Genomic DNA, 812505 nt, shown 5'->3' with positions numbered 1-812505 from the left:
GATCATTCTGGTATTCGCCTTACGTGCGTTACGTGAAAAACGGTAAACTGAAATTGAGTAGTCGACGATGTGAATTCCTTATCTCTTCTCTAAAATACCTGCTTCTGCATACATATTCTGCAAAACAACTGTGAAGTGCATTGGAGAGGCTACTAGTTATTTGGGCTTCTTTCCATTTCATTTACTTATGAAGCGCAGAAATATTGACTGTTTAAATGCCTGTATGCGCGCTGTATTCCAAATAATCGAGTCTTCACAATCCCTACCGGAGTGCCTGCCAGTCCAGTTTCTTCACCATCTCTGCGACATTGTCTCACAGGTTAAACAGATCCCTGGCCGTTCGCGCTACCTTCTCTGTGTACATTCAATATCTCCTTTGGTATGGGTCCCACACACTTGAGTAATATTCTAGGAAGGGTCGCACGAGTGTTTTGTAAGCAATATCCTTTGTAGACTGATTGCATTTTCCTAATATTCTACCACTGAATCGAAGTCGGCCACCTGCTTTACCAACGATTGAGTCTATGTGATCGTCCCTTTCATATCCATACAAATTGTTACGCTCAGGTATTTGTATAAGTTGACAGATTCAGTTCGGACTTATCGATGTAGTAGTCATAGGCTACAACCTTTTTTTCTATTTATGAAGTGCACAGTTTTACATTTCTGAATATTTAAAACAAGTTGCACCACTCTGAAATCTTCTAGTGATTCGACAGAATATCTTTGTAGCCTCTTTTTTCAGATGGTACTTTATTATAGATAACCGCATCATCTGCGAGAAGTTTGAGGCTACTGTTAATATTGTCACAAAGTCGTTATTACACAACATGGACAGCAAGGGTCCCAAAACAGTTCCTTGGGGTGCCCAAAGTTATTTCTGAATCTGTCGATGACACTCTATGCAAGATAACATGCTGCATCATTCCCACCAAAAAGTTCCTGCTCCATTCACAAATTTCGCTTGATTCAGTGTACGGTAGTATAAGCATAGATGTGGCACTGAGTCAAATGCTTTTCGTAAATCAAGAAATCCGACTTCTCTCACCATGTCATGGCGAAAAGTGCGTGTTGGGTTCCACATAATCGATGTTTTCGTAATCCATGCTAACCAGCGTGGGGGAGGTCAGTCTGTTCGAGATAAATCATGTTTGAGCTCAGAATATTTTCTAAGTGTCTACAACAAATGAACTTCAAGAATATTGGACGGTAGTTTTGTACATTACCTTTACTACCTGTGCTACCCTTCTCGTAGACGCGTGTGACCTGTGCTTTCTTCCAGCCTTTGGGATGGGATTTCTGTTTGAAAGATCTGCGGTAGATTATGCTTGAAAGAGGGGCTAGCTCAGCCAAAAATTCTGGAGCTTTGTTCAATTTTAGCGATTTCAGTTGTTTCTCAACATCACTGGCACTAATATGTAAGAGTATATCACACATCTTTGCATTTGTGCAAGAGTGAAATTAGTGCAATACCGTTGGATTTTTATTTGTAAAGGAGCATTTTGAGCCGGAATTACGCGTGTCTGCTTTTGGATTGCTACTCTTAGCTACAGTTCCTGCTCGTCCATTGTTCTGTATACTAACTTTGGTACTACTAACACTCTTTGTATACGATCAGAAATTCTTTGGGTTTTGTGAGAGACCAGTCCATAAGAAACCAAGTTTTTATAATGTGTGTACTCTACGCTCTAGCAATTGTAATATACATACTTAAACGTATAGGCTAGCAACTTTGAATATGAATCAGTATTTAGCACAGAAGCCATCAAGCAGGCTGCAACTTAACAGTAAAGAACAGAATGAGAAAATTACCTTTTATTTTATATGTCCGGAAACAAAGTTTCTACAATAATAATATCAGTTAGTTTAGCAGCCTCAGTACAAGAGAGCAGTTATCATTAATGTTATTATAGTATACGTTTTGGTGTCTGTTTTACTGCAATTCTCAATAACTTCGCTGAAATCTATTTATTTTGAAATCTTTTTCATTTGATAAAATGGGCAGATTGGCTAGTCATTCTTGATTCATTGTAGAGGGAAGATATTTTTTGTAAGATCAGAAAAACTTCTCTCGCGTGACGCAGCCAAGACAAATAATTAAAACGTATTGGACTATTAGTGATGCACAGGATAATGGTTCACTCAAGTTCCATTATAAACTGAAGGATATCTTGGGCTGTTCATCTAGCAGTAATGTCCATACTGGTGAAATGAAATGAAATGTCTTGTGACGAGGGCCTCCCGTCGGGTAGACCGCTCGCCTGGTGCAAGTCTTTCGATTTGACGCCACTTCGGCGACTTGCGCGTCGATGGGGATGACATGATGATGATTACAACACAACACCCAGTCCCTGAGCGGAGAAATTCTCCGACCCAGCCAAGAATCGAACCCGGGTCCTTAGGATTGACAGTCTGTCGTGCTGACCACTTTTTTTTTTTTTAATCTCGTTTTGTTCGCTTTTGTTCGTTGCATCTGCTCGGGGCGGACGTCGTAATACATCCGTTGAAGTTCGTTGTTGATCGATTAACTCAGTTTTTTTTTATTACAGATGGCAGCTAACCCTCTCACCGAACACGCTGAGTTACCGTGCCGGCAATTCCTGCTCCTTGTCAAACTTATCGTAAATTTCTACCAGATTCTTTAGTGCCACAGCCAGAGTGTTATCGGACGCTTCAAATACAAATTTTCTTTCAACAGCGTGGAAAATATTGGTCATTTCCGTCATGGCCGTTTACCATTGTAACATTTCCAGTACTAGATTGAAACAATGATCGACGAATTACTTCTTGAATCGACAATCGAGTGTCATGAGTGATTCACCCGGCATTGTTTTATTTCTCCTCCTTCTTCCTCGTCGGTCAGTATTGTTATTGCATTTGTAGTGCCAAAAGTAACAGCATTGTCTATAATAAGTGCAGTTTGTTCTGTCACTAAAACTCATTCAGGGTTTTTAATTTGGCGAGTCCTATATCCAAAGCCATTTTTGGAAACTGTAGATATTATTGGACTAAATTTACATCATCCAGTACTGTGTGTCAAAAGCCGACTTACGTCAAAAAGGTAAAGTCGTACATTGTTGGAAGCAGCAAGCTTGCTGCAGATGTAGTATCAAGGCTTTTCCGGGATTGATATTACCTATCTTCCGAAGTGCTCACTCCAGCGAGTGTCAGACAATAGTTTCAATTTTTTTAAAATAAATTCCTGTCTATAGCAGAAGACGAGAAGAACGACTACGACTACTCTACAGTTTCGATACATGTAATGCTAGAGGGAACACATGAGAATGCATGGACTACACATATATTTAAGGAATGATTAGCACAGGACTGAACAGAGCTTTTGGATTGATTTTTCGAATGTTTCGTTGTACTCCTCGATGTACACCCGACGGTGACGCGGCTTTGTCAAGACCTTGAGCCTTACACAACGCAACATCCAGCCCATCTTTTTCCAGCTGCCGTTGAATATCTTTTCACATACGCCTTGCAGTGTTTTCAGACATAAGGTTTCTCGAATTTCCATTGTTGTCATGTGGACGTATCTATTTGATACATTTTTTCAGTTCCGGTTTCGTTGCGAGTGCTGTCAAAAATAATTCCGCAATATTTCGCCTTGTTTGTACGCCGCAGCGGCCACTCTCTTCATTTGGTCATCTAACAAGTTACGAGTTCTCACGTAATTTTACGACAATAAAGTTCAAATTGTCTGCTCTCGTTGCTAATCTTTAATAGATACGTCGTTCCTTTTACGAAAGAAATCACCACGTAATATTCTTTTGTTCGGATCTATCACATTCAAAAAAAAAAAAGACCCAACATGAAGAAATTATCCGAATGAGATGGAAATCGGTAGATATGATGTACATGAACAGACAAACAAATGATTAGAATTTCAGAAAAATTGGATCATTTATTTAACAGAAAGAGCTTCACAATTTGAGCAGATCAGTAATGTACGTTGGTCCACCTCTGGCCCTTACGCAAGCAGTTACTCAGCTTGGCACTGATAGACAGTTGTTGAGTGATATCGTGCCAAATTCTGTCCAATTGGCGCGTTCGATTGTCAAAATCCCGAGCTAGTTGGAGGGCCCTGCCCATATTGCACAGTACGCTTCCAATTGGAGAGAGATCCAGCGACAACGCCAGCCAAGGTATGGTTTGGCACGATTTAAGCCCAGGATGGCATGCCATGAAGGGCAACAAAGGGAGGCATAGAGTATCGTCGACGTACCACTGTGCTGTAAGGATTTCGAGGATGACAATTAAAGCGGTTCTGCTATGAAATGAAACGGCACGCTAGACCATCACTCTTTAATTGGTGGGCCGTATGGCGGCCGATAGTCAGGTAAGTAAGTGGCCCACCATCTACGTCGACATTTATACTCCGCAAGCCACCCAACGGTGTGTGGCGGAGGGCACTTGGCGTGCCACTCTCATTACCTCCCTTTCCTGTTCCGGTCGCGTATGGTCCGCGGGAAGAACGACTGCCGGAAAGCCTCCGTGCGCGCTCGAATCTCTCTAATTTTACATTCGTGATCCCCTCGGGAGGTATAAGTAGGGGGAAGCAATATATTCGATACCTCATCCAGAAACGCACCCTCTCGAAACCTGGACAGCAAGCTACACCGCGATGCAGAGCGCCTCTCTTGTAGAGTCTGCCACTTGAGTTTGCTAAAAATCTCCGTAACGCTATCACGCTTACCAAATAACTCTGTGACGAAACGCGCCGCTCTTCTTTGGATCTTCTCTATCTCCTCCGTGCGTCTCTGTGGAGGTGCGGTCTCGAGACACATCCTTGGCCTAGAATCTCATTGACTGGAGTAGATTTGTCTTCAGTGAAGAACCCCTCTTCGAACTGAGCCCTGACGGCCAGCGAAGACGCAGTAGAGGTAAATGTTTTAAATTCTTTATTAAGATGTAACAAAACTGCCTCTTTTCTGCTTCGCTGAGCGTATAAAGAGGTCAGGTCTATTTATTTACTGCTATTAGTTCTACTGCCACGATAAGTGGGCCTCCGAACAATGTGTTCTAGACAGTTATCAAAGAGATCGTTTAGTAATGTTACGCAGAACGTCTTGTGACGCCCTACACTTAACAACATTGTAAGTTTCTCAGTCGATTATTGGATGATTAAAATCTCCTCCAATGATGACAGCATGACTCAGGAACTTAAGCATTATTGAACTTAGGTTTTCCCTAAGGTTTTTGGTGTCTTCTGAAGGTTAATCTTGTGTCGATTGAAGGACCCGATGATAAAGTTGATGCCCGAGTCTTGCTCAGGCAATAACGCATACTGCTTCAATTTCTACGTTGGTGGATTTGAGTTTCTTACCTGTTGCGACAAACACACAATCTCTTTTACTGTTAGCCTGCCCTTTAGATATACACTTGGATATTCCCCAAAAATTTCACTGCGGTCAATTTCGGGTTTTAATGAGCTTTCTATACTTAATAATATTATGCGAGCTCCACTGTGTTCCAGGAACACTTCAAACTCTGGCACTTTGTTGCGAATGTTTCGGCATTTAAACACTAGGATTTTAACGCTCTCTTCTGTAGGCGACATTTCTTTAGATTTAACACCGATATTTTCGGGTCCTCTACAGCAGCCTATATGTAGACTGGATGGAGAGTCACCTAATCTAAAAAACTTTTGTGTACATTGCACAATAACGGATGCATTAGGAATGATACTAACTAGTTATTACATAACAAACTCAATAATAACAATTTGCATTGTTAATAAAATTAATAATTGTCAATAATAATAATAATAAATAATGGAGGCATAAAGAATGATATTGATTAGTTTAGCACTTTTGTAGCATTGTTTTATATTAGAAGAAGTGGAAAGGATAATGAAAGAGGAGAATATTAAAATGAAAATGTCAATGGCTTTTGAGAAAGAAGAGAATTTCGATAGAGAACTGTGTATACAAGGGAAGGGAAAAGTGGAGGGGAAGGGAGGGTTGATGAGAGTGAGCTGCAGACATGTATATGGAAGAGATACTTGTTGTGACAGAAGGTGGGCCATTTGCTGTCTTTTGAAGTTTTGAAAGGACTTTAATTTCGCTAATATTTCGGGGAAGATTGTTCCAAAGTCGAGTTTCTGTTAGAGAAAATGACTTAGAGAACACGGAAGCGATGTGTAGTAGTAGAGCAATCTTTTTTTCTGAAAACAGAATTCCCCTGTAACGAAATGTTTCTTGTAAGGTGCTAGTGTCGTTACGCGTTTGTAAATCAGACGACTCAAGAGCAGGTCAGACAATATGACGTTTAATTGCCGAGAGGTCAAGAGTTTTTGGTATCGGAAAGCTGTCGAATTTAGATTAAAACATGTACCATTTCTCTACACTGCGCTGTAATCACAGAATAATCGAAAAAAGAAGATAACTTTAATACAAACAGTTATGAAACTGGCGGAGCAGTAAATATGTTTGGCAACATTTAGTGGGAATCTCATTTATTCAGTTGTACTGTAGTTTTTCTGTTGTTCCACTTTTTCTGTTTACGTGAAAGTCAGAGCGGTTGCTGTTCCCATTAAATAATAACGATAAAGTCAGTATAAAACTAGTGTTAATCGACCATAAAGGGAATTAATATAAACTTCGTCGTATTGAGAGATGCTAGATTTTTAAAGACGTACTGTACGATGATTGTACTTTACCGGTACATATGCAAATAAAATGAGAAACGAAGACTTTAATATCACTCTAAACGTTACAGCTTTGTGTACTTCATATTTGCTTTGCTGTTGTAAGGCGATTTCACGTATGTCAGTCGTCCGAAACAGTACGCACGGCACCCTGAAGTTCTAAACGTGGGAAGTATGCTTGCATTGTATAAATTAACTAAAAAATATAAATACGGCACTCCTAATCACGAGGAATAGTACTGAAATCTGTGGCCGAAGAACTAAATTAAAATTAACAGACAATAACGTAGGTCTAACACATATTTAACTACTACCAAATCAAATAAATAACGAATTACGAAGAAATATAAGCAAATGTGCGCACTGCAACTGTGTTTATTTTTCCATGTCCACCTGCAAAGACGACCGAAAAGCAGATTCCGTCGACTGCAGCTGAACTTTGCAGCTGTTTGTCCTTCAACGCTTCGTCAATGACTAACAGATGGCTCTTTAGCAGATGTTCAAGTAGTCTTACAGTTCTCCGTAAGATGTCAGGACGAGTATCAGCGCTGCCAACAGCAGCCGTTCCGGCAGCGGCCAGAGCATTGGTGCACGGTTTTACACGTGTAACACACGCTTTATATAGAGTATGAGATGTATTTAAGATATGACACGTGTTCTGCACGTTGTTTACAATGTTATATGTCAAACTTTTCTTTGTCGTCAAGTTGCAAGTATTCAACATTTTGTAGAACTGTTGGCAATGATGAATCCGAGAAACAAGTTTCGATGATGGCGGCGGGGTGGCTTTGACATTTCGGAATGAGGCGGACTATGTATAAAATACCGCGTTTTAAGTTATTTTTTCGGTGTTTGTCGTGTGCGCCTAAGTGTAGTGTGACGTTGCTTGTCTTAAGCACTTTATTAATTTCAGGGTAAGAGGTTTTTTTTTGTAATCGATAGTGTCATATGTAGCGGCGAAAATATAATTTCAAAAGGAGCTGTTTTGCGTGTGTATGCGTCAAGAATTCAGCATGAGTTCAGTTGTCTTTTGCAAGGTGCAGTTATTTTTTGTTTCTAGTACTTGCTTGACAGTGGAATAAGAAATGTTGCATTTCAGTCGATTCAGTTAGTTCCCTCATGAGAATTTCAGTGTTTCTAAATACAGGATCTGCGAGAATGATCGTCGCTTGATAAAGTGGAAAGGTCAGTTTCCTGTAAACAATATTCTCACTTTCTTTAATACTAGTAACGACAACATTGAAACTGAAAATATGTAGGCCTATAATCATTGTTATAATTATGATTTGCATTGACGTTCCTCATGCGTCAATTGACTCCCGTTAACAAACAGTATGAAAAATGTTGGGAGACCGCAGTAGAATGTAGATGGACCGTGTGCTCCATCAACTGTTCTTGCGCCTCCAGCAAATATTGCTGAATGCCATTACACACATGTCAGTATTCCAAAGTTCCCTTAGAGGTTAGTAAACAGCACGAGAGAGACATGTTTACGTGACATTTTATCCAGCATTTTTTTTGTTCCAAGAAGTGTAAAAAGAGCCTGCAGTCATCCATTTGCTGTATTAGCGTCACATAATTTCCACTCTCTGAAACATGCAAAAAATTTGAGGGGTGTTATGATCCGGTTCGGTATATGAGTGTAGTCACCGGATTTGGTATCATATGTCATACTGTCGTTCATGCTGCATTCATCCACTTTGAGCGAAAGATCAGGTGCAGTTTCAGTGCGGCAAACACTAAAATATTACGTAAGACATCGTATCGTTCGTTTTCGTATTTCGTGTCCATCTGTGCAACTGTATGAGAAAAAACTTATTTCGCAGGATGGCGAGTCCTAACGTCCCGCCATGAGTGAGCTTCAGGCCACGGTGGAGTTCTCAGTAGAGCTCTACAAGTTCTACAATGTGGATCTTTTCCAGAGAGGGTGAGTAACATTTGATTTTGCTTTTATCCGTCATCAATATGTGCCGGCCTATTATGCCAAATTTCAGCAGGGCACACATTTCCCAGGTATACTTTTATTACCAACTAAATTTTAATTTCCTTAACGGGTAACATAGCTGTCAGGATTTTTAATCTTCGATGTTATTTGAATATTGCTTGTAAATGAGGATCTAAACTCTGGGAACAGACTGCAGCGAATGCGACGCCCTTGGCAAATGATACGCAGTGGCTCACCCGCGGTAAATTGCGGCATAAGAAGAAAGTGAAACGTTATTATCTTTCTTTTAACTGCTAAAAGATCCTTTATCATTTGAACTGAGAATTAGTTTTGGGATCAGTAAGTTCGACGTTCTATCGGAGGTGTACATGGTACACTGTTGGGTTAGTTAACGTCACTGAACGCAAAAGATATAATTTTCAGTCGAGTCCTGTCTTTCATGTTTTGTATCGTTCAGTAGGTGACAGTACAACTTGTGTAATGGATATCCTTTGTGATGCATACAGACATTCAGATCAACGAAACAAAAAAATTCTAGAAAGGAAACAAACCTTAGATATTGGGAAATTAGGTCTCACGATTTGTCACAAAATACGATCTCTGGTCGTGCTAGTTGACAGCAATTTGCTTCCACGCACTATTGTGCAGCTGTGCGCCAAGATTGCGTCCATGGCGTTTTTAAGTGTCTAGCTTTAGGTCTTCCACTTCCATTACTTAATATAATCATACTTTAAACAGACTATACTGTTGAGCTACAGGGTTCAACTCAAACTGTTTGAAGAAATAAGCGATTGCGAGTAAAAATTTGTCGCTGTTGTAAAAAAGAGCAGTTCGTTTGTATTCTGTTTTCATCAGTTCGATTGAATCATCCGTTTATTAGGATCTCGTAGTTTCCAAGGGCATTTTGAATAGTGTAACTTCATTAACTTAACAGCTGTCTTTGGACTAGAAGAAGCTATCGTTTATAACAGACGTAAGTCGTTTGATAAGGGGCTAAAACGTACAGTGAAAACGATAAACTTGTCCAATGTCTGGGCACATAGTCAAGGGTACCAGTCCGAGAGGAATTGTGAAAAATGCGTAAGAGTGTTTTTGTATTATAACCCCTAGTGTCATTTTTCATCAAGTAGAAAACAGTTTTTTTTTTTTTTTTTAAATAGGTCGAAACGGGTCGACAGAAGCGTCCGATCACACGCGTCTGCTTTGACCCGTGACGTAAGGGTGCTGTCGTGTGTGACGTCATGATGGCGCGGAGTTTGGTTTGAGTGTGGCTGTCTCCAGTTCTGTTTTATTTTATTTACTTTTCTGATCTGTTCGTTCTATCTCGTGAGATTTTTTTAAATTTAGAAACACTTATTACTTATTTTAATTATCTGTTTCCTCCAATTTCTGTTTTAGTTTATTAAATTTATCTTTCTGATCTGTTCGTTCTATCCCGTGAGATTTTTTTTTTAAAGACAAAAAACACTAATCAGCTACTGAAGCATCTTTATCTTCTATGGGTTGCAGGGGTTACGACCCCTGGGGAGGTGGGTGGGTATTCATGCATGGCTGTCTTCATTTACACGTTGTAGCTACGCAAGGCGTCTAAATTTGTTTATATTTCGTTTGCCCCCCCACCCAAAACACCCCATTTCCCGCGCTTGTCCCGTTAGTGTCATCAGGCTTCTTGTGGAAAGTGTGTGTGTTTGTTTTTGTTTCCGCCATATTTGTGACGTCATGGGTCAAAGCAGACGGGCGGGATCGGACGCTTCCGTATTTCCGTATTATGGCTCCACTTATTAGTATTTCAGTTTGGTCTGACGAATAGAGCAGCAGTTGCGTTGCCATGAAGTAATGGTTGGCATCTTTTCAGTAGATGGAAGCAACTTGTTCACACATTAATTTCAGTTTTTTTAAATGTAGCCGAAAGCTGGTGTTAAATGTGTCCGTTTAATTCCCAATACGTTTCTCTTCGGCGTGACCGAGCCAGAGATTAACATAAATAGTAGAGTGCTTCAATTTTACGAGACAGTAGACTTAATTGCCAGAGCTTTTACCTCCGAATGTATCTAAGTGGGCATAAGGATCTGTACTTTACGAACCACTGAGAAATGCATGGCAGGCGATACTTTCCAGTGTATCAAGTACTAGGATTCGTTCTGTTCAGTTCTGATGTCTGCTTAAATGCCTCTGTGCGCGACTATGATTAGTTTAATCTTCGCGATCCTTACAGGAGTGATTCGTATTGCTAAATTCCGCACTTGGTGCTGGTTCTTTGAATTTTGTGTGTAAGCTTTCACAGGACATTCGGTATCTGTGTTCAAGTGTCTGGCAGTTACCGTTTCTCAGCATTTCCGTGACTCTTCCATTGGTTAAACACACTCTGCAATCGTTGCCGAATTTTATTTTGAAAGAATGACATTCGAACGATCTTCACGTACTATTTTGTCCTCGTTGTACTATTATTCTCCCACTACTCGATGATCTGGTAGGGTAACTAACTGCTCCACGGTGAGGTAAAAGAGGTACACACACACACACACACACACACACACACACACACACACACACACACACACATATATATATATATATATATATATATATATATATATATATATATATAAAATCACTGACACTTGATACTACACTGTTAAGTTCAAAAGGCGATGTTGGGACGAGGACTTAGTATAGATATGTGTGGCGAAGTCCCAAACAGTACCGAATAAATCCCCCAAAAAAGGGATCCAATGGAGAATGTCTCTGACAAGGAAACTATTCAAATACGTAAATTTCTTTTTATTTGTAGCGCAGAAGACATAACGTGCAATGTTACTATGAATTTGTGAATTATTTTACATCCAGAAGTGTTAGTTTTAAAAATCCGCGTGACTGTGTTAGTGTCGTACAAGGAGCAGGCCCACAGGAAATTCTTTCTTTCATTCATTCTTAAAATAAATCGTAATACTCAGAAGCGTGCTATTGAACAGAATTGTACCCTTGTCTTTCATTTCTTCTGTTCTTACATTGAATCCTCAGACTGTGCACAAGCATAATATGAATTGTGGGCAGTGGGCAATCAGAAACTAGTTGATATAACTGGGACAAAAGTAAATAGCTCAGGAAACATGTTGTTGTCGAACGAGGCTTTCAACTCTAAAATTAAAATTCATGTATATTAATGGCTCGCATCGAATTATATATAAGCAGTAGTAACCAGAAAACGAACGGAATTGATATATTGGGACAGTAATATTAAATTATTTTATAGCTTGCCATTTTTAGTGAATTGTTGAATTTCTTCATATTAGTGCATTAACTTCCGTATGTTATCAATAAAAATAACAAGCGTGGTCTGAGCCGCTGCTTTGGGTTCGATTCTCGGTGACCACCTTAGATTCTTCTGCGAGGACCAAATTGGGTAGACTCTACCTCATGGTCAGCTGCTTGACAATAAGCCGTGAAATTGACCCGAAAGTTGCAGAAGTGGCGTGAATTTGGAAGGCTTGCACGGATCTGTGTGTGACCGACCCACCTCCCCCCTCACGTTGCGTAACAAATACATGTTCGATTTCTGTTTATGCGTCACATTGTTCGGTATGCAATCTGTTATCTACCGTTTACCCATACAATAAAACTACAGTGGTCCATACGTATTAAGTGAAAACTTCTATAATAAATAATTTGCAATGTATTGTTGTTTTTTAGCATCTGTAGACAGTCATACACGTAGAGGATATCCGCAGCAGATAGGCTTCTAGCGCCGTCATCTTTTTGAGGCTGATGTACTTTCCCGGATTAATGTAAGCTCTACGCTTATTTCTGTACACGATTATCTTTCGTCCTGTTAGACAATTTGTGGTAGTGTCGATTCATCTCTTCCTTGTCCGTCGTGTTGTCTCTTGCCATTGAGTTGTTTCTCAGACTACACAGTTCTTTCTCGGTCCTTTCTTTTGAGATTACCAAATCATCTCACTATAGTTTCAGCACACATCTCATTAAGGGTTTCTTTTACTTGAAGACAGTGTATGCCGTTGTTTACCTTTTACTTAGCTGCTCCTGATTTTTAAAATCGCATTTCGTAAGCGAAAATTAGTGTTTAACGTCCCGTCGACGATGGTATGATTAAAGATGCGTATCCTTAAAGAACTTCATCCCTACTGCTTGTAGAGTGCTGATATTGTTGGTTTCGGTGCGGCTTTTTAGAATGTATTAGGGCTAGTAACTGATAGAAAGAAGCTCTTCTTGAATATGAATCTGTGCGCTATAGAATTTCCTTGTTCCAAAGAACCTTTCTCATCAGGTGATAAAACTGTGCTCCATTGTGTACCTTACTAGAGATTTCTGCAGAAGGGCGATTTTCTGTTGTGCATCTAGTACAGATGTTCCGTTGACCAACAGGCAAAACTTTCGCTTTAGACTTGCTTTTGATGCAAAATTGCGTGAAAATGCTATTCCAGTGTTTTAATTCTTAATAAATGAAAAGCACATGTTTGCTTTTGTTCTACAGTATTACTTTTAGTGTGTTAACCGGCTTTCGGCTTACAAGGCCATCTTCAGACATTGACTTTCCATGTACGAAAGTCTCGTTTTCGGCTGTTATTAAAACATCTGCAAAGGAAAGAGCCTTGCGTTTCATATCTTGCGTAGAACACTAGTTCTCTTGCGATCGGGTGGGAGTTATGGTCTGTCTCAAAACGGGTGCTGTGAATTATGATGAAAGTCGAAATCTACGCTTTTAGTGACCATGCCACAAGCATTGGTTGGTAGCAGAAATTGTCTCCGTTCCCATAACCGAATCTGGAGAGCCGGCTGGGAACTATTGTGGATAACACTCCTTTTTTTATCTTTGTAGTGTGCCAGTCTTACAGTAAAGCGATGAACGTGGACCGGGAGAGGTCTCTCCGGTGTTAAGTTTGGTTGGTAGGTTGATTTGGGGAAGGGGACCAAACACGAGGTCATCGGTCCCATCGGATTAGGGAAGGATGGGGAAGGAAATCTGCTGTGCCCTGCGAAAGGAACCATCCCGGCATTTGCCTGGAGGCGATTTAGGGAAATCACGAAAAACCTGAATCAGGATGGCCGGACGCGGGTTTGAACCGTTGTCCTCCCGAATACGAGGCCATTGTGCTAACCACTGCTCCACCTCACTCTGTGTATTACGTTTGGGTAGCCATTCGATTTACGGATTAATGTTTCGTATTTGTAAGTCTGTCTTCACTGGCTCAGAATTTTCTCGTATAAGTTTTCACTAAATCATGGTAGGCGATTACCGGGATGGTTTTTTCAAGTAACGGCGGATCTCTTCGCCTTTTTTTTTTAGTTTGAGCTAATGGTACGTCTGCAATGGCCTTGCTGTCAACAGGGCGGTGCATTCCAAACGTTCCACTCGTTCTGCTCCTCAAAAATGAAAATACCTCTTTAGAAGAATCTGAACAGTTCAAAGCAACTTGGAATGTGGCTGTCTCGACTGGCAATCGAATCTGCGACTTCACTCTGTTGTTCTTGCTATTATTTCAGTAGTTGTTTCTGACGTGTGTCAATCACCACGGCTGAGTGTTCGCTTTGTCATTCATAAAACATTGTCTTTTTCGTAGTCTGATTTCCGTTCTGTTGGAGGGGTGGAGGGGCGAGGGGGGGGGGGGGATGACCATATCATCCAGGTACTTGCGTTAACTATAGGATAGTTAACATGGAAGTGGAACTTGGTCTACCCAGGAGATCGCCTCTGTAACCTTGGGCGAAAGGTTGGTTTCATTAGCGATACATATTTACAGTATGACACGGTACTGTATCCAGAAAACTTACATGTAAAGTCTCTGGCCGCTGAAGCCTACACAGCTACAGTTTTGGGATTGTGCCTAAAAGCACAAATCAGCTGATCGGGATTCCAGGCAACAGTTAATCCAGCGCTAGGACTCAATTTGGAAGAAAAATAAAGGAGATCAAATTTCAACGTGCAGCCGAGAGTTTCGATCCTGTATGGATTCTCCATCCTATACCAATTTTGTGCTATAGAGCAAATTTCGGGTTGTCTGTTCTCCAAGGTTGGTGTACTTCCTTACTGAATCATTCATTACTGTTTGACTTCAGATATTTTTTATGGAAGGGAGCAGAATAAATAAAACTTCTGTCTTCTCCTCTAGAAATAAGGACAATTAAAATGAGGAACTGAGTTAGAGATAAGCTGCTATGATGGAGAGGGGCTGGGGGAGGAGGAATGGAGGAATAGTTCGGCGCATCACGGTACTGGATTGCCACCAAACCTTGTTCTACCCGTGTCTGACAGTCGAGGTCATGAGAGACAAGACTCCAGATATCAGAATATTTGACTGCAGGACGATTTTGGGCTCCCGACACATGGTACACATATTCACGCTCGTGGAAGCACTTAGGTTTTCAGGTGACATCGTGTTTGTATTGTGAGTAGCTCGATTCGAGGAAATCCACCGCCGCGATAGTCAGCTATCGTTGGCAGTGACAGAAGTAGCCTTTGACTGGTAGTGAATTGAATCGTAAATGCGAATAATTGCGTCACAGTGCAATCAGTCGTTGGCAAGTGGTGGACACCTGCAGCCCACAGTGAGGTGGGATACTCACCATATGACCAGAATAACTACCTCACTATTGGATAGGGAAGCCAAATGTGTACCTCTGCCTGCCGTAAGTCACAGGGCACAGATGTTAGCGTGATTGTGGGTACTACGGTATTCGACAATCGACGCATGGAAAGAGGTCACCAAGAGTGGTGTCGTGATGCTATGCGGGACATAACGATGGCCAGGTACAAGTACCAAACGAGACGATGCATCCAGTTTATCAACAGGAACCGTTCAGCGAGCGTTTCGCTGTGTCCTCGAATGAAAAAAAAATGGAATAATCGTGTGGCATCATTGACCGGGAGAACCCATCTGGAGTCTTTCTCCCGTGTGGCGCACGGACACCACGTTGGCGAGATGCGCATCTTTGTGGCGAAGGTGGGATGAAATGATGACACCAGCATCTAGTTCCTTAGCGAAGAAAATCGCCGATCTGGCCTGGAATTGAACCCGGGACCGCGCGATCTAGAGGCAACGACACTAACCACGAGCTACGGACCCCTGTGTGGATTGGCCGCGGAGGGGGGCGGGGGGGGGGGGGGGGGGGGGGGCTCGCTAGGATACTGTACATTCCACAAGCCAAGGTAGAGTGAATAGCGGCAGGTACATCGTACCAGTAATGTGGATTTTGTCACCTATTGCAATCGCATACTGGGCGACAGAAAAAGGACTGTATTTCTCTGTACGTGCCCTGACCATGGCTGCTATGCAAGTTTGTAAGGTGTTACAGATGTAGTTACCCTTTGAATAGTCGGCCCCGGTGGCCGTGCGGTTCTAGGCACTTCAGTCCGGAACCGCGTGACTGCTACGGTCGCAGGTTCGAATCGTGCCTCGTGCATGGATGTGTGTGCTGTCCTTAGGTTAGTTAGGTTTAAGTAGTTCTAACTTCTAGGGGACTGATGACCTCAGATGTTGAGTCCCATAGTGCTGAGAACCATTTTTTGGACTGTTTGATTATCGATATCTGTACCTTACACGTAGCTGCCTGGCGCAACAACGCTGACGCCCGGTGGACCCCCAGTGGTCGACAAGCTCGGTTTGGCGCTACCGTTAACGGGGGTCTCGGCTGGATGTAAGGCGTGGTTGGGCGACACGTCGCCGTGCCGCCAAAAGTTCGATAAATCCGTTAAATGTTGCAGTGTTCGCAGGACGGTACTGAAAACTTATCAATGTTAAAAGCGAGTCGTTATCAGAGATCGGTAGAAGCAGCGTCCATAAGAGTAAACGTCAGCACGTGTGCATGGAAACGTTATCAAAGTTTACCGTTAACTTGCGCCAGAGACAATAAACCTTTCAGCTCTATGAAGCCAGTGGCTTCTTTCGAATCCTTTTCATATGTATTAGAACTAACTGAGCGTGAAGATTTTTAATGGCAAGTGTGGTGATTTTGATAGGGCATGAATCGGTAGGCACACGGTCCCATTTTTCACCTACATCTACATGGACGCTCTGCAAATGACACTTAAGTGCCTGGCAGAGGCTTCATCGAACCACCTTCACAATAATTCTCTGATATTCCTATCTCGAAAAAAGAAGAAAAAAAGTAAATAAATAAAACGAACACTATATATTTCTGTGCGAGCTCTGATTTCCCTTATTTTATTATGATGATGATTTGACCCAATGTAGGTCGTCGTCAACAAAATATTTTCGCATTCCGCGAAGAAAGTCGGTGATCGAAATTTCGTGAGAAAATTCCGCCGCAACGAGAAATGCCTTTGCTTTAATGGTGTCCACCGCAAGGCCTGAATCATGTCAGCGACAATCTCTCCCCTATTTTGCGATAATACAAAACGTGCTGCTCTTTTCTTTTTTTAACTTTCTCGATGTACTCTGTTACTCCTACCTGGTAAGGATATCCCAGACCGCGCAGCAGTACTCAAAAAGAGGACGAACTAGAGTGGTGTACGCAATCTCTTTAGTAGATCTGTTACATTTTCTAAGTGTTGTGTCAGTAAAACGCAATCTTTGGTTTGCCTTCCCCACAACATTTTCTACATGTTCTATCCAAGTTGAGTTGTTCGTAATTGTAATTCCTAGGCAATAAGTTGAATTTACTGCCATTAGATTTGACTGATTTATCGTGTAACCAAAGTTAAACGGATTCCTTTTATCACTCCTTTGGATGACATCACTCTTTCCATTATGTAAGGCCAACTGCCAATTTCTGCATCATACAGATACGTTTCCAAATTGTTTTGCAATTTGTTTTGATCTTCTGATGAATTTACTAGACAGTGAACGATAGCATCATCTGCAAACAACATAAGGCTGTTGCTCAGATTGTCTCCTAAATCGTTTATATAGATAAGGAACACTCCCTTGCGGAACGCCAGAAAATCACTTCTGTTTTACCCGACGTCTTGCCGTCAATTACCACGGACTGTGACCTCTCTGACAGGGGAGGTGCGTGTTCATTGGGAGTAAGATGCCCAATCGCCGTTGTTTTGTCAATACAACTGGTTTTAGAGAAAGACAAACAAACTTAGCAGCAACATTTTCTAAGTAAGGGAGTAAGCATCCTCCTTATGCGTTGGTGGCAATATTCTTCGAATATAGGATTTTCTACATTTACCCAACAGAGTTGCCCGAGAGCTACGTCGTGTTCCTTCCAGGTGAAGCATCCCCAACTCTCTTGTGGTTCCCTTTTTAGGTACTCCACGTCGACGTCTGCTCGTAGATACGTATCGTTGGTAGGTTTTCCGGCTTTACTCCCCGACGTGACAGCGACGACTCTCCGATGAGGTGCGGGCCTTGTTTTTTGCTATTACTGCGAGTCTTGTAAATATCGCTTTTATTTAGTAATTTGCCCGGCTAAAACTCTCCCCTTTTATGATTAAGACAGCCTGCGCCACCTTTCGGAGGGTGTGGGGACGTCAAAGAGTCACAAAAGTTGATATTAAGCAGTCCGTAAAACACTTAAACGTTCACTTCAGTTAGCGTATCAGTTAATGCCTACGCTTTCCGCTAGATGGTGCTGACTTACTGCTGAATAGCTTTGGTTCCGTAAAACGTTCACTGATTAGTACTAGGTAAATAAAATAAGTACAACACTCTTGTATTTCACTTTCACTCTATATTCAAGGATTAAGATGGTGATGGATGATGGTCTATTTAAAAGGTTCCTAGCCAGGATGAATCTATAGTCCGCAAATGCCGATATGCACGCGCTCTACGTCCAGATTCGCAACTAACGGCACACGACACTTTCAAAACCCACACGTTAATATCTGAATACCGGTACCTCTGAATTCACTCGTATCATCAGATAATTTGAGTTTCTGTCGTCTATATGTCCGTAAAGTTCCAATCTAGCACTAAAGTCCTAAAATCCTCTTAATATTCCGTTGCTACTAACAGTCAGAAATCGTACACTACATCACTTTTAATCTCCGTGATATTCTAACAGTTTATCGTGGATCTTAACACGATAAAGTCCAATCTAGTTATTGTCTCGCTGACTGACACGGGTTTCCCGCCCTTTAACGAAACAATCAAGGAAAAAAGGCGGCACTAATGACGATCAGGCCTTTTTATAGGTTTTTCATCACAAGAGTTTAACGTCACTGCCTTCTCCATGACGGAGCTTCCGTGGCTTTGCTGTGCTTACACGTTAAACTACTTGCTGATATACTATAATTTTAATCTTCAATTACCGAACTCTGATTCTACACTATTTTACTTTTAAACATTCCATTCTTAATTTTAGATTATTCTTCCTATAGCTTTTATCACTGTAAACTGAACCGAGGTGTTACACACGCTTCTTGTTGTTGTTGTTGTTGTTGTTGTTGTTGTTGTGGTGGTGGTGGTGGTGGTGGTGGTCTTCAGACCTGAGACTGGTTTGATGCAGCTCTCCATACTACTCTATCCTGTGCAAGCTCCTTCATCTCCCAATACCTACTGCAGCCTACATCCTTCTGAATCTGTTTAGTGTATTCATCTCTTGGTCTCCTTCTACGATTTTTACCCTACACGCTGCCCTCCAATACTAAATTGGCGATCCCTTGTTGCCTCAGAACATGTCCTACCAACCGATCCCTTCTTCTGGTCAAGTTGTGCCACTTACTCCTCTTCTCCCCAATCCTATTCAATACTTCCTCATTAGTTATGTGATCTTCCCATCTAATCTTCAGCATTCTTCTGTAGCACCACATTTCGAAAGCTTCTATTCTCTTCTTGTCCAAACCATTTATCGTCCACGTTTCACTTCCATACATGGCTACACTCCATAAAAATACTTTCAGAAACGAATTCCTGACACTTAAATCTATACTCGATGTTAACAAATTTCTCTTCTTCAGAAACGCTTTCCTTGCCATTGCCAGTCTACATTTTATATCCTCTCTACTCCGACCATCATCAGTTATTTTGCTCCCCAAATAGCAAAACTCATTTAGTACTTTAAGTGCCTCAATACCTAACCTAATTTCCTCAGCATCGCCCAACTTAATTCGACTACATTCCATTATCCTCGTTTGCTTTTGTTGATGTTCATCCTATATCCTCCTTTCAAGACACTGTCCGTTCCATTCAATTTCTCTTCGAGGTCCTTTGCTGTCTCTGACAGAATTACGATGTCATCGGCAAACGTCAAAGTTTTTTTTCTCCATCGATTTTAATACCTACTCCAAATATTTCTTTTGTTTCCTTTACTGCTTGCTCAATATACAGATTGAATAACATCGGGGATAGGCTACAACCCTCTCTCAGTCCCTTCCCAACCACTACTTCCCTTTCATGCTCCTCGACTCTTATAACTGCCATCTGGTTTCTGTACAAATCGTTATTAGCTTTTCGCTCCCTTTATTTTACCCCTGCCACCTTCAGAATTTGAAAGAGAGTATTCCAGTCAATACTGTCAAAAGCTTTCTCTAAGTCTACAAATGCTAGAAACGTAGGTTTGCCTTTCCTTAATCTAGCTTCTAAGATAAGTCGTATGGTCAGTATTGCCTCACGTGTTCCGATATTTCTACGAATCCAAACTGATCTTCCCCCGAGGTCGGCTTCTACTACACACGCTTACCCATTTAAAACTTAGCAGTCTTCTGTACGGGCTATACCGAGCCAGTTCGATCCCAGCAGCGCATCTGTGGGACAGTTCGATGTCTGTAGGACGGACTCGGAGCAGTGAGAGGTTGCGGGCCCTGGAAGCCCTCTCGGCTCCGCTGTGCTCCTCGGACAGTGCGGCAGCCGCCGGCCGCCCCCTCTATATTTAGCCGTAGCGCGCCGCGTCGCTTTCGGCCCCGCCCCGCACCTCGACACTCGGTTTGTTTTCGGGCAGGCTGGGCGCGCCCGGCTGTTTGCCAGCGCGGCGCGCCGCGGCGCGGATGTGCCGGGATATCGACCTCTGGGCCGCGCCGCGCCGCCTCTGCAGCCGACGCTCGGCGCCGGCCGCCCGGCTGCGTCTTGCACGGCGGATGCCCGCGCCAGTGGCGGGAAAGGGGCGGGACGTAACAGTGCGAGACTCCCGATTCACCTTGAACTGTGTCCTCAGGCCGGCTGCAATTAGAACTACACAGGAGCGCCGCTACATTCACATCTACACTACTGGCCATTACAATTGCTACACCACGAAGATGACGCACTACAGACGCGAAATTTAGCCGACAGGAAGAAGATGCTGTGATACGTAAATGGCTAGCTTTTAAGAGCATTCACACACAGTTGGCGCCCGTGGCGACACATACAACGTACTGACATGAAAGTTTCAAACCGATTTCTCATACACAAACAGCAGTTGACCGGCGTTGCCTGGTGAAACGTTGTTGTGATGCCTCGTGTAAGGAGGAGAAATGCATCACGTTTCCGACTTTGATAAACGTCGGATTGTAGCCTATCGAGATTGCGTCGTTCGGGATCCAATGACTGTTAGCAGAATATGGAATCGGTCGGTTCAGGAGGGTAACAGGGAACGCCGTGCTGGATCCCATCGGCCTCGTATCACTAGCAGTCGAGATGACAGGCATCTTATCCGCATGGCTGTAACGTATCGTGCAGCCACGTCTCGATCCCTGAGTCAACAGATGGGGACGTTTGCAAGACAACAACCATCTGCACGAACAGTTCGACGACGTTTGCAGCAGCACGGACTATCAGCTCGGAGACCGTGGCTGCGGTTACTCTTGACGCTGCATCACAGCGCCTGCGATGGTGTACTCGACGACGAACCTGGGTGCACGAATGGCAAAACGCCATTTTTTCGGATGAATCCAGGTTCTGTTTACAGCCTCATGATGGTCGCATCCGTGTTTGGCGACATCGCGGTGAACGCACATTGGAAGCGTGCATTCGTCATCGCCATACTGGCGTATCACCCGGCATGATGGTATGGGGTGCCATTGGTTACACATCTCGGTCACCTCTTGTTCGCATTGACGGCACTTTGAACAGTGGACGTTACATTTCAGATGTGTTACGACCCGTGGCTCTACCCTTCATTCGATCCCTGCGAAACCCTACATTTCAGCAGGATAATGCACGACCGCATGTTGCAGGTCCTGTACGGGCCTTTCTGGATACAGAAAATGTTCGACTGCTGCTCTGGCCGGCACATTCTCCAGATCTCTCACAAATTGGAAACGTCTGGTCAATGGTGTCCGAGCAACTGGCTCGCCACAATATGCCAGTCACTATCTTGATGAACTGTCGTATCGTGTTGAAGCTGCATGGGCAGGTGTACCTTTACACGCCATCCAAGCTCTGTTTGACTCAATGCCCAGGTTTATCAAAGCCGTTATTACGGGCAGAGGTGGTTGTTCTGGGTTCTGATTTCTCAGGATCTATCCACCCAAATTGAGTGCAAATTTAATCACATGTCAGTTGTACAACGATATATTTGTTCAATGAATACCCGTTCATCATCTGCATTTCTTCTTGGTGTAGCAGTTTTAATGGCCAGTAGTGTACGCTCCGCATGCCAGCTTACTTTGTGTGGCACACTTAGCTCTACATCTACATACACCGAAGCGGCAAAAAGTCATGGGATAGCGCTGCGCATGCACACAGATGACGTTAGTATCTTGTACACTATGTATGAAAGGGCAGTGCGTTGCCGCGGCGCTCATTTCTACACACGTGATTCGTGTGAAAACATTTCCGACGTCATTGTGGTCGCACTACGGAAATTAACAAACTTTGAATGCGGAATGGTAGTCGGAGCTAGAAGGAAAGGACATTCCATTTCAGGAACCATTAGGGAATTAAGTATTCCGGGATCCACAGTGTCAAGATTAAGCCGAGAATACCAAATGTCAAGTTACCTCTCTCCACGGACAACGCAGTGGGCGATCGTCTTAACAACGGAGAGCAGCGGCGTTCGCGAATCCTGACAGACACTGCGCCAAATAACCGCAGAAATCAATGTCGGACGTACGACGTACGTATCCGTTTGGATAGTGCGGCGTAATTTGGCGTTACTGGGCTATGGCAGCAGACGAGCGACCCGAGTGCCTTTGCTAGCAGCACGACGTCTCCTGCAGCGCCTCTGCTGGGCCCGCCATCATATCTGTGTTGGACCGTAGGCGACTGGAAAACCGTGGCCTCGTCAAATCAGTCCAGATTGCGGTAGGGTTAGACTGGCACGGATCCCAGATGGCCATGGACCAAAGTTGTTAACAAGGCACTGTGCAAGCCGGTGGTGGCTCATTAATGGTGTGGGCTGTGTCATCCTCTGGAAAAGGTTACTTTCGGCTACCTGGAGACCATTTGCAGCCATTCATAAACTTCACGTTCCCGAACAATGAGGAAATATTTCTTTCTGAATCACAGGGCGCCGTATCACCGGCCACAGTTGTTCGCGGTTGGTTTGAAGACAATCTGGACAATTCGAACGAATGAGTTGGCCATCCTGACCGTCCCACATGAATGTCAGTCAACATTTATGGGACATACTCAAGAGGTCAGTTTTTGCACAAAATTCTGCACCGGCAACAGTGCCGCAATTGTGGACGACTATAGAGGCAACATAGCTCGTCATTTCTGCAGGGGACTTCCAATGACTTGTTGAGTCGATTCCACGTTGAGTTGCTGCACTACGGCGAGCCAAAGGAGGTCCGACGCGATATTAGGAGGTATACCACGACTCTTGTCACCTCAGTGTACATACTCCGGTGCATGGCGGAGGGTAACTTCTACCAGTAGGAGTCATTCCCTTTCCTGTTACGCTCGCAAATGGAGAGAGGGTAAACGGCTGTCTGATTTCTCCCATCTCGTCTTCGCAGTCCTTACTAGAAATGTAAGATGGTGGTGGATCGCCCTCCAGTCTGTGGCAAATGCCGGTTATAATAAACTTTCTCAGTAGTGCTTCTCTGAAAGGACGTCTTCTTTCTTCCGGGTATTCCCATTTGAGTTCACGTAGCATTTTCATTATACTCGCACGTTTATCGAAGTTACCGGTAACGAATACAGCAGCAGCACGTGTCTGAAATGCTTGAATGTCTTCCTTTTATCCGATCCGTTGGGGATGCTAAACACTCGTGGAGCACTCAAGAATGGGTCGGACAAGTATTCTGTGGCCTTTATAGATGAGTCACACTCTCCTAAAATTCTCCCAATTAAACACAGTCAACCATTCGCCGTCCGTCCAGCTGACCTTAAGTGGTCGTTCCATTCCATATCGCCTTGCAACGTTATGCCTACATATTTAATCTTCGTGACGTACCAATGTCTTTCCTCTGTTTCATTGGCGAATGGTGCATGTGGGGAACTATTGTCCATAAACCTTCGTATAAGCTCTAGTTTCTCTGATTTTTCTCGTTGTGGACATTTCGTGAGACGCATGGGAGAATTTAATGTGTTGCCCCATTCTTCCCAAAAGTACGGACTGGGAATTTCAGAAGTAAATGTAAATGTAGCGTGACTAGGGCCCCCTGTCAGGTAGACCTTTCGCCGGGTGTAAGTATTTCGATTTGACGCCAGGCTTCGGCGATTTGCGCGTCGCTGGGGATGAAATGACGATGACGATGATGATGATTAGTAGAACACAACACCCAGTCACTGAGCGAAGAAAATCTCCGACCCAGGCGGGAATCGAACCCGGGCCCTTAGGATTGACATTCGTCGCGCTGAGCACTCGGATACCGGGGGCGGACATTTCAGTAGTAATCTTCTACGTATCATGATATACAATGCCCCACTTGTAGCGACTGCCGCAATAATTTTTTCACCATCTCGGTAACGCTCTCGCACCGACCAAACGATCCCGTGGTGAAATGCGCTGTTGTTCGTTGACTCCTCTCATTCTTACTCACTCATTCTCACTGTCTCTCGCTATCTCTCTTCTGTTGAACCAACCTGCCAAAGGCTCCCACACACTGATGGTAATCCAACCTGCTCAAAGCTCCCTCACACTCATGCACAATATTCCAAATCGGTCGACCAAGTGTTTTGCACGTCACTTCTTTCGTGGATGAATTTCACTTTCTTAAGATTCTTGCAACGAATTTCATCCGAGTGTCTGCTTCTCGCAAAATTTTTATATGGTCATTCTACTTTAGATCGTTCCAGATATTTACTCCTAGGCATTACTGTTTCCCGTAATTTGTTACCGCCGGCCGCTGTGGCCGAGCGGTTCTAGGCGCTTCAGTCCGGAGCCGCGCTGCTGCTGCTGCGGTCGCAAGTTCGAATCCTGCCTCGGGCATGGATGTGTGTGATGTCCTTTGGTTAGTTAGGTGTAAGTAGTTCTAAGTCTAGGGGACTGATGCCCTCAGATGTTAAGTCCCATAGTGCTCAGAGCCATTTTAACAATTTGATTTGTTACCGATAGTATAGTCGAACAGTAGTGGCTCTCTTCGCCTATTCCATTCATTTTCGTTCAGTTTAAACTGCCACTCTCTGGGTCAGGTCTTCGTACGTTTCACTAATGTCTTCTCGCGTTACAACCTCCAATAGGCAACAGCTATCCACTGTATTGTGGAGAATATCTACCTTGGGGTACTCCTGAAGTTACCACACAAACATACACAGGGTAAACCACCTAAAACTTGCACCGCGAATGTTGAGGAAATGGAATTTGTTAGTCAATAGAACAGATTGAAATAATACTTCGAAAGTGTATTTTTGTGCAAACATAAACTTTTTACATGGAACGATTATTATTGACATCAACAAACTGAAAGTATGGTAAATTAGAGTGTTAGTAGTGTTTGTTTCGGGATTCTAGTACGAGTCATTTACGACCTATCGTTTTTGGAAAGCTCCCATACCGACACTTGGATAACACCTGTGGCAGTACACACTACAGAATAACACCAATCCTTACGCTAGTTATGTGGATTCTGACCAGTGACGAGACAGCTGACCGTCACAGGTTGTGTTCAGAATGAACACTGGCGGCGGCAACACACGCTTCAAGTCTGGTATCGGACGACTGCTGCACACGTGCGAGCAGTTCATGGGGGAATAACTGAGCAGACAGCAGTAATAGATCAATGCATATCATCGGGTGTAGTTGGTATGTCCTTGTAGAGTGCGTCTTTCAGCTTTACCTACAGAAAAAAAAGTGTACAGGCCTCAAATCCGGGGAGCGGGTTGGCCAAGCTGCAGGTCCTCCTGTGTCCAGTCCAACAATTTGGAAAAAGTTCGTGATGGACATGTTGTAGTACTTCATGCACTATGGGCTGGGCAGCTATCATGTTGGTATCACAGGTTCCTCCTAATCTGCAGGGGACCGTCTTCCAGCATCCGTGGAAGATGGTGTATTAGGAGGCTGCAATACTTGCGCGGGTTCAGTGATCCGTCTATGAAAAACGGGTCTGTGAGCAGACGGTTCACATTCCACCCCACACGTTTATACTCCATGGGCGCTGACATTCTAGCTGACGAAGCCAACTCTGATTAGCGTCAGACCGAGCAGCTCTTAATGGAGAGAGATGTGATATGGATGGAACCTAGGTCGATGGAGATGCGTAAGACACTTGCCTGACTTAGCCCACTTCCTCGTGCGTTTGCGCAGGAGCTAAAGTGCGGATTAACTGAATTAGCAGCAAGAACATTAATTTTCCCCTTTTCTGTCATCACTTGTTTCCTTTTGTTACGTTGTGTATGCATTACACTACCACTTTAACGGAACTGTTTGAAGAGCTTGATAAATACACTGCTGGCCATTAAAATTGCTACACGAAGAAGAAATGCAGATGATAAACGGGTATTCATTGGAAAAATATATTATACTAGAACTGACATGTGATTACATTTTGCCGGCCGGTGTGGCCGTGCGGTTCTAGGCGCGTCAGTCTGGAACCGCGTGACCGCTACGGTCGCACGTTCGAATCCTGCCTCGGGCATGGATGTGTGTGATGTCCTTAGGTTAGTTAGGTTTAAGGAGTTCTAAGTTCTAGGGGACTGATGACCACAGATGTTGAGTCCCATAGTGCTCAGAGCCATTTGAACCATTTTGATTACATTTTCACGCAACTTGGGTGCATAGATCCTGAGAAATCAGTACCCAGAACAACCACCTCTGGCCGTAATAACGGCCTTGATACGCCTGGGCATTGAGTCCAACAGAGCTTGGATGGCGTGTACAGGTACAGCTGCCCATGCAGCTTCAACACGATACCACAGTTCATCGAGAGTAGTGATTGGCGTATTGTGTCGAGCAAGTTGCTCGGCCACCATTGACCAGACGTTTTCAATTAGTGAGAGATCTGGAGAATGTGCTGGCCAGGGCAGTAGTCGAACATTTTCTGTATCCAGAAAGGCCCGTACAGGACCTGCAACATGCGGTCGTGCATTATCCTGCTGAAATGTAGGGTTTCGCAGGTATCGAATGAAGAGCAGAGCCACAGGTCGTAACACATCTGAAATGTAACGTCCACTGTTCAAAGTGCCGTCAATGCGAACAAGAGGTGACCGAGACGTGTAACCAATGGCACCCCATACCATCACGCCGGGTGAACGCCAGTATGGCGATGACGAATACACGCTTCCAATGTGCGTTCACCGCGATGTCGCCAAACACGGATGAGACCATCATGATGCTGTAAAGAGAACCTGGATTCATCCGAAAAAATGACGTTTTGCCATTCGTGCACCAGGTTCGTCATTGAGTACACCATCGCAGGCGCTCCTGTCTGTGATGCAGCGTCAAGGGTAACCACAGCCATGGTCTCCGAGCTGATAGTCCATGCTGCTGCAAACGTCGTCGAACTATTTGTGCAGGTGGTTGTTGTCTTGGAAATGTCCCCATCTGTTGACTTACGGATGGAGACGTGGCTGCACGATCCGTTACAGCCAAGCGGATAAGATGCCTGTCATCTCGACTGCTAGTGATACGAAGCCGTTGGAATCCAGCACGGCGCTCCGTATTACCCTCCTGAACCCACCGATTCTATATTCTGCTAACAGTCATTGGATCTCGACCAACTCGAGCAGCAATGTCGCGATACGATAAACTGCAATCGCGACAGGCTACAATCCGACCTTTTTCAAAGTCGGAAACGTGACGGTACGCATTTCTCCTCATTACACGAGGCATCACAACAACGTTTCACTAGGCAACGCCGGTCAACTGCCGTTTGTGTATGAGTAATCGGTTAGAAACTTTCGTCATCTCAGCACGTTGTAGGTGTCCCCACCGTCGGCAACCTTGTGTGAATGCTCTGAAAAGCTAATCATTTGCATATTACAGCATCTTCTTCCTGTCGGTTAAATTTCGCGTCTGTAGCACGTCATCGTCGTGGTGCAGCAATTTTAATGGCCATTAGTGTAACTGCAGCGATAACTGACGTCTATTGGGATATGTTGCCGCATACACCGTAGAAGAACGAACTGCATGCTTCCTACACTCTCGATAGACCATGAACATGTCGGCTTTTTCTGCATTGGTAAATCTCATCGCCCACTTACGACCTACTGCTTAGACTGCTACACACTAAGTCGCAGTGCACCCGAGGAATACACGACCCCGTTGTAAGCAAACATAATATCGATCCTAGCACTGCGCACTTTGAACGACACAAACAAGTGTTGTCGTGGAAACTCAAGACTTGGTAGCACTGTCGTTCTATACGCCGTCTCCTGTATGGATAAGCTGCTCTTCCCCAAAATTCTCCCAATAAAACGAAGTAGAGGATTCGCCTTCCCTACTGCCAACCTGACTTTACGCCTAATCGCAGTGACTGTGTAAAGTTGCACCCTACTAATGCTATATTCGAACGTTGCAGGACTGTTTTCCTATTGATCCGCGTTAACTTTCATTTTTGTACATTTAGAGCAAGCTGCCTTTCATCACACCAACTAGAAAATTTGTTTGAGCCATCTTGTATATTCCTACAGTCTCTCAACGACCAAACCTTCCCATACACCACAGCGTAATCAGCTAACATCCGTAAACCGCTCCTCACCATGTCCGTCTGCTCGCTTATGTGTGCAGAGAATAAAAGCGCTCCTATTAGCACTTCCCTGGGGCACTCCTGATGATACCCATGTCTCTGATGAACACTCGCCGTCGAGGCCCACGTACTGGACTCAATTTCTTAAAAAGCCTCAGACCCACTCACGTATCTGGGAGTGTAATCCGTGTGCTCGGATCTTCAATAATCTGGAGTCGAGCACCTTATCAACTGATTCAACGAAAATCCGCGACCAAAGAGTTTAATGGACAGTGGACTTTACTAGCATGTGCTGACTTGAGAATCTGTGTTGACCGGGAAGCATGTCCGGATAGCCGAGGCGGTTCAGGCGACCACTCGCGTAAAGCGGGTAATAGCGGTTCGAGTCCCGGTCTGGCACAAATTTTCACTTATCATTGCTAAATTTATTTCAGTACTCAGTTGTGGTCCATGTCTGTTTGTTAGAAACGACGTATACGTGCTAATCGGTTGTACGAAATCAGCGCAGTGAAATGGATCGATGTTGACACGTGACGGAAATCAGCTGTCGTGCTTGAACTTATCCATGACCACATCGTGGTGGAAGTTCCCCCTACTTGTTGGTGTATCGGCCGGCCGAAGTGGCCGAGCGGTTCTAGGCGCTTCAGTTTGGAACCGTGCGACCGCTACGGTCGCAGGTCCGAATCCTGCCTCGGGCATGGATGTGTGTGATGTCCTTAGGTCAGTTAGGATTAAGTAGATCTAAGTACTATGGGACTGATGACCTGTTGTCCCATAGTGCTCAGAGCCATTTGAACCATTTTGTTGGTGTATCAGCGCGGATTGTGAAAGTTGTTGACAAGGAATAGTGCGCAGCTCGCAACCGTGTAACACGGCATAGGAACAGTTGTTGTAAAAGATTCTAACCAACGAAGACCGAGCACTAGTGTATGCCCTTGTCAGTAACATTCGGTTTTCAAACCAGACAGGAATTGCTGCTATTATTGAACACAGGTGCATCTCAACTATTTTCCCAGCGGATGTTGTGTAAGGAACTGCATGTAATGGACGCTTGGAGTCGGGTACCTAGCAAAGGGCCATTGCTCACAGTGCAGCATAAAGCTGCACGTCTTCAGTGGGACAAACAACACAGAAACGGGACGGTAGCTGACTGAAGGCGTGTAGTGTGATCACACGAGTCGCGAATTTCTTTTTATCTAGTGATGGGAGGCATAAAGTACACCGACGGCCCAATGATGATGAGTCCAACTCAGTGTGTAGGGTATGGTTCAGGGTGGAGGTGGTTGTGATGTTTTGTGGATGTTTGTATTGGTACGATTTGGTCCCACATACGTCCAGGCCATTATGGTGATGAACCAGCGCATTTCAACAATCTTAGTGACGTGTCACCCTTCCTTCTCATGAGTTTACTGTGGATGCTCTCGTCTTCCAAGATGAAAACAGCTGTGTTCATGGGTCAACGGCCTCGCAGTTTGGTATCTCTTTGGGATCTAATCTTCAGAGTGGCTCAACAGGATATTTCAGGCGATTCATTTTCTTATGTCCAAAATAACTATTCTTATTTCAGTTTCGATAACATGTTCGTTATCAACAGATTCTCTGTCTTTCAGTTTTTCTATTAATTTCGAGTATTCTACGCGTCTCTTGTCGCGATCGTGATAATCATTGTGATTAATGCGAGTACTTGCCTGTCGAGCATGGAGCCCCTTGCTATTGCAGTAACTGTTCCCTTTCTGTGCCGCAACTTTTCTATCGTAGTGTATCTTTTCTAGGGCAGATTCCTTGCTGACAACCTAGCACGCTCGTAGGAACTCCATTGTGGCTTCTCCCACTTTGTTCCTATATTGCACACCACAAATTTCGATTAACTTATGTCTGTCCCCACACCTGGATTTGACCTACACTTCTTCAGGTTTTTTTTACAGAAGTTTGGGGCATGCGGATAAGGTCGTCCGGGGTGGTCGTCAGGTACCCGTACAGTGCCCTGACCCCCCAGGGATCGCACTACTGATGCCTAAGCTGTCACATCCTCACGCATACGGACCATTCCGCCAGGTGGCCTTTATTCTGGCTGACTGACGGCCATAGGGGAGAGCGTTCATTGTGATCAGGTGGCATCGTGGCTGATATTTTTGTCATAGAAACGACCAACGTTATCAGCCGACAGCCGCGAGGCCCCAACAGTCTTTTTCAGGCAGATCGCAGTTCAGTACAAATCCTCATGACCCCAGAAACTTCACTTACTCGGTCACCCCATGGGAGGAAAGCAAAACCAAGCGGTTGGGGGACAACTAATCCCTGGTTTGCATTTGGGCAGATGGAGGGCCCTTTCTCTATGCTACGCCAGCGTTCTTTGTGGATAAAATTCAAAACGTCTTCGGCGAGCTCTCTTCCCTTAGTAAACTATGATGTCGTTCCATCTGAAGACGGCAAATCCCATCAACTCCTAGGCGTTATTCTCTTGCAACCAATTTGGTGATGTACCTGTAGTCATAACACCCCGTAAAAACTCAAACATGAAGCTAAGATTAATTTTATATCGGGACCTAACGCCGCAGACGGATGAACTACACAAACGTTTGAGGAAGCGAGGGACCCACTTGGTACGTCCCTTAGTTGAGGGCCGGCAGACAAAATGATTGACACGTAGCAATCATCCTCGCTTTTGAAGGGGCTTCGCTTCCAGAGAAGTTGAAAATCATCGTTTACCACTGCGATGTGAAGTCGTATTCCCCACCTCCGATGAGGTGTTTTAAATGAGAACACTTTGGGTGTGCGATTTTCCGATGTACTTACGCCCTCATTCGTAGAGACTGTGGCCGACTGGTTCATAAAAATTTACAATGTGGGCTACCACCTGTCTGTCTGTTGCGGGAACGACCATCATCCCCGATCCCCGAAGTGAACAACCGTAACTAAGGAACACATCAAAATACTGGAACTGAACAACTCCAGACGCCGCTCTATTTTGAAGCTGGTTTACATCGTGTCTCCACAATATCGACTTTTGCCAATATTGTGGCCAGTTCGTCGGCAGTACCTTGCATATTTACTCCCTCGATGTCGACCTCCGACCATGGGGACGATAGGACCTACCGTCACGTCGTTGCTACAGAACCATCGCCAGGTAACTCGGTTCTCTGCTCCTGGCCGGAGAAGCAACGTTCTCCTACGTGAAGCGCTGTCAGTGCTCCATTTCGGGAACACACTCCCCAAAAACCTGCAAACCAACATCTCGGCACCTTCCAGTGGCTGAAGGAGGCACCGACTGAATGTCGCACGGCTGACGGCTCCCATTCGGCTTCTTTGCCCGGGGTATGGGTGCTTATGTTGTCCTCATAATTTCATCGTCATTTGTGACTGTAGTTAGACTGGACTGTGTAAAAATTGGGACTTTGTACGGGCGCTGATGACCGCGCAGTTGAGCACCCCACAAACCAGACATCATCATCATCATCATCCTCTTCCGCTCCTACATCCACAGCGAATTGGCCCTCAGAGTCTCGACCGCCAAAAGCAGCGAAAATGAAACCTCTGTAGAGAACACACAGGCGAGTCCGGATCTCCTGCTACCCCCCCCCCCCCCCCGGCCAACCCCCCTCCTCGCCCCGCAGTCTGGCTCCGAACCGATGTTCTTTCATATTGTTCTACCCTGCCGCCCCTTCCCCCACTACCAGGTGACAGTCGTGATCCTGTCGTCTTGGCCCATTGAAGTCCAACCAAGACACGCTTAGCGCGACAATTCATTGAAACTGCAGTGGATATTACTGTCTCCTGCAACAACGAATCCCTTCCTGTTCTGACATCTGTGTTGCTCCCACTGGTGTCGTGAACAGCCAACCTGAGCCTGGTTTTTAGCCGTTTCCCACGCTTGCTTGGGCGAATGCTGGTCTGGTCCCCAAACCCGCCTCAGAAAATAATGTACCCAAACAGCTGAAACACGGTAACTTCACACGATTCTCAGACAGATAGAGTTCGAGACTTCCGTTCCATAGGTTAAGTGGCGACTACGCCCACTGGAAAGCTATCGGTCCATAAAATTAAAATAAAAGAAATTTGCAAAAATCATGAAAAACAGCCGACCCTGTACGATGGGATAAACGTTGGGAAAGAGAGAACGTCAGTGGAAAGATGTAATTCGATGTATTTATTAAACCAGAACCGTTTATAGCCTACAATAACGCCACAACAATGTAAATTCAACGTGTTGCATGTGAATGTATTTTAATAATGTCTCAGACAGCTGGCGATACTGCTTGATAAACAGAGCTGAAACGCTCGTGACGAAGTATAAGTTGCATTAATTCAGTTTCTCACAAACTCGACGTCAAAATTGGTAATATAGTTTACGTAACTCTTCGATTCATAGAAGCGTTTTAGATTCATTTGCTTAGGCCCTCTTTATGATACTGGTCGCAGGTCTACTAGACTTCGCAGTAAGAGGACGATGCGAACAGTATTGCCTTAAAAATATAGCAATATAGAAATAATGGAAATAATGTGTGTAAAACTTACATCTAAAAATTAAAAATAGGGTAGGATTAACAGGTGATAACAGTAAATATTTGACATAATCATGTGGAAGGAGTCAGTGCCAGCTACTCCCAAATTTTAAAAACGAGTAACTTTATGTTAACCCAAGTTTTAGAAACACCATTTGACGATCCACGGTCCTCATTTCTCATCGTATCTAAGGAGGATTCAGCAACATAGGGGCGTATATTCGTGATTTCAGAGGAACTGGCACCTCTTACGATGTTGTTTGCGAGTTGTATGAACTGCCAGCCCATCCGGTCGTAGACTGACACAGCACTGTTGATACTCTTAGCTTACCGACATTTCGAAACAAGCTTCCATCATCATGCAGACACGTTGGTCGGCGGACGAGATGCTCCTAAAACTGTGAAATCGGTTTGGCCATTGCAGCCTCATTTCCTGTGGCACATTGATTTTCGTGCGGTCTCAGCAGCAGCGAACGCAAATAGGATTACGGTTTTAACGTATTTCGCGTGTTCTCTGCAGGGAGGGGGATTGCAGAGCACAGTTGGCGAATCGTGACAGTACAATGATTAAATGGCCGCATCAACGTTTCGATTTCTGTAGTTACTAAAGAAAAAAGTTTCTCGTTATGTCTCTACAAATACATGTACATTCCGCAAGCCGTCTTACAATGTGTAGCAGAGGATATTTCGTGAACCATTGTCATCCCCCGTCCCCCTTTCCTGTTCCATTCGCGAATAGTACCTGGGATGAATAACTGTCGTTGAACCTTCGTATGAGACCATAGTTCATCAATTCTAGTCGTGGTCATTCCGTGAAACGTATTTAGGAGGAAGTACTATGTTGCGTGAATCTTCTTGGTCAGTACATTCTCGGATTACAACAGAGAACTTCTCCGTGATACCAAAAACCTCTCTTTCAGTGTGTGCTCGGAGATGGGTGAGTCTTTCAGTGATGCTCAGGTGCTTGTTAGACGAAGATGCGACGAAACCTGCTGCTCTTCTTTGTCTTTTCTTTTAACCAATATAGGACAGCGCGTTTAGCAAATCCGTCACGTTTGTCCATTATTATTTTTGCAACTGGAAAAGGATTTCATAGAATTTTCTCAAAGTAACTATGTTTGTACGTTACCTGTCCCACATCGTGAGATACAATACAAAGGCACGATACTACGTGCCACATCTCTCTCTAGTGTACTTGTTTTTATTTATTTTATTTTGTCGTCGGGTGACCTCGTCCAGCTATCTAACGAATGTACAGGAAATTAATACCATACACCATGGATTTAGAAATTTCATATTATTTCATGCAAAAAATGGTACTGCAGTCAGATTCCAATATTAAAGTAAAAGATTTATATTCCAGAAACATTTATTGTATAGTTACATTCACTTTGGGAAAGAAGGTATATAATGTAACTTCCTGGCAGATTAAAACTGTGTGCCGGACCGAGACTCGAACTCGGGACCTTTGCCTTTCGCGGGCAACTGCTCTACGGTAAGGTATATAATGTTCTGTAGGATGTATCGCACTGAAAGAACCGAGCGAGGTGGCGCAGTTGTCAGCACACTGGATTCTCATTCGGGAGGACGACGGTTCATTCCCGCGTCCGCCCATCCTTATTTAGGATTTTCCGTGATTTCCCTAAGTCGCTTCAGGGAAATGCCGGGACGGTTCCTTCGAAAGGGCACGGCCGACTTCCTTCCCACCTTTCCCTTATCCGATGACCGTTGACCTCACTATTTGTTCCCCACCCCTCAAATCAATCAATCAATCAATCAACCAACCAACCGTCCTGAAAGTCATAAACTGAGCGTTGAAAGAACTTGAACTGGAAGCAGCAACATTCTGGTGAACATGGATCCGCAACAGAACGGTATACATATTGGCCTTCAAGACCACCTGATCATTCCTATATCTGTTGATGCCGACAGTTTAAAGATGAGTAGTTGAGATATTTCAGATGGCTAATGACTTTCCTGGTGTTTTTACACCCAAATAGAGTGTGGGTTTTGTCTTCGCCGTCACCGCACTCACGGAAAGGGCCTGGTATTTTTGTTAAAGAGAGGACGAGTTGTCCGAATCTACGATAATGAAGCATCAAATAGGGCATAATGACCAATAATTCCCACCCGCAATGGCTCTCACGGTATCATAACAACGATCTGTGTCTTTAGTACTGAAGGTTTCGTAGTGCTTCCTCTTGCTGCTTGCGAGTTGTTTCATTCGTAATTCCAATATTTCCTGATGAGGTTCTTCATTTTGTGACTGAGTGTTTTGTAGCTGATAGAGACACAGTGGTGTGTGTGTGTGTGTGTGTGTGTGTGTGTGTGTGTGTATTTTTGTAAATAGATTTCTTCGCTGTTCCATCTACCACTAACGGCAATCTCTGTAGTTTCGGTTCAGTTCCGTTTTCTCGTATTCTTTGGCAGCACTCGTATTTCATTACCTTCGGCCATTAACCGCCATCATTGTCTTCAGGCAGTTCTTGGACAGGTAAACCTTCTCCAGTGGTTACCCTTGGAGAGACTTTTCCTGGAGCAGTGCACTGAACACTCTTTCAGAATGCGCGTTACGAATCCAGGAGTTTAGCGTGTTTCACACTTTTCGCTCTTTGGATGTAGCTTTTAGTTGAGTTACTAGGCAAGTATCTCAGCACTTGGTTACATTGCTACCTAAATAGATGCTTAGACAAAGTGGCCTACTTAATGTCTCTTATTGATAAAGTTTCACCAGATTGCATTAAACGGTCTACCGTCCCGCCTTTCTCCCTTAATTTCTTCTTCGCACTTGCGATGAAGCGTAAATACTCAAAATTCAGAACCTTTTCTAATGCTTTTCAATCCCAGAACCTTTTCCTAATGTCCTTAAATCCCTTTTATTTGCCAGTTATCGTGAACTACTGATACTAACCTCCATTTTTTTCCCTTAAACTCTTACTTCTAAACATCGATGCTGTATTTCAGTTTCCGTTCAGTAGAAGCTACTACCTCCAGTTCATCTGCAGATGCCAAATAGACATCCGGTCGCCAGCGCCTCTGATTCTCTGCACCTACGCTGATGACCGAAAACATTGTCACCTCCTGGTTAACCGAGTGTTCATCCATCTTTGGAATGCAAATGAATGCTGCGATTCTGTGTGTAATAGATACAAGAAGTCCTTGGTAGGTTTCCAGAGGCATGTGGCACTCGTGTCAAGCAGTTCCTGTAAATTATGGGTCTGTATTTGTGGTGCCTGTTCTTTCGGGCATGTCTGAAAGGACAGACACCATTTTGATCGATCAGCCACTGTGAATTAAGACACGAAGGAATTACAGACACTGACTGTAAGTGGGTGTGTGGTCGCGGACCTGGAACCCGACAGCGCCCTAGATGTGTTCCATCGCGTTCGGGTCACGCGAATTTGGTGGCCACGACATCAGTGTGAATTCACTGTCCTGCTCCCCAAGCCACTGAAGCACCATTACGGCTTTGTGGCACTGACTGTTACCTGCTGGAAGGTATCGTCGCCGTCGGGGAAGACATAAAGTATGAACGGTTGCAGATTGTCCTCGGCTGTCATGGAGCCTACGGTTACTACCAGAGGTTCCGTAGTAACACAGGCGAACGTCCCGCCACAGCATAGTACTGCCTTCACCGGGCTGTGTACTTGGCGCGGTGCATGTCTCGCGAAGCTGTTCACCTGGATAACGGGGAATCAGAATACGCCAGCGGTCTTGTCTTAACAAGAAACGTGACTTTTCCGACCAGGCAGGCCGCGGTGGCCGTGCGGTTCTAGGCGCTGCAGTCCGGAACCACGGGACTGCTACGGTCGCAGGTTCGAATCCTGCCTCGGGCATGGATGTGTGTGATGTCCTTAGGTTAGTTAAGTTTAAGTAGTTCTAAGTTCTAGGGGAATGATGACCACACCAGTTAAGTCCCATAGTGCTCAGAGCCATTTTTCGACCAGGCGACACGTTTCCACTGAGTCAGGGCCCAGTTTCTCGTGCCACGACGTCGCTGAATCACCACGGGAACACGTAGGGGTCAACTGCTGCGAAGCCTCACGTTTAACATTGTGCCACTGAACAGTGTGCTCCGAAACACTTGAGCCTGCACCAGCACTGTAGTCTGCCGTCAGAGCTTCCACAGTCGCCACGTACTGTGGACGTCCAACACCCTGTTGCACCATCTGCAGGCGACTGCAGCACGCAAACTGCCGGCCGCCTTCCTTGTTTTTGGACGTCTGGCCGTTAAGAATCTATCAAATGGTTCAAATGGCTCTGAGCACTATGGGACTTAACATCTGTGGTCATCAGTCCCCTAGAACTTAGAACTACTTAAACCTATCTAACCTAAGGACAGCACACACACACCCATGCCCAAGGCAGGATTCGAACCTGCGACCGTAGCGGTCATGCAGTTCCAGACTGAAGCACCTAGAACCGCACGGCCACAACGGCCGGCTAAGAATCTATCCTTTCCAGAATGAGATTTTCACTCTGCAGCGGAGTGTGCGCTGATATGAAACTTCCTGGCAGATTAAAACTGTGTGCCCGACCGAGACTCGAATTCGGGACAAAGGTCCCGAGTTCGAGTCTCGGTCGGGCACACAGTTTTAATCTGCCAGGAAGTTTCAATCTATCTTTTGTCAAAGTCGCTTAGGTCAGGTGGATTTCCCCGTTTGCGGCCCTTGTCGTCGCTACAATAATTCCCTATTTCTCCCTTTCCTCGGCTTGGTGGGTGGTGGTGGTTAGTGTTTAACGTCCCGTCGACAACGAGGTCATTAGAGACGGAGCCCTAGCTCGGGTTAGGGAAGGATTGGGAAGGAAATCGGCCGTGCCCTTTCAAAGGAACCATCCCGGCATTTGCCTGCAACGATTTAGGGAAATCACGGAAAACCTAAATCAGGATGGTTGGAGACGGGATTGAACCGTCGTCCTCCCGAATGCGAATCCAGTGTGCTAACCACTGCGCCACCTCGCTCGGTCTCCTCGGCTTGTACACTTTAAGCCGTCCTCACGCGGGACGAGGCAGCTGACATTGACGTGGACGCGGATGGGATATCCGACCCCAGCAGTGGCAGCACCGTCGCCATACGGAACGAGCTGGTTAGCGTGATTAGCGCTCTCCAACGGCCGTTATCTGCCTTATTGCGAATACATAGAAAGAAGGATCCTTTACTGTATGATTATATGATAGCGGAACAAACACTGGTAGCAGTTACTTCTGTAAAATAACTGGGAGTATGCGTACGGAACGATTTGAAGTGGACTGATCACATAAAATTAATTGTTGGTAAGGCGGGTGCCAGGTTGAGATTCACTGGGAGAGTCCTTAGAAAATGTAGTCCATGAACAAAGGAGGTGGCTTACAAAACACTCGTTCGACCTACACTTGAGTATTGCTCATCAGTGTGGGATCCGTATCAGGTCGGGTTGACAGAGGAGATAGAGAAGATCCAAAGAAGAGCGGCGCGTTTCGTCACAGGGTTATTTGGTAAGCGTGATAGCGTTACGGAGATGTTTAGCAAACTCAAGTGGCAGACTCTGCAACAGAGGCGCTCTGCATCGCGGTGTAGCTTGCTGTCCAGGTTTGGAGAGGGTGCGTTTCTGGATGAGGTATCGAATATATTGCTTCCCCCTACTTATAACCCCCGAGGAGATCACGAATGTAAAATTAGAGAGATTCGAGCGCACACGGAGGCTTTACGGCAGTCGTTCTTCCCGCAAACCATACGCGACTGGAACAGGAAAGGGAGGTTATGACAGTGGCACGTAAAGTGCCCTCCGCCACACACCGTTGGGTGGCTTGCGGAAGAGAAAGTCGCGAAGAAGATTCTGAACTCGCCGATGGTTTGAACAGCGAAGTTCTTTGCAGAGCAGCAATGCAGAATGGTGTACTATGATCTGAGATACATACTAGTAGAAATGATTCGTTAACTTAATTGAATTTTCATCCTGTTTCCGGTTTTAGATTGAATATAGTTGAGGTATAGTGTGTCATGTTAGTTTGCGCATGCATAACATTCATATTCACGGCATTCCATTCAGTACCGACACTGAAATAATGTACTTCACCACACAGATTTCAAGATCAAGTTTCAGTCGTCATTTTACTCGAATGGAAGAGGAGATTTATTTCCGAAGTTGCTCACTGTGTATTTAATGGCAATACACAAACATGAGCGAGTCCATAAGCCCAGAGATAGGTACGTATACTTTATAGGAAGTTTCATAATAGCAGAAACTCCCAGTGTGTAACTTGTTTACTTTCTGGCAGACTGGCAGTCCGGTTAAGATTTCTGGGTTTTTCGGATAATACTGTATTAAACTGAATAAGAAAATCAAAGGTTTAAAAAGAATTTGGGAGGACGTCAATACGAACCAACTGCGTCTCTTTTCGCAACGTATAACCCACGACATTACCAATTGTGCTGCACCTTCCACGTAATTAACTTCACCTCCTTATCTGGTATACAATGTGTAAAGACGGTATGGACATATGTCATTATTCGATATTTAACATGCAAACTGTAACAAAAAGACGTTGATATATCATCATTGTGCCGTAGCATCGAACCTGTATCTTCGCAGTCCACAAATTGAAGCATGAGCTACAGGAAGCCGTTACCTGCCGATATGGAGTTTCCTCTTACTTTATTATAACAAATCGCAGCTAAAATGACGCGTTTTCGAGAGATCCTCGATTTGCTGCGTGTTTCGTACCACGTACTTTGTGAGAGAGAAACCCCACCCAATATGACGTTTAACGCCGTACAATATGGCGGCTCTTATGTTCTGTTCCTAACGTAAAACGATGTCGCATCTCACTGACCATGTTCCTCTGAACAAAGCAAAAATCTGACATGTCAGATTCTTTATTTTACGCTCTGCAGTGTAGTGGAAAGTGGAATCCCACACTGCGACGTCACCAACTCCTCGCTCCGTGAGACGACGGCTTTACCACCAGGCGGCAGTGCAGTACAGTGGGCCGTGGTCGTAATGTTTTACGTTATCAGTGAATATTAACTTTGTAGGACACCGGTTCCTCTTCGTACTAACCGGAAATCCAGACCAATTCGTCAGTACTCTGTCTAAGAATTCTTCTACTTCAAAAGGTCCCAAGCGTAAAGCATCGAAGGCATTGGAAATGAGGTGGTCATGTGTAACAGTTCTTTAGTTTTGTGCAACAAAACTTATTTCTTGAGATTACCGGTTGCAACTGAACATATAGGCAACATCGCGCTTCCGCGAAACGGTCCCAAACATAAGCCGTTCTACGGAAGGAGTCAAACCATTCTCACTGACAGGTGTTTTTCTGTGTCCATTCTTATGAAGATGAGGAATGTTCCATTTAATGCCCTTTCTGGCCCAAAGTCAAACTCTTTGTTCTGTTTTCAGTGATAACGCTATCGCTGAGCTTTTATATCATAACAGAAGGAGAAACAAAATTAATGGACGCTCAACTCTCCACGTAGGGATTAGTGACGGGTGTACAGGCGAATAGCACAAAATATCACTGAATTTTTTCAGTCGTATTTATTAATCATTCGTGAGCGAAAAATCAGATTTTCGCAGTAATGTTGATGTGAAGCGATTTCGAATATGTGAGTTTCTACCAAACTTAACAAATTTATTGTTACGTAATTTCAAATTCATCTAAGAGACCACATAATGAAAGTGACAACATTCATCGTATTCGTACTATAAACAGTGCAGTCGATCAGAAATGAACGCCAAAATTTTAAACATTGTACCTACCTGTTACTTGCAGTTTTAAACTGCCTATCGTAAACCGCAGGTTACTTTAGCACAGTGGTGGTCAACCTGGCCTTAGCGCCCACTAGTGGATGTTTCGGCTTTCATGGTGGGCATTAGGTGGTAGAGGTTTTGAAAACGTTTCCATTAGGTTTTGCTAAAGTTTCGACGTAAAAATTTGGCAAGTAATTGCTTGAGCTTTCTGTAATTTTAGATTTATAAATTTTATGTAGGAAGTTACTTCCCTACTGTGTAAATCAACACTATTATAGAGCCAGTGGATGGTTAGAAAATTTTACTACTGAGATACAAAAGTGGACGGTAGGTAAGAAAGGTTGGCTATCTCTGCTTTAGCACAACGTATTTTACTCGCCTTAAAAGAAGTCATGTTCTTACGGAGTCAGACATAAGACCTACGTGCCTGAATTAGTTCTGCGTTATCTTTTAGTGTCGTGGGAATAAGTATCACCGACATTTGAAATACACGAAAAGGAAATTAGTGGCGTTAATGATTTTTCTCAGAAGCAACAACTAAAGACTTCCGTCTCTGCTAATGTTACGTCGTTCTTAAAGTAGCGTTTTGCCACTCCGGTATACATCTGCAGCTCGTACCTATGTTATACAGTTTCTATAAATATTACTTTTTATTACATACATTCATTGTTTATGCTGAAAAATTTCTTGTTTAAATTTAAAGAAAACCATTATTGAATACACACAGATTTTTTTTCTTTATTGTTAATTTCACACCTGATACAGGTAGGCCAGCAGCGGCATACTACGCCGCTCTTCGGCCACAGGTAAAACTAATGGTACAAAAGAAAGTTATTCCAGAATTTTGTTCTCACAAAATTTGAATGGGTTACGAGAAAAAGTCCCTCACCGTGGATGTATCATTACTTATAGAATCTTTATAAGTGTTCCATCAAACCGTTATATTTGCGTCATTAATAAAGTACCAAAGAAGCCTAAATGAAAAATTAAAATATTACGTGAAAATATCAAGCAGGCCAGCGAAGTGTTCCGGTAAGATCGCCCGCGACGTGACCGCCAGCGCCATCTCGTAGGGAGAACGCTCACGCATGCGCCTTGTCTGCTGCGTATGTTCTTTGGAGCGCTAGCGTGCGGCGCTGTGCCGCGAGGCAGTCGCAAAGCGTCGTTCTTTCGCACAGAGAGATTAACTCATCCAAGAAAAACTTGTTTGATGCGCGGCATTGAATTTTACTTTGGCAGCTTTGCATACGTGAATACATATTTATGAAATAACGAGTTTATAACGGGGGTTATTTTACTTGCTACTTGAAACATGTTTCATGCTACCCACTGCAGTATATATACAGTTTCTGTAGAGTGACGTAAGAGCCGCGTGAAGCGTTGCAATGATGATTCCATCTTTCGGGTCTGAGACCTGATGAAACCCATCCCAACACCTTCTGAGCAACGCAAATAGTTATTATAGTTGAAAAACAATGGGTTCCACGTTGGTGCTACGTTCTGACAGTGAAACCATCTGATGCGTTAATTATTGGCTATTTCGTGCTGAATTGCATACGGTCAATCTGTAATCAGCCATTTTAGATCTTAAGTCTTCTAAGCGTGACCCAAATCTTCCGCATATTTACTTAGCGTGGGTCCGTTGCATCTGGTATGTCTAGCATTTTTTGGATATTTTCATGCACGAATATTATGTTTTAAGGTTTATCAGTAAAAAACAAGTCAGCTGAATTATTTTTAATATTTTATGAAGTTAAAAAGAGTGTGTTTTTAATCCTGAATAATGTTGTTTGAATAAATTGTTATGTAAACTGAAATATAAGCTACCAGTATTATTTATCACAAACTGTTCACAAATTGGTGAATATGGTATTGACAAAGAACAAATCATTAAACAAAAAAGCATCACATTAATTTTTAGTTATTGCTATGGTCCTGGCACACTTACTTTGTGGACATGCAGCACACTGTCTTTATTTTTCTGTTCTTTGAAGCAGGACATATTGAACACTTTTTCTTCTGAAGAGTTAGTGGTGTTACTATTGCTATTTTTGTTTTATGTTTGAGGAATAGTAGTCAACTTCTATATATCCAGGTAAAAAGGCTTCTGTAGAAGATATTCTGATCTTAAAAGGCTAGAGCAACTCCATTGAAAGTTCCTTGATGTCAAGTCTCCTCTGTGCAAAAGCCCTTCGTGTTATGTGGGATGTGTTGTGTTATGTAAGTAAAATAAGGTAGTTAGACTGCATATGTCCCTTACGTTGCATCAGGGACCCATGGCGTCAACGTTTAGTTTGTCTTTTCCATACATAATTGCGCACTAGCTGATTCATAACAGCCAAACCACCCTTCGTTTGGTTATAAAAATTCGCTCTCAGGCTTTCGTTTCCAATGTTGTTCATCTGTAGCATTATCATGATGTACGGTAGGAGGATTATGTACACACTTTTGCCTCTGCTGGAAAAACTGATGACTGTCATTTCTTTCATAAATGCAAATAGACTTACCTACTACTATTTGGCTTAATCTCTTTTGGAATTTCTTTTTATTCATCCTCATTGTTTCCCAAACAGTTACGTTTTTACTCAGGAGATGTTCTATCAGTGGTACACTTCTACTACAAAAAGCGCCGCACATAAAAACGTTATTTTTCGGTGCTCATGCTTCGGCCTTTATTGGTGATAAAAAGGTAGTATCAAGTGTTTCGGACAGCCCTTGGGCTAGCTACCTTTTGTACACCCAACAGAGAGATTGTCTTAGTATCACTACCGTACAGTACATGATCAAAGCATGAGTATTGCGCAGTTTCTCCTGCTTAGCTAAATGATAACAGGTGGACTGGTTCTTTTTGCATTTGTTGTGGTCTACGGTGCGCTTGGTGGGACTTATGAAGGCACCATAAGTTCATGGGCGGTTCCTCGTAAAAGCCCACAAAAGGCCCCTTTTTTTTTTTTTTCGCAGTCACTAGCAGACGAATACTCAGCCGAGGATTCCAAGGCAGCTGTGCACAGCAAATGGCTGAAATTTTTACGATATATTTCTAAGATTCCGACCTGGAACAACCTTGAAAATTTTCTTGATATCTTTTCCGTTCCGAGATACAGAAGTTCAAAGTTACCCTAATTATACATGTAAAATCGCATGTAAAATTCGGTGAGCGGTTATAAAGTGACGTAACATGGAAAAATTTGCTGTTAAGTGTCTCCGTTATCTGGCAACCCAATGTTGTAGTGCTGAAGCACAGGTTTTGCGTTGTTTAAGTTTCACGTAAGTAAACTATCTAAATTTTACTGACCAATACAATTCTTTCCCTGTGAGTTACATGCCCTGCTGTAGCAGCGAAAAGATGAGAACCATCGGAAAAGTGTTCCTGTCGGAGTAAAAAAAATGCGAATATGTTCCTATTTATGTGAAGGACACTGACTCGAAAGTGATGTATGAGCTGCCTCATTCTACCTTACTCACGACATTTAAAATTTTTCCCAAAAATTTTGGCATGCGAACATATTCGCGCTGTTTCCATGCTGAGGGAGTAGCAGTGGCAAAGAGAAGGAAAAGTAATAAATACTGGAAGACAGCAGACAGTGATTCGAGCTAACTAAAGTGTGAAAGAGACAGTACCGGGGGAGGGGGGGAAATAAAGTGGAAGTGGGTGACAGCCAGTGATAATGTGAGAGCATATGACATATGACAACGAGGAAAAGAGAGATAGTGACAGTGAGAAGACATAGCTGCAGTGGGAAGGAAGGAATGAGATGTTAGCGGTAAGAGAGAGAAAGAGCGAAACGTGACAATGAAAGGGGACTTCGGTAGTGGGACAGAACGAAGGAGACTGACGCTGTGACACAGGAGACGATGACGAGGAGACACAAAGTGAGCAATGACAACGATTTGCGCTCAATAATTGAGCGAGAAAGTGCAACTGGAGCGGATGGGTGGGTGAGTTACACGGAGGGCAGCAAGTGGAGTCTGAGGTAAATTGCATGTTAAAAAAAAGAAAAGGAAAGCGCGAATATGCTCGCGAGCCGGTTGGGAAAATTTTTAAACGTGCTGAGGAAGGTAGCTGGTATCACACTTTTGTCAGTCTTTTAAATAAATTGTGTGTAGGTGTTTTAGTTTGCACTGGGGGGGGAGGGGGGAGGGGGGGAGCTTTCTCTCCATTGCGTACTATACCATTTGGAACAATACTTACACATGTACAAACTCTAGGGATTGATCGAAGAGAGGATATGGAATAAAAAAGATCTGAATTTATGTCCGGAAGTCCATGGTTTCCATGCCAGAGATTATTTATTCAATGGTATTTTGTTGCAGAGAATGTGGTGTCATACGCACTGTACTATCTACATCAATGCTCCTCCGCAAGCCACCTGACGGTGTGTGGCGGAGGGTACCTTGAGTACCTCTATCGGTTCTCCCTTCTATTCCAGTCTCGTATTGTTCGTGGAAAGAAAGATTGTCTGTATGCCTCTGTGTGGGCTCTAATCCCTCTGATTTTATCCTCATGGTCTCTTCGCGAGATATACGTAGGAGGGAGCAATATACTGCTTGACTCTTTGAAGCCGGCCGCGGTGGTCTCGCGGTTCTAGGCGCTCAGTCCGGAATCGCGCGACTGCTACGGTCGCAGGTTCGAATCCTGCCTCGGACATGGATGTGTGTGATGTCCTTAGGTTAGTTATGTTTAAGTAGTTCTAAGTTCTAGGGGACTGATGACCATAGATGTTAAGTCCCATAGTGCTCAGAGCCATTTCAACCATTTGACTCTTTGAAGGTATGTCTTCGAAACTTCAACAAAAGCCCGCACCGAGCTACTGAGCGTCTCTCTTGCAGAGTCTTCAACTGGAGTTTATCTGTCATCTTCGTAACGCTTTCGCGATTACTAAACGATCCTGTAACGAAGCCCGCTGCTCCCCGTTGGATCTTCTCTATCTCTTCTATCAACCCTATCTGGTAAGGGTTCCACACTGCTGAGCAGTATTCAAGCAGTGGGCGAACAAGCGTACTGTAACCTACATCCTTTGTTTTCGGATTGCATTTCCTTAGGATTCTTCCAATGAATCTCAGTCTGGCATGTGCTTTACCGACGATCAACTTTATATGATCATTCCATTTTAAATCACTCCAAATGCCTACTGCCAGATAATTTATGGAATTAACTGCTTCCAGTTGCTGACCTGCTATATTGTAGCTAAATGATAAAGGATCTTTCTTTCTATGTATTCGCAGCACATTACACTTGTCTACATTGACATTCAATTGCCATTCCCTGCACCATGCGTCAATTCGCTGCAGATCCTCCTGCATTTCAGTACAATTTTCCATTTTTACGACCTCTCGATATACCACAGCATCATCCGCAAAAAGCTTCAGTGAACTTCCGATGTCATCCACAAGGTCATTTATGTATATTGTGAGTAGCAACTGTCCTACGACACTCCCCTGCGGCACACTTGAAATCACTCTTACTTCGGAAGTCTTCTCTCCATTGAGAATGACATGCTGCGCTCTGTTATATAGGAACTCTTCAATCCAGTCACAAAATTGGTCTGATAGTCCATATGCTCTTACTTTGTTCATTAAACGATTGTGGGGAACTGTTTCAAACGCCTTGCGGAAGTCAAGAAACACGGCATCTACCTGGGAACCCGTGTCTATGGCCCTCTGAGTCTCGTGGACGAATAGCGCGAGCTGGGTTTCACACGATCGTCTTTTTTGGAAACCCATGCTGATTCCTACAGAGTAGATTTCTGGTCTCCAGAAAAGTCATTTTACTCGAACATAATACGTGTTCCAAAATTCTGCAACTGATCGACGTTAGAGACATAGGTCTATAGTTCCGCACATCTGTTCGACGTCCCTTCTTGAAAACGGGGATGACCTGTGCCCTTTTCCAATCCTTTGGTACGCTACGCTCTGCTAGAGACCTACGGTACACCGCTGCAAGAAGGGGGCAAGTTCGTTCGCATACTCCGTGTAAAATCGAACTGCTATCCCATCAGGTCCAGCGGCATTTCCTCTTTTGAGGGATTTTAATTGTTTGTCTATCCCTCTGTCGCCTATTTCGATATCTACCATTTTGTCATCTGTGCGACAATCTAGAGAAGGAACTACAGTGCAGTCTTCCTCTGTGAAACACTTTGGAAAAAGACATTTAGTATTTCGGTCTTAGTCTGTCATTCTCTGTTTCAGTACCATTTTGGTCACAGACTGTCTGGGCATTTTGTTTTGATCTACCTACCGCTTTGACATAGGACCAAAATTTCTTAGGATATTCTGCCAAGTCAGAACATAGAACTTTACTTTCGAATGCATTGAACGCCTCTCGCATAGCCCTCCTCACACTACATTTCGCTTCGCGTAATTTTTGTTTGTCTGCAAGGCTTTGGCTATGTTTATGTTTGCTGTGAAGTTCCCTTTGCTTCCGCAGCAGTTTTCTAACTCGGTTGTTGTACCACGGTGGCTCTTTTCCATCTGTTACGATCTTGCTTGGCACATACTCATCTAATGCATATTGTACGATGGTTTTGAACTTTGTCCACTGATCCTTAATAATATCTGTACTTGAGACAAAACTTTCGTGTTGAGCCGTCAAGTACTCAGAAATCTGCTTTTTGTCACTTTTGCTAAACAGAAAAATCTTCCTACTTTTTTTAAATATTTCTATGCGGCCACTGTTACAGTACGCATGGTTTCCTCCTAGAGGCTGGTACTGTTCTTCATACGCCTGCCCTAGCGCCCTCTCCTGCCATAGTAATTGGTAGTGTTGTCAGATTCACTTCTCTTGCTGACTCACCTTGTAGTGGATGTGATACAGCGTTGTACGCAATGGTTCCGTTTTCGATTCGAGATCTTGCCGACATGGCGTTTACTTACGGAAGGCAAATGGCAAAGGGCGGCGGACAGCAAGGTTGTACCAGGAGACCTAGCCCCGCCGACAACCACCACAGCATTCACTGTTTGCTGCAGTGTTTCACTGTTTGTCTGTACAGTGACGTTTCAGGAAGCAGGAAATCATGAACAATGTATTGGAAATGTTCGGACATCAGACGTGGAGGAAAATGTGATGAACACTGCGGAAGGCGACCAGGCAGTTGGCCCACCAGTACAGGGTAAGCAAGACGACCGTGTTGACCATTCTCCATGGCAACTGTTACTACCCTTATCACTTATATCGTGTGCAGGGTTTGCTAGCGACAGACCTTCCACATCGGGAACAGTTTTGTCGCTGGTTTCTTCACCAGGCAACCACGATTCCGGGATCTGTGTTATTCACCCTATTCACAGATGAGGCCACCTGTACGCAGAGTGGTACCTTCAGCTTTCGTAACAGTCATCTGTGGGATAGTGTGCAGAACCCCCATGGTATGGTGACAGCGAATCATCAGCATCGGTGCAGCCGGAATATGTGGGCACTGATAATTCGCGATCTTTATTTTGGGATCAGCCACGTCGCCTAACAGGGCGGAACTATCGGCTTTTCTTGCGGGTGACGTTGCCTGTCTTGTTCGAAGTAGTGCCGTTGACGATTTAAAGAGTTTCGTGGCTGCTACATGATGATGCTACAGCTCATTTCGCCGTTTACGTCCGGACGCATCTCACGCGTTTTTTTTTTTTTTTTTTTTTTCCTGGTCAAGTATCGTGCATGCAGAGCCCATTCTAGATGTAGAGACACTGGAGCAGCGTATTCATGCTGCCTTCGACTCTGTTCGGATGCAGCCTGGCCGATGTGAAAGTATGAGACATGGCTTCTACGGCGCGTACACGCATTCGTTAAGGCACGTGGAAACCATTTTCAACACATACTGTAACTGTAGCTGCACGGTACAGCTCGTATTATACCGCAGTCTCTGTAACAATGTGTGATTCGATAAATGGTCTCTTGCATGGAAACCATGTATTTTCGGACAAAAGTTCATTAGGCCTTTCTTTTCCGTATCCTCTCTTCGATCAATCCCTAGAGTTTGTACATGGTGGAAAAAATTACGCTGTATCTGTTTTACTGCTTATTGTCCAGAGGCACTATTACCAACATCGCAACAACAACCACTACCTCTACCACCACACCGACCGAGGTGGCGCAGTGGCTAGCACACTGGACTCGCATTCGGGAGGACGACGGTTCAATCCCGCGTCCGGCCATCCTCATTTAGGTTTTCCGTGATTTCCCCAAATCGCTTTAGGCAAATGCCGGGATGGCTCCTGTGAATGGTCATGGCCGATTTCCTTCCCCTTTCTTTTTCTTTCTTTTGCTTGCGCCGTTTTTCCCGCGGATACGCAGGGTCGGCGTGGTTAATCGGATGTGGCAATGTCAGTTGAAGGGGTGGCCGGATGCCCTTCCTGCCGCCTCCCCGTACCCCCCAGGAAGGAATGGGTGTACCCCAACTGTGTGCGACTAGTGGAATCCATGGAATAGTGAGAAAGTGTTCAGATGTCTGCGAGTCGCGTAACTGAGGCGGGACGTGGGGACCAGCCCGGTATTCACCTAGGGGGATGTGGAAAACCGCCTAAAAACCACATCCAAGCTGGCCGGCACACCGGCCCTCGTCGTTACTCCGCCGGGCGGATTCGATCCGGGGCCGGCGCGCCTACCCGAGTCCAGGAAGCAGCGCGTTCGCGCGCTTTTTTCTTTTTTTCTTTTTAATCTCATTTTGTTCGTTTTCGTTCGTTGTATTTGCTCGGTGCGGACGACGCGAGACACCCGTCTATGTTCGTTGTTGCTCGATTAACTCAGTTTTTTTTTTTTTTTTATTACAGAGGGCAGCTAACCTTCTGACCGAACACGCTGACCTACCTTGCCGGCTCGCGCTCGGCTAACCTGGCGGGTCGGCCGATTTCCTTCCCCATCCTTCCCTTCTCCGTCTCTAATGACCTCGTTGTGGATAGGACGTTAAACACTAATCTCCTCCACCACTACTTCTACCACTAATACTACTACTAGTAGTACTACTATTTTATTTTTCTCCCAAACAGCTGCATGCTGCTGCCTGAGGAACAACTTCATGGTTTTCACCCGAAGCAGTACTCACATCTGAAAAGAAATCGTCGTCTCAGCTACAGTTCAGTAACAACTGACTGAAAAGTATACTCTCTTGTTTCGTGCTCCTTTTTTATGTAGATTCCGATTTTCTATGCGGACAGTATCGTGTCATATTTCTCACTGAGAAGGTTATCACATTTGTAGAGAAGCTGAGGCGATCCACATAATAGCGATAGTTCTCATTCATGATCCCTGAACATGAAATTAAACAACTAGTTATCTGTACTTTCACCAATTATTGTCTTTTAGATAATACGTATTCATTTTGTGTAGACCTTCATAGTTACACCAATTTTAAACTCGAACTCTGATGAACTGATTATTCGAAGTATCCAGTTTCTCTCGCACTTGTACGTAAGATTTCTTAGCTTAACCCGACGATAGCTGTAGGAGGAAAGTCTTACCCTGTCTCGAGGAATCTTATAAAGTTGCGCCGTTTTTCGTTGCCGGCTTGCAGGGAGTTGCCTGTTACAGAGTTTCGCAGCGCGCGCAAGAAAGTTGTCCCTGAAAAGAGACGGCGGCGGCGTAGTTAGACGAGGGCAGGTCCCGCGCGGCGCGCAGCCTCTGCCGCCCTCCAATTAGTCGCGGGCTGTCGTGAAAGCGCGGCGCGCCACTCGCTTCCGCCCCGGAGACCGTTCCTCGCCCGATTCCCTAAACACCGCCACACCGGCACGCAGCTCCGCGGAACACACAGTGCCGCCGGCGGTTGAAGCCCGGCCGTGCAGAACCAAGAGCAAGAGTCACTTTTAGTTGCAGCGCTGATACACTGTCTGATCAAAAATATCCCGACATGTCTACGTGATGCCGAACTGGCCACCAGAGCTCACGGGAGAAGTACCTGTCAGTATAAAAGGAGGCTGGGAGTATTGTGTTGCCGCGCGGTTTGAGGCGCCATGTCACGGATTGCGCGGCTACTGCCGCCGGAGGTTCGAGTCCTCCCTCGAGCAAAGGTAGATGTGTTGTTATTAGCATAACTTACACTACTGGCCATTACAATTGCTACACCACCAAGGTGACGTGCCACAGACGCGAAATTTAACCGACAGGAAGAAGATGCTGTGATATGCAAATGATTAGCCTTTCAGAGCATTCACACAACGTAGGCGCCGGTGGCGACACCTACAACGTGCTCACATGAGGAAACCTTCAAACCGATTTCTCACTCACAAAAAAACAGCAGTTGACCGGCGTTGCCTGGTGAAACGTTGTTGTGATGCCTCGTGTACGGAGGAGAAATGCGTACCATCACGTTTCCGACTTCGGTAGAAGTCGGATTGTAGTCTATCACCAAAGTGTGCCGGCAAGGATCAATCTGTTGCCCCATCTTTTGGGATATCGCCTTTGAACCCCTCCTACATCAACTGGATAGGGATAACCGTGCGAACACGGCGATAGCATCCGCCGGTGACCTTCTGTTGGTGGTCTCTGCGGACTCAAGAGCGCAACTCGAACGCCGGTCAACACAGCTACTCTCAAGCATCGGTCAGTGGTGCCAGCGTTATAAACTTCAGATGGCTCTACACAAAAGTTTATACAGGGTGTAAATTTTAAGTTGACAAATCAGAATAACTGGAAAAATAAGCTTTACACGAAAAAAATGTGTAGAATCTGAAGTTAAGTATTTTCGAGGGGGACATCTGCTGGTGCTACAATTAGCCCGCTACGCCAGCCTCCTGGGGGTGGGGCGGGAGGCAACTTTAAAATTTCAAATGGGAACCCCCCGTTTTTTATTCCAGAATCAGATTCTACGTACACTTTGTCTTAAACATTTCTTTTGATTCTTGGTAGTTCAAGACAATCCATGTTCTCATTTTTGCTTGCGAAATCGTTATGGATAAATAAAAGATACTTATTTACTTCGTAAATTTTGATTCGCTAAAACTAAAAAATAATCAACAATAAAACGAAACCAATCGTTCCTTTTCAGGACCACGAAATCTTAGAGGGGAATACGTTGATCTTTAGTTAGCAAGTGGGTTAGTCTCTTCCTCAGTCTTTTACTTTGTTTACTCTGAGTTAAAGAGTTTACTCGTTAGTAAGTAGGATGTTTGGTTAGTTAGTTAGCTAGTCAGATGATTCGTTTGTTAATTAAAAGTTCTGTGGCCTCATGACCACGAAACAAACAAAACTTATCCGAATCTGCGGAAAAATTAATATTTGGGTCAACATCTGTAAAACTCAAATTCCTCTCTCTCAAACCCCATCCTATGGGGTGAGAGGGAGAGTTTGTTTCAGCGAATCAAAATTTACGAAGTAAATAAGTATTTTTTATTTATCCGTAACCATTTTCCAAGCAAAATTGAGAACATGGATTTTCTTGAATTACAGTGCCAACTACCAAGAATCAAAACAAATGTTTAAGACAAAATGTACGTAGTTTTGTACGTAGAATCTGATTCTGCAATAAAAAATAGGGATTCTCATTTGAAATTTTAAACTTGCCTCCCGCCCCACACCCAGGGGGCTGGAGTGGTGGGCTAATTTTACCACCAGCAGATGTTCCCCACGAAAGTAATCAACTTTGGATTCTACACATTTCTTCGTGTGAAGCGTATTTTTAGAGTTATTCTGGTTTGTCAACTTAAAATTTACGCCCTGTATACTACTCAAAGAAACACTACAAAATAATCCAACCCTAAAACTACACGACATTAGCACATGCAGACAACGGAAAACACGATATCTTGGTGTGCAACTGGACAAACGACTGTCCTTTGACGAACACACCAGAACAACGATTGACAGGGCGCCCACGATCATGCACAAGTTGGCCAGACTCAACACAACACACTTCAGGGTACCATTACACACACTGAGAACTTACCACTGTGCGCTCTTCGAGTCTGTCGTCTGTTTTGCAGCCACTGCATGGGCCCACCGAGTACGTCTGGTGACGAATCGGAACATCGTGCGGCGAGGGCAGAGAAGTGCTCTGGTAGGGCTGCCAGGAGCAGTCGATACCACGTCAATGGAATCCCTCTGCGTTGTGCTTGGAACCTTCCCTATCGACATAATCATTCGATTTCGGGCCGCAATGTACTGGCTGAGGAAGGGGAGACAGGAGAAGGTAATCGAATTACCGGACAGGACATTACCGAGAAGCGACAACTCGTTAAATGGCAGGTGGATACCTGGCAAAGGGAATGGGAGTTGAGCGGTAAGGGTCGCAGGGTATATCAGTTCCTCCCGGGCATCAGGGAACGTCTGAGACTGAGCCATATCGATCGCAGTCGTGGAATTGTTCACTTTCTGACAGGTCACGGCCCTTACCCTGCTCACTCACACCGCGTAGGCCGCAGCCAGAGTGTTGCTCGCACATGTGGGGAACATGGATGCGCAGAACACATACTTTTTCACTGTCGCCGATACAGAGCAACACACCAGACATAAACGCAGTAAAGTGACATGATACAGGCAATAAGAGACAAAGACGACTGGGAGATAGTAAATAAAATTGCAGACACGGCCGTATAACAGAACACTGCAACACACACGAAGCACGTAAGACAGCAGTTCCACTTTGTACACCAGTACAGACAGCAGCGCCGAAATACACACTCACGCAAAGAGCGAACACTTTCACCAACACGTACCACAGACAACCTTACAAAACATCTTAAATAATTAAACTGTATCAGAATAAACGCAATCAACCCTGTAAACCTGTTCTAGCTTAAATATAAACAGCAGGCATATCTATCCCGCCGTCATTATACCGCTGTTGGGATGTAACATTCGTAACTGAACACTTAGTGTATAAGCAACATAAGAGGTAAAATTCGAGACACACAATATAGGAACTCAAGGTTAATTCATAACCGCACCAAATAACATACGTTACACACACACCACTGTGCTTTCCACAATGACATAATAGTTATAGTGTTTTTGTAAATAGTGTTTAGAAATACTAATTCGTAAATTAAAACTGTAGCGAGCCAGGACTGCAAGGATCGAAGTAGATCTGAGCCTTTCAGACAGGCTGGCTCAGGTAGAGTAACATATCTCTCTCTCTCTCTCTCTCTCTCTATCACTATCCAAGTCTTTCCTATCATCATAGCTTCTTAAAATTTCTTGTGTTTTTTCTTTCAATTTCTGATGTATTTTTAATTTATTATTACTTCCAATGTAATTGCTGAAAACAATAATTGCTGTTTGTAATATGGAATATGTTTTGTAATCTACCTGAAAAGCTGTAAAATGAACGACCTGTTATAAAATGTAAGGCAACAGGTCTCTAAATGAGCAATAAATCGAATCAAATCAATCCCCATGTGCTACTTCTCATGCGACAATACCGTGGTACCATTTTTCAACGGGTCAGTGTTCGTCCACAGGTGGCACTTGGGTCTGTGAACTGTCTGCGTGATGTTGAGGTACTCTCGTGTCCATCAAGACCCCCAAATCTCCCCGTGACAGAACAGGATGTCAAGTCAAACACCTTCTAGCCGTCTAATTTCCAACCTTGTTTTGTTTGGCTAGCAGTTTCGGCGATTTACTGCGCCATCTTCAGGCCCCTGACCGACGTGTAGTAAGATTTCACCTCGGTTTTTGGTCAAAATAGGGGCCAGCATTGGAACACTGGTATCTGTAGATACGAGACATGTCTGGGACCAGCTCGGACGTAAACTCCGTCCTAGTCCCAGAATCCACGATATCGAGGACCATTTACGACAGTTGTGGCCCACGTTGCCTCAGGAGAGGGTAGAACGGCTTTATCACTCTGGCTCTGAGCACTATGGTACTTAACATCTACGGTCATCAGTCCCCTAGAACTTAGAACTACTTAAACCTAACTAACCTAAGGACATCACACAACACCCAGTCATCACGAGGCAGGGAAAATCCCTGACCCCGCTGGGAATCGAACCCGGGCGTGGGAAGCGAGAACGCTACCGCACGACCACGAGCTGCGAACGGCTTTATCACTCTTCTCAATCGAATCAGACTAGACCACATGGTCTGCAGCGTCATACTGATAAGTGACGAGAGAGAGAGAGAGAGAGAGAGAGAGAGAGAGAGAGAGAGAGAGAGAGAGAGAGAAGTCACGGCGCGTGGCACTGCAGGTCTTAACGAGTGCCAGCACCCGTCTCTGGTGAGGAGCGAGTAACTACGAGGTGCATTCAAGTTCTAAGGCCTCCGATTTTTTTCTCCGGACTGGAAAGAGATAGAAACATGCTTATTGTTTTAAAATGAGGCCGTGTTCATTGTCAATACGTCCCAGAGATGGCAGCACCGTACGGCAGATGGAATTTTACTGCCAGCGGCGAGAATGAGAACTGTTTTAAATACTTAAAATGGCGACGTTTTCCTTACTTGAACAGCGTGCAATCATTCGTTTTCTGAATTTGCGTGGTGTGAAACCAATTGAAATTCATCGACAGTTGAAGGAGACATGTGGTGATGGAGTTATGGATGTGTCGAAAGTGTGTTCGTGTGTGCGACAGTTTAATGAAGGCAGAACATCGTGTGACAACAAACCGAAACAACCTCGGGCTCGCACAAGCCGGTCTGACGACACGATCGAGAAAGTGGAGAGAATTGTTTTGGGGGATCGCCGAATGACTGTTGAACAGATCGCCTCCAGAGTTGGCATTTCTGTGGGTTATATGCACACAATCCTGCATGACGACCTGAAAATGCGAAAAGTGTTATCCAGGTGGGTGCCACGAATGCTGACGGACGACCACACGGCTGCCCGTGTGGCACGTTGCCAAGCAATGTTGACGCACAACGACAGCACGAATGGGATTTCTTTTCATCGGTTGTGACAATGGATGAGATGTGGATGCCATTTTTCAATCCAGAAACAAAGCGCCAGTCAGCTCAATGGAAGCGCACAGATTCACCGCCACCAAAAAAATTTCGGGTAACCGCCAGTGCTGAAAAAATGATGGTGTCCATGTTCTGGGACAGCGAGGGCGTAATCCTTACCCATTGCGTTCAAATGGGCACTACGGTAACAGGTGCATCCTACGAAAATTTTTTGAAGAACAAATTCCTTCCTGCACTGCAACAAAAACGTCCGGGAAGGGCTGCGTGTGTGCTGTTTCACCAAGACAACGCACCCGCACATCGAGCTAAGGTTACGCAACAGTTTCTTTGTGATAACAACTTTGAAGTGATTCCTCATGCTCCCTACTCACCTGACCTGGCTCCTAGTGACTTTTGGCTTTTTCCAACAATGAAAGACACTCTCCGTGGCCGCACATTCACCAGCAGTGCTGCTATTGCCTCAGCGATTTTCCAATGGTCAAAATAGACTCCTAAAGAAGCCTTTGCCTCTGCCATGGAATCATGGCGTCAGCGTTGTGAAAAATGTGTACGTCTGCAGGGCGATTACGTCGAGAAGTAACGCCAGTTTCATCGATTTCGGGTGAGTAGTTAATTAGAAAAAAAATCGGAGGCCTTAGAACTTGAATGCACCTCGTATTTCAGAGGAGTTAAGTAATTTTTGTCTGCGTGTCTAAATTCGTGCATATTCTCGATAGCACATGACAAAATTATGACCTTTAGTGGGTACCTTGTCAGTTAAATATTGATTTCCCGTGGGCCCTGCAAGGAGCCGAGTATTCCCGAAGTGTGTCGGGCAAGCCGACTAGTGTGGCGTCACAAGTTCGTCGCAGGGACCGTATATCTCGTTGGCCCGGATAAGTGAGCTCATACTGCCGAGTCCATTATAAAGTTCGCTGGATTTTGTAATCACTGACGAATATCACACACCCTACAAGCCGCAAAGTTTCATGTCGTTTTCACTTACTCTTCTGGGTGCTTCCCTGTTTCTCTGTCAGTGTATATTGTTTCGTTTGCATATTACAACTCGTTTATCCTGGCACCTTGTAAAATCTAATCCTCTGCACAGAGCAGGGGAACGGCCTTGCCGCAGTGGATACACCGGTTTCCCGTGAGATCACCGAAGTTAAGCGCTGTCGGGCGTGGTCGGCACTTGGATGGGTGACCATCCGGGCCGCCATGCGCTGTTGCCATTTTTCGGGGTGCACTCAGCCTCGTGATGCCAATTGAGGAGCTACTCGACCGAATAGTAGCGGCTTCGGTCAAGAATACCATCATAACGACCGGGAGAGCGGTGTGCTGACCCCACGCCCCTCCTATCCGCATCCTCCACTGAGGATGACACGGCCGTCGGATAGTCCCGATAAGCCACTTGTGGCCTGTAGACGGAGTATGCACAGAGCAGTTTTTCTGTTGTCTTACTAACTGCAACTTTCAGTTCGGTGCTACAAAAACTGCGAATTGTGTATTTGCATATTGTTCATAATATTGCAGAAATTGCCGCCTGTCCACTGGAATATTTTTTTGTATGCGCTTTGCTGCTTCTTCGTTTAGATTAAATTGTTGAATTCCTCCCACCTCAGAACTGCCTCTCTCCTGGCGTCTTCTTGCTGGACTTTAACATTTTGCTTGCACGTTCGGTAATCTTTTCCATCAATACTGTCGCTTTTTCCTCCTCGTCCTCCTCCTCCTCCACATTGTCAGTAAACTTAATATCGTAAACCGCAAACGGTGTCAATTTCCCGCAAAAGCGTTTTCAGGGATCACACTCGGTGCTTGAACTACGAGATAACCTCGCGCACTGCTGTGGCTTGGAACGTGGCTCTAAAGTCACGTGACAAATTTAGTTCCCGCTACTGCCTGTCCTTAGTTCGTTTTGTGGAGTAATAACAGTTATTGTGATGGAGATTGATTTTGTGCACGGTTACCTGTCTATCCATTGTTACAATGTGATAGTCGACGTCAAACTGTCAGTCAGTCATAATGCCACGGCAGTATCCAAGTAATAACGGTACGAAAAAAACAGTTCTGTGGCTGCGAAACTTCGTTGATTCTGTCCTCACGATCTGGCCACAATTAATTTCTTTGACATCGCGCGTCTTGTCAATTGTATTCGACTCTCACACCGACGGTCAGTACGTGCTGTGACGACATTCTAGCCACGCGATATGCTGAACTATTCAATTCACTGTGGTTACCAGAGCGCTCTGCTTCCAACACAGCTATCACTAATAGAACTGTTTACGTATCTGCCAGATGTAGAAGTATGAAACTGGAGTTTCCCCGTAGACTGTGCTAGCCGCCAGTTTGGGGCCCCTGAGACCGCGTCCGCAGCGCCATCTGCATCCTGTAACGGCTGACGACGAATGTCAACACACAGTAATCAAAGTTCCATACATCGGTATCTGCTTCAAACCCGTAAACACGTAGAGTTCTGTGCCTGCGCACTACGACTTGCGGACAGCATTGGTTTTCTGTTATCATCTGGAGAAAACTGCTGCAGAATTGCATCGAACGCTTGTCGAAGCTTTCGGCGAACACGCTCTTGGGAAAACACTGTTTCGAGTGGTCAAAAAAATTTCAAAAGTGTTGATTTTGACGCGAGAAACGACGAGCGTGGAAAACATCGAAAAAGTTCGAAGACAACGAATTGCAGGCCTTATTGGATGAAGATGGTACTCACTCAATAGGAACTCACGTAACAATTGAATGTGACACAGGAAGCCGTTTATCTTCGGCTGAAAGCTATGGGAAAGGTGCAGAAAGGGGGAAAATGGGTTCCGCATGAACTGAAAAAAAGATAGCAAGCAAATAGAAAGACCAGTTGTGAAATGCTCAAAAATGGCTCTGAGCACTATGGGACTTAACTTCGGAGGTCATCAGTCCCCTAGAACTTAGAACTACTTAAACCTAACTAACCTAAGGACATCACACACGTCCATGCCCGAGGCAGGATTCGAACCTGCGACTGTAGTGGTCACGCAGACCCAGACTGTAGCGCCTAGAACCGCTAGGCCACCCCGGCCGGCGCAACAGTCATATTGCTTCATGATAATGCCCCATCACACACAGAAAAAGGCGTCAGGGAAATGATTGAGGCGTTCACTTAGGAAATACACTACTGGCCATTAAAATTGCTACACCACAAAGATGACGTGCTACAGACGCGAAATTTAATCGACAGGAAGAAGATGCTGTGACATGCGAATGATTAGCTTTTCAGAGTATTCACACAAGCTTGGCGCCGGTGTCGACACCTACAACGTGCTGACATGAGTTAACTTTCCAACCGATTTCTCATACACAAACAGCAGTTGACCGGCGTTGCCTGGTGAAACGTTGTTGTGATGGCTCTTGTAAGGAGGAGAAATGCGTACCATCACGTTTCCGACTTCGGTAAAAGTCGGATTGTAGCCTATCGCGATTGCGGTTTATCGTATCGCGCTATTGCTGCTCGCTTTGGTCGAGGTCCAATGACTGTTAGCAGAACATGGAATCGGTGGGTTCAGGAAGGTTATACGGAACGCCGTGCTGGATCCTAACGGCCTCATATCACTAGCAGTCGAGATGACAGGTATCTTATCCGCATGGCTGTAACGGATCGTGCAGCCACGTCTCGATCTCTGAGTCAAGAGACGGGGACGTTTGAAAGACAACAACCATATGCACGAACAGTTCGACGACGTTTGCAGCAGCATGGACGATCAGCTCGGAGACCATGGCTGCGGTTACCCTTGACGCTGCATCGCAGACAGGAGCGCCTGCGATGGTGTACTCAACGACGAACCTGGGTGCACGAATGGCAAAACGTCATTTTTTCGGATGAATCCAGGTTCTGTTTACAGCATCATGATGGTCGCATCCGTGTTTGGCGACATCGCGGTGAACGCACATTGGAAGCGTGTATTCGTCATCGCCATACTGGCGTATCACCCGGCGTGATGGTATGGGGTGCCATTGGTTACACCTCTCGGTCACCTCTTGTTCGCACTGACGGCACTCTTTACAGTGGGCGTTACATTTCAGATGTGTTACGACCCGTGGCTCTACCCTTCATTCGATCCCTGCGAAACCCTACATTTCAGTAGGATAATGCACGACCGCATGTTGGAGGTCCTGTACGGGCCTTTCTGGACACAGAAAATGTTCGACTGCTGCCCTGGCCAGCACATTCTCCCGATCTCTCACCAACTGAAAACGTCTGGTCAATGGTGGCCGAGCAACTGGCTCGTCACAATACGCCAGTCACTACTCTTGATGAACTGTGGTTTCGTGTTGAAGCTGCATGGGCAGCTGTACCTGTACACGCCATCCAAGCTCTGTTTAACTCAATGCCCAGGCGTATCAAGGCCGGTATTACGGCCAGAGGTGGTTGTCCTGGGTACTTCTTTCTCAGGATGTATGCACCCAAATTGCGTGAAAATGTAATCACATGTCAGTTCTAGTATAATATATTTGTCCTATGAATACCCGTTTATCATCTGCATTTCTTCTTGGTGTAGCAACTTTAATGGCCAGTAGTGTACTAGAATATGCGGCTTATTCTCCAGACTTGGCTCCGTCCGATTATCATCTGCTTGCATCACTGGGACATGCTGTCGCTGAACAACGCCTCAGTTTGTATGAAAATGTGCGAAAATGGCTCGCTGATGGGTTAGCTTCAGAAGAAGAACTGTTTTCTTTGGCGTGGCATTCATAGCCTGTCGAAGAGGTGGGAGAAATATATAAACAGCAGTGGAGACTATTTTGAATAAAATATTGTTTATTAGTTTCAAACAACAGACGTGTAATTATTGCAACCAAATTCCGGTTTCATACGTGTACACCTGGTATATGTTGACCAAAAACTCATCTGTAGAAATGAAGAGGGTTCCGAAAACAACGACCCTGCTGAAACCCGGCTCGCTCTGTTTGTGGGCGAGATACAGGAGATAGTAAATACTGACGCCCAAATTGATGCCGTGTTCCTTGACTTCCAGAAAGCGTTTGATCCATTTCCGCGGTGCCGCCTAGTGAACAACAATACGAGCGTACGAAATATCGGACAGACTGTGTTTCTGTATCGAACAGTTTGTAGCAAACAGAAAGCGACGTGTCATTCTCCCACGTCTGGAGAGTGACGCAGGTCCATTACTGTGGAAAATATGTATAAATTACCTGATGCATGAGACAACAAATGTAATGTATTGCGCCTAGATAGCCACAACCACCCACTATTGTATTATTACACAATAGCTGCTAACAAACAGTGAAAGAGGTCGCGTCCTTATGTAGGAAGTGATCTAAAGAGGAACGACAACATAAAACTAACAACAGGTGAGGCATATGCAAGAGATTCCTTGGAAGCATCCTTCGGAAACATAATCAGCTCATAAGATCGTAGCTTACAAAACACTCGTTCGACCAGTACTTAAGTATTGCTCGTCAGAGTGGGATCCGTACCAGATAGGACTGACAGAGGAAATAGAAAAGATCCAAAGAAGAGCGGCGCGTTTCGTTACCGTTTCATTTAGCAAGCTTTCAGAGAAGATCCAAAGAAGAGCGGCGCGTTTCGTTACCGTTTCATTAAGCAAGCATGAAAGCGTCACAGATGCTAACTACAGTGGCAGAGATGCGTTCTGCATCGTGGTGTGGTTTATTGCTAAAGTACCAAGAGCATAATTGGTTACTCCTGCGTGTATCTTGCAGAATATAGATATATATGTTGCAAAGCTTTCTCTCTATTGCTGAGAAAAGAGCTGGTGCAGCTTAAACGCACAGGGAGTAACACTGCTTAGCAAGGCGAACCATATGCCTAGCAGCAGCCGGTCGCATGACTAATTAGACAGGCACGCTCCAATTATACTAGCGCGCGTTACTACGACAGTCGAAGCTTGCTATTCAGGAAATTAAATTTGTTGGTGATAAGGAGAAAGCAGGGATAGTACAGACGGAAAGACGATGGAGCTTACAAGCAAAATGTAAAAACTGAGCAAGTCGTGGTGTGCAGATTACAGCAAGAGGGACGCGGTGTTGAGATGAAAGGAACAGAAGTAAGTATTTATCTCGAAGGAGAAGCACGGAAGTGAAAACCATACACATGCCTTAGCGATGTGGATAAATGAATTATTTGGCAGCAATTTGTGCGATATTGTGAACAATACAAGGAAACATCAACCTTGCAGAACTTCATAGCTTACGTCGTACTGGACTTCAAAGAAAGCAAAACGAACTCAGGGTTACTGTTGGAGATAGCGATCGGAGAATGGACTGAATGGTGATGTGGTTTAAAATGCCCGACATCTTACCTAAACTCGTCGATCCTACTTACCTTTCTTTCAGAATATGTCGCCTAGATTAATTCACTTATCTCTTAAAATGTTTGCATCCTGCGAAATAACACGACAATATAGTGTGTGAGATCGCAGGCTCTAGCATGCTGAGATTTATGGAGTCAATCCCACAGCAAAATGTTTTCTTCTCTCTTTTTTTGTCTTCTTTCTATATTTCCGTGGCTGGTTTCGGCGGAGGTTCGAGTCCTCCCTCGGGCATGTGTGTGTGTGTGTGTGTGTGTGTGTGTGTGTGTGTGTGTGTGTGTGTGTGTGTGTCCTTAGGATAATTTAGGTTAAATAGTGTGTAAGCTTAGGGACTGATGACCTTAGCAGTAAGTCCCATAAGATTCCACACACATTTGAAACATTTTTTTTCTCTATTTTCACTTTGGACGGCAGTTGATAATCGCCTTCATACAAACATACATCCCAAAGAGATAAAATAAGTTGATTAATCAATACGTAGCGGCGCATACAACGTTTTGTTATGTTACAATTTACTGTTATTCTTAGAGTGATAGTCACACACAAAGATCAGTAAGAAATATTTCTCCCACCGTGAACATTATATCAAGGGTATTTTGTCACTGCGGCATTTAATTTTCAGTAAACTTAAGGGAAAACTAACATCATGAGCAGTCTACGGTATTGGTTTCTCTTATTACTTTGCAGACATAAACCACCTGCTACTTTAAATTCGGCGGTATTCGTCCTTACTTTCGGTCGTATACACCCGCCGCTAAACTGTGACACCAACAAAAATAGATTGTTGTTCGACTAGTGTCGAATCTATGACGTGTAGCGCTTCTGTTTGACACTGTGAACACTCCACTATCTTACCATTGTTGATACTGTTGCTGTTGTAGTGGTTAGTAGGCAAACTGACATCGCCCGGTTATCTGGCCTGACGCTCCTGCACGAAGGTCGACCAGCGTGAACGATTGTGCTCCGCCACTTCAGGTACATCACCGTTCAGTAAGGAAAAAAAATGTTCTCTCTGCGCTGTCTATTGTTGTCTTGAACGATCGAGATGACATAATGTAAAGAACGCAAACTGCATTACATTTTCACGAAAATATCAGACTTAAGAATTGAAATGGACAGTAGCTTGTTTAGAGGTATCGTGGATTCATACATACTGTTCCGCGAACAAAGTGATATCGTCTGAATAATATTGATGTAGACACGTACTATGTTGCCGTGCTACACTTGCGAGAGTAGCGGTGTCTACGCCATTATCTTCCCCTCACGTTTCTCGAGCGTAAAACCGACGGTGTACCACACTGGCCAGGTAACCAGTTCGAAATGCCGGCAAGTAAAATACAAACTCTCGTTTGTTAACACGCTTTGTTTTAGTCCGCCTCAGTTCCGTTGATGCGCTGGCCAGTTTCGAGCAGCCACCGCCAGAGCTAACAGCGGTGTTGTTTGTACTGTGCAATCACGTTTGCAACACCCAAGTAACGCTTGAACAACCGTTAGAACGCGAAGGTTTACATTTACGAGGTGCGACAATAAAGTAATGAGACTGATTTTCTTTGCAAGATGTGGCAACCCTGAAGGCCTGTGTAGGCACAGTACCTTTGACCTTGGTATATAAGCTGATTCTAGTCCAAGCGGCACATCGATGCAGCTGCTCAGTCGCGAGTTGTACTCTAATACGTTAACACGTGTTTGTGTCTCTCGTCACGGAAATTGAACAGCATAATATTGCGCAACTGTGTGCCATTTCTTTTTGCGTTAAATTGGGTGAAAACGCGACAACAACTTACGGTAAGCTTCAGAAGGTTATTGGAGAGGTGGTTAGGTTAAGAGCTAAAGTTTTTCGTTGGCATATAATGTTTAGTGAAGGCAGAACGAATGTTGAAGATCGCAGTGGACGACCATCAACCTCACGAACGGATGTCACCTTGGCCAGGGTGCGTCAACTCGTACGATCTGATCGAAGATTATCCGTGAAAATGATTGCAGAAGAACTGAACATCAATCTAGTAACGGTTCGTCTAATAATAATTGAAGATCTTGGCAAGAGAGAGATTTGTGCAAAAATGGTCCCCAGAAATCTCGCACCACAACAGCGAGAAACACGGAAAAATGTGGCAGCCGATCTGTTTGAGCAAACGGAAACCAGTCCAGAATTATTGAGCCGTGTTATCACTGGTGATGAGAGTTGGTTTTTTCAGTACGATCCAGAGACAAAACGCCAAAGTCCGCAATGGTGCTCAAAGGGATCACCCAGACCGAAAAAAGCTCGCATGTCAAAGTCAAAAGTGAAATGCATGCTTGTGTGCTTCTTTGATTCCAAGGGAATTGTTCATAAAGAGTGGGTGCCTCCCGGACAAACAGTTAACCAATTGGACTGCAAAGAAATTTTAGAAAGACGTCGTAAAAAGAGTTCTTCGTGTCCATGCCAACAATGCTGGTAATTGGATTCTGCATCACGATAATGCGACATCCCATACTGTTCTGTCAGTACAGCAATTTCAGTACTACCACAGCCACCTTATTCACCAGATATCGCTCCGTGCGACTTTTTTCTATTTCCAAGACTCAAAACGGCGGTCAAGGGACACCATTTTCAAACAACACAAGATGTCCAAAAAGCTGTGACGAGGGTCTTGGAGGATATTACGGAAGATGAGTTCCAGAAGTGTTACCATCAATGGCAGAAGCGCTGGAAAAAGTGTGTACAGTCAGAAGGAAACTACTTTGAACAAGACAACGCTGAACTTGACACGAAGAGCTGCTAGCATGAGTTTCTTAGAAGTAAATACCTTAGGGGTTGCGAAGCAACTCAAATCGCTTGATACGGGCAAGTCTTCAGGTCCAGATTGTATACCGATTAGGTTCCTATCAGATTACGCTGATACAATAGCTCCCTACTTAGCACTCATATACAATCGCTCGCTCACCGATAGATCTGTACCTACAGATTGGAAAATTGCGCAGGTCGCACCAATGTTTAAGAAGGGTAGTAGGAGTAATCCATCGAACTACAGACCTATATCATTGACGTCGGTTTGCAGTAGGGTTTTGGAGCATATATTGTATTCAAATATTATGAATCACCTCGAAGGGAACGATCTGTTGATACGTAATCAGCATGGTTTCAGAAAACATCGTTCTTGTGCAACGCAGCTAGCTCTTTATTCGCACGAAGTAATGGCCGCTATCGACAGGGGATCTCAAGTTGATTCCGTATTTCTAGATTTCCGGAAAGCTTTTGACACCGTTCCTCACAAGCGACTTCTAATCAAGCTGCGGGCCTATGGGGTATCGTCTCAGTTGTGCGACTGGATTCGTGATTTCCTGTCAGGAAGGTCGCAGTTCGTAGTAATAGACGGCAAATCATCGAGTAAAACTGAAGTGATATCAGGTGTTTCCCAGGGAAGCGTCCTGGGATCTCTGCTGTTCCTGATCTATATAAATGACCTGGGTGACAATCTGAGCAGTTCTCTTAGGTTGTTCGCAGATGATGCTGTAATTTACCGTCTAGTAAGGTCATCCGAAGACCAGTATCGGTTGCAAACCGATTTAGAAAAGATTGCTGTATGGTGTGGCAGGTGGCAGTTGACGCTCAATAACGAAAAGTGTGAGGTGATGTACACGAGTTCCAAAAGAAATCCGTTGGAATTCGATTACTCGATAAATAGTACAATTCTTAGGGCTGTCAATTCAACTAAGTACCTGGGTGTCAAAATTACGAACAACTTCGGTTGGAAAGACCACAAAGATAATATTGTGGGGGAAGGCGAGCCAAATGTTGCGTTTCATTGGCAGGACACTTAGAAGATGCAGCAAATCCACTAAAGAGACAGCTTACACTACACTCGTTCGTCCTCTGTTAGAATATTGCTGCGCGGTGTGGGATCCTTACCAGGTGGAATTGACGGAGGACATCGAAAGGGTGCAAAAAAGGGCAGCTCGTTTTATAGAGTCACGTAATAGGGGAGAAAGTGTGGCAGATATGATACGCGAGTTGGGATGGAAGTCATTAAAGCAAAGACGTTTTTCGTCGTGGCGAGATCTATTTACGAAATTTAAGTCACCAACTTTCTCTTACGAATGCGAAAATATTTTGTTGAGCCCAACCTACATAGGTAGGAATGATCATCAAAATAAAATAAGAGAAATCAGAGCTCGAACAGAAAGATTTAGGTGTTCGTTTTTCCCGCGCGCTGTTCGGGAGTGGAATGGTAGAGAGATAGTATGATTGTGGTTCGATGAACCGTCTACCAAGCACTTAAATGTGAATTGCAGAGTAATCATGTAGATGTAGAACGGTAAGCAACATTTTTTTTACATAAGTCTCATTACTTTATTGTCGCACCTCGTACATCATTAATGAAATGTAGAATTAAATGCGTCAAAGTTGCTGGGGGGACGATTAAACCTGGGATTAGTCGCTGTACACGACGTGACGAGCTGTGACGCTATTTACATCCCGCCGGGAAGTTCATTCTCGTTGACGGCGGCCGCGCATACACGTTATTGACTGGCTGTCGGCCTCTGCGTCGCTAATGGATCTGGTGTCGGGGAGGCGCCTAAACCACAGTGACCGCACCAGGACCGGAAGCCGGGCCATCCCGTCATCAGCGGCCGCGCCTCGCCTTTCGCTGGGAAACTGACGGGCGGCTGTGGCGCGTCAAGGCTTGTATCACCGAGGGACACGCAGTGGTCGAATCCTGTGGCGTGACATCCTACTCTTTTGACGAAAGTGATCCCCGAGTACAGCGCACGGATACAGCATCGATTTTCGTCATCTATGTACCCTGCATGGTTATAACGAGAACATTAGCCGCAGAGTACTGCCTCATTAACCGAGATCGCTATCGTAAGATGCTACGGTATCCGGTTCGAACCCTGGGATAAGAAAAGACTCGTAACCGGTATTCAGCCAACAAAAGGAATAGCTGTGACGAATCGTCCCAACATGCCAGAAACACATACACAGCAAAGCAGTGTTAAGTGTACAACGTAGCGTACTTCATGCAGTATTAACCACTTTTCTTCTAAATCTGTTCACGTGTGGGGGCGAACAAGAAATGACGGTGCGTCGTTGGCCGCCGTCTAATGTATCATTTCTTTTTCGTGGCCCTCATGCGTCACAAGACGACGGCAGAATTCTTGCGCTTTCTGCCTCAGTGTCAATACTAGGAATAAGAATAATATACATAGAGATTTAAAATCACTTACTCTTGTCCAGAAAGGAGTCCAGTATTCAGCAACGCATATTTTCAATAAGTTACCAGCAACCATCAAGAGTTTAGTTTCAGACAAGGCACAATTTAAATATATTTAAAAGAATTTTTGGTGGCCAACTCCGTCTATTCCATCCATAGGTTTCTCAACAAGTGCAGTAGACCATTTTAATGAAAATTTATTATAATTTAATTTTTGACAATACTTAGTTGTAACAGCCACGTACCTACCTACTGTGTGAATGATGGATGTATGGAAAGTTAAATCTTCTACATAATCTGACTGTTCTTAACGGAGGATCACTGAAATGAATAATTTACTTTAATTTTTGACAATACTTGGTTGTAATAGCCAACAAACTAGCAAATGTCTGAATGATGGATTTAATGAAATCAGATGTAAGTATTAAACCTGTTAATATTAAAAGTTTAAATTTAATTCATGTACATAATTTTACTGTTTGACTGATGTTCATTAAAATTAATGAAACTCAAGTTTTTCTAAACACATTTTTGTAATGTGTTTATCTGACATCTTCCACACCCAGGAGGATTCCCTCTTTTATAGGTCTATGGAATGAATAATTAATCTAATCTAATCTCAAATACATGTTATATCAATTTATACAAAAGGTGTTGTGCCTCAGGTTTTCTTGGCATAGTTGATTAATGGTGGTCTTCCGGGTAGTCAGCTGAATTGTTGTTCCCTTTTTTATGTCCAATAGCTGATTTATCCAATAGGGTCACATTTCTCACAAGTTTCCCGCTCTTCCATTTCCGATTTTGTTCAGATTTAGCCTGGGTACAGATATACCATAAAGATGAACTCGTGCAAAATTTGAGCTCGTAATACCCAATATTGTCCTATATTTGAGAAGTTCTTCGACAAGGGTGTAATGAAAGAAAGCAAACCCCAAAGTTATAAACCTTTCTTAGTACAGACGAATAGCAACTAGGAACCTCTTGTTTTCAGATCCTATACAACTTTTGACCGTGAATCAGAAAAACACGGTGTGGCACCGTGTAAAACACTGTGTGAGCGACTATAATGCATCAAAGTACCCCAAAAAACGTGCAGAGAAAAACATTCAAATTTTTTGGCCTTCTTTGTAGGAAGAAATCTCTCGAAGGAAAAACGTAAAAGAACTTCAATTTGACATACATATTTTACATACCTGGGGCACTATATCTTCCTGACTAAGCTCTTATTGTGAATCATACTCAACCAGAAACATGCAGCCAAATATAAAACTGCAGAAACTGAGCCAAGTTCAGGTGCAAATATTGCAAAAGGGTCACTTCAGAAGTTCTTCTTTCCAGCAACACTGAAAAGAGCGCATTTTTTCTGCGTTAGAAAGATCTTGTTATGTCTTAGAGTCGATTCAGTAAAGGGATGGATAGTAAGGTTAAACTTCAACAAAAATAATGCGCAATATGCTACCATCACAAGATGGTACAGCTTTTTAAATGCACAGTGGCACAATGGCAGTGAGTGGAATGATTTAATACGAACTCTTACTACATCATCACTATTACAGTCACTCATTTTGCGAAATTTCTGTCCAAAATATTGTTGAGATACGTTAAACATGATGCATTCATCCGCGACTAAAATCAGTGATGATGCACGTTGAATTCAGGATAGCAGAAGAGAAAGCCCCGCTATTGCATGCATCTACCCATGTTCCACGCAAGCTTGGTGTGACGTCACAAGCGGCTAAATGGGAGTCGAGAGCGAGACTACCACGGCGCGTAGCTTATAATTTTAAAGAACTGTTACAAAGAAGTAACCAAGCTGGCGCACCATCTGTAAGCAGCACAGAGACTAGCTTTTGGTTAAAAGAAAAGCAAAAAACTACTGTGAAATACATAGTGTATTAGGATTCAGCTATTACGAGTGGACTTAAAACGAATATTTATGACTTAACGACGGATACATTTAATAGAGGATGCGATGCATGCATTGTATTCTTGGAGAATATACCCCTGGTCGTCAAATGATACGACGTGAAACGGTAAGCTTGTCGACATCCGTAGTTACGCGCCCAAGATGCAGACTACCTGCCACACGGTCTCCCTTCTTTTCCACACCGTCGGGAATGACGTTGCCGTCGACGGGACGTTGAATCTGTATCTTCTTTCTTTCTTTCTTTCTTTCTTTCTTGATCATTGTCGTGTCTAGTGCCAACTGCAATAATTAAATAATAAATAAATTTAAGATAAAAGACTCACACATAGTGAAGGAAAGGGCCCCAAGAACGCGAATGTTGTTGTGGGGCGGCGGGTGGATATTTATGTTGTTATATAAAATGTTTTGTGTTTCCCGGCCGATGCACCATATGTGGGGCGGCGGGTGGAATTATTGTTATTTAAATGTTCCTCTTATTTATTTAATGCTGTTGTTACCCGTACTCAACACTGGCTCTCTAACTACAATATTGGCAACCAGAAAGTGATTAGCAAAACGTGAAGCCTGTAATTAGAATTCCTAGTGCCCACTTCATCTGAGAAATACACTTATAGCTACAGCTTATAGCTCTGAGGAATTAGGAGATTGTCTGGGGTTCATAATCAAAAACGATTCTGTCTAAAATGTTCACTATATTCTGAAAGTCACAGACCAAAACAGAATCCACACTGCGCTGATGCAACTATAACTGTCCAAATTAAATGTTTAACTGAATGCTCGCCATAATTTGATGATAATGTTCATCAAACGCCACGCTAAATAATGGTAGAATGTTTGTCCCGCGGCGGCACGTGAAAATACGATGTACACAAACTGAAGATAGATCGTTTAAGTCATCCCAGAATTAACACTTCACTCGAAAACGATTTCATGGTTACGCGTATCCCGAGTAACTTACTACGGCATTCGAGGCTGTTTATAGCAATGATACCGATGCGACGCGACTCCCGACACAGATGGTGCGCTAATCAGCGTCTGGAGAGAACTGGAGCCTTTTTTCTCTCGCGCAGCGTTCTTATATATAAAGCCGCGGTGCGGACGGCTAAGGGAATGTCTGATCAAAATTGCTCTCCCGACTAGCCGCTGGGCTAGTAATGCACCACTTCAAGTTATTGAATAAATCATCGCTTCCTTTGGTGATGGCCGATGAAGCTCTCAATTTAAATGTGCAATCAGCACACAGGTAAGTAATCACAATAAAAGTCTGACGTGGCTAAGTCAAATATTTTGGGCGAGAGAATTAATTTAATTACACTACACGCAGTAGACGAGCTCTGAACTTGCCCTTTGGAGATACGCTATCGCTATAGTTTTATAGTCATTCAGTTGAAACTTCTCACATATTTGATTATAGCGGATCTCCCTTCTACTTAAATTTAAACATCCTAGCCTTATTTATTCGCCTACTTAATCTATCTTGCTTCCTTAATTTCTAAGACGAAAACCAGAAAATCATGAATTTCAACAAAAATTTTAATTTGTGAGATCCAGAATACTGTTTCTACTAAATTGTTATGAAAAGGGAACCTAAATATAAATTTTTAAGTTTCTAGCCCTTTTCTGTTGCGCCAATGATTTTTACAGAAAAACGTCCAAATTTCGAAAATGGTTAAAGGTATTGAACTGACATTCAACACATTGATTTAGTATTACTCCTGACATGCTAGAAACGTTTCAGGTTATTTACTTGATTTTTAAAGTATTGCGCAACATTTATGACGTCTGTCGGATTTTTGTACGTGTGCTGTTCATTCACACCGAATTGCTTCCATAGTCTTTTTGTCACTGTCATGCATGGTTTGTTGTTGCAGTGGTCGTCAGTCCGAAGTTTGGTGTGATGCTGCCCTCCATACTATTATATCCTGTGCAAGGCTCTTCATCTCCAAATAACTACTGCAACTTAAATCTTTCTTATATGCTTTCTGTATTCATTTCTAGGTCTCCCGCTACGATTTTTATACTCCACATTTCCCGCCAACACTAAACTCGTGATCCCTTTGATATCTCAGAATGTGTCCTATCACCCGAACTCTTCTTTTAGTTTGGTTGTGCCACAAATTTCTTTTCTCCCCAATTCTACTGAGTACCTCCTCATTAGTTACGTGATCTACCCATCTAATTTTCAGCATTCTTCTGCAGCACTGCATTTCAAAAGCTTCCAAACATTTTTAATCTTAACTGTTTATCGTTTTATATTTCATTTCCATACATGGCTACGTTTCATACAGATACTTTTAGAAAAGACTTCCTAACAAATCTACATTCGATGTTAGCAGATTTCTCTTCTTCAGAAACACACCATTACGAGTCTACATTTTCTATCCTCTCTACTTCGGCCATCATCGGGTATTTTACTGCCCAAATAGTAGAACTGCTCTATTGCTGTAGTGTCATGTTCCCTACATTAATTCCTTCAGCATCGCCTGATTTAATATCACTACATTCATTTTCCTTTTTTTTATGTTCATCTTTACCCACCTTTCAAATTTCTGACCATTTCGTTCAACCGCTTTTCCAAGTCCTTCGCTGTCTCTGAGGAATTACAATGTCGTCGGCAAATCTCAAAGCTTTTATTTCTTCTCCCTGAACTTTAGCTCCGTTTCCAAATATCTCCTTGGCTGCCTTTGTTGCTTGCTCAACGTACAGATTGAATAACATCAGAGATAAGCTACAACCCTGTCCCACACTCTTCCCAACCACTGCTTCCCTTTCGTGCCCCTCGACTCTTATAACTGTCATCCGGTTTCTGGACAAGTTATAAATAACCTTTCACTCCTTGTAACTCATCCCTGCTACCTCCAAGATTTTGAAGAGTATCTCCCACTCAACATTGTCAGAAGCTTTCTCTAAGTCTAATGCTACAAACGTAGGTTAGCCTTTCCTTAACTTATCTTCTAAGATAAGTCGTAAGGTCAGTATTGCCTCACGTGTTTCTACATTTCTGCGGGATCCAAACTGATCTTCCCCAGGTTCGGCTTCTACCAGTTTCACCATTCTCCTGTAAAAAAAAAAATCGTGTTAGTGTTCTGCAACCATGACATATAAAGTTAATGGCTCGATAATTTTCACATCTGTAACGCAGATTTCTTTCGAATTAGAATTATTACATGCATGCTTATTTAAATGAATATTTCACACTCCAAAGTACAAAAGTAGCAGAAATAGAGGAAAAACTAATCATACACTATGTGATCAAAAGTATCTGGACGCCCCCGAAAACATATGTTTATCATATTAGGTACATTGTGCTGCAACCTACTGCCAGATAGTCCATATCAGCGACCTTAGTAGTCATTAGACATCGTGAGAGAGCAGAATGGGGCACTCCGTGGAACTCAGACTTCGAACGTGGTCAGGTGATTGGGTGTCACTTGTCATACGTCTGTACGCGAGATTTCCGCTCTGCTTAACATCCCTAGGTCCACTGTTTCCGATGTGATAGTGAAGTGGAAACGCGAAGGGACACGTACAGTACAAAAGCGTACAGGTCGACCTCATCTGTTGACTGACAGAGACCGCCGACGGTTGAAGAGGGTCGTAATGTGTAATAGGCAGACATCTATCCAGACCATCACACAGGTATTCCAATCTGCATCAGGATCCACTGCAAGTACTGTGACAGTTAGGCGGGAGGTGAGGAAACTTGGATTACATGGTCGAGCGACTGCTCATAAGCCACACATCACGCCAGTAAATGCCAAACGACGACTCGCTTGGTATAAGGAGCGTAAACATTGGACGATTGAACAGTGGAAAATGTTGTGTGGAGTGACGAACCACGGTACACAATATGGAGATCCGATGGCAGGGTGTGGGTATGACGAATGCCCGGTGAACGTCATCTGCCAACAGTAAATTTCGAAGGCGGTGGTGTTATGGTGTGGTCGTGTTTTTCATGGAGGGGGCTTGCACCCCTTGTTGTTTTGCGTGGCACTATCACAGCACAGGCCTAAACTGATGTTTTAAGCACCTTCTTCCTTCCCACTGTTGAAGAGCAATTCGGGGATGCCGATTGCATCTTTCAACACGATCGAGCACCTGTTCATAATGCACGGCCTGTGGCGGAGGGGTTACACGACAATAACATCCCTGTAATGGACTGACCTGCACAGAGTCTTCACCTGAATCCTATAGAACACCTTTGGGATGTTTTGGAGCCCCGACTTCGTGCCAGGCCTCACCGACCGACATCGATACCTCTCCTCAGTACAGCACTCCGTGCAGAATGGGCTGCCATTCCCCAAGAAACCTTCCATCACCTGACTGAACGTATGCTTACGAGAGTGGAAGCTGTCATCATGGCTAAGAATGGGCCGACACCATATTGATTTCCAGCATTACCGATGGAGGGCGCCACCAACTTGTAAGCTATTTTCAGCCAGGTGTCCGGATACTTTTGATCGCATAATGTAGTTAAAAATAATTGCTGCAGCGCAGTGCAGTTTTCACACACAGGTACGTGACGCATGAGAAATTTAGCAGTGTGAGAATATTGAGTTTGCTTTTTTTCTCGGCGTAAATGATTTGTGTAGGCTACGTGTGCACGTTGCCTTACTCTAACCAGACTGCTTGTGACACTTACACAAGACCTCCGCTACGTTGATAAATTATAAATTACCAGTAGTACTAATGTGTATCTTTCTGAGTGCGCTGATACCTTATTTCTCAAGGGATAGAAGAGCTTGTATTGAAGTTGATTCAAAAGCTAATTAAAAATATACGAAACTCTTACAGAGTGGTATTTCATAAGCCTGCTGACTTAGCGAGTATTCATTGTAGAAAGCAGGTGGCGGGACCCCTTTACAAGGACTAATTGGATCGCCAGCGTTTAATGAGATGAGAGATTATGAACACTTGTGCTGGTAGAATAAAGAATTTTACAAGCTTTTGAAATTTTTTAATTAATCGTCGTCCTATCGAAGATCGTTGCTGCGAAAGAGATACTTGAATCTACTGCCGTCTCAGCGCCATCGAGAAAATCCTCTTTATGTAGCTACGTGAGAGAAGTGTCCTTGATTTTTTTTTTTTTTTTTTTGGGCTTAATGTTGCTAATTGTACGCTAGGAGGTTTCAGGGCAGTGTTTCCTCACTTAGACAACAAGACTACGTCCTAGAGTTTACAAAGTATGCCGATCACTTTGTATGGGTATTGTTGAAAGTAAGAGGTTTTTCAGTAGGTCTAACGGCTGATCGTTTCATATGGTAATATACGAGGGCAGTTCAATAAGTAATGCAACAAATTTTTTTTCTCGGCCAATTTTGGTTGAAAAGACGGGAAATTTCTTGTGGAATATTTTCAAACATTCCCGCTTCGTCTCGTATAGTTTCATTGACTTCCGACAGGTGGCAGCGCTGTACGGAGCTGTTAAAATGGCGTCTGTAACGGAAGTGCGTTGCAAACAACGGGCAGTGATCGAGTTTCTTTTGGCGGAAAACCAGGGCATCTCAGATATTCATAGGCGCTTGCAGAATGTCTACGGTGATCTGGCAGTGGACAAAAGCACGGTGAGTCGTTGGGCAAAGCGTGTGTCATCATCGCCGCAAGGTCAAGCAAGACTGTCTGATCTCCCGCGTGCGGGCCGGCCGTGCACAGCTGTGACTCCTGCAATGGCGGAGCGTGCGAACACACTCGTTCGAGATGATCGACGGATCACCATCAAACATCTCAGTGCTCAACTTGACATCTCTGTTGGTAGTGCTGTCACAATTGTTCACCAGTTGGGATATTCAAAGGTTTGTTCCCGCTGGGTCCCTCGTTGTCTAACCGAACACCATAAAGAGCAAAGGAGAACCATCTGTGCGGAATTGCTTGCTCGTCATGTGGCTGAGGGTGACAATTTCTTGTCAAAGATTGTTACAGGCGATGAAACATGGGTTCATCACTTCGAACCTGAAACAAAACGGCAATCAATGGAGTGGCGCCACACCCACTCCCCTACCAAGAATAAGTTTGAAGCCATACCCTCAGCCGGTAAAGTCATGGTTACAGTCTTCTGGGATGCTGAAGGGGTTATTCTGTTCGATGTCCTTCCCCACGGTCAAACGATCAACTCTGAAGTGTATTGTGCTACTCTTCAGAAATTGAAGAAACGACTTCAGCATGTTCGTAGGCACAAAAATCTGAACGAACTTCTCCTTCTTCATGACAATGCAAGACCTCACAGAAGTCTTCGCACCCGAGAGGAGCTCACAAAACTTCAGTGGACTGTTCTTCCTCATGCACCCTACAGCCCCGATCTCGTACCGTCGGATTTCCATATGTTTGGCCCAATGAAGGACGCAATCCGTGGGAGGCACTACGCGGATGATGAAGAAGTTATTGATGCAGTACGACGTTGGCTCCGACATCGACCAGTGGAATGGTACCGTGCAGGCATACAGGCCCTCATTTCAAGGTGGCGTAAGGCCGTAGCATTGAATGGAGATTACGTTGAAAAATAGTGTTGTGTAGCTAAAAGATTGGGGAATAACCTGGTGTATTTCAATGCTGAATAAAACAACCCATGTTTCAGAAAAAAATGTGTTGCATTACTTACTGAACTGCCCTCGTATTTCACGTTTTAGGTAATTTCTACGGTCGTTGTTCAGAGTTCATGATAATACTAAATACAAAATCGTGGCTGTTTTCAGCAACCCACAGGGGCATCCACTTCACCAAAGATCCAATAATACGTTCAGTAAAAATCGAATGCTCCTCGCCTCAAATTTGGTGGTGTTCTACGTGTTTTTCTATTAAACTCTCATGTTCCTTCTTTTACGACTTTTGCTAGTGTGTATGTGCAGCTGCATAATCATCTCGGAACCGCACCAGTGTGCTGAAGGAAGGAAGGAAGGAAAGGAGCAAGGAAGGAATATTTTGGTTTAACGTGCGTCGACGAGCAGGTCCTTGCAGATGAAACAAGTTCGTAATGGGAAAGGAAATCGTCCGTGCCCTTTCAAAGGAACCATTCCGGCATTCGCCATAGGCGATTAGGAAAATCCCGGGAACCTGAATCTTACTGTTGGGGCTCTGACTCACCATCACCCCTAGTACAGACGACACTTCCTCTCACCATGTGTGTCATGTGCTAGTCTTGATCCAACTGGCAGTTAGACAAGGGATGTGCCTCAGAAAACTTCCTGTAAATTCTGCTTCACAGCCGTGAGATACTTGCCATTATGAAAGTCACAGCTGCCCGATTAATGACACCACAAACACTGTGAAGCTGTCTTTAGGACACAGAGTGAAGACCATTCGTTCTAAAAGCAAAGCTCTACTTTAGTGGAGCTTCACACCAATGAAATTTTCTGGCCGTGATTCACTTTGTTTTTAAAAAGTACAGGCTCTTGGTGAATGGTGTCTTGGCATAAAAACCGTTACAGGCTGCAGGTTGCAATTTTAAGATACTTTATTTACGAATTGGTGTCTGTTTTCTGATCACCTCTTACAATTACACTATTACTCCGCAATTCACAATTAAATGCGTGGAACCACCTTCAAGCTATTTCTCTATCATTCCTCTCTCTAGCGGCGCGGGGGCGAAGCGAGCACTTAAATCGTTCTGCACGAGCTCTGATTTGTTTTATCATGATCTTCATTCCACCCTATGTAGATAGGTGCCAACAGAATATTTTCGCAATCGCAGGAGGAAGTTGGTGACTGAAATTCCACGAGAAGATCCTGCCGCAACTAAAAAAAGCCTTGGTTTTAATGATTGCCACGTGGAACTTTCTGCCCTATTTCGCGATAGTACTTAACGAGATGGCCTTCTTTGAATTTTTTTGATGTACTCCTTCAGTCCCATGTAATGCGGACCTCACACCGCACCGCAGCATACTACGAGGTGCATTCAAGTTCTAAGACCTCCTTTTTCTCCGGACTGGAAAGAGATAGAAACATGTGCATTGTTTTAAAATGAGGCCGCGTTCATTGTCAATACGTCCCAGATATGGCAGCACCGTACGGCAGATGGAATTTTACCGCCAGTGGCGAGAATGAGAACTGTTTTAAATACTTAAAATGGCGACGTTTTCCTTACTTGAACTGCGTGCAATCATTCGTTTTCTGAATTTGCGTGGTGTGAAACCAATTGAAATTCATCGACAGTTGAAGGAGACATGTGGTGACGGAGTTATGGATGTGTCGAAAGTGTGTTCGTGGGTGCGACAGTTTAATGAAGGCAGAACATCGTGTGACAACAAACCGAAACAACCTCGAGCTCGCACAAGCCGGTCTGACGACACGATCGAGAAAGTAGACAAAATTGTTTTGGGGGATCGCCGAATCACTGTTGAACAGATCGCCTCCAGAGCTGGCATTTCTGTGGGTTCTGTGCACACAATCCTGCATGACGACCTGAAAATGCGAAAAGTGTCATCCAGGTGGGTGCCACGAATGCTGACGGATGACCACAAGGCTGCCCGTGTTGCATGTTGCCAAGCAATGTTGACGAGCAACGACAGCACGAATGGGACTTTCTTTTCGTCGGTTGTGGCAATGGATGAGACGTGGATGCCATTTTTCAATCCAGAAACAAAGCACCAGTCAGCTCAATGGAAGCACACAGATTCACCGCCACCAAAAAAATTTCGGGTAACCACCAGTGCTGAAAAAATGATTGTGTCCATGTTCTGGGATAGCGAGGGCGTAATCCTTACCCATTGCGTTCCAAAGGGCACTACGGTAACAGGTGCATCCTATGAAAATGTTTTGAAGAACAAATTCCTTCCTGCACTGCAACAAAAACGTCCGGGAAGGGCTGCGCGTGTGCTGTTTCACCAAGACAACGCACCCGCACATCGAGCTAACGTTACGCAACAGTTTCTTCGTGATAACAACTTTGAAGTGATTCCTCATGCTCCCTACTCACCTGACCTGGCTCCTAGTGACTTTTGGCTTTTTCCAACAATGAAAGACACTCTCCGTGGCCGCACATTCACCAGCCGTGCTGCTATTGCCTCAGCGATTTTCCAGTGGTCAAAACAGACTCCTAAAGAAGCCTTCGCCGCTGCCATGTAATCATGGCGTCAGCGTTGTGAAAAATGTGTACGTCTGCAGGGCGATTACGTCGAGAAGTAACGCCAGTTTCATCGATTTCGGGTGAGTAGGTAGTTAGAAAAAAATCTGAGGCCTTAGAACTTGAATGCACCTCGTAGAGTGGACGGGAAGACAAGTGGCGCCGTGGTTAAGTGGTTACGGGGTTGGACTGCCTTGCAGGCGAGCTGTGTTCGAAACTTCCGTCATGCTACTTTTTTTTCCACAACTACTCTATTAGCAGTCGAAAGAAAGTGGCTTTCGAAAGGGAACCACAAACGTTTGATGATAAGGCTGCAAGTCAACCGAATCCTCCGCCGGAAAACACATCTCCGTCTGGTGTGTCATGCGCGGCATTAGTAACAGTACGTGCGTCATATGATAGGAATCTCCTATCGGCGCACCTTCTTTGCAGGACTGGTGAGTGAATGAGATATCCCTCTTTGCCCGATATAGATGTTCGTATGAATGAGGATGTGATCACTCCCAATGAAATGATGAAAGCCTAACAGTTTGTCATACAAGCTGCAACAAATGAAGGCAGTATTTTCAGAATCACACAGTTTCTCTGTGCCTTGTGAAAACATATGTTTTTAACGTTTTTTGAAGTTGCGCTCTGTTTTGGAAGTCTTGACTCTCGAATTCCTTTGTTGTAACATAGTTCACACCCGTTTATTTGTTGTTTTTCATTCCTGTGAGACGTCTGTGGTATCTCGCCTGCTCTCATTCATCGCATGTAGTTGTGACTGTAATGTATTCTTACCACACGACTCATGCACTATAACCAATTTATGGTATCGCAACTTCCAAGACTTCTGAAAGAGAACAAACATTTCAGTGACCGGACGGACGGTTCATAATGTTGCGAAAAGAAATGCCACGAGGGTGTTTTCAACCAGGAAGTCATAGACAATAATCCCACGACGTCGTTGCTCTTTACGAATCCTCTTTATTGCGCTTCTTGTTCTTCGACCACTCACTGTTTTTGCTTTATTTCACAGTTCAGTACACCTTCTTCCTGTTTTCATGCTTGATCTGTGTTCAGTTTGTGAGGGGCTAGCTATCCACTGGGCCATCACACCACTTAATATGAGGGGAATGCCATGGGGAGTGTCCCTGCTTAGAGTCCTTTGCTACTTTTCACACAATACAAACATCTTGTCTAAATCAATCTGCAATTGGTTTTGAACTTCTGACGACTTTACTAGATGGTAAATGACGGCATCATCTGCAAACAATCGAAGAGGCCTGCTCGGATTGTCTCCTAAATCGTTTATGTAGATCAAGAACAACTGTAACACTTCCATGAGGAATGACAAATATTACGAGGTGCATTCAAGTTCTAAGGCCTCAGATTTTTTTTTTTCTAATTAACTACTCACCCGAAATCGATGAAACTGGCCTTACTTCTCGACGTAATCGCCCTGCAGACGTACACATTTTTCACAACGCTGACACCATGATTCCATGGCAGCGGCGAAGGCTTCTTTACGAGTCTGTTTTGACCACTGGAAAATCGCTGAGGCAATAGCAGCACGGCTGGTGAATGTGCGGCCACAGAGAGTGTCTTTCATTGTTGGAAAAAGCCAAAAGCCACTAGGAACCAGGTCAGGTAAGTAGGGAGCATGAAGAATCACTTCAAAGTTGTTATCACGAAGAAACTGTTGCGTAACGTTAGCTCGATGTGCGGGTGCGTTGTCTTGGTGAAACAGCACACGCGCAGCCCTTCCTGGACGTTTTTGTAGCAGTGCAGGAAGGAATTTGTTCTTCAAAACATTTTCGTAGGATGCACCTGTTACCGTAGTGCCCTTTGGAACGCAATGGGTAAGAATTACGCCCTCGCTGTCCCAGAACATGGACACCGTCATTTTTCCAGCACTGGCGGTTACCCGAAATTATTTTGGTGGCAGTGAATCTGTGTGCTTCCATTCAGCTGACTGGCGCTTTGTTTCTGGATTGAAAAATGGCATCCACGTCTCATCCATTATCACAACCGACGAAAAGAAAGTCCCATTCGTGCTGTCGTTGCGCGTCAACATTGTTCGGCAACATGCCACACGGGCAGCCGTGTGGTCGTCCGTCAGCATTCGTGGCACCCACCTGGATGACACTTTTCGCATTTTCAGGTCGTCATGCAGGATTCTGTGCACAGAACCCACAGAAATGCCAACTCTGGAGGCGATCTGTTCAACTGTCATTCGGCAATCCCCCAAAACAATTCTCTCCACTTTATCGATCATGTCGCCAGACCGGCTTGTGCGAGCCCGAGGTTGTTTGGGTTTGTTGTCACACGATGTTCTGCCTTCATTAAACTGTCGCACCCACGAACGCACTTTCGACACATCCATAACTCCGTCACCACATGTCTCCTTCAACTGTCGATGAATTTCAATTGGTTTCACACCACGCAAATTCAGAAAACGAATGATTGTACGCAGTTCAAGTAAGGAAAACGTCGCCATTTTAAGTATTTAAAACAGTTCTCATTCTCGCCGCTGGCGGTAAAATTCCATCTGCCGTACGGTGCTGCCATCTCTGGGACGTATTGACAATGAACGCGGCCTCATTTTAAAACAATGCACATGTTTCTATCTCTTTCCAGTCCTGAGAAAAAAAAATCGGAGGCCTTAGAAGTTGAGTGCACCTCGTAATTCTGTTGCACTCGATCACTTTGTCAGTTACTACGAACTGTGACCTTCCTGACATGAGATAACGAATCCAATCAGACAGCTTAGGCGATACCTCATAAGCACGCAATTTGATAAGAAGTCGCTTATAGGGAGTAGTGTGGAAAGCCTTCTGGAAATCTATGCTATCGTAAGGGGATGTTAAACTGATTCCATATTCACTCATTATTGCCTGAGAATAAAGAGCTACTTGTCTCACAAAAACGATTTTTCCTGAATGCGTTATGGTTCAAATGGCTCTGAGCACTATGGGACTTAACTTCTGAGGTCATCAGTCCCCTCGAACTTAGAACTACTTAAACCTAACTAACCTAAGGACATCACACATATCCATGCCCGAGGCACAATTCTAACCTGCGAGCGTAGCGGTCGCGCGGTTCCAGACTGTAGCGCCTAGAACAGCTCGGCCACTCCGGCCGGCAATCCGTTATGACTATTTGTCAATAAATCGCTTTCTTGGAAGTAACTTGTAATGTTCAAACATAGTATATGTTCCAAAACCCTACTGCAAAACGACGTTAGCGATCTGAGTCTGTAGTTTAGCGAATTGCTCATATTTCCTTTCTTCTGTTTTGGCGTGACCAGTGCCACATTCCAGCCATTAGGTATGGATCTTTCGAATAGCGAGCGGTTTATATGATTGCTAAGTCTCGAGCTATTGTTATCAGCATAGTCTGAGAGGAACCTGACTGATATACAACCTGGACAAGTGGCCTTGCCTTTATTACGCTGCTTCGCTACTCCGAGGATATCTACTTCTCAGTTACTCATATTGGCACTTTTTCTACGTTTTAATTCAGGGACATTTACTTCGTCTTCTTTGGTGAAGGAGTTTCGGAAAACAGCGTTTGGTAACTGTGCTTTAGTGACACTGTCACTAGTGACATCACAATTGTTAAAGCGCAGCTAAGGTATTGATTGCGTCTTGCCGCTGGTGTACCTTACCTATGACCAGAATCTCTTTGGGTTTTCTAGCAGGTTTCGAGGCAGTGTTTCGTTGTGGAAACTATTAAAAGCATTTCGCTATGAAGTTCGCGCTGAATTTCCAGCTTGTGTAAAACATCGCCAATCTAGCAGACAAACACTGAAAAACAGTACCCATTTGCACACTTTTTGGGAGTTGTTCCTCCAAACAAATACTGCGGGCTGAAGTGATCGTTAGGAGTGGACCTTGGCGTTTTTTCCTGCATACCCAGCTCATTGTTTGTCTGCCATGGCCAGGGCCTTTTCAGTCTTTCGCTACGTGTGCATCATAACGTGCTACGTGAGCAAAACCAGACAGGAAATTTGTGAAACGCTAATATAAAGGCTGCATAATTGCTTGAGACTTACACCATTTGACAGTTCTTAAATCTCCGAAAAAGCTACATGTAAACTGATACTTTGAGGATAGTTTAGTTTGAATAAGTTGGTGGGTCAGCGAAGCTAGTCCAAAAAATAAAATATTATAACTAACACAGCCGTCAGTAATAATATTTGCAAGAAGCATTGTTCATCAAGTCAATGCACAGTGGAGACGCAAAGAAACTGGTACACCTCCCTAACACCGCGTAGGGCCCCCGCGAGTACTTACAAGGGAACCTCCCCATCGCACCCCCCCTCAGATTTAGTTATAAGTTGGCACAGTGGATAGGCCTTGAAAGACTGAACACAAATCAATCAAGAAAACAGGAAGAAGTTGTGTGGAACTATGAAAAAATAAGCAAAATATGCAAGCTGAGTAGTTCATGCGAAGATAGGCAACATCAAGGATAATCTCAGCTCAGCAGCGCCGTGGTCCCGTGGTTAGCGTGAGCAGCTGCGGAACGAGAGGTCCTTGGTTCAAGTCTCCCCTCCAGCGAAAAGTTGTTATTTATTTTGGCAAAGTTATGATCTGTCCATTCGTTCATTGACGTCTCTGTTCACTGTAATAAGTTTAGTGTCTGTGTTTTGCGACCGCACCGCAAAACCGTGCGATTAGTAGACGAAAGGACGTGCCTCTCCAATGGAAACCGAAAACATTTGCTCGCAAGGTCATAGGTCAACCGATTCCTCCATAGGAAAACACGTCTGATATATTCTATACGACGGCATGTGCGTCACATGACAGGAATATGTTGTCGACCGACCTAACTTGTACACTTTGCGAATGGGTAAACAGATTCTTCTACGTTGCCCGATTTAGGTTTTCTTGTGGATGTGATAATTACTCGCAAAAAAGTGATGAAAACATAAGAGTTTGTCACATAAACTGCAACAAATGAGTCCAACAGTTTCGCAGTCGCTCACTTTTCCCTGTGCTCTGTCAAAACATATGTTTCAAATTTTTCCGTGTGTAGACCGTCAAATCCTGCCTATGTCCAGGCAAATCTGAACATGTCCTGGAATTTTGGACAGCGAAGTTGATTATGTGTGAGTGCCTGAACGTTGCTAATTGTCTGGAAATAAAAAATTAAACTTTTCGCTCGAAGGGAGACGTGAACCTAGGACCTCTCGTTCTGCAGCTGCTCACGCTAACCACGGGACCACGGCGCTCCTGAGTTAAATTTATCGTTGATGTTACATATCTTGCACATAGACTACTCGGTTTGTATATTTTGCTTATTTTTTCATAGTTCCACACAACTTCTTCCTGTTTTCTCGATTGATCTGTGTTCAGTTTTTCAAGGCCTATCCACTGTGCCAACTTACAACTAAATCTGAGGGGGGTGCGATGGGGAGGTTCCCTTGTCAATAGCCTCGGTACAAATCTTCTTTTGTCGCCAATGAATTCTTTCATTCGCCGAATGCGGCACAGACCGGGATTTCTCCTTTCTGAGCATATTCTACGTCCGGCCGCGAGACCAATCACAGAAGTGGTGTCTGCTCTTACGGACGTGACCGAAAGAACAGTCGCCACTCATAAAGACATATACAATGAAGAGCTAAAGAAACTGGCACACCTGCCTAATATCGTGTAGGGCCCCCGCGAGTACGCAGAAGCGACGCAACGCGACGTGGCATGGACTCGACTAGTGTCTGAAGTAGTGCTGGAGAGAACTGGCACCGTGAATCCTGCGCGGCTGTCCATGAATCTATAAGAGTACAAGGGGTGGAGATCTCTTCTGAACAGCACGCTGCAAGGCATGCCAGATACGCTCACTAATGTTCATGTTTGGGGAGTTTGGTGACCAGCGGAAGTCTTTAAACTCAGAAGAGTGTTCCTGGAGCCACTCTGTAGCAATGCTGGACCAGTGTCGTATTGTCCTGCTGGAATGGCTCAAGTACGTCAAAATGCACAATGGACGTGAATGGATGCAGGTGATCAGACAGGATGCTTACGTACGTGTCATACCATTACAGAGCCTCCACCAGCTTGAATGGTCCCTGCTGGCATGCAGGGACCATGGATTCATGAGGTTGTCTCCATACCCCTACACGTCCATCTGCTCGATACAATTTGAAACGAGACTCGTCCGACCAGGCAACATGTTTCCAGTCATCAACAGCCCAGTGTCGGTGTTGACGGACCCAGGCGAGGCGTAAAGCTCTGTGTCGTGCAGTCATCAAGTGGGCCTTCGGCTCCGAAAGCCCGTATCGATGATGTTCCGTTGAATGGTTCGCACGCTGACACTTGTTGATGGCCCAGCACCGAAATGGAAAATTGTACTGAAATGCAGAAGGATCTGCAGCGAATTGACGCATGGTGCAGGGAATGGCAATTGAATCTCAATGTAGACAGGTGTAATGTGCTGCGAATACACAGAAAGATAGATCCCTTATCATTTAGCTACAAAATAGCAGGTCAGCAACTGGAAGCAGTTAATTCCATAAATTATCTGGGAGTACGCATTAGGACTGATTTAAAATGGAATGATCATACACGGTTGATCGTCGGTAAAGCAGATGCCAGACTCAGGTTCATTGGAAGAATCCTAAGGAAATGCAATCCGAAACCAAAGGATGTAGGTTAGAGTACATTTGTTCGCCCACTGCTTGAATACTGCTCAGCAGTGTGGGATCCGTACCAGATAGTGTTGATAGAAGAGATAGAGAAGATCCAACGGAGAGCAGCGCGCTTCGTTACAGGATCATCTAGTAATCGCGAAAGCGCTACGGAGATGATAGATAAACTCCAGTGGAAGACTGCAGGAGAGACGCTCAGTAGCTCGGCACGGGCTTTTGTTGAAGTTTCGAGAACATACCTTCACCGAAGAGTCAAGCAGTATATTGCTCCCTCGTACGTATATCTCGCGAAGGGACCATGAGGATAAAATCAGAGAGATTAGAGGCCACACAGAGGCATACCGACAATCCTTCTTTCCACAAACAATACGAGACTGGAATAGAAGGGAGAACCGATAGAGGTACTCTGGGTACCCTCCGCCACACACCGTCAAGTGGCTTGCGGAGTATGGATGTAGATGTAGATGAAATCTGCAGCTATTTGCGGAAGGGTTGTACTTCTGTCGCGTTCAGCGATTATCTTCAGTCGTCATTGGTCCCGTTCTTGCAGGATCTTTTTCCGGTCGGAGATTTGATTCCTGATATTCACGGTACGCTCGTGAAATGGTCGTACGGGAAAATCCTCACTTCATCGCTACTTCGGAGATGCTGTGTCCCATCGGTCGTGCGCTGTCTGTTACACCACGTTCGAACTCGCTTAAACGTTGATAACCTGCCATTGTAACACCAGTAACCGATCTAACAACTGCTCCAGACACTTCTTGTCTTATGTAGACATTGCCAACTGTAGCGCCGAATTCAGCGTGTCTGCATATCTCTGTATTTGAAAACGCATGCCTGTACCACTTTCTTTGGCGCTTCATTGTATAAGAGGCAGTCAAATGAAACTGAGAGAGATAAAAAAAAGGAAGTAAACTACTCATTATTTCAAAAGTAATAGCCGTTAATTGTTAATACAACTATCCGACCGTGAGACAAGACGGTCAATGTGTTCATGGAAAAAATGTTTGGTGTTGCCGCCTTGAACAAAGACATTCGTGGCTGTCAGTTTGCGTCGGACGAAGAGTGCGCGCCTGTGTACAATCATGGTTTCGTAAGCAACTGAAGGCACTGACCGTCTTGACGCATAGTTGGACGTAAGTGTTAACAGTTATGGATATTACCTTTCAATGAATAAACAGTTTACTTATTTTTTTCCATCTGACTCGTTTTCATTCGTTTCCCCTTATAGTTAATTTTATGAGTAGATCAGGCGATAAAATTTCATCGTTTGACGCACTGCTGAGGTTCAACTTTGCATTATGAACGAATTGTATTCCTCCTTTATCCTGAAGCCTGCTGCACCGTGTTTGTAGTGTTATTGGGACATAACTGTTTGTACATCACGTTTATTCACCGCAAGAGCATCACGGAGAAGCTCGACCAACTCGAGACCGGCGCTAGAAATGCGTTGTCCCACTGATCATATTGCAAGGATGCACCACCCATAAAAACTCTAGCAACTTGTAACTTCCTCCTGCATATATGTCACAAAATGCTCAAAACGATAAAATTCGATTATTTACAGCAGCTCGCTAACAGCCATAATTCTCGGCTCGCTTCAAGACATTGGAAACTACATCCCGGGAGCGGGGGTTAGAACTGGGGTTCAAACTCAAATCCAAAAAGATGGTCACCATCTTAGGATTTCTGTGCTTTGCTTAAGTCGGAATGATTGCTGTGAAAAGACACTGCGATTTGCTTTGTATATCTTTATACCATCAGAGTTTATGCTCGGTTACCTAGTGATATCGTCGCCGACGAAATGTTAAGCACATTGTTTCTCACAAGGGAACCTCCCCATCGCACCCCCCTCAGATTTAGTTATAAGTTGGCACAGTGGATAGGCCTTGAAAAACTGAACACAGATCAATCGAGAAAACAGGAAGAAGTTGTGTGGAACTATGAAAAAAATAAGCAAAATATACAAACTGAGTAGTCCATGCTCAAGATATGTAACATTAAGGATAGTACTACTTCAGTAGTGCCGTGGTCCTGTGGTTAGCGTGAGCAGCTGTGGAACCAGAGGGCCTTAGTTCGAATCTCCCTCCGAGTGAAAATTTTAATTTTTTATTTTCAGACAATTATCAAAGTTCAGGCGCACACACACACACACACACACACACACACACACACACACACACACACACACACACACACAAAATCAACTTCGTTCTCCAAAATTCCAGGACATGTTCAGATTTGCTTGGACAAATGCAGGATTTGACGGTCTACACACGGAAAAATTTGAAAACGTTAAAAACATATGTTTTGACAGAGCACAGGGAAAACTGTGCGAATGTCAAATCCCGCATTTGTCCAAGCAAATCTGAACATGTCCTGGAGTTTTGCAGAACGAACTTGATTGTGTGTGTGTGTGTGTGTGTGTGTGTGTGTGTGTGTGTGTGCGCGCCTGAACTTTGATAATTGTCTGAAAATAAAAAATTAAAATTTTCACTCGGAGGGAGATTCGAACTAAGGCCCTCTGATTCCACAGCTGCTCACGCTAACCACAGGACCACGGCACTACTGAAGTAGTACTATCCTTAATGTTACATATCTTGAGCATGGACTACTCAGTTTGTATATTTTGCTTATTTTTTTCATAGTTCCACACAACTTCTTCCTGTTTTCTCGATTGATCTGTGTTCAGTTTTTCAAGGCCTATCCACTGTGCCAACTTATAACTAAATCTGAGGGGGGTGCAATGGGGAGGTTCCCTTGTCAGGTGTGTGTGTGTGTGTGTGTGTGTGTGTGTGTGTGTGTGTTTTATGAGGGGAGGACGATGGGAGATAAACAGCACAAGGTTCCCTGTGCAGTGTATCTGTTAATGTATAGCACCAAAGTTTCATCATCAGATTCTAAGTACGCTGTAGGCTATAACTTCGGCATAAAGGGGCAGCTTCATCTCTGCAAGCTACAGGCATACTCCGCTCCCATCCCAGCGGCACTGTGATTTGCACTTCATTATTCCGGGGACAGCAGGATTGTTGGAGTCTGATGAAGGAAGATTTAGCAAGTACGAGAAACTGGTCTTTTTATGCAAATGCACAGGAACTGTGTTCCGTTGCGAGATGTGTGATCACTGGCAATGCGCATGTGACGCAAAACTTATGACCAGACAGCCAATTGCGTCGAATATCGTAGAAGTAACGGAAGCACAGTCTGTTCCCAACGTCAAAGACTAATGAGACAAAGGCCTTCACAGCAGCAATCAGAAACCAGTGTATACAACGCACAGAGTAGAAATACTCTTAACTGGTTTAGCTAGGTAGCTATATTTAACGATTATTCTAAGGGGTAAAAGTTCTCAAACACAACAGTGCTGTATGCATATTTGAAAAGAAATTTATTGAAAGATATAGTCCCGCAGACAATGGCGAGGATAACATTTCTTGCTTTCGTGCACAGTCGCATTTTAGCGTTAGTGCAGTTGATAACCACATGATAATTGCCGGTCGTCAGTCGACGTGCAGTGCCAGAACAACTCCTCCGCCCATGAATCTCTTTCAGCTATACACACTTTCCTTGGCACGCCTCATCGATATTGTTCCATGTTCCATGGCGTACATGCACTGACATGCCAAAGCTTTATGACCACGGCTCACTGCAAGATTGAACGGCGCCTGGTGACACATGGGGAATGATTCTAGCGACGATGTTGTTGTTGTCTTCAGTGCTGAGACTGGTTTGATGCAGCTCTCCATGCTACTCTATCCTGTGCAAGCTTTTTCATCTCCCAGTACCTACTGCAACCTACATCCTTCTGAATCTGCTTAGTGTATTCATCTCTTGGTCTCCCTCTACGACTTTTACCCTCCACGCTGCCCTCCAATACTAAATTGGTGATCCCTTGATGCCTCAGAACATGTCCTACCAATCGGTCCCTTCTTCTTGTCAAGTTGTGCCACAAACTCCTCTTCTCCCCAATCCTATTCAGTACCTCCTCATTAGTTATGTGATCTACCCATCTAATCTTCAGCATTCTTCTGTAGCACCACATTTCGAAAGCTTCTATTCTCTTCTTGTCCAAACTATATATCGTCCATGTTTCACTTCCATACATGGCTACACGCCATACAAATACTTTCAGAAACCACTTCCTGACACTTAAATCTATACTCGATGTTAACAAATTCCTCTTCTTCAGAAACGCTTACCTTGCCATTTCCAGTCTCCATTTTATATCCTCTCTACTTCAACCATCATCACTTAATCTTGCTCCCAAAATAACAAAACTCATCTACTAAAGTGTCTCATTTCCTAATCTAATGCCCGCAGCATCGCCTGATTTAATTCGACTACATTCCATTATTCTCGTTTTGCTTTTGTTGATATTCATCGTATATCCTCCTTTCAAGACACTGTCCATTCCGTTCAACTGCTCTTCCAAGTCCTTTGCTGTCTCTGACAGAATTACAATGTCATCGGCGAACCTCAAAGTTTTTAATTATTCTCCATGGATTTTAATTCATACTCCAAATTTTTCTTTTGTTTCCTTTACTGCTTGCTCAATATACAGATTGAATAACATCAACGATAGGCTACAATCCTGTCTCACTCCCTTGCCAACCACTGCTTCCCTTTGATGTCGCCGGCCGAAGTGGCCGTGCGGTTCTAGGTGCTACAGTCTGAAGCCGAGCGACCGCTACGGTCGCAGGTTCCAATCCTGCCCCGGGCATGGATGTGTGTGATGTCCTTGGGTTAGTTAGGTTTAATTAGTTCTAAGTTCTAGGCGACTGATGACTTCAGAAGTTAAGTCGCATAGTGCTCAGAGCCATTTGAACCAACCTTTCATGTCCCTCGACTCATATAACTGCCATCTGGTTTCTGTACAAATTGTAAATAGCCTTTCGCTCCCTGTATTTCACTCTTGTCACCTTCAGAATTTGAGAGAGAGTATTCCAGTCAACGTTGTCAAAAGCTTTCTCTAAATCTACAAATGCTAGAAAGGTAGGTTTGCCTTTCCTTAATCTATCTTCTGAGATAAGTCGTAGGGTCATTATTGCCTCGCGTGTTCCAACATTTGTACGGGATCCAAACTGATCTTCCCCGAGATCGACTTCTACCAGTTTTTTCCAGTCGTGTGCAGTACGGGTCGAAAATGAGGAAGTCGGCTGACATAAGCGACTCTGACAAAGGGCAGACTGCTATGGCCCGTCGCCGGGGAACGAGCATCTTCAAAACGGACAGACTGGTCGGTTGTTGGCGTGCCGCTGTCACCTGTAGGAAGTGGTTTAAGGGCGGTGAAACCAAGAGTCGGCGATAGTGTGTTTCTGTTGGTCCACGTCCCATCGTAGGTCGCCGGGGCAGGAGCTTTTTCCTGCGCTGTAAAGCAGGATGGTCGGCGATCTGACGGCAGGACGCAGTGCTGGCGCAGTTTCGGAGTACTCCGTTCAGCACCCACTGCTGCATTGGGCTGCGCAGCACACGAATCCTACGTGTTCCTGTGTTCTTCCAACGACATCGTCAATTGCGATGCTACGATCGAAGGCATTATAGAGATTTCACCGTGAAAAGGAAATGTGTCGGCTGCTCGCCTGACTCAGGTTACTTGGAACACCAGACAGACGGTCTTGACCGGACAGCTGTCAGCCAGGCGAAAGCCTGCCCGGAACATGCGCCGCGCTACCGACGCACGCCCATGGAGACAGCATTATGCTGCTACGGGAGACACTCACCTGGTCTTTCATGGGGTCTGTGGTGGTAATCGAAGGCTCCATGACTGTTTATTTATTTATTTATTTATTGTTCCGTGGGACCACATTAAGGAGAAGTCTCCATGGTCATGGAACGAGTCAATACATGAAATTATAACACGATATTAGATATAATGAAATATAAAAAAAAAAACATTCAGGTGCAAGTCGTAAGTTTAAATAAAGAAAATCAACAATGTAACACTGGATTTTGCTTAATTTTTTCGCTCTTCCAGGAGCTCCTCGACAGAATAGAAGGAGTGAGCCATGAGGAAACTCTTCAGTTTAGACTTAAAAGATTTTGGGCTACTGCTAAGATTTTTGAGTTCTTGTGGTAGCTTATTGAAAATGGATGCAGCAGAATATTGCAACTCCTTTCTGCACAAGAGTCAAGGAAGTGCATTCCACATGCAGATTTGATTTCTGCCTAGTATTAACCGAGTGAAAGCTGCTAACTCTTGGGAATAAGCTAATATTGCAAACAGCAAACGACATTAAAGAAAATATATACTGTGAGGGCAATGTGAGAATTCCCAGACTATTGAATAGTGGTCGACAAGAGGTTCTCGAACTTACACCACACATAGCTCGAACAGCCCGTTTTTGAGCCAAAAATACCCTTTTTGAATCAGAAGAATTACCCCAAAAAATAATGCCATATGACATAGGCGTGTGAAAATATGCGAAGTAGACATCAAAGCGGACTACATGCATTTCTCCGTGTCTCTTCTCTTCCCCGACGGTGACGGTCTCTTCCGGAAGCATAACTGGCCAGAACTATGCTTCAGCAGTTTGAGGAGCATGATAATACATTTTTTGCTGAGGCAGGGATAGGAAGAAGAAGAAATAGAATACGGAATGACATTAGAAACGGACATCAGCACAGGGCAGGGGAAAGTGGAGTGCGTCAGGTCGATACCTGACTACCAAAGAGAGGCTCCGTGCTTGAAACAAGTATTTTTTTATACTGAAATACATCAGAGACCTGAAAGTGTAATAACTGAAAAGAAATATGGCTGTGAAGATCTAGGGAAAAAATTTTACGAAAAATTACAAAACGGTTTTTGCCATCGATGGGATTTCGTTAAATACTAACGACGTTTTTCATATTTCAGCTAGTGTTTCAAGGATAGCTAATTTCAGTTTCGTGTCTGAAGTGTCCATGTAGAGTTGTTAGCAAAGGCTGACCATTCCAAATAATATGATGCTTAAACTGGGTAGATTTTGTTATCTTTCTTGCAAATGATTCGAATCTGAAATTCTCGACGAAGATAGTACAAAGTTAGAGCGAAAGCCGTGTTGAAACGACACAGCAGCTCTCGTTCGGCACAACGAAACAATTACTTAATTGCATTTAACAACGTTACTAACAGTTGGAAATGCCATTGGTTAAGGTCTATATTAGGTGCTTACCAGAGGTTCGCAGTTTAAGTGTGCACAGTTCCGAAAATTACAAAAGAGATGCAGCAACGAAATTTTCCATGTGTGATACTGAAATAAAACGACAACTGTCACTATACTACAAAATGCCCGTTTTTCATGTTCAGGTTGTCTGATTTTGTCACCTTTGCCCAGTTCTGCATGATTTCTACATGTACACCTTGGGCCACTATTTTCCGGAGATTTTGAGCTCAACCCACTATCAAAATGGTTCAGATAACTGAGCACTATAGGACTTAACATCTGAAGTCATCAGTCCCCTAGAACTTAGAACTACTTAAACCTAACTAACCTAAGGACATCACACACATCCATGCCCGAGGCAGGATTCCAACCAGCGACCGTAGTGCTCGCGCGGTTCCAGATTGTAGTGCCTAGAACCGCTCAGCCACCCCGGCCGGCTCAACCCACCATCAGCCCGCCTTTGTCGCTCAGAACCGAGTGGAGGCGGCTCAGGTGATACCTTTCTGCTCTCAGAATTCGATCTTCCGCCCCAGAACGGGATGATGTTCACATCCAGATGTTGCAGCGCCTTTCTCTTGCGGGCCAGAACTTTCTCCTTCGTACGCGCAGTCACATTTGGGCAGACGGGACGTTCCCCAGATGTTGGCGTGAAGCCATTGTCATACCCCTACCTAAGCCCAGGAAGGACAAACACCTTCCTTCTAGCTGCGACCCTATTTCTCTCACCATCTGTGTTTGCAAGATGGTGGAAAGTATGGTTCATGGCCGGCTGGTATCGTGGTTCGAGTCTCGCAATCTACTAACCACTGCACAATGTGGATTTCGTGGGCGCCGTTCTGCAGTTGAACATCTCGTCACTTTGTCAACCCATGTCATGGACGGTTTTTTGCGGAAATACCAGGCCGTGGCCGTGTTTCTTGACTTGGAGAAAGACTAAGACACTTGCTAGAGGCCTGGTATGCTGGGCCTTCCGAGTCCGCCTACCCCATTCCGTCCAGGAATTTTTAAAAGATAGGGTTTTTAAGGTACGTGTTGGTTCGACCTTATCCAAGAGATTAGGATGCTTCCAGGCTCCATCCTGTCATTCTATTCACTGAAGCCACTGACCTTTTTGTTCACTGTCACCTGCCAGGCATCTCCGGCTCCCTTTTCGTCGACGGCTTTGCCATCTATTGCAGTTCTGCACGGACTTTTCTCCTTGAGCGGCGTCTTCAGCGATGTCTCGACTCTCTTTTCTCATGAAGGATCGACACTGGCTTCCGCTTTTCCACTGACAAACCCGTTTGTATTAATTTCTGGCGGAGCAATGGGTTTCTTGCACCGTCTTTACGTCTTCGGCATGTTGCTCTTCCGTGCGCTGAAACTCCGAAATCCTTGGGGCTCATGCTTGACAGGAAAGTTTCTTGGTCCTCCCACGTGTCTTGGCCGGCCGGAGTGGCCGTGCGGTTCTAGGCGCTACAGTCTGGAGCCGAGCGACCGCTACGGTCGCAGGTTCGAATCCTGCCTCGGGCATGGATGTGTGTGATGTCCTTAGGTTAGTTACGTTTAAGCAGTCCTAAGCTCTAGGCGACTGATGACCTCAGAAGTGAAGTCGCGTAGTGCTCAGAGCCATTTTCGAACCACGTGTCTTGCCTGGTTGCACATTGTACCTGGTCCCTCATTGTCCTGCGTGTCCTAAGCAGTACTTCCTGGAGAGCGGATCAGACCACCCTCCTCCGTTTATACTGATCCCTTGTCCGTTCGAAACTAGACTATGGGTATTTCATTTATTCTTCTGCACGTCTGCCAATGTTAGACCCTCTTAACATAGAATGAGATTTTCACTCTGCAGCGGAGTGTACGCTGATATGAAATAGCGCACACTCCGCTGCAGAGTGAAAATCTCATTCTGGAAACATCACTCAGGCTGTGGCTAAGACATGTCTCCGCTATATCCTTTCTTTCAGGTGTGCTAGTTCTGCAAGGTTCGCAGGAGAGCTTCTGTAAAGTTTGGAAGGTAGGAGGCGAGGTACTGGCAGAAGTAAAGCTGTGAGTACCGGGCGTGAGTCGTGCTTGGGTAGCTCAGTTGGTAGAGCACTTGCCCGCGAAAGGCAAAGGTCCCGAGTTCGAGTCTCGGTCCGGCACACAGTTTTAATCTTTCCTCTTAACAAAGTCCACTGTCGTGCCTTTTGCACTAGCCCATTTGGGAGTCTCCATGCAGAAGCTGCTGAACTACTCCTGTCATACCAGCGTGATGTCCTTCTCAGCAGATACGCGTGTTGTTTGTATTCCATGCCTGGCCACCATTCTATGCCCCCTTCTTCAGTGACACTCTTGACCACCGGTGTGGGGCATGCCCTTCTTTTCCGTTACGTCCTGGAGTTTGCTTTCGGGTACCGCTCCCACGGTTTAACATCACGCTACCTGTCATGTTCCTGATGGGTGTGAACCCTTCATCTGCCTTGGCTTTGCCCGGCGGCCCGTATTCATCGTGGACTTCATTCGCTTCCTAAGAACACTACTCTAGATCCGATCTATCGCTCTAAGTTTCTCGAGCTTCGTACTCAACTTAGCGATAGCACCTTCGTGTACACTGATGGCTTTCTGACCGACCGTTATGTCGGGTATGCCTTCGTCATTGGCAACGACCATTTTCGGTATCGGCTTTCAGAACACTGCTCGATTTTTACAGCAGAGCTCTTCGCCTTCTATCAGGCCGTCTAGTAAATCTGACGGCACACGCCTTTTAATTGTGTCAGAGTCTGCGGTTCTCTCGGTGCCCTTCAGAGCGTGTGTGTGCTTTACTCAGCCCACCCCTTAGTGCAGTGGGTGCAAGGAAGCTTCCACTGCCTCGCTGTTGAAGTAGCCACCTTGATGTTCGTTCAGCTTCCTGGTCACGTTGGTCTGACGGGAAATGACGCTGCTGCCAAGGCTGCAGTCCTCCTGCCTCAGCCTGTTTGCTCTTCCATTCCTGGCGATAATCTCCGTGTTGCCGTCAGTCACCAGATGGTGCCACTTTGGTGTCACCACTGGTCTTCTCTTCATAGGAACAAGGTCCGGTCAATTAAACCTCCCGCAAAGACTTAGCCAACCTCCTCTCGGCCCTCTCGTTGCGATGCGATCAGTTTATCTTGGTTGCGTATTGGGCACTGTCATTTTAGCCATCGCCATTTGTAACGTGGTGATGCCCCAACACTTCGTGCTCATTGCCATCAGCCTTCGAGGTTCGCCATTTCCTTAGCCACTGCCCATTTTCTAACCGCTTACAGAAGAATGCTGAAGATTAGGTGGGTAGATCACGTAACTAATGAGGAAGTATTGAATAGGATTGGGGAGAAGAGGAGTTTGTGGCACAACTTGACCGGAAGAAGGGATCGGTTGGTAGGACATGTTCTGAGGCATCAAGGGATCACCAATTTAGTATTGGAGGGCAGCGTGGAGGGTAAAAATCGTAGGGGGAGACCAAGAGATGAATACACTAAGCAGATTCAGAAGGATGTAGGCTGCAGTACGTATTGGGAGATGAAGAAGCTTGCACAGGATAGAGTAGCATGGAGAGCTGCATCAAACCAGTCTCAGGACTGAAGACAGCAACAACAACACGTTCCAGTGTATGTTTGCCGTCTGAGTTATCGACTATTTTAGCGATCAATGCACGGGCTGTCGATCGCGTTTTACTTTTTATCCGTTTAGCAATATTGTGAACGACATTTAATCTTCGGCTAGGGACCTCCGCTGTCTCTACAGAGTATTTTGCGAACCTTTCTCCACGGGTAAGTCCTTGATTTTAGGTCACTCGTCTTCCGTCGATTGGGCTTAACGTATAATCGCATTTAACTTCTTTTACTTAACCGTGTTCTATCAAGGGAACCTCCCCATCGCAACCCCCTCAGATTTAGTTATAAGTTGGCACAGTGGATAGGCCTTGAAAAACGGAACACAGATCAATCGAGAAAACAGGAAGTAGTTGTGTGGAACTATGAAAAAATAAGCAAAATATACAAACTGAGTAGTCCATGGGCAAGATAGGCAACATCAAGGATAATGTGAGCTCAGGAGCGCCGTGGTTCCGTGCTTAGCGTGAGCAGCTGCGAAACGAGAGGTCCTTGATTCAAGTCCTCCATCGAGCGAAAAGTTTACTTTTTTATCTTCGCAAACTTATGATCTGTCCGTTCGTTCATTGAGGTCTCTGTTCACTGTAATAAGTTTAGTGTCTGTGTTTTGCGACCGCACCGCAAAACCGTGCGATTAGTAGACGAAAGGACGTGCCTCTCCAATGGGAGGGACCGATGACCGTTGCAGTCTGGTCCCTTTAATCCCACAAACCATCTCCAATGGGAACCAAAAACATTTGACCGCAAGGTCATAGGTCAACGATTCCTCCACAGAGAAACACTTCTGATATATTCTATACGACACTGGTGACGGCATGCGCGTCACATGACAGGAATATGTTGTCGAATGGCGAATGGGTAAAGAGAGTCTTCTACCTTGCCCGATTTAGGTTTTCGGGTGGATGTGATAATCACTCCCAAAAAGTGATGAAAACATAACGTACGGACAGATAATAATTGTCTGAAAATAAAAAATTAAACTTTTCACTCGAGGGAAGACTTGAACCAAGGACCTCTCGTTCCGCAGCCTCTCACGCTAACCACGGATCCACGGCGCTCCTTAGCTTACACTTTCCTTGACGTTGCATTTCTTATGCATAGACTACTCAGTTTGTATATTTTGCTTATTTTTTTCATAGTTCCACACAACTTCTTCATGTTTTCTCGATTGATCTGTGTTTAGTTTTTCAAGGCCTATCCACTGTGCCAACTTATAACTAAATCTGAGGGGGGGGGGGTGCGATGGGGAGGTTCCCTTGTAAGATTGACATGACCGCTTATGACTTCATCTGTTGCTGCGCCCTAAAACAAAACAAAAAACTCCACACACTAAAGGTTCTCAATAAAAAGGGAACAGCAGGATTAGCAGGAATTCCAAAACCACTCATGAGTGATGGAAATACCCGTAAGAGGGAAACGTGGTGCCGAAGCCATAAAACTTGGACTATTAAGCAGTGGAAGAATGTCATTTGGTCGAATAAGTGTTCCTTCACACTGTTTCCAGCTTCTGACCGAGTTTACACACCAAGAGTGAAACATGGTGGGGGTTCGGGGATGATTTGGGCAGGTATTGTGGTACTCCGTGGGCTCCATGGTTACTCTAATAACCCTACCACATCATTTAAGACTGATTATGTCTTTCAGCGTTCAGTCTGGAGTCCCCCTTATAAAATTCCTCCCTGATCCCCTATTCAGTGCTAACATTGGCGCCTCTTCTGATGTTAAGCCTATTACTTCAAAATCATTCTTAACCGAATCCAGATATCTTCCCCTACCACAACAAAGTTCAAAATTTAATGATGATTGTGGTGTTGCTCACGCTGCTAAATACTGCATTTTCGGGCAACAACAAAGTTATGTGGCAGGCGTCATTAGAGCACAGTTAATAAAGTCACTTGATGTAATAATGAATAAACTAGGCACTCATCTTTTCGCGTTTCCCACGCCGGTCTCGTTGTAAAATCATGGCTCAATCGTCGAAAATCTAGCTGGTTATGATTACAAGCTCGGATGCAAAGAAGCCTAGGTTTTATTCTGCTATATTCAAAAGTTTTATAGATGTGTTTCACAAATTATTCTTGAAAATTAAACCTTTGAAAATTAGCACAATGGTGATGTAAAAAATAATCAGCACTCCGAATTTAAGTTACACTTCCTTTTTATTGCTTTTGTTGCAATATCGCGTAACACCCAAAACATCACTTCACAATACAAAACATACTTGAAAACATCTTCGTCACTGTTAAAGTTCACATTTTATAAGCTGACTACAATATGCGTCTTTCCAACATGACGTCCAAGACTTGACTTTCTCAAGGTCCGACTCTCTAACTAACTAACTAATAATCGCTTACGCGCCCAAAAATCAGAGTTACAAGTACGTCAAAGATCATAGTGACAAAAGAAAGAATACACGTAAGAATAATATCATTGCAATACAAACATATCGATGTATCAAAGTACCTGTACATTAATGAAATCAAATCTGAACGTTGTCTCAGAAATGTGTGACCTACTTTACAGAAACACAGTAGAATATTGCTGGTATCGAGAGGTTCAGGTGAGGTTCTGTAATGGTTACGTAATTCAAGTACCGTTACATCTGCAAGGTTGCATTATGGTCAAGGATAATGTGACCATTTTGGCTGATAAGGCCCATCCCATGGTACAGTATTTGTTCCCCAATGATTATAGCATCGTGTCCCAAGACAAGACCCCTCGCATCGTCCAGGACTGGTTTGGTGAGCACGAAGACGACTTGTCGCACCCCCCCCCCTCCCTCCCCCCTCGCCACCACTGTCATCAGATATCAATATTATTGAGCCTTTGTAGTCAACTTTGGAGAGAAAGGTCCGTGATTGCTATCCACCTGTATCATCATTACATGTAGTGACCGCTATTTTGCAAGAAGAATCGTGTGAGATTCCCGTGAAAACCACACAGGATCTGTATTTACCCATTCTGATATGACTGGAAGCTGTTTTGAGAGGTTAGGTTAGTGTTTTAACGTCCCGTCGACAACGAGGTCATTAGAGACGGAGCGCAATCTCGGGTTAGGGAAGGATTGGGAAGGAAATCGGCCGTGCCCTTTCAAAGCAACCATCCCGGCATTTGCCTGAAGCGATTTAGGGAAATCACGGAAAACCTAAATCAGGATGGCTGGAGACGGGATTGAACCGTCGTCCTCCCGAATGCGAGTCCAGTGTGCTACCACTGCGTGTTTTGAGAGGTAACGGGTTTCCTACACCATGTGTTTTTGGTGTTCACATATTTTTGACCTACCCCTGTACGTAGGAGGAAGCGCTGTTTGGCTCTTCTAGGAACGCGCACTCTGAGATTTTAATTATAAGCCAAACCGCGATGCAAAACGCCACTATTCTAGCGTTTGGCACTGCCGTTGGGTGAGAACATCCGTAAGGCTGATAGGTATGCTTGAATAGCTCATCTGCTGAGATCATTGCCTGTGAAAATCGTAGGTCCGATTTCGAGTCCGGGTGCTGCACACAGTTGCAATCTGTCTCATAGTTTTGTTAAGCACCCTTCTTGTCAAAAGATCGAAAATTCTAGCACTTACCTCGAAAAACTTAATACAGTCTTAGCTTCTACAGAGTCAAGGGCTTGCTAGCCACAGTATCGTTGATATTTAACCACTTCGGACCTCTGCTGCATCGATATTTATGGGAACCAATGGGTGCACATTCTGCTGTGTGTTAACATTATTCGTCATGTTGTTGTTGTTGTGGTCTTCAGTCCTGAGACTGGTTTGATGCAGCTCTCCATGCTACTCTATCCTGTGCAAGCTTCTTCATCTCCCAGTACCTACCGCAACCTACATCCTTCTGAATCTGCTTAGTGTATTCATCTCTCGGTCTCCCTCGACGATTTTTACCCTCCACGCTGCCCTCCAATACTAAATTGGTGATCCCTTGATGCCTCAGAACATGTCCTACCAACCGATCCCTTCTTCTGGTCAAGTTGCGCCACAAACTTCTCCTCTCCCCAATCCTATTCAATACTTCCTCATTAGTTATGTGATCTACCCATCTAATCTTCAGCATTCTTCTGTAGCACCACATTTCGAAAGCTTCTATTCTCTTCTTGTCCAAACTATTTATCGTCCATGTTTCACTTCCATACATGGCTACACTCCATACGAATACTTTCAGAAATGACTTCCTGACACTTAAATCAATACTGGATGTTAACAAATTTCTCTTCTTCAGAAACTCTTTCCTTGCCATTACCAGCCTACATTTTATATCCTCTCTACTTCGACCATCGTCAGTTATTTTGCTCCCCAAATAGCAAAACTCTTTTACTACTTTAAGTGCCTCATTTCCTAATCTAATTCCCTCAGCGTCACCCGACTTAATTAGACTACATTCCATTATCCTTGTTTTGCTTTTGTTGATGTTCATCTTATATCCTCCTTTCAAGACACTGTCCATTCCATTCAACTGCTCTTCCAAGTCCTTTGCTGTCTCTGACAGAATTACAATGTCATCGGCGAACCTCAAAGTTTTTACTTCTTCTCCATGGATTTTAATACCTACTCCGAATTTTTCTTTTGTTTCCTTTACTGCTTGCTCAATATACAGATTGAACACCATCGGGGAGAGGCTACAACACTGTGTTACTCCCTTCCCAACCACTGCTTCCCTTTCATGTCCCTCGACTCTTATAACTGCCATCTGGTTTCTGTACAAATTGTAAATAGCCTTTCGCTCCCTGTATTTTACCCCTGCCACCTTTAGAATTTGAGAGAGAGTATTCCAGTCAACATTGTCAAAAGCTTTCTCTAAGTCTACAAATGCTAGAAACGTAGGTTTGCCTTTCCTTAATCTTTCTTCTAAGATAAGTCGTAAGGTCAGTATTGCCTCACGTGTTCCAACATTTCTACGGAATCCAAACTGATCTTCCCCAAGGTCGGCTTCTATCAGTTTTTCCATTCGTCTGTAAAGAATTCGTGTTAGTATTTTACAGCTGTGACTTATTAAACTGATAGTTCGGTAATTTTCACATCTGTCAACACCTGCTTTCTTTGGGATTGGAATTACTATATTCTTCTTGAAGTCTGAGAGTATTTCGCCTGTTTCATACATCTTGCTCACCAGATGGTAGAGTTTTGTCAGGACTGGCTCTCCCAAGGCCGTCAGTAGTTCCAATGGAATGTTGTCTACTCCGGGGGCCTTGTTTCGACTCAGGTCTTTCAGTGCTCTGTGAAACTCTTCACGCAGTATCATATCTCCCATTTCATCTTCATCTACATCCTCTTCCATTTCCATAATATTGTCCTCAAGTACATCCCCCTTGCATAGACCCTCTATATACTCCTCCACCTTTGTGCTTTCCCTTCTTTGCTTGGAACTGGGTTTCCATCTGAGCTCTTGATATTCATACAAGTGGTTCTCTTCTCTCCAAAGGTCTCTTTAATTTTCCTGTAAGCAGTATCTATCTTACCCCTAGTGAGACAAGCCTCTACATCCTTACATTTGTCCTCTAGCTATCCCTGCTTAGCCATTTTGCACTTCCTGTCGATCTCATTTTTGAGACGTTTGTATTCCTTTTTGCCTGCTTCATTTACTGCATTTTTGTATTTTCTCCTTTCATCATTAATTTCAATATTTCTTCTGTTACCCAAGGATTTCTACTAGTCCTCGTCTTTTTACCTACTTGATGCTCTGCTGCCTTCACTACTTCGTCCCTCAAAGCTACCCATTCTTCTTCTACTGCATTTCTTTCCCCCATTCCTGTCAATTGTTCCCTTATGCTCTCGCTGAAACTCTGTTATTCGTCATATCTTACGTGAATTATTTTACGCGTCCCAAAACCGTGCTTGTGTTGTGAAAAAGACTCGTTAAAGTTAGAGAAGAAACTCGAAAGATGTGAAGGGAAACACAAACACACAAAGTTGTGCAGTAACACAGCCAGAGGGGGAACGCGAACAAACTGCTCCCGACAGCGAGCTTTCTGTGGCGGCACCGTAGACTACTACCGGCGCCTGCTGAATATTTGAACGGTGGCCGGCGTTCCTGTGTGCCGCAAGGCTGCCTCTCACCTCTGAAACATGTTCCCGGGCGCGGTCGGGCCGCTACTCATCAGGGGTGTTTCCTCGCCGCGCCCCGCCGGAAAGCTCTTCGCGCGCACCGCAGCTGTTCTCGGCTGTCGCGTTATAAGGAGCACGTTATTTTGGAATGCACCTGCAGCTCGGCTGAAGGGCATTCAGAATGGTAGAGTGGCAGTTGCTTCTACGTACAGATGTACATGACGGTATCCCTGCGATAGCATGCGTTCATCTACATCTACATGACTACTCTGCAATCCACATTCAAATGCTTGGCAGACGGTTCATCGAACCACAATCATACTATCTCTCTACCATTCCACTCCCGAACAGCGAGCTCTGATTTCTCTTATTTTATTTTGGTGATCATTCCTACCTATGTAGGTTGGGCTTAACAAAATATTTTCGCATTCGGAAGAGAAAGTTGGTGACTGAAATTTCGTAACTAGATCTCGCCGCGACGAAAAACGTCTTTGCTTTAATGACTTCCATCCCAACTCGCGTATCATATCTGCCACACTCTCTCCCCTATTACGAGCTGCCCTTTTTTGCACCCTTTCGATGTCCTCCGTCAATTCCACCTGGTAAGGATCCCACACCACGCAGCAATATTCTAACAGAGGACGAACGAGTGTAGTGTAAGCTGTCTCTTTAGTGGGCTTGTACCATCTTCTAAGTGTCCTGCCAATAAAACGCAACCTTTGGCTCGCCTTCCCCACAATATTATTTATGTGGTCTTTCCAACTGAAGTTGTTCGTAATTTTAACACCCAGGTACTTAGTTGAATTGACAGCCCTAAGAATTGTACTATTTATCGAGTAATCGAATTCCAACGGTTTCTTTTGGAACTCGTGTGGATCACCTCACACTTTTCGTTATTTAGCGTCAACTGCCACCTGCCACACCATACAGCACCGAGCGAGGTGGCGCAGTGGTTAGCACACTGGATTCGCATTCGGGAGGACGACGGTTCAATCCCGTCTCCAGCCATCCTGATTTAGGTTTTCCGTGATTTCCCTAAAATTGTTTCAGGCAAATGCCGGGATGGTTCCTTTGAAACGGCACGGCCGATTTCCTTCCCCATCCTTCCCTAACCCGAGCTTGCGCTCCGTCTCTAATGACCTCGTTGTCGACGGGACGTTAAACAACACTAACCAACACCATACAGCAATCTTTTCTAAATCGGTTTGCAACCCCGATACTGGTCCTAAATTACAGCATCATCTGCGAACAACCTAAGAGAACTGCTCAGATTGTCACCGAGGTCATTTATATAGATCAGGAACAGCAGAGATCCCAGGACGCTTCCCTGGGGAACACCTGATATCACTTTAGTTTTACTCGATGATTTGCCGTCTATTACTACGAACTGCGATCTTCCTGACAGGAAAGCACGAATCCAGTCGCACAACTGAGACGATACCCCATAGGCCCGCAGCTTGATTAGAAGTCGCTTGTGAGGAACGGTGTCAAAAGCTTTCCGGAAATCTAGAAATACGGAATCAACTTGAGATCCCCTGTCGATAGCGGCCATTACTTCGTGCGAATAAAGAGCTAGCTGCGTTGCACAAGAACGATGTTTCCTGAAACCATGCTGATTACGTATCCATAGATCGTTCCCTTCGAGGTGATTCATAATGTTGGAATACAGTATATGCTCCAAAACCCTACTGCAAACCGACGTCAATGATATAGGTCTGTAGTTCGATGGATTACTACTACTAGCCTTCTTAAACACTGGTGCGACCTGCGCAATTTTCCAATTTGTAGGTACAGATCTATCGGTGAGCGAGCGGTTGTACATGAGTGCTAAGTAGGGAGCTATTGTATCATCGTAATCTGAAAGGAACCTAATCGGTATACAATCTGGACCTGAAGACTTGCCCGTATCAAGCGATTTGAGTTGCTTCGCAACCCCTAAGGTATCTACTTCTAAGAAACTCATGCTAGCAGCTGTTCGTGTTTCAAATTCTGGAATATTCCATTCGTCTTCCCTGGTGGAGGAATTTCGGAAAACTGCGTTCAATAACTCTGCTTTAGCGGCACAATCTTCGGTAACAGTACCATCGGCACTGCGCAGCGAAGGTATTGACTGCGTCTTGCCGCGTTCCTAACACTTACCGAAACTCCGCGCATAAAAACAGGGTTTTTCCGGAGCTCATACCGCGGGTTCAGTTGGTCACAAAAAGGTAGAGTGAAGTGTTTTGGATACCCCTTGGACTAGGAACCATTTGTATACCCAACAGAAGGATCGTCGACGCGTCACTGTCCTACACTACAGTATGAATGGAATTCATGAGACTTACGGAGCAAACATTAGTTCATGGGCGTTTCCTCGGAAAACTCAAAGAAAAAACTTTTAATATATGTTCGCCGTCACCAACGGACCAAAACCCAGACGAGTATTCTGAGAGCCGGCCGCGGTGGTCTAGCGGGTCTAAGCGCTGCAGTCCGGAACCGCGTGACCGCTACGGTCGCAGGTTCGAATCCTGCCTCGGGCATGGATGTGTGTGATGTCCTTAGGTTAGTTAGGTTTAAGTAGTTCTAAGTTCTAGGGGACTGATGACCTCAGAAGTTAAGTCCCATAGTGCTCAGAGCCATTTGAGCCCAACACCGTGTTACTAGAGGAGGCCGAAATGCACGCGTTTTAGCTCACGCAGCCTGGCGTGAGGTCTGTAACATGAAAAGGAAATTAGAATTTAGAAAAACGGACATAGCTGGTGGAATACTTAACTTTAATCTATTAATGATGAACGTCGGTCTTGACGGTACATGATTCACAATATCAATAGTAACCGATAATGACGCCTTGCTAGGTCGTAGCAAATGACGTAGCTGAAGGCTCTGCTAAACTATCGTCTCGGCAAATGAGAGCTTATTTTGTCAGTGAACCATCGCTAGCAAAGTCGGTTGTACAACTGGGGCGAGTGCTAGGAAGTCTCTCTAGACCTACCGTGTGGCGGCGCTCGGTCTACAATCACTGATAGTGGCGACACGCGGGTCCGACGTATACTAACGGACCGCGGCCGATTTAAAGGCTACCACCTAGCAAGTGTGGTGTCTGGCGGTGACACCATAGCTAATGGCTGAAATTTTTACGGTATATTCGTAAGATCCCGATCTCGAACACCACTGAAAATTTACTTGATATCTCTATCCGTTTCCAAGACACAGCACATCAAATTTACCCTACTTCTACATGTAAAATCCGGTATGAGGCGAAATGTGAATAATAAAAAATCTAATAATAAATTGCTCAAATTGTAACAGTTTTTTCTCCAGCCATTTATCTAGAAGAACCATAGCCTAGTTTCCAAATAAAATCTATCCATTGTTGAGAAACACCCCAAAAACTTGTTTTTGGGGTTCCAAATCACAGCCGCGGATTTCGTGACGGCTACGCACAGCGAATCGCTGTAAATTTTTTCCGGTGTGTTCCTAAGAGCCCGATCTCGAACAACATTGTAAATTTTCTTTATATCTTTGTGTTCGAGATACAGAGGTTCAGTGTTATCCTACTTGTACACGTGAAATACGCGCCTAAAACCCTGTGTGAGGCGTAAACGTACGCTACAAAGTGACTTACCACCGAGAAATGCAATGTAAAGTACCTGCCTTATGATCATGGAACCCAGTGTTGTAGTATTGAAGAACATGCAAATTTTTCTGCGCATGAAATCCTGTCGGAGGTCTAAAATTAGTTTTGCCTTATTTCAATTTCACATAAGTGTCTAAATTTTACTGATAAATAGATTTCATATGGGTTACTGTGTATAGCGTGCTGCAGCAAGGAAGGAAGGAAGGAAGGGAAACAGCGGAAAAGTGCTCCTATCAGAGTACAAAAAATGCGAATATGTTCCTCATTATGTAAAAGATTGACTGAAGTGGGGGTATCAGTTGTCTCAATCTACCTTCCTATATAACTTTAAAATTTTTTCCGAAAAATTCTCGCGTGCGAATTTATTCGCGAATTTTTATGCTGCGAGAGAAGACAATGGCAGTGCCAAGAGACAGAAAAGTAATCAATACTGAGAGACAGTAGACACTGGTTGTGTTACAGAAAGAGCGAAGAAAGCAATGTCAGTGAGAAAGGAAGAGAGGGACATAATGCCAGTGGAACATTGTAGACATTGAGAGAACAGTGCTAGGAAAAGAGTTGAGGATAAGTGGCAGGGGAGAGCTATAATGAGAACGAGAAAGTGGAAATGGGCGAGAGCCACTGATAACGAGAGACGGAGTACGTGGCAATGACAACGAGGAAAAGAGATAGTGACAGTGAGAAGACATACCAGCAGTGGGAAGGAGTGAATGAGGTAGGGGAAGTAAGGGAGGAGAAGAGGGGAAACAGTGACAGTGAGAGCAGGCTGTAATAGCGGGACAGAACGAAGGGGACTGTGGCTGTGACACAGGAGACAATGACGGAGACAGACAGAGAAAAAATGGTTCAAATGGCTCTGAGCACTAGGGGACTCAACTGCTGAGGTCATCAGGCCCCTAGAACTTAGAACTACTTAAACCTAACTAACCGAAGGACAGCACACACATCCATGCCCGAGGCAGGATTCGAACCTGCGACCGTAGTGGTCGCGCGGTTCCAGGCTGCAGCGCCTAGACACAGAGAGATAAAGGCAATGAATTAGGATGAATGAGTGCGTGAGAAAAATCGACTTGGAGTGCATCAGTACGAGCGACTTCCGGCAGTGGGCCAGCGGATGTGGGTCACAGTCAGGGCAGCTTCTGGGAGTTTGAGGAGAGTTGCAGGTTAAAAAAAAAGTAGAGTATGTTCACATGACCAAATTCTTGGGAAAAATTTTAAAGGTGCTGAGGAAGGTAGAATGAGGCAGCTGGTAACCTACTTTTCAGAAAGTCTTTCAAATAATTCGCAGTTTCCGCTGGTTGATACGCGTTGCTATTCTGTCCGTTATTAGTAGGCAGTACACAGAGTGCGTCATCTGCATCACGCGGTAGGTGTCACAGCACTGCTTTAGTATGTAGAATTCGTTGAATTTCTATTGAAGCTATTTGAACTTATTTGGGATGGTATACATAATTGGCAGACCACATCTGGATTCTTTATTTCAGAGGCATTTCCATATTTTAAGTATATGTAGCTCACTGGACAAAATTTTAGTCACCCTCTTAAATCCCCGAAGGGGGCTCGCCACTCTTTGGCGGGTTCTTGCTTGGCTACCACGGGGCCCCAGCCTTTGCAGCATCCCTTGCTGCATGTCTATGCTCTTGCTATTCTTTTTTCCCCTCCCTTGGGGAACATGTCTGGAGTGTAACTGGGACTGTTCCGCATTGTTTCCCTTCTCTCGTTCTTCCGCTTCGGCGTTTGAGGTTCCTCTTTTTCTTCTTCCTCGCTGTGCGCTCCTGACTCACGGCCCACGCGTCTGATATCCAACTGGGTAACGCGTAATTACCAGCCCCGGGTCGACAGGTAGGGTTCGCACGTACCTCCTGGTACAGGCCAGGCCCAGGGAGGGCTGATTGCCTGAGCTGTAACCTTCCCAAATTGCCGATTGGTCCCTCTCTCAGGTATTTGGGAGGTGTGAACAGTCGCCTTAGGCGGGTGCGCCCCTTGTGAAGGGGTTCCCCAGTTGGAAGGAGCGCGCCATCAGAGACACTGGCAAATCATGGGGGATTTCCTCGAGATGAGTCAATCATCATCCCACTCACCGTCTACAAAACGTAGACGTAATGAGGGTAATGATTCAAAGACCCTTCCCTCTGCACCACGGTTCCTTGTGGTCTCACCTACTGAAGACGGTCAGTCCTTCGCAACAGTAAATCCGTTTATTATTCAGAAAGATGTTGATGCAGTTGCCAGCCCTGTGAAATCCTGCTCTCGTTTACGGAATGGCACTTTGCTGACTCTCAAGCTGATTGCCACCTTGCTTCTCCATGGCTATCCTGTTCATGTCGAAGCCCATAGAACTCTGAATTCTTCCCGTGGTGTTATTCATACTAGGCTGCTCGACGGTCTGACGGAGACTGGAATCCAATCTTACCTCTCTAATCTGGGCGGCATTGCAGTCCATCGGGTGATGAAAAAGGTAGATTCCTCCTAAGTCACTTTTTAGAGAGTGGTGCTTCCGTCCAAGATCAAAGCAGGCTATGAAATTATCACAGTCCGACCGTACTCTCCGAACCCGATGCGCTGCTACCAGTGTCATCGTTTCAGCCACTCTAGAACATCTTGTCGACTCCCAGCCAAATGTGTCACCTGTGGTAGGGATTGTCTGCCTGCTTCTCCCTGCTGTATCAACTGCAATGGCGGCCATGCCACTGCCTCTCTGGATTGTCCCGTGTATCTTCATTAGCAGGCTTTCCAGGAGATCCGAGTAAAGGAAAAGGTGCCTCACCCAGTCGCTCGCAAATTATTAGCTAGTCGCAAACCCTGCACTCTTCCATCTGGCACTTACAGCTCTGTTCTTATTACCTCTCGCTCCATGACGGACATGCCCACGCAGACATATAACTTAAATTCAGCTTTGAGCTAGTGAAATTGCCCATTGTCAAGGTAGCATCGCCATCCCCTCGTCCAGCTGTGCAACAAGCCATCAAACTCTCACCTCAAGGGTTCAAGCCACCAGCTACACAACCGGTCGCCCAGAAAGGACAGGAGTACTCCCATGAAGACCTCATACGTCCCTCCAGCCAGCCAACACCTGAATCTTCCTCTGCTAACTGGAAAGGTTCGAAGAAGTCCAACAAAGGCAGGCGGTCTTCTCCTTCACCGACTCGAAGATCCTCTTTGACGATTTTGCCACGTGATACCTTAGCCCGGCTGGCCTCCATGTCGCCGGTGCGCATCACCAACTGTTTCTCTGTGGTGGACTACACAGACCAACGGCAAAGGCAAGCCGATGCGTCTGCGGACCTCATGGAGCAGGATCCTCCTGCTTTGTAGCAGCGAATGTTCTTAGGCTGTCACTCCACAGCCGCCAAGGTGGCATCACTTCATTTCTTCCTCATCATGACGTTTCTCCAATGGAACGTTGGCGGCCTTCAGTCCCACAAAGAGGATTTACAGCTGCTTTTAGTATGGCAGCGTCGCCTTTCACTCTGCCTTCGGGAAACAAAATTGCGTCCTCATGACCGCTTTGAGTTGCCACATTTCCTCCTGGTACGTTTTGACCATCCTCCAGAGTTTGGCATTCCATCTCATGGGGGGTCACGCTGCTCATGCGGAATGATGTCCATACCCAACCCATCTCTCTGACTAACAATCTTCAAGCTGTTGCAGTTCGCCTTTTGCTTCATCAGCAGACTTTTTGCTCAGTACCATTTATGTCTCCTCGTCATTCGATGTCATCAAGGCATACTTCCTTCAGCTTATCTGGCAGCCAGCTCCCCTATTTCTGCTACTCGGTGACTTTAATGCGCATTATCCCCTGTGGTGGTCTCCCAGAACCTGTCAGAGAGGTGCCCTCTTGGCTGATACCCTTAATCAACTCAACCTCTTCTGCCTCAACACTGGAGCACCCACATTCTTTTCCGACTCCTCGCACACCTCTTCCCATTTGGACCTATCCTTTTGTACTGCCCAGCTTGCCCATCTGGAGTGATATGTTCTTTCTGGCATCTACTCGGGCACCCATTTCCCATATGCTATTCATTTGCTGACTTCTTCCCCACCGGCATGCACACCCAAATGGCAGCTGACTGGCGGCTTTACTCCTCCCTAGAGGTCTTCGAAGAACAAGATTTCCCCAGTTGTGATGACCACGTGGAATATATCTCAAACAATATCCTCACTGCCGCAGAACGTTCCACTTCTCGCACTTCCTCTTTACCACGCCGTGTCCCAGTCCCTTCGTGGACCGAAGCCTGCCGCGACGCAATTCGACCGCGGAGATGTCCTCTCCATGTTTTTAACCGTCATCCTACGATGGCAAACTGGATTCATTGTAAACAGATGCGTGCAAAGTGTCGTCGCTTTTTTTTCAGTATAGCAAAAAAGCTAGCCGGAGTTCATTCAATAGTTCTTTCAACAGTTACACCCCTCCCTCTGTCGTGTGGGCCAACCACCGATGGCTCTCTGGGACGAAGATTCATTCCCCAATTTCCGGCCTGACAGTAGCAGATGGTATCATCGTGAACCCTATTGCTGTCTCCAACATCCTGGGCCGCCATTTTGCGGAAATTTCGAGCTTTTTCCACTATCGCTCTGCCTTCCTCCATCGGAAACGAGAAGAGGCGGCTCGGGTGTTACCCTCTCGTCTCAGAATCATGAGTGCTATAATGCCACCTTTGCTTTGAGGGAGCTAGAGCATGCTGTCAGTTCATCCCGATCTCCCGCTCCAGGGGCAGACACTGTCCACATTAAGGTGTTGTCCGCTCGAAACTCTACTGTGGGTGCTTTGTTTATGCGTCTGCACACCCATCCCTCTTACGCTGTCTCAACACTATCCACCATCATGGTTTCTGTTTGGCCACGGGTGCCTTTTACACTAGCCCAGTTGGGAGTCTGTATGCTGAAGCTGCTGAACTGCCGCTGTCCTACCGCCGTGACTTTCTCCTCAGCAGGTATGCATGCCGTTTGTCTGCCATGCGTGGCCACCCCTCCTGTACCTCCTTGTTTGAGGATTCCTTTGATCGTCAGTATGGGGCTCGTCCCTCTTCTGTTACCTCCTGGGCACTTGCTACGGTGGCTTAACTTTACACTACCTGCAACTTTACCAGTGGGTGTGAACCCTTCACCACCTTGGCTTCGTGAAGCGGCCCATGTTAACCTTGCCTTCATTCGCTTCCTAAGGACACTACTCCAGCCTCGGTCTATCGCCTTCAGTTTGACGACCTTCGCAAGGAACTTCGCGATAGTACCTTCGTATACACTGATGGCTCTCGGACTGACCGTGGGGTCAGGTGTGCCTTCGTCATTGGTACACGTGTCCTTCGATATCGGCTTCCGGCACACTGCCCAGTATTTACAGCCGAGCTCTTCGCCCTGTATCAGGCCACGGAGTACATCCGGCGACACAGCCTTTGCAATTGTGTCCTCTGCTCAGACTCGCTCAGCGCCCTTCAAAACTGTGTGCACTGTACACAGCCCAATTCTTAGTGCAGCGGTTCCAGGAAAACTGTCACTTGCTCACTCTTCGTGGAGCCAGTGTCGTGTTTTTGTGGGTCCCTGGTCATGTCGGTCTACCAGGAAACGAGGCTGCTGACGCTGCTGCTAAGGCTGCAGTCCTCTTACCTCAGCTCGCGAGAACCTACATTCCCTCCGATGATCTCTGCGTTGCCGTCTGTCAGTAGCTGGTGTCCCTTTGGCATCGACAATGGTCCTCCCTTCAGGGGAATGAGCTTCGGCTTATTAAGCCTCTCCCGGCTTCTTGGACGACCTTCTCTCGGCTCTCCCGCCGGGAGGAGATTATTTTAACTCAGTTGCGCAATGGGCACTGCCTTTTTAGCCATCGTCAGTTGCTAAATGGCGTTACCTCACCACTTTGTACACATTGCGCCCAAGTTTTAACTGTCTGCCACTTCCTGATGGAATGCCCTATTTTTAACCACTTACGTTCCCGCTTGGGTTTGCCGTCTATCGGCCGTTTTAGCAAATGACGCGCGAGTTGTCGACCGCGTTTTACTTCTTACCCGCCAAAGCAATATGGTGAAGGCCATTTAATTTTTGCTTTTGGACCTCCGTTTCTGTATGGTGTCTTTTTTTTTTTTTAGCGCTTTTCCACGTGTCTGTTTTTAGCTGTCTTCTAATATGCCAATTGGGACTGATGTAGTCTTTTGACCCCCCTCTGTGTTCGTGTTCTACAGTTTTGACTTGGGTGCGTATAACCCCAGTTGTTTCTTGCTCCCTAAAGCAAAACAAAACCAATGTCAGGCTATATAATGCGCGGTCAGACACTTTGCATCGAAAAGGCTGCAGGAGCGTCTGCAATTACCTGCAGTCTGCGGCCGAGAATTGTCATGGAGAAGGAAAGGCACGACAACTACATAACGTTACGTGGGCTGCACGAAATCAGGCGATGCCTCTCATCAGACACCTCACACTTGGCGAGAGAGTCTCATCTACATCTACATATACATCATACTCCGCAAGCCACCTAATGGTGCGTGGCGGAGGGTACTTTCGGCACTACTATCTCATCCGTCCAACCCTGTTCCACTCGCGAATAGTGCGTGGGAAGAATGATTGTCGATCAGTTTCTGTATTGGCTCTAATTTCTCGAATTTTCTACTCGTGGTCAGTACGCGAGATGAGTGTGGGAGGAAGTAATATCTTTTTTGGCTCCTCCTGAAAAGTGCTGTCCCGAAATTTCAGTAGTAAATCTCTCCGTGATGCACAACGCCTCTCTTGTAACGTCTGCCAGTGGAGTTCATCATTACGCTCTCTCGCCAGCTAAACGATCCCGTGACGAAACGCGCCGCTCTTTGTTGGATCTTCTCTATCAGTCCTACCTGATAGGGATCCCAGATAGGTGAACACTACTAAAGAATCGGGCGAACGAGCGTCTTATAAGCCACTTTTTTCGTGGACGAGTTACATTTCCTTAAGATTCTTCCGATGAATCAGTCTGGTGTCTGATTTTCCCACTATCTTTTTTATATGGTCACTCCACTTAAGGTCGCTCTAGATAGTTACGCCTAGATATTTCATGGCACACGCTGTCTGCAGCTGTTTGTCATCAACAGTGTAGCTGTACAGCGCTTCAGTCCGGAACCGCGCTGCTGCTACGGCCGCAGGTTCGAATTCTGCCTCGGGCATGGATGTGTGTGATGTCCTTAGGTTAGTTAGGTTTAAGTAGTTCTAAGTCTAGGAGACTGATGACCTCAGATGTTAAGTACCATAGTGCTCAGAGCCATTTGCATTTTTGTAGCTGTACAGTAGTAGATTTCTTTCCCTATGTATGCGCAAGTTCATGCATTAGTTGGAGGCTAACACAAGAGCAAGTAAGAGTACAAAGAAAATGGGAGTGCAGACAAAAGGAGAATGTCATGTGCTAGATGGACGAAATATTTTCCAACGTTTTCCGCCGGTGACGTAGACTTCCATACGCTCTACATACCTGTATCCTCCGTCGAAGGTTGGTAGGAACACTGCAGTACTTAACTAACGTTTGTCAACTAAGCTTCGTCATATTGTCAATGGTATGAGCTCGCCTTCCTCGAACCGAACCAGTTATAGGGAAACATTGCATTAACCACGTCGAAGATAGCATGTCATTTTTTACGTAAAGAAATGATGGCAAAAGGTGAAACATGCGGTAAGTGATACATAGAATTCCGGGAGGAACGGAGGATTGATCTCCAGCCAGACCTTCGGCCTTATAGCCTGCCACTTACTCACTCAGTCACCATCTACCCTGTGTTACAGAAAATAATAAAATACCATTCAGATAAAAGACATGGCTTTCGCTCAGCTGTCGAGGGGAGCTTGTAAGCTGAATTATTGTGCAGAGAGTTCCATGGTGTCGACGATCGCCAGTATCGGGCGCCTATCTTATCCGGTGAGATAGCTTCACCACTGGCAGCGTGTTACCGAGCTATTCCGCGTTGACCACAGCACGGAAGTCCCAAAATTATCCCTGTCCGTTCGGTTTACTGTTTCAGGTTCAGTAAACACTTCTAAATCGGTTCGATAAGATGCATATTTCTATAGAGCGTACAGCAACGCACGCCACTTGCTCCAGTAAATCTAAATATACATAATGTTGAAAAAGTACTGACGGAAATTCAAAAGTTTGTTCTCAAGAGACGAGTGCGATGCGTGTTTGTAATTGTGTTCGTACTGCCTGGGTTTCAGCGTAAACTCGTACACGGAATCATTGAATGTACAGGGTGGCCCTAAAGTCCGTTAAAATTTGAAAATTCAGTGCTTTATAGAATAAGGCAGGTAGAGAGGTGAAAAGTGAGAGAGAGGCTTGAAATGATACTGGATTTTATTGAAACCTAAAAGTGCACAAAGTTACCAATAGATGGCGCTTCATATGATACCAAAGCAATAATAGCACAAGAGTTTATTGTTAACAAAGACCTTGTTTTTATAATAAATGCGCAGCATGTCGGCTGTCATTCACGAACAATATCTTTAGTCAAATGGTTCAAATGGCTCTGAGCACTATGGGACTTAACATCTGACGTCATCAGTCCCCTAGAACTTAGAACTACTTAACCCTAACTAACCTAAGGACATCATACACATCCATGCCCGAGGCAGGATTCGAACCTGCGACCGCAGCAGGCGCGCGGTTCCAGACTGAAGCGCCTAGAACCGTTCGGCCACACCGGCCGGCTGTCTGTCTGTAGTCGAAGAACAGCACTGCACGGCACACCAGTTGATATGGTGAGAAATTGTCGTCGAATGTTGTCTTTCAGCATCCCTAATGAAGTCACACGATGACGGCAGTCTTGCGAGTTCGGGTAAACCGACAATCAATAGTCACACGGATTGAGGTCTGGAGACATGACGGATGTGGAGGCTCAGCACGCGATCCTCACCAAAACGATGAACGCAAGACATCTTTCACACATGTGGCCATATGTGGTGGAGCGCCATCCTGCAGATGTTTATCCGCCACACTGGGATTGATTTGACTCCCTCTTTGACTGCAGCTCATTTTCTGCTCGTGTTCCTGCTCGGCGCCAATCGTTGGCCAGCATTTGTTACGCTTGGCCAGTTTTTGCACTCGTTTTTGGTGTCAATAAAATCTCACGTCATTTCAGGCACGTGGGTCAATTTTACCTCTGTACCTACATTATTCCGTGAATTAGTGCATTTTAAAATGTTAACCGACTTTCGGGTCACCCTGTATTTTGGCGGAGTACCAGAGCATCGCAGATATGAATAGGCGCTTGCAGAATGTCTAACGGAGACCTGGCAGTAAAACAGAAGTACGGTGAGTCGTTGGGCACGGCGTCTGTCATCATCGCAATAAGGTCTCGCAAACCTACCCGATATCCCGCGTGGCAGCCTGCTGCACACAGCTGAGTCCTGCAGTGTTGGAACGTGCGGATACTCTCGTTCGAGGTGATCGACGAATCACAAACGTACTCCACGCTGCACAACTGGACGTCTCTGTCGATAGCGCTGACAGTTCGGGCACTCGAAGGTGTTTCCTACCTGTGTGATCCTCGCCGCCTGAGAAGGAGCACCTGTGTCGAGTTGTTATTCGCTCATTACGAGGCTGATCGTGACAATTTTTGTCGATCGTCACCACATGCGATGAGACATGGGTCCATTATTTCGAAACGCAAACAAATCGGCAATCCATGGAGTTGCGTCATACCACCTCACCCCTGAAGAAAAATTTAAAAGCCGCGCTCTCAGCCGGTGAAGTCATGACGACGGTTCTCCGGGAGTCCGACAGGATTGTTCTGATTGATGCCCTCCCTCGTGGTACAGAGATCAACTGTGAAGCCTGTTGTGCCACCCTCGGGAAACTGAAACAACGACTTTAGCGTGTTCGTCGCCACAGAAACGCAAACGCACGTCTTCTTTTCCAGGGCAACGTAAGGTCTCTCAAAAGTCTGAGCACTTAAGAGGAGCTCATAAATCTTCATTGGACTGTTCGTCCTCATCCATCCCACAGACCGGATATCGCACCTACCGATATGGTAATGAGCGAATAACAACTCCACACAGGTGCGCCTTCTTAGGCGGCGAGGAACACAAGGGAGGACACGCCTTCGAGTGCCCGAACGGTCAGCACTATCAACAGAGACGTCCAGTTGTGCAGCGTGGAGTTTGTTTGTGATTAATTGATATCCGTTGGCAATATGTTTGGCAAATTGAGGGATGCACTCCGTGGATGATGGGGAGGTTGTTGGTGCACCAAGTCCTTGCCTCCGACGTCTGACAATAGAATGGTACCATGTTTCGCGTTACTTGGATGATGATGATAATGATTGATTGTGGGGCGCTCAACTGCACTGTCATCAGCGCCCGTACAGTCACAATTTTCACACACTCAAATTTTTACACAGTCCGATCTAGCCACTGTCACGATGATGATGAGGAGGAGGAGGAGGAGGAGAACACAAACACCCAGTACCCGGGCAGAGAAAATCCCCCAACCCGGCCGAGAATCGAACCCGGGACCCCGTGATCCAGAGGCAGCAACGCTAGCCACTAGACCAAGAGCTGCGGACAATTCGCGTTACTTGTAGAACAAAACGGAAGTGTATCAAGACTTAACAATTTACTGAAATATTACTTTTATATTACATTCTACAAGTCTGTATCTTGAGTTGTGATTACAAACCTGTCGGCCTTTTAGGATAGATTTATGCTGTTTCACAGTATGTATGAAGTTCTAGTTGACACGAAAGGATTGTCATTCAACTGAGAATCGTAATGAATTACAGTTCATGAACTAAATCTGATTTATTGACGAGCCATTGTCCTCGTTTTTCAGTTACATGCTTCCTGAGAGTGCCCGTCCCTTCAGGCTGAAAGCAGGTGCTCATTAGTTTGGTTTCCTCTATTACACAGTGCGTCGTCAATCCACCAGTATCTGTACGCCACATTTTAATGCAATGCGTTTTATACCAAACCAAGAAGGCGACAACCAACCTGTCAACTGACTTGCCCTCAATTTTAGGAGATGATAAATGTAATCTAGTCCGTGCTTTAAGATTCAGCGTGGTGTCCAGCCCTCTAAATACACTGATGCTCATAAATTAAGGATAACTGGAAAATGTGGTGCCACACAACATGACACTACACAAAACTGGCGCTAATAGCATAGGCAAATAGGGAACACGCACAACACAGATATGTAAGTCCACGGTATTGGTGATAAGTTGAGAAAACCGTCCCGAAACACATGTGCTATGAAACGCCACTGTTTCCTGCGCATGTACCCCGACATCAATATGGGATATGATCATGCACACGTACACACGCCCCACAACGGGTTTGTTGCATACTCTAGATCAGGTGGTCGAGCAGCTGCTGGGGTATAGCCTCCCATTCTTGCACCAGTGCCTGTCGGAGCTCCTGAAGTGTCCTGGGGGTTTGAAGACGTGCAGCGATACGTCGACCGAGAGCATCTCAGACGTGCTCGATGGGGTTTAGGTGTAGAGAACAGGCAGGCCACTCCATTCACCTGTTTCAAGGTACTCCTCCATGATGGCAGCTCGGTGGGGCCGTGCGTTATAATCCATCAGGAGGAAGGTGGGACCCACTGCACCCCTGAAAAGGCGGACATACTGGTGCAAAATGACTTCCCGATCCACCTGACCTGTTACAGTTCCTCTGTCAAAGACATGCAGGGGTGTACGTGCACCAATCATAATCCCACCCTACACCATCAAACCACGATCTGTGTACAGGTCCCTTTCAAGGACATTAAGGGGTTGGTATCTGGTTCCTGGTTCACGCCGAATGAAAACCCGGCGACAATCACTGTTCAGACTATACCTGGAGTCGTCCGTGCACATAACATGGGACCACTGTTCCAATGACCATGTCCTGTGTTCTTGACACCAGGCTTTACGGTCTCTCCTGTGACCAGGGGTCAGTGGAATCCACCTTGCAGGTCTCCGGGCGAACAAACCATGCCTGTTCAGTCGTCTGTAGACTGTGTGTCTGGAGACAACTGTTCCAGTGGCTGCGGTAAGGTCCCGAGCAAGGCTACCTGCAGTACTCCGTGGCCGTCTGCGGGCACTGATGGTGAGGTATCGGTCTTCTTGTGGTGTTGTGCACTGTGGACGTCCCGTACTGTAGCGCGTGGACACGTTTCCTGTCTACTGGAGTCGTTGCCATAATCTTGAGTTCACACTTTGTGGCACACGGAGGGCCCGTGCTACGACCTGCTGTGTTTGACCAGCCTCCAGTCGCGCTAGTATTCTACCCCTCCTAACGTCATCAATATGTGTTCTTTGAGCCACATTCAACACACAGTCACCATTAGCACGTCTGGAAACGTCTGCACACTTACTCGCTGCACCGTACTCTGACATGCACCAACACACCTCTGCGTATGTGGACTGCTGCTAGCGCCACTGTGCGACAACTGCAGGTCAAATGCACCGCATGGTCATACCCCGAAGTGATGTAAGCACGCGAACCGTCCACCAGAGCTTTGTGTCACCACGTGTCAGCATTGTCTCTAATTTACGAGCATGAGTGTAGTATCTTAGGTAGAAGATTTTAATGTGTTTAGGGGGTTATTACTTCATCTACTATTTCTCGATTGATCACCTAGGCACAGTTCCCTGTTAAAGTGTTTTAGAAGTTGCGAAGTTATTACGTAAATTGAAGGTGGCGGCGGGAGGAAGAAAAGGAGAGGGAAGGAGGATCTAATGATACCAGCTGCGTCGGCACCATATGCAGAATCAGCGGTGACGTCTCCGGAAGAACGGACACCACGGATTCATATAACTGATTCACCTCGACGGGCAATCAATCCACAAGACTTAGTGCTTATTTACGTTCGACCTGTAGCAGGAATCAGAAATTAGCGAGCGTGGAAGACATGTCCTGGTCCGGCACATATTTTCACTCGTCGCCGCTGATTCCGCATAAAGTCCCGATGTGGCTGATATCATTAGTCCCCTTCCCTTCCCTTTCTTTCCCTTCCTTCCGCCTGCACCTTCAGTTTAAACATGTACCAGGGTGAGTCAAATGAAAACCTTAAATTTGTAATTACAAATCGAAATTTCGCGCCGTTATCCTGTAAGTTGGTAAGCGTGCTACAAACAGCGTGCAGAATGGCCTGTAGGTGGCAGCATAGTCCAGATGCACACATACCGTCGCAGTATCAGTATAAAGATGGCCGCCCCACTTGCGACTTGCACCAGGGAAGAACAGCGTTCTGTTATTCGGTTTTTGCGTAGTGACAGTGTGAAACCTATTGAAATTCAATTCAACAAATGAAGCTTCAGTACTGTGATGCATGTTTGTCACAGCAGCAAGTCTACGAATGGAGTAGGAAGTTCGCAAATGGTGTGACACTTCAGTGGAAGATGCTCCTCGTCCAGGTCACGCACAACGAGTTGTGACTCCACAGAACATTGCAGCAGCTGAAGCCATAGTGAAGGAAAACCGCCGAGTGACACTGAATGACACTGCAGCATGTTAACAGATTAGTCATGGGTCAGCACACCACATTGTGCATGATGTGCTCCAGTTTCAAAAAGTGTCTGCAAGATGGGTGCCACGGCAGCTCACTCCTGAAATGAGAGAACGACGTGTTGATGCTTGTGAAGAACTTCTTCGGCGCTTTGAACGAGAAGGTGATGGCTTCCTTGTAACAATCGTTACTGGGGACGAAACCTGGGTTCACTTCCACCAACCGGAAACGAAGACAGCGAGCAAGGAATGGCGCCATTCCTCATCACCAAAACCAAAGAAGTTTCGAACAGAACCATCAGCAGGGAAGGTTATGCTTTTGGGACGAAAAAGGCGTCATTTTAGAGCATTACATGCCTAGGACCACTGTCACCAGTGCATCATACACAGATCTCCTAAAAAATCATCTGCGACCTGCAATCAAATCAAAGCGACGTGGATTGCTGTCAGCAGGTGTCCTTTTGCAACATGACAGTGCAAACCCCACACTACCCGTACAACAGTTGCAACAATCACAGACCTGCATTTTGAGTGTCTTCCTCATCCACCATACTCACCAGGCCTAGCCTCAAGTGATTTCGACATGTTTGGACCACTCAAAGACGTAATGGGAGGAAAGAAGTTCCGTTCCGATGAAGAGGTACGCCAGGCGTGGTTGCGCGGACTACCAAAAGATTTTTTTTTTCTGAAGGAATTTATGCACTTTGTAAGCGCTGGAGGACTTGCATTGAGCGTGGGGTACACCTTTGTACCACTTCTGCACAATAAATAATATTTAAAAAAATATTTAAGGTTTTCATTTGACTCACCCTCGCATAACAGCTGCGGATCCCGCATGGTGTCCTTTCATATCGTAGGAAAATGGTGGTCGTCGTCGTTACCATAAACCCGTGACAGATGCCTCAACACTTCTAAGGATGCTGCGGCAAGTTCTTTCAACGAAATAGCTTTGATTACGGATTATTTTTAATGTTTTAAACAAAACATATGCCCAGATCCTTCGATGTTAAGGGTTTTTTGTTCGTGCCAAGTTTCTGCAACGCTAGTTTGGATTTACCCAGCTCGGTGGATGTTTTCTCATTCGACCTGACATTAATTACGGCTGCAGCTTGACGTTACGAATGAAGCTGTATGTGTGTGTGTGTGTGTGTGTGTGTGTGTGTGTTTCATTTGCTTTGCGGCTGAGGGTGCCTTTTCCGTGGCGTGATGAGAGCTGAACAAACAGCACGGACAAACACCACGAGGGGGAGGAGCGAAGCAGGCGCCGACCTTGCGTCTGCAGCGGAAGAAGCGCGCCGGCGAGCCGGCCGGCCCGGGGGCGCGGTACGAATCAATCGCCTCCTCCGGCTCCCGGCTGCCTGCGACCTGCGCGTTGCCTAGCAACGCCAGCCGCGCTCAGCCAAGTAGCGCCGGTGAGCAGCCGGCTGCGGGCCTCTCCGTCACCGACTGGTGGAAGCGAGGAGGCTATTGACAAGGGAACCTCCCCATCGCAACCCCCTCAGATTTAGTTATAAGTTGGCACAGTGGATAGGCCTTGAAAAACTGAATACACATCAATCGAGAAAACAGAAGTTGTATGGAACTATGAAAAAAATAAGCAAAATATACAAACTGAGTAGTCCATGCGCAAGATAGGCAACATCAAGGATAGTGTGAGCTCAGGACCGTCGTGGTCCCGTGAGCAGCTGCGGAACGAGGTGTCCTTGGTTCAAGTCTTCCCTCGAGTGAAAAGTTTAATTTTTTATATAATCAACTTTGCTCTCCAAAATTCCAGGGCATGTTCAGATTTGCTTGGACAAATGCAGGATTTGACGGTCTACACAGGGAAAAATTTGAAAACGTTAAAAACATTTGTTTTGACAGAGCACAGGGAAAACTGTGCGACTGTGAAACTGTTGCATTCATTTGTTGCAGTTTATGCGACAAACTCTTATGTTTTCATCACTTTTTTTTGGAGTGATTATCACATCCACAAGAAAACCTAAATAGGGCAAGGTAGAAGAATCTTTTTACCCATTCGCCAAGTGTACAAGTTAGGTCGGTCGACATATTCCTGTCATGTGACGCACATGCCGTCACCAGTGTCGTATAGAATATATCAGACGTGTTTTCCTGTGGAGGAATCGGTTGACCTATGGCCTTGGGATCAAATGTTTTCGGTTCCCATTGGAGAGGCACGTCCTTTCGTCTACTAATCGCACGGTTTTGCGGTGCGGTCGCAAATCACAGACACTACATTTATTACATTGAACAGAGACGTCAATAAACGAAAGGACAGATCATAACTTTGCGAAAATAAAGAAAGTAAACTTTTCACTCGAGGGAATACTTGAACCAAGGACCTCTCGTTCCGCAGCTGCTCACGCTATGCACGGGACCACGTCGCTCCTATGCTCACATTATCCTTGATGTTGCCTATCTTGCGCATGGGCTACTCAGTTTATATATTTTGCTTATTTTTTCATAGTTCCACACAACTTCCTCCTGTTTTCTCGATTGATCTGTTTTCAGTTTTTCAAGGCCTATCCACTGTGCCAACTTATAACTAAATCTGAGGGGGTTGCGATGGGGAGGTTCCCTTGCCAATAGCCTCGGTACAAATCTTCATTTGTCGCCAATGAATTGTTTCATTCGCCGAATGCGGCACAGACCGGGATTTCTCCTTTCTGAACATATTCTACGTCCGGCCGCGAGACCAATCACAGAAGCGGTGTCTGCTCTCACGGACGTGACCGAAAGAACAGTCGCCACTCATAAAGACATATACAATGAAGAGCTAAAGAAACTGGCACACCTGCCTAATATCGTGTAGGGCCCCCGCGAGTACGCAGAAGCGACGCAACGCGACGTGGCATGGACTCGACTAGTGTCTGAAGTAGTGCTGGAGAGAACTGGCACCGTGAATCCTGCGCGGCTGTCCATGAATCTATAAGGCATACCAGATACACTAGTGGCCATTAAAATTGCTACACCAAGAAGAAATGCAGATGATAAACGGGTATTCATTGGACAAATATATTGTACTAGAACTGACATGTGATTACATTTTCACGCAATTTGTGTGCATAGATCCTGAGAAATCAGTTTCCCGGGTTCGATTCCCGGCGGGGTCAGGGATTTTCTCTGCCTCGTGATGGCTGGGTGTTGTGTGCTGTCCTTAGGTTAGTTAGGTTTAAGTAGTTCTAAGTTATAGGGGACTGATGACCATAGATGTTAAGTCCCATAGTGCTCAGAGCCATTTTGAGAAATCAGTACACAGAACAACCACCTCTGGCCGTAATAACGGCCTTGATACGCCTGGCCATTGAGTCAAACAGAGCTTGGATGGCGGGTACAGGTACAGCTGTCCATGCAGCTTCAACACGATACCACAGTTCATCAAGAGTAGTGACTGGCGTATCGTGACGAGCCAGTTGCTCGGCCGCCATTGACCAGACGTTTACAATTGGTGAGAGATCTGGAGAATGTGCTGGCCAGGGCAGCAGTCGAACATTTTCTGTATCCAGAAAGGCCCGTACAGGACCTGCGACATGCGGTCGTGCATTATCCTGCTGAAATGTAGGGTTTCGCAGGGATCGAATGAAGGGTACATCCACGGGTCGTGACACATCTGAAATGTAACGTCCTCTGTTCAAAGTGCCGTCAACGCGAACAAGAGGTGACCGAGACGTGTAACCAATGGCACCCCATACCATCACGCCAGGTGATACGCCAGTATGGCGATGACGAATACACGCTTCCAATGTGCGTTCACCGCGATGTCGCCAAACACGGATGCGACCATCACGAAGCTGTAAACAGAACCTGGATTCATCCGAAAAAATGACGTTTTGTCATTCGTGCATCCAGGTTCGTCGTCGTGTACACCATCACAGGCGCTCCTGTCTGTGATGCAACGTCGAGGGTAACTGGTCTCCGAGTTGATAATCCATGCTGTTGCAAACGTCGTCGAACTGTTCGTGCAGATGGTCGTTGTCTTGCAAAGGTCCCTATCTGTTAACTCAGGGATCGAGACGTCACAGCCATGCGGATAAGATGCCTGTCATCTCGACTGCTAGTGATACGAGGCCGTTGAGATCCAGCACCGTGTTCCGTATTACCCTCCTGAACCCACCGATTCCATTTTCTGCTAACAATCATAGGATCTCGACCAACGCGAGCAGCAAAGTCGCGATACGATAAACCGCAATAGCGATAGGTTACAATCAGACCTTTATCAAAGTCGGAAACGTGATTGTACGCATTTCTCCTCCTTACACGAGGCATCACAACAACGTTTCAGCGGGCAACGCCGGTCAACTGCTGTTTGTGTATGAGAAATCGGTTGGAAACTATTCTCATGTCAGCACGTTGTAGGTGTCTCCACCGGCGCCAACCGTGTGTGAAATCTCTGAAAAGCTAATCATTCGCATATCACAGGCTCTTCTTCCTGTCGGTTAAATTTTAGCGTATGTAGCACGTAATCTTCGTGGTGTAGCAATTTTAATGGCCAGTAGTGTATGTTCATCAGTGTTCATATGTGGGGAGTTTGGTGGCCAGCGGAAGTGCTTAAACTCAGAAGAGTGCTCCTGGAGCCATTCTGTAGCAATTCTCGACCTGTGGTGTGTCGGAGAGTGTTGCTGGAATTCCCCAAATCCGTCGGAATGCGCAATAGACATGAATGGATGCAGGTGATGAGACAGGATGCTTACGTACGTGTCATCTGTCAGAGTCGTATCTAGACGTATCAGGTGTCCCATATCACTCCAACTGCACACGGCCCACACCATTACAGAGCCTCCACCAGCTTGAACAGTCCCCTGCTGGCATGCAGGGTCTATGGATTCACGAGGTTGTCCCCATACCCGTGCACGTCCATGCGCTCGATACAAATTGAAACGACACGCGTCCAAAAAGGCAATATGTTTCCAGTCATCAACGGTCCAGTGTCGGTGTTGACGGGTCCAGACGAGGGTCACGCTTTGTCTCGTGCAGTCGTAAGGGAGGGTACACGAGTGGGCTTTCGGCTTCGAAAGCCCATTACGATGATATTTCATTGAATGGCTCGCACGCTGACATTTGTCGATGGCCCAGCATTGAAATCTGCAGCAATTTGCGAAACGGTTGCACTTCTGTCACGATGAACGACTATCTTCAGTTGTCGTTAGTCGCGTTGTCGGAGAATTTTTTTCCGGCCGCAGCGATGTCGGAGATCTGATGTTTTACCGGATTCCTAATATTCGCGGTACACTCGTGAAATGGTCGTACGGGAAAATCCCCACTTCGTCGCTACCTCGGAGATGCTGTGTCCCATCGCTCGTGCGTCGACTACAACACCACGTTCAAACTCGCTTAAATGTACATAACGTGCCATTGTAGCAGCAGTATCCGATCTAACAGCTGCGCCACACACTTGTTGTCTTATATAGGCGTTGCTGACCGCAGCGTCGTATTCTGCCTGCTTAAATATATCTCTTTTTGAATACGCATGGCTATACCAGTTTCTTTGCCGCTTCAGTGTATATGTGCCGTGATGGCTAACGTGATCATTCAGTGCAGAGCACTCTTCGTCAGACGTCGTGTGGGAATTGGCATGGTGCGACGAGCAAAAAAGAGGAAACTGGGCTAAGGGCTAGGGGACGCTGCTTTCGTAGTGTGCGGCAAATGGGAATTTGCATATTTGCATTAAGGTGGAGATGGAGGGGGGGAGGGGAAGGGGGGGGGGGGACGCGTGCTTGGTTAGTCAAAAATGGTTCAAATGGCTCTGAGCACTATGGGACTTAACATCTGTGGTCATCAGTCCCCTAGAACTTAGAGCTACTTAAACCTAACTAACCTAAGGACATCACACACATCCATGCCCGAGGCAGGATTCGAACCTGCGACCGTAGCAGTCGCGCGGTTCCGGACTGACTTGGGTAGTCCTTGCAGTTGTTTCAAACCACTGTTCCAAGGTCGTTAACGCATCTGCATAGTAAGCTGCAGACGTGGGTTCGAATTCCGGCCTTGGCACAAATTTTCATTTGCCGCCAGTGAATTCTCTCATTACCCGAATGTGGCAGAGATCAGAATTTCTCGTTTCTGAACATACTGCGCACAGTTCCTGAGTTTGTAAACGCAAACTGGTTTATTTTCCTTTCTTCTTTCTCGTTTTCCGTGCCTCATTTCCCGTGTCTCTTGGCTGTCGACCCTCTTGTTACGCCAATCCCGACGTATTTGCGTCATTCCAGTGTGCAGTCCAGATTCATGTCAAATACTGGTCGTGTGATGTTGCAAGGTTCAAGGCGCATGACATGGCGATACCAGCAAAGGCGATTTTTTTCCACTATGTTTGCTACCTTAACCAAGCCTCGGATGTGGTGGTTTTTTGCTCTGCCGTTTACGGAGGTAAGTCAAAAATTATCCACTCTGTAACTATGCGTTTCATTGCATTACAAATAGGACACGTACGTTAACATCATTTTTCGATATAGTTGCCGCGCGGAGTGGCCGCGCGGTTTGATGCGCCATGTCACGGATTGCGCGGTCCCTCCCGCCTGAGGTTCCAGTACTCCGTCGGGCAGGGGTTTGTGTGTTGTTCTTAGCGTAAGTTAGTTTAAGTAGTGTGTAAGTCTAGGGAGCGATGACCTCAGCAGTTTGGTCCCTTAGGAACTCACACACCTTTGAATTCTTTTTTCGATATAGTTCCCTTGCTTTCCGTGCACTTTGTCCACCGCTGCACAAGCTTCCCGATGCCCTCAGAAAAGGCTTTCGTCTGAACAGCGAGCCACGCACGCACCCGCGTGCCTTCACTTCTTCCTCGGAGGTGACTCGACGGTCCCTTAATGCGTCTTTGAGTGGACCAAATAAATAGCAGTCGTAAGGGGGCAAGATCAGGACTATGAGGACCAGCCAGTACATCAGACTTTCCAGCAGTGTGGACAGTGGTATGTGGACAGTAGCTCTCGGCGTTTGCTTCCAATGGTAGGCTTTAGCCTGTCAGTAAACATCTCACCGTAACATCTACTGTTCATCGTCGTGACACTTTGTTGATAATGTACCAGTACTGAGTCTTGTGCCTCCCAGAAAACAGTAAGCATCAGTTTTCCTGCGGGTGGTCGGGTTGTGATCCTTTTCCTGCTACACGATTGTGGGCGTCTGCATTCCACACTCCGCCGTTTACTCACCGGCTCGTAATGGTGGATCCATGTTACATCACCAGCGCTGATTGGAAGAAGTCGTCACATTCGTTACCGTAGCGATGCGTTTTCTGAATTTTGCAATCCATTCGTAGATACTCCGTTGCTGCGAGACACTATTCCCCTACTGTACCCGAAAATCTTAGATGGATTGCAATCCCTGGTATATCTTCCGACCACAACAACTGGATCACCCTTTGTTGCTCTTTGGTGCAAACATCTAATGGAGCAACCTTGGTCTATCTGCAGCAAGGGAAAGGCAAATGGAGGAATTAGGATCAAACTTTTATAGACGACCATGGCAGTATAACAATAAAATAAACGAAGACAGAGGTCAGTATGAACAGTGTAAGAAGAGTTACGTCAACATTGCTGATAGTTTTTTACTTACCCTCGTACAGTCACTGCCTGAGACCACCGTAGCATCCTTGTTTTGACCTCATCTGGTTTGCGCATGACCCAACATCCTGAACTGTACGTTAGAGCTAGTCTTATTGCTCATTCGTACATATTTCCTTCTACTTCGAGACGCATTTTCACGTCGCAGATGACTTCTAGTAGTGATCTCTATTTTCTTCAGCCGCCTACTTTCTACAGGTGTCTTTATCCTTGGAAGCTGTTGATGTTCCAACGGATCCGAAGTAGTTGGTGATACGATGGCATTGTCCAGATACAGTTGCGGTTTAGAACTTACCGCCTTTCTTGAGAGGTTACAATACATATACCATTTTCGTCCTACTTACCCTAAGTCTCCCGCGTTCTGGTTTATCTTCCGTTATGCGTTTTAAGTGTTTCAGTGATTTGACTAGTGACTTGTAATGCAGTGTAACAGACGCCGACGGAATTAGATTAGGAAACGAGACACTAAAAGTTTTAGATGAGATTTGCTGTATTAGTCAGCAAAATAAGAGACGCTGTAGTAGCAACAAAAGCGTTTCTGCAAGAAGCAAATTTGGTAACATCGAGCATAAATTTAGATGTTAGAAAGTGTTTTCTAAAGCTGTTTGGCTGGAGTGTAGCCTTCTATGGAAGCGAAACGCGGACGACAAACACTTCAGACCAGAGGGAAATGAGAGTTTTTTGAAATGTGGTGCTACAAAAAAAATGGCTCTAAGCACTATGGGACTTAACATCTATGGTCATCAGTCTCCTAGAACCTAGAACTACTTAAACCTAACTAACCTAAGGACATCACACAACACCCAGTCATCAAGAGGCAGAGAAAATCCCTGTCCCCGCCGGGAATCGAACCCGGGAACCCGGGCGCGGGATGTGGTGCTACAGAACAGTTCTAATGATCAGATGTATGGATCGGGTAACTCATGAGGACGCACTGAAACGAATTAGGGGAGAAAAGAAATGTCGCGGCATGGGTGTCGGCATGGCTGCACATCCATGTTGGAACCTTCCAGAACCTCAGTGATTCTCTTCCTGGACGATCGCGGTGGAAAGGTGGTTGTTCAGGTTTATGAAAGGTGCTCACGTTGATGTGACACGTCCGTGTACAATTTGATGTATTTACTTAAGTTGTGGTCTTCCTCCAGTTCTTCTCCCATTCACGTACACCTCTACTAGTGTTTTTACGAGCCCATCCTCTTGTAGTATATGACCTATTTGAGGTCTGCCATTCTGTTAAGGATTTCTACATGGTCTTGTCAATCCAACTGATTTTCGGGATCCGCCTGTAACAGCACACCTCGGACGTATGCAGTCTTTGCCTTTCCTCACTCCACAGTATCCACATCTTACAACTACACGAGTAACGCTCGTTGTTTCAAATGTTCTCCCATCTGCCAGAGAGCAAGATGCTTAAAAAATAAGCAGATTCATTTTCTTCTGAAAATGCTCTTAATTCTGCCAACTGCCTTGCCGCAGTGGTGGTAACACCGGTTCCCGTCAGTTCACCGAAGTTAAGCGCTGTCGGGCTGGGCTAGCACTTGGATGGGTGACTGTCCGGTCTGTCGAGCGCTGTTGGCAAGCGGGTTGCACTCAGCCATTGTGAGGCCAATCGAGGAGCTACTTGATTCAGAAAGTAGCGGCTCCGGTCGCGAAAACTGATAGCGGCCGGGAGAGTGGTGTGCTGGCCACATTCTCCTTTATATGTGCGCCCAGTGACGCCTTTGGGATGAGGATGATACGGCGGTCAGTCGGTAACGTTGGGCCTTCCAAGTCCTGTTTGAATGGTGTTTGTATCATTATTTTAATTCTTGCTCATTGTCTTCTGGACGCCCAATTTTATAGGACGTAATAAAATAAATGGAAATAAAAATATGACAGTTTTGGAAACAATACGCAGGGAAAATATAAAAAGAACGAAAAATTTATTCTGTTAGAAAGTCACAAATAGACCCCGATACTGAAGGAAATGGAACTCTCGTACGTAAAACAGCATCAAACGTCTGGTTATTGTATACAGTGTTAAATATTTGTCGTAAAGTGTGTAAGCGAGGAAAAGTTTAGAATAGGTTCGAAATTATTTTTAAAGTTGGTTGGAAGTCTCTCTCTCTCTCTCTCTCTCTCTCTCTCTCTCTCTCTCTCTCTCTCTCTCTCTCTCTCTCTCTCTGATTTAACCAATATGGGAAGGGTCCCAGAAAGACAAACAATGCTGAACTGGTTCTTCTTCATGTAGCAACGTTCTTTTTCCATGCTGCAGCAAAATTATCTCATCCTGTCCGGCCCCGTTAGCTGAGTGGTCAGCGTGACGGAATGTCGATCCTAAGGTCCCGGGTTCGATTCCCGGCTGGGTCGGAGATTTTCTCCGCTCAGGGACTGGGTGTTGTGTTGTCCTAGTTACCATCATTTCATCTCCATCGACGCGCAGGTCGCCGAAGTGGCGTCAACTCGAAAGACCTGCACCAGGCGAACGGTCTACCCGAAGGCAGGCCCTAGCCACACGACATTTCATTTCATATCTCATCCTGTGCCGTTTTCTACGAAGTCGAGAAAATTGAGCATCGAACGTATTTGCCAGATTAACGCCATGACATATACAGGGAAGGCACTCTGCAAGCTACAGTGCTTGCAAGATGAATTTGTTAGGTAATGATTCAGTGCACGGAAGATAGGTTTTGCAAAACTTGACTAACATTTATGTCTTTCTCTTAAAGCTTGTTTTCTGAGTAACCCAAAGTTAAGCCGAAAGAGAATCATTCCATTTACGTAAATGCTGGAAGTGGTTGTAGGAGTATAACAGGACAATGAATAATTTCTTATGTTCCCAGGTCTGTATTACTGTACATTTGTTGAACAGTAATTTACGATAAAAGAAAATTGCAGATTTTAATCTGTGTAACTTGCATTTGATCCACTCAGCAGTAGAGCCGAGTGGTACTTAAAACACCGAGGAGGTAATTTGGTGCCCGAAATTCGGATAATACAGAAGTTATATATAAACCAGAAAATTGGAAAGTTCTCTATATGTGGCGTGCAGTTTCCCCCGTGTGTAATTTGATGGCGAGCTCTGTCCACCCATTTCTCCGCCGCACATCAGGAATTTCCTGGAAGTCGGTAATTACCTTTCCAGAGTTATTTCGCCGAGTTGTTGGATCTGCCCACGCACCTGTTAGCAGCTGGCGAGGTGGATAAGTTTTCATCACGTTGCTCGTTGCTGCACCACGTCAGCTCCCATGATATTTTACACACATTTCTACGCCGTGTGCACTTCACTAACAGCTCAGAACACGTGCTTGCATATCTCATTAAGAAGTGTTATTACTTGCTCATAACTTAACGATGAATGACAGTTTGCCAGTATCTGGATCTTTCGATTGACTTTCGCAAAGGTTTCAATATTCAACAGATAAAGCTTTCAATATTCGGTAGACAGACCACTCGGTCTGCGTGCGTCATACAATTTACTCGGCAGTTACACGAGATTGCTATGAATAACAGAATGGTGAATTTCTTGATTTACAGACGGGTCGTTTGCAGATATATGAAACATCTACATCTACAGCTGTGTGTCAGTGGTGTGTGGTGGAGGGTACTTTCTGGTACTCTATCACCTATCTCCCTATTTTATTGGCAAAAGGCACGTGGGAAGAATGGCTGTCGGTCTAGCTCGGTATTAGTTGTAATTTATCGGATATTCTCGTTGTTGTCATTACGCGAGACATAAAAGGGAGTAAGTAATATGTTGTCAGACACTTTCCAGAACGTACTGTGTCGGAATTTCAGTAACAAACCTCGCCGTGATGCACAAGGCGTCTGTTGCAGCGTTCGGTACCGGAGTTCTCTGTGACGCTCTCGCGCCGACTAAACGATCCTGCGACGAAACGGTCCGTTCTTTCTAGGATCTCCTCTGCTTCTGTTAATTCAAGCCGGTGAGAGTCCCAGACTGAAGAGCAATACCTAAGAATCGATTTACAAGTGTTTTGTGAGCCACTTGTTTCGTAGACGAATTAAAACTGCTTCTGACTTTTTCCCATGAATCTCAGCCTGCCATTTGCTTTCCCCCCCAACTTGGTTTATGTCGTCATTTCAGTTCAGGTCATTCTGGATTGTTACTCCTAGTGTTTTGTGGCAGTTGCTGTTTATCACCAAATTTGTAATCGAACAATAATGGATCTCGTCGCCTATTTATACGCAGTATGTCACATTTGTTTACGTTCAGGGTTACCTACCAGTCCCTGCACTAATCTTACATGCACTGCAGATCTTCTGGATTTTGTCAGTCTTCCTAAAGACAACAACATCGTCTGTGAATAGCGTCATGGATCTATCGACTTTTTTTTTAATGAAACACTAATTTTGAATTGAAAAGTAAAAAATTTCATTCAAATGCTCTCTATGCATTTTGATCACCTTTCTGGCAACTTGTGGACACCACGCGAATAGAAATGTTCGTCTTTTGAAGCAAAACAATCAGACACCCAATTTTCGACTTCCTCGAAGGAATCAAAGTGTTGCTCAGCCAATGCGTGTCCCATTGATGAAAACAAATGGTAGTCGGAAGGGGCCAAGTCTGGTAAATACGGCGGGTGGGGTAGCAGCTCCCAGCCAAGTGTTTTGATTGTATCCTGAACCAGTTTTGCTTTGTGTGCAGGTGCATTGTCGTGTAAAAAAATTACTTTGCCATGTCTTCTGGCCCATTCAGGTCTTTTTTCGATCAATGCATAGTTAAAATTGATCATTTGTTGTTTGTAGCGATTTGTATTCACAGTTTCACCGTGTTTTAGGAGCTCATGATACACTACACGTTTCTGATCCCACTGAACACAGAGCATTGTCTTCTTGCCGAATCGATCTGGTTTTGCAGTCGATGTTGATGGTTGTCGCAGATTAACCCATGAGTTTTCCCGTTTAGGATTCTTAAAATCTATTTTTCATCGCCAGTAACAATTAGATGCAAAATTGATTTTCTTTCATGTCTTTAAAGCAAAATTTGACAACCGGTTTATCGGTTTTCCATCTGTCTTTCATTCAATTCATGTGGCACCCATTTTCCACGCTTTTGGATCTTTCCCTTACCTTTCAAACGGTCAGAAATTGTTTGTTGTGCAACATTTAGCATTGCTGCCATTTGCTTCTGACTCAAAGTATCATCTTCATCCAATATTGCTTCCAATTCGGCGTCTTCGAACTTTTTTGGTGGTCTTCCACGTTCTTCATTTCTTACATCAAAATCATTATTTCTGAACCGTTGAAACCATCTTTTGCATGTTGCTTCTGATAGAGCAAGATCACCATATGCCTCGACAAGCATTCGATGCGACTCTGCAGCACTTTTTTTCAAATGAAAACAAAAAATTAATGCTTTCCGCAAATCATCACTTTCTGCTACAGAATTCGACATTATTAACACGATGAAAACATATGATGATGTTTGTTCCATGACTTGATGTACACTAAATATCTTTGACTGATGTCATACCAACCAAACAAAAAAAATTAAGGCTCGTTTACAACAAATGTTCCCTATCGACACATTTGTATCTTAACGCTCATTTCCTACCGGTACACCTGGTATAGCACTCTCTTGGGGTACTCCTGTAATTACACCAGTCGTCTCGTGCAGAGCAACACGTTGAGTTCTATGTACTAGAATATAATTGCACCAGTGGTGTATTCTGATTTTTCATTTGGAAAATAATGCGTTTCGAAGACCTGTTCGGAATATTTGTCGTGTATTATATCCATTAAAAATGATAAGGTATAGTGCTTGTGCCCAAAAAGCTTTTTTAAGAAGTCGTTTGTGGCTGCGCATTGAACGTCGAAGGGTAAACGGCCCCGAAAAGCCAGGAAGGTACATGGAATGTACAATATGGTACTGTGTACACATCTCGGTTCCGGATATAATTTTCTAACTTTGTTGTAATACTCTTTCGTTTCCCTGTAAATGTGACATCCGTGGGCGCGTTCTTATCCGACGTGTTGATCTACAGTCACATCGAAAGTGCACTGCAAAAGTTTCTCAACATTGTTTCCGCATAATTGATGTATCTGTGGCACTATAGAAATGGCCAAGCTAAGCAGTGGACGTCATGATAGAGGATCTAGGTTAAAAAGAAAGCATACTGAACACAGAAGTGTTTTAGTCAGATAGGTCCTACGTAGGAGAAGCATAACGGATGACCTCAGTGCCTTGGATTTCTGGATTTGACTGTAGAGGAATGATTGTTCGCTACCAGCGTCGACACCGCGGCGGTACGGCGCCCCGCCCTGGCGTGGGTGGAATTCCGTCGAGGCGTCGAGACTGTTAGGCTTTCGTCCTTAATTGTATAACAGCGCAGCAACCGCAAATGTACCGCTTGTGTGTAGAGCAAATGTATCTAGTGTAGTGACAGCACGCGGAACAATGGGGAAAATGCTAAACACACCGGGTCAAGAAAAATAAAACTTCCTTATGCAGAGTGGGTGCCAGCAAAAGCTTAACATGCGTCAAGTGGACAGTGTCAGTGAAAACAGTGAGACACGAACAAGAGGCCTGACAGCTTTATAACCTGCTTCCCCCTCCCTCAGGAAGTGTGATTGACGTGTGGGAGATGTTGTAGACTGCACCATAGGGATGCGCTTCGACCGCTGTAGCTTCGTCGTTCGCTGCGCCGGGTGCTCTATCAGAGACTCACAAACTTGATGTAGACGAAAATCATCAGATGCTTTTAATCCACTTACTTTCTTGTGAGAGGTTTAGCGACCATCATGCATGATACCCAACCGCTGACATAACCCTACCTTGCACGATCTGTCGCAGATAGCAAGAAACCGCTACTGCCCTTACTACCCAAACCTGACACTGTCGCATAGGTTTGTTTTTTTTTCCCCTTGGCACTTTTTCTCCCCTCTACCCTTAAAACCGCTCTTCTTTCAAGCTTGACTCTGTCTAGCTTTTATGGCCACTTCTACCACCCAGATGCGCCCGTATTAATGGCTAACCCTACCCAGACGTACGTATAACATCGCAGTTCCTCGCTCGTAATCAGGAATAACTTAAGGGATTGCAAGCTGCACAAGCAATTGAATATCTTCTCCCATGGAGAGTTTATGTACATTCGTATGAACTGTTTCCCAAAAGACAGTGCCCCATTTATGAATTGTTTAATCTTTACCTTAAGAAAATCGCTGATTAACCAGAAGATCGTCAAAACAACACTACAGAATAAATTAATTTATTAGTTATATTCCTTATTACTCCCCCCCCCCCCCCCCTTCGTAAATAATCTAAAAGAATTCGTTTTCTTGCCACGAGGTGGAGTTATGATCTCAGGACGGGTCGTGAGTCGTGCTAGGGTAGCTCAGTTGGTAGAGCACTTGCCCGCGAAAGGCAAAGGTCCCGAGTTCGAGTCTCGGTCCGGCACACAGTTTTAATGTGCCAAGAAGCTTCAGCTTCTGTGAAGTTAGGAAGGTAGGAGACGAGGTACTGGCGGAAGTGAAGCTGTGAGGACGGGTCTTGAGTCCTACTTGGGCAGTTCAGTTGGTAGAGCACTTGCCCGCGAAAGGCAAAGGTCCCGAGTTCGAGTCTCGGTCCGGCACACAGTTTTAATGTGCCAAGAAGCTTCAGCTTCTGTGAAGTTTGGAAGGTAGGAGACGAGGTACTGGCGGAAGTGAAGCTGTGAGGACGGGTCTTGAGTCCTACTTGGGCAGTTCAGTTGGTAGAGCACTTGCCCGCGAAAGGCAAAGATCCCGAGTTCGAGTCTCGGTCCGGCACACAGTTTTAATGTGCCAAGAAGCTTCAGCTTCTGTGAAGTTTGGAAGGTAGGAGACGAGGTACTGGCGGAAGTGAAGCTGTGAGGACGGGTCTTGAGTCCTACTTGGGCAGTTCAGTTGGTAGAGCACTTGCCCGCGAAAGGCAAAGGTCCCGAGTTCGAGTCTCGGTCCGGCACACAGTTTTAATGTGCCAAGAAGCTTCAGCTTCTGTGAAGTTTGGAAGGTAGGAGACGAGGTACTGGCGGAAGTGAAGCTGTGAGGACGGGTCTTGAGTCCTACTTGGGCAGTTCAGTTGGTAGAGCACTTGCCCGCGAAAGGCAAAGGTCCCGAGTTCGAGTCTCGGTCCGGCACACAGTTTTAATGTGCCAAGAAGCTTCAGCTTCTGTGAAGTTTGGAAGGTAGGAGACGAGGTACTGGCGGAAGTGAAGCTGTGAGGACGGGTCTTGAGTCCTACTTGGGCAGTTCAGTTGGTAGAGCACTTGCCCGCGAAAGGCAAAGGTCCCGAGTTCGAGTCTCGGTCCGGCACACAGTTTTAATGTGCCAAGAAGCTTCAGCTTCTGTGAAGTTTGGAAGGTAGGAGACGAGGTACTGGCGGAAGTGAAGCTGTGAGGACGGGTCTTGAGTCCTACTTGGGCAGTTCAATTGGTAGAGCACTTGCCCGCGAAAGGCAAAGGTCCCGAGTTCGAGTCTCGGTCCGGCACACAGTTTTAATCTGTTACGAAGTTTCTTATAAGCGCACACACCGCTCCAGAGTGAAAATTTCATTCTGGAATCAATATTCCATTTTGAAGGTCACGCACGTAAGTGGTGTAAATGTGGTACCTGGTGTCTCCCTTGCACGAAAGAGTTCACCTCATTCCAACCATAGCTCTGATAATTCTAATAGACGCACCACGCTTTTAACAGACACTCTCGTGGACCAGCGCCCTGAGGAAACGGTATGTGCAGCCTTAGGTGTAAAGGTTTATCTGATCTACTCGTATGCGTGGTGGTGGTGATGACGATGACGAAGAACCAAACCGTCGGGTAACGTGAACCCCGTTCTCGGACGTCATCCTTGCCACGTGTTCCCAAAATATAAACTATGGTCCGACAGAGGACACATGATTTATCAGTCTGAGTCGTGCATGGTCGTGGTCTGTCTGTCTGGCAGCAGCTTCTGCACTTTTTAAGCAAACAGTCTGAGCCGCTCCAGAGGACATAACAAGACGACACCAGCCTGCCGCTTGGAATAACGTCGGCTGGGCAAGGGAACGTTTAGCAGAACACCTCTACCTGTTGATTAGAAGCACGTACAGGGGATAGGCAAAATAATGTGAACACCTGTACTCACTTGGGAGTGGTTATCAATAAGGGGTTGGACCCCCATTTGCCCGTAACACAGCTGCGATTCTTCTTGGAATACTGGCGTATAATGATTCTATGGTCCCCAGTGGAATGTTACGCCACTCTTCGATCAGAACCTCTTCTAACTCCTGTAGTGGCGAGGGAGGCGGAAATCTGCTCCGGAGTCTGCGCTCCAATACTGCCCACAAGGATTAGACAATGTTCCAAGTCCGCTGGCCAGGGAAGACGCTGCAGTTCAGTTGCATGTTCCCCACACCACGATTGTACTGTTCTGGCTGTGTGAATGGGTGGCCGGCCGCGGTGGTTTCGCGGTTCTAGGCGCGCAGTCCGGAACCGTGCGACTGCTACGGTCGCAGGTTCGAATCCTGCCTCGGGCATGGATGTGTGTGATGTCCTTAGGTTAGTTAGGTTTAAGTAGTTCTAAGTTCTAGGGGACTGATGACCACAGCTGCTACGTCCCATAGTGCTCAGAGCCATTTGAACCATTTTTTTTTTTTTTTTTTTTTTTTTTTGTGAATGGGTGCATTATCGTCCAGAAATATGGCATCATTGTTGGGAACAACATTTGAATCATGCGTGCACCTGATCACCTAAAATGCTGACATAATCTATGGCGGTAACACGGCATTTGAGAGTAAGGATGGAACCAGCGGATTACCATGATGTGGCTGCCCACATCATCACACTTCCACCTCCATGCCTAACCGTCGGAATCAAGCAATTAGGACTGTAGGCTTCTTTTGGCGCTCTCCAGACGTAAACCCGGCCCGATGATGGAAATAACGAAAACGTTGACTCGCCGGACCATGTGACGTGTTTTTGCACTGATCAGCCGTCCAGAATTTATGCTCCTGACACCATGTTTTACGCTTCTTTGCGTTGCTTGTCGTCACTAATGATTTCGGTATAGCAGCTCGTCATTGAATATTCGCTTTATGGAATTCTCGGCGGACAATGTCATTAGATACGGGGTGTCGAAGATGGCTGTCGAGCTCCGCAGTCACTTTAGCTGCCGTAGTCACGTTTTTTTTTGCTACAGTTCGTGTTAGCGTGCGAAGACCTTTCACTTTGTTTTGATTTGCGCCCACTATCACATTTACACGGTGATGTCTTTCCATGTTTTGTGTAGGCTGTCATGAGTGACGGAACAGTTGTTCTTAAAACACTCAGTAAGTTGGCTGTCTTTGTTACTGCTCTATTCCTCTTTGGAGCTGTGTTAGGTCTTTCATTGCACGTCGACCTCGCCCTCTGAATGCAAGTACGACGTGACGTGTGCACTACTCGTAAACAACCTGCACTGATGCCTAGTTCGTACTGAACACGCACAGCGCAGCGTGACATGTGCCTTACCTACATCCTGTTGAACGCATTCCTGACGCCGTCGAACCGCATTTGTGCTTCCCAGACCGAGGTCTGTGATTTGCGGAGGGCGGTCGCGGATCATGGTGGCTCCCCAGCTGCCTCGGTGTCTCCTGAATTCGATGCAACGACTGGCCGACGCAGTCAGGACAAAACCGCATGCTACGTGCTACTAGGTAGGTGTCTAGTTGAACTGATCATCACTGTACATCGTATCAGCTCGAGACAAAGAGAGGTCTGTTTATGTAGCTTCGTGGTCAAGAGACGTTATATTCTGACAAAAAATGCTATTACCAATTTGTAGATTTCCTGTTTTAGTAAGATTCCAACGACATCCTGGTCGCTACGTACAGAATTGGACAAGAGTGTAGGAAATAAATTGGGCTAACATTTTGCAAGGCTATTTTTTTCTGTTTGTATCAATTAGCGACCACAATATTTTACACCAGGTAATTAATCAGGGTCTGCCAACGGCCTTGCCGCAGTGGTAACACCGGTTCCCGTCAGATCACCGAAGTTAAGCGCTGTCGGGCTGGGCTAGCACTTGGATGGGTGATAATCCGGTCTGCCGGGCGCTGTTGGCAACAGGGGTGCACTCTGCCCTTGTGAGGCAAACTGAGGAGCTACTTGACTGAGAAGTAGCGGCTCCGGCCTCGCAAACTGACAAAGGGCCGGGAGAGCGGTGTGCTGACCACATGCCCCTCCATATCCGCATCCAGTGAGACCTATAGGCTGAGGTTGAGATGGCGGTCGGTCGGTACCTTCGGCCCTTCATGGCCTGTGCGGTAGGCCTTTAGTTTTAGTTTAGTTTTTAATTAATTTCGGTCTACAATAACCATCAATACCTGAGAACAAACAACTTGTGAATCACATGGAGCCAAAATATGGTAGAGTCAGAAATTAATAAACCCAAAGGCGTCGTCGTTTTGTGTGAAATTGCTTGGTCTGAATAGTTTGTATGTGGTACTTAATTTTTACATTACTACCAGACTGCACCATGTTTACATATTTTGGCTCAAAGTCATCGAAAAAAAGTCTGTATTCAGGTCTTCAGGATAGTGATCAGAGGCCGAAATTAATTACCTGGTGTAAAATACCGTGGTCCGCAATTGGTATAAGTATAAACCAACCTTTCTTGGATCACCGCGAGTGTTGCTACTCGCCACTCCTGTTGTAAGTAACACTCCAGCCTTCACGTGATCTCGTCGAGAAAAGCAGCTAAACGTCCCGAATGGTATTTGAATTTATCACGCACTTCAGAACGGAAAATTGAAGGTCGTCAGAAGTTTACAGGAAACCCGTGTACGCGAATATACTTGCACAAAATCGTTGAAGAGAAGAGTAATCAAAATCATTGGTTGACTGGACAAAAGGAAATGCGAGACACAGTACGTAATCACAAACAACTGACTTGTTAAAGGGTTTTGAGGAACCACGATGTACACGTAGTACTGAAGTCAACAAAAACGGTCCATAAACAAACACGAATTCCGCTAGAGAAGCGTTAACACACAGTTACAGGAAAGCAAGAGCTCTTTTCCTTTAGAGAGTACAAACGATTTAGCAGTAACAGGCCGACACCGTTCTACCAGGGAAAGCAAAGACGGCGCAGGTCTACCCATCACTAAGCAAGTTAATTTAGCGACGTCGCACAAATCAAAATAGAAGAGATCGACCTGGCGATGTTTGGCAGCGTTTGGATGGCGCCACGATGTAATAGTCTCTTAGCGATTTCTTTAACTAGTTTAGCTGTTACACGTAAGATTCTGTGCGTGTGTCTCTGTTAACTGATTAAATGCCATTATGAAACTTGGTGGCAGATTAAAACTGTGTGCAGGACCGAGTCCAGGACTCGGCACTAATGCGTTTCGCGAACTCTTGCTTGGGTAGCTCAGCTGGCAGGGCACTTGTCCGAGAAAGGCGAACGTCCGCAGTCTCAAGAGGCTCGGTCCGGCACGCAGTTTCAATCTACCAGGTCGTTTCATATCACCGCACACTCCGCTGCAGAGAGAATATTTATTGCCTACCTGCAATTATGTATCTGCGTAGCGATTCTTATCAATTTATCAATGCGTCTTTAGTGGCCTGAAGTAGTAGCGTATTTTCACTGAGATGCAGCACGTTCAGCTTATTATTCGACAAAACGTGTCGTAGACTCAGCTGCATCGTGAACTAACCTCGTCTCGTGAGTAAGTAAGTACAGCCACTTTCCACTTCAAACTGGTGCTAGTTTTTAGCTCGCAGTGCATGTAAAATTATGGCTTGTTGTTAACGTCCTTAAATTTGATGACGTGCAGGAGAAAGGAGTGACAGTGGCATAGGAAGAGGGGAGGGAATATGCAAGCAAATGTTGATGTCAAGGAAGACTGTGATAGGCAGTTGGTAGACGATAAGAGGAGTGGGATTAAAGTAACTACCCCAAAGACGAAGAAGCAACGTGCACGCAATAAATATCTCATTCGCACAGTGGACAAATGTATTGTTAAGAATCAATCTCGGCGACATTAGGAACAACAGAAGGGTATACAGTCTGTGAAAACTCCAGTTTTCGTCGCACAGAACTGCTCTTCGAGGATAGCAACGAAACTCTGACGTTTGATTTTAAAAGGTCACAGAATTAACAAGTCATTACATGTGCGAACGAGATGAGGACAATTTCAAAAAGGACAGACGTAATAATCCAGTTTGTACGAAAAAATGGAGCATCATAGCCAAAGCGGCTAGTGATTTATTCAGAGGATATGCAGATTCATATTGTAAATGATTCACTAGGAATAAATATTATCACACTTGTAAAGTGCGAATATTTAACAGAGTGTGCTCGTCGGTTCTTAATTACGGTGCTGCGGGTACACGTAAAGTGTGTGACAGCGCTTCGCTTTGTCGGACAGCACGCAAGTACTGCACTGCTTCGCTTCCCTGTTGCTGTGGCCTGAACGGGACGGTGTTGCCACCGTAGAGTAGTCCTCAGTTGCTTTGCCGAATGGTAAATAAACTGCATTCAGCAATATAAAACACTTACCGCAGCTCACGAACCGCATAAGCGCTTCACCATGTAACTGTATTACATTGTCTGCAGTGTTGTCGTTTATAGACTGTATTGATGTTCTTGTTATAGACTGTAATGTGTGATATCTAAGATTTTGAGTAGTTATTTAGTGTTAGAGGCGGAACAGCTCAGCTCAATACCGTTTCTTCCAAATCCACCAGAAACAAACGCGAAATAATTTTATTTAAAAAAAAGCGGATAAGTGTCACTAGAAGCCTTCCTAAGAGACAATTTCCATTCCTTCCGAACTGACTATGCAAATGCAGACGAGATGTGGCTCAAATTCAAAGATATAGTAGCAACAGCAATTGAGAGATTCATACCTCATAAATTGGTAAGAGATGGAACTGATCCCCCATGGTACACAAAACAGGTTCGAACGCTGTTGCAGAGGCAACGGAAAAAGCGTGCGAAGTTCAGAAGAACGCGAAATACCGAAGATTGGCTAAAATTTACAGACGCGCGAAATTTGGCACGGACTTCAATGCGAGATGCCTTTAATAGGTTCCACAACGAAACATTGTCTCCAAAATTTGGTAGAAAATCCGAAGACATTCTGGTCGTATGTAAAGAACACAAGCGGCAAGACGCAGTCAATACCTTCGCTGCGCAGTGCCGATGGTACTGTTACCGAAGACTGTGCCGCTAAAGCAGAGTTATTGAACGCAGTTTTCCGAAATTCCTTCGCCAGGGAAGACGAATGGAATATTCCAGAATTTGAAACTCGAACAGCTGCAAGCATGAGTTTCTTAGAAGTAGATACCTTAGGGGTTGCGAAGCAACTCAATCGCTTGATACGAGCAAGTCTTCAGGTCCAGATTGTATACCGATTAGGTTCCTTTCAGATTACGCTGATACAATAGCTCCCTACTTAGCAATCACATACAACCGCTCGCTGACCGATAGATCTGTACATACAGATTGGAAAATGGCGCAGGTCGCACCAGTGTTTAAGAAGGGTAGTAGGAGTAATCCATAGAACTACAGACTTATATCATTGACGTCGGTTTGCAGTAGGGTTTTGGAGCATATACTGTATTCCAACATTATGAATCACCTCGAATGGAACGATCTATGGATACGTAATCAGCATGGTTTCAGGAAACATCGTTCTTGTGCAACGCAGCTAGCTCTTTATTCGCACGAAGTAATGGCCGCTATCGACAGGGGATCTCAAGTTGATTCCGTATTTCTAGATTTCCGGAAAGCTTTTGACACAGTTCCTCACAAGCGACTTCTAATCAAGCTGCGGGCCTATGGGGCATCGTCTCAGTTGTGCGACTGGATTCGTCATTTCCTGTCAGGAAGGTCGCAGTTCGTAGTAATAGACGGCAAATCATCGAGTAAAACTGAAGTGATATCAGGTGTTCCCCAGGGAAGCGTCCTGGGACCTCTGCTGTTCCTGATCTATATAAATGACCGGGGTGACAATCTGAGCAGTTCTCTTTGATTGTTCGCAGATGATGCTGTAATTTACCGTCTAGAAAGGTCATCCGAAGACCAGTATCAGTTGCAAAGCGGTTTAGAAAAGATTGCTGTATGGTGTGGCAGGTGGCAGTTGACGCTAAATAACGAAAAGTGTGAAGTGATCCAAACGAGTTCCAAAAGAAATATTTTGTTGAGCGCAACCTACATAGTAGGAATGATCACCAAAATAAAATAAGAGAAATCAGAGCTCGAACAGAAAGATTTAGGAGTTCGTTTTTCTCGCGCGCTGTTCGGGAGTGGAATGGTAGAGAGATAGTATGATTGTGGTTCGATGAACCCTCTGCCAAGCACTTAAATGTGAATTGCAGAGTAGTCATGTAGATGTAGATGTAGACAGAAGCTTCAACAACGGAAAATCACGAACACATTGTAGTGCAAGACCAATATACGCTGTTCAAGTAATGTAACATATATTAAGCTAGAAAGTGTCAGGTCAGCTGTTTATAGTTTCTACGGCTGATGATGTAAGTTAAAAAGTTCTGCATACGATCGGAAATGAACCATTAAACATTTTTCAGTAAACTGAGGCGAAACGCGTATTGCAGAACGTGAATTGCGTAATTTAGTTGCACAGAGACGTAACGTCAGAATCAGTAATATGATATTGCGAGCAGCAGAGATTCGAGAGGCCAACTAAACAACTCAGCTATTGTTGCTGTAGCCTTTGGAAATACCGTACTGTTCTAAGAATTTGAGGAGCTGTATGTATACACATGTAACCTCCCCCTCACTTATCGACCTTATTAACAGTGAAAAATTAAACCGCGTGTACCTAATGGAAATTTGGGAAAAGCAATCGTCACCGAAGGCAATCTGTCGGTAAAGAGGAAGGAAAGGGTTACATCTAAATGAAAGGAAAAATGCAGATGAAACTGGTGGAAATTAATTTTCAAAAGGGGTACAGTTAATAAAGAAAGTAAATGTACGGTCGTTACGTTAACAGTTAACTGGCGTTAATTAGATATTTGAGGTTTGGGGAAAATTACGGTCGCCAGCCCTATGGACCAACTACTATAATAACTCAAAGTGAAAGATTAATGCACATATAATTAGCACTAAAAGCGTGGCAACTGAAAGTTGACACGTGTTGTGTGAAAACTGAATGTTTGTCAGAAGTAATAAATTTCGTTACACTCTGACTTAATTTAGCAGAAGAATTAATAAAACCAGAAAATTGAAAGTTAATTTAGTGACTGAAATTAATAGTGAGCTTTGTTTCTGAAGCACTACGAAATTCAGTATAATAAGGTTAGTCTTGGACTACCTCAACAATCATTTCAAAAGCTACTTGAATCTACGCAATTTAGAAATAAGAAATTTAACTTTGAACCTGAATTGAAAGATTCTGAACAATTAACAATAGTAAAATTTAGTACCTACCAAGCTGAACTGCAGTCACAGGTAAGCTAAAATACGGTAACAAAACTCGCACTCTTAATTTGTGCTTGTGTAATCTAAATATTGTAGCCAGCTATGAATACCTTAACTGAACTTTGAAGTGAAAGCAGTGAAATGGAATGATATTACTTTAATGCTGGCGTATGAATTTCAACGACACTCTGGTTCATTCCAGAAAAGGAAGGGATCCTGCTAGGTAATGCGATTGGGACAATGAGCAACAAAGGTTCATGCTAAGTTGCTGTAATTTAGTGATGCAACAGTTTGAAAAGCTGAGGTCTGCCATACAGTTCTGAAACTTTACGTGCTTCCAGTCTTCCTTGTTGATTGATTGAAGGTTTGAAGCCGTCGATCGAGGAGGTGGCGACAGTCACTCATTGTCGGCCGTCGCTGTTGCAGAAGCTGGATATTGGCGAAACGGGTGTCGGTGTGCGCCAGCTAATGCTTCCGGTCCGCGACACCGTGTCAGAAACTATCATAGCAAGTCGAGCGCAATTACATGCTGCCCAATCCCGAAAGCGCAGCAACTCACGGGAGCGTCACACAACACACCTGCTCCACTGCACCACCCCAGCCAGACTGCCCCCGCCCGCGCTACACGCGGTAGAGTTCACTACCAAAGATCCTAAACACTTTGGTTCTCCATAGACCTATCGATGTAGTCGTTCGATAGCATAGTTTTCCCTAGGTAAGACCCAGTGTAAAAATACAAATAGTATTTACAAAACAAACCAATTATACACCGACATGCAGAAGGTGACATATACACAGATTTACCAAAGTCTTTATTTGCAAGTTCTGCTATATGATCGGTACGGTAAGCAATTATGTCTCTGTCTACAAAACCTTCAAGGCCAGGCAAGTTAGGAACTCCAGTACCACCTCGTACAATAGCTACTGTAAGCCAACCATTACCATGTGTAAAAGAATCGTTAATGTCAATGCTAAAATTAAGTCTGCATCCACAGAACACACATGGTGCATCGACAAGTGCAGTGGCGGCAGTATTCTTCACAGTATTCTTCTTCTTGTCTGCAGCTGATATTGTGAATTCGATGTTCTCAATTGTTTTGTAAATTGTCTGCTTAGAACGACGACCCCGCCTGGCAACGCTGACCTTGGCTTACGCAACGTGGCGGCGCGCCAGCAGCGGACGGGAGCACTCCAGTACGGCTAGTGCTCCCGTCCGGGATAACGCGCTGCTGGCAGTGTGAAAATATTCCAAGTCCAAGCCACCGCATGATACATAAGCGAGCGATCGCCGCGCAGCGGCTCATTCGCGCTGCTGCTGCCGCACACGCAACTGCATTGAACGCCGCCACGATGCCTTACAGAAGACTACGTCGTCGTTCTAAGCAGACAATTTACAAAACAATTGAGAACATCGAATTCACAACATCAGCTGCAGACAAGAAGAAGAATACTGCCGCCACTGCACTTGTCGATGCACCATGTGTGTTCTGTGGATGCAGACTTAATTTTAGCATTGACATTAACGATTCTTTTACACATGGTAATGGTTGGCTTACAGTAGCTATTGTACGAGGTGGTACTGGAGTTCCTAACGTGCCTGGCCTTGAAAGTTTTGTAGACAGATGTCCTGATTTTGTTACCTAAAGACTTGACATTTCTGTGTCTTTGTATATTTTAATTGTTTTACTATATATATATATATATATATATATATATATATATAATTATGTGCGATTGGACCCATACGGATCACGCAAAGCTTTTCCGATTCAATTTTTTAATTCTCCAAACTTCTCTCATTCTTTCCCCATGAATTCTCTTTCTTTCCTCTGTCCATTTTGTCCCCTGTCTCTTGCAAACTTCATTCTCGGGTTGTACTTTCCAACTATTGATTTTTTGCCTGTATACATTTCTGTTTATAACTTCTGAAGAATTTATTTGTGCATTTGCTAGATCTGTTTTGGTTTCTTGTATCCAGGGTATGGTTTTCAATTTTTCAATGTATATTAAAATTTTGTGGGAGAGTCTGGGTGTTGGGAGTCTGTGGATATGACCGTAAAATTTTAGTCTTCTTTTCCGGATGTCTGCGGCGAGGTTAGATAATTTTTCTGCAGTTTTCCGAGACTGTAACCTGTATCGATCTTCCGTTCTTTTTGGGCCAAGAATCTATCTGATAATTTTGCGTTCCTCTTTCAGGATGCCTTCCAGGTCGCCTTTTCTATGGAGTGTGAGTGTTTCGCTGGCATATAGTGCTTCGGGCTTGATTACTGTATTGTAGTGTCGTATTTTTGAGTGAATGGAGAGAGACTTTTTATTGTAGATGTTGTGGGTTTTCCAGTATGCACTTTTCAGGTTTTGCAGTCAAACTTTTTGTGCAGTTTTCTCTCCCCCTGTGGGTTCTAGGACCTCGCCTAAGTATTTAAAGAATGGAACTCTCTCAATTTGTCCATATTTTGTAGTCAGTTTTTGAGTTTCAAATTTTGAATATATATAGTAAAACAATTAAAATATACAAAGAGACAGAAATGTCATGTCTTTAGGTAACAAAATCAGGAAAAAAATTTATCGTACTATAGATGGAAATAGGAGGATATGCATTTCCGGCGTTACACACAGAATACTTTGCCCGAGTTCACGGCCTGCGACACAGAACCCATACGTCACGTTCTGAAGCGTAAATTTGCGTGTCTCTAGATGTCGCACCCTGCCTTCTGCCTTCTCGCCTGGCGCCCCTACGCTGTAGGCTTGCTTTTGAGGGGGGAGGGAGGGGGGAGTCTACAGGGGCGGTCGTGACTCTTGAGTGCTCACGCACGCTGCGGTTCTGTTTGCATGTGCGAGGCGAGGCGCCACTCTCGGCTGCTCGTGCACGTGACTTCCGTGCTCATTGCGGTCCTCAGCTGCGCGTCCCAGCTGAAGGGGGAGAGCCCCCTCTCGGCCCAGCACGGTGCTCCAGAGTGTGAGCACGTGGCGCAGCGGTTGGTTTGCTACCTCCGTGGTCTGCCTGCTGCCGTTTATAGTGACGTATATAAAAACTGTTGTGTGCCGATACCCAGAGACGAGGAAGGATTTTGAAAATTAATTGAACCGATTGAATAGTCTCTTGGAAAGAGGTTGTAAGAACAATATCAGCAATAGTCAGTCAGGAGTAACGGATGTGTTCCTTCGAAGCTTTTCGAGTGGATCGAATATTCCATCATTTTTCGGGAGTGTATCAGGGATACTATTAAATCCTGTTCCGATATTTCGGCTGAAATCTTGTAGTCACTCTGTAAGGTGCCTCTTGCGTGAGGAAGAAATTTTTACCAGTTTCAATAAATTATTGTCTCTTATTGATGTATTCACGATAGTTAGGAAGTGCTGTAGTCCGTAGCCGGCCACGAGTCTGAGAGCATTTCCCACGCTGGCTGGCTGGCTGGCTGGCTAGGTGACGAAGCGACCACATGTCGCGTGTAGTGCGGTGGAGCTCGGCGCTGGACCGTAGCAACAAGCGTCAGCCTGGGAAATATACGTCACGGGAAGTACCGCCATCTTGGCGCCAAAGTCACCGATTCTGTTTATTTATATTTAATAATAGAAGTCATTTATGACAACATGGATACTAGGAGGAGCCTCTGGATGTTTAAAACTGTTTATCGTAATTTTGCCTCGTTAAAATTCACACCCGTTCATTAACAAATGCATATCTTAGTATGTACGAACTTGATCGGAAATCCACGGACTGTGATGAAACTAGTAAGAGATACGGACTGCGCGGCAAAGTCGGCAATCGGCGTTAAGAGCTCTTCCTGTCTTGTTCGATGGTAGCCACGCTCTCGGTTATGAGTAGTTTGTGACACGAGTGTTTCATTATTGATCTAATAGGAATAAAAGTGATAGTACGGCATTCTGAATGTTAATTTCGAGTAAATAGATACCCCAAAGTTGATCGAGAGCATTTTCAGATAATTAGCTTCCCCCGACAGACATCCAATGCGACAATGAAGAATCTGCACGGGACGACATTTACGAGAGCTGCGCCGCGCACAGGTAGGAGGAAATCGGACGACACGACCCACCGAGGCGGATCAAGGAAGGTCCGAGTTATACACTCGCAAATTCCGGGTGGAAATGCTGACCAGTTGTACTGTACGTCACATATACCATCCTCTACGGACTCGCGGCTAAGCTGAGTAATAACAGTATCAGTTTAGAAGCGAGGGGAACTTGCAACTCTTTAAGATAAGTCCGCTGCAAGATTTTGAAAGCACTTTACACTGTGGAGCAAACGCGCAAGTGTTATATCTGTCTTATATCTATAGTGTTAAATGTGGTTACCGTTCCCAACACCTTGGATACACGTTACAAGCAAAATCAACTGCTACCAAACCCAGCAAAAACTCGGACATAGGCATTTCATCTTCTAAACAGGCCAACCAAAAGGAGTAAACTGGAGCGTAATAGAACTATCCTATCTGTCTGGGAGTTCCCTTCGACAGAACCCTGTCTCTCAAATCACACTGTCATGACATCAGACAATAAGTCAGTCCCCACACGTAACAAACGCAAGCCAGCACGACATGGGGCGCGCACACCACTTGAAAGCTGCACACGGCCACTCTCTTGTTAAGCTGTCCGGCGACAGGTTACGCGAACCTCGGTCTGGTTTCAAACGAGATGAGCAGGAATCTGCCTTGCCGCACCATGACAACCTGCCTACGTGCCACTCCCGAGACACATACTACAGTGTGTTCATATGAAATCATCCCGATTACACTACTGGCCATTAAAATTGATACACCAAGAAGAAATGCAGATGATAAACGGGTATTCATTGGACAAATATATTACACTGCAACGCATGTGATTACATTTTCACGCAATTTGGGTGCAGAGATCCTGAGAAATCAGTATCCAGAACAACCACCTCTGGCCGTAATAACGGCTTTGATACGCTTGGGCATTGAGTCAAACAGAGCTTGGATGGCGTGTACAGGTACAGCTGCCCATGCAGCTTCAACACGAAACCACAGTTCATCAAGAGTAGCGACTGGCGTATCGTGACGAGCCAGTTGGTCGGCCGCCATTGACCAGAAGTTTTCAGTTGGTGAGAGATCTCGAGAATGTGCTGGCCAGGGCAGCAGTCGAACATTTTCTGTATCCAGAAAGGCCCGTACAGGACCTGCGACATGTGGTCGTGCATTATCCTGGTGAAATGTAGGGTTTCGCAGGGATCGAATGAAGGGTAGACCCACGGGTCGTAACACATGTGAAATGTAACGTCCACTGTTCAAAGTGCCGTCAATGCGAACAAGAGGTGACATAGACGTGTAACTAATGGCACCCCATACCATCACACCGGGTGTTACGCCAGTATGGCGATGACGAATACACGATTCCAATGTGCGTTCACCGCGATGTCTCCAAACACTGATGCGACCATCATGATGCTGTAAACAGAACCGGGATTCATCCGAAAAAATTACGTTTTGCCATTGTGCACCCGGATTCCTCGTCGAGTACGCCATCGCAGGCGCTCCTGTGTGTGATGCAGCGTCAAGGGTAACCGCAGCCATGGTCTCAGAGCTGATAGTCCGTGCTGCTGCAAACGTCGTCAAACTGCAAGACAACAACCATCTGCACGAACAAACGTCCCCATCTGTTTACTCAGGGATCGAGACGTGGCTGCACGATCCGTTACAGCCATACGGATAAGATGCCTGTCATCTCGACTGCTAGTGGTACGAGGCCGTTGGGATCCAGCACGGCGTTCCGTATTACCCCCCTGAACCCACCGATTCCATATTCTGCTTAGAGTCATTGGATCTCGAACAACTCGAGCAGCATTGTCGCCATACGATAAACCGCAATCGCAATAGGCTACAATCCGACCTTTATCAAAGTCGGAAACGTGATGGAACGCATTTCTCCTCCTTACGCGAGGCATCACAACAACGTTTCAACAGGCAACGCCGGTCAACTGATGTTTGTGTATGAGAAATCGGTTGGAAACTTTCCTCATGTGAGCACGTTTTAGGTGTCGCCACCGGCGCCAACCTTGTGTGAATGCTGTGAAAAGCTAATCATTTGCATATCACAGCATCTTCTTCCTGTCGGTTAAATTTCGCGTCTGTTGCACGTCATCTTCGTTGTGCAGCAATTTTAATGGCCAGTAGTGTAAAAAAGAAAAAAACGGCGAAGCATATATATACTTGGGGTTTGCAGCATCATCTAAAGCAACGGAAAAGTCTTGATTATTTCTGGTAATTATGAAAAATCCACCCATCTCAAGAGTGTCCAATGCGTGGTATGGTATGCGGAAATGAAATCACCCATTGCTGTCCAAAGGAATGCGACGTGAATTTTAGAGGGAGCCACCAGACGTTAAGACGTTTACGGCTCGATATGACGAATTCCTTGTCACTGGAAGTGTGTAACAGAGAGTTACGTTCTGCCAGAAAATGAACATCTGATGAAATGATAGAGGACATAGAAGACCTTCTTAGAAAAAAAGAAAATGCCATCAAAACCAGTTCGCCGAATATCACGGCAGCTAAACTTCTGCGCTCAACAGTTCACAATGTGCTGCACAAACGATTTACCTTCTACGTTTACAAATTTCATATTGTACAAGCATTACAGCGAAAAGACTTGCAGCCTCTTCACCAACACGATGTTGAGATGTTGAATCAGATCGGGCAAAACACTGACTGGCAAATGTCCTTTTATCTGGCAAAACAGCGTTAATCGCCATAACATTCGCATCTGAGGTTCGGAAAATCCTCACAGTTTTCAGGGACATGCCAGACAGCGAAAAGGAGATGGTGTGGTGTGCGCTGACGAAAGATATCGTATTTGTACCATTTTTCTTCATCGAGCGAACATTAATAGGAACCGCGTATCTGGACAAGCCTGGGCAATTTGCTGACCCTCAGCTTCTTCCCCTTCACCCACATTTGATCTCCCAGCAGAATGGTTGACCAACGCACTGGAGTTGAAATGGTCGTGATTTAGTGCACCGAATATGTCTACAGCGGTGGATAGGACATGATAGACGGAATCAGATGGGGAGTAGCGAATCGCAGGCACAATTTAACACCAAAAGAGGCATTCCGTCCAGCTGATCGCAATCTGCGTTATTGTGGCGAAATCCAAACTGCAGCACACATCCCACAATTCGTCGTACGTCCGATTTATCCAACTAGTGAGCTAATAGCGGGAAAACAAACGAATGCAACGTAGTCTGACATTGGGTTGATAATTTCGAGCTTATTTTATTAAGAACACGTTTTAGACCGTTTGTTAACTGTATGATTCATACCTTACTTTTCTATCTACAGGGTTCAACCGAAGTCCACCGGAAAAGTAGCGCAGGTTGCGCAGGATAATTTTCTGAGTAATTTGATACAAGCGACTCATGGTCTGAGGCGACTGGTCAGATTCCATCCGCTCCCCTGCAACACAAAACCCCATGTTCACTACGAGGTGGGAGTCCACCAGTCCTTTCGGTTTTTCCTTGAGATACCTGCAAGTTTGGCTTTTGTATTCTTTACTTTTGACCTGCCGCATGTGTTTAGGGCTATTTATATTTCAACTGTGTTCTGCGTAGGTCAGGCCTCCTAGTTCCAGGGTTCCGATGAATCTTACCACCTGATACCCTGATTAGTCTGTTACGATTGCCTCTCTCCTATAGAATTTAAGAGCAGTCTGTTGGTATCGTATGAGGAGAGGTGGAACTCCGGTAATTTCAGCGAGTTATGCTGATTGGAATCCCGTGGTCATTACAGAGTAATAATGTAATTTTGATCCTTTCTATTTGTTCCCATAGCTATTTTTGTTTCTGTGAAAATATCGTCAAACAGTGAAGTACTTGAACAGCTTCCTAAATGGTGTCGGTGGAATTCTTAACTGGAACAGCCCGATATATCCGAAGAGTGGTCGCAGTAGATTTGTAACGAAGGAAACGTGCACAAAAAGGGCGATATGTACCTGATTATTTAAAAGACCGACAAAAGTGGGGTAACAACTGCCTCATTCTGCCTTCCTCAGCACTTTTAAAAATTTTCCCAACCGGCAAGCGAACATATTCGCGCTCTTTTTAACACGCGTCTCACCTCAGACTCCCACAACATGCCCTCCGTGTAACTCACCCACTCACCCACCATATTGTGCGGAAGACGAAACAAAGACTGCACTTTGTTGGCAGAACACTTAGAAGATGTGACAAACCCACTAAAGAGACAGCCTACATTACACTTGTCCATTCTTTGCTGGAATATTGCTGCACGGTGTGGGATCCCTACCAGGTAGGATTGATGGAGGGCATCGAAAAGGTGCAAAGAAGGGCAGCCCGTTTCCTGTTATCGCGCAATAGGGGTGAGAGTGTCACTGATAAGATACGCGAGTTGGGGTGGTAGTCACTGAAACAAAGGCGGTTTTCTTTGTGGCGAGACCTATTTATGAAATTTCAATCACCAACTTTCTCTTCAAAATGCGAAAATATTTTGTTGACACCAGCCTACATAGAGAGAAATGATCATCATAATAAAATAAGAGAAATCAGAGCTTGAACGGAAAGATTTAGGTGTTCCTTTTTTCCACGCGCCATTCAAGAGTGGAATGGTAGAGAAGTAGTATGAAAATGGTTTGATGAACCCTCTGCCAGGCACTTAAGTGTGAATTGCAGAGTAACCATGTAGATGTAGATCTATGGTTGTACGTCGCTCATACCCATCCATTCCAGTTTCCCTTTCTCACTCACTCATTCAGCCCAACTCATTCTCATTATATCTTTCTGCTTCTCCGTCATTGACTCTTGTCAAAGCCACAGTCCCCTACGTTCTGTCCGGCCGGTGTGGCCGTGCGTTTCTAGGCGCTTCAGTCTGGAACCGCGTGACCGCTACGGTCGCAGGTTCGAATCCTGCCTCGGGCATGGGTATCTGTGATGACCTTAGGTTAGTTAGGTTTAAGTAGTTCTAAGTTCTAGGGGACTGATGACCTCCGAAGTTAAGTCCCATAGTGCTCAGAGCCATTTGAACCATTTGAGCCTACGTTCTGCCCTGCTATTTCTACAGTCTCCTCTCATTGTCACGTTTCGCTCTCGCTCTCTCTTACTGCGAATCTCTCATTCATCCCTTCCTACTGTTGCTGCCTCTTCTGTCACTCTCTGTCTTTCTCGCTGTCATTATCATACACTCGGTCTCTCGTGCCACTAGCTCTCTCGCATTTCCACTTTCTCTTCCACTGGCCCTATCTCCTTCACTCGTTTCCTAGCACTGTTCTGTCACTGTCAACTATGTTCCACTGTCAATGTGACCCTCTCTTTCTCTCACACTGCCATTGTCTCATTGTCGCTCATTTTATAACACAACCAGCGTCTAATATATTCCAGTATTTATTACTTTTCCTCTCTCTTCGCCACAGTCACTGTATTATTCTCTCACCATAACAAAGCGCTATTATGGTCGCATGACAAAATTTTTGGGAAAAATTGTAAAGATACTGGGAACGCAGATCGAGACAAGTGTTACCCAACTTTTCAGTCAGCCTTTTAAATAAACAGAAACATATTCGCATTTTTTTCTCATAGAGAGCACTTTTCAGCTGGTTTCCGCCTTTTCCCTGTTGCAGCTGATCATTTAACTCGTACTAAAAAAATTTTTGTTCCGTATAGTTTTGATAGTTCAGAAAATGAAATAATGTAAAACTGATTTTACACCTAAGACCTAATTTTACGTAATTTTTGCGTATACTTCAATGCTACAACGTGGGGTCTCCATGTGATAATGAAAGATACTTCACAGCATATTTCTCCGTGCTATGTCACTTTATAAACTACGTTTTCGCATGACAACAGATTTTTTACGTACGCGCGTAAAATCCGTTACGTATACAAATAGGGTAACTTTCAACGTCTGTATGTTAGAAACGGGTAAAGATATCAAGAAAATTTTCAAGGTTGTTAGAGCCCGGGACTTCGGAACAAATCGTAAGAATTTCAGTCATTTGCTGTGCATAGGCGTCTTGGAATCCGGAACTCGGTTTTGGTACCCAAGAACTATGTTACTGGGGGGGGGGGGGGTTCTCGATAACGGCTGGGTTTTGGTCAGCTGGTGACGGCGAAAGTATAATAAAAAAATGTTTTAGTGGAATTTTCCGAGGAACCGCACATGAAAAAATGGTGCCTCTGAGTCAGATGAAACCCACTGCAAACCACATCAAATGCAAAAAGAAGCAACCAACTGGTCCATTTGGTTAGGCAGGAGGAAGTGTGTTGTATTCATGCTTGATCGTGTACTATAGGATAGTAACACTAAGACGATCCTCCTGTTGGGTATGCAGATTGTAAGGGTGATGCATAAAGTAGTTCTGAAAGCGGTACTGATATTCAAGATAATAAAAGCGGGTTGAAAGCTCTGAGTTATCTGGGGAAGTTAACCTTGCATTACTGAGCAACTGTTTCACCTGGTATCCAGTCTAGTGTACCAAATTGCCAACCAGTCTAACATTAATTATAATCTTTTAATAGTCATCTTACGGCAACCCGGTGATGTATACATAAAAAAATAATTTAAATAAAAAGAAATAAATCATTTTATATTTGGACATTTATTTTAACATTGATCATTGTTCTGTTAAAATTTCAGTATATTAAACTTGAGTCATAACTAAGCTGGTGCGTTATTTAGGACTGTGAAAATGTGAGTTTGCAATCTGACGGAACACATCAAATAGGGAGCCAAGATTGGGAGACTACATACAACACTGCATTCATAAAATAACACACGAAGAACGTTGAAACATATGCAAGAGGAAATTAACCACAACCAACCGATTCAATTTTCACCCAAAGAAGTTACGTTCGTAGCGCAATCCTGTCCGTCATGTAATTATCACACACTGGTGTACAAAATACATACTAACTCTCTGTGAAATCTTCTCGAAAAGAATAGTTGAGGGCTACTTTGATGATTACACCACATGCTTCACGTGGTCAACTTGGTTTACACAGAGAGTGTAACTCCACAATAATTTTGATAATTAAAATAAATTAGATCGAAAAGCAATTTACGAAGGAAAAACCTCGAACTGGTTACTATCGTCTTATTATTAACCTGATGGGTCAAACAATTGTATAAGCACGTGGTACTGGTCTCACAAGTACACCCCACGTGGGTTGAACATAAAGAAAAGTTGGTATATTGAAAAATATTGTCAAGACGAGACGTTATAATCTCATGCACATTCGCATTTAAGATTGATGATCTTACAGTTACGGATCATCCACATGTGGTTCGACTTTACTCACAAAATAGCGACAAAGTAACTACTGGAAGATATTCTGAACTTACACTCGAAATACACTGCGTTGCAATTTAAGATAACATTAGATATTTTAGAGCTAAACCCGAAATAAAGGTGATTAAATTTTCAGTTAGGCTGAACTTAAGAAATCCATTGTCCTACGGACTTAGCAGACACGCACTTAGCCGGAGATCTAACCACTTCAGACGCTCGCCGTGGACAGACTGCCGTGGTCCCTTCCTGAGGGTGGCTCACAAATGCAAACGGAAGTGGCCAGAGGGGCAGCTTCCTATACCAACATGGCATGGGACGGACAGGACCATACTAAGAACAGAAACCTCTCTGCTTTTAGAAAGCGTAGCTACTTGTTCCGACGTTGGTCCTACTGTTCTCTAGCAGACAGGCTTGTCTGCTACCCTCAAGCATGCAACTAGAAATACATTTGCTCATTCATCCTCTCACACAGAAGGGAAGGGGGATGACAGTATCTTATCATATACATTATATAAAAGAAAGCGGATGTAGGTTCCGTATGAGGCTGTGTGACATGAATTACTTTTAAACTGTGTTTTAAAGTGTAGTAGTGTGACAGATCGTTCTTGTTTATGTGTAAACGTAACACATTCCACTACTCAGTCTCCTCCCAGATAGTCAGAAACGCCACAGTAAATTTAGAAGTGGAATGTATGCCGTAAATGACAACAGATTTAAGAAATTAACATGAAAGGAATCCAACAGAGACCTTTCAAGATGGTCCCTAGCCCAATGGCTATGCAAAACACTTGACCGTGCCTTTTTATCACCAACAGAACCCACTGTGCGAGCGGAGGAAAATCTCGTTCTCATGCGCGGCGTTTTTAAATACATTAGGTATATTCGCAAAAACAAGAGTCTATGGTTCAAATCCCGATAGGGCACACACTTCCAGTCTATCGAAAATGTTCAACCCGGCGATTGCTGCACTAGTGTCTGTGCCTCGCTGTACGGCGCTGTGCATTGTGAGCTCTCAGAAACGGCGGGGTTGTGTGGCAGCCGCGCATATTGCCGCGCGGCGTATCGAACACGTGGATGATGTAGGAGCGGCTGTGGTGGCTGTCCCCCGGGGCGGCGAGCCTCATCTGCCGTGTCCCCCGCCCCCCCCCCCCCCCCCAGGCCACCGTCAACCTTCCAGCGTCCGCAGGGAGCGCCGGCCGCGCCCCATTCATAGCGAGTTCTTTCACACGATGAAATTGCTTCGCGGCTCCGCCATGGGCGCTGAGGGCCCGCGATAAAAAAAAAAAAAGGGAAACACTACGCCTCCCGCGGCCACAAGCTTCGCCAGCGTATCCCATCTCCAGGAATAGCTTCTTATTCGCGTCCTCTTTTGCCGCCAAGTTCTGCTTACCTTCTAGCTACTGCCCCACTTCATGGGGATAGAATCTGTAACTACGTTTATTGTCAATTTGACCCTTCGTCAAGTAAGAGGTGATGAGCCGAAACTTTTCATCCCGAATAAATTTTCATCTACATCCATACTCCTGACGGTGTGTGGCGGAGGGTACCCTGAGTACCTCTATCGGTTCTCCCTTCTATTCCACTCTCGTATTGTTCGTGGAAAGAAGGATTGACGGTATGCCTCTGTGTGGGCTCTAATCTCTCTGATTTTATCCTCATGGTCTCTTCGCGAGATATACGTAGCAGGGAGCAATATACTGCTTGACTCTTCGGTGAAGGTATGTTCTCGAAACTTCAACAAAAGCCCGTACCGAGCTACTGAGCGTCTCTCCTGCAGAGTCTTCCACTGGAGTTTATCTATCATCTCCGTAACGCTTTCGCGATTACTAAATGATACTGTAACGAAGCGCTCTGCTCTCCGTTGGATCTTCTCTCTCTCTCCTATCAACCCTATCTGGTACGGATCCCACACTGCTGAGCAGTATTCAAAGCAGTGGGCGAACAAGTGTACTGTAACCTACTTGCTTTGTTTTCGGACTGCATTTCCTTAGGATTCTTCCAATGAACCTCAGTCTGGCATCTGCTTTACCGATAATCAACTTTATATGATCATTCCATTTTAAATCAGTCATAATGCGTACTCCCAGATAATTTATGGACTTAACTGCTTCCAGTTGCTGACCTGCTATTTTATAGCTAAATGATAAGGGATCTAGGTTTCTATGTATGCGCACCACATTACACTTTTCTACATTGAGATTGAATTGCCATTCCCTGCACCATGCGTCAATTCGCTACAGATCCTCCTGCATTTCAGTACAATTTTCCATTGTTAGTACCTCTCGATACACCACAGCATCGTCTACAAAAAGCCTCAGTGAACTTACGATGTCATTTCTTAAAGACAGCGAAGGACTTCGAAGAGCAGTTGAACAGAATGGACAATGTGTTGAAAGGAGGATATAAGATGAACATCAACAAAAGCAAAACGAGGATAATGGGATGTAGTCGAATTAAGCCGGTTATGCTGATGGAATTAGATTAGGAAATGAGACACTTAAAGCAGTAAAGGAGTTTTGCTATTTAGGGAGCAAAATAACTGATGATGGACGAAGTAGAGAGGATATAAAATGTAGACTGGCAATGGCAAGGAAAGCGTTTCTTAAGAAGAGAAATTTGTTAACATCAAGTCTAGACTTAAGTGTGAGGAAGTCGTTTCTGAAAGTATTTGTATGGAGTGTAGCCATGTATGGAAATGAAACGTGGACGATAAACAGTTTGGACAAGAAGAGAATAGAAGCTTTCGAAATGTGGTGTTACAGAAGAATGCTGAAGATTAGATGAGTAGATCACATAACTAATGATGAAGTATTGAATAGGATTGGGGAGAAGAGGAGTTTGTGGCACAACTTGAGTAGAAGAAGGGATTGTTTGGTAGGACATGTTCTGAGGCATCAAGGGATCACCAATTTAGTACTGGAGGGCAGCGTGGAGTGTAAAAATCGTAGAGGGAGACAAAGAGATGAATACACTAAGCAGATTCAGAAGGATGTAGGCTGCAGTAGGTACTGGGAGATGAAGAAGCTTGCACAGGATAGAGTAGCAAGGAGAGCTGCATCAAACCAGTCTGAGGACTGAAGACCATAACAACAACATTACAAATATTTTTTCAGCTAGTTGAATAGTGATTGCACGGTATGAAAGTGTTTTTCCAATGGCATTAATCAACGAGAAACAGACATCACCTTCGTTGTTTTTTTTATAATGGAAGACTCGTATTATTCAGTGGTAGGAAAATGAAAGAACCATCTGTAGAAAAGAGAAGCAGGTGTATGATTATCAAGAGTTCAGGTGGCAAGCCAGTAATAAGCAAATACGTGAAGAACGTAAGATAGTTGGATTGTATTCGCTGAGGTGACGAAAGTCTTGGGAGTAATCGCGAAAGCGTTACGGAGATGATAGATAAACTCCAGTGGAAGACTCTGCAGGAGAGACGCTCAGTAGCTCGGTACGGGCTTTTGTCAAAGTTTCGAGAACATACCTTCACCGAAGAGTCAAGCAGTATATTTCTCCCTCCTACGTATGTCTCGCGAAGAGACCATGAGGATAAAATCAGAGAGATCAGAGGCCACACAGAGGCATAGCGACAATCCTTCTTTGCACAAACAATACGAGACTGGAATAGAAGGGAGAACCGATAGAGGTACTCAAGGTACCCTCCGCCACACACCGTCAGGTGGCTAGCGGAGTATGGATGTAGATAATTCACTGACGCGCTCTTTCTTGTTGTGGAGAAGACCTACCACGAACGTTTGTTCAGGAATAACGTAGAAATTCACACACATGACGATAGTTTTAAGGAGAAAGAAGAAAGCCTCAGGGTAAATGTATCCTAGATTACTGTGCCGCAGCGAACGAACGCCGCAGGTTACAAGGGGAGAACCACACCGGCAATGAGAGAGAAAAAGTACTCTGGCGTTGGCGCGACAGATACATACTGTGTCGGTGCACAAGTTCGTGGCGTTTTTCCGTAAGTTCAGTAATTTCCGTAAGTTCAGTAAATACAACAGAGGCTTTAATTATCAGTAATATGTCGTCCTCCACTATTTACAACAGTCTACCAACGCTGGAATAACTTCTCGATTCCGCGAGTGAAGAAATCAGTTTGTTTTGAGGCAAAGAACTTGTCGAGCCATGTTCGGTGCGCATTTTCATCCGGAGAGGGAGTTCCTTGGAAGATGTTCGACAGTGAGCGGAAAAAGCTGAAATCCGATGGTGCAACATCAGGTGAATAAGGTGGGTGCGGAATGACTTCCCAAGAAAATTCCCGTACAGTGCTTTTCGTCAGTGTAGCAGAATACGAGCGAGCGTTATTGTGGAGTTGCGTCACATGACGCAGTCTTCCCGGTTGTTTTTCTTGGACTGCATCTGCAAGGCGTCTCACTTGTTGACAGTAAATGTCAGCAGTGACGGTTACAACTCGAGGAACTATCTCGCTGCCCCACTAGATGCATAACATTGTCGTTTGTGGATGCGCGCAGGTCTTTGTACTCAAAGTTCCTGCTTTGTTTGGGCACAACCTTTCCTTTCCTTTCTTTACGTTATCATCAAGGCACCAATTCTTGTCACCAGTAACGGTACAAGACAGGAATGATCGGTGTTGTTCATGAGCCAATTGATGACGAGGAAACGGAGGTGCACATAGTCACCCACAGATTTTTTTTTTTAACCTTCACTATTGCATGCAAATGTTATGCGATTACGGAATGATCACAGTTCATCAAATTTGCCGTTTCTAGAGTACACTGGTGTGGATAGTTGTGGATTAACACGTTTAAACAATCTTCATCAAACTCTTCATCGAGTAAAACAGAAGCGATTTCTGGCGTTCCCCAAGGTAGTGTCATAGGCCCTTTGCTGTTCCTTATCTCTCTAAACGATTTGGGAGCCAATCTGAGCAGCCGTCTTCGGTTGTTTGCAGGTGACGCTGTCGTTTATCGACAAATAAAGTCATCAGAAGATCAAAACAAACTGAAAAACGATTTAGAAGAAATATCGCAATGAATGAGATTTTCACTCTGCAATGGAGTGTGCGCTTATATGAAACTTCCTGCGAGATTAAAACTGTGTGCCGGACCGAGACTCGAACTCGGCACCTGTGCATTTCGCGGGCAAGTGTTCTACCAACAGAACTACCCAAGCACGACTCCCGCCCCATCATCACAACTTTACTCCTGCCAGTACCTCGTCTCCTACTTTCCACTTGCCCGCGAAAGGCAAAGGTCCCGAGTTCGAGTCTCGGTCCGGCACACAGTTTTAATCTGCCAGGAAATTTCAATATCGCAATGGTACGAAAAGTGGCAGTTGACCTTAAATAACGAAGAGTGTGAGGTCATCCACATGAGTGCTAAAAGAATTCGTTAAACTCCGGTTACACGATAAATCAGTCTAATCTAAAAGCCGTAAATTCAACTAAATACCTAGGTATTACAATTACGAACAACTTAAATTGGAAGGAACACAAAGAAAATGTTGTGGGGAAGGCTAACCGAAGACTGCGTTTTATTGGAAGGACACTTAGAAAATCTAACAGACCTACTAAGGAGACTGCCTACACTACGCTTGTCCGTCCACTTTTAGAATACTGTTGCGCGGTGAGGGATCCTTACCAGATAGGACTGACAGTACATCGTAAAAGTTCAAAGAAAGGCAGCACGTTTTGTATTATCGCGAAATATGGGAGAGAGTGTCACAGAAATGATACAGGATTCGGGATGGAAATGGTTAAAAGAAAGGCGTTTTTCGTTGCGACGGAATCTTTTCACGAAATTCCAGTCACCAACTTTCTCCTCCGAATGCGAAAATATTTTGTTGACACCGACTTACATAGGGAGGAACGATCACCGAGATAAAATAAGGGAAATCAGAACTCTTACGGAAAGATATAGGTGTTCGTTCTTTCCGCGCTCTATACGAGATTGGAATAGTAGAGAATTGTGAAGGTGGTTCGATGAACCGTCTGCCAGGCACTTTAAATGTGATTTGCAGAGTATCCATGTAGGTGAAGATCTTCCTGAACGTGAAAAGTCACTAATGTCAAAGTTGCCGTGCTCTGTCCAGTAGCATTATCCTGATGCACGGCGCAAATGTTTCTGGATGCTTCCGCTGCTGTCATCAAGCTACTGAACTCATACACAAGAATATGTCGGAAATGTTCCAATTTCTCCATTTTCTAGCGTCCACAGCCCCACTCTCTAACGCCAAACGAGAAAATGATTTGTAAACTCAAACAGCAACAATGAACTACAAAAGAAAAATGACAATGGACAATTGAACCACAGCAACCTGTATACCAATATGCAAAACAAAAACGTTACAAACCATTGCACCAACCTAATTTCGTGCCACGAGCTAGAGTCCAATGCGCCGCAAGTGTTGGAATGTGAATCTCTGACAATGCCAGCCACTCGTGCTGCAGAAACGTCGCAGCAATGCACCAGCCAGTAGTCACGAAAGCTGCAACAATTTTGTGAATCTTACCTTGTTTGTTCTTTAGAACGAGACCGTTCGTAGCCACAATTACCAACTCCTTCCCTTGCGTAACGTATTCGTTTATAAGCCTCATACCATTATCACAGATAATTTCCATAACTAATAATGTTGTTGAATACCCTTCACGAGGTTTTTCTCTGAAGATTTACTATTTTTCTCCCTCAAAAGTTCTGGTCTTAGGTTAAATCAGTAAGTGGCTCGAAACAGCATATCCAGACACTCCGGGATGATGATGGCATTGAAACAGAGGATGACACGCGTAAAGCTGAAATACTAAACACCTTTTTCCAAAGCTGTTTCACAGAGGAAGACCGCACTGCAGTTCCTTCTCTAAATCCTCGCACAAACGAAAAAATGGCTGACATAGAAATAAGTGTACAAGGAATAGAAAAGCAACTGGAATCACTCAATAGAGGAAAGTCCACTGGACCTGACGGGATACCAATTCGATTCCACACAGAGTACGCGAAAGAACTTGCCCCCCTTCTAACAGCCGTGTACCGCAAGTCTCTAGAGGAACGGAGGGTTCCAAATGATTGGAAAAGAGCACAGGTAGTCCCAGTCTTCAAGAAGTCGTCGAGCAGATGCGCAAAACTATAGACCTATATCTCTGACGTCGATCTGTTGTAGAATTTTAGAACATGTTTTTTGCTCGAGTATCATGTCGTTTTTGGAAACCCAGAATCTACTATGTAGGAATCAACATGGATTCCGGAAACAGCGATCGTGTGAGACCCAACTCGCTTTATTTGTTCATGAGACCCAGAAAATATTAGATACAGGCTCCCAGGTAGATGCTATTTTTCTTGACTTCCGGAAGGCGTTCGATACAGTTCCGCACTGTCGCCTGATAAACAAAGTAAGAGCCTACGGAATATCAGACCAGCTGTGTGGCTGGATTGAAGAGTTTTTAGCAAAACAGAACACAGCATGTTGTTATCAATGGAGAGACGTCTACAGACGTTAAAGTAACCTCTGGCGTGCCACAGGGGAGTGTTATGGGACCATTGCTTATCACAATATATATAAATGACCTAGTAGATAGTGTCGGAAGTTCCATGCGGCTTTTCGCGGATGATGCTGTAGTGTACAGAGAAGTTGCAGCATCAGAAAATTGTAGCGAAATGCAGGAAGATCTGCAGCGGATAGGCACTTGGTGCAGGGAGTGGCAACTGTCCCTTAACATAGACAAATGTAATGTATTGCGAATACATAGAAAGAAGGATCCTTTATTGTATGATTATATGATAGCGGAACAAACACTGGTAGCAGTTACTTCTGTAAAATATCTGGGAGTATGCGTGCGGAACGATTTGAAGTGGAATGATCATATAAAATTAATTGTTGGTAAGGCGGGTACCAGGTTGAGATTCATTGGGAGAGTGCTTAGAAAATGTAGTCCATCAACAAAGGAGGTGGCTTACAAAACACTCGTTCGACCTATACTTGAGTATTGCTCATCAGTGTGGGATCCGTACCAGATCGGCTTGACGGAGGAGATAGAGAAGATCCAAAGAAGAGCGGCGCGTTTCGTGACAGGGTTATTTGGTAAGCGTGATAGCGTTACGGAGATGTTTAATAAACTCAAGTGGCAGACTCTGCAAGAGAGGCGCTCTGCATCGCGGTGTAGCTTGCTCGCCAGGTTTCGAGAGGGTGCGTTTCTGGATGAGGTATCGAATATATTGCTTCCCCCTACTTATACCTCCCGAGGAGATCACGAATGTAAAATTAGAGAGATTAGAGCGCGCACGGAGGCTTTCAGACAGTCGTTCTTTCCGCGAACCATACGCGACTGGAACAGGAAAGGGAGGTAATGACAGTGGCACGTAAAGTGCCCTCCGCCACACACCGTTGGGTGGCTTGCGGAGTATAAATGTAGATGTAGAAAAGGAATTTTGTTCTCGGTTATCTTGTTTTGGATATCTACCTAGCAGATCAAAGCAAAAAATCAAAAACAGCGTATCGACATAAAAATGAAAATAACCGCAGCACTGCAAGTTTCTTTGTAACTTCTTACGTGTAACCACCTTATTTGTAAGTTAAGTTGCGACATCTACCAAATGGCCAAAAGCACTATGGTACTTAACATCTGAGGTCATGAGTCCCCTAGACTTCGGCCCAAGTAAACCTAAGTAACCTAAGGACATCACACACATCCATGCCCGAGGCAAGATTCGAACGTGCGACCGTAGCAGCCGCGTGGGTTCCAGACTGAAGCTCCTAGAACCGCTCTGTCACAGCGGCCGGAAGATCAATATGTTTCAGCCGAGAACAAGACGACAGGTGATTGTTCTTCCGGATATATTTTAGCTGTCACATTTTCGCACGACCTTTCAGGTCCCTTTCTGTCGTGTTGGAGTAGAAGAGACCGGTATACAGCTTGCGGTTACTCCGCTCTTGAATTGCCGAAACAAATCACGTCGCTGCGTTCCTGTAGTTTACTCTCCCCCGGTGATGGTAGCGTGCAGCCTGATAAGGCAGGCAGAGAGTGTACGGGGCAGATAGGTTCCCGACTGCCAGGCCCCCGCTCCGTAATGCCAAGTACGCCAGAACGGGGAGGCGTGTCACAACACCGGGCATGCTGCGCGGCATTTGTGAAACACCGGCTGCGTCCACATCGCGTGTCGTCGTGATACACCTCGTGACGAAAGCGGAGCAGAACAGTTAGCAGCCGTTAAAGCAAGATCAAATATGCCCGTTCGGTCAGCACGTCGATATCCTCGGTGGATTTGCCTGTGATAGAAAGACGATTAATTAGGAAGTGGGTCGCTCTGGTGGCTTTTCCGCAAAAAGAAATTAAAAAAAAATCTTGTAATCATATTTTTAACAAACACCTTCTAACCTCCCCACAGAAAAATTTCTTAACCTACCAACAGTTTATTATTCCGTAACCTCACAATAATAACGTCCCTAACCATCATCATCATTTAAGACTGATTATGCCTTTCAGCGTTCAGTCTGGAGCATAGCCCCCTTATAAAATTCCTCCATGATCACCTATTCAGTGCTAACATTGGTGCCTCTTTTGATGTTAAGCCTATTACTTCAAAATCATTCTTAACCGAATCCAGGTACCTTCTCCTTGGTCTGCCGCGACTCCTCCTACCCTCTACTGCTGAACCCACGAGTTCTTGGGTAACCTTGCTTCTCCCATGCGTGTAACATGACCCCACCATCTAAGCCTGTTCGCCCTGGCTGCTACATCTATAGAGTTCATTCCCAGTTTTTCTTTGATTTCCTCATTGTGGACACCCTCCTACCATTGTTCCCATCTACTAGTACCTGCAATTATCATAGCTACTTTCATATCCGTAACCTCAACCTTGTTGATAAGGTAACCTGAACCCACCCAGCTTTCGCTCCCATACAACAAAGTTGGTCGAAAGATTGAACGGTGCACAGATAACTTAGTCTTGGTACTGACTTCTTTCTTGCAGAAGAGAGTAGATCGTAGCTGAGCGCTCACTGCATTAGCTTTGCTACACCTCGCTTCCAGTTCTTTCACTATGTTGCCGTCCTGTGAGAATATGCATCCTAAGTACTTGAAACCGTCCACCTGTTCTAACTTTGTTCCTCCTATTTGGCACTCAATCCGTTTATATCTCTTTCCCACTGACATTACTTTCGTTTTGGAGATGCTAATCTTCATACCAAAGTCCTTACATTTCTGATCTAGCCCTGAAATATTACTTTGCAAACTTTCAATCGAATCTGCCATCACAACTAAGTCATCCACATATGCAAGACTGCTTATTTTATGTTCACCTATCTTAATCTCACCCAGCCAGTCTATTGTTTTCAACATATGATCCATAAATAATATGAACAACAGTGGAGACAGGTTGCAGCCTTGTCTTACCCCTGAAACTACTCTGAACGATGGACTCAATTTGCCGTCAACTCTAACTGCTGCCTGACTATCTATGTAAAGACCTTTAATTGCTTGCAAAAGTTTGCCTCCTATTCCATAAACACGTAGAACAGACAATAACTTCCTCCTAGGAACCCGGTCATATGCCCTTTCTAGATCTATAAAACATAGATACAATTCCCTGTTCCACTCGTAACAATTCTCCATTATTTGCCGTAAGCTAAAGATCTGGTCCTGACAACCTCTAAGAGGCCTAAACCCACACTGATTTTCATCCAATTTGTCCTCAACTAATACTCGCACTTTCCTTTCAACAATACCTGAGAAGATTTTCTGGAATCTATTGACCATTTTCTCTACTTCCTCAAATGTGATCCTATTCCCATCATCATTCCTGTCCCATTGTACATCGAAATCTGAAACATTACTGATTGTATTTTCACCTACATTGAGCAACTCTTCAAAATATTCCCTCCATCTGCCCAAGGCATCAACAGGATTCACCAGCAGTTTTCCTGACCTGTCCAAAATACTTGTCATTTCCTTCTTACCTTCCTTTCGAAGACTGCTAATTACACTCCAGAATGGTTTTCCAGTCTCCAACCTGTTTCCAAAGTCTTCCCACGATTTCTTGTTGGATGCTGTAATTATCTGTTTGGCTTTGTTTCTTTCTTCAACATAACTTTCTCTGTCTACCTGAGTTCTAGTATGTAGCCATTTTTGATATGCGTTCTTTTTCCTTTTACAGGCTGCCTTGACTGTGTCATTCCACCAAGCTGTTTCCTTCATCCTATCTTTACACACTACTGTTCCAAGACATTCTTTAGCCACTTCTAGTACTGTGTCCCTGTACCTTGTCCATTCCTTTTCCAATGATTGTAGTTGACTACATTCTACTAACGGTACCTTTCTGAGATGACTGTTATGTACTTGTGTCTGATTTAATTATCCTGAAGTTTCTCCACTCTTATCCTCCTACACGTCGACCTGACCTCCTACACTTTCGGCCTCACAATACCAATTTCACTGCAGATTAAATAGGGATCAGTGTCATCAAAGAATCCCCTGAATACACGTGTGTCCCTCACAGCCTTCCTGAATTCCTGATCTGTTATTATATAGTCAATGACAGATCGGGTTCCCCTGCCTTCTCAAGTATACCGGTGAATGTTCTTATGTTTAAAAAAGGAGTTTGTGATTACTAAGCCCATACTGGCACAGAAATCCAAGAGTTGTTTCCCGTTCCTGTTGGCCTCCATATCCTCTCCAAATTTACCCATAACCTTTTCATACCCTTCTGTTCGATTTCCAATCCTGGCATTAAAATCACCCATGAGCAGAACACTGTCCTTGTCCTTTACTCTAACAACTACATCACTGAGTGCGTCATAAAAACTATCCATCTTATCTTGATCTGTCCCTTCACAATGCGAATATACTGACACAATCGTAATTTTCTTGCTAGACACTGTCAAATCTATCCACATCAGTCGTTCGTTTACATATCTTATTGCAACTACGCTGAGTTCCATTTCTTTCCTGATGAAAGGCCCTATACCCCATTGTGCTATTCCTGCTTTGACTCCTGACAGGTAAACCTTGTATTCTCCCACTTCCTCTTCTTTCTCACCCCTTACCCGAATGTCACTAACAGCTAAAACGTCCAGCCCCATCTTACTTGCAGCCTCTGCCAGCTCTCCCTTCTTCCCAGAGTAGCCCCCATTGATATTAATAGCTCCCCACCTCGTTACCATTCGTTTGCCGAGTCGTATCTTAGGAGTCCCTGGTTTGTCAGTTAGAGGTGGGACTCCGTCACCTCCAAAGGTCCGAGGCATTTTGCTCTGATTGTTGCCAGCATCATATTTAAGGTACCAGGGAAGCAGGTTGCTACCCTTACTTGCCCCGAGTCCCATTGAGTTTTACTCCTAACGGTTGAGGGACTAACCGGTGGATATGGTAGTCTTTGCCGTCTGAGCACAAAGGTGACCACGACTCAGAATATGTCCGAGATGCCCAGCCTTATTCCAAAGTAACTGGTATCCCGACTGTCGGGACCACTTACCTGGCCACTCATACGTTGCCCGTGGTTCATGAACTAGGACATGACTACAGGAACCCACACCATGAACCACACGTGACTAACCTCTCAATAAAATTGTGGCTCACTTATATCCTTTCAATACTTGACTGTGAATTTAAACTGGTAAATTTTGGACGTCAGCAGTGCTGCGTCATGGCCCTGAAGGATCATTCTGAATAAATTGAAAATTCTTACCTCAGTAAGGTCGCCGGATAACGCGTATATATCTGCTCCTATAGGAAATTTTTCTGGCACAGCCCAGTGCAATGCTGGCCGATAGATTTGTTATGTATAAAAAGAAACAACTGATTTTTCTTTACAATAATCGGGATGACCATGGATTGGAGAAATTAGTAAATTCTTTAAATTGAGATGAATGATTGTCAAAAGTTAATTTTTATAAGAAAGATTATTATTAAGAGATTTTGTAAAAACATTTACATGGGCCTCGAAATTACAAGACTACATATGCGCCAGGTTGCTTTTACCTTATACTACATCGCTCAGGCACCGCCATCGCTCCCCACGACCGGCCCAGCCAACTCGATACACCAGGCTCTAGCTACTACTTACTCCTACTGACACTGTTCTTACTGCAGTCAACACTATTGAGCAATCCATCGAAATTACATCTGCTCGAGTGCGCTAGCAATAAATTCCTTAGTCATGGACCTCTTACAACCTGAGACTGAGTATGGAGAATACTGAAGGTAATGGTATTAGCCTGGTGCATAAGTCCGTAGCGTTTTGTTTTCCATGTTAGTAAACCGTGTGCTATGGGTTCATTTGTCTATTGTCATCTTTTATTCGTAGTCCACTGTTGCTATTTGAGTTCACATATTGTCATTCGGAGATGAATGGAGCTATGGACGCTAGAAAACGGAGTGCCAACTGGAGGAAAAGGAACATTTGTGACATATTCTTCTGTTCGAATTCAGTAGAGGGGTGTCAGCTGCAGAGGCGGCCACAAACATTTGCGTCCTGTATGGGGGATAATGCTACAGGACAGAGAACCAGAAGGAAATTCTTTTCTCGCATTAAGGTCTCTAGAAGAGCGTAGCGTTCCAAACGATTGGAAAAGGGCACAGGTCATCCCCGTTTTCAAGAAGGGACGTCGAACAGATTTGCAGAAGTATAGACCTGTATCTCTAACGTCGATCAGTTGTAGAATTTTGGAACACGTATTATGTTCGAGTATAATGACTTTTCTGGAGACTAGAAATCTACTCTGTAGGAATCAGCATGGGTTTCGGAAAAGACGATCGTGTGAAACCCAGCTCGCGCTATTCGTCCACGGGCCATAGACACGGGTTCACAGGTAGATGCCGCGTTTCTTGACTTCCGCAAGGCGTTAGATACAGTTCCCCACCGTCGTTTAGTGAACAAAGTAAGAGCATATGGACTCTCAGACCAATTGTGTGATTGGATTGAAGAGTTCCAAGATAACAGAACGCAGCATGTCACTCTCAATGGAGAGAAGTCTTCCGATGTAAGAGTGATTTCAGGTGTGCCGCAGGGGAGTGTCATAGGACCGTTGCTATTCACAATACACATAAATGACCTTGTGGATGACATCGGAAGTTCACTGAGGCTTTTTGCGGATGATGCTGTGGTATATCGAGGGCGTTGTAACAATGGAAAATTTATTGAAATGCAGGAGGATCTGCAGCGAATTGACGCATGGTGCAGGGAATGGCAATTGAATCTCAATGTAGACAAGTGTAATGTGCTGCGAATACATAGAAAGAAAGATCCCTTATCATTTAGCTACAATGTAGCAGGTCAGCAACTGGAAGCAATTAATTCCATAAATTATCTGGGAGTACGCATTAGGAGTGATTTAAAATGGAATGATCATATAAAGTTGATTGTCGGTAAAGCAGATGCCAGACAGATTCATTGGAAGAATCCTAAGGAAATGCAATCCGAAAACAAAGGAAGTAGGTTACAGTACACTTGTTCGCCCACTGGTTGGATACTGCTCAGCAGTGTGGGATCCGTACCAGATAGGGTTGATAGAAGAGATAGAGGAGATCCAACGGAGAGCAGTGCGCTTCGTTACAGGATCATTTAGTCATCGCGAAAGCGTTACGGAGATGATGGATAAACTCCAGTGGAAGACTCTGCAGGAGAGACGCTCAGTAGCTCGGTACGGGCTTTTGTTGAAGTTTCGAGAACATACCTTCACCGAAGAGTCAAGCAGTATATTGCTCCCTCCTGCGTATATCTCGCGAAGAGAGCATGAGCATACAATCAGAGAGATTAGAGCCCACACAGAAGCATACCGACAATCCTTCTTTCCACGAACAATACGAAACTGGAATAGAAGGGAGAATCGATAGAGGTACTCAAGGTACCCTCCGCCACACACCGTCAGGTGGTTTACGGAGTATGGATGTAGATGTAGAAGGGGGGGACGTTGATGAAAATTGCACACTACTTCAAAAATGCACAAAATCCACAGTTTTGGAGAAATGGCAATGAAATTTTGTACCACGCTTTAGATGAAAGTAACACATTCACATATAAAATCCTTTGATTATATGTTTTCAGCTTTTTTTGGAATGAAATTTGAAGTTTCATTTTCAAAAAATAATGTATGTTCCTTTTTCTCAGAAAGTATTCAAAAGATTTCTACAAAAATTTCTGTATTTCATCTCTTTATTTGTTGTAAGCTTCTCTCATGAGGTTTTTGGGACAGGTCAAATAAAAGAATTTTCATAATTTTTTAATTATAATTCCACAAGTACAATTTTAAATTCATGCAGAATTCCAAGCACTTTGCCCAATATGTCAACAAGCAATCAGAATTCCAAAATACGCTCTTGAGACAACGTTTACAGAAATATGTCTGTAAAATTCCATAATTGTAGCATTCATAGAATCTGAGGAAAAAGTACACATAAACTTGAAAAAACAAACTTTTCAGGAAACGCAATTTAAAGTTCAACCTAACTTTTTTCCTTATGTCAGTTCTTCAGAAGGCACCACATTTGTACTCTGGGTCGTCTTTCCCTTCAACGTTTCTCTTCTGGTTTCTTGTTGTCTGTCTTCTTTCCTTTACCAGGTCTTCAACTGATTTTTCAGCTGCAGAGACGCGCTGTAAAGCTATTTTTCTCAGGATATCGTGAGTAAAAGTTCCTATCTTGAAGCCCATTCTTTCTAATACCTTCATCTTCCCGACGTTCCCATCATTAAATACAGCAACTGCATCGTAAGTTGCAATTCAGAGAGCTGTAGCAGATGCAAATGTGTTTGTAGGCCATCGTTTCCATATGAGTGAATTTAGAGACTCATTTGGACTTTTGGGTTTTGCCATGAAGACACTTCTTGAGAAGTGCAGGATCAGCCAAAGATGATCTATAAAACCAGAGAGAATATATCACGGCCTTCTAGGTGTAGCCCGCACACGTTTGGTTGAAAGTAATTCATAGAATCGTTCACTGAGCTGAGCTGAGCTGGTATTGAAGTGCTGCTTCAAAACGCGGGCGTGGCAGGGAGGCCGCACACTTTTAATTAATTTTCAGGCACTTGGGATGCGATTTCAAAATTGAAACTTTAGGAACTTATTGTCCATGAGTTGTACTAACAAATAAAAAAATAAATAAATCGAAAGTTGACATTTTTGGTCAATTTCATCAACGTCCCCCCCCTGAAGGAGGATAGTTTTGACATTGCTGACCCTCCACGTTCAGAATGACCTTCGGACTTTGATGAAGGTCGTTTAAACGATTGCTCTACAATGATCCACGTGTGTGTACTCGAGAACTTTGATCATTCGACGATCGTGCGACATTTGCATGCAGTGGGGAAGATTAGAAACCGGTTGTGGGGGTACCGCATGCTCTAAGCCAAAATCAATAAAATCAGCGAGTGGCTATAACGTGCATCTCGGCTTGCTCGTCATCAACTGGCTCGTGAACGACACCGACCGTTCCTGCCCTGTATCGTTACTGGTGACGAGAAATTGTCTGTATTATGCTAACTTAAGTAAAAGGAAGAAGTTGGGCCCAAACAAAGCAGCAACTCCTCGTACAAAGACTTGCGCACGTCCACCAAAGATAATGTTATGCATCCGGTGGACCAGCGATGGTATGGTGTACTGTGAATTGCTTTCCCGAAGCATAACCATCACTGCTCACATTTACTGTCGACAGCTGAGACGTCTTGCAGACGCAATCCAAGGACAGCGGCCAGAAGACGGCGTGAAGTGTGTTTCAACTTACAAACGCCCGCCCGTATTCTGCTAGACTGACGAAAAACACTGAACAGGAGTTGCGTAGGGTAGTCAGTCATTCCGCGCCCGCTTTATTCACCTCGTCTTGCTCCCTCGGATTTTAACCTTTTCCGCTCTCTATCGAACAACTGTCCAACAACTTTCTTTTCGGATCAAAATCCGCTTCGAACATGCGTCGATGAGTACTTCTCCTCAAAACCACACGATTTTTACAGTCGCGGAATCGCAGATACCCCAGCGTTGGCAGACTGTTGTGACGCCAAAGTATATGTTACGAGCATCTGCTGTGTTTATTAAACTTATGGAAAAACGCTACAAACTTATGCACCAACCCAATATTACCGGACAAAGCAAGCTGTAGACCCGACCCTAGCGGGAATAAACTTGGTCACGTGAGAAGGTACAGCCAGCTCCAATTCCCAGGCCTACGAGAAAGAGAGGCCGCCGCGCGTATGTCACGAAGGTAGACCTGCGCTCGCTCGCTCAACTCAGCAGACAAACTACGTCTCTGCACCTGTTAACTCGTAACTAGGCGTGTACGCACGTACGAACGAGAATTGCATCTTCTACTGGAATCCGCTATTATTTAGCCTTACTGTTAGTAATCCTACAATGATCGGAAGTCCATAGGCGTACTTATAATTTGTTACGTCTGTACTGGACTACACTAGAAGTAAAATCATGACAAAATGACTATCACTTGCATAAGGCATCACTTCTTTTATGAAATGAAATGACGACTGTTAAGCCGAAGAGACTAAACGCTATGAATTAAAAGCCGTTATACCATTTGTATCGAGTACTGATGTTCAATTTTGTTGTAGTAACATATCGATCCCAGCCGCGGTATGGTACATTTATTAACCGGGCACGGACCTTATCCCACGCACTTAAACCGCGTGAGTCTGAGGCAGACACCTACATGCACATGCGGGGAAGAAGGTTCCCCAGAACACACTGTCTTTTTCTGCGGGCAATGCGCGAACAATAGACATACAGTACAGTTAGACTACACAGATACAGAAATAGATGTATATATATACACAGCAATAAGAGACGAAGAACAATGGGCACAATTAAACCTACTGACAAACAGTATTTCAAAAGCAACATATAAAGAGTACATGCGGACACGACATTACAGCCATGCCTATGTGCAGCGTAACAACAATCTCCAGAGGGCGGACAGCCATACCCACAGTGACAGCGAAAATAGTGACAATGGGGAGGAACAGGAGGAGGAAGCGGAGATGTGACACTAAATAAGCATAAGGTGCTGGCGATCTAGCCAAGAAATCACCAAACACTGTACATGGATGGGCACCTACAGTAGTTAATACTTAGGATTAGTAATAAATAGGATAAGCAACATTATTTCTCTTCTACGAAGTGTGTGTGTGTGTGTGTGTGTGTGTGTGTGTGTGTGTGTGTGTGTGTGTGTGTGCGCTCAACGGCTCGAAGAAACCATTCCGAGGTATTCACCGTCAGTCACATTTGGTGATGGTACTAACAGATCTCTCCTCTATCCTATCTTCTTTTTATATTAAAAAATTTTTTATTTATAATTCAACCTTAAATTATTGATATTTTGAAAAGTATCAGTCTTTGTAAATGTTGTAGATAAAACAAGAGAAAAGAAAACTGTAAAAAGATGAAAAACGAAAATTGTAAGATGTACGACCTGTTTTAAACACCAGATAACAGGTCTATAATTTGGCAATAAATAAATAACGCTTGTCGTTAACGTCAATACATTTTAATCTGCACCGTACAGTGTGTGGTGGAGGCTATTTTGTCTACCTCAGTCGTATCTCCGTTTTTCTCTTCCAGTTGCGAATGGTTTTCGGGAAGAAAGGTTGCTGGTAAGCCTCCGGCGTGAGCTCGAATCTCTCTAATTTTATCTCCGTGGTCTTTTCAGGAGATTTACGTAGGAGGAAGTAATATACTGGCTGACTCTTCTAGGAAGGCGCGCTCTCGGAACTTGAGTTTCACAGAGATGCAGAACGCCTCTTTTTTCAGCGTCTCCGCCAGGAATCGACCGAGCACCTCCGTGACGCTTTCGCGCCTATCAAACGAACCTCTCACCAAATGCGCCGCTTTCTTCGGATCTTCTCTATTTCCTTCATCGATCCTGTCTCATCTGAATCGGAAGCTGACGAGCAATATTAAATTAGTGGTAGAACGAGGGTTTTATGGGTGAACTACGCTTCCTAAGGACTCCGCCAATGAATCTGAGTCTGACGCGTACCATACCTGCGATTTGTTTCAAGTGGATATTCCACTTTAAATCTCCACGTACGCATACTCCTAGATTTTTATGGACTGGACTTCTCGCAGTGATGGTTCTGCAGCGCGTCTCTTTGTCTATGTGTAGGAAATCGTTGCATTTGTTTGTAATGAGGATTAGTTATCAGTCTCTGCATCAAGCGTCGGTCCTCTGCAGATCTTCCTGAATGGCGCTACAGTTTTTCTAGCGTTGCGAGTTCTCTGTATGCGTCATCATCCTGGATAAACCTCATGGGGCTTGCGATATTTATTGACGAGGAGGACAAAGCAGTAAAACAGTGATGACGGAAAAGTTGATGGAGCACGCAGGCACAATACTAAAGCTGAATAAGTCGATGGGATGCAAATTATGGAACGATGTAAACGAGGCAGAGCGGAGTGGGGGTCAAGTGTGCATCTGCAAAGAGCACAGGGTAAAATCTCAATGACGATCCGGATAAATGTTCTAATAAGTAGCAATGTCTAAGATATTCGGAAAAATACAAAGAAACACCAACTTTGCGAGAACTTCACAGCTTTTGTTTCGCAGAACAAGGGTAGCATGGAAACTGTGTCAAAAGTTCATCTGTACTGGGATTTGGTTTAAAAAGGTTTGAGAATAAACGAGTCGCCATCAGAGAATGAGATGACGTAATTTCATGACAGGCATGCTACGTTAGATTTTGTAGAACATTGGAGCAACAGTACTAAAGCGCTAGTGCTTCATTCAGACGAAACGTGAAATCACCCTCATTATACTGAGAATGAATGTCGCCACAGTGACAGTGTGTGAGAATGACATTTTCACTCTGCAGCGGAGTGTGCTCTGATATGAAACTTCCTGGCAGATTAAAACTGCGTGCCGGACCGAGACTCGAACTCGGGACCTGTGCCTTTCGCGGGCAAGTGCTCTACCCAAGCACGACTCACGCCCCGTCCTCACAGCTTCACTTCTGCCAATACCTCGCCTCCTACGTTCCAAAGTGTACAGAAGCTCTCCTGCGAAACAAGCAGGACTAGCACTCCTGAAAGAAAGGATACTGCGGAGACATGGCTTAGCCACAGCCTGGGGGATGTTTCCAGAATGAGATTTTCACTCTGCAGCGGAGTGTGCGCAGATATGAAACTTCCTGGCAGATTCAAACTGTGTGCCGGACCGAGACTCCAACTCGGGACCTTTGACTTTCGCGGGCAGGTGCTCTACCAACTGAGCTACCCAAGCACGACTCACGCCCCGTCCTCACAGCTTTACTTCTGCCAATACCTCGTCTACTACCTTCCAAACTTTACAGAAGCTCTCCTGCGAACCTTGCAGAAGTAGCACACGGTTTTAATCTGCCAGGAAGTTTCATATCTGCGCACACTCCGCTGCAGAGTTAAAATCTCATTCTGGAAACATCCCCCAGGCTGTGGCTAAGCCATGTCTCCGCAGTATCCTTTCTTTCAGGAGTGCTAGTCCTGCTTGTTTCGCAGGAGAGCTTCTGTTAAGTTTGGAAGGTAGGAGGCGAGGTAGTGACAGAAGTAAAGCTGTGAGGACGGGGCGTGAGTCGTGCTTGGGTGGCTCAGATGGCAGAGCGCTTGCCCGCGAAAGGCAAAGGTCCCGTCTTCGAGTCTCGGGCCGGCACGCAGTTTTAATCTGCCAGGAAGTTTCAGTATGTGAGAAGTTTAGAAACAGAAGTTTTGGTCAGTAGCTGTTGTTGTATGCAGAGCAATGGCGTTCAGCGCTATAGCGCGTAACAGCGCCCGACTTGTGGGTGTTCTGGAGTGAACATCATTACCAATTGATTCCCTGTTGTTCGGAGTAAACAAGAAGGCGCTGCCGCCCTGCACAGGTCTTCAGATCAGTTTGCCGGCTAATAACAAAAGACTCGCCGTAACATCGGCCGTGCTGTGAACACTGCAACCGTGCGCTTCCGTCGTGTACCCAGCAGGACTCAATGAGCCGAGTGTCGCAATGGTTACCACGTCGGACACACAGTCCGGAGGAGCCGAGGTCAGATTAAGCTTTTCGTGGTTTTTCTGAGGAAATTAAGATGAGTGTCTGAATGGTTATCTCGAGAAATAAACAGTTCCTCAGTCCAGCTCTGCAGTTCGTCGCGTCACGTCGGAAGGCGGCCCTAGTTTTCGGCTATTCTACGCATCCCCACTCCATTAACCACCTGTAGCCAATGAGATTTTTTCCCTTCCCTGGCGGCTAACCGAGCGAGGTGGCGCAGTGGTTAGCACACTGGGCTCGTATTCGGGAGGGCGACGATTCAATCCCGCGTGCGGCCATCCTGATTTAGGTTTTCCGCGATTTCTCTAAATCGCTCCAGGCAAATGCCGGGATTGTTCCTTTGAAAGGGCACGGCCGACTTCCTTCCCCGTCCATCCGTAATCCGATGAGACCGATGACATCGCTGTCTGGTCTCGACTCACAAACAACCCAAACCGCTGGCGGCCAGTTGTGAGTCGCTGTTAGACGGCGGCAGTACACTGAGGTGATCATCACTGGCTGGCTGCTGTTATCATCTCGATCTTCCTCCTGCCCGGCGTAGTGCAGCAACGCGATGTTGGCAAGAAGTCGCGAATAAAGGTCGGGACACACATGTCCGGACCGTGTCCGTGCAGACACACGTCCGAGTATCGGCCGTCACCCGGACAACGAAATACATCATTAGAACAAATGTAGCGGGGCCCCACTTGACCGGGCCGTGCACGGGGAACGTCAACGGGCCGGGGCCGGGCCGGACGGGATTCGCCGTGTTTAATTTTTCACGTGACGGACACGGCCTGACGGTAGAATTGTCTTGTGAGTCGTGCAACTGCGCAAGACTGTTCTGTGTACAAAACATGGATGTGGAACGACAAATAGAAGAAGTTCGTAAGCTTCCTGTTCTTTACGATCAGGGAAGTGAAAACTACAGGAATATCGAGTACAAAGACAGAGTTTGGAAGACAATTGCAACAGATCTACAAGCCACAGATAAGATAGAAACTATACAAGTTTTAATACCCGAAAGATATTTATTTACTTTTTATTTTACAAACAGATGTTTGGTTTATGTCCTCGTTGTATCGCCAAGGCGACATGTTCTTGCCATTCCATAGTCCCTTGTGTAGAATTCAGGAATTTTTTGAGTTCTCGTACAGCAAATGCAGCATCTGTTGATTTTCCACGAATTCGCGGTAGGTTTCGAAGATTTGATGAACTTCCGGATCCCTCAGCAGTTTCCTTTTGATCCATTCTCTGTTTGGGCACCCAATAACCTTCCATTTTTCGAATAAAGTTGTACAGTACACACGCAGCAGTCACAATCATTGTAAGGTTATTAGGATCTCCCTGAAGGATTCTTCTACATATTCGAAATTTCTGCTGCAATATATCGAATGCATTTTCGGATAGTCTTCTTGCCCGACTCAAAAAGCTAAAAAACAGAGAGAAATTCAAAACACAGTTGATGCTTTTTTGGCTGGTATAGCACCAGCCCTAAAGTCGTTGCATCCACTACTTTTTCATCAAGCTAAAAATAGGATTTTTTCAATTGTACAAGACTTTGAACCGAAGCAACTCATGAATGATGTATCAGTCCATCAATTCACTCCATCATCCTCTAATTCCTCAGTAAAATCTGTTTCAATATCATATCCTTCACCTGTGGAAAACGAGTCAACAGAACCTACACAGCAAGTTCTGGATCTGCAAAGGGATTCCCACAATTCGTATATAAAGTTCCCCTGCATGCTCATCAGCTTCAGAAACTAATTCACTGAATAGTCCTTATTTCCTTTTCTTAGGGTAGTAGAAATTTAACTGTATTATTTACTAACTTTTGTATTTATCTTTCAATTACTGAAGTAATAAAATAAGAATGCTGTACTTAAAACTTCTTATTTATTTGTGTTCTGTGTACTTTTCTTTAACCTACCTTAAAACACAGCCAGTCGTTCTTTGGGTGAAACTGATACTCTCCAGAACGTGTCATTTTTTCTCAGCCTTGGTTCTAGTTTCTTTAAAAGTTCACAGAAGGTGTACGGCGTCATCCTAAAATATTCATAAAACTTAGTCTCATCATCTACGAGGTGAGAAAATACTGTTCGAAACTCTCCCTGTACTGGTCTTGTTTTCCAGGCACTGTGAATCCATAATTTTCTTCTTCTTGTTGGCCTTCGTTCTTTTTCGTCTTCGTCTAAAGCAAGTGCTGTCCTAATTCACTATTATGAAAATTAGTGAACATGTTTTACCGCTTTCACAAACAGAAACATAGATCACCGCGTCCGAGTCACTACGAGGAACAACAAAGACACGGACGTGCCCCGGTCATGTGTGGCCCCTGCAGGAACGGACCGGAGCACGGCCGTCACTCGTCCGACGCTCGGCCCTGACACGGCCCGGACGTGTGTGTCCCCACCTTAAGTCCCCTGCAGAAATACGGAGCCATGTTGCCCCTGTGACCGTCCATAATTGCGAAAGTGGGGCCGGTGCAGGATTTTGTGGCACGAACTCCCCTCTCGATTACGTCCCATAAACGTTAAGGTGGGATTCACGTCGGGCGATACAGTGGGCCAGATCACACGCTCGAACTGTCAAGAATGTTCCCCAAACCAAACGCGAACAATTGCGGTCTGCTGACACGGTGCGTTCTCATCCATAAAAATTCCATCCTTGTCTGGCCGCACTACGTCCGGGAAAGGCTGCAAATGGCCTCCAAATAGCCGAATATAACCAGAGGACCCAGCCCGTTCCATGCAAACACAGCCCATACCATTACGTAGTGGTCACTAACTCGCACAGTGACCCGTTGACCACTGGGGTCCATGCCGCTCGAACCCCACTATCAGCTCTTACCAACTGAAATCTTCACTCATCTGATGCTCCGTGGTTTTCCAGTCATCCAGGATCCAACCGATAGGGTCACGAGTCCAGGATAGGCACTGCAGGCGACGTCGCGCTGCTAGCAAAGGCTCTCGCCTCAGTGGTGTTCTGCCATAGCCCATTAACGCCCAATTACGCCGCACTGACCTGAAGTGTACCATTGTCGTACGTCCCACGCTGATTTCTGCGGGTATTTCAAGCAGTGTTGCTTGTCTGTTAGCACTGACAACTCTACGCAAAGTTCCGCTCTTTCGCTCATTAAATGAAGACCGTCGGCCTCTGCGTTGTCCGCGGAGAGAGATCTCTGCGTTGTCCGCGGGGAGAGATAATGGCGGAAATGTGTATTCGAAATTGGAAATTTGTGGTAAGGTCTTATGGTACCAAACTGCTGAGATCATCGGTCCCTAAGCGTACACACTACTAAATCTAAATTAAACTAACTTACGCTAAGGACAACACACACGCCCATGCCCGAGGGAGGGCTCGAACCTCCGACAGGGGGAGCCGCACGGACCGTAACATGGCGGCTCAGAATACGCGGCAAATGTGTAATCTCGTCACTCTCTTTACACTGTTGTTGTTGTTGTTGTCTTCAGTCCTGAGACTGGTTTGATGCAGCTCTCCATGTTACTCTATACTGTGCAAGCTTCTTCATTTCCCAGTACCTACTGCAACCTACATCCTTCTGAATCTTCTTAGTGTATTCATCTCTTGGTCACCCTCTACGATTTTTACCCTTCACGCTGCCCTCCAGTACTAAATTGGCTATCCCTTGATGCCTCAGAACATGTCCTACCAACCGATCCCTTCTTCTAGTCAAATTGTGCCACAAACTTCTCTTCTCCCCAATCCTATTCAACACCTCACTAGTTATCTGATCCACCCATCTAATCTTTAGCATTCTTCTGTAGCACCACATTTCGAAAGCTTCTATTCTCTTCTTGTCTAAACTATTTGTAGTCCATGTTTCACTTCCATACATGTCCACACTCCATACAAATACTTTCAGAAATGACTTCCTGACACTTAAATCTATACTCGATGTTAACAAATTTCTCTTCTTCAGAAACGCTTTCCGTGCCATTGCCATTCTACATTTTATATCCTCTCTACTGCGACCATCATTAGTTATTTTGCTCCCCAAATAGCAAAACTCCTTTACTACTTTAAGTGTCTACTTTCCTAATCAAATTCTCTCAGCATCGCCCGACTTAATTCGACTACATTCCTTTATCCTCGTTTTGCGTTTGTTGATGTTCATCTTACATTCTCCTTTCAAGACACTGTCCATTCCATTCAACTGCTCTTCCAAGTTCTTTGCTGTCTCTGACAGAATTACAATGTCATCGGCGAACCTCAAAGTTTTTATTTCTTCTCGATGGATTTTAATACCTACTCCGAATTTTTCTTTTGTTTCCTTTACTGCTTGTTCAATATACAGATTGAACAACATCGGGGAGAGGCTACAACCCTGTCTTACTCCCTTCCCAACCACTGCTTCCCTTTCACGTCCCTTGACTCTTATAACTGTCACACTGGTGGTATCGGTAACAAAACCATTCAGCGAATTATAAACAAAGCATCGAAGCTGTAGGTACGTTGGAAATAACCAGATTGGAAGAAACGTGTACCACACTGAAGCCTCTCATTATTCGTAATGAAAAAGTTGACGTTCAAGACTTATTTGTAACACGTGACTTCCAGTTCACGTTACGTCATTGGGCAGTTGTGCGTTATTACCTCTAATACAATCTGAAACGCATTGGAATGACAAATTTTATAACCACTGCCGATGAGCCTGACGGAAGAGAGCCGCATACTTCAAAAAAATCGTGTTTAACATCTTCACGAAGCTGTTACGCATTCCTTTATCGGGCTTAGCGGGAAGCGTTAGTGGTGTAACTGTGTAGGAGCTGACGCAGCGACGCCATGCAGAGTACGATTTCTCTCAGTGAGTCGCAGTAGTGTTGGGATTGTGAAATGGAAACGCGGAAGACCGACGACAGATAATTCGGGACTGGGCAGACCTCATACTGACGTAGAGGGACCGTCGAGCTTTTGCGGAGGGTCGTTGTAGAGAGAAAAAAAGGTTGTATGAAATCTGCGGAAGGGAACAACCGTGAGTTCCAAACCGCTACAGCAGTTTAGCTAGCTAGCACAGTAATTGTGCGGATAGAGTTAAAGAGAATGGATGTGCTGGTGAAAGATGTGAAGAAGGAAGCGCCGTGGAATATGATGTTTGCGGATGATGTGGTTCTTGGTGAGCAGGGGATCAACAGACTTGAGGAAAAGCTGGAGGATTGGAGGAAGGCACTACAAGAAAGAGGGATGAAAATTAGCAGTACAAAGTCAGAATATTTAGCACTGAAGGATGTGCAGATGAGGTCTTGCAACATCCAGGATGATGAGCTGAAATCGGTTTGCAAATTTAAATACCTGGCGTCGTACATATAGAGGGACGGAGGACTGGAAAGCGAGATACAACACCGAATAAATTGCGGTTGCATCAACTGGAGGAAAATGAGTGGAGTGTTGGGTGACAAGAAGGTGAGCATTGGGTTGAAAGGTAGAGTGTACAAGTCAGTGGTGAGGCCTACTATGATATACAGGGCAGAGACATGGCCAGTCACAGTAGCCCAGGAAAGGAAGATGGAAGTGGCGGAAATGAGGATGCTGAGGTGGATTTGTGGGGTAACAAGGAAGGACAGGATTAGAAGTGAATTTGTTGGAGGAGCTGTGAAAATGGGACCCACGGGGAAAAAGATACAAGAGAGCAGACTAAGGTGGTACGGACACTTACAGAGAAAAGGGGAAGAGTATGTCGGAAACAGAGTTGAAGATATATAGATTGAAGGAGAGGAAGACCGAAGATGAGGTGGGAGGATAAGATATCGGGGGACCTAAGGGAGAAAGGATAGAAGAAGGAAGAGGCAATGGATAGAGTACTACGGAGGAGAAGGATCCAGAAGAGCAACGCCGACCCTACGTGACGTGGGACAAGGAGACGATAAAGAAAGAAGAAAGAAAGTTAAAAAGAATGGGGTGTAGTGATGGAGCGGCGCCTCATAATCCATGTATTTCTGTAGTCAGTACGAGGTGACGCTTCAGGTGTTGTACAGAGTCGGGACGGAAGGTGACAGGAACAGGGAGGTGCGAACGCACTGTGCAGATCACGCAAATATCTAAAAAAAAGGGCGCTGCTGCGCTGAGTGTGAGGTGAGAAAGCCCACGTCGGCAGCAGGGGCGCCTTCCAGCACGATACTGCTACATCCCTCACAGGCCGCTTCACTGGACGAGATGAACAAAACTGGCTCTGAGCACTATGGGACTTAACATCTATGGTCATCAGTCCCCTAGAACTTAGAACTACTTAAACCTAACTAACCTAAGGACATCACACAACACCCAGCCATCACGAGGCAGAGAAATCCCTGACCCCGCCGGGAATCGAACCCGGGAACTCGGGCGTGGGAAGCGAGAACGCTACCGCACGACCACGAGCTGCGGACTCGAGAAGAGCACGCCACTGGACAATGGACGACTAGAACTGAGTGATTTGGTTTGATTAATCGCGCCATATTCCCTGGCAATCCGATAAGGGTGAACGCCTGGAGAACGTTTCCCTCCACCATGTATCGTGACAACTGTGAGGTACGGAGAAACTGTTTTACGATACTGGGGTGGTTTTTCGTGGTTAGGGTGTGGTCACCTCATCGCGCTTTAGAAAACGCTAGCTCTGCAGTCTGGTCCAAAAGTCCTGTCATCCCCACGCTCATTTTTTGGTAATGATTCGTATGATGGCTCTGTCTCTATAACCTATTTGAATTCGCGCTTACGGCAGCGCGAACGGTGAGCAGTGAAAGGCAACGCTTGGGGCGCGGTCAGGCCCCCGCCCCACCGGTCGTACACGTGTGCCGGCGGAGAGTGAGTGGGGTGGGGGGGGGGGGGGGCGGGAGGCGCGGCAGCCGCGAGGGACCGCAGCCGCCCCTCCCAGAAATATTGGCCGTATCCGCGGTCGTCGTTTTTTCGCTGTCGTCTGCTCTCCGGCGGTACTCGTCGATATAAGCGCCCTGGCGCGACCCCTGCGGCAAACAAATGGCAGGCGCGGTCCGCGGACGGCCCTTAATTCCCGAGGAAGTGCAACATTAAAGCGGCCAGGCCGGGGCGGCGCGCTGTGGCGTGGCGAGGCGAGGTGTCGGCCGCCCGGCCACAGCGGCCGCGCGATCGATGGGGAACGCGGCGGGGGCGCTGGCGGGGTGTTTGTCGGGATTACGGCCCGCCGCCGCCGCCGCCGCATTAATGAAGACGTCCGCCCGGCACAGCCGCGGGCGCGCAATTCCCGCCCGACCCCCCCCCCCCCCCCCATAACCCCTCCCCCTCACGTCCCCACCCTTCACTGTTGCGCAGACGAGCCCCCGCGACACGCATCCGCGAACCACAATAATTCGCCACCGTTCGTCTGCCATTAAGGCCTCTCCCACGCTGCGCCGTCAGGTGCGCACTGTTTGCTACTTTGGTCGTCGTAGGTGTAACCCTAGTTACTTCACTCTACTTTTTCGTGTCCGGAAACTACAATTTGTTTGCCCAATATTGGGCAATGTCCAATGCTTCTTCTTGAGCCAGCCATAGATCGTCGAGGGTGCATCCGTGCGGGCAGGTTGGGCATTGTAGGAGATGTTCCATGTCCTGTCGAGTGCCGCAGTCGCATTTGTCGTCATTTTCGTCCAACAAACCCCATTTGATCAGGTTAGATTTCACAGGAGCCACCCCAGTTCTGATGCGGTTAAGCATTCTCCAGGTTTTCCAGTCACCAGAAACGCCGCTTGGTGGGTCCTCTCTTAGTGGATAGTAGATGGGGGGGCTCATCTAAGGCGCAACTTAGGAAACGGCGTCTGGATTTGAGTCTGCTGGGGCCACACTCTAGGCCAAATATTGAGTGACGAGCATCAAAGGTTTGTTTTAGCTTCTCGGTATGTTCATGGGCTTTCCTACGTGAGTCAGGGTTTGTGAAACCTGCGGCCCTGTAAAGATTTTCTATGGGGGTAGGTTTCATGCAGCCTGTCACTATCCTGCATGTTTCATTCAAGCTAATATCTACCTTTTTTGCGTGGGCGGATCTGCACCATATTCTGCAGTTGAGAAGCACAAAGCTTGGGCTGAAGTTCTGACCACGGTAGGTTTGGCACCCCATTTGCTGTTGGATAGCTTTCTTATTAGGGAATTTCGTGCTTCTACATTTTTGCGTGTTTTTTCGCAATGATATTTGTATGTCAATGTTCTGTCCAGCACGACGCCAAGGTAGGTGGGAGTATCTGTGTGTTCTAGTAATGTCCCTTCCCAGGTAACATTGAGCCTGTACTTTGCCTGCCTCGAGTTCTGATGGAATGCACTCACTTGAGTTTTGGAGGGGTTGGGTTTTAGAGAATTCTTTTTGTAGTAGGTTGACATTATAGAAAGGGCGGTTTCTAGTTTCTCCTCGATGGCTTCAAACCTGTTGCCTTGAACTGTTATTGCCAAGTCGTCTGCATATACAAAAGTTTTGGTTTTGTCTAGAGTTGGTCATTTGTATATATGTTGAATAGGACTGGCGCCAACACGCTGCCTTGGACGAGCCCATTTTCTGATTCCGCTATCGACTCTTTCCCCTCAAGCATTACGAAGAACTGTCTATTTTGGAGCAGGGATTCGATTATCTTGACTAGGTGGTACTCTTTCAGGGTCTCGTAGATTTTTATGCAGTAGTGTCCGGTGATGTACTGTATCATAGGCGGAACTTAGGTCGACTAGTGCCAGCCCGGTGATTAGTTTATTCTCAAACCCATCCTCGATATCTTCCGTCAATGCTAGAATTTGGCTGGTACAGGACTTTCCAGGTCTAAAACCTGCTTGGTGTGGAATTAGTTTCGAGTCAACGATCTTCTCTATTCTGTTGAGGATCAATCTTTCATAGAGCTTAAACAGATGGCAGAGAAGGTTTATGGGTCGATAGCTCTTCGGAGACTCTGGGTCCTTCCTGGGTTTAAGGAGAGCCACCACTTTTGACTTCCTCCACAGTTTCGGGATTTGAAAGGTTTCACGGCACACGTTAAAAAGTCCAAGTATCCAGTCCCTGGTGCCAAGGGCGAAGTTTTTAATCTGTTCCACGCAAATATGAACAAACCCAGCGGCTTTCCCATTCTAACCCTGGTGTACACAAAGGCGCGCGCTCTGTGAGTGGTCGTCGCCGCAGTACACAAACACCAGGTACTGTAACGGCATTAGAAATAAGAGCATGGCTGGATCAGTCTGGTAAATTTTCGTCAAAGAATGGGACACTAAGGTTTTTAACATGGCTGCCAATCAGCGACTGTTGTATCATACAAAATTTTGAAAAACACAGCCCTCAGTCGCGAACACAATTAATTTGTAACCTAGGTTTCGGTGTCACAAGGGACACCTTCTTCGGACAAAATTAAAACTAAATGTTACAGCAAAACGTACCAAAAAATACGAAAGCTGCGGTCATAGCTGACAGCGTCAGATAGTCAGAATCAAAATAAAATGCAACAGAGGTGCGAGCCACGAGGGGCTGCCATGTGTCGTCTGCTGCAGTCAACAAAAAACTGAAACATCATGTGACTTGTGCGCCACGGCAACTTCAAGACAATACCGCCATCTGTTGGCTAATTGGTAAAACAAGCTATTTTGTAAACATCTCTCATAACTGCAAAGAAGGAAATAAACAAGCACCTGAACGGTGTACATGAAGTAATTACAACAGCAGGATACTGCATGATATAAAATACAACTAATGAATGACTGGCTGTAGTACAAAAATTCCAGAATAAATGCATAGAGAAGACATATACGAAATAATCCATTAAATGACATTACTGCTTCCTATAATAGATAGATTATAAGAACCAAAAAAGTTTTTTTTTAATTTACGTATATGAGCCGTATAAATAGAAAGAAAAGGTATCTCTGACTCTGCAGGAAGTAGTTGGTACACCAGAGTGTTAGATCTCGTCAAGCAGCGGCTTTATACTATTGAAATAACTTCTTCCGCGCAACTGCACCTGCTCGTTGAGAAAAAGTCCGTCATTCGAAAGTAAATGCTTGAAAATTTCCAGCTCCTCCAAAATATCAAGTTTACGCCCTTTTTCTCAATATGCAAAATGTCCAACTTCTCAACCCCTTTAGGAGAGTGCCCTGTGATCAACAGATGATCTGCAAAAGAAGCATTAGGGGCACACGAACCGTTTTTCCTCAGAAAATGTTCTTTACAGCGAATTGAAAAGGCACGTCCTCTTTGACCAATATAATAGGCACCGCAAGTCTCACATGAAATCTTGTAGATACCAGAATTCTGCAGAGGGCTAGTAGTTGACTTTAAATTATGGATGACATTTGTTCTCAAGCTGTCTTTTGTAGAAAAGGCAGTATTACATTTGTATTTAGTCCGAAGCAACCCGTGAATCTGGTATGACACTGGACCTAAAAATGGAATTGAGAAGAATTTTTTTCTCCGATTCTACTAGGACGCTGATGAAAGAACAAAGTGTAGTACCCTTCTTGCCAATCTTCTTTCTGAGGATATCACCCACCAACCGAGCTTCGTAACCATTATTGACCGCCACAGTTTCAATAAGGTTAATCTCATTATTCAAGTTTTCTTTCGAGAGGGGAATGGAAAGTGCTGTGTGAATAGCCGAGAAAAAAAAAGCATTTTTGTGAGAGGCTGGATGCGTAGAAGAAGCTGGAACGATTTGATCAGTTTGAGTCTCTTTACGAAAAATGTTGAAGGAAATTCTGTTTTCAATTAATGACAATGTAAGATCGAGGAAATTTAATTGACATTTTTCATTTTCTAGTTCACAAGTCAACTTAATATTATCATGAAGATCATTAAACAGATTGAAAATATGGTTGATCCCATCAGGAAGACCTTTGTAGACTACTAATATATCGCCAACGTATCTACAGTAGGACAAAATGCCCAGATCTGTAACTGAAAACAACGTGAAGAATTTCAACTCTAACGAACTGATAAAAATATCGGCAAGAATTCCGACTAGCGGGTTCCCCATGGCTGGGCTGTCATTTTGTTGGAACAGTTGCCCATTTAACTGAAAGTAATTGTACTTGACTAAAACAGTGATCAAATTCATGAAATCTGTAATTTCTTCATCACAGATATCTTTCTTAAACCTACGCAGATTTTCCTCCACAATCTTAGGGGTTTCTTGCACGGGAACATTGGTGTAAAGGATTTTTATGTCTAACGAAAACAATCTAGTAACCTGGTCACAGTCTATATCCTCTACTTTGCGAACTACAGCAGCACTATTTAAGACAGAATAGTAATGAGTGAAGATAAAAGGCTTCTTCAGCTGATCATGTAAAAATCTAGCAAGTTCATGATAAGCACGGTTCTGACTGTTCGAAATCGGGCGAATGGGATGGCCAAGCTTATGTATCTTAAATTGCGCTCTTAATTTGGGAGGTGTGACATTTTCATTTGACGGGTTGGGTAGCCGCACTAACAATAACAAGTGGATGAACTTCACGCGGGATTATGGACCATCGTTGAAGACCATTTTCTTTTCGATTAATGAATTTAAACACTGTCGGACAAGCACCAAAGAAGAAGCGCGCTCTGGCCGACCAACTGACGTTACCACAAAGAATACCACTAGCAAAATCCCTGATATGCTAATGCAAGAACACGGATTGAAATTTCGTGAGATTTCTGAGACCGTAGCCATCTCTACTGAGCGACGTACAATATCCTGTTTACAGAAACATTTTCTCTCGCTTTTTAATCAGATTTATCGAACCATCCTCATACGCCCTCTGGTTCGTCTTCAGGCCAAAGACTTCGCTGATGCAGCTTTCCACGCTCACTTCTTCATCTGTTCATAACTGTTACAACTTACATCCATTTGAACATTCTTTATGTAGTCAATTCTCGCTCTGCGTCTACAGTTTTAATACCCTACATTACACATTGACGAATGCTCAATGACAGTTGTCCCATACATTCCTTCTGTTCCCAATTCCATTCAGAACGTCCTTATTAGTTATTCGATCTAATCACATAATCTTCTCAACATTCTTCAGTATACCACATTTCAATAGCTTCTATTCTCTTCTTGTTTGAACTGCTTATCCTCCACTTTTTCATTTCGGTACAAGGCTATACTGCTAGACAAATATGTTCAGAAAAGTCTCACTAACACTTGAATTTTTATTGTAATTAAAAAAAATTGGCTTGTCTCAGTAACGCCTCCGTTGCTACTATCAATGTGCGTTTTGTATCCTCAATTCTTCTCCCATCATCAGTTATTTTACTACCCAAACTAACAAAACTAATCTACCACCTTTAGTGTCTCACGCCCGATCTCATTCCCTGAGCTGCTTCTGCTTTAAATGGACTACATTCCATACGCTTTTTTAAATTTTGTTGATTTTAGTCCTACAACTTACGTCTAATTTTACGGTAATGAGAAGCACAATATTATCCGTGTTCTACAGTAGTAGACTATCCATCCCGTTCACTGTTCTTCCAAGTCTGTGATAGGATTAGAGTGTCGTCGGCAAACCGTAAAGCTTTTATTTCTCCTCCGTTAACTTTAATTACAAATTCTCCTTGGTTTCCTTTACAGCTTGCTCAATGTATAGATAAAACCCAGTCTCACTCCCTAAAGTGTCGTCAGGTTCGTGTGCAAGATGTAGATAAGCTTTCACTGCCTTTATTTTAAGCCTGCTACCTTCAGAATATCGAAGAGTGTAACCTAGTCAATTCTGTCGGAAGCTGTCTCAAAATCTGCAAATGCTATAAACCTGGGTATGCATTTCTTCTAAGTCCTACTTATGTTCAGGTATTTTATGTTTTATCTAACGCATATTATTGCAGGATTTAACGTATTATTGTTTTCGCTAATCACCATGATAGATATTGCACCGTTGTAGTTCTTGTTTCTCTGCCCGACAGTTGACAGGGCGTGGTTCAAATCACTCGAGAGGGAGTGTCCAAGGCGTAATAGCAAGCACGGAGGAATACACTAGCGCAATGTTAGCTTCCGTCTGAATGTGTCTAAAGTGTTCTCTGCCTGCCTCCAGCAGCACTGTACCGGCTGAGCTGTGTGTGTTTATAACGGACAGACTGAAAACGGACAGCCGTATTTGTATTTTGGTGTGTGGCGAAGAGCGAGGAGCGTGCTCGCTCGCTGCCGGAGGACTAGGCAGCACCGTAACTCTGGCACGGTCGGTCCACCGCGAAAGGAAACAAATTCCTCGACCAAAGGTTGCGTAGTGATCGCTTTCAACGGAAGAAGGGAAGATAAAGAGAGCACGCTATCACGGAGACAGCACCAAGCAGCATAGCAGAGAACCACAATCACATCCGCTGCACGACTCCATACGTGCCAGATAACATCCGGCCTGACGACTGGTGTGGAAGTCTGACAGAACGGAGGAGCCACCTTCTCGGTGTCGTTACGTTAAGGTACTTCTGTGCCAGTATCAGTGGGTTCTTAATTTTGCTACGTATCTGAAATTTTGTTACATTAGAACAATAACAGCGATGATTCAACATTTGACCTTAGCATTTTGTATTTCTTTTTTTTATTTTTGTCTCTTACGGTAACTGGAGGATGTAGAGGCTTATCTCACTAGGGGTAAGATAGATATTGCCTACAGGAAAATTAAAGAGACCTTTGGAGAAAAGAGAACCATTTGCATGAATATCAAGAGCTCAGATGGAAACCCAGTTCTAAGCAAAGAAGGGAAAGCAGAAAGGCGGAAGGGGTATATAGAGTGTCTATACAAGGGCGATGTACTTGAGGGCAATATGAGAGATGAAGATAACATAGAAGAAGATTAAATGGGACATATGATACTGTGTGAAGAATTTGACAGAGCACTGAAAGATCTGAGTCGAAACAAGGCTCCGGGAGTAGAAAACATTCCATTAGATCTACTAACGGCCTTGGGAGAGCCAGTCCTGACAAAACTCTACCATCTGTTGAGCAAGATGTATGAGACAGGCGAAATACCGTCGGACTTCCAGAAGAATATAATACACTCCTGGAAATGGAAAAAAGAACACATTGACACCGGTGTGTCAGACCCACCATACTTGCTCCGGACACTGCGAGAGGGCTGTACAAGCAATGATCACACGCACGGCACAGCGGACACACCAGGAACCGCGGTGTTGGCCGTCGAATGGCGCTAGCTGCGCAGCATTTGTGCACCGCCGCCGTCAGTGTCAGCCAGTTTGCCGTGGCATACGGAGCTCCATCGCAGTCTTTAACACTGGTAGCATGCCGCGACAGCGTGGACGTGAACCGTATGTGCAGTTGACGGACTTTGAGCGAGGGCGTATAGTGGGCATGCGGGAGGCCGGGTGGACGTACCGCCGAATTGCTCAACACGTGGGGCGTGAGGTCTCCACAGTACATCGATGTTGTCGCCAGTGGTCGGCGGAAGGTGCACGTGCCTGTCGACCTGGGACCGGACCGCAGCGACGCACGGATGCACGCCAAGACCGTAGGATCCTACGCAGTGCCGTAGGGGACCGCACCGCCACTTCCCAGCAAATTAGGGACGCTGTTGCTCCTGGGGTATCGGCGAGGACCATTCGCAACCGTCTCCATGAAGCTGGGCTACGGTCCCGCACACCGTTAGGCCGTCTTCCGCTCACGCCCCAACATCGTGCAGCCCGCCTCCAGTGGTGTCGCGACAGGCGTGAATGGAGGGACGAATGGAGACGTGTCGTCTTCAGCGATGAGAGTCGCTTCTGCCTTGGTGCCAATGATGGTCGTATGCGTGTTTGGCGCCGTGCAGGTGAGCGCCACAATCAGGACTGCATACGACCGAGGCACACAGGGCCAACACCCGGCATCATGGTGTGGGGAGCGATCTCCTACACTGGCCGTACACCACTGGTGATCGTCGAGGGGACACTGAATAGTGCACGGTACATCCAAACCGTCATCGAACCCATCGTTCTACCATTCCTAGACCGGCAAGGGAACTTGCTGTTCCAACAGGACAATGCACGTCCGCATGTATCCCGTGCCACCCAACGTGCTCTAGAAGGTGTAAGTCAACTACCCTGGCCAGCAAGATCTCCGGATCTGTCCCCCATTGAGCATGTTTGGGACTGGATGAAGCGTCGTCTCACGCGGTCTGCACGTCCAGCACGAACGCTGGTCCAACTGAGGCGCCAGGTGGAAATGGCATGGCAAGCAGTTCCACAGGACTACATCCAGCATCTCTACGATCGTCTCCATGGGAGAATAGCAGCCTGCATTGCTGCGAAAGGGGGATATACACTGTACTAGTGCCGACATTGTGCATGCTCTGTTGCCTGTGTCTATGTGCCTGTGGGTCTGTCAGTGTGATCATGTGATGTATCTGACCCCAGGAATGTGTCAATAAAGTTTCCCCTTCCTAGGACAATGAATTCACGGTGTACTTATTTCAATTTCCAGGAGTGTAATTCCAATCCCAAAGAAAGCAGGTGTTGACAGATGTGAAAATTACCGAAATATGGGTTTAATAAGCCACGGCTGCAAAATACTAACGCGAATTCTTTACAGACGAATGGAAAAACTGGTAGAAACCGACCTCGGGGAAGATCAGTTTGGATTCCGTAGAAATGTTGGAACACGTGAGGCAATACTGACCCTACGACTTACCTTAGAAAATAGATTAAGGAAAGGCAAACCTACGTTTCTAGCGTTAGTAGACTTAGAGAAAGCTTGTGATAATGTTGACTGGAATACTCTGTTCCAAATTCTGAAGATGGCAGGGCTACTTACAATTTGTACAGAAACCAGATGAGTCGACGGGAATGAAAGGGAAGCAGTGGTTGGGAAGGGAGTGAGACAGCGTTGTAGCCTCTCCCCGATGTTATTCAGTCTGTATATTGAGCAAGCAGTAAAGGAAACAAAAGAAAAATTCGTGGTAGGTATTAAAATCGATGGAGAAGAAATAAAAAATTTGAGGTTCGCCGATGACATTGTAATTCTGTGAGAGACAGCAAAGGACTTGGAAGAGCAGTTCAACGGAATGGACAGTGTCTTGAAACGAGGATATAAGATGAACATCAACAAAAACAAAACGAGGGTAATGGAATGTAGTCGAATTAAGTCGGGTGATGCTGAGGGAATTAGATTAGGAAATGAGACACTTAAAGTAGTAAAGGAGTTTTGCTATTTGGGGAGCAAAATAACTGATGATGGTCGAAGTAGAGAGGATATAAAATGTAAACTGGCAATGGCAAGGAAAGCGTTTCTGAAGAAGAGAAATTTGTTAACATCGAGTATAGATTTAAGTGTTAGGAAGTCGTTTCTGAAAATATTTGTATGGAGTGTAGCCATGTATGAAAGTGAAACGTGGACGATAAATAGTTTGGACAAGAAGAGAATAGAAGCTTTCGAAATGTGGTGCTACAGAAAAATGCAGAAGATTAGATGGGTAGATCACATAACTAAAGAGGAGGTATTGAATAGAATTACGGGGAAGTTTGTGGCCACAACTTGACTAGAAGAAGGGATCGGTTGGTAGGACATGTTCTGAGGCATCAAGGGATCACCAATTTAGTATTGGAGGGAAAGTGGATGGTAAAAATCGTAGAGGGAGACCAAGAAATGATTACGCTATTCAGATACAGAAGGATATAGGTTGCAGTAGGTACTGGGAGATGAAGCAGCTTGCACAGGATAGAGTAGCATGGAGAGCTGCATCAAAGCAGTCTCTGGATTGAAGACCACAACAACAACATTAGGGTTCGCCTCAATATCCTGTAGAATCGCCTCCTCCAGATCTGGTGCACGCACAGTACGCTGGCTCCCTGCACATTCGTCTGTCTGAAAGGACCCATGGTCAGACAATAGCCAAAAAGGGCTTAAAGTGTTGGGTGACGCGGTGTCTGCGCCGGTATAGCCGTGCTGCCTCTCGACAGTTTCAACTTGCTTCGCTGTAGACAAACACGATCTCAGCTTCTTCCTGACATGAATAGCGGACCCTTCTGATGCCTACAGTACCACGTGTCAATCACACAGCCTGCAACACACGGCACGTGGTCAGCAGAACTTTCATTCGTCAGCGCCATCCACCGTGGCAACAATGCATTACCGTACATTCGTTCTTAAGACCTTTTTTCCACCATTTCTAGCAAGGTATTCGTCCATGCAGTTTGTTTTACTAATGTTCACACTGCATAGTAGACGGTCCTTACTATAGTGCAGCATATGGAGCTACTCGTTACGGTCTTGTAGTGCATTCGAAAAGTACAACAGATAGAGGATGGCGCAAAATGGGTGTTACAAAGCTTTTGTATATTACAACATAATCTGGGGTTACAGGTTATTGTTTTCATGAAACTTCCTGGCAGATTAAAACTGTGTGCCCCACCGAAACTCGAACTCGAGACCTTGGTAGAGCACTTGCCCGCGAAAGGCAAGGGTCCCGAGTTCGAGTCTCGGTCGGGCACACAGTTTTAATCTGCCAGGAAGTTTCATATCAGCGCACACTCGGCTGCAGAGTGAAAATCTCATTATTGTTTTCGTATTTATGCTATATGAGAAAACGTGCTATTAAGTACACAAGGTTTTCAATGTGCTTTTCTTTTGCAGCATTAAGCTGAATTCCGTGATGAACATTATTTCAGACTGCATGTATCCTGGATACTGCAGTACCAACATCATGAAGTTTCGCAGATGCATCTTCGAAGACTCTGTCCTTCAGATGACCCTATAAGAAGCAATCACACGGGTTCAGATCGGGTCTGCAAGGGAGCCATTCTATACCATCTTCAGTGAATGCTAAGGTGTCTAGGGGAACGATTTGATCTCTGGACGTATCCTGAAACAAATCGAAGACGTCCGCGATACGATGTGCAGGTCCTCCATCGTGCTTGAACCGGTAGTTTCGGAGCATTTGACTGCGTCGTGCAGCCGGTGCAAATTCATGTCGCGGTGCCTGTCTCTATTTCTCCGCTGTGACAGACCCGCCAGCAAAAATGGGCACAATAATGCGTTGATAGCGCAGCAAACTGTGACTTTTTGTTGATGAGGTGCACCAGCAGCCTCAACGTGTGGATTCTCAGTAGTCCAATGGCGCCAGTTCAGCATGTTCACCTACTCATGGAGATACGCGCGTGCTTCATCACTAAATCACATCTGATCCGTAACCCTCTGTTCTATTTTAAAAGGCCTCAGTCATCTCATTTCGACGAGAATATCGTCGCTCCTGATGCCTGACGTCGACATGTTGGTACCGTTGAATATTGTGAGGCAAAAGATTATCTTTCATCATTCTCTGTGGAGACAGTCGTGACATCCCGAGTTGCTGCGGTGCGTGCCTTGTTGTGACACTGAGTTCCTCACAGAATAGAGTTCACACTCATTCCGCGTTCTCCAGGGTTACGACTGGGACTGGTCGTGTTGACTGGTTCTTGCTGGAACCATGTAGGGATCTTGTCTTTTCAAAACAATTCATCAACCTGTTAAAAAAAAAAAAAAAGAAAAGAATTATACAAAATCACTGCCAGAGGATGCTTAAATTTTGTAATCACTTTTTGACTTCAGTTCTTTACTGCAATCTCAACGAGAAGTGGTCATTCCTGATGGTGTTGTTCTTGGACTAGATGTACTGTTGAATGTGCGTCTCAGCACGATGATACGTCCAGAATTTGCGTAAAATATCTTAAAGGTCAGCAAACGCTGTCCTAGTCTTAGTGCTTCCATACTAAAATGTAGAGACATCGGTGAGTTGTCGAATTTTCAGAACTACAATACAGCTTCATCTCGAGGAGAATCATTTACGGCAATCATTTAAACCGCAGTGGACAGATAGTTCCTAATACTTGTTTTGCTCCACTCTGTATCACAGCTAGAGTAATCCTTACTAAATTGATGGTTAGCACTATCTCACGCAGATCCCATCAGTTAATGGTGTATTTGGATTGCATAACATATTTCATTTTACTGCTTGTTGGTTGTGAATATATAGGCCCTAGAGCCTCCTCATCTGGTGATAGTATAATAGTTTGCATTCTATATGTCTCATTCCGTTATGCCCGGCGGGGATGTCTTCATGTATACCGACTGATCAAAAAGTCAGTATAAATTTGAAAACTGAAAAATCACGGAATAATGTAGATAGAGAGGTACAAATTGACACACATGATTGGAATGACATGGGGTTTTATTAGAACCCCCCCACAAAACTTCAAAAAATGTCCGACAGATGGCGCTTCATCTGATCAGAATAGCAATAATTAGCATAACAAAGTAAGACAAAGCAAAGATTATGTTCTTTACAGGAAATGCTCAATATGTCCACCATCATTCCTCAACAATAGCTGTAGTCGAGGAATAATGTTGTGAACAGCACTGTAAAGAATGTCCGGAGTTATGGTGAGGCATTGGCGTGGGATGTTGTCTTTCAGCATCCCTAGAGATGTCGGTCGATCACGATACACTTGCGACTTCAGGTAATCCCAAAGCCAATAATCGCACCGACTGAGGTCTGGGGACCAGGGAGGCCAAGCATGACGAAAGTGGCGGCTGGGCACACGATCATCACCAAACGACGCGCGCAAGAGATCTTTCACGCGTGTAGCAATATGGGGGTGGAGCGCCATCCTGCATAAACATCGTGCGTTCCAGCAGATGTTTATCAGCCAGGCTGGGAATGATCCGATTCTGTAAGATATCGGCGTACCTCTCACCCGTCACGGTAGTAGTTACAAAACCAGAATCACGCGTTTTCTCGAATGAAAAGGCCCGATAACGGTAGATGTGGTAAATCCAACCCATAACGTGACTTTCTCGTCGTGCAGTGGAGTTTCCACGACAGTTCTAGTATTTTCGGTAGCCCAAATTCTGCAGTTGTGGGCGTTGACAGACCCTCGGAGCATGAAATGAGCTTCGTCGGTCCACAACACTTTACTCAACCAATCATCTTCCGCCATCTTTTGAAACGTCCACACCGCAAATGCCCTCCGCTTCACTAAATCGCCAGGTAACAGTTCATGATGCCGATGGATTTTGTACGGATAGCTTCGGAGGGTACGCCTCAGTGCCAACCAAACAGTAGTGTATGGAATGCCGGTGCGACGTGCGACTGCACGAGTGCTGACTTCCCCGTGCATAGACGAACCCGCTACAGTCTCCATTTCTTCCTGAACTGTATCAGCAGCATTATGCCTTGTGATCGGTCGGTCACTACGGGGTCTATCGTCTAAACAACCCGTAGCTTCGAACTTCGAAATCATTCTCGCCACAGCTGCATTTGTCAACGGACCTTTACCCGTTCGAATCCCCTTCCTGTGGCGATGGGATCGTAACGCTGAACTAGAACATTCGCCATTCTGATAATACAGCTTCACTAAAAGCGCCTTTTCAGGTAACGTCAACATGCTGCGACTGCTGGCGCATCTGATTATCTCTCTCATTACAGCTCCTTTTATACACGATTGTCATGCGCAGTCACTGACGTTTTGCGGTCCAGCGCCATCTGTCGAAAATTTTGTGAACGTTTTTTCTTTTTTTTTTTCTAATAAAACCCCATGTCATTCCAAGCATGTGTGTCAATTTTTACCTCTCTATCTACATTATTCCGTGGTTTATTAAGTTTTCAAATTTATAGTGACTTTTGGATCACCCTGTACTTTTACCCTTTCAGAATACTACATGCAACGGTAGCTAACACGTTTCTTTACAATAGCCGCAAAGAACATGGAAGACAGCGAGGCCATACATCGTAAGGGGGTGTTAGTTATGGAGGTCTGTATTTGAGATTTCTTTATGGAGCTACAGAATATCACAAATCGTATGTTTTAATAGATACGAATCAGAATAATGGAATGCACGGCTTTGTATGTTATTTGTAAATCTGTGAGCTGTGATAGAAGGTAAAGAGCGCATGCCATATATAACAAGCAACATTTAGTAAAAAAAATCATTTTAATTTGGCCTTCCAGTCTAAATCAAACACTTTTAAAACTTGGTACATGGGTGGTTTTTACTGCCGTGCGCAGGGCAGCAGCTAGATTCAGACCTCGGTTCAAAACTACAAAACCAGAGGCGCAGCAGACGTTCATACTGATTCGTAGCTGTAAATGCTGCTTGCGTTCTGGGCGTGAAGTGTGTCAGCTACCCTACACGGTCTGTACGTTACGTAAGACCGCCGTGCCCCAGTTTCCATAGCGATGTGTGCTTACCGCGTTACTTGTTGCGTGCAGAGGTCGACGACACAGCGTGTCGAGCGTTCATTGGACCCTGCCTCCCTCCCTCCCTCCCCCCCCCCCCCCCCCCCCCCACTCGTAGATCGCCTCTCTGCCGCCGAATTAACGTCGTCGTCTCACAGAATCCCTTGTTCTGTTACCCTGCGGTTTCTTTACCTCATTCTGCATTGTAAATTGCACATACACTGCCCGCCAGCTTTACGAGTGCAACAATAAAACTGACCCTGAAATCGCACACTAAACTTCAGTCTCATCTTACAGCATTAGCTGTTCGCCGTTCTGATAAGGATAAGTGTTAACTCAGAGTCCGTGAGTTCACATACAAAGAGAAGCTGAAGTAGGCACGAGGTGAAAAGTGAAAAGCGAGATTCGAGTATTCTGCTGCCACTTTATTTAGAAACAGTAGCTGCAACAAAGTAGCCACAGAGCTGTAGCCAGGTGGGGCGCCGAGTCCATGAACACTCAGTGTTGTGGAAAAAAAGGTGAAGGGCAAAAGAAAAAGGGGATGAAACTGGATGAAACTACTCTCGTTATGTCGAGTGAGCCAACGCAACGAAAGTGAAAAGAGTACTTTTTACGTTTGTTGTTTTGCCGGCTACGACATTCAATTGGTAGGCACTGAAATAGTAAAAAGAAATCGTTATTGTTGCAAAAAAGCGACGTTTTGAATTACGTAATACCAAATAGAATTGTTGAAATGTATATTTTTTACCTCATTGTAAACTGGACTCGCATTCGGGAGGACGACGGTTCAATCCCGTCTCCGGCCATCCTGATTTAGGTTTTCCGTGATTTCCCTAAATCGTTTCAGGCGAATGCCGAGATGGTGCCTTTGAAAGGGCACGGCCGATTTCCTTCCCCATCCTTCCCTAACCCGAGCTTGCGCTCCGTCTCTAATGACCTCGTTGTCGACGGGACGTTAAACACTAACCACCACCACCACCACCACCACCTCATTGTAAAGTCGTGTTGCTCTCAATAAACGGGCTAAGCAAGGAAATAACATATGGGAAGGATATCGAGCGGGATGGAGGTGGGGGTGGGGGATGTCAAATACTGTCTGCAACACGTAAATTTCAAAAGGCAAAGTTGGAAGTTTTTTTGTGAAGTTGAAGTTGTTTTGAGACGATAAAATGCAAACTCTCACTTGCACATATAACGAGCGTTGCGATTTCGTCGGACTGTGTTGCAGGTTGTCTTTCGCTTGAGCCCAGATCGCAGAAAATGTGGTGTTCGACTTGACCAATATTTTCTGGCGTGCAGACATAGTTTGGACAATTTTCTGACGATATCTTTACTGTGTAGATGACACTGTCATGGAATATCATAAGCACTTTCCGGGTCAGTTTTACCTTGGTCATCAGTAGCGCAGCGCGTGAAAGTAGCGGTGACAGCTGCCTCACGAGAGTCATTTTTGTAACATTTACTGTGGAGCCACCATTATTGATACAGATGTAGAGGAACGACTAGAATCACAATGAAATACTGCTTTTTTTCTTTGCGAAATAGCGGATGGCAACCTACTATTGACTAACGAGTGCGAAGCGGCGGCCGCATTGTGAGAGTACATGTCTGCGACACATTAGCATTAAAAAGCCCGAAAATCGCTGCAGAGGCTGTGCAGCTGTGGTGGCAAACCCTTTTGTCGGTGTGTAGCCATTTCCGGCTGTTCAGACTCGTCGTACATTCATTTGTGTTAGTATTTGTTACAAAGCGCTGATGGGTGTGAGAGGGGATTCATCGGACAAGTAACAAAAAATGGCTCTGAGCACTATGGGACTTAACAGCTATGGTCATCAGTCCCCTAGAACCTAGAACTACTTAAACCTAACTAACCTAAGGACATCACACAACACCTAGTCATCACGAGGAAGAGAAAATCCCTGACCCCGCCGGGAATCGAACCCGGGAACCCGGGCGCGAGAAGCGAGAACGCTACCGCACGACCACGAGCTGCGGACGACAAGTAACATTTGTCCTATATGTGTGCTCCACAAAGAAGCACTTGTCCCATTTTATGCAACAAAATTAGGGCCCTCTTTCGCGCTTTACTTAACATGTTGGGGAAATATACAGTTGGATAAATTTGTTACCCGCGAAGGTTGCAGTGTGCGAAATAGCTGGGAGTGTTCCGTGATTAACCTATCCATAATGAGCGCCTATCCATTTCATTCTTCTTCTTCTTCTTCTTCTTCTCCTCCTCCTGCATCTCTCTCCTTGTATTCTTTCTGATCAACTTTTATTCCATTTTGTGAGAAACGTAACAACATGCTTCTAAACTCGCATTACAAATCTCTATGTCGTCTGTAAAGCGCCGGCTAGATAATAATTCGAACAGCAATCCATGTTCGAGGCCAAAAAGTTTACGTGTAAGCACATAAAAGAAGTATTCCATACTCCCGAGAGAGAGAGAGAGAGAGAGAGAGAGAGAGAGAGAGAGAGAGAGAGAGAGAGACACTCAGCGTTTTACTACGGCTGTGGTAATTATTACATTTACAGCGAGTCAATGAAAGTAGTAACAATTTCCAATGCCAGCCACCATTCGTTACTCCTATCTGATGCGAGTCCCACAAGCTTTATCAATATTCGAGGATGTCTCGCAAGAGCGAGTTCTACATAATATCCTTAGTAGACTGACTCCATTTTCCTTTTACCTTACAAATGAAGCGAAGTCGGCGAACTGCTTTACCTACGACTGACCTCATGTGACCAATCCATTTCATATCCCCCCAAATTGTTACATCTAGGTGTTCGCGTGAGTTGACTGATTCCAGTTCTCACTCGTTGATCATACAAATACTTAGCAGGTTTTTTCACCAGTACATCAATACAGCTGCTGAGGAAATGGAAAAAAAAATACTTCAGCGTGTTCTTCGCAGCAAAAATGCAAACAAACTTCTTGTCCATCACAACGCAAGGCCCCACACTAGTGTGCCCACCCGAGGGGTGCTCACAGAACTTCACTGGAGTGTTCTTCCTCACCCACCCTACATCCCGGATCTCGCATCTCCCGACATCGATCTGTTTGGCCCAATGAAGTACGCACTTCACGGGAAGCAGTACGTGAATGATGAGTTCATTGATGCAGCAAAACGTTGCCTCTGACGTCGACCAGTAAAGTGGTAGCATGCGGGCAACAAGGCCCTTCCAAAACGTGGCATAAGGCTGTCGCATTGAAATGAGATTATATTGAAAAAATACGGTTTTGTAGCTAGCCAAAAGAGAGGGGAATACTATGGTATATTCGAATCCTGAAAAAAAAAAAACCAATCTGTCTAGAAAAAAGATGTGGTTCCATTACGTAATGAACGCCCCCTCCCCCCCCCCCCCGCCCCCCCCCCTCCCCCCCACCGCAGTGTCACTTCAAGCAACAGTAGCCAACTTGTAGGGTCGTTATGAAAGCCACTCTCGCTAAGTAGCTACATACTGTACAGACTGAGATTCTGCGTCAGGAAGGAAGCATAGTGTCATCACAAGCGAGTTCTGGTCGCTATAGTTTTTATAGTTGGTGCTCTGAAACAAGCACTCTCCCCATCGACCAAGTCAGATAAAAAGGTGAAGGAAAAATTAATATTTGTCCTGAAGGCTCAAAGAAGTTTGATAGTGTGGAAATCGTCCTCTGACATACACAGGGTGTTACAAAAACATACGGCCAAACTTTCAGGAAACATTCCTCACACACAAATAAAGCAAAGATGTTACGTGGACATGTGTCCGGAAACGCTTAATTTCCATGTTAGAGCTCATTTTAGTTTCGTCAGCATGTACTGTACTTCCTCGATTCGCCGCCAGTTGGCCCAATTGAAGGAAGGTAATGTTGACTTCGCTGCTTGTGTTGACATGCGACTCATTGCTCTACAGTACTAGTATCAAGCACATCAGTACGTAGCATCAACAGGTTACCGTTCATCACGAACGTAGTTTTGCAGTCAGTGCAATGTTTACAAATGCGGAGTTGCCAGATGCCCATTTTATGTATGGATTAGCACTGGGCAATAGCCGTGGCGCGGTACGTTTGTATCGAGACAGATTTCCAGAACGAAGGTGTCCCGACAGGAAGACGTACGAAGCAATTGATCGGCGTCTTAGGGAGCACGGAACATTCCAGCCTATGACTCGCGGCTGGGGAAGCCCTACAACGACGAGGACAGCTGCAATGGACGAGGCAATTCTTCGTGCAGTTGACGATAACCCTAATGTCAGCATCAGAGAAGTTGCTGCAGTACAAGGTAACGTTGACCACGTCACTGTATGGAGAGTGCTACGGGAGAACCAGTTGTTTCCGTACCATGTACAGCGTGTGCAGGCACTATCAGCAGCTGATTGGCCTCCACGGGTACACTTCTGCGAATGGTTCATCCAACAATGTGTCAATCCTCATTTCAGTGCAAATGTTCTCTTTACGGATGAGGCTTCATTCCAACGTGATCAAATTGTAAATTTTCACAATCAACATGTGTGGGCCGACGAGAATCCGCACGCAACTGTGCAATCACGTCATCAACACAGATCTTCTGTGAACGTTTGGGCAGGCATTGTTTGTGATGTCTCGATTGGGCCCCGTGTTCTTCCACCTACGCTCAATGGAGCACGTTATCATGATTTCATACGGGATACTCTACCTGTGCTGCTAGAACATGTGCCTTTACAAGTACGACACAACATGTGGTTCATGCACGGTGGAGCTCCTGCACATTTCAGTCGAAGTGTTCGTACGCTTCTCGACAACAGATTCGGTGACCGATGGATTGGTAGAGGCGGACCAATTCCATGGCCTCCACGCTCTCCTGACCTCAACCCTCTTGACTTTCATTTATGGGGGCATTTGAAAGCTCTCGTCTACGCAACCCCGATACCAAATGTAGAGACTCTTCGTGCTCGTATTGTAGACGGCTGTGATGCAATACGCCATTCTGCAGGGCTGCATCAGCGCATCAGGGATTCCATGCGACGGAGGGTGGGTGCATGTATCCTCGCTAACGGAGGACATTTTGAATATTTCCTGTAACAAAGTGTTTGAAGTCACGCTGGTACGTTCTGTTGCTGTGTGTTTCCATTCCATGATTAATGTGATTTGAAGAGAAGTAATAAAATGAGCTCTAACATGGAAAGTAAGCGTCGGACACATGTCCACATAACATATTTTCTTTCTCTGTGTGTGAGGAATGTTTCCTGAAAGTTTGGCCGTACCTTTTTGTAACACCCTGTATTGTGCAAAGTGTAAGGAGTTCCACGGCTTTACACATTTGAACAGTCTCTGTGAATTGTATTTTTATACAAATAAGGGTCTTCAAGTTTCACTTTGACGAGGCACAGATGTGAGAGTCCTCCGCAGGGAAATCGACAGGCAGACGAGCGGGCCGCCCGTTACCTGCGCCCATTTAATTTTGTTTTCAGAGACAGCTTCCGTCGGTCGGTCAACAGCTGCTACAGGTCGGTGCCCGGTACTCTGCGTGTGCGACGGAAATGTTAGTGCCATTGTACCACACCCAACAGCTATATCGATTACGAATTTGTTGGGAGGTGGAGGAATGAATTTACGCCGGAACTTAACCTCAGGTAGCGTCTGCTCTTGAAGCAGAGCTATGAGCTGAGAAAACTTACTAGAAGCAACCATTTAGTATAGCAACAAAATTTCTGACATGGAAATTCGATTTTTATATACGAGTACGTTGGAATAGCCATGCAAAGAGCTAACGCGGGACTATATATTTGAGAAATATCTATAGGAATGAGGCAGTAAACTTTCATCATTTTAGAAGAAACGCCACTCGAGAGATCTACTACCGTCTTGGGCACTAAATAGTAATGCACGTGCCTTGGTCGACAACATAATTTATTCTTTATCTCATCATGCGTTTCGGGAGAATATCATCATCAGACCTGCGGTGTGAAACACACTATATATATTTATGTATTTTCTATTTTCAGAACGCCATCCATTAAAACCTAGTATAAGTCAACTGTAATAAAATTTAAAGTTTAAATATATTTTGCTCAGTAATTATCAACACGGATGGCCTTATCATTAGCTACTTGGAAACCTATCGGTGAACACATTGTGCTGAGATTTGGGCACGTCAGTTCTTCCGGTTGCGCATTTCCCTCAGTCACTTAGTGGTTCCCCATCGAAGTAGCACCATCGGGCAAGCCTATACTTGCAGTGTTAGAGCCTAGTTCTCAGCCTGTTTGGATGTCAACGATTTGTCACTTCCAACAGCAAGTTCTTCCTTCAGCTCCAGTATAGGATTCTGTGATGCCTCCTTCCATGACGGCGACGTCGATTGGCTCTGGTCTCCAAAGGAAGCTCCTTCTTGAGCGAAGCCGCCTGGGCTGTGGTTGGTGCCCCTGTAGAGGGTGATGGCTACCTGTCATTTGTTTCTTCCTGTCAACCTCGGCAGCTGCTTGGGGAGCTACATCTGCATACATACTCCCCAATCCACCATACGGTGCGTGGCGGAGGGCACCTCGTACCACAACTAGCAACTACTCTCCCTGTTCCACTCCCAAACAGAACGAGGGAAAAATGACTGCCTATATGCCTCTGTACGAGCCCTAATCTCTCTTATCTGTGTGGTCTTTCCGCGAAATATAAGTTGGCGGCAAAAAATTGTACTACAGTCAGCCTCAAATGCTGATTCTCGAAATTTCCTCAGTAGCGATTCACGAAAAGAACGCCTCCTTTCCTCCAGAGACTCCCACCCGAGTTCCTGAAGCATTTCCGTAACACTCGCGTGATGATAAAACCTACCAGTAACAAATCTAGCAGCCCGCCTCTGAATTGCTTCTATGTCCTCCCTCAATCCGACCTGATAGGGATCCCAAACGCTCGAGCAGTACTCAAGAATAGGTCGTATTAGTGTTTTATAAGCGGTCTCCTTTGCAGATGAACCACATCTTCCCAAAATTGTACCAATGAACCGAAGACGACTATCCACCTTCCCCACAACTGCCATTACCCCACAACTGCCATTACATGCGTGTCCCACTTCATATCGCTCTGCACTGTTACGCCCAAATATTTAATCGACCTGACTGTGTCAAGCGCTACACTACTAATGGAGTATTCAAACATTACAGGATTCTTTTTCCTAATCATCTGCATTAATTTACATTTATCTATATTTAGAGTTAGCTGCCATTCTTTACACCAATCACAAATCCTGTTCAAGTCATCTTGTATCCTCCTACAGTCATTCAACGACCGCACCTCCCCGTACACCACAGCATCATCAGCAAACAGCCGCACATTGCTATCCACCCTATCCAAAAGATCATTTATGTAGATAGCAAACAACAGCAGACCTACCACACTTCCCTGGGGCACTCCAGATGATACCCTCACCTCCGATGAACACTCACCATCGAGGACAACGTATTGGGTTCTGTTACTTAAGAAGTCTTTGAGTCATTCACGTACTTGGGAATCAATCCCATATGCTCGTACCTTAGTTAGAAGTCTGGAGTGCAGCTGCCCCTATGAGGGAGTAGATCGCTGTCGGCGTGGGGGTCAAACATCGTGAAATGTCGCGGGAAGACTTTTTTACGGCCAGGAGAAACACACACTACAAGACAGAGTAGTAAAAGGAATACATTGCGACAACGCAGTGAAGCTGAAGATACATGGTATTGACTTTAACACGCGCGTTTCTCAGCTTCACAGCATCGTTGCAGTTTATGCCTAATGTCTTGTCTTATATTGTATGTTTCACTACCGGATTTGATGACGAGGTTCCCCCGAAATGATTATTGTTGTTGTGGTCTTCAGTCCTGAGACTGGTTTGAAGCAGTTCTCCATGCTACTCTATCCTGTGCAAGCTTCTTCATCTCCCAGTACCTACTGCAACCTACATCATTCTGAATCTGCTTAGTGTATTCATCTCTTGGTCTCCCTCTGCGATTTTTACCCTCCACGCTGCCCTACAATACTAAAGTGGTGATCCCTTGATGCCTCAGAACATGTCCTACCACCGATCCCTTCTTCTAGTTAAGTTGTGCCACAAACTCCTCTTCTCCCCAATCCTATTCAATACCTCCTCATTAGTTATGTGATCTACCCATCTAATCTTCAGCATTCTTCTGTAACACCACATTTCGAAAGCTTCTATTCTCTTCTTGTCTAAACTATTTATCGTCCATGTTTCACTTCCATACATGGCTACACTCCATACAAATACTTTCAGAAACGACTTCCTCACACTTAAATCTAGACTTGATGTTAACAAATTTCTCTTCTTCAGAAACGCTTTCCTTGCCATTGCCAGTCTACATTTAATATCTTCTCTACTTCGACCATCATCAGTTATTTTGCTCCCGAAATAGCAAAACTCCTTTACTACTTTCAGTGTCTCATTTCCTAATCTAATTCCTTCAGCATCTCCCGACTTAATTCGACTACATTCCATTATCTTCGTTTTGCTTTTATTGATGTTCATCTTATATCCTCCTTTCAAGACACTGTCCATTCCGTTCAACTGCTCTTCCAAGTCCTTTGCTGTCTCTGACAGAATTACAATGTCATCGGCGAACCTTAAAGTTTTTATTTCTTCTCCATGGATTTTAATTCCTACTCCGAATTTTTCTTTTGTTTCCTTCACTGCTTGCTCAATATACAGATTGAATAAGATCGGGAAGAGACTACAACCCTGTCTCATTCCCTTCCCAACCACTGCTTCCAGCCGGCCGGTGTGGCCGTGCGGTTAAAGGCGCTTCAGTCTGGAACCGCGTGACCGCTACGGTCGCAGGTTCGAATCCTGCCTCGGGCATGGATGTGTGTGATGTCCTTAGGTTAGTTAGGTTTAATTAGTTCTAAGTTCTAGGCGACTGATGACCTCAGAAGTTAAGTCGCATAGTGCTCAGAGCCACTGCTTCCCTTTCATACCCCTCGACTTTTATAACTGCCATCTGGTTTCTGTACAAATTGTAAATAGCCTTTCGCTCCCTGTACTTTGCCCTTGCCACCTTCAGAATTTGAAAGAGAGTATTCCAATCAACATTGTCAAAAGCCTTCTCTGAGTCTACAAATGCTAGAAACGTAGTTTCCTTAATCTTTCTTCTAAGATAAGTCGTAGGGTCAGTATTGCCTCACGTGTTCCAGCATTTCTAGGGAATCCAAACCGATCTTCCCCGAGGTCAGCTTCTACCAGTTTTTCCATTCGTCTGTAAAGAATTCGCGTTAGTATTTTTGAGCTGTGACTTATTAAACTGATAGTTCGGTAATGATACGATCAACAAAAAAATAATGGCGACCAAGGCAAGTGTGCATTACCGTTTCGGAGCAGTAGAACAAAGATGGTGGATTAAGACGTGTGAGGATGGAACGTATCAAAAGCGACTTAATTCTTCATAACGACGATGAGCATGATGATTTAGCGAAATGTTAACTGATAAGCGTTGCGAAGAGTGTTACACTCGCGTCGTGGCTTACCCGTCAAGCCGTTTACAAGGTCCAGTGTAGTGAACGGAAACTTAGCACTTTAGTCACCGCCGGGGGAACCGTGGGGCAGACTGCAAATGTGCCGGAAGCGCCAACCAGTGGTTCCATCGATCCGGAGGAGACGCGGAGGAGCGGAGATACAGAGAGAGAGCGCGGGGGATGACGCGCTCGGAAGCGGCCGGCTGATGGGCGGCGGGGCGGCGCCGGGCGTCTTGCGTGAATGGGGCGGCGGCCGTGGCCGGCCATCGACCGAGACGCAACGGCGACTGCGGCGGCTGCGGCAGATGTAGAGCGAAATACACGCCGCCCGCGCCTCACCGCCTCACCGCCTCGACCAGCCGGCGCCGGGCGTTCGGGCTGACTCCTAACGTTTCGGGCGGATGCTGTATTTATTGTGATTACGTAGGCTTTCCCGGCGTAATGAGTCTTGAAAGTCTCTTCGGGTTTGCTGCCGTATCCTAAAATCAACTCGACTCGATGTTTCGGCGATCCAGCTGTTCGCCATCTTCAGGAAAATGCTGCTTCTACTGAGCGTGACTCGTCAGCAGAAGTGTAGTAAAGAGTTGCAAACGTGGAATATTGTCGAACTTTCGTTGCCTATGCCGAGAGCCAGAGGCAGTAGGTTAGCCAAGAGGTAAGAGGATTGCACATGTATGGAATGTGTCGTCACGCAGGGTCAATGGCCTGGTTACACACAACAGGCGAGAGAGAACTGCTTAGCACGCGGGTTTGTGTTAGACGGAGACTTTCGTAGAGTGTTAAGACAGCGGTATATCGTCAGCTGTATTGCATTTCGTATCGCATTTCACAACTTCGCGTAAGTCTGCCGTAACAACACGTAACTCTGTCGCAAGAACACCGAAGGGGCGAGTACGACAGATGAATCAGCAGTATAAGTGGAACGAATGCGTTCATTACAAACGAGCATGACGTCAGGACGTCGCTCGTGCTTCCTTTAAATACGCCAGCTTTGATAGCAACAAGGCACTCGCAGTCAGACTTGCAGTCAGATGTGTACTGGGTCGCTGCATAGCGCTCAGCTAAGTGATTTTACATGTTAATCTTTATTGAGGAGATGTTGCATCCAGCAGCAGACGTGAGGGGACAGTACCAGCTCTGGTCCTCTCTGCTGCCGCTGTCAATCATCGACCCAGGATTAGCAGACATCGCGGCAGACTCGCTCGCCGCCAATGCTGACCACATCAGTGAGCCGTCGTCGAGATCGTGCGGGGGCCTAGGCCCTGTCCATCCGCCGTCACAACCGGGTGAGCCGACGACGCCGGGGGGACTGCAGCCCGTTCCGCCCCACCACCGCGGACGAGCCACCAGGAGGAGCAGGGAAGGAGACAGGGTCGGATAGAGTACACTCCGCGCTACGAGAACGCCTCTCGTGGCGACAGCGCCGGGACTCCAACCCGGAGCCTCCTACGCGCAGCGACTTGCAGTCCGCAGCCGAGCCGGCAGGGCGTTCCACCGCTACATCACAGCACGCGGCGCTGCGCTAGCAAGACTGGTGCGGCCCGGATCTGGTGTCATCGCTCCGAGACAGCGAGGACTCGGAGAAGGTCGTTGATATCACCAACCCACATTGTACTCGGCAGGAATAAAGGTGTCATGAATTAATAATGTTTCTTTGGCGTTTCTGACGCGTCCACAGTCATTTCTTAGCATCCTGACAACTGGAGAGGTCACCGCTCGGCCAACCAGTCCACCGTAGGCGACCGGGACCACCGGGGCTCCTACAGAAGCAGCATTTTCCTGAAGATGGCGAACAGTTGGATCGCCGAAATATCGAGTCAAGTTGATTTTAGGATCTGGTAGCAAACCCGAAGAGACTTTCAATACTGTTTTTATTGTTACCATTAAAATCAAGAGCTCACACACGTCAAGAGTCAGTACACACTCTCGGAAACATTACTTGAAATGCAACACTTCATCTCGTTTTCCATCCCGAGCGAGACGGTTACGAAAACGAGGAAAAGTAGATAGCCACTTGCACAAAATGGAAAAAGTCAAGGGAGCATTCGGTTTTCCCTAGCTGCTACACATTCTTGCCTGTGATGTGGCTCGCCCTTCACAAAAAAGTGGTTTGGAGCTTTTTTTTTTTTAAGTCTGCACCATTCCCGAGAAAGAGCTGTGCAGTGATCAGGAAAGAACACTTGGTGGCGGCTGACAGGCAGCAGTTTAACTCCCGAATGAATTCCAGACTTGCTGTGTAACGAGACACAGGGGAAGTAAAGACATTAATTACCACTGGGCGTCGGTTTATATCAATGGAGCAAGTTGAAAATCTGTGCCAGACCGGGATTCGAACCCGGGTCTGCTGCCTATTGTAGGCAGATCCGCTGGCCCCTACGCCGTCCGGACGTATTTGTCACCCACCATAGCACGCCTCCCCTCAGAGCCAAATTCTCAACTTCCACCACACACTACTGATGTAAAGGCCTTGCTCATTAGCCTCAATAGGGTGATAGCGGATAGGCACTTGGTGCACGGAATGGCAACTGACCCTTAAAATAATGTAATGTATTGCGAATACATTGAAAGAAGGATGCTTTATTGTATGATTATATGATAGCGGAACAAACACTGGTAGCAGTTACTTCTGTAAAATATCTGGGAGTATGCGTGCGGAACGATTTGAAGTGGAATGATCATATAAAATTAATTGTTGGTAAGGCGGGTACCAGGTTGAGATTCATTGGGAGAGTCCTTAGAAAATGCAATCCATCAACAAAGGAGGTGGCTTACAAAACACTGGTTCGACCTATACTTGAGTATTGCTCATCAGTGTGGGATCCGTACCAGGTCGGGTTGACGGAGGAGGTAGAGAAGATCCAAAGAAGAGCGGCGCGTTTCGTCACAGGGTTATTTGGTAACCGTGATAGCGTTACGGAGATGTTTAGCAAACTCAAGTGGCAGACTCTGCAAGAGAGGCGCTCTGCATCGCGGTGTAGCTTCCTCGCCAGGTTTCGAGAGTGTGCGTTTCTGGATGAGGTATGGAATATATTGCTTCCCCCTACTTATACCTCCCGAGGAGATCACGAATGTAAAATTAGAGAGATTAGAGCGCGCACGGAGGCTTTCAGACAGTCGTTCTTCCCGCGAACCATACGCGACTGGAACAGGAAAGGGAGGTAATGACAGTGGCACTTAAAGTGCCCTCCGGCACACACCGTTGGGTGGCTTGCGGAGTATAAATGTAGATGCAGATGTACTCGCGGCATCTCGGCAGTAATCAAAGCGGTGGCGACCACTGGTCCTTTCTGTGCAGGTGCACTCAAGCTCCAACTCTTTCGGGATTCGTGGAGATGCCGCGTGGATACTGAGGGTAATGAGTAGTGTTCCTGCGTCTGTGGTGTGAGGTACAAGTTGAGAATTTGCATCTGACGGTAGTGCGTGCGGTTGTGGTGACCACTGTGTCGGGATGGCGTAGTGGCCAGCGCATCTGCCTAGTGAGCCGGCACGGTAACTCAGCGTGTTCGATCGTAGGATCAGGCCCCCTGTGAAAAAAAAAAAAAACTTAGGTAATGGATCAACAGCGAACAGAAACAGGTCTTGCGACGTCCGCCACGAGCAGATGCAACGAACGAAAACGAACAAAATGAGAGTATAAAAAAACGTAAGCAGGAGACCCGGGTTCGAATCCCGGTCTGGCACAACTTTTGAATTTGTCCCATTGATATAAATCAATGTCTACTGGCAGATAATATCTTTAATCCCTTCGTGTCTTCATTCATTGTGGCTACAGGAACAAAATGGTGCCTGTTCTTTCAGACAGACGTACATGCTACGTAAGATTCAGTTCCGCAAACCTTGCAGACCAGTCCTCCATTTGCAAGAAAAAGCAGCTCGGTGCAGAGGCATTCACGGGGGTTCAAATGGCTCTGAGCACTATGGGATTTAACATCTGAGGTCATCAGTCCCCTAGAATTTAGAACTACACTACTGGCCATTAAAATTGCTGAACCACGAAAGATGACGTGCTACAGACGAGTAATTTAACCGACAGGAAGAAGATGATGTAATATGCCAATGATTAGCTTTTCAGAGCATTCACACAAGGTTGGCGCCGGTGACGACACCTACAACGTGCTCACATGAGGAAAGTTTCCAACCGATTTCTCATACACAAACAGCAGTTGACCGGCGTTGCCTGCTGAAACGTTGTTGTGATGCCTCGTGTAAGGAGGAGAAATGCGTATCATCACATTTCCGACTTTGATAAAGGGCGGATTGTAGCCTATCGCGATTGCGGTTTATCGTATCGCGACATCGCTGCTCGCGTTGGTCGAGATCCAATGACTGTTAGCAGAATATGGAATCGGTGGGTTCAGGAGGGTAATACGGAACGCTGTGCCGAATCCCAACGGCCTCGTATCATTAGCAGTCTAGATGACAGGCATCTTATCCGCATGGTTGTAACGGATCGTGCAGCCACGTCTCGATCCCTGAGTCAACACAAGGGGACGTTTGCAAGACAACAACCATCTGCACGAACAGTTCGACGACGTTTGTAGCAGCATAGACTATCAGCTCGGAGACCACGGCTGCGGTTACCCTTGACACTGCATCAGACAGAAGCGCCTGCGATGGTGTACTCAACTTGGGTGCACGAATGGCAAAACGTCATTTTTTCGGATGAATCCAGGTTCTGTTTACAGCATCATGATGGTCGCATCAGTGTTTGGCGACATCACGGTGAACGCACATTGGAATTGTGTATTCGTCATCGCCATAGTAGCATGATGGTATGGGATGCCATTGGTTACACGTCTCGGTCACCTCTTGTTCGCATTGACGGCACTTTGAACAGTGGACGTCACATTTCAGATGTGTTACGATCCATGGCTCTACCCTTCATTCGATCCCTGCGAAACCCTACAATTCAGCAGGAAAATGCACGACCGCATGTTTCAAGTCCTGTACGGGCGTTTCTGGATACAAAAAAACGTTCGACTGCTGCCCTGGCCAACACATTCTCCAGATCTCTCACCAATTGAAAACGTTTGGTCAATGGTGGCCGAGCAACTGGGTCGTCACAATACGCCAGTCACTACTCTTGATGAACTGTGGTTTCATGTTGAAGCTGCATGGGCAGCTGTAGCTGTACACGCCATCCAAGCTCTGTTTGACTCAATCCCCAGGCGTATCAAGGCCGTTATTACGGCCAGAGGTGGTCGTTCTGGGTACTGATTTCTCAGGATCTATTCACTCAAATTGCGTGAAAATATAATCACATGTCAGTTCTAGTATAATATATTTGTCCAATGAATACCCGTTTATCATCTGCATTTATTCTTGGTGTAGTAATTTTAATGGCCAGTAGTGTACTTAAACGTAACTAACGTAAGGACACCACACACATCCATGCCCGTGGTAGGATTCGAACCTGCGACTGTAGCGCGGTTCCGAACTGAAGCGCCTAGAACCGCTCGGCCACAGCGGCCGGCCATTCGCTGGGGGTCTTGAGCGGTAGCGCCTCAGAAAATATCCGTATGTCATTGCAGTACCTGTGTTCTGTATTTCTGGGCGACAGCTGCGTTCGATGACCAACTGAGCTGTGAAGTTTCGTATTCTCATCCGTCAGCAATGACCCTCTCCACCCTCCGTTTAGGATGCCAGCTAGACGCAGACTAGTCTCCTTACACGATGTTCCTATGATTGTACCACTACACCACCACTCTCTCTTCAGACATGACATTGATTCAGCGAAATTAATGTGGCTACGTTCCCGAAGTGCGTGACGCTCCATGCATACGTGTTCCAGTCTGGATGGCACAGACTGCACAGTGAAGTGAAGTGAAGTGATCCGGCCCTACAGTCCCTTGAACGTGTCCCTCACTACCGGACGTCTAGAATACAGCTGAAACAGTTTTTGGGAAGCTGCACCTACTGAGGCAGTTGTAGCCGCCGCAGATTATTATGTTACAGACATCACTGAATTCCGTTGTGTATAAATTTCTAGACTTATTTTTTTCTGGAGGTACCGGTCGATTATGTACTGACGTAACTCTGTGAACAGTAAAAGCCCGTAAGTGTCAGTTTGACAGTTTAAGGCTCCCGACATAGTATCGGGATGTACTGCTTAGCAAAACAGGGTCGAAATGACGTCTTTGTGGAATGACGTAGTTAAATGCACCACTCTATCAGTTTTTAGAGTGGTTTGCAGCTCTCCATCTGAATCTGTTACAAGCATAACTTTATTAGTGGATTGTTTTATAGATTCTTCAAAAAAATTCAAATGGCTCTGAGCACTATGGGACTTAACATCTATGGTCATCAGTCCCCTAGAACTTAGAACTACTTAAACCTATGAAACTTCCTGGCAGATTAAAACTGTGTGCCCAACCGAGACTCGAACTCGGGACCTTTGCCTTTCGCGGGCAAGTGCTCTAACAACTGAGCTACCGAAGCACGACTCACGCCCGGTACTCACAGCTTTACTTCTGCCAGTACCTCGTCTCCTACCTTCCATATCAGCGCACACTCCGCTGCAGAGTGAAAATCTCATTCTGGAAACATCCCCCAGGCTGTGGCTAAGCCATGTCTCCGCAATATACTTTCTTTCAGGAGTGCTAGTTCTGCAAGGTTCGCAGGAGAGCTTCTGTTAAGTTTGGAAAGTAGGAGACGAGGTACTGGCAGAAGTAAAGCTGTGAGTACCGGGCGTGAGTCGTGCTTCGGTAGCTCAGTTGGTAGAGCACTTGCCCGCGAAAGGCAAAGGTCCCGAGTTCGAGTCTCGATTGGGCACACAGTTTTAATCTGCCAGGAAGTTTCATATCAGCGCACACTCCGCTGCAGAGTGAAAATCTCATTCTGGATACTTAAACCTAACTAACCTAAGGACATCACACACATCCATGCCCGAGGCAGGATTCGAACCTGCGACCGTAGCGGTCGCGCGGCTACGGACTGAGCGCCTAGAACCGCTAGACCACCGCGGCCGGCTATAGATTCTTCCTCCGCTTTTTACCTTGCAGTGTATCTTCTAGTGTATGTACAAGGAACTGGTTTTGGGCCATTATGTGGCTTACCTAATTCGATTGCTTATTGAATGTTCTTTCTTCACCAGTTTTTTGTAAGACTTCCTGCTTGGTCGTTCTATCGGTGTACTTTATTTTTGACAATCGTTTCCAGTGCCAGACCTTAAAGGTTTAAAGAGATTTGATTTGATATTAACCTAACGTACAGTTTTCACATCTATAAACCGCTATGGTCAATGTATAACTTAACTATTTTTCCATTACTTCAGTATTTATGTACTTTTAGCAAAGTAGTTTTTTTATTCCTGAAGTTCACTTGTGCCCCTTTGATACTTCTTCATTGCTTATTCCGTGAGTACCGGGCGTGAGTCGTGCTGCGGTAGCTCAGATGGTAGAGCACTTGCCCGCGAAAGGCAAAGGTCCCGAGTTCGAGTCTCGGTCCGGCACACAGTTTTAATCTGCCAGGAAGTTTCATATCAGCGCACACTCCGCTGCGGAGTGAAAATCTCATTCTGGAAACATGAATATTTGTTTGACCTTATTTATTTACTTTATTTTCTCTAATTTTAATGTTAGCATTTTCTGTTTCCTGTTAGTAGGGCCTATGGAAGTATTTGTCATTTTCTGTTAAATTTCAATTTGTATTCATCTCATAGCATTGCAGAGGAACCTTTGTAGATTGAGCTTCTTTTGTCTGTAGATATCACAGCTATGCCATCTAAAGACGTAAACGTTTTATTCTTTGTCCATTTAACACTTCCACCGTTTTCTTTGCACGTGCTGTGAAAATGTTCTGCAGAGGTGGGGACAGATTTATTTAGCGCCTATAAGAATTCTGCCGCGCGGGATTAGCCGAGCGGTCTGAGGCGCTGCAGTCATGGACTGTGCGGCTGATCCCGGCGGAGGTTAGTCCTCCCTCGGGCATGTGTGTGTGTGTGTGTGTGTGTGTGTGTGTGTGTGTGTGTGTGTTTGTCCTTAGGATAATTTATGTTAAGTAGAGTGTAAGCTTAGCGACTGATGACCTTAGGAGTTAAGTCCCATAAGATTTCAGACACATTTGAACATTTATAAGAATTATAGCTTCTTTTTCTCCATTATTTACCTTTAATATCGCTATTTTATCTTTGAAAATTAATCATTAAGGGATTATCAGTTACAACGGAACTGCAATGTAATATAGAAGGCCTACCTTTGAATCACACACCTATCGAAGCAGAATGTACTACCTTTTTAAACAATATAGCACAATTTGGGCTTCAGGGTGGGGTTGAATTTTTTACTGCTGTTCAGTGATCACTCCCTCCTGTTTCCACTCTCGATTTTCCTTTTTCCCTCATTAAGCTCAAAATTTGGACAACACTGAGTGGCTGTTTCCACTGCTAAAGACCGTGTCACTCTCTCCTGTTGGAAGCAGCGGTATTTTCACTCTCCTGCTCGACGGAAACTGCTCTTTTAAAATATGCTTGACGCCTGCGACACGGGAGATTTACTCAGCTGCGATAACCCGTCGGGTCCTGATTTGTTTGCAGAGTCGGGCTTATCGTTGGGTCCTCACGTCCTGCCCCGTTGGAGCTCGTCGCCCGCGCTCATAAAACACGGTCCACAAATTGCGCGGCCCGCGCTCGCGCACGTTGGGCTGTTGTCAGGGCGGCCTGTTGTCGGGGCCCTTGCGCAAACTCATTGTCGCGTCACGCGCTGTGTCGGCCTGCCGCGGAAACGGGAAGCGGCGTGAATTGGCGAACAGGCCTGGCCGAGCGCCGTCCTAGTGAAACCAGCTGTTGTTCGAGCAAGCAACACCTCTGTGTTACGAGCCTGTAGCTGTTTGTTCTCACCTCCCAGTGCTCCAAGTGGTACTCAGACACAAAAGAAACGAAAATACCCTTTTTCGTATATTTTACTGGCTTTGCTTTCTTACAGCATCCGAAACTTTGGATTGTTTAGTCACATATCACATATTCAAGTCACGTTCATCATTCCATTAGCAAAACCAGGCGTCGAGTTTGCCTCGATTTACTTGAACAACACTGGCTATTGCCGTTCTTCTGTTTTCCGTCCTTCCTTAGTTGCTTCAGTTCTTGGAGGTACGTTCCGTCTTTGCAACTAATTGAAGGCATACGCGTTTCGTTTCTTCTATTCGTGAACTATCTTCAGTGGCCTGTAACACATGTTTCCTTTTACACATACAATAAACGTATTATGTGGTAAATACAATATGCTGCTATGTTACATTTTGTCGTGTTTTTCTCTTGTTTTTTTTTTTTACGTTAGAATCAACTTTTGTAGCACTAATTTGGTAATGTAATGTGATGTAACGTTCGATGTTGCTTAAAATTTCCGGCGCTGTTAAGTCATGTGTGTCGCCCTGGAGATCTATTCGTTAGTTTCCACACACCAGCTGGCCGATTTCTGGCGTGGCGTTCTTTCACCCACATTTGTCACATCGCATGTATCACCAAAACAATAACAAACCGAAATGTAACCGGGATAAATAATTAATGAATCTCTCTCTCTCTCTCTCTCTCTCTCTCTCTCTCTCTCTCTCTCTCTCTCTCTCTCCCCCCCCCCACCCCACCCTACACACGCATATATAAAAATCCCACACTCTAGAAAGAATGACACACACACACACACACACACACACACACACACACACACACACACACACACACACACACACATAGAACAAATGAAAAATATCAAACCACACACACAACACAAACAAAAGACTGCAGATAAACACATCAGTCGGCAACACTACACACCGAAAATACACATACGTTGATCACAAAATGGAAATTGCAAGTGATACGTGCGATGTGACAAACGTGTGTGAAATAACTCCCGAAATCGGCCAGCTGGAGCAGGACCACACGCATGAGTTAACAGCGCTGGAAATCGTAAGTAACACCGAACAATAATTTCACATTACGAAATTTTTGCTACGAAGTTGATTCTAACCTAAAAAAACAAGAGCAATACACGACAAATGTGACAACATATTGTATCTACCACATAATACGTTTATAAAAATGGCTCTGAGCACTATGGGACTCAACATCTTAGGTCATAAGTCCCCTCGAGCATGGGTGTGTGTGATGTCCTTAGGTTAGTTAAGTTTAAGTAGTTCTACCTAACTAACATAAGGACATCACACACACCCATGCCCGAGGCAGAATTCGAACCTGCGACCGTAGCAGTCCCGCGGTTCCAGACCGCAGCGCCAGAACCGCTAGACCACCGCGGCCGGCAATACGTTTATAGTATGTATAAAAAGAAACGTGTATTACAGGCCACTGAAGATGTTTCACAAATAAAAGAAGCGAAACGCGTATGGCAATAAACAAACTGCTTACAATTAGTTGCATAGACTGAACATACCTCCACGAGCCGGCCGAAGTGGCCGTGCGGTTAAAGGCGCTGCAGTCTGGAACCGCAAGACCGCTACGGTCGCAGGTTCGAATCCTGCCTCGGGCATGTATGTTTGTGATGTCCTTAGGTTAGTTAGGTTTAACTAGTTCTAAGTTCTAGGGGACTTATGACCTCAGCAGTTGAGTCCCATAGTGCTCAGAGCCATTTGAACCATTTTTAATCTCTTATGTATCTGCTGTGAAAGAGCTTGGCACTGCCAGAATTCTGCTTGCACCGTCGCAACATAATTCTACAATAATTTGAAAATCTCGCTGTCCTCTGTTGCCAGTATAGTTTTCACGCTGACTGGTCCGCTATATTCCACGCCCCTCAATTGCAAGAGCAAGGCCTCCGCCGTTTGTTTTCGTCGTTGACACCCGAGTATCACATGGTTAATATTTTCTTCCTCTCTACATTCGCGATAGGGAAATCCGTTTTTCCGAGTCGGTACACATGTTTTACGCAGCGTCCGTGATTGAATTTCAAGCGTGTCACGTTAAACAGGCGTCGGATGGTTTGCTTAGAATCCCCCTGTGTTGCTGGGAGGCAGGGGTGCAACTTACTGTAGGACCGACCCTTTGAGGCGCTGGAGGTTCTCAGTTCATTGTCACACTGGTTCCCTAGAGATACGTTCAAAGTCGCCTGTACCGTGTCATACTCATCGCTGCCAGTAATGATCACGTCCTTTACTAGCTGCTTCGTCAATGCCACTGACCTTGTGTGCTATTGTAGAATGTCCCACTGCTTTATTATTGTACGAGGTGCATTCAAGTTCTAAGGCCTCCGATTTCTTTTCTGATTAACGACTCACCCGAAACCGATGAAACTGGCGTTACTTCTCGACGTAATCGCCCTGCAGACGTACACACTTCTCACAACGCTGACGCCATGATTCCATGGCAGCGGCGAAGGCTTCTTTAGGAGTCTGTTTTGACCACTGGAAAATCGCTGAGGCAATAGCAGCACGGCTGGTGAATGTGCGGCCACGGAGAGTGTCTCTCATTGTTGGAAGAAGCCAAAAGTCACTAGGAGCCAGGTCAGGTGAGTAGGGAGCATGTGAGGAATCACTTCAAAGTTGTTATCACGAAGAAACTGTTGCGTAACGTTAGCTCGAAGTGCGGGTGCGTTGTCTTGGTGAAACAGCACACGCGCAGCCCTTCCCGGACGTTTTTGTTGCAGTGCAGGAAGGAATTTGTTCTTCAAAACATTTTCGTAGGATGCACCTGTTACCGTAGTGCCCTTTGGAACGCAATGGGTAAGGATTACGCCCTCGCTGTCACAGAACATGGACACCATCATTTTTTCAGCACTGGCGGTTACCCGAAATTTTTTTGGTGGCGGTGAATCTGTGTGCTTCCATTGAGCTGACTGGCGCTTTGTTTCTGGATTGAAAAACGGCACTGGCAGCCGTGTGGTCGTCCGTCAGCATTCGTGGCACCCACCTGGAAGACACTTTTCGCATTTTCAGGTCGTCATGCAGGATTGTGTGCACAGAACCCACAGAAATGCCAACTCTGGAGGCGATCTGTTCAACAGTCATTCGGCGATCCCCCAAAACAATTCTCTCCACTTTCTCGATCCTGTCGCCAGACCGGCTTGTGCGGGCCCGAGGTTGTTTGGGTTTGTTGTCACACAATGTTCTGCCTTCATTAAACTGTCGCACCCACGAACGCACTTTCGACACATCTATAACTCCATCACCACATGTCTCCTTCAACTGTCGATGAATTTCAATTGGTTTCACACCACGCAAATTCAGAAAACGAATGATTGCACGATGTTCAAGTAAGGAAAACGTCGCCATTTTAAGTATTTAAAACAGTTCTCATTCTCGCCACTGGCGGTAAAATTCCATCTGCCGTACGGTGCTGCCATCTCTGGGACGTATTAACAATGAACGCGGCCTCATTTTAAAACAATGCGCATGTTTCCATCTCTTTCCAGTCGTGAGAAAAAAAATCGGAGGCCTTAGAACTTGAATGCACCTCGTATATCGAAGACCTGCCGGTTATTTCGGCGTTCCGTAAGGTCTGCTGTACCAGTGCTTGATGTAACTTCATTACAGAGTATCGATTGTGGGTGGACCTAGCAATAGCAACATCTACAACTAAAATCCTCAAGCCATCTAGGGACGTGTGGCGGAGGGTGTTTTGTGCAAGACTCACTTCTCGGCTTTCCTATTAGATTTTTGAATATTTTGCGGGAAGAGCGATTGCCGGTAAGCCTCCCAGTGGCCTCCAGTCTCTCCAGTTTTATCTTCCTGGTCTTTCCGCGAGATACGTACGAGGAAGCAATAAATTTGTTGACTCTTCTACGAACGTACCCTCACCAGAGTTTAACAATAAACCACACCATGATGTAGAACGCCTCTTTTGCAGCTTGTGCGATTGGGGTTGATAGAGCATCTCAGATACGCTATAGCACTTACTAAATGAACCTGTAACGAAATGTGCTGCTGTTCTTTGGAGCTTCTCTATTTTGTCTATCAATCTTATATGGTAACAATCCCAGACTGAAGAGTAGCATTAGAGTATTAGTCGAACCTGTACTTCGTAAGCTACTTTCTTCGTAGATGGACTGCATTTGCTGAGGATTCATCCAGTGAATCTGTCTGCCATCTGTGATTAATTTTGTGTGCTCGTTCCACTTCGAATCGCTCAGTACACATACTCCTAGATATTTTGTGGAATTAAATAGTTCTGCGATCGTCTAGTCGTACAATAAAACGTCTCTCTCTGTTTTTTGATCATATGTTACATTTGTTTATATTGAGGATCAATTGCGACGCTCTGTACCAAGAGTGATTCGTGATTTTCTGTCAGAGGGGTCACAGTTCGTAGTAACTGACGGAAAGTTATCGCATAAAACAGAAGTGACTTCTGGCGTTCCCCAAGGTAGTGTTATAGGCGCTTTGCTGTTCCTTATCTATATAAACGATTTGGGACACCTTGTGAGCAGCCGTCTTCGATTATCGCCAGAAGATCAAAACAAATTGTAAAACGATTTAGAAAACATATCTGTATGATGTGAAAATTGGCAATTGACCCTAAATAACGAAAAATGTGAGGCCATCCACATGAGTGCTAAAAGAATTCGTTAAACTTCGGCTACACGATAAATCAGTCTAATCTAAAAGCCGTAAATTCAACTAAATACCTAGGTATTACAATTACGAACAATTTAAACTGGAAGGAACACACAGAACTTGTTGTGGGTAGAGCGAACCAAGGACTGCGTGTTATTGGCATGACACTTTCAAAATGTAACAGATCTACTAAGGAGACTGCCTAACTACGATTGTCTGTCCTCTATCAGGATACTGCTGAGCGGTGTGGGATCCTTACCAGATAGGACTGACGGAGTAGATCGAAAAAGTTCAGAGAAGGGCAGCACGTTTTGTATTATCGCAAAATAAGGGATAGAGTGTCACAGAAATGATACAGGATTTGGGATGGACATCATTAAAAGAAAGGCGTTTTTCGTTCCGACGGGAATCTTTTCACGAAATTCCAATCACCAACTCTCTCGTCCGAATGCGAAAATATTTTGTTGACACCGAACTACGTAGGGAGGAACGATCACCAAGATAAAAGAAGGGAAATCAGAGCTCGTACGGAAAGATATAGGTGTTCATTCTTTCGGCGCGCTATACGAGATTGGAATAGTAGAGAATTGTGAAGGTGTTTCGATGAACCCTCTGCCAGGCACTTAAACGTATTGTGTAACGTTGTTTTGCAGGGACGTGTTGCAGTAGATTTATGGCTCTCCATACGCACTGAGACAGTTATAATCTTTCCCGTGTAAACATATCGCGAAATTATTTCCTCCCTTTTCTGGAACATTTTGTGATTCGCTATTCGGTCGCGTAAAAATGTCTGTGAAGTAGACAAGTGAGTTGCAAGAGACATGAGTTTGTTAGCTTTTCCCATCGTCTCAAAATTTGGTAGATTTTCTTTTTCGATGTCGCGCGGTTTGCTGCTTCGCAAGGGGCTCTCACCGCAGGATTTCCAACATTTAACTTTCGTGCTGCCGCATACACATGGATAGATGAGTTTCGGCATTAACATCTTTTTGCAGGTTACTTTTTAACCGGGGGTAACATCGCTTTTAGCAGCTAGTAATTTGTAAAAGAAACGAACGTGTAATGGGTTAATGCTCCACTGAAACGACACGGGAAGTTGATGGCGTGCCGCTAGAAGGACCAGGTTCGGCCACTTAGCCCATTTTTTTTAGTAGTAGTAGTAGTAGTAGTAGTAAAAATAAAAATAAAAATTCTTTCTAGAACGAGAAGAAACCAGCAAAATACACAAAGCAATCACTCATATAAATACATCGGCTATACCACTGCAATTTCATAACCACTTCTACAACCCTTTAGATCACATAACATCAACAAATACGAAGAAAGTAAACTGAAAAAAGAAAACACTACATGGCAAGCTCCCGTATCATCTAACACAGCCACACATCGATCATGACGCATCCAACACATGTCTAAGAAAAGGCAATATATACAGTGAGACGGAAGGATTCATGATTGCAATACAGGATCAAACAATAAACACCAGATATTACAGCAAGCATATTATTAAAGATCCCAATACCACAACAGATAAATGCAGACTTTGCAAACAACAAATAGAAACAGTAGATCACATCACAAGCGGGTGTACAATACTAGCAAATACAGAGTACCCCAGAAGACATGACAATGTAGCAAAAATAATACATCGACAGCTTGCCTTACAACATAAACTTATAAAACAACTTGTTCCCACATACAAGTATGCACCACAAAATGTACTGGAGAACGATGAATACAAATTATACTGGAACAGAACCATTATAACAGATAAAACAACAACACCACATAACAAACCTGACGTCATACTCACCAATAAAAAGAAGAAATTAACACAACTAATCGAAATATCCATACCCAATACAACAAATATACAAAAGAAAACAGGAGAAAAAATTGAAAAATACATCCAACTGGCTGAGGAAGTCAAGGACATGTGGCATCAGGATAAAGTTGACATTATACCAATTATACTATCAACTACAGGAGTCATACCACACAATATCCACCAGTACATCAACGCAATACAGCTACATCCAAACGTATATATACAACTACAGAAATCCGTAATTATTGATACATGTTCAATTACCCGAAAGTTCCTAAATGCAATATAACATATACCGTGCAGTTAAAAGGAAGTCACGCTTGATCAAGGTCCGCGTCACTTTCCATTTTTGACCAGACATAACGTCTGAGAAAAAGAAAGAATAATAATAATAATAATAACTACGCACCATGCTGCACACGACTTACCATTATTTTCAGTATGACTTCGCTATTGCTACGGCGGATGGTATTGTTACGTAGCTGAGGTTGGCGACGAGCGTTAACATTCCGTAACAGCCCGAAGTCGCCGAATTTCACCGATCAGAAGAGGGCAGCCTTAAATTGTGCAATTCGTAAGCGGGCACATTGTGGTTGCTCGTCCAAGTGCAACGGCTGTTTCTGATTTGTCAACGAGCACAGTGTCGAAGGCTACAACGACGCACACAACGTCAAAGCAGCTTCTGCCAGGACACGCACTTGTCGGACATCGCTAATCACTGGGAGAGATTGGGGAACGTTGGACGGGATTGGAGATAATTTCGTCACGTATTTCAGATGTACTGCCTGATTCTCACTGATCCGTGACTGTATCTGTTTCCACACAGGCAGTTACAGTCTTCAATCAGCTGTAAACGACTGCGTGCTGTCAGTCATGCTGTGTACTGAATACTAAGCAGCTCACTCCTAACACGAGCGGCTGAGGTCATGCCACTCGACTTTCTGTAGCAGCCCACAGCACCAGTTGTTTGCCGGGACACTGTTAAAAGCTGGAAAACGTGGCGGCGATAGCAGATGCGCTGTCCTCTTGCTTCGTGGCTAAAGTCGTCCACCTGGATCCTGGCCAGAAATACCACGATAAAAATACAGTTCTATCGAAAATCTGGTTTGTAACTCTCCTGGTTAACACGAGAAAGAAACCGAATCTACCACTTGCGGGCTGCTACTCACCTGCAGTTAAAAATGGAGCAGTGCAACTTTCTTTCGTAATTCACTTGTTATCCACCAGATAACACGTGGCAAGGACTTTCCTAACGCATGCAGTACAATGCAGGTTCCGGAAGTCAATACAGTGATTCGTGCCAATATTTGCCATACCCTGTTATATTCAATCCCCGAATGCAGGGAGGAACTAATTGCTGTCATCATTCCTCCGTCCGCGCCAGAATGTCTTATTTTGTCGTCAAGATGCGTACACAGTGGATATTAAAGTCGCGCACTGCACCTTCCCACAACTCTTTCAACAAATTTGTCATCCATTGATTATGTTCGTTCAATTACATATTGCCTCATATTACTACCCGAAATAATGAAACTACAGTACAGAGACAGAACAGCACTAAGGATACTGTCATCTGATAATGTAGTTTCCTTTTTCGTGCTCGAGCACATAAATTCCATTTATAAACTTAACTGTAATCTGTCAATATTTGTTTAGGTGTAGATGCGACAGCATTTCCTACAATCTGAGAGCGACGTGTGTACTACGGTATCTTCGGCTGTTAAAACTTCGTTATCTTGGAATGTCAACTCACTTCCACATATCATTCGTTGACAAATAAAACTGCCAAAGGAGACACGCCAAGCGCTTTGTGGATTGTATTAGCACTGTTTACCGTTAGTGAAGGGTTTTTTGAAAATCCCACCGCCCTCAGCGATGCGGGCTTTTCTAATACTGGTAGAGATACTGTTTGCACGACGCAGTGTTAAGCCTTGGGTAGCCGCGACGCCAGGGAGTCCAGCAAACACGTCACGTGGGCACAAAGCACACACGACAAGTACTGTGTTAACAAGCGACAGCCTTAGTTCTCCGAGTATATAAGAGTATCTAGGGAATGTTAGAAGGATGAACAGTGGCTGATTTTTGGCTCTTATCCCGGCGTTGGCATTTAGTTGGTTAGGCAATGGTTGGAAATGACGATTATTTTCCTCATGGCAGCGACAACAGCACCTGTTACGAAATTGTTTCGAATGAAAAACAGCCCACAGTTGCACTACATTATGTTTATTTTAAACCTTGACCATGGTTTCTGCTGTAATAATATAGCCTTCTTCAGAAGTCACACTAATAGATGAAAAATGTCTTATCCCAGCGGCTGCGTCAAGACCAATAAAATAACCTCAACAGACATAAGCCTGTTTCGAAAACAAGTAAAATTACATATGGCACCGTATGTCCTCCGCCACTACCTCCGTTATACTGGGCGCACGGTTGTCAAATGTGACTTCTGAAGAATGCTACTCTGCCGGCCATTAAAATTGATACATCAAGAAGAAATGCAGATGATAAACGGTATTCATTGGACAAATATATTATACTAGAACTGACATGTGATTACATTTTCACGCAATTTGGGTGCACAGATCCTGAGAAATCAGTACCCAGAACAACCACCTCTGGCCGTAATAGCGGCCTTGATACACCTGGGTATTGAGTCAGAGCGAGCTTGGATAGCGTGTACAGGTACAGCTGCCCATGCAGCTTCAACACGATACCACATTTCATAAAGAGTAGTGACTGGCGTATTGTGACGAGCCAGTTGCTCGGCCACCATTGACCAGACGTTTTCAATTGGTGAGAGATCTGGAGAATGTGCTGACCAGGGCAGCAGTCGAACATTTTCTGTATCCAGAAAGGCCCGTACAGGACCTGCAACATGCGGTCGTGCATTATCCTGCTGAAATGTAGGGTTTCGCAGGGATCGAATGAAGGGTACATCCACGGGTCGTAACACGTCTGAAATGTAACGTCCACTGTTCAGAGTGCCGTCAATGCGAACAAGAGGTGACCGAGACGTGTAACCAATGGCACCGCATACCATCACGCCGGGTGATACGCCAATATGGCAATGACGAATACACGCTTCCAATGTGCGTTCACCCCGATGTCGCCAAACACGGATGCGACCATCATGATGCTGTAAACAGAACCTGGATTCATCCGAAAAAATTACATTTTGCCATTCGTGCACCCAGGTTCGTCGTTGAGTACACCATCACAGGCGCTCTTGTCTGTGGTACAGCGTCAAGGGTAACTGCAGCCATGGTCTCAGAGCTGATAGTTCCTGCTACTGCAAACGTCGTCGAACCGTTCGTCCAGATGGTGGTTGTCTTGCAAACGTCCCCATCTGTTGACTCAGGGATCGAGACGTGGCTGCACGATCCGCTACAGCCATGCGGATAAGATGCCTGTCACCTCGACTGCTAGTGATACGAGGCCGTTGGGATCCAGCACGGCGTTCCGTATTACCCTCCTGAACCCACCGATTCCATATTCTGCTAACAGTCATTGGATCTCGACCAACGCGAGAAGCAATGTCGCGATACGATGAACCGCAATCGGGATAGGATACAATCCGACCTTCATCATAGTCGGAAACGTGATGGTACACATTTCTCCTCCTCAGACGAGGCATCACAACAACGTTTCACCAGGCAACGCCGGTCAACTGATGTTTGTGTATGAGAAATCGGTTGGAAACTTTCCTCATGTGAGCACGTTGTAGGTGTCGCCACCGGCGCCAACCTTGTGTGAATGCTCTGAAAAGCTAATTATTTGCATATCACAGCATCTTCTTCCTGTCTGTTAAATTTCGCATCTGTATCACGTCATCGTCGTGGTGTAGCAATTTTAATGGCCAGTAGTGTGTGTTATTATAGCAGAAACCATGGTCAAGGTTTAAAATAAATGTAATTTAGTGCAACTGTGGGCTGTGTTTCATTCGAGAAGATAATAGTTACTCGTACGTGTGACTCGACGGCCTGGTACAGGTCGTTCAGCTGGATGTCATTTCGTCTATCGGACGTGCAATCCCAACCAGTTGTCATTCCTGGCGAATCTTTACAATGAGGTGTCAGGGCTATGACAAAGACAGACTGAAAAATTTGTGTGGTGCGAGTGGCATGTGATACCACGTTCTTTCCGTTTTCAAGGGCGCGCTTTACCATTTTTTTCGTCTTTTCTTTCTACACTTTGAGGAACAAAAAACGACGCATTACAAAGGAATTATCCAAATGGGACGGAAATGGGTGATGTGATGTACACGTAAAGACAAACATAAGATTACAATTTCAGAATACATGGATGATTTATTGAAGAGAAAGAGCTTCACAAATTGAGCATGTCAGTAACACCTTGGTCTCCCTCTGGCTCTTACGCAAGCAGATATACTGCATCGATTGACAGCGATTTTGGATGTTCTCCTGAGGGATATCGTGCCAAATTTTGTCCAATAGGCGCGTTACGTCATCAAAATCCCGAACTTGCTGGAGGACACTGCCCTTCATGCTCCAAACGTTCTCAGTTGGGGAGAGTCCGGGCATCTTGCCGGGCAAGGTGGGGCTTGGCAAGCACGAAGATAAGCGCTAGAACTATTGTGTGTGGGTGAGCATCATCTTGCTGAAATGTAGAAGCTGAGGATTGCTTCGCATGAAGGGCAATAAAATGGGGCGTAGAACATTGTCCACATGCCGCTGTGCTGTAAGGGTGCCGCGAGCCAAAAGAGTACTCCTGCGAAGGAGATGGCACCCCAGACCACCGCTCCTGGTTGCCGGGCCGTTTGGCGGTCAACAGTCAGGTTGGTACCCCATCGCTGTCTGGGGTTGTAACATCCCCCTCACTTATCGACCTTAATGACAGGGAAAAATTAAACCGCGTGTACCTAATGGAAATTTGGGAAAAGCAATCGTCACCGGAGTCAATCTGTCGGTAAAGAGGGAGGAAAGGGTTACATCTAAATGAAAGGAAAAATGCAAATGAAACTGGTGGAAATTAATTTAGAAAAGGGGTAAAGTTAATGAAGAAAGTAAATGTGCGGCCGTTACGTTAACAATTAACTAGCGGTAATTAGATATTTGAGATTTGGGGGAAATTACGGTCGCCAGTCCTAAGGACAACTACTATAGTAACTGAAAAAGAGAGGTAATTACACATATAATTAGCACTAGAAGCGTGGCAACTGAAGGTTGACACGTGTAGTGTGAAAACTGAAAGTTTGTCAGAAGTAATAAATTTCGCTACACTCTGACTTAATTTAGCAAAAGAATTAATAAAACTGGAAAATCGAAAGTTAATTTAGTGACTGAAGTTAATAGTGAGCTTTCTTTCTGAAGCACATCGACATTCAGTAAAATAAGGTTAGCCTTGGACTACCTTAACAATCATTTCAAAAACTACTTGAATCTACGCAATTTAGAAATAAGAGAATTAACTTTGAACTTGAATTAAATGATTCTGAACAATTAACAATAGTAAAATTTAGTACGTACCAAGCTGAGCTGCAGTCACAGGTAACTAAAATACGGTAACAAAACTCGCACTCTTAATTTGTGCTTGTGCAATCTAAATATTGTAGCCAGCTATGAATACTTTAACTGAACTTTGAAATTAAAGCAGTGAAATCGAATGATGCTGGCGTCTGAATTTCAACGACACTCGGGTTCATTCCGGAAAAGGAAGGGACCCTGCTTGATAATGCGATTGGGACAATGAGCAACAAAGGTTCATGCTACGTTGCTGTAATTTAGTTATGAAAATGGAACAGTTTGAAAAGCTGAGGTCTGCCACACAGTTCTAAAACCTTACGTGCTTCCAGTCTTCCTTGTTGGTTGATTGAAGGTTTAAAGCCGTCGATCGAGGAGGTGGCGACAGTCACTCATTGTCAGCCGTTGCTGTTGCAGAAGCTGGATGTTGGCGCGCCTCCTTCTCGACACGGTCACCAGGCGAAACGGGCTCTTGATGTGCGCCAGCTAATGCTTCCCGTCCGCGCCACCGTGTCAGAAACTATCACAGCAAGTCGAGCGCAATTACATGCTGCCAAACCCCGAAAGCGCGGCAACTCGCGGGAGCGTCACACAACACACCTGCTCCACTGCACCACCCCAGCCAGACTCCCTCTGCTCTGTCCGCGCTCCACGCGGCCGAGTTCACACTACCAAAGATCCTACACACTTTGGTTCTCCACACGACCTATCGATGTAATGGTTCGATAGCATAGTTTCCCTAGGTAAGACCCAGTGTAAAAATACAAATAGTATTTACAAAACAAACCAATTATACATCGACATAAATGCATATATATACAAATAGTAAAACAATTACAATATACAAAGACACAGAAACGTCATATATTCAGGTAACAAAATAAGGAAAAAAAATTATAGTACAGTAGATGGAAATACGAGGATATGCATTTCCGGCGTTACAGGGTGTCTCCAGACAAGTCCTTGTTGGTCATCGTTGTTCAGCTCGAATCGGGAGTCATCGCTGAAGACAGTTCTACTGCAGCCAGTGAGACTGCATTCAGAAGACGTGTCGGGAGTCGCCCGGACGCTGGTGAGACACCAACGTACGACCTGACAGCCAGGAGTGCTGGTCTGGGCTGCCATTTCATTTCGTAGAAGGACCTTTGGTTGTCATTCGCGCACACTTACAGCACAGCGGGATGTCGGCGATATTCTTTGCCCCGTGTTGTTGCCATGAAGGACGAGAGTTTCTACCGCTTTTATTCGTGCTTGCCGAACCATACATTAGCCAGCGAGGTCGCCGGATCTCTCAAAAATGGTTCAAGTGGCTCTGAGCACTATGGGACTTAACTACTGAGGTCATCAGTCCCCTAGAACTTAGAAGTACTTAAACCTAACTAACCTAAGGACATCACACACATCCATGCCCGAGGCAGGATTCGAACCTGCGACCGTAGCGGTCACGCGGTTGCAAACTGACGCGCTTAGAACCGCACGGCCACACCGGCCGGCCCGGATCTCTCACCAAATGGGAACGCATTATGGGTAGGACCCTCCAACCAGCTCGGGATTTTGGCGATCTGACTCGCCAATTGGACAGAATTTGGGACGATATCTCTCAGGAGGACATCCAACAACTGTCAATCAATGGCAAGCCCTATAAGTGCTTGCATAAGGGGCAGAGGTGGACCAACGCGTTACTGACTTGCTCAATTTGTTTATCTGTCGTCGCATTCGGATAATTCCTTTGTATTGCGTCTTTTTTTACTTAGAGTATATATTTTTTCATAGTTTCTCTTCTGCGGTTATGTGCGGATGTCACATGACATCTCTCAAATACCATCGATGAAAACTTTTTAAAAACTTTTTTTTTATATTATTGTGGGTGGCCAGATATCTGACCGACCACGCTGAGCTACGCGCCGGCTCCTCTAGACCACCAGGCCCGACTATGGCTGGGCATTGCGGTTTGGGGCTGAGGCAGAGAGCACAATGTGGACAGCGCTTAGTGTGTTCTGTACTGCTCTGCACAGAACGCATCGCACACGCGCCTGCTCACTTGCGCTCCACTTACAGCCCTCTACAATCTACCGGGTGATCAAAAAGTCAGTATAAATATGAAAACTTCATAAACCACAGAATAATGTAGATAGAGAGGTAAAAATTTACACACATGATTGGAATGACAGGGAGTTTTATTAGAACCAAAACAAAACAAAGTTTACAAAATGTCCGACAGATGCACGTCATTTGGTGATGATCGTGTGCTGAGCCGCCACTTTCGTCATACTTGGCCTCCCAGGTCCCCAGACCTCAGTCCGTGCGATTATTGGCTTTGGGGTTACTGAAAGACAACATCCGACGCCAATGCCTCACCATGACTCCGGACATGCTATACAGTGCTGTTCAGAACATTATTCGTCGACTACAGCTATTGTTGAGGAATGGTGGTGGACATATTGAGCATTTCCTGTAAAGTACATCATCTTTGGTTTGTCTTACTTTCTTATGCTAATTATTGCTATTCTGATCAGATGAAGCGCCATCTGTCGGACATTTTCGAACTTTTGTACGAGTATTTTTTTGGTTCTAATAAAACCCCATGTCCTTCCAACCATGTGTATCAATTTGTACCTCTCTATCTACATTATTCAGTGATTTATTCAGTTTTCAAATTTATACTGACTTTTTGATCACCCGGTAGAAGACGGGGAAAAAAACCGGCGCGGCAGTTGGATCTACAGTTTGTATCTCGTCACCGAAAGCCTCGTTATGTTGAACCTCGAATAAGGTTGTAGTCGTTTTTCTGGACCTAGATTTCATTTGGAACTCTAATACCGTGCTGTTGTGTAAGACTTCACCTATGAAAACGGCCACAACTCTTTCTTTTGAGCTCGTGAAACGTCTACCTATCCAAAAAAAAAAAAAAAAAAAATGGCTCTGAGCACTATGGGACTTCACATCTATGGTCATCAGTCCCCTAGAACTTAGAACTACGTAAACCTAAGTAACCTAAGGACATCACACAACACCCAGCCATCACGAGGCAGAGAAAATCCCTCACCCCGCTGGGAATCGAACCCGGGAACCCGGGCGTGGGAAGCGAGAACGCTACGGCACGACCACGAGCTGTGGACTCTGCCTATCCTGCCGCCTGCAGAAGGCAGTTGCGTGGTAGGTGAAATTCAGTCGTGCAGTCGGCGGATGTTTGCCTCAGTTTCAATGTACACGCCGCTTGAATTTCTCGTCGCATAATGTAAATCGCGGCTGATTTTAGTAATGAGAAATGAATGAACAGTGTAGCACTGGTGCTTTCCGTTAGGAAATAACTTCATTGGTAGAATATTTACTCGTAGACGAAAGATTGTCAACTAGGGATGAAGAGAGTGAGGCTGCGCTGTTTTAAACAGACTGGCTGGCCTTCTATTCTGGGGGATGCAGGCTCTAATTCCCGTCCAGGCACACTTATTCGGGTTTACTGTGGTTTCCATGAATTACTTTAGCCAGAAGGCACGATAGTGTCTAATATCAGGCTGCGCTTCACTTCCTGTCCGATCCTTGTCCAACTAGACCTGTAAATATGTTAAGCGTGTGTACAAGAATTATGTTTCTGTCTTTGTTCGTGAACTTTAATACCATGATATGTCCAATATCCCTGCAAAACTTATCCATAGTACTACCACCAACGATGATGATGATGATGATGATGATGATGATGATGATGATGATGATGATATGAACATCAACTGATGCCGAAAATGTAGCAAACGTTCCTGAGCCCACATATTATCGTCATCACGTAGCAGGTCGGAGCACAGCCGTATCAACACCACCCACACTTTTTGTTTCCGGAAAATCGTACATTAAAGCAGAGGCTATTTACATGTGACGGAAATGCCCTTATCTGCTGCTTTGCGCCTCACAACCAATCCAAGGGACGTGTAGGCAGCTGGTAAATTAGTCCAAGTGATATAGGACGCTGTACCTCTCGTACAACGACAGCAAAAAGGAGGTAATCTGCTGTGCATTAGGACAGATGTAGGTCGAGGGAAACGAAATACCTAACAGAGTGGCGAAAGCGCCGTGCCAGGAAAACACTTCTGTGCACTGCATCAGCACACTCCAGGCTGTTGTCACAGGTAACGTGGGTTATAATGGCTCAGAGGAAGTAGCTGTGAATGACAATCAAGGAGCTGCGGACAGTGTAGCCGACATTCTGACAGCGGCAAACCGCCCCTCAGCTTGCCGCGAGTTCCTTCTCACACTCGTCTACGTATATATACGAACAACAATGCCCTTTGACATACGCCCACTGCCTCCACGTACAGGCAGGCACTGCAAGGCAGTGCTTGCGGGGTACCTCTCTCAAACACCTATGTTTTTACTTCCTGTCGTTTATTTAAGTAAAAGGAAAGAAAGTACAGAGTTTATCAGTAAAAAGTAATAACAAAAGTAACATTTTATGTTATTATTGGTTAGATAGCTATGAATTAATAAATTAAAATGGATGTTAATGGATTTAATCTCTGCTAGTAAACATGACTTGCGCGAAAGCACTGAATAATTGGTAAGTACCGGTTGAGAACACTACATGAATGTTTCTTGCTTTGCAGAAGGCAACACTATTAAAACGATGAAAATTTGGCACAGAAAAATTTTACTCACTTTTCTAATTGAGCTCAACTCTGCCTTCGAGCATCGTCAGTACATCAGACCGGCGATTATGACTGGGTGTTGTGTGATGTCCTTAGGTTAGTTAGGTTTAAGTAGTTCTAACAAGGGAACCTCCCCATCGCACCCCCCTCAGATTTAGTTATAAGTTGGCACAGTGGATAGGCCTTGAAAAACTGAACACAGATCAATTGAGAAAACAGGAAGAAGTTGTGTGGAGCTATGAAAAGAAATAAGCAAAATATACAAACTGAGTAGTCCATGCGCAAGATAGGCAACATGAAGGATAATATGATCCCAAGACTGCCGTAGTCTCGTGGTTAGCGCGAGCAGCTGTGAAACGAGAGGTCCTTGGTTCAAGTCTTCCCTCGAGTGAAAAGTTTAATTTTTTATTTTCAGACAATTATTATCTGTCCGTCCGTCCGTCCGATGCGAGGTAACAGCGCCGTAGTATTGGGCAAGGTAGAAGAATCTTTTTAACAGTTCACCAGGTGTACAAGTTGGGTGGGTCGACAAAATATGCCTGTCATGTGACGCACATGCCGTCACCAGTGTCGTATAGAATATAGCAGACGTGTTTTCCTGTGCAGGAATCGGTTGACCTATGACCTTGCGATCAAATGTTTTCGGTTCCCATTGGATAGGCACGTCCTTTCGTCTACTAATCGCACTGTTTTGCGGTGCGGTCGCAAAACACAGACACTAAACTTATTACAGTGAACAGAGACGTCAATGAACGAACGGACAGATCATAACTTTGCAAAAATAAAGAAAGTAAACTTTTTCATTCGAGCGAAGACTTGAAAGAAGGACCTCTCGTTCCGCAGCTGCTCACGCTAACCACCAGACCACGGCACTTCTGGGGTCACAGTGTCCTTACTGTTGCCTGTCTTACACATGGACTACTCAGTTTGTATATTTTGCTTATTTTTTCATAGTTCCACACAACTTCTTCCTGTTTTCTCGATTGATCTGTGTTCAGTTTTTCAAGGCCTATCCACTGTGCCAACTTATAACTAAATCTGAGGGGGGTGCGATGGGGAGGTTCCCTTGTAAGTTCTAGGGGACTGATGACCTCAGATGTTAAGTCCCATAGCGCTCAGAGCCATTTGATTTGAGACCGGCGATTGCGTCGGTAAACGGCATTGATTGGAGGCCAACGACCGATCTGAATATTACGCGGTTCTCGTTATACCATTGCCCGGAATTTGAGGGGGAAGGATTGGTAAAAATGATCTCGGGGACGTATGAATTACAATCTGATGCATTAAATGCCGCGTAGACACAAACCGTGTCCGCCCCGATAGCTGAGTGGTCAGCGTGACGTATTACCGTCCTACGCGTCCGGCTTCGATTCCCGGCTGGGTTTCATCATCATTTCATCCCAGGCTGTCCAATGTGGCGTCGGATGTAGTAAGACCTGCACCAAGGCGGCCGGACCTGCCCCGTAAGGGGCCTCCCGGCCAATGACGCCAAACGCTCATTTCCATTTCCAACACTAACAGTGTTCGGCCGTGCCCACCAAACAATGCACCAGCAAATTCTCTTCGATACAGCCTGAAAATGGACTAAAAAATTGCATAATAAAATGCAAGGAAAGGAATCTTCAAATGAAACATGGCTGCCCAACATCAAATTAACATAATTATTCAATAAAAGCCTACAAGCGACACAGAGGTTAGCTGATTGATATATATATATATATATATATATATATATATATATACGAGGGTTATTCCAAAAGTAAGGTCCGGTTATAAAAAAAAAATCAAAACTAAAATGTTTTTTCAAAACAATTGTTTTATTTACATTCCTTACATCTTTATCTATTTTTCTACATAACTTCCATACTTATTTAAACATTTGTCACATCGTTCAACAAGCTTTTGAATGCCCATGTTATAGAAATCGGCCGCCTGTGACGATAACCAGTCCTTAACTGCTTCTTTCACTTCATCATCTGTGTCGAAGCGCTTGCCGCCGAGAAACTCCTTTAAGTAACGGAACAGGTGGAAATCACTTGGCGCCAGGTCCGGACTGTAAGGAGGATGGTCCATCTGTTCCCATCCAAATTTCTTGATCAGAGCTTGCGTTTCATTTGCAGTGTGGGGTCTGGCATTGTCATGCAACAACAAGATTCCAGACGACAAAAGACCACGTCGCTTATTCTGGATTGCACGTCGAAGTTTAGTCAGGGTAGCGCAGTAGGCGGCTTTATTAATCGTTGTTCCTCTCTCCATAAAGTCGACTAACAATACTCCACGTCTATCCCAGAACACAGTCGCCATAACCTTACGTGTTGAGATTGTCTGCTTTGCCTTGACCTTGACTGGCGATGACGTGTGACGCCATTGCATTGACTGACGTTTAGACTCTGGAGTGATGTGAGAAACCCATGTCTCATCCCCTGTGACAACATTGTCTAAAAGACTGTCACCTTCCTTATGATATCGCTCCAAGAAATCAAGAGCAAAAGCCATTCTTTTCATTCGTTGGGGCTCAGTAAGCAGCCTGGGAACCCAACGGGCACACAATTTGTGAAACTTCAAATGTTCAGACACAATTCTGTACAAAGTTGTTCTACTCACATTCGGAAAATGCAAATGCATGTCTACGTCTGTAATAGTGAATCGGCGATCTTCACGAATTTTTTTGTCAACCGCATTGACCAAATCGTCTGAAATCACTGATGGTCGGCCACACCGTGGTTCATCGTGCACATTATCCCGTCCTTCATTAAAAGCTCGCACCCACTTGCGCACTTTACTGTCGCTCATTATGTTAGGACCGTACACTTCAGTAATCTGCCGATGGATTTCCGCCGCTGAATTGTTTCTTGCAGACAAAAACCGTATCACTGCCCTTACTTCACAATCGGCGGGCTGATCAATTGTCTTAAACATTGTAAAGTGACACTGTGAACTACACTCAGCAACAGTAACAAAGCGAATGGCGGCGTTTGACGCGCAAGGCTTGCCGGGAGTCGGCGCGCATGCGTGTTTTGTCATTGGCGCCAAATTTCAATAGTTACGGCGAATCGGACCTTACTTTTGGAATAACCCTCGTATATATATATATATGTGTGTGTGTAAGTTCCGCTTTCTTATATCGCTAGACGAACGAACGTATTTACTACTTTTTGTTTCTCAAAGTTGCCTTTAGACATTTTAACTGATACTTTCTTTAGAAAATAATTCATGAATAATTAAAAATTACATCATCTCATCAGTACATCTGTTCTTTCAGTTAACATACAAATATATTTATATATTTGAAATTATTTAGAACATTTTATTCATTTATAAAGAAACATTTCAAAAGGTTCAAGAGTAGGTTTAAAATTCAAGGTGAAAGGATATCCATGTTAAAGATTAGCTGATGACATTGCTGTCCTCAGTGAAAGTGGATTACAGGACCTGTTGAAAGGAGTGAACAGTTTATGACGTACAGAACACGACGTGGGAGTAAATCGAAGAAAGACGAAAGTAATGTGAAGTATCAGAAATGAGAACAGCGACAAACTTAAAATCAGATTTGGGTATCGCGAAGTTAAGGAATTCTTCTATAGGCAGCAAAACAACACGTGACGGGCGGAGGGAGGAGGACATTAAAAGCGGCCTAGCGCTGGCAAGGCGGCCAGTTCCTGCCCAAGAGAGGTTTGCTGGTATCAAACTTGGGTCTTAATTTGAGACGTACATTCTCAAAAATTTCTGTTTACAGCACAACATTGTATGGCAGGGAGACATGAACTGTGGAAAAACCGGAAAAGAGAATAGAAGCATTGTAGATGTTTTGTACAGAAGAGTGCTGAAATTGGGTGGATAGATAAGGTAAGGAATGAGGAAGTTTTTCGGAGAGACGACGAGGAAAGGAATATATGAAAAACGCTGACAAGAAGGAAGTACAGGATGATCGGACATCTGTCAAGACATCAGAGAATAATTTCCATGGTACTAGAGGGAGGTGTAGAGGGTAAAAACTGTAGAAGACAGAGAATGGGATATGTTGTTGTTGTTGTTGTTGTTGTTGTTGTTGTTGTGGTTGTGGTCTTCAGTCCTGAGACTGGTTTGATGCAGCTCTCCATGCTACTCTATCCTGTGCAAGCTTCTTCATCTCCCAGTACCTACTGCAGCCTACATCCTTCTGAATCTGCCTACTGTATTCATCTCTTGGTCCCCCTTTACGATTTTTACCCTCCACGCTGCTCTCCAATACAATTGGTGATCCCTCCTCAGAATATGTCCTACCAACCGATTCCTTCTTCTAGTCAAGCTGTGTCACAAATTCCTGTTCTCCCCAATTCTATTCAATACCTCCTCATTAGTTTCTGATCTACCCATCTAATCTTCAGCATTCTACTGTAGCACTGCATTTCGAAATCTTCTATTCTCTTCTTGTCCAAACTATTTATTGTCCATGTTTCACTTCCATACATGGCGACACTCCATACAAATACTTTCAGAAACGACTTCCTGACACTTAAATCTATACTCGATGTCAACAAATTTCTCTTCTTCAGAAACGCTTACCTTGCCAGTGCCAGTCTACATTTTATATCCACTCTACTTCGACCATCATCACTTATTTTGCTCCCCAAATAGCAAAACTCCTTTACTACTTTAAGTGTCTCATCTCCTAATCTAATTCCCTCAGCATCACCCGACTTAATTCGACTGGGATATATTCGAATGGGATACATCCAGCAAATAATTGAGAACGTAGTCTACAATTGGTACTCTGGGCTGAAAAGGTTGGCACAGGAGAGGAACTCATTTTGGGCTGCATCAAACCAGTAAGAACACTAATGACTTGAACAAAATCGTTTGTATGCAGATAAGTAGGATGCCATTGGACTACAAAAAACCATACTCCCAATTTTAGGCGGTAAAGAGAGTACTGTAACTCTGATGTTAAAGTATTATATAGCATCAGACCTTCTGCTCGATTGGCTGGAAATTTTTGTGTACTGCACGCTGGATGTTTCAGCCTATTAATTGTGCGGACAGTCAACCACAAACACTCCCGACGTGTGTGTGTGTGTGTGTGTGTGTGTGTGTGTGTGTGTGTGTCAGAACTTCTCTCTGTTTACAACTGCTTCAAACCATTGCGACTGATTTTTCATTTCGTATGCAACATTTTAATGGTCTGTTTCATTGGTATCAGATCTGCTTCACCCATTTTAATAATTCTCTAGCTTCCGTTCCATTATTTGAAGAAAAATAGGCCTGTGACCTCACCGTTTACCGCACAAAATCACGCCCAGCCATCAGTTCGTCAAAGTGGACTGGGAGGTCCGCATTAGTAGATGTACGCCTTGACTTACGATGACGTACGCAGCTGGTCAGTTTCAGTCGATACTGGTACAGTTCGATACGGGGCCACAGCAGGCCACTGACCCCTTGGCACTGGGAAGTTGGGCGCCAGCCGGATCAAATGCGGGCTCGCCGCCAGCGCCTGCCTATTGGCCGCTGTGGATCTGGTTTCTGGGCGGTTTTCCAACAGCCTCCAGGGACATTTTAGAGGTCTTTTGTTTTCTCTTCACCATCACGATTTTTGAACACTAGTTATTCGGAAACCTCTCAGATAACCAAGCTGGTTTCACGTGTCAATTTTGTAACATTACAAGACAGGTGGGCATAATTATTCATCGTCTTACCTGTAAAGCATATTTTTCATAATTAAAATATTTTTTTGGTATAGAAGTGTACATACTGAAACACACTTACGATGTACTGGGTGTCCCGTTATTTATTTATTTCTCGTTCAGCTACAGGCAAAGCGTGATACACTTACAAACATCAACATAAAAATTTAAATTAACATTAACAATGATTTACAACAAAATTTTCAGGGTTTCCAGCCACAAAAGTGCTTGGTCACTTATCACGTGTATGTCCATCAGATTTCCTCCCTTAAGTCCGTGTACGTCGCACTCAACTATATGCTGCATGGTTTGACTCTCTCTGCACTCACAATTGGGGTCCTGGGAGAAACCCCACTTTTTCAACAAATATCCGCACCGACCAACACCTGTCCGCAGACGATTTAGAGTTACCCACACTCTACGTTGGAGTTGGAAGCCTGGAACTCGTTGAGATGGGTCCTCAATAAGGAAACTGTTATTCACTTTGCTTTCCTGCCATTGCTGTTTCCACAGGTTATCGATATCAATCTGTTGTTTGAGTTCTTTCCAGAAGGGATTTCTTGACATCAATCTGTCAGGGGGAGGAGGTAGGGCCCTGAACTTTTCTTTGTACCTCTGGATTGCTCTTTCACGTCTAATCGAGGGTGGTTCGATATTGGCAAGGACGGGCAGCCAAGGTTTCGGGGTGGGTCTTACTGTTCCTGTTATGAGCCTCATTGTCTCGTTAAGTTGCACATCAATATATCTGACATGCCTACTGCGGGCCCAGACGGGTGCGCAATATTCCGCTACACTATACAGAAGTGCCAGTGCTGATGTGCGTAGAGTTTCAGTGGAACATCCCCAGGTTGTTCCTGCCAGTTTCATTATGATGTTGTTTCTTGTTTTCATTTTTTGGGCGACTTCGTACAGGTGGCTCTTATATGTGAGAGTGCGATCTAGCTTAACACCCAGATATTTTGGCGTTCTATCGTTTTTCAACAATTTACCTTTTATTTGCACTTTTATTTGCACTGTCCCGTTACTACATACTGAAGTGACGTAAGCAGGTTCTTGGGACAAAGAGATAATATGGGATCTAAAGTGAATTCAGAAGTTCTGAAGCCACAAGCAAGTACCCGTATCACGTGGGTGACAGTTCTGAATGCTTGTCGAATTTATTATTACGTTTGTGTCGCGATGACTGAACACTTGTCGAATTTATTATTACGTTTGTGTCGCGATGACTGAACACTTGATTGGAGTATGAGGTCCGCTGCGTGCGGGTGCAGGCACATGTGGAGAGTCACATACCCTCGCTCCGTGGCTTGCTGTGGGAATCATTAGGAATTTAGTTCACGGAACTTGCACGTATTATGAGTAGACAGGAACTTCAGCCATCACGTTGCCTTCCCGTGCCGGGCAAATACGGGTGATGATAATTTTTTTTTAAAGCAAAATCTTTACTCGTAATCTTTTATTACACATAATAACCCACTACCTTACGCAATTAGTGAGTCCCGTAATTATTACGGCCCGCCCGGTTGGCCGTGCGGTGTAACGCACGGCTTTACGGGCGGGAAGGAGCGCCTGGCCCCCAGCACGAATCCGCCCGGCGGATTTGTTTCGAGGTCCGGTGAACCGGCCAGTCTGTGGATGCTTTTTAGGCGGTTTTCCATCTGCCTCGGCGAATGCGGGCTGCTTCCTCTTATTCCGCCTCAGTTACACTATGTCGGCGATTGCTGCGCAAACAAGTTCTCCACGTACGCGTACACCACCATTACTCTACCACGCAAACATATGGGTTACACTCGTCTGGTTTGAGACATTCCCTCAGGGGGTCCACTGGTAACCGAACCGCACAATAACCCTGGGTTCGGTGTGGGGCGGCGGAGGGGTCAAGTGGACTGCGGTAGTCGTCGTGGGGTTGTGGACCACTGCGGCTGCGGCGGGGACGGAGCCTCTCCGTCGTTTCTAGGTCCCCGGTTGACATACAATATAATACAATATAATTATTACAATAGGCAAGCTACTTTACTATTGATATTTGTCTACTTACTCTAGTAGTGTACTTAAAAACTGCCTCTACCCTACCTGCAGCATGACAGGTGTGCCAGTCGGGTATAAACCAAAGCCAAAGATGTCTTGACTATTTCGGTGCAGGTTCCTATTCTTTATTGTCTTATGTGTAAGTCCTACTTACTAGAAAAACCTAATCTACGTCAATTCCGCTGCATTGTCTGATACTGTGGTGTACTCCACTCCCCCTAGTCCCGGACGTGGCGGATTTCAACTGTAACGACACTCGGACTTTCCACGCTCAGGCGGTATGGGTGTGGGGTACTGGGATACGTTTTATTATTTGTCGATATTCACGATTGTCCTGATACCTCGTTAGCCAGGTTCTTTAGTACTCGAAATGTATCCTCATGCCTTAGCAGGGTAAAGGTGTGCTGGTTCGGTAGTTGCTGTCTCAGCGCAACTCCTTCATCATTGTATAGGGGGCACTCGTAAACCACATAGTCTGGAGTACCCTCCGGTGCACCACAGGTGCACAAAGGCGTAGCCCTTGTCCACATCCGACACAGGTATGTCGAGTAGGGCCATGACCAATGAGAAAATGGAACAGTCCCCTTGTCGGCTTAAAGTATCCCAAAGCAAACCGTTCTTTGACGTGTGGTAGGAGTTTTTCGGCCGGTGTCATCGGCTTCCCATGCTCTTCACCCCTTCTCTTGATTGCACCATCGCCAGCCTGAATACCCAGAATATCCAGAATATCCCCGGTTTTCCCGATCCCTCCCTTCTTCGCCCAGAACCATGCTGCCTGTTCCCTAACTTTATAACGTCAAAGGGGCAGAGCCCCATTATTACCGACAAGGCCCCGCCCGGAGATGTCCTGTGGGCCCCAACTGACCTTAATAACATTTCTCTGTACCCTTCTCACCGTCGTGGCAGGCACCACCTTCGTGAGCCTGTGCGTCCAAACTCCCGAGCCGTTACCCACTATTGATGTTAGTATACTGTTGTGGTTCAAATGGCTCTAAGCACTATGGGACTTAACATCTAGATCATCAGTCCCCCAGACTTAGAACTACTTATACCTAACCTAACCTAAGGACATCACACACATCCGTGCCCGACGCAGGATTCGAACCTGCGACCGTAGCAGCAGCGCGGTTCCGGACTGAAGCGCCTAGAGCCGCTTGGCCACAGCGGCCGGCTTATACTGTTGTGATATTACTTTATTAGTTCGGGGGAAAGTTGGAATGTTTTGTCTCCAATGCATATGAGTTATTAAGCACTTGTAGGGCTCTTTGGGTTACGGTTTCAATGTGCTTTGCGAAGTTCCAACTTTCGTCAATGATAACTCCCAGGTAACGCGCCCCTCGTCGCCGGAGAACTGGTGAGCCCTCGATTCTAACTGTTGAGTTCCTAATTAGTTGTCCTTTCAACAGGAGATAGGTTGACTTATTTGGTGATATTTTCATTTAATTGTTTCGGTGCCATTGTTGTAATATATCCGTAGCCCTCCCAATCTTTATGTCTTCGTGGCTACGGCCGCCCACCAACAGGAGGAGGTGATCCGCGTAGGCTATCACCTCTAGCACATCTTCACTCTGTTGCATGCTGTTCAATAGTCGATCGATGTGGATGTCCCAAAACAAGGGGCCCAACACAGAACCCTGGGGGATCCCTTTGTTATCGATTTTCTAACTCTCCCGCAAGGGGATGATAGCCAGACCTACCCCGACGGTCTCAATAATGATGATAATTTACCCTGCCAAACAGAATCGATCAGTTTCGAGTGTCACCACACTTCATACGTGCTCGACTACTATGTTAGTAAACCTTCACTGTATGCGATGGATGACCTTGTGGACGACGTTCGTTTGGAAGTCGCAAACACGAAAATTTGTCGCGAAATGCAGAAAGACCTGTGGACGCTCGACGCTCGATGCAGTTACTAGCTGTTCACCATCACCGTATTGAATTGTTACGAACTGCGAATAAATCTGCTCAAAGACCAGCTTTTGTTAAACGACTGACGGTCAGTCATTGGTAACAATCAGAACTTTAAACGAAGAGAGTGCCTCAGAAGCGATCTAAAATGAACGAATTACGTAAAACCAGTTACGCGACATTTATACCATCTGACCAAAATCACCCGCATAGCCCTATGCAATGCGGAATTGACTAGTAGATGTCATAACTGGCGCACCTGCCGTTATAAAAGGAGGTGAGGAGTACTTTGTTGTCAGCGGAGAAGCGTTGACACCAGAACGGGGCGGTCAGAAGAGTTTATTGATTTCCGAGGCGAACCGGTCATCGACGACAAACGTTACCTCAGTAACAAATTCATCATATAATATGAATTATAAATCTTTAAAGATGTCCTGGGCCTCCGTTGGTGATGTGATTGTGAAGTCGAAACGTGAAGGGACAGCCGGAACTAAACCGTGTGCTGACGATCAGGGACCGTCGAGTATTGCTGAGGTGGTCGTAAAAAAAAAAATTGAGTGGAGTCAGCAGAAGGAATCACTCGTGAGCACCAAAGTGCGACCAGCAGTCCAGATAGTATAACGACTGCCCGTAGGAAGTTAAGGAGGATGGAGTGCAACGGTCGGTCGGCTGCTCATAAGCAGCACATTTCTGAAGTCAGTGCAAAGCGCCGCTTGAGGTGACTTAAAGAGTGCCGCCACTGGAAAATGGTTCACTGGGGATGAATCACACGGAGTGATGAATGACGCCGTATCCTGCGGCAATGCGATGTAAGGGTGTGAGTTTGGCGAATGCCTGGAGAACGTTACCTGCCATCATGTGTGGTGTCAGCACTGAACTAAAGTGCGCGTCATTTACGACGGCGGCCGAGTTTAGGTTCGTTCTGCGCATCTGACGTCACAAAACACTGTCAGCCAATGAAAAGAGAACGACGTTGCCAGAGCTCGACTGCAGTGCAGAGCACGGACGAGTGTCTTCAGTTTTCGAAACATTCAGTCAAAAATAAAGTAATTGAACAAAAGCAATGTCTTGATAGCAGCCTTTCTTTTAAAGAAAGTTTGGAAAAAGCATTCTTTATACCAATTGCTTCATATTCTATTAATTAATTAAACCAAACAAGCAATAAGCCTCCTAATTCAGGCAATAGCAAGGAAAGGTGTTTGTATGATTCTCACTAACCGATTTTTCGCAATAAAGAACAGCAGTAATTGTTATTTCCTATTGCACTTCGACGAAACGTGGTAATTCATAGTCATACCAACATTGTTTCTCGGTATTTTGCTTCATATTTTAAAGTCCTCCGAGAGATGCATTGAATGATGAGCTGCATTAGCGTAATGGTTAAAGTGTATGGCTACCAAGTGGAAGGTTCTAAGTTCAAACCTTGTTCAGTGTTTAATATTTTCCTTATTTAAAAACAATGTCGAAGTGACTTGCCTCATGAATTTTATTCGTTTGAATGTAATTTTTTGAAATTTCTAGTGGCAACTAAAATCGACCATATGGAAAGTATACGCTATGGACTTTTACCTCTGCAAACTCTTCAAAATTTCGTGCAATGGTTTACTACATCTGATGCTACACAATAACTGCGTTGAACATCGAAACAAAATTAAGTCATTTATGCGGGGAAGGTATCAGTCAAGAACATGTGTAAAAAATCAAATTTGAGGGCCAAATAGTTTTTATGAAATCGAATGATGAAGTGTGTCAAAACAGTCGAAACACCATGTGTCTGCACAGGCGAACAATGCAATGATGACAAAATCGCGCACATCGCGGAATGCGGGGAGCACGTCTCTGTAGCAGCGAAAGGGTTAATGCGGCCGTGGTGGCTTTACTTCATAAACTGCGCACTCTGCCCTAAACCTAAGTTTGCGAACTATACTATGCCGCTGCTTCTCTTGGCGCGTACAACTGGCAACGCAGCAATCTCCCGCGTCTGGGCGGGCATGCGCGAACCGCCAAGATAAAAGAATTGAACTATAGGGAGGAGGTTTGGTGTTACTGTATGGCGATGTCTTTCGTGCTCAGTATGTGGTCGCCGCGTTGCCCTTCAGAAAACACTAAATGCGGAAGCATCTCAACACATTTTACAGCATTGCATAGTGCAAACAGCAAAGAAACAGTCTCCAGACGATGATTGTTTGAATCGTTACGACAGTGAGCCCTGACGTAAAGCAGCATCGATGAGGCAATGGTTTGTAGACAGTTAAGTTCCTGAAATGAAGTGGCCTGCCCCGAGCCCCGGCCTGAACCTAATGGCACACCTTTGGGATGAGTTGCAACCTCGACTCTACTCCAGATCGCAGCTTCCAACATCAGTACCTACCCAGGTTTCGGCTCTCGAGGAAGAATCGGCTACCACTCCGCCACAGACATTGAGACACCTCATTGAATGTGTCCCCAGCAGAGTTCAGACCTTCATAAAGGCGAAGGGTGCACACTGCCGATATTAATGTCAACAAACAGTCATCGGACAACTTCGATCAAACAGTGTAGATGGCAAACTGGGTTCTTGAAAGAATTCTAAAGAAATGTACACTCTAAGAAGAAAAAAAAAAGGCATGCTATGGGTGAATTATGCGAATGGGACGGAAATCAGAGATGTGACGTACATGTACAGGCGGAAAAATGACCACAATTTCAGAAAAAATGGGTGTTTATGCAAGAGAAAGACCTTCACAAATCGAGCAAGGCAATAACGCGGTGGTACACCTCTGGCCCTTATGCAAGCAGTTATTCGGCTTGCCACTGACTGATAGTTGGATGTCGTCCTGAGGCATACCGTTACAAATTCTGTCCAATGGCGAGTTGTTGTTGTTGTTGTTGTTGTTGTTGTGGTCTTCAGCCCAGAGACTGGTTTGATGCAGCTCTCCACCCTACTCTATCCTGTGCAAGCTTTATCATCTCCCAGTACTTACTGCAACCTACATCCTTCTGAATCTGCTTAGTGTATCCATCTCTTGATCTCCCTCTACGATTTTTACCCTCCACGCTGCCCTCCAATACTAAATTGGTGATCCCTTGATGCCTCAGAACATGTCCTACCAACTGATCCCTTCTTCTAGTCAAGTTGTGCCACAAACTCCTCTTCTCCCCAATCCTATTCAGTACCTCCTCGTTAGTTATGTGATCTACCCATCCAATCTGCGGCATTCTTCTGTAGCACCACATTTCAAAAGCTTCTATTCTCTTCCTGTCCAAACTATTTATCGTCCATGTTTCACTTCCATACATGGCTACACTCCATACGAATACTTCCAGAAACGACTTCCTGACACTTAAATCTATACTCGATGTTAACAAATTTCTCTTCTTCAGAAACGCTTTCCTTGCCATTGCCAGTCTACATTTTATATCCTCTCTACTTCGACCATCATCAGTTACTTTGCTCCACAAATAGCAAAACTCTTTTACTACTTTAAGCGTCTCATTTCCTAATCTAATTCCCTCAGCATCACCCGACTTAATTCGACTACATTCCATTATCCTCGTTTTGTTTTTGTTGATGTTAGTCTTATACCCTCCTTTCAAGACACTATCCATTCCGTTCAACTGCTCTTCCAAGTCCTTTGTTGCCTCTGACAGAATTACAAAGTCATCGGCGAACCTCAAAGTTTTTATTTCTTAATTATAGATTTTAATTCCTACTCAGAATTTTTATTTTGTTTCCTTTACTGCTTGCTCAATATACAGATTGAATAACATCGGGGAGAGGCTACAACCCTGTCTCACTCCCTTCCCATCCACTGCTTTCCTTTCATGTCCCTCGACTATTATAACTACAATTTGTACAGAAACCAGATGGCAAATAGCCTTTCGCTCCCTGTATTTTACCCATGCCCATGATGCGTTCTCAGTTGGTGAGAGATCTGGCGACCTTGCTAGCCATTGTAGGGTTCGGCAAGCGCGAAGACAAGCGGTAGAAATTCTCGTTGAGCGTGGGTGGGCATAATCTTGCTGAAATGTAAGCCGAGAATGGCTTACCATGAATGGCAACAAAATGAAGCGTAGAATATTGTCGACGTACTGCTGTGCCGTAAGTGTCATGAAATGATGCGGCACCCCCCCAGACCACGACTCCTGGTTGTCAGGCCGTACAGCAGGCGACCGTCACTTTCGTATCCAACCGTTGTCCAGGGCGACCCCCAACGTGTCTTCTGCCTGCAGTCTCACTGACTGGGGTAGTAGAATTGTCTTCAGTGTTGAGTCCCGCTGGGAACTGGGCAACTATGACCAGCAAACACGTGTCTCGAGACGCCTCCGACAGTGATGGGACGCCAACCTGACTGTCAGCCGCCAAACGGTCCGACAAGCAGGAGTGGTGGTCCGGGGTGCCGTATCATTTCATCACAGGACCCCGTTGGTTGTCATCTGCGGCACCCTTACAGCACAGCTCAACGTCGACAATATTACACACCCTGTTTCGTTGCCCTTACTGGAGAGCCATTCTGGGCTTACATTTGACTAAAGTAACACCCGCCCTCGCACACGGCAATAGTTTCTACTGCTTGTCTACATACAGCAGAACCTCAGATACCTGAGCCAACGTTAAAGGAAGTAACAGATGCAATCACCAAATTGAAAAACCATAAAGCACCAGGATCAGATTGCATAACTGCAGAATTAGTTAAAAATTGGGGACAGAAATTGGTGCAAGTAGTTCACAAAGTGATAACTAAAGTATGGAACTCAGAGATGATACCTCAAGAGTGGCAGGAGTCGATTCTGATCCCAATTTTTAAGGAGGACGACAAAATGGATTGCAGTAATTATAGAGGGATATCGCTATTACCAGTATGTTCCAAAATTTTCTCGAATATTCTGCTAAGCAGGCTTACACCATATGCAGATGAAATTGTGGGGGATTACCAAGCCGGCTTTCGGAGGAACAGATCAACTATAGACCAAATATTCACCCTGAGTCAAATTTTGGAAAAGAAATGGGAATACAATAAACCAGTTCATAATCTTTTCATAGATTTTACAAAAGCATATGATTCAGTATTGCAATCAAAATTGTACAGAATTCTTTTGGAACTTGGAATACCAAAGAAGTATGTTAGACTTATACACTCCTGGAAATGGAAAAAAGAACACATTGACACCGGTGTGTCAGACCCACCATACTTGCTCCGGACACTGCGAGAGGGCTGTACAAGCAATGATCACACGCACGGCACAGCGGACACACCAGGAACCGCGGTGTTGGCCGTCGAATGGCGCTAGCTGCGCACCATTTGTGCACCGCCGCCGTCAGTGTCAGCCAGTTTGCCGTGGCATACGGAGCTCCATCGCAGTCTTTAACACTGGTAGCATGCCGCGACAGCGTGGACGTGAACCGTATGTGCAGTTGACGGACTTTGAGCGAGGGCGTATAGTGGGCATGCGGGAGGCCGGGTGGACGTACCGCCGAATTGCTCAACACGTGGGGCGTGAGGTCTCCACAGTACATCGATGTTGTCGCCAGTGGTCGGCGGAAGGTGCACGTGCCCGTCGACCTGGGACCGGACCGCAGCGACGCACGGATGCACGCCAAGACCGTAGGATCCTACGCAGTGCCGTAGGGGACCGCACCGCCACTTCCCAGCAAATTAGGGACACTGTTGCTCCTGGGGTATCGGCGAGGACCTTTCGCAACCGTCTCCATGAAGCTGGGCTACGGTCCCGCACACCGTTAGGCCGTCTTCCTCTCACGCCCCAACATCGTGCAGCCCGCCTCCAGTGGTGTCGCGACAGGCGTGAATGGAGGGACGAATGGAGACGTGTCGTCTTCAGCGATGAGAGTCGCTTCTGCCTTGGTGCCAATGATGGTCGTATGCGTGTTTGGCGCCGTACATGTGAGCGCCACAATCAGGACTGCATACGACCGAGGCACACAGGGCCAACACCTGTCATCATGGTGTGGGGAGCGATCTCCTACACTGGCCGTACACCACTGGTGATCGTCGAGGGGACACTGAATAGTGCACGGTACATCCAAACCGTCATCAAACCCATCGTTCTACCATTCCTAGACCGGCAAGGGAACTTGCTGTTCCAACAGGACAATGCACGTCCGCATGTATCCCGTGCCACCCAACGTGCTCTAGAAGGTGTAAGTCAACTACCCTGGCCAGCAAGATCTCCGGATTTGTCCCCCATTGAGCATGTTTGGGACTGGATGAAGCGTCGTCTCACGCGGTCTGCACGTCCAGCACGAACGCTGGTCCAACTGAGGCGCCAGGTGGAAATGGCATGGCAAGCCGTTCCACAGGACTACATCCAGCATCTCTACGATCGTCTCCATGGGAGAATAGCAGCCTGCATTGCTGCGAAAGGTGGATATACACTGTACTAGTGCCGGCATTGTGCATGCTCTGTTGCCTGTGTCTATGTGCCTGTGGTTCTGTCAGTGTGATCATGTGATGTATCTGACCCCAGGAATGTGTCAATAAAGTTTCCCCTTCCTGGGACAATGAATTCACGGTGTTCTTATTTCAATTTCCAGGAGTGTAGAAGCGAGTTTGAAAAACACAAAAGGTAGAGTACGCCTGGGGAAATTGGAGTCAGAAGAATTTCTAATAAAGAACGGACTTACGCAGGGAGATGCCCTGACTCCGCTACTTTTTAATTTAGTCCTAGAATATATTGTACGAACTGCAGCAGATAATTCAGAGGGTGTTGAGTTAAATGGAAATATTAAGATATTAGGGTATGCAGTTGATCTAAACATCATTAGCGAATGCGTTAATCAAGGCTAGTGAAGATGTAGGTCTAAGGATAAGTGAAGAAAATGGTTCAAATGGCTCTGAGCACTATGGGACTCAACTGCTGAGGTCATTAGTCCCCTAGAACTTAGAACTAGTTAAACCTAACTAACCTAAGGACATCACAAACATCCATGCCCGAGGCAGGATTCGAACCTGCGACCGTAGCGGTCTTGCGGTTCCAGACTGCAGCGCCTTTAACCGCACGGCCACTTCGGCCGGCGATAAGTGAAGACAAAACTAAATACCTGGTTACTACTAGAATGCCAACAGCAGTAGATCAAGAAATGTTAAGAGTTGGAGACATGCAGTTTGAAAAAGTGAACACATTTAAGTATCTAGGCGTGGACATTACTTCGAGAAATGAGATTGAATCCGAACTGAAGAAGAGATTACGGGCGGGAAATGCGTGCTACTTCTCACTGAATAGATTACTTTCATCACGGATATTGTCTAGGAATTTAAAGATTAGTATATACAAAACTATTATTCCACCAGTTATGCTGTACGAGTGTGAGACTTGATCTCTCACTGTACAAAATGAAAAGCCGTCTCGAGTATTTGAAAACAAAATTTTGAGGAAAATTTTCGGAGCAAAAAGGGATGACATTAGCGGAGAGTGGCGAAAACTGCATAACGAAGAGGTTCCCGAACTCTATTCAAGCCCTGACATAATCAGTATTATTAAATCACGTAGGCAGCGATGGCGGGTCACGTAGCTCGAATGGATGAGGGCAGGGCAGCGCGCAGAGTACTGGTAGGGCACCTAGAGGGAAAACGTCCTGTGGGGAGACCGAGGCGTAGATGGGAGGACAATGTGAAGGCTGATTTGAGGAGCCTAGGTATTGAAGGTGAATGGAAGTAAATAGCCCAAGACAGGGACAGATGGCGAAAATATGTTGCTGCGGTAATGGACTCTCGAGTCCGGTATGGCCAGTGAGCGAGTGTGAGGTCGCGAATATACAACAAGAATAGCAAGGGACTTAACACATTTCCTTGAGCACACCTGGAGGTACTTCTACTTTGTGTATGATTGTCCATCCAAGACAACATCCAGAGAGCCGACTATCAAGAAATTCTCAGTGCAGTCACCAATTTCGTCTGATATTCTATTTCATTTTTGGTGCACTTGCTTGAGTAGGCTTTGACGTGATACTGAGTCAGATTCTTGGAGGAAACAAAGAATTACAGACCAACATTACTGAAGTCCGTCTGTCCCGTAGCCCAGAGCTCATTATGAGCAGGAACATTGTGATTGTCCTGGAGAAACAGAAAACAGAAGCTTACCTCCACACTCAATTCTTATGATAATGAGGGAATGATGGGAGCAAGTCAGACATCATTTTCACATGAAAACACCGTGCGGAGTCGAAAAGGAAGATTACGATTTTACATCATGACGGAAAAAGCGCATCAGAGCTACTAGGGTGGAGGAATAAACGATTTAATTAAACCAGGGTCCGATTGAGGTGGTGCAGTGATGAGACACAGCACTCGTACAAAGGGCGTCCAAAACGTTTTGCACAGTCGTCTCTAATTTCTTTAATTTTTTGCGTGAGGAGAGTGAAATTTTTTGTGAACATACTTGGAACATTTAGCTATACATTGAGCCTACTCAAGGTAGACTCCACCAGCGGCCCAACTTTCTTTCCATGATGTAAATACACGTTGGTAAAATTCTGGGGATTGACTTTTACACCATCGTTTGACTCCGGAAATAAGGTCTTTCTCACTATCAAATGTCGCCTTCAGACGACCAAAGAGGTAAAAATCATAAGGAGACAAGTCCAGACTCTAGGGAGGTTGAGGAACAATTTTCCAACCCATTTCCCTGATTTTCTCCTGCGTCATAAGGGCTGTATGGGGGTGTGGCATTGTCATGGTGTAGTCTGACTAGCTGACCCTGAAGCTGTGGTCTGTGGGTCTTGATGGCACGTCGCAGCTTTTCCAATGACAAACAGTAACGGTCCCGGTTAATTGTGAAGCCAGATTCCAAAGAGTCAATGAAAATGACACCACATTGATCCCAGAAGAAGGAGGCCATCACCTTTGGGCCTGCTGTTCGTGAAAGTCTTGGTTTCTTCTTCCTAGGGGAACCCGGATGACGCCACTCCATGCATTGGGTTTTGCTCTCAGGTTCGGACAAAAACAACCATATTTCATCCTGGGGTAACACTGTTTCCACTCTTCAGTAAAGGTCTTCATGAGACCCCCCGCACACATTTTTCCTCATTTCTCTTGTCAGTAATCTAGGCACCCAACGTGCACATATTTTTCTGTACCTTAGTGACTGTGATACCACACTACCCAATGACAAACGAGTCATTTCAGCAAGCTGTCGTATCGTCACACATCTGTCATCTTGGATGATTTGATCAATGGTCTCCTTATTCACATCACTCACTGCCGTCGATGATCTAACGGATTTTGGATTGTCCAGTAGCAAGAAATCACCTTCTTTACACCTCTGCAACCATCGTTAAACTGTTGCATTCATTTGATGCAGTTTATGTGACAAACTCTTACGTTTTCATCACTTTTTTTGGGAGTGATTATCACATCCACAAGAAAACCTAAATCGGGCAAGGTAGAAGAATCTTTTTACCCATTCGCCAAGTGTACAAGTTGGTTGGGTCGACAACATATTCCTGTCATGTGACGCACATGCCGTCACCAGTGTCGTATAGAATATATCAGGCGTGTTTACCTGTGGAGGAATCGGTTGACCTATGACCTTGCGATCGAATGTTTTCGGTTCCCATTGGAGAGGCACGTCCTTTCGTCTACTAATCGCACGGTTTTGCGGTGCGGTCGCAAAACACAGACACTAAACTTATTACAGTGAACAGAGACGTCAGTGAACGAACGGACAGATCATAAGTTTGCGAAAATAAAGAAAGTAAACTTTTTACTGGAGGGAAGATTTGAACCAAGGACCTCTCGTTCCGCAGCTGCTCACGCTAACCACGGGACCACGGCGCTCCGTGCTGACAGTGTCCTTAATGTTGCCTGTCTTCACATGGACTATTGAGTTTGTATATTTTGCTTCTTTTTTTCATAGTTCCACACAACTTCTCCCTGTTTTCTCGATTGATCTGTGTTCAGTTTTTGAGGGCCTATCCACTGTGCCAACTTATAACTAAATCTGAGGGGGGTGCGATGGGGAGGTTCCCTTGTGAGGCCGCTGATATGGTGTACCTGATAGTAGGTGGCAACACAATGGACCTAATATGAAAAACGTATGTTTTGGGGGGATGTCCGGATACTTTTGATCACGTAGTTGTAGCCGTGCTTGTTATGTGCCTCGGCAACGGCGCTCAGCATTACGTCTGCAATATTTTACCGGGCAGGGCAATAACAGAGTTGCAGGGGAAGCTCCTTGTTTTTGAGAGAAAAGTGCTTCGGAAGATCTTCGGTCGAGTTCTGGATGCAGATACAGGGGAATGGAGGATCAGAGATAACCGAGAGCTTAAGAAACTATACCAGCAGCTCAACATAGCAGGAACTGTCGAAGCCAAACGAGTGCAGTGGGCCCGGATGGAGGATCACAGATGGCCTCGGAAGCTCCTGGATTTCACACCTACAGGAAAGAGACCGCCAGGGAGACCCCGGAAGCGTTGGAGGGATGGCCTCCATGAAGATTTAAACCAAGTGTCAATAGATGTGACTGGATGGCGGATAGCAGCAATGGACAGAATACAGTTGAGGAGGAAACTTGTAGATGCGTGCAGTCCACTGGGACTCTTCACGTAGTAGTAGTAGTAGTAGTAGTTGTACAGTAGAGCGTCGATTATCCGAACGTCGGGCAACCGAACGACCGCTTAACCGAACTGTGTACTCGCTCGCCTCACTCCCAAACCAAGTTTCCCACAGTAGCCGCCGCACGGGGCCACCGCTGGCGGAACATTGCTTCTAACGGGGCCTTCACAAGGCGCTGCTGACCGGCCGAGCCGCCAGTCGCTGTGTTTCAACAGTCTGCACACTTCCGTCGGCTCGGCACTGGCAGTAGGAGTAGCGGCAGTATCAAAGCTGTTCACAGCAGCAGCTGCTCCAGCTTAGAGTTGAGGCGTGCCGCTCCGGGCAGTTTGAAGGATTGCGCGCCCCCAAGAAGAGCTTCTCATGGTGCAAACAGTCACCTTCTGTTCTGTTACGACCACTTGTGTGCTGCTGCGTGAAGAAGTGAACTAGACGATACAAAATGCTTAAACGTAAACGTGTTGTCCTTTCTATGAGGGACAAGTACGAGATTATTACTATATATTCCTACTGAAGTTGCCTTTGTATGTTACTTTGTAATACTAAAAGATATGCCCGTTTTTATGAATAAATTTACTGTACAGTACTTCTTTTTGGCAAATAAACATGTACAGTTCGATTATCCGAACAAACCAATTTTCCGAACACCCATGTCCCCCTTTTACTTCGGATAATCGACGCTCTACTGTAGTAGTAGTAGTGGTGGTGGTGGTGGTGGTGGTGGTGGTGGTGGTGGTCGTGGTGGTCGTGGTAGTAGTAGTAGTATTAGGGGAAGACGAGATGCGTTGTCTCTCTGTCAACATTTGTTGTTAACGATGGTCGTTGCACCGGCGAGTGAACCCCGGCGGCCCGCGGTGGAGGCTGGAATTGCCCGCCTCGCTGCCAGCGGCTGGCTCGGCCCACTCCTCGCCTCGCCTGCCACTAGATCGCTCATTTGCGGCGCGGCCGCCTGGAGGATCTCTCGGGCTCGAGTGACAGCAAGCAGTTAGCCCGCCATTGTCTTCCGCCGGGCGCGGCCCGAGCCCCCTCGCCAGCGAGCACACACTGTTGCTGGCCGCAGATCCCATCACGCGGAGATGCCGCGCAGATACCGGCCAGAGGGGCGACCCCGTCAACCACGTGTTGTCGAGTGTGCTTCTTCCCCTCACGTCTCCTGTCCCACCGGTGGAGGAGACCTCGTTTCGCGCCCGTGTTCCAGTAATTGGCGTCCAACAGTTCTGCTAATAATAACTCAGCGCATCAAATCGCGATGTTATTTTCAAGCTTTTAGCGATTACCTTTGTCCGAAAAAGTAGGCTGCAGTGGTGCCCCGAATGAGTAGGAATCGTTATGCAGTGAGCACTCACATGCGCAGAACGAAGGAATTGTCACGTGACTTTTGCGGTGTAGGATTTTCCCGTAACTGCCTTGCAAATTGTGAATGTCATCAAATCGCTTGTGCTGACAGATACCTATCAATAGTATCGTCTGTTTTGTACGTGCGATTCATAGAAATCTTAAAAATTTGCATTCTAAACTACTGGCCATTAAAATTGCTGCACCAAGCAGAAATACAGATGATAAACGGCTATTCATTGGAGAAATATATTATACTAGCACTGACATGTGATTACATTTTCACGCAAATTGGGTGCATAGACCCTGAGAACTCAGTACCCAGAACAACCACCTCTGGCCGTAATAGCCGGCCGGAGTGGCCGAGCGGTTCTAGCCGCTCTAGCCGCTTCAGTCTGGGACCGCGCGACTGCTACGGCCGCAGGTTCGAATCCTACCTCGGGCATGGGTGTGTGTGATGTCCTTAGGTTAGTTAGGTTTAAGTAGTTGTAAGTTCTAGGGGGACTCATGAGCTCAGAAGTTAAGTCCCATAGTGCTCAGAGCCTTTTGAACCATTATTTGGCCGTAATAACGGCCTTGATGCGGCTGGGCATTGAGTCAAACAGAGCTCGGATGGCGTGTACAGGTACAGCTGCCCATGCAGCTTCAACACGATACCACAGTTTATCAAGAGTGGTGACTGGCATATTGTGACGAACCAGTTGCTCGGCCACCATTGACCAGACGTTTTCAATTGGTGAAAGATCTGGATAATGTGCTGGCCAGGGCAGGAAGCGAACGTTTTCTGTATCCAGAAAGGCCCGTACAGGACCTGCAACATGCGGTCGTGCATTATCCTGCTGAAATGTAGGGTTTCGCAGGGATCGGATGAAGCGAAGAGCCATGGGTCGTAACACATGCGAAATGTAACGTCCACTGTTCAAAGTGCCGTCAATGCGAACAAGAGGTGACCGAGACGTGTAACCAATGGCACACCATACCATCACGCCGGATGATACGCCAGAATAGCGATGACGAATACACGCTTCCAATGTGCGTTCACCGCGATATCGCCAAACACAGATGCGACCATCGTGATGCTGTAAACAGAACCTGGATTCATCCGAAAAAATGGCGTTCGTCCACCCAGGTTCGTCGTTGAGTACACCATCGCAGGCGCCCCTGTGTGTGATGCAGCGTCAAGGGCAAAAAATGATCCAAATGGCTCTGAGCACTATGGGACTTAACATCTGAGGTCAGCAGTCCCCTAGAACTTAGAACCATTTAAACCTTACTAACCTAAGGACATCACACACATCCATCCCCGAGGCAGGATTCGAACCTGCGACCGTAGCAGTCGCGCTGTTCCGGACTGAAACACCTAGAACCGCTCGGCCACCGCGGCCGGCCGTCAAGGGCAACCGCAGCCATGGTCTCTAAGCTGATAGGCCATGCTGCTGCAAATGTCGTCCAACTGTTGGTGCAGATGCTGGTTGTCTTGCAAACATCCCCATCTGTTGACTCGGGGATTGAGACGTGGCTGCATGATCCCTTACAGCCATGCGGATAAGATGCCTGTCATCTCGACTGCTAGTGATAAGAGGCCGTTGGGATCCAGCACGGCGTTCGGTATTACCCTCCTGAAACCACCGATTCCATATTCTGTCATTGGATCTCGACCAACATGAGCAGCAATGTCGCGGTACGATAAACCGCAATCGCGATAGGCTACAATCCGACCTTTATCAAAGTCGGAAACGTGATGGTACGCATTTCTCCTCCTTACACGAGACATCACAACAACGTTTCACCAGGCAACGCCGGTCAACTGCTGTTTGTGTATGAGAAATCGGTTGGAAGCGTTCCTCATGTCAGCACGTTGTAGGTGTCGCCACCGGCGCCAACCTTGTGTGAATGCTCTGAAAAGCTAATCATTTGCATATCACAGCATCTTCTTCCTGTCGGTTAAATTTCGCGTATGCAGCACGTCATCTTCGTGCTGTAGGAATTTTAATGGCCAGTAGTGTGTTACCTAGATGCTCAGTCCCAGGCTCTGTTTCCGTTTCGTTCCACTTTCTGTAGCCGCATCACATCAACAAAGTGGTTGACAGCTAGCTGTTCACAGCGTAACAACCAGTTCGAGCAAGACCTTTGTTATTCCCCCTGTGTATTCAGTGTCATTATGTATCTCTGTAATCTCACCTTCTGGTTACCAGAGTCACCTGTTGACAATTGCAGCTGGTAATGTGTTTGTGGATTTTTGTTTTCGTTATATGCTTTGCTTCTCTATACGAGGGGCGTTTCAAAAGTCCGTGCAAAGTTCGAGTGATGGCACCATCGGCGCGTATCGAGGTAATGTTTAGTTAATAGCATCTTTGGAGAGAACGCACACCAAATTTCAGCCATATTGGTCTATTTCTTTGTGTTTGGCATTCGTGTGATCCAAGGAAGCCGAGTTATTGTCAAAAAATGGACGAAGAATTATTTCGTGTGGTGATTAAACATTAATTTATGAAACGCAAAACGCCTCAGGAGACTAAAGAGAAGCTTGATAAACATTACGGTGACTCTGCACCTTCTATTAGAACAGTCGGAGTGGCCATATGGGCACAAGTGATGCTGTACGGTCTGGACAGCCTGTGGAGGTTACTACTCCAGAAATCATTGATAAAATCTATGATATGGTGACGGATGACACAAGAGTTAATGCTAGTGAGATTGCTAGTGCTGTGGGCATCTCGAATGAACGGGTACATAATGTTTTGCATAAACATTTGGACATGAGAAAGGTATCCGCAAGATGGGTTCCGCGATTGCTCAAGGATGGTTTGCAGCTGTTCAGCAAGAATCCGCAGGACTTTAAGTGTCGTTTCGTCACTGTGGATGAAACATGGATACATTACTGTACTCCTGAGACCAAACAACAATCTAATCAATGGGTTACCAAGGGAGAATCTGCACCAAAAAAAAGGCTAAGTCCATTCCTTTGGCCGGAAAGGTTATCCGACTGTCTTTTGGGATTCGCAAGGGATAATCCTCATCGACTATCTGGAAAAGGGTAAAACTATTCAGGTGCATATTATTCATCGTTGTTGGACCGTTTGAAAACCGAGCTGCAAGAAAAACGCCGGCAATTGGACCGCAAGAAAGTCCTTTTCCATCACGTCAATGCACCAGCACACGCCTCAGCAGTAGCGGTCGCAAAATTAATGGAAATAGGATTCCAACTCGTTTCACATCCCCCCCCCCCCCTATTCTCCAGACTTGGCTCTCTCGAACTACTATTTGTTCCCCAATTTGAAGAAATGGTCGGCAGGACGAAGATTTTATTCAAACGAGGAGGTGATTGCAGCAATTAGTAGCTATTTTGCAGACTTGGACAATTCCTATTATTCGGAAAGGCTCAACAAATTAGAACAGCGTTGGACGAAGTGTATAAGTCTACAAGGAGACTATGTCGAAAAATAAAAAAAGGTTCACCCCAAACACGTAAGTAGTTTTTATTTATATACGGACTTTCCAAACGCCCCTCGTACTGTTTTTCTTACTTTACGCTGCATGTCCAACCAACAGAGCAAGGAAACACAAAAGTGATGAGAATATAACAATCCTGCAAAGCAAACGCCACTACGTACATTAAAGGGAAACCCACGGGATGAAACAGTTGCTGTCACCTCCTTGTTACGCAGAACTGATAACATCGGCCTCCTCAGTGCCTGCCACTCACTCCGCTGTTCTGAAGCAGATGTTATTTACACCGTCCTCTTGATGGCCGAATCACTTACGTGAAGCTTGATCCAGAATCCTCGTTTGTCTTAAGGTGACGTTACGCATGTTCATGGTATTGTTCACGGGATGGTCTCTTCGAAAAGGCTATGACAGATTTCGTGTATCGTGCTTGTTCAGTATGAGTTTACCCTCAGACTTGGACGACGTTGTAGCAGACGTGACGTTAGCCCATCCGCAGTTGTTGCTTCAGTTAAATCTAAGTATTAGTCCATATTGAATGACGCTTTGTGACTACCTGGAGTCAGTGGTAGAACTTCCTCCCTAAAATGTACTGGAGTGAATAGTTAAATCCGATATCCTTTCGTCTCGCTGCGAACGAGTATTACAAACTGGGAACACCTGTAATACTGTTAGCGTTATTTTCCTTAGAAATTAATTTTTTATTCTCAAGGTTAAGGTGACGTGTCTGTAGCTCTAGTTCTAGAATAGGTTAGAAGGTGAAGTTGGTGGCGAGTTTACGAAACCAACGGAAGTGAGGAGTTCAGGAGAAGAGCCTCGGCTGATTAGTAAACAGTTTGAATTGTACCTTCCGTTCTATGTGCGCTGCAGATTTGTCTCCTGTGTTTTGGCCCATACCCTGCCCACTTCTATTACCTTTTTAGCTTGTACGATACGAGTAACGCCTTGATGACGCATATCGGTGCAATTCTGGTATTTGTTCTCTTCTTTCAAATATCCACGCAGCTTAACTTGTTGCCAAGTGTTTTCCCTTATGTAACACACCGATTAAAAATCATTTTTAGCGCATCGTGCGATGAATAGCTATTCCAAATATCGCGTACAGTTTCATAGATATCCATATAATTATACGTCTTTACTTTCAAATTGTTTCAGAGTTGAGTGGTACAACAAATAGGGAGATAGGCAAGTGTTCGGTGTAGCGCTCCAAAAGGTTTCATGTAACAGGCCCCACGCAACTTGTACTAAACTGATGCAGTATATTTCAGATATCTAAGATTGGGTGTATCATCACCAGTGCACATTTTTTCTTTTTTCCTAGGTGTTGAACAACTGTTTTAATGCTACAGCATTCTCAGCCGTATATTTGACAGTTAATTGCTTTTTCTGGTGGAAGCTTTAAATTATATCCTAGTTTGACTAAAAAAGCTATCATATTTTTATTTAAAATTACGTCGCGAAAGAGTTTGATTACATCTAGTTGGAGGAACCGGTGTGTTGAAACTTAAGCGAGTTACAGTTCTTTGTAGTACTGACTTTTAAATACAACTATTAGATTGTAACGTGTGTGCCGCGCGGGATTGGCCGAGCGGTCTTGGGCCCTGCAGTCATGGACTGTGTGGCTGGTCCCGGCGGAGGTTCGAGTCCTCCCTCGGGCATGGGCATGGGTATGTGTGTTTGTCCTTACGATAATTTAAGTTAAGTAGTGTGTAAACTTAGGGACTGATGACCTTAGCAGTTAAGTCCCATAAGATTTCACACACGTTTGAACATTTGTAACGTGTGCCTATTAAATTTAGTGTTCTGTCTGTTTACATAAACACACTCCCCAAGTGTATCCTCTCCAGTATCTGCTCTCTTTTTTTTTGTCTACGATTATTCTGTCAAGAATCGTTAGCTATAAGTATTGCACCTATGTGGAAATTGTGAAATACATTGCCTGACAAAAAAAAAAAAAAAAAAAAAAAAAAACGTATCACCTGTAAGGGGAGGAGAAAACGAAAAGAAGCTTGACGAGTTTGAGAGAATATGCGATGTTATTTCAGTGATTACAAAACTGAATCAAATATACAAAAAAGAACCTGCCAGTATGAGCACATTAATCAATATGTCGTTGCACCCCCTTTGGCCCGGATGCATGCACTAATTCTGTCGGTAAAGGTGCCATAAAGCCTATCCTTGCTATCATGGGTACTGGCAGTGGGATGGGGTAACGTCCGAGCTGGTCCCAGACAAGTTCTGTCGGGGAAAGAACTGGGGATCACGCAGACGAAGGGAGTACCTCGACAATACGCAGACAGTTCATAGAGGAAGGTGCCATGCGTGGGCGAGGATTGTCCTGTTACGGAATGGCATCACAGTACTGTCGCATGAGATGTAACCCATGAGGACGCACGAGCCCATGACGTACCGTTGTGCCCTCAGAGTTTCCTCAATCACTACTAGCGGTGATCTGAAGTCATTCCCAGTGGGTCCCAACACCGTGCCGCTGGAAATATCAGCGCTGTTCCTCTCCAAAACTTATATATGGAGGACGGGACATCGCTCCAAGTCACCGACAGTGGTCACCTGGGGTAGTCCAGAAAAGCGATCCATCGCTGAACACAGTGCGACGCCGTACCACTTCAAATGCAACCGCTTCTGGTGTGGTGTTAACGGCAGCCTACACACGGGACGGTAATTCCCTGGTCCGGGAGCTGCTAGTCTCCTACACATGGCACAGAATGTTGCATCTACATCTACATCTACATTTATACTCCGCAAGCCACCCAACGGTGTGGGGCGGAGGGCACTTCACGTGCCACTGTCATTACCTCCCTTTCCTGTTCCAGTCGCGTATGGTTCGCGGGAAGAACGACTGTCTGAAAGCCTCCGTGCGTGCTCTAATCTCTCTAATTTTACATTCGTGATCTCCTCGGGAGGTATAAGTAGGGGGAAGCAATATATTCGATACCTCATCCAGAAACGCACACTCTCGAAACCTGGCGAGCAAGCTACACCGCGATGCAGAGCGCCTCTCATGCAGAGTCTGCCACTTGAGTTTGTTAAACATCTCCGTAACGCTATCACGCTTACCAAATAACCCTGTGACGAAACGCGCCGCTCTTCTTTGGATCTTCTCTATCTCCTCCGTCAACCCGATCTGGTACGGATCCCACACTGATGAGCAATACTCAAGTATAGGTCGAACGAGTGTTTTGTAAGCCACCTCCTTTGTTGATGGACTACATTTTCTAAGCACTCTCCCAATGAATCTCAACCTGGTACCCGCCTTACCAACAATTAATTTTATATGATCATTCCAATTCAAATCGTACCGCACGCATACTCCCAGATATTTTACAGAAGTAACTGCTACCAGTGTTTGTTCCGCTATCATATAATCATACAATAAAGGATCCTTCTTTCTATGTATTCGCAATATATTACATTTGTCTATGTTAAGGGTCAGTTGCCACTCCTTGCACCAAGTGCCTATCCGCTGCAGATCTTCCTGCATTTCGCTACAATTTTCTAATGCTGCAGCTTCTCTGTATACTACAGCATCATCCGCGAAAAGCCGCATGGAACTTCCGACACTATCTACTAGGTCATTTATATATATTGTGAAAAGCAATGGTCCCATAACACTCCCCTGTGGCACGCCAGAGGTTACTTTAACGTCTGTAGACGTCTCTCCGTTGATAACAACATCCTGTGTTCTGTTTGCTAAAAACTCTTCAATCCAGCCACACAGCTGGTCTGATATTCCGTAGGCTCTTACTTTGTTTATCAGGCGACAGTGCGGAACTGTATCGAACGCCTTCCGGAAGTCAAGAAAAATAGCATCTACCTGCGAGCCTGTATCTAATATTTTCTGGGTCTCATGAACAAATAAAGCGAGTTGGGTCTCACACGATCTCTGTTTAAGGAATCCATGTTGATTCCTACAGAGTAGATTCTGGGTTTCCAAAAACGACATGATACTCGAGCATAAAACATGTTCTAAAATTCTACAACATGGAGTCCATGACTTGTGCTCGGATAGCATGCGCAGGTGTGAAGAGGCTACGGTGTGATTGGTGCACAGCGCGGCCATCCTCCCTTGCGGCGGTCGTGCGTGGTCAACTGGGACCTCGATGACAAAGTGTCGGCCCTTATGTTATCACGCAGTGCAACATCGCGTCGCTGTAACACGCCCCACCGAGCTGCGATTCGACCATCTGGCCAACTGGAGACTCACATCAAGCCAATTACAAACGCTGTCAGGTGCTGATTACACTGTCTCGCACGAGAAGGCCTCTCTGTGTCCTTCACAGTGACAACTCATCTACATCTACATCCATACTCCGCAAGCCACCTGACGGTGTGTGGCGGAGAGTACCTTGAGTACCTCTATCGGTTCTCCCTTCTATTCCAGTCTCGTATTGTTCGTGGAAAGGAGGATTGTCGGTATGCCTCCGTGTGGGCTCTAATCTCTCTGATTTTATCCTCGCGGTCTCTTCGCGAGATATACGTAGGAGGTAGCAACATACTGCTTGATTCCTCGGTGATGGTATGTTCTCGAAACTTCAACAAAATCCCGTACCGAGCTACCGAGCTACTGAGCGTCTCTCCTGCAGTCTTCCACTGGAGTTTATCTATCATCTCCGTAACGCTTTCGCGATTACCAAATGATCCTGTAACGAAGCGCGCTGCTCTCCGTTGGATCTTCTGTATCTCTATTGTCAACCCTATCTGGTACGGATCCCACACTGCTGAGCAGTATTCAAGCAGTGGGCGAACAAGCGTACTGTAACCTACTTCTTTTGTTTTCGGATTGCATTTCCTTAGGATTCTTCCAATGAATCTCAGTCTGGCATCTGCTTTACCGATGATTAATTTTATATGGTCATTCCATTTTAAATCACTCCTAATGCCTACTCCCAGATAATTTATGGAATTAACTGCTTCCAGTTGCTGACCTGCTATTTTGTAGTCAAATGATAAGGGAACTATCTTTCTATGTATTCGCAGCACATTACACTTGTCTACGTTGAGATTCAATTGTCATTCCCTGCACCGTGCGTCAATTGGTTGCAGATCCTCCTGCATTTCCGTACAATTTTCCATTGTTACAACCTCTCGATATACTACAGCATCATCGGCAGAAAACCTAAGTGAACTTCTGATGTCATGCACAAGGTCATTTATGTATATTGTGAATAGCAACGGTCCTACTACACTCCCCTGTAGCACACCTGAAATCACTCTTACTTCCGAAGACTTCTCACCATTGAGAATGACATGCTGCGTTCTGTTATCTAGGAACTCTTCAATCCAATCACACAATTGGTCTGATAGTCCATATGCTCTTACTTTGTTCATTAAACGACTGTGGGGAACTGTATCGAACGCCTTGCGAAAGTCAAGAAGCACGGCATCTACCTGTGAACCCGTGTCTATGGCCCTCTGAGTCTCGTGGACGAATAGTGCGAGCTGGGTTTCGCACGACCGTCTTTTTCTAAACCCATGCTGATTCCTACAGAGTAGATTTCTAGTCGCCAGAAAAGTCATTATACTCGAACATAATACGTGTTCCAAAATTCTACAATTGATCGACGTTAGAGATATAGGTCTATAGTTCTGCACATCTGTTCGACGTCCCTTCTTGAAAACGGGGACTCCGTGTCCGACTCTGTCCACTCCTCTTATATGCCCTTCCAGATGTGATATCAACAGTAAACAGCAGCAGCATTAATGCACTCTGGTGGCCATTTTACATGTTTATAGAGAACTGGAACTTATTACTTACATACCCACCAGTGGTGTGTGTGTGTGTGTGTGTGTGTGTGTGCGTATACCTATGCCTGTATGCGAAGTTGTTGACATCTTATCACGTCTTCAGGGTGATACAATTTCTTTGTCTGGCAGTGTAATTTAAAACCATTGTTGAAACTAGTTACCTAGTGCTTTCTCCATAAAAAATGATTTTATATTTGTACTAAGCTGTTGGCAGTGTCTTTCGATAAACCCAAACCAAATAAAAAGAAACACTACGTATATCATTAGACATAGAGGTCTTGGTATATTATATGGAATTGTACGAGGGTCGTTCAATAAGTAATGCCCACATTTTTTCCTCAGAACATATTTATTGTTAAGCTACAATTTGGTGTCAATATACATCAACATGTCCATGTCCTATTGTTCTACGTAGTCTCTTCTACGGCCCAACGCAAACGTTGCGGAAGAGCGTGTATTCCCTGCCGGTAAAAGCTCTTGTCCTGTAGGCGTAGCCATGTTTACACTGCATGACTGACACTATCTTCATCTTCAGAGTGTGTTTCCCGCAGAGAATCTTTCAGCAGCCTAAAGAGATGGAAGTGCGAGGGTGCCAGTTCTGGACTGTAGGGTGCACGAGGCAATCGTGTCCAACCCAGTTTGGCGATGTGTCTCGATCACTACAGATGCAATGCTGACAGACAACCGTAGAGCCAATAGTCGAGTTGTGATGCGTCGGTCGGCACGAATAATGGCATCCGTACGATTCAGTTTGTCTGGAGCAGTGGCTTTGACAGGACGTATCGAGCGTGGCTGATCATGTAGCTATGTTTCTGCATTTTCTAAGGCTGTAACTACAGGACTATTACAAATGATTGAAGCGATTTCATAAATTCACTGTCGCTCCATTCATTGACATATGGTCACGACACACTACAGATACGTAGAAAAACTCAAAGTTTTGTTCGGCTGAAGCCGCACTTCAGTCAGGTTTCTGCCGCCAGAGCGCTCGAGAGCGCAGTGAGACAAAATGGCGACAGGAACCGAGAAAGCGTATGTCGTGCTTGAAATGCACTCACATCAGTCAGTCATAACAGTGCAACGACACTTCAGGACGAAGTTCAACAAAGATCCACCAACTGCTAACTCCATTCGGCGATGGTATGCGCAGTTTAAAGCTTCTGGATGCCTCTGTAAGGGGAAATCAACGGGTCGGCCTGCAGTGAGCGAAGAAACGGTTGAACGCGTGCGGGCAAGTTTCACGCGTAGCCCGCGGAAGTCGACGAATAAAGCAAGCGGGGAGCTAAACTTACCACAGGATGGTGTTCCACCGCACTTCCATCATGATGTTCGGCATTTCTCAAACAGGAGATTGGAAAACCGATGGATCGGTCGTGGTGGAGATCATGATCAGCAATTCATGTCATGGCCTCCACGCTCTCCCGACTTAACCCCATGCGATTTCTTTCTGTGGGGTTATGTGAAAGATTCAGTGTTTAAACCTCCTCTACCAAGAAACGTGCCAGAACTTCGAGCTCGCATCAACGATGCTTTCGAACTCATTGATGGGGACGTGCTGCGCCGAGTGTGGGAGGAACTTGATTATCGCCTTGATGTCTGCCGAATCACTAAAGGGGCACATATCGAACATTTGTGAATGCCTAAAAAAACTTTGAGTTTTTGTATGTGTGTGCAAAGCATTGTGAAAATATCTCAAATAATAAAGTTATTGTAGAGCTGTGAAATCGCTTCAATCATTTGTAATAACCCTGTATCTTTAGCCATCGCCCAACTGTACTCCTGTCAACAGCAGCATCCCTATACACTGCAGACAAACGTTTATGGATATTGAAACTCTTTTTTTTTTCACACAAGAATTCAATAACAGCACGCTGCTTGTAACGTGAGTCTTATGTAGACGGCATTGTGACGCTGTACTACGGCTGTGCCATCTGCCGGAACGGTTCGAAACTTCATCGACGTACAGAACCAGGCCCCCACAACCGCTCGAGTGGTCGACTGTGAAGAGCGGACAAACTGAATAGCTGGGCGGCGGCCATTAGAGTGGTAAACTGACGCGCGGAGTTCGAATGGTTATACATCGCTTTTGGTTATAAAATGCCTTCCCTTGAGTTAGGTCACAAACATAATGCCTCATTTAAATACGTTACTACAATATACTTCTTAATTTATGAACAAACAGCAACTAGTCACTGTTTAAGAATTTATCTTACGTACTACATGGAATCTGCCGTAGCTAAAAGTTATGTACTGGACCCCTAGCAGTTTTCGTAGTTCATTTACGATAGATGTACGCAAAATGCATCAAAATACTCTAAGATTTGCCCACTATATTAATAGATATTTTCTGATTCTGCCTTGCTTTAGATTTTATGACGAGAAGTGCGTTATTTATGGCATAGTGCTTTGGCAACTCACGACCAAATTATCAAGTTTCAACCTAATCTAGACCATGAAAACACTACCGATCAGCCAACTTTCTTCAAAATGATCAGAACATATAAAATGGTATTCTGCCGGTCGGAAATCTAGCCTTCTGACAGCGTGTAACCATTTTTGTAACAGCTGTGGTTTTGAGAAAGGAAACCTGCAAATAGATGCACAGACATTATGCTAATACCGTGTTACAAAATCATTTATTAAGTGCACTGACATACAAAACAACTTAAAATATTCACATATCGGTGAAATGTAATACTCGTTCCTTTCTCGAATTTACTTGTACAATTAATCGCTCCACAACTCTTCACCATTGTACTTCTTTTGATTGGAACGTACAGACAGTAGAATTACGAGTAACAAATACTGTATGTACGCCCCAACAAATATACAACGTTGAATCAGGGTCTTCATAAACAACAGTACTACACAACACATCAGATTACAACCACTAAATGGCGTCCAGCCGAAGGTTCAAATTATCCCGCGACTGCAGCGCCATCAGTGAGTCTAGTTATTTTTTTACAAGGTCTTTGTACAGAACAGACATCAAATGTGAAGCACCAACAAGGACGTTTGTGTATGTATATTAATGGCTTTTTTTAAAAAAGAATGTGGGGCATTACTTATTGAGCAACCGACGTAAATATTTATTTACTGTTACGTGATGTACATTGTTAGCGACAATTTCAACAAATGTAAATGAATTGATGTCTTCTTTACTAGTTGCTAAGGCATTCTGTATTGAATGCAGTGCCATACAAGAGTAATCATCGTCTACTGGACGCAGAATAGAAGAAGTTACCTTCAAACATCCGACCGAGTTTGGTGAGGGGTGTTCTTAGAACGGAGGGTGAATACAACGCTGAAAGACTGACTTGGGTCACAGAGCAGTTTCGTAAAGTGGATGCTCGTCGTTTTGCAGTGTGAGTGGACTGCTGGAAATCGTGCGAGCAGTCCCGTTCCAGGAAAGCAAGAGCGCGCCTTCCGGTGGCGGTTGCGCTGCTGCGGACTCGGCACCAGTGTTTGGAGCTCAGATTAGACGCACAAATGGGCGGCACTCAGAACGCAGAACGCGGTACCTGCGGAATGCGGCCCTACTGGCGAGCTGTCTGGAAGCACGCTTCTGGCTTCGGGCACAAGCGCTGTAATCACCAGAACTGCCCCAGGAAGCCTCGCACTTGTAACCTTCCCGGAAGCTCTCTGCCGAGCGTTCGCTTGATAGCGTATTCGACACTCGTACCTAACTCTCTGAAAAGCTCTTCAAGAGGCGTAGCAGAGGATACTTGTAGTATACTGGGTAGGGTATATCGAAACAGGGTGGGACTGATAACTACAGATCGAATATTTGACGTACGTAATGCTCAGTTTCCGAGTAAAGAGACTGCGATCTGAAACAAGTGTTCTTTGCTCTTATCCTTTTAGCACTTGTGTGAGATGTTGTGAACGAATCGGAAAATGCAACAAAGAACCCTCCTTCTGTTCAAATACAGGCTCAGTTCACCCACATAGAGTTCCGAATGCACCTGGCACACTGTCATCGGTATTTCTACAACTGACAAGAGGAGGCCGCCAATTGTGAAATTCAGATTCGATTCATACTGCGCATAATAATAGCTCATGGCCAGAGGTGTAATGTGGCAAAGCACCAAGATGCACTTCTCAGCCGTTGTCGAGAGAATCGACAGTTAAAAGAAACCGTTGCGGTGAAATACTCTCTACGATTAATAACTTTCCACAGCGTCGTGGCGCAGCGGTAAGCGCTCGGGTTTGTAATCCGAAGGTCGCCGGATCGAATTTCGCACTGTGCAACTTTTTTTTTTAGTATTTGTTTCTTGTAATTCAAATGTGTATGTATATATAATCAGTTGCAACAATTATGCATATAATAAGTTGTTGAAAGTCGTTTGTCGTGGAAAAACTGGCGACTTCGAACATCATTATGTTTTCCGCAAACAAAGTTGTATTTCACAAATGTTATTAATTGTCTTCATAATGTTAACCACGTATAGTTAACGGAAGACGTAGAAACGATATTCCGAAACGAATACGTATAGCGTAAGTCAAACGTTAGAATTAGAATAGAGGCCCCACTAACACAAATTCGCTATGGCAGGTATGAAATATAAACTCCGTTACTCGCTCGTTACACTTGAATGACAGATGTTGAATGGGCCGAAACGAGCCGCCGCATAACAGCGTAGTTGCGTGCTAACTTCGAGAGAAGGTAGATGCGGTCCCTAGCGCAACTTATAACATCGTCGAAAATCAGTGCGGGCGTGAGAGCTTTGGTGCACCATGTTAAACAAACGGAAAAATGGAGGCGGTACAATTGGAGAGCGATCCGCCTTCACCAACATGCATAAGCAATTCATTAATATTTATATATATTTGAATTACAAAAAACTAATAATAAAAAAAAATTGCATGGCGCGAGATTCGATCCGCCGACCTTCAGATTACGAACTCGAGCGCTTACCGCTGCGCCACGACGCTGCAGAAAACAATCAATCGTAGAGAGTATTTCACCGCAACGGTTTCTTTTAACTGTCGATTTTCTCGAGAACGGCTGAGAAGTGCATCTTGGTGCTTTGCCACATTACACCTCTTGCCATGAGCTTTTATTATGCGAAGTATGAATCGAATCTGAATTTCACAATTGGCGGCCTCCCCTAGTGAGACAAGAAGAGATGCTTCTCCGTATACAGGTTTTGCGTGAACTGTGCAAGTGATACACACACGGAACCGCTCCGTTGTTTTATGATATGTGGGCGGAGGCCAAAGATAGGCCCATCTCTACACATCCAGTAGTTGGGTGACGTGCATTAAAGTGAAATGTACAGGACCACTAGCGTCCGTGGAGGACATCGCTCAGTGAACTGTTAGGGCTTCGTCATCCACACAACAAGGCAGTGTGGTAAACAAAACGAAATCGTCCTTGATCCATGCATGCCTTCAAGCATTTCCGAATACATGTTGATATTTCTTTTAGTTTCAGTCTCTGCAAAAATCTACAGTCGCTTAGTATTGTCCACTATCTTAGATGTACACGGTTTATTACGTTCGTTTTTTAAAAAAATTCTTCCTGAAAACAATTCCTGGAATTTGATTTCCACACAATCTGCGCATCTTTCTGCGAGCTTCTGCCAGTTCAGCTTCTTAACGTTCCATCGACAAACCCTCGAGTACAGCTGGTCCAAGGTCCCGCTTAACAGCCGCTAGGACGCTGCCTCCGGTTGTCCGTCTGAGGCCACGAGGAAATGGATGAGACGGTCACTTGGCGTAAATCAGCGGGCGGACGTCGTCACTGTTCACTACCAGTAGAGCCCGGACTTTTATGTAATTACTTACTCCTTTCCTTCGCTCCTAAGCCCGATTAAGGGCTCTGACATTCTACACCCCGACATAATAATAAGGAATATATATTTAGTCTTTTCTCAAGACATTTGACTGGAGTGAAATGAGGACGAAGCAGTCCAGGCAAGAAGAGAATACAAGCTTATGAAATGTGGTCCTACAGAAGAATCGTGAAGATTGAATGAATAGACCGAGTAACTAATGAGAGGTACTGAACTGGAGAAGAAAAGGAACTTCTGGCACACTACAGAAGGTATCCGCTGATAGGACAAATTTTGAGGCATCAGGGAATCTTACAGGAGAGAAGTGGGGGGCGGGGGCGGCGGGGGGGGGGGGGGAGGGGAGGGGTAAGAGAAGCACCAAGGCTCGGATACTAGTAAGGGGGTTTTATCAATGTAGGTTTCAGTAGTTATGCAGAGGATAGACTAGCTTGGAGAGTTGAATCAAACGAGTCATCGGACTAAAGACCACAACAACACAAGGCCAGCGACGCTGTTACACACAGTATTAGCGTGGGGTGACAAACTTTTTGGTAGGGTGTGCTTATTTCATAATTCAGTAAAATAATGAGCGTTATTAAACTACTGGCCATTAAAATTGCTACACCACGAAGATGACGTGCTACAGACGCGAAATTTAACCGACAGGAAGAAGATGCTGTGATAAGCAAATAAGCTTTTCAGAGCATTCACACTAGGTTGGCGCCGGGGGCGACACCTACAACGTGCTGACATGAGGAAAGTTTCCAACCGATTTCACATACACAAACATTAGTTGACCGGCGTTGCCTGGTCAAACGTTTTTGTGATGCCTCGTGTAAGGAGGAGAAATGCGTACCATCACGTTTCCGACTTTGATGAAGGTCGGATTGTTGCCTATCGCGATTGCGGTTTATCGTATCGCGACATTGCTCCTCGAGTTGGTCGATATCCAATGACTGTCAGCAGAATATGGTATCGGTGGGTTCAGGAGGGTAATACGGAACGCCGTGCTGGATCCCAACTGCTTCGTATCACTAGCAGTCGAGATGACAGGCATCTTATCCGCATGGCTGTAACGGATCGTGCAGCCACGTCTCGATCCCGGAGTCAACAGATGGGGACGTTTGCAAGACAACAACCATCTCCACGAACAGTTCGACGACAGCAGCAGCATGGAGTATCAGCTCGGAGACCATGGCTGCGGTTACCCTTGACGCTGCATCACAGACAGGAGCGCCTGCGATGGTGTACTCGCTGACGAACCTGGATGCACGAATGGCAAAACGTCGTTTTTTCTGATGAATCCAGGTTCTGTATACAGCATCGTGATGGTCGCATCCGTGTTTGGCGACATCGCGGTGAACGCACATTGGAAGCGTGTATTCGTCATCGCCATACTGGCGTAACACCCGGCGTGATGGTATGGGGTGCCACTGGTTACACGTCTCGGTCACCTCCTGTTCGCATTGACGGCACTTTGAACAGTGGACGTTACATTTCAGATGTGTTACGACCCGTGGCTCTACCCTTCATTCGATCCCTGCGAAAGCCTACATTTCAGCAGGATAATGCACGACCGCATGTTGGAGGTCCTGTACGGGCCTTTCTGGATACAGAAAATGTTCGACTGTTGCCCTGGCCATCACATTCTCGAGATCTCTCACCCACTGAAAACGTCTGATCAACGGAGGCCGAGCAACTGGCTCGTCACAATACGCCAGTCACTAGTCTTGATGAACTGTGGTATCGTGTTGAAGGTGCATGGGCAGCTGTACCTGTACACGCCATCCAAGCTCTGTTTGACTTAACGTCGATGCGTATCAAGGCCGTTATTACGGCCAAAGGTGGTTGTTCTGGGTACTGATTTCTCAGCATCTATGCACCCAAATTGCGTGAAAATGTAATCACATGTCAGTTCTAGTATAATATATTTGTCCAATGAATACCCGTTTATTATCTGCATTTCTTCTTGGTGTAGCAATTTTAATGGCCAGTAGTGTAATTACTTATTTCTTTCCTTCGCTACCAAGCACGAGTAAGGGATGAAACATTCCACGCTCCGACATAATAATAACGAATATAAATTTAGTCTTTTCTGAAGACATTTGTCTGGAGTGAAATGTGGACGAAGCAGTCCAGACAAGACGAGAATACAAGCTTATGAAATGTGGTCTTACAGAAGAATCGTGAAGATTGAATGAATAGACCGAGTAACTAATGAGAGGTACTGAACTGAACTGAACTGAGAAGAAAAGGAACTTATGGCACACTAAAGAAGGTATCCGCTGATAGGACACGTCTTGAGGCATCAGGGAATCTTACAGGAGAGAAGTGGGGGGCGGCGGGGTGGGGGTTATGGGGGGGGGGGGTGGGGGGAGGAGGAGCCCCAAGGCTCGGATACCAGTAACGAGGTTTCATGAAAGTAAGTTTCAGTAGTTATGCACTGGGTAGACTAGCTTGGAGAGTTGAATCAAACGAGTCATCGGACTGAGGACCACAACAACACACGGCCAGCGACGCTGTTACACACAGTATTAGCGCGGTGTGACAAAGCTCTTGGTAGGGTGTGCTTATTTCAATATTTCAGTAAAATAATGGGCGTTATTAATTCCTTAGTTGTCTGTTCATTGGAAGTTTAGATTTTCAACCTGTACAGATAATGCTGGTATTGAAAGAGGTTTGCTTGTTTCCCTCGAAGCTCATTCATTCGTTTGGGCGAACACAGCTGGGGACGCGAGTGGAGCGGTAACCTGTGGCGTATCTCTCTCTCTCTCTCTCTCTCTCTCTCTGCGGGCGAGCTGTCCTAGTCGGTCGGCTGTAGCTGACAGCTGCCACTGGCGTGTCGGCTCGTACGTGCAGTCGTGCCCACGGAGAGGACCTGAGCGTGCCGCGCACGTGTTGCACTCGCCAACACGCAGTGCGGTCAGCGGACGACCCCACATATATTGTGGGCAGTGGAAACGCGGCTAACGAAAATGCGCATGGGCGTCTCGAAGCTCGGATCCCAAATCAATGAATTTTCTTCACATACTGTACAGTCACTGCCAGCACAGTAAAGCTGTAGTAGTTTTTGTTGTTGTTGTTGTTGCTGTCTTCAGTCCTGAGACTGGTTTGATGCAGCTCTCCATGCTACTCTACCCTGTGCAAGCTGCTTCATCTCCCAGTACCTACTGCAGCCTACATCCTTCTGAATCTGCTTAGTGTATTCATCTCTTGGTCTCCCTCTACGATTTTTACCCTCCACGCTGCCCTCCAATACTAAATTGGTGATCCCTTGATGCCTCAGAACATGTCCTACCAACCGATCCCTTCTTCTAGTCAAGTTGTGCCACAAACTCCTCTTCTACCCAATTCTATTCAATACATCCTCATTAGTTACGTGATCTACCCATCTAATCTTCAGCATTCTTCTGTAGCACCACAGTTCGAAAGCTTCTATTCTCTTCTTGTCTAAATTATTTATCGTCCACGTTTCACTTCCATACATGGCTACGCTCCATACAAATACTTTCAGAAACTACTTCCTAACACTTAAATCTATACTCGATGTTAACAAATTTCTTTTCTTCAGAAACGCTTTCCTTGCCATTGCCAGTCTACATTTTATATCCTCTCTACTTCGACCGTTATCAGCTACTTTTCTCCCCAAATAGCAAAACTCATTTATTACGTTAAGCGTCGCATTTTCTAATCTTATTTCCACAGCATCACCCGATTTAATTCGACTGCATTTCATTATCCTCGTTTTGCTTTTCTTGATGTTCATCTTATATCCTCCTTTCGAGACACTGTCCATTCCGTTCAGCTGCTCTTTCAAGTCCTTTGCTGTTTGTGACAGAATTACAATGTCATCGGCGAACCTCAAAGTTTTTATTTCTTCTCCCTGGATTTTAATACCTATTCCGATTTTTTCTTTTGTTTCCTTTAGTGCTTGCTCAATATACAGATCGAATAACATCGGGGATAGGCTACAACCCTGTCTCACTCCCTTCCCAACCACTGCTTCCTTTTCATGGCCCTCAACTCTTAATATCTCCCATCTGGCATCTGTACAAATCGTAAATAGCCTTTCGCTCCCTTTATTTTACCCCTCCCACCTTCAGAATTTGAAAGAGTATTCTGAAGGTGGCAGGGGTAAAATAAAGGGAGCGAAAGGCTATTTACAATTTGTACACAAACCAGATGGCAGTCTTAAGAGTGGAGGGGCATCAAAGGGAAGCAGTGGGCCGGCCGCTGTGGCCATGCGGTTCTAGGCGCTTCAGTCTGGAACCGCGCGACCGCTACGGCCGCAGGTTCGAATCGTGCCTCGGGCATAGATGTGTGTGATGTCCTTAGGTTAGTTAGGTTTAGGTAGTTCTAAGTTCTAGGGGACTGATGACCTCAGATGTTAAGTCCCATAGTGTTCAGAGCCATTTGAACCATTTCACCATCCAATCCGCATGTTCAACTGCCTCAAAAAACCATAACTTACAAACAGGTTCTATGAATTCATTGTTAATTTGTACTATTTTCTTTTCAGTATTCGATTTTCAGCCAAGTATCTAATGTCCTCTTCAATACAAGGATGTTTTGCAGATAAACGTGTAAACACAATTATTGCAAGCCGTCTGCTCTTGAAAAGCAATAATACCCCCATTTAATAAAAGTGTGTTTCTCTTACGCAAGTGTAAATACAATATTTGACACTAGAAGTACGTACATGAGTACACATTCATAAACGTCAAAGCAATTATATTGGGCGGTACGTCCTCTGCTTGACAACTGCCACGGTGTAGGTTCATTGGTATAACGTACACGTCACATGTGCCTGTTGTCAAATCAGTAGACTTTTTCATTTGGTCATCACACTATCTGAAAATTTCCGCAAGCATTTTTGTGTTTTCATATGTGTTTATTAGTCCAAAGACAGCGGATTCATGATCATTTAGTTTCTTCAAGAGTAAAAGTTTGACCTCGCAAGTGAATGCAAGCTGTAATGAAACTGTTAGAGAGATTAAAACTGTTTTCCGCAACGTGATTTGAACCCTGATCCTTATCTGCTCCGAATATTTTTATTTTATCACGACGTAGCATATCGTTTCTTGGTCGCCGTATTCGCTTTTGTAGTTGCATCGGCCAGTTTGTTTGCAAGGAGAAGGCTCTTTTTTTTTTTTTTTTTCGCCCTGAAGATGATGGGCCAGTTTTTCCCTAACTATACGGCGCTGCAGTCATGGACTGTGCGGCTGCTCCCGGCGGAGGTTCGAGTCCTCCCTCGGGCATGGGTGTGTGTGTTTGTCCTTAGGATAATTCAGGTTAAGTAGTGTGTAAGCTTAGGGACTGATGACCTTAGCAGTTAAGTCCCATAAGATTTCACACACATTTGAACATTTTTCCCTAACTAGGCTGATTTTAAGGGCGATTAATTTCCCCATGATTAGATTTACTTTCATCCCAATTGATCCATAGTGAGGAGGTCCTCCAGGATGTAGAACATGTCAGAAAAACAACAATACATGACAAATATTAACAACTCAAACAAATAAACTGATGTACCATTCCACAGGTCCCAAGTGGAATGATCGTCATTTTTTAATGAACACGATATGAAAGAGTCATTTTACAAATACTAATGCACTAAATTAAATTTAAACAAAGCTTTTTATTTATTTATTAGGTAATAAACGTGTGATACAACTACTATAATACTTATTTACGATGAACACATTACTGCACTGAAATTGACGACAGGTGTTTCCCAAAATCCGCGGCCTACTTACAAAGATACTGCCTGGAAGCAACATCTTACAGAAACTCTCTTATCTGAAGCAGGAAATGGGTATGAAAGTGCCTGTGTTCTGTTCCTGTCCGGATTGACTGGAAGGCCTAAAAGTTAAATAATTTCGTGCAGCGGTTTGGAGCTCGCGAAATGAAGAAATCGGACGGCAGTACTCGTGGTATTAGGTGGAAGGTTGTGGGGCTTCTGGGCCAGACTTTGCGTTTTGATGTGGTTATCGTTCCATAAGTTCGGAGTCAGTGATTCTTCGTGATTAAAGAGGTTACTTTTCCGGTACGGAAACCTTACATACGCTGGTGTGGATAAAAACGCAACGTCATTGCGGACAACGTCATTTTATTGACAAATTAGGTATGCGATAACAAATTCAGACCAAGTAAAACAAACACGTCACGGGAAAAGGCACCCAAACAGTGGCATCAGTACACAGTGTGTACCCCCCCCCCCCTCTCTGGTGGCAACGCAGGCGTGTGTCCTCGCATACGAACGATCACAAAGGTGACGAATGCCACAGATTGTCCCACGCACCTTCCCCCTTTTGTTGCATTTCGGCAATGGTTCTTGCACACCCTACGAAAAGGGTGACATCCCACTTCACCGTGTCCCACACATGTTCAATTCATGACAGATCTGATGACCTTACAAGACAGGACAGTTGTGTAGAACAAGAACACGTTACTTCGCCCTGCAGACAATGTCGACGCGCATTGTCCTGCTGAAAAAGCACAACAAAAAATTACACCGCCTTCCTGTGGTAGAAATGACAGTAGCACGGGGATAACAGCCTGTGCAGTGCAGCGACACCTCACCTTGCACGGACACCAGACGTGACGGCGGGTTGTAACTGGTAGCAATGGTGATGTTACTGACGACAGTTACAATATAACAGAGTTAGTAAACACCGTTTCCGAAATTCCTTCGCAAAAGGTGAAGAAGTAAATATTCCAGAATTCCAATCAAGAACAACTGCCAAGACGAATAACATAGTAGATATCCTCGGTGTAGCGAAGCAGCTTAAATCACTTAATAAAGGCAAGGTCTCCGGTCCACTTTGTATACTAGTCAGGTTCCTTTCAGAGTGTACCGATACAATAGCTCCGTACTCAGCAATAATGTACAACCGCTCGCTCGTTGGAAGATCCGTACCTAAGGACTGGAAAGTCGCACAAGTCACGCCAATGGCCAAGAAAGGAAATATGAGTCATCTGCTGAACTGCAGACCCAGATCATTCAAGTCGATTTGCAGTAGGATTTTGGAACACGTACTGTGTTCGAACATTATGAACTACCTCGGAAAAACAGCCAACACGGATTCAGAAAATATCGTTGTTGAGAAACACAAATAGCTCTTTATTCTCACGAATTATGAATGCTATTGACAGGGAATGTCAAACTGATTCCAAATTTTTAGATTGTCAGAACGTTTTCCACGCCGTTCCTCACAAATGACTTCTAATCAAACTGCGTGCCTATGGAGTATCGCCTCAGTTATGCTACTGGATTCGTGATTTCCTGTCAGAAAGGTCACAATTCGTAGTAATAGGCGGAAAGTCATCGAGTAAAACAGAAGTAATATCCGGCGTCCCCCAAGGAAGTGTTATAGGCCCTCTATTGTTCCTGATCTATATTAACGACATAGGAGACAGTTTGAGTAGCCGTCTTAGATTGTTTGCAGATGATGCTGTCATTTACCGGCTTGTAAAGTCATTAGATGATCAAAACCAATGTAAAATGATTTTGACAAGACATCTGTATCGTGCCAAAAGTGGCAGTTGACTCTAAACAATGACAAATGTAAAGTCATCCACGTGAGTATTAAAAGCAACCCGCCAAATTTAGATTACACAAATCTGAAGGCTATAAATTGCACAAAATACTTAGGGATTACAATTACGAATTACGTAAACTGGAGGATCACATAATGGAAATCAAACCAAACACTGCGATTTACTGGCAGAACACTTACAAAAGGCATAGGGTCTACTAGAGAGATTGCCTACACTACGCTTGTCCGTCTTCTTCTGAAGTACTGCTGTGCGGCGTGGGATGCGTATCAGAAAAGACTGACGGAGGGCATCGAAAAAGTTCAAAGATGGGCAACTCGTTTTATATTATCGCGGAATAGAAGAGAGAGTGCCACGAATATAATACGCGAACTGGGATGGCAATAATTAAAACAAAGGAATTTTCCGTTTCGAAATTTCGATCACCAACATTCTCCTCAGATTGAAAAAATACTTCGCTGGTGCCCACCTACATGGTGGGATGCTGAAAGATGATGATCACACAGAAAGACTTAAGTGTTCGTTCTTCCCGCGCTGCGATGGGACCTGTGTGATGTGTTGTGAGTGAAAGCATTCGAGCAGGCAGCTCACTATATGCCATATAGTGCAGTCCCAGTCCATCACTCACAGACAGACAGCAGTTAATTCCAAACTATAGACCTATATCTCTAACGTCGATCAGTTGTAGAATTTTGGAACACGTATTATGTTAGAGTATAATGACTTTTCTGGGGACTAGAAATCTAGTCTGTAGGAATCAGCATGGGTTTCGAAAAAGACGATCCTGTGAAACCCAGCTCGCGCTATTCGTCCACGAGACTCAGAGGGCCATAGACACGGGTTCCCCGGTAGATGCCGTGTTTCTTGACTTCCGCAAGGCGTTCGATACAGTTCCCCACAGTCGTTTAATGAACAAAGTAAGGGCATATGGACTATCAGACCAATTGTGTGATTGGATTGAACAGTTCCTATATAACAGAACGCAGCATGTCATTCTCAAGCCTTCCGAAGTAAGAGTGATTTCAGGTGTGCCGCAGGGGAGTGTCGTAGGACCGTTGCTATTCACAATATACATAAATGACTTGGTGGATGAGATCGGAAGTTACTGAGGCTTTTTGCAGATGATGCTGTGGTGTATAGAGAGGTTGTTACAATGGAAAATTGTACTGAAATGCAGGAGGATCTGCAGCGAATTGACGCATGGTGCAGGGAATGGCAATTGAATCTCAATGTAGACAAGTGTAATGTGCTGCGAATACATAGAAAGATAGATCCCTTATCATTTAGCTACAAAATAGCAGGTCAGCAACTGGAAGCAGTTAATTCCATAAATTATCTGGGAGTACGCATTAGGAGTGATTTAAAATGGAATGATCATATAAAGTTGATCGTCGGTAAAGCGGATGCCAGACTGAGATTAATTGGAAGAATCCTAAGGAAATGCAATCCGAAAACAAAGGAAGTAGGTTACAGTACGCTTGTTCGCCCACTGCTTGAATACTGCTCAGCAGTGTGGGATCCGTACCAGATAGGGTTGATAGAAGAGATAGAGAAGATCCAATGGAGAGCAGCGCACTTCGTTACAGGATCATTTAGTAATCGCGAAAGCGTTATGGAGATGATGGATAAACTCCAGTGGAAGACTGCAGGAGAGACGCTCAGTAGCTGGGTATGGGCTTTTGTTGAAGTTTCGAGAACATACCTTCACCGAAGAGTCAAGCAGTATATTGCTCCCTCCTACGTATATCTCGCGAAGAGACCTTGAGGATAAAACCAGAGAGATTAGAGCCCGCACAGAGGCATACCGACAATCCTTCTTTCCACGAACAACACGAGACTGGAATAGAAGGGAGAACCGATAGAGGTACTCAGGGTACCCTCCGCCACACACGGTCAGGTGGCTCTCGGAGTATGGATGTAGATAGATCGCTGAGGACAGTGGAGCCCCATCCTACTCTCCAGTCGTATCATTCACGACACCAGAGTAGACGTGCTCGGTGGTGCCAGAAGTAGCCTGTCCAGAGACACGTGTGCTCTTAATCCTGCTGCCAGCAGGCTGTTCCCAATAGTCGCTGACGACACAGCAGGTGCGACATGTGTCCGCAATACTTCCCTGGACGATGTCCCCGGTCTGCCACCGCCACTCGCATAATGCGTCGATCGTGACGTACGTCTGTAGTACGCGGACGTCCAGAACCTGATTTACAGGTGTCTCAATGTTCCACAAACCGCTGTCGAGAGCAGTGACACACCGCCGATACATGGGGCCCAAAGTGTACAACTATCCGTCAATGCGTTCATCCACTTTCCTGAAAGCCCGCAGTGCCACTCCATTCAAATGGTTGAAGCTGTTCAGTAGGAGTACGTATTTATCGGTGGGATATGGTTGTGCTCTATAATGAATGTCGCAAACATTGTTGACTTCTAAACTGACTACACTTTGCGGTGGCGCGGTTCTTTCCGTCCCTTTACGACGAACCTGCACCTACCTGTGAACATTGTCTCAGCAGATCATCGGTAGGGAAGCCGAGTGAAACCTACTATACTCCGACGTGATCCACGCTGCAATTAAAGTCACTAGTATACGTTTCGGGAGAAAGTTTTCACACGAAATAAAAGGTTGGAAATTTTGTCCTCAATATATTCTGAAGCTTAGGTGAACAAGTTATCACTGCCAAGCCCGTGCTGGCCTTAACACTGTCACTCACAATCCCTTTCACTCACGTTAGCAAGTTTGTGGTGTTGCATTTCCCGAAAACGTAATAGCTACAAAAATACGGATTGTTTTTGACTGAGAATGCTCTGCAAATATTAAGTCTGTCGGTACCTAATGCAGTCACAGTTTTTAGCCACCGACGTGCTCAATACGCCACGCGGAATTTGTCTTTTCTCGTCACAAAATTCACTTAAAAATTCCCAAATTTCTACACACCCATCGGAATAATTATGCCGTCACTTTACAACACTTTTGATGTATGAAACACTGCTAGATCCAGCAACTTATCATTTCCATCGGACTACTACGACACACGTTCGAACTGTTTCATGGCTAGGCCCCGACTCCTCTATAGAATATTCTAAGTCTTATCTACCAGCAGGGAAAGGCGCGCGAAGAATATTGCTTTACCATTGGTCAGTTTACTCAACAGACAATAGCAAAACAACATTCTCCCACGTCAGTTCGCGCTTTTCATCAATAACCAATCGCAAAATAGTAAACCGACCGACTGCACTTTTTACCGACGTAATTGTCTAATATGCTGAAGTTTTGTTTATGCATAAAGTTATTTATTACTGTTATTTATACCTGAATTAACTGTCCCTTTACCATTAACTTACTTTACAAATCTATTCTACAAAAAGACCCTTTGTCCACATCCATACTTCAAAATGTTCCCACACTAAATCCCACAACATAACTCGTTAAACAATTATCTTCATATTAACCTTAAATCACACTCACGCATCATTCATACTGCTAAAACACATTTATAACATTTTATATACACAAAAAGACATAACAACGCTTCATAACATTCTATTACTTCAGTGCACTCTAGTGGGCACAATCGAAACTAAATCAGTCCCCCTATCCAATACTGTCCTCTGTCGGCTGATACATAAACTACGTGTGCGTCCAGTCTCGCGTCACAATCTGTCACTATCCAGCTCTGAGACACATAAAAAAAAATGGTTCAAATGGCTCTGAGCACTATGGGACTCAACTGCTGTGGTCATCAGTCCCCTAGAACTTAGAACTACTTAAACCTAACTAACCTAAGAACATCACACACATCCATGCCCGAGGCAGGATTCGAACCTGCGATCGTAGCAGTCGCACGGTTCCGGACTGCGCGCCTAGAACCGCGAGACCACCGTGAGACACATCTCCCATTTTACCGCCTCCAAGGCAGAATCGGTATAAGGCGCTACGCCTCAACTTTACTATCTGCAGAGGCAACACAAATGGAGCAACGGCAGGCTTCATTAGTGCCGTCTGATCGCCGACTACCGTGACAAATTAATGACTGGCACTGCATACAACTCCTCAGTGAGCACATATTATACCCTAGTGGCACTGAACACTTTTTTCCGGCAGTGCAGTATTCAAAAGTGCGATCCCGTGTGCGGCGTCCAATTCTGTTTAGGTTCTTTCCGGTGGATGTTGCGGATTAGTGAGCGCGGACTTATTCAGTGAAAAGGGAAATGTCGTAACAGAGTGTGGAGCCATCAGCTAGCTGGAGGCGGTGTTGCATGAAAGTAGCGGGCTTGTCTAGGCTTAATTGACGCCAGTAACATACATTTGTTTCCCTGCAAGTTTGACGGCGATGTTTTTGAGTGACTTTGAGCTGTATTTCTGTTCTATTGTTGCGTTGATTATCGGAGAGAGTTGCCAGTGGGAGTGGTGTACCGACCTGGTAAGGGGTCGGATCTCGGAACTTTTCCTGAAATTAGGTATATGTTACAAGCCTTTTAATTATTGACTTTGGAGCTGAGAGACGTTTAGCCGTGTCTCGCAGCTCAAAGCAAGAATGGCGACACTTATATAGACTGATTTGACAGTGTAGCAAAAGTGAGAATTAATTCGGGTCCGCCGATAAACGTTTCCGATTAAATTCGCGGACCAGTAAGTCGTATAATATGTCTCGCGCGCCATACCATGCTAGGAGCCGCGATTTCGAGGCTCTGACAAAAGGGGCGATTCAGTGTGTTTTCCAAACTCATTTGCGCTCGCATTTCAGCTAAACTCTGTAGTTTCTGAATGTAGAGGTAATGTCAGTGCTCTCTTATAGTTTGCTGTTAAAGGCGCGTGAGTAATTACTGGTTTATTTCTCTAAGAAAATAGTGATATTTCTGATCATATCAAGCAATCAAAGTGTAATATTTTTTGTGGATTTCGTTTGTCATAGTTTTTGACACAAAATGATAATCTCTCGTAAATCAAGCTATTCGACAACTGAGATAAACATCTTCAGCACACATTATTCTTAATTTTTTTCCTTTACGAGTGGGTTCTCACTTTAAACGTTTTTGTAATTGCTAATTCAGGTAGTTTATACACCAGTCGCCTGTTTGAGTAACCGGTCGTGGAATTTTTCCGACAAGGCATACATAAACATTGTGTATGAACAAACTAGTACCTGTCAAACTAGAATGCTGGTGGGAAAAACGTATTAAACATTTTGTCTCCCCCTCTCAGCGTGGGGAACATTTATATGGGGATGACAACATAGAAATAAAACAATGATAAGCTGCCTGCCCCAACAGATAATTGTCATACGAACTATACAAACAACAAGGGTCACTCCAAAAGAAATGCACACTATTTTTTTTTTAATCCATATTTTATTCTACATCTTTGAAAGTTTTACAGTGTGTAGATACATCCTTTAGGAACAATATTTTCATTTCTTCACATAATTTCCATCCCTCTCAAGTGCCTTACGCCATCTTGGAACCAGCGCCTGTATACCCGCACGGTAAAATTCTGGACCAACCTGTTGGAGCCACTGTTTGGCAGCGTGCACAAGGGAGTCATCATTTTCAAACTTTGTTCCACGAAGAGCGTCTTTCAGTTTCCCAAAGAGATGATAGTAACATGGAGCCAGCTCAGGACTGTAAGGCGGATGTTTCAGTGTTGTCCATCCAAGTTTTGTGATCGCTTCCATGGTATTTTGACTGACATGTGCCCGAGCATTGTCGTGTAACATCAAAACATCCTGCTTTTGCCGATGTGGTCGAACACGACTCAGACGAGTTTGAAGTTTCTTCAGTGTCGTCACATATGCATCAGGATTTATGGTGGTTCCACTTGGCATGATGTCCACAAGACACTGTAGCCATAACGTTTCCAGCAGAAGGTGTGGTTTTGAAATTTTTTTTCTTGGGTGAATTTGCATGATGCCACTCCATTGATTGCGTCTTCGTCTCTGGTTTAAAATAATGGAGCCATGTTTCATCACCTGTCACAATTCTTCCGAGAAATTCATCTCTACCATTCTCGTACTGTTCCAAAAGTTCGCTGCATACCGTTTTTCTTGTTTCTATGTGAGCCACTGTCAACATCCTGGGAGCCCACCTGGCACAAACCTTTTTTAACGCCAACACTTTCAGTGATCTGCAAACACCTCCTTCCCCTACCCAACGTAACGTGACAATTCGTTCACTGTGATGCGTCTGTCAGCAGTCACCAATTCGCTAACTCTCTGCACATTGTCTGGAGTGTGTGCAGTACGAGGCCTGCCGCTGCGAGGACAATCCTCAATATTGCCGTGCCAGCTTTCGTCACGTAACCCACTTGCTCACAGACTAACTGTACTGCGGTCGACAGCAGCATCTGCATACACCTTTTTCAACCTCTTTTGGATGTTTCCCACTGCCTCGTTTTCGCAGCACGGGAATTCTGTGACAGCACGTTGCTTCTGACGAACGTCAAGTGTAGCAGCCATCTTGAAGACATGCTGTGACGGCGCCACTCACGGGAACAGGTGGAACTAAGTTTGAAAACAAGCGGGAAGAATGTATCTACACACTGTAAAACTTTCACACATGCAGAATGAAAACTGTATTTCAACAAAAATGGTGTCCATTTCTTTTGGAGTGACCCTCGTAATAGGTAACAATAGTAGGCAAAACAAAACCCACTGGCGATGTCACAGAGATCTTGAAACGTGTTCGGCAAACAAAATAGAAAGAGTTGGTGTTTATCAAACACAGCATGACCCCAGCGCTCTATGAGCACGTCTTTATAAATCATTGCAAACCAAACCATTATTAAAACAAGTTATAACGCTTTAGTGGTGCGCTGAGGGACTCGCTCCGCCCTTTTCTAACGGTGGCCAGTCAGTGATTGACACTTTGCCATCTGGGTCCACATTATAGTGAGTGGTTAAACAGCCAGTGTTCCGAAGTCGACGTCCATAACGCTTTCCTGTGCGGTGCCGCTCGACTAGGAGGTAAACCAGTTCGAGTCCCGGTGATGAAAAATTTTTACTGCCTGTATTTGGCCGGCAAAGGGAGCAGAGTTGGCGGCGTTGAGTTACTGATGGCCACTCTTCGCGCAAATGCCCTGGATTGAATTCCAAACCTCTCCGCAGCGTCTCGTGAAGGGAGGGCACCTGACACTGTTGATGCGATCCGTCCGTCGGATGGGGACGTTAAACTGGGCGGTCCCCGTGGTGCTATTCCAGACTAGTGGGCTATCTGCCAGCACCGCGTTTCACCCTCTCGCTTCCCCTCATCCGTAATAAGGAAAACCCAACACTACCCGGTGCAAGCACTCGTCACTCATCCACTCGACACAGATAGACACTCGACACTTCATGAGAGAGCGGATGAAAGCAATGGCCAAACCACCTGGAACAGCGAGGCAATCTTTCTACATCTGCTCCCCTTTGCTCATTCTCTGATGATGGGACTACTTTGACTTGACTAACAAGGGGAGGCCGCCAATTGTGAATTTCAGATTCGATTCATACTGCGCATAATAAAAACTCATGGCCAGAGGTGTGATGTGGCAAAGCACCAAGATGCACTTCTCAGCCTTTGTCGAGAAAATCGACAGTTAAAATAAACCGTTGCGGTGAAATGCCCTCTACGGTTAATAGTTTTATACAGCGTCGTGGCGCAGCGGTAAGCGCTCGGGTTTGTAATCAGAAGGTCGCCGGATCGAATCTCGCGCCATGCAACATTTTTTTTTTATTATTAGGTTTTTGTAATTCAAATATATAACTATTAATGAATTGCTTATGCATTTTGGTGAAGGCGGATCGCTCTCCAATTGTACCGCCTCCACTTTTCCGTTTGTTTAACAGGGTGTACCAAAGCTCTCACGTCCGCACTGATTTTCGACGATGTTATAAGTTGCGCTAGGGACCGCATCTACCTTCTTTCGAAGTTAGCAGGCAACTACGCTTTTATGCGGCGGCTGTCCTTCAAGTGTAACGAGCGAGTAACGGAGTTTATATTTCATACCTGCCACAGCAAATTAGTGTTCGTGGGGTCTCTATTCCAATTCGAACGTTTAACTTACGCTATACGTATTCGTTTCGGAATATCGTTTCTACGTCTTCCGTTAACTATACGTGGTTAACATTATGAAGACTATTAATAACATTTGTGAAATACAACTTTATTTGCGGGAAACATAATGATATTCGAAGTCGCCAGTTTTTCCACGACAAACGACCTTCAACAACTTATTATATGCATAATTGTTGCAACTGATTGCCGGGAATATATATATATATATATATATATATATATATATATATATATATATATATATGTGTGTGTGTGTGTGTGTGTGTGTGTGTGTGTGTGTATTGACACAATTGAATAACAAAAAACAAATACTAAAAAAAAAAAATTTGCATAGCGCGAGATTCGATCCGGCGACCTTCGGATTACGAACCTGAGCGCTTACCGCTGCGCCACGACGCTGTAGAAAACTATTAATCGTAGAGAGTGTTTCACCGCAACGGTTTCTTTTAACTGTCGATTTTCTCGACAACGGCTGAGAAGTGCATCTTGGTGGTTTGCCACATTACACCTCTGGCCATGGGCTTTTATCATGCGCAGTATGAATCGAATCTGAATTTCACAATTGGCGGCCTCCACTTGTAAGTTTCGTATAGCATTAGTTGTTAATTCTTAGTTGTCAGATGCAATTTTGATTCTGAGTGGCGCAGCGGTAAGGCGTTGGACTCGCATCGGGTAGGACAACGATTCAAATCCCTTCCGGCTATCCTGATATTGTGTAATAAACCGGGAATAGTCGACCTAAATTTAAATAGTATAAATGACTTTGTAATCGAGTGATGACGTAATGTCGGTCTGTTACACTGAATGACCTTAACTGTGTTAGCTAACAATGAGTAACTCCACGTGTGGGTTCAGAGCCAAAAGGATGAAATTTATTGTGCAACTCAAAAGCAATAGAGCTCTGCTCATATGCTCGCTCCGTACATTTATTCAAACATGCGAAAAGCAGGTTCAGGAAAATTGAATAAACGTCATTCTCTGGCATGACACGTAGTTGCCTCAGTTTTGTTGAATAGTAAGTGTGCATGCACCCAGGCATGCGTTCAGTTACTTGAAATACAGTGACGCACCCAACCCGTGCAAATAGCGTAACACTGTGAACGAACCAGCTCCCATCTCGTCTGCACCAGCGCTGTGAAATTCCAATACCACACGGGCTGCGGCTCTCGGCCACTCAGAACAAAGCAAACTCGTGATAGATTCGCGCGCACGCCATGTTATGACGGGTTGCAGATTTGCTTTCACAAAGTTATTTATTTAGTAAATCAAAGTCTGTGAAATATCGCAAACGCATTGAATGAATGGGAGCAGGTGTGACTATTGTTTTCCGAAATAGTAGAAAAGTTGCAGGGAGGGATGTGGAGCAAACGGTAATTTATGTTGTAGCAGTTGCAGTGACAACGTTGCCGTAGATCGACAAATTAAAACAAAACGTTGTTTCAGCGGTAATGTTTCAAAGAGAAAAAAGGATCTACTTTATTTTTGCGACTGATAGTCTGATGTTATGTGACAGTCTGTTTCAAAAGTCTTGGTTGGTTCCATCAACTCTTTGCTGGATTCCAATGTTAGTGTGACCACGATGAAGCGCGAATCTGGTATTTCAAGATTCTCCGTTTGTGTTTCCTGAGCCGTTATAGAAGATGTTTCACAACTAATACAGGATTCTAGGAACTGTAGAGGAGGAGACTTAGCAGATAAAGCTCTGATAAGGTACACCTATGTCCGGAAATATAATGCTTGGATGTAAAATAAGTCTGAAGATCGTTATCACTCTAAAATCTCCAACTTCACGGTACACACACAGCGGAGACAATGAGCTCTGAAATTTATGCTGTACTGGAGCCCATGGCATGGGTAATGTTTTGAGTACTGGACGTCGGGTTCTCTTCATAGCATAGAGGGCGGTGCGTCTGTGTCTACCCTCCTAATTGCGAACGTACCAAGTCCTCGCAGCCGTTGCTGTAGTAGGGCGAAAACGGTACGTGCTGTCATAATTACGACTGGGACTGATGACGCCATCTCTTCTCAGTTTTTGTGCGTACTGCGAAGCGGGAGATTTGAAAGTGATCCGATCGTAAAACTTATTTTAGTTCCAAACGGTACGTTTCCGGACATGGATTTCTTATCTGAACGTTACCTGCCAAACTGCTTCTACAATCCGGAGAAGCCGGTGTCTGAAATTATAAAACACCGTGTCTGTTTCTTGTACTGTCGTGAGATCGATGTAGCGAGCCTGCAGTTACGTAGTGAGCACAATTTGAAATACGCGGCACTGACGACGTATTTACGGAGTAAATCCCTCTATACCAGTGGTTCCCAACATTTCTTAGGCCATTGCCCCTATATATATATATATATATATATATATATATATATATATATATATATATATATATATATATATATATATATATATACACACATGGTGAGTCACCTAACATTACCGCTGGATATATTTCGTAAACCACATCAAATACTAACTAATCGATTCCACAGACCGAACATGAGGAGAGGGGCTAGTGTAATTGGTTAATACAAACGATTAAAAAAAATGCACGGAAGTATGTTTTTTAACACAAACCTACGTTTTTTTTTAAATGGAACCCCGTTAGTTTTGTTAGCACATCTGAACATATAAACAAATACGCAATCAGTGCCGTTTGTTGCATTGTAAAATGTTAATTACATCCGGAGATATTGTAGCCTAAAGTTGACGCTTGAGTACCACTCCTCCGCTGTTCGATCGTGTGTATCGGAGAGCACCGAATTACGTAGGGATCCAAAGGCAACGGTGATGGACCTTAGGTACAGAAGAGACTGGAACAGCACATTACGTCCACATGCTAACACCTTTTTATTGGTCTTTTTCACTGACGCGCATGTACATTACCATGAGGGGTGAGGTACACGTACACACGTGGTTTCCGTTTTCAATTACGGAATGGAATAGAGTGTGTCCCGACATGTCAGGCCAATAGATGTTCAATGTGGTGGCCATCATTTGCTGCACACAGTTGCAATCTCTGGCGTAATGAATGTCGTACACGTCACAGTACATCTGGTGTAATGTCGCCGCCGGCTTCCACAATACGTTGTTTCATATCCTCTCGGGTTGTAGGCACATCACGGTACACATTCTCCTTTAAGGTATCCCACAGAAAGAAGTCCAGAGGTGTAAGATCAGGGAACGGGCTGGCCAATTTATGCGTCCTCCACGCCCTATGAAACGCCCGTCGAACATCCTGTCAAGGGTCAGCCTAGTGTTAATTGCGGAATGTGCAGGTGCACCATCATGCTGATACCACATGCGTCGACGCGTTTCCAGTGGGACATTTTCGAACAACGTTGGCAGATCATTCTGTAGAAACGCGATGTATGTTGCAGCTGTTTGGGTCCCTGCAATGAAGTGAGGAGCAATGAAGTGGTCGCCAATGATTCCGCACCATACATTTACAGTCCACGGGCGCTGTCGCTCTACCTGTCTGAGCCAGCGAGGATTGTCCACGGACCAGTAATGCATGTTCCGCAGATTCACTGCCCCGTGGTTTGTGAAACCCGCTTTATCGGTAAACAGGTAGAACTGCAACGCATTCTCTGTTAATGGCCATTGACAGAATTGCACTCGATGATTAAAGTCATCACCATGTAATTGCTGATGTAGCGACACATGAAACGGGTCCCTGCAGATGCTGCTCGCCGACCGTGGCCGTGTTTGTTACAACACGCAACTCAACGTCGGAGGTTTCAAGCGTCAACTTTCCGGATGTGATTAACATTTTACAATGCAACAAACGGCACTGATTACGTATTTGTTTATATGTTCAGATGTGCTAACAAAACTAACGTGGTACCTGGGCGTTCAGCAGCACGTTGAACTTGGCACGCTCAACGTTAACGTTCGACAGGGAGGAAAGGGTTACATCTAAATGAAAGGAAAAATGCAAATTGAAACTGGTGGAATTTAATTTTGAAAAGGGGTAAAGTTAACAATGAACTAGCGGTAATTAGATATTTGAGATTTGGGGGAAATTAAGGTCGCCATTCCTGTGGACAATTACTATAGTAACTGAAAAAGAAAAGTTATTACACATGTAATTAGCACTAGAAGCGTGGCAACTGAAGGTTGACACGTGTAGTGTGAAAACTGAAAGTTTGTCAGAAGTAATAAATTTCGCTACACTCTGACTTAATTTAGCAAAAGAATTAATAAAATCGGAAAATTGAAAGTTAATTTAGTGACTGAAATTAATAGTGAGCTTTGTTTCTGAAGCACTACGAAATTCAGTAAAATAACGTTAGTCTTGGGCTACCTCAACAATCATCTCAAAAGCTACGTGAATCTACGCAATTTAGAAATAAGAGATTTAACTATGAACTTAAAATAAATGATCCTGAACAATTAACAATAGTACAATTTAGCACGTACCAAGCTGAGCTGCAGTCACAGGTAAGCTAAAATACGCTAACAAAACTCGCACTCTTAATTTGTGCTTGTGTAATCTAAATATTGTAGCCAGCTTTAAATACTTTAACTGAACTCTGAAATTAAAGCAGTGAAATGGAATGATATTACTTTAATGCTGGCGTTTGAATTTAAACGACACTCGGGTTAATTCCGGAAAAGGAAGGGACCCTGCTTGGTAATGCAATTAGGACAATGAGCAACAAAGGTTCATGCTACGTTGCTGTAATTTAGTGAGAAAAATTTAACAGTTTGAAAAGCTGAGGTCTGCCATACAGTTCTAAAACGTTACGTGCTTCCAGTCTTCCTTGTTGGTTGATTGAAGGTTTGAAGCCGTCGATCGAGGAGGTGGCGACAGTCACTCATTGTCGGCCGTCGCTGTTGCAGAAGCTGGATGTTGGCGCGCCTTCTTCTCGACACGGTCTCCAGCCGAAACGGGCTCTTGATGTGTGCCAGCTAACGCTTCCCGTGCCAGAAACCATCATAGCAAGTCGAGCGCAATTACATGCTGCCAAACCCCGAAAGCGCGGCAACTCGCGGGAGCGTCACACACCACACCTGCTCCACTGCACTACTCCAGCCAGACTCTCCCTCTGCCCGCGCCCCACGCGGCCGAGTTCACACTACCAAAGATCCTAAACACTTTGGTTCTCCACACGACCTATCGATGTAATCGTTCGAAAGCAGAGTTTTCCCTAGGCAAGACCCAGCGTAAAAATACAAATAGTATTTACAAAACAAACCAATTATACATCGACATAAATGCATGTATATACAAATAGTAAAACAATTACAATATACAAAGACACAGAAACGTCATATCTTCAGGTAACAAAATAGGGAAAAAAAATTGTAGTACAATAGATGGAAACAGGAGGATATGCATTTCCGGCGTTACAATCTGACCACGCCTCAGTTTTCCAGTCGTATGCCGTGCTGTTAGCAAAGGCTCACGCGTCGGTCGACTGCTGCCATGGGCCAGTGACGCCAAATTTCGCCGCACTGCCCTAACTGATACGTTGTCGTACGTCCCACATTGATTTCTGCTGTTACTTCACGCAGTGTTGCTTGTCTGCTGGCACTGGCAACTCTACGCGTATACCGCTGCTCTCGGTCGTTAAGTGAAGGCCTTCGGCCACTGCGTCGTCCTTGGTGAGAGGTAATGCCTGAAATGAAATGTGGTAGTTTCGGAACACTCTTGACGTCGTGGATGTCGGAATACTGAATTCCCTAACGGTTTCCGTAATAGAATGCCCCATGCGTACAGTTCAAACTACCATTCCGTGTTCAAAGTCTGTCAATTGCCGTCGTGCACCCATCATCATGTTGGAAGCATTTCCACATAAACCACCAGAGTACAAATGACAGCTCCGTCAATGCTCTGGTCTTTTACACCTTGTGTACGCGATACTGTCATATGTGTGCATATCACTATCCCATGATTTTTGTCATCTCTGTGTATATTCCACTGTACAATATCCTACTCCGTGACGTCAGCGAAACAGTTCCAGTTCGGTGATTGATACGACAAAGGTAAAGGCTTATTCACGTCACAGGCCAATCTACCTCTAAATGAATACTTTGTAAACCACTGTGATACGCGTGCCAGAGGGTACCGCCTATTTTGTACCCGTTATTAGGGAGTTTTCCGTTCCATTCACGTGTGGAGAAATGACTGTTTAAATGCCTCTGTGCAAACTTCAATTAATCAAATCTTGCGCTCACGACCCCCATGGGAGCGAAATGTGCGGGGCTGTCATCATTTAAAGGCGGTTCTTGAAACTTTCTAAGTAGGCTTTCTCGGGATACTTTACATCTATCGTCAAGAGTCTGCCAGATCAGTTCTTTCCACAACTCTTCGACCCTCTCCTGAGGGCCACACCAACCTATGACCATTCCTGTTGCCCTTCTCCCTTCTCTGTAAGCGGTTAATATTCCCTTTTCGTTTTTATTTGCTACAGGCACATCTCCCCCCCCCCCCCCCCCCAGATTTTGAAGACTGATAGCATTTCCCCAGTATTCTAGCAGTAAAACTAAGCCTGTTACCTTCTTTGCCGGCTACTGAATGTATGCGATTGTTCCATCTCTACAAAGTGTCTCACCCGTAAAGAAAGGACGAAAAGGAAGAAAGATAGCGGTTGCAGAAGTATCCACCGCAGCACACGTATGGTGCTTGGCACACTACAGATGCAGATGTACATATTATAACCAGAGATGGAAGAAGCTATTAGTGACAGAAAAAAATATTCTAGGCCCGACTGAGGGTGAATAACATGTTCAAAGATCTGAATGAAGCTTGTGTGGAATATGAGATGCAAACAAAGACAGCAAAAACAGAGAGTATGGTCATCAGTACAAGACGCAGACTGTGCAGTATTAAAATAGGACAATGTACCATTAGCCAAGTAAGTGCATTTAAATATCTTGGAAGTACAATAACTGAAGACTTGAGATGTCATCAGGAGGTGAAAACTCGAATTGCCATAGCGAAGGAGGCATTCAACAGAAAGAGGAGACTCTTATGTGGCAAATTAGGTAAAGGACTAAGGAAAAGGCTTGGCAAATGTTTTGTCTGGAGTGTGGCACTATATGGGGCAGAAACATGGACGCTGAGACGAGAGGATGGAAAAAAAGGTTAGAAGCATTTGAGATGTGGATGTGGAGGAGAATGGAGAGAATAAGCTGGATGTAAAGAATGAGTAATGAAAGAGTATAGGAAAGGGTTGTTGAGAGAATATGTCTGCTGAAGGTTGTAAGAGAAAGGAAAAAGAACTGGTTGGGACATTCATTGAGAAGGGAGTGCTTGCTAGTAGATGCTTTGGAAGGATTGGTTTGTGGCAGAAGACTGAGAGGGAGAACGAGATACAAGATGATAGATGACATAAAGGGAAGAGGAAATTATGCAGACCTGAAGAGGAGGGCAGAAGACCGGACAGCCTGGAGAACTACCACGTGAAAACCTGCCTTTCGGCAGAACACATGATGATGATGATGATGATGATGATGATGATGAGGGTTGAAAGCCATACCTTGGGATTTTGCAGTCTGACGCTTATCTTCTACTGCACAGACAGTGAGACTAGCACTAACTAATATGGTAATGTAGCCCACAGCTGAGATGGAGACACATCGAACACTGCCCGTTCTTCGCCAACCCGCACCTCTCTGCTGCAACACAAGTCGGAAGCATAGATTTCTCGACAGCCTGTAGGACTGTCCTCCTAGCTGAAGATAGTGATCTTCGTTCCCGTTTCGCTATCCCCCGCCCCCCCCCCCCCTCCTACGATTGTTACAGTGCAGCAGGGTTATAATTACCGTCGAAAACGCGGATGGAATGTAAAACTCTCATATGGAAATTCGCGCAGTCCCCGAACCCGAACCCGTACCGGCTGCAGGCAGTTTCATTTGCCCCCATAAACGGAGCCGTCCTCTCGAGGGGCGTAATATTGGTTGCGCAGTGGAGTGCCGCTATAAACCTGCAAAGACCCCCCCCCCCCCTCCCTCATCCCTTTAACCGGGCCACGCTCGGTTGTACGGCGGCCCGGGCTCACCCCTGACATTTGCGCGCTCGCACGTGCCCCGTTTTTCCGTCGAATTACTCGGCTGCAGCAGACGGAGAGCGAAAGGAAGCGCGGGCTGCAGGCTGCAGGCTGCCTACCCCAGGCCCGGGCGCGGAATGAGTGCAACCCCTTGTTGGGGGGGGGGGGGGGGGGGGGGAGGCGTGCGCGCGAATGCTGCACAAGGCACGCTTTATGAATACTGGCGCGCACTGCACCATTCAAGGCCTGCGCTCCGCTTTCAGGAAAGATCCCCGTGTTTTGTTCTGTCTGCGGAATCGCTGTCTCCTGACACCCACTCACTCTCACTCGCGTATTTTCACATGATGGAGGCTATAACGATACGTGATACGCCCACTCACAAGGGAACCTCCCCATCGCACCCCCCTCAGATTTAGTTATAAGTTGGCACAGTGGATAGGCCTTGAAATAACTGACCACAGATCAATCGAGAAAACAGGAAGAAGTTGTGTGGAATTATGAAAAAAATAAGCAAAATATACAAACTGAGTAGTCCATGTGCAACATAGGCAACATAAAGGATAGTGTGAGCTCAGGAGCGTCGTGGTCCCGTGAGCAGCTGCAGAACGAGAGGTCCTTGGTTCAAGTCTTCCCTCGAGAGAAAAGTTTAATTTTTTATACAGTCAACTCAGCTCTCCAAAATTCCAGGACATGTTCAGATTTGCTTAGACATATGCAGGATATGACGGTCTACACACGGAAAAATTTGAAAACGTCAAACACATTTGTTTCGACAGAGCACAGGGACAACTGTGCGACTGTGAAACTGTTGCATTTATTTGTTGCAGTTTATGTGACAACTCTCATGTTTTCCTCACTTTTTTGGGAGTGATTATCACATCCACAAGAAAACCTAAATCGGGCAAGGTAGAAGAATCTTTTTACCCATTCGCCAAGTGTACAAGTTAGGTCGGTCGACATATTCCTGTCATGTGACGCACATGCCGTCACCAATGTCTTATAGAATATATCAGACGTGTTTTCCTGTGGAGGAATCGGTTGACCTATGACCTTGCGATCAAATGTTTTCGGTTCCCATTAGAGAGGCACGTCCTTTCGTCTACTAATCGCACGGTTTTGCGGTGCGGTCGCAAAACACAGACACTAAACTTATTACAGTGAACAGAGACGTCAATGAATGAACGGACAGATCATAACTTTGCGAAAATAAAGTAAAATTTCACTCGAGGGAAGACTTGAACCAAGGACCTCTCGTTCCGCAGCTGCTCACGCTAATCACGGAACCACGGCACTCCTGAGCTCACACTATCCTTGATGTTGCCTATCTCGCGAATGGACTACTCAGTTTGTATATTTTGCTTATTTTTTTTCATAATTCCACACAACTTCTTCCTGTTTTCTCGATTGATCTGTGTTCTGCTTTTCAAGGCCTATCCACTGTGCCAACTTATAACTAAATCTGAGGGGGGTGCGATGGGAAGGTTCCCTTGTCAGAAACGAAGCACGTTCAGTTCAGCTAAGTAATACGATACAACTACGTACTATTGCCTAATTCTCTCGTACATAGAATCTTGATTGCACCACAAGTGTACACGAATTTAACTTTTACATTTGGTACGGGATTTCGTGTTCGTATGTACATTGGAGGTGGGGTGGAGAGAATGGAAAGGAAAGGGAAAGAGCTAATGATAACAGCTGCATCGGGAATCATGTGTGCCGGACCGGGACTCGAACCCGGGATCTCGTGCTTACTAGGCAGTTGCGCTAACCTGGACGCAGTGTTTGTAGCGGATGCGCGAACTGCCTCTGCGCGCTCCGCGGCTGACTCGCACTACAACCCAGCGCCACCTATCCGCATTTTCCCCCACCATGTCCCCCACGCTCGCTAATTTTAGATTCCTGCCGGAGGCCGAAGGTAAATGTGCATCTGCACTGAGGGTTATGGATTCATAGCCCATCGAGGAAAGTCGGTTATATGAATACGTGGCGGCTGTTCTTTCAGACATGTGCGGATTCATATTTACGTTCGACTTCTATACAGTGGGAGTCTAATATTAGCGAGCAGGGTTGGACATGGACGCGACTGCGGATGGGTGGTGCTAGGTTGGAGTTTCGGTCACCCAGGGGTGTGCCGAGGTAGTGCACGCATTTGCGACGAACACTGTGGCCGGTTTGCGCTGTGGGCAACGCTACTGCCTAGTAAGCAGGAGATCCTGGGTTCGAACCCCAGTCCAGCTCACATTTTCACTCGTCACTCCTAATTCCCCTGAAAGTACGGCCGGAACGGTAACTCAGCGTGTTCGGTCAGAGGGTTAGCTGCCCTCTCTAATCGATCCACAACGAACTTAAACGGAAGTCTTACGACGTCCGCCCCGAGCAGATTCAACGAACAAAAGCAAATAAAATGAGATTTAAAAAAAAGTCCCAATGCAGCTGGTATCATAATTCGTTCTTTCTCCTTTCTCCCCACTCCATTTGTAATGTACGTAATATGTACTACAGCTGTGTGGTGTCAGTTCTTTCGCACGTGTCCGTAGGGACCCACTGTCACACTTCCTTTGACCATCGCATCGTCTATTGTTGCATGTTAATGAAAGTATATCTCCAAATCTCAATATCTCCTGAATTAACTTTAAGTGAAAACAATTACCTCACAAAGTTTATAGCTGACACTGTATCTCTGCGACAATAATAATACGAAATTATATAAATGCATTGTGTCTGTTCTTTCACACATGTCTACATTAATTGATGTAGAATTCTCCTGTAAGTAGGTAAAATCCATGAAGTGATGTGTTACCGCCAAAGGGTGCTCAAAAATGTTCAAATGTGTGCGAAATCTTATGCGACTTAACTGCTAAGGTCATCAGTCCCTAAGCTTACACACTACTAAACCTAAATTATCCTAAGGACACACACACACACACACACACACACACACACACACATGCCGGAGGGAGGACTCGAACCTCCGCCGGGACCAGCCGCACCAAAGGGTGCGTCTATAGCCGGACATAGGCATGGGACTGGAGCGGGAAGTCACAGTGATAGGACTACTTCCATGGTGAGTGCCCATCTAAAGCGTACTGGGCAGGTTCAAATGGCTCTGAGCACTAAGGGACTTATCTGTTGACGGCATCAGTCCCCTAGAACTTAGAGCTACTTAAACCTAACTAACCTAAGGACATCACACACATCCATGCCCGAGGCAGGATTCGAACCTGCGACCGTAGTAGTCGCGCGGTTCTAGACTGTAGCGCCTAGAACCGCTCGGCCACCTTGGCCGGCTACTGGGCAGCAATACTATAAGAACTGTCGAGAACTATGTTAATGTGATGACAGTGTCGGTCGAGCAAAATAACTTGCAGCCTGGTGCATGTATTTGACCGAACCTTGAACAATTATAGTTTATATATTACAAGACTATGTTAGTGAATGGACCGTGTCATCATCAAGATTATAAATGTTGTGGGACTGAACTTCCCATAAATAGCGATGTTGCGTGTCCGTGTGTTTTTTAATTAACCTGTCTACAACCTCATATTTCAATGCACTCCCACTATTGATAATTATAGATTCATAGTTCACAGAAATAACCGGACGAAGCAGCTTGAGTTGGTAAGGAACGCACACAACAAAACTGTTTCAACTCCGGCGCAGACCTTTGCCTTGTAGCAAAATACTACTACAAGCGAAAATAAGTCACACACGTCTGTTACTCAATGGATACAGTGTGCCAACAGTAATGGAAACGATGGAGAAATTTTCGTGGGTAATTTGAGTTCAGAGAGAAGAAATTAATTTAAGGATTGCTGACGACATTATAATTTTGTAATAGACTGCAAAGGACTTGGTGGATCAGCTGAACGGAATCGACGTCTTCAAACGAGCTTATAACACTGATATAAACAAGAGTAAAACTGGGGTGATTAAATCCAGTCGAATTAAATCAGGCGACACCGAAGGAATTAATTAGAAATGAGACACAAAGCAGAAGATAAGTTTTGCAGTTTGGGTAGGAAAAGAACAGACGATGGCCGAAGTAGAGAGATGTAAAAGGCATAAGAAACAAAAGACAAAAACACTATACGCAAAAATCAAAATTGTCGATTACTTCTCACTGTGATTACTCCAATTTCTTGAAACTACAAAAAATATGTTTCTGAATGTTGTACTTGATCGGTACTTACTTTTTGGTATGGCCCATTGCTCCAATCCTTTTGGAATCAAGTAAATTAAAAATTGAAAACCTTTATTCCGTTGTCACCGTGACATAAATGCATATCTGAGGAAGTTACTGCTTTTGTCTGTGTTACGCAACAATGAAGATGTACGCTACAGACATGTTTTACACACCCAGAACAATAGGTATGCAGTTTAAACAACATCAGGAAGAAATTCCGTTTCACTGTATCCAAATTATGGGTACGATAAAAAAAGTGGTAAAATTTCTCACGTTGTATGCCAGTAAACCGCACGCTGTCATGCGTCAGTTTGAAACGGTGAAGTACTTTACATAACTAAAAGCAGTCCAGAAATTGTGGAGAATAAGCTTACAAACCAAAGAGCAACCAAATAATAAAAAGACAACGATAATACTGTTTATGTTAAAAGTGAAGAACCACAATTATTTGCCTTTAGCTTCTGAATTTCATTTTCGTTTCTTAACCAAAAAACTTTGTGAGATGTGTTTGGCGAGGAAACAAGCATAACATTCAATTGCGAAAGACGAATAACATAGATTCTTATCCAGATGATAAACAGCATTGAAATAGCAACTGAGGAAAAATAACTTAAACATATGAACAACACAGCAAAGATTATCTGTAGACGGACATTTTAACCTTAAAAATTTCTCTTATTCTCGTTTCTAATACAGCTTCTTCAAAAACAAAGTTTATATACAGCAGCATCGTCCGAAATTTTTCTAAATGACTAGTAAATCCGAAATTTGGGCTTCGGGAACGTAAAATTAGAAAGTGCTTCTCACGTCCTAGCTTACAAGGTGTAAGATATGTGACTTTCTTTCGGCCTGGCTACCTAGTGCAATAAGCCAACGCCTGCCATATCTAACATTTGCTTTCAATACACGTAACAATAAACATAACAAGAAAGCATTAGTTTATGCAGTTCCAACACTACGTTGGTATAAAGTACCAAGAATTCAATTTATTTATTATTTAAGTTTCGTGAGTTGCACATAATTTTTGATGGTTGCTAGTTCCGAACGCGTGATTTCATTCCAACACACTCCTGCAAAACGTAGACGCAGCGCATGACTACATAGGAAACAACTAAACGCGCCTGTAGAGTTCTCCTAAGTGCATTTGTCATATTGACATGGTGTGTAAACAAGTTTTCGGAATAAACCACTGGAATTGAGTTACGGTCAACCCACATTTATTATGCCGACCTGATGTTTGAACAAGTCTTTTGAGTGTATCATTGGAACTACGCTTCGTCAGACATTTGAAATGTAGGCAATGGTTTGAGAATGAACGCAAGCGTTCGAAAATAGTCACCATCATAAATTGTATAAACTGTGATGGAAATCTAAATAATAATTAAGAAGAAAACATTACGTACGATCTCTTACGAAGTGATAGGCAGTGACATCAGCATATCAATTACTGAATAAACTGTTGATAGGTGAATATTTTGTGTCAATCCTATAAAAGTTTTAGGTTTTAACAGTTGACAGTACAGAACTGATAGATCCCAATGTGGCGTAAAGTAAGAAGGCCTACTTCCGAACGAAACACATTGACCTTAGAACCGTTTGGTAAAGGTGCCAAGGTGAAAAATACAGCAAACGTCGTTCAGGCAAACACCAGTCCTGTTTGTAACTGCTGTTGTGCTTATTTCTGTAGTTCTGCCTGCAATGCAGGAAATCGACCGATATCGAGGAGTGCAATAATTTTAGCCGTGACGTGCAATAAACATAGCTCGAGCTTATCTTGTAGCCGTGACACACACACACATAGAGAGAGAGAGAGAGAGAGAGAGAGAGAGAGAGAGACGCGGGGCGGGGGGGGGGGGGGGGTCGGGGGAACTGGGAGGGGAGGGGAGTTGTTCAATATCAGCGATATGTCTCCAATGTCAATGACTACAGCAATGTGGCCCTATTGGTTTTTTTTCCTGTATTTACGTATTTTGTAACAGTTGTATCTCTCCCTTTGACATTAAAGGCGATCGATACACTTACGACTGTTACTTATTCTGCTGTACGGCTTGTATTGAAATTTTGCGTACTAGCTCCGTATTACAGTGTCGGAGATCTTAGACAAATCTAATATTAAAGATAGGGCCACGCTCCAGTTTTATAAAGGATATCAGAAAGTATCCCAGTTCACAATCAAAAATCTTACGAAACGCCTTTTATAAAAGTCAGGTTACCCTCCATTCAGAGGCTGTTGCACGCAGCGACTGGCTCTGAGCACTATGAGACTTAACAACTGAGGTCATCAGTCCCCTAGAACTTAGGACTACTTAAACCTAACTAACCTAAGGACATCACACACATCCATGCCCGAGGCAGGATTCGAACCTGTGACCGCAGCAGTCGCGCGGTTCCGGACTGAAGCGCCTAGAACCGCTTGGCCAGTCAGTGTCTTCGTGAGGTCCTGGATACTGTACGTATTGTTTAGTAAGAAGGATGTTAGGTAACAAGAAAAAATAGTGTTTTGCATAAAAGGTGGAACCTATATCCAATAATTTGAGCTGCCCTAAACTTCCCTCGTTTACATGCTTAAAGTCAAATATTTAGCACGTTAACTAATATGTAATCAAACGTTTGGAGCGGTTTTATACAAGTTCGATTCTTCAGAGGCCTTTGGAGAGAAGAGAACCACTTTTATGAATATCAAGAGCTCAGATGGCAACCCAGTTCTAAGCAAAGAAGGGAAGGCAGAAAGGTGGAAGGAGTATATAGAGGGTTTATACAAGGGCGATGTACTTGAGGACAATATTATGGAAATGGAAGAGGATGTAGATGAAGATGAAATGGGAGATAAGATACTGCGTGAAGAGTTTGACAGAGCACTGAAAGACCTGAGTCGAAACAAGGCCCCGGGAGTAGACAACATTCCATTAGAACTACTGATGGCCTTGGGAGAGCCAGTCATGACAAAACTCTACCATCTGGTGAGCAAGATGTATGAGACAGGCGAAATACCCTCAGACGTCAAGAAGAATATAATAATTCCAATCCCAAAGAAAGCAGGTGTTGACAGATGTTAAAATTACCGAACAATCAGTTTAATAAGTCACAGCTGCAAAATACTAACGCGAATTCTTTACAGACGAATGGAAAAACTGGTAGAAGCGGACCTCGGGGAGGATTAGTTTGGATTCCGTAGAAATGTTGGAACACGTGAGGCAATACTAACCTTACGACTTATCTTAGAAGAAAGATTAAGAAAAGGCAAACCTACGTTTCTAGCATTTGTAGACTTAGAGAAAGCTTTTGACAATGTTGACTGGAATACTCTCTTTCAAATTCTAAAGGTGGCAGGGGTAAAATACAGGGAGCGAAAGGCTATTTACAATTTGTACAGAAACCAGATGGCAGTTATAAGAGTCGAGGGGCATGAAAGGGAAGCAGTGGTTGGGAAAGGAGTGAGACAGGGTTGTAGCCTCTCCCCGATGTTATTCAATCTGTATATTGAGCAAGCAGTAAAGGAAACAAAAGAAAAATTCGGAGCAGGTATTAAAATTCATGGAGAAGAAGTAAAAACTTTGAGGTTCGCCGATGACATTGTAATTCTGTGAGAGACAGCAAAGGACTTGGAAGAGCAGTTGAACGGAATGGACAGTGTGTAACCTCCCCCTCACTTACCGACCTTAATGACAGTGAAAAATGAAACCGCGTGTACCTAATGGGAGTTTTGGAAAAGCAATCGTCACCGAAGTTAACCTGTCGGTAAAGAGGGAGGAAAGGGTTACATCTAAATGAAAGGAAAAATGCAAATGAAACTGGTGGAAATTAATTTTGAAAAGGGGTAAAGTTAATAAAGAAAGTAAATGTGCGGCCGTTACGTTAACAATTAACTAGCGGTAATTAGATATTTGAGATTTGGAGGAAATCACGGTCGCCAGTCCTAAGGACAATTACTATAGTAACTGAAAAAGAAAGGTTATTACACATATAATTAACACTAGAAGCGTGGCAACTGAAGGTTGACATGTGTAGTGTGAAAACTGAAAGTTTGTCAGAAGTAATAAATTTCGCTACACCCTGACTTAATTTAGCAAAAGAATTAATAACCGGAAAATCGAAAGTTAATTTAGTGACTGAAGTTAATAGTGAGCTTTCTTTCTGAAGCACATCGAAATTCAGTAAAATACGGTTAGTCTTGGACTACCTCAACAATCATTTCAAAAACTACTTGAATCTACGCAATTTAGAAATAAGAGATTTAACTTTGAACTTGAATTAAATGATCCTGAACAATTAACAATAGTAAAATTTAGTACGTACCAAGCTGAGCTGCAGTCACAGGTAAGCTAAAATACGATAACAAAACTCGCACTCTTAATTTGTGCTTGTGTAATCTGAATATTGAAGCCAGCTATGAATACCTTTGAGATTAAAGCAGTGAAATGGTTACTTTAATGCTGGCGTCTGAATTTCAACGATACTCGGGTTCATTCCGGAAAAGGAAGGGACCTTGCTTGGTAATGCAATTGGGACAATGAGCAACAAAGGTTCATGCTAAGTTGCTGTAATTTTGCGAGGCAAATGGAACAAGATTAAAAGCTGAGGTCTGCCATACAGTTCTAAAACTTTACGTGCTTTTAGTCTTCCTTGTTGGTTGATTGAAGGTTTGAAGCCGTCGATCGAGGAGGTGGCGACAGTCACTCATTGTCGGCCGTCGCTGTTGCAGAAGCTGGATGTTGGCGCGCCTTCTTCTCGACACGGTCACCAGGCGAAACGGGCTCTTGATGTGCGCCAGCTAATGCTTCCCGTCCGCGACACCATGTCAGAAACTATCATCGCGAGTCGAGCGCAATTACATGCTGCCAAACCCCGAAAGCGCGGCAACTCGCGGGAGCGTCACACAACACACCTGCTCCACTCGCTACTCCAGCCAGACTCTCACTGCTCAGCCCGCGCTCCACGCGGCAGAGTTAACACTACCAAAGATCCTACACACTTTGATTCTTCACACGACCCATCGATGTAATCGTTCGATAGCAGTTTTCCCTAGGCAAGACCCAGCGTAAAAATACAAATAATATTTACGAAACAAACCAATTATACATCGACATGAGTGCATAAATATATATATACAAACAGTAAAACAATTACAATATATAAAGAGACAGAAATGTCATATCTTGAGGTAACAAAACAAGGAAAAAAATAATAGTACAATAGATGGAAATAGGAGGATATGCATTTCCGGCGTTACACGTGCCCCACATTGTCTGAGGATGTTCGTGTAACGTAAACAGACTCAGAAAATGTCCCAAAAAAGAAACAGCGGAAATGCATATGCTCAAAACATCAACAAAATTTAGCATTCGTCTAATTAAGCATAAATAAATTTTTTTAGACCATAATAATTGAGTGGAGACACTCCTAATCTTATTCCACTCTGTCATCTTGAACAAAATAAAACAGGTTGACAACATATTAAAATTCATAGAAAACATAGAAAATGGTTTAGCTATTCTAAAATTGTCAAAATTCCCAACAGTATCAAGAAATGGAATACTATTTACAAAATTAATCAGAGTACATGGTCATAAAAACAGGTAGATCAAAATACGCAAATTAATAATTAATTACATAGAATACACATTTTTACATAACCCTTTCATAATTAATATTCTCGTCATGGGAGTCCATTAAACGCTAAACAAGAAAATAACACACATCAGATCGAAAAAAAACATAAATATTGACAGTAGAATTCTTTCAGCTGTCCAGGAAGAAAAACAATTCCGCCTTCCGTACTCGCAAGTACAAAGAATGCCGACAGCGGCCCAAGAGCCAACAGCGGCACAAGAGCCGACAGCGGCTCGCCTCGCCAGTATTGTTGCGCCCGCGTGTGCGGCACGCTTGATCTCACTCGCCCTTGTGACGGCGTTTCCAGAACGTCCGTTCCACTGAATTCTTTCGGAAAAACTCACTCCCGAGTAATCTCAAGGAGTCCATAAACACTATCACAGTGGATAACTCAACACTGTCCATCATCACACATGTACTAGCCTGAAACTTAAAGCAACGTCTAAGTACATCGGCAATGACTAGTAAATCACATATTTATGGAATCTTACAGCTAGTTACAAAATCATATTTACATTGCTTAATCTACTGTGACTCAGCTGAAAACTTAAACTAGCAGCTTGGATTTTTAAATTGATTAATATTCAGTAACTCTTAAATCATTTAATCAACATAAATTACTTATTAATTACAACTTCTTTAATGACCTCTAGGTCAGGCAAAAGCATCGCCACATGGCACATCCTTAAATCTTACACTCTATATCTACATACTGTGCAAATTACCCTATCTGTGGTACTAATCAATCCTTGGTTGGTACAATTTCAAGTCTACAATATTCCGTAAGCATTTGTGTGAGGTATACCAATGACTTTATATGGTCCATTATAAACAAACTTAAATTTAGAGATTTCATGGTCTATCTCGCTCGATTTCTCATGAGCTTTTACAAGTACAAAGTCTCCGATTGCAAACTTAGCAAAACGCGCTTTAGCGTCATGACGACGTATGCGAGCATCAGCTTTTAGCTTCGTTACTTCTCGCAAACGATCTTTTTTCACACCAATACTAATGTCAATCCGTGGAGGGAATGTGATTATCACTTCCACTAAACTTTTACTTCTGTCATCCAACAGGATTTCCTCTGGAGAAAATCCCGTAGATTCATGTCTCAAGGTGTTCATAATTCTCTTAAATTCTGCTTCATATTTGCCCCATGCCCTATGGTTGTGATGGCAGTAGATACGGGAAAGTCGGCCTCGTCTTTGTTCGTGTGTTACGTTTGACACACCTTCTACGATACTTTCCAATTCACTTTCTACATTATTGTCAATGCCGAGATTCTTCACATTACAGTAGTTCAGATTCATACCTACGTCAATACCATCCGGCCAGTTAACAATGTGTATAGGCTGGTATTGCCTATGCACACCGTCTCCTGCCTCGTCAAAACTAACTACTATTGTTTTATCTTGGGACGTACATGTCAACGTTTTGCTTTCGCAGTTAATCACTGCACGGTACCTTAATAGCCAATCTAACCCGATAATTACTTCCGTAGTTAAGTCTGGCACGACGACAAACTCTTGTTCAAATCGTGCCCCACATATCTCGAAGTTGACAAAAATCTGTTTTGTGACCGGTTTACTGGCCTTCCCAGTAGCACCGATAATTTTCACTCCTGTTACTGGCATAACTACGATGCCAGGTCTGTCTTTCAGTAACTCAAATATTTTCCCAGATACAGCACTCAATTCTGCACCGGTGTCAATCAACACGTTTAGTTGTAGGTCGTGCATATTAACAGACACTACTATCTGTCTACACTTGTCCTCGACTGTTTCTTTATTTTCCCACAGTAAATCCTCGTCTATATCCAGGTCATTCCAGAAAAAACCATCCGGCTTTGATCCTAAATCCGGTTTATCTGGCGGCTTTTTCAGTCTCTGTTCACATACAGTTTTAATTTCAACACGTTTGTCCTGAGGCTTAGTCTCTAGCTTCGCCTCCAATACCGAAACCTTTTCCCGTAACTCGTCAACTAGTGAGTGTTGCTTTGCTATCAATTCACTAATTGTCACCTTCGTTGATTCCACTTTGGTCAGATTGATCTCATCTGCCAATCTACCTGGAGGAATGTGCCCAGTAGCATCTGAAATTACTTCCTCTGGATCTGCGCAACCCACACTGCTATCGTCTGACTGTATAATGTCAGCTCTAACCTCATACACGCTGTAATCTATGTGCTTTTCTACCAATCGTGTCCGGCTATCACTAAAATTTTCGTAATCTTTCTCCTTAATACTCTCGCAATGTTTAAACTGGAGGTTTGCGTCGGATGGGTCGGCTACTTCTACCACTATAACTTTCGGTAAAGTCTGCCGGTTAGGGCCAGAACTTTCCGTTACTACTTCAACATCTAACTCCTGCGGGACGAAACACGACGAATCTTGCTCGTGCTCCCCATTAACACCAACTATTTCTGGTAAAGTCTGCCGGTTAGGGCCAGAACTTTCCATCACTTCACAAATACTATCTTCCTGTGGGACGAGACGCGGCAAATCCTGCCCGCGCTCCCTATAAACACTCCTCCCGTACAGGCCCCTATAATCTCTTAGTTCGTCGTATAAGCGACCGAACTGCCTTAACCAGACCTCATCCCTCTCTGCATCCCCTCGCTCGATGACGGACGTTTTATCCGACATCTGATCTTCTCTCAACAATTGCGAATCATTCTTAAACTCAATCTCCAGTTCCGCTGTGGGTATTACAGCTGCCACTTTATAATCGATTTCCGGAACACTACTTAAATTGTTCTCACTGACAGTGAATGTATTTTCTGCTGCCATGTATACAGCTGATTTACTACTTGTGGGCGCACTCCTTTCTCCTAACACTGGCACACTCTCCCGCCGTTGATTATTCCATACGGAATTTTCATGACGACGACACCTGGGTTTTCTCCTGTTATTGGGCCGCCAAAATTTCTCCACGCCCGGTCGGCCCCTCACCGGCTCGGCTAATGGTTTCCCTGTCTCGTCCCAGCAGATACGCTCCCCGGATACTGCTGAGGCGGCTGGTCACACCCTCTGGCGTTATTACTATTCTGCGCAGCCCGTATCACGCTAGTATGATATTGGTTTCCGTCATTCCGGTTATTATTTGCATTGTACCGATTGTTATTACGGTCCGAACCATTATTGTCATTGCTGCGGTATGCATTATTCCCATGGTTATCGTTGTTATGGTTGGGGTGGTACCCGTTGTTGTTACCACGGCCTCTACCACTGTCGCGATTATTGCGCCAATTGTCCTCGTCCTCAACTCTTTCCAGGAAATCATTGATTGTCCTGTAATTGCTTCCTACGTAGCGTTTTGTATCATCTGGAAGCTTCTTGTAGAGTTCCCAGACTATTTCGGATTCCGTGCGGCGATCACGCAAATATTCCAACTTGCGGATCCAGCCCTCACAAAACTCCCTCATCGAACCGCGCGAATTCGCATCGAAAGGCCTCGATACGACAAATTCGCGCCAGACACTTTGCTGTTTTTGCTCTGACCAGTATTCAGCCAGAAACAAATTTTTAAACTCGTCAAAAGTCAGGTTCGTAATGTCGAGGTTTAAGCCCCAACGCTTGGCATCACCAGCCAGCACATCAATAACCGCATTAATTTTTCTCTCATTAGTCCATGATCTGGGTAAAATTCTTTCACAATTTTTAATGAAATCCGTCGCGTGTATACCGCCTTTTTTCAAGGGGTCGAACCGCTCCTCTTTCGTCAACAATTCCGAACTATGTGCACAGATTGGCACATAGCTCTGTTTTTCGTCAAGTTTCTTTTCTAATTCCGACACTCTCGTAATTACTTGGCAAGTGGTTGTCGCGAGCGTTTCCACTTCCCTCTTTTTCTCTTCGCAGGTATTAGCCTGCTCCCTCACTTTAGTGTCTACTTCGGACACTAAAGCCTTTAAAGTTTCCACCTTCTGTTGATCCTCTTTTTTCACTAATTGAATTTGTTCCGTCACCTTATTCTCGATGATCGGAGCAACTGCTTCTCCTACACTTTTCTCGATTCTGCTAATTTCGGAATCAAAACGAGTATTTATGCTCGCAATTTCCGCCTGAACGCCTATCATTTCCTGTTTAAGATTACCGATTTCGGTATTAATTACAACAATATCTTCTTTGATTTTATCAACTTATGTATTAACAACTCCAACATTGTTGTTAACAACATTAATAGCTTTGTTCTGATTGTCTAGCTTTCGTTCAATCTTTTCAGACTGAGCTTCTTGCTTGGCAGACAGAGCTATAATTTCTGCCGATTGACTCTTGATTTCATTAATCAAAACATTCAATAAATCAGTTAAATTCCCGGAGACTACCGGTTTTACTTCCGTAGCTGGTTCCTCTATACATGTTCCCCCGTATTCATCATCAAGGGGTACAGATTTGATTTTCGCTTCCTATTCCGAAACATTTTCTAAAGTTTGGAATTCCATTTCTGCCCTTTGTTGCGTTTCGGCGGTCGCGTCTTTCATGCTAGCCGCCTGCCCCTGAACAATGGGTACCGCGGTGCGCGTTTCCCACTGTTCGACCGATTGTTCCGTATCCAAGTCTACCAAATTTTGCTAATTGTTGCCTTCACTCATTTTAATAATTTTCAATACAAATGCCAAACCTCAAATATAATTAGGATTACTCCCACTACTTATTCTCGCTGACGTAACGGCCTGTACGTAACCAGTACTTTGTTACGAGATTTGCACAATGCAAAATTCGTGTCCAGAACAACCTCAAATCCGAAGATTGTCCTGTCACGGTCGCCACGTGTAACCTCCCCCTCACTTACCGACCTTAATGACAGTAAAAAATGAAACCGCGTGTACCTAATGGGAGTTTTGGAAAAGCAATCGTCACCGAAGGTAACCTGTCGGTAAAGAGGGAGGAAAGGGTTACATCTAAATGAAAGGAAAAATGCAAATGAAACTGGTGGAAATTAATTTTGAAAAGGGGTAAAGTTAATAAAGAAAGTAAATGTGCGGCCGTTACGTTAACAATTAACTAGCGGTAATTAGATATTTGAGATTTGGAGGAAATCACGGTCGCCAGTCCTAAGGACAATTACTATAGTAACTGAAAAAGAAAGGTTATTACACATATAATTAACACTAGAAGCGTGGCAACTGAAGGTTGACACGTGTAGTGTGAAAACTGAAAGTTTGTCAGAAGTAATAAATTTCGCTACACTCTGACTTAATTTAGCAAAAGAATTAATAAAACCGGAAAATCGAAAGTTAATTTAGCGACTGAAGTTAATAGTGAGCTTTCTTTCTGAAGCACATCGAAATCCAGTAAAATACGGTTAGTCTTAGACTACCTCAACAATCATTTCAAAAGCAACTTGACTCTACGCAATTTAGAAACAAGAGATTTACCTTTGAACTTGAATTAAATGATTCTAAACTATTAACAATAGTAAAATTTAGTACGTACCAAGCTGAGCTGCAGTCACAGGTAAGCTAAAATATGCTAACAAAACTCGCACTCTAAATTTGTGCTTGTGTAATCTGAATATTGAAGCCAGCTATGAATACCTTTGAGATTAAAGCAGTGAAATGATGTTACTTTAATGCTGGCGTCTGAATTTCAACGATACTCGGGTTCATTCCGGCAAAGGAAGGGACCTTGCTTGGTAATGCAATTGGGACAATGAGCAACAAAGGTTCATGCTAAGTTGCTGTAATTTTGCGAGGCAAATGGAACAAGATTAAAAGCTGAGGTCTGCCATACAGTTCTAAAACTTTACGTGCTTTTAGTCTTCCTTGTTGGTTGATTGAAGGTTTGAAGCCGTCGATCGAGGAGGTGGCGACAGTCACTCATTGTCGGCCGTCGCTGTTGCAGAAGCTGGATGTTGGCGCGCCTTCTTCTCGACACGGTCACCAGGCGAAACGGGCTCTTGATGTGCGCCAGCTAATACTTCCCGTCCGCGACACCATGTCAGAAACTATCATCGCGAGTCGAGCGCAATTACATGCTGCCAAACCCCGAAAGCGCGGCAACTCGCGGGAGCGTCACACAACACACCTGCTCCACTCGCTACTCCAGCCAGACTCTCACTGCTCAGCCCGCGCTCCACGCGGCAGAGTTAACACTACCAAAGATCCTACACACTTTGATTCTTCACACGACCCATCGATGTAATCGTTCGATAGCAGTTTTCCCTAGGCAAGACCCAGCGTAAAAATACAAATAATATTTACGAAACAAACCAATTATACATCGACATGAGTGCATAAATATATATATACAAACAGTAAAACAATTACAATATATAAAGAGACAGAAATGTCATATCTTGAGGTAACAAAACAAGGAAAAAAATAATAGTACAATAGATGGAAATAGGAGGATATGCATTTCCGGCGTTACAAGTGTCTTGAAAGGAGGATATAAGATGAACATCAACAAAAGCAAAATTAGGATAATGGAATGCAGTCAAATTAAATCGGGTGATGCTAAGGGGATTAGATTAGGAAATGAGACACGTAAAGTAGTAAAGGAGTTTTGCTATTTAGGGAGTAAAATAACTGATGATGGTCGAAGTAGAGAGGATATAAAATGTAGACTGGCAATGGCAAGGAAATCGTTTCTGAAGAAGAGAAATTTCTTAACATCGAGTATAGATTTAAGTGTCAGGAAGTCGTTTCTGAAAGTATTTGTATTGAGTGTAGTCATGTATGGAAGTGAAACGTGGACGATAACTAGTTTGGACAAGAAGAGAATAGAAGCTTTCGAAATGTGGTGCTACAGAAGAATGCTGAAGATAAGGTGGGTAGATCACGTAACTAATGAGGAGGTATTGAATAGGATTGGGGAGAAGAGAAGTTTATGGCACAACTTGACTAGAAGAAGGGATCGGTTGGTAGGACATGTTTTGAGGCATCAAGGGATCACAAATTCAGCATTGGAGGGCAGCGTGGAGGGTAAAAATCGTAGAGGGAGACCAAGAGATGAATACACTAAGCAGATTCAGAAGGATGTAGGTTGCAGTAGGTACTGGGAGATGAAGAAGCTTGCACAGGATAGAGTAGGATGGAGAGCTGCATCAAACCAGTCTCGGGACTGAAGACCACAACAACAACAACAACAACATATTTTGCGACTGTGGTTTCCTGCGATTCGTCGCCAATAGGATAGTTGGACATTAATGAGACTTTGCGCCCAATTCGACGTGCTACGTTTCATTTGTTTACGTTGACGGTCTGTTGCCAGTACTTCCATGTAGCGTCGACATGCTGCGGGTCTCACTGCATTTCGTTACAGTTTTGTGGCGTGGGACCTTTCCTAGGTTCAACAGCCTCACAGAGCACCGGTAAGACGCCGGACTCGCATTTGGGAGGATGGCGGTTCAGATCTCCGCCTGGCCGTCCATCTACATTGATACTCTGCAAATCACATTAAAGTGCCTGGCTGAGGGTTCATCGAACCACCTTCACAATTCTCTGTCATTCCACACTCATGCTTTCCGTGATTACCTACACAGTTTAAGGTAAATGCTAGGACTGTTCCCTCGGAAGGGCGCTGTACTTTTCCTTGCCCTCTCCGAGTTTCTGCTCCCTCTCTAATAACCTCGTCTTCGACAGGATTTAATCATCTTTCTTTCCTCTACAAATTTTCCGACGCTATCCTCCAGATAATTTGTGTGTGTCGCAAGGCCATAAGTCACGAAATTACTTGTAAAATATAGCTGTTTCCGCCCATTAAGAACGTGGTGGTGTTTTCTGTCATGTGGGGAGGTCTTAGTCCTGTCCCAAAGCTGGTCCTCAACCAGAAAGCCCATTCTTTGTACTCTGGGTGACCTCGCGGCGCGACGAACTGCGTTCCGGAAGTCAAGAGATACGGCACCAACCTGGTCGCCCTTTCCTACCGCCTTCTGGATCTCTTGGACGAACCGAGCGCGCTGAGTTTCAAAGTCCTCTGTTTGTAGAATTCTTGTTGACTCCTGTAAGAGGAAACGTTTGTTCTCGTAAAGTTACATAATACGCGAGCGTGAATAGTGTTTCATAAGTACAGAACTATGGTTGTCGGCTTTGAAGGCCTGTAACTACGTCCGATGTCGCATCTGCCACACCTTCTATTCCGATCTACACTGAAGCACCAAAGAAACTGGTATAGGCACACATATTCAAATAAAGACGTATGTAAACAGGCAGAACGCGGCGCTCCGGTCAGCAACGCGTATATAGGACAATAAGTGTCTGGGGCAGTTGCTAGATCGGTTACTGCTGCTACAGTGGCAGGTTATCAAGATCTAAGTGAGTTTGAACGTGGTGTTGCAGTCGGCGCACGAGCGATGGAACGCAGCATCTCCGAGGTAGCGATGAAGTGGGAGTTTTCTCGTACGACCATTTCACGAGTGTACGGTGAATGTCAGAAGTCCGGTAAAACATCAAATCTCCGACATCGCTGCGGCCGGGAAAAAATCCTGCAAGAACGTGACCGACGACGACTGAAGAGAATCGTTCAGCGTGACAGAAGTGCAACACTTCCACAACCATCAACGTCAGCGTGCGAATCATTCAACGAAACATCATCGATTTGGGCTTTCGTGTACCATTGTTGGCTGCACGACACAAAGCTTTACGCTTCGCGTGGCCCCGTCAACACCGACACTGAACTGTTCATGACTGGAAACATGTTGTCTGGTCGGACGAGTCTCGTTTCAAATTGTATTGACCGGATGGACGTGTACAGGCGCAGAGACATCCCCATGGAACGCATGTACCCTGTACGTCAGCAGGGGACTGTTCAAGGTGGTGGATGCTCTGTAATGGTGTAGGGTGTGTGCAGTTGGAGTGATACGGAAACCCTGATACGTCTAGATAAGAATCTGACTTGCGACACGTGTGTAAGCATCCTGTCTGATCACCTGCCATCCATTCATGTCCATTGTGCATTCAGACAAACTTGGGCAATTCCAGCAGGAAAATGCGACACCCCACACATCCAGAATTGTTACAGAGCGGCTCCAGGAACTCTCTTCTGAGTTTAAACACTTCCGCTGGCCACCAGATTCCCCAGACATGAATATTATTGTGTATATCTGGGATGCATTGCAACGTGCTGTTCAGGAGGGATCTCCACCCCCTCGTACTCTTACGGATTTATGGACAGCCCTGCAGGATTCGTGGTGTCAGTTCTCCCCAGCACTTCTTCAGACCTTAATTGTGTCCGTACCACGTCGTGTTCGACCAATTTTGCGCGCTCGCAAGGGCCCTATACGACATGAGGCAGGTGTACCAGTTTCTTTGGCTCTTCAGTGTACATTACCTACCGGCAACATTCTTGGACATGCGCAACAAGAGATGGGAGTAAAACGTTAAGATTTATTTGAAGAGGTCTTTGCAGGATGTTCTTCCCTTAGAAGAGGCATCTGTATTCTAAAAATAACGCCCCTGGAAGTTGAATGTAAAAAAAAAACAAAAAACAAAAAAAAAACTGTAACTCATTAGTGAACGCAGAATAAACTTTTTTTTTTCATTTTTATTACCTATAGCAGTAATCGTGAGGCTGCAAACGTAGCTTAACGTCATTAATTCTAGGCAGTGCGTTTTTCATTTAAGGTCGCGATCTACCGGTAGTCCCTAAAACTTAACACTTTCTACATCGTGTATTTCATTGTTTGACAAAATTCTTGTTATAACTTGTGGAATTCTGTATGACATGCTCAATTGTATGTGTACTGAGTCCTGTCAAAATTCCATGATGATCGATTTGCATTGAATCATGTTGATAGTTTCGAATATTTCATTAACTGCCTTTTCAGTAAGGGAATTAGTTATGGTTTTTTTTTTATTTCGATACTTGTATCAGCTGCAAAAAGAGAGAAAAACAACATCCTCTGAAAGTGCAGATGGATCATTTGTATCACCAACAATAGAGAACCCAAAACAAAACCTTACGGTACACCATGCCTGATTTGCTTCAAATTCTGTTGTTACGTGATTGGCACGGAACTGATACACTTTGCTTTCTGTCATTTAGACGGAAGAGAAAACAAATTTTCTGCAACGAGGTATCTTGGTTGACACAATCAACTCTTAACCAGGACATACAGTATTTCCAGTGGTAGTAATTACTGATTTATTGATTCTAGCATACCTCAGCCAAGATAAATACTATCTGACCAGTTGACAGTTCTTTTTGGATTAACGCTGATCTATATTTCCGAATTCTATGTTTGCGTGCGAAGATGACAAGAGCCGAAACACAGAACTTGAAGAAATTTTACGAAAATCAAAATAATAAGCATTAAGAGATCTATAAGGATTTGCTCGTAATATAAGCTCCAGAGAAATGCCTCCCAAACTGACAATTAACTTGTTATTCGACAATGGGTGTGCTACGTGCAAGACTGAGGAGAATTCACGATTTTCTTATTAAATTATCGCCATCACTTAAAACATAAGTTTGTGGAGGTGGTGCTGCATAACACACGAGTATAAGGTTGAGCTACTCGCGTAGGGGTGGCTGGGATCTGCCGAGTTTGCAAAGTTTTGCAGGGCTTCCACCGCATTTTGGAGGCTGCCGTGCATGAATCATGAGGTGGTGCCTTTATCTCCCACACCGCTGAATAATTAGCGCGCTAAGAGAGTTGCTGTTGAAGGTGCTTAGACTTTTTCAAAACATTTCTCTATTACTGCCTTAAATTTTTTAATGTTTGCTTGGTGTGTCACTACTGCACTTTGAAACCAAACTTTGTTTTTCAAGTCATCATCTCCCTTTCATTCGGCAACCTACGGACTCCCAGTTGGTTGTCTTCAAAGAGAAGCTAAAAACACGGTCCATCACATCTGTGCGCTCTGGTTACATACGTGATTCAGCTTGCGTAATCGCGTAATTTGATAGATTTTTCCTCTCTTCACAAAACCAGGAATCAAATGAAGTAAATCACCACGAACAAAAGTAGAAAAATTACTATCTTACCTACTAGTACACAAATAGTACACGCGATGAATCGCCGTTCAAGATGCCGCTGCTGGCTGGAGCCACGTGCTCTCGGTGTCGCCTCTTCTTCCGCGAATTACTTTTTTATCACGCCTAACTACTGCTAAAACTCAGTGCACACAACTGTTGCAAAATTCATAGCTCAGACCCCTACGCAAACTGCCTAAACTGCTACAGATTTTGGACCTAGATCACAGAATATGAAGATGGTACCTGTTCTTTCGGACATGCCCGAATGAACAGTTATCATCGGTGACCATTCAGCTCTCTTAGAATGAAATGATAATTAAATCAAGACCGTAAGCTGTCGACAGGCGTTGATATACATCGACGGGGACATGTTGAAAATGTGTGCCCCGATCGGGACTCGAACCCGGGATTTCCTGCTTACATGGTAGACGCTCTATCCATCCTTTTTTTCCCACAAAAACAGTAGCAAAAATGGCGACAATGAAATGACATAAATAAGGTGACAGATAATTGCAGTCACAAATTACAGCATTCAGAGAATGAGTCTTTAGCAGTAGCACAATTTAGCACCTTCACTGTCACCTTCAACTGGTGGGAGTTCAGCACGCACATTTTCTTCTTCTGCAGCCTGAGATTCCTCATCATCATTTCCCAGACCCAAATTAATCATCCAGTAAATCCTTGATGTGTGTTTCTCCCAGGGTAAATTACGTGGACAGAAGTGCAGTCCCGAACAGCGACATCGCAAAGCCCTTCACTGCCTTGTTACTTTTGTCAGTTACAGCCTTCTAAACGCATCCTTAAGGGCGTTCAAGATCTTCCTTTATACCAGACACCAGATGTCTGTCGCCATATTCTTGTATCTGCTGTACTACTGATTTATTTTTCATGTGTGACTTGCAGGTGAGGTTAGGGTCGGGAACGTGACCCAACCCATTCCCTCTCTGCTAGGAATCCAGTTCCTAACATATACCCATTCTGTTGAAGAAATGGTTCAAATGGCTCTGAGCACTATGGGACTCAACTGCTGAGGTCATTAGTCCCCTAGAACTTAGAACTAGTTAAACCTAACTAACCTAAGGACATCACAAACATCCATGCCCGAGGCAGGATTCGAACCTGCGACCGTAGCGGTCTTGCGGTTCCAGACTGCAGCGCCTTTAACCGCACGGCCACTTCGGCCGGCATTCTGTTGAAGACAATTCGGACATGTTACCATATTTCTTATTGTGATTCTGATATTTAAGTATTTTCTCGAATTCATTTTCCTTACACATCTTGTATTCGATATGTTCATCGCTTCCAATATTGTTAAAAACATAACTTGTACAGGGTTATTACAAATGATTGAAGCGATTTCACAGCTCTACAATAACTTTATTATTTGAGATAGTTTCACAATGCTTTGCAAACACATACGAAACCTCAAAGTTTTTTTAGACATTCACAAATGTTCGATATGTGCCCCTTTAGTGATTAGGCAGACATAAAGCCGTTAATCAAGTTCCTCCCACACTCGGCGCAGCATGTCCCCATCAACGAGTTCGAAAACATCGTTGATGCGAGCTCACAGTTCTGGCACGTTTCTTGGTAGAGGAGGTTTAAACACTGGATCTTTCACATAACCCCACAGAGAGAAATCACATGGGGTTAAGTCGGGAGAGCGTGGAGGCCATGACATGAATTGCTGATCATGATCTCCACCACGACCGATCCATCGGTTTTCCAATCTCCTGTTTAAGAAATGCCGAACATCATGATGGAAGTGCGGTGGAACACCATCCTGTTGAAAGATGAAGTCGGCGCTGTCGGTCTCCAGTTGTGGCATGAGCCAATTTTCCAGCATGTCCAGATACACGTGTCCTGTAACGTTTTTTTCGCAGAAGAAAAAGGGGCCGTAAACTTTAAACCTTGAGAGTGCACAAAACACGTTAACTTTTGGTGAATTGCGAATTTGCTGCACGAATGCGTGAGGATTCTCTACCGCCCAGATTCGCACATTGTGTCTGTTCACTTCACCATTAAGAAAAAATGTTGCTTCATCACTGAAAACAAGTTTCGCACTGAACGCAGCCTCTTCCATGAGCTGTTGCAACCGCGCCGAAAATTCAAAGCGTTTGACGTTGTCATCGGGTGTGAGGGCTTGTAGCAATTGTAAACGGTAAGGCTTCTGCTTTAGCCTTTTCCGTAAGATTTTCCAAACCGTCGGCTGTGGTACGTTTAGCTCCCTGCTTGCTTTATTCGTCGACTTCCGCGGGCTACACGTGAAACTTGCCCGCACGCGTTCAACCGTTTCTTCGTTCACTGCAGGCCGACCCGTTGATTTCCCCTTACAGAGGCATCCAGAAGCTTTAAACTGGGCATACCATCGCCGAATGGAGTTAGAAGTTGGTGGATCTTTGTTGAACTTCGTCCTGAAGTGTCGTTGCGCTGTTATGACTGACTGATGTGAGTGCGTTTCTAGCACGACATTCGCTTTCTCGGCTCCTGTCGCCATTTTGTCTCACTGCTCTCTCGAGCGCTCTGACGGCAGAAACCTGAAGTGCGGCTTCAGCCGAACAAAACTTTGAGTTTTTCTACGTATCTGTAGTGTGTCGTGACCATATGTCAATGAATGGAGCTACAGTGAATTTATGAAATCGCTTCAATCATTTGTAATAGCCTTGTATATTTGCCCATTAACCAAATCACTGCGTTATATTTTGCCTGAGGGTAGTGACTTTCCTCTGGTCTGAAGAAAATGTTAGTCGGTACATTGTTTGCTGAAGTTCTTGTTATTTGAGCAATTTTCTCCGTGGTCCACCTCCGGTTGATAATCCGGTCTCCACATGTGTAACGACGAGGCACACAATCAACGAGGTTGCATTTGCTGCAGAGGTTAGTGCCACTTAAACCGATGGCAGAGAGACGCTCATTCGTGCTGATGATGTTATTGACTACCTTGTACCACGCTGTTCTCACGTCAGACGAAAGAACATCACTACTGATGTTTTTCCAGACCACATTCCATGCTATTCCGGCATATTTAGTTTCTATGTTATTCTTCCTTTCATGTTTCCGTCTTTCAGCTAAAATCGCCTTTGCTGTAACGTTTTTGGAGTTTAAAAGGTTTTTGCCGAGATAACTTAGTTCAAGATAATACTCCCTAATGTGTTTTAGCTTAAAACTTATTTTTTTGTATATTTATCGGCGGCTCTACACTTTCTGGCCTGACAATATCGTATATTTTGCTGTAATGCACCCTGGACCATTACACAATATGCTCCATGTTCGTTTGACATACAGTGCCATCGCTTTAGACTTTGAGCCACCGAGGGCACAGAGGATAGTGCGCCTGCAGGCATTATCCCTGGCACGCTCCCCGTGAGACCCACATTCCCAACTTAATGTCCACACACTACATTCGTAGTGCCCCTGCCCATTACGCTCATTACTCGCGGCAGACAATCTTACCGAGTCCCGTAAGAGTCCGGACAATGAGTGTGCATCTAGCACAGAAGGAGGAAGTCAATGGCAATGTAAGCATGATATCGCGGCATCGAGTCCCGGTCGGGGCACACGTTTTCAACTGTCCCCGTTGATGTATATCAACGCCTGTCGACAGCTTAGGATCATTGGATCACAGAATGTCGTTAACTGTCAGAATTACAATTGTAATTTCACAACTATTAAAGAAACCTAATCTTCAGTCCCTAACCGATCTCACATTTAACTTTTGCTTCTGCCTATCGAAGTTCGGATAATACTTTTGGAAACACTTTCCAGGATTCAAATCCAATTCTAAACTTTCCAGAGTTCAAATTCCGGAACTAGCACTTTCTAAAATCCAATCCTGTTCCAACATTTTGCAAGATTCTTATCCCTCAACTAACACTTTCCAGGTTCCTATTCCAGCTGAGCCCCCAATTGCGAGCTAACATTGCAAAGATGTTCGGGCTCACATGCGGTTCGTCTTCGTCTAAATGCTTTGGCTCAAACTCGTCTAGGGGTTGAACCGCACATGTCGCATTACACGCCCTAAATTAGGCACTTGTGACCCTTTGGTAAAACTGTCTGGCTGAAGTCAAGTTTGCGAAGTACAAAGTTAATATAACATATAACAACAGTAATAATAATATCGGGAACTAAATTAACGACCCATAAATAATGAAGGGCACACAGTTGCGATGTGGTTAGAATAATGTTTATTCAAAAAGCAAACTAAAAGCGAAAGTGGTCATATTTAGAATTACTTTTACAGTCGAGCACATATCCATTTGACACAGTTCGATCATTCACAACCTCATCGCGAATAAAAAGTCCACTATTCCACCTCGTTAACTACGCGATAAGTTAGAGGTCACACCCGGCGCTCAGAGACCAAGTCCCGCGATATATCACAAGGCGAAATTTTCAAAGTCGTTTCACTTCCTAGCTACCTAAAGACCGACCGTCCGCTTTCGCATCTCCACCAACACTGTCCCTCTGCCCGTCCCCGGCCGCGTTTCCCGCGCGCCGAACATCCTCGCTCAACTGACTAAGGCAGTTCCCTTTTCTGAAATCGTCCATCTGATTGGCTACAGCTTATTCTACGTTATTTTACATTTTAACGTAATTAAATAATCAAAGCTTGACCACGTTAAATTCTTTTTCACAAAACCAATACAATTTCCTTCTTAACTTTGAATGTCATAGCCAGTAACCCTGCACCAATGTGCTTTCTGATAAGTGGTTCAAATGGCTCTGCGCACTATGCGACTTAACTTCTGAGGTCATCAGTCGCCTAGAACTTAGAAATAATTAGACCTAACTAACCTAAGGACATCACACACATCCATGCCCGAGGCAGGATTCGAACCTGCGACCGCAGCGGTCGCTCGGTTCCAGACTGTAGCGCCTAGAACCGCAAGGCCACTCCGGCCGGCTTCAGATAGATAAATAAGTAAATAAATAAATAAATGAAGAACAAAAGTAAGTTCTATGCACTAAACTTTAGAACAATTATTCGATTACCTAATGATTCAATAAGGTGTCATGATGGTCTAATGCTTAACTGAAAATACTGATAATTTAAATTTACTATATCTTTTAAACATACAGAGTTGATATTTACAACATTTGTCATTTTAATGATGCGCTTCTATATGAAATGTCGATCGTTTACATGGAATAAGGCTTTAAGATTTTAGCATTCAGGTCTTTGTTGCAAAACGTGTTAATTTCACTTTAACAGTAAATCCTAAACTATTATAGATATGATAAATATTCTAGTTTTATTGGGATCACCATGAAAATTTGTGAAGGATGATAGATTAAAATTACTATAGCTTCATTCGCTTAATTACTATAGAATTAAAAAGCTTTCATAAATGTTTCTCTTCATGGCCGAACTTACGTCCGCCATATTTAACACTGCTACGTCTCCCTGTCCAGAAGCAGCTTCTACGGGGTTTCTCCGTGATGTAGGTTCTCGTCTGTCTCACTCGTACACCGCAACGCTTAGGCCTCGTTCAGCACAATAGACGCCTGTGAGTTTCCCCATCTCGTGGCGAATCTGCGCTCTTTGTGGCACATGGTCCTGGACGACAAGGTTGGTTTCACAATTCCTGACGGGTGACTCTTTCGGCCATATACTTAAGTGAGTGCACAATGCTCGTTAACTCTCATACTTCAGACATTAGTCGAGTATGTGCCACGTCGTGTTGCGGCAGTTATGCGTGCTCGCGGGGGCGTTACCCGATATTAGACATGTGTACCAGTCTCTTTAGCTCTTCAGTGTACATATGTAAGATTCTAGGGCCCATTAGTCGGTTATCGTACAGCGTGAAGAGGGCTGCCTGAAGGCTCAGTTGCCAGCCTCCTCCTGCTTTTAATATACGCTGTAGAGATGGACAACATTATTTCACCGGGCATTTAAAACTCTCCAGCATGTCGATGATTTATGCCTTTTTTTACAAAACATTAAGATCTGTAATCTCTTTGCCTAGCTTCCGAAAGGGCCGTCTACGCATAATCCGCTGGTTGGATGTAAACAGCCTTAACAGTTTCAACTGCGAAAACCTCTGCAGTTTAGTTCTTCCTTTGAAGGATGCAATCGGCCAGCGTGGTCATTTTATTAAGATGTCTCTCTTTCCTGCTGGTGACTAAAGCGAAGTTTTGGTGATAGTATGTGACAGGTGCTTAAGATGGGCCGATCACGTATTTCATGTAATCAAGAAAACAAGCAAATTTGGCACCAAACTGCTGCGGTCATCGGCCCCTAGGCTTACACACTACTTAATCTAACTGACGCTAAGAACGAAACACACACACACACACACACACACACACACACACACACGCGCGCGCGCGCGAGGGAACTGTGGTTAGGCGCCCAAGACTGCACAGGTACCCCTCGCGGCTTGAAAACAATTGAAAACAAGAAATAGCATTAACGCAATGAAATTTGTACCTGGAATTCAGTGGGTGCAGATCCTAGCGTTTTCTTGATCATGTACAAAGGCCTCGTCCGATTATTCAGCGATTATGGGTGCTTCTTATACGAGGTGCGGCTAGAAAAAAACCGGACTGATGCTGGAAAAAACATTTATTTACAATTATTTACAATTTCATGTTATCTCCTTCAATGTACTCTCCTCCTCGGTCTCTACACCGCTCCATACGAATTTTCCACTGTTCATAGCAATGCTGCAGATCATTTTCGGTAAGTCCATACATTACTTCCGTCGCTTTTTCTTTTACTGCTTCAGCAGTCTCAAATCTAGTTCCTTTCAAAGCTGACTTGACTTTAGGGAAAAGAAAAAAGTCACAGGGGGGCCAAATCAGGTGAGTAGGGTGGATTTTATCAACAAATCGTTCCGTTTTCTCCGTACTCGCTCACGTAGGGTAGCTAGGACGCTAATGTAGTAATGCTGATTCACTGTTTGTCCCTCTGGTACCCAATCAATGTGCACAATCCCTTTGATGTCAAAAAAAAAAACAATCATCATTGCCTTGAATTTCGATTTTGACATTCGAGCTTTTTTTTGTCGTGGAGAACCAGGAGTTTTCCAATGCATCGATTTTGTAAGAAGGTGGGATCACTTTCAATGTTTTCCAGGATGTCAGAACAAATCATTCTTCGGCGTTCCTTCTGTTCAACTGTGAGACACTTTGGAACCATTTTTGAACACACTTTGTTCATGTTGAAACTTTCATGAAGAATCTGCCTAACACTTTCCTTGTCAACTCCTGTTAACTCAGACACTGCTCTGATTGTTAAACGGCGATCTTGTCGAACAAGTTTACCGATTTTTTCAATGTTTGCGTTAGTTTTTGCTGACAATGGTCTGCCAGTGCGAGTGTCATCACTGGTGTCTTCGCGGCCATCTTTAAATCGTTTAAACCACTCAAACACTTGTGTTCGCGATAAACAATCATCGCCGTACACTTGTTGTAACATTACAAACGTTTCACTTGCAGATTTTCCTAGTTTGAAACAAAATTTGATGTTAACACGCTGTTCTTTCTGTACACTCAACATTTTGCGACGCACAGACAAAACGTCAACTACTTAAAACAGACGCCACGGGCAGACTGAGTGCAGGAGGCAGATGAAACTCGAGCAGTAGGCGGAGCGGGAGTCACGTGACAGGCCACGCGACTTTCAGCCTTATTGCATTCGTTTTATTGTTTCACCAGTACTAGTCCGGTTTTTTTCTAGCCACACCTCGTATCACAGTCCTGCTGAACGGAAGGAAGGAAGGAAGGAAGATTGGGTTTAATGTCCCGTCGACATCTAGGTCAGTAGAGACGGAGCACAAGCTCGGATTGTGTCAAGGGTGAGGAAGCAAATGGGTCGTGCCCTTTCGAAGGAACCATCCCAGCATTTACCTTGAGCGATGTAGACAAATCTCGCAGGAGTTGTGGACCGCCTGCAAAGAAAGGTAAGTATAGAAAGTATGAGAAAGCTTTTGCTACTTTGCTGGTATATTGCTATCACGAATATGTAAATGATTACTCACTGTGTTCATCAGAAATAGCTGTCCTCTTGTGCCGTTACTGTGCCTCTTCAGCCGTTACTGCGTACAACAATTATACAGGAAGCCATTAGCACAAAATCATCACCCACACATCTTTCACCATTTAATACAGAGAGGTGCTAGAAGGCAGTCATCATCATGATCATCATCAGTTTTCTGTTTTGTTAGCAGGTCCTTTGCCTCTCCATTTTCTGCGATCCATTGCTTCCTTCTTAAGGCTGCTGTATGTTGTACCGTCCATCATGTCTTCCTTCCTCGCTTCCTTTTCCCTTCTACATAACCTTCTAAAACTGTTTTTATCAGTCCGTCATTCTTTCTTAATATAAGCCCAATCCCATTTCTTTTTCTTCTTTTTATTACATCTAGTAACTGTCTTTTCTCTCCCACTCTTCTAAGTACCTCTTCATTTTTTACTCTGTCCATCCAACTTATTCTTTCCATCCTCCGCCACGTCCACATCTCAAAAGCCTCCAGCCTTTCTCTGTCTTTCTTCTTTAAAGTCGATGTTTCAGCGCCTTACAGAAGAACACTGCATACAAAACATTTTATGATTCTTTTCCTCAGTTCTCTGTCCAGACTGCTGCAGAAAATTCTCCTTTTCTTATAAAATGCCTCTTTTGCCATTGCTATCCTTGTTTTAATTTCTGTGGTGCACTTCCAGTCGGTGTCTATCCTGCTTCCAAGATACTTAAAATTTTGCACCTGTTCTAATATTTCTCCATTCAGCATAACTTTTATTTCTTTATTTCCTTCTAGTGTCAGTACTTTTGTTTTCTTTGTGTTAATTTTCATTCCATAATTTTTCTCCGTTAGCGTCAATGCTGTCCACTAAATCCTGTATTTCTTTTTCCCCTGTGGCTAGAAGGACCATGTCATCAGCAAACCCTCAAAACACCCTAGTCTTCTTCCTCCAATTTCTACTCCTTTGTCGTCTAATGAGCATTGGTCAGTCATATTTTCTAAGAGGAAGTTGAAAAGGGTAGGTGGTAGACAGAAGGCAGTGCGCTACATGAACTACGAGAAATTGTCCGTTCGCAGTTTGGTATCCAGAGCTGAATTTCGTACAGCGTGCACCACATTCTGACGCCCAAGGAAATCTTATCAGCGAAGGGCTGAAGCAGACAGCTGTACGGCGAGGAAGTCGATGGAAGATATTCTCGTCGGCCACCTGAGGAGATCAAAGCCCCACCCCGCTGCGCGCTACAAACGCCTGGCTGATCGCTTTCAAAGCTTTGTACTGCGGATGTATTAGCAGCGCCTCTGTCCGTTCGTTGACGACGTGCGAGAACGGGGTGACGGCGCAGCATGAAATTATGCCGCCAAATACAGGCTCCTTTGACACACGGGCGCGCCACAATTATAACACGTGTAACAATCTTCGGGATACTTCACAGGTGGTCGCGAGGGGGTTGGTTATACTACACTACTGGCCATTAAAATTGCTACTTCAAGAAGAAATGCACATGATACACGGGTATTCATTGGACAAATACATTATACTAGAACTGACATGTGATTACATTTTCACGCAATTTGGGTGCACAGATCCTGAGAAATCAGTACCTAGAACAACCACCTTTGGCCGTAATAACAGCCTTGATACGCCTGGGCATTGAGTCAGAGAGAGCTTGGATGGCGTGTACAGGTACAGCTGCCCATGCAGCTTCAACACTATACCACAGTTCATCAAGAGTGGTGACGAGCCAGTTGCTCGGCCACCATTGACCACACTTTCTCAATTGCTGGGAGATCTGGAGAATGTGCTGGCCAGGGCAGCAGTTGAGCATTTTCTGTATCCAGAAAGGCCCCTGCAACATGCGGTCGTGCATTATCTGCTGAAAAGTAGGGTTTCGCAGGGATCGAATGAAGGGTAGAGCCACGGGTCGTAACACATCTGAAATGCAACGTCCAATGTTCAAAGTGCAGACAATGCCAACAAGAGGTGACCGAGACGTCTAACCAATGGCACCCCATACCATCACGCCGGGTGATACGCCAGTATGGCGATGCCGAATACACGCTTCCAATGTGCGTTCACCGCGATGTCGAAAAACACGGATGCGACCATCATGATGTTGTAAACAGAACCTGGATTCATCTGAAAAAATGACGTTTTGCCATTCGTGCAGCCAGGTTCGTCGTTGAGTACACCATCGCAGGCGCTCCTGTCTGTGATGGAGCGTCAAGGGTAACCGCAGTCATGGTCTCTGAGCTGATAGTCCGTGCTGCTGCAAACGTCGCCGAACTGTTCGTGCAGATGGTTGTTGTCTTGCAGCCGGCCGAAGTGGCCGTGCGGTTAAAGGCGCTGCAGTCTGGAACCGCAAGACCGCTACGGTCGCAGGTTCGAATCCTGCCTCGGGCATGGATGTTTGTGATGTCCTTAGGTTAGTTAGGTTTAACTAGTTCTAAGTTCTAGGGGACTAATGACCTCAGCAGTTGAGTCCCATAGTGCTCAGAGCCATTTGAACCATTTTTTTTGTTGTCTTGCAAACGTCTCCATCTGTTGACTCAGGGATCGAGACGTGGCTGCACGATCCGTTACAGCCGTGCGGATAAGATGCCTGTCATCTCGACTGCTAGTTATACGAGGCCGTTGGGATCCAGCACGGCGTTCCCTATTACCCTCCTGAACCCACGGATTCCATATTCTGCTAACAGTCATTGGATCTCGATCAACGCGAGGAGCTATGTCGCGATACGATAAACCGCAATCGCGATAGGCTACAATCCGACCTTTATCAAAGTCGGAAACGTGATGGTACACATTTCTCCTCCTTACACGGGGCATCACAGCAACGGTTCACAAGGCAACGCCGGTCAACTGCTGTTTGTGTATGAGAAATCGGTTGGAAACTTTCCTCATGTCAGCACGTTGTAGGTGTCGCCACCGGCGCCAACCTTGTGTGAATGCTCTGAAAAGCCAATCATTTGCATATCACAGCATCTTCTTCCTTTCGGTTAAATTTCGCGTCTTTAGCAGGTCGTCTCCGTGGTGTAGCAATTTTAATGGCCAGTAGTGCAACTAATTAAGCTGATGATGTATCATTGGGGTACAAAGTTGAGCCATAAAAGTTTCCATAGGGATACGTGGAGAAGAAAGGAACATAGCCAAATTTCAGAAGCTGTTTCAGTGTACTGAAAATGTGTGATGGTGTCGATCAACTAACAGTCAGTTGAATTTAGCCCTTAAACATATATTCAACGGCTTTTTGTGTGGAAGATAAATATACTGTGCTGAAAATCACATTACCGGCTATGTACGAACAAATCGTTCTCCTGTAAACATTTTACAGCCTTCGGAACGTAGCGTGTACAGTATTTCACAGGCATGACGTAGTACTATTCACATTCACACATCGGAACTTAACAGATACGCCTATCTTCCACCATGGCTGTTAAGTCTATAACCACGTTTAGCTCCCCTCTAGACCGCTGGGAATAATCACTTATATTACCGACCCCGGACAGAGACTTCAGAGACTGGATCCCACCGGCCTCGTATCACTAGCAGTCGAGATGACAGGCATCTTATCAGCATGGCTGTAACGGATCGTGCAGCCACGTCTCGATCCCTGAGTGAACAGATGGGGACGTTTGCAAGACAACAACCATCTGCACGAACAGTTCGACGACGTTTACAGCAGCACGGATTATCAGCTCAGAGACCGTGGCTGCGGTTACCCTTGACGCTGCATCACAGACAGGAGCGCCTGCGATGGTGTACTCAACGACGAACCTCGGTGCACGAATGGCAAAATGTCAACTTTTCGGATGAATCCAGGTTCTGTTTACAGCATGATGGTCGCATCCGTGTTTGGCGACATCGCGGTGAACGCACACTGGAAGCGTGTATTCGTCATCGCCATACTGGCGTATCAGCCGGCGTGATGGTATGGGGTGCTATTGGTTACACGTCTATGTCACCTCTTGTTCGCATTGACGGCATTTTGAACAGTGGACGTTATGTCAGATGTGTTACGACCCGTGGCTCTACCCTTCATTCGATCCCTGCGAAACCCTACATTTCAGCAGATAATGCACGACCGCATGTTGCAGGTCCTGTACGGGCCTTTCTGGATACAGAAAATGCTCGACTGCTGCCCTGGCCAGCACATTCTCCAGATCTCTCACCAACTGAAAACATCTGGTCAATGGCGGCCGAGCAACTGGCTCGTCACAATACGCCAGTCACTACTCTTGATGAACTGCGGTATCGTGTTGAAGCTGCATGGGCAGCTGTACCTGTACACGCCATCAAAGCTCTGACTCAATGCCAAGGCGTATCAAGGCCGTTATTACGGCCAGAGTTGGTTGTTCGAGGTACTGATTTCTCAGGATGTATGCACCCAAATTGCGTGAAAATGTAATCACATGTCAGTTCTAGTATAATATATTTGACCAATGAATACCCGTTTATCATCTGCATTTCTTCTTGGTGTAGCAATTTTTAATGGCCAGTAGTGTATTATTTCGAAACCATCCTGAAAAGGTTCGTGTCCAGCTTGACTATAGACTGGTGCTGAAACCGGAGCCGCACCAAGGGGTTGGCATAATTTCCTGTGGTCAGAGTGACAGTTAGGAAAATCTAAGGTCTCGTATAGTGACTGCTAAAACTGCAATATTTCTCATCGCCGTCAGCAGTGTTAAATGTGCAGTTTAGCGGAGTCACAGGCAGCTAGTGCGAGAAATCTGAGTGTGGTTTTTGCAATGAATAAAAGGGCCGTACCCATATTCCATGAGGGGGCTGTGGCATGGAGTATGCGATCGCCGATAGCTGGTAGCTTCTCATTGTTCAAAAAAATGGCTCTGAGCACTATGGGACTTAACGTCTATGGTCATCAGTCCCCTAGAACTTAGAACTACTTAAACCTAGCTAACCTAAGGACATCACACAACACCCAGACATCACGAGGCAGAGAAACTTCGCATTGTCCTCGACAAAAAAGTTTATGGGGAGAGTGTCTAAGCGTGCTTGCCGCTAGTTTTTTATGTGTGAAACCAACTTAGCTACCTACACCCCAGTCCTTATTTATGGAATTTTGACTGAAACGTATTAAAATCGATTTATTTCCAATTAGTCGAATTTCTCCGGGCGCAAAGCGATCGGATTTAACCCGGACAGGTGCATAAAAACCCCCTCAGTACGCCCTCAGAACTAGGATAAATCCGGGGAAACGCGGAAATATCATAGCCTTAGCTGGGAGCGACAATTGGAGTCGCTTGATGCCTAGGGTATTTACTTATAAGCGGAGACACCCGATAACGTTGTGTCATTCTTAAATTATTGCTGTTGGCTGGACTCGGCTATCGTCTATCGACGCTGCTGTTGTCGTTCCGACATCTGATTTTTGTTTAGTGCCAATGTTTTAGCTTTCAGTTCAGTTTTTCATCCATGTTTATAAACGGTGCGTTTACTTCTTAATAGGGAACTTTGTGTCAGGATCAAAACGCCGAAACGCTCAGTGACGTGGAATGGATAAAAGCGTATCACTGAATAAAAAGGGATCCTCAAGCTAAATTCAGTGCGGCATACATTATCTGCAAGGATGATGAAATTCTCAAACTACATTAGTTAAATAAATTCAAAGAAAATCGCCTGATATTTGTGCGGAAAAAATACTTCCGACAAGTGCTGAAATTGTATCTTATGTGGTTTCTGTTGACATCGCCTCAACGTTTAGCGAAAGAGAATTATCGGTGATGGGTACAAACCAGCAGGACGTGCGAGAAAGCACTTACATAAATGTAAATAAAAAGTATGTGTAATTTATTGAAACATATAAATTTATAATGTAGACTAGTTATTAACCTTTTAAAACCAACCAAAAGACCATATTTAATGGCAGAATTACGAAAAATACGTATTCACGTAAATAAATACATTTTAAAACATTCTTTTTATTCACTTCTGCTTCACCCCGCATCATCCACTGTGTGGCTTATGTTCTCATATCTAGGCCTGCCCCTGCAGTTATTTCCCTATACTATCCGTTTATCTGTGCTTCTCAGTGAAGACTCATGTCGTAATGCATCAATGAGCCAAAACATAATGACTATCTGCTTAGAAAGCAGGCGTTAACAGATGTGAAAATTACCGAACTATCAGTTTAATAAGTCACACCTGCAAAATACTAACACGAATTCATTACAGACGAATGGAAAAACTGGTAGAAGTCGACCTCGGGAAAGATCAGTTTGGATTCCGTAGAAATGTTGGAACACGTGAGGCAAAACTGACCCTATGACTTATCTTAGAAAATAGATTAAGGAAAGGCAAACATTCGTTTCTAGCATTTGTAGACTTAGAGAAAGCTTTTGACTATGTTGACTGGAATACTCTCTTTCAAATTCTGAAGGTTGCAGGGGTAAAATACAGGGAGCGAAAGGCTATTTACAATTTGTACAGAAACGAGATGGCAGTTATAAGAGTCGAGGGGCATGAAAGGGAAGCAGTAGTTGGGAAGGGAGTGAGACAGGGTGGTAGCCTCTCCCCGATGTTATTCAATCTGTATATTGAGCAAGCACTAAAGGAAACAAAAGAAAAATTCGAGGTTCGCCGAGGACATTGTAATTCTGTCAGAGACAGCAAAGGACCTGGAAGAGCAGCTGAACGGAATAGACAGTGTCTTGAAAGGAGAATATAAGATGAACATCAGCAAAAGTAAAACGAGGATAATGGAATGTAGTCGAATTAAGTCGGGTGATGCTGAGGGAATGAGATTAGGAAATGAGACACTTGAAGTAGTAAAGGAGTTTTGCTATTTGGGGAGCAAAATAACTGCTGATGGTCGAAGTAGAGAGGACATAAAATGTAGACTGGCAATGGCAAGGAAAGCGTTTGTGAAGAAGAGAAATTTGTTAACATTGAGTATACATTGAAGTGTCAGGAAATCGTTTCTGAAAGTATTTGTATTGAGTGTAGCCATGTATGGAAGTGAAACATGGACGATAAATGGTTTGGAGAAAAAGAGAATAGAAGCTTTCGAAATGTGGTGCTACAGAAGAATGCTGAAGATTAGATGGGTAGATCACATAACTAATGAGGAGGTATTGAACAGAATTGGGGAGGAGTTGGTAGCACAACTTGACTAGAAGAAGGGATCGGTTGGTAGGACATGTTATGAGGCATCAAGGGATCACCAATTTAGTATTGGAGGGCAGCGTGGAGGGTAAAAATCGTAAAGGGAGACCAAGAGATGAATACACTAAGCAGATTCAGAAGGATGTAGGTTGCAGTAGGTACTGGGAGATGAAGAAGCTTGCACAGGATAGAGTAGCATGGAGAGCTGCATCAAACCAGTCTCAGGACTGAAGACCACAATAACAACAACATCTGCTTAATAGCTTTGGAACACAAAGTAGCAGCGATTCTTTGAGGCATGGTTTCAGCCTGTCCTTGGCAATTCTACGGAGGTAGGTGGCACAAGATGTCCGTACACAGGTCACGAACTTCTCGTAAATTAGTGGCTCTGGGGTTTGTGGGAGCGGAGCTGGCGCTCGAAAGTGTCCCAGTTGTGTTCCGTCGGCTTCAGATCCGTCGAATTTGGTGCAAAGACATCAACTTGAATTCACGCTTTTCCAACAACTCAAGCATCATTCTAGTCTCCTGACACGGACATTTATCGTGTTGGAAGATGCCATCACCGTCGAGGAAGACATCAAGCATGAAGGGATGCAGGTGGTCCGCAACGAAGTTCAAGTAGGCCTCAGCTATCATTGTGCCTTTAAGTACTGCTATTGGTCCATGGAAGTCGAGGTGAGTGTCCCTCATAGCATAATACTGCCCTCATTGGTCTACGTCTGTGGCGCCTCGCAGGTCTGGATCCAGCTGTTGGCGTGGATGGCAGCGTGTCTGGACACGACCTTCGACCTGGCCTAACAGATAACGTGGTTCATCCCACTCGGCCATTGATCCACGGTCTAGTCTCAGTGATCCCTTGCCTACTGCAGCTAATATTGGCGATGTTGTTGGATCAACATGGGGACAGTTAGGGGTGGTATGCTGCAGAGCAGCAGGAATGTGCACTGAAGCATGTGCTTGAAAACACTTTTACCTGCATCAGCATTACACCGTAGCGCAGTGGTTCCCAACAGGAGCTATGCCAGAGGGGTCCGCAAGATGCTATTAGAATAAAAAATGTTTAATATATTTCGTGTGGTAACAGATTTTTTTTATTTTGGCAGCTTCCTGCATGAGCAGAGATTCAGCGAACGCTAACTTCTGCGTCTAGCGTCTTCCTAGAGCCAACTGACACTAGCACACTCTAGCGCTAAACTAGGATTGGATAGAAGCAAATGAAATGAAATGTCGTGTGGCTAGGGCCTCCCGTCGGGTAGACCGTTCGCCTGGTGCAGGTCTTTCGATTTGACGCCACTTCGGCGACCTGCGCGTCGATGAGGATGAAATGATAATGATTAGGACAACACAACACCCAGTCCCTGAGCGGAAAAAAATCTCCGACCCAGCCGGGGATCTTTTTTTTTTTTTTTTTTTGTAACCATATATATTTACTTAAATATTTTAACAACGATACATTTAAAAACAGACATTTTATTCTATTAATCTATTATCCTAGTGTTGGTTAATATTATTGTCATTTTGTATGTTTTCGTTTTTCTCTTATTGTTTGTTCCTTAAACCCTTTTACATGGCCATTTGCCGTCTTTTTTTTTTTTTTTTGAGGGGGGTAGACATTGCAGGACAGGCATAACAGTTTATATTTGGCATCGTTGCATTGATTTGAGTTTATGTTTCTGTATGTGATGCACTTGTGATGACACAGGCACATTGTGTATCCTGGTTTGATCTCTTCCTCTAGTTACACTGTTTAGTGGGACAGTATGAAGGAACGTCCCCGTGATAGGTGGAGCAGAAGTGGAAGAAACTTCTTCTTCTTCTTCTTCTCTTTTTTTTTTTTTTTTTTTTTTTTTTTTACATATACTACAGAATATACCTAATTGATCGAACCCGGGCCCTTAGGATTGACAGTCTGTCACGCTGACCACTCAGCTACCGGGGGGCGGACCAGTTCCGCTGTATGCCGTTAGACTGATAAGGCAATGAAAAAGATCCATTTGCAACCACATGTCGTGCGCAAGCATTTTCTTCCATGTGTTTCATGAAAAACAAATATAGGAATCGGTTCGACATGCGGTCGGATTTCAGAGTGAAAGTTTCAAGTTCGGAACCTAATATTTAAGAAATAATGGACTCAAAGGTCAGACTGAACTCACCTCGTTAAGAACTGAAAATTAAAACTAACTGTATACTAAAACTTCCTGGCAGATTTAAAACTGTGTGCCGGACCGACACTCGAACTTCTGTAAAGTTTGGAAGGTAGGAGACGAGGTACTGGCAGAAGTAAAGCTGTGAGGACGGGGCGTGAGTCGTGCGTGGGTAGCTCAGTTGGTAGAGCACTTGCCCGCGAAAGGCAAAGGTCCCGAGTTCGTGTCTCGGTCCGCCACACAGTTTTAATCTGCCAGGAAGTTTCATATCAGCGTACACTCCGCTGCAGAGTGAAAATCTCATTCTGGTAACTGTATACTGGTGGAGTACTCTGTTGTAACTGTATTTTTTGAAATAAATAATACCTTGTATGAAATTAGTGTTCTCTTATTTTTCACACATGTCTACTTAAAGTAATTTGAAGTGTAGTACACTTGAAAGACCAATACACTGTTTTAATTTTTTCTTGTCATTTTCAGTTCATACTCAATTTTCATTTTTTATAGGAGCTTGTCATACTAAACACTCAGATTTGAAAACAAAGGTTTTGAGCAATAATCAAAAATTTAACAGTAACAGTGATGGCTAAATTGAAAAAGTTTTAAGCTCAATATTTTTTCAATAATGAATATTTCAATGTTTTTTCTAAGTACCAAAAATAGAAAACGTATAAAAAGACTATTAATTTGGCTTTTTTAGCTAGCTACTTGATACTGTGATATGACAAAAAAAAAAATGGCTCTGAGCACTATGGGACTCAACTTCTGAGGTCATTAGTCCCCTAGAACTTAGAACTAGTTAAACCTAACTAACCTAAGGACATCACAAACATCCATGCCCGAGGCAGGACACGAACCTGCGACCGTAGCGGTCTTGCGGTTCCAGACTGCAGCGCCTTTAACCGCACGGCCACTTCGGCCGGCTTGTGATATGACAAGGTACCAATCATGCTCGATGAGGTGGTCCTCGAGAAAATTTTGTTGGGAACCCCTGCTGTAGCGTATCGATCGTGTTTGGTCGAAAAATACGCCAGAGCGGAAGTCAGTTGCAGTAGAGCCAACCGCAGGGCGGGTGAGAGAGTTGTGCGTTGCAGAGCAAAACGCTGCCGACTTGCGCTGCGAACCAGAGCCATCTGGGGGCAGTATAGCAACAGCCGATGCTGCAATACGCTTGCAGAAGGACGAAAGCCTTTCCTCTCTTACCGCCACGGGAGTATGTGCCTTAAGCCCTAAACGAACATAGCATGGAGCATATAAGTACACATCCAGTCGTGTACTAAATAATTCTCGTCCCAGTATCACAGCCTACACCATGAGCCTGTAATACATGGGACGACATCCCGGAAAGGGTAAGGGGGGGGGGGGGGGGGCGCTGTTCATCCACGAGACAGGGCAGCCTGCCCTGAGTCACGACGGAGCTGCCTGCGCGCTAGAGGAAGTTCACGTCCATCGTCAGCCGCGCTGTTACCACGGTCACAGCCGGGGACGTTGCTGAGAGTGGCATTCGAGTGACGCCATGCTCGGCCCCACTCTGTGCACTGGCAACAGTACTGGACATTGTTTTGCATGAGACGCAACTGGACGCCCCCACTACAGCTGAGACCTGGAATAAAGAAATGAATTGAACAGATCTACCCTTGTCCTGACGTCTCATTTCACTCTTCACGGTTGACATCTAATGGTCATTTAACAGTACACTCCCACACAAGCGACCTCTGATGATGGACCAGAGGCGGGAAAGCCTCACAGAGCCACCATATTGTGACGAGGCATGGACGTCGAACACCTGGTCGACTATTCGTGGTTTCACTGTCATTGGACAATTTTCCACAGACGCTCATAACAGTACCAGGCGAACAGCCTACCAGTTTCGCGTTTCCGAGATGCTTGTTCCCACATGCTGATCCCTAACAATCTGCCCTTTTTCAAAGACCCGTAAGTCAACCGATTTCGCCATTTCCGGTCCGTATCATCGCTGGAATGATTTCGCATTCTTATTCGCTCCGCTCATCCACTACGTCACATGCCTGCAGCACACACCTAGCGTCGCCTGGTTACGTTCTACACTTACGTTCTGCGATGTGTAGCTATAAAATACAGGGTGATTCAAAGAGAATACCACAACTTTAAAAATGTGTATTTAATGAAAGAAACATAATATAACCTTCTGTTATACATCATTACAAAGAGTATTTAAAAAAGTTTTTTTTCACTCAAAAACAAGTTCAGAGATGTTCAATATGGCCCCCTCCAGAGACACGAGCAATATCAACCCGATACTCCAACTCGTTCCACACTCTCTGTAGCATATCAGGCGTAACAGTTTGGATAGCTGCTGTTATTTCTCGTTTCAAATCATCAATGGTGGCTGGGAGAGGGGGCCGAAACACCATATCCTTAACATACCCCCATAAGAAAAAATCGCAGGGGGTAAGATCAGGGCTTCTTGGAGGCCAGTGATGAAGTGCTCTGTCACGGGCTGCCTGGCGGCCGATCCATCGCCTCTGGTAGTTGACATTCAGGTAGTTACGGACAGATAAGTGCCAATCTGGTGGCGCTCAATCCTGCTGAAATATGAATTGTTGTGCTTCTTGTTCGAGCTGAGGGAACAGCCAATTCTCTAACATCTCCAGATACTGTAGTCCAGTTACAGTAGCACCTTCGAAGAAAAAGCGACCAAAAACTTTATTGGCTGAAATGGCACAGAAAACGTTCACCTTAGGCGAGTCACGTTCATACTGAGTTGTTTCCCGCGGATTGTCAGTGCCCCATATACAGACATTGTGACGGTTGACTTTCCCGTTAGTGTGGAAAGTTGCTTCAGCACTAAACACAACCTTTGAAACGAAAGATTAATCTGTTTCCATTTGAGCAAGGATAAAATCACAGAAATCGATTCTTTTAATCTTATCAGCTGCAGACAGTGCTTGAACCAATTTCAGACGATAAGGTTTCATAACTAACCTTTTTCGTAGGACTCTTCATACAGTTGATTGTGGAATTTGCAGCTCTCTGCTAGCTCTGCGAGTCGATTTTCCTGGGCTGCGAACAAATGCTTGCTGGATGCGTGCTACATTTTCATCACTCGTTCTCGGCCGTCCAGAACTTTTCCCTTTGCACAAACACCCATTCTCTGTAAACTGTTTATACCAACGTTTAATACACCACCTATCAGGACGTTTAACACCATACTTCGTTCGAAATGCACGCTGAACAACTGTCGTCGATTCACTTCTGCCGTACTCAATAACACAAAAAGCTTTCTGTTGAGCGGTCGCCATCTTAGCATCAACTGACGCTGACGCCTAGTCAACAGCGCCTCAAGCGAACAAATGTACAACTAAATGAAACTTTATAGCTCCCTTAATTCGCCGACAGATAGTGCTTAGCTCTGCCTTTTGTCGTTGCAGAGTTTTAAATTCCTAAAGTTGTGGTATTCTTTTTGAATCACCCTGTATAAATTTCTGACTGTACATAGGAAGCCCTTTTGTCCTTTGGTGACAATGAGCGATCCTGTCGTACACCTTTCCGGATTTGGACCTGTTGGATCATGACCAGATTAAAAAGGCATTGGGCTGGTCTTATAGCGAGAGGAGACCGCAAGAGATGGAGCAGGAAGATGGTTCGTTGGAGACCATAGGACAGAAAAGAAGTATTGGAAGATCAGAGTAGAAATGGCTCGATGATTTCAGGGAAACTGCTGCAAAACACGATGGCACGCGACGACACAGAGCGGGGTGAAGTGGAAGAAGGCCTTCATCCAGCTATAGATAGATGACGACTCGAGAAGACGTATTCCAACAGTGCTGGCGTGTTGGTGACCACGGAAAGGGCTCGCCGCTGTGCAGATAGGAGTCGCCGTCGGCGTCAGGGCTGGCCCGCGGGCAGCTCCGGAGCGCCCTATAGGGCAGGCCGAGGTCGATACGCGGGCAGAGCAGAGCAGAGCGGGGCCGTGCCCAGCAGGGGGAAGGGCGAAGGGCGTGGGAGCCCAGCCGCTGGGCGCGAGAGACGAGTCCCATCTGGACGCCACCACAGCACTGCGAAGAAGAAGCGCACGCACTGGATACTGTGGAAGCGTGCTGGGCCCATAACCCAGAGGTCCGTGCATCGAAACCACGCCCTGCTACCATCGGCTGGGTGCGCTGGCGGTCCCTGCGCAGTGTCGGAGCGCGTGTGCAGCTGTCCGATCGCTACGAGCTTCGTGGCTCACCGACCCAGGACTTCAGAGTTGAGTGGTGCGTTAAGTACCCAAGCCACGTCCGTTCGTGTTGTGTCTTCCGTTTCGGTCATTCGCTGTTGGGGAGCTGTTCCTGTCAGCAACACCGCGTCTTCAGGTCCGATTAGGTTCCTTTCAGATTACGCTGATACAATAGCTCCCTACTTAGCAATCATATACAACCGCTCGCTCACCGATAGATCTGTACCTACAGATTGGAAAATTGCGCAGGTCGCACCAGTGTTGGTGAATGGTAGTAGGAGTAATCCATCGAACTACAGACCTATATCATTGACGTCGGTTTGCAGTAGGGTTTTGAAGCATGTACTGTATTCAAACATTATGAATCACCTCGAAGGGAACGATCTATTGATACGTAATCAGCATGGTTTCAGAAAACATCGTTCTTGTGCAACGCAGCTAGCTCTTTATTCGCACGAAGTAATGGCCGCTATCGACAGGGGATCTCAAGTTGATTCCGTATTTCTAGATTTCCGGAAAGCTTGTGACACCGTTCCTCACAAGCGACTTCTAATCAAGCTGCGGGCCTATGGGGTATCGTCTCAGTTGTGCGACTGGATTCGTGATTTCCTGTCGGGAAGGTCGCAGTTTTTAGTAATAGACGGCAAATCATCGAGTAAAACTGAAGTGATATCAGGTGTTCCCCAGGGAAACGTCCTCGGACCTCTGCTGTTCCTGATCTATATAAATGACCTGGGTGACAATCTGAGCAGTTCTCTTAGGTTGTTCGCAGATGATGCTGTAATTTACCGTCTAGTAAGGTCATCCGAAGACCAGTGTCAGTTGCAGAGCGATTTAGAAAAGGTTGATGTATGGTGTGGCAGGTGGCAGTTGACGCTAAATAACGAAAAGTGTGAGGTGATCCACACGAGTTCCAAAAGAAAACCGTTGGAGTTCGATTACTCGATAAATAGTACAATTCTTAGGGCTGTCAATTCAACTACGTACCTGGGTGTTAAAATTACGAACAACTTCGGTTGGAAAGACCACATAGATAATATTGTGGGGAAGGCGAGCCAAAGGTTGCGTTTCATTGGCAGGACACTTAGAAGATGCAACAAGTCCACTAAAGAGACAGCTTACACTACACTCGTTCGTCCTCTATTAGAATATTGCTGCGCGGTGTGGGATCCTTACCAGGTGGGATTGACGGAGGACATCGAAAGGGTGCAAAAAAGGGCAGCTCGTAATAGGGGAGAGAGTGTGGCAGATATGATACGCGAGTTGGGATGGAAGTCATTAAAGCAAAGACGTTTTTCGTCGCGGCGAGATCTTTTTACGAAATTTCAGTCACCAACTTTCTCTTCCGAATGCGAAAATATTTTGTTGAGCCCAACCTACATAGGTAGGAATGATCATCAAAATAAAATAAGATAAATCAGAACTCGAACAGAAAGGTTTAGATGTTCGTTTTTCCCGCGCGCTGTTCGGGAGTGGAATGGTAGAGAGATAGTATGATTGTGGTTCGATGAACCCTCTGCCAAGCACTTAAATGTGAATTGCACAGTAATCATGTTGATGTGGATGTAGTGGTGAAATGTAGCCTCCGTGAGATGGAGTTAACTATATTGGTTCACTACAATTCAAGTCCACCAGCGGAATTTTCTGCCTTGTGGCCGTTAGTGTTCCGGTTGCCTGCCCTGGCCACTAACGTAATTTCAAGCAGTGTCCTTTACTCACCTATTGTCGCTGTCCAACATGGTGTGTAGTTTTGACAGCTTAATACATATTTCATTATGGATAATTACGTCCGTAAGAGTTAGGTCTTTGAGTTTTTATGTACCGATTGGTGGCGAGCAAGTCGAAGTCGTTTGGTCGGTCGGTCTGTGACTGTCTCGTGGTTGACCGACGGATCAAGTGCAGTTGGGCCCACTACCTGTCTCACCAAAGTGAACGCCAATGTCTCGAGGGCAGCCCCCCCCCCCCCCTAAATTGGTGATCCCTTGATGCCTCAGAACGTGTCCTACCAGCCGATCCCTTCTTCTTGTCAGGTTGTGCCACAAATTCCTCTTCTCAATTCTGTTCAGTCCCTCCTCGTTAGTTACGTGATCTACCCATCTAATCTTCAGCATTTTCTGTAGCACCACATTTCGAAATCTTTTATTCTCTTCTGCCTACACTGTTTCGTCCATGTTTCACTTCCATACAAATACTTTCAGAGAAAACTTCCTGACAGTTAAACCCGTATTCGATGTTAACAAATTTTCCTTCTTGGAACGCTTTCCTTGCCATTGCCAGCCTACATTTTATATCCTCTCTGCTTCGACCATCAGCATTTATTTTGCTCCCCGTATAGCAAAGTTCATCTACTACTTTGTGTGTCATTTCGTAATCTAATTCCCTCAGCATCACCCGATTTAATTCGACTACATTCCATTATCCTCAGTTTGCTTTTGTTGATATTCACCTTATATCCTCCCTTGAAGACACTGTCCATCCGTTCAACTGCTCTTCCAGGTCCTTTGCTGTCTCTGACAGAATTGCAGTACCGCTGACAAACGCCAGCGTTTTTATTTCTCCTCCATGGATTTTAATTCCTAGTCCAAATTTTTTCTTTAGTTTCCTTTGCTGCTTGCTCTGTGTAAGGATTGAATAACATCGGGGATAGGCTACAACCCTGTCTCACTCCCTTCCCAACCACTGCTTCCCTTTCATATCCCTCGACTCTTATAACTGCCGTCTGGTTTCTGTACAAATTGTAAATAGACTTTCGCCCCCTGTACTTTATTCCTACCATCTTCAGAATTTGAAAGAGAGTATTCCAGTCAACATTATCAAAAGCTTTCTCTAAGTCTACACATGCTAGAAACATAGGTTTGCCTTTCCTTAACCTAAAGTAAGTTGTAGGGTCAATATTGCCTCGCGTGTTCCTACATTTCTACGGAATGCAAATTGATCTTCCCCGGGGTCGGCTTCTACCTGTTTTTCCATTCTTCTCTAAAGAATTCATGTTAGTAGTTTGCAACCGTGACTTATTAAACTGATAGTTCGGTAATTTTCAAACCTGTCGACACCTGCTTTCTTTGGGATTGGAATTATTACATTCTTCTAGCAGTCTGAAGGTATTTCGCCTGTCTCGTACATATTGCTCACCAGATGAAAGAGTTTTGCCATAGCTGGCTCTCCCAAGGCTGTCAATTCTAATGGAATGTTGTCTACTCCGCGGGCCGTGTTTCGACTTGGGTCTTTCAGTGTTCTGTCAAATTCTTCACGCAGTATCGTATCTCCCATTTCATCTTCAATCTTCATCTTCATCCACGTCCTCGTCCATTTCCATAATATTGCCCACAAGTACATCGCCCTTGTATAGACACTCTATATGATACATTTTTAGAGAAGGGAAATGAGAAGCTAAGCGAGGTATCTGAGTAATATCAAGACACACGCACACACTGAACGACTATTTACACACGCAATGGAGCAGCGGCCAGACAACACAATTACTATGTTAGTTGAAGTAACGGTCGGGTATCCACAATAAGCGCGGGCGCTTGCGATGTGAACAGAACAAGTGATTAACAGCTGGTGGAGTTCAGCACACTCACCACTTTAAGCATCGAAGGACATTCTGTAAAACAGAATTGCAGATCCAGACTAACCGGACAGAAATACCGCTCCTCTTCCAGGAGTGTCAGGAGCAGAATTTGTGCACTATCGATTGGTAGTCTTTTCCCATTCCGTCCACATTAGTAGGGCCAAGCCCACATTCATCCAGCAGGTTCTGAATCCAAATAGCAATACCGTAGCTCGCGCTGAACACGCCGTGTTCCGTTAAGGCACGTTTACATCTGTGCGCCTTGCGCTTGCCAAACACGGAAGGAGAGGCATGCGTGTAGGTGCGTGCCCTTCCCACAACACGTGCACACGAGTGACTGCATTCGCACCTGCGTTCACACTGGGCGCCTCTACGTGTGTGGTGCAAGCACAGCCGTACAGGTGTAAACGCGCCTTTACGAGGCCTACCCCCGACACATCGCGCGCCGAGCAAACCTTGCTGCCTCCACTTCCTGCTAAACCCCGACATCCACCGGCTCCCACACGACCTTTTGCTGGCGTCATCATCGTATGCGAAGAATGTAGGAACTAGACACGTGTGTAACACTCCCGGGAGGAAAGGTGGTAGCTATGCAGTACTAATAAAAGTACTCGAGACTGTAGAACGCTCAGAGACAAAGGAACGGGGCTGGATATTTAACGACCGTGTGCCTAAAACCACATACTGGTCCTTCCCGCGGTGGTTGATCTGCTGCTCTCTGCACTGCCTGCTATGATGTGGTCTGTAGTAACTGTTGTCTAGCAGGGAGAGGAGCCACTCACACCAACAATAGAAAGTTGATCTGGTAGAATTCAATGTATTCTGTTAAACCCTCGCACAGGGTAGCGCTGTACGGCACACTCTGTCGTCAGGCCACGAGTGGCCTACCGGGACCATCCGACCGCCGTGTCATCCTCAGTGGAGGATGCAGATAAGAGGGGCGTGGGGTCAGCACACCGCCCTCCCGGTCGTTATGATGGTATTCTTGACCGGAGCCGCTACTAATCGGTCGAGTAGCTCCTCAATTGGCATCACGAGGCTGAGTGCACCCCGAAAAATGGCAACAGCGCACGGCGGCCTGGATGGTCACCCATCCAAGTGCCGACCACACCCGACAGCGCTTAACTTCTGTGATCTCACGGGAACCGGTGCTGTACGGTACACAGTTAACATTATTCCACAATGGACGTGGTCAGTATTTTTACTCCAAGTACGTGTCCGTTGTGATGTATAAGCTTGCTGTCTAAATGAAAGCATCCGATGCAAAAACACGGTGCATAGACACAAAATTATCACTGTTTAACGGATGTTTTTATCAGTCGACGATTGGCACATTTTGCGTGACGGAGTCGCGACTCGCATGCTCCATAAAAATTCGGGTCCGATATACCAACGAGAAAGGACCTGCGCTCGTGATTTCAGCCAGTCAAAACGATGTGTGTTTCTTTCACTTACAACATGCAATTAGGATCATAACAGTCCACATTATATTTCCGTAACCGTCGGGACGCGGTTGATTGTTATTCTCCCGACACGACACACGAAACGGAGAAACATCACCTTTCAGACAAACATTGATACTGCGTCGTGAACACTGAAATTAAACGCAAAACTTGTGTGGCAAACATTTTCTATTACTTCACCATAACTTGTAAGATATGCGCTCCAGCCACGGCATCAACACAACACTGCGCCCCCGCTCCACGAAAGCTACGCCACGACTCTGCCGCTCGGCAGAGAGGCGACTATCGATAGTCAACGATACAGTTCTATGCTCACAGGCGCACAGATGTAAACGTGCCTTTACGAGGCCTGCGCCAGACACATCACGCGCCAAGCAGACCTTGCTGCTTCCACTTCCTGCCGCGCGAGATTAGCCGAGCGGTCCAAGGCGCTGCAGTCGTGGACAGTGCGGCTGCTCCCGGCGGAGGTTCGAGTCCTCCCTCGGGCATGGGTGTGTGTGTGTGTGTGTGTGTCCTTAGGATAATTTAGGTTACGTAGTGTGTAAGCTCAGGGACTGATGACCTTAGCAGTTAAGTCCCATAGGATTTCACACACATTTTCTTCCAGGTCGTACTGAACCCCGGCCTCCACCCCTGGCTGCCGCATTGCCTTTCGGTGGCGCCACCATCGTATGCAAAGAATCAAGGAACCAGGCACGTGCCAGGTCAGGAATAAATCGGCATCGGGCCCATAATCGAGTCTGAAAGTTACACCGTTCACCAGCGTAACACTCAGAAACAAAATTTGTGACCCAGGCTCAACAGCTACATCACTCAAATGGCGGAGTGATGTCTGCTCTTCATTCCACGCGTTACGTGCGTCCTTTGTCTGGCGGCAAACTCGAGAAACACACCGGCGCTAGCTAACCTCCGTTCCCCTGTACGAGGTCTGTTCAAAAAGTTCCAGGACTTCGTCAACAAAATTTTTCTACGCTTACCTTTTACTTATTGCGCGTCGTCTCCTTCGAAATACTCTCCTCCACAATTGATAAAATACTTCCAACGCCCGCATCTCGTGGTCGTGCGGTAGCGTTCTCGCTTCCCACGCCCGGGTTCCCGGGTTCGATTCCCGGCGGGGTCAGGGATTTTCTCTGCCTCGTGATGGCTGGGTGTTGTGTGCTGTCCTTAGGTTAGTTAGGTTTAAGTAGTTCTAAGTTCTAGGGGACTTATGACCACAGCAGTTGAGTCCCATAGTGCTCAGAGCCAACTTCCAACGCCGTTTCCATTTCCGGAAGCACTCTTGGTACGCCTTTTGCTGAATCGCGCGAAGCGCCGTCTGCGAATTTTCTTTTATCTTGTCCGTAGTTGCAAATCTTCATCCTTTCGACGTGGTTTTAACTTTAGAAATTAATAAAAAAAGAAAGCTCGCACGGGCCAGGCCTGGACAGTTCAGAGGGTGGAGCAGCATAGTTTTTGTGCAATAGTGACGCACAAAGAGCGATGAATGTGCGGGTGCGTTATCGTGATGCAAGAGCTGTAAATTGTCTCGCCACATTTCAGGCCGTTTTCTCCTCGGGTCCCGATAGTACCATCGACTAACATTTTGTCCCTGTGGCACGAATTCATGAAGAACTAAACATTCCGAGTCAAAGAAAATTCGGAAGGCTTTTGACACTGTACCACACAAGCGGCTCGTAGTGAAATTGCGTGCTTATGGAATGTCGTCTCAGTGATTTGACTGGATTTGTGGTTTCCTGTCAGAGGGGTCAGAGTTCGTGACGGAAAGTCATCGAGTAAAACAGAAGTTATTTCTGGTGTTCCCCACGGTAGTGTTATAGGCCCTTTGCTGTTCCTTATCTACATAAACAATCTGAGCAGCCGTGTTTGGTTGTTTACAGATGACGCTGTCGTTTATCGACTAATAAAGTCACCAGAAGATCAAAACGAACTGCAAAACGATTTTGAAAAGATATTTGAATGGTGCGAAAAGTGGCAGTTGACCCTAAATAACGAAAAGTGTGAGGTGATCCACATAAGTGCTAAAAGGAAGTCGTTAAACTTCGGTTACACGATAAATCAGTCTACTCTAAAAGCCGTAAAATCAACTAAATACCTAGGAATTACAATTACGAACAACTTAAATTGGAAGGAACATGTAGAAAATGTGGGGAAGGCTAACCAAAGACTGCGTTTTATTGGTAGGACACTTAGAAAATGTAATAGACCTACTAAGCAGACTGCCTACACTACGCTTGTCCATCCTCTTTTAGAATACTTGTATGGGGGCTTAATTAAAAAGAAAAGACTAATAGTAATGAATAAATGCAATAATTTTACTAGCTGTGTGACCGGTTACTAAGTCTCGTAACCGGTTGTCCCTAACTATTATTAGCACGCAATCTGACTGCATAAAATAAAAATAAAGAATGACAAGGAATTTCCATTAACACAATTGATTAATTAAGTCCCCTGCAACTATAAAAATCTACGAAACAACAAAGTGCAAGTGTAACAGTTCTGTGTGTGGTAGTGCGACTCAACATACATGTATCTGGCTCGGTTCTTTCTCAATACGACAAAGTATTTTAAACACCATTTACAATGAACTAATTGAAAAACCAGAAATACTATAATTGCACATAGAAACCAAAATTACAAGTATAATAAATCAACACGAGCTAGATGCTTTGTTGACTGTACCTGTGAGCAAGAGGTATTGTTCTTAAAGAAAACTGTAATACCTCTTTACCTCATTATGTATTGACGAAAATATTCCATTACACCAGCATTACAAATCAAAAGCCCATCTCCTTTCTCAAATATATTCTGACAATTGCATCTTCTTCCATCTATACATTACACCAACCGAACCGTACAACATTTCAGTCAACGCTCAGATCGTCTACTCTCTCGCGCAACAGAACGACGACTGCTCTCGACATCCTGTGAACTGCTACTGCCCCGTGGAGGGGGCGGAATAATAATCTTTGGCGCAATCTCTGTCGCTGTGACTTAGTGTAGCCAGCTTTCATACTGCTGCGCGATGTGGGATCCTTAGCAGATAGCACTGACGGGGTACATGGAAAAAGTTCAAAGAAGGGCAGCATGTTTTGTATCATCGCGAAATATGGGAGAAAGTGTCACAGAAATGATACTGGTTTTGGGCTGGACATCATTAAAAGAAAGGCTTTTTTTCATTGCGACTGAATCTTCTCACGAAATTCCAACCACCAACTTTCTCCTCCGAATGCGAAAATATTTTGTCGACACCGACCTACATAGGGAGAATACGATCACCACGATAAAATCAAAGCTCGTACGGAAAGATATAGGTTCAAAAAATCAAATGTGTGTGAAATCTTATGAGACTTAACTGATAAGGTCATCAGTCCCTAAGGTTACACACTACTCAAGCTAAATTATCCTAAGGATAAATACACACACCCATACCCGAGGGAGGACACGAACCTCCGCCGGGATCAGCCGCACAGTCCATGACTGCGGCTAATCCCGCACGGCAAAGATATAGGTGTTCGTTCTTTCCGCGCGCTGTACGAGATTGGAATAATGGAGAATTGCGAAGGTGGTTCGATGAACCCTCTGCCAGGCACTTAAATGTGATTTGCATAGTATCCATGTAGATGCAGATGTAGAAGTAGTTTTGGCTCGCACGGTCAGACGCAACCTGATAGATAAATAACAATAAATGGAAAAATTCGTTGGTTAGAGTCACTGCGCCTCGTGAAATGGTGACCCGAACAACCCGCTGCCGGCTGGTCCGCTGCCACGCGGATAAATCCCCTGGAGTTGGAAGGGACGTGTGTGTGTGTGTGTGTGTGTGTGTGTGTGTGTGTGTGTGTGTGTGTGCGCACCCTCGGTAATAGCCCCCTCCCTCGGCAGCGAGCGCGCCTCTTTGTAGGGCGAAAATTAAAGTGCCAGTTAGATGACGGGGAAACAGTCTCTGCTCGCAGTTCAAACGCCGACCTGCGGCCGGCACCACGGGAGGCTGGCGCAGGGGACGAACGGAAGCCCTCTGGCGCCGCGGTTATAAGCGGAGCTGCTCCAGCAGTACGTGGACAAAGAGCAGCGGCGAACATGCCATGAATATGCATCACCCACCCACCCACGCCCAGGCTGGAGGACTGACAACGAGACACCGCCACTTGTAGCTTACGTTAGTCCAAGACGTTAACCGACAAGTGCGAGGGCGGTTCGGAGAGTAACGCCCGTTCAGCTGTAATTAAAAAACTTGAAACATCTCCTTAGAAAAATTTATGAATTACTGTGCTTGGATATCCCTTACGTTATTTGATTTTGAAACAGCTAAGCAGAACTGAACGTACTCAGACATTTCTCTCTGTACTTATCCTGATCAACACTAAACTGACAGACAATATTTTTAGCGCAACGCAATCTGACGTTTAATGAACAAAGTAAGGGCATATGGACTATCAGACCAATTGTGTGATTGGATTGAAGAGTTCCTTGATAACAGAACGCAGCATGTCGTTCTCAATGGAGAGAAGTCTTCCGAAGTAAGAGTGATTTCAGGTGTGCCGCAGGGGAGTGTCGTAGGACCGTTGCTGTTCACAATATACATAAATGACCTTGTGGATGACATCGGAAGTTCACTGGCGCTTTTTGCGGATGGTGCTGTAGTATATTGAGAGGTTGTAACAATGGAAAATTGTACTGAAATGCAGGAGGATCTGCAGCGAATTGACGCATGGTGCAGGGAATGGCAATTGAATCTCGATGTAGACAAGTGTAATGTGCTGCGAATACATAGAAAGAAAGATCCCTTATCATTTAGTTACAATATAGCAGGTCACCAACTGGAAGCAGTTAATGCCATAAATTATCTGGGAGTACGCATTAGGAGTGATTTAAAGTGGAATGACGATATAAAGTTGATCGTCGTTAAAGCAGATGTCAGACTGAGATTCATTGGAACAATCCTAAGGAAATGCAGTCCGAAAACAAAGGAAGTAGGTTACAGTACGCTTGTTCGCCCACTGCTTGAATACTGCTCAGCAGTGCGGGATCCGTACCAGATAGGGTTGATAGAAGAGATAGGGAAGATCCAACGGAGAGCAGCGCGCTTTGTTACAGGATCATTTAGTAATCGCGAAAGCCTTACGGAGATGATAGATCAACTCCAGTGGAAGACTCTACAAGAGAGACGCTCAGTAGCTCGATACCGGCTTTTGTTGAAGTTTCGAGACAATACCTTCACCGAGGAGTCAAGCAGTATATTGCTCCCTCCTACATATATCTCGCGAAGAGACCATGAGGATAAAATCAGAGAGATTAGAGCCCACAGAGGCATACCGACAATCCTCCTTTCCACGAACAATACGAGACTGGAATAGAAGGGAGAACCGATAGAGGTACTCAAGGTACCCTCCGCCACACACCGTCAGGTGGCTTGCGGAGTATGGATGTCGATGTAGATGTAGACTTTCAATAATCCCTACAAAAGAATGGCCCTGACTAACAATAGCCTATACCTTTCATGAATCACTTACCTCACAAAAATCTTCGTTACTCGAACTACTGCATTACAGCAAGCGCCAATACTGCAAGCTAAATAAAAGATTCAAACTACTGAAGGCACTAATATATATATATATAATCTCCAGTATTACAAATTTACTGTCTCTGATAGACACACGTCCAAATTGTCCGCTCTCAGAACTCCGCCATCTCTCTCCCTACATCCACCACTGCTGGTGGCTCACCTCCAACTGCACAACGCTACGCGCTGTTCACATCCAACTGCCCAACACTACAATAGCAAAAGTTCCAACAATGCAAATTAGCCACAGACTGCACACAGCACAGCCAGTGATTTTCATACAGAGCGCTACGCGGCGTTACCAACATAAAAACCTAAACAGTCTACTTACAAACTTGCATGAAAAAAATTATTGTATACATCTTGGAACTACAACTTTTTGCTACGGTTTCAACATAGGCACCGTTCAAATGTAACCATTTGTCGTAGCGTTTCGCTAATAAGTTCCTTCTTCATAAAATTCTGCCGTCTGGAAGTGTAGCCGGTCCCTCAGGCCACTTTGAAAAAGTCCGCCGTCGTTATTGATGTGCTGCGACGCAGGCCAGTCCTTCACATGAGCGAAGAGGTGAAAATCACTTGATGCCATGTCTGAGCTGTATGGGGGACGATCAAAAACGCCAGTCCGCAGCTCGTGGTCTTCCCGCGCACGGTGTCCCGGGTTAGATTCCCGGAGGGGTCAGGGATTTTCTCTTCCTCGTGGTGGCTGACATCGAAATAAGTGTCCAAGGAATAGAAAAGCAACTGGAATCACTCAATAGAGGAAAGTCCACTGGACCTGACGGGATACCAATTCGATTCTACACAGAGTACGCGAAAGAACTTGCCCCCCTTCTAACAGCCGTGTACCGCAAGTCTCTAGAGGAACGGAGGGTTCCAAATGATTGGAAAAGAGCACAGATAGTCCCAGTCTTCAAGAAGGGTCGTCGAGCAGATGCGCAAAACTATAGACCTATATCTCTTACGTCGATCTGTTGTAGAATTTTAGAACATGTTTTTTGCTCGCGTATCATGTCATTTCTGGAAACCCAGAATCTACTATGTAGGAATCAACATGGATTCCGGAAACAGCGATCGTGTGAGACCCAACTCGCCTTATTTGTTCATGAGACCCAGAAAATATTAGATACAGGCTCCCAGGTAGATGCTATTTTTCTTGACTTCCGGAAGGCGTTCGATACAGTTCCGCACTGTCGCCTGATAAACAAAGTAAGAGCCTACGGAATATCAGACCAGCTGTATGGCTGGATTGAAGAGTTCTTAGCAAACAGAACACAGCATGTTGTTATCAATGGAGAGACGTCTACAGACGTTAAAGTAACCTCTGGCGTGCCACAGGGGAGTGTTATGGGACCATTGCTTTTCACAATATATATAAATGACTTAGTAGATAGTGTCGGAAGTTCCATGCGGCTTTTCGCGGATGATGCTGTAGTATACAGAGAAGTTGCTGCATTAGAAGATTGTGGCGAGGTGCAGGAGGATCTGCAGCGGATAGGCACTTGGTGCAGGGAGTGGCAACTGACCCTTAACATAGACAAATGTAATGTATTGCGAATACATAGAAAGAAGGATCCTTTATTGTATGATTATATGATAGCGGAACAAACACTGGTAGCAGTTACTTCTGTAAAATATCTGGGAGTATGCGTACGGAGCGATTTGAAGTCGAATGATCATATAAAACTAATTGTTGGTAAGGCGGGTACCAGGTTGAGATTCATTGGGAGAGTGCTTAGAAAATGTAGTCCATCAACAAAGGAGGTGGCTTACAAAACACTCGTTCGACCTATACTTGAGTATTGCTCATCAGTGTGGGATCCGTACCAGGTCGGGTTGACGGAGGCGATAGAGAAGATCCAAAGAAGAGCGGCGCGTTTCTTCACTGGGTTATTTGGTAACCGTGATAGCGTTACGGAGATGTTTAATAAACTCAAGTGGCAGACTCTGCAAGAGAGGCGCTCTGCATCGCGGTGTAGCTTGCTCGCCAGGTTTCGAGAGGGTGCGTTTCTGGATGAGGTATCGAATATATTGCTTCCCCATACTTATACTTCCCGAGGAGATCACGAATGTAAAATTAGAGAGATTAGAGCGCGCAAGGAGGCTTTCAGACAGTCGTTCTTCCCGCGAACCATACGCGACTGGAACAGGAAAGGGAGGTAATGACAGTGGCACGTAAAGTGCCCTCCGCCACACACCGTTGGGTGGCTTGCGGAGTATCAATGTAGATGTAGACTGGGTGCTGTATGTCCTTCATCATCATTTCATCATCATTGGCTCGAAAGTCGCCGAAGTGGCGTCAATTAAAAAGGACTTGCAAATACGGCGGCCGAACTTCCCCGCACGGGACCTCCCAGCCAACAATGCGATACGATCATTTCATTTCATTTCAAAAACGCCCCATTTGAACTGATTCAAAAATCTCTAGAGAGTTTTTCGGGCACTATGAGGGCGAGAGTTATCATGCAGAAACACAGTAGCGGATATTTTTTTTATCAGCATACCGCGACGTTTGTTCTGAATGGCTCGCTTAAGTTCGGAAGTTTCACGGTAGGCATCTGAAATGATCGTCAGTTTTACGCTCCATTTATTCAACCAGTAAAACTCCCTCGGCATACGGATGGCGGATATCGCTCAAACGACCGTTTTTCAGTTATATCTTTTGTTTTTCTTCCCCCCCCCCCCCCCCCCCCCCCCCCCCAACGCCACTTGAATCTGAGTGTTAAAGGCGCTCAGAATAACATGTTTCTCAAATAATCGATTTTCGTTTTTTATTCTTTTTTTCCTGTAATAAACGAAGAAATCGAACAAAGATTGAAAAAATCTGGACTCCCTCAGTTTCGGGATACATAGTCAAATAAAAGAAAACTTAGTCCGTCGACTATTCACTGCTTTTCTCGAAAAGTGATGTGGTGGAGAACTACAAAAACTCAACCATTCTTCTCCTATTGATTCTAATTTTTCGGGTACTCTGCTCAAAAGTCATGTTGTAATGGAGAATCGTACCGCTATTTGGGCGTTACAAATGCTCAGTGCTAGAGGCTGAAAACTTAGGTTTAAGATCTGTGCAGACACAGACAGCAGACAAGCTACTTTCTATTTTTATTGTAAACTATGAATGAACTGTTCAGTTTTCTCCTTGTACAGAGTCGCAAGTTTGTTGTGGCTCCTCCTGTTCTTAATCTTCTAAAACCAGTGGAACATTTTGCTTCACTGATATTGCACTTCGTAAAATACTTGCAGACCAGGGATGACCGTCGTGTGAACAGGGCCTCCCGTCGGGTAGACCGTTCGCCTGGTGCACGTCTTCCGATTTGACGCCACTTCGGCGACCTGCGCGTCGATGGGGATGAAATCATCATGATTAGGACAACACGACACCCAGTCCCTGAGCGGAGAAAATCTCCGACCCTGCCGGGAATCGAACCCGGGCCCTTAGGATTGATATTCGTCGCGCTGACCACTCAGCTATCGGGGTCGGACTACATCAATTCTTATCACATGAGTGTCATGCTCGTTCCTGACGGCATTTCTACTAAAATAGCATTGATCGCTTTTCCCATTTTCTATAATATTACAATATTTCAAAGCAGTGGAAATTTTACAAATAAAAATAAGTCTTTTTTTTTTTTAAAAAAAGGTTTATTTAAAAATAAATTTAGCACTGCTGCTATGGCTAATTGATATTTCGGTTATTTACTCAGTTATTAGTAAAAAATATAAAGATGCGTTATAACCGAGACCAAGCAAATACCGGTAGTTTAGAACTGATATCCCGATGTTTTTACCGATCGGTTCTTCCCAACTGTACGGCACGGCATCCCCCCCCTCCCCCTTCCCCCCAAGAAAATAAAAAAAAATCCGTCGCCATAGTCTTTCTCGATGACAAAGTTTGGCAGACTTTCTTCGGCTTGCATGGAGAACTGGTATGGCCCCAAGGCATCGGCTGTTTGGTTTCAGCTTTTACTTATCGTACCCAAGTTTCGTCACTTGCCATAATATTCTTCAGAAAACCACCACCGTCGTAGCGTGAAAAGAAGTGTAAGGCAGCGCCCATTCGTTTGGTTTTGTGGTCCTCAGTGAGTAACTTCGGTGCCGACCGAGCACAGAACTTTCGGTAGCCTAAATCACCAGTGATAACCTCGTACAAAACCGTACGAGAAAGTTGCGGGAATTGTGCAAAACGTTTACAGACAGTGTATCTCCGATTCCCACGAACTATTTCGTCAAATTTCCGGAAACGATCATCACTCACAACAGAAGCCCCACCATTCTTCTCTTCATCACGAATGTTTATTATATCACTCTTAAAATCTGACCCGTTGTCGCACAACGCCTTCGCTCGTAACGTTTAGACCTTATACAATACACAATTGACGATGAATGTCTGCTGCTGAAACGTTTGACGCCAAAAGGAATCTTATTCTTTTCTCACTTGGCGTTTGGCAGGGGATTTATTTATTTATTTATTTATTTTTTTTGCTGGCTCATGTTTCGAGGTTACATCAAGCGAAAGAACGAAGTTCATACAATGATGAGCCAAAACATTGTGACCACCTAGCTAAAAGCACGTTGGTCCACCACTGGAACGTTATTCAGCAGTGATTCTGTGTGCCATGGATTTAACTAGTGTTGTTGTTGTGGTCTTCAGTCCAGAGACTGGTTTGATGCAGCTCTCCATGCTACTCTATCCTGTGCAACGTTCTTCATCTCCCAGTACCTACTGCAACCTACATCCTTCTGAAACTGTTTAATGTATTCATCTCTCCGTCTCCCTCTACGATTTTTACCCTCCACAATGCCTTCCAATACTAAATTGGTGATCCCTTGATGCCTCAGAATATGCCCTACCAACCGATCCCTTCTTCTAGTCAAGTTGTGCCACAAATTTCTCTTCTCTCCAATTCTATTTAATACCTCCTCATTAGTTATTTGATCTACCCATCTACTCTTCAGCATTCTTTTGGAGCACCACATTTCGAAAGCTTCTGTTCTCTTCTTGTCCAAACTATTTATCGTCCACGTTTGACTTCCATACGTGGCTACCCTCTATACAAATACGAGGTGCATTCAAGTTCTAAGGCCTCCGATTTTTTTTCTCCGGACTGGAAAGAGATAGAAACATGCGCATTGTTTTAAAATGAGGCCGCGTTCATTGTCAGTACGTCCCAGAGATGGCAGCACCGTACGGCAGATGGAATTTTACCGCCAGCGGCGAGAATGAGAACTGTTTTAAATACTTAAAATGGCGACGTTTTCCTTACTTGAACTGCGTGCAATCATTCGTTTTCTGAATTTGCGTGGTGTGAAACCAATTGAAATTCATCGACAGTTGAAGGAGACATGTGGTGATGGAGTTATGGATGTGTCAAAAGTGCGTTCGTGGGTGCGACAGTTTAATGAAGGCAGAACAGCGTGTGACAACAAACCAAAACAACCTCGGGCTCACACAAGCCGGTCTGACGACACGATCGAGAAAGTGGAGAGAATTGTTTTGGGGGATCGCCGAATGACTGTCGAACAGATCGCCTCCAGAGTTGGCATTTCTGTGGGTTCTGTGCATACAATCCTGCATGACGACCTGAAAATGCGAAAAGTGTCATCCAGGTGGGTGCCACGAATGCTGACGGACGACCACATGGCTGCCCGTGTGGCATGTTACCGAGCAATGTTGACGCGCAACGACAGCGTGAATGGGACTTTCTTTTCATCGGTTGTGACAATGGATGAGACATGGATGACATTTTTCAATCCAGAAACAAAGCGCCAGTCAGCTCAACGGAAGCACACAGATTCACCGCCACCAAAAAAATTTCGGGTAACCGCCAGTGCTGAAAAAACGATGGTGTCCATGTTCTGGGACAGCGAGGACGTAATCCTTACCCATTGCGTTCCAAAGGGCACTACGGTAACAGGTGCATCCTACGAAAATGTTTTGAAGAACAAATTCCTTCCTGCACTGCAACAAAAACGTCCGGGAAGGGCTGCGCGTGTGCTGTTTCACCGAGACAACTCATCCGCACATCGAGCTAACGTTACGCAACAGTTTCTTCGTGATAACAACTTTGAAGTGATTCCTCATGCTCCCTACTCACCTGACCTGGCTCCTAGTGACTTTTGGCTTTTTCCAACAATGAAAGACACTCTCCGTGGCCGCACATTCACCAGCCGTGCTGCTATTGCCTCAGCGATTTTCCAGTGGTCAAAACAGACTCCTAAAGAAGCCTTCGCCGCTGCCATGTAATCATGGCGCCAGCGTTGTGAAAAATGTGTACGTCTGCAGGGCGATTACGTCGAGAAGTAACGCCAGTTTCATCGATTTCGGGTGAGTAGTTAATTAGAAAAAAAATCGGAGTCCTTAGAACTTGAATGCACCTCGTACTTCCAGAAACGACTTCCTGACCCTTAAATCTATACTCGATGTTAACAAATTTCTCTTCTTCAGAAACGCTTTCGTTGCCATTGCCAGTCTACATTTTATATCCTCTCTACTTCGACCATCATCAGTTATTTTGTTCCCCAAATAGCAAAACTCCTTTACTACTTTAAGTGTCTCATTTCCTAATCTAATTCCCTCAGCATCACCCGACTTAATTGGACTACATTCCATTATCCTCGTTTTGCTTTTGTTGATGTTCGTCTTATATCTTCCTTTCAAGACACTATCCATTCCGTTCAGCTGCTCTTCCAGGTCCTAGTACTTTATAGATTTACAGAGGTTTGTGGCAGTAGACGCCACACACTTCCCGTTGTTTACGGGCGATTTGTCTGTGGGCGCGGACATGGTGCCTGACGTCCCAGCAGGGTTTCATTGGATTCAGATAAACCGAACTTGATGGCAAAGACATCAACGTGAGTTCACTGTCGTTCTCCTCAAACCGTTGCAGCATCATTCTGGCCTTGGGATACGCACAGTTATGCTGCTGGAAGATTCTATTGCTGTTGGGGGAGACATCTAGCGTAAAGCCGTCGGCACACACGGACCGTGCTGTCGAACGTCAACGTTGAGCGTGCCAAGTTCAACGTGCTGCTGAACGCTCAGGAACGATGCGACTTGTGCACACGGTACGTGGGCCCCAACGTGGTATACGCGATCGCAACGCACTCCAGCGGCAGTTTGAGAGATGTTTCTAGTTCGCAAATCACACTGTTTACTTAACGGGCGCGCGTAAAATTACCACGTTAGAACTATTAAAACGCACATTTCCTCCATCGTTCATGAAAAGGAAAATACCATGTCCAATCAATAAGGACACAGGCTTATAAAAGTTCCATTACAAACAGTGTGGTACAAATTTGGAATAGTTCTCCGCATAAGACAAACATTATTTCATCATTTCCACATTTTAGTAAAACCCCAAGGTCAGTCTTACTTGAATACTGTTCTTACCCAGTAGCAGAATCTTTGAAACATGTGAATTACGAAGCGTAAAAGAAAAAGGTGCAAGATATCTTTATACAAGTAGCGCAAGCTGTCCTGTAGATTAAGCCAAGCGAATAGTCACTCCTAAAAAAAAGTGAATTTATATTTATATAACATCAAATATTATAGCATATACTTATATTAAATTAATAATGAAGTATCAGAACCTAAAGAAAACGCGAATGTTAGGAAAAAAAATGCAAGTGTTAAGACGCGAACCACCGCCTCAACAAAAATTGATTGATGGACAGAGACGCTACTCATTACGCTATATCAACGGCATTCGTTAAGAACCCAATCATATTATATTACCCCATGCTAAAAACGTTAATAATAGATAATTATGTCACTAATTGAAATTTAATTATTGCAAATTGTGCCAATAACAATGCGTTGGGTGGATCTTCAGTGTGTCGCAGCCTTCAAATAGCCTACTCTCATAATACGGAAGTTACAATGATTCTTTTGCCACGAATATGATGTTTTATTGGAAACGAATCAGACAACTAACAACGGGTTTTCCAGTGATTCTCAATTTGCTGGTGCTCAGAAACGGCATATATACATATAGGCTTGAAATGAATGCTAATATGGCGCCTCACAACTCTGTACTGAAGGGAGACGGCGTGCGTGTGACGTAGGTGACGATGTGCCGTCTCATTGGTCAACGCTCAGACGCACGCTCAGAATATTTGACACGCTAGATATTGCTCTGCACGTTCGGAAAGACTCCCTGCTATCCACGCTATGACGTCAGAAACACGGCACGCTCAACGCTCAACGTTCGGATGCACGGTCCGTGTGCCGACGGCTTACGGGGTGACAGGTGGTCCCTAATAATGTTCACGTAGTTCAGAGCCCTCCGATGGAAGTCCAGGTGAATGTCCCCCACAATATAATACTGCTCCCAGCTCCCTGTGTCCGTGGCGAGCTGCATGTTTCGAGCAGCTGTTCGCCTGTATGGCGGCGTATCTGCACACGACCATCGACCTGGTTTAACAACAAACGGGATCCATCCTACCAGGTGTTAAGATACCAATACTCCGCAGTCCAGTCTCGATGATCCGGTGCCCATTGTAATCATAATTGAGAATGTTGGTGGCGCAGCATGGGAACACTTACGGGTCCTGTGCTGCGAACACCACGTTCAACAGTTCGCGCTGAACGGCGTGGTCCAAACCATTTGTGCCTGCTCCAGCACTGTACTCTGTCGTCAGACCTGCCACAGATCGCAGCCTATCCAGCTTTAAAGAGCGGGCAAGCCTCCGATCCTTACGATGTGTGATGAGATGCGGACGTCCAACTTCTCGTCGTCACTCGTGGTTTCAGCATTCTTCAGCCACTTTCCACAGATGCTCACGACAGTAGCACGCGGACAACCGACCATATTGCCATTTCCGAGACGCTCGCTCCCAGGCACTGGGACACAATAATCTGGCTTTCGTCAGTCGCTTAACTCGGCGGATTTTCGCATTTGCGCCATTTATTGTCGCTAGAATGATTCCTCATTAGTCTCTGCTCCGCTCATATACTTCTCTTACCGCGTCACGTTCCCTCAGCGCCACCACGCGGCGTACAACCTCACGGTGAAATGAAATGAAATGAAATGAAATGTCGTGTGGCTAGGGCCTCCCGTCGGGTAGATCGCTCGCCTGGTGCAAGTCTTTTGATTTGACGCCACTTCGGCGACTTGCGCGTCGATGAGGATGAAACGATGATGATTAGGACAACACTACACCCAGTCCCTGAGCGGAGAAAATCTCCGACCCAGCCGGGAATCGAACCCGGGCCCTTAGGATTGACAGTCTGTTGCGCTGACCACTTTTTCTTTTTTTTCTTTTTTCTGAATTTTATTTTAATTTTTTGTTTGTTTTATATTTATTTATTTATTTATTTTATTTCATTTTTTTTTTGTGTAATTGATCAGAGGCCTTTTGCGCCCCGCTGGTAATATGTTGAGTCACGTCTTCGCGAAATTAATGTGTTCCGTTCAATTGTTCAGAAATGTTCATTGGTTCAAACAGGAAACCTTCTTCTCTCTTGGCTTAACACATTCCAGCTGCGAGGCGGCTCGTGGAAAGCACTCCCAAGGAAGTTCGAGAAAAATCGTCTGTATTTTGGGTGACGGACAACGACATAATGACGGTCATTGAGGTATGTCCAAAAATCGAGTGCAGAGTCTACAGTTTGTCCAAATAAGTAGTGAATGGCATGTCCGCGAATCCAATTCACAGCATTGGTCTTTGTCCGAGGAAAATAGTCACGTTCCGGAAATAATAATGAAAGGGGAGTAATCCGATCCGGAATGTCCCGCGTTAGAAAAGCCACAATACGTCGAACCAAGTGCCAAACCTCCGCCGCCGGTCCGCAAACAAACCGATGTTCATCATTGTCTGGCACTCCACACGTGGAGCATAGAGGTGATTGGGCGAGGTGGATACGATGAAGGCGAAATTGGTTGATTTGCTTACCATTGACAGTTAGGTACCAGACAGATTGAACATTCCTGTCAAGGTAACAGGCGAACACCGCGCGCCATACATGACGCCAGTCAACCTGGGGGAACTTTTGTTCAATCGGGTTAGGTGGACGACCTAATTGGAGGACATTGTATACTGCCTTTGTCTTGAGTAAAAGCTGTCTTGGTAAGGTGAGGCGTAGATAACTGAGTTCCAGAAAGAAGTACCGTATATAATGGAACTGGGCCGGAACATCCGAGATCATCACTGGGGCTGACAGTGAGACCGGCGAGTATGCCGACAGGAGGAGACCAGTGAGGCTCGTTGGGCAACGTGTCCATACCGTCATCTGGGAGCTGAAAAATAGGGCGCGAGCTCTATCCGGCACGTGAAACAGACCTATCCCACCTCGTTCACGGGGAAGAGTAAGGGTCGCATAGTTAACCTTGAACAACATCCCAGAGCTGACGAAAGATGCCATCGCTGCCAACATGCGACGTGCCACAGTAAGCGGGAAAAGTAGAACTTGCGCTACATGGGGAACTCGGGATGCGATATATGTATTGACATATCGAGCTCGTTGGAGAATATCTAGGCATCGAAGGCGATGGTCCATAAGACCTGCTCTGATCATTAAAAGGAGGCGTCGGCAGTTGATGGTGGCTGAACGCCGGAGATCAGATGAAAAATCTATTCCCAAACAACGAATGGTATCAACGGTGGTGAGAGGTGTAACGCACTCCACGGGAAGTCCCGTGCCAATGAACATAACTTGTGACTTACGTACGTTTAAAGAGCTACCCGACGCCTCACCATAAGTCGCTACCCACGTCAAAACAGCTCGAACTTCGTCGGCATTACGTAAACAGATGACGACATCGTCAGCATAGGCCGTGCAACAGAATCGGTAGCGATCTATGGACAACCCTACCAAACGTTGTCTTAGTCCACATAGCAAGGATTCCAAGGAAAAGGCGTACAAAATTGCTGATAGAGGGCAACCTTGACGTACGGATCGACCTATTATTATCGGTGGAGTGAGTCTGCCATTGTACATAATCCTGGATGAGGCACCCCGCAGAAGGCGCATCACTACCGTGATAACGGCGACCGGGAAACCCATATGGTGGAGAACGGCCGTAAGGAACGAATGGTCAACCCTATCAAAAGCTTGACTGAAGTCCAAAGACGCAAGTGCCCCAGAGAGGCGTTGTGCCGGGTAACGGCGATCATATCCCTGTAGCGGCATAAAGCCGTGCGAATATTGTTGTCGCCTCCCAAAGATGCTTGGTCTGGCGACACAACATAGCGGGCAACGTTTTTAAGTCGTGCTGCCAAAAGGCGAGTGAAGATTTTCATATCACTGTTAAGGAGGGTGAGGGGCCGATAATCACTGATATTGTTGCCACCGTGCGGTTTATGTACAGGAATAATAATTCCTTCCATGAAAGCGTCCGGCACAGGTACTTCCGGAGACATCAGTTCCCGACAGATGGAGGTGAAGGTGGACTCTAACAAATCACGGAAGGTGCGATAAAATTCGAGGGGAAGACCGTCGGGGCCCGGGGAGCGATTGATGGTTCCTGCCCGGATCGCATCGCGGACTTCCTCATCAGTCACCTCCGACATCAAGTCAATCGCCGCATCTCCTGGGATACCACCGAAGTTGAGCTGTGAGACTTCCTCGATCAACTCTGGGGAATGTGGAACTGCGGCGTAGAGCTGCCGGTAGTGGGCGTGAAGCACATTCCCTATGGCAGATTGGGTTACGTAGCGACGCCCTTCTTGATCCGTTAGGACGTGAATCAATTTTCGGCGTCGATTTTGTCGTTCTTGGATGATGTGGTACATCGACGGATGTTCATGAGGCATGCGATCAGCAGTACGAGATCGTACTATCGCCCCTTCCAAATGCCGTCGCATGAGATTGGAGATTTGGGCCTTAGCTTGGTTCATCCTTGTATGGCGCTCAGGGGAGGCTGGCATCGTGGAGCATTCTCGTAGGATCCTGTAGTAAAAGTCCATAGTGCTCTTCCTCCAGGCGACAACATCTTTGCCATACCGGATTAAAGTTTTTCGAAGAGCAGGTTTTGCGCACTGGATCCACCAGGACATGGTAGACGGATACGTGGGTCGGCGTCTATTACATGTGATCCAAGTGTCTTCTATTAGAAGTCGACAGTCAGGTGAATTAAGAAGTGCCGTGTTCAGTTTCCATAAACCACGTCCGTGCCATACTGCCTGTCTTGTGAGAACAACATCACAGAAGTAAGCCTCATGGTCTGAGAAAGCAACAGGCCAGATTTCAGCCTGTCGAGTGTGTTGAATTAGGGATCGCGAGATGTAGATGCGATCCAGTCGGCTAGATGAGTGCGCAGTGTGGTACGTAAAGCCCAAAAGATCACCGTGAACATGTCTCCACGTGTCGACAAATTGTAGCCGCGTGACGACTGTTTCCAGAGCTGCGCATGGTGAGTGACGCGGCAATTGATCCTGAGGTCGCTGGGTGCAGTTGAAGTCTCCACCCATGATCCAGTCATCGTGTGGTCCCATAAAAAGGGGTGTGACTTCATTCGCGAAGAAGGCATTGCGTTCACGACGGTAGCTGGAGCCCGACGGCGCATAAATATTGATGATGCGTACACCAAAGAGAGTAAGGGCCATACCTCTGCCGCTGGGGAGGTATAGGACATCTTCGGCAGGAAGACCTTCGCGTAAGATGATGGCAACACCACTACCGGTGTCCGAAGTGGGAGAAAGATGCACCGTGAAGCCATGTGGTGGTGAAAAATCGGCGACATGCACTTCCTGAAAAAGCGCAATATCTATGTCCGCATCATAAATCATATCGCGGAGCAGCGCTAGTTTGTGGGGCGCACGAATGGTCGCGAGGTTAATCGTTGCGACACGATAATGCTGGTGTTGGAGTCCCACAGGCACAGGCGGGGCTTCTTCTTCAGGAGCGAGAGGTCGTCGATCTTGCCGGTCCGCTGAAGAGGCTGCTATTGTGGAGAGTTTGCGGGTGCGAGGGCAACCGATGGGGGTGCCCCATCATCAGCAGCGTCCACCCCAGTCCCTTCGATCTCCACGTCGTCTGCCCAGGAGACTGATGCTGCGGTAGGGCATCGGCTGTGCACGTCATCCACGTGGAGAGGAGACGTAGTTTTCGTCTCATCGGATAGGCTCTCTTCAACGTCGACCTGTGGGGGCGACGGCGTCAGTAATGAGGGGTGTTCGTTGCCAGTGGTCGCCTGTGGCGGGTCTGTAGCATCAGCCTTTCGGTCATCAAAGATCGGTTTGTCGTCCATCTTCGGGTCTGCATCCACGGTATCCATCCGTAGAATGGATTCATCAGGGGGTGTACGGCTACGTTTCTTTCTCTTTCGTGTCGACCCTTGTTTTCGAACAAGTCGTTCAGAGTCCGATTGCGGGTGGCTTTCGTCTGACTCCGGACCAGTCTGAAGGAAAGCAGAAGTAGGTACCACTCCCGGATCAACGTCCATCTCAGTAGCATTTTCAGTCACAGTGCTGCGATGATTCGGCAGGTTAGGATCTGGCGTCTGGGGCACCTCAGAAGGAATCTCAGGAGCGGTTGCATCTACCTGATCAGACGACGTCAACGGAGCAGGAAGACTCTGTGTAGACGTGCTACCTTCCTGGGCAACCTTGGCGTATGTGACAGGGATCTGAGTCATCACCGCTGGGGACGCTTCCTCGCCGACCGGCGTCTGGATCAGGCGGCGTCGCATGCAGGCGGATCTGACGTGGCCTTCTTGTCCACAACCCGCACACGTTCGGGGTTGGCCGTCGTACATGACAATGGCTCGCACCCCGCCAATGGTCAGGTAGGATGGAATATGTTTTTTCAATTCAATTTTGACCTGACGCACACCATTAAGGACATGGTAGGTCGTGAAGGTTTGCCATTTTTCCTCTACGTAACCGATGACGTTACCGTATGGTTGTAACGCAGAGACAACTTCGTCCTTCGGCACTTCAAAAGGTAGTTCAAACACCCTAATCGTGCGTTGACCGTACTCTGCGAGTTCAAGTGTTACAGCTCCGACGTGACCATCAGAGTATTTGAACTTAAGTCCATTGGCATGGCGGCGAATAACATCTTCACACACCTCGGTGTTTGTCATTTTAATATGAACGACACTACTCGTGATCGAAAAATGGATTCCGATAACGTGGTTAGGATCTAAACGAACTTCTTCACGTATGAACGTTTCAACTTCATGTGCACGAGGTCGCGCATGTTCAGCTGGGAAGGAAACTTTAAGGGTCGCACGGCGGTAAGCGCTCGACATGTGGTTCACGGTGGACGGACGCAAGCCTGAAAGCTACGACGCGGAAGTAAACAACGCCTGCAGCAGAGCACTGGCCGGCGCGCGGGGCCGTCCGCACGCTGCCACGGCTGAGAGCCGACTGCCACTCAGCTACCAGGGGCGGACAACCTCACGGTGAGCAGTGGTCATAATGTCTTTAACAGCTGGACGCACATTGAAGCAGAGAACACGCAGATGTGACAATGGCGGCCCTCCGCGCACAAATACTAGCGCCCCGCTTCGACGGCAGTTACTTTCCAAACTGCTATTGTATTTTTATCTTCAGTCTTCCGCGTCAGACGGCATGTTAGATAGCTCACGCAGTTCTCGTGATTTTTCTTCTTCTGAATGGAGTCAGATTACTACAGGCGTAGATAGAGTCCAATTCTAGGATCCTTGTTCTTGCAATAGATGAATGACCTTCCATCTTTGATGACGCAAGCATCGTATCAAGGCCAATAGAACTGCATCATCCGGAGGAGCAATTTGAAATATCCACATATATTGCTGATTGGTTCTCGGTACATGACGTATTATTTAAGCGTCCAAAAAGATGATGATTCATTAAATAATGTGCAAGACACACGATATGTCATGAGTAACCATTTACCTCAGGGGGCGAAAGAAACTATGTAAAACTAATTGCTAAAATTTCTGGGCTTGTATATTGTTCAGAGCTGGAATTGAAAATCAAATATTACAGATTTGTTCAAACGCTTGCATTCACTAACATTTCCTGTACATGTAACTACTGACTTTGGTGATGATAAGAATTACAAAATTATTGTACTTTGGATAGTTCCATTCATTGATGTCGTCTGGAATAATTTTATGGGGCAATTCCAAACACAGACGCGAAGTACCCGTTTCACAGAAACGTGCTATAAGAACAATAACTGATATCCGTCGCTGAATTTCATCTAGGCAGCTGTTTAAAATTTGAGGCATACCAACAGCAGCTTCAAAATTCATTTACTGTCATGTGGGATTTGTTGTGAAGAATCCGACACAACTTAAATTAATGTGGCATTCATAAATATTACACTGGAAACAAAAAATAGCTTCCACTATCACCACTGAACCTTGCTTTTAAACAGAGAGAGGCAAAATATACAGACGTAAAAATATTTGAGCACCTCCTTTGTGCATTAATGGTGGTGGCATATAAAGTAAGTTTTGAGAAGAAATTGGTACTACCACTCGTTAACGACTCTTCCGAATCTGTAGATGAATTTCTGAGTAGGTGTGGTTGGATTACATTTATCAGATTTGTTATTAAGATTTTAATAAATCCATTTATGTAAAAGGACTGCGTATGGCCATGCCCTCAAGTAGTAAACTTATTCTTTCTCGTAAACGTAGTGACACGTTCTTCAGCATAACGATTTATCGCTACTAAGATCCATAGATCATGCAAAAAAACTAAATAACCGAAACGACAATGAGTAGATGCGCAGCGTGCTTTTTTTTCTACTTTTCTACCAATTGTTTCTGGCTAGTGACTGAGAACAGTGCTAATACTCTTTGACATCAAGAACTTTGGTGTGTCAGACGTGAAAGCAGCGTCGAGTCTTCCCGAAGACTGTTACAGAAACAGTGCTGCTCACGACATATTAAATGCTCTTACGGATAAGGTTCAAAGCTCATTGACCCTGCCCATGGATGATGCGATTAGCACAAGGTAACGGGGCCCTAGCGTCGTCACTGCTCCCAATTTCGTCCCTCTAGGAATTTCCGGTTTTCACAGTTAGTAAGAATTGTTAAATTGTGAGTGCCTACGTGACAGTCCATACTTTCGTTGAAAGTGTTTGTCGTTTGCAGCACGTTTAGCTTACGTGTACGAGGGAACTCATCTTTTTACACTCAAGTGAGTTAGTGCAGCAGTGAGATTAACAGCATGCTATTCCTAGTATGAGCACTGGTTTGTGTTCAAAAATTGATCGTTATCTCGGTCGTGCCGGCCGCGGTGGCCGAGCGGTTCTAGGCGCTTCAGTCCGGAACGGCGCGACTGCTACGGTCGCAGGTTCGAATCCTGCCTCGGGCATGGATGTGTGTGATGTCCTTAGGTTAGTTAGGTTTAAGTAGTTCTAAGTTCTAGGGGACTGATGACCACAGATGTTAAGTCCCATAGTGCTCAGAGCCATTTGAACCATTTATCTCGGTCGTGTGTTGTAGATTCTGGCGTGTAATCCCTACTGTCGACGGTTTGGCCTATGTTGCCCCGTCGGCCATTATAATAAATCTGGGGATGTTGGTAATATCGTCTCTCTTGTAGGTCCGATTTTCATCCCGGGGACGAAATTTGTAACTATTACTGAAATTTTCTATTTAGAGAGATGATTTTACTTTTTCCTACCGAAAAAGGCAAGCGGAGAGAAATGGATTCGTTGCACGAAGTGCTTGGTTTATTATCGTGAAACATGCTCTGGTCTATCCACACACATGCATGTGAGAGACACATTTAGAACGCCGAAAATGAATTGAAAACATTTTTCATTCATGGCCTTAGAGAGATTTGTAATAGTGAAAGTGTTTGGTATTGTTATAATGGTAAAATGCGTTTAAATTAATTTTATTTTTGAGAATTTTTTATGGTATACGAAATCGCGAACACCTTTTTTGTATTTCTGATTTTACGGTGTTTATGTCAAATACTGGAGTTATTACGCTGGAGTTAGTACGTTGCAACAATGTAATTGTAAGTTGCCTACAAGTGGAGAATAAATTAAGAAATGCATATACAAACTTTTAGCCTTTTCCATAACTTTTCGGGGCTTATACAGGCCCTAACCTACTAAAGTCACGAAATTTGGGCCCATCTACCTTACGGGGCGGTCTCGTAAAGTGACGTACGTCCGGAACAGCGGTGTGCTGACTACACGCCCCTCTATATCAGCATCCAATGACGCCTGTGGTCTGATTTTTTACCTTAACGCAGAAAAAAGTAGGAAGATCTGCAGAGGAGCGAGGTGACGTGCAGACACTGGCAGTCGACCCTCCCCATAAATAAAATATGTAGCGTATTGTGCATAAAAATGGGAAAGATTCACTGTTGTTAGATTGCCATATTAGCGCTCAACCACTGTACACAGTAACAGCCGTGAACTATCAGAGTGTATTCACTGTTAGCAGACTGAAGTGAAGCAACCACATTAAACTAACGCTGAGATTAGTTGGGAAAGCGCTAAGGAAACATGAATGGACCCACGAAGGGTAGCTTACAAAGCACTTGTCTGCCCGATTATTGAATACCAGTAAGTTAATGGTATATGCAAGGTTTGGCCCTTAATGGAGTGGCGGAATGGGGGCTCCAGATCGATAAGCACTTAGGGAAAATACACTACTGGCCATTAAAATTGCTACACCAAGAAGAAATGGAGATGATAAACGGGTATTCATTGGACAAATATATTACACTAGAACTGACATGTGATTACATTTACATGCAATTTGGGTGCATAGATACTAAGAAATCAGTACCCAGAACAACCACCTCTGGCCGTAACAACGGCCTTGATACGCCTTGGCATTGAGTCAGAGCTTGGATGGCGTGTACAGGTACAGCTGCCCATGCAGCTTCAACACGATACCACAGTTCATCAAGAGTAGTGACTGGCGTATTGTGACGAGCCAGTTGCTCGGCCATCATTGACCAGATGTTTTCAATTGGCGAGATATCTGGAGAATATGCTGGCCAGGGCAGCAGTCGAACATTTTCTGTATCCAGAAAGGCCCATACAGGACCTGCAACATGCGGTCGTGCATTATCCTGCTGAAATGTAGAGTTACGCAGGGATCGAATGAAGGGTAGAGCCATGGGTCGTAACACATTTGAAATGTGTGCCGTCAATGCGAACAAGAGGTGACCGAGACGTGTAACCAACGACACCCCATATCATCACGCCGGGTGATACGCCAGTATGGCGATGACGAATACACGCTCCCAATGTGCGTTCACCGCGATGTCGTCAAACACGGATGCGACCATCATGATGCCGTAAACAGAACCTGGATTCATCCGAAAAAATGACGTTTTGCCATTCGTGCACCCAGGTTCGTCGTTGAGTACACCATCACAAGCGCTCCTGTCTGTGATGCAGCATCAAGGGTGACCGCAGCTATGGTCTCCGAGCTGATAGTCCAAGCTGCTGCAAACGTCGCCGAACTGTTCGTGCAGATGGTTGTTGTCTTGCAAACGTCCCCATCTGTTGACTCAGGGATCGAGACGTGGCTGCACGATCCGTTACAGCCATGCGGATAAGATGCCTGTCATCTCGACTGCTAGTTAGTTATACGAGGCCGTTGGGATCCAGCACGGCGTTCCGCATTACCCTCCTGAATCCACCGATTCCATATTCTGCTAACAATCATAGGATCTCGACCAACGCGAGCAGCAAAGTCGCGATACGATAAACCGCAATAGCGATAGGTTACAATCAGACCTTTATCAAAGTCGGAAACGTGATGGTACGCATTTCTCCTCCTTACACGAGGCATCACAACAACGTTTCACCAGGTAACGCCGGTCAACTGCTGTTTGTGTATGAGAAATCGGTTGGAAACTTTCCTCATGTCAGAACGTTGTAGGTGTCGCCACCGGCGTCAACCTTGTGTGGATGCTCTGAAATCTAATCATTTGCATATCACAGCATCTTCTTCTTGTCGGTTAAATTTCGCGTGTGCAGCACGTCGTCTTCGTGGTATAGCAATTTTAATGTCCAGTAGTGTATTTAGATGCAAATAAAGGACTCTTGTCACGACAAGAATTTCCTCTGTCTGTCATTTCAAAATACGCCAGACTTGAAGAAAAAAAAAAAGAGAGTTACACGTTATTGTGGCAGGCCTAGTATCCTTCACTGAATGTTGCACAATGCTCGACAGTCGCAGTGACATTATTTTTCAAGATGATCAGCAAATCTCTGCACACAACGATCGGAAAGTTCCATTAATCGCTCGGTTCTTCGACGGTCGAAATGCGCTACCTGGTCACGGAGCCATTTGAGAAACGCTCTGAGAATGTTCTCATTGTTAGAACATATGTGATTGCTGCGAGTCAGTCCCTTCATTCCTGGACATTGTCGTCCGTTGTCGATACCGCTGGCCTTCCCACAGTGGGTATTGCCTACGTCTGCACGGCCTTGGTAAAACTGTTGGTACCATTTCATTGCGGCTGGACGCAACGTTACGTTTCGTCGATGTGCCGCCGGAATTTCAATGTGAGTCTTTGTGCAATTTAGACGTTTTGCCCAGGAAGATCGCAGCGATATGAAATTGTTACAAAGATTTCAAGGTGAGCGTGCTGATCAAAGACTGCAGCTGACTTTTGACATAATAAATTGTAATGTTATGGGCGTAAATTGATTACAAGATCTGTCATCAAACAGTTGAATCACTTACAACTGCAGGAAGGAAGGAAGGAAGATCAGGTTTTAACTTCCCGTCTGGAGCGAGGTCATTAGAGACTCAGCACAAGCTCGGATTATTTCAATGATGGGGAAGGAAACTGGCCGTGCCATTTCAAAGGAACCGTCGTGGCATTTTAGGGAATTCGCGGAAAGCCTAAATGCAGATGAACGGGCACAGATATGAACCGTCGTCCTCTCGAATGGGAGCCCAGTGTGCTAACCACTGCGCCACCTCGCTTGGTACAGTTACAAGTCTCAAATATTTGTGAGTACGTGCACGGACTGATACAAAGTGGAACCGATAAGTAGCCGGTAGATAGGGTACGCAGATGCCAGACTGAGAATTATTTACCGGAAGAATTACAAGGAAGCATAATTACACACGAAAGAGATCGTTCACAAAACGCTCGTTCGGCCACGTATTACAGTATTGTACGTCTGCCCGGAAGCCGAATCCAGCAGGATTTGTAAACGAGGTGGAGAAGAGTCAAAGAAGAGCTGCTCGCGCTTCGTGATTGGTTTGTGTTTTCTTAGCTAGAGTGACACACAAGGTCCAACAGGAGACGCAACAAGAAAGGCTCTGTTCATCGCGAAAAGCCTTATTCTCATTATTCTGAGAACCCACGGTCCATTATATCTAAAGAAAAATGCATCTTGCGTAATGATAACGTGGGTGTAATTAAAAGGGATACTGATGAACAAAGGGACGTACCAAAAATGTTCTTTCTCGTGCACCAGGTGTGACTGGAACAGAAAGGGAGAATTATTTTCTTGTACAATGTATGCTGTCCACCTCACCGCGGCCCGCCCGGGGTGGCCGAGCGGTTATAGGCGCTACAGTCTGGAACCACGCGACCACTATGGTCGCAGGTTCGAATCCTGCCTCAGGCATGGATGTGTGTGTGTGTAAGGTCCTTAGGTTAGTTAGGTTTAAGTAGTTCTAAGTTCTAGGGGACTGATGACCCCAGATGTTAAGTCCCATAGTGCTCAGAGCCATTTGAACTTCACACCGTACAAAGGCCTGCGGAATACAGATGTAAGTGATTCATTATAAATGACGTCCACAAGTTTCTGTCAGCCATGGTTTGGTCTTACCTACGCATTATGATCATCGTCTGCTCGCAGGACCTCCGCCATACGCGACAGTTTTCCCGCATCATTTCATGCGAATGCCGGTCTGGTTCATTTGGTAAGGCCATAACCGATTCATTTTCCAGTACATGTTCAAATTAAGTAGTAGTCCATCAGTTGATGCTACGGGAAAGCTAAACTCTACCCCTATTCAGACCATTTTCATTTCTGCTGTTGGTTGAGTAAAACACTTGTTTCCAATAATAAAACTCTCGATGTGACAGTATTATTCGTATGCCGGAAAGGCGATGGAATGTTCCAAACAAAATGCAGTATGACCGACCATGGCTGTGTGCTGATGTAGTTCCAAAACTACCAGGTGTTTCGTAAATATTCATCGGACAATCTTCCAAATGAATAGAGGCAGAAGCGTGGGATGAATTTCTACTTAACGCACCGGAAACTTGGCGCTAACTGAAAGTTGCCGATTCATATGGCTGCCGGGAGAGGACTCCCTGGTGTACCAACCTCTGAGAGCCTACATAGATGGGGCTCCTAACTAGCTGACTCTTTCATTACCCAATGTGCGCTTAGTCGACAGCAAATCAACAGGTGCAGTTAAGCTGCAATTGTGCAACATGATTTTTGTAGGGAATGGCACTGTACGTCCAAAAGAATAAGGAACATAAGAAATTGTACGTTGCTCTGTACGGCGAATGTTCATCAGAGACAAGGGTGTCGTCAGCAGTGCCCCAGGGAAGTGTGACAAGACAGTTCTTCTCGTCTGTATACATAGTGTGAACAACAATCTGCAACTAAAGGAATAAAAATATCTTGTAACCACAAAAGGGTTCAAATGGCTCTGAGCACTATGGGGCTTAACATCTATGGTCATCAGCCCCCTAGAACCTAGAACTACTAAAACCTAACTAACCTAAGGACATCACACACATCCATGCCCGAGGCAGGATTCGAACCTGCGACCGTAGCAGTCGCGCGGCTCCGGACTGAGCGCCTAGAACCGCTAGACCACCGCGGCCGGCCACAAAAGGGAACTGTATCTAACAACAAGAGTAATTTGTAATGAACAATTGAAATTTTTTTAGTCACCTGATGATATAAAAAAAAGCAGAGCTATTGTTTGTATAGCTTATCATTGTGAAACGCGAATTAATTTATGTGCTATTATATTCGTTGAACAAATTATAAGACGATCTCTGTTCACCTCTGAAAGATGTTCCTAGCTGTTGCATCTTCATTCGTGGATTGCACTGTGGCCGAGAATGCACGTGTGGCCGTCAGTATTGTTGGTACTGGCAGTAGAGCGCACGGCTATTTCTGCCAACCTCTTCGTCGTCCAACGCGCAAAGACCGGCCTCAAATTGCCATGTGGGGGCGAATTCAAGTATATTGGAGCTTAGGGAGGCTAGGTTTTCGTGCAAGAAACAAAACTTGAGATCTTATTAAGGGCGAACGCGTCTCTCGGGTGTTGAGCTGCCAGCGTCACACGCATGTAAACGACACACCTCGTGTCGTGGCTACTACGCAAATCGTATCAGTCGTGTGCTTTCCTGTCGCCAAAGCCATGTACCCTACCAAGTAATACAATTCCCCTTTTTTTTCATTATTAGGGATCAGTGAAAACAAAACTAGTTTTTGCTTCCTAGAGAATAGTCGCATATTACACTACTGGCCATTAAAATTGCTACACCACGAAGATGACGTGCTACAGACGCGAAATTTAACCGACGGGAAGAAGATACTGTGATATGCAAATGATTAGCTTTTCAGAGCATTCACACAAGGTTGGCGCCGGTGGCGACACCACCTACGTGCTGACATGACGAAAGTTTCCAACGATTTCTCATAGACAAACAGCAGTTGACCGGCGTTGCCTGGTGAAACGTTGTTGTGATGCCTCGTGCAAGGAGGAGAAATGCGTACCATCACGTTTCCGACTATGATGAAGGTCGGATTGTAGCCTATCGCGATTGCGGTTTATCGTATCGCAACATTGCTGCTCGCGTTGGTCGAGATCCAATGACTGTTAGCAGAATATGGAATCGGTGGGTTCAGGAGGGTAATACGGAACGCCGTGCTGGATCCCAACGGCCTCGTATCACTAGCAGTCGAGATGACATGCATCTTATCGGCATGGCTGTAAAGGATCGTGTAGCCACGTCTCGATCCCGGAGTCAACAGATGGGGACGTTTGCAAGTCAACAACCATCTGCACGAACAGTTCGACGACGTTTGCAGCAGCACGGACTATCAGCTCGGAGACCATGGGTGCGGTTACCCTTGACGCTGCATCACAGACAGGAGCGCCTGCGATGGTGTATTCGACGACGAACCTGGGTGCACGAATGGCAAAACGTCATTTTTTGGGATGAATCCAGGTTCTGTTTACAGCACCATGATGGTCGCATCCGTGTTCGGCGACATCGCGGTGAACGCACATTGGGAGCGTGTATTCGTCATCGCCATACTGGCGTATCACCCGGCGTGATGGTATAGGATACCATTGGTTCCACGTCTCGGTCACCTCTTGTTCGCATTGACGGCACTTTGAACGATGGACATTACATTTCAGATGTGTTACGACCTGTGGCTCTACCCTTCATTCGAACCCTAAACCCCACATTTCAGCAGGATAATGCACGACCGCATGTTGCAGGTCCTGTACGGGCCTTTCTGGATACAGAAAATGTTCGACTGCTGCCCTGGCTGGCACATTCTCCAGATCTCTCACCAACTGAAAACGTCTGGTTAATGGTGGCCGAGCAAGTGGCTCGTCACAATACGCCAGGCACTACTCTTGATGAACTGTGGTATCGTGTTGAAGCTGCATGGGCAGCTGTACCTGTACACGCCATCCAAGCTCTGTTTGAGTCAATGCCCAGGCGTATCAAGGCCGTTATTACGGCCGGAGGTGGCTGTTCTGGGTACTGATTTCTCAGGATCTATGCACCCAAATTGCGTGAAAATGTAATCACAAGTCAGTTCTAGTATAATATATTTGACCAATGAATACCCGTTTATCATCTGTATTTCTTCTTGGTGTAGCAGTTTTAATGGCCAGTAGTGTATTAATGTGCTATGCGTTGTGAGTCACGTACGCTTCCATATCTGTTTAAGATATCGCAATTCTCCTATCCTTCACGTGAATTCTAAGAAAATTCTCAAAAATGACGTGTAGTCTCTTGTCGTAGCAACATTTCTTGTAGAGCTTTCCGTACCAACTTCGTTATTTCAAAGGAAATTATAACAATTTCTGCTCTTTGTAATTCTGGAGGTAACGAAGAAAAAATGCAGGTAGCGTATAGTTATCGACAACTTTTATAGATTAGACCGCAGTTGTATAAGTTGAAAGGCATGAAAGGCAAGCAATGGTTGAAAAGAGAATGAGACCTAGTTATAGCATATCCCCGGAATGTAGAAAGGGAATTGACGTCCAAGGAGAAGAAATTAAACCTCTGAATTAGAATTTTGTCGGCAGACCTCAGAGGCGGGCTGAGGTGTTGGAATAGCAGTTAAACGGAATGGGTTCTGGTTTGATAAGAGGCTATATGGGGATAATCGATAAAAGTAAAAAATGGATACTGAAATGAAGTATAGTTATTGGCTGAGGGAATTCTACTAGAAAATAAACGCTAAATGAAGTATATTATTTTTGCTATTTCAGCAGAGAAGGTGTAAGTGCAGAGTGACAATAGGATGAAAGCGCTTCTCAGACACACAAATTTATATTCGATGTTAACGTATTGAAGTGTTGGGAAGACTTTTGGGAAGGTATTTGTTTGATACGTGGACGATAAACACTTCAGACAAACAGATAGAAGGTTTGGAAACGTAGAGGTACAGGAAAATACTGGAGATTCTACAAGGACGTGCTGAATCTAATGGGGAAAGAAGGAAATTTATAAAACAAAACTTGACGAAAAGAAGGAATAGGTTAATAAGACACATTCAGATGCATAAATGGATAGCAGACTTCGCAATAGAGGGAAGTGAATGTGTGGAAGGGGCGGGGCGGTAAGCATTGTAAAGCGGTGAATGGAAACCAAGTTTGCCTGCAGTAAGCAGTTTAAAATCGGTATTGGTTGTAGAAGTGCTATAGTTATGCAGAGATAAAGAAACGTCAACAGGATAGATTAGAGTGAAGAGTTGCATAAAACCAGTCTGCGAAATGAAGACCATAACAACCGTAATTTCCGCTGCTAGCGCCATAGACCTGAAAGAGAGAAAATAAAGGCACTTCTCTTCGAAATCCGACTGGTAGTTTCAGAGAAATCATATTTGTAAATAAGGATTACTCTGTTATGAACATCAAACTGATCGCTGTCGTATGCAGAAGATCGCCGTACCATACGGGATTCTCATGCTCGGATGTCGGGTCGCTCGAGCCTGCTGCAGCGAATTGTGACGCAAATTTCAAATTGCGTTAGTGAATACATGGCTGCATTTCCCCTGCCCCCTTCACGAAAGTGCTTTTCCTTATCCGCCGCGTCATATTTCCGTATTAAATCACTAACTTCTGCACAAGACAGCAATCAGTTTGATGTTCAAAACAGAGTAATCCTACATTCCAAATGCAGTAATTTCTCCAAAACTATCTGTCGGAGTAGCATGAGGAACGCCGTCGAGATCTAAGATTCTAGTAGCAGAAATTACTACAATATGTCCTCGTTTTGGAAAAAAAAAGACCAAAGTTGTAACCATTATCTGTCTAATAAAGATTACTATGACAAGAGACTATTCGCCATTTTGAGACCATGTTCTTACAGTTCATTCTAGTGAAAAGAGAATTGCAACATCTTGACTGTTTCGGTAAATACGAGCCTGAACTTCAGATAACTCGCGCTGTGTATTTTCATAGTCGACATTACTGGTAACATTTGAAAACCGGGACAGTATGTTCACACCATTTATCACGACGACGATCGAGTATTAGAGAGCTGGATGGGGAGTAAAAAATCACAGCTTCAATCGCTTAGTAACCGTTGCATAAGCATCACGACCCTGGTTATCGGGTTTCCCACGCCACAACGCATTAAACTAAGAGTGAAATACTTCAATAACGTGCAAGACACTGAGGTTGAGCCGTTCTCTTCGCTGCAACCTTGTTCTCGGTGACTAATCTTCGAAGAGTTAGAATTCCATTCCAGTTTTTAGGCCTGTCTACGTATCACACTGTTTTGAGCAGATTATTGTTATTTGTTTATTTTCGTTACAGCCATCTATGGGCTACGTTTACACGACTTCCCTCACTTTCTAAAGTTCTCTTCCTTCCTCTTTCGCCAGTACTCCATCCGCAGGCTCACTCGTGCACGTTCTTCTGCCGAGAATACTCTGTTCTTCCTCGTCCTCTGCTCGAAAAAATCCTTCACCTCCGCAACATTTTTCCTTAAGATCTGTCTGTTCACAATTTCTTCTGCCGTGATCCCGCATTTTTCTAGATCCTAGTGCACTTCTTTCACCCATGGAACTTGTTTCTTCCTGTTCTCCTGGAAGAGAAGAATCTTGTCAAATAATGTGTAAAGCCATTGCATGACAAGTTAGTAAAACACTGTCCAAGAATCAGTCTCAGCTGTAGAATCTTAAGTCACTAAAGAAAGTAATAAGTGTGTCACGGAGCGTGCAGTTCATATTTACACAAAACGTTACAGTTCACGTACACTACTGCCTTGCAGTAATCTACAGAAGAAAGAATACACAGCAATATTTCACGCAGCACAGTCCTCATTGAAATTTACTACTATCAACAATCGACCATTCAAAATGACAATGTTGGTTCCAATGTCTTTGGCCGTGCGGTTCTAGGCGCTACAGTCTGGAGCCGAGCGACAGGACTAAGACCTCCCCACATGACAGAAAACACCACCACGTTCTTAATGGGCGGAAACAGCTATATTTTACAAGTAATTTCGTGACTTAGGGCCTTGCGACACACACACAAATTATCTGGAGGATAGCGTCGGAAAATTTGTAGAGGAAAGAAAGACGATTAAATCCAGTCGAAGACGAGGTTATTAGAGAGGGAGCAGAAACTCTGAGAGGGCAAGGAAATGTACAGCGCCCTTCCGAGGGAACAGTCCTAGCATTTACCTTAAACTGTTTAGGTAATCACGGAAAGCATGAGTGTGGAATGACAGAGAATTGTGAAGGTGGTTCGATGAACCCTCAGCCAGGCACTTTAATGTGATTTGCAGAGTATCAATGTAGATGGACGGCCAGGCGGAGATCTGAACCGCCATCCTCGCAAATGCGAGTCCGGCTTCTTACCGGTGCTCCGTGAGACTGTTGAACCTAGGAAAGGTCCCACGCCACAAAACTGTAACGAAATGCAGTGAGACCCGCAGCATGTCGACGCTACATGGAAGTACTGGCAACAGACCGTCAACGTAAACAAATGAAACGTAGCACGTCGAATTAGGCGCAAAGTCTCATTAATGTCCAACTATCCTATTGGCGACGAATCGCAGGAAATCACAGTCGCAAAATATGTAGCAACCAGTAAATCTCACAATCTCTGAAGAATCGAACTCTCGTGTATAAAACCGCTCCAAACGTTTGATTACATATTAGTTAACGTGCTAAATATTTGACTTTAAGCATGTAAACAAGGGAAGTTTAGGGCAGCTGAAATTATTGGATATAGGTTCCACCTTTTATGCAAAACACTATTTTTTCTTGTTACCTAGCATCCTTCTTACTAAACAATACGTACAGTATCCAGGACCTCACGAAGACACTGACTGGCCAAGCGGTTCTAGGCGCTTCAGTCCGGAACCGCGCGACTGCTGCGGTCACAGGTTCGAATCCTGCCTCGGGCATGGATGTGTGTGATGTCCTTAGGTTAGTTAGGTTTAATTAGTTCTAAGTTCTAGGCGACTGATGACCTCAGAAGTTAAGTCGCATAGTGCTCATAGCCATTTGAACCAGCCATCCAATGTCTTACCAACCATCAAACACGTTCAGTCAAAACATTACAAACTTGAACTAAGAAACCACTTGTACGCTGTTAGCTTTCGAAATTACCTGAGTTTTTGGTGATACCGATACTCGTATTTTCACCGCCAATAGTGCATAGCCATTGATGTGTTTTCCATGTTTCACAAAATTGTTAAGGCTTTCGTGGCCACTTGTTGACAAACTCGGCGGAGGAGAAAAGAGACCCACTTGCAATGTCGGGAATATACCGTATACCATGCACATGCGGGAAAGTTTATGCCGGAATGGCTGGACGATCAATTAACACCAGGATCAAAGAGCATAAGCGACATTGCAGGTTGGGGCAGATGGAGAAATCGGCCGTGGCAGAGCACACACTGAATGAGACCGACCACGTAATAAAATTCGCCGACACGGAAGTTCTGGCTGTAGAGAAGCACTATCACACGCGCTTGTTCAGAGAAGCTGTAGAAATACAATAACACGCGAACAGTTTGAACAAGAAAGAGGAAAACCTTGAGGTAAACGGATCCTGGCTTCCCGTACTGCAGTGAACGACCGTCGCAGGTATCAAGAGGAGAAACGCACCGGAAATGACCGCGGAGCAGCCCTCGGATGTTGTGCGCCAGGTACATATAGTCTGCGGCCGCGAGCTCGGCTCCAGTTGAAATGAAATGTCGTGTGGCTAAGGCCCCCCGTCGGGTAGACCGTTCGCCTGGTGCAGGTCTTTCGATTTGACGCCACTTCGGCGACCTGCGCGTCGATGGGGATGAAATGATGATGATTAGGACAACACAACACCCAGTCCCTGAGCGGAGAAAATCTCCGACCCAGCCGGGAATCGAACCCGGGACCTTAGGCTTGACATTCCGTCACGCTGACCACTCAGCTACCGGGGCCGGACTCGGCTCCAGTTCACCACCGGCAATGGAGGGTGAAGCTTTGACAATGCCAGCCACTCGTGCTGGCGAAACGTCAGAAAAATCACTAGATGAACGTCGGCCGAAGAACCCGAGACAGAAGCCAATAGGCAGTTTTCCATGTTTGTTTATAGCTCGAGCGGGACTGGACGGACGCTGCCGATTGTACTGACAATTAGCGTGTGAATGTACTTATTTAATGTACTTATTTCAGAAACTGCATAATCATTCGGAAAAATTGGTTGGTTACGTTTTGCCATTCAGGAAGTGAGTTATAAGGAGGGCCTATTGATAAAAATTGTTTTTTTTTAAAAAAGGTAATTGTAGAATGCAAATGCCATTAATGAACTCTTCTCGGGTTATCAGCTGAGTGGTGGCGTCGTCTTGTCGCAACGTTTCAATGAGTGGAATACGCCGAGAAAGACTGAAATCGCATATACAAATGCCATATTGGAAATTTCGGTAAATCACCCAAAAATCCCATTTACTACCAGTTAATCAATTGATGAAGTATGTTGTCCTGCGCATAAAATTTAGTTCTACAAAAGTATAACGGCAAAATGCGTAATTTGACAAGCGCTGAGGCAAAATCTGAAATGGAAGCATACGCGCCGACTACTTGGATGCGCCGGAGCACGAGAACCCACATACATAATCTTGTGGGGCGCGCCTAGTGTGACAAAAGCAACTTCACGGCACATTAAAACTGTGTGCCGGACCGAGGTTCGAGCTCGGGACCTTTGCCTTTCGCGGGCAAGTGCTCTAACCATCTGAGCTTACCCAAGCACGACTCACGAACCGTCCTCACAGCTTCAGTTGGTCCAGTATATGACGATATACCTTCCAAACTTCACACAAACTCTCCTGGAGACCTTGCAGAACCAGCAGAAAGAGTATGCTGAGAGGGCTTAGCCACAGCCTGCGGTATGTTTCCAGAATGAAATTTTTACTCTGCTGCGGAGTGTGACCTTGTTCATGTGAAAATTCATGGCAAATTAAAACTTAAAGCTTTAAGTTTTCTCGCATGCCTTTAACAAAAAGTAATGAACTATTAAAACACTACAATGAAAGTTAGAATGGAATCATGTCTTTTCGGTTTGTTTTCATGTTTCCTTAAAAGTGACACGCTACAATACGCCCACTACATTCTTCAACAATAGTTTTAAATTCCCTGCTTGCCAATACTGAGCAATTATAAGGAATAATCCGAGATACAAGGAAGCTGACTGTTACAGCCTACCTCAATAGCCATTTTTTGTTAAACATAGCAGCGGTGTGGTTTAAGGTTGCAGTGAAATTGTTTTCACGTGACTTGGACTGTTCTCTTTTTGTTTTTTGCGATAATGTCTTTGAAGGACGCGGGACCCAATATTATAGACTGAAATGTGTTCCGCATTAATAGGTAACATGAAGAAGAAGGTCTACTGATGGGATGCGCGAAGCAAAAGCTCGTCGCCGGGCAAAGATTTTCGCAGTTTTCAAACGTTGCGCCATTACTGGATGCGTGTGGAGATATGAAACGTAATGTTGAATTTTGCTTCTATACATACTTTCGGATTCGAACAGATTCGACATAAATTTGTCGTCGTTACCACAGGTGGATTTTTACTAACACCGACAACAGTGAAAAGCATGTTCAGCCAAAAAATAAAGAACTCGAGAATATGTCTTCTGTCGTTTTCTGTAGTGCATCAAGCAAGCAGTGTCAAGAAACCATCAGGCAGATCGTACCATGAAGGATAGAAAAACACCTTCCTTTGGATTTATTACGACAAAAAATTAGACGAAGCATTCCGTTGTGTGTGTAAATACGCTTTTGATTCCAGTATAGTGCTTCCGTCGGCAACTACTACTTCTGCAGACAGGGAGTCGTATAATGCATGTGTCTGAAATCTATCATCTCAGTGGCAAAAAGCAATTGAACGTTTCAGAGTTCATGAAAAATGTACACTTCACCGTTCGCCCTTGACTGCTCTGGCAACTACGAAACAAGGTACCAATGTGTCATCCTGTATCTCAGCACATAAATTAAAAAGTTTGAACTCGAGTTTGATCTCATTTCTGTTGCTTTTAAGTCAGTGGTGTTATCGACTGAGCTACGGCAGCTCATCGTATGCATTTAGTACCAATATATTTAACTTTATCACAGCACAGATCTTACTGACACAGGCAGTGCTCGTAAAGGAGTATAAATGAAACGTATTAATTTTTTTTTTTTTTTTTAAAAAATCGAGACTTCGCAGAAAACGTATAGGGCCTACTGCATTCTGCCATTGATATGAATCCACAGAAATTTTGGAAGGTCAGCGCCCTGGATGGAAGATGTAACCATTTCTGAAATTGAATATTAATATTCATCGCTTAAATTACACTCCTGGAAATGGAAAAAAGAACACATTGACACCGGTGTGTCAGACCCACCATACGTGCTCCGGACACTGCGAGAGGGCTGTACAAGCAATGATCACACGCACGGCACAGCGGACACACCAGGAACCCGCGGTGTTGGCCGTCGAATGGCGCTAGCTGCGCAGCATTTGTGCACCGCCGCCGTCAGTGTCAGCGTTTGCCGTGGCATACGGAGCTCCATCGCAGTCTTTAACACTGGTAGCATGCCGCGACAGCGTGGACGTGAACCGTATGTGCAGTTGACGGACTTTGAGAGAGGGCGTATAGTGGGCATGCGGGAGGCCGGGTGGACGTACCGCCGAATTGCTCAACACGTGGGGCGTGAGGTCTCCACAGTACATCGATGTTGTCGCCAGTGGTCGGCGGAAGGTGCACGTGCCCGTCGACCTGGGACCGGACCGCAGCGACGCACGGATGCACGCCAAGACCGTAGGATCCTACGCAGTGCTGTAGGGGACCGCACCGCCACTTCCCAGCAAATTAGGGACACTGTTGCTCCTGGGGTATCGGCGAGGACCATTCGCAACCGTCTCCACGAAGCTGGGCTACGGTCCCGCACACCGTTAGGCCGTCTTCCGCTCACGCCCCAACATCGTGCAGCCCGCCTCCAGTGGTGTCGCGACAGGCGTGAATGGAGGGACGAATGGAGACGTGTCGTCTTCAGCGATGAGAGTCGCTTCTGCCTTGGTGCCAATGATGGTCGTATGCGTGTTTGGCGCCGTGCAGGTGAGCGCCACAATCAGGACTGCATACGACCGAGGCACACAGGGCCAACACCCGGCATCATGGTGTGGGGAGCGATCTCCTACACTGGCCGTACACCACTGGTGATCGTCGAGGGGACACTGAATAGTGCACGGTACATCCAAACCGTCATCGAACCCATCGTTCTACCATTCCTAGACCGGCAAGGGAACTTGCTGTTCCAACAGGACAATGCACGTCCGCATGTATCCCGTGCCACCCAACGTGCTCTAGAAGGTGTAAGTCAACTACCCTGGCCAGCAAGATCTCCGGATCTGTCCCCCATTGAGCATGTTTGGGACTGGATGAAGCGTCGTCTCACGCGGCCTGCACGTCCAGCACGAACGCTGGTCCAACTGAGGCGACAGGTGGAAATGGCATGGCAAGCCGTTCCACAGGACTACATCCAGCATCTCTACGATCGTCTCCATGGGAGAATAGCAGCCTGCATTGCTGCGAAAGGTGGATATACACTGTACTATTGCCGACATTGTGCATGCTCTGTTGCCTGTGTCTATGTGCCTGTGGTTCTGTCAGTGTGATCATGTGATGTATCTGACCCCAGGAATGTGTCAATAAAGTTTCCCGTTCCTGGGACAATGAATTCACGGTGTTCTTATTTCAATTTCCAGGAGTGTAATTAGTTTCACAGGATTTGAAATATGTCACTTTAAAGTTGAACTACCAGTTTTTATAACTGGTTGTGTCGCTATGCCCAGAAATACACATTAGCTCACAAGGTTTTTCTTATATGATAAAGTAGAATTTTCTCGTAGGCATAACTTCTAGTTATCCGGATTCCCAGTACAACTAAGCGCAGCATTACATTCAGCACATAAAAATGTTGCCTTGAGTAACGAATTTTAGTGGGAAACAGTTAATTAGAATTTTGGAATAGTCGATTGCATCCCATAAGTATGGTACCTTATTTAGAAAACGTACAGTTTGAGAAAAAAGCAAAGGGAAAAAGAAAATCAACAGAAGTTGAAGTCATATCAGATGGAATAGTTCCAAATTGCCATGTCACAAGTACAGCCAACAGCAAATTCAGTGGCCATATCTGCCCCAGTATAGTTAACTGCTTCACTCTTGACTGGGGAAGAATCACAATTTCCTAAGGTATAGAATGAAGTGTTCCTCTTGTTTGAATGCTTTTCCTGTGCTGTCAACATTGCAGTTTTCCGAGTAGTATGCTGAACAAATGCCACCAAGAGCAGATGAAACCAACTGATAATCATCTTGATTCTCCAAACTTCGGTTAGGTAACTTGGCAATCCCTCTAAAGTTCCAAATGAGATTTACGAGAAAATGTAGAAATACTCTAGATAAATGAACACATTCACAGAATGATCGAATTGTCAGAATTAAGTAGGGCCTACTTGAGGATTATGTGACTGTTTTGTCTTGCTGTAATAACTAGGAAACCCAAAACCTGTAAGTTTGTGATTGTGCAGAATATTATAAGCACTGATCATTGTCGTATTTTGTTAATTTTAAACACCATAACAAATTAAGCCATAATTAATTATTGCCAATCTATGCAGCTTGCGTCACTTTTTACATGTTTTAATTTTATTTATGGTACCCAATGATTATATTAACAGAAACATGTCACAGAAAAAAGGCTTTTAATGATCCCACTATAAAAGATTTATTTGAAGAGCGAAGTGATCACATACTGATACCTGAAAATTGTTTAAGTATTAATAATAAATCGTTGACAGATGGCATGAATTTCAGTAGTTTTTATCATTATAGTTGTTTGCTAGAAACTGTATTAAATTCTTATAATTGGGTAATCTGAAGATTGGCAGTGTGTTAAAATTGAAAGTACAATACTTCTTTTTAAAATTTCTTTCAGTGTGATTCCTTAAGCTGCATGATATTTAAATTCTTGTCATTTCACCTATAATTCTTTAGAGAGTAAGTTTTTTACTGTATCTTGTTTCAGGTTCTACCAGATCAGAACAGCATTGCGGGTTTCACCAAAATTACCAGTCAAAGTAGAAGTGAATCTTCCACGAAACCAACGTGAGTTTACCACATAATATCATTGTCTGTTTTATTTAGGTTTAATGTGTGGTTACAAATCCATAAAACTTAATGAGATGAAATGATTAGTTTTTGGCTCCTCTTTTCTGTTTGTGGTTGCACTGATGACTTCATCTGTCAGGAAGTGAACTGGTGTTCCCAGCATGTGTGGTCAATGGAGCAGGAGTGAGCAAGACCTTCCAGATCTTGTACCGCAATGAAGAAGTGCTGCTGGACGATGTCATCATGTTTCGTGCTCACATCCTTGTTGACAGCCATAAGGCAGGTATCTCATAGATAACAGAGATCTCACTTTAACAATGAGATAACTGATGGTGTGACATGGGTGTTCGTATACACCCGCATGTACTACTCACCCCCCCCCCCCCCCCCCCCCCCTCCTACACACACACACACACACACACACACACACACACACACACACACACACACACACACAGATATTATAGTAATGTAAAAATAAGGACAGCACTGTCATATACACTGCTGGAAGGAAAAATTAATGCACCCTCTTAGAGGTTTCCTGTTCATTCAAGATTTTTTGCGGCAGCAGTGCATATGAAGTATGTGAAATGATGATTCTTACAGATCAGTAGCATAAATGGGTCGTAGGTACCAAGTATTGACCTACGCTGAAACTCTCGTATTAATATGTGGTGTAACCTTCACGGGTGGCAATGTAGGTGCTGACTCTAGCATCAAGTCAGTCATACAGATGGCAAACACTGTTCTGGGATAAGTTAAGCCACACTTGCTAGACCTGTTCGCAGTGTTCTGTTGACAAGTTGCAAGAGTCGGTTCTTGTCCATCACATCCCACGCTTGCTCAATTGGAGACAAGACGTAGAGATTGTGCTGGCCAGGAAAGTTGCTGCACATCTTGCAGAGCACATATAGTTTCACGGGCAGTGTGTGGACGAGCATTTACCTGTTGGAGCAACCCATCACCTTCCTGTTGCCGACTGTAAAAGAAAGGGTCCAACACCATTCTGCACATACCAAGCACTGTTGATGTTCCTGGAATGGGTCACCAAAGGTCAGTGAGAGTCGTAACTTATCACTCCCCATCCCATAAGGACTGGGATGGAGCCAGTTTTCTCGGACGAACGCACTCTGAGCCAGTGCTCATCAGGCCTACGTTGTACTTGCAAATGACGATCACTTGCATGCGTGCAGAATCTGCTTCATTGCTGAAGACCGTGCCAAGCCATCCCGTATTACAAGTGGTCCTCTGATGGCACCAGTCGTGTCGTGCATGTCAATGCTGCCGTGTCAGTGGAAGACTGGCTAGAGGTGTGTGCGCCCATAGTCAGATTGCTAATAACCAGTTCACAACAGTTCGTATGTACACGTATGTGCTCACAAGCCCTGCCATCTGTGCTGTGCTAGCTGTATGATCCCGAGTACTTCCCTTACAATAAGACAATCCTGGCGGGCGTCTGTGCAGCACAGACGACCAGAACCTCATCTATGGATGTGAGGATGTTCACATGACCACTGACACCTGCATCTGCGGAAAGGGTAGAAGCTGAAGCAATTAATAAAAATTTGTGCCGAGGCTGGGACTTGAACCCAGATCCCCTGTCTCCTTCAAGTAATGGCCTTGGTTCAAATTTTAATTTATTACTTCAGCATATATTTTATCAATGATAAAATTGAGACTCATTTGTCTCCTTAGGAAGCACGAGTGCATCTCCATGGCACGATTGCCAGCTTGCTTCACACGTTTGCACGACATTGAACCTTCCGGCTGTGAACATTCCCTCTTATAGGGTAGACACAGATTGCACTCTGGTAGATATGCCAATAGGCTATCTGTTGACAGACAATGTTGAAGCTTTATCAGTATGTATACTATCTCCCAGGAAGCATATGCAGTAATCGAATCAAAATCATCATTGTCTTTCCAGGTGCAATAATTTTTTTTTTTTTTTTCCGGCAGTGTATTTTACGTTGGTGAGAAAATGTCTTTTACCTATAGCACATCATTGATACTAGTGGGACTAGTGATTAATTTCTAAAATTTTGGGTGCTATAGCATATCTCTTCAACCATACAACCACCACCACCAGTCATCAAAATCAGTTTTCAGTTTTGGAAACTTGTAATAAAACTTACCAAGAGAAATCATTTTTTTGCAAAATACTATTCTCAAATTCAGGTTTTTAAAACGTAGTTTTGTATAGTTAAAACAAAAAAAAACCACCAAATTTAATATAAACAACAGGTGCGTTCACTGGTGCAGATTATTGTTGTGTTGCAATTTAATACACGAATACTGTTTTAAATCTCTAGTGCCAGCTTGTTCCATCTGGAATTAAGCTCTGATTGGGACTCAATTGAGGATGAATTTGCTACTTTCATCTGGATTTAATTATCAGATACCAAAAGGAAAGGGAGAAGAAATCTACAATATGAAATAGAGGGAATTGTTCAGAACCTCATGTAAAGAGAGACAAATAATGTGCTAACTGTAAAAGCAAAGGCATTTGAATAATCAAAGACAAAGAAGATAAAATAGTCATTTAGTGCACAAGATTGAAGATGAGGATTAGTGTTGGAAGTACAGAGAGAAGTAAGGGACGGAAAGGAGAAGGAAAGAGATTGAATCTTCTAAAGTTAAACCCAAGTGACTTTTAAAGGGCAAATGTGTTCCCCATTACATAGCATGCTGAAATTGTTACCAGGGGAAAAAAAGTACTCTCACTTTTGCATTGAAGAATGTTAAGTTTGAATACTATTTGATCACTTTCTAAATTCTCTTTTTTGCACAGTCCACTTGCTGCTGGAAGACATTAATTAACTTGTTGCCTAACGATGTAAAGGGACTCTATGAAAATCTTTTTTAGTGTGATTTAAAACAGTTATTAATTAAAAGATGCTTAAACTTACTGAAAGATTTCTGATTTATACTAGCTACTGTTATTACTATACCGTACTGAACTGATATTTGTGTACATTCAAACATTTATTTAATAATATATAAAGTGCTTTTCTTATGAATCCATTACATTTGTGGTGCGATTTCATTAAAGTAAATGTACAATAAATGACAATGCACACACTTTGGCACATAAAGATTGTTATAATTTTTGTTAGAGAGAGGAAAAGGTAATTGAAACAAAAATCTGCAAGTCCAGTTATTAAGAGAGAGATTTATGTGCTGACAGATTATAAATTGAGAAAGGGAAAGGGGGGGGGGGGGGGGGCAGGAACACTGTGGTCAAGGCACCAAACATGCATCCAGGAGGAACAGAGTTTAAATCCGTATCCTGTCATCTAAATTTAGTCTTTCTTTGGTTTCATTGTATCAATTGAAGTAAATGATACGATGGTTTCTCTGTAAAGACATCTGCCGGTTTCCTGCCCTATCATTGTTGAACCCAAGCTTGTGCTTAATCTCTAATATTAAGTTCCATCTTTCTTCTTCTTTCCATCAAATGAAGGTGATGTAAATGTGGGAGGTTTTGTTCAGCTGACTGTTTCAGCCACCTTGTTTCACTGGAGGTGCCATTATTAAGGTGTGAGTGTGTTCTGCTTTGTTTATGCTTTTCTTCATGTTTTCAGTTATATATATATATGTTTATAAGACTCAAGATTTTTAAGCACCATGTTCCTGTTGTAATATTATGCATGTTGTTACTACCAGTATTTGTCACACTCAGTACATTTCATGCTGTGTTGGACAAGGTAATGCGCAGTGTTGACATAAAACAATAATTTTAATTGTGAAATGTAAATAAGGTAAATGAAGTGCTGCACTTTTTTATTTATGCTCTTTCTTTCTTTTTTGCATATATCACAGATAGAAGAGACATTGGAGAGGGCTGATTTCACTCTTACAGTAGAACTGTGGTTTACTGATCAGACATTTGGACCAGATCAGCACAGCTCAATTGCATGTGTGTCAAGTCGCACACTCAATCTGCGCTTTTCGCCTACCAGGGGACTCCATTACCATTTACCTGTACTGTTTGACTACTTCCACCTAGCTGCCATCACCATGACAATACATGCAAGCCTTGTTGCACTCCACCAACCATATATCAAGTGAGTGCAATGATCTTTGGAATACTGCAGTGTCAGCATATGTGGTTGTAGTATTTTTGTTCTCATTATCATTACTTTATTTTCTGTTTTTTGTGTAGGTTCAAATGTGTGACCACTCTGCTTCCAGGTGTTTAGATCTGAAACACTGTGCTGTCAAATTGTATTAAGGAAATCAGTTTTCAGTATTAAACCAAATGTTTTCAGGAATGTGGGATACAGTCAGCAATTACTTAAGACTATTTGTTTACCTTGTATTTGCAATGCTGCCTTCTTGTTTTAGGAATTTATTGTTTGTTAGTTTGTTATTGTTATTCAGGCTGCTGTACTCTCTTCAGGCAAGCTGCTCTAATTATCTAATCATATGCTTTAACATAATCTAATTTGCCTTTATGAATGCTTATGGATGGTGATATAAAAACTTTTTTTAGGCATACATGAACAGAGAGCAAAAGGTAGTCTATACTGATGTGTTTACAAGCTGCCTTCGTTTTCATTTTGTTTATTATTTTTGTGCTTAGTGTTAAAAGAAAAGCTTTTCTAAACTGAAATACAGTTTTGTGCTGAAAAATATTTGGTTCAGTTGATCTGCAGTTTTCTGCAAAAGTTAAAGTTTTTGGATGCAAATCATCTTATTCAGCATTTTTATTGATATATTTTGCTGTGTTGGATGTGGTGTTCCTTTACCTCACTCCATATGGCAAGTCATTTCTCATGATTTTGAAAATTAAATATTGATAGAGCAATTGTGTAGTGTTAGGTGCTCACATGTTGCTGGTAGGACTTGCTTCTCTATGGTTTGGTATTAGGGATAAGTGGATAATTAGACATATTTGATATTGTATTGTTAGATCTACATTATCCTGAGCACTGTCCATGGTTTACTGCAAACAGCCACTTAATTATACTGCACCAAAACTTCCCACAGTCACTTGTAGCATAGAAGAAAATCGTGTGCACCTAAAATCGAAACTGTTCACAGTGTCAGTTTGATATTATATTGTTAGATCCAATATTGCTTCCTTCCATGATATTCTGTAACATTTACTGTAATATATAGTTCTGGATGTGCCTATAATTGCAAATATGTACATTAGTAGAACAGGACACACACCATTCTCACAGGAGTTGAGTTAATAGATAGATAATTGAATGTTGTAGCAAATTGTTTGTGATCTCAATCTTGCATTTTTTATGCACTTTTCCCAAATGTAACATACTGAATATTGATAAGAGATTTCAAGAAGATTCTGACTGGATAGCTTTTTCACTTATTCATGTAACATTATGTTCACGAGTGATACATAAACATAGCATGTACTCAAAACATTAATTATGATATTAAAATATCAATAAAAACAATGTTCTCTGCTGTTCTCATACATGGCCACTCTTGCATATCCTCAGACAACATCTCATTCAGTAGTTGTTTGTTTGTCAAAATCAAATCGTGGTAAGCCCAGGATGGAATAACAACAATATGGAAAGGGTAGCTAGGTACTCACATTATAGAGCTGAGTCACAGACGGCCACAATGAAAAAGGATGCTAGGAGTGTTTCAGCTTTTGGGCAAAGTCCTTCTTCAGAAGTAGAAATAACACGCTTTCATACAACAATAACTAACACACACAATGCCTGACTGTGGCTGCAACTGACATGAGGCGCAATTTAGTTGGGTTGTGTAATGGAGGTAAGGAAGAATCATTGTGCTGGGAGGAGGGGGTATAGTAGGGTAGGAGTGAGAAAGATGCTAGTGCTGGCTGTGGGAGCATACAAGGGCATGAGGGGGACAGGGTAGGGCGTCTTCTACCCCATCAGAGGCAGCTGTGTGATCTACAACTTTAACTGCAACTACTGTGCCACATTCTGTGTGGGCATGACAACTAACAAGTTGCCTGTCCGCGTGAATGACCATGGCCAAACTGTGGCAAAGACGTAGCTGGACCACCCAGTTACTGAAGATTCTGCTTCACAGCCTGTGCCTTGTGGATTCTTGCCACAAACACCAGCTTTTCTGAATTGCACAGACAGGATCTCTCCCTACAACATATCTTTTGCCCCTGAAACCGCCCTGCCATGCACCTTTGCTACTCCTTATTCTCCACCTGCCTATCAGATTCGTTGCTCCCACTCCAGTTCTGCACGTGCCTTATATCCCACCAATGCACTTACATATTCCTTTCTCTTCTTTTCTTCTCTCCTCTCCCTTTCTACACACCCCCCTCCTCTCTTCTCCTTCCCGGCCAACGCAGCTTCCCGATCCTGCACCTAGCAGCCCTATTGTGTCCCCACCATGTCCCTGCGTGCTCCCACAGGCAACACTAGCATTTTCCCCATTCACTACCCTGCCGTATCTCCCCCTCCCCACCTCCATGCCTCTTCCTTACCCTCACTACCTGATCCAGCTAGACAGCTGTTCACATCACACACAGTTGCAGTCGAGCCTTAGTGCCTGGAGACAGTGGCGATATGTGTGAGAGTGTTTGTTTCATGAATATGTGTGTTTTTTACTTCTAAGGAAGAAATGTGTATGAACGCAAATATTTCTACCATTATTTTTTTGTGCCCTTGTGCAACTCGTTGCCAGCTCTGTGTGGTGAGAAGCAATGTACCCTTTCCATATTGTATTTATTCATTTGTGATATTTTAGGTCTTTTTAGTGAGAACAATACATCATACACAAGTTGTATGCTTATAGTTCTTCATGAAGTTATTCATTTAATTGAACAATTTTTTTCAAATGTGCCAAAATGAAAACTCTTATACTATCTTTTAATGGAGTGAGTGATGTCACTCATATGTTGTCAGTAGCAGAACATTATTCCCATTTGATTTCAGTGGATTGATCCCAAAATGTATGCAATGAGTCTAGTATCTGACCTTTCACTTGTTAACTTTATTTGAAAAACTGCTGTGGAAATAAGTCGGTAGTGTTAGTTTGAAGGATATGGTTATATTGGTATTATTTTTTGCCAAGGTAATTTCTTGTGTACTGCATCATTCTATGCACATCGTGTTCTGCTAAAATTATTTTCAGAATCTGTCATTTCTCTTGACTTACATGTATTGCACAAGAAAAAATCGTATCATTGATCTCTGGGTTTCATGTGAAGCTCCGTTTCATTTCTGGTTTGGACGATCTTCTTGAGGTAGGTCGTGAGGGGAAGTATTGATGTACATAATTGGAAAGATGAAAACCTTTCTTAGTGAGGAGGTTATTCATATTATCTGATGTACTGGTAATTATTTTGTAGGGAAAGATAAATAACACATTATTTACAGGTAAATTCTTATTTTAATGTAAATGTTACCAATGATCAAACTGCATTTGTACTCTACATGTTCACAAAGTTAAATAACTGAATAAGTCATCATCATAATCATAAAATCTTCACAGTTGCTGCCATCTTCAGTGGCATCATAGTCACTATCATATACACGATGACCGTACTTGATTTGTGACTCCTGTATGTCCATCATGCTGGTACAGATTTGTTAAATTTTATTAGCTGAATGCAGTTGCAAGTAATTTATTGAAACTGCATCTGGACACTCATTCACTACACAGGCTCACTGCTTTTTTTTAAAAAATGTCCGTAGCCTGCCTCAATTACAAAATATGTTCACTCTTCAAATGATGCACTTAATATCACTCGGTAAATGTATTGAGTTCGTAATGCAGTGATACACGGGAAATACACCAAATTTGGTAATGGCTTTGCTGACTGTGGAATGTTGTACATATTTACTATTCAGTTATTGTGAAATATTAATGATTTTGGAAAATTTCCCTTGCCACAACCATTTGTTCCTTTTCCATGTACACTTGTTCATTGCCTTTTTTACAATGTAAGGAGGGGACTTCCCTCCAGTTCATACCCTGCTGTTTGTTTTTGTTGTGATGGTGATGGTGGTGGTGGTGATGATGATGATGATGATGATGATGATGATGATCTAAATTATTCAGCAACACTGTTGGTCAGTCACTGCATTTGTCATCATGAAATATATTTAGCATTATTTTGCTTAGGTAACTTTTGAGCATAATCAGTACAATAATAACATGTAAAACAGATTCCTCATGCATACTTCATAGAGGCATTACCACAAATAATTGACATATGCATAAGAACCTTAAACTGAAAGAGCAGTGAAAACTACTATAAATCATATATTAATTGCCTCCCCCCTTTCTTTTCAGAAGAATGTTGATTTACATTGGGATTATTTATACATGTAAAAATCACTGTGAAACAACAGAGAAATATTTTGCAGTCATTTATCATTTTAAAGTTGTAGGCTGAACAGTGCCCCAGGAACAAAATCGTAAACTGTTGACATCAATAATAGTATGATGTCACAATTTCATTAAATGATGCAGCTAAATTGTAACAATGGAAAATCCAGGATGGTATGTAACAATAATATTATAAGAAAAGGATAGTGCTATCCACCTTACAGTGGAGAGGCTGAGTCGCAGATTGGCACAACAAAAGGACTGTCACACTGTAAGCTTTCGGCCAAAAAGGTCGGTGAAAAACAGAAAAAAAAACCACACACACACACACACACACACACACACACACACACACACACACACACACACACACACACACACACACAGAGCCAGTCTGGCTTCAGCTGCCAGAAACAGTGGTTGTGTGTGTGAGTGCACATGTGTTGTCTATTTTTGACAAAGACCTTGTTGGCCAAAAGCTTATTGTGTGACAGTCTTTTTGTTGTGCCTACCTGAGTCTCGGCATCCCCCCACTATATGGTGCGTAGCAACTATCCTCTTCATAATATTGTTGCAGCTGAAATATGGTTAGCCAAATATGCAAACAATCAGCCAATGGAAAAGTTACAAACACTAGGAAGTGAGATATTTAGACTAAAATTAAAGTAAATTCTTGTATTGTGATGTGTTAAAAGTTCTTGGTAGCAGTTGCCACAATAATCAGAGTTTCAGATAACTTACATTATAAAAAAAAAAAAAAAAAAAAAAAAAAAAAAAAAAATGTAATAGGATAAAGCAAAGAATATAATGAAACTTCCTGGCAGATTAAAACTGTGTGCCCGACCGAGACTCGAACTCGGGACCTTTGCCTTTCTGGAAAGAATATAATGTTCGCAAGCCTTAAGTGTAGCTGGGGAAGTAAAAGGAAAACAAAGACCAATTGTAAATAGGATAATTGAGGACAACTAAGGATAAAATAATTTGAATTGCAATGGTAAAATGTGGGAATTTGTTTTGAATTTATTTTCAGATCTTCATCAGAAAAATCTTTACATCCTACAACATTAAGTAAGAGCAGTATATTGTGAGCCCAAGGTTTTGAAACAGACTATAGATAATTTCTGGAACTATATTTATATTACATCAAATACTTTGAATAATCTCTTCTTGTGCTCATATTTAAAACAAATCTTATATATCATACCACAGCATAAATAAGTTAAGGCATCATTCTATCTTTTCCAGTAGTCAGGAGGGTCATCCAATTTTTCTTTCTGCCTCAACAAAATTTATATAAACTCAAGATGCATATAGTTTTAAATATTGTGACAGGCCACATAAATTTCTTCTCTAAAAAATTAAAAAAAAGTCAACTTAAAACTAATTCAGAAATCTCTCTTGTAAAGACACATTCACATCATAATTATCTAGCTCATTGATTTACCATAACTTACTTTGTGTTAGGACATATCCATCAGTGCTGTTTGTTTCTCAATTGTGTGACTTTCTGCTGTGTGTATTACGTGAGGTTTTTGAAACCCATTGAAAGAAACTTTGCTTAATATTATTGTTAATTGCTAATTTGATCTATTGTCTACATATTTATCCCAGCACTCATGAGGCATTTTACTGCTGAATATTTTCTTGCATATCTTTCCTCTTATTGTTCCCTTTTCATCAGCATTAAAGCAATAAAAGAACATTATTTTGAGAGTCCTTGTTGCTACTACTCTCTGCCATCATTCTGGTGTAGTGTTTTGTTAGCGCTCCTGATGTGATCTGATCTTATAATTAGGATCACAGTTGAATGTGTTATCTTCACTCACTGCAGAGGGTGTCTCTCAAAGTTTGAATTATAACTACATTATCACTAATTTATGTGTTATTGTATATGAAGAACTTGAGTTGTCGTCTCATTTCTGTCACTCCTCATGTCTTCTTTGTCAGTCAATGTCAGTGAATGTTTCCTGCAGTATTGCATAACCAGGGGATGCTACTTAAGAGTTTTTCCATTCGGTAATCTACTTCTGTGGCTATGCCCTTATCAGAGACATTTGCTGTGCTGTATGTTGTGATTTGAATTTCCTGTTCTTGTAATCCTCATTCATTGATGTGCGCTCATAGTTGTCTTACAGTTATATTGTGAATGATTAAACTCAATCATTTTGTCATTTTCAGAAAATATTATTGATAATTTGGATGCTGGCTTGCTATTTACTTTCCATATCTCATGCCAGTCTCCTCAGTTTAGTAGTAGTCTATATTGCTTTTTGTTCTTATTCATAAAACTTTTTCATACATGAAAAGTGCATTATACATTGAGGTGGCAAAAGTCATGGGATAGCGATATGCACATACACAGATGGCGCTAGTATCACCTACACGAGGCATAAAAGGGTAGGGCATTGGCGGAGCAGTCATTTGTACTCGTACAGTTCGTATGAAAAGGTTTCCACCGTGATTGTGGCCACACAGTGGGAACTAAGAGACTTTGAACGCGCAATGTTAGTTGCAGATATACTCCGTATGTCCAGAGAAGAGCTCTTACAGCTGGCAGCGCAGTTGCCAGTACTCGATACGGATGAGCAGAGAGCCACTGGCGGGGGAGTGGGGTGGTAGACCTTCCTGTCCCAACCTTCATCCTGTGGCAACACTCGGCTTCTTCAGAACCTAACAATGCTGCGTCATTCATTGCAGCATTCCTGCAGGAGCAGCATCCTGCTGCTGATGTGTTCTTTGATGGAATATTTTTTCACATGCACTACCAGTGTTTGTCACCTTGCACAAACACACACATAAATATTTTATTTAATGATGTTGCAGTCATTTGACTGCAACAATTTTTATTTTATTGTTACACGGTTCAGCTTTCGCTGTATTTCAGTTCAGTCTGATATCTTTTGACATATAAATAAGTTACTGTAATTGAAAATAGCCTACGGCTGAACTCTGGATCGTATAACAATAAAATAAAAATTATTACCATCAAACAGCGGTAACATCATTAACAAAAATTACTGTGGCTATGGTTCCAGCCAAAATAAAAATACACACAATCAGATTTTCAACATTAACAAGGTAAAGCAAATTGCACAAATGTTAAGTGTAAAATATCGAATAAGGACGTTACCTCTATTTTTTGTGCGGGAGAATGGAAATCTCAGGATCATCGTCCATCTGATTGGTCATCTCTCACCACAAGCACAGTCTTCGGTATCTACGCTTTTTCTGGCGTTGTTCGTGTGACAGCCTCATTTACCAGCCTCTCAGTGTCTCACAACGTAAAGGTTTTGTTTCGCTCTGCAATATCTTCTTTTATTTGAGCCCAAATGAGTTCAGTTGCATTGTAATGGCAGTGGTATGATGGAATACATGTAGCTTTGTGGCCGTGGTTCTCTACTACTGTATCAATCATGTAATGCATCTTCTGTGGCTTGTGTTGTTTCACTAATTCCAGAAGTTCTGCTTTCTGCACATTCTGTTTAAAGCCTATTTTATTATCTTTCAACCAGCTGACTATTTCATCTCTCCTTGCAGCAGCTGTTAGTGCCTTATTTAACTGTACAGAATGGTACGGTACATTGTCGATTACAAAATCACAACCAGAACTGACATTTGGTAGCAAATGAGTAACAAACCAGTCTTTGAATGTATCTGCATTCATCTCCTCATGGTAGTAGACAGTTTCTTTGTGACTGAAACTTCATCAGGCACAAAACTGTTCATAGAGCCAGCATGAACTATATTTAGTCACCCTCCCTTACCAGTTGGCACACTCATAGTTCCATGATGCGTGTCATCTGGCCATGCGATGGAACGTGCATGACGCACATTGACCCATGTTTTGTCAATCAATATTACATTTTCCAGATTCACTGCTAGCATCTCGTGCAGGAAACGTCCTCTTGATGCTACAATGCCCGTGTTCAATTAATGCCTTTTGTCCTGAGAACATTTTCCAACGGAACCCAATTTTTTTCAAAACACTGGAGAGACTTGTCGTTCTATCTGTGAACAAACCACTGTCTGACAGTGACGCCGTCAACTTTTTAAGTGTCGGAACTACTTCCTGCTGTAGTATGCGTATATGTGTTGCCTGATAGCACTTTCGTCAAATTTGTCTGTTTGTCACACAACATGATCTCTTTCTTGACTTTCCATGCGTCACAATAACAGGGCTCTCAGCTGAATTGGCAGCCTCTTTATCATTTGTGATTCTCTTCACTGTCGCTGTAGAGATGTTCAATGCTTCTGCCACTCTGTCAACCACTTTACTCGCTGATATCAAAGGCCTAGCATTGCCCCATTCCCTTTCAAAGTAAACACGCAATCTGTGTATAAATTTGTGTGCTTGCGATTTTAGTGTAGTTCCTTTCCCAAAAGCCATCTTCTCTGTTCTACAGGCAGCCATTTTCCACTTATACACACGCCAAGAGACTCACAGAAGTAGCGGAATGCACACGTATACACACAAAACTGAACGTAGCACGTAGCGCAACTGACTGAAAGCAGCGGTCACGCAGCACTATGGCAAGACTGGGGCGTTGCCACAGTAACATAAACAAAAGTTCATGACTTGATTGGCTGTCGTGGATGCACAAACTACGTGCGCCAAGGCCGCGTCAACTGTCAGAGCTCTTCTCTCCCTGTATGGAGTGTAGACGCATGGGAAATTCCATTCTGGAAATCATTGCGATATTCAATATTCTGAGATCTACAGTGTCAAAAGTGTGCCAAGAATACCAAATTTCTAGTGTTACCTCCCACCACAGACAACTCACTGGCCGAAAGCCTTAGCCTTCACTTAACAACCAAGAGCAGCGGCATTTTTGAAGTGTCAGTGTTAACAGACAAGCAACATTATGTCAAATAATTGCAGAAATAAATGTGGCATGTACGACAAACGTATCTGTTAGGACAGTGTGGCGAAATTTGACATTAATGGGCTATGGCAGCAGACAACCGACATTAGTGCCTTTGCTAACAGCATGACATTGCTGGCAGCACCTCTCCTTGGCTTGTGACCGTATCTGTTGGACCCTAGACCTGGTCAGATATGAGTCCAGACTGCAGTTGATAAGAGCTAATGGCAGGGTTTAAGTGTGGCACAGGCCCCACAAAGCCATGGACCCAAGTTGTGAACAAGGAAGTACTGGAAATGGTTATGTTCAGCTACGTGGAGAAGATTTGCATTCATGGACTTGCCATGTTCCCAAACTACGATGCCACCGGGCCACAGTTGTTCGCGGCTGGTTTGAAGAACATTCTGGACAATTCGAGCAAATGATTTAGCTATCCAGATCACACGATATGAGTCCCATCGACCATATACGAGACATAATTGAGAAATCAGTTCATGCACAAAATCCTCCACTGGCAACACTTAGCTAGTTAGAGTTGGCTATAGAGGCAACATTGCTTAGTATTTCCGCTTAGAGGATTTCCAACAACTTGAGTCCATGCCACATCGAGTTGCTGCAGTGCCAGGCAAAAGGAGATCCAACACAATAGTAGGAGGTATTTCATGATTTCTGTCACCTCAGTGTAAACGTTACTGATTGCTTACATATTGTCAATATACTTACTAGTTATTTGTATATGTCAGTACTCCCTTTTTTACCAACATTATGACCATTATTACTATGATAAAAAAATAACTTACATAATCATCATTTTTCATTCATAAAATCAAGTTTCACTATATTAATTTTGCACTGCCAGATTTATTTTCTCCATGTTATTAAAAAAGTTATCAAATGCATATTGAAGTGAAGGTGAGGCAGTGATCGTTAATATCAGTTTACACTGATTGTTTGAAAACAGTTTTTGCCTTTCATTCATGCCACCACATTTTTGGAGGATTGGTGCAGTGCTGGGATTACTTTTTTGCCATTGATGCTGGCCATTTTTTCTAATCCACATTTTTTCTAATCCACTAACCTACCTCCACAGACACCACCTTCACTCAATGCTTGTTGTTCTTTTCTTGTTGCATGCTCAGGAAAAGTATCCTGCACTATGTGCAGAGTTGGTGAGTTAAAACTATTCTGTGCAGAGGAAGCTGATGCTTTGCACATGTTCACAGTTATGCAGCATTGTATTCAATACATTGTTCTTGCGTTTTTGTAAATAATATTTGGTTACCATTTGTTTTTGAGTGCATGGTAAATTAATGGTAATGTTATTGTGTCTCCTAGAATATTGCTGGTTTCGCATCTGCTTGTAGTCATTATAGATCACCACAGCATTATTTATTTTATGAAAGTTGCTTTTAGAACTTCTAATATTGAATATAAAGTTATCAAAGTGCATTTTGCCAGATGTGAGCAATATTAGAGCTTCTGACATGATACATCCACAGCTGCCATGTAGATAAAATAATATCTTACAATAAAATTATTCCTATTTTGATGAAAATTCGAAGTACAGTTTTCAGAAACTGCAACGACATATAGGAAGGTTGCTATGGAAGAAATGTGTCTTAATTTTCATGTGTGTATTATTGTTCGGCTCATATAATTCTGTCAGCTAACAAAAGATGTAAGTAATTTGACCAATAATTTGTATGCAGGTTTTCCCCTTCTGCCTTTGTTATGCTATTTATCCATGGAATGTTTGTGCACTGGTTGTTTCTTGTAAATGTTATTTATATGTATTTTATTCCTCTGTTTGCCATATGTATTTAAGAAAACTTGTTTGCTACCGTATACTCCATGTAATTTTATTGCATTGTACTTTCACAAAACATTTATATTCTTGAATTATAGTTGAGAAATTTTTATTGCATTCAACAGTAATTTTGAATCTTTATCATTATAATGTAGTTTTGGTTTCACAAAGCTTACAAAGTATGAATAATAGATAAGACGAGAGTGAGTATGAGAGGTTTTATGAATGTAAGTTACCAAATATGAAACTCGTTACATTTGGTGCTTCTAAAGTATTTAAAAAAAAAAACCAATGGAAATAATAAAAGTTAGTGTAAACAGTCAATTTAATGGTTTGATTATTTATTTATTATACTTCTTTAAGCACGTAGAGACAATCAATGTCATTATTTTGTGTACAGAGGTACGTGCACGCAAGTCAGCCAATTCCCATAAATTTCTTGAGGGGGGGGGGGGGGGGGTTGGTTATGGTTGATTAGCTCAGATGCCTCATTCAATCACACCCCAGATGTGTTCGATTGGGTTCAGATCTGGCGAGTTTGGGGGGGGGAGGGAACTCAGCACTGTGTTCCTCGAACCACTCCATCACACTTCTGCCCTTGTGACATGGTGCTTTATCTCATTGAAAAATGCTACTGCCATCAGGAAACAAGATCATCATGAAGGGATGTACTTAGTCTGCAACCAATGTATGATACTGCTTGGTTGTCATGGTGCCTTCCACAAGCTCCATTGGACAATTGGATACCACATGAATGTTCCCCAGAGCGCAACGGAGCCACTGCGAGCTTGTCTCTGTCCCCCAGTACAGCTGTCAGGGAGCTGTTGCCCTGGAAGATGATGGATTCACGCCCTCCCAACAGCATGATGGAGGAGCTATTGAGGTTCATCAGACCATGCAGTGGTCTGCCACTGTGCCAAATGTCCAGTGCCGATGGTCACATGTGCATTTCAATTGTAGTTGCTGATGTTGTGATGTTAACATTGGCAAATGCATGGGTCATCAGCTGTGGAGGAGTGTTTGGTGTACTGTGTGTTCAGAGACACTTATCTCCCCAGCATTAAAGTCTGATATTAGTTCTGACACAGTTTGCTGCTTGTCCTGTTTTACCTGTCTGATGAGCCTGTGACGTCGGACATCTGTAATTAAGGGTGGCTGCCCAACCCCACGATGTCTGAACATGGTTTCACCTTGTGTTGAAGGTACTCACTGCAGCACTCCTTGAACTCCTGACAAGTCGTACAGTTTCCAAAATGATCGTGCTGAGCCTCCAGGCCATCACAATCTCCCCTCTGTCAAATTCAGATAGATCGCGCACCTTTCCCCTTCTACACATGGACAGCATGCTCACTGATTCTACATGCACTGTGCATGTGTCTGACTAGCAGTCATCCTCGGCAGGTGACGCTGCTATCACCTTGGTGGGTTTATATCGATAGCAGGTCGGTGGTAATGATGTTCTGGCTGTTCAGTGTAAATACCTTGTTAAAGGGCATGGTAAGATACAAACATTCATAGTCCATTACTCAGTTACTATTATTGAGCAAGGATACAATTGTTCATTGTACAGCACATGATATGTTCATTATACAGGGTGTGGCACAGTAACTTCTTTCTGATTTGAAAAACGTGCTACTCAGCAACCGTTACTCATTATTGTGTGGGGTTGAGTGAATTTGAAAGGGTAGGACCTAACTTTTTTTTGGGATAGTTTAGTGGTGATCATGAAGTGGTGAGGGAAGAGCACACATTTGTGTGGTGACTTAATTTTCTAATGGCTATTCAGCCATCAAAACCCAGCGTGCATTCAGGAAAAGTTTAATATCATGCCTAAAGGCTATGTTTGTGATCGAAAATCAATTGTTACATTGGTGTACATGTTTATGGATATTGGTAGTGTGCAGAAAAAGAAACCTTGATCTCCAAGAAATACCAGAACACAAAAAAACATAGAGAAAAAGAGGCTGGGTATTTTGAATTCCCAAAGCGATATACGTGCAAATGTGCAACTTCTCTTGCAATTTCTGATCACACAGCGAGACAAAGTCTTCATTAATGCGTGAAATTTCATCTGTACAAACTGGCAGTGTGCACACCCTCAATCCGTGTGATTAAGTTTCACGAAAAAATACATGTAAAGCCTTAATTGAAAAGCTGCCTCATGACGCCCCTGTGTTCTTAAACGACGAGGCACTCTTTCATTTGTCTGGATGCATGAATAAACAAAATCTGCAATATTGCAGTGGCATGAACTGCCGAGTACTTCATGAGCATCCCCTGCATATAGAACATCCTGTTTGGTGCGCTTATCTGAAACTGGCATTGTTGGCCCATGGTTTTTTGAAGAGAATGATAAGGCTGTTACAGTCGCTTTGCAGTGTTACATCCAGATGTGAAGGAATTTTTTCTTCCCAAACTTAAAGAAATGGATTTGGGGATGTCTAGTGCCAGCAAGACAGCACTGCGGCTCACGCAGCATGAACATCAACAAAACTCTTGCACAAACACTTCTCTGACCATCTCATCTCTTTGAGGGGTGATCTTCAGTGGCCAGCACACTTTGCAAATATAGACCCCTTCAAGTTTTTCTTACTGTGCTATGTCGGTGTATACCAGTCATCCGTCATCCATGGACACTGGGTGAGCAAAAACTGAATGCAGATCTGTACTGAATTGTAAAAAAAAATAGAAACAATTAACGGTCCAAGGACAAGAAGTGCAATATAGAGCAGCCTGAAAGAGCAACGGCGTCTTGGCTAAGTGGTCACGGTATTGGACTGAAAAGCAGGGGAGCCATGTTTGAACCTTCCTCATGCCAAATCTGTTATTATTGTTATTATTTTTCTGTTATCTGTGTTCTAATTTGTGTCTGTATCGTGGTATGACATTCATTTGCAGCAGCAGTGTGTAAGGTAGGGACCTATAATGACAGTTGATTCTGCACAACTACTCTATTAGCAGCCAGAAGGAAGTGGCTTTCAGACTGGAACTGTAAATGTTCGATGACGAGGTGACAAGTCAACCGAATCCTCCACCAGAAAACAAGCCTGGTCTCTCATACATGGCATTAGTGACAGTATGTATGTCATATGATAGTAATCTCTTATCAACACACCTAATTTGTACGCCTGGTAAGTGAGATATGCCTCCATGCCCGATTTAGGTGTTAAAGATTCGAACACGGTTTATCCAATTTACAGTCCAATGCTATGACCACTTACCATGATGCCAAGGTTGTTCAATTTCTCGTGGTATTGCACTTGTTAAGCTTGATTTACAGTCCAATGCTATGACCACTTACCATGATGCCAAGGTTGTTCAATTTCTCGTGGTATTGCACTTGTTAAGCTTGGACTGTTCACTGTTTCTAATTTTTTCCCCCCACAGTTCAGTACACTGTCTTCCTGTTTTCACACTTGATCTGTGTTCAGTTTTTGATGGGCCATCAACTGGGCCATCTTACGACTAAATCTGATGGGGCTGTGATGGGGGAGTTTCCCTCATGAGTTCGACTCTCCAAATGCATCGAGCAGAAAGAAGGTGACCTTCAAGATATCATTTTCAAAACCTAATGAAATAAAAGTTTAAAATACCTGAAATACTTTCTATTCCATCATTTTTTAAATAGGGAAGTTGCTGTGCTGCACACTTTATAAATGCCTGCATAAGCAACTTTTCCTTAAGCCAGTTGCATATTATGTTTCTATACGTGCTTAGCGACGTATTACGTGATATTCCTGGTAACGTGTTAAGAGGTCATAAACCTGTGAATGTAAAACTGCCTTGTAATTTCCTAATCGTGGATGCTGGAATGTTAGTCTGCTGATTTTGGCATATGTCATATTGATGATAAGATTGTCACTGTTTATTGTTATGTTGGTTTTCCCTCGAATGAATCGGATAACTTTGGTAATGAGGCATATATTCATTGGTATTTTTAATTAGAGGGCATCGTTATCAGGAGAAAGAAAACTGGCGTTCTATGGATTGGAGCGTGGAATGTCAGATCCCTTAATCGGGCAGGTAGGTTACAAAATTTAAAAAGGGAAATGGATAGGTTAAAGTTAGATATAGTGGGAATTAGTGAAGTTTGGTGGCAAGAGGAACAAGACTTTTGGTCAGGTGAATACAGGGTTATAAATACAAAATCAAATAGGGGTAATGCAGGAGTAGGTTTAATAGTGAATAAAAAAAATGGGAGTGCAGGTAAGCTACTACAAACAGCATAGTGAATGCATTATTGTTGCCAAGATAGACACAAAGCCCACGCCTCCTACAGTAGTACAAGTTTATATGCCAACTAGCTCTGCAGATGACGAAGTAATTGATGAAATGTATGATGAGATAAAAGAAATTATTCAGATAGTGAAGGGGGACGAAAATTTAATAGTCATGGGTGACTGGAATTCGATAGTAGGAAAAGGAAGAGAAGGAAACGTAGTAGGTGCATATGGATTGGGGGTAAGAAATGAAAGAGGAAGCTGTCTGGTAGAATTTTGCACTGAGCAGAACTTAATCATAGCTAACAGTTGGTTCAAGAATCATAAAAGAAGGTTGTATACATGGAAGAAGCCTGGAGATACTGACAGGTTTCAAATAGATTATATAATGGTCAGACAGAGATTTAGGAACCAGGTTTTAAATTGTAAGACTTTTCCAGGGGCAGATGTGGACTCTGACCACAATCTATTGGTTATCAATCAATCAATCTCTTTATTCATCCATTAACAATATACATTGGGTTATGAACTGCAGATTAAAACTGAAGAAACTGCAAAACGGTGGGAATTTAAAGAGATGGGACTTGGATAAACTGACTAAACCAGAGGTGTTAGAGTTTCAGGGAGAGCATAAGGGAACAATTGACAGGAATGAGGGAAAGAAATAAAGTAGAAGAAGAATGGGTAGCTTTGAGGGATGAAGTAGTGAAGGCATCAGAGGATCAAGTAGGTAAAAAGATGAGGGTTAGTAGAAATCCTTGGGTAACAGAAGAAATATTGAATTTAATTGATGAAAGGAGAAAATACAAAAATGCAGTAAGTGAAGCAGGCAAAACAGAATACAAATGTCTCAAAACTGAGATCAACAGGAAGTGTAAAATGGCTAAGCAGGGATGGCTAGGGAAAAATGTAAGGATTTGGAGGTTTATCTCACTAGGGGTAAGATAGATACTGCCTACAGGCAAATTAAAGAGACCTTTGGAGAAAAGAGAACCACTTGTATGAATATCAAGAGCTCAGATGGAAACCCAGTTCTAAGCAAAGAAGGGAAAGCAGGAAGGGGGAAGGAGTATATAGAGGGTCTATACAAGGGTGATGTACTTGAGGACAATATTATGGACATGGAAGAGGATGTAGATGAAGATGAAATGGGAGATACGATACTGCTTGAAGAGTTTGACAGAGCACTGAAAGTGGAATGATCATATAAAATTAATTGTTGGTAAGGCGGGTACCAGGTTGAGATTCATTGGGAGAGTGCTTAGAAAATGTAGTCCAAAGGAGGTGGCTTACAAAACACTCGTTTGACCTATACTTGAGTATTGCTCATCAGTGTGCGATCTGTACCAGATCGGGTTGACGGAGGAGATAGAGGAGATCCAAAGAAGAGTGGCGCGTTTCCTCACAGGGTTATTTGGTAACCGTGATAGCGTTACGGAGATGTTTAATAAACTCAAGTGGCAGACTATGCGAGAGAGGCGCTCTGCATCGCGGTGTAGCTTGCTCGCCAGGTTTCAAGAGGGTGCGTTTCTGGATGAGTTATCGAATATATTGCTTCCTCCTACTTATACCTCACGAGGAGATCACGAATGTAAAATTAGAGAGATTAGAGCACGCACGGAGGCTTTCAGACAGTCGTTCTTCCCGCGAACCATACGCGACTGGAACAGGAAAGGGAGGTAATGGCAGTGACATGTAAAGTGCCCTCCGCCACACACCGTTGGGTGGCTTGCGGAGTATAAATGTAGATGTAGAAGTAGATGTAGACGTTAGTCGAAACAAGACCCCGGGAGTAGACTTCAAGAAGAATATGATAATTCCAATCCCAAAGAAAGCAGGTGTTGACAGATGTGAAAACTACCGAACTATCAGATTAATAAGACACAGCTGCAAAATACTAATGCGAATTCTTTACAGGCGAATGGAAAAACTGGTAGGAGCTGACCTTGGGGAAGATCAGTTTGGATTCCATAGAAATATTGGAACATGTGAGGCAATACTGACCCTACGACTTATCTTAGAAGAAAGACTAAGGAAAGGCAAACCTATGTTTCTAGCATTTGTAGACTAAGAGAGTATTCCAGTCAACATTGTCAAAAGCTTTCTCTTTCAAATTTTGAAGGTGGCAGGGCTAAAATACAGGGAGCGAAAGGCTATTTACAATTTGTACAGAAACCAGATGGCAGTTGTAATATTTGAGGGGCATGAAAGAGAAGCAGTGGTTGGGAAGGTAGTGAGACAGGGCTGTAGCCTCTCCCCGATGTTATTCAATCTATACATTGAGCAACCAGTAAGGGAAACAAAAGAAAAATTTGGAGTAGGAATTAAAATACATGGAGAAGAAATAAAATCTTTCAGGTTTGCTGATGACATTGTAATTCTGTCAGAGACAGCAAAAGACCTGGAAGAGCAGTTGAACAGAATGGACAGTGTCTTGAAAGGATAACATAAAATGAACATCAACAAAAGCAATACGAGGATAATGGAATGTAGTTGAATTAAGTCAGGTGATGCTGAGGGAATTAGATTAGGAAATGAGACACTTAAAGTAGTAAATGAGTTTTGCTATTTGCGGAGCAAAATAACTGCTGATGGTCAAAGTAGAGAGGATATAAAATGTGGACTGGCAATAGCAAGTAAAGCATTTCTGAAGAAGAGAAATTTTTTAACATCGAGTATAGATTTAAATGTCAGGAACTCGTTTCTGAAAATATTTGTATGGAGTGTAGCCATGTATGGAAGTGAAACGTGGACGATAAATAGTTTGGACAAGAAGAGAATAGAAGCTTTCGAAATGTGGTGCTACAGAAGAATGCTGAAGATTAGATGGGTAGATCACATAACTAATGAGGAGGTATTGAATAGAATTGGGGAGAAGAGGAGTTTGTGGCACAACTTGACTAGAAGAAGGGATTGGTTGGTGGGACGTGTTCTGAGGCATCAAGGGATCACCAATTTAGTGTTGGAGGGCAGCGTGGAGGGTAAAAATGGTAGAGGGAGACCAAGAGATGAATACACTAAGCAGATTCAGAAGGATGTAGGTTGCCATAGGTACTGGGAGATGAAGAAGCTTGCACAGGATAGAGTAGCATGGAGAGCTGCATCAGACCAGTCTCAGGACTGAAGACAACAACAACAACAACAACAACAAAACATGCTTCGAGAGGTCAATTAATTCCACAAATGATACTGGTTGCTTTTTTTCCCACTTAAGTTTTTGTTTTCTCCAGAGGAATTGCTCCACAGTGTAGTTCCTCATGTTAAGTCATTGTGCAAGATGGCATAGTTTCCCCAGAGTGCCAGTTTAAGGCCCAGGTGACACAAGCTTTAAGTCCCAGACTTTAAGTGACAAGCTGAGAGAGGCACCACGGGCACCAGAACTGTAAAATTTCTTCACAGGGCACATCACAGACAATAGTAAAGGAATGGAAGGGGGGACAGTGTGCCAAAGAATAATTCACTTGTCTGGGAAAACGTTCTTATACTGACACTGTGTGCACTGAACAATAACTTATCTCCAAAACTTGACTGCCCACAGCAAAACTGATTGGGATGCATCAACTACATTCCGTTAACTGCATTACTCAGTAAATTTGTGACATGTTTGTACAGATGTAATCAGCGTTACACTCAGATGTTAATTTTGAGTCAAGATGAATCTCAAGAAGTTTAGTAGAAAAATAGTAACTTCTATAGTCTTTGTCAGATGAAATAAAGATAATATTAACTGCTTTTCATTATTAACATGGAATAAATTGATCTCAAACCAAATATTGGATGCACTGAATGATCCATACTTTGCTACTTCAATGCTCTTTGTCTTTCCTAGCCGTAATGAATGTAGTCTCATCTGCTTAGTGTGTGGACTTGCTCAACATAATATTGCTGGATCATTTATGCAGATTATGAAGGAACAAGGGCCCAAATACAGGACATGTGGCACACCCATGTGGCATTCAATGTATTTGGTCTCATATTGTTGAACTGTGCAAGGCATGTTTTATCGGTGTGTCTGTTGTTGTTAATTTGTCATCATCTTCAGTCCTAAGACTGGTCTGATGCAGCTCGCAACCTGTGTCTGCTTACTGTGCTCAAGCCTTGCTCTTCCTCTATTACTTTAACCATCCATGTTCCCTTCCATCATCAAACTGACAATCTTGATGTCTCAGGATGTGTCCCATCAGAAGATTCCCTCTTTTAGTCAAGTTGTGCTATTAATCTCCCCCCCCCCCCCCCCCCCATTTTGATACAGTACATCTTCATTAGTTATTTGATGTACCCAACTAATCAACATTCTTCTGTAACATCACATTTTGAACGCCTTTATTCCCGTCTGAACTGAACTGCAGTGTCCACATCTCACATTCATAAAAGCCTTCACACAGATTGAACAGGTTGGCTAGAAAACAGGGCTCCTTCAGTGGAAAGCTGCTGAACATTCACTCAAAATCTTAAGACTTATTAATGCAAACTTTATTACAGTAAAAGTGTTCATTTCTTGACATTTAAAAGAAATATATTGATAAAACTTCAGCTCAACCAATTTGTAAAAATATTAATGTTTAAAAACCAGAACACACAGGACTTTTTTTGAAGAGAGAACAATTTTGTTAGACTCCTTGTACATCAGAGAGCATAAGACATTACAACACTAAAACAAAACAAACACAAAAACAAAACGATGGGTCCTTGCCCGTAATATAAAGTTATTAAAGGAAATTGTAAAGTATTCACCTAGGATTTTTTTTACTGTTAAAAGGTGACTGCATAAGGTCAGCTTTAATCACCTTTTAGTAGTGCATTAGAAGAGATAACAAAATCAAGTAAGTTCCAACCTAAGAACAGTATACTGACTACTACTGATAATTGACAATTGGTTGTGATAACACTAAGAAAGAGCAAAGCAGTAAAATATTCTTGTAAGCTTAAGCCCGGAAGATTTGTGTACCACCATACCAGGATATTCAGCTCAATTAAACATTACACGGCCAGAGCCAGAATATGCACAATGTCGTTGGCTGGTCCAGAATGGACAAACTTGCTGCAGGCCACTTGGAATTACAAAACAGTCCTGAGGTAGCTTGGAAAACGAGTGCACAGAGTATTATCGGCCTTCTACAGAAATAGAGAAGTGAAATTAGCTAACTCAAGTAACATACATTTTCATACTAATGCCTAGTTAGCAGCTGCAGTGTGCACAATCAACAAAAGACAGCCAGCCAAAAATGTGTCTTCCACAAGTGGCATACTTGGTAGTGAGGTATGTCAAACCTCACAAAATAGTTTCTTCCTCGATTTCAACCTCTGCTGAAGGAGTATACAAGCAGACACTTGAACAGAGTGAGAGATGAGATTGTTTTCCATCAAAATGAGGCATCTGGCCCAGCCCATGGAGCTCGCTCACCCCCATCGTCCGCATCGATCACAAGTGCTGCTACACACACAGCTACTGCTGACACCAGAGTCTTTCATGCCACCTCGTGACCTACTCGCCAACCTCCAGCTCTGTCGAGCCACTGTCTTTCATGCAGCATGCTGCTTAAAAACCTTTCCTCACTACAGAGCATGTTTCCTTCAACCCATCAATGATGTCACTTAATTTGAGTCTGCCCACAGCAAAACTGAATGGGATGCATCAACTACATTCCATTAACTGCATTACACTTTTGTTTATGTCCACCTTATAATCTCTCTTCAAGACTGTATCCACTCCATTCAACTGCTCGTCCAAATCCTTTGTTGTCTCTGACAGAATCGTGATGCCATCGGCAAATGTCAAAATTCATATTTCTTCTCCCTACCCTTAATTCATTTACCAAATTTCTGCTCTGTTTCTATCACAGCTTGCTCAATTTACATATTCAGTAACATGAAGTATAGGCTACAGGCCTGTCTCACTCACATCTGGACAACAGCTACACTGTCATGTTCTTTGACTCGTAGAACTGCAGTCTGGTTTCTGTACAACTTGTGAATAACTTTTCATTCCATGTATTTTATCCCTGCTACCGTCAGAATTCCAAAGAGTGTATCCCAGTGACCATCCTCAAAACTCTCTAAATCTATAAGTGTTATAAATGCAGGATTGCCTTTCTTCAGCCTATCTTCTAGGGTAAGTTGTAGTGCAAGTATTGCCTCACTTATTCCCACATTCCTCCGGAACCTGAAGTGATCTTCCCTGAGGTGGGCATCTATCAGTTTCTCTTCGCTTCTATGAATAATTTACATTAAAATGTTATTAAACTGATGGTTCAGTAGTATTCAAAACTGTCAGCACCTGCTTTCTTTGGAACTGGAATTATTACACTCTTCCTAAAGACTGGTAGTATTTTGGCTTTCCCATATGTCTATTGCACGCCAGGTGGAATAGTTTTGCCACGGGTGGTTCTCCCAAGGATCTCAATATTCTGAGTGAATGCCGTCTACTCCAGGGGCCTTGATTTTACTTAGGTCTTTCAGTTCTCTGTCAAATTCTTCTCATAGTATCATCTCTCCTATATCATCTTCATCTACTTCCTCTTCTCATTTGATAATATTGTCCTAAATTTTGTTTCCGTATTTAGACCCACTATATGTTTCTTCCACCTTTCGGTTTCCCTTCTGTGTATAGCACTGCCTTGGCATCTGCGCACCTGGTATTCGTACAGCTGCTTCTCTTTTCTCCAAATGTCTCTTTAATTTTCCTGTAGGCATCAGCAATCTTACCCCTAGCTGTACATGCTTCAACAGCCTTGTATTTGTCCTCCAGTCATTCCTGCATAGCTGTTTCGTACCTCTGTCAGTCTCATTTTTAGACATCTGCATTTCCTTTCACCTACTTCACTTGCTGCATTTTTATATTTTCTCCTTTCATCAATTAAATTAAATACTTCACATTGAAAACACTCAATTTTTGACAGAGTAATTCAATTGGATAGTTAAAAAAATCTACTCACCAAGCAGCGGCAGAGCACATGAATAAAAGGAGGTTGCAATTAGGCAAGCTTCCAGAGCCAGTGGCTTCTCCTTCAAGCAGAATGGTTGAAGGGGAAGGAAGAGGGGTGAGGGAAAAGGACTGAGAGGTCCAGGAAAAGGGGCAGATTTCAGGAAAGTCACCCAGAACTGCAGTTCATGGGAGACTTAGCTCACCGGATGAGAAATTCAGGATTTCTAATCGCTCTTGTCCGTTTATCTGTTTCATAATCTGCTACTTTCTTATTTCATCTCTCAAAGCTACTCAGTACTCACCTGTCGTATTCCGTTCTCCTGTTTTCATCCAGCATTGCCTAATGCTCCCTCTGAAACTCTCGGCAACCTATGGTCCCTTCAGTTTATCGAGGTCCCATTTCCATAAATTCTTAAATTTTGCGGTTTATTCAGTATTAATCTGTAGTTCATGAACAATAAATTAAGGTCAGAGTCTACATCTACCTCTGGAAATGCTATACAGTTCAAAATGTGGCTTCAAAATCTCTGTCTTACCATTGTATAATCAATCAGAAACCTTCCTATGTCACCAGGTCTTGTCCAAGTATTTCAGTATTTGTAAAACAAATCATAGCAGTGATTAAGGTATGCATTGCGCAAAATACTATCAGATGGCTTCCTTTTTCACTCCCCCCCCCCCCCAGTCCAATTCCCCCCCTACTACCAGATTCTAGTCACACGCCATGATTAAATTTTGTCTCGCTTAACTATGTGAATAATTTTCTTTATGCCATCATACACTCTTTCAATATCTTTTTCATCCGCGTATTTATTAGCCATATAAACTTGAGATACTGTTGTGGCTTTAGGCTCTTGTCTATCTTGGCTACTACATGTGTTCACTGTGCTGTTCATATTAGATTACTCACATTTCTGTTTTCTTCTTCATTATTAAGTGTACTCTTGAATTACTCCTATTTGCTTTTGTGTTGATAACCCAGTACTGATCTGACCATAAGTCTTGTTGTCTTGTTTTTCCTGCCACCACACTTCACCAGTTCCCACTATATCCAACTTCAACCTATCTGTGTCCATTTTTGAATTCTCTAACCTACCTATTCAATTAATGGATCTAACATTCCACTTCCTACCCAAAGAATGCCAGTTTAGTTTTTTCTTATGATGATATACTGCTGAGTGGCCCCCACCTAGAGATCAAAATTGGGGGGGGGGGCTGCTTTACCTTTGGGATATTTTACCCAATAGGATGCTACCATCATTAAGCCTACCCTTTGGAAAGAAAATAATGGCTGTAGTTTCCCCTCACTTCCAGCTATTAACAGTATGAGCACTGTGAGGTCATGTTGGCTAATGTTGCGTGGCCAGATCAGTCAATCATCCAGACTGCTTCTAAAACCAATTTCATAGAGATTTTTATCCGAATTTTGTGGCTTACTGAGTCATATGCAATGCTGAGATCCATAAGCGTAGCGTTAACTGACAGTCTGTATGAGGAAAGGATAAATGATCAAACATTTTAAATTGCTTTCACTGTTGGCAGACTGGACATGGAACAATACAGTGGGAATGTTATTTACAGACAAACGTTCACAGATTTAGAGCTGCATTCTGTGCTCTTCTACTTTGGAGAGATTGGGTACAAGGGAGACCATGGTAATTATTTGGAAATGACTTGACACCTTTTTTGTGTGGAAGTGTAAGAATCTCATTTTTAAGGATCAAGGGAAATAGTCACAAGTATGTATTCAATTAATCAGTGAACTGGATGGACATGCTGTTACATCCATATTTTTTAAAAATCATGTTCGAATAACTGGAGAGACCATAAATGTCATCCTATTTTGAGAATATAATTTTGCTATTGTGGATGTGATACTGCTTACCTTGAGCCCTTTCCATTTAATGGTAGGAATTACATGTTCAAAATGTTGCAGAATGTTTCAGCACGATTTGCGTTCTGTTATATCTGAGGCTTTGTTCACTTGCAGCAGTTGTTGTTGTTGTGGTCTTCAGTCCTGAGACTGGTTTGATGCAGCTCTCCATGCTACTCTATCCTGTGCAAGCTTTTTCATCTCCCAGTACCTACTGCAACCTACATCCTTCTGAATCTGCTTAGTGTATTCATCTCTTGGTCTCCCCCTACGATTTTTACCCTCCACGCTGCCCTCCAATACTAAATTGGTGATCCCTTGATGCCTCAGAACATGTCCTACCAACCGATCCCTTCTTCTGGTCAAGTTGTGCCACAAACTTCTCTTCTCCCCAATCCTATTCAATACTTCCTCATTAGTTATGTGATCTACCCATCTAATCTTCAGCATTCTTCTGTAGCACCACATTTCGAAAGCTTCTATTCTCTTCTTGTCCAAACTATTTATCATCCATGTTTCACTTCCATACATGGCTACACTCCATACGAATACTTTCAGAAATGACTTCCTGACACTTAAATCAATACTGGATGTTAACAAATTTCTCTTCTTCAGAAACGCTTTCCTTGCCATTGCCAGCCTACATTTTATATCCTCTCTACTTCTACCATCATCAGTTATTTTGCTCCCCAAATAGCAAAACTCCTTTACTACTTTAAGTGCCTCATTTCCTAATCTAATTCCCTCAGCATCACCCGACTTAATTAGACTACATTCCATTATCCTTGTTTTGCTTTTGTTGATGTTCATCTTATATCCTCCTTTCAAGACACTGTCCATTCCATTCAACTGCTCTTCCAAGTCCTTTGCTGTCTCTGACAGAATTACAATGTCATCGGCGAACCTCAAAGTTTATATTTCTTCTCCATGAATTTTAATACCTACTCCGAATTTTTCTTTTGTTTCCTTTACTGCTTGCTCAATATACAGATTGAACAACATCGGGGACAGGCTACAACCCTGTCTTACTCCCTTCCCAACCACTGCTTCCCTTTCATGTCCCTCGACTCTTATAACTGCCATCTGGTTTCTGTACAAATTGTAAATAGCCTTTCGCTCCCTGTATTTTACCCCTGCCACCTTTAGAATTTGAAAGAGAGTATTCCAGTCAACATTGTCAAAAGCTTTCTCTAAGTCTACAAATGCTAGAAATGTAGGTTTACCTTTCCTTAATCTTTCTTCTAAGATAAGTCGTAAGGTCAGTATTGCCTCACGTGTTCCAGTGTTTCTCCGGAATCCAAACTGATCTTCCCCGAGGTTGGCTTCTACTAGTTTTTCCATTCGTCTGTAAAGAATTCGTGTTAGTATTTTGCAGCTGTGACTTATTAAGCTGATAGTTCGGTAATTTTCACATCTGTCAACACCTGCTTTCTTTGGGACTGGAATTATTATATTCTTCTTGAAGTCTGAGGGTATTTCGCCTGTTTCATACATCTTGCTCACCAGATGGTAGAGTTTTGTCAGGACTGGCTCTCCCACGGCCGTCAGTAGTTCCAATGGAATATTGTCTACTCCAGGGGCCTTGTTTCGACTCAGGTCTTTCAGTGCTCTGTCAAACTCTTCACGCAGTATCGTATCTCCCATTTCATCTTCATCTACATCCTCTTCCATTTCCATAATATTGTCCTCAAGTACATCGCCCTTGTATAGACCCTCTATATACTCCTTCCACCTTTCTGCCTTCCCTTCTTTGCTTAGAACTGGGTTTCCATCTGAGCTCTTGATATTCATACAAGTCGTTCTCTTATCTCCAAAGGTCTCTTTAATTTTCCTGTAGGCGGTATCTATCTTACCCCTAGTGAGATAGGCCTCTACATCCTTACATTTGTCCTCTAGCCATCCCTGCTTAGCCATTTTGCACTTCCTGTCGATCTCATTTTTGAGACGTTTGTATTCCTTTTTGCCTGTTTCACTTACTGCATTTTTATATTTTCTACTTTCATCAATTAAATTCAATATTTCTTCTGTTACCCAAGGATTTCTATTAGCCCTCGTCTTTTTACCTACTTGATCCTCTGCTGCCTTCACTACTTCATCCCTCAAAGCTACCCATTCTTCTTCTACTGTATTTATTTCCCCCATTCCTGTCAATTGCTCCTTTATGCTCTCCCTGAATCTCTGTACAACCTCTGGTTCTTTTAGTTTATCCAGGTCCCATCTCCTTAAATTTCCACCTTTTTGCAGTTTCTTCAGTTTTAATCTACAGGTCATAACCAATAGATTGTGGTCAGAGTCCACATCTGCCCCTGGAAATGTCTTACAATTTAAAACCTGGTTCCTAAATCTCTGTCTTACCATTATATAATCTATCTGATACCTTTTAGTATCTCCAGGGTTCTTCCATGTATACAACCTTCTTTCATGATTCTTAAACCAAGTGTTAGTTATGATTATGTTGTGCTCTGTGCAAAATTCTACCAGGCGGCTTCCTCTTTCATTTCTGTCCCCCAATCCATATTCACCTACTATGTTTCCTTCTCTCCCTTTTCCTACACTCGAATTCCAGTCACCCATGACTATTAAATTTTCGTCTCCCTTCACAATCTGAATAATTTCTTTTATTTCATCATACATTTCTTCAATTTCTTCGTCATCTGCAGAACTAGTTGGCATATAAACTTGAACTACTGTAGTAGGTGTGGGCTTCGTATCCATCTTGGCCACAATAATGCGTTCACTATGCTGTTTGTAGTAGCTTACCCGCATTCCTATTTTCCTATTCATTATTAAACCTACTCCTGCATTACCCCTATTTGATTTTGTGTTTATAACCCTGTAGTCACCTGACCAGAAGTCTTGTTCCTCCTGCCACCGAACTTCACTAATTCCCACTATATCTAACTTCAACCTATCCATTTCCCTTTTTAAATTTTCTAACCTACCTGCCCGATTAAGGGATCTGACATTCCACGCTCCGATCCGTAGAACGCCAGTTTTCTTTCTCCTGATAACGACATCCTCTTGAGTAGTCCCCGCCCGGAGATCCGAATGGGGGACTATTTTACCTCCGGAATATTTTACCCAAGAGGACGCCATCATCATGTAATCATACAGTAAAGCTGCATGCCCTCGGGAAAAATTACGGCTGTAGTTTCCCCTTGCTTTCAGCCGTTCGCAGTACCAGCACAGCAAGGCCGTTTTGGTTATTGTTACAAGACCAGATCAGTCAATCATTCAGACTGTTGCCCTTGCAACTACTGAAAAGGCTGCTGCCCCTCTTCAGGAACCACACGTTTGTCTGGCCTCTCAACAGATACCCCTCCGTTGTGGTTGCACCTACGGTACGGCTATCTGTATCGCTGAGGCACGCAAGCCTCCCCACCAACGGCAAGGTCCATGGTTCATGGGGGGGACTTGCAGCAGTGTTATTCATGTAATAGGAAGTAATGAAGAAAGTATCGAAATCATCTGACGAGACTTGCTGTAGTCACAGGTGTGTGCGTTTTGGTGGTTTTTTGTGTGTGTGTGTGTGTGTGTGTGTGTGTGTGTGTGTGTGTGTGTGTGTGTGTGTGTGTGTGGTGTATTTTTACTAAAGAAAGAGCAAGAGCTTGAAAGCTAGTGCAAATACTGTTTTCTATTGTGTGTTTCAATGCACCCGACATCAGTTGGCTATAGGCGATTGATTACTTTTCTTTATCCATCCAGGAATTTCTATTGTTGTTATACCATCAGAGTAAATATTTGTGCTATCCTTACTTCTACCCAGATAAGTTCTTTAATGTCCATCTATAATCCCTGTGCACTTAATTTAGTGTAGTAGTGGGATCGTTCACAAGGTTCCCATTGTCATAAACTCAGCTAGAGTTAGTTACTGGCTCACTGGTCTGTAATTATTTTATTTTGATGGTAAATTTAAAATATTTAAGAGTGTTGTATGTTTTTGGCAATTCAACTATTAGCTTTAGGCTTGATTAAATTTCAACTACGCTGTTAATTCCTTTGTCACATATACACACCTGGAAAAAAAGATATACACTGAACAATAGTCAGAGATGTGACGTCCTATGATCACTCTTTTCCATAGAGTCAGTTTGTTACTGTTAGATTCCGTTTTTGCTGATACATTCTTTTGTGTATATACCTCATACTAGCTGTTACCTGCAGCTGTCCTCGCCTATCGCTAGTTTTGCCATGATGAGTGATGGTGGGTAAGTAAGCTACTGAATGTGCAATAACATTGGCTGCTGTGTGTGTCTAACAGTTTGGTTAATATATCAACAAAAATAATCAATTTTTGAAAACATAATGTAATTGGATTGATAAAAAATCTACTCACCAAGTGGCAGCAGGAAAACACACATATAAAAGGTATTACAGTTGCAAGTTTTCAGAGCCAGTAGCACCTTCTTCTGGCAGAAGGGTTGAAGGGGAAGGAAAAGGGGTGAACAAAAAGAACTGATGAGGTTTAGAAAAAGGGGCAGAGTTTGGAAAAGTCACTCGGAACCCCAGGCAGGGGAGACTTACCAGAGAAGATGAGAAGGTTTCCATGGCCGTACACATGATCTGATAGGCATGGGAACCAGGATGGCTCATTCCTATAGCAACCTTTATATGAGTCACTTAGAACTTTCCTGGGATCTGTAAGCCTCCTGCCCCTGGTTTGATTTAGGTACATTGATGACATATTTGCCACATGAACCCATGGTCAGGCTGATCTGTTAAAATTCCTGAAATCTCTAAATGCATTCTCCCAATTAAATTTCACGTGGTCCTGTTCCAAATCCCATACCAGTTTCCTTGATGTTGATCTTGTCCTCACTGAAGGCCAGCTACACACTTCCGTCAACATTAAACCTACCAACAAAGAACAGTGCTTACATTTTGACAGTTGCCATCCTTTCCATATCAAATGTTCCCTTCCATGCAGCCTTGGTATTAGAGGCAAACGTATTTGTTCAGATGCTCACTCTTTACAGCAATGCTCTACTGCCCTCGCCTCACCTTTCGCTGGACACAATTACCTCACCAGCCTATTTCAAAAGCAGATTTTCTGGGCCATCACATCCAATCCTGCTACTGCCGATACCTTCAAAAAACAGCTTAAGAGTCACCCAGTATTATCCTGGTCTTGAATGTATTAATCAGTTACTTCGACAAGGCCATGACTTCCTAAGATTATGCCCTCAGATGAGGTCAGTTCTGTCTGAGCTTTTGCCCACCACACCTAGAATAGCTTTTTGTTGCCCTTCCAGTCTCCATAATATCCTTGTCAGACCTTACGCTCCTTCTGCACCCATCTCCCTACCCTATGGCTCCTACCGCTGTGACCATTCCTGCTACAAGACTTTTCATGTGCACCCTTCTACCACCTCCTACACCAGCCCTGTAACTTGCAAAGCATATACTGCCAAGGGGAGAGCCACCTGTGAAATGGTACATGTCATATACCAGTTGTTATGTAAATGCTACTCAGCCTTTACATTGGCATGACTGCCACCAAGTTGTCAGTTAGGATGAATGGGCATAGGCAGAGGGTGTATACTGGCAACACACAACATTCAGTTGACAATCATGAACTTGGTGCCTGTTTCACCACACATGCAATCTGGATTTTTGCCCCGGACACCAGTTTCTCAGAACTCTGCAGTGAGAACTGATGCTGCAACATGTCCTTTGTTCTCGCCACCCACCTGGCCTTAATTTACATGAATTCCTTTGGTCTCAGCTTTTCTTCGCAGTAACTATTGCTTTCTTCACTCCATTTTAGTTCTCTACATCTTTCATTTTCTGACTTGTTTATTTTTTGCTGTGCCCCTCCCTCCCTCTATCATATTTTTTGCTGTGCCCCTCCCTCCCTCTATCACATACAATGCACTTAGCTTTCCACTCGTAACAACTCATTCACAATGTTTTAGCAGTAATCTCTGTTTTGCATATTACCCTATTTTCCACCTTTAAGATCTCAGGTTTTCAAATATCACCCAGTGCAGTCCCTAACAATCTATCTTTCATTCTTGTCCCATCTGGTAAGTCTCCCCCGACCCAAGCTTCTGAGAGACTTATCTGAACTCTACCCCTTCGCTTAAATGTTACCAGTACTTTTCCTTCACCCCTATTCCTTACCCTTCAACCCATCTGCCAGAACAAGGAGCCACTGGCTCCGAAAGTTTGTACATTATAGCTGTGTGGGTAGATTATGTTCCCCCACTCAACTCCCACCCTTCCTGCCCCAACACATGTTGATGCGGTGTGGAGTGTGGGCAGGAGCACGCATCTATGCATCACACTAGTGAAGTAGGTAAATGTTATACAATGTGTACATTATGCAACAAACTTAATAATCTTTTAATATGGTTTATGTTCAGTGATTTAAAAAAAAGATGTTCATTCCCTACTTCACCCTCTTAGGGGTTGGTCTATTTTTTCTTCTTTTACTTTCTAAAGTAGCATATGTCTTCCCTCAGACTTTAGGCTATCTCCTTAAGAAATTTCATCAAAATCTGTTCAGCAGTTTATTCGCGAGGATCTTACAGACGGATTTGCTTTCGCATTTAATAATACTAGTATGGAAGTATCAGTTAAACACATTAGGGATGTATAAGCATTGTATTCATTAAGTTGAACAACATTACGTAGAAAATGTCACCCAGTAAAAGCATTTTTCACAAATACGATAAAAGTTCAAATGTAGAAGAGTAAAAAGCTTTTTCAAAAAGAAAATATTTTTTTTCTGATTTGAACAATATTCTCTAAATCAACAAATGTCTTGTACTACATGCTTTCTAAAGTAGTCTATGTTCTTCCTCTTTGTTAAAGCTATCTCCATACCAAATTTCATCAAACTTGTTCTGCAGTTTAGTCGTGAATGTGTAACAGGCAGAGCTACTTTCACATTTATAGTATTAGTATGGCTGTCTCTTTTTATTCTTTCCTCTTTTGAGCATATTCATACACCGGTAATCACAAGAAAATTGATTACCTATCTTCAAACTTAAAGCTGTAAAAATTCAGTAAGCAGACATACATGTCTATTGTGTCATGTGTAAGCAATGCAGATGTTTATTCTCCTTTTGATGTAAAGTACTGAAATGATTTCCACTGTGCCCCCATTGAACCTGTCACTAGGTCTGTGTCAGTAAGAAAGTAATTATATCCCTACTCGCCACTGCTGCTTTGTCTCTCTCTGTTAAATTTATTTATTCAAACTCCCCCTCTTGTGATGTTGGTTCCTGAAAAGTTAACTTCTCCCACTGGCATTTAGATGCAAATATTTTGGAAACTCAATTTCTTTTCGAATACCAAAGGACGAAAATTGTTGCTCCCAGGTGTTCAGTATCTCTGTATCCTCTAGAAGTTAGAAGTTTTGGATGCCTAACTTTCATGGGAAGGACCTCCATCATCCAGCCAAGTAATTAATACAAGCGATTGCTTTACTCCTCCAGATTGATACCTTGAATTTCCCCAGATTGTAACTATGTTAATAACCAGAGTTTTTGTCACTGGTCTGACCAGAAGAACAACATAACAGTAATGCGCCCTTTTGGTATAAGAGTCTTCTTTCCGATCAGATTCACTATCAGAAATGCAAATGTTCATTATCAGTATCAGTAATTCATACCTATACTTACTCCAACAACAATATTATGAAAGGATGATTCTATTCACCATATAGCAGAGATGCTGAGCTGCAGATAGGTACAACAAAAAGATTGTCAGAAAATGAGTTTTCGCCCAACAAGGCCTTCGGCAGAGATAGCTTGCATGCAAGCGTGCCCACCCACACACACACGCGCACACACACACACACACACACACACACACACACACACACACACACACATATGCAGTGTCTGACTGCTGAGGCCACACTGGGAGCAGCAGAGCATGATGGAAGATGTGGCCGAGGTGGGGGTAAGGAGGAGGCTGGGTTGGGAGAGGGAGGGATAGCAGGGTTGGGGTGGAGGACAGTGAAGTGCTACTGGAGAGTAAGCTGGGACAAGGTGGAGGGAGGGTAGGGCAGCTAGGTGCAGTTGGGAGATTAGATGGAGGGCAGGGGAAGGTTAGTAGAAAGGAGAGAGGTAAAAAGACTGTGGGTGCGTTGGTGGAATAGAAGACTGTGTAGTGCTGGAATGTTCCCCTTCCAACTGCACCTAGCTGCCCTACCCTCCCTTCACCTCAGCCGTGTATGCTCCCACAAGCAGCACTTTGCTGTCCCGCCATCGCTACCTTGCTATCCCTCCCTGTCTCTGCCCCAGCCTCTTCCATATCCCCGCCACCCAGTTGTGTCTTCCGTCACGCACTGCAGAAGTATGCGTGTGTGTGTGTGTGTGTGTGTGTGTGTGTGTGTGTGTGTGTGTGTGTTCTATCTCCGACCAAGGCCTTGGCTGAAAGCTCATTTTATGACACTTTTTGTTGTATCTATCTGCAGTTCAGCATCTCTGCTGTACGGTGAGTAGCAAGTATCCTTCTGATAATATTGTTACATTCCATCCTGGATTTTATTTTCCATTATTGAATTTTGCCTAACTCCAATAACCCAGAGATAATTACAGGATATTTTTTAATGAACAAAGAAGTGTGCTTTTTTAGATCCTGTTTAACAATAGTTTTGGCTTTTGCAATGGCAGCTTCTCTCTGTGACCAGCTTCTTGGGTTATGGTAATAATGGCCCACAAAGGATTTTCCACTTTGCTGTATCTCTCTCGCATTTGCGTTGGTGCCAATTCCTTTTTCTCTTACTTACCTATAATATCAAACACATACGTTTTTAAAACATTACCAACTAAAAAATATTAATCAGTTACTGTTGCTTGTTACCAGTTCTGGAGATCATGTGATAAAATTATTTTTGTGAGTTTTATTGTCCCTGGGAACATGATACTCCATTGTGGCCCATCACAGTATTCATAACATCTCCTGCAGTTTTGTGTTCTTTTGGAAGATATTAATGTAATCATTGTTCTTCTTGCATTTGGTTAAACTCTCTTCTGCCCTGTATTTGTTCGATTTGATTTGATTTATTTCATCTCATAACATACAATACTGAGATCATATGATCTGTTGTACTGGAGACATGTCAGTATATAATTTTAGGGATTTAATTTACAGATTTAAAAATAATAACAAGGACAGTTATCAAACAATTTTCTAGTAGTACAATACTTTTACATTTTTGTACAAAAATCTTTTTATTTACCTCATCATTCATAAATTCCTCCACTGAATAACAACATTTTTTCACTAAGAGTACATGTAATTTTTTCTTTAGATGACCAATTTCCATGCTCAGAATAACACAGCCTATATTTTCATGCTAATATATTGAGAAGCCATAGAATATAGCTTTAATCGGTCTGGAGGGAGCACAAAATTTTTGTTTTTGCCTAGTTATGCAAGTGTGTTTGAAGTAAAATTCTTTGAAAAGTTCAGGTTTACTGTATAGTAAAATTAGAATTTCAAAAATGTATAGTGATGGGACAGATAATATATTTAGTTTTTTAAACAGTGGGTGACATGAGGTTCTTGGATGTGCAGCAAACATCTTCCTAATGATTGTTTTTTTGAAGTTTTAATATCCATACCATATAACTTGAATTAACCCAAAAAATTATGCCATATCTGATGACAGATTCAAAGTAACTATGCTGGACAATTTTTCGGCTGCCCATGTCTATTACATCATGTAACATTCCCATTGCAAAAGAAAGGCTATTTAGTTCGTTAACTAAATATTCTGAATGTGCCTGCCAGCTTAAGTTTTTGTTCAAGTTTAGTCCTAAGAATTTCACTGTGCTTGCTGGTCCTATCTTCTCATTTTTATGTAGGGCATAGATCTCACTTGGTTTAGATTGTTTCATTTTGAACTGTACGAGTTGTGTTTTGTAATGTTTGGTTTCAGACCATTTAATTGAATCCAGGCTTCCAGAGAATCCAATGTGTTTACAACACAGTCAGTGATTTCTGCATCTGTTCTGCACCACATTTTTATTTGTCATAACAAATCATAAGATTTCAAAGTAGTTACAGATCAAGTGTGACCCTGTTCTGTGTAGGCATGAAATCATGTTTCCTCGCTGTTAATTTGTTGTATTTCACTACGCGAAGGCAACAGATTTTAAAAAATATCTGAGGGTGCATTGACAGATAATGTCAATACGTCCTCTAGATGAGCACATCAAGGAGGTCATTCCATTTTGTCATATTTAACTTTGTGCTGTAAATATCAATGTTCTCATCATTCAGAAGACTGACATCCTTAATTTCATTTCAGTCTGATACAGGCATTTTAGTTTTAATTTTGACCATACACTTTTATGATTTTTAATTACATTATCAAGACAGGTAAATTGTCTTGTTAAATTAGCATTAACATGTATGATTTTAGAATATTAAGTTGATAAAGTTGTGTAGGCACAGTTAACCTTATGTCATATTTGGAGAAGTTTTCAAAATGTAAGTTAATTTTCTTTGAAGGCTTGTGCAAATATTTCACTATCGCTGTCTGGCATAGGCCTAAGATGTACAAATACAGTTATAATTTCTACTGCAAGCAGTAATCATCAAAACTAAGGGTACCGTATTGCAGATCTTTGCTGCTACTAACATATATTGAAGCTGCATTGTAATTCTTTGTTCATTAGCAGACACCTACAACTAATTCAAAATCAGGTGGTACACTTCATTATAATTGATCTGCATTTAATCAGTGATCATTAATACATAATATAATGTTATTCTGCTCTTGTAAAAGGATATAAAGTTCATCAATTTATTTTTGTAAGATTTAATTTATATGTAAAAATAATAGTCACCATCATAATGTCAGAGATAGAGTAGGATTCTTCTGGAGTGGTACGTTACTTTATCCACTTTACATTTATTGGTTATATGGTCTTCTGTCACATAAGGATAGTGTACATACAGTTGTGGCTACCATTTTGATCATACTGCATCCATATCTGTTAGTGAAGTGCTTTTTCTTGGCGCCAGCTGAAAAACAGAACTGCTCTCCTCTGGAACTTCTCTTGTTCTAGTTGACAGTCTTATAATATCTTGTTTGTTTTCACATAAAAATTGGGTACAGGCATTTAACACTTTTACAGCTTACTTTGCTTCAGTCACTCACTGGCTGCTTGATTTTTAACACTTTTGCATAGGGAGTCGAAATGCCAGTTTTCCATTTCTATGTGTAGACGTTGTTGAGTGTGTAGGCGGTGTTGAGAGTTTCAGATGATATCTTTCTCTGCTGAGGAGAAGTGGACTGAATAGTAGGGCCCAGAGCTGTTTCCAGCTATGATTTTCATATCCAGTATTTCCTGGGCTGGTGTCCTCTTTCATATGCACCTAACAGGTGTAGGTAAACTTGGTTGTGTTTGAGGTTTTCCTTTTGATACAAGATGCATAGCACGTTTTGTAAGAACCTCTCTTTGCAAAATGTAGTTAACACCAATTACAGCGATGTTTGCACTCACATCCACTTGCTCAGTTATGGTACAATTCAAATTACATATGACATAATTAATTTCTGGGGTATCATATTTGTATGGAATTGTACACAGCAGCAGTTTCGTGCAATCCATTGCTGTATTGCCACAGGGTATTTTGAAATTTAAATCTTCATTGTCGGGTGGACTGATAATAATTATCAAATGAACATCATCTACAACTGAGACAGTAATATGGAGACATGCTGTGGGAATTGAAAAAGAAAACATAACTTGGGTTTCGGTTACTATTGAAAGCGTGTTGATTGGGTCCAACCCATAATATCTGTGTTGAGTAATATATTGAAAACGATGGCTGCCACTCTGTATGTAAATTTTTTTTGTACGCACAACCATTATTTGCAATGCGTCTCATTCTCAAATGGAAAGTAACGTACATAGCGTCAACAAATAATCTTCCTTTCATCTCTAGTTCATGCAGTGGTTGCACAAAGAACAAAGTTAAAGTCTCATATCCCTCCTTGGCAATTCTATATGAGCAAGGTGGACTTCAAATCCACTCTCCATGGCGTTTTGTACTGTGTGGTCAAGATTAGTCTATGCATTTCTCTCTCCCCACTCACATTCCCACTCTTTTAAGTGCCAAAGAAGATGCTAAGTGATGCCGTAAGTTGATACCAAACTCTGGTACAGTAATGAAGAAGCCACACTTGTTTCTTAGCTAGTGAATGTGTTCTTATGATGAGCTGCTAGTCTAAAAGTTACTAGAAGTTATTTTAATTTAAGACAATAATGGAAATTCCTGGACGGAGCAAAAGGAAAGGCAACCACTCATCAATAGCAGATTGGTGCATGCAACACAGTAACACATTACAGAAAACAGCATTCACCCTAGCTTTTGAGCACTAGTTCTTTCCAGCAATAAGACAAACATTCACACACCTAACCACCCGAACACACATTCTGTGGATGTGCCAACACTAATTGTTGATACTCGATTATTGAAAGCAGTTGCCGGAGTGATGGAGGTGGAAGACGGTAGGGAAGGATGCAAGGATGCATGTTCAGTGAAACTGGTGCTGGAAGGGAGTATCCATATAGCCCACATGGTGAAGCAGACTTGTTTAATGGTCAGATGAATAGGATATCTTGTGTCAGTGAAGGTTCTGGTAAGGTTCTCAGTATATTTCGACAACTACGGCTTTCCACTGCAGATGTGACATCCACAAACGGAAAGGCTGTAAGGAAGAGACTTCTTGATATGGAATGGGTGACACCTGTCAAAGTGGAGGTACTGTTGGTGGTAAGTGCACTTGATATGAAAAGACAAATTTATGGAGTCATCTCAGACGTGTAGATCAACATCAAGGAAGGTGGCGTGATGGGTTGAGAAAAGCTGAAGCAGATTTGGGAGTAAGTGTTGAGGCTCTGGAGGAAAGAGCAAAGGTTGCCCTTGCCTTGAATCCAGATCATGAAAAGGTCATCAGTGAATGTACCATATAAGAAGTTTCAGTTATTAACTGGATAGGAAGGATTCCTCCAGATGGCCCATCAATAATGTAGCATAGGATGTTTCCATGCGAGTACCCGTGGCAGTAAAACAGATTTATTTGTAAATTTGGGTTTCAAAAGTGAAATGGTTGTGGATCAGAATGTGGTTGGCTTGGAGGATTAAGAAAGAGATGGTGAGCTTGTTATCAGGAGGATGTTGGGAAAGTTAGTGTTCCATAGCTACAAGGCCATGGCAGGGGTAATGCTGGTGTACATGGAAGTCGCATCCACAGTGACCAAATAGGAATCTGGTTGTAATGGGACAGCAAATGTGGAGAGACGGTGAAGCGAATGAGCACTGTCTTGAATGTAGAGTGGGAGGCGAAGGACTACAGTTCTACATCTACATACATACTCCACAAGCCATCGTATGGTGTGTGTGGTGGAGGGTACCCTGTACCACAACTAATAGTTTCCTTTCCTGTTCCACTCACAGACAGAGTAAGGGAAAATTGACTGACTGTATGATGGTGGCAGTAGGATCATTCTGCAGTCACTTTCAAATGCCGGTTCTCTACACTTTCTCAGTAACATACTTCAAAATGAATGTCTTCTTCCCTCCAGGGATTTCCACTTGCGCTACCGAGGTATATCCGTAACACCTGCATGCTCATCGAATCTACCAGAAACAAATCTAGCAGCTCACCTCTGAATTGCTTCACTGTCTTCTTTCTATCTGACCTGTTGTGGATTCCAAGCACTTGAACAGTACTCAAGACTAGGTTGCACTAGTGTCCTATATGCGGTCTCCTTTATAGGTGAACCACACTTTCCCAGAATTCTCCCAATAAACTGAAGGCTACTATTCGCCTTCCCCACTACAATCCTGACTGCTTGTTCCATTTCATATCGTTTTGCAACATTACTCCCAGATATTTAAACAATGACACTGTGTCAAGCAGGACAGTACTAATGCTGTATCCGAACAATACAGTTTGTTTTTCCTGCTCATCCGCATTATTTTACATCTTTCTACTTAAGAGCCAGCTGCCATTCATCGCACCAACTAGAAATTTTGTCTAGGTCAGCTTGTATCAACCTACAGTCACTTATCTTTGACACCTTCCTGTACAATACAGCATCATCAGTGAACAACTGCATATTGTTACCCACCCTGTCTGTCAGATCATTTATGTGTATAGAAAACAGCAACAGTCCCTTCACACATCCCTTGGAAAAACTGATGTTACACCTGTCTCTAATGAACACTTGCCATCGAGGACAACATTCTGGGTTCAATTAATTAAGAAGTCTTCCAGCTAGTCACTTATCTGGAAGCCTATTCCGTATGCACATACCTTTGTTAACAGTCTGCAGTGGGGTACTGTGTCGAATGCTTTTTGGAAATTCAGAAATATGGAATCAGCCTGTTGCCCTTGCCTGTCATCCATAGTTAGCAGTACATCACATGAGAAAAGGGTAAGTTGGGTTTTGCACAAGCAGTGCTTTGTAAACCACATTGATTTGTGGGCATAAGCTTTTTGGTCTCTAGCAAATTGATTATGTTTGAACTCAGAATATGCTCTACAATTCTGTAGTAAACCGATGTTAAGGATATTGGTCTGTAATTTTGCAGATCCATTCTTTCACCCTTCTTATGTACAGGAGTCACCTGCTCTTTTCTCGTCACTTAGCACTTTGCGCTGGCCAAGAGGTTCACAATAAATGCAAACTAAGTAAGGGGCCAATGACATAGAGTATTCTTTGTGTAACTGAGTATTCTTTGTGTAACTGAGTATTCTTTGTGTAACTGAGTATTCTTTGTGTAACTGAATTGGGATTCCATCCGGACCTGGCAACTTATTTATTTTCAGCCCTTTCAGTTGTTTCTCTATGCCAGGAATGCTTATTACTATGTCATCCATACTACGGGACTCGGTGAGAGGTCAAACGATGGTAGGTTTGTACAATTCTCCTGTGCACGATTTCTTAAAGATGGAATTTAAAACTTTGGCCTGTCTTTTCCTGTCTTCTACTGTCAAACCTGGTCAACGAGTGACTGAATGGAAGCCTTAGATCCCCTTAGTGATTTTACATAGGGCCAAAACTTTTTCAGGTTTTCCGTCAGGTCTTTAGTCAAGGTATGATGGTGGTAGCTGTTGTATGCTTCGCGCATACATCTTTTCACAGATGCGTGAATCTCTACTAATCTTTGCCCGTCACCATTTATGTGTCCTCATTTGAAACAAGAGTGCAACAGCCTTTGCTTCCTCAGAGTTTTCTGGATTTCGTTATTAAACCACGGTTGGTCTTTCCTGTCCTTAATCCACTTACTAGACACATACTTGTCCAGAGCACAATTTAGACTTTGCCGGTAATTCCTCTATAGCCATCATTCTGGAACTAAATGTCTGCAGTTTATTGTCTAAGTGAGATGCTAACAACTGCTTATTTGCTCTTTCTAGTGGAAACACTGGCCTCGCCCTCTTGACTGATTTATTGACTTTCATAACCATAGTTGCTACGATGACATCATGATCTCTAATGCCATCGATAAGGTCCAGCATGTTTGTAGTAGTAGTTGTTGATGTTGTTGTTGTGGTCTTCAGTCCTGAGACTGGTTTGATGCAGCTCTCCATGCTACTCTATCCTGTGCAAGCTTCTTCATCTCTCAGTACCTACTGCAGCCTACATTCTTCCGAATCTGCTTAGTGTATTCATCTCTTGGTCTCCCTCTACGACTTTTACCCTCCACGCTGCCCTCCAATACTAAATTGGTGCTCCCTCGATGCCTCAGAACATGTCCTACCAACCGGTCCCTTCTTCTTGTCAAGTTGTGCCACAAACTCCTCTTCTCCCCAATTCTATTCCATACCTCCTCATTAGTTATGTGATCTACCCATCTAATCTTCAGCATTCTTCTGTAGCACCACATTTCGAAAGCTTCTATTCTCATCTTGTCTAAACTGTTTATCATCCACGTTTCACTTCCATACATGGCTACACTCCATACAAATACTTTCAGAAACGACTTCCTGACATTTAAATCTATGCTCAATGTTAACAAATTTCTCTTCTTCAGAAACGCTTTCCTTGCCATTACCAGTATACATTTTATATCCTCTCTACTTCGACCATCATCAGTTATTTTGCTCCCCAAATAGCAAAACTCCTTTACTACTTTAAGTGTGTCATTTCCTAATCTAATTCCCTCAGCGTCACCCGACTTAATTCGACTACATTCCATTATCTTCATTTTGCTTTTGTTGATGTTCGTCTTATATCCTGCTTTCAAGACACTATCCATTCCGTTCAACTGCTCTTTCAAGTCCTTTGCTGTCCCTGACAATTACAATCTCATCGGCAAACCTGAAAGTTTTTGTTTCTTGTCCATGGATTTTAATACCTACTCCGAACTTTTCTTTTGTTTCCTTTATTGCTTGCTCAATATACAGATTGAATAACATCGGGGATAGGCTACAACCCTGCCTCGCTCCCTTCCCAACCACTGCTTCCCTTTCATACCCCTCGACTGCCATCTGGTTTCTGTACAAATTGTAAATAGCCTTTCACTCTCTGTGTTTTACCCCTGCCACCTTCAGAATTTGAAAGAGAGTATTCCAGTCAACATTGTCAAAAGCTTTCTCTAAGTCTACAAATGATAGAAACGTAGGTTTGCCTTTCCTTAATCTTTCTTCTAAGATAACTCGTAGGGTCAGTATTGCCTCACGTGTTCCAACATTTCTATGGAATCCAAACTGATCTTCCCCAAGGTCGGCTTCTATCAGTTTTTCCATTCGTCTGTAAAGAATTCGCGTTAGTATTTTGCAGCCGTGACTTATTAAACTGATAGTTGGGTAATTTTCACATCTGTCAACACCAGCTTTCTTTGGGATTGGAATTATTATATTCTTCTTGAAGTCTGAGGGTATTTCGCCTGTCTCGTACATCTTGCTCACCAGATGGTAGAGTTTTGTCAGGACTGGTTCTCCCAAGGCTGTCAGTAGTTCAAATGGAATGTTGTCTAATCCGGGGGCCTTGTTTTGACTTGGGTCTTTCAGTGCTCTGTCAAACTCTTCACGCAGTATCGTATCTCCCATTTCGTCTTCATCTACATCCTCTTCCATTTCCATAATATTGTCGTCACGAACATCGCCGTTGTATAGACCCTCTATATACTCCTTCCATCTTTCTGCTTTCCCTTCTTTGCTTAGAACTGAGTTTCCATCAAAGCTCTTGATATTCATGCAAGTGGTTCTCCTTTCTCCAAAGGTCTCTTTAATTTTCCTGTAGGCAGTATCTATCTTACCCCTTGTGAGATAAGCCTCTACATCCTTACATTTGTCCTCTAGCCATCCCTGCTTAGCCATTTTGCACTTCCTGTTGATATCATTTTTGAAGTTTGTATTACTTTTTGCCTGCTTCATTTACTGCATTTTTATATTTTCTCCTTTCATCAATTAAATTCAGTATTTCTTCTGTTACCCAAGGGTTTCTACTAGCCCTCGTCTTTGTACCTATTTGATCCTCTGCTGCCTTCACTACTTTGTCCCTCAAAGTTACCCATTCTTCTTCTACTGCATTTCTTTCCCCCATTCCTGTCAATTGTTCCCTTATGCCGTCCCTGAAACTCTGTACAACCTCTCGTTTAGTCAGTTTATCCAGGTCCCATCTCCTTAAATTCCCACCTTTTTGCAGTTTCTTCAGTTTTAATCTACAGTTCATAACCAATAGATTGTGGTCAGAGTCCACATCTGCCCCTGGAAATGTTTTACAATTTAAAACCTGGTTCCTAAATCTGTCTTACCATTATATGATGTATCTGATACCTTCTAGTATCTCCAGGGTTCTTCCATGTATACAACCTTCTTTCATGATTCTTGAACCAAGTTTTAGCTGTGATTAAGTTATGCTCTGCGCAAAATTCAACCAGCAGTAATTATCAAAATATACTGATAACCTTACCAGAGCCTTCAATCTGACAGACAATATGCTATCCAGCGCATCCAATAACGAGTCTCCTGTGCCACCTGCTTCTCTGTCACCAGTACCCCTGTTAACCAGCCAACAACCAGTACTTCTTTGGTCACTAAGTATAACCCTGGCCGTGAAAAACTCAACCAAATTCTCCTCTAGTGCTTCGACTGCGTCACGTCGTGCCAGGAGGTGAGGGATATCCTACCCAAAATCCTAACCACATCCTCGAAAGCACTGTTCCACCACACACCCAACCTCTAGAATATCCTCGTTGATCCTTATTCGAGTCCTATTCCCAATCCTTGCACCCCACGAGTTGATCACTAGCAGTCAGCCCGGGTGCAAGACCTGTCCCATAAAGCCACTTACCACCTCCTATTGTAGTCGTCGCAGGCATTTTCTACTCGATAGAAGACAGGGCCGTGTGGAAAAGCAGCCGTGCTATATGAAGTCTGTTAACAAAGTATCTGACCATATTTTCTTTTGTGAACACTTGATGGATTTGATTCTAGTGCACTTGCACGAGTTGACCTTCAACCTTTGTGCGCATGTGTGAATCTTTTGCTGCCTGTTGGTAACTTCAGTCACTGGCAAGCGGCAGTTTAGTGAGGTAGTGTGTAGTGCTCGCATCTGTTTTGCATTGCAGGGGAAATGACGGAAAGACTGGAGCAGTGCTACTGCATCAAATTTTGCCAGAAACTGGGCAACACCCAGGTGGAAATATTCGGAAGGTTCAGACGGCTTTCGGTGATGATGCTATGGGCATCACTCAAATTAAGGAGTGGTGCAACCGGTTTAAAAACAGCTGCACATCGGTGGAGAGCAAAGCACGTTCAAGTAACATATATTTCCCCCCCCCCCCCCCCCTCCCCGCCGGACAAAGGTCAAATACTTTTCTCACAGACCTTGTACATCAGCTATGCTGCAATTACTGTACAGCATTGTACACGGGCAAATAATCAACTGTCTGCTCGCATGAATGGCCACTGTCAAACTGTGGGAAACAGCGAACTTGACCACCCATTGCCGAACATGCTGCACACAACAACACAGGTTGCTTCAACAGCTGCTTCACTACGCGGTTCATTTGGATACTCCCTTCCAGCATAAGTTTCTCTGAACTACACAGATGGGAATTGTCTCTTCAATCTCTCCTGTCAGTCTCAGTGTTCAGCTACCATCCCTTCTCTCTCCTCTCTCTTTCTCACTCCTCATCATCACCTGTCCATCCTTTCTCCCCTCCTTGTTTTCCCCTCATTTTCCCCTCCTCTCCCTCCTCCTTCATCTCTTTTTGTTGTGCCCTCTGTACTTTTTTCATCTTGTTGTGTGGCTGCAAAGTCATTTGTCCAAAGACCTGCCTCTTTCCCACTACCCCCTCTGTTCATCCTTTCCTACCCCCTGCCCACCTCCATCAGCTCAGGCAACTGCTTTCATTAAGCAAGTGTAACTAATTAGTCTTACAGTGGCACACTGGAGTGTGCATTTGATACATGTGCAGGTTGTCTGTCATTTAAAAGCACTGTCTAATGAAAAGTCATTTGTGTTAATTATCAGACAACAATGATATTGGCCTAATGTAATTGACCCTCAAGTTGGATTCCATGGTGCTATCGATTACAATCTATACGATTTCATGATTAATAATGACAATTTGAAGTAAATATTGTGCAGTCTGATATCATTTATAGTTGTGCAGTTTTTATGTTGAAATGTCACAAGTATTATTATGTGGAAAATAACGTAACCATTTCCTTTTGTTCATCTAACATAAAATTACTGCAGATGTCCACAGACAGTGCAGTGTTCAGCTATCATAAATTTCTGGTAGACAGGTAATTAACTGTATCAAAACCAAACCGATTTGAGAAAAATATAAAATTAGAAGAAGACAGAATGGCTTTCCATCTTCAGGAGAGGAAATTACAAATACTGCTGATAGATACAAATGCCCATTTGAAGAAATATAGCCCATTCTTTTACAGTTAAAAGACAATGTGTCATTTTCAGTGTCCTCAGTGGCACATGACCCTTCTTTTCTTTAACTTTTTATTGAGAGAGGTGGCGTGGTGGTAAGACACCAGATTCACATTCTCGAGAAATGCAGTTCAAATCCGTGTTCAGTGATCCAGAGTTAGGTGTTCCATGTCTTCACAAAACTGTTTGAGGCAGCGTGCAGTCCTGTGTTGCTCAACTGCAGCATCTCCCTCCTCCATTCCTGTCCTGTTCACCTGCTGCCTCCCTCCAAGCCATCGGCCCCACATTTCCCAATCCCCCCTCCCACTTCTTGCCTTCCCTCTCACCTTCCCCACTGCACTCGACACAACCCATCATCCCAGTCTACCTGCATATCTGTAGCCCCAGCATCATTGTACATTTAGCCAGCACGATGCAGCTACAAGCACACACGCATATGATTTGTGTGTGTGTGTGTGTGTGTGTGTGTGTGTGAGTGAGTGAGTGAGTGAGTGAGTGAGTGAGTGAGAGAGAGAGAGAGAGAGAGAGAGAGAGAGAGAGAGAGAGAGAGAGAGAGAGAGAGAGGGGGGGGGGGGGGGTGCTACTATTTGGTGAATTGTTACCTTTCCTCTAAAATTATTTGTTTGAATAAAAGAATGTCATTAGTGCACCCTGGATTGTGGAATGTGATCACAGCATGGAAGGACTATAAACTTGTCCATATGGCCATAATGCCATAATGGACCATATAGTTTCATTCCTAGTGTTCATCTGATTCTAGAGCTCCACAAGGGGTGTGCACCTGCCCATGGTTTGGCTTATCTGCTAAAGGCTGAACTAATGACACAAATCCTATTCCTTTAGATTTCATTGTCCAAAAAATACCAACATTTCAGATTGCAGTGAGCCATTGGCATGCTAAGTTACAAAATGTGGTGTATTCGCACAAGTCTCTCCTCAGCCTATTCTACGGGATGCCCACAGACCTGCTAGTAACTGCCAGAGTGGCCTCACTTGGACAGCTTGCAATTGTTGCCCAGCTCGGTGAACAAATGCCAAGTTCTGTACCATTGGGTGCAAAATGCAATCTCGACATCCTCCTGTTGAGAATAATCTGAACAGAAAGTAACATTGAGGAGATTTATGAGCCATCGTTACTTGCCTCCTTCAGACAATTTCACATACCATATTTCTGACCGAGCTAGGTGGCGCAGTGGTTAGCACACTGGACTCGCATTCGGGAGGACGACAGTTCAATCCCGTCTCCGGCCATCCTGATTTAGGTTTTCCGTGATTTCCCTAAATCGCTTCAGGCAAATGCCGGGATGGTTCCTTTGAAAGGGCACGGCCGATTTCCTTCCCCATCCTTCCCTCACCCGAGCTTGCGCTCCGTCTCTAATGACCTCGTTGTCGACGGGACGTTAAACAATAATCTCCTCCTCCTCCTCCATATTTATGCAGCATAATGCCTGGCTATGTATGACAAAGTAGTGCAAGCGTTCTTCAGAAAATAAGTAGTACCATGCATATGTGAGCAACATGTTGCTCATCAAACATATCTGAGATGTAGTTGATTGCCAAATTGTTCATCATGCCTTCCGCCAGCAATCACTGTCATTATTTCTGTAGTATCCTAAAAATTACATTGAGGGAGATTCTGGAATCTACTTGATCCTCTTCCATTTGATGCTATGGAATGTAGAGGTTTACTCGTGCAGCCCACAGGGGATTCTCAAGACCAGAGAGCATTTACATTTCTTAGCTCCTTATCATTAATACTTTGTGGTTTATGTATACTTCTTGGTGTTGGATTTTTTTGAACTATAGAATATGTTAAAACCACTTGGAAGAAGGAGTATTGGCAAACAGAAGTATTTATCGAGCTACCAATAAACAGCTGCATCTAACAACTTTAAAAATAACATGGGCGTAACTATTACTTTCGGGTGAAACAGAAAATGTTTCTCACAGGAAATGTGTGTTGCAATTTTTGTCAGTAATAACATTCTCAGGCAATTTCATGTGCATTTACTCAGGCCTTTTCACCTCCTCCCCTTCCCTCTTCCCTCACCTACCTCTTGCCTTTCTTCTTTCATTGGCTTTTTTTTTCTCGCTCCTCATACCCACTTTTAAGGGAGTCTTCCTACAACTTTGCTTGCAAGAATAATTATCTCATATTTGTTTCTCACAGTAACTTATTCAAAAAATCTTCAAAAGGTAGCTGAGGAGTGAATTTTTTTTTTTTTTAAACTTGATAAATGCTCAATTTTTCAAAATTCAGGTCTTTGTAGTTGCCAATCAATCTAATTGCCGTGCACAACCTGTTCAAACAGTTTTGTCAGAATCTGATAATTGCTGTTGTTATAGGGTGTTGGAAAGCAAAGAGTTTTTGTAAAACTCATTTTTACTGTCAACCAGTTAAAGCAAAAGTTGATAAACGCATACAGTGTACTCTCAATTATCCGTGGTAATTGGGGACTTTAAAACTGTGGATAATCGAATTCCATGGATAATCCGCAATTAAAGTGCATGGTAATGTAATAGAGTTGTTCAAAAACAAAAATTAATTGCAGTGTCATAATTAAAAACCACTTAACTTATGTTTGTAATAAATTCTATTTTATTCATTGTATTATGTGTGAGATGACAGTACTTACAAAGAATAGAGTGCAAGCCAGTTTGACATTACACTATACTACTCTGAAACAAAATTGTCTTGAATTGATTTCTGACTCAGTGAGGCAGCTTGTCTTTTACATTTTGCACTATGAATTTTACGCAACACCAACTTTTCGGAAAAGGAAGAATCTTCTTGCTGTTACAGGGAGTCCAGTAACCCTTCGGCCCGATGAAGTGTTGGTACATGACTGATTACTATTTTTGTCACTGTCATTTAGCTCCTATGGTTTCCCTTGTACTTGACGAACTATAGTACTGTTACTCAACATCTCGTGACCTGGGCCTGTTTGGTCCACGTCAAATCATTCAGAAATATTTTTTTTGCTAATGGTTTAACACCCAGGAGTACTTTCCAAAACAGTGGTGGTGGTGGTGGTGGTGGTGGTGGTGGTGGTGGTGTTTAGTGTTTAACGTCCCGTCGACAACGAGGTCATTAGAGACGGAGCGCAAGCTTGGGTTAGGGAAGGATTGGGAAGGAAATCAGCCGTACCCTTTCAAAGGAACCATCCCGGCATTTGCCTGAAATGATTTAGGGAAATCACGGAAAACCTAAATCAGGATGGCTGGAGACAGGATTGAACCGTCGTCCTCCCGAATGCTAGTCCAGTGTGCTAACCACTGCGCCACCTCGCTCTGTTTTCCAAAACAGCAACTAATGTTGCTAATGAGCACTCTTCTTCACCGATGGAATCACTGATTTCGTCAATTTCAGGATTAATCTTTTTCCATGACTTGGCTATGGTTGATTGTTTTACATTTGACACATCATAAATGTGTAGTAAAGTCAGTTGTTTCCAAAATATTTGAAGATTGCTGTCCTCTTCAATAAGTTTTTATAGCGCCCTTGAAGGTAGACCCTTCAGTGTTAAATGTTCTTCCTCTTGTGGCACAATGTAATTGTGGAAGCATGTTTTAAATACTGTGTGGCCCATACAGACCCTTTTCTGGTGAAAATAATGGACATGTAAATTGTGCATTTATTTTCCTTTGAAAAAGTGTGATTTTTTAACGTTACTTATTTAATGTAGGTTAATTCTTACAAAGAAGAAAACAGCAACCAGCCACTATTAATACTGCTATTTATTTAGGTAAATAGCACCGTTACCGGTTTCGAACTGGGAATTTCATCATCAGATGGCTGTTCACTTGATTTTCAAGATACACTTTACATTATCGTCCGTTTTTCAATTTTTGTTATTCCACTGTGTCAAAGTATTTTTGGTGTGTTGTTGCCATCGAAAATTCCGCGCGATTTTGTTGCGAAGTGTATCTTGAAAATCGTGATCAGCCGTCTGATGATGAACTTGCCAGTTCGAAACCAGTAACGGTGCTATTTACCTAAATAAATAGCAGTATTAATAGTGGCTGGTTGCTGTTTTCTTCTTTGTAAGAACTAACCTACATTAATTGTACACAGCCACGGTCTCACCATGTCAGTTTTAGACAAAATAGCATTTACCTATTTAAGTTTAACTTTATGTTATCCCTTACCATTAGCACAACACATCGTCATCATCATTATCCTTTCCTTAATTGATTTATAACCAGATGCATTACAATCTGTCTCAAAAGCTAAAGTCTTTGTTGGTAGACACTTCCAAAACAACCCGGTTTTGACCGCACTGTATATTTGCTACAGCTCGAAATTTTCTCATGCAGTAAACTCCTGGAAATCATTAAAAATTCAGAAGCAGCCTTAGTATCTACACTTTCCTCTTTACATGGCAATCTCCCTGATACCATGATGCTGTTTAAATCTTGTTAGCCAGCCAAAAGATGCATTAAAATCTCCTTCAATCTTCAAGGTTTTGAAGAATAAACTGGGCCTGTTTGATGCATATTGGACCAGATACTTGTGTGTGATCTGCTCTTTTCTGCTGAAACTATTCCAATGTGACTTTATCCAGATCTGCATGTGTAGATGTGTTCATAGCCTTCTGCTTTGACAACCCTTTACATGAGTCAGAACTGTTAGCAAGTTGAATTATTTTGTCTTTATTTTTCCGAATATCACGGATCATAGTTTCAACCACATTGTAAATCAGTGCCAGATTCTAGGTATCAGTACTGCTTTCTTCAAGTTTGAGTAATATTTCCAGTTTCTGCTGTATTGTCAGCACAACACATTTTTGTTTTTCAGACATTGTTTGGCACCAACAGATACCAAATGAATACAGTATTCACCACAACAATACAATACAGCACTTGATGTGTTCAAGCAGCACATTGTTTACTGCACCCATGTTGTAACATGACATTGTTCACCAGACACACTCCTGGGTAAAAGAAAAATTTTCAGCCGCTAAAGAGGCCACAGATAATCCACTCATGGATAATTGAGAGTCTCCTGTGCATGTAACTGAGTGCTTAGGTGGTAGGAAGTCCAGATGGAGAGTGAAAGTATCCAGGAAGTTCAACAAGAACAAGAAAATGCTGGCCTGTTCACATGGGCTATCAGACATACCAGTGAACCCAAAAGACTAAGGAAGAAAAGACTGCAGAGCAGCTGATGTCTCTTATGATGATATCACAACTTTTCATTGTCATATAAATAGTTTAAACAAAATTGAGTAGGATAAATTGTCACTAAAATACATGGTTATCACATCACTAAAATGTAAAAACACAGAAAAAAGGCATAAAGGAAGAATATTGTTTTTATAAAGTGCAGCATAGAAAAAAGGTGGCCAGACAGTACCTATTATGTGTCACAACATTTCAAACATCATCAGGGATGTCTAAAGACAGAGCCTCAAATTTGGCGAATAAATTTCATTAATGGGGAACTTACCAGCTGAAAACCAAAGGGGAGATGACGGCATGAAAACCAAAGGGGGGATGACAGCATTACTAAAATAAGGAAATTACACAAGCAATAAAGAACGATACCAAAACGTATAGTTATAGAGAGAGCCACTGTTCAAAGAAAAAGTCCAAAAGAGGATATTTACCATCTGAGCTGAATACAGATAAAATGTAGAAAAAATTCTGAAAAAAAAAAAAAGGGAAATGTCGCACCTCCCTACTTGCTCGTAATTGAAATACAAGCATATTTTCTGTAACTGCTTCAGTTTTTCATTTAACACTCCCCATTCAAGTGCATGCACAAAATGCAAGATTTGTCTGCCGAAATTTAAAAAAGGAACTATATCTGGAGGAAAATAATCAATGAATAAGAAACCACTGATTGCACGAACTTCGTGCAAAAAAGTTCTCTGCAGTAATAGAGGAGGAAAATCCAAATGTGGTGAAAGATGTTTTAATATTAAACACAATCAAGCTAGTACCAAAGTTTTCCATAAGTAAAGTCTTCCTTTCAAGGCAAGTTTGACTGTACAATTTGTGCATTGTGGTTCAGTCCCAAGCACAGACAAAAGAAAGGATTGCTTTTTATACTTGGTTTGAAATCGGAGGACCTAAAGGATGCAGTAGAGTGGCCCCTGATCTACTGGATTTTCTGAGAAACCTTGACATACCTCAACCAGAAACTGGTTCAGATAAAATTAATTTGTTTTCCGACTCCTGTACCGGTCAATAAAAATGCAGCAATGATTTGCACACTAATGACCTTTATGGGAGAAAGCGGAAAATTTAATAAGTTGATATATTATTTCCCTATTTGTGGTCACAGCTATATCCTCTTGACGGAATGTGTGGTAGAGTGGAAAAAGACTACTGAAACAAAGAAGATATTCTTTCACCAGCTGAATCTATAAAGTGCTAAAACAACATGGTGTTGTCAAGGTACTAAATAAAGACTGGGTAGTGAAGGATCCAGTGCACTAAAAGCTGTACAGTCTAAGATGCCTTTCAAAATAACTGCTCAGCCGGTGATGGCTTGTGAAAAGTCTAAAAAGAAGGTATTGTTGTTAGTATTGGGTACTTATCACGCAAATTTTGTAAAGGTTGAGGTCCAAAAATCCAGAAACTGCAGTCAGAAAGTGAGGAAAGCAACGATCGTGGAAAAGAACAACATGGCCAGCAAGGAAAAGAAAAAGCATGTCTTTACATTTACGAGGCATTTTAATGTACTGGAAGGAGCAGAAGAGTTTTGTAAGGATGTTGTTGAATTGATCAGTAGATTTACAGTTTAGTATTGTTGTAGCCAGTATTTTGTCCTGTATTTCAACTATGTTTGTTGCTGCTTTGCACTTATGCTTACCAAACATTTATAGGAAAGTATGATACTCTGAAGTGTTATACTGTAGTACATTATCGTATTTCTATGCAAAATAAACAATAAAGTAGATTTCTCTGTAATTAATATTAAAAATAAAAAAAAGAAGTTTGTTTGAATGTGTATATTAACAAAACTTTTGACTTCCGTTCTGCATTTATCAACTTTTTTGGAAAAAGTTTGAAACTTTGTCCCTCTACTCTGATATAAACGATGAAAATTTTAGAGAAGTGACACACACTATTGGAATTGTACCTGCAAAGCAATGTGGATGTTTATGTAACTAGTATTTTGCTATGATATTTAAAAAATGTTTCCTCAAAATTTCACTTTTTTTGCATTTACTGATTTTTTAAAAAAAATGCTCCTGAAGTATGTTGCTTCTTGCAATATTTCCAGATATCATTATCTTGTTCAAGTTGAGTGGTGAACAGCTGTCTCATTAATTATAGCTTTTATATTAAAATTTCTAATGTCTTTCTCTCCAATGAGGAAGTGCCACTATACAATAAGCTTACCTTTTCTTTACAACTCGTGTATATTTTCACGGTGTTTTAGCAACACACTGAATAATTCTAATGTAGAATACTTCTGATTCATTTCACATTTTTAGTTGCATTTATGTTATTGATAACAATTAGAGGCAATGGGTGTCACTTTTAGTATATTAAATAAAAAAGAAGTGAATGTCTAACATAATATACAAGCAAAAGAAATAAGTAGAAATTTAAGTCGTCTCATTTAAAGCTTGTTACTTCAATGAAAGGAACAAAAAGATACCTTCAATAGTTGTGATGTAGGAAAATCCTGGGTGAAATACAGATAATGGAAAGAGTAAAGGTAAACCCCTCACTATATAGCCAAGCACTGAGTGCTCGACAGGCATATAAACAAGACTGAAAATATTGTTGAACTTCTGGACAATGGTCTTCTGGACAGAGGCCTTGGTCAGAGCTAAAAACTCACAGGCACACATGAGCATGCGCATGTGGACACACACACACACACACACACACACACACACACACACACACACACACACAGTGACCATACTTCTGATAGAATAGGGTATGCAGAGTGTCTGTATAGAACAGATCTCGCCCATGAGTCTTCTGTACGGAAACACAAGGGGTTAGTAATAAGAATGGACCAGTACATTTTGTAGGTTGGCTGGCTGGAAGAGTATCACTTTGAGGAATATTGGGTAGATTGTGGGATGGATGTCCCATAGCTGCATCATGGGGGTGATTGGAGAGCTAGGGAAATGTGTGGATATACCATAAAGAACTGTTTTAAACAAAGAGAATAATCAATATCTGCTTATAAATGATAAAGAAAAGTATGATCCAAGATGATTTCTACCAGTCCTACCAAAAGAAGAAATCATCCAGAACTCCTACTCCGATGCATACAATTTGCCAACACGTATCAATGAAAGAACCATGTGTGGAATATAATTCCAAAGAGAATCGAAAATAGGTGTAATCTGTTTCATTTCCATCTATGTTTGCAATAAAGTATGAGTTAATTAATGATATATGCTTATTTATTACAAAATATTGAGGAAGCCCACAGGTTCACTAAATAAATTTTAACTAACATAAAAAAGGTATCGTGGTTCATGATTATCTACGGTGCCATTTCATTCTCCTCTCTACATTCATTTTAACAAAAAAATGGTGACAAACCCAGAATTTCAGCAAAATTCCAAGATCTGGAATGTTTGTTGTACCCAATGAAAAGTTTAGTTTTTTGGAGATGTGGGATTTCTCAATATTCCTAATCAGTTGATCAAATGAATGAGGGATGAAGTAAGGGTTTGGAGTTTGGTTTGAGGCATTAATGATGTTTAGGGAGACAGCATCAGCAATGACAAGTGAGGCTCCAGGTATGGATTTGGGTGACAGGTTGTGTTTGTGTCCTTGCTATAGGAGTGTAAGCTGTTAGAAATGGGTAGGAAGTTTTGGTCACAGAAAGCCAAAAGTCTTTCTGTGGGTGTACAGTAGTCAGCTTCAGTTGGGCATTCAGGGTGATTAGGTTTATGACTTTCGTGAAGCTTGTAATGCGCACGTGTGTGTGTGTGTGTGTGTGTGTGTGTGTGTGTGTGTGTGTGTGTGTGTGTGGTGTGTGTGGTGTGTGTGTGTGTGTGTGTGTGTGTGTGTGTGTGTGCGTGAGTGTATACCTGTCCTTTTTTCCCCCTAAGGTAAGTCTTTCCGCTCTGGGGATTGGAATGACTCCTTACCCTCTCCCTTAAAATCCACATCCTTTCGTCTTTCCCTCTCCTTCCCTCTTTCCTGACGAAGCAACAGTTGGTTGCGAAAGCTTGAATTTTGTGTGTATGTTTGTGTTTGTTTGTGTGTCTATCGACCTGCCAGCACTTTCGTTTGGTAAGTCACATCATCTTTGTTATTAGATACCAAACGAAAGTGTTGGTATGTTGGTAGACACACAAAAAAAAACACAAACACAAAATTCAAGCTTTCGCAACCCAAGGTTGCTACATCAGGAAAGAGGGAAGGAGAGGGAAAGACGAAAGGATGTCGGTTTTAAGGGAGAGGGTAAGGAGTCATTCCAATCCTGGGAGCGGACATACCAACACTTTCGTTTGGTATATATATTATCTGGTTCGCAGGATGTGTAGTTCTTAAGGTAGAGATAAGGGTTCATAGAATTCCATAGCAAAGTTGTGAATGAGTAAGACTGAGTAATTTTGTTACATGCAACACACAGACAGTGATGAAGAGCAAAAAAATACAACTAGCATGCAGAAAAATGCTTAACAATTTTTGAACAACCAGGAGTTCTGTTTGTTTCATATTCATTAATCATTATCTTAAGTATGTAAATGGATAGATTTTTTGACTGTTTTAGTGTTAAAAGAAACAGCACCTTTTCCTAATTTTTAAGTAAATTTTATAAAATGATTACACAGTCAAGCATTATAGTTTGCTTTGAAACACATTGCTGATATATTTTTAGTGATTTTTCTCTAAAAGTTGATTCAGGTCAAAAACTTTGTATTCAGTACCAAAAGAAAATGTGCAAGATGGTGTCCTGTTAAAAGATTTGTTCAGTAACTAGTTTTCATGAGACATTATGCTATTTTTATAATTGACTAGTTTTCCCTGTTTATGTTTACATCTTCAGTTAAGCATTTACTGATTTCAGCACCCCACGTAGTGCAAAGCCTTGGCTGGGAGCTTCACAGAAACTGAACTTCAGGCAGCCTCAATCTACAATGGAGACTGTATTTTTTGGAAGCCTGGTCAGTAAAATTAGGCTTACGAATAACAATCAGTGTTTATAAACTGTTACTGTATTTTTAATTACTTTATATCTATAATGTGGCTTAAATTTTGTGTTTATGTTTAAGATGAGCAGTACAATTTGCTTTTTAATTAGTTGTCTTATTTTCCACGTACTCTGGATTATTTTTGCATCTGATTTTTGTCTGTAATCAGAAAAAAAATTCTTGGCCTTCTAAAGTGCCACTGGAAATTTGTACCAGGACAGGGACTCAGTCCTGTGTACCATATTATTGATATGCTCCTAAGCACAGCTCTTGGATGAACCAGAATTCTCTTTGTCACTCAAAGATCCCCTGCTAATTTAAAGTCTCTTATATGCATTGATTCACTCATTGTTGTAATTCCACACACAAATAAGAAAAAGGGCAAAGCCCTAAATATTTTAATGCAAACACAGTTCTGACAGTCTGTACAAGTCCAGTGTTATAAGAACTTAGTCTGTTAATCAATTTCTTAAGATGACTCTGGCAGTCAGTGACACGGGACAGATTCTGAGGTGGGTTTATCTTCTGACATGTGATGGTGCCATCCCTGGACATGCTGAATTTTGTCAGCTTGTGTCTGCGCCTCATCAAATGCTGTGGTAGCCCCCGCAGTGTTGCCAGTATGAAACAAGTGATGAAAATATGGGTTACCACAGTTCTCTCCCTTTGGGAGGGCAGGGAAGAATATCGAAGGTGAGTCGATGCAACGCCAGCATCCCTCCCCTGTACTGGGTACTGCCTTTTGGTATGCAGGAAGATGATATTCATATATTCATGGCCTTCTGGGCTTCAGAGACTGTTACACACGGCACAAACAGCAGCTACCTGTGACTATGTAGGCTTTCCCAGTGTAATAAGCCTTGGAAATCTCTCTCGCTTTGGTGCCTGATCCTAAAATAGTCCCGCTGAGAATTGATGCCAAAGCTGCTTATCGACATCCTTCTGCCTTCATACTGTACACGGCGCATGCATCACCCACCACAGATGTTGCCCTCCAAGACTGAGCAGGTGGCACCGCCTGTAATAGAACACCAATGGCAACAATATATCGCACTCGGAGACTATTTTCGAACAGTCAGACTGGCCGCACCGAAGAATGTTCTGTTTTGATGCTGGATAGTACAAGGTTCCACATTCAGTAAAGATGAAATGCGTTGTCTCTATTAATCAGATTTTCTGCCAACCTAATTCCAATTGCCTCTTTATAAATGCTGTTTCAAAAAACTGGTCACAGTTTCGTCGAATTTCATCCTGTGCCCCTTGTTTGAGCAGTGTTCTGCTACTGTCAATTTTTCTGGCTGTTGTAGTCTTGTATGACAACGATGTTTTACGTAGTTGTCTTGAACTGTGCATTTGACTCGCACAGTTCACAGCTGGTCTAGAGAACGTCACTGTCATATGAGGCTGCAACAGCCAGAAAAACTGGCAGTAGCAGAACATTGCTTAAACGAGGGACTGGGGGTGAAATTTGATAAAATTGAGATAGTTGCCAACACTTCTGGCTTTTGGAACAGTGTTTACAAAGTGGCAATTGAAATAAGGTTGGCAGAAAATTTAATCAACACAAACAATGGATTCCCTCTTAGCAGGACATGGCGAAAATAGTCTCTGAGTGCAGTGCATCAGTGCTGCCAATGTTCTACTATGGGCGATGCCACCTGCCCAGCCTTGGAGGGCAGCAACTGTGGTTGGCGGTGCATGCACCATGCATGGTATGGAGGACTGTATAGGATGTCAATCTGCAGCCTTGGCATCAGTTCTCAGCGAGACTCAGTAGCAGTGCCGGCGGCATTCTCCTGAAGACAGCAAACAGTTGGATTGCCAAAATATTGAATCAAGTTGATTTTAGGATTTGGCAGCAAACGTGAAGAGACTTTCTAGCAGCTCCCTGTCTGTCACCATTGGAACATAGGGCATGAAGTGTCCCTGGCAATGATGAGTCCACTGTGAGCAGACCTTCTGTGGTGTGATGCCAGCTGCTAGAGGTGCTGACACATGAATGGTAGCCGTGTGGATGTCAGACTCCTCGGGTTTGGGAGCAGGAATGTGAGGAGGAGACTCTTGTGGCTCACTCAGCAGCTCCACCCACTGAATGAGCTCATGGCGATCCTGTGTGGGGCTGGAAAAGACAACAGATTGGGGAGGGGGGGCTGTGGCCAAGGGGGACCACAGCGCAGGAGGCTGGGCCGAGGAAAGAGAAGGTACCCCGAGAGGTGGCACTGAGGACAGAAAACTGAGTTCTGATAGGTGGGTCTGCTTGGGAGGGTCATGTGGGGGTAGTGGAGGTGGAGGCTGTTCCACTATCTGCAGGTGGAATTTGTTTGCAACATTGGACTACCAGCCTGTCACCTGTCTGCAGCGTGAAGACTTGCCGGCTCCACTGACAGTGTGCTACCTCTGGAATCCAACACTCACTGCAGCAAAATGCAACCCCCAGACTGGGGTGTTGGGTGCATAGCACGCTGACTGAACTGAGTGAGGCGTGTGAGGTTTGTGAGGAGTTGACAATAGAAAGTGTAGCATTATGCATGGTTGGCACTCATGTAGCAACTCCATTAGGTCCTTCTTGCCAGTAGGAGTAGACCTGTAAGAGCTTAGATAATGCCTAAGCCCCTCTTCCACTGGGGCATCCCCAGTGTCCTTCTTCATCTGTATTGTGAAGGTCCCTTTGAGGTGCTCAGTCTTCTTGTTGGGCTGGGAAGAAATGTCTGAGAGGTGAACTACAGACCCTTATCCATCATCAGGTTGTGGGAAAGACAGTCAATGGAGAAGATGCAGGTGAGTGAATATGCAGTATAGTCCCCTATCATAGAACAGCAGTTGATAATGTATAGGAAATAGGAGTAAGCTTCAACGATGAGCATCCAGAATGCATCCAAAAAGAGGGCGACAAAGTCCCAGTGGACACATTCCCAAGGCTGCATGGGTGCTGACCATAGTGAGTAACATTGGTGCAGGGCTGCTTGTAATAAAAAGCCATCCACTGCCTTCCGAGTTTCCTCTTCAAGATAAAAGCAAAGGATTTCCTCCGGGTCGAAACTGGGGTCAGGGCCAATAGACAGATATGAGAGTACGTCCGCATTGGAGTGCTCAGGCATTGATTGGAAGTGGATCTCATAATGGTAATGGGTAAAGAACTGGGGTTCAAGTTGCAGTCTTTTGACTGTCTTATTCAGCAATTGTGTGACAGACCCAAAGAGGGAGACTAAAGGCTTACAGTTCATGACAAGATGAAACTTCACACCATATAAAAACACATGAAACTTTTTGATTGCATAATTAATAGTAATAGCCTCTTTCCAATTTTGGAATAGTTCCATGGTGCCGCATGGAATATTTTGGAGGCAAATGCAATTAACTCTTGTGAACTGTCAGAGTCGTGATGGGCAAGCACAACCCTCAACCCGAACTGGGACACATCAGTAATCAAGACAAGCTGCTTATCCAGCTGGTACATAGTGAGGCAAGGGGGCTCCTTCAGGTTAGTGGATGCTTGGTCACACACAGTCACCCAGCCAAATGGTGCACCATTTTTCAATAACTGGTTAAGAAGAGTCACAGTGGTAATTGCTTGTGGTATGAATTTATGATAATACACAACTTTGCCCAGAAAATCCTGGAGCTTCTTCAGGTTAGTGCATTGAAGAAGAGCCTCAGTGGCAGCAATCTGGCTGTGCATCAGCTGTGTCCCTGCCTGGAGATAACATTTCTGAGGTGTTCATAGTGAGTAGGAAAAAGTGCGATTCATCCAAGTTACACTTGAGATCAGCATCCTGCAGAGTTTGAAACAGAAACAGAAGCTGAAGGTTTCACAGATGCTCCTCAAAGGAGGGACTCGTGACCACAATATCATCGAGATAGTTGATACAGTAGGGAATACGTTGTGAGGGTTGCTCCAAGAAATATTGGAAAAGTGCTGAAGCACTTGCTATCCCAAAAACCGACAACTATTTATATCTACAGAAACCATAGGGGTGTCGGTAACAAGTAACTTCGGAAAGTCCTCATCAGGCAGAAGCTGCAGAAATGTCCACAATAAATCCACCTCTGAATAATACTGTTCTCCTGCAGTTTTGCCACCAGTTCCTCTGGATGTGGGATGGGATATATGTTGATCACAGTCTGTGCATTAATCATCACTTTAAAATTGCTGCTTAGGAAGGGTTTTCCAGACAAGTTCTTTATGATTACAATCGGTATGGCCCACTGGCTGGATGAAATGGGTTCAGTCACCTCCATAGCTGTCAACGTGTCGAGTTCCTCCTTAACTGCCTAGTCCCAGTGAAGAAATGTTCAAAGAGTTCTTGCAAAATTCCTTCTAGAGCACATGGTCAGAAACCAATTTAACCAAATTGGTAATGTGAATCCAGAGACTGTAAAGGTATCCCAACCAAACAACATTTCTAAGAAAGCACTATATATCACGGGAAAAGTTGATGGGTGCACCATCACCTTATCTGCTGTATCCGCCATAAATTGTCAGAGAAGGGGGATCTGTTGTCTGTTCTAGGTAACAGTGTTACTTGTAGCTGGAGACAACATTGAACCATCAAAGTGTGGATGCACTGACTGCAACTGAAGTAGCTTCCCATTGACATGCACATTGATGAGCAACTTGTTAGAAACTATGGCAAGGTTGTCACACTCAGAGCTGATGACATTAATGTCCTTCAGTTGGAGGGAAATCCACCTGGTTATGGTGAACAAAACAGGTGGGGCACGATGGAAGGGGCTCGAGGGAAACAGCCTGCTGTGGACATGTGGTGCACGAGGAGTATGAATGGACCACCACACTGTGATTTCTGCCTTGGAGAATGCAACCAGACCCGGGTGCCAGCAGTCGTCCAAGTTGACAGCAGGCAGGAATCCAACTGTCAGCCCTCCACTCAAGAATTTTCAAGCAACTGAGTAATGGAAAGAACATCGTCCAAGCGGATTCTTAAAATTGTAGTGCTCAATAACAGACTTCTTTTTCAGGGGTCTTCCCAGTGATAGCAGCCCAGATCATAGTATCAGCATAAGACTCCTTACATTGAAAGTTAACAAAGCAGCAGTTCTGACTTAGAACCTGCAATTCTGCAGTCCAAGCACAATACGACTGCAATTCCGCAGCCCAAGTGCATTAAGACTGATGAGGTTGTTTCGTGCACTGATAAATTTCCACCCTTGAGAAAATAACATGTGTTTGCTGTTCCTAATAAGAAGGTAACAATCGATACATTTCATCAAATGAGAGGGAAATGGGTTCCTGAAGCAAGGTCAGCTTTCCTAACGAGTGATTACGGGGAACAGAGCCCAAGACAGAAAAAGACCCTTAATGGTAGTGGCATCTGTTACCTGGAAGGCAGTGCAGTGTTACTATAAGTCCATCTCGTATGCCTCCCAGTACTCTGCAGACTTATCATAGGCAGGGAAGGGAGGCAGATAGGCTGGCAGCTGCTGCGACATTGTCAGTAATCTGGTCAGCACCCTTTCCAAAGTGGCTGTGTGTTCTTGCTGTTGCAATTCCAAGTACTGCTGGCTTTTCAGCTGCTGCTGCTGTAAACTTTGGAGCACCGTCTTCAAGGACTTACTGGATGTCATTGTCAAATCAGCAAGAAATGCATGTGACAAGTCAGATGGCCCTTGCCACCACTTGTTTTGTGATTCCACACACAAATAAGAATACCCACAAAGCTGTAAACATTTTACTGTAAACACAGTTCCAACAGTCCATACAAGTCCAGGTACAGAGCCAGGCCAAGTCCAAGATAAAAACTTAATTTGTCAGAGCGCAGAGTTAAAGTTACTGCAAGCAAATACAGTAGAATGTGAGAGAGAGTCTGCTCTGGTCTGAGCTTATATGAAGTTAGTTTGTTGTTCAGTGTCTCAATGTAGTGCTAACCGTAGGCAGTGCGCACAGGCTCTAAGACAATGCTGTCTTCTGATGTGTGATTATGCTGCTGCTTGGCAGCTGGCCCCACACAACTGCCAGATGGCGCGGGTCAGTTGAATTGCGTGGCTCAGCTCTGCACCCCATAAAATATTGTGGTAGCCATGGCAGTGGTAACAAAATGGGTTACCAAACTTGTAACAGGAGTAGCATCACTGCAATGAATGATGAGAGCAAGCATGTCTACTAGCTCAGACCAGGGATGTAGTGTGTGCCAAATAGGACTGGTGATATTTTTGAAAATATTGGGAATCTGATATATTGACATTTTTTTAAAATATCATTATTAGCCCTCAATATATTGAAAAAAATATTGATTTACCAGCCAAAAAAAATATCGGCTGGACATTGTAAATGTATTGCCAGTTTTAGAGCTGTAGATTTAAGTATTGATTTATTATTAGATATTTTGTAGACCAACAAGCTAGCAGCCTGCTTATCTCGCTTGGAGCAAGAATTGAAAGGAAAACGATGCACATTCGCACTTGGTGATAACTAGTTTCTATCAGTGGTAACTGCAGGTATGTGGCACAATAAAAGTTGGCCAATGGGTCTGTCATTTGGTTTTGTTGTGTATTGGATTTGTGTGGAACACTTAATGTCAACTTCGCTCCCCCCCCCCCCCTCTCCCCGCCCAAATACCAGTGACCTATCTAGCAGTTGTAGTGTTCAAAATTGCATGATTAAGTTAAAAATTGCAGTTTCTGTCGGTAGCACCAATTGCTGATTATGTCAGCATTTCCCCTCACACATCTCCACCCACTGCAAAGAACGATCTTGTCATTTAGATTTTTGTTCATCAGTGTCAGGAACTGTTTTTGAAGAATGTCGATGTGAAGAAATAGCATAATAGTCGCATTAAAAAAAATTTTTAAACGCAACTGGTATGCTGTTTCTTCAAATTGGATATCTTTTTATTCCTTTCACAACCCCCACCCCCTGCAGTGCAATCGGATTTCTTCTTTGTGCCATCTATGCTTCTTTCATACAGCTGAAGAGAAAGACTGGACATGATGAAAGCTCAAAAAGTAGTAAGACTCCTTCACACAGTGAAAGTAAAACTATTTCACTACAATTTCAAATGAAAAACTTCAAATATTTATAAAAAAAATTGCAGGAAAGGTATAATATAAAAATATCAGCATTTGATATTGCCATTTCAGTATTGCTATATCGGTGAAACAATATTGCCAATGTATATTGATATCTATTCGAAGATATATCGATATTTTATTAACAGTCCTAGTCCCAAACTTTGAGGCAATGCTATACAGGTGATAGAGAATCATAAACTGGCTGTTTTGGGCTAAGGAACTGATGGTTGGAAATGAAATTTTAGGAGGTGCAAAGTGATGAATGAGCAATGTTTATCAGATATGTGTTTGGAAACTGCTTATGTTAAATAACAAACACCTGGCTGCTACAGTGATACTGGCGACACTGCCTTGAAAAACAGTACACAGTTGCCTGTAATGTGTCTGTAGAGGATTATACCATTGTTAATGGTTACTTGTTGAAGACATGCATTTAATGTATGGTACAGCAAGATACAACACTTTAAAAGCTGAATGAACATGCATGGAAAAGTTTCACAATAAGTATAATCCTAATTGGAAGAAATTTATATAATTAAAAAAAGTGTATACAGTAAAATTAGAGGAGACAACGTTGGATAATCTGAGATAAGCTTCTTCTGTAAACAGGCCTGTAAAATACGTGCTTCAAAAAATATATTAGTGGTGGTGCAGCCTTAACTATATACTGATTCTAAATGATGTGTGCAGGCAGTGAAGCCAAATAACAACAAGTAACCAAAATATTTGGGGGAGGGTGGTATATTTTTTGTGATATTGTAATGCAGGCACTGAGAGTGGTGACTGTCCTTCTGATCAGTTGTTAAGAGCTTAAGTTGTTACTACATATGTAAGTTGTTTATTCCAGCAAAGAACCAAATATTCATCCCAAACAGTTAGTTCCTTATCTCAAAGTCTTCAATTTAGGTTCCTCTTCCTCCTATTTAATTTTGATCCCAAAGGTTTGAGACACAGTGTATGTTTATATGAGCATGCAATAAAAATTCCGTGAATCACAGTGACTCATTGATATACATCTTCACAGACACACGAAAATTTGCGAGGACTTGGGCTTGAAACTGAATTTCTTGCTTTTCATGAAAAGTCATACTAACCATTAGGGTATCCATGCACATCTCCTGGCCTAACTTGTTGGAACACTGTGGTCCCCTTCTTTTATCTGAATTCTTATATGCAAAGGTACAGCCATCACAGGAATAGTATCAGTGGAAGCAGTGGTGGTGGAGTTCATGATTTCTAGTGCAGGATCAGGGAATGTTACATTTGTGAACACAGTGTAAAAAAATTCATTACTCTCACCAGTTAGATGTATATCAATATGGTCACCTTGATAAGTGATGAAATTAATGTAACAGTTTATTGTACTCATTATATACAGCTGGTTGATAAATTATCTTTACAGCTTTAATACGTTTAAAACCATTCTAGGTATTAAGAAATGGTGTTCAATGTGTGATAAGATAACTCATAAATTTTTGTTTCCTTATTCATACAAATCAGTGTATGCACCCTTATGGGATGGATAATGTCAAGTTGAAATTCCATTTCTCTCCACGTATGATTCAAGATCTCCACCATGACCTGTTCAAATGCATTGTGAATGTGTGCATTCATGTCCTGTATATTTCTAACCTTGGTTCAGTACACCAGTTTCTTCACAAAACCTCACGGGAAGGTCTAATGGGCTGAGCTCACGGGATTGTGGAAGCCAATTGAATTCGACCACCTTGTCCAATCCACCTACCCTGAAACTTTTCATGTAGAAATTGACGGACATTTACGGACCAGTGGCATAGTGCCCCATACTGCTGGAGTATGACATTTAGTTCAGTTGCAAAAGTTCCAGTTGTTGTACAGCAAACTCTTGTAACACCACTGCTGACAGCAGACTCGATGAAAATGAATGGACCAGTGATGCAATTGCGCATCACTCTGCACCAGACTTTTGCCTTGTCACTGTTTCCTTCCATTTTACACGAAACGTGAGAATGCTGTGAACCCCACATGTGCACTTTCTGATGATTCAGTTTGCCAGATATATGAAACGTTGCCTCTTCAGAGAAACAGTCTTTTCCAAAAAGTAATTGTTTGCATCAGTCTTGCCTAGCATATCCACTGCATACTGTTCACATTGAGGTTTTTACATAGGCTATAATGCCTGAAGGAGCTGCACCTTGTAGGGATGTAGCCATAACCTCTTAACCAAGATACTGTGCACTGTTAATCATCTCATATCCAACTCTCTGGGTGCGTATGCACAGATTTTGTTGGACTCCGTGCAAACGCCTGCTGTACCTTGTCCTCCTTGGTGTCTGAAACAGATGGGCAACATATACCCAAATACTTGGTTGGGATGATGGTTGCCTTCCATAATGTGTTCCAAAATTTCGTTTCTATTGGACTTCATCTGTATGACCAGGCTACACACTGAACTTTCTCCTATGGAGTCCACATTTTATCAGGATTTCAAGTTCATGTTTGTGTCAAAATTGCAGCACCTGAATGGCAAATAAGGCTCTGAGTTACCTTGTCACATATTGAAAACCATTTGTTAATATCTGGTATAGTTTTGAAGTTTTTGAACTCTTTAAGTTGTAAAGATAATTTATGGACACTATGTATTTCTTGGTTGTGTGGTAATATCATAGTGTTCAGCTGATATTCCAATGAAGTACACTGTATCTACATTTACACACATCTATGTGGATGCTCGTAAATCACACTTAAGTGCCTGGCAGTGTGTTCATCAAACCATCTTCACAATAATTCTGTTATTGCAATCTCGAACAGTGCGTAGCATAAACGAACACCTATATCTTTCTTTGCGACCTCTGATTTCCCTTATTTTATTACAATGATTGTTTCTCCTTGTGTAGGTCAGCATCAAGAAAATATTTTTGCGTTTGGAGGGGTAAGTTGGTGACTGAAGTTTCGTGAGAAGATACCACCGCAATGAAAAATGCCTTTGTTTTATTGATGTCCACCCCAAATCCTGTATCATGTGCAAAATGGTTCAAATGGCTCTGAGCACTATGGGACTCAACTGCTGAGGTCATTAGAACTAGTTAAACCTAACTAACCTAAGGACATCACAAACATCCATGCCCGAGGCAGGATTCGAACCTGCGACCGTAACGGTCTTGCGGTTCCAGACTGCAGCGCCTTTAACCGCACGGCCACTTCGGCCGGCCTGTATCATGTCAGCGACATTCTTTCCCCTATTTCTTGATAATACAAAATGTGCTGCTCTTCTTTGGATTTTCTCGAAGTACCCCATTAATCCTATCTGTTAAGGATCCCACAACGTGCAGCAGTACTCCAAAAGAGGAGCCCTATCTCATCAAAAGTGTCCAGACACGTGCTGGTAGACATTAATATTGGGTGCATCCACACTTCACTTTTGACAGCTTCAATTCTGCTGAGGGCACTTTCAGTGGGGTGTCTGAATATCTGTGGAGGAATGGCAGCCCATTTGTCCTCAAGAGCCAAAAAGAGAAGAGGTAGTGATATTGGATGCTAAGGTCAGGAGCAAAGTCGATGTTGCAATTCATCCCAAAAGTATTCCATTGGGCTTAGATCAGGGCTCTTGGCAGGCTAGTCAATTTCAGGGTGATTCATTCCACTGAGGAATGCACAAGTGATTCCTCCTACTGATTTCACGAAATTTTGTACAACTGCCCCCAGCAGTGCCAAACAGTCCCTGTTTGCTAGTACATGAGGTATGCTTGGTTTTCATTTAGCTATGGTTGTTCCTTCGAATTTCCACTTCACAGTCACATCACCAGCAGGCGTCTTGGGCAGCTTTAGGAGGGTTGAAATGTTCCTGATGGATTCGTTACTCACGTGACATCCAGTGACTAGTCCATCGTTCAAAGTCACTAAGCTCTTTCAACTGAACCATTGTGCTCTTACTGCGACTCTACTGACAACACTCTACTCCCCACTTCCTTGTATACTGGTGGGTCTGCCTCTCATGACATTTAGTTCAAAATTATGCATTATAGAGCTGTCCAGGTACTTTTGATCAGATAGGATGTTTACTGTCACTCTTCACTTTAAGAAACTGAAGAATTGTTAGTCTCTATAACCCTTCCAAGAAGTGAATGACATCTGTGTATCTTGTTTCAGAACAGCACCAAGTGTGTGAGTTCTGGTTCACGACTGGCACATGCACGCCATGTGCACCAGGAGGTCTGCAGTATTCTGTTGGCATCATACGAGACCTTGCAGGCTCGGCTGCACGAGTATATGAAACTCCTCCCCTCGTGGCAACAACTCACGCTTGAGACTGCAGACTGCTTTGAGAGGTTCAACAATCTCAGCGATCTAGCTAAGGTATATTTGATTTATAATAGCATACTGTTTCCTATCACACTGTTAATTTTTATATGGTTTTTAGATTTCTTATGTAGGGGTGCTTATTTATTCCACAAATACAGACATTTTTTGCACACAGTATCTTTGCTGTGGTTGTGGTTTTCTTTTTTCTTTAATATGTGTTCTTACTGTTCAGCATGGCACAACTGAAAACTGGTTTATTCAAAACTTTTACACCTGAGACATGGTTTTCATGAAATCTGTACCATTATGGTAGTCTCAGATTTTTTGCACTAAAATACAAATTTATTGTCTTTAAATCATTAGAAGTATTAAGATGCAGGCATTAGTTCAAGCTACCAAATGTGTACATTTAGTTTAACTAGTGTATGCTAAAAATTAGATTGTTCAGTGTAGTGATGTAGACAGCTGATTTAGATCATACAAAGTTAATAAAACTGCTCGTAAAACATGTGCTACAAAAATGGAAGAAGTTGCACTGAGAAGAATTAGTTTACAGATAATAATATCAATTAGTGTATTTTTAAGTTACAGATGAAGTATGTGTGATACAATACTTTTCTTTAATTGACTTGATTTAAATTTTTTGTTATTCAGCAATAATTATAAATTAATGGTAATTATAAATTGTCGCTTAAAGGAGGGTATAGTGCCCTCATCCCCGATATTACATCACTGTCAGTACCTCTCTAACTATTGTTACATTTACTTGTCGAAACATCTTGTGGTGAAAGTAAATTCCTAGGGATCAGATAAACACTAATGTGACAGTTATCTGTCCACATGTCACATGAATTCAGAACAGACATGAAAGTGAATTACTTCAAAAAAATTATCAGTTTTACTGTGAGACTTAAAATCACATCTTGAAGATATTAATGTCTTAGGAATATTTCGTTACTTGCAAATTATAGAGTCGTGACTGATTGTATTGTTTGTTTTAGAGATTAGATAAAATACTCAATAGCATTATATATTTCTTTGGCTCTTTCTATCACATTTGTTGGTACATAACTTACCTGTTCATGTTTCGACTCTGTTAACTTTATTTCGTTAACTGTTGTTTGAAGTTTGTGTGAATATGCTGTCTGAAAGCCCTCCCTGACTGTTGTCCTTTTCTTGTTCCTTTATAAGGGTTGATTGATGATAAAGAAATATAGTTTTTCTTGACAGCATTCTTAAATAAAATATTCTGTTTTCTCGCCATATCAAATTAGAATGATAACTCGAGCTTTCAATGGTTTTGTCAGTCATTGAGCAATATTCTAGGATGAGTTGCATGAGTGGTTTGTAAATAGTCTCCTTTGTAGATTGACTGAATGTTCCCAGTTTCTTCCCATTGAACTGAAGTCTGCCACAGCTTCTACCTACAACTGAATGTGTGTGATCATTCTATTTCAGTATCTACTAAATTTTTATTAATGTGAAAGTGCTGGATGTTCATGTTGGACAAAAATTTGACAGCTACTTGTCATTTTGTGATTGAGATTTTGTCCAGTTATCATCCTCCCACTCACAAGAAAGATGTCTTGAATATGTATTAAAGAAAAAATGTTTGTAAAAAAGTTTAAAACACCTTCACTTTTTGTTACCCAATAGTTCACTCAAATTTATTACTGTTTTCTGGAGCAGTGTTGTGCAACATTTTGTCCATTTAAAAGGTTATTGGTCATATAATGTCTTTCTGAGTTTGCTCTTTGATTAGCATGCCTCTTGTGAGTAAGCAATAAAATAATAATTATTACAATTAGATAATGGTTTATGATCTAAATAATAAAAGGAAAAAGTCCTTCAGGGGCTTGATGATTGATATCCCCAGCACACAGTGATTTACTTTTATAGAATGTAAGGCTAACATTTATGTTAAAATTTACCAAGGTGAAATTTATTAAACATGCTTCCAGTGAATATATGTTCTACAGGGTGTATACGCCCCGGGACAACCGGGAAATCCAGGAAAAACCCGGGAATTTTTTTATCCGGGAGAAAAGCGGGAAAAACACAGGAATTTTTTAGAATTTCGAGAATTTTTCAGTGTCTCAGTTTGAAGTTACATTTTTGTAATTTTGACTGCTAACAACTGATAGTCTAACAAAGAATATTACTGTATCCCACTACTGCAGAATCGTACTGCAGAAATAAAACATAAACAACAGGAAAAAAGCAAAACTTAAGTTGCAAAGGAAACGTGCCTTTCACAACAAGACGCACTGCACATGGAAGTGTCTGCCAACAGCAAAGTGTGTTAAAGACTTCAGGACGAAAGACTGTGCACAACTTCATAACAAACTGCTTGCGATGAGCGTGACATCACAACTATTTACATTAGCTTCATTAGAGCAGTTGCCAGCGGCTCATGCCCCTGCGCAGTTGAATCACGTATGAACAGTATGTTCTCCCGCTTCTGGCTGCTTGAAGGTGGCTGTTGGCTGTATTGGCTGTAGCAAGCAGCCAGATGCTGCCCTGAAAAATTCTGCTGCCATGCAGTGTTTACATTTAGTGATTTTGCTGTTTCCTCTTCATTTACAGCTCTCACATCAAACGATTTCTGTGGCCGGGAGCCATCAATTGAATTAAAATACATTCACGTAATTATAGAAAGCTGAAATATGTTATTAGTTTCAGTTGTTTGGTTTTATTTTATTTCTGGGTTTTTGACAGTCAAGCGTTAATTGCCTTGCAGAACAACGAAGTTATTTTCGTCAGTTTGCGAAAGAAATTTGGCTGTTGTTGATCTTTTCTGCAGTCAGTTTACTTGAAACGAAGTATTCAATTCTAGGCTATTGGCTAGTGTCAACTGTTTTCTAGATTTCAAGTGCGCATTTTCATCTTCTTTCACGTATGGCATTATGCCATAATAAAGAACCAAACATGAGATATTGAAGTACTGGTACTCCAAGAAAATTTACATCCCAAAAACCACACTGAAAAGCTTAATATCAGGTTGGCACCTACTTCATTGTGAATCTGGACATATGAATGTGCGCTTTAAGTGGAATTATCTATTTTAGTATGGTTTGCAAAATTCCGATGCTCTTTGAGTATCATCTGATGTCCCGTTTCTTTTATCATGTAATGTAAGATCTCTTGATCCTTTAAAAGTAAAAACATACAGGCTTCCTAAGTCATCACAGCTGTACATGCACAGTAACAACCTTTGTTCTGGCGATCAGTGGCAACTGCCGAAATGAATCTGTTTCTAGTAGCTCGCTGGAAAATATTGAAAATGGTGATCTGAAAAGTGTTGCATTCAGTTTAAATTCTCTTTTATATGTTGCGTATGAGAATGTGCGATGAATTTCTTAAAATCACAGAGTGTTTGACTCTCATTTTAAACTTAACACTTTGAGGACCAGCCACTTATACCAATTTCGGGCCCAGAAGACTAGGATGGTTCCTTTGAAAGGGCACGCCCGACTTCCTTCCCCGTCCTTCCCTAATCCGTTGAGACCGATGACCTCACTGTCTGGTCTCCTCCCCCAAACAACCCAACCCCAGCCAGTATTATATGTGAAAGCGTAGCTGCTCTTGTAGCCGCATTTGTATATTAATGTAAACCATTAACTTTTCCTACTTGTGTGTTCGCACTAGTTAACAGTGATGTTACTGCTCGATAGGTTCTCGGGACTTACGCCGGATAATATTGTAGAAGCCACACAATATTTCAGCGAGACAACTGCCCGCCATCTTCAGGTGCTACTGTCGCGTCGCTGAGAAACGCGCCAATTTATATGCTGGCATTCTAGAACAGCGCAGGCGCCAGCGGGGCATAACGTCATCGAAGACCAATCGTAGGCAGCGTCGAATACCAGAGTCCTCTGCTGGAGAACGGGTCGCGGTCTGCGGAAGCGCGCCGCGGCGCGGGAAATGCGGCCGGGAGCGACGGACCCCGTTTGCGCGCGCGAGGTGTTGGCGCCCGATTTTAAGCATCTGCACTAAGGCTTCCCATCTGCGTTGACTCGGTGCGGTTGCTAATCTGTGGCTGACGGTTCCTTAGTGCCGACAAGGCTGGTTCCCAGGCTTTGCTCAGGTGAAACCCCGTGTCTCTGTTTATTAGCTCACTGCTTATACGTATTTCGACCGCCTCTTTGATGATGGAGTCCCAGTATGTGGAAGCATGCGAGAGGATCTTGGTTTCTTCGTAAACGTCACACGAGGTTGGGTCAGCCAGAGAAATCTGCGGTTGCTGAACATTGCCTTGACACGGGACACGGCATGAATTACGAAGAAACCAAGATCCTCTCGCATGCTTCCACATACTGGGACTCCATCATCAAAGAGGCGGTCGAAATACGTATAAGCAGTGAGCTAATAAACAGAGACACGGGGTTTCACCTGAGCAAAGCCTGGGAACCAGCCTTGTCGGCACTAAGGAACCGTCAGCCACAGATTAGCAACCGCACCGAGTCAACGCAGATGGGAAGCCTTAGCGCAGATGCTTAAAATCGGGCGCCAACACTTCGCGCGCGCGAACGGGGTCCGTCGCTCCCGGCCGCATTTCCCGCGCCGCGGCGCGCTTCCGCAGACCGCGACCCGTTTCTCCAGCAGAGGACTCTGGTATTCGACGCTGCCTACGATTGGTCTTCGATGACGTTATGTCCCGCTGGCACCTGCGCTGTTCTAGAAAGCCAGCATATAAATTGGCGCGTTTCTCAGCGACGCGACAGTAGCACCTGAAGATGCCGGGCAGTTGTCTCGCTGAAATATTGTGCGGCTTCTACAATATTATCCGGCGTAAGTCCCGAGAAGCTATCAAGCAGATGCAGCGCCGGGAAAGCCTCAAACAGCACAGTGATGGTACTGTCTACTAACTACATTTCGTGTTATACGCTCTGAATATCTGCTTTCATTTGCTGATGAGATCACATGGCATGAGCTATGATTGACTTACAAAAGCGCATTGCAATCTCGATTTCAATGCTTCGGAAACTATACTCTGTTCATCATAAGAATAAACCTGATGTAAACATTACGCCATGTATTCTTCCGTGTTTGCTTGAATCACATTGGATTTCATTTCACATGGGGCGGAAGCCAAGCTGTGACCAGTACACTCAAGTGCGATCGTAAGGATACGTTTTATGCTGTATTAGGCACACATAGACTGAGCAATAATGCGGGACAACAGCTTTACTGGTGCATTAAACTTGGACAGCACTGGCCAGCACGTGGTCCAACTAACCTGCTATGATATGAGCAGTTGCAATTCAGATCTAAAAAGAGATGAGGAAAGAAACAATATAGCTTTGAATTTCATTTAATTTTGAAAGAGAATGAAAAAATATTCGAAAAAGTTCCAGCACTACCGCGTTCTTCTTAGGCGACCAGACGGAAAACATAAAATTCTCTCGTTTTCGACTGACATAGTATTCTAATTACAAACAAGAGTGAAGAAAATTTCTAATTTACACATAGGGTAATTTTTCTGAGCAGGCTGTGTGTAATGCAAAATAATACTGCAGGGATTTCACCAAACTGTTGAATACTGAAGCCACTGAAGGTATTAATTATAGTCAGTCATCTGGTAATCTCTTAGCACCTTCCTATACAAATCTGGGAAATACATTTCAGTTCTGGAAGTGTCTCCTGCTATGTTGATAATGAGCCTATCAACAGCAGAATCCACAAAGCCAACCACGCGCTACATTTTTTCGTCTTCTTTTATCACGAGCCATTCTATATCCCACCAGCATTTGGCAGTGACACGTAAAAAAGCTGCGTGCATTTGTTCCAGTATGTCTGGTAGCTTCACAGTCTTGTTACTTCTCGGGCCAAATCTGATAACTTGGCTCCAGATCAGTTCTTTTGGTTTCATATTGTAATGATACAGTGGCAAATGTGAAAATGCTGCATTTGTACTGTGTGCCCGATGCTGTGAAAAGGATTCTTTTTCACGTTTATATGATACTTATATACATCTGTGGTATAAAACAGTCGACATATTCCAACTAAAGAGTATTTGATTTTCCATTGTTGCCTTATGACATTAAATTGTTCTGTTTTCTTAACTTAAGAAATTTTTATTAACAGTCTTTCATAAAATATCTATAATTAAAAATTTGTATTTGAATAAAAACAGGAATTTTGCATGCAATATGTAATTAGAAACCGGAAGATGAAAATTATTCATAAAAAATGGTGAATTTTACAATTACGAGATGTAGGTATTTAAAATTGAACGAGGAAAAAAATGACACAGATGAGTTTTGAGCAAGCCAACCATAAACTGCACTTGGTCATCAATCTATTACACTACTGATTCCGCTACAAATCCGATGTGATCCTATGAGTCATCTGTATATATTACTACACCTCGGAAACTTCAAAGCCAATTATCTCTGTAAATTTATGAAAAACATTGAGAACAACCTATTTCTCGGCACTTTTTAACTGTGTTTCACTACATTACAGGAAGCAGCCTAAGCCATTTTGCCATTTTCATACTGCACATTAACAGCGTGACAATCAGAGCACAACAATGCAGGGGCTGTGACTGTACACAATTTTTGAAATAAAAAATTTGGAAATTTGTGGTGTTCCTATGGGACCAAACTGCTGAGGTCATTGGTCCCTATGCTTACACACTACTTAATCTAACTCAAAATAACTTATGCTAAGGACAAAACAACACACACACACACACACACACACACACACACACACACACACACACACACACACACACGCACGCACGCACACAACTGCGCGCGCGTGCCCGAGGGGGGGACTCGAACCTCCGATGGGGGAGGAGGGGGGGGTGGGGGTGTAAAGGGCAAGAACTGTGGCAAGGTGCTTCAGACCACACGGCTACGCCACATGGCTTGAAATAAAAACTATGTAGCTAAAGTGTGATTAAGAAAAATTTTGATGGCTGTTAATACATTGGAATATCTTAAAATTTGATTTAATGTAACTTTGTAATAAAATATCTAATACATAAGTAGGACTTACTTCCAAGAACTTAAAAACTCTGGTGTGCTATAGCTTCTGATCAATCATCGCATTTGCGTTTGTTTACATCAGGTTTATTCTTATGATGGAGTATAATGTGCTGTGTTTGGTAGAATTCGAATTTATACTTTCGTAATATGAAAATATGCACATCAAATTTTTTTTTTTCGCTCGTGGTTGCTTACTAATGTGCCAGGAAGTTCCAAGTTGATGCATAAAACCTTACCCGTTCAAAGGATTGATAAGTTTTACAGTTCCGAGGGGAAGTATACTGTCACTTAACACAGAAAAAGTGTATTTTGGTCTGGGAGAATGTGTATTTTTAACCGGGAAATCCAGGAAAAATGTGGGAATTTTTTTCCTTGTCTGCGTATACACCCTGTACTAGCAGAAGTTGTGCCTAGATAGCTCAGTCAGTTGGGCACTTGCTCATGGAATGAAATTGTCAGGGGCTTGAGTCTCAGTCTGACACACTGTTTTAATCCACCAGGAAGTTTCAGATCAGTGCACAGTATGCTGCAGAGTGAAAATTCATTCTGGGTACATCTGTACCAGTCTTTACAAGAGATTGCTGCATTTCTTAAGAAAGCAGTCCTTCTCGGAACACATGAAATATAGATGATTTTAATGATTTTTTTTTTCAATTAAAATAAAAGGTAATGTTAAATCTGTGATCAATTCTATTCATTATAGATTTTTTTTCTTTGAGAAGTCCACACTGGATGCTCCATGTAACCATTCCGTCAGATCAAGTGACTCCTTGCAGCTGGATCATTGGTCATCAGTGGGAATTCCTCAAGCCCTCCTAATGGACCTTTAACAAAATATGTTTATCAGGCATTTTCAGTATATTTTCTATCAACATACATAGGATAACTGAAAAATATTCAGTTCTAACAAAATGGTGACATGTTGAACAAACTGTCATTTTTTTGCTCAAAAAATAGAGACAGAAGCATGCTCTGAAAATAGACTATTGAAGATATTGGAATATGCCTGTGTATGTTAATAGAGAAATCAATTTAGAATGCTGGCATCAAATTCCAATCAACTTCAAATTTACCATTCTAAATTTACATTTCCTGAAAATTTGAAAAATACCCATTTGAAGTTCTGAGTTACATTTTTTGTAGTCAAGTGTACCTCCAGTCAATGATTTTTGGACCATACAGCAATCTTTCCATATCCAAAAGGAAGTCCTCCTCCACCTTCTTGATTGCCATAGTGGTCCTTGTAGTGTTACCCTCCCACATATAACATTGAATTCTCTGTCTTTGCACAAATTTTGAAAGCTTTGAGAGACTTAAGATATACAAAAGAAGAACTTTTTACTTATCTTGAGTTTCTCTTCTTGTTGTTGTTGCTGGCTCCAAATCTTGTTGTGAGCATACCAAAACTTTCATAGTTTCAAATATTTCTAAAAGAAGTGTAATTTTAACTGCACGTACAGAGTACTAACGAATTAATTTCTTTTTACATATTTTAGCCTGAAACATAACACATTGTATACAAAATCATATGAAGTTCAGCTATACAAAAATCAATAGTATTCATGGTACCGGTTATTTGTATAAAAAAAAAAGGGGGGGGCAATGTTGTGTTGAGGACAGTGACCCATTATAGCCAATCCAATATCAAATTCAAGCACTTTCATGATTTCCATAATGCCTATTAGGCCATCATTGAAATTACATGCTGCCACATTGGCCATGACATCGAATATTTGTTTCCCGCTGTGAATGGTTTTCAGAGGCACTTTTTCACAAATTGCCTTGTAACTCGGTAACAGAGTTTGTGACAAAATTGGGATGAACACCACAGAGAACATTTTAAGCAAAAAGAGTCAATGTTTTCAAATTTTCAAAGAGGACTACCCCCTTAATGTATTTCATACATATGTAGTAAAACCATTTTGCTTATTGTGATAAACCTCTTGTAAATGACTTGAGACATGAGAGAACAAATTTTGCATTAATGGACTACAAGTGAAGCATCCATAAATACTCTCCCGTGTCACATGGCAAGATCACCCAAACAACCAATAGTGGTTCGCAAGTGCATGTTACTGATTCAAATGGGTTGCTGATGAGTTCCAGTATAGCATATTGGTATTCTTCAAAAATATCAATCTTCAGTTTTGAAATACTCATGGAAGGCATTGGCCTAGCTGAAAAATGTTTTCTAAGTGAACCTGAGGTATAATCAATAGAACTCAAATCTGGGGAGTGTCCTGACCATGGCATTACCCTCACCTTGTAAAGTGCTATTCAGCAACTGTGAGTCAGTATTAACAGCATATTTCAGAAAAAAAGACCTGAGCCATAAAAGAACCATGGACATCTGTGAGTCAGATACACAGATGTATCTGACTCTAAGTGTAATCCATTTAAATTTATGTTTCAAATATAGACAATCTGGAACTGTTGAAACTGCGATCAACTTTGAATGTGATGATCGCTGTATGGCAACGTAAAATTGATTGGTACAAGATACAACTATTCTGTGTACCTGGAGCTGGGTGTCTTAGATGGTCTGATTATATTAATTATACAAAAATGTTTTCAGAAATTATATTGTTTAATTTTTTCCTGTTACAGCATGTTTATGTTACCTCTTTGTTCCATATGCATGCATTTGTCCATATATGTTTAGTAAGAACATTTTCCCCATTTTATCACTGTATCTCAGTCATTGTTGAGTTGAAGGAGGGGAGGTACAATTTTCTGTAACTTTTGCCAAACACTTCAGTGAGCTGCACAAAATGAGGACAAACTTGAATGGAGTTCATAGAATAACTCCTTGAAATTATATAAACTTACAAAATATCACTTCATTATCATATTACACTTCCTAAAAACTGGCCTCGAGTTGCACAGCTTAGCAATGTTCAACATTATTAAGCAATGCAAAAAGTCCACTACAAGGACAAAAGATGCAGAGCTACTTCAAATTGTGTGTAGAGACAGCAAGGGAAGGAGTTGGGGAACATGTATAGAGAGGTGAATGTGAATTTGATCTATTTGCTTCTTTAACTGTTGGTTATGATCAGTGGTAAAAGCTGTTCATTTTTCATTGGATGTTTTATTTCTCTGTCTCAGTGTTAATACAAGCACTGTGTTCAGTCTGTGTGCATGAACCACAAAATTATAACATTGGCTGTATGTCATATTTGTTGTGTGTTAATAAACATTCTGATCCATACAAATAATTTTTCTGGATTGAAAATTTAGTAATACTTTTATTTATATAAATTTGTGTGTTGGATGAGAGAGAGAGAGAGAGAGAGAGAGAGAGAGAGAGAGAGAGAGAGAGACTGACTGACTGAGTAACTTTATTCTCCTTTCTTAGTGAGTGAATCCAGAAAAAGTAGTCATTCATAACTAAATTTTCCTCTTTGAGAGTGCTTTAGGAGTAAATATGGCACACTATTTACCAATTGTAAATAATGGTAATGATCAAAACTGGAAGACTGTTGTTACTTGTTCTTTTTAACTGTTGGAAGAGTTACACTTTCCAGCTTCTGTTTCCTGAATGAACTCTCAGTAAATGAAACAATAATGTTGAAGGATTGTGATCCCTAATCCATCATTTTTTGTTCCTATGTGTTTATTTCTAATAGAAATCAATGGTTGAGCAAAGAAAAGCTATCTAAGATAAATGATACATTTGTGTTGCTTTAATATATCAAATGGAATCTTTTTGATATTAGATGACGATACATAAAAAAATCAGACTCGTAGGCACTAGTAATGCAAGTGAATTTTGTCAAATATTGCCATGTAGTGACACTGCACCAGAAAGTGAAGGCAAAGAACCTACTGAGTACAATTAGATGCAGTGTGAATTATACACCCATGGCTTATGTACCCACATTTTTGCTAGCAAACTGATATGAAGTGATAGATACTGTGGCAGAGCATTTTTGTCTTACACAGTACAGTCATGAATCATACTGTGTATTACTCAACAGTCCCGAGATATGAAAGAACACCAAGGAGCCATGAAGCTACAGAAATCTGTTAATTTTAATTTAACAATTTGCTCTAGAAGAGCAAATTGCTGTGCTCTCCTGGAGCAGTAATATTCCATTTTTGCACAAAGCAAAGATACACAATAAAAAAATGCTACTTTGTGATGGTCATTACTGCTGTACATGAAGGAAATAAGATGAAATCATTCATTTAGTCTTATAAGTGGTGTACTGCTAATAATATTTGTTCTAGAATATCGACATAGCAATTACTACTAAGGAGTGCTCTATATTGTTAGATGAACTGCATAAAATAAATTAAGCCAAGAGTCTTAATTACAATACAAATTAAATTTTAATTTGAGGGGAATAATAATATAAGAAAGTATTTTCTCTAGGTGTCAAAAATGCTTCAGGATTTTCTATGGTAAAAAAAACATTGAACATCTATGAATATGACATTATTGCTCTGTTATCTTGTAAGAGGAAGTGGAACAGTGTGACTGTACTGAGTAATGAAAGTTTATTTGCAATTGGTTATGATGTTTATAGTGTCATAGTCAAATGTGAAACTGCATGTGTGACAAATATCTGTTTACAATGTAGATGAGGTGACTTACCGAACAAAAACGCTGGCAGGTCGATAGACACACAAACAAACACAAACATACACACAAAATTCAAAGCTTTCGCAACAAATTGTTGCCTCATCAGGAAAGAGGGAAGGAGAGGGGAAGACGAAAGGAAGTGGGTTTTAAAGGAGAGGGTAAGGAGTCATTCCAATCCCGGGAGCGGAAAGACTTACCTTAGGGGGAAAAAAGGACAGGTATACACTCGCACACACGCACATATCCATCCACACATACAGACACAAGCAGACATATTGCTTGTGTCTGTATGTGTGGATGGATATGTGCGTGTGTGCGAGTGTATACCTGTCCTTTTTTCCCCCTAAGGTAAGTCTTTCCGCTCCCGGGATTGGAATGACTCCTTACCCTCTCCTTTAAAACCCACTTCCTTTCGTCTTCCCCTCTCCTTCCCTCTTTCCTGATGAGGCAACAATTTGTTGCGAAAGCTTTGAATTTTGTGTGTATGTTTGTGTTTGTTTGTGTGTCTATCGACCTGCCAGCGTTTTTGTTCGGTAAGTCACCTCATCTTTGTTTTTATATATAATTTTTCCCACGTGGAATGTTTCCTTCCATTATATTGTTTACAATGTAGTAAACAATAAATTTAAGACAGCTGAAAACTTACAAGGACACAGTTTCCACATAAGATGAAGAAAAATTCATGGATAATAAACACTGAAGAAATATAGTAGTGAAATACTAAGACACTTTGCAGCATGGTGAAAGTGAAAGGATCAGCTCATAAGTTTGATGGGGAAACCAAACTTGAGAATTCCCTTCATGACCAACAACATCATTCATTAACAATCTGAGTCTGACAGTGCAACTGATTTGTTTGAGAAAATGGAAGATGTTTGCTTTGATTTAGGGATATTTAAAAAAACTATTATCAAAATACTTTTAAGCACATTTCATCATGTGATGATTGTTCTGTGTGTCATGAGACTAGAAAATTTCAACTTCTCCAAGTAAAGGGAAGCATATATCATTTATGTAACGTGTCAGCCATGACAACAGAACTGAAGAAGTCAGTAGCAGTTTGCGTTATCCATTACCTCATTTTCAGTGTTGCTAGTCCCATTGAGTACTTAACTGTGTGCCTGATAACTGTCCTTATCTCCCCCTGATATATGATTTTCTATAGGGATTTATGAGAATGGTTGAGACACACATTCTCTACACTTATATCATAAATCAAACATATAAGTAAGGTACGGTAATAACAAGTAAAAACTTGTTGGCAATAAAAGAACTGAGTTATTAAGTGTTGATAACAACAGAGTTCTAGTTTTGTTGCTATTTTTCCTGTGTAGTTCTCATCAGCATTTACATATAAAATTTTACTCTCAAAGTGGAAGACCTAAATGCCATTGTTAACCATTTCAACAGAAATTATGGTGTGTGCCTGTGCACGTGCACATCTCATCTCATCTGCATATGTGTTTGTGTGTCACTGCACCTCTGTTATGTTGTAAGGAATGCCACAGGAACCTGCTGGCGAGAGTGAACCACCGTTCTTCCAACAACCTCTTGGATGCTCACTGGGACCATCTCAGGGTAACAGCACCTTGCCACAATCTACTATTGTGCAAAGCAGTGGTCTTCACTTTTTCAAATTCTTTTACTTCCAGAAATTTTGCTAGAACAATTATTTTCTGCCCAGGATGTAGTAGTGCAACACTCCTATCCATAACAAGACTATTAAGCAGCATCTCATTTATCCCTTGTATGAATGTACCTGCTGGCACCAAGTCTGCACAGGGTGTAATAGCAGCATTATATTCCTCCATTTACAGTTTCATTTTACATACATTCCTTAAAATATAACTGGAACATCATTTGCTCTTCAACTATTTCAGATTTCATTTTAGAATACCGTATTGTTGCTGAGTGCAGCTGTTGGCTGATATTTTGTTAAGTATGTGGTGACACAATAACGAAAATTGGATAATTATTTAATGTTTTAGTTGCATGGATTTTCAGAATAACTAGAATCATACCATAAATAAACTCCCTGAACATATTTTATAACCTTGTGATGTCTTTTTTTAAATAAATATTTGGATATGATAACAAAGGTGTGCATAGGTTTGCATATTTTCTCTCTCATGTCTGACCTCAACTTTCCTCCCTACATACCTGATTTCCAAAACACACACACACACACACACACACACACACACACACACACACACACATTTTGTTACTGTGTAGAGCCTCTTAAAAATGGTGAGGGTGACATCGCCCATAACATAAAAGCAGCTCTGGATGGGTAACTAATATTGTCCAGTTAGTTGCGTCAGTGTTACATTACTAAAAACCTGAGAAATGTTCAATTCCATTTAATTTTTTATGTTGCTTTTTTCCACACTGCAGTACTGTAACTGGATGTAGCCTTAACACCAGTCCACGTAATGGGAAAATTACCCTTTTATTACTTATAGTACAGACAGTCATCAGAAATCATATCTGAGTTCTGTATAGAAATTGCTTGGACACTATTACATAATCTGAGTCACAGTAAATATATTTTGTACTGATTATAATGTACATTTTCATATGTCGTTTTCTAGAATATTAGTTCAGAATTGTATTGTGGAACATGAACCCAAAGTTCAAATACATAATTATTGCAAGACAAAGTGAACATTATTATTTTTTTTTTTTAGACATTTATTTCTTACAGTATTGGCAGCAAAACTAAATGTCATGACTGTAATGTAACTATGTCATAAGTCAGACATTGATTGGACATCATGCACTACATGAAGTTGGTATGGATGATGAAATCTGCTCTGTAAATGAAGAACATTTCCAAACTAGGTGAGAGACAGGAATTTCTCTTCAGCAGCCAAGTCCTAACAGCGTTGTAAATATTCATAGAATGTTCTCTGAAGTCTGTATATTAGTATAGTTGCCCATAAATTCTCAGGAAATTCAGCTCTGTGCTAGATTTTTCTTATTAATGTAACTAAATTTAATATGAGTATTGTAGTAATGGTTACTGATATAATCTGACGAGACCAGAAAAAATACTTCAAAGGTCTTCTTGAAGCAACACAAACAAAATTTCAGAATCTGAACTGCAACGAGGACTGTGAAAAAATGCGTTAACCCGCAGACTGTTTTATCTTGTATGTATTACCATTGTCATGTAATAAAATGATTTTCTGTTTGACACAATAATCATGAATAGAGTGATATGACAATGAGGTAATACTGTTAAACCTATATACAGTATACAGAGAGGTAGGAATGATCATCTCATCGATAGGTGAGATAAGAACGAGAGACACACTAACACTTAACAAATGCAAACAGCACTATCCTTTCAAGCTCCTAACATAATACCCTACTATTGTTTGGCAGAATTTATAATTTGGTTAATGTGCTCATAGCTTCTACAACACTACTAATCATTTTACCTCTGAGACTTATCCCAATTGTTTTCTTTCATTACTTTTTAAATTTATGAGAGTCTCATCACATCAACTAAAGCTACACTCAGCTACTTTTTTATTCCAGTGTTCTTTTGTTATTTATTTTTCACTGCGTAGCAGAAACTTAATAAGAACTGTTCAGTGTTTGTTCTGACTGATAGTGATAATACAACCCATATTTGAGCTGCTGTTTAGTAACAGTATTAATTTTAAAAATAAACTCCATCACTGAGTAACATACTCGTGGAAGATCACTGCTTTTGCTTCTAAAGATCAGTTAAAGATAACAAATATTGCTGTTGATTCTTACATTTTGGCAATTTTATAGGAAAACAGAGGTGGTAGCATCCTTTCCAAGTTGTGCTTCCTTGCCATTTTTGTTGCATGATAGCTTTTTTAACCTGTGTTGTAGTGTATTATTATTTTCTATGTGTGTGGTTACTGCATCTTTAATGTGTGGAGAAATGTGTGAGTTGCACTGCTCTGTTTGCTTTGTGTGTTTTGTATTAATGTGCATTGTCTCTCTTTTGTTAATTATCTCAACACATGAACTGAGGACTGTCTAAAAAAATGACAAGTTAAATAAGAAAACTAGAAGATGACGGAATCTGAGCATTATGGAGTCAAAAGATACTATCAGGGACAGAAAGAGATGGAAAAAAGTAGGGGGGGGGGGGGGGGATGAAATTACGTTTCCCACGCCAATCTGTGTCATTTACTCCTAATTTTTTTCCTTACAGTATGTTTCTGATGTTTGAAGTGAGAGTACATATAAGGAAGACTTGCAATAGTAAGAAAAGCTTTCTAGAAAAATAGAAATTTGTTAATATTGAATATAAATTTAAGTGAAGTATTTTCTGGAGGTATTTGTCTGGAGTATGGCTCTGTACAGAAGTGAAACTTGGATTAGCAAACAGTTCAGACAAGAAGAGAATAGAAGCTTTTGAAATGTGGCGCTACAGAATAACCCTGAAGATAACATTGTTAAATCAGATGACTAATGAGGAGGTACTGGATAGAATTACGAAGAAAAGAAATTTGTGGCACAGGATGACCAAAAGAGTGTAACGAAACAAGCTGGGATATTTTTACTTCCTCTCTTGTTTTGCCATCTGCCTCCTTAAATTCATTTTACTTTCATTTTTGCCTAACTACCAATAACATACATGTGTATTCTTAAGTAATATAGCACCAGATCTAATTTTGGGCTTAGTTTTGTGTATGTAATCAATTTCCTAATTTATTTTGACTATTCGTAGTTAATATCTTTTGTTGTAGAGTGAAATCAGTAATTTTTTGGTGGCTTATATTCTATTGTTGACCTATAAACAAATATAAATTCTATACTATTTATAAACATTTGAAAGAGAACTATGAGGATTCTTTATGTATTTATTTGGCTCTGTTCAGAAACATGTTGGTAAAGCCAGCCCTTACTTAATTCCAAAATAATTACCAGATTTGTCAAGAGCTTTGTTTGTATAAATATATCTGTTAATTTCATTATTTAAACAAATAATTTGGCCTAACCTTTGTGGTAGAAGAGTTTTATTGTAATTTCTGTATCTTAAACATCGAAAAATGTATAGTTTCACTGCCTAGGATATATAAAGGACAGATTTTTGGTCCCAAGGCAGACCACGGCCGATTTTCGGATGGGAAGTTTATATCGGTTATAGTAATGCGTTAACTGAACAGTGGAATTAGTGCAAAATAAATAGGTCATGTGTTAAAACAATGACAGTGTCTGTTCAATTTATTTGAGAAGTAGTGAATGTGTGATTAGGTATTTACTGCTCATAGACGTTCAACAGCAAATTATTGTAGCAGTTTGCTGATGTTTGCCTGCCAACTATTAATGAGGCTTATCAAAAGTTAACCAATAATGAACTGCCCATATAATGTGTAATATTGGGGGTTGTGAACTGGAAGTAAAGAACTGTGAAATGCAACTGTACAGCTGTCAGCTACATCATTTACAGTAGTCAGTGTTGAACTTCCACACCCCAGTTTTCAGCCAGTATAACAATGCAGTACATCAACACCAAGGACTATCAACAAAGAAATAAAGCAGGTGAACATCGCAAGAGGAGATAGGCTGATAGTACATAATGCTCTGAGACATCAATATGATATTGAAGGGAAGTGTAGGGTGTAAAAATTGTAGAGGGACACCAAGGCTTGACTAGACTTGAATGCATACGAAAATACTGTCTTATAATAGACAAGTGTGGAAGCTGTTTCAAACCTGACTGAAGATGATGACAACATTTATTTTTCCTCATTAAAACACTCTTATTCAGTTTACAATGTTTAGGGCCTTTTTTTGTCTTTCTGTTCCCATGATTGTTTATATTTCCTTAAGTTTTTCTTGTGCCTGATCTTCTCTTATTCCTTTTTCATTGTTTCTGACCATGTTTGTCTCAATTATTCTTCAGCTTCCAGTTTTTTCTTCATTCCTTCCCTTGTTTCTGAACTGATTGTGCTTATGCTTCTAATTTGTCATGTTCATGGAACGTCTTTTCTATTGCATCTGGATGGACGAAGCATTGTTGATAACTTCGGTGTGCTCCTTGGAAAATTTAATTTTTCTCAATCCTTCCTTTTGTTACCTTCTAATTTAGGTCTTCCCGCTTCTCCAAATCACTGCAGATGTCATTCCAAGGGACCTCTGTTAATTTCCTCTCCCATTCTTGTTTTACTGAACTTTCATCCCACCTCTAAATGACCTTGATGTAGATGTGACATTGAACTCTTTAACATTTATTCCTTTTCTTTCTTGTAGACTTCAAGGAACTAATCTTCCAGAACCTCTTTTGTATTTTTGTGTGTGTGTGTGTGTGTGTGTGTGTGTGTGTGTGTGTGTGTGTTTTTATTACCACTTGGTAAATAGACCTGTTGCTTTATTTATCTGATTCATGTTCCAAGTATGTTGCAGATAGTTGAAATCCCTACACATGATAGTATTAAATGGACTATTGTAGCAGATGCAAATATGATAAGTTCCTAAGAGTTCAAGCTTTTGTAGTTTGAAACAGTCTTGTCTAGAGACAAGATACGAAATTGTAATGACATGGTAGGGAAGGTAGATGGATGCAATAAGGAGAATTTCTGGTAAGTTGTAATGAAATGTCAAACAACAAACATATATAACGACCAAAACTAACTTCAGTATTCAGAAGGTATAGAGTAATCTCTGTTAAAAATATATTAAAACTCACACTAAGAACAACAACAGAAATTAATATTTTATTGAAAAACTTTGTGTATTATGAAGAAAAAGCTGTTACTGATTTTAATATTGGTTATTGAATGATTTGAATTTAGGACAGATTGTTTCATTGCCCTGTTTTCACAAAAACTGTCCTTGGTAAGGCTTTCATTCTCTTTGACCATGTATTTCCACCTGTAGGCAATACTGTAACTTTTTGAAGTATCTCTATGAAGAAAACGATTCATTGACAAATAGCCAACATGGGTTCAGAAAATATTGTTCTCGTGAAACACAGCTATCTCTGTATTCTCACGAAGTAATGAGTGCTATCAACAGGGGTATCAAATTGATTCCATATTTTTAGATTTCCAGAAGGCTTTCATGTCAGAAAACCCACAATTCGAATAATTGACAGAAAGTCATTGAGTAAAACAGATCTGGCATTCCCCAAGGAAGTGTTATAGGCCCTCTGTTGTTCCTGACCTACGTAAACATTCTAGAAGACTATCTGAGCTGCCCTCATAGATTGTTTGCAGATGATGCAGCCATTTGCCATCATGTAAAGTCATGAGATGATCAAAACAAATTGCAAAATGATTCAGACAAGATATGTGTATGGTGCAAAAAGTGGCAATTGACACTAAATAATGAAAAGTGTGAACTCATCCACACAAGCACTAAAAAAGCTCTGCTAAATTTCAGTTATATGGTAAATCGCACAAATCTAAAGGCTGTAAACTCAAGTAATATTAATGGGTTACAATTATAAATAACTTCAATTGGAACGATCACATAGATAATGTTGTGGGGGAATGCAAGCCAAAGATTATGATTTATTGGCAGAACACTTAGAAAATGTAGCAAGTCTACTAGAGAGACTGCTTTCACTACATTTGTCCAACTTCTTCTGGAGTATTGTAGTGTTGTGTGGGAGCCACATCAGATAAGACTGACAGAGGACACTGAAAAAGTTCAAAGAAGGGTAGCCATTTTGTATTATTGTGAAATAAGGGAGAGAGTATTACGGATATGATACACAAATTGGGGTGATGGCAGCCATTAAAACGAAGGTGTTTTTTGCTGCAGTAAGACACTTTTCATGAAGTGTCAATCACAAACTTTCTCCTCAGAGTGTTAAAATATTTTGTTAGTGCCTATCTACATAGGAAGAAATGACCATCATAATAAAATAAGAGAAATCAGAGCTCATATGAAAAGATTTAAGTGTTCATTTTTCTTGCGCAATGTTAGAGAATGGAATGATAGGGCAATAGCTTAAGGGTGGTTCGATAAACCCTCTTCCGGGCATTTAATTGTGAACTGCAGAATAATCGTCTAGATGAAGATGCAGATGTATATTGTTAGTCTGAATGGTCACTAATGTCTAGTAATATTGCTCCTTAAGAAAGTACAATGAAGAGAGAGAGAATGCTGTTATGTAACCCTGAAATCAAGAGAATTTTGTGTAAATGTGTTATTGCTTTTGATAGCATTAACAGTGATGTATAGCATAGAAGTACATAATACTTCTAATTGTGTAAAAAGTGTAAAGTCCGTTTAGAATATTTTTAGATTTGTGAAGACAGTGCTTACTTTCAAGAGCTAAAGCTCCCAGTGCAACCGACAAAATCACATAAACATAGGTAATAGGATTCTTTGCATTTGGATCATAGGTTTCTTCTCCAAGGAGGGAAGAGAAATTGGCAGATTACAAATGTGAGCTGGACTAGGTCTCAAACTTGGGACCTTTTGTGGACAAGGTGCTCAGTCAACTGAGCTATCCAAGCACAACTCACAACCCACCCTCACAGATTTACTTCTGCCACTACAGATGTTCATTGACTTGTTGCAAGGAAGGTAGGAGATGGGATATTTGTGGAAGTAAAGCTGTGAGAGCAGGTCATGAGTTGTACTTGGCTGGTTGGGTTGGTAGAACACTTATCCACAAAAGGCAAATGTCATGGGATGGAGACTTAAATTGGTTTCACAGCTTTAATCTGCCAGGAAATTTCAAATTAGTGCAAGCTCAACCGCAGAGTGAAATTTAATTTTGTTGGGGATAGTTGGACAGGAGGGAGTAGCTAACTCAAAACTGAAACTAAGAGGAACCCACATTGGGTGAAGAGGAAGCCTTCTCCAAGCTCCTTCCTCCCTGAAGTAGTAACCTATCATTCTGAAACCTAGAAGAGCTTTTATCTGTTTTTATATCTTTCAGTGTGCTGTACTCGGAACTATGTGTACTGAAGATATGAATGGGTGAGGCAATCTCTCTTTGTGCAAATTTAAGAAATGTAGACTAGTAACACAGACAGTTGAACCCATCAGAATATTGCTATTGATTCAAGTTAGGAAGGTAAGATGATGATCATCTTACTTGGTATCCATTGCTAGTTGAATAATATACATTTGGTACAAGGGAAATATCATTATAACTTGCAGACTGGATCTTGTTTATTAACCATGTGGTGACTATTCAACATATCTTAAATTATGTGTAGAAACAGATACTTGCTGTATCTCTCAAATTAGTCTATTTCTTTTTGCCTATGTGATGTTGCATTGCTGTTGAGACAGAAAAGTTCCCAAAGAATGGAAAGGAAAAATAACTCTACAAAACAAGACATGAACATCAGATGTAAAAGTACCGTTGTATTGCAGTGTTTGATGAACTGTAAGAGGTTATCATTAAATACACACTTTTATACTTCAAATATAGCTGCAGACGTAAGATACTCACAACACTTTTTCCATATAGCTGAGAAGAATCTATTTTAAAGATGAAGAGAGGTATCATTACAGTGTACCCAGTTGGTAAAAACGTAAACATGCTGGGAAGTACATGCTTGTAGGTAATGTGCAAGTTCATTCCATGCTTTGCTCCATAGATAGTTATCTTGTGTAAACAAAAGGTTTTAAGCAGGATAATATTTATTGTTCACTCTGGCATAGACAGTAGCCTGTGTAATATTGGGAAATAGCTTGTACAACACCTCTGTTAACATCATTACCTGTTAGGCAAGTGCATTATCTTTGCTCATACTGAGTATTTTTGCTGCATGTGATGCTGTACATTGTAAGAACAGCTTAGGTCCATAAGTGGAGTATACTTTAGGTACACAGTTTCATAAAGATTTTCTACGATGAACTTACATGTTACCGGTGAGTAAGCACTTTCCAATGTGCCTTACACTTTCTAAGTTATTTATTTCATAGGGTCTTATTTATTTTCATTTTATTTTGATAGCATAAAGTAACAGTTGCAGCTTTTGAAATGTATTTTACCAATAAACTGAAATTTGCTACCTGTTTTACTGATAACAGAGCCTACTTCGTCATTCCATTTCATATCCCTACTAACTGTTACACCCAGTTAATGGTATAAGTTTACACATTCCAACCTTGACTCACTGATATTGTATGGATAGGATGCTACATTTTTCGTTTTGTGACATGCACAATTTTACATTTGAGAATATCTAAAGCAAGCTGCCAATCTCTGCATCACTTCGAAATTTTGTCATGGTCTGACTGAATATTTGTAAGATCAAGAAAAAGGCAAACCTACGTTTCTAGCATTTGTAGACTTGGAGAAAGCTTTTGACAATGTTGACTGGAATACTCTCTTTCAAATTCTGAAGGTGGCAGGGGTAAAATACGGGGAGCAAAAGGCTATTTACAATTTGTACAGAAACCAGAAGGCAGTTATAAGAGTCGAGGGACATGAAAGGGAAGCAGTGGTTGGGAAGGGAGTAAGACAGGGTTGTAGCCTCTCCCCGATGTTATTCAATCTGTATATTGAGCAATCAGTAAAGGAAACAAAAGAAAAATTCGGAGTAGGTATTAAAATCCATGGAGAACAAATAAAAAATTTGAGGTTCGCCGATGACATTGTAATTCTGTCAGAGACAGCAAAGGACTTGGAAGAGCAGTTGAACAGAATGGACAGTGTCTTGAAAGGAGGATATAAGATGAACATCAACAAAAGCAAAACGAGGATAACGGAATGTAGTCAAATTAAGTCGGGTGATGCTGAGGGAATCCGATTAGGAAATGAGACACTTAAAGTAGTAAAGGAGTTTTGCTATTTGGGGAGCAAAATAACTGATGATGGTCGAAGTAGAGAGGATATAAAATGTAGACTGGCAATGGCAAGGAAAGCGTTTCTGAAGAAGAGAAATTTGTTAACATCAAGTATAGATTTGAGTGTGAGGAAGTCATTTCTGAGAGTATTTGTATGGAGTGTAGCCATGTATGGAAGTGAAACATGGATGATAACTAGTTTGGACAAGAAGAGAATAGAAGCTTTCTAAATGTGGTGCTACAGAAGAATGCTGAAGATTAGATAGGTAGATCATATAACTAATGAGGAGGTATTGAATAGGATTGGGGAGAAGAGAAATTCATGGCACAACTTGACTAGAAGAAGGGACCAGTTGGTAGGACATGTTCTGAGGCATAAAGGGATCACCAATTTAGTATTGGAGGGCAGCGTGGAGGGTAAAAATCATAGAGGGGGACCAAGAGATGAATACACTAAGCAGATTCAGAAGGATGTAGGTTGCAGCAGGTACTGGGAGATGAAGAAGCTTGCACAGGATAGAGTAGCATGGAGAGCTGCTCTCAAACCAGTCTCAGGACTGAGGACCACAACAACAACAATTCATACTGAAACTTCCTGACAGATTAAAACTGTGTGCCCGACCGAGACTCTAATACGGGCCCTTTGCCTTTCGCGGGCAAGTGCTCTACCATCTGAGCTACCGAAGCACGACTCACACCCGGTACTCACAGCTTTACTTCTGCCAGTATCTCGTCTCCTACCATCCAAACTTTACAGAAGCTCTTCTGCGAACCTTGCAGAACTAGCACTCCTGAAAGAAAGGATACTGCGGAGACATGGCTTAGCCACAGCCTGGGGGATGTTTCCAGAATGAGATTCTCACTCTGCAGCGGAGTGTGTGATGATATGAAACTTCCTGGCAGATTAAAACTGTGTGCCCGACCGAGACTCGAACTCGGGGACCTTTGCCTTTCGCGGGCAAGTGCTCTACCATCTGAACTACCGAAGCACGACTCACACCCGGTACTCACAGCTTTACTTCTGCCAGTATCTCGTCTCCTACCTTCCAAACTTTACAGAAGCTCTTCTGTGAACCTTGCAGAAGCTCTTCTGTGAACCTTGCAGAACTAGCACTCCTGCAAGAAAGGATACTGCGGAGACATGGCTTAGCCACAGCCAGGGAGATGTTTCCAGAATGAGATTCTCACTCTGCAGCAGAGTGTGCACTAAGCCATGTCTCCACAGTATCCTTTCTTTCAGGAGTGCTAGTTCTGCAAGGTTCGCAGAAGAGCTTCTGTAAAGTTTGGAAGGTAGGAGACGAGATACTGGCAGAAGTAAAGCTGTGAGTACCGGGTGTGAGTCGTGCTTCGGTAGCTCAGATGGTAGAGCACTTGCCCGCGAAAGGCAAAGGGCCCGTATTAGAGTCTCGGTCGGGCACACAGTTTTAATCTGTCAGGAAGTTTCAGTATGAATTGTTGTTGTTGTGGTCCTCAGTCCTGAGACTGGTTTGAGAGCAGCTCTCCATGCTACTCTATCCTGTGCAAGCTTCTTCATCTCCCAGTACCTACTGCAACCTACATCCTTCTGAATCTGCTTAGTGTATTCATCTCTTGGTCTCCCTCTATGATTTTTACCCTCCACGCTGCCCTCCAATACTAAATTGGTGATCCCTTGATGCCTCAGAACATGTCCTACCAACTGGTCCCTTCTTCTAGTCAAGTTGTGCCATGAATTTCTCTTCTCCCCAATCCTATTCAATACCTCCTCATTAGTTATATGATCTACCTACCTAATCTTCAGCATTCTTCTGTAGCACCACATTTCGAAAGCTTCTATTCTCTTCTTGTCCAAACTATTTACCGTCCATGTTTCACTTCCATACATGGCTACACTCCATACAAATACTTTCAGAAATGACTTCCTGACACTTAAATCAATACTCGATGTTAACAAATTTCTCTTCTTCAGAAACGCTTTCCTTGCCATTGCCAGTCTACATTTTATATCCTCTCTACTTCGACCATCATCAGTTATTTTGCTCCCCAAATAGCAAAACTCCTTTACTACTTTAAGTGTCTCATTTCCTAATCGGATTTCCTCAGCATCACCCGACTTAATTTGACTACATTCCGTTATCCTCGTTTTGCTTTTGTTGATGTTCATCTTATATCCTCCTTTCAAGACACTGTCCATTCTGTTCAACTGCTCTTCCAAGTCCTTTGCTGTCTCTGACAGAATTACAATGTCATCGGCGAACCTCAAATTTTTTATTTGTTCTCCATGGATTTTAATACCTACTCCGAATTTTTCTTTTGTTTCCTTTACTGCTTGCTCAATATACAGATTGAATAACATCGGGGAGAGGCTACAACCCTGTCTTACTCCCTTCCCAACCACTGCTTCCCTTTCATGTCCCTCGGCTCTTATAACTGCCTTCTGGTTTCTGTACAAATTGTAAATAGCCTTTTGCTCCCCGTATTTTACCCCTGCCACCTTCAGAATTTGAAAGAGAGTATTCCAGTCAACATTGTCAAAAGCTTTCTCCAAGTCTACAAATGCTAGAAACTTAGGTTTGCCTTTTTCTTGATCTTACAAATATTCAGTCAGACCATGACAAAATTTCGAAGTGATGCAGAGATTGGCAGCTTGCTTTAGATATTCTCAAATGTAAAATTGTGCATGTCACAAAACGAAAAATATAGCATCCTATCCATACAGTATCAGTGAGTCAAGGTTGGAATGTGTAAACTTATACCATTAACTGGGTGTAACAGTTAGTAGGGATATGAAATGGAATGACGAAGTAGGCTCTGTTATCAGTAAAACAGGTAGCAAATTTCAGTTTATTGGTAAAATACTATAGCAATGCGGTCAGTATACAATGTAGATGGCTTACAAATCACTTGTGTGACCCATTCTGTAATATTGGTCAAGTGTTTGTGACCCATACTAAATAGGAATAGCTGAGCATATTCAACATATACAGAGAAGAGCAGCACAAATGCTGACAGATTTCTTTGACCCTTGGGAGAGTGTCATAGAGATGTTAAAAGAACTGAACTGTCGGACTCTTGAAGGTAGACAGACGCTATCCCGAGAAAGTCTATTAACAAAGTTTTAAGAACCAACTTCAAATGATGACGAGGAATATACTACAACCCCCTAAATATTGCTTCCACAGGGATCATGAGAACAAGATTAGATTAATTATAACAAGCATAGAGGCATTCAAACATTCTTTCCACACTCCATACATGGATGAAATAGGAGAAAGTCCTAATAACTGGTACAATGGGATGTTCCCTCTGCAGTGCACTTTACAGTGGTTTGCAGAGTATAGATGTAGGTATAGGTGACCACTATGGTGTCTGCCGTTGTTAGAATTCTCTGTTATTCAGGCTGGTATCCTATGTTATATTTTCTGGGGTTATTTGACTCCATTGAAAATGTTTATCATATTCATCATTAAGTTATAAGCTGAGACAGTGTTGCCAGTTAGTGAGCATCAGTTGTTGTGATTTACATGCTACACAGTAGAGTTGGGTCTATATCATCGCTTAGAGCTCCCAGATTTATAAGTAATTGTTCTGCATTTGACAACATTTTATAAATTTCAGAAGAAAAGTCAGATTCATTGCTTCCTTGCTTCCTCCCCTCTCCTATTCCATTCTTTTTTTTTTTCATTTGTGTTAGAGGTTTCAGAAACTAGACTTTTCAGTCTAGACTAATGATTCGGTGCCAACTTCTTTCACTCTTGTCACTGTTGTTAATTTTTCTTGTACATAGAATGTTCTAGATATAGTTTTTAGTTACTTGTACTCCTAGAGTTTTAAATAATTTTTGTTATTGACTTTGGCAACCTTTGACATGGAGTGTTATGCAGACTGCTTCTCACTGAAGAAAACTGAGTGAATACTTAAAATACCACAGAAATGTCAGCATTTGCTGTATTGGTTAACTCTAACCAGTTGAAGTTTATTCTATCGTGTGATTGTATTCCTTTCTCTTCATTTATCTTGTCTGCTACACTTGAATTGTACAGGGTGACCCACTTTTAGTGTTCTAATTTATTGTGTTACAGTATCAGAACAAACAAGGATACACATTCCACTCACAGACTTTTTTTATTTGTCACTTTATAGGTTCTCTTTAGGCTGCAAGTATGAAGTCCACTCAAGCTCAATTTGCCCCAGACCCACCACAGTACCTGTATCTGCATGATTACTCTGCAGTTCACATTTACGAGCTTGACAGAATGTTCTTGGATACATGTTCTGACTATTTCTTGACTGCTCCACCCTTAAAAAGCAAGTTGGAAAAATGATCGCTTAAATCTTTCTGTGCAAGTCTGATTTCTCTTATTTTATCACAGTAGTTATTTCTCTTGATGCAGGTGGGAGTCAACTAAACATCACATTTGGAGCAGAAAGTTGGTGATTGAAATATTATGAAAATATCTTGCTGCAATGAATAAGTCATAATGATTGCCACCCCAGCTCACATATCCATCACACTTGCTCCCCAGTTTTATGATAATGCAAAAACAAGCTGCCCTTTCTTGAACTTTTTTGATGTCTCTGCAGTCCTATCGGGTAAGGATACTGCACTGCACAACAGTACTTCAGAAGAGGATGGACATGTGTAGTGTAGACAGTCTCTTCAGTAGATTTGTTGCATCTTGTGCGAGTTTTCTGGCAAAAGTGGTTTGTCTTCCCTACAATATTTTGTGTTTGATGGTTAATGAAAGTTTTTCGTAGTTATATTTCCTAGGTATTTAGTTGAATTGAACACCATTAAATTTCTGCAATTTGCAATGTAACCAAAATTTAATGTTTTTTTTTCTTTCTTTTTCCATACTCATGTGGAGAGCCTGACACTTTTTATTGTTTAGGATGAACTGCCACTTTTCACACCATACAGATATCTTGCCTAAAACAATTTGGTGTTCTTTTTTACTTTCTGTTGCGTTCACTATATGTTAAGTGAAATCTTTAAACAATGTAAGATGGCTGCTCAGATTGTCTCCTACATCGTTTATATGGATTAGGGATGGCTGAGGGCCTATATCACTTCCTTGGGGAACCCCTGATTTAATTTTTATTTCACTTGATGATTACCTGTCAGTTGCTATGAACTGTGCCCTTTCTGCGAGGAAGTAATGAATCCAGTCGCACAACTGAGACAATACTCCATAGGCAGACAATTGCATTAGAAACCATGTGTGAGGAATGGCGTGAAAAGTCTATGTGAAATCAATTTGAAATGACCAATTGATAACACTCGTACTTCATGGAAATAAAAAACCGGTTGCATATCAAAAGAACAATATTTTCTGAACCCATGCTTACTAAGTGTCAATAGACTGTTGTCTTCACGGTAATTCATAATGTTTGAACATTTTATTTGTTCCAAAATTCTACTGCAAATCAATGTCAGTGATATGTATCTGTAATTTAGCAGATTACTTCCATTTCCTTTCCTGTGTATTGGTATCATGTAATGTGATGTGAAGAATCATGTGATGCGATAGTATTCCCATTTTCAGATCATGATTCTGTATCATTAAATTACATAATTAGGTTCTGTGCTGATAGGAGTAACAGTGATAAGTCTGTCCCAAAAATGGTAATCACTAGATCGGTCACAAATGATAAAATTGACAGGTTTTGTAAGTCCCTTACTAAGAGAGACTGGTTTGGCCAGTGATCTGGTGACACAAATTATAGTCTATGTAAAGACCTATCGACCTATCAGCAAAACTAATATTGGAAAGGTTTTTCAGAGCGTTTTTGACATAATTTAATGACTGCATTCCTATAAGAAATGCAAAATAATCGACAAAGGCTCCAAAGGCACGTGTATAAGCAACAAAACCCATGGCATACTGCACAGCTTAACAAATCTGAAAAACTAAATTACGTTGTTGCACAGTATACATAAAAATCTGAAGACCAATCATGTCAGATCAGCCTGTGTTCAATGTAGGAATAAGTACAAAAAAAGCCATTGTGCAAACCAAAAGAGCACACAACTTCAGCAGTATTGAGAATTCCATGAAGAGATGCAAAGCTGCATGGAAACTAATAAATAGTGTTACTAAAGATGAAAGAAACAAAAAAAATCAGTATATGCCCTCTGAAATTCAATGATTTCTTTATTAAATCAGTTAAAGAAGTAGGAAGTGCTATCACCAAACCTGTCATTAGCTCATCTGAGATTCTTTCAAAGAATGTCTGTAAACCACTAGTAAATACAGGTATGTTTACCTTCTATGAGGTCCCACCTAGTCTCGTCCTACAAATAGTTAAACATCTGAAATCATCTGAGAGTTTAAACATATGTGACGTTTCTTGTAACGTTCTAAAAAAAGTAATGGATTGTATTGTGTATGCTTTAAAATGACTGCATAAATAAGTGTATATCTGAGGGATATTTTCCTGATGAGCTTAAAGTGTCTAGAGTAATCCCAATATATAAAAAAGGAGATACTGACTCACCTTCAAGTTACACACCAGTTTCCATAGTTCCAGCTTTCTCTAAAGTGTTTGAATGTGTGACATACCAACAGTTATGCATGTACTTTGAAAATGCAGGAATAATTAGTGACTCACAGTATGGTTTTTGGAAAAACTTGTCAACTGTTGATGCTATAGACTCAGTAGACAAACACATACATCAAGTGAAACTTCCTGGCAGATTAAAACTGTGTGCTGGACCGAGACTCAAACTTGGGACCTTTGCTTTTCGCGGGCAAGTGCTCTATTGGCAGAAGTAAAGCTGTGAGGACAGAGCGTGAGTCGTGTTTGGGTAGCTCAGTTGGTAGAGCACTTGCCCGCGAAAGGCAAAGGTCCCGAGTTCGAGTCTCGGTCCGGCACACATTTTTAATCTGCCGGGAAGTTTCATATCAGCACACACTTCACTGCAGAGTGAAAATCTCATTCTACATACATCAAGTGTTTGAGGATAAAGGATTTGCTCAAGTCACCTTTTGTGATCTAAGTAAGGCTTTTGACTGTGTAGAGCATAAAATACTCCTAGAAAAAATGGAGTACTACAGCATTGGAGGTAACCGTCTAAAACTATTAAAGTCATACCTACAGGATCGCAAGCAAGCTGTTTGTGTAGGTAAAGAAAAGTCCAGTTTTGAATTAGTTAAAATAGGTGTACCACAGGGACCTGTACTGGGGCCTTTTATGTTCCCAATAATAAGTAATGATCTGCCATCATTCACCGAGTCCATGACAGTACTATATGCAGATGATACAACTTTCCTTCATTGTAGTAATGATTTCAGTAGCCTCAAAGCTTGTATTGCAGAGACAGTGGCTCAAGCATTCTGTTGGTTTAAAGCAAATGGCTTCCTACTGAAGGTTAACTAAACACAGCAGATGGTTTTTAGTCTAAAAGACAAACCACCTCAGATGATCCTAGTTGTGTTAAGTTCTTAGGGGTATATATAGATGGAAAAATTATCCAGGGGTCAATATGTACAATATATTAGCAGTAAATTGTTTACATTGGTGTATTTGCTATGGTGGCTTAAGTACTGTGCACCTCAAAATTGTGTTAGAACGTCATATTTTGAATTTTTCCAAAGCATCCTAACACATGGTATTATTTTATGGGGGAACTCAAGTTCTGTGCACGACATCCTAATACTACAAAAGAAAACCATTAGGATAATTACTGGTTCTCCATATAAAGTACACTGCAAACCATTGTTCTGTGAACAAAAAATCATGACTATAATAAACCTGTATATATACTATGTTTTACTCCACACAAAAAGTAAGTTACTCGAAGCAAAACATAGAAATAATATACATTTCTACTAAACGAGAAGGAGCATATGCATTTATACTCCTCACCTTAGACTGTCAAAGTCACTTAATAGCTATGAACTAATGGGGCACAAACTATTTAATAAGCTTCCACAATATGTGCAAGAACTAACTGAACATGCATTCAAACAAAAACTGTACAAATGGCTAGTTGCTCACCCATTCTATGACAAATGATTATTTCAAATGTAATATAATTTTGCAGTATTAATGACATGCCTCTTATTTTCTTTGAATTAACAGTTGTATTGTATTATATGCCTGACGTTGTCTATTGTTGTAATGGTCAAATGACAATAAAATTATTATTATTATCTTTCACTTTCTCAGACGTTTTATTATTATTATTATTATTATGACCTATGCAACTCTCCATTCTTTAGGTCAGATCTTTCATTGAGCAAGTGGTTGTATATGATTGCTAAAAATGGAGCTATTTCACCTGCACACTCCAAAAGTGGAACCCAATTTCTAAGTTTCATTTCCTTGTTGTGCACATTACATATTGCATGAAAATATTGTGAAACCACTTGGGCTTGTGTGTTTACATTCATATCTGCCTCTATTTGTTTGATTGTAAGTAGGAGGAGATCCTGCTATATCTACTGTAGTGTCAGGACTGTGTTTCTGTTTCCATAAAATAAGTTTTTTGCTAAATCCCTTGTTAAAATAATAAGAATTCTGATATTTCCACTTTCATGTTCCTGGGAAAACATTATGTTTAGGCAAAGCTAATATTTCATTTAATACATGCAAGAAATTAGGTTTCCACCCTCCAGGCTTGGTGTTATCCACTTCATGATCACTGTTGTTTACTATTTTAAAGTAGTAAGACAGGAAAAAGGACAGTTCTTATCCCCCAGAAATGTCTTCTTATATGCAGCTTCATTGATTTACAGATTTTCTACCATGACTATACAGAAATTAGCTACTTGCATTTGCCTGTTAATGAGATATTAATTGTGGAATTTCAAACTTAATAAATAGTTAACATTTATTTATTGAAGTGAAAGATAACAGCTGCTCCACATAGCTCATACTTCAAGAATCATATCCCCTCTGATAGAACATAGAATCATTATTAAATGTGAATAGCTGAAACAGTGAGAATAGTTATGAAAGAAGAATGCTGGCATGATAGATTTGCTTAATTAGCACAAGAGAATTACAGTGTAAATACTAACCAAAAAGCAGAAGTGTTGAATCATTGACAGGCTCGCACAATAAAGACAGAAAACTTGTGAACTTGTTCAGAGTGAATCCTTTGTTGAGATATAGGGCACAGACGCGTGTGTGTGTGTGTGTGTGTGTGTGTGTGTGTGTGTGTGTGTGTGTGTGTGTTTTCTGTCTGAAAAAGGCTTAGGTTGAAAGCTCAATGTGTAACAGTCTTTTTGCTGTGGCTTTCTGCAACTCAGTGTGTCATCTTCATGATGAGTAGTGATCTGTTGTTTACATAATATATTTGAAATTCTAACTTTGACTTTCCACATGCCATGTGAGCTTGATGAAGTACTGAATTGATGTGTGGTATATTTATGATAGTATTTTCTTTTTCTTTTTAGTACAATATCCTTCTGTTTCACATTACAGATCAACAATTTTTGAATAAAACTTGAATTGAACACTGGCAATGTCAATTTTAGTATAAATGTCATTTACTTTTAAGTAACAAGCAGGCAGATAACTGTGTAGAATAAAAATTTTACAATATTTTATATGTTGCAGTTTGATAATATTGAAAAAGATAGCTAATACAGATATACCTTTCATGGTATGAAGTAAAAGAAGTGTGACTAAAGAGTGTGAAAAAACTCGTGAATGTTACTGTATATACCTGTAAACACAATGTAATTAACATTGTTTCCCTTTAGTCATATGGCAGTACTTTTGTCCAAAATTTTCATGTACTTAGTTTGAATTTGTAGAATACTTTTCAACACAAAATATGAAGGATTAGAAAAATTAATGAATAATTCGATGATTACCAAAATCTGTTACTTTTGATCATTACTTTGGTCACTGTGGTCAAAATAAAAATTCTAATTTTTGATTCAAAATAACATTACCCCTTATTGTTATCAGTGGCTCCGATCTGAACTGTATGAGTATACTCAGTGAACTTCCTAAATTTTTGAAAACAAGGTTCATTTTCTTGCTTGGAAACCAACTATTCAGTTGTTCCATGAGAAAGCCTACTTCTAATTTTTCTATGCATTCCTCCATGTGTCGATCAATTGCGCTCACTTGCAGCTGTTAATAGTGGTACGCTGAGAAATTTTCAGACAAGGAAACATGTTCAGCACCAGCCCACACCCTATCTTAGGAGAACGAACCGCTACAGTTCTAAATTCAGTGACATTAGCTAGCATGCATCCTCTTTTGCATCCTAACGATCAATGCAAAGAGCTGATGATAAACTGAAATGCATGGCTTTCATATTCAGCATTCAGACCATTGTCTTTATACCATGGATCTAATAGATGTGGTGTAGTGTGGATGGGCCTGCAGGTAGATCTTGTTCTGTTTGTAATTGCAGATGTAATACACTGCTGGTATTCTGGAGATAGCATTGAGCTATTGCTTTTTGGAAGGTCCACCCTACAGCAATTTAGTAAAGTGATGATGCTCATCTGAGAACAAGGTGTTGTCTGCCTCAAATTGGCTGATGGCAGTAGACACTGTTTCCTTCTTTAACAAAGCACTTTTTAGTGTGTTATTGAAACATATTGAGAAGGAAACAATGGATTCTAGAACACTGTAAGTACGATTGAAAGTTGAGTGTGTGACTATTTTTTAATAATTTTCAATATGATTCTAAAAAACTAATAATTCACAAAAAGTAGTTGCTAGATGTTAATGGAACTCCTTTATTTTCATGCATTTTCTGAGCATAGACCATCATCAAATGACCACAATAAAGTATAATTATAATGCTGTAACAAAGACATCTTTAGAGTTTTAAGACCATGAAGCTACTGTATTCACATAAAGACATCTGCTAGTTGTCGTATGTCATATCATTATTTCTTTCTTTATGTGACTATAGTAACTTAATGGTCTTAAAAGTCAAAAGATTTCTCTGTCACACCTTTGTAATTATATTGTATTGCAATCACCTGATGAAGAGGGTATTGCCGAAACACATTATGAAAATAAAGGAGTTACATTAACATCTAGCAATTACTTTGCAACCTGTCAGCTGTTTTAGAATCATATGAAAAAAAAAAAAGTAAAAAATTCCAGAATAGCCTCTTTGTTCTTTATGAGGCTCTCAAAACTTCTGAAAACTCCAACCTCACAAATTGGCGAGGGAAGTTTCAAAGTTACAGTAGAAGTCCCATATTTTTCTTTCTGCTTTGCTTCCAACAGAACAATATGTACACGACTGAATTGGAATGCTTGATTATTTTCTTGCAGAGCTGGAATAGCTCCTGGAGGGCAGCTACAGTTATGATGTATTTGATGAGGAGGTTGATGCTATGACCAGCACATCCTACACATTGTATGCGTGTACCTTTTCTTTCATTATTTTCCAAGTAGCCTGCATATCTCTTGCAATGTTGTTGTCACCATAATGAAACGGGTGAAAACTCTTAAAGAAAATTGTTTCTGATGTCGTGACAATAAAATTAATCACTTGGTGTCCAGACATCATCCATCCATCATAAATTAAATCTTATCTGTGACAAGAGATGAACATGTTGATATTCAGCACTGAGCAGTGTTGTATGTCTAGCATGATGTTAAGGTGGCTCGTAGCCAGTATAAATTAAAAGGAAAGCCTTCCTTCCGTATTGGGTCTCTAGAATTGATAACGAGGCTCCTGAAGCATAAACAGCTCTAGCGATGAATTTATCTAGGTTTCTTCCAGAAATTATTGTAGGAGTACCTAATGAAACTGTTTATGTGGTGTTCGAGAGACTACATTGTTCATCAAGTACGGTCGCAGATATAAAAGACATTGATGTTTCATTTGTTGTTTCAGAAGTAATCTCAACATTTTTCCTGATCTCTGTAAAGGTTCGTGAGTCAAATGTTTGATAAATTGTGGATAGTGTCTGTACTTCTGGAGGTAATCGCAACAACAAGTAGCCACTGCATTATGATATATGGTTCCACAGTACTTACGTATGGCTTCTGTCTTATTTTTAACGGTCCTTGTGTTGTACTGTTTCCACACTTCTGAACACGATGCATGATGAAGAACACTGGTTGCATACTGATGATGTTCTCTAGGTCAAGCAGTCCTTTATATGTCCTCAGTTTCTAGCTGGTTCAACACTTTGGGTTTTAAGAGAATCTAGTAAGACACTGATCACGCACACAAACAAAGCGATCAAAATGACGTTATGCCCAATAGGTATGCAGCACATATAACATACAGGTAATGCAAGTAGGAGCTTAACTACCCAACTCTGATAGGAAAATCACCATAGCCTACACTTACTTATGATAGTCTATAGTAACCTAAAGTAGTTCTAGAACTCTAGATGTGGGGATAGTAGGAGTCAGAGAATGCCAAATCTAGTGAATGTGGTGAACATTCTAACAGTTAATACTTAAGATTTCTCAGTTTTACCATTGCCAAAGTACCTGTATGAACAAGTGCATAGTTCTGATGTAGGGCGATTTTTATTTTTTTAGTAATCCAAATCACTTCGCTTGAACTTTTTTGTGCATTTTGTTCATAAGATATGTGGAATGTTCACCAGTTAATTTTTACTTTCTGCCGGCTAATTACTATGAGCACTTTTTATATCATTCCTCAAACCAATAGTCATAATATATCTAGGTGGTGAAATCAACTTTGCCTATTTTGGTGCAGAGTACCAGCTATTATCCACTGGCCCGGTCAGTAACAAAATCGCACAGGAAATCAATTGGATTATCTTTCAAAGCAATCTAAATTACTGAGAAATTCATTTCCACTTTTGCTTTAGGTCAGTATTCAACAATGTGTTACCCATCTTCCACGAATTATTCATGTCTCTCTTGATCCATCGTGGATATGGAACAGCAGCTGGTCAGATATTTACCAAAGAAAAGTCTCCAAATGGCAGACTGTTTGGTGATTTTTCTTTGGTAAAAAAGGTATTGTTGTAGTGAATTCATCATGTGAATTGTGTTGTACTCTTTCTTTTGATTTGCATATTCCATAACTTACTTCGTACATCTTTAGTTGCTGATTGTTCGATAACCATTTATAATGGATCAGATCAAACATTTTGTGTTTTAAGCTAGTATGGCATTTTTTATTTTAGCTGTCCAACTGGTTATTGATATACGATGAATTTTTATTGGTGATACAGTCTTAAACAGTTAATTTTATGGTGGCACAGTATTCCAGTTTATCCATTTGAATGAAACTCATACGTCACTACTGCTTTAGAAAGCCATATGAAGGATTTATTAGACAAAATGAGTTAACACCTTGAAACCAACATAAAAGAACAAAATCTCAGTGATATCACAGAAGTCTTTATAAGAGGCTGGGAAATTTTCTGCTTGCCATCATACTGTACAAATTAACTTCAGGAGCAGTTGAATCAGAGATCAGGCTCACAGTATTTGGGTCTAGGAAGACGGGATGACACTGCAAAGACATTTGGGTGACATTTCAAGTAGCGGGATCATTGGTATGTGGGAACTGAAAGTTTAATACCATTTTGATCTCTAATTAAGTAATCTTCATTAAGAAACTAAGGCTAATTTTTAATTTTGTATTTGTCTCACTTCAGCATAAATTTGAGGGGTTGCAAATGTACAGAAGAAAGCATTATGTAAGTTTGCATTTATGATATAAATCACATGCCAATATTATTCTGGGCTCTATTAAATGTCAGTAGTTTTGCCGTTGTCAAACATGAGATTTCCCTTGAACACAATCGATAATTCATTTTCATTAATGGAGGGGATTTTCTTTGTAACAGTAAAAACTAAGTTATTTGTAAGCAAATATTATAAAAAAGGTCATGAGGCTGAGTATGCACTGTTACAGTTGAACAGGGGAGTAGTACTAGTACTGTAGTACTAGGAGTTAAGGCATATTCAAAAGTAGTGGAATTATCCAGAAAGGGCACAGTATTTTTTTATTTATTTTGGAAAAATTACAGCATGGAACAGAAGATTGAAGCTTCAAAAGAAATTCAGCAAGATATCTGGCACATCAATTGGTGTTTGTTTGCATTTATATCTAAGCTTGTCACTTGTTCCACCAGTTATCTCTTCCGCTGTACTGCCTGCACACTGGTGAGGTGTAAAAGGAAACCTAGAAAGTGGTACATTCCCAAATATCTTGGTTACCACTAAGTGGCTGTTGTTGGTCCTGGATGCAGTGCCTGTTCTGGCAAGCAATTAGTAATGACATCTCATATAACACAGTGATCCAGACGTAATGTGCAGCTGACATCCAGAATCAGGACAATGACATATGCATATTTCTTGGGCCCTCAGCTTGAGCATCAGTATACAGGGTGAATCACCTAAAACTTGCACCACAAATACTGCGGAAGTGGAGAGTGCTATTGATGTGCGATTTTTTGCAGAATAGATTGGTAGTCAGGGGCTCATATTGCTAGCCAACCGACAGATTGTAATAATACTTAGAAAGTGTGTTTTTATGCAAACATACACTTTTTTAAGTGGAACAATGCCTACTGACATTAATGAACTAAAAGTAGGGTAAATTAGAATGTCAATGGTGTTTGTTGCAGGACCCTAGTGCAAGTCATTTATGAGCTATCGTACATTGAAAAGTTTCCACACCAGTACTTGTACAATACCTGTGGTAGCACACTCTAAAGAACAAAACAAGTGCACCACTAGTTACGTGAATTCTGACCAGTAATGAGTAAATTGAGCTTCACAGGTTGTGTTCAGAAATGGTAACTGGCAGCATCATTACACTCATCCAGTCTGGTAGGGAATGACTGCTGCACATGTGCTAGTATCTCAGCAGAGACATCTGAGGAGGCTGCAGTAATATATCACAGATTATAATTCGGTTTTGTTGGCATGTCCTTGTTGTAGGCAGCTTCTTTCAGCTTTCTTCACAGAAATAAGTCTAGAGGCGTCAAATCCAGTGGACGGGGTGGCCGAGGTACAGGTCCTCTGCATCCAATCAGACAATATGGAAATATTTTGTGAAGACATGCTGTAGCACTTCTTGCACTATGGGCAGGACAGCTATCGTGTTGGTATCATAGGATCCTCCTAGTCCCAGAGGAACATCTAGCATCCATGGAAGACAGTCTGTTAGGACACAGTGATACTTGTGTGTGTTCAGTGTTCCACCTATGAAACATGGGCCTATGATCTGATGGTTGACTATCCCACACCATCGTTTACACTTCATGGACACTGATGTTCCACCTGACAAAGCCAACTGGGATTGTCAACAGACCAATAGTGCACATTTCAGCAGTTTACCAGCCTATGATTGGTAAATGTGGCTTCATCACTAAACAAGATACATTATACATCTGGAGTATACAAAGACCTTGACCTTTGTCTACCCTCTTCCTCAGTAATGATGGGTCTCTCTCATCCTGGGGTCTAAGTGACCTGCCCTTTCTTTTTAATCTTCCTGAACATATCACTCTCATATCCCCAGTGAAGCAATTATTACTTCCAAAAGTTACATAGTGTTTCCCTTTTATTTTTATGTACAGAACTTAACCAGAAGTCAACATAATTAATTCTCATAATCATTTCCATGCAGATTTTGATGGAGAGAGATGTGATAGAATGGAGCTTCTGTCGGTGGAGAATGCATATGACACTTGCCTGCCTCATGCCGCTTCCTCATGCGATTGTGTGTGAGCTGACATGCAAATCAACTGCAACGACAGTGAGAAGATTAATTCACTCCTCTTTTGTTGTCACTTGTTTCCTTCTATTATGTTGTCTAGGTGTTACACTACCACTTTCAAGTAACTGGTTGAAGAATTGATAAATAATTGCTGTGATGTCTGTTGGGGGTATCTTGCCACATCACCATACAGGAATGAACTGCAATCTTTCTACACTCTCTGTACACATGAGCATGTTCAGGCTTTTCTGCAGTGGTAAATCCTGTTGTTCACTCATGAGCTACTGCTTAGACTGCCACACAGTAAGAACCTAGCAGGTTATAGTGCCTCAAGGGACACACAAGCACACTTTAAGCAAACATAACAATGCCGTACCCATCAGCCACACAAGTTGAATTGCAAGAACCACTTTCAGTTTGGAAACTTTTCAAAATATATCTCATAAATGACTTGCCCTAGATTCCTACACAAACACCACTGACATTCTAATTTACCCTACTTTTAATTTGTTAATGTCAATAGGTATTGTTCCAATTTTAAAAAAGTGTATGTTTGCACAAAAAGTACATTTTTTAAGCTTTATTACAGTCTGTTTATTGGCAAATAATACAAGCCGCTGACTACTAAGCCATTCTGTATAAACCACACATCAATAGAATTTTTCATTTCAGCAATGTTTGCAGTGCAAGTTTTAGGTAACTGACCTCTTTCTTTGGAAGACCTACAAGCATTTAATGTACTAACATTACAAGTTGGATGAAATTCAGTTTATTTTTGTATAAAATGTATCTGTTGGCTTCCTTCTTTCATGTTGACAGTGTTTATTAACCTAGTGCAAAGCTCGAAATAACAGTTGACTCGTTGACTTGAGAAAACTACAAAATTGCAAAAAGACGGGTTGACTGGGTATCACTTACTTTCAGGAGGCGTAATTCAAGTATTGGTAATAAACAGACTTAAAAGTGAAAACATTAATTCTAGCTTCCGGAACTGTTAATTAATTCCTCAGGGTGCAAGAGACAGTGATTGAGGAAGGTCAGAAAGGTATAGCAGACCCTAGGGTGAGACAGACCCTAAAAATTGAGAGGATGAGAGGAAACAAAGATGAAAGAACTGGTGTCTGAGAGCGTAAGAATATGTAATATTCAGGACTGCACCAGCTTCTTTCCAAAGATGATGTAAGGACAGAGTGAGAAACAGAAGATGGATAGAGAAAGAGAGATAAGTCAAAAAAGTCACCTTTAAATGTGTCCATCGGCAGCAGTACTGGAAATTTTTTTTCTTTTGAAGATAAGTACCAGCAACTCATTCTGTCTCTTTACAGTTTTGTGGATGTCTCTTTCAGCAAAGCATATACAGTTGTTACAGGTTAAACATTTGCAGGTGTTCATTACCTGATTTGTACTCTACCTATAGCTCACCATTTTGAATACCATTTTTACTTCTTGTTATCAATGCTCTGTGCAAATATGACATTTCTGTGATTTAGTTCTCATTTTCCATTAGTGTATTTGTTGTATATAATGTATAGAACAATCTTCTCCTTGTGAGTAGCAGTCAAGAAATTGTGCAGCAAAGTGCTTGAAGTAGAGGGTCACTCAAAAAGTATTGCCTCTTTTGAGGCAAGACTTTGCATCCAATTTTCACACCCTCTTTGGTGGTACTGTGACTGATGTGCGGTCTTGTGTTGTTGTGCAAAAGATCATCACCACAGCTGCATTTACTGAGGGAGATAATGCAGCACGAACTATCTGCAGTCACCTGGTGGTCACCACGGCCGATGTTGTCGACTCGCTGAATGTTGTGTGATGCCACTGCAGTCATCGACCTGCTGCTCCACATTTTGTCGGACAATGGTGTTTTTGCACTTCAACTTCATTACAGCGATGAACCTGTTGTCTTACACTATTGATATCCACTGTTATATCACCATACACATTTTTCAGTGTTACATGTATGCAAAAGGACATTTCAGTTCCTGCATTCAAGAATTCTATTACAGTATGCTGTCTAATATAAACATTGATGTCGCCAATTTTACAAGTGATTGCTGTACTGGCATCTGTTGACACAGAAAGTTGCTACTGCAGTGGATTGGCGAAGCAGCTTTGCGGAATAGTGCCACATGCAAATTTATCGCTTAACTTTTTTTTAAGGAGGAAAAAAAAAAGGAGGTATTACTTTTTGACTGACCCTTCTATTATGGTCAACAAAAGTTTCAGTACCATGGAAATGGTACATGGCTAAAAACTAACAAATTATTGAAACGGTATATGTGTTTTGTCAGACAGAGAACTGTCAACATTAAAAAAATTTTTCATTTGAGTGGCTGTCAATGAACACATGTCAAAGGCAAATTCAGTAGAGAAAACAAATAAATTATGAGACAGAATTTCTGTGCACTACTTATCTCCAGGTAATGAAATATATTTTACTGCCAACAGATAGGTATAAAAGCACCTGTAGTGAGGACAAGTGTATACAAAGACCTTGACCTTGACCTTTGTCTAGCCTCCTCCTCACTACTGCTGGGTCTCCCTCAGCCTGGGGTCTGAGTGACCTGCCCTTTCTTTTTAATCTTCCTGAACATATCCCTCTCACATCCCCACTGAAGCAATTATTACTTCCAAAGCTGAATAGTATTTCCCTTTTATTTTTATATATATCTGTCAGCAGTACCGTATATTTTGCTTCCTGAGACTATCAGTAACCATATTATTATTATTTTGTAGCAGTGCTTAAGTTTCTCTTGTAATTCATTAATTTAATGTAATTAATGAAAATGTGTGTGTTCCAGACACTGTAATGTTTATTTTTCTTACAATTTAAATTGTGTTAAGAGCTACATCTTCAGTCTAGTGTCTAATTACAATTTACTACTACATATATTACAATTAAGTGATTGCATACCCACAAATAAAAACTAAGTAATGTAAAATGAAGCTGCAAGATGCTTATTATAGATTCGTTATGTAACCACAAAGAAATAAGACCTATCTTCACAGAGGCAGTATTTTTGCTATGGAAGAGTACTGTGTGAAACTTGTCAGGCAGCAGCATTCTGTGGAACGATGTGACAGCACAACCAATTTGATGTAACGGGTGGTCTGGACACTTTGCTTCTGTGTTTGAATCTGTAACTACCAGTAGGCTGTGATATCCCTGATAATACCATTGAGAAAGAAATAACTAATGAAATGCTGGCAATATAAGACATTTAAAACCCTGAGAACTCTTGAAGCCACAAAACAGATGGTTGATAACTTTCAGATAAAGGATAGATTGAAAATATGAGGACAATTTGCATAAAAATGAGCAACAACAGAGAAAGGGAAGAGAGATAAATGCTGGAGAAGCAGCAGTTAGAAAAACTGCAAGGTGTAAAATAAAGACACAACATGAGAAAAGAGCTATGGGGAGTGGGTAGAAAGGGATGGGAGTTATTAGTATCATTTCAAAATACATTGATGGTGGTGATCTGAACATTGTGCTCCAAGCTGTTGTCTTATGTTTTACCAGAAAATAATTTGTGTTCACAGTGTATGAAACTCCTCACATTTGACTCTTACTTGAATAACAGGTATATGATCAGTTTTACAGAGGTTCAGTGGGTGAAAAGTGTTCCTCTCCTTGGTGTCATTTACAGTTGTTATTTCTCTGTAGCTTCATTTTTGTGATCTTTTTCTGTAAAGAATGTCATAAAAAACACAATTTACATCATATGTTCTAATCAGAGACACTATTTATACAATAATTGGTAGATACGAAGTCAAGCGCATACATAGTGAGGGCCAGGGAAAGGCAACTGTCTCCTCCTCCTCCTCCTCCTCCCCCCCCCTCCTCCCCCTCCACACCTCCTCCCCCCACCTTCTCCTCCTCCCCTCACCCCACCCCACCCCACCCCATCCCACCTGTACCCCATCAGAAAAGGTATGATCTTCACAAACTGAATTCTCATCTTGCCCCACTATACAGACCGACATTTCATTTCAGTGTTGGGTTGAAGATAGGAAGGGAGTCTGAACACATGATGGATGTTAACGAATAGCAAGTGTTCCCACAGCCATTTATTGTGAAGTCTCAAAACTTTTTGCCATTTGCTGGTATTCTCTTTGAACAGAAAATGAAAGATGGTACTGGTTTCTAAAACCTTTTTGGTAGTGTTACATTTTCAGTACTCAATGTTTTGTTCTCATGTTGCCAGCTAATGTTAAAAACTAATAAAATTAACTATAGAAAGTATTCTAATGCCTCTGAACATTATCTGCCTGACAGCAAATTCATGTGTGCAACTATCATAGAAACTATTCTCTCTCACTTAAATTTTATGTAGGTAACAGGTACCTACAATAAAATGTTAGCATTAATATGTTTACTGATAGGTAAACAAAGTTTTTCAACAGCTCTTTTAGTTATATTTTGGAAGAATTTATTTGTTCCTTCCTCTGTCCTTCCCTCTTCCATCAAACCAATAAGAGTCCTTACCCCCCTCCCACCACCCCCCTTCCCTCCCTCCCTTAGCTTGAATGTTGGGTACATTCTTGTATGAAGCCCCTGCAAACAGTCTTGCATATCCAACTGAATTTCATAAATTTACTATTCAAATTTGCGACATTACACACGGTTAACTTGGTAAATATTGGCTACAGATGTCTCAGAAATAACTTCCGTAATTTTAATAGTATGTACTGAACTTAATTTTCATTTGGGTAGAACATTATACATGCTTAAATACAGAAACAAATGTAAAAATCAACACAGTAATGCATTCCATGTATAAAATATACTTCATTTGAAATTATGCTTCTTATTCAAATTCAAGCTGTACAGAGTTCAAAACATAGTTGTAAAGATGAGATATTGGTAAATACCCGTAATTAGTTTCATAAGTGATGTAGTGAATTCCTGCTTGTATTTATCTGTTGGCAATGTATGATGTTTCACGTTTTCAAGACAACTTTTATGTCATACAAGATTCTTGAAGAAATTAGAAAACTGAGCTGCAGAGTACTATAATTATAGTTTAATTAAATTGATCTATTGGTAGTTATGATGGCTGCTTGATTCTGCTCAGAACTACTTGTAATGAGCAGGCATTATTTGCCTGTCTGCTTTTTGCCTGTATGCTTAATCAAGTGTAACACTGTTAGCGAGTATATCACTTAAATATATACAGTGTACTGCAATTGCTTATATTAGTAGCAGTAGTAGTTTTATTATCTAAAGCTGTCTTCTTCACTCAGTGTTTGAGTTGCATATGACTGTCTCAGTTGCAGTACATTGTGGCTTCATATTTATTAAATGTTATGTGCTTTCTTGCAAAGTAGAGTATCTAGAATGAAGTGTATAAACAAAAATTCATAGTGCTTTATGTTATATATCTAAATCGTGCTCTGCATATAAGTTGTTTATGACAGTACAGTGTGGTTGTCATTCATAACATGAACTCACTTTTACTTCAGCTGTCTCAGTTTCATATTTTTATTTTCAGCTTACAACATGTTGTCTAATTCTAATATCCTTTTGCATAGTCGTAAAACTTGTCACAAAATTTGCAGCTTTTGGTCGAGCATTACATTTTGATTCTTTTTGTGCTTGAATTATTTATAGATTCTTCTACAGTGTGGCAGTGTCTTACTGACCCAGTCTTGCATTTCATACAGTTGACTAAGAGTGATTTTTTTTTCTAAAATAATAGTAGTTCTGATGTTTACTAAAGTATTTTTTCTGTTTGTGTAAAATGTGTCAATTTTTTGTTGGACTAGGTAACACATTCTTCAAAAAAGGTGATTTGGAATTGTTGCTTATGTAGAGTGAGATGTTGAAGCAGGAATGCTTTAAAAAGTGTCCTATTGATGCAGGTCATCCTGAGGGCTGTTTGATAATCACAAAAAACTGACAATAATTTTCATTAGTATGAGAACATTCACACATTGAAAACTCCCAGACTCAAATATGCATTTACATGGAGTGAAGGCCACTATCTGTGTTTTTCTCATTGCTCATTTGCTCAGAACGGTTTTTTGTCGACCTCTTCTCTAGCCTTCTTGAACAAATTGTGCCAATGCAAAACTTGTGATTTTGAGAGGCATTAAAGTCCAAAGGCCTGCAACGACAGTTGGACTCTGTTAGGTGCCAATTTGTTACGCTGCTTACAAAATTTGATGAGATATCATTTCTGAATGGAATTTCACAACTTGAATGTATACTGTATTCTACAAAAGGTATATAGTTATAATGCCCATATTGACAAAGCAAGAACATGGAGGCAATTGAGTGGACATTATTGAAACTGAGATCCTCTATTAGGTACATGTGCCACAGCCAGTAGGAGCATGAGGTAAAGTGTGGTCACCTCACTGTAGTGGCAGTGTTGCACTTGGTGTAAACTACTCACAGGACATTTGCAGGTAACACACAAGTATGTACATTGGACTAAAGATCAGGAGAAAACCACTGTCTCCATGTAATACTTAAGGTTTCCTGGCAATCTTTCGACATCTTGAGGTGTCAAGCCTTCTGCCAGATATCAGTATCATTCATGCACCATATTTCGACATGACTCGTCTTGTCATCTGGTGCCATCTGAGACTGCCCATTGAGTGGAACCAGTCCAGCCTTCCCCCGCCATGATTGGTTCCTGACATTCCATCTGCATTCTGGTCCTGCTAGAAGTGTCCTTACACATTGCCGCATTCCCACTTCGGTCTGACATTCCATCTTCAACCTGGTGAACCTGTCTGCATATTGACATTCCATTTTCAGTCCACTATGGTTCGGTGTTCCCTCTATGGTCTCTGTCCGCTAGAAGCATCCCTAGGTATTTCCTCTTTGGTCCGTTGCAACATTCCGAGCACTGGTGTTCCTTCATTGGTCTGATGCATCTGTCCATGCACTGGTGTTACTTTTTCAGCCCAGTACAATTGCAGGTGCTCCTATTACAAGCATCCTGCACTGCTGTATCTTCAGTCCAGTTTGCCTGAAGTTCATTCCCCATGTCCACACTTTCAGCTCTTCTGTTTGTGGAGTTCTGCTGCTGTTCCCATTGCATTTTCAGCAACTCCAGTGCAGGACCTCTGGCACTATTGAGTTGGTCCCCAGTGTCATGATTCATGAGATTTTCTGCCATCTTTATCTCTATGAACTCTCTTATAATCATGTCCCAGTATCTGGGGGTCTGTGCTAGAACCTTTATTTCATAGCTCATGGAATAATTGAGTTCCAGATAGTGATCAGAAATAGCTAGTTTAGTTGCCTGTCATAGTTGGGTATGTCTCTGATGGTGGCCTTTTTTCATCTCATGTCCACTGTCCTAATTGTTTGGCAAAGTATATTATAAATTCCTGGTTTTTGTAGTCCCAGGTCATCTTTCACACTTCCCAGTAGTCCTCCTTGTTTTGGTAGGTGGACAGAACACACACTTGATATGCTTCCTGAGAATCCTGCTGGTTTTGGCTGAAATTAGGTTCTAGGGTGGTATGCCACAGCCTTTGCCTCATCTTGCTCTTCTTCTTGATAGTTTTGCAGAGTGGCTGGTTTAAAGAACCTTCTGAATCTGTTGGGCCGCATACCCATTTTTTCAGAACCCTGTTCATAGATGTTCTGTTTCTGTTGCCAATCTAGCTAGAACTGACAGGGTGCATGCCCTGTGAATCAGTATCTTCAGAACTCCAGTCTTCCGTGCTGAGTGGTGTTAGCTGTTGGCTGGCAGATAAAAATCAGTGTTTGTAGGTTTGTGATACACGCTGTGGTCAAGTGATCCATCTGCTCTTCCTTTGATAAGTGCATGCAGAAATGGCAACCTACCATCCTTTTCCAGTTCTATGGTGAACTTAATATTTGGGTGGCATGCGTTAAGCTGTTCCAGAAACTCCTTGAATATCTCCCTTCCTGACACCAGATCACAAAGGTATCATCAACATAACTAAAGCAGCATGTGGTTTTGTATCTAGCCGTCATTAAAATGTCCTCTTCATATCTCTCCATGAACATATAGGCAACAACTGGAGACAGAGGGCTGCCCATGGCTACACCTTCTGTGTGGTTATGATATTGGTACCCATACAGAAAGTAAATTGATGTCAGCAAATGCACAGGTCTAACAGGTCATCATAAAATTTCTCTACAGCCAGTTCCAATGAGTCTTTCAGTGGCATCCTGGTGAATAGAGATACATAATCAAAACTGACCTTTATATCTGATTCTGTGATGTGTAGTTGCTCGAGACACTGCAAGGAGACCTCTGAGTTGTGGATGTTTTGAATACAGTTTTGCACGTATGGATACAGCAGATTTTCAACTACTTACAAGGGGAGGCCGCCAGTTGTGAAATTCAGATTCGATTCATACTGCGCAAAATAAAAGCTCATGGCCAGAGGTGTAATGTGGCAAAACACCAAGATGCACTTCTCAGCCATTGTCGAGAAAATCGACAGTTAAAAGAAACCGTTGCGGTGAAACACTCTCTACGATTAATAGCTTTCTACAGTGTCGTGGCGCAGCGGTAAGCGCTCGGGTTTGTAATCCGAAGGTTGCCGGATCGAATCTCGCGCCATGCAACCTTTTTTTTGTATTTGATTTTTGTAATTCAAATATATATATATATATATATATATATATATATATATATATATATATATATATATATATATAAATTCCCGGCAATCAGTTGCAACAATTATGCATATAATAAGTTGTTGAAAGTCGTTTGTTGTGGATAAACTGGCAACTTCGAACATCATTATGTTTTCCGCAAACAAAGTTGTATTTCACAAATGTTATTAATTGTCTTCATAATTTTAACCACGTATAGTTAACGGAAGACGTAGAAACGATATTCCAAAACGAATACGTATAGCGTAAGTCAAATGTTCAAATTAGAACAGAGACCCCACGAACACAAATTTGCTGTGGCAGGTATGAAATATAAACTCCGTTACTCGGTTGTTACACTCGAAGGACAGACGTTGAATGGGCCGAAACGAGCCGCCGCATAACTAGCGTAGTTGCCTGCTAACTTCGAAAGAAGGTAGATGCGGTCCCTAGCGCAACTTACAACATCGTCGAAAATCAGTGCGGACGTGAGAGCTTTGGTACATCCTGTTAAACAAATGGAAAAATGGAGCCGGTACAATTGGAGAGCGATCCGTCTTCACCAACATTCATAAGCAATTCATTAATAGTTTATATATGCAACAGATTGCCGGGAATAAAAATTGCGTGGCACGAGATTCGATCCGGCGACCTTCGGATTACGAACCCAAGCGCTTACCTCTGCGCCACGACGCTGTAGGAGATTGTTAATCGTAGAGAGTATTTCACCGCAACGATCTCTTTTAACTGTCGATTTTCTCAACAACGGCTGAGAAGTGCATCTTGGTGCTTTGCCACATTACACCTCTGGCCATGAGCTTTTATTATGCGCAGGATGAATCGAATCTGAATTTCACAATTGGCGGCCTCCCCTTGTTAGCTGCAGCAGCCTTCGTAGCAGATGAAGTTTCAGACTGAGAGTAGACAGTGTCTCTTATTCTCTAGCAGAGTGCACCAGGAAGAATGCCTCAGCTTGCCAGTCTGCGAAGTTTCACCTCATGAGTAAGAAAGCACAGCACATTCAGCACACTCACATGGCGATAAACCTTAGTGGCAAGCAGTTTCATGACACCACTTTGAAGCTACTCAGCAGGGATCTCAACTTTGCGATGACTCCTGGAAATATGCCCATTTCAGGTTTCATCGGTGCAGTGGAACAAGTATGCAATGAACTTCCACCAAATGTGGCAAAAGAAGTTCACTGGGAGGCTTTCACTCACCAAGACATGGCCACCAAAATTGAACACCTCAAATAATGAAAGGCATACACTCAAGAGGCTCGGGGATGACAGCCACATTATGGTGTTACCAGGAGACAAAGGGAACTCCACAGTCATTTTGCAGCAGGCTGATAATGACGAGAAAGTGCCTCAACCTCCGTAGGATCCTGCATACAGTCTTGTGGAATGTGACAGTATGGACAAAGTAGACAAGAAGACCAGGGCTCTAGTGGAGGAAATGGGTATGGCTGACAAGGTCATCAAACAGCTTTATGTTCGGGAACACCAGTTCCAGTTGGACTCCGTGGGCCGCTGAAAGTATACAAAGAGGGTCTGACACGCCCAATTGTCAGCAACATCGGCATATCAGTGTACCCAACAGTAAAGTATGTGAAGACGTAGTTGTTCCCATATGTGGGAAAATATGTACACTACAGCCACAACTTATAAGACTTCTTGCAACGTCTCAAGCAACTACACATCACAGACTGTGATATGATGGTCAGTTTTGTTGTGGTATCCCAGTTCAGTAGGGTGCCACTGAAAGACTCACTGGAACTGTTTGCAGAGAAGTTGTACAATGCTCTGTGGGACATGTTCAACCATATACTGAAACCAACTTATTTTGTATATGGGAGGACAATATTACAAGCAGACAGAAGTCATAACCATGGCCAGCCCTCTGTCCCCAGTGGTTGCCATGTTCATGGAAAGGTTTGAAGGGGACACATTAGAGATTGCTACATATAAAACTTCATGCTGCTTCAGATGTGGATGATACTTTAGTGATCTGGCATCATAGTTGGTAGAGGCTCAATGAATTTATGGAACAGCTTAACTCGTGCCACCCAAATATTAAGTTCACCTTGGAACTGGAAAAGAGTGGTAAGTTGCCCTTTGTGGATGCACTTGTCAAAAGAACAACAGATGGACTGTTTAGCCACAGCGTGTATCACAAACCTACAAACACTGATTTATATCTGTCAGGCAGCAGCTGTCACTACACAACACAGAAAAATGAGAGTTCTGAAAACAATGGTTCACAGAGCACGCACCTTGTCAGACCTAGATAGTTTGGCAGAAGAAACTGAGCATCTACACTCAGTGTTCTGATAACATGGATACACAGCCAAGCAGATCCAGGAGGCGCTCTCTGCTACAGACGAGAAAGATGAAGCAAAGACTGTGGCCTACCTGCCCTTTGTAGAACCTATTTCTGCCAAAATCAGTAGGAGTCTCAGAAAACATAACAGCAAGTGTGTGTTCTGTTCACCTACCAAAATAAGAGGACCACTGTGAAGTGTAAAGATTACCTGGGACTACAAAAACCAGGAACTTGTAACATACCTTGCCAATGTAGCATGGCATAGATTATTCAAACAACTAAGACAGTGGACATCAGATGTGAAGAACATCAGACTCACGCCCAACTATGACAGGCAATTAAATCAGCTATTGCTGAACACTGTCTTGAACTTGATGAACTATGGTGAAGTGAGGGTTCTGGGACAACACCCCCAGACACTGGGACAGAGTTACAAGGTGTTGAAAAACCTCGTGAATTGTGACACTGGGTACCAGATCAGTAGAGTTTGAGGTACTGCACTGGAGTTGCTGAAAATGCAATGGGAGCAGCAGCAGAACTTCCCAAACAGAAGAACTGAGACTGTGGACATGGGGAATGAATGCCGGATGGACAACCAGGGACATTGAACAGAAGATAAAACGTTACAGGACACTTCTGATGGAAGTGGATTGCAAAAGGAACACCAAGAATCACATTGGACTGAAAACGGAATGCCGGTGTGTAGGCAGATGCACCTAACTGAAGACAGAACGCCAGTGCTCGACCTGTTGCACTGGATCAAAGAGAGAACAACTAAGGACGCTTCTAGTGAAGAGGGCTGTTAGGGGAAACACCAGGAATCACAGTGGACCAAAAACAGAATACCAGGACTCTGCCTAATGTAATGGACTGAAGAGAAAGTACCTAAGGATACTTCCTGGAATGCCTTGAACCGACTATGGAGGGCCTTAGGTATCAATACTGGACCTGCTCCACTCAAGGAGCAGTCTCAAGTGGCACCTGATGAAGATAACAAGTCATATTGTCAAAATATTTTGCATCAATGATGCTTATATGTGGCAGAATACCCAACACCTCAAATGCTTCTGTCTCCGTGGTTTAGCCTGAAACGTGAGAACAGATGTTCTTTGATGATTTGAGAACCTGGAACCTTGTAAGGTGTAGCAGACGTCTGTAGCATGGTTGCCTTTATATGAAGTAGTAACCATGTGTCATTTGCGTCTCTAAATGAACACACAAACCACCAAGCATTTCTGGATGAAACTGGGAATGGCCAACAATACAAAATGAGATCCTTGGAGTTTATGAATTCTTGTGCACTTGTACATTAGATAATTTCATCCTACAAGATGACAAACCATGACCACAGAAGTCTCATCTCAAAACTCAGTGCCTTCAACAATGGCAATTTTTTGCATCAACTGGTCACCTGAATTACATAAAGCATGCTTGGGATCCTATATAAGGATAATACTCTTTCACTACTTTAATGTCCTCATTGTTGAATATGGTTAAAGTCTGAACAAAAAGAAGGTGCTTGGGGCATAGAGATTGTTTGAGATGAGTTAGCATTACTAATTAACTACACCCACTTTCATTGTATGTATTGTCATGGGGAGGAACAGTTCTCGGAAAAAGAGCTGTGTCTATACAGTTCAAAGTGTCCATGTTGACATAGTCATCATTTGGATCATTGAAAAGCAGGATTCATGTTATGAAATTTGCTGCAGATGATTGCACTTACAGGAGAAAGAAATACAATAGAAGAAAAATGGATAGCTCTGAGATATGAAATAGTGAATGCAGCAGAGGATCAAGTAGATAAAAAGACGAGTGCTAGTAGGAATCCTGGGTAACAGAAGAGATATTGAATTTAATTGATGAAAGGAGAAAATATAAAAATGCAGTAAATGAAGCATGCAAAAAGGAATACAAACATCTCAAAAAATGAGATCGACAGGAAGTGCAAAAGACTAAGCAGGAAATGCTAGAGGACAAAAGTAAGGATGAAGAAGCATATATCACTAGATGTAAGATAGATACTGCCTACAGGAAAATTAAACAGACCTTTGAACCAGTCCTAAGCAAAGAAGGGAAAGGAGAAGATGGAAGGAGTATATAGTGTGTCCATACAAGGGCAATGCACATGAGGACAATGTTATGGAAATGGAGAGGACGTAGATGAAGATGAAATCGGAGATATGATACTGCGTGAAGAATTTGACAGAGCACTGAAAGTCCTAAACTGAAACAAGGCCCTGGGAGTAGACAACATTCCATTATAACTACTGATAGCCTTGGGAGAGCCAGCTGTGGCAAAACTCTTCCATCTGATGAGCTAGATGGGCAATTACATGTCAAATCAACAAGTGCTACAACCTGACCCTCTCAGATTTTTTTGAAATTAAGTATGCATATATTACTCATAAATCATGACACAAATTAATTTTTTCACATTTTTCTGACGAAAAGTTACCGAGTAATCGACCTTCAAAAATTGAAAAGGTGACAAATTTTTGACTCGCAGAACAATGTTGTTTTCATTAAAACTCGTGTTCTAATTAAACTAGAACAATAAAATTTACTTCATTGGAAAGCTCTTTTAAAGAGCTTTTATATGATACCAAACAAAAAAACAAGATTGTTGAATTTATTGAATTTTGAAAAACTGTATTTTTAAAAATCTCAAAAAAATATATGTGAAAGATACACTTTACATCTACATATTCTGAAAGTTTCAACTTGGGATGAGCAAGGGATCACTATCAAAAGCAATTTTACATTAAGGGTGGTGCTTCAAAAATTCGTAAAAACTAATTTATTTTAGATATTAGGCCTACTTCTCACCAGCGGCATGTTGTTGTAAAATGTGGAAATTAAAAATAACTTATTATTGACAAAAGAACATATGTTTTATGCTTCTGTAATTAATAAGTACAAAATGAAAACTTTTTCGGACTAATCAGTGTGTTGCACATCAACATTTCTGCACTGGATAACATATGTTCGCCCTGTAGCAGTTTGAGGGTTCACGATTGCCACTACTTCCCTACTGCTTATGGAAAGAATGTCTGGATAACTCGGAAATGTAAAAGATGGTGACAGTCCTTGTGGAGGTAAGAAACTAACTGTGTTTTCATCCTTCCCCCTGATTTTTTTCAAGTACACAGATTAACCACCAGTGTTCATTATAATCACAAGCAACATATCCTTTTATGTCTTTGAGTGGTATTGTATCACTGTCAGAAACTGTCACCAGTTCAATTTTACTATCATCAGAGTTTGAATACACTTTTGTTATTATTTTGCATTGCTAAAAGGAATAAAAGTGTGAAGTTTTTGTGTCCCTACAATTTTGCAGCATTTCTCAAACTTCTCCATAAGTTTCATTTCTTCATTTTTGTGATCTTCTTTAGCAGCATACTTGAAGTTCATTCCTTCTATGTTATCCTTGGCAAACATATAAAGTTGTTTTGGTGTCGTTATTTGATCACTGTATGGCCGTTGCAGACTTGCTTGAGCTGCAAGTCGTTTAACTGTTCCACCAACACCATCAGTAGCACCCTTCCCATGCGAGGTGGCTGAAAAATGCCATTCAGCTTCAGTTTGGAAATCTTCTTCATGATGGCACAGGTTGATAAATTTATTCCGATTTTTATAATGAGCTGCTGCTCCATCAGAGAAATAATATTTTTTCTTGGTTTTTCTACCGAATTTAACAGTCAGGAAGTCCACCAAGTATGATTGGAACAAATGCACAGCAGCAGTGTCCTGTGTTAGGTATTCTGATACGATTAGAAGACTTGTGTGCTCGAGTTTGTTACCATCCTTGTAATAAGCACCAATGGGATGAATCGTTGCTTGCACGTTTGTCCAGTGATAGCGTGAACTTCATCCTGGATGACAAAGGAGTAATTCTCAGAAAAGTCACAGATCGCTAAGACCTCGCCTTCTTTAAGTTCATTTCTCAGTCTCTTTTGGAAGGTTGATTGTTGACTAGCAACAAATGAATGCCGTGTAAGCAATTTTAATTTATCAAAAAAAAAAAAACAATCAATAAAGTTGTCACATGATTTTATGATTGTTTCTAGAGGTGTGTGATCAACGGAAACCCATTGGTAATAAGTTATACTATCAATATCATTAGTATTCAACAAATCTTGTAAATATGTCTTAAATATCACATATTTAGGGATGTAGGTCTGCAAACTTCAAAAATCTAATGTGGATCTAATGTGGAGATCTGGATAGTTGTCTTTAAAGTTCCCTAATTTGTTTAAAATTACTTAAAACTAGCCGTTTTTGTACTTGCAGTTTTTCTCTGTTATCTCTCACAAGCACAAAATCTTTTTCCCAGGCGTTGCCCTGCTTATCGCATCAGAACAATAAGTATCTGTGTATGTGCGGATGGATGTGTGTGTGTGTGTGTGTGTGCGCGAGTGTGTGCCTGTCCTTTCTTGCCCCTAGGGTGGGTCTTTCTGCTCCCAGGATTGGAGTGGCTCCTTGCCCTCTCCCTTGGAACCCACATCCTTTTGTCTTTCCCACTCCTTCCCTCTTTCCTGGTGGGGTGGCGGTTGGTTGTGGGGGCTTGAATTTTGTGTGTGTGTTTGTGTTTGTTTGTGTGTCTGTCGGCCTGCCAGCACTTTCGTTTGGTAAGTCACATCATCTTTGTTTTTAGATATATTTTTCCCACGTGGAGTGGTTCTCTCTATTACATATATATATATAATAGAGGGAAACATTCCACGTAGGAAAAATATATCTAAAAACAAAGATGATGTGACTTACCAAATGAAAGTGCTGGCAGGTCGACAGACACACAAACAAACACAAACATACACACAAAATTCAAACTTTCGCAACAAACTGTTGCCTCATCAGGAAAGAGGGAAGGAGAGGGAAAGACGAAAGGATGTGGGTTTTAAGGGAGAGGGTAAGGAGTCATTCCAATCCCGGGAGCGGAAAGACTTACCTTAGGGGGGAAAAAAGGACGGGTATACACTCGCGCACACACACACATATTCATCCACACATATACAGACACAAGCAGACATGTCTGTCGACCTGTCAGCACTTTCATTTGGTAAGTCACATCATCTTTGTTTTTAGATATATTTTTCCTACGTGGAGTGTTTCCCTCTATTATATATATAGTTATAATAGAGGGAAACATTCCACGTAGGAAAAATATATCTAAAAACAAAGATTTTTCGCCACGTGGAAAGTTTCCCTCTATTTTATTATATATAAGCTCTTCGAAAGAGCTTTCCAATGAAGTAAATTTTATTGTTCTAGCTTAATTAGAACACAAGTTATAAGGAAAACAACATTGTTCCACAAGTCAAAAATTTGTCATTTTTATCAATTTTTGAAAGTCCATTACTCGGTAACTTTTTATCAGAAAAATGTGAAAAAATCAATTTGTGGTACTATTTATGAGTATTATAGGCATACTTAATTTCATTTAAATCCAAGAGGGTAAGGTTGAAAATGATGGTTTCATTTGTTGATTTGACATGGAATGACCCAGATGTATAAGACAGGCGAAATACCATCAGACTTCAAGAAGAATGTAATAAGTTGAATCCCAAAGAAAGCTGGTGTTGACAGGTCTGAAAATTACCGAACTATCAGTTTAATAAGTCATGGTTGCAAAATACTAACAAGAATTCTTCTTTACAGACAAATGGAGAAACTGGTAGAAGCCAAGCTCAGGAAAGATCAGTTTGGATTCCGTAGAGATGTTGGAACACATTAGACAATATTGACCCTATGACTTACAGGTTAAGGAAAGGCAAACCTAAGTTCCTAGGCAAACCTACATTCCTAGCATTTGTAGACTTAGAAAAAGCTTTTGAAAGTGTTGACAGGAATACTCTCTTTCAAATTCTGAATGTGGCAGGTGTAAAATACAGAGAGGAAAAGGCTGTTTACAATTTGTACAGAAACCAGATGGCAGTTATAAGAGTCGAGGGGCACGAAAGGGAAGCAGTGGTTGGGAAGGGAGTGAGACAGGGTTGTAGCCTATCCTTGATGTTATTCAATCTGTATATTGAGCAATCAGTAAAGGGAACAAAAGAAAAATTTGGCATAGGAATTAAAATCCATGGAGAAGAAATAAAAACATTGGGGTTTTCCAATGACATTGTAATTCTATCAGAGTCAGAAAAGGACACAGAAGAGCAGCTGAACAGAATAGACAGTGTCTTGAAAGGAGGATATAAGATTAACACCAACAAAAGCAAAATGACGATAATGAAATGTAGTTGAATTAAATCGAATGTTGCCTAGGGAATTAGATGGGAAATGAGGCACTTGAAGTAGTAACTGATGATGGTCAAAGTAGAGAGGATATAAAATGTAAACTGGCAGTGGCAAGGAAAGAATTTCTGAAGAAGAGAAATTTGTTGACATCAAGTATAGATTTAAGTGTCAGGAAGTCTTTCCTGAAAGTATTTGTATGGAGCCATGCATGGAAGTGAAACATAAAGGATAAATGGTTTACATGCGAAGAGAATAGAAGCTTTCAAAAGGTGGTGCTACGGAAGACTGCTGAAGATTATATGGGTAGATCACATACTGGTAGAGGTAATGAATAGAATGGGGGGAGAAAAGGAATTTGTAGCACAACTTGACTAGAAGAAGGGATCTATTGGTAGGGCACATCCTGAGGCATCAAGGGGTCATCATTTTAGTATTGGAGGGAAGTGTGTTGGGTAAAAATCGTAGAGGGAGACCACAAGATGAATACACTAAGCAGATTCAGAAGGATGTAGGTTGCAGTAGTTATTCGGAGATGGAGTCTTGCACAGGATAGAGTAGCATGGAGAGCTGCATTAAACTAGTCTCTGGACTGAAGACAACAACAACAATTGCAATAACACAGTTGTTTTACATATTTCTTCTGTATTAATTTTTTATCATTATTAAATTTAATTTGAGCTAATTAGCATTATTTTGGCAGTGATATTTTCTGATATAATCTTGTAGGATCATATACTTACTTTCTTTTTATTGATCAGATACACACTAATAGAATAATTGTTCCTCGTGTGTGTGTGTGTGTGTGTGTGTGTGTGTGTGTGTGTGTGTGAGTGGGAGAGAGAGGGAGAGAGAGAGAGAGAGAGAGAGAGAGAGAGAGAGAGAGAGAGAGAGCACAACATTAAACATGTACATACTTCATGTTTTGGTGGTGCTTTCAGATAACCTGCACTAGTCCCATAGATGTAAGAACTTTACAATGTTACTTTTTCTGTTTACAGCTAGTAGAAGTGGAAGAAGAATTTGTGGCCTTAGCAAACAGTGACATAGCACAGCTCTGTGCTGAGAATATTCTGCTGTGGCAACAGTTTCTTGAAGCTTTCACCTGCAAAGATCCTGTCCATCAACACCTGGCAAGACACCATCACCATTTAAGGGTAAGTTGACATCATCATCATCACCATTAGCAGTGAAAAATGCTAATTTATTCTGGAACCTAACACGTTAAGAAATGTAGCACTCACTTTTCTTTTAATGTGCCGTGACTCTTTCCTGTTGATACGCACAGATATGTCATCAGTACAGGAGTCTCTTTAATATATTTAGAGCATGGTGCCAAAGGGCCATACATCAGCATGTGAGTGGATTTGAATGGAATAGAATGATTGGTCTCTGATAAGTGGGATTGTTATGCCGTGACATTTCAACTTGTACAAGGCATGCTGCTAACACAATGATGTGTGCGTGTGCGTGTGTGTGTGGTGTTTCTACACACTGGATGGAACAAACTTTTTGTCATAATGTTAACCCCATATTGTGTCTTTTCCTCGGTGCAGGATGTTATTCTTAATAGGAAGAAATCCCCAAGTCTGAATCTTTGGTCCACTATTGTTCCTCGTATGCGTAAATGATCATTGTGTATTTTGCAGATGACACTGGTATTGTAATCTGTACAAGCATGCATACAGAAACAGAAGAAATGGTAAACAGTGTTCTTAAAAGTATCACTGGTTTTCTGCAAATGGTCTCGCCCTCAATTTTAAAAATACACAAAATATTCAGTTCTTCGCATCTAGGGATACTATACCAGTGATAAGTGTAACACATGGTGAGAAAATAATAAATAGGGCATAAACTTCAAAATGTTTAGGTGTCTGTATTGATGACTATTTAAACTGGAAAAAGCACATTTGGAATTTCTAAAATAACTTAGTTTAGCTACATTTACATTTAGAATCGTTGCAAATCTTGAAGATAGACAAGTTGGTAAGTTGACATATTTGGTTATTTTCATTCATTAATGTCATATGGAATAATATTCTGGAGCAACTCCTCTTGAAAAAAAAAAGTCTTCAAAGCTCAAAAATGTGCTGCAGCTGAATTACTTAGCTAAATTACTGAATTACTTAGCTAAAACAGAGTAGGGGGTTTGATAAAAAATGTTATACAAATAAATAATAATAATAATAGTGAGTGAAGTTTTATGAAATCATGTGTGTGTTGTGTGTGCAATAACTGATAGTGAGATATGAGTGAACAATGCGGCATTACATTATTTAATAAGTTATTTGTAAAAGAAGTATTGTATACTAGGAGTACATCTAATGATTGTCTCTAACTGTTGTTGTTGTTGTTGTGGTCTTCAGTCCTGCGACTGCTTTGATGCAGCTCTCCATGCTACTCTATCCTGTGCAAGCTTCTTCATCTCCCAGTACCTACTGCAACCTACATCCTTCTCAATCTGCTTAGTGTATTCATCTCTTGGTCTCCCTCTACGATTTTTACCCTCCACGCTGCCCTCCAACACTAAATTGGTGATCCCTTGATGCCTCAGAACATGTCCTACCAACCGATCCCTTCTTCTGGTCAAGTTGTGCCACAAACTTGTCTTCTTCCCAATCCTATTCAATACTTCCTCATTAGTTATGTGATCTACCCATCTAATCTTCAGCATTCTTCTGTAGCACCACATTTCGAAAGCTTCTATTCTCTTCTTGTCTGTCTCTAACTAGAAGTATGTAAATATATGTGTATATGAATTAGCTTATTTTAAATTGATCTAAATTCGTAAATATAATAGAGGGAAACATTCCACATGGGAAAAGTATATCTAAAAAGAAAGATGATGAGACTTACCAAACAAAAGCGCTGGCAGGTCGATAGACACACAAACATACACACAAAATTCTAGTTTTCGCAACAAACGGTTGCTTCATCAGGAAAGAGGAAAGGAGAGGGAAAGACGAAAGGAGAGGGAAAGATGAAAGGATGTGGGTTTTAAGGGAGAGGGTAAGGAGTCATTCCAATCCCGGGAGCGGAAAGACTTACCTTAGGGGGCAAAAAGGACAGGTATACACTCGCACACACGCACACATCCATCCGCACATACACAGACACAAGCAGACATTTGTAAAGGCAAAGAGTTTGAAACTCTTTGCCTTTACAAATGTCTGCTAGAATTTTTTGTGTATGTTTGTGTGTCTATCGACCTGCCAGCGCTTTTGTTTGGTAAGTCTCATTATCTTTCTTTTTAGATAAATTTGTAAATACTTAGACATGTCCTATATCCTTGTAAAAAGAGATCTACGGATGAATAAAGGTACTACTGCTACTACTACTACTACTACTAATAATAATAATAATAATAATAATAATAATTGGTGCTCACTCTTAATTATATTGTCATGTAGACATCTGTTTAAGGAGTTCGGCATTCTGACTACTGCTGTACAGTATATTTACTCCCTCATGAAGTTTGTTGTAAACAATCCATTACAGTTCAAAAGGAACAATGATTTAATAATTATAATACCAGGAGGAATAAATAACATTCATTATTCTACATTAAAATTGTCTATAGTACAAAAAGTGGCGCAGCTAAAACTTCTGATCACTTACCCAGAGATATATTATACCTGGCAGAAAGCAAAGTAAAATTTGACAGCTAACTGGGAATGTTTCTGCGTGACAACTCCTCCTATTTGGTAGAAGAATTTCTATTACCGTAATGTGTAAAAGGTGATGAGTAAGAATTGGTAAATTATGGTGTATGTTGAAAAAATAAACAAATAAGTAAATAAAACAAAAAATAAAACAACAGTTAGAAATGTTGAGCAAGAAGCCATATTTACAAATTAATTTGTGATGTGAATGTAAAATGACTCGTTCCACATCATTAAGCTGTATCGTGCAAAATGATCCATGGAACATGAAACTAACTGAGAGTTCATCAAAGTACCTTCAGACTATTACTCTACCATTCCCTTTTTGAATAGCATGATTCAGAGATGTTATTTCTACATAACTCAAATGTTTATGTTAAACAGACCTTAACTTGTCAGTATATTGTGGCTGATGAAGTTAGATACATATATTTTTTGCAAGAATTAGATAAAAATAGCAGCTGAATAGTAGAAGAGGAGGAAGAGCTGTAGTCTATTTCAAGAAGTAACTATGTTCCTCCAAATACATAAATAAAGTAATTTAAAATTAATTACTACAATGAACAGTATGAGTAGGTTGGCACTAGTCACAATCCATTGAATGTGTACTTCACTATAATGTTGTTGTTGTTGTTGTGGTCTTCAGTCCTGAGACTGGTTTGATGCAGCTCTCCATGCTACCCTATCCTGTGCAAGCTTCTTCATCTCCCAGTACCTACTGCAACCTACATCCTACTGAATCTGCTTAGTGTATTCATCCCTTGGTCTCCTTCTACGATTTTTACCCTCCACGCTGCCCTCCAATACTAAACTGGTGATCCCTTGATGCCTCAGAACATGTCCTACCAACCGATCCCTTCTTCTGGTCAAGTTGTGCCACAAACTTTTCTCCCCAATCCTATTCAATACTTCATCATTAGTTGTGTGATCTACCCATCTAATCTTCAGCATTCTTCTGTAGCACCACATTTCGAAAGCTTCTATTCTCTTATTGTCCAAACTATTTATCGTCCATGTTTCACTTCCGTACATGGCTACACTCCATACAAATACTTTCAGAAATGACTTCCTGATACTTAAATCTATACTCGATGTTAACAAATTTCTCTTCTTCAGAAATGCTTTCCTTGCCATTGCCAGTCTACATTTTATATCCTCTCTACTTCGACCATCATCAGTTATTTTGCTCCCCAAATAGCAAAACTCCTTTACTACTTTAAGTGTCTCATTTCCTAATCTAATTCCCTCAGCATCACCCGACTTAATTCAACTACGTTCCGTTATCCCTGTTTTGCTTTTGTTGATGTTCATCTTATATCCTCCTTTCAAGACACTATCCATTCCGTTCAACTGCTCTTCCAAGTCCTTTGCTGTCTCTGACAGAATTACAATGTCATCGGCGAACCTCAAAGTTCTTATTTTTTCTCCATGGATTTTAATACCTACTCCGAATTTTTCTTTTCTTTCCTTTACTGCTTGCTCAATATACAGATTGAACAACATCAGGGAGAGGCTACAACCCTGCCTCACTCCCTTCCCAACCACTGCTTCCCTTTCATGTCCCAGGACTCTTATAACTGCCATCTGGTTTCTGTACAAATTGTAAATAGCTTTTCGCTCCCTGTATTTTACCCCTGCCACCTTCAGAATTTGAAAGAGAGTATTCCAGTCAACATTGTCAAAAGCTTTCTCTAAGTCTACAAATGCTAGGAACATAGGTTTGCCTTTCCTTAATCTAGCTTCTAAGATAAGATAAGATAAGCCTCACGTGTTCCAATATTTCTACGGAATCCAAACTGATCTTCCCCGAGGTTGGCTTCTACTAATTTTTCCATTCATCTGTAAAGAATTCGTGTTAGTATTTTGCAGCCGTGACTTATTAAACTGATAGTTCGGTAATTTTCACATCTGTCAACACCTGCTCTCTGTGGGATTGCAATTATTATATTCTTCTTGAAGTCTGAGGGTATTTCGCCTGTCTCATACATCTTCCTCACCAGATGCTAGAGTTTCATCAGGAATGGCTCTCCCAAGGCTGTCAGTAGTTCTAATGGAATCTTGTCTACTCCCGGGGCTTTGTTTCGACTCAGGTCTTTCAGTGCTCTGTCACTCTCTTGATGCAGTATCATATCTCCCATTTCATCTTCATCTACATCCTCTTCCATTTCCATAATATTGTCCTCAAGTACATTGCCCTTGTATAGACCCTCTATATACTCCTTCCACCTTTGTGCTTTCCCTTCTTTGCTTAGAATTGGGTTTCCATCTGAGCTCTTGATATTCATACAAGTGGCTCTCTTTTCTCCAAAGGTCTCTTTAATTTTCCTGTAGGCAGTATCTATCTTACCCCTACTGAGATAAGCCTCTACATCCTTACATTTGTCCTCTAGCCATCCCTGCTTAGCCATTTTGCACTTCCTGTCGATCTCATTTTTGAGACATTTGTATTCCTTTTTGCCTGCTTCATTTACTGCATTTTTATATTTTCTCCTTTCACCAATTAAATTCAATATTTCTTCTGTTACCCAAGGATTTCTACTAGCCCTCGTCTTTTTACCTACTTGATCCTCTGCTGCCTTCACTACTTCATCCGTCAGAGCTACCCATTCTTCTTCTACTGTACTTCTTTTCCCCATTCCTGTCAATTGTTCCCTTATGCTCTCCCTGAAACTCTGTACAACCTCTGGTTTAGTCAGTTTATCCAGGTCCCATCTCCTTAAATTCCCACCTTTTTGCAGTTTCTTCAGTTTCAATCTGCAGTTCATAACCAATAGATTGTGGTCAGAGTCCACATCTGCCCCTGGAAATATCTTACAGTTTAAAACCTGGTTCCTAAATCTCTGTCTTACCATTATACAATCTATCTGATACCTTTTAGTATCTCTAGGATTCTTCCACGTATACAACCTTCTTTTATGATTCTTGAACCAAGTGTTAGCTATGATTAGGTTGTGCTCTGTGCAAAATTCTACCAGGCGGCTTCTTCTTTCGTTTCTTACCCCCAATCCATATTCACCTACTATGTTTCCTTCTCTCCCTTTTCCTACTGACGAATTCCAGTCACCCATGAATATTTAATTTTCATCTTCCTTCACTATCTGAATAATTTCTTTTATTTCATCATACATTTCTTCAATTTCTTCGTCATCTGCAGAGCTGGTTGGCATATAAACTTGTACTACTGTGGTAGGCGTGGGCTTTGTATCTATCTTGACCACAATAATGCGTTCACAATGCTGTTTGTAGTAGCTTACCCGCATTCCTATTTTCCTATTCATTATTAAACGTACTCCTGCATTACCCCTATTTGATTTTGTGTTTATAACCCTGTAGCCACCTGACCAGAAGTCTTGTTCCTCCTGCCACTGAACTTCACTAATTCCCACTATATCAAACTTTATCCTATCCATTTCCCTTTTTAAATTTTCTAACCTATCTGCCCGATTAAGGGATCTTACATTCCACTTTCCGATCCGTAGAACGCCAGTTTTCTTTCTCCTGATAACGACATCCTCTAGAGTAGTCCCCGCCCGGAGATCCGAATGGGGGACTATTTTACCTCCGGAATATTTTACCCAAGAGGACTTCATCATCATTTAACCATACAGTAAAGCTGCATGCCCTCGGAAATAATTACGGCCGTAGTTTCCTCTTGCTTTCAGCCGTTCACAGTACCAGCACAGTAAGGCCGTTTTGGTTAGTGTTACAAGGCCAGATCAGTCAATCATCCAGACTGTTGCCCCTGCGACTACTGAAAAGGCTGCTGCCCCTCTTCAGGAACCACACGTTTGTCTGGCCTCTCAACTGATACCCCTCCGTTGTGGTTGCACCTACGGTACGGCTATCTGTATTGCTGAGGCACGCAAGCCGCCCCACCAATGGCAAGGTCCATGGTTCATGGGGGTAGTAATAGCATGCAAAAATTGCTGCAGGTTATTAATGCATAACTCAAGTCATTCCACATCTCTGAAGACTGAATATGGTGTGATGCTACAGAAGGATGAGCGAGAGAGAGAGAGAGAGAGAGAGAGAGAGAGAGAGAGAGAGAGAGAGAGAGAGAGAGAGATATGCCAATGAAGAGGTGCTGAGTACAGGAAACATCTGTCTATGGAGGCACATACAAACAGGAAGAGACAAACTTAAAAATGCTATAAAGTCATTGGAACAATGACATTGACATGTCCTGTATCCTTGTAAAAAGAGATCTACAGATGAATAAAGCTGCTGCTGCTGCTACTACTACTACTACTACTGCTACTAATAATAATAATAATAATAATAATAATAATAGTAATAATAATAAAAACAAAAAGAACTGCTTAGGGAAGCTGTCACCTCTATGCCACTATGCTTAGTGCAAATGAGGATTGAGTAAGTGTCATTGAAATTCTGACATAGGACTGGAACTGTTTGATAGGCAGTTCATTGTTATCGATCCATGGCACAGATTAAGAGTGTTCTCAGTAAGGACTTTTCATTTTGATTCCATGTTAAGCCAAACTATTAGCAAAAAATTTGTGTCCTTAATAATGTGGCTTACATATTTCATTCTTCAGAGAAAATGCTTTTCAAAATCTAACTCCAATCAAATGAAGATAAAATGTTTCAGCTCTCTGAGACTGCAGACGTGTGTGTGTGTGTGTGTGTGTGTGTGTGTGTGTGTGTGTGTGTCTACTGCTGCCTTAATGGCCGTAAGCTATGATTGTGTGAATCTTTTTACTGTGCCTATCATGACTCAGCATCTCCGCTATATGGTGAGTAGCAACTTTCCTTCTCTGGTATTGTTACATTCCATCCTGGATTTTCCATTGTTTGATTTGTTAAAGATAAAAAGAGCTTGTACTGCCATGTGAGATCAGTCACAGGCGTTAATGAAAGGTGTCAGAACTCTAATTTTTGGAGCCAGGGTTTTTCACAGTCTCAGAGGAGGAAGTAGTTGGAAGTAACTCATCTAATCAGAGACTAAATGAAAAGTAATTTATGAGAGCATGTCAAAAGACTCGTATCAGAGTGTTGTGAGGCAGAAGTTAATGGTGAAATAAAAGAACAAATTAGATTTGTAAGTGGAAGAGAGGGCAGTCTACAGGTCAGATAGAGTAAGAAACTCAAAAAAAGATCTTGAGGAGATGGAGATTAAGGGAGGGAAAAACAGACAGCAGAGGTGAGACAAAAAATGGAGATGATTGTGTGAACTTCGAACTAGAAACAGCAAAGCAGTAGTTCCACAGACAGAGGCAGCACCAGAAGCAGTAGTTCCACTTGCAGAGGCAGTTCTGCTGACACCAGTAGATGCTCCAAAGTTAGCAAGGAGAGCAGCAGAAGTTGACAGAGGGATCTTTGGATCATTAGCCCACAAACTAATTCCTGTTCCCATGATTTGAAATGTATAGGCCACCCACTCCCCCTTAAAAGTGATTTTGAGCAGGAGAAACCTCAACTGAAAGAATTGTGCCTGCACAAAAAATAAAAATTTCATATTTTCATCCAGAATCTGCTAAGTGTAAGAAACAAAAGTTTAGACGTACAAACTTTCTTAGGACACCACTGACTAACTATAGATTTGCTTTGTGTGGCAGAGCATTGACTCAGAGATCATGAAGTTTGTTGTTTTTTACCTTCCAGGCTATCATTGTGGTGATTATTTCTGCAAAAATAATAGGAAGGGAGATGGCTGTCTAATTCTTGCCAGACACAATGTTGAGTGTAAACCATACAACGCCAAACGATTGCACTGTGGAAAATGTTTTGAACATGTAGCAGAAGATATTAAATTCATTAAGCTTTTATTTTTGTGCCTTTACCAATCACATGATGGTAGCATACCAATATTCACTTCTAAATTACACACAGTGCTAGAACTCAAGGGCCTGAAGTGTCCTAAACTATGCTTTGTGACCTTAACATAGACGTTTTAAAAGAGACCTCCGCTTGGCAAAAACTAGTGACCGTGTTAAAATGATACAACATGAAAAACATGGACCACAAAACTACCAGCACACACACACAAACACACACACACACACACACACACACACACACGCACACACATGAGCATCAGTGGGCCACAAAGCTGGGCCTGGCTGGAGGGATGTTTATAGTGCCTTTGATCTTGATAATAAGGTAGACTGACTGATGTGTATTTTGCAATGTAGCGTTACAATGTAACATTTCCAATAAGGATTACATGTACATGACACCAATGCAAAAAAAGTGGTAAGAAATCTCTTGGTAGGGGGACGAAACAGCAGACATCTGTCATCACCAAAAACATCATTCCAGTGATATATACTGCGTATTGTAAGTCAACGGGTGTGTAAAGGGCACAGCAGTGTAGGGCACATGGGCTGTACCATTCTGTAGAAGAATTTATGAAGGCATAACAAAATACATTTTTAAATATCGTAAGTCTGTAGTTGATTTAGTTCATTCTACCAATGTAACTGTTATTTTGCTAATTATGAGTCTAAAACAACAAAGTTAAATGTTTTCTTAAGTACTGTTAAGTTTGTAGTTAATTCATTTCATTCTATATATGAAGTTGTTGTTTTTATTATTATGAGTTAATTATAATATTTAAACAAATTGTAATTATGAGTTGTTTCATATCCACATGTAACAATGCACAACAAGATTTCTGGGTTCAATAAAAAACAAATCAAATGAACTTGTTGGGATCAGCTTAGAGGCATCTTTATACAAGTGCACCTTAATACAAAAACTTCTCCCCATTGTTGTTTGTATACTTGAGGAAATTAGCTTTCTCCTGGCTAGAATTCTTATATCTAAAGTTTGATGCCTTCTCATATATTTTGTGCTTTTTTCAATTTTGTTTCATTTACGGTGCTCTACCCTTCATCTTGTGACAAATAATTCTGCACAGGGTCATTCTTTGTCATCATATGTGGTCAGAGTAGACTCTTGTACTGTAGAGTAATTTTACTGGCAAACTGAAATTTAATTTCCATTCTTAATTGTGAATGTGTTTCTTTCTTGCATTCACTCTTGGCTGTAGTTGACACAGCTGACATTAGGTATAACAATGTCAGTTGTATTTTCCACTTGATGTAACTCTTTTGTTTGAAAATAATTTATTTTATCCATTACGTAATTTCGAGCATTCTAAATAGAGTAAACTCACTATATAATTTAAAGCAGCATGTAAGCATTCATTGCTATTTTAAGGGTAAAAGCAGTTGTTGTTGTTATAATTCAAAAGAGAAATTATTTTCCTCCTCTGAATACATAATGTGTTACAGTGCTGTTATTTCTTATGTGTCTTATGAATAATAAATGTTGCATCGCTATTTCTTTGTAGGTGAAGAGATTTGCAGAGGCATTCTTTGTTTTGGATAATCCACGTCAGTCTGCTGCTGGATGCTATGATGCAAACTATCAGAACTACCTTGCTGTGTCAGAGATGGTGAGGCGCTCTCGCTATCTAGCATCACTACCTCCACTGCCAGTGCAGTGCAATGAGCTGGATGGTGACATTAACACACTGCCAATAATTTTTGAGGACCAGTACCAGGACATGGCAGAGTTTGCCAGGAGACGTTCAGTTGCAGGTCGCAAAGCTGGAAGTGGTAAGATAATATCATTTAGCTTTTAGTCAGTTTATGCTGTACTGTGTTGGTTCTTACAACATTATGGAATTGTTTATATATATCGTAATTAATATGCATTCAAGAATGAAATCTTATATTGGTATTTTATGTTTGTATAATCACTGTGTGTGTGTGTGTGTGTGTGTGTGTGTGTGTGTGTGTGTGTAATATATTCATGCATGCGCATGTCTGCCTTGTATAAATCAAGACAACATTCTATCTTAAATTCACATATTTGTATGGCTCGTACCCTTATTTGTGTAGTATCAGCTGTACTTGCCTCTGTTTACTCTGTTTTACCTGCTTTCTTTCCTAGGTAATCTTATGAAAGACTTTAAACAACATTGTGATAAATCTCTAGTCATGCATACTTTTCTCATTTTTAGTGAAACATTTAAATTTTTTGGATTATTTTTCCAATTTCATACATGTTTAAGACTGAATAAATAGTATTACATAAGATACTAACATTTTTTTTAGAAGTGACCTCTGCTCATCTATTGCGTAGAAGATATTAACATAAATTTTACTGACAGAAAATTATTCTATTTTTCATTGGCAGACCCATTCCTGAGTGGTACTGCTGATGTGAAATCTGATCCTATTTGCCCTCCTCTACAACAACAGGAAGATTGTAGCTGTGGTATAGTCGCAATTCTGGAATCACGGTCACAGAAGATTTTACCCCCCACATCACAGCAGCCTACAGTGCAGCACACACCTTCTCAGAAGCCAACTACACCTTTAGTACCTCGTTCTCTGGGTTAGTACGCATAAAGAAATTACTGCTTGATGATGAAAAGGCTAAGGAAATCATACTCTTATCATGTCATGGCTGATGTTAACATTCTGGTCATTTAGTTTCTACTGCTAGTGCCTCATTTTGGAGATGAAATGTAGTTCACTGACTTGTCATTGTCAGTGATCATAAAAAAAAACCTGTACTGCCACATATAAGGTATATTAGTTCAGTCTAGTGATGCCAAATTTATCTGCAGATCAGTTCAGCTGTCCTGTTAGTACTATGAGGAGCTGTGTAATATCCTGGCAGTGATTCACGTTTTCACGTGCCACATCTTCCCAATGTTCGCAAATTATAAGACTCAAAAATGATTCTGCTGTGTCACAACTGGTATGACATGGAGCCATTCTTCCACATATTGCTAATAATTGATTTTGGTTTGTATCGTCTGTCACCATAACTTAAATCAACTGTGTATGTAACACCATGTAGGTGACAACTGTCTTCAGGAATCTGTTCACTGTGCTGCGTAATACTGAGAAACCTGTGAGTGGTGAAAAATTTTTAAGAGCCCTCCTTTGAAATACTGTGCATGGCATAGGAAGCGCTGTTTTAAACAGCTTCTATTTTGGAGTAGAGGGGATGACCACTATCCAGCAGTGCAAAATGATCAATTTTTCAAAAGTTGTGAATCCATTGTCGCTGTACTGCGTCTTTTCAGACAACACTCCGGTGTGGAGCAACAGGGAGCAATTGCAATACTCTGTTCTAGTGGGGTGATACGCTGCAACCACTTGTTCTGACTACAATAACACACAGGTAATAACAAACGCAACACTTCATTACTTCAAGAATACTGGTACAGGGAAACAGCTGCCACGGGGTGGCTGCACTATCAGTCAGAGACACATAGGCTGAAAGTAAATGTATGACTGAGAGCGAGGCTGGCTGAGCCAAACTCCTAAGCTGTCAGTTGGCCAGTAGAGTACACTACAAAGAGGCTGTGCGCATCCGAGAGCGGAGGCCTCTGCCGGTGCACCATCTTGCGACTTCTGTGGTGCGCCATACAGCTGTGCACCCAGTTCGCAGATGTGGAGCCTTATGTGGGTCACTACACCGAGAAAACCGTGATGAAGAGAAAACATTAGAGCTGCCCCACAGAGCACACGTGCACATAAATATGAAACCAATGAAGTGCTCAGTTTGTGGTACTCCATAAGCTTATGTACTATGGCCTCTCAGAGCTTTTATTTGTGTTTAAGGAGCGTATATCACATTTAAATTGCACTTCCACCTTTTCCAGATGATGATTGTGCAGAAATTGCAGGCCAGACTTGGCTATTGAATTACCTATACATTCCAGAATGAGATTTTCACTCTGCAGCAGAGTGTGCGCTGATATGAAACTTCCTGGCAGATTAAAACTGTGTGCCGGACCGAGACTCGAACTCAGGACCTTTGCCTTTCGCAGGCAAGTGCTGTACCAACTTAGTAGCTAAATTGGTAGAGCACTTGCCCGCGAAAGGCAAAGGTCCCGAGTTCGAGTCCCGGTCCGGCACACAGTTTTAATCTGCCAGGAAGTGCCTATACATTACTCAACATGTTCATCATGCAACAATTTAATAATTTTTTTTAACATTGTTTATGTTCGTTGATGTGAGAAATAAAAAAATAAAAAAATGTTGCATTCCCTACTTCATTCTCTTTGTGGGTGATCCACCCTCCCTGCAAAGTAGCCTATGCTCTTTCTCAGGATTCGAGCTATCTCCTTGCCAGATTTCGTCAAAATCAGTTCAGCAGTTTAATCATGAAAATAAACACTTGTATAGTTGCTTTCAAATTCATAATACTAGTATGGATTACACTGCCAATATAATACATTAGTTTTGTTACAGTACCAGAAAAGGGAAGTTGCTACTCACCATATAACGGAGATGCCGAGTCGGGATAGGCACAACAAAAAGATTCACACAATTATAGCTTTCGACCATTACGGCCTTTGTCAGCAGTAGACGTGCGAGTGCGCTCCCACCCACACACACACACCCACACACACACACACACACACACACACACACACACACACACACACACGTCTGCCATCTCAGAGAGCTGAAACTACATTTGAGCAGCAGCACCAGTGCGTGATGGGAGTGGCGACTGGGTGGGGGTAAGGAGGAGGCTGGGGTGGGATGGGGAGGGGGAGGGATAATATGGTGGGAGTGGCAGACAGTGAAGTGTTGCAGTTTAGACGGAGGGCAGGAGAGAAGGTGCGGAGGGGGGAAGGGGTAAATAGCAGAAAGGAGAGAAATAAAAATAAAAGAAATTAAAAGACTGGGTGTGGCGGTGAAATGACAGTGGTGTAGTGCTGGAATGGGAACAGGGAGGGGGCTGGATGGGTGAGGACAGTGACTAATGAAGGCTGAGGCAGGAGGGTTACGGGAACGTAGGATGTATTGCAGGTAAAGTTCCCACCTGCGCTATTCACAAAAGCTGGTCTTGGTGGGAAGTATCCAAATGGCACAGGCTGTGAAGCGGTCATTGAGATGAGGGATATCGTGTTTGGCAGCATGTTCAGCAACAAGGTGGTCCACTTGTTTTTTGGCCACAGTTTGTCGGTGGCAGTTCATTCTGACAGACAGCTTGTTGGTTGTCATGCCTACATACAATGCTGTACAAGCTAAGCTGCAACCACTGCATTAACCACAAGATCTTCAGTGTGTTCTGGCACGTTGGTGAGTGTGCATGTGTAGCCATGTTTCTGACTCCATTTTTACTCCTGTTAGCAGAGAAACCCAGTGTTTCCCAGGTATTTATTTATTTAAATCTTCTATCAGTTGATCTCCTCCTCCTCCTCCCTCCTCTCTATCTTGTCCTCCCCCCTCTCTATCTTGTCCTCCCCCCTCCCTGTATCCTCGTCCTCCTCCTCCTCCTCTTCCTCTTCCTCAGCCTCCCTCCTCCTCCTCCTCAGCCTCCCTCCTCCTCCTCGTCCTTCTCCTCCCCCCCTCTCCCCTCTCCCTCCTCCTATCCATAATCTCCTCTTCCTCTCCCCCCTCTCTTTCCATCTCCACCTCCCTCCTCCTCTGCCTGGCCATCTCATCATCTCCCCACCACTTCCTCCCCCATTCCCTGTCCATCACAGTGACATCATCCCCACCCCAACCCCAATGGCAGGTTGGTGCTTGCTACCCCCACAATATTATTTATTTACAGATGGTAAGTAATAAGTGTACAACATTTGCCTGAAATTGATGCAGGGTCTTAGGAAAAGATGATGAGCAAGTGTGCATCACACACACTTTTTGCACACATACATGTCTGTTTCTCTGCTGTTTTACACCATACAGCTCTAGAGACAATGTTAACTTTATCTGTGATATTTAGCTTCATGGTTTGATCATAGGTCCCAGAACATGTTGACAAAATTACTGGCTCACTGCAGTGTTCATTCTCGTGACTTGGTGATGCACCGAACTGTGTAAATAAATGACAAATTGCACTTCATACTTTTGAAAGTATTCCAAGTCGACTAAATACAGGAAATAAACACCAATGGGTTTTTTCTGAAAATTTTTTGATCACTTGTAATCCACACCCCACCCTTCAGTTGTAGTGGGCAATCTTACTTCCACAGTATTTTTATACAAGTAATAAGTCATCCACCAAATTTGGTTGAGATGCTCCAGGTGTCCCTAAGGCACACTTAATTATCACCCTGTTTTTAATTCCCACCCCTATGGGTGGAGGTAGATGTTAACAGCATAGTGCTTCTTTACAGATAGTAAGTAACCAGTAAACCTCCGATTCTTTAAAGAACCCCCCCCCCCCCCCCCCCCCCAAATAAAACAGCATCAAACTTCTGATTACTTTACAAATGAGTTAACATGTTCCGTATTTAACATTAAGGATTTAAGGATGTAAGTGAGAAAAAGTTGAAAAAAGTTTTCAAATTTTGTGTAGTTTTGTGCAAGTCACTAAGTGTTCCTATTCTGAAATATTGGATTAATATAATCTCAATACTTGCACATGGTGTGTTTTGCTTCTTTTGCATCCCCTCTCACACCCCTTTGAGAGTTAGGTGGTTCTTAACATTCTCCTCTCACCCCCCAACCTCCACCCCAATCCCCGCCACCAGTGCTTCTTTTCAGATAGTGATATGTGTAGAAAGTTTGGTCGAAATTGAGCAAGTGGTTCAGGAGGAGATGTTGATCTTAAATAAATACATACATACATACATGCATATATACATTTTTATAATCTGTAGAGATTAAATCCTTGAAGCATTTGTAGATGTTGCCTTTGTCAAAATATTCTTACATTGCACTCTTTTTTAGTAAAGAGAAACATTTGCCATGATGAAGAGTAATTAGTATACGTATTACAAAATATTTATCAAAATATCAAGTTCTTTGAAGATGTCTCTCCAGGATATTCTGAAATCAACGCTGGATATAGTTATTTTATCACACTTTGCTATATTTTGGGGGAGGAAATCTCTGCAAGTCAAGTAGACCCAAAAATTATCCTATAACTCATCAGTGAGTGGAATTATGTAGAATAAATTACTTTCTGGATAGCCCCTATCGTAACAATTGTACAGCCCTTCAGAATGAAATTTCTTACAGGAACCAGATGCTTATGCTAATGTTTGTTTTAAAAATGATATGAAAGTATGGGTCATTTAAGAAAAGTAAATTTTTTGTACACTACAGATCAGAAGTCAGACATAATAAGTTGTGTGTGCAGTTATTAAATGACAAGAAAAATGAAATGCGATTGCTTGAAAATTTAACAGTCTGTGGAAAGAAAAAGTTCAGGGCCTAACATTTTGTTCATTTAAAACTAGTAAGGTAAGATTTTTCCCTGTCAGTATGTGGTTTCAGTAAGCTGAGAAAACAGTTTTTCCAACAAGAACACAGTTGGAAACAATGAAACACGTATTCCTCCAATGCAGAATCTCCCATGTCCACAATTGTTTGTGGCTCCAATTTTTGCCTGAATTGTTGGTTTGTGAATTTTCATTTTGGGGCATCTGAAAGTAAGGGTGTATGCAGGAAAACCATGCACAGTATAGAACTTAAAAGATTTCATTCATCAGGAAAATGTGACAACTGATGCAAATTTTACAAAGATTGATGGTTAAATTTATGTACTGGTTTCAGATGTAAATGTGGAATGACAGACTACATGTTTTCGATATTATTTTCTGTACATAACATTTGGTGTCTGTGTCTTTAATTGCATGAATGTAACTTTTCACTCCGTGTGTGTGTGTGTGTACTTTAAAGCCATATGTTTCCTCCACTCCTCACATTCTAAAATGCATACATCCTGTGACATAGAAGAAATGTTCTGCTTGGTAACCCATTTATTGTTTATTGCTCACTACAGCTTTCCATGTGAAAATCATTTTAATTGAGGTAGCCTTATAACCATTATTTTTCTCATAATGTGTATTGCTTTCTTTACTTTGCCTATTTGCAGGACAAGTATGTGTTTAAGCATGCAGTAACTTCTCAATATTTGTGTGTTTTCTATAAATTATAAACTAATTGTAATGTTACTTTTGTGTAGACATGTAATTGGAAAATATTGACTTATCTGTCATATTGGAATTTTGATCTCAGTTCCCATACTTGCAGAAAAGTAATGATGAATTAAGGATGGATCTGTCTTTTTGCAAGTACACAAATTGTTGTTTTGTGTATCATCCAAACATGTTTCACCACAGCTGTGACATCCATATATATGTAACTAAAAACAAAGATGCTGTAACTTACCAAACGAAAGCGTTGGTATGTTGATAGGAGACAATAAGAAACACACAAACACACACACAGATTTCAAGCTTTCACAACCCAAGGTTGCTTCATCAGGAAAGAGGGAAGAAGAGAGAAAGACGAAAGGATGTGGGTTTTAAGGGAGAGGGTTAGGAGTCATTTCAATCCCGGGAGAGGAAAGACTTACCTTAGGGGGAAAAAAGGACAGGTATACACTAGCGAGTGCCCCCCCCCCCCCCCCCCCCCCACACACACACACACACACATCCATATCCATCCGTACATATACAGACACAGGCAGACATGTGTAAATGCAAAGAGGTTGGGCAGAGATGTCAGTCGAGGCGGAAATGTTTGGTGATTCACAAAGTTTTAAACATCACTGCTTGGTTTAGTGACCATTCATAAATTAAAATTGAAACAAATGAGCCCTCGGTCACAATTTTTAGTCTTATTAACCAGGTTTCAACACTACTAAGAGTGCCTTCATCAGAATTTAAACGTTTAAAGTGGCGTATAACAAAATTATAAATTTATGGGAAAATATTTTTTATATGAAAGTGTAAGTACTGACTAACATTACAAGACGGAGACAGTACTTACATGTCATGTATAAAATACATAACAGGCCAGAAGGGCTTTAGTCACAAATTTAAAAGAAAAAAGAAATTATTATTATTATTATTATTATTATTATTATTATTATTATTATTATTTTTTTTTTTTTTTTTTTTTTGCAACCTGTGGCTGTACAGGTACGAGCAGCCTAGAGTTGCTCACCTTCATGCATTCTTTTTAAAAAAAATTGTGACTAAAACCCTTCTTGGCCTGTTATTTATTTTATATGTGACACGTAAGTACTGTCTCTGTCTTGTATTGTTTGTCAGTACGTGCAGTTTCATATAAAAAAATTTCCCATAAATTTGTAGTCATGTTATAGGCCGCTTTAAATGTTTTAATTATGGTGAAGGCACTCTTAGTAGTGTTGAAATATGGTTAATAAGTCTAAAAATTGTGACCGAGGGCTCATTTGTTTCTCTCTCTCTCTCTCTCTCTCTCTCTGTCTCTCTCTGTCTCTCTCTCTCTCTCTCTGTCTCTCTCTGTTTCTTCTTCTTCTTCTTCTTCTTCCTTTTTTTTCACATGACATTTAGACTCTTTATTCATTTGTTTGTGAGAGGTAAACTAATCATCATTTTAGTGCTATGCCAGTGACAATTTGATATAAGAATAAAAAAACAAGTGTCCAAATTCCAATTTATTTACATTCTACTCGAGTCATTGGGTTCATTTTCTGTCTCCAGTAGAATATAAATAAATTGTGTTTTGGACTGTTACTTTTTATATCAAGTACAATCACTTAAGTTCCAGCATCAATTACATAAGTACTGTGAAAGTTCCTGAGCTACGCATAATGGACTAGTCTTCTTTCTGATGCTGCATTATTGCGACAGTGGATGCTGCCCATGCGTACTAGGCTGCAGCTGGCCTCCCTATGGCTAAAACACACATTTTCCATTGTGGCTGTATGCAGTTGATGAAATGCTACAATAGCTGTTTTTACATATTTTGTTAATGTTGTTCATAGACATTATTATTGAATGCCTGTTATAATAAGCATAGAAGTGACTCATCATTGTGGGTTATGTCAGGATTTTTGTTAACACAACGTGTATCTACTGAGGTAAAGGCAATATAGTGAAAAGTCTCAAGGATATGTTGTTTTCTTCAAGCAGATGTTTTTAAACATGAGTATTTCATTTTATTTTCCTTCTGCTATTGACATTATCTGCCATTTCTATTTTAAAACTAATATCGAACATTTTCTTAGGTCTGCTAGGTGTTAATGAGCAGCAGCTAGCTTGTGATGTCCTGAAGGCCACTCTAACACTGGGACCACACAGGGGTCGGCAGATGCCAACCTCTGTAGCAACTTCTGGGGGAACACTTCCATCACACCGTGGGGCCTCTGACAGTGAAGGGCTGCCTGGTACCAGAGCAGCTTTGCCAACACGACACAGCAAGTCGTTGGACCAACTGAAGACAACTGGTACATCAACAGCGCCTCAACCCGTGGTATCTGTATGCCCCATTCCATCACAACCGAAACTGGTGCCAAATGCCGCAACACGGCGAGTGGCAGTTGGAAGGTGGACAGCCGCTGACACATCTACTGCACTGCCAACCTCTTCTTCATCTGCCCCCAATCCTTCTCTGGGTGTTCCTCACATTCTCGGTGTAACACGGTCCTCGTCCACACAGATACGGCGCGAGAGAAGTGTCGACTGCTTGGAGTTACCGGCAGTAGGTGCGGGGCGATCTACTGCACCGACCGTCCCTCCTCCGATGCCTGCAACATTGCCACTCCCTCCGGGCCACGGTCTTAAAGAAAAACTGAAAAATAATCTCCGCTTAGAACTTAAAGTGGCTGACACAGAAGTGGTTGGTACTTCTCCCTCCACAGAGTCTGGTGATTCGGTTGCCAATAGTGCATTTAAGAGGTTGGAGCAGAGTGCAAGTGTGCCTTTTAATCTCAGTGAAACCACAGACCTAACAATGAAGCAATCGAGAAGTACGCCGTCAGTTCCGAGTGTCGCAGTGTCGCAACGTGATCAGAGGATTCCAGATGACATCGAGCCTCTGCGGTTCACGGCCAGTACCGGTGGCTCGATGCCCGATTTAGCAGGACCCCTTCCACCGACGATATCTCCTCCGAAAGACACCCCGTCTGAGCCGGAGAAGTTGCCACGGACTCCTGCAGGACCTACAGAGCTCAGCAAGATAGAAGTGGGATTGTACAGTTCAGCAGATCCAGCCTTGATTTCTGTAGAGTCAAGTTTAGTCGAGCCAGTTCCAACAAGTGTGAGACCGAAACCTCGTTCCCCAGGAAAATCACCTTTGTGCCCTTCTCTGTCCTCACCTCCCTCCTCTTCTCTTTCTGACATAACATCTGAACAGAGTGGATGGGTGTCTAACTCTAGTGGAAGAACATCTGGTGATACATCCAGTGGTCAGTTGAGTCCAGAAGGAAGTGATTTTGTTCCTAAAATTTGTATAGAACGTCGTTTGTCTAGCAAGCAACATCGAGTAGTGAACGGAGATCAGCTGCGTGCCAGATTGCAGGAGCTGGCAGAGCCTTTAGATTCCAAACCGCCCTCAGTGGAACATCCTTACGAAGAGCTTAGATTGCCTCCACCAAAACAATTCCGGGATGATCCTCCTCCACCAGAACCTTTCAGAGATCCTCCGCCGCCTCCTCCTCCACGATCTGTTCCCTCTACTACGAGGATCAAGCCAAAGACCTCACCCCCACTGCCAATTGACAATCTTCTGTATCATGTGTATGAAAGTGTGAAAGAAGTTGAAAAGAAATCCTTAGAACCAAATGTGCGGATTTTGAGTGAAAAAGAAACTGAGAAAGATAAATTAGTGAAAGAGAGAGAGATACAATCCCAAGCTCAAAGTGCATCCTCAAAAGTAGAACCAATAGCAAGCAAGAAAACGCCGTCTCCAAAGTAAGTGCTGTTTACTTGTGAAAAAAATGTTGTTTTCTTTATTATTTACTTGGGAAGATGTGTGTTTTGGAATGGTAAGTACTTGTCTAAAAACATAGCGTATGTGGTTTCAGCCGTTGAAGTTGGGGCAAACAGTAACATCAGAAGAAGGTAAATGAACTTAGAATTATATAATAGATATGAGTTATTCATCTAAGTACTTATGACAGACTGAAAGTGTCGAAATGCTGATACACAAATTATTACGTCACTGATCAGGGCAAAAATAGTAAGTTATTAAAATAATGCTGCCAGTTGCTTTCAGATGATACATGTCTGTCCCTCATTATTTTTTCACCGTCAGCCTTATTCACCTCTGAGGTCATATTTATATACAGTGTGGTGCCAGTCTGTTACTAATTGCTCTCAAATTGTCTGTATAGATGTTTCATACTTTCTTACTTTTCAAATACAAATTTATTTCTCATTTACCTTTACAGTACTAAAATTTGTTACTTAGTCATTTCTAAGTTAACAATGTTGCTTGGGCTTTCTCAGCTGACTTTCGAATCATCTACTTTCTTCCTGTTTACTTTTGCATCTATACCAGAGGAACACATTAATCCCCAAAATATTTTCAGTACATGTAGTATCTATTGGTAATGAAGTATCATTGAACTAGTGTTACTGCTTGGTGTAATGTAAATGAACATGCGTCTTCTTAAAGTGATTTTGTTGTGAATTACAATCAATATTTAGATAGAGTTTTGGGTTTATTATCTATTTACAGTAAAAGTAAGTAAACATAGCAGTCCAATCTAAAATGACATCTTTCTTTCTTACATTTTCTACAAGTAATTAAAGCATTCAACTAACGCATTAATGTTTATGATGGCACATTGGTTATGGTGGCCATTGTTTCTGGGCATTGTTATTTTTTGTGATAATAAGTTTATCTGATTTGTATCTTTAGCACTTTGAGAAAATTTCATTTCAGAATCACCAAGACCTACTGGAAATATAAATAAATTTATTTGGTCCCAGAATGTAACAAAACATGCATGATCTTAACTTATAATATTTTACATATAATTCTAACAATGTAATGAAAAAGATAGATTGCTACTCATCAAATAGTGGAGACGTTGAGCTGCATTCAGGCATAACAAAAAGACTGCTAGACAAATAAGCTTTCAGCCATAAGGCCATTTTCCGAATTAGACAACATACACACACAGATTCATGCAAATGCAACTTGCACCGACACATGACCACTGTCTCTGGCTGCCAAGGCCAGTCTTTCCATCTGACCCAACTTCTCTACTCATCACACATTGTTGAGTAGTGTTCCTGTCCACTTAATTCATTTCTTTGTAGCATTTCCTGCAATTCCCACAAGTGGTTTGGACCTTGTTGTGCACCACCACAGAATAAATACAGGGTGGTAGAATAAATACAGGGTGGTCCGTTGATAGTGACCGGGCCAAATATTTCATGAAATAAGCATCAAACGAAAAAACTACAAAGAACGAAACTCGTCTAGCTTGAAGGTGGAAACCAGATGGCGCTGTGGTTGGCAGGCTAGATGGCGCTGCCATAGGTCAAACGGATATCAACTGCGTTTTTTAAAAATAGGAACCCCCATTTTTTATTACATATTCTTGTATTATGTAAAGAAATTTGAATGTTTTAGTTGGACCACTTTTTTCACTTTGTGATAGATGGCACTGTAATAGTCCAAACATATGGCTCACAATTTTAGATGAACAGTTGGTGGCAGGTAGGTTTTTTTTAAATTAAAATACAGAACATAGGTACGTTTGAACATTTTATGGCGATGTACTTCCAACATGATGGATGTCCGGCACATAGCTCATATGCGGTTGAAGCGGTATTGAATAGCATATTTCATGATAGGTGGATTGGTCATCGAAGCACCGTACCATGGCATGCACGTTCACCGGATCTGACGTCCCCGGATTTCCTTCTGTGGGGAAAGTTGAAGGATATTTGCTATCGTGATCCACCGACAACTCCTGACAACATGCATTAGCGCATTGTCAATGTATGTGTGAACATTACGGAAGGCGGACTACTCACTGTTGATAGGAATGTCGTTACACGTACTGCCAAATGCATTGAGGTTGACGGACATCATTTTGAGCATTTATTGCATTAATGTGGTATTTACAGGTAATCACGCTGTAACAGCATGCATTCTCAGAAATGATAAGTTTGCAAAGGTACATGTATCACATTGGAACAACCGAAATAAAATGTTCAAATGTACCTATGTTCTTTATTTTAATTTAAAAAACCTACCTGTTACCAACTTTTTATCTAAAATTGTGAGCCATATATTTGTGATTATTACAGTGCCATCTATCATAAAGCGGAAAAAGTGGTCCAACTAAAACATTCAAATTTCTTTACATACTACACGAATATGTAATAAAAAATGTGGGTTCCTATTTAAAAAAACACAGTTGATATCCGTTTAACCTATGGCAGCACCATCCAGCGGGCTAACCATAGTGCCTTCTGGTATCCCCCTTCAAGCTAGACAAGTTTGTTCTTTGTAGTTTTTTAGTTTTTTCGTTGACACTTATTTCATGAGATATTTGGCCTGGTCACGATCAATGGACCCCCTGTATCCTCTCTCTCTCTCTCTCTCTCTCTCTCTCTCTCTCTCTCTCTCTCTCTGTGTGTGTGTGTGTGTGTGTGTGTGTGTGTGTGTGTGTGTCCATTCTGTCGGGCATATCTGACAGAACAGAAACCATACATATAGAGTATATTGATTAGATGTTAGTTTATTACGCACTGATCAACTTGTTGTTTCCAGGTCACTTTATTATCTATGCATGTGCTAAAAAACTTGCAACAAGACTTGAGTCGTTCAGCTATCATTGATTTGATTCACCAGGGGGAGAGTACATTACTTTGGTTTTTGAGAGGTTATCCCTTAAATTTTCACTTTCAAAATGATCTTGTATTTTGTCTATAAATTTTTGTGTTTTCTTACTACGATTGCCTGGATCTTTTGCCCCAAAGACAACTTGTATCATCAGCATATATAGTGACGAAAAGTTAAATTATCATCAATACGAGGAAGCTCATTTACATATGTTGTAAAACGTGTTGGTACCATGTTGAGAGCACTATGGCACTACAAATTTTGTTGTTCTCATTCTGGAACTTCTTGTGCCTGTGGTGTTGCTATGGTCATGCATGATTTCAGGTTATTACGTATTCATCAGATATGTCTCCAGTAGAGTTAATAAATTTCCACTGGGCTAATCATTTACCATATCAACACCAGTATACCATGATGCACCCTGCCAAAAGCACTGGAAAGATTTAAAAACACTATTTCTACCAGTTCTTTCATCAATATTTTGTGGAGCCTTATGTATAAATTGTACTGCTGCTGACATTGTGCTCTTACTTCTTCTGAAACCATGCTGGAAACCCTTTCTGTTCCATTCGCAAATAGAGAGAGGAAAAGACGAATCTTTGTATGCCTCCATATGAGCCCTAATTTCTCATATCTTATCTTTGTGGTCCTTACACGCAATGTATGTTGGCGGCAGTAGAATCGTTTGGCAGTCAGCTCCAAATGCTGGTTCTCTAAATTTTCTCAATAGTGTATCTTGAAATGAACATTTCGTTCCCTCCAGGGATTTTCATTTGCGTTTCCAAAGCACCTCCATAACATTTACATGTTGTTCGAACCTCCCAGTAACAAATCTTGCAGCCTGCATTTGAATTGCTTCAATGTCTTTCTTCAATCTGACCTGGTACGGATCCCACACACTCGAGCAGTATCCAGAACTCTAGAATATGTCGCACCAGCATCCTATATTCGGTCTCCCAGTGAACCACTGTTTCCTAAAATTTTCCCAATGAAGCGGAATCGACCATTTGTTTTCCCTACTACAGTTCCAACGAGCTCATTCCACCTTATATTGCTTTGCAACATTATGCCCAGATATTTTCAACTTTACTGTGTCAAGCAGGACACTAGTACTACCGTATCTGAAAATTACAGGCTTGATCTTCCTATTCATCAGCATCTGCTTACATTTTTCCACATTTAGGGATAGCTGTCATACATCACACCAGCTAGAAATTGTGTCCAAGTTGTCTTGTAGCTTCCTACAGCCACTCAACTTCGACACCTTACTATACACCATGGCATCATCACCCAACAACCACAGATTGCTGCCCACCCTGTTAACCCAATCATTTATTTATATAGAGAACAACAGCAGTCCTATCACACTTCCCTGGGGCACTTCTGACAGTACCCTTGTCTATGATGAACACTCGCCATCGAGGATAATTTACTGTTTCATTATTTAAGAAGTCTTTGAACCACTCACATATCTGTGAACTTATTCCATATGATCATACTCTTAACTGCCTGCACTGGTGCACTGTGTCAAATGCTTTCCAGAACGCTAGAAATATGGAATCTGTCTGTTGCCCTTCATCCATCTTCTCAGTATGTCGTGTGAGAAAAGGACAAACTGAGTTTCACATGAGTGATGCTTTCTAAAACCATGCTGATTCGTGGACATAAGCTTCTCAGTTCCAAGAAAGTTTATTATATTCGAACTGAGAGTATGTTCAAGGATTCTGCAGCGAACAGAAGTTAGAGATATTGGTCTGTAATTTTGCGGGTCTCTAATTTTGCCTTTCTTATGTACTGGAGTCATGTGCGCATTTTTTCAGTCTCTTGGGACCTCAAAGAGGGTTTTTCAAAACCCAGACATTGTGCCCAGAATTTCACTTTTACCTAATTTGATAATATGCTTACTATTAAACTACTGCTGACTTGACATCTGGATAAACCATTTATTTCATTTGATCATTATGCAAAGGTCCAAATTGATATTGATTATTATTTACTTATTCTCTTTGTAAGTGTAAGCTATTTTATTCAAGCATGTCACACTTTTAATTGTAGTACACCTATGAAAAACATAGCTGATTCACTACTTGGGTAAAATACTCTAAACTTAAAAGCAGGTGCCATTAGCGTAGTGAATTTAAAACAGTTTCCTGTGTGTAACTCTGTGTAAAAACGATTTGCATTAAACATTCTCCCAGGCCAAAATTCTGAATATTCATTTGATCTGATTCAGATGATCATTGTAAACTAATAATTCCTATCTATCTATCTATTCTCTCCATGTCAAAATATGTTAAATTCATATAGTTCGCAAATTGTAGTGGCAATTCTTCATACGCAGTTCCAAATCAGTTATGGATTTTGCTGTACAAGCCTGTACGTCACAAGGCACCCATCACTATATTATTGTTCCAACATGTCTAAATCAGGTACCCATAATGAGTGACCTTTCTCCAATTACATCATAAAACATTGTTTTATGAGGTAACGAATGAACACAATAAAAGAATTCTGCTACATGAACAAAAGTAACATTAGCATATTTTCGGAGCAAAGAATACCACTCACCAAAATGCAGAAGTGTTGTTGTTGATAGGCACACACAAAAAAGAAAATTTGCTTAATCATTTTTTGAGATAGGGTACAAGTAAACACACACACACACACACACACACACACACACACACACACACACGTCCCTGCATGATGCCGGCTGAAGACACAATGCCTGTGCTCTATTTTGCCAAGTGAACTAGGCTGAGTTTCTTGGCTGGGGCAGATAAAGAGAGAGATGTAAGATAGGGAGGATTGTTCAGGGTGAGTGATTAGCAGTTAGGAGAAAGGCAGTCGGTTTGCCGGCTGGGAAAGTGTGGGAGGGGGTAGCAGGTGAATGGATTTGGCATGTGATGCACAGTTGTCAGAGCCAGTGGGGAGTGGCGCACACTGAAGGTGACGCAAATTGGGAGGGGGTGACTAGACAGAATAAGGGGATAAGTTGGATGAAGGGTGGAGGGCAGTGGGTTACAAGAGATTGAAACTAGGGCAACTACAGGAGCAAAGGATGTGTTGCAGGAATAACTCACATCTGCGACTTTAGGAGAAGCTATTGGTGGGGGCAAGTATCCAGATGGCAAGGTTTGTCATGCAGCCATTGAAATTGAGCATGCCATGGTTGGCTGCATGTTGGGCCACTGAATGATCAACTTTGTTCTTGGCAGCAAGTTGGTAGTTGCAATTAATCCTTATTGACAGCTAGTTGGTAGTCATACAGATGTAAAAAGCTCTGCAGTATATGCAGCAGAGTTGGTATATGACATGGCTGCTTTCACAAATAGTTGAGCCTGTGATGGAGTAGGATAAGCCTATGACAAGAATGGAATGGATGAGACAGGTCTTGCACCTTGTACTTCAACAGGCGTATGGTACCTATGGCAAGGGGTTGGGAATGGGTTGTTTTGGGGAGGAGACCAGACAGCGAGGTCATCGGATTAGGGAAGGACAGGGAAGGAAGTTGGCCGTGCCCTTTCAAAGGAACGATCCTGGCATTTGCCTGGAGCGATTTAGGGAAATCACGGAAAACCTAAATCAGGGTGGCTGGACACGGGATTGGGAATAGGAGTGGCATAGGAAGGAACTAGGATGTCATCTAGGTTGGGTAGGTGACGGAACTCCAATTTAGGAGGGGTGGGAAGGATTTTGGGTAGGATGTCCCTCATTTCAGAACATGAGAGATAACCAAAGCCCTGAAGAAGGGTATGGTTTAGTGTGTCTGCTGATTAGTCGAGCTTCTGCTTTTTGGTCAGTAGTCTCCTTTACTCCAAGATATTCACATATTTTCCTACAAAATTAGAATATCTTCAGGATACTTCTGTTTTTATGCTATTTTCATGTGAGCAATGTCTTCAGGTTTTTTTCATAAAATAATTGGCTACTGGAGGAAACAAAGGACTTCTCATGGTAACCTGTCTCATCATAAAAGTTGCAATTGAAAAACATGTGGAGGAGATACATGGTTTAAAAAAGATAAAAAGATTTAGTTACATTTTGTTTGGTATGTAAGGCCTGTGTCAATATTGCAGGGCGCCAGCTGTCGATCAACCATGTTCCTGCCCAGTGCCTTCATCACTTCCTGGTCCACTGCCGGCACCAGCACCGACACAAACTCCAGCAGCTCAGCTGCCTCAAGCACCAGCAGCTTTGTTGGCTCCAGCACCCCTACCATCCTCTGACAGGATGTGTGAGTGCTACTCCAAGGATGGGGAGGAACGCTTAAGGCAGAAGTTGGTCTCTTCCATCGCAGATGAAGAACTCAGCTTCATCAAATTCAAAGAAGATTTTAAAAGACAGATGAACTTCACAGGGATGATTTACAGGTTATATATGCTGACAATGAAACTGTGCAGTTATATTAATTCTCAGTTTTATATTCATTGCGTGATGAACAACACGTCTCCTGATAATGTGTTTCTATAGTGCTGTCTCTGTTGAAAAGGCGATGTTAATGAAAAATTTTGTTTTGCATCATCATTTTGCCATGAAAATGGAAAAGGAAATGTTCATATTCTCATAATTGCATAGGGGTACAACTACTTGCCATCAGTGCTTAATTATGTGTATAGGTGTTCTTATTAAATGTGATTTGATATTTCAAAATGAACATTACCTGATAGTAGGCCATGAATCAATGCATTGTCATTTATTACAACTTTCTTCATCCCAAGCTTTTGTGGCATTCCAAATTTTATAGTTTCAAACCATGGCCTTGAAAGGTAATATAGTTTATCAGTTCATTTTAGTCATAGGTAGCCAGCTATCAAACTGCAACTTTCATTTAGAGCGCAGTTGCCTTTCTTAGCATGTGCTGAGTCATACCACAGTGGGTTACATTCCCACTACTGGAGAAGCACATTTTACAATAGTGGTTTAGCCCCAAAGTTGTCCTGGTAAATCTCCAAAGTATGTTAGTTCTATACTAATCTTCAGTTGATGCTGGAACAATGTTTCTGGAAAGTTAGAACTTCAGCTAGGGAACTTTAAAGTAAGTAGAAGCAACACAATGCTCCAGTTTCATTCCGTGCCATGAGACTGTCAGCTTCCGTAGAAAATTTTAACTAATTTTCACTATAACTTGTGTCTCTTTAAGACCCTAAGATGTATCAGAAAATTTGTGGAGTGTTTGATAGAAATTTGAGATTCAGACACAAGTAGAGAGAGAGAGAGAGAGAGAGAGAGAGAGAGAGAGAGAGAGAGTGTTTTCAGTAATTAATGCTTTGTGCACCAAAGAAAAATGCCTAGAGTTAGAAGTTACATAAGTTCTCACAGGAAAAAAAAATTATTGACCTTGCTTGTGTCACTTTCTGCTATTTGACAAGTTATGAAAAGGAGCTTCTAGAGAAATTACTCGCAAATCAAAGTAAAATGAGGCCCCGCCCTCTTCCCCCACAAACTTGAGTTCAAAACGTTTGTATGCCGAATAGTATTATCAATTCCTCTTTGTCGAAATCAATTGGTAGTACGTCCATATGACTGAAAATTAACTTGTCCTAATTTTTATTCATTCATCCCACAGTTTTTATCCGATATTTTGAAAAGTCTTGATTTTATTTAAAAATTAATATTGCAATTTTATTTATATATTACTTGAATTGTGAATTTTGCCTTACTGTAGTTGCAGTGTTTGCCTCAGACAGCCTTTATGGATGCATACCATTTATTGGTTCAGTGTTTACTGTAAAAATGTATGTATTCCCTGATGATACTACAGAAAATAGGTAATGAAGAAAAAATTTACATAAACAAATTATGTTCTTACTATCAATATTATGAAAAGGATAGTTGCTACTCAGCATGAAGCGGAGATGCTGAGTTGCAGATAGGCACAACAAAAAAGCAATCACAAAATAAGCTTTCAGCCAACAAGGCCTTTGTCAAATGTAGTAGCAACTATCCTTTTCATAATATTGTTACATTCCATCCTGGATTTTTCTTATGTTCATAGTATTCTAGACTGGAGTTTTTAGAGTGAAACTTTTGTTACTCATTTAAAGGTTGTGGAAAAATCTCTGGTAATAATTTGTCTTTTCAACAGTGACTTTCCAACTCTGGCCTCCACTTTGCCTTATTTTCACATCAGTGATGAATATAGAATATTTTCTCCAGAAGGCTTACATTTGATAGTCTGTGTTCATGGCTTGGATGGGAACTCGGCTGACTTGAGGCTTGTGAAAACGTATCTTGAATTGGGCTTACCAGGTGCCAATCTAGAATTCCTTATGTCGGAAAGAAACCAGGTAACAGTATGTTTATATCTGGAGCTTTTAATTATTTTTGTCTTCATGTGTAATTGGGTACTGATCCAGACTCTGCATATGCAAACAAAAATATGAAAATTTTAAATAATGTTAATCAGTAATTAGCCTGAACAAGAAACTTTGCCAAACTCAGAAGTAAAAAGTAAAGTTTTGGGTTTGGCTATGTAATTTTCTTCTGTTGAATAACTTATGTAATTGTAAACTTCTGACTAAGATACCTGAATTAGAATGTAAGTAATATTTTCATTCTAGGAGTTATGTGGTACAATAAAAATGGAACTATCTGTTGTTACAGTAACTTTTCATAGAGAAGATGATGAATCTGACTGTGCCATACCAAAATAGTTCCCCCAGTTTTCAGGCTGTGAACAAAAATTTGCTAACAAGACTGTTTCACTTGAGAACTCTGTTCCTGTAATTCTGCTGCAAGGAAAGCAGGATGATAGGAAATAGGGAGATGGGACCTGGATAAGTTGAAAGAACTTGAGATTGTTGAAAGTGTCAAAGATAGCATTAGATAATGACTGGAACAGGAGTTAGGAATGTAATTGAAGATGATTGGATAGCCTTGAGAGAAGAAATAGTGGAGGAAGCAGATGATCAAACAGGAAGAAAGACAAAGCCCAGAAGAAATCTCTGGATAACACCTAAGATATTGAATATAATTGAGAAAGGAAGAAAATAGAAAAATATAGCAAATGAAGCAGGCAAATGGGAATAAGTACATCTAATAGATGAGACTGACAGAAACTGAAAAATGGTGAAGCAGGAATGCTAGACAAGAAATACAAGGAATAGAAGCATGCATAATTGTAGTTGAAGTCAGGTGGCAGTCAAGTTTAGGCTGCTTCTGAGCATCTACGTCACAATTTCTCCAACAACCAATAAGCATTCATTAGTTTCTCAGCACTCTGCTGTGAATCTTGCAGCCAGTGCAAGCATTAAACATTATCATATTGAGTTATTTAGTGAATTTTTATTCCATTTGTTGTGAGTTGCCTCGGCTGATGGTGATGGTAAGGGACAAATTCTGCACAAGAAAGCAAGAGACTTAATTTGCAGTATACACACTTTCTTAAAGCATAGAGCACATGAATGTACTGTTGCCTGTAACTAGCAACAGTGCAATCCCCATCCGTGTCTCAAGCTGCGCAAACCGCCATCGTTGGTGGATCAGATTATAGGGAAGGATATACTCCACCTAAAGGAAACCTTTGGAAAAAACAGAAGCAATTACACAAATATTAAGAGCTCAGAAGATAAGAGGGCACTGATGACCTTGACATTGAGTGCCCGTGAGCCCCAACACACGCAAAAGGCAAGCCCATACTAGGCAGAGAAGTGAAAGCTGAAGGGAGGAAGGAATCAATAGAAGGGCTACACAAGGGAAATGTACTTGAAGGCAATTACAGGAAGGGACAAGGATGTGGATGAAGATGAGTTAGGGTATATGATGAGTTAGGGTATAGGACATTGCGAGAAAAATTTGGTAGACCATTGCAAGACCAAAGTTTAAACCAGACCCCTGGAGTAGTAAAATTTCATCAATATTGGCTGATTGGTCACTTTCTCCAAAAACTATTTAATTTAATTTGCTTTTTTTAAACCATATCAAAGAATTATTACATCTGATGTTAGACTGCGTAATTATTGCCTATTGAAGCATCTTCTCTATTTCTTTTCTAACAACTTCTTTCTTGGAAAATGGAATAATAAAAGGTTTGTGAAACAATGCTTCATATTCTTTAAACTTTGACCTACAATCAGAATCTTTTCCTGATAGAGACATATCTGAAAATACCTCACTGTTTTGCATCAACACTTCCTTTAAGTCACTCTTTTGATCATATGTTATGGCTTCAATATTTTCTGCTCTCTCATTTATATGTACATGTACTTGTTCTTCAAACACTGGAAAGTCCATGGTGGAATAGCAACAATATGAAAATGATAGATGCTACTCACCACATAGAGGAGGCACTGAGTTGCAGATAGACACATTGAAACAGCTGCTAAATTTTTAGCATTCAGACAACAAAATTCCTTCTTCAGAAGATAAAAAAACACACACACACACACACACACACACACACACACACACACACACACACACACACACACACACACACACACAGCCTGATCAGCCCATCAATGGGCTGCACCTGTATCTGAAATGAGCAGTAACCCAGGTAGGTGTGGGCTAAGGAGGTGGTATGGGGTGGGGAGGGGGAGGGATAGCAGGGTAGGGTGGAGGAGATGATGCGCTGCTGCGGGAGCAAGCAGGAACATAATGGGGAGAGGATAGGGCTGCTAGGGGCAGAGTGGTGAGGATGTGCTGGGGAGGGGGAAGAAGAGAAGGGAGATGTAGAGAAGGGTGCACTGGTTAAATAGAAATAGAAGGCATGCATGGTGTTCGAATGGGAGTAGGGAAGGGATGGAGGACAGGGACTAGTGAAGGTTGAAGTCAAGGGGGGGGGGGGGGGGCACGTTACAAGAACGAATGTTAAATGAATTTTATCCATAGTGGGTGCTGTTGAACTCCATAACTGTTCCTTTATAGGGTGTAGAAAAATTTCCGCTACCAGTCACAATAAAAGATTATTTATTCGTCACACGACCGGCTTCGAGCTCGTGCTCGTCCTCAGGTGTTTGTACGTCCATATGCATGTTTATATTGCTGGAGATCACTGTATAAATACAAAAAATTATTTGCTGGTGGCTAAACAGATAGAAGTGGAACAAGTAAGTGGCAAAGCAGCATTTGTTGAAAATATCTCTGTACTTATATATAAAAACAAAGATGAGGTGACTTACCGAACAAAAGCGCTGGCAGGTCGATAGACACACAAACAAACACAAACACACACACAAAATTCAAGCTTTCGCAACAAACTGTTGCCTCATCAGGAAAGAGGGAAGGAGAGGGGAAGACGAAAGGAAGTGGGTTTTAAGGGAGAGGGTAAGGAGTCATTCCAATCCCGGGAGCGGAAAGACGAAATATGTCTGCTTGTGTCTGTATGTGTGGATGGATATGTGCGTGTGTGCGAGTGTATACCTGTCCTTTTTTCCCCCTAAGGTAAGTCTTTCCGCTCCCGGGATTGGAATGACTCCTTACCCTCTCCCTTAAAACCCACTTCCTTTCGTCTTCCCCTCTCCTTCACTCTTTCCTGATGAGGCAACAGTTTGTTGCGAAAGCTTGAATTTTGTGTGTGTGTTTGTGTTTGTTTGTGTGTCTATCGACCTGCCAGCGCTTTTGTTCGGTAAGTCACCTCATCTTTGTTTTTATATATAATTTTTCCCACGTGGAATGTTTCCTTCCATTATATTGATATCTCTGTACTTACATAGAGATGAAGCATCATTATTATAATTATCTTGTGGTGACAGTTGTCACATAAAAGTTTGTAAATACCTGATTTGTGGTGGCATTGGTTATTTGTCTTACTGTTAGGATGATGTGCTGTTGTAGCTTGTTGTTAGTGCTGAAAACTGGTATTCAAATTTCTTTCAGCTACAACAGCACATCATCCACAATAGTAAGACAAATAACCACATGCACAACAAATCAGATATTTACCAACTTTTATGTGGCAATTGCCCACAGTTCTACATAGTCCAACTGGAAGGAGTTTTACTATAAGATAACGTGAGCATATGGATGCCTTCCGGCTAAATAACTTTGATAAATCCACCTTTGCAATGCACCAAAAAGACCATGGTCACTGAGCCACAGCCATTACAGACAATCTACAAATACTACACATTGTCAACAAAGGAAAGAAAATAAATCTGCTCGAAGAGCTAGAAACTTCCACAGTTCTAACTCACAACACCTTATTCTCAGCGAACAAGTGGAGCTTGCAAACAAATCTTGTCTCCACATATTTCATGAAATATTCAAAAATAAAAGCTCATTATCCTCTGATACAATAGCAAAGTAATATTCTATGGAAAGCCGATGTAGCAATCGTACAACAGTTAAAGTGTCATTATCGTAATTTGTAAAAGTCATATTGTAAACACAATCTTTAACTGTCATTTTTGTAATTTGTAGTAGTTTTCAAAATTTCATGTGTATGACATCATTGTACTTCCTAGATACTAGTTCTCTGACAACAGTGTGACTCAAAACAGTTCTCTCATTTTTTTATTTGTAATAGCTTTTAGTAATTTCATATGTGTAAAATCACTATACTTCCTAGATCTAAGTTCTCCGACAAAGATGTGGTTCAAAAAACATCATAATGTGGATCAAAAAAACTTCACAGTCTATAATAGCTTTTTAAGTTTCTATCTATTGCAACATCCTTGCACTTCCTATGGCTAAGTTCTTTGACCGTAACCTACATGTTTCTGTATGAGCAACATCTTTACACCTCCTACATCTAAGTTCTTGGACCATAGCCTACATGTTCATAAGTAAACATAGTGTATTTCACGAGTGCACATTGTAATAGTGAAATATGCAGCTAAACTTTATAAAACTGAAATATGGACGTGAAAATTATAACAAAAGTGCAACTAAGTGGAAAAACTGTCACCACAGCATAATTATAATAATGATGCTTCATCTTTATGTAAATACAGAGAGATTTTCAACAAATGCTGCTTTGACACTTACAATTGTTCCACTTGTATCTGTTTAGTCATCAGCAAATAATTTTTTTTGTATTTGTACAGTGATCTCCGATGGAAAATCCAGGATAGAATGTAACAATACCAGAGAAGGAAAGTTGCTACTCACCATATAGCAGAGATGCTGAGTCCTGATAGGCACAACAAAAAGATTCACACAATTATAGCTTTTGGCCATTAAGGCCTTTGTCAGCAGTAGATACACGCACACACACACACACACACACACACACACACACACACACACACACACACTCATGCAAACGCAAGTTGTGTTTGCATGAGTGATTGTGTGTATGTATGTGTGTCTACTGCTGACAAAGGCCTTAATGGCAGAAAGCTATAATTGTGTGAATCTTTTTGTTGTGCCTATTGCGAGTCAGCATCTCCGCTATATGGTGAGTAGCAACTTTCCTTCTCTGATATTGTTACATTGATCTCCAGCAATGTAAAGATCTATATAAATGTATAAACACCTGAGGATGGGCACAAGCCCGAAACCGGTTGTGTGATGAATAAATAATCTTTCATTGTGACTGGTAGTGGAAATTTTTCTAGACCCTATAATGAATGTTACGTTGTAGGGAGACTTACCACATGTGCAGTTCAGAAAAGCTAGTGTTGGTAGGAAGGATCCAGACGGCACAGGGTGTGAAGCATTCATTGATGTGAAGAACATTGATTGAACAGCATGTTTAGCAACTGGGTGTTTCAGCTGGTTCTTCATTACAGTTTGTAGGTGGCCATTCATGTGGGCAGACAACTAGCGGGCTGTCATGTCCATGGAACACAGTGGTTGCAACTTAGCTTGTAGATCACATTACTGGTTTCGCAGAGAGCCTTGCCTTTGATGGGATAGGTGATGCTTGTGACTGGACCGGCATATGTGCTGGTGGGAGGATGTATGGGGACATGAGCCATGAGTCAAGGAGTGGGGAGTAGGGATGGGCTACGATATTGTGTAGGTTCAGCGGGTGGTAGAATACTGCTATGGGAAGGATAGTGGGTAGAATATTACTCATTTCAGGGCATGATGAGAGGTAGTGATAGCCCTGGCAGAAAATGTAATTCTCTTGCTCTAGTCCTATGTAGGCTTAGTACTGAGTCATGATGGGACTGCTCCCCAGTGGTACTGTGGGAGGTATTAGATCATTGGAGATATAAGGCACGGGAAATCTGTTTCCAGACATGGTTGGGAGGATGATTTCAGCTTGTGAAGGCTTCAACAAGAGACCTTTAGCGTATGTATGGAAGGGGTGATGGCTATCGAAGTGGAGGTATTGTTGGTGGGTGGTAGGTTTGATCTGAATGGAGGTACTGATGCAGCCATTGTTGAGGTGGACGTCAGCATCGAGGAAGGTGGCTTGCTGGATTCAGGAGGATAAGGTGAAGCAAATTGGGGAGAAGGTGTCGAGGTTCTGGAGGAACGTGGTCTAACAACCCTGCCACAACAAAGGTCAAAAATTAATTATGATTGTAGTGTTGCTCACACTGCTAAATATTGCATTTTCCGGCAACAACAAAGTTATATTATGTGGCAGGTGTCATTAGAGCACAGTTAATAAAGTCATTTCTTGAAATAATGGAGAAACTAGGTACTCATCTTTTCATGTTTCCCACGTTGGTCTCGTTGTGAACTCATGGCTCAATCGTTGAAAATCTAGGCAGTGATGATTCCAAGCTCAGATGCAAAGAGGCCTAAGTGTTATTCTGTGATATTCAAAAGTTTTATAGATGTGTTTCATAAACCATTCTTGAAGATTAAACTTTTGCAAGTTAGGACAATGGCGATGTAAAATTAGTAATCAGTACTCCGAATTTAAGTTACACTTCTTTCTTATTTCTTTTGTTGCAATATCACGTAACTCATTCCAAAACATCACTTCACAATATAAAACATACTTGAAAATATCTTCCTCACTATTTAAGTTCACATTTCATAAACTGATACAATTTGCGTCTTTTTAACTTGACGACCAAAGCTTGACTCTGCAATAACTGCTTATGTGCCCAAAAATCAGAGTTACAAGTATGTCAATGATCATAGTGACAAAAGAAAAAATACACATAAGAATAATATCATTGCAATATACACATATTGATGTATCAAGGTACCTCTACATTAATGAAATCAGATCTGAATGTTGTCACAGAAATATGTTAACTATTTTACAGAAACACAGTCGAATATTGCTGGTATCGAGCGGTTGAGGTGAGGTGCCATAATGGTTACGTAATTAATGTACCATTACAATGGATAGGGTGTCCTCACCCTCATTCCAGATGACAAAGATGTTGTTAGTGCATCTGAACCAGGTGAAGGGTTTGGGATTTTGAGTGGTGAGGAAGGATTCCTCTAAATGCCCTATGTACAGATTGGCATAGGACGGTGTCATGCAGGTGCCTATTGCTCTACCTCGCATTTGATTGTAGGTGATGCCCTCAAAAGAGATGTCATTGTGAGTGAGGTTATAATTTGTCATGGTGACCAAGAAGGAGGTTTTGTAGGTTTGGAGTCAGTCTGTCATTGCGACACATTGTTTCAATAGCGGTAAGGTCTTGGGCTTTAGGGATATCATTGTAGAGATAGGTGACATTGACAGTGGCGAGCAGGGCACCAGGTAGTAAAGGAACAGGAACTGTGGAGAGTCAGCAGGGAAAACATTGGTGTCTGTCTATGTAGGCAGGAAGATTACGTATAATAGGCTGAAGGTGTTGGTGCACGAGAGCAGAGATTATCTAACTGAAGGTCACAATAGAAGTGCAGGAAGTGGTGAGGGTAAGGGGGCTCTTGTAGAGGTAGTGAATAGTGGTAATCCAAGGTGAGATTAAGAAGGTGAATAGGGTGAAGAGTTTTTGAGGCAGCATTGTGCATGCTGTTTTAGTTCCTGGATGCCAAGAGTTTGTCTGGGAAATGGGACATACAAATTTGGAATTGCAAAGCAGGAGAATTTTATGGGCGGAGAGGTGGTATTGTAAGGAAGTTTTGGTTTGATGCTCTTAGAAACTTCCCCAGTGACACCCACAATTCTTATCCCTGACACATGCGTAACTACAATCCCGTCATTATTTTTAATAAACTCAAAGAATACTTCTGGTATTCCATTTAATTCATTTTCACCATCCAACAGACATTAATAGGTGCTATGAGGGTAATTAGCCACAGTCACAGGATGTCATACCTCATTACTAGTTATTATTGTGTCACCTTCATGCAACAACTCCTCATTAATTCTTTTTGTGGAAAAGTTATCATCCTGATCTCCATGGCAGGTAGCGTGACACTCTTCACTACTTACCTCTCCACAAGTCCCTAACTCTTCCTCATTATTGCTCTATTTACATACAACATTTATTCTCTCTTTTCTTATAATATTGGCTTCACTGCCGTAGACAAATTCAGATACTTTTCTCTCTCTTCATTACTATTAAATTCTTCACTACTTCTTTGACTACCACTAAACTCAAATGCTCGGCTGATCAGTTGTTTTTTTATTCTCAGTATTCAACCACAAAGAAAGACACTTAAATTGCTTTGGTTTCCACAGTTGTGTCGCAAAGCAAATGTGAATGTCGGTTGAGATTTGGCGACAGGGTTCGGAAAGAAGGGAAATATGAGTTGGTCTAAGTGAGATCGAGTGTAGACCTGACTATGTTGTTAAAAATTCCATATTACAAAAGGTAAGGCTTCAAATAGGTAATGAAATGACAAACAGTATGAGTGTTTTACAACTTTGACTCTGTGATATACTTGCTGTAAAGGAATTGTACCCACGAAAAGACCAAGTCTCTAAGCAGTGAGAATGACTGACTAACACCATTCTGTCTGCTTAAACTGGAATTGTCAGTACTAACTGACCCTGATCCCATGACATGGCATGCAGAAGTCTCTAGCTTAATGATTAGTAGTCCTTCAGCTGCAATGCGTCTGCTGCAGATAACTCTTCTTAGCCCTGCATGGTCACTCTCTTTGGCTGCCTCTGCAGATACTATTGCTAACTTCTTACTCTGACTGCAATAGACCTGTGTCTCCTGCTTCAGAATTTTATTCAGTTTTCCCCTTCACCCCTCCCAGTGCACAACATGGCATGTTGTCAAAGGGCCCTGCCCATCTTATTGGCTCTACTTGTGTACTGTTTTTTGGAGGTTGAGTAGAGGGAGGGAGGTAGGTGTCTGTCGTTAAGTTATGTCTCGTGTCTGCTGTAGGCTTTCGTGATGTATAGGTGCCACTTTCAAAGACTCTTTCCTCTTATCCCTCTCTTATCCTTGCTCATTGTCCTTGTATGCAGCTACATCACTCTTGTTTTTACAGCTTCTAGTGTTATTGCTATACGTGACCATCGCCACCCTGGCAACTCTGGTCGGTATTTTCCCAGTGTGTGTAGGAGCCTCAGATGTTTTATGTAGCCTCCCTCCAAGGTCTGGCTGTTGTCGCACATAGGCTATCAGCACCTCCTGTCTCGTAAGTTTCCCTTTGTTATGTTTTGAACTCATAAGATTTGGCCGTTTCCCTTGGCTACTGCTGTGGATTACATTTTTTCATAGTATCCTGATACCCTTTTTGATAATATGTCTTACACTCAACATCAAACACTTTTTTGTTTCATCTGTTTGCTTCTGTTGATCGACTTCTTCTAATTTAATTAGATCCCCTACAATGGAAACAGATCTGTTTATTACTAGACGTGGTTCCTCTACCTACATGAATGTTACTCATTGTTGGTTTGTTTTCCATTCACTGGCGGCTAGTTTCTGTTTCTTGCCCAAGTGTGAGCCACAACCAGAGCAAATTTCAATTATCCGTTTTGAGCCTATAGTTGCCATTCCCTTACCTCTGTCACTGGAATTTCTCCTATCAGTTCAATTCCCAGTTGGACCATTTGCCACCTGGTTGTTTAGAGGACCTCAATTGCTCCTTCCAGAACCCACTCTACTCACTGTTCAGATTGTAACCTCCTATTAGTTTGTTCCTAGTTTCAAAATTCCTTCCACTACCCTTGGGTGAGAGTTTTATTTGTTCTTCTTTTACCATATAGTTCAAAAAATCAACACTCTAACCTGCTGGAGAAATTTTTTTTCTAATCCATGATTATGGATTCGTTACTCAATTTTTTGTGCTGATACTTCAGTTCATTAATCGAATACTGAAAAAAATCCCTTAATAGTATTTCTCCTTGACCCATACCTCTCACCATCCTAAAATTCACTTAAGAGTCTTTGCAATGTGTGCTTAGACCAATACTCTTCCATAAATAACTTTTTAAACCCTTTCCAGGAATTACATGGCTCTGCAATTTTGGCTGCTGATCCATAAGCACCTAACCTCAAATAACTTCTTACAAACAGACATTTTTTTCTTTATCAGTCCAATTACTGGGGAAATCATTAAACACTGGTGAAATCAAATGGATGAATGTTACCACAGTGTTCAAGACTGATATATATGAATCAGTACATACAAAATGATTTGTACTCTGAACTTTACCAACTTAGCTTTCAACTTCTAAAAATTTAGATTCTGCATTCTCATTGACCTGTTTCATTTTCTTTTTACCATGCATTTATTTTCTAGCTCTTTTCCTATTGTTCCTACTGTACTATCCAGATCTGTTTCGATGTGTTCAATATGATTCCCAAGCTCTTCCCTGTTGTCACTACAGACTTTTTAAAATATGTTTTATTTTTTGTGCTGCAGTCAGAAACAGCATTCATCCTTGTTTCACTTTTTTTTCTAATTCTATCTTATCAATTTAAGACATAAAGTCTGTAAATGAGTCCGCAATCATGTTGTGGCACTTTGTCAAGGTCTGTCTTGATGAAGACAGACCTTACCGTATTTACTCAAATCTAAGCCGCACTCGAATCTAAGCCGCACCTGAAAAATGAGACTCGAAATTAAGGAAAAAAAATTTTCCCGAATCTAAGCCGCACCTGAAATTTGAGACTCGAAATTCAAGGGGAGAGAAAAGTTTTAGGCCGCATCTCCAAATCGAAACAAAGTTGGTCCATTGTAATATGAAACACAATTTAGGTTGAATGAATGATGATACTGCTACAGTAGTTTGATTCCAGTCGTAAGCTTAGCAGTTAAGCTTTACCAGGTAGCCATTGCTATGCGTCAGGCGCTCCGTCCGTATTTATACGGGTACCCTTCCTTTTTCACGTGCTTCGTCTGGTTTGAATTGATTGCTTATTTTTCTTTGATCTGATAAGCGCTGTTTTCTTTGTTATAGGTGTTAACATCACTCTAAGCTCAAAATGCGTTACTGTACTGTGTCATGCATTGTTTGTCGCATTCTGATAGTGCGTGTCTATGGCCTGTCGCCGCTCGTGGCATGGCTTGCTTTTGTGCGCACTACCGCCACTTACAATAAAAATAAGAAGAGGGGAATTGTCTCATTAGCGAAACAATGGCAAGAGACTGCTATTTGTTGTTACTTACACTGCTGCTTTCTTTGATAATGAATAACAAGAACCAAATAATACACTGTGTATGATAGAAGATGTTCTGAACGAGAGTTTAGTGAAAATTTTTCTCCGTTTGAAAATCTTTGCAGGCGCCTCTTTAGTACATTGCATTCTGCACAGAAATTAGTCATCTTAGATTTAAAAATCTAGTCAATTGCTGTGCTTCATTTCTGACTGTATCATTATTAGGCATAAGAATAATACGAATATAAACGTGACATGATATGTATATTCTTCCGCGTTTGCTGTTGTCTCATTCTAGTTTTGTAGTTTATTAGGCAGACAGGATTTAAATGAGATAGCGGCAAACACGAAACAATACATGCCAAAATGTTTATATTCGTATTATTCTTATGGTGAAGAGAATACTGCATGTGATTCACAATTCATAGAAGTTCCAATTAGCAACCCTCTCTTCTCACAGGTAGGAAAAAATTCAGAACGTAGAGTTGGCCATATTGACAAACATCGCAAACAGTCTTGCCAGTCGGATTTTCGTAGTACATTGAAATGCTGCTACATTCGAAGATGAACAATACGGAATTTGTATTTACTTTGTTGGATAATGTATCAAAATGCAGTGGTCGAAATGCGGGCCGGAGAAAAAAAGCTCGTCTTCCACCTTTTTTTTTTAAATTTATTTACTGACGCAGAGGATTTGGTGCCAGTATTTATCTTTGTGCCTACAAAGCATGCCTGTGTAGCGCTACATATATTCGACAGCAGAAGTTAGTTGTGGCGGCACCTACCAACATTTTTCAGAACTTCCACTTGCTTTGCGCTCAATTCTAAGCCGCAGGCGGTTTTTTGGATTACAAAAACTGGAAAAAAGTGCGGCTTGGATTTGAGTAAATATGGTAATAAATAAACTATCTTTATTAACTTCAGTCTCTACTCCATCTTAATTTTTAGATCTGTTTCTGTACCTCTTTCTATAACTTATTTTCAAAGCAAACTTTCAGAAACTCTAATTTTTTGTCCAGGTTTGATTCTAAATTATCAATATCATTTCTCAGCCTTAATTTTAAACTGCCAATGTCGTTTTTTTGATATCCCTATTACTTTTATATATGTTGGCTACTATTGCCAACAGTTGTTTAATGTTTTCAGCTGCAAACTGATCTTATATCTCTTGACTTTTTTCATGCAGTTCCTGTCCAGCATTAACCAGTTTATTGATTCAGCATGGTCCTCATCCAAGGGTGCCCATACAATGATTTGTAGTGGGAGGAGGATGGGGGAGGGTGGCTAGAGCTGGGAGTATGGGGTATTTTTAACGTTTTGCAAGACAAATGGCAACTTGTAAGTAGTAGCTGTAAAAACTTCCAGTTCTGACTCTGTTAATAATGTGGATAATACTGGCTTTTAAATAATTTTCTTGAAAGAAACACACCTGATTACAATTTTTTTTTCTTTTTTCTGAGTGGTAGGGGGATGCATCCACCCTCGCGTCCAGGTATGGGCATCCTTGTCCTCGTCCTCTTGCACATTACAGTAATCAGTGGGTGAAGGCCTTGACATTTCATTTAATATTTGGCTAGCAGTAGCCTCATCATTAAAAGAGGTTTCCTCTACCATCTTAAAGTTCACTTTTAACAACTACTTTGTTTATTTGCAAATTTTAGTTCCTCCTCTCCATCTTCCGATACAGTACCATCAGGTACCTTACTGTTTGTCCCTCACTCTCAAACACTGTCCTTTCTTTCATCACTGCTCATTTTAGTTAATTACATTCACTGACAAAACACTTTATCTCCAGGTCAATCCAACACCATTTGCTCCTGCTGCTGGAATCTGTTGCTGTTGTAGCTCATAGCCCCTGTCTGTTTATGGTTCGCTAACAGCTGAGCTCTGTGCTGCTTGGCTGCAGCTCAAAATGATATTGATGATGATGTCAGTTGAACTTGTTCTCCTGTTCATTAAATGGTCGAAGTCCTCTCCGTAATGGCATATTTAACCCAGCATAATTCACAATGTCCCACTCACTTCCTGGGCACTGTTCTATTTAGTCATTTCATCACTGTAAATTGATAGTTCACTGTCTTGAACTACTTGAGTTCTTTTTATTTGTTCCAGGATATCAGTCCTCTCATGTATGTAAGAGTTCTAATTGTACTGGAATGGGACTGTTCCTCACCTGATAGGGCATCTGATGTAGTGATACTGGTACGATTCTCACTGTCCTTCCTTGCTAGCACAAACTCTTGGTCATCTCAAAGCTGTAAGTCTAAATGACCATGTGATATTGTTTGCTCAAGAATGTACATGATGCCATAACTTGAACTGCAGAAACACTGTTGTTGTTGTTGTTGTTGTTGTTGTGGTCTTCAGTCCTGAGACTGGTTTGATACATCTCTCCATGCTACTCTATCCTGTGCAAGCTTCTTCATCTCCCAGTACCTACTGCAACCTACATCCTTCTGAATCTGTTTAGTGTATTCATCTCGTGGTCTCCCTCTACGATTTTTACCCTTCACGCTGCCCTCCAGTACTAAATTGGTGATCCCTTGATGCCTCAGAACATGTCCTACCAACCGATCCCTTCTTCTAGTCAAGTTGTGCCACAAACTTCTCCTCTCCCCAATCCTATTCAATACCTCCTCATTAGTTATGTGATTTACCCATCTAATCTTCAGCATTCTTCTGTAGCACCACATTTCGAAAGCTCCTATTCTCTTCTTGTCTAAACTATTTATCGTCCATGTTTCACTTCCATACATGGCTACACTCCATACAAATACTTTCAGAAACGACATCCTGATACTTAAATCTATACTCGATGTTAACAAATTTCTCTTCTTCAGAAACGCTTTCCTTGCCATTGCCAGTCTACATTTTATATCCTCTCATCAGTTATTTTGCTCCCCAAATAGCAAAACTCCTTTACTACTTTAAGTGTCTCATTTCCTAATCTAATTCCCTCAGCATCACCTGACGTAATTCGCCTACATTCCATTATCCTCGTTATGCTTTTGTTGATGTTCATCTTATACCCTCCTTTCAAGACACTATCCATTCTGTTCAATTGCTCTTCCAAGTCCTTTGCTGTCTCTGACAGAATTACAATGTCATCGGTGAACCTCAAAGTTTTTATTTCTTCTCCATGGATTTTAATTCCTACTCTGAATTTTTCTTTTGTTTCCTTCACTGCTTGTCAATATACAGATTGAATAACACCGGGGATAGGCTACAACCCTGTCTCACTCCTTCCCAACCACTGCTTCCCTTTCATGCCCCTCGACTATTATAACTGCCATCTGGTTTCTGTACAAATTGTAAATAGCTAGAAACGTAGGTTTGCCTTTCCTAGATTCTAAGATAGGTCGTAGGGTCAGTATTGCCTCACGTGTTCCAATATTTTTACGGAATCCAAACTGATCTTCTCCAAGGTCGGCTTCTACTAGTTTTTCCATTCGTCTATAAAGAATTCGCATTAGTATTTTGCAGCAGTGACTTATTAAAATGATACTTCGGTAATTTTCACATCTGTCAAAAATGGTTCAAATGGCTCTGAGCACTATGGGACTTAACATCTATGGTCATCAGTCCCATAGAACTTAGAACTACTTAAACCTAACTAACCTAAGGACAGCACACAACGCCCACCCATCACGAGGCAGAGAAAATCCCTGACCCCGCCGGGAATCGAACCCGGGAACCCGGGCGTGGGAAGCGAGAACGCTACCGCACGACCACGAGATGCGGGCTCATCTGTCAACACCCGATTTCTTTGGGATTGGAATTATTACATTCTTCTTGAAGTCTGAGGGTATTTCATCTGTCTCATACATCTTGCTCACCAGATGGTAGAGTTTTGTCAGGACTGGCTCTCCCAAGGCTGTCAGTAGTTCTAAGGGAATGTTGTCTACTCGCAGGGCCTTGTTTCGATTCATGTCTTTCAGTACTCTGTCAAACTTTTCACGCAGAATCATTTCTCCCATTTCATCTTCATCTACGTCCTCTTCCATTTCCATAATATTGTCCTCAAGTACATCGCCCTTGTGTAGACCCTCAATATACTCCTTCCACCTTTCTGCTTTCCCTTCTTTGCTTAGAATTGGGTTTCCATCTGAGCTCTTGATATTCATACAAGTGGTTCTCTTTTCTCCAAAGGTCTCTTTTACTTTCCTGTAGGCAGTATCTATCTTACCCCTAGTAAGATAAGCCTCTACATCCTTACATTTGTCCTCTAGCTATCCCTGCTTAGCCATTTTGCACTTCCTGTCGATCTCATTTTTGAGACGTTTGTATTCCTTTTTGCCTACTTCATTTTTATATTTTCTCCTTTCATCAATAAAATTCAATATTTCTTCTGTTACCCAAGGATTTCTACTAGCCCTCGTCTTTTTACCTACTTGATGCTCTGCTGCCTTCACTACTTCATCCCTCAGAGCTACCCATTGTTCTTCTAGTGTATTTCTTTCCCCCATTCCTGTCAATTGTTCCCTTATGTGCTCCCTGAAACTCTGTACAACCTCTGGTTTAGTCAGTTTATCCAGGTCCCATCTCCTTAAATTCCCAAGTTTTTGCAGTTTCTTCAGTTTTAATCTACAGTTCATAACTAATAGATTGTGGTCAGTCCACATCTGCCCCTGGAAATGTCTTAAAATTTAAAACCTGGTTCCTAAGTCTCTGTCTTACCATTATATAATCTATCTGAAACCTGTCAGTATCTCCAGGCTTTTTCTGTGTATACAACCTTCTATACAACACTATAAAAAATATATGAACACCTGGAAACAGATTAGAACCTACCATCACGTATCAGTAGTTCAGTGGCAAAGTTCACTACCCTATTTTGGACACAAAACAGTTCACATATATTCGAAAACATCTCAGTTCACAATCAGTACAGTAACAGTTTATCAAAGGGAAACACAATGAGGTAATCTGACTAATCCAGTCCATTCTGAGGATGCCCGTGTCCAATAATCATTAGTTTCGATCACAATGACGTTCCCCGCCATTTGTTAATCACAACATAGCTCAGTTAAAATGTTCAGTAATTTAGTTTACTGAAATGTGAAAGTCTTTAAACATTAAAAAGTTCTTGAGTTTTGAACATATTTTTGCTTGCAGAATGGGCAAAGTAGTGTCACTGGTCAACACGGGGCGCACCAGACAGAGATATTATTTGTGAGCTTTCTAACTGCAAACTACCGATTTTGAATGCTTGAAGGTGGGCATATGAATAAAGTTACATTATGCTTTGGAAATTGGCTCAGCTGGAATTTTTTTTTTTTTTTTTTACTACAGGATGTTGCTGGTTAGAAATTTTTAAAAAAAGTACAAGTACCCTATTATTCCTTTGTGATGTGGATCCCCTTGTTTACACTTGTTTACATGTATAAGGGGCAATCAAAACGTTTCTGTTCAAAGGCTGTACAGTCCAGAATCGGTATGGCAGTCAGGTAAAATCATCGTGAATTGATCAAAGATCTCAGCGATGCATGAGCTTGAAAGTTATTCAAATGTTATTCATTTGCTAAAGCACTGTGTCCTGCTGCATGAAGGAGTCCGTAAGTGCCTACTGCACATTCTCATCCAGTGGTAATCATTGACCCTTTAAGCCCTTTTTTAAGGCACCGAAGGCCTGATAATCACATTGTCTCCCACTTGAGTTGGCATAACTTCTATATTATGACATTTGCGATATAGGGTCATGCATTGGTAGGAGCAGCAGCACGGAACTTTGCTCATCATTCCACAACAATGGTCTTCAACAGATGTGCTGCCCCATACACATTCTTCATTCTCTGATGGATGTCTGTTGGTATTTGTCCTTCGGTGGCCGAGAAAAGAATTAACAGCACACGTTGGTCCTTTTTGGATGCATTTGGTAATAACATAGCCATAGTTCACATTTCTGCACTTACTGCACATACACGTGAAAGATATGAATGCCCCACTAACCCCTTGCCTACATGTTGATGCTTATATACCCACATCGGAGTTGTGCTATGCTGCATATGTGCTGCAGCTACATACTCAAATTGAAAGTTTTTTTATTTGTATTACAATTAGAGTGAATTACATGAAATTATTAATTTGCAAATCAATTAATTAATATAGTATGTAATTTTGTACAGAAACATTTGAGTAAAGAAAAAGCAGTCAAAGTTTGGAATCCAACAATGGTTATGACAAAAAATGTGATGTAAAATGGGGCTGTTTATGAACTTGAATGCTAATTATATCTTCAGTTAATTAGTTTCTGATAATGGAACACATTTTACAGGAAAGTGCAACTGTCAGACTTCCTGTTGGTGTGGGACACCTTTCACAAATATACTGATTCACTCAACAACTTTTGCATGTTGAGAACCATAGTACTAACATCAATTTTTTGTATTTTTGAATTCTGAGTGCCCTAATGAAAGTTAATTGTTGTTGTTGTTGTTGTTGTTGTTGTTGTTGTGGTCTTCAGTCCTGAGACTGGTTTGATACATCTCTCCATGCTACTCTATCCTGTGCAAGCTTCTTCATCTCCCAGTACCTACTGCAACCTACATCCTTCTGAATCTGTTTAGTGTATTCATCTCGTGGTCTCCCTCTACGATTTTTACCCTTCACGCTGCCCTCCAGTACTAAATTGGTGATCCCTTGATGCCTCAGAACATGTCCTACCAACCGGTCCCTTCTTCTCGTCAAGCTGTGCCACAAACTCCTCCTCTCCGCAATTCTATTCAATACCTCCTCATTAGTTATTTGATCTACCCATCTAATCTTCAGCATTCTTCTGTAGCACCACATTTCGAAAGTTTCTATTCTCTTCCTGTCCAAACTATTTATCGTCCATGTTTCACTTCCATACATGGCTACACTCCATACGAATACTTTCAAAAACAACTTCCTGACACTTAAATCTATACTCGATGTTAACAAATTTCTCTTCTTCAGAAACGCTTTCCTTGCCATTCCCAGTCTACATTTTATATCCACTCTACTTCGACCATCATCAGTTATTTTGCTCCCCAAATAGCAAAACTCCTGTACTACTTTAAGTGTCTCATTTCCTAATCTAATTCCCTCAGCATCACCCGACTTAATTCAACTACATTCCATTATCCGCGTTTTGCTTTTGTTGATGTTCATCTTATATCCTCCCTTCAAGACACTGTCCTTCTTCTCCATGGGTTTTAATACCTACTCCGAATTTTTCTTTTGTTTCCTTTACTGCTTGCTCAATATATAGATTGAATAACATTGGGGAGAGGCTACAACCCTGTCTCACTCCCTTCCTAACCACTGCTTCCCTTTCACACCCATCGACTCTTATAATTGTCATCTGGTTTCTGTACAAATTGTAAATAGCCTATCGCTCCCTGTATTTTACCCCTGCGACCTTCAGAATTCTGTAAGTCTACAAATGCTAGAAACGTAGGTTTGCCTTTCCTTAATCGAGCTTCTAAGATAAGTCGTAGGGTCAGTATTGCCTCACGTGTTCCAACATTTCTACGGAATCCAAACTGATCTTCCCCGAGGTCGGCTTCTACTAGTTTTTCCATTCGTCTGTAAGAATCCACGTTAGTATTTTGCAGCCGTGACTTATTAAACTGATAGTTCGGTAATTTTCACATTTATCAACACCTGCTTTCTTTGAGATTGGAATTATTATATTCTTCTTGAAGTCTGACGGTATTTCGCCTGTTTCATACATCTTGCTCACCAGATGGTAGAGTTTCATCAGGACTGGCTCTCCCAAGGCTGTCAGTAGTTCTAATGGAATGTTGTCTACTCCCGGGGCCTTGTTTCGACTCGGGTCTTTCAGTGCCCTGTCAAACTCTTCACACAGTATTATATCTCCCCTTTCATCTTCATCAGTGTCCTCTTCCATTTCCATAATATTGTCCTCAAGTACATCGCCCTTGTATAGACCCTCTATATACTCCTTCCACCTTTCTGCTTTCCCTTCTTTGCTTAGAACTGGGCTTCCATCTGAGCTCTTGATATTCATACAAGTGGTTCTCTTTTCTCCAAAGGTCTCTTTAACTTTCCTGTAGGCAGTATCTATCTTACCCCTAGTGAGAGAAGCCTCTACATCCTTACATTTGTCCTCTAGCCATCCCTGCTTAGCCGTTTTGCACATCCTGTCGATCTCATTTTTGAGACGTTTGTATTCCTTTTTGCCTGCTTCATTTACTGCATTTTTATATTTTCTCTTTTCATCAATCAAATTCAATATTTCTTCTGTTACCCAAGGATTTCTACTAGCCCTCGTCTTTTTACCTACTTGATGCTCTGCTGCCTTCACTACTTCATCCCTCAGAGCTACCCATTCTTCTTCTGCTGTATTTCTTTCTCCCATTCCTGTCAATTGTTCCCTTATGCTCTCCCTGAATCTCTGTACAACCTCTGGTTTAGTCAGTTTATCCAGGTCCCATCTCCTTAAATTCCCACCTTTTTGCAGTTTCTTCAGTTTTAATCTACAGCTCATAACCAATAGATTGTGGTCAGAGTCCACATCTGCCCCTGGAAATGTCTTACAATTAAAACCTGCTTCCTAAATCTCTGTCTTATCATTATGTAATCTTTCTGATTCCTTTTAGTATCTCCAGGATTCTTCCATGTATACAACCTTCTTTTATGATTCTTGAACCAAGTGTTAGCTATGATTAAGTTATGCTCTGTGCAGAATTCTACCAGTCGGCTTCCTCTTTCATTTCTTACCCCCAATCCATATTCACCTACTGTGTTTCCTTCTCTCCCTTTTCCTACTCTCGAATTCCAGTCACCCATGATATTAAATTTTTGTCTCCCTTCACTACCTGAATAATTTCTTCTACCTCATCATATGTTTCTTCAATTTCTTCGTCATCTGCAGAGCTAGTTGGCATATTAACTTGTACTACTGTGGTAGGCGTGGGCTTCGTGTCTATCTTGGCCACTATAATATGTGCACTTTGCTGTTTGTAGTAGCTTACCCACACTCCTGTTTTTTTATTCATTATTAAACCTACTCCTGCATTACCCCTATTTGATTTTGTATTTATAACCCTGTATTCACCTGACCAGAAGTCTTGTTCCTCCTGCCACCGAATTTCACTAATTCCCACTATATCTAACTTTAACCTGTCCATTTCCCTTTTTAAATTTTCTAACCTACCTGCCTGATTAAGGGCTCTGACATTCCACGCTCTGATCCCTAGAACGCCAGTTTTCTTTCTTCTGATAACGACGTCCTCTTGAGTAGTCCCCGCCTGGAGATCCGAATGGTGGACTATTTTACCTCTGGAATATTTTACCCAAGAGGACGCCATCATCATTTAACCTTTCGGTAAAGATGCATGCCCTCGGGAAAAATAATAGCTGTAGTTTCCCCTTGCTTTCAGCCGTTCGCAGTACCAGCACAGCAAGGCCGTTTTGGTTAGTGTTAAAAGGCCAGATCAGTCAATCATCCAGACTGTTGCCCCTGCAACTACTGAAAAGGCTGCTGCCCCTCTTCAGGAACCACATGTTTGTCTGGCCTCTCAACGGATACCCCTCCGTTGTGGTTGCAACTACAGTACGGCTATCTGTATCATTGAGGCACGCAAGCCTCCCCACCAAAGGCAAGGTCCATGGTTTATGGGGGGGTAAATTACTAACTTTATAATGAGACCAAAACTTCTTAGGATTTATAGTCAAGTCTCTTGGCAAAATTTTACTTTTGAATTCATTGAACTCTTTTTGCATTGCCCTCCGTACACTCATTTTGGCTGTGTTCAGCTTCTGTTCAATAGTTCTCTAACTAAATGCTCAAGGCAATTTTCAAACAAGACATTCAGAATGCTTATGGTAATTTACCTCCACATGTTATACAAAAAACATTATTTGTTTTCATGCACAAACATTTATCAACACGTTTGAATCATCTTTTTATACAGGGTGCTACAAAAAGGTACGGCCAAACTTTCAGGAAACATTCCTCACACACAAAGTCAAAAAAAGATGTTATGTGGACATGTGTCCGGAAACGCTTAATTTCCATGTTAGAGCTCATTTTAGTTTCGTCAGTATGTACTGTACTTCCTCGATTCACTGCCAGTTGGCCCAATTGAAGGAAAGTAATGTTGACTTCGGTGCTTGTGTTGACGTGCAACTCATTGCTCTACAGTACTAGGATCAAGCACATCAGGACGTAGCATCAACAGGTTAGTGTTCATCAGGAACATGGTTTTGCAGTCAGTGCAATGTTTACAAATGCGGAGTTGGCAGATGCCCATTTGATGTATAGATTAGCATGGGGCAATAGCCGTGGCGCGGTACGTTTGTATTGAGACAGATTTCCAGAACGAAGGTGTCCCGACAGGAAGACGTTCGAAGCAATTGATCGGCGTCTTGGAAAGCATGGAACATTCCAGCCTATGACTTGCGACTGGGGAGGACCTAGAATGACGAGGACAGCTGCAATGGACGAGGCAATTCTTTGTGCAGTTGACGATAACCCTAATGTCAGCATCAGAGAAGTTGCTGCAGTACAAGGTAACGTTGACCACGTCACTGTATGGAGAGTGCTACAGGAGAACCAGTTGTTTCCGTACCGTGTACAGCGTGTGCAGGCACTATCAGCAGCTGATTGGCCTCCACGGGTACACTTCTGCGAATGGTTCATCCAACAATGTGTCAATCCTCATTTCAGTGCAAATGTTCTCTTTACGGATGAGGCTTCATTCCAACGTGATCAAATTGTAAATTTTCACATCAACATGTGTGGGCTGACGAGAATCCGCACGTCGTCGACACAGATTTTCTGTGAACGTTTGGGCAGGCATTGTTGGTGATGTCTTGATCGGGCCCCATGTTCTTCCACCTAAACTCAATGGAGCACTTTATCATGATTTCATATGGGATACTCTACCTGTGCTGCTAGAACACGTGCCTTTACAAGTACGACACAACATGTGGTTCATGCACGATGGAACTCCTGCACATTTCAGTCGAAGTGTTCGTACGCTTCTCAACAACAGATTCGGTGACCGATGGATTGGTAGAGGCAGACCAATTCCATGGCCTCCACGCTCTCGTGATCTCAACCCTCTTGTCTTTCATTTATGGGGGCATTTGAAAGCTCTTGTCTACGCAACCCCGGTACCAAATGTAGAGACTCTTCGTGCTCGTATTGTGGACGGCTGTGATACAATACGCCATTCTCCAGGGCTGCATCAGCACATCAGGGATTCCATGCGACGGAGGGTGGATGCATGTATCCTCGCTAACAGACGACATTTTGAACATTTCCTGTAACAAAGTGTTTGAAGTCACACTGGTATGTTCTGTTGCTGTGTGTTTCCATTCCATGATTAATGTGATTTGAAGAGAAGTAATAAAATGAGCTGTAACATGGAAAGTAAGCGTTTCCGGACACATGTCCACATAACATATTTTCTTTCTTTGTGTGTGAGGAATGTTTCCTGAAAGTTTGGCTGTACCTTTTTGTAACACCCTGTATAGTTGGCAGATTGAAGTCTGACCAGGTAACTTAGTCCCAATATTGTCCAACTTTTCTCTGAAGTGCTCTACCACCACTGTTCTTGAAGCAGGTGGTTTATAAAAATATCTGATTACCACTTTTGAACCATTTTTGTTGCTTAACTTTGCCCAGATTATTTCACATTCAGGACCGATAATAACATTCTGTATCACTATAAAAGTGAAGCAAGGGTAATGAAATTTAGTCAAATTAACTCAGGCAATGCCAGGGGACTTTAATTAGAAAATGGAATGCTAAAATTAGATAAGTTTCGCTAATTGGGCTGCAAAATAACTGGCAATAACAAGAAAGCAACTCCGAAGATGAGAAACTTGTTAACATCATATATAACTTAGATAAATAGGAAATCTTTTCTGAAGCTATTTGTCTGGAGCATAGCCTTGGACGGAAGTGGAACATGAACGATAAACAGTTCTGACAACAAGAGAATAGAAGGTTTTAAAATGGGAGACAGAAGAATGCTGAAGATAGGTAGACCATATAACTAATGAAGAAGTATGTAATGTAATTCGGAGGAAAATAAATGTATGACACAACTTGACTAAAAGTTTATAGTGTACTCCTGAGGCATCAGTGAGAGAATTGTCTATTTGGTAGTAGAGGGAAGTGTGGTGAGTGAAAATTTTAGAGAAAGACCAAGGCTGAATTACATGTACTGATTATGACTATGACAATAATTACCATATTAAAATTTTCTCTTCATGCTCTCCAAAAATCAAAGTTCTCAAAATGTAAATGTAACTGATCTGGTTCCAACAGATGATTCTCCGTTCACCTTATGAATGAGTTCTAACCATTAAAAAATCGTGCACACCCCTGAAACATTGCTACCTGGGTAGCTACTTCCTATGTGTATGACACATCTGACCTATTGTGGGGGCATTACAATCCTCAACACAGTAGGATCAATAAATTTTCGTCCTAAATTGACATACAATCATTTGACCCACTGGTTTAAATCTTCACTAGACTCCAGACCTGAGGAGATGATCAGTTTTGATTATGATGCTGCAATAAGCTGGGCTTCCACCATGTGACTGGCACAGATGTCCTCATCAATTCAGCCAGTCGATTAAAGAAACAGAAGAAGGCTTCAGAAGAGAAGTGGCAAGTGTCATCCATGCCAATATGATGTACTATTTGAAGTGTATTCAGTAGCTGTCAGCAACAGTGTACTGCGCATCCTTGACAAGACATCCCAGGAAGCATACTGAGTGCAAACTGGCCTTATTTCCTGACCAGAGTGCTGTTTTCTCAAGGGTTGCCATTACCCACCTAATGCTGGAGCTCCCATGTCCAACAAACTTATTCTGTACAAGTGTCCAATAAGATTGCCAACAAGTGGAAGAACTGAAAATCATGTAATTGGGTTCCAAGACAACCCTTAGCCTACTGAAGCATTAATACAGTGGAAAAAGTAATCACTCTGTTGTACATGACATACAGGAACTGCTAACATTATTTCACAGCTGTCAACAGGAGGTTAGTCTCTGTATATAAATGCATATTATGGTACGAAGGTTATCAAATTGGTCATTGGTATGATGACCCCCGATCTGCAGAGAACTCTCTAGAAAAATCTGCACTACTTTGGTCATTTTTTGTTCCCACCGTGTTCATGTGGTGAAGAGGATGACAGCAGCAATATCTTCTATGCTTGTATAAAGTGACCTCAATCCACAAATGCCGTATTGCAATGAGTGCAAAACTGTACTCTCTCCTGTCAACTTTGGTAATACAGGTATCATCAGAGAATGACTACAAGACAATAAAAACTTTATTCTCTAAGAGCAAGTGGATAATCAATTAACAGTACAATCCTGTAAGTTGTCACATAGTTCAGTTTCTTCTTTAGTATTATTTAACTCTTCTTTCAACAATGTGAGCAAAATATATCTGGTTATATCTTAGCCCTGACACGATCAACAAGTGTGTTTATAAAGTGCAACAAATATTAATGTGTTCTTCGCCAAATGCTCCTCATGATACTATATATTCAGTGGAAAACCACTTTTGCAGTGTAGTTGCTATAATTTTTCAAAATTATTATTGCTTATTAAGATATCAGACAAATATGCTCTCCTCTTCCTTTTGTAATGAAACCCTTGGTAATCGAGAAGCATTATAGCAGTGATTAATAACATTATTGTGTCATGTTCTCTGTGCCGTAGTCTTTGAGGCACCATAGTTTTTCCCAAATGGGCTCTTTCAAAAAACAGAAATTACTAACGTTAAATAAAAAAATACATTTTTACATTTTCTGAAGCTTGCCTCAGTCGTCAAACTAATCTTCTTGGTTGCTGTTTGCTTTATTTTAATCCCAGTTTGACCTTCACAGAATTACACTCCCAGAATCCATCAAGCCCATAACTTTCTTGACTGTTATTGCTCTATACTGAAAACTGTACAGTGTAGGCAAATAAATTGAAATTCATGGAGATAGTTTGTGACAAAGCACACCTACAGTGCAGTTCTTGTCATCTTGCTTTCTGCTTTTGCAAACAGTTAATTTTGTCAGATAGGTAAACAGTCATTAAGTACCACATATGAGATTAGTCCACTTGTAAATTGAAGTCTATTTCCATATTTTGTAATTAAAGTGGAAATAAATCATTTTATAGGCTGCATCACCAAATGCATTGCAACTGAAACAAGGTGGTTTTTGTTAATAAATTTCTTGATCATGCTACTGTAATTGGGGTGGGGGGGGGGGGGGGGGGGTTGACTTCAGATTGCCAGGTATAGAATGGGGGGTCATGCGATCAAAACTGGTGCCAGACAAGTAATTCATGTGTCATTATTCTGAATGTCTTTTACAAAAATTTTTTGAGCAGGATAGTTAGAGAACCAGTTTGTGAAGGTAACATCTTAGATCTCCCAGCTACAAACAAAAAAAATGGTTCAAATGGCTGTGAGCACTATGGGACTCAACTGCTGTGGTCATCAGTCCCCTAGAACTTAGAACTACTTAAACCTAACTAACCTAAGGACATCACACACATCCATGCCCGAGGCAGAATTCGAACCTGCGACCGTAGCAGCAGCGAACCACACGACCACGACCACCGCGGCCAGCGGCAACAAATAGATCTGAACTTTCTTGATCAGTTAACGTAGGGCATCAGTGATGATAAGGCAGTGATAATATCTATGACTACGGGTATTGCAAGGAATGTTAAGAAAAGTTTGCTCACTAGGAATGACAGGATACAAATTGCTGAGTATTTGAATAGTCAACATTGAATATTCAGTGCTGAGGATGAAAATGTAGAGCACAAATGGAAAAAAATTCAAAATCATCATTCAATATGCTTTAGACTGGTATGTTCCTGACAAGTTCTTAAGGGATGGGAAACATCCCCCACAGTTTAGTAACAGTGTTAGGACACTACTACACAAACAGAGCCTCATAGCAAATTCACTAAGACACAACCTAGCTGACAAACAAAAGCTGAACAAAGTGAAAATAAGTGTAAGGAAAGAAATGAGAGAAGCACATTCGGTAGCTTTAGTAAAATTTTTCCATCCAATCTGACGAAGAACCCTAAGAGGTTTTTACATGAAATGTATTCAGAGTTGCGAATGTGGACATAACAGTGTGAAGACAATAAAAAAATCTGTGCCAGACCGGGATTTGAACCTGAATTTCCTGCTTATTGCAAGCGATCACCTTACCATTAGGCCATACAAGCACAATCATGGGTAGACCCAAATTTCCAAATATCGTCAACCTTGTGTCTACAACCTGCACTTGTACATTCATTATGTATATTCCCTTTCCAGGGGGACATTTTAATTGAAAGTCACTCGCCTGGTATTGGCTGACAAATACGATGCTGCAGTGTGTGTGTAATGGCAGGCATATCCAAAGGAACATCGCATTGTTCTTCTTAACCTCAGGCAGTGCAATATCGTACTTATCTGCCAATACCAGGCCGCAACTTTCAAATAAAATGTCCTACCCCATACAAGAATATACATAATGGGCATATGAGTGCAGGCTGTAGACACATGGTTGATGACATATATGGGAGCTTGGGTCTACTTGTGAATCGTGCTTGAATAGCCTAATGGTAACGCTTTCATCATTCCATTACACAGCTAATGACTGTCGATATTCACAACTGCGAATATATTTCATAATTGCCGTAGTCGCCACAGTGCATATTCCTTCAGATGTGCATGCATGTCCGAAGGAACATGGCATTGCACTTCTGAACAACACAGGCACTGCAATATCATACTAAGAGGTTTTGGTCTTACCTAGAATCAATAACCAAATTGCAATACTGTATTCAGTCACTCAGGGACCATAATGGCACCAAAACATGCATTGGTACTCCGAGGGAAAAACAAAAACAAGATCACATAAGAATTTTTGCTTGAGAAACATAGGGCTGTCCATTCCTCTCCATTTGGTTTCCAGAATGGTGTGACATAAGTTTCTTATGTATAATACTTTCAGCTATGCACTATTTTGGAACCATTGAAAAGCTACGAGTAAACCAGATATACTTTTAGATTACACTGTAACAAAGGGAGGAGTCTGCACAGTCAACCAAATGGAAGATGTGTATTCTGTCTGACAGGCGACAAGAAGATGGTCATTGGGGATATTCTGTGCTCTAATGGATATAACACCAATCAATGCTCATATCATTTTTTGTGCAAATCAAATAAATCCAGAGAAGAAGACAAGTATTTCCTTGAAAAACTTCGCATTTTTACCTCATGAAGCCTCAGCTAGTGGAAAGAGTTAAGATTCCTTCACTTCCTGCTGACATACTAACTTTCCCTGAGAAACAGAAAGAACTATGGGTTGAAAGAATTGAGGATCCTGTCATTAAGAGAAGAGGGCAGTGTGTGACGTGTGGTCACGCAAAAAACACCTCGCCTGCCACAAGGTGTGATGACTCGTGCCATAAAAGTGTGCAGATCCAAAGACATTTGTAATCACTGATACTGCATCAATATAGAAAGCCTATGTCATTTTGCATTGCAGTGAAAGTGTGTTGTTGTGCAGCGTTTAAGAAAAGCCAGAGCAACAGAGTGACATAATGAAAGTTTATTTTATTATTGTTTAATTAAACAGTGATTTAGCTCGTATAATGTAACTTTATTTTGTCATTGTTTAATTAAACTTAAATTAAACTGTGAACTAGCTCATACATGTTTACCTTGGTAATATAAAGACAGCTGCTGTTTACATGTGGACAAAGTACACCATGCACCCCGTTGTGTTATAAAAAAATGGCGTGCTCACTCGAGAGTTAAGTGGAATGACCACATAAAACAAGCAGTTAGAAAAGCAGATGCTTGCCTGAGATTCACTGGAAGACTCTTAAGGAAATGTAACTCATCCACAAGAGAATTGGTTTACAAAAAACTTGTTACTCCATTCTCAAGTGTGGCTCATCATTGTCGGAACCTTGCCAGGTAGGTCTAATAGAGGAAATAATGAAGATCCTAAAAAGAGCAGTAAGTTGTATCACAGGGTCATTTAGTTGTGTGCAAGAGCATTACAGAGATGTTCAACGAACTCCAGTGGTAGCCACTACAAAGAGGCCTTGTGTATCACATAGTGGATTACTATTGAAATTGTGAGAGAGTATGTTACGGAAAGATTCAGACAATATATTACTTCCTCCCACATACATCTCACGAAATAACCACAATGAGAAAATTCAAAAAATTAATGCTGATACAGAGCTTTACTCATAACAATTCTTCCCACTATTTGTTAATGGAACAAGGAAGGCAGGATCAGATAGTGGTACCAGAACTAGGCTCCCCAAACACAATTAGGTGGCTTGCAGAGTATTGGTGTAGATGTGGGCGTCGTTGTGCTTTAGACTCTTGGCTCATATTTGGGAAAGGAAGGGTTCTCATCCCCAACCAGCCATCCACAAAAAGATATCCTTAATTTACTTGAGGCAAATTCTAGGATGGCTCCTTCAAAAATGCTGCATTAACACATGTCATCTTTCCTTGTCAAAGTGACTTAGTACTCTATCTCCAGTGATCTAAATCTCAACAGACATTCTGACCTTTGTTTATGTAATTAGATTTTCTTCTTTCCATGTCAGACATGACAGATAATGATTATAAAATTTATTCCAAACTTTCACAGTCATGAAGCAATTAAATATATTCCTGCATACTTGTCATGTCTTTGTGCAGCAATAGCAATAGCAAAGTTGAATTAAGTTTACACAACAATTTTAACTGTGATTTACAATCATATGCGGTGCTGCGGCAATAAATGTTTTGTAAGTATCAGTTCAACAATTAAGCGCCAAAACCCCTTTTTTCATTGTCAAAATATGGATATGTTCCCATGAAATACTAATGTGTAGATCTTTTAAAAGAGAATAGAACAACACATTCCACATCTTTTTTTTCTTAACATTAGTATGGTACAATGCCAACTATAAAACTGCAATAGGAAACACAAGAGGTATTGTGTATCGTAGGAGACATCACATTCCAATTTTTGAGAACACCTTCACAGAGTATTCTTACAGTGTACAATAATCATAGTAATACAGTTAGAGAAAACAGTGGACAGACTGTGCTTTTTGTATGTGTAAATTGTGAATGAAAGAATATTGGAGGTAAACAGTATTGTTGCCAAGTATCCTCTGTAAAATGGACTTAAGAGTGTACATCTATACTGTTCAAATGAATTAAGGGATCAGATGATATTAGACATTATGGAAAGGTATATTCTTAACCCTCAAGTTGTTGCATGGTACTTTGATACACAAATGCTCAAGTGTCTGTTTGACCCAAAACTAAATCACAAGGAACAAAAAAGTACTCCATCCTTCCATGAGATACATATTTAAAATATACATTTTTAATTCCCTTTTAATGCTTTTACAAAACCATTAATGTATAGTTACTTTAACCAATGTCTTGTCAGAAATAACAACATGAAAAAAATATTTCCACCATTTCATTTCCCAACGTCAGGAGCTATGGGATGTATAGTTGGTTAGCTAGTCCAGTGTTCCTTGGACCAGTTATATGATTCTACATCTACATCCATGCTCTGCAAACCACCATGAAGTGCAGAGGGATCCCATTAGTTATTAGGGTTTCTTCCTGCTCCATTCACATATGGAATGTGGGAAGAATGATTGATTGAGTGCTTCTGTGCTTGCAGTAATTGTTCTAATCTTATCCTAATGATCCTTGCGTGAGTGATACATATGGGGTTGTAGTATATCCCCAGAGTAATCATATGAAGCCAGTTCACGAAACTTTGTTAATAGACTTCCTTGGGCTAGTTTATATCCGTCTTCAAAAGTCTGCCTGTTCAGTTTCTTCAGCATCACTGCAAGACACTTCCATGAGTCGAACAAACCTGTAACCACTCGTACTGACCTTATCTGTATGCATTCAGTATCCCTTCACACTGCCTTTCTCTGTATACATTCGATGTCCCCTGTTAGTCGAATTTGGTACAGATCCAACACACCTGAGCAATATTCTAGAATGGGTTGCATGAGTGATATTTAAGCAATCTCCTTTGTAGACTGATTGCAGTTCCCTAGTATTCTACCAATAAACTGAAGTCTGCCATCTGCTTTACCCAAAACTGAGCGTATGTGATCATCCATTTCATATCCCTACAAAGTGTTACACCAAGGTATTTGTTTGAGATGGCCAATTCCAGCTGTGACCCTTTGATATTATAGTTAAAGGATTCTACATTTTTTTCATTTTGTGAAGTGCATAATTTTGCATTTCTGAACATTTAAAGCAAATTGACAATCTTTGAAATCTTATGAAGATCTGACTTAATATTTATGCAATATAAAGTAAATGGATGGATAAAAACTCTACTCACCAAGCGGCAGCAGGAGAACATACACACTGAAAAGTTTAACATTTACAAGCTTTCGGAGCTACTGGCTCCTTCTTCTGGCAGAAGAGTTAAAGGGGATGGAAGAGGGGTACAGGAACAGGACTGGAGAGGTTTAGGAAAAGGGCTACAGTTCAGAAAAGTCGCCCTGAACCCCGGGTCATGGGAGACTTACTGGATGGGATGAGAAGGAAAGACTGATTTGATTCGTTCGGAAAGAATTTCTGCATCTTCACTTCCGACAGATGTTACCACTTTCAAAGATTAATTATTTATTTACAAGCACTGTCGATTCACAGCAGCACTATTTTGTTTGCACTCTGTGCTTATATGTTTATCTTTGCTGTATACATCTTATCTTTGACTAGCACAGTAGTGGCGACTTCGATATCTTTGATGCATGCGCTTTCTATCCTCAGCAGCTTTGTATCACATGACTTTCCATATAAATAGGCATGCGCAAATGCTATGAACTCAGTCTCTGACTCGCCTTGAAGATGGCTGGGAGGTTTCTAGCCGAAATATCGCAAGAAGAATTGTCGCTGTCCCGAGTGCAAGCCCGAAAGATGATGAAAGACTGATTGTTAGGCACATTTGTGCAGCTTCTTCCATACTATACTTCAGTGTAGATAACTCCATTGTCTACAAAAAGTGTGGGTTACTATTAATATTGTCCGCAAGGTCATTAATACACAGAATGAACAGCAAGGGTGTCGACTCACTTCCCTGGGACTTACCCGAAGTTACTTATACATCTGACAATGCCCCTCCTTCCAAGATAACATGCTGTGCCCTCCCTACCACTCAGTTCTCGACCCACTCCCATATGATCGAACTTTTGACAATAAAGTGTTGGTATGAGACTGAGTGAAATGCTTTTTGTAAATCAAGAAATACTGCATCTACCTGACTGCCTTGTTCTAAAGCATTCTGTATGCCATGAGAAAAGTGCGATTTGGATTTCACATGGTTGATATTTTTGGAATCCGTGGTAGTTGACATGGAGGAGGTCGCTCTGTTTGAGATACCTCATTACGTTTGAGCTCAGAATATATTCTAAGGTTGTACAACAAATCGTTGTCAGTGATATTGGGTGGTAGTTTTGTGGATCACTTTTACTACCCTTCTTGTACATGGGTGCTTTCTTCTAACTGCTGGGCAGGATTTTTTGTTTGAGGTATCTACCATAGCTTATAGTTAGAAGAGGGGCTAACTCATCCACAAATTCAGTATAGAATCTGGAGCTTTGTTCAGTTTGAATAATTTCAGCTGTTTCTCAACACCACTGACACTAATACTGATTTCAGTGGTACAAAATTAAATTGGGCAAAGCTCTTGGGTTTTCCTTCATAAAGGAACATTTGAAAATGGAGTTAAGCATTTCAGCTTTTGCTTTGCTACCCTCAATTTCAGGGACTTTGCTCGGGACTGGACCCTCACTTTGGTACCAGTAGCAGCCTTTACATACAACCCGAATTTATTTGGGTTTTGTGAAAGATCGTTTGCCAATATTCTGCTACGATAGTTGCTGAAGGCTCACGCATTGCCCTCTTAATAGCCAAATGCATTTCATTCAGCACCTCTCTATCTGTAGTCCTTTGCTTTGTCTTATGTCTATTATGCAGTAGTCTGTTTTTTTAGAAGTATCTTTACAATGACTGTATACCATGGAGGGTTCCTCTCATTATGCACTGTTATTAATCATAATAATGTAGAACGAGTCTTTTTATATTCACGTTACACATTCATATCTACAAATGTCTACTTTCTGATGTTCTTCCCACCCCTTTTTGTGTGAAAGACAGCCTTAACGTGGAGTGATGAAAATCTTTTTTTTCTGGTATTGTTAATTATGTACCCCATTGTTCTTTTTAATGCAGTGGATTATTTACAACAGTGTGTAAGGCAGAAGTCTAAATGCCTCACTCCTTAAACAGGTGGCTATATGATGATTGTGGGTGAGCACTGCATATCATTGTTACAACACATTTTTGAGCAATGAACACTTTAAGAAAGAAAGTTGAGTCACCCCAGAACATTATTCCATATGAAATTATCAAATGGAAATACGCAAAATGTTGAGATTTACTGATTTGTCCCTCCACAAAATTTGCAGTGATTTGAATTGCAGATGTGATAGAACAAAGATGTTGTTCAGAAATCTCCAGGGTTTCAAAAGATGAGTACAAGAAAAAAAACCAGACATGCTGCAGTGGATAGAGCACCTCTGAGTTTTTATCACACATTAAGATGCTCAGAGTGGAAACAGCATCAATATGTATGTGTGTGTGTGTGTGTGTGTGTGTGTGTGTGTGTGCAGTTCATTGACATGAATTGTCTGGGAAGGTGTGATGGCAGAATGTTTTGCAAATCTGTTCGTTAGGTTGCCTGTCTGCAAGCACAAAGTAATGCAGTGTGACGTTATGGAGTGGATGATTTGCCTGCACATTCTGACATGTCTGCCCCTTGGTGGAACTATGTTGCTGCATATATTATGGATTGAAACTTGCAGAGATTTGTCATTTTTCTGCATGTCTTGTAGCTTATACACAATTGTCTTATGAATAATGCTGTACATGTCCCACCAATATTTTGATGTGGGACCTGTATGACCCAGAAGTAATGAGATGTATTTTAATTTATGATATTTTCATGTATGACATACTTTCAGAAAAGCACTTTCATTATAGTTGTTGTTGTGGTCTTCAGTCGAGAGACTGGTTTGATGCAGCTCTCCACACTACTCTATCCTGTACAAGCCTCTTCATCTCTGATTAACTAATGCAACCCACATCCTTCTGAATCTGCTTAGTGTATTCTTCCCTAGGTCTCCCTCTACTCCCTCTACAATTTTTACGCTCTTTGCTTCCCTCCAATACTAAATTGGTTATCCCTCGATGCCTCAGAACGTGTCCTATTAACCGATCCCTTCTTCTACTCAAGTTGTGCCACAAATTCCTCTTCTCCCCAGTTCTGTTCAGTACCTCCTCATTAGTTACATGATCTACCCATCTAATCTTCAGTATTCTTCTGTAGCACCACATTTTGCAAACTTCTATTCTCTTCTTGTCTACACTGTTTATTGTCCATGTTTCACTTCCATACAGGGCTACATTCAACACAAATACCTTCAGAACAGACTTCATGATACTTAAAGCTATAATCCATGTTAATGAATTTCCCTTCTTCAAAAACACTTTCCTTGCCATTGCCAGTCTACATTTTATATCCTCTCTACTTCAACTATCATCACTTATTTTGTTGCCCAAATAGCAAAACTCATATGTTACTTTAAGAGTCTCATTTCCTAATCTGATTCCCTCAGCATCACCTGATTTAATTTGGCTACATTCCATTATCCTTCATTTTGCTTTTGTTGATGATCAACTTATATCCTCCTTTCAAGATGCTGTCAATTTCGTTCACTTGCTCGTCTAGGTCCTTTGCTGTCTCTAACAGAATTACAATGTCATCGGCAAATTTCAAAGATTTTTTTTTTTCTTCACCGTGGATTTTAATTCCTACTCCAATCTTTTCTTTTGTTTCCTTTAGTGCTTGCTCAATATACAGATTGAATAACATTGGGGATAGGCTGCAACCCTGTCTCACTCCCTTCCCTACCATTGCTTCCCTTTCGTGGCCCTCGACTCTCACAACTACATCTGGATAGTGTACAAATTGTAAATAGCCTTTCACTCCCTGTATTTGACCCCTGCCACCTGCAGAATTTGAAGGAGAGTATTCCAGTCAACATTGTCTAAAGTTTTCTCTAAGTCTACAAATGCTAGAAATGTAGGTTTGCCTTTCCTTAAGCTATCTTCTAAGATATGTCATAGGGTCAGCATTGCCTCATGTGTTCCAACATTTCTACGGAATCCAGTTATAGTTATGAAGTACAAATATTTGACATTTTGGTAGATAATTTCAAATGACAAGATCTTTATCATTACATGTAAATTTGATCCTCCTACTTGTGATAGTGTGTGAAATGGCTTTTGCACAAAACAACTTGACGTATGGTGCATAATGCATTTGGTTTGTTGTTTCCTTCTTTCTCTTAGCACATCATTGCACACCTTCTTCTTGTTTCACCTTCAGTTGGTAGGTGGTCAGCAATGCTCACCACAGATTTGTATGCAGCAGTTGGGTGTCCAGCAGTTCTCCTCCTCTTGATAATCACAACTTTGTTTCCGACTGCAATTATTTGGCATACAAGAAGGATAAGAAAATCAGTGGATGGAATTTTTTTATGGTGATACATCTCGGGAGTAAAGGGTTGACTTGAAGACAGCAAAACCTATAAGTGCAATCTGTTCTTACAAGAATTTAGTAGACCATTAGCAGGCTTCCCTTTAACATTAAGATACTGATGCATAGGAATAACATTCAGCAAATTTCCACTGGTTCTCTCATTATCTATCATGGGACATATATGTCCCAGTGGTAATGAAAGAGTTAAAAGGATAGTAAACATTTCAGTAATACTTAGATCATGTTATATTTCTGGAAAACTAATTTCAGTAACCTTTTAAGATAGTGACATAATGTTTTCCATGTTATATGGCATAAAATACTAGTTGTTTTTTGTCATCTTCGCAGGACATGCAGATCATTTTAGTGTGGAGTTTACATACATGTTTGGAACAAATCACACATACTGTGGAATGTTTGGTGTAATTTATACTTACATACATGTGACATATTCTTCTGTTGCTAGGCAATGGTAGCTGGTCCTGTTCTATACACCTTTGCATACTGGCACCAATTCCTTGCCATGCTAGATAAAGAGCTTTATTTATTTGTCATAGATTTTGATGCCTATGGGTACCATTGAGTCTTTGGGCAACATAGCCGAATAGTTAATCCTTAGCAACATTCTTCAGAAATTCATGTTGTGTAACTTTATTACATGAGCTCATTCAAAAAAGTATACAAAATGGTGTGCTCAGAAGTAACACCTCTGAATTTATTAAGTGAAAAGCCTTAAAGCTTTTTAAATAAAACAAACATTACTAACATTTTACATCTTCATTCTTCATGTCTACATATTTGCAGCCTCCTGCTGCTAGAGGGCTTTTGTAAAACCAAACAATTGTAGTGTACAACATGGTGGTGTGCAACAAAATGTGTCCCGTAATTGATTTCTGAAGTCGAAGAGTTTGTTCACACCTAGAGGACCTTCTCCTTCAGCATGGCAATACCAGACCACACACAAGCACTGCAACAGTATGACACCTCGAGTTCACTGTCGTTGATCGTCCTCCGTACAGTTTCGACTTGTCCCCATCTGATTTTCATCTGTTTCCAAAACTTAAATAACACATTCAAGGACTTCACTTTTGTAATGATGAAGCTGTGCAAGCAGAGGTGAGCCTGTGGCTCTGTCAACAAAGTCAAACATTATATAGTGACATTATCAAGAAACTGGTCTCTCATTTGGAGCAATGTGTTCTGTCACCACGGTGGCTGTGCTGAGAAAGAAACATGTAGATGTGAAAAATATAGATGTAGAACATTAATAATGTTTGTTTTATTTAGAAAACTTTAAAAGTTTTCTCTTTAAAAAAAATGGAGGCATTACTTTTCAGCATGTCCTTGTATGAATTCAGAGCAGACACATTTACCAAATGAAAAAATACTTGTAATGGCCACCTTCTTCTTCATCATCATCATCATCGTCATCTTTTTCTGAGAGCCTATGTCTTCATCGATCTTTCATAGCATAGTGAAAATGAGTACAACAGATCATAGTTTGGCTGGAACATATGAGTACATTCTTACATCTTTTTTAAAAACAAACAAGCCTGAAGCTACAGTTCTTTGTTTATTTGGCAAAAATTGTAGAGGGATATCTTGTCTATAATGTTTCACCCGATGTCAAACTTTTTTCCAGTAGAATTATTGCAAGAGGCATGATGGTGTACCAGTTATCAGTAGTTACATTCCTGCCATAACTTACTAGAGGAATAATAAAATGTTACACTATTTCTGAAGGTTTGTGCAGTGTGCCTATGTGTATTTCAAAGTAAATAAGATAAAAATAGTCTTCCATATTTGTTTGGCTTTTTGGGCAGATATTGTTGGAAGAAACATCCTCCTCAAAATGGAATGAGTTGCTCATCAGTTGTCGCCTATTCTCCCAAAGTGTTTCAACTTCATTTAAAAGAACTGTTCAAATGAAAAGATATGAAACATCATAACAAGCAAACCAATTTAAATTTGTATATGCCACTTTGGGATGACATATTGAGGCATCCAGGAAATGGAAGCATGCATGCATTGTTACATCTACATCTACATCTACATTTATACTCCACAAGCCACCCAACGGTGTGTGGCGGAGGGCACTTTACGTGCCACTGTCATCACCTCCCTTTTCTGTTCCAGTCGCGTATGGTTCGCGGGAAGAACGACTGTTGGAAAGCCTCCGTGCATGCTCGAATCTCTCTAAAAAATTCAGAGCTATGCCCTCAGCAGTCAAAGTGATGCTCAATGTCTTTTTCAGTGTCTGAGGTCTGGTACTCATCAGATTCCTCGAGCACGGAAAAATCATAAACCATGACGTGTACTGTAAGGCTCTGTGTATCTTATGTAAGTCCATCAATAGCAAATGGCGTAGACTGCTCACAGAGGGAGTGATTCTGCTCCATGATAATGCAAGTTCACATCTCTCAAAGGTGACACTAAGTATAATGGCCAATTTCAAGTGGGAGCAGCTTGGGCATCCACCCTACAGTGCAGACATGTCACCCTGCAACTTCCATGTGCTTGATCTGCTAAAGAAGAGTCTCAAAGGGAAGTATTTCAACTTGGTTGATGAACTGAAGGACACTGTGGAGTAAAGACTTCAATTATACCTACAGAGTTGTTTATTACCTTTTATTGTGAAAATGCCTCATACTTATGTTGAATTGGTATGATAAGTTCAGGAACAGTGGTGAATTTGTTAGTCTTTTTCCTCTCATTTATAAGGTTTTTATCACCAAACGAGATACACCAAAGTAAAATCAGGAATCTTGTATGTCATAGTAACTGCACATACATCAGGCCCATCTGTATCTTACGGATCTTTGCCATACGTAGAAACTTACAAAGCTTCCCATTCCTTTTTCAAAGGACTGAGAAAGCCATTCACCTTCACACAGTCTATCTTTTGCGGCACACTATCTGTAAAACTACCCATGACTGTTGATAATGTGCAAATTACTGAACATAAAAATGTCATCCATCAATTTATGACAAAAATAGAGAAAAGATTTCCACTAACGCTAAAGTGCCTGGTTTATAAAAAATTATGTTGTTGCTTTTGGGTCTTCCCCTGTGACTAAATGGTTTCATTTGCCATCCAGTCTGTCCATAATTACTCACGTAGCAATCTTTAGTAACAAATGAATTTGAGGAATCGTCAGTTGAAGAGGCAACCACATCTGAATCTGTACGATGCTCACTTAGTTCAACATTGTCCTCTCCATCTTCTGAACTTTCCCCAGATAGAGATGTTTATAATTTGTTCATAGCTGCTCTGAAAATCTCATCATGTTAGGGACTCTATGTTAAAATCTTTTAAATGTACAGTGAACACTTCCTAAAACACGGGACTAATCAGAAGAATGATTGCGGCAGATTTACTTACAAGATGATGCATGTGAAAAGGATGAACAACAGAAGAAAAAACTCCCTGATCAGATTGATTGTACACAAGCGTCTTACATAGGGGGTATAGTTTTAGACACAGAATAATATATTTGAATATACTGATGTAGGTACTCTGTAACTTTCTCTGTATGAGAAGATAGTTTTTGCACTGCTGGAATAACTCAAAAATGTTTGTTGTAATATGTGTTTTGCAACTGTAGGTACTTCCTCTGATTATGGAGTGAGCTCACCTATATGGGCTGTAGTCCTTTGTACAGATTCAAAGATATTGTTGATAAGTTCCTAAGGATGTTTTGACAATTTTGAAAAAGAAACTTCTCCAGCCCTGTAGTCACCATATGAGATGTTGGTTTGGGCACAGTACATTTTCTTTCAAACAATTCATAGACATGTTCAACAGATTCAAGTCTGGGAGGCATAGCATTTGAGTGATATCCTCACCCTGTAGCCTGTTGTCACAACTAAGCTTTGTGGAGACTAGAAGATGTCATTCACAACTGCCATTTGCTATGCTATATATCCTAACACAGTTTTAGTAACTAAAAACTGTCAGTTGCTTGTTCCACATATACATCATTGTTGATTACTGCTCACACTATCATATCACATCATTATTAAACTTCAGTGTTTCACATTCTGCACAACTATTACATGGACACTGTCCAGTCATGTTAATGCGGCCTCTTTGCAGCTGTGAGACATGCAGGAAGTGTGACAGTGAGGTTCTGAAAGGTACCAACAAGGATGTGGAGCCACGCCAACTTCAGTGGCACAGAGAGCCTGATGGAGGTGATCCCACAAATTCTCGATTTGGTTTAAATCTGGCAAGTTCGAGGGCTAGGGGAGTAGAGTTGACTCATCCTGGTGCACTTTGAACCGTGCATGTACACTGCGAGCGGTATGTCACATTGCATTGTTCTGCTGGTAGGTGCTGTCATGGTGAAGAAAAACAATCTGCATAGACATGGTCTCCCTGGATAGATGCATACTTGTGGTGATCCATTCACGGACAGACCTTCTGCGCCGTACATTCCAACAGCCCTCTTTAGGGTGGAGCATAAAACATGAATCATCTGAAAAGGTCATCTGTTGCCACTCATTGGACGCCCAGTTGCGGCCTTGATGAGCAGATTCCAGCCTTTGTCATCAATGAACAGCAGTCAGCGTGGGTCCTTGAACCAAGTGCCTGCTGTGGAGGCCCATATGCAGCAACGTTCACTGAATGGTCATTGAGGAGATTCTGTTGGTAGCCTCTTGCTTAATCTGGGTGGTCAGTTGCTCAACAGGTGAATGTCTATTTGCCCATACACATCTCTGCAGACATCGTTCATCTGTGTCACCTATGGTCCGTTGTGCACCACAGTTGCCGTGGCACATGTTTTGGCTAACATCATTTTTCATGCACGGTATACTTCGACCACAGCGGCACATGAACAGTGTACAAACTTACCTGTTTCGGAAATGCTCCCATGCATGACCTGAAAGCCAATGATAATGCCCTTTGGGATGTCAGAAAAATTGCCCCATTTCCACATTATGACAATGACTGCACTCCCTGCCTCCCCCATCAGTCACACTTTATGTGGTGCTGCCACCTGCCAACTGTGAATGGTTACTGCTCATTACACTGAAGCACCAAAGAAACTGGCAGAGGCAAGTGTATTCAAATATAGAGACATGTAAACAAACAGAATATGCTGCTGTGGTTGGCAATGCCTATATAAGACAACATGTGTCTGGCGCAGTTGTTAGATTGGTTACTGCTGCTACAATGGCAGGTTATCGAGATCTGAGTGAGTTTGAACATGGTGTTATAGTCGGTGCATGAGGGATGGGAAACAGCATGTTCGAGGTAGTGAAGAAGTGGGGATTTTCCCGTTCTACCATTTAACGAGTGTACCTTAAATATCAGGAATCTGGTAAAACATCAAATCTCCGACATCGATCTGGCCAGAAAAAGATACTGCAAGAACGTGACCAATGACGATTGAAGAGAATCGTGCAATGTGATCGAAGTGCAGCTCTTCCACAAATTGCTGCAGATTTCAGTGCTGAGCCATCAGCAAGTGTCAGTGTGCGAACCATTCAGGGAGACATCATAAATATGGGCTTTCAGAGCCGAAGGCGCACACATGTACTCTTGATGACTGCACGGCCACAAAGCTTTATGCCTCGCATGGGCCTGTCAACACTGACATTGGACCATTGATGACTGGAAAAATGGTGTCTGGTTGGATGAGTCTCATTTCAAATTGTATTGAGCAGATGGATGTATATGGGTACAGAGACAACCTCATGAATCCATGGACCCTGCATGTGAGCAGAGACTGTTCGAGCTGGTGGAGGCCCTGTAATGGTGTGCGGCGTGTGCAGTTGGAGTGACATGGGACTCCTGATTTGTCTCGATATGATTCTGACAGATGGCACGTACATAAGCATCCTGTCTGATCACTTGCATCCGATGGACTTGGGCAAATCCAGCAAGCCGGCCGGAGTGGCCATGCCGTTCTAGGCGCTACAGTCTGGAGCCGAGCGACCACTACGGTCACAGGTTCGAATCCTGCCTCGGGCATGGATGTGTGTGATGTCCTTAGGTTAGTTAGGTTTAATTAGTTCTAAGTTCTAGGTGACTGATGACCTCAGAAGTTAAGTCACATAGCCATTTGAATCATTTGAGCCAAATCCAGCAGGATAATGTGACACCTCACATGTCCAGAATTGCTACAGAGTGGCTCCAGGAACACTCTCCTGACTTTGACACTTCCGCTGGCCAGACATGAACATTATTGAGCATACCTGGGATGCCTTGCAACATGCTGTTCAGAAGTGGTCTCCACCCCGTCGTACTCTTACAGATTTATGGACAGCCCTGCTGGATTTGTGGTGTCAGTTCCCTCCAGCACTACTTCAGACATTAGTCGAGTCCATGGCACGTCGTGCTGTGGCACTTTTGTGTGCTCACGGGGGCTCTGCATGATATTAGGCAGGTGTACCAGTTTCTTTGACTCTTCGGTGTAGGCGGTGGGCACATTAATATGACTGGACTGTGCAAATAGTTGGTTGTCAGCCCAACATTAAATCAGAACTGATTAGAGTACAAAATTTGGTTCCATTTTATATGCATTCATTCATCATTTTCACCCACCAGTATTGTCAGGCACAAAATTTTGTTTTGTTAATGACTCTCACTCCATGGGCTCACATGGTTTGAAGTTACTTACCTTCACAAAAATGTCTGGTGACAATTTCAGTCGATAGTCAGAGCAAGCACTACTGCTCTATGCAAAATTAACTGCAGTTGAATTGCAGACTGCCACCTTTTAAAACTAATTATTTCCCATTTACAAGTACTACTTTTATTCAGATCCATTTGCTAGTTGCCAATTTGTGTTGATTTCACTGTCAGGCAGCAGTAAGGTGCACTAGAAGATGGGAAATGGCTGAAATATGGAAAACAATATCATTGTATGTAAGTGATAACCACATTGTAGGTCTGAATTTATAATGCTGTAATATTCTTAAAGACACTGAAAAAAGTTACCAATCCTGGAAGACTGTGCTCTGATCTACGAATATCTTCCACTCTTTGAATGAGAGTCCACAGCTATGAAGTTATACTTCACTTCGCTACTTTGTTATTGTAATTGCACTTTATTTGTGTGTAAATCATTTGTATTCCAGGAGGTACAATATCTTATGCTGGAACTAAACAACTTGCACTGGCATTGGCTCATTGCAAAACAGATTGCAGCAAACAACATTGCAAAGACATTTCAAATTCTTTTCTCATATTTATATTAACTGAATGGCCATTTCTGGAGCTCCAACAGTTGAGCATCATACATGTTTGTTGTCATATGACTAGGAAACTGGAATGTCATTTTTCCTGTTACTCTAGTAACATGCACCAAAAACACTTTCCTCAGGATTTTACAGGATACCTTGGTTTATTCCTTAATAGTTTTGACATTGTAAGTATGTTTACACATTTGGCATGTGGAATTACAGTTTTAAAAAACCACAAGGTTGTCAGTTGTAACAAAATTTATTTACATATTTCTTCAATAAATGCACCTTAACAGCACTTCTTGATTCTTTTTTCAGAAAAATGCTCAAAAATTGTTCTAAAAGATACTTAATTTTTAAAATTTCTCTTACTTATTTATGATAATTTATCATACTATGAGACTGAAGATTTTAAGTTACTTCACGAAGGAAGGAACTAGGTGTTGCAGAATTTCTGAATGGAAATTTAAAAATATGATACAGCAAAATCCGATGGGCAAATGTGAAGTTCCAGTTATCAAAATACTGATTCTAGTGTTCTGCAATGTGAATCATGCATCTGTCAGTCTATTAGTTTATGTGAATATAGAGCACCTCATGAAGACTATCCATTGATTTTTGTTCATCTAGTGTCTATTTTTCTGAGTTTGTGGACTATAAATGCAAAAAGTGAGATTGTTTTATTGGCTTAATAAGTGATGGTTACATCTAGTTGAAAGACCAGCTAAATTTGATTTAAATATTTATGAAAATGTGAATATGATTTTTCCAAATTAACAGGGTGATACATTCTCCGATTTTGATACGCTGACGGACAAGTTGGTCGCAGAGATCCTGTATCACGTGGAGGCCTGTGGACTAAATCCAGCAAAGATAAGCTTCATTGGACATTCACTGGGGAACATCATTATACGATCAGCAATCACACGCCCTCAGATGAAGCATCTGCTGCCTCGTCTACACACCTTTCTTTCACTGTCAGGGCCTCATCTTGGCACACTGTACAATAATAGCGGCCTTGTCAACATGGGTATGTTAAATGCTATTTATTATTCACATATTATTTTAATATTGCAAATACATAATGTTCAGAAAATTAAAATATTTTTATAATTCAACAAAAAGAGTCAAAATTGAAATCATCAACTACTAATAAAAATAAACTAACATCCTGTACTCACCCAAAAGGGGAACCATGAAACAATCTAGAGAACATACGTTTTTAATGGCTCACTGATTTTTCTTTGTTGGGGAAGCAGTTTTTTGCTACGTTTCTCTTTTTTCTTCTTCTTCTTCCACCTCCTACTCCATTTATAATCTTTCTATATCTTTGCAAGTGGAGAACTAAAGTAAGCCATTACAAACCTAAGAATTTTATTTACAATATTATGTCAGGTCATATTTGATTTGGTGCGTTAGCTATAGAATGGAAGGTACTATTTTTGGAATTAAACTGAACTCTCCATAAATGTAGAATAAGTTTTAGAAATTAACATAATTGCCAAATTTAGTTGTATTTTTACTTCTTGGCATGAAGGAGCCTCATGTAAAACTCTTTATCATGCTATTCAATTAACTAAATTGCACCTCCTCAAGTTCACTACAGTTTTTATAAATTTGCCCATGAATGTGGCATCCAAACATTCAGATAATCATCGACCTTCATTTTGGTTACGATGAAAAGAAATAGCTCAAAACTCATTCCCCTCACTTGTCACAGTATAATGAAAAAAAAAAAAAAAAAATATGGTGTAATATAATTATGAATGCAGTGATATGCAATAATAATATGGCCTGTCCTTGTGAATTATGAAAGTAAAAAAAATGGTTGCCAGATAAGTTCGCATATACACTAATGTTAATCAGTTGGTCTTATAGCACTATGTAAGTAGGACAATGCCCTATGAAGGTCTGTGAATTTGCGAAGAAGGGATGGCTTGGGTGCCTCAGTGAGATGGACAGTCATACCATGGATGTAACCATAATGGAGATCTTATCAGTAGAGGGACCAGACTGACTTGTAGCTCATGAAGAAAGGCAGCAGCCTTTTCCATAGTTGCAGTAGCAACAGTCTGGATGATTGACTGATTGGTCTTTTAACATCAGTTAACATGACCTCACTGTGCTCAGAATGAGATTTTCACTCTGCAGCGGAGTGTGCGCTGACATGAAACTTCCTGGCAGATTAAAACTGTGTGCCCGACCGAGACTTGAACTCGGGACCTTTGCCTTTTGCGGGCAAGTGCTCTACCATCTGAGCTACCGAAGCATGACTCACGCCCGGTACTCACAGCTTTACTTCTGCCAGTATCTCGTCTCCTACCTTCCAAACTTTACAGAAGCTCTCCTGCGAACCTTGCGGAACTAGCACTCCTGAAAGAAAGGATACTGTGGAGACATGACTTAGCCACAGCCTGGGGGATATTTCCAGAATGAGATTTTCACTCTGCAGCGGAGTGTGCGCTGATACGAAACTTCCTGGCAGATTAAAACTGTGTGCCCGACCGAGACTCGAACTCGCAGGAGAGCTTCTGTAAAGTTTGGAAGGTAGGAGACGAGATACTGGCAGAAGTAAAGCTGTGAGTACCAGGCGTGAGTTGTGCTTCGGTAGCTCAGACGGTAGAGCACTTGCCCGCGAAAGGCAAAGGTCCCGAGTTCGAGTCTCGGTCGGGCATACAGTTTTAATCTGCCAGGAAGTTTCATGACCTCACTGTGCTGTTACTGCAAATACCTGGAAGCAACGAGAAATCATAGGTGAGGGTATGCAGCTGTACTGTATTGCTTAATGATGATGGCATTCTCTTGGGTAAAATATTCCAGAAGTAAAATAGACCCCTGTTCATGTCTCAACATGGGAACTACGGGAAGCGTAAAATTGCCAGAAAACACAGAACTGGCATTACAGAACAGAATGTGGAATGTTAGATCCTTTAATTGTGTAGGTAGGTTAGAGAATTTAAAAAGCAAATTGGATAAGTTGAAGCTAGATGTAGTGGAGTTTGGTGAAGTCCAGTGGCACAAAGAACAATACTTTAGGTCAGGTGACTGTAGGATTGTAATTACAAAAAGAAATAAGAGTAACGCAGAAGTAGGTCTAATAATGAATAGAAAATGGGAACACAGGTAGGCTACTATACACCATAGGAATGTTTTATCGTAGCCATGACAGACATGAAGCCAGCACCTGTCACAGTTGAACAAGTGTACACCGTCCATCCAAAACGTTCCTAAACTGATTGTATTACTGGTGTACAAGCATAATCAGTACAGTAAATACTGTGGCAGTTTGAACTAACAACTGTAACCAACAGATGAGCATTTGCCCAGTAAGCTGTGGGCAGGCAGTTTTAAGGAATAGATGTGGGAATGTAGTGTGCAATGTTGTGTAACAAATCACAGTGGAGTAACATCTCAGAAAAATCTCCAGAATGTTTTGAAGAAGAGAAAAGTGTGTGCAAAGTTTGTCCCCCATATCTTCACTCCTGAGCCAAAACAACGATGTGCGGCTGCCTTCCGCAGCTTGATTGAAATGCAAAATTCGAGTATCTTATTTTTCTGGAAAAAATCATTGCAGGTGATGAGATATGATATCAATATGAACGTACTACAAAATGACAAAATCGTGAAATTCACATTATGGCCCAATGCTCTAATGACTGACAGACATTTACGCCAGTGTAACAAGTGAGTTGAACAGTGTCCCAAAAATCCATTTCCTCACTGTTTCACATTGTTGTATGAACCTTCTGTGCATTGTACTCAAGTGGAGGGAGACTGTATAAAACACTTGACACATTAAAACCACGATTTTAACATATCTCTGTTTTTCATTAATCCAGTGTCAAAACTGTTTGGAGTGGCAGGGTGTATGCCAATTAGGTCCACAGATGATGATGAAGTGACTGAAAGAATGTATGACCAGATAGGAAAATTTAATTGTGATGGTGGTCTAGATGTTAATGCAGGAAAAGGAAGAGAAGGAAAATAGTAAGAGAAAATGGACTGGGGGAAGGAATGAAAGAGGGAGTCCCCTCGTAGAATTTTGCACAGAGGGTAAGTTAATCAGCACTGACACTTGATTTAAGAATCATGTAAGGTTTCAGATTGATTATATAATGGTAATACACAGATTCTGAAGCCAGGTTTTAAAGTGAAAGACATTTCCAGAGGCAGATGAGGACTCTGACCATAATTTATTGGTTATAGACTGCAGGTTAAAACTGAAGAAATTGCAAAAAAGGTAGAAAACGAAGTAGCGGGTCCCGTATAAATTGAAGGTACCAGAGACTATTAAGAGTTGCAGAACGAACATTAGACAACATTGGACTGAAATGGGGGAGAGGAATACAATAGATGATGAATTGATGGACTTGGGCGTAGAGAATTCAGTAGGCAAAAAGATAATATCTAGTAGAAATCCTTGGATAACACAGGAGACATTAATGTTAACTGATGAAAGGAGAAAAATATAAAAATTCAGCATATGAAGCAGATGGAAGAGAATACACACATCTAAAACAATGAGACTGACAGGAAAAGCAGAATGACTAAACGCTTATGGTTAGAGGAGAAAGCCAATGCTCTTGAAACTTGCATGACTGGGGAGAAGATAGAAGCGGCTGTATGAATTTCAAGCACCCGTGGCATGCCATACCAAGCAAAGAAGGTAAAGCTGAAAAATGGAAGGAATGTATAGTAGAGCTGTTCAAGGGAAATGAACTGGCAGGTTGTCTTATGAAATGGGGAAAAGGAAGTAAATGAAGGTCAGACGAGAGATATAATACTGAGACGAAAGATGGACAGAGCATTGAAAGACCTAAGTTGGAACAAAGCTGCTGGATTGGACGGTGTCCCCTCAGAATTATTGAGATCCTTTGGAGAGCCAGCTATGACAGAAATATTCCACCGGGTGTGCAAGACAAGGTGCGTTCCATAAGTAATGCGACCAAATTCATAAAAAATCATTTATTGAATATATTCGTACAAATAATAAAAAAATTTCAAAATAGCACCCTCTTGTGTCGATACACTTCTGGAGGCGGTGTTTCCATGCCTGGAAGGCCTTTTCCAGAATGTGCTTTAGAGCTGATGTAACAAGCGCATGTATGCTTTCAATCGTGTCCCAATGTTTTCCTTTCATGACTCCTTTTAACAAAAAAAAAAAAAAAAAAAAAAAGTCAGCGGGAGCCAGGTCAGGACTGTAGGGAGGCTGGGGAACCAATGGGGTCTTGATCCTGGCCAGGAAGTCATTGACAATGAATTGGCGCATTGTCGTGGTGAACTTTCCACATGTCCTTGATGTTGGTTGGGCAGTGTGAGACCCTCCTTTTCAGTATTTTGAACACTCCCAAGTAGAAAGCTGAGTTCACTGTAGTCCCAGTAGGTACGAATTCGTGGTGGACAATGCTTCTGATGTCAAAGAAGACAATGAGCATGGTTTTAATGCGTGCCTTCTTGGGATGGGACGATGATGGGGTGTGCCACTCTGAACTCTGCCTTTTTGTCTCAGGGTCATACTCAAAAATCCACGACTCATCACCAGTGATAACCGAGTTTAAAAAATTTGGATTATTTTCAAACATTTCCAACATTTTTCGGCACCGAAGCACTCGCATGTGTTTGTGTTCGTAGCCAACACTTTTGGGACGAGTTCGGCACACACCTTTCTCATGTTCAAATCTTCGGTCACGATGCAGAAAACGGTTGTTTTTGACATGTTCAGAGTTTGTTCTATCAATTGAAGGCTCAGCCATCTGCCAGAGTTCAAACAATCGCGCATGAGCATCACATTTTCATCGACTCGTGTGGCTGATGGCCGTCCACTGTGAGGTTCGTCAGTGATCTCCTCTCAGCACTCCATGAACAACTTGTGCCATCGGAAAACTTGATTTGGACAAGTAATCATTCCCAAAGGCATGCTGAAGTAATGGAAACGTTTCGGTGGCGGACTTCCAAGTTTAACGCAAAATTTGATAGCGTACCGTTACTTTACAGAATGATCCATTTTACCCTGTTACATAAACTCAAAATGGGTTTGACGGTAATGCACATCCTGACACTCTGGCAGCTCGCAGCCAAATGAGACAAAGAGCATTTTGAAGCTAACACCTCCCTCCACTTAGCCCAGCCAGTTACAACATGCTGTGGTGTACTGTTGCATCAGAAAAAAATTGGTCGCATTACTTATGGAACGCACTCTGTATAGATGAGATGGGTGAAATGTACTCAGACTTCAAGAAGAATGTAATAATTCCAATTCCAAAGAAGGTGGGTGTTAACATATGTGAATACAACTGAACCATCAGCTTAAGTAGTCATGGATCCAAAATATTAACTTGAATTATTTATAGAAAATGGAAAATCTGACAGAAGGAAACCTTGGGAAGATTTGTTGGGATCCTAGAGAAATGTAGGAACACGCGAAGCAGTACTGACCCTAGACTTCTGTTGGAAGATAGGTTGAAGAAAGGCAAGCCTACATTTTAAAGAATTTGTGGATTTAAAGAGAGCATTTGACAACATTGAATGGACTACACATTATACCACTTGTACAGAAACCAGACTGCAATTGTAAGAGTCAAAGAACATGAAAGGGAAGCCATAATTCAGAAGGGAGTGGGGATGCAGCTGTAGCATATGTCTGTTGTTATTCAATCTGTACAATGACCAAGCAATAAAAGAAACCAAGGAAAACTCTGGAAAGGGAAGTAAAATTCAAGGGAAAAAAATAAAAAATTTGAAATCTGTTGATGGCCTTATAATTCTGTCGATACGACAAAGGTCTTGGAACAGCAGCTGAATGGAATGGAAAGGGTCTTGAAAAAAGATTATAAGATTAACATTAACAGAAGTAAAACAATTTTAATGGAGTGTATTCAAATTAAATCTGGTGGTGATGTAGGGGTTAGACTAGAAATTGAGACACTGTCAGTAACATAAGGTTAGGTTAGTGTTTTTTAACGTCCCGTCGACAACGAGGTCATTAGAGACAGAGCACAAGCTCGGGTTACGGAAGGATGGGGAAGGAAATTGGCCGTGCCCTTTCAAAGGAACCATCCCGGCATTTGCCTGAAACGATTTAGGGAAATCACGGAAAACCTAAATCAGAATGGCTGGAGACGGGATTGAACCGTCGTCCTCCCGAATGCGAGTCCAGTGTGCTAACCACTGCGCCACCTCGCTCGGTAGTAACATAAGACCTTTCCTATTTGGGCAGTAAGAAACTGATGATGGCAGCAGATTATTAAATGCAGACTGGCTGTAGCAAAAACCACATTTATGGAAAAGAGAAATTTGCTCATCTAAAATAAGTTTAAGTGTTTGGAAGTCTTTCTGAAGGTATTTATATGGAGTGTAGCCTAGTAGGGAAGAGAAACATGAGCATCAAGCAGTTCAAATGAGAATAGAATAGAAGCCTTTGAAATTCAGTTCTGCAAAAGAATGCTGGAGATGGGTTGATCATGTAACTGATGATGTACTGAATCAAATTCGGGGGAAAAAAGAAATTATAGCTCAATATGACTAAAAGTAAGGATGACAGGCATGAGTACAGTAACCTGGTTCAGGTAGATATGGGTTTTTGTAGTTATTCAGGGATGAATAGGCTTGCATGAAATGGGCTAGCATGGAGAATTAGTCTTCGGACTGAAGACCACAACAATACAACAATGAGCACAAAAATGCAACATGGATTTGATTAGTCTTTTTGCTTATCATTGAATATGGTTAACCAGAAAGAACTGAGAGTCGCTACACTGAAATAATTTTGACCAGATGCTGGCAACAGTATCAACCATGTCCACAACGTGACATGTACTTATTAAAAATATCAGTTCATTGGCTGTGCAGTCTTCTGCACGCACGCGCGCGCACACACACACACACACACACACACACACACACACACACACACACACACACACACACAAAGAAAAAGAAAAAAAAGGAAGGTATTCCATGAAGGAAGAATCAGATGGAAATTGGCAGATGTGATTCACATATATAGACAAACAGCTGGTTACAAGTTTAGAAAAATTGGATGCTATATTCAAAATTCTTTTACAAATTGACCAGGTCAGTAGTATGTTGGTCCATCTAGGGCGCCTATGCAAGCAGTTATTCAGCTGAGCATTGATTAACAGAGTTGTTGGATATCCTCCTGCGGGATATCATGACAAATTCTGTCCATTGGCACCCCAAGCTGTCGGGAGGGCCCTGACCATAATGTTCCAATTGGTAATAGATCCACTGATGTTGATAGCCAAAGTAGGGTTTGGCAAGCATGAAGACAAACAGTAGGAACTCTTGCCTTGTGTGGATGGGAACTATTTCTCTGAAATATACTGATCAGCCATAACATTATGGCTACTTATCTACTATTGATATAAACCTGTTCAAGCAATAGCAGTGTCATCTGGAGAGGCATGACTGACAGTCAGACTCGTGTATGGTGCATGTAGTATCAGTGAGTGTGCTGCCCATGTTTAGAATGGGGAAGGCACACGATCTATCTTAGTCTGACCGAGGGCAGATTGTGATGGTCCAGAGGCTTATCACAAGCATTTCTCTAACTGCATGACTGGGGTGTTCGAGGTGTGCTGTGCTGAGTGTCTTCAAAAAGTGGCAAAACCAAGGTGAAACCACGTCGAGGTGTCGTGGGGTTGGGCAGCCACCCCTCATTACAAATGTCAAACGTCATAGGCTGAACAGAAAGGTAGAACAGGACAGGTGGTGAACTGTGGCAGAACTAACATCATTCTTTAATATCGGGCAGAGTACAAGTGTGTCTGTACACACAGTGCATCGAACACTCTGAATGGTGGGCTCTGCAGCTGACGACCCGTGCATGTGCCAATGTTATCACTAAAGCTGAAATAGGCACGTGACCATCGGTACTGGATGTTCATGCTGTGGCAGAGCATTGCACGGTCTGATGAATCTAGACACATCCTTCATCATGCTGATGCAAGGGAGCGAATCCGTCATCTTCCAGGGGAACAGGTCCTCGAAGCCTGTACTCCAGGCTGAAGACATGCTGGCGGCGGCTCCATTATGCTCTGAGAAACATTCACATGTTCACCCGTGGGTCCATTGGAGCTTGTGCAAGGCACCATGATGGCCAAGGAGTATCGTACACTGGTTGCAGGCAACGTACACTCATTCATGATAATCATGTTTTCCAATGCAGCGGCATTTTTCAGCGAGATACTGCACCGTGTCACAAGGCTGGGTGTGTGATGGAGTGGTTCGAGAAACGCAGTGGCAAGTTTGACTTGCCAAATCTGAACCCAAACAAACACATCTGGATTGAGACACTCTGTAGTGTCACAGCCCATCGCTCCCCCCCTCTCCTTTCCTCCTCCTCCTCCTCTCCCCCTTCCTCCTCCTCTCCCCCTCTTCCGCCTCTGCCCCTGGAATTTACAGGAATTAGATGAATTTTGTATGCAGATGTAGTGCCAAAGCCCTCATTGCTTCCCTGCCACGATGTTTCGCCACTGTTATCTATGCCAAAGGTGGGCTATCTTTTAGGTAGTCAGAATGTTCTGGCTGATAAGTGCTTAGCCCCAGGTGGCTTTCCATGAAAGACACTGAAACATGGTGTGGAATATCATTGACCATGAACCATGGACCATGCCGTTGGTGGGGGGGCTTGCGTGCCTCAGCGATACAGATAGCCGTACCGTAGGTGCAACCACAGCGGAGGGGTATCTGTTGAGAGGCCAAACAAATGTGTGGTTCCTAAAGAGGGGCAGCAGTCTTTTCAGTAGTTGCAGGGGCAACAGTCTGGATGATTGACTAATCTGGCCTTGTAACACTAACCAAAATGGCCTTTCTGTGCTGGTACTGCGAACGGCTGAAAGCAAGGGGAAACTACAACCATAATTTTTCCCAAGGGCATGCAGCTTTACTGTAAGGTTAAATGATGATGGCATCCTCTTGGGTAAAATATTCCGGACGTAAAATAGTCCCCCATACGGATCTACTCAGGAGGACATAGTTATCAGAAGAAAGAAAACTGGTGTTCTACGGATCGGAGGTGGAATATGAGATTACTTAATCAGGCAGGTAGGCTAGAAAATTTAAAAAGGGAAATGGATAGGTTAAAATTAGATACAGTGGTAATTAGTGAAGTTCGGTGGCAGGAGGAACGAGACTTCTGGTCAGGTGACTACAGGGTTATAAACACAAAATCAAATAGGGGTAATGCAGGAGTAGCTTGAATAAAGAATAGGAAAATAGGAATGCGGGTAAGCTACTACAAACAGCATAGTGAACACATTATTGTGGTGGCCAAGATAGATACGAAGCCCACACCTACCACAGTACCAAAAGCTTATATGCCAACTAGCTCTGCAGATAACGAAGAAGTTGAAGAAATGTATGATGAAATAAAAGAAATTACTCTGATAGTGAAGGGAGACGAAAATTTAATAGTCATGGGTGACTGGAATTCGACAATAGCAAAAGGGAGAGAAAGAAACATAGTAAGTGAATATGGATTGGGGGTAAGAAATGAAAGAGGAAGCCGCCTGGTAGAATTTTGCACAGAGCACAACTTAATCATAGTTAACACTTGGTTCAAAAATCATAAAAGGAGGTTGTATACGTGGAAGAAGCCTGGAGATACTAAAAGGTATCAGATAGATTATATAATGGTAAGACAGAGATTTAGGAACCAGGTTTTAAATTTTAAGACATTTCCAGGGGCAGATGTGGACTCTGACCACAATCTATTGTTTATGAACTGTAGATTAAAACTGAAGAAACTGCAAAAAGGTGGGAATTTAAGGAGATGGGACCTGGATAAACTGACTAAACCAGAGGTTGTACAGAGTTTCAGGGAGAGCATAAGGGAACAATTGACAGGAATGGGGAAAAGAAGTACAGTAGAAGAAGAATGGGTAGCTCTGAGGTATGAAGTAGTGAAGGCAGCAGAGGATCAAGTAGGTAAAAAGACGAGGACTAGTAGAAATCCTTGGGTAACAGAAGAAATATTGAATTTAATTGATGAAAGGAGAAAATATAAAAATGCAGTAAGTGAAGCAGGCAAAAAGAAATACAAACGCCTCAAAAATGAGATCGACAGGAAGTGCAAAATGGATAAGCAGGGATGGCTAGAGGACAAATGTAAGGATGTAGAGGCATATCTCACTCGGGGTAAGATAGATACTGCCTACAGGAAAATTAAAGAGACCTTTGGAGAAAAGAGAACCACTTGTATGAATATCAAGAGCTCAGATGGAAACCCAGTTCTAAGCAAAGAAGGGAAAGCAGAAAGATGGAAGGAGTATATAGAGGGTCTATACAAGGGCAATGTACTTGAGGACAATATTATGGAAATGGAAGAGGATGTAGATGAAGATGAAATGGGAGATATGATACTGCGTGATGAGTTTGACAGAGCACTGAAAGACCTGAGTCGAAACAAGGCCCGGGAGTAGACAACATTCCATTAGAACTACTGACAGCCTTGGGAGAGCCAGTCCTGACAAAACTCTACCATCTGGTGGGCAAAATGTATGAGATAGGCGAAATACCCTCAGACTTCAAGAAGAATATAACAATACCAATCTCAAAGAAAGCAGGTGTTGACAGATGTGAAAATTACTGAACTATCAGTTTAATAAGCCACGGCTGCAAAATACTAACGCGAATTATTTACAGACGAATGGAAAAACCAGTAGAAGCTGACCTCGGGGAAGATCAGTCTGCCGTAGAAATATCGGAACACGTGAGGCAATATTGATCCTACGACTTATCTTAGAAGCTCGATTAAGGAAAGGCAAACCTACGTTTCTAGCATTTGTAGACTTACAGAAAGCTTTTGACAATGTTGACTGGAATACTCTCTTTCGAATTCTGAAGGTGACAGGGGTGAAATATAGGGAGCGAAAGGCTATTTACAATTTGTACAGAAACCAGATGGCAGTTATAAGAGTCGAGGGACATGAAAGGGAAGCAGTGTTTGGGAAGGGAGTGAGACAGGGTTGTAGCCTCTCCCTGATGTTATTTAATCTGTATATTGAGCAAGCAGTGAAGGAAACAAAAGAAAAATTTGGAGTAGATATTAAAATCCATGGAGAAGAAATAAAAACTTTGAGGTTCGCCGATGACATTGTAATTCTGTCAGAGACAACAAAGGACTTGGAAGAGCAGTTGAACGGAATGGATAGTGTCTTCAAAGGAGGATATAAGATGAATATCAACAAAGGCAAATCAAGGATAATGGAATGTAGTCGAATTAAGTCGGGTGATGCTGAGGGAATTAGATTAGGAAATGAGACGCTTAAAGTAGTTAAGGAGTTATTTGGGGAGCAAAATAACTGATGATGGTTGAAGAGAGAGGATATAAAATGTAGACTGGCAATGGCAAGGAAAGCGTTTCTGAAGAAGAGAAATTTGTTAACATCGAGTATAGATGTAAGTGTCAGGAAGTCGTTTGTGAAAGTATTTGTATGGAGTGTGGACATGTATGGAAGTCAAACATGGACAGTAAATAGTTTGGGCAAGAAGAGAATAGAAGCTTTCGAAATGTGGTGCTACAGAAGAATGCTAAAGATTAGATGGGTAGATCACATAACTAATGAGGAGGTATTGAATAGGGTTGGGGAGAAGAGGAGTTTGTGGCACAACTTAACTAGAAGAAGGGATCGGTTGGTAGGACATGTTCTGAGGCATCAAGGGATCACCAATTTAGTATTGTAGGGCAGCGTGTAGGGTAAAAATCGTAGAGGGAGACCAAGAGATGAATACACTAAGCAGATTCAGAATGATGTAGGTTGCAGTAGGTACTGGGAGATGAAGAAGCTTGCACAGGATAGAGTAGCATGGAGAGCTGCATCAAACCAGTCTCTGGACTGAAGACAACAACAACAACAACTACAATAACTGCAGTGCTGTAAGAGTGCCATGGATGACAACCAAAATGGTCGTGCTAAAATGACACCCCAGACTATGACTCCTGGCTGTTGGGCCATATGTCAGGTGATAATCAAAGTGGTATATGGCCCCTGTCTGTGGCATCTGCAGATGCATCTTCACTGGTCATCATGGCTCAGTTCATCACTAAAGATAGTTCTACTGCAGTTGATGAGCTTCTAGGCCAAATGTGCCCAACACCACTGCAAACCAGCTCATTGGCATGCAGAGGTTAATGGTAGTCAATGCAAGGGGCACCATGAGCTCAGCCCCTCCTTTCTGGGGGCCACTTATTAATGGTTCTTGTGGTCACCGAAGTACCAGTTGCACATCAGCTCAATGGTAATGATGAATCCAGGGCTCCTGGTGCCCCTCTGACAATTTCTCAGTCCTCACATTTTGTGGTCTCTCTAGGTCGACTGCTTCCTTCTTGATGCTGTGTTCAGCCATCGTTCACCCATTCCTGCCAACATTGCTGAATAGTGGCATCGCTCCTGTTCAAATGTTGAGTGATTTGCTGACTACTACAACTGGCTGCTTTGAGCCCATCTACATGTCCTCTCTCAAATGCTGACATCTGCATAGAGTGCCCATGCACCTGTCTGTGAGGCGTAGTTACTATCCAACTGAGTACACGAGATGAAATTTGCGAAAAGATCATGCCTTGGTATCAAAATGTCTCCTGTTTACTATTCTTGCCAGCTGTGCAGTGAAACTGTGCTGGAGCATCACACATTCATCCATCAGCCACCAAAGTTTACAATTTTGCATTTTCTGTTGATACCTTTGTAGTGCTTTTTTATTTCTTTTATTTTTTAGTGTGTAACTGAAGACAGGTGCGGAAAAAGGGTTAACCCACAGCATTTAGAAATGGAGAACAGGGGTTTTTGTAAATGAGACTGGAAAAATACATCAAATTATTTTATTCTTATTTTTTTAACAGAAATTCATACAGAATGGACCAGTTAATGTTCCTGATCTGTCATATCCTTTACTTTGCAACCTAACACAAATAATAATAATTAATAAAGAAGAACAATATTACGTGAAGATTTGTTTTGTACACTATCAAACATCCAAATCCTCAGGGTACCATTGTGATGGTAGCAAAAAGTGTTTTTCTAGCATTAATATTGTATACCATGCTTAATGTGTTGTAAATGAGTTTATTCTGAAAAAAACACTCAAAATCATATTGATAACAATCAGTGTTATCAAACCATGCAGCGTCATTAATATTCTCAGAGAATGTGTCAGTTTTGAGGTTTCTGTAATACCCATGGTGAACTCCTGGAATGTAATTTAGTAATTGCTGTAATCCTGTAGCTTGGAAGGTTTTATCAGTCTTGGGCCATTGTATTGTATTTGAGGCAAAATGTGACATTAACAATGTAAGTGCTACCTGTCTCCCCTCCCCCCCTCCATGTCTACAGTATCAAAATTCTCAATACTGCCGTAAGCATATTTAAAGACTAACTTAAAAAGGGCCAGCTTTCATAATTTTCAAACGTGTAATTTTACGTAATAAAACCTTGTGCCCAAATTCAGATACTGCTCATCATCATACCTTATCAAGAAGAGGTTTGACAGTAATAAACATGTTACCTTTCATTTTTAAAACATTGAAAGGTTCCTTTACTCTTCTTCTTTTTAACAAGTTCCATCCACTGGTCTGGAATAACAATAAAAGATACCTGTCTTTTCTCTTTCTCAGTTAACCCAAAATCACAGTCAAAGGGTAAATGCATAGCACCAGGCACTAGACATTTAGGTTCCACTTCAAATCTCCCCGACTGTGTGAAGTACATCCAAAAGCTAACAAAAGAGAAGTTTTTGTTTTGTCAAAGCAAGAATATGAACACACAAATAGGTGATGTACAGTGTCAGGAACCAATGCTGTAATATACTGTCTAAGATACGAAATAATGTCGTCTACCCCCATACCAACTACTTCCTCTGACCACATAACTATTATTTCAAAATTATTAGATGATAAATTATGCATGCAGAAGTTAGATGTCCACAGCTGGTGTTTATAGAACGTAATTCCTACTGACAAGTGGGGCGTAGGTAGACATTGTTGTGTGTCAAAAGCAATGACCATAACAGAATTATTAGTTTTCGAATATTCGGAGTCTATTTTCAGATATTCATAGCCAGTGTGTGCCTGTTTAACATTAAAGTTCAATTTGCTTCTAGTTATTTCTTTTTCTGACCATTTTTCTCAGATGAAGTTTGAATCTTAAGGTGATCACAAAATTAACAGGTGTCACTATGTGATTGTGCAAAGCCAATAACATAAAACAGATCAATATTTTATGATACATGTCAAGGCTAAGATGTCCTTTATTTCTGTCTTCACACTTATCTTCATCAGGACTATATGTCTTGCCAATGTTAAGATCTGCACACAGATATGTCATTTTGGGATTCTTTTTCCTGGAGTAGTGACTTGACTGTGTAGGAAAACTATATTAGCTGTGGTCCTCCTCGCGTCATTTACTTAGGTGATTGTCATGTCTCCCCCAGTTATCCACATTAAATAAAATATTAAGCTTTTAAATCTTATCACTGTGAATGTATGATGTGTTTTGTTGTGTAATGAAACAAAGTTTACCACCGAAGTTCCAGATGTATTCTCTTGTTGATTCACATGGGATAAGCATCCAGTGCTTATACCAAAAATTCCTAGAAAAGCTTTCTTACAAATCCGAATGTGTGCTTCACTTACAGTAATCTTAAAGATAGTGAATATCTGCCCCCTACTCCTCTCTGTATCATCAGTATACCTCCACTTGACATTATTCCTATTAACACTTTGAAATATATACAGATTTTGAAGATTGTTGTTACTTACATTCCAGAAGTCAAGAAACAACTTGTCCCGTGTACTTTCAGGTACTATATCGAAGCATTTTCTCGTACAGGCACAATCTGAACCTTGTGATTCTGCCCTTTTCATTACACCCTTATAATTACTGTACTCTTCAACACTGTTTGGTTTCCTCTTCCCAACTTCTTTATGCAGTTCTGTGGATTACACTTCCTCTTTCGATAGTTACTACTGATTTTCACACTTTCATCAATGTTTCCCATTTCTATGTCTGCCTTTTTCACTATTTGTATTCTGTGCTGAATGTGCCAACTAAACACTTCAAACACCCTAAACTTGGTTCATAAAGTAAGTAATATTACATGCTGTACAAAGCTTATATTTTGTGTTTACACTTTTATTAATTATTTTGAGCATGTCTTAAATTGCAACACAACTATAACAATGTAGATACATACACAAAAAAGAAAGAAAAAACAGATGCATAATACTTATCTAAGCATGTTAAAAAATATATCACAATATTATCAACAAAAAACATATTAAATTTTATGTTTATATCTAAAATTGAAATATTAACCTCAAGGGATTAACTTAAAAAGCCAGTTACAGTCCCTCATATACTGAAAAGTTGAATTACGTGATCTCACAAATACTAAGCATAATTACGTTTGTAGACTGACTCAGATTCAATATCTGCTTTGAAAGCTTTACCAGCATTATGATGTTTTAGTACACCTACAGGTCAAGGAGAAAAGGAACCTGTCCCAGGTAACATGAAATGAAACGAATATAGACTACACATACACAATTAAGGTTTAATATCTAATATATGCAAGTTGTGCCAAACCAGTGAGAAGACTGATGACTAAACAAATCCAATATATTCAGTCCAGAAAAACTACTACTGCCCTATCCATTTACAAATTGAAAAGGAGGACTATGCCTGGAGGCACTGCGAAGCTGTGTGAAGCAGAAGTGTTTGTTTTCATAGTCCATACATAAAGCTCACATATAGCACTTTTGAGCATATTTTGGTTCGACAATTGGTAATATGCTTTGGAGCCTTGCGTGTGTCTCATCTAGACTGTTGATACACAGTATATTACTGCCCGAGGCTATTTTATCCAACTCCTTGCACTAGGTTAACCAGTGCCCCTACATCTTTCTGCCAAGCTAGCTTCTGTCTAACTAGGGTATGTTCTTAGCTGGCATGCACAGCAGTATCCAATTTAACAACGTGGGTCTGCACAATGGTGAACTTGGGCATTCTCTTGGATGTGTTTGAGGTTGTGTCAAAGCAACAGGTGAGTCACATGGTATTGAAAATTGGCTTTTGGAGGAAGAAACTCGTGCAGTTTGCAGAGATATAAGTCCTAGTGAATCCACAGTTGACCATGAAGAAAAAAAAGTGATTATGGTGCAGCCCTTCACATGTAACTGTAAAATTTATAAAGCAAGTGATCTTACCAAGTTTCTGTTAAGTTGGACATCGTGGATTCAGGCTTCATGAGAGCATTCAGCCAACACCAGCACTTGGTATATTTACAGATTTTATCACTGATGACCTTTTTAACAAATTTGTGTGCAGTGGAAAAAATACAAAGTTTACTCTTTTAGCAATACAGTGTGTGAGTTATGGAAAGGTGCTTTTTCAAAAGAAATGAAGACTTTATTTGTAGTAATTCTAACTTGGATTTGAATTTAAAGGGGCATTGACTATTTTACTAAAGACTGACTAGATTGAATTCCATTTGTCAAGGATGATGAGTTGTACTGAGCATGTTTGGAATATTTACAGCATACACGTTTCCTCTAGACAGCATAGTGGTTTCCAGTAAGAATTTCATTTATATTAGTAACCACGAAAAATACTTAGAACAGTAATTATACTACTAACGACTGCAGTCTTCTCATTGAACCCATAACTATAGTTATTCTGCTATTTATGAGTGCTCAATCAACATAACAATTGTTACAAGTAACATTATTTTCTGTTTGTGTTCATGTTGTTGTTGTTGTTGTTGTTGTGGTCTTCAGTCCAGAGATTGGTTTGATGCAGCTCTCCATGCTACTTTATCCTGTGCAAGCTTCTTCATTTTCAAGTAACTGCTGCACACTACATCCTTCTGAATCTGCTTAGTGTATTCATCTCTTAGTCTCCCTCTTTACCCTCCAGCTTCCCTCCACTACTAAATTGGTGATCTCTTGATGCCTCAGAACATGTCCTACCATCCGATTCCTTCTCCTAGACAAGTTGTGCCACAAATTCCTCTTCTCCCCAATTCTATTCAGTACCTCCTCATTAGTTACACGATCTACCCATCTAATCTTCAACATTCTTCTGTAGCACCACATTTCAAAAGCTTTTATTCTCTTCTTGTCTAAACAATTTATCGTCCATGGTCCACATCCACAAATGGCTACACTCCATACAAACACTGTGAGAAAAGACTTCCTGACACTTGAATCTATACTCGATGTTAACAAATTTCTCTTCTTCAGAAGCACTTTTCTTGCCATAGCCATTCTGCATTTTATATCCTCCCTTCTTCGACCATCATCAGTTTTTTTGCTCCCCAAATAGCAAAACTCATCTACTACTTTAAGTTTCTTATTTCCTGATCTAATTCACCGATTGAGGTGGTGCAGCGATCAGCACATTCGTCTCTCATTTGGGAGGACGACGTTTCAATCCCACGTCCGGCCATCCTGATTTAGGTTTTCCGTGATTTCCCTAAATCGCTCCAGGCAAATGCCAGAATGGTTCCTTTGAAAGAGCATGGCCAACTTCCTTCCCCATCCTTCCCTAATCCGATGAGACCAATGACCTTGCTGTTTGGTCTCTCCCCCAAACAATTCAACCCTCCTAATCTAATTCCCTCAGCATCAGCACTACATTCCATTATTCTCATTTTGCTTTTGTTGATGTTCATCTTATATCCTCCTTTCCATATGCTGTCCATTCTGTCCAGCTGCTCTTCAAGGTCCTTTGCTGTCTCTGACAGAATTACAATGTCATCAGCAAACCTCAAAGTTTTTACTTCTTCTCCATGGATTTTAATTCCTACTCCAAATTTTTCTTTTGTTTCCCTTACTGCTTACTCAATGTATAGATTGAATAACATTGGGGATAGGCTACAACCCTGTCTCGCTACCTTCCCAACCACTGCTTCTTTTTCATGCCCCTCGAATATTACTACTGCCATCTGGTTTCTGTACAAATTGTAAATAGCCTTTCGCTCCCTGAATTTTAGCCCTGCCACCTTCAAAATTTGAAAGAGAGTATTCCAGTCAACATTGACAAAAGTTTTCTCTAAGTCTACAAATGCTAGAAAGGTAGGTTTGTCTTTCCTTAATCTATCTTCTAAATTAAGTCATAGGGTCAGTATTTCCTCACGTGTTCCAACATTTCTAAGGGATCCAAACTGATCTTCCCCAAGGTCGGCTTCTACCAATTCGTGTATTTTGCAGCCTTGACTTATTAAACTCATAGTTCAGTAATTTTCACAGCTGTCAACACCTGCTTTCTTTGGGATTGGAATTATTATATTCTTCTTGAAGCCCGAGGGTATTTTGCCTGACTCACCAGTCGGTAGAGCTTTGTCAGGGCTGGCTCTCCCAATGCTGTCAGTAGTTCTAATAGAATGTTGTCTACTCCCAGGGCCTTGTTTTGACTTAGATCTTTCAGTGCTCTGTAAAACTCTTCACACAGTATCATATCTCCCATTTCATCTTTATCTACGTCATTTTCATCTCTCATATTGCCCTCAAGTACATCGGCCTTGTATAGATCCTCCATATATTCCTTCCACCTTTCTGCTTTCCCTTCTTTACTTAGAACTGGTTTTCCATCTGAGCTCTCGATATTCATGAAAGTGGTTCTCTTTTCTCCAAAGGTCACTCTAATTTTTCTGTAGGCTGTATCTATCTTACCCCTAGTGATATATGCCTCTACATCCTTACATTTGTCCTCTAGCCATCCCTGCTTCGCCATTTTGCACTTCCTGTCGATATCATTTTTTGAGACTTTTGTATTCCATTTTGCATGCTTCATTTACTGCATTTTTATATTTTCTCCTGTCATCAATTAAATTCAATATCTCTTCTTTTACCTGTTAAGGATTTCTACTGCCCTCATCTTTTTACCTACTTGATCCTCTGCTGCCTTCTCTATTTCATCTCTCAAATCTACCCATTCTTCATGTACTTTGAAACTTCCTGGCAGATTAAAACTGTGTGCCCGACCGAGACTCGAACTCAGGACCTTTGCCTTTCGCGGGCAAGTGCTCTACCAACTGAACTACCGAAGCACGACTCACGCCCGGTCTCACAGCCTTACTTCTGCCAGTATCTCGTCTCCTACCTTCCAAACTTTGCAGAAGCTCTCCTGCGAACCTTGCAGAACTAGCACTCCTGAAAGAAAGGATAATGCGGAGACATGGCTTAGCCACAGCCTGGGGGATGTTTCCAGAATGAGATTTTCACTCTGCAGCGGAGTGTGCGCTGATATGAAACTTCCTGGCAGATTAAAACTGTGTGCCTGACCGAGACTCGAACTCGGGACCTTTGCCTTTCGCGGGCAAGTGCTCTACCAACTGAGCTACCGAAGCACGACTCACGCCCGGTCTCACAGCCTTACTTCTGCCAGTATCTCGTCTCCTACCTTCCAAACTTTGCAGAAGCTCTCCTGCGAACCTTGCAAAACTAGCACTCCTGAAAGAAAGGATAATGCGGAGACATGGCTTAGCCACAGGCTGTGAGACCGGGCCTGAGTCGTGCTTCGGTAGCTCAGTTGGTAGAGCACTTGCCCGCGAAAGGCAAAGGTCCCGAGTTCGAGTCTCGGTCGGGCACACAGTTTTAATCTGCCAGGAAGTTTCATATCAGCGCACACTCCGCTGCAGAGTGAAAATCTCATTCTGGCTTCATGTACTTTGTTTATTTTCCCTGTTCTTGTTAGTCGTTCCCTATTTCTGTCTCTGAAACTCTCTACAACCTCAGGTTCTTTCAGTTTATCCAGGTCCCGTCTCCTTAAATTTCCACCTTTTCCCAGTTTCTTCAGTTTTAATCTACAGTTCATGAATTGGAAATATCCGACAATTTAAAATCTGGTTCCAAAATCTCTGTCTTACCATTACATAATCTATCTGAAACCTCCCAGTGTCTCCAGGCCTCTTCCACATGTATAACCTTCTTTCATGATTCTTAAACCAAGTGTTAGCTATGATTATGTTATGTTTTGTGCAAAGTTCTACCAGGTGGCTTCCTCTTTATTCCTTACCCCCATTCCATATTCACCTACTACTTTTCCTTCTATTCCTTTTCCTACTATTGTATTCCAGCCCCCCATACTATTAAATTTTTTTCTCCCTTCACCATCTGAATAATTTCTTTTATCTCATTTACATTTCTTCAATATCTTTGTGGTCTGTAGAGCTAGTTGGCATATAAACTTGTACTGTTGTGGTAGGGATGGGCTTTGTGTCTATCTTGGGTACAATAATGCCTTCACTATGCTGTTCGTAGTAGCTTACCTGTACTCCTAATTGTTATTCATTATTAAATCAACTTCTGCATTACCCCTACTTGATTTTGTATTTACATCCCTGTATTCACCTGACGAGAAGTCTTGTTCCTCCTACCACTGAACTTCACTAATTCCCATTATATCTAACTTTAACCTATCCATTTCCCCTTTTAAATTTTCTAACCTACCTGCCCGATTAAGGGACGTAACATTCCATGCTCTGATCCGTAGAATGCCAGTTTTGTTTCTCCTGATAAAGACGTCCTCCTGAGTAATCCATGCCCAGAGATCTGAAAGGGGGACTATTTTACCTCTGGAATATTTTACACAAGAGGACGCTATCATCATTTAACCATACAGTAAAGCTGCATGCCCTTGGGCAAAATTACAACTGTAGTTTCCTCTTGCTTTCAGCAGTTCACAGTACCAGCACAGCAAGGCTGTTTTGGTTAATGTTACAAGGCCAGATGAGTCAATCATCCAGACTGTTGCCCGTGCAACTACTGAAAAGGCTGCTGCCCCTCTTCAGGGACCACGTATTTGTCTGGCCTCTCAACAGATGCCCCTCCATTGTGGTTGCACTTGCAGTACAGCTATCTGTATCGCTGCTGTATGCAAACCTCCCTACCAACGGCAAGGTCCATGGTTCATGGGGTGGAGGGTGTTTATGTAATGATTTCAAATCAAATTCAGATTTTTGTCAGACATTATCTGACAAGATCAGAAGTAAAATTTATCAGATTTCTTATTAACAACCATTAGTAGTAAATTTTGAAAATAACAGGATGTCACCAATACTACAGACTGAAAAACGTGAATACATTTGAAATACTACAGAAAATCAAACCAATTAAAATGGGAATAAAGCAGTAACATACACATTATTATTTTAAATGCAAACTGTATTGTCAAACAATGGAAAGTCTACTGATTGCACAGTTTCACTTAACCTTGAGTGGAGGATGCTGGGAGCAGAAGCTTACAATTGGAGAGCCGCTAGAAGGGTCACATACAACCTCTTTGCTCATTCTTGTTAAAAAATATTAACAATCACTATGCACAACACCACATGTGGATCAGTACTATATTAACAATGGCTAATTACTATTATGCCACACAATATTGATAATGTAGCTAATGTTGGCAGTGACCATAAACATTCTGGAGCAGCATGAAGTCAGCTGACATCCCATCAGTAGATTGGAATGTCAACAGCATTAGGAAGAGGATAGATTGCTACTCACCGTAAAAATTACATTCTAGCAGTCTATGCTTTTCCTAATATTGTGTGCATTATAACTTCCTTGCATGCTCTGTGATTGTTTAGTGCATACAGGAGTGAGGAACAGATAGATGCTTGTCGTGAACAAAGATTTCAGATATTAATTTATTCTGCTTCTAATATGAAGTAGCAAAACTAATACATATCATTATTGCCATAGTCGTGGCATCAGTTGCTAACAGCAGCTTTGAATGTTGAAACATGCTTGCATCTCATTGGCAGCAGCATAAACATTCACAGCAGCACCTTTGTGCCGCAGTGGTGGCTGTAGAAAATGCAGCGGCGTATCTGGTGGCGTGCGTATTTGAAAGTGTGCCCGACCACATAGCGACTGATTCCACATCCTTCCCTGTCCACCATGGAAGTTAGAGGGGGAGGCCTGGATGATGAAGCTGGTTGCTTGGATGGGGGCAGAGCAGATAAACTCGTGTTCTGACATTTGTGTCTTACAAGAAACAGGGAAACTGCCGAGGAAAACCAGGCACAGGGTGCTACTGAGGTTGCTGGCGACTAGCTGACAGTGACGCCATCGGTGTCTATGGGAGAGGCGACCTACAGCGTTGGCAGCAACAGTGTCACAGGTGGGCAGATGGAGACTTCCATTTGTGAGATGGCCGCGGGTGGATGCACCCGTGTGGTAAGCTGCATAGGAGGCTGCATTGCGGCAGACAGGTGTGACTGCTACACGGCTGCCAGACGTTGTGCAACGAAAAAATCTGAAACAGTTTGATCTACTGCAGGATCACTGCATTCGCGGAGCTGTAGCTGATTTTGGTGGCACTGATGCATGCCTGTGCTGCCACGAATAGTAAATTGCACTCTGCCAGCCGATCTGAGAACAATGCCGAGTTTCCGTAAATGTTTATTATTGTATATTCGATATTGAATTGCGATGTTCGGGTGAAATTTTGTAGTGAAGTCTGAAGCTGGAGCAGAGCAGTAAGGATGAAGCAAATGCAGCGAAATCCGATGGCATGTCGCATGCAAATGTTCTGCCGGCAAAATGTCAGGAGCAGGCAAGTTACGATATGAACTCGGAAACTTCAGTAAGGCATCTTTGTTTGAATATGAAGCTCGAAGTTTTGACATTTGTGTATTGAACATTCAAACAAAATGTTCAGCCTTGCCATTAGACTGTGGCAAGATTAATGCTGTCCTCACATGCTATTCGGCCTCACCATTAGACTGTGGCAAGAATGGTGCTGACCTAACGTGCTTTATTCCATTGTGTTTGCAAAATTGTGCAAACTCCTTGGAAGTAAAAGAAGATCCATTGTCAGAAACAATTAATTATTTATGGCAAGCCTTCGAGAGAAAATACAGAAGCAAGCACCTTGATAGTGCTGGCAGCATTCATCAAACGTACTGGTATAAGAAAAGGGTTTTTGGTATAGGCATTGGCAATAATTAATCAATGTGTTTGCCAAAAGCTGCCAGCAAAGTCTATATGGATGCTTTGCCATGGAGTATCAAAATGTGGCAAGAAGAAAAATTCCTGGTGCTGAGTGGCCTGACTGTGCAAGTTTTACATTGTGCTGTCACACTTCTATTTGCTTATATAAACCAAGCCACTTACAATGTTGGCATGACAGTTGCTTAGTGCAGACTTTCCCCAAAGATCTGTATGTAGAAGATGTAAGTCATGCTTTTGCACCGAGGTGAGGATTGACACACTTTTCTTTTTGTTAGGTGTGTGAAGCAAAATCACATCATTCAGAAGAGATAAACTGCTGAAGTGACATAGAATCTTCACACTGAGGGATCGGGAACACATTTCTGAGAGTGTGGCCGACCTTTGCAAATGTAACCCTTCAGCAATTGTAGTGATTGTTCATGCTCCATGGTGTGTACAGTCCCCCTTGACTCAATAGGAAAAGAATGCAGTGCTTCCAAATCAGAAGAATCAATATGTAAACAAGATGCTTCTGATGGACTGAACACTGCACATCTGCTGACCGGTAAATGAGACAATGTGTCGCCATTTGCGTGTTGTGCTGTTGGGCATTACAGAAGTTCATATGGGTAATTTGACTCCTTTCTCTCAGGAGTGCTAGTTCTGCAACGCTCACAGGAGAGCTTCTGTAAAGTTTGGAAGGTAGGAGACGAGGTACTGGCAGAAGTAAAGCTGTGAGGACAGGGGTGAGTCGTGCTCAGGTAGCTCAGATGGTAGAGCACTTGCCCGCGAAAGGCAAAGGTCCCGAGTTCGAGTCTCAGTGCGGCACACAGTTTTAATCTGCCAGGAAGTTTCAGACAGAAATCTTATTTGGTTAAATCTTGAACTTTATGTGCATCGCCATATAGCGGAGATACTGAGTCGCAGATAGGCACAACAAAAAGACTCACAAATAAAGCTTTTATCCACTAAGGCCTTCATCAAAAATACATCACACACACACACACACACACACACACACACACACACACACACAAATGCAACTCTCACACACAGGACTGCAGTCTCAGGCAATTGAACCGAAGCCACACTCAGGGTTCAGTTGCCTGAGACTGCAGTTGTTTTTTTTTTTTTTTTTTTTGCAGTCTCTATGTTGTGCCTATCTGTGACTCAGAATCTCTGCTATATGGTGAATAGCAACTTTCCGTTTTGTAATATTATTACATTCCATCCTGGATTTTCCATTGTTTGATTTTTGTACATCGATAACTTTAAGCACTTCAATTAGGCTAAAAGTGTGACACTTTAGAATTTCAGCCCTCAGCCCTCAGTCTCTGATCTGTTGGGTTCTGAATAGTGGCATCATGAAGTGCTTCATCCTGATAAGTTGTGCCACAAGACACAATTGGATTTACAGTCTATAGTCATGCCCTGCAGATTGGCAATCCATTCTTTATAGGACTGATCAGTGTGACGTTGCAAGCAGAAAAATGTATTCTATTCAGCAGCAACGTTTATTTTTCTCTCAAAAAATCCATGTAATATTGCAATTATGATCTCTTAGGACTGGGTTTGGGAGCATTGATAGAAAACAATTTCACTAGGAGGTGGTAAGTGTACACTTCTGCACTTGAAAAGAGGAATGCATGATGTGATTCACCTGTGATCTTGTAGTTGTTGAAATGTTGACGCAGCTGTGTTATGTAATCTTTCCATATTCCCTTCGTCTCATCAAACTATCTGAAGGGCAGAGGCGGCAGGTGAATTTCTTCTTTAGCTTCTGATGCCTTTCCCTGCTAGGCTGGTTGCACTCGTTTGAGGCAACAAACTGCTGACAGCAGTTCTGTTGTTCATTGATTCTGAAACTGAACTAGAGGTGTTAGATGCTGCTCAGCACTTAGATGTTGCTCTCCTTGGTTTGTCAAGATTCCTTAAATATCTGAACTTGAAATATTTCAACTTATGTATTTCAGCTTAATGTATGCATACACACAGAAAATAATTCCACTTCCTTTTCTTCATCGCAAGTCTGTTATAACGTCCTTCCATGCTGTGTGGTTCTTTAGTGGATACGGCAATGAGGAACAGATGCTGTTAAATATGAACAGAGAATTCAGTTATTAATTTATTCTACATCTAATATCAGATAGTAAAAATAATACCTAACTTTCTTGCTGTAATTGCATCGTCAGTTGCTAACAGTAGCTTTGAATGTCGAATCATATACAGATACTGCACAGTGCCAAGTAAGTCAGTTTTCAATACAATAACTATTCAATAGGTCATGAGCCAGGGGCACTATGAAAGTCTGTAATGCTATTCAACCAGCAAACACAAAAAATGGGGTCAATGCATGAATGTTCAAACTTAAGTGAACCCACTGCTGAAGCTCTGGAGAGGGAACGCTTGCATCTGTTTGGCGGCACCATAATCATTTGTGGCAGCACTCCCATGCCACAGTGGGGATTGTAGAAAATGCAGCAGTATAACTGGCAGTGTGTGTGTATTTGAAAGTGTATTTGATTTTGGAGTACTTATGCATGTGGAAAGATTGATGGTAAAAATATTTCTCTTTTCAATCACTGCTGTCACTGGTAGCGATATCAGTTGTCTGTTTATCCTTATTTGATTAGCAAAGACAAATTGAGTTTGACTTAAACTTTTGATGTTTAGCAAGTAGCAGGTTTGACAATATGTTGCTGCTGATGTAACTGAAAATAAATATGATACCACTAAGAAATTATTTTGTCCTTTTTTTCTTCTACTGAGGAGGTAACATGCCATTTTTATAAGATAATCTGGTTACATATATGAACTTTAGAACTGACCATGTGATTGTACGCTTTGTCACATTGAGAGAACAGTAGCACATCTTCCTTGTAGCCTCCATGGCATTGCTGTTCCCTCACAGTTTTTGCCAGTCATATATATTTTGATATTCTCATCATATAGTTAAAATATAAGTTTCAGAACATTACCCATATGATAGCCACTCCATTTTGATATAATCAATCATGGAAACCAAAATGGTTCTTGTTCCTTAAGAAAGTTTTCTGCAGCTAATGAAAGATTAATATAAATATAATGAAAAGTGTCATGTTTTCTCTGGAGATTCTTACTCTGCAATTATGTGTCTAGAAGGTGTGTGAGTGGGGGGGGATTAGGAAGTTACAGTTACAGCAAAGAAACCTCAAGCACATATTCGTATTGCATTTCTACCATGATCATTTCAAATTTAACTGTTCTGGTATTCATTCTAAGTGGTTTAGGGGACTCGCAAGAAAGCTACATCTGGATGAGCAGGCACAGGGATTTGAACCTTGAACTTTTCTCCTCTAAATCTGTGTCCAGTGTCTTAACCATAACTGCTGTGCCACCCATTTCAGTTAAGTGAAAAATTTTCAGTGAATTTGAAAGTAAAAATCTCGTATACTGAACTGGTAATGCATAAAGTCAGGCAGTGGATTAAAAGTATCCGTTAAGTCATCCACTGATCACACTGGCACCAAAATAGATGACAATAAAGTGAAGGGTGAAGTACAAAATTTTATCATCTACAGATGTTTCGTATACACTTCAAAATATTTTGGATGCAGAATTATGGGACATTGCAGAACTAAGTGTGACTTTATTTATTGTTATCTCATTATCAGTGCGTCACTGTCTAGTTCTCCAGGCATTGTTGTTAGCAGCAGATGCCACATGCACCGATGAGCCAAAACATGACCACCTTAATAGCTTGTTTGCCCATCTTTGGAACAAAATATGCAACTGATTCTGCATATCGGGGATCTATAACAGTTTGTCGGTAGGTTTGTGGAGGTATGTGGCATGCACAGATCATGTAACTGATGAAAGGAACTGGCCGCTGACTCGCACCCTGGGTGATGACAGCTAGTAGCAAGCCAGATGGGTTCCATAGGATTTACATCAGGTGAATTTGGTTGCTGGGACATCAATGCGAGTTCACTACAATGCTCCTTAAACCACTGTAACGTAGTTCTGGCTCCAAGACACAGACAGTTATACTGCTGAAAGATGACACTGTTGTTGGGGAAGATGTCAAACATGAAGGGCTACAGGTGGTTTGCAGCTGTCAGTGTGCCTTTGATTACGAACCACAGGTCCCGTGCAAGTGCAGGAGCATGCCTCCCACAGCATAATGCTGCTCCCGCCAGTGCACATTTTGAGCCGCCATTCACTTTGATGACTGTGTTTGTGCAGATGACCTTTGAACTAGTGAAGCAGAAATGTGATTCACCCAAAGAGCCGTCACGTTTTCAGGATCCATGGTCAGATCCCCATGATTCCATGCCCACTGCAATCATAATTGATGATCTCATTGTATCAACACGTGAACGCTTAGGGGAGGTCTGCTGCAGAGCTCCATGTTCAAAAATGTTCATTGAACAGTCTGCTCTGAAGCACTCACACATGCTCCAGCATTGTGCTCTATTAGCAGAGAGGCCGTAGGCCACCCTGTATCCTTCTTACAGAGCGGGCAAGCCTCTGAACCATACGTCCTGTGAAGAGTCGTGAATGTCCAACCATTTACTAACTAATGATAGTTTTGTTGTCCTCCTACCTTTTTCCACAGGTGCTGATGACATTAGCACATGAACATTCAACCAGCTTCACTGTTTCAAGATATTCAGTCACAGACTCTGCATAATAATAATGTGCCCTGTGCCAGAGTCACTTATCTCAAAGAATTTTCCCATTTTGTAGCCCAAATCTTCGCTAGGGCAATCCCCTGCTCCGCTTACATAAATTTGTTACTGTGTCATGTGCACACATCACCGCCAGACGGTATCCAGTATCTCGGTGGGCAGTGGTCATAATGTTTCAGCTTATCAGAGCCAGCATCAGTGGAAAGACAATGACTTGGTTAATATTATTTGTCCTGTTGCTGTATTTAAATTTCAGCATATTGTAGTTATGTTCTGCCACTAATTACAACAGGCTGTTGCCAATAGATAATAAGCGTATCAGTCACATGTTTCTCCCTCCCTGGCACACACAAACCTCTTCCCTCCCCTGGCCAAAAGGATGTTGTTATTAGGGAAGTAAGTATGAACTAGCAAAGTGGAATTTGAAAAACAAACATCTAGGTCTTCTCAGAATTATACTTTTCAAGTTTTTTTCAAATGGAATTGTCTTGAGCACCAGTACAGCACATAAGTATTTTCTGTCAAGAATATTTAATCCATGTTTGCTTTGTTATTATATTGTGGCATTCACTAAGGGATTGCAGCTTTCAACTCTTAAATTCTGTCATATTTTATCCATGGTGTAGATTTTATACTTCTGTAGGTCTGATGTACTTACCTTTAAAAAACAACCTTTTATGAATAAATGAATTCACATGTTCATGCATTTACTTATAATTCCAAATTAAAAATCATTGTGTTGATTACTAGAAATTTTGGAAAAAAAAAAAAAAATCTTTCAGGGATGTGGTTTATGCAGAAGTGGAAGAAATCTGGTTCACTCTTGCAACTTGCATTACGTGATGCTGCTGATGTGCGTCAAACTTTCCTGTACCGCTTAAGTCAACGCTCAAACCTACACCACTTCCGAAATATTTTATTGTGTGGATCTTCGCAAGATAGATACGTTCCTTTGCATTCAGCTCGAATAGAACTTTGCAAGGCTGCTGTTAAGGATACATCAGTTCAAGGTTTGTGTATCAGAATGTATGTACGAATTCTGTTATTTCTTTTGGTTTCTCCCCTCAAAGGCAATACAGAAACATTGATGGATGAGCTTCATTCTTTCTACTGTTAAAGCTGCAGTTTTAATCTTGTTTTACTGTAGTGTACATAAATAAATTGAAAAAGTTTACTTTTTATATAAAATGTTTTGCAGCTGAGTTAGTGTTATAAGCAGAATTGTGACTTTAGAGGTAGTGGAACTGCTGTAAGACATTACATTCAGATTCAATTAAAAAACAAATAATTTGGCTCTAAGTTTTTTAGAAAAATCTTGCATTACTTAACATAATCAATTTTTTTCATTACACAGGTGCTGCTTACAGGGAGATGGTGCACAACATCCTATACCCCATTATCAGCAAACCAGAAGTAACTTTTGTTCGCTATGATGTACACCATGCGCTGCCAAATACGGCTAATTCTCTTATTGGCAGAGCTGCTCATATTGCTGTGTTAGATTCTGAACTTTTTATTGAAAAGTTCCTTGTGGTGACAGGCCTCAAGTATTTCAGATGAGCTTAACAATTTATATGTGAAAGAAAATGCATTTATATGCAGAATTATATGAAGAGCCGATTATCAACATTCCTTTTTGTGTGTATAACAATCATTGCCACTGGGGAGGGAAACTTTTATCGAGCTTAGAGGAAAATGAGAATTTGCTACTGGGACTGGAATTTTCTTTAAAATGTTTCAGTGTTCCTTCCCACAATTGTTTTTATAAACAAGTCTGGAAATGGACTAATAATGGCAGCTGTAATATTGATTGTGTGATCTTGCCTACTGCTCTGACTGCCAGCAGCAATTTCTATGCCTCATACAAGTAATTAAATCACAGTTTGATCTGTACTATATTAATCTGCCATGTTGTGTTTCAAAACATGAAGGAACTAATTGTGAACAAGCACCAGCATTCTGGTAGGACTTTTAATAAAATACTTGAAAAGAAAAAAAATATAATTACAAAGTAGCTATCGGGCAGAAAGCAAATTTTGATTTCAACTTGAGTTGTTATACATTAAGCGGTGCACATGCAACGGTGTCCAAAACAATTGTAATATGGCTTGTGTTTGTATTTTATCTAACCAATCAGGTAACATGTGATAGGCTGTTGAATCCTCGGGGATTTCAAATCGGCGTTAAAAATCGTCATTGATATTCATAATATTACTTCTGGAACAATTGTGTTCATGTTTTGCTGTGGTGCCACAAATAAATGGGAAAAAAAGGAAAGGACATACACCAAAATTTTAAGATATTTAAAGCTTTCAAAGAGTAGACTGTGTTGTACACTAATAATCTTTTGCAAATTGTTGTTAGAAATTCTGGATGGTTTGTAAAATTATAAAATGCGTGGTAACATAAACTTCTTACAAAGTATGTTGTAATATTCGTTGCTGAGCATATTAGGTGACACATTCATGTTTATTCTTGTTCTTACGACTTTTTTTTCCCTCCCCATAATGAAGTTCAAACGATGTCAATTTGTTTGCTCATGTTTTCAGTCCCTATGAGATCTGAAACCTAAATTGTATAGTAACAGTTCTCAGTTTTTAACTGATGTTCACACCAAGTGCTAGTAATATAAGAGTATACTTTGTCGATTGTCGTATTTGTCTACTTTACCTACACATGTTGATTCTTATTTGTACTGTACATTTATATACAGTGTGGTTAGATGGTGTTGATAAAAATTTTAAAAGGAAATTAAAAAAAAATAAGGGCTGTTCTGTATGATTCATGAAGAGTCCCTCCAAATATTAGCTGTTGGTTTATTGCTCACAGTGTGTCAACATATAGGTACATTAATTACTGGTGATCTGTAAACAGTGTATTTCATGAAAATAGATATCAGGTTTGAATTAAAAGTGACTCATCAGTTTATGATAAATAAAATATGTATTAAAATGTTCATTTAGCGAGTGTAATATAACCTGTGCATGTTGATTCTCCCAGGTTTATTTCATCTGATAATGCAGATTTAAAATATAAATGTCACTGAACAGTCATGATTTTGTGTTTCAGACAAACAGTTAGTGAAATCTGAAATTGCAGTGTGATTATTTTTAATGAAATTCATTATTTCCATAATGTATTGGAACAAGTGGCATGTGACAGGTATAACATGACCTTTTTCCATTGTCTTCCATGGTCTTAGCAATTCAAGTCTTCCTATCTCCAAACTTTGCTAACCATTGATTGCATCAGAAGTAACAGAAAAACTCCTCCAGTCTATTTTTCTCAAACCCTTACATTGTGCATCTCTTAGTGCTTTGGTTCATCTTACATTATTAAAACTGCATTTCTGTAAAACTGCATATAAAAAAATGTAGATAACAAATAACAAAAATTATGGCTGTAAGCACACTGTGAGAGTATATTGAATGTGTGCAAATGAACAAACACCTTTATCCACCATAAGCACACATAAATAAATTACATTGTTCGTTTGCCTTCTGTTTGCATGCCTTAGGATCACAGTTGGAAAACTTGTACCGCCTTCTTTTCTGTATTTCATCTCCATATGATCAGTCACTCCACACTTTCTCCATCCCATTAGCATCCTTAATTTAGCATCTTAAAAAATGTCAGACTGTCAGATTTTGTTAACATTTTAGCTGGCTTTAATAACTGGGTGAAATTAAAGAGTGTTAGTTGTCATAAAACTTATTAAAATCCCATAACTGAAATCATCTTTAGAAAACTAAACTTGAGATTTTGACAAAGGAGGAGCAGCAGTTTAGCAAACATTTTACTCCATTATGTAGAATGTAAAGACTGCTGTGATTGTTTCCCTTAACCTGTTGAAGCATCAGAATTGTATTTTGATATATATAAGAGTGCAGATGTCTCAATGGATATCTGTTGTTTTTGTATCACATTAAAAAAAGAAAGCTTGCATACTAAGACTATTGGTATCCCTGATCATGAGAGCAACAACTTAGGAATTTTAATCCTTCACTTTGATTACTCCAAGGGTACAGGCTACATCACAGAAAATGAAAGCTTCAAAACGCATTTCTAGCAGATTCTAAATCAATGTCATATGGTTTAACTAATTGTTTCAATATTAGTGGCTCCTCAACAGTTTAGTTTATTTAATTAGCTTTGTCTTTCCTCATATACTTGCTCAAAAGCTTTCCACTGTCAGCTTCACATATTTTGTGTAAAATGTAACACAACAGCTTCAATGTTGATATTATTAGTATTTTAAAGCAAGAATGTTTCTTTGAAATGTGCAGTTTCTCTCTTTGGACACATCTGACAGCAACCATCACAAACAGTGAAAATGATCATTTATGTGACATATTTTAAATGACTAAATCTGGGAGCTTTAACATGCTTGTTATAGCTTTATTTGAACTAAGTCAACTATTTGTTCATTTCCAGCAATAACTGTTAGAGTGAATTAGTTACATGACAGTGTCATTTCACTCATGGGTGCTGATGAATCTGTATTAGTGTCTTCATTGTATGGATGCCAAAGTATTAAACAGAATCAGAGAAGAACTCTGAATATACTGTACCTGTTACATGGATAATAGAGTTTATCTTGCAGAAATGTTAAACAATTCACACTAGTTTTGTGCTCTGTGGCAAGTATTGTGATATCGAAAACAAAAATTAAAACAGCCCATTAAACATACTTTGCTGCACTGTTGCTCTGTTTTCACCACTGAAAGAGATAAGTAAGCTTTGAGAGCTTTGTAACTGTTAAATAATGTGTACAAGACTATAAAGTGTATCTTCACCTACAAAATGTTTTATAATGTTTAATAAATGAACTGATTATTTATTGTTTGTAAGAACAGTGAAACGCCTCAAATATACGTGAATAATTTTTATAGCTCATATTACTGTCTCAAGAAAGTAATTGTAAATCAGCTTGTACATGAAGAGGAAAAGTATCCCACATACTTATTTCAAACTGCTCATTTTTAGTAGTTTATCACAGGTGAGTTTACAGAATATTGTAAACTAAGTATTATGATGTGTGTCACTCTTATGCTCCTCATATTTTTCACAATTTCTCAGGGATCTTGGCACTGGATTATGACTGATTTGACACCTGGTGTTCGTGTACCACATAAAAAATACAGCAAATATCCCATTACATTGTATCAACATAAAAAGTATGAAAGTCAGTCCATTTTTAGAAATACAGTATTCTTAACCTCCCATTGGATAAAATAAATTATAAAAATAAAGTGTGTGTGTGTGTGTGTGTGTGTGTGTGTGTGTGTGTGTGTGTGAGAGAGAGAGAGAGAGAGAGAGAGAGAGAGAGAGAGAGAGATGTAATCGACATCATTATATATATTACAGTAGTTAATTTTAGAAAATTGTTCCCTAAACTTCCTAAGATTTATCACATTTTGCAACAAAACCTTTTTACATTGGTTCAAGCAATTCAACGAATCTTAAAAGTTTGAGCGAGTTTTGTGCCTTGCACTGCTTGGAGTAAAATTGTTCCTTACTTCTACATTAAACTAAATCTTCTACTCATGAACATACTTTGTATATAGGTGATGAGTGGAACGCTGGAGTATTAGAGGCATGTTAACAGATGTTATTCACCTAAATATGACTGCGCGCCTGGCCAGACAGAAGGCAGTGTGGCGGTGTGGCAGTGCAGCCTGTGGCCTAGAGCCACTGTGGTTAGGCAGTGTTGGTGAAATGCTCGTAGTTGCACTGTGTCGGTCACACAGAGGGAAGCTTTGATGCGGCAGCCACCGGCTTGCCAATGCCAGGGTGTCTAAAAATACAGATTCGCTGTCACGGCTGGTGGCTTTTGCAGACCTGTATGCTTATTTAACTATTATGTTCCCACACTAAGATGGCTGAGGCAGCAGTAGTGGGAGACAGATGCACTGTATCAGCAGGTGTGTAGTGCACAGAGAGAGATTAGTGCAAAAAAAACAAAAAAAACTTTGATGGTGTGATGAAGTACAGCTTCTTCTATGATAGAGGTGATGTAGATCACAAGAATGTTTTGAAACAGGCCAAAGCATGAAGAGAGATGACTGCTGAACTGGATCAAGATGTTACATTATTGCAAATATTTTATTTCACACACATTCAATATATTACATAAAATGTACTGAAGTACAGCTCTGTATTAAATAATGGAAATTAATTAGTGCATAATACAACATAGCTTACTGCAAGTAGTACATACAATGTGTCACAATGGAAAACAATATGTAGTAGGAAATTCAAATAGAAGAAACCTCCACATTTGTTGAAATCAGAATTTATGTAAGGCAGTTGTGTGTCTCAGTTAGGTGAAAATTAACGGGTAGACCTACATTATGTTACTGAAGTTGACACCAACTATTTCCATGCTTGGTTCTAACACTAACAACTGAAGATGTTATTCCATACCTTAGTTTTATAGCACTGTTTAAAACATTTCTTCCAACCTTATTCAAACTATCTTCGGCATGATTTTGTCAATGCTCGAAAAAATCATTGTATGCTAAGCATTTGCTGACACTAAGGAGTTTACACACTGAATTGTGTATGTATAAAAAAAGTTATTTGATATAGTTTAGCAGAGATGTCACTTGGTTCTCTTTCCTTTATAGGTGTTCAATTATTTATATGTTACACTGCTAGTAGCCTATAAAAGTGCTCCACACTGAAAATGTGACACAGCTTGCTGTGAAGTTAATTGCATTATGATGTACTATGTTCTAGAGCGTATATTCTGTGACTATGACAGGCTCAGCTGGGGCTCATGCTTCACACAGCTCAAGTAATTTTTTCTGCAGTCGTGCACAAAATTACAAATTTCAGTGCACATTTGCGTTACTGTCTAATATATAGCAGAATGCTCTAACTTAAATGAAAATAAGACTGTCCTGCACAGGTTTGTAGTTGCCAGGTATGTGGAAAGACAACAAATGATAACATAAAAAATAAAAACTGCCAAGAATTATTTATGAAAAATCATAGGATGAATGCTGTACACTAGAGGATATATAGTGAAATGTAAGTTCATATGTGAGTGGGAAGAATAGTGTATCATGAGAATATCGTATCCTCAAAACATTCCCATAGTATATGAAAATACTTGGAAAAACACCTTCATGAGACTATTCCAACACAGGTGGTGGCATTCGCATTTACTCTCTCTTCTCCTATAGATCTCATGCCCACAAAATCATCTTTTCTTCACAACACTAATATGAGGAATTTTTTATTCTCACCCATGTAAATCATTAATGCCCAAAATTTGTAACTTAGAACAAAACCATAAAATAAAATCACACTATGAAAACAGACCAGACCACTTGCACAAAGATATCTCATACTGAATAATGATGCCAAATTGTCTACTGTTACAACAATAGCACTACACAGGCAAGCTGCTAATGAGGGTTTCATCCACTTTCACAGTGTGACAGCTGACACGGCAGTGGCAGTCGCTGCGGCCAGCTGCCCTTCCGTGTGTGTTGTCCCTTGCCATTGAATGCTGGGCTCGTCCACCACAGCCTGTGCCTCACTGCCAGGCAGCTCCTGTTTGACCAAGGAAAATTAGGTGAAAAACTTCATGTTGTTGTAAATGTTTGTGTAGTGGCAGGAGGGAGTGCCAAGAACAAAACAGTAAAATTTGCCTGAGGTAGGGTTTAAGCTTTAGGGTAGGGAAAGGGGGGGGGGGGGGGCAGTGTTTAAAGGTCACTATGTTTTTCTTGAATAACTCAAAAACCACCCCTTCCAAAAAAAAAAAAAAAAAAAAAAAAAAAGATTCCCAGTATAAAATTAAACTACATTAAATTTCTCACAAAATGGCCTATTCATTTTTATCTAGGACTAATAGTTTCAGCATTGCAGAGAATGGAAAAATCACAAACTGTTAAAGATCAAACAACAAAAACTCCAGGTTGAAATACCAGCAATATTAAGAAGAAACTTCCTGGCAGATTAAAAGTGTGTGCTGGACCGAGACGAATTCGGGACCTTTGCCTTACGCAGGCAAAGTCTCGGTCCGGTGCACAGTTTTAATCTGCCAAGTTTCATATCAGTGCACACTCCGCTGCAGAGTGAAAATCTCATTCTGGAATATTAAGAACGATAGACTGCTACTCACCGTAAAGACGGCACAGTGAGTTGCAGACAGGCACAACAAAAAGACTGTCGCACATTTAGCTTTCGGTCAAATCCTTCTTCAGAAAAGGAAACACACATTCATACAAGGAGGCATACCTGTGCACACATGACTGCCATCTCTGGCACCTTTGACTAGTCTGAGCTGTCGGAGATGGCAGACATGTGTAAGTGAGGTGTGCCTGCTTGTACAAATGTATGTTTTCTTTTCTGAAGAAGGCTTTGGCCAAAAGCTAAATGTGTAACAGTCTTTTGTTATGCCTGTCTTATAACTCAGACTATAAAGTTATACCTAAAAACAAAGATGATGTGACTTACCAAACGAAAGCGCTGGCACGTCGATAGACACACAAACACAAACGTACACACAAAATTCAAGCTTTCGCAACAAACTGTTGCCTCATAAGGAAAGAGGGAAGGAGAGGGAAAGACGAAAGGATGTGGGTTTTAAGGGAGAGGGTAAGGAGTCATTCCAATCCCGGGAGCGGAAAGACTTACCTTAGGAGGAAAAAAGGACAGGTATACACTCGCACACACCCTCATATCCATCCGCACATACACAGACACAAGCAGACATTTGTAAAGGCAAAGAGTTTGGGCAGAGATGTCAGTCGAGGTGGAAGTGCAGAGGGAAAGATGTTGTTGAATGACAGGTGAGGTATGAGTGGCGGCAACTTGAAATTAGCGGAGATTGAGGCCTGGTGGAGGATATATTGAAGAGCAAGTTCCCATCTCCGGAGTTCGGATAGGTTGGTGTTAGTGGGAAGTATCCAGATAACACTGTGTAACACGGTGTAACACTGTGCCAAGATGTGCTGGCCGTGCACCAAGGCATGTTTAGCCACAGGGTGATCCTCATTACCAACAAACACTGTCTGCCTGTGTCCATTCATGCGAATGGACTGTTTGTTGCTGGTACTTCCCACATAGAACGCGTCACAGTGTAGGCAGGTCAGTTGGTAAATCACATGGGTGCTTTCACACGTGGCTCTGCCTTTGATCGTGTACACCTTTCTTCATGATCTGGACTCACAGTGAAGAAGAACTCCAGATTTTCCTCTCCAACCTCAACTCCTTTGGTTCCATCAGATTCACCTGGTCCTACTCCAAATCCCATGCCACTTTCCTTGATGTTGACCTCCACCTGTCCAATGGCCAGCTTCACACATCCGTCCACATCAAACCCACCAACAAGCAACAGTACCTCCATTATGACAGCTGCCACCCATTCCACATCAAACGGTCCCTTCCCTACAGCCTAGGTCTTGGTGGCAAACGAATCTGCTCCAGTCCGGAATCCCTGAACCATTACACCAACAACCTGACAACAGCTTTCGCATCCCGCAACTACCCTCCTGACCTGGTACAGAAGCAAATAACCAGAGCCACTTCCTCATCCTCTCAAACCCAGAACCTCCCACAGAAGAAACACAAAAGTGCCCCACTTGTGACAGGATACTTTCCGGGACTGGATCAGACTCTGAATGTGGCTCTCCAGCAGTGATACGACGTCCTCAAATCCTGCCCTGAAATGAGATCCATCCTTCGTGAAATCCTCCCCACTCCACCAAGAGTGTCTTTCCGCCGTCCACCTAGCCTTCGTAACCTCTTAGTTCATCCCTATGAAATCCCCAAACCACCTTCCCTACCCTCTGGCTCCTATCCTTGTAACCGCCCCCGGTGTAAAACCTGTTTCATGCACCCTCCCACCACCACCACCACCTACTCCAGTCCTGTAACCCGGAAGGTGTACACGATCAAAGGCAGAGCCACGTGTGAAAGCACCCACGTGATTTACCAACTGACCTGCCTACACTGTGATGCATTCTATGTGGGAATGAACAGCAACAAACTGTCCATTCGCATGAATGGACACAGGCAGACAGTGTTTGTTGGTAATGAGGATCACCCTGTGGCTGAACATGCCTTGATGCACGGCCAGCACATCTTGGCACAGTGTTACACCATCCGTGTTATCTGGATACTTCCCACTAACACCAACCTATCCGAACTCCGGAGATGGGAACTTGCTCTTCAATATATCCTCTCTTCCCGTTATCCACCAGGCCTCAATCTCCGCTAATTTCAAGTTGCCGCCACTCATACCTCACCTGTCATTCAACAACATCTTTGCCTCTGCACTTCCACCTCGACTGACATCTCTGCCCAAACTCTTTGCCTTTACAAATGTCTGCTTGTGTCTGTGTATGTGCGGATGGGTATGAGGGTGTGTGCGAGTGTATACCTGTCCTTTTTTCCCCCTAAGGTAAGTCTTTCCGCTCCCGGGATTGGAATGACTCCTTACCCTCTCCCTTAAATCCCACATTCTTTCGTCTTTCCCTCTCCTTCCCTCTTTCCTGATGCGGCAACAGTTTGTTGCGAAAGCTTGAATTTTGTGTGTACGTATGTGTTTGTGTGTCTATCGACGTGCCAGCGCTTTCGTTTGGTAAGTCACATCATCTTTGTTTTTAGGTATATTTTTTCCATGTGGAATGTTTCTCTCTATTAATTCAGACTATAAAGTTAGAGTTTTAATGGCATAAAATTAATGTTCATTGTTAAATGACGTGGAATAAGAACAAATGTCAAATGTGTACCACGTGTAAGCACAGTAGAGGCATATTAATGGAATATTGTGTTTTGTGGCTGTAACTATATGGAGGGGTGGTTGGAGGGTAGAAGCTGGAGGGAATGTAAGTCAACAGAATGCATCCATGCAGTTCCCTCCTTCATAAGTTTGTAAACGGAAGAGTGAGAAGGTGGATCACCAGTCTTAATTAATCCTCTACATCACAAGAAGCAACTAAAAGATGTACAAAGTTATACCGACCCTCTGTAGTGCACCTTATGAATCACTGGTGATTCAGTGCGCAAACGTGCCTGTGGGGTAATTATTTTCCACAATCTGCATTAACACTAAATGTAATGCAGATATGACCTACTGATGCAATAAACAGGATTTACATAAATTTCTGCTCACGTGATGGCTTTACACACAACCTGTTTTAAACATGCGTAACAAACTGAATGTAACAATTTGAGCTGAATAGTTCAGATTATATGAATGATCTTCCACTTAACATTCAGCAAGCAAAGTTAGTACTTTTGCATATGATACTAGTGTTATACTAAATGCCATTAGAGAGAAAGCAACAAAAGAGATTGTAAATGGTGTTTTCCAAAGAATTCTCAGAACATTTGAAAAAACGCACTATATTTAATTCTGTATAACAAACAGTCATACCAACAATTGATGTAGCACATGAGCAGGAGCAAGAGGGCAAAATGTTCAAATTTTTGGTGTCTACATTGATGAAATTTGAGCTGGAAGAAGCACATTACTGAGCTTCTCAACCAGCCAAGTTCAGTTACTCGTACTTTTGGCCTTCACATAATTACTAGTCTTGGAAACAAATGAATTAGCCTCCCGACATTCTGCATGTGTCCGCTCAATAATGTCTTCTGGAGTAATTTTCTGGGATAACCCACCACTTACAGAGAAAGTATTGGTTGCACAAAATTGAGCAGTAAGAATAATATGTGGTGTTCATCCACAGATGTCATGTAGGTATGTCTTGAAGGTGATAGGAATTTTAGTTGTTCCATCACAAAGTGTACCAATGAAATCCATCATAAGTAATCAATTACAATTTGAGAAGAACAGTGAGGCCCATGCCCACAATATGGTAGGGGAAATTATTATCCATTATTAAAGCTGTCAGTGGCTCAGAGTTGGTTTGGATTGTTTGGGGGAAGAGACCAAACAGCAAGGTCATTGCTCGCATCGGATTAGGGAAGGAAGTTGGCCGTGCCCTTTCAAAGGAACCATCCCGGCATTTACCTGGAGTGATTTAGGGAAATCGTGGAAATCCTAAATCGGGATGGTCAGAAGCGGTATTGAACCATTGTCCTCCCAAATGTGAGTCCAGTGTGCTAACCACTGCGCCACCAAGCTCGGTAGTGGCTCAGAAAGGAGTTCAACATGCAGCAACAAAAATCTTTGATCATCAGCCCAATGACATAAAATGTCTGAGAGGTAGCGAAGTCTACACTGTTAGAGGGGGAAACTGATTCCTTTTTCTGTGCGGCAGCTGTAGCTTCCTTTTAGGAAAAGCCACTCCCATTGCCACAAGTGCTGCTTCTCTGTTTACAGGCAGACTGTACCTCCCCAACACCTCCTGTCCATTTCTTTAATGTGAGAAGACAAAATAACTTATCTGACTTCATGTGTATATCATCATCATCATCATCCTCATCTCCACCTGTTGCACCCCTAGAACACAATTATACAGCTGTACTGCACTTGAGACATGGTATACATATTTAATATTTGCTCTTAACACACTTGATTTAACAGTAATCATTAATTTTGTGCTGTTAAAACACTATTTTTAATAATCTGCAACTTTTCCTTCCTGGAAACTATTAGTGCTAGAGAAAAAATGAATAGGAGCTTTTTTGTAGAAAATTTAATGTACTTTAATTTTGTACTGGAACATATTTTCGCTAGAAGCTGCAGTTTTTCGAGTTTTTCAAGAATAACATAAAAAAACTGCACCCCATTCCCCCACCCTGTGCTCACAGCCCACTGTTGGAGATTTTTTAGTATGCTGTTCGTGGTGCTCCCTCGTACCACTGTACAAAAATTTGTAACTACATGAATTTTTTCCCTTTTTTTGGCCCTTTTCGTCTTTGTTGAATGGGCTATTAACCATATCACTGCTGCACTTCTCAGTTTCACTTGGTGCTCTCATTCTACATTGGTTTGTTATACCATGTTCCTTTGCTCTTCTGTTAGGTCTGTTTACGTCACTGTGCCATTCAATGTTGTTCACATGCTTTAGTGTACAGAATGCCAGCTTTGTCTTATGTTGGTCTTAATGAAAGATATCCAATTATGAAATCATGTGCATTCAAGACTATGATAAAAATATGGAAACAATAGGAAAAATCGATTGCTTCTAAGTTCAATTGAAAGTTCACACAAAACAATGAAATGATATAACAAAATATTTTTCCACCTCAAAGATTTTTCCATTGTGAATTCTCATGCAGTATGTAACTTAGAACAGGGTGAAAGCTACTATTAGTAAAATTACACTTAGAACTGATGTGAGAGCTCATCAAATATTATGGTGTCGAATTGAATAAAAAAACTACTGGGTTTCCTGTATTGAATCATCTAAGAGATTGACAGTCCACAATTTGTTCCACCTGTACCTGGAGGTAAACAAAACCTATGTGTGCTCTAATATTCATTTGGCTCCAGAATAAAGACAGGACACAAGATATCGCTGTTCAGAGTGCGACATTGCTTTATGTGTTATTAATGGTTTCCAAAAGTACCATATGCCGAAGTAATTCTTATTACCTATCTATATTCCAATCTGGACTTTCCACTGCGTAAAATGGATAGAAATTTGATTTGAGCTGATTTGCACAGAACTTGTGTAAGTACAGCAGTTACATGATAAAAAAAATCATTTAAGTGAGGTGTCCATTTTCCTGAACACACAACTCATTGTGCCTTCTAAATGACTTGCAGATGAGATGCAAAGTTCTTTGTGTCATAGAATGACAAGTTTCCTCAACGTGTATTTCAAGGCATCTGGGCATGTGGGTCTGGTGTAAAACACAATTGTTTGTATATATGCTCAAAATGGCTAAGCAGGGATGGCTAGAGGACAAATGTAAGGATGTAGAGGCTTATCTCACTAGGGATAAGATAGATACAGCCTACAGGAAAATTAAAGAGACCTTTGGAGAAAAGAGAGCCACTTGTATGAATATCAAAAGCTCAGATGGAAACCCAGTTCTAAGCAAAGAAGGGAAAGCAGAAAGGTGGAAGGAGTATATAGAGGGTCTATACAAGGGCGATGTACTTGAGCACAATATTATGGAAATGGAAGAGGACATTGATGAAGATGAAAGGGGAGATATAGTACTGCATGAAGAGTTTGACAGAGCACTGAAAGACCAGAGTTGAAACAAGGCCCCGTGAGTAGACAACATTCCATTAGAACTACTGACAGCCTTGGGAGAGCCAGTCCTGACAAAACTCTACCATCTGGTGAACAAGATGTATGAGACAGGCGAAATACCCTCAGACTTCAAGAAGAATATAATAATTCCAATCCCAAAGAAAGCAGGTGTTGACATATGTGAAAATTACTGAACTATCAGTTTAATAAGTCACGGCTGCAAAATACTAACGTGGATTCTTACAGACAAATGGAAAAACTAGTAGAAGCCGACCTCAGGGAAGATCAGTTTGGATTCCGAAGAAATGTTGGAACATGTGAGGCAATACTGACCCTACGACTTATCTTAGAAGCTCGATTAAGGAAAGGCAAACCTACGTTTCTAGCATTTGTAGACTTAGAGAAAGCCTTTGACAATGTTGACTGGAATACGCTCTTCCAAATTCTGAAGGTGGCAGGGGTAAAATACAGGGAGCGAAAGGCTATTTACAATTTGTACAGAAACCAGATGGCAGTTATAAGAGTCGAGGGACATGAAACAGAAGCAGTGTTTGGGAAGGGAGTGAGACAGGGTTGTAGCCTCTCCCCGATGCTACTCAATCTGTATATTGAGCAAGCAGTGAAGGAAACAAAAGAAAAATTCAGAGTAGGTATTAAAATCCATGGAGAAGAAATAAAAACTTTGAGGTTCGCCGATGACATTGTAATTCTGTCAGAGATAGCAAAGGAGTGGGAAGAGCAGTTGAATGGAATGGATAGTGTCTTGAAAGGACGGTATAAGATGAACATCAACAAAAGCAAAACGAGGATAATAGAATGTAGTCGAATTAAGTCGTGTGATGCGGAGGGTATTAGATTAGGAAATTAGACACTTAAAGTAGTAAAGGAGTTTTGCTATTTGGGGAGCAAAATAACTGATGATGGTCGAAGTAGAGAGGATATAAAATGTAGACTGGCAGTGGCAAGGAAAGTGTTTCTGAAGAAGAGAAATTTGTTGACATCGAGTATAGATTTAAGTGTCAGGAAGTCATTTCTGAAAGTATTTGTATGGAGTGTAGCCCTGTATGGAAGTGAAACATGGACGATAAATAGTTTGGACAAGAAGAGAATAGAAGATTTTGAAATGTGGTGCTACAGAAGAATGCTGAAGATTAGGTGGGTAGATCCCATAACTAATGAGGAAGTATTGAATAGGATTGGGGAGAAGAGAAGTTTGTGGCACAACTTGACTAGAAGGAGGGATCGGTTGGTAGGACATGTGTTGAGGCATCAAGGGATCACCAATTTAGTATTGGAGGGCAGCGTGGAGGGTAAAAATCGTAGAGGGAGAGCAAGAGATGAATACACTAAGCAGATTCAGAAGGATGTAGATTGCAGTAGGTACTGGCAGATGAAGAAGCTTGCACAGGATAGAGTAGCATGGAGAGCTGCATCAAACCAGTCTCAGGACTGAAGACCCCCCCCCCCCCCCACACACACACACACATACACACATGCTCAAAAAGAAACATGGTAGTGTAAAACTGGATGACCATGCAGGCCATTCCTGAGGACTTTAGCATCCCAACCACCTTCTGAGATATATGTCGTTCAGTTCTTTCGTATCACAATGTGCTGGGTGAAAATCATACTGTATCCACAGATAGCCATTAAGACGTGCTCAAGAAGATCACTTAAATTGTCTATGACGAAAGTTCAGTGCATCTCACCTGTTACAGTACCTGTGGAGCAGTGTAGACCATATGATTTCATATCTGATGTTTCCACACCACACATTAATGGTCCACCACCTTTGACAATTGACATGTTGTTGCTACCTAAGTGTTTCTGTGACACAGTAATGCATATTATGATGGATCACTGTATCACAATTTGTGAATGTGGATTCAACTAAGAAAGTTAGAGTGAAATTATTTATGACCCATTCACAGAAGATAATTCTCCATTTAAATTATTTCCCTGCAGCTCCTGCATCAGTGACTGTTGGTACGACTAAAACTTTGCTGTATGATATTTGCCACTCACATGGAAGGCTGATAACAGTGACTGCAGCCACTTATAAACTGTCATGTGGTTTATTGATGCTAAAAACATACTGGTCTTAGTCTATTACTGTCATGCCTTCTGAAGCTACTTGCTTCTCAAAGTTGCTGCTTAACACGTAGGAACATAACACACAATAGAGCTCTTTGGCTAGGATTTCTCACAACGTTAAGCCACGGCTGCTTCATTGCCATTGTGTCGGCATTCACTGAGCATCGACAACATGTCAGTGTACTTGTCGGATGCATATGCCTCGTTCATTCTACATCATTATCTGTGGCAGACCAAACCACCTTCGTTTGTGCATTCTGATCTGCCTTGTATATGGCAATGTTGAAGGATACACTCTATAATTTAACCGAACATAACTTCAAACAGTGCATTAAGGAAGATTGTCACTCTGTTATGGAAGAAACTCCCCATCTCATCAAAAGGTCCATGAGTTGTGCATTCAAGAAAATGGGCTCTTGTGTGAATTCCTCGCTTAAATGAACATTGTACCACCATAATATCCATCTTAACATAGCAAATTATGTACACCATGGTGCACCCACCCCTAAAACTTCGGTCTTTTCATGCTCCCAAGTAAAATCGGTATTAATGTGACTTAAATTAATATGTACTTGGCTTGTTTAAATACATCAACTACATGATAGAAAAAACACCACTGATTTGGAATGCTACAACCAGAATACTTGACAGACATATGCATTATTGAATATATCCTAAATTTTTTTTGAAGACGCACTGCAGTTAACACAGAAGCTCCACCTCTCTCAGAGTTGATGCATTTAAGATGTGACATGCCATCAGAGCTGGTCAGTGGATCCAGTTTACAGGCTAGTAAGTCTGACTTCCAAATAGTGCACTCACTTCAGTTATCTGCAATAATACAGTAAGAGCTGATGGGCAACTGGAGTGACCAGTCATTTTACAGGAGTACAGTTGGTTAGCGGATCCAGTTAATTAGTGAGCAAACCAGAGCGTCTGATTAGTGCACTCCCTCTAGTTATGCACACTTGACAGCACAAAGTGTGGTGGTGGAAAATCACACCCAGAGTCAGTCTTGTACAGCTCTAATACAAATGGAATGCAGCATTGTGGATCAAGTTGAAAACCTGTGCCAGAGGAATTATTTTATCCAAATATGGTCCCTCCCTTTATCCTAGCCCTACTCCAAGATGACACCAAAGCTTTTTTGCAGATGAAGTAAGCAGTTAGTAATGACAGGTATACTACGTAGACTATTAACAGAGAAATATCTGCTGGTCATTACCGTAACTGAATGAACAACCAGCAAGCTTTTATGTTAAGAGGAAGAAGTTCAGGTCCTATCTCTTGTTTTTCTATTTCTTCATTGCCGTAAGCGATTTGCTAGATGGAAAACATTTCTCTATTCTGATGATATGCACTTGATTTTCCATAGTAGAAGTGACAGTTGTAGGTTTTAAATCAGTGAAAATTATTTATGGTGGAAAGTATGACCATTGGAAAAATGCTGCTACTGGAGCACAAAAAGGCAAATTACTCCTTATTAAGACTTGACTAAAATGCAGGGGGTACCAGCTGGCTCATTCTACTTCCTCAGCATCTTTAAAAATGTTTGCAAAAGTACTGACATGCATACTGTTGCTCATTTTAGCATGCAGCTCACCTGTCACACTCACAAGCTGCCCTAACTGTAATCACTCATAACTGCTAATCCATCGCTATCTCGTACCCGTTCATTCTCGATTGCCGATTCTCACTCACTCATTTAGGCCAACTCACTGTCATTATCTCTTTGTGGCTCTCCAACTGTCACTGTCTCCTGCCTTCATTCTGTCCTAAATTACTGTCTCCCTCTTGTCCTCCCTTACTGCTACTATGTGATTCATTCCTTCTCACTGTTGCTGTATCTCCCACTGTCAATATTTCACCCTTCCTCATTGTCATTGTCATAGTCTCTGTCTATAATTATCAATGGCTCTCACCCACTTCCACTTTACATGAAATGTATTTGCAGTTGTGAATATGGATAACCGTCAGCTGTACAATGATACAACCACAATGAAAATTTGTGCCAGATGAGGATTCAAACTCGAATTTCCCACTTATTGTGAGCAGTCATCTTACCATTAGCCTATCCGAGCATGACTAACAGCCAGACCCAAGAGTCCAAATTTCTTCAAGCACTCGTAGATTCATTACATATATTCCGATACAGGGGACACACTTCAATTGAAAGTCATTCGCCAAGTATCAGTGGATAAATATGATATTGCAGTGCCTGAGTTGTTAAGAAGAATGATGCAATGTTTCTTTGGGCATGTATGTATATCCAAAGGAACGTGTACTGCAGTGACAACAATCATTATGAAATGTGCTGCAAGAGTCTGCAGCTCGTGGTCGTGCGGTAGCATTCTCGCTTCCCACGCCCGGGTTCCCAGGTTCGATTCCCGGCGGGGTCAGGGATTTTCTCTGCCTCGTGATGACTGGGTGTTGTGTGATGTCCTTAGGTTAGTTAGGTTTAAGTAGTTCTAAGTTCTAGGGGACTGATGACCATAGATGTTAAATCCCATAGTGCTCAGAGCCATTTGAACCATTTTTTTTGTGCTGCAAGAAAAAATTTGTACGCCTGGAAAGATGACGACCACAGGTTTTATCCGATGACGGCATATGCAACCTGGGGGATAGTAGATGTACTGATAATGGTTTCATCATTGCTTGCCAATAAATAGCATATGACACAGCTACCAGGGCGAAATCTGTGTCTACCGTTTAATAGGGAATGTTCACAGCCAGAACACTCAGTGTGGTGCAAACATGAGAACCGAGCAGGCAAAAATGCCACAAAGATGTACTCGTGCTGCCTACAGCTAACTGAGCGAATTTGAAAGGGGTCAAACTGTGGCTTCTGAGTAGTGGGATGGGCCTTTCGGAGAATCACCGTACAAGTTGGACATGCTGCATCAGTTGAACATCGATACAGGTATCAGTGTATAATGGTTCTTTATTTACGTGACCATTTACGGCCCTTTAACCCCAGTTCTCGATACCAGTAATATTGAACTACTTTTCCGTGAAGTAACAAACATATTTTTGTGACAATATTCACATTTGGTTTTATTAATGTATAGGTACTCCGATGTATCGATATATTACAGTGATATGGTTCTGTGAGACTGTCATGATCTTTGACTTACTTGTAACCGTTCTGGCACGAATCCGCACAGAGCAGTCTTTGTTTCACTTTGCAGAAGTTAAGTTGTTTTTTTGCTTTGTAAAAGAACAGTCAAGTCTTGTGTTTGGTTAAAGTGGAAATTAAATATATGAAAATTGATACAAAACTGTTTACTTGATGATGTGACAAGAAGTAGTATACGTGAAAGTACAAAAGTCTAATAAAAATGTGGATCGTGAACACCAAGTCAAAAATTATTTCTACCATACCATTGTTCTGATCTGGGATTGTTTGATCATTAAGAATTTCCTGAAAAACGCATTTGTTAGGTCTTCAAATATTGCTAAAATACAGATCTGGACCTTCCAGTAGTCAAAGTGGAATCACCCTAGAATCAACAAGATGAGCCATAACAACTTCAATGAAATCTATGTGGGAATCCATTCAAGATAACTGCCAAAATTAATGACTTTTTTACAGTGACTTCATTATTTCCATTCTGACGATACCATCCACAGTCAATAAATTTGTTGTTGCCCGATAAAGCGAACATATGCTGCGTGAGCAACATTATTAATCTGATTTCTAACCTACTTTGCAAGTTGTGGTATTGTTATAAGTGGCCATGTGAACATTCTCACACTTGTAGATGAGATTCTGGACACACACACACACACACACACACACACACACACACACACACTAGGATCACCGTATTGAAAGGGCAGTAGTGGCAGACGATACAGCTACCACAGCACAAAAAAGAATGCTTATTAACCCAGATGTGCCAATATGAATTGTTGAAAACTGGTTATCAGCAGGGGGACTACAGGCACGGACACCTATGGCCCATATTCCAGCCACGCCACAGAATAGACGTGCACGGCTCGACTGGTGCCGTCAGAGGATCATTTGGAAAATGGAATGGTGTGCCGTGATTTTCAGCGGTGAAAGCAGATTCTGCCTGCATGCAAATGATGCTCTTTTGCACATACTACAAAGACCTGGTGAGCACTGACCCATAGAGTGCATTTGTCCGAGACACACTGGCCGCTCTCCAGGTCTTACGGGCTGGAGTGCGATAAGGTACAACTCTCGTTCACCTTCGGTGTTTCTCGAGGGGGTACTAACCGGCACTCGGTACGTGCAGAATGTTGTTAGACCTGTTCTTTTGCACTTCTCACAACTGGAAGGTAGTGTGTTGTTCCAACAGGATAATTCTTGCTCACATGCTGCCCGTGAAAATATGTGTTCTCTGCAAGACCTGTAGCAGCTTCCCTGGCCAGCAAAATCTTTGCACTTGGCTCTGTTGAGCGCGTGTGGGATACGAGAAGTAATTTGTGCGACTCGTCAACCAATAACTTTCACACAACTATGAGAACACGTGGAATAACGTGTACCAGAGCAGTATTTGCCATCTGTAACAGTCAACTGGATGCCAGAGAGAGCACCTGCATTGCCACCAGTGGAAGCTATGCCAAGTACTAATAAGCGTTTTTCAGCATTAACTGGTACCTCAGAACCACTTGTCCTATAGATTTGTGAATGTAATCAGTACATGTACTTCACATGCACTGTTGTTATAATAAATCTTGAGTGAATTGGAAACCTCTAAAAGGGTGTACTAATTTTTTTTCCGGCAGTTTGCATGAAATGTATTTGCAGTTGCAAATATGCATGCATGTCTGAAGGAGCATTGCATCATTCTTCTTAACAACACAGGCATTGCAATATCGCACATTTCCATTTTCTCCTTCTCTTTATTAATCTCCCATTAGCGCTGTCTCCTTCACTCCTTTCGTAGCCCTACGGTCTTACTGTCTACTATGTTCCACTGCCACTGTGCCCCTCTCCTTCTCTCACATTGCCAATGCCTCCTTCGTTCTTTCTATACCACAACCACTGCCTGCTATCGTCCAGTATTTATTACTATACCGCCTCCTTTCCGCTGCCACTGTCTCCTTCTCTCACAGCATAAAAGAGTGCAAGTATGTTCATATGCCAATATTTTTGCGAAAATGTTTAAAGGTGTGAGAAGTTAGAATGTGACCACTGGTGCCAAATTTTTCAGACAGCCTTTTAATAAAGAGAAGCATATTCCCTTCTTTTACCTGCCACAAAAGGGCGTATGATTCACACGAAGAGAACTTGATGGGTCAGTTAAATTTTTAAAGTTTACTCACATGAAATAGAATAACACAAAACTAATTTTACACCTCGGACCGGATTTTACGTCCACAAAAATTTTGTATGTGCTTCAGTACTACAATGTAGAGTTCTCAGAACCCTTCTGATAATAATGGGGATACTTTACTTGATATTTATCTGTGCTACGTCACTTTTATAAACTATGTTTGCTCATCACACCGCCTTTTACGTGAGTATTGTAGGTGAACAATTAGAGTAACTTTGAAGATCTGTATCTCGGAAACGGATAAGGGTATCTAGAAACGTTTCAAAGTTCTTCGGGACCTGAATATTACGAAGGTATCGAAAAAATTACAGCCATCTGTTGTGCATAGTCTTGGAATTCGCAGCTGGGGTCTGGTACCAAAAAAACATATTTTCAACAATCTTTTTAAGACATTACATAATACAATTTTGACGAACTGTACTCGCAAAATTTACGCAAATCCAGTCGTTCATCACGGGTACACTTGTCAATTTAACTCATGGGATATCACGGATATAGCCGTCATCGATCAATTTATTTAATAATTTTTACGTGTGTATTTTACTCCTACAAGCATCGTACCTTTGAACCTCTGTATCTCAGAAATGGATTTTATATATATCAAGAAAATTTTCGAGGTAATCACGAGATCGGGATCTTAGAAATGGATTTTATATATATCAAGAACATACACCGTAAAAATTTCAGCCATTTGCCGTACACAGCCGTCTTGGAATCCGCGGATGGGGTTCGGTCCGCTGCCGACGGCGAATAAATGTGAAAAAAGGTTTTTTTCGCGTTTTCTCAGAAAGCGCTCATGAATTTACGTGGATGCATCATTCATTCATATATGGTACACTAGCCAATTTAATTAATTCACGGGTACACCATTCATCAATCAATTTAATATTTACGTGCATTTTTCACGTGTAAGAGCACGGTAACGTTGAACCTCTGTGTCTGGGAACGTGATAAAGATCTCAAGAAAACTTTCAAGGTTGCTCGAGATCGGAATCTTTGAAATATATCATAAAAATTTCAACATTTAACGTGTATAGCCAGCTTGGTATTCTCGGCTGGTTTTGGGTCTGCTGGTGACGGCGCAAATATAGTAAAAAAAACACTTTTTGGGCTTTCCCGAGGAACCGCCCATGAGCTAATGGTCCCTCTATCGCAAGTCCCATCAAGCCCACCACAGACCACATCAAATGCAAATAGAACCAATCGATTTGCTCCATTTGCCCAGGCAAGAGGAGGTGTTTAATATTCATAACGTTGATCCTGTACTGCGGAATAGTCACACTCAGACGATTCTTCTGTTGGGTATACAAATGGTCCCTAGCCCAAGGACTTTCCAAAAAACGCGACCCAATCTTTTTATCACAAATAGGACCCACGGTATGAGCACTGGGAAATCACGTTTATATGGGCAGCGTTTTGGAACCTACCAATATAAGCATGCCGTTGCGTTGCATGCTTGCTGATAAAACAGTTCGCAACGTATGCTGTTCCATATCGACGTGGATGGCCTTGACTTCCATAATAATAATAACAATAATAATAAAATTTCATTACAGTCTAGCGGAAGAGCGAGGATTATCAAAGTCTACATAACAGCAGCTGCACAAACAGCATTGTTTTCTTGTTATTACATCACTGAATTCTGTCAAGGGGAGGTTATACCTGAGGACCCTCCAGTTTTCATGGACTTTAACACACTGACTGAGAACCACTCAGAAATAACTCTTATAAAACTATTCAAGTCACTAGGTCCTAATTTTCGGAAAGATTGATAATCATAACACATGCCGTATTGTAGAATCGTTCAAGCAATCTGCTCCCAGTCCAGATCTTGAGAGGGCACCAAGTGAAAAATTTCTTGACAGCATTCAAATCTTTTCCATCATGCGTACCATGTAAAATACGCTTTGATGCATGTCCTTTTTTTTAGCGTGATATTCACCGGAAAAGTAATTTTGATTATGTTCATGAAAATACATCAATCTGTTATCAGTTAACGGTAAGACATGGTTTGAATAAAAATACAAAACAATATGTGTATGATTATGTGTGACTGCATATTGTATTATTCAGGGGCGTCGATAATTTTTTCTTATGTAGTGGGGAGGTTCAGTTCTGTTCAAATACTATATGGTCATTCAAGTCAGTTTTACAAAATATTAGCAGCTGAACTGTCATAAACTGTTTCAACATAACGAATTGGAACACAGGTTGCATCTACTGAGAATTCTGATGCCACTAAATGGCAATGAAAGTGCCGTAGTAGAAAAATTGCGATGCTTATTACAGGTGATTCATTCGTGAACGGATCCAAAGGAACAGTTTACTAAAGTGAATGGAAGGACCGAGGAACAAGTTTTAAGGAACGGTGGGTTCATCATTCAGTTTGGTCGTGGCCGGGCCTCGTTCCTGGAAAGGTCTCTAGTATTGGAACAATGTTCGTATGGCGACAAAGTACAGTTATCCAAGTTGGCGGCGATAACGTAATCCAAAATGAGGCTGTGACGTCAATCAAGATGGGGGATTTAGGCGGGAAGTTTGAATTTTGGCGGGAAAGTGCCACGCCCCCCCTACACCAGAAAAATGGCGCAAGATTCAAATTCCGGCAGGATAATGCACCACACCACTCTTATCTCTACTAAGCAAAGAAAATGGCGGGGAAAAGTACTTGTCTTTATTATTTAACCAATTTCAAGCAGGTGTGTTCACCACTGGGTCTGGACTCCAACTGGCTTAGTTCACATTGGTGCCACCAGAGGGTGCTCCCCTGACGTCAGGTGATGACGCAAGTACCGTTCTCCAAGTGTATCCACCATGAGCTCCAGAGCCCAACTGCCTTAGTTCATATCAACACCACCAGAGAGTGTTACCGAGAGGTCAGGTGACGACGCACGTTCATCAGCTCTCTCTCTCACGCCTGCCACTCCACTGTTTACTATGAGCTCCAGAGCCCAACTGACTCAGTTCATATTATGGCCACCAGAGGGCGCTACTGTGACGTTGGTTGATGACACAAGTTCGTCTGCTCTCTCTCTCTCTCTCTCTCTCTCTCTCTCCCAGGTGTTATAACCGGACACGCGCCACATCAGCAACCCACGAGCGAGCGGCCGTTGATCTCACAGCCACAAGCCCACACCCTCATACCTGCGCCAGAGATAGTCTTCTGTAAATATTCTAACGAATTTAACTGAACACATGTCACACCAACAACGTGCATCTAACCTATTAATTACCTAAGTACTTAATTCCAATTCAATAAGTGAATTTACAGTTTCAATATTCAATGATCAAATGAGAATTCCACATTTTCCCACTATCAGCGTGGTGTTCATTCATGATCTAGCACCCCCGACCCCTAGAATGCTGCACTCCTATTGGCTGCTCCATTAGTCACGTGATTCGACTTCATAGAACCTAGGACTTGGAATCAATTTTCTCATTGCTGCACCCACCTGGACTTGGAATCAAATTGTTAAAGTCTCCACCACGATCCTCAACCCAGCACCACGCCCCCTTACAGACCCATGTTGGTGAGCTAACGTGTGCTAATCTCTACTAACGAGCACAGCGCATGACGTCAACCAAGATGGCGGGGCGAAATCGTGGGAAAACAGATCTGAACACTAGTCTTTATTTTACAGGTGGTGTTTCCACCACAAGCTTTAGTGTCCAACTGACATAGCACACATTACTGCCATCAGATCGTACTGTCATCCCTCCTATGACCTAATCCCAGTTGGTGGTCTGTAGGGGCGAGAATTATGTTAAAATTACTCAGGCTACACTACGTCGCTGGAGAGAGTAAGGTACGAGTCGACTCTATTTACTTTCGAACATTTTATTTAGAGATCAAATATATTTATCACACTCAGGCAAAACGCTCTCCATCTTTTCCTTTTGCTCACAATACACAGTCTGCAGACACGCAAACAACTCTTTATTTACGCAAATAATTTAATTACTGACATTCAGACTCATCCTAAATAATTGAGCACAGTTATGTCTAGACAGGCTCAGTACTCGTAAACTGACCAAATAACTCATAGCACAGCCTACTCACCTGCTCGCAAAATAATTCAATCAGTGGCCACAAGCACCATCCGCCGACCCCTGTCCAGTAGAGTGCACAGGCAGCCCCAATGACGCAGCATGGTCGTCAGCTGTCAAACCACGCACAGGCCGCCACTAGGGTTCCGCAAGTGGCGACATCTCATTCATACTTCATTTCTGAGAAATTCCTATCCAAATACGTGTTCGCCTAGACATACAAGGACGTGATCGAGCGGGAGTGCAGCCACGAGCTGCCCCCAAATGCAGGCGAAAGTTGCGTCTATGCAGTTCCCCTTATGCCCATGTCACAGAACACCAAGGCGCAACCCCATACTTGAGACACCTCAGGCCAGCATTGTCTTAACCGCGGATGGCGGAACAGCGCAGCCTGCTTCCATGTAACGGAACATGCGTGACGGGCTCAGCTATGCGCACCCACCATAGCATGGCTCACGCCGCGTGTCGTGGCGAAACGTCTGCGTGGCGGCTCCTCATGTAACAACGTTCCCAATGTTATTCTTACATCACATGGCTTCGTGAAATAAAAATAATAGCCAACTCTACCTCTCCAGAATTGTATATTCTCCCAGAAACAGTTAACGCTAGCTTTCTATATGTCCCAGCTCTTGTATGTACGGAAATTCCTACTCTTACAGAACCTCCTTGAGAAAAAACATGGAATGCACTCATCCCAGCGCTCCTACATATCGTCAAATACGTAAACACACTTACTCATTTACACTCTACTCCCACTGGGGCCAGGAGCTTGAATATTAGTACGTGAAACTGATCTCCAACTCAGCAATATATCGACGTGTACCGTATTGATCTAGTAAACATAAAATTCAGTATTTTAAACATAGCTGCACAACAGCAGCGGTTCCACGTAATAAAATTATAAATAGCCGACCAGTTGCAATGGATAAAGAATTCTTTACCTAGGTTTCAACAAATTTAAATTTAGAAGCTGGCCTAAGGACAATGAACATCATAGCTTACATTAGAAAGGTATGAAACTTAAGTCAAGAATAGATTTTAACACAAATGAGAGAGCTCTTGCATTACAAAAATATCAGAACGACGACTGGTACTTACAATTTTACATTAGTATGGACTAATGTACCATCGCCGTTTTTACAAATGTCGGCATAGAGCCATTTGTCAAAATTAAAATATAGCCCTAGAAATAGGGTTTGTCACGTTAATATAAATTAGTACATGGATGTTGCAGAGCTCACAAGTGACTGAGTGTAATCGGCCAGCGTAGTTACTCTGCGGCCAGGGCAGGTGGCGCTCATGGCGCGAACCATGTGCCAATTGGCGTACAAAAGCAATGTGTAAATTATCAGTACTAATAACGTCCTTAGATAAAGTAACAATAAAAAGAAGGAAAGCGTTTAACACTCCCGTTACAACAGTATCGGAGCCTTGGTACAATTAATGTAGTTATACATCAAAAAGGCAGGTGGCGCTTACGCCGCGAGAGTTACGCACAGTGGCATATACAGCCAAAATATAAAAATTACATTACTATGTTAGTGAAGTCCACAAACAGTATATATGTCAGAACTTTAAAATTGACAATACTGGCTCTTAAGACAGAATTACGAATCCTGGTCCACAATCCAGTTAATACACATTCGCAGGGAACCAACTACAACTAAGAGAAATTCAGATTGCGGAACTGATTGGTTTGCTTAAGGTCGTTTTAAAATACAATTATTTCACGTTTCATGGGAAAATGTATGTGCAACCAGATGGTCTAGCAATGGGTAGCCCCCTCACCGGTATTTTAGCAGATGTTTTTATCAACGCCCTGGAAATAACGTTCTTCAATTCAAGTTCAGAATTACGCCACAAAATCCGCTTTATGGACGTTATGTTGACGACATTATCATTGTTTTTGATGGTACTGATCATGAGTTAGAGCTTCTCTTCAATACTTTCAGTGGTTTACATGAAAAGATTTCCTTCACAAAAGAACTTGAGAATGATAAAGGTGAACTTGACTTCCTCGATTTAACAATTTCTATACAGGATAGTTCCTTCAATTTCAATATCTTCCGTAAGGAAAAGTATTCAGATAATGTCATCCCTGCTGACTCAACTCATCCAAAAGCTAATAAACTGGCGTTTTTTCATTCTGCCATTCACCGAATGGTAACTACTCGTTTATCACCTGCCGATCAACAAAAGGAATTGAATGTCATCAAAGCGATTGCAGCTAATAATGGGTACAATCAGAATATGATCGATTACTTGTTCAGTAAGAAAACTTCCCAAAACTGTTCGACATTGAGCAACAACCTCCCCACTGATAGCAAAGAAGCTAAAAAATTTATTTCCATTCCTTTCTTGGGTAATATATCGTATAGGATTAAATGTCTTCTAAAGAAAAAATATAACTGTAATGTCTCCTTCTCTACAGATAACAGTTTAAAAAGAAATCTTGTACATTCAGTTAAGATTGCCAGCGATTGGTTTTCCAATTCAGGTGTTTACAAACTAACCTGTAATAACTGTCCTTCATATTATATTGGTCAAACAGGCAGAGCTGTGAAAGCAAGATATAAAGAACACTTATCAGGTAAAAAAGGAGCGAATATACACAGCTCTACTTTTGCTGAACACCTCTTGATAGCCGGCCATACGCCGAAACAGTTAGAAGACACTGTTAGTCAAAGGGCGTAGACTAGATCTGTGGGAAGAGTTACAAATTTTCAAACATCTAGAGCTCAAAGACGGTAATATACTGAACGACCAGTTGAACCTTGCTTGTAGACAATTTTTCGAAGGCTTTAAACCTGTACTGTTTACAGTATAACATTAATGCTGGTAACCTCAGTGGTCTATTTTCTCAGGAAGCTATGATGCACTTCCAGATCTTTAAGCTCACTACCCTTTATGTAATGTGGTTTTCTCACGATGTATGGCTGCCTCTACATCGGCCCTTATGTGACTTTGTCTGGCTCTAAAACGTTGGTTCCCTGCGAATGTGTATTAACTGGATTGTGGACCAGGGTTCGTAATTCTGTCTTAAGAGCCATTATTGTCAATTTTAAAGTTCTGACATATATACAGTTTGTGGACTTCACTAACATAGTAATGTAATTTTTATATTTTGGCTGTATATGCCACTGTGCGTAACTCTCGCGGCGTAAGCGCCACCTGCCTTTTTGATGTATAACTACATTAATTGTACCAAGGCTCCGATACTGTTGTAACGGGAGTGTTAAACGCTTTCCTTCTTTTTATTGTTACTTTATCTAAGGACGTTATTAATACTGATAATTTACACCTTGCTTTTGTACGCCAATTGGCACATGGTTCGCGCCATGAGCGCCACCTGCCCTGGCCGCAGAGTAACTACGCTGGCCGATTACACTCAGTCAGTTGTGAGCTCTGCAACATCCATGTACTAATTTATATTAACGTGACAAACCCTATTTCTAGGGCTATATTTTAATTTTGACAAATGGCTCTATGCCGACATTTGTAAAAACGGCGATGGTACATTAGTCCATACTAATGTAAAATTGTAAGTACCAGTCGTCGTTCTGATATTTTTGTAATGCAAGAGCTCTCTCATTTGTGTTAAAATCTATTCTTGATTTAAGTTTCATACTTTTCTAATGTAAGCTATGATGTTCATTGTCCTTAGGCCACCTTCTGAAGAAGACAAATTTAAATTTGTTGAAACCTAGGTAAAGAATTCTTTATCCATTGGAACTGGTCTGCTGTTTATAATTTTAAAACATAAAATTTGTAAGTAGGCTGTTTAGGTTTTTTTATTGGTAACGCCACGTAGCGATCTGTGTGAAAATCACTGGCTGTGCTGTGTGCAGTCTGTGGCTTGTTTGCATTGTTGTCTGCCATTGTAGTGTTGGGCAGCTGGCTGTTAACAGCGCGTAGCGTTGCGCAGTTGGAGGTGAGCCGCCAGCAGTGGTGGATGTGGGGAGAGAGATGGCGGAGTTTTGAAATTTGTAAGACTGGATGTTATGAACTGCTATGTATATTATGATTTTTCAACACTCTTAAGGTAAATACATTGTTTGTTCTCTATTAAAATCTTTCATTTGCTAACTATGCCTATCAGTAGTTAGTGCCTTCTGTAGTTTGAATCTTTTGTTTAGCTGGCAGTAGTGGCGCTCGCTGTATTGCAGTAGTTCGAGTAACGAAGATTTTTGTGAGGTAAGTGATTTGTGAAAGGTATAGGTTAATGTTTGTCAGGGCCACTCTTTTGTAAGGATTATTGAAAGTCAGATTGCGTTGCGCTAAAAATATTGTGTGTCAGTTTAAGCACAGTCATGTATAATTGTTCAAAGGGGACGTTTCATATGTCGACCCTTAGTCGAGGTAAGTGATTTGTGAAAGGTATAGGTTAATGTTAGTCAGGGCCACTCTTTTGTAAGGATTATTGAAAGTCAGATTGTGTTGCGCTAAAAGTATTGTGTGTCAGTTTAAGCACAGTCATGTATAATTGTTCAAAGGGGACGTTTCATATGCCGACCCTTAGTCGAGGTAAGTGATTTGTGAAAGGTATAGGTTAATGTTAGTCAGGGCCACTCTTTTGTAGGGATTATTGAAAGTCAGATTGCGTTGCGCTAAAAATATTGTGTGTCAGTTTAAGCACAGTCATGAATAACTGTTCAAAGGGGACGTTTCGAATTCATATCCTACAACACACAGAATCGCCCATTTTACATCAGAAAGCTCTCAGTGAATCGAAGTCACTCTCAGAACTGATGTACAAAGACACACTCGGTTCCCCCTCAGTACAATCGCTCTACTCTTTCTGGTCCAGACCCGCCTGCTTGCTTGCGTTTCTACAGACATCTACAGACTCTGGGACTACATGAACACACCTATTTTCACCATAATATTACATCCTTTTCGCCGTACTTCTCGATATCAAGCACACAGCAGCAGCCTTCCAATCGCTAGCACAACATTATTCCGAAGATATACACTGGAAATTCTTTCTCCGCAAACCTGAAACTTTACCAACGTGCAGCATTCTGTAAACCACTAAATCACCCATATAACTTACAAGCCAAGTAACATCTTTCCCATGTCTAGAGAGCAGGTATGCGTATTCCAAGCGATCTCCCCTCAACTAAATAAATGCGCCAAATGTGCAGAAGCAGTCAACCTAACAATTTACACGGGAGGCAATAACACTCCACTGTAAATGCACCATCTTCTCAAATTTCCACTTGATCGCGAAAGCCGCCCAACACATGCTAAGTATTCGTTCGCTATTCAGTCATGTAGAGGACTGCAAAGTAAACTCTTATACATTACGTGGGATAGAATAACACTCCAACAGGCATCTGCATTCGGAAGAATGCTGCCGTTAACAGCGAACGCGATTCAGTACCACCACAGACTTTGCATACCCCCAAGCATTCTAGAAAACTGGCCACATTTATCTTCTATCACTATACTTACAGTTAAATGTTACGATCGTGATCTCAATTGAGTGGCATTTGGCAATGAGAGAAGTATCGGAAATACACCCCCGCTGAAGGCTGTTGCTCTGGAAGTCGAAATATCTGTACCTTCCTTACTACTGGACATACTCTTCCCTTTGCCATCACAGTTGTTGTTGTTGTTGTTGTTGTTGTTGTGGTTGATGCAGCTCTCCACACTACTCTATCCTGTGCAAGCTTCTTGATCTCCCAGTACCTACTGCAGCCTACACCCTACTGAATCTGCTTAGTGTATTCATCTCTTGGTCTCTCTCTACCATTTTTACCCTCCACGCTGCCCTCCAGTACCAAATTGGTGAACCCTTGATGCCTCAGAACATGTCCTACCAACCGATCCCTTCTTCTAATCAAGTTGTGCCACAAACTCCTCTTCTCCCCAATTCTATTCAGTACCTCCTCACTAGTTATGTGATCTACCCATCTTATCTTCAGCATTCTTCTGTAGCACCACTTTTCAAAAGCTTCTATTCTCTTCTTGTCTAAACTATTTATCATCCGCATTTCACTTCCATACATGGCTACACTCCATATAAATACTTTAAGAAACGACTTCCTGACATTTAAATCTATACTCGGTGTTAACAAATATTTCTTCTTCATAAACACTTTCCTTGGCATTGCCATTCTACATTTTATATCCTCTCTACTTCAACCATCATCAGTTATTTTGCTCCCCAAATAGCAAAACTCCTTTACTACTTTAAGTGTCTCATTTCCTAATCTAATTCCCTCAGCATCACCTGACTTAATTCGACTACATTCCATTATCCTCGTTTTGCTTTTGTTGATGTTCATCTTATACGCTCCTTTCAAGACACTGTCCATACTGTTCAGTTGCTCTTCCAAGTCCTTTGCTGTCTCTGACAGGATTACAATGTCATCGGTGAACCTCAACGTTTTTATTTCTTCTCCATGGATTTTAATACCTACTCCGAACTTTTCTTTTGTTTCCTTTACTGCTTGCTCAATATACAGATTGAATAACATTGGGGATAGGCTACAACCCTGTCTCACTCCCTTCCCAACCACTGCTTCCCTTTCATACCCCTCGACTCATATAACTGCCATCTGGTTTATGTACAAATTGTAAATAGCCTTTCGCTCCCTGTATTTTACCCCTGCCACCTTCAGAATTTGAAAGAGAGTATTCCAATCAACATTGTCAAAAGCTTTCTCTAAGTCTACAAATGCTAGAAACGTAGGTTTGCCTTTCCTTAATCTTTCTTCTAAGATAAGTGTTGATCTTCCCCGAGGTAGGCTTCTGTCAGTTTTTCCATTCGTCTGTAAGGAATTCGCGTTAGTATTTTGCAGCTGTGACTTATTAAACTGATAGTTCGGTAATTTTCACATCTGTCAACACCAGCTTTCCATGGGATTGGAATTATTATATTCTTCTTGAATCACAGTACTCCAAGTCAAATCTATATCCACCTTACGACTGGACATAGTCATTTCCTATACACAAAAACAAACTTTATAAACCTCATGTTCAAATGTGAACATATCGCGCACCCAGCACTAATACTATGTATAATACTTCGTCAATAACTGTTTGCCTACGATAAAAGATAATACTGACCTAAAATCAACGATCCGTGTGCAAGTCTCTTACGTTCTTCCTGCGAGTCCTACCACCCTGTCATAGATGTAATCGACCAGATGTTAAAGAAAAAACACCATCCCAACAACTACTGCATGTTACTGTCACAAGCAGTCTGTTCTACAGGTATCCATGTTAAATGCTATACCCTCTTTAGACTCGAGGTACGACATTTCCTGTAAATGAGGCAGTGTTTTTTGGACAAATACCGTGACGGTGATCGTACGAATACGTATTATCAGCCAACGATGCAACCTTGTCATAAAATAAATGAACTTTGAAAGTAATTCTGCTAAGGAACGTGGTATGTAAGAGGTATTTGCAACTCCCTCACACCGCCCCAAATAGAAAACTCTTTATTATTTGCAATGCATTGTCTCATGACCATACCAGAGGTTCCGCTATATGTCCGCTGAGTTATAGGCGATGACTGATTGAGAAGGAGCACGAACAGTACAGGGTTATTACAAATGATTGAAGCGATTTCACAGCTCTACAATAACTTTATTATTTGAGATATTTTCACAATGCTTTGCACACACATACAAAAACTCAAAAACTTTTTTTAGGCACTCACAAATGTTCGATATGTGCCCCTTTAGTGATTCGGCAGACATCAAGCCGATAATCAAGTTCCTCCCACACTCGGCACAGCATGTCCCTATCAATGAGTTCGAAAGCATCATTGATGCGAGCTCGCAGTTCTGGCACATTTCTTGGTAGACGAGGTTTAAACACTGAATCTTTCACGTAACCCCACAGAAAGAAATCGCATGGGGTTAAGTCGGGAGAGCGTGGAGGCTATGACATGAATTGCTGATCATGATCTCCACCACGACCGATCCATCGGTTTTCCAATCTCCTGTTTAAGAAATGCCGAACATCATGACAGAAGTGCGGTGGAGCACCATCCTGTTGAAAGATGAAGTCGGCGCTGTCGGTCTCCAGTTGTGGCATGAGCCAATTTTCCGGCATGTCCAGATACACGTGTCCTGTAACGTTTTTTTCGCAGAAGAAAAAGGGGCCGTAAACTTTAAACCGTGAGAGTGCACAGAACACGGTAACTTTTGGTGAATTGCGAATTTGCTGCACGAATGCGTGAGGATTCTCTACCGCCCAGATTCGCACATTGTGTCTGTTCCCTTCACCATTAAGAAAAAATGTTGCTTCATCACTGAAAACAAGTTTCGCACTGAACACATCCTCTTCCATGAGCTGTTGCAACCGCGCTGAAAATTCAAAGCGTTTGACTTTGTCATCGGGTGTCAGGGCTTGTAGGAATTGTAAACGGTAAGGCTTCTGCTTTAGCCTTTTCCGTAAGATTTTCCAAACCGTCAGCTGTGGTACGTTTAGCTCCCTGCTTACTTTATTCGTCGACTTCCGCGGGCTACGCGTGAAACTTGCCCGCACGCGTTCAACCGTTTCTTCGCTCACTGCAGGCGGACCTGTTGATTTCCCCTTACAGAGGCATCCAGAAGCTTTAAACTGCGCATACCATCGCTGAATGGAGTTAGCAGTTGGTGGATCTTTGTTGAACTTCGTCCTGAAGTGTCGTTGCACTGTTATGACTGACTGATGTGAGTGCATTTCAAGCAAGACATTCGCTTTCTCGGCTCCTGTCGCCATTTTGTCTCACTGCGCTCTCGAGCGCTCTGGCGGCAGAAACCTGAAGTGCGGCTTCAGCCGAACAAAACTTTATAAGTTTTTCTACGTATCTGTAGTGTGTCGTGACCATATGTCAATGAATGGAGCTACAGTGAATTTATGAAATCGCTTCAATCATTTGTAATAGCCCTGTAGTAGTAGTAGATGTGCCGATAGAGGTCCTAAGGAGAAAAAAATGTACACTAGCTACCCAGATCTCTAGGGTTACGCTATATATTAGAAATTATGTCCATCATTTTGAATCAGGTCTTTCCATTCAAGCACATACATGCATAGGCTCACACCCACAAGTCAATCATATTTATTGTACTCTCATGTCTCTAAACGAGGCACCTTCCTCGAACCTGTCTGCTACAGTAAAATTGCAACCTCGTTTTAGTCACACCCTACACATCTTGCAGTCGCACCCATTTCTACACCTTTCCACAAGTGTTCATTCCAAGTGAAGTCGGAACTGAGCAGAGAAGTCGGAGAAAGACATATCCACCACCTTCTGCAACCCGTGTAGAAACAGAACGACCTGAGTTACTGCAACAGGACCGTTTTTTGAGCATTTGGTGGAAATTCGCGCAATGTGGTGCGTCCCCAAACTAGATACAAGTACTACAGATCCCTGTCCATTCAAATCTATCAGCCCAACATGCTATCATCGTTATTCTCTACCCTCCCAACATAGAAAAATTATGCACTATAAAAGCTCATACAATTTACAAGTCATCTATGCATCGATGCGGATGCAATGATGCATAACTGCGGCGGACCTCCAGTGCGGAGAAACAGATTTCACAATACTTCCCCAGAATAGCGCAGAGTGGAGCCATCCAAGCATTCCTAATGGCGTTGCCAATCCCTCTCCTCAAACTGCTACAACTACTGCAGATGCCTATGTGGACACGATCCTATTAAATACGTAAAGGCAATGCAGAGGCCTCGTTAAAGTCTAATCACCTTTTGTTTCTGCTACGACTTCCAAGTCTGTGTTAGGTTCTAAACTGACATTAAGACACTCTGATCCATGGTCTCTCACAGAAAACTAGACATCGCACGCTGTAAATCATAGTCTTACAGCCAATAGCAAACACTGGATGATTTTAAATAAAAGACAGAACATGATAAGGAAACTAGAAGAGTTTGGCTGTGTTTTAGATTAGATTTACTTTCATTCCAATTGATCCGTAGTGAGGAGGTCCTCCAGGATGTGGAATATGTCAGAAAAACAACAATACATGACAAATATTTACAACTAAAACAAATAAGCTAATGTACCATTCCACAGGTCCCAAGTGGAATGATCGTCATTTTTTAATGAACACTAAGAGTCATTTTACAAATACTAATGCACTGAATTTAAAATAAAAAAGTTTTTTATTTATTTATAAGATAATAAACATGTAATACAACTACTGTAATACTTATTTACAATGAACACATTACTGCACTGAAATGGTGCAGAAGTTATGTTGTACTTATATACAAATCAGTTGGTTTTACTAAGAAATTCATCAATGGAGTAGAAGTAGTTGGCCACTAATAAATCCTTTAGGCTTCTCTTAAACTGAATTTCATTGGTTGTTAAGCTTTTTATGGCTGCTGGCAAGTTATTGAAAATGTGTGTTCCTGAATAATGCACACCTTTTTGTATAAGACTAAGTGACTTTAAATCCTTGTGAAGATTATTCTTATTTCAAGTATTGATTCCATGAATTGAGCTGTTGGTTTGAAAAAGTGATATATTGTTGTGGAGAGCTTCCAAACTACCGTCCAAAAGGCATTCACGACCACTACATTTAAATTCATATGTTGCAGTGACGGAATAGATGATGACTCGGTGTTCCATTTCGGGTGATTCCTCATTTTGCACTCTTGTACGCGATCACTGTTTCACTGCTAACAACCCCCAGAAGTTGTCTCCCATCCACAAAACTTTTTCCCCAACTCAAACAATCGTTGTCAATCATTATGTGGTAACCAACAGCGCACCAATGCACTTATGGGATGAAAAAGACACCACCGATGTACTGTAATATTAAGCAACACACTTGATAGTGTGCAGAATTTGACAGTAGCTTCAACACCAACCAATCATTTGACAGCATGTTTCCGCTATTTCAGTATCATAGCTAAACCATCCCTTCTCTACTTTGTGAGTGTCATTGCGAACGTGGATATATGACTACACAGTATGGCCATTCACAGTTAATTCTCAAACACATAAATCATCAAAGTATACCAGACAGCACTCTACATATTTCTAAGACCTCGAGCATAGTACTTAATTTACGATCCATCTCTCTGTTTATGGGAGTCACAGAGCATTCTCCTCATCTTAGGGTATAAGACCATCCTCACACAGTCATTGGCCAAACCATCCTGCAGCACCGTTAGAGAATTAATCTCCAACCGATCAGAAGAAGGCTGCTACACTCCACGTCTCGTGAATGAATAGAGCATTCGAGTCCTAACCCGTCCAAGTGCACGAGATTTCTCAAGATGTGGCCATGTCGAGGAGCTGAGCACTCCTTATCAATGTATAGTAACAGTGTTCAAAGTGCTGTAATGTAATAGCATACAGTTAAGAAGAACAAGAAAAGACTTATTTTTATACGCGATGGAGTTCAAGACGAAGTTAGTTCCACCCATTTTTACCTAAATTAATGAAGCTACCAACTCTAAATTATTCTTCTAGAGTCTAGGATCCGTACCTGGAAGGTATTGGTAAGAGAGAGAACATAAACACACACACTTCTAAGACTACAATGTTCTGCACTCAGAAACAGGCTATAATGTTAGATACCTTTCCAGCCTATCAGACATACATCCTTCTTCTGTACGCTGAACTATATTATCGAATCGTAAAACGAAAAAACTGCTTCTGTAAACAATTTACTTTGCATCAAACGAGCACAATATAGCTTTGCAGAGGCGTAGGGTGTCCACTGTTCACATCTGATCACAGTTCAGAAATTATACCATACCTTCACCAGGCCTATATAAAATGATAGTTAGTAGCGGGGGATACATCCTACAAACCCTACAAGAAAACATATAAACATATAGCAGCAGCGTCTGACACGTGACAATTACAAGTCATTCTGCCACTAACTCTGTAAACACAACATCTGTCGGGCAAATGAGTACATGGGGATTTTAGCGCGTCACAAGCTCATACTGCTAACTTAGTTATGACGCTGAAGTCTCGATTTTACACACAAGATGCGACAGGGGCGACTGCATAAATCAAAGATCGTTTAGAGGAGTGTGCCAAGTTTCTTCATACATGAGATGGAAGTCCTCCGATGACCGACAGGTATACCATTAACGACCGCGAGTAGACAGTGCTTTACAGTACATGCAGAACATGTAGCTGTATACGAGTAGAACGCAGGCTATGTCACGTGAATGATCCATCCGGACAGAACACTGGGAAAAAAAATTGACCTCCATCAACTCATCCTTCTCTAGAATGAATCTGTCAGCCATTAAATCGTACTTCGTCACAACTCGATCTCAATCAATCACCCGGTCCACTTACTGTTATCCTTTAACACAGATGGAAGTAAGTTTAGAAATGAATCGTTCTCTGTCACCCCAAAAAGCATCAAATACCAGTGTACCACTGGTACCTCAATAGACATACAGTATAATCCTGCCTCAATGGGCAAAAATTGACTGCCTCCCTTATTCCCTTCATTTCGATGTCCACGTTTTCCTGGATTCCTCCTGTTGCCGCATACTTGGTTCCATATAGAAATTGTTTGGCGCGAACCAGAAGATAGCAAAGTACTTCCTCCTCAATTTCACCGCATTTGGGTATATATTCGGTCAATTTATACCTCTTAGCTCCTCATTTTTCGCAATTCTATCGATTTTAGGTCAGATTTATCCTACGCGATCATGACATAACATCTAGCTCCGTGTCCTAAAATTGCTTGTAGATGTAGCACAGCTGCCAACACCTACCCCAGATGCATTGATCGGGGGTTGTAATATAGCACTTTACTCAAATGTATCCACTCTCTTACACATTCGGAGAGCATTTGCTCTGTTTTGTGTATGTCTGTGTACATGCATACATCACGGACGACTCAAAGGACCCGCAGTAGGCCCGAATTAGTGTTCGAATGTGGATTTGTCACTTGTCATATCCAGATCGGTGTTGAGATGTGGATCCACAATATGCGGCGCACGGCATAGGGTTTGGAGTGGATCCGTCACGCACAACGTACGAAGCAGTGTTGGGATTCAGATTCACAATATACCACATCCGAGTTAGTGTTCAGGTGTGGGTCTGATGAAGACTATGTATGGAGACGGATCCACCAAGCGCCATATCTGAGATTGGGTTTGCAGGTGGACCGACCATGTGTTACACCCGGACACATATTCTATGTTCGAAGTTTGGCCCAGCAGAGGACTGGTTCCTGAGGGACGTAAAGATTGAGCAGATTGATAATGACGAGGGTATGAGTGAGAATTTTTAAGTGGAAAATTATATTCGCTATAAATACTGAAGTACAGTCGTCAAGATGAGAGATTACCTGTACATTGATTGGTGTCAGACTGTAGCAGCAATAGTAATATTTAATTGTAGTTACAGTGGTAAAGATGTTCCTGGCTTGCAATATTCTTGTGAGTCTGATATATATTTGATAATGTGGAGACAATTTTGGGGGTTTAACTGTGAATGCAATTTAGCGATCTTTGTAATACAACGGCTGAAAGCACCAGAAAGAATAGGTGGATGGTGCTTCGATACCAGCGGCATAAGTAATTAGACGTGTTGTTGTTGTTGTGGTCTTCAGTCCTGAGACTGGTTTGATGCAGCTCTCCATGCTACTCTATCCTGTGCAAGCTTTTTCATCTCCCAGTACCTACTGCAACCTACATCCTTCTGAATCTGCTTAGTGTATTCATCTCTTGGTCTCCCTCTACGATTTTTACCCTCCACGCTGCCCTCCAATACTAAATTGGTGATCCCTTGATGCCTCAGAACATGTCCTACCAACCGATCCCTTCTTCTGGTCAAGTTGTGCCACAAACTTCTCTTCTCCCCAATCCTATTCAATACTTCCTCATTAGTTATGTGATCTACCCATCTAATCTTCAGCATTCTTCTGTAGCACCACATTTCGAAAGCTTCTATTCTCTTCTTGTCCAAACTATTTATCGTCCATGTTTCACTTCCATACATGGCTACACTCCATACGAATACTTTCAGAAATGACTTCCTGACACTTAAATCAATACTGGATGTTAACAAATTTCTCTTCTTCAGAAACGCTTTCCTTGCCATTGCCAGCCTACATTTTATATCCTCTCTACTTCGACCATCATCAGTTATTTTGCTCCCCAAATAGCAAAACTCCTTTACTACTTTAAGTGCCTCATTTCCTAATCTAATTCCCTCAGCATCACCCGACTTAATTAGACTACATTCCATTATCCTTGTTTTGCTTTTGTTGATGTTCATCTTATATCCTCCTTTCAAGACACTGTCCATTCCATTCAACTGCTCTTCCAAAGCCTTTGCTGTATCTGACAGAATTACAATGTCATCGGCGAACCTCAAAGTTTTTATTTCTTCTCCATGAATTTTAATACCTACTCCGAATTTTTCTTTTGTTTCCTTTACTGCTTGCTCAATATACAGATTGAACAACATCGGGGAGAGGCTACAACCCTGTCTTACTCCCTTCCCAACCACTGCTTACCTTTCATGTCCCTCGACTCTTATAACTGCCATTTGGTTTCTGTACAAATTGTAAATAGCCTTTCGCTCCCTGTATTTTACCCCTGCCACCTTTAGAATTTGAAAGAGAGTATTCCAGTCAACATTGTCAAAAGCTTTCTCTAAGTCTACAAATGCTAGAAACGTAGGTTTGCCTTTCCTTAATCTTTCTTCTAAGATAAGTCGTAAGGTCAGTATTGCCTCACGTGTTCCAGTGTTTCTACGGAATCCAAACTGATCTTCCCCGAGGTTGGCTTCTACTAGTTTTTCCATTCGTCTGTAAAGAATTCGTGTTAGTATTTTGCAGCTGTGACTTATTAAGCTGATAGTTCGGTAATTTTCACATCTGTCAACACCTGCTTTCTTTGGGATTGGAATTATTATATTCTTCTTGAAGTCTGAGGGTATTTCGCCTGTTTCATACATCTTGCTCACCAGATGGTAGAGTTTTGTCAGGACTGGCTCTCCCACGGCCGTCAGTAGTTCCAATGGAATATTGTCTACTCCGGGGGCCTTGTTTCGACTCAGGTCTTTCATTGCTCTGTCAAACTCTTCACGCAGTATCGTATCTCCCATTTCATCTTCATCTACATCCTCTTCCATTTCCATAATATTGTCCTCAAGTACATCGCCCTTGTATAGACCCTCAATATACTCCTTCCACCTTTCTGCTTTCCCTTCTTTGCTTAGAACTGGGTTTCCGTCTGAGCTCTTGATATTCATACAAGTCGTTCTCTTATCTCCAAAGGTCTCTCTAATTTTCCTGTAGGCGGTATCTATCTTACCCCTAGTGAGATAGGCCTCTACATCCTTACATTTGTCCTCTAGCCATCCCTGCTTAGCCATTTTGCACTTCCTGTCGATCTCATTTTTGAGACGTTTGTATTCCTTTTTGCCTGTTTCACTTACTGCATTTTTATATTTTCTCCTTTCATCAATTAAATTCAATATTTCTTCTGTTACCCAAGGATTTCTACTAGCCCTCGTCTTTTTACCTACTTGATCCTCTGCTGCCTTCACTACTTCATCCCTCAAAGCTACCCATTCTTCTTCTACTGTATTTCTTTCCCCCATTCCTGTCAATTGCTCCCTTATGCTCTCCCTGAATCTCTGTACAACCTCTGGTTCTTTTAGTTTACCCAGGTCCCATCTCCTTAAATTCCCACCTTTTTGCAGTTTCTTCAGTTTTAATCTACAGGTCATAACCAATAGATTGTGGTCAGAGTCCACATCTGCCCCTGGAAATGTCTTACAATTTAAAACCTGGTTCCTAAATCTCTGTCTTACCATTATATAATCTATCTGATACCTTTTAGTATCTCCAGGGTTCTTCCATGTATACAACCTTCTTTCATGATTCTTAAACCAAGTGTTAGTTATGATTATGTTGTGCTCTGTGCAAAATTCTACCAGGCGGCTTCCTCTTTCATTTCTGTCCCCCAATCCATATTCACCTACTATGTTTCCTTCTCTCCCTTTTCCTACACTCGAATTCCAGTCACCCATGACTATTAAATTTTCGTCTCCCTTCACAATCTGAATAATTTCTTTTATTTCATCATACATTTCTTCAATTTCTTCGTCATCTGCAGAGCTAGTTGGCATATAAACTTGTACTACTGTAGTAGGTGTGGGCTTCGTATCTATCTTGGCCACAATAATGCGTTCACTATGCTGTTTATAGTAGCTTACCCGCATTCCTATTTTCCTATTCATTATTAAAGCTACTCCTGCATTACCCCTATTTGATTTTGTGTTTATAACCCTGTAGTCACCTGACCAGAAGTCTTGTTCCTCCTGCCACCGAACTTCACTAATTCCCACTATATCTAACTTCAACCTATCCATTTCCCTTTTTAAATTTTCTAACCTACCTGCCCAATTAAGGGATCTGACATTCCACGCTCCGATCCGTAGAATGCCAGTTTTCTTTCTCCTGATAACGACATCCTCTTGAGTAGTCCCCGCCCGGAGATCCGAATGGGGGACTATTTTACCTTCGGAATATTTTACCCAAGAGGACGCCATCATCATGTAATCATACAGTAAAGCTGCATGCCCTCGGGAAAAATTACGGCTGTAGTTTCCCCTTGCTTTCAGCCGTTCGCAGTACCAGCACAGCAAGGCCGTTTTGGTTATTGTTACAAGGCCAGATCAGTCAATCATCCAGACTGTTGCCCTTGCAACTACTGAAAAGGCTGCTGCCCCTCTTCAGGAACCACACGTTTGTCTGGCCTCTCAACAGATACCCCTCCGTTGTGGTTGCACCTACGGTACGGCTATCTGTATCGCTGAGGCTCGCAAGCCTCCCCACCAACGGCAAGGTCCATGGTTCATGGGGGGGGGGGGGGGGGGGGGGGGGGGGTAATTAGACGTGTACATTCAATAATAGCAAATCAGAATGCTGGATTCATTGAGATCGTTAATGTTGGGATATAGGGGTCTGTACGTAGTGTAGGGAACGTTTGCGTATATTTAAATCTGGAGGGGAATGACGTTAGGAGCGCTGGGATGAGTGCATTCTATGTTATTTTCGTAAGGAGGTTCTGTAAGAGTAGGAAATTCCGTACATACAAGCTGGAACATATAGAAAGCTAGCGTTATATATTTCTGGGAGAATATACAATTCTGGAGAAGTAGAGTTGGCTATTATTTTTTTTTTTTTTTTTTTTTTTTTCACAAAGCCATGTGATGTAAGAATAACATTGGGAACGTTGTTACATGAGGAGCCGCCACGCAGACGTTTCGCCACGACACGCGGCGTGAGCAATGCTGTGGTGGGTGCGCATAGCTGAGCACGTCACGCATGTTCCGTTACATGGAAGCAGACTGCGCTGTTCCGCCATTCGCGGTTAAGACAAAGCTGGCCTGAGGTGTCTCAAGTATGGGGCTGCGCCTTGGTGTTCTGTGATATGGGTATAAGGGGAACTGCATAGACGCAACATTCGCCTGCATTTGGGGGCAGCTCGTGGCTGCACTCCCGCTCGATCACGTCCTTGTATGTCTAGGTGAACACGTATTTGGATAGGAATCTCTCAGAAATGAAGTATGAATGAGATGTCGCCACTTGCTGGACCCTATCAGTCGCCTGTGCGTGGTTTGACAGCTGACGACCATGCTGCGTCATTGGGGCTGCCTGTGCACTCTACTGGACAGGGGTCGGCGGATGGTGCTTGTGGCCACTGATTGAATTATTTTGCGAGCGGGTGAGTAGGCTGTGCTAGGAGTTATTTGGTCAGTTTACGAGTACTGAGCGTGTCTAGACATAATTGTGCTCAATTATTTAGGATGAGTCTGAATGTCAGTAATTAAATTATTTGCGTAAATAAAGAGTTGTTTGTGTGTCTGCAGATTGTGTATTGTGAGCAAAAGGATAAGATGGAGAGCGTTTTGCCTCAGTGTGATAAATATATTAGATCTCTAAATAAAATGTTCGAAAGTAAATAGAGTCGACTCGTACCTTACTCTCCCCAGCAACGTAGTGTAGCCTGAGTAATTTTAACATACTTCTCGCCCCTACAGACCACCAACTGAGATTAGGTCATAGGAGGGATGACAGTGCGAACTGACGGCAGTAATGTGTACTATGTCAGTTGGACACTAAATCTTGTGGTGGAGACACCGCCTGTAAAATAAAGACTGGTGTTCAGATCTGTTTTCCCGCCATTTCGCCCCAGCATCTTGGATGACGTCATGCGCTGTACATGTTAGTACAGGTTAGTGCACGTTACCCCGCCAAATGGGTCTGTAGGGGGGCGTGGTGCTGGGTTGAGGATCGTGATGGAGACTTTAAGTATTTGATTCCATGTCCAGGTGGCTGTGGCATTCGCGAAAATTGATTCCAAGTCCAAGGTTCTATGAAGTCGAATCACATGACTAACGCAGCAGCCAATAGGAGTGCAGCATTCTAGGGTTGGGGGATGCTAGGTCATGAATGAACCTCGCGCTGATAGTGGGAAAATGTGGAATTATCATTTGATAATTGAATATTGAAATTGTAAATTCACTTATTGAATTGGAATTAAGTACTTAGGTAATTGATAGGTTACATGCACAATGCTGGAGTGACATGTGTTTAGTCAAACTCGTTAGAATATTTACAGAAGATTATCTCCGGCGCAAGTATAGAGGTGCAGGCTTGAGGCTGTGAGGTCAGCGTCAGCTTGCTCACGGGCCGCTGATGCGGCGCGTGTCCGGTTATAACACCCAAGAAAGAGAGAGAGAGCAGACGATCTTTTGTCATCACCTGATGTCACGGTAGCGCCCGCTGGTGGCCACGATATGAACTAATTCAGTTGGGCTCTGGAGCTCATGGTGGATACACTGTGTGTGGCTATCTTGTTGTTAAATAATAAAGGCAAGTACTTTTTCCCGCCATTTTCTTTGCTTAGTAGAGATAAGAGTGGTGTGGTGCTTTATCCTGCTGGAATTTGAATTTGGTGCCATTTTTCTGGGGGAGTGGGGCGTGGCACTTTCCCATCAAAATTCAAACTTCCCGCCTAAATCTGCCATCTTGATTGACGTCACAGCCACCATCTTGGATTACGTCATCGCCGACAAGTTGGATAACGGTACATAGTCGCCATACGAATATTTATTCCAATACTGTCACGGGCTGTCCACGTTACTGGAACACTCAGTCCAGTCACACCTGCTCGCAAAATAATTCAATCAACACCAGCAAGCACCCTGAAACGTCCCCTTAGAACAATTATAAATGACTGTGCTTAAACTGACACACAATATTTTTTAGCGCAACGCAATCTGACTTTCAATAATCCCTACAAAAGAATGGCCCTGACTAACATTAACCTATGCCTTTCACAAATCACTTACCTCACAAAAATCTTCGTTACTCGAACTACTGCAATACAGTGAGCGCCACTACTGCCAGCTAAATAAAAGATTCAAACTATGGAAGGCACTAACTACTGATAGGCATAGTTAGCAAATGAAAGATTTTAATAGAGAACAAACAATGTATTTACCTTAAAAGTCATAATATATATAGCAGTTCATGACATCCAGTCTTACAAATTACAAAACTCCGCCATCTCTCTCCCCACATCCACCACTGCTGGCGGCTCATCTCCGACTGCGCAACGCTACGCGCTATTCGCATCCAGCTGCCCAACACTACAATGGTAGACAACAATGCAAACTAGCCACAGACTGCACACAGCACAGCCAGTGATTTTCATACAGAGCACTACGTGGCGTTACCAATTAAGAAAACTTAAACAGCCTACTTACATAGCCCCCATGCTCCCCACAAAAAATTTTACAAATTGTTTTGGGCAGTGGCCAACACTGATTTGAAAAAAATTTTCATAATTAGAATAACAAAGAAATCAAATGCACACACTTATTGATACAATGTTGGTCAAAAGCTAAAATTTTCTCACAGTCCATAAAGACAGTCCTGATCATTCATCACAGTAAAATAGCAGTGTTTTTCTCAAAGTCTGAGCAGTAAAAGAAAATGCACACAGAAGTAGTGGATTTCCATGCAGTCTTGAAGAAGTAGTGTTGTCCTTCCGACGGAAAGACAGTGCTGACTCTTGACATGCAGACAGGTAATGGGCCACAACAGAGCAAACCCACAGCAGAGTCATTCGAAGTTTTGAAGAATACTGGTAAGTAGGTCATCACAGAGCAGACCCACTGTAGTCCTGGTAGAGATTATGGTATTGGTGGGCCACCAGAGATGCAGACCCACTGTAGTCCTTGTACAGACGGCCAGCAACTATCTGTTGCGACTGTGCAAGTGCACAATCACCATCGTAGAGTCTTGCGGACAATATAGCAAGTCCATAAACCACCACTTGTGCACTCACAAAGTTTTTTGGAATTGTCCTTAGAACCAGCAATGCTGTTAACCAGTCCCTTGCTGAATTATTAACACACGTGCAAACACTAACAGTCCCTCTCACATATTGTCCATATACTACAGAAATGTGTGCAGTGAAATGTAACTTACAAGTTACTTAGTTTGATGAAATGGTGTCAATTACAATTTTATAACATAAGAATACAATAACAAAGGTACAAAATATATCATTAAAGAACATAACAATATAGATAACAATTGTAGTAACACAGGCTTTACAAAAGAATAGAAATAAACATATACATCAGTGTTACAGGAATTGTGACATAAGTAAATATTATAAAATAATGAGAATAGTTTTCGAAACATTAATTTCACACATGAGCATTGAAACAGACAGAATAAATAATGTCTAAACATCTTTACAAAGAAAATAACATATTATTTGAAAAATTCTACAACATAAATGTTATTAGCTAAACACTTATAGACAGGAGAAACACAAATACGCAAGGGAACACAAACACATAGAGGGATAACACAAGGAGAGGACAGGGGTGGTTTTACTGCAGTATTTTGCAAACAAAACTTTCTTTACTTCTCGGAGATCTCCCTTTGTTCTTCATTATTTCCAAAAAGTCCTATCTATACCTGCTTTCTGTACTTTTTTCGTATAACTTCTCAATGCATTTCTTCCAATGCATCGCAACTCATTCTCTTATGTAGTCTACACCCTCTTAAGCTAACTTAAATCTACTGAGCTCAGATGCTAAACTAAGGGACGAGGCAATGCAGCAGCATAAAACAATTAATACAAACAGCAATGAAAAAAAAAATGGAAATTGTCACAGCAAGCTGCAGTAAATCTAAATTACCAAGCAATGCAACATTACAACTAATATGAGCCAATGTGCAGCAACAAGAAAAATAAATCAGTAGTAAAACTAGCTTAACAGAGTAATACAAAGTGAAATTTAGTAGCACTATGCCTGGCAAACAGCTGCAGCAAATGCAATAACTTATATCTAAACATGAGAAAGCACAAGCAGAAAAAATATTACAGTAAAAATGGCAATGTTTAATACCTATGTCACATCTTAACACTAGAGTGATGCATCACTGTAACTTGCTCTAGCAGACAAGTTACCAAGTCACTGACAAAAATTATGTATGCAATTCCTGTGAAGTGGAAATGTCTTTTTGTGCTCCCTCATTTTTTTGGAGTACATCCATCATAAAGTTATTTTTTACTGGATCTGTAGGCATAAAATATTTATATTAGTACATCTGTAAAATTTTATTTTAACCAATACTGCAGTGCAGCTAGGAACTAGATATTAAACAAAACAGGCAAAGCAAGGCGTGAAACGTCATCCACTAGCCGTATGGCATTTCATAATGCAGTAAACAATCTTTCAACTAGCAAGACAATAGACATGAAATGTTTCTCATCATTTCATTTCAGTAAATATCATAAATTAAGAACTCTACAGTGTAATCATGTTTTCAAGTTTAAGGGTGTCGTATTTACAATGCTTTCTACAAAGGAATGTCAATAGCGAGGATAATGGCCTCTTTTTTTTTTTTCTTCTCCACCTGTGCCTCTGAAAGGCACACGCTAACGGCTTTTTTCCAGGCGTCTGTCGCGCAGCTGGGTGCCCACGACGCATTACGTGAAGGTGGTCACTTAACTTTCTTACCGAAATATTTATGACAGCAGTTTCCGATCCAGTGACAGTCTCATATAAAAATATTTCACAGGTCAAGAATTTGCGTTACAAATCTGTAGAAACAAAATCTTATTGATATAACAGTGTCCAAAAAATTTTAGTCGGCATTGTAATACACTCACGCATTTACATACATTTCATAACTCTTAAAGTACGATTCTTGGTTTCCAACAACCTTTTCCACAAATCAGAGTCCCTAACCACTACTCATTATTCCTTACCTTATTATACATATACATATCGTCGACACTTCTACAATATTTCATCATAACAGATACGTAGCATAATCAAATAACTCATATAGCATCAGACTATTGATCATAAACATACCGCAACAGCATAATACACATAGTCATCGTAATAATAACATCATAACACCTGTCAACTCTCAAAATCGTCGTAGCTCCCTGGAATAATTTCAAAACCTAAAAAAAATTCTCTGCTTATGTCAAAAGTGTCATCTGCCTCAACGTACTTTAAAAATCGTGATCCCATACCAAATATATCATTCAAAGCTCTCATAATATCACAATGGGACCGAAAAAATATGAACAGTTCACAAAATACAGACAAAATACAATTTCGTAAGTGTGAAGTTATCCAACGGTGTAATTACGTAAACATCTGTCACTGCCGTAGTAAAAAAGTTTGTCTCTCTCAGTTAAATGATCAGATAGCTGTGTAATTATGTGTTAGAGAAATATGGTACCGATGTGTAAAGTTGTGTAAGCAAATACCATATTAGCTAGGGCTCCTTGTGCTTGCCAAACACATGATACACAAAGTAAGCGTGCACCCCCCTGAGGATTAATGTAATTATACCGTCAGGTGTTACAGATTACAGCAATGGAATGAAATTTATCACGGAAAACTTTCTTTGTAATTCAAAAATCTTTAAAAATAAATGTTTTAAGTATAAAATTAATCACTCAAATACGTGTAGTGTAGCGCTAAACTGTGCGTCTTGTTGCAACATAATCTCTGTGGAAGTGTCGTAGTTATCGTTCTCCGAAAGCTAAGTTCTGCAGAAGTCGATGTACTTACCTCATCATAAACGAAAGTGAAATGCTTTGCGTATAGATAGCGTAGCTATTACGTACCTTACTGTGATCAACAAAGTACTATAATGTAATGTATTGCTATGCTACGAAAAAGGCTGTCTTATTGTAGCTATACCACAAAAGTTACTACTAAAACATGTTTTACTTTCCAGAATAATTCAGAAAAACTGTGCAGATATAAAACAGAAACACCGCAAAAGCAACAATGTAAATTGTGTCACACATTAGTAGCGTCGTGATATAATCGTGTAGCTGTCAACGAAACCAAATACTAAGTCATCTTTAATCTCACAAAAACTACTTCAAATAAGGAATGTCTTTTCAAGTAAACCAAAATGTTGCATTAAAATCTCATTAGCAGTATATGTTCTAAGTATGTAAGCCTTATAGTTGTTACGTAATCGTGCAACTAACAAGCAAGAATGTACACACACAGTAACACTGTGTCCTCTGTTCACTATCACAATGCAGTGGTAATTTCTGTTTAAATAAGTTCTCTTGGTTCTTGACTGGATATTTAACTTCAGACATTGTTGCATGTTTACAGATTCTAAGTCTGAAAAAGCATACTAGTAATGTAAAGTGAAAAATTTTATAGCAAAGACTAAGTTAAAAAGCAGATTATCTCTCAATAAATGATTTTACATGTGAAATGTGGTGTAAACCTTTACTCTTCCTAGTACGCAGTGTTTCAACTTCGACGCACTTATCATGTGGTATACGTCGGTAAAGAATACTGGAATTTTTCTCAATGTTAGCGTCTATGTTATTTTTCTCTGAGCCAGCCGGCGCACGTGGCTGCCTGCGGTGAGAGTCATTGTCTGTTTCTATGTTGGCGCGCGTCGTTATTGGGATTTGGAGGTCTAACTTCTACAAATTCACCTTGTCGAGAGGGCCCAGCCCTGTTTAAATCCCACCAGTTCTGATGCAATTCAGCTCTGTCGTTACGATCATATCGTCCGTCGTCATGTCGGTAGATTCCATAGTTTCTTTCTTGTCGGTCACGTGGTGGAGAATTTCTCCCTGAATCGTAATTGTGCGTCGAACTGTTGCGCCTACAGTTATTCTGTCTCCCTTGATAATAATAGTTCTGGTTACCATATTATCTGTTTCTATGATTATCTCTGTCATATTCATTACTACGGAAATGCGATCTTTCTCTGTAACTATTACTCTGCCAGTGGTTGTCATACGGGTGGTGTCTGTTTTGGTCACGATTTACGTTGTAAGAATAGACTTGTCGTGTCCGGTTATTGTTTCTGTCGTCATGGAATTGTGACCTGTAATTGTTGTGTTCCTGTTTTCGCGTTCCGCGATTGTCAGTGTCAATTACTAATTCTTGTAAAAGTCCATGAAAAGCTTCAATGTCGTCTTTGCAACGTCCTGCCAAAATAATATGTCGTAAATGTTCAGGTAATTTGATTAGGCTAATGCGGATGAGTTCTGAGGGGCTGTACAGGTTTGACAGGTACTGATTCTTGTGCAACATGTCTTCAAAATATTTCACAAGACTGGAAAATTCAGATTGTTCGAAATGTTTCATCATTATGATGCTATGTTTTACTCGGTCTTGTGTAGCCTGAGACCAATATGCTGAGAGGAAGGCATCATAAAATTCTCCTTCACTGTGACAATCGTGAATGACCGATCGCATTCTTACAGCTGGTTCATTCTCTAAATAGCCACACATAAATTCTAATCTGTGCTCTAATGGCCAGTTGGGAGGAAAACAATGAGAGAATTGATGGAGCCACGCCTGTGGATGAATGTCGTTGCCAGAATTCTTAAATGTTTTAAATTTACGTGTAGTAATGAACAGCTTATAGTCAAAATCATCATGTCGGCGAGTCGCATATCGGTCATTGTTACGTCGTTTCGGCGGTTCCATTTCAAAATTCGGTGCACATTGCCAATTTCTTTCATAATTTCCGAAATGCGCTGTGTTATTATTTTGTGGCTGTTCCGTATTTCTATGTCCCTGTTCCCATATTGGGGCGCGAGTGTCCTCTGAAATATGTAATTCTTGTATTACCTGTGTCAGCTGATCTTGTACTTCCCGGATTTCTCTTTGGTGTTGCGTATTAATTTGATTCTGATTTTGTTTGAATTTCCTAATTTGTTTTAACTCTTCTGTGTCGTTAAAGACTACCGGTTTTGTGTCATTCAGATTATCATCTACCTTCATAGATAAATTATTTAGCTGATCCGAAAGTGCAACTACTTTCTCTGATAATGAACTAATTTCCTCCATGTGTCTTTCTGAACCAATTTTCAGAGTATCTACTGTGTCCTTTAAGTTTTCCTGAGTTTTTGTAAGTTGCGTAACCGAATCAGTAGATGCAACTGAGTCAATTTTAGCTTGCAAGGTCTCACGATTTTCATGAACAATAGTTTGCAGTTCTTTTATGGCTGCTTCGTGATTCTGTAATGCATTTTCATGCCGCGAAAAAATAGGTTGAAAATGCTCACAAATTTGTGTTTTTACGTCATTACAGACTTTTTGACATTTCGATTCAATGTTGTATAACTCAGTAGTTAAATCTTCACGTGTTTGATCAAGAGTTTGTTCCAATGAGTCTAACTTTTGAAGCTTTTGCTGTGTTTGTCTCTGATTTTGTTCCATTGTGTCTCTAACTGTTGCTGTGTTTGTCTCTGGTGTTGTTCCATTGTGTCTAACTTTTGAAGATTTTGTCCCATTTGTTGCATTAATTGTAATAACAATGCACTGGTGTCTGAAACAGGTTCCTCAGTACTATTCGGCAATGCATTTGAACCGCCAATATTCGCATTCTGAAAAGCAAAAAATGTGTCTTGACTTATTTGAGAAAACGGCGAGGACGCAAAACCTGAATCTACAGTACTTGCAAGATTGTGTCCTGTCATTTCGGATTCCTGAGGCAAGCTGTTGCCTACCGATCGATCGATAATGCTTCCCTGTTCACTAATTGTTTCACTGCCTACACCATTATTTGCAGCCCGCTCCATTTCCCTATGTACAATTACCAAATTATTACTTTGAACATTAGTTAATTCATTTCACGGTGGCGCTAACACACTGCTTTCGTCTTCACTGTCATTTCTCAGTTTACTTTGGAGCCTAGTATTACGTTTTTCACACGCCATTATTGTCACAATATTTCACACGATAACACAGAAAAGCACAATTTGAAGAGCAAAAATAAGAGAACACATTAACATAGTACTGAAAGTAATATCTAGTTAATTGCAGCTGCGAAATACTTGGTGCTAATCTACATGCATGCCGCAACTGTTTTACTGTACAACAATGAAAGACTGCAACTACAAAGGAGATTTTCTCTACAATTACGCGCTAGCAATAAACAAAAGCTACACTAATTACACACAAACTACAAGAAAAAATCAGAAGATTCCAGTGAGATATCCTCGGCTAAGGGTCGACATATGAAACGTCCCCTTACAACAATTATATATGACTGTGCTTAAACTGACACACAATATTTTTTAGCGCAACGCAATTTGACTTTCAATAACCCCTACAAAAAAATGGCCCTGACTAACATTAACCTATACCATTCACAAATCACCTACCTCACAAAAATCTTCGTTACTCGAACTACTGCAATACAGCAAGCGCCACTACTGCCAGCTAAATAAAAGATTCAAACTACGGAAGGCACTAACTACTGATATGCATAGTTAGCAAATGAAAGATTTTAATAGAGAACAAACAATGTAGAGAACAAACAATGTATTATTATAATAGTCATAATATATATAGCAGTTCATGACATCCAGTCTTACAAATTTCAAAACTCCGCCATTTCTCTCCCCACATCCACCACTGCTGGCGGCTCACCTCCAACTGCGCAACGCTACGCGCTGTTAACAGCCAGCTGCCCAACACTACAATGGCAGACAACAATGCAAACTAGCCACAGACTGCACACAGCACAGCCAGTGATTTTCATACAGAGCGCTACGTGGCGTTACCAATAAGAAAACCTAAACAGCCTACTTAGAACCCTCTGCCAACCCCTGTCCAGTAGAGCACACAGACAAGCCCAACGACGTGGCGCGGCCGTCAACTGTCAAACCACACACAGGCCCCCGCCCTCACTCAATCCAGGAATGGTAAAGGCCAGTCCTCATTCCAGGAACGGTCGGTCCTTGTTCATTCTCCGTGAATTTTCTAGTTTCATCTGTTTGATTTAACGATTAGTTTTTCAGATCACTCTTAATCATTTTTTGACTGTAGCATACAAAAGGTCACGTAAAACTTGCGATTTTCTCATTTCTTTCAAAAATAAAACGTGACATTTAGGGAAGCTCCAATTTTTCACATTTGGTTGTTTCCTTGTTGAACCCTCCAGTTTTGTTTCTTTGTACAAAAAGTGAGTTGTCCTTGATTTAGGCTCCGTAGGAAAAGGTGAAGGGATGCCTCTCTATGTGGAAAATCGAATAATGGCGTAAAATCGTATTCACTTTTTATCTCAAAAAATATTGTTCAGAATACACTGAAGCACCAGAGAAACTGGTACAGGTATGCGTATTCAAACACAGAGATATGTAAACAGACAGAATACGGCGCTGCGGTCAGTAACGCCTATATAAGACAAGTGTCTGGCGCCGTTGTTAGATCGGTCACTGCTACTACAATGGCAGGTCATCAACATTTAAGTTTGAACGCCGTGTTACAGTCGACATACGAGCGATGGGACGCCGCATCTCCGAGATAGCGATGAAGTGGGGACTTTCCCATACGACCATTTCTCAAGTGTACCGTGAATATTAGGAATCCGGTAAAACATCAAATCTCCTACACCGCTGAGGTCGAAAAGAGATCCTGCAAGAAAGGAACCAATGACGACTGAAGAGAATCGTCCAACGTGATAGAAGTGCAATCCTTCCGCAAATTGCTGCAGATTTCAATGCTGGGCCATCAACAAGTGTCAGTGTGCGAACCATTCAACGAAACATCATCGATATGGGCTTTCAGAGCCAAAAGACCACTCGTGTACCCTTGATGACTGCACGACATGAAGCCTGGGCCCGTCAACATCGATGCTGGACTGTTGATGTCTGGAAACATGTCGCCTGGTCAGACGAGACTCGTTTCAAATTGTATCGAGCTGATTGATGTGTATGGGTATGGGTATGGAGACAATGAATCTGTCGACGCTGCATGTCAGCAGAGGACTGTTCATGCTGGTGGGGGCTCTTTAATGGTGTGGGGCGTGTGCAACTGGAGTGATATGGGACCCCTGATACGTCTCTGACAGGTGACACATACATAATCATACTGTCTAAATCACCTGCATCCAGTCATGTCCATTGTGCATTCCGACGGACTTGGGCAATTTCAACAGGACAATGCGATATCCCACACGTCCAGATTTGCCACAAAGTGCCTTCAGGAAAATTCTTCTGAAATTAAACACTTCCGCTGGGCACCAAACTCCCCAGACATGAACATTATTGAGCATATCTGGTATGCCTTGCAACGTGCTTTTCAGAAGAGATCACTACCCTCTCGTACTCTTACGGATTTATGGACAGCCCTGCAAGCTTCATGATGTCAATTCCCTCCAGCACTACTTCAGACATTGGTCGAGTCCATGCCACTTCATGTTGCGGCAATTCTGCGTGCTCGTGGTGGCCCTATAGATATTTGGCAAGTGTACCAGTTTCTTTGGCTCTTCAGTTTACTTTATTACACTACTGGCCATTAAAATTGCTACACCAAGAAGAAATGCAGACGTTAGACGGGTATTCATTGGACAAATATATTATACTAGAACTGATATGTGTTTACTTTTTCACGCAATTTGGGTGCATAGATCCTGAGAAATTAGTACCCAGAACAACCACTTCTGGCCGTGATAACGACCTTGATACGCCTGGGCATTGAGTCAAACAGAGCTTGGATGGCGCGTACACGTACAGCTGCCCATGCAGCTTCAACACGATACCACAGTTCACCAAGAGTAGTGACTGGCATATTGTGAAGAGCCAGTTCCTCGGCCACCATTGACCAGACGTTTTCAGTTGGTGAGAGATCTGGAGAATGTACTGGCCAGGGCAGCAGTCGATTATTTTCTGTATCCAGAAAGGCCCGTACGCGACCTGCAATATGCGGTCGTGCATTGTCCTGCTGAAATGTAGACATTCGCAGGGATCGAATGAAGGATAGATCCATGGGTCATAACGCACCTGAAATGTAACGTTCATTGCCGTCAATGCAAACAAGAGGTGACCGAGACGTGTAACCAATGGCACCCCATACCATCACGCCGTGTGATACGCCAGTATGGCGATTACAAATACTCACTTCCAATGTGCGTTCACCGTGATGTCGCCAAACACGGATGCGACCATCATGATGCTGTAAACAGAACCTGGACTCATCCAAATAAATGACGTTTTGCCATTCGTGCACCCAGGTTCGTCGTTGAGTACACCATCGCAGGCGTTCCTGTCTGTGATGCAGCGTCAAGGGTAACCGCAACCATGGTCTCCGAGCTGATACTCCATGCTGCTGCAAACGTCGTCGAACTGTTCGTGAAGATGGTTGTTGTCCTGCAAACGTCCCCATCTGTTGACTCAGGGATCGAGACGTGGCTGCACGATCCGTTACAGTCGTGCGGATAAGATGCCTGTCATCTCGACTGCTAGTGATACGAGGCCGTTGGGATCCAGCACGGTGTTCTGTATTACCCTCCTGAACCCACCGATTCCATATTCTGCTAACAGTCATTGGATATCGACCAACACGAGGAGCAATGTCGCGATACGATAGACCGCAATCGCGATAGGCTGCAATCCGAGCTTTATCAAAGTCGGAAACGTGATGGTACGCATTTCTCCTGCTTACACGAGGCATCATAACAACTTTTCACCAGGCAACGCCAGTCAAGTGCTGTTTGTGTATGAGAAATCGGTTGGAAACTTTCCTCGTGTCAGCACGTTGTAGGTGCCGCCACCGGCCCCAACCTTGTGTGAATGCTCTGAAAAGCTAATCATTTGCATATCACAGCATCTTTTTCCTGTCTGTTAAATTTCGCGTCTGTAGTACGTCATCTTCGTGGTGTAGCAATTTTAATGGCCAGTAGTATACTTGCAACTTAATACCGTACTGCTGCGTTAACTTTAATAATACAACCTATAAACCCACTATTTACTTAGGATGTGAGACAAATATGATGAGAAAATCATATTTCCTTTTAAACATACAAATTCTTCAATGAAGTAACCTTTTTATTTACTCTCTCTCTCTCTCTCTCTCTCTCTCTCTCTCTCTCTCTCTCTCTGGAATCTTATGAGGACCAGAACTTTGCCCACAAAATTTTTCTACGCCTATCTTTTATTTACTGTGTATGGTCTTTTCGAAATACTCTCCCCCACCATTGACACACCGCCCCCAACGCCGTTTCCACTTCCGGAAGCCTTTGTACTCCTCTTGCTGGATCGCGCGAAGTGCCCTCTGCGAATTTTCTTTTAGCTCGTCTATCGTTGCAAATCTTCGTCCTTTCAACGCGGTTTTCAACTTTGGAATTTAAAAAAAAAAAAAATGTCCTCAGGGGCCAGGTCTATGGAGTACGGAGGATGGGACAGCACAGCACAGTGATTTCGGTTTGTGCAATAGTCACGCACAAAAAGGGATGAATGAGCGCGGGTTCGTTATCGTGATGCAAGAAGGAATTGTCTCACCACATTTCAGGCTGTTTCCTTCTCATACTTCCTCGCAGGCGTCGCAAAACGTCCCGACAGTACCACAGATTAACCGTTTGTCCCTGTGGCACAAATTCACGATTAACTAATTCTTCAAAGTCAAAGAAAACTACTAATGATTAATTGACCTGCCCTTGTTCATAAATTCTCACACAATATTGTACGCTGATGACACAACTTTTCTACATAAAAACTCTGATCTAGGTACTCTGAAAACACTGACCGAAAATACCCTTGCTCCGTCCTCATTATGGGTCAAAGCTAATGGCTTCTTACTAAATGAAAACAAAACCCAGGCACTTTACTTTAGCCTCAAAGAGATTCCTAATGACCAAGAACTAGAAACTGTCAAATTTTTAGGTGTTACTATTGACAATAAATTGACATGGGAACCACACATTAAAAATATATTGGCTAGGCTTTCAAGAGATATTTATCTAATTAGAAATTTAAAAAGACATGTTCCCAATTACTATGCGAGATCAGCATATTTTGCCTTCTTCCAAATCATCATTTCTTATGGAATCTTACAGTGGGGTAGTAGCTGTCATGTAAATGACATTTTACTTTTGCAGAAGAAAATAGTAAGAATAATAACAGATTCTGATAAAACGGTACATTGCAAACCTCTGTTTATTAAATTACAGTGTCTTACAGTAATAAACTTATTCATCTACAATGTTTTATTGTACATTAGAAACAATGTCTCTAATTTTGTGTTGAGAAGTGGTATTCATAGCCACAATACTAGAAACAGAACATCTGTAGACATGCCATATCACAGATTATCAAAATCGCAGAACTCCTACCTAGTTCTTGGACTAAGGATGTTTAATAGACTAAGTGCTGACTTTAAAGAACTGCCTGTGAATATTTTTAAAGCTAAATTATACAAGCTACTAGTGAACAATCCGTTTTACACCACTGATGAATTTTTTGAAGATGAAAATACTGCATTCTAATGTGTACCTATTTTATGTAAACCAATTTACATCAATATTGTAGTATATGTAGAAATATATGCTCTTGACTTTGTCTATTGCTGTAATCAGCCGAATGACAATAAAATTCTATTATTATTATTATAGCATGGCTTTTACATTTGATCTGTCCTGGCGAGCTTATTTTGGTCTTGGAGAGTCTTTCCTGAGCCATTGTCAAGACTGAACATTGGTCTCGACATCATAACCGTCTACTCACTTCTTATCACCAGTTATGATTCTCTTCAGGAACATCTCTTTCTCATTTGCGCTATCCACAAGCTCTTCACAGATTGCAATGCGAATGTCTTGCTGGTCTTGACTCATTAGCCGTGGGACGAAATTGGCGGCTACACGATGCATTCCAAGCTGCTGTGTCAGGATTGCATGACACCATGCAAGTGAAATGTTACATTCGTCTGCAACCTCTCGGACATTCAATCTTCGACTGGCACGCATAATTTCGTTGACGTTCCTGACATTAGCGTCGTCGTTAGATGTCGAAAGGCGTCCTTCGGGTCATATTTAACAACCATCCGGCCGTTTTTAAACCGTGTGAACCATTTGTACCACCGAGTACGGCGTAAGCACTCATCACTGTAGGCTTCCTGCAACATTTGGTGGGTCTCTGTAAATGTTTTCTTCAGTTTCACCGAAAATTTAATGCAAACGCGTTGCTCCTCTAACACTGCGATCTCGAAGTTCGCAAACTGTGAGACACAACGTTCTACTCTACTCAATACAACACTGAACAATTACTAACAAACGTACAACAATGAAATTTCCGGCAGTTACACATTAAATACAGGCGTGTGCAGGGATGCCAACCGCATTTCGCTCCCACACACCATTTGCGCCAAATTACGAATGTTCAGCAATTGTTTGAACATACCTCATATTTATCTTACGTTCTTCGTTTTTTTGGATTCCTTATTACAGTGTTACATCAACTTGACGCCTGTCTCAGTCGGATAATTTACAATGTTTAGTTTAGTAGGTAGGTGTAGTGCGCTGACATCTTCATTTATGTGGCACTGTGAAGGATCGGTCTTTAAGAACCTGCCACTCAAATCAATTTGTTTCAATATCCTCTTTATTTTATTAGAAACGAGCAGTTCCATCCCATTACCTATAATTTCTGGGATGTGACTGATTCCCATTTGAATTGCTATGCATCTTCTTGAAACCCCATGTATCTTTACCTGTTAGTTCTGCTTCACGATTCAGTGTAGTGACACTTCTAATTTTGATTCAGAAGATTAAGGCGACAGAACTATGGATAGGAACCATAAATAATATTTCAGTTTTTGTAAAAACACTCGCGGAATATCACTATCGACAAGCAGGTAACTACACATGACGTTTTGAAAGACTTCTGAAGTCCAGATATGGAGCTTTGGCATCTCAAGCGGCACAGGGTTATGCACGGATATACACAGCGGTAATGAAAATACAAACAGAACAATTTGCAGTCTGTTCCTGTGGTCGCAATTCAACATCAAGGAACTTAATTTTTTCAGTACATAAATGGTTTTCACCATCCATCCTGCACGTGGATCCCTTTGGTGCATGAAAGATACTCCATGAGACGGTTCTTCGAGAAGACAGTTCGCAGTTAATTCAAAAACTATCGATAAATCGTCTCACATATCTTATCCCTACAAGATAAACACAAGACATCTTTTTCCAAAAAGTTTTCAGTCAAAACACAGCATCTCTAAAAGGGGTCGTATTGTATGCCGTTGTGACAGAAACTAATGATTTAACAGAAATGCCGTTCAGTGTGAGTGTCGTGGACGATTGTCTTCTGGACTTCTCGATAGTAGTTTAAAATACTGAAACACGTGTAAAATTATCAGCACTGAACTAATAGTGGACGTTTCTTTTATTTTATTTTCAAATATCTTTGTGTGTAACATTTATCTTTTAGGTAATTCAACACGTAATTCACTGATCTGTTGGTCATCTGTTAATAATTGCCTGTGCTGCTAAGGAGTTCTTTGTCAAGTAACTGATGCTTGGTTCCATGCGTGTACCTTGGGGAGGAAGAGGGCTTTCCATGATCATTAGTGAACTAGTTCCCAAAGATGAACGCGGTTGCCCATTTCTAATGCTTATCGATGTTGATGTTAATCGCTTCCTACACCGCGAGTATTTAGCGCCTATAAACTGCATGTTATGCTACAGTCCACGCAATATACTGCTTGGAGTTGGTCAGCATCGCTGAAGTTACTTCTATCAATAAACGACTGTCATTTTTCTTACAGATGGAGAAACATTAACACAACTGTACCTACCTTCTGTAAACACGCCAGAGAAACAAAAAGAAGTGAAACTATATTATACGTGCAAACGAAGTTGACACTCGGCGCGATGGCTGATGGGGGCGATTGCATAGGCATTTCCCGTTTACAATCGCTCCCATCAACCAGCGCGCCCAGTGTCAACTTTGTTTGCGCGAGTAATACCTTCCTGTATGTCTAACACATCTTCACTACATTTTTTAAGGTCTTCATTGAGTGATACCAGTTATGCTACTTCACTTTGGAAAAATGATCTAAGGCTTCGAAGGTCTTTCCTGAGCTTTTGGCTCCATGAAGTACTCAAAGGAAGGTGATATTCTACAATGTGAGTTTATTAACGTGTAATCTTAAAAGTGAGAGATTACGCAGACCGAAATGTTTAAAAATTCCATAGGCTGACTTCGGTAAAACTCCAGAAGTTAAAGGAGCACATCACTGCAATTTTTTATTCATCTGAACAAGATAACTACTAACTTTGAAGGTAATAGTATGGCAGGCAGTTAGTAGATTATTTTTATGATTGATTAGCTCCATCGGGCAAATTGAAGTGAAGAGTGTAGCTGGAGGGGGGGTGGGGGGGGGGGGGTGGAGAGTTATATTTCTAACTTGCTCCATTAGTTTGAAGTTTTTTTTTTGGGTTTAAATGATAATGTGTGGTTGCTGTACCACTGTTTGCACGTAACTCTGTTTTTCATTTAAAATCGGACAGCTTCCCTATCTAAATGAAAGTAGTGGACATGCATCATATCATTCCATTTCCCTTCACACTCGTGTAGTGGCGATACAAACAATTCACCCGCATCAAGCGTAAATATCAAGCGACCTCGCAATTCCTTACTTTTTATGCTAGGGGCCACTGCACTTGCACAGCGTGACTGTACTGTATAGCTAGTCCAATTCTTGTTAAGGCTACCCTGCTCCTGCTCAGAATTCCTCGATAGAATTATAATCAAAAGAAAATGTCCAGACACTCTGTGACCAAAATGGTACTGAAACAGAGGATGACAGTTTAAAGGCCGAAATACTAAATGTCTTTTTCCAAAGGTGTTTCACAGAGGAAGACTGCACTGTAGTTCCTTCTCTAGATTGTCGCACAGATGACAAAATAGTAGATATCAAAATAGATGACAGAGGGATAGAAAAATAATTAAAATCGCTCAAAAGAGGAAAGGCCGATTTTACACTGAGCACGCGAAGGCGAAGGAACTTGCCCCCCCTTCTTGCAGCGGTTTACCGTAGGTCTCTAGAAGAGCGTAGCGTTCCAGAAGATTGGAAAAGGGCACAGGTCATCCCCATTTTCAAGAAGGGACGTCGAACAGATGTGCAGAACTATAGACCTATATCTCTAACGTCGATCAGTTGTAGACTTTTGGAACACGTATTATGTTCGAATATAATGACATTTCTGGAGACTAGAAATCTACTCTGTAGGAATCAGCATAGGTTTCGAAACAGACGATCGTGTGAAACCCAGCTCGCGCTATTCGTCCACGAGACTCACGAGGGCCGTAGACACGGGTTCCCAGGTAGATGCCGTGTTTCTTGACTTCCGCAAGGCATTCGACACAGTTCCCCACAGTTGTTCAATGAACAAAGTAAGAGCATATGGACTATCAGGCCAATTGCGTGATGGGATTGAGGAGTTCCTAGACAACAGAACGCAGCATGTCATTCTCAATGGAGAGAAGTCTTCCGAAGTAAGAGTGATTTCAGGCGTGCCACAGGGGAGTGTCGTAGCACATTCATTATTCACAGTATATACGAGGGTGGTTCAGAAAGTAACCTCCGATTGGTCACAGTGCGGGTTGTGGGGGGAGTAGCGATGCCATCTGTGCGTTCACGCACTCAACAGGTCAGTCGGCATCAAGCCGTGGTCGAGTGAACGTCGTACCTGCGCTAGTTTAGTTTTTGTGGCAGTTTGAAATGTGTGCTGCAATAGAAAACCCCGCCAAATGTGAAGTGCGTGCTGTCATAAGGTTTTTTACAGCCAAAGGATATTCTGCAGCAGCTATTCATCGTGAGCTTTGTGCCGTGTACGGACCAAGAGTTATGAGTGAAGGAGTTGTCCGTGAATGGGTACATTTATTTAAAAGTGGACGAGAAAACGTTCATGATGAAGAGAGGAGTGGTAGACCATCATTGGTGACTGACGAACTCGTTCAGACACTTGATGCAAAAGTTCTTGAAAATCGACGTTTCTCAATGTCGGAGTTGTCTACTGGTTTTCCACAGATTTCTAAGACTCTCTTGCACGAGATAGTGACAGCAAGATTGGGTTACCGTAAGTTCTGTGCACGATGGGTGCCCAAAATTCTTACCGACCACCACAAAACTCAAAGAATGGCCTCTGCATTAGACTTTCTGTCACGTTATGAGGACGAAGGAGAACCATTGTTAAACAGAATAGTGACCGGTGACGAAACCTGTATTAAGTACGTGAACCCTGAGACAAAAGAACAACCAAAGATGTGGGCACATTCAAATTCGCCTACCAAACCAAGAAAAGCCTCGCAAGATTTTTCTGCCAGAAAACTGATGGCAACGGTGTTTTGGGATGCCAAAGGGGTGTTGTTGGTTGAATTCATGGAACGTGGTATGCTGACTTCCGGTATCGTTTTTTTGCACGATAACGCCCGTCCTCACTCTGCTCGCAGAACAACGGCCCTTCTTGAGTCCTTCAAGTGGGACGTTATCAACCATCCACCTTACAGCCCAGACCTGGCGCCAAGTGATTATCACCTCTTCATGCATTTGAAGAAATGGCTCGGGTCACAGAGGTTTGATGACGACGAAGAGCTCAAAGATGCGGTCACAGGCTGGCTCCAGGCACAAGCGGGTGATTTTTATGCAGAAGGAATTTCAAAGCTTGTGAAGAGATACGATAAGTGCCTCAATCGCTATGGAGACTATGTAGAAAAATAGTGCAAAGATGTAGTTGTAAGATGTATATATTAAAATATTTTTATTTAACTTGGTGTATTTTTTTAATTCAACCGGAGGTTACTTTCTGAACGGCCCTCGTATAAATGAGCATGTGGATAACATCGGAAGTTCACTGAGGCATTTTGCTGATGATGCTGTAGGGCATCGAGAGGTTGTAACAATGGAAAATTGTACTGAAATGCAGGAGGATCTGCAACAAATTGACGCATGGTGCAGGGAATGGCAATTGAATCTTTATGTAGACAAGTGTAATGTGCTACGAATACATAGAAAGAAAGATTCTTTATCATTTAGCTACAATATAGCAGGTCAGTAGCTGGAAGCAGTTAACTCCATAAATTGTCTTGGAGTAGGCATTAGGAGTGATTTAAAATGGAATAATCATATAAGTTGATCGTCGGTAAAGCAGTTGCCAGACTGAGATTCACTGGAAGAATCCTAAGAAAATGCAATCCGAAAACAAAGGAAGTAGGTTACAGTACACTTGTTCGCCCACTGCTTGAATTTTGCACAGCAGTATGAGATCTGTACCAGATAGGGTTGATAGAAGAGATAGAGAAGATCCAACGGAGAGCAGCACACTTCGATACAGGATCATTTAGTAACCGCGAAAGCGTTACGGAGATGATAGATAAACTCCAGTGGAAGAATCTGCAGAAGAGACAATCAGTAGCTCGGTACGGGCTTTTGTTGAAGTTTCGAGAACATACCTTCACCGAGGAGTCAAGCATTATACTGCTCACTCCTACGTATGTCTCGCAAAGAGACCATGAGGATAAAATCAGAGATTAGAGCCCACACAGAGGCATACCGACAATCTTTCTTTGCACAAACAATACGAGACTGGAATAGAAGGGAGAACCGATAGAGGTACTCAAAGTACCCTCCGCCACACACCGTCAGGTGGCTTGCGGAGTATGGATGAAGATGTAGAAGTTGCGAGATCTGGGCCTGTCGGTGTATGAGGAAGAACAGTCCGCTGACGTCTTGGGCGTGCAGACTATGGAACGAAAAACTAATCTAATCTGTGTGAGACCCTGCTCTGTCATGGAGAAGGAGAAGTTCGTTTGCATTTCTGTGGCGAAGAAACTTCTGAAATCGATTCATCAGTTTCCTAAGGAAAGCACAACAGACTTCCGAGTTGATCAGTGCATCACGAGGGAGGGCATTAAACGGAATAATCTCTTCAGAGTCCCAGAAGACTGCCGTTATGACTTCACCAGCTGAGCGAGCGGCTTTGAACTTTGTCTTCGGAGGAGACGGTGTGTTGCCATTCCACGGACTGCCGTTTGTTTCAGTTTTGGATTGATGGACCAGTGTTTCATTGTCTCCAACGACGTTCAACAAAAAACTGTCGCGATCAGCCTCGTAATGCGCAAGGAATTCCCCACAGACAGTCCTTCGTTGCGCGTTTGGCGCGCACACAACATTCGGAACCCAGCTGATGGACGTGTGTGTCAGTACTACCAGCTGAGACGTCGAGCTGAGCAGCGGGGTGTTTGATTGTGATGGGAGTGTGTTCACACGCTACAACATTGCAGGAGTCACAGCTGTGTGCGACTGGACGGCACATGGGAGAAAAGACCTTGTTGTCATTATGAGAAATGCCTTCGCCAACTAATCGCGCGCTATTGTTCACTGCCAGGTCTTCATAGACATTCTGCTAGTACGATGCTCTGGTTTTCCGCTAAAAGAAACTCTATTGGCTTATGGCAGATAAACAGGTCCGCCATACCAGATGTACGCGTTTTCGTCGTATTCAACAGTTTTCGTTTCCTTCGTAACGTTATTTTTTTCTGTTTTCTGGATGAACGTAATTTGAAAACACACTCAGAACTGCGTATTGTTGTTGTTGTGGTCTTCAGTCCTGAGACTGGTTTGAAGCAGCTCTCCATGCTACTCTATCCTGTGCAAGCTTCTTCATCTCCCAGTACCTACTGCAACCTACGTCCTTCTGTATCTGTTTGGTGTATTCATCTATTGGTCTCCCTCTACGATTTTTACCCTACACGCTGCCCTCCAATACTAAATTGGTGATCCCTTGATGCCTCAGAACATGTCCTACCAACCGATCCCTTCTTCTAGTCAAGTTGTGCTACAAACTTCCCCCCAATCCTATTCAATACCTCCTCATTAGTTATATGATCTACCCATCTAATCTTCAGCATTGTAGCACCACATTTCGAAAGCTTCTATTCTCTTCTTCTCCAAACTACTTATAGTCCATGCTTCACTTCCATACATGGCTACACTCCATACAAATACTTTCAAAAACGACTTCCTCACACTACACTCAGTGTTAATAAATTTCTCTTCTTCAGAAACACTTTCCTTGCCATTGCGTCTACATTTTATATCCTCTCTACTTAGACCATCATCAGTTATTTTGCTCCCCAAATAGCAAAACTCCTTTACTACTTTAAGTGTCTCATTTCCTACTCTAATTCCCTCAGCATCACCCGAATTAACTCGACTACATTCCATTATCCTCGTTTTGCTTTTGTTGATGTTCATCTTATACCCTCCTTTCAAGACACTATCCATTCCGTTCAACTGGTCTTCCAAGTCCTTTGTTGTCTCTGACAGAATTACAATGTCATCGGCGAACCTCAAAGTTTTTATTTCTTCTCCATGGATTTTAATACCTACTCCAAATTTTTCTTTTGTTTCCTTCACTACTTGCTCAACAGACAGATTGAATAACATTGGGGAGAGGCTACAACCCTGTCTCACTTCCTTCCCAACCACTGCTTCCCTTTCATGTCCCTCGACTCTTGTAACTGCCATCTGGTTTCTGTACAAATTGTAAATAGTCTTTCGCTCCCTATATTTTACCCCTGCCACCTTCAGAATTTGAAAGAGAGTATTCCAGTCAACATTGTCAAAAGCTTTCTCTAAGTCTACAAATGCTAGAAACGTAGGTTTGCTTTTCCTTAATCTTTCTTCTAAGATAAGTCGTAGGGTCAGTATTGCCTCACGTGTTCCAACATTTCTACGGAATCCAAACTGATCTTCCCCGAGGTTAGCTTCTACTAGTTTTTCCATTCGTCTGTAAAGAATTCGCATTAGTAACTTGCATCCGTGACTTATTAAACTGATTGTTCGGTAATTTTCACATCCATCAGTACCTGCTTTCTTTGGGATTGGAATTATTATATTCTTCTTGAAGTCTGAGGGTATTTCGCCTGTCTCCTACATCTTGCTCACCAGATGGTAGAGTTTTGTCAGGACTGGCTCTCCCAATGCCGTCAGTAGTTCTAATGGAATGGTGTCTACTCCCGGGACCTTGTTTCGACTTAGGTCTTTCAGTGCTTTGTCAAACTCTTCACGCAGTACCATATCCCCCATTTCATCTTAATCCTCTTCCATTTCCCTAATATTGTCCTCAAGTACATCGCCCTTGTATAGACCCTCTATCTACTCCTTCCACCTTTCTGCGTTCCCTTCTTTGCTTAGAACTGGGTTTCCATCTGAGCTCTTGATATTCATACAAGTGGTTCTCTTTTCTCCAAAGGTCTCTTTAATTTTGCTGTAGGCAGTATCTATCTTACCCCTAGTGAGACAAGCCTCTACATCCTTACATTTGTCATCTAGCCATCCCTGCTCAGCAATTTTGCAATTCCTGTCGATCTCATTTTTGAGACATTTGTATTCCTTTTTGCCTGCTTCATTTACTGCATTTTTGTATTTTCTTCTTTCATCAATTAAATTCAATATTTCTTCTGTTACCCAAGGATTTCTACTAGCCTTCATCTTTTTATCTACTTGATCGTCTGCTGCCTTCACTACTTCCTCTCTCAAAGCTACCCATTCTTCTTCTACTGTATTTCTTTCCCCCCTTCCTGTCAATTGTTCCTTTATGCTCTCCCTGAAACACTGTACAACTTCTGCATATTATAAGGCTTAATTTTTAGTGTGAACATTAGGAAAGTTATTGGCAGCCATTTGGAACGGTTCCTGAAATTATGTCTCTAGGTATACCAGACTATAGGATGGCTTCTTCGTGGGCTCTCCCTTCCGCCATACAACAGGCCCTATGGGCATCGTAGTTACACTCACGTAATACAATAATGAAAAATTTCCCACTCATTTATGAGCATTTTAATGTCACTTTGCTGCTCTTAAAGGGTTCCCCCCTCCAATGGGGCTGTCTTGTAGAACATTATCCTCATTTTTAATGCATTTAAAAGGTCACTAAAACAGACTATTGCTGGTTTATTTAAGTGGTAGCCCCCTAACTTCAATACTTAATGGATGATACAAAAGTTACACACGTTGTCGTGAATGTAAACAAACTTACCCTGAAATATCGCCTCAAGTGAACAGGATGAACAACACAACCGCAATCCCATGAAGTTCTCCACTGCTTGCTATCAGTGTGATCAAACATTTTAAACGTTCCACAGATTCTATTCATCATTTAACCCTCAAGTAAACAAACACATGCTCGGCAGTTGGTCAGTGGCCTTAGGATAGAACCAACGGGCCTTGTTACGCAATTGGGAATATGTCGTAAATTGTGCATTAGGTTTACTCATGGGAGTTCATATTTTTCCGGAAGGGTGGAGGCAAGACTTCAGAAATCAGATTTTTTACATAAATTAGTTGATCAGTTTTGAGAAATGTCATGCTATGAGAAATAAGACACACAAAAGAAATTGTCACAGGAAATTGACAGTTATTCGCTCAATATATGAAGAAAATCTCTGTATTTCAATTTCCATGTGGGGCAGGACAAGTGCACCCTATTGCCTCCCCATGCCGAAGCCTATGGGAATAGTGTAGTAACATCAATACAGATTAAACTGAGACACTGTAAGGTCTAAGGCATTAAAAGTGTTCAAATATTTGGTAATCATTATGTTGTTTAACTCATCTTACTTTTATTTCAAGTTTTAGCTCTGCTCCATAGATAGTGACAGAAGTCAAAACAAGTTGTCAGTGCTACGGTAAGCTTCGAACTCAGGTGCAGAGAAAGCATGCAGAGGCGGGACATAATGAGTGGGAATGTTATCTGTCTGCTATACAATGATGCTACATCAGACATGCATGCGTGCAGCTAATTAACAGCTATGGTCTGAATTACACAGGAAAGTAACAATGTTATGTGAAGGCGAATCAGATTTCATTTATGTCCCTGGTATCATTCTTACCTTATCTCTAATTACTGCACAAAGTTTTGTTAAACACTTACTCAAGCACATGAAAAATAAAATGTAAGTATGGGGATCTGAATCCGCGACATCTTGGTTGGTTCATAATTGCTCTAATTGCTGCACCATCTCTCAAATTGAGAGCAGTAAAGTACTCCAAGGTGATAATTGTTGACCTCAATTTTTTAAAAAGCTAAGACCTAGAGACAAACCATTTATGGACACATTCAGAGAGAATAATCTGTCCTACTTCTTGCAGGATCTCTTTCCCAAAATGGAATGCCATTCTAAAGAAAGTTATCATGTTAAGAAATTGTACCCACACCCACATGTGGTGGCAGTATTCCACTTCACTGAGTTGTGGCTGTCATCGCACTGTTCGTTCTATTGTGGCCAATGACAGTACATGAGTCATGGACAGATACCAGAACTACTTCACTTTCTGTCCATGCACTTTATATTCATGAGCCACGCCTCACTGTCAATGGGCTATTCGTCAATGTTACAGCTCTGGCTGAGTAGGGAATTTAAGAATAGTCTGAGGCTATTGCTACGGCATGGGATGGCGCATTCGTGAGCACACTGTGCATCATGGGAACAATGACATTATTATACTGGAGAATCTAGTAAGCGCATGGGAACTGGACGTCAGTGCACACAACCAAAAGTGCGGGAACATGAATTCGTGAATGTGTCATTGCATAATTTTGTTTGAAAGGTGGGTCTGTTGAAACATGGTTTGGCATCAGCTTTGGGAACCTGGATTACAAAGCAAACATCTGGTGATCAAAGAAAAAGTCCATGATGATCATCAGCTCTACTAATAAGCATTTGCTGAGGAAAATATCTTTCACGACAGATGGAATCTCACATTTCCTCAAATCAATATTTTCCACAGCGAAAGGCCTTAGCCTTTCAAAAGATAGTTACACACACACACACACACACACACACACACACACACACACAGAGAGAGAGAGAGAGAGAGAGAGAGAGAGAGAGAGAGAGAGAGAGAGAAAATGCTTTATTTGTTAACAACAAATACTACACCATATACATTTGTTGGTTTCAAAAATTATGTTCGATAAATTGCGTCATCCACACATTGACAAAGCCGTTCCTGGAACTCGTCCGTAGTTCTTTGTGTCATTTCCGGTGGAAGGGCAGCCACATTCTGGGTGATTGCCTCCTTAAGTGTTTGCAGGGTAGTGGTGTGATTTTGTACACTTGAATCTTGAAGTGTCCCCAAAGTAAAAATCACAAGGTTGGGTGACCCATGGCTCTGTCTTGTTGGACCCAGACTTCTCCATCTTCATGGTCCCCAACAAATTGGTTTATCTTAAGTCAAAGGAAGGTCTCTTATCATGTGGCTGTAGCAATCTGAATTGACGTTACTGTTGCACCATCTTCTTCGAAAATTCAACACGGCACACAAAAGTGTTGCACAGTGGCTGTGAAATAGTCTTTGATGAAGTTCTTGAGGGTTTCCTGCTGCCCAGCAGCAGAAATTTTGTTTATTTACTCTACCTGACAAGTGGAAGTGGGCCTCCTAAAAAGAAAAATCAAAATAGCATCAGGGGGAATGTTCTGAAGAATTCCAGAAAAACTCAATATAGCACCAAGGACACCGTTCTGAAGAATTTCCTCACACACAGCTCTGCAAACTTTCAAAATTTCTCTCATTTAATTCTTGAGTAGCCATTATTTTGTATGCATGCATGTGAAGATCTCTGTGCAGGATTCTTCTTACCTCGTATCAGACAGTTGCACATTTAAGTGCCGAATACTTTGGAGACTGCTGGACGGATGCTCTCACATGTGTCACATTTTCCACTGCTGCTTCAGGCCGAGATCAGTCAGTATATATTTTTGTCAGTGCAGAAGTTGATGCTCTAAAGTTTGATATCTAAACTCCAATAGAATTTGTATCAGGAACAGAATCGTCTGTCCAAGTTCAAACAGAATGCGAAATGTCCGTTGGGTAGACATTACAGAACAACCATTACGAATGTACTCCTCCACAACAGACACATGATGGTCACCTCACCGAGGCACTGTGCTTTTGAAAATGGCATGTAAACAGCTATCAACTGATGTCCCTCCACAGCAGGCTCTCCAAATATGGGACATCTTTCTGCTGGACTCCTTACAAAGGTCATATAACATCAGATTTTAACCCATATATCTCTGCAGATCATCTTTAACCACCGTTTGTGCTACATGTGTTCCAATGGAGTTAAGATGCTTCAAAGCATCAATGGCCAACTTGGTGCTGCCCTGTATTTTTTATATGGGTAATAATATGATCCCATCAGTGTGACAACTGTATCCGACAGATCAATTTGTTCCCAGCAGTGTCAGTCTCCAGTACACATTTCAGCTATGGTGCAGCAGCTGTTCGTGGGACAGAATAAGAGTGCTCTTCTAGAAGGGCCACTCCTACCTCCAGACCTCAGCCCCATGCATAACCCATTGGCAGAGACAAGATGGATTATGAGAGAAAACTGGCACGATTCCACACCAAGAACCTGCCCCCTTAGATCTCCTAGCTGCCCACAAATATGTAGCAGAAAATAGATTTATTACTTACCCGACTCCTTTCCTCACTTTATGCAAACAGTCATGGAAGTGGAAGGCCAGAGGAATATATAATAAATGATTTAAAAAATCCTGCTGTGCCTTCTTGAGGACCAAAAGAGAATTATTAAGAACTGTGAACTGTTTGTTCTGATAATTTTGTGTTTAGTATATATTAAGCAAATCAATGCAACAGAACAAAAAAATAAAAGAAACAATTTCGGAGTAAGTACTGTTCTGAATTATGGCTGTTGGAGCTTTGCGGACATCGTACTGTGCGTCCTTGCACAGTACCTTCAGCTGTTGGCGCTCTACAGAATTACAGTTGCTTTAACCTGCACGAACACTTATTTGTGTATTTAAAATGGCACGGTCTACTGAGAACATCGATTGTGAAACAGCACTGTTATTAGGTATTTAAATGCAAAAGAAGTAAAAGGCACTGAAATTCACTGGAAAATCAGTGAGGGGTATGGAGAAGATGCTCTAAGCAATTGTATGGCTGCAAAATGGTGTATAGCATTTAATGATGAGAAATGAAGTGGGTGATCGTCACTACCGATGATGTGGTGCAGAAAGTAAGTAACAATGAATGTGTAGCATCTTTCTTCTTAAATTTTTTATCTCGTGCCTTTCCTCGTGTTTCATAAAATATTCTATATGACAGGATGTTTACAATACCTGAAGTGCGTATACTGGGTTCCATAAATGTTGACCAAGTTGGACAAAACCAACTGCTTAGCCAGTGCAATGACTTTCCTCCAGAGGTACGATATTGAAGGAATAAAGTTTTGAAACAAAATACTCACAGGGGAAGGAACATGGGTTTGCTCACATTAAACTGGAATCAAAATAACAGTTCTCAGAATGGAGGCTCTCCACATCCCACAAGAACCTGAAGTTCCGGCAAACAATTTCAGCCGGAAAAATAGAGTGCTCAGTTTCGGGACAGTCTGGGTATTTTGTTTATCAATTTTTGCCCTGGGGCAGCACAGTCAATTGTTGTGAAATCCTAACGAACCTGTGCTGTGCAACTCAAAACAAAATATGTGGCATTATCAGTAGAGGGATCATTCGGCTGCACTACAATGCTAATCTCCACATGCCTCATTGCACTCACAATTTCACTGCATCGTACGGTTGGAACATCTCAACCACTTCCATGTAGCCTTTACTTAGGTCTAGTGACTATTGTTAGTTCTTGCACTTAAGAATCTCATTGCTTTGACCACTACCAGGATGATCACGATGTCAAAACATCAATAAGGGCTGGTAAAAAAAATCAGGCAGCAGATTTCTTCTATGAGACTGGATTTTAGAAGCTGGTCATATGGTACCGTAACTGCAATAATATAGGTAGACATTATGTTGAAAAAGATTTAAGTCTAGGCTTTCATGTAGAAATAAATTAGTGTAATACTGTTTGTGTTTTATGTTCAACTGCTGCTTACTTTAAAAACACAATGCAGTTGCCAAAAGCTGAATGTCTAAGGCACAACTCCCCTAATTTCACTCAATTACAAAAGTTCTTTGCTTTTATGGACAGTACTGTACACACTGTGGATGCATGCTGTGAAACGCTTAGTGATATCACAGGAGACAATGAGGACATGAATGAGTTGCTCACTTGATGAAAGCTATTGACATTGTATGTCCTTTTATGACGGTGCACAAGTTGCAAGCATTTTTGTCTTGCATGTTGATATTCTGGTTGTCACGGGTTTATTTATCGACTGTCATTTCTTATTTGTAGTTCATTGTTATTTGAGTTTATATATTGCCATTTTGTCACTTGGGGATAGTGAGTGGAGCTGTGGGCACTAGAAACTGGAGTGCCAAGTGGAGAAATCTGAACATTTCCAACATATTCTTCTGTTTAAGTTCAATACAGCAGGGACAGCAGCAGAGACAGGCAGAAACATTTGCGCCATGTGTGGGGTTAACGCCAGGCATGGCAAGGAAATGGTTCTCTCGTTTTGACATTAGTGACTCTCCATGTTAAGGAAGACCTTCAGGGTTTGATGAAGACAGTTTAAACATATTAATCCACAATAATCCACATCAGTGTACTCGAGAACTGGCAAATGTGATTAACTGTGATCAATCCACCATCATGTGACTTTTGCATGCAATGGGAAGGTTAAAAAATCAGATGTATGGGTACCACATGCTCTAAGCCAAAATCACAATAATCAGTGGATGGCCATATGTGCATCTCTGCTTGCTCATCATCTAACTGGCACATGAACAACCCAGACCATTCTTATGCTGTATCATTACTGGTTACAAGAAATGGTGTCTTTACGCTAATGAAAGAAAAAGAAAGGAATGGCTGACCTCAAACGAAACCGCAACTACCTCTACAAAGAAGTGCGCACATCCACAAAAGACAATGTTATGCATCTGGTGGAACAGCAATAGTGTTACGTATTACAAATTTCTTCCCAGACGTGTAACTACCACTGCTCACATTTATTTTCAACAACCCAGACATCTTGCAGATGCAATCCAAGTACAACCAACCAGGAAGATCAACTGAAGTGATGCCTACTCTATGATAACGCCGGCCTGTTTTCTGCTAGACTGACAAAGAAACACAGGAAATGAGTTGGGAAGTTATTGCACACCCACATTATTCACCTGATCTTGCACCACCTGATTTTCACCTTTTCTGCCCTCTATAAAACAATCTCCAAGTAACTTCCGTTCCAGATGAAAATGCACTCCGAACATGGCTCGATGAGTTCTTTGCCTCAAAACCACATGACTCCTGTGGTTGAGGAATCTGAAAGTTGCCCCAGCATGGGCAGACAGCAGTCTATTGTAAATAGTGAAGGAGAATATATTATTGATGACTAAAGTCTATGATATATGTATCAGTTGTGTTTACTAAATCTGTATAAAAATTCTATGAATTTGTGCACCAACCCAATAACATACATTGCTGTATGTTGTCTTTGTTGGCAGTCTTATGCCACACATGGAGGAACGTCCAACCTCCACCATCATTTAAAATGATACCACAAAGATTATAACAATAGGAGCCAAAAATAATGAAGTCTTAAGTAATGAAAGGAGAGCATATGCATGAACATTTCTGAGGATAACTGCATGTAAAAATGTCGGAAACTTTTAATGGGAACAGTGGGCATGGACACACAATACTGATGTTAAATATATATTGCTTTATTGATTGGTAAGCTAGTTAAGAATATCATATGTGATTTCCAGTTATGACAATTGTACATAGAACAAATATTTATCATTTTACAAATTACTGTACATAATAACATTACTATCAAAATAAATTAATATTTGGAAACCTAACACACAAATTTTGCCTTATGCTGTAAATGGGGTTTCCTCCATCATATGAATGAAAGCTTTGCACTTTGGACACTGGTAGATATCCATCAAGAACATTGTCTGTAAAAAAAAAAAAGAAATGCTGTTACTTGTTATCCTACGAGATTCACAAACTTTACAAGTTTTGGCAAATGTTGCTATTTACAATAAAAGCATTTGTTAATCATTTCTAGAAAATGAATTTTAAAAAAAATAAAATTGTTGTACTGTCATATTTTAGGTGACTGCGCTGCAACCTATGCTTTTCACGAGTGTGATATATTAATTAATCAGCATGTGTGATTTACAGTTACTATAAATAATATACCACGTCACATTATTTTCCTCCATTAACAAGAGTGTAAACTGTCTGCAAATTAATGCTGTTGTCAAATTTATAAGTGACTATAACTTGAAAAACATTTCAGAGAAACAGTAACGCTTGCACAAAGTCGTCTATTATGAATAGAGCAATCTCATTTTGGATATAATTCATTTTAGTTCTAAAGGTTACTGGTAACACTTGTAGCATATCACACTCAAACTAAGAGAGATTCAGGAAGCCTAGTCTAAAGTTACTTGTTTACAGTGTTGTTACAAACGGTACCAGGAGCAAGTTGTGTACAGTGGAAATTCGAGTTTACATTCTCTGATTTTACATTTTTCACAATTCTACACCATAAATTTGAAGCCCCTGTGAAAAACCCATAAGATCAATGCTAAAAATTCCCTGATTTTACATTTCTTCCTAGTAATGTATACCTCGATTATAAGTTCTTGCTCAACGTCTTGCTTGACTTTGTCCCATTTTCTTTCTATTGACATTTGATGTGACTGAATGAGTTATGAGTGGCATAATAGACAGACAGTTCATACCACAGTTAAGCGAAAGCTTTAGGCCTTTGTGGAGAGGAGAGACATAAAAGAGGAAATGCAGACGTAATGCACAATTGGTGTTGCCAACACAATTTGCAACATTTAGCATCACCACGCAGTTATGATACAACTACTGCTAGGTTGCAGTGGTAATGGAAAAACAAGACAGTTGACACAAGGTATTCCAGACAGAGTCAATACATGCCTATTCTTGTGCCACTTACAACATAGTCTCATTTTTTTGTAAATATTTCCGACGTACTGTATTCAGCAACAATATCGTCAACCTTTTAAATTAAAACACAGAGTCTCAAAGAATATGCTCAGTCATAATCATGGAAACGTCACCCATTTCCAGGTAGTGAACTCTTACTGGTGACTTGATAGGTCATCCAACCACCAAAGCAGCCACCACACCACACTAATACATGTAAAATGAGCTCAGCTACTGAATATGTAGAGAGGATGAGTGGCCCTTCAACAATGGGAGTGCAGGTGTATGCGGATGACGTGTTACGACAGATGTCACAAGGAAATAAAACAAGCATTTTGCGATAGAACATTTCGAAGACTTTTGTGCTCAAATCTGTCACAATACAGCTGCAACAACTACATACACTACTCGCATATATACTTTGGACCACACACACCACAAACTGTATACAGAGTGGTCCACTGATCGTGACTGGGCCAAATATCTCACGAAATAAGCATCAAATGAAAAAATCTACAAAGAACAAAACTTGTTTAGCTTGAAGGGGGAAACCAGATGGCGCTATGGTTGGCCCGGTAGATGGCGCTGCCATAGGTCAAACCGGATATCAACTGCATTTTTTAAAATAGGAACCCCCATTTTTTTAATTACATATTCATGTAGTGCATAAAGAAATATGTATGTTTTAGTTGGACCACTTTTTTAGCTTTGTGATAGATGGCGGTGTAATAGTCACAAACATATGGCTCACAATTTTAGATGGACAGTTGGTAACAGGTACGTTTTTTAAATTAAAATACAGAATGTAGGTATGTTAGAACATTTTATTTCGGTTGTTCCAATGTGATACATGTACCTTTGTGAACTTATCATTTCTGAGAACACATGCTGTTACAGTGTGATTACCTGTAAATACCACATTAATGCAATAAATGCTCAGAATGATGTCCGTCAACCTCAATGCATTTGGCACTACGTGAACGACATTCCTCTCAACAGTGAGTAGTTCACCTTCCGTAATGTTCGCACTTGCATTGACAATGTGCTGACGCATATTGTCAGGCATTGTCGGTGGATCACAACAGCAAATATACTTCAACTTTCCCCACAGAAAGAAATCTGGGGACGTCAGATCTGGTGAACGTGCAGGCCACGGTATGGCGCTTCGATGACCAATCCACCTGTCATGAAATACGCTATTCAATACCGCTTCAACCGCACACGAGCTCTGTGCCAGACATCTATCACTTCGGAAGTATGTCACCATTCTGTCATGCAGTGCAACATCTTGTAGTAACATCGGTGGAACATTACGTACAAAATCCGCATACACTGCACCATTTAGATTGCCATCGATAAAATGGGGACCATTATCCTTCCTCCCATAATTCCGCACCATACATTAACCCGCCAAGGTCGCTGATGTTCCACTTGTCGCAACCATCCTGGATTTTCCGTTGCCCAATAGTGCATATTAATCTGGTTTACTTTACCGCTGTTGGTGAATGACACTTTGTCGCTAAATAGAACGTGTGCAAAAAATCTGTCATCGTCTCGTAATTTCTCGTGCCCAGTGCCAGAACTGTAGATGACGTTCAAAGTCGTCGCCATGCAATTCCTGGCGCATAGAAATACGGTATGGGTGCAATCGATGTTGATGCAGCATTCTCAACACCGACGTTTTTGAGATTCCCGATTCTGTCGCAATTTGTCTGCTACTGATGTGCAGATTAGACGCAACAGCAGCTGAAACACCTGCTTGGGCATCACATTTGTTGCAGGTCGTGTTTGATGTTTCACATGTGGCTGAACACTTCCTGTTTCCTTAAATAACATAAGTATCTGGCGAACAATCTGGACACTTGGATGATGTCGTCCAGGATACCTAGCAGCAAACATAGCACACGCCCATTGGGCATTTTGATCACAATAGCCATACATCAACACGATATTGACCTTTTCCGTAATTTGTAAATGGTCCATTTTAACATGGGTAATGTATAACAAAGCAAATACCGTCCGCACTGGCGGAATCTTGCGTGATACCACATACTAATACGTTTGCGACTATTACAGTGCCATCTATCACAAAGCGAAAAAAGTGGTCCAAATGAAACATTCATATTTCTTTACATACTACACGAATACGTAAAAAAAATGGGGGTTCCTATTTTTTAAAAAAACGTAGTTGATATCCGTTTGACCTACGGCAGCGCCATCTAGCGGGCCAACCATAGTGCCATCTGGTTTCCCTCTTCAAGCTAGATAGTAGTTTTTTAGTTTTTTCGTTTGATACTTGTTTCGTGAGATATTTGGCCCGGTCACTATCAATGGACCACTCTGTATAGTAAAGATTGGCAGCAGTGACAGAGGGCATGAAATGAAACTGTAGGATCTGAGCTTTCTTTCAAATTTGCATTTCACGCAATGTACAGAAATTCACTGAGCTGATTTCTCATAACCTTGTAACGTCAATTGGAAAGTAAACTCATTTTTTCACTTCTCTGTTTCTCTCATCAAGCCTAAAATAACACTTTAACTGAGGTGAGAATATGAGGTGACAAAGTTCGTTATGAAGCAGATGTCTGCATTTATGCTTACGGTTTAACCACTTAGCTGCTGTAATGTTTTTGGTTTAATTCAACAAATTCATCATTTTTTGCTTTTTCTGAACACAAAGGATGAGCTCTCAAAAACACATGTTTTGAATGTATAATTTTGCAATCGTAGCATATTGGAAAATATGCTCAATTACCTTGTATCCAGGTACCAATTTCAATTTTTTGGCAAGTGTTTACTTGGTGTTACACATCTGTGATTTTTTTACAAACTGATTAAATTCATTACCACCAATTATTGTATAAACATAGTATTGCACATTTAATTTCCTTCACTTAGACAGTATTGGAGAGGATTGCAATTTTTAATCATGTACAGCAATTGTGTGGTTTTGCTCGTATTTGGGGGGTTTTAACATTTACCTCAATTTCGCATTTTTTAAGCCTGGTTCATAGAATTAGGTTTTCACTACATTTAGTGTTCTGTAAAGTAACACAGCCGCCGTATTGCAGCTCCATTGTGTGCTGTTCTTGAGCAGAAGATAAGTTGGTTGCTATTCATAAGCAGCTCCAAACCACCCCAACTATTGTCAAATAATTAGAAGCAGGTGTGTTGGGTGGGAGGTAATACAGAGAACTCACCACGTTACAGTGAACCAATTCACCTAGCAAACAGGTTTGACGTGCTGTCTTGCACTGAAACTGAGCCTGAGAGACCCACTTCGCCTGTGGGGAAATCTGCTGTGTCCTGTGTCAAGACTAGGCAAATGCTTAAGAGTGTGTTAATCATTGGCAGCTCAAACATACAGTGAATGAAGGTATGCATTAGGGAAATAGCAGCAAGGGATGGGAAGGAACAACAGATGCACTCAGCTTGTATGCCTGGGGGATCTTACAGCATGCTGAAGAGGTTACTCTGGGAGCCATTCAGGGAACAGTGTGTGACCAACTGCAGACTGTAGCACACACTGGAACAAATTATACCTGTCATCTGGGCTCCAATGTTGCACTTTTATAATTCCAGAGACTCTGGGTTGAGGATACCGGCCTTGCTTACAGAGTTTCAACGAAGCTCATAATTTGCAGCATTGTCCTGATAACAGACTGTGTTGTCCTAGTTCTGAGCCAAGTGGAAGGTTTGAATCGGAGACTGAGAAGGTTCGGTGACAAGCTAGGCTTCAGCTTCCTAGACTTCCACCAACGGGCTGAGAACTGGATGGTCCCTCTACATGGGTCACATGTGTAATATACATCACAAGTAGCTAGCCAGGTAGCTGACTGTGTGTAGGTTGGACACAATTGTTTTTAGTTTAGGCATCTCTCCACCCAATCCAGACAACAACAGCAGTAGGAATCACAGAAATATCTGTGCAAGTATCCAAAGACCCCCCCCCCCCCCCCCCCCCCAAGGTGAGAATATTACTCCTACTACAAAACTGCTGAAGCACTCACAATGAATTCCATAGTGCAGTGCTCCTAAAATGCAGTGAAGCTCACATGATACTATATGCAGAAAGCTGCTTAAAACCTGAAGCTGACACCAGTGAGAGCTCTGGGGAAAACTTAAACGTATGCTGAACCAATAGGCTAATGAGAAGTGGAGGTGCTGTATTTTTCGCAGCAGACAAGAAATTCAAATTCAAAATAGAAAGCAAAGCTGCACGTAAATAGCTCGAAGACATTTTAACTAGCAGAACACAATATATTGCCCACAGCAGTGAGTGTTCATCAGAGATAAGGATATTGTCAGGACGGTCCCAGGGAAGTGTCATGGGATCACTGTTATCTTCTATATACATATGCAATCTGGCGGACAGGGTAAGCAGAAGTCTGCGGCTGTTTACTAAGGACGCAGTGGTGTATGAGAAGGTGCCTTATTTGTTTGACCGTATTATGATACAAGATAACTTAAGATGAAGTGTCTATTTGGTGTGATAAATGGCAGCTAGCCGTAAATGTAGAAAAATGTATGCTAATGCATACGATTTGGAAAAACAAACCCATAATGTTCAAATACAGTATCAGTAATGTGATGCTTGACAGTCAAGTTTTTTTAAATACCTAGGCATAATCTTGCAAAGCAATAAGAAATGGAAGGAGCATTTAAGGATTGACATAGGGAAGGTGAATGACCTAATTCATTTTACTGGCACAATTTTAGGAAAATTGTCATTCACAATTTTAGGAAAATTGTCATTCACCTGTTAACGGGGACTGCTTATTGAACACTAACGCAAACTACTGTTGAGTATTGTTCGAGTGTTTGGGATAGCTATACACAAGGCCCGATTAAAGGAAGACACTGAAGCAATTCAGAGGAGGGCTGCTACATTTGTTACACGTAGGCTGAAACAACACTGAAGTATTACAGAGATGCTTCAGGAATTCAAATGGGAATCACTGGAGGGAAGGTGACGTTCTTTTCGAACAGCAGTATTGAGAAAATTTAGAGAACTGGGATTAGAGCCTGAGTGTAGATCAATTCTACTGCTCCCAATATACATTTCACATAAGTATCATGAAGATAGCAGAATAATGAGTGTGCATGAAATTATAATTGGATCCTTCTATGGAACCAAGACTCACCCAATTATCCGAAAACTAGAGAATACCTTTGGTTGCTGGTGCAGAAGTACCCCAATCATACTGTAATCATCAGAAGAATTAAATCACCCACCATTCATGTGGGATATTTACAATTATGTTAGTGATGAGTGTGACAAGAATCCTGGGAAACATTACTAAATCCCTTTTCCAGAAACTGCCTAAAACAGATAATTCGGAACCCCACTCATGGTAGAACTGTATTGGATGTGGTGCCAACAAAGAGAGTTTACATCCTTGGGGATGTCCGCCGCAAAGATGGCATCAGTGACCATGAGACTGCTACAGGAGCGGTGAATATTATAATACAAAGGCAACTAAAATAAGCAGAAGGATTTATATATTCAGCAAACTAGACAAAGAAGCGGAGTCCTCTCTCAATGAAGAGCTTGAAACTTTTAACTCAGGACATGAGCACTTATGGGAACTATGGCTCAAGCTTAAGAACAGATACTTGTATGTAAGCAGAACTGTTCATGATGGGAGAGTCCCTCTGTAGTATACAGGGTGTTACAAAAAGGTACGGCCAAACTTTCAGGAAACATTCCTCACACACAAAGAAAGAAAATATGTTATGTGGACATGTGTCCGGAAACCGGAAACGCTTACTTTCCATGTTAGAGCTCATTTTATTACTTCTCTTCAAATCACACTAATCATGGAATGGAAACACACAGCAACAGAACGTACCAGCGTGACTTCAAACACTTTGTTACAGAAAATGTTCAAAATGTCCTCCGTTAGCAAGGATACATGCATCCACCCTGCTTCACATGGAATCCCTGATGCAGACCTGGAGAATGGCTTATTGTATCACAGTCGTCCACAATATGAGCACGAAGAGTCTCTACATTTGGTAGTGGGGTTGCGTAGACAAGAGCTTTCAAATGCCCCCATAAATGAAAGTCAAGAGGGTTGAGGTTAGGAGAGCGTGGAGGCCATGGAACTGGTCCGCCTCTACCAATCCATCGGTCACCGAGTCTTGTTGAGAAGCGTAGGAACACTTCGACTGGAATGTGCAGGAGCTCAATCGTGCACGAACCACATGTTGTGTCGTACTTGTAAAGGCACATGTTCTAGCAGCACAGGTAGAGTATCCCGTATGAAATCATGATAACGTGCTCCATTGAGCGTAGGTGGAAGAAACTAAAATGAGCTCTAACATGGAAATTAAGCGTTTCCAGACACATGTCCACATAACATCTTTTCTTTATTTGTGTGTGAGGAATGTTTCCTGAAAGTTTGGCCATACCTTTTTGTAACACCCTGTATTGTCACTATAAGACTTGAAAAAACAGAGACTACCATATAATAGATAGAAAACAAAGCACAGTGCTAGAGATAGACAGATGATGAATGAAATGTGGCTGTCTGTCAAGCGTGCAATGTGTGAAGCCTTCAAGACTATCAAAGCAGAATATTGTCAAAAGACCTCTCACAAAAGCAAAAGAAATTCTGGTCTTATCTAAAGCCTATTAGCGGCACCAGAGTTTGTGTCCAGTCACTCAGGGATCAGGCAGGAACTCAAATCGAGTGTAGCAAAGCAAAAGCAGATATGCTCAACTACGTTTTCAAGTGTTCCTTTACAAAGGAAAACCAGGAGTATTGCCCCAATTCAATTCCTATGCCACTGAAAAGATGAGTGGGACAGATACCACCATTAGTAGCACTGATAAACAGCTAAATTCATTAAAATTGAACATAGTCCCATGGCCTGATGGAACCCCTATCAGATTCTATATCCAGTTTATGATTGGGAGAGTGTCACAGAGATGCTGAAGAAACTAAACCGGCATACTCTTTTAGATAAATGTAAACTTTTCTGACAAAACATACTTACGAAGTTTCTTTGCTCCCACAGGGACTGCGAGAACAAGATTAGATTAAGTACAGCGCGGGTGAGAGCACGCACGCTTATTGATTTTCTGTGTGGTATGTTGTTTCTTCTTTCGCTGTGATTTTTATCAAATATTGCAGTACAACACAACAGGAGTTTGAACAGGTCTGTAATCAGAAGACACACTTCTTCCACTCTAGCTTAATCACTTTAAAGAATTCTGGCAATACACTGCTTCAGGCCACCAATATCTTTCACTCCCAATCTTTCTTCTCATTTTTCCTTGATTTCTAGTTTTTTTTTTGCTGATGGCTAGTGAAAATTAATATATACTTTATCCACAACAGCAAAAAATTATAGATTTGTTAACAGACCAACATTTAATGGATCAATTCTTGATGTTGTGTGTCCCATTTCAAGCAGCATATCATTCAACTTCAGATTCCACTGTGACTACTCTGCTTCAAACCATACAGGGACTCAGACGACAGCCAGGTATGTTTGCTATAGAAGTACATCTACCGTTGCAACAAACAAATTTAGTGTCCACAGTCCCTTGGAGAAATGCACTCATTGCATCCATCTCATTGAAATCTAGGTTGTATTTAGTAGCCAAAACAAATAGGTAACCAACTGTAGTGTACTTTGCAACTGGTGAGTAGACTATCATAATCAGCACCTTTCCTTTGAACAAATCATTTAATCACAAATCTCGCCTTATAGTAAATTAATACTCCCTTTTCATTTATCTTCATTTTAAATACCCACTTATGAGGTAAACCCTTTTTCCTTGAGGAAGATCAATCAATGGCCACATTTTTCCCCCCCCATCAAGGAGTCATATTCTTCATCCATCACATCCTTCCAATGATCACCCTGAGCAGATGTTATAGCTTCTTGTGCAGCCTGAGGATCATTAATACATGAAACTGGACAAAATAAACAGAGATCTTCCTTTTCTTCTCTCTGCACTGAACAGTCTCTTTTCATGAACCGTCGTCATCACAATACCAAAATGACAGTCAACAGCATTACTCACACTAGTGGTGACAGTATCACCTGTAGAATTACCAACTGTCTTTCTTATATATTCTCTTCTTATTTCTTCTGTTCAGTTTTTTCAGGTGTTACAAGGCTTCTCTTGGATGTATAACAAATATATTGTATCACATTTTAGTTCAATTTCTAAAAATATGTTTTATTCTGAATGATGTCATATGTCATGGTTTGCCCGGCTACATCCCTTGACAGACTTGCAACTGCTGACAATTACCAGCTTCTGGGACTTGGAGTCTCATTTTTGGCCCTTTTCTTGGGAATTTAAGTCATCACTTTGAGCCAAAATTCACATATGTAATAAATCAGTATTTTTTTAACCATACCTCCAAAGGCATCTTTCAATCAACTACTTTGGTAGGTGACCTATTAATATCATTAGCTGCATTTCTATTGCCTCTGCCCAGTATTGTTTATGTAAACCAGCACCAAACAACATACACTTTGCTCTTTCCACCAGTAATCCATTTCATACTGCCCAGTTATGCATTCTCCATGCGTCCACATATGTCCTTGTCAATCAGCAGTAAATGTTATGAAGCTTTTGAACTAGTATTACTGAATGGCAGTCTGGCTTCCTTCACTAGTTGCCATGTGACATGTTCTTTACTATTAGCAGGAGACAATCTCATACAGTTTATTTCTTTAAACTCTAAATGTCTCATGTGTTAACGCCACTGAGAATTTAAATTATTAAGGAAACGTTAGATTAGCATTCACTTCCCTATTATGTGTTTAGTAAATACAAACATGCACAACATTCACCTGGAATCTGTTTTTGGCTACTGGACTAACTGACAGAAGATTAGTAGCACATTTAGGTACATACACTATGTTATCAAAAGTATCTGTATACTCCCAAAAACATACGTTTTTCATATTAAGTGCATTGTGCTGCCACCTACTGCCAGGTACTCCGTATCAGCAACCTCAGTAGTCATTAGATATCGTGAGAGAGCAGAATAGGGTGCTCCACGGAACTGACGGACTTCAAACTTGGTCAGGTGATTGGGTGTCACTTGTGTCATACATCTGTACGTGAGTTTTGCACACTCCTAAACATCCCTAGAGCCATTGTTTCCAATGGATAGTGAAATGGAAACTTGAAGGGACAAATACAGCACAAAAGCGTACATGCCGACCTCGTCTGTTGACAGTTGAAGAGGATCGTAATGAGTAATATGCAGACATTCATCCAGACCGTCACACAGGAATTCCAACCGGCATCAGGATCCACTGCAAGTACTACGACAGTTAGGCGGGAAGTGAGAAAACTTGATTTCATGGTTACGCCGGTAAATGCCAAAGGACACCTCACTTAGTGTAAGGAGCATAAACATTGGACGACTGAACAGTGAAAAATGTCGTGTGGAGTGACGAATTAAGGTATACAATGTGGCAACCTGATGGTTGGGTGTGGGTATAGCAAATGCCCGGTGAACGCCATCAGCCAGCGTGTATAGTGCCAAAAGTAAAATTCGGAGGCGGTGGTGTTATGGTGTGGTCTTGTTTTCATGGAGGGGGCTTGTACCTCTTGTTGTTTTGCGTGGCACTATCACAGCATAGGCCTACATTGAGGTTTTAAGCACCTTCTTGCTTCCCACTGTTGAAGAGCAACTCGACGATGGTGACTGCATCTTTCAACACAGTCGAGCACTTGTTCATAATGCACAGCCTGTGGCGGAGTGGTTATATGATAATAACATCCCTGTAATGGACTGACCTGCACAGAGTCCTGACCTGAATCCTATAGAAGACCTTTGGGATATTTTGGAATGCCACCTTCATGCCAGGCCTTATCAACCGACATCGATACCTCTCCTCAGTGCAGCACTCTGTGAAGAATGGGCTGCCATTCCCCAAGGAACCTTCCAGCACCTGAATGAACGTATGCCGGCAAGAGTGAAAGCTGTCATCAAGGCTAAGGGTGGGCCAACACCATACTGAAGTCCATCATTATTGATGGAAGGCGCCACAAACTTGTCAGTCATTTTCAGCCAGCTGTCCGGATACTTTTGATCACATAGTACACAACACATATTTTGCCTGAACTCTTCTGTCTTTGACACCATTCAGTTTCAAACTGACATTTTCCTGAATTTACACATGAAGCAGTGTATTGGTGGCAACAGTTATGGTAGGTACTGGTGTGTTTGTACATTAGACATCCACCCATATTTGTTTTCCATGTGCACCGATGCAGTGAAGAAGTTGTAAAACCTGTGGCAAAAGTTATTGCCTTCAGAATTACTTGTCTTTTCTTTGTTACATAGCACTATCTGACTGTTTTTGCTACAACTGAAGCACTGTGGCTTCTAATTGGCTTTCACAGTGTTTTGTACTTTCCCTTTTTTCCTATAATATTCCTTTTTCCTGTGAAGAATGCTGACAACACCAGATTTATTACTTCTTGTAACAGCTTTGTTTTTATAAGGTGTGTACTGATTTATTCCTGAGATTTCAGTTCCCATTATCATCAGTTTGTAAGTTTCAAGTAAACCAACCAAGATTAGTGTTTCAAGTCACTCTTCATAGACATTAAATTTAAAATTTCTTAATTTTTGAGTGGATGGTATTAACTTGTTCACATAATCTTCAACACTTTTACATGATACCAAAGTACTGGTAATAAGGGTTGCTCTGTAATGACACTTGTCTGTCTAAAACCACTGTCATCAAAAGCTTGCTCCAAAACCTCCCAGGCCTCCTTAGCTGTAGGTGCATCTTTTATTTACACATAATTGATTGGGTCTAATATTAAAATGAGCTTTGACCATCCCTTAACCCATATCTTTGGATCTCAAAGTTTGTACTGAAAAATTTGAACTTTCATGAGTATAATGTCCAGTGAGTTGCTCAATGTGAAACTCATTTTGATTAGAACTTGATATCTTGTATTAAATGGGGGATGAAGGGGAGGACAAAAACAGAACAACACTCCATGTAAACGACAGCTGAAATACACTGAAGTGACAAAAAGTCATGGGATAGCACTATGCACATATACAGATGGTGGTTAGTATCACATGCAAAAGAAATAACAGGGAGTTAGATGTACGGGACATTACATTTTGGAAATCATTAGGGAATTCAATATTCTGATATCTACAATGTCAAGAGTATGCCACGAATACCACATTTCAAGCATTATTTCTCACAACGGGCAACACAGCGACCAACAGCCTTCACTTAACGACCAAAGCATTGGTGTTTGCGTAGAGTTGTCAGTGCTAACAGACTAGCAACACTACACGAAGTAACTGCAGAAGTCGATGCGAGAAGACGTATGATGAATGTATTCATTAGGGCAGTGCAGCAATATTTGGTGGTAATGGGCTATGGTAGCAGACAACCGACCTGAGTGCCTCTGTTAACAGTACAACATTGCCTGCAGTGCCTCCCCTGAGCTCGTGACCATATTGGTTCGACCCTAAATGACTGGAAAACTGGCCATGTCAGATGAATACCGATTCCAGTTGGTAAGAGCTGATGATATGGTTCGAGTGAGGTGCAGTCCGTGAAGTCATGGACCCAAGTTGTCAACAAGGCACAGTGCAAGCTGGTTGTGCCTCCATAATGGTGTACAGTGCATATACATGGAATGGATTGGGTCCTCTGGTGCAACTGAACCGATCACCGACTGGAAATGGTTACGGTTATGTTTGGCTACTTTGATTCCATTTGCAGACATTGTGGGCTTAATGTTTCCAAATAACGACTGAAATTTTATGGATAAAACTGTGCAATGTCATCATACTAAACTGTTCACGACTAGTTTGAAGAGTATTCTGGATAATTCAAATGAATGATCTGGCCACTCAGATCACCCTACATGAATCCCATGGAATATTTATGGCACATAATTGAAAGGTTAGTACCCGCACATAATCCTGCACCTACATTTTTGCAATTATGTATGGCTACAGAGACTGCATGACTCACTACTTCTACAGTGGATTTCCAATGACGTTTTGAGTCCATGCCACTTCAAGTTGCTGCACTTCATTGGACAAAAGCATTTCTAACATATCATGACTTCTGTTGCCCCAGTGTGAAGTTCGTTGTGCAACTCAAAATAGAACACTGGTATTCCAACACTTACTGTTATCGGCAATTGCAAAGCACACACTACTGTGCCCAGCTACACTCAGATACAATGAAGAAATTCTTATGCAGTTACTTATAGTAAAAGAAAAGCTTTCTTTAATTTTTAAATGCAACAACGTTAAAAATGTAACTTTCACCAACTCCAAAGGTTATATATAACACAACGTTATCTCATCATCAGTGAATATACAGTCTAATTTCAAGAGACTGCGAGAGCAAATTAAGATTTTCATTATAATATTTAACAGCTTTCTCTGACCAGAGAATTCCAGTCAGTAAATGCGCTTTAGTCTAAGGGGAGAGAGTTACAGTGTCATCATTTGTTCATTATAACAATATCTATTCCTCTTGTGGTCAAGTTCCATACCTGTCACCTTTCTTTGAGTATGAGTTTATTCTTTCTTCAGTCAAAAGCCTTGAACACGTGAATTTTAACTAACAGGAAGCAGCGTGCTGTGTTGGTTGTAGTCGTACCAACACAAACGGCAATTCAACACGGGTACATAGATGAGAGAGAGAGCTCTACATAGATCACTGGTACAGACAGTGTCTTGAAGAAGTTTAAGACATCAACAAATGTAAGAAGGGTAATGTTGAGTAGTCAAATTACATCAGATGATACTGAAGGAATGGGATTATGAAATTGTACTCTACAACTAGTACACAAGTTTTATTATTTGGCCAGCAAAATAAGTGACAATTGTTGAAGTTGAAACTACAAAATGCACGCTTGCTACAGCAAGTAACTATTTCCTGAAAATCAGAAAATTGTTCACATCAAATATAAATTAATTTAAGTGTTAGGGTCTCTGAACAGAAGGTATTCACATGCAGTGTACCCTTGTGTGTGCTACAGAAGAATGCTGAAGATTAGAATGGGTGTAGATTGGATAACGATTTACCAGGTACTGAATCGAACAGCAGACGTCTGTAACTTGACTGCAAGAAGTGATACGTTGATGGAACACAATTAGAGGCATGACGGAATAGTTAATAGGGTAATCAAGAAGAGGGGCAGGTGGGCTGGGGCAAGATTACAAAGGGACACCAACGCTTCACTATGGTAAGCCCACTGAAAGGCTGCAGTAGTTTTGCACAGGACAGCAAAGCATAGAGAGATGCATCAAACCAGTCTTCAAACACGAAAAAGAAAACAACATGCCGTACTATGCTTGATAGGTTCCCGGGAATTATGCTGGATAATATTGTAGAAACCGCACAATATTTTAGCGAGACAACTGCCCGCCATCTTCAGGTGCTACTGTCGCGGCGCTGAGAAGCTCGCCAATTTATATGCTGGCTTTCTAAAACAGCGCAGGCGCCAGCGGATCATAACGTCATTGAAGACCAATGTTATGATCCGCTGACACCTGCGCTGTTTTAGAAAGCCAGCATATAAATTGGCGAGCTTCTCAGTGACGCGACAGTCAATCACAATCACAACATTCTTTTGTTTGCGCTAGAGATTTTTTTTTTGTTTTATTTCACATGTTATTTCCATACAACCAAATCAAGCAGCCAATATCCATGGCTATGGAGCAAGTCAGTACGTGAAATTAACATCAGAAAAATTAATAATTAAATTTTACACAAATCGTATGCTGATGACAAGCTGCTGAGTTACATTAGCATAAACAACAATATAATACGGGACTTTCCTTTTTTTTTCCTGGAACTCCGACAACAGAAGGACAGAAAGAAGATGAAACTCCTCAGCACCAGGATTACAGGTAAGTTTTTTTTTAATTCTTATGGTAATTTGTTGAAAATGGATGCAGCAGAATACTGTAGGACTTTCTATGAAAGCATCAACGAGGTGTGATCCAACATAAGACTGGCATTAACTAGTATTAAATGAGTGAAAGCTGTTAATTTTTGGGGAAAAGCTCATACAGCTAACTACAAATGACACTGAAGAAAATATATACTGAAAGGTCAAAGTCAGAATTCCCAGACTTCTATGAAATGCCCGTGCCCGTGCACGTTAGCATAATCAACAATATAATACGGGACTTTCCTTTTTTTTTCCTGGAACTCCGACAACAGAAGGACAGAAAGAAGATGAAACTCCTCAGCACCAGGATTACAGGTAAGTTTTTTTTTAATTCTTATGGTAATTTGTTGAAAATGGATGCAGCAGAATACTGTAGGACTTTCTATGAAAGCATCAATGAGGTGTGATCCAACATAAGACTGGCATTAACTAGTATTAAATGAGTGAAAGCTGTTAATTTTTGGGGAAAAGCTCATACAGCTAACTACAAATGACACTGAAGAAAATATATACTGAAAGGTCAAAGTCAGAATTCCCAGACTTCTATGAAATGCCCGTGCCCGTGCACGTTAGCATAATCAACAATATAATACGGGACTTTCCTTTTTTTTTCCTGGAACTCCGACAACAGAAGGACAGAAAGAAGATGAAACTCCTCAGCACCAGGATTACAGATAAGTTTTTTTTAATTCTTATGGTAATTTGTTGAAAATGGATGCAGCAGAATACTGTAGGACTTTCTATGAAAGCATCAATGAGGTGTGATCCAACATAAGACTGGCATTAACTAGTATTAAATGAGTGAAAGCTGTTAATTTTTGGGGAAAAGCTCATACAGCTAACTACAAATGACACTGAAGAAAATATATACTGAAAGGTCAAAGTCAGAATTCCCAGACTTCTATGAAATGCCCGTGCCCGTGCACGTGCATGAATTAGGGACAAGACAGCTGAAAGGATCTATCTGATGAATATGCTGTCAGAGACAAAAATAAACTTTAAAGGTAGTCCTGTTGAGAAACTAGCAGTATTTTCTGTTTCTGCAACAATAGATTTTAAGTGTAGGCTTTCATAAACACACAGGGAAAGTTTGTCGCAAAAGACTGTTCCAGTAGCTTTTCCTCAAAGAGCACTCTCTTGTTGTATGCCCAAAGTAACTTATGTCTGAAGACTTCTCTCAATTGAGAATGACATTGCATTCTGTTTGCTATAAGTCTTCAATCCAGTCACACAGTTGGTCTGATATTCTGTACACCTGCACTTTGTTAATTAGGTGGCAGTAGGGCGTAACTCTACTTAACACTTCTGGAAGTCAAGGAACGAGCCGTCTACCTTTATCTATTGCTTTCTGGGTCTTGTGGATGAACAGGACGAGATGGGTTCCACATGATAGTTCTCTGAACCCATGCTGATTGGTATAAAGGAGATTTTCGATCTCTGGAAACTTCATAAAATGCAAGCATAAAACACAGTCCAAAATTCTACAACAGACCAACATTTTGTGTGTCTGTTCAATGACCATTCTGGAAAAAGGGACTGCCCTGTGCTTTCGTCCCAATTATTTGGAATGCTTTGTCCCTCCAGAGACCTATGGTAACACAGCTGCAAGAAGAGAGGCAAATTTTTTTGCGTATTTTATGTGGAATTGTACTGGTTTCCCATCAGGCCCATGGCCTTGCCCCTGTTGAGTGCAGGCACCTTGACAGTTATCTGCAGTGGATTTGTTCCGGCCATTGCCAGTATCTGCAGGCAGGTGCACCTAGACTTTTGTCATATTAGATGTTTTCTCTAAACATGCAGTTTTACTCTATCCACAGAGCAAATGCCAAAGTATTGGCTGATAAGATGCAGGAGGATTATTTTGTGCAAACAGTTCCTATGGAGTAGACTTTGCTGCAAAGGAATTTGAAGAAATGCTGCAAAGAAGCAACACTCGGCATATCAAAATTTTACTGTATTTCCCACGAGGCAACCCGAGTGATCAGATAATGAAAGAGCTGAACAGGTCATACAGAATGTTTTATCATGGGAGAAACATGACCTGGAAAATTCTCGTTCCAAGCATGTGAAGAAGTAATTAATAACCTTTGATAAGAGACTATATGATTCGCACCATGCAAAGTGATGTTTGGCAGAAAGCCAATGAACACCGTAAACGGAGTCAGTTTCTCTGTGGCGCAAATACTGACCCAAAAGTAGTAAAGAAAATACCAAATGAGAGAACGTCAAGGAAAGCAAATCAGTGGAAGAAAAGACATGACAACGAGGTCAGGCCTACCCTATTTCAGTCCAGCAATTTGGAGTTGGTAGAAATGAAAAAAAGCGCAAGCAAGGTTTCGTAGGAATGGAAAAGTTTTTGTTGGTCTAACATGGTCCTTTCATGGTAGAAAGTTCTCAGAAACCCAATGCCTATCACTTTGTGTTCAAAAAGGCGTTTTGGAGGTAAGAATTTATTATATTTGAAGAGGTATATTACTTAAAATTTGAATAAGCGTAGAGGGCTTCCTGGCTGTTGGAAATTTCACAGTTAGGTGCAGTGCAAACTCTTGCTATGAGAGACAACTCTTTTTCCTTGGTCTACTCTATTCCTTGTTCTATCCTCTTTCTTTCATTAGAGTTTTGATTTTGAGGTTTTGCTACGAAAGGTATATTTGGTGGCAGGGTAAGTTTGATGCTTAAATATTGTTTTTGGATGAATTTTCATGTATACAGGCATAAACACAGAAGGTCATAGAAAACAAGTGACCTGAAGTTGTGTGTTAAACGAAAAACTGGATCGGAAGAACTATGGTATAAGACAGAGAGAGAACTAACCCACAGAAGATGATGGCATAGACAGCCAGTGACCACTGGTATAATGATAGAACAATATATGAGAAATGATATAAGCCTAACAAATTCTTAGATAATGTTAAAAATATCTTTGAAATGTATATACTCTATGATAGAAATTTCGTTCTGATTTTGTTAAAAAACCAATTGCTCGGTCTGTCAGCTTCCTGTAGCACTTTTTCGTTGGCTTTCTCTGTCCAAAGCATAAGGTGGTCTCATTTTTTTTCTTTGAATTACTTAGATTAATAATATTTGCTGGAAAGTTACAATGTTTTACTAATATTATCATATTCATTGACCTAACTACTTTTTAAGTGTTTTTGCAGCCTCTTAATGGAGCAATTCACGTTAAATTGGATGTTACTAATATGGTTATGCTACTGATCAGATGCCATTGCTGCAGCCTTCAATGCATGTCGCACAGTCAACAAAAGGAACTGTATTTATTCTGAATTCATGTTAGAACGTCTGATACCTTTTAAAAAAATCATCACAATTCAAAGCAAATATTGGCATTGAATTACTGATATTTCTTCTCACGGTCATGCACCACACTGTCAGCAATGAGCCGACAGTAACTGATTATGCCGATTTTCATCTCGGCTTCAGTCATTATGATAATTCAGCTTTCTCTTTTTACCAGTAACCAAATAGAGCAACCTTTAACATTCCATTGAAGAGAAACAGGGATTATACTATGAACACTGTTGGAAGCCTACCAGTTGAAGAGTTGTGCAAAGTTTTCAGTTCGTAAAAGGTAAAAAAGCAAGAAACTGAGGTAAAGACAGAAGGTCATAAGTAATACTGAAATGAATATTTGATAGCATAATGTCATCATTATGACACGTTCCACATCATTACAAAGTGTCGTATTCATGATCTATGGAACAAGTGAGGCAAACATAAATGGGTCATTAGCCGCAGCAGCTAACAAAGAAGGGCAGTCACCAAGTCGGAGAGCACAGGAGCCCCCAGCAACAGCAACCACACAGAAGAGGTACCTGAGGCCTGGGAGATCAACAGCAGAAGCAGCTTCCAATCAAGACAGATGCCTGAGAACTAGGAGACCTGCTACACCAAGTAAGGATTTTTTATGGTACCGAGTAAGCAGAAAGAGAACATGGAAAAAGATGAAAGTAAAACTGTCCATCTTAAATACCAGTGTGACAATAGTGAGAGGAATATAAACACAGGACAAAGATACGATCCAGGTTTAATGACACAAACTGAAAAAAATCACTGCATAGTACCAGAAGCAAAGGGAACAAGTGAAGTGCTTAGTATATTACAGGAAGGGGAACTATTACATTTAAAGCCAACTGTTAGAATACTTCAACAAAATGTTCAATACATAAACAATAAAACAGAGGAACTAGAGGTAATATTACAGGAATATAGGCCAAACATTCTAGTAGTTGCAGAACATGGGCTAAAAGAAGATCACATAGGAATGTACAACTTTAAGAATTATGTGAAAGTAGCCAGTTTTTGCAGAACTTCCTATAAAGGTGGTGGGGTTGCCATTTTTTCTAACTATAAATCAACTAAAGCCATAAATATAAAAAAATATACTATAGCTAAAAACACAGATGATGTGACTTACCGAACGAAAGTGCTGGCAGGTCGATAGATACACAAACAAACACAAACATACACACAAAATTCAAGCTTTCGCAACAAACTGTTGCCTCATCAGGAAAGAGGGAAGGAGAGGGAAAGACGAAAGGATGTGGGTTTTAAGGGAGAGGGTAAGGAGTCATTCCAATCCCAGGAGCGGAAAGACTTACCTTAGGGGGAAAAAAGGAAAAAAGGACAGGTATATACTCGCTCGCTCGCGCGCACACACCCACACACACACACACACACACACACACACACACACACACACACACATATCCATCCGCACATACACAGACACAAGCAGACATTTGTAAAGGCCTTTACAAATGTCTTGTGCGCGCGCGCGAGAGAGAGAGAGAGAGAGAGAGAGAGAGAGAGAGAGAGAGAGAGAGAGAGAGAGTATATACCTGTCCTTTTTTCCTCCCTAAGGTAAGTCTTTCTGCTCCTGGGATTGGAATGACTCCTTACCCTCTCCCTTAAAACCCACATCCTTTCGTCTTTCCCTCTCCTTCCCTCTTTCCTGATGAGGCAACAGTTTGTTGCGAAAGCTTTAATTTTGTGTGTATGTTTGTGTATCTATCGACCTGCCAGCACTTTCATTCGGTAAGTCACATCATCTGTGTTTTTAGATATATTTTTCCCACGTGGAATGTTTCCTTCTATTATATTCAAAATATACCATAGAATTGAGCTTTGAAGCTACAGCACTGGAAACTAAAATTGCTGGGAATTTATGTTGTGTATTAGGTTTGTAACAATCATCAAATGGTGTAATTAAAACCTTCTTTGAACAGCTGGAAGATATAATCCAACACCTCTCAAAAACATATGCTTATTTGATCATTATAGGAAATCTGAACATAGACATGAGTAAAAATACAGACAATACTAAGACCCTACTAGACTTATTGTGCATATACAATCTAAAAATAAAAATAGATAAACCAACCAGAGTAACAAAGCATAGTGAAACTATATTTGATCATGTAATAACAAATATTCCTACATGCTATTGTGACACACAGGTAATAAACTCCACATTAGTAGACCATTTTGCAATCATGATAGACATAAATGTAAAGACTAGTGATTCAGTGTAGAAGATATGAGAGATGAGAAGACAGAACTATCCACATAACATAAATATGCTAAAAAAGATGTTAGAGGCAGAAAACTGGGAAACAATATATGCAGCTAAAGATGCAAACACCAAATGGAACCAGTATTTTTCTTTATTCAATTATTATTATGATGATACATGTCCTGTTAGTAAAAGGCTTGTCAAACAGCAACAAAAAAAGAAAAGCTGGGCGACTGGAGAAGTAATCCATGCCAGAAATAATCTGAGAGTGTATTATGACCTCTCCAAACAAAAAAATAATGAGGCCTACAACACACTGTATAAAATAAAAAAGAAAGAGTACTGTAGTTTTATCAGAGAAACTAAAGCATCATTCATCAGGATGTCTATAGATAAGGGAAAGAACTACTCAAAAGGTTTATGGTCGTTCATTAATGGAGAGAGAGGAAAAGTAACAAATCGGCAGACGACATCTGCCCACTGATGAGTGGGAAAAGCAACGCAAACCCTCTAGAAATAGCCAGTACTTTTAACAAATATTATATTACTGTAGCAGACGAATTAATAAGACAAAATAAAACAAATGCAGTAAGTAAAATGTTAAACCCCCCCACATACAAATCATACTATGGTTTTGATACCTACAATAGATACAGAAGTGTCAAACCTAATAAAACAACTTAAAATTAAACATTCATCTGGCTTGGATGGTGTCACATCACATCTCAAAGGAATGCAGAGAATGTATATTAAAACCATTGACACACACGCTGAATGCTGCGATAGAAGAAGGTATATTTCCAGATTCACTAAAAGTAAGTAAAGTGAAGCCAATATTTAAGAAAGGGAACAGGGATGAATTAGGAAATTACAGGCCAATATCATTGATCTCAACATTTGCTAAAATCTACGAAATGATAATAAAGAATAGAATTTTAAGTTTTATAACAAAGTACAGTATACTGCATTCATCACAACATGGTTTCAGAGAAGGGAAGTCAACAAAAACAGCATCAACAGATATAACTGAGCACATTCTTTATTTACTTGACAGGCAACAAAAGACTTGTGGGATTTTTATGGACCTACCTAAGGCATTGTGAACCACTTAAAATTAATGATGAAATTATATCAGTATGGAATTAGAGGAAAATGCTATGACATACTTAAATCATACACTACAAATAGGAAACAATGCACAGAAATCAGACATACTAGTGGGGGAAATATAAACTACAGATCAGAATTGCAAACAAACACGGTGTGCCGCAAGGGTCTGTGTTTGGGCCAATACTATTTATATTCTACGTAAATGACTTCCCTAACTATGTAAATCAGAAACTTATAATGTATGCTGATGACACAACAATTATTTGCACAGCTGACGCAAAGGAGGAGATTGAGAAGGAAGCACTCCTGAATATCGAAAATGCAAAGAAATATTTAACACAAAACAACCCGTTTATGAATCAGTCTAAAACAATGAATGTAGTATTTCAGATCAAGCATAGTGAAAATTATAATATAAATGTTAATATAAATGGGAAGACTATTAAAGAAGTAACCAGCACAAATTTTCTAGGAACTATAATAGACAAACATTTGGCATGGGGGGAGCACATAGATGCACTGTGTAAAAAGATAAACAAACAGATCTTCATCATGCATAAAACAGCTAAGACTGTGGATGATAAAAGTCCTCAGATCAATGTATTATTCAGTTCATATATGGGGAAGTGCACAAGCTGGCTACTTAAAAAGAACATTCACAATTCAGAAAAGGGCAGTGAGATGCATTGCAAAAATACCACCAAGACAGACCTGTAGGCAAGCTTTTGTACACTATAATATTATGTCAGTATATTCACTGTACATATACCAAAGCATAATGGTGGTAAGGTCAAGCGATAAACACCTCCTAAATAAAGATGTACACAAACACGGTACAAGAGGAAATGAAAATTACTACATGATAAACAGAAATCTAAAACTGTCTATGACTGCCCCTGAAGAAGCAGGCAAAAGGTTTTTTAACAAACTCCCCAAAATCATTAAAAAAGAAACAGACCTAAAATGTTTTAAAAATCATTTGAAACTATATCTCACAGAGAAAGGTATATACAGTTTGAGTGAATACTAAGATGGTGTTTCAACATCTTATATCATTACTGAAATATACCTTTAAAAATTATCATTTCTGTATGTTGTTTGGATTTGTGTGTATATATAATGTGAAACATGTAATACCTTTGTATGCTTATGGACTATTTCTGTTTAATTATTTGTTTCATGTATATATAATGAAATCAAGTTTGATGTTAATAGCCTATTGTATAGCACATCCAATACTCTCAGCTGGATTTTCAGCTGGAGTCCATGGGCAAAGAATAAATAAATAAAGTACTAATCTTATCTAACCTAATATAATCTAATTGAACAAACATTAGATATGCTTAATATACCGAATGGAGTATAGTAAAATAAACTAACAGCCACAAGTGCTTAATAGTATGTGTGTTAACTTTTTGCATGTATAGTAATGGACTAAGCTGCCTTGAACACTAATGTAGTAGAAAATCAGTTTTTTTTGTTTTTAAATTCAGCGAGCTGAGCAGCAAAGAGCACCATTGTAGAACAGAAGTTTTGGTGTACATACAGTCAGGGACTGAAGTAAGTTCAAAGTGAGGACTTTTTTTTTTTTTTTTTTTTAATAATCTCTAAGACCATGCCTTCTAGCGAAAATGTTTCCCAGTACAAAAGAAAACTTCACTCAATCCCCCCCCCCAAAAAAAAGCCCTGTTCATTTTTCTCTATGACTAACAGTTTCTGCGTTACAGGTGTCAGAAAAATTGCAGATCATTAAAAATAGTGGTTTAATGGCATAAAATTGATGTTTATTGTTGAATAAAGTGGGTTAAGTACATAGGATAAATATGTGTGTACCACATGTAAGTGTGATAGAGCCTTATTAAGAGATGAACTGCGTTTAGGGGAGTGATGGGTTGGAAAGGGTGTAGCAGGTGGGAGGCTAGGATCAGAGAGTAGTCACGAGAGAGAAGGTAGATAGCTGGATTGTTTTCATGCACATCTCTCCTTTACAAGTCTGCAAAATGAAGGGCAAGCAGATGATTCTCCTTTCTTTCAAGTCCACTACATTACAAAAAACCTCTACTAAAAGGTGTTTTAGAAAGTTATATAAAATCTTCTGCAGCTCTGTATAGATCAGTAACATGCTTGGAGGTGGCGCAGTGGTGTGTGTGTGTGTGTGTGTGTGTGTGTGTGTGTGTGTGTGTGTGTGTGTGTGTGTGTCCATTTTTCATAAAGTGCATTAACACTACATGAAGTAAAGATATGAGTTGCTAACTGGCGTAACAATGAACACAAGAGAAGCATATGGCCAGATTTATTTGACTTAAAATCACTGTTGCACACTGTTAAGAGGGGAAATTGATTCTTACTCATCCTGTATGTCAGCTGTAGCATTCTTCTTGGAAAGGTAACCGCTCTCCCACCACAAGCACTGCTCACTTTTCAGTCAGTTCTCTTATGCAAGCAGAGAAAATAAATTCACTGAGCTTGCATTTATACAGTGGACTTATTTGCACTTTATTAAGTGAGTACTTATTTGCAGATGTCAAGTGAGCTTTTACATAAAATAAGTTCCTATAAGCAATAAAAGGTAGGTGTTTAATTTTTCAGTGTGATGTTGTCAGTGACCTATGCAGTGTTGGTGACAGGAATTGGGTTGGTAAATGTGACACCCTGCTGTTATCTATCATTGACAGCATACTGTTAAGTTGTGTAACAGTTTTGTAGTCATTTGGTGGTGAATTAATGAATTACCACAAGGTTACTGCACTCTCTTCACCATTAGTTGTGGTTCCACAAATCATCATAGCCGAATTCGTCCAAATTCATGGTACATGTAGGGTGTGGTGAGACACGAAAGTGCCCTAGTAGGAACTTCAGATGGCCAAGTGTTGAGGAAATAAAAGGAATTTTGATACGGATCTATCACCAGGTGCAACTTATCAATTGTCCCTGTGACAATGTGTTTAGGCAGCAGTGTTTGGCTCAGCGGTAAGAGAAAGGAATCGTATTGAACGAATCATGGGGTTCAACTCCGCCCAGCAGCAGACATTTTTGTGCTCCTTGGCAATGCGTACACTACTGACATCACAATTAACCGCAACATCATACAGGTTATTTTGCATGTCTACATGCACAACATCAGCATGGGACGTCACTCTTTAAATCAAGTGCATTGTCTTGCAAATTTGGGGTTGTGAATGGTCCATAAGGTTCAAACACGAATAATTGTATACAGTGAGTTTAATTTGACCTCGGTGGCACTGTCGGCACAAACACCACCAGCACCAAAGACGCCAGCCTGAACAATGGGCAGCTACATAAAGGCCGCTACCGGACAACAGATCATCCTTCACCATACATTCAGGCTCCAATACATACTGTGCTGCCGACCGAATAATACTGTGCTGCCGACCGAATAATACTGTGCTGCCGACCGAATAATACTGTGCTGCCGACCGAATAATACTGTGCTGCCGACCGAATAATACTGTGCTGCCGACCGAATAATACTGTGCTGCCGACCGAATAATACTGTGCTGCCGACCGAATAATACTGTGCTGCCGACCGAATAATACTGTGCTGCCGACCGAATAATACTGTGCTGCCGACCGAATACTGTGCTGCGAATACTGGACTCACTCTCGTGGATACTCGCTCTGGACATGGTTATTTGCACATTTATTATGACAGTGCTTTGAACTGGTATAGCTTTCGTGTTGTGAACTTTTCCGTTGACATTTGCCTTAATCGTCACACAATGTCTAGTTTTATTGATTTACAATAGTTAAGGGACAATGCCAGCCAGGTAACTCTTTCACCTGCTCACTCCTGACCAGGCAACATGAATATTGCGAGATTAGTGTGCGAATATTCTGGGAAATACCACAATCATTGCAGACAAAACAACTGTACCGTGAGAACATGGGAGGCAAATATTGTGGAAAGATCAAAAATGTCAGATAAAACCGAAAATCTTAACATGCCTGGAACGTTGGTCGATAAAGAACAGGAGCCAGAAGATAATGGCCACAGCGAGGCATCGAAGCGACAATTGAAGACTGCGCTGGACAACAGCATAATCAAATGTCCTTAGAGAGGTTTGTCAAGTTGATAAAACGAAGAACGCGAGCAGCTGCTCGTGGGTCATCCGCTAAAATGGCATCTAGAGTACATGGCAGGCCAAGATCAAGACGCAGTGTGTTAAAATCCGGACAGGACGTTAAAATGTGGCGGACCGTCAGCTATTGCCCACATGGGCAGAACGGCGCTGGTGCAGCCGTCAGCAGATGGCGATGGCTGAACCGGCAGTGTCCAATTCGTAACGGGGCCAAAACGACCTCCTCCCGCCGAGAAGGGCGGGAGGAGGACATCAAGTGCAGCCCAATCGGCATGCCACAGCGATAAAATGCGCCGACAAATGACCCTGCTACAATCTGACGAAGGGACACAACAAGAAGCTGTCCGAAGCTGGAGGACCGCAGCCTTGGCCGCGGCATCTGCAGCTTCGTTCCCAGGAATACCGACATGGCCAGGAACCCACATAAAGCTAACCGGAGAACCGTCATCCACCAGCTGCTGAAGAGAGGGTTGGATCCGGTGCACGAAAGGGTGAACCGGATACGGATCACTGAGGCTCTGGATGGCGCTCAGGGAATCGGAGCAGATGACATAAGCAGAATGTCGGTGGCGGCAGATGTAAAGAACAGCCTGGTAGAGGGCAAAGAGCTCAGCTGTGAAGATCGAACAATGGCCATGGAGCCGGTATTTGAAACTTTGTGCCCCGACAATAAAAGAACACCCGACCCCGTCAGTGGTCTTAGAGCCATCTGTATAAATTAAGGTCATATTAATGAACTTCGAACGTAGTTCGACAAAACAGGAGTGGTAGACCGAACCAGGGGTAACCTCCTTTGAAAGCGAGCTGAGGTGAAGGTGAACGCGAACCTGAGCCTGGAGCCAAGGTGGCGTGTGGCTCTCGCCCACTCGAAAGGTTGCAGGGAGTGAAAAAATAAGGTGTTGAAGGAGGCGACGAAAGCGAACTCCAGGGGGTAGCAGGGCAGAGACATACAACCCGTATTGACGGTCGAGAGAGTCATCAAAAAAGGAACGATAAGACATCTACATACATACTCCGCAATCCACCATACGGTGCGTGGCGAAGGGTACCTCGTACCACAACTAGCATCTTCTCTCCCTGTTCCACTCCCAAACAGAAGGAGGGAAAAATTACTGCCTATATGCCTCTGTACGAGCCCTAATCTCTCTTATCTTATCTTTGTGGTCTTTCCGCGAAATATAAGTTGGCGGCAGTAAAATTGTACTGCAGTCAGCCTCAAATGCTGGTTCTCTAAATTGCCTCAGTAGCGATTCACGAAAAGAACACCTCCTTTCCTCTAGAGACTCCCACCCGAGTTCCTGAAGCATTTCCGTAACACTCGCGCGATGATCAAACCTACCAGTAACAAATCTAGCAGCCCACCTCTGAATTGCTTCTATGTCATCCCTCAATCCGACCAGATATGCATCCCAAACGCTTGAGCAGTACTCAAGAATAGGTCGTATTAGTGTTTTATAAGCGGTCTCCTTTACAGATGAACCACATCTTCCCAAAATTCTACCAATGAACCGAAGACGACTATCTGCCTTCCCTACAACTGCCATTACATGCTTCTCCTACTTCATATCGCTCTGCAATGTTACGCCCAAATATTTAATTGACGTGACTGTGTCAAGCGCTACACTACTAATGGAGTATTCAAACATTACGGGATTCTTTTTCCTATTCATCTGCATTACTTTACATTTATCTATATTTAGAGTTAGCTGCCATTCTTTACACCAATCACAAATTCTGTCCAAGTCATCTTGTATCCTCCTACAGTCACTCAACGTCGACACCTTCGTACACCACAGCATCATCAGCAAACAGCCGCACATTGCTATCCACCCTATCCAAAAGATCATTTATGTAGATAGAAAACAACAGCGGGCCTGCCACACTTCCCTGGGCACTCCAGATGATACCCTCACCTCCGATGAACACTCACCATCGAAGACAACGTACCGGGTTCTATTACTTAAGAAGTCTTCGAGGCACTCACATATTTGGAAACCAATCCCATATGCTCGTACCTTATGAGTCTTCAGTGGGGCATCTACATCTACATCTACATCCATACTCCGCAAGCCACCTGACGGTGTGTGGCGGAGGATACCTTGAGTACCTCTACCGGTTCCCCCTTCTATTCCATTCTCGTATTATTCGTGGAAAGAAGGACTGTCGGTATGCCTCTGTGTGGGCTCTAATCTCTCTGATTTTATTTTCATGGTCTCTTCGCGAGATATACGTAGGAGGGAGCAACATACTGCTCGACTCTTCGGTGAATGTATGTTCTCGAAACTTTGACAAAAGCCCGTACCGAGTTACTGAGCGTCTCTCCTGCAGTGTCTTCCACTGGAGTTTATCTATCATCTCCGTAACGGGTGGTCGGGCATTGACAGTAGCCGACAGGCATACCGACAAAGCAGTATATCGCACCGGTAGGTGAGTGGCAATTCACCAGCTTCAGCAGGAAGACTCTCGACGGGACTAGTATAAAACGCTCCGATCGCAAGACGTAAACCCCGATGTTGTATGGAGTTGAGGCGGTGTAAGATGGATGGCCGTGCAGAGGAGTATACGAAGCTCCCATAATCCAGCTTGGAGCGGACGATCGACCGATATAGGCGAAATAGGATGGTTCGATCCGCTCCCCATGACATACCACTGAGAACATTGAGGAAATTTAGAGAACGGGTACAACGGGCAGCCAAATATGACATCTGGAGACCAGCTAAGTTTCCTGTACAATGTAAGACCTAAAAATTTTGTTGTCTCCACTAATGGGAGAGCAACGGGACCGAGTCGTAAGGACGGTGGGAGAAACACTTTGTAGCGCCAGAAGTTAATACAGACCGTCTTCTCGGCAGAAAAACGGAAGCCATTGGCGACACTCCAGGAGTAAAGACGGTCAAGAGAACGCTGAAGACAGTGCTCCAGGAAACATGTACGCTGCGCACTGCAATAGATGGTAAAATCGTCCACGAAAAGGGAGCCTGATACATCAGCTAGGAGGCAATCCATTATTGGATTGATTGCTATGGCGAAGAGAGCGACGCTCAAAACTGAGCCCTGTGGCACCCCATTCTCCTGGCGAAAGGTGTCTTACAGGACAGAACCCACACGTACCCTGAACTGTCGATCCATTAAAAAGGAATGAATAAAAAGAGGGAGGCGGCCGCGAAGGCCCCATGTATGCATGGTGCGGAGAATGCCCGCCCTCCAACAGGTGTCATAAGCCTTCTCCAAATCAAAGGACACAACTGCGGTCGGGCGCTTCCGCAAGAAGTTATTCATAATGAAGGTCGACAAGGTAACCAGATGGTCAACAGCAGAGCGGCACCTACGAAATCCACATTGTACATTGGTAAGTAGGCGTCGAGACTCGAGCAACCAAACCAAACGAGAGTTAACCATTCGCTCCATCATCTTACAGACACAGCTGGTAAGCGAGATGGGTCGATAACTGGAAGGCAAGTGCTTGTCCTTCCCCGGCTTAGGAATCGGGACAACAATAGACTTGCACCAGCATGCGGGAACATGTCCCTCAATCCAGATGCGATTGTAAGTACGAAGAAGGAAACCTTTACCCGCAGGAAAACCTCTGCGAAAAAGCAGCCGAAGGCATTGGAGACATCCTCAGGGGCCACAAGGACGTCATTCGCGACCGTCAAGCCAGAAACTGGTGAATGGACCTTAGTGCCAGATAGCCGGCGCAGGCTACCCCAGACAAAACAAGGAGTAAAACTGTTGAAGGTGCTTGTGAAAGCAGCCCAGCTGGCTTTCTTTAATAATACGACGACACTGTGCACGTAATCGTTTATAATTGATACAATTCGCCACTGTAGGGTGGCGTTTAAAGGTGCGTAAAGCACGTCGACGAGCACGTAAAGCGTCTCTACATGCCGCGGTCCACCAGGGGACCAGTACGCGACGTGGAGAAGAAGTACAGTGAGGGATGGAATATTCAGCAGCAGTGAGAATGACTTCCATGAGGTGTGCGACCTGACGATCGCAGCTTGTGAAGATTTGATCCTGAAAGGTCGCCCTGGAAGAGAAGAGCCCCCAGTCTGCTTTGGAGATGTTCCAACTAGATGAGCACGGAGAGGGGGTATGCTGCAGGAGATGGATAACACACGGGAAGTGGCCGCTCGAATATGTATCAGAAAGTGCATACCACTCAAACCGGCGTGCAAGTTGGGTAGTACATATAGAGAGGTCTAAATGGGAATAGGTGTGAGATGTGTCCGAAAGAAAAGTAGGGGCGCCAGTATTGAGGCAGACAAGATTGAGCTGGTTGAAAAGGTCTGCTAACTGGGAGCCCCTCGGGCAGGATGCTGGAGAGCCCCAAAGGGGATGGTGGGCATTGAAGTCTCCAGTTAACAAAAATGGTGCAGGTAGCTGAGCAATAATTTGCATCATGTCTGCCCTGGTAACTGCAGACGACGACGGAGTGTAAACGGTGTTGCCATGGGTAGTCCTTTGTCCCCTCTGGTAGCAAACCTTTTTATGGAGGACTTTGAGGAGAAGGCATTCGAGTCGGCTGAATTTAAACCGAAAGTCTTCTGGCGTTACGTGGATGGCACATTTGTAGTTTGGCCCCATGGAGAACAAAAACTGGCAGGATTCTTAAAATATCTGAATTCCATTCACAAGAATATTCAGTTTACCATGGAGGTCGAAAAGGATAGATGTCTGCCGTTTCTGGATGTCCTTGTCAATCGTAAAATCGATGGATCTTTGGGGCACTCCGTCTACCGGAAGCCCACACACACAGATCTGTATTTGCAGGCGACAAGCTGCCACCACCCTGCACAAACCATGGGTTTGCTGCGTACTCTGGTGCACTGGGCACATGTGGTATCTGATAAGGACAGCCTTCCTAAAGAATTAGAACATTTGCAATCCGTCTTCAGGGAGAATGGATATTCTACACGCCAAATTCGCACAGCTGTAACTAAGAAGAAATGTAAAGAGAAACAAGAAGAAGGAGACAAAGAGGTGGTCAGGTCCAGGGCGTTCCTTCCGTATGTGGGTAACCTCTCCTCTAAAATAGGAAGGATTTTAAAGAAGCAGTGTGTTAAAGTGATCTTCCGACCACCTACGAAAATATTGGCTTTGCTTGGCTCTGTGAAGGACGATCTGGGTCTGAGGAAGGCGGGTATGTATAAGATCCCTTGTCAATGTGGCAAATCATACATTGGCCAAACTACTCGCACAGTACGGGAAAGATGCGTGGAGCATGAACGCCACACACGTCTACTACAGCCCAACAAATCAGCCATAGCAGAACACTGTATTTCGACGGGACACTCCATGGATTATCGTGGAACAAAAATTTTAGCGACAACTAGATCTTTTTGGGAATCCATTATCAAGGAGTCCACGGAGATACGATTGGCAGAAGATCTTATTAATCGAGAGGGCGGCTTTCAGATGGATAAAGCATGGGATCCTGTAATTTCTTTAATAGCTTCACAGAGACACTGGTCTGCATCTAGTGCGACGGCAGACGAAAACTGATTTTATACTTTCGACTACCGCGCCTCAGCTGTGCGAAGGCGCTTTACGACAGATAGCGCAAATGTAGGTACACCACTACGCATGCGCGGCCCACTTCTGCTGCAGAGCGCGCCAAATTAGATAGGGGGCGCGGTATTAGCCTTCTCCACTGCGCAGGTGCCGCCGCGCCAATTTTTGGTATATATAGAAAGACGCGCACCAGTAATCTTCAGTCTCGTACTCACCTGAAGATGGCTGCATGTTTGTTAGCCGAAATATCGTGCCAAGATGTCAACGTGATCCGTCTGCAAGCCCGAAATATGATGGACCAATCAATACGCCGGGAAAACTTCAAGATACACAAAGTAACACTTTCCTATACAGCACAATATGCTATGAGCCTTTCAGGAAACTATTGCCACATGTCTACATGTGCCTACAGGAGAGTCCTGGGTCTTTTGGACCAAGGGTTAAAATATCAGTACATGCATACACAGCAAAATATACAAATGTTATCATCACTTCTTCAAAATCCGGTAAACTGACAACAGACTTGTGGAAAAGATATTTAACTGATGTGATGAAGCCCTATTGTGCAAGAGAATAAATGTCTTCTGTTGATTGACTCGTCTCTTACTGCTGAGTCCAACACCTCTTCTTAAACGCACTGTCACAGAGACAATTGATAAGGTGCACATGGTGATAGATTTGTATCAAAATTCATTTTATTTCCTAAATGCCTGGCCATCTGGAGTTTCCACTTGGGCACTTTCTTGTCTCAGCACGCACTACATGTACCATAAATTTGGACAAATTCAGCGATGAGGAGTAGGCGCCCTCTTCTTGTGAGTGGAGCCACTTACCACACCTCCACAGCATATTTTGCGAGGTAGGTATCAATATGTGTGACGGAGTAGGACTGATCACGTTCAAATTTAGAACAGTAATCTTCTGTATTACTGTTCTGAATTTGAACATGATCAGTCCTACTCCGTCACACGTATTAATACCTAGAACAGTAATCTTCTGTATTGCCCTTTGATTGTGGCACCATACACAATCATTAACCCGGCTCCAGGGAGGTAGGGTGCCCTTCCCTATTCCTGCACTGGGGTAATTCCTATCTGGTGCATCCACGTCACAGGGGTGGGCATCCTACACTTCAGTAGGCCAGAGTGCTAGGATGGCTGAGTTCAGGCAGGGACCAAATCCCGTGGGGTATAACACGGAACCCGTGCCCAGGGTTACGGGTGAAGACCTTAATGGCAGCGATGGCGGAGAAGGAAGACTTCGGAACGGCGTAGCTGGCAGATGAGGTAACCCTCCTTTCTGGGGATTAAATGAGAAGGGAACCACAGCCTTGTGGTGGAGGAGAAACTCCGAAGGCCTAAGGGAGACAGCCCCAACAGAAAATCCTTTCTTGCGTTAGGCCTAGCGAGCCAGTAGGAAAGTCTCCATATATTGCTTTCAAAACACAGACGAGCCTCGGAACGAACCACTCAGGATTTGACCCCACTGCTTCTTCCAGTACTGGTGCAAATGATGGGAGACCTGATGATATTCATCAGTACAAGAAGATGAAACCAACTGGACTAAAAAAATAACCTAAATATTGGCACCCTTAATATATTAAAACTCAATGGAAAAATGGAAGAAATGACAGATGTACTAACAGAGAGGAAGTTAGATAGATTGGGAGTAAGCGAAACAAAGTGAAAAGGAAAAGGTGAGAAGAATTTGAGAGGAGGAGGAAAACTGTACTGGAGTGGGAATAACAGGTATGGAAGAAATGGTGTGGCAGTGATGGTGAATAAGAATGAACAAAGCTGTATTGAAAATGTGAGATATATATCAGACAGGATCATAATCTTAAACCTGAGATGCCAAAAAGAAACACTAAAAGTAATCCAGATTTATGCACATCAAGTGGGATGTAGCGACGAAGAGAAGATGGACTTTGAAAATTTGTTAGAAAACCATGCTAATATAGTGATGGGAGATTTTAATGCACAGGTAGGCAAAGACAGAAAGGGATTTGAGCAAGTATTGGGATGTTTTGGATATGGAGGCAGAAATGAAGACAGGGAAAGACTCCTGGATTTGTGCCAGAGGAATGGAATGAAAATAGCAAACAGCTGGTTTATGAAGAGAGAAAGTCATGTTATCACTAGATACAGTTGGGATGGAAGAATCAAGAGTGTAATTGATTATATTCTAGTAGATAGGGAATGGGGAGAGAAAGTAACAAATGTGAAGGTAATTCCAAGTGCCAGTGCAGATGGAGACCATAGATTATTGGTGGGACAATGGAAAATGAATCAATGTGTGAAAAATAGAAAACAGAAGAAAGTGATGAGGATACAGGATTGGAGACTGAAGGACAGTGAATGCGCTGAGAAGTACAGAGAATTAATCACACAAAAATTTCCAAAAGAAGTTTTCTGCAATGTAGAAAAAGAATGGAGTTTATTCAAAGACGCTTTAGTCGAAGCAGCACAAAAAGTATGTGGCAGAACATCTGGAAAGGAAAAAATAAGACAAACAAGTTGGTGGGATGATACCACAATCCAAGCAGTTAGAAGAAAAAATGGAGCATGAAGAAAGTGGTGGAAAACTAAAAATGATGAAGACCATAAAAGATATATAGAGGAAAAGAAGAAGTGCAAAGAAATAGTGGAAACAGCAAAGAAAAAGGCATGGGAAGAGTTTACAAAAAAACTTGAAGATGTGGAGAGCAATAAGAAAATGTTCTATAAAATGATGAAAAATAAAAGAAAGGCTTCTGAAGTATCAGTAAATACGGAAACAGAGGACGGTACCATTATTGAAGATCCAGGGAATATAAAAGATCTCTGGAAAGAACATTTTTAGAAGCTGTTAAATGCTGAGGAAACAACAAATAATGGAGAAATTGAGAGAAGTTGGGAAGCAGAATTAGGACAAATTACACGGGAAGAAATGGAAAAAGCTGTGAAGAAGATGAATGGGGGGAAAGCTCCAGGACCTGATGAAGTATCAGTGGACATGATAAGAGCAGCAGGTCCAGCGGGAATGCAGTGGCTGTATAGAGTACTATCAAGTGTGTGGAGATATAGTACAATACCTGACGACTGGAGAACAGGAGACAATTGTTCCCATCTTCAAGAAAGGCAATAAAAGACTTTGTAAAAACTACAGAGGAATAACCCTTATGTGTCATACAGCCAAGATTTTTAAAAGAATTTTACTAAATCGAATAAGTGAAAAGATAGAAAAGGAGCTGAGTGAAGAACAGCATGGGTTTTGGAAAGGAAGAAGCACAATCAACCTGATATTTTCTATCCGTCAACTGATGGAAAAAAGTTGGGAGTATAACAAAAGGGTGATAATGATTTTTATAGACATAGAAAAGGCATATGACTCAGTTGAGAGGGAAAGACTCTGGGAAGAAATGAAAAAGATAGATACAGAAGATGGATACATTAATGTTATAAAGACAATGTACAGAAGGCACAATTGTAGAATTAGAACACCACTGGGGAACTCTGAATACTTCGAAATAAGACAAGGACTTACGCAAGGAAGTATTCTATCTCCTGCACTTTTTAATGTTGTGATGGAGGGAATGAATAGGGCAGTTAAAGATATAGTAAAAGAAAAAGACAAAAAGATGATTTTTGCAGACGATATAGTAATACGGGGTGATAAAGAGGTACATTCACAGTTACAGCTTGATGTGTGGAAGGAAATAATGAAAAGGTATGGATTAAAAATAAATAAAGATAAGAGTGAAGTAATGGTATTTGGAAGAGAGCAAGGAATCAACGGAAATATTACCCTGAATGGAGAACCCCTCAAAGTGGTAGAAAGTTTCACTTATTTAGGGAGTGAAATATCTAGGGATGGAAGAATAACCAACGAAATTAATAGGGTGTTACAGAAGGTAGGCAATTTCTACCAAACAATAAAACACCTGATTTGGAATAATGAAGTTTCAGAAAGAGCAAAACTCCTTACGTATAAGAATTATTACATCCCTATTGTCACCTATGGTGGAGAAACATGGACAATGACAGAAAGGGACTGGAGCAGACTGCAAGCAGGGGAAATGAAATTTCTCAGAGCAGTTAAGGGAAAAACAAGAATGGACAGAGTAAGGAATGTAGAGATTAGAAAGGACCTTAAACAAGAAGAAGAAATTGAAAGAAAGAGATTAAGATGGTATGGGCATGTTAAGAGGATGCATGGGCAGAGACTCCCCAAAATTATGGAAGAACTAAAGATGGATGGGAAAAGACCTAGAGTGCGCCCAAGAACATGGTGGAAAATGGGAGTGAGAATATCTGTAGAAAGGAGAGGTGTGACCTGGCAGCAAGTGGAGGAAGAAAAGTGGTGGGAGGACCGAGCCAAATGGAGAGGACTCATCAGCACCCAGACCCGGTAGTAGCTGGAGCGGGATTCGGATATGGATAGAATCTTCTGTATTGCATTGCTTGACTTATGGTGAATAGGTGTTGTTCTTTCATTAAAGAGCAGGCCTCTTCAGATGAGACAGCTGATGCTAATATGATGCATTTGATATCCCTCATGCTGTGAAAAGTGTTCCAGCCATTGTCGAATACATTTTGCCATCATGTTACCCTTGCAACAGACTTTTCAGTTTGATACAGTTGACAGCCCCAGCTGTGGAATTTTATAATAGTTCCTGCAACAACTGCAAATAAATACTCACTAAATAAACTGAAAATAACTCCACTATATAAACACTGGATTAGTGAAATTGTGCTTTGTCTACTCACATGAGAGAACTGGACAGGAAATGCTGGAACTGTGTAGTCAGTCCGTGAACCGAAAAGCAATCGGCCCTCATGGGGGAGGGAAGGGAGGAATTGCCTTTCCTGAAGGAATGCTACAGCTAACATACAGGATGAATAAGAATCCATTTCCCCTCTAACAGCACAGGACAGTATGTAGCAATTTACATAGCTTCTGTCCTTACGCATTTCTTGCTCTATTATTATTAGCAATTCACATCTGTATTTCATGTAGTGTTAACACACGTTGTGGAAAATAAACGCCGTCGTGCACGACTGCTGTGAAAGAATCATTACAACTTTGTAAAAACACCCTGTAGTTGCTTTTTGTGATTTACTGTGGTATACAGAATGGGGAATTGTCAACACACTCTTCATTTTGCAGACACATGAAGGAGGAAAGTGCATCACAGCAATCCGGTGGCATCCTACCTTCTTCACACTTTTATCCCTCCAGCCCCCCCCCCCCCCCCCCCCCCCGCCTCCCCTCCCGCATTACACCCAGTTACATCCCCAGAGCACAATTTATGTCCTGTACCCCGATGTGATACCCAAATTTAATCTAAATCTTTGTTCTTAACTCACTTCCTTTAACAAGAAGCATACACGTTATACCACTGAAACACTATTTTTAATAATCAGCAATTTTTTCATCTCTACAATGCAGAAACTATTAGTCCTAGAGAAAAAACAGAAAGGATCTTTTTTGTAGGAAATTGATGCAGTTTAATTTTTTACTGGGAAACATACTTGACATTTAAAGACTCTGTCTCCTGTCATCCCCATGTATACACTCTGTTGTTCAGGATTTTTAGTATGTTGATCATTACACTCCCCTTTGTGATGGTACAAAAGTTTGAGACTATCTGAATTTTTCCCCTATTTTTCTTTAATTGAACATGAAATACCAGAGGAATGGAAGGTAGCTGTGATATCCCCCAAATATAAAAAGAAAGACAAATCAGTATGTGACAGCTATGGGGGCATAGAGCTACTGAATATCTGTTTTAAGATCTTCTCAAACTGCCTATTAGAATGAATAAAACCTCTAGCAACAGACATAATTGGAGACTACCAAGGAGGTTTTCAAGCCTGACAATCAACCACGGACCAGATTTTTGTCCTAAAGCAGGTCTGTGAAAAAATGTACGAATATGGCTGAGACATACATCTCCTACTTGTAGACTTCAAGAAGGCTTACGACAGTATACATGGACCTAGCCTAATTAGAACTATGACAGAGTTTGGTACGCCAAAGAAATAAGTCAATCTGGTAGAGGTATGCCTAAATAACAAAACTTAAGGTTAAGGTAGGTAATATCATGACAGGAAGCTTCAAAGTTTTAACAGGATTATGCCAAGGAGATGGGCTACCACCTGTCCTCTTCAACCTGGCACTTTAGAAGGTAATGCGGGATTTCAACACAGAAAACTTCCAGGGCATTCAAACTGGCAATGAACACATTACATATCTGGCCTGTGCAGATGACATTGCACTATTAGCATGGACACAACAAGATCTGAAAAGAAGTATAAGGACCTTGGAGTTATTGGCAGCTAAGATCGGTCTACAAATTAGATCTGAAACGACCGAGTATACGACCATAACAAGAAAGACCCAAAACTCTCTCAAGATTTAATTGTGAACCACACCAGGTATAAACATGTCAAAGAGTTCAAATATCTTTGATCAATTTTTACAGAAGTAACATCAACTGAAGCAGAGATAAAAGCACGACTGCAGGCAGAAAACAGATGCTATCACTTTCTAGACCCTATATTAATATGTACAAGTGTGTCTCAACAACTAAAGCTATGGTTGTATGACATTAATAATGCCAGTAGTACTTTATGCTTCTCAAACCTGGAGCACTCTAAAACAAGACCTTAACCGAGTGCTTACATTTGGAAAGAAGGTCCTCAGGAAAATATTTGGAGCAGTCCAAAATCAGACTACTGGAGAATGGAGAAGGCGCCATAACACAGAATTAGAAGAGCTGTACAAGAAGCCTAACATCTTGGGAGTGATGATAAGTAAAAGACTGCAATGGGCTGGACATGTAGTTAGAATGAAGGCAATAAGGTGGCCCAAAAAAGCAATGGACTGGATCCCGTCAGGCAGCAGACCAATGGTAAGATCTACGAAGAGGTGGATCGATGGAGTGAGGGAAGACTTATTGCAGCTGGGAGTCACCGAAAACTGGAGACAGATGGAGAGCTCTAGCTGTGGTGGAGTGCGGTCCACTGGGCCTGATCACTTGAATGAAATGAATGAATTTTCTTTAATTGATTTGCCTAAACCTGGAAGGTGCAATATGGGTTAATTCAAAATATTAAATCAGATTTCTGAAATACTCAGATCTAATGGGTTATATTTACAGCCATTTTTAAGAATATTGTAAAAACAGGGTGTATACATCAACAAGGAAAAAAAATTCCCGGATTTTTCCTGGATTTCCCAGTTAAAAAAAAAAACCACTTTCTCCCGGGTGAAAATACACTTTTTCCATGTTAAGTGTAAGTGACAGTATATTCTTCCTCGGCACTGAAAAACTCATCAATCCTTTGAATGTTTATGGTTTTATATACTGACGTAAAATTTCCAGGCGCTTTAGAAAACGAAACTCTCACAGAAAGAAGAAACACGGATGAAGAGCCAGTAGATACTCCACAACTGTCTCTAAATACAACGATCATTGCTACAGACAACAGAACAGGTGATGTGAATGAGTTTCAAGTGTGAAAGCATCTTGAAAAGTGATATTAATGGTGAAGTGAGGAAAATATAGTACTACTACTACTACTACTACTACTACTACTCTCATGCTCATAAATTAAGGATAATTGCAGAATGTGGTGCCACACAACGTGGCATTACACAAAACTGATGCTAATAGTATAGGCACATAGGGAACACACACGACACAAATCTAAGTCCACCGTATTAGTGGTAAGTTGAGAAAACCGTCCTAAAACACGTGCTACAAAACGCCACTGTTCCCTGTGCATGTACCCCGACACAATATGGGATATGATCACCATGCACACGTACACAGAACACACAACGGGTTGGCATACTCTGAATGAGGTGGTCGAGCAGCTGCTGGGGTATAGCCTCCCATTCATGCACCAGTGCCTGTCGGAGCTCCTGAAGTGTCGTAGGGGTCTGAAGACGTGCAGCGATACGTCGACCGAGAGCATCCCAGACGTGCTCGATGGGGTTTAGGTCTGGAGAACAGGCAGGCCACTCCATTCGCCTGATGTCTTCTGTTTTAAGGTACTCCTCCACGATGGAAGCTCGGTGGGGCCATGCGTTATCATCCATCAGGAGGAAGGTGGGACCCACTGCACCCCTGAAAAGGCAGACATACTGGTGCAAAATGACTTCCCCGATGCACCTGACCTGTTACAGTTCCTCTGTCAAAGACATGCAGGGGTGTACATGCACCAATCATAATCCCACCCTACACCATCAAACCACGACGTCCATACAGGTCCATTTCAAGGACAGTAAGGGGTTGGTATCTGGTTCCTGGTTCACGCCAAATGAAAACCCGGCGACAATCATTGTTCAGACTATACCTGGACTCTTCCATGAACATAACCTGGCACCACTGTTCCAATGATCATGTACTGTGTTCTTGACACCAGGCTTTACGGGCTCTCCTGTGACCAGGGGTCAGTGGAATGCATCTTGCAGGTCTCCGGGCAAATAAACCATGTCTGTTCAGTCATCTGTAGACTGTTTGTCTGGAGACAACTGTTCCAGTGGCCGCTGTAAGGTCCAAAGCAAGGCTACCTGCAGTACTCCGTAGCTGTCTGCGGGCACTGCTGGCGAGATATCGGTCTTCTTGTGGTGTTGTACACTGTGGACGTCCCATACTGTAGTGCCTGGACACATTTCCTGTCTTTTGGAATCGTTGCCATAATCTTGAGATCACACTTTGTGGCACACAGAGGGCCTGTGCTACGACCTGCTGTGTTTGACCAGCCTCCAGTCGCCCTAGTATTCTACCCCTGATAATGTCATCAATATGTGTTCTTTGAACCATTTTCAACACAAAGTCACCATTATCACATCTGCACACTTATTCACTGCACCGTACTCTGACATGCACCAACACACCTCTGCGTATGTGGACTGCTGCCAGCGCCTCCGTGCAATGACTGCCGGTCATATGCACCGGATGGTCATACCCTGACATGATTTAAACCCGCTAACTGCCCACCAGAGCGTTGTTTCACCATGTATCAGCATTATCCTTAATTTATGAGCATAAGTGTAGTACTAGTACTAGTAGTAGTAGTTCCTGCTGTTACATTGTTGTCGTTGCAATTAAGTGTGTAGTGTTTGAAAGTTGTGTATCGGATTTGTTTTCTGTTTGTCACCAGTACTTAAAGCTTCTGCTCCCTATTCGAGTGTCTCAGGTTACAGTAACAGGGTAAGTATGATTTAATACGGCCCATTAAAATCTAGAATAATTGAAAATTTAGAAATAAGACAAAACGTAAAAGCAGGTTGAAAGAGTTACTCTAACAATAAGGTTTTTGGGGTTGCCGTGAAGACATCTCTTTTTACTAAAAGTTGTGGTTTATATATTAATTGCCAAACCACGTGAAGTTTTAATATCCATGGAGGTGAGGTGAAACAGGGCAGCTATATGCTATTTCAACGACCACATTCATTTTTGAATGACAATGTAATCTACTACGCACAGTAATAATACGTGCATTGTTTAACTTAGAAAGTTACACAAATTTTACTTTAGTAGCACTTCAGAATTCAGGGTGATGCATATTCCACGATTGCCAATTGCCACGCTTGTGGGCGTAGCGCACACGAGAAAGATACAAGTCGTCTAGGTGTGGGGTCTTAGTGGGGCAAAAGGGAAGCATTTGGAGAATACTGGAAACCTGGCACAGAATACTTCTGTGGCAAACAGTAGTAAGTAAGATGCAATTTTAGTGGGAAGATAAGATGTACCAACCGTCAAATGGACTCATCCTTGGCCCTGAAACATGGGAGAAGAAAAGTAGTTATGTCGAAAAGGTATGTTTTGCAGTGGACAGAGCAATCACAAAATTATTAAAAGAAGCGTTACAAGAGAGTTTAAGCATGAAGAACAAATGTGCTGCATCAAAAGTGTGTATGTTAGGAACAGTAGTGTGGCAGACACCACAGTCTGCTAAAAAGTTATAAATAGAGATCATAGTCCCTTGGTCTGGGCAGATTATGATGAGTGTTGACTGAGAATAGACCTGTAGCTGATGGCAGCCCAACCTCAGTGACACAAGAACCTTTTTTGTAGTTCATCTGCTGTTTGCATCATATAAATATGAACAGTCATGTAAGAAGTGACTTATCTGTGTTTAAAAGTTATGCTTTAGATGGTGACAATAACTACAGATTTGCACATAGTTAGATCAGATGAGCAAAGCTAATGTCAAGCTATTATGTCATCTGTCACATTGGTACAGGACAGTAGGATGATGCTTATCCACTTACTGTGTACATGCACAGTGTTGTGGCCGGTAATCACAGATGGCTTTCTGGTTGCAAATGTGTTTTTTAATTTTTATGCTAGTGGAGAATATTGTGGGTTCCAGTGATAACCAGCATCAGAACTATCCTGGCATTTTGTTTATAAAGTCCCACTTGGCAGTGGTATATTTTATTTGATATTTCACTGCCATCACTAGTCCACTTTACATGAGATGAAGATTGCTTGAAATTAGTGGCTCTAGTGCAGGCTCTGAATTCTGTTGCATGGCACATTTGTCTCTGATTTAAAAATGTTACTTAAGTACACCAACTTAACTCAAGGACAGAGTGTCTCCACAATATAGTTTGTTTTCACCAGACATGTTGCATGATTATTTACAGCTGAATCAACTTCTTCCTTGTCCTTCAAAGACTGAGTATGTAATATGTTATACCAGCTGGAGGGATAGAATTAGTGCAGATCAGGAAAGGCATGTAGATCTTGAGTATCCCAATAAATCACACATGGCTGTTTTCGCTTCAGCTTGAGACAGCAGTTAGTTCATCTTAAAAAGAAGCTCAATGGCTTTTTTCCATTTATCTGTTCAAAATCAGCATGCAAATATTAAGGGACGCATCAAATCAGGTTACAAATCTCCCCTTCCATATCCCACATTTTCCGAGTTTGATGTCACAGTTGCATTCATATGTCATCCATTTCCTGGAATACCCATGTGGCTCAATGTCCAGATGAGTGTTACGATGGTTCTGGGGCTGGACGTCTAGTACTAGATCTTGGATGTTAGTGACCAAAACATTTCTGGAGTGGCATTGAGATATACCTTGCGAGCAGCTCTGAGTTTCTACAAATCACGAAGTTCTTTGTTGTGAGAAATTTAATGTATTACGAAGCCTGTTTTTTCTCTTGTGGCTGAAAAAGCATAACCAAACCTATTGTTGGTTCTCAAACCATATGTGTAGACCCATGTCAAATTGTGGTAGTCATGGAGAACTGAGTGGAATAGGCATCCGAGACTGGTGGAGTTAGCATTTTCCTTAGGGCCAAAAAAGAGATCCATCCAAATCATAGGACTGGGTACATACCACAGTTGCCAACTGCGCACAACTGGGGTGGATGCGAATTAAAATGCTCAAGACCGATGGTGCTGCCAACCAGAAAGCAGTGCATCTGTAGTCCCCATGATAAATGATCAAAGCTTTGTAGAACCACAGAAAAAAAATTTGCTGCTGAGAAATCTGAGAGTATTAAGTTTCCTCTTACAATTTCCCTTGAGCTGGCATACTTGTGGTAACAATATCTACTTACTGTCAAATAAAATAGCTAAAAATTTGAAAATTTTGATGACGTGAAGTAACTGGTTGCCATGGTAAAGTTGTGGGTGAGGATGCACTGTCCAGAGTCAGTAATACTGCACCATGGAGTTTTACAACTGCACCAGATCTCATACCATTGACTGTGATGGCAAAGAAGGTTATGCTCAAAACAGACCCCTGAGCGACCACAGTTTCCTGTACATATTGGTTGCTGAGGGCTGGACTAATCCGGACCCAGACCAGTCAAAGGGATAGGAACTTCCAGATAAAAAAGGGTAAGCAACACCAGAGCCCTAATCGTGTTGTTTTGACAGGGTACGATGGCATCAGGTAGTACTGGGCATCTTCTGCAGGTCATTGAACACAGTGAGACGGTGTTGGTGATGCGGGGAAGTTCTGCACACTACACATTCCAAATGAATCAGTTGGTCTATGGCGGACCAAAGTGCCCAAAAGCCACTTTGAAAGTGCCACAAATGTCCCATGGCTTCCAGGCATCAACACAGTAGTTGGAACTCATACAGGGAATACGTTACAGAGATCGATCAATGGTTGGTTGGTTGGTTGGTTGGGTGTGTGGGTGGAGGACACCTTTTGTACCACATATAATAAAAGCAAGATGAAAGAGATAGGAAAGACAGCAGGTGGGGATCCCCGGGGTTCTGTATAAGACAGGAAACATCTACCCCTGATCCATTAATCAAGAGCGACCACTATCCAACAAAGTGCGGTACCCAGAATAGAAAATTGGTTGTGGCAGAAAGGAAATGAACTGAATATAGAAGTGGTTAAAATAGAGCACAAGAGGGATGAAACAGTAGCCTTTGAAGAAGGTAGGCTTGAGGATCCCCCAGACCTAATTCACAGTGGGAGATTTCCATTCACAACCATCCTGGCCCAACTCAGGAGGTAGATTGAAACCTTATAACTGAGAATAAGAATGGCTTTCATGGAGAAAACTCAAATAGTTCAACCATCCATCAATCATTTGCCAGTATTACAGGAGATGAGTCCACTGTTAGTGCGGAGGACCAAAAGGAGAAGGCATTCCACTACCAAGGTATGAGCGACTGTCTATAAGGCTCCACAACCACAACATAGGGGGACCTCATTACACAAATGAGAACTATGAGTTAACCAGGTTGACTGATAAGGAGACATTACAGGACCGTGGATTCCAACCGAGAGAATTGGAAGGAAGAGCACCATGCCGCAGTAGTCTTCTTGATTGTACAGAGTTTGTTAGATGAAGCAGTAGCCCAACAGATGTTCTGCCATTTCCTAGAGAGCAAAAATCTTACGTGCGCCTGCAAATCTGCACCTGGCGTCAGCAAAGCTAACACAGAGCAAGTAAGGGCTCCTCTCGCCAATAGGTCTGACAATTCATTCCCAGACATAACCGCATGACTTGGGATCCAGAGAAAGACAATGGAGCAGGTTGCACGATGAAGGTCAGTGAGAGAATAATGGAGACGGAACGGTGGCAAGAATAACATCAGTCAATTGTCTGGAAAATGCTCATTGAGTCCCTACATATTAAACACAGTCAAGGGAAGTCTGTTTAACAAAATGGAGGGATCTGTTAACAGCTATCAAGCTCTGCCATACACACACTACTTGTTTCAACAGCAAATGGTATTCCATACTGGCAGAACACACAATAACAGACGCCACTAGTCATGGGAATGACCAAGACTTTAGGACTTTGTAAAAGAACAGTCCTGATCTGTGGCCTGGGCACCATCCAAGGAGAAGTGCACGAGAAAACACAAGGAGCACGGGGCAGGGAGGAGAAATGGAGATCTTGGCAGAGGGAAGTGAGGTGCATTCCAACTGGTGATCCCACCCTAGGCCGAGGAAGATATCCCTCATGTGTAAACAGAATTAAATATGTGGGATGATCAGGGATGTGTTGAATGGTGATTGCATAAGAGACCGAGAGCTGTCTAATCTGAAGAGGGAAGACCTCACTTCAGCAAGGAGACTGTCTATGGGACTAGTCAAAAAGGCACCAGTGGCCAGATGCACACCACAATGGTGGACTGGATCTAACAATTTCAAAGTAGGAGGAGCTGCCAAGCCATAAACCTGGCAACCATAGTCACTTGGGATGAAATCAGTCTCGTAAATTCGGTGACGAGTAGCATGATCTGCACCCTAAGATATGCGGGCCAGGAAGCAGAACATGTTAAGTTTCCGCATGCAGCCAGTCTTAATGTGATGAATATGGGGCAGACAAGTCAGCTTTTTAACAAAACAGCGTCTAAGATATGGGACTGTGCTACAACGTCGAGGGGTTTAGGAAAACCTTTTTAACTGTCTGTCCCGGAAACCACACCGGTAGGCAGACAAAAAGCCCTGAGATTCGAGAATGCAGTACAATCTGTGGGCAAGCACCCTTTCAAGCAGCTTACAGAGTACGCTGGTCACAGGCTAATTGGCCAGTACCTATCTAGAGCCACTGGGTTCTTATCTGGCTTAAGGACTGGGACAACTATGCTATCTTGCCATTGCGAGGGCAAGACAACTTTGAGCCAAATATGCTTGTAGAACCTGAGGAGATGTTGCCTGTGGGGAGCATTCGGGTGTTGGATCATCTGGTTGTGAATCTAATCAGGGGTTGGGGCTCTGTTGTGGAATGAGGCAACAGCCTGGAGTAGTTCTCAGTTAGTGAAGAATTTATTATATGATTCAGAATAGTGAGGAAAGAAACATAAGGGTATGCCACCAACTTGTTGCTTTCCTAGTAGAAAGGTAGCCAGACAGGAAGAGGTCGCCAATGCTGTCGCAAAGTGGGCCGCAAGGAGTACTGCAAGAACCAACGAATCAGTACAAGGGAACACACTGTAGGAAAAGCCCTGGAACACCTGTTTAACGCTGGTGGCCCATTAGGACACGGAGCTTAGCCTACACCTGAGATGAAGTGGTGTACATCCCAAGGGAGGAGACAACACTTCCACCATTCCTTCTTACTGCATTTGATTAGATAGCAAGCCTAGCACAAAGTCGCTTAAAAGTTATTACTTAAAATTTGAGGGTATTTTCCCCGTTCCAGGACAGAAATAATAATACCCCATGGCCACTGATGATGAAACTCTCCTTCCTGCCAAATATGACAAACACCCAGAGGACATGGCCACAGCCTTTAAGCTATTTATTGTGAATTTTAATGGGTCCAACAGCTGTGTTTCAACACACTGTTAAAGTGCTGTGGAACTCCAATTCACTAAATGAAAGATTATATGACTCAAGGGCTTGTGGACAGAAGGATATATAATTTTGCTCTGTCAAATGTTTTTGGGTCAGGAAATTAGGGTGGTAGTTACTGCATGTACACATTTTGGTGAAACATGCTACAAAACAAACAAGGATTGGTACACATGAGGGGGTACCCAAAAGAAACTGAACTGACTTTTTTGGTGGGCAGTGCTTTTGCAGAACCACTTTTTGCACAGAGTGAACATTCCAGTCAGCTGAGTGCCTTTGCTAAAAAGAGGTTGGTTGGTTTCAAAGAGGGGGGGAAGGGACCAAACTGCTAGGACATCGGTTCCTTGTTCAGGATAAAACAATGTCACAAGGGTGAGAATAAAAAAAGCAAGACTGACAACACAAAACAGAGAGAAAGGAAAAACCACAAGAACAATGGAAGAGCAACAAACACTTAAATGGACAAAAGGGGACAAGAAAATCACAGAAACACAAGAAACAGGTAGAAGAGATTAAAACGACAAAACAGAGTCCCATGGCTGGCTGACCAGGAGAATAAAAAGTGGAAGCCAGCCACTCTGCAACACATTAAAACCTCCATCCTAAAAGCACTAGGGTGGAGGACACAGAGGGATGAAAGACATGCGCTAAAACTTAGATCAAACGATAAAACCCATCCTCATGAATGAAACTTCGGACAATCAGCCGATGAGATGTTTTCAGATAAAATTAGCAGCAACGAGTCCGGTAACATAAGATTTCGTCACAGGGCAGTCTAAGTGGGACAGTGCACCAGAATATGGGCCACTGTCAACCAGACACCACATCGACACTCAGGTGGGTCTCCACAGCGTAGGAAGTAGGCGTGGATCGCCCAAGAGTGGCCAATGAGAAGCCGGCAGAGAACAACAGAGTCCCTGTGAGAGAGATGGCGACATCGAAGCTGCTGCAGCAAACGTCGATGAAATGCGTACAGGGTGATGTCTGTCGTACTTGCGTTTAGCCTCTGTGTAACTGAGCCTGTCCAAGGTCTTATACTCCGTAATCTTCCATTATTTTTGATAAACCGCACAGTCTGACGAGCAAGGTGAAGGTTTCTGTCCGCAATTGACACAAACGGGGCGGCGGACACGGGACGTTGGGATGGGAGGCACGTCCACAATCCTGATGGGTAGGGTTGGCATCACATCTCCATGACATATGCCCAACCTCCAGCACTTAAAGCAGCGCATGGGAGGAGGGATGTAAGGCTTAACATCACATCGATATATCATCACCTTGACCTTCTCGGGCAGGGTGTCTCCCTCGAAAGCCAAGATGAAGGCACCGGCGGCGACCCTACTAACTTTAGGTCCCCTGAAGACACATCATACCAAGTGGACACCGCAGCATTCCAGATTTGCACAGAGCTCGTCGTCAGACCGCAACAACAGGTCACGACGAAAAATAAGTCCCCGAACCATATTGAGGCTCTTATGAGGCATAATGGAAACTGCAACATCACCGTGCTTGTCAGAAGCAAGCAATGCCCATGACTGTGCTGGGGATGCTGTCTGTATGAGTACTGCTCCAGATCTCATTTTAGACATGCCCTCAACTTCTCCAAACTTGTCCTCAAAATTTCCCACAAAAAAGTAAGGCTTTGTGGTCAGAAATGAGTCCCCATCTGCTCAGCTGCAAACCAGAAATCGAGGAGAATACATCTCACCAGGTAATTTAGACCGCTATTCCTCCCCTGGTGTGGACAGGGAAGGGAATGATTGGGGGGTCATACTGTAAAGCATTGAACTTTCCTTCCTTAGAGACTCGTGCTTGCGCACTATTCGTATTTTGTTTCATGGTGGTCCCACGAGCAGCTAGGGGAAGAAATGTCCACCCAGACAGAGCCCCGCTTGCCTGGGTAAGCCTAATACAACCGGGGATGGGGGGTGGGGGGGGGGGGGGTTGGGGTGGGGGGGTGCAGGTTCCCCAGAGGTCGCCAACTAGCAACTGTTCTACCTCAACAGCCGTGCGTCTCCTCAGTGCGCAGCACACCTTGAGATCAAGTTTTTTTTTTATAGAGGTTTATACCATCCTCGCGACCCAGGCAGTTAAGCCAAGATCCCCAGGCTCTGTACGGTACAACTTTACACCGTCATGCCTTACGGTGATTTTTGAAGCACGCTCAGCACTTATGGTATTGAGGACTGAAGGCGCTTCCCAGTCCCCAGTTCAGGGACCCTGGGGTCACCAAGCCCGTACCCAGCAACTAAATGCTGAGTCCCCTGAGGGGACCATGGAGGTGTACATGAATGGACCTCGAGTATAGGTGGTAAAGGCAAGGACTCCAGTTCAGACAGAAGGGATCGGATACGAACCGCAATTGTAAGCCCTGACCTGGGCCGCCAATTTGGGAGCCGAACCGCTGTGGACAGGAAAAGAAATCGGTAATTCGGATGTGCAGGAGAACGCGTGCAATGTAACTGGCAAGCAGCTGCGCACGCCTGACCTGCAATGGAGGAACTCCAGCCTCTGCCAGGATGCTGGCCACCGGACTCGTCCTAAAAGCTCCCGTCGCTAGTCGAACGCCACAGTGGTGCACTGGATCGAGTAAACACAATGCTGAGGGCGCTGCAGAACCACTGACCAGAATGCCATAGTCAAGGTGGGATTGAACAAGGGCTCTGTAGAGCTGAGGCAGTGTAGAGCGATCTGCACCACAAGTGGTATTTCTCAGGCAGTGAAGGGCATGGAGGTGCTGCCAGCACTTCCGCTTAAGCTGACAAAGGCGAGGAAGCCAAGTCAATTGGACACTGAAATCCAGTCGTAAAAATCGATATGTCTCTACTACAGTGAGGGGATTGTCAGTAAGGTAATGTTCTGGTTCTGGATGAATGGTACGATGCCGACAGAAGTGCATAACACACAACTTTGCAGCCGAAAACTGGAAGCATGAGCGAGAGCCCATGACTGTGCCTTGTGGATGGCTCCCTGTAGACGCTGCTCAGCAACACCAGTGTTTGTGGAGCAGTACGAAATGCAGTAGTACTCCGCATACAAAGAGGGTGAGACGGATGGCCCTACAGCTGCTGCTAGACTGTTAATTGCCACTAAAACCACAAATACACTCAATACAGAGCTCTGTGGGACTCCTGTCTCATGGATACAGGGGAACTGTGGGATGCACTAACTTGGACACGGAAAGGTCGAAGCGACAGGAAATTCTGGATAAAAAAATCGGTAGCGGGCCTCGAAGACTCCACTTGTATAATATGGTAAGGGCATGATGTCGCAAGGTGGTATCTTACACTTTGTGTGGATAAAAAAAAGATGGCAACAAGGTGTTAGCATCTGGAAAAGGCTGTTCAGATGGCAGACTCGAGGGACACAAGATTATCAGTGGTAGAGCGACCCAGGCAGAAGCTGCCCTGGCACGGAGCCAGTAGGTCAAGTGACTCCAGGACCCAACCCAACCCAACCATCGACACACCATACGTTCCAGCAGCTTACAAACAAAGTTGGTGAGGCTGATGGTTCGATAGCTATCCATAGCAAGTGGGTTTTTGCTGGGTTAGAGCACTGATATGATGGTGCTCTCCCACCAGTGCGATGGAAAGATGCCATCACTCCAGATCCGGTTGAAGATGACGAGGAGATGGCGCTTGTAGTCACACGAGAGATGTTTAATCATCTGACTCTGGATCTGATCTGGCCCAGGAGCTGTGTCAGGGCAATGTGCAAGGGCAATCAGGAGCTCCTGCTCCCACTTTGCAAAAGGGGCATTATAGGGTTCACTGTGGCGTGTAGTGAACGAGAGGTCTTTCCCTTCCCTCCACCGTTTGAGGGTGTGAAAGGGTGAAGGGTAATTCTGCAACACGAAGACACGAGCATAGTGTTCAGCAAAGTGCTTGGCAATCGTGTTTGTGTCAGTAGGTAATACACCATTTATGTTAAAACCGTGAATACCTGTAGGGGTCTGGTACCCAAAAACTCATTAGACCTTTGCCCAGACTTGGGAAGGTGATGTATGGCACCCAATGGACAACACATACCTCTCCCAACACTCCTGTTTCCGTCTTTTGATAAGCTGGCGAACGCAGGCACGGAGCCATTTAAAGGCTATGAGGTACTACAGGGAAGGTTGCTGCTTATACTGCTGTAGAGCTTGGCAACGTTCCATAATTGCCTCAGCGACTACTGGCAACCACCAAGGGACTGTCTTTCGCCGAGGGCACCCTAAATAATGACGAATCGCCTTTTCCGCCGCAGAAACGATCATCTTAGTTACCTGTTCAATCACCACATCGATTTTAACATGTGGGGGAGACTCAATGGTGACAGTAGAGGTGAAAGCGTCCCAGTCTGCCTTGTTTAAAGCTCATTTGGGCAGGCGTCCGTGGGCCTGATGCTGGGGCAGTGACAGGAAGATGGGGAAGTGGTCACTACCACACAGATTGTCATGTGCTCGCCAGTGGATAGATGGGAGAAGGCCAGGACTGCAAACCGAGAGATCAATGGCTGAATATGTGCCATGTGCCACACTGAAATGTGTGGGGGCACCTGTATTTAAAAGGCAGAGGTTGAGTTGTGACAGTAAATTTTCAACATCTCTGCCTCGGCCAGTAAGCACGGTGCCACCCCACAATGGGTTATGAGCATTAAAATCTCCCACCCAAAAGTAGAAAAGGTTCAGGAAGTTGATCAATCAGTGCAGCCAATGCATTCAGGGGTACTACACTATATGGAGGAAGATGTAGATTGCAGACAGTTGTTTCCTGCATCGTTCTTATCCCGACAGCCAGATCTTCAAGAGGGGTGTGAAGTGGCACAGGTTCACTGCATAATGAGTTTAGGACATAGACACAAACACCACCTGACACTGTATTATAGGCACTGCAGCTCTTGTAATATCCCCTACGGCCACACTGCCGGGAACCAGGTACCCTGGAGGGAAATGCAGAAAGCAGGCGTAAAGCTTACGAGTTGCTGTAGCTCAGCAAAGTGGTGGAAAAAACTGCTGCAGTTCCACTGGAGGATGATGATATTGTGAGGCAGGAAAGGCATGAAGCGTGCAAGGAGGCAGGTTATGCCACAGGGTCACCTGCTGCCACCGATTAAGTATTTGTAGCCATTTTTTACGGTGGATGAGGCATCAGTGAGATCCAGGTTCACAAGGGACACTAAGATCTCCACCGCATCCTTAGATGCAGAAATGGTAGGGAGTGGTGGTGTTGGGGCCACTGAAGGGTCCTGCTTCTTAGCAGACTATATCTTAGTTTTCTTGCTCTCTCGCTTCTCTTTTTAGGGGCTTGCTGGGAAGATTTCTTCGAAGCAGCTTCAAGCATGGAGGAAGACCGTGAAGCTCTTCGTCCAGCAGCTTTCGCCTCCTTGAGCCAATGGCAAGTGTCCACTGTGGCATTAGTGGAGACTTTGGGAGAGAGGACCCCAAGGGACCCCTTCTGCATGAGAGGAGCTGGAGGAGGTTGTTGCTCCTGCGGCAGGGTGTGTGTGTTTGTGTGGCGAGGGGGGGGGGTGATGTCCCCTGCGTTTGGGGGGGGGGGCGCTTCTCCCTGAAGTAGGTGATTTGGGAGCAATGGAGGAAGATTTGCCCCCTACAACCACAGCGGCAGATGTATTCTGGTGGCTCAGAGGGCCCACTGTTCATGGCACAGAGTGAGGAATCACTGGCACTTGGGATGGCGACGGTGACGTAGCTGCAGCACCTGTTAACATCAACCGAATGGGGAGTAATCTTTCAAATTTACGTTTAGCCTCTGTGTAAGTCAACCGGTCCAGGGTCTTGTACTCCATGATTTTCCACTCCTTTTGAAGTACTGGGCAGTCTGGCAAGCAGGGGGAGTGGTGCTCTCCACAGTTGATGCAAGTGGAAGGAGGTGCACATGGAGTATCTGGGTGCAGTGGATGTCCACAGACTTGACATGAGGCACTGGAAGTGCAGCAGGAAGACGTGCCCAAACTTCTAGCACTTTAAGCACCGCGAGGGACGTATGGTTTAACAGCACAGCGTTAAACCATCACCTTGACCTGTTCAGGCAATGAATCACCCTCAAAGGCCAAGATGAAGGCACCAGTAGCAACCCAGTTGTTTCTGGGTCTCCTGTAAAAGCACAGGATGAAATCAACACCTCGCTGTTCTAAACTGGCATGGAGCTCGTCATCAGACTGCAAGAGGAGATCGCGATTGAAAATGATCCCTTGGACCATGCTGAGGCTTTTTTGGGGAGTGACAGAAACAGAAAAATCACCCAGCTTGTCACAGGCGAGTAAAACTCGGGATTAGGCTGGGAATGCTGACTGAATCAGATTGTGCCATTTCGCATCTTTAACAGCGCTGTCACTTCTCTAAACTTATCCTCAAGGCGTTCTTCAACGAAAAACTGAGGCTTCGTAGGTAGAAAGGTGTCCCCATCACTTCTGCTACAGACTAAGAACCGAGGCGAGTATGGCTCTCTCCGTTCTGTAGCCCTATGTTCCTCCCATGGTGTAGTGAGGGAGGGAAACGATTTAGGGTCATACCTGTCAGAATTGTATTCAATCTTGCCCTCTTTAGAGACTGCTGGCACTGTACGGTGACCAGCAAGAAATGACTTAGCCCGCTTCGTTGCGGGTCATCCGCCCTGATGCCACCAACTCCAATCAGGGGCTCTCCCCACTGGCGCCAACCAGCCACAGCAAAGTCCAACTGGCATGATGGCCGTTGCCAGAAGTCCTGATGCCCCAGGAAGACAGGCATCTATTATGTGGGTAGTTTACAGCTCAGGCATCAGCAGTGCGATCCCTGTGTTGTCAGGGGGCTACCACCAAATGGGTACATGATGGACTGGGTACCATGCTGGATATTGGGCCCAGAGAAAGCCAATATTGTCATGGGGGCAAAAGAGGACTGGAGACAATGGAGGAAGATGACATACCCCAGAAAGTGTCCTCGCCCAAATAGTTGAATTGCAGGTGGAAATGCAAAGCCATGACAAGAGGTTCAGGAGATCAAATCTAAGGGTACTATGGATAACTTTGGCACCACATAAGGCGTCCTTTCCCCATATGGCACGCACTTCTGTAGAATTTGGGAAGTGGCAGGTCAAACCATAAAATGGGACCTGAACTTACAGGGCCGAAGAGTGTGACACTCCTTTTAGCCAGTGCTAAATAAAGTAGTAGTAGTAGTAGTAGTAGTAGTAGTAGAAGAAGAAGAAGAAGAAGAAGAAGAAGAAGAAACGTTGAAGCAAGGTATCTTGAGGGCTGCACATTGAGGATTTCCCTTCACTAAATTGAATATTAGATATGTAGTTAAAGACTACCTTCATAAATCTGGCTGAAAAGAGAAGAAATTTCGTAATAATTTGCCAGGAGAAGAACGGGTGCATTTATTCCTCAAACGACAGTCAGAAGATCTTTCCGTTCGCTTAAGCAAAAATATTAAACGAGCTTGTGCAGAAGTGGACAAAGAGTCTATCAAGATGTTTTTCTCCAATATCAAGGCAAAGCTGGAAAATCTCCCACCTAGCAACATGATCAACTATGATGAAACCAACATGTCAGATGATCCAGGCAAGCAGCAGAGAATAACGAAACGGAGTAAACGTGCTGAAAAAGTGATGGACTCATCAAAATCTAGTGTCTCAATAATGATAGCAGCTAGTGCTGATGGTAAACTGCTTCCTCAGTGCGTTCTTTACAAATCAGATCATTTATGGGACATGTGGCAAGAATGTGGACCACAAGGAACCCGTTTCAATAGGAACAAAAGTGGATGGTTTGACCTGCCAGTATTTGAAGACTGGTTCTTTACAATCGCTTTGCCCTATCTGAAGAGGCAAAAGTGGCCAACAGTCATGATTGGAGACAACTTATCCAGTCACGTGTCTTTACGTGTTATTAAAGAGTGTGAGTGGAACAATATTTCATTCACTGTCCTTCCCCCCAATAGCATGCACCTCCTCCAACCGCTCGATGTAAGCTTCTTCAGGCCAATGAAAGCAGTGTGGCGAGCTGTATTAACTGATTGGAAGAAACACACTCATGGGACCATTTCCTAGGATGTCTTCCCATCTCTTCTGAAGCAGACACAAAGATTTCAGCAAAATCCAAGGAAAAGGACGGATTTCGTGCTATGGGCCCTTTTGAGCCAGATCATGTCATACGAAAATTGCCTGATAATGAGGAGAGCCAGCAAAGCAATGCAGACGCATGGTCTTCCACTTTTGAAGAAATGCTCAAAGAAATTCGTTATTCTCCAAATAAGCTTGGTAGCTCCCACCGCAAACTAGGTGTTCAACCTGGAAAATCATTCACTGGCTGGGATTTTCGAGGAAACGAAAACAGTGCTGAAACAAGTGATAGTGCTTCTAGCAGTAGTGAAAGTGAAAACAACATATCATCCAATGAAGTTTTACTGCTTAAAGAAGAGGCTTTTCTTGTTGCAGAGTACAAATATAAACGTGGAAACAAGGAGCAAACAAGGCAGTATGTTGGAGTGGCCACAAATGTTGGTGCTTCGGAAGTAAGTGTGAAATTCTTGCGCCCACATGAGAACAGTAAGAACATATTTGTGTTTCCTAATGTCCCCAATGAAGACACAATACAAAAATTGCAAATTTCGAGAATACTTCTCACACCAGTTGAGAAGAGAGGAATGTTCATTTTTCAAGAAGATGTACTTTAGACTCTAAGACAATCGTTTATTTAACATGTTTGCAACTTAATTTAGAATGATGAGTGAGAAAAATTATTTCAACATTTTAGTTAAATTACTTTGTTTCTGTCTGTTTCTAATATTTCAGTTAAGAATTGTCAAAAATATTTATTTAAAACGTTGCAAAATAAAAACTTATCTGTAATATATAAAATTCATTATATCATTCTATGTCACTTATTCGTAACAAAGGGCTACCTTAAAATGTGTAAAATGTCACCAAAATCAAATAAAAAGCATGTAAAATTAAAAAAGGTAGTAACTGCCCAACTTCGCCCTCTATATACTGTAACTTCGGATAGAGATTTTAATAAAACATGTGTCCGAAATCACCCCAATCCATGGGGTGACTTGGGACACTTTATTTAACTGCCTCAGATAAATATACCTACACATACGCTTTCTGGTTCTGGGATATTTTATTCATTACACCCTACCACTTCCGTAACAATCAATTTAATCTAACAACATATACAAAACTTATAATCAAAATAACGACAAAACCATCCGAAATAACCCCATCTGACAGTAGTGTATTTCCTGGCAAGTGGGGTGCATTCGCCCTTGTGAGGCCAATTGAGAAACTACTTGACTGAGAAGTAGAGACTCCAGTCATGAAAACGGACGACGACAGGGAAAGCAATGTGCTGACCACATCCCCCCCATATCTGCATCCTCTGATGCCTATGGGCTGAGGAAAGTATGCGTAACAATACAGCTCACAGCACTCGACAATGACTGGGTCAGTTGTTTAAGTATTGTGCAGTAAAATGGAATCACCAACTCAGTTGAACACCCTAAAGCACACCCCTTATTAATTTCCTCTTTGCTCGTATACTGTCAATGGCTACTGGAAAAAGAATAACAAAGCATTATCTAGAGCTGCACCAGTCTCCTCATATGCCTGTTAAGTGTGTCGTGGGCTGCAATAGAACAATATCATTGCGAAAACAAAGACCATACTACAATAAGGTGACTAGTCACTGTACAATGACAGAATCTAATTTCTTGACAGTATCCAAGATCCACTGGATCTGCTTCTTATGACTTATTTTTATTAACGGCTTTATCAGCTTACAAATCCTTCATCCTAGTCTTTCACTTGTTGCCTCTATGCACAATCATATCTCAGCAGTTTTTCCATTTTGCCATACAGTCCTGGAAAGGTTCTCTTATAATGTCTTTCGGGGGCACAATGAACTCTCAGTGTAATCAATGGCATGGAAACATCATCATTTCAGTAATGATTTTAATTTTGGAAAAAGAATGTTGTACAGTGCGAGGTCTATAGGAGTAGGCAGAAAATTCAGTGACAAATATGAGAGGTATGTGTTGAGTCATGGAGAACTGAGCTGCCTTGCCATATCTGAGACTTCTTTTCGTGAATTTTTTCAAGTGTATAGTGAGACAGTCAGTATTTTAATATTGAGGGGAAAACATTATGTATATGGGTGATTCACTATCATCAACTTTTTTCTTGCAATTATTCACTTCTGCTCCCAAATTATGAAAAGAGGAATCAACCCAGCAACAATTCAATGTGTGTTCAGTTTTCTGGTGAACTAAAATTGTTGATGGTGTACAGCAACCAGCCACAAATTGGTTTCAAGACTACTTTCTAAATAAAGTACCATTATCGGTTTTGAATTTTTCACAATTCATCATCAGAGTGTTTTTTCATGCTTTCATCAAAACAATTATACAAGCAAATGGATGCATTACATATTTGTGTTGGGATGCAGCTTACATGAAATATCCATCCTCCCCCCCCCCCTTCTCTCTCTCTCTCTCTCTCTCTCTCTCTCTCTCTCTCTCTCTCTCTCTCTCTCTCTCTCTCAAAGGTGTTTGCATTTTCATAGTCACAAATGTTGCAATGTATTGGAAACCACTTTTGTTTGGTCACAACCACATGGCTGGTTGGTTGGTTGATTGGATTGAAGGAGGGGGAGAGGGACCAAACTAAGAGGTCATCAGTCCCTGTTCCGAATAAAACAATGCCACAAGTGTGAGAATAAAACAAATCAGACTGACAACTCAAAATGAAATGAAAGGAAAAATCACTAGAATGATGCAGGGCAACAAACATGTAAATGAACAAAAGGGGACAAGAAAACCACAGATATGCAAGAAACGAGATGAAAAGATTAAAACAACAAAGGAGATTACCATGGCTGGTTGACTATGAGAATAAAAAAGGAGAAGCCAGCCACTCTGCAACACATTAAAACCTCCACCCTAGAAGCACTAAGGTGGAGGACACAAAGCGACAAAGGACATGCGCTAAAACTTAGATCAAATGATAAAACCCATCCTCCCGAATAAAACGAAAAACTAAATCAGCCGATGAGGCATTGTCAGATAAAATTAGCGGCAACGAGTCCTTTAAACTAAGATTTCGTCACTGGGCAGTCAAAGTGGCACAGTTCACCAGAATATGGGCCACTGTCAACCGGACGCCGCATCGACACTCAGGTGGGTCTTCATGGTGCAGGGGTTGCGTGGCCAATGTGGAGCTGGCAGAAAAAAACTGATTCCCTGCGAGAGGCCCACATGGAAGACTTCCACACACTCGTAGTCTCCTTAATGACACGCAGTTTGTTGTGTGTACTGAAACACTATTCAGTCTCCCAAAGCCGAAAACCCCTACGGCGTAAGTCAGAACACATGTCAGATTCAGAGATGCCCATCTCCAGAAACGGTTTCCACGTAGCCTGTTTGGCCAGCCTGTCAGCAAGTTTGTTCCTGGGATGCTGATGTGTCCTGGGGGTCCACACAAACACCACTGAACGACAGGACAAGTCCAGGGCATTGATGGATTCCTGGATGGACACTACCAAAGGATGACGAGGGTAGCACTGGTTGATAGCTTGTAAGCTACTTAAGGCAGTAGGCTGCACACAAGAAACGATTCCCCAGGGCATAAGCGGATATACTGAAGTGCACAAGAGATGGCCACCAGCTCTGCAGTGAATACCTTGCAGCCATTGGGCAAGGAATGCTGCTCAAAACGGCCTCTGTGGATGTAGGCGAAGCCAACATGACCATCAGCCATTGAGCCACTGGTGTAAACCACTTCAGAGCCACGGAACACGTCAAGAATCGATAGGAAGTGACAGCGGAGAGCGGCAGGGGTAACAGAGTCCTTAGGGTCATGTGAAAGGTCCAGACGAATCTGCGGTCTAGGTGTATACCATGGAGGCGTATGCGGATGGACCTGGATTGGAGGTGGTAAAGGCAAGGATTCCAGTTCAGACAGAAGGCAAGCGAACCGCAATCATTAGCCGTGACCTGGAAAATGAACTGCCATAGGTGGAAAAAGGAGACCGTAATTAGGAATCTCAGGAAAACTACGAATACGTCAGATCTGCAATGGAGGGACTCTGGCCTCTACCAGGACACTGGTCACCGGACTCGTACTAAAAGCTCCCGTCGCTAGGCGAACAGTGGTACACTTTGTCAAGTACACACTATGTTGAGGGCGCCGGCGAACCATAAACGAAACTCCCATAGTCAAGGCGGGATGGAACAAGTGCTTTGTAGAGCTGCAGCAGAGTAGAGCACTCTGCAACCCAGTTGGTGTTGCACAGGCAGCACAGGGCATTGAGGTACTGCCAGCACTACCGCTTGAGCTGACGAAGGTGAGGTAGCGAAGTCAATCGGGCGTCGAAAACCAGTCCTACAAATCGATGGGTCTTCACTACAGTGAGTGGATCGTCATGAAGGTAAAATTCTGGTTCTGGATGAACAGTACGACACCGACAGAAGCGCACGATCCATGACTTAGTGGCCGAAAACTGGAAGCCATGGATGAGAGCCCATGACTGCACCTTGTGGATGGCTCCCTGCAGACGCCGCTCCTGCAGGACCCCACATTCATCTGGATACTGAGGAGGGACTATGGATGGGAAGCACCAACTTGGAAAACAAAGTGCGGAGAGACAGGAAAGTCTGGATAAAAATCTGGAATGGATCTCTGAGACCCCATCCATATAACGTGGCAAGCACATGATGTCCCCAGGTGGTGTCACGTACACAATGCGTGGATAAACAAAGATAGCAACAAGATGTTGGCATCTGGAAAAGACTGTTCGGATGGCAGACTCGAGGGACACAAGATTATCAGTGGTAGAGCACCCCTGGCAGAAGCTGCCCTGACATGGAGCCAGTAGGCCACGTGATTCCAGGACCCAACCCAACTGCCGCACACCATACATTCCAGCAGCTTACAAACAATGTTGGTGAGGGTGATGGGCTGAAAGCTATCCACATGAAGTGGGCTTTTGCTAGGTTTGAGCACTGGAACAATGGTGCTCCACCCCAATTGCAATGGAAAGATGCCTTCACACCAAATCCTGTTGAAGATGACGAGGAGATGGCACTTGTAGTCAGAGGAGAGATGTTTATCATCTGACTGTGGATCTGATCTGGCCCTGGAGCTCTGTCGGGGCAATGTTCAAGTGCACTGAGGAACTCTCACTCCGTAAATGGGGTGTTATAGGGTGTAGTGAATGAGAGGATTTTCATTTCCAGCCACCGATTGTGGGTGTGAAAGGCCAAAGGCCGGGGGGGAGGGGGGGGAGCACACCATTGACAGTAATGCCAGGGACACCTGTTGGGGTCTGGTACTCAAAAAGACGTCTGATCTTCACCCTGACTTGGGAAGGTGACATATGGCACCCAACGGTCGACACTTACCTCTCCCAACACTCCTGTTTCCGTCGTTTTATAAGCTGGTGTACACGGACACGGAGCCATTTAAAGGCTATCAGATGCTCAAGGGAATGGTGTCGCTTATGTCGCTGTAGAGCTCACCAATGCTCTGTAATTGCCTCAGCGAATTCCGACGACCACCAAGGGACTGTCTTTCGCCGGGGGCACCCTAAAGAGTGAGTGATCGCGTTTTCTGCTGCAGAAACGATTGTGGTAGTCACCTGCTCAACCATCACATCGATGTTACCGTGTGGGGCAGAGTCAACGGTGATATCAGAGGTGAAAGTTTCCCAGTCCGCATTTGAAGCCCATCTGGGCAAGCACCCATGGGCCTGATGCCGGCGCAGTGACAGGAAGATGGGGAAGTGGTCACTACCACACAGGTCGTCATGGGCTCTCCAGTGGATAGATGGGAGAAGTCCTGGGCTGCAAACTGATAAATCAAAGGCCGAGTAGCTACCTCGAGCTACACTGAAATGTGTGGCGGCCCTAGTTTTCAAGAGGAGAGGTCGAACTGAGACAGTAAAGTTTTGACTTCTCTGTCTCTGCCAGTAAGCACAGTGCCACCCCACAAGGAGTTATGGGCATTAAAATCTCCCAAAAGTAGGAAAAGTTTAGGGAGTTGATCAATCGGTGAAGCTAATACATTCAGGGATACTGCACCATCATCATGTGGAGGAAGATATACATTGCAGACAGTTATTTCCCGAGTTGTCTGTATTCTGACAGCCACAGCTTTAAGAGAGGTTTGAAGGGGCACAGGTTCACTACAGACTGAGTTTAGCACATAAAAACAAACTCCACCCGACACTCGATTGTAATCGTTACGGTTCCTGTAATATCCCCCATAGCCGCAGAGGGCAGGGATCCACATTGCCATGAATCAGATTTCTTGGAGGGCAATGCAGAAAGCACGCGTAAAGCCTAACAGTTGCCGTAGCTCAGCCAGGCGGTGGAGAAAACTGCCGTAGTTTCACTGGAGGATGACATCAGTGTGAGACTGGGAAGGCATGGAACGTTCAATGAGCAGTTTATGCCTCAGGGTCACCTGCTGCCACAGACTTTTTGCCTGAGCAGTCTATATCCATTGTCTGAGGGTCCGGTGAGATCCAGGTCCTCAGCGGATGCCAGACTCCCCCCCCCCCCCTCCCCCCATCATCAGACGCAGAGCTTGTAGATAGTTGTAGTGTGCGGGTGCTACCCTAAGTTCCTTGCTCTTAGGGGTAATCTTTTTCAATTTCTCGCACTGCTCCTTGGGTTTACCTGGCTGGGAGGCCTTCACAGAATCAGTCTCTGGGGCTGAGGATCAGTGTGAAGCCCTACGACCAGCTGCTTTTGGGCTCTTCAGCCACTGGCAGGTGTCATCTTTCCCACTAGCAGAAACCTGGGAAGAAAGTGACCCAAGGGACTTGTTCCTAGCTAGAGGAGCCGAAGAAGCCTTACGCTTCTCTGGCTGAGAAGTGGGGGCTGAAATCCTTGATGGTCAGGGGGGCTGTTGCTCGTGAAGTAGGTAGTGCGAGAGCGACAGGGAGGGGAGTGCCCCCCTCCCCACTATCAAGGGGGCAGGTGTAGTCTTCCAGTTCCGACAGGTGACAGGAATTCGAGGAACTGATGGAGCGACAACTGTTCTCGTAACAGGGGGATAACAGGTGGTCATAGCCACAGGATGTAGACGCTCAAATTTCCTCTTAGTCTCAGTGTAGGTCAGTCGGTCCAAGGTCATATAGTCCATGATTTTCCTCTCCTTCTGTAAAATCCTGCAGTCTGGCGAGCTGCTCTCTGCAGCTGACACAGATAGAATGCGAGGTGCATGGAGTATTGGGATGTGATGGACGTACACGATCTCGACAGGTGGGGCTGGAAGTACAGCGGGAAGACATATGGCCGAACTTCCAGCAGTTAAAGCACAGCAGCGGGGGAAGGATATATGGCTTGACGTCACAGTGGTAGACCATTACCTTGACTTCTCGGTCAATGTGTCACCCTCAAAGGCCACGATGAAGGCAACAGCGGCAACCTGGTTATCCTTCGGACGCCGATGGACATGCCGGACGAAATTAACACCTCGCCGTCAGACCGCAAAAGAAGGTCCCTGTGGAATATAATACTCTGGACCATATTTAAGCTCTTATGAGGCGTGATAGTAATAGACACCCCCCCACCCTGCCACAAGCAAGCAATGCCCATGACTGCGCAGAGGATGCTGTTTCATCAAAACTGACCCAGAGCGATATTTTGGACAAGCCCTCCGCCTCCCCAAACTTGTCCTCCAAACGCTCCACAAAAAACTGAGACTTCATGGAGAAGAAAGATTCACCGTCAACTCTTGCACATACGAGGTACAGGGATGAATAAGCTTCACTACCATCCTTAGCCGGGCATTCCTCCCATGGTGTGGCCAGGGAAGTGAACAACTTGGGGTCATATTTATTAGCATTGAAGTTACACTTTGCCTGCTTAGAGACTGCTGGCGGTGGACCACCAGCAAGAGATGATGTACTACACTTCCTGGCACGTCATGCGTCCTGATGCCACCCGCTCCGAACAGGGGGGACCCAAGGGCACCACCCGGCCGCAGCAGAGGCCACCTGGCTGGATGGCCATCGCCGGGAGTCCCAATGCCCCAAGTGTCAGGGGCATCTACTCCTTCGCATACATGGTGAGTCAACAGTGCAGGCATCAGCAGAGAGACCCCTGTGTTGTCAGGGGGGCTACAACCAACAGAGTACATGGCGGCCCCACCACAATGGACTGGCTACCGTGCTGGATATGAGACATAAAGAAGTCCATGGTCACTGTCAGCACAGAAAGTGACAATGCATAGTGCACAGTGGAAAATGTACCCAGGAATGTGTCCTTGCCCAATTGCCCAAGAGATGGAGAATGGGCGGGACTGCAATGCGACAACGAGAAAGTGGGCTAAAGATCTCAATGCACGATGGACACGATGTACCATGTAAGGTGCCCTTCCCCATTTGGCTCACTCTTCAGGAAAATTTTGAAAAATGGAGGTCAAACCCTACAGGGGACCATCACATAAAGGTTGAAAGGTGTGAGACTCCCTTTAGTCGCCTCTTACAACAGGCAGGAATACTCAGGCCTATTCTTACCCCCCAGACCTGCAGGGAGCGTGCACCAAATGTTTTGATTTATAATGTACGAATACAAATACACACTTTACAACGTATATGAGTGCCAAAGATGCTGCAATGCAATTATACAAAGATACAGTAACTTCTCTTTTTCTTTTTGAGATGAAGCGAGACTGCCAAAGTGCTTTACATTAAATTTAGGGCATTAAATGCAAACAGAAGTGATAAATAGATGGGATTTTGTGAATTATAGCATTATAAACTTATTTTATATAATTATGTGCTATTTGAACATTGATGATAATATATTATAATTTATTAGTATCTAGTGCCATAAATAATACTGATTATTGTTGGTGCATACAATATTTCAAGATTTAGTTACTTTATCTGAAGACAGGTGCACAAATATTATTTGCATTGGGGCACAGAAAGTGCGTTCTGGAAATTTTTCAGGAAAGAAGTGTTAGCCAATTTAGTTCGTTCATTAAGGATATTATCAGGGGGAAGTGGTTTTTGTGTGTATAATTTTCTATTTCCTCTAATTTATTCATAGTGGCTCCTTTTTCTGCTAAATGTTAATATTTTGATGTTGCTTTCAATGTTTGTTACTGAATGGTTTTCTTGCGCAATGTGAGCTGCAAATGTAGATTTGTTTGAGTTTCTGAGCCCTAAGTCATCAAGGTACTATTTGCACCTAATCTTAAAACTTCTGCCTGTTTGACCTATCTATAATTTTGGGCACTATAAATATATTAGATCATCATCATCATCATCATCATCATCTAGCACATAAGGATTTCATGAACTTCTTGCCACACTTATCTCTCGATCTCTGTTCTCTATCTTTACATAAAATAAGTTTGTAATGCTATAATTCACAAAATCCCATCTATTTATCATTTCTGACTGCATTTAATGTCCTAAATTTAAAACACTTTGGCAAACTAACAAAAGTAATTTCACTTCATCTCAAAAAATTAATTATTATTATTATTATTATTATTATTATTATTATTATTATTATTATTATTATTATTATTTCTTTACTTTCTCAGACGTTAAGTCTGGTTAAAAATGGAAAGTGACGCGGACCTTGATCAAGCGTCACTTCCTTTTAACTGTACGGTATGTGTTATATTGCATTTAGGAACTTTCGGGTAATTGAACACGTATCAATAATTACGGATTTCTGTAGTTGTATATATATGTTTGGATGTAGCTGTATTGCATTGATGTACTGGTGGATATTGTGTGGTATGACTCCTGTAGTTGATAGTATAATTGGTATGACGTCAACTTTATCCTGATGCCACATGTCTTTGACTTCCTCAGCCAGTTGGATGTATTTTTCAATTTTTTCTCCTGTTTTCTTTTGTATATTTGTTGTATTGGGTATGGATATTTCGATTAGTTGTGTTAATTTCTTCTTTTTATTGGTGAATATGATGTCAGGTTTGTTATGTGGCGTTGTTTTATCTGTTATAATGGTTCTGTTCCAGTATAATTTGTATTCATCATTCTCCAGTATATTTTGTGGTGTATACTTGTATGTAGGAACGTGTTGTTTTAAAAGTTTATGTTGGAAGGCAAGCTGTTGATGTATTATTTTTGCGACATTTTCTGTATTTGCTAGTATTGTACATCCGCTTGTGATGTGATCTACTGTTTCTATTTGTTGTTTACAAAGTCTGCATTTATCCGTTGTGGAATTGGGATCTTTAATAATATGCTTGCTGTAATACCTGGTGTTTATTGTTTGATCCTGTATTGCAATCATGAATCCTTCTGTCTCACTGTATATATTGCCTTTTCTTAGCCATGTGTTGGATGCGTCTTGATCGATGTGTGGCTGTGTTAGATGATACGGGTGCTTGCCATGAAGTGTTTTCTTTTTCCAATTTACTTTCTTCGTATCTGTTGATGTTATGTGATCTAAAGGGTTGTAGAAGTGGTTATGAAATTGCAGTGGTGTAGCCGATGTATTTATATGAGTGATTGCCTTGTGTATTTTGCTTGTTTCTGCTCGTTCTAGAAAGAATTTTCTTAAATTGTCTACCTGTCCATAATGTAGGTTTTTTATGTCGATAAATCCCCTTCCTCCTTCCTTTCTGCTTAATGTGAATCTTTCTGTTGCTGAATGTATGTGATGTATTCTATATTTGTGGCATTGTGATCGTGTAAGTGTATTGAGTGCTTCTAGGTCTGTGTTACTCCATTTCACTACTCCAAATGAGTAGGTCAATATTGGTATGGCATAAGTATTTATAGCTTTTGTCTTGTTTCTTGCTGTCAATTCTGTTTTCAGTATTTTTGTTAGTCTTTGTCTATATTTTTCTTTTAGTTCTTCTTTAATATTTGTATTATCTATTCCTATTTTTTGTCTGTATCCTAGATATTTATAGGCATCCGTTTTTTCCATCGCTTCTATGCAGTCGCTGTGGTTATCCAATATGTAATCTTCTTGTTTAGTGTGTTTTCCCTTGACTATGCTATTTTTCTTACATTTGTCTGTTCCAAAAGCCATACTTATATCATTGCTGAATCCTTCTGTTATCTTTAGTAATTGGTTGAGTTGTTGATTTGTTGCTGCCAGTAGTTTTAGATCATCCATGTATAGCAAATGTGTGATTTTGTGTGGGTATGTTCCAGTAATATTGTATCCATAATTTGTATTATTTAGCATGTTGGATAGTGGGTTCAGAGCAAGGCAGAACCAGAAAGGACTTAATGAGTCTCCTTGGTATATTCCACGCTTAATCTGTATTGGCTGTGATGTGATATTATTTGAATTTGTTTGGATATTAAGTGTGGTTTTCCAATTTTTCATTACTATGTTTAGGAACTGTATCAATTTACGATCTACTTTGTATATTTCCAATATTTGTAGTACCCATGAGTGGGGTACACTATCAAAAGCTTTTTGGTAATCAATGTATGCGTAGTGTAGCGACCTCTGCATCTATTATCAGTTGCTCTTTACATCCTCGTGCTCCTTTGCAACAGCCTTTTTGTTCTTCATTTCTAATTTTGTTCTGTGTTGTATGTGTCATTAATTTCTGTTTAATGACTGAAGTTAATATTTTGTATATTGTTGGTAGGCATGTTATGGGGCGATATTTAGCTGGGTTCGCTGTGTCTGCTTGATCTTTAGGTTTCAGATATGTTATTCCGTGTGTAAGTGTATCAGGGAATGTGTATGGGTCTGCAATGTAACTGTTAAATAATTTAGTTAGATGTGAATGTGTTGAGGTGAACTTCTTTAACCAGAAATTTGCTATTTTATCATTTCCAGGGGCTTTCCAATTGTGAGTAGAATTAATTGCTTGGGTGACTTCATGTTGCAAAATTATCACTTCAGGCATTTGTGGTATCATCTTGTATGTGTCTGTTTCTGCTTGTATCCATCGTGCATGCCTGTTATGTTGTACCGGGTTTGACCATATGTTGCTCCAGAAGTGTTCCTTGTCTGTTATGTTTGGTGGATTGTCTATTTTAATGTGTGTGTTATCTATTGTCTGGTAAAATTTCTTTTGGTTTGTGTTGAATGTTTGGTTTTGTTTCCTTCTATTTTCACTTTTTTTGTATCTTCTGAGTCGTTTGGCTAATGCTTGTAATTTCTGCTTCTTTTCGTCTAATTGCTCTGTCGCTTCTTGTTGTGAGATTTTACCTAACCTTTTTCGTTTTTTTCCGAGATTTCATTTCTTATAAATTGTGTTAGCTGTCCGATGTCTTTTCTCAGTTTTTCTATTTTGATCTGTAGCCTGTGTTGCCATGCTGGTTTTGTGGGTTTCTTCTGTGTGTTGGTTGGTTCTGATCTCTGCCTAGTGTGTATATTTAGTGTGTATATTTAGTGTGTGTATATTTAGTGTAGTGAGTGCTCCTATATAAACCAGTAGTTGTAACTCTTCCATAGTTGTGTTTTCATTTATTTTGTTGTGTATGATTGTGTTGATAGTTTTTATTGTTGTTTCGACTTGTGGGTTATTTGGTGGTCTATGCAAGAATGGTCTAATGTCTGTATTTGTGTCTTTGTATTCTATATATGTTAGCTGAAATTTTTCTTCTATATCTAACATCTGTGTCACTTCGTGTTCTATTTGTGCTTGTTCTGGTGGCTGTCTTAAGATTTCGTTTTCCTCTGATTGTTTAATTCGTGCGTGGTGTTCTTTGTTTGTTTGCTCTGGGATGTTTGAGTCCATTACTGTATTTTCTTCTTCTTCTGATTGCACATTATTTTGTTCCAGTATTTGTTGTACTTGTTGTTTGATGTTTTCTAATTCTGACTGGGGTATCCTGTTATTTTTTATTATTACACGGATCTGATCAGCTAGTCGTTGTTCTGTTAAAAATTTTAATTCTGGGTATCTGGTAATAAATGTTGTGTATACTAGTGATCTGTATCCAGTTGTGTTGGTTCCTAGGTTTGTTGCTTGGTAATAACAGAACATGAGGTGTCGATTAACTTCATCTGACCATCTCATCCTCTGTCTTTGTTTTCCTTCTAGGGTGGTTGCAGGAAGCATATCCTGCAAAACACCTCTATATGGATTTAAATCATTTTCCAGTTGGCTAGCAGTGTCGTTACCATTGTGGGCGGGCATAGGGTTCAAGCGTCGTCCCCGACCATGACGGCGCTTGTCCGAGGCTTCTTTAGTTCTGTCCTGAACCAACTAATCACACTAAAAGGGGGGGTTAGCCCTATTAGTGGTTTGTTCTTTTCGTCGCCTTTTACGACTGGCAGAACATACCGGAGGCCTATTATTATTATTATTATTATTATTCACAAATTGGTTTTAAGTTTACTTTACTTAAAAAGAGAAGTGTTGAGCCAAGTTTGAGAGTTACGTGAGGTTGATGTGCCATGGCAGGCCTTCATCCCAGCAGAATATGTCTGTTGCCCCATATACATGACTGACTGTGAGAATCTGCCCCAAACATAATGGATGTGTGTAGCCAGTAGGGCACTTTGAGGTAGAGTGACATTCCAGATAGCAGGAGCCAATGATGTGGATAGACTACGCCACTCACTGTGTTTTGTATCACCTAACAGCTACTTATGGCACACTTCCTTCCTTGTTCCTACACGTACATAGTTCCTGAATGCTCAAAGGGAATTTCCACATGCAACCACCTCCCGGCCCCATCATTACAAAATTTCACCATCTCATTTGACACTCCCTCGACTTATCCCCACTGTGCCTGTATACCACGTCAGACGGGCATCAACAACTACACAGTACAAAGGAGAAGCCATTGTATTTTGTGGCAAAATCATAGTGACGATTTTAAAAGACTAGAATTACTTACAGGTAGTCAATATTGGATTGAATTAAAGGATTCGATGCAGCAAACTACTGACTCATTGGTCCCTTCATCCTATGAATAACAATCAATAAAATTCTTCCAAAAGAAATAAAATGGGTAACCAACCAGGCCCCAGATTATTCACAAATGAGGGCCCACTAGGATGAATGACTGCAACGTGTGATACCTGGGATCTTAAACTACATCATCATACTGGTGAGGATGGGAGGGATACTCCCTTTTAATGTCACATCGACAGCACACAGTTTGCACATTTACCAGGAGATAGTTGCCTTCGAAGGGCAGAACAATTGCTCAAGTGTTCATTCTGTATCTTTCGGGATTTGTCAGACATAGCGGACAATGCGAGTTCCCCATCTTTGTACATTAATTCTTTGTCAGTATGGAGTGTGAAGTAGCGATTAAAAATCACCCCTGGTGCACTGAGGCAGTTATGAGGTATAAATGCCTGTGACCGAGTAGACAACATTTTTATTAATATTAATGCACTTCAAATTTAACTACCGAGGTGACTTCAGCATACTTGTCTTCAGTTTGTTCTATGAAGAACAATTGTTTTATATTCAGGAAGGATTCCACACAAAGTATTATGGTGCATATATCTCTTCTAGCTTCTCAAACTAGATTTTTCTCCCAGGGTGTAGCTAAGGAAGGACATGCCTTGGGATTGCTTATCTTTGCATTGACCTGATCTTATCTGTCAAGCATGACAGTGGGTTGGATCTCTCTATTGACTGCTGTCCACCCGGATGACACCCATTATTAATGTAGACTCCCCCGTGGGCACCACTCACCCCACCAGAACAAGTTATCCAGTGCATGTAACTGCTGCATGGAGTCTTGTCCCGGATACCATACACAGATATTCCTGAGAAGTCATGAGAAGTTGACAGCTCAGGCACCAAATGTAATTCCTAAATGGCTTGTGGGCTACAGCTGAGTGGGTACTTCATGACCCATCCCAAAATGGGTGTGGCTATCATGCTGGGTTTTGAGCATTTGCGTGTATAGCACATTCGAGATGAATGGATGAAATTTTATTTCTGGTGGGACACTTGCAGAGCACTGGGCACATTCCCTGGATAGTCAGCACTACTGAGAAAATGTTATGAAAAGATGAGGTAATATGAAATCTCCAATACTGGTATTGATCACTTCGTGTAAATAAAATAGAGCCTTTGTATAAAAATCTGTCTTATCACTGGTAAGCCACCATTTTACTAGGTACAAATTTAACGATTTATGAAACAATAGAAACTTCTGGCTGGAATATCGACAACGTAAGGAAAATAGATTTCTACTTACTGTAAAGCTGACATGTTAAGTTGCAAACAGGTACAACAAAGATACTTATGCATTAGATTTCAGCCAAAACATTCATCAGGAAAGGACACGGACGGACGGACACACGCACACATTCTCTAAGAAACTAATTTAACACTTACGCTGGGGTGCTCTGAACATTCCAGTCTTAATCGACCATTAACAGTGTGCCCACAGGAATGACACAGAACTATACAGCATGGTCGATAGCAGATACAAATACCCTTCTTAACTTCATGTGGAGAAAATTGTTTCCCCATGTAGTGGAAATGTCCATTTGATCTGTTCATCACCTGAAATCGTCAGAAGTTGCAGTTACTTATATATTTACAAATTATTGTCAACAGAAATAAATTTTACAGCATATTAATTTGAGTTCAGAATGCTCCTAAACAGAACAGGTATATATTTAATTTGTAAAGGAAACAGTTACTAGCCTTAAGTTTTTCAGAGTTCACCAGAGTACAACTATTTTAAATAAACCAAAAAGTGTCATATGGCTCTCTCTTAGTATAAAACGATCTATGACGACTTCCACGCCTGTGTAATGGGCTGATATTCCTCTTTCCAGCTACTGTCTGAATTAAACTGTTTAAAAGGTAGAAGCGAAATTCATGAAACCTAAGCTGTTCCTGACTTTCATTTATTTTTGAACTCCTAATCACTGACTAGAATCCAAGTGTTGCTGACTAGAATCCAAGTGTTGCGTAAGTGATAGGAATCATGTTTAACTCTTGGACAGTGTTTTACACCTCCATGCATGGCTGAAAATAAAATCTGAAGCCTTCAAAAACTCCTTCAGAACCTATCAGAAAAAATTTGAAGATATGGTCTGCACTACCATCTCCGTCACTTTAGTTGTGCCCGTTATAATTCTTACAGTATGGACCATTTTATTCTTACTTCAAGCAGTAACTGCACAATATAGTAGAAGTTATGTACTGGACCCCCTACCCCTTGCATTTTTCAATGTGGCACAGACGTAAACATCAGGATCTGCTACCAATCAATTTGTTACCACAACCAGATTGTTCTTTTTTCACATTTGTTGGCTTTGCAAACTCATAAAAAAATTGTAGCATGCAACCTAAACTAGGCCCCAGGATGCGAAACAGATCTGTCTGTCTCCACAACCAAGATTTCAAGGGAGGTTCCAATATATAACTTTAGCTACATAACACAAATCCTTAACAGATACACTGAAACAATCAACTTTAAATGTTAGTAACATGATGTACATAGCTCAGACTCACATACACAATTCTGCACAAAATGTCACTAATAACCAAAAATGACGAAGTATAGTGTAAGCAGCAGCTGCAATCGGACAATTAGCTTACAGGCACTGTTAAGTATTTCCGCCATAAAACTGGATCATGGTGTGATCAGAAAGTAGCAAGTGTGGTCACTGTAAAATTTATGTATAGCTTATCACTCTTGCTAGAACAGATACCATTAATCACTGACAAAATAGGGAAAAATGTACACATACATCCAACAATTGATTGATTCTGCTGACACATATACTGACCGTGATAGTTAACTTACACAAAACTGCACTGTAAGACGTCTTTGCGGTTAAAATCGCGCCAACATATAGCCTATTATTTGTAATTACTTGTGTCGCAGACTGAATTACTCCTATAATTCATAAACGAGAGTAATGGTGGATTAAATTAACGGAAAAAATATGACGGGCACGAATAATTGGGGGTTGTGGAGCTGTAGACTGTAAATGAAACAACTATGGAAGTTTGCTATTTCTCTCTCAATCGGCCGGTTGTGGGCCCCCTTGCATTTTTCGTAGTTTATGTACGACACACGTACTACAAATAAAGCATCATAATACTCCGAGACTTAGCCTCTTACAGTTTTTCTGAAACTACACTGCAGTTTTAGTTTTATGACTAAAAGAGCGCTAAATATGACAAAAGTGCGTTTAAATATGGCGCGGATATAAAGACAAGACCCTGCCGCAGATAAACCTGGTACCACAATATTTATTAGGCACCCTCGCACGTTGGCTTCACCTACTCACAGACAAATTATTACCTTTCAACCAAACAAAGACCTCTGACTACACTACACCTCTCAGTCTATCCGCACAGCCAAGATTTCAACGGGAAAAGGGAACACAATTAGCACTTAACATTACACATTTCAGTTGGATATTGGATTTCGTGTATTTAGTGGCAGGTTGTCACAAGGCAGCTAAAAACATTTTCATTTCGTTCACTAACTGTTTACATCAGCTATCAACTTCCGAAAGTTTCCTTTTCTTCCAACTTATACACAAAAAAACTGTCACAGTGATGCTACTTTTACTGCAGTAAATCTAAAAAACACATCGTGTTACCAAACGAAAATTAAACAACATCAAACAGATAGTAACTTCGTCATATCAACGGATAACACGTACCTGTCTTACATACGCAACATTTCAATTATAACAACAGCATTTTCTTCTTGTTTGTGTGTTATCATTCAACAATACCTACAACTTTGGAATCTTGATATGTGTCTGGTATAAAAACGGTCCACTTAATGTTGGAAGAATAATAATTTTATAGTTTATTACTAAGTTAGCTGCCAATTTATTCAGTATAATAAAACTATTTCAGAAACTACTTTCTGAATGGAAGAAGAATACTAAAGAGTTGGTTCGAATTTAAGCTGACAACAATGATTATGTTAAATTTTGGTTCAAGATGATAATTCATACTCACAGAGATGTTTTTGTCTAATCTGAAGGGCTCACTCCTTTTTAAAGAAAATAGAAGAACCCTAGGAAGTAAAACAGTTGCACGGGCCCCAACTGCAACAGCAGTTCGTAGCTTGGCACTAGTGCGATATTTCAATGCCGGCCGCGTTAAAAACTGACATATGCCTTCAGCTCTTTGGAAAATTATGCAACACAGATTCGCATAAACAACAGAGCTGCACTACAGATACGAAACATCTGCAGCTGCAAAGTCTTCATAACAAATGACCCAACAGGTTCTTGGAACTTTTCATATCCGCTTCTTGTATCCAGAGAGTAGAGCACTTGTACGGAATAAAAGGTGTCATGGCCATTGCCGCATTCGATGTTATTGCACCAATCACAGTCGATGACCCAACCCCTCTCAACTTCAGTGAAACACAAACAGGGAAACAGAACGACACCTACTAGTAAGACAGCAACGCGGAATGAAACTTTAAAGCAACACTCTCATATATATATATATATATATATATATATATATATATATATATATATATATATATATATATATATATATATAATATCGTAAATGCAGTAGGACAATGCGTGCTGCGTCGTTGTTGATACCAACTTTAGATGACGTTTTATATCTGCCGTTTTAAGCGTTCCACTCCGCTGCTTGCGGCGCACATTGTGTGATCACAAGTCTGTAATTTTGTGATTGTTGTCCCAGCTATACCTGCTTATAAACAGACATCTAAAAATTAGGCCTTGAAGTTAAAAATTGTATGTGTCGACTTAGAATTATGCGATTTCTATATCTAAATCTTTGCTCTGCATCTTGCTGTGTATTGCACTCCACGGTGCTTATTTTTGTAGCATTTATTATTGTTTCTTTCAGTTTCATTCAAGGAAGAAGAATGGTGACGATGGTTGATATGTCGGTACGAGACATTGAACTAATAGTAATGACATTACCTTCACAGTCTCTGCATATGTGCTCCATAAGCAACCATATGCTGTGTGAAAGAGGATACACATAGTACCAGTATTAAATATTCCCCGTCTTTCATTTGTGGTTAGTACGCTTTAAGAACGACGGTCGGTGCCCCACTGAATGAGGCCGAACGACTAATCTTGCCGTCAAGGTCACTAATCCAACTTCATTAAGTTCACATGCCATGAAACACTACTCAAAAACTAGCCGAAGGAGAAATTTGTAAGCTAACGTGCGTAAATCACAGTTCCTTAGCATTTTTTAAACAAATCTGGTCTATAACGCAGTATCATGTGAGGCCTTTTATATAATTGTAGTCAACAATTTTTTACTACACAATTTGTGATTTAATGATTTGATGAGACTGAAGGAATGAAAAAAAATCCGATGGGCGCTTACGATTTTAGATTCCTTTTTTTCTTTCTAAGGCGGTTAGTAGGTATTTTATGGCTGTCCACAATGAAAGACTACACGGAAAAATACAAAGATACGTCTCTTTACAGAGGCAGCTGTAAGACGGATGTTGATCAGATTCTGGAGTTGTATCAAGTTGGTAGTAATACAAGTAACAGGAAAATATTATTCTAAGAATATATTTAAAAAATTGCACTTCTTTTCCTGTTAAAACGCTTACTGTGTTCACGTGACGTCTGTGAAGTCACGAGAATTACTCGGTCTTGTGGGCCTTAAAGGACCTGTGGACCTTAAGATGTCTTGTGTATTTCCTCAATATCTCGTCAACGAATAAAGTTATTTAAAAACACTTTTCCTCCACCATATCTAGCGAAAACAGAAAGAAAAGAAAAACAGAGAGGTCGCTGCTTTGGATGAACCAAGGTACGAAAGAAATCGGCTTTCCGCAAAACCGAAGTAATTTCAAACTGCCAAAACTCCGTTAATAATTCTTTTAAAAGTCTTTGTGTTTTTGCCTATTGGAGTGATTCATTCGTGTTTTGCCTGCTGTTCTGGGAATTTGACAAGAGGGGACACGGGGTTTCTACATATACATCTGTACTCCGCAAGCTACCCTAAACTATCTGATCCCCCTTCCCTGTTCCATTCGCGAATGGCATGTGGAAAGAATGATTGTCAGTGAACAACAGTTTTACCTCTGATTTATCAATTTTCTTGTCGTGGTAATTTCGCAAGACGTAAGAAGTAATATGTTGTCCGACTTTTGCCGGAACGTGCTCTCACAGAATTTCAATAGTAAACCTCTTCATGACGCACAAAGCCTCCCTTATAGCATCTGTCACCAGAGTTTGTTGAGGTTCTCCGTATATTACACGTCCATGGGGTTCTCCTGAAATTAACTTTACATTTGTCGGTTTTGTCCCGTTAATGGCGGCGTGTTGAGTTCGATCTGCAAGGAAATGTTGAACCCAGTCATAAATTAGGTCCAACACTTGGCGAATTCGTATTGTTTTCACTAAACGATAGGGCGGAACTGTGCCAAATGTCTTCCCGAAGTCAAGGAACACGGCATCAACCTGAGCGCCGATGTCTACAGCACTAAGGGTTTCATGGAGGAAAAGGGCGAGCCCAGTTTCACAAGATCTCTTGTATGCGGAATCCACGTTGATTTTTACAGAGGAAAAATGTCACAATACTTGAGCATATAAATGTATCATAATTCTACAACTGACGTCAGCGACATAGGCCTATAATTACGTGCATCTGTTCTACGACCCTTGAAAACCGGAATGAGCTGCGCTTTGTTCCAATAGCTAGATATTCTTCATTGCTCCAGCGACCTACGATAAACTACAAGCGGAGCAAGTTCTTTCGCATATTCTCTGCAGAATCTTACGGGTATATCATTGTCCAAATGCCTTTCCACTTAGCTTTTCTACTTCCGCGATCACAAATTATCTCGTTATATACCATTTTGGAGTTCGTGCGATAGCTGAGTGGAGGGACCATATTATGATATTCCGCAATGAAACGCTTTTGGAAGATCGAATTCAGCATTTCGGTTCTCTCGGTCGTCTTCCGTCTCACTGAGTGAGTGAATAGATTCAATCGGCTTACTTATTTTACACAAGACCAAAATTCCTTAGGGTTTTTAGTCAGATCGTCTGGCAAAAAATTTACGTTCAGTCATTGAAGATCTCTCATCATTGCTCCCCTTACGCTCATTTTCGCTTCGTTCAGCTTTTGTTTGTCAGCTGTTTTGACTTTTCTTAAATCTGCGATGAAGCTTCCTTTGTTTCTTAGCATCTTTGTAACGTAGCTATTAAACCACGGTTGGTCTTTCTCATCTCTTAAAACTCGCTCGTAACAGGTTTGTCTAACGCGTATTGAACGATGCTTTTGAATTTTACCCATTTGTGCTCCGTTTCGTCCCCAGCACTGCAACTTGATGTTGACTGCTCAGATATCTCGCATTTTGTACCCCGTTACTCTTGTTAAGCGAAAGTACACTGCGCAGAAGTAAAGGTTCGCTTTTTAAGAAGAAGAAAAAAAAACTCCGTTTTCACCAAACGCGACGCAGAAGTGTGCCTACAAGCTTCTCTCTGTAATGGTGAGAAATCGTGGCGCCCTGCGATGTCATCCTCGGGATCGGCGGCGCTTCAGACAGCAAGGTACGGTCGCCGGTTCGAATCCTGTCTCGGTCATGGATGTGTGTGATGTCCTTAGGTTAGTCAGGTTTACGTAGTTCTAAGTTCTAGAGGACTGATGACCTCAGATGTTAAGTTCCATAGTGCTCAGAGCCATTTGAACCAAACAGCAAGGTGTCGACACATGCGCAAACATGCTGAGCTCAAAGGTTCGTATGAAAATTTTTGGAAATTTGTGGTGAGAACCTATGGGACCAAACTGCTGAAGTGATCGGTCCCTAAGCTTACGCACTACTTAATCTAACTTAAACTAGCTTACGGTAAGGATAACACACACACACATACACACCCATGCCCGAGGGAGGACTCGAACCTCCGACCGGGGGGGTTGGGGGGGGGGGGGGGGGGGTGCCGCACGGGAAGCCGCCCTAGACCGCGCGGCAGTTCTTACGAATAATATGGGTTAACAAGGTAACATTGGCACCACATTTCACCACAACTCTGCACAATATCACAGCCGAATATCAACATCGAAGTGTCACACAATGGGAGATATGATACTGCGTGAAGAGTTTGACAGAGCACTGAAAGACCTAAGTCGAAACAAGGCCCCGGGAGTAGACAACATTCCATTAGAACTACTGACGGCCTTGGGAGAGTCAGTCCTGACAAAACTCTACCATCTGGTGAGCAAGATGTATGAGACAGGCGAAATCCCCTCAGACTTCAAGAAGAATATTATAATTCAATCCCAAAGAAAGCAGGTATTGACACATGTGAAAGTTACCGAATTATCTGTTTAATAAGTCACAGCTGCAAAATACTAATGCGAATTCTTTACAGACGAATGGAAAAACTGGTACAAGCCGACCTCGGGGAAGATTCCGTAGAAATGTTGGAACACGTGAACCCTACGACGTATCTTAGAAAATAGATTAAGGAAAGGCAAACCTACGTTTCTAGCATTTGTAGACTTAGAGGAAGCTTTTGACAATGTTGACTGTAATACTCTTTGAAATTCTGAAGGTGGCAGGGGTAACATACAGGGAGTGAAAGGCTATTTACAATTTGTACAGAAACGAGATGGCAGTTATAAGAGTCGAGGGACATGAAAGGGAAGCAGTGGTTGGGAAGGGAGTGAGATAGGATTGTAGCCTCTCCCCGATGCTACTCAATCTGTATACTGAGCAAGCAGTAAAGGAAACAAAAGAAAAGTTCGGAGTAGGTATTAAAATCCATGGAGAAGAAATAAAAACTTTGAGGTTCGCCGATGACATTGTAATTCCGTCAGAGACAGCAAAGGACTTGGAAGAGCAGTTGAACGGAATGGGCAGTGTCTTGAAAGTATTGTGCTGCGTTTCTTGCACTGTAGCAGCCTTTTTGGGGTTATAAGAAAGTATCTTGAAAGGAGGATATAAGACGAACATCAACAAAAGGAAAACAAGGATAATGGAATGTAGTCGAAATAAGTCGGGTGATGGTGATGTAATTAGATTAGCAAAGGAGTTTTGCTATTTGGGGAGCAAAATAACTGATGATAGTCGAAGTAGAGAAGATATAAAATGTAGACTGGCAATGACAAGGAAAGCGTTTCTGAAGAAGAGAAATTTGTTAACAACGAGTACAGATTTAAGTGTCAGGAAGTCGTATCTGAAAGTATTTGTATGGAGTGTAGCCATGTATGGGACTGAAACAGGGACGATAAATAGTTTAGACAAGAAGAGAATAGAAGCTTTCGAAATGTGGTGCTACAGAAGAATGCTGAAGATTAGATGGGTCGATCACATAACTAATGATGAGGTATTGAATAGAACTGGGGAGAAGAAGAGCTTGTGGCACAACTTGACCAGAAGAAGGGATCGGTTGGTAGAACATGTTCTGAGGCATCAAGGGATCACCAATTTAGTACTGGAGGGCAGTGTGGAGGGTAAAAATAGTAGAGGGAGACCAAGAGATGAATGCACTAAGCAGATTCAGATGGATGTAGGCTGCAGTAGGTACTGGGAGATGAAGAAGCTTGCACAGGATAGAGTAGCATGGAGAGCTGCATCAAACCAGTCTCAGGACTGAAGACCACAACAACAACATGAAAATATTTGGGTAAGCTTGTCTCACTGATTTTCATAATACAAATTTTGTTGCTGATAGACAATACACTTGTACCAATGTTAATAAACTACAATGCAGTAAATGTGTAAACATTACAAATGTCGACAATTGTAAAATATGAAGAAAAATTATAGTTTGTTTGGTTAGATGGGAGTGACTGCAGTGTGTCCCCCGGTTACGAGTCAGGTATGCTGCTTAATGTCGCTGATATATGTGTAACAGCATAGCATTCTTATTTGTATTTATACAGCCACTTTTCTGAAGTGTGCCAACTTGTGTTCGCGTGCCATTTATAACAATGAGTATAGTATGTGAGCCCCAATCATCGGCTCACATGATCGGATCCGTGTAAGGAAGAGAGAAAATTTATTTATTTTCAAAGTGACGTCAACAGAGGATAGTGAGATCCTTTTACTTTTGATACCCCAGGTTTATAAATGCAACACACTTCTACAGGAAATTCCCTCGAGGGAATAAAATTGCGCTAGGATGTATTAAATTTTCGCAAGGATGAGATATACAGTTCTTTTAAAAGATTAGTAGGAATCTGGTACTTATTTTCTTCTACGAGAATCCTGCAACTGAACACACAAAGCTTTGCGCAAACTTATTTTCTTCTACGGGAATCCTGCAACTGACCACACGCGGTGATCTCTTTGGAGCAGGCGTAGTAAACGCTTTGAAGACAGTCAGAAGAATTTCCTCCGATAGTCGAAAATATTTGCAACCGTCCATTGGTCGCCACTCGAATAGCTTACACCCAGTTACAAACCACGAGAACTGGGGGAATGCCTGCGTCGAAACCATCCGCGTCGTTCAAACAAACAATTCCATTGCAACCAGGTGCTAGGGCATTCGCAGCGAAGCCAAGCGGGAAGCAACTCGTGGGCGGTAGGGGGGGGGGGGGGGGGGTGGGCTTAAAAGCAACTCGTTTCCTTTGTTGGCAAAATTAAACACAAATTTAAATACACTCCTGGAAATTGAAATAAGAACACCGTGAATTCATTGTCCCAGGAAGGGGAAACTTTATTGACACATTCCTGGGGTCAGATACATCACACGATCACACTGACAGAACCACAGGCACATAGACACAGGCAACAGAGCATGCACAATGTCGGCACTAGTACAGTGTATATCCACCTTTCGCAGCAATGCAGGCTGCTATTCTCCCATGGAGACGATCGTAGAGATGCTGGATGTAGTCCTGTGGAACGGCTTGCCATGCCATTTCCACCTGGCGCCTCAGTTGGACCAGCGTTCGTGCTGGACGTGCAGACCGCGTGAGACGACGCTTCATCCAGTCCCAAACATGCTCAATGGGGGACAGATCCGGAGATCTTGCTGGCCAGGGTAGTTGACTTACACCTTCTAGAGCACGTTGGGTGGCACGGGATACATGCGGACGTGCATTGTCCTGTTGGAACAGCAAGTTCCCTTGCCGGTCTAGGAATGGTAGAACGATGGGTTCGATGACGGTTTGGATGTACCGTGCACTATTTAGTGTCCCCTCGGCGATCACCAGTGGTGTACGGCCAGTGTAGGAGATCGCTCCCCACACCATGATGCCGGGTGCTGGCCCTGTGTGCCTCGGTCGTATGCAGTCCTGATTGTGGCGCTCACCTGCACGGCGCCAAACACGCATACGACCATCATTGGCACCAAGGCAGAAGCGACTCTCATCGCTGAAGACGACACGTCTCCATTCGTCCCTCCATTCACGCCTGTCGCGACACCACTGGAGGCGGGCTGCACGATGTTGGGGCGTGAGCGGAAGACGGCCTAACGGTGTGCGGGACCGTAGCCCAGCTTCATGGAGACGGTTGCGAATGGTCCTCCCCGATACCCCAGGAGCAACAGTGTCCCTAATTTGCTGGGAAGTGGCGGTGCGGTCCCCTACGGCACTGCGTAGGATCCTACGGTCTTGGCGCGCATCCGTGCGTCGCTGCGGTCCGGTCCCATGTCGACGGGCACGTGCACCTTCCGCCGACCACTGGCGACAACATCGATGTACTGTGGAGACCTCACGCCCCACGTGTTGAGCAATTCGGCGGTACGTCCACCCGGCCTCCCGTATGCCCACTATACGCCCTCGCTCAAAGTCCGTCAACTGCACGTACGGTTCACGTCCACGCTGTCGCGGCATGCTACCAGTGTTAAAGACTGCGATGGAGCTCCGTATGCCACGGCAAACTGGCTGACACTGACGGCGGCGGCGCACAAATGCTGCGCAGCTAGCGCCATTCGACGGCCAACACCGCGGTTCCTGGTGTGTCCGCTGTGCCGTGCGTGTGATCATTGCTTGTACAGCCCTCTCGCAGTGTCCGGAGCGAGTATGGTGGTTCTGACACACCGGTGTCAATGTGTTCTTTTTTCCATTTCCAGGAGTGTAAAACCATCTGTTACCATATTTTCAACAGGTAAAATCACGGAACGTGGCAACAGATATGTAATGTATTCTGCTAGCAGCTAGTTAATCAAAACAGACGAAAACTGTGCTGTTATTTTGGCTACCTTAACGTAGTATAACTCTTTTCAGTATTAATAAGCGCATCTCCAATCGCACTAAGATGGCGGCGGACACAAGAACAGGTACAGTACGGAAAACATTTGGCAATCAGCAAATTAAACACCCGGAAACTACGAAGTTACCCTTGCTTATGGTTACAAATAAGGAACTTTGAGAGCCTTGCGCAAAGCAAACTCTTGAATCATAGCTTCTTGTTCAGTTGAACCGCCTCGTCGCTTTCTATTGAAAGAACAGCGAGCCGTTAAGGCGGTAGCGTTCAATGGTATATTTGAGGGAGTTCTTAATACGTTTTAATTTTGAAAAACGTCTTTCTCCAGACGCCACTGTGACAGGCATCGTCAGCAAAATGCGATACGCTGTGGTGATATTGGCACACGATTCTTTTTACTCGGCCTAAGTACTTAATTGTGTCCACTGTCTTAACTGCAGGAGGAATCGCAAACTGTAGCAGTCCTACTTTTAAGACGAGGTCAGATGTGTCTACATTAGTTAGTTCCACGTCTTGCAGATAACTTGCTACTTTCTGACAACTCATTTCAATTTCCTCATTTTGCACGCCAAGAAGTTGGGATGGATGAAAGAGAAGTCTGAAACATTCGGAATAATTGGCCAGCTCTTTGAACTTTGATCTCATGCCGCTCAAAGATTCGTCGACGACCGCCATTGATTCTAAAACTTTCTTCGGCTTCGTGCTGCTATTGGGTCTCGTCAGCGACAACGTTCGGATCGTCTCCAGTCTCGTCGAAAAATCCTTTGCTCTTCTTTTGGTGACGAGTTGAAATCTTCGCGACCCATTCTAAATATGCCATCAGTTCTTTTGCAGTTGACACATAGGGCGTGAACCTCGTCTCCCTGTAGTTTTTGAGGAAATTATTCAATCCACTTATTTTCTGTAGGCGACGTCTAACTACACATCTTCATCTTGAAAACTTTAGTGACCTCATTGATGGCATGTAAGGAGTTGTGACATATAAGAGTTAAAACGAATTCGAAGGAGCTTCAGATCAGGCAGTTGAATCCTTTGTTGTCTCGGCAACCTTTTCGAGCGCTTCACAAACTTTCTTCAGCTGGTACCTGACGGGTTTGACTTTCCAACACGAGACTCCTATCTAACATCTGTATGTCTTAAACGTTAGTTCAGAACAGATCTCAGAATATTCCACCTCTCTACAGATGGCGAAAACAGAGAGTACAATCGCTGTATTATGCCGGAAAACGTAATTGCCTCAGTACTACATTTGACCATGTCTCCAAGTACCAAGTTCAAGCTGTGAGTAACATAAGGCTTAAAAATTGCCCGCTTGTTAATCTGCAAATCTCGAGCCTGTACTCCTATGGATTTTCCTTTCATATTGGCAGCGTTGTCATATCATGGGCCTCGACAATCCATTATGTTTAAATTGTTTTCTTCCAGCACCTTCGCCAGTCCTTCTCCAGTTGTATCTCTCACTGCTAAAAACTGGATGAATTTTTCGAGTATCGGTATGGCTGGAACCGTAAAATTCGACATCTTGACCTAACGAACAATCAAACTCATTTGTTCTTGATGATTAAAGTCTGGATTGCAATCAAGGATGACGACGTAATGTTCTGCAGCTCGATTATCATCTAGAATTCTTCCCTTAGATGACATACCTGAAAGAAGGCATTTTTTAGTGTTAAGGGTTTTACGTTAGTTTTAGAGACCGCTGACGGAGGTAATACTTGGGGAAAATAGGGCGGTCGTTTGAACTTTACAGGGTGTTCGATACAGGATCGCGCACAGCCTTGACCAATCCAAGCGCTTCTGTTCGTGAGCATGGTGCTTGAATCACGGAAGCTCTGTGCCAATCAACAATGTATAATTTTTGCCTTTATTTTAAAGTTATTTCTCAGTGTCTTATTTCACTACGACACATCATCACGTTACCACTAAAAATATCTTAAAATATACTTTAAAACGATACACAAAAGCGAATGGAAGGGGGCGCTGCCTCAAACGGCACTTGGAGGACACAAGTAAGACGGTAAAAGTCTTGGAAAATAAATATCTATGAGTAAGGCCATTCACCTCTTGCCACCCGCACTAGAAAACATTCATATGGGAGAATTGAACGGCAGGGAGTCCGAGCATAATTGTCACCATGGAATTTAAATGGCGCTTTACTGGCGAATAGACATTTCCAATATCAAATGAAAAGCCATGAAAATTGGTGGCTGTATAATGGGTAACGTGCAAATTTTATTATTCTGTCGCGTAATTATTTACACCGTGTCTTTATCTTGCCCACCCCCCCACTCTCGCCTTACCTCACAAGTGCTATTTCGTTATTGGACACATGAATACAAATACAGGGTGTAACAAAAAGAATCACCCGATTTGGCACGTCTATATTTTCTGAAACTAATAAACATATGCAATGAATTTTGACGTTTGATGAACGGGAAACTAAAAAAAAAAAAAAATTTCTTACCTTTTCGTAGGCGTTCGATACGCCCCCCTTAAGATGCAGGGCGTATGTCAATTCGGTATTCAAATTGTTCCCACATTGCAGTGAGCATATCTTGAGTTATTGTCCCGACACCATTTTTACTAGAACTGAAGTGGGCACGGACTGCTGCCACCTAGCGGGAACCGTGGAAAACTCGAGAGTTTGCTCTTTCCAAAATGGTTCAAATGGCTCTGAGCACTATGGGACTTAACATCTGTGGTCATCAGTCCCCTAGAACTTAGAACTACTTAAACCTAACTAACCCAAGGACATCACACACATCCATGTCCGAGGCAGGATTCGAACCTGCGACCGTAGCAGTCGCGCGGTTCCGGACTGAGCGCCTTAACCGCTAGACCACCGCGGCCGGCTTGCTTTTTCCCACAGTACATTTCTCACGCACGTAGCTTAAATAACATAATAGTTATGATTTTTTAAAAGCGGATGATTCTTTTTGATACCTCCTGTATAGTTACGACTTACCTATCATTTAAATCACTTCGTTTTGAATTTGCGGTCCAAGGTAGTGGTAAAAATGGAAATGTCGTGTGGCTAGGGCCTCCCGTCGGGTAGACCGTTCGCCTGGTGCAGGTCTTTCGATTTGACGCCACTTCGGCGACCTGCGTGTCGATGGGGATGAAATGATGATGATTAGGACAACACAACACCCAGTCCCTGAGCGGAGAAAATTTCCGACCCAGCCGGGAATCGAACCCTTAGGATTGACAGTCTGTCACGCTGACCACTCAGCTACCGGGGCGGACTAGGTAGTGGTAACGAGTCTCCACTCACGAGTAAACGTTCCTTCATCGGCGCATGGGAAGATGCTGTCAATTCTATCAGTATCAGGAAATTTCCACTGTCAGATTGGTAAATTGTTGACGAAGAACCTCGAAACGCTGAATTCCTTCGTGCTAAAATTTCGACTGCTGCAATTATTCTTGTTAAAGCATTTCGCCAGTGTTTCTTTTCTTGAATTATTCGTGCTTCGTTCAAGTCGTCAAAGGTACAGTTCTTTTTTAGCCTTAGTTTCTATTCCTCCCATTTTGTGAAGTACGAAATGTGATCCACCGAGCGTTCACGTTTTCGAATGGCATCGCTACAACGGCTCCACGAGTCAAATCCTCCAGGTTTGCACAGTTTACTCGTCATATAAGGTGTATTTTTAACGTTGAAGATTCAGCAACAGAAGCAGCAGGCGACACTTTAGATTTAGATTAAATGACCCTAATGTCTTGAATTAATTCCACCGTTTGATAATTTCTACTAACAAAAATCTTAGGAGAAGCGGCGACCATCTTCCTTTCTTGGGTGTTTCGAAAGGATTTCCGCAGGTCTCTTCTGTACCAGAATTTCTGCCACTGAAGCGTTATTCTGGCCCTTTTTCTGGTTCATTCAAATTAACTGGTAGTCCCTAAGGCTCGCCTTGATTTGACTGTGAGGAAGCTAGCGATATATTTTTTTCCTGAATCTAATCTTGCTGTTTCAGATGATGAAAACACTATCAGTTGCTCTTTTTTGAGCGTTGGCCGGGAGGCCCGTTCTGGGGAAGTTCGGCCGCAAAATGCAAGTCTTATTTCATTCGACGCCACATTGCGCGACTTGTGGGCCGGTGATGAGAATGAAATGTTGATGAGGCCAACACAACGTCCAGTTCTGGAACGCAGAAAATTTCCAACCCGGCCGGGAATCGAACCCGGGTCCGCTTGCGTGGGAGGCGAGCACGTTACCACTTTTTTTTAAAGTATCATTTTGTTCGCTATTGTTCGTTGCATCTGCTCGGGGCGGACGTCGTAAGACATCCGTTTAAGTTCGTTGTTGATTGATTAGCTCAGTTTTTTTATTACAGATTGATTAGCTCAGTTTTTTTATTACAGAGGGCTGATAACCCTCTGACCGAACACACTGAGCCACCATGCCGGCTGTCACTCAGCTATGCAGGCGGACTGCCACTGGCTCTGAATAATCATTAGAAGTAGACTGATCGTCGCCCTAACTCGAAACATGTCGTTCTGTAGTTTCCTCCTCTCTGCTTTCACCTATCGTTGCACTGATCGACTCTGCTTTCAGTGTTTGGTCAAACGACTGTGATGAACGAGTGCATAACATTTTTATGGGGTTCCCTTTTGTGATTGTTGGAATTTTTCCAGTAATTTTCTTTTACGGTTGTTTTCGGCTCCACCTTCGAATTTTCGCCTTCTGTTTCACTGCCTGCCATGATGCCCAAGCGGTTACCATAAAGAAATGGCATTAAAACTTCTAGGATGAATCTCTGGACGTTTTAACGTTATCGGTTCACATATCAGCAAACAATGAAAAACGAAAAATTCATCTCTATTATGCTGATGTTCACAAAACCAAAAACCCTGAGTATGGAAATGGAAGAGGATGTAGATGAAGATGAAATGGGAGATATGATACTGCGTGAAGAGTTTGACAGGGCACTGAAAAACCTGAGTCGAAACAAGGCCCCAGGAGTAGACAACATTCCATTAGAACAACTGACAGCCTTGGGAGAGTCAGTCCTGACAAAACTCTACCATCTAGTTAGCAAGATGTATGAGACAGGCGAAATACCCTCAGACTTCAAGAAGAATATAATAATTCCAATCCCAAAGAAAGGAAGTGTTGACAGATGTGAAAATTACCGAACTATCATTTAATAAGTCACAGTTGCAAAATACTAACGCGAATTCTTTACAGATGAATGGCAAAACTAGTACAAGCCGACCTCGGGGAAAATCAGTTGGATTCCGTAGAAATATTGGAACACATGAGGCAATACTGACCCTACAGCTTAACTTAGAAGCTAGATTAAGGCAAGGCAAGCCTACGTTTCTAGCATTTGTAGACTTAGAGAAAGCTTTTGACAATGTTGACTGGAATACTCTCTTTCAAATTCTGAACGTGGGAGGGGTAAAATACAGGGAGCGAAAGGCTATTTACAATTTTTACAGAAACCAGATGGCAGTAATAGGGGTCGAGGGGCATGAAAGGGAAGCAGTGGTTGGGAAGGGAGTGAGACAGGGTTGTAGCCTCTCCCCGATGTTATTCAATCTGTATATTGAGCAAGCAGTAAAGAAAACAAAAGAAAAATTCGGAGTAGGTATTAAAATCCATGGAGAAGAAATAAAAACTTTGAGGTTCGCCGATGACATTGTAATTCTGTCAGAGACAGCAAAGGACTTGGAAAAGCAGTTGAATGGAACGGAGAGTGTCTTGAAAGTAGGATATAAGATGAATATCAACATAAGCAAAACGAGGATAATGGAATGTAGTCGAATTAATTCGCGTGATACTGAGGGAATTAGATTAGGAAATGAGACACTTGAAATAGTAAAGGAGTTTTGCTATTTGGAGAGCAAAATAACTGTTGATGGTCGAAGTAGAGAGGATACAAAATGTAGACTGGCAATGGCAAGGAAAGCGTTTCTGAAGAAGAGGAATTTGTTAACATCGAGTACAGATTTAGGTGTCAGGAAGTCGTTTCTGAAAGTATTTGTATGGAGTGTAGCCATGTATGGAAATGAAACATGGACGATAAATAGTTTGGACAAGAAGAGAATAGAAGCATTCGAAATGTGGTGCTACAGAAGAATGCTGAAGATTAGATGGGTACATCACACAACTAATGAGGAGGCATTGAATGGGATTGGGGAGAAGAGAAGCTTGTGGCACAACTTGACTAGAAGAAGGAATCGGTTGGTAGGAGATGTTCTGAGGCATCAAGGGATCATCAATTTAGTATTGGAGGGCAGTGTGGAGGGTAAAAATCGCAGAGGGAGACCAAGAGATGAAATCACTAAGCAGATTCAGAAGGATGTAGGTTGCAGTAGGTACTGGGAGATGAAGGAGCTTGTACAGGATAGAGTAGCATGGAGAGCTGCATCAAACCAGTCTCAGGACTGAAGACCACAACAACAACAACAACATGCTGATGTTCACAAAACCAAAAACTCTGAGCATCCTTAACCTAAGTACAACGAGGCACGCGAACGTTTCGCGTGCGACTAATGCCCCTTCATCTTCGCCAACAATCGGTTCGGAAGAGAGCAGCGGTCTTACGGAAACACTAGAAGCGACAATGCGTGCTTCTCACTTATAGCTGATTGTAGGGCAGCGCCACGCTGGTTCCAGAGTTGCCAAATTTCGCCCAACATGAGGCTGGCGTACTACGTTTGCTATTGTCCCCCAGCCCGCCCGTGGATGTGGTACCACATCCATGATTAGACCAGACACGAACTTGCTTTAGAGCAAGTAAAAATTCGTTTTCACAATTTCTTTGCATTCGTGAAATTTTACTTTCTCTGTCTGACACCGCTCTTAAGAAATCGCTGCAAGCGCGAGGCAGCTTCAAGAGCGATGCATATAGCAACCGCTACAGCCGATACACCCCCGCGACAGTCCTGGTTGCAACTGTGTCTCGAAAGGTCGGCCGTGCATTACCTTCCACTCACCCGTAAGTTACGTTCTCCCAAACCTTCTTGTGTACTGTAAACAGTTTTGACAGGAATTCCTTATCTGCGAGACCCAGATGAGAATAGCAACTGAGAACACTTATCTCAGGACTATTCGAACGGCGAATTGGAGGGGGGAAAAATAAAAAAAAAAACAAGGTTGGAAATCATCGACATCTCAAATAAAGTCCTGTTCAACGAACACGCGCCACACTACCATCACGCAAAAATTACTTGTAACAACGAACTATCGTGGTAATGGCTGGTTAGAGAAGTGAAAATCATCATTCCTCTATTACCTCACATCCTGTTTCTGATGCTCCTCTGCAATCAAAAGAACTTTAAATGCAGACAAGGTACGTTACTATCAGATATATGGAAGTTTTCCTCAGAACCTACTTCCAGGCGAAAATAGCACAACTACATCTCCTGCTTCAGGAAGTAATTCTTAATGGGTCTAATACAACAGACACAGAATTATCTTAAGAAATAAGGTTTCCTACTTTTTGTCTAAACTATTTATAAACTGAATTTGAGTTTATAATAAAGTATTTTCAGTTGTACATATTCGCACTAGATTACCAGATCTAAAAATAAAACAGTAATAAATAGCTATTTCCTTAGATGATAGAGACAGAAAAATAACTGAAATTAATGTCATTAAAACTATACATGCTTGCGTAATGACATGACATAGTTCGCAAATGTTGAAAATGTGGAATATGTAAAACTGTACCTGACTGGTCATGAGTAGTGAAAGGAGAAGAACGTAGTCAAAGTTACACAGTAAAGGTTGTTGTTATGGTCTTCAGTCCTGAGGCTGGTTTGATGCAGCTGTCCATGCTACTCTATCCTGTGCAAGCTTCTTCATCTCCCAGTACCTACTGCAAGCTACATCCTTCTGAATCTCCTCAGTGTATTCATCTCTTGGTCTTCCTCTACGATTTTTACCCTCCATGCTGCCCTCCAATGCTAAATTGGTGATCCCTTGATGCCTCAGGACATGTCCTACCAACCGATCCCTTCCTCTAGTCAAGTTGTGCCACAAACTCCTCCCCAATTCTGTTCAATACCTCCTCATTAGTTATGTGATCTACCCATCTAATCTTCAGCATTCTTTTGTAGAACTACATTTCGAAAGCTTCTATTCTCTTCTTGTCCAAACTATTTATCGTCAATGTTTCACTTCCATACATGGCTACACTCCATACAAATACTTTCAGAAACGACTTCCTGACACTGAAATCTATACTCGATGTTAACAAATTCCTCTTCTTCAGAAACGCTTTCCTTGCCATTGCCAGTCTACAGTTTATATCCTCCCTACTTCGACCATCATCAGTTATTTTGCTCCCCAAATAGCAAAACTCCTTTACTACTTTAAGTGTCTCATTTCCTAATGTAACACCCTCTGCATCACCCGATTTAATTCGACTCCACTCCATTATCCTCGTTTTGATTTTGTTGATGTTGATCTTATATCCTCCTTTCAAGACACTGTCCATTCCATTCAACTGCTCTTCCAAGTCCTTTTCTGTCTCCGACAGAATTACAATATCATCGGCGAACCTCAAAGTTTTTATATCTTCTCCATAAATTTTAATACCTACTCCGAATTATTCTTTTGTTTCCTTTACTGCTCGCTCAATATACAGATTGAATAACATTGGGGAGAGGCTACAACCCTGTCTCACTCCCTTCCCAACCACTGCTTCCCTTGCATACCCCTCGACTCTTATTAACTGCCATCTGGCTTCTGTACAAACTGTAAATAGCCTTCGCTCCCTGTATTTTACCCCTGCCACCTACAGAATTTGAAAGAGAGTATTCCAGTCAACATTGTCAAAAGCTTTCTCTAACTCTACAAATGCTAGAAATGTAGGTTTGCCTCTTCTTAATCTAGCTTCTAAGATAAGTCGTAGGGTCAGTATTCCCTCACGTGTTCCAATATTTCTACGGAATCCAAACTGATCTTCCACGAGGTCGGCTTCTACCAGTTTTTCCATTCGTCTGTAAAGAATTCGCGTTAGTATTTTGCAGCTGTGACTTATTAAACTGATAGTTCGGTAATTTTCACATCTGTCAACACCTGCTTTCTTTGAGTTTGGAATTATTATATTCTTCTTGAAGTCTGAGGGTATTTCGCATGTCTCATACATTTTGCTCACCAGATGGTAGAGTTTTGTCAGGACTGGCTGTCCCAAGGCTGTCAGTAGTTGTAATGGAATTTTGTCTACTCCCGGGGCCTTGTTTCCACTTAGGTCTTCCAGTGAAAGGTAATGGAAAAAAAAAAAAAAAAAGAAAAAAAAAAATGACGCTTGCGAGCTGATTTCGTGGCAGCAAGCATTTAATTGGATCCGCTATGCAGGATGCATAACCATAATCATGTGTCATGGGTTGGGAAGGGAGGAAGGTGGTAGAAGAGAGAAATATCTGATACGTGCATTATTAAAATACACTGAGGTGCCAAAGAAACAAGTCACCTGCCTAATATCGTGTAGGCTCCCTGCGAGCACACAGAAGTTGCACAACACGGCGTGGCATGAACTGCACTAATGTCTGAAGTAGTGCTGGAGGGAATCGACACCATCAATCCTGCAGGGCTGTCTGTAAGCCCCTAAGAGTACGAGGGGGTGGAGATCCCTTCTGAACAGCATACTTCAAGGAATCCCAGATATGCTCACTAACGTTCGTGTCTGGGGGATTTGTTGGCCAGGGGAAGTGTTCAGTCTCAGAAGAGTGTTGCTGGAGCCACTCGTTAGCAATTCTGGACGTGTGGGGTGTCGCATTGTCCTGATGAAATTGCCCAAGGCAGTCGGAATGCACAATGGACATGAATGGATGCAGGTGATCAGACAGGATGTTTACGCATGAGTCACCTGTCAGAGTCATATTTAGACGTGTGGGGGTCCCATGTAACTCCAACAGCACACGCCCTACACCATTACACAGGCTGCACCAGCTTTAACAGTCGTCTGTTGACCTGCAGGTTCCATGGATTCGTGAGGTTGTCTCCATACCCGTACACGTCCATCTTTTCGAAACAATTTGAAACGAGACTCGTCCGACCAGGCAACAATTTTACCAGTCATCAACAGTCCAATGTCGGTGTTGAGGGGGCCACGTGAGGCGCAAAGCTTCGTGTCGTGCAGTCATCAAGGGTACATGAGTGGGTCTTCGGCTCCGAAAGCCCATATCGATGATGTTTCGTTGAATGGTTCACATGCTGACACTTGTTGATGGCACAGCATTGAAATCTGCAGCAATTTTCGGAAGGGTTGCACTTCTGTCACGTTGAACGATTCTCTTCGGTCATCGTTGGTTCCATTCTTGCAGGACCTTTCTCCGGCCGTACCGATGTCAGAGATTTGATGTTTTGCTGGATTCCTGATACGGTAACTCGTGAAGATGGTACGAGAAAAACCCCCATTCCACCATTACCCTCGGAGACGCTGTGTCCCATCGCTAGTGCGCCAACTGTAATACCACGTTCAAACTCACTTAAGTCTTGATAAGCTGTCATTGTAGCAACAGTAACCGATCTAACAACTGCACCAGACACTTGTTGTGTTATATATGCGCAGTCAGCCGCAGCGCCGTATTCCGCCTGTTTACATATCTCTGTATTTGAATACGCATGCCTGTACCAGCTTCTTTGGAGCTTCGTTGTATAACAAAGAACTGCGTAAAAGAGGTTACGCAAATAATTGGCCTTTAAGATGCGAAGTAGATAATGCGCCAAAAGTGTCTGAGCAGCAACGTGGCCACAAGCAAACTGAGCCTAATGTGCATATGGTCAGCTCACTGTGGTGGTAACTTCACATAGTCTTGTTTTATTTATTTATAACTTTCAACAAGATGTGCCACGTATTAATGTTAAGTAGATTACCTATTTTCCATCTTAACACCAAATTACTTGTATTACCTCTTTTGGACAGTTCTTTGTTATACTTTATTAACGCACATATCAATATTTGGCTAAAATGGTTCAAATGGCTCTGAGCACTATGGGACTGAACATCTATGGTCATCAGTCCCCTAGAACTTAGAACTACTTAAACCTAACTAACCTAAGGACATCACACAACACCCAGCCATCACGAGGCAGAGAAAATCCCTGACCCCCCGGGAATCGAACCCGGGCGTGGGAAGCGAGAACGCTACCGCACGACCACGAGATGCGGACATATATCAATATTTTCTCTCCCCTCCCACCGCTATCCGTAATTCGTGATTATCGACTTCCACCCTGCTTAGTAGGTTGTATATAAAGTTTGGTGCCATGGAACTTGGTTTTTTGCTGTTACCTTCAATGCATGGTTGACGCTAGGAGCTGCAATTAGGGGAAGACGACAGTCGCATTTGGGGAACCGCTCGTTGGAGGCAAAGTGCCCGCTGCTACTATCAGTCTTAAAAATATTTGACAGTCAAGCGGCACAGTAATTAATGTAGAACTATAGTGGCTCGATTCCCCTCATGTCGGCGTCACTTCTTCGTCCTTGCTCATACCGCTGTCACTGCGGTTGCACTGTTGTGTTAATTGACGATGAACTGTTCTGTCATCGTCTCAAGAGTTTCTTCAAATACAAGATTCTCCACTTCGCATTTAAGTGCGTGAGTGTCGCAACGTGCAGCCCACTCATCTTTATCTATTGTCTGGAAATTGTCTTCTACTATTGTAATCGCATCAATTAGAGAGAATGTCACATTTTTCTTTCGTAAATGTTCTTTTTCTGTAGCCCATATCAGTTCAATTGCGTTAAATCCGGGTGATTAGGAGGTAATCTAAGCACTGAATGTCCACGTTCAACGACCAGGGCAAGAATTTTAGACATCTGAAATTTTTCTTCATTGCATTTACAAAGGAAGTACACTACTGGCCATTAAAATTGCTACACCACGAACATAAATGTGCTACAGAAGCGAAATTTAACCGACAGGAAGAAGATGCTGTGATATGCAAATGATTAGCTTTTCTGAGCATTCACACAAGGTTGGCGTCGGTGGCGACACCTACATCGTGCTGACATGAGGCAAGTTTCCAACCGATTTCTCATACACAACAGCAGTTGACCGGCGTTGCCTGGTGAAACGTTGTTGTGATGCCTCGTGTAAGAATGACAAGTGATGCCTCGTGTAAGAATGACAAATGCGTACCATCACGTTTCCGGCATTGATAAAGGTCGGATTGTAGCCTGTCGCGGTTGCGGTTTATCGTATCGCGACATTGCTGCTCGCGTTGGTCGACATCTAATGACTGTTAGCAGAATATGGAATCGGTGGGTAATTAGGAACGCCGTGCTGGATCCCAACGGCCTCGTATCACTAGCAGTCGAGATGACAGGCATCTCATCCGCACGGCTGTAACGGGTCGTGCAGCCACGTCTCGATCCCTGAGTAAACAGTTTGGGACGTCTGAAAGACAACAACCATCAGCACGAACAGTTCGACGACGTTTGCACCAGCATGGACTATCAGCTCGGAGACCGTGGCTGCGGTTACCCTTGACGCTGCATCACAGACAGGAGCGCCTGCGATGGTGTACTCAGCGACGAACCTGGGTGCACGAATGGCAAAACATCATTTTTTCGTATGAATCCAGGTTCTGTTTACAGCATCATGATGGTCGCATCCGTGTTTGGCGACATCGCGGTGAACACACACTGGAAGAGTGTATTCGTCATCGCCATACTGGCGTATCACCCTGCGTGATGGTGTGGGGTGCCATTGGTTACACGTCTCGGTCACCTCTTGTTCGCATTGACGGCACTTTGAACAGTGGACGTTACATTTCAGATGTGTTACGACCTGTGGCTCTAACCTTCATTCGATCCCTGCGAAACCCGACATTTCAGCAGGATAATGCACGACCGCAAGTTGCAGGTCCTGTACGGGCCTTTCTGGATACAGAAAATGTTCGACTGCTGCCCTGGCCAGCGCATTCTCCAGACCTCTCACCAACTGAAAACGTCTGGTCAATGGTGGCCGAACAACTGGCTCATCACAATACGCCAGTCACTACTCTTGGTGAACTGTGATATCGTAATGAAGCTGCATGGGCAGCTATACCTGTACACGTCATCCAAGCTCTGTTTGACTCAATGCCCAGGCGTATCAAGGCCGTTATTACGGCCAGAGGCGGTTGTTCTGGGTACTGATTTCTCAGGATCTGTGCACCCAAATTGCGTGAAAATGTAATCACATGTCAGTTCTAGTATAATATATTTGTCCAATGAATACCCGTTTATCATCTGCATTTCTTCTTGGTGTAGCAATTTTAATGGCTAGTAGTATACAATTCTGCTTTTCACGGACCTTTGTGACATGGACCTTTTTGCAAAAGTCAGTTAATCGTTTTCTCCTCCAAGAAGAAGAGGTTAGAGATGGATTAAGCTTGATATTGTTATAAGAAACATTATCAATCACTAACGATGAGTGTGATGAGAGATGGGGGATTACTTTGCTTCTGAGCCACTTCTCGAAGTTTTCGAAGTTCATACGCACGTAGGTCTCATCGAAATGTATAATAGTCCCCCCCACTATCTCTGTAATTTTGTATAGCATATAATACTATAATGGTTATTCACAAATGTCTTTGTTTTTAATTAGTAATTTTCGCTTATTCGTCGTTTTTCTCAATCTAAATCCTAAATCAGCTATAAATCTTTTGCAGCGTCCAGCTGCTGCCCGAAAAATTTACCTCACTAATGGTCGCTCGCCATTCGTTTCATGAAAATTATATATTGTTCATCGCACGACACATTTAGCGAAACCGTCCATTTCAGTTTTCACCTTTTTCCTAGAATATTTCTTATTCGGCTTTGTAAAAGCCCCAAATTGTGTAACCAGAGTCAGCCCACACAATGGATCCTTCCCACCAACACCAGATTTTCTGAACTGCGCGGGGGGAACTTTCCCTGCAATATATCCTACATCCCTTTAACCCTCCTCTACTCAACCGTCGTTAGTCATTGTCCCCACCCATCCAGCCCCTTCCCTGTTCCCATTTCAGCACTACACAGCCCTCATTCCACCATCGCACCCAGTCTTTTTACTTCTCTCCTTTTCCGCTACCCCTCCTCCTCCTCCCCACCTCTCCCACACCCTCTGTGTAACCTCCTGACAGCACACAGCTGCCCAACCCTATCTCTGCCTCGTCCCTGCGTGTTCCCCAGCAGCGCTTCACTATCCGCCACCCCTAGCCTACTATCCCTCCCCTCTCCTGCCCTAGCCTCTCCGTACCCCCACCCAGTCGGAACTCCCATCATGCACTGGTGCTGCTGCTTGCAGAGTGCCTTCAGTTGCCTGAGACTGCAGTCATGTGTGTATGAGTTGCGTTTGCGTGAGTGTGTGTGTGTATGTGTCTGTCTGTCGTTTATTTTTGAACGCAGTTTTCCGAAATTCCTTCACCAGGGAAGACGAATGGAATATTCCAGAATTTGAAACACGAACAGCTGCTAGCATGAGTTTCTTAGAAGTAGATACCTTAGGGGTTGCGAAGCAACTGAAATCGCTTGATACGGGCAAGTCTTCAGGTCCAGGTTGTATACCGATTAGGTTCCTTTCAGATTACGCTGATACAATAGCTCCCTACTTAGCAATCATATACAACCGCTCGCTCACCGATAGATCTGTACCTACAGATTGGAAAATTGCGCAGGTCGCACCAGTGTTCAAGAAGGGTAGTAGGAGTAATCCATCGAACTACAGACCTACATCATTGACGTCGGTTTGCAGTAGTGTTTTGGACCATGTACTGTATTCAAACATAATGAATCACCTCAAAGGGAACGATCTATTGATACGCAATCAGCATGGTTTCAGAAAACATCGTTCTTGTGCAACGCAGCTAGCTCCTTATACGCACGAAGTAATGGCCGCTATCGACAGGGGATCTCAAGTTGATTCCGTATTTCTAGATTTCCGGAAAGCTTTTGACACCGCTCCTCACAAGCGACTTCTAATCAAGCTGCGGGCCTATGGGGTATCGTCTCAGTTGTGCGACTGGATTCGTGATTTCCTGTCAGGAAGGTCGCAGTTCGTAGTAATAGACGGCAAATCATCGAGTAAAACTGAAGTGATATCAGGTGTTCCCCAGGGAAGCGTCCTGGGACCTCTGCTGTTCCTGATCTATATAAATGACCTGGGTGACAATCTGAGCAGTTCTCTTAGGTTGTTCGCAGATGATGCTGTAATTTACCGTCTAGTAAGGTCATCCGAAGACCAGTATCAGTTGCAAAGCGATTTAGAAAAGATTGCTGTATGGTGTGGCAGGTGGCAGTTGACGCTAAATAACGAAAAGTGTGAGGTGATCCACACGAGTTCCAAAAGAAATCCGTTGGAATTCGATTACTCGATAAATAGTACAATTCTCAAGGCTGTGAATTCAACTAAGTACCTGGGTGTTAAAATTACCAACAACTTCAGGTGGAAAGGCGAGCCAAAGGTTGCGTTTCATTGGCAGGACACTTAGAAGATGCAACAAGTCCACTTAAGAGACAGCTTACACTACACTCGTTCGTCCTCTGTTAGAATATTGGTGCGCGGTGTGGGATCCTTACCAGGTGGGATTGACGGAGGACATCGAAAGGGTGCAAAAAAGGGCAGCTCGTTTTGTATTATCACGTAATAGGGGAGAGAGTGTGGCAGATATGATACGCGAATTGGGCTGGAAGTCATTAAAGCAAAGACGTTTTTCGTCGCGGCGAGATCAATTTACTAAATTTCAGTCACCAACTTTCTCTTCCGAATGCGAAAATATTTTGTTGAGCCCAACCTACATAGGTAGGAACGATCATCAAAATAAAATAAAAGAAATCAGAGCTCGAACAGAAAGGTTTAGGTGTTCGTTTTTCCCGCGCACTGTTCGGGAGTGGAATGGTAGAGAGATAGTATGATTGTGGTTCGATGAACCCTCTGCCAAGCACTTAAATGTGAATTGCAGAGTTGTCATGTAGATGTAGAATCGAGAAAACAGGAAGAAGTTGTGTGGAACTATGAAAAAAATAAGCAAAATTTACAAACTGACTAGTCCATGCGCAACATAGGCAACATCAATGACAGGTGCGCTGTGGTCCCGTGGTTGAAGTGAGCAACTGCGGAACGAGAGGTCATTGATTCAAGTATTCCCTCGCGTGAATTTTTATTTTCAGACAATAATTATCTCTCCGTCCGTCCGTCCGATGCGAGGTAACTGCGCCGTAGTATGGGGACGCAACACCTAAACGAACATCGAAACACACGACGTCAGTCGACTACAGCGCATGGAAGAGAGAGTATTCCTGCTACTTTGGACGAGAGTGCATTAAATACGTGAGATGTATTCCGTGAGGTTTTGCGGTGCGGTCGCAAAACACAGACATTAAACTTATTACAGTGAACAGAGACGTCAATGAACGAACGGACAGATCATAACTTTGCGAAAATAAAGAAAGTAAACGTTTCACTCAAGAGAGACTTGAACCAAGGATCTCTCGTTCCGCAGCTGCTCACGCTAACCACGGGACCACGGCGCTCCTGATCTCACCCTCTCCTTGATGTTGCCTATCTTCTGCATGGACTACCCAGTTTGTATATTTTGCTTATTTTTTTCATAGTTCCACGCTACTTCTTCCTGTTTTCTCGATTGATCTGTGTTCAGTTTTTCAAGGCCTATCCACTGTACCAACTTATAACTAAATCTGAGGGGGGTGCGATGGGGAGGTTCCCTTGTCAGGAGCCTCGGCTAGCCGATCGGCACGTACGGCCACGCCAACTCCAAACTTAGAATATTTTCAGGGCGCCACAATTCGCCCTTTACCTCACTCGGTCATCTTTCTGCTTTTCTTAACAGTACGTAAAACTTCACTATCTACATCGTATATGTGGTTTTCCGTTAATCATGGTTCAAATGGCTCTGAGCACTATGGGACTTAACTTCTAAGGTCATCAGTTCCCTAGAACTTAGAACTACTTAAACCTAACTAACCTAAGGACACCACTCGCATCCATGCCCGAGGCAGGATTCGAACCTGCGACCGTAGCGGTCGCGCGGTTCCAGACCGTAGCGCCTAGAACCGCTCGGCCACTGCGGCCGGCTCGTTAATCATGTTATACAAAGATTAAATGTGTGGTTCATAGCCTTTAACTTTTCTCGTTTTCCGATATCACAATTGCCACCGTTCTGCATTAATGAGCAACATATACCAGATGGAATGTGTGTTTCCTAGCCTTTAACTTTTCTCGTCTTCCGATGTTACAATTTCCACTGTTCTGCCTTAATGACCAACATATACTTTTCCACAGTGCTTGCAGGCGATTTTATGCACGTCACTTTGTCTTTATTACTGAATAATAATTCAGCTGTGCTTTTGGCATTGTGAAACGCAGGTCTGTAGGTGCGAGACACAAGCGGTATAATTTTACTCGTTTTCCATTCCATTGGGCATCGGCTCATATCAGCCCCATCTGGATATGGCTTTCAAACCGAATTACAGACTATCAAACATACCACATTCACTAATGATTACATCTTCGACCTGGTTAAGAATATTCTACGAAAAAAACCACATAAAATTACAACACGTCTCTACGCTGTCCAACGGTAACCCATCAAACTGCTGCAGTACCCAATATGTTCGCAAAATTACAGACAGCCTTGCAAAAAAGGCTAACTCTCATCTGCAGATTTTTTTTACAATAACATCAGTATGGCTAAATGATTATAGAATAGTAACATCAAAGAGAAATCTTTGGCGCAGAGAAGCATGTATAAAATCACCTGCGTGTAGGTTGGTCAGTCAGAAACAGCTGTGGCAGCATGAAAGAAGCTGGATGCTAGTAAGACAGATTCAACCTTGGGGGGAACATATTTTGACAGAAAACCACCCACACAATGTAGATTGCAATGTCCTGCATACTATTAAGAAAAGTATAAAGTAGACATTACTGGAAATCAATAAACGTGTAACACAAAATGCCAGCTTAGTTTTCAATGATGAAGTCCCATTTTTCTCTCAGTTAAACTGAGATTAAGTTTTAAAAATGTTCGCTTGCAGTAGTGAAATCAGCTGTCTTTGTTAAAAGCAACGATTTCCACGCACCATAAAAAACTTTATTTTTCATATTTTGTTGAGTGTAACGATCTCGGTGTAACATAAAAAATAGTACGTTCTTTCGTAAACACTATGTACCTTATTATTTTATGGATCGTCTGTATTAGTAATATCTGTGTAAGTTGCACGTCGTTTTATCGACGGTTATGGTTTTCAGATATCACCTGACAATAAATAACCTTTAGAAGTTGAAACGCGAACAAATAAATAATATTTTGCAGAACACCAGTTAAGGGTTACCTTTTGCATATTATTGTCATGCTCATAGATAGACAACTCACAAGATGAGGCCACTACGTTCGGATCAGGGATTTGCTTCGAACTTGGTAGACTTTTAGTGGTCCATTAGGACAACATAATGTGCAAGTAATACGGCGTTCTACTTTGGCGATTTCGTGGAAAACGCAAGAGAAGTTTTACGCATCAGTGATGTCATGGTAGGCGGTCATGTGGTCAACGTTCAAACTCCAAAATCGGCGGGTCGCTGGAACGAGTTAGGTTCATCTTTTTTTATTTATATTTTTTGAACCAGTCACATTATTTCGTACATATTACATTTGAAAGGTAATACGATGAAAAGACACGTGTGTTTGTATAAACTTTTTTATCAGGAACCTTCAAACTTATTCATATTTGGTTGACAACGAACGAGAAATTGTTTCTCGTCAAACTGCTGTTAAAATACATTCAGTCCTACACTGCAAAGTTTCGGTATCGATATTTTCGAAAGTGATGCGAAACGCTTGGTTTGCATACAAGTCTCGAAAGAAAGAGAAGTTTTTCAAAATGTCAGCGAGCTGTGCTGTTTCCTTAGAAACTCTGAAAATTCCTTTTGCATGCGGGCAAACTGCATTCGTTTGATGCCATTTTAATTTGTGTTTTTCATGTCTGTATGAAAAATGTCATCCTGCAACTTGTAATGTCGAAAGTACGCCCGTCGATTAATCGCACACTACCCTAATATTCTGGAATATTGTAACTCTTCGTATTATTGAATAAAGTTATTTAGACCTTAATTTATCGATGTTTGACTTGGGCTTTCCAGACCTGGCCCTGGTGCTTGAAAACTGTGTCCGCAGGTCGTTGCGTTCGGGGGCAAAGCTGTTCTCGATACCTTAATTGATCGCAGATATAAGGGATTTTACAAACCACGAAAGGTTTACGTTTTCAAGAAAACATCATGCATTTGGTCGTTTATTTGTCGATAATTATAAATATTTGTTGTCATAATAAAAGCGGGGATCGAACCCGGGACCCCGTGCGTGGGAAGCGAGAACGCTACCGCAAGAACACGAGCTGCGGACGTCATAATAAAAATTTGGAAACAACGAAATAAAAAGGGAAATTCAATAAAAGTTCATGCAAATACAGATGCCTCTTCATCATAGTACCTTTCAGATGTAATATGTATGAAATAACATGACTATTGTTGAAATAAAAATTAAAAAAAGAACCTTAGCGGGGTTCGATCCAGCCGCTACGGAGCTACCACAGGAGCGCCGCCTTTCGTACTGTAAGGGTTCCAACGCCAGGGTACATCAATGACGTATAAAACTTCTCTTTCGATTTTTTCGAAATCGACTAAGTAATATGCCTTACTCCATGCACATTATGTTGTCCTAAGTAATATTGAAAGTGTACAGAGTTTGAATTAATCCGCGATCCTAGTGTTGTGGCAACAGACGGACACTTAAACATGGCGCAACTCGTCGTGACAAAATAAATATTGCTGTGAAACAAAACAGAAGCGATGAAGTGTTTTGTTTATAAAACTAATCACAACAGCAAGGATGCGCGTTGTGGAAGCCCAGCAGTACTTACCCGAGAAGAATTCGCGGCGACATGGCTCCACGAGCGAGCGTCGGTTTTCACGCTGCGCTGCCAACTGCGCAACATTATCGCTGATGCCGATGCAGCACTGCGGAAGCGGCGGGTGAGTCAGTGCAGCTCGGGAAGTCGATGCTCCGCCAAGGCTCCTCCGTGTGCAACACGAGCTGATCGCGCAATCTCGGCAGTTCTTTACGAGCCACTACACGATTACGCCGCTGTAGGAGTCCGAACTATAGGAAGCATCGCCTTCGCTGGCTATCTGAAGTACACCACACTGCGCTGTACAGTTCTACCCACTCCTGAGTGATCTCTGATCTCGTCTATCCACTGACCATCAGGTCACCTCTACCATTTTTTAAAAAATAATTTCTGTTTCCAACCACAGTCACGTTCATGTTTTTAAATTGCCTGAAATGGTCATCACGAGGTAGATGAAACTGGTAATCTAAGAAAATATTCGTGATTATGTCTGATAACAAAAATGGATAGCTTTGAGAGATGAAGTAGTGAAGGCAGCAGAGGATCAAGTAGGTAAAAAGACGAGGGCTAGTAGAAATCCTTGGGCAACAGAAGAAATACTGAATTTAATTGATGAAAGGAGAAAATATAAAAATGCAGTAAATGAAGCAGGCAAAAAGGAATACAAACGTCTCAAAAATGAGATCGACAGGAAGTGCAAAAATGGCTAAGCAGGCATGGCTAGAGGACAAATGTAAGGATGTAGAGGCTTATCTCAGTAGGGGTAAGATAGATACTGCCAACAGGAAAATTAAAGAGACCTTTGGAAAGAAGAGAACCACTTGCATGAATATCAAGAGCTCAGATGGAAACCCAGTTCTAAGCAAAGAAGGGAAAGCAGAAAGGTGGAAGGAGTATATAGAGGGTTATATACAGGGGCGATGTTCTTGAGGACAATATTATGGAAATGGAAGAGGATGTAGATGAAGATGAAATGGGAGACATGATACTGCGTGAAGAGTTTGACAGAGCACTGAAAGACCTGAGTCGAAACAAGGCCCCGGGAGTAGACAACATTCCATTAGAACTACTGACGGCCATGAGAGAGCCAGTCCTGACAAAACTCTACCATCTAGTGAGCAAGATGTATGAGACAGGCGAAATACCCTCAGACTTCAAGAAAAACATAATAATTCCAATCCCAAAGAAAGCAGGTGTTGACAGATGTTAAAATTACAGAACAATCAGTTTAATAAGTCACGGATGCAACTCTAACGCGAATTCTTTACAGACGAATGGAAAAACTGGTAGAAGCCGATCTCGGGGAAGATCAGTTTGGATTCCGTAGAAATATTAGAACACGTGAGGCAATACTGACCCTACGACTTATCGTAGAAGCTACATTAAGGAAAGGCAAACCTACGTTTCTAGCGTTTGTAGACTTAGAGAAAGCTTTTGACAATGTTGACTGGAATACTCTCTTTCGAATTCTGAAGGTGGCAGGGGTAAAATACAGGGAGCGAAAGGCTATTTACAATTTGTACAGAAACCAGATGGCAGTTATAAGAGTCGAGGGACATCAAGGGGAAGCAGTGGTTGGGAAGGGAGTGAGACAGGGTTGTAGCCTCTCCCCAATGTTATTCAATCTGTATATTGAGCAAGCAGTGAAGGAAACAAAACAAAAATTCGGAGTAGGTATTAAAATCTATGGAGAAGAAATAAAAAGTTTGAGGTTCGCCGATGACATTGTAATTCTGTCAGAGACAGCAGAGGACTTGCAAGAGTAGTTGAACGGAATGGATAGTGTCTTGAAAGGAGGATATAAGATGAACATCAACAAAATCAAAACGAAGATAATGGAATGTAGTCGAATTAAGTCGGGTGATGCTGAGGGGATTAGATTAGGAAATGAGACACTTAAAGTAGTAAATGAGTTTTGCTATTTGGGGACCAAAATAATTGATGATGGTCGAAGTAGAGAGGATGTAAAATGTAGACTGGCAATGGCAAGGAAAGCGTTTCTGAATAAGAGAATTTGTTAACATCGAGTACAGATTTAAGTGTCAGGAAGTCGTTTCTGAAACTATTTGTATGGAGTGTAGCCATGTATGGAAGTAAAACATGGACGATAAATAGTTTGGTCAAGAAGAGAGTAGAAGCTTTAGAAATGTGGTGCTACAGAAGAACGCTGAAGATTCGATGGGTAGATCACATAACTAATGAGGAGGTATTGAAGAGAATTGGGGAGAAGAGGAGCTTGTGGCACAACTTGACAAGAAGAAGTGACCTGTTGGTAGGACATGTTCTGAGGCATCAAGGGATCACCAATTTAGTACTGGAGGGTAGCGTGGAGGGTAAAAACCGTAGAGGGAGACCAAGAGATGAATACACTAAGCAGATTCAGAAGGATGTAGGTTGCAGTAGGTACTAGGAGATGAAGAGGCTTACATAGGATAGAGCAGCATGGAGAGCTGCATCAAACCAGTCTCAGGACTGAAGACCACAACAACACAACAATCTTTTTTTCCAACCACAGTCACGTTTATGTTTTTAAATTATATGAAATGGTCATCACGAGGTAGCTGAAACTGGTAATCTAAGAAAATATTCATGATTATGTAAGGTAACAAAAATTTTTTCAACAAATGTAGCAATCGCGTTCGTTTGATTTTCATTACAATCGTAATTACGTCTTTCACTTCGATCTGCTTCCTGCTCTACTTATTTGTATTCCTGCATCTCCTAGCAGGCTCCTAATACCCAAGATGCACTCCTCAAACATTCGCGTTGAAAGTCCGGGACACACTGTCGTAAGTCACAACGAGAGATTGTAAACTTTCTATATTTAATCATAAATGAAAAGCGCAATATTGTGGATGCTGTACAGCTCTGTATCATTGCATTTACCAGTTTCCGTCTTACAACGCTTTCATCAAACTTTAAGTGACTGTCGCCCTTAAAAAGGTTGAGTGCTGATGAACCACATTGCAAAAGATGTTAACGTACAGAGTGACATGCAAATAATGTGTAAATATAATCTTTGATAGTGCAGTAGTAATGTAATTGAAAATGTTAAACAGTAAGTAAGTACAATGGGAATTAATCAGAAAAACACTAAAGAGTGTGTTTGTGTCTGTGTCTGGCTGTACGTAAGCGAAGATGAGGTGGAAGGGAGGAGTTATGTGATTCCACGCAACACCTACTGGATGTTTATCAGGTCAACCACTGCCTGTTGTTTTATGACGACTTTGTCAAAAATAATTTGACGTTGCTGAGCTTCCACATAACTAACAGATAAGCGGTGCTGACACAATGTATCCTCTGTGTGTGTGTGTGTAAATGAAGATAAGGTGAAAGGGAGAAGCTCAACACCAGCGAAGAATTAGTCGCAAAAGAGAAGAGGATGTACATAAGGTAAAGCAACAGTTTAAATTAAATTAATATTCTAAATAAAATATAATTAATACAAGACAATGACACAGAAGAACATTTTGAAGAAGTATTACGTACCGAAGACAATGCAGAAACAGAGTTTAAGATAAAATTGACATCAGGTTGCCCTCTATGGGGTGGGTGTACGCAACGACTGTGGTTATATTGGGTTAGATAGAGCAGCAATCAGTCGTAGAATTAAGTTGCTTTAATTTGACATTTATAGTCACAACGCAGATCAGATTTAGACCTGTGTCAGGTCATTATCAATGCAGTGCGAAATTGTAGCAGTTGTTCGTGCTCAAATGAATGCTTACACAGTTCAACCATTACAGTGATGGTTGAACTGTGTAAGCATTCATTTGAGCACGAACAACTGCTACCATTTCGCACTGCATTGATAATGACCTGACACAGGTCGAAATCTGATCTGCGTTGTCACTATAAATGTCAAATTAAAGCAACTTAATTCTACGACTGATTGCTGCTCTATCTAACCCATAAAATTGACATTTGTAACAAGAAATACGAGGGTTGTTTTTTAAGTAAGGGCCGTTCGCGCGTATAGTCCCGTAGTTCGCGCGGACGCCGCAACAAGCCACCGCGCCACTTGCCGGCATCCTTCCCGTTCACACTGATGCAAGTTGCAGCTCTGCAGCTGACGTGTACGCATCGCTGTGCTACTTTACAATGTTTACGATTATTGAATCGCCCGCCGCGCGTGAGGTACGGTCAGTGATACGTTTTTTGACCGCGAGAAGCCTATCAGCTGCAGAAATTCATCGTCAGTTAACAGAAGTTTATGGCTCGAATGCAATGAGTGAAGGTAAAGTGCGTCAATGGGTTAGAGAGTTTAAAAATGGCCGTCAAAAGTCCATGACGAAGAACGCTCAGGCCGGCCCTCTGTCATCACTGATGATTTGGTGGCTGCAGTCGAAACAAAGATTCGTGAGGACAGAAGATTCACAATTTCCACTCTTTCTTTGGAATTTCCACAAGTTTCAAGATCAGTTTTGTACAAAATTGTGTCTGAAAACCTAAACTTTAAGAAACTGTGTTCTCGGTGGGTACCCAGACTCCTCACAGAGGACCACAAAGGGAAGAGATTTGCCACTTCATTGGACTTTTTGATTTGTTACGAGGAAGAAGGGGATGACATGTTGAGTCAAATTGTCACTGGAGATGAAACATGGGTATCCCATATCACTCCCGAAAGCGAGCGACAATCGATGGAATGGCGACACACAACCTCACCCGTCAAGGTCAAAGCCAAACAGACGCTGTCAAAGCGCAAGATTATGGCAACTGTGTTCTGGGACCGGCGCCGTGTTTTGCTAGTGGACTTTATGCCACGAGGAACGACAATCAACTCTGATGCCTACTGTGCAACTCTAAAGAAGCTCTGCAGAGCAATTCAAAACAAAAGGCGCGGGATGCTGACAAAAGGAGCTTTGCTTCTGCACGATAACGCTAGGCCTCACACCTCTCAAAAGACTCGGGATTTGATTGATTCTTTTGGCTGGGAAGTTTTGGACCGTGCACCATACAGCCCCGACCTTGCTCCTAGCGATTTTCACCTTTTCCGGTACCTGAAACACCATCTTGGCGGCCGTGAACTCTTGGCAGTCTGAGCAGGCGGCCGAATTCTTTGAAGAGGGAATTAAAAACTTAGTTTTACGGTATGACAAGTGCTTAAATAAACAAGGCAACAATGTAGAAAAATAGGTAAAAGTGTGTAGAATCAGAAAATAAAAGTTTTTTTACAAAAATATTTGTATCTTTTTTTAAAAATAAAAACGGCCCTTACTTAAAAAACCAACCCTCGTACATACGCTACATTATACATCAGCGCTCTAAAGAATTTCTTTTACTATAGGGAAGATTTACGTATTATAAAACAACAGAATATATGGAGTATAGAGTCACTCACCATATAATAAATAAATACAGGAAAAAATTGAGGAATAGAATGGAACAGACACTGTGCAAAGAACTAGAGAAACGTGAGGATTAAATTAAGTTTAAAAGAAGGGGGGTATTGACCTGTGTTTGGTCATGTCATATTAAATCACGACTATAGACCAAATGTTTATGGATTTCCAGGGCTTCCAACACGTTAAAACAGTCAGTTTAATTCTGATGACGGCCTGTTAGCCGAAAAGAGGTTAATGAAGTAAGTTAATAGTGAGAAGATTCACAATACTGTGCTTTTCATTTATAGTTGAATCGGTGAGTTGGAAAAGGTGCCACGTTCCAGGATACATAACAGGTTGAAGCGTGGTGTCGTGGAGTTGACATGTAGCAGCCGGCCCCAGGGTGAAACAGTATACACCATTACAAAATACTATAACCATCAACTTTGGAATCTGATGACGTTTGCAGCGGAAGGAATGTGTTATGCGAGTTTATATTACTCATATTCACTATAGCAATAGAGGAGTGTGTTATGAACATAGGGGTTTATTCCAAATAAACTCAAAAACGACAAGCAAAATACAGCAAAGCAGATAATGCTAGGCATGCTTCATCTTTACCTTGTCCATCGTCGCTGGCCACTATCAGATATTGTTATAAAATGGTTTCTGCTCGTGATGTATGTATTGTACAATTTTCTTTTCATCGTCTAGTTTTTTCGTTTGTATTGGAACAAATCCCTGTATGCCTGTTTGTATGGACGGGACCACTTCTCTCTCTCAATCCCCTTCCAAAGAGTTGATGAGACATGACCCCATGTTATACCAAACGATGACTACAGATATAAAGATAACTTCTCTCCCGTAAAGGTAATTTGAAAAAAAGTGGATTGAATCCTTTTCCAAATTATCGATTCAGTTATGAAGTTGTGTTACCAAGAATGTCAGAAGAATACGTTTAAACGCTTTTTATTTTACCGAAAACACTCAAGACCATTTTTTCTCATTTTGTTAATTTATTTTGTTGTCCGTACAACTTCCCTAGCTACATAAACTCAGTTCCTGATGACCGAGTCCTCGAGGCACGACCCTCGACCGGCTTTCCAGCTTTTGCCCCCACCAGAACCTCTCCCATTGGGTAAGGCCATTGTCCATCGAAGGTAAGAGTCCCAGGTTCGAGTACCGGTCCGGCACACAGTTTTAATCTACCAGGAAGTTTCAAAACAATGTACACTCCACTGCAGAAAGAAAGATCAATCCTAGAAACAATCCTTCAGTCTTTGGCTAAGACATTTCACTACTACAGGGTCATTACAAATGATTGAAGCGATTTCACAACTCTACAATAACTTTATTATTTGAGATATTTTCACAATGCTTTGCACACACATACAAAAACCCAAAAAGTTTTTTTAGGCATTCACAAATGTTCGATATGTGCCCCTTTAGTGATTCGGCAGACATCAAGCCGATAATCAAGTTCCTCCCACACTCGGCGCAGCATGTCCCCATCAATGAGTTCGAAAGCATCGTTGATGCGAGCTCGCAGTTCTGGCACGTTTCTTGGTAGAGGAGGTTTAAACACTGAATCTTTCACATATCCCCACAGAAAGGAATCGCATGGGGTTAAGTCGGGAGAGCGTGGAGGCCATGACATGAACTGCTGATCATGATCTCCACCACGACCGATCCATCGGTTTTCCAATCTCGTGTTTAAGAAATGCCGAACATCATTATGGAAGTGCGGTGGAGCACCATCCTGTTGAAAGATGAAGTCGGCGCTGTCGGTCTCCAGTTGTGGCATGAGCCAATTTTCCAGCATGTCCAGATACACGTGTCCTGTAACGTTTTTTCGCAGAAGAAAAAGGGGCCGTAAACTTTAAACCGTGAGATTGCACAAAACACATTAGCTTTTGGTGAATTGCGAATTTGCTGCACGAATGCGTGAGTATTCTCTACCGCCCAGATTCGCACATTGTGTCTGTTCACTTCACCATTAAGAAAAAATGTTGCTTCATCACTGAAAACAAGTTTCGCACTGAACGCATTCTCTTCCATGAGCTGTTGCAACCGCACCGAAAATTCAAAGCGTTTGACTTTGTCATCGGGTGTCAGGGCTTGTAGCAATTGTAAACGATAAGGCTTCTGCTTTAGCATTTCCCGTAAGATTTTCCAAACCGTCGGCTGTGGTACGTTTAGCTCCCTGCTTGCTTTATTCGTCGACTTCCACGGGCTACGCGTGAAACTTGCCCGCACGCGTTCAACCGTTTCTTCGCTCACTGCAGGCCGACCCGTTGATTTCCCCTTACAGAGGCATGCAGAAGCTTTAAACTGCGCATACCATCGCCGAATGGAGTTAGCAGTTGGTGGATCTTTGTTGAACTTCGTCCTGAAGTGTCGTTGCACTGTTATGACTGACTGATGTGAGTGCATTTCAAGCACGACATACGCTTTCTCGGCTCCTGTCGCCATTTTGTCTCACTGCGCTCTCGAGCGCTCTGGCGGCAGAAACCTGAGGTGCGGCTTCAGCCGAACAAAACTTTATGAGTTTTTCTACGTATCTGTAGTGTGTCGTGACCATATGTCAATGAATGGAGCTACAGTGAATTTATGAAATCGCTTCAATCATTTGTAATAGCCCTGTATAAGTTTTCTTATTTATCTACACATATAAAAAAAAAAGTTTTGCATCACCCCGGTTCCCAGAACTCCTGAAGACAGACGTTGACTGTGGATATTGTATTACAGACACAGTACCTTTGAGTGTTCAGAAATGTCACTAAATCCATCGAAAGATGTAAACAACCATGCATGAGCAGCGCCTATTAGACGGGGGGGGGGGGGGGGGTCCGACAGCCGATCAGTTCCAGTCATTCCACCAGGAAGGAGGTACACGGCTCGTGTTGTCTGTAGATCAACCATGCCTTGATTTCTTGCAAGTTTTCTAAAAAATGTCGACATTAGTTTTAGGTTAAATTGTTTACAAAAACCTATGAGTCTTTCCCCATTTTTGTTGGTTGTTTCATGTGCTGGATAATCTCCAACTACTGATTTAAATTTTATATCTTTGCCAACTTGTGCATTAAAGTCGCCACTAAAATTTTGGTATGTTCTTTTGGTTATTTGGATGTTTCGTGTTCTAGCATTTCCCAAAAATCTTCCAGTTTATCAGCATTTGTTCTGTTTTGTTGGTTGAAAGGTGCATGTACATTTATAATGGTGTAACGTTTATTGCCTGACTTGAACGTCAGAAATGAAATTCGTTCTGATGGGAAGCTAAAATTAGTTATTGATTCCGTAAGTTGCTGTTTGACCATAAATGCTGTCCCTAATATAGTCGTATTATTGGAATTTTTAATGGCTAGTTTTCCTTTGTAGATCCTGTATCCACCTAACTCAAATGCATTTTCATCCAGATAACTCGCTTCTTGAAGTGTTAATATAAGTATGTTGCGTTGATTGAGAATGTCCGTTTGGGTTTTAGTTTTCCAACTTACATAAGTGTGTTGATGTTCACAGTCCCCAGCAGGAGTTTTTTCTTGGGTCTCATCTTTGCAGAAGTTGTAGGAAGCTGCGGCTCTTCCATACATGATGTTCTAAGCTCTCCAGAATCCAAAGGCCTACTTGCACAGCCGTGAATAGCGATGGAAGATTGGTTACTTCCTGGAGTAGTTTTCCTTTTGAAATTTACCATCATGTCTTAGGTTAAAGTTTAGTTTGGGGAAAGGTAGTTGAACCTTTCCATGAAAAAAATTCAAACATTTAGCTTAGAATTGTAAATAAGGCCGCCACTAACATGTGATTTCGTGCCAGGCCTCACCGACCGACATCGATACCTCTCCTCAGTGCAGCATCGCGTGAAGAAAGGGCTGCCATTCCCAAGAAACCTTCCAGCACCTGATTGAACGTACGCCTGCGAGAGTGGAAGCTGTCATTAGGACTGAGGGTGAGCCAACACCATACTGAATTCCAGCATTACCGATGGAGGGCGCCACGAAATTGTACGTCATTTTCAGCCAGGTGTCCGGATACTTTTGATCATATAGCGTACGTCTGGAGCAGCACAGACGCTCAGCGGGGCGACTATTGTTGTGGCTTCCCGTGTCGCGGCAACAGAGAGGTGCGCCGGCAATGAAGCATCCAACAACGCTGGACACAACACTGAAGTGGCACCACGTAGTCTTTTCAGACGAATCCTGGTTCTACATGGAGCATCACAATGGACGTACCCATATGTGGATCCCCGAAGGAGAACGTAAATTACCACTTTGCGTGATGGTAAGGTATGCCATTCGGTACATAAAATGATCACCTGTACAAAGAACAGTCCGATTGAAATTACTCGATAATTGGCAATTCACGCGTTGGAGCTGATTTCTTCCGATCAGAACGATCAACGTCACGCCCGAACTGTTTGCCGTTGCCAGACTGCCACAACAATTGTTCAGTTCACTTCGAATTCGTTGTCCAGTTTTGTTTCTTGATGTTTGGATCCCGGAACAAGGGGCTGGCACCTTTATTTGGTATTTCATCACACGTGATAGCGATACCAAAAACAACACACACAGAGACGATACTAATGACACACACATGTTTCAAACACAGCACTAATCAAATACTACGGGATACTTCCGCTCAAGACGCGATTCAGCGTTACATAAACGATTATCATAATCACAGAGATCGGCTTACGTTAGATAAGCTACGCACGACATTGGTTTGTTGGTTGGTCATCGGCTGATTTTGGGGGGAGGACCAAAGAGCGAGGTCATCTGTCCCATTGGATTAGGAAAGTATGAGAAAGGAAGTCGCTCTTGCCCTTTCAGAGAAACCATCCCGGCATCTGCCTGAAGCGATCTGGGGAAATCGAAGGAAACCTAAATCAGGATGGCCGGACGCGGGTTGGAACCCTCATCCTCTCGAATGCGAGTCCAGTGTGCCTGACATTGCGCGAAGCCGAATTTTTGTAGGCTGCAATTAATCGCTGCAACTGGGGTACTACAGCTATAACTATTTTCCCCAGAGCTGTGGCATAGCGTAACGGTTAGCGTATAAACTGACGTATAGAACGCAGTAGGTTCGAACCCCGTCAAATACAGCGAAATTTTTTTAAATTTCTAATCTAATCATAAGAGTCTGATTATTTGTATTCAATTAATCGGTTTAAATGTAGTTTTTTTATTTCTGTTTTTGAAGCATGATTTTCATCATCGTATTGAGTTTTTTATTTGCTCTTATTTCTCATCCTGCCATTCTGGAATCTGCTTGCGTTGCCCATAATCTGCAGCCAAGTGCTAACAAGGAGTGCTCATCGGTTGGCAACGTGGCATCTCGTGCAGCCAGGGTGAGGATAGTTTCAGATAAGCAATGACAGCTAGTTGTTACAGTTTGCTTTTAGCGCTGAAACTGAATTTATTCTGCCTTGAGCTTGTTCGTAGAGGTTAGCTTTAAGAGTACCACACCGTGGTTCAGGTCGAAAAAACTCGATTTTCGGTTTCTTCATATTTCGATAGATTAATGTTTTTTAAGTATTCTGAAAAGGACTTTGCTGAAAAATTTTTTTTTCGAGCAGTTAAAGCGCATTTTCCTACCACGTGTGTTTATGTGCCACGCCCACTTTTGTTACCCACTTTCCTGCATATATTTTAGATCTTTATATCCCCTACATTGCGCGTTGTGAATTTTTTTTACTCCCTAGTGTGTTGGCTATCCTTAGAATGCAACGGTCTGTATTCCTTTGTTTCTGCTGTTTGTAAACAACACGCTTTCAAACACGTGGTTAGTTTTGTTCAAGTGTGATTGCGAGTAGTTATAGAAAACTTGCAGGTATACTATGGGCAGGCAATTAGGAGAAACAAAGAAAATCTGGAGGCAATGAAGAGAGATGTTTGGGCCATATTCTTCCGTAAGTCCTCTACTGATGATAAGCCATGTCATGGATTGTGTCCATCAGGAGAAAGCTCGTGGTCTAAATACAATAGGGCTCAGGCAACTGGAGAATCTTATTCTCACCAGCACTCTCTTCCTGCTGCCGTTATTACAGCAATTAAACCTGTTTTCAGAGACTTGGCTCATCTTGACCTTCTAAGGAGATGGACAGACACAGAACCGAAATGAATGTTTCAAGAGCAAATTTGGAACCACCTTCCTAAAACTGTATTTGTAGGCATGCATACAATGAAACTAGGAGTTCATGATGCTGTTATTACATTCAATTGTGGTAATATTGGAAAGTGTTTGCTAGTGAAAAAGCTGTGAATTAATCCTGGTGAAAATATGATCACTGGGCTTGCAACATTGCGATAAAATGAGGATAGCCGATGCAGACATGTCTGCATCTAATATGGCCAAGAAAACAAGTCAAACATCCAGAAAGGTGAAAAAGAAGCTGGAAGACCTGTTACAGGCCAAAGAAGGGCCATCATATGCAGCAGGACAGTTTTAATTAACTGTAAGTAACAAATTTCAAAAGTTTTTTCTTTAAAGTCAATTTCCCGCAAACTAAAATTTTCAGTACATGTGCCCCATTATATCAGAAATTATCATAGATAACTGAATGAAATTTTCAGAGACTCTGCATAACATGAAAAGCCACCTCTGGTACTACATTCATTAATATTACCCTATTAGGAAGTTCACAAAAATATTTTCTGCAGAAAAACTTAATATTTTTTGTTAACAAATTTAAAAAAAGTATTTCTTAAGAACTATAAAATGGATAAAGTAGAGTTTAATACAGTTGACTCTATTAGCATCATGTAGCACAACAATAAAAATATTAAGGTCCTGCATCAAATAGTTTTTTTCAGAAATGTGTCAAATACTTTCCTAAATTAGCATGGGTTAGATAGGCAGGGTGTAGTCCCCTTAATAACTGTGCACAAAGCGAACGTGACTTCAGATCTGTCGCAGATTGTTGGCCGCAGTTTTCTCGAATAAACTGCTCATCACGAGGCCGTGGTTAGCTTAGGACAAGAGTTTAAATTCAGGGTTACAAAACGTGTCGTCCGTCGCAGTTCAGAAATTCAGTCACTTAAAATCGACTGTCGACAGAGCATCTCGCATACTTCGCAGAAGTCATTCCCAACATCGCTCCGCGTTACACACGAACAACACTTGTTTGTTGTGAAATCGAGCGGTAGCTGGCAACCGTTGTGGCAACACCGTTGCGGCAAAAAGACAGAGGTCAACTATCAAGTAATTTTAATCCTGAAACTTCCTGGCAGATTAAAACTGTGTGCTCGACCGAGACTCGAACTCGGGACCGTTGCCTTTCACGGGCAAGTGCACACAGTTTTAATCTGCCAGGAAGTTTCGTATCAGCGCACACTCCGCTGCAGAGTGAAAATCTCATTCTGGAAATTTTAATCCTACTTATACTTTCCATAGCCAATAATTTTGGCACCTACCGTTACATTTCTGACTTGCTGAGGCCGCTATCTGTGCCCTAAATTTGACAGCTGTGACGTAATCTTCCAACAAGATAACTCAGGACTGCACATTGTCCGTGTTCTCACTGTCTCCGATAGAGGCTGTTGCACTGTGGTCCTCGCCAGTTTGTTCTCCCACTGGAAACATTTGGCCATGGGTTGCTGATAGACTGCCACGCCAGCCAGCACTTGCCACCAGCTACAACTAATCAGCTCTGGCACAGAGTTGAAGCGACTTGGATCGACATATCTGTACCGGCGATCGAAGCTCAGTGCGATCTTGATGCCACAGGTGTAGGCATGGAATAATAAATTTCGCGCTCTCTTCACTCTTAAATCACCTACAAATTGAATTATGCATTCCTATTATCCTCTATGTGGTCAACGGCCTTGCCGCAGTGGTAACGCTGGTTCCCGTCAGATCACCGAACTTAAGCGCTGTCGGGCTGGGCTAGCACTCGGATGGGTGACCGTCCGGTCGGCCGAGCGCTGTTGGCAAGAGGGGTACACTCAGCCCTTATGGGGCCAACTGAGGAGCTACTTGACTGAGAAACAGAGGCACCGGTCTCGTAAACTGACATACGGCCGGGAGAGTCGTGTGCTGACCAGATGCCCCTCCATATCCACATCTGGTAATGCCTCAGAGCAGAGGTTTGTAACGCCGGAAATGCATATCCTCCTATTTCCATCTATTGTACTATAATTTTTTTCCTTGTTTTGTTACCTCAAGGTATGACATTTCTGTCTCTTTATATATTGTAATTGTTTTACTGTTTGTATATATACAGGATGTTTCAAAAATGACCGGTATATTTGAAACGGCAAAAAAAACTAAACGAGCAGCGATAGAAATACACCGTTTGTTGCAATATGCTTGGGACAACAGTACATTTTCAGGCAGACAAACTTTCGAAATTACAGTAGTTACAATTTTCAACAACAGATGGCGCTGTGGTCTGGGAAACTCTATAGTACGATATTTTCCACATATCCACCATGTGTAGCAATAACATGGCGTAGTCTCTGAATGAAATTACCCGAAACCTTTGACAACGTGTCTGGCGGAATAGCTTCACATGCAGATGAGATGTACTGCTTCAGCTGTTCAATTGTTTCTGGATTCTGGCGGTACACCTGGTCTTTCATGTGTCCCCACAGAAAGAAGTCACAGGGGTTCATGTCTGGCGAATAGGGAGGCCAATCCACGCCGCCTCCTGTGTGTTTCGGATAGCCCAAAGCAATCACACGATCATCGAAATATTCATTCAGGAAATTAAAGACGTCGGCCATGTGATGCGGCCGGGCACCATCTTGCATAAACCACGAGGTGTTCGCAGTGTCGTCTAAGGCAGTTTGTACCGCCACAAATTCACGAAGAATGTCCAGATAGCGTGATGCAGTAATCGTTTCGGATCTGAAAAATGGGCCAATGATTCCTTTGGAAGAAATGGCGGCCCAGACTAGTGCTTTTTGAGGATGCAGGGACGATGGGACTGCAACATGGGGCTTTTCGGTTCCCCATATGCGCCAGTTCTGTTTATTGATGAAGCCGTCCAGGTAAAAATAAGCTTCGTCAGTAAACCAAATGCTGCCCACATGCATATCGCCGTCATCAATCCTGTGCACTATATCGTTAGCGAATGTCTCTCTTGCAGCAATGGTAGCGGCGCTGAGGGGTTGCCGTGTTTGAATTTTGTACGGATAGAGGTGTAAACTCTGGCGCATGAGACGATACGTGGATGTTGGCGTCATTTGGACCGCAGCTGCAACACGGCGAACGGAAACCCGAGGCCACTGTTGGATCACCTGCTGCACTAGCTGCGCGTTGCCCTCTGTGGTTGCCGTACGCGGTCGCCCTACCTTTCCAGCACGTTCATCCGTCACGTTCCCAGTCCGTTGAAATTTTTCAAACAGATCCTTTATTGTATCGCTTTTCGGTCCTTTGGTTACATTAAACCTCCGTTGAAAACTTCGTCTTGTTGCAACAACACTGTGTTCTAGGCGGTGGAATTCCAACACCAGAAAAATCCTCTGTTCTAAGGAATAAACCATGTTGTCTACAGCACACTTGCACATTGTGAACAGCACACGCTTACAGCAGAAAGACGACGTACAGAATGACGCACCCACAGACTGCGTTGTCTTCTATATCTTTCACATCACTTGCAGCGCCATCTGTTGTTGAAAATTGTAACTACTGTAATTTCGAAAGTTTGTCTGCCTGAAAATGTACTGTTGTCCCAAGCATATTGCAACAAACGGTATTTCTATCGCTGCTCGTTTAGTTTTTATTGCCGTTTCAAATATACCGGTCATTTTTGAAACACCCTGCTCAAGGTATGACATTTCTGTCTCTTTATATATTGTAATTGTTTTACTGTTTGTATATATATATATATATTTATGCATTTATGCATTTATGTTGGTTTGTTTTGTGAATATTATTTGTATTTATACACTGGGTCTGGCCTAGGGAAAACTATGCTATCGAACGAATACATCGATAGGTCGTGTGGAGAACCAAAGTGTTTAGGATTTTTGGTAGTGTTAAATCTGCCGCGTGGAGTGCGGGCAGAGCAGAGGGAGTCTGGCTGGAGTAGGGCGGTGGAGCAGGTGTGTTGTGTGAAGCTCCTGCGACTTGCCGCGCTTTCGGGGTTTGGCAGCGCGTAATTGCGCTCGACTTGCGATGATAGTTTCTGACATGGTGTCGCGGACGGGAAGCATTAGCTGGCGCACGTCAAGAGCCCGTTTCGTCTGGTGACCGTGTCGAGAAGAAGGCGCGCCAACATCCAGCTTCTGCAACAGCGACGGCCAACAATGAGTGACTGTCGCCACCTCCTCGATCGACGGCTTCAAACCTTCAATCAACCAACAAGGAAGACTGGAAGCACGTAAAGTTTTAGAACTGTATGGCAGACCTCAGCTTTTCAAACTTTTAAAATTGTTGCATCACAAAATTACAGCAACTTAGCATGAACCTTTGTTGCTCATTGTCCCAATTGCATTACCAAGCAGGGTCCTGTCCTTTTCCAGAGTGAACCCGAGTGTCGTTGAAATTCAAACGCCAGCATCATTCGATTTCACTGCTTTAATTTCAAAGTTCAGTTAAGGTATTCATAGCTGGCTACAATATTTAGATTACACAAGCACAAATTAAGAGTGCGAGTTTTGTTACCATATTTTAGCTCACCTGTGACTGCAGCTCAGCTTGGTACGTACTAAATTTTACTATTGTCAGTTGTTCAGAATCATTTAATTCAAGTTCAAAGTTAAATCTCTTATTTCTAAATTGCGTAGATTCAAGTAGCTTTTGAAATGATTGTTGAGGTAGTCCAAGACTAAACGTATTTTACTGAATTTCGATGTGCTTCAGAAAGAAAGCCCACTATTAACTTCAGTCACTAAATTAACTTGCGATTTTCCAGTTTTATTAATTCTTTTGCCAAATTAAATCAGAGTGTAGCGAAATTTATTACTTCTGACAAACTTTCAGTTTTCACACAACGCGTGTTAACCTTCAGTTGCCACGCTTCTAGCGCTAATTATATGTGTAATAACCTTTCTTTTTCAGTTACTATAGTAATTATCCTTAGGACTGGCGACCGTAATTTCCCCCAAATCTCAAATATCTAATTACCGCTAGTTAATTGTTAACGTAACGGCCGCGCATTTACTTTCTTTATTAACTTTACCCCTTTTCAAAATTAATTTCCACCAGTTTCATTTGCATTTTTCCTTTCATTTAGATGTAACCCTTTCCTCCCTCTTTACCGACAAATTAACTTCGGTGACGATTGCTTTTCCCAAATTTCCATTAGGTACACGCGGTTTAATTTTTCACTGTCATTAAGGTCGATAAGTGAGGGGGAGGTTACAGGTTGACGCGGCGTCCGGTCGATTCCATTCGGCCTTCAAGGCCTGTTCGGACGGTGTTTGTTTTTCACTATACACTGTTGTGCACAATACAAAAATTTCGTTAGTTGCTATTCCTGATGTGCTGTTTTAATGCCCCTAGTGTATTTATTTCTGGCTGTAAACTTTGCGTCACTGGCTGTAACAATACCTGAAGCACTAAACTATCAGATCAGCACAAGACTGCAAGATATTAGCAGAAGACGCTCACACAATCACAATAGCTCATTTTTTACATAAACCACGAAATTTACAAGCCCTTTACTGGATCTTTTCCTACAGATGGTAATAGAAAATTTAGAGCTCCAAAAATATTTTGTTTATTTTGCATTTACAGAGCGTATGAAAGAATAAACATTGTTGGTTGCAAAACAAGACTTCGGTGCAACCAAGACTGTTGGTTCTTTCAAATTGTTACCACTGGTTGCTATATCATGCATTAGAAAAAGTTTTGTATATATCCTACAAAAAAAATTACAACCACTTTCCGAAGTCCATTATCTGACACCTTGTACATATGCAGCACCTAGAAGTGAAGATAATCTTTCTTAAAAGTGGCATTTAGTGTTCAAAATGGCTCTGAGCACTATAGGACTTAACATCTGAGGTCATCAGTCCGCTAGAACTTAGAACTACTTAAACCTAACTAACCTAAGGACATCACACACATCCATGCCCGAGACAGGATTCGAACCTGCGACCGTAGTGGTCGCGCGGTTCCAGACTGAAGCGCCTAGAACCGCTCGGCCACACCGGCCGTCCACTGTCGCATTTGCAGTACGTATATGTGACACCAAGTGGCATCGTAAACGTTGGCTCGAAAGCCATTAAATCAGATATTAAGTCGCAAAAATCTGTATTGCTTTAGACTGAAAAGTAGGCTCACTTTCAGATTTTAACATACGTTTATGCTTAATGAGGTCCGCCACGATAGCTGAGTGGTCAGCGCGGCGGTCAGTCACGCCAAGGGGCCCGGGTTCGATTCTCGGCTGGGTCGGAGATTTTCTCCGCTCAGGGACTGGGCGTTGTGTTGTCCTCACTATCATTTCATCATCATCAGTGGAAGGCATCGGGAAAACCACCGCTGGAGTCACTTCCCTAGACGCTCATGCGGTGGACCTCTCTGACGATGCTTCCCCCATGACAAGGCCTGCCGTAAGGCAGAACACAAAGAAGATGCGTAAGGGGAGCCGGAGGTGGTCAAATCCAAAAAAATTACGATTTTTTTTTTGCTACCGAAAATTAATTGGAACATTCCTCTTTAATGTAAACTTTGAATTATTGTTCTACTCGCCCTAGAAGTGAAGTTATTACCATTTTCCCCCACGCCTGCAGAGGAAATGGGCGGCCGCTGAATGCATCTAACACACTCTCGTGACTTCCTGGCGAACTGCTTGGGATTTTCTCGGCCTGTTACGCATACAGCGCCTAATTTACGCATACAGCGAGTGTGCAAGGGTTGGCTACATTGTTTTCTGTGACAAATATTACCCGTATTTCCTTACAGCTTACTCCTATTTTCCTCAGAATTTCGAACATCTTGCTCCATTCAATATTGTCGTACACTTTTGTTCTGGTTACGATGCCACTTTTTAGTAACCGTGTATATAAGAAGAGGAAGAACGTAGGGAAAAGAAAATTAACACTAATACCAAGTTGCGATACTACAATGAATAAGAGCGCGGAACATCGTCTCTGTTTACCGTTTCGAATTAGTTCAGTGTTGCGCCTGTTGTTGGTAGTATTATACTTCTTGTGTAAAGCGGGTAATATGCAGTATGTACAAGAATCAGGAGGGAACAATGAAACCAATTTTTCATGACTTAGCACAGCCAGAATCGTTACACAAATGTCTACACGGAAAGAAGCAGAATCCTAATGAGAGCGTAGACAATTTGATTTGGAAAGTGAATCCTAAAAGGGTGTTTGTAAGCATAAAAACACTGCACTTTGGCATTTATGATGCAATAGCAACCTACAACCAAGGGAACATTGTGAAGTGTGAAGCTCTGAAGGCATTAGGATTTACAGCTGGTGTGAACACTGTACGAGCAGTAAGAAATATTGACAGAGAAAGGATAAGAGGAGCAGAAAGAAGAGAAAGGCATATGACGTATGATGGAACAACAGGCCATAAAAGAAGACAGAAGAGGAAGCTTTTGGAGGATGAAGAAGAAGACCCTGGTAATCCATCCTATAGTGCAGGAATGTATTGAGAAACTTTGATAGCCATTTCCCATAAATTAGAATTTTTCGAATGTAAGGAACATTTTCTCAAAATCCACTCAAGCTAGAGAGATGAAATTTTTATACAGCACTCCTAGTGGTCAAACTTACATTGTAACACAGCCATTTGGCAATATGTTCAGTAGCTTCATTTCAGTTTAATTATAAAGCAATTATTTGTAAAAAAATTTGAGTCATTAATAAAAAAACATAATTGGAAGGAAACTAGAAAAGATACTCCAAAATCCCTCTGTCATAACTTCAATACTAAACCACTCTATATGTAAAAAAGAAATCAAAATTTTTCTATTTGGTAGTTTATTCATAAATGTTCCTCAAACTTAGTGATTTTAACATGGGCAGCATAGGCACCTCCGGCTCCCCTTAATAAGCACCTCTTTAGCCCATTTGTAATTTTATCATCTGCGATGACATGTCTAAACAAACCATGCCTACTTTATTGATGAGGCACTATTAATTATCTAAATTTTATGAATTACACATATTTAAAGATTTAGCTCTTAATTCCCAAGTAAACCTGACGAACCACTTACGACAGTCGCTCACCTATGGCATATTGCAGTCTGGTTACCTCTTATTTGTGTAACTGATGCATGGTTGTGTAGTTTCGCATCGTTCCCGCTATACCCGCGTGGAGTAAGGACTTTCAATTAGAACGTATAGTTACTGAATGAACTCCAATCAATCTGAAAAGTGAAGTTGACGGCGAAATTTACGCTATTGTTGAAAACATAGATACTACTTTAATTTGCAGTAAGCAGCAGTTTGAAGCTTCTGCTGTAGAAGTAGGAATCCATGGAAAGTCTATGGTAAGAGTAACAATATACTGAGCTCCAGCCGATGACTTTGAGTCAGTTATGAAACAAATGGGCGCTCTAATAAAGTTTTTAATTTGTAAATAGTGTGAGTAATAAGTGGATATTTCCGTTTAAAAACATTCTACAGCTATACTCCTCTGTTTCGTATAATCTTACTCTCCCTGAAACAATTACTACAACAGATATTGAAACCGACGTACTGCTGTTGATAACGTTTCTGCTGATCGAGATTTCAAAGCCACTGTGTAAATACTTTTCGTTAAACCACAAGAGTAACGAATGTAAAAGAAATTCATAACTTCAAGGTGTATTTGCAAATACAGATTGGAAGTTTATACACAACACACAAGGTGCCGATGAAAAATGTGATCTGTTCCGTAACATAGCCAACAGTTCACAATAAAAGAGTTTTAAAACAAGTTTAATAACTTTCAGTTCCATTTTTTTGCATGTGTTAGACCAACAGCCCCTACTTTTAATCACAGCAGTTCGTTTTAGATAGCGGAACTTCACGACATAGTGGCGTTCGAAACAGACGTTAAAATATATTGATAAATCGCGTGTACATGGCGGGGACGAAGCGAGGGACCGATTGTAGGCCATATCGCCAGCAATTGATCACTCGTTTGTGAGAAACTAAGGTATTCAGTGTATTACCCCGCACCCAACATGCTCCGCGCGATTTTGTAAGTTCCACTGCCCGTATAAATACTATATTCTGTTGCGTTCTACTGGCACTTCGTGGCGGCCATGTTGTAAACAGGCAAGAAACGAAGTACGAGTATCTTTGACCGGCACGCTCGGACAGTTGCAGTTCGATATCCATCACTGGCTGCGCGCTCGTTTGGTTGCCATAGCAACAAGTATGGGGTCGACCACCGCCGTGGAAGGCAGGAAGATAACCAACGCTAGCAGCATTATTTATGGCAGGTGTGTAAGCATGTTTCAGATCTATGCGTTCATGCGTGCAGACGATGTATTCAGACTGTTCGTATTTTTGTTTCATTTATGCTGGTTTCAGATCCATAGCTTCCTACAGTTTTTGACCTGTCGTGCGGTGTTTTAGTAATATTTCGGATCCTGAAATAATATTGATCTCGTCTGATAACATCGTACTAAAAGGAAAACTATTATTAAATTACGGAACAGGGAAAATTTCTCCTCTGTCTCGTTTAAGTGTGGTTTATATTGGGGCGAATGGAAGAGAACACGATCAAATTAGCATTCGTAGTCAATTCGCCGGCGTACTCTACTATTCGGTTGCATCTGTGAACATGCTTAAACACAGGAAAGTACGACCATAGCCCATGAAAGTTGCGTTACTTTTTTTGGCGCCAATAATCGGAACACATGACACAACACTATACGCTGTGACGCGACGCAAAACTTTCATATTCAAATTATTTTGGATGGCGAGGCCAATGGTTTTGATGAAGAAAGCAAGCTGTTGTAGGAAAAGAAAAAATTTAGGTGTCTGAATTTGTACGAAAGCGTGAAATGCTTGGAGAAGTGCACGTAACAATGAATCGCCTCATCTTTTCTTAGCACTATCCCAAACCTTTGCAGTGTGTCCATTATGGCTTTTCATTGGCTTCTCATTACAACCGAGGAGAAAATTTCAAAGCAGAAAATTAGTAACTGACGACCAACATAACCTGAAGAAATTTACACTCTGGTTATTAGCACCTTGAAGCTCTTATGATACTGATAGTTTTGGATTTCAGTAGCTGCTATTTATATCAGATAGTTTCTAATGTGCGCAGTGACATATGCAAAGCACTTCAAGGAGTTTGTAAGTAGGTATAAGGAATATAATGTCAATAAAACATGATTAATGAAATGTGAAATACAGTAGGCCTACGTACGACCTCTCACATAGGCTACCAGGTAAGATCTTCGCCATGGTTTGTTAGGGGGCAGATAGCGTGATTACTATTATTATTATTATTGTTCGAATTTGATCATCTCAGGACCACGTGATACAATAATTTATGACATTTTATTTTCCTTTTATGGCTTCGCAGTATTTCTTCATTCTTACTCATTTTTGCCACAAAAAATCTATAACATAATAGTGACATCAGTTCTGTAATTACAGCTACCATAAACGTAAGCAACGAGAGTATCCAGGACTTTCGTATATGTTGAATTTTAATTTCATGTTTCTTCTCTTTCGTCATTTGCGCTATGGACCTCTCGGATCCCTGAAGCACCTATTATTCTGTCTTCTAGTATCAGCAACATTACATTCTCATCACACCTCTCCATCGTTCTCGCAACTGATTTCAACAACAGAAGTGGGCAAGACGGCAGACGACAACTTTCTGTAATGCCAGCGCCGAAGCGGAGAGGAAGCAAAACATGAGACAGTGCTATAAGAATGAATTTGGGTCTCTTCTAACGTAATACCATGCTTCACTGCGTAGGGCCGTGCCGCAGTGGCAACAGCGGTTCCCGCCAGATGATGAAAGTTAAGCGCTGTCGGGCTGGGATAGCACTTGGATGGGTGACCATCCGGTCTGCCGAGCGCTGTTGGCAAGCGGGGTGCACTCAGCCCCTGTGAGGCAAAATGAGGAGCTACTTGATTGAGAAGTAGCGGCTCCGGTCTCGTAAGCTGACATACATACGGCCGGGAAAGCGGCGAGCTGACCCCATGTCCCTCCGTATCTGCATCCAGTGACGCCTGTGGTCTGAGGATGACACGGCGGCCGGTCGGTACCGTTGAGCCTTCATGGCCTGTTCGGGCGGTGTTTAGTTTTTTACCATGCTTGATTCATCGCCTTTTTATTTAGGTCAGGCAATAACGCCATAAATGGCAAATACAGCAAATAGTTATGCTACGTGTTCGATTCCGCATATATTCAGTAATCTTCCCCTGTAGACTTATAAACTTGTATATTTCTATGACCAGACGCTACACTTGCCGTCACTTCGTCGTTTACTCTAAGATGGAAGTGGAAGACATCTGCACGAACTGATAATTTTGAGTTTAGCATATTCATGTTTTAATAGTTCGTAGGTTGTGCATTTAAATCTGAGAATATAAACCTGTCATATGTCTAGAAACAGCACACATGCTCATCGATGTACCAAACCTACAGTGGTTCATCCGGGATGCGTATTGGATAAGGGTCCGGTTCAATTCTCTGCCTCACACTTATGCTTTGCCACGTTACATTGTACAGCCTGTTGTGTTAGGTGCCTTAGATCTGTTGACATTGTTATATCTAAAACCTCAATGAAAAGAATATGACTCAATGTTTCCATCGTGTCAGATGCAGTAGTTTCATTTATTTACTGAGAAAGCCGGCGTTGCTCCTGTATTTGTTTATGGGTTTGCCCGGGACTTCGTACGCGTGGAATATATACAGGGTTATTACAAATGATTGAAGCGATTTCACAGCTCTACAATAACTTTATTATTTGAGATATTTTCACAATGCTTTGCACACACATACAAAAACTCAAAAAGTCTTTTTAGGCATTCACAAATGTTCGATATGTGCCCCTTTAGTGATTCGGCAGACATCAAGCCGATAATCAAGTTCCTCCCACACTCGGCGCAGCGTGTCCCCATCAATGAGTTCGAAAGCACTGTTGATGCGAGCTCGCAGTTCTGGCACGTTTCTTGGTAGAGGAGGTTTAAACACTGAATCTTTCACATCACTATGCGTGAAACTTGCCCGCACGCATTCAACCGTTTCTTCGCTCACTGCAGGCCGACCCGTTGATTTCCCCTTACAGAGGTATCCAGAAGCTTTAAACTGCGCATACCATCGCCGAATGGAGTTAGCAGTTGGTGGATCTTTGTTGAACTTCGTCCTGAAGTGTCGTTGCACTGTTATGACTGACAGATGTGAGTGCATTTCAAGCACGACATACGCTTTGTCGGCTCCTGTCGCCATTTTGTCTCACTGCGCTCTCGAGCGCTCTGGCGGCAGAAACCTGAAGTGCGGCTTCAGCCGAACAAAACTTTATGAGTTTTTCTACGTATCTGTAGTGTGTCGTGACCATATGTCAGTGAATGGAGCTACAGTGAATTTATGAAATCGCTTCAATCATTTGTAATAGCCCTGTATTTGACTTACGAGTCTTCTTTGTATGCAACGTTTGGAGTAGTTTAATTGGGGACATGAGCGCAGGGCTTAATTTGCTTCATTGACATGGGAGGGAGCCCCATAGAGCTGGCTGTGCGAAAAGCAACCGACGCTGAGGTTCAGTCCCCCCCAACTCGCAGCGCCTGGCCTTGCGCTTCGCTTATAGTCGTGGCATAACATAAGCTGCCCGGAAATTGCACACGCTGAAAGCGAAATGGTTAATTGTTAGGAATAAACAGGATTCTGGGCATAAAAACTCACTGGACTGCGCCACTTCCCGTCAAAATTTCCGCTTATGTGATGTTACGTTGGAGAGCTAAGTAAATTTAAGCTTCTGTGAGTGAAGGGTTCTCAGAAGCGAGTTGCGTATGACCCTCTGGATCAGAGTTTTTGCGCCTCGGTTTTGGAAGGAGTTTCCAAGGAGTGAATTAAAGTCTGTTGTTCTCGAGGCGCAGCAAGCCTCGTCTCATGATTTTCGTTGAATTCTCGAGATTGCATATTCATATCTTCACGTCTTTTAGCTATTCAGTTTCATTCAGAGAGACTCGACCATGTTCTGGGCAATTTTATTCCTACAGAACCAAAATCAAAATGTAACGAATAGGCAGCCAAATCACAAAGCAAACTTAGTAAATTCATTTTTCTAGCAAAGAATATAAATAATACAAATCCAAAGAAACAAAAGCAATGTCGTTCAGCTTTTGATACTCAAAGCGAAAAACAGTAAATCCGTATATCATTGCCAACTAATTTCCCTGTTTGTCTATATTGGTAATTATAAGACAGCGACACGTAATTCTGTCACCTAAAAAATAAAAAAAAGAATCGGAGTCATCTATTGGTTCTTTTCTGTAGTAAGCCATTATGATTAAACAAAACTACTAAGCTGAGTAGACGATCTTAGATAGAACTTTAAATTACGATATCCTTTTTCCGTGTCAGATCTTGATGAAATAAATCCGAAAAACTGCCCCAACCTACATTCAAGTTACCTATGACAACCCCATGAAAATATAGAGTGTATCAGTAAGAGTCATCCGATTTGGCACGTCCGTATTTCTGAAACTAATAAACATATACTGTGAATTTTGTTTTTTGATGAACGGGAGACTCAAAAAAGTTTTTTCATGCCTTTTCATAGGTGTTCAATATGCCCCCCTTGAGATGCGGATTCCTTGTGAAACTGTGTCGGATGCGTTCGACATCTGTGTCAGACACTCGGGAACGGCCCGGCAATTTGCCCTTACACAAACAATCTGTTTCTCGGAATTGTTCACGCCACCGTCTAATGCTCTGTGCTGTAGCAGGATCCACACCATATCTAGTATGAAAATCACACTGAACAGTTATCACTGACGCGTATTGCGCAAAACGTGGAACACAAATCGCATTCTGTTGTCTCGACACCATTTTCACTAGAACTGAAGTGGGCGCACACTGCTGCGGGGAACCAAGTAAGCCTCGAGAGTTTGCACTTTCCATCAGTATGTTCTTCACGCACATATCTCAAACAACAAAATAGTTACAATTTTTTAAAATCCGACTATTCTTTTTGATACACCCTGTACTTCTAGTAGTTCTGGAGATTGGCGCGCTTCAACAGTCAGACAGACACGATAAAACTTTAAATAACGATATCTTTTTCACCGTGATCCGATTTTGATGAAATAAAACTTGCACGTTGCCTCAAGCTACGCTTGAGTTACCTATGAAAACCCTGCAGTGCAGTTGAAACATGTATAAAATGCATGTTTGGCCATCAGCTGCTTTTATTTTAAACCCAAATGTCAACCGGCTTCAGTCTTGGATCATCTTCACGGATACTATCCACATATACAAATACTTATGTGTAGTGTACGGGAAATGTTAACAGTTCTTTTTCAAAGAAGTGGAAAATAACGTGAACATTTACTGGGTTAAACGGTTTAAGCACTACATAATATTTGTCATTACTTAAATAATGTGTAGAGCATGTCATGAACATCTACATACCACCAGGCTTTTAGAAGCAAGCATACGAATACTAAATGTATGCAGAGCAGTACTGAAGAGAAGATGAGGACAATATGTATTACATTGTACAAAATATTGAGAAGTATTTTCGTCATATGGTATAAAAATATCTAGATAACAAGTTACTTGATAATGTAGAGGATTGGACTATCTTTGGTGGACATCTTTGGTACAGTTTTCATACGATACAGAAAACGCAGTTGCTATCTCGAAACATAGAATAACATCGATGTTATAATACAAGGTAGGAAACTTTATAGCCGGCCGAGGTGGCCGAGCGGTTCTAGGTGCTGCAGTCTGGAACCGCGCGACAGCTACGGTCGCAGGTTCGAATCCTGCCTCGGGCATGGATGTGTGTGTTGTCCTTAGGTTAGTTAGGTTTAAGTAGTTCTAAGTTCTAGGGGACTGATGACCTCAGAAGTTAAGTCCCATAGTGCTCAGAACCATTTTTTTGAAACTTTATATAACCCTAATGCTACACAGTGTCATATTCATTGCATACACTTGATGAAATGAATATAAACAACGTCAATTAAATCATAAACGTAATGGAAATCGCATCAGCAACATTAAAACAAGCTAAATACACTGTTCGGAAGCGGATTGAGACGTCACTCAGCATTCATATGCATCTAAGTTATAGTAGTGAACAATTTCTGTCAAATATCGACTATATTTAAAGGAAATCTTCATATGTAAATAAAGTTTCGTTACGACTTAGTAAGTCAGTAATGCTAGTATCATAAAGAAGGGGAAGGGGATAAATAGCCACACCATAACCAACCATGTACCCAAATTTGGCTACAAGGAATATTGACAAAACATGTATATAACAGAGGTAGTGATGACTAACGTTCTTTAAAAACTGTAAAACTTTAGCTAAGATGCATTCGAGGCTCAGCCATTAATCATATGTTTTGAGAGCCATATAGAAAAAATTTTCACATAATCAAGAGAAGTAATTGTTAAATAGAATATACGTACTTGCATACGTACAGACCTAAAAACATTAAATGGAATGTAGACCTCGGGTTACAGATGATGGTTATTTACATAGTTGAAACAGCCTTGTCAACGTGTGGGCGAGTCCTTACACAGCCTTCATACAGTCGCGATCACTCACTGTACGATTTCCACATTCTTGGAACCCTGAAGAAAGACATTCTTGGCTGTCGATTTGCTTCAGACGAAGAGGTACACGGCTAGGTACAATCGCGGTTCCATAGGTGACAGCAAACATTTTTCCGTGAGGGCACTGACCGTCTTCTCTCGCAGTGGGATGAATGTATTAACAGTTATAGCGATTACTTTCGAAATAATAAACAATTTACTTACTTTTCTGGATCTATATCGTTTTTATTTGACTGCCACTTACAAATAATGTAGTTACTTGGGGACGAAGAGGCTTGCGTAAAACTGACTAGCTGGAGAACTGCATCAAACCAACCTTCGGACGGAAAACAACAACAACAACAACCATAAATTAATTTTCTCTACGATTGCGTTCAGTACCTCCTCATCAGTTATCCGATCTACTCGTCTGATTTCCATCATTCCTCTGCAGTGACACATTTCAGAAGCCTGCATTATCCTCTCATACAACCTGTTTATTGTCTATGTTTCAGTTATGTACAAGACTACATTCCAGACAAACACGTTCAGAAAAGGCTATAGCTATCATCAGAAACAACTTCGTAACATTTAAATATACAGCGTGTTTATAAATGAATATCCGTGTTTTAACGCTTTATAATATGTATTACATTAAACTTTCAGTTATAAATGATATGTCAAATGAAAGAGCAACTCAAACAGTTTTATCGAGAACCTTATAAATGTTCAATGTGAGCAGTGGCATAGCGAAGTACGCGATTGGTTGAACTTCACTGTACACAAGCTGTGGACAGGCCGCAACGGGCCCAATGACATGGCCTGCTTTGCATGGCCTCCACGTTCAACCGACCTAACGCCATGCGATTTTCTCCTTTGGGGCTTCATCAAGGATGGTGTGTACGTGCCTCCGCTATCAGCAGACCTCCCTGAGTTTAGAAACCGGATTGAAGCAGGTGTTACTACAATCACTGAAGACACACTTCTCAACTTTTGGGAAGAACTCGGCTATAGACTTGATGTGTGCCGTGTGACAAATGGTGCTCACATTGAACATTTATAAGGTTCTGTTCTTGGTAAAACTGTTTGAGTTGATGATTTATTTGACGTATCGTTTATAACTGTAAGTTAATGTAATAAATATTATAAAGCGTTAAAACCCCGATATTCATTTATAAACACCCTGTATATTGGAGGTTAACAAATTTTTCGGTGTGGTTACTGCTTTTCTTGTTATTGAGTCTGCTTTTTATACCGTTTCTACATCCGCCATAGTCACTTATTTCGCTGCCCCAAGTGGCAAAACTGATCCACTGCTTTTACTGTCTCATTTCTTAATTTGCTTGCTCTTGTGTTGCCAGACTTAATTCGTCTACATGCCATCACCCTCGTATTACTTCTCTTGATGTTCATGTTGTAACCTGTTTTCGAGACACTATACATTCCATGCAACTATTCTTCCACGTATTATAATATCGTCGGCAAACCTTAGTTTTAAAAAAAAATTCTTCACCCTAAACTTTAATTCCTTTAATTTCATTTAATGTACCGATTTCAGTGCAGATTTTTTATTTATTTGAAGGCTAGTTTAACCAGAATTGTCGGGACATACGTTTGATGAAAGTTTGTTCAGCCGTTTAAAGGTAATCTGCTATGTAAAGTGAGTCATAAGAGTCGAAGGGCATGAAACGGAAGCGGTGGTTGGGAAGGGAGTGAGACAGGGCTGTAGCCTATCCCCGATGTTATTCAATCTGTATATTGAGCAAGCACTAAAGGAAACAAAAGAAAAATTCGGCATAGGAATTAAAATCCATGGAGAAGAAATAAAAACTTTGAGGTTTACCGATAACACTACAATTCTGTCAGAGACAGCAACAGACTTGGAAGAGTAGTTGAACGGAATGGACAACGTCTTGAAAGGAGGATTTAAGACGAACTTCAACAAAAGCAAAACGTGGATAATGGAATGTAGTCGAATTAAATCACTTGATGGTGAGGGAATTAGATGAGTTTTGCTAGTTGAGGAGCAAAATAACTGATGATGGTCGAAGTAGAGAGGATATAAAATGTAGACTGGGAATGGCAAGGAAAGCGTTTCTGAAGAAGAGAAATTTGATAACATCGAGTATAGATTTAAGTGTCAGGAAGTCGTTTCTGAAAGTATTTGTATGGAGTGTAGGCATGTATGGAAGTGAAACATGGACGATAAATAGTTTGGACAAGAAGAGAATAGAAGCTTTCGAAATGTGGTGCTACAGAAGAATGTTGAAGATTAGATGGGTAGATCACGTAACTAATGAGGAAGTATTGAATAGGATTGGGGAGGAGAGGAGTTTGCGGCACAACTTGACTGGAAGAAGGCATCGGTTGGGTGGACACGTTCTGAGGCATCAAGGTATCGCCAATTTAGTATTGGAGGGCAACGTGGAGGGTAAAAATCGTAGAGGAACACCAAGAGATGAATACACTAAGCAGAGTCAGAAGGATGTAGGTTGCAGTAGGTACTTGGAGATGAAGAAGCTTGCACAGGATAGAGTAGCATGGTGAGCTGCATCAAACCAGTCTCTTGACTGAAGACCAGAACAACAAAGTGGAGAGATTGCCGGCAGCAACACGCTGCCTGATCAATATGTGGTACATAATTTTTATGTCATACTAAAATATAGATTCCAAAGATATCTATAAAAAGAATCTACTAGAACATGCGTGCATCTTTTATGGTTTACCTACAATTGCCATTTTTTTATGTCTCTCAGATTCGCTATGCCACGGCAATAAAAGGACAAAAATGGTGATTATATGTGAACCGTGAAAGATAAGCGTCGTGGACTTCTGTGTAGATATTTTTGAGATCTGCAGATTCGTACTTTACAATTTGACGTAGCTCGTTTCGCCTGCGCAACATACCAAGTAAAAGAGTCCATTGTCAACAAACTTTTATATGCCTTGATTCACTATTATCGACGATTATCACCTCTGCCTACTGATTTAATTTTTTTTAAAGGAGCTTATGTTTTTTCTCAGGGTTCAAGCTGTCTCCACACAAACTTCGTCAAATTCCAATAGAAGCGCCAAACAGGATTCACGGTACTATTTGCCAACGAGTGGACTTTGGCGAAATGTCAAGGCGCATAGAACAATAAATGTAGTGACTGTAAGAAGCCTGATGATGATGGAAAATGGAAACGTGTAGCTTCAAATAAAGCTGTTTACATTAAGTGCTGGCAGTACTGTTTCTTACGAACTAGGAAAAGAATCCAGAGAGATCAAATATTTACCGAAAATATCTGAATGTGTGAGCCTGAACGCAGCCCTAGAAATTTACAAATTTTTCACAAAGTAAAAGATTTAACTTCATTTCATAGCGAGTGCAAGAGTGCAACCTACACAATTACAGAATGACTCATTTATGTGCTACGCAATCACGAAACGACAAAACACTACAGGTTCTATTGCCAAAAAGAAAAATAAATAAATAAATACAAAAGACAACAATGAAATGAAAGGATATAACACAACAAGTCACACGTGCGTTACGTTAATTCCAGGCTTTCTGCATTTTTTAAACTCACAATTAGATGCTGCACGTAAATAAAAATTGTTGTTACGCCGTTATCCATTCACTCATTCTCTCTCTCGGACTGTTGAGGGGGGGGGGGGGGGGGAGGGGAGGGTGAAGGGGCAGGGGGAGCACGTCCGTCCGTGACACCCCCCTCCCTCCCCCCATCCTCCGTGGATTGCCCTCGGACGGGGTTACTGTTGACAGTAAGGCTTACCATTCTGCTGGTTCGACGAGTAAACGCCGCTCAGTGAGTTACTGCTCCTGGAAACCAGTGGCACCTCGCCGTTTTCATTGCAGAGTGTCTCCAGCACAAGACGCCACGGTCCGAACAGACGCACGCACTCTCCAATACTATCTAGATTTGGCAGTAATCGCCAAATGCGCCGGGGAATCACCGAACTGCCTCTGAGCCATCACCGACGTGTCGGCATTTGCGACACAACGAAAAGGCACTTCCCCGTTATCGATAACAGCGAGATTATCTCTAAATCGGAATACAGCTGATACGGCACGAAGCATCTAAGATTATAGCTAATGATAGAGGAGCCAAGTGTTCGATCAGAGTTTGAGACACCTGTAAGGAGATGGAATGTGTTGACACTTCTACGGAGCCACGGACACTTCAGGTAGTGGATATAGGAAGAAGGCGTTCCAGACGTAGGATACACTGACCTGCCCGTCGCTACGTGCGACGTACTGCTGGGAAAGGCACATCTGCACCAAGAACTCGGACCGCACACGAGTTCATTGACAGACGTTTGTGGTGCGTGGCTTTTCGTAAAGTCCGGTACTGAACTCTGACCGGCAAGTAGTTTTCCATATTCTAATTTTTGCGAAGACGGAGTTCGCAGAAACTACTAAAGAGAAGCCTTTGTTGATTTACAATGTGCATCAGTATATGGGGCTCCGTAGCAATAAAAAAGGTGTCACTTACTTGCGTTGTGTAAACGTTATATGGTTCAAATGGCTCTGTGCACTATGTGACTTAACATCTGAGGTCATCAGTTCCCTAGAACGTAGAACAACTTAAACCTAACTAACCTAAGGACATCACACACATCCATACCCGAGGCAGGATTCGAACATGCGACCGTAGCATCCGCGCGGTTTCGGACTGAAGCGCCTAGAACCGCTCTGCCACCGCGGCCGGCGTAAACGTTATAAAGAGTACACAGAACAAGACTGTCTACTGAAAATAACGATGAATCAGAAAATGAAATACGAAAACATTTCGTATGCCCAAAAAAAGCGTGCAAAATAAACAGATACAACAATTCCATCAATTTAAGTTGAAGAAGTGTGGCAGACCTTCGATCGATTCTCCAACTTACAAGTGACATCGTAACCATCACAGAGAAGTGCGAAACAGTAGCAGCATCGCGTTAGGAGAAAATGCACTATAAGACAAGGGCGTACATGGGCCCTACGGAAGATCCGACCGATTCTGGAGGAATCTTCTTTCAAGAAAATAATTTACTCATGAATGCTGGCAGAAATTTTTTTTATTTGCAGATGATAACAGGAGACCGATTGATAGAGTACTAGTGTTTGTCACCGAAAAGGAAAATCATGTTTATAAAACTGTATATCATTCTTTGTGGATGGAACGTTCAAGAGTTCGAACAAACAGTTTGGACAGTTATTCAAACTTCAAACCCATGTTAAAAGTTCTTGGAAGAAAAAAAAAAAAAAACACTATTTCAGCCGTCTACTTTTTGGTAGTTAACAAAAAGCGAGAAACACATTACGTTTTTTAAACTAATAAAACCAGCGTGCTTGGATGGAACCCTGTGTCTCTCACGATAGACTCCGAAATTTCTATCGTCCAGTCAGCTAGAAGTATGTTTCCTGAAGCAGAGCTTATGGGTTGCAATTTTCGTTTTAATTCATGTTTGTGGAGTCAAATTCAGTGTTGCGGCCAGTGTTTTATAAGAATGTGTTCAGTTCTAGCAAACCTTCCCCTGGAAATGTGTTACTAGTGTTTGATGTGAAATTGCTGTGGAAGACGCCATCGCAGTAACAACGTATCTGAAGGATGGGACCGAAGGTTAAATACATTAATATCAAAAGTTCATCCAAGTTTTCTCATTAGTAAAAAATATTCGAGGAGACGCAGATTACCACAGCCATCAGTTTGCCCGATTAGTTATAAATTTCGATGGGGAAAAAAGGTAGAAATCAGCAATTAAGATTGACGAGACTGCTGCAGAGGCTTTGTAAAGACTCCAAATTGACAACACCTTAAAATAATTTCCGATTACTGACAGAAATCGCGGTGAAGAAGGAAACGTTAAAAGTAATGGAAATTATATAAATGTTGAAAAGTAGTGTAACGCGCCCCATATTCATTGGGAGTCTTGTGAATATTGCAATTAAGTTTCAACGGGGACGAAATGAGACGGTCTTCTCGTGGGTTTCCTGGGAAATAACACAAAGTCGGCTAAATGTCTGTTGCAATTAGTAAAATATTCTCTAATGAAGGCGGACAAGACCATCTCGAAAGCCATGCCTCTCTTAGGCAATCATCGTGGCATTCCCCATGAGAGATTCCTAGAATCAAAATCTGTGTGGGTGGACGCCGAATACAAAATCGTTGTAGCGTAAAATCAGGGGAGCGCACGCAACTACACCTACTCATTCTCCCTCCGCCTGACGACGTGTCTTCGACTACAGCACGTTGTGCTTCATTGATGAACCTCTTAGCGTGCCTGTGCCCACGAAAAGCCGCTTATGCGAGCGAGAGTCCCACGATCAGTAGAAGTGTCCCAACGCCATTCGGTTATGTGCAGCCGTTTGTCAGCCTTGGGCAACACGTAGTCAACTTTTGCCTCCGTCGAGAAAACGTACCAACCCTTCGCTCCTGTATTGCGCGGGGAACGATTTGACGAAGACGTCACGGACATGAGGACGCTACAGTGCTTCGCCAGGTTCCTGACCTCAATACTATTGGGTCCGTCTAGGATGTCATACCAGATGTGCGAATGACAAACTATTGCGGCCCGTTGAACTATCAATGATGAAGTTGGATCGTTAATGCTTTCCTCATATTCTACAAGTTTTTAATTCCGATAAGTAGTTTGGATTCACTTAATGCTTTTCACGTCTTCGTCTTCACTCTCAACGGATTTAGTCTTTGCTGTTCAAACAAAGGTGTGTTGTACAACTTGAAATTGGGCATTACATGTGACGGACTATGACACTTGTATAACATATTTCACGTTTCAAAATTAAGGCTGTACTGTAACAGGAACTCTCTTTCTCTGGTCGTAAAATGGTATAGGCCTAAATATGTACACTGCCAGGGAAAAGGTTGCAATACCATTAAGGACAATGTCTTTTTATTAACAAGAGATGTGACAGGTAGTTCATCTTGATAAATTCAGACCAAGTGAAAAACATCGATATACGGTTGTAACTCCCACAGATAAAATAAATTAATTATATATCATTCACATTTAGCGTAACCTACCAACAGATAAATTCGGTAACCTCACAATAATAACGTGACTAATCTCTCAATAAAATTTGGCTCACTTACATAACCTTTCAATAATTAACTGACTGTGAATTTAAACTGGTAAATTTTGGACGTCAGCAGTGCTGCGTCATGGCCCTGAATGATCATTCTAAATAAATTGAAAATTCTTACCTCAGTAAGGTCGCCGGATAACGCGTATATATCTGCTCCTATAAGAAGTTTTTCTGGCACAGCCCAGTGCAATGCTGGCCGATAGATTTTTCATGTACAAACAGAAACAACCGATTTTTCTTTACAATAATCGGGATGACCATGGATTGGAGAAATTAGTAAATTCTTTAAATTGAGATGAATGATTGTCAAAAGTTAATTTCTATAAGAAAGATTATTATTAAGAGATTTTTTGAAAAACATTTACATGGGACTTGATATTACTATAGTACATATGCGCGAGGCTGCTTTCACCTTATACCACATCGCTCAGGCACAGCCATCGCTCCTCACGACCGGCCCAGCCAACTCCACACACACGACTGCTAGTTACTACCACTACAATTGCTACACAGTTCAAAACGGTTCAAATGGCTCTGAGCACTATGGGACTTAACTTCTCAGGTCATCAGTCCCCTAGAACTTAGAACTACTTAAACCTAACTAACCTAAGGACATCAGACACATCCATGCCCGAGGCAGGATTCGAACCTGAAACCGTAGCGGACGCGTTGTTCCAGGCTGTAGCGCCTAAAACCGCTCGGCCACTCCGGCCGGCAACTTAGATCTAATTAAACCTAACTAACCTAAGGACATCACACACATCCTTGGCCGAGTCAGGATTCGAACCTGCGACCGTAGCGGACGCGCGGTTCCAGACTGAAGCGCCTAGAACCGCTCGGCCACTGCGGCCAGCGCTACACAGTTCCTACACTGCTCTATGGTCTGAGATTCTCTTACAGCTTACATATCGCAGGCAGCGCGTGAGAAATCCATCGAAAGTACATCTGCTCGAGTGCGCTAGCAACAAATTCCTTAGTCATGGACCTCTTACACGGTGTACTCCGTTCTGGCGGCAACGCAGGGATGTATCTCGCTTGCAAACGACGCGATAGAATGTCCCAAGCGTCTTGCTTCTTTCGTTGCACGCTCTGGAGGACGAGTAATTCCCCACTTCCTCAAGTACCATACGTGTCCAATTGGCGTGAGGTCTGGCGGTCTTGCAGGCCAGGGCAGTTGTTGTACACGACGAAGAACATGCAGCATCGCAGCAGCCACATGTGGATGTGTCCTGCTAAAGAAGCACATCACCTTCCTTGCAGTGTACTGGGCAGTGGTTACTTTATCCTGTAGAAACACTAAATGTGGCCACGAGTTGTAAATGATGCCCCCCACCCCAGCCTGGGGTGCGACCCGTGTGTCATGGACGAATGTACTCCAGAATAGGCCACTCACCAGGTCGATGCTGTACATCTGTACGTCCATCAGTCCCATACAGACCGAACCTACACTCATCATTGAAGACAAAATAGTATCATGTCCATTATAATTATCCGGGCTGTTATGCCGTGGTCGGTTGCTGAATTCTGTGTCAATTCCCAACATTTCGTCCCCGTCTGCGGAGGACATCTTCAAGGGGGTCTGTAGCACGATGGAGTCAGTAGCGAGCCAGTGGGTGCGTTGGACCTTTCATCGAGCTACAGACCCCCTTGAAGATGTCCTCCGCAGACGGGAACGAAACGTTGGGAATTGACACAGAATTCAGCAACCGACCACGGCATAACAGCCCGGATAATTATAATGGACATGAAATTTCCGGCCGTGAAAGTCTACATTTTAGTATCAGACAAAATAGTGCCATCCCACGACACCAGAGTAGTCGTGCTTGGCGGAGTCGTGGTGTGAGTGGCAGCTTGGCCAGAAACACATGTGATCTCAGTCCTGCTGTTAGCAGACTGTTCTCAGTGTTCCTTGGTGAGACAGCAGGTGCAACGTGTGCCCCGATTTCTTCCCTGGATGACGATCCGTCGGCCACAATACGTCCATCCTCACTCGCGTCTGTACTACCTGGACGTCCAGGACCCTGTCTTTGGGCGTGGGAATGTTCCACAGACCATCGCTGAAGCTTTGACACACCACCGATACATGGCGCCCAACATGTGCAGCAATCCATCGATACATCCAACCAGCTTCCCACAAAGCGATTGCGTTCAAATGGCTGAAATTGTCAATCATGAGTACGTACTCACCAGCGTAGCGTTTGTATCCTG

General features: G+C 42.5%; 1 protein-coding gene and 3 pseudogenes across 1 annotated transcript; all 4 read left to right on the top strand.

Annotated features, from left to right (window-relative positions):
* Positions 1-7435: 7435 nt before the first annotated feature.
* Positions 7436-607463, top strand: LOC124605342 (protein FAM135A). The gene is made up of 16 exons (XM_047136953.1): positions 7436-7840; positions 8482-8582; positions 377070-377149; positions 377292-377431; positions 380975-381219; positions 435030-435126; positions 446308-446514; positions 502595-502750; positions 512571-512838; positions 513422-513622; positions 521210-522893; positions 529866-530159; positions 531875-532076; positions 574766-575015; positions 603391-603618; positions 603963-607463. The coding sequence occupies exons 2-16, from the start codon at positions 8506-8508 to the stop codon at positions 604166-604168; spliced, it is 4335 nt and encodes a 1444-aa protein (XP_046992909.1). The 5' UTR covers positions 7436-7840; positions 8482-8505; the 3' UTR covers positions 604169-607463.
* On the top strand, positions 56653-56771 carry LOC124607729 (annotated as a pseudogene).
* LOC124608762 lies at positions 136988-137105 on the top strand (annotated as a pseudogene).
* A 181924-nt stretch (positions 607464-789387) lies between the features above and the next one.
* LOC124608030 lies at positions 789388-789505 on the top strand (annotated as a pseudogene).
* The last annotated feature ends 23000 nt before the right edge of the window (positions 789506-812505 follow it).

Source organism: Schistocerca americana, chromosome 3 (genome assembly GCF_021461395.2).
Source record: "Schistocerca americana isolate TAMUIC-IGC-003095 chromosome 3, iqSchAmer2.1, whole genome shotgun sequence".
Taxonomy (NCBI): domain Eukaryota; kingdom Metazoa; phylum Arthropoda; class Insecta; order Orthoptera; family Acrididae; genus Schistocerca; species Schistocerca americana.
Note: the sequence above shows the minus strand (reverse complement) of the source record. Positions and strands in the feature narration are given on the sequence as shown.

Excerpts from the sequence above, each read along its gene's own strand:
- LOC124605342 (XM_047136953.1), top strand. The coding sequence starts at position 8,506 with ATGAGTGAGCTTCAGGCCACGGTGGAGTTCTCAGTAGAGCTCTACAAG. Across the intron at positions 381,220-435,029 it reads CTCCACCAACCATATATCAA|CACCCCACGTAGTGCAAAGC; the intron begins GTGAGTGCAATG and ends TACTGATTTCAG. Across the intron at positions 532,077-574,765 it reads TTATGTCGGAAAGAAACCAG|GGTGATACATTCTCCGATTT; the intron begins GTAACAGTATGT and ends CCAAATTAACAG.